The sequence below is a fragment of the Orcinus orca genome, chromosome 13, assembly GCF_937001465.1.
Source record: "Orcinus orca chromosome 13, mOrcOrc1.1, whole genome shotgun sequence".
In the NCBI taxonomy this organism is placed as follows: Eukaryota; Metazoa; Chordata; class Mammalia; order Artiodactyla; family Delphinidae; genus Orcinus; species Orcinus orca.
The window spans coordinates 68043146-69196578 of NC_064571.1; the positions used below are offsets into that span (position 1 = coordinate 68043146).

The 1153433-nt window shown below is 43.0% G+C and overlaps 6 protein-coding genes, 3 non-coding genes and 1 pseudogene across 13 annotated transcripts; 3 read left to right on the forward strand and 7 right to left on the reverse strand.

Annotated features, from left to right (window-relative positions):
* Positions 1-101592: 101592 nt before the first annotated feature.
* On the reverse strand, positions 101593-102449 carry LOC101282387 (40S ribosomal protein S3a-like; annotated as a pseudogene).
* An 18042-nt stretch (positions 102450-120491) lies between these two features.
* Positions 120492-810877, forward strand: LOC117200783 (ALK tyrosine kinase receptor-like). Its single transcript, XM_033425214.2, has 9 exons — positions 120492-120607; positions 172626-172757; positions 416580-416705; positions 437072-437236; positions 601824-602025; positions 742029-742156; positions 799706-799837; positions 807565-807696; positions 809862-810877. The coding sequence occupies exons 3-9, from the start codon at positions 416663-416665 to the stop codon at positions 810023-810025; spliced, it is 966 nt and encodes a 321-aa protein (XP_033281105.1). The 5' UTR covers positions 120492-120607; positions 172626-172757; positions 416580-416662; the 3' UTR covers positions 810026-810877.
* Positions 810878-828855: 17978 nt separating this feature from the next.
* Positions 828856-934930, forward strand: LOC101281727 (ALK receptor tyrosine kinase). The gene is made up of 20 exons (XM_033425216.2): positions 828856-829009; positions 848764-848858; positions 849029-849157; positions 869203-869365; positions 879569-879719; positions 885151-885282; positions 886046-886190; positions 890174-890284; positions 890766-890918; positions 891917-892021; positions 894010-894196; positions 894888-894978; positions 895108-895172; positions 896578-896707; positions 902821-902918; positions 914595-914687; positions 916953-917054; positions 924264-924398; positions 925083-925173; positions 927060-934930. Exons 1-20 carry the CDS (start codon positions 828930-828932, stop codon positions 927741-927743), a joined length of 2940 nt encoding a protein of 979 aa, XP_033281107.2. The 5' UTR covers positions 828856-828929; the 3' UTR covers positions 927744-934930.
* Positions 934931-936849: 1919 nt separating this feature from the next.
* Positions 936850-1010822, reverse strand: CLIP4 (CAP-Gly domain containing linker protein family member 4). 5 transcript variants are annotated; one of them, XM_049696322.1, is made up of 16 exons: positions 1010594-1010822; positions 994132-994279; positions 986137-986276; positions 985278-985371; positions 984036-984197; positions 982193-982311; positions 978962-979198; positions 976418-976553; positions 970437-970577; positions 964959-965048; positions 963998-964141; positions 960317-960451; positions 957107-957230; positions 952466-952530; positions 944717-944789; positions 936850-939104 (listed from the first exon to the last, which is right to left on the reverse strand). In XM_049696322.1, the coding sequence occupies exons 2-16, from the start codon at positions 994262-994264 to the stop codon at positions 938783-938785; spliced, it is 2115 nt and encodes a 704-aa protein (XP_049552279.1). In that variant the 5' UTR covers positions 994265-994279; positions 1010594-1010822; the 3' UTR covers positions 936850-938782. The 5 variants fall into 5 exon arrangements, with proteins under 5 accessions (XP_049552279.1, XP_033281102.1, XP_004268224.1 ...); XM_033425211.2 differs by lacking the exon at positions 1010594-1010822 and adding an exon at positions 1000368-1000522; XM_004268176.3 differs by lacking the exon at positions 1010594-1010822 and adding an exon at positions 998836-999329.
* Positions 1010823-1022785: 11963 nt separating this feature from the next.
* PCARE (photoreceptor cilium actin regulator) lies at positions 1022786-1035470 on the forward strand. Its single transcript, XM_004268174.3, has 2 exons — positions 1022786-1026875; positions 1031562-1035470. The coding sequence occupies exons 1-2, from the start codon at positions 1023130-1023132 to the stop codon at positions 1031734-1031736; spliced, it is 3921 nt and encodes a 1306-aa protein (XP_004268222.1). The 5' UTR covers positions 1022786-1023129; the 3' UTR covers positions 1031737-1035470.
* Positions 1035471-1044042: 8572 nt separating this feature from the next.
* On the reverse strand, positions 1044043-1085538 carry TOGARAM2 (TOG array regulator of axonemal microtubules 2). The gene is given in 24 exon segments (XM_033425209.2): positions 1044043-1044349; positions 1044351-1044634; positions 1049957-1050043; positions 1057404-1057620; positions 1058688-1058880; positions 1060780-1060816; positions 1060819-1060873; positions 1061270-1061387; positions 1065972-1066130; positions 1068096-1068331; positions 1069116-1069221; positions 1069888-1070041; positions 1070808-1070847; positions 1072236-1072360; positions 1072587-1072764; positions 1075191-1075357; positions 1078336-1078382; positions 1081880-1082070; positions 1082781-1082992; positions 1083858-1083950; positions 1083953-1084018; positions 1084021-1084137; positions 1084567-1084614; positions 1084617-1085538. Coding segments are annotated over 24 exon segments (3063 nt in total). The 5' UTR covers positions 1084690-1085538; the 3' UTR covers positions 1044043-1044289.
* Positions 1085539-1097942: 12404 nt separating this feature from the next.
* Positions 1097943-1145222, reverse strand: WDR43 (WD repeat domain 43). The gene is made up of 18 exons (XM_004268173.4): positions 1144960-1145222; positions 1138049-1138186; positions 1133957-1134078; positions 1124767-1124887; positions 1123860-1123999; positions 1119573-1119675; positions 1118992-1119056; positions 1116909-1117080; positions 1115314-1115400; positions 1113965-1114096; positions 1112522-1112653; positions 1106247-1106333; positions 1105618-1105649; positions 1104564-1104627; positions 1102415-1102528; positions 1101838-1101907; positions 1099645-1099694; positions 1097943-1099543 (listed from the first exon to the last, which is right to left on the reverse strand). Exons 1-18 carry the CDS (start codon positions 1145182-1145184, stop codon positions 1099361-1099363), a joined length of 2037 nt encoding a protein of 678 aa, XP_004268221.1. The 5' UTR covers positions 1145185-1145222; the 3' UTR covers positions 1097943-1099360.
* LOC117200797 (small nucleolar RNA SNORD53/SNORD92) lies at positions 1113693-1113768 on the reverse strand. The gene has a single exon (XR_004482490.1). It is a non-coding gene; the product is annotated as a small nucleolar RNA SNORD53/SNORD92 (small nucleolar RNA).
* Positions 1114724-1114801, reverse strand: LOC117200796 (small nucleolar RNA SNORD53/SNORD92). The gene has a single exon (XR_004482489.1). It is a non-coding gene; the product is annotated as a small nucleolar RNA SNORD53/SNORD92 (small nucleolar RNA).
* On the reverse strand, positions 1124286-1124370 carry LOC117200798 (small nucleolar RNA SNORD53/SNORD92). Its single transcript, XR_004482491.1, has one exon. It is a non-coding gene; the product is annotated as a small nucleolar RNA SNORD53/SNORD92 (small nucleolar RNA).
* Positions 1145223-1153433: the final 8211 nt, after the last annotated feature.

Consider the following 1153433-nt stretch of genomic DNA (forward strand, 5'->3'; position numbering starts at 1 on the left):
AGTTGAAAAGGGTGACAACTTTAATAACGAGTGAGAAAGCTCAGGTAAGGGGAAGGAGACGGTAAGAGAGATTTTTATAATTTATGAAGATGTGAGGACATTTTTCTAAACCAAAAGAAGTATCAGGAAGTATTTAGTTAGCTCTGTTCTTCATGAAGTAATACTTTATATGGTCCCAAATAAGTCACAGTAATAATAACAATGATAGTATATTTAAATAGTTTTTACTATGTGCTACTCAGTATTCTAAATATTTTACCCATATTTTAATTTATCTAATACAATAACTCTATGGGATGGCTAATACTGTATCCACATCTTATAAAAATATGACAATACTGAGGCATAGAAAGGTTAACCTATCTGCCCAAGGCATATTGTAAACAGTGGGGCTTCCATGAGCACTCAGGCAGGAGGGCTCCAGAGCCCATGCTCTTAACTGCTATGCCACACAACCTGATTAATAATTTTTCCATTTGTACACAACTTTGTATTCTAGAAGATACTTATACACTCATTATCTCTTATGTATAAACCCTGAATGCCACAGAATGCTAAGCACATGGCAAAGCCTGGATTCAAATACAGACCTTGTGAAATGAAGTCCACACTCATTCTCCCAACCCACAGTTCTCTCTTTAAAGTCAGGAAAGACTCTAAACCAACAATTCCACTTTTGGAACTTAGTCTGTGAAAACACTTATCCAAGGGTGCAAGAATATATGTAAAAGAGAGTTCTTTCAAGCACTATTTGTAATATCAAAAAAAGGAGAAAAAAAAAACACCCTGGAAATGATATAAATGTCTATCAGTAGGGAAATGGTTCAATAAATTATGGTATAAACATGGTATGCTATCTTGTGTTAGGATGTGGGTTTATATGCACTGGCATAGAATGGTGTTTGTGTGATATTTTTTAAGTGAAAAGAACAACATGAAAAGAGTAAATATAGCATAAAACCATTATTTTAAAAAATTCTGGACACATATGTATGTTTTCATTCCTTCATTCAATAAATATTTACTGAGCACTTACTGTGTACCAAGCACTGCTTTATTTATTTACTTTTTAGTATTTTTTTATTTTAAAAAAATTTTTGGCCACACTGTGCAGCATGTGGGATCTTAGTTCCCCAACTAGGAATGAAACCTGTGGCCCCTGCATTGGAAGCGCAGAGTCTTAACCACTGGACCACCAGGGAAGTCCTTAGCAAGCACTGCTTTAGAAACTGGAGATGCAGTGCTGACTACAATCGAGTCTGTGCCCCTCATGGGTGATGGACTCTAGTGAGAGGGAAACTAAACAAGTAAGTGATTAAATACTTGCAGGTTATCTTATCTTGAAGAGAACTCAGCAGTGTGTAGGGTTAAGTGTGGGACAGCTATTTGAGGTCCTGTAGGAAGAGATATTTGAGAAGGAGCATCAAGTGAAGATGCCAGAGGAGAGTGTCCCAGACAGAAGGGACAGAAAATTGAAGGTCCCTGCATGGAAGGTGCTGCACGTAGCCTAGAAAGGCTAGTGAGCCTGGGGCATAGGGGCTTAAAAGTGGGGAAGATCACATAGAGCCAAATGGGTAGGATTTTATTCCAAGTGTAATGGAAAGTCATTGCAGTCATTTAAACTTCACTTTCATTTTGCATTTTAAAACAATTCCTCTGATTGCTCTTGGAAGCATGGAGATCAGTCAAAAATCGAATGCTATAATCTAGGTGAGAGTAGACAATGGCTTACAACAGGGCCGTGATAATAGACACTGTGAGAAATGGCAAAATTTAGGATATTTTGAAAACAGAGTCAACAGGACTTATTTTAACATCTTTATTGGAGTATAATTGCTTTACAATGGTGTGTTAGTTTCTGCTGTATAACAAAGTGAATCAACTATACATATACAAATATCCCCATATCCCCTCCCTCTTGCGGCTCCCTCCCACCCTCCCTATCCTACCCCTCCAGGTGGACACAAAACACCGAGCTGATCTCCCTGTGCTATGTGGCTGCTTCCCACTAGCTATCTATTTTACGTGGTAGTGTATACATGTCCATGCCACTCTCTCACTTCGTCCCAGCTTACGCTTCCCTCTCCCCGTGTCCTCAAGTCCATTCTCTACGTCTGCGTCTTTATTCCTGTCCTGCCCCTAGGTTCTTCAGAATCTTTTTTTTTCTTAAGATTCCATACATATGTGTTAGCGTATGGTATTTTTTTTCTGTTTCTGACTTACTTCACTCTGTATGACAGTCTCTAGGTACATCCGCCTCACTGAAAAACTCAGTTTCGTTTCTTTTTATGGCTGCGTAATATTCCACTGTATATATGTGCCACATCTTCTTTATCCATTCATCTCAGTGGGACTTATTGATGCAGTAGATGTGGGGTGTGAGGGAAAGAGAGGAACCAAGACTGACTCCCAGATTTTAGCCTGAGCAACGAGATAAATGTTGGGATCCTTTAGTGATGGGGAAACACTGGGGCCTCAAAGAATGGATTTGGGGCGTGGAGTGGGACAAGAATCATTTAAGCCCATTTTGGACTTAAATTTGAGCTGCTTATTTGGAATGCAAGTAGAGATATCAATTCAGTGACTGTATATTCCTATGTGTGTTACTTCCTGGGAGTTGACTGGAATTAGACAGAGATGAGTCAGGACTTATACTTTTTCTTCATAAGCTTCCGGGTCTTCTAAAAAAACCTTTTTTCTTTTCTTTTTTTGTTCTATTTTGTTTTGTTTACAGTAAGCTTCTGTTTCTCTGATAGTCTTTAAAATTCAAAAGAGAAGATGTGTATAAGTGGAAATTTATGAGTTTGTGCAAAAGAGAGAAAGACCTGGAAAGAGAAACATCAAACTGTGAACAATGATAACCCTTAAGCAGTTTAGCTTTTACACTATATATTGATCTTTTTTTTTTTAAACTAAATAAAGAGGCTGTAAAACCTTTGTAGTTTCAAAAAAGAAGTCAATGCAAGTAAGGGCAGGTTATGGTCTCTGTACCACCTCTGCTTCTGGCAGGAGCCCAAGTGCACCCCAAGGTCTCAGTGTCCCCTCTTCCCTATCCATTTTGTTCCTGCTCTCCTCTGCCTGGGATTAACTGCGCTGTTCACAAGAAAAACTCATGCCTCTGTTTAACTCTATTGGTTAATAAAGAAAAGTCATCTTTCTCTTTGATAGTAAAGACCACATTCACAAATTTGAAATCTTAACAAACTCAGTTTATGGAACTGTAGAGCTGAAGGAGCCTGGAGATTATGTCGCCTAACTCTCTCATCTTACAGATGAGGAAATCAAGGTTCTGCGGGACAGTGATTTTGTTGCAATCACTGGTGGGTTATTAGGGTGGTAGCACAGTCTAATGCAGCACACTGCCACTTTGTAATCAGTCAGATCCCCACAGTCTTCTCATCACCAAGGTATCACGGTAGCTGAATTCCTCACCAGAACATAATAGCAACAACAGGGGCCTGGTGTGGGGGATGTCTTATCTAAGCTCTGCTGGGGAAGCATTGAATCTCCCCAGCCCACAGCAGAGGGCATGGGTCTAGTAATCACACGTGCTGAGCCCCAGTCAGCTTTTCTCTCTGTCACATAGTCACAGATTCTCTCTGTGGGTCAGTTCAGGTCCTCCAAGAGGCAGATGCCAAGATCAAATCAGAGAATTAATGTGCAAGATGGGCAACGGAGGAAACAGCTGAAGAGGTGAGGCTAAAGCAAGTGAGAGCATCAGACTGTGAAAGGAAAGAGGAAAGGGAGATTGCAGAGCAAGAGCTTAGGGCCATCTCCAAAAAAAGAGAGCCTGTTAGAGGAATTCTGCATCAGGCAGAAATGGCCCAGCTGCAGTAGCCCCTGTGGGCTCAGGCTGGGAGAGGCCAGGCAAGTGCAGCTGAGGCATGCTCTTTGGTGGATCCAAAGTTGTGGCCACTGGAAGCTGCGCTCCCTGCAGTAGTTTATTTTTGGTGGGAGGTCCAAGCGGCACATGTCTATGACCACCATACTCTTTCTGTTTCTTGTACCCATCATCTTCCTGCAGCTCCTTCCACTGTAGACACTTTCCCCACCATCTCCTTCTCCTACTGGTACCTGATGATCTGGCCACATTACACTCCCTAGAGCTCCCAGACACTTTGTGAATTGTACCCACTCTTTGCATGTCATAGAAAACCTCTGCAAAGCCTTCAGGACTTTTGATCTTGATGTAATTTGTCAAATTAAAAATTTCACATAGTTGTGTTAAGCATATAGTTAGGTGATAACGTTTCAATCCCTCTGTCAATCTCCATTTTTTAGTGTATCTAGATCATTTGCATTTAGTGTAATTATTGGTATGTTAGGACTTCAGTTGTGTCTTATCTTTTGTTCTCTCTATATTTGTTTTCTGTGTTTTTCATTTCTTAGTTTTCTTTTTCCCTCATTCCTTTGGATTGCTTGAACTTTTCTTTTAGAACACCTTTTCCTCTATAGTGCTTTTTGAGTATATGTCCTTGTTATCTTTTTAAGTGGTTTCTCTAGGTAGTACATTATATATACCTAACTTATTACTGTCTATTGTTGTCAACACTTTACCAGTTCAAATGAAATATAGAAACTTAAATCCCTTGCCCTCCCCACCTATAATATAAATGTCTTAAATATTTCCTCTACATGGAGAACCACATCAGACGGAATTATAATTTTTGCTTTAACAATAAAACTTAATTTTGAAAACTCAAGAGGAGAAGGAAAGACTATTGTATTTATCCATATTTTTGCTTGTGTGTGCTTTCTTCCTTCCTAATGTTCCAAGATTCCTTTAAAAGCATTTTCTTACTGTTTAGATAATTTTCTTAGCCACTCTTTTAGTGTAGTTCTGTCTGCGAGCAAAAAATTCTCTTAGTTTTCTTTCATCTGAGAATATCTTGATTTATCCTTCATTCCTGAAGGATATTTTCTCTGGACAGAAAATTCTGGGTTGACAAGTCTTTTCTTTCAGCACTTGAAAAATGTTGTTCTACTTTCCTTTTGGATTCCATGTCTTATTTTGTGAAATTTGCTGTCTTTCAAATTGTTTTCCCCTATAAGGGGATGTTGTTTCTTATTAGGATGTTTTCTTTGTCTTTAGTTTTCAGAAGTTTGACCATGGTAGGCCTTAGTGTGAATTTCTTTGGGTTTAACTGTTTAGGGTTTGCTCAGCTTTCTGAATCTGTAGGATTATGTCTTTTGATAACTTGGAGAAGTTTTCAGTCATTATATATTAAGGGACTTTTCCAGCCCAGCCCTCTTTCTCCAGGACACTAATGTTAGATATTTTGTTTTAGTCCCATAGATCCCTAAGGCTCAGTTCATTTTTATTTTTCAATTTATTATGTCTCTGTTGTTCAGATTGAGTAATTTCTATTGTCCTATCTTCAGGCTCCCTGATTTTTTATTGTCTCTTATATTCTGCTGTAAGTCCACCAATTGGGTTTATTTTATTTCAGTTACTGTGATTTTCAGTTCTAAAATTTCCATTGTTCCCTCTTTCTTTGCTTTTTTAAAAAAAATCTTTTTATTTGTTTCAAATGTGCTTATAATTGCTCACTGAAGCATTTTTATTGTGGCTGCTTTAAAATCTTTTCCAGAAAATTCTAATATCTTTGTCTTCCTGGTATTGGCATCTATTGATTGCTTTTTTCATTTAGTTTGAGGTCTTCCTGGTTCTTGCTGTGATGAATAATTTTCTATTGAAAGTCGTTTATTTTGGGCTTTTATATTGTGAGACTCTGAATCTTGTTTAAACTTTCCATTTTAGCTGGCTTCTGCTAACACCACTCCGGCAGGTGTCAGATAAAATCTAGTGTGAGCCCAGCGGATGAAGGGGGAGCTGCTGCCTCATTTTCCCAGGGGTGGGGTTAGAAGCCCAGATTTTCCATTCAGCCAACCTCCGTTGACACCTGAGGGGGAGGATTCCTCAGTACTGCTGGGTAGAGGTGGATATTCTTTTTTAATTAATTAATTAATTAATTTATGGCTGCGTTGGGTCTTTGTTGCCGCGGGCAGACTTTCTCCAATTGCGTTAAGCTGGGGCTACTCTTCGCTGCAGTGCGCAGGCTTCTTACTGCAGTGACTTCTCTTGTTGCAGAGTATGGGCTCTAGGTGTGCGGGCTTCAGTAATTGTGGCACGCAGGCTCAGTAGTTGTAGTTTGCTGGCTCTAGAGCACAGGCTCAGTAGTTGTGGTGCATGGACTTAGTTGCTCCACGGCATGTGGGATCTTCCTGGACCATGGCTCAAACCCGTGTTCCCTGCATTGGCGAATTCTTAACCATTGCGCCCCCAGGGAAGTCCCTGGAGGTGGGTATTCTTGATCCCCTATTGGCCTATACTACACACCCTGCAGGGAGGGATAGGAGTGTTTCTGCTCCCCATGTGGCTTCTACTGTACCACAGGAGGAGGTGGCTTCCTTATTACTGGGCAGTGGTGAAAGTCCTGACTCTCCACTAGGCCTCCCCTGAGCCTCTGACACCAGTCTAGTGAGGAGAGGTAGGGATGCCTCATTACTGCAGGATGGGGGTGGAAGTCCAGGCTCCCCATGTGGCCTCCAATGACACCACATGTCTAGATGGTTATGGGGGAAGGGGAGAAGGAAAGTTTTAGCTCCCACTTGGTCTTCTCTGACAACACCCTGCCAGGGGGCTTGGGAACCCTATTACAGTCTGATGAGGATAGAGGTCTAGGCTCCTTTTGCTGGTGAGGGTGGGGATGGGACCATAGTTTTTTTTTTTTCTGTGGCATTTGACTGGAGTTTAGTAGTTATTGTATAAAAGTTTCTCTTCTGCTAGACTATATTTTTCTTGGTTCTTTGGCTGGAGAAAGCAAGCTTTATGAGTGCCTGTTTCTATTTCTGAGTTGCTGGCTTCTTCAGCTCCAGGTCTGGGGTATATGAGGCAAAAAGGAAACTCAAGACACTAATCACAGTGTCATTCTTTGAGTCCCAAGGTCCTTAGCTTGTCTTCCTTCTCTCCACCTTCAGAGTCTTCTTTTGTTTGTACTATATTGAATGTCCAGGGTTTTTGGTTATATTTAGCAGGACAAATAGGGAAAAGTATGCTTGCTCCATCCTTCTGGAAGCAGAAGCCCTCATGTAACATTTTTAAAAAGGTAAAGTGTAAGAATGAAATCTAGTGTCAGCCTAGTCTTTTGGCTGTCCCTGGGCAGCAGGGACTGCCCAGGAGGAAGTGAGGAGGGGGAGTGGGTGAGGCTCCTGTCACAGGTTAACTCCTCCTGGAAGCAGACTCTGACATGGAGCTAGCATGTAGGAAGCTCAGTAGGGGGCGTTTTGGGGATCAGCACCCACGGAAGAGAAGGGAAGCGAACAGAGCAAGGTTGCGTAGACGGAGATGTCAAGTCCTCATGGGAACCTCAGCAGACCCTACAGAGCATCCTGAAGATGGGATGGGCTTTCAGAGCTGTCCCGAGTTGGGAAAAGAGGTGCAGGCCTTTATACCCCTACATCATCAGTCACAGGATGGGACTCATCCCAAAAAGATATGTGACAGGGCAAGGCAGTTTTCTTCATTGAGGTCACCCCTGGAGAGGGCTAACAGTTGAGGGTGGTCTGCCAACAGCGCTCCAGCAGCTGGGGAACCAGTCCTTCATCCAGAAGGAAGGACACTCTGGATGACACACCACAGTTTTTGCCACATGTACTTCTCGGCATTGGGTCAGTGACAGAGAGCTCTGATTACTGTCCTTAAGTTGTGGCCAGATCTGGGTTTTGTTGGATCCCATTGATTTTCTAGTTTTGATCAGTGTTTTCAAGGGTAAGCCTCAGACGGGAGGTTTTCTCTGGACACACAAGACTACATTCCAGCAAGAAGCGCAGAGTTCTCACCCTGTCCTAACCCACTGTGTCTGGCTCCAGCCAATTTTGCTTCAATTTAAACTCCTTGCATTAAGACTGAGCTGCCACCTTTAAAGACATTCTGGCTAACAGTACTGATAATATGACTATCATTTATCGAGCAACACTACTTTTCTGTCGATTTACATATTTTATTTTATTGAGCACTCACAACCACTCAATGTGGTAGGAATTATTATTTTGCTAAATAACTTGCACCAAATCTACAAGCTACCAAGAAGCAGAGTCAGAATCAAACTCTTGCGCTTTTTCTACCATTCTGTGCCATCTGCCTCCCATTCACTAGGGTCTCAGGCGGCTCAACAGAGCCATTTTTATGTAGCACATTCACTCTAAGCTCTGTACAAAATGAGACTGTCACATGCAATTTCAATTTTAGAAAAGAATTTGGAAGAAAATATTTCAAAATATGTACTTTGGTTATCTCCAGAATGTTAGGGCTACAGGTGATTTTGTTTTCTTCTATACTTAACAGTATTTTCTAAAAATTTTGCAAGAACATATATTATAGGTATAAAAGGAGAAAGCCTTTTAAAAAAGAAAATAAACAATCAGACAAAAGAGATTGTTTAAAAGTGAAGCCAGGGGCGGAGTCAAGATGGCCGTGTGGGAAGATGCGGAGTTAGCTTCTCCCCACATCTAGGGCGCCTGCCGGCCGCTGGTGGGGGACTCTGACACCCAAGGAGATGGGAGGAACACCAAAATGGACCAGTAGGATGTAGGGGGACTGAGAGGGGAGGAGAAATGGAGGCCAGACAGGATCTGCGACCCTGAGGCCAGGGAGATCAGGAGAGGCAGGTGGGAGGAACTCTCTGGGAAGAGTGGGAGAGGAGAGGAGGGTATTTACCCACCTACTCGAGACCAGGAAGCCTGCTGGGATCCCAGGTAAGGTCCCCTGCCCTCTGAGACCAGGGTTGGGGGGCATGCCTGGGCCCCTTCTGTCCCTTGAGCCTAAGCCCCACCCCCCACAGCTCCCAAGGCCTTTTCCAGCCTTGTGGGTCCTGAGCATTGGCCCCGCCCACTGCCCAAACCTTGCCCTTGCTTAGGCCCCACCCTTCACAGCCAAGGCCTTTTCCCCACTTTTTCTTTTTTCTTTTCCCTCCTCCTCTTTTTTACTATCGTGGTACTGAGGTAACTTCCAGTTGTTGATTCATCTATATTTTTATTTTTATATTCTTTCTAACATATCTGTTAGTTTCCTAGTCTAATTTTATTTTTTACTTCGTTATTGTTCTCTCTCTTTTTTTTTTGCCGCCCCACACAGCTTGCAGGATCTTGGTTCATGAGCCCGGGGTCGGGCCGAGACTCCTACAGTGGGAGCTCCGAGTCCCAACCACTGGACTAACAGAGAACTTAGACCCCAGGGAATATTCATCAGAGTGAGGTCTCATGGAGTTCCTCATCTCAGCATCAAGACCCACCTTTACCAATATCCTACAAACTCCGTGTTGGAAGCCTCAGGCCAAACAACCAGTAAGACAGGAACACAATCCCACTCATAAAAAAAAAAAGAGAGCGAGAGATGGCAAAAAAATATGTCACAGATGAAGGATCAAGGTAAAACCCTACAAGACCAAATAAACGAAGAGGAAACAGGCAGTCTACCTGAAAAAGAATTCAGAGTAATGATAGTAAATATGATCCAGAATCTCAGAAATAGAATGGAGGCATGGATTGAGAAAATACAAGAAATGTTTAACAAACATCAGGAAGAACAAACAAACAGAGATGAACAGCACAATAACTGAAATGAAAAATACACTAGAAGGAATCAATAACAGAATAACGGAGGCAGAAGAACGAACAAATGATCTGGAAGACAAAATGGTAGAAATAACTGCTGAGGAGCAGAATAAAGAAAAAAGAATGAAAAGAATTGAAGACAGTCTCAGAGACCTCTGGGAAAACAATAAATGCACCAACATTCAAAGTATAGGGGTCCCAGAAGAAGAAGAGAAAAAGAAAGGGTCTGAGAAAATATCTGAAGAGATTATAGTTGAAAACTTCCCTAACATGGGAAAGGAAATAGTCACCTGAGTCCAGGAAACACAGAGAATCCCATAAAGGAGAACCCTAGGAAAAACATACCAGAACACAAATGAATCAAACTAACAAAAACTAAATTCAAAATATTAAAAGCAGCAAGGGAAAAATAAAAAATAACATACAAAGGACTCCCCATATGGTTAACAGCTGATTTTTCAGTGGAAACTCTGCAGGCCAGAAGGGAGTGGCAGGATATACCTAAAGTGATGAAAGAGAAAAACCTACAACCAAGATTACTCTACCCAGCAAGGATCTCATTCAGATTCGATGGAGAAGTCAAAAGCTTTTCAGACAAGCAAAAGCTAAGAGAATTCAGCACCACCAAACCAGCTTTACGACAAATGCTAAAGAAACTTCTCAAGGCGGGACACACAAGAGAAGAAAAAGACCCACAAAAACAAATCCAAAACAATTAAGAAAATGGTAATAGGAACATACATATCGATAATAACCTTGCATATAAATGGATTAAATGCCCCAACCAAAAGACACAGACTGGCTGAATGGATACAAAAACAAGACCCATATATATGCTGTCTACAAGAGACCCACTTCAGACTGAGGGACGCACACAGACTGAAAGTGAAGGGATGGAAAAAGATATTCCATGCAAGTGGAAATCAAAAGAAAGCTGGAGTAGCAATACTCGTATCAGATAAAATAGACTTTAAAATAAAGACTGTTACAAGAGATAAGGAGGGACACTACATAATGATCAAAGGATCAATCCAAGAAGAAGATATAACAGTTACAAATGTTTATGCACCCAACATAGGAGCACCTCAATACATAAGGCAAATGCTAACAACCATGAAAGGAGAAATCGACAGTAACACAATAATAGTAGGGGACATTAACATCTCACTTACATCAATGGACAGATCATCCAAACAGAAGATAAATAAGGAAACACAAGCTTTAAATGACACAATACACCAGATAGATTTAACTGATATTTATAGGGCATTCCACCCAAAAGTGGCAGAATACACTTTCTTATCAAGTGCTCATGGAACATTCTCCAGGATAGATCACATCTTGAGTCACAAATCAAGCCTTGGAAAATTGAAGAAACTGAAATCTTATCAAGCATCTTTTCTGACCACAGCACTATGAGATTGGAAATCAATTACAGGAAAAAAACTGTAAGAAACACAAATACATGGAGGCCAAACAGTGCACTAGTAAATAACCAAGAGATCACTGAAGAAATCAAAGTACATAGAAACAAATGACAATGAAAACATGACGACCCAAAACCTATGGGACACAGCAAAAGCAGTTCTAAGAGGAAAGTTTATAGCAATTCAATCTCACCTCAAGAAACAAGAAAAATCTCAAATAAACAATCTAACCCTACACTTAAAACAACTAGAGAAAGAAGAACAAAGAAAACCCAAAAGTCAGTAGAAGGAAAGAAATTGTAAATATCAGAGCAGAAATAAATGAATATAAACAAAGAAAACAATAGCAAAGATCAATAAAACTAAATGCTGGTTCTTTGAGAAGATAAACAAAATTGATAAACCTTTAGCCACACGCATCAAGAAAAAAAGGCAGAGGACACAAATCAATAAAATTAGAACTGAAAAAGGAGAAATCACAACTGACACTGCAGAAATACAAAGGGTTGTAAGAGACTACTACAAAAAACTATATGCCAATCAAATGGACAACCACGAAGAAATGGACATTTCTTGGAAAGCTACAATTTGCCAAGACTGAACCATGAAGAATTGGAAAATATAAACAGACCTATCACAAGTAATGAAATTGAAACCATAATTAAAAATCTTCCAGCAAACAAAAGTCCAGGACCAGATGGCTTCACAGGCAAATTCCATCAAACATTTATAGAGGAGCTAACACTGATCCTTCTCAAACTCTTCCAAAAAATTGCAGAGGAAGAAACACTCCCAAATTCATTCTACAAAGCCACCATCACCCTGATACTAAAACCAGAAAAATATATCACAAAAAAAGAAAAGTATAGACCAATATCACTGATGCACATAGATGCAAAAATACTAGCAAACAGAATCCAACAGCACATTAAAAGGATCATACCCCATGATCAAGTGGGATTTATCCCAGGGAGGCAAGGATTCTTCAATATATGTAAATCAATCAATGTGATACAACACATTAACAAATTAAGGAATAAAAACCATATGATCATTTCAATAAATGCAGAAAAAGCTTTTGACAAAATTCAACACCCATTTATGATAAGAACTCTCCAGAAAATGGGCATAGAGGGAACCTCCCTCAACATAATAAAGGCCACATATGACAAATCCACAGCAAGCATCATAGTCAAAGGTAAAAAACTGAAAGCATTTCCACTAAGATCAGGAAGAAGACAAGTATGTCCACACTCGCCACTCTTATTCAACATAGTTTCGGAAGTCCTAGACATAGCAATCAGAGAAGAAAAAGAAATAAAAGGAATACAAATTGGAAAAGAAGAAGTAAAACTGTCACTCTTTGCCAATGACATGATACTATACATAGAAAATCCTAAAGATGCCACCAGAAAACTACTAGAACTAATCAATGAATTTGGTAAGGTTGCAGGATACAAAATTAATGCACAGAAATCTCTGGCATTCCTATATACCAACAACAAAAAATTAGAAAGAGAAATGAAGGAAACACTCTCATTTACCACTGCAACAAAAAGAATAAAATACCTAGGAATAAACCTGCCTAAGGAGATGAAAGACTTGTACTCAGAAAACTATGAAGCACTGATGAAAGAAATCAAAGATGACATAAACAGATGGAGAAATATACCATGTTCTTGGATTGGAAGAATCTATATTGTGAAAATGACTATACTACCCAAAGCAATCTACAGATTCAATGCAATCCCTATCAAACTACCAATAGCATTCTACACAGAATCAGAACAAACAATCTTACAATTCCTATGGAAACACAAAAGACCCCAAATAGCCAAATCAATCTTGAGAAAGAAAAATGGAGTTGGAGGAATCAGGCTCCCCGACTTCAAACTATACCATAAAGCTACAGTAATCAAGACAGTATGGCACTGGCACAAAAAGAGAAATATAGATCAATGGTACAGGATAGAATGCCCAGAGATAAACCCACACACATATGGGCACCTAATTTACAACAAAGGAGTTAAGAACATACAATGGAGAAAAGACAGTCTCTTTAATAAGTGGTGCTGGAAAAACTGGACAGCTACATGTAAAAGAATGAAATTAGAACACTACCTAACACTATACACAAAAATAGACTCCAAATGGTTTAAAGACTTAAATGTAAGACCAGACACTATAAAATTCTTAGAGGAAAACATAGGAAGAACACTCTTTGACATAAATCACAGCAAGATCTTTTTTGATCCATCTCCTAGAGTAATGGAAATAAAAACAAAAATAAACAAATGGGACCTAATGAAACTTCAAAGTTGGCTGATGGGAAGCAGCAGCATAGCACAGGGAGATCGGCTCAGTGCTTTGCGATGACCTAGTAGAGGGGTGGGATAGGGAGGATGGGAGGGAGGCTAAAGAGGAAGGGGATATGGGGACATGTGTATCCATATGGCTGATTTGCTTTGTTGTGCAACAGAAACTAAAACAATATTGTTAAACAATTATACTCCAATAAAGATCTATTAAAAAAAAAGTGAAGCCAGCTGTCAGTGGGCAAAGTGTGAAAAAAACCCAACATGGTCCATGAATAGACACAATTTATATACTCTGTCCTCATTTGTAGAAATGATTCCTGCTATGTACTAGATGAGTTTCTGAAATGTTGATTCTAGATCAGTGTTTTTTAAGTTGGAGCTTATTTTTAGGATAGGGAAAGTACTTAGATAATACTGTAGTAATTTCCTTTGTAAAGTGTGGATGAAAAATGTTGCCTGCCATATCAGTAAACAGAGGATGTTGTGGCCATCAAGCCATCAGCCATTGCAGCAGTGCGCCTCCCCCGAACCCACACCCCATGGGCACCCTGAGGGGACTCAGGATGGAGAAAAGCAGGATACTGGCCCTAGATAGTTAAGGTGCATATCAAAGGAATGATTTCAATGAGCCTAGACTATTGCATCTTCCCATACATAGAAAAGCACTAAATTCATTAACGTGAGATGTCTGGTTTTTCTTTAATTAACAGTAACCTTTTGATGTTCCAACTATTGGGGTTTTTTTGCAAAAACTCCTATATATCCCGGCTCCTACCTTTCCGGTTCCACACCTTCCCTCAGAGCTATCTGAGAGGGTGTCTCCTGGTCTTAACTCCTTAGTACATCCACCGAATAAAATATTATTCTCAAATTTTAGGTTGTACATTTTTTTCAGTTGATAAAAGTTATGATAATATATTTATTCACACTTTATAGTTGACAAAGCATTTTAATATAAACTTCTAGCTCGACCCTTCCAGCACTGATGTGTGAGGCATTGTCTTCTTTCTTTAACGGGCAACAAACCAGCCTGAGATTCAAAATTTTCAGTGTGTTGACCCATACGGCTAGAAAAAAAATCCACCTAGGACTAAAATTCATGTCTTATGACTGCTCAACCTAGTCTTCTTTCCACTATACCAGCCTTGAATTTAGTTACTTGCAAATAATAATTTCCATGTCTACTTGACATGAATTTGTTTTAAAAGCATTTCTTTCATTAATTCATTCTAAAGCTTTTGAGTGCCTGCTATGTGCTAGGCCTCTTCCCTTGACTGAGGACACAGCAGGGCATGAAACAGACAAGATGCCAGTCTCTTGGAATTTAGAGTCTGTGGGCCAGGGCTTGGGGCATGGGAGAGAAAATTAACGAAAGAGCATTGTCAGATGGTGGCTCAGTATGATGACGATGGCAAGCCCGATGCTAGGGCAGAGAGAGACTCATTGGGGTGTGGGTGTGGGGTCGCTTCAGGAAGGGTTTTCTGGGGGTTCTTTCAGAGGAGGTGGTATTTGTGCTATACCTGCAAGATGAAGCCAGTAATGATTGGGAGGTTAGAGCGCTCCAGTAAGAGGAAACCATAAGAGCAAACTCTCCGAGGTGGTGGGTATGAACTTGGTTTGTTTGGAACCAAGGGAAGGTCTGTATGACTGGACTGGGGGCTCTTGCAGCACCAGTGGACTATGGCTAAGAATCTGGCCCATGGCTTACTTTCAGCCTTCCACTGAGCAGGGAACGGGGCCAGCTCTTCCCTGAGGCTTTTGTGTAAGTGATAGCCAGCAAGGTCTGGTGGGTTCCAGGCCTGGCCCTGGCACTCACTCCACCCTATTCTTAGGCACATGGCTCCCTGCATTCCCAGCCTCAGTTTCCCCACCCATGAAGTGAGAGGTTATTGAAACCACCGAAATGTGTCTGGGGGGAGGTGCTCTGAGAAGCTCCGGTTCTTTATGTCTCAGCGCAGAAAAAATTCAGCGAGAGGCAAAGTGATAGATAAGAAGTGATTTATTAGAATAGGACACTTGTGAGGTTTACAAGCAGGTGGGCAGGAAAGAGGGTGCCAACCAGAGAACTTAGTGGGCTATACTTATAATCAAAGGAAGAGTGGGGAGGGGCAGAAGACCACCTTCTTCCTCCTTGAGATGTCAAGCTTCCATCATCAGTTCCTCCTCCACGTCGGGAGGGGGAGTTTTCTTGTATCACTAACTACATGGTCAAGCCAGGACTGTCATGGTGCAATGGAAGTGAGTAAAAAGGCAGTAACATATACTAAAATATGTTAAATCATCTCAGGTTTCAGTATAATGTCACCTTTTCCTTATATTTTTGTTTTTAGTGTGCACAGAATAGCATGTCCTAGGAATCATTTACTTAGTGACCCCACTGGGGAGGATGTGGGTCTCATTCCACAATTGTTTTATTGTTTGGGGGCATGTCTCATGCTTCTGTTGTATGGTTTTGTTGCTAAGCAAGCCTGCTTGGTTTTGTGGTTAAGCAAACCTGCTTTCTTGCGTGATCAGTTGTCTCCCATACCTTTTTCTTTCTTATGATCCCTTAGTGGGATTAACTATTTAATCACCTACTTTGTCCCTTTACTCTGTCCCTATCATTATCACTGTCCTCTCCTACTGAATTCATCCCCCCCACACCCAAGACCATAAATTCTGTGAAGACTGAAACAAGGTCTCTTTTTTATATACAACTTCTCTACACCGCCAACCCATCCATCCACCCACATTCAAAAGCAGGGCCATTTTTGTTAAATCATGACAGATCAACTGATATAGAAGGTGGGGTTTAAGAAATACATAGGGGTTAGAATAAGCTGGATTTGTTGACTAATTGTAAAAACTCGCAGTAATATTGGCTATAAAAAGAAAAAGGAGGCATATGTAGGCCCTGCAGCTGGCTCACTGCTAGCTCCCAACCAGCCCTCACCATCTGGGCTTGGGTGCAGAGCCCTAATCCAGTCCCTCACTCGGGTGAGTTGCCGGGAAGAAATGTGCTACCTTGCCTAACAGGCTCTTTAAAAGTCTGGCTTCCTAGTCTGGAAGTCTTCTGGAATGAGATTTACTTGTCTGAACAGCCTGTACTCAGACTGGTGGCCCCATCCTAACTATACCTTCTCTGAAAAATTTAGTGAAAAGAAGGGGTAGATGATGTTTGCTCAGCTTTATCCTTAGGAATAAAAGAGCAAGTTTTCCGAATTCAGAACTGATCACTTACTCCCAGCTCTCCTGGGGCTCCCCATCACCCTCAGAAGGAAGTCCAATGTCCTTACGGAGAATTTTAAGGTCCTGTGTGTTCTTGCTCCTACCTCTCCCCACTGCCAGTGTTACCCCACACCATTCTATTCTGTCTTTCCTCCTTCTCTGAGTCCTGGTATCGGCCATCCTGACCTCTCTCCCAAGGCTGGGAATTCTCTTCACCTTTCCCACTAACCCTTTCTTTGGCCTGAACTCATTCTTATCCTCATCCCTCATGTGTCAGTTTGAGTATGACTGCCCTGGGAGATCCTGCCTGGGACACAGGTTCTTCTGTTCCAAGTGCCTACAGCCCTCAAAGTAACCCCCTCTCTCATATCTCATTGTAATTTGCCTTTAATGCCCAGCCTCTCTGAGGACAGGGACCGTCTGACCTGTTCACATGGCAGTCTTCCTGTCTCACCAAGTGTCTGGCACAGAGGACAAAAATCTTTGCTGAATGGATGAGCAAGTTAACCAGGAAGGCCTTTGAAGCCTTTTAGCATGGCTTAGATTTTAGGGTGAAATTTAGGGAATCTCTTGAACTTTTTTTCCTCAATTTCTGGCAGTTGTTGGAATGAACAGGGCCTGTGGCTAGGAAGAGGAAGGCGAGATAACAGTAACAATGGGAGGAGTATTGTTACGCTCTTAACCTCAGGCTCTGCTCTATGCTCTTTACATGAATTATCTCATTTCATCCCCACAATTGCTATTGTTATCTCCACTCTGCAGCCAGTATGGGTGGTGGGGGAGAAGGGTGATGAATATTAGGTGGGAAGAAAATCAAGATGTAAAGAAGGTACTGGAAACTTCAAATAGAAAGAAAAGCAGGTTCAATCTGGGCTCTGCTGGAAGAAAGGAAAGGGGCTCCAGTCTCTGGCTTCAGGGCTGGTAAGTGACTCTGGGTTGCCTGGTCGACAATAGACAGGGTTTACCCAGGGCTGGCCAAATGTTAGGCACTGGGCTAAAGTGCTTTACGTGCATGCTTCATCCAATTTGCAAAACAGCCCATTGAGGAAAAGGAGCTTCAGAACAGTTACATCACCTGTGCAATGTCATACAGCTGGTTAGTGGCAGAGCTGTTACTTGAGCCCAGATTGACTTTTGTCTTAGCTCTGGCTGGTATAACAAAATACCATAGGTTGGGTGGCTTAAACAACAGACGTTTATTTCTCACAGTTCTGGCAGCTGGAAAGTTTGAGATCAGGATGCCAGAATGGTCAAGTTTTGGTGATAGCCCTTTTTCCTGGCTTGCAGACAAATGCCTTCTTGCTGTGTCCTCACATGGCCTGGGGGGTTAGGGTGGATAGAGCGAGGTTGCATTGGTCTCTTCCTTTTCTGTAAGGACACTAATCCCATCAAGGCGACTCTACTCTCATGATCTCATCAAAACATATTCACCTCCTCAAGGCCTCACCTCTGAATACTATCCCACTGAGAATGATTAGGCTTCCACATATGAATCTTGGGGGGACACAAACATTTGTGCTGTGACAACCCTGAAGTCAACATGCTCACTGGGGGATTCCCAAATGGTCAATGAAGCACCAAGTTCTGGTTCACTTCTTAAATTAGCTGAATGCATTTACTTGAAGCATTGAGGCTGTGTTAGAGGTTTATACAAACAATATACTGCCCAGATCAGCAAGTCCAAGTGTATAAGGGCAGGTATAGGACCCACCTTTGTCCAGGTAGGAGACAGATGATTTTAACTGAGATCCCTCAGTCTGGAGACCCCCAGAGAATCCGCTGAGCTCAGCCCAGTCTCTTGATTCCAGATATTTTTGGCTAGTGCTTCAAGTAATTTCTCTGCTCCCTGGTTAAACCTCTTCCCTATGACATCCATAAAGCACAGTCTCTCCTATAAAAGCAAAAATTCTCCTTCTCAAGCTGAGTCTTATGTCCCAGTCAGATGCCCGAGGTCTCTTCTTTCTTACAGTTTCTGCTTCCAGAGCCATTTCATCTCTCCAGATAGGGTGACCAACTCGTCCCTGTTTGCCCAGGACTTTCCTGGTTTTAGCACTGAAAGTCCTCTTTCCTAGGTCTCTGAGTAAATTGGGATGTTTGATAATTCTGTACCAGGAATGGGCAATGTTTGTTTTCTCACACACACCATTTCTTTAGCTCTCAATGTATACCAGCTGCCTGATTGTGTGAGACAAACTTTCAGCTTTGTTCCCAGAAATTGGCAGGTTAAGAGCAAAGTATTTGGGCTTCCCTGGTGGCGCAGTGGTTAAGAATCCGCCTATCAATGCAGAGGACATGAGTTCGAGCCCTTGTCCGGGAAGAGCCCACATGCCGTGGAGCAACTAAGCCCGCGAGCCACAACTACTGAGGCTGCGCTCTAGAGCTTGCGAGCCACAACTACTGAAGCCCGCGCGCCTAGAGCCCATGCCCTGCAACAAGAGAAGCCACCGCAATGAGAAGCCTGTGCACCACAATGAATAGCTTTCGCTCGCCGCACCTAGAGAAAGCCCGCACGCAGCAACAAAGACCCAACACAGCTAAAAATAAATAAAATAAATTAAAAAAAAAAAAAGGGATGTACTTTTGCAGACATGGTTGGCTGACTTCTTTCATGTCCGCATATCCCCTTTTGGACACTAGGTGGCAGCCTTTCCCCCTTTTCTAAAGAAAGACTGTGTCTATCACTTAACAGGCCTTTGGGAAGTCCTAGCCTTGCAGGAAAACCATGGGCCAGAGAGAGAGAGAGAGAGAGAGAGAGAGAGAAGTGAAACATATTTATGTTTATGGGACAGACTGGAATAAGCAGATTAGTGTAAAATGGCAAGTGGTAAAAAGCAAAAATAATCAGATTCAGCTCAAAATCCTTCAAGCATTTAGAATTTAGGGTGGGAAGAAAGGCATGCTGGGGGCGGTGGTAGTGGGATGAATTGGGAGATTGGGATTGACATATATACACTAATATGTATAAAACAGATAACTAATAAGGACCTGCTGTATAAATAATAAGACTTAAAAAAAGGTAACTATTAAGAAAATTAGAGAGGCAAGCCACAGCCTATGAGAAAATAGTTGCAATGAACGTATCAGATAAAGGCCTTGTATTCAGAAGATTGAAAGAGTTCTTACAAAACAACAACAAAAGACAAACTATTAATAAAGTAAGGAAAATATCTGAACAGACACTTCACAAATAAAGAAATGCAAATAGCCAATAAGCACAAGAAAATATGCCTAACAGTATTAGTCTTCAGGGAAATGCAAATTAAAACTACAGTGAGATACCACTCCAGGACCACTAGAATCACTAAAATTAAAAATTAAAACAAAACAAAACACTGACCTTACGAAGTGCTATGAGAATATGAATATACTGGAATACTCATGTCACACTGGTGGAAATATAAAATATAAAATGATGTAACCCCTCTGGAAAATAATTTGACAGTTTCCTAAAAATTTAAACATACACCTACCATATAAGCCAATATTTAACTTCTGCTTATTTATCGAAGAGAAATCAAAAGTTTATGTCCACACAAAGACCTGTAGACAAATGTATGTAGCAGTTTTATTTGTAACAGCTGAATAATGGAAACAACAAAAATGTCCATCAAGTGAATGGATAAAAAAATTGTGGCATATCTACACAATGGAATATTACTCAGCAACTCATGCAACATGAATGAATCTCAAAATAATTATGTGAGTGAAAAAGCAGGTAAAAATGCATATTGTATGATCACATATATATATAAATTTTAGAAAATGAAAATTAACATGTAGTGACTGAATGAAATTAGTGGTTGTATGGGGATAGTGGTGGAGAGAGAATTTTGGGGGTAATGGAAAAGTTTGTTCATGGTAGTGGTTTCATAGATGTATATATGTAAAAAAAAAAAAGAAAAAACTGAAAGGTGTGCTGTTTTACCGCAGAGTGGGCCTACTTTGACCATCTGATCCGAATAATATGCCCATTGTGAATAAATTGTATAAAGGAGGAAAAAAGCTAACTGGAGTTAGAGAAGCCAAATGCAGGGAACAGAACATCTTCTGGGTTGATTTAATTACAGTTTTGGTTCTCTGGGTGAGTGAGCAACACGATACAGGAGACATCCCCTCAGGTGTGTGTAAGCAGGCCCCAGTGAGTAGCTGAAGACAGGCTGGCAAGCTGGGGGAGAGGCCCCTCTGGAGGCTGGATGACTCATTCCACCTGCAGAGAGCACACTGGCCATGAGCCTTGCTCATCCTTCTCGAAGCTAAATTTATACACTGAGGAAAGAACACAGTGGTGCTGAAGCTGGCAGGAGGGAGCAGAGGAGGAGATGGCAAGGGAGAGTGGCATCATCTTGGGGTGGGTCACAATTGATTTTAAGTGGATTCACAACATAAGGGTTTTGTGAGTGAGCCCAAGGAATTTTCTTTATGGAGAAAGTAGTATATGAACAACGCTGGTTTTTTCTTTAAGCATCTGTCCCCTACCCTTAAATCTCAGTAAATACTAACACTGAATGTGTGAGGCCCACAAATTATGCTACTGACACCACCTCCCCTTTCAAAACCTTGTTTGAGTTAAGGATTAACACACTGCTCTTCACAAGCCATACTGGTTAACCCAGAGGACGTGCTGGGTGAAGCTGGACAGGCCCTCAGTGGCCCAGTGGTCCAGGGGCTTTTCAAATTGTTGGAGAGTCCTAGCTCTCCAGAGTTTCCCTAAAAGTGTTATATTTGATTCTGCACATGGAATAATTTTAAAATGTCTAAAGAAACTGTTACCACTTTTATCTCTTTTATTATGGGCTCTGGAAAAATTTGGTTTGAAAAAAAATTCCTTATTAAAGGTAAAAGTTTGAACACCACAGATCAATTTTTCAGACCCAGAGTGGTAAAGTCAAACAGCAGCCTTTCCCTAGAGCTGATCATGCAGGGGGATTAAACCCCAGTGGACAGGGTTGCTGCTGGGAGAGCCCAATCAGCAGACACTCTTTTCCTGTATTGGCTCCCAAGTTCTTTGAACTCAGAGGAGCAAGTCAGAAGAGGTCTCCGAAGTGTGAGCCTGGAGTGGAGTCAGCAGTGCTGGAGATGAGGAGGTTGTGAGGAGAAAGCTCTGGGGAGGCATCACCTTAAGGTGCTTCAGCTCAGATGCTGGAGTTGCTCTCTGCCTCTCAGAGATTGGGAATTTGATGCCTCAAGAAGTTGTATCTGCTTTTTCTTAGACTCTTTGTAGCTGGAGGAAGGTCTTCACTCTTGTCCCTGGAAGTGGGAGTCTGGTAGGGCACAAATTGAGAAGAGTCCAGAACTGCAGGGCTGGTGGGAATGTTCCAGACTGGACAGAAATGTGACATAAGTGGTGGGAGCAGCAGAGTGGAAAGAGCGATCGATGCAAGGAGGAAAAGAGACCTGGGCCCTTTACACCCCTGAGCCTCAGTTTCTTCACCTGTAACATTAAGGAAAATAATAGGGGTTCTACATACCCCAAGCGTTGTTTTGAGAAACAAATCAAATGATATATATGACCAGGTGTTTTAAACCATAATGTTGAATACTGAAAGTAGCTGACAGTTTTAGAGCACTTACTGTATTAAACACTTGACACAGCCAGTGCTCACAGAAGGGCTTGTAAGAAGCAGTGACACCTTAACGTAATGAATGTGGGCATCCTACATTATACTTGCTGAGAGCAGGGATTGTGGCATCACACAGGCCTGGGTTTGTTTCTGCCTCTAACACTACCCACCTATATGTGAGGCTGGTTTCAGTTTCCTCAAGGTGACACCCAGCTTACAGGATTGTACTTGTATGGGTCAAATGAGATGATGCATATAAAACATTTAGCAAAATGCTCATCAAGTGCCTAAAATATTGGCTCAAAGATGATCCTTTTATGTGAGCTTCTGCTGAGCTTCTCTCCTAGTCACTAGGGTATGTTAACATTAATAGGGCATTGTGCCTGCATCTGCCTTGAAGTGTTTACAGCCTAACTGGGAAGTAAGACATAAGCATGGGCAGATCACAAACATATAAGGCAATTGTAAAATATAACAAACAAGGGGTCCAAACTTTATATATTTTAAGGAATATAGAGTAAGGAGAGCAGTAAGTTCAAGGAGTCAGGGCAGGAAAACTTTTCGTAAAGCCATTAGAGGTCCATACATTTGATTTCTTGTCACCCTCAAGGCAACATATAAAGTAAATCATAGGTAATCCAAACATCTTGTCCTTGTTTAATCATGTTTCCTGAAGGTCTATCATGTTCTGGATACAGTTTATATGGGTGGATCCAGGCTATTTGTAGTAAACAGTGGGTATAAAATGGAGTAGAGCAGAGCTGCTTGGACTTGAGTGTGCTCAAGATCAGCTGGCAGGTTGTTAAAAAGTCTATAGACCACACTCCAAGAGGTTCTGATTCAGTATGTCTGGGTTGTGGCCCATGGGTTTGCATGTGGGTCTGCAGACTGCACACTGTGAGCAGGGCTGGAATGGGAGCCGTCAAGGGCTGCCCTAGGACCAGAGCACACACCTGGGCCTCTTGCTTACTGGTGTGAATTCCATTTGCTCCTATAACTTTGACTTGTCCCTGTTCAAACAACCTTACTGCTTACCTCTTGGATGACCTGGGGAGAACTTCTCAATTTCTCAGAACATCCATTTCCTCATTTGAAAATGGAAATGATATCTATATCACGGGGTTGTTGTGAGAATTAATGATAATATAAGCAGAAGTATGCTGTGCTGTGCCCACTTGCCATGGAGCCTCCCTTTCCCCACCATAGAACTTACCAACCTCCCCTTCCTGGCTTCTCTGGACTCTGCATCTTGCCTGCCGTCCCTAAGTGTGTGTCTGCCCTGTCCATCTTGGTTGACTCTTCCTGGTCCTGTAGCCTCTTCCAGGACTTGGCCTGACTCACCCGACTTACAGGACTGCCAGAACTCTTCTCACTGACCCAACACCTAGTCATAGTTCCTCCTTCATTGGTTTTTCTTGTTGCAATTATCTTAGTCAGTTCAGGCTGCTATAACAAAGTACCATAGGCTGGGTGGTCTACAAACAACAAATGTTTATCTCTCACAGTCCTGGAGGCTGGAAGTCTGAGATCAGGGTCTAGTTCTGGTGAGAGCCCTCCTCTGGGTTGCAGCCTGCCAACTTCTCATTGTATCCTTGCATGATGGAAAGAGAGAGAGCTAGCTCTCTGGTCTCTTCTTACATGGGCCAAATCCCATTCATGAGGGCTCCACCCTCATGACCTAATTACTTTCCAAAGGCCTCACCTCTAATACCATCACACTGGGGATTAGATTTCAACATATGACTTTGGGAGTGGGGACACATTCAGTCCATAGCACCTATACATTTCTGAGAACAATCTCCTCCAGATGTTTTCACATATAGATATCTGAACTCTGTGAACACTTCTTGATTATTATAGCTAAGACTCTTGTGTCCAGAACGACCAAAACCTGGGAAGTTCTATTTTATAGTGAACATACATCTTTTGGCTATTTTCCCTAACCAGGCACAGAACGGGCATTGAGCAGGCTAGGCTCTTCATTGTACACAATAATTGGTTAATGGAATGAGCATTGAACAGGGCCAGGTCAGTCAAATTTCTCCCCTGGGATTTTTCATACAGTAATTGAGAAAGTCCGATATCTCAGGTTATGAAATGTGGTAGACTGTATTTTTCAAAGATGCTCACAACAATGTCTCCCAGACTTCAGCTCTTTTTACAATGTGACTTTTTCACTCCTCCTGTCGAGAAATGGGGTTTACGTTCCCTCTCCTTGAATCTGGGTAAGTTTGGGACTGTGGTGGAAAAAATGTTGTTTGGTAGCTGAGGCTATATAATAAAAGATAAGTGTTTTCCATCTGATTCTTTTGGTACGCTCACTCTTGGAACCCAACCACCATGCTATGAGGATGCCTAAGCAGCCACATGGAGAGGTCATGAACAGGTGTTCTGGCTGATGGCCTCACTGAGGTCTCATCAACAGCTAACATCAATCACCAGACAAGTAGGTGAGGGATCCCTCAGATGGTTCTAGATCCCAGCTGTCAAGTCACCCTAGACTTTGAACCCCAGCTGACACCACAAAGACTAAATAAAGATGAGAGCCCTGCCCAAATCATAGGTAACAGTAATAATTATTATAGATTCATGAGCAAAATAAATTATTGTTGCTGTATTAAACCACCAAGCTTGGGGTGGCTTGTAATACAGAAATAAATAACTGAAATATGGAACTTGATAAGAATTTGGAATTTCCAGTGGCCATGTCCACTATATGAAGATAATTAACTGGTAGTAGGAGAGAACAATGCCAAACAGATTAAAGTGAAAAAAAAATAATAAAAGAGACTGAGTTCCAATGATGATCGAGTCCTCAGATCCAGTCCCTGAGGTCCTCAGATTTTCACCCACTTCTGCAGTTTTTCCGCTCACACTGTGAGCTACCCATTCCAGTTTCCTTTCAACAAATCTGTTTTCTTACTTAAGATAGCTTGATTTGGATTTCTACCACCACTTTCACGAAGAGGTCTTAGTGACACTTGTTTCCTTCAGCACGCATGCTACATCATTTCTGCTCAAGGTGTGGTGCAAAGATCAGCAGCATCCGCCTCGACCGAGAAATGCAGATTCCCAGGCACCATCCCAAACCTACTGAACCTGTGGGGATGGGGTCCGGGAATCAGATTTTAACAAGCTCTTCAGCGGATTCTTACACATATTAAAGTTTCAGAAACTCACTCTACATTTTAGCAGTGCCTTATTTTATTATTATTACTTCTTACCTTCCCTAAAGTATTGGTTATAGGATGAGGCAAACAACATAGGGTTTTAAAGGTCAGTTCCTCACCCTACCTCTCCACTGTATCACTCATATGAGCTGTATCCCAGGTTTGAGGTGCTGTTCACAGAAGAATGGAAAAGGAAGTGTGAATGATAGTGATACTATATGGGAATAATTTTCCCACAGAGATTATGGACTTGAAATTATTTATTCATAACCATTTTTTTGCTCTATAGCCCTGCCTAGGTGTTGAGAGTATATCTGGATATTGACACAGTTCCTCTTCCCAAGTTAACTGAAGCTTAGTTTTGGAAAAACAATATGAAGAAAAGAATTTAATAATGCACTGTATGTAACTCATGCCAAAAGCCAAAGGACAGATACGGCCATGCATTCTGGATGCCCTATACAATCACCACTTCAAATATTTTGTTCCCTGGCCCCATACACTATAAAAACGTCCTCCAGAGTCCAATTTTTGAGCATTCAAGCAACATTTCCCAGACTGTCTTTCACATCTGTCAACAGTACAAAATTCTATATCCACGTGTCCCAATTTTGGGTTCAGAAATATAGTCTCTATAGATAGGTTTTTAATGAAAGGAAAGATAAATTATCATCTAGTGGTGGAGCCAAGAATGGATTTTCAGAGGATGTGAAATTAAGTTGGGTCTAAAAGGATGGGCAGCTTGCATTCTAGGGGAAAAGGGGGAAGGGCAGCCTTGGGGTGGAAAGGAACCATATAACTTGGGGATTGCTGAGGAAGTGCCGGGGAGAGCCATGGGCCTGTTAGACTGGACTGTAAAGGAGAAAAGCTGGAGAAAGGAAAGATGGGTATTGTACTTGTCCACATAAATCATGCGGGACCACGGGAAATGGGAGAGCAAGAGCTCACCATGAAAATGATCTTTGAGAAAAATGACTCTGACAGAAGCATGTAGGATGGGTCAGGAGAGACTGTGAAAGGACTCCTCTTAAGGATTTGCCATGTCCCATGTCATTTCTGTCCCATTCGTGGGGAGACGGCACTTTGCTTTTTAGGCCTTTAATCCCATATAAAAATAGTTCCAGGTTTATTTTAACTGCAGTCCTCATCAGTCATTTTCCCAGGAGATTCATTCCTGTTGCTACATCCTTCAAAATGCTGACTATCTCTTTCTAACCTGTGCACATTTTATCCTGCATCTAATCTCCCACCACACCCTCCCCTCCCACTCCTGCCCCATGTGTGGCATTCTCTACCTTGATCAGTGTTTGGCAAACTGTGGCAATGATTTGAGAGTGTTAAAAAAAAACCACAACACCTTTATTAAAGTATAACTGATATACAATAGACTGTGCCTATTTAAAGTGTATAATTTGATGTTTTGACATATATATATATATAGAACCATCACCACAATCAAGATAATGAACATATACCTGATTCCTGGAAGTTTCCTCATGCCAATTAGGGGGCATTTTTAGCTGCATTTTGCAGGAAGAGTATCTTCCTGCTGGGGGAGTGGTGATCAGAATAGAAAATGGATCCCCTTTGGGCATAAACGTGGACTCCACGCCATTTCATGGGCAATTCCATTCACCGCTGTCCCCCTTATGCCCCACAGCCCCTGCAGATTTTAGGGAATGGTTCTGAATAACCATTTCATTGCAATATTAGGTTGGCAGCAGTGAAAATCATATGTTGATACAAAATGCACAATGCCTCACCTGACTTTTATTACTCCTTATTCTTCTTCCTCTCTAAAAATAAAAAAAGCCATAAGTTTTGATTGCCTACCAAGTATGAGGTACTGGGGTAAAGGCTCACATACCATTTTCCACTCAATTCACTTTTCTGAGGTGGATATTTTTTCTTAATATATTCTTTCCAAGGTAGGTAAGTTAGTGACTTGCCTAGGGCTCTGCAGTAGGTAAGTAGAGGCACTGGCATTTGAACTTTGCTTTGGTGACTACAAACAGGGCCTCTGTGTGCAGCAGCACAGGTTGGGCACTGCACAACTCCAGGGGATCTCATTCACATGGACTGCAAGGGCCTGCTCCAAAGCCCGTTCGCTTTGTTGTTGCCTCCTTTTAAATGAGCTAGGCAAGATAGAAGCTGATGGTGCAGAGGAATATTTCCTGGGAGAGGCTGGCTGACCATTAGGAAACCTCATGCAGTTATACGTATTGTAATGAATTCACCAAGGTCTGGAATCTGGTTCTCAGCTTTGTAGGTCCAAAGCTGAGCCAGAATTTTCCAGTCTCAAGCTTTCTGACCCACACTGATGATGCCATAGTGCTTAATGTGCACCAAGTATACTAAGCTTTTGTGCTGGGCAAACCAGTGCCTTCTTTCCTTAAAGACCATTGGAAGCAAGATTACTAGAAGGTGGCCTGGAGAGCATGGACTCCAGACACAGAGAAATAGTTGTCTCATTTGAATATTTAATGATATTAGGCTGAGATAACCCAACCCACCTATTCCTCCACTGCTAGGAGCTGAATTGTGCCCCCCAACCATTCATGTGTTGAAGCCTTAATCCCTAATGTGACTATACCTGGAGACAGAGTCTTTAGGAAGCAATTAAGGTTAACCAAGGTCATAAGGGTGGGCACTAATCCAATAGGACTGTGGCCTTATAAAAAGAGGAAGATCTCTTTCTCTCTCTGCCATGTGAGGACACAGCAAGAAAGTGGCCATCTGCAGGCCAAGAAGAGAGTTCTCACCAGAACCAGACCACGCTGGCACCCTGATCTTGGACTTCCAGCCTTCAGAACTGTGAGAAATAAATGTCTGTTGTTTAAGTCACCTTCATTATGGTGCCCTAAGACAACCACAGTTGCAATAACAGCAAACTGGATTTTGTTTCTACCTAAATTAGGCACTTTCTCACCTGGGCAGTGTTTTTTTGTTTTTGTTTTTTTACTTTTATTTCTATTTTTTTGGCTGTGCTGTGTGGCATGCAGGATCTTAGTGCCCCGACCAGGGACTGAACCTGTCCCCTGCAGTGGAAGTGCAGAGCCTTAACCACTGGACCACCAGGGAAGTCCTGGGCAGTGTTTAAATGGGCCCAGACCCCTCTCTCGAGCTCTGGACCCATAGAAACACTTGGATATCTTGATAGAACTTCCACCTAAAATAGAATGCATTGTCTATACCTCCAACCTCCTCCTCCTTCTGGGTTCCCCAACTCAGCAACCGGCAATACTATCTACCTGGGAATCATGCTTAGGTCTTCCTTCTTCCTTACCCATATAGCTAATCAGTCACCTGATCAAGTCCTGCCACCTCCACTGCCTATTTAACACTTCTTTCCATCCAGCTGTTACTATCCAAGATCAGGCCACCATCATCTCACTCCTAATTGGCCTCTATGTCTCCTACCCAGTCATTCTAGTCATTTCTCCTCCCAGCAGTCAGAGTAACTGTTTTAAAAAGCAAATCTGACTGTATTATTCCAATGTCCAAACTTCTTACCTGGCTTTCCAAGGTGCATGAGATCTGGACCTTTCTTGGATCTCCAGCTTTTCTCTCACCACTCTCCCCTCACAGCATAGGTGGTGGTCAGGCTGAATTCCCTTCTGGCCATTTTGGGACCTGTTGTGTTTAGTTTCTGAAAGTTCACACAAACTGGTATCCCTGTTCAGGTCACTGTTCCTTTTTATATATACATTTCTACTTTTTTTTTTTTTAATTTCATTGTGATAAAACCACTTAATGTGAGATCTACTCTTTTTTAAAAAATTTATTTTATTGAAGTACGGTGAATTTACAATGTTGTGTTAATTTCTGCTGCACAGCAAAGTGATTCAGTTATACATATATATATATATATATATATATATATACACATTCTTTTCATATTCTTTTCCATTATGGTTTATCACAGGATATTGAGAGAGCTACTCTTTAAACTGATTTTTAAGTGTATAATACAGCATCGTTAACTATAGTTACAATGCTGTACAGCAGATCTCCAGAACTTATTCATCTTTCATAACTGAAACTTCATACCTCGCCCCCTGAGCCCATCCCACCCCTCCTGTTTAACTCCTACTCCTTTCTAGAAGATTGGGATGATTGAAATTTAGAAGCTAAAGGAAGGGGCACTGCTCAACTGGTGCTGGAGTCTCTGAGCTTGGAGGAGGGTTCCAGTGGATCTGGGACTCACACCTCTAATGGGGGAGAGCCACTGGCTGGTACTGGACTGGTGCTGGTGTCTCTGAGGCAGCATGATAGGACTGGTTTTCCAAGTGCTAGAAGAACTGCAAGCTGGATTTAGCTGCTGCTGCTGCCAGGGTGAAGTAGTGCAGCTGGGCAATACTCACAGAAACAGGAAGCAGCCAGGAAGGAGCAGTCCTCTTTTCCTCTGCCAGCCTGCAGATTCCTTCTAGAGTCCCTGACTGCCAGAGCCTAATGGCAAAGTAGGGTTGCAGTGCTAGCATCACAAAGCAGGGAAGAAAGATGAGTTTAAAGCCAAGAGAAAACAGCTTACTGACTGCCACACTTTCTCTGATAGACTTTCTTCAAGAAGGAAGATTTATTCAATAAAATTTGAAGCAGCAAATACTTAATATTAGTTAATTCTTCCTTTGTGGAATGAGAGGAGCATAAATAAGGAAATGAAATAAAGTTAACATAGCATTCTGTTAACCTTGCACTTCATGCACATCATTCCTTTGAAACAAAAACCTTTTGAGAAAAGTAGAGAATAATTCTTTTCTCCATGTTATAGATGGGGAGACAGAAACACAGAAGAGATTTCCTCAGGGGTCAACCTGATTGGAAATGGGAATTGGTAAATCAGAGTCTTCCAATTTATAATATAATTTTATGCTTTCATGTTCCTTAAAATGTCATAATTTTAATTGTGTTAGATAAAAATCAGGCAATTATTGTGTTTTGAAAAATGTATGTACCTGCATTTTTAATTGTCTTAAGCTACAAATATATATCTAAAGGAAGCAAAACTGCATTAAAGCAAGTATTAAAATTTGGTCTTTTGGATACTGTTTTACTCTGAGGGAAAGGGACTATTCTTCAGGCAGTGAAGCAGATTAAAGAAAGTTACTATTCTGGGCTTCCCTGGTGGCGCAGTGGTTAAGAATCTGCTTGCCAATGCAGGAAACATGGGTTCGATCCCTGGTCCGGGAAGATCCCACATGCCGCGGAGCAACTAAGCCTGTGTGCCACAACTACTGAGCCTGTGCCCTAGAGCCTTCGAACCACAGCTACTGAAGCCTGTGTGCCTAGAGCCCGTGCTCCGCAACAACAGAAGCCACTGCAATGAGAACCCGCGCACAGCAACGAAGACCCAACGCAGCCATAAATAAATAAATTAAAAAAAAAAAGAAAGTTACTATTTTAATCATAGCTGTTTCACAAGCTAATGATTCAGGAGAAAGTTTAGATTGAATTAGGCCAAAGATACTTTATATTTTTTTCCAGAAGGGAAACATTTCTATGAAATTTTCCTATTTTATTTTTTAACTCCAAGTCAACGCCTTTGATTAAGGCAGTTTATTGTTCTGGGTGCCAGTTTAGCCTGCATGGATATTTGTAAAATTAGCTTGTGGACAAAAATCTCTACTTCCTTCTCAACCTCCCTCTATTATCATAAAACAAAATAAAGGATTAGAGCCATAGCCTTTTGGTAAGTCAGCTCTTTCCCCAGTGTGAAAGCTCTTCCTTGGTTTTGATTCCCTATTCAGGCAAAGGCAGCAGAGGTAGATTCTAATTCAGCTCCAATACTATCTGGGTTTTTATCATAGCTGCTTTAAAATCCATGCTAGACATCTGTGTCATCTTGGTGTTGGTTGATTACCTTTTTTCAATCAAGTGGAGATCTTCCTGGTTCTTGATATAAATTTTTTATTGAAACTAGGATATTTTGAGTATTATGTTATGAGATTCTGGATCTTATTTAAATCTTGTGTTTTAGCAGGTCTTCTCTGACACAGCTTTGGTAAAGGAAAGGGGGACATATATTACTCTGTCATTGTTAGGTGGGGATGGAAGTTCAGGTTCTCCTCCTGGCCTCAGCGCATACCTCTGGGGGAGAAAGACTTCTTGTTACTACTAGACAGTGACAGTAGTTGAGGTTCCCTACGTGTCCTCTGCTGACACCACGGGGAAGTGGGGATGGAGGAGCTAGCCTCATTATCACTGTGTGGTGGTGTAATCCCAACTCTCCACTAGGTCTCCTCTGATCCCCTAACACCACCCCAGCAGGGAAAGGAAGGGAGGGGTGCCACTAGAAATCCAGGATCCCCACATAGTCTGCACTGACCACTCCACTCTATGTGGTCGGGGATGGCTGTTTCTGCTCTGCAAGAATAAAACCCCAGCTTCCCACTTGGCCTTCTCTGACTACACACCAGTTGCAGATAGGGTGCTGGAAGGGGGTTGGGGATGCCTTTTTACAGCCTGACAAAAGTGGAAATCTAGGCTCTCCATCTGGCCTTTACTGGTGAGGATGGAGGCTGGGGTGGCCACAACTTTTCTGTGGTCTTGGCTGGAGTTGAGTGGAGTTGGAGTTGGAGTTTGTCTAAAAGTTTTCTGTCTTGCTAGATTGCTCCTTTCCTAGTCCTTTGGCAAGAGAGAACAGACTTTGCTTGGAGCTTTTTTTTTTTGGCACTTATTGGCATTTCCAAGTTGCCAACTTCTCTAGTATCCAATCTTGAGGTAAAAAAGAAAACTTAGAGAACTCACCATTGCATAGTTTCTTGTTCCCTGAGGTCACTAGTCTGCCTGTCTTCTCCTAACTTTTTGAGTCTTCTTATGTTTATTTTAATGTCTAGGGTGTTTATTTGTACTTAGCAGAAAAAAATAGGGAAAAATATGTCTACTCTATCTTTCTGGAAGGAGTAGCCCTAGGTCAGTTTTAACTCTAGCAATCTATGGGTCTTTGATCCTGGAGCCCTATAGAGTTAGTCTGGACTCAGCACCCCAGTGGTGCCTAGTGGCTGAACGTTAGTCCAGCACAAATGGTGATTCTGCCCTGACTGCTGTGTGACTCTGCCCAAGTGACTGTCTCTCTCTGATTTCCTACATGTCCTGACCCGGGTTCCTGGAAATGTAAGGACCTCACTTTCAGAACATTCTTTTCTCTTTCCTTCTTGCTTTCCTTGACCATTAACCCTGGCCCTGTTCCTTTATTGCCAGTCTTTTGTCTTTATTTCCCTTCTCTCATTTTCTTCTTATCCCATTTCCTTCCTTCCTTCCTTCCTTTTTTTCTTGTTTTTCTGACTTGACTTGTAGGAACAAAGTAGCAGGCCAGCCCCTGAGAGTACACTTTTTTGTCTTCATGGGGGTAGGGGAGTTGAAGGACACTCTTCTGTTGTGATATTCATGTTTGTTCTCCCTAGCGTATTTCAGGGTACTTATCAGTGAGGGTCTTTACTTGCAAGGGCTTAATAAGGTTGAAGGGTTGATACCCTCAGGGATCCCTGCTAAATATGTTGCTTTACACCTAACTTTGTTGAATATTGCCCCTTTGTGGAGTGAGTGGGAAATTCAGACTAGAGGAGACTCAAGGACAGCCGGATATTTGAAAATATGATAAAGATGTCCCCTGAGTAAACTGCCCTTCCTGGATGATGTTTCTTTTCTTGATGTTGTATAACTATTTAAACCAGTTTGTGATTCTGATTCATATGCATCCTTTTGAAGGGAAGTGCTGTGGGAAGCATAAAAGTAGATGCTGGATTTCCTGAGAACTAGGGTTGAATCTCAGCTAAGCCTTGTGGGAACTGTGACCTTGAGAAAGGCCCCTGACATTTCTGAGCCTCTGTGAAAGAGGAAGTGATCTCAGGGTGATTCTGAGAAGGGCAAGGTAAGGGGAGAGTGCAGGGCAATGTTAATTTCCTTCTTGCAGTGATGAAGGAAGGAGGGTCCACAAGTAAAGCGTTAAGGGAAAGGCTTCCATCTGGGTCTGGGTTGTGGCTGCAAGTGGATGCCTTGAGTCAGAGGAGGAGGGGAACTGACATTGACTGAGGTATAAAGTGCCAGGTAATGTGCTAGGTACTTAAATGATTTCTGTTATCCATCCAACAATCCTGTGCAAAAGGTACTATAATCTCTACTTTTTAGGTGGTAAACAGAAGCTTGGAGACATTAAGCAACATACCACATGCCTAATAAGTGGACACTGTAAGTGGTGGCGTCAGCTTTTGAACCTATCTGCCTGTTTTTTGGTTTTTTTTCCTTTGTTACCTTGACCTGATGAGTGTTGGCAAGGATAGCTTTCTGTTGAATTTGTCCTGGTTTACTCTTAGGTTACCTGTGACATCACTTTTAGAGTTGCTAAGAGGTAAAGGTGAAGGGGCTAATAATTTGGCTGCTGCTACCAGGTTCCACTTCTTCCTCCACCATCTGCCAGGAGGGCGAAGTAGGGGTTCTCTAAACAGATTTGAGTCCTGGGCTGAAGTGGGAACAAAAGGGGGCTGAGGAGCTGGGCTGAGCTGCAGAAGCTGAGATCCTGAGTGAGACTTGTCTGACTGGGGAGGGCTTTTGGGGGATCAGGCCTATTTGATATCCCTGGAGGTCTGCAGAGGGGAGGCTTCTGTGTGAGGGGTGGTCCTGGAAGACTGTATGTATATTCAAGATGTTGGGAGTACTGTGACTTAGGTGGCCTAGGAGATCTCAGCTGTGCTGGGGCATGTTGTCCTTGTCCACTGTTGTCCTTGACTATGGGATGGTTGACTGGATATTTGGGGATATCACATGGCCAGGGAGGGCTGGGGAAAACTTTTAGGTTGAAGGGTGGACCTAAAAGGTTGTAAACTTTTAGGTTACAGGGGGATTGCTGGAACAATACCAGTGTGGGGAAAGGAGAGTGCATGAGTCAGAAAAGGAATGCAGTTCTTTAACATTTGTGTCATACTTACTAGCTGAAACATGTTCTTTCATGTCCATCATTTGATCTATTATTTAACCATCAATGTTGGTTGAGTTTACTATGAGCCCAGCACTGTGCAAGATACAAGGGTTCGAATAACAGATAGACAGTACTCTCTGCTCTCCCAGAGCAAAGGGTCATCCCCTTTGCTCTGCGAATAATAACTCTGTGAAGTTGGCAGATTAAGAATGATCCCATTTCCCAGATGGGGAAACAACGGCTCAGCAAGGTTAGGAGACTGGCCTGTTAGGGCATGGTACACTGGGACCTGAGCCTAGGTTTACTTGTTCAGCGGACCAGTGTTCTTTCTAGTATTCTATGCAGACTCTATCTGCATTTGTGTATGTTGTGACTTTTTATTGTGGAAATATACTTCGTTCAGACCACTACAAAGTGGTTCAGACCACTACAGACCACCTGCAGTGTGTATCAACACACAAATCCATCCTCTTACAGCTTGGGGATGAGCCGTGGAGAATGGCAGAGAAAAAGGTGGATATGGGTGAGTCCATCCTATTTATTTGCTGAATTCCCTTCAACTATGTTTGAATAGCCTTTCTGGAATGCCCCAGAGTCCTACAAATAAACCACCCATTCTCTCTTTTTCATTTATCTTATTATGAGCTGAGAGCTTCTTAAGCTGGCAGTTTTAAAAAGGATTGAAACCATAATTCATCAACTATATTTACTGAGATTATAAAATTACCCACCTGTTTATATATACACTCAAACACAAACACAATCATGTCCTTCTGCAAACTTGATGGCCAACCAGCATCCCTCCTCTCTTGGATGCACTCTCAAATATCTTGCTTCTCTCTTGCTTTGTAGCATTCTTAGCGCAAAACTCTAACCTTGGTTAAATGTAATTCTCTGTCTTCTCTATGCCTATACTCATGCAGCTGAAGATGGCTGGAAAAATATACAAAACCATGCTGATTGGTCTTACTCTAAATTCATACTACAAACTTCAGTGGAGCCTTTGCACCTGCTCAGCAGTCCTATCGTATTCTCATAGTCCATTTGCTGTCTCCTACTTTCATAGGTGATATTTTGCTCATATTTTCTATTATAATTATTAAACAATATTCACAGCAGCTTTATTTGTAAGAGCCAAAAAATGGAAACAACCAAAACAGCCATCAATAAGTAAAAAGATAAACGGTGGTGCATCCAGGTGAGAATACTACTGACCAATATAAGGAATGAACTGCTGATACATGCAAGGACATGAATATGCAGAATGGCAGAAGCTAGACAATAAAGAGTAAATACTACATGATTCTATTTATAGAAAATTCTAGAAAATACAAACTAATCTGTAGTGTCAGAAAGTAAATCATGGTCACCTGAGCAGTAAGGGGAAGCCAAAAAGGGCAGAATGGGGGTGTTACAAAGGGGCACAAGGAAACTTTTCGAAGCGCTGGGTAAGTTCACTATCTCGATTGTAGGAATGGTTTCACGGGTGTACATATATCTTAAAACTTATAAAATTGTACACTTTAAATATGTGCAGTTGATTATGTATCAATTATACCTCAACTAAACTCTTAAATTAAAAAAAATATAAATCAAATTAAAAAATCTATCTAACCAATGTAAAGCCTGCTTCATGTTGACTCAGTATTTTCCTTTTGCATCTGGATAAGGAGCTACAAAATTTGACCTACTGTTTAAGAGTATCAAAACACACTTAAGGGCTTCCCTGGTGGCGCAGTGGTTAAGAATCGCCTGCCAATGCAGGGGACACGGGTTCGAGCCCTGGTCCAGGAAGATCCCACATGCCGCAGAGCAACTAAGCCCGTGCACCACAACTACTGAACCTGCACTTTAGAGTCCGTGAGCCACAACTACTGAGCCCGTGCACCACAACTCCTGAAGCCCGCGCCCAGAGCTCGTGCTCCGCAACAAGAGAAGCCACCGCTATCAGAAGCCCACGCACCACAACCAAGAGTAGCCCCTGCTCTCTGCAACTAGAGAGAGCCTGCGTGCAGCAACGAAGACCCAATGCAGCCAAAAATAAAATAAATAAATTTATTTAAAAAACCCACTTAAGTCTTAGATCTCTGATCCTTTGGATTTTTCTGCAATTTAAACTGGGTGCACTGGAAAGAAAACTTCACATGATTTTGATAAACTGTTTCTAAAGGAAACGATGTAAGGAGGACATTATGAAAAATCACGGTATCTCGGGGCCTGCACATCAAAAACCATAGCTGCTGATGTACCAATTTCGCTACTGAGGATGGAGAGTGCATGGGGGCTGCTGCGTCGGGTGGGGCTGGGGAGGGGTCGGGTGCGGGTGTACTCACACTAAGACCCAGCTCTACTGAGTCCACATAAAGAAACTTCCCACGGCTTCTCATTTTCTGCTAGCCTGTAAATCCAAAGTCCTTGTGCATCCTAGTTAAATTTGGAGGTTTCCTCCCCCCTCCTCTAGTCGGTCCCCATCTGACCAATTCCACAGCTATTTCTGATTATTTCTCCACACGAGGCTTCGTGTAATAACGTCCACTGCCCACCCTGCCCTCGCTTGTACGCACCGAAGGGTTACGGTGATGCCTGGCTCAGGTTTGCTGAAGCGCGGACACTGGAGCGAGGTTCATTGCCTAAGGGAGGACCTGTTCCTGTTTCCACAGGAGACAGAAATGTACTTACCACCCGCGGTTTTCAGGATGTTCCCATGTCCCCAGGACAGCCCTTCAGGAAACCTTGCTCAGGCCTAGGTGACACCCAGGGTGGGAGGGAGGGGCGGGTACAGGTCCCAGCGGGCACGGGTCTCGCGGGTCTTGCGGGTCTCGCGGGTCTTGCGGCGCGGCGGGTGCGCGTCTGCTTCCGGGTCACCTGAGGGCCGGACGCCTGGGAGGAGGTGCAGCAACCGTGAGTGAGGCCGAGCGCCGACGACGCTGGAACAGGCCTGGGGCTGAGTGGAGGTGAGTCGCCCTGCTCTCCTCAGAGAGAGCCCTCATCTTCTGAGGCCGACGACGTGTCTGTGGCTTGCAGGTTGCCCGAGAGCAACGTTCTAGAACACACGGTCGTTGTGAGGGCCCGGTATCTTCCTCTCTGTGTTTGGCCAGAGCTGCTTGCATGGTTCAGCAGCCACGTCTGAGGGGGGGTGGTCGGCGGGGCAGGTCGGCCTCTGCAGTTTGGGGGCGGCCGTGGTTTGCGAGGGCTCTGGAATTCTCACCTCTGCGTGTAGGGACGGGTCTGCACCTGGGGTAAATGGTATCAGCTGTGCAAGCAGCTTCCCAGAGCTCCAGCTCACGCTCCACAGGGCCCGGGAGGTGGCTGGAGCAGGGGCTGCATGGCTCTCCGTTATAACCCGTGACAGTTGAGGTCTTACGTCCTATTTCTGTGAGACAGCGGAAGCCACCAGAAGAGAACCTGCACCGCCACCCATCCGTACCTCCACCCTCCCGCTCTGTCTCTCCCCTTCTGCTCCTTCCTCCTTCCTCTTATTCTCAGTTTAATCCTCACGCTCCTAAATTTGTCCACCTTTGGCATTCTATCCTACCTCCTCGCGTCTACTCAGGGGCACTGCTTCTGCAGCCACCTTCATTTCCATTCAAGTTCTTCCATCATCATTTTCCTCTTCACTGGATCATTTTTTTTGAAATTTTATTTTTTTATACAGCAGGTTCTGATTAGTCATCCATTTTATACATATTAGTGTATATATGTCAATCCCAATCTCCCACTTCATCACACCACCACCCCCACTTTCCCCCCTTGGTGTCCATACGTTTGTTCTCTACATCTGTGTCTCAATTTCTGCCCTGCAAACCGGTTCATCTGTACCATTTTTCTAGGTTCCACATATATTCCATATATAGGCGTTAATATACAATATTTGTTTTTCTCTTTCTGACTGACTTCACTCTGTATGACAGTCTCTAGATCCATCCACATCTCTACAAATGACCCAATTTCATTCCTTTTTATGGCTGAGTAATATTCCACTGTATATATGTACCATATCTTCTTTATCCATTTGTCTGTCGATGGGCATTTAGGTTGCCTCCATGACCTGGCTATTGTAAATAGTGCTGCAATGAACATTGGCGTGCATGTGTCTTTTTGAATTATGGTTTTCTCTGGGTATATGTCCAGTAGTGGGATTGCTGGGTCATATGGTAATTCTATTTTTATTTTTTTTAAGGCACCTCCATACTGTTCTCCATAGTGGCTGTATCAGTTTCCATTCCCACCAACAGTGCAAGAGGGTTCCCTTTTCTCCACACCCTCTCCAGTGTTCGTTGTTTGTAGACTTTCTGATGATGCCCATTCTAACTGGTGTGAGGTGATACCTCATTGTAGTTTTGATTTACATTTCTCTAATAATTAGTGATGTTGAGCAGCTTTTCATGTGCTTCTTGGCCATCTGTTTGTCTTCTTTGGAGAAACGTCTATTTAGGTTTTCTGCCCATTTTTGGATTGGGTTGTTTGTTTTTTAATACTGAGCTGCACGAGATGTTTATTTTGGAGATTAATCCTTTGTCCGTTGCTTCATTTGCAAATATTTTCTCCCATTCTGAGGGTTGTCTTTTCGTCTTGTTTATGGTTTCCTTTGTTGTGCAAAAGCTTTTAAGTTTTATTAGGTCCCATTTATTTATTTTTCTTTTTATTTCCGTTTCTCAAGGAATTGGGTCAAAAAGGATCTTGCTGTGATTTATGTCATAGACTGTTCTGCCTATGTTCTCGTCTAGGAGTTTGATGGTGTCTGTCCTTACTTTTAGGTGTTTTATCCATTTTGAGTTTATTTTTTTGTATGGTGTTAGGGAGTTTTCTAATTTCATTCTTTTACATGTAGCTGTCCAGTTTTCCCAGCACCAGTTATTGAAGAGGCTGTCTTTTCTCCACTGTATATTCTTGCCTCATTTATCAAAGGTAAGGTGACCATATGTGCATGGGTTTATCTCTGGGTTTTCTATTCTGTTCCATTGATCTATATTTCTGTGTTTGTGCCAGTACCATACTGTCTTGATTATGGTGCCAGTACCATACTGTAGCTGTGTAGTAGAGTCTGAAGTCAGGGAGCCTGATTTCCTCCAGCTCTGTTTTTCTTTCTCAAGATTGCTTTGGCTATTCAGGGTTTTCTGTGTTTCTATACAAATTGTGAAATTTTTTGTTCTAGTTCTGTGAAAAATGCCAATGGTAGTTTGATACAGATTGCATTGACTCTGTAGATTGCTTTGTGTGGTAGAGTCATTTTCTCAATGTTGAGTCTTCCAATCCAAGGACATGGTATATCTCTCCATCTATTTGTATCATCTTTAATTTCTTTCATCAGTGTCTTATAATTTTCTGCATACAGGTCTTTTTTCTCCTTAGGTGGGTTTATTCCTAGATATTTTATTCTTTTTGTTGCAATGATAAATGGGAGTGTGTTCTTAATTTCACTTTCAGATTTTTCATCATTAGTGTATAGGAATGCCAGAGATTTCTGTGCATTAATTTTGTATCCTGCTACTTTACAAATTCATTGATTAGCTCTAGTAGTTTTCTGGTAGCATCTTTAAGATTCTCTATGTATAGTATCATGTCATCTGCAAACAGTGATAGCTTTACTTCTTTTCAGATTTGGATTCCTTTTATTTCCTTTTCTTCTCTGATTGCTGTGGCTAAAACTGCCAAAACTATGTTGAATAATAGTGGTGAGTGTGCGCAACCTTGTCTTATTCCTGATCGTAGTGGAAATGATTTCAGTTTTTCACCATTGGCTGTGGGTTTGTCATATATGGTCTTTATTATGTTGAGGAAAGTTCCCTCTATGCCTACTTTCTGGAGGGTTTTTATCATAAATGGGTGTTGAATTTTGTCGAAAGCTTTCTCTGCATCTATTGAGATTTTCTTCAAAGCTTTTGCAGAGCAAAGGAAATGATAAACAAGACGAAAGGATAACCCTCAGAATGGGACAAAATATTTGCAAATGAAGCAAGTGACAAAGGATTAACCTCCAACATTTACAAGCAGCTCATGCAGCTCAATATTAAAACAACAGACAACCCAATCCAAAAATGGGCAGAAGACCTAAATAGACATTCCTCCAAAGAAGATATACAGATTGCCAAAAAACACATGAAAGAATGCTCAATATCATTAATCATTAGAGAAATGAAAATCAGAACTACAATGAGATATCATCTCACACCAGTCAGAATGGCCACCATCCAAAAAATCTAAAAACAATAAATGCTGGAGAGGGTGTGGAGAAAAGGGAACCCTCTTGCTGCACTGTTGGTGGGAATGTAAATTGATACAGTGACTATGGAGAACAGTATGGGGAGGTTCCTTAAAAAACTAAAAATAGAACTATCATACGACCCAGCAATACCACTACTGGCCAATCACCCTGAGAAAAGCATAATTCAAAAAGAGTCATGTACCACAGTGTTCATTGCAGCTCTGTTTACAATAGCCAGAACATGGAAGCAACCTAGGTGTCCATCGACAAATGAATGGTTAAAGAAGCTGTGGCACAGTTATATTGATTGATTTATTTTTGGGTGCATTGGGTCTTAGTTGTGGTGCGAGGGTCTTAGTTGCCCCACAGCATGTGGGATCTTAGTTCCCCCACCAGGGATTGAACTCTCATCCCCTGAATTGGAAGGTGGATTCTTTACCACTGGACCATCAGGGAAGTCCCTGTGGCACAGTTATAGAATGGAATATTACTCAGCCATAAAAAGAAACGAAATTGAGTTATTTGTAGTGAGGTGGATGGACCTACAGTCTGTCATACAGAGTGAAGTAAGTCAGAAAGAGAAAAGCAAATACGATATGCTAACACATATATGGAATCTAAAAAACAAAACAAAAGAATGGTCATGAAGAACCTAGGGACAAGATGGGAATAAGATGCAGACCTACTAGAGAATGGACTTGAGGATATGGGGAGGGGGAAGGGTAAGCTGAGACAAAGTGAGAGAGTGGCATGGACATATATACACTACCAAATGTAAAATAGATAGCTAGTGGGAAGCAGCTGCATAGCACAGGGAGATCAGCTTGGTGCTTGGTGACCACCTAGAGGGGTGGGATAGGGAGGGTGGGAGGGAGGGAGACGGAAGGGGGAAGAGATATGGGGATATATGTATATGTATAACTGATTCACTTTGTGATAAAGCAGAAGCTAACACACTATTGTAAAGCAGTTCTACTCCCATAATGATGTTAAAAAATAAACAAACAAAAAACCTCTGCAAAACAAAAACACACAAAGAAAAAAAAAGTGGAAAACAAAACCATAAAAGTGTTTGAAAAAAATAGTGACTTTTCCTTTAAAAAAGAAAAAAAAAACAAAATTGGTGAGTTTTTGTGTTGCCATTTTAATATCGAAGATGGAAGAAAAAAGCAGCATTTTTGGCATATTATGCTTCATTATTTTAAGAAAGGTAAAAACAGTAGTGAAATGCACAAAAGGTTTTGTGCGGTGTATGGAGAAGGTGCTGTGACTGATTGAACATGTCAAAAATGGTTTGCGAAGTTTCATGCTGGGGATTTGAAGTTTCTTGTGCGAGATTTCTCGCTGGACGATGGTCCAGCGGTCGGGTAGACCAGGTGAAGTTGATAGCAATCAAATCGAAACAATAATTGAGAACAATCAACTTTATACCATGTGGGAGATAGCCGACATACTCAAAATATCCAAATCAAGCGTTGCATATGATTTGCACCAGCTTGGTTATGTTCATTGCTTTGATGTTTGGGTTCCACATAGGTTAAGTGAAAAAAACCTTCTTGAGCGTATTTCCACATGCAGGTGTCTACTGAAACGTAATGGAAATGTTCCGTTTTTAAAACAACTTGTGTTGGGCGATGAAAAGTGGATACTGTACAACAACGTGGAATGGAAGAGATTGTGGGGCAAGCGAAATGAACCATCACCAACCACACCAAAGGCCAGTCTTCTTCTGAAGAAGGTGATGTTGTGTATATGGTGGGATTGGAAGGCAGTCCTCTGTTATGAGCTCCTTCCGGAAGACCAAATGATTAATTCCAACAAGTACTGCTCCCAGTTGGACCAACTGAAAGTGGCATTTGACAAAAAGCGTCCAGAATCAGTCAACAGAAAATGCATAATCTTCCATCAGGATAATGCAAGACTACATGTTTCTTTGATGACCAGGCAAAAACTGTTGCAGCTTGTCTGGGAAGTTCTGATTCATCCACCATATTCACCAGACATTGCACCTTCAGATTTCCATTTATTTCGATCTTTACAAAATTCTCTTAATGGAAAAATTTCAATTCCCTGAAAGACTGTAAAAGGCATCTGGAACAGCTCTTTGCTCAAAAAGATAAAAAGTTTTAGGAAGATGGGATTATGAAGTTGCCTGAAAAATGGCAGAAGGTAGTGGTAGTTGTTCAATAAAGTTCTTGGTGAAAATGAAAAATGTGTCTTTTATTTTTACTTAAAAAACCGAAGGCACTTTTTGGCCCACCCAATACTTTTGCTTCAGTCAGGCGATTGTGCTAGGTGAAGATCTAATTCATTTTGAAATTCACCTGGTATTGGTCTTTGTGAGGGCTATCAGTCTTACTCCGAGGGTGTACCTCTTCCAGGCGCCCACCTGAAATCCTGGGGATACTTTACAGAGTCCTGGACTCCACTGTTGATTTCGCTAGCCCTTGAGACTACCAGAAGCTTTGCTTAGTTTCTCAACTTCTTTGTTGTCACTTTCAGCAAATATTGTGAGAGGAAAAAGTGTAGCTGTGTTTCTGACTCCCATCTCTATGCTTCTCTTCTCTCTGAGGTCTAGGTTCAAGTTCTCACTGTTTCGGTAAGTCTCTGATGTTTGGAAACATCTTTTAAATAACAGATGTCTTCTGGTTTTTAAATATTCCTGATAGAAGACTTGGTCTGATACAAGCCATAGCTTTAAGCACAATCTATTCAGGTTTTGAGTTCAGTGATTATATTTTTATTTCTAATTTGTTTCTGGATCTTTTACAAATATTCTAGATCATTTTTTATAGGCTGGAACATGATTTCCATTCCCCTTTTCATTAAATGTACATGTATATTTTATCACAATATAATTAATATACGATAAAATGTACAAATCTTAGTTTAGTGAGTTTTTTTTTTTTAGTTAGTTTTAACAACTGTATATCCTAACCTCTCTCCTACTTTGTCCTAATCAACATATAGGATATTGTCAACATATAGAATATTGCCATAATTCCAGAAAGTTCCTTTGTGTATCTTTACAGTTTATTTTCCTCTTCTTTGCCAGATCTTCTGACTTTTATCACCCATAGATTAGTGTTGCCTGTTATTGAACTTTATATAAATAGAATCATACAGTGTCTATGTGTGGCTGCTTTTTTATTTTTAATTAATTAAATTTATTTTATTTTTGGTTGTTTTGGGTCTTTGTTTCTGTGCGTGGGCTTTCTCTAGTTGTGGAGAGCAGGGGCTACTCTTCCTTGAGGTGCATGGGCTTCTCATTGAGGTAGCTTCTCCTGTTGCGGAGCACGGGCTCTACGCGGGTGGGCTTCAGTAGTTGTGGCACACGGGCTCAGTAGTTGTGGCACGCGGGCTCAGTAGTTGTGGCTCATGGGCTCTAGAGCACAGGCTCAGTAGTTGTGGCACGTGGGTTTAGTTGCTCCGCGGCACGTGGGATCTTCCTGGACCAGGGCTCAAACCCATGTCCCCTGCCTTGGCAGGCTGATTCTCAACCACTGTGCCACCAGGGAAGCCCTATGTGTGGCTTTTGTATTTGTCTTCTTTTTCTCAGCATAATTTTTTGAGATTTATCCATGTTGTAGTTAATTTCTTTAATTCATTTCCTTGTTATTGTTGAGTAGTACTTCACTGGATGAGTATCCCACAATTTGTTTATCTATTCTCCTATGGATGAACATTTGGGTTGTTTCCAGGTTTGTCCATTATGAATAAAGCTGCCATGAACATCACTGGACAAGTGTTCTTGTTGACATATGTCCTCTGCTGCTTTCACTTATTTTATATTTTCTATCTGATAATTTTGTCATCTGAGTCATTTGGGATCTAAATCTTTGCTTTTTTTGTTCACCCTTTCCTGGTGGTTTGTTTTTGTGTTTTTGGTTATTTTTGGTTTGATCATATTTTGCTGACTGTGGGAATCCTGAGGGGTTTGAGCAATTTTGTATTTGCATCTGCCAGGGACCCAGAGTGATTTTTACCAAGAAGCACTTGAAATTAATTTTCCCTTTGGGGTTCTCTGCATATAGATAGTATATTTTCAAATCCCTCCTGTGGGAGGGAAGGCTTGTGCTAATAAATGCCTAGGGAGCCTTTTTTCCCAACTCTGTGTTGTGGCCTGAGACAGCTCCTACATTAACATTTTCCCCCAGCTCACCCCTCTGCAAGGGTGTGCTCTTCAGAGACCCTGTATGCATACAGAAATCTCACTTCCAGCTTCCACCTTGGGTCTCTCAGCGCCTGATCTTGGATCTTCCATGGGACTGTTAAAACAGGGCTTCTGGGTTCTGTGCAGAGAAGCCAGGGCAGCCTAGGTTTCTCTCATCAATCTCCTTTCAGTTAGACTTCTATTTTTAGACCTTGTGACTTTCCCTTACTTTACTATGAGCTTAGCTATGCATTCAAAAGATGTTTGATGGGTTCCCTGGTGGCACAATGGTTGGGGGTCCGTCTGCTGATGCGGGGGGCGCGGGTTCGTGCCGCGGAGCGGCTGGGTCCTTGAGCCATGGTCGCTGAGCCTGCGCGTCCGGAGACTGTGCTCCGCGGCGGGGGAGGCCGCAGCAGTGAGAGGCCCGCGTACCACAAAAAAAAAAAAAAAAAAAGATGTTTGTTATACCTATCCCATACTTTTAGATATTTATAGCAGGAGCTCCTCTCCCCTATTGCCTGTTCCCTGCCCCAGAGTGTTATCTCTGCTTCATGTTTTCCATTTCCAGTTTTTAGCATGAGCAGCAAGCCTGCTTACTCATCATAAAATCCTGCATTGTCACAGGATTTTTTGGATAGCATTTTAGCACTTATTTCTTTTCAGCTGTCTTCAATCAGAAGTAGCAGAGCTGTTTGCTACCTGGCCACAAGAGGGATAGTTTTTGTAAAGATTTTGAATTCGGCCAGTTTCCTGCTTCCCCTTTCCCTTGGTGGTGCTGAGCAGAGTTCTGAGATGCCCCTCCTTCTTTACTCAAGTTAACCGTTGCTGGTTTGGCCTTTTGTGGTGTCTGCAGACTTCACCAGAACTGTGCACCGCCCAAGGCCATTCTCTGCTGCCTCCCTTGACTTGGCACAAATGGCAGTTACTCTCCATCCCCTGGGCTTTGGGGTTTTGGCTGTTTCCTAGTTTTGCTGAAGGTGAATTATCTTCTCTATTTTCCATCCTTTTTGGAAAGAGGTGGTTTGATACACTGGAGAGAGCATTTGTTGAGCTGCTGGTGGCTGAGGCCTCATGCGTCTGTGGAACAGATGTTCCCGCTTCTGGTCCTTAGTCCTCCTCAGGAAAGCTGTGCTCCTGCTGCACTCTGAACCTACGTGTCACAGCCCCATCCCATTTCATCCCATCCCATTGTGCTTGCCTGCTTTTTTGGCTAGATTAAAAATATCTTCAGGACAGGATTGTCTTTTGTTCTTGTACATATAGTGCCTGGCACATAGTGTGCGCACCAGAAGTATTTGTTTACTAAATGACTTTGGGTTCACTCAGAGGCTGTGTCTTAGCCCTTGGGGTGCCAGATGTGGGACTGTAGATACCCACCCCCACATCTAAGGCATCTCCCCGGCTAAGTCCTGATGATGTGATGTTAAGGAATGACCACTTGCCTTAGGACCAGGAGACCTGGGTTTGTAGATAAATAAGTTAACTTCTCTGTGGTTTAATCTTTCCTTAAAATGGGGCTGTGACAGCTTGCTCTGCCTGCCTTGTTGAGGTTGTAGTGAGGATCAAATGAGGCCATAAATGTTAAAGTACTTTAGAGGCTGTGAAGCTCTCTTTTCAGCTCTCATCAGGGAAAAGGATCTGTGTGTTTCACCGAGTTTAGCTCATTTACCCACTGTCACCTAATTCTCACCACCCCTCAGCCTGACATGCCTGGGAAGCTGGAGGGCAGCCCTGGCTGGGTGATGTCTGGGAGTAGGCCTGTCTCTTGTGCCCTGAACAAAAAGGGAAGTGTTGAGAGCCTGGAGTAATTGCCATGACCACTGGGTGTCACTCTTGGCCTTAAAATAATGTATTATCCCCCACCCTGTAAATTTTCCTTTTCTGTCAGCCTTGGTTCAGGGCATTAAGTATGGTAGGTCTTATATATCCTGTATATTTCCAGTATGTGTTCTTATAGTTTTTAAATTCCTGGCAGCAACACTTGCAGCCATCACCCAGCACCCATTTAGGCCTTTGCTTTCAGGTAGAGGGTACTTGTGCAATTCTATTGTAATTGATTTTAATTTTCACTTAACCAATGCATGACCAGAATGGTATACCTGTGGCCAAAATGTTCATAAACTGGATTTCAGAGCCAAAAGTGAGTAAAGTTTTGGAAGTCATTACATTTGGGATTGGTCATGGCAAGTTCTCTACCACCTTCCTTCTCAAGATTTTTGTTGTTAAATATGTTTTTCAAACCACTGCCTCAGGCTACCTTGTGTTTGTATTGAGAATAGCAGGACAAGGAAGGGAAATCTCTGACCTTACCTCCACCAAAGTCTTCTAGATGGACGAAACCAGTGATACTCCAATTTAGTTTTTATCTTCCTTGAGCTGTCTGGGGGCATTTACTCTGTTGATTACTCACCCCTTTTAAAAAATTTTTATTTTTATATTTTTGAAAAAATTTTATTGGAGTATAGTTGATTTACAATGTTGTGTTAGTTTCAGGTGTACAGCAAAGTGAATCAGTTATACATACACATATATCCACTCTTTTTTAGATTCTTTTCCCATATAGGTCATTACAGAGTACTGAGTAGAGTTCCCTGTGCTATACAGTAGGTCCTTATTAGTTTACTCACCCATTTTAAAAACACTCCCTCAACTTCAGTTCAACTTTCTCCTGGTGTACTTTCTAGTTCTCTAGTTGTTTCTTCTTAGCTGGCATCTTGGGCTCCTCTGCACCCATGGTCTCTCCCTGTTTCCTAGGGGTGCTGTCCTTGGCCTCCGTTCTACTCTATACAATCTCCTCTCCAAATCTGTATTTTATATCCAGAGCTCTGCCTATTTCCGTCTCTGCCTGGGTGTCCTGAAGGACATTGCTTTAAAAAGTAGTTTTATTGAGGTTCATTCATTTTAGGTGTATAGTTTTATGAATGTAGGTAACTACCACCTCAGTGAAAATATAGGCTTTAGAAAAATGTACTGTCTCTCACTCTGTAAGTTTTTTTTCACATCTTAGCCTTGGTTCTCAGTATTCCCTCACCCTAAAAAGTTTCTTTGTCGTCCTTTGCAGTTGGTCCCCTGCCTGACCCTTAGCCCCTGGTAACCGCTGATCTGCTTTCTGTCACTATGTTGTTTTACCTTCTCTAGAAGTTAATGAAAATAGAGTCAAATGGTACATAGGCTTTTTTTTTTTTTTACAGCTTTTAAAAAAGAAAAATTTATTTCTTTACAGTTAAAAAAATGCAGTATTTGGACATATACAAAGCCAGAAATTTTCTTCAAATACTAAAATTCAAATGTAACATACTACCCAGAGACTACACATTTAGCTAAAACAGGATATAGCTGTTCACAAGAACTAATTTCAAAATATACATATGTGAATTTACACAACTGATATTTAGAAGTTCTTCAAAATCTATATGTAAGCTAGAAAGTTAAGCAAAGTTGTCTTTGTCTCTGTAGCTTACAGCTGCAGACTGGCTGTTTGTCACGGTACGCAGCCCTTTCTTGCTCCTCTCCCACTCCAGCTGCAGTGTGGACCTGGGGAAGAGAAGCTGCTGTCTGGGTTCCTTTCCTTTTGGCTGCTTATGGCAGAGGTACATTATGCTTGGTCTCAGCCAGGAAAGAACATAAGGTACATAGGCTTTTGTGTTTGATGTCTTTCACTTAACCTAATCATCACTTTTGAAATGTGTGAGAAACAAGCTTATCTCTTATGCGAAGCTTCTTTTGGGATGGTGCCTCTGTTCACCCTGATATTGAAGTCAGAAACCTGGGTGTCATTCTACCAAGGCCCCTTCCTCTCATTCACTGTGCCCAACACCCTGCCATGTCCAGTTAGTCAGGAAGTCCTAGAGCTTCTTTCTCCTCTTTATCTCTGAGTCTACCCTTCTCTTCATTCCCAAGGTCACTGACTTAATTGAATTTCTGTTTACTTCTTACCTCTCCTGATTGGTCTTCATGCCTCCATCTAGGACCTCTTCAATCTGCCCTTTCTCAGAACCACCAGCGTGTAGTTCTAAAACACAAATCTTATTCTACCATCTCCCTCTTCAGCGGCTCCCCATGGCTTCTTTTTTTTTTTTAATTAATAATTTGTTTGTTTTTATGTTTGGCTGCGTTGGGTCTTCGTTGCTGTGTGTGGGCTTTCTCTAGTTCAGGCGAGCAGGGGCTACTCTTCCTTGTGGTGCGCGGCTTCTCATTGTTGTGGCTTCTCTTGTTGCAGAGCACGAGCTCTAGGTGCTCCGGCTCAGTAGTTGTGGCACGCAGGCTTAGCTGCTCCGCGGCACGTGGGATCTTCCCGGGCCATGGATCAAACCTGTGTCCCCTGCATTGGCAGGCGGATTCTCAACCACTGTGCCACCAGGGAAGCCCTCCCCATGGCTTCTTCGCTTAGCAAATGCCACCCTCCACCATGATTTGGTTTCTTTCTGCCTAAATCTCAGTATCTTATTTTTCAGAGCTTCCTCAAGTACAGCCAGTGCTCAGCCATTTCTTGTGATTTTCTTGCAAAGTCTGCGCTCACTCATGCCTTTGCACATGCTGTTCCCTTGACGTGGGATGCCCTTTTCCTTCTCCTTCATCTAGCCGTCTCCAATTCATTCTTTAAGAGCCAACTTATATAATTTCTCCTCTGCAATGCCTTCTCTAGCCACAGCCCCATACTGGGTTAGGTGTTTCTCCATCATCGCATTTATCATTAGTCATATCAGATTATATCAGTCTATTTGTTGGGTTAGTTATCTGTGTCTCCCACTAGGCTCTAACTTCCTTGAGGAGTTTGTGTTCTGTTTGACTTTGTATCCTCTGTTTTTAGCATAGGGCCAGGCACAATAGGTGGCTCCAGTGGATGTCTTCTGAGTAATTAAGGTAGAATGGAGGGAGAGATCTGGAACACAATGAAGAGGCAAGGGGGAGAAGAGGCAAAGGGGAGTGTCAGGAAGACCTGACGTGGAAAACAAATTCTCATTTTAACTGGCCTTGATCATAGGTAAGTTTACCTGTTGTGAAAGGAGAAGAGTAAGGGTGGGAATCATTGGGGAGAATCCACAAAGAGGAATGAAGTATGGGAAGGCATGTTCAAATGTCTGGTCTCTCATTCTAGCAGTGAAAGTGTGTGAAGGAAGAAAGGGAATAGCTTCATTGCGTTTTAGCAAAAAGTTAAAAAAGATTTTAAGTGAGGGAAAGTCAAGAGGGAAAGAGAGAGCCTAAACTATGACAAAAGCAATAAAAATGAGGGAAATATACATTCTTAGATTTCTGGGTGAGAAAGCAAGGCTACTAAGTCCCAGACAGTGCTTTTTTGACAACATCATTCAACTGGATGGGTCACAGATGTCATTCTTATTGTGAACAGTGTCCTGCAGTTTCACAGTACTCTTGTAAGCATTGTCTCATCGTATCTGCACACCAACCCCGGGAAGTAGGTAGAGTTGATATGATGAATCCCATTGACTAATGCAGAATGGGAGGCTTAGAGAGTCTCGGTGACTTACTCATGCCACAGGACTGGCTGGAACTCTTTCTTTCTTTTTTTAATTCTTCTTATTATTTTTTAAAATTTATTAAATTTATTTATTTTTGGCTGTTTTGGGTCTTCATTGCTGCACGCGGGCTTTCTCTAGTTGCGGTGAGCAGGGGCTGCTCTTCATTGTGGTGCGCGGGCTCCTCTTGTTGCAGAGCGTGGGCTCTAGGCCCTTAGGCTTCAGTAGTTGTGGAGCACAGGCTCTACAGCACAGGCTCAGTAACTGTGGTACACTACTTACTTAGTGTGATGCACCATCACTACTATGGTGCAGCCCTTAGTGAGGGCTTAGTTGCTCTGCAGCATGTGGGATCTTCCTGAACCAGGGGTCGAACCCGTGTCCCCTGCATTGGCAGACGGATTCTTAACCACTGTGCCACCAGGGAAGTCCCTGAAGTACAACATTTGATAAAGCTCAATACCCATTCATGATAAAAAACCTCCAAAACTCTTAGCTAACTAGGAGTAAAAGGAAGCTTCCTTATTAAGATAAGAATTTGCCAAAAAATAATAAAAATCTACAGTAAGCATAATTAATGGTGAAATTTTAAAAGTTTTCCTGAAACATCAGGAAGGAGACAATGATGCCCCCAATACCACTTCTCTCCTACATTGTACTGAAAGTCCTAGCCAGGGAAATAAGAAAAAAAAAAAAGGCAAAATGAATAGGAAGGAAAGAAATAAAACTCTCATTATTTGCAGATGACATGATTGTGTACACAAAATTCAGAAGATTCCACAGATGTGGGATTTGAATTATTAGGTGAAATTGGTAAGGTCACTGGATACAAGGTCAGTGGTCAATAGCAGCAAACAATTAGAAAATGGAAACAAAAAGTATACTGTTTTCAAAAATGTCAAAAGCATCATGTATTAGGAATAAGTTTAAAGAAAGATATGCAGAACTTCTATGTTGGGTCTCCTTCAATATATAGAATCTCACTTAATTCTACTGTTTTCACTGAGGTACCTGATCCTTATTTTCTGATAAATCTGATGTGCTCAAGAGAGAGCCTTTTTTTTTTTTAAACATCTTTATTGGAGTATAATTGCTTTACAATGGTGTGTTAGTTTCTGCTTTATCACAAAGTGAATCACTTACACATATACATATATCCCCATATCTCTTCCCTCTTGCATCTCCCTCCTGCCACCCTCCCTATCCCACCCCTGTAGGTGTTCACAAAGCACCGAGCTCATCTCCCTGTGCTGTGCAGCTGCTTCCCACTAGCTATCTACTTTACATTTGGCAGTGTATATATGTCCATGCCACCCTCTCACTTTGTTCCAGCTTGCCCTTTCCCCTCCCCGTGTCCTCAAGTCCATTCTCTAGTAGGTCTGCGTCTTTATTCTCGTCCTGCCCCTAGGTTCTTCATGACCTTTTTTTCTTTTTAGATTCCACATATATGTGTTAGCATATGGTATTTGTTTTTCTCTTTCTGACTTACTTCATTCTGTATGACAGACTCTAGGTCCATCCACCTCACTGAAAATAACTCAATTTCATTTCTTTTTATGGCAGAGTAATATTCCGTTGTATACATGTGTCACATCTTCTCTATCCATTCATCTGTTGATGGACACTTAGGTTGCTTCCATGTCCTGGCTATTGTAAATAGAGCTGCAGTGAACATTGTGGTACATGACTCTTTTTGAATTTTGGTTTTCTCAGGGTATATGCCCAGTAGTGGGATTGCTGAGTCGTATGGTAGTTCTATTTTTAGTTTTTTAAGGAACCTCCATTCTATTCTCCATAGTGGCTGTATCAACTTACATTCCCACCAACAGTGCAAGGGGGTTCCCTTTTCTCCACAGCCTCTCCAGCATTTATTGTTTGTAGATTTTTTGATGATGGCCATTCTGACTGGTGTGAGACGATATCTCATTATAGTTTTGATTTGCATTTGAGAGAGCCTTTTTAGTTCTGTTAAACTAATGGCGAAACCTCTAGTCTTCTACCAAAATAGAGAGATGTAGTCACTTGGGTACTTGAGAGTGGGCCTCTTCACTGCTTTTAATCTTCTTGTTTTCAGCCCCATCCCTTGCCTCAGCCATTTGAGTTTTCTGGTTCCTGAAAATTCAGAGGTTTTTTATGGTTCTGGTGTACAAATTCGTTTGCTTCTTGATGACTTCTTTCTCTTCATGCTTAGTTTTCGGCTTTGCTTCATTTCAGCTTTCTCTGTATTATATAGTTGGCTATCACTTCCATTTTACAAAGCCTTGTTGATATCTTTTGTCTGCTGTTGTCTTCTTTTTCCTCTTTGTCCTTACAGATTCACACTTAAAAAAAATTCTTTTATTGTCATTTTACTAGGATTGGAGGAAGAAGCAGAGATAAATGCATGGGTTCAATCTGCCATGCTTAACCAGAAGTTCCGAATGAAGTTATAAAAAGCAAAGTCACTTTGCGTGTTTTTCAACATTCACTTTATTAGTATTTTTTAATTTATTTATTTTTTATTTTTGGCTGTGTTGGGTCTTCATTGCTGCACACGGGCTCTTCTCTGGTTGTGGTGAGCGAGGGCTATTCTTTGTTGCGGTGCGCAGCCTTCTCACTGCGGTGGCTTCTCTTGTTGCGGAGCACAGGCTCTAGGTGCTCGGGCTTCAGTAGTTGTGGCACATGGGCTTAGTTGCTCTGCAGCATGTGGGAACTTCCTGGACCAGGGTTCGAACCCGTGTCCCCTGCATTGGCAGGCGTATTCTTAACCACTGTACCACCAGGGAAGCCCACTTTGCGTGTCTGTTGTACTTGATTCCTGTACAAGCCATCTCACACCTGCTGTACCATACCCCGCCTGCTTCCACAGTTCTCTTAGTTGCTTTCCCTCACAGGCCTTTGAGTCTGTTGTTGCTTTACCAGTTGATATTTGGGGGTCCAGTTCAGCCTTTAAAGCATGTCTTCACATTGCATCCCAGCTGTGTTTCACACCATGAGGATCTGGTGTTGACTGACAGGAAGGAGACCACAGTCCTGGAGTCCTCAGTCCCCCTGTTCATGAGGTTGTCTTTTGGGGCTTGAAAGAACAGAGACCAGCTTGAACAGTGTCATTAATTAAAGCATATTCGAACTGATTGGATAATCCCAAGGTAGCTTAAGTTTAAGGAAGTGAAGGGGTAAAGGAAATAGGAATAGATGCAGAAATTTAGAGAGAAAATTCTCTTTCTTTTTCTCTCAGGCTTGTCCCAACTCCCAGTACCTGATAAAAAAAGGTCTTCTTATCCTGTTACTTGCTGAGCAAATGGCTGTCCTTCCTACCCCCTCCTTGCCTTTCCTCTACCCTCAAATATCTACAGTGTTTCCTAACTGTGAGGCTGGGGAGTACAGTGATCAGGTGTGGGAATGCCAGCAATTCTAATTATGCTTCCACCCCTTACCAGCTCTGTGACTTTGGGCAAGTCACTTTACCTCCTTGTGCCTGTTTCTTCATCTTCAAACTGGATCAGTAATAATGCCCACCTCATATCATTTTTGTGAGAATTAAATACATCAGTATGTAAAAGTACTTAGAACTGTGCTAGCCACATATTTAGCACTCAGTGCACAGCTGTTATTATTATGTGCTTTTCTCTGCAAATGAATTTGAAAGATGTAATCATCATACTCAGGAGCTCACCATTTGCATGAATAGGCAAGACAGACTAGTATTTGAGTGCAGAGGATGCTATGAGGGCCAAGAGGGACAGTCAGAACTCAGTGGGGATTGGTGACTGGTGGTTGTTAGTGTGTAGAGGACATTTAGGAAATTATCCTGGAGCAGGTAGTGATCCTTGAGTTGAGCCACAGTGGGGAGAGTATGAGTTAGCCATCATCAGAATGTAAGCATCGTGAGGGCAGGAACTTATCTTTGGTACCTAGAACGGTACCTGTCCCATAGTAGTGCTCAATAAATATTTGTTGAATGAATGGATGAGTGATAAGCTGGAAGAGTGGGCCAGGGAGCAAAGAATTCCAGATAGAAGAAGCAGTTTATAGGAAAGCACTGGGTTCAGAGAACGCATGACACACAATTGGGGGAGTGTAAGGGCATAGTAGGGCATGAGCTCAAGGTCTGTGTCAGAGAGAGGAAGCCAGAGAGGAGGCAGGCCTGGGACTAGTGAGAATGTGGAAGATGTGCTTCACGGGACACAAAACTGACGAACTCATTTTAGTGGCACGTGGGCCCCAGACCCTCATTTTCTTAGCCACAGTGTCTCAGTTGCAATAGCAATTCCAAATAATATCAACCAAGTTTACATTTTTATAATGCTTTCCATTCTACAAAGCAACAAAGCATTTTCACATGTATTATTTCATTTAAGAATCACTGTACCTTGTGAGGTTGGTAATATCCACATTTTACATATAAGAAAACTGAGGCTTAGAGGGGTTATGGGGTTTACGAAGGTTACTCAACTTGCAAACCTGAGATTCAAACTAGGACTTTGGACTTTAGGCCCAGTACTCTATCTCTCGCGTAACAGTGGTCACACTGATTTGCATTTCTCTGGAGAGCATAGTGCTTCAGTGTTGTTGCAGAAACATAAATTCATAGTATACTGAATAGTTTTAAAATAAAACGCCCATGTAACTGTCACCTAGCAATAGAAACATTACCAGCCATCCCAGAAGGTCTTTATGTCCTCCACTCTGGTCTCAACCCCCTTCTCCCTCCAGAGGTAATCACTTTCCTGATTGGTACAGTACTAACTTCATTGCTTTTCTTTCTAGTTATAGCATCTATGAATGCAGACTTGTTTTTTTATCAATCAAATAATCATTTATAATCTGAGCATTTTTCATTAGCCTATAATTGAGAGACCACTTCTCTGGCTTAATGCATAATTATTCTTTTGTTAAATGTTTCGTGAGTATCTCCTAAGAGCCCAGCAGCTGGTTTCTGAGGAGCTAGAAATAAAAATATGCCCTGTCTTCAGGCTGGAACAACTTTACTGTCCTTGCTTTAATAATTGGTATATTAAAGATTTTTAATTAGAAACAACAACAGTAACAACAGCAACAGTGACCCACAACAGCTCTGGGATGTGAACACTTGATGTCATTTGACTTTTCACAGGTATGCCTCTACCCTCCTGGCTAGGTTGTCCTCTGTTCTATGATGGGTGGCAGGGCAATCAGAATACCAGCTCCTCATTTTGACCACTTGCTATCATGTTGGCAACTGGAATTTGTGGTATTGTTCACCTTCAGAAATAAATTTATTGTCCAGTGTTTCTCAAATTTGAAAATTCATAGCCTCCTGAGGATACATGTACATATCTCCAGCTTGAGAGATCCTTCACTAAAAGTTAAGCGCTTGTAGTTCTGGGTAATCACTTGGTGTCAGTATGTCAACACCCAGTTATAACACTAACATTGAAATCTCATGACAGTATTCAGTTATCAGTGACCATCCATGAGGTACAGAATAAACTTAGATTAATTTGTAAAGGTTATCATAAAAAACGGAAATAGAAAACAATTTTTACAGAGAGCTTTGAATTCCTGAGGCTATCTCTACAGCCCCCAGTTTGAGAAACACTGATATACTTTGTCAAAGGAAACGCATGAACTTCCATGTTGATTGGAATTATAGATAAACCCATGACCAGTCTGCTTTTGTATGCATCTTGATATCTTCAAAGTAGATCTACTTTCTAGGTATGTTTAGGTTCCATTCTAATAACCTGTGTTTGTTTTTTTTAAAAATTTTATTGGAGTATAGTTGATTTACAATGTTGTGTTAGTTTCAGGTGTACAGCAAAGTGATTCAGTTATACATATACTCGTTCTTTTTCATATTCGTTACCCATGTAGGTTATTACAGAATATTGAGTAGAGTTCCCTTTGCTATGCAGTAACACTTGTTCACTCCAGGGGAAACTGTTGACTGCAGAGGGTGGATGACTGAGTTGCAAATTATTCCTGGATAATCTATGAGAAATCAATAGCAAACTAGGTCAAGAGACCTGTCATTGGATCCCCAGAAGCTTTTATTTTAAATTCCCATTGAAGAACTGGGAGATGATCTGTTTTCCCAGTCTGGTTACTTGTTAAATCAGATGCTTCGGCTTTTGCTCTGTTTGTTCTTTCTCTGACCACCAGACCCAATGGATTAAACAACTCATTGTGCCAGTTTGACCTATGTTTGTTCTAACATATGGAACAGAGTTAATGAGTTCGTTATGAGTACAGCAGGATCCTACTCAGAGAGTCATGGAATTTCTGAACAGAACAGAAAAGAACCAACATTGAGTAATTGGATTGTCGCAGCAGCCTCCTAACTTGTTCCTCTGTCATCAGTCTTCATTTGCTGCAGTCCATTTTCCACACAGATCATAGTTGCCTTGTGTCAGGTTCCCTAGAAACAAAGCCTGAGGTGGGGTTTGGGGATGCTAGTGTAAGAGCTTTATTGAGAGTGCTCTCTTGAGAAGGAGAATGAGGGAAGCAGGACATAGAAGGAGGAAAAAAATGAAAGGATGTGCTCCCAGCTAGAGCTCAGCTTCAGCCTGATCCCATGGAATGCTCTGGAGTAGAAATGGCACCACACAAGTGGCCCCACCTTGAGGCAAAGGGGCCAACCCTTTGTAACCCATGTTAACCACTCTTTGGCTAGTGGAGAGTGGGCCAAGGGCAGTTCTTCAAAGAAGAGTGGCAGCTGTGAGCATTGGCAGCCAATACTCACAACAGTGGGGGGATGGGTGCTGTCCTGGAAAAGGTGATCTGGGCTGGGCGGCAGCTGTACACATGACACTAGGTAAACTAAAAATGCAAATTTGATGCTGACAGCTGGTAAATTGACTTGTCTAGGAGCACACATCTAGTGCTTTGCAGATACAGCCTGCATCCCTTAAAGTTTAGCCTAGCTTATATGCTATTTGGTGATTTTTCCCAAGACCATGTAGCTATAGTTAAAATGCTTCATTTGAGATTAAGTTTCTTGGGGTGGAGCAACAACAACAAAAACCCCTAAACATTTCTGATAATTCAGGCAGGCTTGGTGGTGAGGCACGCTGGGACTGGTCTGGCCCTACTGGAACTGACTAGTTACAGCACAGTCTAGTGAGGAGGGTAGTCTGTAATATTCAAAAGACTCTAATCCAGTGAGTTAGACACAACATTGGGGTCTCTATAAAATGGCATTCTTACAGTCAGGTGGGTAACAGAGTAATTCTGGAATAGGACACAAAGGGCCCAAGCATCCCCCCAAGCTTGTCTCAATGTAACTTATCTAGATCCTATCCACTGAGGGTGATGGGACTTCTGATATACCCTTGTTTTAGTCAAGGTTGGCTTGGGGACTGTGTGGGGCTTGTCCTCAAAGACTTTGTTGAACAGGGCTGGGTAAGGCCAGGGCTAACAGGAATTATACTTTGATTCAAATCTTTAGTAAAATAAAATATTTCCAATTTAAGAAGCTGAAATGAGGAGCTGGATCCCAAGGGGAACTGTACTATTTTGTTACAAACTAGTTGTTGCTTCATTTTGGTGAGAAGTAAGCTTTTCCCTGAAGTCACTGGATGGTTTGATGATCTTCATAGCAATTATAGATGCAGTCTGGAAGCTGGTGCCAGATGAAAGGAGCTGTCCCTGCGGTCTTTATCCCTGTGTGCTTTATTGACTGGCAAATATGACACAGAGAATTTCAAGCATAATGATTGCTCATCCAAATAGATCAAATCATATTTCTAAAAGCTGTCTTTTTTTTCAAAGCTAATACGTTTGTTCCTGACTCACTCTGGGGCATCGAGTTGTAAGGAACAGATTGGAAATTATTTTATTGATTTTTTTTCTTTTTTATTTACCAAAAGTGAGAGTGATTTCTTTTCCCTGAGTGTTGCTCAGCTGTGAGTATAGCGAAGGACATTAGGAGGTTTGGGTAGAGTTGTATTGGAACAGTTACAGCCTGACTTTGCTGCCCTGGCACATAAACACTCAGGAAAGTGCGTTGTGGAGTGAAAGAGCAACTTCACTCTACAGTCTAAAGGGCAAAGTCAACTTTTCTTTATGGCCCTGGCTTAAGTGGCCATTGGAAGAGCTCAGTGGCCTGTGTAAGCAGTGCTCAGCAGACTCAGAGCCTCACCAAGCCCTCGAGATCATAGCATGGGACAGCAAAGGCCATTCTCTTGGCTGAGATTCTTTGGGAATTGTCTGATTCAGAATCTTCCTTTTCTCCTTGGCCTCCAGTCTTTTATCAGGAGGGAGAATGAGAAGAGTTTATCTCTGTTGAATCCAGGAGAAGGAGCTTTTCTTGCTAGTTACAAGAAGGAGGTGTTGGGTGAGGAACAGGAAAACATTTTTTTCTCTCAATTTTTTCTTTCTCAAGGACTCTCCCCGTTTCCACTTCCAAATTGTTTAAACAATTAACAGTGAAATATCATGTTTAGGATGTCTTCACATGGCCCTGTCTGTTTTTTGTTCCCCTAACTGATTTCGAAAGTTATGCAAAGTGGAAATTTTTATGTGCACTATTAGCAGACAGTAATGACTTACTTACATGACACTGTGCTAAGTAGCTTTACATGCATTACTTTATTTAATCCTCTAAGGAACTCTATGAATTAGGTTATTATATCTGCCTCCAATTTACATAGCCAGAAAGTGTTGAAGCTGGAATTCAAACAGAGGCGTATCACCTGAAACTTCAGGGCCTATGCACTTCACCATAAAGCAGCACCACTTCCCAGCTCACTGAGAGTGAAGACATACCTAATCAGGGAGCTTGCTCTGAGGGCCTGGCTTCAAGGTATAGTGGCACCTCCTCATCCTAGCCAAGGTCTTATTGTGGGGCTACCACAGTGATCAGAGCCAGGCAACCCCATAGAGGTGCAGCAAGTTCATTTCTGACTATTTATACTACCCCGTATGACATGCCCCATTCACTGACAACAGGTGGTAGAAGACAATTCTTAAATGTAAGAGAAAGATGCGCATTGGCCTGCAAGCAGCACTTCATCATCATGACAGAAGGAAGACAGTTCACTACCTTATTGAACTTGTGTGTTACCTATTGCTTCATGTTGACCCAAACTGTGTGAATAGATTTTTAATTATAGCTGCTTAGACCTCAGAGTTCTGGAGGTCTCTGAAGAGACCCTGGAACTAGTGTTAAAAGATGGACCCTGGCATCTCCTGGATGCTCAGACTATGAGCACCATGAGAGGAATTCTTCAATGCTATAAACGTTAAGATGTTGCAGATGTACTCCATTAAAATGAATCAGTATCCTATTAACTTGTATGTGTTTGATGTGACCTGTTAAATTGATAAGCGCCACCCATGTCTCTCACATAGAGACATAAAGGTAATAAAGCAGTAGTTTTCAATCCTGGATGCACATTAGAGTCACTTATAAAGCCTAGCAATACCTGGGCCCTACCTGAGACCAATTAAAGCAGCCTCTCTGGGTGTGAGGTCCAAGCATCAGTATGTTGTCAAAGCTCTCCAGGTGATTCTAATGTATGTGGGGCTGAGCACCACTGGAGGAAAGCTAAGTCAGCTGTAAAACTGTGTTAATAAACCGTGTCCTAAGTAAACTATGATACAGATGGGAATTTGAGCATTAGTGTGCAGTCAGTTGACTAGCCCGGAAGAGGTCTCGGTGGTGGTAGTGGAGTTGCCCACAGTGATAGCTTTGTGGAAGCTAGGTAGGGGAATGGTAGAGAGTGAGGGATAAGCTGATTGTCTGGCAGACATTGCTACAGCAGCTTTGAACTCTGGTGGAATAACTGGCTACGACTATGCAGGACATGGGGTCAGCTGGCTATAGTTCCAGCCAGGTGGTGGCATTGGTGTATTGTTGTGTGAAGGTTTGGGGTGTAGGGGTGCAGGTACATAAGGGTGTAAAAGCTGTTGGAATTATGGCAGCCTTATTGAGCAAGATTATAGGCCTTGGAGACATATAGGGCAATGGCAGCAGCCCCAGGCCAAAAACAGTGGACACGGAGCTAGGAGGGATCAGGAAGTCCAGGCCTCACAGGTTTCCAGGCCAGTCAGACAGCTGTAAAGATTTCTGTCCTACCAGAATCCCTGTTGGATGCTTCCTTTTTGAAGTTTGTGACATGACCTACCTTAGAAAAGCATCTCTTAGGAACATTTAGAACTGTGCATCTGCAAGTTTATATAGTGATAGTGAAGTGAGGACATTGTAGAGGATGTTATATTCAAAGTGTTTGTTTGCATGGTCTTCATAATTAATTTATGTGCAACTCCCTGTCTGACCCTCTCACCCCATCCCCCACCCCCAGCAAGAATAACAATGCATTGTAACTAGTCCAGAATTTACGCCTACAAGAAGGCAAAAGTTTGGAGACTCCTAGAGGGAAAACAGGAGGGAAAAAAGCCTCCATCTCTGAACCTAGACCTGTGTCTTAATGGAATCCTGCTTATTCAAGTAGTTGCAAAGGAGCTGGAACGGAATGCAGAGATGTGGCTCAGTCCATTCTGCGTTCTGCATATGAATGAAGACTGGTCATTCAGTCACTTGCTGGGCTTGGAAACTTCCAGATCTGGGGCCCAAAGAGGCTAAGGCAGGGCCCATTGTCATTTCATGATGTGGTCCTATCTCCCATCACCGTATCACCATAGCTCAATGGATGTCCCTTAATGGACTCCAGTCCCTCCCTTCAAGGAGCCCACAATCAGGTAAAGTGGACAGATAACGCACACAACCATCTCTAGGAGAGTGCAGGTTTAAACAGTGGTGTAATACTTCCACCTGCATCCTCACTGTGTTATGAGAATCAGTTAGCTAATATAAGTATAACGTGCAATAGCAGTTAAGGTATTAGTGTTATCAAAATTCAGGATCTTAAGCTATATTTCAGCTGTATTGCCATATTTTTCATGTCAGAACCTGATGTTTAGTGCAAAATCACCTACACTTTAGAAATGAGGTGAAGCCTGCAGGAACAGGAAGTTCTTAAGCATTATGTCAAGAGGATGCCATTACAATATTTATACATGCTCTGGTTTAAAGTAGCTCCTTAACTATAGTCTTCTTCCCTGCCTCCTTCTTCCAAGCAAAATGATGAGACCAACTTTGACATATGGAAGAATTTCTGCAGTGCAAATTATTCTGGAGGAGAAAAACAAAACATGGTTTGCAAATGCTGTCAAGGAAATGTTTCTTTCCAAAGGCTGTAAGCAGAACAGAGCATGTATTAGTGGGTGTGTCTTGTGGCTCTGCATGGCTGTGAATGAGAGGACCATGGGGATGTGTATGCCAGGAACTTCACCCGTGTTCTCCACCCAGATGTTTTACTACAGTGCTTTTATGATCCCGGCATTTTCACCTTGAAATCTTCAAGACATTAAATATTCCAGGCAGCGAAATTCTTACACCTCTGTCTGTCATTATTGTAGACAGGATGACACCTGTATATTAGTGAATACCTTGGCCGTGCTCTTCCAAGAGTTCTGTATTCTTGGATGCCACCCTGAATAGCCTTAAAAGCATCCTTAGAGGGAATGTTTAAATTATGAAGACCATCTCATTTTTCCTGCAGGCTCTTTTTGAGTGAATCTCTTCATAGTCTTACTGAGTGGGAAATGGCGTTGGAGCAAAGGAGAAGCAATGATGCTTTTATCTTACAGCACTTACACACATAGGTGGACAGTATGTGGGGAAAGGAATCATTGCTTTGGTAACGACACCTCATCCAGTGTTGTGCAGCAGCAGTGAAACAGGAACCAGATACACAGCAGAACTATTTTGCTATGAAACACAAAAGAAGCAGAATAGTGTAGTGGATAGCAGCATAAATTTTGAAGTCTGACAAAACTGGCTCTGTCATTTACTAGTTGGATGATTTTGGATGCCGTATTTAACCTTTCAAGGCCTGAGTTTCCTTAGCTTTAAAATGGAGGATAACTGCACTTACCTCATAGAATTGTTGTAATAACGCATAGAAAGGGCTTTAGCTCAGGACGTGGTGCATTGTAAACACTTAAACACAGGTCCTACTGAAGATATGAAGATAGCCTAGAGCATTTGCTTTACTGACCGATAAAATAAGTACTATTACGTCTGTAGCTGGATGGGAGGTTATAATAGATAAATATTCATGTGTGACTGCAACAGGATATTCATCTCCTGATTTAAATATGTTTCTTTATGACATCATGAAGTTGGGAACTCTCCAAGTGATGCATAGGTGCACAAAGAATGTTACAAACATGTAAAACTACACTTGAAGCTGTCTTCCTAAAGTAAGAGCAAAAACACTGGGTGAAATAGAAATTAAAAGTTCTGTTAAACAAAAAAATAACTTAGTGGCTTCTTAGAAACATAATTTTAATTTTTGTCAAATTAATACATATGTATAATTAAAACAATCAACTAATACTACAAAGTTTATGTTAAAAAACTGTAGGTCCCTGTTTACCCCATTCACCTTAGAGTTCCACTCACCATTGGTAAAGACTTCCAACTCTTTAATTTGGTTGTTTTCTATTTATCTCCTGTTTCTATTAACATACAATTTATGTCTCATAGTGAGTTTTCAATTCTATATATTATCTGTTGACTTCCATTTCCTCAAATGACTGGTGATTTTTGGACAATCATTTATATTGAATGAGGTCCTAGAAAGTAGATTGGATTTACCTCCCAAGCAGGGAAAGTAGACAAATCTGAAACCCAGGTTGGGATTGTAAGACACTTGTTGACTTGCTTTTCATCTTCAAAGAACTTTGTTGATACTGTTTTCTTTGTCTTTTTGGGCCACTGTCCTATTTATTCCTTTACTGTCATTTTAGTGAGGTTTGAGATGGAACCAGAAATAAATGCTAGGAGTCCATCTATGTGGAAAAATCACATCTATAACTTGTCAATAGCCTTTGAGAGGCTACTAAATAACAATTTATTTTTATTTTTTTTTTTTTGCGGTACGCGGGCCTCTCACTGTTGTGGCCTCTCCCGTTGCGGAGCACAGGCTCCGGACGCGCAGGCTCAGCGGCCATGGCTCACGGGCCCAGCCGCTCCGCTGCATGTGGGATCTTCCCGGACCGGGGCACGAACACGTGTCCCCTGCATCGGCAGGCGGACTCTCAACCACTGCGCCACCAGGGAAGCCCTAAATAACAATTTTTAAACATTACCAGTTACAATCAAATTTTAATCAGTCATTTCCTGTGGGAAATGACAATTCATGTAGAGGGGAAAGAGAGGATTTTACTTCTTATGGCACACACTTTAAAATATATACATAATATACATACACACACATATATATGTACATATATATTTTTTTAAAAATTAAACTACTCATGATTAATACAAGGACACTTCAGACAAGTTAGTCATCTGCAGTCGTTGTTGTTCAAAAATTACACTATACCAGGGGATGAGATTGTGGTTAGGATTGAAGTTTCCATTCTTTCATTCCCATTTTGAATTGCTCAAAGTTCTGAGGAAAAAGTCTTTTAGGTTATTTTATGCCAGCCTAAAATGGCTTTGGGAATGTTAAAAAAGATTTTTACTCACTTTGAACAAAAATTGATAAGGCCTTGCAATGAAAAACAGTATTTTCTATGATGATGTCTGTTGGACTCTAACCATGTACTAACTACAGAATGACTGAATAGGTATTCCAAAATTACTAAACAGAGTAAAGTTAAAGGTTTCAGTAAGGCGTGAAAAGTAGTTTGCCTTTATCTGCTGCAGTTGTCTTGAGTCCAAGAGTGAAAGGCCTAAAGGCAGTAATAGCAGCTGTAGTAACACACCAAAAAACTCAGAGTAGAGGAGAGTCAAGGCCAGAATTTGGACCTCTGTAGTTCCATCTTGGTTTCAGCCATCATGCTAAACACAGGAACCAAGTGCTTTTAAACAAAACTGAGAGGTCAGAGGGTGGCATTCTGCCTGGGATGTTTGGAAAAAGCTTTATCAAGAAAAGGACGTCTAAGGTGGATAATATGTCACTGCTCACATGGGCAGTGTCTACTCTCAAGCCTCTGTGAGTTTTAGAAGGAATATATGATTGTAGGAGGTAAAGGACTTGCTGGTACTCTTCATGTTCCTCATTTTACATAAAGATATTCTTGATTTCCATGTAAGGAATGACTCTCTACTTGGAAACTTAGACTCACTGGATTGTAAAGCTACAAAGATCAAGTCAGTACGGTATTGGAATTAAGATAGACTTGTCAATCATTGGCATAGAATTGACAGTCCTGGAACAGATCATCCTTATATGGTCAATTGATTTTCAGTAAAGGTGTCAAGGTAATTCAGTGTGAAAGGAGAGCCTTTTCAATCTGTGGTGTGGGAACAATTGGTTATTCTTGCTGGCACTCTTCCTTTTTCTCATTGCATATGATAAAGCTATTCTTGATTTCCATAAGAGAAGTGACTCTCTACTTAGAAACTTAAAATTACTGGACCACAATGGAATTAAATTAGAAATCAACACCTAGGATATTTGAAAAACTCCCAAATATATGGACATTTAAACAATATACTTCTAAATAATATGTGGATCAAAAAGAAATTACATGGAAATTAGGGAGTATTATGAACTAAATGAAAAATGAAAATACAATGCATAAAAATTTGCAGAATGCATCTAAAGAAATGATTAGAGGAAAATTGATAGCTTTAAATGCTTACATTAGAGAAGCAGAAAATATTAAAATCAATTATCTAATCTTCTACATTAACAAATAAAGGGCAAATTAAACCCAAAGGAAATAGAAGGAAGAAAAGAATAAAGATCAGAGAAGGAATCAATGAAATTTTAACAGGCAAATATTAGTGAAAATCAATGAAATCAGAAGCTCATCTGTGAGAAGATCAGTAAAGTTGATAAAAATTTTGTTAGACTGATAGCAGAGAGAGAGAGAGGGAGAGGGAGAGAGAGATTGAAAGATTGAAAGAGAGAGAACAAGAGAGTCAAATTCTTAGTCTCAGAAATGAAACAGGGACATCACAGTAGATTTTACAAACATTGAAGGGTAATGAAATGAAAAATTTTATGCTAATGAACTTGACAACTTAGATAAAATGGATAAATTTCTTGGCAGACATAAATTACCAAAGCTCACTCATAAAGAAATAAATTGAATTGTAGCAAATCTATTGAATACATTGAATTCTTAATTAAAAAACACAAACCTTCCAAGCCCAGATAGCTTTATTAGAGAATTTCATCAAGCATTTAATGAGTAAATAATAGCAGTCCTATGCAAACTCTTGCAGAAAATTGAGGAGGAAGGACCACTACACAATTCATTTTATGAGGCCACTATTACCAAACCCAGATGAGATATCACAAGAATAGAAGACCACAGACTAATATCCATCATGGACACAGATTTAAAAATCTTCGCAAAGTTTAAACAAACTGAATCCAGGAATATGTAAAAATGGCAGTATACCATGACCAAGTGGAGTTTATCCTAGTGTTTAAGGTTGGTTTAACTTTATCAAATCAATCAATGTATACACCATGTTAATAAGATAAAAGGTAAAAATTAGTCATTTAATCATCTAAATAAATGCAGAAAATGCCTTTGAGAAAATTCAACAAAATAAAAACTCTCAGCAAACTAGGGCTAGAAGGGAACATCCTTAATTTGAGAAAGGGCATCTATGAAAAACCTACAGCTAACCTCACACTTAATGGTGAATGTGTTCCATCAAAGGTCAGGAATAAAGGAAGAATCTGCTCTCGTCACTTCTATTCAACATTGTAATGGAGGTCTTAGCCAGTGCAATAAGGCAAGAAAAAGAAACAAAAGACATAGAGATTTGAAAAGAAGAAATAAAACTTTATTTGAAAATAATGTTAGCATGTACGTAGAATGTTCTAAGGAATTTCCAAGAAAAAAGGAACTAGAACTAAGTGAATTTAGTAAGATTGCATGATACAAGATCAGAAAACCAAAATTAGCTGTATTTCTGTATACTAGCAAATAACAAGCCAGAAATAAAATTTTAGAAATTTCGTACACAATAGCACAAAATACTCAAATAAATTTAACAAAAGCTTTGTAAGACTTCTACACAGAAAAATATACAACATTGTTGAGAGAAGTTAGAGAATACCTAAATAAGTAGAGAGCTATGCCAGGTTCATTAATTGGAATACCCAATATTGTAAAGATGACTACTCTCCCAAAATAGATCTATAATTTCAATGTATTCTAAGTTAATATTCCAGTCAGCTTTTTTTTTTAAGAAATGAAATTGACAAGCTGATTCTAAAATTTATGTGGAAATACAGAGGACCCAGAAAAATCAAAACAGTTAAAAATAAGTTGAAGGGGTTACATTTCTGATTACAGAGAATACTCTAGTTATAGTGATCAAGCCAATATGGTATTGGCATAAGGATAGACTTGTAGATCATTGGCACAGGATTGAGAGTCCTGGAGCAGATCACTCTTATGTGGTCAATGATATTCAGTAAAGGTGTCAAGATAATTCAGTGGTGAAAGAATAATTTTTTCAGTGGGTGGTGCTGGAACAAATGGTTGTTTATATGGAAAAATGGACTTTGGCCCTTAATTCATTGCCATACACGAAATTAATTAAAACTGAATTAAAAAGTGTTAAAATCATAACAAATTTGTAAGCAAACATAAAAGAATCTTTTAAGCAACATGCATCCAACTAGAGATTATCATACTAAGTGAAGTAAGGCAGAAAGACAAAGACGAATACCATATGATGTCACTTACATGTGGAATCTAAAAGTCAGAAAGAGAAAAACAAATACCACCTATAAAAGCTAACACCTATATATATGGAATCTAAAAAAAAAAAAGGTTATGAAGAACCTAGGGGCAGGATGGGAATAAAGATGCAGACCTACTAGAGAATGGACTTGAGGACACGGGGAGGGGGAAGGGTAAGCTGGGACAAAGTGAGAGAGTGGCATGGACATATATACACTATCAAATGTAAAATAGATAGCTAGTGGGAAGCAGCCGCATAGCACAGGGAGATCAGCTCGGTGCTTTGTGACCACCTAGAGGGGTCCTTATCCCTCCTTATCCCTAGAGGGATAAGTGGGGTGGGAGGGAGGGACACACAAGAGGGAGGAGATACGGGGATATATGTATATGTATAGCAAGTTCATTTTGTTATAAAGCAGAAACTAACACACCATTGTAAAGCAATTATACTCCAATAAAAATGTTAAAAATAAAAAACAAACGACACAAATGAAACTTTCTGTGAAACAGAAACAAAATCAGGGACATAGAGAATAGCCTGGTGGTTGCCAAGGGGGAGGGAGGTGGGAGAGGGTAGGAGTGGGAGTTTGGGATTAGCAGATGCAAACTGGTATATATAGAATGGATAAATAACAAGGTCCTGCTGTGTAGCACAGGGAATTATATTCAGTATCCTGTGATAAACCATAATGGAAAAGAATTTGAAAAAGAATGTATATATGTGTAACTGAGTCCCTTTGCTGTACAGCAGTAATTAACACAACCTTGTAATTCAACTATACTTCAATAAAGATAAACTTAAAAAAAACAAACAAAAAGATCTTTTAAAACTTGGGTTAGGCAAAGATTTCTTTGATAGGACAAAAAAGCTTAAACCATAAAAGAAAGAAATTATAAATTGGATTTCATCAAAATGAAAAACTTCTGCTCATATAAAAACGTTTAAGAAAAGGAATGAAAAGCCATGAATAGGGAAAATTATTTGCAAAATATATATCTGATAAAGTACATACAAAAGTGCAAGGAACTTTTCTACAACTCAGTAGTAACATAAAACAAATAATTTAAATAATGGGTAAAAGATTCAAACGGACATTTTACAAAAGAAAATATCGAAATGCCCAGCAAGCACATGAAAAGATGCTCAACATTATTAGTTATTAGGGAAATGCAAATAAAACCTCTGTGAGCTATTGTTCATATTCCCAAGAGTGGCTAAAGAGATTGACAGTAGTAAAGTGTTGAAAATAACATGGAACAGCTGAAATTCTCGTATTGCTAGAGGAAGTGAAAAATAATACAGCCTTCTTAAAAACAAGTTTGGCAGGTTTTTTTTTTTTTTAAATAAAGCTAAACATACACATGCCATATGACCCAGCAATTCTGCTTGCTATCTATACAAGAAAAAAACACACATGATCACATATGGAGACATTATTCATAGTAGTCTCAAGTTAGAAACAACCCAATATCAACCAACTGGTGAATGGGTAAATAAAATATGGAATATCCAAACAATGGAATATCACTCAGCAGTAAAAAGGAAAGAACTACTGATAATCACAACATGGATGAATCTTAAAACCATCATGGTAAATTGAAGATGTCAGACACAAAAGACTCCATACCACATATTGAATAATTCTGTTTAGATGGGATTCTGGAAAAGGCAAAACTATCGTTGTAGAAAGTAGATAAGTGGTTGCCTACTACCCCAATGTCAGGGATTGGCTGCAAATAGGTATAAAGGAACCTTTATATCTATGGATGAATTGGATGAACTAAATGGATGAATTACAAGTAATTTATACTTTAATAAAAAATATAAAAATACTGCAGAAAGCCATTTACACAAGTAGCTGACTTTTTTTCTAGGACTCTTAAAAAAATGTTTTAGCTCTAATTGTTTTCCTTCCTTCATGGTGGCAGTATGTGGTGGCATGAATTTTGGACTTTCAGTAGTTCTGCATGTGAACTCTTAGATGTAGTTGAGCAAACCTTTCCTGGAAGTATTGGGGTAAAGTGGGGGTAAAAACCTAAATCCAGATCACATTTGATTATTTTGAGAAATATTTAAAAAATAGTTTAGACCACAAAAAAATGACCTGAAATTTTTGGCTAGAATTCTTTCCATCAAAAATTTGCATGCTTGTTTATTTGCATTTTTTAAGATTCTGTAGTGCCCTCTTCCTCCTGTCCCCTTGTTTAATGTGTTGGTGAAGAGAATGATTTCTCCATCTGTTTCCACAAGTGGCAACATCTTATGCTTCTGGAGAATAAATGATGAGAACGTAAATGTTCCTTATTGAATGACCATATTTTGCCTACTCTGTGGTTGACGATTATTTTTAGAGAATCTTCTAGAGGTCTAGGTCTCAACAATGAGAAGAAATAGTAAGCTTTTTGTATCCTGAGCAAAGAAAAGTTGGAACAAAATAGGAGTTGGATTAATGCTTATGAGAAATAATACATTTTTGTCTTGGTTTCTTTGTCTTTCTCCTTTTCTTTCTCTCACTATCTTACTTTCTAGCTTTTATACACACACACACACACACACACACACACACATACACGCGCACACACCCTTTCATAACAATTGTGACATTTGGAGCTAGAAATGAAGAAGGTAAAATAGAAGTCAAAAAATTCAAAGGCATAACTTTAAACGAACCATTTCCATTTCCATGATTTTATCCTAAGGAAAAATTAAGTACATGAACAAAGTTTAAGTTATAAGGTTTTCATCTCATTTTTGTGAATAGTAAAACATTTTTTGTAGTAGTGAAAAACCAATCTAATGTTAACCAACCTAATGTCATATAGGGATTTTATTAAATAAACTACTGTAATTTTATACGGTGGAATAGCATGCAGCCATTAAAAAACCATGTTATAGAATATTTATTCTACTACATGGGTAAATGTTATTTTGCTAAGCACAAGGTCAGGTTTGCTTCCATGACTGGTGGGTCCTGGTCAGGTCTACTGTGGGACCAATAACTCTTTAAGAAACAGTAGACGAAATATACCACTGTGGTGCTGCAAGAATTTCCTTACATAGTTTTAGAATGGACCCGTGAATGCTGGCAACCCCCAATGTCAGGGATCCTTTACCACTTGCTTCTCAAAGTGCAATCCATGGACTAACATCATCCTTGCACCTGAGACTTGTTCGGCATGCAGAATCTCAGTCCCCACCCCAGACCTAATGAATCAGAATCTGCATTTTAACAAAAGTCCCACGTGGTTCCTATGCACATTAAAGTTTGAGAAGCCTTGCATTAGCCTGACTCTGTGAGGGCTGCACAGGCCATCAAACTTTGGGTGCCCTTGGAGAGCTGCACTAACTTATTTGTGCCCTTGGTCTTGTAAATAACTTTGCACTGCATGATTTGCTGGTTTGGAAGTCAGTCTCAGTGAAAACAACATCAATGGAGTTCAAGCCACTATTCTCTCCCATCTTTGAACCAGATCAGCCTTTGTCATCTGGACTAGCTCGTATATATGATTCTAGATTCTAAAATGATTCTAGTTCCTAAAATGTGTTCACTGGGACACTGGTTCATTCATTTTCTGAATATTACCACTTATTAAACCCAGCTCTGTTATAGGCACTGGGGTTACAGCAGGGAACCAAACAAAATCTGTGCTCTCATGGGGCTTATGTTATATTTGGAATTGGTATGAACAGATTAAAAAAATAAGAGCTACGTGGGATTTGTGGCCATATATATTTATTAACTGAAGTTTCTCACATGCTTTAATATATTATTGTGCATTTATAAGTTACTATGGGGTAGAGAGGGTAAGGTGGGCAGAGGTTGAGGATATTCTGTGCAGCATTTGAAAAACTGATTTGACTGGAGCCTCTTTATTAAGGGGATCCTGGAAAGATTCATGTTTTGCAGAAAACACTTTGACAAATGTAATTCCAAAATCTTAAGAGTGAGAGGATTTCTTACTGTTGTTATTGTTATTCAGCTCAGTAGGGTAGGAATCTATTTTTCACAAAATTCAGAGATGTTTATTTCTTCTCTCCTTCACCTTCAAGTAATGATACTTTATACTTATTTAACAACTAACTCCATTGATGCTTAAAACACGCTGACATTACTCCATAATGATGTTAAGGGCAAATGAAGTGAGAGGCTGGTATCCTCACCCACATTTAATAGATGAGAAATTGTGAAAGGAGAAAAAAGTATTGGAATAATAATAACTATAATAGAGTGTGACAGCCAGAATTCTAAGATGGTCCCCATAACCTTCACCCATCATGTTACTCCTGTGATGATATATCTTACATGGTAAAAGGGATATTGCATATGTAATTAACAAAATTAGTCAGTTTACCTTAAGATAAAGAGATTATCTGGTGGGCCTCACCTAATCACATGAACCCTTTTAAAAGGAGAGTTTTCTCTGGCTGATGCGTTGATTTCAGCCTATGATACTCGGAGCAGAGAACCCAGTCATGCTGGCCTGGACTTTTGACCTTCAGAACTGTGGGTCTTGTTTTAAGCTGTTAAGTTTGTGGCAATCTGTTTCATGTCAGTAGAAAAGCAAAACACAGACCTAGAGAGTGATTGTGCCTCTTATTTAACAAATGAAGAAACTGAAGCCTATGGAAATGAAATGGTTTGCCTGATAGGAGTGTCTTAGAGGGTCTTTGAGGTCGCTTCCGGAGGTCACTTGCATCTTTAAAATGCAATAGTTTTGTTTTTAATTTATTTTATTGAAGTATAGTTGATTTACAATGTTGTGTTAATTTCGGTTGTATAGCAAAGTGGTTCAGTTATATATATACATTCTTTTTCATACTCTTTTAAAAAATTTATTATTTATTTATTTATTTTTAAAACATCTTTATTGGAGTATAATTGCTTTACAATGGTGTGTTAGTTTCTGCTTTGTAACAAAGCGAATCAGCTATACATATACATATATACCCGTATCTCTTCCCTCTTGCGTCTCCCTCCCTCCCACCTTCCCTATCCCACCCCTCTAGGTGGTCACAAAGCACCGAGCTGATCTCCCTGTGGTTTATCACAGGATATTGAGTATAGTTCCCTGTGCTATACAGTAGGACTTCGTAGTTTATCCATGCTACAATATTATAATAGCTTGCATCTGCTAATCCCAAACTCCCAATCTATCCCTCTCCCACTCACCCTCCCCCTTGGAAACTACAAGTCTGTTCCTTATGTGAGTCTGTCTCTGTTTCATAGAAGTTTGTGTCATATTTTAGATTCCACATATAAGTGATATATGGTATTTGTCTTTCTCTTTTTGAGTTACTTCACTTAGTATGATAATCTATAGTTCCATCTATGTTGCTGCAAATGGCATTATTTCATTCTTTTTATGGCTGAGTAGTATTCCATTTATAAATGTGCCACATCTTTTTTTTTTTTTAATTTAAAATGGAATTTTATTTTCCTTCTATACATCATGACTGGGGGGGGGTCATCATTTTATTTATTTATTTATGGCTGTGTTGGGTCTTCAATGCTGCAAGCAGGCTTTCTTTAGTTGCGGCGAGTGGGGGCCACTCTTCGTTGCAGTGCACGGTTGTCTCATTATGGTGGCATCTCTTGTTGCAGACCGCGGGCTCTAGGTATGTGGGCTTCAGTAGTTGTGGCACTCGGGCTCAGTAGTTGTGGCTCGTGGGCTCTAGAACACAGGCTCAGTAGTTGTGGCGCATGGGCTTAGTTGCTCTACAGCATGTGGGATCTTCCCGGACCAGGGCTCAAACCCCGTGTCCCCTGCATTTGCAGGTGGACTCTTAACCACTGCGCCACCAGGGAAGCCCCATTCTGATTACCACCTCTTCTTTATCCATTTATCTGTTGATGGACATTTAGCTTGTCTCCATGTCTTGGCTATTGTGAACAGTGCTGCTATGAACATAGGGGTGCATGTATCTTTTCGAATTATAGTTTTGTCCAGATATATGCCCAGAAGTGGGACTGCCAGGTCATATGGTAACTCTATTTTTAGTTTTTTGAGGAGCTTCCATACTGTTTTCCATAGTGGTTGCACCAACTTACATTCCCACCAACAGTGTAGGAGGGTTCCCTTTTCTTCACACCCTCTCCAGCATTTGTTATTTGTATACTTTTTTTTTTTTTTTCTTGCGGTACGTGGGCCTCTCACTGCTGTGGCCTCTCCCGTTGCGGAGCACAGGCTCCGGACGCGCAGGCTCAGCGGCCATGGCTCACGGGCCCAGCCGCTCCGTGGCATGTGGGATCTTCCCAGACCAGGGCACGAACCCGTGTCCCCTGCATTGGCAGGCGGACTCTCAACCACTGCGCCACCAGGGAAGCCCATGTAGACTTTTTGATGATGGCCATTCTGACCAGTGTGAGGTGGAACCTCATTTAGTTTCGATTTGCATTTCTCTAATAATTAATGGTGTTGAGCATCTTTTCATGTGCCTGTTGGCCATCTGTATGTCTTCTTTGGAGAAATGTCTATTTACTTCTTCCACCCATTTTTTGATAGGGTTGTTTGTTTTTTTGTTGTTGAGTTGCATGCCTATGATCCATTTTTAATAAACTAATGTGTAAGGTGTAAAGTCAGTGTCTACATTCAGTTTTTTTTATGTGAATGTTTAGTTGTTCCAGCACCATTTGTTGAAAAGACTATTCCTTCTCCATTGAATTGCCTTTGCTCATTTGTCAAAGATCAATTAACTGTACTTTTGTGGGTCTGTATCTGGGCTCTATTTTTTCGATTGAGCTCTTTGTCTATTTTTTCATGAATACCACCCTGTCTTGATTAGTAACAGCTAAAGTTGTAGATCCAGTTCTCCGACTTTGTTCTCCTTCAGTATTGTGTTGTCTCTTCTGAGTCTTTTGCCTTTCCATATAAACTTGAGAATCAGTTTGTCAATATCCATAAAATAACTTGTTGGGATTTTGATTGGGATTGCATTGAATCTACAGGTCAAGTTGGGAGAATTGCTGTCTTAACAATATTGAGTCATTTTTGGAAAATATGATTTGCCACACTTGATGAGGGCAGGAACATTTTTGCCTCTTTTGCACAGTTATAGCCCCCAAATCTAGATGAGCATTTAACAGGAAATAGATGCTCAATAAATATTTTTATTATATGAATAAGTAAGTCTTTCCAATAGAATGTCCAGCCATGCATTCTACATCTTTTAAATCATCACCCTGTCCCAAGCTCTGTGCCAAACCTGGGTGGTGGTGGTCCCATACTCATTTGGACTTCTCTGGACTCAGCTGATGGAACTTGGAGCCTGAGGCTATAACCTCTTCCATTAAAGAGCACAGCATGGGGTAGCTGTCACATGCATACTCAGCCCACCTCTTTTTTTTTTTTTTTTAACATCTTTATTGGAGTATAATTGTTTTACAATGGTGTGTTAGTTTCTGCTTTATAACAAAGTGAATCAGTTATACATATACATATGTTCCCATATCTCTTCCCTCTCGCATCTCCCTCCCTCCCACCCTTCCTATCCCACCCCTCTAGGTGGTCACAAAGTACTGAGCTGATCTCCCTGTGCTACGCGGCTGCTTCCCACTAGCTATCGATTTTACATTTGGTAGTGTATATATGTCCATGCCACTCTCTCACTTTGTCACAGCTTACCCTTCCCCCTCCCCATATCCTCAAGTCCACTCTATAGTAGGTCTGTGTCTTTATTCCCATGTTGCCTCTAGGTTCTTCATGACCTTTTTTTTTTTTCTTACCTTCCATATATATGGGTTAGCATACAGTATTTCTTTTTCTCATTCTGACTTACTTCACTCTGTATGACAGACTCTAGGTCCATCCACCTCACTACAAATAACTCAATTTTGTTTCTTTTCATGGCTGAGTAATATTCCATTGTATATATGTGCCACATCTTCTTTATCCATTCATCTGTTTATGGACACATAGGTTGCTTCCATGTCCTGGCTACTGTAAATAGATCTGCAATGAACATTTTGATACATGACTCTTTTAAATTCTGGTTTTCTATCGGTATATGCCCAGTAGTGGAATGGCTGGGTCCTATGGTAGTTCTATTTTTAGTTTTCGAAGGAACCTCCTTACTTTTCACCATAGTGGCTGTATCAGTTTACATTCCCACCAACAGTGCAAGAGGGATCGCTTTTCTCCACACCCACTCCAGCATTTATTGTTTCTAGATTTGATGGCCATTCTGACCGGTGTGAGATGATATCTCATTGTAGTTTGGATTTGCATTTCTCTAATGATTAATGATGTTGAGCATTCTTTCATGTGTTTGTTGGCAATCTGTATATCTTCTTTGGAGAAATGTCTATTTAGGTCTTCTGCCCATTTTTGGATTGGGTTGTTTGTTTTTTTGTTATTGAGCTACATGAGCTGCTTGTAAATTTTGGAGATTAATCCTTTGTCAGTTGCTTCATTTGCAAATATTTTCTCCCATTCTGAGGGTTGTCTTTTGGTCTTGTTTATGGTTTCCTTTGCTGTGCAAAAGCTTTGAAGTTTCATTAGGTCCCATTTGTTTATTTTTGTTTTTATTTCCATTTCTCTAGGAGGTGGGTCAAAAAGGATCTTGCTGTGATTTATGTTATGGAGTGTTCTGCCTATGTTTTCCTCTAAGAGTTTGATAGTATCTGGCCTTACATTTAGGTCTTTAATCCATTTTGAGTTTATTTTTGTGTATGGTGTTGAGTGTTCTAATTTCATACTTTTACATGTAGCTGTCCAGTTTTCCCAGCACCACGTATTGAAGAGGCTGTCTTTTCTCCACTGTATATTCTTGCCTCCTTTATCAAACATAAGGTGACCATATGTGCGTGGGTTTATCTCTGGGCTTTCCATCCTGTTCCATTGATCTATATTTCTGTTTTTGTGCCAGTACTGTACTGTCTTGATTACTGTAGTTTTGTAGTATAGTCTGAAGTCAGGGAGCCTGATTCTTCCAGCTCCATTTTTCATTCTCAAGATTGCTTTGGCTATTTGGGGTCTTTTGCGTTTCCATACAAATTGTGAAATATTCTGTTCTAGTTCTGTGAAAAATGCCAGTGGTAGATTGATAGGGATTGCATTGAATCTGTAGATTGCTTTGGGTAGTAGAGTCATTTTCACAATGTTGATTCTTCCAATCCAAGAACATGGTATATCTCTCCATCTATTTGTATCATCTTTAATTTCTTTCATCAGTGTCTTATAATTTTCTGCATACAGGTCTTTTGTCGTCTTAGGTAGGTTTATTCCTAGATATTTTATTCTTTTTGTTGCAATGGTAAATGGGAGTGTGTTCTTAATTTCACTTTCAGATTTTTCATCATTAGTGTATAGGAATGCCAGAGATTTCTGTGCATTAATTTTGTATCCTGCTAGTTTATCAAATTCATTGATTAGCTCTAGTAGTTTTCTGGTAGCATCTTTAGGATTCTCTATGTATAGTATCATGTCATCTGCAAACAGTGACACCTTACTTCTTCTTTTCCAATTTGGATTCCTTTTATTTCCTTTTCTTCTCTGATTACTGTGGCTAAAACTTCCAAAACTATGTTGAATAAGAGTGGTGAGAGTGGGCAACCTTGTCTTGTTCCTGATCTTAGTGGAAATGCTTTCAGTTTTTCACCTTTGAGGACGATGTTGCCTGTGGGTTTGTCATATATGGCCTTTATTATGTTGAGGAAAGTTCCCTCTATGCCTACTTTCTGGAGGGTTTTTATCATAAATGGGTGTTGAATTTTGTTGAAAGCTTTCTCTGCATCGATTGAGATGATCATATGTTTTTTCTCCTTCAATTTGTTAATATGGTGTATCACATTGATTTGTGTATATTGAAGAATCCTTGCATTCCTGGAATAAACCCCACATGATCATGGTTTATGATCCTTTTAATGTGCTGTTGGATTCTGTTTGCTAGTATTTTGTTGAGGATTTTTGCATCTATGTTCATCAGTGATATTGGCCTGTTGTTTTCTTTCTCTGTGACATCTTTGTCTGGTTTTGGTATCAGGGTGATGGTGGCCTCGTAGGATGAGTTTGGGAGTGTTCCTCCCTCTGCTATAGTTTGGAAGAGTTTGAGAAGGATAGGTGTTAGCTCTTCTCTAAATGTTTGATAGAATTTGCCTGTGAATCCATCTGGTCCTGGGGTTTTGTTTGTTGGAAGATTTTTAATCACAGTTTCAATTTCAGTGCTTGTGATTGGTCTGTTCATATTTTCTACTTCTTCCTGGTTCAGTCTCAGAACGTTGTGCTTTTCTAAGAATTTGTCCATTTCTTCCGGGTTGTCCATTTTATTGGCATAGAGTTGCTTGTTGTAATCTCTCATGATCTTTTGTATTTCTGCAGTGTCAGTTGTTATTTCTCCTTTATCATTTCTAATTCTATTGATTTGGGTCTTCTCCCTTTTTTTCTTGATGAGTCTGGCTAATGGTTTATCAATTTTGTTTATCTTCGCAAAGAACCAGCTTTTAGTTTTATTGATCTTTGCTATTGTTTCCTTCATTTCTTTTTCATTTATTTCTGATCTGATCTTTATGATTTCTTTCCTTCAGCTAACTTTGGGGTTTTTTTGGTTCTGTCTCTAATTGCTTTAGGTGCAAGGTTAGGTTGTTTATTTGAGATGTTTCCTGTTTCTTAAGTTAGGATTGTATTGCTATAAACTTCCCCCTTAGAACTGCTTTTGCTGCATCCCGTAGGTTTTGAGTTGTCGTGTCTGCATTGTCATTTGTTTCTAGGTATTTTTTGTTTTCTTCAGTGATCACTTGGTTTTTAAGTAGTGTATTGTTTAGCCTCCATGTGTTTGTGTTTTTTACCAGTTTCTTCATATAATTGATATCTAGTCTAATGGTGTTGTGGTCGGAAAAGATACTTGATACGATTACAACTTTCATAAATTTACCAAGGCTTGATTTGTGACCCAAGCTATGATCTATCCTGGAGAATGTTCCATGAGCACTTGAGAAGAAAGTGTATTCTGGTGTTTTTTGATGGAATGGCATATAAATATCAAGTCCATCTTGTTTAACGTAGCATTTAAAGCTTGTGTTTCCTTATTTATTTTCATTTTGGATGATCTGTCCATTGGTGAAAGTGGGGTGTTAAAGTTCCCTACTATGACTGTGCTACTGTCGATTTCCCCTTTTATGGCTGTTAGCATTTGCCTTGTGTACTGAGGTGCCCCTATGTTGGGTGCATAAATATTTACAATTGTTATATCTTCTTCTTGGATTGATCCCTTGATTGGATTGATCCTTGTCTCTTGTGATAGTCTTTATTTTAAAGTCTATTTTGTCTGATATGAGAATTGCTACTCCAGCTTTCTTCTGATTTCCATTTGCATGGCATATCTTTTTCCATCCCCTAACTTTTGGTCTGTAAGTGTCCCTAAGTCTGTAGTGGGTGTCTTTTAGACAGCATATATACAGGTCTTGTTTTTGTATCCATTCAGCGAGTCTGTGTCTTTTGGTGGTAGCATTTATTCCATTTACATTTAAGGTAATTATTGATATGTATGTTCCTATTCCCATTTCTTAATTGTTTTGGGTTTGTTATTGTAGGTCTTTTCCTTCTCTTGTGTTTCCTGCCTAGAGAAGTTCCTTTAGCCTTTGTTGTAAAGCGGTTTGGTGGTGCTGAACTACCTCAGCTTTTGCTTGTCTGTAAAGGTTTTAATTTCTCCATCAAATCTGAATGAGATCCTTGCTGGGTAGAGTAATCTTGGTTGTAGGTCTTTCTCCTTTATCACTTTAAGTATGTCCTGCCAGTCCCTTCTGGCTTGCAGAGTTTCTGCTGAAAGATCAGCTGTTAACCTTATGGGGATTCCCTTGTGTGTTATTTGTTGTTTTTCCTTTGCTGCTTTTAATATGTTTTCTTTGTATTTAATTTTTGATAGTTTGATTAATATGTGTCTTGGGCGTGTTTCTCCTTGGATTTATCCTGTATGGGACTCTCTGTGCTTCCTGGACTTGATTAACTATCTCCTTTCCCATATTAGGGAAGTTCTCAACTATAATCTCTTCAAATATTTTCTCATTTCCTTTCTTTTTCTCTTCTTCTTCTGGGACCCCTGTAATTCGAATGTTGGTGTGTTTAATGTTGTCCCAGAGGTCTCTGAGACTGTCCTCAGTTCTTTTCATTCCTTTTTCTTTATTCTGCTCTGCAGTAGTTATTCCCACTATTTTATCTTCCAGGTCACTTATCCGTTCTTCTGACTCAGTTATTCTGCTATTGATCCCTTCTAGAGAATTTTAAATTTCATTTATTGTGTTGCTCATCATTATTTGTTTGCTCTTTAGTTCTTCTAGGTCCTTGTTAAACGTTTCTTGTATTTTCTCTATTCTATTTCCAAGATTTTGGATCATCTTTACTATCATTATTCTGAATTCTTGTTCGGGTAGACTGCCTATTTCCTCTTCATTTATTAGGTCTGGTGGGTTTTTACCTTGCTCTTTCATCTGCTGTGTGTTTTTCTGTCTCTCATTTTGCTTAACTTACTGTGTTTGTGGTCTCCTCTTTGCAGGCTGCAGGTTCATAGTTCCTGTTGTTTTTGGTGTCTGTCCCCAGTGGCTAAGGTTGGTTCAGTGGGTTGTTAGGCTTCCTGGTGGAGGTGACTAGTGCCTGTGTTCTGATGGATGAGGGTGGATCTTGTCTTTCTGGTGGGCAGGTCCACGTCTGGTGGTGTGTTTTGGGGTGTCTGTGGCCTTATTATGATCTTAGGCAGCCTCTCTGCTCATGGATGGGGCTGTGTTCCTGTCTTGCTAGTTGTTTGGCATAGGTTGTCCAGCACTGTAGCTTGCTGGTCGTTGAGTGGAGCTGGGTCTTGGCGTTGAGATGGAGATCTCTGGGAGATTTTCGTCGTTTGATATTACGTGAAGCTGGGAGGTCTCTTGTGGAACAGTGTCCTGAAGTTGGCTCTCCCGCACTGACTCCTGGCTGGAGCACCAAGAGCCTTTCATCCACATGGTTCAGAATAAAAGAGAGAAAAAATAGAAAGAAAGAGGATAAAATAACATAAAATAAAGTAGTGTACAATAAAATAATTAAAGTTATTAAGAACAAAATTTTAATAAGTAGAAAAAAAAATAAAGCAAAAAAACGGATGGACAGACCCCTAGGACAAATGGTGAAAGCAAAGCTATACAGATAAAATCACACACAGAAGCATACACATACACACTCAGAAAAAGAGAAAAAGTGGAAAAAATAATATATCTTTGCTCCCAAAGTCCACCTCCTCAATTTGGGATGATTCGTTGTCTATTCATGTATTCCACAGATGCAGCGTACATCAAGTTGGCTGTGGAGCTTTAATCCGCTGCTCCTGAGGCTTTGGGAGAGATTTCCCTTTCTCTTCTTTGTTCTCGCAGCTCCCGGGGTTCAGCTTTGGATTTGGACCTGCCTCTGCGTGTAGGTCGCCTGAGGGCGTCTGCTCTTCGCTCAGACAGGACGGGGTTAAAGGAGCCGCTGATTCAGGGGCTCTGGCTCCCTCAGGCTGGGGGGAGGGAGGGGTACGGATGCGGGGTGAGCCTGCGGTGGCAGAGGCCGGCATGACGTTGCACCAGCCTGATGCGTGCCGTGCATTCTCCCGGGGAAGTTGTCCCTGGACCATGGGACCCTGGCAGTGGCGGGCTGCACAGGTTCCCGGGAGGGGAGGTGGGGATAGTGACCTGTGCTCGCACAGAGGCTTCTTGTTGGCGGCAGCAGCAGCCTTAGCGTCTCAAGCCCGTCTCTGGGGTCCGCGCTGATAGCCGTGGCTCGCGCCCATCTCTGGAGCTCCTTTAAGCAGCGCTCTTAATCCCCTCTCCTTGCGTACCAGGAAACAAAGAGGGAAGAAAATGTCTCTTGCCTCTTCGGCAGGTCCAGACTTTTTCCCGGACTCCCTCCCGGCTAGCCGTGGTGCATTAACCCCCTGCAGGCTGTGTTCACGCCGCCAGTCCTCTCCCTGCGATCCAACCGAAGCCCGAGCCTCAGCTCCCAGCCCCTGCCCATCCCGGCGGGTGAGCAGACAAGCCTCTCGGGCTGGTGAGTACTGGTCGGCACCGATCCTCTGTGCGGGAACCTCTCCGCTTTGCCCTCCGCACCCCTGTTGCTGTGCTCTCCTCCGTGGCTCCGAAGCTTCCCCCCTCCGCCACCCGCAGTCTCCGCCCACGAAGGGGCTTCTAGTGTGTGGAAACCTTTCCTCCTTCACAGCTCCCTCCCACTGGTGCAGGTCCCATCCCTATTCTTTTGTCTCTGTTTATTCTTTTTTCTTTTGCCCTACCCAGGTACGTGGGGAGTTTCTTGCCTTTTGGGAGGTCCGCGATCTTCTGCCAGCATTCAGTAGGTGTTCTGTAGGAGCTGTTCCACCTGTAGATGTATTTCTGACGTATCTGTGGGGAGGAAGGTGATCTCTGTGTTTTACTCTTCTGCCATCTAGAAGCTCCTCAGCCCACCTCTTGTTAGCAGCCTCATCAAATAAAGTGCAGGCCTCTTCCTCTCTCTGGCAGTCTGCCTTCTGTTTTAAGACCCCAGGAGCCCCGGCTGGAAAGACTGCCAGTAAAGTCATCCCTGGACATCTGTTCTCTACGGGGCAGGTAACTTGTATGACCAGGCAAGCACTGATTGGTTGGCTAGGCCTACCTTTTCTCGGAGAACCAAGCATAGAAACTTGGTTAAGTTTTGGTTTGCTGACTTGGGTTTAGCATGAGGGACTTCATCTTGGGCCGAGTCTGGCTACTATAACAGGACAAAACCCTTTTGTCTAGAATTGTTCCATTTCATAGAAGAGAAACTGATTAAACAAACTAAAGTGGTAGGGGAGCTCCTGATTTTAAAACTTGGCTTCTCTGTAGAGTCAGAGGAACCTAATGTTGTCAGCCTACTCTGTTCTCTGCCCCCAAGGCTGCATGGGCTGATTTCTCTGCCCTTCTGAACATTTATTTCTACCTCTGTTTGCCCAGAGCCCATCCTGGCCTCTACCTGGTAGAGCCTCTGAACCTAAATACCTCCTAGCTTGACTCCTCATGGTTGATTGACTCAGTCTCTGATTGTCCTTATTTGATATTGTTGGCCTTCGGTGGGGGGTGGAATTGAGGCATTTGGGATCAGGTGTCCACTCTCGCCCTGTGGATGGGGCAGTCTTTAAGAAGTCCATTATGGAGACTGCTATTACAAGTGCCAAGCAAGGGTGGCTGTCACCTGGTTTTGTGCAGCTCTTTTAAGAAACTGCTTCTGCCCTGGCAAGACACACCATATTATAAAGATCCCATTCTCTTCCCTCCTATTCTCTATGAACCCTGTTATCCAGAGATCTTTTATGTCATTTCCTTTGTCACTTAATCTTTAATTCAGCTCTTTCACCCTTCAGCTTTTTCTCATTGATGCTTTTGTCTCTTCTTGGATTAGACTATCTGGAGGGCCTTTAGGGACATACATTTTATGACTCCACATGGTCCTTGGAACCTTCCCTTTCCCTATTTGTTCTAAGAGCAACCCCAACCTCAGTGTGTCCTGGCTTTGAGGGCAAGGACCAAACAGCCATGGCTGGAATGATGGTGACCAGATGGGATAATGCTGATGATATTTGTTTCAGAGGCCCAGCTGCTTGGCTGATGTAAATGCCAGGTGATGTCCATGAACATGACAACTGTGTGGGCTCCAGGGCCACATTCAGCCCTCTAACTCTTCCTGTGAGTCACCCTCACTGGGGGTTGTTGAATCACTACAATCAGGAAAAGGTACTAATACTTGGCACTGAAATTTAGTAGCTCTACTAGCCTAGGGACTTCATTGACTGGAGGGAGAATCAATGACAGGCTCTTTATGACCCAGGGCTTCTACTTAGCACTCCCTAGGCCATCCCATCCAAGAACAGGAACTGTGTTATCTTTGAATGGACATTTGAGAGAGAAAAATTTCTTTTTGTTGTTTTATATCCCAGATATTTATTCCTCTTCTCTACAACTCAGACCTACATCCTATATATCAAGGTGATTGTAATCTGGCCTTTGGAAGATGGGGAAACAATTGATTAGAGATGTTTGGGAATGTCTGACCTTGGCAAGCTAGTAGCTATGATGTTATTAGACTCATCACTCTGTCTTTGGGGAAGTATGTGTTTAGTAGCATTGTTATTCTATGTTTGCTTGCTTAATTGCATCTCTATGCAACCCAGTTTATGGTGTCAAAAGTGCTTTTTTGCTTTCTTTGAGTCTGTTCCAGATTCGTTTTTAACTTTTCTCAATTCTGATCAACTCCTCGAAACATTTTCTGCTAAGAATTCTGTTGGATTACTGTAGATTAAATGTCTGAGTTTGGCTTCAGAAGATAAGGATTCCAAGCCTTGCTTGGTTGGTAACTCAGAGTGAGCTTGGACAAGTCACCCTGAGGAGGATGAAGATAAATAGTCCTGGCTCTGTTAGCATCAAAAGAGAAAACTTATTGGAAGTCATTTTACTTTTCTGAGCCAGTGCTCTCATTTTGAGGAGTTGTTATACAAATGAGCTTTGGAGCAGCCAGATGTGGGTTCAAATCCCAATAGAAGCATTGATTAGCCATGTGGTCTTGGATCAGTTTCTAAGTCTCATTTTCCTTTTCATCTGAGAAGTGGGGAAAGAGTATCTCATTACATTATGTTGGAGTTCAGTGAAGTGATTTAGATAAAGCGTGATATGCATTATATTGCAGCCTCTCCCCAACTCCCCAGCACATCCTGTCCCCGTATTCACCTCTATTTTTTTCATAGCATTCATCAATTTTTAGATTCTATATCATTTACTTATTTTGTTTCGTATCTGTCTCCTCCCACTAGCTCCACAGGGATAGAATTTTTTTGTTTGTTCTGCTCACCTGCTGTATCCCCAATGCCCAAAACATAAGCATTCCATAAATACTTGTAGAACGAATGTTAAATGAATGTGATTCTTGTAGAAAAGAAAAAGAAAATTTATCAGGCTTTTTCTGCAAAGGGCCAGATAGTAAATATATTAAGCTTTGCAGGCAGTTCAGTCTCTCTCCTAAAGAGTCAACTTGGTGTATAGCCTGAAAGCAGCCCCATAGACAGTACATAAACAAATAAGTGTGGCTGTGTTCCTATAAAATTTCATTTGCAAAAAAACAGGACTTGAGCTGGATTTGGTCTGTAGGCTATAGTTTGCCTGTCCCAGCTATAGACACATTGGGTGGTTCTGAATTCTGATGTCATTCTATTTATTTATTTATTTGCATTGGGTCTTAGTTGCGGCAGGCGGGCTCCTTAGTTGTGGCATGCGAACTCTTAGTTGTGGCATGCATGTGGCATCTAGTTCCCTGATCGGGCGCCCTGCATTGGGAGCGTGGAGTCTTAACCACTGCACCACCAGGGAAGTCGCCTTACGTCATTCCTGTAAATCATTAATTTAGAAGCAGCCCCATTTGGCTTCCTTTGGTAGGAAAGAGGGAAAGCCCATCTTTGATATTTTCTCTTTGCCCTCCAGATGTACTCTCCTTGCTTCTCCCTGCTGCCTCTGTCCTAGGGGGCTGACCCTACATGGCTTTATCCTTTGCCCTCTTGCTTCTGGTTGATTTCAGTGCCTTAGAGGCACTGGCAGGTATTCAGAGCGTGGGAGGGGAGGGGGATTGGGGTGCTTATTCTTCAGCTTCCTCCCTGCTGCAGTGGAATGGGGAGACTGAGTTCCTTTCCTATAGCCCCAGCTCTTTGCAGCTTCCAATTCTACTGTTTCTTGATCCAGGACTTAGTCATTTTTTTTTTTTGGTGCGTTCTCTTAGCTCTTTTCACACCTTTGTAAACAGTGCCTTCACTAAACTTGCTTTTCTTACCAGCTTTAGAGGGGCCGTCTGTTTTCTGCCAGGTCCCTGACTCATGTACTGTCCAAAGGAAGAAACACGTAGTGGGAGCCAACTACAGCCTCCCTCATTCCTCATCCTTAACTGCAGGTGCTCCCAGCTCTCCTGTAGCAGTTTCAGAGCTTTTGTTTTTTGTAAGACTTTGTGTTTTCTCTTCTTTTTCTGCCAACAAGGGCAGATAAAAGAGAAAATGACTTGCCTGAGGTGGTAGGTTGACAAAGAAATGAGAGATTCTACTTATTTCTCAAATTCATCAAAAACTAGAACAGAGTGTCTGAATTTTTCAGTTCTAGACCCAGACTTTTCACTCAGTAGCCCTGTCTCTTTAGACAAGTTATGTAACTTCTTTGAGCCTCAGACTGGTTATCCTTAAAATGGGCATAATAATCCCTGCTATGCAAATTTGTATATTTAGTATGATTACAACTTAATGAAAAGGAAAAACTCAACAAAATGAATTCTTAGAATGTGATATACTATTGAAAAAATGTTAAGCATGAAAATCTACAGGTAGTTTTTTCCCTACCTGTATTTTCCAAATTTCATAAGTGTTTACTGTTTTTGTTTAGAAAGAAAGAAAAAAGCATAGTCTCTGTCAACTCTACAAAGTGGCTCAGTAAATGAAACGAAATGTTGTATATGTTGTATTCAAATGCACTTTGAAAACTGTAAAGTGCCATGAGAATTAGAATTACCATGATTAATTTACCCTGTGGGTTTGAAACACTGTGATTCAGTAGGTGACCCTTTGCTTGTCTAGAGGGGACTCCTTTTGCCAGGCCCTTTACTCTTGGGTCCTCAAAGCTCAAGGAGATATTACAGGCATACCTCGGAGATATTGTGGGTTTGGTTTCAGATCACTGTAATAAAGTGAATATTGCAATAAAGCGAATATTGCCGTAAAGCAAGTCACATGAAGTTTTCGGATTCTCAGCATGTATAAAAGTTATGTTTACACTGTACTGTAGTCTGTTAAGTGTGAAGTAGCATTATGTCTAAAAAACCATAGCTTAATTAAAAAGTACTTTATTGCTAAAAAATACTAACCATCATCTGAGACGTCTTTTTTTGCTGTGGAGGGTCTTGCCTGGATGTTGATGGCTGGCTGACTGATCAGGGTGGTGGTTGTTGAAGGTTGGTGTGGCTTATTTCTCAAAATAAGACAATAATAAAGTTTGCCACATCAAATAGACTCTTTCACAAATGATTTTTCTGTAACATGCAATGCCGTTTGATAGCATTTTATTCAAGAACTTCTTTCAAAATTGGAGTCAATCCTCTCAAATCCTGCCCTGCTTTTTCAACTAAGTTTATGTACTATCCTAAATCCTTTGTTGACATTTCCACAGTCTTCACAACTTATTCACCAGGAGTAGATTCCATCTCAAGAAACCACTTTCTTTGTTCATCCATAATAAGCAGCTCCTCATCTGTGAAAGTTTTGTCATGACATTGCAGCACTTCAGTCATATCTTCAGGCTCCACTTCCAATTATAGTTCTTTTGCTGTTTTCTGCCACATTTGCAGGTACTTCCTCCACTGAAGTCTTGAACCCTTCAAAGTCATCCATGAGGATTAGAGTCAACTTCTTCCAAACTTCCATTAAATGTTGGTATTTTGACCTCTTCCCTTGAATCACAAATGTTCTTAATGGCATCTAGAATGGTAAATACATTCTAGAAGGTTTAAAGTTGACTTTGACCAGATCCATCAGAGGAATCACTATGTATGGCATCTATAGCTTTACAAAATATATTTCTTACATAATAAGACCTGTAAGTCAAAATTACTCCTTGATCCATGGGCTGCAGGATGGATGTTGTGTTAGCAGGCATGAAAACAACATTAATCTTATTGTGTATCTCCATCAGAGCTCTTGGGTGACCAGGTGCATTGTCAATAGCAGTAATATTTTGAAAAGAATCTTTTTTTCTGAGCAGTAGGTCTCAACAGTGGGCTTAAAATATTTGGTAAACCGTATTGTCAACAGATGTGCTGCCATCCGGTCTTTGTTGTGCCATTTATAGAGCACAGGTAAAGTAGATTTAGCATAATTCTTAAGGGCCCTAGGATTTTCAGAATGGTAAATGAGTATTGGCTTCAACTTAATGTCACCAGCTGCATTAGCCACTAACAGGAAAATCAGCCTCTCCTTTGAAGGCTGGCATTGACTTCTCTCTTGCTATGAAAGTCCTAGATGACAACTTCTACAATATAAGACTGTTTCATCTACACTGAAAATCTGTTGTTTAGTGTAGCCACCTTCATTAATGACCTCAGCTAGATCTTCTGGATAACTTGCTGCAGCTTCTACATCAGCACTTGCTGCTTTACCTTGTACATTTATGTTATGGAAATGGCTTCTTAAACTTCATGAACCAACCTCTGCTAGCTTCAGACTTTTCTCCTGCAGCTTGCTTACCTCTCTCAGCCTTCATATAATTGGAGAGTTAGGGCCTTGCTCGGGATTAGGGAATGTTATGGCTGGTTTGATCTATTCAGACCCCTAAAACTTTCTCCATATCAGCAATAAAGCTGTTTCTTATCATTTGTGTGTTCACTGGAGTAGCACTTTTAATTTCCTTCAAGAACTTTTCCTTTGCATTCACAACATGGCTAACTGTTTGGTGTAAGAGGCCTAGCTTTTTGCCTAGTTTTTGACCTATCTCAGCTTTTGATGTGCCTTCCTCACTAAACTTAACCATTTCTAACTTTTGATTTAAAGTGAGAGACATGTGACTCTTCCTTTCACTTGAACACTTAGAGGCCATTGTAGGGGGTATTGACTGGCTTAATTTCATGCTGTTGTGTCTCAGGGAATAGAGAGGCCTGAAGAGGGGAGTGAGCAGCCAGTCAGTGGAGCAGTCAGAACACACACAACATTTATACATTTACTGATTAAGTTCGTCACCTTATATGGGCGTGGTTTGTGGTACCCCAAAACAGTTATTATAGTAACATCAAAGATCGCCTATCACAGATCACCATAACAAATACAATAATAATGAAAAAGTTTGAAATGTGAGAATTACCAAAATGTCACACAGAGACACAAAGTGAGCAAATGCTGTTGGAAATAGAGCATTGATAGACTTGCTTGACGCAGGGTTGCCACAAACCTTCAATTTGGCAAGAGTTTCTTTTCTCTTTTTTTCTTTTTATGGCTGCACCATGTGGCATATGGGATCTTAGTTCCCTGACCAGGGATTGAACCCACACCCCCTGCCTTGGAAGCGTGGAGTCTTAACCATTGGACCGCCAGGAAGGTCCCACCACAAACCTTCAATTTGTAAAAACTACAGTATTTTTATAGTGCAAAAAAAAGCAAAGCGCAATAAAATGAGGTATGCCTATACTGGAGGTTGGCAGAGACCCTGATGTTCTGTTTCACTTCTCCTGTGGTACAACCTACCCCTCAGGTTGCCCTTTCCCTTGGGCTGTCCTGATTTCAGCATCAGTTATTGCACCAGTGTCCTAAGGGATTTCCAGAAGCACCTTGCACAGCTCTAGGCCCCAAGGTCTTTTTGCCTGCTACATGAGCTCAGACCCTGCTAGATAGGGGCAGCAGGCACCAGTCCCTCCTCTTCATCACATTCCTGTGCCTGAGCTCATCCTCTGCATGTGCCCTGGCCCTCGGGATTGAGGGAGGATTACAGAATGGGGCATCACGGGCGTTTTTTATTGACCCTCTTTTCTTGTATGTTTTTAGGATGAATCCTTTCCTTTGTGCCTATACGGCATGATGTTTAGTGTTTGCCTTCACTTCCCCTCCCAAAGAAATGACTTTCCTAAAGTGGCCCTTTTTTTGTTATACACACACATGTACAGATAAAGCTGAAGTTCCATTTTCCTCCCTTCTTAAAGTCAACCACTGTCATGAAAGGAATTTGGGTTTATATTTTATATTAATGTTTTCTGATTTAGAAGTGATGGATCATATTTATGTTCTTTTAATTGTTGCCTTTACAATTTTTGAATAAAAGTTTTTATTGAAATGTAGCATACATTCAGAAGTTGAACAAATTCTAAGTGTACAGCTTGATCAGTAGTAGTAAGGAGGGGTGGTGGGAGCAGTTCATTGCAGCTTTAGGCAATGAACTGCAGCTTTAGGCAATGAACTGTGGCGGGGAGGGGGGGCGTTCACTGCAGAGAGTTTAAAAGCAAGAGAAAAGCAACCAGGCTGCTTTTTAGTATCATTGTACATTGGCCATTGCTGTGGTAGACCACTCTCATGGTCCCCCTACCTTGGAACACCTCTTCAGGTTGATAAATATCATAGGGTGAACACATCCATGAACTACTACCCACATCTAGTAATGGAATCTGCCAGCACCCTGGAAGACTCACCTATACTATCACAGATTTGTTTTGCCTATATTTTAATCTTATATAAATGGAATAATACAGTATCTACTCTTTCAAGTTTGGCTTCTTTTGCCCAGTATCATGTTTGTGAGATTCACGCATATTGTGTGTTCCAGTAGTTTATTCATTTCTGTTGTTGTGTAATATTTGATTGTATGAGTATACCAAAATGTATTTATCCATTCTTCAGTTGATTAACATTTGGGTTGATTCTGTTTTTGAGCTATTCTGGATGCTGCTGCTCTGAATGTTATTGTGTGGGTTTTTTTGGTTTTTTTTTTTAGTTTATTTTATTTTTGGCTGCGTTGGGTCTTTGTTGCTGCGTGAGGTCTTTCTCTAGTTGAGGTGAGTAGGGACTACTCTTTGTTGCGGTGCATGGGCTTCTCATTGCGGTGGCTTCTTTTGTTGCAGAGCACGGGCTCTAGGTGCACAGGTTTCAGTAGTTGTGGCATGCGGGCTCAATAGTTGTGGCACACAGGCTCTAGAGCACAGGCTCAGTAGTTGTGGTGCACGGGCTTAGTTGCTCTGTGGCATGTGGGATCTTCCTGGCCCAGGGCTCGAACCCATGTCCCCTGCATTGGCAGGTGGATTCTTAACCACTGCGCCACCAGGGAAGCCCTGTGTGTGTCTTTTGATGCACATATGTAGGCATTTCTATTGGGCATATACTGAGAAATGGAATTGCTTAGTTACAGAGTGTACAGTTGTTCAACTTTAGTAGATATTATCACTTTTTTAAAATGGTTATGCTTATTTATACCCCCGCCAGCAATGCATAAGAGGTTCAGGTGTTCCGCATGCTCACCAACACTTTGTGTAGTCAACTCCCCAAATTTTAACCATTCTGGAAGAAGTGTAGTGATATTGTATGTGGTCTTAATGTGCACTTCTTTGATCTCTAATGAGTTTAAGAAACTTATGTTTATTGGCCATTTGGATACTTCCTTTGTGAACTGCCTGTTCAAGTCTTTTGCTCCAGTTCTGATTGAATTGTCTGTATAGTTGATATGCAAAAGTTATTTATATAGCCTGGATAAGCTCGTTTTTTCAGTTATATATAATGTCTTTTCCTCTATCAATGTTGTGTTTTGAAGCACAGTAGTTTTTAATTTTAATATATCAGTAGATCAGTTTATCAATTTTTAAATTATGGTTAGTGCTATTGTATCTTGTTTAAGAAATCTTTACCTGCTACTAAGGTTAATTCTCTTATGTTACTGTCTAGAAGCTTTATTGTTTTGCATTTTATATTTAGATCTGTAATCCACCTGGAATTGATTTTTATGTATAGTGTGAGAGAGGGGTCAGTTTTTTTCCTATGTGAATATCCAATTTACTCAGTAATTGTAAAGTGATGAAAGTAATCATCATGGTTTTGCTCCCAGTCTCAGAGGAAAAGCATTCAGTGATTCAGTGAAACGCAGTGTTTGCTGTAGGATTTTTGGTAGCCATCGTTTGTTGGATGAAGAAAGTTCCCTTCTACTCCGTGTTGGCTAAGTTAGTTTTTTCTTTCCAATCATGTGTTGATTTTCATCAGATGATTTTCCCTTATTTATTAAACTAATTTTTAAAAATTATTTTTCAATTAAATTAGAAAATTACATTGATAGATTTTTAAAATGTTAAATCAGTTTTACTTTTTGGAATAAAACTGCCTTGGTCTTGATGCCTTATATTCTTCTTGTATATTGTATTTTAGTTGTTGCATAAATGTGGGTCTTGCCCCCCATTGCTTTGAGAAAGGGGTTTGCCTTGTACAGATTTGATAGCCCTCCCCCAATAGTGCTGAGCCCTTAGGAGATGCCCAGTGAGTTCTTGTGGCAGTAAAGAGCCATTAATCCAAGTAGAGTCAGTCATTTTTCCTTCCTGCAGTCTGGTGAGTTTGACAGTTTGGATGGTGTGATTCTCACAGTGGCTAAGGAGCAGCTCAGGAATGCTAATGAAGGGCTTCCTTTGGTAGTCTCCTGTGAGTCAGCAAATGAGCTCTGTAACTTGGAGAGCCAGAAGTTAATTAGCGCCCCAGTATAGACAGACCCTGATGGAAATAAGGGAATTTTGGTCTGTCAGAGCAGACCACTAAGCAGTTTTAAAGATGAGGCCAGGACTGGGGACGTGAGGCAAAAGGTGAACAGAAGCCAGAGCTAGGGTTTATGAATAAATGTCAGTAAGGAACCAGGAGAGGCCAGAACACGTGGCCTACACAGGATGAGGAGCGGGCCCCAAATCTGGGTATCGCTGTCATCAAGAGTTGCTGTTGATTCACATCTCTCCCTGGTAGCAGAATAGAAGAGAGAAATGCAGGAGTTGTGTGCAGCATGAAGAGCTGAAGCAGATCACCTGCCAATGGGCGACGATGGATGAGGGATTGTAGGTGTCCTACATTGCGTGTTCATTTTTCTTTGAGACAGGATGGAAAATCTAAAACCCCACCTGCTTACAAGTTTACTACAATAACCCAAAGGATAAATAATTTGCCAGGCAATATACCATGGATAATGTTCTTCAAATGAAGTCAACTAGACTATAGACATCAGGCAATGATCAAATATTGGGGCCTTCCTTGCCCCAAGCTGCATAAGTGATGTCCACTGTAAGTGTTGGACTTGGATGTGCTGGGCGTGCTGGGAAGAACTTCAGCCAGAAAAAGTGTCACTCCCTTGGCTTAGGCAGACACTTAATTAGGTTAGGAGAAATGCCAAAAAGCAACCTGTTGAAAGCTAAACTATTGGAAGGCACCGTGGATAAAATATGGAAAATCCCATGGAGGCAAAAGTAAAGAGGCGTGTAAAACCTCCTGAAATGGGTTTAATCTTTTTTTTCTCCTACTGTGGAAGCTCTGTCCTCTTTATCATTTAAGACCCAATAACAGATACTCCTCATACACTCCCCACCTGAATTTTAATTTATTTAGTTTTAAATAAATTTATTATTTATTTATTTTTATTTTTGTCTGCGTTGGGTCTTCGTTGCGGTGCGTGGGCTTCTCATTGCAGTGGCTTCTCTTGTTGCAGAGCATGGGCTCTAGGCGCACGGGCTTCAGTAGTTGTGGCTCGTGGGCTCTAGAGCACAGGCTCAGTAGTTGTGGTGCATGGGCTTAGTTGCCTCCGTGGCATGTGGGATCTTCCTGGACAAGGGCTTGAACCCGTGTCCCCTGCATTGGCAGTTGGATTCTTAACCACTGCACCACCAGGGAAGCCCCCCGAATTTTAATAGTAGGTTGAAGATGGAAAGGAGGCTCCTGATTCTTTCATGTCTGATTCAGGTGTCCCAGCCATTCTGTGTTCCCTAGGAAATGTGCAGAATGGAATGGCGATGATCAAAATTCTGCCTGGTTTAAGCCCGTTCTTCAGAAGTTTAACTGTTTGAATGAAATGTTGCTGATGTGCCATACCCATTTCTTACTGCAACAACAATAATACAATAGTGATGTCGCCTGGGGCCTTCATAGCCAGAGAAAGGCCTAAGCCGGTCCTCACGGTTTATGCAGATTCATGGTCCTAAGTTGCACTGGACTGGCCAGATGTAAAATTCAGCCTCATCACACACTCACCGCCCCCCCCCCCCCCCCGCGCACTTCTACCAAGGTTTTTTATTAGTTAGTAATTTTGCTACAGATTTGAGGCATGGTGGGGTGGGGTGGGAAGAGGGTGCAGGAGGTTATATTCTGCCTGTCAAAGCCACTAGCTATCTCCCTAGCTTTCCCCTTGCTACTCCCTCATGTTTTTCTCTGCCTTTTCTTTTAGAAATCCTTTTTCTTGTCACATGCAGAGAAGTTTCGCTACCTTCTCTGAGCTCTTGGTACCAGTGATATCCATGCTTTACAGGTTGTATATATCTTGGGTGAGCTTCTCAGGGAAGTTTTCCTACAAAGGAGTCTCTTCCTAAGAGATTTGGTACCAGCCCCTTTTAAACACTTTGAAGTGGGCATCATTATCCTCTTTTTACAGTTGAGGAGACTGAGGCCTGGAATGAGTTCGTGAATTGCTTAAGTTAACACAACAGGGCCAGTATCCTAAATGAGGTTGCTTGACCCCAAATCCTATGCTGTTTCCACTACTCCATGCTGCTTTTAAGGGCTCCTTATAAGCATTGCAAAGCCTTTTACCTACATGACCTCTCCTGTGGTCAGGTAGGAAGTGGGTGCACTTTGTCAGCCTTCATACCATATTGTTGCACAGTGCTTTCACTCACTTTATTTTATGAAAGCCTGCGAGTAACCCCTGTGAGTAACCCCTCACGTGTAAGTAAGCCCTTTTTAAAGAAGAGGAAGCTGAAGTTGGGGAGGGAAGTGACTTGGCTAAAGTCCCACCACTGGTGAAGAGCATACCCGAGTCTAAAACCCAGGCCTCTCCCTTCGAGTCCATTGCTTCTTATACTGTCACTTGACACAAACTCGAAAGGTCAGAAGTTTGTAGAATCCTACTGATTTCCACTTGGTTTTTCAAGATAATGTTTAGCCTAGAACAGAAAGAATAATTGGCTCAGCCACACATGTGGGTTTATCCTACACCTGTCCCCAGGGCTCAGCTCGTGTCTGAAGCTGTGTCATCTCCAGGAGTAGCTGGTGGGTATTAAACCCTGGGAAGGCCAGAAGAGACCTGAAATGGCTGGGCCTTCACATTTATTTTCTTCCCTTCCCTTGGCTTTTTGTGGAGCTGAGCCTGTGATTAATCAGGCTGTGAAGCAAAGGAAATAAAAAAAAACTGCCATGGAAAGAACTCTTACTTATTTAAAATTGAAAAAAAAAAACCCAACTCAGAAAAGACTGAAACATGTTTCCAATATACAGATTTGATTATCTGGCTGTGAACAAGGGGACCTAGTCATTTAAAACTAAAGATTAGATATTTGGCGAGTTTGTTTGATGAATCATTTGTTCTAGGAGGAGCCCCAGGATGGTCAGGCTTCTTTCATCTTCTCTCTGTACATTCTGAGGTGCTAAAATTGCTCTAATTGTTTGATGTCACTTTTTCTCAAGGGCCAGTGTAGGGATGGAGTCAGAGAGGCCCAACATGTCTAACCTATAGGTTTGAACAAGGCTTGTCATCTGAGCAAGGGAGCCCTAGGTGTCTGTCACCAGGAATGACCATTAGACCACCTTCCATGTAGCACACAAATGCGCCAGCACATTTGCTTTTGACTTTGATGGTGAGTATCCATCAGAAACACAGCCCTTATTCAGCTGGGAGCAAAGATGAATGCTTCGTTGAGACAGCAGAACAGAATGGAGGCCATAGGAAGCTGTGGATATTATTATTGTTCTCTAGGGCAGCTCATAGACGAGAAAACCTGGCAGTGAGCGCACAGGAAGCAGTAACTGGCGGATATAATTCCGGCAGTATGAACACTGGGACATATTGTTCAGCGCTTGTAGTTGAATTGCAAAATAAAATCCCGGTGGACAGAAGACCCCTCTTCCCATGAACTCATGCCCTCTCCTCCCTCAAGCTGCTGTGTTCACAACAGGTTTCTCTATTACTCCGCTACTGATTAATTTTCTTCAGGTGCAGTTCTGATCATGTCCCTCTCTTGTTTAAGAACCTGAAGAGGCTCCCTCTTGTCTACAGAATAAAGTGAATTTGGCACTCAAGTTTGCTTTACCATGCTCTCCTTGATTTGTCTGCTCCCACCTTTTCCACATGTCATCCACGCTTCCCTTTTTTCACTCTGCGTTTCAGCCACTGTGTTCCCCATACTTGCTTTCCCTTCTTTTTCAGTTCATGCCTTTCCTTTCTTTTCTTTCCCAAATGCCCTAAAGCTCATCTTTGCATGCAGCCATTTTCCCCATGATTTTAGAGCACTGGTGAAATGATACTTCCTTCTTTAATTCTTCTCCTCCAACTAGACACGCCTTCTTCCTCCTCTGGGCTCCCACAGTACTGTGTCTTTCTTACCATAGTACCCATCACCTTCCACTTTGTATAATAGTTGCTTGGTAGGGTTTCTTTCTTGCATGTCTTTACCTCATATGTTCTTTGAAGGCAGATTCCTTATTGTGTCTATCTATTCTGGGGTCAGGCAGGATGTCTTGGGCAGAGTGGGCATCCTGAAATGTTTGATGAACGACTGAATGAATGAATGAGAGGTTTACTGAGGCAAAGGTTAGCAGTCTTTGACCCAGGTTGACACCCAATGCTTGCTTCTGTCCATCCTTTCCTTCCTTCTCTGTTTTCCTCTTTTACTTTTCCCTCTTCTCTCTTTACCTTCTCTTTTTCTTCTTCTTCTTCTTCTTTTTTTTTTGTTTCACCTGCCCCCAAGCCTTGGTCTCTGAATAGCTCTGCTGGGCATACCTGATCTCTCCAAGTGCTGATTCCTGTGATACAGGGAGTTTTCCATAGTCCCAACAATTTATTTTTGGATTTTTAAAAATTGAAGTATAATTGACCTAAAACACTGTGTTAGTTCCTGGGGCATAACATAGTGATTCAGTATTTCTCTACATTACAAAATGATCACCATCATAGTTTCCATCTGCCACCATACAAAGTTATTAAAATATTATTGGATATATTCCCCACGTACATTTCATCCCTGTGACATTTATTTTGTACCTGGAAGTTTGTACCTCTTAATCTCCCTCACTTATTTTACTCATTTCCCCCACCATCCTCCCCTCTGGCAGCCACTTGTTTTTTCCCTGTATTTGTGAGTCTGTTTCTGTTTCTGTGTGTTCATTTGTCTTGTTTTTTAGATTCCTCATGTAAGTGAAATCATATGGTATTTGTCTTTCTCCTTCTGACTTGTTTCACTTAGCTTAGTACCCCCTAGGTCCATTTATGTTGTCACGAATGGCAAGATTTCATTCTTTTTTATGACTTAGTAATACTCCATTATATATATATAAATATGTATATATATGTATGTATATACACATTTTCTTTATCCATTCATCTATTGTTGAACACTTAGGTTGCTTCCATATCTTGGCTATTGTACATAATGTTGCAGTGAACATAGGAGTGCATATATCTCAGAATTAGTGTTTTTATTTTTTCAGAAAAATGCCCACAAGTGGAGTTGCTGGATTATATGGTAGTTCTATCTTTAATTTTTTGAGGAACCTCCATACTGTTTTACCTAGTGGGTGTACCAACTTACATTCCCACCAACAATGCACAAGTGTTTCCTTTTCTTCAAATCCTCGCCAACACGTATTATTTGTGGTCCTTTTTTTAATGGAATCAAAATATTTATTGCTTTTGGCCCAAGGGCCTTTTAAGGTTTATAGAACAAAGATGAGAAACAATGGTGTTTTTTTTTTTATATGGTAAGGATTGAAACAAAACTAAGGATGAGTTTTTGAGCATGAGACAAGGTTATATTTTAGAAATTCATCTCATAAAAGAAAACATCAGAGCAGTATTTTCTCACACAATTTTAATTGTTGCTTTGATTAAAACATGAAATTGTCAGGTCAGATAAAACCTTTAGTAACTCCACTTTGAATTTACATTAAGCCTAAGCCATCTGTTTGGCTAACTATCGATGTTAACAGTTGTGTTGATACGTCATACTACCTCATCAGATTGGTAGTATTAAATGAATTAATATACTTGAAACATTTAGAATAGGACTTATCATATAGTTAGGGCTCCATACATTTATTTAGTCATCATTTTTATTACTAAACTTCACCACTTTAAAGCATACTTTTTTTTCCTTTGCATTTGTTGCAGCATCTCTGAAGTTGGGATAGTGTTCCATAAACTGATTAGTAGCATTTTTTTCGTTCTTAGTGGTACATAAAATGAGTGTTTCTCTACAATGAGGTACCACCTCACACCAGTCTGAATGGCCGTCATCAAAAAGTCTATAAATAACAAATGCTGGAGAGGGTGTGGAGAAAGGGAACCCTCCTACACTGTTAGTGGGATTGTAAGTTGGTGCAGCCACTGTGCAGAACAGTATGGAGGTTCCTCAGAAAACTAAAAATGGATTTACTATATGATCCAGCAATCCCACTCCTGCGCATATATCCAGATAAAACTATAATTCAGAAAGGTAGATGCACACCTATGTCCATAGCAGCACTATTCACAATAGCCAAGACATGGAAACAACCTAAATGTCCATCAACAGATGAATGATAAAGATGTGGTACATATATACAATGGAATACTACTCAGCCATAAAAAGAATGAAATAATGCCATTTGTAGCAACATGGATGGAACTATAGATTATCATACTAAGTGAAGTAAGTCAGAAGGAAAAAGACAAATACCATATTATATCACTTATATGTGGAATCTAAAATATGACACAAACGAACTTTTATGAAACAGAGACAGACTCACAGACATAAAGAACAGACTTGTGGTTGCCAAGGGGGAGGAAGAGGTGGAGGACAGATAGACTGTGAGTTTGGGGTTAGTATATGCAAACTATTACATATAAAATGGATAAACAACAAGGTCCAACTGTATAGCACAAGAAACTGTATTCAGTATCCTGAGATAAACCATAATGGAAAAGAATATAAAAAACAATGTGTGTGTATATATATGTATCTCAATTACTTTGCTGTACAACAGAAATTAACACAACACTGTAAATCAACTATACTCCAATAAAAAAATAAGAGTTTCTGACAACTGGTAGTGTGTTTAATTCAATAAAATATATTATTTATTTATTTATTTTTGCGGTACGCGGACCTCTCACTGTTGTGGCCTTTCCCGTTGCGGAGCACAGGCTCCGGACGCGCAGGCTCAGCGGCCATGGCTCACGGGCCCAGCCACTCCGCGGCATGTGGGATCTTCCCGGACCAGGGCACGAATCCGTGTCCCCTGCATTGGCAGGCGGACTCTCAACCACTGTGCCACCAGGGAAGCCCTATATTATTTATTATTACTTGTTTGCTATTCTCATTATTATTTTTGGATGTTTTACTATATTTTTCTATTCCACAAGTGATTACCTCTCTTTACACAGGGATAATCAAATACATAACTCGTATGTGCTCTTTTCAATAACAGCCATTCTGACAGATGTGAGGTGATATTGTGGTTTTGAGTTGCATTTCCTGGACGATTAATGATATTGAGCATCTTTTTATGCTTCTGTTGTCTATCTGTATGTCTTCTTTGGAAAAATGCCTATTGAGGTTCTTGCCCATTTTTTTTTTTTTTTTACAACTGGCCTCCTGTTTATATTTCTTTTTTTTTTAACATCTTTATTGGAGTATAATTGCTTTACAATGGTGTGTTAGTTTCTGCTTTATAACAAAGTGAATCAGCTATACATATACATATATCCCCGTATCTCCTCCCTCTTGTGTCTCCCTCCCACCCTCCCTATCCCACCCCTCTAGGTGGTCACAAAGCACCGAGCTGATCTCCTTGTTCTTGCCCATTTTTTAATCATGTTGTTTGTGTTTTTTTTTTTTTGATGTTGAGTTGTATGTGTTCTCTGTATATCATTATCAGATATATCATTTGCAAATATCTTCTCCCATTCTGTAGGATGCCATTTTGTTTTATTGACAGTATCCTTTGCTGTGCAGAAGCTTTTTAGTTTAATGTCCTCTCATTTGTTTTTGTTTTTATTTCCCTTGACTGAGGAGATAGAGCCAAAAGAATATTGCCAAGACTGATGTCAAAGAGCATACTGCCGGGCTTCCCTGGTGGCGCAGTGGTTGAGAGTCCGCCTGCCAATGCAGGGGACACAGGTTCGTGCCCTGGTCTGGGAAGACCCCACATGCCACAGAGCAGCTGGGCCCATGAGCCATGGCCCCTGAGCCTGCGTGTACCGCAAAAAAAAAAAAACAAAAAAAAACCCCCAGCATACTGCCTATATTTTCTTCTACAATTTTTATAGTTTCAGGTCTTACATTTAAGTCTTTAATTCATTTTGAGTTTATTTGTGTATATGGCGTGAGAAAGTAGTTCAGTATGATTCTTTTGCATGTAGCTGTCCAGTTTTCCCAACCCCATTTATTGGAGAGGCTGTCTTTTCCCCATTTTATAGTCTTGTCTCCTTTGTCATAGGTTGATTGACCACATAAGTGTAGGTTTATTTCTGGCCTATTTGATTCTGTTAATCTATGTGTCTGTTTTTGTGCCAGTACCATACTGTTTTGATTATTGTAGCTTTGCAGTGTAGTTTGAAATCAGGGAGCATGATATCTCCAGGTTTGTTCTTTCTCAAGGTTATTTTGGTTCTTATGTGTTTCCATACAAATTTTAGAATTATTTGTTCTAGTTCTGTGAAAAACGCCGTGGTGTTTTGATAGGGATTGCATTGAATCTATAGATTGCCTTGAGTAGTATGGTCATTTTAACAATGTTTATTCTTTCAATCCATGAGCACAGTATATATTTCCATCTTTTTGTGTCATCTTCAATTTCTTTCATCAGTGTCTTACAGTTTTCTGAGTACAAATCTTTTGCATCCTCATGTAGATTTATTCCTAGGTATTTTTTTGATGAAATTGTTAATAGGAGTGTTTCCTTAATTTCTCTTTCTGATAGTTCATTGTAGTGTAGAAATTCATCAGATTTCTATATATTAATTTTGTATCTTGCAACTTTACAGAATTCATTGATGAGTTCTAGTAGTTTTTGGTGGTGTTCTTAGGATTTTCTATGTATAGTATCATGTCATCTGCAAACAGTGGCAGTTTTATTTCTTCCTTTCCAATTTGGATTCCTTTTATTTCTTTTTCTTGTCTGATTGCTGTGTCTAGGACTTCAATACTATGTTAAATAAAAGTGGTGAGGGTGGGCATCCTTGTATGATGTTGACTGCAGGTTTATCATATATGTCCTTTATTATGTTGAGGTATGTTCCTTTTATACCCACTTTGTGGAGAGCTTTTAGCATAAATGGATGTTGAATTTTGTCAGAAGCTTTTTCTACATCTATTGAGACGATCATGTGATTTTTATTTTTCAATTTGTTAACGTGGTGTATCATATTGATCAATTTGTGGATCTTGAACTATTCTTGCATCACTGGGATAAGTCCTACTTGATCATGGTGTATGATCCTTTTAATGAGTTGTTAAACTCAGTTTGCTAATATTTTTTTTTAATTAAATTTATTTATTTTTTGGCTGCGTTGGGTATTTGTTGCTGTGCACAGGCTTTCTCTAGTTGCGGCAAGTGGGGGCTACTCTTCGTTGCGGTGCGCGGGCTTCTCATTGTGGTGGCTTCTCTTGTTGCAGAGCATGGGCTCTAGAGCGCAGGCTCAGTAGTTGTGGTGCACGGGATTAGTTGCTCTGCGGCATGTGGGATCTTCCCAGGCCAGGGCTCGAACCTGTGTCCCCTGCATTGGCAGGCGGATTCTTAACCACTGCACCACCAGGGAAGTTCAATTTGCTACTATTTTTTGAGAAGTTTTGCATCTGTGTTCATAAGTGATACTGGCGTGTAATTTTCTTTTTTTGTGGTGTCTTTGTCTGGTTTTGGTATCAGGGTGATGCTGGCCTCATAGAATGAGTTCAGAAGCATTTTTTTCCTCTGAAAGTTTTTGGCATAGTTTGAGAAGGATAGGTGTTAACTCTTCTTTAGATGTTTGTGGAATTCACCTGTGAAGCTATCATCTGGTTCTGGACTTTGGTTTGATGGGAGGATTTTTTTTTCTTTTTTTTATGGATTCAATTTTGTTACTGGTAGTCTGTTCATATTTTCTTTTTTTTTTCTTCCTGATTCAGTCTTGGGAGATTGTATGTTTCTAGGAATTTATCTGTTTCCTCTTGGTTGTCTATTCTATTGGCATATAGTTTTTTTGTAGTAATCTCTTTAATGCTTTGCAGTTCTGTGTCAGTTGTAATTTCTCCTCTTTCATTTCTGATTTTATTTGGTCCCTGTCTTTCCTTTTAAATTTTTCTGGCCACATTTTTATCAATTTTGTTTATCTTTTCAAAGAACCAGCTCTTAATTTCATTCACCTTTCTATTTTTTCAGAGTCTTTATTTCTGCTCTGATCTTTATATTTCTTTCCTTTTAGTAACTTTTGGTTTTGTTTGTTCTTTTTCTAGTTTCTTTAGGTGTAAGATTAGATGGTTTATTTAAGATTTTTCTTGTTTCTTGAGGTAGGCTTATATTGCTATAAACTTCCATTTTAGCACTGCTTTTCCTGTGTTACAGATTTTTGGATTGTTGTTTCCATTTTCATTTGTCTCTAGGTTTTAAAAAATTTCATCTGATTTTTTTCAGTGACCCATTGGTTTTTGTAGTAACATATTTTTTAGTCTCCATGTGTTTGTGTTTTTACAATTTTTTTCTTTTAGTTGATTTCTAGTCTCATTCTGTCGTGGTCAGAAAGGATGCTTGATACGATATGATATGCTTGATACGATATGATATGCTTGATATGATTTCAGTCTTCTTAAATTTATGGAGACTTGTTTTGTGACCTAGCATGTGATCTATCCTGGAGACTGTTCCATGTGCACTTGAAAAGAATGTGTATTCTGCTGCTTTTGAATGGAATGTTCTATCTAGCTAGCTAGCTAAACTCCATCTAGTCCAATGTGTGTTTTTTTTTTTTTAAGGAAGTGTTTCCTTTTATTCACCATCTCTAACACGTCCAAACCATTCCAGTTGAAAACAGATCACTACCCTTTCTCAGCTACTTAGTAACTAAGAGCAGTGAATAAAATCCACACAAAAGGTCAGAAAAATTCACCACATTACTATCAAATCAGAACACCTGACTATTGTCAGATTATTTAAAAAGAGTGATCAGAAATTAAGTATCACAAATGAGGTCTTTTATTTGTCACCATTAAAAGTCTGATTTTTAAACAGATTCCTGGACTGGTGGCTCATATCCATCAGCTCGTTCAACTTTAGCACCTGTCTCATCCCCAGTAGCTTTTCCAGAACTACTACCTTCACCATGTAGCTCCATGAGTTTTCCCAATTCAAACTTGGGTTTCTTCAGCATTTTTACTTTTCTAACAAAGACATCATGGAGTGGATAAATAGGTTGGCAGCCCTTTTCTATGTCTTTTCCAATGCTGTCTGGAATCAATTTATTGACCACCTCTTTCAAGTCATTTGTCTGCACCTCTCGGGTCATGATTTCCATCATCTTCTTGCGGATCTGGTGGACCTGCTGGTGCTGGGCATAAGAGGTCTTCCGAATCTGATTGTTGCGTTTTTTAGTAAAACCCACACAGAAGAGATGAAGCAAATAACCATCGGTAGTCTTGACATCAACGTGAGCTTCAATCATGGTCTGCCATTTTTTGACCATGGAGCACATTTTGTCACGGGTAAGATCCATGCCATGGAAATTAGTCAGGCAGTTTTTGCCCTGAACATCCTCAGTAATAAGCTTGAATTTTCTAAATGCAACTTCATCATTCTGCAGATCAGCAAGGCTAACTTCAAACACACGACCCTTGAGGCCATCAGACGCGATTTTGGTTCCTTGAGTTCTCGTGACTAGTGTTTTCCCAATATTTCTTATATTGAACATAGCTGGTGCTTTCACATCATACCAATCTTTCTTAGAAAATGGGTCAACCACTTTCTTCTTGGCTCCCTTTTTTACCGCCTTTCGTAAGGCGCTTGTTCTTTCCGACCGCCATGGTGCTGCTCCGAGAGCCAAAAGGCCAATGTGTTTTTTTTTTAAAGGCCATGTTTCCTTATTGATATGTGTGGATGATCTGTCCATTGATGTAAAGGGGTGTTAAAGTCCCTTCCTGTTATTGTGATATGTACGTTTCTCCCTTTATGTTTGTTAGTGTTTGCTTTATGTATTTAGGTACTCCTTTGTTGAATGTGCATATATATTTACTATTGTTATATCTTCTTGTTGGATTGACCCACGTATCATTATGTAATGTACTCTTTGTCTCTTGTTATAGTCTTCATTGTAAAGTCTATTTTGTCTGTCTGTATGATTATTTTTTATTTATTTATTTTTTTGCGGTATGCGGGCCTCTCACTGCTGTGGCCTCTCCCGTTGCGGAGCACAGGCTCCGGATGCATAGGCTCAGCGACCATGGCTCACGGGCCCAGCCGCTCCGTGGCATGTGGGATCTTCCCGGACCAGGGCACGAACCCGTGTCCCCTGCATCGGCAGGCGGACGCTCAACCACTGCGCCACCAGGGAAGCCCCTGTATGATTATTTTAAGTTGATGATCTCTTAAGTACGAACACATTCTAACAACTGCATTTTTACTCCCCCTCAAGTGATGTTTAATATTTTTGACATCATATTTTACATCTTTTTGTTTTGTGTATCCCTTAACTACTTATTATGGATATAGATGATTTTACTACTTTTGTCTTTTAACCTCTCTACTGGCTTTATAAGTGGTTGATCTGCCACCTTTACTGTATGTTTGCATTAACCAATGAGATTTTGCCCTTCATAATTTTTATATTTGTAGTTTTGGTCTTTTCTTTTCCATACAGAGAAATCCCTTTAATGTTTCTTTTAAAGACAGTTTAGTGCTACTGAACTCTTTTAGCTTTTGCTTGTCTTAAAACTCTTTATCTCTCCTTCAAATCTGAGTGACAGTCTTGTTCAACAGAGTATTCTTGGTTATAGTTATTTTCCTTTCATCCCTTTAAATATATTGTGCCACTCCCTTCTGGCCTTCAAAGTTTCTGCTAAAATGTGAGCTGATGGTCTTATGAGAGTTGCCTTGTACATAACTAATTGCTTTTGCTTTGCTGCTTTTAAGAGTTTCTCTCTATCTTTAATTTTTGCCATCATAATTGCAGTGTTTCTTTGCGTGGATTTCTTTTGGTTCATCTTGTTTGGGACTCTCTGTGCTTCCTGGATCTGGAAGTTTGTTTCCTTTACCAGTTTAGGGAAGTTTTCATCTATTATTTCTTCAAATAAGTTCTCTGCCCCTTTCTCTTTCTCTTCTCTTTCTGGAACCCCTATAGTGTGAATGTTAGTATGCTTGATATCGTCCCAGGTCTCTTAAACTCTCCTCATTTAAAAAGATTCCTTTTTCTTTTTCTGTTCAGCTTGGGTGATTTTCACTACTCTTTCTTCCAGTTGGCTGATCCATTCCTCTGTATCCTCAAATCTACTCTTGATTCCTTCAAGTGTATTTATTTATTTCAGTTATTGTATTCTTCAGCTTCATGTGGTTCTTTTTTTATATTTTTTAACTCTTTGTTAAAGTTCTTACTGTGTTCATCTATTCTTTTCCTGAGTTTGTTGAGCATCTTTATGATCATCACCTAGAACTCTTTATTGGGTAGGTTGCTTATCTCCACTTAATTCTTCTGGGGTTTTGACTTGTTCCTTTGTTTGAAATATGTTCCCCTGTTGCCTCATTTTGCCTAATTTGCTGTTTTTATTTCTATGTACTAGGTAGATCAGTTATGTTTCCCCATCTTGGAGAAATGGCCTTATGTAGCAGATGTCCTTTGGGGCCCAGCAGTATACTCGCCTCTGGTCACCAGACCTATATGCTCTAGGGGTGCCCTGTATGTAGGCTGCATGGGCCCTTTTGTTGTGGCAGGGACTATTGTGGGTGCATGACAGGTGGGGCTGGCCCCTGGCCCAGTTGGCTGCCAGGCCTTGCCTCATGTGGATGTTGCTGGGCCACTGATGGGCAGGGCAGGTTCTTGTATGGCTGGATATGGAGATTAGGGGGGCCTGGGGCTGGTGAAGGCCCATTGGTGGGCAGATCAGGTCCTGGGCATGCTGGTGGGTGAGGCCCTGTTCTGGGTTAGCTGGCTACAGGACACTTTATGGGGCCCTGGGGCTGGTGCAGCCCTGCCGGTAGGTGGGGTTGGGTCTCCAATTGGCTGGCTAATCAGCCTGGTGCATCTTGGGACTGTTGCTTACTGGCAGGTAGGCAGGTAAGCCCTTGGTGCTAATAGGCTACAGGTAGGACTCCAAAATGATGCTTGTGAGCATCAGTTTCCTTGTGTTAGAATGGTGTCCTCCAAGTGGCTGGCACCTGATTTATGTCTCCTGGGGGAGTCCCAGTTGCTTTCTGCCTCTCTGGGAGGCTCTTCAAGATCAGCAAGTGGGTTTTATCTAGGCTTCTTTCAAATCACTGCTTCTGTGCTGGGTCTTGGAGTATGTGAGATTTTGTGTGCACCCTTTAAGGGTGGAGTCTCTGTTTCCTACAGCCCTCTGGCTCTCCTGTATTCAAGCCCTGCTGGCCTTCAGAGCCACATGTTCTGGGGAGTTGTCTTCCCAGTGCAGGACCCCAGACTAGGGAGAACCTCTGCAATTGTGATTCTTTTCCTGTTTGTGGGTTGCTTACCTGGGAGTGTGGGTCTTGACTATACCATGTCTCTGCCCCTCCTACCCATCTCATTGTGGTTCCTTCTTTATATCTTTAGTTGTGGAAATCTTTTCTACTAGTCTCTAGGTCCATTCTCATTAATAGTTGTTCTGTAAATAGTTGTAATTTTGGTGTGCCCATGGGAGGAGGTGAGCTCAGGGTCTTCCTACTCTGCCATCTTGTCCACACTTGAAACAAATTTTAAAGAAGAAGAACAACAACAAAGAAACTATAAAGTCAGAATGGTCTGGTATGAGGAAGATAGGGACCTTTCTCTATATGATGCTTGTTTGCTTTGGAGAGTACATTTGAAAATATGCATTTGTGGAGCATTCTCTTCTGTCCTCTGGAAAACAACAAGTACTCTTTCCTGGCCAGTGTCTCTGCTTACCTCCAGTAGAGGGTTAAGCATGGAGGAGGCAGATGGGTACAGCACTGAATGGCGGCCAAGCCGCTTTTCTTACCAAGATCATTCTACAAACCCCACCTCCCTCTGCAGTCAAGGTTACTGGATATAGTGGTTTGGCTTAAAGAAGCAGGAAACCAGCAAGGTGCTAGGGAAACACCAGGTTGGACTTGAGTCTGGCTTTGCCACACACTGGGGTGTAGGGGGGAACCTGCCAACGTCTAAGGGGCTCAGTTTCCTCTTCTGTACAGTGAGAGAAGGGATTGGATCATCTCTGTGGTCTTTTCTAGATCAGACTCTTCAGAATTTGTGATTTGAGATTCCAGATCCAAGAAAAGACTGCCATGGCTCAGCCTGAGCCAGGGCCAGGAGGTGGCAGCACCTGCCCCGTTCAGAGCCCATAGCCTCAGCTGCAGCCGCAGGTTCTGGGCCGTCACTGCTGTAGAGCTGAGGTGGACATCATGCTGCACCCGTGGTTGGACTCTTCAGTTATGTCCCACTGCAGGTTGTTTGTAGTGTCCTGGGTCATGACTGCCAAGCCCTGAGTACAGGAAACACTGATTGCTCCCTCTTTGCCTGCGTCTGACTTCACCTGGCATGACACACACAGACCAGGGCACACTCATCCCCAATGAGGCCCTCGTGACTGGCTCATATCCGGGCAGCTCTCTGGAGCTCCTTGACGCAGACTTGGGTCTCCCCCAGGGCAGGTGAGAGACGCATCCATGACTAAGTGCCTGTGTTCGCCCACTCTGAATGTGCACTCCTGTCTCCCAGGGACCCCTGTGCTGTTTTTAACAGATGCTTTTGCTCACGGCAAAAATGGAAATGCGTGATGCGTGGCATGACTGATTGAAGTACAGAGAAAGTGACTTGGGGGCTGTCCCTCAACTTGTGCGGAGCTTTTACTAATACATGGGGATGGATATAGACACTGAAAATGCAATGGGATGTTTGAATTGCAAGGAACCTGCGAGATTATCTAGTTCAGCGGTTCTTAGTCTCTGCAGGGCATCACCCAGGAAGCTTTTTAGATAGCCAGCTCCAGCCCCACTGAATAAGAATCTCTGGTGCTGGAACCATGGAATCTGTATTTTTAACAAGCTCCTCAGGTATGTCTAATGTGGTTGGTCTGTAGAAAGGCATTTAAGAGCCACCATACCATCTAGTCTGTAACAGTGCATTCAGGGAGCTTATTAGAAACAAATCGAAGTGTGAAGCCCAGCACTATTTTAACAAGCTCTCCAGGTATAGGGGTGACCAACTCATCCTGGCTTGCCTAGGACTTTCCTGGTTTTAGCACTAGAACTCCAATGTCTCAGGGCCTCCCTCAGTCATGGGAACACAGGGATGGTTGGTTCCTTTATGAGGTGACTTTTGTGCATGGTAAAGTTTGAGTGGCACTGGAAACAATCTGTTTCCCAGTTGAGGCGATGGGGGCCAGAATGGAAGCAGTTTGCTCATGGACATGCAGTGAGTTAGTGGAAGAGATAGGACAAGGCCTCCACGCCAGCATCCTGGCCCTTCTTGGAAACACTTTGCTGTAAGTTGCTGCCTCACTCTTTCCTACTTTCTGTTAGGAGCTAACCCTGGAGGAGCTCATTACACAGTGGCCATATTCGGGGTGAATTATCTGTATTATTATCTGTATTCTATGGCCTAACCTGAGTGAGGTGTGCAACAATGACAGGTACAGGTGCCATCAGACTTTAATGAATTCTTCCAGGTCTTCTCTTGGCACAGGTGGGTAAGGTGATTTACAATTTAATGCATTTCCATTTGACCGTAATCCCTGGGATAGCAGCATTACTGAGATGGAGAATCCTTGAGAAGGGATTCATACCCAGGGGTATGATCCAGTTGAGTCAGGGTCCTTGGCTGCTCTGCTGCCTCCAGGGTCCCGCCAGAGGACCTGGGATAAATCCTAGCATTGCTCCCTTTGTTCTCTCACCATTGGCTGACAAGACTTGCTAGGCTGTGCCTGATGATCAACAACAGTTTTGATTTATTTATTCCAGAGTGCCCACTGCATTACCAATTAGGTAGGAATGGAGTAACAGGCCAGAAGACTCTTGTGATACGGTGGTTTTCAGACTGGAACATGTGGCAGACTCACCTGGAGGGCTTGTTAAAGCGCAGATGCCTGTGCGACTGGTGATTGGTACATTATTAGCGTCTGAGTGACTTTATCATGTGATACTCATTATTGATGTCACCAGGTTGGCCTAAATGTATAAGGCAGGGCACTAGATGATTTCTAAGGAGTCTCCCAGCAACAGAAATTTTTACTTATAAATAAAGAATATGTGTCTTTACGTGTGATGTACTTTCATTATCAGTGTTCCCGCTTTCCCTAAGCATCCCTGTGTATAGGCTTATATTTAAAATCTCACAAATAGAGAACAATTCTTTTGATGTAAAGGTTTAGCATAGAAATATCATTAACATATAAATATCTAAGACTAGGGGAAGAAAGAATACTAACATTTATTCAGAGCCTTTTGTTTCAGCTGTCACAAGAACAGAAATATTAAGCCTTATCAGTCATTTGTACTTAAAACCTCTTAATCTTGGTGTCTGTGGTGCAAGAGTCTCCTGATTTCCTTCCTTTTACCTCCCTGGCCGTCCTTCTCAACCCCCTTCACTAGCTCCTCCTCTTCCTGACTTCTTAATATTGGTGTGCTCAAGGCTTGGTCCTAGGCTCTCTCTCCCTGGGGAATATCATCTGTCCCCTCAGCTTAAAACCCCATCAATATGCTCGTGACTCCAAATTGTACCTTCAACGTGGACCTCTCTTCTAAGCTCCAGCTGTCTACCTGACAACTTTACTTGGATATCTTTAGACACCACATATGAAACTTGTCTAAAGCCATATTATATATAAAATCTATTTCTCTATCTCCATAGCCCCTTCTCTAATCTAGGCTACTACCATCATCTGTCTTCTGAGAAATACAATGGTCTCCTTCTGCTTTATTCCACAGCAACCAGATGATGCTCTTAAAATGGAAAGCAGGCAATCTTTCCCATACTGAAAACCTTTTAGAGACTCCCCATCCACATTCCTCACCATGGCCCACAAGGGCCTGTAGGAGCTGGCTGTGCCACCCCTCTAAGCCTCATTTCATACCATGTTTCTCTGCAGCCCACATGCTCCAGCTATATGCTTTCTTTTGGTTTCTGGAGCACAACAAACTTTGTCACACCTTTGTATGTGTTGTTCTCTGTACTTGAATGTATGTTCTTTCACTGTATTGGTGTGGCTGGCTCCTCATCCTGCAGGTTTCAGCTTAAACATCTTGATCTTCCAACATCCTTCTCTGACCATCCCATCGTAAGCAGGTGCTCCATGACTTGTCATTTTCTGTTTCAGCCTCTTGTTTACATCTGTCTTTGACCTTACAATCTGTACCTATTTTATGCTTCTAGTCTGATTCCTTGTGTCTTGTCTTGCTCCCCCATTGGGCTGTGGGCTCTATAAGGGCAGGGAGTTGATGGTGGGAAAGAAGCTGACTTCACTGCCTAGTGCACAGAGCAGGCCCTTAAGACAGTGAGTGAATGTATCAGATTCCATCTGGAGCATATAACCCTGTTCAGGGGTACCAACCATGGGAAAGAAGGAAAGAAGAACGGAGGAAGAGATAGAAGGTTCAGACACGAGGAGCCATGAGCATTGCCAACAAATAACGTGGCCTCCGAATTTTGCTTTAGACTGGCCTGACTGCAGGTTTCCCAACTTGCCTGGAGTACAAGTCATGAGCCTGTTTCACAGACCTTCTTCCTGTGGGTCTTATTCTTCTCCCCTGAGCATCTCAGTAGCCTCTCTTGGGGCATGAGGGTGGCAGTATTTTAGTGCATCCTCAGATCTGTGCCTTTTGGAATGAGTTTGAGGGAAGGAAGACCTTGCTTGTGGTGGAGAAGTACTTATGCAGAGTAGGGCAGCCATCGAGAAGTTCCCATCTCTCCTCCCTCTCTCTTATGCTTGGAATACTCAGCCAAGAAAAAGCCCCGTACCTCAACAGCCAGAGAGGGCAAGAGATATGGAAGGTAGTATTGTGTATTTGAGGACGAATAGGAAGCAGTAGGTTCTGAGTGTGAGCGAGTAAGAGAAGGTAGAGGATACAGAGTTCTGCTCTGAAAATGACTTGTCAGTCTCTTAGCTAGGCTTGGTCCTGGGTATGAGCACCACAAGGTGGTCTTGGTGTCTGCTTATCATTTATTCATTCCTATATTCATTCATTCATTCAGCAAACATTTATTGAACACTTGTGATTGGTGCTTTTCTAGGCACTATGGAGATAAAGATGAATGGAATACAATCCCTGCTCTTAAAAGTCACAAAGTTCATTACAGTCATTATGATAAGAACAAACATAGCTCTATGCATAAGTCCCTATGGGAGCACAGAAGAGGAGTCCTAACTCAGCCTGTATAGTCAGAGGAAGCTTCTGGAAGGAATTAACACCTAAACTGAAACTGAAACTTTGAACAGAAGTTAGCTAAATAGAGGATAGGGGAAGGAGGTGCAGAAATTTATTTATTCACTCTGTAATTGTTGATTGAACCCTACTCTGTACCAGGCACTGTGATAGTTATTTATCTTCTTTTGGAGGCTACCCAGGAAACAATTGCGTGAGGTACTAAGCTTGGTGGGGAGCAGGGAGCTATGGGAGAAGCATAGTATATTGATTTAAAGCATGGATTCTGATCAGACAGAACTGGAATTCGTTTTAAATGTAGGCTTTCACCACTAACTATGTGACATGAGCAAGTTGCCTAAAGTCCCTTCACCTCGGGTTTCTCATCTGTACAGTGGGGGCAGTGACAAACATCTACTGTTGTTGTGAGGCTACAATGAAAAATTTATATTAATACATTTAACATGAAGCCAACACATAGTAAACACCCAATAAATGATAAATCTTATAACTATCATCATTATCATTGCAGTAAATTATATAATTAACTTCAATATTTTTTCCTCCCTTATCAGTAAGAGGATTCAACATCCTTTCCCTTTTCCATGTGACTTACAGTGTCTCCCTGTGGGAGGAGTATACGCCTCAGTCCAATGATGGTGAACTTGGCCATGTGACATACTTTGGTCAACAGATGTAAGGATGTCATGTGTACCATGCCTGAGGAGAAGTGTTTAGAGGCGTCCCATGTTTCCAAAAGAATGTCATGTTATAGATTGGGACTGCTCCATCAGCCTGAGCCCTAAAATGAGAAGACGCAGGGAAGAGAGCTGACGTGAAGCCACTGTCATGTAACATGGGAAGAAAGTTAAGAGCTAGTTGTAAGCCACTGAGATTTTGCAGTTGTTATTGCAGCAAAGATAACTAATAATATTATCATCTTCTCATAGGAGAGGAGAATTAAGGAAGATTCTTTGGAGAAAAGTATTTCTAGGTTGAGCCCTGAAGATGTTCTAAATACTATTTTGACATAGTGGATGTGGTGGGGAGTATTCCAGGTGAAGGGGAAAAATCCTATAAAGATTCCTGAATTCAGAAGAAAGTGTTGCTCATTAGAGGAATGAAAAAAAGTTGAGAATGGCTGAATAATGAGAAAGGGAGAATGGAAATAAGTGCAGCTGGAGAGAGAGTTGGGGCCACATCATGAAGGGTTTTGTAAGCCATGATAAGAAATTAACACTTTCTTGTAAAGATAATGGAAGACCATTTCATGATCTGCTTTTACATTTTAGAAAATCATTGCAAACACTAGGTTAGAGGTGCAAGGAGACATAGAGAAGTCTGGTAGAATTCCAGGAAAAGGATGATGGGCCTGAGAGAACAGAGGGAAGTGGATAAGTGTGAAGTATGTTTAGAAAGTAATGGCAACTTCTTATGTGAAATTTGAGGAGAAGGAGTCAATGATGAGGCCCAGAGTTAGGGATTAGGTGGGTGATGTTGATGGAGAGCATAGGAGAGGAGCGTTTTAAGGGAGGCAAATGAGGAGTATTTTTTGGCCATTTTGGGTTACAGGTGCATGAGAAACACTGACATTCCTCCTAACAACAGCAGTATACCCAGCTAAAAACTACATTGTCCAGCTTCCCTTGCAGTAAGGAAAGGGGAAGAGTCAAGAGGAAGTAATGGTGCCAATGATATGATAATGCAAACTTTTCCTGAATTCTCCAGCAGACTTCAGCTTGTCACTCACTGGCTAGAACAGTACTGTTTATCATTTTAGGTTTGGTTTGTATTCTCCACAAACATTTTCCTTGTATGCATATTTTATGATATATAATTTTTGTTATTCTGTAACTTGCTGTTTTTTAACTCAACAATATATCTTAGAATCTATTCAAGTTGTCACATACAGACCTACATCATTCCTTTTAACTGGTGCATAGTATTCCAATATGAATGAATGTATTACCGGTTATCTGATCACTCTGCCATTGATAGATGCATATATGGTTACATTTGTTTGTTTCCAGGTTTTGCTTATACAACCATGCCATGAGGGGTATCTTTGTACTTGCTTCTTTTTTTGTAAGAGTTCTGTAAATGTTTCTTACAAAAACAAATCTAACAAATAATGTCTGGGACAAATAATGGAATAAAGAAGGGTCAGCAGGTAGGCATGTTTTCAGTTTTAACAGATACTGTCAATTGACCTTCAGTGTGGTTGTATTGATTTTTACTCCTACTGGTGATGCAAGAGAATAGCTGTTTTCCCATATTCTTCTCCCACATGGTATTATACTACTTAACATTTGGATCATCTGATGAGTGAAAAATAGTATTTAAGTTGATATTTTCATGTCTATTAGAAAGATTGTACATTTGTTTATTTATTTCTCAGTTGTAAATCTTCTATGAACTGTTTGTTCATATCCCCAGATGATATTTTTTAACTAGGCTGTCCTTTTCTTGTTGATTCCTCAGAGTCTTTGAATATTCTGGATACTTGTCCTTTCTTTATATTTACAAATATTTTAACTTAGTTTTTTAATAATTATTTAATGCTGTATTTTAATATATAGCATTAGGAAAAGTCAGATTTATTTATCTCTGTGATTTTTACTTTTGGCATCTTTATATCCAAGGACACCAAAATATTATTTTATATTTTCTTCTATTTCTTTTATAGCTTTCTATTTTACATTTAGGTATTTATTTCATCACCTAACTGTTCTCCCTCTTCAAAGAGACAGCCTCCTGCTCTAATATCAGTTTTTGAGTAATCTATCTTTCCTCGTCTTATTAGAAATGCTCTATCACTTATCAAATTCCCATATATACAAAGGTCTGTTTCTGATTCTCTGTGTATTCCATTGATCTATTCCTTACAATGACAGATGGGCTGTATTTACTTCTCCAGATCCATTCTCTATCCTTTTTTACCATGCCCGCTGCCCTGGGAGGCTGTATGGAATATAGAGACTACATCAAGAGACACTCCTACACTTGGGCTTCCAGGTGGGTTTGACTAATGGGGGATCTCCAGTAACGGAGGGAGTGACCAGGATGGGGTTGGGGTATTTATTCTCCTGGCTCTCTTCCTGCAGGGTTGCTTTGGGCCGGCTGTGTCCTGCTATGGAAGGTCACATATCTTCTCAACTCCTTCCTTCTAGATTTTGGATTCCAGATTATCTTCCTGTGGGGTAACAGCCCCATTTTGCATATTCTGGGGTAGGGATGGCACTCTTCCTTCTGATTTCCCTAGACCCTAGATCTATATCGTGTAAATAGCAGGTGTGTAAATAGCCCCTTTATCAAAACTCCCTGGAATCATCCTAATCTGAGTGTGCTCTTAGTCTCTTGCTGGGACCCTGAATGATGCAGTCACATTGAGATTCTGACTGGGATTGAATTTACTATATAGATTGTTTTGGGGAGAGATGAAATACAGTATTAAATCTCTATATCCATAAACATAATTGATCTCTATTCATGCCTTTAAAAACCTTCAGTAAGGTTTTATGTTTTTTTAAATAAAAAACGCTTTGCATATATATATATATTTTTTTGCGGTACGTGGGCCTCTCACTGCCGTGGCCTCTCCCGTTGCAGAGCACAGGCTCCGGACACGCAGGCTCAGCGGCCATGGCTCACGGGCCCAGCGCTTCGTGGCATGTGGGATCTTCCCGGACCGGGGCACGAACCCGTGTCCCCTGCATTGGCAGGCGAACTCTCAACTACTGCGCCACCAGGGAAGCCCCCGCTTTGCATATTTTTACTAGATTTATTTTTAGGTAGCTTTTGTTTCTGTCATGAATATGATCTCTTTTCGAAAATATTTTAAATTGATAAATCATAGTTTATTAAAAAGTCACTGATTTTTGTGTAGTGATCTGGATACTTTGCTAAACTCTCTGATGAATTCCAATTATTTTTCAGCTTATTTTCTTCAACTTTCTAGGTATATAATCTCATCTGTGGGTAATAAAAGTTTTATTTTCTTCCCAATTTTTAAATAACTTTAATTTCTTTCTCTTGCAGTTTTTCTTTTTTTGGCACTATGTTGAATAATATCAATGATAATAAACATTCTTTTCTTGCATGATATTGATAGGTGTCTTCACCTAATTAAGCATCTGTTTCTCATTTGCTACAAGTTTTCAGAATAATCAACAGCTGTTGACTTGTATTAACTGCTGTTTTTTAAATCAGTGTGCTTTTTATTAGTCTGCAAATGTACTTTATATACTTTTGAAAAATATTAGTACATAAATGTAGAAGACATGTTCTATTTAAAGACAGTATTTGAAATGGATTTTCAGAAAATTAGCTCACAGGTTAGGAAATGTGGGAAATGGATGTAGGAAATGTTCTCAAATGTGACTTCCAAAAATAACCAAAATAGCAACAATCATACAGTGAGTGCTTATTCTGTATTAGGCACTGTTTCAAGTGATTTTTTAAAAAACTTTTAATTTTGATATAATTTTGGATGTATAGAAAAGTTGCAAAAAATGGTACATAGAATATTAATATACTCTTCATCCAGCTTTCTGTAAATGTTAACATCTTAACCATAACCATAGTACAATTCTCAAAAGCAGGAAATTGACACTGATGCAAGACTATTAACTAATCTACAGACCTTATTTGAATTTCATCAGTTTTCCCACTAATGTCCTCTTTCTGGTCCAGGATCTAATCCAGGATTTCACATTGAATTGGCACATCTCCCTGATTCCTTTAGTCTGACAGTTCCTTGGATTTTCTTTGCCTTTCATGAACTTGGCACTTTTGAAACATCCATGTCAATTATTCTGTAAAGTGTTTCTCAGTTTAGGCTTGTCTGATGTTTTCTCTTGAGTAGATTGAAGCTAAGCATCTTTGTCAAGAATACCACAGAGGTGATGTGCCCTTCTTAGTGCATATCATATCTGGGGGACATAGTGTTGATTTGTCCTGTTACTGGTCATGTTAACTTCACCCACATGATTAGGATGCTGCCTGTCAGGTTTATCCAACATAAAAGTCACTCTTTTCTCCTCATAATTAATAAGAATTAACTTATTTAATTTGTAATTAATAACAATCTTGTGGGGAGATACTGTCCTGTTTCTCATACTTTTTCGTCTACCATACTCTTATATTTTCTTCTCTTTATCTGTTTTGAATTATGGATAAATTATTACAGATTTATCTTCCAGTTCTCTAATTTTCTCTTCAGTTATATCTACTTTACTACTAAACATTTATTGTATTTTTAATTTCAAAATCTCTAATTGGTTCTTTGAAGGAATTACCTATTTGAAAACCTCTTATTCCTATTTTATTGATAAAATGTGTAATTAATTTTTAGGAGGATTTTAACTGCATCTTTGAAAAGCCCTTTAAATTTTTTTCTATTACTAGTTCCCCACATGGAACTTCTTTACATTGTTGGAGAGTTACCTCTTATGTTCACCTTCATCTGATACTTAATAATTCTTGGTTCTACATTCATTTTTAGTGACAGCCTTCTCCCCTGTGACCCTGGGACATGCTGGTTTCTTTCCAGTTAGCTAGATGCCCTCTCAGCTGGTGTCATCAGGTGTTTCTTGGCATGGCAGGTGAGACAGCCTCCTGTGCTTCCGGTCATGGTGACTGATCAGTTTCCCATGTAAGTCTTGCATTGTCTTCTCAGGGAGTGTCAGGAATACCCTGTGGAATCTTAGCTTATAACATGCCTTCCTATCTACTTTTTTCCCCCAGTATGCTGCTCAACTTCAGATATACCAAATTTTCTCTACTTACATGTATTTATTAAAATTTTAGGGGTTTTGGGTACATGACACTTAATGTATGCTATGCACTGTTCTAAGTGCTTAACATATGTTAACTTATTTATTCCTGGCAACATTTCTGTGAAGTGGGTATTTTTTATCTACATTTTATAGATCAGGAGAATGAGGCACAGAGATATTAAGTGGCTTCTCCAAGATCACAGAACCAGAGTATTGCCAAACTCAGGTCTTTTAAATCAGATACAAATCTTCCTCTTGCACTTCTCTCCTTATCAGCCAGTGGGCCCAGCAGCTTCTGTAGCCGGGATGCCCCAAGGTAACATCCTACCACTCACGTAAACCCTGTAACCACAGAGGCTGGAATTGCTCGAGCAGCAATTAGTTCTGCTGATGTAACCCACAGGACCCTGAGGGCACAATGACAGGTTGGATTTTGGACCTTGTTCTTCCCTGCTCTGCCTCTGCTTCAAACACTGTTCTAGGATTATGTTGTCGAAATAAGGTTATTGTAGGCGTCAATTCCCGGTGAGACCTTAGAAAAGTAATTTTTCTTCCTTTGAGCCTGTTTTTTCCAACTGTAAACAAGTAGAAGATTGAGAGTGAAATGGAAGAGGGAATTTTTAGATTTTTTTTCTTCTCTAGTTCTAAGGATTCTTTGAATCTATAATTCATACATACTCATTTTTTAATCATTTCATTGTGTTTTGACATGTTTTAATCCCCCTTTATTTTTTGTATGAATCAGTCTAAAAATTAAATTAATACATTAAATTTTTGAATAATATACAAGTGCTTAAAATGAGAAAAACAGTGTCTGGCTTTCCACCTCTTCTCCTCCCAAATATTACTCCCTGAAGATAACCACACATGACTGTCTCTGGTTTTAGTTCTCCTGGAGGTTATTTCCATACCTCTTAATAATGTGTGTTTCACCATTACTTGATTTATGAGCTCCAGAAATAATCTATTGGGCCCTGCTTTGAAAGATAGGGATGTACCTCCCCTGTTATGGCCTAGGGGTGAGAACCTTTGCCCCAGCTCTATGATCTCAGCTAAATCCCGGGGGTGGTACCTCTGCAAGATGGGAAATTCCCCAAGTTTGGCTGCTTAGGCAATGTGGAGGCCTTATTCAGGTTTGTGAAGCTGAAAATGTTACCACAGGGAGGCACTGGAGACAGCTTATGACTGTACTCTGAGGAGGGGCTTCCTACTCTGGGGAATAGTGGCTTAGTTTTTAAAGAGGTTAATTAAGAGGGAGTACAGTGATTGTCTCAGATCAGCACACAGTTTTTTGCTCCCAAGAGGGCCTTGTGGCATTGGGGAGCCAAGGAACAGGGGCTACTTTACTATAATTCATGTTTGTTGTTGTTCCAAGCAGTGGGAAATAGCAAGGTCACCTGAAATAGGAATAGCTGAGTGCCCAGAAGTTCTCTGGCCATGCCCAGTGACTGGTATGGGAAAATTTGGAAGTGACCTACGTTATCAAGTTTCTTCCTTCCTGCTGGGGACCAGGAGAGCATCCTTTGGAACCTTTGGGCGTAGGGACTGTGGATAGGTGCTGGGAGCAGGTGGCTGCTCTCTGACAATTAGATTGTACCACAGGAGGCCTGGGGAAGAGTAGGAGCCACAGAGAGGACAATCTTGCAATGCTGATCATCTTTCTTACCAGCGTGGTCTTAGTAGTTCAGAGACCATTGTCACATGTCTGTCACCTGTCAGGCTCTACCCATTCAAGAGTCATAGCCGCTACTAAAGTGCACATTGGCATCCACTTCTCTGTGATACAAGTGCCTTCATGCCTCAGAGCTCCATCAGGAGTCCTCCTCACCTCACTGCTGTTACCACCTGGAACGCAGGGACTGCCAGCCCACACAGAGTGATGATGGGACAGCCCTGTGGACCTCAGCAGAGGGGAGACTTGGGGAAGGCCACACATCTCTACACTGCCCTGCATCTTCCATCCTCCATCTCACCTCCATACAGAGCTGAATGGCTGGTGGCGATAAATTAAGGTAATTACAGTATTAGAGGAAAAAAGGTGATGAACCAATGCTTGCTTTGACTTTTTCCATAGTCCAATGGGAAAAAAACCTAACCAAATAATTAAACTCTTCACTGGGACCCCCCCCCCCCCCCCCCGCCTCGGGTACACCCTGATACCTAGTCTCGCCTCCTGTGCTTGAGGTTTCTTTTTCACTCCATTTGTGAGAGACTTTTTCCGTTATCCAACATATAAAACCTCCACCTTTTGAAAACTTAAAACTCATAACCTGTATCACAGAGGTTGATCTCATCCCAGAATCTACTCTTTTCACTATACCTCAAACCAGGGACTTGATCTGTAACAGCATAAATGGGATGGGGAGGAGATACTTGGATGGGGTAGGCCAGGGTTGGCTTTGGCACTCCAAGGTCTGATGCCCACTGGAAATCCCTCCATCACTGTGATGGTAGGCCCCTTCTTTATTCCTTGTCTTCAAACCTGTACGCGTGCATGCACACACACAGACATCTCACAAAGACACACAGTATTTCTCTGAGACAGTGGTATAAAGGAAAAAGAAACATCATCATTTCTGCAATATCATCTGCATAGATTGTGCTGCCAGGAACAGAGAGAGTGCTTCATCAGTTGTTCTTTATTCATCCTCCCGTATGTCCCAGGCCCATTGCTCTAAAGAGAAAGATGGTCAAAGACCCTGGACATTTTCTTTTTTTAATAATAATAATATTAAATTATAATATTAATAATTTAATAATGATGTAATAATCATTTAAAATAATCATTTGGCCTGAACAAATTCTTAGATATGGTGTCTTTCTCCCTCAGTCTGTAGCACTCATCCGGAAGTGGTGGCGGGCACCACCACTCCCATGATGACTGGTGTATTACCCTGTTTTATATATCAGAAGGAGGAGACTCATAGAGGCTTTCTGGTACCTCCAAGGTCAGATGTGGTGGAACCAGGACTAGAACCCAGATCTGGTGAGTCCAGACCTAGAGCTCTTTCTACCACATTAAAATGGAAGAGAACATTGCTGAGTATATATCTTGTTAAAACAGATTACGATGCCAGTAAAGAAGAAATTAGTGTGAGGATGTACAAGACAGGGGGATCTAGAGTTCAGAATAGATCAAGATATCACTATATTTTCCAAGAAAACCTAAGGAAGAAGGATCCTGTCTGTTAGCTTGGTATAGGAGGATTTGTTCTTACTCTTCAGCCAAATTTTATATTGGCTACTTCAAGGATCTTAGTTTATTCATCTAAAGACAGGAAAGTTTGGATTATGATTGTGCCTTTCCAACCCCAGCATTCTGTGATATAAAAAGCTAACATAACACATGATATGAAGTATGGAGAATGACTTCCTTGTCACATGTTGACTCAGGAATGGTAAAGCCATGTAGCAACAAGGCTAATCTTATAGCTGTAGTGTATGTAAGGTCATCGAGTTAGCCTGGCCCTGCAGCCACAGGGAAAAGAAGTGCTTCATTTCATGATTGTGGAAGATGATTGGCCATTATTACGAGCAAAGAACTCATGTCGAATTCTCTGTGAGGTTAAACAAATCTTCAGATAAGACACTTGACATGTAAAAGGAAGCTTAAGTGGGTCAAGAAAAAGAGCTGTTGGCTGACACTGAAGGATTCAGGAAGGTCAGATACACGTGTGAAATGGGGGCCCATCATCTGCAAGACTGATGAAAATTTTAAAAGGACAGAAATTTGGTTTGTACAAATAGACAATTATCTGTAAGAATGATGGTTGAGGACTTAAACTGAGAAGAAAGAACAGATTCATTTTGAGAGAATGCTGAAGGAGGAAGGTTTCTGTAATGATCATGCTGTGCATTTGATTAATGATCAGAAATAGTCAGGACTTGTCATTCGTCTGGATCTCTCAAGGGAAGCTGGACACAGTAAAGGATTTTTGAGGAAAACAGTATCTGGTCAAGTAGTTCCTTCTATCTCTGACTCACCTCTCTAGTCTACTTATAGTCACAATTCTTGATCTGGAAGCCCTTATCAAAAAATATGGATAATATTCATCTCACAGATTGTTGTAAAAATGTGTATGAAATATGTATGTGTATGAAAGGGCATGGCTACTTGAAAAATCCTCAACTAACATTATTGCTATGCTTTACAGGGACAGCAATAAAGGGGGTGAGAAGGCAGTGTGGTATTTTGGTGAGAGCTATGGCTTTGATATCAGGCAGCGAGGATTCTAATCCCTGACCTGTCACTTATAGATAAATCGCTTAACACCTGGAGTCTCATATTCCCCATCTGTAAAATGGGGATAACAGATCTCACTTGCACAGGTGTGTGACTTAAAGCCAAAATGAATAACATATGGGAAGACTTTGCAACTGCTAAAGCACTGTATAAGTGTGAGGAATTATAAATATTATTATCACTTGGATCCCCAGTTTATGGGATTGAAAGTCAGCTACTCCAATGACAGATGAGTGGGAATACATGAATGATTACCCTCAAAGTATACTTTTTCTCTTTGCCATCTATCACCAATAAATACTTGATTTACATTTGAAATTTGGCAACCCGGAAAGCCATTAATCCAAATAAACGCTCAGCGCTCTGCAAAGCAAAATGTTTCCCAGCCAGAGCCTCCGCCTGCTCTGTGACGCTTGCCTTGCACATGTGCAGACAGACTCATTTGCTGCTGGTGCTGTCTATACTGACTCACCCCTCAGTCAGTCAGCAGCCTGGCATAGGTTGCCACTGTGCATGCAGCAGCTTGCAGGATCTGCAGGCAACTACAGAGGAAGGACCAACATTGTCCTTACGAGCTGACAAGCTAAGAGCTCCTGTCATGAATGACTACTGTTTCTGACTGTCCAGCCTTCATTTACCCTCTTCTGGTAAGAAAACATCAATTTTCCTTTTGTTAACCATCCTTCCCCCACTCTTGCTAGTGTTATTTTTGGGAGAGACTGACCTTAACCCCCTGCTCTAGAAGTGGGGATACAACCCAGGCCTTCTAAACAGAGAGAGCCTTGATGATTGGTTCTGGGAAGGGCAAGTCAGTTTGACCCATTAAATGTCAGGTCCAGAGGTCTTGCTCAAATATTGAGAAAAAAGGTCTTTCTGAGCCTCAAGAGTACTATAGACAGCTTCCTCGTATTATTTCTGAGCACCTGGATCTAGCTGGACCTGAAGCTTACATTGGACTTTGAAGCTTACATTGGACTTTGAAGCTTATTACCCCAACCAATGAATTCCTTTTGCTTGCTTGTTCATTTGTTTGGTCTAGTCAAAGCTGTGCATAGCTTTGTGCATAGTTATAGCAGTGTTCGTTCCTTCAGTCTACACACTACTTATTGGGTGCTTCCTTGTGTCAGGCCCTGTGCAGGGAATTTTGATGACAAAGACGTGGGCTCTCCCTTCATGGAGTTTGCAAACTAGTAGGAGAGACACAGAATATTAAAATAGAATATAGTAATTATAATGAGTGATATATGTATGAGGCATTAAAGAGCATAAAGTGGAAGTCCTTAACTCATCTAAGAGTATGTCAGGTGTGGAGGATCTGGAAGGGTCTTCTACCTTGAGGAAATAAACCCTGAGAGGGTACTTACTGGATGAGTAGGAATTATCCAGGAAGTGATGGGGAGGAAAGGAAATACATGCTTGTTTTACCTCTGAGATATAGAGAATGGTGTGTGTGTGTGTGTGTGTGTGTGTGTGTGTGTGTGTGTGTGTGTGTGTGAGTGTGTGTAGGTATGTATGTGTGTGTGTGTGTTTGTTGAGGGTTGGGGACTAGAGATGAATTACAAGCAGGTTCAGGATTCTAGAATGAAAATGAAAAATCTCATTGGAAAGTGATAGGATACTGGAAGGAATCTGGATGATGGGAGGAGTCCTTTTAGCTATGGACTTCTCTTGGGTTTTTGACTTCATCCTGTAGGTCATCCATGAAATGTATAAAGCAGGAGAATGTTTTGAAAGATATACGAGCAGCTATATAGAGAATGGGTTTGAGAAAGACACACTTGGAGGGAAGGAAACCAGTTAAGAGGCTCTTGATGAGAAGCCTAAGTTTGAAGAGACAAATATAGATTAGAGAAATATTTTGCAGGTAAAATTTGTAGTGTTAGTGCCTGGTTGTGGGGGAAAAAGATAATAGAGTCTAAATTTTTTTGGCTTGTGTGACTAGTGAAGGTAGATGACCAACTAAAATGATGAGGTTTTTTTGGGCATGGTGAATTTAAAGTACATGAGGGATGACTGGAAAGATAGACCCATCCATCAGGCAGTTGGATATATAAATTTGTGGCTTGATAGAGAGGTCTGGGTTGGAGAGAGACATTTAGCTGTCATCAACATGTAGTTAAAATGATATTATCTAAGGAGAAAAGTGGGGTATAAAGAGTAGAGCATTTGGGAAGAACCCTGAGTACACCAATACTGAAGCATTGCGCTGGAGTAAAAAGAGCCCTGAAAGGAGGCCCTGAAAGAATCGTTAGAAAGATAGGAGAAGAACCAGGTGTGTGTGGTCTCCTAGAAATCAAGGAATAGAGCTTCATGATGGAGAGCGTAATAATCTGTACCACATGCAGTAGAGTATAGGGAAAAAAAGGTTATTCCAAACTACCTATGGTATTTGAGTCAGGAAGTCATCTAGTGATTATAGAGTTGGTTCAGTAGAGGAAGGATGGGAGTGGGAACCAGAGTGGAGTAAGTTGAAGGTGACAATAACTATGACCACTCTTTGAGAAGTTTACCTAAAAAGAGAGGGAAAAGATGGTATAGTAAATGGAAATGGACCCAGTATCAGGGAAGGTTTCCTCTTAAGGACTGGAGCAATATGAGCATATTTCCAGGATAACAGGAAAGAGAGAGATACCAGAAAGGGGGAAGTGGACATATAAAATGAGAAGGTTTGGGGATATAGCAAGACTTTAGAGCCGGGAGTGGGTGTGGTCAAGGGCACCGTGGATAGTTTGGCCTTGGAAAGGAGGACATGTTATGATAATGGGAGGAAATTTTTTAGGATGGGTATGGGTTTTAATAATTGGATTGGGGAAATCTTTGGGAAGAATACACGTTATGGCTCAGTTTCATAGAAGTAGGAAATGGCGGGGGGAAGGTTGGAAAGTTGAGGACATAATACCAGATACCTGTTTTTTCTCATGTGGCCAGTTGTTTCTAGTTGGCCAGGAATAGACCATGACAAAAAAGATAAGTAGCTGAATGGCACATGGCCCAAAGGCCTTGTCTTTTTCTTTTCTTAAGATATAATTTACTTGCCATAAAATGTACCTTTTAAAAGTGGTTTTTAGTATCAGTACATTCACAGTTGTACACCTATCACCACTGTCTAATTCCAGAACACTTTAATGACCCCCAAAATAAACCCAGCTAGAAGTCACTACCTATTCCCCCCATCCCCCAATCTCTGGGCAACTGTTAATGTATTCTCTGTTTCTATAGATTTGCCTGTTGTGGATTCCATATAAATGGAATCATACAATATGTGGTCCTCTTTGTTACCGACTTCTTTCACTTAGCATAATGTATTCAAGTCTCATCCATGTTGTAGCATGCATCAGTACTTTATTCCTTTTTATTGCTGAATAATCATCCATTGACAGATACTCCACATTTTGTTTATCCATTCATCAGTGATGAATATCTGATTTGTTTCATTTTGGGGGTATTATGAATAATACTCTTAGGAATATTCCTATACAAGTTTTTGTGTGGACATGTATCTAGGAATGGAATTGCTTCGTCACCTGATGTTTATGTTTAACTTTTTGAGGAAATGTCAAACTGTTTTCCAAAGTAGCCGTACCATTTTATTTTCCTACCAGCAGTATAGAGTTCCAATTTTTCCATATCTTCACCAACACTTGCTATTATTACTTTTTCAAATAATTATCTTAGTGGATGTGAAGTGGTATCTCATGGTTTTTATTTGAATTTCCCTGATGGCTAATGATGTTGAGCATCTTTTCATGTGCTTATTGGCATTTATACATCTTCTTTGTAGAAATATCTACGCAAATTCTTTTCACCTTTTAAAATTAGGTAATTTGTCTTTATACTGTTGAACTGTAAAAGTTCTTTATGTATTCTGAATACTAGATCTTTAGTAGATACGATTTGTAAATATTTTCTACAATTCTGTGGATTGTTGTCTTTTCACTTTATTGATAGTAGAGTATCATTAGAAGCACAGATGTTTTAAACTTTGATGTAGTCCAATTTCTCTATTTTTTATTTGATTGCTTGTGCTTTTGGTGTCATATCTAAGAAACTACTGCCTAATCCAAGGTCATGAAGATTTACACATATGTTTTCTTCTAAGAGCTTTATAATTTTGACTATTACATTTAGATTTTTAATTCATCTTAAGTTAATTTTTGTATATGGTATGGGATAGAGGTGCAAATTCATTTGTTTGCATGTTGATATCTAATTGTCCCAGCACATCTGTTGAAAAAGACTATTCTTTCCCCCTTTTAAATTGTCTTGGCCCCCTTGTCAAAAATGAATTAACCATAAATGGTTTATTTCTGGATTCTCAAGTCTATTCCATTAATCTATATTATCTGTTTCTGTTCTTCTGACAGTACTACAGTATATTTTTTTTAAATTAATTTATTTATTTTTGGCTGCGTTGGGTCTTCGTTGCTGTGCATGGGCTTTCTCTAGTTGCGGCGAGTTGGGGCTACTATTCGTGTGGTGCGCGTGCTTCTCATTGCAGTGGCTTTCTCTTGTTGTGGAGCACAGGCTCTAGGCGCGCGGGCTTCAGTAGTTGTGGCATGCGGGCTCAGTAGTTGTGGCTCGCGGGCTATAGAGCGCAGGCTCAGTAGTTGTGGCGCATGGGCTTAGTTGCTCCGTGGCATGTGGGATCTTCCCGGACCAGGGATTGAACCTGTGTCCCACTGCATTGGTAGGTGGATTCTTAACCACTGCACCACCAAGGGAGTCCCCAGTACTACAATATCTTGATTGCTGTAGCTTTGTATTAAGTTTTGAAATTGAGAAGTGAGTCACTATTTTTATCAAGATTTTTTTGGGTTATTTTGGGTTCCCTACATATCTATATTAATTTTAGGATGAGATTTTCAGTTTCTGCAAAAAGGCCAGTTAGGATTTTGATAGGGATTGTGTTAAATTTGTAGATCAATTTGGGAAGTACTGCCATCTTAATAGTAGTCTTCCAATCCATGAACGCAGGTGGAAATTAGGTTACTGACTTGAGATTCTTTCTTTTTTAATAAAGATTTTAAAGCTATAAATTTTATATTTGAAGTTTTGGTCTAATAAGCACAATATCTGGGTTTTTCAAGAAACTGGGAAACTGAGCTTAGAAAGTCTTTATTTGCTCAAGGTCACATAGCTAATAAACAATATAGCAAGGTTGTAATTTGGAGACTGAATGACTCAAAGTTTATTTGTTCTCTATTGCTTTTTTTTTTTTTTTTTTACGCTTCTTCAAAGAGTGACTTTATGTCAGGTGCCAGGGATGTAAAGGATGCTAAGATAAATAAGCCCTGGACTTTGGTCTCAAGGAGCTAACACATTAGTTGAGGGAAAGAAATATGCAAATAAATGAGATAGAGTAGTACAGGTGCAGATCTAGATGCCTCTACTGGGATAGTTGTGGTGCAGAGGTGAGGGTGAGGGGTGCTGCCTATGAAACGGGAAAACTTACTCTATTTTAAGTGCTATCAATAGGATCTGAGTTTTACCAGGTAAATAGGATGGCAGAGGGGCCGAGTGACCATTGTGTCTGTGTGTTTTTGATGTAAATACTCCCTTCTCCTGTCTGTGAGGGTCATAGCTTCTTCCTTCATTTTGGTTTGGGAAGAGGGAAGAGCATCTTGGGCTCAATTTCCTGTCTGTTTCAGGGGCTTGACACAGCACCACGGAGTTTCATTGCTGGAAGGAAGGCCTGGTGCATTTAGACAAAAAAAAGAAAGACTTTCAGAAATATGAAGGGACTAAGGTGGCAAAAGGACCTGTTGGATTTGTCTTCTGTGTGGTATTTTGGGCAGGTCACAATGAAAAAGGTCACAATGAAAAAGGCAGGCAAGATTCAGAAAGCATGTGGGCCATTTGGTCAATCTTGGTTTTCCCACTTTGGGCAAGAGATACTTTACTCTCTTCTTTATAAATAAATAAGAGAGGAATTGCAATGATAAATAGCAATTGACTTCTGGCTGTTGTATAGGAAAGACAATAGGTTGAGGTGGAGTCTGTGGTGATGGGAGAGCAGGCGACCCAACTGAAGTCAGCAGGAGTATTGGCTCAGGCAGTGTGTTGACATGTGGAAATGTGGGCCTAGTTTTCCCAGGTCTACTGATTTTTCAAGAGAATTTGGAAAGTTAGATTTTTAATAAAATCACTCAATTTTTAAGTGTAGGCAATTTTTTTAAAGACTAGGTGGGCTATTAATCTTCAGGCCAAACATGATACATCTGCAAGCCACTAGTTTACAGCCTTCACCAAATCAGTTTGCAGCCAGGACCCAGCATTTTTGGCTTTGGGGACCAGCTTTTAAAGCATATAGGAACCTGGGATAACTTTATCCCTTGGGGAGCATAATAGCACCTGTGCTGGAGTGGGAATCATTCCTCCTATCTGGGGTCAGACTGACATGTCCTTACTTGCTGTTCCTGGCTCCTTTGGTGAGCCATGCTTCGTGCTTCTGGTTTCCCCAGAGGTCCTTCCTTACTTGCTCAGACACCTGAAGCAGTTATCTCTAGAATGATTGGGGAACACCAAAGAATGCAACTTTCTGGGAATCCCACCAGGACTATGCTGTTCAATATGGTAGCCACTACATAGGTGTATGTGACTGTTCAGCAATTGAAATGTGGCTAGTCCAAATTGAAAGGTGCTGTAATACATGTAAGATTTCAAAGCCCTTGCTGTGAAAAATAGTGTTAAATATCTCAATTTTTATATTGCTTACATGTTGAAATGATATTTTGGATATATTGGCTTAAATAAGATGTATTATTAAAATAATTTACCTGTTTTTACATTTTAAAAGTGTAGCTACTAGAAAATTTAAAATTGCATATTTAGGTGACATATTTCTACTGAACAGCACTGCACTGGGTCCCTCCCATTCCCAGGGTAAATTGGGAAAAGATGATTGCTCATTCTATTCTCATTATCATGGGGACATCTACTCTGAAGCGCATGGGAGATGATGGGACTGTTGTGGGGGAAATAGCCCGGACTAGAAATGTCACATCACTTCTGACAGTTATGCCTTTAAGACAGGCAAATATATGCCTGTAGAGTGGCCACTGAACCATGAAAGGAAATGCAGTCTCAGGGGATGCCTGCAGGCTGACTGCCTCTCACAGATCCATTGTTACTTCCTTTTATTTTGACCTCTGACCCTGGGTTCTACTTCTCATTACTCTCTCAGGATCTGGCACATATTTGGACTTGAGGGAGTTGCCTGGGCCATTTTGAATAATAGCCTTTTTTCCTGCAATCAGCATAGAACTGAGCCAAACACTGAGTGTGGATGAGTAGGTTCAGGGATGAGAGGGTCCTTCTATCACCTCATAGCCAGAGTACCGCCACTGGAGTCCCTTTTCCTGGCTGGTGTTGGAGGCTGGATAGTGGCCCCCAAGCACTCTGACTCTGGATGAGAGATTTATTCCCTTAGACCCCTGACAGAAGTTAGGAGTCTGTGTGGTAGACTCCACCCTGCTCCGTACCCCATGGGCCAAGGGGTATTGGGAGGATACCAAGAGAGGCAAGGAAAACCTAGAGCTGAAGTGTGTTCTGTCATCTGGGAGTGCGTGCTCTACAGGAGTGCTGAACGCTGAGTGTGCCAGCAGGAATTTTAACCAGCAGAAGAATCAAAGCAGTAGGGATGAGGGTGCAAGTGTTGGATTAAAAGCATTAGAAATCACTTTCAAAAACACTGTGCTGCATACTACCACCAGCATTATCATAGAAAGGTCCTTTTCTCCTTCCTTCTTTTTGCTCTCTTCCTCCTTTCCCTCCTGTTTCCTTCCCTCCCTCCCTTCCTCTCTTTTCCTCTTTTTGTGCAGGGGCATGAACCTGCCAACATATCTTTGCAATCTATCAGAGCCCTGATTTATACCACTCAGAAGTTTGCATGGCTGTCACCTCATTAAGGTGTTTGTGTCCTGGCAGAGCCTGAACTTGAATCTACCTTGAAGGTGTAATTGTGTGTTGCTAATGTAATGGCTGAAGTTGCCCATGCAAAGAGCAACATGGAAAAGGTCACAGGAGGAATGCAAGGTCACAGAGCCACCTGAAGCGTGCTCAGGATTGTTTTGCTCATTTACTCCAATTCCAGAGAGAAGTCTCATAACAGCAGGTAGGACTTGCAGGGGGGAAGGATTGCAGCATGGGCTTGTGCAGATGGGAATGGAGAGGAGTTTATTGTGCTTTCCAACTGCTGAAAGCCTCACTGAGAATCTGAGCACACATAGAGCAATAGCCCCAACCCAGATGCCTGTAAATATGGATGAATCGATGGGAGAGATGGTCGCCTCTCCCCTAAAGATGGCTTGCTATTTCCTCAGCATTAGCAGATTTATCTGCAAAACAATATAGGAAGTTTTTTTTTTTTCCTTCAGAATAGATACAAAATCCAGGCTTGCTCTCCAGTATTTGATCTACTTCCCAGATTCCTTGGGGAGGTGGTGTGGCATGAGAGATGTGGCTAGATCCACCACTGTGATGCTTTTCTTCTCCTCTCACCCAGGGGAGAGTGGCTGACTATACCACAGGGGCCCTCTGCTCCCTTAGATTATATCACATTTATGACTTCAGTGAATATTTATTAAGCACCTGAAATGAGGTGTACCAGGTGCTGGAGGTACTGCAGGGAACAAGGTAAGCATGAAGCCTGCCCTGGTGCTCAACCACTAGCTGAGGATGCAAGCAGTTGCAGTTTGGTAAGTGCTATCATGAGGGACAGAACAGGGTGCCAGGCCTGCACAGAGAAGAGACATCACACCCAGAACATGTAGCACAGGGAAACCTTCCCAGAGGCAGAAGACCCTGTGAATCCTATATTCATGGATTCATGAAAGGGACTTCAGAATTCATCTTGTCCAATTCTTGCAACAGTGAAGAAATTGAGTACCTCCCCACCCAGAGAAGTAAAGTAAAACCCCAAGTTTACAAGAGCTGGTAAGTGGAAGACCAACTGAACTCAGGCCTCTTTTCTTCACTCTATTATTCTGTTCCATTAAAGTCATTCTTTTTCTATAATGTTGGGTGTTAAACCAACTGAATTTTAAGACATCAGATGAAAGAATTGATAGGGACCACAGTATTGCTATTAATCACATAACCGATATTAGAGAATATGACTGTCCTTAGGTGGAGGTTGAACTCCAGGACTAGGCTGAGCTGTGCACCCTGTCCTAGAGGTACTGGAGCTGAGACAATGCATGCACCTGTGGATGGCTTACTTTGAAGAGAAAGAGGAGATCTCGAAAAGGGCTAGGCTACCTTCCCCAGATTGTCTTCCAAATGCAGCATTTGGATGGGCCACTCAGTACCTCCCAGGGCACAGTGAGTGACAGGACAGGAGGAACCAGGAGTGCTATGTTAAGGGAAGAAGGAGGAAACACCAGAAGAAGGAAATAAATACTCCCCCAAAACTCACGTTCCATACTCATTCATTTGTCTGTCAAACTATTTTTGAGCACCTTCTCTTTCTCTGTGCTAGGTGGCAAGGATTTAATGATGTTATCTTGGCTACTAGAGAAGTCATTATTTAGTAATAAATAGTATTTTCCTTGAAGTTTAACATTAGGAGAGGAGGGGTTATTAAACATAAATTCCAAGCAACTCAATCAGTAGTTCACACAGTGCCTTTTTTCCATCCTTTGAGTTTCGTGAAGAAATCCACATGGGGCACCACTTGCTATTATAAGGCCCTTATCTCAGCTTTGCACAATCCAAGTCACTGTGAGGTGGGAACTGAGTTCTGTCCTTCTGTGCTAAGTATGGAACAATTGTTTCCCTCTTCCCTGTGGCTGCCAGCTGGTCCCATTATGCTGTCACGCCATCACTCCCTCTGTTCCTTCCCGCTACCCCTCCCCTTCCAGTATAAAGCATCTCTTTTCCTTCTCCCCCACCCCGCACCCCGTAAAGAAGGACCACCAGCCTTTGACTCACCTCTCTTCCAAAATTTTAGTGACTTGTCTCTTTCTCGGACTATGTTTAACTGATGTCACAGACCCCTCATTTTGGAGGGGTCTCAGTATAAGTGGGCGTTGACCTTAATATAAGTGAGTTTTCTGTGGTCTTACTTTTGGCTCCCCCAAAAAGGAAACCCTGAGAGAAAAATATGGATTCAAGTTATTTATTTGGAGGGGCAGCATCAGGAAGTACCAGTAAGGGAGTGAGAAAGCAGTAGAGAGAAGGGAACCAAGTCAACCAAGTGTGGGGTAATGAGTAAGTCACTGCTGTGGAACCTGGGGTTCTGTTCCCAGGCCCTGTGTGCAGCGTGCCTCAGAGTTGTTCCTGAAGGCTGAGGAAGTCAGCATATTTATCCACCAGCTCTCAGGCCTCTCTAGGTAAAGGTTGCTCCTGTGGCACCAACTTCCAGAGCAGCCTGGAGGCCAGACAATGCTTTGAGGCAGAGAGACAATGCAGAAAGCCATCCACGTGGAAAAAACTGTGTGGTGACCTCTGGGGTAAGCTGGGGGTGTGGGCAAGGCACTGACCACCTAAGCCATTCTTTGCTAATCTCTCTCTCTCTCTTTTAAAAATAGATCTTTATTGGAGTATAATTGCTTCACAATACTTTGTTAGTTTCTGTTGCGCAACAAAGCGAATCAGCCATATGCATACACATGTCCCCATGTCCCCTGTCTTTGCTAATCTGTTAATCCACTGTTTCTTTCATTTAAAAATATTTACTATACTTGTCGCACTTTTCAATTTTATATTAATTTGTAAGTTCATACGTCTAATATCTGTCTTATTTGCTACCGTATACCCAGTACTTAGTTCAGTGCCTGGAACCTGGGAGATCCTCAATAGTTATGTGTTAATTGAATAATTAAATGAATGAATGACTCCATGCCTTTGCATCAGCTTTCTGTTCTTGAGGCGTGTCTGGGACTACCTCTAGGGCTTTAGTTACAAGGGGTAAGGGAGGAGGGAGGTTGGAAGCTATACCTGAATATAGGTAGTTTTCTTCCTGAGAACTTCTATAGGAGTGGGGCATGGCTCTCATTAAAAAGTGTGCACTCCTGACTCTCGTAGCTTAAATCTGTAGGGAAACTCTAAGATCCCTTCAATAGCTTACTCATTTGACAAATATCAAGCACCCACTGTGGGTAATACACTGTTTAGAGGTATAAGATATACAAGCAAGGTACAAGATACAAGTCTTGTTCTCACAAACCTTACAGTCGAGTTAGGGGTAATAACATAACCCATGTAAATTACAAAACACCTTACAACCAAGAGTTGGATTGCACATCTCAGACTAAGTATTAAGTATTTGTAGGGTTCAGAATCATCAGGGGGATTCAGTATAGCAAAGGGGAATGGAGCAAGCTCTGGACTTGTGAAGAGACTTCGGTTTGGGTTCCTTCTCTATCACTAGACTCTAAGACTTTTTTGTTTTTGAGGTACGCAGGCCTCTCACTGTTGTGGCCTCTCCCATTGCGAAGCACAGGCTCCGGACGCGCAGGCTCAGCGACCATGGCTCACGGGCCCAGCCGCTCTGCGGGCATGTGGGATCTTCCCAGACCAGGGCACGAACCCGTGTCCCCTGCATCGGCAGGCGGACTCTCAACCACTGCGCCACCAGGGAAGCCCCTTTTTTTTTTTTTTTTGAGCTCTAAGACGTTTGAGGGCACAGACTAGAGTTGATCCTGAGAGAAGAACTACTCACAATATTTAGAGCCAACAGGAGCTACCTCATTCTTTGCCCCAAGGCTGAGCAGTATGGATTACATTAACGGTGCTGATGCCCTCTGGTTTCTGGTTGGTTTTGACCAATGGAGAACCCAGTTGGTGTGAGGAGAGTGAGGCCAGGATATTGGCATTCCATGGCTCCCTCCCTGTGGTCACCTTGGCCCAGCTACTGACTCTTTCCTATTCTTTCCTTCAGGGGTCCATTTACCTGAGCCTCTCTCATTCCCTTGGGTTTCTGCTAGCTCTGGATTCCCACACTAACCTTTAGGTTCCCTGTGTCTTTCCTACATCTTGGTAAATAAACCCTCTTTGAATTATCCAATTTCAACATGCCATCTCTTTTCTACTGGAACCTGTTACAAAAACTCAGACCCTGCCCATAAGAAACTAACAGTCCAGTAGGAGAGAGAGTTCCAGACAAGACCATTCTTTTTTGTTGTCGTTGTTATTTATTTATTTTAAAATTTATTTATTTATTTTTGGCTATGTTGGGTCTTCGTTGCTGTGTGCAGGCTTTCTCTAGTTGTGGCGAGCAGGGGCTACTCTTCATTGCGGTGCACAGGCTTCTCATTGTGGTGGCTTCTCTTGTTGAGGAGAACAGGCTCTAGGCACGCGGGCTTCAGTAGTTGCAGCATGCGTGCAAAGTACTTGTGGCTTGCGCGCTCTAGGGCACAGGCTCAGAAGTTGTGGCACATGGGCTTAGTTGCTTTGTGGTATGTGGGATCTTCCTAGACCAGGGTTCGGACCCGTGTCGCCTGCATTGGCAGGAGGATTCTTAATCACTGCACCACCAGGGAAGTCCAAGACCATTCTTAATCAAAGAAAAACTGAAGACAGCATGCTGATGAGCTGACAAAGGTGTGTTGATTCAGATTATAGGTAGCTAGAGGGCCTTTTCAAACTTACTTTGGAATATACAGGTGATAAAAACTGTTACAGAAGAGATTATTAACTATAATTACACTAATTTAATTGTGGCAGCATGATTTACTGAAATAGTAATTGGGGCTTTGTTTTTGTTGTTGTTTTTAACATCATTATTAGAGTATAATTACTTTATAATGGTGTGTTAGTTTCTGCTTTATAACAAAGTGAATTAGACATACATATACATACATCCCCATATCTCCTCCCTCTTGCGTCTCCCTCCCACCCTCCCTATCCCACCCCTCTAGCTGGTCACAAAGCACCAAGCTGATCTCCCTGTGCTATGCGGCTGCTTCCCACTAGCTATCTCTTTTACATTTGGGAGTGTATATATGTCCATGCCACTCTCTCACTTCATCCCAGCTTGCCCTTCCCCATCCCTGTGTCCTCAAGTCCATTCTCTATGTCTGCGTCTTTATTCCTATCCTGCCCCTAGGTTCGTCAGAACCATTTTCTTTTCTTTAGATTCCATATATATGTGTTAGCATACAGTATTTGTTTTTCTTTTTCTGACTTACTTCACTCTGACAAACTCTAGGTCCATCCACCTATGAATAACTCAATTTCGTTTCTTTTTATGGCTAATATTCCATTGTATACATGTGCCACATCTTCTTCACCATTCATCTGTTGATGGACACTTAGGTTTCTTCCATGCCCTGGCTACTATAAATAGAGCTGCAATGAATATTGTGGTACATGGCTCTCTTCGAATTATGGTTTTCTCAGTGTATATGCCCAGTAGTGGGATTGCTGGGTTGTATGGTAGTTCTATTTTTAGTTTTTTAAGGAACCTCCATACTGTTCTCCATAGTGGCTGTATCAATTTACTTTCCCACCACCAGTGCAAGAGGGTTCCCTTTTCCCCACACCCTCTCCAGCATTTATTGTTTGTAGATTTTTTGATGATGGCCATTCTGACTGGTGTGAGGTGATACCTCATTGTAGTTTGATTTGCATTTCTCTAATGATTAGTGATGCTGAGCATCCTTTCATGTGTTTGTTGGAAATCTGTATATTTTCTTTGGAGAAATGTCTGTTTAGGTCTTTTGCCCATTTTTGGATTGGGTTGTTTGTTTGTTTAATATTGGGCTGCATGAGCTGCTTGTAAATTTTGGAGATTAATCCTTTGTCAGTTGTTTCATTTGCTAATATTTTCTCCCATTCTGGTTGTCTTTTCGTGTTGTTTATGGTTTCCTTTGCTGTGTAAAAGGTTTTAAGTTTCATTGGGTCCCATTTATTTATTTTTGTTTATATTTCCATTTCTATAGGAGGTGGGTCAAAAAGGATCTTGCTGTAATTTATGTCATAGAGTGTTCTTCCTATGTTTTCCTCTAAGAGTTTTATAGTTTCTGGCCTTATATTTAGGTGTTTAATCCATTTTGAGTTTATTTTTGTGTATGGTGTTAGGGAGTATTCTACTTTCATTATTTTACATGTAGCTGTCCAGTTTTCCCAGCACCACTTATTGAAGAGGCTATCTTTTCTCCATTGTATGTTCTTGTCTCCTTTATCAAAGATACGGTGACCAAATTTGCATGGGTTTATCTCTGGGCTTTCTATCCTGTTCCATTGATCTATATTTCTGTTTTTGTGCCAGTGCCATACTGTCTTGATTACTGTAGCTTTGTAGTGTAGTGTGAAGTCAGGGAGCCTGATTCCTCCAGCTCCATTTTTCTTTCTCAAGATTGCTTTGGCTATTCGGAGTCTTTTGTGTTTCTATACAAATTTTGAAATTTTTTGTTCTAGATCTGTGAAAAATGCCAGTGGTAGTTTGATAGGGATTGCATTGAATCTGTTGATTGCATTGGGTAGTAGAGTCATTTTCACAATGTTGATTCTTCCAATCCAAGTACATGGTATATCTCTCCATCTATTTGTATCATGTTTAATTTCTTTCATCAGTGTCTTACAATTTTCTGCATACAGGTCTTTTATGTCCTTAGGTATCTTTATACCTAGATATTTTATTCTTTTTGTTGCAGTGGTAAATGGGAGTGTTTTCTTAACTTCACTTTCAGATTTAACATCATTAGTGTATAGGAATGCCAGAGATTTCTGTGCATTAATTTTGTATCCTGCTACTTTACCAAATTCATTGATTAGCTCTAGTAGTTTTCTGGTAGCATCTTTAGGATTCTCTATGTATAGTATCATGTCATCTGCAAACAGTGACAGCTTTACTTCTTTTCCAATTTGGATTCCTTTTATTTCTTTTTCTTCTCTGATTGCTGTTGCTAAAACTTCCAAAACTATGTTGAATAATGGTGGCGAGAGTGGACATCCTTGTCTTGTTCCTGATCTTAGAGAAAATGGTTTCTGTTTTTCACTATTGAGAATGATGTTGGCTGGGATTTTGTCATATATGGCGTTTATTATGTTGAGGTAATTTCCCTCTATGCCTACTTTCTGGAGGGTTTTTATCATAAATGGGTGTTGAATTTTGTCAAAAGCTTTTTCTGCATCTATTGAAATGATCAAACGGTTTTTATTCTTCAATTTGTTAATATGGTGTATCACATTGATTGATCTCTGTATATTGAAGAATCCTTGCATTCCTGGGATAAACCCCACTTGATCATGGTGTATGATCCTTTTAATGTGCTGTTGGATTCTGTTTGCTAGTAGTTTGTTGGGGAGTTTTGCCTCTATGTTCATCAGTGATATTGGCCTGTAGTTTTCTTTCTCTGTGATATCTTTGTCTGGTTTTGGTATCAGGGTGATGGTGGCCTCGTAGAATGAGCTTTGGAGTGTTCCTCCCTCTGCTATATTTTGGAAGAGTTTGAGAAGCATAGGTGTTAACTCTTCTCTAAATGTTTGATAGAATTCTCTTGTGAAGCCATCTGGTCCGGGGCCTTTGTTTGTTCAAAGAATTTGAATCACAGTTAGTTTCAATTTCAGTGCTTGTGATTGGTCTGTTCATATTTTCTATTTCTTCCTGGTTCAGTCTCGGAATGTTGTGCTTTTCTAAGAATTTTTCCATTTCTTCCAGGTTGTCCATTTTATTGGCATATAGTTGCTTGTAGTAACCTCTCATGATCCTTTATATTTCTTCAGTGTCAGTTGTTACTTCTCCTTTTTCATTTCTAATTATATTGATTTGAGTCTTCTACCTTTTTTTTCTTGATGAGTCTGGCTAATGGTTTATCAATTTTGTTTATCTTCTCAAAGAACCAGCTTTTAGTTTTATTGATCTTTGCTATTGTTTCCTTCATTTCTTTTTCATTTATTTCTCATCTGATCTTTATGATTTCTTTCCTTCTGCTAACTTTGGGGTTTCTTTGTTCTTTCTCTGACTGCTTTAGGTTAAGGTTAGGTTGTTTATTTGAGATGTTTCTTGTTTCTTGAGGTAGGATTGTGTTTCTATAAACTTCCCCCTTAGAACTGCTTTTGCTGCATCCCATAGGGTTTGGGTCATCATGTTTTCATTGTCATATGTTTCTAGGTATTTTTTGATTTCTTCTTTGAATTCTTCAGTGATCTCTTGGTTAATTAGTAGTGTATTGTTTAGCCTCCATGTGTTTGTATTTTTTACAGATTTTTTTCCTCTAATTCATATCTAGTCTCATAGCACTGTGGTCGGAAAAGATACTTGATAAGATTTCAATTTTCATAAATTTATCAAGGCTTGATTTGTGACCCAATATATGATCTATCATGGAGAATGTTCCATGAGCACTTGAATTAAGGTATCCTGGTGTTTTTGAATGGAATGTCTTATAAATATCAATTAAGTTCATCTTGTTTAATGTATCATTTGAAGTTGTGTTTCCTTATTTATTTTCATTTTGGATGATCTCTCCATTGATGAAAGTGGGGTGTTAAAATCCCCTACTATGATTGTGTTACTGTCAATTTCCCCTTTTATGGCTGTTAGCATTTGCCTTATGTATTGAGGTGCTCCTATGTTGGGTGCATAATATTTACAATTGTTTTGTCTTCTTGGATTGATTCCTTGATCATTATGTAGCGTCCTCTTTGTCTCTTATAATAGTCTTTATTTTAAGGTCTATTTTGTCTGATATGAGAATTGCTACTCCAGCTTTCTTTTGATTTCCATTTGCATGGAATATCTTTTTCCATCCCCTCACTTTCAGTCTTTATGTGTCCCTAGGTCTGAAGTGGGTCTCTTGTAGACAGCATATATATGCGTCCTGTTTTTGTATCCATTCAGCCAGTCTATGTCTTTTGGTTGGAGCATTTAATCCATTTACATTTAAGGTAGTTATCGATATGTAAGATCCTATTACCATTTTCTTAATCTTTTGGGTTTGTTATTGTAGGTGTTTTCCTTCTTTTGTGTTTCCTGCCTAGAGAAGTTCTTTACCATTTGTTGTAAAGCTGGTTTGGTGGTGCTGAATTCTCTTAGCTTTTGCTTGTTTGTAAAGGTTCTAATTTCTCCATCAGGTCTGAATGAGATCCTTGCTGGGTAGAGTAATCTTGGTTTTAGGTTTTTCCCTTTCATCACTTTAAATATATTGTGCCACTCCCTTCTGGCTTGCAGAGTTTCTGGTGAAAGATCAGCTGTTAACTTTATGGGGATTCCCTGGGATGTTTTCTGTTTTTTTTTCCTTGTGGCTTTTAATATTTTTTCTTTATATTTAATATTTGATAGTTTAATTAATATGTGTCTTGGCGTGTTTCTCCTTGGATTTATCCTGTATGGGGTTCTCTGTGCTTTCTGGACTTTATTGACTGTTTCCTTTCCCATATTAGGGAAGTTTTCAACTATAATGGCTTCAAATATTTTCTCAGTCCCTTTCTTTTTCTCTTCTTCTACTGGTTTCCCTATAATTCGAATATTGGTGTGATTAATGTTGTCCCATAGGTCTCTGAGACTGTCCTCAATTCTTCATTCTTTTTTCTTTATTCTGCTCTGCAGTAGTTATTTCCACTATTTTATCTTCCAGGTCACTTATTCATTTGTCTCCCTCAGTTATTCTACTATTGATTCCTTGTAGAGAATTTGTAATTTCATTTATTGTGTTTTTCATCATTATTTGTTTGCTCTTTAGTTCTTCTAGGTCCTTGTTAAAAGTTTCTTGTATTTTCTCCATTCTATTGCCAAGATTTTGGATCATCTTTACTATCATTACTCTGAATTCTTTTTTCAGGTAGACTGCCTATTTCCTCTGCATTTGTTTGGGCTGGTGGGTTTTTATCTCGCTGCTTCTTCTGCTGTGTGTTGCTCTGTCTTCTCATTTTGCTTAACTTACTGTGTTTGGGGTCTCCTTTTTGAAGGCTGCAGGTTCGTAGTTCCCGTTGTTTTTGGTGTCTTCCCCTAGTGGCTAAGGTTGGTTCAGTGGGTTGTGTAGGCTTCCTGGTGGAGGGGACTGGTGCCTGTGTTCTGGTGGATGATACTGGATCTTGTCTTTTTGTTGGGCAGGACTGCATCTGGTGGTGTGTTTTGGGTTGTCTGTGACTTTATTATGATTTTAGGCAGCCTCTCTGCTAATGGGTGGTATTTTGTTCTTGTCTTGCTAGTTGTTTGGCATAGGGTGTCCAGCACTGTAGCTTCCTGGTCCTTGAGTGGAGCTGGGTCTTAGCGTTGAGATGGAGATCTCTGGGAGAGCTTTCGCCTTTTTGAAATTACTTGTAGTCAGGAGGTCTCTGGTGGGCCAAAGTCCTGAATTTGGTTCTCCCTCCTCAGATGCACAGGCCTGACACCCGGCTGGAGCATGAAGACCCTGTTAGCCACACAGCTCAGAAGAAAGGTAAGAAAAAAAGAAAGAAAGAAAAATAAAATAAAATAAAGTTATTAAGATAAAAAATTATTAAAAATAAAAAATTAGAAAAGAAAAAAAAGAAAGAACAGAGCAACCAAACCAAAATACAAATCCACGAATTATAAGAAGTGCTGAAAACTATACTAAATAAAACAAAGCAAAACAAAACAAAAAACCCATAAAAACAGACAGAAAGAACCCTAGGACAAATGGTAAAAGCAAAGCTATACAGACAGACTCACACAAAGAAGCATATACATACCCACTCACAAAAAGAGAAAAAGGAAAAAAATAATTTATGTAGATATAAAAATATAAAAAGGAAGATAGCAACCAAATCAATAAACAAATATACCAATGATAGTAAACTCTAAATAGTGAACTAAGATAAATGTAAAACCAGAAACAAGTTGGGTGTAGAAAGGAAACCCGAAGCCTACAGTTGCAACCAAAGTCCACTGCCTCAATTTTGGGATGTTTCATTGTCTATTCAGGTATTCCATAGATGCAGGGTACATCAAGTTGATTGTGGAGATTTAATCCGCTGTTCCTGAGGCTGCTGGGAGAGATTTCCCGTTCTCTTCTTTGTTCACACAACTCCTGGTGTTCAGCTTTGGATTTGGCCCTGCCTCTGTGTGTAGGTTGCCTGAGGGCATCTGTTCTTTGTGCAGACAGGATGGGGTTAAAGGAGCAACTGATTAAGGGGCTCTGGCTCACTCAGGCCGGAGGGATGGAGGAGTACGGAATGCAGGGCAAGCTTGTGGTGGCAGAGGACGGTGTGACTTTCCAACAGCTTGAGGTGTGACATGTGTTCTCCTGGTGAAGGTGTCCCTGGATCATGGGTCCCTGGCAGTGGCGTGCTGCACAGGCTCCTGGGAGGGGAAGTGTGGATAGTGACCTGTGCTTGCACACAGGCTTCTTGGTGGCTGCAGCAGCAGCCTTAGCTTTTCATGCCTGTCTCTGGTGTCTGCGGTGATAGTCAAGGCTCACGCCCATCTCTGAAGCTCGTTAGGTGGTGCTCTGAATCTCTTCTCCTCGCGCACCCCGAAAAAATGGTCTCTTCCCTCTTAGGCAGTTCCAGACTTTTTCCTGGCTAGCTGTGGTGCACTAGCCGCCTTCAGGCTGTGTTCACGCAGCCAACCCCAGTCCTCTCCCTGGGATCTGACCTCTGAAGCTCGAGCCTCAGCTCCCAGCCCCCGCCCACCCCGGTGGATGAGCACACAAACCTTTCAGGCTGGTTAGTGCTGGTCGGCACCGATCCTCTGTGCGGGAGTCTCTCCACTTTGCCCTCTGCACCCCTGTTGCTGCGCTCTCCTCTGTGGCTCTGAAGCTTCCCCCCTCACCGCCCACTCCCCCGTCTCCACCAGTGAAGGGGCTTCCTAGTGTGTGGAAATTTTTCCTCCTTCACAGCTCCCTCTCAGAGGTGCAGGTCCCATCCCTATTGTTTTGTCTGTGTTTTTTCTTTTTTCTTTTGCCATACCGAGGTACATGGGGAGTTTCTTGCCTTTTGGGAAGTCTGAGGTCTTCTGCCAGTAGGTGTTCTTCAGGAGTTTGTCCACATATAGATGTATTTCTGATGTATTTGTGGGAGGAAGGTAATCTCCATGTCTTACTCCTCCCCCATCTTGAAGCAAGGCTGGGGCTTTGTTTTTAAAGCTATACAGTGTGCATTTTCTGTACCCCACCGAGGCCTCCCTCATCCCAGGAGCTTCCTCCTCCCCCCAGGAGACAGTGATTCTCCTGGCTTTTGTTTTGCCAAAGTCTGTGCTTCAGAAGGGAATGTGCTGAGCTTCAAGAGAAGGGAAGAAGGTGGAGGCAAGTGCGTGGCATCCAAGAGCCTCAAGATTTTGAAACTGTCAGAGGAGAAAGAGGATTTTAGAACATCCCTGAAGACCAGGAGAGAAAGAAAAGTTCTTAGGTTCATGGTAGTAGGCACCGGTGTGTGGCCCTGGAAGGTACTGCAGGGAGGAGGGAGGACCTCAGAAGAATGGCTCCTTGGGGCACCAAAATAGGCTGGACCCTGGTACTCTGGACACTCAGCCTTGGCCATGAGCCCAGGAAAGAGGAGATGCTCACCTTTGTGAGATTTCATGGGCTTGGACAATGATCATATTAGCGATAGGCCATGGACCATAGAGCCATTCCTGAATGATGCACACACACTAGGCCAGGTCCCTGGGAACTTTGCCAACTCTGGGTGAGGAAACTATGCCACAATAGTGACTATAGTTGAATTTCCTACCAACCCAATGAGATGGGGTCTCAGAAAAGAGTCAATTTTATTTCAGGAGATAAAAGTAATGTAAAATTTCTTATGTTCCATTTTATGGAATAAATTCATACCTGCTACACATGGGTACCTCATCTAGGACTACTGAGAATGCCAGTATAGCACATATCTGTACCACAGATGGACTGATGACTGCCATAGCACTGGGACTGATGAGTTTTGAGGAAGTGGCTGTTTCTCTATTGGAAAAGTGGTGGGCAGAGATGAGTGTGAACTCTTAGAAGTCACTGCTGATTTGGAGAACACCATGCACTAGTGATGAAACTGAGTTTGAAAGAGTACTATAGAATGCTTTAAACTTTGGGTTGATACCCGGTAGCTTATACAATGTTTGGAAGGAAGATAATACAAGTGTAGCTTTGTTAGGTTACACTGACAGTGTTAATTTCTCTGAAATTCCCCAGAGGATACAGAGACATTTGAGACTCACAGAGGAGAAATTTAAGGCCCTATCTCTGCTTTTATTTTTTAAAAACAAACAAAATTTAATCTCTTTCTAGGATAGAAAGGCATCAGAGACTGATATCACCAGAGTCCCCAGTAAAAAAACTATTTCCCAAGGATTATGACGGGTAGAGAACAGATGTCCAGGGATGATTTTACTGGCAGTCTTTCCAGCCAGGGCACTTGTGGTCTTAGAAGAGAGACTGCCAGAGAGAGGAAGAGGTCTGCACCTTATTTGATGAGGCCGCTAACAAGAGGTGGGCTGAGTATGCATATGACAGCTACCCCATGCTATGCTCTTTAATGGAAGAGGTTATAACCTCAGGCTCCAAGTTCCATCATCTGGGTCCAGAGAAGTCCAAATGAGTATGGGATCACCACCCCCAGGTTTGGCCCAGAGCCTAGGACAGGGTGATGATTTAAAAGATGTAGAATGTATGGTTGGACATTCTATTGGAAAGACTTACTTATTCATGTAATAAAAATATTTATTGGGCACCTATATCCTGTTAAATGCTCATCTAGATTTGGGGGCTATAACAGTGCAAAAGAGGCAAAAATGTTCCTGTCCTCATGAAGTGTAGCAAATCGTATTTTCCAAAAATGACTCAATATTGTCAAGATAGCAGTTCTCCCCAACTTGATCTGTAGATTCAATGCAATCCCATTGAATTCAGTGCAATCAAAATCTCAACAAGTTATTTTATCGATATTGACAAACTGATTCTCAAGTTTATATGGAAAGGCAGAAGACTCAGAATAGACAACACAATACTGAAGAAGAAGAAGAACAAAGTCGGAGAACTGGTTCTACGACTTTAGCTGTTAGTAATCAAGACAGCGTGGTATTCATGAAAAAATAGACAAAGAGCTCAATTGAAAAAATCGAGAGCCCAGATGTAGACCCACAAAAGTACAGTTAACTGATCTTTGACAAAAGAGCAAAGGCAATTCAATGGAGAAAGAGTTGTCTTTTCAACAAATGGTGCTGGAACAACTAAACATTCACATACAAAAAATTGAATGTAGACACTGACCTTATACCTTACACATAAGTTTATTAGAAATGGATCATAGACATGCAACTCAACAACAACAAAACAAACAACATAATCAAAAAATGGACAGAATAATTAAATAGACATTTCTCCAAAGAAGACATACAGATGGCCAACAGGCACATGAAAAGATGCTCAACATCATTAATTATTAGAGAGATGCAAATCAAAACCAAATGAGGTACCACCTCACACTGGTCAGAATGGCCATCATCAAAAAGTCTACAAATAACAAATGCTGGAGAGGGTGTGAAGAAAAGGGAACCCTCCTACACTGTTGGTGGGAATGTAAGTTGGTGCAACCACTATGGAAAACAGTATGGAAGTTCCTCAAAAAACTAAAAATAGAGTTACCATATGATCTAGCAATCCCACTCCTGGGCATATATCTGGACAAAACTATAATTCGAAAAGATACATGCACCCCTATGTTCATAGCAGCACTGTTCACAACAACCAAGACATGGAAATAACCTAAATGTCCATTGACAGATGAATGGATAAATAAGATGTGGTACATACATACAATGGAATACTACTCAGCTATAAAAACAAAATAATGCCATTTGCAGCAACATAGAAGGAACTAGAGATTATCATACTAAATGAAGTAAGTCAGAAAGAGAAAGACAAATATCATATGATATCACTTATATGTGGAATCTAAAATATGACACAAATGAACTTTATGAAACAGAAACAGACTCACAGACATAGAGAACAGACTTGTGGAAGGGGGAGAGGGGTTGGGAAAGGGATGGACTGGGAGTCCATAGAATGGATAAACAACAAGGTCCTACTGTGTAGCACAGGGGACTATATTCAATATCCTGAGATAACCCATAATGGAAAAGAATATAATAATTAAAAAAGAATGTATATGTATTTATAACTGAGTCACTTTGCTGTATACCAGAAATTAACACAACATTGTAAATCAACTATATTTCAATAAAAATTTTTTTTAATTGATCATAGGCCTAAATATAAAATGCAAAAACATAAAACTTCTAGAAGATAACATAGGACACATCTAGGTGGCCTTGGGTTTGGTGATAAGTTTTTAATACAATACCAAAAGTATAATCCATGAAATAAAAAATTGCTAAACTGAAGTTTACTAAAATTTAAAACTCCTTCTCTGTGGAAGACACTGTTAGCAGAATAAAAAGTAAATTAAAGATTGAAAAAATATCTGCACACATTTCTAATAGCACACATATCTAATAGCAACTTGAATGCAAAGTAAACAAAGAAGTCTTTAAACTCAACAGTAAGAAAACAGATAACTGGGTAAAAGGTCTGAACAGACACCTCACTAAAGAAGATATACATATGGCAAATATGTGAAAAGATGCTCAATGTCAGATATCATCAGGGAATTAAAAATTAAAACAATAATGTGGTATCACTACACACCTGTTAGAATGGATGAAATCCAAAAAACTGACAGCACTGAATGCTAATGAGGATGTGGAACAGTAGGAACTCTCATTTATTGCTGATGAAAAGATAAAATGGTACAGCCACTTTGGAAGACAGTTTGGCAGTTTCTTACAAAGCTAAACATAGTCTTACCGTGTGGTTCAGCAATTGCACTCCTAGATATTGACCCAAATGAGTTGAAATCTTATGTTCACATGAAAACCTACAAGTGAATATTTATAGCAGCTTTATCCATAATTACTCCAAACTGGAAGCAACCAAGATGTCCTTCAAAAGGTGAATGGATAAGCAAATTGTACATTCGTACAACAAAATATTATTTGGTGATAAAAAGAAATGAGCTATCAGGCAGACCACGAAAAGACATGGAGGAAACTTAAATGTATTTTGCTTAGTGACGGAATCAATACGCATGAAATAGCTACATGCTGTATGATTCCTACAATATGACATTCTGGAAAAGTCACCACGTTGTAAGGCAGTCCCAGCTACATGGAGACGTTATATGATGGTGTTCCAGACAGTACTCCCAGCTAATGTCCCAGATGACAGCATCAACTACTAGACATATGAGTAATTCTTAAGGTAATTTTAACCCCCTGATGTCAAGGTACCCTCAGCCTTCTAATCTTATAGCTGAGGACGCAGATATGAGCAGAGGCAAACCATCCCCACATTCATTGCCTTTGTCTGAAATCCTGACACACAGAATCCATGAGCATAATAAATGCCTGTTTTGTGCCACTAAATGGTGGGATAATCTGTAATGAATGACTGGAACATTATATCTCATATTCTGGCTACCATTTCAATGGTAGAAAATTAATTCTTACATGGTGCTTGTCAAGGAAGACTCAGAAATAAAAATATTTAGAATAGAGGTTTACCTGCAAAGAAGTTCAAGATAGTGAGGACTGTCTCTCCAAATTATAAAAAAAACTAACAAACTGAATTTCTGTGTTAGTTTCCTAAATTATCAGAAACTTAGTGGCTTAAAACAATGTCAATTTATTATCTTGAGTTCTGGGGTCAGAAGTCCAAAATGGGTCTCAGTAGGCTAACATCAAAGTCTCAGCAAGTCTACATTCCTTCTGAAGGCTCTAGAGGAGAAACTATTTTATTGTTTTTTTCTAGCTTCCCAAGGCAGCCCACATTCCTTGGCATGGATGCATTCTTCCTTCTTCATTGGGCCAAGTCCTCATGCTGCTGTCTCTGAGTCTCCCTTTTATACTTCCCTCTTCCAGTTATAAGGGCTCTTGTGATTTAATTGGAACCAACCACAAAATCCAGGATAATCTTCCCATTTCAAGGTCAGCTAATTAGCAAACTTAATTCCATCTGCAAACTTAATTCTCCTTTGCTCTATGCCTTCACGTATCACAGATTCTGGGGATTAAGACATAGATATCTTTGGGGACCAATTCTGCCTACCAAAGTTTCAAACTAGCTTTACAATCAGTGGATGGGTAGGTATTGATTCTCTATTTAAATGTAACAAAAACATTCAATTTTTAAAACAAATTGTGATGGGCGATGAAAAGTGGATACCGTACAATAATGTGGAACAGAAGAGTTTGTGAGGTACCACCACCAACCACACCAAAGGCTGGTGTTCATGTTGTGTATATGGTGGGATTGGAAGGGACTCCTCTATTATGAGCTCCTTACAGAAAACCAAACGATTAATTGCAACAAGTACTGCTCCCAATTAGACCAACTGAAAGCAGCACTCGATGAAAAGCGTCCAGAATTAGTCAACAGAAAATGCATAATCTTCCATCAGGATAATGCAAGACCGCATGTTTCTTTGATGACCAGGCAAAAACTGTTACAGCTTGGCTGGGAAGTTCTGATTCATCTGCTGTATTCGCCAGACATTTACCTTCGGATTTCTGTTTATTTTGGTTTTTACAAAATTCTCTTAAAGGAAAAAATTTCTGTTCCCTGGAAGACTGTAAAAGTCACCTGGAACAGTTCTTTGCTCAAAAAGGTAAAAAGTTTTGGGAAGATGGAATTATGAAGTTGCCTGAAAAATGGCAGAAGGTAATGGAATAAACGGGTGAATATGTTGTTCAATAAAGTTCTTGGTGAAAGTGAAAATTATGCCTTTTATTTTTACTTAAAAACCAAAGGAAGTTTTCTGCCAACCCAATATTTCCATTCCTTAAGGTGGTTGAGAGTATGTTTTCACACACTTTTTTATCCATCTACAAACTTTGCATGTGGTAGGTTCTCAATAAATGTTGATTGATTGACCCCCCTCCCCGCCCCCAAACAGTACAAGTAGGGAAAGTAAGCATATTCACATACAAATTATATTGTTCTGTGGAAAAAGAATAATTAAAATGACATGCAGAGCAATCTGAAACCCATATGGGATGCTGAAACCTGCCCTTCTTGTTCTTGTTTATCTCAGTGAACTCTTAGAGTAACTTTGTGAAGTAGGTGGGATGGATCTGTTATCCATATTTTACAGATGGGAAAGGAAGTTGCAGGGAAGGTGCATGACCTCTCTACAGTCACCCAGGGATCACTATAGAGCCATCCTTGAACTCTGTCTCATGTTTCCAAATCTAATGCTTTTCTCTTTTACACTCTGATGCCCAAGAATCCCCTTGGTCTCTTCCTGTAAAGGTGGATTTCCTGCACGTGTGAAAATCTTACATTTGCTTTTGTTTTCCCCTTTTCATCCTTTCCTGGCCTAAGGGATTTCTATTTTCCCTACTCTGTTCTATGATTTCATTTCCAGCCTGTTCTTCATATGGAACTTGATATTTTGGGGCATTGTCAGGGACCAGCCAAGAAAAGCCAGCACAGAGCAGCTGTGTGAGCGTTTTATCTTTCTCTCCTCTATTACTTGTGGACGCTCTAAATTTTATGCTTTTATACCATTGTGTTTGGACTGGCAACAGCTGATGAAGTCTGAACTTATTCTTAAGTGATGATCAAACTTCCAAGTGTCTTTTAGGATTGTCAAGGGGCAGAGAGAGCCAAAGTCACCAACAGCCCCCTCCTTTGAGCATTCACTAACATAACCATCCATCTAGCTATTTTTTTTTTTTTTTTTTTTTTTGCGGTACGTGGGCCTCTCACTCTTGTGGCCTCTCCTGCTGCGGAGCACAGGCTCCGGACACGCAGGCTCAGCGGCCTTGGCTCACGGGCCCAGCCGCTCCACGGCATGTGGGATCTTCCCAGACCGGGGCACGAACCCGTGTCCCCTGCATCGGTAGGCGGACTCTCAACCACTGCGCCGCCAGGGAAGCCCATCTAGCTATTTAAAAATATTTATTGGACATATTTGGAGAAGTTGAATTGTTCAAGATTACCCAGCCAGTTAGCAGCAGAGGTGGAATTAGGAGAAAAAAGAAAGAGATGGAATTAGAACGCAGTCAGCTTCCCCAGCTACACTCATCACCATCACCAAACCATTAATAGAATGTCATGGCAAGATGGTGTGGTCAGGTTGTGAGGACTGCTCATCTCTGTCAGTCCTAAACATTTTCAAATTCAGGGATTTGTTGACGTTGGGAGATAGCAATGTACAGAGCAAAAGACAAAGCTTGGGGTAAGATTGGGGTTTGAATCCCAGCTCTACCAGATATTAGTTGTGTGCAAGTAAGTTAAATAATTCTGAATATTACTCTCTTCTTTGTCTAATGAGAATAAGATAACTATCTTTCTAAGACATTTGTGAGGAATAAATGATATGGTTCACATGAAAACCTATGAAAGTATGTGACACATAGCAAGTGCTCAGTAAATACCTGCTTCCTCCCTCCTAACTGTCTGCAGTGCATTCATCTACTCCTCAGCTCTGTCCCTGAGGAAGGAGACACTGAGGGTAGGTCAGGCATACCTGGTAACTGAAATTGTAGTCTTGGTTCTGCTGTTGCCCTGGATTAAGATGCAGCCTAATACTGTACATTTTTAACATCCATAAAAATGTGGGTAGTCAAGCCTACTCCTCCTAATTACCTCATGAGGTTTGGTAAATGTGCTGAGCTCCTAGGCCTGAAAAATCTGTAGAATGATTTAAAAAAAAAAAAGGAGGCTCGGCTTCTAATATCACTATGCCAGTGTGTAGAAAATAAGCAACCAGAGCAACTTGCCAGTGATTGAGAACTGTAAATATTTCGGTCCAAAACAAATTTATAATTGGTCAGAAAGCATTTGATTAATAGCCCCAGGGATTGAAATCCTTTATCAATGTAGTTACTATTGTTAATAGACATGTATTAAAAAGCAACTATGCTCTAGGCAGGCTACAAATGAGAATATTTAAACACAGCCCAGATCTATAATGAAAGGATATCGAAAAACAAGCCAAGCATGCATAAATGAGAAATGTACTAAGGGGAGAGGGGGTGTGGGATTAGACTAGGGTGAATCAGGATACCCCCTGAGCACTGCATATGCCATGGAACTCAAAGTCTGAGAAAAAAGATGGGGGAACTGGTCCAAAAGCAAACAGTGAAAATGATAAAACAAGCTTTGAAGGATGATTAAATGCTTTGGGTTGATTCCCCTACAGAAGAAAAGTTTCAGGTTTATAAGACTCCAGCTATCCATTGTACACATGCACATCCCTCCAACTCTCAAATGATTTCCCTCTCTTCCCCTCTGCCCTTGTTGTGATCAGTTTCCAGTTTTACCACACTGCAAGTCCTCTGAGGACAAGAATCATGTTCGTCTTTGAATGTCAATCCACTAGTGCTTGTACAGAGTAAGGTGCCTACCTCATATTTATTGGACTATTGAGTTATTAGAAGGGAGGATGGATGTAGAGTGGTGAGGCCACAGCTTGCTCAGAGGAATGAGAAAGAACGTTTTTTTGTCACTACTCAAAAAAGTGTCCTGACACATTAGTGGTAAGGGTATTTGTTTAAATGCTGCAGTGAACATCTGTTAGTTGCTTTCCTAGCATGTGCTGCTGCCTCCCCCATCTTTCTAATAGCACAGAGTTTCCTTCTGTGCTGAGGTGGGGATTACCTCACCTTCAGCCAATTAGTGTAATCTCATCTTCCTTGATTGGGTGTTGTTCTAAGGCCAGATGATAACCCAGGCCTAAGCTAATACTCGGTGCATGGGCATACCTTGGCCACTCTGATTCTTTCAGGTTGGTCCAAATCAAAGTGAAGATTGTTAGTCTGCTGCAAGTTTTGGAGAAGAGAAGTTTCATGTCTCTCTCTTCCCTCTGGATGATGTAGAACATGAATATTGTGTTGGAAGAACTATAATCACTTTGCTTCAGTCAGAGATGAAGCAAGTACATGAATAAGGGTGAAACCTGAGAAATGGAACACAATTCTGAATCAAATGGCCCTGAAGACAGCTCTACATTGTGGTTCTCTGTATGAATCAATACATTTCCTTCATGTTTAAGTCAATTTGACTTGGATTTTTAGTAATATTCATAACATAATGCATACTAGGTGATGCACCTGTAATTCTTCCATCAAAGTTGGAATCTGAGAGGCAGTGGCATGGTGGTTAGGAATTCAAGTCTGGCTCCACCACTCCATCACCACCTCTGACACTGGACATGTTATTTGCACTTTCTGAGACTCAGTATTTCTCATATGTAGAATAGAGTAAGGATAATAGGCTTGTGAGGATTAAATGAGGTAACGCATATACACTGGTAAGCATATGAGACTTCAGAGGAAAGTAGCACAACAGTACTGACATAAACTACACAACTTTGGACAGTCCTACCTGGGATTTTGAGTATAAAAAGACATGTCCTGAGTTATAATTGAACTTCCTTGTCACATTTCTCTTACTTAAGCTCACACACCTAAAGTTCTTTGTGTCTACTTCCTAGAAGGTCAAGTCAACTCAAATGGTTAATTATTAATAACACTGTCCATTTTATTGTGCTTTATTTATTGTATTTTAGTTAGGGTTCTCCAGAGAAACAGAACTAGTGAATGGGATGAGAGATGGAGTTATACAGATCTCTCTCTCTCTCTCGCTCGGTGTTGCTCTATTTATTTATCTATCTGTCTATTTATTTATTTATTTATCTATTATAAGGAATTGAATAACACAATTATGGAGGCTGAAAAGCCCCAAGATCTGTAGTCAGCAAGCTGGAGTCCCAGGAAAGCTGGTGGTGTAAGTTCCAGTCCAGGTCGAAGGCCAGAGAACCTGGATTGCTGATGGTATATGTTCCAGTCCAAGGGCGGGAGAAAGCTGATGTCCAACTCAAGCCAGCAGGAGGCTGAGGTTCCCTCTTACTCAGCCTCTTCTATTCAGACCTTCAGCTGACTGGATGAGGTCCACCCACATTAGGGAGGGCAACCTGTTTTACTCAGCATATTATTTCAAATATTAGTCTCATCCAGAAACTCCATCACAGACACACCCAGAATAGTGTATGACCAAATATGTGGGTACCTTGTGGTACAGTCAAGTTATACATAAAACTAACCATGATAGTCAGTAATCCAAAAATGTTTATTGAATACCTCCTGTATGCTAGGTGGTGTTCTAGGCACTGGGGATATGGGAGTATAAGGGTGAGAAAGAAAGAGAGAGAGGGAGGGAGGGAGAGAGGAAAGAAGGAAGGAAGGAAGGAAGGGAGGGAGGAAGGGAAGAAGGAGAGAGAAGAGAAGCGAAGAGAAGAGAGAAAGGAGGGAAGGAAGGAAGGAGAGAAGGGAGGGAGAAAAGAAGAAATGGAGAAAGGAAGGAAATCCCTATTCTCATGAAGGTGTTTTTTCTGAAAGTTTCTTCATACGTTAGTAAGTTCTTTCTCTTTATTGTCTCATTTAATCCTCATAATAAACCTGTGAGGTGGTTTTGACAAGTATTGTATCTTCACTGTACAAAGGAGGAGATAGAGACACAGAGAGATTATTTTGTTGACTTGGCCAAGGTCACAGAGCTCCTAAGCAGTAGAAACAAGACTAGAATTGAAATCTCCTGAAACCAATGTAATGCTATTTTCACTATGCTGGATTTTTATATACTTGTTTACCCACAGAGAGCTGCGAAGTTGAGAAGAGTCCATTTACAGAATTAGCTATCTCTATTCTACAGTCTGTTTAGGGACAGACAGTGCTGTCTGAAGTGTCAAATCTTGTGTAATTACTATTATTATTACTCTTTTGCCGACACACCCTAGCAGCCTTTCTTGCCTTTGTCCAGTGGACAGATGCATTTGAGAAACACACTTGGGTTGGCATCAGTTGACCACTTAATTCTCAACTGAAGATGAGCTCTTGCTTCGTTTAATGGCTCTTAAAATGTTGACATACATGGGGGCACAAAACAGCACTCTTTCTTGTTTTTCCCTCCTAAAACCACAATAAATAATTTAAGGAAGTTTTAATGAAATGCATCTGTCACTTATTAAGATGGATGGCTGGAAGGCAGCTTTCCATTACTGGAAATGGCAGAATCAAATTAGGAAATAACAGTCCTCAGCATCTTCTCCAACTGGCGTTAGCATAATGTGTTGGGGAAAATGCCACCTCAGCAGAAAACTGCTATTGTGTGGGCCAAGGTTCTTTCCCCCAAAGGGTTGTGTTTACCAGTGGGGTTCCTCTTCCCCTTGGTAACTGAAATGGCTAAGCTTGAGAGGGAAGCTTCCTTGCCTAGGACAACTTGCCTTGGCATTTGGAGGTTGGGGCCTCTATTTCACAGCACCCATTCAACAAATACTGGATATCTACTATGTGACCAGCACTCTTTTGACCTTGGGGGTTCCCAGTGAGAGCAAAACTATGTTCCTGTTTCACCTTGCTACTATGCATGATGGGGACACAGTAAATAAAGTTCAGAAAGTGTTTCATGCTATCAAGGTAATAAAGCCAAGCCACAAAGTAAAGAGTAGGTGGAGGAGGGGTTTATTAGAGAGAATAAGATCTCTTTCACAAGTCATGAAACCAAGGCCCTTATTTCAGGATAACCACTGTATTTTTTCTCCAGAGGGAAACTGTGCAGTTAGCATTTTGTTATTATTGTTGATGTTGTTAAAAAGGATTTTTGAGATCGTTTAATTCATCTTCCGTCTAAATAAAGGAGTCCCTTTTTCAACAACCTAATAAATGATAGTGGACTAGTCACCTTTTCCTAAATATATCTAGACTCAACTCGTATTTTCACAGGAAGAAAAATCAACTGAAAATATTTGTTAATCCATATAGTCTTTCAGCCGACAGTTATAGAGCCTCTGTTACGCACTAGGCACTAAGGAGGAAGCAGTGAACAAGGAGCAGGACATCAGCACACCATTCGTTTTCATACCACTTTATCCTTATGAAGAACTGTCATGCATGATTTTAACCTCTCAACCATCCTGCAAAGTAGGCAGAACAAGTATAATCAAGATATGGAAATTTATGATTGTCCTCAGTGCTATTCTCTAAATATTTCTGGCTTTCTGTTTTCTGAGCACAACCCTTTTAAGTAGTTGTGTCGGTGTGACATGCTCTGGCCAGTGAAATATGAGGATATCATGTCACCAATGGACAGAGGTTCTTAGGGGACCTTTCCCTTCCCACTTTTGTGGTGATCAGGATGCTTGTGTGCCCAACACTGGGAAACCATAGTGAACAAAGATCCCTCCTGCCCCACACTGGATCTGTAGTGTGAGCAAGAAATTAAACTTTTGTCATATTAAGCTGCTGAATTTTGTGGTGTTATAACTGCCCCCTGACCTGGCCACAACTAATAAAAGGTTTCATCTGATCACCTTTCCTCACTGGGAGCTTACTCTCTTGTGGAGCAACTTAGCATCTCAGAGAGAGTCCATTCCACTGCTAGAAGTTCTAGGTGTTGGGAAGTTCTTCCATCAAAATTGAAATGAAATCTGCTTTCCCATCATCCCCCCTGGCTCCTCACTCTTCCCTCTGGAATATCAGTGGAGAAACCTACACCTCCTTCTACATGGCTGCTCTTCATATAGTATGACAGGTGTCATGGCTTCCCTCAGAGCTTTATTCTCCAGGAGAAATGTGACTGATACCCTCAAACTGGTTCTTCAATGACGTGGTTCCCAGATGCCTCATTATTCTTGTTTCCAGTCTCTAGATACACTGTAACTTACCATTGTAGCTTTTAAATGGGGAGATCATACTTTCAGGTGTTTTATGATCACATCTACTACAATGAAACCTATTTTTTATGCTCAGGTACTGAAGCTAAAAAAATTATTAAAATATTTAGTAATCTTTTTTTTTTTGTGGTACGTGGGCCTCTCACTGTTGTGGCCTCTCCCATTGCGGAGCACAGGCTCTGGGCATGCAGGCTCGGCGGCCATGGCTCACAGGCCCAGCCGCTCCGCGGCATGTGGGATCTTCCCGGACCAGGGCACGAACCCGTGTCCCTTGCATCGGCAGGCGGACTCTCAACCACTGCCCCATCTGGGAAGCCCAAGATTTAGTAATCTTTAAGGCAAAATCAATCATGTACTTTCTGCTTAAAACCCTTCAAAGGCCAGCATTGTGTTTAGGGTAAAGCACTTGCAAGACTGTAGGTGATCTGACCTCAGCCTCCTTTTTCAGTTTTACCTTCACTGTGTTGGTCTTTTGCCTGTTTGCCCTCAGATCTGTTCCTTTTCCTCCTCTACATTACAATGGGGCTGAAAGAATGCATTCCAGGGCTCTCATTTCGGCTGGATTCCACCTAGGTTTGGCCTACCAGAGGCATTGGTGGGGGATGAGGGTGGGGAGGGTATTTCTACTCCCCAACCGCTGTTCCAGGTCGGGTGGTGTCTCCAGAAATGGCTGCATTTTCTCTTTCTCCTTCTGGCTCCAGTTCCCACCAGGCTGTTGTGACCTCTGTAGCCCTACTCCTGACAGGCAGTCATCATTGTTCTGTGGCCTCTGCCAGCTAGCTCCAGCTCTGGGCTCTGGTAACCCTCCTCTGGCTTCCTGTTGTCACTGATCACTGAGCTGCTTCCTCATCCTCTCTTTATCTTCTCAACTCTTCTATCACAGTTGTAAAAAAAAATCCCTCTATTAAATTTACTGTATTTGAAATACCTAGAGAGGTTTCTGTTTTCCAGCATTCTGCTCTCAGCCACAGTGAATATTTTTCAGTTCTTGGGATAAGCCATGTTCTTTCTTGCATGTCTGAAACAGTCTTCTCTTTTCCCTCCCAAACATGACTAACTTCTATTTATTTTTCAGTTCTCAGTATAGGTACCTCCCCAGAGGTTCCCTTAGCACTGTATGCTCACTTTTATCAGTGTGTTCATTTACTGTTGAACTGACCATTACCCTTTGGAATTATGAGCTCATGGCAGGCAAAAGCCATGCCTACCTTATTTATTGTATTCCCAGAACCTAGTGTCTGGCTCCTAGAAGGTGTTCAGTGAATAACGGAAGAATAAATGAATTAGTAATATATGTAAAACATCGTTTTAAACTCAGCATTGTGTATTTTGAAAAGTGAAGTGAGTGCCTTGGTAGCTATCAATGATGTCTGGAACTTTGAAGGTGATGAGGAGTGTTTTGGTGAGGCCTTGTATTGTGGCTTTACTTTGTACAGAGACATGTATGACATTGATTTATATTTTGGATGTCTGTGAGGCATGAAATTTCTTGAGTTTTTTACTGCAAAGGAGATGACCTTGGATGAGGAATTGTTGCCAGATGTTGTACCAGATGATCATGCCATTGGCATTGGCCCAAGATGCTGTAAAATGTGCAGAGGGCACAGATTGTTGGCCAGGGCATCCTCTAGTGCTAAGGTGACCACATGAGGTTTGGCCAGTGGTGCTGACCTTGGGTCCTACCCTTGACTAGGGATGTACTGGTTAGGGGTACAGCAGTTCTCCAGTGGGCTTTATCATGTATGATGCTGCCACTACCACCCATAAGTATATAGACTTCCCTTTCTGGTCACTCAGTTGGTTCCGAGGGGCTCTCCAGGTAGCCAGCGAGCGGGTCTGGGAGAGGGATGATCACCTCTGGTGCCATTGCATCTAGCTAGGTATTGAGGACAGGGGAAGCTATCTCCTCTTGTAGGTCCAGGTATTCCAGTGGGCCCAGATTTGGCCCTAACCTGTCAGTACTATTTCCATTTCAATAAGGAGGCCTCTGTGACCATGCTGAGCCTGTAGGATGCTCCTTTTGTGACCCAAGACATAATGGGCAGCTGGGTAAAGATTGGTCTCGTAAAGCTGAGTAAAGTCTGGGCTCAGGGTCTGTGAGAGCTTCTACGCATCTCTAGAGGAACCCAATATGTGGCCAGCAGTTGCTGCTTTAATATTGTATAGTATGAAGCTGAAGAGTTTATTGCACTGAAAGTTCATGAGCAATTTATGGCCATCATGGGTGGTCCAGAAACTTCAGGAGGGGGTTGCTAATGCCTGTACAGTGAAGGAGTCTTCAGAGGGCACTAATGGGATTGCCTGTTGCATTGCAATTTGGACAGATTTTAGAGACTTTTGTTGTAGGGAGCCCCATTCAAAGTGGGCTGATTTGTGAGTAACAACATAAATGGGATTTAGTAAAATTTGTAAGTGAGGAATATATTGCCTCTAAATTTGAACAGATCCAGCAAGTGTTGGGCCTGCCTTAAATCAGTGGGTGCAAATAAGGTGAGGAGTTGATTCCTTTACCAAGTAATGCTCAGAAATGTTATTGAAATTGTAGAGCCTTGAATCTTATGGGGAACAATGACTCAGCCCTAACTGAAAAAGTCTATGACAAATGTTTGTATCTCCTGTGTGAATGTATCCTTTGAATCTCCTCAAAGGAGGATGTAGTCAGTGTGATGTCATACTTGTGTTCCTGGAGAAAATGCAATGCAGTTAAGATCTTGCCTGCGAAGAATGAGTGTGATGGCAGGGCTGTTGAAACACCCCATGGGGAGGCAAGTGAAAGTATATTGTGTTCCTTCAAAGGGGAAGGCATATTTCAGTTGAAAGGCTGTCAAAATGAGCAGTGAAGAGAACATGTTAGCCAAGTCTATAACAGCATAATGCTTTGCAGTTGCTGATTGAGTGGAGTCAGTAATATCAATGATATTAGATATGGGAACCTTAATTGAGGGAATTATGGTATTAAGGTTAGGGTAAACCACTGTTAGGTATCATTTATTTCCATCAAGTTTGGGCACTGGACAAATTGGGTTATTAAAGAGGGAGACAGTAGAAACAATGACCCCTTCCTTCAGTAAGTCTTACATAATGGCTTTTAATTCCTGTGGGTCGTGTTTTAAAATATATTGAGCTATATTAACTGCTTTAACCAGGTTAAAGGAAGGTGTGGAGAAGGCCTATGGGATCCCATTTTGTGAAACCAGCTATAAGTGCCAAAGACGTTGTTTAATTCAAACTTATTGCTTATTGAGTCGGGGTATCCATGCCCACTATGGGATATTTTAGGGAAATTAGTGCTATGACCTTGGGGAATTCAGGTAAGACAAATAATGCTAATGGTTAAGATGAGGCATTGCTGTTTGCCCTATATTTTAATGTCCCATAACTCCCCTAAGAACATAGGTAGGACGTTGTTTAAATTTTGTGGGACCCCAGGTATAATTGTAACTTGACCCCAGTATTGACTAAGGCCATGAAGATTTGCCAGTTGTGGGGAGGCCAATGAACCACTAGAGAGATATAAGGGAAAATTGTCCCTGGGTGGTGGCTTGTACCTCTGGGAGATGCTGAGTACCTAGTAGCAGGTTTGTGGCAGTTGCCACTGCCTAAAATCAGGATATTGGGTTGTGGGCCCTTGGGGTGTCCGGGGCATGAGAGTCATGAAGGTCTGGAGGCAACTTGCTATATATCTGGTGTGGCCTGGCATTGGGTGCCTTGTAGCTTCTGCATAGTTTGCTGTAATAAAGCTTGTAACTCTTCAGGGGTTGTGCCCAAGATTAAATGATTGGGAGACCCAGATTTCAGAGTCTCCAATATTAGGCCTTTTGATGAGGTTGTTGGTTTTGGGGAGGCTGATTGCCTGGAGGTCCTTGGTGAGGCAACAAATAACCCTACGCCATCTAATGCTTTCTTAATGAGGCAGCCTGGCTAAAAGGCGGAAGCAAGTCTTTTCGATTCTTTGGGGATGACCTTCTTTAAAAAAAATTGTCTGGTACAGCATCAAAAGGCCCTGTTCTGGGGTAGTAAACACTTCTGATTGATTGGGATGTTTCTCAAAATAATAATAAATACATTGCATCATGCCAGTTTTCCCCAATAACTATTATTCTTCCTTCAAGTTTTTCCAACTATTGAAGGCATGAACATTTACAGTGGTGGCAGTGGGATGGGTTCATTTCCATGTTGTGAGCACCCAGTAGATGAGAGGAAAGACAGGGAGATGAGCTCTAGAATGCTGTGGGACAGTGCATATTATGGTCCCATTTCAATAGATCAAATGGGTTGCTCAATAAATTATTAATTTTGGGATCATGAGGTATGCCTGCCAACTAACAAATCTCAACAAGTGTTAACATTAATTCTGAACTGTGTTATAGAGGTGCAATAGCCAACTGGTTCCCTTTTCATCTTCCCATTGAATAAATTCTTATAGTCAGTTTTGAATTTCCAGTAGGGCAAATCACAGACCTCTGTTATAGTTTCTTTTTCCTCCACCCGAATAAAAGAGTTTTGAGTAGTTATAAGGAACACTTCGGGGGAGGTCTTGCCCTGTCCTACCTTTAAGTTTCTCCATTTGGGGAATTCCAGTCAGCGTTATAAGGGTCAGGAATTTCACGCCCCACATAACCTCACCCACAAATACCATCTGTTTTGTTGACTGTGGCGCCTGTGCTCCACGGTGGAGTTGGAATGGCCGCTGAGCATGCTGATAGGTGGTGGCACACAGAGTCTTCGGTGTTCACTTTTTCAATTTTCCAGTAAATTTATAGTTTCCTCTGGCCCCTTTGGGGAATTGGGATGACACATACTGGTACATTTTCATTAGTATCTGTGCCTCACAGATTTCCCCTCTCCAGTGCTGAGGAGCACGATCTTTTTTGTGACAGAAGCAAAGCAGCAACAGCAGAGAAGCAGTTTCAGCTGCACAGAGACCCGGTGAGCCGAGTGCCCTGTGGAGCTTGTACCTTAGCATGCCACATACTTAGTTGTTCTTTCTCGTCTGAGCAACCACCAATGGCACAGTTGTATGTTTGTCCCTGAGTGTTCTCTAGAGAGTCATTCTCTGAGCCTGGAGTTGGTCAGGCTCAGCTTATGGTAAAATCAAGACACATGGTTCACTCTGAGACACAAAGATAGATCTGGGCCATGACACACCACCCAGGGTGACTTTAAGGAAGGCACCAATCCCATTTAGGGACTCCTGTACCTAACTGCCAATTATCAAAGTTTTTGATTTAGGTCAGTTAGATCTATAACAGAGTCTCAGTCGGACTCAGCCCGTGCAGCACAAACTAGCTCAGCTCAGAGTGTAAGCTCGTCAGCAGGCCGCAGCACAGCTCAAAGGGCATACGGGCCAGCAGGCAGCAGCTCCAAATGCATACTTCCTAACAGGCAGCAGAGCTGGTTAGCAATCCAAAAATAAGAGCACAAACACCCCTAGGTGGTCGTGGTCATTGCCTAGACCATCATGCTTACGATGCCTATTGTCTTGTGGTTGCCTTGGAGGTTGGGATCAGTCCCTCACCCCAAATTTGCTTGGATGTCGAGACTGATGATGGCACACATGCACCAAGAAAGCATGAAAAAAAGTTCATTTCTCATATATTGGGGCTTTCTGGAGAGAGCAGTTCATGCATCCAAGCCATTTTGAAATGACTTGAGTGAAACAAGGGGATAGCGGCTTTGGTTTTTACTGTGGTTAGGAGGGCAGGGGCAGAGTGAGTATTCCCATGCATATCCAGGGTTTGTGTGGTTTGGAGTTCTCTGCTGATGCCCAAGGAGAGAGCACCAGGGCTTTCTTACCAGCTTGTCAAATGTGGGGCAAGAGGGAAAGAGATGGGGTGGAGCCTGTCAAATATAAAAAATGGAATCAGACTCTTTAATACACTGATACAAAATGTTTTACAAAATTCTGATTTTGGCTTAAAAACTCAAATTGTATCATTAACAACAAGTTTTGTCAGGTGTTTTCTAAGAGTGACAGTCTCACTTTGCTTTTGACAAAGTATCTGCTAAATACACAAGTCTGAATTATCATAGTTTGTTAGTCATTCTTTCAAGTAAAAGTGTTCCATGGAAAGAGTAGTTAATGCAGCCTGCAACTCAATCGCACAAGGGCTTTTACTCAGAACAGCCACAGAACTTGGGTATACAACAGAAGTGCTTTATGTTTACTTCCCATTTTCTTACACAGACTATTAAGAGACATTTACTTAGGTATCAAGATTTAATGAAATTAAGCCTGTTTACTGCTTCATTAAGGAAATTGGTAGAGAAAGTGCAATTTTCTCTTGACATGAGTGCATGGCTGTGAAGAGCATCATGTCATGACTACTGGTACAGTTGGTGGTGTGGCCTTGGTTCATGCTAAGATGCCAGCAGTCTTACCTAATGTTGCCTCTGTACCATCAGTGAAAATGTCAACTCAGTGAAAAGAGCAAGTAATGTCTTAGTATTATTATGGAAGTAGTTTTGAACTCATAGCTCCCCAAAGTATCCCAGGTACCACCCTGCCCCCTTACAGATGTTTGCATCTCACAGCTTGAAAACTGCTGGACAAGATCAAAATCAAGTGGCAAGGAAGTATACTTTTCCCTCCCTGAGGTCATAGTACGAGGTTGCTACTACAAGGGGGCTGAAGAATGGGACCAATAATTCAACGTACCAGGATGGGTGTCTTATCAATCTCAGCTTGTGTTTAACTGAACTCACTCTCTTAATTTGCATTTTGTTCCAGGCTCTGTTTAGAGGAATCAATAATAAACAATGAATAAGATGTTCGCAGATGAGTAGAGGTTGGACACACTGCAATAAATGATCATAAAGCACTTATAAATAGGTCCTTTGATAGAAGTACATACTTTGTGATAAGGTAGCACAGTAACTAAATCTTCACATTGGTTTCAGAAAAGATTTAACTAAGGATGTGATGTTTAGGCCAAGTCTTAAAGGATAGTAGAAGTAGTTCAGGTAGGGAAAGAAGGATAGGAGCTTTCGACTGAGGAAATGACATGTGTAATGACAAGAAGGTGACAAAGAGTGAAATCTGCTGACATTTCTTCAAAACCAGCTCCAACTCTGGGCTTCTATGACTGTCCCAGCGACCCCTTTATTAATCACCGCAGATTACAACTTGAGGCTTATTCTCATCTCTGCCTTCTCCTCTTTATCTGTTCGTTCATTGGTTCATTCATTCATTTGTTCATTTACTCATTCATCAAAAGCATATAAGCACCTGTTAGATATTTTTACAGAGTTGCATCTTATCCAGGTTGGAGCTCAAAAGTCTGAAGTGGAGAAAGTAGGAAATTACTTGGAGTCCATAGTTAACTTCTGAAAATTCCTTAGATCACCCATCAAGAACAATATATATAATTTTATGAAGACACCAAGAGGGGGTTCATGTAAAAAAGGACCTTTACATATTAGACTTACAGAGCCCTTCTGTGAGATGCTTACACTATGAGAGGCACATGGTAGCTGAGTCCTAGTGAAGGAATCAGATTCATAGATTCTGGTTCATGCTCATTCCCTGAAACATGACCACTGAGAGGAGTAGCAGGCAGATGAACATGACGTTTTTCATTGTTCCTCCCTCTTTCTCATGCATGCACATACACACTCCCATAGTTGAATTTATATAGATAAATGCATGTACAATGAGACTGCTTTCTATTTTGTCTCTGGTTATGTTGGCACTTACCATTTCTTTTCTGCCACCTCTGTCACCACTCTGCTCAGAGCTGCTGGTTTGCTGTTATGGTCCTGGATAGCTGGCCTCCTGCGTGCTTCCATCCATTCTCTGCATTAGAGTCAAAGCCTATATGATACCCTATTGCCAGCTGAACACTCTGCACAGACAAGTTTGTACCATGTAATTTTTAATCTCTCTGACTTCTTTTTTCTTTCTTTTTTTTTTTTTTGCGGTACGCGGGCCTCTCACTGTTGTGGCCTCTCCCGTTGCGGAGCACAGGCTCTGGACGCGCAGGCCCAGCGGCCATGGCTCACGGGCCCAGCCGCTCCGCGGCATGTGGGATCTTCCCGGACTGGGGCACGAACCTGTGTCCCCTGCATCGGCAGGCAGACTCTCAACCACTGCGCCACCAGGGAAGCCCTATCTGACTTCTTTATTCATTGAGAATGTGAGGTCTTTGAGGGTAAAGATCATCTCTTTTACTCTCTGTATCCTCAGACTCTCTACTTAGTGGGACCTTCATGAATTCTGGTCCTTTTTGATGATGGTAAAGGTTACATTGAAGTATACATTGTGCCCATTGCATGCAAGTTGATGCCACTTGGGGTTTTTTTCCTCCTATATCCACTCAGCTCCTCCCGCCCTCTGCCTTAAGGTAATCAATGAGCTGACAATGTTTACTCATTTGTGAGCTCTGCTTCTAGGAGACCTAAAGCTGTCAATCACTTATCTTTTGCAGGTCTGTTTTTCAAACCTGATTCTCTTAAAGTCCCTAAAGCAAATACAACCAGTTCTTAAGCATTTACAAGGTTGTTCTGCATAAGAGCAATCACCCTGCTGAGTGAGTTCTTCCTTTTGCCTGGAGGGGCTGTGTGTCTAGTGGAGCACCACATACAACAGGGGGGCTCTTCCATGTGCCTCGTCCAGGTGTGTGAAAGAGCAGGGGACCCCCATCCATGCAACACTGCATAGAGTGGAAGTTTAATAAATGTTCCTTATTATTTGTGCCCAACTTCTTTCTAAGAAGAATTCAAGGTAGATTACAAAGAAAAATAAGTTAATCATAATAAATAAAAGAGGCAAAGAAAAAAATGTAAGCTGAAAAAATGTTAGTGCAGAAATGTACACTGTGATTCTATACACTTGTAAGGGCGTGTCATTTATTTGCGCCTTGCTTTCTTGCAAGACCCTACAGTTGGAACTATCATAGGGTCACAGTGTCCTGAGGTTAAAACAATACAGTCAATTGAGAAGCACAATTGCTATTATTGAATCCAGAGAGAAACATCTCTCAAGGATTTCCATGAAGAGAATCCCTATAGTAAACAATGTCCTTGACAAAGTTCTTAAAATAGATGCAGTAGTGGGTTTCTTAGGGCTATTTCTTATAATGTCCCCAAACATAGCCTTAGAAAGGGAGTAGGATATCTTGGAGAAAAGAGGCTTCCTTTGAGTCTGGGAGGGGAGAGGATAGTCCTGAACTAGACCAAGGCAGGGCTGGGCAGGGCTAGGCCGGGCTAGGCCAAGCAGGGCTCGCTGGGCAGGATTGAGCAGAACATGAACTTGTTTGAGCAGGGCTTAGCTGGGCAAGGCAGATTGGGCAGAACCACACAGTACTGAGCAGAGCGAAGCGTGGCTGTGCTGTGCTGAACAGGTGCGGGCAAGGACACGCAGGCTGGGCAGAAGTCAGGAGGACTGGGCAGAACTGGGTAGGACTTCTAGGGCTGAGTGGACCAGGGCAGAGTAAGGCAAGGCTGGGCAGGACTGGACGAGACTGAGCAGGTCTGGGCAGAAGACAAAATATAGGAGGGCAGGATCTCAGACTCTGGGAGGAGTTGCTGAAAGAAGGAAAATGTCCTCTGTTCCCAGTAGTCCCTAGAAACTGCAACTGCAGAACTCATCCTCCCTGCAGCAGGGAGGCTGCTTGCCCTGTTTACACTATGGCTTGTGAACCCTGAGGTCTCCCCTGAGGATACTGCCTGGATTATCATGCTCTGAATGAATAGTATCATCATGGTTGGTGAAGACCATTTGGATCTAATATGTCCTCTTCCTGGAAGGCCCTTCTTCCCTGGAAAGCTCCTTGTCCTTCAAGACCCAATACAAATGGCACTTTGTCTGTGCCACATTCCTGATGCCTCAGCTCTATATTGCTGACCCTTACCTGCATCAACCTTGAAGCACCAATAATTTGTATCTGTGTCATTCTAGCGCTGGTTGAAATTCATCCTTTCCTTCCTGCTTGTTCATCATCATGAGTGAAAGTGATGTTACGTGAATGATCTCTAATTTGGCACACCTAATATTAGTAACAAATGATTTGTAGTATGCTTCACAATTAATATGTCGGGACATCTCTATTTCGGGAAAGAAAGTGGGGCACGAGAGGATGGTCATGTCTCAGGTCTCAGGCAAGTCCCTGGGACAGCCACCAAGTGTGGGTTCTTGGCTTCATGCAGGAAGGAATTCAAGAGTGAGCCATAGTAAAGTGAAAGGTTTATTCAGGGAGATACGCACTCTGTAGACAGAGTGTGGGCCATCTCAGAAGGCAAGAGGTCCCAGCGGACCAGGTTGTCAGTTTTTATAGGGGTGGTTAATTTCATAGGCTAATGAGTGGGAGGATTATTCCAGCTATTTGGGGGAAGGGGCAGGGATTTCCAGGAATTGGGCCACCACCCACTTTTTGGCCTTTTATGATTGGCCTTGGAACTGTCATGGCGCCTGTGGGTGTGTCATTTAGCTTGCTGATGTATTACATGAGCTGTACTGAGGCTCAAGATCTAGCAGAAATTGACTCATCTGCCATCTTGGACCTAGTTGGTTCTAACCAGTTTATGTCATGTCCTTAATGGCTATGTCATTCTTTTATTTATTTATTTATTTTTAAATGTTTATTTATCTATTTGGCTGCGTTGGGTCTTAGTTACAGCATGTGGGATCTTTTTGTTGGGTGAGTGGGCTTCTCTAGTTGCAGCGCATGGGCTTCTCTCTAGTTGTGGCATGTGGGCTCTAGAGTGTGGGGGCTCAGTAGTTGCGACATGCGGGCTTAGCTGTCCCATGGCATGTGAGGTCTTAGTTCCCCGACTAGGGATTGAAGCTGTGTTCCCTGCATTGGAAGGCAGATTCTTAACCACTGGACCACCTGGGAAGTCCCCATTCTTTTAAAGGTTGTGCCCTGCCTCCCTCCTGTCTCATCTTTACTGGGAACCACTTTCATGGGCTAAGATAGATTTTACTGCAGGATGAGGAACTAGAGTTGGAAGGTCATTAGGAGGTCTTATTAGGAAACAGGCCCAGGGAAGATAATTGACTTACTGGAAGTCCCTCGGAGAATTCAGGGGAGAACCTGAGCAAACTTCTTTTGACTCTTGGTCTGATGTTTTCCCCTTCAAGACTTTACAAAAACATGTGACTTTATATCTCAGGGAGCTCTGGGTTAATGGCTCTGAAACCAAAATGTGGTTCTCAAAATGTGGATCAGTAACTCTCAGGATTTGGGGATTTGTAGAAACCTTTCTGGAATGATACTTCCCACCCTGAACTTATGATCCCTTTCCCCCATAATCCTATAGCTTCTCCAGGGGCTTATTCTCTTTTTAATGAGGAGCCCCTGAAGTTGAGTGAGAATCACAAATAAACACATCCAGATCAGCCTGGTGGAAAGAGGATGGACCCTAGAGTCAGACAGACCTGGGTTTGGATCCCAGGTTCATAACTTGAGTGAATCACTTACCATCCCTGAGTCTCAGTTTTCTAATCTGTAAACTGGAGAGAAGAGTATCTCATAGGATTGTCATGAGGAATACGAGGTAATAAATGTGAAATGCTTAGCACAAAGTAGGTGCTCAATAGACATATTTTTGGCATTCTCCTTAAAAGAGTCCTCAGATGTAATTTAATAGAGTCTGTTCATGTCTGGGAGTCAGTTCAAAACAGCAGGCTGTTTAGGAGTACAGGCTCTGAAGTCAGACTCCATCCCTAGTTCAGAGCTTTGTGTCACGTAATTACAGGCTATGCCAAGTTGCATAGGTGAGCCTCAGTTTTCTCGTTGCCCCTGCTTTATAGAATCATTTTGAAGATTAAATGAAATACTGCATGCACATGGTTTAGCTGTGCAATGCTTAGTATCCATCAATGCCAGCCATTACCGGCAGTATTATTACCTTATTAAAACACTTTAGACAGATGACAATGAAAATCTTCCAAAGGCTGGGGCTCCCTGCAGCAGACAGCAACTCCTCCAGCTCTACCAACAGGCCTGCTGAACCCTGCAGACACCTCCTGTCTCTGGGCTTGATCCTCTAGCCATTATGAAAATGCAGGGGGCCTCGTGGCAGGTGCCTCTCCCTCCCTATACGTGGTGAGCCTCACTGTGTAAAGCCTTAGAAGCACATCTGAAAACTATGTACCAAGTGCAGGGGCCCTCTCCTGCCCCTCTCTCCCAACTCAGGGCTTCCCTGATCCCCAGCCTCCTCTACTCTCCCAGGGCTGCTCTTGTAGCTCTGGATCCAGGACTTCTTCTTCATCCACTGCCCCTCTCCCCACTGCTTGGCTGTCCCTCATTAGCAGTGCAGATTTTCCCAGCCAGGACCTGCCTAATCCAGGGTTTGAAGCTTTACCCAGGTAAACGTGTAATGAGCGCAGAACACAGTGGACTCCATCCTGAGGAGGTCAGGAGGATGGGGAAGCAGACCCCTGGGGCCAGGAACAGGAGCTGGAGGAACAGCTGCTGCTTGCATCTGCACTTGCTGCGCCCTACCTCCCCTCCTCTCAGTCTTAGCTGCCCCGGCAGGCTCCGTGGGGGCGTGCACTGGGCTGGCTTCCAGCACCTCAGAGCCCTGGCTCTCATCAGATCAGGTCATGTAACTCCGCCCCCCCACCCATGGCTGAGGCAGGGACACTCGGGGAGACCAGATCCATGATGTAACTGGGCAGCCACTGGCAAGCTGGACTGACAGGGCAGGAAGGGCCCCTCCAGGAGCAGCCTCCTTAGTCATCCCTGGGGGAGGGTCAGGGCAACAACAATGCACTTTCTCTCCCCTCAAGGTCCTGTGCCTGGCTGGACCCCTGGGGACTTGCACTGACTCCGAAGGATGATGAGGTCCCAAGACATAGACCTTGAAAGAGGGCGTCTCCAGGGGTCTATGAGACACAGTGAAATGAAACCACTGCTTTGGAAACTGTTTTCATATATGTTATATATATATCATGTCGAGTTCCATAGTTTGCCTGTGAGGTGGTCAGGGCACATTTATATCCCCAGTTTATAGATGGGGGAACTGAGGCCTAGACAAGATGAGTAAAGGGCCTGATGTTGCTAAGTGAATCAGGCAGGGCCAAGACTAGAATCAGAATTTAGGTCTTCTGACTGTAGTCCATACTCTTCCTAAGGGAGTCAGCTGCTCCAGGCAACTTCACCAGAGGCCTCATCTGCTCCTAGGGAAGGTACCCAGAGAGACCCTAAAAGGTGGCTAGGCCAGCATGTCAGCGCCTGATATATAATATGAGTGCTGGGAAGGCTAGTAGGGGAGCGAAAAGAGCTCTGATCCCCACTCAGCCAGGCAGCTTGGGTAATCAGTTACTCCACAGAGCCTGTTTCATCTTCTGAAGAATTGGTACAAAAAGAACTGTTTTCCAGATATCCTGGGAGTCTTGTGAGACTAAAATTAAACGAGATGAATGTGAAAGTGTTTTGTAAATTGTAAACAGTCATAAAAATGTATATCATAGTTAATGCAGAGTCAAGGAACCAGGTTGGCAGAACTTACAGAGGAAAAACAAGGTAAGAAGAAAGGAGAATGTTAAAATAGGGCTGGTTTTCTTTTCTTAGCTCCTTCCATCTTCTACCTTTAGGCTGTCTACTCTTTAAGGGAGGTACTGACATATTTTATTTGATACAGAAATTCCAAGACTAGCTTTAAGATGAAAATGACTTTATGAGATAAAACGCCAACATATATTCATAACTGTCCTTGAATTTCAGATTTTAAGCATGTTATTATATTGATAATTTTAATACCACTCTCTCGACTCCCAAGAATACAAATTACGTATTTATCTGTTTGACACTATGCATTAAAATAAAAACAATTCAATGTGGAAGTGCTAATATAATTTGCACACAGATACCACTTAAAAATGATGTCTTAAAAATGTCACACTTACCTTGAACAAGTTTTAGTGGGGATACATTACAAAGCAGAGGGAATAATGCATCATATCAAAAATTGTAAAATATAGAATCCTTAATCAACTGCAAGTGCAAGTTTAGACTCCAATAAAGGAAAGTAATTATGTGGGTGAATACTTATTTTATTTTATTTTTTGACATCTTTCTTGGAGTATAATTGCTTTACAATGGTGTGTTAGTTTCTGCTGTATCACAAAGTGAATCAGCTATACATATACAAATATCCCCATATCCCCTCCCTCTTGTGTCTCCCTCCCACTCTCCCTATCCTACCACTCTAGGTGGTCACAAAGCACCGAGCTGATCTCCCTGTGCTATGTAGCTGCTTGCCACTAGCTATCTATTTTACGTTTGGCAGTGTATATTTGTCAGTGCTACTCTCTCACTTCATCCCAGTTTACCCTCCCCGCCCGCCATGTCCTAAAGCCCATTCTCTACGTCTGCGTCTTTATGCCTGTCCTGCCCCTAGGTTCTTCAGAACCTTTCTTTTTTTGTTTTTAGATTCCATACATATGTGTTAGCATATGGTATTTGTTTTTCTCTTTCTGACTTACTTCACTCTGTATGACAGACTCTAGGTCCATCCACCTCACTACAAATAGTTCAATTTTGTTTCTTTTTATGGCCGAGTAGTATTCCATTGTATATATGTGCCACATCTTCTTTATCCATTCATCTGTCAGTGGGCACTTAGGTTGCTTCCGTGTCCTGGCTATTGTAAATAGTGCTGCAATGAACATTGTGGTACGTGACTCTTTTTGAATTATGGTTTTCTTAGGGTATATGACCAGTAGTGGGATTGCTGGGTCCTAGGGTAGTTCTATTTTTAGTTTTGTAAGGAACCTCCATGCTGTTCTCCATAGTGGCTGCATCAATTTACGTTCCCACCAACAGTGCAAGAGGGTTCCCTTTTCTCCACACCCTCTCCAGCATTTATTGTTTGTAGACTTTCTGATGATGCCCATTCTGACTGGTGTCAGGTGATACCTCATTGTAGTTTTGATTTGCACTTCTCTAACGATTAGTGATGTTGAGCATCCTTTCAGGTCTTTGTTGGCAATCTGTGTGTCTTCTTTGGAGAAATGTGTTTAGGTCTTCTGCCCATTGTTGAATTGGGTTGTTTGTTTTTTTAATTTTGAACTGCATGAGCTGCTTGTATATTTTGGAGATTAATCCTTTGTCAGTTGCTTCGTTGGCAAATATTTTCTTCCATTCTGAGATTGGCTTTTTATCTTGTTTATGGTTTCCTTTGCTGTGCAAAAGCTTGTAAGTTTAATTAGGTCCCATTTGTTTATTTTTGTTTTTATTTCCCTTCCTCTAGGAGGTGTGTCAAAAAGGATCTTGCTGTGATTTATGTCATAGAGTGTTCTGCCTATGTTTTCCTCTAAGAGTTTTAGTTTGGCCTTACATTTAGGTCTTTAATCCATTTTGAGTTTATTTTTGTGTATGGTGTTAAGGAGTGTTCTAATTTCATTGTTTTACACGTAGCTGTCCAGTTTTCCCAGCACCACTTATTGAAGAGGCTGTCTTCTCTCCATTGTATATTCTTGCCTCCTTTAATAAAGATAAGGTGATCATAGGTGCGTGGGTTTATCTCTGGGCTTCTATCCTGTTCCATTGATCTATATTTCTGTGTTTGTGCCAGTACCATACTGTCTTGATTACTGTAGTTTTGTAGTATAGTCTGAAGTCAGGGAACCTGATTCCTCTAGATCCATTTTTCTTCACAAGATTGCTTTGGTTATTCGGGGTCTTTTGTGTTTCCATATAAATTGTGCAATTTTTTGTTCTAGTTCTGTGAAAAATGCAATTGGTAGTTTGACAGGGATTTCATTGAATCTGTAGATGGCTTTGGGTAGTATAGTCATTTTCGCAATGTTGATTCTTCCAATCCAAGAACATGGTATATCTCTCCATCTGTTTGTATCATCTTTAATTTCTTTCATCAGTGTCTTATACTTTTCTGCATACAGGTCTTTTGTCTCCTTAGGTAGGTTTATTCCTAGGCATTTTATTCTTTTTGTGGCAGTGGTAAATGGGAGTGTTTCCTTAATTTCTCTTTCAGATTTTTCATCATTAGTGTGTAGGAATGCAAGAGATTTCTGTGCATTAATTTTGTATCTTGCTACTTTACCAAATTCATTGATTAGCACTAGTAGTTTTCTGGTAGCATCTTTAGGATTCTCTATGTATAGTATCATGTCATCTGCAAACAGTGACAGTTTTACTTCTTTTCCAATTTGGATACCTTTTTTTTTTTTCTCTGATTACTGTGGCTAAAACTTCCAAAACTATGCTGAATAATAGTGGTGATGGTGGGCAATCTTGTCTTGTTTCTGATCTTAGTGGAAATGATTTCAGTTTTTCACCATTGAGAATGATGTTGGCTGTGGGTTTGTCATATATGGCCTTTATTATGTTGAGATAAGTTCCCTCTATGCCTACTTTCTGTAGGGTTTTTATGATAAATGGGTGTTGAATTTTGTCGAAAGCTTTTTCTGCATCTATTAAGATGATCATATGGTTTTTCTCCTTCAGTTTGTTAATATGGTGTATCACATTGACTGATCTGCGTATATTGAAGAATCCTTGCATTCCTGGGATAAACCCCACTTGATCATGGTGTATGATCCTTTTAATGTGCTCTTGGATTCTGTTTGCTAGTATTTTGTTGAAGACTTTTGCATTTATATTCATCAGTGATACTGGCTTGTAGTTTTCTTCCTTTGTGACATCTTTGTCTGGGTTTGGTATCAGGGTGATGGTGGCCTGGTAGAATGAGTTTGGGAGTGTTCTTCCTTCTGCTATATTTGGAAGAGTTTGAGAAGGATTGGTGTTAGCTGTTCTTTAAATGTTTGATAGAATTTGCCTGTGAAGCCATCTGGTCCTTGGCTTTTGTTTGTTGGAAGATTTTTTTTTTTTCGGTACACGGGCCTCTCACTGTTGTGGCCTCTCCCATTGCGGAGCACAGCTTCCAGACGCACAGGGTCAGTGGCCATGGCTCACGGGCCCAGTGGCTTCATGGCATGTGGGATCCTCCTGGACCGGAGCACGAACCCGTATCCCCTGCATCGGCAGGCGGACTCTCAACCACTGCGCCACCAGGGAAGCCCCTGTTGGAAGATTTTTAATCACAGTCGCAACTTCGGTGCTTCTGATTGGTCTGTTTATGTTTTCTATTTCTTCCTGGTTCAGTCTCAGAACGTTGTGCTTTTCTAAGAATTTCTCCATTTCTTCCAGGTTGTCCATTTTATTGGCATATAGTTGCTTGTAGTAATCTCTCATGATCCTTTGTATTTCTGCAGTGTCAGTTGTTACTTCCCCTTTACATTTCTAATTCTATTGATTTGAGTCTTTTCCCTTTTTTCTTGATGATTCTGGCTAATGCTTTGTCAGTTTGTTTATCTTCTCACAGAACCAGCTTTTAGTTTTATTGATCTTTGCTATCGTTTCCTTCATTTCTTTTTCATTTATTTCTGATCTGATCTTTATGATTTCTTTCCTCTGCCAACTTTGGGGTTTTTTTGTTCTTCTTTCTCTAATTGCTTTAGGTGTAAGGTTAGTTTCTTTATTTGAGAGTTTTCTTGTTTCTTGAGGTAGCATTGTATTGCTATAAACTTCCCTCAAAGAACTGCTTCTGCTGCATCCCATAGCTTTTGGTTCATTGTGTTTTCATTGTCGTTTGTTTCTAGTTATTTTTTGATTTCCCCTTTGATTTCTTCAGTGATCTCTTGGTTATTTAGTAGTGTATTGTTTAGCCTCCATGTGTTTGTATTTTTTACAGTTTTTTCCCTGTAATTGATTTCTACTCTTATAGCGTTGTGGTCGGAAAAGATACTTGATATGATTTCAATTTTCTTAAATCTACCAGGGCTTGGGCTTCCCTGGTGGCGCAGTGCTTGGGAGTCTGCCTGCCGATGCAGGGGACACCAGTTCTTGCCCCGGTCCGGGAAGATCCCACATCCCGCGGAGCGGCTGGGCCTGTGATCGATGGCCGCTGAGCCTGCACGTCCGGAGCCTGTGCTCCGCAACGGGAGAGGCCACAACAGTGAGAGGCCTGCGTACTGCAAAAACAAAAAAACAAACAAAAAAAAGATTTTTTAAAAGACAAACCTTTAGCCATACTGACATAGAAAAAGAGAGAAAACACAAATTGCCCAATATTAGGAATGAAAAAGGGACATCGCTAGATGTAATGAATGTAATTATAAGAGAATATTATAAATCACTTTATGCTAACAAATTCAGTAATTTCTATAAAATGAGCAAATTCCTAGACAGACACAAAAATATCAAAACTGACTCAAGAATAAATAGAAAATTTGAATAGGCATACAATGAGTAAAAAATTCTGATTAGTATCATCCCACAAAGAAAAGCCCAGGCCTAGTTGAATGAATTCACATATATGAATCAAATATATGCCAATCTTACACAAACATTTTCAGAAAATAGACAAAAGAGCTCTTCTCAGCTCATTCTTTGGGACCAGTATTATCTTGACACAAAGCCAGACAATGATGTCACAAGGAAAGAAAACTACAGAGCATTAGTCTTCATGAAAATAAATGCAAAAATTCTTAAACTAAATCCAGCAACATAGAAAGGATTATGCTCAGTGACCACATGGGATTTATTTCAGGATTCCAAATGGATCAGAGACTTGAATATGAAAAACAAAACCACACAAGTGCTAGAATAAAACATGGGCAAAATCTGCTATGACTTGTGTATATTCTTATTAATTCTGCTTTGAACTTTGACTGTAAAATCCAGATTTAATAACAGAAAAGATAAATTTGACTACATCGAAATTAGAAGAAACTTTTCAATGATAAAAAAATTCATGCAACTTGACTCATAATAAGAGAAATTAAAATTAAGATTATACTGAGATACCATTTTTTATCCTTTGGAATTAGGGCTGGAAAACAGGAACTCTCATTCATTGCTGGTAGGAATGTGAAATGGTACAACTCCTATAGAGGGAATTTGGTAATATCTAACAAAATTACATATATATTTACCTTTGATCCAGATATCCCTTGAAATATACCTCTGAAAATAAAGAATACATATCTTCTGGGGTATTCATTACGCCTCCCTTTACTTCCTGTTCCTTCACCTCTCAATTTCTGTGAGCTGAATCATACATTGCTAAAGTTGAGAGTATCTACATGATGTTTTGGAATTATAATTAAGTTTTCTTTGCCTTAACTCTAAGTTGATTCCAAAAGTGGAAGCCAACACAAAGCTTTGAGGTTATTTATGAGGAGGTGCTGACTGTTCATTGCAGAGCCAAGTACAATACTGTGCTCCAGTTACCAATCTTTCTCTGTAGTTGCAATATCTTTCCTCTTGTACATCTTAAGGGGAAAATCCTCAAATGGATTTCTTTATTACATTCCACCACTTGCTCCAAATCATGTCGTATTTAAGCTGATTTCATATTTGGATTTTGCCTTTCTTGTGCTTGCCCCTCCTCAACCCCTATCCTAAAGTTATGAATTGTACATTTTTCTTGTTAAGAGAAGACTTTTCTCCCTCTTCCTTTTACCACTAAGTCTGTCTGTTGTTCAAAATCCAGTTCACTTCTTCTTTAAGTACAGTGATCTCCTATTCTTTGTCAAGCCAGCTGCTTCATATTTGGACCATAATTTTCCTGAGAGCTTTTCATTTTTCTTGGAGTATCTTTTTTATCTTTCTTTGTATATCTAACACTTAATACACAGCAAATGTGCCCCCCTCAAATGTTTGTTAAATGGATTCATGCATCCATGTGCTGAGGGGAATACATAGTAGCTAGAAGGAAATTCCCATATATATTTATTAAAATCTTTCTTTCCACTGCTCTCTCCTTTTCTTGTCCTTCCATCTTTTCATTCACTGATTCAGCAAACATTTGGTGAATAACTCTTCTTAAGGGGTTCTAAATCAAATAGGAAAAGGGAGTTATAAAGTAATAATTACAATACAATAAATGTTGTGTTCTGATAGTTTTCTGAATGTAAAACTGACATATAAACAAGTAAGTCTTCACCAAAGGGGATTAAGCTCCTACTACATGTCTGCCCTCTGCATAGATTAACTCAGTTGATGCTCACAGTAGGGTTTTCATGTCTTTGTAATACATCTTTTGTTCATCTTATAGGTGAGAAACAGGCTCAGGGAGATTTGGGCTGTGCCTGGGTTCCACAACCAGCAAGTGACTGAGACATTGCTTCATCCAGTTCTTCTGACTTTAAACGCTTCTGCTCTCTCAAGTGTCGGGTGCCGGCCACAGGTAACTGTCTCCCAGAACTTAACCCTGCTCAGACATAAGACTGGCTGGCAGAAAACACAGAGTTGGATTTAAGAAGATTGTTCTGACTATAACTAATACCCTGGGGGCCTTTAGGGGAAAACAAGCCCAGTGTTTATTGGCCTCGCACAACTCTTTTAGTCTTAGCACCTAGCTTCTGTTCTAAGGAGTCCTGGTTTCCCCATCTTGCAGCTGGTCCTCAAACGCACATGGCCAGGCTCCAGCTGCTGGGCCCAAAGGGAGGTGCAAACACAAGCTCCAACCTGCAGCTTCCCTCACTGCTCTGGACATGGGCTTTGCATCAGCTCTGCCTGCAGGGCTTTGTTTAATTATTGTAAACCTGCTGACTTTGTGTTTTGCGGGGTTTTTGTTTGTTTGTTTTTTAAGTACTGGATACTTAAGTTTAGTAAGTATCCTTACTAAAGGATAGTAAGGGATCTGGAGGAAGGAGAACAGCATTTATCCATCATTGGCCATGTCATTACCAAAAGCAGTTGGTAATTTCCAGGCCAAGATTGTGCTGGAGCCAGCAGTCAGGAGCTCAGCTTGGAGTCCAGGGGTGCTGGGAGCCCTGAGGGATTGCAGAGCCACCTGTTGTACATCGGCAAGCATCCAGACATCCAGGCATAAGGCAGGGGCCTAGTAATGGTGGGGAGGGAGACACAGGCCCCAAGAGCCAGTCTAAGGGGCCCTGCAGAAATGCCAGCTTTGGAAAGTGTGGCAGAGGGAGAGGACACAAACACGGTACATTGCCCTTGAACACCATGTGCTTTTCTTGCTGTGCCATCGAGCACCTCTCGAGGGGAGATGCCGCTGGGAGGGCACAACTGCCCATGCTCTTCCTGACAATTTGCCCTCAGGGTTCATGTAACCCTTTTGAGCATATTCAACCCCCAACTTCACCTCTTATAAAAGCTCCCAGTGAATAATGGGTCAGTATATCTCAGGTTGGAAAAGAGAAGCTCACACTGCTCCAGGGAGGGCAGAAATTTTTGTAGAGGTAAGGAGCATGGACTTGAAAATCAGAATAAACACTTTTCCAGTTTCACCTGAGTCACTTCTTATCTTCCTAAACTGGGCAAGGAACTTAGTTTCTCTAAGCCCATAAGATCTATACAGTGGGGCAAATGCTACCTACCCAGTAGTTCGGTGTAAAGAATTAATGAGATAACATTTAAAAGGCATAAGATACAGTGCAAACGCTTGCTGAGTCATGGCTGTTATATGAGTAAAGGACTCTTAGTCTTACCCCGTGAATAGGCTCAAGGGATTCCTCCATGTTCAGTGGACCCTAGACTGAGGATCCATGCATGTTAGATCCTCTACATGAACCCACACCTTCTTTCTCTTTCTGGGTTTGGCTGATCCTAAAGTACTCAGATTAAGTGTTTTTCTTTGCCTGGAAGTTTCCCTGACCCCCACCAGGCAGTAAACTCCAGGAAGGCAGGGAGTGTATTTTCTTTTTATATTCCAGCATCACTTATAGTGTGTGGTGTAGAAAGATCCAATATGAGCAGAACTGAATTCAGGGTCCAAGTTTGTCAGGCCAGAGTCAGGTGCCTGCTGTGGAGGAGGTAGGGTCAATAGCGTGGACTGTGCCTTTAACAGAACAGGATCCAAAGCAGAGCAAACTCTTATTCCTGCATGCCTTGTCTGAGCTGGGAATACCTGTGGGCACTTTAGGCAGATGTAAGCCATTAAAGGGAGAAGAAAAAAATGAAAGGAGAGAAAAATAAGAGGAGAAACAGGAAAAGGAAATATAGACTTGTAATGGGTCCATTATAGATCTTTTCTGATTGCACAAAAAAATCATTGCTTGATTGCACATGAAAATGGAAGAAGAGAAAGAGATGAAGAGTATTAGGGAAAGGACAACCAAACAATGCCTCTGTGAAAAGACTTGGCTCTGTGTCATGCAGTAAATAAGCTCCAGTGAGATTTCAACAACAGGAGGAGGAGAGTATGGGGGCCACAGGGCTCCAGCTCTGGAGTCAGATTGTCTGGTTGTGGGATCCCAGTTCCACCAAATAGCCACTCAGCTAGCTCTTTTAAAACCTGGTTTTCTGAGTCATACAATGTGGATAATAATAATACCTTCTTCTTGTTGTAAGGATTAAATGAGATGATCAGTGTAAAGGCAGTTGTCAGACTGCTTGGTACATAGTAAGTGCTCAGTAAATTATATAAATGTTGATGATTTTTTCTGACTGTCGCAGGCCTGACTCCAAAGCCTCAGAGAGTTGGGGGAAAGTGGGATGAAGAGGAATCTTTGTATATAGGGTAATATGGCCTAGAACAGATCTTCTCTTATCCCAGTTATGTTCATTGAGATGCCCAAAACATTTGTTGCTATGGCTCTAACGGAATTAGTCATATGGAGAGATGAAAATAAAAACAACAGTGGAAAGAATGATCCTGGAGTCAGAACACCTGAGTTCTGGTCTAAATCTCACCACTGCTCAGTTTCGTGACCTTGGGCAAGTTCTATAAGCTCTCTGGGTCTCTGCTCACTCCTCTGCAAATAAAAGAATTGGTCTATAAGGTCTTTTTTTTTTTTTCTCTACAGCAATCATTGATTCTAATATCCAGCCAAATGGAATTCAAACATTTTTTCCTTCTTGTCTACATTTGCTTGTTACCCTACCCATTTGGCTAGGGGCTGCAAATTGATTAATAGGCAAAGCAAATCTCACCAGACAGGCTCTTTGTAAAGGGAATTGATGCTAAATAAGTACAAGTTATATCTAGCACTATATGTTTAAGTACTTAAGTTTAAGAACCCAAAGATTTCTGGGGCAGAGGGGAGGGGAGGGAGTGGGCATGAGAAATACAGAGCTTCCTTAGAATGCAGAGCATGATCAGGCATGGGTGTGCATTGGTCCCCTTCTAAAATACAAGCAGTGAGTGAATATGACAGGGGTTTCCATCTCAGGGAAGAGAGAACCAAGAGCAAACCACAGTGATTGATTATACATAACCAAAGGGTTGTCTGATGGTGAACGGGGTGAGCTGTCTGATGGAAGAGGACATAGCCTCCCATGGCACTCCAGGGGAGAATGATGGCCAACAGGGCAGATTGCAGATTTCAGTGTAATGTAAGAAGACCCTTCCATTTCATTTAAAGCAGGATCTGGAAAACTTTTTCACTAAAGGGACAGATAGAAGATATTCTAGACTTTATAGGCCATACAGTCTTTGTCATATTTACTCAACTCTGCCACTGTAGTATGAAAGTAGCCATAGGCAATACATAATAAGCATGGCTGTGTGACAATAAAATACTATTTACAAAAGCAGGTGGCTGGCCAGATTTGGCCTGTGGGCCGTAGTTTGCTGACCTTGTCATTAGAGGAACCCTCTCCCACAACTTCACAGGGTGGACAGTGTTCCAGTGGAGGTTGAAAGACCCTCTTAATAGTGCCAAAGTGTATATCCCTGCCTTGGGTACGTGTTCTGATTAGCTGGCCTGCAGGGTGCCTTTAAACAATAAATCCCATGCTTCTTAGAGGGTGGACATAGGGTGAGACCATGGGGTCCTGAGCGTCTGAGAGGGGGCAGAAAATCTTGGAAGGAGAAGCTGGGGCTGATATGACAAACTCCATGATTAACCTGGAGCTGCTGCTGTCTAGTTTGACGCTTTTAAATTTTGATTTTTTTCTCTTTGAAGGAACAAATTTGGGCAGATTTGAAGGGGATCTTGTAGAGATGGTCAATTACTAATATAGCAGATGGGAAATTTTTTCTTTTTTTTTTCTTCTGATATTTTGGTTCCCTTCACCCCATTTGCCCAACATACACACACACACACACGCACACACACATGCACGCGCGCACACACACACACACACACACACGCTTCACCACTCACGAGTTGTGTTTACATTTTCATGCAGACCAGCTGGATATAGAACAGGCATCTAAGAACCCCAAAGGAGCACAGCCTGAGCAGAAAGCTGTCGTTCTGCTTCACCCCATGGCCTCCTTTTCTTACTTTGCTCCCTCACAATACCATGCCCTTCATTGATTTCCTTCATAATCTGTTCAGTCTTCCTTAAAAATATATCAGGACTTGGAAGCAGAAGGAGGGCTTTGGAGTTGCCGGAGGGATCATTAAGTGTACATACACCAGGCTGCTATTATCTGACTCCAGGCCACCAGGCTCTGCTGCATATGGAATGTTAAGACACTGGGCTCCTCCAGGGACTGCCAACTGTGGATCCTGTAACAAGCCACTGATAAGTTTAATCTTTGTAAAGCCCAGCTCAGGTGGAGCCACACAGGATTCTAGTGCTTTACCTGGCCATTCCCTTCAACCAGGAGGGGCTAGGCATCCTTACAGACTTGCAGTGAATTATCTTTCAGTTTTGTGGTGTAGCTGACTGCAGATTTCTAAGACCTGGCCTACTGGACACTGGCATTTCTGTTATTTTAGCATCTTCAGTGTTTCAGAGTAGAAATATGATGGGAGTTGGGGGTCACACCATTTGGGTTCAAGTTCTGGCTCCATCTTTTAGTAGATATGGGGCCTTGGGCAAGTCTCAGCCTTGTGAGATTTAGGTTCACCATTTTTGAAATGGAAATTTAAAAGTAAAATAAAACAAAGCTGTGCTAAGTCCAGTGGATTCTCTTTATTCGTGGTAGTTATGTTCTGTAAAGGCGATGAGAACTCTGAATTAGTGAATACTGAATCAGTGCTCCTAGGGGGAAATGCAGAGTTAGGTTTCTGTGAGCCTCTGTCGCAAAAGTTTAATTAATCTATCAATACATAACGCTGTTTTCTTTGTGTTTCTATTTAAAAACATTTAATATCTATCACTGATTCATTAACATTAAACGCACGGCCAACAGCACTGTGACTCACGTCGGAGTGCAGCCTGTCTAACACACGCATTTTCTTCGCCTTCTTGCTGTGCAGCACTCCAGCAGCACAGTTGGGGACTACCATAAACAGTGGAATCACTAATACACAGCACAAAATGTGAAAAACGTGGCACTAAATAGACAGCAGAAAGGGCCCTGGTTTATAGTATGAAAACTGAGACCAAAAGAATACCACCTTGTTTCACCTCATTGGGAACGTGTACAAAAATGTTTGCTGCTCTGCACATGTCTGTGAGTGACAGAGAAAGCACTGCAGGTATTGATTTGGGTGTTACAAATAAGTTTTAGTGAGTAGGAGAATTTGCAGATATCAAATGTATGAATAATGATGACCGACTGTGCTTGAGACTCATCATGAGGATCTATTGTGATAAAGTCCAAAGGACCCCATCTAGTATGCAAAGCCCTCCAAGTTCTAACTTCTGCCTGCTTTTCCAACCCTTTCTGTGGTTGCTGTCTGACACACACCCCATTCTCCAGTCATCCTTGTTGTTCTTTGGTCAAGGAGTGCTGTTTCTTACTTCTGTGCCATTGTACACACTATTTTCTGCCTCAAGTGCCCTCTTTATCTCCACAAAGCTATTATTCTACTCAGGGAATGCTAATAGGTAGAAAATGTGGTCTTTCACACATTCTATATAGTTGCCTCAGAATAAAAGGATTTGATTTTTAAGATTTATTTTTTAAGTCACATGTAAGTCATGGGACAAACGTGAAAATTTCCTTTCATTAAGGACCAGTTTCTTCTGATTCTCCTAATCGTCAGCTCTTGCAGAAACTCAGTCCTGGTGAATGCTCTCAGTATCCAGGGTTGGGAGGAAATTCCTGCTTCATTTTTCCAGGCTTTTGTACTCAAGATCTGTGAAACTCTTACTGTTAGCCTGTGGTTTCCACCCTTGACCTAAGCTTTCATTACATGAGACCCTTTGGAATGGTAAGGTTGGAACACTCATAATCAAAATAACATCAGAAACCAAAGTCAACCCTTTATATCTCAGAATAATAGTCCATCCCTCAGCCCTGGTCACTCCAGGTCAGAGCTGGACTTCCTAGAGATGTGGAACCAGTAACACAGCGAGTCCCATGAGTCTGGATCCCAGGTAATTGTCTCTGACAGCTTGGCTAGGTGTCCCTGCCAACTGGGTTTGGGCTCCCATCTGTTCTTCCTACCCTTTGGACGGGTCTGCTCCATTCTTGCCTTGTTTCACGCCTGCCTCTATCTGTTCATGGGGCTTGTTTCCATGTATGTTTCATCTTCACTGCAGCCAGCTAATTTCCAGCTGCTCCTGGCTTCTCCCACCTGCATGAGCTGCCTTCCTGCCACCCTTCCTGCCAAGGCTCTGACTGTGCCACCTGACTGCAAGAAGAGGTGGCACCAGGTAGTGAAAGAACACTGGGTTGAGAGTTAAGTAGACGTGGGTTCTGGCTCTGGTCCTACCTCTCGTTATCTGGGTATTGTTCAAGTCCTTTATTTTTCTTTATCCCAGTTGCCCCATCTATAAAATGAAAGGATTGACTAGATTGCTGAGGGCTTTTCCAGCATTCACATTGTGTGATGCTATGAGTTTTTGGAAGGGTGATGGATGGGATGGACCTGAGTTGTCCACAGGTGGCTAAACTACCTTTGACTAGCTCCAGGGCTAATGAAAAATGTGCTCCATGACTGTTTGGTTGAAAAGGTCCAGCCTCCTTTTCTGCATTTCCCAGGCTTGATGGTGACAACACCTGTGTGAGTGCTGTTGACAAAAATAAAAACTGGGCAAAAGTAATAACAATATGGAGGGTACATTATTTGGTTTTCAAAGTAACCTCACATTCATTCATTACTTATCTTCTGGAAGAGAAAAACCCCTCAGGGTATCAGTAAAAGTCATCTTTCTCACTTTTCTGATGCTGTTTGGTGGCTTAGAGATTGGCTCAAAAAGGAAACACAAGCGGCAAATGCTCATGAATCAAAGCAAGAGAATGTTCACTAATTGGGGGCATTTATAATTTAAAATAAATGCGACATGTTGATGATGGTGAGGGTGGTGCTGTTGTTGTTGTTGGTGGTGATGATGATGATGATAATGATAACAATAGCCAGCACATACAGAGCATATAATGTGCGAGGGCCTGTGCTAGGTCTGAATACATACTATCTCATTTAATCCTCAGAGTCACATTGTATTATTGTATTATCCAAGGTCACACTAATATTGTATAAACAGCAAACACAGATCTGCTTAGGGGACAGCCGTAATGTTAGTAATAATAGTCTTTTACATGTACTCTCAGTTTATAAGCCATTTCTCGTAGATGATACATTTTCCGTTTTGACTTTGACAACAACTCTAAGACATGGAAAAGATGGATGTATCTCATGTTATGGATAAGCTTGTAAGCTGAGATTCGCAAAGGTCTTAACTCCTAAGAGACCAGGCCAACAAACTCCTAAGAAAGAAGTGATGAAGATCACTTCGGGGCCTGCATTGCTGATTCAAGAAGGACAGTTCCATCGTTGTGATTTATACAACAACAAAGAAAGTAAAGCGTTTACTCTCATGTAGCAAAAGCATTTGCTTAATTGCATGCCCTTTGGCTGTGTTGAAACCTGATTTGGAAATATCTGAGACCATGAAAAGTTCTTACAATTCTTTAAAAAGACAGCGGTTCCCCTTCTCCTCCGTGAGCTTGGGCTTATTGCTTTTTCTTTGTTTTTGTTTTTATTATTGATTTTTGTCCTGGTGGCACTCTGGCCCTGCCTGCCCAAAGCTCATTCCTTAGGTCAGTGGAGGGGGGTGATACAGTATCATTGCAGCTACTGCTGCTCTCTGCCCCTCAGTGATGGCTGCTTTTTCTGCTGAGTTTTTCTTTGAAATCATTGAACTTTGAATTTTTATGCCTGCTTAATTTCCAGTCTGTGTTGCCTTGGCTGTGACCAACCCTTAACCCAGGTGCTGTGCAGAGAGTGGGGTGATGGGCAGTGGAGTGGAGTTGAGGCTAGGGCCCTTCTCCTTCCCACGCTGCTTTCATTCTCCTCAAGGTCAGCCAGAGGGCTCAGACAAGAATAAAAGACGATCTCAGTGTCCTCACTTCTGGTTTCTACATTCAAGAACTTTATGAACTCGTTCTTTTCATCTTTCTTCACATTTCTGCCTTGTCTCAGCTTGCTGCCATGTGCTTTTCTGAGTAACTTTCTTCTTATTTCATCTTCTGAGTCATTCATAAGGATGCTAATCATTTAGAAGGATGGGAGCTTTCCCTACCTGGAGAATGCTTTTTCCTGAACTCATGGAAAGTCTCTTTGATTTGCCCAAGAAGCAAGAAAATGAAATCTAGACTAAGTGGGAAAATATTCTGTGTGAGTAACATATTTATAAGCTCTGGGTGTTATATCAAATCCCCACATTGTGGAGAAGCTTGCTGCCTGCTCCCATTGGCAGAGTATGTAGTTGCCTATATAGTGTGTTTTAAAGTTTGCTAGAAAAGGCTTCCTGCCTCTAAATATGTTGCCTTGCATTCTGCCATTACAGATATATAACTTAGTGTTAAATAATTTTGCCTTCTATGTTCTTGTGATAGGGGTGAGAACTTCTTTCAAAATCAGAATACTCCTAAGGTGATTTTCAGCTAGAATTGTGTTTGACTCGGTAACAGAGTCTGGATTGAGTTTTACCAGGTGCAGCAGATGCCTGTCTATATGCTTCTCACTGCTACTGAAAATATCCTCAATCTTGGTCTGAGGGTTTTTTCAGGCTGTGGAAGTATGTCTGGCCTGTGTGTACAGCAAGCCAGTGTGCTGGAGATTTAATGCCCTGCAAAAGCAGCCCTCCCCCAAGGATGGATGGGATTTCATGGGTGCATGCTCCAACCCCCTCTCCCCTTGGTGGGATAATTCTGGTATGTGTGCTACATGGTCTCTTGGACTTCACCAGTGGGACTAAGCTCCAGTTTCCCACTTTGGTAACTGAATAGATGACACACCATTTTTGGCTTCCTTCCCTTCCCTGTGTCACCATCTCCTGGGATTACTTCCCAAATGAACAACAGTTGAATTCCTATCTGAGGGCTGCTTCTGTGGAAACCCAAACCTAGACACCAAAAAACAGTAGGAAGGTAGAGTCCACAAAGCATGAAGGATCCAGGCTGCTTCTTCCAGCTCTACCACCTTGAGTCTGTGGTTTTCAATGTCATGATGGCAAGAGAGCTGCTGCCTCTCTAGGCATTAGGTCCATATTTCAGTCAGGAAAAAGGAGAAGACACCGAAAGCCGAGACAGAGACCAAGACTTTCCCCGTCAGAGGTTTTGCCATTTTAAACAGGAAAGGTTACCTTCTCCAGAAAGTTCTGCCTGCACCTTTTTTGTCTGAATTGTGTCACCCCCACTCCCACTGTTAAGGGAAACACTGACTGAAACCTCCAGCCCTGGCCAGGCAAGATAGTAGCCACTTGCATGAGTTATCTTAGAATAGGAGGTCCTGGTAAGGAATGCGGAACTAACAAGCTACCACCAACTGGAACAACTCGGGAAAGGTCAAAAGGAGAGAGGAGATGCCAGTCCATATGTCCTACCAACCTCCCAGAATCCTTCTTGCTGGAATCCATCTTGGCTGAGTGATGCGAGTGCCACCAGGAAAGACCCTGAGTCAGAATGATTGGCCAGAGACAACCCAGGAACTAATTCCATTACCATAAACCTAAGACCGCAAGCCACGTGGCAGAGCAGTTCTCCTGGGTTCCCTTACCCTGCTGTTCTCCCCCTTCCCAATATAGTCTCTTGTTTTGTCAGCACGTGTGTCTCCTTAGACAATTCATTTCTAAGTGTTAGACAAGAGCTCCACTCTTGGCCCTTGGAAGGAGTAACCCCCTTCCTGCAACACCACTGTAGTGGATACTGGGGAAACAAACAGTTTTAGCTGAGCATATTACCCTGACGAACAAAACTGGGACTCTCATTGTAAAATAAAAAGAGAATGGATGTTGGGCAGGCAAGTAGCAGTATTTGTCACAGAAGTTAATGCCTTATGACGTATTACTAACATCTGACTGTGGCATGGTTTTTTAGACCCCGCTGCTTGAAGTATCTGACTAGCAGCATTGGAGTCACATGGGAGATTGTTAGAAATGCAGGATATCAGGCCAACCTTTCACCTGCTGAATCAGGGTCTTCTTCCCCCCACCCCCCGCCCCCCTCTGTGTCATGCGACGCGGCATGCAGGATCTTAGTTCTCTGACCAGGGATGGAACTCATGCCCCCTGCAGTGGCAGCCTGGAGTCTTAACCACTGGACTGCCAGGGAATTCCCCAGAATCTGCTTTTTACCAAGACTCTCCCACCAACCAGGTAATTTGTATGCACAATCAAGTTTGAGAAACCTTGTCTTAAATCACTTTCCTTGGTTTTGAGATGAACAAGGGCATCCCTGGCTCTCCGTATCCTTTCTTTGGCCTTGCGAAGTGTCTTCTCAGTGGTAAATTTCTGTGGAATGACTAAGTCATGCCAACCCAGGGTTGGAGGAGAAGCTTCCTCCCTCATCCCTCACAATTAAAGTGATCCCCTCTCCTTTAGACTGCTCCCCTCCCCCGTGCCCTTTGCATCTCTCTTTTCTGTATCATAGTCAGTTTTGAACTTCTCTCATTGTTCTCTTGGACCAAAAAATCTAGGATCTTTTTCTCATTCATCTTAGCATCATTCCCACCCCATTCTCTCTCAACACCCAGCTGAGTGCTTTGCTAGGTTAAATTGAGCTGAATGAAACCTTCTTCTATACCTAGTCCCACCTTTTTTTTTCATTGCTTTGACTATTCATTTCCGTGTTCCTTTTCTTAAAATACAGCAACTCCCACAACTAACAAGGTAGTGTTTTCTTTCTGGATTTTTCTAGCATTGTTTTAAATGACTATGGTATTGCATAAATAGAAAAATGGAGTGCAGAGATTTCAAACAGTTTTTGGCAGCAGGATTCTTTCTGCAAACATAGAAACTTAGTGTATGCTCAGATTTGAGGCAAGCTGCTGTGCTTTAGTGAAGTGGTGGAGGCCAGGACCCCCAGCCCTGGGCCTCCCCTGCAGTTCCTCTTTGAACCCCCATCGTCCTTAAGTGTTTTTGACCAGAGTACAGTTGGGTGAGACAAAAGACTCCATGGCCCACCCATCCCCTCTTTTGGTGATGGATAGGAATTGGAGAGGATAAAAAAGAATTGGAGAAAAACAAATCATGATAAATTTGTTGCTAGTGAGAAATATTGGTTGGCCAAAAAGTTCCTTCAGTTTTCAAGTAAAAATAAGAGACTCATTTTCACCAAGAACTTTATTGAACAACATATTCACCCTTTTGTGTGTTCCACTACTTTCTGCCATTTTTCAGACAACTTATAACTCCATCTTCCCAAAACTTTTTATCTTTTTGAGCAAAGAACTGTTCCAGGTGCCTTTTACAGTCTTCCAGGGACTGGAAATGTTTTCCTTTAAGAGAATTTTGTAAAGACTGAAATAAATGGAAATCCGAAGGTGCAGTGTCTGGTGAATACAGTGGATGAATCAGAACTTTCCAGCCAAGCTGTAACAGTTTTTGCCTGGTCAGCAAAGAACATGCGGTCTTGCCTTATCCTGATGGAAGATTATAAGTTTTCTGTTGACTAATTCTGGACGCTTTTCGTCGAGTACTGCTTTCAGTTGGTCTAATTGGGGCAATACTTGTTGCAATTAATCGTTTGGTTTTCCGGAAGGAGCTCATAGTAGAGGACTCCCTTCCAATCCCACCATGTACACAACATCACCTTCTCTGGATGAAGACCAGCCTTTGGTGTGGTTGGTGGTGGTTCATTTCGCTTGCCCCAGAATCTCTTCCGTTCCACATTATTGTACAGTATCCACTTTTCATCGCCTGTCACAATTTGTTTTAAAAATTGAACGTTTTCTTTACGTTTACATAGAGAATTGCATGTGGAAATACGGTCAAGAACGTTTTTTTCACTTAACTTACGTGGAATCCAAACATCAAAGCGATTAACATAACCAAGTTTGTGAATTTTCAGTGCTTGATTTGGATATTTTGAGTATGTTGGCTATCTCCTGTGTGGCATAATGTTGATTGTTCTCAATTAATATCTGGATTTGATCGCTATCAACTTCAACTGGTCTACCCGACCGCTGGACCAATTTTGATAAGTTTTTTTTTTTAGATGCACACTGATATGACAACTGTCACAATACAATCTAACAAAACTGTTCTGAATGAAATTAACGACAACTAAGTGCTGCCAGAGCCATCTTATGGAAAAAGTCGAATGAACTTTTTGGCCAGCCCAATACATATTGCATAATATTCACATTATAAAAGAAGAAAGTGAGCATATACAAGTCTATATATGCTTAAAAGTGCCTTGTGATTTTAAAACAACTCAGTGATTTTATCACACTTTCTTTGACAGAGGTTCAAGTTATTCCAATGGCACAAATTCACAGGCAGCACATAACACATTAAGTGTCCTTATAAAAGCAAATTAGCATATAGATGACTAATATTAAACTTTAATAATTGGAAAAATTGTAGGCCCAAAGTACTGTTAATGCAGCCATATATCACTACACACCATAGAGTTAAACAAATAACTGATAATACTCTAAATTAATATTAATGAAGCAAAATGAACAGCAGTTTATATTTTGAAAAATTAAAAGTAGCAGCTCTTGAAAACGTCACCAGCTCACAATAGTGTGGTAATCTTGTTGGTAGTAGAATCACTTGGAGTATTATTTGCATTGAGTGCAACTCACAATGGCACTGAATACCTGGTGATAAGAAAGCCGACTTCCTGGAGATTGTTGGTGTACAACTACCTCTAAGGCATTGCACTCACAGTTAGCAGGAGCTAGGAAAGGCGGCCAGGCTTTTCAAGGTGTCCTCACTTTTTAGTGGGTACTGAATTAAACTCCTCTGCAAACTCAAATAGTGAGTACATTTTTAGTTTATGAACGCCAACATTTAATAACCTTGATAACTCAATTTAAGTCGTTACTAAGTAGCGCATAATTCCATGTCATGATGAAAGTCTACAGAACACTCATCATTCCCTGAAGGAAGGGAGACCTCTTGTATTCACCAGACTTTGAAAATCACTGCTGTAAAGAAGTGGAGAGAGAGGTTGGAAAAATGCTTTGCTTCCCTCGTAGGGGCTTCCTTCATTATGTCATGCTGCTGGAGATAGAAGCTAAACTCACCAGATGGGCTCCCTCAGTAGGCCAGGCATGCATTCATATCCCTGCAAACTCGCCTTGATGTGGTGTGACTTGCAGGGAAGCAACTGGAAGTTCATTAGCGGAGTCCCCGAAGGCCCTAGGAGGCATGTCAGTGGGGCAGCTTCTGAGTGAGGGTTCCTTAATGGGCTGAGCTAACTTTACTCTGTTGCCTAAAGACCAATTTAAAAGCAGTTCAGTAGTTCTGCCACTTCTCACCACATTTGACTCCAACCACAGGAGCTGCCTGTGGGACTCCTCAGTGTTCAAAGGCCATTTTTCAAAGTGAGTGTAGACAGTTTGTAGATATGGCTGTTCATCTGAAGGGCTTGTTGTCCTTACCTGTGACCATAAACTTGGGCAGGCTGCAGATGAGACCTGCTCAGCTTCAGTAGGCTTTGGGGGAAAAGAGGAAGCAGAAAGGGGGCAGAGGTGGTTACAGGGCAACCAATTCTCTCCTACAAAAATGGGAGCCAGCAGATAAGTGATGGGGCAACAAGGGGATGCAGCAGATGCCATTTTGCTCCTGTTAGCCTTAATATCTGAGGCAGTTCAAGAGCAGGCCTGGGTTCTGAGACACTGCAGAGTTAGAGGCAAGCTTGCTTCATAAATATGGCATACAGAGCTTTGGGTACATGCCCTTTATGGCTGGAAAGATCTCATTGTCATGGTTTCTCATGGCCATCACAGCAAAGGCTGACTTCTCTAAAGAAGGTTCCAAGTTACCTCATCTAGTCCCAGGTTTAATGGACATGTCTTACCCACTTCCTTCAGAATGTCCATTAGAATCTACCCAGGAGTGATTTGCATGTCTCCATCTTCCAATAAATGCATGGGAACCCTTGGAGACTCTGGGTCAAGATAGTTTAGAAATAATGTTTGTTTCCCCTAGGGTGGCCAGAGCAAACAGAGAGAATTCTAAGAATTAACTTGGACCTGGAAGAGTTGAGGAAGAAGGGCTGGACTTCCTAGGCCCTGGAGGGAATTTCATTAGCTCTTGTAACAGTGATGGAACTGTAAGGCAGTGCTTCTCTTCAAATGTTGGTGTGCATAAGAATCAGCAGGTCTTGAGTGGAGCCCAAGATTCTGAAGTTTTAAGCAGGCATCCCAGGCTATTCTTATGTTCTTCAGGAATTACTGCTTTTAGGTTTGGTTTTACAGCCTGCACAGGGATGACAATTAGTTGGTTTGGGGTCAGGATAAAAAAGTGTGTCTGAAATGACTCGGAGGCTAGGGCTGAAATATGCTTTGTGAGTCAGAGACAGACAAGGACTTAGGGGGTTCAGGAAAGAGATCAGTGGTATATGAATAGGTTTGGTTTCAAAGATTTTGTAGGCATGATCTCCTTTTCTTAAATATTCCTTGAACATTAGTTAGGCCTCAATATTAACTTCTCACTCAGCACCCTAAGCTGAAACTTGTGTATTACCTCCTTTATGGTAATCCCCTTCAGAGGAGAATGTTTAAAAATATCTTATTCTGGTCCTCAGGTCAAGGTTTACCACCTGATTCTGGACAGCAAACTCATTCCTCCAGTTTGAGATGCACACACACATTATCTGGCAGATGCAGGATGGGGGCCACAATGATTAATTGGGGGGATCTGAAATTTTGATGGGAGCATGGAGTTTGGAAATGTAAGAGTTGTAATTCAATAAAAAAGTTGTATTTCTCAAGGCACATCCCAGATGAGGCTTAATGGTGAGATATTAGAATCATTCTCATAAAGTTAGGAGCAATGCAAAGCTGTACACTACTGTCATTATGATTTAATTTATTTTTGGAGGAGATAGCCAATAAAACTTGGTAAGAGAAGGAAAGATGGTATAAAAATCAGAAAGAAGCAAAATTATCATTGTTGGCAGGTGATATAGTGTGTACTTGGAAAGTCCAAGAGGATCAACTGAAAAACCATTACAAGCAACAAGTGTATTTGGTAAGAAAGTTAGATATACAAAATGAGTATAGAAAAATCAGTAGCATCCCAATATATAATACCAATAACCAGTTAGAAACTATATCTGAAAGAAAAAAAAATCTGTTTACAATAGCAAAAGAAACAGTAGGAATGAACATTACAAGGAATATGCAAAAACTATATGAAGAGATTGTTAAATGTTACTAAGAACCTGTTTTTTTTTTTAAAAAAAAGACCTCCTGTTTTCTTGATAGAAAGACTCAACATTATGAGGATGCAGATCTCCCTATGTTAACCTGTAAATTTTAAGTCATCTCAGTAGATAAAATAACAGGGTTTTTAAAAAACTAGTTGAGTTCTACAATTCATATGGCAAAATAAAGGAGCAAGGATAGGTAAATTCTGTAAAGGAAGAATAATTGGGAGGAGGGGACAGCTTTCTACCTATTATATTCCTGGAGAGGGGTAGACAGACGGATCCATGAACAGAATGGGGGAACCAGGAGGAGATCCAAATGTAGGCAAAAAATTATTTTATAATAAAGTGGCATTTCTTATCAGTGGGGAAAAGGTTTTTTATGAAATAAATACTGAGTTAATTCAGTGAGTCCCATGTAGGAATCAAATTAAAAAATAAAGTTTGACTCTAATTCTTTACCAAAAAAGTCCAAATGGATTAAAAAATTGAAGCATAAAAAACAATCCCATTTAAAATCGTGTCAAAAAAAATACAAACGAATCAACTTAACCAAGGCGTTGAAAGATCTACACACTGAAAACTGTAAAACATTGATAAAGGAAGTTGAAGATGATTCAAAGAAATGGAAAGATATTCCATGCTCTTGGATTGGAAGAATTAGTATTGTTAAAATGGCCATACTGTCCAAAGCAGTCTACAGATTTAATGTGACCCCCTATCAAAATACCCATGATAGGGCTTCCTTGGTGGCACAGTGGTTGAGAGTCCGCCTGCCAATGAAGGGGACACGGGTTTGTGCCCCAGTCTGGGAAGATCCCACATGCTGCGGAGCGGCTGGGCCCGTGAGCCATGGCTGCTGAGCCTGTGCGTCTGGAGCCTGTGCTCTGCAACGGGAGAGGCCACAACAGTGAGAAGCCCGAGTACTGCAAAAAAAAAAAAAAAAAAAAAAAAAAATACCCATGATATTTTTCACAGAACTAGAACAAATAGCCCTAAAATTTATATGGAACTACAAATACCCCGAATTGCCAAAGCAATCCTGAGGAAAAAGAACAAAGCTGCAGACATAACCCTTCCAGACTTCAGACAATACTACAAAGCTACAGTAATCAAACAGCATGGTATTGGCACAAAAACAGACATACAGATTAATGGAGCAGAATAGAGAGCCCAGAAATAACCCCACACACCTATGGTCAACTAATCTATAACAAAGGAAGCAAGAATATGCAATGGAGAAAAGACAGGCTCTTCAACAAGTAGTGTTGGGAAAGCTAGACAGCTACATGTAAATCAGTGAAATTAAAACACTCCCTCACACCATATACAAAAATAAATTCAAAATGGTTTAAGGCCTAAATATAAGACATGACACCATAAAACTCCTAGATGAGAACATAAGTAAAACATTGTTGGACATAAATCGTAGCAACATTTTCTTAAATCAGTCTCCTAAGGCAAAAGAAATAAAAGCAAAAATAAATGGGACCTAATCAAACTTAAAAGCTTTTGCACAGCAAAGGAAACCATCAACAAAATGGAAAGACAGCCTGCAGAATGGGAGAAAATACTTGCAAATGATGTGACTGATAAGGAGTTAATATCCAAAATCAATAAACAGCTCATATAACTCAATATCAAAAAAACAAATCACCCAATCAAAAAATGGGCGGAAGACCTAAATAGACTTTTCTCCAAAGAAGACATATAGATGGCCAACAGCCCATTAGAAGATGCTCAACATCGCTAATTATTAGAAAAATGCAAATCAAAACCACAATGAGGCATCACGTTACACCATTCAGAATGACAATCACCAAAAAGTTTTCAAGGAATAAATGCTAGAGAGGGTGTGGAGAAAAGGGAACCCTCCTGCACTGTTGGTGGGAATGTAAATTGGTGCAGCCACTATGGAAAACAGTGTGGAGGTTCCTTTAAAAACTGAAAATAGAGCTACTATATGATCCGGCAATCCCACTCCTGGGCCTCTCTCTGGAAAAGATGAAAACTATAATTCAAAAAGATACATGCACCCCAATGTTCATAGCATCACTGTTTATAATAGCCAAGACATGGAAACAACCCAAGTCCCCATCAACAGACAATTGGTTTAAAAAGATGTGATATATATACACACACACACGCACTCACGCACACATATGAATATTACTCAGCCATAAAAAAGTGAAATATTGCCATTTGCAACAATATGGATGAATCTAAAGTATATCATACTAAGTCAGAGAAAGACAAATATTATATGATATCACTTATATGTGGAATCTAAAAAATAATACAAACGAATCTATATACAAAATAGAAACAGACTTACAGACATAGAAAACTTATGGTTATTAAAATGGAAAGAGAGGGAGGAAGGATAAATTAGGAGTATGGGATTGATAGATACAAACTACTATACATAAAATAGATGAGCAACAGGGATTTACTGTATATCATAGGGAACTATATTCAATATCTTGTAATAATCTATAATGGGAAATAATCTGAAAAAAATATGTATGACTGAATCACTTTGCTGTACACCTGAAACTAACGCATTTTAAATCAACTGTACTTCAATACAAAATTAAAACGTTAAAAACTCATAAAAATACTAGAAGAAAATATAGTGTAAACTTTAAAATATCATATGTGTGTTGGGTCGGGGGGGGCTTGTAATCCAGAAGCCATAAAAGAGATTATTAATTTGATAGTTGCAAAATTTGTTTTGTGTGGTAAGATAAAACAATCAAAAGGCAAAAGACAAGAGATGTGTTAGTTTCCTTAATACTTAAAGAAACCCTGTTAATCAATAAGAAGGAATCAACAAATCAAAAGACAAATGGGCAAAGTATATAAGGAGGGACTTTACAAACAAGAGGATACAAAAGACTTTTCAAAAAGAAAAATATACTTTGATCTACTCGTAATAGAAGAAATGGAATTTAAAAGTACACTGGGATACCATGTTTTTAACCATCAGATTTTAATGATGAAAAGTTTGATAGCAGTGTGATGATGAAGCTGCGAGGAAACAATCACTCTCAACTATTTTGGGTATAAAAAGTGATATATTCTCTGTGGAAGACAAATTGGCAGTACTTATTTTAAATGTGCATACCCTTTGAGCTATTTTACCCCTATGAATTTATTATAGAGATATACTTGCATTTGTAGAAAATGAAGAGCATACAAAGTTATTCTGTGCGATATGTATTGTTATATAATAGTAATAATGGAAGCAAAGATTTAAAATAAACTAAATTCCATCAGTAGGAGCTGGTTGAATACATGTGGAACAACCATAAAATAGAAGGAAATATAGCCACTCAAAAACACCAAGGCTGTTTTATAGGTGCTGTGATGAAATAATCCCAAATACATATTTTCATAATAAGAAAAGAGCTACGGAGTATATGTATAGCATGCTACCAATTTGTATGTGTGTGCGTGTGCGCGCGCGCGTGTGTGTGTGTGTGTGTGTCTGTGTCTGTGTTAGGATCTATATCAACAGATCTCAAACATTTTGGTCTCCAGAGGCCTTTACAATCTTAAAAATTATTGAGGACCCCACTCAAGGGTCCTCAGTTGTCTTAGAAAATTCTAGAAAACCCAAGAATACACAAGCACACACTCCATTAGCTGCCAAAGTGATGACATGATCACATATCATGAAGCTTCTGGAAAACTCCACTGTACACTTGTGAGAAAATAAAAGTGAAGCAATTGAGTTTCTGTTTTGTAGATAAGTTCATTTGTGTCATATTTTAGATCCCACATTTAAGTGGTATTATGTGCTGTTTATCTTTTTCTTTCTGACTGACTTCACTTAGTATGATAATCTCTAGGTCCATCCATGTTGCTGCAAATGGCATTACTGCATGCTTTTTTATGGCTAACTTGTATGCCATTGTGTATATATACATCTTCTTTATTTAAAAAAATTTTATTGTAGTATAGTTGATTTACAATGTTGTGTTAGTTTCAGGTGTACAGCAAAGTGAATCAGTTACATATACATGTACATATATCCACTCCTTTTTAGATTCTTTTACCATATAGGCCATTACAGAGTATTGAGTAGAGTTCCCTGTGCTATACAGTAGGTCCTTGTTAGTTATCTATTTTACATATAGTAGTGTCTATATGTCAATTCCAGTCTCCCAATTTATCCCGCTTACCCCCTGGTAACCATAAGTTTGTTTTCTACATCTGCAGACTTGTGGTTGCCGAGGGGGAGGCTGGGTGGGGGAGGAATTACTTGGGAGTTTAGGATTAGCAGATGCAAACTATTATATACAGAATGGATAAACAACAAGGTCTTACTGTATAGCCCAGGGAACTATATTCAATATCCTGTGATAAACCATAATGGAAAAGAATATGAAAAAGAATGTACATGTGTATAACCAAATCACTTGGCTGTACAATAGAAATTAATACAACATTGTAAATCAGCTATACTTCAATAAAATAAATTTTAAAAAAAGTGAAGCAGGTAAATAATGCCTTGGAATTATGAGAATACCTTTGACCTTATGGACTCCCTGAAAGTGTCTTGAACCCCAGGGTGTTGGACCACACTTTGAGAACCACTGATCTACACATATGTGATTGTATATGCACAGAGGAGTTCTGCATGAATACCCCAGAAAAGGTAAAATTGTTCCTCTGGAAAAGGACACTGGGAAGACCAGGGAACCCTGGTGGGAGAAAGATGTACTTTCACTGCATAACTTTTCAATTCTATGCATGTGTTAGTGGTTACATTTTTTAGAAAGAAACTTAAGGATCTAAAGAAATGAACTGAAATGAAAACAGAGATTTATGAACTATAGAATTAATCAGAGTCATGGACTAAGATCGATGTACAGGAATATTTGTCACAGGATTATTTATAGCACCATGTCCAAAAATAAAGACTGGTTAAACAAATTATGGTACATCTATACATTGTAATTCTCTGCAGTCACTAAAAATCATAAATCCCTGGAATGTTCTGTGATGTGGGAAAATGCTCACAATATAATGTTAAGTTAAAAAAACTGTGTAGGATATGACTTTGCATGAACCAAATTGTAGTAATTTAAAATAATACTGGAAGGAAATATAACAAATTTTGAGTCATTATTTTTGGGTGGTGAGACTATGGGTTATTTAAACTTCCTTTTAATATATTTTTGAATTTTTCAAATTTCCTATAATTAATATGTATCACTTTTATAATCAGAAATAAAATGCTATAAGAGAAAGGGAAAAAATGGAAAGTATTAATTCCCAGGGCTCTGAGGGGATGTGTAGCTTCTGTTATAGGTGCTGATGGAGCAGTGAAGTGTTTTTGAGGGGTATCCTGCCTCTGGTTGCTAGACGAGCCTTACCTTGGTTGATGATCCATCTTGGTGGATGTTTGGGGACAGGCAGCACCAGCTGTGATGGATTGGTCAGCAATGGCGTGGCTTGGCTGGGGAAGCAGGTAGAAGGGGGGAGAGAGGAACCTAGTGAAATGGAAGGAGTGGTATACTTGTTATACATTACTTCATAACAAATTAATCCAACCTAAAATAAGAGTAAACATTATCAACTCACAGGTTATGTGAGTCAAGAATTTGACCTAAATAAGTCCTCTGGCTCAAGGTCTCTTATGAGGTTACAGTCAAGATGTCAGCTGAGGCTGTAGGCATCTGAAGGCTTGACCCAGGCTGGAAGATCTGCTTCTAAGGCAACTTATTCACATGTCTGGCAAATTAGGGTTGACTATTGGCAGGATCCCTTTGTTCCTTGCCACACAGACCTCTCCATAGGGCTTCTTGAGTATCCATATGACATAGCAGCTGGCTTCCCCTGGAGCAAGTGGTCCAAGAAAGCCACAGTGTCTTTTATGGCCAGACCCAGAAGTTGCACACTATCATTTCCACATATTCTGTTGGTGACACTGGTGAGCCCTATTCAGTGTCTGAGGGCAATGCACAAGGGTGCAAACATAAGGAGATGGGGCCATCTTTGAGGCTGGTTACCACTAGTGGACACCTGCTGTTCAAAGTAATAGGCAAGGCTTCAGAGCTTGGCTAGCTTGGCTAGCGTGGCTAGTGTTCCATGGCCAAGCATCCTAGACTGGTGGGAAGTTTGAGGGTTGTTACTGCAGAGTGGGGACTGACTAGCATGGCCATACTGAGGCTGCTAAGCCACCAGGAACCATCTGGCAGAATTTAGAACTTGGAAAGGGGAAGGAAGTATGAAGGAGGCCCTTTCCTCCTGAAACTAGATAGCTCTCCCTGTTTACAGGACTGCTGTCATGTGCTCGGGGCCCAAGTATTAGTCACTGGTATTACAGCCTTGCATCCTGGATACTTTGGATCAGCATGATGTAACTTTATTTTATATAAATCCTTGAAATACCTGCTACGTGTGAAAAATGCAGCATCCAAATTGCCTCAAATGTGGAAAACCTGCTATACACAGAGGTCGCATCAGACCACATGTCCAGATTTGTGGATTTGAAAATATGGTCTCTTTGCATCTAGGTTTCCCAGTACTGGCCGAATCCACCTGGGTACTCAGTTCACAGCAAAGAAGAGAAATCAGAGGACTTTGGGGCTCAGTCTTAATGGGATAACCCAGGTCAGTTCTGGATAGCAGGGTGAGTAGTGTTGGGGTCAGATACCCCTATGCTTGGAGAGCAGTGTCTAGGTAGGATCTTTGTAAGGAGTTAGTGCCAGGAAGGACTAGTGAGAGGGAAAGGGCAAGTGTCCCACCTTGTCTTAGTTTGATTTGCCAGGAGCAAAGTCCATCCCAAATTTTCTCAAAAAGTGAGGTGTTTAGGGCTTCCCTGGTGGCGCAGTGGTTGAGAGTCCGCCTGCCGATGCAGGGGACACGGCTTCGTGCCCCGGTCTGGGAAGATCCTGCATGCCGCAGAGCGGCTAGGCCCGTGAGCCATGGCCGCTGAGCCTGTGTGTCCGGAGCCTGTGCTCCGCGACGGGGGCATTATGGTGCCCCACTATTCATGACTCACATGTCATTCCACACAGTCTCTGCTTCCTAGTTGGAGAGGGAAGCTGATTGGCTCAACCTAGCCTGGGGATGGGCCTCTCTAGAGTCAGGTGTTCACTTCTGGTCTAATCAACCATGGCCATGGCCTGTGTCCCATGATAATAAGCAATGCTTACTCTTGGTTGTGGGCCCAATCAGAAGAAGGGGGAAGGGGGGGAAGATGGGCATCCATGGGAGAGAAGACTGGGAACTAGTATGCATACACCTGGGCCAACAAGAGATTGGCTCATAGAAACCAGTCAGTGGAGAGCAGATTTCAGAGGAAGGGTATTGACTAGGGGGAGGGCCCTGAAAGAACAAGGCTAAGCTCAGCCCATTAAGAAATTAGGGAGGGCTTCCCTGGTGGCGCAGTGGTTGGGAGCCCGCCTGCTGATGCAGGGGATGCGGGTTCGTTGCCCCGGTCTGGGAAGATCCCACATGCCGCGGAGCGGCTGGGTCCGTGAGCCATGGCCACTGAGCCTGCACGTCCGGAGCCTGTGCTCTGCAATGGGAGAGGCCACACCAGTGAGAGGCCCGTGTACTGCAAAAAAAAAAATAAATAAAATAAAGAAAAAAAGAAATTAGGGATACGGTGTGGCTTGATCACAGGAACAAGACAAAAATAGCAGTTATTAGAAATAGGATTCAGTGATTAGCTTGAAAGGCAATTGATGCTAAGCCATCTGATCTTAATTCCTCCTAAGTAGAACCGAGATTCGTCTCTGCATCTGGGTAGGGCTCAGTCAAAGGGGTTCAGTCACCCCTGGGTCTGAATAAGAAAGAAAGTCCGGGACAGAAGACCAGGCAGGACAATGCAGATGTAAAATGATGGATCAGATAGGACTGGCCAGTGGGAATTGCCTGTTATTTTGATCATTAGGACAACTGGAGCAGGTAAACTAGATGTAATCTATTGCTCAGAGATTGACCTGTCTACGATGTATCTGATCTATCACACAGACATGATTAGGCTCTAAGATACCAAAGCCTTCTCCTTGATGCCACTAAAAGTCACAGGCCAGGGCACTAACCTGTGTTGGCTGAAAGTCAGAAAGAACTAAATGGAATGGATACTGTGTTGGTTTGGAGCCCTTAAAAGATTTTTCAAAAGGACTACATTGATAATCAAATTACCCAAAAAGTTTTACTTTTATCTTCCCTGACCAAAAAGGATATTTAAAAAGACAAGAAAATATTAGGATAGCAGCAGGTGATAAAACCGACACGTGCTAGTTGTAGTAATAGCTCATGGCCTTCTTCCCTAATGTACTGTGCTTCAGCAAACATGGGGATTGCTGTGAAGTACATAGTGGTGAACTGTTTGCTTTGCTTTCTCTTGTTGTTTCTTCTCTCTTCAGTAAATGTGAGATTTTTTATAGTTTCCGGGAGAAAGCTGTCACTCTTTGGTGTTTGAGAAGGGTTTTTTCTGTGTCTCTGCGGCCTCTTATATCATGCCTTGTGAGGGATGAGAGCAGACCAAGCTTTTCTGTTTTTCCACGATGACATATGCAAACACTGAGAGGCTGTGCTCTCTGATGGCTGGGCTCTCCTGTTGGCTGTGGATCCCAGGAGAGTTAAGATCGTTTTTTCTCTGGGTAACACCAGTCTTCTAGATCCTGCCTGGTCTAAGTCATCTAAGTCAACACTTCCAGGTTTTCCTTTTCCTTGGGAATCAATGGGTCTGTTTGTTGGATATTTCTCCACCTTGTTGGCTCTCTCATAATAGGATAGGTCATCATATGGATATTTCCGGCCAGAGTTATGAGTAAGGAAGGATGGGTCATTTCCAGGTTGGAACTTTTAGTTTTTTGGTGCAAGACCCTCTAAGTTCACAGTAGAGGTTAGCTGCTCCATAGCCTGGATCCCTAAATGATTATGATGATCAGAGCTCTCTGCTGACCTGAAATGAATATGGGTTATGAGAATATATTTCATCGTTAACGAGATTTGTATTTTTGTTGTTATTACAGCATAACCTAGCTATCCTGACTGATATACTTTCTTCATGGAAATCAAATTCTATTATTATTTATTATACAAAACTATTAAAAGTTATTTGTAAAAGGAAAAAAAAATCACCCATAATTTGCCACCCCCAATAAGCCTATTTATCAGTGTTTTCCTCCAGTTTTTTGTTTTTGTATTTGTAATTTTTGCTTAGTTATAGCATAGACATGAATTCAATTTTGTATTCCGGATTTTCTCATTTAATTTTATCAAGACCTCATGCTAGTAGGAACCTTGTCTGTTTTCAGATTCATCACAGTATCTCTCCTTGGCACCTCATGTAAAGCCAAGCAAATAGTAGGTGCTTAATAAATAATGGTTGAATTAACAACTCTAGCTACTTTCCTCTTAGCATGATGATTATTAGAAGGTATCTTATGTATGACTGGCCAGCAATTGCAGGCTATAGATTCAGAGCTCAAGTCTGTCTACTAGTACAGACACATTTTTAAAAAGAAATCTTTATTTTTCCTGTTTTTAGCATTAGGTTCAAACTCTTTTTCTGGTTCCCTTGGAAGTTCATAGTCTCCTTCTAGTACCTGTCAGCTGTGGTCCTTTGTCTTGAATAAGACCTTTTGGCCACTTGTAGAATCTCACACAGAATTCAGTGTGGACAGTGTCTTAAAACTATACCTGGTTCTTCTTCTAATTTGATGTATGAGCCAAGAGAAATCAAGGATTTTCCCAAGATCCATAGAGCCTCTGAGAAGGAAGGTTGTGATTAAAATCTTGTTTCCTGAACACAAATCCACAGTTCATTTGAATGTTTCTTCTAGGTCACATTTCCTGCTCTTGTTCCAGGGTAAGCTACTCTGATTGTGAGTTTCCAAATGTCTTAGCAGTAAGTATCTTCTAATGTCTAGCTTCAGCTCATCTTATTGATTTTTCTCCTACCTTCTTTTCCTTCTCTTGCTTCTCCTCCTCTTTTCCTCTCTCTCCCTTTCTCCTTTGTCCTCCTCCTCCTTCTTTTTGACCAACTGAATGCCTGACTTAACCCTGTAGGTCTCAGTCAGATTTTACAGTTCTGATGTGTGTTTTGCCTTAAATCACACTGCCTGGATTTGAAATGCTGTTTTTATTACTGCTCTTCTTATAGAGAATTCAAACACCTCCTTATCTGAGTTGTCCACTTGACTATTACCAGAAACTGGGAATTTCCTGAGGAGGGTCTTGGTGCTTTCAGTGTCCTTCTTGGCCCTTTCCTTTCCCAAGTTATCAACAAGGTGACCCAGAGCAGCCCACCTCATTAACTGTGTCTTCATGGCTTCCAGTATCTCCTGTCTGCTCTCCCTGCTACTCCCACTCCCTATATCTCTCTTTTTTGAGGTGGGTTTTCAGTTTCTTCCTTGTTCACCTCTACCCATTTCAGTCTGTTCTCCCACACTCCACTTTCTGTCTTGTGAGGTCACCAGGATTTGAGAACATGGACTTCTTAGTCAGGTATCCAGGTTCCAATTCTGTAATAAATCCTGTTACCTGTGTAGTCTGTTGTTGGGAAGTTACCCTCTCTGAGCTTCCATTTGTGATCTGTAAAATAGAGATACTGTTACTTCCCCTCACAGTGTTAGTGTGACTCTTAAATCAGATAATACATGAAAATTATTTTGAAATATGCTGGTCCATAATATGTGCACAAGACATGTTAGTTATCACTTCTGCTCACACTTTTAATCTTTCTGTCTCTATCTTCTCCATTTGCTCTTACCTGCTCTTTTCCATCTCCCATGCTTAGATAGCAATGATATAGGATAGAAGTGTCAAAATTATAGCTGTAGGCATGAGGAAGAGGCCAAATTTGTCTCAGTGAGATGTGGAAATTTTGGAGGAAAAGAATCACTGGTTTGAATTCCAGCTCTTATTTACTTGCTGTTTGACCTTGGGCAAATTATTTTGCGTCTCTGAGCCTTAGGTGTTTTGTATCTATAATGGAAACAGTAATATATATCTTTCCCCAAAAGGCCACTATGTGATGTGATACACACACACACACACACACACACACACACACACACACACACACACACTCTCTTACAGATGCATATGTATAGTAACCAGTAGCCTCTAGCAATATTCATTTCTTACTTTTTCTAAATTATCTAACAAAAAGAGAACATTTTTGAGATTCAGTGTGATTTAATCTATATAGAGAGGCACTTCTCTCTATAGGGAAATTTGAGAAAATTTATAAAAGCATGAGAATTGAGACCCTTGTGTTCACTAGGTGCGAAGGCAGTGGTCCTGGTGATTATCTGGGAAAATGTTAAACCCTGGCGGGTGTCTTAAGTTGAAAGTCTCTGCAGCCCCCTACTGGCCATTGATTGTAGCTGATTCATAGTTAGTGACAAATTTCTGGAGTCAGTTGGACAAGAATTATAGAGAAAAAAGGACTGGAGTGGGGAGTGAAAGGACCTGCGTTTTAGTCTTTTTAATATTTCAAATAGAAAATTATTCTTTCACTAGTGTGCATGCCAGTGAAATATGATGAAAATCCAAACATATTTGCTCACATACTAGGAAATTATTAACCTCCATACCTTTTCCTTCCTCTTTCTTTTTCTCCCTCCTTCCCTTCTGCCACCAAGGTAGGAGCATCATTTCTTCTCTGGATCAGGTCTTGCTTTGTTGCTCAGTGAGGGAGATTCAACTCCACTCTGTGCACCAAGGATTGTAGTTTTGTCTACGATTCTAGTGAACCACTTGTTATAAACACAGCCATTATCCAGGTTCTGTGATAGAAGCTCAGGAGAGATGAAGGGAGAGACTGGAGATAGAGCCCTGACTTCACAGGTGAATAAAAATGGCCTGCAGTTCTGAACTCTCACTCCCAAAGCTGTGAACAGGAATGCCAGATCATTATTCCTTCTAGCTAAGTCATTCCTAGATGTTCTTAGCCTGTTACCCATGGAAGGGTATGGGAGAGCAGTGGTTAAGAGCACCTGAGTAAGAGCTTGGGAGGCAAGTAGGACTATGTGACCCTAGGAAAGTCAGTTAAGATCTCTGCGACTCAGTTTCCTTACCTCTAAAACTAGAGTTTAAAATATTTACCTTGCATAGAGTAAAGGAGGTGACACATATTTAAGCACCATTCTGAGAAAACGCGGGGTGACTGAGATCTGAAATATTTGTTGTAGCTGAATCGCAACTCTGTGAGATTGCCAGCCGCTTCCCACCCTCCCCCCAGTACCTCCCCTCCCCCCCCGCCATTGTTTCCTGTGTGGATGGTGGGATCGTTAGGTTCCCAGGAATGCGTTCAAATAATGGAAGGGTCAGAGAAGATTATGTCTCAGGGCTCTAATCCAAGCTCCGAGTTGGCAGTGTCGCGCTGCCCCTCCCCCCTCCCTTCCCCTGGCCTCCAGTTTTATTCCAGAACTGCTTTTCCGAAGTCGGACCCGTTTACTCTCTTAAATGCAAAATTAGAGAGAATGCTTGATTACAAAGGCCTCTTCCAGTCCTACCATTCATCCAAAACACGCCTCTGTTCACACAGCAGCGAAATAGGGCAGGGAATCTGGAGGAGGGGAAGGAGGGAGAGAGGGAGGAGGGATGGATGGAGGGCGGGGCGGGCTCTGTGCTTTTCTCAATGAAAGCCGAGGCCTCTGCAGATTTGCATAGGAAGCCGACCTCGCCGCGCCATTGGCTGGCGGGTGCGAGCGGGGCGGGGCGGGGCTGAGTGGGCCCAGCTGCGGAGAGGAGTTGGCATTCGAGCCCCGCCCCCGCCTCGGCCCGGCCAGCTCCGGGCTCGCGCTCTCTGCTCCTCCAGCTGTAAGTGGCGGACGCCCAGGCAGCTGCGATAGAGCGGCTCCGGGGGTGGCAGCGGTGGTAGCAGCTGGCACCCCCGCTGCAGCGGTCCGGAGGGTTCGCGGAGCATAGAGGCGACTTCCGGCCGCGCTCTGGCCAGCCACAAAAGACGCGGGAGCTGCTGATGAGTGAGGAGGGGGCAGCAAGATTTCGGGCTCTCGGGCCCTGAATGCTTTCACTCCGCCGCTGCCGCCAGGGCCGCTCTGGTGCCTGGGAACTCTTGAGACGCCGGAGGAGAGCAAGGACGCTGAAAACTTGAGCGGCGGGGGCTCGATTCAGGTCCAGAAGTTCAGCGAGAAGTGCAGTCCGAAGACCTCCCGCTGCGGAGGGTCGAAGGAGGGTGCGAGAGAAGGAAGCCGGTGCCCTCGGTCACCCCCCTATCCCCCCCCCAGACGAGGAAAAGGAGCTCAGAGGAGCCGAAAGCAGCTCAGGAGGCGGCCAGGACAGCAGACAACAGCTCTAAGCCACCGTTCCCAGCAGGAAAGTTGCAGAGGATTGGAGGCCGCTCGAGAGCGGACACACCACAGCTCAGGCCGCGGGGGGCAGGAGAGGACGGTACCCAATTGCCATCTCCCTTCAACCATAGTAGTCTCTCTCGTTCCAGAGCGCGGGGAGCTACGGACGGGGGCGCGGCATTCCGCGCGGCGCGCGAGAGGCACAGGATCCCAGCTGCCGAAACCTTCGCGCTTCAGGGTCTCTTGACACGCCCCTGAGCCTCCAGCAGCGTTTTGTTGAGATTCCTGCTCGCCTCCTTGCAGTTGGAGGAAAGGGAATCGAGTGCACGCACAGTCCCCCTGAGATCAGGTGGAAGGAGCCCTTCAGGACCAACGACTGTTCGGAGCCCTTTCCCATTTGGGGGGGTGGGGGGAGGGGAGGGCGAGGCTGGATCCCGGAGACTCGGGAGACTAGTATAAACAACCCCCCTTTGGCGGGATGGGAGCCATAGGGCTTCTGTGGCTGCTGCTGCTGCTTTCACCGGCAGCCTCAGGCTCCGGGACCGGGACCGAGACCGGCCAGCGCGTGGGCTCACCAGCCATGGGGTCGGCGCTGCAGCGCCGGGAGCCGCTCAGCTACTCGCGCCTGCAGAGGAAGAGCCTGGCGGTGGACTTTGTGGTACCCTCTCTCTTTCGCGTCTATGCTCGGGACCTGCTGCTGCCGCCGCCGTCCCCTTCGGAGCCGAGGGCCGGCCGGCTGGAGGCGCGCGGCTCGCTGGCTCTTGACTGCGCCCCACTGCTTAGGCTGGTGGGGCCACCACCCGGCGCCAGTTCTCCCGCCCCGGCCCGGGCATGGACGCTGTCCAGGGTGCTGAAGGGAGGCTCGGTTCGCAAGCTCCGGCGCGCCAAGCAGCTGGTGCTGGAGCTGGGAGAGGAGGCGATCCTTGAGGGCTGTGTAGGGCCCCCAGGGGAGGCGACTGCGGGGCTGCTCCAGTTCAACCTCACTGAGCTGTTCAGCTGGTGGATTCGCCACGGCGAAGGACGGCTGAGGATCCGCCTGATGCCTGAGAAGAAGGCGTCGGAAGTGGGCAGAGAGGGAAGGCTGTCCGCTGCGATCCGCGCCTCCCAGCCCCGCCTTCTCTTCCAGATCTTCGCGACCGGGACCGGTGAGCAGCTCCCGCCCGAGCGTTTCGGGATTTGGTTTCTTACAGGCATCAATTTGCAACCACTATCAACTAACCCTCGTTTCCAAAACCTCAGCCTGCGGTTCTTAGCTTTCTTTCCTCCTTCCACAAACAACCTTCCCCAGTTAGACTGTATTTTCTTATTTTCTCCCTGAACGCAGTCACTCCCCAAGGGGACTCTCCTTTCCTCCCCAGCAACCAAGTTGGGAAAAAAGTTTCCTGTTCTTGGAAGAATAACTCTTTCTACTGACTTTACACAGGGTCTCAGCCAAGATTGGATGCCCTTCTTCTGGGGCTCCTGGGACAGTTGAAATCCCTCTAGTCTGTGTTCTGAGAGCTTGGTTCTAGATCTCAGAACTGTTGCCCTTCTTCTTTTCGCTTTGTTCCTCTTCCTGGCCTCCACAGATTTTGGAAATGTGATACACTTTCTCATGGAATATAGAACTCCTTTTCATATTACTGAATCCCACCCAGCTATCCCATCCAAATGTTGGCTTACCTAGAAATTGCCTCTTCTTCATTAATTCATTCTGCTCTCCACCTAACCCCAGGCTGCTAGCCACTCATAGACTCTTGTTCTTCCTCTCAGATGTGTTGGGAGAGCCCTAGAGGAACTAAGGGACAGGGGACAGGACGGAGCTGTGGAGAGAGGGAGCAAAGTTGCCAAGATTGTTTCCTTTGGGGAGTCACTCTGAAGCCAGGAAGAGACAATAGTTGATTTCCCTTTCTTTCCCTGTCCCCAGTTCCTTCTCTCCAATTCTTAGCTTGAATATCTGCAGCAACAGATCTGGATGACAGTCTCTGGCAGGCCTGTTTCACTGCAGATCTCTCTGCTGGAGACTCCTGAAATGGGGTTTCTGTTTCATTTACTCTGATTTTCTTCCCATATTCACTGAGTTGGGGGTGTTTATTCAGACACTTACTTCTAACTCTTCCCATAATATCCATTGACTGGGAAAACCAGGTGGCTTTGAATGGATGTTTCTCTTGTAAAACCATTGGGGAAAGGCTTGTCAATAAAATACACAATGTAAGTGAATGAGAAAGCACAGAAAAGAAAGCATGACTTTTAAAAGCCTACACTAATTTCATTGGGCAAAACCCAGCATCTTTTCTGTCATTCTTGTTGTCAGAAATAAATGAAATTCTTATGCTCCACTGGTTACTAATGTCTTGTATTCATTGGATGGAAAGCATTGAAAAAAAGCCCATTGTAGAGCTACAAGTATCTCCCATGCTTGTCCCAACACACACACATGCTCCCACATATACCCAATAGTCTAATGCAGCAGGGATATTCAGAAGCTGAGGTTTCTCAGTCATTGCAGAGAAGGCATACTGGTATGTGGTCCGCATGGAAAACAGAGTCTGGATGCATATTTCAGCATTAGCATTAGTGGCATTGGCACCTAAAATGACCCCTTTGTGTTCAGTTTTGGAATTTACACTAGCTCATGGTAAGATACAGGGTCTGATGAATTTGACAGTGCTTTCTGTGAACTGAGATAGGAGGCCAATACTGTTGTCTCACTACAGATACTTTTATTTTTTTGGAACTAATTTATTTATGTATTTTTGAAGATCTTTATTGGAGTATAACTGCTTTACAATGGTGTGTTAGTTTCTGCTTTATAACAAAGTGAATCAGCTATACATATACATATATCCCCATATCTCCTCCCTGTTGTGTCTCCCACCCACTCTCCCTGTCTCACCCCTCTAGGTGTTCACAAAGCACCGAGCTGATCTCCCTGTGCTATGCAGCTGCTTCCCACCAGCTATCTATTTTACATGTGGTAGTGTATATATGTCCATGCCACACTCTCACTTCGTCCCAGCTTACCCTTCCCCCTCCCCATGTCCTCAAGTCCATTCTCTACATCTGCATCTTTATTCCTGTCCTGCTCCTAGGTTCTTCAGAACCATATATATATGTGTGTTAGCATACGATATTTTTCTCTTTTTGACTTACTACACTCTGTATGACAGTCTCTAGGTCCATCCACCTCACTACAAGTAACTCAATTTCATTTCTTTTTATGGCTGAGTAATATTCCATTGTATATATGTGTCATATCTTCTTTACCATTCATCTGTCAGTGGACACTAAGGTTGTTTACATGTCCTGGCTACTGTAAATAGTGCTGCAATGAACATTGCGGTACATGACTCTTCTTGAATTGTGGTTTTCTCAGAGTATATGCCCAGTAGTGGGATTGCTGGGTCATATGGTAGTTCTATTTTTAGTTTTTTAAGGAACCTCCATACACTACAGATACTTTTGTAAAGAACAGCTGTGCTTTAATGTTGTCTTGGCTTCTGTGGTTTATACATGCTACGTTCTCTTTTAGTGCTTAATGTTTTTGTAATGGATATAAAAATTATTTCTCTGGGAATGCAGATTTTCTTCCACTTTCATGTCTCTGAGCATCTCTGGAACCTTCCCATCATTTCTTGTTAAATGACCGTAGGCTCTAGCAGTGTAGATGTTGATGATAGGCAAAAAGGGCCCTTTCTACAGCCCTGAACTTACCTACTATAAACAGGCAGGTTGCTTGAAGTTATCAGTGTTGCCTGTGAAGAGTCACACGCTTAATGCTTTTGAAGAATATACTCCAGTCAAGCGTTAGATAGGGAGTTGAAGCTGCCGAGTGAGGGAGTTTCATGTAGAGATTAGTGTGCTCCAGGAGCTGCTCTGCTACTGGCAGTAGGGAAGCACAATGAGCATCCCAAGTCCTCCATCAGCAACACAGTCCGTTTGGCAGCTGGACCAAGCCCTTATGCATCATTCGATACATCTAGCAATGGTGGTTTTAGAAAGAGCCAGGATTCTGCTATTAAAAGGCTAGAAATTTTGGCCAAGCATTTTTCAGCAGGATTGGGATCAAATGTTTATTGATGGGATCAAATAAGACACTAAGTGTAACTGGATGAGGTCCCGATGACCTCCAGAGAGACAGCTTAACTGAAAAGCACTTCAGGCCTTGTGGTGACCACACTTGGAACAGGCTGGACTCTCCTGCTCTGAGACATATGCTGTCTGCAGTTAGGCAGCCGGCCATGCAGGACTAGAGGCCTAGCTTCTCGCTTTACCACTGCCTCCCCAACCTCATTTAGATACAGTCTCCACTTAAGATTCCCTATGGAGGGAGTGGACACACCCTTCCATATCATGTTTCATGTTTGGGGCAGCATATACTATTGTGGTTTCATTCATTTTCTTGTATGAAAATTGAAGCTTAGGTTCTCACACTTGGATTGATTTTACTGTTTATCATGTTTGAGGAAATGGGTTTCTTCTTTTTATATAGGCTCTGATTTGTAGAAAAGGCATTTACCTGTTCTGTGACATAGGATCTTCAGTTAAGCAAAGGAAAATAGGCACAACTAAGTAAATTTCTCCCTGCTTCTGCCCAAGTAACTAGTGGTCTGGTCTAGAGGGGCGTCATCTTGCTGATGGGACTATCTGTGGGGAGGGAAGCAGAGAGGATGGGTCTTCTTCCACCCCTTGTGTTGAGGGGCCTGGGGCAGTCCATTTATCTCAGACTAAAGACAGGGTACCAAACCAGAGCAGGACCATGGCTAGGAATGTGGTAAAAAATGGAAGGCACCTAGTCAGGACAAAGCAATACCTTCATATCATTTGCAGTTTGGGCTATCTGACAGAACAAAAGAATGTCTAAAGAGGTCTTATAATGCATGACATACTAATGTCTTTTCTTTGTGGGTTGTTTTGAATTTATAAATGGAATCGACGTTTCGAAGTCTGAAGTAGTTCCCCAGAGCACCCATTCATGGAAAAGAGAGAGACAGCTTCTGGGACTGTACAAATGATGTGCACTATCTTGGGACAGCCCAAACCACAAAAAAGTTGTCTGCCTGGAGGCTACCACATTGCCCATAGCTCTACTTTGTAACCTGTTTTGTAGATGTTTTGACATCTTGCTTCTGCCATCCTCCATGCAGAGGCCTAGAGGATAATGACCTGTGGGGTAAGAGGGCCTGTTTCCCTGTTAATACCCTCCTTCCCACTCCAAGAAAGGGGATATATGATTTGGGACTTTATATGTACCACGGAGAGGCCTAAGCGATTTAGAGTAGGTGTATGCAATGCAACACCCCTTGACCCTTGACCTCACATAACTGTCAGTCCCTTCCCGTGTCATTTCTGGAAAGGGCAAAGAGAGAGAAGGAAGATAAAGAGGAGAAACTGGAGCTCCCAGAAGGGATATCAGTTATTGGAGGTGAATTGGGAGGGTTGGAACTAGTCCAGAGAAGAGCAGAGAGCTGATTTAAGAGTGGAAGGGACTGATTTATGATGAAAGATGAAAAGAATTAAATATATATGGCTGGGCTAAGTGGTGATGAAGGGAAAGCCATGGTAACAATCTACAAATCTCTGAGGAGGGAAAGTGGCAGTGAAGAAGAAGAGTTATTTAGTGTGGCCCACAGAAGTAATAGGATGAGACTTTCAGAAGGAAACTTCAGGTTGGATATCAGGGAAACCTTATTTTCTGAAATTGATATTCCTCTGGCTATGGAATGGAATTCCAAGGGAGCAAAAGTGTAAGGTGAGATGTGGGTCAGACAAGCCACAGCATTCATAATTAATCAGTTCTGTATTTTCAAATGTTGAGAAACTGCAACAGGCAGGAGAGCCAGGATGGGGACCAGCGGCAGGAATCAGGATATTTTGGGTTACAACTCTTGAGATTCTCTAGATATTGATGTTTCCAAGAGGAAAAGAAAATAACTGCATATGTAACTCTGAAGTTTGTGAGAAGTGCTTACAAGAAGATTGTTAGTATCTTGGAAAAAATATTTTGAAATTACTGAGTTTATTCTTCTCTGTCCCCAGATTAAACAGAGTGTTTCTCTGGGGTTTTGGTATATTCAGTAGGCGGAGGCACACTCACCTAGGACTATGCATCTAAGATGCATTTATAGGTGTGTGTGGCATCAAGTCCTTGGGCAAGACAAAAGGTACCCGGGTCTTGAGAAGATGAGATCAGTTCTAGGTTTGGTGAACTCCTACTGGTACTGAAAACCCTTTGAAATGCTGAGAATATATACAGCTGTTTGAAAGATGGGATTCTTCTAAATCCAGTTGACCCTTTCACAAATTTACAAAAGAGAAATAAGATTCATAAGGGGTTTGTGTGTGAGATGTTGGAGGAGAGTGTTATCGTTAATATAAATGAGTGCTTTTATAAGGCAGTTTGTCTGCTGAAAGTGAAGAGGGATGCGCCTGCGGGTAGGAGAAGAGGAGAGTTGTGTGAGCAAAAGCTGCAGCCTACTGCTACTCTTAACATTACTGCCTGACAACTTCACTTCATAGAAATTTGCCCAGCCTGATTTATAAAAGACATTTTGCTTTTTTAAATAGCCATTCTTGATGTCCTGTTACAGTTGTATGGAACTTTATAATTTATAAATCACTTTAATATTTATTATTGTTACCAATCCTACAGTAGGAAGAGCAAGTATTTGCTTTATTTTATAAATGGAGTAACTGGAATCCAGAAGTTTGATAACACTTTTTCAAGGACATTCAGATAGAAAGTTTTAGAACTGGAAACTTTCATTTATGTGTTGAGAGGTTATGAGTTGCTAGAGGATGTGGTAGGTACTGACTAGGACCACAGATCCTGCCTTCAAATCAGAGCTCTTTCCACTACAGGAATCATCTCAAGGTTCATGTTATAAACAACCAAGACATATAAATAGAGGAAAAGCTTTACATTACCTTTGTCAGAAGGCCATACAATAAATATTTGTTGGGCAATAGCCATGACTTGGAAATTTTTTTTAAAATCTTTTTTTTTTGAAAGTTGTTTTGTTTATTTTTTAATTGAGGAGGTGAATTTTTAAAAATATTTATTTATTTGGCTGTGCCGGGTCTTCACTGTGGCACACGGGATCTAGTTCCCTGACCAGGGATCAAACCTGGGCCCCCTGCATTGGGAATGCAGAATCTTAACCACTGGACCACCAGGAAAGTACCACATTTCTTAAAATCTTTAAGGCCCAGTTTCATCTTTTGAAAAATGGGTATAGTAATAGTTCCTATCTCAAGATGTTGTCATGAATATTAAATTAGATGATGCATGTAAATCCTTAACCCAATGCCTGACACATCATAAACTGCTCCATCAATATGAACAATTATAATTTTTCCTAGAAGCAGCAACACCCCAGCATCTGGTTGTGTAGGTTGTGCACTCTACAATTCCAAGGGTTCTATATACATTTTAGCCTATTTGAATGGTGCCATCTGGAGTTGTGCAGTCCTCATGTGTGGCAGTACGTGGCAACCCTGGCAGAAATTGTGGTAGTGTGCGTTCCCCATGCAACTAACTTCTAATTCCTAAGAGATAAGAGGTGAGATCCAGTGGAAGTAGGGAGTGGCCAGGGTGGTAGTTTCTATTGTCCAATCATGGAAGGCCTGGTTTTCCCAGAAATATAGATGAGAAGGGGCGTTGAGGTGTGGTATTTACTTTATTCCTATCAACTATTATCCTCTTATAGGTCTTTTGACCTTGGATTCAGTCCAGAGATTCAAGTAGCATATTTACAATCCAATTCTTTGTTCTTCTGTAGAAATAAACCAAGCCTTAACTTTGTGAAAGTATGAAAACTAATGCCAAGGAAGAAAAAGATAGAGGCATTACAGAACAGTGGTTTTTAGATGGTGGATCTTCCCTGAGAGTGATCTGTGCAGTCCAGGTCCCACCATGTCCACAGACATGCTGGACCACTGGCCTCTGATAACTCCTTTATTGTAATTAGCTGGAGCTGTGCCCTTCCTGTACACTTCTAGCCTCACTCTTCATTGTCAAATGGAGAGATGGAAAGTCCTAAATGGTAATGGACATGAGCCCATGAAAAGCAATTAAATCTTTGAAATTCCATGGAGACACATAGCCCATGGACTTGAATGGGAGGCTGACTTAGGAAAATACCTCAACCTAAAATAAGCTGTTAAGCATCTACACTGGATTTTATAGGTGGTGGGTTTTTTTGTGAGCCAGAGATGAGCCATTGCCTCCAAAAGATGCACATGGACATCATCTGTGCTTGGGAGTAGAAGAAGATGGGTGTTGGTGAGGATGGTTATAGGTCCAGGGGTCATGTGGGGAGAGCTGCAAATAGAACTAGCAAGGAGCCCTGTGGATGCCTTCTTCCTTAGAACCATTGCCTTGTCCTCCGATCTAGGTTGTGGCCAGTGTTTCTTAACCTAGTGATGACCTGGGCTCTTTCACACAGTAAAGGTGTGAGATAGGAGCAGTTAAAAGTGAGCGTTGGCCTGGTGGTGAGGTAGTGGAAGGGGGGAGGTACCCCAGTGCCTTTTTGGGTGAGCCACATTTCTCAGAACAACTTTTATTTTCTTCAGTAAATCTTGTGATGAAATTTCCAGCTGGACTGTTCTGAGCTTGGGTCCTTTCCCAGGGAAATTCTGTCAGATTCATTTGGTGATGTAACCTAGGCATTCCAGAAAGTGGGAGGCCCCAGAACAGGGCAGGAGGAGAGCTCCCTTGGGGCAGATTCACCTAACCAAATGGTTAATTAAGAGTCTTTTTTCCTTGAATCCTCCCTTTCTGGCTAAGTAACAACAGGTGCATGAAGAGGTAGGCAGCCAGAATTCCCTGGAGTAAGGAAAATGCTAAAGGGTAGGTATGAAAAAAAAGTATGAAATTAAAAATAGAAATCTAAGCATGCTTAAAGGAAATCAGGCAACTAGCCAAAAGAAATCAGAAGGAAAATCTAAACCATTGTCTATATTTTTCTTTTTCTCTTATTTATGTTTTATTCAGTTTTCACTGGAATATAGGTTCATGAGGGTGGGCATGGGCAGAACTCCTCTATAGATCCTTTTTACATTCTCAGCCCACATAATTAAAATAAATATTCTTCGGTGAACTGAACACTAGATTAGGAGCTAGGAGGCCTAGATTCTTTTATGATATTTTCCTTTATTGGATTTGAAATAGTGTGCAACTCCTTGAGCCTCTGGGTGTTTGTTCCTAAAGGAGATAATACAGATCTTGTCTTGACTACCTCATGGATTCGCTACGAGCATTGTATGAGATAACCTATGTGGAAGGCTTCAGTCTGGATTATTCAGAAATAAATATATAGGGCAGTAGAAAAAATGAATATACAAGATCATGAAAGGTACTGAGTTTCTGCTTTATCCATCCATGGTTTCAGCCAGCCCTTGGCGTTAGGAGCAGCTGTACAAGGTCCCAGACTTTGAGGCAGGCCTTAAGTTTCAGTTAACAGCTCAGAAGAACTGAGAAGGGGTTGTGTAGCCCTTCCCCAAGGTTCCTAAAGTGAGATTCTTTCATTGAAATCAGTTTGCTCAATTCCAGAATTCTCTGGAAATGGATCTCTGGTAGTGGGACATAGGAACCTGTATTTTAGCGTCAGAAAATGATTTGTTTTTAAATTAAGGGACAATAAATACAATAAAGTGGATTGAGTGCATTGATCTTGTGTACAGCTTGATGATAATTCACATATACAACACCCATATAATCACCGTCCAGATGAAGATGCAGAACATTTCTAGCATCCCCAGAAAGCTTGCTCCTGTCCTTTTGCAGTCTGTATCCACCCCGTAACTAAGGTAACCATCCTTATCATCCATTAGTTTTGTCTATTTTTGAATTTCATGTAGATGGAATCATATCACATGTACTATTTTGTGTCTGGCTTTTTTTACTCAACATGATTTCTGTGGGTTTCATCAATGTCATTGTGTGTACCAGCATTCTTTCTTTCTTTTTCTTAAATTGCTGCGTTGTATTCCTTTATATGAATATAACACCATTTATTTATACATTTTCCTATCAAGGAACTGGACTTGTGCAAAATCAAAAGTAAAAGGTCCTATTCTAAATAATGGGTAAAATAATAAGTCAAAGATTTGGGGTTGAAGCCCAAGGCTACTTATTTTCTTCTTTGAACTTCAGTTTTTCTTATTTGTAAAGTGAGAAAAATAATACCCACCTCCCAGGATTACTGTGATAATTAAATAGGATAAGGCATGTAGTAAGCCCTGACACACAGTTGGTATTCAACAAGTGTTAGTTTTTTCCCCAGTTCTTGATTATATTTCTTCCATTGGTGGCCAGAATGGATTCTTCAAAAGCTTCCTAAAGCAGGGAAGGGGGGGCCTTGTTACAAATGAGGTCATTAACTCACAGAGGGAAAAGTAACAACCAAGGACCATGTAAGTTACATGTAATAACTCTTAATTTTATTTTAAATAAGTAAAATACTTTAAATAAAACAAACATTTCTTGCACTCAGTCAAAATTAACAAATAAAATATTCAATAAATAAATCAAAAATTTCAAAACTCTTTGGTCTTATATTCAGGTCAAAGAAGAGAAAAAAATGTAGAGCGGACAGAAAAAGGTGGGCAGAAACACAACAATATTTATATATATATAGAGAGAGAAATGAGAATGACAGAGATATAAGTGGAGAAACTGAGAGAGGAATGTATAAGAAGAGGTAACCCAGGAAAATAGAGGGCAGGAATTATCTTCTGGACACTGAGATGCATAGATACAGAAAACGAGACCAAAAGAGTGACAGAAAGAGAAGGGAGAGGGGGAGGGAAGGAGGAAGGGAGGAACACTTGATTATTTTTGGTCTGGAAGGATTATTTTTGCCCTGGTGTCTGAACTTATAACCAACATTATATAATGGTTATTTTCAATTTTATTGAAGTATACTTCACATATAATAAAATGCACCTGTTTGATTTGTTTGATAAATGTATACATCTGTGTAACCACGTCTTAATTATTACAGTATATAGAACATTTCTGTCAACCCCTAAAAGGTTCACCTTTTGCAGTGAACCCCCTGTACGTCCCGCCCTAGGCAATGTCTGATTTTATTTCTGTCACAGTAGATTAGTTTTGTCTGTTCTGGAGGTTCATATAAATGGAGTCATACAGTATATTCTCTTTTGTGTCTGGCTTCTTTCGCTTAGAATTCCAATGCTTTTAAGATTTTGTTGTGTAGTTGTGTATATTAGTAGTTTGTTTCTTTTTATTGCTCAATAGTATCTCATTGTATGAACATACAAGTTGATCCTTGAACAACACGGGTTTGAAGTGCGAGGGTCCACTTATATGTGGATTTTTTTCAACAGTAAATACTACACAGTCCGCAGTGGTTTGAATCCACTGATGTGGAATGACAGATATGGAGGAACTGAACCCTGTATTGGGAGGGCCAAATATAAATTATATGCAGATTTTCAACTGTAAGGAGGGTAGGTGCCCCTAATTTCTGCATTGTTTAAGGGTCAACTGTATTACAATTTATTTATCCATTCATCTGTTGATGGACCATTAAATTGTATCAAGTTTGGGGCTCTCATGACTAAAGCTGTTATGAACACTTTGTGTATAATTCATTTTGTGGACATATGTTGTCACTTCTCTTAAATCAATTATGGAATTGTTGGATTGTATGGTAAATGCATGTTTAACATTATTAGAAATTGAAAAACTATTTTTCCAAGGTAGCTGTACCATATTATACTCTCATCAGTGATGTATGAGAGTTCTACTTGCTCCATCCACATCCTTGAAAATACTTGGCATTGTCAATGTGTGGTGGCATTTCATTGTGGTTTTAATTTGTATTTCTATGTATTGGTTAGCCAACATTGCATAGGAAATCACCCCCAAAGTTAGTGGCTCAAAATAATAGTAAATAATTTATTATCTTTTATAGTTCCTGTGAGTTAAGAATTTGGGAAAAGCCTGACTTGGCGCTTTTTGCGTGGAGTCTCTCATTGTGGGCAGATATCAGCCAAAACTGCAGTCATCTTAAAGCTTGACTGTGGCTGCAGGATTTACTTACAAGGTGCTTTGCTCACATGGCTGGCCATCTGATGCTGGCTACTGATGAGGTCTCAGTTCTTCACCAGGTGGTCCTCTCCACAGGACTGTTGGAACATCCTTGTGACCTGGTGTCTGGCTTCCCTCAGACTGAACTTCTATTGAGGTGATCATATGGTTTTTCTACTTCTACTTTATTTTTTTGATAAATATGATGAACTGTAGTATTTAATGTTCAAATATTAAATTAGCTTTAAATTCCCTGGATAAACCCCACATGGGCATGACTTATTCTCCTTTTTTTTTTTTTTTTTTTTTGCTGTACTCGGGCCTCTCACTGTTGTGGCCTCTCCTGTTGCAGAGCACAGGCTCCGGACGCAGGCTCAGCGGCCATGGCTTGGGCCCAGCCACTCTGCAGCATGTGGGATCTTCCCAAACCGGGGCACGAACCCGTGTCCCCTGCATCAGCAGGCGGACTCTCAACCACTGTGCCACCAGAGAAGCCCCTTATTCTCCTTTTTACATATTGTTGGATCAGCTCACTAATACCTTGTTGAGGATTTCTGCATGTTCATGAAGATTACTGGTCTATAGATTTCTTTTCATGTCTTTGACAAGTTTTAGGGTCTAGGTAATGCTGGGATCATAAAATGAGTTGGGAAGTGCTCCCTCTTCTTTTTCCTGGAAGAGAATTGTAGTTTTTTCTTTCTTCAATTATTTTTAGTAGAATTTGTTACTGAAGCCATCTTGGCTTGGTGTAGACTTTGCTGGAGTGTTTTTTTGTTTGTTTGTTTTGCGGTACGTGGGCCTCTCACTGTTGTGGCCTCTCCCATTGCGAAGCACAGGCTCCGGACACGCAGGCTCAGAGGCCATGGCTCACAGGCCCAGCCACTCCGCAGCATTGGGATCTTCCCAGACTGGGGCACAAACCCGTGTCCCCTGCATTGGCAGGCGGACTCTCAACCACTGCGCCACCAGGGAAGCCCCAGCTGGAGTGTTTTTAATTACTAAGTAGATTTATTTAATAATTATAGGATTATTCAGATTATCTGTTTATTTTTGAGTGAATTTTAGTAGTTTGTTTGTATCCTTAAAGAAATTGGTTCATTTCATCTTATTTGTTGAATTAATGCAAGTTAGGTTGTTCATAATATTCCCTTATTTTTTTATGTCTGTAGGGTCAATAGTGATGTCCCTTCTTTTACTCTTGATGCTGGTAATTTGCAACATCTCCCTCTTTTCTTTGTCATCATTCTGGCTAGAGAATGACCAATTTACCAATTTTATTGAATTAAAAAAAAAACTTTTGTGATATTGATTTCTTCTATATTATTTTTCTTATTCAAATTTCATTGATTTCTGCTCTGGTTTTATTATCTTTCCTTCATTTTGTTTGCCTTGGGTTTAATTTGCTCTAATTGTTTCTAGTTTCTTAAGATCATTGATGTGAGATTTTTTCCCTCTATTTCAAATATAATCATGTAACGCTAAAATTTCTCCCTAATAACTGCTTTAGCTGCATCGTACAACTTTCATTATGTTGTACTGAAATTTCATTTACATTCAATTAAAGTATTTTCTAATTTTCCATTTGGCTTTCTCTTTGACCCATGGTTATGTATAAGTATGTTTTATTTCTTAATATTTGGAGGATTTTCCAGATATCTTTCTTTCACTGATTGCTAGTTCAGTTCTGATATGGTCTGAGAATATATTTGGTTTGCTTTCAATAATTTAAAATTTGTTAAGGTTTATTTTATGGCCCTTATCTTGCTGAATTTCCATGTATACTTGAAAACAACATGTTTTCTGTTATTGTTGGGTGGAATGTTCAATCAATGTTAGTTAGGTCAATTTGGTTAATAGTGTTGTTCAGGTCTTTTATATCCTTGGTTTTTCTGTCTGTTTGTTATATGTGTCACCAATAGAGGAGTGCTAAAGTCTCTAGGTTTTTGTTTGCCTCTTTCTCCTTTCAATTCTATCATGTTTTGCTTCTCTATTTTGAAGCTCTGTTATTTTGAAGCTCTGTTATTATGTGCCTACACATTTAGGATTGGTATGTATTCTTCATAATTTGCCTCTTTGATTTTATGCAATATCTCTTTTTATCTCTAATGATATTCATATTTTGAAGTTTCTTTGATATTAATATAGCCATTCAGCTTTCTTTTGATTAGTGCTAACATGGTATATCTGTTCTATCCTTTTACTTTTAATCTATATATTTATTTAAAGTATATTTCTTATTGAAAACATATGGTTGGATTTTATGTGTTTTTTTAAAATTCAGTCTCACAATGTCTATCTTTTACTTGGTGTGTTAGACCACTTGTATTTAATGTTATATTTGATATGGTTGGATTTAGATCTACAATTTTTATTATTATCTGTCTCTGGTTTTTGTTTTTCTCTTGTCTCTTTCCTGGCACCTTTAGAGTTAGTTGAATATTTTTCAGTTTTAATTTATCTGTTTTTTTGCTACATCTCTTTGTATTGTTATTTTAGTATTTGCTCTTGGGATTTTATATATGTATAGACTTTCACAGTTTATTTTGAGTTGACAGTTTACTACTTCAAGTAAAATATGGAAGGCCTACAACTATATATGTCCCTTTACCCACCCCCTTAATATTATAGTTGTCATATGTGTTATATCTACATAACTTAAAATCCTGCTAGACAGTATTTACAATTTTTTCTTTCAGCAGTTATTCGTATTTTAAATAACTTAAGAGGAGAAAACTTGTCCTTTATATTTACTCAGATACATACCATTTCTTTTGTTTTTCCTTCTTTCTTAAAGCTCCAAATTTCCCTATTTTATCATTTTCCATCAATCTAAAGAATTCCCTTTTGAATTTATTTTAGAACAGGCCTTCTGGTAACAAATTCTCTTAGGTTTTCCCTTATCTGAATGTCCTTATTCCCCCTTCATTTATGAAGAATATTTTTACTGGGCACAGAGTTCTGGGTGGACAGTTCTTTTCTTTTTGCTCTTTAAGAATGTTGTTCCTCTCTTTCATAGTTTCTGGTGAGCATTCTGTCATTAAATTGTTCTTCCCTATATGTAGCTATTTTCAAGATTTTTCCTTTGTCATTGGTTTTCAGAAGTTTTACTATGATGGATCTGTGCATGAAATTTTATTTGATTCTCTCCTCTTTGCAATTTGTTGAGATTCTTGATCTGTAAATTTAGGTCTTCCATGATATTTGGGGAGTTTTTCAGCCATTATTTCCTTTTTTTTGCCCCTGCACCAATATCTTTCTACTCCCCTATGGTACTCTAATTGCACAACTATTAGACCTTTTGATATTGTCTCACATGCTCTTGAGGCTCTGCTAATTTATTTTTTCAAATTTTTTTTCTTTTAGTTCTGCAGATTGGACAGTTTCTATGATTTGTCTTCAAGTTTACTGAATCTTTACTCTGTCATCTCCATTTTGTGATAATTTTTTATTTTAGATATATTTTTCAGTTTAAATTTTCCGTTAAAAAATTTCTATTTACCTACTGAGAACCACCTTTCTATCTCTTTTCCAGAATGTTTATGTTTACCTCATGGAACATAGTTATAACAGCTTCATTAAAGTCTTTGATAATTTCAGCAACTGATCATCTTGTTTTTGGCATCTGTTGATTATCTTTCTCCTTAAGAATTGGTCACTTTTTTTGTTCTTCTTTACATATTGTGTAGTTTTAGGTTGCATCCTGGAAAATTTGAACATTATGTTGTTTGGTCTGACACTTGAGTGTGGTTTAAACCTTAGTTTTGTTCTTAAAGCCTTTGTTTTGTTGCTTTGAGTCTGTCCACCCAAGTGCTGCTCACAGGTGAGCTGGAACCTTGGGTCATTTTCTTTACAGAATTAACATATTTCCTTCTCCATCTCTCTCCTCTTCTAGATTTTCCTTAAATTCACAGTTTTACCCACTTGTACTACTGTGGCACAACTCCTGCAACTAGGGTTGCCTTCAGGCAAAACAGAGAGATAAAGAGAAACAAAACAGGGATTCTCTCCATACTCTTTGGCCTGAAGGGGTTCCTTTTACCCAGTCTTCTGGCCTGAAAGATGTGTTTTTTACAGTGTTTCTATTAGAATTTTGGCTACTGACACCACCAGCTAAGCTAGCTCTCTTGAGGGCTTATCGTGAAATGAGAAAAAAGATAAGAACAAGCAAAGAAGTGGAGATCTCCCTCCATACTCTCTGGATCACAGGGCCCTTTTCCTGGCCTTTTGGCCAGAAAGAAAGGATTTCTCCAGGTATCCTTATGAGTTGCTTTTCCAAGTTTTGACTTTCTTCCTCAATATTCCTGGTTTTGTTTACTTTTCAGAGTCCCTTGATAGTTGTTTTTGTATTTTGTCCAGAGTGTTTGGTTGTCAGCTGCAGGATAATAGGATTTAGTGGGCTTACTCCATCTTGGCTGTAGTAGAAGTTCCTTGTTCCTTTTTGAATCACTTTCAATCTACAATATTTTTCTTTCATCCATTAATATTTAGTGTTGTACCATTCTTCTGTATTTAAATTTGCTCAGATTCTGTTTGCTAAAAGTGTCTTTATTTTGCTTTTATTTCTGAAGATTTTCACTGGATATACTTTTAGGTTGATAGCACTTTAGTGTTGTCCTGTTGTTACATGGTTTGCATTGTTTCTGATCAGAAATCAGAGAAATTTTTATCTGTATTTCCCCTTCTGTTTCCCTCCCTACCATCCCATGGTTGCTTTAGGATTTTGTGTTTATCATGGGATTTCAGCAATTTGATTATTATGTGTATTGTGGTTTTCTTTATGTTTTTCTTGCTTGGGATTTGCTGAGCAACTCTTGGTTCTGTAGGTTTATATTTTTCATCATATTTGGAAATTTTTCAAACATTTTTTCTGCTCCCTATTCCTAAGAATCTAATTACAATTATGTTATACAATTAATGTATTCCCACATTTCATTAAAGGTCTATTAATTTTTTTTCAGCCCTCTTTCTCTCTCCACTTTTGTCTGGATAGATTTTTTTTGCTTGTTTTAAAGTTCATTCCCTTTTTTTAAAAAATAAATTTATTTAGTTACTTATTTGTTTATTTTTGCTGCATTGGGTCTTCATTGCTGCGCACAGGCTTTCTCTAGTTGCAGCGAGTGGACGCTACTCTTCAATGTAGTGCGAGGACTTCTCATTGCGGTGGCTTCTCTTGTTGCGGAGCACAGGCTCTAGGCACACGGGCTTCAGTAGTTGTGGCACGTGGGCTCAGTAGCTGTGGCTCACGGGCTCCAGAACACAGGCTCAGTAGTTGTGGTGCACGGGCTTAATTGCTCCATGGCATATGGGATATTCCCAGACCAGGGCTCAAACCTGTGTCCCCTGCATTGGCAGGAGGATTCTTAACCACTGCACTACCAGGGAAGCCCAAAGTTCATTCCCTTTTCTTCTACAGCGTCTAATCTGCTGATAAACCAGCCCATCTAATATATTTTCAGTTTTGATATTATATATTTTTTTAGCTCTAAAATATCTACTTCCATTTATGTTTCTCTCCTCATTATGTTTATGTTTTTTTAAAAGTCCTGAACATATTTATAATAGCTGCTTTAAAGTTCTTTCTGAGGTAGTCTGGTACCATGGGAAAGAGCATAGCCATTAGAATCAGACTTCCTGGGTTCAGATCTTAGCCTTAATGCCTACAAGCTGGGCTGATCATACTTATTAACCTTTCTGGGCTTCAGTTTCCTCAAAATGGTACAAAGAGACTATCTCTCTTGGAGGGCTATTGTGAGAATAAATGAGATAATACCTAAAGCTCTTAAAACAATAGTGCCTTGCACATAATAACCACTCAATAAACATTGTTATAATTTTTTAAGTTCCTTTCTGCTAATTAAATTATTTCTGTCATTTCTGTGTCTGTTTCTATTGACCAGTTTTTCTCTTGGTTAAATGTCACATTTTCCTGCTTCTTTGTATACCTAGTAATTTTTTATTGGATGTTGCATATTACAAATATTACATTGTTGAGTATGTGGATTTTGTTGTCTTCATTTAAAGACTGTTAACTTTTGTTTGCCAGGCAGTTAATTTACTTGCCCATCAATTTGATACTTTTGAGGATTATTGTCAAGTTTTACTAAAGGAGTTTAGAGGAGCCTTTATTCTATGGTTAATTTAGGTTTTGTCTTAAGATTTGGCCTTTCTACGGTCTGCACTGAAAGCCTTAAGTGTTCAATGAGGTTTTCTACTCTGGTTATTAAGCACTTAAACATTTCCCAGTTTTGTGTGACCTGCAGAAGTTTTTCAGCTTGCACTTCCCTCAGAGATGTTCTTTTCCTGATAACTATTTTTTACCCAGCCTTGTGTAATCTCATCCTATGAATGCAACTTAATACTCAGCCAAAGACTCAAGGGGACCCCTGTGCAGTTTTATGGAGTGTTTTATCTCTCTCCATCTAGATGTTCCTTCTCTGGTTTGCTCCTTGATAATTCAAGCTGCATCAGCCTTCCCAAACTCTGCTGTCTATTACCTCAGGCCTGTGAGACCACCTTGCTCTATTTGGATCTCTCCTTCCTGTATCAGGGTGTGGTAAATGCCTCCAGGCAGAAAATCAGGGCAGTGCTAAGGCCTACCACATTTTATTTTCCCTCTCTCAAGGATTATAATCGTGTGCTACTGATTATCCAATAAAAACAGTTTTTTCATATATTTTGTCAGCTTTTTATAATTTCACAGCTTTTTATGACAGAAGGGCTAATCCAGTGCTTGTTGAGTACTCCATCATGGCTGGGCATCTGTATGATGAATTTGGAGATCAGAGTCATATTGGTTTGTTGCCAGAGAAACAAACCCCATGTAAAAAGATGTGAAAAAAGAGGGAAGAAAAGAGAAGGGAAAGAATACAGAAGACCTAGTTTCTATGTTGTTGATTCCCAACAGTAGATCCACAGAGAATCTCTCTCCCACATCTTCCCCTGGCTCCAGGCACACCCAGGGTTGTCCATCTCCTGCCGCCACCAGTAGCAGAACCGGTCCATTTTACTCAGTGAGCCCATTTTGATTCCTTCTTCCAGGATTTAGGTTTAAAAGCACAGGGAAAGACCACATTTCTAACCAAAGATGGAAGAGAAAAGGGTTTCTTTGAAACTGATCAAATGCAATTAAGGCAGAATATACAATGCACATACCTTTGATTAACCTTTACCTAGAGAGAAATGATTGGTGATTAAGAATTAGATGAGGTGAATAATTATATCAGGAATCTGCCTTCGAAGAAATCTCTTTCAGCACTAGAGAAAATGTTGATAAAAAACATATAGATATAGATGAGAGGGCTCACCAAAGAGAAATCAGACAAAGGAATTCTTTTTATGGATACCTATAAGTTTGGACTTTTGCCTGAGGAAATGCTATTTATTGGTTTGTTTTTTTACTGAGCACTTACCAATTTGAATGAAATACAATCTCTTTCTCCCAGGAGGAGTTCACAACTAGCTGGGGAGAAAAGGCAGACAAGCCATGCTAATAAATAACTCCAGGGAAAGGTATCACTTGAATGGTGGACAAATGATACAAGTGGTTATAGTGGTTCAGTGGAGGCTTGGAGAGGTCAGTTCCTGCTGGGGTGATTAGGGACAGGTTCAATCTGTACCTCCAGATCCCAAAACCATTCCTTTACAGTCTGATGAGCTTCACTTGTTCAGTGCATGATAGGAGAGGTGAAGTTCCTCTGAGACAGGAAATTATACCTCTGAAATTTTAGAAAGAATAAACTTATTACCTTTTGGCAGGGAGTCAAGTCAAAGGATATCTACTGAGAATGATGGTTTTCTTTTGGGATTACAATAGAAGTGAGTTAGAAAAAACATCCAGAAGGAGGTGATTTGAGAGGTCTTGGAGTGAGTACATAATTTGACTTGAAAAAGAGAAGGGCAAAGGACCTTTCAACTTGGGGCAATAACAGAAAATAATGCCCAGAGGAAGAACAACTGGTTAGAGAGAGAAAGAGAGAGAGACAGACTGACTCTGTGGTATCTGTGTGTGTGTGTGTGTGTGTAAGAAAGTAGAACTAGCCAGAACAGAAAGGTCTAAGGAGTATTGGGGGTTGAGGGGATGGGTACTGAGTCAGATACTTTGAATTAGATGTGGGACTGACTTATTGAGTCAAGAATTTACATTTGATGCTGAAGAAGTCAGAAAGTGTTTAGTTCTTGAGAAGGGGTGATGCATGTTGATTGCACATTGACTGAAGATTCTTTAGGAAATGTAGTTTAGTCATGGGTTTCAGGCCTGGACCACAGGGAGGGCTGGTAGTTGGATCTGAGCCCTGAGAGGCTGTCCCACTGGCTCAGGAATGAGGGACTCAGAGACACCGAGATGTGAGGGAAACAAAAATGAAGAAGTCAAAGGTCTAAGGTTTTGGGCCGAGGACGCTGTAGACTGGTAGTGTTACTGATAAAGCAGACAGTTAGAATGAGGATCTGGTCTGGGGGAGAGTGGCTAGCATGGTAACAGTTGTAGTGGGCATCCATCTGAGGATCAGGTTATCTGGTATGCACATGGAGATGTGGAGTGGAAACAGGAAAAAGTGAGAGGTCCAGACAGAAGACATGGATGTGGGAGCTATTTACATGGAAGGAAGGTCACACCTAAGATTTAAGAAGGCTCAGAATTAGGCAGTGGAATGGAGTCAATGATGTTATCAGAAAGAACTTTGTTACAAGAAGGAAGAGAGGCCGCTGGATTGTGTGGTGTCATGGAAACTGAGGGAGACAGATGTTCCATAGATGAGTAGAAAGGTCATTGTGTTTGACCAAGAGCCTTCTGGAGAGCAGTTATAGGCACAAGGAAGTTTAGAGGCAGTGCTGAGAAATTGGAGCAAAATGTGCTTACGTAGTAGTTCAGGGAGTCTATCTGTGAAAGGAAGAAGAGAAGAGAAAGAGACTGAGATGTCAGTGATGTTAGAGGGTTCAGCAGAATGAAGAAAGGGTGTGTTAAGGATAGATAAACTTCTTAATGTTGAAAATCAGAAGGGGAAAAGCTAAAGAGAAAGGAAGCTTCAGGTACCAGAAAGAAAGGGGATAATTGTGTAGCAAGACCACTCAATCTAGGCATTGCAGACTCTTATACAGGCCTCAGATGCCATTCCATCCAGGCTCTGTCTGCTTCTGCAGTCTCTTCTTTACTAGTGTTACTGCCATTTCATCTTTTAAAATATGTCTGGGGGATGGAGAATCACTATTTTATGAGGCTGCCCTGTGCTTGCTGGACAGATCTGTTGGAAAAATATTTAATACTGGCTGAATTCTACTCCTCCGTAACTTAATACTAATGGTAACAGCTACAATTGAATAGTTTTACAGATTACTGTATTTAGTCCTCACTGTAACACAGTAAGGTTGATTTTATTATTATTCCCATTTTATTAGATATTCCCAGATAACTAAGTCTCAGAGAGGTTAAGTCACTGGCCAAGGTCACATAGCTAAGGAGAGAAGGACCTGGTATTTGAATCCCAACCAGTTTAACTCTACCCCTATAATCGCTATGTCTTATTGCTCCTATTTGTGACTGTTATTCGTTCCCCAAGTAGTGTCCTTTCTCCAATATGAGGGCCCTTTAAATGTTTAAAGTCAGTTATCCTACATATGCTGGATAATTTCCTTTGTCTCCTCCTTCTTTTCTTTCTCTTCCTTTTTCTCACCTTTTTCTTTTTTTTTTTAAATTGTTAAGTCAACAAATAATTATTGAGCAGCTTCAGAATATCAGACACTGTGGTAGGTGATGCACAGATAGCAATGAATAAAACAGACCAAGGCTTTGCCCTCATGGGGTTTATAGACTGTGGAGGGAAGCATATTGAGTGTGCAAATTAACAAATACATATATAATAAGAGAAGATGATGAATGCTGTGAAGAAAACAGACATTCTAGCCTCCCTTGTCAGTTTTCCTCATAAACTCTGGGTTTCAGAGTGCTCACTATGCTTCTTCCCTCCTGACGCCTTCTCCTCTTAAGGGGTGTCCTTCAGATGAGGACAGTTTCTGCTGCTGTGATCTGATCATTGTGGAGCACGTTGAGACTCTTAACTGGGAATCCTTGTGATACTGCAGCTTAGAGGTAGGAATGGGCAGAACCACAGGCAGGGGTGACTGGAGAGAGGACAGATGTGCAGAGGGCCATGCAGAGATGAAGGATGGAGAGCCCAGGAGTGGGGACAGATGGTTTCAATCCATTCCGTGAAGTATGAGCAAAGGTCATGCTAAATAGATCACGAAGCCATGCATCCCCTTCCATTCCACAGATCCTGCCTTTCCCTTCATGCTCCAGCCCCTCTGAACCCACACATCTGCTTTACAAATGCAGCTGAGGAGGAAAGCACTGAATACGCATGTGTCACAATGGGCAGCTAAGGTCAGAAATGTGCTACAGAGAAAGGTTTCTCCCCTTTCTCCCTTCCCTCTTTCCTTCCTTCCCTTCTAGTCACCTCCCCTCAACACTCCCCTCCCTCTCTCCCTCCCTCCCTTGCTTCCTTCCTTCCTTCTTCTTTCCTTCCTTCCTTCCTACCCTCCTTCCTTCCTTTCATAGTATTAGTCTTAATACCATAGTTTGGAAGACTCTGGTTGGAGAAAAATGTCAAGAAGTACAAATGCAGATTTGATACATCTGACCTTTCTTCTCTTCAGAACAATAAATGTCAAATAGCTTAAAATGACAGCCAGGATGGCTAGAGATTATTTATGTCCTTAAATATTTAGAAACATAGTTTAGACTTAAGTCTAATTTACATGAAGATTCTGACCAATGAGAATCATAAACACTTTTAAGGGGCCAGCATAAGCAGTGATGTTTACATTTAAGAAAACAGAAAATGTTTTGAAAAAGCATTCTGAAAAATCAGAATAGAATGAAGTGGTAAGTGATTCCTGATAAGTAATGAGAACACTTGATAATATCAAGAAAGTATTTTGTGACACAAAATTGTGTTTGGGTTTTTTATATCTGCGTGGTGTGGTTTGGTAGCATTCCAGAGAAAGACCTACAATCCACATGTCCTGTCCTTTGATTAAATACAAAATATTATATATATGCATTTTTACTTGAATCACTTATCCCCATTTTACTAAAGATGTTTTGCTGTTAAAACAGAAGGAGGGAGAATTATCTTGCTCCAGCTGTGTAAATCCTGATAGAAGTATATAATCCTTCAGCCTGTGGAGGGTGTCATTCTTTACTCTACCTCATACTCAATTATCATCAGGAGCAGCAGCGTCCCTTTTAGAGTAGAGGCTCTGAAAGGTGTTTTTTGTTTTTGTTTTAAATAACAGCCACATGGCACAGGGATATCGGCTCGGTGCTTTGTGACCGCCTGGAGGGGTGGGATAGGGAGGGTGGGAGGGAGGGAGACGCAAGAGGGAAGAGATATGGGAACATATGTATATGTATAACTGATTCACTTTGTTATAAAGCAGAAACTAACACACCATTGTAAAGCAATTATACCCCAATAAAGATGTTAAAAAAAATAACTATGAACATTAGTTAACCCGTTTACTTCTGAAATGACACATCATTGCATTGTGTTAAGAAAATAGAATCTGAAGTTAGTTCTGGTTCTGGTACTCAACTCCAGAACTTAGAAGTTCATAAAGTAGTGAGACAATAACATTTTTCTGCTCCTGGAAGTCTCATCTGTAAAATAGAGGTTATGTAATAATAGAGATCATTATAGCATTTGCTTTATAGGGTCCTTATGAGGAGTAAATGAGATAATTAAAAGAAGAGTTTAGTACAGCACCTGCCACATGGTTAAAGGACTGGAAATATTATTTATTATCTTCTATTTTAGTATTATTGTTGTTTTATTAATAAAACAATATTGTTTTATTAATAAAAAACTATTTTTTGTTCCTTTTTTATATCATCTTTGCTGAAATTTAGCTGTATTCAAAATTAGAGTTTATCCTTTATAAAATACAATTAAGCAAAGAACCCAAAAGAAAGCTTTAAATGTTGTAGACTAAAGCAGCCTATTTACTCAAAGAGCTAAAGTCATCAGAAAATCAGTGCCATCCCATTGTGCATTTCCTAAGAGTTCCATATGGATCCAGCAAATCTTTTCTTTGTTTCTTTTTTAATGTCAAATAATTTTAATTAATTCATGAAGATTATTTCTAAACTCTTAAGATATTCACTCTAAGATCTTTTACTTTCATAGCAGAAAAAGTCCTTATTTCTATAATTAACTATGAAGTTTGAAAACCTATGTAAGTTGAGGCAGTGGAAGGAGGCAAGAGAGTTTTGGACCAGGAGTCATGGGATTAGGTTTTCATTTTAGGATATGCTGACTTGTCCTATTTGAACCTAGGCAAATCACCTAAACGTTCTCAGTTGTAGTTTCTGTCATGTGAAATAAGTGAGTTCTAATCACTACTATCCCTTTCCTATTAAAATTCTGTGATTCAAACCTATTTCCAGGGCTGGTTTTTTGAAGCATTACTGGGAAGATCCTATTTCTATAAACAGTTGCAGGGTTAATTAGAATTTCACAGAGCAGTGATAGGAAATGATAACCTTCTCTGATTCTTATATGTTGGTAACTAGCAGATTTTGATAAGAATTGTTTACCTCTAACTAATATACCTTTTCTCCACATCTACACCAGCATTTGTTATTTTTGGTCTTTTTCATGATAGCCATTCTGACATGTGTGAAGTGATACCTCATTGTGGTTTTGATTTGCATTTCCCTGATGACTAGCGATGTTGAGCATCTTTTCATGTCCCTGTTGGCCATCTGTATGTCTTCTTTGGAAAAATGTCTGTTCAGGTCTTCTGCCCATTTATTAATTGACTCATTTGTTTTTTTGATATTGAGTTGTATGAGCTGCTTATACATTTTGGGTATTAACCCCTTATTAGTCATATCATTTGCAAATATTTTCTCCCATTCAGTCGGTTGTCTTTTCATTTTGTCAGTGGTCTCCTTTGCTATACAAAAGCTTTTGAGTTTAATTAGCTCTATTTGTTTATTTTTGCTTTTGTTTTCTTTGCCTTACGAGACAGGTCCAAACAATATTGCTATGATTTATGTCAGCGTGTTCTGCCTATGTTTTTTTCTAGGAACTTTGTGGTTTCTGGTTTAATTTAGGTCTTTAATTCATTTTGAGTTTATTTTTGTATATGGTGTGAGAAAATGTTCTAATCTCATTGTTTTACATGTGGGTATCCAGTTTTCACAGCTCTACTCATTAAAGAGACTGTCTTTTCTTTATTGTATATTTTTGCCTCCTTTGTCATAGATTAGTTGACCGTAAGTGCATGGGTTTATTTCTGGGCTCTCTATTCTGTTCTGTTGATCTATGTGTCTGTTTTTGTGTCAGTACCATAGTGTTTTGATTACTGTAGCTTTGTAGCATAATCTGAAGTCAGAGAGCATGATGCCTACAGCTCTGATCTTTCTCAAGATCATTTTGGTGATTGGAGTTCTTTTGTGTTTCCATACATATTTTAAAATTATTTGTTCTAGTTCTGTGAAAAATGCCTTTGGTATTTTGATAAGGATTTCCTTGAATCTATATTTTGCCTTGGGTAGCATGGTCATTTTATCAATATTAATTCTTCCAATGCATGAAGAATATATGCATATATACTTTTTTTGCGGTATGCGGGCCTCTCACTGTTGTGGCCTCTCCCATTGCGGAGCACAGGCCCCGGACGCGCAGGCTTAGCAGCCATGGCTCACGGGCCCAGCCGCTCTGTGGCATGTGGGATCTTCCCAGACCGGGGCATGAACCCGTGTCCCCTGCATCAGCAGGCGGACTCTCAACCACTGCACCACCAGGGAAGCCTATACTTCTTAATAACTTATTGGCTATTTCTTTAACATTGTTCTCCATTTAGCAGATAATCATAGAGACCTCTTGTGTGTTTAGAACTTTGTAAAGTCCTATAGGGTAAAAGACAATAATCGTAAAATGTGGTCCATGACTTTAAAGAACTTATAGTTCAATAAAGAAGACCAAAAATATGGGATTTGGAGTCAAAAGTTGGAGATTCAAGACTTGACACCAGCATCGATTAGCTTCATGATCTTCATTTAAGCTCTTTTGAGTCCTAGTGAAGTGCAGGGGATGATTCCAATCTCACAGGGTTGTTGACAGGCTCAAATAAGATTATATATGTAGAATAGTGTTCTGTAAAATTGAAAGCCCTATTAAGCATTACACCAACTATTAGAAATGATACAAGAGGGTGTAGATGTAAAGGCTAAATGTCTTAGAGCAAAGAACAGTGAGTAGGGGGTTAGTGAGTAGAGACTTCCTGATGGAGCTGAGGCTTGATGGGTCCTGGAGATGAGTAGGGTTTGGATAGTCAGGATGAAAGAAGGAGACCACTCCAAGTGGGGAGCATGGAACATGGAGCATGGACTGAAGGTTGCTCAATTCAGTTTGATTAACTCAACCAGTCCTCCTGGATTACCTAATATGAACCTCATGCTCTACTGGGACTTCTCTGTTTGGAGAAGAAATGTTGTGTTGGAAAGTACAGTTGGATGGACAAGATGGGATCAGGACATGACAGGAGGGCCTTGGAGAGCAAGTAAGAATGTTTAACCTCCTCATGGCAAGAAATAGGCAGCCATCAATAGGTCTGATGTGAATAGCATTTTACGAAAATGAAATTGGTAATGGTGTGCAGTCTGGATTAGTATGTAGAGACTGGAGTCTGTAATCTGGGGTGGAGGGTGGGGGAAGATTTGGAAAGTGGGATGGTGGAGAAAAGGATGACTCCAGAAAAACTTAACAGACTTTGGTGTCAGAGGCAAAAGAGGGAGGAATCCAAGTTTTTCTAGAACTTTTTACCAGTAAGATTAGAATAACAATGGTTCATTTGATAGGAAAGAAGAATTGGGGGAGAAAAGAAATTTGGGAGGAAGAGTTGAGTTCCGTTGGCGCATGGGGAGTTGAGATGGTAACCAATTCCAGGCAGCAACATTCTGTAGGCAATTGGAAATGCGGGACTAGAACTCATATAAGAAGTCAGGGTTAGGCATGGGGATTTGGGAATCATCAGCACAGAGACTCATAAATTATGCACTTTGGTTAGGCTTAATTTCATGTTTTTTAGAAGATAAGAGAAATGAAAAGCTTGCTGAATTATGGATTATGCAACTGTATTAAAAGTAATTCTCCCTTTCCCTCTCCCTTCTGTCTCCCTGATGATTTTTGTGTTCTGTTCTTCTCTCTGATCCACTTACCCTTCCCCTAATACTTTATAAACTGAGGGACACAATAACCTCTATTTCTGTCAGATCAGAAGATTGTCAGTGAAGTGATTAAGGTGATCGGGAATGTTTACCAGAAAATATGACGATCCTCTTGGCACCTTCTCCAATCCTTCAGAGATCAGAGGGATACAAACTTTCTGTAGAGGAAAACGACCATTTATATTTATGGGAGGAAATATTAAAGAGCTAAATTCTCAGTTCCCTGGACAGCCCCACTGTTTGTTTTGCAGCTTTTATTAAGTAAAGCAGTGATTCTCAGCAAGAGACAGAGCTGCTTGGCAAATAATGTAATCAGATGAAGTAGGGTTTTCAGACCTGGTGGGTGGACTTGAAGTTGGGACTCCTCTCCTGGCACTCAGTTTTCATTTGTGGTTTGAACTGAGTTTGCACAAACAGCAGATACAGCACTCAAAGTTGAATTTTCTTTAGTTTATCTTCTTCTTCCTCCCCTTCAAAGAGAAAAATTTCCCAGCAATTTGCTTAGATGTTCTCAAGCATTACCTGGTACAGAGAGTATCTACTTGACTTTACATAAGGTAATAATGAGGAGGAGGAAGTTGGAGAAATAAGACACATGGTGCTAACATTTATTGAACATCTATTGTATGCCAGGCACTTTATAGTCATTCTCTCATTTAATCTTCACAGCTGCAAAAGATGGATATTTTAATCTCTGTTTCACAAATGAGGCTCTGAGGGGTTATGTAACTTGCCCAGATCATGCAATTAGTAAGTGACTGAACTGGGATTGGGATCCCCTAACTGGGGTTAGTTTTCTAAGCCTGAATGTTTCTTTTTTGTTTCAAACTTGTGCTTCCTTTCCATCCCTATTATAAGCAAAAATTATTTTTTAAAAAAGACACTTGATTGTAATTTGACAGAGGCCTGTGGGGTAGGATGAGAATCCAGTAGTTCTCAGATCCATCCATTCCTCAGCTAGGTCACTCATTTCCCATCCCTCTCTCCTTCCTGCTTTCTCTTTTGTTTTTCCTTTACCTATCATAGTGGGATGCTCTCTTCTCTCCTTACAATTCTCTCTCGAGGTGGACAGGTTGAAGGATGAGGCAGAGTGGTAAGGAAATACAGCACCAGGTCCTTCATTTTTCAGGGCATCCTGTGTATACTTTTCGTTGACCTTCTGTGGAGCCTGGTCAAGGGCATGTGGATACTACAGTTTGGCTGCATTACAGCTTCCGATTTTCATGTTGACTGTGGACAGACACTGATAGAAGTACCAACTACATACAATGTACCATAGTGGGTGCTAGAAAATTACTTTGAAATAAATAAATTGAAATTTCCTTAAAATTAAAAAAAATGTGTTTAAATATTGGATATTTAAGAACTATGGGTCAAGGATAAAGGAGTGTGGAAGAAAGAGGAGCAGGCCGCAGTCCTTAGAAACTAACAAGTTCCTGGGGATAAAAGGCAAGGACGGCTTGATGTGTGGCCCTGGCCACCTGCCCTGGTCCACTACACAGTCACTCTTTGGTCCACAGCCATCAGCTGCCCAGGGCTCTCTATTAGGCAGCCCATTTTCAGTGACATCCCTTGGGTGGCACTCCATGCAGATGCTCTCCTCCCCTTACCTTTTTCTCCTCCTCTGAAATCTAATACATGAATGAATGGATGAGTTGGCCTACCCTTAGGGTAGATGTATCTGGGAAAGACCCATTATCTGGGCAAGACAGGGAAATTGGAGTGGGCCAGGCCCCTCAAAGCACTCCCAGGTCAGTCAGTGCACGTTGACTACAGCCTTCCAGCAAAGTGTTGCTAATAGTGAGGATTTTAGGTCAATGAGGAGGCAAGGCCAGCTGTGAAGATGAACTGAGATGCTGCACGTGAGGCAGTCACCACAGCACTTGGCACGTGGTAAGTGCATCTCTAGATGTTATTTGTACCATGATTATGCTTATTCTCATTGAAATCAGTTAAAATGCTTTTGTCTGCAAGTAACAAGGACCCAACTAAAAGTAGCTGAACGATCTTGTATAATGAGAAGTCAAGAGTTGGTGTGTCTCTAGGGTTGGTTAATTCAGGAGCACATGGAAAGGCAGGAGCACAGGAGCACCCAGGTCCTTTCTGTCTTTCCACTCTGCCTTCCTTAGGGTGGGTGGCTGCAGAAGCTCCAGGCACCTTCACATGAAGCTGAAAAAGGGCAGAGTTTGTCCTTTGTTCCTTCATAAGAGAATGGAAAACTTTTACAAAGGCTGCTAGTCGTTTTCCCCTTGTGTCCCATTTGTTAGGGCTACCTCACATGACTATGCCTAAATCAAGAGGAAATAACACAATTCACATAGTCTCAAACTTGACCTTGCATCAGAATCATTGGGAGGGCTTGTTAAAACAGACATTGCTGGGCTGCATCCCCAGAGATTCTGAGTCAGTAGGTCTAGGGTAGGGCCTGAGAATTTGCATTACTAACAAGTACTCTGTTAGTATAGGGGCCACACTTTAATAACCATTGGCTTAAACTGTTCAGTAGTCATCTCCCAGGTCTAGAGCAGTGCTCTTGAAGTACATAGATATCCCAAACCTGATCAGAGTTGAGGCTCTGTTAGCAAGAAGGAAGGGGGAAAATGCCTGCTGGTTAGTCACATCATCATTTTTAATTTTTGGAGTTATAGAAAGGGCAGAAGGTTTCATATTAGGCTCTTGATTCCCTCTGGGTCATATCTTGTAGGGGTGCTTTCCTTTCACTTAGGACAATCCAGAGAACGTCTGGATTACCAATTCAACTCAGCTGAAGACAGGAGAAATTTCACTGTCATGCTATTACATGGGCTCTTGGACATCAAATATTAAGTTTAGTAGACCACTGGAGATGGCAGTGGCTGCTCCTTCCCCCCCTCTCTTCTTCCTCATCTTCCTCTTCTTCCTTCTTTTTTTGTCCCTACAAACTTCAGCATCATATGAAACTTTCATATTTCAGAGAACCAAATTCTCCCTTGTCCTGCAATGTGTCCACTCCAAGCTTCCCACTTTGGGGCTGTGCATCTCCTTTGGTAGCAAAGGCTGAGGGCCTTATAGCTGGAATCTGAGCAGTCACAGGCTCAGTCATCAGGAAGCTTGATGCTGTGGTTACTTCTAAATGAACAGTTATTATGGATGCTAATTGAACTTGAAGTTAATGAAAAAGGGTTATTTTACAGGGCTTAAGTCGAGGCCAAAATTCTTATTACAAGTTAATTATTCTCCTTAAAAGGCACTATTACAGCCATGATTGTTTTTTATCAACTTTTTCTCTAGTGCTGAAAGAGATTTCTTCGAAGGCAGATTCCTGATATAATTATTCACCTCATCTAATTCTTAATCACCAATCATTTCTCTCTAGGTAAAGGTTAATCAAAGGTATGTGCATTGTATATTCTGCCTTAATTGCATTTGATCAGTTTCAAAGAAACCCTTTTCTCTTCCATCTTTGGTTAGAAATGTGGTCTTTCTCTGTACTTTTAAACCTAAAACCTGGAAGAAGGAATCAAAATGGGCTCACTGAGTAAAATGGACCGGTTCTGCTACTGGTGGCGGCAGGAGATGGACAACTCTGGGTGTGCCTGGAGCCAGGGGAAGGTGTGGGAGAGAGATTCTCTGTGGATCTACTGTTGGGAATCAACAACATAGAAACTAGGTCTTCTGTATTCTTTCCCTTCTCTTTTCTTCCCTCTTTTTTCACATCTTTTTACATGGGGTTTAAGCATTCAACATAAGAGTTTGGGGGCAACACATTTCGATTCATGTTGACACCCAATTCACCATCACAGCTCTGTGCTTTTGTCAAGCTATTTCTTCTTTTGGGTGCCCTTTCCATTCCTCTCCAACTGTGGCAATGCTCTTCATATCTCAAGTCTCTGCTTAAATGTCAACTCTTTCAAGACACATAGCCCCCACCCTGCCTCCTTCAAGAGGGATTTACTACCTCAGAGCTGTGACTGCATGCCTTGCCTGGCTGTTTCTATGGCAGTGTCTTCTTGCATCCCCTCTGCCACTCCCATAATACCACTGCAGGGAACAGTTTGTGGACCCCCATGGGACATTTAGTTTATGCCCCTTACAATGGAGAGACATATGCCAGAATCTTCTGGCACCAAACACAATGCCTGTGAAATGCATAGAAGGCCAGGGAAAGCCATAGACCCATAACCTGTAGCCAGCCCCTGCTTTTCACTCCTGCCATTGGCAATACTGGAAAGCCACTGGCTCACTCCTGTGGTCCTCCTTTCAAATGCCCATTGGCCATAAGGAAACTCCTAGAAGAGCCAATAACCAATAACCTGCTGATAAACCAGTAATTAATCGGATTGAGGCTCACAATTAACATGGTGAGGGACCTCCTGAATTAAGCCTCTGGAAGTACTATTAAAATGCAAATATTATCCAGAAGGAGTAAAATAAGAAACCATGACCAATCATGCAATACTCATTTACAAAGGCCATGATTTCTTTTCCACATTATTTAACCAGTCACCCAGTAGGTTTCTGAAGGAATGGTACAGGAGCTGGACCACGGTTTAGCCAGGCTGACAGCCACAGCATAGGGATTCTTGGAGCTGCACCTTCCATTCTCAGTTTTTGTCTCTCTGCCAAGACTTCTAGTCATATAACTTTCAACTCACAGCCCATTCTCTTTTAGAGCAAAGCTTTGTCTTTTAACCCTTGTTCACATTGTGTCTTTCAAAATGAAAAAAAGATCTCCTAATGGAACCCCGATTCACTCCAGTGTTGTCTGCCTTCCTAGGTTGTCACTCATTCACAGTGCAAAATGGCGAGGAGGAGGCTATCCTGAATAATAAATTTCAGGGCTAATTAAGGTTTTAAATCATCTTAGAGAATTAGGCTCAACCAGCAGTCCTTGTGTGTGCCACTGTAACTTGCCAACCCCAAATCCTGCCTTATCTCCAGGCATAAAAGCCACATTAAGTTTTAAGACCTGACTCAATAATGTATTATGGATAATGATGACACCTTGATATTAAGTCTTCAGAAAGGAACCTGGGCATATGACTTGACATATTGAGGTTTTACCACTGATAGAAATGTTAGAGTTTTATGGCTTCCACTGATTGTTAAGCAAATACTATATCTTTCTATGGAAAATGCTAACCCAAAAAGTGCATTTTAAGAGGAGTATGTGTAAGCAGAGTGTGTGTTTGTGTGTATGTGTGTGTGTTTAACACATTGCCATACTTAGATAGTTCCCTGTCTTTCTCTAAATGGAAAAGCAAAATACTTGAGAATTTAAAGGGAGTTGAAAGTCAAAGAATATCCTGCATTAAAAAAAGTGGTTAGTAGGGCTTCCCTGGTGGCGCAGTGGTTGAGAGTCCGCCTGCCGATGCAGGGGACACGGGTTTGTGCCCCGGTCCGGGAAGATCCCACGTGCCGTGGAGCGGCTGGGCCCATGAGCCATGGCCGCTGAGCCTGTGCGTCCGGGGCCTGTGCTCCGCAATGGGAGAGGCCACAACAGTGAGAGGCCTGCGTATGGCAAAACAAACAAAAAAAAGTGCTTAGTGCAGTCCGGCTGCGCCACAGCTGCCAGGCCCTCGGCCGACGCAGGGAGCCCCGCAGCGATGTGGACTAGGCCGTGTGGATGACAGACTCTTGGTGCTCCAGCCAGGCGTCAGGGCTGTACCTCTTAGGTGGGAGAGCCAAGTTCAGGACAATTGGTCCACCAGAGACCTCCCAGTTCCATGTAATATCAAACGGCGAAAACTCCCAGAGATCTCCATCTCAACGCCAAGACCCAGCTCCACTCAACGACCAGCAAGCTACAGTGCTGGACACCCTATGCCAAACAACTAGCAAGACAGGAACACAACCGCACCCATTAGCAGAGAGGCTGCCTAAAATCATAATAAGGCCACAGACACCCCAAAACACACCAATAGATGTGGACCTGCCCACCAGAAAGACAAGATCCATCCCCATCTACCAGAACACAGGCATTAGTCCCCTCCACCAGGAAGCCTACACAACCGAGTGAACCAACCTTAGTCACTGGGGACAGACACCAAAAACAACAGGAACTATGACCCTGCAGCCTGTGGAAAGGAGACCCCAAACACAGTAAGTTAAGCAAAATGACAAGACAAACACACAGCAGATGAAGGACCAAGGTAAAAACCACCAGACCTAACAAATGAAGAGGAAATAGGCAGTCTACCTGAAAAAGAATTCAGAATAATGATAGTAAAGATGATCCAAAATCTTGGAAACAGAATAGAGAAAATACAAGAAATGTTTAACAAGGACCTAGAAGAACTAAAGATCAAACAATTATGAACAATACAATAAATGAAATTACAAATTCTCCTCAAGGAATCAATAGCAGAATAAATGAGGCAGAAGAATGGATAAATGACCTGGAAGATAAAATAGTGGAAATAACTACTGCAGAGCAGAATAAAGAAAAAAGAATGAAAAGAATTGAGGACAGTCTAAGAGACCGCTGGGACAATATTAAATGCACCAACAATCGAATTATAGGGGTCCCAGAAGAAGAAGAGAAAAAAAAAGGGACTGAGAAAATATTTGAAGAGATCATAGTTGAAAACTTCCCTAATATGTGTAAGGAAATAGTTGGTCAAGTCCAGGAAGCCCAGAGAGTCCCATACAGGATAAATCCAAGGAGAAACACCCCAAGACACATATTAATCAAACTATCAAAAATTAATTGCAAAGAAAATATATTAAAAGCAGCAAGGGAAAAACAACAAGTTAACACATAAGGGAATCCCAATGAGGTTAACAGCTGATTTCTCAGCAGAAACTCTGTAAGCCAGAAGGGAGTGGCAGGACATATTTAAAGTGATGAAAGGGAAAAACCTACAACCAAAATTATCCAGCAAGGATCTCATTCAGATTTGACAGAGAAATTAAAAGCTTTACAGACAAGCAAAAGCTAAGAGAATTCAGCACCCCCAAACCAGCTTTACAACAAATGCTAAAGGAACTTCTCTAGGCAGGAAACACAAGACAAGGAAAAGACCTACAATAACAAACCCAAAACAATTAAGAAAATGGTAATAGGAACATACATATCAATAATTCCTTTAAATGTAAATGGATTAAATGCTCCAACCAAAAGACATACCCTGGCTGAATAGATACAAAAACAAGACCCATATATATGCTGTCTACAAGAGACCCACTTCAGACCTAGGGACACATACAGACTGAAAGTGAGGGGTTGGAAAAAGATATTCCTTGCAAATGGAAATCAAAAGAAAGCTGGAGTAGCAATTCTCATATCACACAAAATATAATTTAAAACAAAGGCTATTATAAGAGACAAAGAAGGACACTACATAATGATCAAGGGATCAATCCAAGAGGAAGATATAACAATTGTAAATATTTATGCACCGAATGTAGGAGCACCTCAGTACATAAGGCAAATGCTAACAGCCATAAAAGGGGAAATCGACAGTAACACAGTCATACTAGGGGACTTTAACACCCCACTTTTACCAATGGACAGATCATCCAAAATGAAAATAAATAAGGAAACACAAGTTTAAATGATACATTAAACAAGATGGACTTAATTGATATTTGTAGGACATTCCATCCCAAAACAACAGAATACACTTTCTTCTCAAGTGCTGATGGAACATTCTCCAGGATAGATCATATCTTGGGTCACAAATCAAGCCGTGGTAAATTTAAGAAAATTGATATAGTATCAAGTATCTTTTTTGGCCACAACGCTATGAGACTAGATATCAATTACAGGAAAAAATTTGTAAGCAATACAAACACATGGAGGCTAAACAACACACTACTTAATAACCAAGAGATCAGTGAAGGAATCAAAAAATACATAGAAACAAATGAAAATGAAAACATGACGACCCAACACCTATGGTATGCAGCAAGAGCAGTTCTAAGAGGGACGTTTATAGCAACACAATCCTACCTTAAGAAACAAGAAACATCTCAAATAAACCACCTAACGTTACACCTAAAGCAATTTGAGAAAGAAGAACAAAAAAACCCCAAAGTTAGCAGAAGGAAGGAAGTCATGAAGATCAGATCAGAAATAAATGAAAAAGAAATGAAGGAAACGATAGCAAAGATCAGTAAAACTAAGAGCAGGATCTTTGAGAAGATCAACAAAATTGATAAGCCATTAGCCACACTCATCAAGAAAAAAAGGGAGAAGACTAAAATCAATAGAATTAGAAATGAAAAAGGGGAAGTAACACCTGACATTGCAGAAATACAAAGGATCATGAGAGATTGCTACAGGCAACTATATGCCAATAAAATGGACAACCTGGAAGAAATGGACAAATTCTTAGGAACGCACAACCTTCTGAGACTGAACCAGGAAGAAATATAAAATATGAACAGACCAATCACAAGCACTGAAATTGAAACTGTGATTAAAAATCTTCCAACAAACAAAAGCCCAGGACCAGATAGCTTCACAGGCGAATTCTATCTAACATTTAGAGAGGAGCTATCACCTATCCTTCTCAAACTCTTCTAAACTATAGCAGAGGGAGGAACTCTCCCAAACTCATTTTACAAGGCCACCATCACCCTGATACCAAAACAAGACAAATATGTGACTAAAAAAGAAAACTACAGGCTAATATCACTGATGAACATAGATGCAAAAATCCTCAACAAAATACTAGCAAACAGAATCCAACAGCACATTAAAAGGATCATACATTGTGATCAAGTGCGGTTTATCCGAGGGATGCAACGATTCTCCAATATACGCAAATCAATCGTGATACACCATATTAACAAATTGAAGGAGAAAAAGCATATGATCATCTCAATAGATGCAGAGAAAGCTTTCGACAAAATTCAACACGCATTTATGATGAAAACCCTCCAGAAAATAGGCATAGAGGGAACTTACTTCAACATAATAAAGACCATATATTGCAAACCCACAGCCAACATTGTCCTCAATGATGAAAAACTGAAAACATTTCCACTAAGATCAGGAACAATACAAGGTTGTGCACTCTCACCACTGTTATTCAACATAGTTTTGGAAGTTTTAGCCATAGCAATCAGAGAAGAAAAATAAATAAAGGAATCCAAATCAAAAAAGCAGAAGTAAAGCTGTTACTGTTTGCAGATGACATGATACTATACATAGGAATCCTAAAGATGCTACTATAAAACTTAGAGCTAATCAATGAATTTGGTAAAGTAGGAGGATACAAAATTAATGCACAGAAATCTCTTGCATTCCTATACACTAATGATGAAAAATCTGAAAGAGAAATTAAGGAAACACTCCCATTTACCACTGCAACAAAAAGAATAAAATACCTAGGAATAAACCTATTTAAGGAGACAAAAGACCTGTATACAGAAAACTATAAGACACTGATGAAATAAATTACAGATGATACAAACAGATGGAGAGATATACCATGTTCTTGGACTGGAAGAATCAACATTGTGAAAATGACTATACTACCCAAAGCAATCAACAGATTCAATGCAATCCCTATCAAACTACCACTGGCATTTTTCACAGAACTAGAACAGAATATTTCACCATTTGTATGGAAACACAAAAGACCCCGAATCGCCAAAGCAATCTTGAGAAAGAAAAACTGAGTGGAAGGAATCAGGCTCCCTGACTTCAGACTATACTACAAAGCTACAGTAATCAAGACAGTATGGTACTGGCACAAAAACAGAAATATAGATCAATGGAACAGGATAAAAAGCCCAGAGATAAACCCACGCCCATATGGTCACCTTATCTTTGATAAAGGAGGCAAGAATATACACTGGAGAAAAGACAGCCTCTTCAGTATGTGGTGCTGGGAAAACTGGACAGCTACATAAAAAAGAATGAAATTAGAACACTCCCTAACACCATACACAAAAATAAGCTCAAAATGGATTAAAGACCTAAATGTAAGGCCAGACACTATCAAACTCTTAGAGGAAAACATAGGCAGAACACTCTATGACATAAATCACAAGATCCTTTTTGACTCACTTCCTAGTGAAATGGAAATAACAACAGAAATAAACAAATGGGACCTAATGAAACTTAAAATCTTTTGCACAGCAAAGGAAACCATAAACAAGATGAAAAGACAACCCTCAGAATGGGAGAAAATATTTGCAAATGAAGCAACTGACAAAGGATTAATCTCCAAAATTTATAAGCAGCTCATGCAGCTCAATATCAAGAAAACAAACAACCCAATCCAAAAATGGGCAGAAGACCTAAATAGACATTTCTCCATAGAAGATATACAGATTGCCAACAAACACATGAAAGAATGCTCAACATCATTAATCATTAGAGAAATGCAAATCAAAACTACAATGAGATATCATCTCACACTGGTCAGAATGGCCATTATCAAAAAATCTAGAAACAATAAATGCTGGAGAGGGTGTGGAGAAAAGGGAACCCTCCTACACTGTTGGTGGGAATGTAAATTGATACAGCCACTATGAAGAACAGTATGGAGGGTCCTTAAAAAACTAAAAATAGAACTACCATACAACCCAGCAATCCCACTAGTGGGCATATACCCTGAGAAAACCATAATTGAAAAAGAGTCATGTACCACAGTGTTCATTGCAACTCTATTTACAATAGCCTGGACATGAAAGCAAGCTAAGTGTCCATCGACAGATGAATGGATAAAGAAGATGTGGCACATATATACAATGGAATATTACTCAGCCATAAAAAGGAACGAAATTGAGTTATTTGTCGTGAGGTGGATGGACCTAGAGTCTGTCATACAGAGTGAAGTAAGTCAGAAAGAGAAAAACAAATACCATATGCTAACTCATATATATGGAATCTAAAAAAAAAAAGTTATGAAGAACCTAGGAGCAAATCAAGAATAAAGACAGACGTACTAGAAAATGGACTTGAGGTCACTGGGAGGGGCAACGGTAAGCTGGGACAAAGTGAGAGAGTGGTAGTGTATATATGGACGTATGTACACTACCAAATGTAAAATAGATAGCTAGTGGGAAGCAGTTGCATAGCACAGGGAGATCAGCTCCGTGCTTTGTGGCCATCTAGAAGGGTGGGATAGGGACGGTGGGAGGGAGGATGATGCAAGAGGGAACAGATATTTGGATATATGTATAACTGATTCACTTTGTTATAAAGCAGAAAGTAACACACCATTGTAAAGCAATATGACTCCAATAAAAACGTTAAGAAAAAAGTGCTTAGGAATAAGAATGAAGCATTAGATAACATTAGAGCACCCTGATTTTTTTAATTTTAGAAGAAAATATCCTGGCTACAAGGCATGCTACTTGGGTTCTCAAGTCTCTTACTAATTAACCAGATGATCTTAGATAAGTTATTGAGAGTTTAAGACCTAACGCTTTCTTGGTTATTTTTTTGTTGTGTTGTGTTTTGTTTTGTTTTGAGTTAGTTTTTGCCTCCATTTCTCATATAACCCTCCTAAGCAGCCCTATGAGGGAAGTACGTACACTTTTCCCACTTCACAGAGTCTTAGAGAGGTTAAGTCACTTACCCAAGCGGTAGGGCAGGGCTCTTGCCCAGGGCTCTTGGACCCCAACACCCACCGTCAACCACCATGCTGTGCCGCTGTCTTGAGTCCAACAACACCTTCCACAATGCAAATACTCAGTGAGCGCCTGCTGTGAGCCAGGCACGGGGAAGGGGACAGAGACAGAAGTGGCCCCTGTTCTCAGAGCTTGCAGATCAGGACAACTAAATTCTCTCTGGGCTCCTTGATCTTCTACTATAAGAAAAGAGTTCAGGTCATTGATATCCCTTCCAGCCTGAAAGCTTATGAGCATTTAAACAATGACTTCTACTCTTCCATCTCTTTATTAATATTATTAGTCACATGCTTTTATTGGATGGCTGTCATGTGCCAGGTGCTCCACTAAGGGTTTTTATAGGATTTTTGAATTTAGTCCTCATACCAGTCTAGGGAAAGATTGCAGATGAGGAAATGGAAGCTCAGAGAAGTTACCTTGGCCAAGGTCATTTCGTTTATAAATGGCAGAGCAGAATTTGAACCCAGCTCTTTTAGATCCATGATCTCCCCCATGTAAACAACTTCTTGAGCTACTGCTCTTGAAATTTAATAAGCTCCATTCATTTAAATGAGCTAATTCCTATTACTACAGATATCATGAAAACAGAATTCTAGGTAACTGAGCAAGCTTGAAGCCTGGGCAGCAGCCTGCTTATTATAGGCAACATTGTACACCAGAGAATTCAGACCTGGACAGCCTCAAACCTGGTGTTTTGTTTGTTTGAAGCTGAGAATGAATCTGGAAACCTTCACAGCAGTGAGAGTTAACATTTCACCACAGTGAATTGAACTTGGGAAGTTGTTAGTTATAAAAACAACAACAACAATAGCAAAGGACTAATAGTTATACACCCCTTTATAAGTTCCCAGGCCTTTCTGCATCCATTATCTCATTTGATAGAGGAAAAGAATAATGGAATGAGTTGGAAGCCTGCAAATATATAAAATGATATTATTGAGTCTGTCAAAGAGAAACTCAGAGCAATGAGAAAAAGGAGCGGGGTCACTCGTCAGAAGCAGACAGGCTTATCTTTAAATACCTGATCAGGATGGTGGCTGAGCAGTAAATAAATGTAAAAGAACCATGAAGCTGTGAATAAATGGAGCAAGCTTTTTCTGAATGGAAAATAGCTGAAATTCCAGAGCCAGGGAAGGGGAGGGGTGGAAATATTCAGAAATTATGGCCTGAGAAGAATCTCTAAAGCTGTCAGGCAGCAGGGGATGAGAACAGCCCATCAGGAGTGGCCCAGAATAGATGGGGCTGTAAATCAAGGGGGGGAGCATTATGGCCATCACAAGGCACCGCTGTGCCTTACTGGGGAATGGACTGGAAGACTTCATGAGAGCTGGGTCTACCTGGCCCTGGGCATGATGGAGTTGACCATGTCAACCTTGGGAAGGCTCAAAATTCAACTTGCTTTTAAAAATGGCCCTGAGGGCTTACTTAGATTATCTTGAAGATCTGCAAGTCATTTTTTCTCTCTCTCAAGAGTGTATTTAAAATAAAAAAAGATTATATTCTGTTGGGAAATAATGTGTGCGTGGGAGGAGGGGAGAGGTTCTGGATATATAGGCTTCTATGTGTTTGAATTCCATCAGTGCCCATAGAAGCAGTCTGGAGTGTTGGTGGTGGAAGGGGTGGTATTGGTTCCAAGTCCCAGACAGGCCACTTACCTATCAGTTATGTGAGCAATCCCTTCAGCTCTCAGCCCTCAGGTTTTCTCAGCCTCAAATTATCATCTATAGAATGGGGACAATATCCCAATTATAGATCATTGTGAGGATCAAATGAACTAATGATTGTAAAGCACTTGACAGGGTCTAGTGCAGAGTACGTTATCAGAAGCTATTATTGGAGAGGGAAATAGGCATATCTCTTCATTCAGGAATCACAATCAGCAAATGAAGAGTGTAGTAGAAATCTTTCTCTGAGTTATGCTGCATAAATAACCTCAAACTCTTGTTGCTTTACAACATTTATGTATTTCTCATTCATGCTGCCTTTTGGTTCCATGGATGGCTGGTACTCTCAGTTCCAGGCTGTCAGTAGGTTCAGATCTGCACCACGCATCTTCTCATTCTGGGATGCAGGATGAAGGGACACCTCTCATCTGAGCCTCCATATTCTCATGGCAGAGGAAACAAGTGCAAAAGAGCTCTGAGAGCCTCTGCTTGGAGCTGGCACCTTGCCACTTCTACATCCATTCCAGTTGCCAAAGGAAATACTAAGCTTGGCCAACATCAGTGGGGCAGGGAAGTATATTCTCCCATGGTAGGTGGAGAGGGGAGACTAAATATTTGCAGGACAATAATAGAGTCCATCTCAGGGGGTATGCTTGGGATCATGGCTGTGTGTGCACAGTCATCTGACTGGGTCAGGAGGAGATTGACTGAACTCAGTCGAGCCGCTGTTAGGTAAACAGTGGACATGAGGTTGGAGAATGGGCTTTTGTCGAATCTTGCTCTTGGCTCTGGCATTGTGTGGAGAAAGGCTGGATGTCAGGAGGGCAGTGGCTAGGTTCTCCCCACCACTGTTGCCTCAGGTCTTGCTGCATCTGTGGCTCCGCCTGTGACATGGCAATGACTTCCCTAACCAACCCCTTCAGCTCTCAGCTTTCGGGTGGCAGTTCCAGGTCTGTGTGAGCTGATGGTGAGTCAGTGTCTCCCTAAGCAGTTGGATGTCAGTGTTAACACTTGTTCCCAGACAGCATCAGAATTCAGTGGTTTCTTACAGTTCTCCCCAGAATCATAAAGTGTCCTTCTTTATGGGCCTCAGACTTGTCATTTTTAGATGAGATGTGGTGGAGTGATCTCTAAGGCCATTTCCGGTTTCTATGGCCTTTGACCATGATGATTTGACAAGCGTTTAGGAGGCATGTATGAAATACTTGATATGAAACTTCCTAATGTAGATGTGTTAATGGCAACATTATGCTCATTAAAGCTGCATTGCATTACCCACATTACTATAAAAGGGTAATTGTCACGCGGCATCCTCTCCAGGTCTCCTGTTACCCTGGGGTGCTTGTTTCTCCTACATCCTCTTTAAAAAAATCTGCTTAAAGGCTGAAGGGTGTCACTAAGGTGTGTATGACTGATCATTATTTCCATTTTTGGAGGAGATGAGTCTTTACCTCCAAAGGAATGACTTTCAAATACCATGATGTGGCAAGTGTGAAGAGGATGACACTTTGGGCAGGAAGGCCCCTCTTCTTCCTTTTTCCCAATTTGATAAATATTTATAGAGAACCAATCCCCATGCTTTCATTTATATTGACTTACTTAATCCTCACAAAACCCCCCTGAAGGAAGTCAATATCCCCAACTTACAGATGAGAAAACCTAGTTCCAAAGAAATGAACTTACCTACAGTCATACAGCCAGGAAGGGCAGATCTAGGCTACAAACTTAGGTCTATTTGCCTGCAGTTCCCCTTTTATTACATTTTGATGAGATGTGCGCTGAGCTAAGAGTTGGGGGCCTCTGTCCAAGACTTGAGCCTGCTTCTGGCCTGAGTGGCCTGAGGCAAGGCTCTGACAATGTGGAATTGAGGCAAGGGAACATTTAGCTACTAGGAGACCTTTGTTTTCAAATCCAGTTCACAGTTTATTAATTCTATGACTTTAGATTAGTTACATTTATATGACAGAACTTATGATACCAGCCCTGCCCACCCCACTGAGATTCTGGGGCAGTCTGAGGACATAATAAATGTGAAAATACTTTGTAAACTGTTTAATATTATTCAAATATAGACACTGGTGGTGGTTCTCCTTAGAAGGAAATGGGAACAAAGCTGGCTGCCACTTCCCTTCTTAAAGAGAGGTTCTGCCTGGAAAGGAAATCCTACCCCACAAAATGTTTGTTTTGAGGGTTCCAGGATGCAAGAGAAGGAGTATCAAGTCTGTAGCTACTTTGTAGCTACAGAGAGAACAAAAGACAGAATTTCAAACTCACTTGTAGAAAACCCAGTACACAGAAATCCAGATTTCTACCAAAGGCATTCGGGGATTCAGGCTCAGGCTTGTTTGACTTGGAAACTCCCACTTTTTCATCCTAAAACACTAATTAGGCTAGGAACTAACAGAGGTTACCAAAAATGACATGGTCCCTTCACTCTAGTGACGTACAGTCTGACTGGAGCAGGGAAAAGGCACACTTTCACAGAACAGCTAAATCACAGTGCAGTGTGGTATGGGGTATTGGGTCTATCACCAAGGTGAATATCTGGTTAAGACAGAGGGTGAAGCTTGCTTCTCTCCTACTGTAGGCAGGAGAGAAGGCCCTGTGTTCCACCTAAAAGTGTAATGGCCTAGAAATACTTGTTTAGAGGACTGAAAACCTCAGGATGTATATGTTTTTGGAAACAGTGCTCTATAGTATGTTTGTAAAGCACCCTGTTGTTCTCTTAAGACTTCACTTGACAAAATGTGTATCAACAAACAGCATGCAAATCCCTTTTTTATACCAACAGTGAGTTTCCCACGAGTCAGTAGGAAATGCTAGGATAGGATGTTAGGGTAAAATTTTTCTAATGGTAATGAAACCATCTTAGAAATTGACATGTAACTTGGTATTTTTTCCAAGTGGTTTTCAAATGAAAGTATAAAAGATGCAAAGATTGTGGGTATAGTAAGAAGAAATCCTTTTTGGAAAATTAATAGGAAGTCACTGTACATGTCTTGAACTTGACTTCTGTGAAATTAAAGTGCTCCAGAGCTACTACAACATACTGAAAGAAGCATACATGATTTCTTTTGGGTAAATCACAGCGTGTTTCAAGACCACCGGTGCCCATGTGCCTCTGAGTTCTGAACTAGGTTCAGTGACTGGAGCAGCACAACCCCTGAAAGTTCTACGTGTGTTAAAACCTGTGCTTATTTTTATTTATTTATTTATTTTTTGCAGTACGTGGGCCTCTAACTGTTGTGGCCTCTCCCGTTGCGGAGCACAGGCTCCGGACGTGCATGCTCAGCGGCCATGGCTCACGGGCCCAGCCGTTCCACGGCATGTGGGATCTTCCCAGACCGGGGCACGAACCCGTGTCCCCTGCATTGGCAGGTGGACTCCCAACCACTGCGCCACCAGGGAAGCCCAAACCTGTGCTTATTTTGATTGAACAAACGGCAAAATCCATTAAAAAATAGGTGCTACAGAGATGGTAATTTGTAACAGTTGAGAATTAGCCCAGAAGTTGCCATATTGTATCTAGAGGTTTATATTTCTTTGAATCCTGCTTTGAATTGTATCATTTCTTAAATAAGAAAATGTAAGTTAATATAGTTGTGTTAACATTGGTCATTAGCTAATACATAAGTTCCTTTTTTATAGAAAAAAAATTGATTGAACTGTGTGCTCAATGCCTCCAGGCCCAAGGCTCCATACCCAGGAATAGCCATGATAATTGGGACATTGATGTGTATGACCAGAACCCTAGGCATCAACGTTTATCGGTCAGCAGCTAGCTGAGTCACAGATATTGTCTGAATCTCCAAGAGGTGATAAACCACCAGTGAGTCCTCTTCTCACAGTCATCTTTATGGATGTGTCTCTATTCAAATGGATGGTGGAGAAAAAGGTACCCAGAAGGCTTTATGACTACCTGACCTGACATCCTCATGTGCCAGAGGTTTTCCCTTTAGCCATTTTAAGCTCCCTGTGAAATCTAAACATAAGGATATTTCTTTCTTTTGAAATAAAGGTCTTTGAACATAGCAGCTCTTCCAGTAAGCCTGAGAAGAGATTAGCTGGCTGAGTTCTAAATTAAATGAAGCTACCAGAGAATGAGACAACAGACAGTAACAAACAGGAAGGATTTGGGTGCAGTGGAAGATGCAACATAACGGGTTGTCAAAACCTTTTCTTTTTCTTTTTTTTTTAACATCTTTATTGGAGTATAATTGCTTTACAATGGTGTGTTAGTTTCTGCTTTATAACAAAGTGAATCAGCTATACATATACATATATCCCCATATCTCCTCCCTCTTGCGTCTCCCTCCCACCCTCCCTATCCCATCACTCTAGGTGATCACAAAGCACCGAGCTGATATCCCTGTGCTTTACGGCTGCTTCCCACTAGCTATCGTTTTTACATTTGGTAGTATGTATAAGTCCATGCCACTCTTTCATTTCATCACAGCTTACACTTCCCCCTCCCCGTGTCCTCAAGTCCGTTCTCTACGTCTGCGTCTTTACTCCTGTCCTGCTCCTAGGCTCTTCAGAACCTTTTTTTTTTTAAGGTTCCATATATATGTGTTAGCATATGGTATTTGTTTTTCTCTTTCTGACTTACTTCACTCTGTATGACAGACTCTAGGTCCAGCCACCTCACGACAAATAACTCAATTTCGTTTCCTTTTATGGCTGAGTAATATTCCATTGTATATATGTGCCACATCTTCTTTATCCATTCATCTGTCGATGACACGTAGGTTGCTTCCATTCCCTGGCTATTGTAAATAGAGCTGCAATGAACATTGTGGTATGTGACTCTTATAGAATTATGGTTTTCTCAGGGTATATGCCCAGTAGTTGGATTGCTGGGTCATATGGTAGTTCTCTTTGTAGTTTTTAAATGAGCCTCCATACTGTTCTCCATAGTGGCTGTATCAATTGACATTCCCACCACCAGTGCAAGAGGGTTCCCTTTTCTCCACACCCTCTCCAGCATTTATTGTTTCTAGATTTTTTGATGATGGCCATTCTGACTGGTGTGAGATGATATCTCATTGTAGTTTTGATTTGCATTTCTCTAATGATTAATGATGTTGAGCATTCCTTCATGTGTTTGTTGGCAATCTGTATATCTTCTTTGGAGGAATGTCTACTTAGGTCTTCTGCCCATTTTTGGATTGGGTTGTTTGTTTTTTTGATATTGACCTGCATGAGTTGCTTGTATGTTTTAGAGATTAATCCTTTGCCAGTTGCTTCATTTGCAAAAATTTTCTCCCATTCTGAGGGTTGTCTTTTGGTCTTGTTTATGGTTTCCTTTGCTGTACAAAAGCTTTGAAGTTTCATTAGGTCCCATTTGTTTATTTTTGTTGTTATTTCCATTTCTCTAGGAGGTGAGTCAATAAGGATCTTGCTGTGATTTATGTCATAGAGTGTTCTGCCTATGTTTTCCTCTAAGAGTTTGATAGTGTGTGGCCTTATATTTAGGTCTTTAATCCATTTTGAGTTTATTTTTGTGTATGGTGTTAGGGAGTGTTCTAATTTCATTCTTTGACAAGTAGCTGTCCAGTTTGCCCAGCACCACTAATTGAAGAGGATGTCTTCTCTCCACTGTGTATTCTTTCCTCCTTTATCAAAGATAACGTGACCATATGTGGGTGGGTTTATCTCTGGGCTTTCTATCCTGTTCCATTGATCTATATTTCTGTGTTTGTGCCAGTACCATACTGTCTTGATTACTGTAGCTTTGTCGTATACTCTGAAGTCAGGGAGCCTGATTCCTCTGGCTCCATTTTTCTTTCTCAAGATTACTTTGGCTGTTTGGGGTCTTTTGTGTTTCCTTACAAATTGTGAAATATTTTGTTCTAGTTCTGTGAAAAATGCCAGTGGTAGTTTGATAGGGATTGCATTGAATCTGTTGATTGCTTTGGGTAGTAGAGTCATTTTCACAATGTTGATTCTTCCAATCCAAGAACATGGTATATCTCTCCATCTATTTGTGTCATCTCTAATTTCTGTCATCAGTGCCTTACAATTTTCTGCATACAGGTCTTTTGTCTCTGTAGGTAGGTTTATTCCTAGATATTTTATTCTTTTTGTTGCAATGGTAAAGGGGAGTGTTTTCTTAATTTCAATTTCAGACTTTTCATCATTAGTGTATAGGAATGCCAGAGATTTCTGTGCATTAATCTTGTATCCTGCTACTTAACCAAATTCATTGATTAGCTCTAGTAGTTTTCTGGTAGCATCTTTAGGATCCTCTATGTATAGTATCATGTCATCTGCAAACACTGACAGCTTTACTTCTTCTTTTCCAATTTGGATTCCTTTTATTTCTTTTTCTTCTCTGATTGATGTGGCTAAAGCTTCCACAACTATGTTGAATAGTAGTGATGAGAGTGGACAACCTTGTCTTGTTCCTGATCTTAGTGGAAATTGTTTCAGTTTTTCACCATTGAGGATGATGTTGGCTGTGGGTTTGTCATATATAGCCTTTATTATGTTGAGGAAAGTTCCCTCTGTGCCTACTTTCTGGAGGGTTTTTTATCATAAATGGGTGTTGAATTTTGTCGAAAGCTTTCTCTGCATCTATTGAGATGATCATATGCTTTCTCTCCTTCAATTTGTTAATATGGTGTATCACGATTGATTTGCGTATATTGGAGAATCGTTGCATTCCTCGGATAAACCGCACTTGATCACAATGTATGATCCTTTTAATGTGCTGTTGGATTCTGTTTGCTAGTATTTTGTTGAGGATTTTTGCATCTATGTTCATCAGTGATATTGGCCTGTAGTTTTCTTTCTTTGTGACATCTTTGTCTGGTTTTGGTATCAGAGTGATGGTGGCTTCGTAGAATGAGTTTGGGAGAGTTCCTCCCCCTGGTATAGTTTGGAAGAGTTTGAGAAGGACAGGTGTTAGCTCTTCTCTAAATGTTTGATAGAATTGACCTGTGAAGCTATCTGGTCCTGGGCTTTTGTTTGTTGGAAGATTTTTAATCACAGTTTCAATTTCAGTGCTTGTGACTGGTCTTTTCATATTTTCTATTTCCTCCTGGTTCAGTCTCAGAAGGTTGTGCATTTCTAAGAATTTGTCCATTTCTTCCAGGTTGTCCATTTTATTGGCATAGAGTTGCTTGTAGTAATCTCTCATGATCCTTTGTATTTCTGCAATGTCAGGTGTTACTTCCCCTTTTTCATTTCTAATTCTATTGATTTTAGTCTTCTCCCTTTTTTTCTTGATGAGTCTGGCTAAAGGTTTATCAATTTTGTTTATTTTCTCAAAGAACCAGCTTTTGTTTTATTGATCTTTGCTATTGTTTCCTTCATTTCTTTTTCATTTATTTCTGATCTGATCTTTATGATTTCTTTCCTTCTGCTAACTTTGGGGTTTTTTTGTTCTTCTTTCTCTAATTGCTTTAGGTGTAAGGTTAGGTTATTTGAGATGTTTCTTGTTTCTTAAGGTAGGCTTGTATAGCTATAAACTTCCCTTTTAGAACTGCTTTTGCTGCATCCCATAGGTGTTGGGTCGTCGTGTCTCCATTGTCATTTGTTTCTAGGGTTTTGTTTCGTTTTGTTTTTTGTGGTATGCAGGCCTCTCACTGTTGTGGCCTCTTCCGTTGCAGAGCACAGGCTCCAGACACGCAGGCTCAGTGGCCATGGCTCACGGGCCCAGCTGCTCCGAGGCGTGTGGGATCTTCCCAGACCGGGGCATGAACCCATGTCCCCTGCATGGTGGACTCTCAACCACTGTGCCACCAGGGAAGCCCTGTTTCTAGGTATTTTTTGATTTCCTCTTTGTTTTCTTCAGTGATCTCTTGGTTATTAAGTAGTGTGTTTTTTAGCCTCCATGTGTTTGTATTTCTTACAGATATTTTCCTGTAATTGATATCTAGTCTCATAGCATTGTGGTTGGAAAAGATACTTGATCTGATTTCAATTTTCTTAATTTTACCAAGGCTTGATTGGTGACTCAAGATATGATCTATCCTGGCGAATGTTCCATGAGCACTTGAGAAGAATGTGTATTCTGTTGTTTTTGGATGGAATGTCCTATAAATATCAAGTAAATCCATCTTGTTTAATGTATCATTTAAAGCTGTGTTTTCCTATTTATTTTCATTTTGGATGATCTGTCCAATGGTGAAAGTGGGGGGTTAAAGTCCCCTACTATGAATGTGTTACTGTTGATTTCCTCTTTTATGCCTGTTAGTATTTGCCTTATGTATTGAGGTGTTCCTATGTTGGGTGCATAATATTTACAATTGTTATATCTTCTTCTTGGATTGATCCCTTGATCATTATGTAGTGTCCTTCTTTGTCTCTTGTAATAGTCTTTGTTTTAAAGTCTATTTTGTCTGATATGAGTATTGCTACTCCAGCTTTCTTTTGATTTCCATTTGCATGGAATATCTTTTTCCATCCCCTCACTTTCAGTCTGTATGTGTCCCTAGGTTTGAAGTGGGTCTCTTGTAGACAGCATATATATGGGTCTTGTTTTTGTATCCATTTAGCGAGCCTGTGTCTTTTGGTTGGAGCATTTAATCCGTTCACATTTAAGGGAATTATCGATATGCATGTTCCTATTACCATTTTTTTAATTGTTTGGGGTTTGTTTTTGTAGGTCCTTTTTTTCTCTTGTGTTTCCCACTTAGAGAAGTTCCTTTAGCATTTCTCATAGAGCTGGTTTGGTGGTGCTGAATTCTCTTAGCTTTTGCTTGTCTATAAAGCTTTTGACTTCTCTGTCAAATCTGAATGATTTCCTTGCTGGGTAGAGTAATCTTGGGTGTAGGTTTTTCTCTTTCATCACTTTAAATATATCCAGCCACTCCCTTCTGGTTTGCAGAGTTTCTGCTGAGAAATCAGCTGTTAACCTCATTGGGATTCCCTTATGTGTTAACTTGTTGTTTTTCCCTTGCTGCTTTTAATATTTATTCTTTGTATTTAATTTTTGATAGTTTGATTAATATGTGTCTTGGGGTGTTTCTTCTTGGATTTATCCTGTATGGGACTCTGTGCTTCCTGGACTTGACCAACTATTTCCTTTCCCATATTAGGGAAGTTTTGAACTATAATCTCTTCAAATATTTTCTCAGTGCCTTTCTTTTTCTCTTCTTCTTCTGGGACCCCTATAATTTGAATGTTGGTGCGTTTAATGTTGTCCCAGAGGTCTCTGAGACTGTCTTCTATTCTTTTCATTCTTTTTTCTTCATTCTGCTCTGCAGTAGTTATTTCCACTATTTTATCTTCCAGGTCACTTATGCATTCTTCTGCCTCAGGTATTCTGCTATTGATCCCTTCTAGAGAATTTTTAATTTCATTTATTGTGTTGTTTATCTCTGTTTATTTGCTCTTTAGTTCTTCTAGGTCCCTGTTAAACATTTCTTGTATTTTCTCTATTCTGTTTCCAAGATTTTGGATCATCTTTACTATCATTATTCTGAATTCTTTTTCAGGTAGACTGCCTATTTCCTCTTCATTTGTTAGGTCTGGTGGGTTTTGTCCTTGCTCCTTCATCTGCTGTGTGTTTCTCTGTCTTCTTATTTTGCTTAACTGACGTGTTTGGGGTCTCCTCCTCACAGGCTGCAGGTTCGTAGTTTCCTTTGTTTTTGGTGTCTGTCCCCAGTGGCTAAGGTTGGCTCAGTGGGTTGTGTAGGCTTCCTGGTGGAGGGGACTATTGCCTGTGTTCTGGTAGATGAGGCTGGATCTTGTCTTTCTGGTGGACAGGTCCATGTCTGGTGGTGTGTTTTGGGGTGTCTGTGGCCTTATTATGATTTTAGACAGCCTCTCTGCTAATGGGTGGGGTTGTGTTCCTGTCTTGCTAGTTGTTTGGCATAGGGTGTCCAGCACTGTAGCTTGCTGATCGTTGAGTGGAGCTGGGTCTTGGCGATGAGATGGAGATCTCTGGGAGATTTTCACTGTTTGATATTATGTTGGGCTGGGAGGTCTCTTGTGGACCTGTGTCCTGAACTTGGCTCTCCCACCTCAGTGGCACAGCCCTGACTGTGGCTGGAGCACCAAGGGCCTGTCCTCCACACGGCTCAGAATAAAAGGGAGAAAAGAAAGAGGAAGATAAAATAAAATAAAGTTATTAAAAGAAAAAATAGAAAATAATTATTAAGAAAAATACTTTTCTTAAGTAATAAAGAAAAAAAAAAACGCACAGATGGAACCCTAGGACAAATGGTAAAAGCAAAGGTATACAGACAAATTCACACACAGAAGCATACACATACACACTCACAAAAAGAAAAAGGGAAAAAAATATATATATATCGTTGCTCCCAAAGTCCACCTCCTCAATTTGGGATGACTCGTTGTCTATTCAGGTATTGCACAGATGCAGGGTACATCAAGTTGATTGTGGAGATTTAATCCACTGCTCCTGAGGCTGCTGGGAGAGATTTCCCTTCTCTTCTTTGTTCGCACGGCTCCTGGGGTTTAAGCTCTGGATTTGGACCTGCCTGTGTGTGTAGGTCGCCTGAGGGCGTCTGTTCTTCGTTCAGACAGGACGGGGTTAAAGGAGCCGCTAATTCAGAGGCTCTGGCTCACTCAGGCTGGGGGGAGGGAGGGGTACGGATGTGGAACGAGCCTGCGGCGGCAGAGGCCGGCGGGACGTTGCACCAGCCTGAGGTGCGCCGTGTGTTCTCCCTGGGAAGTTGTCCCTGGATCCTGGGACCCTGGCAGTGGCGGGCTGCACAGGCTCCCGGGAGGGGAGGTGTGGAGAGTGACCTGTGCTCGCACACAGGCTTCTTGGTGGCTGCAGCAGCAGCCTTAGCGTCTCATGTCCGTCTCTGGGGTCCGTGCTGATAGCCGTGGCTCGCATCGGTCTCTGGAGCTCCTTTAAGCAGCGCTCTTAATCCCCTCTCCTCGCGCACCAGGAAACAAAGAGGGAAGAAAAAGTCTCTTGCCTCTTCGGCAGCTCCAGACCTTTTCCCGGACTCCCTCCCGGCTAGCCGTGGCGCACTAACCCCCTGCAGGCTGTGTTCACGCCGCCAACCCCAGTCCTCTCCCTGTGATCCGACCAAAGCCCGAGCCTCAGCTCGCAGCCCCGCCCGCCCAGGCGGGTGAGCAGACAAGCCTCTCGGGCTGGTGAGTGCCAGTCGGCACCGATCCTCTGTGCGGGAATCTCTCCGCTTTGCCCACCGCACCCCTGTTGCTGCGCTCTCCTCCGTGGCTCCGAAGCTTCCCCCCTCCGCCACCTGCAGTCTCCGCCCACGAAGGGGCTTCCTAGTGTGTGGAAACCTTTCCTCCTTCACAGCTCCCTCCCACTGGTGCAGGGTCCGTCCCTATTCTTAGTCTCTGTTTATTCTTTTTTCTTTTGCCCTTCCCAGGTACGTGGGGGAGTTTCTTCCCTTTTGGGAGGTCTGAGGTCTTCTGCCAGCATTCAGTAGGTGTTCTGTAGGAGTTGTTCCACATGTAGATGTATCTCTGATGTATTTGTGAGGGGGGAGGTGATCTCCACCTCTTACTCTTCTGCCATCTTGAAGCTCCTCTCTTCTGCCCATATTTGGATTGGGTTGTTTGTTTTTTTGATATTGACCTGCATGAGCTGCTTGTATATTTTGGAGATTAATCCTTTGTCAGTTGCTTCATTTGCAATAATTTCTCCCATTCTGAGGGTTGTCTTTTTGTCTTGTTTATGGTTTCCTTTGCTGTGCAAAAGCTTTTAAGTTTCATTAGGTCCCATTTGTTTATTTTGTTTTTATTTCCATTTCTCTAGGAGGTGGGTCAAAAAGGATCTTGCTGTGACTTATGTCATAGAGTGTTATGCCTATGTTTTCCTCTAAGAGTTTGATAGTGTCTGGCCTTACATTTAGGTCTTTAATCCATTTTGAGTTTATTTTTGTGTATAGTGTTATATGAAAGGGTAGTATCTGCATAACTTGGAAATTTGTTAAAAATGCAGAATCCTAGGCCCAACCCCACCCCTGCTGAACCAGAATCTGTATTTTTATAAGATTTCTAGGGTGGCAGTTTAAAAAGTGGGCCCCAAATCTTTGATACTTTCATTGACAGGTGGGGAGTCTATGTTTCCTGTCCTTGAATCTGGGCAGGCTTGTGACTGTTTTCACCAATAGTTAGTTATTGCAGAAGTGACCCTGTATGACCTTCGGAGAATAGGTCAGAAATGGCCCTGTAGTTTTCTCCTGAGATGCTCACTGTGGGAGAAACTAGCTGTCATGTAAGAAATCTGAGCGCCCTCAGATTGTCATGAAAGCATGTTGCTAATCTGTCTCCCCTAAGCCTAGTCTTCCAGCCACCCTTGCCAAAATGCTGGACATATGAGTGAGGCCACCGTGGAACTGCAGACCAGCCCATCCACCGCTGAATACCACCAAGTGACTCTAGGTGGTGCCATAGGGAGTGGAAGAGTCAGCTAAACCAAGCCCTGCCTGAATTTCTGAACCACAGAATTCATGAGATATAATAAAATAGTTGTTGTTTTAAGCCACTACATTTTTGTGGTCATTTGTTACCTAAAATGTATCAGTACCAGATGAACTGTACGCCCAATAAAAATTTGAGAAGCACTAGACAAAATGACAACAATAACTCACTCAGGGAGGCATTGAGAGAAATGTCAAATGCTAGGGTGGTTTAAGATGTTCCTGATTTCAAGTGGGAATGCTGTTCTTTCAGCCTTTCTCTTCTTGTCTTTACTGTGTAAACCACAGCAAGTCTTAAAATAAGACTGAAAACTGACATCTATTAAGTGTCTACACTGCCAAGCATTGAGCTAAGTAAGTGCTTTACTGTGTTATATCAGCTACTCTTCATGTGACCCTATGAGTGACGTCTAATTATTCCTATGTTATCAATGATGGAACTGAAGCAAAAGAGGTTATATAACTTGCTCAAGGTAAACCACCAGGAAGTTAAATGTAGGTCTCTATGATTTGAATTTCCCTTGACTGCACTCGGTTTTCTGTTCATGGCACATGGTTGAGGTGCATTTGCCCTCAGGCCAGACAAAGTACTGTCAGTTAAGAGCACTCTTACTTCCTTCTCTTTCCTCCTGGGAGGAAATGAACATGGCTGGTACCATAACCTGAGTTTTGAGTTTCATCTTTTTTTATATCCAGTCTCTGATGGAAGGGCTTACAAAGACCAAGATGCAGGTAACTAGAGAGATACAGGACCGGGGTGCTGCACATATGTGTTGAATTGTTCTTAGGCAACAGGTTCAAATGTAATTAACTGGCCTAACAGAAAATCCTGTCTCAATCTTCAATGAGTAAGTAGATCAGAGCCTAGTTTTTAACCCCATTGAGTTGGAGCTTCTCTGTATATATCTTTTGGGAGAGAAATGTATTTCAATTCAGCATCTTCTACTGAGTGCCACTGTGTGCTTGGTGCAATGCTGGCACTGTTGGGGTGCCATTACAGTGGTGAAAGAGACTCAGCACCTCCATCAGGACTTCCTCATCATGTACTAATGAGTATCACTGGGCAGAGGCCAGAGGATAGTTGGCCCAAGATAGGCCTGTGCAGATTTACCAGAGAGAGATGGGGTTAAGAGCATCCAAGGAGGGGCATACTTAGAGCAAAGGCCTCAAATAAGGAAAAGGCCAGAGGGATTGGGGAATGGCAAAGAGACCTCAGTGGCTAGAGTTAGTTTCAGGCTTTGCATTGTGTGTGTGGATGGGGGGGGGGCTAGGATGGGGAACCCCCATCTTGTTGACCTTCCTAACAGGAAAATAAGGGATTCTTAGTTTTTGGTAAAATTCCCTGTCAGTATCAACAGTAAGTTTACTTGTTTTTCTGTTTATTACCAAGGAAAAATGTTTGGATATTAGCTGGAACTGCCAGATTCAGCAAATAAAAACATAGGATGCCCAGTTACATTTGAATTTCGGATAAACATGTTCCATACAATATTTGGGATACACATGTGCTAAAAATTTATCTGAAATGCAAATGTAACTGAGTATCCCGTATGAGGCAACTTTAGTATTAGGAAAACATAAACAGCCCCTTGGACGTCTCATGTCTATTCCACAGATGAAGTGAAACCTACTTGGTATTGTCTAATTTTTATAAATAAATGAAGTTTCTAAACCCAGTGGTAATAGTTTATGTGTTTATAGTTTATCGTGTTTTGTTTATACATTATTTTTTGTTTCTTTTTTTAAAATGACCTGTTTGCAGTCTGTCACTGGTTTCTTCCTGTCTGCCTTTATTCTCTTGATTTTAACACTTCCAAATCTGACAGCCAGTTCTGGAAGGTGTTCTGCCTCAAGCTAAGGTTTGCTATGAGGTGACACCGAGGCTCTCATATTGATAATCCTTCATTACCTTTTGCGTTTCGCAGCAAACTTGGAAATGTTTGTGTATTTAGACAGCCTCAAGAAGGTGTCCCTGCTTGCAGATGGACAAATTGGGTGGAGGCTGTGGTGTGGTTGGGGGGTCTTCACCAGGCTCAGGATCAGGAAACACAAAAGGACATGCCCCACCCCTGGGACTCACTGGACTGAGGAGCCTCTAGTTTCTTCCTCCAATTTGATGGCAGTAGAAATTATAGAGAATTTGAGTTCTGAGACTAGGGAAGGGGGAGGAGGACATGCAATGAAAATAATGATGAGAGTGATTCATTTTGACCTAGAGTAGTTGAAGAGGAAGTGGGAAGGTGAGGAATTAGGAAAAGTTTCATGGAGGAGGTGGCATTTCAGCTGAGAATTAAAAAGTCAGGCAGAATTTTTAGCCCATTCTTGCCTGTGGAATCTCATCCACTCTCCCAGTCCCATTACGTTACTTTGTAAAGACTACAGTGGCCCACCTTGTAACAGCAGGCGGAGGAGTCAGGGAGACAGCCAGCAGCCTGCTGTGTCTGGATGTGCTGGCTGGGGAGCCCGGCCCATGGGCACGAAAGTTTGCTGTGCCCAACAATGCCACCATGTCCTTTGCTCCAGAGTCAGAACAGTTCAGCCCCATGTATCTCCCTTGCTTCCTGTAACATACAGAAATGCCGCTCTTTGAAACTTGGTAAAGGCACCAACCTTTCAATCAGAAGAGGGAGGATCATAATTAATGATAATAGCCCTGTTTTAATTACAGCTATTTAGCAAGTTAGCAGAACAATAACAGTAACACAGCTCGACCCTGAATGGGACGGGAGCAGCCTGCTCTTTCTCTCAGCATTCACATGGTGCCCCTGGAACTTTGCAAGGCTCAGCTCCCTGTAACTGGAGGAATTGCAAGTGAGGACTAAGCAGTCTGCAGCTCCCTTTAACCCAGAGAAATCTTTCTTCCTTGCTGTCTTCCAGACAATTTGCATCTCATGCCAGGTGCATCTAGCTTGAGTCGGTGGCCTCTGGGGCTGCAAGATTGAAGACAGACCCACATTCTGTTGGGGTAGAGGCAAGAGCTGTGTGTGCAGACCCTAGTGAGCCCCCTTTTGAACCATCCATTCTTGGCTCAGTTCTCTGTCCTGGCCAGACAGCTAATCCTAGAAAGGTAGCCCTGGAAGGGACCTTAGAGAACCTCTAATCCAGAGACTTTCAAACTTCTTAAGGCCAGAAGAGCTGCTCTACTTGAAGGAGAGGGGTGAGAATGCCACAAAACCCTGCTCACCCCGCCTCTATCTTGCCTCTTGTTATAGCTGCCTGGTTGCTCCATGGAACCCTTAAGACTCCTTGAAGAAGTTGTTCATCACCCTCATTTTTAAAATTGGGGGACTAGAGGAAATACAGCTTTCTTACATCTAAGCAATTAGATACGGGAAGAATTAAAACCTGGATCTCCTCTCTCTCAGGCATGTGCCCTTATAATAAACCCACCTAAGCTACTCTTTCAGTGCTGAAAACCGAAGTCCATGTATCCATAGATCCCCAAGGACCTATAATAGAGGAAAGGAGGAGCCTCGGTAGGTCTTGAGGTGTAGAGAGCCCCTAAGTCAGTGGCTTTTAAGCTGTGTGCCACAAGTGGATTGGAGAATTCTTTTGTGTGTTTGTGTGCGACACTTATGAGCACCCTTTTTTCTTTGTAGAGAAGAGGGTCTATAGTTTTCATTAGATTTCAGCGAGATTCATGATCCCAAATATTTAAGAACAAAACCCAAGCTGCTGCTTCCTTTCCAGATCATATCAGCACACCCTCCTGCCCTGGGGCACATCAGCCTTCCCAGCTGGTTCTTTCTACTTCACAACTAATTCCAAGTGACCACAACCTAATGGAGATAGAACCTGACAGGCAGCAAAGGCGTGGAGCAGAATGGAGAGGAGCAGGTTCTTCCCCAAGGCAGCCAGGGGGAGATTGGCTCTGAGAGATGACAAAGTGGCCTTGTCATTAATGAGGGAGATATCTCTCCAAGGATTGGTCTGCAGAAGAGACAGCACTTCCTCAATGCAATCTCTTCTGACAAGACGTAGACTTTAACAGATGCAGAAGAAATCTGTAGGATGGGGTTTCTTGGATCTGCTTTAAATCTGCCACAGCACATTGGCAGTCAGAGGAAATTATCACAGATGATAAAAGAGTTGGATTAGTATCAGATGACTATGAAGTAATAATTTGTCCTTTTGAAATAATTCAGGTGGCCTTTCTTCTCTGAGAAATTCAACCCATGAAGTTTTGGCCTTGTTAGTTACCAGATTTACAGGAAACTTACTGGCTGCTTCTTACTGAAGGAAAGAGAAATTTCTCCCTAAAAGACTTGTTGTGGCAATCTTCCTTCCTCTTCTGATTCATAAGTGGGCATGTGTTTGTTTCCAAGGAACAATAACTCTGTTGCTTTTGAGAGCAAAAGGACAGAATAAGCTGGTGTATTACAGCCACCCCATCTTTTGAGTCAAGATGAATAGACGTCCTCGACACCCCAACTTTCTATGTCAGTCTCCTGGGACATGGTTTGGGAGGGGAAGGCATTAGACCAAGGAGCTGGAGCAGAAGAGTTTAAAACAGGCTGTCTGGTCACACACCATTACCAGTCATGACTGGATCAAGGATCCAGTGTAAGGATCTTGCACCAGAGTGTAAATCATTTTCATCACTGAGTTTGCAGGTTAGTTCAGCCGACATTTTTTTCATTGCAAGACCTTCTTGCAGGAGGATGCAGTGTGTTGCTGCTTGCTTGGTGTACACTCCTTATTTCATCATGGCCTGGGACTTTGAGAAGCACTGGTTGAAAATGAAAGTATTTCCTCAAACAGCTTTGTGTAAAGCTTGGAAGTTTTCCAGGCCAGATGCTCTCAGAATCCAGGAGAATTGATTGGAGGAGAGCTTCTTGTCAACTGGGTCAGGTCTGTGTGTCCTGGTGCTGCCATGCAGGCCTGGGCTACCTGTGAATAGTAGCCCCTCAGGACCATACTGGAAAGCTGAGTGCCCTAGTCATTGAGTGCAAAGTCATGGTCCTAGAGTCATTGTTGGCAAAGGGTGCTGAGTAGAATTACCTCCCCTGGGGGCACTGGGGCCCACCAGGGTGGCACTACCTAGCATCAGTCCTGTTTCTTGCCTGTTCTCTGCTTAGCGCCTCTGCCTAGACTCTGCCTAGCCAGCCTGCTGTGTTCTCGTGCAGCTCCTTGTCCTGGCCTCTCTTCTAGCTCCATCTACTCGCCTTGCCTTTTTGACTCTGGATTCCTGGCCGATGTAGTCTCCTGATGCCACTTTCCTCATAGACCCAGTGACCCTGTACCCCACACACTTGCCGACTGTAATCCTTCCCAGTCCCTCAGCCCAGCTGTCTGCTGGGCTTGGTACCCTATGCTGGCCTAGCTCCCCTCCTTTGAAATTCTCTTTGCTCCCAAATCTTATGGCAAGGGAGTTCCTTCATCATGGTTATTAGAAACTGCTTCATTCTCCAGAGTAGTGGAAATTCCAAGATCCCAGTAGTGACCTGGGCCTGCTGGTAACATCCAGACCTGAGCTGGTAAAGTTGTGTTAGAAAATGCCCCAGCAGGACAGTGCAGCATATTTGTCAGAGAACAAAACTGAGGCTTGGTATTAAATCTGAGGTTGATGGTTTACCAGCTTTTGGAGCTCAGGCAAGTCACGTGACTACCAAACCTCAGTTTCTCAGTCTGTAAACTATGGACAATCAAAGGGATGTGTGAGGACAGTAGATGCAGTGGACACACACTTAACACAAGGCTTGACTTATGACAGTTTCCAGTACTATCACTTAACCACCCGGAGACCTAATTTCCCTAAAGACCCATGACTTTCTTCTCTGTTTTTTTCTCTCGAGTTTCTACTTCTTGGTGGGTAGAATACTGCAGCGCCACACTAATATTTCTCAGAGGCAATCAAGTCCTTTTGCAAATGGTAAACAGGTGGTTTCTTGGTAAACAAAAAGCTGTGTACTTGATTTACCCTGCAATCCAACAAAATGAAGGAGACAGCCTTTTATTCTGTACAGTAACAGAAAAGCCATTCTTACCAAACAATACTCTCTTCAATTTGTCTCCCAAGTTGGGGTGGATGGAATAATCACCCCTACAGACTGCAGTAAGCAGGTGCCCCCCAACCCCTGCCCTCTGATCTGGTGGACATGTCTCTCCTCTGGGCCTTGGAAGGAGTCCAGTGTCCTGGTGCTGGGTAGAGGGAAGAGGGGCTTCCTTGCCTCTGCTTCACTGGGAGCCTCGTGGCAGCTGGTCATGCCTGGGGGAATGGCAGCCTCCTGGGCAGTCTGCTGCATCCTCCTACCACTGAGCCAGGGACAGCCACGAGGAGCAGCCCCTGAAGCCCACCTGCCCTGAAGGTCTGGGCAGAGCCTCTGTGTGGAAGGACTGGTGAAGTGGGGGTCTTGCCCATAATTTGCCTCTGCATTCTGTGAAATTCTGAGCCAATTAAATTGATGGTGGACTAGGGCCTCCGGAAACAACTAACTTACTCACTAAATGAATGAATGAACAAATGAACAAATGAGCTATTATTTATTTAAAATCTCCTGTGTGTGAGACACCATTCTAGGCACTAGGAATACAGTAGTAAACAAAATGGGAAAAAGTTCTTGCTCTCATGGTGTTTATATTCTGGAGGGGAGAGCAGGCAATAAACCAAGAAATACATAGCATATCAAGGGGCGATAAAGGTTAGGGAGAAAGTGAAGCCTGCTAAGGGCGTGGACAGTGATGGTGATGCTTTTTTACAGAGGACGGGCAGGGCAGGCTCTGTGCCAAGTGATGTTAGAGTAGGAGTGGTAATGATGTGAGAGACGGAGCCATGAGCATGCCTGGAGGAAAGATCTCCAGGCAGAGGAAAGAGCAAGCGGAGCTCTGAGGTGGATGTCTGTTTTGGTCCACAACAGCCTCCAACTTTAGCTTAAAAACAAGGGGAGAAAAAGTTACATATTTATTTCTAATATCTAAGTATGACCCCATGGGGGTCAAAGGAGACACTGATCTTTGAGCAAATTACTCATTGGACCTCAGTTTACTCACTTATGATGTAAATGTGCTGGATTAGGTTTGCTCTCAGCTCCCTTCTGTAAGATAGGGTTTGGAGACTGATTTTTGTTATGGGTACTGGGAGGCTATGAAAGCAGAGACAATCCAGGATCAAGGCATTATACATAGGTGTGGTATCCGTGTTTGCTTCAACCCTTTAACGTTCATATGTGGTAAAGGGACACTCAATAAATATTTGCTGAATGAATGACCTAGAAGTCAGGCAGACAGATGAGGGCCAGGAGAAGCTATTCAGAAATGCAGCAGACACTTGGGAATGAAGGGGCTGGGTGGTTAGATTTGATGACCTTTCAGGTCACTTTCAGTCCTGAGAATCTAGTTAAACTCCAGGGTTTGTTTGAATACAGGTTTTTTTTGTTTGTTTTTTTTTTTTTTGAATACAGGTTTTGCTACATATCAAATTATCTCAACATTTAGTAGCAGCTTAAAACGGCAAACATGTATTATCTCACAGAGTTTCTAAGGGTCAGGAATTCAGGAATGACTTAGCTGGGGCTCAGATTCTCTCCTGAGGTTGCAGTCAACTGCTGGTCAGGGCTGAAGTCACCTCATACTTGGAGCAGGGCTGGAAGACCTGCTTCCCAGACAGATCACTCATGGGGCTATTGGTGGAGGCTTCAGCTGCTCATCCTGAGGGTCCTCCACACCAGGACCAGAACCCCTGCACAGAGCTACTGGAGTGTCCTCACCCACACCAGGACCAGAACCAGGACCAGGGACTAGGGTGAGGCAAGTTCTGGCTCTGCGCTTCATAATGGCAGCTAGCTTCCCCCACTGTGAGTGACTCAAGAGGGAGGGAGCAAGCCGGAAGCAGCAGGATTTTATTCTGTTAGTTGGAGGCCGGTATGTAGGTCCAGCTCATACTCTAAGGAAGGAGTATGTAAGAATTTGTGGACTTGCAAAAATCACTACATTCACTTTTTAGCCATGGGAGCCTCATCAATTACTTTCCATCCTCAGGTGCTCATTTCTAGCTCTTAGCATAGTGCTTAAATTATGCAAGGCATTCGATTAATGTTCATTTGTTTGTCTAGGGGAAAAGGCAAGAATGGGTGGACAAAGGGCTGAGTGGGTGGTCAGATATTTAAAAACACATGGGCCACACCCAAGAGATTATAATTCAATTGGTTTTAGGTGAGATTTGAGGACAGATACGACTTTTTAAAAATAAATTTATTTATTTTGGCTGCGTCGGGTCTTTGTTGCTGTGCGTGGGCTTTCTCTAGTTGCAGCGAGCAGGGGCTACTCTTCATTGCGTTGCGCGGGCTTCTCATTGCGGTGGCTTCTCTTGTTGCGGAGCACGGACTCGAGGCGCATGGGCTTCAGTAGTTGTGGCTCACGGGCTCTAGAGCACAGGCTCAGTAGTTGTGGCATATGGCCTTAGTTGCTCCATGACATGTGGGATCTTCCCGGACCAGGGCTTGAACCCGTGTCCCCTGCATTGGCAGGAGGATTCTTAACCACTGTGCCACTGGGGAAGTCCCAGACACGATTTTTTAAAAAATGTTTTGTGCTTATTAAACTTTTTATGTATTTATTTCTTATTGTGGTAAATTATACATAACATAAAATTTAACCAGTTTTAAGTGTACATTGACATTAAATGTATTTACAGTGTTGTGTAACCAACACCAGTGTCCATTTCTAGAACTTGTTCATTACCCCAAACAGAAACTCTGTACCCATTTAACAATAACTCCTCATTTTTCCCTGCCTTCAGCCCCGGTAACATCTAGTCTACTTTATTTCTCTATGAATTCACTTTACCTGGGTGCTTCATATCAGTGGAATCATGTAATAATTGTCATTTTGTGTCTAGCTTATTTCACTTAGCAAATGTTTTCAGAGTTCATTATAGCATGTGTTAGAATTTCAGTCGTTTTAAGGCTGAATAATATTACATCGTATGTATGTACCACATTTTATTTATCCATTAATCTGTTGATAGACATTTGGCTTGTTTCCACCTTTTAGCCATTGTGAATAATGCTGCTATGCACATTGGTGTGCAAGTATCTTTTTGAGCCCCTGCTTTCAATTTTTTTGGGATATAAACCCAGAAGTGGAATTGCTGGATCATATAATTCCATGTTTAACTTTCTGAGAAACGGCTATATGTTTATAAAAGCTCCTCAGGAAATTCTGATGTGCAGCCAGAGTGATAAAGACTGATAATAGGTGAGGACTTCTAAGGAGGTTCATCTGATGGGAGGGGAAGGACAGAACTAGGAGTCAAGGCAGATCTTGGTAGTTAAGTCCACGCTGTTTGTTTCTGTGTAAACTCACCTCCAATATCATTCATGAAGTCCCCTCTGATATGAGAATAACTGTATGCAAGTCCAGAATCCACTCTTGACCTCCCCCAATGGCTTCCTGTAAGACTTTCAGAAATGATTTCCCCACATGTATCTCAGTTTCCCCATGTGAAAACCCATATCATGCCTGCTTTCCTTCTCTATTCCTGGCATGTTGAGAAATGACATTGGTAATGTGGAGATAAAATCTCTGAAGCGTGCTTGAGCAGTGTAAACAGTGCTTTCTCTGGATGCGTGTGGGCCGAGAGGTCCTGTCCATGATATGGTAACTGCTTTAGGTAAGGGCTCCAGCAGTGTCCCTTACTGTGCACGTCTTAATTTTCTCATCAATTTTTGAGTTCCTTTCAAGAGGGAGGGAAATGTCTGTAATGATGTATCTGATACAGCTTGTCATTGCCAAGGTTTCTTTCAAGTATGCCAGCCTTTGTCACACCAACAGAGCACTATTTTTTGTACTGGGCTTCAGTTGACAGATGTCGAGTGTTGCTTGGTTCTGGGTGGTAGGGATGGGGCCCAGTGAAGGAAGCCATAGATGAGGAAATAATCTTGCAATTTTTTAAAGCCACGAAAGCAATCACACCAAGTATTTTGGGATGCACAAATCCTGGGGCAGTGGGACAGGAGGATTTGTACATCCATTTCTTTGCATCAGTAGATTTGGTTAGTAGTTAGTTCATGCTTTGAGAGCAGAGCAATTTCTGTTTGCACTTCGTGAGGTCATTGTAAGAATGGCCCTTTTTGGAACCTGTATTTCTCTACTGCTAAATTTGGGCCATGCAGAAAAAAAGAGCTTCCAGACCAAACCAAGTTCCCATGACACATGAGGAAATAGCTACTTTATTGACGGCATTAAAAGGGTCAGGTTTTTGAGGCCCAGTGCAGAGTGGAAGCGCTTCTCATGCAACTCTGATCTGGGTGGCGAGGAAACGGTGGGGCTTCTGATTGTTCTGGTGGTGGTTCCATATCACAGGCACCCGAGAAGGGTGACTCCAGCTCAGTTGGCTACTGCTCTGCTCAAGATACAGCCACTGGGAGGCATCTGCTTCTTCCTGTCTGGCTTCCATTGAGATGCAGCTTTGACTTCAAATGCTGAATTCTCTTCCTAGAGTTTGGCTCTAGGCATCTTCTGGATTCTGTCTCTGGGCAGATTTCTAGCATCTTGGTTTGTTCCACTGATTTTAGTTGCCCCTCTACCTCTCTGTCTGAGCTGAAACCAACACTTGAGCGCAGTTGTTATTACTGTCTCCCCATCATCACCACTAGGGTTCCCTTTCTGAGGGCCTGTATGTCTCAAATGCCAGAGTTCTGGTCGCACCTCAGCTTTTGTTGCTCCCTTGGCGTATGCTGGCCTGTTACTTTGATAAAACATCAGAGTCAGTGGCAAGAGCTGCAACCTGGAGTGGACACCAGCAGTGCCCCAGATTCCTGAAGGGAGTGTGGATGCGGACAGAGCAAGCTGAGGAACCCACCCAGTCTAAGTCACTTCCAAAGTAGACTTTGGGAATCCCCTGGGGCTCTTCCAAGGAGAGATGTTATACATCTTTTTTTTTTTTTTTGCGGTACGCGGGCCTCTCACTGTTGTGGGCTCTCCCGTTGTGGAGCACAGGCTCCAGACGTGCAGGCTCAGCGGCCATGGCTCACGGACCCAGCCGCTCCGCGGCATGTGGGATCTTCCTGGACCGGGGCACGAACCTGCGTCCCCTGCATCGGCAGGCGGACTCTCAACCACTGCGCCACCAGGGAAGCCCTATACATCTTTTAAACTGCTTACTTTTTGATTGGTAAATGCCCTAGCCAACTTGAAAGTGGGGAGGAGTGCTGGTTTTGAACAAGTCTATAGCAGAGATGAGGAAGAAGAAATTTAAAGAAATATATAGTTATGAGAGGCCTTAATGATTATCTACCACATATTTTATTGTTTTGTCCACCTGTTTTGTCTCCTGACCAGATGAGAAAACTGAGGCCTAGAAGATCATAGGATGTCCTTAATGTCAGACAGCTTTTCACCAGTCAGCTGTATCCCCTGACTAGCTCTTTTCTTAAATTTTTTAGATTTATAAGTCCCTCAGTTCTTCTGCATTAAGAATGTTCTGGAGACCAGTTCAGTCAACCTCCTATCATTATTTAAATATTCCAGGGTCTCTTCTATGAAAGTATCTAGAACTTTATAAAAAAGTGATGTAGGTGGAGAGTGTGAGGTTTCCTGAAGCTTGGGTCTAAGGGTCAGTGTGTCCAACAGGCCCATGAGATTATCAGCCCTGTATGTAATGATACACAATCTGTGGCTTGGAGGGCAACAGGTTGCATTGTTTCTTTGGCAAGGAGGGGGTGTCACAGGCAGGCCTCTCTACCAGATATGCGTGTTTTTTCTCCATTCCGATGAGGCAGGTACTGTCGTTGTTCTCAAATTGTGATTGCTTCTTTAAAACTAATGCCAAGCTTCTGTCAGAGATGGTCTGCCATATGCTGTGAACCAGCTGTGTGGCCTTGGACAAGTCACTTTCCCTCTTTAGGCTTCAGTTTTTCTCCTCTGTAAAAAAAGGGGAATTGCTAATACCTGATTTTTAGGGGTCCATGATTCCATGACCCATGTGCTATCAACAGCATTTACTATAGAGTGATCCCAAGCCTCTTTTTAAGCACATCTTCAGTTTCTACATTTCTCACAGGCTTTTTATGGTCAGGAATATAATTGGGACCATTGGTTGAGAGTTGATTCCAGAATCAAAGGTTTTGTTGCTGTTAGATGCTGGGCCTACTCTGATTTGATTTTTCCCTTTTCTTGTTGCTTGTGTCTAATGGGCCTAAGCTTCTCACTGCCGTGTGGTTAGACAAAAACCAGCCTTGGGCTTCTATCTATGGAGCACTAGCTGGGTGGGGGTGGGAGGACCCCCATGAGGGAATGTAGTGGCTGATCCCATGAATCCTGTCCAGGACATTCCATCCAGGAGGATTTAAGGGGTCAGTGCAGGAGAGTTGTGTGGATATATTATGGCCTTCATTCTAATTGGAGATAACCCTAGGGGAGCCTGGATTAGTCTAGATACAAACTTCTGCTAGGCCAGAGGAGGCCTGCAGTGGCGGTTGGCCATGGGCTTGGTTTCGCTGGGATCTCTCTTCTGCAGTCAGGCATCCCCCTCCTCAACTCTGGGCTTCTACCAACTTTCCTGAAGCCAGTGAGGTCTACGCCAAGGTTCATGTGTGTTGAACAGCTGTACCTCTGTGTTCCCACAATGGACTGGAAAAGGAACATGAAACATACCTATCCACAAACTGAAGGCTGAGGTGCAAGACAGTCCTGGAGTCATTACATTTGGCCCCCTTTCCTCCAACAGTGGTTATATGAACTGCCCTGTGATATGGCATGGCCTTGTGGTTCTTGTGGGCAATGAGGATTGCTCTTCATCACAGACCTATAGCACTTAATTTCTCTTACAGGGGAATTGGGAAACAAATCTTAATCAGTCTTGCCCTGATTTTATTTCCCTAAAAAAGGTCTACCAAAAAAAAAATTTATAAAGTAAATAAGGAAATTCACTAGTATCTCTAGACATAACCAGCACTATTAGTTTGAGGCACATCTTAGAATTTTTTCTTTGAGGAAAAATACATATAGTTGCATATTTTTAATTTTATTTAAAATTTGATTACATTTTCCACATCTTTTTTATTTATATATTTTTTAACATCTTTATTGGGGTATAATTGTTTTACAATGGTGTGTTAGTTTCTGCTTTATAACAAAGTGAATCAGTTATACATATGTTCCCATATCTCTCCCCTCTTGTGTCTCCCTCCCTCCCACCCTCCTATCCCACGCCACTCGGTGGTCACAGACCACCTAGCTGATCTCCCTGTGCTATGCGGCTGCTTCCCACTAGCTATCTATTTTACGTTTGGTAGTATATATATGTCCATGCCACTCTCTCACTTTGTCACAGCTTACCCTTCCCCCTCCCCATATCCTCAAGTCCATGCTCTAGTAGGTCTGTGTCTTTTATTCCCATCTTACCCTTGGTACTTCATGACCTTTTTTTTTTTTTTTTTTGTCTTTTTTGCTGTACGCGGGCCGCTCACTGCTGTGGCCTCTCCCGTTGCGGAGCACAGGCTCCGGACGCGCAGGCTCAGCAGCCATGGCTCACGGGCCCAGCCGCTCCGCGGCATGTGGGATCCTCCCGGACCGGGGCATGAACCCGCATCCCCTGCATCGGCAGGCGGACTCTCAACCACTGCACCACCAGGGAAGCCCTATGACCTTTCTTTTGTCTTAGATTCCATATATATGTGTTAGCATACGGTATTTGATTTTCTCTTTCTGACTTACTTCACTGTGTATGACAGACTCTAGGTCCGTCCACCTCACTACAAATAACTCAATTTCATTTCTTTTTATGGCTGAGTAATATTCCATTGTATATATGTGCCACATCTTCTTTATCCATTCATCTGTCGATGGACACTCAGGTTGCTTCCATGTCCTGGCTATTGTAAATAGAGCTGCAATGAACATTGTGGTACATGACTCTTTTTGAATTATGGTTTTCTCAGGGTATATGCCCACTAGTGGGATTGCTGGGTCATATGGTAGTTCTCTTTGTAGTTTTTAAAGGAACCTCCATGCTGTTCTCCATAGTGGCTGTATCAATTTACATTCCCACCACCAGTGCAAGAGGGTTCCCTTTTCTCCACACCCTCTCCAGCATTTATTGTTTCTAGATTTTTTGATGATGGCCATTCTGACTGGTGTGAGATGATATCTCATTGTAGTTTTGATTTGCATTTCTCTAATGATTAATGATGTTGAGCATTCTTTCATGTTTTTGTTGGCAATCTATATATCTTCTTTGGGGAAATGTCTATGTAGGTCTTCTGCCCATTTTTGGATTGGGTTGTTTGTTTTTTTGTTATTGAGCTTCATGAGCTTCTTGTAAATTTTAGAGATTAATCCTTTGCCAGTTGCTTCATTTGCAAATATTTTCTCCCATTCTGAGGGTTGTCTTTTGGTCTTGTTTATGGTTTACTTTGCTGTGCAGAAGCTTTGAAGTTTCATTAGGTTCCATTTGTTTATTTTTGTTTATATTTCCATTTCTCTAGGAGGTGGATCAATAAGTATCTTGCTGTGATTTATGTCATAGAGTGTTCTGCCTATGTTTTCCTCTAAGAGTTTGATAGTGTCTGCCCTTACATTTAGGTCTTTAATCCACTTTGAGTTTATTTTTGTGTATGGTGTTAGGGAGTGTTCTAATTTCATTCTTTTACATGTAGCTGTCCAGTTTTCCCAGAACCACTTATTGAAGAGGCTGTCTTTTCTCCATTGTATATTCTTGCCTCCTTTATCAAAGGTAAGGTGACCATGTGTGCGTGGGTTTATCTCTGGGCTTTCTGTCCTGTTCCATTTATCTATATGTCTGTTTTTGTGCCAGTACCATACTGTCTTGATTACTGTAGCTTTGTAGTAAAGTTTGAAGTCAGGGAGCCTGATTCCTCCACCTCCATTTTTTGTTCTCAAGATTGCTTTGGCTATTCGGGGCCTTTTGTGTTTCCATAAAAATTGTGAAACTTTTTGTTCTAGTTCTGTGGAAAATGCCAGTGGTAGTTTGCTAGGGATTGCAATGAATCTGTAGATTGCTTTGGGTAGTGTAGTCATTTTCACTATGTTGATTCTTCCAATCCAAGAACATGGTATATCTATCCATCTATTTGTATCATCTTTAATTTCTTTCATCACTGTCTTATAATTTTCTGCAGGTCTTTTGTCTCCTTAGGTAGGTTTATGCCTAGATATTTTATTGTTTTAGTTGCAGTGGTAAATGGGGTGTTTTCTTAACTTCACTTTCAGATTTTTCATCATTAGTGTATAAGAATGCCAAAGATTTCTATGCATTAATTTCTGTGCATTAATTCTACAGGTCTTTTGTCTCCTTCGGTAGGTTTATTCCTAGATATTTTATTGTTTTTGTTGCAGTGGTAAATGGGAGTGTTTTCTTAATTTCACTTTCAGATTTTTCATCATTAGTGTATAAGAATACCAGAGATTTCTGTGCATTAATTTTGTATCCTGATACCTTACCAAATTCATTGATTAGCTCTAGTAGATTTCTGGTAGCATCTTTAGGATTCTCTATGTATAGTATCATGTCATCTGCAAACAGCGACAGCTTTACTTCTTCTTTTCCGATTTGGATTCCTTTTATTTCTTTTTCTTCTCTGACTGCTATGGCTAAAACTTCCAAAACTATGTTGAGTAAGAGTGGTGAGAGTGGGCAACCTTGTCTTGTTCCTGATCTTAGTGGAAATGGTTTCAGTTTGGTGAAATGGTTTCAGATCTTTGCTATTGTTTCCTTCATTTCATTTTCATTTATTTCTGATCTGATCTTTATGATTTCTTTGCTTCTGCTAACTTTTGGGGTCTTTTTGTTCTTCTTTCTCTAATTGCTCTAGGTGCAAGTTTACGTTGTTTATTTGAGATGTTTCCTGTTTCTTAAGGTAGGATTGTATTGCTATACACTTCCCTCTTGGAACTGCTTTTGCTGCATCCCACAGGTTTTGGGTCGTCGTGTATCCATTGTCATTTGTTTCTAGGTATTTTTTGATTTCCTCTTTGATTTCTTCAGTGACCACTTGGTTATGAAATACTGTATAGTTTAGCCTCCAAGTGTTTGCATTCTTTTTTTTTTTTTTGTAGTATGCGGGCCTCTCACTGTTGTGGCCTCTCCCATTGTGGAGCACAGGCTCCGGACACGCAGGGACAGTGGCCATGCCTCACGGGCCCAGCCACTCAGCGGCATGTGGGGTCTTCCCTGACTGGGGCACAAACCCATGTCCCCTGCATCGGCAGGCGACTCTCAACCACTGCACCACCAGGGAAGCCCCACGTGTTTGTATTTTTTACAGATCTTTTCCTGTAATTGATACCTAGTCTCGTAGCGTTGTCGTCGTAAAAGATACGTGATATGATTTCAATTTTCTTAAATTTACCAAAGCTTGATTTGTGACCCAAGATATGATCTATCCTGGAAAATGTTCCATGAGCACTTGAGAAAAATGTTGTTTGGATGGAATGTTGTTTTTGGATGGAATGTCCTATAAATATCAATTAAGTCCATCTTGTTTAATGTATCATTTAAAGCTTGTGTTTCCTTATTTATTTTCATTTTGGTTAAAGTCCCCTGCTATGATTGTGTTGCTGTTGATTTCCCCTTTTATGGCTGTTAGTATTTGCCTTATGTATTCGGGTGCTCCTATGTTGGGTGCATAAATATTACAATTGTTATATCTTCTTCATGGATCGATCCCTTGATCATTATGTAGTGTCCTTCTTTGTGTCTTGTAATAGTCTTTATTTTAAAGTCTATTTTCTCTGATATGAGAATTGCTACTCCAGATTTCTTTTGATTTCCATTTGCATGGCATATCTTTTTCCATCCCCTGACTTTCAGTCTGTAAGTGTCCCTAGGTCTGAAGTGGGTCTCTTGTAGACAGCATATATACGGGTCTTGTTTTTGTATCTATTCATCCAGTGTATGTTTCTTGGTTGGAGCATTTAATCCATTTACATTTAAAGTAATTATCGATATGTATGTTCCTATTACCATTTTCTTAATTGTTTTGGGTTTGTTTTTGTAGGTCTTTTCCTTGTCTTGTGTTTCCTGCCTAGAGAAGTTCCTTTAGCATTTGTTGTAAAGCTGGTTTGGTGGTGCTGAATTCTCTTAGCTTTTGCTTGTCTGTAAAGCTTTTAATTTCTCTGTCAAATCTGAATGAGATCCTTGCTGGGTAGAGTAATCTTGGGTGTAGGTTTTTCTCTTTCATCACTTTAAATATATCCTGCCACTTCCTTCTGGCTTGCAGAGTTTCTGCTGAGAAATCAGCTGTTAACCTTATGGGGATTCCCTTATGTGTTACTTGTTGTTTTTCCCTTGCTGCTTTTAATATTTATTCTTTGTATTTAATTTTTGATAGTTTGATTAATATGTGTCTTGGGGTGTTTCTTCTTGGATTTATCCTGTATGGGACTCTCTGTGCTTCCTGGAGTTCACCAACTATTTCCTTTCCCATATTAGGGAAGTTTTCAACTATAGTCTCTTCCAATATTTTCTCAGTGCCTTTATTTTTCTCTTCTTCTTCTGGGACCCCTATAATTCGAATGTTGATGTGTTTAATGTTGTCCCAGAGGTCTCTGAGACTGTCCCCTATTCTTTTCATTCTTTTTTCTTCATTCTGCTCTGCAGTAGTTATTTCCACTTTTTTTATCTTCCAGGTCACTTATCCGTTCTTCTGCCTCAGTTATTCTGCTATTGATCCCTTTTGAGAATTTTTAATTTCATTTATTGTGTTGTTTATCTCTGTTGTGTTGCTCTTTAGTTCTTCTAGGTCCTTGTTAAACGTTTCTTGTATTTTCTCCATTCTATTTCCAAGATTTTGGATCATCTTTACTATCATTATTCTGAATTCTTTTTCAGGTAGACTGCCTGTTTCCTCTTCATTTTTTAGGTCTGGTGGGTTTTTTCCTTGTTCCTTCATCTGCTGTGTGTTTCTCTGTCTTCTCATTTTGCTTAACTTACTGTTTTGGGGTCTCCTCTTCACAGGCTGTTGGTTCGTAGCTTCCGTTGTTTTTGGTTTCTGTCCGCAGTGGCTAAGGTTGGCTCAGTGGGTTGTGAAGGCTTCCTGGTGGAGGGGACTGGTGCCTGTGTTCTGGTGGATGAGGCTGGATCTCGTCTTTCTGGTGGGCATGTCCACCTCTGGTGGTGTGTTTTGGGGTGTCTGTGGCCTTATTATTATTTTACGTGGCCTCTGTGCTAGTGGATGGGGTTGTATTTCTGTCTTGCTAGTTGTTAGGCATAGGGTGTCCAGCACTGTAGCTTGCTGATTTAAAATATCTTTGTAAACATGATTTTAATTACTGCATACTATTTTCTTTAATAGATATATCATAATTTGATTAACTCTTTCTCTAATGGTGGAAATTTACCCTAACTTGTTTTCAAGTACTTTTTTCTTTTGATTTGCTATTATGCATTTTGCCAACTTACTTCACCAAAGATTATTTAAATGTATACTTCCACCAGTAATGTATGAGAATACTCAGCTCACAATACAGCATTATTATCATTTTGCTATTATTATAGATGAAGATCATTATTACCTCATTATTATTTTAATTCAAAATTCTTTGATAACCCATCAGGTTGAGTACGTACCATTTGGATTTTCCCACTTCGAATTTTTCTGTTTGCATTCTTTGCCCATTAATCAATTGGGATCTTAGTGTTTTTGTTTCATTTGTTTGCTTTTTGGTATTTGCTCATTTGCTTATAATCTTTGTTGCAGATATTATTCCTTAGTCATTGTCTTTTAAAATTGCTTATAATTTTTTGGCATGCAGCTCAGTCTGACAGTATTTTCCTTTGTAATTCTTTGCTTTTAAATTTAGAAAGTCTTTCCCCACAAGAAATAAAGTATTCGTTTATCCATATTTTCTTCTGTTTTATTATTTGATTGTTTATATTACGCTCTTTGATCATACTGAATTTATTTAAGTGTAGGATCTAAATTGATTTTCTACTGAGTAGTTAACCAGTTCTTCCAGTATCAATTTTTAAATAATCTTCTCTTCTTTACTGATTTGTGATACTTCTTTTAACTTTTTAATAAGGTTTGTTTATGGCCTATTTGTTCCTTTTTGTTGATCTCTGTTAGGGGTAATGTTGGGAATATTAGGCAGTTCCTAGTTCAAGGGACAAAGAAACACATTAATCTTACCTTAGCCAAACCACTTTCCTCCCTGAGAGGTACCTAAGGAAGGTATAGGCACAAAGGACAAGCAAATTAATATTTTATTTTTAGCTGGCGTAGGCTCTACACTCTAATATGTATGCTCCAGTTTTCTCTCGCTGCATAACAAACCACTCAAACTTAGAGGTATAAAACAGCTACTTTATTATGCCCATGGATTATATGAGTCAGGAATTGGAAAGAGCATCACAAGGACGTCTTGCTTCTGCTCCACGATATCTGAGGCTTCAGCTCAGAAGACTCAAAGTCTGGAAGAGACTGATGGCTAGGGGCTGGAATCATCTGAAGATTTGTTCAGTCATCTGCCTACTGATTGAGGGTGGCTTTCAGCTGATATCTCAGATGAGACTGCCAGCCAGAATACCTACTTGTCACCCCAGGTGGCTATATGGGATTCCTCACTGTGTGGTGGCTGGGTTCCAAGAGTGAGTGTCCCAACAGAACCAGACACAAGCTTTACTACCTTTTATGGCTCAGAAGTTACGTAGGATCATTTTTCTGCCAGTCTCAAGACTTAAGGTGATAGAAGGAGTGTTAAAGTCACATTATAAGGACAGCCTGTGGGAGACAGCTTCTCATGATGGCAGAGTAGAAGGATGTGTCCTCACTCCCTCTTGCTAGAGCACTAGAATCACAACTAACTGCTGAACAATCATTGACAGGAAGACATAGAACTCACCAAAAAAGATACCCCACATCCAAAGACAAAGGAGAAGCCACACTGAGATGGTAGGTGGGGTGCAATCACAACAAAATCAAATCCCATAACTGCTGGGTGGGTGACTCACAAACTGGAGAACAATTATACCACAGAAGTCCACCCACTGGAGTAAAGGTTGTGAGCCTGACGTCAGGCTTCCTATCCTGGGGGTCCAGCAACGGGAGGAGGAATTCCAGAGAATCAGACTTTGAAGTCTAGCATGATTTGATTGCAGGACTTCGACAGGACTGGGGGAAACAGAGACTCCATTCTTGGAGGGCACACACAAAGTAGTGTGTGCATCGGGACCCAGGGAAAGGAGCAGTGGCCCCATAGGAGACTGAACCAGACCTACCTGCTAGTGTTGGAGTGTCTCCTGCAGAGGCAGGGGTCGGCTGTGGCTCACCACAGGGACAAGGACATAGTCCGAAGAAGTTCTGGGAAATACTCCTTGGCATGAGCCCTCCTGGAGTCTGCCATTAGCCTCAGCAAAGAGCCCACAGGCTCCAGTGCAGGGTCACCTCAGGCAAAACAACCAACAGGGAGGGAACTCAGCCCCACCCATCAGCAGACAAGCAGATTAAAGTTTAACTGAGCTCTGCCCACCAGAGCAACACCCGGCTCTACCCACCACCATTCTCTCCCATCAGAAGCTTGCACAAGCCTCTTAGAGAGCCTCATCCACCAGAGGGCGGACAGCAGAAGCAAGAAGAACTACAATCCTGCAGCCTGTGGAACAAAAACCACATTCACAGAAAGGTAGACAAAATGAAAAGGCAGAGGACTATATACCAGATGTAGGAACAAGATACAAGCCCAGAAAAACAACTAAATAAAGTGGAGATAGGCAACCTTTCAGAAAAAGAATTCAGAGTAATGATATTGAAGATGATCCAGGACCTCAGAAAAAGAATGGAGGCAAAGATCGAGAAGATGCAAGAAATTTTTAACAAAGACCTAGAAGAATTAAAGAACAAACACCTAGAAGAATTAAAGAACAAACAAACAGAGATGAACAATACAATAACTGAAATGAAAAATACACTAGAAGGAATCAATAGCAGAATAACTGAGGCAGAAAAACAGATAAGTGACCTGGAACATGGAATGGTGGAATTCACTGCCATGGAACTGCATAAAGAAAAAAAGAGTGAAAAGAAATGACGACAGCCTAAGAGCCCTCTGGGAAAACATTAAACGCACCAACATTTGCATTATAGGGGTCCCAGAAGGAGAAGAGAGAAAGAAAGGACCCGAGAAAATATTTGAAGAGATTATAGTCAAAAACTTCCCCAACATGGGAAAGGAAGTTCAGAGAGTCCAGGCTGGATAAACCCAAGGAGAAACATGCTGAGACACAGAGTAATCAAATTGACCAAAAAAAAAAAAAAAAAAAAAAAGGCAAAGAAAACTAATTGAAAGCAGCAAGGGAAAAACAACAAATAGCATACAAGGGAACACCTGTAAGGTTAACAGCTGATTTCTCAGCAGAAACTCTACAAGCCAGAAGGGAGTGGCATGACATATTTAAAGTGATGAAAGGGAAGAAACTACAACCAAGATTACTCAGATTAGATTACTCTAATCTGAACAGCAAGGATCTCATTCAGATTTGATGGAGAAATCAAAAGCTTTACAGACAAGCAAAAGCTAAGAGAATTCTGCACCACCAAACCAGCTCTATGACAAATGCTAAAGGAACTTCTCTAAGTGGGAAACCCAAGAAAATAAAAGGACCTACAAAAACAAACCCCAACAATGAAAAAAATGGTACTAGGAACATACATATCGATAATTACCTTAAATGTGAACGGATTAAATGCTCCAACCAAAAGACACAGGCTCCCTGAATGGATACAAAAACAAGACCTGTATATATGCTGTCTACAAGGGACCCACTTCAGACCTAGCGACACATACAGACTGAAAGTGAGGGGACAGAATAAGATATTCCATGCAAAGGGAAATCAAAAGAAAGCTGGAGTAGCAATACTCATATCAGAAAAAATAGACCTTAAAATAAAGAATGTTACAAGAGACAAGAAAGGACACTACATGATGATCAAGGGATCAATCCAAGAAAAAGATATAACAATTATAAATATATATGCATCTGACAGAGGAACACCTCAATACATAAGGCAACTGCTAACAGCTATGAAAGAGGAAATCGACAGTAACAGAATAATAGTGGGGGACTTTAACATGTCACTTACACCAATGGACAGATCATCCAGACAGAAAATTAATAAGGAAACACAAGCTTTAAATGACACAGTAAACCAGATAGATTTAATTAATATTTATAGGGCATTCCACCCAAAAGTTGCAGAATACACTTTCTTCTCAAGTGCACATGGACCATTCTCCAGGATAGATCACATATTGGGTCACAAATCAAGCCTCGGTAAATTTAAGAAATATGAAATCATATCAAGCATCTTTTCTGACCACAAGCTATGAGATTAGAAATCAATTACAGGGAAAACAATGTAAAAAACACAAACACATGGAGGGTAAACAATATGTTACTAAATAAGAGATTACTGAAGGAATCAAAGAGGAAATCAAAAAATACCTAGGGACAAATGGCAATGACAACACGATGATCCAAAACCTATGGGATGCAGCAAAAGCAGTTCTAAGAGGGACGTTTATAGCAACACAATCCTCCCTCAAGAAACAAGAAAAATCTCAATTAAACAATCTAACCTTACACCTAAAAGAACTAGAGAAAAGAGAACAAACAAAACCCAAAGTTAGTAGAAAGAAAGAAATCATAAAGATCAGAGCAGAAATAAATGAAATAGAAACAAAGAAAACAGTACCAAAGATCAATAAAACTAAAAGCTGGTTCTTTGAGAAGATAAACAAAATTGATAAACCATTAGCCAGACTCATCAAGAAAAAAAGGGAGAAGACTCAAATCAATAGAATTGGAAATGAAAAAGGAGAAGTAACAACTGACACTACAGAAATACAAAGCATCCTAAGAGACTACTATAAGCAACTCTGTGCCAATAAAATGGACAACCTGGAAGAAATGGACAAATTCTTAGAAAGTTATAACCTTCCAAGACTGAACCAGGAAGAAATAGAAAATATGAACAGACCAGTCACAAGTGATGAAATTGAAACTGTGATTAAAAATCTTCCAACAAACAAAAGCCCAGGAACAGATGGATTCACAGGTGAAATCTATCAAACATTTAGAGAAGAGCTAACACCCATCCTTTTCAAACTCTTCCAAAAAATTGCTGAGGAAGGAACATTCCCAAACTCATTCTACAAGGCCACCATTACCCTGATACCAAAACCAGACAAAGATACTGCAAAAAAAGAAATTTACGGACCAATATCACTGATGAATATAGATGTAAAAATCCTCAAGAAAATACTAACAAACAGAATCCAACAACACATTAAAAGGATCATACACCATGATCAAGTGGGATTTATCCCAGGGATGCAAGGATTATTCAATATATGCATATCAATCAGTTTGATACACCATATTAACAAATTGAAGAATGAAAACCATATGATCATCTCAATAGATGCAGAAAAAGCTTTTGACAAAATTCAACACCCATTTATGATAAAAACTCTTCAGAAAGTGGGCATAGAGGGAACCTACCTCAACATAATAAAGGCCATATATGACAAACACACAGCAAACATCATTCTCAATGGTGAAAAACTGAAAGCATTTCCTCTAAGATCAGGAACAAGACAAGGATGTCCACTCTCACCAATATTACTCAACATAGTTTTGGAAGTTCTAGCCACAGCAATCAGAGAAGAAAAAGAAATAAAATGAATCCAAATTGGAAAAGAAGAAGTAAAACTGTCACTGTTTGCAGATGACATGATTCTCTACATAGATAATCCTTAAGATGCCACCAGAAAACTACTAGAGCTCATCAATGAATTTGGTAAAGTTTCAGGATGCAAAATCAATGCACAGAAATCTCCTGCATTCCTATACACTAACAGCAAAATATCAAAAAGGGAAACAAGGAAACAATCCCATTCACCACTACAACAAAAAGAATAAAATACCTAGGAATAAACCTACCTAAGGAGGTAAAAGACCTGTATTCAGATAACTATAAGACACTGAGGAAAGAAATCAAAGATAACACAAACAGATGGTGAGATATACCATGTTCTTGGATTAGAAAAATCAACATTGTGAAAATGACTGTACTACCGAAAGCCATCTACAGATTCAATGCAATCCCTATCAAATTACCAATGGCATTTTTTACAGAACTAGAACAAAAAAATCTTAAAATTTGTATGGAGACACAAAAGACCCCAAATAGCCAAAGCAACCTTGAGAGAAAAAAACAGAGCTGGAGGAATCAGACTCCCTGACTTCAGTCTATACTACAAAACTACAGTACTCAAGACCATATGGTACTGGCGCAAAAACAGAAATATAGATCAATGGAACAGGATGGAAAGCCCAGAGATAAACCCACGCACCTCTGGTCAACTAATCTATGACAAAGGAGGCAAGCATATACAATAGAGAAAAGACAGTCTCTTCAATAAGGGGTGCTGGGAAAACTGTACAGCTACATGTAAAAGAATGAAGTGAGAACACTCCCTAACACCATATACAAAAATAAACTCAAAATGGATTAAAGACCTAAATGTAAGACCGGACACTATAAATCTCTTAGAGGAAAACATAGGAAGAACACTCTGACATAAATCACAGCAAGATTTTTTTGACCCACCTCCTAGAGTAATGAAAATAAAAAACAAATGGGACCTAATGAAATTTAAAATCTTTTGCACAGCAAATGAAACTGTAAATAAGACGAAAAGGCAGCCCTCAGAATGGGAGAAAATATTTGCAAGCGAATCAACAGACAAAGGATTAATGTCCAAAATATATAAACAGCTCATGGAGCTCAATATTAGAAAAACAAACAACCCAATCAAAAAATGGGCAGAAGACCCAAATAGACGTTTCTTCAAAGAAGACATACAGATGGCCAAGAGGTACATGAAAAGCTGCTCAACATCACTAATTATTAGAGAAATGCAAATCAAAACTGCAATGAGGTATCACCTCACACCGGTTAGAATGGGCATCCCTCAGAAAATCTACCAACAACAAATGCTGGAGAGGGTGTGGCGAAAAGGGAACCCCCTTGCACTGTTGGTGGGAATGTAAATTGATACAGCCACTATGGAGAACAGTATGGAGGTTCCTTAAAAAACTAAAAATAGAATTAACATATGACCCAGCAATCCCACTACTGGGCATACATCCAGAGATAACCATAATTCAAAAAGGCACATGAACCCCAGTGTTCATTGCAGCACTGTTTACAATAACCAGGTCATGGAAGCAACCTAAATGCCCATCATCAGACGAATGGATAAAGAAGATGTGGTACATATATACAATGGAATATCAGCCATTAAAAGGAATGCAGTTGGGTCATTTGTAGAGATGTGGATGGACCCAGAGACTGTCATACAGAGCGAAGTTAAGTCAGAAGGAGAAAAACAAATATTGTGTATTAACGCTTTTATGTGGAATCTAGAAAAATGGTACAGATGAACCGGTTTGCAGGGCAGAAATAGAGAGAAAAATGTAGAGGACAAACGTATGGACACCAAGGGGGGAAAGTGGGGAGTGGTGGTGGTGTGATGAATTGGGAGATTGGGATTGACGTGTATACCCTAATATGTATAAAATAGATAACTAATAAGAACCTGCTGTATAAAAAAAGAAATAAATGTCATACAACAGTGCCTCCCAGGACAAACACTGTGAGTTTTGTTATTTGTTTATACCACAAATCCATTGAGCTGGGAACAGGGAGTTGGGTTAGAAAGCAAGTTTCAAGGCATGAGGGGGCATGTGTAAAAGTAACTAATAAATATTTGTTGAATGTAAAAATAAAAAAAAGTTGAGCATGTGGGATGCAAGATATTGTTGTTGCCATCTTTTGATGAGGTACATTATCAGGGCAGGAAGCTTTGACAAGCTGGCCTAGAACATGAGGCTTAGAATATTTCTCCTGCTTGATGTTCTCTTCCCCCAGATACACACATGGTTCGCTGCCTCAATAACTTCATATATTTGCTCAAAGTCACCTTCTTAGTGAAGTCTCTCCTTACCACCCTATTTAAATGTGACTTCAGGGCTTCCCTGGTGGCGCAGTGGTTGAGAATCCGCCTGCCGATGCAGGGGACGCAGGTTCGTGCCCCGGTCCGGGAAGATCCCACGTGCCGCGGGGCAGGTGGGCCCGTGAGCCATGGCCGCTGAGCCTGCGCGTCCGGAGCCTGTGCTCCGCAACGGGAGAGGCCACAACAGTGAGAGGCCCGCGTACTGCAAAAAAAAACCAAAAAAAAACCAAAAATAAATGTGACTTCACCCACACCCTGGAACTCTCTATTACCCTTCCTTGCTTTATTTTTTCTTCAATAACACATCATTTAACATGCAATCTAGTTAATTTTATCTTATTATTTATTGTTTATTTCTCCTCTGTAGAATATAAACTTTACAAAGGCAGAATCTTTGTCTATTGACGTTCATGGATGTCTTATAAGTGCCCAGAACAGTGACTGGTACGTAGTAGGTGCTCAAAATTATTGAATGAGTAAATAGATGAATCAAGGGCAGGGGCCCCTCATCCCTTTCTTTCTCCTGGCCACCTTCCTTCTTGGGGCTTCTTTTAAAGCCAGATGAGACAATCAGCCCATCTGTTTTCCTTCTTTTTCCTTTTCTTGGCTTCTGGAATACATACTCCCACCTTCCTGCTTTAACTCTATAGCCTGTCTACTCACCACTCCCTCCTTAATGGGTAGTCCTCAGTCTGTTTCAGCTGAAGCATTAGGAGTACTCTCCAGGCTCTGGGCCTCCCAGGTCCATCCTACCTGCTCCTGCCACCCTTGCTGTCCACCTGCTTCTGCAGGGCCCGTGTCTTCTCTGTTGTCACCCACCATGGGAACTGATGACACTGCTCCCTGGGCAGCTGCCCATTCCTCCATCCTCACCAACTGTGGCTGTGTCATCTCCTTCCACCACACTCCTCACTCAAGCAGTGCAAGGACACTTTGTCCTTAGGACAACTCTGGGAGGCAGGAAGGCCAAATATGGAGGAAATGAGGAAATTGAAGAGCCAGTGTAGTAAAAGAGTTTGCCGAGGTTACAAAGAACAATAGCTCAAGCTAAGATGCCATGACTTGGAGTCCTTGCATCTCCACTTACAGGCCTCAATTTCCTTTTGATGTGGTGACAGTCTTATTTTGTGACTCTGGGCCGCTTCTCAGTCTCTTTGTGTTTCAGTTTTCCCGAAAGGGGATTACAAAACATCCTAAGTCATAAGGCAATTGTAAGCCCTCAAGTTGTCAGGGACAAAACAGCAATTCATGAATCAGTTGAGTAGCATGAGCAGAGCAACAGAATGGTTGAATATCTCTTTAGGACAAGTGAACCTTGTAATTAGATCAAATTACCTTCCAGAAATACCATTTTGACTGTTCTTAATACAGAAGTTACATACTGAGCAAATGACGGTTTTGGTTTATGGTACTTCTACTCCAGGTGCCTTCACTCTGGAGGACATTATGACAATCTCCTGATTTTTTTTAAGGACCAGACTTCTTTGAAGGGACGTAAGGACACAAGAAAATAACTTTATTTTGCCTTCTTTGACATGCTCATTTGAGTTCTGGGCCTCGATAAAATGAAGACTATTTTCTAGAAGTTTCCCCTTCAACCTATCATTCTGCTGTTGTTCAGTGAAGTATCTATCCTGTGGAATGTGGAGTGGGCTGCAGGCTTTCTTTATGTAAATATATTAATCCTTCTGTCACCCTGGAAACTGTCATCCAGTGCCAGCCAGATAATGAATTTCACCCTTCAGATATTGAGCCAGTGTATATATTTTTGCCAAAAGGTAGAAACTGACTTGTTCGCAAGTGGCAAAAATGCCTAGGAATGCACAGTTGTGACAGGCACCCTGGGTTTCCGTTGCTCACTGCCGCCTATGAACCACAGATCAGAGAGAGCAGGAACAGAGAGCCCCCAGGAGCCTCACCGGGATGCGTGATGCGCTTGTCTTGCCCACACGACTGTTGCAAGAGTTTTGGATTTTCACACAGGTGACTTGTTCTCCATGTGGCACATTTTCAATAGGTCTTTAAGGACTTTTTTCCTTCAGTCCCTTCTCTGTTTCAGTTTCTCTCGACGCCTTTAATCATGGAGTTCTTTTCATCTGCAAACTCTAATTCCTCCTCATGTAGGTTCTCTTTAGTCCTCGCTAGTCCCTGCCAAATCTGCATATCATAGTGATCAGCCTTCAGCGTAGGGATGTAGCTCATAAGTTTAACCTGTAAATAGAACTGCAGTTTAAGCTCCTTATTACCATAGAAATTAAAAATTCTTCCACTCCCATGTAGGTTTGGTCCTTAGACAAGGTCCGCTAAACCCGCCAACCCCTAGTGGGCTGTGAAAGCCTTGAGCATGCCGCACACTGAGCTGGCACCTCTCCTGAAAGGCAGCGGACGCTGCCAGCTCCCCCTGCTCGAGGCCCCCAGTGTATTGCTCATCATGCTGTCAACTGCGGCTCTGTAGACATGAAGGGGTTTCATTGCCCTTCTTTTCACTCCAGTTAACCAGAGAGTCAGGCGGAGTGAGTTCAGTTCCTGGAACTGAGCTGGAGATAGGAAATGATGTGGAGGAGATGATCTCCTGAGGATCGAGGTGGACTCATTCTACTTCCTGAGGAGTGGGAGGGGACCCTTCTGCAGCCTCTAGGCTGGTCAGGGTCAGCCTACATTTTCCCCATAACCTTGTTTTTCTCTGCCCTGAGAAAGACATTGATGTTGCTGTGGCTTTAGAAACAGTGTAAACAACTGTTTATTTTTCAAAACGTAAAGAACTAATTTCCTGCCAAGCACTGGGCTAGATGCCAAGGATATGATGCTGAATAGATTGGTCCCTGCCCCCAGAGAACTTTGGGCCCTGGGGAGAGAGACCTTTGGCATCCAGAGACCTGGTTTCAAGTTCTGAGTCCTCTCTTACTGGTAATATGACTTTGGGCAATAATAACAATATCAATAACAATAATAAGTTCTATTTTGGAACGCTAACTATGTGCCAGACAGAATGTTAGGTGATTTCACACACATTATCTATTTAAATAAATTTGCCTTTTCAACTTTCAGTTTCTTTGTACCAGACAGACTTTTTGCCAGCTAGGTTTTCCTTCACCACAGTCCCTACCCTCATGCCCCCATGACCACAGTCATGTGATCTAGGGATGGATATCTGAGCAAAGATGGGCCAACAGTTTCTTAGCCTGGAATTTGGGGATAGGAGTGAGCTGTGTCAGGAGAGAGAGTAGAATGTGAATCTATGAGTGTCTGGGTATGTGGATTGTTATACATCAAACTGAGGAGCAGAGGAAGTCAATTCACACATGAAAAACAAATAAAGCAAATTGGCAGAAAGGTGGAGACAAAAGAAGCTTAGAGGGGTCGTGGGAGTTTCCCAGGCCCAGGTACCAGTGTGCTCTGGACGCCCAACTATTTGCTTGTTCTTGGGTTCTCTGAGACAGCCTGAGTCCTAGCAAAATCTTCCCTTGTTGGCTGGAGCTAGTATGAATTGTCTCTCTAGCCACTGTAACAAAAGGTCCTAAATAATGCATTTCTTTTATGCAAGGAGAATTGTTGTCAAAATTAAATGAGATCATGTGTCTGAAGATACTTTATAATCTGTAAGGGTATATTTAAAATACATGGGATTATTGGATGATGAGGATGACCGTGATGATGACAAGATGAGGGTGATGATGATTAGCATCAAACAATGATAGACAAGCTAAGTTCTCTATAACATGGAAGATGAGGAGAATTTTCCAAGAGAGATCAAATGATGATGATATAACTAGATGTTGGGTGGAATAGACCAGGATTTGGTGCTGAACCCAGTGGCTTCCAGGATGATTTAGGAGGTGATCTAGAAGTTTGAGTTCAGTGAGGATGAAGCTTGCATCAGGGGAGCAGCTGCAGTCCCTCTTGAAAGAGTCTCAGGAAGTATTGTCCTAGATTTGCCAGAAAGGGTCTCCCCCTCACCCAAGAAAGGGAGGGCTTGTTTCCTCCTTCTGCTCCTGGAAATCCTAACTCTAATCCCACTATTTTGAAATAGTTCTGGCCAGCTTCTCAGTAAAAGTGGGGGCTAAGTAGCAGTCCCACTGAGTGAACGTGCCCTGTGAAGTCATTTTAGGGTGGCAGAGAGGTCATGGCCATGTTGGGAAGATGTCACTGAGTCAGCCACCAGCTCTGCTAATTTAATTGCCTGCAGGTAAGTTCTGCCCTGGATTGACAGGGGCAAACCCATTCAACTTAGTAGCATCAGGCCAGAGTGTGGCTGAGAGAACCTGGCTGACATCTCTGACACCTTTGATGGATATCAGCCCTGCTTGATTCCCGTGTCCTTCAGGGTTGAGGATGGTAGGTGTTTGTCATCACAGTGTGACTCACATGAACTGCTGGCTCTATACACATCTCTTCTAGGCAAAAGACTGTCCTTTCTCCCAAGATGGATGTGTCCTCTCAAGCTGCAGACTCTTCCATCGTTAGAGACACCCTGGCACCTGACACTGTTACAGAGATGTGGCATGATCTTTTTCTCTCATCCAATGGATTTAACCTCTTTTCTTTGTGTTCTCTTCCCCTGCTCATTAAATGAGAGAATATATATGGGAAAGTGCCATGCAAATACATTCATTTATTCAGCACATATGTATGTATTGATTGACTATGTGCCAAGCACTATAGTAGGATTTATCAATGCACTGGAAAGAGAAAGACATGATATCTTGGGACTTGAATTCTAGGGGCAGAAACAGAGAAAAACACTATGCAGTAAAGCAGTGGAAATAATCTTATATTGAAGTGAATGTTGTAGAGGAAATAAACCAGGGGCAGAGGTAGAGAAAGACAGAAAGGATCCACTTAGTTTGGGAAGCCAGGTAGTACTCCTTTGCCAAGACCCAAAAGAGGAGAAGGAACCTGCCCTTCCAGAGAAGAGCATTTCAAATAGAAGAAACAATGTGGGTCAAGGCCCAAGGCAGAAGAACCAGTTGTGTTCAAGACACGGAATACGGCCAGTATAACTGCAGTGTGGCAGATGAAGGGAGGACTGGCATGTGTGGGTAGCTAGGGGGAAGAACACAGACTCTGGAGTCAGACACACATGGGTTTGGATCTCAGCTCTGCCCATTAACTAGCTGAATGATCTTGGGCAAGCACTTAACTGCTCTGTGTCTCAGTTTTCTTATCTGGAAAATGGGGACAATAGTATTTATATCTTGGGTTATCATAATTATGAAATGGCATAAAGCATTGTTTCTGTCCAAGGCTTCTGAGAACCAGATGCCAAGACAAGATTAGGTGTGCAGCAGATTTATTGGGAGAAATACCTTGAAAGAAAAAGTTAAGGAAGCCAGAAAAGGTGGTGGGTCTTCAGATGTTGATGCAGGTCTGACACCTTCAAAGGAGAGGGGAAGGAAAGCATTCCGAGAAAGATTTGACCAGGCCAGAGGGGAGCCCTTGAGCCAAAGCTGCTTGTTGGCAGAATCTGATAGTGGTATCACTGCTTTGCTCAGTCATTGTCTGGGAACTGCCAAGGCAGAAGCGTGGCCTTGCTGTGGACTCTCGGAGTCAGAGGGGTGGCTGCCAAGGCTGCTGGTCAACCGCGTTCCTGTAGCAGGACATCTGAGCCGTGCATTTTCATGGCTGCCGACCGTATACGCCTTAGCAGACTCTTCTGGTACATAAGAGGTGTTCAATTTAAGTGTAGCTTTTGTTAATAAATTATTATTTCCAAGAAATCTTAATAATCACTGTTGTTATCTTACCCTTGTTTTCTTGATTCTTTTTCTCTTTTTCTCCTCTGCCTTGGCTGTCCCCTAGCCGGCTGGTAGAACCTCCGGACATTACCCATCCTCATGGTTGAGCAAGGGAGTTCCTAACAAGAGTGAGCAAGCAGTTGCCATATGCTGGGATTTGAGAGATAACAATAAAATTACCTTTTCTTAAAAAAAAAAAAAAACAAAAAACCTGTCACATTACCAGAAGTTCCATCATTAAGAATTTCCTCCTTTGGATAAGCCTCAGACCACAGCTCCCAAGGGCAAGATTTCAAAGTCTCTGTCCTTCCTGCCGTGGCCTCCTCCCCTGTCTTTTTGCTGCCTGCCCCTGATTCCTCCATTTATTTGGAACCATCTGTTGATAATTTAATACATATGGGTGAAGTCAGTGGTTTTAAAGTTCTTGAAAATGGCTTGTTTTCAACAACTTAAGCTGCTTGCCGCCTTCTTTACACATGTCACTAATGCATAGTCTCTTGGGAGAGCAGAGGCCAACTTCATCTACAGGGTCTTTTTGGCCCAGCCTGGCTGCTATCCCAGAACTGACCACTTGCTGAGCAACCGCTGTCCACATTGGACCCTCCAGACCCTGCATCTTCTTGTCACTCCTCTTATCATCTTTGGAGGGTCCTGTCCCAGTGCATGGCCCCTCTAGTGGGACATGGCCCCTCTGTATTCTGCCCCATCCACTCAAGTTGTTAAATAAAACAAAGTGGCTATCTCCTGTGAACGTCAGAAAGTTCAACTCCGTAAGACGCATCGTCTGTGTAGCCCACTGTTAGCGCATAAGAGATACTTTGTGAAAGGGGTAGTTCAACTTTGGGTATGAATTATTACCTCAAGGGATGTTCCTCATCCTTAATTATATGCTGTTATCCATAAAATGTTAGAGCTCCTATGATTCCACGTATGTAACATTATTGAAATGACAAAATTACAGAGCTGGAGAACAAATTAGTGGTAACTGGGTGTTGAGGATGGGGGCGAAAGAGAGGTGGGTGTGGTTATAAAAGGGCAACACGAGAGATCCTTGTGGTGATGGAAATGTTCTGTACCTTGACTGGTGGTGGTGGATCCAAGACCTAACACATGTGATAAAATTGCACAGAACTAAACACACACTCAGACATACACACACACACACACACACACACACACACACACACACACACACGAGTACAATTAAAACTGGGGAAATCTGACTAAGACTGCTGGATTATATCATTGTCAGTATCCTGGTTGTGCTACTGTTATGCAGGATATTACCTTGAGGGAAACAGGGTAAAAGGTACACAGCAGAATCTTTCCTTATTATTTCTTACAACTACATGTGAGTCTACATTTACCTCAAGATAAAAAGTTTAATTAAAAAAAATGTTAGCACTCCTAGTTCTAATCCTCAGTGGTATTTGTTGAACTGAACCATTTATTCTTTGTCAGTTCTGCCTCTTGGGAGCAATAGATTTCATGGGGCTTTCCTTCACTTAATTAGAGAATGTTTCTACTTCCTTTCCAAAATGTACCTCTGGCTTCAGCTTCTCCAGTGTTCTTATTCTTATAATTCATGATTTTGAAGACATCACTCATACCTCCCTTGGTGCTCTTGCATATGGACTGAAGAATCCCAAAAATTTTAGAGTAACCTCAGTGTTCCTTTGATAGTTGAAACTGCTCTTCTCTGGTTCCCCACCTGTGAATTTTTGTTTTCTAAAGCAACAGGGATCAGACCACACTCAGCTACAGTCCAATGGTGGCTGCACCATGATTCAGTATAGTCAGAATGGGATCTTCTGTTTGGTTTTTATTTTTCCTCTTCCTTTCTTTTTCTTTCCTATGTTTTTGGCTATAGAAACACATTAAATAGACCTTTGGGGTCCAATCGTGGAGATACTCCCAGGTGAATTCCCTAGGTCTTAACTGGGAACTGAGAACTCTGAATTCTTTAAGTTGGAGAAAACTCCCCTGCTGCCTTTCCCCACCTAATCACATAATCTCAGAGGATCTTGTGGCTTCTTCAAATCACTTTGCCGATTTAATACCCCCCAAAAACTTACTGTCATCTGCAAATTCTGAAAGTGCATTGCACATCCATACTCTGGGTAATTTATAAATAAGGTAAATAATTTTGAGTCCAGTTCTAAATTCCACAGAGATACACATTCACCCCTTCTAGATGTTTCCTACCTCTAGGTCAGGGTCCTGTATTTGCCAGATCCCATCCCCACAGTTCTCTGCCCAGCACATGCAGTTACACAAGGACAGCTAAGATGACCTAGCTAAAAAGTAAAACTAAGAACCATGGTCTAACTTACTACAGAATCCTAGAGGCAGAAAAGACTGGGAGGTCACCTTATTTCTAATTCAGCCCTCCTCCTAACTCAAGAACTTCACTTGTTAGACATTCTTTCTTATGTTGAGTTCTCAGCTATGTGCCCTCAGGAGAGACACAGGTCCCTCCACGTACGATGCTTCTCCACAAATTGAACCCCCTGTCCCCTCCGTGTAACACCCGCACACACCTTCAGCCTTTTGTGCACATCAAAGATAGACAGACGACACGACCAGTCCTCCTTTACCCACTTAGATGGGAGGTGTGATTTGGTGAGAGCAGCCTGATGGTGGATTTACAACCATCTGGTTTCAGATATCTTTTCCTGTACCTACTAACTGGTGACCTTGAGCGAATTACTAACTCATCCTCAGACTGCTTCTTCACATGTAAAACCTATCTCAAGAGGTGAGGGGAGAAGTAAGTGAAGTCCCGTATGTAAAATGCCAGGCACATAGTAGGTGCTTTCACCATGACAACGTACGTTACTAGTAGTAGCTGTAGTAATTTACTAAACACTTACTATGAGCTAGATACTGTATGTACCAAGCACTCCACATGCAACATTTATTTTATTCCTCATAACAGCCCTATGATAATGACATTATTAATACTGATATTTCCTGCTTTACAGATGAGAGAGCTGGGGCTGGGTTAAGTCACTTGTCCAAGGGCACATAGCTGGAAGATGGTGGAAACAAAATTCAACCTCAGGTTTTCCTGACACCAGAGGAAAGACTCCTAACCTACAGCTCCATGTCATCTGTTTTTCCTCTTCCTCCATCAGAGAAGCTCAATATATTAATCAGGCAGTCTCGTCACATCTTTTCTTGGGACGAGACGGCGAATCAGTAAAGAGCATATGCATATTTTAACTGGAAGAAGCCACAGTACCTCTCACTCGATGTTAATGTAATTATCATGAATTTCAAATTAATGTCATCTGAATTAATGGGGTCACACATTAAGGAACAAAACATGATCTTTAGGGTACTTTTTGGTGTTAAAATGTGATGATTCTATACACATAGAAAATTACAGGGAAGTAAACAATGAAATAGTTGAAGAGTTGGGAAGACTAAACAGAGGCTAGTTTTCATCAGGATTGGCCTAGGAGCTGTAAAGCCATGGATGTGCAAAATTGGCAGGGCCTCTGTCTCTCCAATCTTCTCTGACCTGGTGGCTCTAAAGTGAGAACCAGGACTTGTAAATTCCTGTGACCACTTATTTAAGGGGAGCAGGGAGACTTCTGTCAGTGTGTTGATTCCTACTAATTAATTCTTAGGAGCTGTTCTTTTAATTTTTCCTAAAGTTCAAGGATGTAATCCTTAAATATTGACCAACTAATTAAAGGTTATATATGAGCCTATTAATCAAGATGCTTATCTTTACATTTCCATTTTCCCAGCTGTATGAGGCAGCAATCTCTTGATAGCAGGAGGAAAGGAGTAGCTCTTCCAGTGTCGTTCTCAAGAAATGAGGATGGCACTGCATAAAGAGATGGGTCACTTGGCCATTTAGGCTCAGCACCGTGCAGCGTGAGCTCAAGACTCAGACTGATTCAGGTGTAGGTGTAAGTCTCTTAACCTGTGAGCCTTGGTATGTTCAAGTGTAGAAAGGAAATAATGATAACCTTACTACAGGGTGACTGTGAAGATTAAGTGGCATAATGTATGTTAAAGGTTTCCAATACACTGGAAACCATGGTGCCTCCTCCTTCATTGGTTCATTTAATAAATATTTATTGAGTCCCCCTGTGTGCCAGGCCCATGCCGTGCACCAGGATTACAGTGGATTACATTGTTTACAGTGGAAAATAAGGTAGGTTGTTCCTGTCCTCAAAGACCTCAGAGTCCAATCAAGAAGACAGACCAGGACTTCCCTAGTGGCACGGTGGTTAAGAATCTGCCTGCCAATGCAGGGGACATGGGTTCGAGCCCTGGTCCGGGAAGATTCCACATGCCATGGAGCAACTTAGCCCATGCGCCACAACTACTGAGCCTGTGCTCTAGAGCCCGTGAGCCACAACTACTGAGCCCGCGTGCCACAGCTAGTGAAGCCTGCGCACCTAGAGCCCATGCTCTGCAACAGGAGAAGCCCCCGCAATGAGAAGCCTGTGCACCGCAACAAAGAGTAGCCTCCGCTTGCCGCAACTAGAGGAAGCCTGCGTGCAGCAACGAAAACCCAATGCAGCCAAAAATAAATAAATAAATTTATTTAAAAAAAGACAGACCAAAAAAAAAAGTCACAGATAAAATATGTAATTATAAAATATGATAAAGGACATGGGAAAGAAACAGGGCTATAAAAGAGAATATGCCAAGGGCTGGGGGGAAAAGGAAATGGGAAATTGCTGTTTAATGGGTATAAATTTTTCAATAATGCAAGATAAATAAGTCCTAGAGGTCTGCTGGATGACAGTGTGACTGTAGCTAGCAATCCTGTATTGTGCACTTAAATTTTTGTTAAGAGAGTAGAGCTCATGTTAAGTGTTCTTAGCACCATAAAATAAAAATATATACAAATAAAATGAGTGTATTTAACGATAAAAAAGTGTGCACACACATCAAGGCACTCATATTAGTAAAACATTTAGGATATTGCCTGGTACAGAGGATGTGGTATATCAGTGTGTGTTGAATAAAATAAATACGTACAGATATTAGGGCTTTATTCTAAGAAAATAATCATGGGACGTGCAGAGATTTAATTGCAAGGATGTTTAACCCAGGGTTGTTAATCTAAAGTTGGAAACAACCTAAATGTCAAACAATGGATGACTGACTAAGTAAATCATATTAATCCATAAAAATTAAAGAGAACCCAGAGAGTGTTAATATAGATCGCGCAGATAGTGAAGGGTCTGAGGATGTGAAAACTGGTATGTGAAGGATGAGAAAGTCCCATCCTGTTCAGGGTGGGTGGAGGGTGGGGGTAAGAGGAGAACATTCCTGGTGGAGGGAACAGTAAATAGAAAGGCTGGGAGGTGGGGAGAAGCCTGGCAAGTCTGAAAGATGAGCCCCAAACAAGGAGAAAACGGAAGGAAGAAGGAGAATCCGAGAGGCTGGGGAGCCAGGCAGGGTCTGATCCTGCCTGATCTCCAGGCTGTAGGAATGAGTTTAATACTCATTTTATTCATTTATTTATTTATAGTTTAATACTCATATTATTATTTATATTTATTCCAATAAAATGAGTTTAATACTCATTTTATTCCAAGTACAATGGATGGGAAGCCTTTGAAAAGCTTTAAAGTGGGAGGATGGCACAATCTGATTGACATGTTAAGAAGACTGCTCAGATGGCTGCATGGAGGATGGATGGGGAGAAGGACAGAGGTGGAAGCTGGGAAGCCGGTCGAGAAGCTGCTGGACCAGACTAGGTAAGAGTTGATGGCAGCTGGCCTGGCATGGTCCAAGTGGGGAGAGCAAGATGGCTCTGAGATACTGTTGGGAGTCAGACAAGTAGGACCTGTGACAGACTGGGCACCCAGTGAGATAAGGTAAAGAATTAAGGATGAAGCCTGGGTTTTTGGTTTAAATAACAGGAAGATAAAGCTATCACTTACTAAGATGGGGAAGACTGGTTTGTGAGGAGAAACAACAAGTTCAGCTCTGAACATGCTGGATTTGAGATGTGTGTGGAATATGCAAGTGGGGAGGTCAGACAGGCTGTGGAGGAGTTAGGATTGGAGGTATAAGTTTTGAAGTCCTCAACCACACTGGTGGTTTTGAAAGCCTACATCAGTAAAGGTGGTTTTATATTCCCATTTAATAATAGCAACCACTAGTTTATGAGTTTTCTCTATGTTGTTCTCAGTTTAGCTGTCAAACACACCCATTAGGTTGTGTACCATCAGGAGTTGTAACTGAGCGACTTAGGACAGGGGGAGTATTTGTGGAGGAAGATTCCAGAACTGTTGGAAATCTCTGCTGGGAAATCCGCTTCTCCAGTTCTGACTCCTACAGCTAGGACTTGAGAGATCTGTCCCATGGTGTGAGAGACCTTCTCCAGAATGCATCAACAGCCACTGTCATACTCCTTGGACCACCTGGGGTGGCCCGTCTTGGTGAGCCTGGGTGATGGTGGGTGAGGCTGCCAACCTGATTTTTGAGTCTGGAGAGGTTAGGGAGCCACACAGATTTCACTGCAGAAGAGCCACGTAGACTTCACTGCAGCCACAAAGATTTCACTGCACAGCCTTGGCACTGACACACCCCATCTGCCTGTCTTATTGTCACCTGGGTGGAAGGCTGTGATGCCCATAGAAAGGTAAGAAGGTGTATGAATTATTAATGCATTGCTACTTTAGCCTCCTTAGCATATGCTCCTCCAAGGAATCAAACTTTGTGCCACAAGTCATGGGATAAACACTACATAATGGGCTGGAGTTCTTATACCTGTAGAAGCACCTAGGGGAACAGAAGAGAAAAATCAGTAACAATTTTTGCTCTGTTCTCTATCTTCCCCCACAGGCAGATATGGCCAGAACAGAGTAATAAAATGAAAAAGTTCTCTTGGGCTGAAACGTAAGACAATGCTGGTTTTAGCCCTTATTCTCCTGCTTACTGCCTCTCTGCCCTTTTCCTGCATGTCCCCTGAGCACCCCAAATCTCAGCCAGTCTATCTGAGGAACAGGAGCAATCTCTACCTGCTCTGCCCTTCTCCCAGAACCATCTTAAAGATCAAACAGGGCAATAGGTGGCGGTGCTTTGGTGACATTAAGGTGCCATAGAAATATGAGATTTCTGTTTTCATTTATTCAGGCACTGCCCTGCCCTCGTGGAAGTTACAGTTGGTGAGGAGGCTAAACACTGAACAGACAATGGCAAGCACGGACGTAAAGGGGACAAGAAGAGGTGTCCTTGGAGACTGTAACAAGGGGGGTGGGGCACTTGGTCTTGACCAGTGGTTCTCAAAGTGTGGTCCCCGGACCAGAATCACCTGGGAACTGGTTAAAAATGCAAATTTCTAGGTCCCACCCCAAACCCAAGGAATCAGAAAGACTAAGGGCTTGTGTTTTATCAAGCCCCCCAGGAGTTTCTGACCCCTGCCCAAGATTGAGAACCACTGGTCTAGGCATTCAGGGAAGGCCTTCCTGAGGAAATGAGCTCAGTGAAACCTGAGAAAGAATTAGAATTTGGTCAAGACAAAGGGGAGGGAAGTGTGGGGTTAAGAACACTGTTCCAGAGGAAGGTCCTGGCACAAGAGAGAACTTGGTCCTTTTGAAAAACAGAAGTCAGTCCAGTGTGGTAGAAGCGAAGGAAGAGCAAGTGGAGAAGGGTGTGAACGGAGCAGCCAGTGGAAGGGGCCTTGTAAACCTTGGGAAAGATTTTTGCAGTTCGTGCTCAGGTCCGTGGGGAGCCATTAAAGGGTTTTGAGCAGGGAAGGGCTTTTTCTGGTCGATAACGTGCTATTGTACTTTTAGAACATTTCCTTACAATCCAATAAGGCAGTTAATTGTCTTAATTAGAACTTCCACTAATTCAGGAAAAGACAATATAACTATTGGACCAACCCATGGAAATATATTTGCCTCTAATTGCGTTTGGCACTGTGCTAGGCATGATAAAAAGGATGCAGAAAAAGATGTCTCCTTTCAAAGGATTGAGAACCTGGGTGAGAAGACAGATGAAAGTACACACACAGCTCCCAGTGAAGCATCCCAGACATCTTCACGTTAAATCTCTAATGGCCTGGGTTGGCCGTGGTAGGATTCCAGAGACTAAGTAGTGAATGAAGGGTGGGGGCAGTAAGACAAGGCTTCCTGGAGGAGGTGGGCACAAGCCTGGCATGGCAGAGAAGGAGGGCCTGAGAGAAGGTGTAGGGACAGGATTAGCTAGGACTCTTCCTGTATCCTGAGGGAGCAGCCTTGACAGGATTTTACAGTTCACATTGGGAAGTACTGGAAAATATGCTGGGAGGGGCAGGCTGAGACCAGATTGTGCTACCAGGCCCAGGGAGGGGAAGCCCCTGGACTGTCCTGACCCCAGATGAAGCCATCCTTGGGGTTGTGGGCAAGGGCACTGCTGGGAGGCCTCAAGCAGGGAATTTTCTGCAGTCACCGCTGGGAATATTTTTTCTGTCTCTTTCCCAGGCTCTTGGGCATCCCTGATAGTTGACTGCTTCACACTTGTTTTTAAATCCTTTTATTGAACTATATTAATTATAGGAAAAAGTCACAGATCTTAAACTAACAGTATAAAGAATCTTACCAAATGAACACACCTTTGTTACCCTCACCATGATCAAGAAGCAGGACATGGCAGCACCCTGAAATTCCCTGTCCCCGCCGTTCCCCTTCCAGCTGCGTCCCTCCGCTAGAGAATCACTGTCCTTTTTTTGTACCCTATGTGCTCTTTGTTTCTGGCTTCCCAACGTTACACGTGTGAGGTCCATCCATATCATTGCCTGTAGTCATAGATTATTCCTTTTCATTGTTGTATGCTAATCTGTCGTGTAAATGCATGGCCATTTATTCATTCATTCTACTGTTGATGGGCGTGTAAGTAGTTTCCAGTGTGAGGTTAAAATGCAACAAAATAATACCTCACACCAGAGGTATCAACAATACTTCAATTTAGAAAAAACGGAAAACATCTGTCGAGCACTTCGTCTTGTGCCACGCACCTACTAGGTGTTTTATATCCCTTGCCTCCTGTAATTCTTACACAGCCCTGTGGGGTAGTTTCTGTTCTTTCCCCCATGTGTGGATGGGAAGCTGAGGCGTGCCTGGCCCAAGTCACATGCCAGGCCCATACTCACGAGTATGTCATGGGTAACGTTGAAAGCCAGGAGGTCGGGCTCTAATCTGTGCTCTTCACTGCCACACGGCTGGTGTCAAATGAGGGCAGCCAGCAGGAAGGGCCACGGGAGGAAGGGCAGACAGGGCACCACGCCCAGACAGGGCCGTGGGAGCCCCCGCTTCTCAGGGGAGGTGGAGTTTGGGTGGGACCTCAAAGAAGGGGTGATACTTATGCAGGCGGAAAAGAACAGGCAGGTCCTGGGAGATGGGGGACCAATCTGAGCACACTCCTAGGGTGGGCAAGGGGAATGCTGGGGGCCCAGGGAGGCTGCCAGAGGAGGTGAGACCATGGGGAGAGTTGGCATATCCTGGTTGTACTTAGAGTACAAACTCTAGGAGGATATTGTGGCAGGTCCATCCACCAAGTGCTGCCTGAGTTGATATTGCCCACTCCAGGGTCTCTACCACTTGGCCACTGCTTGGCTCTCTGGCGGTCGAATCTCTGTGGCCCTTACTTCTGCACTTCCTGTGAGCTCAGCTTCCCTTCCTGAGTCAGCTGCTGCCCACCGCCCCCAGGACCGGCCTCCCTTTGGAAAGGCTCCCCCATCTTGTCCTCCTGCACCTGTTGTGGGATCACAGCTACAGGGAGTTCAGAGCCCAGACCTGCCTGAACCTTTCCCTCCCCTCCCCCAGAGCTGAGAGCTTAACCTTCACTCCCCATCCCAGGGAACCCTCTGGACAACAGACAAATCCATTAACACTTATTAAGGTTTTAAAGGCTGGGTATTAAAACACTATGCAGAAAGCCCTGCAGGCTAGCAGAGACAGTTTAGAATTCTCTACTCGTCCCCCTTTCACTACTAGCAATTTGATAATTATCTTGAAGACCATATGGTTTGAAAGCCCATCATCTGCATAGAGATGTTCCTTTCCTTCCTCCCTGTAAGTCTAGCTCAGTGGTTTTTAAACCAGCTTGTGAAAAAGCCTTTCTGAACCAGGTGGTAAACATGAAGCAGAGCACATATGCTGCACTTTATAGCCAATTTAAGGGATTTTCAAGTATAGTTTTGACTCTATGCAATTTTCACCTTTTGCGCTGACTTTGGAATTGAAGTCCCACTGTATTGCTGAGCTGGCTGGGAAGAAACTCTTCCTCCTGCCCCATCCCTGGGGGACTAAGGCACACTCACACCCTCTGCCTCTGAGCCCCCAGGGGCCCTGGCAGCTGCATACCCAGTCTTGCCAGCAGCCAAGAGGACACTTCTTGGAGACTTGGAAATCTCTGCCACCTTATGGAGGAATTTAAATCCATTTGGCTCCTAAGCTGAACCTATAGTGTTGGAGGCAGGAGCCTGTCTCCCCCACTAGACAATGAGCTCATCTAAAGGCAAGACTGTTTCTTCTTTTCCGCTCCTTTTCTCCCTCCCCCGCTTCCTCTTCTTTCTTTCTTCCTCCTAGCCCCTCCTCCTGTCTTGCTCTCTTCCCTCTTCTTCGTCCCTCCTTTTCTCCTCCTCATCCCCCCTTTCTCCCCCCTACCCCCCAATCCATATTTCCACCGTTGAACACAGTGCCTGGCACAAAACAGCTCTTCTGTAAAGTGTGATGGATGAATGAATGTCATTATTTGGCTTCAGAGGAAAATTCACTCTTTTTATTTTTCAGTCTGGGATGCTTGGAACTGGATTGTCATTCACCTTTCTGTCTTTTTCATTATTCCCTGAAAGCACAAACGCAATTTAGGCTATAGTGAAAAATGAAGAGCATTAGACCAACCTTTTAAAGTTGCTTGGTCAGTACTTCCTGCTTGCTTGTACTTCATGGTGCTGTCATCACCGGGTAATTATAACATTGAGTATGTACCTGATTAGCAAGTTGCTTTCAATTAAAATTCCCTGTTGGTTTCCTAGCACCTCAGGGCTCCTGGAGCATTCATTCAGCTCCTTGGGCTGCTGGCAAAGTTTCAGCTCCAGGGGGGATAGGAGCAGACTTCCAGAGGTCCTGGTCAACATCCTCCCCAACTTTCCCAGTACTATTTTGCCAGCTGTGTGGTAAGCAGCTCCAGAAGGGGGATAACTATTCATAAGGGAGTGCTGAGGCCCTGCAGAGAGGGACGGGAACCCCTGCAACCAGAGCTTCTTTTGGAGATTCGTAAGCCACATTCAACCTGAGATTCTTCCCTGTGCCTTAGCTGGTGGGCCCACCTGGCTTCTCTTCCCATGTTTCCATGCAGAGGAGATGGCAAGGGAGTCAGATCTGTTTCTACTCCTATTCCCTTCACGTGTATTTACAAATTCTATAGCTCAGCAAGAGTCTGGTTCTAGAGGCAGGGTGACCTGCTTATAAATCCTGGAGCAAATGATTTTTTTCTGAACTTCATTTCCTCATCTGTAAAATGGGCATAATAATAGAACCTATCTCTTGGAATTCTTGTGATGATTAAATGATATATATAAAGAGCTTCACATAGTTGCTGGCATGTAATATACTCTCAGTAGGTGGTGTCTACGACTATCATGATAATGACTACTACTACCACCACCACCACCAGTAGAAGTAGTACTTCTACCCAGTGAGGAGGTTGCCCAATTTTTGGCAGTCTCCAGAGGAACATGGCATCCCTTTATTGCAATGTTGAATGTCCTTTAAGCCAGGGAGAGGAGGTGGGCATTGGACCACTCAGAAGACTATGGGTGGAGAAAGGAAGCCATTCACAGGATAGACTGAATAGGCTGTGGAGACTGAGAAAGTCTAAATGTGGAGCAACATCAGTATTGGGACCTCAACATATGTGCCAGTAAAATTCACTAATACTTAAAGTAAATGCCTATTTCTTTTACAAAGGATTATATCCCCCTTACCATATAAACAAAAAAAAAGTATTACTATTTTATTTCAAAAAGTATTTATTGGGCACTCACTGCATGTCTAGTAGACGTGATAAATATTTATTCAATCACTCAGTGACCTTTTGTATGCTTACTCTGAGTTGGGTGTAGGTGTACAATGGTGTACTATGGGAGTTGCTGTACAGAAGGAGGAACTGAGGCACAGAGAAGTCAGGAGCCTTCCCTAAGGGGACACAGTGGCAGGCTTCCTCTCACTTATCTTGGATCCCTTTCTACTGTAGTGCACTGACATATAGTCTCTGCTTTCAAGCAGATTGCAGTACTTCTTATGGAACAAAAGTTATAAGCAACAGATCATTGAGAGCAATCATTCATTCAACAAATATTTATATCCCTACTGTGTGCCAGGTTCTAGGTGATGGATGACTACAAGAGACAAGTTCTTGTTTTCATGGAGCTTATATTCTAGAGGGGAAGACAGACAATAAATAAGCATATATATATATATATATATATATATAAACAAGGCAATTTTACATAATGATAAATATTGTGGAGAAAATAAAACATGAGACCAGCAGGGCCAGACTGTGGAATATAAGACATCACATTCCCAAGTCCTAAATTAAATTTCTTACAATCATGGCCTCAAAATGTATGACCCAGTATGCAAGCACTAAATATAGACGAGACCATTGGCAAAGTCTTCCTTCATGAGGTAGGATTTAATATGAGCCTTGAATGGGAAATGGGGGCTATACATTGTGTTAAAGAGAACCCTGTCATGAACCAGGACACAAGGCCTTTTAAGAGAATTTGGAGAGCCGGATTTCCCCAAATCTGCCTTGGAGCACAGATGTTGTGAGACGCTCCTCAACCAAAGTCTTCTGGGAAAGTCTTTTAACAGTTTTGGGAAATTATAAACTAGATTTCCTTCTCTAGGGTTGAAAAGAAGCTATAAGGGATTGGGGACCTTGGATTATAAAAGATGCAAGGACACCTCTTGCATCTTTTATAATCCAAAGTATCCCAAATTTACTTGACCATAGAATTTTATTTATTTTCAGAACTCTTATTAACATCCCCTAGAATTAAGGTATAAAAGAGCACCCTTTGGGAATCACTGCTGAAATAGAAACTGGGGTTTACATGGGCCTGAGGGATCAGTAGCCTCAGCCCTTGGATCCCAGGGTGGATGATTCACCACTTGTGCCCACGATTGCTCACGCTGGTGATCCTCTCCGGTGACTCAAATCATTGAGTTTCAACTGTGCCTTTGTTCGCTATGATCCACTTGCCATATTTTCACTTTGCTAGCAGAACAAGGGAGGCCCTGGAGAGAGGAAGTGAGTAGACATGTATTCGTAATCCCCCCTCCCCCCCAGCCTAGCTGTGACTGAGCTGGTTATGTAAATGCTCTTGGGCCTTAGACGACAGCCGTGGGAACCTCCAGTGTCAATGTTCTGAAGGGGTCGATATCCACAGGCTATGAGGGGCCTTTCCTTGGGATGGGCAGCGTGTGTGTGTGTGTGTGTGTGTGTGTGTGTGTGTGTGTGTGAGAGAGAGAGAGAGAGAGAGACAGACAGAGAGAGACAGAGACAGAGAGAGACACAGACATGGAGGCAGGAATCGGGGTGAAGATGAGTGTATTCTTTGCTATACACTGATGCTAGTGACAACAAAACCATATTTTCTAACTTCAAGCTCTAATTTCTCTGCTGGTGACAGTGAACCTTAGTTAGTCAATCTCTTAGATGACTCAGGGTTGGTTTTATGCTCATGAATCTTAGAGACGTAAGGGACCCTAGTAAGAAATCATCCAGTACACTCTCCCAGTAAGAACCAGGACAATGGTTCTAACCTTTGGAGGGTTGTGGACCCCTTTGGGAATCTAATGACAACTATGGACCTTAATCCTGGAGAAAAAGCACAGGGATGCATTCAAATAACATTTCACCTACAACATCAGAGGTTTACAAGCATTTTTACATTGCTTATCTATAATATATTCAATAACCTTTTCTTGAGTACCCATTTAAATATCCATAATTGAGTCCCTTTGCTCTTGGGATAAAGTGAAAACATTTTTTCAAATGGCACACATGGCCCTGCATGATCTGTCCCTGCTCCCCACTGCCCTCATCTGGCACTACTCGTTCTCTGTGCTTCCGTTTGCTACCCATCTAGCCATACTGTTGCCCTACTGAGGGTTCTTGTGCTCACCTTGCTTCTCCTTTCCACAGGGCCTTTGCATATGCTGTTTCCACTACCTAACATGTTCTTTCTTCCCTTGTTGCTCAGATTAATCCTTCTTATCCTTCAGATAGCAGTTCAGGGGTTACTTCCTCAAGAAGGTTTCCTTGACCTTTACCAGGTCCTATATATCAGATTATCCATTCTATGTTCTCATTAACACTTGTGGATGTTTCTTTCAAAAGTACCTGTCATAGCTGAGTTTTACCTCTCTTTGTGAGATTAACTGGTTGATGTCTGGCTGCCCACTAGACAGTAAGCTTCATGAGGGCAGGGACTGGGTCTTTGGTGCCTAATGATGTGCTTGACACACAGTAGGTGCTTGGTGGTAACGGTGTGTGGGATGAGAGGATGCTCTTTGGTCACCAGTGTGCACTATATCTCAAGGCAACACATTCCATGGTCCCAGGGCTTCTGTTGGCTTCTGGTTTTGATAAGTAACTATTTATTGCATGTCCATTATACTGACAAATTGTGAGAAGTTTTGTCCTTCTCTAAGTAAATCAGTGAACACTTTAGTCTTTACAAAGCTGTTGGCCAGGTCTCTACAATGTAAATTTCCCTCAATGATTAAATCTACACCTAGAACTTGGACTTCACTCTGCCCATCCTTACGCTGTAGGAGTGTATGATAACCATATCCATCAGTAGCCATCCACACAATCACATTTGCAGTTTGTTCCTTCCTTCCTTTTTTCTTTCCTTCTTTCTTTTCTATCTCCTTCTCTCCTTTCTTCTAGCACTTGCATAGCCACCTTCAGGAGTTAAGAAGTTGTCTACACACCCACACAACTCTTGGAGGAAATTGTATGTGTAGGCGTGTACCTGTTGAGTGGGAGTGGGTGCAAGGTATGGCACAATTTCACTACCAGTAATTCCATTTCATAGTTGAAACTAACTCTGTGTGGTCGTGGGGCACTAAGATCCCTTCTAGTGGACAAGGCCCTGGCCTTCCACCCTCAGTCCCATTCCCCTTCTCTCTACCAACAGGACCTCATAATATCAGTATTACTCAAGTCTCACCCGATCATCCTTACCTGTTCACCCTTCCCTGGACATTTGGTCAAGCCATGTCCTGGGGACTTCTCACAGTGGGGAGGAGAGATTGTGAACCTAGCCTCACAAGAGGTGAGAAGCCAGAGAACTTCCCCTTTATCATTTCCTCTGCCCTTTATGCAGAACATTTGCTAAAAATTTCCCTTCCCCTCAGCATCCTATCACCAAAGTCCAGATATCTATGAACTTTGAGCCCATAGTTCCCCAGATACAACTTACTTCCCCACTTGTAAGAGAGGAGTTTGGATGGAACTAGGTGTGGAAAGGGATGTTTCCACAGCCCCAGGTGCTCAGGGCACACTGCTCTTGTTGTTGAGACTACACAGACAAATATAGCACTTGGCAAAGCTGCTGTCATGGAAATGAGCCCTGCCTGCTCAATACCGCCTCACCTTCTCTCCCCAGTGCTTGATCCATGCTGTGGAGGCCTGGAGGATGGTGGTAATCAGCTCCTGCCCTATTGCCATTGGAAATGTCCAGAGCCCTTACTGCCCCTTAACTACAGCTGCCCCTAACCCAGAAGCGTGATTGTTCATCCTTGGAGAGTTGAGTGGTGACTGTGTAGTGGGTGAGAAAGTCCATTGTTAAGTGAGAAAAAAACCAAAAAACAAAAACTGACACATAGGATGTAGCTGTGCACCCCAGTGGAGCACTAGAGTGATGATCAGTGAGCTCCTAAAACACCCCCCAACCAGTTCAGGTTCACCCTCCAGTTTCTGCTTTTTCTGAGATGTGATGGCAGGGCTCTTTTTGAGTTCCCATGATCAGGTATACTTCCAATAAATTCTTTGTTACTTGAGGTAACTCGTTGCAACCACAAGAGTCTGCCTAGATAGAACCTCTCCTAGGGTTCTTCATGTATTTTTAAAGTTGTCATAAATATACCTGTCACATTTTCCCTTTCAAATTGTAGATACCTTGAGGCAGGTTTCAATTCATAGTCATCTTTCTAGCTTCTGATACAAATTTGTTAGAATAAAGAGAGAAAGGGATGGAGGGAAGAAGGGAAGGAGAGGAGGCAGGGAGGGAAAAAAGGAAGAAGGAAGGAAGAAGAGTAAGAAGAAAGGAGGAAAAAAGAGAAGGATGGAGGGAGGAGGGGCAGGGAAAGTAATTTTAGGAGGTATGTGACCTGTACAACCTGCATGTCATCATACTGTACATGGCTGGGTAGGAGTGGGGAGGAGGTGGGATGAGGGTGAATGAACGTTAGTGGTAGAAAAAAGGCCAGACAAGCCCCTGATTCAGAGCAGAGTTTAGTTTTTGGAGAAATTAGTTTTGATGGATATTTTTGGAAGTTGAGAAAATGAAAGTCTGTTTCACTGCCAAATCTGCCTGTTTCAATTTGGCAAACACAGATTTCTTCACCCTGTTTTGTGTTTCAGATGGCGCTGAAATGAGCAGTGCTGGCTAGGCTGTACTGACTGGGCTGGTTGTTCACTAAAGCTCCCTGAGACTCACTGATCACTGAGCACAGCCAACAGAGGCTGCCTGCTATTCCCCAGAAGACCAATAGAGGGCTCTCAAGAATACTGAGCAAAATTGGGTGGAAGTCACCACCCAGAGAGGTTCAACTCTTAATGGCAGTGATTATTATGCTTACCTAACACACAAATGGATAGAACTGGATTCAGATGGTAAAGGTACAAGTGAAGGGGTACCTGCCATGAATGCAGTAGAATAAGTTGCTACATAGGAGGGAGCTCAGATTAGGTTAGCTTTTATACAGTATGTATATAGTATGCTGGATATATTAAGACTTGATTCTGTGAACTGTTGTCTTGGAAAAAAAAATCACTTAATTTCTCTAGACCTCAGTTTGCCTACTTAAAGAAAATAATGGGGTGATACTGAGATAGTCTGTATTTATGAGACTTTTTAAGACATAACCTTATATTACTATAACTTAAAACTACATTGAGGACCAATCCGACAAAACATGGCTTACTCAAAAGGAAGAGGGTTAATTCTGTCCCCCAACACAGGCCTAACAAAATGGTCCTATTATCCACGTGGAGTAATAGTTTGAATAGGGATGCTGTCTTTGATGATTAATGAGCTAGACACAGTGTGGTGAGAGTGAAAGATAACATTAACTATAGCCAAAAGACTTAGATTGAGATCTTGACTTTATTTACTAGCTAATCACTTTACCTCTCTGAGTCTCAGTTCCTTCATCTGTAAAGTTGGGGTAATACAAATTTCCTTGCCTACTCCAAAGTGTGAAGGTCAGATAAGATAGTGTAACAGAAGTACTTTGCCTATTGCAGTGTGTCACAGAAATGTTCATCTATTAATAGATGCACTAACTTACATGGTCCTAATTTACTGATATGGTATGTGTGAATGCCTTGAGTCCTTTCGTTCCTGAACTTAAGATCTCATGCAAACAACATGATAGCCATAGTTTTTCATTGTAATCTTCTTTCAACAGAAAATAAATTAGAAAAGTAATATTTCTGAAATGCAGAGGAACAGGAGCTAGATTTGCAGATCTTAAAACTGGAAGAGAATTCAAGAGACTAAGCAAAAATGAAGCAACTGACAAAGGATTAATCTCCAAAATTTACAAGCAGCTCATGCAGCTCAATATCAAAAAAACAAACAACCCAATCCAAAAATGGGCAGAAGACCTAAATAGACATTTCTCCAAAGAAGATATACAGATTGCCAACAAACACATGACAGGATGCTCAACATCACTAATCATTAGAGAAATGCAAATCAAAACTACAATGAGGTATCACCTAACACCAGTCAGAATGGCCAGCATCAAAAAATCTAGAAACAATAAATGCTGGAGAAGGTGTGGAGAAAAGGGAACCCTCCTGCACTGTTGGTGGGAATCTAAATTGATACAGTCACTATGGAGAACAGTATGGAGGTTCCTTAAAAAAGTAAAAATAAAACTACCATATGACCCAGCAATCCCACTAGTGGGCATATACCCTGAGAAAACCATAATTCAAAAAGAGACATATACCACAATGTTCACTGCAGCTCTATTTACAATAGCCAGGACATGGAAGCAACCTAAGTGTCCATCAGCAGATGAATGGATAAAGAAGATGTGGCACATATGTACAATGGAATATTACTCAGCCATAAAAAGAAACGAAATTGAGTTATTTGTAGTGAGGTGGATGGACCTAGAGACTGTCATACAGAGTGAAGTAAGTCAGAAAGAGAAAAACAAATACCATATGCTAACACATATGTATGGAATCTAAAAAAAAACAACCCAAAATGGTTCTGAAGAACCTAGGGGCAGGACAGGAATAAAGATGCAGACACAGAGAATGGACTTGTGGACTCGGGGAGGGGGAAGGTTAAGCTGGGACGAAGTGAGAGAGTGGCATGGACTTATATATACTACCGAATGTAAAATAGATAGCTAGTGGGAAGTAGCCGCATAGCACAGGGAGGTCAGCTGGGTGCTTTGTGACCACCTAGAGGGGTGGGATAGGGAGGGTGGGAGGGAGACGCAAGAGGAAGGAGATATGGGGATATATGTATATCTGATTCACTTTGTTATAAAGCAGAAACTAACACACCATTGTAAAGCAATTATATTCCAATAAAGATGTTTAAAAAAATGACTAAGCAAAACCACATGATTTATACCCAATACTGAGACTATATTTGAAGTAGGAACTAAGATTCTTTTGTTTCCATTTATTTATTCATTTAATCATTCATTTCAGTTGCTTGATGCTCTAAGAATACAATTTTTGGAATTAGGGTAAGAACTAGAGTCTTGCAACGGGCTTGTCTACCTATCCATCCCTTCAAGCATATGTTGGGATGTACCTATTTGCCAGACACCATGTTAGATGCAGGAAGCAATACAAAGATGTGCAAACCTTGATTCCTCCTTTCAAGGAAAGTGTAGCACTCTGCCTGTCATTTGTAAGTGATATAGAAATAGAGATAAATTTTGTTTTTGTTGTTTTAGGATAAATGAGACATGGATGTCAAGGAGGTAGTATAGTGTTTAGGAACAAAAGCTATGGAGTCAGACAGCCCTGGTTCTAATCCTAGATCTGCTAAGTAGACCACCTTTGTCCTTGAGCAAGTTATTTGGCTTTTCTAAGCCTTGGTTTCCTCTGTGTAAATCAGGTTAATGTTATCTACCTTGAAGAGTGGCTGAAGGAATTACATGACCTGATTATTAATTAGTATGCTACTATTTTAGTAGCATATAGTAAACCCACAATACATGGTAGTTATTATTGGAATCATTATTGTTGTAGAGAGCCACAATACCAAGCTATGCTAGATTTCATAAGACAGACGCTGGGAGCCATGCAAGTCCAGAGAAGGGAGCACTCAGCGAAGGCCCTTTGGGGACACTTAAAGGATAAGAGGATTTTCCATTGGCAGATATAAAGAAAAAGTCATTCCAGAGGAGTGAAAGGCCCATCCCTCTGGGAGGGATATGGGCAAAGCAGGGAAGCAGGAGAGAATGTGAGGAGTGCTGGGAATGGCGAGACATTCATTTTGCCATGAACAAAAAGCTCATGTTGTGATCTACTTTTAACATATTCATTCTGAGTTTGAAATTTCCTTAAAGATATCTTGTCATGTCTCTCTGTGTAGGAAATTGCCTCGATTATCCTAATGTTTTGCTGGTCTGAATTAGAAGGCAGTTACTTGAAATCTTGAAGATGATGAAATTTGTCTTCTGGAATTCTGAGCTACTTTTTCCTCTGCCAGTTTTCCATCTTGCTGGGGCCACCCACCCTGCCCAGTCAACCAGGATCTTCATTTACTTAAAAAAACTTTATTCATTTTTCTTAATACATATGTAATATATGTTTATTGAGGGGAAATTAGAACACATAAGAAAAACTATCTCTTGTGACCCCCGTGGTATTTGACTCAGCCATCCCCACAAAACACATTCTTTTTTTTTTTGCTGTACGCGGGCCTCTCCCTGTTGTGACCTCTCCCATTGCGGAGCACAGGCTCCGGACGCGCAGGCTCAGCAGCCATGGTTCACGGGCCCAGCCACTCTGTGGCATGTGGGATCCTCCTGGACCGGGGCACGAACCTGTGTCCCCTGCATCGGCAGGCGGACTCTCAACCACTGCGCCACCAGGGAAGCCCAAAACACATTCTTCGAAAAGCTGAGAAACTAATATATAATAAGGTGCGAATGGTTTTCAGTGTGGCCCTATTTAAAGGCCATTTGATTTTTGAAGAGGCATAGAGCTTCAAGGTAAATTACTTGGAATTTCAGGCATCCATAGGCACATATGGACGTCATTTTGGGTGGTAAAATGATACCAGTAAAATGATATTTTTGAAGTATTTTGTACTTTAAAAATAAAAGTACATTACTGACCACTTATATACAGATGTTGATTTTATTTTTACTTCTTAAATTATTTTATTGAAAAATAATATATATTCCAAGAAATGCACATTTCTTTAGTGTACAGATTAGTTTTTTTTTGTGTGTGTGTGGTACACGGGCCTCTCACTGCTGTGGCCTCTCCTGCTGTGGAGCACAGGCTCTGGACTTGCAGGCTCAGTGGCCATGGCTCACGGGCCCAGCCACTCCGCGGCATGTGGGATCTTCCCGGACCGGGGCACGAACCCACGTCCCATGCATTGGCAGGCGGACTCTCAACCACTGCGCCACCAGGGAAGCCCTACAGATTAGTTTTGACAGTTGCATGTACCTGTATAACCCTTATCCTTATCAAGATGTACATTACCATCACCACAGAAAGACCCCTCATTCCTCTTACCTGTAACCCCTCCTACATAGGCAACCAGTCATATTTCTTTCACATAGATTATTTTTGCCTGTTCCAGAACTTCATATAAATGGAATGATACAATATGTGTTCTTTTGTGTCTGGCTTCTTTCATTTAGCATAATATCTGTGAAATCCATAAATGTTGTGTGTATCAGTTTATTCCTTTTTATTGATTAATAGTATTCCATTGTATAATTATATTAAAAACTCTTTATACATTCTCCTGTTGACGGACATTTGGGTTATTTACAGTTTGGAGCTATTATAGATAAAGTTCCTGTGCACACCTGTATGCAAATCTTTTATCTATCATTAATTTTTAGCAATTTGATGATGATGTACCCTGGTGTAGCTTTCTTTGTATTTATCTTGCTTAGAATTCATTGAACTTCTTAGATCTATAAGTTTGTATTTTCCATCAAACTTGGAAAATTTTTTGTTTTTGCAAAAAATTTTATTTCTTCTTTATTATTATTTCTTTATAATATTGAAGAAATATTATTTCTTCAAACATTTTTTTCTGATCCAGGCTTTCTTTCTGTTAGGCCTATTACCTGTATGTTACACTGCTTAATATTTTCCCAGAGATCACTGAGACTATATTCATTTTGTTCTTGTCATCCTTTTTTCTCTATTTCTCTCTACTTTTAGTTTGGATAGTTCCTATTGCCTGGTTTCGAATTCACTGATATTTTCTTTTGCAGTGTTATCTGTTGTTAAGCCCATCCAGTGAAATTTTCATTTTGGACATTGTATTTTTCTCTTCTAGAATTGCCATTTGGTTTTTTTTTCATTTACCATTTCTCTATTATTTCTTCTTTGTTTTCTCATTAAATTTATATTTTCCTTTTAATCTTTGAACAAATTTAAAATACCTATTTTAAAGTCATTGACTGCTAATTTATTCTTCTCTATCATTTCCAATGTGTTTCTACTAGACTTTTCTCCTGGTGATAGATCACATTTTCTTGCTTTTTTTTTTTTGCCCATCTGCTAATTCTTTTATTGTATGCTGGACATTATTGATGCTACATCATTGACTGCCTGGATTTTGTTGTCTTCCTTGATAGATAGTTTAATTTTGTTCTGGTAGGCAATCAATTTACTTTTGAATCAGTTCAATCCTTTCGAGGCTTGTTTTTAAATTTTCCTAGGTAAGACATTGAACCTAAGGCTAGCTTAGGCCCACCATTAAGGACTGGACTTTCTGAGGTCTATACTGAATTAATTGAGGATATTCCACTGTGTTGGTGAGGACTCTCATGTCTCCCAGTCCTGTGCAATTTTCATTAGATTGAAATACAATTTCTAGGATGCAAGGGAAGAGTTATCCTCTGGTAATTTTTGTTTCTTTGGTAGATGTTATTTTCCTGGCCCTGTGAAGTCTGCCCTGCATATGTGCAGTGTAGTGTTCAGCCAAAGACTAAAGGAGACTTCTCTGCAGGTTTGTGGATCACCTTCTTTGTATAGCTCCCTTGTTTCTGGTACCATATCACATAATTTCCAACCACCTCAGTACCCCTGAAACTCAATGCCTGTCTCCTGGGCTAGATCATGTTTGGGCGCCCCGTGTTGTACCACAGTACAACAAGTGCCTCCAGATAGAAAACTGAGTCAGTTACGTGGCTTATCTCATCTGCTGCCCTTTTCTCAGAGGTCACAGTCTTCTGCTGCTTGCTATCCAATTTCTGAAATAGTAATTTCATATGTTTTCATTAGGCCATATATATCCTGACCAAGTAAAAGACCACACAAAGTAATTCTTGTTTGTTCATTTTGAATATGGAGAAACTAATGCACTCACCATGGATTGTCTAATATTACTAATTACCAACCCATGGGAAAGCTGGAATAGTAGCAATATTTTTCAGCTCTTGGTTTCTCTAAACCCACCACAGAGTCTTTTGGAGAAAGTATCTGTAAGCAGATTATGGGGATAAATTGCTACATGGAAAGCAAACCATATTTCATAGAGGGGCAACAGATATCAGGGTTCTAAGCTCTGATTTACTATAGAAGTCATTAGTAAAGTTCACCCCTGGATGCTTTTGCTCGGGTGGGGCCATGGAACTAGTTCTGGACAATGAGTTGTTAGCAGCAGTGATGTGCGTTAATTCTGAGGGAACACATATTGCTGGCTGAGTCTTTCAGTTTCTCTTTTCATTATGTCATGGTAACTGGCAATGTTCAAGATGATGGCTCTGTAAACCTGTGTCTTTGAGTGATTAAGTTGAGCAGAGACAGCTTCTTAACTCTCAATGGACAGGTAGCATGGACAAGAAGTAATCCTTGTTTTAAGCTACTGAAATTTGGGGTGTTACATGTTTTCATGGTATAACTTAGCCTATCCTGAATGTCAGAGAGAACTTTGATAAAACTTGATTGTCTTGGGTTGGTTCTCCAGAAACAGAACCTGAGATAAAAATTAGCATGCAAGTGACTTACTAAAGAAGTGCTCCCAGGGGAGAATACTAAGGGAGTGGGGGAAGCACGATAGGGAAGGGAAGAAACTAAGTTAAGGTGTGATCTCAGGCAAAATTCCCTCAGCTAGTGTGCTGCAACCTGATTTTACAGGGGAATTCTGCAGCTTAAATTATGCCTTGGTGTTTTCCCAACTCAAAGCAAAGGAGTTAGGCTTTCTTATGCCTACACATAGCCAGGGTTGGGGAGGGGAGGTTGGTCCATGCAGAGTCAGTAGAAGGCTGTACAAGGGGATCTGGGTGAAGCACTGGTGTGGTCCACTAGTGTGATCACAAGGGAGGAAGAAAAGGTTCAGTACCTTCATTTTCAGTTATATATAACAAGAAGACTCATAAATTTATTTTTTATGAAAATGGCGTGGAATAAATGCACTGTAATATTATTTGAGGATAGAAATGCTAGTGGTTGCTGAAGTCTCAGATGGAAAGGCCATTTCTTCCTTATGTCAGTATGTTTTGACTGTTGATATATACTCCATAGTAGAGCCACTGAATATGCCTCCCAAATATTTCTAATTTCTCCTACTTTCTCAGCTTCTGAATCAACTTAGAGCAAAATAGAGCTTCAAGATTTGCCTTCAGCTCATGTTGTTATTTATTATTTGCTGGCTACCATGCTATACAAAAAGACATGGTCACACTTGCTTGTTTCCTTGTCACCACTTGATTTACCCCCTCACTACCCAGCCTGAGTGATGGCTGCCTCTTTATTTGGCTTAGATCACAAGGTTTGGGGGAGCTTGTCTTAAGGGGAAATTTTTCTTAACTAAGAGAGCTGAATAAGTTGCATTGTCTTTCTGCTCTTTTGAAAGGTAAAGCAAATGGAATTTTGCCTGCCATGATTTGAAGTGAAGGTGTGTGCTTTTCTTGCTGTAGTTGATGGTATAGTTAGTGCTGAAGGTGGATCGGGGAACTCTGGTCTTTGTGGCTTTGGTATGAGTGATGTGGAAAGACTTCTAAATTTGGTGCAATAAAGTGGTTTGGGACCAATTGCCAATTCGGGAGTATAGAATCATACCCCTCTTTTTCTTTCCCTCCTTTTTTTGTGATCTCCCCTTCCCACACTCACACACCTTGTATTTGTTGACATTTCTGGACAGAGTATTTCCTGTTGCAATCTCAGTTCTTCATCTTGATTTCCATTATATTGGCATTATAGCTGATGTGTAAACCAACTTCACTATTAACTTTGGCAAATCTTTACCGTCGCCTCCCACTCTATCTAGTTTCTGTATATTAGCTTTGCCCTAATTGTTTAGAGTTGATCCTTCCCCTAGAATTTTCCGCCTCCAGCTCTGTCAACCCATTTCCCAAGATAACCTGTCAAATCAGTTGAGAGAATTGATGAGACTGGCTATTTGGCATTGTGTCAAGCCCACAAAACCTGGCTAACTCAGCTGAATTTTTCACTTTTTATTACTAACTGGGTGGGTACCATGTAGACAGTAGACATACCATATAATTAGAACTCTCAGTCAGTAAGAAGCATTCTTCTCACCTTGTCCCCAGACAGCATTAGCTGAGAAGTCAGTGGTTTTGACCTTACCAGATCTGTGACCTTACTGGACACATTATCTAATTTCACTAGCATTTTGGAGTTTCACATTTCTGATGTGTATCTTAGGACAATTTTAATAATATATTAAACATTTGCATGGCCCTTTGCAGTTTACAAAGTCCTTTTAATTGGGCTAGGGCATTTGTGTGGGCCCTGTGTGCACATGCCTCTCTCTCATGTTCATTCTATATATTCCACCCCTCCATAGGCAACCAATTTTGGGTTTCTTGGTTGTTGCTCTGTTGTTTTCCCCCTTGAGAGATCCACCCCTTTCTCTTCACCTCAGTTTCCTGATTCTGACACATTGAGCTCTGTCTCTGCTTCTTGGACATACTCCTGCTGTGAGACCCCCTGCCAGAAACTGACGTGATGGGACTCTCCACACTTAGCTTTCTGAAATTACCGCCTGCCTGTCCCATAATCTTGCTTTACCTCTTCCAGTCGTGTCATTTGTCCAGAGTCCTGTGGAATTAACTTCTGAGAATCCAAAATTCCAATCCAGTCTTTTCATGATGTTGAGTGAGACGTCTCACATTACAGTCCCTTGCTTGTCCGTCTCCATAGAGGTGACAAAGCAGGCAGGGGACCTCACCTCCCAGTATAATAGTGAAAATTCACCCTTAACTCAAGATTCCTTTCCTGTTGCTAGAGTTACTCCAAATAGCCTGTTAAGTACACTGAGATATTTGTATGATAAGACCTTACCCAGCTGAAGAGCACTGTGAAACTGCCACTTTGCTAGCAGTCTCAGAATTAAGCATGCAATGAAAATGGTTAGCCAGTTCAGGAGATAGCAGCCATTAACTTAGACAGATAATACCTTGCACTTGCTGTATAATAATGAGTGCTATTAAATATGAATGGCCTCATTTGTCCTCCTGGCATGTGTGTCCCATAGAGAGTGACACATATGTATGTGGCCATTTAGCATCTTGGGAAATGTAGCCTAGACAAGTTAAGTGATTTTTATCCATAACCAAGGCTAACTATTAGGTGTTGAACCTTGGGAAGGCATTGCATTTGGTAGACTCGTGCCATAAAAGCTGTAAATTAGAACGAGGGTGGGATGAGAAGCCAAAAATATAAACTGACTTGGGTCAACAGTGTTGGGACGGGTCAGCATGGGTCAAAGTGCAAACAGTAAAAACAGAAGAGGAGCTGATTAGGAACTAGGAGTTCGGCCTATAGTGGAGTTGTCATACCTAAGGGCACAGGGGAAAGAAGATCTAAACTGTGCTTCTCAAAGCTTAATATACATACCAGTCTCCTGAGGATCTTGTTAAAATGCAGATTCTGATTCAGGAAGTTAGTGGTGAGTCCTGGGACTTTGCATTTATAACAAGCTCCCAGGTGATATTGATGCTGTCTGTTACTGGATCACCTTGAATAGCCAGGTCTCAGGAGTCCTGGGCTGGGGACTGGAGAAGACCTTGCACCAGTAGGACTTCTCTTAGCTGAAGTATCTTTTGAAAGCCCCAGATCTGTTTCTAGGATTGGGGAGGTAATGATTGTCAATGGGTCATATTGGGTTATGCCCATATCCTGGAAATCGACCAGTGATTTTTCTTAGACTGCATTAGGAGCAACCCTACTCTTTGAAGGTTGGGGATTTTTCCCCCTGCATGATTAATTCAGTTGAAAGGAGAGAGAAGTCTTTGCTGTCAGTGTCTTTGTGAAGGACAAAGTATGTATTTGTTCAGAGTTAAAAGAAATGACTGAAAAACATTTTCCTGAAGGTATTTACAGCCAAGAGCCTCACTAAAACATCCACTACACATTGAATAGAGGGGGTGATAGGCTACACAAACACTCTGTCTCAGCAAATCCAAGCCAAGTCAGTGTTAAACGTCTCAGCAGCCAGTGGCTCCGTGCCACTTCAGTTTGCCAAGGGAGTGATGAAGGATGCCCAGATTGGAAAGCAAAACCTTGGGAGAGACAGCACATTATGGCATCAACTTAATGGAAATATCAAATCTTCACCCAGAGGCTGACAGCTCCTGTGCTTCTATCAGCCCAGAGTATTTGCTGAGACTTGTAGCTACTGGAAGAGAGATCAAAGTCCAGGAGGGGGAAAGAGCCTCACAGACCAGGGCCATACCAGGCTGAGGAATAGGTATATACGCTTATAGCTTGCAGCAACAGGCTTCAGAGAATCTGGGTCAGCTTTGCACTGGTACCCTGGGATTTTTCTAACATGAGAACTCAGTAGTGTTAGGATGGGTTCACAATTCACTGAGAATTAATCTAATGAATAATGTATTTCCTTCTGTAAATGGAAATTATCTTAGTAGTGGACCCACCTCCTTCATGTAAATGCAGACCTATAATCTGACTCTAAATAAACTAGTCAGAACAGCTGTGAAGAGCCTAAAGCACGTACAGCCTTGCTTGGTAATGATCTTAGGCTCCATGCAGTAGGACTGCAGGTAAGGGATGTTCTTGCTCCCTGATCTTACAAACGGACATTTGGACTGCTTCTCACCCAGCTCTCTGGTCTTGGGAGGGACACCAGAATTTACAAGCTCAACTCCAGTAGGCCCTAAGGGTAGAGCTGGGTTAGTTTAGCCCCATCCACCCTTCATCCCAGGGCCCTTTGCAAAGCCAGTGGTGGGAGCTTTCTCAGGCTGTGGAACCAGCTTCTCAGAAGGGACATGAATCACCTCAGATGGAGTTTGAGACTGCCGATTAAGTCCCTGACCCTGCCCTCAGCCAAGAGAGCTCACTAAACAAATTGGACTGGAAATAATAACCAGAAATCATCTTTAATAGGTAAACTCTGCAAAGCACTCATTACTTGATAGCAATTCATAAGCAGAGAAGACCTGTACATTAGAGAACATCACATCATTACAGCGAACTACATGGAGCAAGTGTGTTTCCTGTTGGAAATGTCTGGCTTGCCCCTTCTTAGGTGGTCAGTGGGGTTTTGCATTAGACAGTGAACCACAAATTAGGGATTTTGAACACATTCCTTAGCCTCTCTGACCTTGACTCCTTCCATATAAAATCATCTTAGAGGCCTACCCTTTCAGCTCTGATATTTTAATTTTTCTGTGCTGGACAAAAGCTATACAACGACAGATGCTTCTGAACTGTGTGCTGTTCTGAGACCATTACTTGATATCTCTAAGCCTCTCTTTTCCTTCTAGCAATATTTGCTCCATCACAAATCTCATGATCATGCTTGAAAGATACTGGATTAAGACCAGTTTCTCTGTTAATGTCTAACACTTGAATTTGAGTTCATATATTTGGAAATCAATCTCCTGTAGGAGTACAGCAGCTGAAGGCAAACCTTTCTGAAATGTCACACCATTAACATGCCCCCTTAAATGCTATAAAGTTTGACCCCGGACTGATATCAGCATAGCATGTGCCTGTAGACTTGCAGCCATGAGCTTAGCTAAAAGCATTCTGAGTGTCAGTCCAGTTCTCTGTTCCTAACGGCAAAGAAACCAGGAGATGCCCTCTCCTCTGTGCTCAGTCAGTGCTTGGGGTCCCAAAGACGTGGCAGGTAGCCAGGGAGAACGAGATCTGTTTTATTGTGCCGATTAATCATGAAGGGCAAGACAGGCATTGGTCTGGTGTTGGGTTTTTCTCCTGAGAGTGTGAGAACATTATTCTCCTCATTCCTTGCACACCAGGAACATTTGCTGCTGCTTCAAGCACAGAAAGGGTTGTATAAACATTTTAATATTGCATGAGGCTTGTATAAGATCGACTGCGTTTGTGAATGCTAAACCCTGACACATAAAGAGACAGAGAGAGTAGAAAAAAAAGAGAGAGATTTTTTATCAACTGGGGAGACTGTCTGTAGTAATTCAGAATGTTTTGATGATTCTCATTGTAGAATTTTGTTATGGTGATATATCGAAGCCGATGATAAATTAAGCCCCAAATGCCACAAACTACAGGGATATTTTCTGTTTTTGCTTGATTTTTCACACACAAAAAAGTCTTATTAAATCACAGCCATTCTTTCTTCCTTTCCCCCCAAGAGTTTGGGTTTTGCACTTGGATTTCTACTATCCCAGATGGAGAGGCAGGGTTCATATAGATTGTAAAACTATTGTGATTTTCTCCTTCCTACAAAACAGACAACCATGACAGAGCTTCTGAGGAGGGCGTGGTAGGGCAGCACAGGGCAGGCCAGTCCCAGGTGGGTATCTGTCACCTGAAAGGGCCTGAGGAAGGGCAGCTGTGTAAAGAAAACTTATTTTGTTTGGTTTAACATCCGTTGAGTCAGAAGAGCAAGCCGTGGATCACCAGGCATCCTTAGTAATGGTTCCCCAGCCTCCTGAACGTCTTTCTTGTAATCCCTCTCCTTCAAGCTCCACCACCTCCACATCTAACTGCCTTATTTTGTTGTTTTGGTTTCTAGCTTGTAACTATCCTTAGATGCTTCCATGTTTCTTCATCTCCTTCCTAGTCCAAGTTCAAATCATCTCCTGTCTGAATCACTGCACTGGCATCCTAGATAGATTCCTTTATTTTCATCTAGTCAATCCCTGGTACACAATAGTGATTTTTAAAAAATAAAACATAAAATAAGCTTTTCAAGATAAAAACCTATTTCCATTACAGCCATGCTTAAAATCACTCAGTGATCTCTTCTAGAATGCCTTTAGATAGAAATGATCTTTAAGCTGGAGTATCTGGTCCTTTAGATCTGCCTCCTGCCTACTCTCCAGCTTCAACTGCCACCATTCCCTGCCTTGCACCTCATTGTTCAATCCTGTTGCTTTACATTCCTTGAAGTACCAAGTTCCCTTGTTCCTCTGGCTTTTCACACACACTTTGTGATATTTATTTAGTTCTCTCCTTCTCCCCCCTTGACTGTAATTAGGACATGGACTGAACCATGCTCATCTTTCTCATTGTTGTGCCCCAGTGACTAACAGAGAACCTGGCCTTGTGATAGGCATTCAGTACATATGTGCTGAATGAATGGATGGAAAGATGAAGAGATGAAGCAAAGAAGAGTCAATGTCTGGAACAGACTTTTTGTACTATAGCTCCTTCCACATATTGTACAATCATTGAATTTAGAGATAGAGGCCAAACAGGGAGGGGCCTTAGGGAGAATATGACCAGCCACCTCATTTGATAGGTGAGGAAACCAAGTCAAGTGATTCACTCAACATCATACAGCTGCTAGTGGGCCAAGACTAGAATCAAGGTCTTCTACTGCCTATTCTATTAATCCTATATCCCTTGCCATACCTCTCAAGATTTCATATTTGTCAGCTCTTAGAACTTTAGAGCTGGGAGGAATTTCTTTGTCATTTTATGAGTGAGGAACATTGCTGAGGGTCAGAGAGGTAGAGGGACTTCCTCCAGGGCAGTTTTTGCAAATTGACCAAGTCCTAGAGAACAGGATGGGCACCAGCCATTCAGTTGGAGCCACTACCAAGCTGAAGTGAGGCAACTCTTGAGCCAATAGCACATGACTTTTGACTATGCATGAGGCCAGGATGGTGCCCCTAGCAAATGGTCAGAATTCAGATTCAGCTATGCCAGTTTCACATTTCCTCTGCCTTTGCCCAGCTAATAGCTGGTTCTGCCTTTGTCTTAGTGCTCTGGCACTTTAGAACCCTAGGCAGGTCCTGTAAACTGCCAACAGATTCTAGACCAGCCAGGTGGAGTTCCAGATCTACCCCTTGGGCAGTGGGGAGCCATGGAACCACTCACCTTTCTGTGCTTTGGTTCCTCTCTTGGCTGAATCAGGAGGCATCCAGGGCCTGGGAGATGACTTTACTGTATTACCGTGAAAATGTACATAAAATCCTTTGGGCTCCTTAGGGAAAAGGACAGTGTAAATTCCAGACATCTTTGTTATTTCTTTCTGTAGAAAAAGACCTGATTTGAGGCTTAGAAGCTAAGCAAATAGGGACTGAGAAGCTTTGTGAGATCATTTTGCTTACTAACAGGCCATGAGGAATGTCAGGAGAACATGGAGGATAGTCACCTTGGAGAGGCCCATCAGCCCTCAAATCCCCTGTTCTGGGGTAATCTTTAGGAGGGTGACTGTGGGGAGGAGTGGTTTAGACAAGATTGATTTTCCTTTGCTAAAACTTAATCCTGACCGGCAGCAGGAGATTGAGTTTCTCTCTATTCCCCGAGGTCTGAGGAATGGGTACAACAGAGAGAGGTCAGGACAATTCAGTTTGTGAAATGCATTCCAGAGGTCTTCCCATTAGTGCCGGGAAGATGTCGGGACCTGAGTGGTCTGGAGTAACTGAGCTCCCCAGGACCACTCCAGATGTACTTTATCATGGGTGGGTGGCCAAGGCTGTGGGTGGTGATGGCTTCCTTTTCATTCTCATTTGTGGGGGCTGGTCTTGGTCCTTTCAGGGAAGGAGGATTGAGGAAATTCAGGGATCAGAATTTCTTACTGAGAAGGCCCCAGGGTCTTGAAGTTCAGGGCTTCTTCACTTTCATCTCCTATGCAAGATAAATTTACCCAGATTCCTGCAAGTCCTCCCGCAGTCTTCCCAAGAGGTAGATTCTTGGGGACAGGGTGCAATAACAGAGAAAATGAAAACCAAGCAGGGTGGGAGGTGGCAGAAGGTGGGGCTAGGGAGAGCTCTCTCCATGACTCGCACAACCTTCCTCTTCTTGATCGGGCACCAGTGGGTGGAAGAGCACAAGGTGGGTTCTACTTGGTGCCACAAATTTTATTGTATCTCACAGTTTTGGTGGGTCAGGTGTCCAGACATGGCTTAGCTGTATGGTTTAGGCTCAGGGTCTCTCCTCAGGTTGCAGTCAAGTTGTTGGTCAAGGCTGCAGTCATCTGAAAGCTTGACTGGGGCTGGAGGATCTGCTTCTGTGATGGCTCATTCTTGGCCTCAGTCACTCACTATGTGTATCTCTCTGTAGGGCTACTTGACTGAGCTCATGACATGGTAGCTGCCTTCCCCAGAGGAATTGATCTGTAACCTAAATTTGTGAGTTATGTGCTATCACTTCCACCACATTCTATTTATTACAAGTGATTTGCTAAAGAAAAAAAAAAAAAAAGAAGAAGGAGTATTAGAGAGCTTGTGGACAGCCTGTTACCCAAGGCATCCCAATCTTAGGGACATATGTTTTCCATCTTCATATCAAGTGAATGTGGGCACTGGAATTTTCCATTCCTCGCCTGCAGTGGGACCCAACCCCAAGAAAGACACATTGCATTCTGGCCCACTGAGGTAGCATCATGCATCAGGGAGTGTGGATGGCGTAAGCAAGCAGTCACTTCTGGTAACATCTTTCAGTGCCCTGCTGACTGTGGGGAGGCTAGTTCTCCAAATGAAGTCCTTTTAGCAAAAGAGAACAAAGGTGTACAACATCTTTGTAAATCGACTGTACTTTAATAAAAAATGATAAAAATGATTTAAAAAAGAGAGAACAAAGGTACATACATCCTCATGCTGCATGTATTTGTTTTAACCCTTACCTAATGCCCTGACATAAGTGCTACCATACAATTGGTAACATCAGTTTGGTATGGCAGTGAATTTTTCTGTACACAATAGGGAGATGTGAAAACATCAGGGTGGGTGGGAGTCTAGGGCTTCACCCAGTTATCCCTCCCATGGTAATAATTGATAACACTCAGAGAACACTTAAAAGGATCCAATCACTGTTTTAAGCAGTGTTAACTAATTTTCTTCACTCAACAATTCTGTGAAATAAATGCTGTAATTCATTTACAGATAAGAAAACTGAAACACAAAGAGGGTATATAACATATCCAAAGTCAAATAAGCAGCAGAATGTTTTTGAGCCCAGCAGCGTCTGGCTGCTGAATCTGGGCTCTTAGACGTAAGTCCTGGTGGCTTTACACATAGCCTTGAATGAAAAACAAACACACAAACAAAAAAACTCCCCCCAAAACAGGGGATAAGGCAATGTTTCTCGATTTGTAATGTGAGTATACATCTCCCAGAGTCCAGGGAAATCTCTTAAGATGCAGGTTCTGATTCAGTAGGTCAGTTGGGGGCTGAGTCTACATTTTTAACTCATTTAACTCATTTAACTCATTTTAAGTCTACATTTTTAATTCTTTTGGGAAAAAGGTTCTCCGCCCAGTCTGGACTTGAGAATCACGGGGGTAGAGTGGAGGAGGGAGATGTTAAAGAAAACAAAAATGAGAACAACCCTTCTGCCCAAGTTCCACCCTGAAAAGTTCTGATTCACTTGGTCTGGGGTGTCTTCCTGGGGAAGCAGTATTTTTAGAAGCACTCCAGGTGATTCTCATGTGCAGCTAGGGTGTAGAACCAATACCCTAGGGATAAATCTGCAGTCCAGGACCAGACTAGTCTTATTTCTTTTGGCAGAAGCTGTGGCACAGGGTCCCCAAGGTGAGGGCCACCCCATGCTGGGCCAGGCATTATCAAACTCTTTATCCGCTATGGAGCTGCTGAAGGGATTGGGGACAGAGCAGCTCAGAGCTACGTTACTTATGCAACAGAATATTCTCGGAGCAGAGCGCTAATGGGCTGCCTTGCTTTGGGGGAGAACAGCAGGTCCCAGGCTGGAAAGCCTGCTTGCTGTTCCGGCCAGCGTGTGCTGGGGATGCAGTACACGCGCCTGGCTGGGCTTCCTCTGGCATCGCATTTTGCATGACACTTTTTGTTTTCATTATGCCTAAATTTGGCCTGCCCAGAGAGCGTGATTAAAATGAAAACCTTATTCTAACCGGGCTCAGAAAATGGGGGAAGGAATCTAAAAATAGGCCACGGAAAAGGGAAGAACTCAAATGGTATAATGACCAAGTTGGTTCAAACACACACACTTGCAGTAATTTCTCTTGGAGAGAGAAGACAGCAGTGACATCCACACAGGTGTTTGTATAATCCAGGTCACATCAAACTCCTCTCTGCTTTACAAATTCAAAGCCCTGGAAAAATGGAAGCAGACAGTAATAGGAGATAATAAGAGGAATAACAAGTCTCACTCCCTGCTTCTCGCACAGTGGTGCTTGGTGTGCCAAGAGGGTGTCTGTAATGCACTTTTGTTCTCTGCAGAGAAATACTGGATGGTGGGAAGAAACATGTCCTTAACTTTCTAACACAAAGCCTGAGGAGGACTGGCTATGGACACTTGGTTTCTAGTTTCATTCCTTGCTTTCTCTGTAATTAGATAACCCACCCTTAAGAGCTCAGCTTAAATTTAACTCCCTGTAGAAGGCGCCCTCTAGTCCCCTGGCCTAAGTTAAGTTCTCCAGTTCCCAACACCACCTCCGTTTCCCCATTAGGGGACTTGCTTCTCTTTATTTTGTTTGATCTGTGTTTAGCTCAGCCGTACACCTCCATGGTCTTTTACAATACAAGACACTTATTAGATGCTTAGTATGAATGAATGAATGAATGAATGTATGAAGTCTTGGGAAAGACATTTAAGTTCCCTGGGCCTCCTTGTTCAAGTCAGTAAAATATTGATAGAGAGGAGTTTGGGCAGGTGACCTCAAAACTCCCTTTCTCTTCTGAGTCTCCATTAAGAAGGCTTTACTTTTTGTGGCCTAGCAGTCCACTCTTGAGGGACAGAGTGGTTGGCTGGGCACACCAGTGGCAGAATGCATGGCCCCAGCCTTGTTGCTAAGACTTAGGAGCAGAAAAGATCACTAGAAGAGATACCATCTTGCAGTCACATTGTGTATTCATCTCACACCTCATCCCCTCAACACATTCGTGCTGTGTGACCTATAATTTATTCTAGTGGTTTGGTGTTGTGTGTGTAGGCTCTGGGGTCTTACCCTGGCTCAAATCCCAGGCTTTACTAAGCTGTGTGACCTAGAGCAAATTACTACTTTCCCTCCCAGTGCCTCCATCTTGCCCCTTGTAAAACAGGAAGGATAATTTTTCTACTTTTTAAGGTTGTTATGAGGATTTAATGAGTTAATACACATAAAGCACTTAAAGCAGGGCCCAAAGTAGGCACTCAATAAACGTCAAGTTTTTTTTTTTTTTTTTTTTGGTAGGAGTTTATTAATTAATTAATTTATTTATTTTTGGATGTGTTGGGTCTTCGTTTCTGTGTGAGGGCTTTCTCTAGTTGTGGCAAGCAGGGGCCACTCTTCATCGCGGTGCGCGGGCCTCTCATGGTGCGTGGGCCTCTCTTGTTGCGGAGCACAAGCTCCAGATGCGCAGGCTCAGTAGTTGTGGCTCATAGGCCTAGTTGCTCCGCGGCATGTGGGATCCTCCCAGACCAGGGCTCGAACCCGTGTCCCCTGCATTAGCAGGCAGATTCTCAACCACTGTGCCACCAGGGAAGCCCGTGTTTTTTTTATTATTCCCATTCTCTTGTATATTCCTGTCTCTGCCCCTTTGTCTTTATTCATGAGCTCCCACTCCTCTACTGAAATCTGATTCAGCTTTCAAGGCCCAGCCCCTCATAGACCATAGATCACAGCCTGTCAAGCTGGGAGGAGCCGTGCAGATAATTAAATCCAAATAACCTCATTTTACAGATGAGAAGTCGGAGGCACAGGGAGTCTCAGCCAATTGCTCAGGGTAGCAGAGTCAGCTGGTGTAGCACTAGCCCCAAACCTGGGGGACGGACCCTACAGCTAGGGTTTTCCTTCTGACACTGGGTAGCCTCCCTCTTTGGAGCTCAGAGCTCTTCTTGTTGGCGTCTTTCCTTCTGGTGCTTGCTCTCTTATGAAGTCTTTTCAGTAGGATGTGGTTAGTAAACACTTTTAGAATAGACTTTCTTGATTAATCTTACATCCCCATTTGTTAAGCAGGTTGTTTTTGTCCATAGTAGGTATTCACCTCTAATAATAATGAGCTATATTGGATTAGGACATCATTATTTACAAAGTACTTTCTGATATGTTGCTATCTCATTGATACAAAAATGCCAAGAGGCAGGGATTATTTTTATCTTCTCTAGAGAAGAGGAAACAGGGTTAGAGAAAGGAAGAGAATTGCTCAGAGCCACCCAGCCAACACAGAGGGGAACTTGTCTGTCTGCAAATGGCCCTGCTCTTCCTTGCTTGCCCGAATGAATGAATCTATTACTTAACGTTTCATGTGGATTTGTCTTGTTTCCTTCACTAGAAGGCCTGGGCCGTGTGTTAAGAATTATTTATATTCTCAAAGGGTCTACAGCAATCACAGCAGTCTCACAATATGTATTTGTTGAAGAAATAAGTAACAGTTTTCACTGCTGCCTTCAACCTTAAAGAGGTAGGGTCTGTCCAGATACACACATATCGTTGGCTGTGTGGCCTTAATCCACTTACTTCCCAGTCTGTGTTTCTCTTTTCTGTACAATGTGGTTAAAGCTATTTGCCTCCTTTCAAATTGTTGATGATGCTTTGAGAGCAGGCTGGCAACTAAACTTTTGTGGTCTCCTCAAGCTGTTAGAGCATAACCCCGGGAGAAAGAGTGGGTATGGGAGCTTTAGAGGCTCAGTCTTGGGGCAGAGTCTTTCAGGATTGTATCAGGAAGCAAAAGTTGGTGGGGGGGGGGGGCATGTTCAGGAGGTGGGAGGGAGGCACATGACTAACCCACTCCCACACCCTGTTCCCTCAATCTTTAATTTCATCCTTATTTCATGAATTAATGATGACACCGCTGCCTTAATATTATTCATTAAAGCAGTTGATTCCATGCACCTCTGCATGGCCTCCTCTCTGAATCCCACAGAGAGACCTCTCCACAATCTAACAGCAGAGGCTTCCAAGAGCAAACCTCCTCTCTCAGAGAGGGACCAGCACAAGAAGGGGGCTTGTGCAGTATCCAGGTGCCTCCCTTGCCTTCTAGGTCCCACCAAAGAAATCTGTTTAAACAGATGATGGACCAGGAATACTGGAGTCACTCAAAGACTTGAATGAACAGTCCCTACCCCCTCCGTTTTATTTTTAAATAAATTAGGAAAAGCCGTAGAAACATAGAAAATTTAAATTGAACCCAGAGGGGTTACAAATTTAAATGCCTATAGGTGTAGGCAATTTATGTAATGAAATGAAAGAATGAAAAAAGCCCAGTCTGATAAAATGGTACAAGCTGGCTTCAATGAAAGAGGTCAGGCTTAAGTGGACTCTTGCCTTATGGGAATGTGGGACCATAAATGAAGGCTTGCTGTTTTTAAGTGTTGGCAACTGATTTAAATAAAAACAAATTAAAATGACACACACAAAAACTGTGGGATAAACAAGACTGTAGAGCAGGATGCAACCTTGGATACCAATTTGAGATATGGGATGGGTGACATGTAGCTGACACCAAAGGCCCTAGCCTTGGGTGGGAGAGAAGCTTTTTTTTTTTTTTTTTTGCGGTATGCAGGCCTCTCACTGTTGTGGCCTCTCCTGTTGCGGAGCACAGGCTCCGGACGCGCAGGCTCAGCGGCCATGGCTCACAGGCCCAGCCGCTCCTCAGAGTGTGGGATCTTCCTGGACCGGGGCACGAACCCGTGTCCCCTGCATCGGCAGGCAGACTCTCAACCACTGCGCCGCCAGGGAAGCCCGGAGAGAAGCTTTTGAACACGTTCTGGAGGTCAGAAAGTTTTTGCTACACACTTCCTTTTTTAAAGTGTGCCCCTAAGCGGTGTTTAGTGGTGATTCTATAAAGAAATGCAGGTACTGTGTTAAATACTGTACACACTTTGACTCATCCTCACAGCTTTGCAGTTTGGCTATTATCATCCCCATTTGGCAGAGAAGAAAACAAAGGCTAAGGAAGCCTAAGTAACTTACCCAAAGTCACACAGTTGTGAAGTGACAGAAGTAGGGTTTAACCCTAATTTGGACTGCTGTGCTAGGAATATCTGAGATTCCAGACACAGTCACAAAGCACTCTAGATTTTTATGGTTCTCTGCTTGTAGCCGGCAACATACCAGAAAGCATATAACACTAACGCTGGATCTGCTCATGTATTATCCTTTTATTCATTCCAGATTGGATTAGAGGGTCTCTAAGACTTGACATTCTGTGGTTCTGGGACACAAACACAACTACTACTGCTACTAACATTTCCCTGTGTCGACAGCTTACTAGTTGCCAAGCTCATTTAACTGCATGTAATTCTCACACCAACCCTATGACATAGGTATTAGTCCTATTTCACAGAGGAGGAAACTGAGGCTCAGAGAAGTTAAATAACTTGCTCAAGCATGCAGTTAATAAGGCAGTCCCAGGATTGGGGCTCAGGTACGTCTGACTCTTAACCCCTGAGCAAAGGTGAGGTGCAGGTTTGGAAAACAGGCGTGGTCTGTCTTCCCAAGGGCCCTGGAAGAGCACTACTGAATCACAGCTCCACCACGTACATTAAGTACAGTGTGACACGAGCAAATCACTTAGCCTCACTAGTGCCTCTTCTGTAAAATGAGGTAATAGTAGCACACCTCCCTCCTGGGGTTGTTGTTGAGTTCACCTGTGTAGAGTGCGTGGAGCCATGCCTGACACATACTGAAGTGTTCCATGTTGTTTCACTTTCTTTTTCCATTGCCCAGAACCTGTGCTCTCACTCCCTAGGAGGTCAGCTGCACATCTGTTCCTTCCTTGAACCACTGTGGGGGAGATTTGGCCCAGACTTCTGGAGAGAAGCTTAAAAGATGTTACGGAAACATTAACTTATCCTTTGTTCCTCTCCTTAAGTGTCTTTCAGCCATGACAGCCACGGACTTAATAGAATTCAGTTCACTAAAGTTCTATTAGTTCTGGATATGAGTTATAGAAGGAGGTTTCCCAGGCAGCTGCTTATGGGACTGGCAGTATAATAGCTATTTGCCACATAATTATGGATTAAAGGATTCCACAAAGAGAACACACTTAGATAGTTTAGATGAGGGACTCAGGGCAGGCAGGGCAGGTGTGGATGCTGCAAGGGTGTGTTGTAGAGTTCAGCATTGGTCCAGGGAACAAGTTGTCAAACTACAATGGAGCATTATTTGTGCAGGGGGAGGGGGCCTTCTGTTTTTTGAGGAAACATGCAACCAAGTTCTAGGAGGTTGATGTTTATGCTTCTGTTTTCATCTAAGTAATGAATTCAATAGACTGTCTTGAGGGAGACATTGCCCCCCTGTTTGTGATGTAACAAGAATGTGTATTCAGCCTTGCAGCCCTCGATAGGTTTATTTCCTTAGCCTGCTTCCCTCCTCCCCAATCCGCTCTCTAATTCTTACACCTCCGTCCTTAGCGCCAGAGATTCTAGCTTGTGACACCTCTGCTGTGCCCTTCTTTGAAGCTTGCTGGCCAGACTGAAAGGGATGATTGGCACCTTCACCTAAATACAAGAAAGAGAATGCTGACCAGAGGGAGGGGAACCCCAGAAAAGACATCTTCGTGTCTCCTTTGACATCTGGCACAGTGTGAAAACTTAGTAGGTGCTCAGCAAATGCTGGCTGGAGGAAGGCATGAACATGCTGTGCTCATAATCAGCCAGATTTATGGGGATGCTTCTCAGTCCTCCATCACATCCTCTATGAAGTCTTTCCTGGTTGCATCTTCATCCAGAAATAATGTCTTCCAATCTAAAATCCCATGAAGTTTATTACCTTTTAAGAGAGTACCACACTTCACTTCTGTCGTATGTAAGTCTTGGTTCCCTGGCAGGACTGCACACATCTTCAAGTCAGGACCAGTTTGACCCCATCTTTATTATCTGTATGGTACTAGCATGAGCCCATTATTGAGAAGTGTGCGCATGTGTATATGTATGTGTGAACTTGAACAGCACTTTTTCTGTGAGGGTAGTCCACACTGCAACTCCTAAGTCTGTCTCTCCCACCAAATTGTGAGCTTCTCCAGGCCAGAGGTTGTGTCCTACACATCTTTGCCTCACTAGCGCATGGCAGAACCTCATGCTCCTCACACAGCCATGTGTATATTCCCCTACGTGACTGTGCTTGCCATCTCTTTGCCAGGGATGCACATTTCTACTTTCTTTCAAGACCCTGCTCAATTACTTCACGCCCACCAGAAGAAGATGCACTGAGAAGAGATGATTTCTCCTTTATCTGTGCCATCACTATACCTAATAGAGAGCCTGGCTTATAGTAGCTGGGCAAAGAGATTGTTGAATAAATAACATACAATTAATACTTTATACTTTCTGAATAGAAGATGGACTCTGGGAAAGGAGACCAGACTCCACTGTGCACCTATTTCTTTTTTTTAAAATTTAATTTAATTAATTAATTTATATATTTATTTATTTTGATATGTATGTCTTTTTTCTTTTTTAAAAATTTAATTTAATTTTTTATACAGCAGGTTCTTATTAGTTATTCATTTTATACATATTAGTGTATATATGTCAATCCCAATCTCCCAATTCATCCCACCACCACCACCCCCGCCACCACTTTCCCCCCTTGGTGTCCATACGTTTGTCCTCTACATCTGTGTCTCTATTTCTGCCTTGCAAACTGGTTCATCTGTACCATTTTTCTAGGTTCCACATATATGCGTTAATATACAATATTTGTTTTTCTCTTTCTGACTTACTTCACTCTCTATGACAGTCTCTACGTCCATCCACGTCTCTACAAATTTCGTTCCTTTTTATGGCTAATATTCCATTGTATATATGTGACACATCTTCTTTATCCATTCATTTGTCGATGGGCATTTAGGTTGATTCCATGACCTGGCTATTGTAAATAGTGCTGCCGTGAACATTGGGGTGCATGTGTCTTTCTGAATATGGTTTTCTCTGGGTATATGCCCACTAGTGGGATTGCTGGGTCATATGCTAATTCTATTTTAGTTTCTTAAGGAACCTCCATCCTGTTCTCCATAGTGGCTGTATCAATTTACATTCCCACCAACAGTGCGAGAGGGTTCCCTTTTCTTCACACCCTCTCCAGCATTTGTTGATTGTAGATTTTCTGAGGGATGCTTATTCTAACCGGTGTGTGATGATACCTCATTGTAGTTTTGATTTGCATTTCTTTAATAATTAGTGATGTTGAGCAGCTTTTCAGGTGCCTCTTGGCCATCTGTATGTCTTCTTTGAAGAAATGTCTATTTAGGTCTTCTGCCTATTTTTGGATTGACTTGTTTGTTTTATTAGTATTGAGCTGCATAAGCAGTTTATATATTTTGGAGATTACTCCTTTGTCCGTTGATTCGTTTGCAGATATTTTCTCCCATTCTGAGGGTTGTTTTTTGTCTTGTTTATAGTTTCCTTTGCTGTGCAAAAGCTTTTTTTTTTTTTTTTTTTTTTGGCTGCATTGAGTCTTCATTGCTGCACTCAGGCTTTCTCTAGTTGCCTTGAGCAGGGGCTACTCTTCATTGTGGTGCGTGGGCTTCTCATTGCAGTGGCTTCTCTTGTTGCAGAGCGCGGGCTCTAGGCACATGGGCTCCAGTAGTTGTGGCACAAGGGCTCAGTAGTTGTGGCTCACAGGCTGTAGAGCACAGGCTCAGTAATTGTGGCACACAGGCTTAGTTGCTCCGTGGCATGTGGGATGTTCCCAGACCAGGGCTCGAACCCGTGTCCCCTGCATTGGCAGGCAGATTCTTAACCACAGTGCCACCAGGGAAGTCCCTGTGCAAAAGCTTTTAAGTTTCATTAGGTCCTATTTGTTTATTTTTATTTCCTTTACTCTAGGAGGTGGGTCAAAGAAGATCTTGCTGTGATTTATGTCAAAGAGTGTTCTTCCTATGTTTTCCTCTAAGAGTTTGATAGTGTCCCGTCTTACATTTAGGTGTTTAATACATTTTGAGTTTATTTTTGTGTATGGTGTTAGGGAGTGTTCTAATTTCATTCTTTTACATGTAACTCTCCAGTTTTCCCAGCACCACTTATTGAAGAGACTGTCTTTTCTCCATTGTATATCCTTGCCTCCTTTGTCAGAGATTGGTTGACCATAGGTACATGGGTTTATCTCTGGGCTTTCTATCCTGTTCCATTGATCTATATTTATGTTTTTGTGCCAGTACCACATTGTCTTGATTACTGTAGCTTTGTAGTATAGTCTGACGTGAGGGAGTCTGATTTCTCCAGCTCTGTTTTCTTCCCTCAAGATTGCTTTGGCTATTCGGGGTCTTCTGTGTCTCCATAGAAATTTTAAGATTTTTTGCTCTAGTTCTGTAAAAAATGCCATTGGTAATTTGATAGGCATTGCATTGAATCTGTAGACTGCTTTGGGTAGTGTAGTCATTTTCACAATATTGTTTCTTCCGAACCAAGAACATGGTATATCTCTCCATGTGTTGGTATCATCTTTGATTTCTTTCCTCAGTGTCTTATAGTTTTCTGGGCACAGGTATTTTACCTCCTTAGGTAGGTTTATTCCTAGGTATTTTATTCTTTTTGTTGCAGTGGTGAATGGGATTGTTTCCTTAATTTGTCTTTCTGATCTTTTGTTGTTAGTGTATAGGAATCCGGGAGATTTCTGTGCATTGATTTTGCATCCTGCAATTTACCAAATTCATTGATGAGCTCTAGTAGTTTTCTGGTGGCATCTTTAGGATTATCTATGTAGAGTATCATGTCATCTGCAAACAGTGACGGTTTTAATTCTTCTTTTCCAATTTGGATTCCTTTTATTTCTTTTTCTTCTCTGACTGCTGTGGCTAGAACTTCCAAAACTATGTTGAATAATAGTGGCAAGAGTGGACATCCTTGTCTTGTTCCTGATGTTAGAGGAAATGCTTTCATTTTTTCACCATTCAGAATGATTTTTGCTGTGGGTTTGTTGTCTATGGCCTTTATTATGTTGAGGTAGTTGTCCCCTATGCCCACTTTCTGGAGAGTTTTTAACATAAATGGGTGTTGAATTTTGTCAAAAGCTTTTTCTGCATCTATTGAGATGATCATATGGTTTTTATTCTTCAATTTGTTAATATGGTGTATCACATTGACTGAATTCCATATATTGAAGAATCCTTGCATCCCTGGGATAAATCCCACTTGATCATGGTGTATGATCCTTTTAATGTGTTGTTGGATTCTGTTTGCTAGTATTTTGTTGAGGATTTTTACATCTATATTCATCAGTGATATTGGTCTGTAAATTTGTTTTTCTGTAGTATCTTTGTCTGGTTTTGGTATCAGGGTGATGGTGGCCTCATAGAATGAGTTCCTCTGCAATTTTTTGGAAGAGTTTGAGGAGGATGGGTGTTAGCTCTTCTCTAAACATTTGATTGTTTCACCTGTGAAACCATCTGGTCCTGGACTTCTGTTTGTTGGAAGATTTTTAATCACAGTTTCAATTTCATTACTTGTGATTGGTGTGTTCATATTTTCTGTTTCTTCCTGGTTCAGTCTTGGAAGGTTATACCTTTCTAAGAATTTGTCCATTTCTTCCAGGTTGTCCATTTTATTGACATAGATAGTCTCTTATGATGCTTTGTATTTCTGTGGTATCCATTGTAACTTCTCCTTTTTCATTTCTAATTGTATTGATTTGAGTCCTCTCCCTCTTTTTCTTGATGAGCCTGGCTAAACATTTATCAATTTTGTTTATCTTCTCAAAGAACCAGGTTTTAGTTTTATTGATCTTTGGTATTGTTTTCTTTGTTTCTATTTCATTTATTTCTGTTCTGGTCTTTATGATTTCTTTCCTTCTACTAACTTTGGGTTTTGTTCATTCTTCTTGCTATAGTTCCTTTAGGTATAAGGTTTGATTGTTTATTTGAGATGTTTTTTGTTTCTTGAGGTAAGATTGTATAGCTATAAACTTCCCTCTTAGAACTGCTTTTGCTGCATCCCATAGGTTTTGGATTGTTTTTGTTGCCCTTTGTCTCTAGGTATTTTTGATTTCCTCTTTGATTCATCAGTGATCTCTTGGTTTTTTAGTAACGTATTTTTTAGCCTCCATATGTTTGTGTTTTTTACATTGTTTTCCCTGTAATTGATTTCTAATCTCATAGTGTTGTGGTCAGAAAAGATGCATGATATGAGTTCAGTTTTCTTAAATTTACTGAGGCTTGATTTGTGACCCAGGATGTGATCTCTCCTGGAGAATGGTCCGTGTGCACTTGAGAAGAAAGTGTAATATGCTGTTTTTGGATGGAATGCCATATAAATATGAATTAAATCTATCAGGTCTATTTTGTCATTTAAAGCTTGTGTTTCCTTATTAATTTTCTGTCTGGATGATCTGCCCATTAGTGTAAGTGAGGTGTTAACTTCCCCTGCTATTATTGTGTTACTGTCGATTTCCTCTTTCATAGCTGTTAGCATTTTCCTTATGTATTGCGGTGCTCCTCTGTTGGGTGCATATATATTTATAATTGTTATACCTTTTTCTTGGATTGATCCCTTGATCATCATGTAGTGTCCTTCCTTGTCTCTTGTAACATTCTTTATTTTAAAGTCTATTTTGTGTGATATGAGAATTGCTACTCCAGCTTTCTTTTGATTTCCATTTGCATGGAATATCTTTTTCCATCCCCTCACTTTCAGTCTGTATGTGTCCCTAGGTCTGAAGTGGGTCTCTTGTAGACAGCATAAATATGGGTCTTGTTTTTGTATCCATTCAGGGAGCCTGTGTCTTTCGGTTGGAGCATTTAATCCATTCACATTTAGGGTAATTATTGATATGTATGTTCCTATTACCATTTTCTTAATTGTTTTGGGTTTTTTTTGCAGGTCCTTTCCTTCTCTTGTGTTTCCCACTTAGAGAAGTTCCTTTAGCATTTGTTGTAGAGCTGGTTTGGTGGTGCTGAATTCTCTTAGCTTTTGCCTGTCTGTAAAGCTTTTGATTTCTCTGTTGAATCTGAATATGATCCTTTCCAGGTAGAGTAATCTTGGTTGTAGGTTCTTCCCTTTCATCACTGTAAATATATCATGCCACTCCCTTCTGGCTTGTAGAGTTTCTGCTGAGAAATCAGCTGTTAACCTTATGGGAGTTCCCTTGTATGTTATTTGTCATTTTTCCCTTGTTGCTTTCAATAATTTTTCTTTGTCTTTTATTTTTGTCAATTTGATTAATATGTGTCTCGGCATGTTTCTCCTTGGATTCATCCTGCCTGGGACTCTCTGTGCTTCCTGGACTTGGGTGGCTGTTTCCTTTCCCATGTTGGGGAAGTTTTTGACTATAATCTCTTCAAATATTTTCTCGGGTCCTGTCTTTTTCCCTTCTCCTTTTGGGACCCCTATAATGTGAGTGTTGGTGCATTTAAAGTTGTCCCAGAGGTCTCTTAGGCTGTCATCATTTCTTTTCATTCTTTTTTCTTTATTCTGTCCATGGCAGTGAATTCCACCATTCTGTCATCCAGGTCACTTATCCATTTTTCTGCCTCAGTTATTCTTCTATGGATTCCTTCTAGTTTATTTTTCATTTCAGTTATTGTATTGTTCATCTCTGTTTGTTCTTTAAGTCTTCTAGGTCTTTGTTAAAAATTTCTTTCTTCTTCTTGATCTTTGCCTCCATTCTTTTTCTGAGGTCCTGGATCATCTTCACTATCATTATTCTGAATTCTTTTTCTGGAAGGTTGCCTATCTCCACTTCATTTAGTTGTTTTTCTGGGCTTTTATCTTGTTCCTTCATCCACTACATAGTCCTCTGCCTTTTCATTTTGTCTCTCTTTCTGTGAATGTGGGTTTTCTTCCATAGGCTGCAGGATTGTAGTTCTTCTTGCTTCTGCTATCTGCGCTCTGGTGGATGAGGCTATCGAAGAGGCTTGTGCAAGTTTCCTGATGGGAGGGACTGGTGGTTGGTAGAGCTGTGTGTTGCTCTGGTGAGGAGAGCTCAGTTAAACTTTAATCGCTTGTCTGCTGATGGGTGGGGATGAGTTCTCTCCCTGTTTGTTGTTTTGCCTGAGGTGACCCAACACTGGAGCCTGTGGGCTCTTTGGTGGGGCTAATGGTGGACTTCTGGAGGGCTCACACCAAGGAGTACTTCCCAGAACTTCTGCTGTCAGTGTCCTTTTCCCTGTGGTGAGCCACAGCCGCCCACGCCTCTGCAGGAGACCCTCCAACACTAGCAGGTAGGTCTGGTTCAGTCTCCTATGGGGCCACTGCTTCTTCCCCCTGGGTCCTGATGCACACACTACTTTGTGTTTGCCCTTCAAGAGTGGAGTCTCTGTTTCCCCCAGTCCTGTCAAAGTCCTGCAGTCAAATCCACTAGCCTTCGAAGTCTGATTATCTGGAGTTCCTCCCGTTGCTGTACCCCCAGGTTGGGAAGCCTGATGTGGGGCTCAGAACCTTTACTCCAGTGGGTGAACTTCTGTTGTATAATTGTTCTCCAGTTTGTGAGTCACCTATCCAGCAGTTATGGGATTTCATTTTATTGTGATTGCACCCCTCCTACCATCTCATTGCAGCTTCTCCTTTGTCTTTGGATTTGGGGTATCTTTTTTGGTGAATTCCAGTGTCCCCCTGTTGATGATTGCTCAGTAGTTAGTTGTGCTTCCAGTGCTCTTGCAAGAGGGAGTGAGAGCACGTTCTTCTACTCCGCCATCTTGAACCAATCTCCTGCACTTATTTCATTGTCATATTTTATGTCTGTCTCCTCTCCTAGACTGTGTATGTGTGTGTGAGCACGTGCATGTATGTGTGTGTGTGTGTGTGTGTGTGTGTGCGCATGTGTATGTGTAGCCCGAGTTCCCAGCTCAGTGCCTGATACATAATAAGTGACCCATAAATATGTGCTGAATGCCAGAAACCCAGGTGAGAGATGTTATGGGAGGAAAAACAGCCAGGAATGATTGGAGCATGGTGGACTCTGTGAAGGACCTTGGGGGTTGAGGTCTCCCTATAGATATGGCATCTGTAGTGATGGTTGAGATCTCCCCTCCCCTTCATGTGGCATCAGCCTAAATCAGCTGAGCCAAATCAGTGGTTCTTTGTACTTCATTGGGCTTCTGGTTCCTAGAGCCAGGCTCCATTTTGGTGACACCAGTATTGTTACAATTCCTCAATAGAAGGCAAATGGAATTTAATCTGAAACCCCATGAAATAGGAATGGGATATATATGGAATAATAATGTAAAGTTCTTGGGGGGCAGTGCTGCAAAAAGATACTCAGTGGTTGGTATTAGCCCTGTGTTTTCCTCCCCTCAGGGGTGTGTTGGAGTTCAGCTCACACAGGCCCCTGACAGCCAATTATGTGCGTTTCTTCCAAATCCTGTTCAGCAGCTTTTTGTTGATAGCCAGAAATTGACAATTGTGGGAGTATTTACACCACAGAAATCGGCAAATGCTACAAATCAGAGCTTATCTCCTCTCTTATCCCCAAAGTTGGCTGTTAAACATTTATCAGTGTACCCATGACACCCCCCTTCCCTCTCCTCCAGGTTTTGCTTGTGCATACTTGATTTTTTGTTGCGTGTAGCTTCAGTGGGTCCAAGCATAGTGAGATATGTGAAGGAGAATTGGGTGAAGGTGGACTGTGCTGTAACCTGGGTCTCATATCTTCTTCTTTCTTCAGGCACCTGCATCCCCCCGGCTAACACTTGGTAGGCACAAAGAGGCATGGAGGACCTAATTACTGTCATTTAAAAATAGGGATTTACCTTGTCCTCTTTCATATTTGTCTGTGTCCCACCCCCCACCCCCCTTTAGTTTCTTTCCCCTTGCATCCTCTACTTAATTTTTTTCAAGACTTTACTCTATTTGTGCCATCACTTTGCCACATTAGCATCACAGAATCTGGGAACATTTGAAAAGGAAAGGACTTAGACATCATCTGTTACCTAAGAAGGTATAACATAAATATATGTTATTTCTTGTACCAGATTGAATCCACTGATTGAGGCGGCCCTGTATTCTGAGTCTGTATGTGAGCTCAGTGGGAATGAGAGCCAGAATTGATTATTTATGTCTGTTAAGGGTGTGGGATGTGGGAAGCAGGTCTGGCCTTGTGCATGTCATGTAGTTGAAGATCCTAAGTTCAATCCGTCTCATGAAATAGATAAGAAAACTGAGGATCAGAAGATTAAATGGGTTGCCAGGGTCACACAGCTTGTAAGTGGGTAACCTGGGATTCAAACCCAATTTCTTTTTCAATGCCTCACCTTGGATTTCATTTCTGCAATGAGATATTCAGCCTTGATGGAGGAGAAGAAAATCATCAATAACATGAATTTTAAATCCAGATCAGAACTAGGAATGGAGAGGCAGAGAGATTACAAATCTTACAACACAATCTACCATCCTCTCCTTGGTTTTGTTGCTTTTGTGCTTCAGAGTTACCTCCTTGTGTGAAATTAGCTTGTGTTAAGTGAAGAACAGGATATTTCTTGTTTGAGGCAAACAATTAGTCCCATCTCACCCCCTGTCAGTGAGTTATATGCTTGATAATTTGAAAGCTCTGCCTATGCATAGCCTTTGGAACCAGAGAACATCCAGTTTGGAGGGACTATTAAATTTGGTCTAATCCTCTTCTCTTAAGAAATGGTTTGACCTCATGATGATGCAGTGTAACTACTACTATTTTTTAGTATCTCATGGGTTGGCAATCTCCACATCTCTTTTAGGTACTTATGGGAAAGATTTTGACCCCATCCTACCAAACCTCTCTCCATTGTGCTACCTCCTCAAGCTCCTCCCCTGTATCATGCTCTTAAATTCCAAAGGAGGAGTTAAGATGTGCCCTTTCTACCTTTTCACCTTTCCCTTTCTTCCTCACAGCCTGGCATTAGACTATGTGAATTCTCCTCATTTTTGTGTCATTTTACAACTCTTTTAAGACTTCATCTCTTTGGACCCTGTATGAGTCTGTTCAGCTGCTGTAACAAATATCACAGACTGGGTGATTTAAACAATAGGAGTGTATTTTCTCACAGTTCTGGAAATTGGAAGTCCAAAATCAATCAAGGTGCCTTCAGGATTGGTTTCTGGTAAGGCTTCTCTTTCTGGCTTATGGATGACCACCTTCTCACGGTGTCCTCACATGGCCTTTCCTCTGTGGGTGTGTGGAGAAAGCTATCTCTGGTGTCTCTTCATTTTCTTATAAGGAAACCCATCCTACCAAAGTAAGGCCCCTCATTTAACCTGATTACCTCCCTAAAGGCCCTATCTCCATTATCTCCTCTTAGGGCTTCAACCTATACATTCTGGGGGAACACAATTCAGTCCATAACAGACCCTTAATATAAAGCCCAGGAGATAGTAGGACAGGTGTTGTGATTGCCTTTTTATCAGCCTAGGGTCTGAGGCTCAGAAAGCTGACAGTGTTGCCAAGTGACTTGCATAGTTTGCCAGGCTGGTCAGTGTTGAAACTGAGGAGAGAACCTGTTTTCTGACTCTGCTCCTGACCTCTTCCCATTGTTCTCTGAGGTCCCTCAACACAAGTCACCCCCAACTACAAAATACAACAGTTTTTTTCTCAGTCTTCATCTTCTTGACATTTAACAATATGACTACATACCCATTATTTTTTTTTAATGATGACATCTTAATTAATTTAAATCGTAAAGGAGAAACTGTACCCAGAACACCACCATCTTGACACCATAGCTCTTCTCTTTTGTCTGTGTTACATTTCAAGTTTTGTCCATTTGTATTCATTAGACTCAGATGTAATGAGTAAATTGGAGCAGGAAATCCATGGGCTTGTCAAGCTTTTCCAGTCAATGACTTGGGAGGATTCTAAAGCTATGGGCAGATACAAGCCCAAGCAGTACGAACTGGTTGCAGATAGACTGGTCCTTTTCCATGAGGCTGGACTATCCAGCAGTTACTTTGTTGCTGTCTTCATAAACCAACTGGCCAATACTAGTTGCTCTCAGGAATTTTCTGGCTTTATGTATATCTCTGGGAAGTAATCATTTGAATTCAGGACAGGGCAGCAGAAGATACATCAAGAGCCCCATGAGGCCTATGCTTTGACTGTATCTCAACATGGTAAGTGGGTGTCATTGGGATTTCATATACTATTCCGAATGTCCTGCATACCCACCCCTACCATCAGGATAAAGGCCTTGAGGAAGCAAGGTGCTAGGCATATATATCAAGAAGCAGCCCTCTCCTGCCCTTAAACCAAGCTTCCTTAATGACAGGGAAGTAGTGAAGGCTAGTAGAATGAATATTGATGGAATCAGACCAAGTATAGTTCACATTCCAACTCTGCCATGCAGCCGTTCATTCTTTAATATCCTCCCTTGTTCCAGCAAAATTTTAAAAAGCCCTGCTGCCTTGTTACTTGCCATTGGGGTGACATTTGTAAGATACTTAACTGATTTCTGACTTTCGGTATAATGGAGATTCTAAGAGCCACTTTGCAAGGCTATTTGGAGAATGGAACAAAATAACGTGTGAAAGTTCCAAGTGTAACACGTGGCACATAGTAGGTGCCCAGAAAACAGTATCTGTTATTTAAAAAATGGATGTGTGTGCTTGTGTTTGCAAAGCCTTGTATAAGAAAATGTCCCTCATCCATATTCTTCTTTAAAACTCATATGCTAGTGGATGCAGTTTAGCTTCTGCATAAAGTTTATGCTGCCCTGGCATCATCAGTAAGGGGCTCAGTGGTCTGATGAAGCAACCCCTGGAAAGGCTTTAGGATTTGAGAACAGCAGGTGATTATGGGTGGGGCTAAATTATTTACTTCATCAACGTGTCTCTGGGCTTTATCATGCAGACCTGTCATAGGAAGCTGTACATAAATATGAATAATGGATCCTTTAACTCAGGGATCTGAAAGGTCACTGGGGCCGTGACAGTCATATAAAGTTGTGTCTTCTGCATCCATCAAGATGCAGTTGTGTATGGATGTGATGCATGGCAGGCAGCATGAGGCTGGATTTTGCTTTCCACTTAGTATTCTGGCCACACTGGGCTGCCATGTGGAAAGGCGATGATTAGCCCTCTGGAGGCCCAGAATACTGTACTTAACACCATTCTTTGCAGCCACTACCTCCTGTGGTGGTGCATTCAGGCCAACAGAGGTGTTGGAGAATGGACCAGGGAGTGTAGGATAAGGGCGTGTCTGTTTTTCCATCTGAGAGGCATCCTGGCTTGAGCTCACTTGTTATCTCCAGGGACCTAGGAAATTGATGGAAAAGGAAAAGAAAATGAGGCAAAGAGACTAATTCTGTCACCACCATGTAATGTACCCAGTGGGGGTCAATTGACTGTTCTTTGTACGTTTCTTGGCCTGATAAGGAGGGACTGACTCCTGCCGAGGCTCCTGGGTCCCAGAGTTTTAGAGAAGTCATGTGGCTTCTCTGAGCTCCACATGCTTTTTGGACAAGGCTGACTTTCACCTTCTCTCCTCCTTCATAGGGGCCCAGCAACAGGAGTGGAAGACACCAACCAAATGTGCCACTTTGGGCAAGCCATTTCCTGCTCTGGGCCCTTGTTCTCTGAGCTCCAGTCACATTAGTGCCGCATCATCCATGTCCTATTTGTGTAACATGTACTTAATATTTTTTTAAATGGACTAATTTTTTACTTCAGTAAATTTATGTTTAAAGAAGAAACCTCATGTCATTATAGCAAATGGATATGGAAAATACTTGAAAGAATATTTAAAATGAATACCGAGCAATGAGATTAAATTCTTGCTAGATGCTTTGGCTAAATCAAAGGTTCTACACCTGAAGCTTGCTCTCTCTCTGTTAAAAAGGGAGCTTGACAAGTGTTAGAGAAGTGTTAAAGACATAGTAGCATCCAATTGAGACTTTGTTTTTGAGGTACTCAGAAGGGATAAAAGAGAACTGAAACAGGAGTAACTTTCTCACGATGTAATTTAATGACATTTAATATCTTGTCCTTGTGTCACCTGCAGCGTTCCCTGGCCCATCTAAAATCCTAACATACTAACAGTGGTATGAATCCTATACTTTGGGGGAAACTGTACTAGGAAGCTTTAGTTCCCTTTCAACTCCAGATTTTTATTACTTCCATCTATTATCCCTAATGATCCCGTAATTAACTGTTTCTATTTCCACTTTCACTTCTACTTGCTTACTGGCTGTATTAAGCTGATATTTGCTTGAACCACCCACCCAGCACTTTGCACCTTCAAAAAGCTCCCACATGCTAATTAAAAACTACTGACACTTAAATAGCAAATTACTGGAACCTGGAAGCAGACCAAGGAAGGAGCCCCTGAGAATCCCTCTTCCCATGGCTCCTGCCCCTGGCATGCCTTGGGCCCTTGAGTGCAGAGCCCTCCCTAAAGGCTGCTGCCATTCCGGTGAGTAATGCTTTGAGACAGATGCAAAATCGATAGCACTAGACTCACACTGCTCCAGTTATCTTACATTCTTTTTCGTTCACCCTCCCTTGGCTTCCCCTAGGTGAGAGTATGGGGAGAGATTCATCTCCTCCCTTGTTTCTTATTGTATTACTGTTATAGCCACAGGGATGAGAGTGACAGATATTTCTAGGTTGTCAAGGGAGAGATGAGAAAGATGAGCTCTTTGTAGCACCTGACAACTCACCATAAAGACCCAAAGTGCTATTTGTGTTTTTTTTTTTAAATAATGTTTTAATTTTCATCTTCGGTCTGCACAGATTGTAATCCTTGCTGAGGATCACTCCCAAGTGAAAGTGCTTTAGGTGGTTGAATTGTCTGAGATCTCTTTAATGAAGAGGTATGTCTGTGTGTGTGTGTGTTTGTACGTCTATGTTTTCCCTGACAATTGTCTAACATAGACCTAAGATCTTTTCCTTCAAGACCCCTGCTTGTCCTTTTTACCACCATCTAAGTTGAGACCTTCCTCTGCGGCTCCCTCTTTTTGCTTCCTTTCTCTTAGACATCCAGAAATAGCTCGCTACCCAGGCCTGGATGTTCCTTGTGTGGCAGGAAAGTTGTCATGAATCAGTCATTTTGTCCCTATTCTTGCGTCATTTTATAGGTGATGGATCTCAGGAACAGAGAGGGTAGGCATATTCTGAAAGGTCAGAAGTAGGACTAATGGGCGGCACCCTCACATCTGGTGAGCACCCTAAACCAAATGCTGGCCTTCCTCCAGCAAATGGAAAGCACCAGAGGTATGGTGGGAGCCATGGGCCCTACCTCCAGGCAAGGAAGTTTTTATTAGCTTGAGAACCTCTCTGACCTTCTGTTGCCTTATCTGACAAATATGGACAGTCCTCCAGGCTTTACTTACCTCACCTCATGGTCATGGTCATGGTCACAAGCTGCATGTGAGGTGGTGGTATGAAAGTCCTTTGTGACCTAAAGAATGCTGAGCCAAATATAAGGCTTCAGGGACCAATTCATACCCTACAGCCAGCCCCTCTTCAGTTCCAGGTGGAATGACATGGCATCAAGGGGGGCAGAGCACTGGCTGCTTGTGAGCCCCGCTCACCTGTCTGCGGGGCCAGAGGCAGCAGGCAGGCACCCTTAATGTGCACTTAGAAATTCATCTGTAAATACAGTGGTTAGCTTTTGGAGGATGAGATAATTGTTCTGAAAATATTGTAACTGCTGGCTTTACAGATAGGCAGTCTTTTACATCTGCAATACAGTAATGAGAAAAAGAAAAGGAGATTTCGTTTTCCTGGTTTGCCTCTGAGTATTGTCTAATTGTCTTCAAAAACAATTGACTTGGTGTTTCTTACCCAGCTTCTAATACTCAGCATACATATATTATGTCTCCCAGCTTACTTATCTATTTACCATTGTTGCTTGGGGAAGGTTAATTTCCTCAGTCTAAGTTGTTTGTTCCCTGAAAATGCTGCCTTTAAGGGACACTGAGGCCGATCCCATGGAGATGAGCAGGGAAATGGAGAGCGATGTGGTTTACTGAGACACAGATCCGCAGAATGGTTTGGGTCCCCTCCCCCAGCCCTCCACCTCCAAGCTTGGGATCCCGTTATCTAGCTGCATAACTGTCTTTAATCTACATTTCACTGTAGACAACCCGAAACAATGTTTATTCTACATGAATGAATCAACCCTGGTGCAGCCAATTTATTTCTCGTAGTAGGATAAAAAGACAATTTCCACATGATGGATCTGAACAAACATACAGCAACCTGAATTAATGGTTAAGAAGGTGAAGACCAGCACCCTGACAGCCCAATGTTATTTTTATCTCTAAACAGAGCCAGAGACCATTGAAACTCTCTATTCAATTTTCCACACCTTGACTATGATGAATACCCCAAACATGATAGTGGGATGGCAGACTCGTGCAAACGACCAATTACTATTTTAAGAAGTTAATGACAAGTTGCTGGTCATTTAATTATGATTAAACAACCAGTTGGGCTTCCCTGGTGGCGCAGTGGTTGGGAGTCCGCCTGCCGATGCAGGGGACATGGGTTAGTGCCCCGGTCCAGGAAGATCTCACATGCTGCAGAGCGGCTGGGCCCGTGAGCCATGGCCATTGAGCCTGCGCGTCTGGAGCCTGTGCTTCAACAACCAGTTGAAGTCAACAGACAAGGGTTTGCTTGTCCATATTCAGCTTTTCAATACTAGCTTGCGGGAGCTGGATCTCTTCTGGCCCACTCCCTGCCCAAGTCTGCTGCCTGATGAGCTAAGTTGTTCAGAACCTCACATTAATGGAGTTGTGGCAATGGTCTGAATTTGGTCTGAATTACATGGACAATTGCCCAAATTGCCACTTTGTTTTGCTCGCAACGACACAGCTTGTTGAGAACGAGTATCTCCCTGAGGTTGCTTTAAAAAAAAAAAGACTTGGCATTTAATAAAAGCAATTCCTTACTTGCATTATAGTTCAAGCCATTTAGATAATTAAAGAATTCCTTTGAATACATCTTAACTATTTTTAAAAGTTCTCTTATTTTTTAAAAACCCCATTTAGGTTATTTGCACATTCAAAAGGAAACAGAGAAACTGGACTAAACCAGAATGCATGGTTTGGGGTTTGGTATAGAGAGGATGGCTATAATTGTCTAAAATATGTCTTGGACTTTCTTTTTGATTTTCAACCTCCTCCTCTTTTGTCATTGTTGTTATAAACCCAACTGATAACCAGATTAGTTTCAGGGTTTTGTTTCTTTTCCCCTTTCCAGTGTAGGTACAAGGGAAGAGAACAGTGGTTTAAAACTCATGCTGGCAGAGGGAGATGGGAAATCTGCCAGCTTAATAATGAGCCCCTGAATATAGAATTGGCTATGAGAGGTCCTCCCCATTTCCCTTTAGTGACAGGCAAGACCATGGGCCCAGCCGCTCTGCGGCATGTGGGATCTTCCCAGACCGGGGCACGAACTCGTGTCCCCTGCATCGGCAGGCGGACTCTCAACCACTGCGCCACCAGGGAAACCCCACTCTCCATACTTTGACTGAGCTTAAGTGCGTGACTATTTTGGGAGGCATGAATGGGTTTCTTATGTGACTGAGCAAAACATATTTGTACTTAATTTGGTCTGGGAGATTTTATTTTGTTTTGTTTTGATGTTTAAACCAAATCAACATTTGAAACAGAACTATTTTCTTTGATAGTACAGTTTACCTTATAGAACTAGAGGTAGGTTTTGATTTGGAATATATTATTATTGTCATCATTATTATTTATGCCCTTCTAGACCCAGGGGTTAAGAAGTTGTTAATTCTGTGACGTCCCGAACAGTTTTACCCTGAGACTGCATTGCAGTGCAGTGGTAGAAAGAATCCTAACATAGGAGTTAAGTGACCTGGGATCCTAGAGCTGACTCTTCAGTCAACAACTGTGACTTCAGGCTATGATTTCTCAGCCTCAGTTTCCTCAATATGAAATGATGGGTTCCTGGAAGATTTCTAGAGCCTCTTTTAACTTTAATGGTCTGTGTTCTCCTGGCAAATAGAGAGGTACATTTCTTTTCTCCTGGAAAAAGAGAGAAGTCAGACAGGGATTCAGCAGAAAGAAAGAAAGCAAAAATGAAAACGTTAAAGGAAGAAAATGAAGCAAAAACAAGGAATAGAGACCAGTTTCTATTGAAGTGGCTGTGTTGCCTTCTGATCCTTGAAGGAGGCTGAAGGTAGCACAGCAACAGCATACACAATGCACAATACAGGCGAAACCTATATGCCTTGGTGCTGAATTCACAATCATTAAAAACATGAGAAAACTGAAGCTTTGCTCAGTACACGTGGCAACTAGAATGCTCTCACTCTCTTTTTTTTAACAAAACAGTCTCTGGGATGGAGCGATAGATGACTGGTCATTGAGCTTAAACAATTCTATGAATTTTTCAAATTAGGTGCAATGAAGGGGAACTGCAAATTGGGAAAGCAAATGGGTTATTGTTTCCTATGTTTCTTGTTTTCTTCTCTTACTCTTGGTAGCAGACATTTCTCACACCACCCACTGGTTATTACATATAGTTTTTCTTTTCCTCCGTTAAGTAGTTGGGAGAGAGGTCAAGTAGTTGGGAGAGAGGTCTCCTGCTCCGTGATCTTTTCTGGGTTAAAGGATGTACCTATCTTTCTATCTGTGGATTCCTGGGAGCCTGGGGTGGCTGCTTCAACACCTGTCCCTCCCTGGGGAAGGAGAAGGCTGTGCATGCCCTTAGGGTTGTTCTGCTCTGTGAGTAGGACCCATCTGAATCTAGATGAGAGAGAGAGAGACAGAGACAGAGAGAGGGAGAGTGAGCCTATGGGAACTAACAGCATGCCTACTCTCAGCTGCAAGGCTCTGTTCTGTTACCATGTATCAGAGTTGTAAAATGACTAAGCTGTGAGTTAGCTCCCCAAATTGTCTTGCTCAGGACCTGGAGGCCCCAAGCCTTGGGGAAGCTGTAGTTCTTCCCTTCTGCCTGCATTCCTTGGTGGTCGGTGTGGATGGGATAGATTTGAGCCAAAGGACTCTTCTTGGATCTCAAAGAGAAAAATTGGCTATTAAGTCCAATGTGGGGGAAATCTGAATGCCTCAGGGCCCTGGCCCCTCTGAAAGCTCTCCAGTTGTCAGCTGGAAGCTCCGGGGCCCTTAACCCCAATGTTGTTTTTTTTTGGGGGGGGGGTTGTTATAAGGGGCTGTGAGCAGTCTGTCCCTAGTGAACAGCTGCTTCTAACAGGGATCCTGTTCCACAGCAACTTATTCTCTGTGTAGACCTAAACTCCTCCTTCCAACTCGCTTTTATATAACCATCTTAAGATTACTTTTAAAACAAGACAGGGTATAAATAACAAATAAATTAAATGAATGAATGGTTCAGGGATTGCTGGATTGCTGAAGATACATGCAAGGATTTATTGGTCTGCCCAGAGGAATGTTAAGGGCTGACTCAACCTGAAGCGTTTCCTTTGGCCAGCATGGTGGTGGCTGGACCTACCTCAGGTCTTTATTCTCTGAGAGACTGATCCTGCTGTCTCTTGGCCATGAACTCCCTGCCCTAGCTTTCACCCTTTTTAGCCTCAGTCAGGGCATCACCTCCTCTGAGGGATTTCCTCCCTCTCCCATGTTCCTCCCCATCACTCACTTCTAAGCAGTGTGGGTGTCCCTCTTCTGGGCCACCATCACTCTTAGAGGATTGAATGTACCACAGTGAACTACAGTTGTTACTTTGCATATTTGCCTCTCCTATTTGGAGGTAGGGCCTTTGCCCTCTTCTGCACCCAAAGGCTACACAGTGCCTGGCACAGAGAAAATTCTGAATGCAGGTACACTGAGTGAATAAATGAATAGATGAATATATGACCACTGGCATCATGCCTTTTGGGAATCCACTTTTGCACTCCTTGTTCAGTCAAATGCGATTTGTTAATGATAGTACAGTAGTATGTCTCTCATTTTGAGATCTTTTTTTATCATGATTTTTTATCCATTTTTCTTTTTGGCCAACTATTCTCTAACTTTTAAAAAACCCTGAAATTCTAAGGTTCTTAAAGTGATGTTTGGTCATTCTTTCCAACCCATTTCTTCCCTATAGCCCTTTTCAGAACCACTTCAGCATCCTCTTTGCTGCCCTGGCTGGATCTCAGTGGATCACTCAGGAGGTTTTTTTGTTTGTTTGTTTTTAAAATTGGAAGTTTCTGAAAATGTTTCTTCTTTAGTCCAAAGAGAAATGAAGTGAAAAAAACATGGAATGAAGATCTCTGGAAACTTTATTGGTTCTGTTGTAATCTTTCTGGTGAGAAATGCCACACCAAAAAAAGCTAGCTGGTGCAGCTAGCTAGGTTTAGATTTCAGATATTTTTATATCCCCACATCTCACTGATTCCTTACCATAGCTCTGTGACAGAGGAGAGCAAATATTGATATTCCCATTTTCAAGGTGGCAAAACAGAAACTCAGAAATGCTTAATGTCTTACTCAAGTTCTCACAGATAATAAGCTCAGAGGCAGGACTAGAGTCAGGGCCCCTGATGGAACACAGTGTTCCAGCCACTACGCTCACCATGCTCTCATTCTTTCTCTTTTGTTTTTCAGGAAAATTCTGCAGAAAAGTCAGAATCCCTCCCCCTCTAGGAATAAGCTTTCTGTGCATATTGCCCTTAGGGGCTGGATAAAAGCTTCTCTACCTAAATGGCATTTGAAGGATGAGTGGAGTTGTTTGGGTTACCATCATCCTACCTTTGGATGTCTGTGGAGACACGGCAGGTTCTAGATGTGGGGGCAATTTACAGAACATGGTCAAGGATCATCCCCTACTTCTCGAGAGCTTCGCCATTCCCTAAATGCACATGAAAGTACCTTTGCTAGAAAGACCTGGACACTAGGAGCAGGGAATTTGTAGTTTGTGATGGGAAAACCAAATTCTACATATTTTCTATCCCACACAAAGTCTATGTTATGGATTATTTCTAATTTCCAACCAATGATTCTCATTCCAGAAATATTTGAAATCATAATTTTCCAGCGGCAATAAAAAATAATTCTTAATTTCTTAGATTTTCTTTCAATGGGATGCATGTGGATAATTTGCACCTGTGAATGAACCTATGGCTGAGAGTACTTGGCTATTTCAAAATGGAGGGTAGCTGGTGAAGGTACTGATTTCGTAATAAAGCACTCAAAATACTTTTATACATGCACACAGAAAAAGAGGATTTGGCTGTGTTAAAGTTACCAAAACGATGGCAGTTATTCCCCTTTTGAATTTAGATTTCTGAGCTTGTTTCCTGATTATCTAATGTAGTAAATGATACTGGCAGGTGTGCTCACCCTCTCCTTCCTGAATCAGTGCTTGATGACAGTTCCAGTGCAGTGCTCTCCTTGGTCTTTAACCCTCAGGCAGTCCTCCCTACCCCAGCTGTAAGACTTGCTTACTGACCAGGGAGATCCAAAGCTCACCACCCACTCTCTTCTGCACATGGTCCCACCCACTCATTTATGCCTTCCCCTTGTGCCCCTTGGATGGCCAGGGCTAAAGCCTTACTTGACTCAAGCTCTTGGGTCAATGACTACATGAATATACAAGTCTAGTCCTTTGGTAAAAGTGAAAAACTCCTCACATTTCCCTCTCTTTTAAAATCTTCAACAAGTATTTATTGAACACCTACCTTGTGTATAGTTATGGACATGAGTAAGAAAGAGTCCCTGATCTTAAGGAGATTTAAAATATAAGAGTGGACAAATAACAAACCAGTGCATAAGTAGTTCATTCATTCAACAAATATTTGGTGAGTATTTATATGCCAGGCATTTGAGATATATTGATGGATGAGACAGACAAGGTCCCTGCATTCAGGGAGCCTATAATCCAGAAAGGGAGAGAGAGAATTAAACAAACAGTGACAGTAAGGAGTAATAAGTGATTTGATGGGAGTAGGGAGGATGGGGTGCTCTGGGACCTCCAAGCCAAGGAGGCTACTTTAATCAACTGGGTCTTAAGTGAGATTCAAAGGAAAGAAACCAGATATGATTGGGGATGAAGGGGCAGAGATCAGAGGATGCTTCAAGGAGTATTTGAAAAAAAACCTATGAAAGATTGATGAATCATAGCAGGAGGAGAGCATTTTTGGTGGAGGGGATAGCATGAGCAACACATGGAGGTGGGAAAGCAGAGAATGTGTTCAACAAATACAGAGTTATCTGGACTGGCTAGAATACAGTGCGTTCATGCAGTTGTGGAGCCAACACTGTTAACAGAGTTACAGAACAAATCATTTTTAAATTTATGTCAAAAATCTTTAAAAATGAGTCAAATCTAAAGAAAGGTGGCTAGAATACTATTATAAATCTCCATATACACTTCTGTTAGATTTTCCAATTCTCAATATTTTGCTATATTCTCTCTCTCTTTTTGTGTATACACACATACATGTATGTATATGCTTACATATTTGTAAAGGAAAAGCTCAGCTCTTTCCCTTTCTATGTAAGGAAAAACACAGTTCTTATCTACTGTGTCTTTCTTTGTCCTGTGTGTCTCTTTTACCTTCACAGAGAACACTTCACTTCTCACCAAATATGTGGAGGATTTCCCTCATACCAAGCAATTCTCTGCAACATAATTTAACTCGATTCTGATACCATCTACCCGAAGACAGCGTCAGATCCCACAGATTAAGGGCTCAGTCCCACAGACTGAGTCCCCTTAGCCCCCACACACACTTGAGACACCAGTTGCAGGCCCGGGTTATCACCTGAGCTTCTGATCCACCGGTGTAGATCAGAGGTTCCAGTGACCCCTTCCTTGGGTTCAATTAATTTGCTAGAGCGACTCACAGAACTCAGGGAAACACTTGCTTACATTTGCCAGTTTATTATAAAAGGATATGGTAAAGGATATAGATGAACATCCACATGGAAGAGATGCATAGGGCGAGGTATGTATGAAGGGACGTGGAGCTTCCACACTCTCTCTGAGTGTGCTGCTCTCCTAGCACCTCCATGTGTTCACCAACCCACAGGTTCTCCAAACCCACTACCATTAGAATTTTGTAGAGGCTTCCTCACATAGGCACAATCAATTGTTAACTCTCATCTCCAGCCCCTCTCTTCTCTCTGGAGGTTGGCAGGGGCGTGGGGTGAAGCTGTAAATTCCAAACTTCTAATTATGGCTTGGTCTTTCTGTTGACCAGCCCCCATCCAGGAGCCCAGCCAGGGTCACCTCCTTCAAACAAAAGATCCTCCTAGTGTTCTTATCATTTAGGAAATTACAAGGGTTTTAGGAGCTCTGTGCCAGGAACTGGGGGCAGAGACCAATACATATTTATGTACATCTATATATAATTTTTTGTTATTGTTGTTGTCACTGAACCATTTGACAGTAAGTTGTAGATACCATGACCCTGTGTCTATCTCCTAAAACCAAACAAATGGGATTTTATTTGTACTTACTCTTTTACATTAACAAAAACAACTTATTAAAAGGTAGCTCAACTGCCCCCTACCGCATGACATTCATCATGCACATTTTCACACCCCACTCCCTCCAGCCTCAAGTTTCCTTTAAGGTAGTTTCATCTCCACCTGCATCTTTCTGAGCCTTGAAATGAACAGCTGCCAAGTAGCCAGGTTGCTTGGAGAAAAGGAACAAATTTAAACAACTCCAAAGTCGTTTGCAGTCTCTGCTGGCTTGGAGGAGACAGGGCCATCTGTGCTTCCTGCTCATATCTCAGGACCCGAAAGAAAGTATTCTGAGGCTTAGGAGAAAATGACATAAAATTAATCCATTCCACTCTCAGAGATCATAATGAAACTGAAGAAGAGGTACAAAATCAATGCATTCTTATTATAATTTCCAGATTGCCATCTTACCGTTTGTTCAGATGTGAGTCTGATGGCTCAAATTGGTCTTTGGAATATTTAAGGAGCTTTTTTGGTCCCTTAATATTGGCTTATCAGTCCCAGTAATTTTACCTCCCAGAATGAAATTGGCTGCTAACACTTGGAGGAAATCCGTGCTGTATTTTTTGGTAAGTTTTGCTGATCGTCACCCACCAGGCTACAGTAAATGTGCTTCTGGTTTATTAGGAAGACAGCTGTGGAGACTGGATGCTTTATCACAAAACTTCTGGTCATCCCAGGAGCTCTTCCCCAGCAGAGAGAGCCTTTGTCAAGCATTTATCGATTTTTCTTCCTGTACAATGCCTTAGATCTCCTGTTTAGAGGCAGTCTTCCCATTTGACTTCTGGGATAAGAGAGAAAAATCAGGCCTGCAATAAGCGATCCTTTTATTCCTCCTTCAAGGCCATGTGTGTGGGTTTCATAGAGATTAAGAAGCAAGAGAATGGTAGAAAGAAAAAGTGACTGAGTTTGAAGACCAAATCCCATTTTTCAAGTGTTGCAAAGTAATAATTGGAATATGCATCTATATTCTGTTTATAAAACTTTATTGTAAAATAATATACATTATTTTTTAAATGATGGAAAATACAGAATAAAATAATAGTCCATAATTCTACCAACTAAAAATTATTATTTTTTTAACATCTTTATTGGAGTATAATTGCTTTACAATGGTGTGTTAGTTTCTGCTTTATAACAAAGTGAATCAGTTATACATATAGATATGTTCCCATATCTCTTCCCTCTTGCATCTTCCTCCCTCCCACCCTCCCTATCCCACCCCTCTAGGTGGTCACAAACCACCACCGAGCTGATCTCCCTGTGCTATGCGGCTGCTTCCCACTCGCTATCTATTTTATGTTTGGTAGTGTATATATGTCCATGCCACTCTCTCACTTTGTCACAGCTTACCCTTCCCCCTCCCCATATCCTACTAGAGAATATCCATTCTCTAGTAGGTCTGTGTCTTTATTCCCGTCTTACCCCTAGGTTCTTCAGGACCTTTTTTTTTTTTTCTTAGATTCCATATATATATATGTGTTAGCATATGGTATTTGTTTTTCTCTTTCTGAAAAATAATTATTTTTAACAACTTAAATATTTCCTGTCAGTCTCTACTTTGTGAATTTTAAACGTAGAAGTGAAAATATATTACAAGAACATTTTTAAGATCATATTTTCACTTAACATTACATAAACTCTTAATAAACATCTTTTTTAGAGGTTACAAAATATCTTGTGGATGTCTGTAATTTACTTTGTCATTTCTTATTTCAGGCAGCTAGTTTGCTTCCTCATTGTTCTGGTTTGTTTTGTGTTTCCTATAAAGATTGCAGCAATGAGTATTCTTATGCAAAAAGCTTTTATCAGATCATTTTCTTGGGATGGATTTCAATAAGTTAAATTACTGGGTCAAAAGGTAGGAACATTGTAAAGGCTATCTATGTTTGCCTTCAGAGAGTTTTAAGAAATGCTCTACCAGAACAGTTTATACTCCCACTAGCAGTATATAAGAATGCTTATCTCACTGAACACTTGCCAGAACTGAATATTACTTTAAAAATACTTTTAAATTTAATAGGTAAAGAAAAAATGCAGTCTTATTTTAAATTGCAATTCTTTGCTTACTAGTGAGTTTGAACAATTTTCCATGTTTGTTAACAATTTGTGTGTGTGTGTGTATTTTTTTTAACATCTTTATTGGAGTATAATTGCTTTAAAATGGTGTGTTGGTTTCTACTGTATCACAATCAGCTATACGTATACATATATCCCCATATCCCCTCCTTCTTGCCTCTCCCTCCCACCCTCCCTATCCCACCCCTCTAGGTGGACACAAAGCACCGAGCTGATGTCCCTGTGCTATGTGGCTGCTTCCCACTAGCTATCTATTTTACATTTGGTAGTGTATGTATATCAATGCTACTCTCTCACTTTGTCCCAGCTTACCCTTCCCCCTCCCCATGTCCTCAAGTCCATTCTCCACGTCTGCGTCTTTATTCCTGTCCTGCCCCTAGGTTTGTGTGTATTTTTTGTTAATGTCCACAGACTTTTAACCTACTAGTCTCAGTGTTTTTCTAAATTATTTGGATGATATCAGGAGTAACCACAGTTTGTTGTAAATTTTCCCAGTTCGAAAGCCTTTTACATAATTTTTATGCAGTTTAAAAATTTCATGTTGTCAAATTTTCTTCCTTTTTCTTTTAATTTTTAAATTGCTTTTAATCTTAGAAAGTCCTTTCTTTTCTAGAGATGCATGAGATACTACTTTGTATTTCCACTGAGTTTTGTTATGGATTTTTTTAAACATATTTCATTCTATCTACCTTTTTATGTGGTGAACGATTTGGATTGAGATGCCAAATGAACTTTTTCCCACATAGTTAACCAATGGCTCCAGCAATATTTATTGACAAATCCTGCCCTCCCAACTAAACTGAGATACTGTTTTTATCATGTATTAAATTCTTACATAGACCTGGGTCTGTTCCTGAGTCTCCGTTCAGTTCCGCTGGTCTCTTTTTGTTGTCAGCATCACACTTTTTAATTTTCTTTTTCAAAAAAGCTGAAAACCTTTTTAAACTATTTGTTGTAACAGAGGAATTTTAGAATAATTTTTTCGAGTTCCAAAGAAAACCTATTGGTGTTTTTGTTGAAATGGTTAAACCTATACACGAATCCAGCCTTCTTCAAGATTCCAAGTTTTTATTTCATCAGTTCATGTTATGATCAGAACTACTGATTCATAAATTAGACAGTAATACAAATTTTCAGACCACTTGGTGCATCCGAGTTGTTTGGAAAGAACTCTAAAATGGAGTGTTTCAAGTTCCCTAGAATTTCAGTTGTTAATTGATCATTAATGACAAAGTCTGTCTCTGGGTCTATATTAGACAAAATGTAGAAACTGGTTGAAGTAAGTCAATGGATGAATGAATGAGATTGCAGATGGGCCATGAAAATCAAAAGATCTGGCTTACCAGAGGCCTTCAGTGCCATTTGGGCCAAGTGACTGTTACTTGGAAATCCCTGATTTCAAGTCTGATAGTATCTACCAGTGGTTCCCCATGTATGATACAGAGATCAGAAACTCAATATTTATTGAACTATACTAGGCATTTTGCTAGGTGCTTTTCATGTGTTATCTAACAGAAGAAAAAAAGGTAGAAGAAAGTGAGAGACTTGCCAGAAGTCATGGAGCTTGTAAGAGGTAGAGCCAGACACAAATTCACATTTCTTGGTCTATAGAGTCTTCACAGTCTGTTTCTGTTCCTATAGCCTATGCATGGGCAGGTCAAATGAATCAGTTCATAAAGAAGGTTATTTCATCTCTTCTAATTTTAATGTGTCAAAAACAGCAAAGGAAGTAACATCTTAGAAATAGAGTCCCAGTAATGATTATTTATTCTTGGAAAAGACCCAAAGATTAATCTTTTGTCCCTATTACATGGAAGTAGATCCACAAAGACGTGGGTCACAAATCTACCAGGGGTGCGCTTGGGGATCAGAGGACTTTGCATAGATTAAAGTCCAGTCCACATCAATTGTGATTGCATAGACATGAAGGCTTGACCTGGTGACTAGTCTTAACAAGAGCAGACCTTCTCTTATCTGCTTTCCACTCTGCTGCTCTCCATCCAGGCAAGATAGTCTAATTATGGCATATGCAGGATTATGAACTGTGGTTTACTCTTCCTAAAAAAAAAATGACATTAATGTTGCTGTAATCATTCCTTAGCTGCATGTATTAGAGATTCCTTCCCCAGAGCCCCAAACACTTTGCAAATACGATCTCATTAACCTACATGCCAGCCCCCTGTGGTAGGTCAACCGTCTTGGCGGCATTCGGGAATTGAATTATGCAAAGAGAAAGTGGTCTTTTCAGAGCTGCCTGTCAGCTGAGGATGGGATCAAAATTAACAAGGAATCTTAGAATGTACAGAGCCCTAGATATCACCTGGTCCAAAATTCTTGTTAAATAAACAGGAAACTGAGGCCCAGAGGGACCATATCACTAAAATCCAGGATTCTCAATCATGGCTATTTGTTATCATCACCTGGGAAGCTTTAAAAATATGTACCCTTGTCCAGGTTCCCGTCCAGACCAGTTTAATCAGTGTCTTTGGGACCTCCCTTCATGAATGGGTTTAAAAGCTTTGTAGATGATTCTAATGAGTAGCCAGAGTTGAGAGTTAGGTGGACAAAAGCAAACCCAGGGACAAAAAAAAAGCAAAACCAAAACCAAAAAAAAGCAAAACCAGGGACAAAAGCAAACCCAGTTAGGGATCTGTCCATGGCATCCCTTTTTCATTCTACATCATACAGTTTGGCTTATGGCAAAAGTTCTTGAGGTTTTAACAATCCAGGCTGGCATCTTTGAAACAGGAAATATCTATAATAATTTCATCGCTTTTCACTTCATTTCATCAGCAGAGACACTTTGCAAAGCTGTGGCAACATGATGCTGAAGTAACTGTGGTATTCCACCAAGCCAGTCAATCAATCAGTCAGTTCACTGGACAAAATCAGTCAGATCAGCTGGTTGGCTGACTCAACCATTTCAGGTAGAAGGGTCCGGCTAGTTGTCTAAGTGTAGACATTACTTTTCTAGGCCTTGCCTTTTACAGGAAGGTGTGTTGATATTATATTCATGTGTTATATTATTTTCTGTTGTAAGCTCTGTTCTGGGGAGCACTGGAGAGGCTCAGCATTAGCCTTGTAAAGGAATAAATGAAATCCTGTCCTCTGGCATTATAGGGATTAGAGATTCAAGAGTTCCTCACTGTGCCCATAGTGAGTGCTCGATAAATGGTAGCAATTTTTATGCTCACATTGCCCTGGGATATTGTAGCGACCTAGACCCAGTTCTAGACAGGCACATGTGCATGTGAGCGTCGCACGCATGTGCGCGTGCGCGCGCACACACACACACACACACACACACACAGTATACCAGTATGGAGCATGTTTTTAGATTTAGCTCTTTGCACACTTGGTTAAAGGTGAAGGTGGGAGGAAGAAACAACAATCTGTTCATACTTTCACCTCCAGGAAAAAAGCAGCTCTACAGAAAGTGGCACTGATGGGGGAACTGGAAACACAAATAACATAAAGCTGTGTCTGAATCATACAGTGCAGTTCCTCTTACTTTTTAGCCTTCTGTGAGGTACAGCTCTTGTGGGTCCCTTGGCTCCAGCTCCTTAGTCCGCTGGCTCCTGAAGCCAAAGCCCCTTGACCCTGGAACCTGGGATCACTGTTGTCCATCAGCTCTGTAGTTCTGCATGTCCTTTTCAGTTTTATTATTTCTGACAATAAGCCAGTCTGATTGAAGTCCTGTCCAGTCCTGCCTGTGAACTGAGTCTCACTCAGTCTCACCTGAATCCCCAAGTCGCTGTACAACCTCGGTTCTCCCCAGCCACTGCATCACACAAGCAACAAAAATGCTCCCAGTTTCCAAGGCAGGCTGCTGGGGATCTGTCTAGACCTCTGGTTTCAGCAGCTAGATCTCTTCCTTCCTTCCCTGATGAAGTCTGTTACATTCACTCGTCCACAGGAACATCCCCTCACTGCCTGCCTCTCACACACTCTAGCCCTCCTTGTCTCGAAACCCGTCATGACAGGTGCTGCGGCACGTGGCCAGGTCGTGAGCCATGTACCTGAGGCACTTGGCAAGTTATCACTAGGCGCCTTAATCTAAACAGCTGTTTCACCGTCAGATGGTTGGGTGAACTGAGACAACTGAATTTGCGGTCCTTAAAGACAGGTCACAGCCTAAAGACCAGGCAGAGGCTCTGGAGCACGTCTCTTATTGACTGTAATCACTGCTTGCTTTCAAGAAACTCTCTTACCTTCATAGAACTCCTTAATATCTGCAGCAAATGATGATGTGTTTCCATTTCTACAAACTATGCTTACATGCCATGCCTAACCAATATTTTCATATACCAACACTTTCAATAAAGACATGGACTTTAGGCTCACTTTGGTGAGATTAATGTTTACAGAAGAGTGCCAAAGAGGATCCTTGGTGACTTTGGTCCCATTCTTTGGTGTAGGGCAGAGTTGGTTATGTAGTCCCAGACACCTTTTCAGCATATGGTAAAAAAGAAATCTATCAACTCTAAAATGTTCCCTGGGTGGATGAAATTCCTCTGAACTTTTCCTGTGCATCCTAATATCAAGGGAATGGAAGATAAGGAGTAGTCAGAACCCATAGGGACGTGGTGATGGGGAGACCAGAGTAGGGGCCAGTGGTGGTTCATGGCTGCCATTCATACTAAATTCCTTTTTCTGCTGCAGGATTCATTTTTAGTCTCATCTGCTTTCTCTCTGGGTCTTAGCCTCGTGGCCTGCACAAATTCGTTTGCCTTGCTTCTTCTTTTACACGTTTTCCCGTATCACATGGGCTCATACCCGTGTAACTCTTCTTTGTTAATGCAAGGCTGTGTGAAAGGTTGTGGAGAAATGAAACTTTTGTAAATCTAATCATCTTTCAAATGTACTCAGGAGCTTTCTATTTAATAGGAGTCAGGCTTGAGTCTTGCACAAAATGAAAAAGACTTTAGCAATCTCACTCACCAGTTTGTCTTCACTGAAAGGTGGTTTTTTTTTTTAAATCATGAATTTTCTTAAAGCTCTGCCTGACTTTCCTGAAGCTATGAACAGGTGTCTGCAGTTTGTAGGACCTTGGTATACTCTGCTGAAAGAGCTCTGATCTCCCCACTCCCCTCACTTACTACCCTTGCTTGTATCCAACACTTTTTACCTAACAGCACATGTGCACCCAGGTATTCTGCAGTTCTTGGAGGGAGGTAGGGCAGGTCGGGCTCATGCACAGCCATTCAAGAAATTTGTGGCAAGAATCTAGACCCTGTTTTCCTGATTTATAAGCAAGTGCTTGTCCCTCACTTTGCTACACTGTCTCCCTATAGTAGGATTCACCCTACAATGTGATACTTCTTGTCGATGATTTAGAGCATGTTCACCTTGATCCCTCCTTTCTCCATCAGAGGCACATTCAAAACTGCTGTTGGTTGAAGATGCTGCCTTCTTGGATTCTTCACAGATCCTCTACTTGAACTACACTTTATAAACTAAAGCAGAAGGGAGCACTGGATCTCTTGCTAAACAATTGGGAGAATGGTTTAGGAGGCAGTATAACATAGTGGGATGGCTGGCTTGGGTTTTTGGGTTCAATCATGGTCTAATTAATTATTATCAGTGTGAACTTAGACCAGTTTCTAAACCTCTCTGAACCTCAGTTTCCTCATCTATAAGATGGATATATTAATTCAACCTCAGAAAGTTGTGAATATTAGAGAAAATGTGTATACAGCATGGTAGGTGCTGAATAAATAGAAATCATCATTATCCTTAGTGTTTACTAGAACTAAAGTTGTTTTGACCTCATCTTTGTTTTGTCCTTACCTCCCCACTTTGTCTACCCTTCTGTTTTGTGTTACACTGCTCTTCTGGTTTTCTGTTTTCTGTCTCCTCACTCCCTAATTTCTTCTTCTCTCTCTTGCTCCCTCTCACATCTAACGTTATGGTATTCCCATTCTCTTCCATCAAAGGGTCATAAAATTTCAAATCTAAAACAGCTCTTGGATATTCTTGGATCCAGCTCCTGTGTGTCAGATGAGACAACTGAAGCCCAAGGAAATTGACATTTATACAAGGTCACCGGGTAGTGGAACCCTGGAGAACTCAGGTGGATGCTCAGCCTACCTGCTCCTTTATGACTGTGTCTCTGGGGGTGAACACGTGAGGGATGACTCTCCCCAAGGAGCCTAGTGGGGAGAGGGATGTTACGGTGCTTAGTCTCCCTAAAGGACAGTGTTTTTCTTCTTTCCTTTCTAACCTCTCAGGAGCATTTTATATTTCAAAGTTCTTTGATAAAACAGCTATAAACTAGCTCATCTCCTGGGGCAGCAAAACTCAGATGAGATTTCTCCTGAAACTTTCTTGTTGTTGAACTGGGGGTATTTAAAAAATTTTTTAGTCATTAAAAAAATCTACAGTTGCTCAGCAGGGATAGTACATCATGAATGAAAAGTAGTGGGCCATTGATCTAATTTTGTGTGTGTCTGCTTTCTCAATTATAAATGGGCTTTTGTTATGAGACAAGTTGACACTTACTGAGTTTGCTTTTCATTGGTCTGTGGTGAGTTGGGAGCAGCTGAGGCTGTGTTCTCTTTTCTTAGTCCTATAGCAAGACTGTGACTTGACACCTAATTGGACATTGTTGCTTAGGCCCTTTCAATATTCCAGGCATTGAAGAGAGAGAAAATTGTGTTCCATCCAGGAGAATAACATCAAAACTAAATGTCAGGTGACAGTTTAGCATAGTGGTGCCTGATATGAACTATTGATTATGATGCTAAAAAGAGAAAAGCACATCCCCGAGAAAAAAGCAGGAAAAAATGGGGAGCCTAGAATGCAGCAGCTATCTGTAAGTCAGTGCCCTTGAGTAATGACAGATGTCTTGCGTGGGCTCAGATTTCTTTGAATCAGCCTGGAAATGGAGCCCAACGCCTCTACCATCAAAGGCAGCAGGAGTGTTGATGTTAAAGCTCTTTTGAGTACTGTTAATGTTGAGGAGGATGGCTTACACAGGACATCCATCCAGAATGTGGTTGGAGGGCACTCTGCACAAGGGTCTGTGAGTAAGGACTGGGGGATCAGAACTGGCATAAACACGTCAAGAAGGCTCATTTGTCTGTGTTCTCAAACAGGCGAGGTGAGAGGCACAGGCACGTGGAAGGCTACTCTGGGGAGTGATAATTGTGTTTGGAGCCTTTCACTCTGGTGCAGGTCACCGGTTCAGTTCAAACCCAAACTGCTGGAATTGTTATGACTTGATGGATGATGGGAAATCAGGTCGTGGCTCTCATTCGGCTTCCTAAAAGTAGTCCCTGTAATTGGTCTCCTTTCCTAGAAGACTGCCGAAGGCTGGGAAGGGTGACAGGCACAGAACTGTTCTGAGGCCAGGAGGGGGTTCTGCTGGGATGGGGAGGGGAAAACATGCTGGCGGGCAAAGAGAGGAAAGGCGGAGCAGTGGAGGGAGGAAAATGCTTTACTCCTCTGGTCCCTGAAAATGCAGGCGTTGCTGGGATCCTGAGTCCAGGCTGTAGGCAGACCAGCTTGGGGACACTGGACAGAGAGTTGGACTGAGTCCCATGAAGAAACTCATGTCTGACCCACAAGCCTCTTTTCTCTCTCTAGTTCACCTGTAGCACAATTCCAGAGAGTCCTAATCTAATTTCAGGACACGAGAGTGTAACTTGTGAGCTAGCTTCCGGATCCCTTGTTTAAACCTCCAACCTTTCAGATATTAGGCTATTGTAGAGCCTAGGCTCTTGCAAAGCAAAAGTTTTGGCCCTTAGATTTCAACTGCTTTTCTTGGTTTTTCTACTACTGTCACCCCTTTCCTGATGCAGTGAATGGGGAAAGGCGGGTGTCAACGGGTAAGAGGAAATATATGGAATAAAAAGCCCATCAGTTATTATCTCGAGCGGTCATCCTGCTCCACTTCATTACATGTGTTTCTTTCAAGAATAACCCTATTCCTGAGCTCTGGAAGCCTGCACCCAGGCCAATCGGTGGACCCGCCTGTGGGTCCATCGGCTTCTTGTCAAGGAGAAATTCTCCCTGTGGGCAATTCACAAATCCAAAAAGCCCTGCAAAGGTCTATTTTGTAGAGTGAAATAGGGGACAGAGGAAAGAGCCCATGAGAAACCTGGCTGGGTCTAATATTCTATGGCTTACAACCTTTTGGTCACAGGATAGGAGATGAGGGAAAAAACTCAATACAGCTCATCACCCATCGTAATAAGTAGGCAGTGTCACTTTTGTATAGATGAGAAAGTTTATTTGTTTGCTTTGCACTTTGCAGATGATCTGTTTCTAAAAAGTGTGCCTAGCGTGTCAACTACGTGATCTTGGGCACCCTGGAGGTGGGAGCCCGGTTTCTGACCTGGAAGGCCCATGGGAGAGTGGGGAGGCTGGTGTGCTACAGCTATTGGTAAGCTTGGAAGAAGCCTAGAGAGTGGTTTCCACCTGTCTCTGGAGCACAGGATTTGTGCAAAAGCTTACATGATGGGGTATATTTCTTTGAGGGACTGGCCCTGCCAAGGCAGAAGGTGGGACGGAAAACAAGGGTAGTGTTCTGCAGAACAAAGTGCTACATTTGTGCTCAGTCCCAGAAGGAGGTGGATGTGTTTTAAGTATTTGTATGTATGTTTGTCCTTCATTACACGTTGAACTCCCTGAGGGTAGTATCAGAATCATCTCTGTTTCCTCCATCCCTAGTGGCTGCCAGACACATAGTAGATACATAGAAATTACTTCTGTTAAGAGTGAGTAAAGGGGGAGAACAGAGCGTGGGGTAGTTCTATCTTTTCTGAAGATGATGCTTGGCTGCCTTGGCATATTTTTAGTCAGTTCCTACCTGGCCTGCTCTTTGAACTACACTTAAGCATCTAGAAAGTCATCAAAAAACATTTTGCTGAGTACGCAAGAAACAGATCTTAAAAATTAGAACTTAGGTTTCCATGTGATGATAAGGTTAACGCTTGGTCAATGGAAAGGATGTTGGATGTATTTGAAGAATCTCTCGCCATCCTCACCTTCCTCAAGCAACGTGGGCTCTTCCTTGTGGCATCTGTTCCTGCTACAGTCCTCCAGTTGTGCTAACGTGAACCATTCACTTCAGCCGAGGTTGGTGCTCAGATCTTCCCTGGGTGTCCAAGGATTAGCTTTCCACACCTGGCTCCCTCCTGCATGCTCCTGACCCCATATGAACCTGTCATGTTGCAGTTAGTCCCAACCAATAGTCCTTTAAAATGAGCTTTGCCCTTTGAAAACCAGCCCTAAGCACTTTGCATTCCTTTCCTGTTTGAAAAGTTCATTTCTGTTCTATGCTTAGTTCTAAAAATACCCAAGTGAGTGGGAGGCCCAAGCCATGCAGCTCAAAGCTGTTCCAGTAGGTGAGGGTCACAAGGGCTTCACAGTGAACTCACTGAGGTGGATCCATCACCTTCACAGCTTCAGGAAATGAGCTTTGTGAAAGACAAAGTAAGAAGGTGAGCATCCCATCACCTGGCATTCTCAACTCAGTGGAAGACAGGAGGGCACAGAACAAGATCCTGAAAGTTGTTGAAATGCCTGAGTCGAAAAGGGCTGTGACATGTCTTGAATTTTCTTTTCCAAGATAGATGCAGTGTTTAGACAGTATTGACTGCAAGTCAACTGATAGTCTTCAGTCTGTGTTTTTGAGTGTGCATGTGGAAATCACGAGTCGATACCCATTGTCTTCAGGGCTGGGATTCTTGATCCACAATTGATGCTGGGTATTTACTTCTCAGCATTCCCAAGATCAAGGAGTCTTATCCAAAAGCCCCATAAATGAAAGACTGTTTCTGGGTGTGAGTGAAGTGATATACTTGTCCCCTTTACTTATAGTTGTGTCAAAGTGGGTAGCAGAGGCCTGATCTCTGTTTTGACTCCACGCCCTTGGAGAATAAAGGCACGGTGAGATACATGCTGTTCAAACACTAAGCTTTTTACACTCTGTTTATCTGATTCTTCTGTCTAATTAAAGTTACCTTCTACACTTGATTGGTTTTTAAAGCCCAATATTTAGCAATTAAACCTTCTTTATTCTAACAACTGGGTGGCACTTTTCTGAGTGATTTAGCACATGATGTATTATCTGCTAAACCAAGAACTGGCTTCCTTGGAGAGCTTCTCTTCCAGAATTTAATGCTTGGGTGACCACTAGGAACACCCACTGAGGAATCTGTAGACAGAATTGTGTGGATTCAGCTCAGGAGTCCATGGAGCAGGTGTGGGGAGATCCTTGACTTGAATTAGAATGGGGAGACCTGATTTAATCCCCAATGAGGCCACTTTTCTAGAGCTCCCTCAAGGTCTTCGAAGGTGTGCTTTATCCATGTCTATGAGTCATAGCCAGAGAAGCAGGGCGGGTGTTGGTAGGGAAGCTGGCCTGACCCCAGCATCATAGAGGGAGCTTAGCCCTGCCAGCCCGGCCCTGAGCTAAGCCTCCTTGGTGTGCAGAGTGCTTGATGGGAGGATGCTGGCAGATCATCTCCACTTGGTCCTACCTGAGAGCCCAGTCAGACCACCACAAGGCTTTCCTTTATTCCAAGTCCTCTCAGACAGGAAGACCTGTGATAGGACATGCAGGGAGTAGAGGGGTGCCAATGTCATAATCAAAACCCGTCCCCTCACCTCACAAGAGTAGACTCTGTTTCCTAGTCATATTTGTTAGGTTTTTGAAGGACAGAGTTTTAGTGTCATCTTTTCCAGGGAAACAGAGAGGAGGCTGTTAAGGAGATGGTAGCCGTTTTATAGAGAAAGGATCAGTACATTTACCTCTTCTTCCCGGCCTTGCTCCTGCTGCCCTCCCAACAGACACACACACACACACACACACACACACACACACACACACACACACACGTGTGCTCATACCCCAGTGGAAACACCTGCACACACATACATGCAGGCACACATGCACATACATACAACCTTGCGTGTTCAAAGCCAGTGAATCTGAGCTGTCCGGAAATTCACACGTGCTCTCATTCTGGCCTGTTCTCACTCTGGTGGGAGGACGTCTTCTCCAAGTCTAGCATCTGTGCCGAAGTTTATTCAGTGACAGTGGCCCTTCCTGGGAAGCCCGTCCAGCCACAAAAGGCGTTCTTTATTTGTTTGAGAGTGTTTTCAGTCTTTTATCCTCACATGTGAGTCCACAGTGATGCTTAAGGGAGGCTAAATTACTGCCACCAAGCTGATCTGATTCACCATGAGGTGATTAGCTCTGCCACCTGACACCAAGGACTGTGGGGCACATCTTAATATATTTGTATTCCCTGTACTGTGAATGCAAATGATTTAAGGTTTTTTTAGACTTTTTATCCTTTGCTGAGGACTCCCCTGGGGAGGATAACTGGAACTATTGAAGACCCAGTGTAGTCATTCTGGCACGTTTGTAAGCTTCCTCTGTGACACCTCTGTGCCTGGAGTTGAGGTGTCCTCCTGCTACTGGAGCCCTTCTGCATCTGAGTTCACTGTTTTCACAAGGTGGAAGACTGGGCTATTGTGCAGGGATGGCACGGAAAGCAAGGGGCCTGTAGGAATGTTCTGGGAACTTCTGTCTGAGATGGTTCTGGGTGAGCTCATAAGCTTAGTGCAGTCAGAGCTGGAAAGGTCTCTAGTCCCTCCCTACTCAAAGTGTGGCCTGAGGACCAGAGAAATGAACATCATCCAGGAGCTCGGTAGCTTGCAGTATCGCAGCCCCCAGCTTAGGCGTGCCGAAGCAGAATCTGCATTTTCACAAGAGCCCCCAGTGATCTGCAGGCATGTAAAAGAGAACGGCCAGTCAGCTCCCTCATCTTATGGGCTATTCTAATAACTGTCCCTCTGAGATATATTGAACTGAGAAAATGTCTACATTGGGGAATGGAAAGGAAGCAATACAGCAGAAATTGGCAGTGTGGAACTCTGACTCTGGGGTCTCTGGGTGGCAGAAGGACCAAGGAACCCAAAGATAGGCAAAGAGATAGACAGTGGCATGAGAGGGCGCAGAGGGAAGGTCTGAGTGGACACAGACTTCCTTGACATCCCTTTCTCCTCTTCTCCTTCTCCATAAAGCCGCTGCCACTAACCTTGTGGGTGCCCACTTCTAGGCTGGGTGATTATTTTAAGAGACCTTGGTCTGTAAGAGTTTTATGGTGTGCTCATTTGTCCAGTCCTGCCAGAGAACTAAAGGTAAAATAACAGTAAGCTGTAAAACAGGTATGAACAGTCTCATGCAATTCTGGTTCTCCCATCAATGAATACTTTAATCTTTGCTTTAAAATAGCAAATGCGAGTTTCACGTGTGAGCCCCAGCTTTGCTGGTACCCTGGGCACATCACTGGGGAGTCAGACCCTGCCCAATGCACCCTCGTCCTGCCCTTGCGGTGGTTTGAGGAGACTCATTCCTGAGACTAGATTAGGAGACTGAGGTCCCAGCTCTGTGTCTCCCTCCCAGTGACAGAGCCACTTACCAGTAGATTGGGGACCAGAACCTGGTTTCTGGGTTCCACTTGTTGAGGCATTTCTACTCAGGTCACCAGTAATCCTAGGTCCACCTTGGCACAGCTGGTGCCCTGAAGGAATCATGAAAATAATTTTGGCTTCCAGGGCTTGACACAAACTAGGACCTGGGACCTGTTTTGAGTTTATCCACATCTTGGTGTCTGGGAGTTCTCTAGTCTTTGAAAATCATGTGACTTTTTCAAAATGATGAAGAATTTTTGAAACACCCTATGAGGCCAACACTTTTCTTGTCGTAACCTTTATGGTTCTCCTTCAAGGCAACACTTTCGCACTAAAACTTTGAATTACAGCAATTGCTCATTCTCATATTCATTGGATTGTTACTATATTCTAGCCAGGAGGCTAAGCAGCTCTACTTAATTAATTTAATCCTACAATAGCCTATGGGTCAGTACTATTATTATCCCCATTTTACAGATTAAGTAACTGTCTCAAGGTCACTCAGTTAGTAAGTTGGGAAGCAACGATTTGAACACAAAGAAATCTATCCAGATGAGCCTAAGCTATTAACCACTGTGTTATCGTCCATTAAAGGTATATGGAGCCCTTCTCTCTCTCTCTCTCTCTCTCTCTCTCTCTCTCTCTCTCTCTCTCTCTTCATCTCTGCTTTGGCTTTTTTGCAGGGGAGGGAGACTACTCATATCCTGCATGGTGGAACTGGTTTCCAACTATGAGTAAGAGGTTTGGGATATAACATCTCAGTCCTCCACCTCATTCTTCCATGTGGTGTTCAGCTACTTGGGAGAGGTTTCCTTCTCTCCTAGTGGCATGACTATCTCCAGTTTCTTTGGTTAGCAAAATAACAAGACTATGTCACTTTGCTTTAGGTCAAGTGTTTTGGTAACAGAAATAGTCAGCTTCAGTGAAACATTACCCTGACTTCCAAGTTAGAGAATGGTTTTGCTCACAGATTTCAGCAAGACCTGAGGGTAAGAAAGGATTTTAAAAGCCCATTTGTCCAAATTCCTATCTAATTTATGACTCCCCTTTATAACTTTCCGCCAAGCATCATGTTGTATTTTGGTTTGTCTTTTAATCAGTCAAAGGTGGCCATGTGCTTATTGACACTTTCAATGATTAAAATAAAAGATCTTTTCCCTTGCCTGTTCAGATCTTCAATCTGGCTTTCTTTTCTTGTCTCCATCTTTTCTCTTCTTAGAACCTAGTTGTCTGCTTGACATGAACATCCAAGTTAATTACATCCAGAAATAAATCCCTTCTTTCAGTTATAGAATGATTAACTGTGTAAATTTAAATTAACCCAGCACCAAGTCAGCATTTTGAAATCATCTTTTTGGCAACTCTTTGGTGAAGCTTGTTTCATCTACTGATTTTTCTTGGGAGTACAATTAATACTGTCCATTTTCAAAGAGGGTCCATATATACACAACCGAAGTCATTTAATTGTTGTCTCCAGTTTTTCTATTTCTGTTTTGGCCTGAAGAGCTGTACCTTTTGTATTTTATTGGAAGAAATTTATCAGACACGTGGCATTCTATTTTTATCTCTTAGGCTCACCTCAGAGTCCAAATGTCAGCATTTTTGGAAGAAGCACTGGGCTAGAAGCCAAAACAACCGAGTGAATCCTAGGTTGGATTCTGCCCTGGGACCTTGGTCAAGGCATTAACCTTTGGGAATCCTGGTTTCATCCTCAGGAAAATGGGCATTCTGCCAGCTCTGCCCTTGTCATAGGATTGATGAGAGGCTTGAAATAGGGAATGTATATAAGAGCACTCAGTAAACCGTAATACAGGATGGAAGATATAAGGCCGAAGCCCTGGGTTCACAGAATGGTTACGAAGTGGATAAATATGGAGATGGGGAGCCAGAGAGCATGAGAACCCCAAACTCTCAACTTGACAGTTGATTCTTATCTATCTGGAGCATGTGTGTCTGCAGATGTCAGGGAGGGGTTGAGATTAAGTTGCCTCAGAGTTGAGCTTTCCTTTCAGTGAGAAATGTGTCCGTCAGGGCATTTCAGAGCAGCACAGAGAGAATGAGTTCACAGTCACTTGTACCAATGTAATGAACACTAATTAAGTATCCTGTTTGTAAATAGCACTGAAGATAGTATAACATAAACCTTACCTGGCCATTTCAGGAGGTGGCATTAACCAGAGGTGTGTTGTTCCGGCCACCACTGTGCATTGCTTTCAATTGCTCTGAGCATTGTCAGGCACCTGATTTATATTTTTCTGACATTTTCATCAACAGGGTTAGCTCTCAGTTGGATATTATCCTACCAAATTGTATTTTTCCCAAGATTTTTATAACTCCAGTGCCATCCTAGTTCTAAGACCTTCTCTTTAAAGAAGTCTTCACATAAAAGAGGTCTTCACAGATCCTCTTCCTTCTCCTGTTCCTTTCGAGATTCTAAATTAATTTCTTTCTTCTTTAAATTCTTATTTTTTATGATGCTTTCTGAAAATAATATAATTTTATGAGGAAATCCATGAAACAAAATTCAGCCCAAAACACACATAGTGCTTAATGCAATAAATAGTTCAGCTGTCATTTCCATCATCCATCCCAATGGATAAATGTGTTACTTGTATTTCTTTGAAAAATAATGAGTCTTTCAGTTATCAATAATTCTTAATTTTATACCAAAGAAACCCATCTTTACCCATCCTTATGTAGTGAGTTTTGCCCTCTATGGGCATCAATGACAATGCATTTTGGGGAAATCTACCAAGGTACTAACCAATGAAGTCAGAGCTAAACCCTCCCAAAGGGCAGAGGCTTCCTCTCCAAAGTCATAAAGAACAGAGGGGAGGGTAGAAGTCACTCTAAGAATGCAGGCTCCTGAGGGATCATTTTGGCTAAATTTCTCTAGTCAGACTTCCTTATTCCTTACTCATTCCTGAGCAATAGCTGTAGGTCCAGTGGTGTGCCTATAAGTGTTTAACCGTTGGTACTCTGAAAAGAAAAATGTGTGTGTGTATAGACACACACACATAGATACACACACACATTTAATGTATATTTTACTGATATAAAAGATATGTACTGCACAATTTACAGATAATAATAAATAGTTTTTCTTTGTAAATTTAACTTGATTCTCACAGGATGCTTCTGTTGATTTTTGCCAATTTAAAAAAATTTGTAGGCAACATATGGTTGTAATTAACAAAGGAGTAGAGTTCCAACATCAATGGTGGTTGATATTTTTATTTATGTTACCAGGTAAGACAAACATGAAACAACAAAGATATAGGTTGAAACTCCAGCACACTGTTACGTGAGTCCCATTTTCCTGGAGCTCTGAAGAGAAAGAAGTTTTTCCTCCATGTCTAACGCAAATCCCTTATGTTGCATGTTAAGCCAGTCCTCTGCTTTGAACACAAAAACAGATAGGAAAACACTATTATGATCTGGGAGAAGAAAGGGCACTCGAAGAAATGAGATTCACTCCTTTTTTACATTCTATTGTTTTATCAAAATTTGTGCCTACCTGTAGTTTAAAAAGGCAAATGGTGAACAAGTCTTGTCAATGAACACAGCAGTCCTCTGCTCCTGATCGTTTGTTTACTAGACATGCCAAACCATGCCTTTCTTTTCCCTCCACTCTCCCTATAGTGTTACCTTTTAATTTTGTTCAAGTCAATATTCAGTGTTTATACTCTATGGCAATGCAAATTAGATTCATGGCTAAGCCTTTACTTTTCCTTTCATGCACAATCTTTTATTTTCCCTAGGGGTTTTGTTTTATTTTTGTTTTGTTTTACATTTACATTTAGATTACATTATATCCTTTTATATTTGCTTAGTTTCCTCTGAATTTATCACTGTTTCAACCCCAAACTCTCTGCCAGTTTTCTAAATGTCTTCTCTACATATCACATGTGTTCATTCACCTGCCAATCTCATCTTCTTTAAGAAATCTCTCCTGGAACCCTCTGCCCTGCTCTGAACTGGATGGGTTACACCCTGGCATCTGGGGCCCTCCCTTCTGCCTCATCCTAAGAACTTCCTTTGCCTGTCCTGTGTTAAACCCCTCTCTGCCAGTGTCCTGCTGATTCAGGTGTAACATATCCCCATGTAGTGTCCTGAGAAAGAATACAGGGCGGTAAAATATTTGAGACCTTGTATATTTGACAAAGCCATTAACTTACCTTCATATTTGATTGGTAGTTTCTCTTAGTATAGAATTCTAGGTTGAAAGTCATTTATCTTCAGATTTTTGAAGGCATCACTCCATTGTTTTCTAGCTTCCGGTATTGTTTTCTAGCTTTGCACTATCAAGAAGTTCAAAGCCTTTCAAATTCACAATCTTTGGAATGGGATCTGTTTTGCTTTTCTCTTTCTGGAAGTTTATTTGATTATATCTTTGCCCTTTGTGTTTTAAAATTTCATGACACTGTGCCTTCTGAGTTTATTTTTATATTGCTGTATGAACCCCCTTTAATCTGGAAATTCGAGTCTTTCAGTTGAGACACATTTCCTTGACTTGAGTTATTTTGTGGTTAATTTCTTTCCCTTGCGTGTGTGTGTGTGTGTGTGTGTGTGTGTCTGTGTGTCTGTGTGTGTCTGTGTGTCTGTGTCTCTGTGTGTGTTGTACTCTCTTTCTGGAACTCTTATCATTTGCATGTTGGGCACCCTGGACTTGTCATTTACTTTTCTCCTCTTTTCTGTCCTATTTTCTATCTCCTTATCTTATAACCCTCTGTTGACCTTTCCATTTTTACCATAATATTATAAATTTCATCAGTCCCTTTTTTTATTCTCTTAGTGTTCTTTTTCTATATTATCCAGTCCTTGTTTGCATAAATGCAGTATATCTTGTTTTGTATCTTCAGGTTATTAAATATATTTTGAATATAAAATGTTTTGTTTGAATGATTCCTGTTAGGTTGCTTTTGTCCTGTGTGATTTGATTTCCATATTTCACATTAGAGACTTTTCTCATGTGTCTGTGAACTCTAGTTTCTGCTCTTATTAAGAACAGAGCACTCAATGCTGTCTGGAAGCTCTGAGCTTGCCATTGAGGCTTGTTACCTGTGGGCTTCACTGTATGCTGTGGCTGGACTATTTTGCTGGAGAACTTTGATATCAGTGTCTTTAGGTCTTTCTGCTTACCATGTTCATATCCCCCTAGGAAAGCCCTCTCAGTCTCCTGCTTACAGGTACAGGTCTGGTGGCTATATTTGTGGAAACCCAGTGGGGAAGAAGGTTGGAGGTCTCGGTATTTAAGATGTAAATGCCCACTCTTTCCCCTGTGTCCAGTACTCTTCCCTCTTCCTCTAGTTGTGCCTGGTGTCCCCTGGACCAGTGGGTCTCCATCTCTCCCAGTCCAGATAGCAAATGCACATTTCATTCCTGCTGTGGATTCCACTGCTTCTCAAGTGGAATTTGATCAAGCTTCTTTACTTAGCTCCCCTCCTGTCCCACATTTGCAGAGGTGGTAGAGTCAATTCCTCCTCCTTTTGAGGGGTTCTGCTGGGAAAATGGGGCAAGCTCTGCTGGGAAAATGGGGCTGCTTCTAGGCCTCCACAGTGTCAGCTGAGGATACAGCTTTCTCAGATCTGTTAAATCAATTGAATATTAGTCTACTCATCCATTTGCTGTCCAGTTTCCAAACTGTTGCTGCTCTTGTCTGCTTTCTCATCCTCTTTGTCCTTGCGAGTTTACACTCCCCTCTCCTCCCACAGCATTTCAGCGCACATTTGTTTCATGGTACCTCTTTTTGTGTGTTATAGTTCACTGTAAACCTGTCTAATGTCTCCTCTGAAGAGGGAGCTCCTCTGAAGGAAGAGATGCATCCCACATATTCAATAGCCCTTGGTACTTAGCAGTGAGAGACAGCGTGTGCTGAAATGCACCTACACTGAGGTCAGTTCAGTGGCCTGGCTGGCACAGGGCTAGGTGCTGAGGCCCAGAGACTGGGGGCCCAGTCTCTGCCCTCAAGGAGCTTATGGTTGGGTGCTGTTTTCCTCCTTCCAACCATAGGGGGTCTGGTTCTGACTATTGGCTTTTCAGTGGCTAAAGAAAGAAGTGATGGTTCTAATCACAAACTTTCCTTGTTCTCTCTTTATCAGAAAAGAGACATGGAGGGAGGTGAAGACAGCCTAGAAACAAAGAGATACAATGTCTGTAGATGGTAAAGTAAAGGAAGGGCTGGGGTGAGGATGAAAGTGAAGAGGCCCAAGCCCCTTTCCATACTCTTCTTTGCCTTCTTTTATATGAAAGATTGTTTTCTGATTATGCAGTAATGCAAGGTCATTCTGTATTTGAAAACTAGAGAGAAGTTAAATAAAAAACTTGAAGTTGCTGATAATCCCACCACCTTAACATATTCTGTTGTGTGTATATATACAAATACACACACAAACATAATTTAGAATCATACTGAATACAATTTATATATATACTGTCTTTATGCTCAATGTTACATTGTGAGCTTTTCTTACACCACTAAATTTCCTTTGAAAGCATGATTCTTAATAATTGTAAAATTCTACTGTGTAGATGTATTTTGTATTTTAAACTATTTAGACTCTTAAAAAATTTTTCATTATAAATAATGCTTAATTAATAATCTACAATATCATTTTAACCCATTTCTAATTATTTCTTTAGAATTTATGCAAATGGTTTACTGGGTTATGGAAAAAGGACTTTTTAAAAGATCATAATGCCTATTATCAAGCTGCTGAACACAAAAGTTGCACTCATACTTAGTACCACCAGCTGATGATAAAGGACTATTTCTCTAGTCCCTTGCACTCTTGTGTGTGTGTGTGTGTGTGTGCATGTGTTTGTGTGCATTTCACAAGCAAATTTCATTAAGTTTCCATCTCCATATTTGATTAAACTATCTCCTTATTATTTTTTTTAGCTATTGGGTAGCTACTTTTAAAATCACTGTCTTGTTCAGTTTTGCCCATTTTAATATTCTCAGGTTTATAATTTTTAATTGATTATCAAGAACGTTATATATCAATGTAATCAAACTTTTGTTGTGTCTTTTCCTTTGGTTTCTTCTTTCTTTTTTTACTTTTGACATCTTCTGACATACAAATTAGTAGATTTTTATGTTATCAAAGCTGTTTTTCTCTCTATGCAGTTTCTTCTTGCTTTATACCAGGAAAGTATACTGAGTAGATGTCCTAACAAGGACATGAAGAAGTTTATTTCTCAAAAAGCCATCAGACTTTCCCGGAGTGGCTCAATTACCATTTATTAGGCCCACATTTACTCAGAATCTGAAGGCTGGCTCAGATACTGGATGTGAAGATTAGGCTCTTTAGAGCTCTGGCTCCCTTTGCTAAATGTGTCCATTGTCCCCTCTGCCACTTACACAGAGAGGATGTGCTGGCTGCTGGCAGAACCACAGACATTGCCACAGCTGTCATCAGGTCTCTAAATCATGAAAATTCCCTGGTATCCCCTTGAGATACTCCAGTCTATAACCCACCTTAATTTGAAAGTCCTAGGACCCTCTCCAGAAGACTTGCTTAAACAAGAATTAGCAAAGGCTGCTTCAGGCACCAACTGACAGCCGGATGGTAACAAGTCATTTTTCTCTTCTTGTAGCTACCTAATGAGTAATCGTCAGAACTTCCCCCAGACTGGGGCTAGAAGATGAGCAGTGTTTCTTGGAGTTATGTCCTTTCATCTTGCCTGCTTGACATCCCTGTTGACAGGACACGAGATTCTGGGCCAGATGGTGCTAGGAACGTTATACAGATGAGTGGCAGGAGTCCAGGTGTGCTGAGCAGGGGAAGGAGGCAGGGGAGAGACTGGGTATTTCATCACTGGAGTGTACTAGAAAGAACAGTTCCAGCTGGGGTCTGTCTCTTCTTGAGAGCCCAAGTGATTGATGTTATAAACAGATTCTGAAATGCCTGTTTCACTAAGCGCCCAGGAAAAATGAATACGTGCATCGTAATGACTTCATCTTCCATTATGAAGAGAGAAAGTATAGTTTGTGATAGAAAGAGTGCTGTGCCAGGAGTCAGAGGTCCTGGGTTCTACTTCCTCATAGGGGGACAAACCGTGCTGGTTTGCCTGGGACTGATGGTTTGCCCAGGACATAGGATGCTTCATTTTAAAACTGCAATAGTCCTGAGCAAACTGGAATGTTTGGTCTCCTAATCTAGCTATGTGGCCTTGACCGTGTTGTTTACCCTGCTGAGCGACTGTCTCCTGACATCTATCCCTGCTCTGCCTTTAAAAAGTTGAAGTAAGAATCACCAAGGTATTGGGAAGCAGAGCAATTTATAACTTGGGTGACCTTAATCAGGTTACTTAAAATGTTTAAACTAGATCTTACTTCATTGTCTCTACAATGAGGGTAATACTAGTGAATACCTCATCAGATTACTGTGAGAATCAAAGGAAAAATGAAAATTATATGAAAATTCCTGATCACAGTCCCTGGCACATAGTAGACCCTATTATATGTTAGCCATGGTTCTCATTATTAATGTATGTAGACCACTGTCAAAAGTAAACTATACTGATGTCATTATTACTGGAAGAACCCTTGAATTTAGGGAGGTCACCTCTGCCCTCTTTGGGTTGGATTGCCCTCATCCAAGAGCCAGGAGTCTCAGAAGTCCAGGGTGTACAGTGGCTTCCAGAAGAGCCTTTTGGAGGCTGGGCTCTGGGCTAGTTAGGAACCACACCCAGAACCTGGCAGTAAAGATCTCTTCCTCTTTCCCTGGACATGTATTCCAATTCTGTCAAGGACAGTCATATGCTTCTTATTCAAAAGTAAGGTTGAGGTGGGGTGTTGCAGGTGAGTTATATAAAGGATTTTATTTAACAATCGTTTATTAAGCTCCAGCTCTGCTCTAAGCCTGATGCTTGTTGTTCTGCATATAAATATGAGGAAGACTCAGTTCCAATCAGATCCTCAAGCGCTCACAGTCCTGTTTTGGAGACAGATATATGTAAGTTTAGATCATAGACATTTGTTTAGGTGCCATAACAGAGATGTGTGTGCAGTGCTGGGAAGCCCAGGGAAAGCACCGACTTCCTGGGATATGTCTTGAAGAATGAGCAGAGGATGAGAAGAAAGTTTCAGAAAGTGGAGAGACTATGCACAACTATACAGGCACAGCCTGCATGGAGTATATGGAGTGATTCTTGGTGGCTGAGGAAGAGAATGGAACCTACACTGTGTAAATTTAAATGCCCAGCTTGCAGGTCTGAGAGGTCCAGAGCAGCCTGAAGGGCACTGAACACACTATGAAGGAGATGGGCTTTGTGGGAGATCCAAGGGGGTCCATCCTAGGTGTTTAACGAAGAGATAGAGAAGGTCAGATTTCTGGATTTGAGCTTGCTTTGTCTACACAGATTTATCCTCGGTTCTGTTCCCCATAGCACTGTTTATAGTAGGAAACGTTAGAGTTGTTATGGATTCCACTGAGTCAGTTATGCATTGATACAATAGAATATCATATGGCTATTTAAAATTATATTGGTGGGGACTTCGGTTAAGACTCCACGCTCCCAATGTGGGGGGTGTGGGTTCGATCCCTGGTCAGGGAACTAGAGCCCACGTGCCGCAACTAAGAGCCCTCATGCCGCAACTAAGAGCCCGCATGCCACAACTAAGAGCCCATGTACCACAACTAAGAGCCCGCGTGCTGCAACTAAGAGCCCGCGTGCCGCAACTAAGAGCCCGCGTGCTGCAACTAAGACCTGGCACAGCCAAATAAATAAATAAATATTAAAAAATTATAACGGTGATGTATATTCACTGGCATGGAGAAGTCAAGGGATTAACCTCGAATAGGGAATCGATTGGACACATTGGATTAGGGTTGAGGGAAAGCTGTGTTCTATTCATGATTGACCACACAGAGGTTACAGGATGTCTCGGGTCCCTGTCCTCTCACTTGTCCCTTAGAGATTAATGATCTCCATCTCCCAGAGTGGCTGTGAGGCCAAAATAAATAAGTTGGTACTGGAGGGAGTTCTAAGGATTCTTGTAAGTGGTCTTCCCTTTCTTTCTTTTTCGCCCATTTACAGCTCCCACCCCTCCTCCCCTCTGGCCCCAGCCCAGAAAATTGGCCCTGGCCCTATTACATGGGAATAGGAGCCAAGACTCCCTTTTGGTGTCCTGGGGCTAGGGGACGTGGGTTAAGATTTCAGGGGTCTCAGAGGACTGAGACAAATCATCAATAACTATGGAGTGCAGCCTTCAAAATTATACGAAGGGACAACAGGACAGCACCCTCCACCCTTCTGCTACCCCCTGTGACCTGTCAGGCAGGGCCAACTGGTTTCCTGCAGCAGAGGTGCTATGAGCTCCTCCAGAGGCAGCTGGGTCTCCAATATCCGATAAACATGGGGGCTGAGCTTGGTCTGATGGGGAAACACTTAATTTCCTGGTTTATGAAGCGCTCATTTTTATTAACTGTCCTATTTTATTAGACCTCATTCATGGCCTGGAAAAATACCTATCCTTGAAGGTCCCAATGCCAAGATCTCCATCCAAGCAGAGGGAAGCTCAAGGATCACATCTCTGGGGGAAAAGCTGACTCTCAAAGTGCCTAGAAAGAGATAATGTTATTTATATCATTGTAATAATACTAGTTGGGCCTACTATGCGTCTGATCCGAGACTGGTGCCTTATATGTCATCTAATCCTCAATGCACCCCTATATAGTGGATATCATTACCCCCATTATACAGATGAAGAAATCGAGGTTTAGCAAAAGTATACAACTTGCTCAATGTCATACAGCCAGATAGTGGTGGTACATGACCTATACCTAGGTTACCTGACTCCAGAACCATTGTTGAGGCACTACCATAGATTTCTGGATCTAGGAAGGGCCTTAGAGCTCCCCCCACCCCAGGCTCCTTGTGTGGCTGGGTGCCTCCTGCTAGTTGCTTAAGCCTCCCTGTATTCCCATTTCCTCTTCTGCTTCACAGTTCAGAGACACAGTGGGGTGCATCTCCAAAAACTGCTTATATTTTAAGCACTGACATCATCTCAGTCACAATGGAGTCCTAACTAATCCTTTACTCTCTCTCTCTCCTGCAACATGGATTTGGCATGATGCTTTCTCTTGTCAGGTAGATCGAGGTCTATAAGTTGCTCCACAATATATACTCATGGGGCAACTGCAAAATGCAACCCTCCACTCAGCTATTAAAATAACCTTCCCTCTGTAATGGATTAGTTACTTCAGCAATGAGGCCCATTTGAAGGGAAATCATGAGATAATTGACTGTCGAGCAGTTGAGCAATGTTAAGGTCAATTGTAGTAGAGGTCAATTCATTTGAACAATGGGCTTGCTTCTGTCGGGCCTCATAATGTTGATAATAATAACTTTGGTTTAATGGAAGTGTTCACTGATGTTAGAGAAGAATGAACTATTAGACATTCAGATTAAGTATTGTCTAAACTCAGAAGGTTTTGGAGCTGGTTTGGTCATAGCAAATGTAAAATCCTCGGCTAGGGAAAAACGACTTTTAAGAACAGATGGATTTAATGTCAAAGGCAAATGATTTTCTTTCCCCCTACACCGATTGACTTGAATTTACACTGTGTAGACCGTGATTATTCCCTGACTCTATATTTACAGCTTCTCATTGGTATTTTCCAGAATAATTAAGAATTTAACCTAGAACAGGCCATTTTTAAGTAGAGGTGAATGCTTTTTGATTTTTAAGTGAACTGTCTAAATTAGGTACTAAATATGCATTGTATTCTCCTTACCTCCTGTTTAAAGGCCTTCTAAACTTCTGGACTCATTACTGGAACCCAAGGGAAGAGACTGCTCACCCCATCCAGAAGTCTGTTTTTGTCTGGGGGGGGGTTCCTCTCATCCACAGAGGGCGAGCTGTTTCACAAATGTGCCACTCTCCCTGGGGTTGTGTGGAACCTGAGGACAAGCCCAGCGGTCTCTTTAATGGGGGCACCAAGGGACTCCCCAGTGAGTCCCCAGCAGACAGCTGCAGGGGAAGGCAGCTCTGTAGTTTTTGCTTCAATTCCACTGGAAATCATTTCCAATCTATTTCTGTTTTGCTTGACAGTGCTGGCTCTTCCTTGTTCCTTTAAAGGATTTACTTCTCCAGGAAGAGTGTAACTCTGCATTCCCCCGAGTAAGGCTGCCCTCCAGGTTCAGCTGAGAAGGAGGGAGATACTCCTCAGGAGTGCCTGCTTTTCCGGTGGAGAGTCTTCATCCTTATTATTGCCACCATTTGGCACAGGAAGGCTGACGTGGCCGGGAAAACTAGGAGCTCTACTCTCATCTGTCTGCCTTAAATGTCTGCCTACTCTTCCTCTCTGCCAAGCTACCTCCCACATTTATAAATGGGGCCTGTTCTCTTAGTTCTCCAGCAATGAAGCCCTGTGTCTGTCCCCTAAGCTCATGCTTTTTTAGTGGGAAGGGGCCCCTAAGGCCCAGTCACCCTGCAGCTGCTGGATTCTACAATGTAACAACAGTTCCTAAGAGAGGGGATGTATTCTTTCTGGGAAGGTGGGCCCTGTGTCCCTGGAAGGCAGATTAGAGCTGCAGAGATAATTCACCAGAAATTTCTGGGAAACCTGCAGCCACAAGCAGTTGTTTCTTTCCTTAGAGCAGAAGGGAAGGCGGGGGCACTGTGAGGCTTTGGAGGGGTGTAGGCATGAAAACAGTCAGAGGTGCGTTCAGAGTTCCAGGATGGAGACGAAGGCATGATGAGGCATGTTGAAGACAGCTCACCTGATCTTACTAAAGGTTAGTGAGTTGTCTGCATTCCAGGGTACCAAGCACTCCTTCTACCTTAAACAAAACTGAGCAGGGATCCCAGCATTTGTGTGTATAATGCCTGTTGCAGGAGAGAGAAATGCCAGTCAAACAGGGCAACTCATGAATCCATGGCACTCACCTGGACCAGGTCAGAGGTCAGACTAGTTAGCAAAGATCACGGAGGAGGGCTTTATGGAATCTGATGGGTCCATTTAGCTTTTGAAGTCTAGTGTTTGGGACATCTCCAGGAAGGGTGGGCCTCAGTGCATTCTGCACTGGGGTAGCTTGGCCAACAATAATAATACTTGCTGACATTTAGTAAGCCCTTACTATGTGCCAGGTGTGGCAGCCAAGAGAATGACATGCATTTTCTCACTTCATCCTTACCCAGTAAGGATGCAAATATTATTATTACCGCCCCCCCCCCATAGTCAAATGAAGAAACTGAGACTTAGAGGGGGAAATAGCGTGCCTGAGGTCACTCAGATAATAAGTACGGGAACCAAGAGTCTCACACAAGTTACTTAGACTGCTGAGACAGGCTGAACATATATGTGTGTGTGTGTGTGTGTGTGTGTGTGTGTGTGCAGGACGGGTGGGGGGGCAGTGATTAACTGGGGGGGGGAAGATTTTGCGTACTTCACATTTGTCTTGAATTGTGCTGGCTCCCTTGTGAATATATGGAAAATACCAAATACATACATATATATATATATATATATATATATATATACACACTACAGAAATTCACAAAATGAACTACATTTACCGTCACTTTCTCCCCCACAGTTAGGGCTATCAGACAAGATTCTCAGTATAAATGGTGATCAGCCATTGCTATATGGACTTCTATTTATCTGGAAGGCCGGTATAAAATTCACAGCCAGAGTAAAGCAATTATCAAAGCTAGTTCTCTAATATTAACAAGAAAAAAACATAAAATTGATACATAACCAATGAATAGTCCTGTCCTGAAGATCTTCTAAGTAACTCTCTTTTAGAATTCATCTTCCTACTTTCAGGCTAGACAGAATGAGGCCAAACATCTTGCCTGGTCTGAAAGCAGGAGTAGAATGGTGGCTGAGTAAAATACTTCCAGCTTAGTCACACTTCCTCTGACTTTACCTCCATGAGAATGATAGGCAGAGGTTTTAAAAAATCCTGTAGTACTGCCTTTGTTGTGATTTCAAACATGCTGTTGATAACAGCTGTTACTAGTGTACAGTGTGTTTATTGTTGAGTAATTATGTCTTACATTCATATTGGCAAAGCTCTTATTTGCACTCTTAGGAGCAGTGGACATCTTGTGTGCACAAATGAATTAATGTGACAATGGCTTTTGACTTTGGAAGCAGTGACTTATTAATACTTTCATCCACACTGTTGTTAAATAAATATTCAGATCTCTCAACATGGTACCTATCACTAATGAGTTTCTCCAGCTACAAATTCCACAGGCTCATGTAACCCAGAGGACCAAATTATAGAAAAGAGAGATAGAAACTAGGGACATCTTTCTTATTATGATTTTAAAATCCTGTCCAAAAGCCATAGAGTGTTTCTGATTTAAAACAGTCAGATTTGTCATAGCCAGACATTGGAAACTCCCCAGAGAGGATATCAAGAGGAAGACCTCCTGTGCTATATCCTGTCCCTAGAAGACTAAATCAAAATGACATACCTCTCCTTCCACCCCACACACGTGCATGCACACACATGCATATCCATGGATCTTTTATTTCTCTAGAACTTCCTAAGTCCCTGGTGGAGGGCTCAGTCAATAGTATTGCTTGGTTGTTTTATTATTACTTACTATTTATTATATACCAGCTAGATCAGCCACTAAATTGGAAAAATGGAAAGGCCGACAGAAAACCTAAGTTAGGTGAAGGATGATGAATGTTTTCAAGGAACAGGAAGGTACAATAATGAAGAAAAAGGTCTTGTGTGAGGATCCTGCAGACTTGCATTTAAATTGGTTAACTTCAGAAAAGAGATGAGGCTGGCAAGCAGTGAGGAGACAGCTTGGAAGCACAGAGAAAGGGGATGGGACATGAAAGAACTGCACTTGGAAAATAATCTAGTGCCTTCATTATGTGCAAAGTGAAGTGTGGATTGCAGAGAGAGAGAGAGAGAGAGAGAGAGAGAGAGAGAGAGACAGAGACGGCTTTTAATTCTCAGAGAAGTTAAATTCTACGACAGTGTACACCAAGCATATAAAGAGGAAGTGATCTCCACGCATACAAAGGGACTTGGTAAGACATGGTGAGGACAAAAGGAAAACAAGACGTTACCTTTGAGACTTTTCCAGGCAAATCTGAAATGTCCAGGAAATGGGAGACTTGAAGGTCTGATGGAGTAGGAAATGTATTTTGACTGAAACCTTTTTAATTGGGAGGAGGAGAAAGAAAGAAGCAATAGAGGTCTGGAGGGGGTCACCCATGGGGACAGGTGATGAATAAGGCAGGAGCAAAGCCTGGGGAGAGAAGAAGAAGCTGAGGAGAGCGCAGGGTTCCACATGCACACACACAGGGTTGGAGAGCAGAAAGGAGCCCGAGGAGGCTTGGTCCACAAGGTGCAGCTCTCGCTCATCTCTGAAACATCCCATGGGCAGGGAAGCCCTGTGGTCAAATCACCATCCCAGACACAACTAGGACAAACCTGATCCTCAGAAAAGGCTTGTCCAGTGCTTCGTTAGTCAGGAACCATGACTGCACGGTATGCCAAAGTGAGTGCCAACCCTGAGTCCAGCAGGCAACCATTCCTCCAGCCAATGTTGAACCAAAAATCAGCCAACCCTTTCATGCTCCCCAAATAAGAGTACTGTGGGTAAGGTGTGAACACTGTCTCTTAGGACTCTGCGAGAGTTTTCTCGAGTGCAAAGAACCAAGACCTAAGTAAGACCATGTCTGTCTGGTACTCAGAACCTTCTAGATCAAGGATCAGAAACTGCAGATGGCATGCCCTGTGTGCTAAGAATGGTTTTCAAAGCATTGCTAAAAACAAACAACAGCAAACAAAAAGAAAAAAAAAAAAAAACTAGTGAAAAATGTGACAGAGGCTGTATGTGGCTTTCAAAGCCCAAAATATTTATTAAATGATCCTTTGTAGAAAAAATTTGCTGACCTCTGCTCTAAAGGATTTCAGGACGTTTAGGAAGAAATCCAGGTGATGTTGACAGACCTGACCAAAAAAATAAAAAAAACAATGGCAACAGCAACAAACACAGGATGCCAACACAATATTTGAGATACTCTTAAACTAAAAAATTACTTGTTGTTTATCTGAAATTCAGATGTAACTAGGCATCCTTATTTCCTTATTTTATCTCGCAACCTGTGTACAGGGCATAAAGGGGTGGTATAACAAGACCCTGGCTTCTGGAATCAGACCACGTGGGTTCAAATCCCAACTCTCCCACTTATATCACTGGGCAGGCAGTTGGCCTTTCTATGCCTCTGCCTTGTCATCTGTAAAATGGGGATGATGGGCTCTCCTAGGGCACCTGAAACAGTGCCTGGCATCAGCCACTGTTACTATATCATCGTGCTCCAGGCCACCCCTCTGACTTCACCTCCTGCTTCTCTCCCCTCCCAGTCTTCACTCCAGCCACAGTGGCCTCCTGGCCCTTTCTGGACCCTGCCACACAGACTCCTGCCTTAAAGTCTTTGCACCCATACTATCCTCGACCCAGAACTCTCCTCTTTCTTTCAGTGTCACCTGCTGTTCTTGACCTCCATGCATACAGGATTCTGATCAGCTGCCATCTTCTTAGGGGCCTTCCCTGACCATTCTGACACTCTCTAGCCCCCTATTCTGCTTTACTTTGTCATCATAGCTTTTACCTCTCCCTGACGTTATATATCTGTCCTACTTGTTCCTGGTCTGCTCTCCCACTTAGAATGTCAGTTTCCTGGGGGGCAGGGTCTTGCTCTTCTTTTCTTTAATTTTTGAATTTTATTTAATTTATTTTTTTATACAGCAGGTTCTTATTAGTCATCAATTTTATACCCATCAGTGTATACATGTCAATCCCAATCTCCCAATTCATCCCACCACCAACCCCCTCGCGGCTTTCCCCCCTTGGTGTCCGTACGTTTGTTCTCTACATCTGTGTCTCTATTTCTGCCCTGCACACCGGTTCATCTTGCTGTTCTTATTCACTGTTATCCCAGTTCGGTATCTGGCTCTTATTTGAAGAATAAATGAATGAATGAATAAATGATGGACTGTACTTCCATACAGGGCTTAGTTCTGTTCTCTTAAAGTCCCAAGGCAGTTCTAAAGCAGTCAACATATATTTACAAGGGTCTGCTATGTGGTGGGGAAGAAACAGATGGGTCCTGGCTCCCTTTTGAGTTCACAGCCTGGCTGGGAAGGCAGATACTGCACAAGCACTTAGGAATGATGAAGTAGAAAATCTGAAAAGGGCTGTCAAGGAAAAGTCTTGGGGCCCTTGAGAGCATTTGGGAGGTCAGGGAAGGCCTCTTCCAGGAGGGGGCCTCTGAGCTGAGTCCTGAAGCGAGACCAGCAGGTAGCCAAGTAAAGAGGGGGAAGAGCACTGGAGGCTGAAGATGTGGGCCAGGTGTCTCAGATTCCGCAGCCTATCTGTCCTGTGTGTGTCATTTAGGTTTTGTCATTAGCATTCTGGCTCCATGCTATGTCAGTACTACTGAGATGGATCTGGGCTAACAGCAGCCTCCTTGCAGGTACTTTTCAAAATGTATAGATATTATTCTTTTTGAGTTATTTTAGCACTGGTGGAAAGGGAGGAACTGGCAGGTCCGAAGAGTAATCCATAGGTCGACGATATGTCATAGATACCATGAGGGTCCCAAACCTTCTTCATTGCCATTTTCTTCTCTGTGGGGACATCCATTAGGAAGAGCACAGGCTTCCAGCCATGCCTCAGTGTTCTTCTGCTGACCAGCTGCGACCTTGTGCAAGTTAGCTACCCTTTCAAAGCCTCAATTTCCCCCTGTACAAAATGGGGAGGTGGGTATTAGTATGTGCCTCACAAAGTTAGTAAGAGAATTACATGAGAAGGAATGTCATGTGCTCAGTTTGTTGCCCGGCAGAGTCAAGGCACCCAGGAATGGACAGCTCCTGTCTCCCACTTCCCCCTTCTGAAACCCAGCCGTCTTCTATAGGCAGGATCCAGTCTGAGGAGAAGGAAGATGTCAGGTTAGCATTTTCCACCATGTGCCCTTTGAATCTCGGTCCCCTGAGATAGTCTGCGACAGGTGTCGTGGTAAAATAGGTCCCTGGAGAACACCTCCCCCAGACCTCAGTGTTCTTCCTCAAAGCACCAACCAATGGCTTTGTCTCAGAACAGAGCCGAGGATGTTTGGGTGTTTGAGACATTGGGGCTTCCTGGCCAAAGCGTTTTGCGATGCAGCCTGGACCCTCATATAGTGCCTCTCCCCTGTGGAAAGTCAGGGCCCCTGAGTGCGGGGTTGAGGTTGAAGCAGGCTGGTCCCTTGAGGGGAGCTGGAGCTAAGAAGCCAACAGCCCACAGACAGTGATGTTGGCTGCCAGTTTCAGAATGAAATCACTTCATTGTGGGAAACTGCTAGAGGGTCCCTCACTGCCACTCCCCACCGATCCCCTCACCTCCGCCTCCCAAAGTTAGTGCTGTTAGAGAAGCTACTGGAGGAGAAACTTCATAAACATTCCTTCGTAGGCAGCCAAGCTCAAAGTCACCCACTCATACATGCTTCATACCAGCTCTGGGGCTGGGTCTGATAGAACAGCCCATCTCATATCCATACTGGCTCCCAGCAGCTCCTTAGACTGAGGAGCTATTTTCTCCTGCACATTCTATACTACTTTTCTTCAAATGAATTTAGAAGCTGTTGTGCTTAGAAAAATATAAACTCACTCAGAATCATTTTTCTTGTTGATTAATAACAATATCAGTGGCTACTCAGGTACAGCTAACAACATGCATAGGTTGGCAAAAATGTTTAGCCTGAAAATAGATCTTCGTTGCCATATAGTTTTGGAACACTGCTTTAGAATATGTGGTATTCCCTCATCAGAGATGAAGAAACTGAGTCAGGGAGCGGCTGGTATCCTGCCTACAGTCAGTAAGGGTGGGCAGGGGAGGGGTGTGTATGTGTGTATGTGTGTGTGTATGTGTGTGTGTGTGTGTGTGTGTATGTGTGTGTGTGATGGGTCACCCTTCAAACTGCCCTGTCCTGCTCCAGATATCCTTCTGCAGAGAGATGCATCTGGGGGAGAAAGAATGCTGTATCCTTCCTTCTGCCATGCTTGTTCATGATTACCCTAGATGGCCTGGCTGATCTGATAAGCCCACTCCCATGCTTGGGCTGGCAGCGTCCTGCAAAGGCGTATACAGAGTAGAAAGAGAACTGCATTAGAAGTCAGAAAACCTGGATTCTAATCCAGCTTAACCATTTATTATCCTTGTGGTTTGCGGTCAGTCAGTTCATCCTTTTTTTTTTTCTTTTTGGTTTCAACACTCACATCTGTATAAGGGGGGACAAATCTCCTTTGCCTTCCTTACAAAGATGCTACAAAGTAACAAGATTTAAAACATTTTGAAAACATTTAAAGGAATTTAGCCAGATTCAGGCTGCTGATTGTGTTTAGATGTTAGTGCCAAAAGTGAATGTTTTCTTTTGGCATGTTTAGCATCAAATTCATGGCCTGGAATTATCAAAAACTGACCAGAAAAAGTTTCTTAGAGTCTTTCAAGGGCACCCTGTTATAGTGCAGTCGAGTTTAAACCTTGGGAAGTTGCAGGCTGAAACTGGAAATCGCCCTGGGTAATGGAGAGCCAAACTGGGCCTTACAGCAGAGAGCAGGGTGACTTATTTTTAATGTTTCCAACATGAAAGAATACAATTGATTTTTTTCCTCCTTAATCTCTCCAACTCCCTAGCTTTTATTGTTTCTAAAATAAGATAAACCAAGCAGGTGTTATTTCAGCTCCGTAAACAAACTTTATTTTTCTGGCCGATAGGAATAGAAATTGAGATGGAGACCAGGATTGCAAGAGGAGGAAGCAAGGTAATCAAGGAAATCATTGATCTTAACTTAGTCAACTACTACCACTTCTGCAAATGCTCACAGTGGCTGCGCCGCCCCCCCCCCATAACTCACCCTCCAGTCTTTGTCCATACCTCATGAACGTGCGGAGCCTCCAGCAGCAAAATCTTCAAGTGCTCTGGTTCCTTGCTCAGATCAAATCACACTCATTTTTTTTAAGATTAGTGGCTGCTCCAAAAATGACTTCACTTTCTTGATCCAGGCAAATAATTGTCAAATGATTTTGTTTTAATGCCTCAGTGCTGGGAACATTAGAAGGGTTTCCATTTTATTTTACATTCTGAAGTTCTCAACCTGTTTCTCTACCTTTGTGTGTTTCTGCACCTTTGTGTGTTTCTGCCATGGGCAGAGCCATGTTAGCTTCAAAGACCTTTTCTGAGTTGGAAGACTGTTGGCAGGATGTTGACAAAAGTAGAAATGAGACTGATGGGCCTAGCAGAGGAGACGGGCACTTATCCTGGGCTTGGTATGAGCACAAGGGCTGGAACGCACACAGCCCCACTAGCCTCAACAGCTGGTGGCAGCTGGACATGGGCAATGCACAGGACATCTACTGTGGCTTCACTTGCAGACCGTGGCAGACACCCAGCTAGCTGCTGCTTGGGGTGGGCATCCAGCCAGCCGAGCGCCAGTCCCTGCTCCAGCTCCGAATCCTCTCGCTCACTCTTGGGTGTGTCCTTCGAATTCTTGGGGAGCAAGGTTTTTTCTTCTTCCTACCTTTAAGGGCCATTCTACAGTGTTGGTATAGTTTTGTTTGTTTTTGTTTATGAAATGTGTTTATTAACTGCATGTAATTGGGTTTTCTTGAGAAACACAGTAACCTCAATTTAGGAACTCTGTGCCCATATATGTAATCTGTGATATGAATTATGATAAACAGAAACTCTGCATTGTCCATGGACAAAGATTTGAACCATTTCCCCACCTTTGAAAATAAAATAAACCCCCCTTCCTTAAGTGTAGACATTTGTAGGGTACAGATGCCTTTATACATTCCATTGTGTGTAATCCTCAGCATGGTCCCCACAAGAGAAATTAAATAACCTGGGGCTCCAGGTCAGGCTAAATGACTATTTGAGGTCACTCTGATGATCAGATGACAAGACTATTTTTCCTTCTTCCTACCTTCCAGGGCCATTCTGCCAAGTTGGTGTCCTTTGTGAGGGGAGAAGCAGCAGGGTATGGAGGACAGGGAAGGTCTTTGGTGACAGACAGACCCGGGTTAGACAGTGGTAGCTTTGTGTAATTACCTTAGCTTTTTGAGTCTCTGTTTCCTTATCTCTAAAATGGGACCGACATTACCTATACCATGAGACTCAAAAATGTTAATTAAAATTACCATCATTGTTCTTTTGAGGTTATTATTAATAGTGTTTCTAGGGTTTATATATATTTTCATCACCAAAGATTGGGGCTTGTGGTCAAACAAGACAGAATATCTGAACTGGAAAGTGTCCCCAAATCCAGAGCATGAGAACACGATCAGCACGCCCTCTGCCGCTACCTCACCCAGCTACATGTCACCCCACGGAAGGCAGCTTCTGCCTCAGAATTGTCCCTAAGCTTTGGCAGGTTGGAGCTTTACACAGGTAGGGTTCTGACCATTGGGATCCTGTGCTGCCTTGGAAACCAGCTGTCTGGTGTCATTCATTAACTCAGAGTGGCAGAAGGCAAGAGGAGCAGAAGATGCAGTCGTTGCCTAGGAAGAGAAAAAGAAACTGACATGCTCATACCCAAGAAGCATGCGACCCAATGCCTTCACCAGCACCGAGACCACAGGACAGGCCAAACCCAATAACACTACTTCTCCGGTCCCAGCTCCAAGCACTCACATGCGCAGCTGAGGTGCTGTCTGTCTGGGATGACTTCTTTGGCTGCTGCCTCTTCCCTGAGATACTTCTCAAGGCTGCCCCTGAGATGTTGACATGAACCTGATTTCAAGGGTCTGGGGCTGTTTGAGGGAAGGGGCCATACCTCTAATTATCACAGGTCCCAGGGAGAAGGTGTTACCATTCTGTGAAATGAGAACTCATTTCTCCTCTCCCTGTCTTGTGGGAATCTGGGGAAGAACTCGATGAACTAGAAAGTGTCACCCTACTTTCCATATAGGCAAGCTGTTTGACTAAAGCAAAGCTACCCTCATGTGGGCCAATAAATGATTGAGCTCATCTGGTTGAAGGTGTCTGAGTTGGAGGAAGTTATGACCTCTTTTTCTTTGGGGACTGAGAGGGAGAATGGGGTCCCACCACCCTGTGTAGGAGCTCCCCTCCTCCTCAGCAAGGATTAGGTCTTTCCTTGGGCTTGGTCCTAAAGACTTCCTTTGGGGATAGAAGGCGCAGCACATCTGGGACCCCTGCCCCCAGTCAGCAAGAAGTCCCACAGGTCCTTCTGGTGCCCTGAGGACATTTATTTAATTCTGTTGTCTATTCAGGATTAGTGTGCTTAGAACTTGAGGAGCTGTTTAAAAAGACATACCACCAGCCCCACACCCCCAAAGAATGTCATAATGAGGGTGGGTAGGTAGGGGTGAGTTGAAAAGCTGCTCTGGTGATTTTAATAAGACTACCTTTCACCTAGACCCCTGGTTTCCAAAATGTGGTAGCCAGAGCAGCAAGGTCAGCATCATTTGGAAACTTGTTAGCAATGCAAATTCTCCGACGCCACACCAGACCTACTTAAATCAGAAACTCTGGCCGTGGGCTGAGAAATCCATGCTTTAACAAGTCCTCCAGGTGGTTTTGATGCATCCTAAAGTTTGAGAGCCACTGTCCTAAGTGGTCAGGAGGACTGGATGCAGGTGAGTTATTTCTGCTCGGTACAGGCCAGGGGACATGCCTTCCATAAAATCTTCTGTTAGTAGCGTTTAAAGTTCTGTCCACTAACTGCCTTCTATGAATCACTCAGGGTTCCTGGGCCCCACTTCAGATTTGCTGAATCAAAATCTTTGCATTTGGGGATCTAGGGAGAGTGCTTGCTTAACATGTCCCCAAGAAGCTTCTTAAGCCTAGTTACTTTTAGTAATTACGCATTGTACAGACCATCATTACTCAAAGTATAGTCTATGAACCAGCAGCATGGACATCACCTGGGAGCTTGTTAGAAATTCAGAATCTCAGGTCAAACCAGAACTATAGAGTCAAGACCTGAATTTCTAACATGATCCCCAGGTAATTCATATACATGCTAACATTTGAGAAGCATCGCCTTAGACCGTTTGCTTGGACCACCTGCTACATGTGGACAGCTGCTTCTTAAAGCCGTGAGTGGGAAGTGCCATTCCAGAGTAGACCAAGGACTCTCACACAGTACCAGTGTCCCGTGGGTCCTGCCTCAGACATCCTGGAGCATGTCCTGACGTGTAATTAATGGGGTAATAGATGCCCTTGCAAACCACTGGAGAGCTGGTCAACACCTAAGGAGTGTAGGGTTGTGGGTCTTGCATCTTTTAAGAACAGAAGTTCACTCAAACATCTTTCCAAACTACCTTTTGTTCTTTCCAGAGGAGAGAGGAAAACCCAGTTCACTCATCACCACCTAGCCCAGAGAGGCAAGGTTTAGGACTCACTGGACTCATTCTTTTGTTTGTAGTTGGTTTCATGTAGCTTTCCGGAAAATACTTGCCAGTAGTTCTTTACACCTTAGTGTGAGTTGAGGTTAATTCATCTTTTCTTTGGATCTTGACACTTTTGAAGGGAAGGCTTGACAATATGTGCTGGAACAGGCTCTACTCTTCCATTCAAGGAACTTTAGGCATCAATAGCAGATGAAAAGGTGTTTGGGGGAGGGGACATTCAAATAATGAGCCTTCCAAGAACTCCTCAGTCATGTCTAGTACCTGGACCTAACCTCTGAGTATTGCTGGTTTGTTTCTCTTTTATATTTCTGGGAGGAAAATGGTTGGGCTGAATGGTCTCTGGGACTCTTTCCTTTTTTGGAAATTCTTTGGAGTATTTGTTGAACGTTCATTCTGTGCTAAGTCCTTTGCTGGATATTGAGGGTATGGGAAATTTAAGGTGATGCTTCTTCTGGTCTCCTGGGCTGGAGACCAGAGGAGGACAGAGTTATTCTCTTCCTCTCACTTCAAAATGGATGTACTTGGGTGGTGACCCAGGAGTATCTATAAAGAATATAATGGAAACCTCTACTTTTATTGATGTGAAGAAACTAGTTCATCCATTCATTTATTCATTTGTTCAACAGTTTTTTTTAATGTCTACTACTTGTAGATAGTTCTTCATGAGATTTATTTGATTATGGAAGAAATCTTTCTTGAAAGCACCTGCTTCCAAAGATAAGTTTTTAAAATTTCAGACTAGTTGGAACATATAATGAATAGAGCACTGATTAGAAGAAAAGAACTATTTTCCCACCAGTTTCCCAAAGGGCATTTTGAGGGAAGTCAAGTTGAAATTGTAAATAAGGAGGACCTTTCCATCAGTCAGTACTGGCCACCCATGGATTAGAGTGACCCATCCCCCTCAGAAATACAAACACACACACACACACATACACACATGGAACTGGTGGAGGAGAGGCAGAAGGGTCAGCTGTCATTGCCAAGGGCTTTGAGATGAGACATGCACTTGGTGGCCTCCTGAAGTATCTTTCAGCCCTGAGATTTTGTGAGAAATACAGAATTGCATGAGATTCATCTGAAGAATTGTAGTTCTTTTAGCATAACAATATCTACATGGCGTATTCCATTATGTTTCTGCAGGATGAATAGAAGGGCTGGCAAATGCAAGCTAGATTTTATTTTTCTGTCCCAAGTGAGAAGACACTGGGAATATGGTTCAGATATAATGGACTGAGTAGAAAACATCAAAGGCTTAGAATTAAAAGGGCAATAGACATCGTAAGGCTAGTAACTGAGAAAAATTATAGGAACTTTTTCCTCCTAAATTGTTCTAGAATTGTGGAGGAGCCCAGAAGATATCAAGCTTCATTCACTAACGGGTCTCCAAGTTAGTGTCACAAGGCCCAACTAGGGGAGGTACTGGAGGTGGCATGGGAGCTGATTTCTGCATAAAATTCTATCACTAGGTAGAAAACTGAGAGTTTAGATTAAGTCATCCTCCTATTTAAAGGGTTCAAACAAAGCCAGATCTTGTCATATTTGTCTCTATTTGTCTTCTAAAGATCCAGGCTTGAAGAGGGTCAGAAACAGTTCTCCTATAATTTGGGTACCTGTCACCAGCATGCACAGACCCAGTCCAAATATTAGCTTTATGCCAGGAATGCGTTTCCAGAGATTTTTGTATGCAATTCTTATTTTTCACAAAAATTAATTGTTCAAAATTGATTTCCAGCTGCTTTTTCTTATCAGATCTTTACACACACCCATACTTAGCAATATAGCCCAGTAGCTAAGAGATCAGGTATGGAGTCAAACAGACCTCAGTGGGAATCTTAGCTTTGATTCTTTTTAGCAGTGTTAAATGAGGGCAAGTTATATATCTTCTCTGGACCTCAGTTTCATCAGCTAGAAAATGGGACTATTTCTAATATCTATCCCAGAGGGTTGTTGTAGGACTAAATGAGAAAATATTCATAAAGTGCTGGCAGAGTATCTGACTCATAGAAAGTACTTCATTAAGATCACTTTTATTATACCCGATTTTTTCATAGTGGGGCTTGAGGATGTGGACCAATATTCTAGCATCCTAGAGGTCAGTAATTGATCTCAAGATTTTAACAGTCTAGGATTCCTTCCTTCTTTCATTTCTAACAAATATTTATTTAGTACCTACTCTCTGCTAGGCAGTATTTTAGCACTTGGTATAGATGCATACGATAGAGATTATCGCTGCCCTCATGGGGTTTGCACTCTAGGAGGGGAGCCAGACAGTGAGCAAGTGGCTAAACAGAGATGTGGTTACAGATTGGGATGAGCAACGTGAAGAAAGCAAATGATGGGTAGTAATGGATCATACCAGCATATGGGAACCTCCTCTAATAGGGTGATCAGGGAAGGACTGTTTAAGGAGGTGACATCTAAGCTGGGCCTGAAGAATGAAAAAGATCCAGCCAGGCAAAGAACCACTGACCCCTCCATTAGTACACGAGGTAGACAGAGTTTCACCAGGAGTACTCCATGCAAGTTGATAGCCCCAGCTTTCTTCCCATCTGTACAGGAAAAAGACTTTGCCAGCAAGTGGGAAAGAGAGTTTTCCTAATTTTATTGCATATGATGGAAGGTCCAATCATATCACAGTTCTCTAGGGCTCAGCATATTTTAGGATATTGCACCATGTATAAACGTTCTCCAGAGAAACAGAACCAAAATGAGATAGAATATAGGTGTATGTTTATACATATAAAATGAGATTTATGATAAGGAATTGGGTCATGAGAATATGGAGGCTGAGAAGTCCCATGGTCTGCCGTCCATAAGCTGGAGACCCAGGAAAGGTCGTGGTGTAAATTCTAGTCTAAGTCTGAAGGCCTGAGAACCAGGAGTGATGCTGATGGTGTAAGTTCCAGTCCAAGGTCAAGAGAAGACTGATTTTCAGCTTAAACAGTCAGGCAAAGAGGGAAAATTCAACTTTCTCTGCCTTTTTGTTCCATTCAAGCCCTCAGTGGATTGGATGGTGCCCACCCTCATTGGGGAGGGCCATCTGATTTACTCAGCCCACCAATTCAAATGCTAATCTCTTCTAGAAACACCTTTACAGACTACCCAGAAATAATGTATAACCAGATATCTGGGCATCCCTTGGCCCAGTTAAGTTGACATGTAAAATTAACCATAACACATCACCAATATACAGTTTCTGTCTATTGCTGAAGAAGTGTAACTTGTGAAAAGAGATTTAGAACCAGAATACAACATTTCTCTGCCACTTCCTAGTTGAGTGAGCTTCAGCAAATTAATCTCTGAGTCTTAGTTTTCTCATCGGTAAAATGTGAGTGTAGCTTCTATTGTTCTTAGAATTGACATTGAAATGAGATAATGCATATAAAGTGTTCAAGGACTTCCCTGGTGACACAGTGGTTAAGAATCCGCCTGCCAATGCAGGGGACACGTGTTTGAGCCCTGGTCCGGGAAGATCCCACATGCCGGGGAGCAAATAATCCCGTGCGCCACAACTACTGAGCCTGCGCTCTAGAGCCCACGAGCCACTGAGCCTGCGCTCTAGAGCTCGCGTGTCACAACTACTGAAGCCCGCGTGCCTAGAGCCCGTGCTCCGCAACAAGAGAAGCCACTGCGATGAGAAGCCTGTGCACCGCAACGAAGAGTAGCCCCTGCTTGCTGCAACTAGAGAAAGCCCACACACAGCAACGAAGACCCAACATAGCCAAAAATAAATAAATAAATAAATAAATAAATAAATAAATGAAGTGTTCAGTATAGTGCCTTATATATAGTATTCACAGAGTAAAACAAGTTTTCCTGTGGGATTGTTTAAAATAGTGTAAACCACCCCTATTTTCTACCCCATGTGGTTAAAAAAAGTCTTTGGCATATGTGATGGCTTTGAAACATGTCTGCCAACTCATTGACACTCCTTCTGTCAAGAGGTGGGGTGTAATTCCCTTCTTAAAAGTGGACTTTCCTAGTGACTCATACCTAACTGAGAGTAGCAGAAGGGACACTGAGTGACTTCTGAGGCTACATTGGAAAAGGTAACAGCTTCCATCTTGCTCTCTCCCTCTTGGGGTGTTCCCCCACCACCACCCTTGGCGCTCAGCCACCAGACTGTGATGAAGATAGGCAGCCACATGGAAAGGCCACTCATAGATATTCCAGCCACTGCCCTGGGTGAGGTCCCCGCCAAGAGCCAGCATCAACCCCCAGACATGTGAGTGAGCAAGCCTTTGGATAATTCCAGCCCCCAGGCTTCAGATACCCCTGCTGACCCTCAGTGGAGCAGGGATGAGCTGCACCTGCCAAGCCCTTCTCAAACTGCATATTTGTGAGCAAAATAAATGTTGTCATTGTTTTAAGCCCTAAGTATTGGAGTGGTTTGATACACAGCAATAGGTAACTGGAATAGCACCCTTCCCTGCCTTGGTCCATTCCACCCCCTACCATAGTGTCTTTTCTTCCATCCACTCTGGGTCCAGAGTAGCAGAGATATTAGGAAGGACATTGTATTGTAGTGAGATCTTGTTTCTTCCAACACCCTGCAAAGTTTTGGGCAAGTAGCTTCTTCTCTGTGGGCTTTAATTTCCTCCTCTGTGTGCTGGCTTTGGACTAGATACTCTCTCATGCATTTGCTAGTCCCAAGGTCATGTAGGAAACCAATATGGAAACAGGAAAAGTTGCGAGCTTTAGGCATTTTGGATTGTATGTCTAAGTTTTGCATGCTGTAGTATAGAAATCCAATGTTCTCTGAGAGCCTTCGTTGTGAATTTTCAATTAAAGAAAACATAGCCTAAGCACTTTTGATTTGAGAGGGAGATTTTACGTCTCAAGACCTCCAGGTGAACTTCGAATGGGCTTCGTTGGAGCCTCGCAGGCCCGTCTTGATCCAATTTTCTAGTAATTCTCATAGAGTCCTCACTAGAACCTGTGCCCTGAAGAGACCTACAATTCCTGGGGGCCCATTTAACACCTGTAAATTCTCTTTTTTTTTTTACATCTTTATTGGAGTATAATTGCTTTACAATGGTGTGTTAGTTTCTGCTTTATAACAAAGTGAATCAGTTATACATATACATAGGTTCCCATATCTCTTCCCTCTTGTGTCTCCCTCCCTCCCACTCTCCCTATCCCACCCCTCTAGGCGGTCACAGACACCGAGCTGATCTCCCTGTGCTATGCGGCTGCTTCCCACTAGCTATCTATTTTACGTTTGGTAGTGTATATATGTCCATGCCACTCTCTCACTTTGTCACAGCTTACCCTACCCCCTCCTCATATCCTCAAGTCCATTCTCTAGTAGGTCTGTGTCTTTATTCCTGTCTTACCCCTAGGTTCTTCATGACATTTTTTTTTCTTAAATTCCATATATATGTGTTAGCATACGGTATTTGTCTTTCTCTTTCTGACTTCACTCTGTATGACAGACTCTAGGTCTATCCACCTCATTACAAATAGCTCAATTTCATTTCTTTTTATGGCTGAGTAATATTTCATTGTATGTATGTGCCACATCTTCTTTATCCATTTATCTGTCGATGGACATTTAGGTTGGTTCCATGTCCTGACTATTGTAAATAGTGCTGCAGTGAACATTGTGGTGTATGTCTCTTTTTGAATTACGGTTTTCTCAGGGTATATGCCCAGTAGTGGGATTGCTGGGTCATATGGTAGTTCTATTTGTAGTTTTTTAAGGAACCCCCATACTGTTCTCCATAGTGGCTGTATCAATTTACATTCCCACCAGCAGTGCAAGAGTGTTCCCTTTTCTCCACACCCTCTCCAGCATTTATTGTTTGTAGATTTTTTGACGATGGCCATTCTGACTGGTGTAAGATGATATCTCATTGTAGTTTTGATTTGCATTTCTCTAATGATTAATGATGTTGAGCATTCTTTCATGTGTTTGTTGGCAGTCTGTATATCTTCTTTGGAGAAATGTCTATTTAGGTCTTCTGCCCAATTTTGGATTGGGTTGTTTGTTTTTTTGTTATTGAGCTGCATGAGCTGCTTGTAAATTTTGGAGATTAATCCTTTGTCAGTTGCTTCATTTGCAAATATTTTCTCCCATTCTGAGGGTTGTCTTTTGGTCTTGTTTATGGTTTCCTTTGCTGTGCAAAAGCTTTGAAGTTTCATTAGGTCCCATTTGTTTATTTTTGTTTTTATTTCCACTTCTCTAGGAGGTGGGTCAAAAAGGATCTTGCTATGATTTATGTCATAGAGTGTTCTGCCTACGTTTTCCTCTAAGAGTTTGATAGTTTCTGGCCTTACATTTAGGTCTTTAATCCATTTTGAGCTTATTTTTGTGTATGGTGTTAGGGAGTGATCTAATCTCATACTTTTACATGTAGCTGTCCAGTTATCCCAGCACCACGTATTGAAGAGGCTGTCCTTTCTCCACTGTACATTCCTGCCTCCTTTATCAAAGATAAGGTGACCATATGTGCATGGGTTTATCTCTGGGCTTTCTATCCTGTTCCATTGATCTATCTTTCTGTTTTTGTGCCAGTACCATACTGTCTTGATTACTGTAGCTTTGTAGTATAGTCTGAAGTCAGGGAGCCTGATTCCTCCAGCTCCGTTTTTCGTTCTCAAGATTGCTTTGGCTATTCGGGGTCTTTTGTGTTTCCATACAAATTGTGAAATTTTTTGTTCTAGTTCTGTGAAAAATGCCTGTGGTAGTTTGATAGGGATTGCATTGAATCTGTAGATTGCTTTGAGCAGTAGAGTCATTTTCACAATGTTGATTCTACCAATCCAAGAACATGGTATATCTCTCCATCTGTTTGTATCATCTTTAATTTATTTCATCAGTGTCTTATAATTTTCTGCATACAGGTCTTTTGTCTCCTTAGGTAGGTTTATTCCTAGATATTTTATTCTTTTTGTTGCAATGGTAAATGGGAGTGTTTTCTTGATTTCACTTTCAAATTTTTCATCATTAGTGTATAGGAATGCCAGAGATTTCTGTGCATTAATTTTGTATCCTGCTACTTTACCAAATTCATTGATTAGCTCTAATAGTTTTCTGGTAGCATCTTTAGGATTCTCTGTGTATAGTATTATGCCCCCATCTGTTGAGTGATTTCTGGCAGATGGTCTCTAAAGGGTGCTGTTTGTTTTATCATTTCAGTTTCTTCTGAAGAAGGATTTGAAATCAATTTAGGGATCATGTTTGGGGACTTTGTCAAAACTACAGGCTCCAGCTCAAACAGAAATCGGTCCTCAGGGGCTCTCTGATGACAAAGTGAAAGTGATCTGGGCTGTTCCCTGTATCCTTGTTCTCATCCCCTTCCTGTGCCAAGTGGTTGACTTTTCTTTCCAAGTCTATTGCCTCCTTCAATTATTCTTTTATTTCATACGACTGAGGTGAGTCCTGCTCTGTCTTGTGTACAAAACTGTCATGGGCTAGGCTTTTCTGTTGGACAAAAGCTAGCCTGCCTGAAAGGGTCGCTTTGAAAGCCAGGTCTCCAAATCAAACGTCATACCTCTAATAGAAACAGGAGAAACTCTTCTAATTAAATAGTACTTCTGGGCAAGCTTTGGAGAAAAAAAAAAAAAAAAAGATTGTAGAGGCTTTAGAGATCTCAGCTAGCTTATAGAATATCAATGTGGAAAAATGGATTTGTTTGTTTATCTACCCCCTCACCTCCAACCATGGACAGGCAGATCACGAAACTCAATGTCAGAAAACATTAGTCCTGAGAGCCCAGCCGGAACACAACTTGTTTTTCTTAGTCTGTTTAAGGCTGCTGAGATTGGATTATATCCCTGGGATATTGCGTTTTCTATCCTTCTACTGCCTAGAGCTTGGCCATTATTGTGATATTGGCAGAGATGTTGCCAAAGTACAAAAGGTGCTTGGTGTTATGAGTCCTTAACTGAAGGATGGCTGGCACATGAAGGACCCTGTTCCTCAGCTGGGCTTTGCAGCTGTTGTCCTGACTGCAGCTGTGTGTAAGGTTGGCTCTCGCTGTGGGATGCTCTGTCAGTCTTAGAGCAAAGGAAAAGGTGGGAATAAGAGGTTTGGTATTGGAACCTCAATTGAAATTGCAACCCAAGGCATCTTTGATCACCTAGCTAGAATGGGAGAGTAGGTCAGGTTTGACATGCCAGTGGTCTCCTGCCTGAGATTCTCTGTCCCTGAGCTGTGGTCGTTGGCTTCAGTTGGTTAGAGCACTAAACTAAGGGGTGGACATCCAGTGTTGGATCCCCAGCTTGGTGGAGGATCTAAGATGTGGATATAAAGGCTGTAGGTAAAACGAGAGCCACAGCCAGGGAGTAATTTGCTCACAACCTGCAACAGAGGCAGGGCGGCCCATCTCTTCTCTCAGCTCCAGCCCAGGTCTCTGTCCAAGTCCGGCAGCCTGTAAATGGAGGCCGTTGATCACAAGGGCAACTGGAGAAGGGTGTTAGCACTAGTAGCCCATGCCTACTATGGGAAAAGCAATTTTGAGTGCTTGCCCTACAGGTATTGGTCAGCAGTGCCACCTTAGGGTTAAAGATGGTACCTTACGTAATGAACCTGGCCTTGCAGTCTCCTCTAGTAATAGGGCCCTGGGCAAAATAACCTCCCTCCCCAGTTCATCCATAGTCATACAGGCCCTGCCTGAGGTGAGGCTGAATGGAAACTCAGGCCTTGTCAAGTGATAGAGATTGTCTCCAAGTCCCAGGGGAGCCCTGTGGCTGTGAAGTTGTTGGCATGCAGGAGGCCAGTGTTCTCACTGATAGGGGAAGCAGATTTCAGGTTTTACTGCAAAAATATTTAGCTTGTTTTTCATGAGTGACTAAACCTTGAGTCCCAGCACTTTGGCTGAGTGATTCTCCTCCCCACCTCAGCTCCTCCTCCAAATCCCCTTTGGACCTCAGTCATGTAACTGCCAGGCCTTACCAACTAGGGTCCCTCATAGCTATGTAGGAGCTATGCAGCTTAAGTCCCATTCAGTCTATATATATGGCGCCTTCAGCTTGCCCTGGGAACTTTATAAGCGGATGAGGGCCAAAGAGACTTTTGTTTTGGAAGAATCATCAGGACGACTCTAATTTTAAGAAAGGGGTAGAGCTTGGTCCCTGTGGGCTTCCCAATGACTAGACGAATGTCACTAGGGGAAACGTGGGCTGGCTAGATTTATTAACCAAGTAGCTCAACCGAAAAGTTCAGAATGAATCTGACCTCTTTTTCAGATTGTTTTTTGAAATTGATTGGCTTCAGTAGGCAGATTATAGGAATTTTAACAAATCAAGTATTCTTATGTTAGTGTGATTTGTCTGTTTTATTTGACACTTAATATTGACACTCTTCATTACCATTTAGAACCTAATGCTTTCATTTTTAAAATGTTTGTTTCAGTAGCCCATGAAATAGGTAAGAACTGTCATGGTCAAAAGATAAGAGAACAAGAGGATAAGTAAGAGTCTATCAGTCTGTTGATTATCCCTCTGTGTGTCTAACCACCTATCCCTCTGTCTGTCTGACTGTCCTTTGTACTTCTGACTGCCATCTGTCTATCTATCTGTGTGTGACTGACTAGGGGTGCCTCTCCTTCCCTCTTTCAGAATGTCTTCCCTTCTTCCATCCTTTCCTTTCTTTCTTCCCTTTTTTATTGAATAATTGTTTGATTTCCTACTATGTGGGAAGCATTATTTTTTGTTAATTCATGAAGCTGATAGAACTCCTTAGTACCAGAGTGAAGCTTAAAGGTCAAGTATATTGACCCTGCAGAGTTGGGGCCAGAAAACTTCTCAGTGTCAGAATGAGAGATGTGAAACACCAGTCTCTCATCTCACAGAGAAATGCAATAGCTCTTTGAAGTTCCACTAAACTAGAGAATGAATATGGATGGTGTAGGCATTCAATAAATGTTTGCTGAATTGAATGCAATAAAAATGATAAAAGAGACATTATAAATGCATTTTTTAAAACTTCATTACATGCACTGAAAGATGTTTTTGACATTTTATCTACATTCCTAGTTACATCCCGAATGCCTGGCACGTATGATGATAGAGTTCCTTGCAGTGCCATGTTGTGAATCAGTGGCTGCAGCGTCAAAACCCATGCTGGCCTCCAACAATTTAATTCTAATGTGGGGCGGGGAGGAGACTCACATTAAAGCAGTCATTGATATATGCTTGGTATTCACAATACACATCTCATGAAATCTTTTAGTAATTACATAAAGTGGAATTTATATCCCCATTCCATTTTTTAACAGATGACAAAACTGAGACTCAAATACATTCATTAATCTGCCTCTGTCACATACCTAATAAGTGGTAGGATGGAAATGTAAATCCAGGTTTATCAAACTTTGCAAAATATTTAACCATGTTTTTTGTACCCTTTTCTATGCACCCTTCAAATCACATGTCACAGAAATTATTTTTTGCTATTTTGAGATTTGTTATCAATAACAACTATTCTTCCATGTTCTAACTTACAAACATTTCGAGTCTCATGAAACTTTAAGCATAAAGCTTCAAAATGTCAGATAGGGCCAATTATGTACTTAAGTTCAGGCCAGTCTTTAATGAATTCAGTTCCAATAGGGAATAAATGAGTCTGTCTCCAACAGTCCTTGTATGATCATTTCAATTTTTCATTTGACACCCTTTCCCCATGTTGAAAGTCCTAAGATATATATACCTAAAACATGCCTCAAAATTTTCCTGGTCTTAAAAACCTGGGCAACCTCCTCTAAATATGAGCAGGGACTTCTTCATGAGCTGCGTTATCACCACCCTGTAAATCTGGGGTGACAACAAAGTAGTAGATGGCTGTGCAAGTTAAAGAATTTGTCCAGTGGGCTCCTATGCTAAATTATGCTGTCAGGACATAAACATGGAAGCCTATTTTCTGATAAAAAGTAATGATACGTAGAATTTGAGCATGATTCTTCTGCAAAAAGAACATGTAAATTTGTAATGTGTTATTTACTTTTCAACAAAGTCCATTTGGTTGTTCTTTTTCTATTGACACAGGCTCTAAACTCCATGAGGGCCAGGGCCACTTGGGTATGAAACTCAGTTTTATGTCTACAGCACCCAAGTCCTCAGGTAGTATTTGGTAAATAAATGAATGAGTGTAATATAGCATAAGCTCCTCCCAGATCTGAGACTGCCCAAGCTGTCTTTCTGTCTTGCTGTTGCTGGTGATCTCTCTGCTTCTCAACTCCTCCCACGCCAGGCTTTGGGTTTCTAGGCTCTCATTAGGCCCACCAGCCTTTCAGTTTTGCTCATCCCCTCTTGTGCCTGTCTTTCTCCTTCTCAGCTTAGCTCAGATACTCTCAACAGGATCATTGTGTTCCTCCTGGCTCTAAAGTGCAGGGTCTGAAGTTCAACTCCAGCCATTTCCCATCCTCTGTGCAGACAAATGTACTGTGTTATTCTGGGGAACCAGCCCAGGATGTTTCCTAGTGGTAGAAACAGGGAGGATTATGTAAAATACAGCGGATACCAAGCTGGGAAGGATGGTAGAGGTAATACCTCTCAGTAGACTCTTCTTTCCTGGGCAAACCTTGCTCATAGCAGATGTCCCTGCTACCTGCTTGTTTTACTCTGGACTCCCAGGTTTGTTGGTTCTTTTCCTAAAACAACATAAGAACTGAATGCAGTTATTATCAATGTTCTTTGCCCACTGCAGAGCCCAGGGGAGTCAATGCTGCCTATAGTTTGGAGGTTTTGCTGCTAGTGGTGTCACTTAAGATTGGAATTAACGTCTTTTTAGCTGCCATGCTGCATTGCTAGCTATATAAGAGCTTAGGGCAATCATACATCCAGACTTTTTTTTTACATGAAATATTGTAAAATCAGCACCAACTACAACACCCTAAAACACATTCTATAGTTGTATAGAGGATATTTTTACATTTTTAAAAAAGTAATTCACATTCAACAGGGTATAATGAAAAAAATACAAATATACAAAACTACCCATAATTATACCATTCAACAATATCTTCTGCTAACATTTTAATGTCTAGCCTTCCAATGTGTATTCCATGCATTTATCTGTAGCTATCTATCACATATGTATTTTAACTAAACTAGGATCACACTGTTTGTATTGTTTTATAACTTGCCTTTTTTACTTAACATATTATAATATTTCTAAATCAATAAATAAATTTCTACAATATCCTTTTACTGAGTAATGTTGTATTTTAAGGATACCCATAGTATATGTAACCTGTCATCATTGTTATATATCTACCTGTTTCTAATCTTTAAGTGTTACCAAGTATTACAGGGGATATCATTCAGGCTAAGTCTTTGTGCATATTCTTCATTATTTCCTTGGGATGTTTCTAGAATTAGAAGCAAAGCAATGGATAAATCATTTTGAGGCTTTTGATATGTAAATAATTGATACTTTGAAAACTTCAATGAGTATTATATTTCATCCTGTATTTGGCTTAGATAATTTCAAATCTTGAGTCTGTTTTCTGTTGTATCAGTTGTCACTACAAATTCCATAAACATCTCTTCGATGCCTTGTCACTGATTTTTAAAAAAATATTAAACAAGACAAGATCACTCGTTCGGCAGATATTTGCCAAAAGTTAACACTGCATAAGGCACTCTGTTAGATACTGTGGTAAAGGGAGTAGAAATTCAAGAGTAAATAAGCCTTAATCTTGATCCTCTTTAATTTACATAATACAGGAAGCATTGTTCCATTAATAAATAATTCAAGATATTTTCTGTTAAATTTGTTCCCTTTCTTTTTTTTAAAGTTATTTATTTATTTTTGCTGTGTTGGGTCTTCGTTTCTGTGCGAGGGCTTTCTCTAGTTGCGGCGAGCAGGGGCCACTCTTCATCGCGGTGCACGGGCCTCTCACTGTCGCGGCCTCTCTTGTTGCGGAGCACAGGCTCCAGACGTGCAGGCTCAGTAGTTGTGGCTCATGGGCCTAGTTGCTCCACGGCATGTGGGATCTTCCCAGACCAGGGGTCGAACCCGTGTCCCCTTCATTAGCAGGCAGATTCTCAACCACTGTGCCACCAGGGATGCCCCCCCTTTCTTAATGCACTAAATATGTTACTTTGTCAAATTTTATTTTATTTTATTTATTTATTTTATTAATTAATTGATTTATTTTTGGCTTCATTTGTTCTTCGTTGCTGCCAGCAGGTTTTTCTCTAGTTGTGGCGAGTAGTGGCTACTCTTCGTTGCGGTGCGGGCTTCTCATTGTGGTGGCTTCTCTTTGTTGCGGAGCACGGGCTCTAGGCCCACGGGCTTCAGTAGTTGTGGCACATGGGCTTAGTTGCTCCGCGGCATGTGGGATCTTCCTGGACCAGGACTCGAACCCATGTCCCCTTCATTGGCAGGCCGATTCTTAACCACTGCGCCACAAGGGAAGTCCCTCAAATTTTAAAATACATTGTCGAAATGGAAATAAGGGTAATTTGGCATGAGGATGACTTCCTTGTTTTTCACCCTGGATTTAAAAATAATTAAAAATATAAAGAGCACATGCTTACTTTAGTAAATTAGAAAAATTCAGAAAAATATAAAGAAGAAAATAAATGACTCATAACCAAACCATTCAAAGACAATTACTGTTAATTGGTGTATTTCCTTCCAGGCATTTTCTTTGTATATTTTTTACATAGTTGAGATCATACTATATAGGCAATTTTTCAAGAGTATAATATAAATATTTCCTCTTGTTATGAAAAACTCTCTGAAAACGTTATCTCTAATGGCTTCATAATATTTCATCATGGAAATAAATATATAGAATTTGACGGTTAACAGTAAAAATGCTAGAGTAAAATTGCATGGGTTCTAGTCCTGATGCTGCCATGGTTATCTTCTGATCTTGAGAAGTTACTTTTCTGCGGCTCAGTTTCCTTATATCCAAAATAGGGATAATTATAACCTCTATCTTTTAAAGTTTCTGTAAGGAATACATAAGACAATTCAAATAAAGCTTATACTGGTACCTGGCACATAATGAGCATACAATAAAAGTTATTATTATTTTTCCTATTACTACTTAATCATTCTACCTATTGCTAGATATTTAAGTTATCTCAATGTTACTGAGATAACATTTACCATTATAAAATTACTGTAGAGTATAATTCTTCACAAACATTTTTATAACCTTAGAATGTTTTTCATAAGATAGAATCAAATTCAGTGATATGAATACTGTTAAGATTCTAAATATTGCCAAAATTGCTTATGTACAGTATAATACAGTATTGTTATTCTCATCAGAGAGATATTGATAGTTATGTCCAAATCGGGATCACCTGTGGGACTTTTTTTTTTTTTTAAAGAAGATGTTGGGGGTAGGAGTTTAGTAATTTATTTATTTATTTTTGCTGTGTTGGGTCTTTGTTTCTGTGCGAGGGCTTTCTCTAGTTGTGGCAAGCGGGGACCACTCTTCATCGCTGTACGCGGGCCTCTGACTATCGCGGCCTCTCTTGTTGTGGAGCACAGGCTCCAGACGCGCAGGCTCAGTAGTTGTGGCTCACAGGCCTAGTTGCTCCGCGGTATATGGGATTCTCCCAGACCAGGGCTCGAACCCGTGTCCCCTGCATTAGCAGGCAGATTCTCAACCACTGCGCCACCAGGGAAGCCCACCTGTGGGACTTTTTAATCCTCTCCTCTCATCCTCTCCCCACTCACCCTCATCCTCCCTCTCCCAGATGACATGTGATAATCAGAATCTCTGGGGCATTTGGACACTCTTATCCTTTTAATTTCTTCAGATGCAAAATGAGGATATCCGATATCTATTTCATAGGGTTATTGTAATAAATAAATAAAATGATGCATGTGTATAGGGCTTTATACATAGTAAGCACTCAGTGTTAGCCATCATTACTTTATTATTACAAATGACATTAAATTTATAATTTATACTCCTACCAGGGAAGTATAAAATTGTCTGTCTCATTGCCCCTCATCAGTGTTCAGCATAATTATTTTAAAATTTATTTTAAATTTAGTTTAAATTAATTCAAGCTATTTAAAGTATTAATTATTTTAAAATATTTTCTGATTCAGTAAGTAAAAGGTAGCATTTCAGTGTTTTAATTTGCTTTCCTTTCATTACTGTTGGAGTGGAACTTTTGTCAAATATTTATTAGCCATTTGTATTACTGTATATGAGTGTAGGAAGGGGAGGGAGGGAGAGAGAGATAGACGGACAGACACAGGGAGGGAGTAAGGGAGGAAAGGAGATCAGGATCTATTTATTTTATAGGGGTCTTGATTTTGTACTTTTTCTTTTTGCGGGGAGGAGATCTGTTGCTCTTTGGTTAGTAAGAATGTTATCCTTAATCTGACCATGTTTTATTCCTACTGAACTCGTTTTGTTTCCCTATGATCAGTATATGTTTCTAAAGTTTTCCAAGCCCTCTGGTTAATTATCCATTTTAGAATTTTGCCAGAGAGCATTGTTAAGCTTTTAAGTCTATGGTCTCTTAACTCCATTCTTTTTTCTCATTAAAAAAAAAAAAAATCTGAAAACATTAGCCAGTCTCCTATTCTCTGGCACAACTTGAAATCTCCATGATTGCTCAGAGCTTCCAGACGGTGATGGAGATCGTCTGCAGCAGCACTGTATGTCTGGGCTTGAATGTGGGTGAGGGGAATGAATATAAAGAGCACAGATGACTCGGTTGCAGTCAACGAATCCAGGAAACAGGGTCAGAAAGAGGCTGACACCTGAGTCGAGTGTTGGTTCTATGCCCTGTCCCTCTGCTTGTTCTCCAAGTCTCCCTCCTAATTGGGTACCTAATTTGTTTTTCCATGCCTGAGTTCTCACCTTGGTAACCTCTCAGACTGACAATGTATCTGGCCCTCTCAACCCTTTGTAAGCATCAGAACTCTACAGGCCATCGACTATTGGCCTCTCTGACACAGGCCAATAGTCTGCCAGGATCTGCAGGTCCAAGCTCTCATTGCCACCTTTTCTGGAGACCGTCCCTTCAACCCCCGCTGTCACTGTCTACACAGCTCTGAAAACCTGCCCCGTCTATGTGGCTGTGTATGGATTTCAGGTCTTTGCCTGCTGCCCACAAAACTCATGTTCTCCCTCTTAGGCACCATGTGGACTCTCTGAAATTTTAGAACTCAGACTTCTTAATGGATGTGCTCAAATTTTGTCCAGCATTTCCTTTATTTACTGTAATAATAATACATTATTGTTTATGGTGATATAAAGAGCATTTACTGCATGCTTACTCTACGTAAGGCATTGTGCTAAGTGGTTCCTAGGCACTTTCTCATGGAGTCTTCAAGGCAAGTATATAAGGTTGAGCCTATTATTGTTCCCACATCACAGATGAGGAAAGTGAAGCTTAGGGAAGTTGAATAGCTTGCCTGAGGTCACCCTGGCGGTAGTAAGTGTTGGAGCTGTGAGTTGATTTCAGGTCAGTCTCATGAGTTTAGCCCATGATCTAAACTCCAAGATGATATTATACCATCTGGGACTCCCCATCTGGCATCCTCTTCCTAATCTAGTTTACGGCTCCTTTTATAAACCTACACGTCCTATCACATATCTCTATAAAAAATGACAATTCAAAACTGGAAGGGGCCCTGGCTGCCATTTTATTCTGCTGGGGTGACATCAGGTTTTGTCCTCCCTGACCATGCTTGTTAATTTCTACATGACTTCTGGGGAGCCCGGCTGGGTTACTCTTCTTCAGTTCCCCCTTGCACTAGCAGGGTGAGGGCCCCACTAGCCACCTGTATGTCTCTCTCTTTGCTGTCATGCTCTCCTATTGGCTCTGTGAGTGGATTTTCATCTACTCACTTCCTAGCTTTTTTCTTGCTCTCACCAGCAGGCTGCTTCTCATTCTGGAGCTTCTCTCTGTTGGTCTAACATCCGTACCACTTATATCCACTCTGGAAGGTCAGGAGCCCAATGTCTTTACTTTTGGGGTCTCCCTAACAATTAGCAACCCACAAACATGTCTCCCTTCAGTTTTTTCACCTCATGGGTGAGTTAACCCTATTGTGGATATAATTGCTACTTATCTTGGACAAGAAAACTGCACAGATCTACAAATCTGGAGAGTGAGGAAGCCACAGATAGAACTTCTAGGGTGTGTGCTAACAATTCTTGCCTCCCCTCTGCTTGTTTCAAAGTCTGGAACCCCAGCATACCCCCAGTGAACCCCAGTGTACCTGGAAAAGTAGCTTTGGGATCTGGCTTTATCCCCGTAACTTTCACATTCTGACTACAGCAACTTCTTAGTAGTGGCAGATTTAACAGTCATAGTTTCTACTATTTGCAAGTGTCTCCAAATGTAACAAATCTTCATTTTGTTTAGGTAAGAATTTGAAAGCCTCATACCCTTAGGCTGGGTGTGGTCACAAGTCGCTTAGTGGGTAATTTGGTTTTTCTATCTATTGTGGCAATGCATTTTATGGAGGAAATGATATGCTACTTATTCACCTGTGTCGGGATTCCAGAAGTCTCTGGATGTGTCCCCGTGCAAAAAAAACCTAGAGTTTATTTACCCTGTGTGAAAGGTTCAGGGCAAAGTGATGCCTCCCCTCCCACTGCTAATCTGTTGCTGAGTGTGAACAATTAGTAGGGAATTGACTTCACCTTCCTACAATGCCTTTCCAGGTCATGGACAGAACCTCCCTAGAGGTCAGGTGCCTTCTTATATACAATTATAAGTAATATAAGTAGTAGTATCCAATTAGCTTGTGTTTCATTCATCTCCTCCAAATATTTTTAATTCTCAATCCTGGCTGCTTCTCTTGGGCTGGATCAATACAGGGCACGCTATCCTGATGAGAATGGAAACCTTTGGTTTGCATTTGGAGATAGGGAACTGAGGAAATATTTTCATTTCCCATCCAGAAGTTTAATGTTGTGTAGATGCTGCTTGAGTGTAAACTACTCGTATTGAATATAACGTTTTATTCAGCAGGGTTTTATTCAGAGGGTTTAGATTCTTATACACACGTGCTGGTAGCCATCATGTCCCAGTGCTGCCCAGAATCTCCAATGACAGCAAAACCTAGGAAGTCTTGGGGAGAAAGTGTCCATTATCTTGGAAGCTACTCCTGGAATCATTGCCAAAGGCAATTCCTCAGAGTTTATGCTCAGACCTTAGAAGGCTCCTCCCGCCACTATGATTGAAGGGGCAAGGGAGGGAGCCAAGCCGGCTTGGTCAGCAGATGTCATCAGTCACGATGAGTCACTAATTCTGATGAGACTTCCGATAAGACTCCGGTATGATGACAGATGAGGCCACTATAGCAGTTAACTCAGTCATTTGTAATCATTACTTTTGGACCATTCAATAACCATCCTGTGAAATTATTTTCTGAATTTCCCAGAGTAGAGAAAGGAGCTGAGTTTCAACCCTTTTCTTGGTGAAGCATCTCAGCAGTTATAAACGCTTGCAGGGAACTTTCTAAGGCATTATCAGATCCAACTTTAAGACCCTTATTTACCAAAATCACCTGCTTTGTGTGGGTGATGACACAGTGTTGGACACACCTGCTCTTTTCCTGACTCTGCCCATGGAGTAAGTCCTGGATTCCTCTGTGGCTAACATCTCTGTTTTTGTTTCAAAGTGTCCCCAGGGCAAGATGCAAGGGCGCTCTCTGTCACTTCTCATAATTGTGACTGTGGCCATACCTCTTGGCCCAGAGCTTTCTTCCCCAACAGTGTGCCGTGTCATGGGTGTGTTGTAGATGGCCAGCTGGCAGGCAGCGATACCAAACTGTTGAGGCCCTCAGCAACTCTGGGAGGCTGAGGTGGACCAGGTGTGGCTAAAGTCCCACCCTCACCCGAAGCCAGTTGCCTTCTGTTTACCCCAGTGGGCCATACAAATATTATCATTTTCTCTGTGTGTCATGATATAGAAAAAGGTTAGGAAGCACTGACTTAACCTCTTTGATTTTCATTTTCTTCCTCTCTAAGTTGGGATTTTTAAAAATATCTTACACAGTCATTGTAAGAATCAAAGGCTTGAATGCATATGAAGGGGCTTTAAGAGCTGTCATGCATTTGTTGGGTATATCATTGGCCACAGAGAGATAGAACTCTGTCTTTAGTTTACCCTCCTTGACTGTCCCTTTGAGAATAAGATGGGATTTCTCTTTTTAAAACAATCTTTCCTAAGTTATGAAATCAGAGTACTGCATCTATCCTTGAGATTCAAGCACTGAAATACATTTCCTACAATCTTGTGACTTCTTTAAGGCATCTACTGGAGCAGAAGTTCTTTGCCCCTCTGCCCAGTGAAGTGCAGTGATGCTGAGGGTACACAGCATCCCCTGACTTATCTGTATTCACATCCCAGCTGCTCTCAACTCTACCCAGTCCAGGGTCCCGCCTTCCCACTAAAGACTGTCCTGTGTTGCCTTTGACTGCAGGCCCATGCTGTGGGCGGAGAGCGTGTCAGGTTTCCATGGTTTTAGCATCTGTGCCCCAAGGTGTGAGCTGGCTGGTGCTGGCCCACAGGTCTTCTGGAGATGACGTCTCTCAGTCCTGCAGACACAGATCTCACGGGTGGAGAGTAACTCCATCTCCTCAACAGACCTTAAGCCAAATGCTATCTTGATAAGCTAGTGAAAACCAAGTCACAAAACAATATACTATAAAAGGGTAACACTGGCTTTCTGGATGTGGAGGTATGGGTCATATTTATTTTCTTCTCTAGACCTTCCTGATTTTTTTTCGGATTTTCTGTAGTGAAACTGAAAGAGTATTTGAAATTATCTTTCTAAAAGATGCACTCAAGATGTGCTGCATGAAGGCAAATAACAGCTCCGACATTCCTTCACACTTGCTGTCTCCAAACTACTGCCTCTGCTTTCAGGGTCAGGCGATTTGGAGGCGGTGCAAGCCAGGAGGCAGCAATGTGGGCCATTGAATTTTCTCTTTTCAGACATTGCTCTGGCAGCTAATTCCAGGGTGCTCATCTGTATGGTGGCAGCATGACTTTCATGTTTTCCCCAAGGTGTTTTATGGCGCTTTTACAGAGGTACTTTGAACAACTTCCAAAGTCTGCCACCTAGTTGTGGCACGTGGGCTCAGTAGTTGTGGCTTGTGAGCTCTAGAGCGCAGGCTCAGTAGTTGTGGCACACGGGCTTAGTTGCTCCGCGGCATGTGGGGTCTTCTTGGACCACGGCTTGAACCTGTGTCCCCTGCATTGGCAGGCGGATTCTTAACCACTGCACCACCAGGGAAGCCCCATCTATCTCTCCTTTATAACGTGCACCGACCCTGAGATGTTGCAAGGATTTGTGAAGTTGTTGGACTGCTGTCTGTTGCTGCCCCACCACACTCTAAGCTCCTCAGCCTGTAAGCTTTAAGAGAGATGTTTAATTCTATTTACTAATACATCCTAACTGTCAAGGGCAGAGCTTGGCACATAGGAGATGCTCAATAAATACTCATCAAATGAATTAATCTTAGCTCCTTCCTTTTTGGCTCCAGGGCCTTGGGCAAGTTACTTAATCTCTCTGAGCCTTAGGTCTCATTAGAAATGGGGATAATAATCCCCCTTTGAGAAAATTGTGAGATTGACATGGGACAATGGTTATAAAATACCCAATATGGGGCCTGTATGCAGAATTGGCACACATGAAGTATTGGCTTTTCCCTTACTTTCTTTTTCATCCCAGAGTATTGCACAGAGCAGTAGTTTAAAGGTTTAAGGAACAAAATATATGTCACTCTATTTCTTTCCCCTCCTTCTTTCTTTATTACCTTCTTCCATGGTTAGGCGAGACACAGAATGAAGGGTCAGAAGATCAGTTTCTCGAGTTTTCACTAATGAGATGACTTTGGGTAAAGCACTGGTCCTTCCTGTGTTTCAGCTTCCTCGTATATATGATGGGAAGACATACATAAACAGTATTTACAATCCTTCCCAACTCTCTCACCCTGGGTCTCCGCATAGGAGTCAAGGGTAACATTGACCACTGCTGTTCACAGTGCAAGATGAATGGAAGCAAGAGGGAAATGCAGCACCAGAACAGGGAGAAGCAAATTAGGTTATTGGCTTATCTGTTTTAATTTAAGCTGAGTTTATTTTAGTAATACAGGTGAAGAATGTTTTAAAATGTATCATCATGACAATGCCCTTTGGTAACAGCACAAGGATTTCTGATGTATCTTTCTTCAAAAGAGCCTGAGGGCTTTGTATATACTGTCTCATTAATTCTCAGAGCATCCCTAAAGTTGGATGGGAAAGCACGATGAGTTCAGTTTTAAAGGTAGAGAAACAACGCTTCAGAAATGTTAAGTAGCTAACCCAAGGTCTCACGGTAATATCACTGTTCCCAGGAACCCAGGTCTCTATCTAACACAGCAGCCTGTAGACAATTTTGCTTCTGGTTTCTAGAAATGTGTCCAGCCATGGGTGAAAGGTCTTTGTTCTGAGCAAAGTAGTATTTAAAGTGTGGTTTCCTGGAGGATAGACTCTTTTTTTTCTGGAATGAGAGGAGTGACAAGTAGGTAAAGAAGGATTGAAAGGGCTGGAAGTTACTAGAAATTATTCTGCCCCTCTCCATCTCCCCATCCCAAATGTCATTTCCCTGGACCAGCCAAGGCCCCATTTCAAGGCCAAGCATCAGACCTGGTGGTTGTCATGGAAACAGTGCTGGCTGAGCTTGAGGCCCTGGAGAGCCAGCTGCCCTGACTGAAGGTGTGTGTTTCTAGGTCACCTTCTTGGTTGACCTGAAGGGATTCTGTAGTCCTCAGTTAGGAGAATGCTTCAGGCACCTGCAATCTGATCGGTGTTTCTTCTGTATTTCACACACTGTCACTGTTCTCCAGGGCAATCAACATCATCTTCAAGAGGTCTGTGTTGAAGAGTGGCATTTCTGGTTGGTCCATATATCAGGGTCTTCAGTCCAATGTCCTATCATGATTCTCACTATGTGACCTTGGGTAGGGCACTTGTGTTTTCTGAGTTTCAGTCTTCTCATCTGTAAAAGGGGTTAACTAATCAGACTATTGTAAGGATTATGAGAGTGAAAGGCCCTGAAAGGCATCAGTAAGTCATAAACCACAGTGATCGTGTAAGTAGTTAGGATCCACTCCTCTACGCTGGAGGTCACGTCTTCTAGTGTAAATGGGCCATGCCCTCCCCAGGGCTCACCCTTGTAACTGTCGCTTCCTAACTAGAAATATCAGGTCAAGAGAAGACTAGTTGTTTATGGATAGTTTGTAGCTTCTTGTCCAACTCAGCCAGAGACTACTGGGCCTGCTGGTGGCAGTTGTCCCCACAGTCACTCCCTCACCTGCAAAGAGAAGGGTCCTTCATTGAGGGACTAGTTCCCTAGGCTGCCTGGGCTTTATGTCGCTTGTTGTACATTAGTTATTTAGTGCCTGGTAAAGCTCTCTGAGATCACAAAATGAAAGGCCTGGTGGCAGTTCAAAGTCTTCCTTTTGATTATTATTCTAGTCAGTGTATTTTGGGGGGAGAAGATAGGTTCGAGATCACAGTGGAGGAAATTTCATAAAGAGAGTATGAACAAGCCACAGAAACGGACCCAGAACACAGGGTCACATTGCCCTGCTAATGGAAGCACTCCGGCCTGGGAGGAGTGCTTGTGTGTGTGTGTGTGTGTGTGTGTGTGTGTGTGTGAAGCATCAGGCTATCTGGAGAGTGATACCTTCTTTGTTGTGTTCTTGGCTTAGTACAAATGCCAATTATTCTTCCTCTACTACCAAAAGCCAGTGAGTCTACCTGGCCTAGGTAGGTAGGACCAGGGACCAAGCACACCTGGAGCAGGGATTCCACGGCAAGAGGAGACATTGCAGGCTCACAGGCCAGTCAGGAGCTCTTTCTTGGGACACTGAGGTCATCTCTAGATAGATCACAATGTAGTGACTTGGGACACAAACTCTAAAGGGGCAACATTGAATGTCATATTACCTTCATTGTCTGGCTTTGACCATGAATTATGAGTCACTAATGGCCTACACAGACATGGTATCAGGGCTTACCTGGGGTCTATGCCCCTGATCTGGCCCTGACCTTGACCTTGGGAAGCATATACTACATGAGACAGAACAACAGCCTCCATGAAAAGTTTTTGCTAATTTCTTCTAAATCTATGAGCTTGAGACTTGTGAACGAAATTAATAAAGTATTATACTTCATTGTCATGAACAACCAAGGTAGTTTGAACGGCCTGTTTGATAAGTGGTCTAATGGCACCTTCCTAGGTGGCAATAAGCTGTAGTGGTTAAGGAGGAGGAAGGCCCAGTCAAGTTTTCTCTGGGCCACTCCAGATCCCAGCTCAACTGCTTTGATGGGGCTCCAGCTCAGGAAAGATGGGCAACCTTGGAGAAGGAGGGATTCGGTTTTGGCCTGTAAGAAAGGGTAGAATTTAGGAAAGCAGCAGGTCAAGAAGGACGTTCTAGGCAGAGATCAGCTTGGGCAAAAGATTGGAGACTTATGTGTAACGGAGACCATAGAATGTGAAAGGATTCTGAGTGGGAAATAAGGACGAAAAAGCAAGTAGTGGCCAAAGTGTGATGGCTTCAAATTTACACATTTTAGCCATTTCTGCAGCAGCCTCTTTGTGATTCCCTTTCTCATTTGGGTCTAATATACCCTGCAGGTAACCAATCCCCAAGAGCTAGAACCATGCGGACAATTTCCTTTGTGTTGCATCAATATTCCTTAATGCCATGCCTTGGGAAGGAATGCCTGCTTTTATTGACTGACATATGGGGTTCACCGCTGAATGAACTCAGTAGTTATACACAGGTCCTTTTGGGATCGGGTAGAGGCAAGGAACATGTGTTGAAACTATGCCTTTCAATGGTACAAGAGAACATTATGAGAAATAATAATTTTTGCTTCAGGACTTGAGCTACCAAGAAAGAGCACAAACCTTCCTGTCAGGGGGGAGTGGGGTTTAGTGAAAGGTGAGGTGAAGTGGGGGCCTTTTAGTTCCCATTCAAATTCCGCCCTGACACTAATAGCTCCTCTCTGAATGAGCCAGCTGGAAGGAAATGTGAAAGCAAACTCCTCGAGAATTGACTATGTGAACTGGAGAAGAGCTTAGTGAACCTCCAGTTCAGCCCCCTCAATTTCCAGGCCTGGAGAAGGTGTGGAGAGGTCTTTGTGTTTAGGACAAAGGACACATCTGCTAATTCTCCCTCTTCTCTCTGAAAATCACATCTCAGTTTTTCAGACTAAATGAACTGCCTGTCACAACTCCAACATCACCGCTGACTCTAGTAGTCTTGTAAATTCACTGAGAAGGTTTCTTTGGCTGCACAGGTGTGGGATCCGCCCCATGAATACTGAAACTGTTTCCCTGGGCTGCCAGTCCCAGGCAGGAGGCCTCTCCTGTGCACCGGGCCTTGCTGTGCCCGCTTACTGCTGTTTGACATCTGGACAGCTATTTATTTGGTCACATTAAGCTTTGCTTCGTGTGACACAAAATCATTGTAAAAGAATGCATTATTAAGTGTGTTTTCAAATAAGGGGAGAAACTAGCAGGCTGTCACTGATTGTTTTATTGTTGAGAGGAAAATAAATAAGTAAAATGTGTATAAGGCAAGGCAGGAGCAGTTCCAAGGAGCGTTTAGAAGAGAAGCATTTTTACATTTTATTGATGGAGGTTTGTAAAACATGCTTGCTAGTGAACCCATGTAAAGTATGTGATTAGCCTGAGTTAAACAGCTAATAAGTACCAGAGCTAATAATTTTCTCAAAGGCTCTGGTTTCATTATTTGACAAATATTTATTGAGTGCCTACTATGTGCCAGGCATGGGGACATAGCAGTGACTAAGGAGAGACACAATAAACAGATGAATATAAATATAAGCAATAATAAATGCAGGTCAAGGTGATAGAGAGTGGTTAATGGGGTGTGCTATTTTCCTATAGGATGATCGGGAAACTCTCTCTGAGGAGGTGACATTTGGGCAGAGACCTGGATGGAGAGAGGAAATGACCTTGTGACTCTAGGGGAGAGGAGCTTTTTAGGCTGAGAGACCCACCAGTGCAAAGGCCATGAGATGGAAGTGTGTTTGGCGAGTTTAGGAATAGAAAGGAGGCCTGTGGGGCTGGAGCTCCATGATCAAGGGAAATATGTTTGGAAATGAAGTCAGAGAGAGAACCGGGGCCAGATCATGTGGGGCCTTAAAGGGCTAGGCTATGGCAAGAAACGTGAATGCTATTTCAGGGCTGGAGTGTCAATCTGACTGCTGTGTGGAGAGCTCACTGAAGGTGAGCAATAGTAGAAGCAGGGAACCAGCTGGGAGCTTATAGCAGTTGTCAGGGTAAGAGGTGATGTGGGGAGAGAAGAGAGGGACAAAATGCAGGTAGAGTCATCAAAATTGTTTGATAAACTGATGTGGGGTGTGGGAAAAAGAAGTTAAGGATTCCTCCTTGGTTTTGACCCAAGTAACCAGGAGAGTTTTGTCATCGCTATCTGAAATAGGGAACACCTTGGGTTTCGGTGGAGGGACATCAAGTTTTTATTTTTGCATGTGTTAAGTTTGTGATACTTACCCAGGAATAAAATGGAGATTTCAAACTGGCAGTTGGACATACATTCTGCTGTTCAGGGGAGAGGTTGGGCCTGGAGATATAAATTTAGTAGTATTAATATATAGATGGTATTTAAAGCTTTGAAATTGGATGAGATCATTTTTGGGAGTGAGTTTAGATGGAGAAGAGAAATGTCCCAAGTTACCCAACTTTTAACAACTATCAAATAATAAAACAGAGATTCCCTCCCCCATCACATTTTTTAAAAAGAAAAAAAAAAAGCTGAGCTTATTTACATGTCAGGCAAGAAATTCACTGAGTAGTTCTCTAAGGAATAAAAGTCAGAGTTTTTTTTTTTCTGTTTTTGGTACGCGGGCCTCTCACTGTCTTGGCCTCTCCCGTTGCGGAGCACAGGCTCCGGACGCACAGGCTCAGCGGCCATGGCTCACGGGCCCAGCCGCTCCGCGGCATGTGGGATCTTCCCGGACTGGGGCATGAACCCGCATCCCCTGCATCGGCAGGCGGACTCCCAACCACTGTGCCACCAGGGAAGCCCAAGTCAGAGTTTTTAAAGCCTTAGGAAGAAGGTTACATGGTGGTCATACTAATTCAGAATTGAAAATCAGCACTTTGCATAGGAGAGAATGAATTCGTAAGTCTGAACATGCTTGGTTAAAACAAGTCCCTTGTTCATTGGTTAAGAGACTTTAGTGAAGTTCAGGAAGGGTCTGGTGTCCTGGGGTCACTTGAAATTCATGGTCATTGATCATTGTCAGCTGGTTAAAACCACTGTGATGAAATACAGTATTCAGCCATGAAATCTCCTGGGAAGTTACTGCTGGCAAGTGGAGAATGTTCCTTTTGTACAGCCCGGAAAATGAGGAGGATCTGGCAAAGAAGAGTAGAGAGGACCTTCCACCGAACTAGGAGGCAAGAACTATGGCAACCAAGGACCATGTGGTCACTGAGATGTTAAGAATCCAAGAAGCAGGGAGGATCGGCGAGGTCCAGTGCTGCTGAGAGGTCTGGTAAGAGAAGGACCAAGACTCGTTCATTGTGTATGCAACTTGGGGTCTTTGGTGACCTTGACCTGGAGTAGTGGAGACAATCCTGATTTAACTGAGTTTAAAAGAAAATGAGAGGGGATGGGCTTCCCTGGTGGCACAGTGGATAAGAATCTGCCTGCCAATGCTGGGGACACAGGTTCGATCCCTGGTCTGGGAAGATCCCACATGCCGCGGAGCAAATAATCCCGTGTGCCACAACTACTGAGCCCGTGCTCTAGAGCCTGTGAGCCACAACTACTGAGCCTGCGTGCCACACTACTGAAGCCCACACGACTAGAGCCCGTGGTCTGCAACAAGAGGAGCCACCGCAATGAGAAGCACGCGCACCGCAACGAAGAGTAGTCCCCGCTCACTGCAACTAGAAAAAGCCTGCGCGCAGCAACGAAGACCCAATGCAGCCAAAAATAAAAATAAAAAAGACATTAAAAGAAAAGAGAAAATGAGAGGAGAAAACTAGAGACAGAAGCATAGGCAAATCTTTTTAAGGTATTTAGCTGTGAAGGAGAGCAAGTAATTGGATGATGGCTGAAGAAGAGTGTGAAGGTCAAGGAAGTTTTTTCTTTTCTTTTTTTAAGACGGTGTATGTTTGCTGCAGATGAGATTGACTTGGAAGGGGGGGAAATTGTTGATGCAGGAGAAAGGGCAGACTATTGCAACAGCTGATTTCTTGGGAAGTGATGAGATTAGCACCAAAGTGGAGAGGCTGCCACTGCTTAGGAATGTAGACAGCATATCTGTTACAACAGGACAGAAGGTAGCATATATAGGTACTGATACCTGTAAGCTGGTAGATTTGTTTCTCTTTTTTCAATGAAACAAGTTCACTAGCTGAGAAAGTAGAGGAGTCGGGGTGGAGGATTGGAAGCTTGAAGGTAAGAGAAACTTGGAAGGAGTGGGTCTAGAGAGAGGGAGGGTGAATTGAGCCATTAGCAAATTCAGAAGGATTCCTGGGCAGTCCTGCTGAGGGTCCTCTTGAGGTTTGTTGTCATGATTTTAAAGTGAGACTTGTCAGCATCTGGTGTACTCCCCCTCCCCTTTTGCTCCCCTCCTCTCCTACCACCACATTCAGCTGCTCAGGACAATTGTGAAGGACAGAAGAAGGAAGTGAGTTGCAGTTGTTTGCAAGGGAATTATTACAGTGGAATTATGATAGTGTTGAACACTGGAATCTAAGCTGAGGATGCAAGGGGGGTGGTGCACAGTGGAAAAAGCTGCGTCAAGAGGTTGGGGGTTTCATTCTGCCTAGACACCCTGTGGTGCCTGGAAAAGGGCTCAGGATATCATCTCCATCTCCCCCACCCCAAAGGAAAAACATAAAACTATCTTATCTGTAACCAATCGGTAATGCCCTCAGTCCAGAATATATTTCCTTACTTTTCTCCTCAGGGGGTCTTGGCCATCACTTGGGCACCTGGAAGCTCTTGCTCCTACTTTCCCCTCTCCTTTCCTTTCTGCCTCTCTCCCCCGGATTCCAAGGTACACTCTACTTGAGCCAGCGGGTCTTAATTCACACCGTCACCCCATAAGTCTGTGCTGGTGAGACCCATTTTACTCTGATCCTCACGTTCTCAGAGGGAAGCACCAAAGAGCCAAGTTTTTTTTGTTTTTTTGGTTTTTTTTTTTTGCGGTACATGGGCCTCTCACTGTTGTGGCCTCTCTCGTTGCGGAGCACAGCCTCCAGACGCGCAGGCCCAGCAGCCATGGCTCACGGGCCCAGCCACTCCGCGGCATGTGGGATCTTCCCAGACCGGGGCCCGAACCCGTGTCCCCTGCATCGGCAGGCAGACTTTCAACTACTGCGCCACCAGAAAAGCCCTTTTTTTAAAAAATTTTGTTTTAATATTTATTTTATTTTATTTGGCTGCATCGGGTCTTAGTTGCAGCACACGGGATCTTTCCTTGTGGTGAGTGGGCTCTTCATTGCAGTGCATGGGCTTCTCTCTACTTATGGCACACAAGCGCAGTAGTTGCGGCACGCAGACTTAGTTGCCCTGCGGCATGTGGGATCTTAGTTCCCTCACCAGGGATCGAACCAGCATCCCCTGCATTGCAAGACAGATTCTTAACCACTGGACCACCAGGGGAGTCCCTAAGAGCCAAGATTTTTTCTTGCTTAAATGGATTGCTTCTTATGGCATAGCTTTCCTCTATGCCGGAAACCCCCATTCCCACCAGGGCTGAGGATGGGGGGTAGGTGGTGGAGATGGAGTGTGAAGGGAGCAGAGAGCCTCTTCCCTGCACTTCAATGCAGTACTTTCTTTTTTCTCTTCTAAATGTATGCATATTCTATTAACTTTAATTAGAGCACATTTCTGTGTCAGTGCTTCTGATTTGGGCAAACAACCTCATTCATGTAGACTGCGTCTTTCTCGGTCCTCACCTTCTCAGGTGAGGAGGCTCATCCTCTTGGTTGACGCCTCCATTAGCTCGCCCAGCCTGATCCGGCAAATCACTATCCACTTCCCTCTGAGGACCGTGTGAACCCAACCTACTAGCAGAAATTCTGGGAGTTCCCATAGGGGCGGGATGAAAATGCTTGCTTTCTCTTCAGTATTTAACTTTGAAGGTGCCCAGGTATTTATTGGCATTTTTGGATATAAAATGGTTTAAGCTTATGTCTTTAGGAATGACTCACAGTGATGCCCATGGCTCCTTGCTGGGCCATGACTCAGCCCTCAGAGCCCTTCCTTTTGAATGATTTCAGATATTTTTTTTCCCTGAATATATAACCTGGCCCTTATCCATATTAAAAGTCATCTGCCACTCTATGCAAACCCACAGATTCATAAGTGCTTCCTGAAGTCTAGCCCCATCCACTTGGTGCTTCACATCCAGGAAGAAGTTAATACCATTCCCAAACTGTATGGCTAAGAAAAAATGACATCATTGTGAAACAGGGAAATGTTGCCTAGACTTGGTCTTCCTGTTGCTTCAGAATTGCTTAAAATTTGAACTATGCTGAAGACACAGACATAGAGATGCAGATTTTTAATCACATGGGGGTTATTGCAAGGAGTTGGTTGTCAGAGCCTTCTCACATCCCTCGCACTGTTGCCCCATTCTGGAGCATACTCTCATCTCTGACCTTAGCCATTGACTCGTGGGGATGCTGGAGGGCCCTGTACAGAACTGAGAAGCACCATGCAGTAGTTTGTGGGGGTCCATGAAGGGTGGTGGAAGGAGCATGGGCAATAGCATCAGGCCAATCTGGTCTGTTGCCTCTGGTCTCCTGCCTGGCCATGTGGCCACAGTTAGGGCATCCAAGCTCTCTCAGCCTCAGTTTCCCTGGGTTCAAAATAAGGCCCAATAATAGTATTGATACTTATTCACGAGGTTGTTTTAAGAAGTGAATGTAATCACACACTTAAAGCACTTAGCACAATGCCTGGTCCATGTGCGCTCAATTAATATTATTAATTCTTTAAAAGTCTAATAAACTCAAGCCTGCTCCTAAGTAGACGTGTGTGGTCTTGGACCTCACTTCTCTCAGCCCCATTGCCCATCTATAAAACAGAGTTGATGTGAGGATGAAATGAGATGGCTGCTCTCTGAAACTTACTAACATAATTTCTGACCCCTTTCAGTGCATTCCTCTAAGCCATTTTGGAGAAATGCTGCAAAAGATGTATCTGGGTACTAACCAATTCAATTCTTATTTCTTTAGATCAGATGTGGGAGAAAAGTCAAAAACTCTTTTCTACGTACTCAGAAGCCAGCACTGCCAGGTCAAATCTTTGGAAGGCAGAAAGAAGAGTGTTTCTTTTAGGAAGGAGAACGTAGAATGCCCATTCTGTTCTAGTGGCAGGAACAAGTGGGCTTCACCCAAAGGCAGCACCTGTAGATAAAACAGTAGAGCGATCTGGAAACAAAAGTCTGCTGTGGCCACTCAGGGCAGTTACTTCCTTAAAGTGTGTGAAGAAGGATTGATACTAAAAGAGGGTTGAAGGAGGGTCGCGTGTTGGAGGTGATGTGGAAGAATCTACAAAGCAAATAGGCTAAAAAAATGCTTCTGCTACTGTTGCTTCCTTTTATTCTTTCTCTTCTTCCTCTTTGTGAAATCAGTCCAGGTGGTTTAACAATTACTGTCTGAGTAGCAAACCAGCCCACCCATGGTATAGCATGGCCTCCTGAGGCCAGGCAAAACTGGCTTCAGTTTCAGATTCCATCATTTGCCCCTCTGAGCCTCAGTTGTTGCATATGTGAAACAGGGATGGTAATGTTTATCTCAGAGAGTCACTGGGAAATTATGTGGGTTAAGAGCCCAGCATGGTGCCTCGCCCTTGGAAGCTGCAGAAGAAATTCGCTTCCTTGCCTTCTCCCCACACTCAGTCTTGCTACGTGTCTATCTCCTAAACAGAACTGATTCTCAAACTGATTCTATTTTTTTAACAGAAAAAGCTTTGCCTGCCTTAAAACGTTAGCAAATAGTGATTGAGTTGGGGATTTCTGGGAAGAGCTGCATAAGAGCATGCAGCCTGTGTTCATTTGATTTGTAGATATATTATAATTACTTTTCATCCCACAAAACCCACTTGAGGTACTGTTAAGCAAAGGAATAATGCTGCTTTTGCTCCTTTTCTCTCAACCCTTCTTTCTCTCATGCAAATCAGAAACATTAATCCTTTGTGGCTCCCTGGACTCTTAGTTATGGGAAAACTCATCACCTAGCTTTTTTTTTTTTCCTGAAAATAACACAATTGTCAAAACTCATAACTTCTGAGTGCAGTTTCAACACTCTCATTGATAAGGCAATAACCCAAGCAAACAACGTTAGATGAAATTACAAGTCGGAACATAAAGTAGAGTGGAGGCATTGTTTAAATGAGATGAGTTAAAGTTCTCTGTAAAGTTGCACAAATTCTGATAAGCAGAATAGACTTTGGATAGAGCTATTAGGCCAAGCCATTAAGTAGCCTGGCTTCTAGTTCATCTCCCAGAGATCTTTGGCATGGCCTAGGTCACAAGATTCGGACTTCTTCGATCTGGCTGCCCTTGGTAGAAAATGTGCAGTGAGGTCCTGAGGTCAATTCAACCTACTCGTGACTCAGTCTTTTTTCCCCTCATTTTCCAACTGATGTCATGAAAGCCTTTTATGAACTTTCTTTTATAAGCAATATGAGTGACAGCTAAAAGACACATCCCAAGGGCAAAGATCAGTGTTCTCTTTGTCTTTTCAGGTTCCCGTCAGAGCTCCTTGGAGTCACCAGCAAACCTGCCTTCTCTTCCTCCTGATTCTCTTGCCTGGAATCTGACCTGGATAATGAAAGATTCCTTCCCTTTCCTGTCTCATCGCAGCCGATATGGTAAGTATATGTTGATAGTTATTTGTGATGTACAGTCACCATCTCATAATTAAAGAAGTTGTGAGTTTCAGCTTGTGATGTATGGCTTGTCGGGGAAGAAGTCTTTCTGTACCCTTAGTCTCCATTGACACCCAATTTAAGACCGTTTCCCCCAGGACTGGCTTCTCCAGACTGACAGCTGCCTTATGTATCCTGGAGGAAGCCAAGGGCTTTGTTGCTGCCATATCTCATCCCCCCAGCCTTTATATGTGTGGTATTCCTGACATCCCCTTACCAGTCATTAGATGTAATGCTTATTTGCATTTTGACTGTAGCTTTCTAGATACAGGGTTCTAACCCATGAGTGTTTCTAATAGTGATCTCTTGAAGAGAGGATTGTTATTATGAGGGTCTTCTGGGGCCCCTCAAGTGATTTCCTTATGTTTAGGTACCTCCTTAAAAGTACCCAGACGTGTTCCTAGGTATTATTTTCAGTTCATTTGATTCTGCAATAACCTCAGAGGTAAGGAGGCCAAGTCCCATTCCATTTTTAAAGATGCAGAAATTGAGCATAATAAGATCATACAAAGTGGATTTTCTAACTACAAAAGCAGAATTCTTCCCTTCACTTTTTCTCCTAGGGAGCTACCTACGCAGACTGCTAGGGTGAGGCCATATTTACATGGTGTAGCATTCCTCATCTTCCGTGTTCATCCTAATAGCTCACAGGAGCTGGCCTCTGCAGAGGAAAGGGGTAGGTTTGGAGGAGAGCTGATGTATTTCAACTTGGACATTTTTTTCTTCTCTTGAACTCCTTTAGGGTGAACCCCATGAGGGCAGGCACAAATCTGTTTGCTCCCCACTTTATCCCATCACATAGAAGAAACTCAGAGGCTTGTGCATGATAAATGAATGCAGAGGTCTTCAGGGATGGAACTCACTCATCAGGCCTGATTCAACTAAGTATTTATGAACCTGGTATACACTGAGCTCTAGATTCCCTTCTGGGAATATTTACCTATTCCCGCCACTCAGTCTCTGCCCCTGGGCCTGAGCTTTTTAAAGTGCACCTAACAGACCTTCCACCTGCTAGTGTCCCTCTTTCGTAGAGCAGTGAGTCTTGGTTCATATTAATTGTACCTTCATTTCAAACTTAAAAAAATAAATGCATGAAAAACCCTAGGGCAGTTTAGAATTGTACTCTGCTGGGATGTTTCCTGCTATACTGCTAAGCCTCCCCGGTTGCAGGGAAAGATCAGTAGTTGTCAGGAGATTCCAGATAAGAATTACTTCTTGATTTTATTTAAGCCAGACACTGAGTATCATCTTAGGATAAGGGCAGGTGTTTATAAATAATTGAAATATTGTCCTTTATAGTGTTATTGCTTTGTAAAACCAGATTTGTGATAGAACCAGTCTTTGGATAACGTTTTTTGAATTTGCTCTCAAAGTCATTCAGTATCTACACAACTTCTATAAAATGTAGAATGTCCAAAACAGGCCGGTCTGCCTCCTGCATGACACAGAGTACATTGCATTTGTTCTCTCTGAAGCATCGAGAAAGAGATTTCAGGTTGGAAGGAGAAAACCACCAGAGCTTATTTAAACTGCTACATGCCCACTGCTTGGCTCTGATGCACCTGTTTCCTCTCCCTGGGCCGCACCTATCTCATGTATAAAGTGAGGGTGGGGTGGCATGCTCCTTGGGCAAAGGAATAGATATGCAAGACTCCTAGGATTCCTTTCAAATGCTCCTTTTAGCCTAGAAGCCTCATGATTTCCCTTCTTGGCAGAGGAGGGAACCCAAACCATTGGTCAGGCCTTGCTGAAATGCTCAGTGAGGGTGCCACAGTCAGCACCATCATTGCTACCGAGTCACAGGGTGAGAATAGATGATTCTTGGTTGGTGGCTCCTTGACTGAGTGCGGTGGTAATCTCAGAGCCTTTTCATCTCTTCCTATATTTAATTCAGCTGAGACTCATAAGGACCCACCTGTCCCCACCACCACCGGTGTGTGCCTGGTTCAGTGCCAAATGTTAGAGGTGATACAGAAACAAACATAAGTGAGACTTGCTCCTGCTCTCTCAGAGCTTATTGTCCAGAGAAACAATCCTGTAGGGAGCTCAGCCCGTTGCCACAAAGAGCACCTCTGGGGCACTGAGGTTGAAGACTAGTCCTGAGACACACAGCAGAGCAAACTGAGACTCCTGTTCTCTTAAAGATGTTTGCGGGGCTCAGCCCATATCTCTCTATGAACCAAAGAGGCCAGCAGGCTCACTGGTGGTAAATCCACACCTTTCAACTGCCGCAAAAGACATTTTAAGAAATGTTAACAACTTCATTAATTTTAAGACCTCAAACTTGGGCAGAGAAATTTGACTGGAAAATTGCCGCCTGAAGGGATAGTTCTTCAGACAGTGAGAAGTAACCAAGACTCAGCAAGTCGATGCGGGCCCTGAGTGTTGGAGCTTGGTGCCTGGCTGGCTGTCTTCACCTGCGTTCTGGGGTGGAGGTGGGCGGGGACGTCTGGAGGGGGAGGTAGGAGAGGGCGGCAAAGGTAGGCATCAACAACCCGACCACAGGCATCACGATAGACAGTGGCGGGCCATCCCTCTCAGGCAAGCTTGTCCAGTCCTGAATTGAGTATGGCTTTCTTTGCATGGGTGTTTTATGAGAAGAGATGAGGTGGAGAGAGACTAATAAGATTTACTCAACCCAGTCTGTAATTATCTGCTTGAGGAAAAAGTTTGACCTACCTTTTTGAAGTCTCCCCATATTTCTTCTAATTTACGTTGGGGCCTTTTATGTTGTGTAAAATATATTTTCTTCAATGGCATTTGGTATCAGATTCCAGCTCTTTCTTGTCTCTTGTCTTGAATGATGGGAGCCTGCTAATTTCATCATCAACAAGCAGAGCTGCACATTCTTCCCCCAAGGCTTTGAAGAAGCTGGGGGCGGGGGGGGGGGGGGGGGGAACATCTAAAGAAAGAATTTGTTTCCTTTTATCATGTAGCTCTGATGCCTTAAGACTTATTTACAGGCTTGCCTAAAGGATTGGACTCCAACTCCCTACCCAGATAAAAACCTGTTTTATTTGGTAACTGCAGGTAGCTAAGAGATTGAGGCCACTGGGGGTTTTAATCACTTTGAGTTCTAGAGCCACAGAAGCAGATGATATCCTGCCCACCTTTAATTCATGTTTGCCTATTCTGGGTGTATGAAGAATCAGATCACCTTTTAAAGTAGAATAACCAAAGTTTCTACCCAGATGAGGCAGAGAAAGAGGATTTTCATTTATTGGAAAAAGAAAAGTTTGATACTTTGCAAAACTCTTCCATGCCCCCCTTTCTCACTTAAGCTTGTCATAAAATTGTGGTGAGTGAAAATTATTTTATATCCCACTTTTATAGAAATGTAAATTGAGAGCTGAAGACATTTATTAACCGTGCTCCCAAGTTATAGAGGTGGTGAGCATTAGAGAAGACTGAACCCAGATTTTCTGACTTCAAGTCTAGTGCTCTTTCTACCACATCAAAAAGTTAATTCAAAGATGAAGTCCCCACTCTATGGAGAGGGCACTCATTCCCTGGACAACCTGGTGTTTGGACTGAATGACCAATCTGATATCCAAGATGTGGGCAGCTGTAGGACCAAGGCTTGATGTCCCCAGATTGAGACTATCCCAGGTAGGCCAGGTAATTCACCTCTTCCTAGACATGGATGTAGGCCCCCCCAGGCACTATGGGCAGTCTTGCCTTCCCTACCATAGACTCTGGTCCCTGCTATGGGTTCAATATACCCCTAGTGTCCATGAATGTGGCCTTATTTTAAAATAGGGTCTTTGTAGATGCAATTAAGTTGAGTCCATACTGGATTAGAGTAGGCCCTAATCCAATATAACTGATGTCCTTATAAGAAGAGAAAACAGAGATACAGACATGACACATAGGATGAACACCATGTAAAAATGGAGGCAGAGATTAGAATGATGCATCTTCAAGCCAAGGAATGCCAAGGATTGCCAGCAACTACCAAAAGCTAGGGAAAGGCCTGGGACAGATCCTCCTAGAGCCATCAGAGCATGGTCCTGTTAACGTCTTGATCTCAGACTTCTGGCCTCCAAAGCTGTGAGAGAATAAATTCCTGCTATTTGAAGCCATCCATTTTGTAGTGTTTTGTTATGACAGCCCTAGTAAACTAATGTAATCCTTCATCCCTCCAGTCCTCCAGTGTCCAGAGCACTGAATCCTGGAAAAGAAAGATTCCTCCTAAAATCTCAGCATCAGGGCACAACAAAGCCATTGTTGGACTTTAAATAAAAGTTCTATTAAACTTTGTCTGCTTTCAAGCCCATTGGGACCCATCCAATTTAGGGACTGGTGCTTTTGGAAACAAAGAAAGATTAGACTTTTTAATTACTTCCCCTGCTGCTGCTACCACCAACACCAGTCTTGTTAATGTATCAATTTCTCTGATTGAAAAGACTGGGTAAATTAAATCTCTCTCTCTCAAAAAAAAAAAAAAAAATCAACCTACCACAGAACCAAAAATGGAAAACAAATAAGTCCTCCAGCCCCCCGTGGGATTTGCTTCATAGCTCTGGCAGGAAGTCAGTTTGATCACATTTCTGAAATTACATATTTAATGTGGCTGGCCGTGATCTGCCATTCTGCCCTCAGAAGCCTGGTGTCAGTGAAAAGCAGCTCCACAAGGGAGCATCCCTTGTGGACCATTGTCAGGGCTGAAAGCTTTCTTACCAATTCCTCTGCCCTGATAGGCCAGGCCTTTTTGTGTTCTCTTCCCAGCCCTGCTCCACTGAGCTGGGAAGTCAAGTTCATTCCTAGCCCTTGCCTCTGTATTTTTATCTACAACATGGTAAGCACAAGGCTCTGCACGTATTCACCAAAAAGGCTGAGTCCCAAAGGGGACAGCAGTGCCAGCAGTCATACAAGACCGAGGGCAGGGAACATCTGTTACCCTGAGGACCAGTGACCTGCTGGGAACCAATGAACTCAGTCTGTGGAAATCAAGTGAAAAGCAGTTGGCTCAGGTGTTTCAAGGAGATACTTGTTTAAAATGCTCCACTGGATCACATTCCTTGCCTTTAAAATAAAGACATATAGACCCACTTAATAAATAACAATTTATCTCTATGTTACTGGCAGACTGAGTGAGGAGAAACGGAAAGGAAACAAGTCAGATTAAAAGATAATAAAAGAATGATTAACTAACTAACACAAAAGGAAGAAAAACAAGTCAAAAGAGATCCATTTAAAATGACTGTCACAGACAGGGAAAGGAATTGACAAAAGGGAAAGAGAGAGATGAATGGGGGAACAGAGACAGAGACAGCCCAACAGATAGACAACGTGGAAAGGATCACTCAGGGTTGTGTGGTCTCCTGGCCTTGTATTCTTTCTCCTATTAACATGGTCTCAGCTCTCACACCTGGGCAGGTGGCTCCCTAAAGCTTGCTCCAATCTTGAGCAACCTCCTCCTGAGGGTTGTTTCTGCATCCCTACCTATCTGCCTGCATCATTTCCCCCTTAGTGTCCCAGAGAATGGGATAATGTATATAAACATTCTATGAGCACCAACTGTATGCCTGTCTCTGCTCTAGACATGGCCATGATAAATACAAATAGTACAAGGAGCTCTTGAGGAAGAGGCAGACATGCCTGCTGTATGACAGGTGCAGTAACAGAGGCGTGGCCAAAGCTCCCTGAAACACAAGGAGGGAAAGACAGTTCTGCGGAGGACTTAGGAAGGCAGATGTTCTGGAGACAGAGACTGCTGAGCTGGGCCTTGGACCCCAGGCACCACTGAGATCAGTGAGAAGGACTTTCCAGGCAGAGGGAATGCATGTGCAAAAGGGTGTCCAGGAACAGGTCAAGCCCAGTGACACAGGGTAAAGATGGTCTGGGAGAGATAAGCCTGGAGAAACAGTTAATTCTGGGTGTACTAAGGGTTTAGATATGATCTTACATGTGAAGCATAGGTTGGAAAAGGAAGGGCAGGAGGGGAACCTGGGAGAGATTCTGGCTATAAGGTGAGAATGACTTGGTTGCCCACGTGGGAGAGTCCAGCTTGAGTAATTGAATAGATGGAGATCCCATTATCAGAGTAGGGAGGAGGAGAAACATTTGGCAAGGAGAGATGGTGACCGCGAAGTCTAGAAGGAGAGGAGAATATGGTGAGATCTTTGTTGAACAAGTTACATTTGAAGTGCGTTCAGGACATGCAAGTGAAGAAGGCCAGTAGAGAGTTGTAAATCCATGCCTTGGCTTTGAGGAGAGGGGTGTGATAGAGAATTATTAGCATAGGCTATGGTTGAGGCTGTGATTGGAGGTTGAAGACCCAGAAGGGATACAGAAAGTTGCATTTAAGAAGTAAACAGAAGAGGAGCATGACAAACAGAGATGAAGAAATAGGAAAGATAGGAGGAGAACCAGAAGGTGGAATAGCCACAGAAACCAAATGGGTAAAGAATTTTACATGTGGGAGTAACCAACAGTGTCGAAGCCACCCAATGAACAAGGACTGTGAGAAGGCCTTTCCTCACTCTGGTAAATACCCTTTCTGTTTTACATACCTCCTCCTTCCCCCATGTTTCCTTCTTTCTCATTCCATTTTGTCCACAGTTAATTTGTTTTTCCTTCCCTTGAACCTGTCTCCCTAGATTCTACCTGCTCTAGCTTGCAAGGCCCAGCTCAGTCCCTGCTTCTATCTCAGAGCTTTTCCTGAGTACCCAGGCTGCCCTGAGTCTCTTTCGCCTTAGAATTTTTCTTATGGAAAAAGTTGATGGAATTTTTTGTAACACTAGGGTGGTATCATCCCCCTCTTGAAATCTGAGAACATTCTGACTGTTTCCCGAACATCCCGAATTCTCCAAGAATCCCACTGTGTGACACCAACTCCACAAAACCCTGGACTCCCCAGATGTTTCTTATGACTCAAGTTACTTTCCTAGTTTGTATTTCATCCTTTTTATGGCCCAAGTGTAAACTAGGTCATATAATAAAGCAATCATGGATGAGTCTAATTTATCCAACCCAAGGTAGAGAAGATGATAAATGTCACTTTTATCTATCTATCTATCTATCTATCCATCTAATCTACCATCTATCTATCATATATCCACTCATCCAATGGGTGTCTACAGTTTGCCAAGCTCTTTGCTCCTGCCCCTCATAGAGATTCTAGCCTAGTTCACTTTTATCATAGGCCTAAGATGGTCCTAAATGTCCATCTGAATGGTGCTGCTTAAATACTTGTATGATTGTTTTGTATATATGTGCAATACCCCTGGGTCTGATGGACCATCAAACCTAATAGGAAGGTTTACTTGGGAAATAAGGCTTTTAAGCCTGTGGCATTTGTCAGGGCTTCTAGAAATGTATGCCCGAATGAGGACATTTTACCATATGTAAATTTCAAAATAAATAATCAAACATTAAAAAAAAAATAAAAAAATCCTTATTCATTCTTTAAAAAAAAGAGATAGTCTGCCTGTTATATTTAGTAGAGCTTCTTTTTGGAAACCATATAGTGAGCATTCACACCCCACAGCTGGTGACCAAATCAACCCCAAATTAGAACAACCTGCAAGGTTGTAGACCTCGCTGTTCCCATTTTTCTCACTAAGGAAGGTTATATAATGTCTTTCCACAGCACTTTGCATGTCTGATGTCACACTTTTCTTCATATCTTAGTTATGTGTGGCCCTGAATCATCATGATTCCTAGACCGTAAGCTCTTAGAGGTCAAGTAATCTGCATCTTGTTTCCTTTGCATCCCCAGTACTTATGCCAGTATTTTGTACTTGGTTGGGTTCTTAGTAAACATACACTAGATGAAATTGCAACATTTGCTGAACAATCCAGGGGCAAACTAGGAGTATACTCGAGTCTCTCAATTCCCAATCTGGAGCTTTTCTGCCCCTGAGGATCTCTATTTTAGTAAAAGGTATGGATGTTCCCATAAACGCTCTTATTCCTAAAGTCATATTAATTGGTTTCAGAAAAGACGTGTGTAAGGGGAGAACAGTTCCTGGCCTGGGCATATTTTCATTTAGAAGTCAAAGCTGTGTCTTTAACTACTTTGGGCAGGTTGTTTTTGTTTGTTTGTTTGTTTGTTTTCCCCTCAATCTAAAAAAGCATATTTAGCAGATGTGAGTGAGCTGGGAAATTTTTGTTTTGACAGCTTTGGGACATCTGAGATATTGTATACAGAGCATTTCTAACCAGTCTAGAAAGACATGTGTCCAAAACATATGTGGGAAAATGACTGATCAAGAGTGAGAAAAATGAGAGAAAATCCTCTTAAAATGAAATGTTTTGTCAAGAACAATCTCAGGTGCAAAACTTCATGTCAGAAGAACCCTCAGATTAACAAGACTTTAACCCACCCATTTGAGTAGATGCCTAGAATAATTTGGTCTGTGAGAAATTCGTGGAGATTGTGAGCTGTCAGGGCCCATAGCAGTCTGGTCAAACAGCCTCATCTTACAGCTGAGGAAACTAGGCGCAGAGAGGTCAGTGATCTGCCCAGGGCTAGTGGCAGAGCTGAGATTCACACTCAGGCTGCCTGCTTGGCAGAGCCCCATCTAACCCTCCACAGCAGACACGTGGGTGATGGCTCATATTTCCTCAGTACTTGGGCTGCAGAGAATTTCCTCACATGTTACTTCTGAGCATTGCTTTACTCATATCATCACTTTAATTCCTTCGATCTCTGTCAGCTCAGCGGGTTCATGCTGCCCTAAGGGTTGCATCAGTGTAGAGTCCATACCATCCCGGTGCGGGTAAAGTCACATCCAGACTCAGTCTACTTGCCTCACCATCACCTGGAGAGCTTCTTAAAAACAAGATTCTGGGGCCTGGGGACTGTAGGATTAGGTTTGGGAACCACAGGTCTTTCATTCACCTCCTAGTTGCCTATTTGAATCTCCTCTGTGACATCCAAGCAAGACGTATCCCAGCCTCTGTTTGAACAGTGGGGAAGAAACTCAAGTTGGGATTGAGTTGTGGAATTCATTGCCAGCTCTGGTTCTTATGAGTGTTATTACCTTCAGTGACTCAAGCCACTCTCTTTGATTCTGTTTGTCATCTGAAAAATGGGAATGGTCATGATTCCTAATTGATGGCATTACTGTCAGGACTGACTATAAGGACAGAGTTCCATGTGCTGGAGCACAGGTGCCTCACTAATGCTCTCTGAAGAGGAATCAGACCACTCCAGTGAGAAGCCAATAGCCTGCATTTTGGTGGCATGGCTCTATTTGCTAGAAAATATTTCCTTAACTTTCTTTAAGTCCCTAACTTTGTCCTCTGGGACCTGAAAGCACTTTACCTTTAACCATGATACTATCTGAGCTGGAATTTAATGCTATGCAGTCCAGCTTCAAAATTCATACAACTACATAAAAATAAGCAATACTAGTTACCCACCTCCCTGGAATAACCTCATTCCTTCCTCTATTCTTAACAAACTTCCTAGCTAAACCTCTATCATCTGTCAATATCCTTCCATCCTTCAAGATGCAGCCCAAAAGTTGCCTCCTCCCTGAGCCTGTGATCCTTCAGGCAGAAGGTCTCTCTTGTTCTGTGTCCTCCTGGCTTCACCAGGTCTGCTTACCGTGAGAGCCAGGCGTGAGTAAGTCCATCTCTCCCACTAGATTGGGAGTTTCTGAAGGTCACAGGGTTTGTGCTAGGGAAGGCTGTGTTTTGAGATTGGCATCAGGGAGGAACCTCATGTTCACCTCCAACACTCAGGAGATCCTCACCAGAAGAGACAGAAGAGTAAGTGGGGAGGACCATCTTGCATGTTCTGAGGTCAAGGCTTCCCAAGACCTTTTCTGGTTATTGGGGCTACCACACTACTCAGAGCTCTCCTCCAACCATCTGGTTTCAGGAATGATCTCATCTGGGTGGATGTCATGCTGAGCAGTGTACAAATTACCAGGGTTTTCACCATGCTCTCTGGAGCTGGCCTCGTTCTCTTAGAGGTACCATGTTCTGCATAAATTGTAGGCAGAAAACTGGACTGGAAGTCCAATCTGGATTTTGGTCTTAGCTTTCTGCTTCTCCAGGCCCTAGGCCATTCCACTTTGGCCAAGTCACTTCACCTTCTTGAGCCTCAGTTTTCCCATCTATAAAATGAGGAGGCTGTTAACTTCAGAAGTCTAATTATTTTCAATTTTCTGTTCTGGGATGAAGAGCCAAGTCCTGTTTCTTCAATCTGTAATATTGTTATGTCCACAGATAAGAGAAATGAGAATTGAGCTTTCTGTGCCAATCTCCCACCATTGTGAACATGCATGCACACACATCCTCTTCTGAGATTGTCTTCCGAGGCTGCATTTATATAATTAATTGATTGAAGGAGACTTGGCCCTTCTTTGCTGCAGCTTGATTATAAGTGAGCTAAACAGATGTCTTGAATTGGGCAATTGGTTCCCAGATGCATTGTAGGGGGCAAGCGGTGGGAAAGAATTGAATGATTTCAGTTCTGGGACACCACGACAAATGAACAGTGGTTGGTGGGAGGGGGGCAGACGGGGGGCAGGTCTTATAAAGTGTGTGACAAGATGTTGATGGCAGCTGGTGGATTAACATCAAAGGTGACTGGTGGGCTAAGTGCTCCTTTAGGAGATAACCCAGAAAGGGGGAGTGGAAGTCTCTAATCATCTGAGCCTGAGCTGGAAGTCAGGAATCTTGGGATTCTGCTGACCAGCTGGCTAGAACCAAGTTAGAGCGCTTGCTTCAGCCATCTGTCCAAAGGGAAAATGGATCTTAGAATGGTGGAGATGGATGAGACTCATTTCATTCCACTACTTTATTTTTCAGATGAGGAAACTGAGGCCTAGAGAGCTTAAGGGACTAGCTTGAAGTAACACCTCAGAGCCAGGGCTAGAACCTAGATCTTCTTACTCAAGGTCTAGCATGACTTCACTTCCAAAGGGAAGCTTGATCAGCACATCAAAAAACAAAGATTGAGTGAGGAGCTTCAACAAAGTTTGACATAGGCAAAGTTCTGCCTGCCGTGCTGGACATGCCTTTTATCTCCCCTCTGTCGTGGCTGAGCCTGGAGCCACCTGGAGAGCAAGAGCAATGACTGCCATCACTTAGTAATAATCAAACGATGTGCAAGTCCCCACGCCAGGTGCTTGATGTGTGTATTGCATTTAATCCTCCTCACGGTTTCCTGAGGTGGCCCCTGTTTTAATCCCTATTTTAAAGTGAAAAAATTGAGCCACAGGGAGATTAAATAATTTGCCCTGGGATAACACAGCTAGTAAGTGACAGAGCCAAGCTTTCACCTTGAGCAGCCAGACCGCACGCAGGATCTATGCTTCTGTTTATCCCCCAGACATCCTGGTGCCCCTCTGAGGTTTTGATACAAGACAGGGAAGGGAGGAGGGTATCTGTTCTGGATAGCATCTCCCTGAGTCCTCCAAGGTCAAGTCAGTTCAGCTCATCTCCAGGTTCCTGGTGGTAAACCTGAGGCACAGGGAGATCAAGTGATGTTGATGTGTTCTGCAGCACAGGCCCTAGGTGGTAAGAATATCCACATACAGTATCTCATTGGTAAGAGAGCACTTCCACATTCGTTACCTTATTTGATTGTCACAGCAGATAATATTATTTTTATGATTTTTATCAGCATCATTACTGTGATAATTCTCTCTGGTTTATCCATGAGGAAATCCAGACTCAAGTGGTTAAATAAATTGCCCAAAAGCACAAGGCTGATTGGCCCAGAGCCGGAAGAGTTTCCAAGAATACTCTAGTGATCTTCCCCTTTCGCTCCTAGGCCACCCTTTTTCCTCCCTTTGTTCTCACCGTAGCTTCTGGCCTGTGCACAGACTTGCTCTCCAGCAGGAGATTCCAGCAACCATCAAAAAGCAGCTTGTTGGCAGAAGAGGACATTTAGGATGAAAGAAGCCAGAAAGCCTTATTGGAGATTATCTGAGCCATCAAATCATTGGGAAATGGTTGAAACCTAGCCATGTATGTTTTTGCCAGCTTATTCCAGAAAAACACAGTATAGATTTTTTCGAATTTTAAGAATTATTTAAGGTATTGTTTTGTTTGTTTTTTACCCACAGCTTTGAATGAAAATAGTAAAAATTGCAAGGTCAGGAACTGGATTTTAGTATGAATCCTGCAACTCACCCACCATGCATCCTTTGGCAAGCCCCATCATGTCTCTGGGCCTCAGTTTCTTCCTCTAAGATGGTCCTCAAGGTCCTTCATGACCTTGAGGGCAACAATTGGAAAGTTCTGGGGAATCCCTTGAGAAAAGGAGACCCCATTTTGTGCCTCAGGATTGGTGGCAGCCGAGGGAGTTCCCTTGAGCTGGATACAATTCTTAAGGACTGACAGTATTTCGAGAATGCTGGTTCCTGGAGCTTTATGTAGTGAACTGTAGTTTCAAATATAAAGCTCTATTTTATGACGTCTAAAGGCCACCTATAAGAAAATTGCCACATGTGTATGAAGCTTCACATGGTTCTTTACTGAATATACAAATCAGGTTTGTCAGGAATACATTGGCATTTGTATATGCCACCCATGAATCAGTCCAGCCTCGGCTTAAACGTGCCAATAAGCCAAGCCTGAGGAGGGGAGAGCTGGTGATTCAGTAACTCTGATTTTCAGTCCGGCCCAGGCCTGGTGCCTACTGGAGAGGATGGCATTCGGAAAGGCCTCCACAGCCAGGAGAAATGCCCTCCGAACTGTGTGTGAAGGACTTCCTGACCAGCCACATGACCCTGGATAAGTCTTTTCCGTTGCCTGGGTCTTGGTGTTTTCACCTGTCCAATGGAAGAAACAACCTCAAATGTCACTTCAAGTTCTAACAGCTGACTCTGCGAATATCACCTTCAGGCCGAACTACCGACTTTCCCACGGTACAGCAGAATACTAAGGAAATGGCCATGTGCCATCAGTTGACTGCCCCACATAAATACCGTTTCTCCTGGTAAACAGAAAGCTGTGTTCAAAAGGGCATGGCTATGTAAATTCTGAATCAGCTAATGTGCACTGGAAATTCTCCATTCCAAGCACATGGATCATCTCACTGAGTCCTCCTAGCAGTTCTGGGAAGTTAGTCTTATCACTAAGATGACTGAGACTCAGAGAGAGGGAGAGAGTGCCCTGCACTGCACAGCTGACAAGTGGCAGGATTGGAGTCAGATCTCAGGTCTTGTGCCCTATCCCTGAGAAACAACCATGATGGTGTTAAGGTTGCTTAATGAATAAGACATATGGGCAGAGATAGGAAAAGACTGCAGAGCTGGGTAGGACCAGAGAGACCACCATTCAGCAAGTGAGGGCCATCAGGCCCCGTGTCAGGCTATCAGCATCCCAGTATTTAAACACTGGGTCAAGATAACTAGAGACAGAAAAGTAACCCCAAGACAAAATCACAGTCATGTTGCCATATTTAAACTAGTAGCAAACCTGATAATTCTCTGTTTTCAGATGCAGATCCCAGGGCCGAGTATACAGTTGAATAAACTCTCTTGTGGGCCCCTGATGGCCAAAGAAAACTTGCCCATCCCACTGTCAGTTCCCTTACCTGTAACCCTCATCCCTACCCAGGAAACACAAAGGATATCCCAGAAGATGTCAGGAAACATAGACACGAACATTGAGCCCCAGACTTTAATGCACCTGTAGGCTTGGCTTCCTGAGTCATGCCTACGGGGATTAAGACTTGGATCTTACGGATGTATACACTGACTCAGTCCTCACCTAGGGTATCCCAACTCCACCTTTGTGAAGGTGGGATCAGGGCCTTTAAGGACAGCTCAGATGCTTCGGCTTCTGTCCTGCCTCCAGCGTGGCCCTGCCTGTCCCTGCATGGGCCCAGTTCCTGTCCTCCCTCACTGCAGGTCTGACTCCTGCTGGTGTCTGTGGCTCTAAATGAGGGGAGGTCTTTCTGCTACCTTTTCAGTTCATAATTCCGTTTGTGAGATACTGACATCAAGGCCTTGTGGTCCCATGGAGGAAGCAGGTCAATGGAAGCCCAAACAGTCACTTCCTGTCTGAGTAACTTCAGGTGTGACTTCATTTCTCTAAGCCCCAGTGTCATCCTCTGTCAAATGGGGATAAGAGTCCTGCCTACTTCATAGGGATTCAATAAGATAATGATGTAGGGTGCCTGGCATACTGTCTGACCATGGTAAGCCCTCAGTAAATGTTATCAATTAAGAAAGTACTTCCCACAGGCCTTCATGGAGTTCCCCCTGTCTGGGCTCCTCTGTAAACATATACCCCGTGCTACCAGAGTCGAGAGCATAAGTCCAACCCCAAGCTTGACTTCTGGAACACGTGTAATAAGAGACAAAATGAAGGGTGAAGTATCATGGGATTGATAAACATGGCATTCTTCTCCTTTTTTATGACTCTGCTTTTCACTCTGTGTTATTTGCTTCCAGTCCTCGAGCTGGGCTGAGGCTGGGCGACATCAACCAGTGGGCTCCTATGGACCTGCCCAGGCTGGCATCTGCCACCTGTGGTCATCTGGAAACCAGCCAGCCTTGGGAGGCATGTCTTAAAATCTAAAGGAGGCCCCTAATTTGAATTAGGAAACTACAGGGTTAGGATGAAGGAGGTACAAAGGACCTTGATCTAAGGGATTTTTTGGGAGCCTGAGGTCAATCTGGATATATAGGAGGGCTGCTGGATTTTCTAAGTCCACCCAAGGGAAGACCCAAGGGTCCAAAGTACACCACGTCTCCCTGTTACCCTTCTGTCGTGTTATGGACGGTGCCTGAAACTTCCATGCAATCTCCTTCTTGTAGCGCAGGCTGGGAAGATCCCCATCTCTGCCCAAGTGGCCAAGGCTCGCTTCCTAGGCACAGGTGTTGGGCATGATTGATTTGGTAGTTTCACACATTCCCAGAGGCTAGATTTCCACCTTCAGATTCAGTGTCAAAGTGCTTGGTCACTGCCAACTCACTACAGCCAAGGGAACTGCATCACTCCGGGCAGGGCCACCACAGGGTTCTTCTGATGGGTTACTGTGCCATTCTTCTGAATGGCTGTGTTTTATACTAGAACAATTCCTTGAAGCTGTTAATTCAGTTTTTGAAATATGATTCATATCCTGGAAGATTTCAGAATATGGGTACAGACTGATAAAAATGCATGAATACACACACACACACACACACACACACACACACACACACATTCACCCTCGCACAGTCATCTGTAAAACTTGCCTGAACCTTCCTTCTTAATTCTTTGACAATCTTGAGGCAAACTGAGACCCCATGGAGTGTGATGCACATTCCACCTCCTTCCCTGGGGAACCTGCTTTAGGGATGACAGCAGGCCCTCATTTAGAGGCAGGCAGGGTGAGGGGACCAACAGTCTGTAGGTTTGGTTGTGTTGGCCAAAGATGAGCTCTATAGAATCACTGACCTTCAGAGATGGAGGGCACTGTAGAGGGGGTATGCTTCATCTCTTTCATTTTCAAATGCAGAAAGCCAGACACAGAAATAGGAATGGACGTGCTGAGGCCCCTCAGCTGCTGTGTGCAGGACTGAGCCTGGAACTATCCTCACTGCTCTACCAAGACCTTTCCCTTCACAGCACTTGACACTCCTCTCAGCAGGCCAACTATTTCCAGAAGATTCCATTACTTTATCTTTCTTCCATGATGGAAGTGACTAGAAAGTGGGGAGCAGTGATTTCAACAATGTGTTAGGAGGTTCTGGAAAGTTAGATTCTCCTGGTTCCAAACAGGTATGTAAAAAGGAAGGTCGAAATCTCTGGATTCTTCTGAAGGTCAGTCACTTTGTAAAATGGACCTGACACAGAGGAAATACAGATCTGTCTCCTTAGGGTAGTACAGAAGCCTTTACAGGTATGAAAAGGTTGCAGACTTAGTATCTAATAATAACCGAAATATAGCACTTCATAGGTTTCTCATATATAATTTAATCTGTTGGCCCTGGATTAAAATTCTGAAGCTGTGGAGGTGTGATGAATAACATCTAGATCTTCAGCATTAACCAGCCCTGGGTCACATTCTGGCTCTGCCGTAGGGTAGTCCTTTGGTCTTTGTACAAGTAGAGTAAACTTCCTGAGCCTCAGTTTCCTCAGCTTTAAAGAGAAGACACAATTCCCTTCTCAGTTTTGTTCAGTAGATTAAATACAGTGATATAAGAAACTCCTTAGCACAGTCCCTGGCAGACAGCCGGGGTCAGTGAATGTGATTTCCCGCCCCTCTCCTTGGGCATGGACCTGTTCAACCATTGGGTTGCTTAAGGCTGAACACCTCACGGAAACCCTTAGCCCCTCTGAGTCCTGCCTGTAGGAGAGACTCTACAGCATCCACCACAAAGGGGCGGAGTCAGAGGAGGGCTAAAGAGAGAGATCCAAGAAGCACCCTAGGTCTAGAAACTCAGAAAAGGCCTAAGGAAAATGAGGCTTAACCTGGTGTTTTTAGAGAAGGCAAATCCCAGGTATTATTGCACGAAAGGCACAGAGGCTAGCAAAGGAGAGAGAAACCTGTGTAGAAATTTTATAAGAAATTAAATCAGAATATAGAAAAGCCCAATCTGATTTCACCCAAAATGAGCAATAACGTTAACTCCATTCCTATTTAAAGCCAAAGAGTACATCTTTGACAGCTAAAGAGAAGCTGCCTCAGGGTAAGAATTTCAAAATGAACCCATTTGATAACAGGAGTATCTGCCTAGCTTGTTTTACTAGGCAGGGTCTGACCCAAACACAGCTGATTATCACACTCTCCAGAGTTCAAAGATCCAAGGACTGATGGCACTTGAGACTGGGGTTGTATATTCTGTTGTCTGTTTGTCTAATATGCACACAGCGCATTTGCCAGGCAGTGTCTGAGCTGGCATGCCACACTTCTGTCCCAAATAGAAATAGGATGACTTTAATTGGAGAAGAAAAGTCAAGATGGAGGATGGGCCTCAGAAGTTGACGCTTTGGGAAAGGAACCAGTAATTGTTGATGTGGGATGGAGGTGGCCAGTAGCTTTCTCTCCCACCTTCTGACTTGATCATTCACTAATGTGGATGGGTCTTGTTAATCATCCCCAGAGGAGCCAGGTTTAATGGCTACACCTTTCGTTATAAGAATAATTTTTGTGCTACAAAGTACAAAATGTTGGATCGGTTTTCTTCTCCTTGCATTCTGCTCTCAAACCAGCTTCCTGGCAAGCAAGTCTTGAAGATTAAGACAGCCTACAATTCATGGACACCAACTCATAGCAGCAGCTCAGCCCCCAGAGGCAGGTAGAAATTCTTCAAGGCTGATAAAATATGTAGGCAGCAAGTGGCCTGTCAACTCAAACAAGGCTAGCTCTGCCTGTTTCAGCTTGACATTATAAAGGTGAATTGTCTGAATCGTGAAAGGGCGAGTGGTATTAACCTTAGGACCAGAAGGATGGCAGCTCCTGGAGAGCAGCTGGTACATAAATCTCGGCTGGTTGAGAAGTAGAAAGATACTTTAATAGAAGGGTAATTGAAGGATTTTTTTCTTCCCCCCCTAAACTTAGATCGTTTGGCCAATGTCAGTGGGCATTATTTTGCTCCTACTCCAGGGCAGGGCCATCTTCTATGGTGTAACTAAAGGACATTCCAGTGACTGGCTACCTGCACTAGTCTTGGCCCTACTTCTCCTCTGCCTCCTGAAATTCCCAACAGGAGACTCATCTTGGAGATCAAGGTAGCAGTAGCTCCAGAAGCAGCTGTTAAAATGCACAATGATAATTGGGAGTTAGTAGTCATTAGCACCACTGCACAGATTGATTTATCAAATTAGTTATAACCCTTCTGAGAGCAAGGACTTTGGAATCTTAAAAAAGTCAAATCAGCAGGAATAAAGACGCAGAGGTAGGGAATGGACTTGAGGACACGGGGAAGGGGAAGGGTAAACTGGGATGAAGTGAGAGAGTAGCATTGACATATATACACTACCAAATGTAAAATAGATAGCTAGTGGGAAGCAGCCGCATAGCACAGGGAGATCAGCTCGGTGCTTTGTGACCACCTAGAGGGGTGGGATAGGGAGGGGATATGGGGATATACGTATCGCTGATTCACTTTGTTATACAGCAGAAACTAACACAACATTTTAAAGTAATTATACTCCAATAAAGATGTTAAAAAAAAAAAGTCGAATCAGGAAGGAGCTTTAGAAGACATCTAGTGTGGGTCTCATTCTGTATTTGATGAATTTAAGGCCCAGAGAGGTTAAGTGGCTTATTCAAGGTAACCAGCAAATCAATGGCAGAGTTGGAGCTGGAACCCAGGTTTCACTGGGTACTTGTTTCTAGAATCATCAAGTCTAAACCTCTTATTTACAGATGAGGGCACCAAGTTCCATATGTGAGAAGAGACTGGCCAAGCCTGGATACCAATCAAATTCCCCATATTCCCATCCAATGGTCTTTATATCAAATTTTCCCTTTCTTCACATCCCCAGGGCTAAAGGGAGATGATGAAGTAAAGGGTGGATGACTAATTTGGTTTTGGGCACATATTCTATTGATCCTTCAGTGAGCATTGAGGCCTTCTAGGTACAAAGTACTTCAGCCACTTTGGGTAATAAACAACAAGCAAGGCAAGGGAAAGAGAAGGTAAGTGTATCCTAAAAGTAGGGCAGACGTGGAATGATTGGACACAAGGATGATTCATGCATGTTGAGAATGCTCAACACCATTAATCATTAGAGAAATGCAAATCAAAACTACAATGAGATATCATCTCACACCAGTCAGAATGGCCATCATCAAAAAATCTAGAAACAATAAATGCTGGAGAGGGTGTGGAGAAAAGGGAACCCTCTTACACTGTTGGTGGGAATGTAAATTGATACAGCCACTGTGGAGAACAGTATGGAGGTTCCTTAAAAAGCTACAAATAGAACTACCATATGACCCAGCAATCCCACTACTGGGCATATACCCTGAGAAAACCATAATTCAAAAAGAGTCATGTACCAAAATGTTCATTGCAGCTCTATTTACAATAGCCCAGAGATGGAAACAACCTAAGTGTCCATCATCGGATGAATGGATAAAGAAGATGTGGCACATATATACAATGGAATATTACTCAGCCATAAAAAGAGACGAAATTGAGCTATTTGTAATGAGGTGGATAGACCTAGAGTCTGTCATACAGAGTGAAGTAAGTCAGAAAGAGAGAGACAAATACCGTATGCTAACACATATATATGGAATTTAAGAAAAAAAAAATGTCATGAAAAACCTAGGGGTGAAACAGGAATAAAGACACAGACTTACTAGAGAATGGACTTGAGGATATGGGGAGGGGGAAGGGTAAACGGTGACAAAGCAATAAAGAGGCATGGACATATATACACTACCAAACATAAGGTAGATAGCTAGTGGGAAGCAGCCGCATAGCACAGGGAGATCAGCTCGGTGCTTTGTGACCGCCTGGAGGGGTGGGATAGGGAGGGTGGGAGGGAGGGAGACGCAAGCGGGAAGAGATATGGGAACATATGTGTATATATAACTGATTCATTTTGTTGTGAAGCTGAAACTAACATACCATTGTAAAGCAATTATACTCCAATAAAGATGTTTAAAAAAAAAAAAAAAAAGCCCAGAAAGCGATCACACAGAGTCCCAGGACACAGCCTCTTTCTGCCTCTTCTCTCTCTCCTTACCCAGTGACCTTCCCCATTCCCTCCCCAAGAGAGAATAAACTCATTAGCTATCACAGCCTTGGCTCTCCTCTCTGGAGGGTGATTGAATAGATGATAGGGCTGTCAAACAGGGTTGTGAGTAGCTTAAGTTCCCTTTGGCCTTCTCTTCTCAGTTAGGATCCTGATGAGGATTTTTCCTGAGCATCAACTGTGGACCAGACTCATGTGTACAGATAATGAATTATACTACTAGTTCTTACAGCAATCTCCAGAGGTAGAAATTATCATCCCCAATGTACAAGTGAGGAAATTTCAGGCCAGAGAGGTTAATTTTCTTGCCTGACTTAGATTCAGACCCATCTGGTTGCAAAGCCAGGCTCTGCCCACTTGACCTCAGGCCCTCTCCATGTCACCAGGTAACCTTACAAGATGCAAAACTTTTCATGGTCCGACTTGTTTAGCTCTTTTTTTACCTGCCTTCTGTGAAGATACCTCCCATAATCTGAGTTATATAAAGAACACTTTTTTTCTCGTAGTCTGCTTTTCTCTTGTAGTCTCCTTTTCATGGAGCTCAGCCACCTGTGGAATTGACAGCCTGCCATACCTCGTTAGGGTGAAGGTTGTGGGTGAGATGGAGGCCAACTTCCTGGAGTGGAGGAGTGGGGCTGGAAGGTCACATTTGGGAGACAGTTTGCTCCACTGACCATTGGCTGTCCTTGCAGGTCTGGAGTGCAGCTTTGACTTCCCCTGTGAGCTGGAGTATTCCCCTCCACTGCACAACCTTGGGAACCAGAGCTGGTCCTGGCGCCGTGTCCCTGCCGAGGAGGCTTCCCAGATGGACCTGTTGGATGGGCCCGAAGAGGAGCATGCCAAGGAGATGCCCAGAGGTAAGGGTAGAGGCCACTGCAAAGCGTCCCAGATGGGCCAGGATGGGGCTGGGATGTCTATTTCTGTTTGAAATTTTGAGGCTTCTCTACCCCTGTTCCATCCTGTTTCCTTTGAAACCTGTAATATCTGTGCCTCTTCATGTCTTCTTGGGCTATACAAGGAAGAGGAGGTTGCAAGTCCAATTTCAGGATCAATCCAACCCTTTACGCTCTTATTAATGAAAGAAAATAGGATTTCATAGCTCTCTTTCATGCAGATTTCCCAATGTAAATATAGAAGAAAATGTTAATCTGTTTGTTCATTTGGAATGGGGTTGCCAGTTAAAACACAGGACATCCAGTTAACTTTGGGCTTCCAGTGAATAACAAATGATTTTTTAGTATAAGTATGTCTCATGCAATAGTTGGGACATACTTATACTTAAAAATTATTCAAATTATACTAAAAAATTCAAATGTAATTGAGTGTTGTACATTTTTATTTGCTAAATCTGGCAATCCTAATTTGGAAGGTGTTGTATAACTGAGTTAAATGTTAGTTTCAAAGCCATTAATGAATATTTAGACTGCATATTAGTTCTGCAAGGTGCTTCCAGTAGTTCTTTGCTGTTTATGAACATCCTCTTCTAAATTATCAGGACTGGAAAAGGTAGGCTGAGGGTAAGTAGTGGGTGCTTGTTAAATATTTGCTGAGTTTTTAGAGAGAGATGTGGAGGCACTAAGCCCTAGCACTGCCTCAGGTCTCTTTAAGGCAAATCTTAGAGCTCCCAATTCCTTGGACTCAGAAAACTTTACTGACCCAGAATAGACCACCTATATTTCTAACTTTCAGGAAGAAATGATAACTGACATAGTACTGGACTTACTGGACATTCAGAGTAGTATTTTCAGTTTGCAAAGCCCTTCCAACTGCACTGTCTCATTGGATTCCAATTTTGTGAGGGAGTCAGGACAGATGGGAAAGCTAGGGCTCAGAGAGGGGAAGCAACTTGCTAAAGATCAGCTTATACATGTGGGTCCAGGTCTAGATGTCTGCCGTGATGAGTCATAGACCAGAATACTTTTCACCATATCATGTTTCTGTCTTTGTAGCGAAAGCTGTGGTGACAGCCTGCTGTGGGCCCAGTTCTTAGGGGTGATTATCTCAGACAGATGCTCTTGGGAAACTAACAGGGACAGGGCTCAAGTACGCTCATGGGAGACTAATAACTAGTAACTAATGCTCCCAGGCTTCTACATCAGCCTTGAGCCCTGAACTATGAGGCACCTTTCTTTTCTACACACTCTCCCAGGCTGACCTTTTCTATTTTTATGACTCTCTTGAAATTTCTTGACTTTGATACATATTTTAAGCTGCTTTCATCTGGATACTGTTGTGTAACGTAGGGTGTGTATGTGTGTAGGTGTGTGCTCTTAACCCAATAATGCCTCCGAATATTCTGGAGAACTTATAAAAAAATACTTCCTAAGTGCTATAGCCTAATTCTGATTCAGTAGATCTGAGATAGAGCCTAGAAATCTGTAGATTTTAAAATTTTACTATGAAAGCTAGCATGTGCAAAAAAGTAGATATAACATATATGCAAGGATTAAAGATTACAGTAAAATCAGTACTTGTATTCTCATCACCAAGTGTAAGAATTTGAATGTTGTCGGTCCCTTTACAATCTCTTCTGTCCCCCACCCAGATCAAAAATCTCTCCCTTTCCCCAGAGGTAAATATTATCCTGCACTTTGTGTTAATCATTCATTTGCTTTCTTTGTGGCCTTACCACTTATGTATATAGCCTCAAACAACATATAGATTAGATTTGCAACCTGTTATATAAATGGAATAATGTTTTTGTTCTGTGATTTGCTCATTTTGACGCATGTAGCTGTGGTTCATTTGGTTTTGAATCCATTGCAGAAAAATACCACAATTTCTCTCTTCCACTGTCATTAGATACTTGGGTTGTTTCCAGGCTTTTGCTATTACCAACAACACTACTGTCAGCATTTTTGTGCATGCCTCTTGGTGCGTATGCACGTCCAAGAGTTTCTCTAGAGCGTAGAACTTGGAGTGGAATTTCTGGGTCACAAGGTACAGCTGCCATTTCAATAGATAATCCAGTGTATTTTCCAAAGTGGTGGCACCAAGTTATACTCCCTCTAGTGATGTATTAGTACATCCGGGATCCTACATCCTCACCAGTACCCGGTATTGCCAGACTTTGTCATTTTTGTTCATCTGGTGGATGGAATACAGTATGTCATTGCAGCTTTGATTTCTATGGGACTCTGTTTTATTTTATGGTTGTGTAAGTTTCTCAGGTGATTCTGAGGTTTACTGTACTATTGGTGTGGACCCTTTTTCAGGCGTACTCCCATTCAGCCACCCTTAGGGATGTCTCTGGATCCCAATTCCTAACCTCTAGAAACAGTCCTGGCAGTACATGCATTTTTGGTCATTGTACGTTTTTTTTATCTGATAACTATTGAATTGTGATTGCAGTTCAGTGAGATCAGGAGAGAGGGACAAGTGGCAACTGTCCACAGATGTTGTGGTGTCAGACTTTATAACTTTGAAGATCAGTGCTTTTTAAATTTTTAAACAAGTTTTAAAGCAGTGCCAATAGATTATGTATTGCCACTCTCTGACCGGTTTCTCCTCCTCCATCCTCGATCTTATGATCTTTAGCATCTGCCCGTTACTCCCTGTACTGTGAGAAAAAAAAAGGAAGGAGAGGAGGGAAGAAAGAAATACTCACTTCTCGGTGGTCCTGACTGTGGAAACATATTGAGGGCTTTATGTTTCTATAAAGCTGAGTCCCAAGGGCCAGAGCATGCATTGAATGTGAACCATTTCCCATTAGATGAATCAGCCAGGATTCGAATCTCCACTTTTTAGTAAGCATTGCCAACTTCCATCTCTCTGAAAAATCACCGCTCTTCCTAGTGTGGTAGAATCTCACATCACTGAAGATGATGATGGGAACAACCATGACAAAGCCGCTGTGGATATACCAGTTCATTTTATCAAGTTCTTTAGTGAACAAACATATCCAAACATAACTTGGGGGAATCTCACCATTATCAGATACTTGTGTTTATTTTTATTGGGGTCTAATGGAGGGATCTATATTCCACAGCCTTGGTCAGTCTTAGAAACAAGAGACTATCCTCCCAGCTTTTGTAGCGATGCTTCTGGAAGGTCACTGAGAGGTGTTCAGAATTTCCAGTAATGGACCACTCATTGATTTTTGAGTCAACTGATTACATCGCTATCTGTTTGTTCCCTGAAGTAGGGTTGCTCCTCATGAAGCAGGCTGATGTATTGTAATGTCCCTTGGCCTTCAGGGAAAGAGGTGAAGGTGAGGGGAGAGGAAATGACATGCCCAATCCAGACTGCGGCAAAGCAAGGACCTAACTCTCAACTCTTTAGAATCTCACTTTCTCTGTCATTTCGGCAGAAATAATACCATTGGTGGAGATAAAAAGGAGTGATGGAGTGCCCTTTAGGGCGCTGTAGTCAATAGATTTTTTTTTCTTGTTTGTTTTTTAAACTCAACATTTATTGGTTGGATGGTATTTAGACTCTATTACAATATTTCTTGTCAGGGGTTATAGAAGAGCCAGAGAAAGGCAGCGAGATAATACCAATCACATATAATGAACTGTAGGAGTATAAATTCTGAATGAATTTAATTTATGGCCCCTGTAGCTGAGAATAATAAGGGAGAAACAATTCAGAGCAGCAAGATAATAAAAAGTGATGATCTTGATAGAACACAATATTATAGATTAATAAAATCTTGAGGAATCATCAGGTGGAGGCATTCTGTGACTTTTTAAGAAGTGTCAGGGGCATGTTTAATGTCTACTACTTCTGGAATTAGCGAGATAAGATTTTGATCTCTAGCTAAGCTCTAGCTTTTTTTTTTTAACATCTTTATTGCAGTATAATTGCTTTATAATGGTGTGTTAGTTTCTGCTTTATAACAGAGTGAATCAGCTATATATATACATATATCCCCATATCTCTACCTTCTTGCGTCTTCCTCCCACCCTCCCTGCCACCCCTCTAGATGTTCACAAAGCACGGAGCTGATATCCCTGAGCTATGCGGCTGCTTCCCACTAACTATCTATTTTACATTTGGTAGTATATATAACTCCATGGCACGCTCTCACTTAATCACAGCTTACCCTTCCCCCACCCCATGACCTCAAGTCCATTCTCTACGTCTGTGTCATTATTCCTGTCCTGCCCCTAGGTTTTTCAGAACCATTTTTTTAAAAATTCCATATATATGTGTTAGCATACGGTATTTGTTTTTCTCTTTCTGAATTACTTCACTCTGTATGACAGACCCTAGGTCCATCCACCTCACGCCAAATAACTCAATTTCATTTCTTTTTATGGCTGAGTAATATTCCATTGTATATATGTGCCACATCATCTTTATCCATTCATCTGTTGATGGACACTTAGGTTGCTTCCATGTCCTGCTATTGTAAATAGAGCTGCAGTGGACATTGTGGTACATGATTCTTTTTGAATTCTGGTTTTCTCAGGGTATATGCCCAGTAGTGAGATTGCTGGGTCGTATGGTAGTTCTAGTTTTAGTTCTTTAAGGAACCTCCATACTGTTCTCCATAGTGGCTGTATCAATTTACATTCCCACCAACAGAGCAAGAGGGTTCCCTTTTCTCCACACCCTCTCCAGCATTTATTGTTTGTAGATTTTTTGATGATGGCCATTCTTACCTGTGTTAGGTGATACCTCATTGTACTTTTGATTTTCATTTCTCTAATGATTAGTGATGTTGAGCATCCTTTCATGTGTTTGTTCGCAGTCTGTATATCTTCTTTGGAGAAATGTCTATTTAGGTCTTCTGCCCATTTTTGGATCGGGTTGTTTGTTTTTTTGATATTGAGCTGCATGAGCTGCTTGTAAATTTTGGAGATTAATGCTTTGTCAGTTGCTTCATTTGCAAATATTTTCTCCCATTCTAAGTGTTGTATTTTTGTCTTATTTATGGTTTCCCTTGCTGTGAAAAGCTTTTAAGTTTCATTTGTTGCCATTTGATTATTTTTGTTTTTATTTTCATTTATCTAGGACGTGGGTCAGAAAGGGTCTTGCTGTGACTTAGGTCATAGAGTGTTCTGCCTATGTTTTCCTCTAAGAGTTTTATAGTGTCTGGCCTTACATTTAGGTCTTTAATCCATTTTGAGTTTATTTTTGTGTATGGTGTTAGGGAGTATTCTACTTTCATTATTTTACATGTAGCTGTCCAGTTTCCCTAGCACCACTTATTGAAGAGGCTGTCTTTTATCTATTGTATATTCTTGCCTCGTTTATCAAAGATAAGGTGACCATATGTGCTTGGTTTATCTCTGGGCTTTCTATCCTGTTCCATTGATCTATATTTCTGTTTTTGTGCCAGTACCATACTGTCTTGATTACTGCAGCTTTTTAGTATAGTCTGAAGTCAGGGAGCCTGATTCCTCCAGCTCCATTTTTCTTTCTCAAGGTTGCTTTGGCTTTTCGGGGTCTTTTGTCTTTCTGTACAAATTGTGAATTTTTTTGTTCTAGTTCTGTGAAAAATGCCAGTGGTAATTTGATAGGGATTGCATTGAATCTGTATATTGCTTTGGGTAGTAGAGTCATTTTCACAATGTTGATTCTTCCAATCCAACAACATGGTGTATCTCTCCATCTGCTTGTATCATCTTTAATTTCTTTCATCAGTGTCTTATAGTTTTCTGCCTACAGGTCTTTTGTCTCCTTAGGTAGGTTTATTCCTAAGTATTTTTATTCTTTTTGCTGCAATGGTAATTGGGAGTGTTTCCTTAATTTCTCTTTCAGATTTTTCATCATTAGTGTATAGGAATGCAAGGGATTTCTGTGCATTAATTTTGTATCCTGCTACTTTACCAGATTCATTGATTAGCTCTAGTAGTTTTCTGGTAGCATCTTTAGGATTCTCTATATATAGTATCATGTCATCTGCAAATAGTGACAGCTTGACTTCTTCTTTTCCGATTTGGATTCCTTTTATTTCTTTTTCTTCTCTGATTGCTGTGGCTGAAACTTCCAAAACTACATTGAATAATAGTGGTGAGAGTGCGCAACCTTGTCTTATTCCTGATCTTAGTGGAAATGTTTTCAGTTTTTCACCATTGAGAATGATGTTGGCTGTGGATTTGTCATATATGGCCTTGTCATGTATGGCCTTTTTTATGTTGAGGAACATTCCCTCTATGCCTACTTTATCAAGGGTTTTTATCATACATGGGTGTTAAATTTTGTCAAAAGCTTTTTCTGCATTTATTGCGATGATCATATGGTTTTTATTCTTCAGTTTGTTAATATGGTGTATCACATTGATTGATTTGCACCTATTGAAGAATCCTTGCATTCCTGGGATAAACCTCACTTGCTCATGGTGTATGATCCTTTTAATGTGCTGTTGGATTCTGTTTGCTAGTATTTTGTTCAGGATGTTTGCATCTATGTTCATCAGTGGTATTGGCCTGTAGTTTTCTTTCTTTGTGACATCTTTGTCTGGTTTTGGTATCAGGGTGATGATGGCCTCGTAGAATGAGTTTGGGAGTGTTCCTCCCTCTGCTATATTTTGGAAGAGTTTGAGAAGGGTAGGTGTTAGTTAGCTCTTCTCTAAATGTTTGATAGAATTGGCCTATGAAGCTGTCTGTTCCTGGGCTTTTGTTTGTTGGAAGATTTTTAATCACAGTCTCAATTTCAGTGCTTGTGATTGGTCTGTTTATATTTTCTATTTCTTCCTGGTTCAGTCTCAGAAGGTTGTGCTTTTCTAAGAATGTGCATTTCTTCCAGGTTGTCCATTTTATTGGCATATAGTTGCTTGTAGTAATCTCTCATGATCCTTTGTATTTCTGCAGTGTCAGTTGTTACGTCTCCTTTTTCATTTCTAATTCTACTGATTTGAATCTTCTCTCTTTTTTTCTTGATGAGTCTGGCTAATGGTTTATCAATTTTGTTTATCTTCTGAAAGAACCAGCTTTTAGTTTTATTGATCTTTGCTATTCTTTCCTTCATTTCTTTTTCATTTATTTCTGATCTGATCTTTATGATTTCTTTCCTTCTGCTAACTTTGGGGTTTTTTTTGTTCTTCTTTCTCTAATTGCTTTAGTTGTAAGGTTAGGTTGTTTATTTGAGATGTTTCTTGTTTCTTGAGGTAGGATTGTATTGCTATAAACTTCCCTCTTAGAACTGCTTTTGCTGCATCCCCTTGCTTTTGGGTCGTTGTGTTTTCATTGTCATTTGTTTCTAGGTATTTTTTTTTGGTTTGTTTGTTTCTAGATATTTTTTGATTTCCTCTTTGATTTCTTCAGTGATCTCTTGGTTATTTAGCAGTGTACTGTGTAGCCTCCATGTTTTTGTATTTTTTACCAATCTTTTTCCTGTAATTGATATCTAGTCTCATAGCGTTGTGGTCGGAAAAGATACTTGATATGATTTCAATTTTCTTAAATTTACCAAGGGTTGATTTGTGACCCAAGATATGCTCTATCCTGGAGAATGTTCCATGAGCACTTGAGAAGAAAGTGTATTCTGTTGTTTTTGGATGGAATGTCCTATAAATATCAATTAAGTCCATCTTGTTTAATGTATCACTTAAAGCTGTGTTTCCTTATTTATTTTCATTTTGGATGATCTGTCCATTGGTGAAAGTGGGGTGGTAAAGTCCCCTACTATGATTGTGTTACTGTTGATTTTGTCTTTTATGTCTGTTAGCATTTGCCTTATGTATTGAGATGCTCCTATGTTGGGTGCATAAATATTTACAATTGTTATATCTTCTTCTTGGATTGATCCTTTGATCATTATGTAGTGTCCCTCCTTATCTCTTGTAACGGTCTTTATTTTAAAGTCTCTAAGACTGTCCTCAATTCTTTTCATTTCTTTTTCTTTATTCTGCTCTGCAGTAGTTATTTCCACTATTTATGATCTTCCAGGTCATTTTGCTTAACTTACTGTGTTTGGTGTCTCCTTTTCACAGGCTGCAGGTTCATAGTTCCTTTGTTTTCGGTGTCTGCCCCCAGTGGCTAAGGTTGGTTCAGTGGGTTGTGCAGGCTTCCTGGTGGAGGGGACTGTGTTCTGGTAGATGAGGCTGGATGTTGTCTTTCTAGTGGGCAGGACCTCATCCAGTGGTGTGTTTTGGGGTGTCTGTGACCTCATTATGATTTTAGGCAGCCAGTCTTAAGCTCTAGCTTTAAAATGGACAACAGATTAGCAGTTCCTCCCCAAAACTCCTCCCCGACCCCTCGCTCATATGCATACACAGGAAGAATGGGAGTAGACTCAGCTGGGAGTCTACAGTCTTCCTGTATCAACTCAATTCTCTTCCTGGGCAGTGATTCTCAAGTTTCTAGTTTCTTTTGTTTTGTTTTTGGTGGAGGGCCTGGATGGAACTCTGCTACTGAGATTTACCTGTTTATCTAAGTAGCTTAGTTTTCAAAATGTTGAGAAATACTGTTCTGGAGCTCTGAAATGACTAGCGAAGCTGCCACAGATGACGAGGTACTGCAGTGCCAGAATGGGGTCATTTAGCCTTTTGGTCCACTCCTGTTGTACCCTTCTGTGTTAGATTCTAGTAGTTGCTGCAACAAATGAACACAAACTGGGTGGCTTAAAACAACAGAAATTGTGCTTCCCTGATGGCACGGTGGTTAAGAATCCATCTGCCAATGCAGGGGACACGGGTTTGATACCTGGTCCAGGAAGATCCCACATGCCGCGGAGCAACTAAGTCCGTGCACCACAACTACTGAGCCTGCACTCTAGAGCCCGTGAGGCACAACTACTGAGCCTGTGTGCCACAACTACTGAAGCCCACATGCCAGAGCCCATACTCCACAACAAGATAAACCACAGCAATGAGTAGCCTGCACACCACAGCGAAGAGTAGCCCCCACTTGCCACAACAAGAGAAAAGCCCATGTGCAGCAACAAAGACCCAACACAGCCAAAAATAAAATAAATAAAATAAAATAAATAAATTTATTTAAAAAAAACTACAGAAATTAATGTTTTCCAGTTCTGGAAGCCAGCAGTCTGAAATCAAAATGTTGGTATGTTTGGTACCTTCTGGAGGTCCTGCAGGAGGATCCATTCCATACCTCTTCCCTAGCTTCTGGTGGTCAATAATTGCTCCCCTCACTTTGTCTGTATAATCAGTCTTTAGCAAAGACCTCTGGTTTAGAAGGATGTTGAAGCTGGGAGAGCAGTCAGGAGAGATAGGCAAACTGGAATAGAAGAAACATGTAATTGGAAATACAGACACACACACACACACACACACACACACACACACACACACACACACACACACACACACACACACACACACACACACACACACACACACACACACACGCTCCAGGACAGTACAATGTTCCTTTCTTTTCACTTACATCAAATGGGGTGATACAAACTGGGACTGTCTATCTATGTCGAGTGTTCCCCTGAAGCTCCCTTCCTATTCTGCTCACCCTGTCTACTATGAAGTTTCTGGTTTAAGGCAGTGGTCTCTAAACTTTATTTTATTGTATGCCCCATTAGTAAAATATTTCTGAGCACCCCTGCTATGTATGTATTCATCAATTATATGCATATATTTGTTTCTATTGTATAATACTATTGGTAAAGCTTATTTTGTTTCTTCTTTAAATTAAAATAAAAATAATCATGCACACACTTTGGAGACCACCTCAGGACATCTGTCCTCTATAAATGGGATTGGGTTTGCTAAGGCACGTCACCCAGCCCCAGAGTCATTGATATCTCTGTACCTTTCCAGTCCTTTAAGAAGCCTTCTGGGCAGACTTCCCCCTGTCTATTCATCTATCATGTCCTGAGCTGCGCTGGCTGGGCACTCTCCATCAAGAAGGCCTTGCAGACAGGTTTAGCTCTTGTGGTCTCTCTGAGTTTCAAAGACCATTTAGTCTCTTTTTTCAGAATCTATATGGTTTGAAAAGGAAAGGAATCACTTCTTGTCTAAGTGCTATTAATGTACTAACTCACCATCAAGAATCAAAAGATATTTTTCTCTATAGACTACCTGACAGGCCTGAGGAACAGGGTTGCAACCAAATATTTTCTATTGGCTTATCTAAAAACGTATCTTGGGGGTGTTGTTTATCATGGTGAAAAACTAGAAATCATTTAAATGCTCAAACAATAAGGATTTAGTTAAATAAGATATAGTATACCTAAATATTATGCAGCCATTATATTTATGCTATATAAAAATATTTAGTAATATGGGAAAGTATTCAAGGCCTATTATTAGATTTTTTTAAAAAAGGTTAAACAATGTGTGTTATATAACTTGTTTCGTAAAACAGAAAACTATATATATATAAGAAAAAAAGTCTTATAAGGAAATATACTAACATAGTAGCAGAAGTTATTTCTAGATGACTCAATTATCAGTGATTTTTATTCTCTCCTATGTGCTCTTGGTATTTTCCAAATTTGAGTCCATAAGCATGTACTACTTTTATAATAAGATAAAACATCATTATTTTTTTAATATAAGGAGATAAAAAATTCTCATTTGAGGGTATGTATTATTGAATTATTTTAGACTTCTTTGGGGAAAAAAAAGTGTTAAAACATGTTAACTATTTTCTGCCACAACAACGACCAAAGAATCCACCTGTACTGGCTTGGGTGAGATAGACAAGCAGATGGACAAGCAGGTTGCGTTCCTGCCTGCCTGAGTAGGTTACAGGGCACCAGCAGTTCACATCTTCTCACAAATCCACAGTACCCCCACCCCACCCTCTTTCTGCTCCGCTTATCCTTGAAGGGTTACAAAGGGTGACCACTTGTGCATAAGGCTCAGGAATGGACCCAGGGGCCAAGTGCAGCATGTAAGCAGGAGTGACATCAGCGTGACCTATTTCTATTCAATCTTTGCCCCTTCAGATGTATCAGAAGGGTTCTGGGTAGTCATGCATTTCATATGAACAGAACTTCTCATCATACTAAGGTCACTGGGGCTATTTGTAGCCTCTTATCCCTGCCCCTCTTCTGGAACTCACCATGAGAGGCCGTATTAGTTCCCTGGTTCTGCTTACAGAAATGTGTCTGTCATCTCCTGAGCAATCAGGTCACTGGGACTTAGATCTTGACCCCTCAACAAGCTGTGACTTGTGATTCTTTCATACTAATGAGATTCTGGTGCCAACCTGGCAGCTGGACCTTGAGCTCCAGAGAGGGATTTGCCTTAATGAGTTGGCATGTTTTCAGGGTGTCTGGTGAAGTATTTCTTGCCTCCCCATCAGAATGGGCCTCTTCCAGGGTGTTGCCTTTGCCTTCTACAGGAAGCCTTCAGTGGGAAGGGATGGATTATGGTTGTCTGGTGAAGATTGTGCCCTTCCTTAGCTGAATCTAACAACCCTGCCCACAAGGCATGTGGAGTAAGAGAGGAATTGGAGGGAAAAGGGACCTGGACTCTTGTCCCAACTTTGCCATAAGGGATGTCACTTTACCTCTCTGGGCTGTAGGTTCCTCATCTGTAAGGTAAAAGTCTTAGACTAGATTGTCACTAAGGCTACTTCCTGCTCTGATATAAGACTGGGTGCAGGCATATCCAATACAAAGGATAGCCATATACCTGGCACAAAATTTGTGAGCCACAGAAATCCCCACCAGCCTCAAGAGATACACCCATTCCCAAAGATTTAGCCATGGGTTCTGGAAGCTGGACACCCTCATGGCTCAAGTCACTCTTCAGGCCACAGCATCAAGATGGGGCATTGCCTCTGGAAACCTATATGGCACTCTTGAGGGGAGGAAGAGGAGCTCCTTGAGAGGCTAGCAAGCCTGAGGAGTGTTCACAGCATAGTGCCGTGAGCTGGTGTGGCAGATAAAATTAGGGCCACCCAAAGAAGCCCTAATCCCTAGAACCTATGAATATGTTGCCTTACATGGCACAAGGGACTTTGCAGGTGAGATTATCCTGGATTTTCCAGATGAGCCCAATGGAATCACAAGTGTCCTGATAAGTGAAAGAGGGAGGCAGGAGAGCCAGAGTCAGAGAAGATGTGATGATGGAATCAGAGGTCAGAGAGAGACAGAGATTTGAAATCATTTAATTATGAGCTATTTGTATCAATTTTTAAATTCCATTTATTCTTTGAATCGTGTATTTCTTCCCTAAATCAACAATTGGTAATCCCCTACTGAATGCAGGGCACTGTAAATTAAAATCTAAGTCAAGGGACACCTAAAATCAAGGGGGGGAAACAGTTCCACGTAAAGTGGCAGCACAGCAGCTGCTGGTGTTGAAGATGGAGGAAGAGGCCATGAGAGAAGGAATGCAGGCAACTTCTAGAAGCCAGAAAAAGTCAGGGAATAGATTTGCCCTTGAATCTCATCCAGAAGGAACATAGCCCACCCACTCATTTTAGACTTCTGACCTCCTGAACTGTAAGATAATAAATTTGTATTTTTTTAAGCCACTAAGTTTCTGATAATTCGTAATAGCAGTCATAGGAAACTAATACTGCTGGTCTTGAGGAACTTTGGAGGAAAAATCATATGCTTTTGAGGCACCATTCTGGAAAGAGCAGGGCTCAGAGGACTGACTGGGCCTTAGAGACACATTTCCTTGTAGTTACTGTAGAAGATGTCCTTTGAGTTATTGCTGGGAAGGCAGTCTGTAGACTTCCCCCTGTACAGGGAACAGGGCAGACATCTCTGTGGACCAGAAATGGAACAGAAAGAGCAGCAGCAGGAGCTGAGGCTAGAAGTATGCAGCTGCATCTGGGAGTCTGGCTTCTGTGGGTAAGAAGGACTGAAGACACCCCAGGCTAGTACCTGGAGAGGCTCACTGCTCAAAATGGAGGAGCTGGGGTGAGGCTACCTCACCTGTGGAAGGAAGCTGTGATGCTGCCCAGGACAGTTGCTATGAAGCTCCAGTGAGAGGTAGGTGGAAGATGCAGTGAAAGTACACATGCAGGGCCAGTGGTGAGTGGCTGCCAGTCAGGCCCTGGGCTCTGTCTCAAGAGAAACGGGAAAGAGCTATAGTCTGCAAAGTGATTTTCCATCCATGATTACCTTTGATTCTCATAAAACAACGAGACAGGTAGTGTTAGTGTCCCTAATGTATAGGTTGGTAAACTAAGGCTAAATAGTAGGCTTCAAAGAGAGGAAACTCGGTCTTTTTCATTCATTATGATGTCCCACGTTTACTCAGAAGAAACTGGGTCTTTCTTATTCATTGTGATGTCCCAGGAGCCTGGCCCAGTGCCCAGAATAAAATAGACATTCACTAAATATTTCTTTCTTTTTAAAATTTATTTTTATTTTATTTATTTTTGGCTGTGTTTGGTCTTTGTTGCTGCATGCAGGCTTTCTCTAGTTGCAGCGAGCAGGGACTACTCTTCGTTGCAGTGTGAGGGCTTCTCATTGTGGTGGCTTCTCTTGTTGCGGAGCATGGGCTCTAGGTGCATGGGCTTCGGTAGTTGCAGCACGTGAGCTCAGTAGTTGTGGTTCATGGGCTCTAGAGTGCAGGCTCAGTACTTGTGGCGCACAGGCTTAGTTGCTCCGCAGCATGTGGGATCTTCCTGGACCAGAGCTCAAACCTGTGTCCTCTGCATTGGCAGGCAGATTAATCACTGCGTATTTCTTGACCCACAGATGGAAGCTTAGAGAGATGAAGTAAGTTGCTCATCTACAAAGTCTACAGAGCTGGAATGTGGCAGAGCCAGGTCTTGAATTCCAGTTTTTGAATACTGAATTTCATATTTTTTCCATTATATCAAACTCTTCATAAAACACCGTGCTTCCCAGGCTACTCCTATATAAGACTTACTCTCATTAGATGTCTAACAGTATTCAGAAGTTCAGGGCATCGTGCACACACCAGTGATGCTTGGGAGACTCCCTCTGTTCCATGACACAGCCTATCCACTGTGGTATCTGGTAAAGGCAGTGTCTTCAGAAGGATCTGGGGAAGGCTACTCTCACCCATGTCTTCTCTGCAGATGGCCAGGGCAAGGAGTGCTGCCTCAGGCAGCCACAGCATGAAGCTTGCCATCTGGACTACATAGCGATTCAATCAGTATGAGAAGATGGAATCCGGTTACTGCAACCAGAACTGCCCTTTCAGAAACGTAGGGAGCATTGTGCTGAGAGTTGGGAGTGGTGGGCTGCCCTCGGTTAACATGCGAACTCAGGCCTCAGTTTTTCAGTTGGTAAATTGAGTGTGTAGGCTCTTAGATAGGCTCTAAGAGCATGTGGAGTTGTCTTTCTGATTTTCTACTTCCTCTTATTAAGGTTTTTTATTAGTGTTATCTGGATTTTTAGCCTCACTGATTTCTATATATCAAATGGTTCAGATAAGACGCATCTTAAAGAAATATGGGCTCTGTTTTAGAAAAGCTATGAACCGCTTGGAATTTGTGCTTGAAGAGAATTGAGGGAAAGCCAAGACCTAGCAAACAGGAATAAAATAAAATTCTCTTGAATGGGGATAACTACAGTGTAATTCTACTTAGAGTGGAAAGATAATCTTTACTCATTCAAGATGGAGAAAGACTGGTCTAATGTAAGTTGAAGAGAGACCTGGGGGTCATTTTCTCTCTGTCGCTCTCTTTCCTGACTTGTTATAAAAATGAATGGAGATGATGCACAAGAGACCACTCTGTAAACAGGAAAATGGCATAGCAGAGTAACACATAGCCCAGCCCAATAACAGTCATCCCAGCCACAGCAGTCTGAAGCAAGGGGTACTGCTCTGTCTTGATTTAAGAATCTTGACCCTAAAAGCCTTATTTCACCCAGGTGTCCATGTATAACATATTTAAGACTTTTTTGACGTGACAAAAGAATTTGCTGAGAAGGACTGTGCACAGTTTCAAATCTAGTGTCCAGTTTTCCCACTGAAGGATTGGTAAGGACCTTTTACCTGGTTGCTATTGTAAGAGTCTAGGTTTTTCTTATCTAAAGCATTATGATTTATCTTGATTCTCTCCACTTCTTGCTTTAGAATTTTTAGTACTAATTGCTAGTCATACTTAATCGAAACATATTTATTTGGTATCAGTTCTTTCTTAGCTAATTTTTGTGGAAGCTGTTATTATTTGAAAGTATGCTGGATTTACTAGACTTACTTATTAATGAAACTGGCTGCATGCATGGTGTGGCAGCTCCCTGTGTCTCTGTTGTGGAGTACCCCGACCTGCACTTGTTTTCTCTTTGGCACCTGTCTTCTGTCTGATGTGATTGGCATTCTCTGCACTGGGAAGCAATGGAAGAGGTATTTCAAGTATTATGCTGGCAATAAAGAATTAGTTACTCCTTGTAAATAAAATTAGAATGGTCTAAAATGCGAATGCTTCAAATGAGAATGGTCTTCTCATTCTGAAGTAGAATTAAATTCACTTCTGCAGCAAAGGTATAAGATGCTCCTGTTCAATACCTTCCCCTCAAATATTGCTTGCACTAACACAAGTACAAAATATTATTCGGGTATCATTCCTGAGACTATATACTCTGCCTCTCCTAAGAATTATTTTTCTTCATTTATTAAGAGACTGCATTTATACCCCAAAGGTATCCATTCCAACAGTGGTATGTACTCAGGGAGCTGCCAAGTGTGGGGGGAATCAGTGCATTGCTGCTATCCCTCCCATGTCCAAGCTCTTAACACAGATTCTTCCCTATTTAGTCTTTAATATAAATTACATCAAAAACATTGAGCATATTAAAATATAGAGCAATCAAAATAATCAGTGTTTCAAAATGAAGAATTTGGAGAAGTTAATAGTCTCAATTCTTTGGGCTTGGCAACCCTCCAGAGATCAATGGCAATTGTCTAGCCTTCACATGAGTGCTTCATTCCTTTCTCTTATTTTTTCTGTCTTTCCTTTTCCGTCTGTCTTCTATCCTTGTGTCCTGTGGCCCTCTTCCCTCCTCAACTTCTATTTCTCCTCAAAAGCGAATGCATCCTTCACATAAACAACTCTGGAGGCAGAATAGGCAGGATCAGCAGGATTAGCTGACACACAGACTGGAAGTAGGCTTCTCCTACCGATAAAGACAAATTCAGACCTGTTGCCTTTTGTGTGATACTTGTACAAGGATAAATTTGAGAAATATTGCTTGCTAGAGAAACAAGAAAGTTGGGCAAATTCTGGAAGTCTTGTGTTTCAAGAGGAAATACTTAAAATTAAAACCTCATGTAAGAGAAAAATAAGCTGAGTCAATGGGCTTCTTTGTCCCTGAGGTCACAGTCAAGATGGAGAGTCAGTGTTCTTCAGAAGGGAACCAGGTGCTAGGACGGTGTGGAAGAAGGATCCCTAGTGAGTCATATCTTTCAGAGGGATTTATATACTGAGCTTCTGCAGGAAATGTAATTAGCCATACTTTTCCCAACACCTCTATCAGCGGCAGTGGCAGCCCACAACTTTTTAAAAACCCATGTTTTCACAAATGCATGAATAGAGTCATTGAGTCCATTTACCCTGGAAAAGGAAAAGAAAAAATAAAGTGAAAATAGAGGAGAAACAACCAAAAGGCATGATATTGATAAGGAGCTTTCCTGTAAACATGTTGGACCAGATCAAGAAAAAGGATTTAGCCTGCTCAAGAAGGGCTAAGGTCAAGGGGAGGTAAGGCAGCCCTGGGACAAGCTAGGCTATATGGCACCTCTGTGTGAATTTGAAGAAGTTGCCTCCACTGGGTGAAGGAATTAGGAGAAAATGCCTCTTCTGGTTGTGTGCAGCCAGTGCTAAAACTCATAACTTGACAAGCAGAACATGAGCTGAATCTCAGCCCCACTTGCCCCCTCACTTAACACATTTGTGCAGGGCACAATCCACCCAACTGTATACAATGACCCTGTCAATGATTACCAAGGGCTTACTTTACGCCAAGTACTTATCATACTATGCCTTATATGATTCTCTCAATAAGCCCATAAAATAGTTTCAGAAAAATGAATATCCATGTTTCAGACTAATAAAATAAGGTTCAGAGAAGTAAGGTGAGGCAGGATTTCCAGCTATGGCCAAGTGAAGGGACTGGCAAATTATCTCCCTGAAAAGAAACTCCAAAGCTGGACTAAATTGACAAAAACAACCATATGAGTGCTCTGAATATTGGCCAAATGAATCTAACAATCTGAGAAGCATTTGTGCTTTAGAAACTGTTGAACTTCTATCTTTCCTTCAGTGTGTGGTTGCAGATAAGACCCAGGTAAGAACCGTGGGAGTCGGTGGCATTCTGACCTGGTGCTTCTCCTGTCTACCTAACTTAGTCTACACAGAGGTCCTGCCAAAGTAGGGTACACCGTGAAGACCAACAGCTTCTGTGCCACACTTGAAGGGGGCTCACTTGATTTGGAGGAGGAGGTAAAGTACTTGCCTGGCAGTGTTGTAGGTGAAAGTGAAAACCTATGACTCAACTGGCCTGCGACTCTGTCATGGTTGGGTCAGGCACATTCATGATTGAGACTATGTATATTTCCAGTGGAGATGGGAAAGGGTCCAAGCCAGCCACAACTTTCTAGTCAACCCTAAGACTGGGAATATATGCAGAGGAGACATGAAAGAGATGAGCAGCCCAAGCACTGAATGCACTTTTTTACCCACAAACAGACCTACTGGCAAAAGACAGAAGTTTTACTGGTTCAAGGTGTTTGAGCATATCCTCTGCCCAAAAATCTGCAGACCACTAAGCTACACACAAATGACCCATAGGAATTCAGGATAAAAAGTAAAATGAAAACATTAAAAAAAAGAAAAACTGAACAGAGACATCAGCAGCCACACATTATAGGGAAGATGGATTTCACAGATGTAGCTCAGCCAAGTGATTAAACAAAGAAACTAACTTAAGAAAGAAAACAAAACAAAACAGCAACAACAAAAGGACCATCGACAATCTTCAGGGAAGAAAATTAGAATACACAGTTGTTAGCAGACCTGCCTTACAATAAATATCAAAGTAAGACCTTCAGAGTGAGATGAAATTATAGTAGGAGATAACTTGTATCCATGGGAAGAAATGAAGAACACCAGAAATAGTAAATATGTGAGTTAATATAAAAGACTCAATAAATATTTTTTTCTTATTTTTTCTTAACATTTTTGAAAGATATAAGATTATATAAATGCACAATTACAAAGCTTTATTGTTGACTTTACACATATATAGATATAGTATATAAGACAATAATAGAACAAAGGGTAGGAAATGGAAAGGAGCTATATTTGAACAAAGTTTCTGTATTTTACTGGAATTAGGTTAGTATTAATCTGAAGTAGACTGTGATAAGTTCAGATGCATAACGTCGAGCAACCACTAAGAAAATAGCTCCAAAAACATTTTTAAAAATTCAACAGAAGTTTTTAAATGGTACATTGCAAAATACTTGGCAGTCAAGAAGGAACAAAAGAACTAAAAAGACAGGAAACGTGTAAAAAACAAATAGCAAAAAGACAAGTGTAAATACAACCAAATCACTAGTTATATTAAATGTAAATAGCCCAAACATTGAATCGAAAGACAGAGATTGACAGACTAGATAAAAAAGCAAGATCCAACTATGTGCTTTCTACAAGAGGTACATCATAGATTCAAAGACAAAAATAGGTTGAAAGTAAAAGGGTAGAAAAATAAATATTTGCAAACAGTAGCCATAAGAGAACTGAAGTAGCTATATTCATATCAGAAAAATTTAAGATTTTAAGACAAGAAACATTACTAAGGAAAAGATGGAAATTTTACAATGATAAAAGAGTCAATTTACCAGGAATATATAACAATTATAAATGTATATGCATCTAACAGCAGAACTCAAAATACATGAAACAAAACTCTCACAATTGAGAGGAGAAACAGATAATTTAACAATTCTAGTTGGAGAGCTCAATAACCCCCTCCCAATAATGAATAGAACAATAAACAGAAAAGGATATAGAGGACTTTAACAATACTAACAACCAGCTCAACCTAACTGACAAATATAGAACACTCTACTCGAGAACTATAGAATGCACATTCCTTTCAAGTGCACAGAAAACTTTCTCCAGGAGAGACCATGTGTGAGGCCATAAAACAGTCTCAGTAATGGAATCCATACAAAGTATATACTCCAACCACAATGGAATGAATTAGAAGTTGACAACAGAAATAAATCTGGGAAATCCACAAGTATTAGGAAATTAAACACATAATTCATGCATAAAATAAGAAATAACAAGGGAAATTAGAAAAGTTTAACTAAATGGAAATTAAAATAAAACATAAAAATTAGGGGATAAAACTAAAAAAAAATGCTTAGAGAAAAGTGAATAGATTTACATGCCTATGTTAGAAAAGAAGAAAAGTCTCAAAAAGAAAGGAAAGTAAACCCAGGCATGCAGAAGAAAAGAAATATAGATTAGAACAGAAATTAATAAAATAGAAAACAGAAAACAGTAGTGAGAATCAATGAAACCAAAAGTTGGTTCTTGGAATGAGCAATAAAATTTAACTGGATTAACCATGGGGAAAAAGAGAAGATAAAGCAAATTACCAAAATCAGCAAAGCAAAAGCGAACATCACTACAGACCCTAAAGAAATTAAATGAATATAAGGACATGGTAAATATTGTTTACAATATTACAATAAGTTGTAAATAAATTAAACAACTTGTATGAAATGGACAAATTCCTAGAAGGGCACAAATTATCAGAACTAATTCAAGAAAAAAATAGAAAAATTTGAAGAGATCTATAACAGGTAAATAACCTGAATTAGTAATTAAAAACCTTCCCACAGAGAAAAGCCCAAACCTAGATGTCTTCACTGATGAATTCTAGCAAATATTTAAAGAACAAATATTGGTAACTTTTCATATACTCTTTCAGAAAATAGAGGAATGAACACCCCAACTCACAGTATAAGACCACTCACTTTTCCCAGATACTAAAGGTAGAAAAAGACATCACAAGGAAAAAAACCACCAATATCCGTCTTGAACATAGATACAAAAAGCCTTATGAAAATAAGCAAATAAAATTTAGCAACATATGAAAAGAATGATACTGTGATCAACTGGAAATTATCCAAGAATACAAGATTGGTTTAACATTCTCAAAAAAATTAATGTAATACACTATATTAATAGGATGAAGGACATAAACAATATGACCATCTCAATAGAAACAGAAAAGGCATTTGAGAAAATCCAACATCCATTTATGATAAAATCTCTCTACAGACTGGTAATAGAAGGGAATTTCCTAAACCTGATGAACAGTATCTATGAAAAACCCATACCTAACAACATACTTGATGAAAGACTGAAAGCTTTCTCCCAAGATTGTGGACAAGGCTTTCATCACTTCTGTTCAACATTGAAACTTACCAGTGCAATAAGGACAGGAAAGAAAGAAAGATGAGAGAAGGAGGGAAGGAAGGATGGGAGGGAGGGAAGAAGGGAGAAATTAAAGGTAAACAGATTGAAAAGGGAAAAAGAAAATTTTCTGTATTACCAGGTAACATGATCCTTTATTTAGAAAATCCAAAAGAATTTACATAAGAAAGCAAAAACTAATAGAACAAAAAAATGAATTTAGGAACATCACAAGATACAAATTGATATACAAAAATTAATTATATTTCTATGTTCTAACAACAGACAATTCCCAAAGGGAATTAAGAAATCAATTCAAATGATAAAAGCATCAAAAAGAACAAAATACTTAGGAATAGATTTAACAAAAGTGTAAGCCTTGCACACTGAAAATTACAGAGCATTGCTGAGAGAAATTAAGGGATAATATAAATAAAAGGAGAGCCATTATATTTTCATTGATTGGAAAACTCAATAGTGTAAGATGGCATTACTCACCAAATTGGTCTGTAAATTCAATGCAATCCCTACCAAGATCCCAGCAGGTTTTTTTTTTTTCTCCTCCCCTCTCCCCTCCTCTCCCCTCCCCTCCCCTTCCCTCCCCTCTACTTCCTTCCTTTACCCTAAAATCTGTATGAAGATGCAAAGGACCTAGAATATATAAGACATTTTTTTGGTGTAAATTTATTTATTTATTTATTTTTGGCTGCATTGGGTTTTTGTTGCTGCACGTGGGCTTTCTCTCACTGTGGCGAGCAGGGGCTGCTCTTCATTGCAGCGCCCGGGCCTCATTGCTGTGGCTTCTCTTATTGTGGAGCATGGGCTCTAGGTGTGTGGGCTTCAGTAATTGCGGCACATAGGCTCAGTAGTTGTGGTGCACGGGCTTAGTTGCTCTGCGGCATGTGGGAATCTTCCCGGACCAGGGCTCGAACCCATGTCCCCTGCATTGGCAGGCGGATTCTTAACCACTGTGCCACCAGAGAAGTCCTATAAGACCCTTTTTTAAAAGAAGAAGAAAAATTTGGAAGATTTACATTATCTTCTTTCAAAACTTACTATAAAGCCAAAGAAGTAAAGACAGTGTGATATTGGGGCAAGGAGAGGCATATATATCAATGGGACAGATTTGAGAGTGCAGAAATAAATCCTAACATTTATGATCAATTGATTTTTGACAAAGGTGCCTAGGCAATTCAATGTGGGAAAGGTAGTCTTTTCAACAAACAGTGTTGGGATAATTGGATATCCATATACAAAAAACCAAATTTAGACCCCTATTTCACACCATATACAAAAATTAACTCAAAACGAATGTAGACCTAAATGTGAGAGCTGAAACTGTACAGTTTCTAGGAAAAACAAAAAAAGGATAAAATCTTTTACCTGGAGTTGGGAAAATAGTTCTTCAATATGACACTACAATCACAATCAATAAAAGGAAAATTAATAAATTGTACCTCATCAAAATTTAAAACTTTTGTACTTAAAAGACACCATAAGAAAATGAAATAAGCCACAGCCTGGTGGAAAATATTTAGAAATTATATATTATGTAAACGATGTGTATAACTCTTGCAATTCACTAATAAGCCTAAAAATCCAATTAAAAATGAGAGTTATCCACTTCAAAGGGATTTAGTGAAAATTAAACAAGATAATACACTAAAGCTCTCCTTTGGCAGTATTTGGCATATGGTAAATAATAAATGGCAGTGAGAGTTATGATCAGAAAAGTTATCACTATTTTATAAATAAACAATTTGAGCTCCAGAAAAGGTAAAGAACTTGCCCTAGGACACTCAGGGTATAAGCAGCAGCATGAACCAGACTCCAGCTTGCAGTGCCCAAGGAGGATTTAGAAAATTTCACAGTGAACTTCAGATTGGGTGAGTGAAAGGTGCTCCTTTGTGCCATCCCATCATTCAAGGTGACCAAGGATGGGGCCACCTCCAGTATCCCTGTCCCATCAAGTTCTGCTATTAGGGGAGGTTGTGGGGAGAGGGAGAGGAAGGAGCAGCCTGCCTTTAGTGGGCAACTCTCACGGTCTCACAGCTCTCACTCTTTCCCTCACTTGATTTTCATTAATTGTTTAAACATTATTACAGTTCATTGTCATTAGTATTTGCAATAGAGAAAACTTGGAAGCTACTTTAGATGTCTGTTAATAAGAACTGGCCAAATTAACTAGGATTTAATAACAAGTCTAATTACAAAATTTAATTTAATTACATAATTTATTACAAAATTATTACATACTTATTGTGAAAAAAATTTGGATAGGTATATGTACTGACATGGAAATGTATTGATACATAGTTAAATGAAAAACGTAGGTTGTAAAGTACTGTGAGTATTATGACCTCATTTTGGCTTATATGTGTTTATTTATGTATAGAAAATATCCAGGAAGCATTTATATCAAATCGTTATCACCAGTTACTTTTGGAGGGTAGGATCTTGGTTGGAGAGCCAAGGGGATAATACACTTTTGTGTCGTTAGAATTTTTCATATATTTCTTTTGTAATTAAAAATGAAAGAAGTATAACATTTTAAAATGTTTTTATTTAAAAATTCTTATTTTTGTCTCATTAAAAAAAGAAATAAAGTTACTTAAAGTCACACAGCTAGTAAATGGTACACTCAGGATTTGAACTCGGGATCAGATATATGCCTTCTTCAGCATACCATCCTCCTTTAGAAGGAACCTGGATGAGAAATTAGGAAGTGCTTCCTAAGCATAGGTTGTGAATCACTGATTCAATTATCAAAAGAGGTCTCAGATTCTCCTGTTTGGGAAATCCTGAAAAATGGATAGTGGTCTAGAATGGTTCAGGAAGGTGATGAGAGTCTTGTGAAGAAACAAGGGCATTGACCAAGTGACTCCTAGAAGCGCCTTTCTTATTCTTTTGTGATGCAACAGAATAAGGAAATACCATTATGTTGATAGTATCAAATTAGGTAGCAAACTTTCAAAGCAGCAAGGGAAAAAGGGATCCTAGAAACTACCATCTAGTAATTCAATCCCTGTTAAAACAGTGGAACAAATATTAAGAGGAAAAAAATACTATCTAAGATAATGGAATTATGAGCAATAAGCATTATGGGTTTTAAAAGAACAAATCATGCCAGACAAAGTTGATTGCTTTTTTGATTAGTAGACTAAGGGGATAGAGTAGTCGTAATATATCTTGATTTTAGCAAAAGATTTGATAGTGTCTCGTGAAATTTTACTCAGGAAATTAATTGAAAATGGCCTAGAGATGAGCACTGTTGTGTGAACTTCAGTGTGGTGGCAGGACAGCAGAAGGGAATGAGAAACAGCAATGTATCATAGTGGGGAGATGTGGGGTGGGAAGGTTCAGGTTAGGGGTCAGTTCTATTTAATTATTTCACTACTTCTCAGGAAGAAGAGGAGGCAGCTCTTACGTGAGTGAAATATATATTATATCTTCTTATCTGTGTGCTTTAATGAAAAAAATCCTTTAAAAGCTAGCAAGTCTACCTGGTTTCCAGTCCCAGTTGTAGCCTTGGTCTGGGTCCCAGAAGGAGCCGTATGGATTCAAACAATATCATGTGATCCTATAATGAACTTCAGCTCTAATTCTGAATGATGAGTTAAATATAATGGCCTTAGCCAAGAGCCCTACCTATCCTTGTCACCATGCCCTTATCCTGCCTAGGCTCCCTCTCAACCCCTAATACCTGGGAGCTCTCCAACATCTCGGAGCCCAGCACTCAACCCTAAAATCAACTCTTATTACCTACTATGTGCCAGGCCCATGGTGGACATAAAGGATGAAGAATGTCATAAATGCCTAAGACATGAAGGATAGTTAAGTGACAGACACATTAAACTGATAGTGATCACTGCTGTAATCAAGTTTAAGGAACATTCTATGGAAAAGTAGAGGAGGCTGAGAGTAACAGTAGAGGGGAGAGAAGGGGAATTTGGGAGAGCCAAAGGTTGCTGAGGCCAGCTTCAAAGAGGAGGTGCTATTTGACCAGGGGCTTAAAAAAATACTACGTAAGATGGGCAAGGAAAGGGCAATTCACCCAGGGGTTGGAGACAAGTTACTCAGCCTCTGTAATTGATCTGTAAAATTCTAACAGTAATCATATCAGCTGTGAGTATTGTTGGGGGGATAAAGTGAAGTGTTATCTGTATAGAACAAAGCACTGTGCAGAGCACAGAGAGAGGTTCAACAGTTGGAAGCCATTATGCTGCTGCTGATGGTTGGGGCAAGGGGCAACGTGGGATAGGGTTCTGGTGGGACACAAGGATGGAAAGACATGTTTAGAACCAACTTGTAAAGAAGGACCTTAAAAGTCCCATTAAGGAATCCAGACTTTATAAGGCAGACAATAGGAGGATGTTAATGGGCTTATAAACAGAGGAGGTAACTTGGCCAGATCTTGTTTTACCAAGATCAGTCTGATAGTGATGGAGGAAGAATATAAAGAAAGAGTCAGGTAAGAGGCTACTCAAGTACAAATGAAGACCCAAACTGGGACAGTCCCACTGGGGGTAGGAAAAAGGCTGTGAATCTGTGGTCTGTCTTGATAACTGAGGGAAAGAGAATCAATATTAACTTGATTGCATGGTTTCAGCAACTAGATATTTTGTAATGCCATTATCTGAAAAATGGAGCTCAGAAACAGAAAGAGCAGATCACGAGTTTGATTTTCTATCATTCCATGGGAAGTTTCTATGGACTTATGCAAATCGTGGCTCTGAATTGTGGTGAGAATGCCCTTCCATCATTACTACCTTTGCTTGTAGAAGTGAGATTTTAATAGGCTGACACTGAGCTGTCTCTCTCAGCTCTCAGAGACATTGACAATAGGAGCAGTGTTGTAGGAGAATCATCTCTGGACGTTTTACCTGGGGAATAATTGGAAAAATTATACTAATCAGGAGGAAGTAAATGAGGAACCAAGAAAACAAGGGAGTTCCCAGAGATATTACACTTCTCTATTTTTTCCCTCTTATTTTTTTGTTCCAGCAAACAAAGAAACATTCAAAAGTCCCTCTCAGGGTGTTTTCAGTACAGAGCCAAACATTTCATTATTTCTCTATTTGACACATAGGCAAGCACAAGAGAGAAGTATTATAAATATCCCGACCTGAAACATATCAGGTTATAGACTAGACCTATTTGTTGTGATTTCCCTGCATTGCTACATGTGGAACCAAGTCTAAACTCTCTCAACCCCCGATGTCCAATGTTAGATTTTGTCCTATGCTTTCCTTTAAACATTAAACAAAAGAGAATGAAAAATAGCTGAAGAGATTGCCTGACTCATTGAACCCTGTTGTGAGAACATATTCAGTATGTCTTATATACACGACACATCTGTGAGTCATCCAAAATACAATCCAGTCCTCTTGAAATGGTCCTCGTGAGGTTAAACTCAATAGAGGGAAATTGCTCCAGCACAGCTGTCATCACTGCCTGTGGTTCTTCTTGGGTAAAAGTTGCTGAGAGAATGGGGAAGGGAGTGAAGGAGGATGATGGGAAGGAAACAGAGAGGGAAAGCAGTCATTTTTGGACCAAGAATTTTCTTTCAATTTCTTCTCTTAAAGTTTGATTGATTATGTTTACTTTGACTCACCTGAAGTGATTAATAAGAGCATGGCTTTGTGAAAGAATTTTGTGTCAGTGCAATCAAGACAGTTTTACTTAAACTTATTTCAGTTTCCCCAAGACATAATCACTAGGTCATTTTGGAATCATGTTTTATGGTTGGTTGGAAAGATGAATATTATGAGTTTCAGTGGGGGGAAATTAGGCCCACAGTTTAGTCTGCTCTGATTTATGAATTGCCCTTTAAGGAAATATAGTGGTAGTCGAACATGGAGTTATGGAAAGTCAGTGTTGTTCAGAGAATGTGTACAGTGAAGGGAGTATTAGTCCAACAGCCAAACTTTCTATGAGTTGACGTAGGAATATGCAGATCTCTGGTTTCTTGTCAATTTTCTAACAGCTCTTAAGCACTTAGTATCTACTAGACACTTTTCTAGGCCTAATGGGAAATACATAGCAGTGTAAAGATATGTTACTTTTTCCAAGGAGCTTATACTTTCATGAAAGTGATGTCACAAGCTTGTGGCAAGGGTTTAACTGTATTGTAAAAGTTGGCACACAGGGCTTCCCTGGTGGCGCAGTGGTTGAGAGTCCGCCTGCCGATGCAGGGGACACAGATTCGTGCCCTGGTCTGGGAGGATCCCACATGCCGCGGAGCGGCTGGGCCCATGAGCCATGGCCGCTGAGCCTGCGTGTCCGGAGCCTGCGCATCCGGAGCCTGTGTTCCGCAATGGGAGAGGCCACAACAGTGAGAGGCCCGCGTACTGCCAAAAAAAAAAGTTGGCACACAGTTTCCTCTGGGGGAGAAACTGTCTTTTATTTGGAAAAATATATTCATACAAATTGCTTGAGGGTTAGATAGCAGATCTGTAGTCATGAATGTACACGTATTGTGGTGAAAATAATGAGAGGACATTTCCTGAAAGAAGAGAAATGGGAGAGAGGACCGGTGAAGCCATTGTTGATAGTTTCCTACTGGAGGAGTTGTTGAAGGACTGTAGGAGCTGGCATGACTAATGTTCATTTTGAGGTCATTTGAATTCCTCTGATGTAAATTCCTTCTCTGAATTTATTGTTGTGCCTGACTACAAAACTATTGTTTTCTAGTAACACACAAATTGCCTTGTATAAGTGGCCTTTTTGATGGAACTCAGGGAAAGGGTCAAGTTTCACCTTGGGGCCAACTTGTTATAAGACAAACATGACATTGGCACAAATGAGACAATTTACAAGTTTGAAGCCAGAAATGGCCATGAGCACCTGGGAATTTTGGAAATCTTAATTTGAATTTGAAAATTTTAAACTTCCACAAAGTATGGAATTAGAGGTTTAAGCTCATCTTCTCTAAACCTCAGAGGGCAGGGAAGCAGGCCCTAGTTGACTTCTAGACAGCATATGCATTGAAAAGACAGCTATAAAAGACATAGTATGAAACCTGCTACATAAGTGAGACTTTAGCAGATAAGAGCTTTTCTTACATTGGCCTCTGTTAGACCGAAGTTTCCTGCTATGCAGATTCTAAATGATGTAGAACAGCCATTTCAGTAAGTGTGTAAGTAGAGTATAGAGTGGTTACAAGGACCATGGAGTCAAACTGCTTGAGTTCATGTCTTGGCTCCATATTTATTAGCTGTATGACCTTGGGAAAGTTACTTTATTTCTCATATGCACAATCCAAATAAAGGATCCTACCTTGCAGGGGTATAGTGAGGATTAAATGATTAGTACGTGGCAAGACCTTAAAACACCACCTATAAGTCCTAAACAATCATTGTTCTTTCTGTTGTTAGGGTTCAAAGGAATTTCACATTCATGTGTCCTCACAACATTGCCATGAAATATTCTTATCTCAGTCATAGAAATGGAAACATTTGTTTATTCATTAAATGAAACTATAATGAGCCAGACAGTGTGGTCGGTCTTAGGGATACATCCCAAATCACAGAAGCAGTGCAAAATTAATTTATCATCTGTAAAATAGGACTAATAATAATACCTACTTGTAGGACTATGATGAGATTTCTATGAGGCAACATATATAAAATCCCTAGACCAGTGATTAATACTCAATAAATATTGATATCTTCCCTTTCTTTCCATAACTATGTTACCAGGAGCTAGAGATGAACAGAGGGGCAGTGAGTGCTTTTGACCACATAGGAGGAGGCCCACCATGAGGGCTTCATGGGAGAAGTCAACCAAGTGAGAAGTAGGGCGAGCACCACGGTTTCAGTCAGGGCAACCTAATTCTTCTATGCCATTACGGCCAAAGCAGTGCTTCCAGGTGGGGGTGGGGGAGGGCTGTGTAATCACATTTAGGAGACAAGAAATACAGAAAATAGTGGAAATGAAGAAGATCCCAAAGAGAAGATCAGTGCACTTGGTGCAGCTGTGCACACTTTTGACTAGAAGGAAAGTTCCAGCCTTACTGGCTTCCTGCCTGATGCCTCTATCCACGCTTTTTCCCACCTCTCTTTGCCCTCCTTCTCCCCTCTCCCTTGGCCGTACCTCTATTTCTCCTCTTTTTCTTCTTCCCAGTTTTCACCTGATTTTCTTTATCCCCCTTTTGCCCTTACTTCCTCCTATATATCTTTCCTTCCTCATCACACCCCATCTATTGGAAAGAAAGAGGGGACAGAATTAAGCATTGGTCTGAGGATTGACAGAGCTGGCATCTGGAGAGTGGCCCCAGCCCCACAGGTGACCTCTGGATGAGAATGGCCTTCAGGAGAGCAGCTGAGACCTGCCACTCTTCTGTTCCTTGCTCCTCTGAACAAATTGGACGCAGATGACTCAGGCTTTAAAGTGTTCTTCCGTCTGTGTTCACAGTTAGTCCACGTGCTTTCCTTTTTCAGCTGGTACAGCATCTCCTGGACCAGAGTTTAATCATACAACCAGTCAGCCAGCGTGTCTGGGAGTCTGTGAGTGCAGAGCCCTGGTTGGGCCTGGGCCCCAGAGAGACCCATCTCACCTCCATTTTCCACTTTACATCAGGGACTTGCTAAGGTCAAGGCTTCCTTCCAAAATTGTACATATTAAACAGCTCTTTATTTTATGATGTCTTGGGATAGGAGTGTTGATCTTTTCAAAAGATATTCCAGCTAATAATACAGAAAATAAGGATATGTAAGAAAGGGCCATATTAGGGCAAAGAAAAGGGAAGAAGAAGTGAGGAGAGATGAGACAAAGTGAGAAGATGGAAGAGTATATAAAGAGTGCAGATAGGAAGAGAATAGAAGGAGAAAGCGTATCTCTAAGAGACTGGTTAAACTGCTTATATTAAACTTTTTATGAAGATCAAGACCTGAAAATAAAAATAGATACACACACATACATACATAATACATAAATTAAATTAAAAAAACTAACATCCATACTCACTTTCCAAGTGAATACTGAGTTAGAGTGAATTGTCAGAAATGCCTGGTCCCTGATGACATATATTATAAGTGTGAAAATGAGTTGACTTTTATTTTGGGGTCTGTTTACCTGATAGATTGGTGCAGTTTGTTTGCTTGCTCTTTTAATATATGAGGTCTAGTCTCGGCCCTGAGAGACTACGTAATTTGCTTCATTTCCCTGAACTTCCAGTCTCCCGACGTAGAACACAGCAATTTGAATGTCTCACTTTCCTGCTCATTTAAAGTGCCTGGCAAACTTTTGTGAGCAGTCCAGGTCCTACGCAGTGCTGAGTCACAGTAGACGACAGCGGCAACCCATAGTGGAGACTCCATCCCATCTCCTCAGCTCACTTTCCCAAGGCAGAGGAGCCCACTCCTAACTGCAGTGACGTTAATCATACACACTTGCCTACCTGAGACCCTCACCAACTGATTTGCCGCGGGACATGAACTGCTGTCAGTGAATGCAATGCTTATTTCATTAAGTAGCATTGTTCCTGGTAAGACTGCAAACCTCCCTATCAGACACTAATTGTTTTGTTTGAATGGGTTTAGAGGATCCCGATCATTTCTGTTAACTACCTGCAGTGGGCTGACAGTGAATGTGCATGCTAGGAGGTGGCAGGAGAGGGACCACAGTTCTTGAGCACCTGGATAGACATTAAAACTTGGGCTTTGGGCTTCCCTGGTGACGCAGTGGTTGAGAGTCTGCCTGCCGATGCAGGGCACACGGGTTTGTGCCCCAGTCCGGGAAGACCCCACATGCCGCGGAGCAGCTGGGCCCATGAGCCATGGCCGCTGAGCCTGCGCATCCGGAGCCTGTGCTCCGCAACGGGAGAGGCCACAACAGTGAGAGGCCCGCGTACCACAAAAACAAAAAACAAAAAAACTTGGGCTTTAACTTCACAGTCTTTTATTCAAAAGGAGGTGGAGGGAAGGCTACTGTGAAAGCCTGGTAAGATGTATGTGGTGACTTGTGATAATGAGCCCCTCCCCAGCTGATTTTTTCTTTTTGCTGAAAACTTTATAATCTTAAATAAAATATAAGAGATTTAAAACCCACAGCAGCTGAACAGTAGCTTAAACTGGCTCAAAGAGGGGACTAAACTTATGGTCCCTGCTTCAGTGTAGTTTATAAGTCTCTTTATCTTGGTCTATTCTAGGGGTGAGTATGTAATAAATATTATATATGTATATTATATATTATGCAAAACATATAATTAAGAAAATTTGTATCACTTAATCCACCCTAGAAAGTAAATATACTAGCACTAATATGCATGCTCAACAAAATGGCATTCAATGTCCTTGCGTATTACATGTCTAAAGAAAAATTGCTAGTATTTTTTGAGGCCAGGTCAACCTCTGTACAAAATACGTGGGTGTTTTGATCAAGCACTTTCTTAGCCCTGGCTCTCCCATCTCCGAAGAGGGGCTCTACCGGACCAGTGACGTCCTTCTGAAAGGATACTCAGTAGTATCTGCCAAATGCTTGACATTTCTTTGAGAAAGGATGTATTTATTAACTCACATTTCCTGATGCTAGACGAGATGCCAAATGCACATCTTTCCATGGAGGTGGGCAGTTCAGGTGAGCTAAGGGAAGCCTGGAGAAGTTAAGCAACCTTATCATGGCTCTAAAGCTCTTCAGTGGGAGAGGTGGGCCTATAGTCCGCTCTATAGTGGACTTCTAACTGATGTATAGAGGCAGGAATAACCTCATTCTAAGTAGTTTTATGATGTATAGAGGCAGGAATAACCTCATTCTAAGTAAATGAGGTTATTTAAATGATGTATAGAGGCAGGAATAACCTTATTCTAAGTATTTTTGTTTCCTTTGTATCTCGTGGAATTACTACAGTCTTTCGACTCGCCTTGAGTGGATCATGGAACAGTGGGTGGGGGTTGGGGGGAACAGAAAGAACCCCAGAAGCTCCTGTTTTTGTCAGCCTTGTGGTTGGCCACACCTCCTACTCCCAGAACCGGGGACAAATGCATGTCCTGGAGACACTCCTGCCATCCCTCCAGCTGTTCAGATGAGTGAGACAGATGCTTTGGCCGGCAAGTGACCTGAAGTGACTGGCAAAAATTAATTAACTTGCTGTGGAACTAATAATAAGCTGCTGGTTTGTTTTCTCTTTCCCTAACACCAGTCACCAAAGAGTTTTTCATTAGGGGCTGAATGCTTCCTTTGTAACCAGAATAACCTCATTAGTTACAGTTCCATCGTGGCTGGAGAGTTAGACAACAAATCACTGTCTCCTCCTCAGCCACCGTGACCTAACTTGTCATCTTTTATAGTCTTGCTGTGAGGAGTGTCTCTCCACCCCCAACATCCTCCATCCTTTCTTCAAGGTCTCCTTCCAAAGTGACTTTCAAATATACCTACTTACAGTTAGTTTTTTTTGTTGTTGTTGTTTTTTCTTGACAGCAGAGCTATTTTGTGTTTGTTGACTCAGGCATTTGTTGGAAAGACTGGGATTCTGGTTGATCTATGTTCATACTCCCAACTCCCCTGGCCCCTTTGTCTAGCCACCTTGGGTTGGTACTCTTCCATTTTCATTCAGATTTGCTGTGTGCTTTACAAGGTGCACATCAGTTTCAAAGACATCTTTCGTCTTCACAGCAACCCTGTGTGCTATCCCCATTTTATGGATGAGGTCATTGAGGTTCACAGAGGTAAAATATCCAGAATTATGCTTCTACTGAAAGATGCAACTGGTACAGAGACCAAGACTTTTGACCCCAAGTTAAGTGTTCTTTCTAACATCAAAGCTGTCTCTTGGCTCCCTGTTTTTCCATGTTATCTTTGCAGTCCAGATTTTGCATTCCCCCCCAGCGCACACTGTCTTTCACCTTAGCCCTGTTGCTCCTTTCTTTAAGACTCTTGCGCCCAACTAATTGTCTTAAAACCACCATAAGTAGGTAGCAGGGCAGGGGCACTGGATTGCAAAAGATCGCCCCGTGTGGCTCATCCTCCTTGTAACTTCAGAAATCTTGCTTCTAGCTGGCAGCTTACCCAAACCAATGCCCTAGTGCTTGATGGATACTTTGAGTGAGTGCTTAGTGAGAAGGAGAAAATGAGAAGGCAGACCAGGGAGACACTGTGCTCCTTAACTAAATAGGAAGAAGTTTCTAAGATTTCTTCCTTGACCAATTTTATTCCATGCAAAGAGCAATGGAGAATGAGGAGCTAGGACAATGAAGTCTGTAAAACTCCAGATCAGGCTCCAAAACTCCAGATCTATCTTGGCACAGGGTATAGTTGTTTTCCTCCTCCCTCATTGGATACTGAGTCTCCCCACAGAGACTCCAGTCTCAGGGTCAGACTGCCCGGCTTAAATCCTGGCTTTACTACTGACTTGCTGTTTGACTTTGAATAGGTCACTTAACCTCTCTGTGTTTCAGATTCCCCACGTGTAAGGCTGAGACAGTAATAATCTCAACTTCATAGTGCTGTTGTATTAAATAAATTAATATGTCCATGTCACATAGAAATGCTTGACACACAGTTAATATTTAATAAATATTAGGGGGCTTCCCTCGTGGTGCAGTGGTTGAGAATCCGCCTGCCGATGCAGGGGACATGGGTTCGTGCCCCGGTCCGGGAAGATCCCACATGCCGCAGAGCGGCTAGGCCCGTGAGCCATGGCCGCTGAGCCTGCGCGTCCGGAGCCTGTGCTCCGCAACGGGAGAGGCCACAACAGTGAGAGGCCCGCGTACCGCCAAAAAAAAAAAAGAAAGAAAAGAAAGATATATTAGGTAGTACTATTACATTAGCTAAGAATTAAAATTTAACATTTTTTTCTTTCAATATGTTCCTCTGGATATGGAAAGAAATGTGTGTATATATGTTAGCCAGGTTTCAAAACATGCTTATGGTCATTAGTTCTCCTATAAGTGTTCTGCAGGATAGAAATTTCAAGTGTTTGATTTGGGGTGGTTTAAATATATTCATATAATACTTGAGTTGGAAGGGACATTTGTAAAATTTACCCTTTGTAGCATACAGTCCCATGAGTTTTGAAAAAAACATACACAGCTGTGAAACCACTACCACAATCAAGAAAAAAAATTCTATCACCTCAAAAATTTCTGTCATGTCTCCTCTGTGCATTTGAATTTGTATGTACACGTAAGCTTTTGACCCTCAGACAGAATTATATATTCTTAGAGGAAGAAGTCTATGGATGTAGAGATAGAGATAGAGATATAGGCATTTAGCAGAATGGAGACTCAACTCCCTTGACCCAGTCTTCGGCTATTGTATGATCACATGTCAATCAATAGAGAAACGCAAGAAGTATTGAGAAACTTGAGATTTAATCCAGCATTTTCCCAAGCTGTTTAAATTCAGTCACTCAGAAAAGAGAAATGCATCTCAATTTTTTCAGTTTTTTTCTACAAAGAGTGTCTAGATTAGTTTATAATTTTTCAAAGCAATTATATGATACATGTTTGTGAGTTTGTTTTAAGAAACTTGATCTCTGAATGGAACTAATTGAGACTTTACAAACAAGCTGAGGATGAGAGTCCAGAGATCATGAGCCTAGAAACTAAGGGACTATCTTCTTGCCCAATGTGGTCATTACTGAGATGTTCTAGGCCCCACGGGACATAGCTCAGAATAATCAAAGGGAGAACTTGATGAGTTCCTCACGGAATCTGTTGTTAGTAAGATTTCAATGTTATTGTACATCTCCTAAGATACTGTTTTCAGTGTCTTTCCAAGCAACCAGAAGACTGGCTTAGAGAAACACCATAGGGAACTGGTATATTATAATTTACTATTCCATTGGACATCTTGATATCTTTCCAAAATCATGAACCTCAAACCATTTAATTATGTCCACAAAATGTTACAGTTCCCAGTTTCTCCAAATCTCTAGTTTATTAGTCCTATTATATTCGGTACCTACCAACATTTCTACAATATTCCGAAGTTGCCATTTTTCCACCTACAGGAGCATCTCAAGATCACTTTTCTCTAATCCAGACACACAGAACCTTCTTAGACTTTGAGAGTTAATAAATCAGAGATAAATGTGACTTGTCCTCTTTGGTTTTTGCATATTCCTAATAGTTTTTTTTTTTTTTTTTTTTTTTTTTTCTGTGTTGCGTCTTCGTTTCTGTGCAAGGGCTTTCTCTAGTTGTGGCAAGCGGGGGCCACTCTTCATCATGGTGTGCAGGCCTCTCACTATCGTGGCCTCTCTTATTGTGGAGCACAGGCTCCAGATGCGCAGGCTCAGTAGTTGTGGCTCATGGGCCTAGTTGCTCCGCAGCATGTGGGATCCTCCCAGACAAGGGCTCGAACCCGTGTCCCCTGCATTAGCAAGCAGATTCTCAACCACTGCACCACCAGGGAAGCCTCTAATAGTATTTTTTAACGTTTTTCTGAATTCTGTTTCTGGGAAACAATATCTGGTCTTCAGCCGTTCTGATCCATTAAGCTTCTTGATGATGTCTCTAGTTGGTAGAACAAAAGAACTTGTTTTATTGGCCTACAGTAAGCTACCAATGACAGAAGCAGCCAGTTTATCATCTTTTCTTTATTAACGGACATCAGAGTAATTGATGAGGACTTTTTTTTCAACCTCTGGTGTATTTTTTAAATGGATTGATTCTGGGGCATTTCAGTTCATTTACTGACAACGTCTTAAGGAGTAGAATGTGACTGTAATCAATTTTCATTATCATTGTGTGGCTAATAGGGCTAAAAATAAGAACTCTTAATTTGCTGTGGCATGATTGATTATCCAAGAAGGATATGGAAATAACATCTTTTAATATGCCTGGAGAGCTACATTAGACCTTTAAATTTTTCTTCCTCAAAACATATCACTTCCTGTAGTTTTCTATCCACTAATAAAACAACTCAGGACTTATAACATCACTTTTCTCCAGACCTTAATTTCAAGTGATCTCCAGTTGCAATTTTCATATTCAGTGTTCCCTTGCATACGAGCTCATGGCCAAAGCTTTCTTTTTAATAGATTCTCTCCGTCCTGTGTCTCTTGAAATAATTCTTTGAAGCTGTGCTAGATTTGAAAGACCCAAAGCAGCTTCCTAGAGTCCTGACTCTGCTTGTATGTCTTCTCTCTAGACCAAAAGTTGGCCATCTGGAGTATGGGATTCATCACGGAGTCTCCAAGGTGGTATGGTAAAGACAGAAATTTGGAGACCATAAGGCCTCATGAGCAAAGTACTAGGCTGGGAATAAGGAGACATTGGGTCTAGTTCCAACTCTGTTCCATCATCTTAGCCAGCTCTTACTCTTTGGGGCTTCAGCTTCCTCCTCTGTAAAATGAATTTAATGCCTGTCCTGTCGCACAGCGTTGTTGGGATATGCCAGTGATACAACGTGTATAAATTTTTGCTTTGTAACTATAAAATTCTGTATATTATTTTTATTACTTCTCTTATTCTTTCCCTCTCTATTTTTCATCTTCTGTTTCTATGCCTTACAACTTTCCCATTGCCTTTACTTTCCAGTAACTTTGGTTACCCTTTGCTCCTGCCTAATAGTTATTGAGCATCTACACATTTCTGGTCCTTTGGGATACGTTGAAGCATCTAATACTCACATTACCTCTGTGGAATACTTATTGCCATGATCTTTTACAGACAAGAGACTGATGTTCAGCTTAAGTTAACTTAGGTAAACAAGTGGTAGAGTCGTGATTTGAACTGAAGACTATCTGATTCTAGGGAACTGTTCCTCAATAGAGTGTTTCTCAGATCTGAAGAGGTTGCTATTTCCTGGCCTGACCTAATTAAAAGATGTGTTGTACTCAAAGGCACAGCCAAAAGAACAGGAATTGGAGAAAGTCCCAAGTGGATAAATTGATGACTTTCTTCCTCTTTAGAAATCGATATTGCTTGTGGCCTTCAATCTGTTCAGGAAACTTTCATTATGGGAAAGAGTAGCTCTCAGTAGAATACCTTCGTCAATCTCCTCATGATTTCAAATCACTGTTGTACAAGAGAATTTCTTACCACTTCATTAACCAGCCTCATTCATTTTTTATTCTACTATGGGCAGGAAACTCTAAGCCAGGGAAGGAGGTCCCAACGTGAGGACTCTTATGCCTGGGGATCTATGATAAGGAATCCCAAAATCTGTTCATAGATGAAAAGGTAAAATGCTATCTAGATGCTATTTTTCAATGCTCAACATCACTAATCATTGGAGAGATGCAGATCAAAGCTGCAATGAGGTATCACCTAACACCAGTCAGAATAGCCATCATCAAAAAATCTACAAACAGTAAATGCTGGAGAGGGTGTGGAGAAGGGGGGACCCTTTTGCACTGTTAGTGGGAATGTGAATTGATACAGCCACTGTGGAGAACAGTGTGGAGATTCCTTAAAAAACTAAAAATGGAACTACCATACGACCCAGCAGTCCCACTACTGGGCATATACCCTGAGAAAACCATAATTCAAAAAGAGTCATGTACCACAATGTTCATTGCAGCTCTATTTACAATAGCCAGGACATGGAAGCAACCTAAGTGTCCATCAACGGATGAATGGATGAGGAAGATGGGGCACATATATACAATGGAATATTACTCAGCCATAAAAAGAAACGAAATTGGATTATTTGTAGTGAGGTGGATGGACCTAGAGTCTGTCATACAGAGTGAAGTAAGTCAGAATGAGAAAAACAAATACCGTATGCTAACACATATATATGGAATCAAAAAAAAAAAAAAGGTTCTGAATAACCTAGGGGCAGGACAGGAATAAAGACGCAGACGTAGAGAATGGACTTGAGGACATGGGGTGGGGGAAGGGTCAGCTGGGACGAAGTGAGAGAGTGGCATGGACTTATATATACACTACCAAATGTAAAATAGATAGCTAGTGGGAAGCAGCCACATAGCACAGGGAGATCAGCTTAGTGCTTTGTGACCACCTAGAGGGGAGGGATAGGGAGGGTGGGAGGGAGACGCAAGAGGGAGAAGATATGGGGATATATGTATATGTATATCTGATTCACTTTGTTATAAAGCAGAAACTAAGACACCATTGTAAAGCAATTATACCCCAATAAAGATGTTAAAAAAAAAACATATAGAAGCAATAGTGAAGAACAAAATACAAATTCATTTAAGAGCATCACTAAATTCACAGGACAGTAGAAGCTGTCTTCATTAACCTCCACTTTTACCAACCCACTGTATTAACTGCTCCCTCTGTAAAGCATCGTGATTGATGCTAACAACAGCCTGAACACTCGAGGTCAACAGGCTATTCTCTAGCATACCTGCACCCTTCTGCTGCCATCAGTTAAGATGTTAGCTTCCCAAGAGTCCCTTGTTTTATTTGTTCACAAAGATATTTATGGTAATTACAAAATTCAATTACAATGCAAGAACAGAGCCATTGTTTTTATGAAAATTCAGTTGAATGCTTTGGAAAGATTCAATAAAGGCAAGCCACTAAAAAAAGAAGTTGCTGCTGAATGATGCAGGGCCACTGAGAAAGGCTCTGCCGGTTGTCACAGAACAGTTCTGAGGAACACTCTGGATGACACCCCCTCGAATTGTATAGGGCACAACTGCAAGGCAGTGCACAGAGCATTTGCGTTGGGAGTAAGATGACCATAAAAGTTTGGAAAGAAAAGCATGAATATCTTTAAGAAGTCTATTCAAAATTCTCTGCAAATCCTTTTAGGTTCCTGTTCTTCTTTATATAAACCCACATGGGAAATTATAGGCAATGTGTTATGGATATGGGGACTGTAAGAAAGATGACTCACAGAGGACCCAAGACCTTGGCCTTGGCCCTACATCAAGATGGGTATGTGAATATATGTACCTGTCTTCTAGTTTATTTCTATTTTGAATGTTTAAGTGTCCTATTTTATAATTCTCTGTCTTAACTGGCTTTTTGGATTAATACATGAACTGCTAGTCCTGGGAGCTCTAACCTTTATTTGTTTACGTGTTTTCAACCAGCAGATACTCAAAGTATAGCCATGATCATGTCATGAAGGGTGGTCTGTGAAAAGTTTTGAAGTTAAAAAGATTTGTTTTGGTGGCACTCAGCTAGCTGTTAACAGCACAGGGCTAGGTAATGCTGTCATTGTCAGAGAGGGGACCTAGATTCCTACAAACACCCATATCAGTTTCTGTGCAGGCCACATGCTCTCTGAATAGCCCACACCACTGTTGTTCCAAGAGCTTGAAGTCACTAGCAGACTCTGCATTCTCCATAATTACACCCAATTTTCCAATTGAATTATCGCATGATTTAATTCATTGGCTGCATCTGGAGAGCATCAGCCTTGTGCAGCTGTTGCAGCTTCAAGAGCTAATTGTTGCTAAGCACATTAAAAGTAGCCCTATTGCAGTGCACTGCAGTCAGAAAGGGAGGGGTGCAAACTTTCATTTCCCATTTTCTCTTTGGTTGAATCATCACCCAAAGAGCCTAAGGGGTAGAAAACATTTAAGCCCTGTTAACATGGAGACCTCATCGGGTATGGTTACTGTCACTGGATGAAAGCGCTTAAGTGAGTCAGACATATCCAGATACCAAAATGCATAGAGACCTGAAAGCTTTATTTGGCATGTCTCACAGAATCATGACAAATAAGATTAGGTTAGAAATTAAAGGCTCTGTTAAAGGGGAGGCAGTGCATCATCAAAAAAGGAAGCCAATTGTTGATGAGGCACCGAGACATCTGAAGACCCCCAAATCTTAGTTCCAGTAAGAAGTTACCATATATCTGCCACACTACCCTTATGTTAAATTCACACCTTAATATGTTTCCATAGAGCATCAGCTATGTGCATAGTCATTTGAAGGCTTGCTTCAGTCTAAATATTTCCTGATATTCATCTTCAATCTCTTGTTATTTGGTATCTTAAAGTCAGGGATCTGAAACTCTGAAAAGCATGAATTGGGTATTTCCCTTTCCTCCTTCCCTTCCCTGTGGTTCCAAGTACTTAGAGTTTGACTTCCAAAGAATCTTCATCCTCTGCCTAGATTTAGGGCTCTACTCATAGGTTCTATTTTTACTTGAAAGGTAACATTTATGGGCTCATTAAAAGATATCAGGGATGTTCTGTCTGAACTGAAGGCTGGCACGGGAGGAAAGCAGGCCTTGGGGGAGCCATATGTAAAGGCTGAAGGTGGAAATGTGTCAACTGGGGGGAAGAATAGACGGATCCAAAATGGAATCTGAGGAGAGTCCAGGAGACAGGCAGAAGTGAGGTCATGGGTTTACACCACACTAACTACTAGGGGATTAAGGGAGAGTCTGTATCCTAAATGGTGAGATTCCCAGGCCTATTCCTCCCCAACCAAAGACTTCAGGAGAGTGGCAGTCAGGCATATGCCTACCTATCCAGGCAGGAAAGCAGAAGGAGCCTCCATTAAGAGATTGACAAGCCCAAGAGAAAAATCTATTCATATTGACAGGGAGGGGGGACCCTTTACACAATGGTTAAGTCCTGGCCCAATCATCCTCCTGTGAACTTTACAAAGCAGTTGACCCCATCCATGCACACAGAGATTCCAACTGGCTTTTTTTTTTCTTAACAACTTTATTGGAGTATAATTGCTTTACAATGATGTGTTAGTTTCTGCTTTATAACAAAGTGAATCAGCTATACAAATACATATATCCGCATATCCCCTCTCACTCGTGTCTCCCTGCCACCCTCCCTATCCCACCCCTCTATGTGGTCGCAAAGCACCGAGCTGATCTCCTTGTCCTATGTGGCTGCTTCCCATTAGCTATTTTACATTTCGTAGTGTATGTATGTCCATGCTACTTTCTCACTTCATCCCAACTTACCCTTCCCCCTCCGCGTGTCCTCAAGTCCATTCTCTACATCTGCGTCTTTATTCACGTCCTGCCCCTAGGTTCTTCAGAACCATTTTTTTGTTTGTTTGTTTCCGTATATATGTGTTAGCATACGGTATTTGTTTTTCTCTTTCTGACTTACTTCACTCTGTATGAAAGACTCTAGGTCCATCCACCTCACTACAAATAACAAAATTTCATTTCTTTTTATGGCTCAGTAATATTCCATTGTATATATGTGCCACATCTTCTCTATCCATTCGTCTGTCAGTGGACACTTAGGTTGCTTCCATGTCCTGGCTATTGTAAATAGAGCTGCAATGAACATTGTGGTACGTGACTCTTTTTGAATTATGGTTTTCTCACGGTATATACCCCGTAGTGGGATTGCTGGGTCGTATGGTAGTTCTACTTTTAGTTTTTAAAGGAACCTCCATGCTGTTCTCCATAGTGGCTGTATCAATTTACATTCCCACCACCAGTGCAAGAGGGTTCCCTTTTCTCCATACCCTCTCCAGCATTTATTATTTGTAGATTTTTTGATGATGGCCATTCTGACTGGTGTGAGGTGATACCTCATTGTAGTTTTCACTTTCATTTCTCTAATGATTAGTGATGTTGAGCATCCTTTCATGTGTTTGTTGGCAATCTGTAAATCTTCTTTGGAGAAATGTCTGTTTAGGTCTTCTGCCCATTTTTGGTTTGGGTTGTTTGTTTTTTTGATATTGAGCTGCATGAGCTGCTTGTAAATTTTGGAGATTAATGCTTTGTCAGTTGCTTCATTAGCACATATTTTCTCCCATTCTGAGGGTTGTCTTTTCATCTTGTTTATGTTGTCCTTTGCTGTGCAAAAGCTTTTAAGTTTCATTAGCTCCCATTTGTTTATTTTTGTGTTTATTTCCATTTCTCTAGGAGGTGGGTCAAAAAGGACCTTGCTGTGATTTATGTCATAGAGTGTTCTGCCTATGTTTTCCACTAAGAGTTTGATAGTGTCTGGCCTTACTCTTAGGTCTTTAATCCAGTTTGAGATTACTTTTGTGTATGGTGTTAGGGAGTGTTCTAATTTCATTCTTTTACATGTAGCTGTCCAGTTTTCCCAACCACTTATTGAAGAGGCTGTCTTTTCTCCATTGTATACTCTTGCCTCCTTGATCAAAGATAAGGTGACCATAGGTGTGTGGGTTTATCTCTGGGCTTTCTATCCTATTCCAATGATCTATATTTCTGTTTTTGTGCCAGTACCGTACTGTCTTGATTACTGTAGCTTTGCGTTATAGTCTGAAGTCCAGGAGCCTGATTCCTCCAATTCTGTTTTTCTGTCTCAAGATTGCTTTGGCTATTCGGGGTCTTTTGTATTTCCATACAAATTGTGCAATTTTTTGTTCTAGTTTGGTGAAAAATGCTGTTGGTAGTTTGATAGGGGTTGCATTGAATCTGTATATTGCTTTGGGTAGTATAGTGATTTTCACAATGTTGATTCTTCCAGTCCAAGGACATGGTATATCTCTCCATCTGTTTGTATTATCTTTAATTTCTTTCATCAGTGTCTTACAGTTTTCTGCATACAGGTCTTTTGTCTCCTTAGGTATGGTTATTCTTAGGTATTTTATTCTTTTTGTTGCAATAGTAAATGAGAGTGTTTCCTTAATTTCTCTTTCAGATATTTCATCATTAGTATATAGGAATGCAAGAGATTTCTGTGCATTAATTTTATATCCTGCTACTTTACCAAATTCATTGATTAGCTCTAGTAGTTTTCTGGTAGCCTCTTTAGGAGTTTCTATGTATAGTGTCATGTCATATGCAAATGGTGACAGCTTAACTTCTTCTTTTCTGATTTGGATTCCTTTTATTTCTTTTTCTCCTCTGTTGTGGCTAAAACTTCCAAAACTATGTTGAATAATAGTGGTGAAAGTGGGCATCCTTGTCTTGTTCCTGATCCTCGAGGAAATGGTTTCAGTTTTTCACCATTGAGAATGATGTTGGCTGTGGGTTTGTCATATATGGCCTTTATTATGTTGATGAAAGTTCCCTCTATGCCTACTTTCTGGAGGGTTTTTATCATAAATGGATGTTGAATTTTGTCAAAAGCTTTTTTCTGCATCTATTGAGAAGATCATATGGTTTTTATCCTTCAGTTTGTTAATATGGTGTATCACATTGATTGATTTGTATATATTGAAGAATCCTTGCATTCCTGGGATAAACCCCACTTGATCATGGTGTATCATCCTTTTAATCTGCTGTTGGATTCTGTTTGCTAGTATTTTGTTGAGGATTCTTGCATCTATGTTCATCAGTGGTATTGGCCTGTAGTTTTCTTTCTTTGTAACATCTTTGTCTTGTTGTGGTTTCAGGGTGTCAGTGGCCTCATAGAATGAGTTTGGGAGTGTTCCTCCCTCTGCTATATTTTGGAAGAGTTTGAGAATGATAGGTGTTAATGCTTCTCTAAATGTTTGGTAGAATTCACCTGTGAAGCCATCTAGGCCTGGGCTTTTGTTTCTTGGAAGATTTTTAATCACAGTCTCAATTTCAGTGCTTGTGATTGGTCTGTTTATATTTTCTATTTCTTCCTGGTTAAGTCTCAGAAGGTTGTACTTTTCTAAGAATGTGTCCACATCTTCCAGGTTGTCCATTTTATTGGCATATAGTTGCTTGTAGTAATCTCTCATGATCCTTTGTATTTCTGCAGTGTCAGTTTTTACCTCTCCTTTTTCATTTCTAATTCTACTGATTTGAATCATCTCCCTTTTTTTCTTCATGAGTCTGGCTAATGGTTTATCAGTTTTGTTTATCTTCTCAAAGGAGCAGCTTTCACTTGTATTAATCTTTGCTATTCTTTTCTTCATTCCTTTTTCATTTATTTCTGATCTGATCTTTATGATTTCTTTCTTTCCACTAACTTTGGGGTTTTTTGTTCTCCTTTCTCTGATTGCTTTAGGTGTAAGTTTAGATTGTTTATTTGAGATGTTTCTTGTTTCTTGAGGTAGGATTGCATTGCTATAAACTTGCCTCTTAGAACTGCTTTTGCTGCATCCCATAGGTTTGGGGTCATCGTGTTTTCATTGTCATTTGTTTGTAGGAATATTTTGATTTCCTCTTTGATTTCTTCAGTGATCTCTTGGTTATCTAGTAGTGTATTGTTTATCCTCCATGTGTTTGTATTTTTTACAGATTTTTTCCTTTAATTGATATCTAGTCTTATAGCGTTGTCGTCAGAAAAGATACTTGACATGATTTCAATTTTCTGAAATTTACCAAGGCTTGATTTGTGTCCCAAGAAATGCTCTATCTTCGAGAATGTTCCATGAGTACTTGAGAAGAAAGTGTATTCTATTGTTTTTGGTAGGAATGTCCTATAAATATCAATTAAATCCATCTTGTTTAAGGTATCATTTAAGGTTTGTGTTTCCTTATTAATTTTCATTTTGAATGATCTGTCCATTAGTGAAAGTGAGGTGTTCAAGTCCCCTACTATGATTGTGTTATTGTCGATTTTCCCTTTTATGTCTGTTAGCATTTGCTTTAAGTATTGAGGTGTTCCTGTGTTGGGTGCCTAAATATTTACAATTGTTATATCTTCTTCTTGCATTGATTCCTTGATCATTATGTAGTGTCCTTCTTTGTCTTTGTAACAGTCTTTATTTTAGAGTGTATTTTTTCTGATATGAGTATTGCTACTCCAGCTTTCTTTTGATTTCCTTTTGCATGGAATATCTTTTTCCATCCCCTCACTTTCAGTCTCTGTGTCCCTAGGTCTGAAGTGGGTGTCTTGTAGATAGCATATTTATGGGTCTTCTTTCTGTATCCATTCAGCCAGTCTGTGTCTTTTGGTTGGAGCATTTAATCCATTTACATTTAAGATGCTTACCGATATGTATTTCCTTATTACCATTTTCTTAATTGTTTGGGGTTTGTTATTGTACATCTTTTCTTTCTCTTGTGTTTCCTGCCTAGAGAAGTTCCTTTAGCATTTGTTCTAAAGCTGGTTTGGTGGTGCTGAATTCTCTTAGCCTTTGCTTTTCTATAAAGGTTTTAATTTCTCTGTTGAATCTGAATGAGGTCCTTGCTGGGTAGAGTAATCTTGGTTGTAAGGTTTTCCTGTTCATCACTTTAAATATGTCCTGCCACTCCCTTCTGGCTTGCAGAGTTTCTGCAGAAAGATCATCTGTTAACCTTATGGGGATTCCCTTGTATGTTATTTGTTGTTTTTCCCTTGCGGTTTTAACGTTTTTTCTTTGTATTTAATTTTTGATAGTTTGATTAGTATGTGTCTTGGCGTGTTTCTCCTTGGATTTATCCTGCATGGGACTCTCTGCAATTCCTGGACTTGATTGACTATTTCCTTTCCCATATTAGGGAAGTTTTCCACTATAATCTCTTCAAATATTTTCTCAGTGCCTTTCTTTTTCTCTTCTTCTTCTGGGACCCCTATAATTCGAATGTTGGTGTGCTTAATGTTGTCCCCGAGGTCTCTAAGACTGTCCTCAATTCTTTTCATTCTTTTTTCTTTATTCTGCTCTGGGGTAGTTATTTCCACTATTTTATCTTCCAAGTCACTTATCTGTTCTTCTGCCTCAGTTATTCTGCTATTGATTCCTTCTAGAGAATTTTAAATTTCATTTATTGTGTTGTTCATCATTGTTTGTTTGCTCTTTAGCTCTTGTAGGTCCTTGTTAAAGTTTCTTGTATTTTCTCCATTCTATTTGCAAGATTTTGGGTCATCTTTACTATTATTACTCTGAATTCTTTTTCAGGTAGACTGCTTATTTCCTCTTCATTTGTTTGGTCTGGTGGGTTTTCGCCTTGCTCCTTCATCTGCTGTGTGTTTCTCTGTCTTTTCATTTTGCTTGACTTACTGTGTTTGGGGTCTTATTTTTGCAGGCTGCAGGTTCATAGTTCCTGTTGTTTTTGGTGTCTGCCCCCAGTGGCTAAGGTTGGTTCAGTGGGTTGTGTAGGCTTCCTGGTAGAGGGGCCTGGTGCCTGTTTTCTGGTGCATGAGAATGGATCTTGTCTTTCTGGTGGGCAGGAGTGCATCCGGTGGTGTGTTTTGGGGAGTCTGTGACCTTATTATGATTTTAGGCAGCCTCTCTGCTAATGCGTGGGGTTGTGTTCCTGTCCTGCTAGTTGTTTGGCATAGGGTGTCCAGCACTGTAGCTTACTGGTCGTTTAGTGGAGCTGGGTCTTAGCATTGAGATGGAGATCTCTGGGAGAGTTTTCGCCGTTTTATATTATGTGGGGTTGGGAGGTCTCTGGTGGACCAATGTCTGAACTTGGCTCTCCCACCTCTGAGGCACAGACCTGACACCTGGTTGGAGCACCAAGATCCTGTCAACCACACGGCTCAGAAGAAAAAGGAGAAAAAAAGAAAGAAAGAAAAAATAAAATAAAATAAAGTTATTAAAATAAAAAAATTAAAAATTATTAAAAATTGAAAAGTAATTAAAAAAAGAAAGAAAGAAGAGAGCACCCAAACCAAAAAACAAAGCCACCAATGACAGCAAGCACTAAAAACTATACTAAAAAAGAAAAAAAGCCAAAAAACAGACAGAGAGGACCCTAGGACAAATGGTAAAAGCAATGCTATATAGACAAAATCACCCAAAGAAGCATACACATCCACACTCACAAAAAGTGACAAAGATATGACAAAAAAATAAAATTACAGACCAATATCACTGATGAATATAGATGTAAAAATCATCAACGAAATACTAGCAAACAGAGTCCAACAACATATTAAAAGGATCATACACCATGATCAAGTGGGATTTATCCCAGAGATGCAAGAATTTTTCAATATATGCAAATCAGTCAATGTAATACACCATATTAACGAATTGAAGGAGAAAAACCATATGATCACCTCAATAGATGCAGAAAAACCTTTTGACAAAATTCAGCACACATGTATGATAAAAACTCTCCGGAAAGTGGGCATAGAGGGAACCTACTTCAAAATAATAAAGGCCATATACGACAAACCCACAGCAAACATCATTCTGAATGGTGAAAAACTGAAAGCATTTCCTCCAAGATCAGAAACAAGACAAGGATGCCCACTCTCACCACTATTATTCAGCATAGTTTTGGAAGTCCTAGCCACGGCAATCAGAGAAGAAAAAGAAATAAAATGAATCCAAATTGGAAAAGAAGAAGTAAAACTGTCACTCTTTGCAGATGACATGATAATATACATAGAGAATCCTAAAGGTGCCACCAGGAAACTATTAGAGCTAATCAATGAATTTGGTAAAGTTGCAGGATACAAAATTAATACACAGAAACCCCTTGCATTCCTATACACTAATGATGAAAAATCTGAAAGAGAAATTAAGGAAACACTCCCATTTACCATTGCAACAAAAAGAATAAAATACCTAGGAATATACCTACCTAGGGAGAGAAAAGACTTGTATGCAGAAAACTGCAAGACACTGATGAAAGAAATTAAAGATGATACCAACAGATGGAGAGATATACCATGTTCTTGGATTGGAAGTATCAACATTGTGAAAATGACTGTACTACCCAAAGCAATCTACAGATTCAGTGCAATCCCTATCAAATTACCAACGGCATTTTTTACAGAACTAGAACAAAAAAATCTTAAAATTTGTATGGAGACACAAAAGACCCCGAATAGCCAAAGCAGTCTTGAGGGGAAAAAACAGAGCTGGAGCAATCAGACTCCCTGACTTCAGACTATACTACAAAGCTAAAGTAATCAAGACAATATGGTACTGGCACAAAAACAGAAACATAGATCAATAGAACAAGATAGAAAGCCCAGAGATAAACCCATGCACCTATGGTCAACTAAACTATGACAAAGGAGGCAAAGATATACAGTGGAGAAAAGATAGCCTTTTCAGTAAGTGGTGCTGGGAAAACTGTACAGCTACATGTAAAAGAATGAATTTAGAACACTTCTTAACACCATACAGAAAAATAAACTCAAAATGGATTAGAGCCCTAAATGTAAGTTTGGACACTCTAAAACTCTTAGAGGAAAACATAAGAAGAACACTCTTTGACATAAATCATAGCAAGATCTTTTTTGATCCACCTCCTAGAGTAATGGAAATAAAAACAAAAATAAACAAATGGGAACTAATGAAACTTAAAAGCTTTTGCACAGCAAAGGAAACCTTAAACAAGACGAAAACACAACCCTCAGAATGGGAGAAAATATTTGCAAACGAATCATCAGACAAAGGATTAATCTCCATAATATATAAACAGCTCATGCAGCTCAATATTAAAAAAACAAACAACCCAATCCAAAAATCGGCAGAAGACCTAAATAGACATTCTCTAAAGAAAACATACAGATGGCCAAGAAGCAAATGAAAAGCTGCTCAACATCACTAATTATTAGAGAAATGCAAATCAAAACTCCAATGAGGTATCACCTCACACCAGTTTGAATGGGCATCATCAGAAAATCTACAAACAACAAATGCTGGAGAGGGTGTGGAGAAAAGGGGACCATCTTGCACTGTTGGTGGGAATGTAAAATGATACAGCCACTATGGAGAACAGTATGGAGGTTCCTTAAAAAACTAAAAATAGAATTACCATATGACCCAGCAATCCCACTACTGGGCATATACCCAGAGAAAACCATAATTGAAAAAGACACATGCACCCCAATATTCATTGCAGCACTATTCACAATAGACAGGTCATTGAAGCAACCTAAATGCCCATCGACAGATGAATGCATAAAGAAGACATGGTTCATATATACATTGGAATATACTCAGCCATAAAAAGGGGCAAAATTTGGTCTTTTGTAGAGACGTGGATGCATCTGGAGACTGTCTTACAGAGTGAAGTACGTCAGAAAGAGAAAAAGAAATATATATTAACGCATATATGTGGAACCTATAAAATGGTACAGATGAACCAGTTTGCAGGGCAGAAGTTGAGACACAGATGTAGAGAACAAACGTATGAACACCAAGGGGGGAAAGCCGCGGGGGGTGGGGTGTGTGTGTGATGAGTTGGGAGATTGGGATTGACATGTATACACTGATGTGGATAAAATGTATGACTAATAAGAACCTGCTGTATTAAGAAAAAGAAAGAAAGAAAAGAAAAATAAAAACAGAGATCAAAACCAAAACCAAGAAGCAAAATAAAGAAAGGGATGGAATTCTCAGAGTCAGTGTTGGGAGCAGGAATAAAACTTAAACACACACACACACACACACACTAATGATAACCACAGAAAGTGCTCAGCACAATTAGCTCCAAAATATAAAAGGTATACATGATAGCACATAATTGTGAAATTTTTAAAAAATAGAGAATGAGGAAAGATCATACATCTTTCAGAAGAAAAAATATAGATCACATACAAATAATAAGGAATCAGAGTAATACCTGCCTTAACATCAGCAACTTGGGGATCTAGAAGTCAATTGATAAATGTAATCAAAATCCCAAAGGTAAATAATTTCCAAGCCAAATTTTCATATCCAGTCATACTTCCATTAAACATGAAGTTAAGGGCTTCCCTGGTGGCGCAGTGGTTGGGAGTCCGCCTGCCGATGCAGGGGGCGCAGGTTCGTGCCCCGGTCTGGGAGGATCCCACGTGCCACAAAGCCGCTGAGCCTGCGTGTCCAGAGCCTGTGCTCCGCAGCAGGAGAGGCCACAGCGGTGAGAGGCCCGCGTACCACAAAAAAAAAAAAAAAAATTAAGTTAAAATAAAGATACTTTCATAAATTTAAGGTCTAAAAAATTTACCTTTTATGCACCCTTTCTTAAAAAGATACGGGAGGATGTGCCACATGGAAATAAGAGAATAAAACATGGAATAGGAAAACATGGGAACCATGAAACTGAAACAAAAGATCCATCCCAGAAGAGAAACAAAGAGAATTCCGAATATAATGGCGAAAGGAATTCCTGAAGTGAATTAAAACTGTTGCATGCTACACCATGAATGAACCTCGAAATCATTATGCTAAGTGAAATAACCTAGTCACAAAAAGACAAATACTGTATGATTGCACTCATATGAGGTACCTAGATTAGTCAAATTCATAGAGACAGAAAGTAGAGTGGCACCCTCCAGGAGCTAGGAGGATGGGAAATGAGGAATTATTGTTTAGTGGGTATGGAGTTCCAGTTTGTAAAGAAGAAAACAGTTCAGGAGATGGACAGTAGTGATGATTGCACAACAATGTGCCACTGAACTCTACACTTAAAAGTGGTTAAAGTGGTAAATTTTATGTTGTGTGTATTTTACCACAATTAAAAAAAATAATCTAAAGTGTTTGTTCTGGAGAGTGGGAATTAGGGAGAAGGGAAAACTGCTTTCTGTTATAAGCCTAGAGTACTAGTTGACTTCTTAAATTATGTATGTGTAATACTTTAATAAAAATATTTTTTTCAACTAAAACTAAATGTTAATGTGATAGGCATTCTAGGCAAAAGGAACAACTGCATGAACAAACTCAGGAAGGCATGAAACAGCATGAGGAGAACCATAGGAAAGTCCACACTCCTGGAGGGTGTTGAACAGGCCATGGGAAGGAGCTGGGGCTTTACTCTATAGGCCAGTGTTTCCCACAGTGTGGTGTGCACTTACAGATGTACCTGATGATCTTTGTCATTTGAATAGTTATATATTTAATTTTAAAGTACCTTCTATTCATAACAAATGACACTGATTTTTAGTTTATGGTGGTGATACAAATTCCTTAAACTAAGTTTATAAATGTGAGTTGGTTTTAAGAAAAACATTAAGTTGATAATAATACGAGATGCACACAACTGTGGCAAAAAATCATGAAGGTGGTGCATGGATGATTAAGGTAGAGGAAACACTCTTCTAGGTGATAGGGAGCGCTTGCTGGTTTACATGAGGCAGAGTGTCCAGGCCGAGTTTGAGTCCCATATCAATCCAGGGAATATGAACTGCCTTCTACAACTCTGAGACCTGGAGGCATCTTCAGAGGCAGTCTTGAGGTGGGGCTAGAGCTTCAAATAGCGACTCTCTGTTCTGTAAGTCTGCCTACAAGTAAAAAGAAGTGGCCATTAAAAAATAAAGATTGAAGACCACAAAAATAGATCATTCTGGTTGTAGGGGACAGGGTGGAGAATTAAGGGAGAAAGGCTGAGGAACAGAAAGACCAACAGAGCAGCTTCTGCAAGTGACCTAGGAGGAGACTATGGCCTGGCCTGGGACAGTATGTAGGAAGAGGGGGAGATAGATTAGAGAAGTAGAGCTCCTGACTGCAGGCATAGTGTTCTACCTGGTGGCAGCCCATCTGAACTGCAAGTATACGCTTATAAAGAAATACACAGCTCTTAGAGAACAAGCCTTATCTGCCCAAATAAAGAAGTGATGGCAGAAGTTTATTGCCATATCGAATTTTCCAACATTAGTTACACTATTAGGAGCAGTTGTATTAGAAACTGATTTTTCTAAGCCCAGAAAAGTATGAAAGTAACAGAGGAACCATATGTTATAGTAGGAGACTGGACTTGGAGCCATCATTCATTCCCTCCTTCACTCATTCGTTCACTCTATCCATCGATTCATACAACAACTATTTATTCAACACATATGTGTAAGGAACTGTTCTATGTACTGGAGACCCATCAGTGAACAGAATTGACATCAATTCCTGCTTTCCTGATGCTTATATTCTTGTAGAAAAAAACAAAAAAATAAGTTAGTAAAATATACAGTGTGTTAGAAGAGAATAAATTCTATAAAGAATAATAAAGCCGGGAAGGTCAGAATGACAGGGCAAAATTTTTTAAAGGGTGGTCAGTTAAAGCCTTGTGTGAGGGTTGACATTTGAGCAAAGACTTGAAGGAGGTAAGATAATGAGCCATGCAGACATCTTGGGGAAGATCATTCAGGATGAGGGAGTAGCAAGCACAAAGGCTCTGAGGCAGGAGAACGACTAGAAGGTTCAGGAATAGCCAGGAGGCCAAGGTGACTGGAGCAGAGTAAGTCAGGGGATGAGTAGCAGGAGATGAGGTCAGGGAGGTTTGAGGGAGTTGGGGGGCAAGATGTATGGTCTTGTAGACCATTGTAAGGACTTTGGCTTTTACTCTTTGAGAAAAGGAAGGCCTTTGGAAGGTTTGGAGGCAAGGGGTGACATGCTCTACCTTAAGTTTTAAAAGGATCACTTTAGCTGGTATGTTGAGACTAGACTACAAGAGCTGAGGCAGGTAGATATGTAGAAGGCATTTGCAAGAATCTAGGCAAGAAAAAAAGGTAACTTGAACCAGATGCTAGCAGGACAAGTAGTAAGGAGTGGTCAGATTTGAGGTGTATTTTGGAGGTATTGCCTACCGATGATTTGGAAAGTTTGGGCCTGGAAGGATGGAGTCACAAAAACTGGGGTTAGGAATGACCTTGGATAGATCAAGTTTGTATGGGTCGATCATGAATTCAGTTTTGACATGAAAAATTTGAAACATCTATTAGATGTCCAAGTGGAGATCTTAAGAAAGCAGAGAGGTAAATGGGCCTGGAAGTCAGGGAAATGGTTTGGGCTGAATATACAACTCAGGGTCTTTACTAAGGAGATGAGGTTAGCCAAGGAATGAGTGTAGCTAGAGAAGAGCAGAGGTCCAAAGGCTGAGCCCTGGCGACCTCCAACAAGTTGGGGAGATGAGGAGGAACCAGCAAAAGGGATGGAAGAGAGGACGGTGAGGTAGGAGGAAACCCAAGAAGATCCTGTGTCCTGGAAGTCATGTGAAGACACTATGGGAGTGGGAGTGATCAGTTATGGATAAATGCTGCTGATGGTCCAGGAAGAACACCTGAGGCTGAGGATTGACCACTGGATTTAATAACATGGAGGTGACTGGTGACCTTGGCAGGAGCATCTTGGTGGAAGATGGGACAAAAGCCTGATTGGAATCATAGTTGCTGGGCTCTGGTCCACACCACTAACATGCTGGGTGACTTTGAATAAATCATGCAACTTCTCTGGGGTCCGTGTCCTCATTTGTCAAATGGCGGGGTTCGAAGTAGAAGATCTTTAAAGCCCCTTCTAGCGCTAAAATTAAAAGATTTTGTGATGATTCTAATAAAGCGGGTTTTTCTTTTCATGAAACTGATACCCCAAAAGTATTTGGAATCTGAAACTTGCATGTGGGGCTTCTCTTTTCTCAGAGTGAAGAAAATGTGGGTGGAAATGCAAGACATTCAGCAAACTGACCACTGGGTCTAATGTGAAAGAAGCCAAGTTAGTTCATAGTTTGTTTCAAGATAATGGAACAGACATGCACAGACACATTTTCTGACTTTTCCCACAACGAAAGACACCTCATTTACATTTGTATTTTTGTTTTTATTCTGCGTGTAATATTGATCCCATTTAATTAAGATTTCCAGTCTCTCATTAAACAGAGTTTGTTTTGGTAATTTCCTGAAAGTGAGCCTATACACTTTGATAGCTCCACCTTTGCCATGGAAGCACCTACCTACTACCACCTGGTGGAAGCAAAAATATTACAAAATAGAGGAAAAGAGAAAAGCAAAGACACTTTCTTAGTTCACTGCTCCCAAGGATTGGCCCTAGGTCTTTCCAGGTAATACTGACTTTGTGATGCCTCCAAGGCCTTGGAGGCTGTGGGAATCTGCATGACCCCATGGAGATCTGACACCTGGGGCTTGGCATGGCTTCCTTACACTCAAAGCCAATGAAATCCAGACATGCAAAATATTCACTGAGTATTCCTGGGGGAATGAACTAAGTAAGTGAGGGTCATTAAAATTAATCCTGGTTTTCTGAAACCACTTTAACTCTCTACTTAAGAAATTACCTATGCAAGCATTGTTTTAAAAATTACCTTTTTGAAGAAGTATTCTTAGAAAACTGTTTTTAGTAGAGGTTGAGTTTTGTATTTTTAAGGTCTTCCATTCATGTCATAGACAAACTGTGAGCGTACCTGGTTGCTAAGGGTTATAAACTTCTTTAAATTATCAGCAAACACGATAGCTAACAACTGGATTCCTACATGAATGGAGAAGATTCTCTATCTCTGGAGAGTAAAAAACAAAGCAAAACAAAGAAAAACCCTTTAATTTGAAAAAAAATAGTCACTGGCATTTAATATGCTAATGCAAAGACACACCAACATGACTATAATCTCTGTGTTTATGAAACTTCAGGGAAAGCTGGAAGCAACTCTAAGCAAGGAATAATAAAAGATGACAGGAAACTGCTAGATTTCTATCACTATAGAACCCCATTCCCTCTCCTCCCCTGATTTTTCTGAGCCAGCTCAGAGAAGAGGGTCTGAGTTACAAGACAGAGCGAGCCAGATTTGTGACACTGAGGAGAAGGGAGATTTTCCCCAAAGAAGTCTATACTGTTCCCGAACAACCGTAGGATTCAACACCATATTGAATGAGTGAGATAAAAATATTGGAGTTTCTCTTAATAAAGGAAGCGATTAAATATCACATGAATTTAAGATCACTTTAAAGGATAACTTGACCTGGGTGTTTATTTAGTGAAATAGTTCTGCATAAATGTATAACATTTTAAAATTGTACTACTTGATATTGAGTGGCAGTTTTGCCAATCATGGCAGAAAATAAGGGGAAACAGGGAGGACCCAACTAATGATAGAGACCTACTACATACTATGATCCAAATTTTTAATTTGATATAGGAAGAAATAAGAAGTCATTGAAAGCCTGAAATGATCTTAGTTGGAGCAGCAGGCAGGCCAAGTAAATTTAGTAGTAGAAGTGTCAAATGATCAGTGAGTTGGCATTGGAAAGGAGAAAATGTGGCATATTTGAGTGATGTCCTAGAGAGTGAAACGGCTGGTCTTCATAAGCTCCTTCCTGTCACGGTGGAAAGACTCAGAGAGTTAGACTGTGGATCTTCTGGTCTACTCCTCTACACTTTAGATGCAAACTCAAGGCCAGAGAATTAGGATTACCTACCCAAGTATCAAGGGAATTAGTGCAGAATCAAGACTAGAATCTGTGTTTCCCAGGCTAGTGCTTTCCCAATGCTTCAACGACATCTTTAAGTCCTCTGTGAAGCTTAAACCTTAAGGGACATGTCTAAATGAGGAACTTTGGTGGAGATGGGCAGGGAAAGCTGCTGTGAAGGACAGATGGGTCGGGGGTGGGGTAGGTAGATAAGAAGGGATCTCTAGCTCTGCTATTATATTGATTTTAGAACATCCAACTAAACACCCTCAGTGCCTTCCTCTTCTTCCTCTTTCTCCTGTCTCATTCAATCCCATGGCCTCAACTCTCATCTCTAAGGTAAATGATCCCCAAATCACTTCCTTCAATCTCTTCCAGTCTCCAGTTCTATATTTCCAATTGCCTGCTAGACATTTCCTCCTGGATTCCCACTGGAGTCTTAGGCTGAAGATGCCCAATCGGAATTTATTGCTTTTCCTTCAAAATAACTGTCTTAGTTCCCTGATTAGTACCATCATCCTCCCAGACATCCAGATCCAAGCTTTTAGCATTATTTTTACTTCTTTCTCTTCCTTGCAAATCCCTGATGAATTGCAATCTAGTTAGATGCCATCATCACTGCATCTCTTGTCCCTGCCCCCTCTTCTCTGCCTGCTCTTAACTCATGCCTTCATTGCCCTGTACGAAGCCTTTTATGATACCTTCCTTTGGGCTTTCAATGTCCAATACTCTCTTATCAGGATTTTTCTCCAAAATCTCAGACTTGGCTGTGTCACTCCTCTATTGAGAAAGCCTTCAGTGTCTTCTATTGCTAATATAATTAAGTTCAAATTTCTTAGCCTAAAATTTAAAACCTCCGTAATTGTTGCAACATATTTTTCCATTACTTTACCTTCATACAGGGGCCACTGAAGTCAACTTTGCTAGATTCAGCTGTTTACTAACCCTATATATGTGGTAAGCACCAGGCCTTTGCCATATGCTGTTCTCTTTGCTGGTGATGTCTTTCTTTCCATTGCCAGCCCTGGAAGATTAAACATCTACCCATATTATTATTATTATTTTCACTCTCTGATGCATGTTTCAAACCCACTGTAACCCTTAAAAAGCTTTTATTATTCTTCCCCAGACAAAAGGATTCTCTCCTTTAACTTTCTCCCAAACCGTTTCTCTTTAGAAATCTTCACTTTTCACTTTCTGTTAGGTATTATTATTTCTGAAGTTTAAATCCGCAATAAATTATGAGCCCCCAGAGGGTAGAGATGGGTTTGATTTAATCCCACCTAGTATGATACTTGGGTATCATGCTAAGTAGGTGTTCAATAAATGTTAATTAAGTGAATGACTGAGTGAATGTTAATGAATACATTTCTGAAGACAGTAGGCAAGTTGGTTTTGAATGAAGTAGAGAGGTAAGAATGGAAAGAGATTGGAATTTATTCATATTCTACTGATGGTGGAAATTACACAGGTTTTTATGGTTGTTGCTTTTTTTTTTTTTTTTAAGATGAGGTGAAAAGGCGAGATCCAGGTCTGAGTCAGGGAAACTGCAGAACATAACCCAGGATGAGAAGGGCCCAGTGAAAAAGGAAGCTGAAAGGGAAAAGGATATACAATACCCCTGAAAAGAAATTTATACAGACCCAGATTTGAAGCCAACCTCTGATTATCTACTATTTATTTATTTTAAAGAAATATGCACCAGATTTTAGTGCTTCCTTTTTTGTTTGTCTCCCAATATATGCATGTGCCAGAACAATCCAGGACTTGATTTACCTTTGCTGATCCGGCTTCTTTTCTCTGAGCTTATTTATGGCCGTGAGAGAGGCATCATGTCCTTGCTGATAAAGGACAACTGAACTGTATTCTAGGCTCAGTCGCCGAGTTGCTGTACGACTCCTAGAAAGTTGCTTTCTTACCCAGCTGCCAAGTTTTCCTGAACTATAGGAAATGAGGACCACGTGTGAAAGGTAGAGTCCTAGACTAGAGCATCTCAAAATTTAAAGTGCATTCAGTCTCCTGGGACACTTGTTAAAAAAAGTTGATTATGGGGCTTCCCTGGTGGCGCGGTGGGTAAGAATCCGCCTGCCAAGGCAGGGGATACGGGTTTGAGCCCTGGTCCGGGAAGATCCCACATGCCACGGAGCAACTAAGCCCATGTGCCACAACTACTGAGCCTGTGCTCTAGAGCCCGTGAGCCACAACTACTGAACCCGTGTGCCATAACTACAGAAGCCCTTGCACCTAGAGCCAGTGCTCTGCAACAAGAGAAGCCACCATGATGAGAAGCCGCGCACCCCAATGAAGAGTAGTCCCCACTCGCTGTACCTAGAGAAAGCCCACATGCAGCAACGAAGACCCAACGCAGCCAAAAATAAATAAGTAAATAAATAAAAATTTTTAAAAAAAGTTGATTATGTTTCAGTAAGTCTAGGCTGGAGCCTGAGATTTGGCACGTCTAACAAACTCCCAGCTGGACCCACATTGAATAACAGGGTCCTTTTGAATACAGGAGGAACCTTAGAGATCAGCCAAGCCAGTGGTTCACAGCCCCAACTAATCCTTAGGGTCAACTGGGGAGCATCTAAGAATACAGATACCCAGGCTTCACACCCAGAGGCTTGGATGGGGCCCAGACAAATGAGGTTTTAATAAGCTCCCCAGCTCATTCTGATGTATGGCCAGGTTTGAGAACCACAGATATTGTCTGGCCGCCACCCCCAACTAGGGATGGCAAAACCGAGGCCCAGAGACTACCAGAATTCCACGAAGAAAGATTTTGTTCATTTGAAAGGGGTTTTCCTGAAAAAATTACCCCTATGCATTTCGTTACTGTAAGTGAAAGTTCCCCTTTAAAGCCACAGAAATAACTGGGTCCTGTATAAAATTTATTTCTTAAAAGCTACTAACAGAGAAAACCAATGTTTTCAGTCTCTTTTAGAGTGATAAATTCTCTAGGTTACTTTAGTTTCATCCTAATGTAGGGGGTGGTGGTAGGTGGTGGTAGGTGGTGGTAAGTGGTGGTAAGGAATGGCTATTAAGCAATTATGTTATTCAAACACATCATTATTATTATTACCGTGATGAGTGGACTCATTATAATCAAACAATAAAAGTGTGAATGACTTTGCATTGTTGTTAGTGTCTGTCTCAGTGCCCCTGCCTTTCCCAGGGGCTACTGCGTTCAGCAGAGATGATTCACCATGTACCGTACTTGTAGTGCTCAACTTGTAAGCTGTTGGATTAGTTTTCAGAATCCAATGTGGTCATCTTTTCTTTGCTGGTGCTGACCTATTGTTCATTTAAGATTCTTGCTTCCCCCTCGCCCAAATAACCTAGTCTTAGGAAGTCTGTGGTCTCCCTGTATCCACCCTTGTTGTTTTCCCATCCTTTCTTTCACACAGCAACTAGTGATCATCAGAATTATGAACCGACATTATAATCCCCCTACTTAAAACTTGCCAGTCGCTGCCTGTTTCTTTTAGGATAAAATAAAAATCCTTAGCAAGTCTTCCCAGACCCTTAATAAACTGTTCCACTTCCTTTCAGCAGCCTCATTACCAGACATTCTTCCTTTCCCTCTTGCCATACTGTTTTGGGCTTCTGGGATATTCTAACATCTCCAGTTTCTGGAATGTTTTAACATCTCTCACCTAGGGACTTTATATATGCTCTTCTCTCCATTTATAAGATTTTACCCAGCTACATCATCCTCAACCTTCAGCTCTTAGCTTAAATTTCTGTTGCTCAGGGAGCCTTCCCTGACCACCAGGCTAAATTAACACCCCCAGTCAATCTCTTCCGTAAGATCTGGTGCTTCTCCATTGGTAACAGTGACTACACCAGTAATTACTTGCTCAATATCTTTCTTCCTTCACTCATGATGAGCCTCAAATGGACACAGCTGTCCTTTCAAAGCTAATTTCTCATTGTCCAACACATACCTGGCTTAATAGTTGTTGGAGGAATGAGTGTAAGAATCACCAGGCACTTGAACTGACCATACAGAATCCCAGAGATCTAAGGGGAAACAAAGACACTGAGCCTCCTCCTGTCTAATTCTCTGAGTTAAGGGCTTCCCTCCTTTTCCCAGTATCCACATCTCCCCCCAGATACATTTTTAAAAACTCTAAGTGATTAAAATATTTCACCCCTAAACTGAACATCTAGTCCCAGCATCTTAGATCTACGTTTCCTAGAACTGCTGTTGCAGTGTTACTCTTGGAGGATACATGGGTGAAGCTACACAGAGCCCAGAACTATACTTTTGTGGAGATACTGTTGTGGATGCCATTTGCTACAGCACTCCATGTCCCCTATGGAAAAGCCCACCCAAGAAATGGCTCTTTTAGATTTAATGTCAGGAAGAGCTTTGCTTCCTTGGGGAACTGGTGAGTGCTTTCCTTATGCCTTCTGAGTTTCTGTACCACATTATTCTCTCTTAGCTTTTGTTGCCAGGAAGCTCAAAGCCATATTCTCAGCTCAACTTTTGTAACTGTGGAAGCCTATGGCTTGTGTACTTGCAATATAAATTTGCCCTGGTCTTGATTTTCTATTCTAAATGTACTTTCTCTGCTCTTGATTTATTAAATTATTTATAGCTTTCTATTTTAGAGTACGAAGTCTTATAAGCTTCCTCAAATCCTTAGTGGCATGAGGCAGGGAGATATACGAAAAAAAGAAATTCATGAGGCTCTGAGATACATTCCCTTTAAAGTCCAGAGGGTTCCTTTCGCAGGTGGTACTGGCAGGAGCCATGAATAGAGGGAGTCCGGCTGGCAAGGGTGTTCCTTGCCATGCAGAGACATGGCAGAGCTTCTGGGAGAGGGAACCCTTTTGGAACAGCTTATTGAGGTGATTTTGTTTCTGATTCTTGCCAAAGCTATCCTCAGGTGACCCAGAAGTGTTAGTGTCTCTGTCCTCCCCTTGAATTGTTTTCTGGGGAGTGGCTAAATAGAGTAAGCTTTGTAATCTGTCCTGGAATTCCATGTGAAAGCTACATTTCCATTGGCATAAATCTTCTATTATAAGGTCAGAATTAGAGTGCTTTTGTAGGCAAGAGTGTAATTTTACTTACTTTCCAATTCTACTTAAGTGTCCAACATTGCAGTGGAAACCCTATTTACTTTAAGAATTCATTTCTGTCTCTAAAGGAAACAAGAATGAGCATATGTTCCACATGTACTGTATGCTGGATACTATGTATGTACCTCAGAGCTGATTTAACTCCTGTATCCACCCTGTGCACCAGGCTCATTATCTGCATTTTATACATGGATAAAACAAGGCTCAGAGAGAGACTTGCCCAACATCACCTGGATAATGGGAGGTGGTGCCAGGATTATATCAGACCTTCTGAGCCCAACAAGGCTGATCTTCTACAGTCTACTGGGAAGATCACGTGAAAGCAGGATAAGCTTAGGGCAAAAACCAGGCTGCTCAATGGGTAAGATAAAGAGCAGTCACACGTGGAGCTGGGAAAGGACTCAGAGGCAGGCAGAAGAGAAAAGAAGAGACCTCACTGAGTCCCTGGCCTCATGAAGATGCTCCAGCCCACTTCCATCTCCTTCCTCCATCCTGTCATCTTTGGTATACTACTGTTGCCACAAACAATTTTCCTGACACTCTAGGCTATCCTGGCTGTCAGCATCCTTGCCACTTGGAAATTAGATGCAGATAGATATAGATATAGCTATAAATATAGACACAGACATAGACATAGATATATCCACAGCATTTTTCTGGGTCGGAGATGCTTCTTGAAGGTGAATACTAATCACTGACTATTGATATTGGCAGAAGTTGCTATATATTGAGGTATTGTCATGTTCTGGATCCTTTAGAGGTCTTATCTCATTTAAGCTTCACAAAAGCCTAACATGGTAGACATTATTATCTCTGCATTGCAAGTGAGAAAGCTGAGGATTGCAGAGGTTGTCCATGGTCATGCTGTAAGCAAGTACTGATGCCCCAGTTTCCTGCCTCCATTTTCTATCATTGCTGAGATGCTAGCCATGGTCAGGAGAATTCTCTAAGTATTAAGTTTGAGGTGCCACCTTAGGGAGAATGGAGTCAATAAAGAGGAATGAATTTCACAGACATTCATAAAGCTCTGATTTGAACATTAGATCCCTCCACTCACTTCATTGACATGCATATTGAGTTTTAATAGCAACTATATATTTTAATTAAATTTTTAATTTTGAGGTAATTATAGGTTCACATGCAATTGTAAGAAATAATGTAGACGATTCCATTTGCTCTTTACCCAGTTTCTACCAATGGTAATATCTTGTAAAACTGAAGTGTAATATCACAGCCAGGATGTTGAGATTGATAGAGTTAAGATACAGAATAGTTTCAACACCACAAGGATGCCTCATATTGCCCTTTATAGCCACAGCACTTCCCTTCCATCCCCATCTCTTCCTTTACCCTGGCACCCACTGTTCTGTTCTCTATTTCTATAATTTTATAATTTCAAGAATACTGGATAAATGGAACCATACAGTACGTAACCTTTTGGGATTGGCTTTTTTCACTCACGATGAATTCTTTGGAGACTCACCCAAATTGTTGCATACATCAGTAGTTCATTCCTTTTTCTTGCTTAGTAGTATTCCATAGTATACAAGTACCATAATTTGTTTAACCAGTTACCGACTGAACAGCATTGGGGTTTCTAGTTTGGGGCTAGAAATAAATCTGCTCTAAACAAGTACAGGTTTTTGTGTGAAAATGTCTTCATTTCTCTGGGATAAATTCCTAGGAGTTCAGTTGCTAGGTGCTATGATAATCACATGTTTAGTTTCATATGAGATTGCCAAATTGTCTTCCAGAGTGGCTGGACCATTTTATATTCCCACCAGCAAGGTGGGAGTGCTGTAGTTTCTCTGCATCCTTTCTAGTATTTAGTATTGTCACTTTTTAAGATTTTAGCCATTCTGATAGGCATGTAATATATTATTGTAGTTTTTTTTTTTTTACATCTTTATTGGAGTATAATTGCTCCACAATGGTGTGTTAGTTTCTGCTTTATAACAAAGTGAATCAGCCATACATATACATATATCCCCATATCCCCTCCCTCTTGCGTCTCCCCATTCCACCCCCGCAGGTGGTCACAAAGCACCAAGCCAAACTCCCTGTGCTATGCGGCTGCTTCCCACTAGCTATCTATTATTGTAGTTTTAATTTGCATTTCCCTAATAGTGATGTTTAACCTCTTTCCTGTGCTTATTTGCTATCTATATATCATCTTTGGTGAAATGTCTGTTCATGTCTTCTGCCTATTTTCTAATTGGACTGTTTGTTTGTTACTATTGAGTTTTGAGTTTCTTTATATACTCTAGTTAGCAGTCTTTTCTCAGGTACGTGGTCTGCAAATATTTTCTCCCCATCTATAGCTTGTCTTTTCATCTTCTTTTTTTTTAATTAATTAATTTATGGCTGCGTTAGGTCTTTGTTGCTGTGCGCGGGCTTTCTCTAGTTGCGGCGAGCGGTGGCTACTCTTTGTTGTGGTGTGCGGGCTTTTCGTTGCAGTGGCTTCTCTTATTGTGGATCACAGGCACTAGGCGCACGGGCTTCAGTAGCTGTGGCTCAAAGGCTCTAGAGCGCAGGCTCAGTAGTTGTGGCGCACAGGCTTAGTTGCTCCGCTGCATGTGGGATCTTCCCGGACCAGGGCTCGAACCTGTGTTCTCTGCATTGGCAGGCAGATTCTTAACCACTGCACCACCAGGGAAGCCCTGTCCTTCCATCTTCTTAACAGGGTCTTTTGCAGAGCAAAAGTTTTTAAATTTGATGAAATCCAAATTATCATTTTTTCCTTTAACGGATAGTGTTTTTGACGTCAGGTCTAAGGTTCTTTGCCTTGCCCTATATATCCAAAATTTTCTCCTATATTTTTTCTCAAAGTGTTATGTTATTTCATCTTCCATAAGTCCATGATCCATTTGTAGTTAATGTACAATTGCTCCAAGACCATTTGCAAAGCCTATCCTTCTTCCATTGAATTGCTTTAGCACCTTTGTCAAGAATATGGGCATGCTTTGTGTTGAGTCTATTTCTGTGTTCTCACTCTATTCCATGGATCGATGTGTCTGTCCCTCCACCAACAGCACACAGTCTTGATTACTATAGCTATATAGTATCTTGGAATCAATAGAGTGATTCTTCCCACTTCATTCTTATTTTTCAGAAGTGTTTTAGCTATTCTAGATCCCTTTTCTTTCTATATAAATTTAAGAATAATCTTGTCTATGTCTACCAAAATCTTCCTGGGATTTTTTATAGGAATTGTATTAGACCTTATTATTAGTTTCCTGTGGCTGCTATAACAAATTACCGCAAACTTGGTGGCTTAAAATGACAGAAATATGTTCTCTCAGAGTTCTAGAGCCAAAAATCTACAACTGAGCTGTCAGTAGGGCCAGTCTCCCCCAGGAGGCTCTAAGAGGGGAATCCTTTTCTTGCCTCCAGCTCTGGTGATTTCCAGAATTCCTTGGCCACATCACTCTGTTCTCTGCCTCTGTCATTACACCACCTTCTCCTGTGTTTGTATAATTGCCCTCTACCATAAGGACACTTCTGATTGGTTTTATCCAACACTTGGATAATCCATAATGATCTCCCCATGCCAAGATCCTTAACTTAATCACATCTGCAAAGACCCTTTTTCCTTATAAGGTAATAGTTAATTTACAGATTCCAAGGATTAGGACCTGGTATCTTTGTGTCCTACTGTAAACCTATATACATGTCAATTGGGGAAAATTGAGATCTTTACTATGTTGAGTCTTCTAATCCATGAATTTGGTATGTGTCTCCATTCATTTGGACCTTTTTTCATTTCTTTCATCAGCTTTTTGTAGTTTTCAGCACACAAGTTATATACAGGTTTTGTTAGATTTATATATAAGTATTCAATTTTTTGAGCAATTGTAAATGATATCGCATTTAAAATTTTGATTCCCATATGTCCATTGCAGATAAACAGAAATACAATTGATTTTTGTATGTTGATCTTGTATCCTGCAACCTTGCTAAATTCACTTATTAGTTATGTGATTTTTTAAATTGATTCCTTGGGATTTTCTATGTAGACACTCATGTCATCTAAAAATCAGGGCAAATTCAGCAACCATTCATAATAAAAACTATCATCAAAATAGGTACAGAAAGAACATAGCTCAACATAATAAAGGCCATTTATGACAAACCCACAGCCAGCATCATACTCAATGGTGAAAAGCTGAAAGCCTTACCACTAAATTCAGGAACAAGACAAGGATGCCCCACTTGTATTTAACATAGTATTAGAAGTCCTAGCCACAGCAATCAAGCAAGGAAAAAAAAATAAAAGGTTTTCAAATTGGAAGGGAAGAGGTAAAACTGTCACTATTTGCAGATGACATGATACTTTATATAGAAAACCCTAAAGTCTTCACCACAAACCTATCAGAACTAATAAATGAATTCTGCAGAGTTACAGGATACAAGATTAGTATACAGAAATTTGTTGCTATACAGTAATAATAATGAAATATCAGAAAGAGAAAGTAAAAAAATGTCATTTAAAATTGCAACAGATTTAAAATCACATCAAAAAGAATAAAATACCTACGAATAAACTTAACGGAGGTGAAAGACCTATATTCTGAAAACTATAAAACATTGATGAAGGAAGTTAAAGATGATACAAAGAAATGGAAAGATATCCCATGCTCTTGGATTAGAAGAACTAATATTGTTTAAAAGGCCATACTACTCAAAGCAATTTACAGAATTAATGCAACCCCTATCAAAATACCCATGACATTTTTCACAGAACTAGAACAAATAATCCTAAAATTCATGTGGAACCACAAAAGACCCTGAATTGCCAAAGCATCTTGAGGAAAAAGAACAAACCTGGAAATATAACCCTCTCAGACTTCAGGCTATACTACAAAACTACAGTAATCGAAGTGTGGTACTGGCATAAAAACAGACACACAGATCAATGGAACAGAATAGAGAGGCCAGAAATAAACCCACACACCTATGGTCAAATAATCTATGACAAAGGAGATGATTATACAATAAAGAAAAGACAGTCTCTTCTTCCCATCCAAATGGTGATGGGACAACTGGACAGCTACATGTAAAACAATGAGATTAGAACATTCCTTCACACCATTTACAAAAATAAACTCAAAATGGTTTAAAGACCCAAACCATAAAACTCCTAGAAGAGAACCTAGGCAGAATACTCTTTGACATGAATTGTAGCAATATTTTTTTGAATCATTCTCCTAACGCAAAAGAAATAAAAGCAAAAATAAACAAATAGAACTTACCTAAACTTAAAAGCTTTTACACAGCAAAGGAAATCATTGACAAAATGAAAAGACAACTTACTGAATGGGAGAAAATATTTGCAAATGATGTGACCAACAAGGGGTTAATATCCAAAATATATAAACAGCTCGTACAACTCAAGATAAAAAAAAAAAAAAAAAACAACCCAATCAAAAAATGGGTAGAAGACTTGAATAGACATTTCTCCAAAGAAGACATACCAATGGCTAATAGGAACATGAAAAGATGCTCAACATCACTAATTATTAGAGAGATGCAAATCAAAACCACAATGAGATATCACCTCACACCTGTCAGAATGGCTGTCATCAAAAAGTCTACAAATAACAAATGACAAAAGTATGTGGAGAAAAGGGAACTGTCCTACACTGTTGGTGGGAATGTCAATTGGTATAGCCAGTTTGGAAAATAGTATGGGATTTTCTGTGTAGACACTCATATCATCTAAAAATCAGGACTTTGTTCAGGCTTTGTTTTTTTTCCTCAAGATTGCTTTGGCAATTCAGGGTCTTTTGTGGTTCCTCAAAAAAACTAAAAATAGAACTACCATATGATCCAGCAATTCCACTCCTGGGTATATAGCTGGAAAAAATGAAAACATTAATTCAAAAAGATATATGCACCCCAATGTTCATAGCAGCACTATTTACAATAGCCAAGACATGGAAGCAACTCAAGTGCCTATCAACAGGCAATTGGATTAAGAAGATATGTTTTATATATATATAATGGAATATTACTCAGCCATAAAAAATAATGAAATTCCGCCATTTGCAGCAATGTGGATGGACCTAGAGAATATTATACTCAGTGAAATAATTCAGACAGAGAAAGATAAATACTGCATGATATCACTTATATGTGGAATCTAAAAAAGTAATACAAGTGAATGTATATGCAAAATAGCAACAGACTCACAGGTACAGAAAACAAACTAGTGGCTACCAAAGGGGAGAGGTAAGGGGAGAGGGAGAAATTAGGGGTATGGGATTAACAGTTACAGACTACTATGTATAAAATAGATAAGCAACAAGGATATGCTGCATAGCATAGGGAATTAAAGTCATTATCTTGTAATAACTTAAAATGAAGTATAATCTGCAAAAATACTGAATCACTATGATATATACCCAAAACTAATATAATATTGTAATTCAACTATACTTCAATAAAAAATTCCATTTTCATAAAAAATAAAAATAAGGACTATTTTATTTCTTCCTTTTTGATACATATGCCTCTTATTCAACCCCCCCCCTTTGTTTTTGCCTTATTGTCCTTGCTATAGCTTTCAGTACTATATTGGATAGCAGTCGTTAGAGTGGACATCTTGTCTGTTCTCAACTTGTAAAGCATTCTGTCTTTTACCATTAAGTATGATGTTAACTATAGGTTTTTTGTAGACTTCTTTTTATCAAGTTAAAAAGTACCCCCCTCTGTTCTTAGTTTCTTTAGAGTTTTTATCATGAATGGATGTTGAATTAGTCTATTGCTTTTTCTACATCAATTGATATGATTATGTGATTTTTCTTCTTTAGCTTGCCAATATGGTGGGTTATACTGATTGATTTTTGAGTGTGGAATCAGCTTTGCATCCCTAGAATAATTCCCACTTGGTCATGGTGCGTAGTTATTTTTATATATTGCTGATTTTTTTGTCAACATTTTGTTAAGGATTTTTGCATATATATGCAGAGAGGATATTGGACCATAGTTTCTTTTTTTGTACTCTGTCTAGTTTTGGTATCAGGGTAGTTTCGGCTTTATAAGATGAATTGGGAAGTGTACCTCTTCTATTTTCTGGAAGAGATTATGTAGAATTGGTGTTAACTCTTCTTTAAATGTTTGGTGGGATTCTCCAATGAAACCATCTGGGCCTGGAGATTTCTTTGGGGGGAGTTTTTAAATGATGAATTCAATTTCCTTAATAGTTGTAGGGCTGTTCAAATTAATTATCTATTTCATATTTTAAAAATTGTGATAGTTTGTGGTTTTGAGTATCGGTCTATTTTATCTACACTGTTAAACTGATATATGTGGAATTGTTTATAATATAATCATATTATACTTTTGATGTCTGTGGGATCTATAGGATCCCTTGATTTGGTCTTCATATTGATAATTTGCTTCTTGCCTTTTTTTTACCTTTGTTATTCTTGCTGGAAGTCTGTCAATTTTATTGATCTTTTCAAAGAACCAGCTCTTTGCATTATTGATTTTTCTATTGTTTATTCTGTTTCCAGTTTTATTGATTTCTGCTCTTAGATTTATTATGCCCTTCCTTCTGCTTGTTTTGGGTTCATTTGGGGGTTTTTTCTTCTTTTTCTGGTTTCTTGAGTTGAGAGTATATGTTATTGATTTGAGAATTTTATTCTTTTCTAATGTAAGCATTTGGCGATATATAATTCCCTTTCAGGGATATTGGCTTTATCTGTGTCCCACAAATTTTGATATGTTGTTTTTCATTTTCATCCAGTTCAATGTATTTTAAGATTTTCTTTGAGAATACCTTTTTGACCCACAGGTAGTTTTTAACATGATAAAGCTATCCCACACCTGAGCACATACCCAAAGTGGAGCCTCTTCATGTTCTAAAGAAAATTTTTGACAAGATCATTGTTATGACTATGATGAAACAGTTTCTACCAGAGAAAGAAGTGAGAAATGAAGCCCATTAAACTCATGAAGTAGGTCATCATGGACTCAGTTCACCCCCAACCCAAGGTGCAGTATGTACCCCTGCTGTCTAGTCTGCTGGGGATGTCATAACAAAATACCATAGATTGGGGGGCCTGAACAGTGGAAATTCATTTTCCCATAGTTCTTCAGGCTAGAAGTACAAGATCAGAGTGCCAGCATGGTTGGTTTCTGGTGAGAGCCTTCTTCCAGGTTTGCCAATGGTCACCTTTTCACTGTGTCCTCACGTATATGAGAGTGAGAGAGATCTCTTCCTCTTAAAAAGGCCACCAATCCTATTGGATTAGGGCTCTACCCTTCATTTTAAACCTTATTTATTTAAACTTTAAACCTTATTTATTTAAACTGTATTTAACTTTATCTTAACCCTGTTCAACCTTAATTGAACCTTAATTATTTAACATTAATTACCTCCTCAATCATGTAAATTTAACCTTAATCGCTTTCTAAATTTAACCTTATTTACCTCCTAAATTACCTAAATTTAACCTTAATTACCTCCTTAAAGCTGTATCTCTAAATACAGTCACCATGGGGGCTAGGACTTCAACATATGAATTTGTGGGGGAGTGACACAATTCAGTCCATAGCAGCTACATTCCCACCAGCCCCACACCCTGAGGGTAGAACCTGGCTCTCTCGGCTCTCATGGGCTCAGTTCAGCATCACTCACTTTTATTGACTTCGTACTTCATGCAAAGTTATGCACCAGACAGCATGGAAGTGGAGAGGGAGAAGTCTCAGCCTTTAGGAGTTTACCACCTACTCTAGGTAGAGACTTGCAGAAACTCTCTGCAGGAGGCAGCTCTAAGAGACAGATCTGGACTCACCTCATGACTCCACCACTTACTAGTCATGTGAGACCTGTGCAGTTCACTTATTTTCACCCTTATATGCTAATTAGAGACAATCCCTATTCTGTCTGCCTCAAAGGGTTAGGATGATCAAACGAGGTATGCACGGGAAACACAATGAAGTGCTTTGCAAAGTTGCCACATGGGAGAAAATGGGGATTTGATTCACGTTGTGGGAGCAGAGGATACATAGATCAATGGAGAGGAAACTGAAGCAGGGTACATGGGATGGGAGAAGAGGGTGTAGAGCAGCGGTCCCCAACATTTTTGGCACCAGGGACTGGTTTCGTGGAAGACAATTTTTCCACGGATGGTGGGTCGGGGGGAATGGTTCAGGCAGTGATGTGAGCGATGGGAGAGATGGGGAGTGGCAGATGAAGCTTTTCTCGCTTGCCCACTGTTCACCTCCTGCTGTGCGGCCTGGTTCCTAACAGGCCACGGACCAGTACCGGTCCAAGCCGGGGGCGGGTTGGGGACCCCTGGTGTAGAGCATGGAAGGCTGTGTTGCAAGCTCTAAATTTCATTCTTAAGCAGGTTAACTGTGGAGTTCAATGCTTATTTTTCAGCTTTCAGAAGACCTTGACATCCATTTTCATTTGATGAACAAATAGTGCTTTGAATTGCTCAGGACAGATATTACTTTCTCAGTTTTAGCCATTAAAAAAAAAAGAAGAAACTCAGAAAGGTTAACTAATTTGCCAAGGTCACAGAGCTAATAACTGGTAGAGCTGGAATTTCTAACTCCTAATCTAGTCCTTTGTCTACTGTCCCGCCAGCTGCTGTAGAAAGGCACAACCAATCCCTCGATGGGATCTAGAATTAAAGCACATTTTCATTCTCACAGATTCACACATATTAGCAGAGCCAGAAGTAGAGGCTCATCCATGTTACCAAGATTTCCCTGACTGATCTCAATTCTCTTGAATTTATGAACAGCTTAGACTCCTACCTGGAATGATTATAAAGGCTAGGTTTCCTTTGATTTGTTTTTGAGTTAGTTTTAGACGTAGTCTTCATCATCCTCATCATGAGATATGCCCCAGGGGCCAAAAGCATCACTTATTCAATGATATCTATTAATGAAAAATTTTCTTAAATGAATCTTAATGAACAACTTGTATGATATAGAGAATGCATCAATGCTTTATAAATCTTAAAGCTCTCTATATAACTGTAAGAGCTTGATATTCACTTATTTTTATGTAGTTTGTATATATTTAGTACAGTTTTACTTTGGTCATTTTATCTATAGACCCAGTGAATTGACTTTCTTATTTGAATATCTTGAAAATGTACATTTTTATATCCTGAACTTTCACAAAGAACCTAAAGTACCATGTACTACACAAATCACACCTAAATACATCTGTCTAAAGAGGGATTAGTAATAATGGATCCTTGGCCAATGTGATGCTGGGGCTTGAAAAGTTAGCCCACAAGAAAAAGTAGACATCAGTAGGTAACTAGGCTATGAGTCATGCAGGGTGAATACCAAAGTTTCTCAAAGACATAGATAACCAAATTTCAAAAGATCACCTATGATGACTGTAGTATATATTTCCTCCTATATGTGTTTACTAAGTTAGCAAAGCATTAATCTAGGAGGATTGCTATAACATTTATTGTGATACCCTTAAGAATAACATTTTAAAAATTGTAAGTGCCTAGTACACTCAGGTACTCAATGATTGCCAATCTTGATTCCATCTCTTTTTTTCTTCTCTGCTTTCAATAAAAACATTTTCTTCTCATTTATGGTAGTTTGAGTGTCAAAGTCCCTGAGCTACCATATAACTCCCCAGTGCTTGGAATTAGAGACCCTGTACTTAGGCTTAATATCACTTTCAAAAAAGTGAAATAAAATTCCTTATCTCTGATGGCTCCATTAATTCCAGAAAGTCCCTAAGGTTGCCTTTTAGCTACTGTTTTACTTTCCTCCTTCTTTGCAAGGAGAGACTTTTACTTTCTCCCCACTGGCTTTGGAAAAAGCCAGAAGAGAAGGAATATCTGCAGTCCACTTAGGGTACCTTCCTGTGCATCCACAGCTACTGTACTCCTACCAAGTGCCTTCCACCTCACCCTCTTTCATGCCATTGCCAGCACTTTAAGGTACATGTGGCTATTAACGCTTAGTCAGCTTTCTGTCTAGACTCTGAATTGTAGCTGTGGTGCCTCAGGAAGACAACTGACATAAACTACCTAAAAAATAATGTTTTACTATTTATTATTAAAGAACTTTTATAGGCAATGATGGAACATAGAATGGGAGCTGCATTTATTGGGTACACTACTGCCTCTAGGGTATGCCCATCATTTTATAGGTCTAGAAATGTGAGGCAACCTCTCAGCGTCAGCTTGTTTTCAGTTAGCTTAATGGTTAAGACTCTGGGTGTGGAGTCAGGCTGACCTGCATTCAGTTCCTGTCCCTTACCTGCTGCAGTGTGACTTACTGCTCTAAGACTCCATCTATAAAATGGGAATAATAACAGTACTCACCTCAGAGTGTTGCTATCAGGATTAACGGAGATCATGTATGTAAAGGACTGCACAGAGCCTGGCAACTCAATAATATTGAATGTTGTTGTTGAAAGATAGATAGTGATTACTAAGTGGACAGCAATGCCTTGGATTGTGGTTTTTTGGAATCTGTGCTTGATGTAACAGAAATAACTACAAGAACAATTTAAGATTATTCAATTTAAGATTCTCCTATATACCTTAGCTTTAAAAATCCTAAAAGAAGGGCTTCCCTGGTGGCGCAGTGGTTGAGAGTCCGCCTGCCGGTGCAGGGGACACGGGTTCGTGCCCCAGTCCGGGAAGATCCCACGTGCCGCGGAGTGGCTGGGCGCGTGAGCCATGGCCACTGAGCCTGCGCATCCGGAGCCTGTGCTCCGCAACGGAAGAGGCCACAACAGTGAGAGGCCTGCGTACCGAAAAAAAAAAAAAAATTCCTAAAAGAAGAGTCTGACTACTATGTGGGGGAATTCAATATTCCATTTCAAGAAAGGTTCAAACAAACTCCTGTTGTAGGCCATTATGAACCTGTTCACTACCATAGATGTCTGCTGGATAAAACACCTGTGCTTAGAAAGCAATTTTCCACTTGCTCCATTCCTTCCTTAGAATCTCGAACTTTCTAGCACTTGTATATAGTTACTTTGTTAAATATAATTAGGTTTAAAATATTTGATATGAAAAATTATTTTAACCATAGTTAATAGGCAGTAGTCCTGTGGATTGACTTTGAGTGTGGGGCTTCTTAAGCACCCAGAAACATGTGTGAGGGGGAAATTCTCCCAGGGTGCCCAGGTCTAGATCTGACTTCATTGCTATAGCACACATATAACTAGACAGCGCTCTGTGTGCCTTCTTTAAATAACAACTTGCAGCTTATCATAGAAAGCATGTAATTTTGCCTTCTAAACCCTCTCATAGCAGGCTTAGGCTCCATTTTAATTTTAGTTCCTTGCATCTTCTCTACAAAAGAAAGAATGACAGCCCTGTGTATGTTTGGCGGTGTGCTGCAGCTTCTGTGGAGAGACAAATCACAGAGTTTTGAACATACTTAATTTGTATTATGTAGCTCTTTTATTATGGTCTTTTAAAATTTTTTTTACAGACTTTTTGGTATTTAGATAGCTTCTCCTTTAAAGCTTCATTAATTTAAAAGTTATTTGCATTGAATTGCTTGGGATTACATAGGAACTATTTTAGCAAACAGGTTCTGCAGTCTGGTTTCTGCCAAGGATATGGTTTTAGTTATTAAGGTAGCTAGACATATTTTTCTGACTCAAGCATTTTAAGCAGAATTCTACTAAGTTTTAAAACAGAACTGCACACGATCCTCTTTGTAACAACGTAGTAAGTTTACTATGCAATAACAAATGAATACAGTATAATAGTTGTGAAGTGGTAAAACTGAATTCTGTCCAAGAAAATTCTGCCATATGGTTCCTGCTGCTCATAAGTTTGGCTGAAATCCTGAAGCATTCTCCTGGTAACTATGGCTGCTTATACATTTAAGTCCCATGGAGTCACGAAAAATTGCAGTAAAGTGAAAATTTGCTATATAACATGTTTTAGTGGAGAATACATGTGATTCATCCTGAATGTGCCAAGATTATACAGAAAAGCATAAATTTTTCTTATGGTTTTGTGGGACGATTTAATGCTCATAGATTTCATGTTGACAAAGGTAGAATGCTTTCAGTGAATCATAAGAGGACTAAATGGTGCTTTTATTATATTTGTGGGTCTCAAGGAAACATATATCTGAAATCATAACGGAAGTCAAAGGGAAAAGAATATAGCTTAATACTTACTTTTTAACTTTACACATAGCTGTTTGGGGACTGCCTGAGATGCATAAAGTAAGATGAAGCTTCACTGAATTTACTAATTCTTCATCTGAAGAATTCTTCAACTAAGCCCTGTTGATTTCTCCACTGAATTCTGAAAGAGAATTAATGATATTTCCCAAACCAAATCAAGGTTTGATGCTCTAAAGATTACTTCGCTCCTTTTCCCTTTTTCAGCAGTTTCTTTCAACTTGGGCCCTTTGCAGTGCCATCAAAAATGGAACACGCTAAACTTTTCTGTCTTTAAACACACTGTCTTCTTGCTTAAATGGTAATGAATAAATTACTTTCTGCCACCTGACAGAAAGATGAATTGTTTAGCACTTATTATGCAGCCATCTACTTTAAGCCCTGATTACAGTTCAATTCATATTTGATTCATAGAACTTGAAGTATTCATCATTCCACCCTCTTTCCCGCTTTGAAAAGTCCTGGGACATCTTCATGTTGTAACAAACAAGACGTGACTCATGCCTTCTCATTCCTGTCTCCTGCTGGGGTCTTAGCAGTAAACCAGCCAGAGACGCGTTTGCAAGAAACAAGATTTAAGTTGGATGGATCAAGTGCTTCACAATTCCCTGGCCCACTGCAGTTCACACAATGTAAATATAATACTCATCTTCATTTGCTAAATTAGGGAACAGAGATGGACTACCAGCCATCTGATGCAGAAATTTGCAGCATCAACAGTGAGCGGTGTTTTGGGAGAGAGGGAGTGGAGAGCAGGCAAGTGTTCTTCCTTGCAAACAGCCCTGCTTTAGAATGCATGAAAAAATGTTATCCTCTCTTGGTTCTGTGTAGAGGGTGGCTGGGGCCAGAGAACAGAGGAGAATTTTCTCTTATAATTGGGCTAGAGAGAAATCTTTCATGAAACAGAGCCATGGTGGTCTGGAAAAGGCTGCTGTTTGCCTTCTGGAGTGTGTCTTGCCCAGCCAAGCCTCTTTGCGTCAGCCAGGCCTCAGAGCCACTGCGGTGCCTGGCATTAAGCATCATTAGGGAATGACGAGCATGATTACCTGACACTGGTATCTTTCTCTTTTGGAAACTGCACCCAGACTCCTAGAAGCAGGTCTAATAACTGCAGTGGGTAGATTGCAGATGGTTTTGGAGGAGCCCCTGGGTGCAGTGATGTTTGACAGCTGGGGAAGGAGTAAGAGGAACATTCTTTTCACTGCAAGTCTCTCCTACTCCTTGAACCTCCACCATCATCTCTGCAGAGATGGAGACCTGTCTTGCTAGAAGGCAATCATGTTCGAAGCAGAAAAGTAGAGTGAAAAAATCACACTGTCATGGTCTTCTCGGGCTGCTATAACAAAATACCACGGACAGGGTGGCTAAACAACAGAAATTTATTTCTCACAGTTTTGGAGCCTGGGAAGTTCATGATCAGGGTGCCAGCATGGTCAGGTTTTTGGTGAGGACTGTCTTCCTGGCTTACAGATGGTTTCCTTCTTGCTGTGTCTTCACATGGTGGAAAGAGAGCTCCCATTTCTTGTAAGGACACTAATCTCGTCATGACCTCATCTAAACCTAATTCCACCACCCTCATGACCTCATCTAAACCTAATTCCCTCCTAAAGGCCTCACTTCCTAATACCATCACACTGGGGGTTAGGGCTTCAACATATGAATTGAGGGGACACAAACACTCAGTCTCTTATACATATCGTGAACAGTTTTCCAGAGCCCTGTGCTTCTTCTCACTTCTTTGCATTTTTACAGGTTGTTTCCTCTGATGGGAATACCTTCGTCTATCTTGCCTCTCTTGGCAAACCCATGTTTAAGATGCAGATTGTATCTTAAGTGTAAGAGGGTTCTCTTTTCTCCACACCCTCTCCAGTAGTTGTTATTTGTAGACTTTTAAATTTTTTTCATTTTTATTTATTTTTATCTTTTTAACATCTTTATTGGAGTATAATTGCTTTACAATGGTGTGTTAGTTTCTGCTTTATAACAAAGTGAATCAGCTATACATATACATATATCCCTATATCTCCTCCCTCTTGTGTCTCCCTCCTACCCTCCCTATCCCACCCCTCTAGGTGGACACAAGGCACTGAGCTGATCTCTCTGTGCTATGCAGCTGCTTCCCACTAGCTATCTGTTTTACATTTGGTAGTGTATATATATCCATGCCACTCTCTCACTTTGTCCCAGCTTACCCTTCCCCCTCCCCAAGTCCTCAAGTCCATTCTCTATGTCTGTGTCTTTATTCCTGTCCTGCCCCTAGGTTCTTCAGAACCTTTTTTTTGTTTTGTTTTCTTAGATTCCTTATATATGTGTTAGCATATGGTATTTGTTTTTCTCTTTCTGACTTACTTCACTCTGTATGACAGACTGTAAGTCCATCCACCTCACTACAAATACCTCAATTTCGTTTCTTTTCATGGCTGAGTAATATTCCATTGTGTATATGTGCCACATCTTCTTTATCCATTCATCTGTCAATGGACACTTAGGTTGCTTCCATGTCCTGGCTATTGTAAATAGAGCTGCAGTGAACATTGTGGTACATGACTCTTTTTGAATTACGGTTTTCTCAGGGTATATGCCCAGTAGTGGGATTGCTGGGTCGTATGGTAGTTCTAGCTTTAGTTTTTTAAGGAACCTCCGTACTGTTCTCCATAGTGGCTGTATCAATTTACATTCCCACCACCAGTGCAGGAGGGTTCCCTTTTCTCCACACCCTCTCCAGCATTTATTGTTTGTAGATTTTTTAGACTTTTTAATGATGACCATTCTGACCAGTGTAGGTGTTACCTTATTGTAGTTTTGATTTTCATTTCTCTAATAATTAGTGATGTTGAGCATCTTTTCATTTGCCTGTTGGCCATCTCTATGTCTTCTTGGAGAAATGTCTGTTTAGGTCTTCTGCCCATTTTTTGTTTGGGTCATAACCATGATTTTTAATGGTCATGAAACATTGCATTGGATTGCAATTTAACTACTCCTCTGTTATTGGACATTTAAGTTCATTCCAGGTATTTTCTATTTTAAGTAATGCTGCCCTGAATATCATCATGGTGATCACTTTGTCACAGCTTATATTATTTTCTGAAGAGAGATTCTCAGGAGTGTCAAGGTCAAAGGCTATGATGTTACTATTGTGTGTGATGTGTCTTGCCAAATGGCTTTCCAAGGGCCTTGAGACAATTTATATTTCCACCACAAAGTAGGAGTTGAGTGCTTCAATGCACCCTCAGCAGAGTCGAGTTCTGTCTTTTTTTAAATCAGCAAATTTAACAGGTAAGATAATGGCTCATTCACAAAAAATATTTTTCAGCATTTCCTAGGTGCTGGGAACTGGGTCTCACACTGGGGATGCTGAGATGGAGACCACTGGTTCTGCCTATGCTCTAGAGGAAGAAACTGGAAACTAAACTAACAATTATGACCAGAGTCGCAGTTGCTGCCAGATGCAGGGGAGGGACCCACACCTGGCCTAGGAAGTTGGGGAAGGCTTTCTGGAAGGTGTGGGCTTGAGTTTAGTCTTGAATGAAGAATAGTGGTTAGCCAGGTGGAAGGGGCCATGAAGGGCATTCCATACCAAGGGAACAGCATGTACAGAGGAGGTGTGAGGGAGCTGGCTTATTTGAGGAGCTATAAGAGATTGGATATAGGTATGTTGAGATGTGAGGCTGGGTCTAGGTCATGCAGAGAAGCTGGATTCTTTTACAGTCTTTAAAGGTTGTTGTTCTTTGGTTTTGATAATAAAAACAATCTCAGTAGGACCCTGCAATGGAGTTTCTGACTGCATAAGATTAGATTTGCCAGTTGGGTCACAGTATTAAATGTTACAGTAGTTTAGCTGTATTGATGCTTCACTAAGTAAAGTTAACATGTAAACTACTAGTATTGCTGCTTCACTAAAATGAGGTTAACCTGTACTGTAGCCCATCTGACAGAGTAATGAAACAGGCAGAAATGATCTTCAGAGTCGTCCAGCCACCCCTATGACACCTGTTTTTTGTTCCTCTCCTCCTTCCTAGTTCCCACCACAGGCTTCGGAACCTACCATAGCCAGTTCCTATCTAAGTAATCTCTCAACACCACAGCGTAGGATTGTTAGGACAAACTTTTACACTAAGATGCTGGTGATTAGTTAAGAGGTGTAGCCCCTCACACGTCTAGAAGAATTTGGATTTTAAAGGGAGTCACTTGGAGATAAAAATTCTTGCAGCCCCCAAAAAATATCCAATGTTGGAATTTCAGGCCAGAAGCCTGGCCAGTGAAGGAACTATTTAAGCTTGGGCTGATCAAGCAGTGTCTTCCTGGCCTCTCCATCATCCAGCATAGCAGAGGGCCTTTGTGCAAGTCCAAACCTGGATGTAACCTTTTGTCCCGTGCCCAGGGGTCGGCTTCCTTCACTCAATTGCCCACTTCATCTTCTAGATGGAATGTGGGATCAGTGTCCTGGGATAGAGTGTGTGGTCAGCTATCTCTGAGAGCTGGTCAGAATCAGGATGATGGCCAGTGGCTGGGAAGGGGAGGGCTTTTGTGAAATGGCCACATCTCCATAATCTCAACCTCACCTACCTTTTTAGCCCTGGTATTAAAAAAAAAGAAAAGAAAAGAAAAGAAAAAGAAAATCATCTAGGGCAGTGTTTTTCTTCACTCTTCAGGAAAACATTGTAATTCCCTCCCAGAAGATTTCCTAGATCTTAAATATCAGCTCAAATATTTATGCATGAAAAATTAGAGGCCATGAATGATGCATGTGTTCTAGAAACTCTGCTCGTAAATCTCCCCTCCCTCCTTTGGAAAGTCCCCCAGGATGGCAGCCAAGACCTCATTTCCAACCCCTATTTGGAAGCCACCTGAGATGAAATTTCCTATTTGTTTCCGACTTGCATGGCCTTTGAATATTAAGCCCTCCCTGTGGCAGATTAGTCTGCTGTCATCTTGTCTGAGATACTGTTCTTTTACTTGACCAGATTATAGCACAGTTGTCAGTTTGCTCTTTAAAAATACTACTTCACAGAGGATTTGTGAGGATTAATGAAATGATATTTGAAAACCACTTTGAATTTGTATGCATTTTTTCTATGGAGGCTCGGGGGTTATTATTTCTTAGTGTTTATACTGTATCTTCCATGTAAGAAGTTTTAAATGCTTTGTTAATATTTGGATGTGTTTCAGTTAGATGATGAAGCTATTGGCTGTTAGAGCTAGAGGGGCTTTTGAGATGGTCTAGTCTTAAATCTTCAGACTGAGGGGCCCAGGAAAAGCCTGAGGCCTAGAGAACCTACTCAGTGTACTCTGTACCACACAGCTGCTTAGAGTAGAGTTGGTTCTAGAATCCAGCTGTCCTGGCTCCTTGTTCGGTTCTTCATGTCTGCTGTGGAATGAATTGTGCCCCTCCAAAAATTCATATATTGAAGCCCTCACTCCCCAGTACCTCAGAATATGATTTGATTTAGAAGTAAGGTTGTTGCAGTTGTTATCAGTTAAGATGAGGTCACTCTGGAGGAGGGTGGGCCCCTAATCCAATTGACTGATGTCCTTATAAAAGGGAGAAATTTGGACACAAGCCACATAGAGGGAGAACACCATGTGAGTGTGAAGACAGCCATGTCTAAACCAAGGAGAGAGGCCTGGAAGGGATCCTTTACCTCACAGCCTTCAGAAGAAAGTAACCTTGTCAACACCTTGATTTTGGACTTCTGGCCTCCAGAATTGTGAGATGATACTTTTCTGTTGTGGTACTTCTTTACAGCAGTGCTAGCAAACTAACACCAAGTCTTTCCTGTTCTGAATATTAATTATTGCCATTTAGCACATTAAGAGATTAAGACAGGAAGAAAGGGAATCATTTGGCCCTGTTGAACCCAGAAGCCCAGCTGCTTGTCCTCATTCACCCCAGGCTTCTCCTGGGGCTGCAGTGGGCGGCTGCCCTTGCTTGATGTCCCTTGGAAGCCCTCACCGTGGGTGTAGGCACCTGATTCAGCCCATAATACTAAGCCAGTGCCCCAGGAACTGCTTCCTGGCATTCCTCCAACATCCTTCACATCATCAGAAGGCAGCAGCAGGGCAAGTGAGGGCAGCAGCCCAGGGACCCTCGCTGCATGTTGTTCGACAATCCAGGAGGGGTCTTCAACTATAAATGAATGGAGATAGGTTCTAAAAGTCTTCTTGTGAATGAGATGCTGGCAGCTCAGAATCCATTCTCCTAGGATAGAGCACACTGTGCATCAGGGTGGGTTCCTAGGCCTGTCCACAAAGCCCATTTAAGTTGTATTATTCCAGAAGCTGCATACTAGCAGCTGTTTGTGAAGTCACAGTAACATTGAAGGGCTCTTTCAGAGGAGCCATCAGGCTTGCAGGCAGATTGTGGGGCTTTTAAGAGAGGGAAGGGATTAAGAATGCAACACCTCAGAATTCACACAGTAAAAAGGGATGGAGAGAACCCAGAGAGCTAAAACTTGAGGGTTCAGCACACCCAAGGAATACTTTGGAGAGGTTGTTTTTAAACACACTGGGAAAAGCTGAGTGAATTTGAAAATCAGGAAAAGAGCCAGCCCCATGAAATCACAAACAATCCCAGTGGAGGCCTAGAGAGGTTAAGGCATGTGTTTGAGGCCACATGGAGAGTGAGTGGCAGAGCAGGGACTCCTGGCTGCCAGCCCAGGGCTCTCTACTGTGCAGACCATCCAAACTTCAGTCCATTGTTTCCAAAGCCACATATCCCTCCTGCTGTCATTTACTTGGTGTTATTATAAGTCAGTTAGCTTTTTAAAAAACTTAAATATATTTAACTTCACCTAAAGCAGTAATATCTGCAAAATTATGGGTTTGATGTTCTAGTTATATAATTTGTTTCTTAATACATATTCAAATTAAATGCATAACTATTTTAAAGTGTTTTATTTTTAATCATCTTGCACATCACCAGTAGTAACCACCTGTTCCAGAGTTTGGGCAACTCTGCACCAGGTGGTAGCAGGTGATGGAGAGAGGAGAACTGGGGGCGGGATCCATGTCTTCAATTCCTTGAGGGAGAGAGAGTGGACAGGTCGGTAGCACAGAGGGAGGGTTTATCTCTGGAGAGGAGGGAACTTCTTTTCCCAAAATGAGGGCAAGTGGATTCAGGGGCAGAGCATCATTGAAATGGAGGTGAAACAAAATGACAGAGCTCATGCCCACTGACCTTGTTTTTTTTTTCAACAAAGCAGTATGGCAAACTGATGACAACTTGAAAGGAGCATGGAGCTTTAGATTTTAAATTAGAATTGTATTATAGTCCCCTGAGACTCAACCTTGTTTGTCAACGGGCAGAGGCAACTTGTTTCAGGGAAAAAAAAAAAAAAAAAAGTTGAACTCTGACCCTCAACTGTGGTTCTTAAAACACTGCTGTAATTGCTTCTGGATTGGATTTTGAAGTTGACCTTTGATCAGAGACATTGGTTTCCTAAGATGAGGCCTTTCCCTGAAAAAAGGCTGGTTTGACTGCTATGAACTAGGCTGAATGTGGGTCAAAGACTAGGAGCATTTCTAAAGAACTGGCCCATCCCCTCCCCGGCAGTAATGTAATCCCATTTGTCTGTGTTTGCTTTTGTTTCCTGTGATTTTGGTGTCACATCCAAAAGATTATTGCCAAGACCAATATGAGCCAACAATCCCACTTCTGGGTATATATCCAAAAGAGCTGAAATCAGGATCATGAAGACATATTTGCACTCCCAGTTTCATTGCAGCATTATTTACAGTAGCCAAGATATGAAAACAACCTAAATATACTTTGGCAGATGAATTGATAAAGAAAATGTGATACAGAAATAGAGACAAAATGTATATATACACACACACATACATACACACACAGTGGAATATTTTCAACTTTAAAAAAGAAGGAAACCCTGCCATTTGCAGCAACATGGATGGAACTGGGAGACATTATGCTGAGTGAAATAAGCCAGACACAGAAAGACAAATACTGCATCATCTCACTTATAAGTGGAATCTAAAGCAGTCAAACTCATAGAAACAGAGAGTAGAGTGGTGGTTGCCAGGGCTAGGAGGAGAGGGAAATGGCCAAAGGATATTTCAGTTACGTAAGATGACTAAGTTCTAGAGATCTAACGTACAGTGTGGTGATAAGAGTTAACAATACTGTATTGTATAATTGAGATTTGTGAAGAGGATAACTCTTAAACTCCTCACCACACACTCACACACACACACACACACACACACACACACACACACACACACACAATGGTAATTTTGTATAGGTGATAGGTATGTTAATTAGCTTGATTGTGGTGATCTTTTCACAATGTGTACATATATCAAAACATCAAGTTATACACCTTAAATATATATAGATTTTGTATACTGAAGATATCTCAACGAAGCTATTGAAAAATGTAGAAGTAAACTGCCAGAGAGTTCATATGTGGGACCCATCAACACCTGCCATGAATTCTTTATCAGACCAGTTGTTATCAGCACAGGGGCTGAGTGCGTACGGTGGGCCATGGTGACGTGAAGCTGGAGGGAAAATGCAAAGATGAGTGAGACCCACTCCTGCTGTGGAGGAGCTTCCTGGTCTAGGATTGGGGGTGGGGACAGGGCAGATATTATTAATAACAAAGATAATTATAAAATGTGAGAAGAGATAACAGCAATGGTACTGAGCACTGTGAGCCAGACACTATATCCAAGCACTCAATAGAATTCATGCAACAACAGTCCAGTGGGGGGGGTAGAATTATTCTCCTCATTTATTGATGAGGGAACGGAGGTACAGACAGGTTAAATAACTTTCCCAAGGTCAAAAGTTAAAGAAAAGTGGAATTGGGGTTTGACTCCAGGCTGTCTGGTGCCGAGTCCTGTACTAGACAGGCCTTGGAAGTGGCGGTGAGGGTTGCCCGTGAAAATTGTGCAAAGGAATTGACATTATAGAAGTGAATATCATTTAACCAAGTTGGAAAGACGAGAACAGGGAACAGAAATTTCAGAAAGTCACAAGCAAGAGCACAGATGCTTGAGGTCTTGTTAAAGAAAAAAATTATTCGTGACACTTGTTAAAGAATGGTAGTGCAGACTTTATTCAAGACTATTGCAATAGAGACTTTATAGTTTGGGAGACAGATTGAGCTCAGCCCCGAATACAACGAAAAGTGGGAATTTATAGCCAAGGATTGAACGGGTGAGGGCATAAAATTAGAAAGAGGAAATATCAGGAATAATGGGGAATTCTGGATAAATGGGCATAACAAGAACTAGGCCTGAAAGCAGGCCAGGGTGATCAGATACTGAGGATGAAAGATTCTGGCTAAACCATCTTGACAGGATTCTTGCTAAGTTGGGCTCTTGGAGGATGGGGCCTCATTGGGCTCAGCGAGCCTGACTAACATTTGGTCAAGGAGAGAATACGTGTCAATCTCTGAATCATTTGGAGGGGATGGAATGTGCTATCAGTCTAGAGGGGAGAACCTTGAAGAAAAGAGACAAGCTAGGTGAGTCTGCAGTGGGGGGCGAGGGCTGGAGGATAGAGAGGGAAGGGAACTAACCATAACTGAGCCTTTACTGGTACCCCAACATCATGCCAGTCACTTGAAATAGGTTAAAATTAAAAATATATATATTTTCCAGCTTTATTGAGATATAATTGACACATAATATTGTATAAGTTTAAGGTGTACAACAGTGGTGATTTGATACACTTATATACTGCGGAATGATTACCACTATAGCATTAGCTACAACCTCCATCCTGTCACAGAGTTACCATTCCTTTTTTGTGGTGAAAACATTTGAGATCTACTCTCTTAGATCTACACTCAAGTATATAATACAGTATATAATACAGTATTATTAGCTAAAATCAATCACCATTGTACATTAGATTCCCAAATTTCTTAATCTAGTAAGCGGAAGTTTGTACCCTTTGAGCAACATCTCCCCATTTCCCCCACCCCCTAACCTCTGGCAACCACCAGTCTACTCCCTGTTTGTCTGAGTTTGCCTATTTTAAGATTCCACATATAAGTGTTATCATACAGGTCTTTCTCAGATGGATTTATTTCACTTAGCGTAAGGCCCTCAAGCCCCATCCATATTGTCACAAAATGGCAGGACTTCCTTCTTTCTCATGGCTGAATAATATTCCATTGTATGTATGTATGTATGTACGTATGTACATACATGCATACATACATACCACGTCTTCTTTATCCATTTATCCATTGACAAACACTTGAGTTTCCACATCTTGGCTATTGTGAATAATGCTGCAACAAACATGGGAGTGCAGATATCTTTTTTTTTTTGATATTCTGTTTTCATTTTAAAATACGTTAAAATTTAATCATGAGGTGGGGATTATTCTTCCTGTTGAGCAAATAGAATTTCCAAGAAGTCAGGTGATACAGAGCTACAAGTGGCAGAGCTGGGGTAACTAACCAGGTCCTACTGGTGCCAGAGCCCCCTGGAACCTGCTGCAGGGGTTGCTGTCAAGGGAGGGGGTGAAGAGGCAGGGGGTGCTGGTCAGCGGGTGTCCAAGGACCCAGGGGTCCAAGAAAAGCAGGGCACTGGTTTAGGGAAGGAATTACAGGAAGAGTGGAGTGAAAGTAACCCTGCCTCTGGCTCCTCCTCACTTTTTCGGATCCTTGACATCCCTGTTGAGTCTCCTACAGCCTGAGCTCCCTGGGCCAGATCAACACTGGTTGGAAGCAAGATGATGGAGCTAGGCAGCAAACCATGGCTCTGCTTTATTGTCCATTACTCCCTGTGCTGTGGAGCTCACCTTTTCCCTGACTCGCTAGAAGTGGCCCTGTCTCTGCTTAGCCAGAGGAAAAGCAAGTCCAGCTGAATTTGCACAAAGCTAAGTAGCCAGGCTACCGCAGGGCAGGAGTAAATCAGTCTTGATAATCGCATTTGGCAGTATTCGAAGCCATTTTGCTTGGACAGTGCAAATTCACTTAATGGTACAAAATGCTGTTTATTTGTTATGGAAAAACACTGAAGTCAGGCCCACTACCTGGTGTTCAGAATCTCTGTTCCATAGAGAAGAGGGCTTTATTTCCTTGGTGTAGGAGACATAGATGTGTAAGGTGCTTGTGTACCTAAGTGTTACATGCCCAGCTGTGGACCAAATGTCTGCTGTCGTCCACAACAAGGAAGAGCAGTGTGCGAGCCAGTGGATTGTGTTTCCATTTACACTTGTGTTTCCAAAGCTGATTTTTTTACAGTAAGGGCTTATTCCTGAAAGGAATGTCAACATCTGAAAATATTAGCTAATTTGACTTCCTGAGTAGAAATGCAAAAAGGATTGAGATGATTTATTATGTTAAATCTCAAATAAACCTTGACAATTAAAAATGGAAAGGGAACCAAAAGGAGAGGAGAATGAGAAATGCCAGGCATCTGGGATAAATTTATGATTGCAGTTGAGCACTAAAGTTAGCTCCAGGCTTCCTTTTGGTATAAGCATTCAAAAAATAATTTGGGTTAATAAAGTTTTTTAGGTTCATTGACAGAAAGCTACTGATATGACCACAATTGTGGCAGAACACTTATGACTAAACAATTAATTTGGGGATTGAAATGTTAACAGGACTAGAATTCATGAACTTGCTCTCCGTTCATGTTTGCTGTTGTACTTGAACATGTATGCTTACTCCAACCCCCCCTTGTGTGAGCACATCCAGAGTGAGAGGAGGTCACGCTCCCTAAGTTTTATATTTGCTTTGATTCCTTTCTTCCCAAACTGGTCTGGCGTTGTTCTTTGATTGTTGACACGTCAAAGAGAACCAGAGCTGGACAGTGGTTACAGCAGTAAAAACAGATTTGACTCGGGAAGAATTGCAGTAGGAGAAAAGAGACCCCAGTACAGAACAGGGATCAATTCTGAATACAACAAGGAAAAGTGGGCATTTATAGCCAAAGAGCAGTTGGTGATGGAAAACCGCTCAAAAGTATGTTAATTCTTGTTACGCTGACCTAACAGGATTCTTGCTGAAGGCAGGCCTGGGTGATCAGACATCACCTGCGGGGGAGGGGGGGGCGGTGCTGCATGAGTAATTTGGTCAGATATCGGGGGTGGGGATCTGGATAAACTGACTTGACAGGATTCGTACTACATTTGGGCTATACAGGCCGGACAAGGAGGGACACTGAAGGTCAAGGTGCAGAGGGCTTTGAGGAGCCTGGTGAGAGTTAGGTCAAGGAGAGAGACTTTGTCCAAAGACAGGAGGGGAGACAGCAAAACTTCCTGTTCCCAGATTCCCCTCCTCCTCAACGTTAACAGCCCAAGCCCTCAGTAAGCACTGTGTAGCCCTCCCACTCCCACCCCCATCCACTTTGTGAGCTGAAGTATCTGGAGAAGTTGCCACTGTGGATTCCTCCACAGCAGGCCAGGCTTCAGGGCTTGAGGCCAAGGGAAAAGAAGGAAGAGGTCAGAAGAGCAGTGGCTGGAAAGAGAATGACCACAAGAGAGAACTCTCCTCTGGACAAGGGTGATTCCTCCTCAGCTGGCTCAGCACTTGTTGATCTCATGATAACTTTGGGAACAGAAGAGAAGTTATCCATGTTGGAAGTAGAATTCCTACATTTGTCTTCAGCTTGAAACCCTGACATGTGGACATGACTGCCAGGAATGAGTGAGACCAAGAAAGCAGAGTGAAATGAAACTTATCAGGGACTTTAATGATCACCCGGATAAAAATTAAAAAAGCAAACTTGAGGGAGGTCCCTGGTGGCTTAGTGGTTAGGATTCCGGGCTTTCACTGCCATAGCCGGGGTTCAGTCCCTGGTCAGGGAACTGAGATACCACGAGCTTCGTGGCACAGCCAAAACAAAAAACAAAAAACCCCAGCAAACTTGAAGCTAAAAGTGAAGGGAACAGATGCAAGTTATATTAGAAAAGGCTTATTTTTTAAATTTCTTCACATTTAAAATCAGAGATACTGCTAGAACACTACCGAGATGGGATGACAAAGATATCTCCTGAGTACAAATGCATTAAACAGACCATTAACATGGCAGGCAGTGGGGTGGGGCTTGGGGAGGAGGAAACATGGGTTCTGGTGCCCACCCTGGCATCAAATCTCAGTTCAGCCACTTTCGGGCCATGTGATCTTGGGCAAGTCATCCTGCCTGGATCTGCTGTGGTAAAGAGGTAGTGGCATTAATATTGGAGAGGAAGAACTTATGTGTCTGTCTGCTGTTTGTTCATTTATTTATCCAGTCTCCCAGTAAGGTTTAAGATGGTTGACATAACCATTTAATCAAACTGCTAACAGCACACAAGCAAGCAAAAAATCCCCCAAACCCACATTACAACTCCACCTAATTCACAGGGTTATAATGAGGTTTAAATGAAGTACTATTTATGAGAATGTTTACTTTTTTGATGGGCACATAGTAGATACTTAGTAAATGTTTGTTGAATCTGAAAATATGCTTCCATAGCCCAAGGAGGCAAAGCATTATGGGTTTTGCCCACAAAGCACCAAGGAGAGCTAGAGAAAATATCCTCTGCAGCCTCCTTTCCCTATACAACGTCTCACATCTTCCATCCCCTCAAGGCCTATACTTTTTTTTTAAACATCTTTGTTGGAGTATAATTGCTTTACAATGGTGTGTTAGTTTTTGCTTTATAACAAAGTGAATCAGCTATACATATACATATATCCCCGTATCTCCTCCCTCTTGCATCTCCCTCCCACCCTCCCGATCCCACCCCTCTAGGTGGTCACAGAGCACCGAGCTGATCTCCCTGTGCTATGCAGCTGCTTCCCACTAGCTATCTATTTTACATTTGGTAGTGTACATATGTCCATAAGGCCTATACTTTTGATGGTGCTCTTGCTGCCATTCTCCTGCAGCCCACCATCCCTGGAGTCTATCAGATAAATCGCATTTGGTCTGATGGGTAACATTTCCCCGACTGCCCCCTCCCATACCCTGCCTTTATTAGTGACCCAGGTCATGTGAAGGAAACATCTGTTCTTCCTTAGGAGCTGAAGCCTGAGAAATGGGCTACAACAGGAATCCGGGAGAATCAATTAATGGTCCCAGATACCTTCAATACATTTTGCAGTGGGGTCCTGAGGAAAGTACAGCGTCAGCAACGCCAGACTGATTTCGGTATAAGTGAAATGTATTCAAGTAACAAAATTCACAAGCAGACATAGAGCATGATTTTATTGAGTCATTTTTTTAATTACTGCTGAGAGGCAGGATCTAGTTACAGAGAAATGATTTGATGCTGATGCCCAGACTCTAGCTGAAAAATGAGATACAGGGTAACATTTGCCCAATGACCTTTTCCTTCCTCAGGACAATTAATAGATCTTATTTTTGTAGAGCTATGATCTTGTCAGTTTAAATCCGGCTTGCTGACCAAACTGGAGAGAAACCATTGTCTCCAGAAGACCAAATGCCCCTGTCTGCTGCTGCCTGGAGTCTAGTTTGCTGGATGGTGTGAGTGGAATTTTAGCTTTATCAGGCCAGGAGTGGAGTGGAAATAATAAACATGGAATTCGAATGAAGGGAAAGCAGAAAGTAGAACTCATCTAAGAAGAATGAAACCCTTTAAATGAAACTGCATCTTTCTCAATAATAGCAATTCTAATGTTCTTAGAGTCGTTATTATAATAGCTTTCTCTGGAGTATGTACTACATTAGGGAATCCAAGTCAGAGCAAAGGACAAGTAGTCCCGAATCTTTTGTCCACTGTGCCAACAGTGAGTCATCTGCCATCCATATGCCTTGGTTTCTCCATCCACACCATGGTAATGGCAGTACTTTTAACTCCATTGCTGCCTGGGGGTAAATAGAAAGATTTATTAGCCAATATTCATTTTAATAGCCAAAAGAGTTATATTGGTATCTAGGTCCAGCACGAATGGATCTAGTGCTTTTTTGTATGCTCACAGGACTATTTGAAGACCTGGCGATAAAGTGAAAGGTGAGATTTACATGAGACTAGGTCTCAAGAACAAAACCAAGACCAATGGGCAGAGGCTTTAGGTGAGGCTGTTTTTGACTCAACCTAAGGAAAGTTACATGAGAGTAAAAATATTTTGTTGATAAAGAGGCTCAAGTGGAGGTGACCCTCATGTCACAGATGTTTCAGGGGTCACTGGACTGATGCAAAATAGTGGGACAATGTGACATTGGTGATTCCATCCAAATCTAAGATTCTGGGTTCTAAGATGTTATTCACTTTGAATGGAGAGATGAGTGAGGGAAGACCTCTGTAACAATGGTTCTTAACATTTTTCTTACGTGGGCCACCAGGACGGGCTAAAGATCTCACAGAACCCCTGGCACTCCCCACTGGCCACTGTATAGCAGAATCTTCTCAAAATGAAAGGGCAGACTCAGTGCTTTGGACTAGACTCTGGTGAGGGTAACAAAATTAAAACCATTCACCTTGCTAAGGTATGGGCATTAAAAACTAGAAGTGCAAATATGGGAGACCAACCAGGAGATACAGGGACACGTGACAAACCACACAAGATACTCACTACTTAATAATAGTCATAGTTTAGAAAGCTGAAAAGGTTAGCTTAAATGTGAGGTAAAAATTCATTTCATGCTCCAGAATCCTCTAAGATTTATGCCGCAAGGAGTAATGGCTGCTTAAGGACAAAAACCTTGGTCTCAAAGGGTCATTTTGGTGGTAACAAGGACCCTCGGGAAGAACCTGGCCTAGAGGTCAAGGGTTAAGTTGCCATTATCTGTTCAAAGTCGGCCTTCACCGAAAAACTACATGAGAGGGCTTCCCTGGTGGCGCAGTGGTTGAGAGTCCGCCTGCCGATGCAGGAGACACGGGTTCGTGCCTCCGTCAGGGAAGATCCCACATGCCGCGGAGCAGCTGAGCCTGTGAGCCATGGCCGCTGAGCCTGCGCGTCCGGAGCCTGTGCTCCGCAGCGGGAGAGGCCACAACAGTGAGAGGCTCGCGTACCGCAAAAAAAAAAAAGCTACATGAGAGCAGAAATGGAACCTGTGTCCACACCCCCCCCCATCAATCACATGACCAGGATTCATATATCAGTTTTGCCACTTACAAGCCATGTGATTTGAGGCAAAAAGACCTAAACTTAGCTTCCTCAGCTATGAAATCATGTTGACTCCTAGAATCCCAAGGCAGGCAACTCACACCTTTATTCACCCACCCTGAACCATTTACTGAGGGCCTACTATGCGTCTTCCAGGGTTTTAGGCCCTTGGATTGTATCAGAGAACAAAAAAGTACCTGCATTCATAAAGCTTATGTTCTAATGAGGGAAAACAACCGAGAAATAACTAAATATATTTAGAGAGGATTTCAGATGGTAATAAGTGCTAAGAAGAAAAAAAAAAAAGCATGCTAAGGGAGCACTGGTAGGCAGGAGTGAGGGGTGAGGGTGATGTTTATACATATATTTACAGAGGGTGATCAGGGAGGACCTTACTGATAATGTGGTATTTTAGCAAAAACATGGAAAGAAGTGAGCCAAGCAAATTTCTGGGGAAAGAACATTCCAGACTGAGGATAGAGATAGAAATGTGGGAGTCACTGGCATTTAAAGCCATGAGACAGGATGAGATCACCTAGAGAACATGTAGGTAGAGAGAGGCATTCTAGTGAGGTGCCTTAGGGAATTCCAGCATTTGGAGGTCAGGGGGATTATGGTGACCCATGGAATACTAAGAAGGAGGGGCTGGTGAGGTAGGAGGAGAGCCAAAGGAGAGTAGGATCCCAGAAGCCAAGAGAGGGAAGTGTTTGGGGAGAAGGCTTATTATCTGTAGAATACTGTAGATATTCTGAGTACAATGACTGAAACTTGACCTTGGGTTTAGCCACACGGAGGTTGTGGTGACCTTGACAAGAGCCATTTCAGGGGAGTGGTAGGGGAAAAAGCCTCAGTAGAGTGGGTTCGAGAGAGAGTAGGAAGAGGGAATTGGGGGAGATGAGTATAGACAATGTTTTAGGGAAGGTCTGTTATAAATGTCAGCAGAGGAATGGGGATGGGGTTCAAGAGAGTGTTGGTTTGCTTTTTGAGATGAAAGGTATGTTCTTTGCTCAGGAATAATCCAATAAAGAGGGAAAATATGATGATATTGGAGAGGGAATCCTCCGGCCCACTGAGGGTTCTTCCCAATTTCTAATGCTGCCACCTCCTCGAGGAGAGAGGCACTGCTCCCTGTACCACTCTGGCCTAAGGGGGAATACCACAGCCCTTATTGTAAGGATATAATACCAGAAATGGTGAACTAGGTTGGGGGTGGCAGACTTTTTCTGTAAAGGGCTAGTAAATGTTTTAGGCCTACTGAGGCTCAGTCTCTGTCACAAACTACTCAACTCTGCTATTATAGCACAAAGGCAACCATAGTTAATAGGTAAATCGTAGGTGTGTTTCAGTTTTGATAAAACTTTATTTACAAAAACAGGCAACAAGCTAGATTTGGCCAACCATTGAACCAGATAATCTGCATCAAGAGGTGAACTCATTCTTCTTCAGTGCAACTGCCCACAGGGGTGCCCAGGTTCTAGCTACTTCTATGTGGCAGGGGCTGTTGTTTCTTTCCCTTACACTTAGGAGAACTCTCAAATACACTTAAATTCTTTGAGGTTCAACACAGAGGCCCAAGACCTGTAATGGCCCATTTAGATTCCCATTTCCTTCCTGGGGTCCTGCCCCTTTTCTCTGTGATTGATACCAGGAATATCTACTCTTTATGCCATTTTCACAAGACACCTGTTTGGGTCCAAACTGAAAGCAACTCTTAACGATCCACATTGGGGCTTATCCAGTAAGGCTTTCACTTACTTGCAACTCATTTCCTCATTCCTAGGAGGGAGTCAGGGATGGGAAATGAAGTGAACATCTAACACATTGGCTGCTTATTTTCTCTATTGAAAACTTTATTGGAAATATGAGACTTGGAAGCATATCGTATAAAGAATGGTTAGGAAATGTTAGCTTGCTGGGCCTAGAAAAAGATGGCTGGTAAGGTTATGGGGGTGTGGCAACGGGGTTGAGAGGTGGGGACACATGGCATAGTCATGGGCCTCTTTCATGGAAGGGAAATGGAATCCAAAGGATGGAACCAAGAATATGAGGTCAGACTTATAGGGAACAAATTTCCATTGATGATCATTAGTCATTTTGATTCTGTTAGAGGGGTGGGGAGGCGGCATCACATAAGAATTCAAGCAGAAACTATGGAGAGGACACTCGAAATTCAGGTGTGTGGATGGGCTGGCTTTTTAGTCACCTTGGGTTCCTATAACAAAATATCGAGCCTGGGAGGCTTTAACAGTAAATATTTATTTCTCTCAGTCTGGAGGCTGAGAAGTCCAAGATCAAGGTCCTGGCAGATTCAGCTCCAGGTGAGAGCTCTCCTTCTGACCTGCAGATGCCTAATCCTGCATAGCTGCTGTCTAGCTATGTCATCACATGTTGGAGAGAGAGAGCACTCTGGTCTCTATTCCTCTTCTTATAAGGACACTAATCCCATCATGGGGGTCCCACCCTCACGACCTCATCTAAACCTAATTACATCCCAAAGGCCCCACCTTTATCATCACATTGGGGTTTAGGGCTGCAACACATGAATTTTAGGGGGATATATTCAGTCCTTAACAGCTAGATGACCTTTTAAGACCTCTTCCAATCCTGAGAGTTTATGAGATCGAAGCTATCAACTCAAACATGGTTTCCTCTGAGCTTTAGATTATTGCCTTCCCCATAGCTTCCTCCAGCAGCTACCCTAGCCCCCAGTGTCATTAAACATCACCTATTTTTATTAGTTGAAATATGCTTGAATATTCCAATGGCAATGATTGAAGGAAGGATTCACTGACTTTTCGAGAGACTTGAATTAACACCAGTATTGCCACCTTAATACAGCTGGTTTGAGCAGAGCACTCTAATGCAGGGACATTTGTTTGCACAGGCCTGTGTCTTTGTTCCCATGTCAGAAATGTGAGCAGGAACAAAAGCAAGATAAAGCAGAGCGATGTGGCTGGTGTCAGAACATGAAACTCCTGCGGTTGTTGCGTATTGTAGTAGAATGGAAAGAAACCTCAACTTCAGCACAAACAGAACACATCAGGCCCCTTTTCACCAGAAATGCTTTATCCCTGTAAGTGTCTTTTCTCAGGGAGGTGTTCAAAGTGGCTTTTAACAAAGCACCTTTTATCCCAGGTCCTTGGGGATATTTACCTGTCACGGATATCTAGAAAACCGGCTGTGAGGGCCAGGTTAGATTCTGGGCCGTGGTTTTTGCAGTCCTTGTTGTCAGTTTGGAGAAATTCAATAAGTGGAAACGCTGCAGGAGTTTGAAAGGTCTGAGTTTAATCCCCGACACATGTCTGAACTTCAGCATGGCCCTTCTCTGCTTTTCTTCTCTGTTGTAACTACTCAGCTCTGCCATTGTAATACAAAAGCAGCCAGAGTCGATATATAAATGAAGGAGCATGGCTGTGTTCCAATAAAACTTTATTTATGAACATTGAAATTTGAATCTCAAATAATTTTCACATGTCACAGAATATTATACTTTTGATTTTTCCCCAGCAATTTAAAAGTGGAAAAATTATTCTCAGTTCTTGGTTCATACAAAAGCAGGCAGCAGGCCAGATTTGGCCCACAAGCAGTAGTTTGCCAACCTCTGTGTTTGACCTTGGGTATACAATGACAGATGCGATCCTAGCCTCGTGGTGCTTATTGTTGATGGGAGAGATGGATATTGAACAAATAATTTGAATCGTTTTTATGTAATTACTAATGTCATAGGAAGGAAAATAAAGAGTTAATTAGGAATTATAACACTGAAATACCATTTAAATTGGGGAATCAGAAAATGAAATGAGAACAGAGACCTAAAGATGAGTGATGTCTAGCCAGGAAAGAGTGGCTAAAAAAGGAAGTCTTGGGCTTCCCTGGTGGCGCAGTGGTTGAGAGTCCGCCTGCCGATGCAGGGGACACGGGTTCGTGCCCCGGTCCAGGAAGATCCCACATGCCGCGGAGTGGCTGGGCCTGTGAGCCATGGCCGCTGAGCCTGCGCGTCTGGAGCCTGTGCTCTGTTGCAGTGGGAGGCCCGCGTACCACAAAAAAAAAAAAAAAAAAGGAAGTCTTCTAGGCAGAGAGGAATTATAAGGTCAAACTGATAAACTGACTGGTGAGTTTTAATCCTTCACAGTCTTATCAGGTAAGTAAATGCTCCAGGAAGTTTTCAGAGAGAATGTGGTAGCCCAGTGTGCTGGGGGCAGTGTGAGGGAATGACCTTGTCTCCAAATGTGACACAGGAGAGGGAGTTCCCTGTGCCTTCCTTACTGTCTTCCTATATTTTCCCAGAGGTTCTGGCCTCTTCATCCTGCTCTTTTTTCCTCGCCTGGGAGGCAGGTGAGAGGTAGTGACATTGTGAAGCAGAACAGGAACTCTGCAACTGAGAGTCAGGTGTGCTGCGTTCTGGATTCAGTACTGCCATCCCTTGTCATGTGGTCCTGGGCACATTGCTTACCCTTCCCTAAACTGAAAAATGAAGGACTTTTATACATCAAGAGTCTCCAGGCAGGTGACCTAAGAATGACCGAGTGGAGGGACTCCAGGGCCCTTCAGAGCAGGAGTTCATTCAAAAATAGAGTTCCATGAAAGGCCATTGGACTTGGTGACCGCTGGGTCCTCCCCAGGCCTGGCTCTCTGTGATTCTGTGAAAAGAGTCTTTTCTACAAGCCTGTCCATGTTGGATCCCGAGCTAGGAGGGAACCCAGGCCTGGCTACGCCCTGGGTCAGTGGAATGTGGTAGTACCTGTCCAAGCCCTGTGCAACAAGAATCAGGGAAAAATCAAGCCACTTCCTTCAGGAAAATGATAACTTCTATCCTGTTGGCAAACTATGAGGAAAAACAAAAATACAGGATTCATATCAAGGTTGTTCAGATTTCTATTACTTCAGTGGCAGCACAGGTAATTCGTGACATAAACTAGGTGGCAGGCATTTAACTTCCCAGTAAATCAGCATCCTACCATAAGAGGCTCACACCCCAGAGAATTCTGAGCCAGGCCAAGTTCCTGTCCCCTCACACCTTGAGGTGTCGTAGGAGGCAGCCTCAGGGCTTCTGGCCAGCTCTGTCTAGCTTCCTTCTGTGCCACCGTGAAGCTGTTTGCCTCAGAGCTTCTATCTCCCCCTCCGGTCTGATGATCCAGTAAGCTTTGCGTCTGAGTCTGCTAAGGGGCATCCAGACCACACATGGCATGACAAGGTTCTGGACCCGTTTTATTGAAATCTGCCCAAACTGTGTTCCGAGTCACCTGAACCCAGCACTGCTCCCCTGGACGTGTTCTTCAGGCCTATTTGTACGAGGTTCCTGCCTGCCTTTTTTTTTTTTCTCTTCTGGGAATGTCTTCCCACGGCTCTCTTGACTCTACAGAACCCTCAGAGAAGCTGAGTGAGCACCATAATTCTGTCCTGTTCTCTTTGTGCAGTCATCACACAAACCCACAGGTACTCTTGACACTCCCACTGGGAAGAACGGAGTCTTTAGAATCCAGGCCTTGGGTTGTACCTACTTCCCCTGGGAATATCCCCCTAAGTCACTACCCTGATTTCACATCGCAGTTAATAAAGTCTTTTCATTCATATCCTTGCAATGGACACTCCAGATATCCTCACAGGAAGGTGGAGGAGTTATGATTATCCACTGGGACACATGGGGAAGCTGAGGCCCCAGGATCAAGTCATTAAATCAGGATGGAGCTATAACTGGTACCCAAGATCTTGATTAAGTATGAAATTAATATTTGTAAAGTACTCAGAACCAGTCTGCAGGGCTTGTTTCAACACCAAGCTCCCACTCCCTGGTCCCCTCTGATATTTCTGTACTGTTCACAGAGACCACTTGCCAAGCTCTGAATTGGCTAGTTTGAAACTACTTTTAGAAGGGGCATCAGACAGAAGAAATTTCTCTGCATATAGGCAGAGCTGTGTGCAAATGCCATTTTGGTTATTTTTAACTATTTCACAGTGAATTTGAGCTCCAGAACTGAGTGATTTCTGAGGAGTTGTAAATAGGTTACAAACCCTATTCTGAAACCATTAACCAAGTATAGTCGATGACCCAAACAGCCCTCTCCGTTTCCACGTAGATGGATATCCCCTGGGCTTGCCTGTTAAGGAATTTGCCATTAAGCTTCAGTAGAGACACTTAGCCCTCTCTTAATTCTCCAAGCTAAGCTGCCTATTTCCAAATATATGACCTGAGTTCCTTCCTAACCCCCCACCAACCCACCACCATGCCTCTGTGCTCTAATTTCTATTTTATAGCTTATTCACTAGCCCAGCTGTTGAAGTGCCCAGCCCCTCCCTTTGAGTCATCTCATCCTACCATCTAGCTCCCAAAAAGTTCAGCCCTACCTGAATCCTCTGAGCTCCCAGGCCCACCACACTGTGCGACCAACATGGCGCACAAGCAGTGCCTTGCACCCAGGCAGCAACATGGTCTCGGTGGGACATCTCGCCTTGTCTCCCAGCACCGTTCAGAGTCTGCTTCCCTCATCCCTGTCTTCTGGTTTGCTTCTCCTCTGATGCCAGGAGCTATGTCTTCAGCCTCAACATTTCGTTTTCCACATAAACAATGATTTAATTTCTTCTTTTACAGCCTTCATTTCCAAAATTTCTATGGATTTTCTTTCTTGGAACCCCCTCTTGTTATTCCATATCTTATATTCTTTTCCATGAATGCTATTGCCTCCTTTATCTCTTTGAGTTTCTTAAAGATACTCACTCAGAAGCTCACTTCTAGGTTATTCTAGTATCTTTATTCACCTCAGGTAAGTTCTTCTGTTTGTCATCTGCCTTTCAAGGTGTTATTCTCCCACACAGGCTGGAGGATTTCTGGTTTGTGAGCTCATCTTCTACTAGAGGTTTTACCTCTGAATATTCTAGGTGCTACCCCAGAGAAACCATCTTGCAGGGCCTCAGCTCCAGGCTTGAAGGGAAGTGGCTGCTGATCAGGCCTGTGCTGGTCACTGGTTTGACCCCTTCCTGGATGGGTGGTGTGGTTCCCAGCCCATCCTCACTGGTGCAAGGCAGCTCTGGGTCCTGGTCTCATATGACTGGAGCTTTCCTAACCTAGACACAGGTGAGCAGCTCAACACTGCCTGCACCCCAACCTTGGTATGATGGCAGGAGTGGAAGATGACATAGCTTAGTTCTGCAACACCAATGAGCATCATGACCCAGCTCCCACCCTCCTAAGGATGGTCTTGGCTTCACTGTAGGCAAAAAGCATTGGCCCTGTTGCCCATTAAAGGTTCCCTTTTTTCTTTCTCTCTTTTGAGGTTTAAAGAATCACTATTTGTCTAGTGAGAAGTCTCTTTCTTGCTTTTCAGTATGAGATATATATTAGTTAACTCTTATTATTCAAATATTGTTCTATCCTTTCCTGTGTTTGGTGTGCAAAAGTGAGGTATAGCTTATGCTCATTCTCCCATCTTGAACAGAAAGTACAAGTTCAGATACTACCCTTCTGATCCAGGCAGATCCCTGAGAGCCTGCATTTTCTTGCAGGCCCTGCCAACAAAGCCCTGGTCACATTCTTATACCCCAAGAGCAGGCTGATTCAACAGCTTAACCTAAAAGCCCCCTTGGTACCTCATGATTCGAGCCCCCAGCTTTCTTAATGGCAACTTGTCATCCCCTGCTAAGGGATTTTTCAGCTTAAAAACGTGTTATCAAGTAAAAAAGCCACCATCCTATTCCTGGCGGTCAGTCCCTCGTTGACTTTCAAACATTAAAAAGTACTTAAGAGCTCACACTTGTATTTTATCACATTTGGGATTCTCCCTTATTCTAAGGATGTTCTTGTTACACCATAGGCTTTTCAATTACATAGCACTCCTCTAGGACAGAGTCTAATATTTTTTTGCAGAGTCAGATATTTAAGTGAATTTTATTGTCAGATTTTCTTTGTAGTCATTTTAAAACCAGACACTGTTTCTTAAGTTACCTTTGCGGGTAACTTATCTGCTGATGACACAGCTATATCTTTTTACAGTGTTCCACACCATACAGCTTAAGTGCCTGGACATTGTTATTTTAAAGTAGAGATTTATTTTTCTTTTTTTTGGTTTGTGGTTTTCTATGTGTCCTTTTACTTGTAGTTTTAGCTGTTCATATATTTTATAATAAGGAACAGAAGTATGGTTTAAGGTGTCTTATAATTTAAAACATAATACTTATTTGAATAATATGAATGATATGTTTATAAGTTTTTCTATTATAAAAGCAATTCATGCCCATTGTAGAATATTCATTAAGTATACAAATGTATAAAATAAGAAAATAAAAATTATTCATACTCCTATCAACCAGAGCCTTTTAATCACTATTAATATTTGGGAGCATTTCCTTCCAGTCTTTTTTCAATGTATGTGAGTGTACATATATATTATATATTCCATAATTGGAATCAGTACATGTATATATATATATATATATATATATATATACTATGCATATATATATATAATTTTTATAGTCCACTATTTTCACTTAGTATCATGTAATTTTAAATCGAGAGCCAACTGCCCTTTGCTTTCTATATCTGTTGCAGCTCCCTTCCTTCTTTATAAAGTTATGAAGCCATGCACTTTCACGGTGTCCCTAATAAAAGGTATTAGGATGAGAGCAGTTTGCTTTAGGGTCATGCACTGCCTTAGTGTCACCCCTATTTTTCTATACTGAGTCCTATTACACTAGTCCATGTGCAAAGAAAACAAAAAAACACAGTGCGTGTTTTTTAAAAGTACTCTCTGGTCCTCAGTTTTTTCCTCCCTTAAAGTGAGGAGATAGAGTAGGTGGTCAAATTTTGGCCCAGCGTCCTTTGGCGGAAACTGGCATTGGCATCAGCACAATCCTCGTGTGAGCAGTGCTTAGCCCCTCTCCTCTCAATCCTCCTCGGCCCTGCATCCCCTACCTGCCCTGCTGTCCTCTTCCTACGCCAGAGGCATTCTGCATCTCCTCATCTGGTGAAAAGAAAAGAGAGCTCTCTAGGAGCTTTCAAGGTTTTAATTAAACATGACATCAGCTGAGTAGCAGTACGTATTAAAACTTTTATTAAAAACACTGCTAAGGTTCCACGTTAATCAGGAAGCCACATCTTCCCTTAATGGACAGAATTACTGATTAGATCATTAGAACCAGTGAGACCTCTCAGCTGTCAGACTTGTTTTCCCTAATGCAAAAATCTGTATGAGTCACTCTCATGTTAGGTATTAATAAATTTATTATTTGATTGGTTATGTAATTTTAAGAAAAGGGCATCTGGCTTTGTTGAGGAATTTCTGACGACTCCATGGCAAATGGAAGGACTCAGCACCAAATTAGCAGCATCAATTCATATTCCTATATGATTTATCATCTTTCACATGCTCTGAAGCACAACAGATATGATGGCTCTGGGAATGAGCACTAAATCTCCTCTCCCTCAACACCGTGTTGACAGTAGCTACTTAAGTAGAGTCTGATTTGTGAGGCTGGCCAGGCTCACTGTCCACTACCTCTGTCACCGCCAGTCAGGGGGTTGGATTTCCAAAAGACGGTCTCTTTTCTTCCAAGTTCCTTCAGCTAACTTTTATTAATAGTCTCATATTTCCCAGGTACTTTTCTGTGACCTTAAAGAATTTCATTGATTTTATCTCACTCCCAATGTTGGAGTGAGTGGTATCTTCATGTCCATTTTGAAGTCTGGAGGTGCTAAGAGATACAGGTACTGACTGGCCCATAGTTACACAAACTAAAAACCCAATGGCCCAGACTGGAATGCTCCCTCTGGGGAGGAATTCAGTACCAGAAAGTCCCCTTTGACCCTCACCACAAAGAGTAATGATGAAAGACCTCATGGACCACTTGATGAGGTCTGACCTCATTCAAGGTGTAGAAGTCAGTATGCACTCTAGAAATACTCCTGGGAAACTCCACACCTGCTCTCAATGCTCCTTATTAGGAGTCAGACCTGCCCCAGTATGCCCGGGAAATTCTCAGGTGGCTGGAGTCCTTGCCACCACGTCAACACTCTTCTGGAGTCTATTTTCTCAAGGACTGTTTTGTCTACAGCCAGCCCCTTACTGTTAGAGCTCCCCACTGGGTTTCATGAGCAACTCATAAATCCTTAACATGGCTCAAGGCTCTCAAAATCTGGCCCTGATCACCCCTCCAGGCTCTGCTTTCCCCTCCCCATCTCCCAGTCATCCTGAATTTCTGTCATTTCTTTAGGGGTCCATACTCTTCTCTTGACTTTTTCTCCCTTTGCCTAGAACACTTTCAGGTAGGGGAAGATGGCTTGGGAAAGAGAAGATGAGTTGTTTAGGACATGTCGAGTGAAGCTGACAGCAAAATATTCTGAATACCTATAGGCTACTAAAAATATAGGACATGGAGAATGCAAGAGACTGAGACTCAAGCCATAGATCTAAGAGTCATTTTCAGAGAGAGGGTGATTCCCATCAGTGGGAATAAAAGGAGAAGTGAGAAGTGCATAGGTCCCAGAACAGAGCTTCTAGTGGGGTTTGGGGAAAGAAAAATCTAGCAAAAGGGTGAGGTAGAAACAGGTTCAACTGGGGAGATCAGAGATAAGAAGAAAATAATAGTGTGTCTTTGGAAGTAAGAGAGGAGAGCTAACACTTGTTGAGTGTCTAGTCAGTGCCAACTCCGTATTGGGTAATTTATACACATGTAGCTGAAACTCAAACCTAAAGTTTAGGTTCACCCCAAAGATGATTCCAGTGACAAGTATTACAGAGATCAGTAGGATGAAGGTTGAGAACAATCATTAAATCAAGCTTAAGGAAATCATTGATAATTAACAACAGATGAGACACTGTTGAAATGAGGTGTAGTTTTTATTAGTATTTATCATCTTTGGGGTATAATAAAAGAAGCACTGGACTAGAAATGCAGAGGATCTATTCTTAACTCTTCAATTAACTAAGTCACCAATGCATTTGACTTTGTTTTTCCACAACTGTGAAATGGGATATATTACTAAAGGATTTGGTCCTCCAACTCTTTCTGGAATCCATAATCCTAACCAAGTGAATTTTTCAGGAAATGTACATATCTGACGTACTGCTATGTGAGGCAGAAACATTGCCTACTTTTTTCACTATTGTGTCCACAGAACCTAAAACAGTACCTGGAACATAATAGACAGTAAATATTTCTCAGTTACATATATCTTTTATTAATCTAAAGAAAAAAATAGGCATTATCACATGCAGAACTTGGATAGTTAGGACAGTATATTAAAATTCAAACTTCAAGAATAACAGGTAAAAATTATCGTTCTGAAATAAAGTGAATATTCACATATATTTTCTTTCTAGTTAGAAAATATTGGGAATTAGAGTTGAAATTGAGAGATGGGCCAAGAAGTTTGAGAATCACTGGTCTAAATTGCTCTGCCTTTGAGCTATTAAAATCAGAAAGATGTAAGTCAATCCAAGTCTTTACTATATAGCCGAAATATCATTATTCAGACGGTGTTCATGAAATTGCGGAAAACAAACCCAAACTGCAACAAGGACAATTCAGTGCTGCATTTTGGGCTGACCATGTGGATTATACTATAACCTGGGAAGACACGGACCTTTCAAATATACTTACTGCGTTCATCTTCTCTTTTGAGAACCAACTTTTTTTTTTTTTTTCTGGTTATAAATTAGCCCCTGTTTATGACAGAACATTTTGGAAATGCAGAACTGTAGAAAGAAGAAAATAGAAACGACCGATAACCCTAGCTAGTAGTGATGCCCTGTTTTATATTTGGAATGTTCCCTCCTGTCTTTTTTCTAGGATACTAATTTTTCATGTAGCCCCTCAAGCTGAGGTTAACTTCGCCATTGGTAGACGGACATTTGGAGGCCCAGCAGTTAACTTATGCGCTCTCCACGCCCACCTCCACCTTCTGGAGAGCGAGGACGGGGCTCAGTTGTCTGGGTTCCCAGGGTCTGAGTGGACACTGTCCTTTACCCACAACTCCTCAAACACAGTCCTAGCCCCGTTTCCTCATTGTCCAGCCAGCTCGCATCTCCTGAAGCGCAAGATGCCTCGTCTCCGGCCACAGTTCATTCCTGTCATTGTCCGGGGCTCTCCTGTGCTCTCCCTTCAGTTCAGAATTCTCTCAGCTTCAGAGAACCTCTCCCTTGGGCTTCGCTCTCAAAGCCACCACTTTATCTCATCAGACTTCTTTCATTCGCGTACTTGGTTCTAAAACTCATAAAATTTTCCTTTACTTGAAAATGTTCTGTTTTTTCTCTTTGTTTTCCTCTCGCCACCCCCCACCACATTTTCTTATTGAGGGAGGCTGTTTTAAATCCATTATCACACAGAGTAATCTCAGTTATACACACAGCAAGTAGGCAAATCCGGGCTAGGCAGCCACTGTCTAGTGCCCACCCTGGTTTCCAATGTGGATCATTCTGAAACCAAGTTCTACTTTAGCAAAATTGAAATTGCTTTCACATATCTGAACAGCAAGAAAAAAGTGGAAAAGCATCTTAATATTTCCTAATATTGAGATATTACCCTTCATGTAATCTAAATGTTTGAGTATTCATCTACTTGGCATCACTCAGACATCTGAGTGAAAGATTGATTGTTCAGTTTTCATCCAGATGTTTTAATAGTGTAAAAAGATAGATTTGGATGCATGACTTCCTTTCCATTTAGAATTATTTCTTGTAAACACCCAATTTTTCCATTTCTTCCTTTTGCATTTTTATATGGGACTTTATTTCTCCAACTTCCTTTGTCCCCCCTCCCAGTTTTTGTTTAGAAAAAATGGAGATCTCCATTTCACTGTGTTCTTCTGAGAGAAGTAAAAAATGAAAGAGAAAATCCCACTGCCCTTCAGATACCCTACACCTATGTGTACCTGAAGTGGTGTGCTATTGAATATTTAACAATTAGATCTCCAAAAAAGAGGGGAGACCTTATATGTAGGGTTTGCCTATTTCCATGGTGTAAATCTGCCCATCATGGCTAGTTTGAAGTTACTGACATGATTTTACTGAATGTGGTGTTGGGAAGAGATGTACAGGTCACACCATTATATAGTATTTCCACCATGCAGATACAATATGTGCAGAAATGTATAACCTCAAAAACATAGACGCTAGTAAATAATTAGGAAGTGATGAATTTGATGTATTGATTGCCTTTGTTTTTAATTTAATTTTTGTAATTCAGGATTTCTCACCCTTGGTACTGTTGACATTTGGGGCTGGGTAATTTTTTGTTAGGGGTCTGGCCTGTGATTATAGGATGTTCAGCAGCATCCCTTAGCCTCCACCCACAAGAGACCAGTAGCACTCCTAAGTGTGACAACCAAAAACCTCTCCAGACATTGCCAGTGTCTCCTGGGGTGCAAAATCACCCCCTGGTGACAAGCACTGATTTTTTTTTTGCGGTACGCGGGCCTCTCACTGTTGTGGCCTCTCCCGTTGCGGAGCACAGGCTCCGGACGCACAGGCTCAGCAGCCATGGCTCACGGGCCCAGCCGCTCCGCGGCACGTGGGATCTTCCCGGACCGGGGCACAAACCCATGTCCCCTGCATCAGCAGGCGGACTCTCAACCACTGCGCCACCAGGGAAGTCCCAAGCACTGATTTTAATTGTAAGTTTGTATACTTTAATTTTAATAATAGCTGTACTTAACAACCTTCTCTCAAAATTCCTGAAAATTTAACAATCAGCTCTTGCTCGCTCACCACTGTATCTCCCATAGAGAAGCTTGTCCAGAGAATATACTGCTTTGCCATGGTCACATAGTGTATCAGAGAAAATAAAAAGAGGAGCATACACCTTCTGACCTTTTTGGTTTCTGCAGTTAACCACTGGGTTTGTCCCCTCCCAATAAGCATTGCAACATCTTTCTTTCATTTCTATGAATTAAAGAGTGTCTTGGCCGACTGCCTAACTTTCTTCCAAAGTGGACTTTACTTTGTGCAAAGCCCTAGAGTTCCTTCTAAGTGAATGTGATTTTCTGCTCAGCCAGACTTAAGAATCTCTCCCAGATCCTTATGTGCTTTACAAGGAAGCCAGCTTTGGAGTGGGAGGTGAGAAGCAGGCAGAGAATGAAGGGAGAAGGGGCTGCTAAGTCAGTGATAGGCAGTGATCTAGGTGAAGAAGGGCCAACTATCCCAGTCTTGGGAGAGACTATGTCCTGGAATAAGAAATTCTAGTCTGTCCCCATCTCTCCACTCCAGGGGAAGGGGAGCTGGAATGTGAAAATGTGAACTGAGAGTTCTGCCAAGCCATGGGGTTGGGGGGCCCTACCTGTCTCATCCATAGGCAATAAGGTTAGTCTTTGTAGCTATTTGAGGTCATTTCCAACCATCTCCCTTTCTGGGCCTTTCCAACCTGATGCCCTCACCTTTTGCTCTAACCAAATGCCCAATGGCCCTTCACAGACCAAAGTTACCTTTGGCTTCACGCAAAGCTTCTACTGCACATGCCAACCAGGCACAGGGGGAGCATAACCTGTGGGTTAATTTGTCCCAACTTGTGAGAACCAAATTTTAACGCACTGTCCTTTCTGTGTCAAAGAAATGTTCCAATATTGGTAGAGTTTGCTTAGCGGGATATATTAGTTTCCAAGGGCTGCCGCAGCAAATTACCACACACCAGGTGGCTTAAGACAACAGGAATTTATTCTCTTATAAGTCTGTTGGTTTTAAAGTCTGAAGTCAAGGTGTCGATAGGGCCAAGTTCCTTCCGAAGTCTCTAGGGGAGGATCCTTCCTTGTCTTTTCCCGGCTTCTGGCGGCTCCTGGTATTCCTTGGCCTACGTTAGTACTCTAATCTCTGCCTCCGTCTTCACACGTCTTTCTTCCCTGTGCCTCTGTGTCTCAAATTTCCCTCTCCTGTCTCTTATAAAGATGCCAGACATTGGATTCAGGCTCCTTCTGAACTAAAATCATCTGCAAAGACCCTCTTTCCAAATAAGGTCACCTTCACAGGTGCTGGACTCGAGGACTAGGACCCATCTGTTTGAGGGACACTATTCAACCCACTGCAGGGGAACTGGGAATGAGGGTCATTTCTTCTGCTTCACTGAACACTGAACCTAGCCAGGAAGTGAGGAGAAGGAAGTCGCCAGCGCCGGCGATCCCTCTCTCCAGGTGTCGGAAAGATGAAACACTGGCAAAAAGAGATCTTAAGCCAGAAAGGCTAAAGATGGACCCGTGAGAAAGGCAGCAGAAACACTAAAACCCAGAAAGAATTCAGGCCCTGAAAATGCTAGTGACGGCCCCAAAGGTTTGTTTTAGCTCTATTAACAGTGATAAAGAGAGGGCACAGGCCCACAGCTGGGGGAAGACAAAGTAATATACGTAACTAAGGTTCTGGGCATTGATTAGTTTTGAAAAAAGCCTTCTTTTTTTCTCCCTTCTCCTACCAGCCCCCCTGCTTCCTCTCCTCCCATTTCTCTCTCTGTCTTTGCTGCTTTCCTTCCTTGCCTCCCTTTTCTATCTGACCTTCGGTAAGGAAAATCCAAAGCACAGTCTCCAAGGGGTTGCTTTAGCGCTCTGCGTTTATTTCTGTCTCTTTAAATTCTGGCGGAGTCTAGCCTCTGCCTGTGCTCCTCCAGTGTTTTATACTCTCCTGTCTTTCTAGCCATCAACATTAATGTTTCAGGGCTTTGTGGTGTAATGAAAGAGGCAGCCATTCCCACTCACCTGAGTCCAGCCCTCCTGTGTGCTTCTCTGTCTTGTTTTCTATGCTTCCCTTTGTTTACTGTCCTAGCTGTGGCTGGCTGGATGCTTTGGTAGGCCTGATATTGCTGGAGGTCCCAAATTTAAGAGGAGCTTTAACTCTTTGAACTTCTTTCTAGTGACTAAAAGGAATGAGAGGAGCATTTCGTGTCAGAATGAGGCACTCCAAAGGACCTGAGAAGTGAAACTGGTTTAGGTGGCATCATGAGTGTTTTGTTTTAATATGGGGGCTACTGAACATGAACATGAGTTTGGATGTAAAACATTCAACCTTTAGGGGCTTCCCTGGTGGCGCAGTGGTTGAGAGTCCGCCTGCCGATGCAGGGGACACGGGTTCATGCCCCGGTCCGGGAAGATCCCACATGCCGCGGAGTGGCTGGGCCCGTGAGCCATGGCCGCTGAGCCTGCGCGTCCAGAGCCTGTGCTCCGCAACGGGAGAGGCCACAACAGTGAGAGGCCCGCGTACCGCAAAAAAAAAAAAAAAAAAAAAAAATCAACCTTTAAAAGTAACCAACTGAAAACAAACTCTGGAACCATGCATGCACATGATTTGGGTATTTCACTGTAGACTGATTAATGCAATACAAATTAGTGACCAGTTTTCAAGGAATTAAAACATAATAAAATTACCAATAGCATTATGTTTAGAAGAATTAAATTGTTTCATGGTTGAGGATGCATGTGTCCTTAGCGTGCCCCTAGTCATAGTTATGCACACGGTCATCACTGCCCTGTAGACCTGGGCACAGGTTGGCTAACAAGAAGTCCTTCTGATGACAAGCCAGACAAGCCAGCTTTGGCTGGATGGCATTTGGGGGAGACTCTTCCCCAATGTGCTCAACAACGTCCTATTCCCGGGCACGTAGAGAATTTGACTTGATGACCCCAAAGTCCTTCCACACTGGCAATTAGACAAGCCTGCTACAGGGTACTTCACTGTTTACTTTCCATTCTGCCAAAGAGCTTCCACCTCATACAGAGATAACCACTCTTTGGTCACCGATTCTGTCTTTATAGAAGCACTTTATGCCAGTTCTGTGAATATTGATTGGATCCTCTAGGTCATTAGCTGAATGTTTACTCATCCATAAAATGGGGATAGTGCAACTTCCCATGCTAGCACCATGGATGAGAAGGCCCCGACTGTACAATAATGGCGGAGTGACCCAATGCTTTAGGTTATTTCATAGTCATGGCCTGAAAACAGCAGACTGAGTTTTTGAGGTTTCTCTGGCCCTTATGATACTGAACGCTGTGTGGTATAACAAAGCCCACAAAGTTCAGGACCCTAGAGACCTGTATTAGAGCTCCAACTCTACTGCTTATAAGCTGTGTGACCTTGAGCACGTTGCTTGGTCTCTGCCCCTCAGTTTGCGCTGTGTGCAGACATGGGCCCACCACATTTTTCCTGGGCCCTTCCTTATGCAGGGCTGTTATGAAGACCTTTACCCATCTGAAAAAGAATGAGCTTGGACCAGGTCAGAGCTTCTCCACCTTCACCTGTCACACAGCTCTGGGGCATCCCTGACAGTTGGTCTTGCCTGTGAACTTCACCTGTCATTCATGTCTTGGGAGACCCCCTCTTACTACCCTAAGAGAGCAGATCAGAATGAAGTGAGAGAGAATAGCACTCTTATAATGAAAATGTCAAATCTGCTCTAATTTTTGAATAGGCATTAATCCCTCGCAAGCTTTGGTAGTTTATTATTGGTAGCAAATTATTTATGATACATCTCACCTGTCACCGCTCCATGGTTGAAAACTGCAGAGATAATAAGATTTCTTCCACCTCTCGAAATCTCAAACCTCAGCCATGTGTTCAGGCTGTATAAATATAATTGTTGACTACGATGATACCAAATGTATACAGAGAACAGAACCAACAGAGCACCTCCCAGAAGAGAACAAGGGGCTCGTCCACAAGTACCCAAGTGTGTTCACATAGGTGAGAGAATAGCATGGGGGTCAGCTATGACCTGCAGGCCAAATCTGGCCCTTGAGTTAAGAATGGCTTTTACATTTCAAATGGTTAAAAAATATATCAAAAGAAGAAAACTATTCTGTAACACATGAAAATTATGTGAAATTAAAATCTCTGTGTCCATAAATAAAGTTTTTTGGAACAAAACCAAGCACATTTGTTTACATATTATCTATTACCACTTTCTCTGCACCAGCCAAGTTGAGTTAGTTGTAATAGAAACTGCCTGGCCCACAAGGCCAAAAATATTTACTATCTGATCCTTTACAGAAAATGTTCGCCAACTCCTGGAATAGCGTGTGACTCATCTTACCTCAATCCCCAAATCTAGAGAGAAAATGAGAGTTTAATTTCTACTTCATCTCTTTCTCTACAAATAATTAGGGTAACTGTATAATTTATCATCCAAACTGAGACCTTTGTGAGAGTGCCTTAGTCTATTCAGGCTGCTGTAACAAAATACCACAGACTGGGTAGCTTATAAACAACAGAAATTTATTTCTCACAGTTCTAGAGGCTGGAAGTCTGAGATCAGGATACCAGTATGGTCAAGTGAGGGCTCCACCCTCATGATTTAAGCACCTCCCAAAGGGCCACCTCCTAATACCATTACAAGGGGGATTAGAATTTCAACACACATTCAGACCACAGCAGAGAGTGAAAGGGACAATGGTGTAAACTGAGACAGAACTGGGAAAGCTGGGACACATGGTCACCCTACTTAAAATCCTTGGTGTGAACAAACTAGAGTAAGTTTGTCCTGGTGGGGGTGTGGGGTGGAGAGGTAGGGGGACAGAAGGCCTTGTTGACCCAAACTCTAAGGGGTTCGTTCTCTGGCTTCTTGAACTAGAAGCAGCATCTCTGCACAAGATTAGAGAGGAGGACTGGATCTGGGAGGGTTGACCTCCCCTCACTCTGCCCGCCCACTTCTTTCCTGTCCCACACCCTCATTGTTTAGGTAATATTTCAATATTCCTGTACATTCTTGCTTTTGGAGGGATAAGCTACTTAAATTTATTTTTTAGTACATAAGAGAATATTGAACACAACATAAACACAGTCTCTCACCTTTATTCGTTTTTTTTTTTTTTGAAATTTACTAAAAGATGTCACCCAACCTCTAGTTATTTGTTTGGGAGATCTGGAATGAAAGAAGCTAAAGAAGGAAATGTGAAGCTGCTGACAGGCATTTTCAGGAAAACCAAAAGCAAAATGCTAAGTATTTGCCCCAGGCCAGAGAACTGACAGTAGCATGTGGTTGAACTGAAAAGGGAAGTGGTTTTCAGGTGCTGAGACCTTTGGTTCCTCCAACTAGTTCATCTCAGGGAAAAAAAGAAACCTGACTGACTCTGATAGAGGCAGAAGGAGAAGTGATCTCTCAAAAAAGTCAGGGCCATATCACCTTGGGCTTTATATTTCATCGTGAAATCGATGCTTTGAGTTGTGCTTAAAAATAAGCTCACAGCCTAAGCCAGTTATGAAAGACAGATATAACACATCAAGTAACAGCCAGGGATCATGTGTCTGCTGTACAGGAGACCAGGGACTTTGTGTCTGTGCCTGGGTCTGAAACTTGGGAATATACTGTCCCTCTTCCACATGCAGGGGAATTAGATTACTCTCCCTCCAATTGCCCTGGGGTGTCTCCTAACTCATCAGTGGAGAAAGGCCCACTGTGGGAGCGGAGCTAACTCTCAGGCTAAGGGGAGGGGGGAGCAGGAGGATGCAGGTGCAAAGCTGTGCTTTAGGCCCCGCCCTCACAGGCAGGTAAGGCCATGCCCACCTCAGCCTTATGGATCCCCCATCCCAATGTTCCTTCATCCTGGGTTTTGTCCTGTTGAATCTGGGACTCTTAGCTAAAAAGTCCTGGAAAATAATCACCCCTAACTCTGGGATCCATCTCAAGGATTTTACTTCCCTGGCTTGGGTTTTTGTTTGTTTGTTGTAACCTAGTAGAAAGAAAAGGAATATGTGTATAATGGAAAATTTGGGGTCTTGCCCCTGGATGCTAAATGTACTATATATTTTTTGGTATGTGGCAGTGGGTTGGGGTGGGGGAATCCTGATTCACTTCTAATCACAGTGCATAAGTTGTTACCTGTGTTACTTTCTTCAAAGAGGCCAGGTTAAATGAACACTAAAAGTGTTCCTATGTCCCAGTTAGATAGCAAAACCACTAGCTAAAAGGATCTTAGCGATGACTGATGCATTGCCACGGGCTCAGGGCTTGAGTCTTCAACAGAAGCCCAAAATATACCAAAATAAATTCTGGATTTCAGCTAAATTTAGTTAAATTTAAAAGAGCAAAGCATTTTTTGAAACTTAAAAGAAAAGATGTGTGGACAGTTACTTTGTCCTCAAATGTAGATAAGAATTAAAATAAATTGAACAAATATGTTGAGATAATTATATAAGAAATACAAAACAGCAATCAAAAAAATTATAAACAGGGCTTCCCTGGTGGCACAGTGGTTAAGAATCCACCTCCCAATGCTGGGGACATGGGTTCGAGCCCTGGTCCGGGAAGATCCCACATGCCGCAGAGCAACTAAGCCTGTGTGCCACAACTACCGAGCCTGTGCTCTAGAGCCTGTGAGCCACAAATACTGAGCCCACGAGCCACAACTACTGAAGCCTGCGCGCCTAGAGCCCATACTCCGCAACAAGAGAAGCCACCGCGATGAGAAGCCTGCATATGCAACAGAGTAGCCCCCGCTTGCCACAACTGGAAAAAGCCTGCGCACAGCAACGAAGACCCAACGCAGCCAAAAATAAATAAATAAAATTAATTAATTAAAAAAAATTATAAACAAAATGGAAACACAAACTTATTTTTCAAAAATACATAGGAAGGGGCTTCCCTGGTGGCGCAGTGGTTGAGAGTCCGCCTGCCAATGGCAGGGGACATGGGTTTGTGCCCCGGTCCTGGAGGATCCCACGTACCGCAGAGCGGCTGGGCCCATGAGCCATGGCCGCTGAGCCTGTGCGTCCGGAGCCTGTGCTCCGCAACAGGAGAGGCCGTGGCAGTGAGAGGCCCGCGTACCGCAAAAAAAAAAAAAAAAACATAGGAAGATAGTGGATGTATTAAATATGTGTAAAAAGCCTCATATAAGTAAAAATGAAAAGCATTAATACCCTAAAAAGAAACATGGGCAACATATGAAGCAACAATTCAAAGAAAAATATGTGGAAAAGATTAATAAAGAGATGAAAAATGATTGAGATTCTAGTAATCAAAAATGCAACTTAAATTTTGTAACAATGTATGATGATGGATGTTAAACAATGAAAAAATATAAATTAAAAAATAAATTGTTTTCAACTACAAAATTAGCAACTTTTTTAAATGATAAAAACATAATACTGCCAGTGAAGTCAGTATGAAATAGGCATGCTTCCTATGCTGCTAGCAGGAATGTAGACTGATGCAATATTTTTGGAAAGTAGTTGTACAATATTTACCAAAAACATTAAAAATGTTTATATCCTTATAGAGGACAAACTAGTGGTTACCAGCTGGGAGAGGGAAGTGGGGAAGGGGCAAGATACAGGCAGGAGATTAAGCGACTCAAACCACTACGTATAAAATAAATAAGCTACAAGGATTTATTGTACAGCACAGGGAATATAGCCAATATTTTATAATAACTTTAAATGGAGTATAATCTATAAAAATTTTGAATCACTATGTTGTACACCTCAAACTAACATAATAGTATAAAGCAACTTTACATCAATATAAAAAGTTTGTATTTTTTAAACTCCTAATTCTCTTAGGAATTTATCCTAAAATAATAATTTAAAACTTGAACAAAAATATATTCTAGGAAGATCTTTACACAGTTATACTTATAACATCAGAAAACAAAATAAAACCCTGAAAACATGCTAAATGCCCACAAATAGGAAAGCATTAAATACATAGAGAATATTTAAAGTAACAGAGGGCTTCCCTGGTGGCACAGTGGTTAAAAATCTGCCTGCCAATGCAGGGGACACGGGTTTGAGCCCTGGTTCCAGAAGATCCCACATGCCATGGAGCAACTAAGCCCATGCACCACAACTACTGAGCCTGTGCTATACAATATATCTTTGTAGCTTATTTATTTTATACATAGTAGTTTGTACCTCTTAATCTCTTACCCCTATCTTACCCCTTGCCCACTCCCTACCCCCACTGGTATCTACTAGTTTGTTCTCTATACCTGTGAATGTTTCTTTTTTGTCATATTCACTAGTTTGTTTTATGTTTTAGATTCCACATATAAGTGATAACATACAGTATTTGTCTTTCTCTGCCTGACTTATTTCACTAAGCATAATATCCTCCAGGTCCATCCATGTTGTTGCAAATGGCAAAATTTCATTCTTTTTTATGGCTGAGTAGTATTCCACTATCTATCTAGCTCTCTCTCTATCTATCTGTCTACTTACCTACCTACCTATATCTACCACATCTTCTTTATCCATTCATCTATTTATGGACACTTAGGTTGCTTTCATATCTCAGGTATTATAAATAATGGTACTATGAACATGTGGGTGCATGTATCTTTTCAAATTGGTGTTTTTATTTTCTTCAGATTATACTCAGGAGTGGAATTGCTGGATGGATCATATGGTAGTTCTATTTTTAGTTTTATGAGGAGCTTCCATAATGTACCCACAGTGACTGCACAAATTTACATTCCCACCAACAGTGTACAATGGTTCCCTTTTTTCCACGTCCTTTCCAACATTTGTTATTTGTCATCTTTTTGATGATAGCCATTATGATAGGTGTGAGGTGATATCTCACTGTGGTTGTGATTTGCATTTCTCTGATGATTAGCAATGTTGAGTATATTTTCATATGCCTATTGGCCATCTGTATGTCTTTGGGAAAGTGTCTATTCAGGTTTTCTGCCCATTTTTTAATTGGGTTGTTTGGTTTCTTTTGATATTGAGTTGTATGACCTGTTTTGACATTGAGTTGATGAGCTATGTTTTGGCTATTAACTCCTTATCATTCATATTATTTGTAAATATTTTCTCCCACTCAGTAGGTTGTCTTTTTGTTTTGTTGATGGTTTCCTTTGCTAAACAAAAGTGTTTGTATAATTAGGTCCCATTTGTTTATTTTTGCTTTTGTTTCCTTTGCCTTAGAAGACAGATCCAAAAATAAAATATTGTTACAATTTATGTCAAAGAGTGTCTGCCTATGTTCTCTTCTGAGAGTTTTATGGTTTCCAGTTTTACATTTAGGTCTTTAATCCATTTTGAGCTTATTTTTGTATATGGTATGAGAAAATGTTGTAATTTCATTCTTTTACACGTAGCTGTCCAACTTTCCCAGCACCACTTATTGAAGAGACTGTCTTTCTCCATTGTATATTCTTGCCTCCTTTGTTGTAGATTAATTGCCCATTAAGTGTGGGTTTGATTCTGGGCTCTCTATTCTGTTCCATTGATCTGTGTGTCGGTTTTTGTGCCAGTACCATACTGTTTTGATGACTGTAGCTTTGTAGTACAGTCTGAAGTCAGGGAGCATGATACCTCCAGCTCTGTTCTTCTTTCTCAAGGTTGTTTTGGGTATTTGGGGTCTTTAGTGTTTCCATACAAATTTTGAAATTATTTGTTCTAGTTCTGTGAAAAATGCCATTGGTATTTTGATAGGGATTGCATTGAATCTGTATATTGCTTTGGGTAGTAAGGTCGTTTTAACAATATTAATTCTTCCTAACCTTATACCTAAAGGAACTAGAAAAATAAGAACAAACAAAACCCACAGTTAGTAAAAGGAAAGAAATCACAAAGATCAGAGCAGATATAAGTGAAATAGGGACTCAAAAAAAAAATTGAAAAGATCAATGAAACTGAAAGCTGCTTCTTTAAAAAGCTAAACAGAATTGATAAACCTTTAGCCAGACTCATCAAGAAAAAAAGAGAGAGGGCCCAAATTAATAAAATCAGAAATGAAAATGAAGAAGTTAAAACCAACACCACAGAAATCCAAAGGATCATAAGAGATTACTAAGAACAACTATATGCCAATATAATGGAAAATCTAGAAGAAATGGATAAATTCATGGAAATGTTCAATCTTCCAAGACTAAACCAGGAAGAAATAGAAAATGTGAACAGACCAATTACCAGTAATGAAATTGAATCAGTAATTTAAAAAAAACTCCCAACAAACAAAAATCCAGGACCAGATAGTTTCACAGGTGAATTCTTCCAAACACTTAGAGAAGACTTAACACCTATCTTTCTCAAACTATTCCAAAAAATTACAGAGGAAGGAACTCTTCCAAACTCATTCTCTGTGACCAGAATCACCTTGATACCAAAACCAGACAAAGATATCCAAGAAAAGAAAATTACAGGCCAATATCACTGATGAACATAGTTGCAAAAATCCTCAACAAAATAGCAAACCGAATCCAGCAATACATTAAGATGATCATATGGCATGATCAAATGGGATTTACCCTAGGGATGTGAGGATGGTTCAAAATCCACAAATCTATCAATGTGATACACCACAGTAACAAATTGAAGAATAAAAACTGTATGGTGTTTATGATCATCTCAATAGTTGCAGAAAAACCTTTTGACAAAATTCAACATCCATATATGATAAAAACTCTCAACAAAGTGCCCTTGGAGGGAACATACCTCAACATAATGAAGACCATATATGATAAGTCCACAGCTAACATACTCAATGGTGAAAAGCTGAAAACATTTCCTCTGAGATCAGGAATAAGACAAGGATGCCTACTCCCACCACTTCTATTCAACATAGTATTGGAAGTCTTAGACATAGCAATTGGACAAGAAAAAGAAATAAGAGGAATCTGATTTGGGAGGGAAGAAGTAAAATTATCACTGTTTGCAGATAACATGATACTAAACATAGAAAATCCTATAGATGTCACCAAAAAACCACTAAAGGTCATCAATGAATTCGATAAAGTTGCAGGATACAAAATTAATGTATAGAAATCTGTTACATTTCTATACACTAACTGCAAACTTTCAGAAAGAGAAATTAAGGAAACAACCCCATTTATAAACACATCAAAATGAATAAAATACCTAGGAATAAACCTACCTAAGGAGGTAAAAGATTTGTACTTAGAAAAGGATAAGACACTATGAAAGAAACTGAAGAAGACACAAACAGATGAAAAGATATACTGTGTTTATGGATTTCTGCAGATCCTTAATTACCAAGTTTCTCTGTGAGAAAAGGAATCATTTCCACGATCACAGGAGTATAAAGTCACATGTGTACTCTGTGTGCCTTTCCGAGAGTCCCAATGCATGATTACTATATCAAACTTTGTTAAATTCAGGTTTGCCCAAATTTATTTGACTAATATCTTTGCAAAATTCCTGTTGAGATCCTGATGAACCAGCCATTAGTCCTCAGATTTTGCTTTGGAAAAATTCCCAAGGAACATTTATTGCTTTTAAAAGTAGAGGAACAACATTTAACAAATAATAAAAGCGGAAGCTCCCTGTATGATGGAGTGACTGTAAGTGTGGTATTTTATGGATTTACTACCTCTTTGACCTTACATTAAATCCTACCAGATTTGACTCCAGGATGCTTCCTAGGGACTCATTCTCACAGAAACCTCATTCAGATTTGGTGACTTTGGAGGTTTTGGGGGGAGTGGGCTCTGTCTTTTGAGTTTCCACCCCCCCCTCACCACATCTCAGCCTTGCCTTTAGCACTCTGCTTCCTGCTGCTCCAGAGCCAAGATCCAGGAAAGACAGAGCTCATTTTCCTTGTTACGTGCCGTGGCTAGAGTGGCCAGAATACAGAGCTGGAGAAGGTGGTGAGACCTTGATAGACACAGAGTAAATAAATCAGGCCTCTAATTAAATTTACATGATAAATAAATAGGTTGTCTCATTTATTTGGTAAACAAATTTAGGCAGATAATGAGATTTCTACTAGAGGCCAGTACAATGCCCCAGAGGCATATGCCAGCTATCACCCTGTTAACATTCCACGTTTTCTGTAAAGGGCTTATCTGGCTCATCAAGTGGTTGTGTCTGTAGGAGAAGGGACACGTGACAGCAAGCAAGATACATGCTGGTACATACAGGAGTCTGTCCTTCCATTTATGGCCACAGAAGAAATCAGAGAATAGCACCCAAGAAAGGGTTTTCTTTTTAGGGAAGAAATAAGCAGGTTTGTCATGGTCAAGGAACAGAACAAATGGAGCATTTATATCTCAGTGTTAAAAATCAGGAAACTGAGGTCAAGAGAATTAGAATCAAGACATGTTCTCTGCTCAGGGCTCTGCTGTGACTAGAGGTCTAGCAGAGAGCCAGGACGTTTGGTTGCATGGAAGAAGCTTCCTTGAATTAGAGAGGCAGGCTGTGGGATTTCCTCCTGGCCAGTGAGGTGGCCTTAAGCAGATCACTCCATGTCTGTGTGACTTAATTTCTTCATCTCTAAATAGAGACTAATAATGGTGGAAGGATCAACAAATGTTTGTGAGATTTGGAACTCTTTACAAATTGTAAGGCATGATGCAAATGTTTTGTTTTATTGTAACATTATGTAAATAACAGTAGGAAGCAAAGTGTAGTAGAAAAAAACAGTTTCTCTGGATTAAGAAGAGTGCTGGCCTTGAATTCTGACTTTTCATTCTTTTCCCTGCGTGAAGATGACACTGGAAAAAAATTCTGCCTGTCTCTGATTCAGCCTGTTTATCTTTCTGTGTATCCATTCTTGTACTCTTTATTTCTCTAGTTCTGTCTATGAAACAAACATGATCACTTCTTGGAAGGGAATCTTGATGCCAGACTTCGGAGAATCCTGTTCCCTAGAATTACTGTGCAGGTGAACGTTCTTTCGAGCATCGACATAGGAACTAACAAAATGAGTGTCCCTTTAATTCATGAGCCTCTCTAGCCCTGGAAAAGCTGGCAGTTACAGGACAGGTGAGAATGTCTAGGATGGGGTTTCTGAACAATCTGACATGTTCATGGTTCCTCCCCAAACCCAAGGCCTCAATTTTAGGTCCTAATTATCAGACTGGTCCTATGAGCTCCTGCCTCAAATTCCCTCTCTGGGCCTTATTGCTAGAATACAGGAAAAAGTCCATTCTGCATTTAGAAAAAAACAAAATAAAAACACATAGAAGGAAAGTGAGTGAGATTCCCATTCTTCCAGGATTTGGGATGGAGTTTATAAGCTCCACTCAAATCTCCCTCCTCCTTGAGCCCTTCAGGATTGCCTCAGCTAGAAGGCCATTCCCCTCTGCTGCACCTGCATGGTGTTTTGTTTCTAACACTTTTAGGCTCTAGTCTCGTTCTCTTCTCCAGATACATTTTTGTCCATGCAGATCTTCTCCTATATAAACAGTGCAAACAACATGAGGTCAGGCCTTTCAAACAGACAGGGCCTAATAAATGCTTGTTGAGTCAATGTTCGGCTTGAGTCTACACTCAAGGACAGGGGAGAGAGAATTGCACCATGACCATCACCTTGCAGCCCACTCTGCAGAGGTGCCACATATTCACCCAGGCCCACGCTACCCTTATCCTGGCTTTTCTCACGTTTCTCTCTGCTTAAGAGATGAGGAAATGAGGCAGGATGAGCATATAAGCGCTCACTGGGCAAAAACTTAGAGCCAGATGCCAATCTTCTCAAAAATTATTCTCACTTGAAAAGAAGTAGGAAGAGAGAATAAAGAGACTCCTTCCTGATTTGTGAGTCCAGGAGCTGGGGTCCCTGCTTTACCTGCACTTCCCTGGTCATCTCTGATGGTCAGCATTTCCTGCAGCTCTGGCTATTGGTCCAAGTGCCTCCCACCTCTAGCCTTGACCTGCAATCTCTAGCCCTCAAGATGCCCCACCTTCCCAGCGTCTCCTCCTCTAGTGCTCTGACTGCAGGGAGTGGTGAGCAGAGCCTGGTGGGAAGTGGGCACAGCAGAGTGGTCCTTGTGTGTGTTCCCTGGGCTCTGGGGCTCTGGGTGAATTCCACCAGGGAAGGCCCTTCTTCTGAGCTGTTGCTGCACACAGGCTCTATCCCAAGCAGTTCTTGGTAAGGACTTAGAGCTGCGTAGAAAACCTCAACCTTGGGAAAAGAGGCACCATATATTCACCATTACTAATTCACCCCTGAGTCCTGGCCTTTTCTTTCTCTCTGCCTGAGACATGAGGAAACTAAGATAGAAAAGGCCTTTAAGCTATCACTCAGCGGAACCCGACAGGGCTGACCACTGTGGAAACCCGTGGGCGAGCTGCCGTTCAGCCTCTTTGAATTGCCGCCTCTGGGCAGCAGGATGGCATAAATAGCCCCAAACCACGTCAGGGCCTGTCTCTGTTCAAGCTGAATTAAACTGTCATATGGATGGCAACTTTCCCCTCCACATCTGTTTAGCATAATTTAAAAATCGCAGCCCTTGCACCTACACTATCAGCACCACATGTGGTTCATCTTCCTTATTATCCTAAATTAAAGCGCTGCCTGGTGTCTGGATTTTCTGCATTGACCGTAATAATGGAGCTCTAATCTGACTCCCAATCAAACTTTGGGAGACGGCACGTTGAAGCGGAGGGGAGTTATGTAAACCTGATTTCCGAGGGCCACAGCAAAGGAGACCTCCACTGTGGCTGGGCCTGAAATCCCAGGCTTAGGTTATAATGACATTCAGATGCCAGCGCTGGCCTTGCGGTTGGCTCCTGTGCGTGACAGAGAGAGGGAGAGCGAGAGAGTACACGGAAGCAAGTGCATCTGGGCTTCGTTAGTTGGAATGTAATTTACGAAAGGCAGCTTTTCAGATGTTGGGATAATCATCAGGCTGTTATCGAGGTAGCGCATGGTAATCATGGGTTGACATGAGCAATCCATGCTCAATGAAATAAATGGGTTTGACTGGCAGGGCAGCGGTTGGACTTTAATAAAAAACAAATTGAATTTTTTTTCCTGCAACTTAATGTAAGAATCATCTGGACATATGCATAAAACCCACACAGTAGCAAAAACTCCTCACAGAAAGAAAAATGCCACAGCGCCGGGTCTCAGAGCCAATTTCAGTGTTATAAATTCTGTGCATGTTTGGGCAGTGGTTGAGACGGGGGTGGGTGAGGTGATGAGGGGAAAGCAATGCAGGGACCTCTCAGCATAAATCACATAATAATGGAAAAGTAATTTAATAGCATCCTGAAGCCTCGGAGTGAATCAGTGCTTTTCCTACGATGAGGCTGGGCTCTGGTGGGTGAAGAAATTGAGGCTGTTGACTCCTAGAATTATGCCCTCTTTGGGGGCCGTATACCCACGTACCTTGCTCGGTCAAGACTGGAGTCTTCGCTAAGGGGTCTGTTCACCTTTCCTCTATATGTCCAGTGTCCAGAGCCACGTGCTGTGGCTACTCACCCAGAGCCTTCAGTCTGCCACGCGCACCATCTCTGCTGTCCTAAGAGCTCCACAGGGCACCCCCCTCCATGCCTCGGAGCAGCTGTTTCATAGTCCAACTAGTTGGCTGTATGCACAGTTTTTCAAGTCTGGCACGTAGCAGGTGCTCTTGGACAAGCCTTGGGATGGCTTATGTATGCTGAGTCAGTTTGCAGGGCATAGAGGAAAAGGGCAAAATTTCAGCAAAGAGCACTGAGGACATCGATGAGGGTGTGCAGGAGGCCACTGGAGTTTCTTTGCATATAACAATACAGGTTATCATCAAAGCTGGGCTGAACATTTTCTGTCATGTCACCCCACCAAGTGGACCAGAATGTCATCTTTTTGAAGGTCAGATTAAATAAGCCATGGGCATCTTTAAGGCACCTGAAGCTTGTAAGGATACACAGGGGGAGCAGAGACTTATTTTTCATGGCAAGTTGATTTTAAATATAGACATTTGTACGAGGATGACGTCATCATTAAAGATCAGAGAAAGCCTAGAATTCTAAAGCTAGAATGATCTTAGAAATAATCCATCTGTAGATGAGGAGGCTTAAAGACATAATTACTTGCCCAAGGTCACACAACAAATTGGCTGCAGAGGCAGGGCTAGAACCCCAGGCTCTGGGGTCTTTGGTGCCGCTCCATGTCCTATGGAGTCCCAGACCCATTCAGCAGAGCTACCTACAGATGCTGTAGAAAGGGCCTGGCAAACCAGGAACTCCTTGAAATATCTCACAGCAGATAGCTGCTGCTTCTTCCAGACTGTGCACTCCCCTGTCGACGTTGCTTAGACCCCCTTCCACTTCCCACATTCCACTGCCCGTGACTACAGCTCCTGGCATCACCAGCTGGGACAGCATGGAGATAGCAATCAGATTGCTTGAAGGGCAGGCTGTGGGGGAAGAGCTTGACTAACCAGCCGGGATTTGGACTAACCAGCTGGGAGACCTTGGAGAAGTCAGGCTCCTTTGACTCTCAAATGTGGACATGGGATAAATAACTCTGGGGCTTTTGTGGCAGTTTTTGTTTTGCTGCAGTGGAACCCTTTTATACCAGGTGAACCCTTCATTGGCCACACCCTCCAGCATTGAGAAAGAAATGGAGTGGAGTGGTTCTGGTCGAAGGTGGAGAGGAACATGTGCCTTCTTTCTCTCTGCTGCACACTCCTAGCAGACCCTGAGATCGCCTCTCAAGCTCAGGACTTTGCAGAGCATGGTTAGAAAAGCACTGGAATAAGCTGTCTCAAAGGCCCTTTCAGCTTCAGCATTTTATGATTCTGTTAATAGCCCGGACTCAGGTGTCTGAACAGAGACCATATTAATTCAGGGCGCTGTACCCTGTGACCCCTCCCGAAGCTATTGCAGATCAAGATCCTCTCCTGCTCTTCTTTGACCAGGGGAGAGAGCCCAGTGCAGCCAGGGGGTGCTGCCCTGGGCCTGCCCACCTCCCTGGTACCCAGTGCCTCTCTCTGCTTTCCCCTGATCTAGGAAGCAGCATAGCTTCAAGGATTGAATACCCTATCCTGCAAGAAGAAAGACCTTAGGTGTCTTGAGAATTGGATTAGGCTGTCCGTTTAGGTTGCTGGAAAAGACTCATCACCTGCCAACTCACATGAGAACTGGGGCAGAGATTCACCAAGCACATGCATTGCTCTCAGATCAGTGGGGTTTTTTGTTGTTGTTGTTGTTGATTTATTTATTTATTTGGCTGTGCCCAGTCTTAGTTGTGACACATGGGATCTTTGTGGCAGCACATGGGATCCTTAGTTGTGGCATGAGGGATGTTTAGTTGCGGCATGTGAACTCTTAGTTGAGGTATGTGGGATCTAGTTCCCTGACCAGGGATGGAACCTGAGTCCGCTGTCCTGGGAGTGTGGAGTCTAGCTACTGGACCACCAGGGAAGTCCTGGGTCAGTGTTTTAAGCCATCTGGGAAACAAGGAAGTTGTGAGACATGTTCCTGTATTTTGCAAAGCTGGGGGTGGATTACACGTGCTAAAATGATGGTCCCGTGATGGGCAGTGATGCACAGAGCTGCAGCATCCCCTCAGATAGGACCCTCATCTCCTCTCTCTGCCTTTACTAATCCTTCACTGTCTCAGCCCCAAATCCCCTCCATGTGGACTTAACCAGCCCACCCCCTGCACCCATATATTATTATCTGTGTTATATAAGGCAATTAGACGCACGGTGAGGACTGGACTGCTCACCAAATCCCTTCTTGCATTTTTCGCACCTCAGGCAAGGAAGTGCGATTTATTCAGTGACTGCTGGATGCCAGCACAGGTCGTATGCAGACTGTTACAAAAAGTTATCTGTTTTAAGCTCATCTGAAGTGTATATCTTTATTTTCAAGTGAGGAAACTGAGGCTCAGAGGGATAAAATGACTCAAAAAGAGTAAAGAGCAGGCCCAATATTTGAACCCAGTCACACCAGAGGGTATTTTATGAACTCCAGTGCCACTTCACGCAAGGGCATGAAGTCTTGGGCTCCCGAGGAGCATGAGGGGGCTGACAGGTAGCTAGGAAATTCTGCTAAGGACCCGAGAAGGGACTGCCAGGGGCATCTGCAATCAGCAGGTAGATTTCCTGAGGGTACTGGGTGGACAGAAAAGAGATCGAACCAGGAGGGATCAAGGGCTGCGCCCATTTCCTGAGCAAACCTGACAGAGCACCCGCTGAGGATGCGAGCCGCTCCCTCACCACGTTGGCAGTGGCCGTTGAGGGCGGGGGGCTGCCAAGCTAGCCTGCGGTCCCAGGGGAGCATGCAGGGTGCTAAGAAGGAAACCGATGCAGGAAAATGAAGAGCACCACCCAGGCTGGGACCTGCAGCCATGGCCCTAGACAGGCAGGAAAGGGGGACTCGGAGTTTTGCTCCTGGTCTCTGAGAGCTTAAAGATCAGGTGAGTTTGGGGCAAAGCACACTTGTAAACTGGGCCATTTGGAATATATAGGCAACCCCTGCTTTTTATCAATACAACATATTTCTCTGTTTCATTCATTTCAAATGAAATGAAATTCATTAATTTCTCCAAAATGTACTTTGGCGAATCAGTCAGCCACACCCCTGCGCTTCTGCCATTTCACAGAAAAGGGGTCACCGCAGGCTCTTCCCTGGACCGCCTCCTCGTTGTTTCTTCAGCAGTGAGACCAGCAGGAACCTGCAGGCAGTCTTGAGTGGGGAGGTTGATAAGGGAACAGTGTGTTCTCAAATAAAAACGTTTCCCCTGCGACACTCTATACCTCTCAGGATATGCCTTTCAGGAGCATATCAACGTGTCCCTGACGTGAAGCCCCCCTGCACTCCATTCTGGCCGTGTGCTTGGTGAGCCTGGCGCTAGGCAGACTTGGCCGACAGAAACACCGCTCCAGGGCCACAGCACTGCAGAAGAGCAATCTTCTGCCCAGAAACTTTCCAGAAGGCTGGGAACTCGCTTATCTGCTGGCAAAATTGCCAACTGGGGGATTCAGCGCTGCTTCTCTGCAAAACAGGCGCTGAATTACCCCACACTTAACAAATGGTTGCCCTGCTCTCCTAAGCTTCCAACACAAATTGAATTGTATTTTTTCATTCGTGTATACAGTGGGTGTGCTCTAGCGCCAGCACTAATTTCCCCCAAGCAAGATAAATGCACAGACCTGAGCCTTCCTGCTTATATTATGTCTCATTCCAGCAAATTAAAATGTCACAAAGTTCCAGGATTATTTAGGAGACCCGGTCAGATGGGAGTGGTGCAGTGGAGGCGGGAGACTATCATCTGCTTTCACACCTCAGCCATCACTTAGATAACGAAGAATGAACACTGATCAAAACCTGGTTAACACTCACCACTTGCCATAAGATGAGAGTCTGTAGAAGGCAGTGTCGATGGAACCTTGCGAGAAGCAAGAATCTCTTGTTTTGGCAGTTTTCTTAAGTTATTTTTACGTTACTGGTATCCTGTTGTGGATCCCCCCCCCCCCCGCATTCACTCTTATAACCAACCACAATCAATTTGGCTTAATTCAGTGCTATAAAAATGTTCACCTAGAGTGGCCACTTGGTGAATCAAAGTTCATGAGTAAACAAAGTTCACACGATGAGAATTAGAGTTTGATTTCAAGAGGCTCTGAGAGGAGAATAGCAGTAGGAAATGGAATTGAGTTTGCAGCTGGAATGCCACTGGTTGTGCCCGCCTGAATTCTCTGAAGTTGCCAAAGAACAGGTATTAATAATTTAATACATTGCTTACGCATGACCCTTTTCTCACTGCTATCTCCCAGGCATCAAAGGGCACTGCAGCAGCTCACTTTTGTCCCTAAGGCATCCTTTTAGGAAAGGGGGTGTGAGTCATCCCATTTTCCAGAGCAGAAAACACAGGCCCCCAAAATCCTCCTGAGTACCTGAGCAGTACCCGAGAGAGGAATGCAGTGCCGCCCCACTCCTCGCCTGCAAAATGGTGGAAGCACTGACCTCAAAGCAATTCTAGGGAACTTTTCCCTGTTCCCGCCCAGAGGTCAGGCTTTTCGCACCAAATCTTCATGAACGAGGGTCTGCAAAGGGGCAGGCACTTCATGTGAGAAGTAGTCAGGAGAGGTAGTTCGGAGGCTAAAATATGTGACTTTCTGGGACATTTCAATGGTTTATAGAGCCAGTGGGACCAAACACATGAAGTCAAAGCTGTCCCAGAAAATTCAAGATAAATGGTAGCCAACCGATGGGGGCTGACAGTCAAAAGCAGGGGCCACCAAAAAGGCAGGCAGGTAGAAGCCCATTGTAATGACACTTAACCCCCTCATGTGTGTTTCAGTTTAGAAAGAGCCTTCAAATTCATCTTATTCAACATCCTGGGGTCAGAGGTGTCATGGCCCTGCTTTACAGGTAAGGAGGCAGGGCGAGGCTCAGGGAGACGGAACGTCAAGAACAAATCTCTGAGCACAGCTGGGATCCAGACACAGCTCTCCCGATGTGCAGCCACATTCTGACCACTGCACCACACTCCCTCCCCACACAGGGTTAGAAACAGAGGAGCTTGCTGTCTCTGCTCCAGTATCAATGATGACTGCAAGGGAAGTTTTCAGATGGAAGGTTCTGGCCAAGGACTCTCCTCACTTGAAGCCTTAATACCTGGGGTTCTCACTGCCTGAAATCCTCTCCCCGTCTCATCCAGGTCCCCTCCTGTACGTCCCTCAGGTCTCTGCTCAAATGCCAGCTCGCCAGGGGGGTCTCTTCTTGCTACCTACCCATGCCCATCAAAGTTATCCTCCATACCTTCTTAAAGTTTTCTCCATAGCATTCTCACTTTTTATTTGTCAGTGACCTGTCTCCTTCCTCTGAGTCCAGCCGTGAGAGCTGAGACTTTGTCATCCTTGTTGCTCTATCCCTGTGTCTAGATTAGGAGTTGGCTGTTTCTGTAAAGGGTCACATAGTAAATAGTTTAGGCTTTGGGAGCTGTACATTCTCTGTTGCCACCGTTCAGCTCTGTCACTGTAGCGTGAAAGCAGCCATAGACAATGCGTATATCAATGGGCATGACTGTGTCCCAGTAAAACTTTATGGACACTGAAATTTGAATTTTATATAATTTTTATATGTCATAAAATATTCTCCCCACCCCCCCCACCCAGCCATTTCAAAAGATAAAAAACATTCTTACCTTTTGTATGGGCCGTACAAGACATGTTGGGCTCAATTTGCCTTCAGGCCATAGATTGCTGACCTCCTCGTCTAGCTCAGTGGCTGGCACAGAATAGGCACACTGTAAATAATTGTTGAACGAGTGACTGAACAAATACTTGCCTTAACCATATCATGCAGTTTTGTCAGGCAACAGGTAATCAGCCATCCGGTGTTGTTTAAGAGGCAGGTGCCATGAAGGGGGCTCTGGAAGTCAGACTTGGCCCTGTGCGCAGGGAGCCCTCAGTCTTGTTGTGCATGTAAGGGGAGGGAGGGCAAGGAGGGGAGGAAGGCAAGGCAGGAGCTGTAGAAGCTTTTCATCAAAACAAGGGGAAGCCAGGGAATTATCCCATCTTCCCTGAAGCTTACCCAGAGACTGGTCCCCTTAATAAAAACCTCTTTGGACCTACGGATGGACAGGATGATGGAACAGACCCACAGATATAGAGATCAAACTAGTGGTTACCAAAGGGGAGAGGGAAGGGGGAGAGGCAAATTAGGGGTATGAGATCAAGAGGTACAAACTACTGTGTATAAAATAGATACGCAACAAAGATATATTGTATAGCATAGGGAATTACAGCCATTATCTTACAATAACTTTTAGTGGAATATAATCTGTAAAAATACTAAATCACTATGCTGTACACCTGAAACTAACGTAATATTGTAAATCAACTATACTTCAATAAATAATAAAATACTTAAAAAAAAAAAAAAGAGCTCAGTAGCCACAGCCTGAGGGGGGCAGTGTTGTCTTGGAGGCCTGATTCTCTAAAGAAACACTGCAGAACGCTTGTCCCTTAGAGACACACAGACAACTACAGTGCTGTGCGTCTGGGACTGGGGAAGGAATGCACTGGACACTGTGGGACGGCAGGGGAAGAGGCCCCTCCCACAGGCTGGAGAAGTAAGGTGGATCAGAGGCATTTCTCAGAGGAAATAGCTGAGAGAAACCTTCATTCATACATTCAACTACCAAGTGTTGAGAGGCACTGGGGTAGGAGCTGAAGATAAAGACAGGCGTGGGCTTTACTTTGAAGAACTCAACAATTGCTAGAGGTTCATAGTTAACTATTATTTCATTAAATTGGTGGTCGGTGCTATGGAGAAGAAATAGAAGGTGTCATGAGAATACAATAGGCACCCAGGCTAGGTGCCAAGGAGGGTATGGGTTTGTCTGGCAGACAAGTGGGAAGGGGCGTGCCAGGCCTGTGCAAAGGCTCAGTGGCATGAAGGAGCCATCAGTATGGCCACAGTGTGAGGTGTGTGCTGGGGAGAGGGGGTAAGGACTCCCCCTGAGGGGGTGCCCAGCTACCCCAGGGTCTTGTGTGTGGTGCTGAGGAGTTTGGGTTCAATCGTAAAGTCTGAAATTTTTCATTTGAATGGTGGCCAACCATGTCTCTGGATGGTCTAAAATCTTGAGTTTTCCATCAAGGGCTTAAGACCTGTCATCGAATCTGCCTCACAGGAGAATTTGCAAGAAAAGAACTTGCCACCTATACTTAGGGTTGAGCAAACCCCAGACAGCTCGTGATGTCAGCCGAGATATTCTAAACAAAGCATCACAATCGGGAAATGACACTCTGAACACAGACCTGTTTTTCTTTAAAATGGGACATGATTCTACCCATTTTGCAGGATGAAAAGTTCAGAGTTGTCTCCAGTGAAAGTGAGGGTAAGATGATTTCCCTCACATCAGTTCTTAACCTTTTGTCACTCATTCTGACACATTCTTCAGCTGGGTTTTCTTTGTGTTTGCAGGTGTTCTTGTTTGTAAACCACCCCTTTGCATGGCTGAGCTCCTGTGGGTCTCTGGATGCCTCTGAGTATGTGGCTCTGTGTGGCTCAGCGTAGATCTCCTTGGTCCCTCTGCAGACTATTCGTTTTCATCTTTCACCCTGATGGGGGGAAGGAAACCTGTGATGCCATGCCTCCCCCACTCCCTCTGGGCCTGTAGGCTCCTTCTATGGTCCTCTGTTTCCATTTTTCTCTCCTCCAACTTTCTCTTTCCCCTCTTTTGTCCCCCTTCCCCTCTCCCTGCCTCTCTGCTCCATAATTGTCCGTAATATAGACAGAAAATTGTATTATTTTGTTATAATTATTTGAAAAGATTTTATGTTTCCTGCTTTTCATTTAAAAGGCTGATGAGAGAACAGTATTATATTCCTCTCTCAGAAACCGGTAAATAAAAGGTTTTCTTTGTGGATGAGCCCTCCCTGGCTACAGCGTTCTCCATCTGCTTTCTACACAAGGGTGCCCTACGCCGGGGAACTCCGTTCTCATCAAAATCACTCTTGCTAGAGCAGCCAGCTTTACTGTGGGGAGAGTGAAAACTCTAAGAGAGATAAGCTCCAGGGAGCCCTCCTCTGGAGCTGAAGTCACCCAAGTTCTGAGGAAGAACTTTCTCCACGGGCTCAGCCTTAGATCCCGCTTGCCCTGAGACTGTTTGCATCTCTGTATGAGACCCTGTGGTTTGGACTGGAAGAGGTCCTGAAAATAAGCCAGTTTCACATACTGAGACAACTACATATGCATATAGCAACTCTTTTCCTTAAATCATCTTCCAGGTCTAGTGTCCCTGTAATATCTTGAGAATCGATCTTAGTTGTGTTTATCTTCTCTTTCTTTTTAGAAATTCATTAGAATCCTAGGTTTTAATAGTTGCATCCTTGATATAAGGAGTTTAATTGTGCAGCTCTTAGCATGCCCTAGAGAGTCTAATGAGGAATAAATAATCCTAAGCAGCCTCCCTTAGGGATGAGGAATATACTCTTTACCCAGAGGCTCTTGTTAAGGAGATTTGCTAATTGTTTCTACAGTGATAGGCTACTCCCCAATTAGGTAGGAGATTCCCTCAGGGCTGGAATCATTTCTTATCCTCTGAGGGTGTTCCCTTAAGTCCTTAACACAGGGCCCAGGCAGAGGAAGGATTCCAGACTGTCCCCAGGAGTGCTTCTGTGCCCTCGGATTGTTTAAGCAATGGTTAAGGAACTCCATCAGTTTTCTTCTTGCCTTCATGTCCTCATCTGTAGAAGGAGACACTCTCTCTGGACCTCATTTAGGGGAAGAAAAGGGAAAGAAAGTCCTATTTATTGAGCATGAGTGACATCCTGTGCTTTCCCATCTGCTCTTACCCCTGACTTCTATGAGGCACATTTTAGTAGGAACTCAGGCTCAGTAAGGCTAAGTGATTTACCGAGTAATGCAGTTAAGTGTTAGAAATGGGACTAAGTGACTTCTGGGTAAGGACCTAGAATAGCGGTGGTAAGGGGTCAGTAGGTGTTGATCACTGTTTCTATCACTGCCGTAGTCACAAAACCAAGCTATTGGATTTCCAAGCCCATGCTGTAAGGGTGAATGAGAGGAAACATGCAGAATTCACTGAGGTAGGATGAAGAGCCTTGTACATTGGGTGAAATTCAAGTAGTTTCCATCACATGTAAACTACAAGTTAACAGCCAATGTGGAAAGGGTTTGCCAGTGGGGCTGTACAGGTGGAAGCCTCCCTCCTTGGGTCTCTGGCCTCCTTCTTCCAGCCCAGCCTCCTTCCTTGGGTGGAAAGAAGGCTACTACAGAGGGCCCAGGCTACAGTCTTAAAAAAAAAGACTAATTTTTCCCAGGGCAAGAAGTGGAGAGACCCAGCATAATTTTGGAGCGTGTTCTGTCAGTCCCTCGTGCAGACTGCACCCAGGAGTCAGGCTGATGAAATGGCACCGCCCATGACCACTCCAGTGCCAAGCAACTGCTTTTCCCACCGAGCCCTGCTGAGAATGCACTGGCAACACACACCAATTTTACAAACAAGAAAGCAGGATCCAGAGGAAAGAAGCGTTTTCTCCCCAATTGAAGTTCGTTCTTTCCCCTGTTTTTACCATCTCCGCCGACCAGGGGCCCAGCTCGCATTTCCTCTTTCTTCACTTCAGAGGCTGTGGGATCAGTGTGCAGGTGGAGCTGGGGAGGGAAGGGGGACCCCTTGACGCCCAGGTTCCCGAGGCTTTGCTGCGTCCAGAGACCACTAGGAACCTGGACTTGAAGGGTTTGAGTCACCCGCCTGGAAAGCACACACTCATTCAGAGTTACTGACTGAAACTGGTTCCCAACTCGATTTTCTCTGCCCCTTCTCATTTTCCTGCCTAAACTTAAGCATTGACACTTGTCGCTGCTATAAAATGTAGCCGTGGGGGGAAAAAAATGTCTCTGTGCGGTTGACAAAAGAGAAAAGGCACTCTGTTCAATCAACTGTGGGAGAGACAGAATTATTTATGCTGCCTTTATCAGTCACTGGAAAAGGTAATTTCATTGCTGAATTTCAAGTTTTTCATTAATTAACCACTTTTTCAGTTCAGTGCTCCGCAGCTAGGCAAAAACCCATGGCAGAGCCGTTTTGGAAGGGGGCTGGGGGGAACTTGGCTTTGGCCCTAATGCTCCCAGTGACATATGGATGTTTTCATGTTTTTGTTTTCTGCAGTTTCTTTGGCTGTGTGCTGGTGCAGATATTGGTTGTTTCATTTAAGACTCAGAGTCTCACCCAAACTGTCTGCAATTTAGTATGTCATAATATATATGTGGGTAAATCATCTCTGTGTCATCTTTCTCAACGTTCCGTTATTAAAGCCCATTTATCACGGTAGAATGTCCCTCCAAGAGATGACACAAGGTGCACACGTCCCCGAGTCTGGTATTTAACACTAATAGGCTGAGCTTTCTCTCTGAAGCTAAACTAGGAATTGAGAAAATGCAGCGGAATGAATCAGGAAAATGCTTTCTTGGAGATGGAATGAGATTGAGACTAGAAAGGGGATTCGGAAGAAACCTGAACTCTCCAGATAATTGCTTCCTCTTTTCCACTTCGCTCAGAAAGTGGAAACCTGGCGAGACTTGCCTAGGGAACAGCGAGTGACTTGTTTCAGGGAGTCCGTGCGGCGGCTCTCCATGAGATAGAGGCGTGCAAAGTTTTCAGAACGTTTTCAAGCGTAGCAATGAATGGATGATATTGTGTGATTGTGACATTTCTGTCTGAAGACATCTTTTGGGATCAGAGTCTTTGAAATGTCATTCTGCCAAAACAGAGAGCAGATAAAAGCTTTGTCAATTCCGAGACACCTGAGTGGCTACTATGTACCAGGCTCAGGACAGGTTCTAGGCGTGTGGAGAAGAATGTGCTCTTGGTCCCCATGAGCTTATGAGTGAATGAACAGTGAAAAATGGCAGCAGGGCCTGCCTGTTGGCTCTTAGCAAGGCCAGTATTTCTGGGCCCTGGTCACATGATCCCACAGTATCTGTAGGGAATCAATTACCTAAGCCATAGGTAATCAGTTTGTCAGCTGGGATGCCTTGAGTATGTAGTGAGTTTTTAATGTCTGAGAATACCGAAGGCAGTGAGACAACCAAATAGTGTGATCTAGCTTCTGTAGCCTTTGGTCACAGAGCAGCTGGCTTTCCTTAAAGGCCCCTCCTCACTAGGATTTCTTCATTTACAGAAATCACCACCCAGAGTTCCTTACATCTTAAAAAAAAAAAAAAAAACTTTTATAATTTATTTTTATTAAAATAACATATTCATTGTGAAAATTTGAGAAACCAAAGCCAAAAAGGCAGAAAAAGTACTCATAGCTGTATGACTTCAAGATAACCACATTTAACATTTTGGTGCATATCCCCCCAGTTTCTTTCTATGCATATATTTATGTTACATAGTTCATAGATCATACTACAGTTCTGTTTTGTGACTTTTTTATTACATAGAAATATATCATAATCATCTTCCAGGTCGGTTGTTCTCCTCCAGCTTTATCTCCTCTTCACATTGTATGCATGAATTACTTCACTTAACCATTCTCCTTTTTAGGCTGTTTCTTTCTTTTCTTACTATTATCAATATGTCATAATGTTCTGGAAACTAAATTTTACTCACCTCCATATCATTTCTATTAAACAAATTTTCAGTTTTGAATTGCCGAGGCTTAGGTTTTTGCCACATTTCAAGGTTATTGTCAAATTTTCCACAGAAATCTTCAACCAATTTACGTTCCTGCCAGCAACATGTGTGGCAAGTTGTTTCTCAGCATTCTTGCCTTGGTTTCTTACAAGGGTTAACTTCTTAACAACACATGAGTGCTTTGGGGATACACCCAGAACATCTTATTTCTTGTATTGGGAGACAGCAAGTCAATTCTGCTGCTGTTACTGGTTTCTTAAATATAATGAGACAAGCTAGTGGTGCTTCCTTGATGGTCTAGTGAGTTCTGTGTAAACCCAAGATGTCCCGACCAAGCATGATGTGGCCACTTGAATCCCCGGGAGCCTAATAACTGGTTAAGGTTCAGCCGTGGTGAGTGCCATCATGAATAGGCCAGGATAAACTGAACAGCTCATAAAGTGATCCAGGCAGGGTGGCTCTGGCTGGGCCTTAGCCTGTTTTCCTGACCTGGCTTTCCTCCCCGCAAGCTTGTAGCTCAAGCATGGGACACTAGGTTCAACTTGCCATAAAGGGCAGCTCCAGTAGACCCTGTATAACTAGCCACACTGGAAAAGTCTCTCAAGGCAGTAAAAGCTAATTCGGTGCTGATACACAAAATTCTGAGTGTTAGTAGTGGTTCCCACACATGCCCATAGATTTTTCTCTTTCTTTTCTCTTCTCTTTCCTTCCTTTTTTCTTCTTCCTTTCCTCTTCTCTTTCCCTTTCTGCTCCTTCCTCTTCCTGTTCCTCCTCTTCTTCTTTTTCTCTTTTAACTGCTCTAATTTAATCCCACCAAGTATTGAACTCATATGCAAAAGGTAATAAAATCCTTCTATGAGAAAAACAGAGTTTATGTTCAGAATAACAACCTCTGTATTTTGCAAGATTCTGTGAAGTTGCTGCTGTGCGACAGGGACTGGGTGAGGGGAGGCTGGCTGCTTTTGTCTTGCCGCTCTGCTTTGCCATGTGATAAACCGATCCCGGGGAGAGGTGGCTGCTGGCAATTAAGAGAGCTGGGCCACTGCCTTGGGGATTCTCCACTGAATAATCTGACTGAGAAGGAGATCCCTAGGGTTCCTCTCATTTGTTTGGGCTCTGTTGTTGTTTATTCAGGAGCTAACAAATATTATTTTTCCATAATCCACTTGCTTGATGCCTGGTTTCTAACACTTGATTGGTTTTCTCCTCCCTTTGCTCTTGCTACCCTTCCCTCACTAATTGTAAGCTTCTCTTAGGCTTGCCAAACAGGGTCCTGGGATATCTATCTATATCCATCTATCTATCTATCTATCTATCTTCCTGCACTTCAGTGCCCTTCATGCTCACCATTAGGAAGCTACATGCTAGCAAAACCTAAGTTTAAATCTCCATTTCACTGTTTGGGGTCTTTTTTATTCTTAGATTTGAATCTTCTTTGCCTCAGTTTTGTCATCTGCAAAAATAGGTATACTAATCCTCTCTCCCAGGGATTTATGTAAGAATGGAATGAGACTACATTAAATCATCCTGCCATGCAGAGCCACAACAGCCCCACAGTTCACATTGTCAGCTGGAGTTGTGCTGTGCAGTCATTTTCCCCGGTGCCATGCCTGGCACAGCGAGGTGATCGGTAAATGGAAGCAGCTGCTGCTGCCTTTCTACTTCTGAAAACAGCCTCAGGTCAGTAGGCTGTACTGTTATCCCCAGTTGTACATGGGCTGCAAGTCTGGGGTCCCAGTGAGAGGTCAGCTATCCTGACTCTCTGGAAAGGTGTATGAATGGTGGATCTGAAAGCAGACAAAGTCTTCTCCTTCCCAAGGAAGGAAGCAGAGTGCCTAGGAGGGCACATCACATATCCATTGTCTAGGCAGAGCCTAGTCTCTAGAAATGTCATTCTAGTCTCATAGAAATGTCATCCATACCTATGAGAATGAAACTGGTTGCCTTACCTGAGCTGCCCTAAAATCCCCAGCAGACTGCTGACATTCACCTGGTGAGAGTTTGGAACTGATCTAACTAACAAACTATGCAATTCCTGGATCTCTTCTAGAAACAATGCTTTCCATCAGTTCATCCTGGTGGTTCTCAAATTTATCTGCACATTAGAATTTCCTGGAAATTTTAAAAAATTGTCAAAGCCCAGGTCCCACTCAGACCAGTTAGTCACAATCTTGGGGGTGAGACACAGATACCAGTGTTTTTTTCAAGGCACCAGGTGATTCCCATGGCAGACCAGTTTGAGAAGCACTTGATTTAGCCTAAGGTGGAAAGAAGGTGAAGACGGTGCAGTGACTCAGAGCCCAGCATGGTCCGTGCCTGCCATTATCTGGTCCACCATAGCGCTGCCTGCCCCCAGGAAGGTTGCTGGGAAATTTGCTATGGGCCGTGTTCTGTTCCATTGATTGTGGTGCTGTTATGTCTCTTTCTAAGGCCTCCTTGCCACATGCGTCCGAGGCATAGCATCTAATCTCTATTTTCCTTGGAAGAACTCAGAGGAGGCTTTGCAAATACCATAGTGAGAGCCTTAAGGGAAAGTAAACCAGAGTAGAAGTTTTCAATCACTTTGCCCTCAGCAGGCAGGACCCCATTCCCTAGTCTCTCTGTAATAAAGCAAGAGGCCCAGGGGTCCTCTCAGATCAAACCCTGGAAGAACCATAGAAAAACCAAGTTGTTGCAGCACAAACACACCAAAACGTAAAGCAACAACCCAAAGATAACAACTTGTCTCTGACTCAGAGCAGAGCTTTAGATGTCACCACCCTTCTTAAGGCCTCTGATTCCTCACTCATGATGATCTCAGTGGATAAACTGAGCTCTTCCATTCCAGGACTCTGTAAATATGAGTGCTTTTTATTATTATCATTTATTTCTTAGGAGGGAAATGGAGGAAAAAAAAGAAAAAAATGGGAGGATAGACTGAGCAACCCAGGGTGAGGCATCCCTACAGATGACCTTGGTAGTGACAAGAAATCTTGGAGGAGATGGGCATTTTGCCACATGGTCTCAATAGAGGTAGGAAACAGTGGTCTTTCCTTCTATAAGGATGGGAAGTGGTAGAGGAGATCCTCCATGCCAGGCACAGGACTAGGTGTTCTGTGAACACCCATTTGACAGTGTCTACTCCTCTGTTGATTTGATTTTGTTTCAATTTTGATAGTTAAAAAGATAATACAGGTAAGAGAAAATGTCTGTCACCCACTTGAGACTGGCCTTTGAGAGTCCAAGTTAGAATGGTCTGTTCCCAAGGTTCAGAAGGATTATCCCCTGAGAGGAGGGTATATTATCCCCAGGGATGGGGGAGGCAACTCCCCACATCAGAAATAGACTATGGGTTTGTATGTTACAAAATCATCAATTGCCCTACCTCCCCCTGGTGTGTCATTCAGCCTCTGCCATGTCTGTCTGTAGAGTTTTGCTAATTTCAGGGGGGAAGGATCCATGATCCACGTGAGCAGCATCACTGTGGATGAGGATGTGTTAGGCTTTGAAAATCATCCTAGTCTACAGATGGTCTCAAGATCAGGCAGGAAGACTAGATATTCCTGAGTTTTTCTGTTGCTTCCCTGGATCTTCTCCCAACTCTAACATCAACCCTTCCTCCCCCTGGAGTTGAGTGATCTTTTCTGAATGGTAATCAGTGTCTCCCTTTCATTCTTTAATCCAAGTTACCCCCTTGCAAAAATTGAAAATATTTATATCATAAAAATATGTAAAAGCCTCCTACCAGGGTATCTAGCACAGAGTGAGTGTTCCATGTAAGTAAACTGAATTTGAAATGAATTGTCTTTGGAGAGAGATATGGGTAATTAATTGTTAAACAGCTAATACTTTCTACCATGTTCTAGGCCCTATGCCAGCACAGAGGAGTCAAACTGACCACTGCTTTGGGAGGCCATGTTTTTGTGAGCAAAGCAATATAAAGACCAGCTTCAATTCACAGCAGTTTAAATGGCCTGTCTAGGCAGGGGATGTAATGGCCTGTCTAGGCAGGGGATGTAATCTTCATTTGATCTTACCCTTGGGAACCAAGTCACGTCTCCAAATAGAAGGTACCCTACCCAGGATGGACTAGCCCTTTCAGATCTGCTAAGCCCTTTGCTGAGTAATGTCATTTTGCCAAGGATCCCAACCTCTGGTCACTGGAGCACTTGATAGAAGGCTAACAGTTAAGAAATGTTAGAACAAAGAGATCTTTTCTCTGCCCCCAAGCCCTCCATTCTTGTAAATTGGGTCCACGTTCACTCCAGTGAGTATGTTGTGAAGTGCCATAGGCAAATGTTAAAATTTTGCAGATGGAAAATGTCGGGAATCTAGCTTCCCCTTTACTTTCTTCTTCCCTCTCCCCTTCCCGGTTGTTCTGCTGTTGAGCCAATTACGAGGAGTGTAATGGCCTGATCAAGGAAAGAAATTGTCCTGCTGTACTTGGCCCTGAGCAGACACCATCAGGAGAATGAACATTTGGAGTCTCCACATTTTAAAGAGGAAATTGACAAATACATGCTGAGAAGGTTATAGGCCTAGAGAGGGGGCACGCCTGATCAAAGAACTGGGGGTATACAGCATAGAAAAGAGAGAACCTAGAGGTTCTGATAACTGTTTTCAAATAGTGGAAAGAACATTGTGTGGGGAGAGGATAGACTTCCTCAGTTCTGTCCAGATGGCAGGATAGGACCCGTGAATGGACATTAGAGAGCAGCAGGTTTGAGCTTGGACTAGGTCAGACACAGCTCACAATGAAAGCTCATCCGATACAGAAGGCGCTGTCCCATAAGCTGCAGGCAGCACCCTCCTCAAGGTGCTCCAGCAGAAGTTGGATGGCTGCCAGGGAGAGCAGAGGGGGATTCCTGCCCTGGCTGGTCAGAGGATTGCAAGGTTTGTGTGGCCGGTGGGAGTCTGTGCTTCCTCCTTGTCCATTTCTTCCTCTTCCTCTTTCTCTTAATCCTAAATCCATTATTATGTCCTTGCTGAGCAAGGCCGGGGATCGGTGATGCTCATGCTGGCCTACACCAGAGTCCCTTTGCAAACCTTTCAAATAGCATCACCAAGACTCCGCCCCAGACTAGTTAAATAAAAATATCTGGGGATGAAACCCAGGCATCCACATATGTTTATAGTCCCGCAGGTAATTTTAATGGGAAGCCTGAGCTGGGAACCACTGGCCCAGACAAGGAGAGAATGTGATAATAACCCTGCTCCACCCCCTGCCTACCCCAGGCCACTGACATTTACCCGTTTAACATGCTGTATGATATTATTTTTTTTAAATAAAGTTTAGTTTTGTCTCAATATATTAGTAGCATTTAAGTTTAGATCCTCGTAAGTGGTTTTAGTAGCTTATATTCTTATATTACTTTAGCAGGTAACACTGGCATTGAGAGAGATAAAGGGTGTGTGGACATGTGGATATAAATGAACATGATCCGTTTTCAGACACGGTGGATGCTCTACTGACGCTGAACTTTGTTTCCTCTTAAGCTTCTGTGCCTCACCCAGCAAAGGGCCATACCTTCCTCCATGCCCAGCCCAACACTCCTCTTCCAGTCACCAGGCTGCTGTTGTATAGTCAGTCACCTAATAACTGTAATCCGGGCCGTGCCGCCTTATTTTAAAGTCTTTTGAAGGGTGCAAGCATTCTTTTCTCTTATGGCGCTTGTTGTGAACCAGAAAGAAGGGAAGCCATTCTCTGAAATTGTAAGGAGCTGTGGAGCTATACTTAGCTGGTATCATGGGACCTTCTAAAGTTGTGCTGTCCAATAGAAATGTAATACAAGCAACATAGGCAACTTGAAATTTTCTAGTAGCCACATTAAAAAAGTAAAAATAAACAGGTGAAACTAATCTGAATACATTTTATTTAACCCAGTATAGCCAAATCATTATAATTTCAATATGTAAATGATATAAAAATTATTACATTAAAAATCACATTTGAAGTTATTATATATTAATAAGATATTGAGTATAATTTACATAGTACAAAATTTTCTCATTTTAGGTATAAGAGTCAATGATTTTTAGTAATTTTATAGAGTTAGACTGTGGTGTGCAGCTACCACTACAATCTAATTTTAAAACAGGTCCATCATGCCCCAGAAAGCATTCAGCCTATTTGTAACCATTCTCAGTTCCCAGCCCCAGCCCCAGGCAACCACTAATCTAGTTCCTGTCTCTATAGCTTTAAAGGTAATTGTAAAATATGTGTCTTCTGTGTTTAGCTTCTTTCATTTAACATAATGTTTTTGACATCCATTCGTGGTGTAGCGTGTATCAGTACTTTGTTCCTTTTTATTGCTGAATAATATTCCATTTTAAGGATATGCCACAATTTGTTTATCCACTCACCAGTTAATGGACACTTGAGTTGTTTCAAGTCTTTGGCTATTACATATGAATAAAATGCTGTGAACATTCACATACAAATTTTGTGTAGACAAATACAGGAAATGTTTTCATTTCTCTCGGGTAGGTACCTAAGAACGGAATTGCTAGGTATACGTTAACTTTATGTTTAACATTTTAAGAATCTTCAAAACTGCTTTCCAAATAATGAGATATTTTACATTTTTAAAAATGTATTCAAAATCTGCTGTGTGTTTTATACTTTATAACACATTCAGTTTGGACTAGACACATTTCAAAAGCTCAATAGCCACATGGGGCTTGGGGCTACTGTATTGGACAGTACAGATCAAAAGTGTCTGCCCAGACAGACATCCTATTCGAATCCCAAGCCAGGTCAGAAGAACACACACAAAAACACACACACGTCCATGCATCTCTAAACACACACATATATGCTCACCATAAACTCATGCACAGCAGTTCCACTCTTATTACTCTTCTTCTATGACTTATTCGTTTGCCTTTACTGAATGTTGCAATAATTAGATTGTACTAAATAAATATGCTTTACAATAATTTATCCGTGGCTTGCTGAAATACATTTCTCACGGAACCAAAGGTGATAAATTAACAGAAGTATATCCCCCTAAATGAAGATATAGAACCTCATGAAGGGTTGATGGCAAATATTCAGAGTATGGCCAGGCAACGAAGATTAGAAAGCTGAACATGTTAAAAATTATGTCATAGTTCTGGAAATCTCTATTTCTTGTCAGTGGCGACGAGTGATTAGCCAGTGCTTCTTCTGGCAGGAGTCTGGGGCTACACCTCTTACTCCATCACTCTGACCCAGTTATCAAAGATCTCGAGATGTTTGGTCTCTTGGCTCTCTGGATCCCTACCAAATAGCCTCGGATGTAATTCTGAGTCTTCAAAACCACCTACAGAGTAAGGGTCTCCAGACCATCAGATGGGTCCCCCTTCAATACACAAATTCCTGGAAAGGCTGTTGAAGTTCCATTTAGGGTTATCTATACCACTTAAGGCAGCTAAGCTAACATCCGTCCAACTTTTCAGGAACTCTCTTTGCTTTCAGATCTGGGTAGACCTGTCAGAATCTTTCAGAGTGTATCAGATACTGGATGTATATTGACTAGAAAGGTAGCTTTCCCACCTGTGCATGTTTATGGTAGTGTTTATGAACAGAAAATTGTAGGCTACCCTCTTAAACTTTTCAGGTTTGATCTGTTATAGCAATTAATGGATTATTTCACATTTCTAAACCTAAAATCCCTGTCAGTTTAATTCAGGAGTCACTTATGGGTATCTCCTATCTGCAGGGACTGGGAGAAATGCTGGGGAGAATGAATAAATAAATGAATGGATGAATTCTGAATGAATGAATCACGATGTGCACCCTTGGGGAGAACATAGACTAGCTGGAAACATGGGCACAAGTCATAATAAGGCACTAAGTTTTGGAAAATGTTATACACAATGTTATGGATGTAGGAAAGGAAAATAAGACTAACTTTGCTTGAGGAAGTTGGAAAAGGCATATCAGAAGGGCAACCTTTGACTATGCCTTAAAGGGTGAGTAGGAGATTTCTAGGTGGAGAAGGGGAGGAAGGGCAGAGGGGATGGTCTGTGCAAAGGCTTGGTGGCATGGAAGAGAACAGCCCAGGATAGCAGTGACCAGCTCTGTGGAGTGGGAGCTGGGTCACAGAGTGAACGGAAGGACCTGGGGGCAGGGAGATGTAAAGGTGATGCTGAGTCAGGCTAAGGAGTTTGGGCTTCATTCTATAGGCAAAACTAACAGTAAAAAGGACTCCTGGGAGAGGCAGAATCCATTTAGCCAAGGATTAACTCTGAGATGAGCAAAAGCGTGTCAGTGTGGAATCAAAAATTTTCAAATCTAGGAGTCCTTCCAAGTCTAGAGTTCTATGATTCTGTGAATGACCTAAAGCATTATAACACATGCCGTAAACAGATAAACATGGTTGAAAATGAAGAAGAGATAGGCCTTTGATTAAGAATGATCATATAGTATTTATAGAAGCCAGAAAGAAGGAAGAACTTTTCAGATCGGATTTTGTTGGCATCAGTGTTTTCCACCAACCAGAGAATTTTTGAAACACAAGGACTCAAATGAGGAATGCAGTGCAGACATCATTAGCCAGACATGGGAGGAGGAAAGAGACAGCCTTTCATGTCTTTAAAGGCACTATGGACTCTTAGCCCAGAGGACCCCTTTGCCAGGGCTTCAGAAGAGCACATGCATGCAAGCCCAGACTCCCTGAGTCAGCTTGGAGGAGAAGGCACAGGAGACGGCACATATGCAAATGTCCATCTTAACTCACAACCTAAAATCCCAGCATCCATTATTTTACAGCTCTTTGGCACCCATGGCCTACCTGTGCCTTTTGTTTTGCTCTTACTTCTCTTTCCATTATATGTTCCTTGAGGACAAGGAGGGTACATATACCCCTTTAGAGTCTTCCCCCACCCCATTCAATATAATGCTCTATGTAGTAGATCTAAAATCTGTTTTGTAACCTATCAGTGGGTGTTTCAGATGAAGGAGAATGCTTTCATTTGGGGGCCCTTGGTCAGTTTTGTCTAGTACCCATCTGTTAGTTAAAGGGTTAAAGTAAAGGATGCTGACCTGTCTCTACTACCTGTTCCCAGTCTGCCAACCTGCTGAAACATCCCTCTTGCCAAATGCCCCAGGTTCTGAGACCAGGGAGCTCTGAGGCCTGAGCCCTGAGGGTCTGATTGGAATTATTTCAAAAGTAGTTCCCTAAGAGAGTGTCAGCATCCTTGGCTGGATTGGAAATACCTACACTTCTCAAGACCATTTGGTTCCTGAAAACCAAGCACTTTCAATATGTCTTAGTGTTTCCAAATAGGCTATTTGATGACCTGCTCTAGGCTACTTATAAGCAGAATTTAGAGGATATGTCTCAATTACAAGGTTATGCTTAGTGCCCTTATTCTTTTCTTTTTTTCCATTAAAAAAGGTTGTGTTTGCTTTTTTTCAGTCATCAATCAGTCATTGAATATCTAGCTGTCTAAAACTTGCACAGTACTTAGAGAACAAAGTATATGTGATTTTTTTTATACCTTTGTAGGATAAATGTTCTAATCCATGGAATAGACCACATGCTGTATGAAATATTGTAGACTGGAGTCAGATAATAAAACTGAAACATTTGTAAAGATATTTCTGATTTAACCAGATAGTATTAAAAGAAGGAAGAAATCAAAATATAGAAACGTAATTTAATACAAGTTCGCTGGAAGAGAGATATTTATAATGTGTAACAGGCTAAACCTTGTAAGTATATACACTACGAATGCAGGCTAGCTTTGGTCCGTTGAGGCCTAGTAACAAACTTCCAGAAACCTAGGAAATATCATGAGTATAAACCTGTGCAGGTAGAATATTGATCAGAAAACCCTAAGCTGGATGTCACTTCCAGGTTTAAATGAAACCTGGATAGTTCTCATAGGCCCCACTAAAATTACTAGGAAAACCTAAGATGTCTTGATAATAACTTTTATTTAAAGGAGAGTGAACCCATGAAATCACAGTGGCTGCCTTTCTTATGTCCCTCCCTGGCCCACTGCCATTCAGGTCACTATACAGTGACTGTGACCCTGAGAATGTGTCCCTGCTTCATTTCTTGTATCCTTCATCACTGAAAGTTGTCAACAACAACTTAAGTGCTCAGGACAGTCTTATTTATGATAGTAATGATTGTGATGACAGTAATAATGAGAATGAATAGTTACTGGGCCTTTGATGAACACCAGAGAGGATACTAAGTGCTTTTACATGGTTTCCCTCGATGAATCCCCACCACAACACTATAAGAGGGTCCTATCACTGTCCCTATCTTACAAATGCCTTAGAGAGGCTATTTACCTCATTGTACAGTAAGATCACACCTCATATAATAGAGCCAGGATTTGGCCCAGGTGGTCAAAGCCTCAAGTGCTGGGACCAAAGCTCCAAGTGCTGGGGCCATGACCACTCCAGGCTGCAGCATCTCTCAGGTAGGCTCCCAGATACCAGTTGGGCCGTTACAGGTACAGAGCTCTGATGCCAAGTTCCCCTTGGGGCCAATTTTGCCCATCTCCTCACTCGGTAGGGTTGCAGCTGCTCAGGATTTCAATCCTTTTCTCCTACGTTATGATCCTTTAGCTTGGCTCTTAAGGCAGTTTCCTTCTGCACAAACTTACACCTAAAATAGCCTGAAAAGCTATTATTTCTTCCATAACCAAGTGTTTTTTCTAAACTGTTTTTGTAAATATTTGACAATTATCCTTTTCTTTTTATTTAGTCCTAAACAACTGACTGATCTTTTTTTTTCTGATTTTTGAAACTCCAAGCATTCTTATTTTCCAAAGAAATTGAGAGTCTGCCCTTATTTATTTACCATGATTACCTGTATTAGGATGTAAGATACAAGATACCAACTGCATCTTCAGACTCTCACAATGAGTGTCATTTAACCATCTGCTTCTTTAGCTGGGCTTTAGTTACAGAATTTCTGAATTGAAGGCAACATAAATTATATTCATTAGGTCCAAACCAAGGGAACAAAGAGGAGAGCGAAGTGTTGGGTAGGGGTAAGAAGTAGGCAGCAAATTCCACTTACAGAAATGGGCAGATCAAATACTCAGACTGACTCTTCCCAGTTCAGAAGCACTGGATTTAAAATAAATCCTTGTAGCTCCATGGTTGAGATTACCACACAGATTCCAAGAGTCTGATTTGATGTCATAAACTAAAACTCAAATGCCTGCAGCAGCCTGTCAGACCAAGTAATTAATGAAGTGGGCAAAGAGTATGATGATAAATGGCCACTGACCCTCATCCTCAGTGATGGGATACTAGGGAGTGGTGGGGACTATGGAGAAGTAAGAGCACATTGAGACCACTGAGTGAGTAGCAGATATTCAACTCTGGCCAATTACTGCCACCAAAAAACCAGGCCCATTCTTGCCAGACCTTCTTTTTTTCCCCCCAGAGCAGCTGGATATGCAGATATTAATGTGATTGATGTTTCCTGACTTTTAAACATTGACTACCAATCCAAATTTAAAAGCCAGTGCTGACCAAGACTTGGGCCAAAGGAAAGCCCACCCATGGACAATGGCTTCTGAGGACTGATGATTTGCCAACTCTTTCCTAAACCTTCTTCTCCAGGCCTGACTATTGTTTCACAATTTAGATGTCACTTGAAATTTAGGGCTTTTCTCTCTCCCTAGCTGTAATAGCTAAGGAAGTCCTAAAGAAAGCTTAGTTTACAATATAAATTCAGTGACTTCACTTAGATTTTCTTTTTTTTTTTCACTTACTGATTTCTATGAATATAATTACGCTTAGAAGTTTCATCCAATACTCATAAAGCAATTGGTGTACCTTTAAATATAGTAATTATTCTTATCAAATATTATTGAAGTTAATACTAAGGAAAGCCATTATAGAACACTCAAGTTCATCAATATAAAATGGCAAATTGGTAAACTTTATATGTAAGATTTGATAGCGTAAAATTGTTCACATTGTTTACATTAAAAAAAAAATTAAATGACAAAGAACAAATGGGAATGATTTCTTTTAGCAAATATAATAGACAAAGGGTTAATAGCCTTGCTTTAAAGAATTCTTACAAAATCAATGAGGAAAACACTAAATTTCCTATAGATAACTGAACAAAAGAAATGAACAGACAATTCACAAAAGAGGAGAAATAACTAATTAAAGAACATATGGGGAAATGATTCAACCTTACTAGTAATTAAAAAAATGCAAATTGAAACAACAAACATCATAATTGCAGGCAAGAGTGCAATGAAACAGGTACCTGTATGCATTGCTGATGGACAAAATAGAAAGCCTTGTCGACAAGCAATTAGTTACTATAAACCAAGAGTTCAGTTCTGTTAAGTAAGTATTGAGCTCCTTCTGTGTGCTAGGCATTGGTGAATGCAGATGACAAAGGCCTACCCTTATTCTCAATGAGTGAGTGTGTTCTGTAATGAGAGAAAGACACAGGTAACTCCATCATTAAGAGGTAAATGGCAGAGGCATCCACAGCATGTGAGAAATGCAGGAGTAAGACCATCACTCAACCTGGAGAGTTCAGAAGGATTATTTGAAGAAATGACCCTGAGCTGACTCTTAAAGGGTGATTAGAATGTAGCTGGATGAAGAAGGGCAATGAGAAGGAAAAAAAAAGAATAGGAGGTGACCTCTGCAAAAGGTAGAGCATGGGCAAAGAGACCTGGTGTCTGCAGGAAGTTTGGAACTGCTGCAGCATCCAGTGTGAAGCAGGAGGCTGCAGAGGGAGCCCAGGTGGCCCATGCTTTGGTAGCATGAACTTCAAACCAAAGGCAGCGCAAGCAGGGAAAGGACACAATTAGATATGCATTTTTACAGTCCCTCATAAAAGTGACTGTGGTTTACTTTTCTAATTAAAAAAGTAACAGATGAAAACAAACAACCCGATTAGACATTGGGCAAAAGACTTAAATAGACATTTCTCCAAAGAAGATATACAAATGACTAATAAGCACGTGAAAAGATGTTCAGCATCCCTAGCCGTTAAGGAAATGCAAATCAAAACCACAGTGGATACCATTTCATACCCATTAGGATGGCTATTATTGTTTTTAAGTAAAAAAAAAAATGGTGAGAATGTAGAGAAATTGAAATTGTTGCACGATGCTGATGGGCATATAAGCAGTTCAGCAGTTCCTCAAAAAGTGGTATTTCTTAAACATAGAATTACCATATGACCCAGCAATTCCATTCCTAGGTATATACCCAAAAGAATTGAAAGCAGGGACTCAGAAAGATACTTGTACACCAATGTTTATAGCAACATTATTTACAATAGGCAACATTATTTACAGCAACCCAAATGTCCAGCAACAGAAGCATAGATAAACAAAATGGAGTATATATACACTATGTATATTGTTTAGCTGTAAAAAGAAATGAAATTCTGACAAATGGTACAACGTGGATAAACCTTGAAGAAATTATGCTAAATTAAAAAGGGCATTCATAAAAAAGGCAGATACTGTATGATTGCACTTATATGAGGTACCCAGAGTAGTCAAGTTCACAGAGACAGAAAGTAGAATAGAGGCTACCAGGGGCTGCAGGAAGTGGGTAACTGGGAGCTTCTGTTTGGGATGATAAAAGAGTTCTGGAATTGGGTAGTTGTGATAATTGAACAGCATGTGAGTGTACTTAATGCCACTGATTTGTACACTTAAAATGGTTAAAATGGTAAATTTCATGTTGTGTACATTTTACTATAATAAAAAATACTGGAGAAGTAACAGGTGTTTTGGAAAATTCAAAAAAGTATAAAGAAAAATATTCTACCATCCAGAGTTACCCATTTAACTTTTTGGTGAATAATCTCAGGTGTTTTCTTTTTCCATATATATATTCATGTATTTATTATAAGTATTTTACCATATCATTGCTATCCATGCTATTTTGTAACTGCCTTTTCCATCTAATGATCAAGGGTGAACATCCTAGGTGTTTATACAGCGTGGCGGTTAAGGGAGTAGTAAGCCCTGGAGACAGACCAATAGTTCTGTGTCTTGATTCTGTTGGTTACTTGGCTACCAGCTGTGTGGCTCTGAGAGGTCACCAAACCCTCTAAGCTTGTTTCTGCATCTTTACAAAGAAGATGATAATAATAGTACCAAACACATGGTTGTTGAGATTAAATTAGATCCTAAATATGTATAAGCACAGTGCTTGGTAGTCAATAAAGGAAAGCTATTAGTAGTAGTAGTAGCAGTATTTAATAATCCTCACTTATTTTTTTTTTAATTATTTATTTATTTATGGCTGTGTTGGGTCTTCGTTTCTGTGCGAGGGCTTTCTCCAGTTGTGGCAAGCGGGGGCCACTCTTCATCATGGTGCGCGGGCCTCTCACTATCGCGGCCTCTCTTGTTGCGGAGCACAGGCTCCAGACGTGCAGGCTCAGTAGTTGTGGCTCATGGGCCTAGTTGCTCCGCAGCATGTGGGATCTTCCCAGACCAGGGCTCGAACCTGTGTCCCCTGCATTGGCAGGCAGATTCCCAACCACTGCGCCACCAGGGAAGCCCCTCACTTATTTTTAAGATGGTATTTTTAGTGGCTTCATGAAGCACTTCATCACATGGATACACCATACATTACTTAACTAATCTCCTATGTCCAACATTGACCGTTTCTAAATATTTTGCTCACATAAATAGTGCAGAGCAACTTTCCAAAAAAGTATTTTTGGATAACTCTATTTTTTTTTCAAAGCAACTTCCTAGAAAGGAAAATGTTGGGTCAAAGAATGTGCACAGTTTAAGGTTTTTGATACATGTTGGTGGACTACCCCTCCAGAAAGACTGTACTATTCCGGGGAGCAAGAGAACAACTTTTTCTATAATCGCAAAAAATTGGAAACAACCTAATTGTCTAAACTAAGGAAATAGCTTGAATGTTATGTCCACTTACTTGGAATATTATACAAGTATTTATAAATATGTTTGTAAAGCCTACATAAGAGCATAGAAAATGCTTATGACATAATGTTAAGTGAAAGAACAAGGGAAAAAGTATACTTAGTGAGATTATAAATTTTAAAAATTCTATGCATATGGAGGAACAAAAAAACAAAATAGAAATTTCGAGTAGTAGAACTAGAGATAAATTTTTTCTCTTCCTTTTTTTTTTTTCCTAAATTGTTTTTAATGAGCATACAGAAAAGAAAAATAATTTCACTGGGAAAGTATGATTTGTCCCTATATTTGAAGGCTGTTATTATATTTAGTTTCAAATTGCAAGTAGATCTTTAAATAAGCACCCATGGTAATGAAGCCCATATTTCAATTTTCTGGTTGAAAATATTTCAGATACAAAGTCACCTTCTTGAGCCTTATCTATATTTTCAAAGACTGTGGCTCTTGGAGATTTCTACTGTATGGTATTGGAATCAGCAGCAAGATCAGCAGACATCATTCCCAAAGGAAATTAAGCTAACAGGATTCTGGGAGATACAGCTACATTATCCAGACACAGCCCAGCTGCTTTTGCAAGGGCCATCATCCAGGGAAAGGCTGTAAGTGTTCAGTCATTTGTATGGACCTCCTAGGCTCTGGGCCCCTCCATCTGCACCACCTTGAGCTGATAGGCAGGTTAACTGATATCTCTGAACCTTAGTTACCTCATCTAAAAAGTGGGTATAATAATCACATACCTACCTTACTAAGTTGTTTAAAATCAAATGCAGTAAACCTTGTAAAATGTTCACCTAGTGCCCAGGACATGTTAGGCACTCATTAAATGTTAGCCATCATTATCATTATATTATTATCATCCTATAGTTCACTTGCTGTTTTTACAGATAACAGTGAGGCCTAGGGAGATGTGACTTGTAGTTTAGCAGAAAGAGCCATGAATTTGGAGTCACATGATCTGGACTGTAACAGTGCTTGAAGCACGTACTCATCCAGTGGCCTAGGGCAAGACACTTGATCCTCAGAGCAAGGCTGCCCAATAGAAATATAATATGAGCCAAAAATGTAATTTTAGATTTTCTAGAAACCACATTACAAAAAGTAAAAAGAAACAGGTGAACTTAATTTTAATAATATATTTAACTCAATATATCCAATATTATCATTTCAACATGTTATCAATATAAAAATTATTCATGAAATATTGTATATTCTTTTTTCTGTACTAAATCTTTGAAATCCATTATACCTTTTATACCTACAGTACATGTCAATTTGAGGCTAAATTTTCATCTGAAATAGTTGATCTGTATTTCATAAAATTTATGGTTGAAAAATTAGATTTGCATACCCAAGTTGTTCCAAACATATTTTTCTATTAACTAAATCAAGTATCACTTTTTAAATTAAATTTTTAAATTAAATTTAAAATTTTTTAAATTAAATAAATTGAAGAATTGAGTTTCTTAGTTTCATCAGCTTCATTTCAAGTACTCAGTATCCACGTGTGGCTAGTGGCTGCCGTGGTAGACACAGGTACAACTGGGGAAAGCATCTATTTCACTGAGTTGTTATAGGATTGTTTGTATGGGAGAGTTTTATAAATCATAAAATTCTGTCCAAATAGATTTCTTCTTCTCCCCAAATCACCCACCTAATGAGAGGTGGCCCAGGGAACAGAGCCCAGCCAGTATAATTTCCATGTATGAACATTTGAAATGTGAACAATACTCACCTTGAGCTTTTCAATTTTTTTTAACCATGACCCACAGTAAGAAATATATTTTACATAACAACATGGTACACAGAAACGTGTGAGTGTGTGTGTGTGTGTGTGTATACATATAGATCAGCAGCCATTATTTCCCAAGGGAAAATTGCAATATGGATATTTTTAAATTTCATTTTTTTCCTCTTCCTGATCTCCTTCTCTTTTTCCTTCTCATCCTTTTTATTTAATGCTGGTCATGACCCACTGAGTTGATTTCATGGCCCACTAATGGGTTACAAACGACTATTTGAAAAACACTGATCTTAAAGAGTCCAAACTTCCAGGCATTTAAAAAATTATTTGTTTTGTGTTGCAAATAATACTCCTTCTATAGCCACTAGGCAGTTGAAAAGAGAAAAATGTTCTCCCCAATATAGACAAGAAGAATGACACTATTTTAGATAAGATACGAGAAAATAAGTGAATTACCCGCTTTTGTGTTAAGTGTAATGTCTTCATCCATTTAGAAAATGTTTGTTGAGGGAGCACTGTCCCTGTCATTGTGTTAGGCACTAGACAGCTGGCCCAAGACAGGCAAGATCCCTGATCACAGAGCATCAGCTATAAACAACAGAAGCCCTCACCACAGTGGCTTAGCCAAATAAGGATCTTGGACAGGCAATGGTGCAGATGTCCAAAAACACCATTAGTGACAACCCTTATTACCTTTCCATTCTGTGTGCTCATGATTGTCACTTCATGGTTGCAAGACAGCTACCACACCTCCAGACATTATGTCCATGTTCCAAGCAAGAAGAAAAAGAAAGAAGCAGAGAGGGGTTCCCAAAATTCTCCAGAACGTGGGCTTGCCAGATAAAACATAGGCTGTCCAGTTAATTGTGATTTTCAGATAAACAATAAATAATGTTTTTAATATAAGTATGCCCCATGCAATATTTGGGACATATTTACCCTGAAATAATTATTCATTATTTATCTGAAATTCACATTTAACTGAGTGTCCTGTGTTTATATTTGCTAACTCTGGGCACTCTATGAACACAATTCTGCTTACATTTCGTTGGCCAGAACCGTGTCACTATCTGTGAGGAAGGCCTGTTAAATCAAGTCATTTTGAAACTTCCAGTCTCAATAAAAGAGAAAGGCAAGAGAGAAGGAAGTTGGTCTGGGTGTTGAGTGAGCCAACCTAAGGTATCTGCTACCAGTCTGTTCCCCTCTGGCCTTCCTTGTAGATCATAGTAAGGAATTTGGATTTTAATCTATTGTTAGTAGGAAACTGTTGAAGACTTTAAAACAAGGGAGTGTGACTGACTAAATTATATTTAAGAAGATGACTATGGCTGCTGTCTGCAGAATGTATGAGGGGAGGGTGAGTGGGACGTGGGAAGACCAGTTAGAAGAAGCTGGATCATTCTAGAACATTTGAGAGCTCAGCCTAGACCTTTTTCTCTGCCCAACCCTCCTCAGGCAGGTCCATTATCTTCCTGCACATGAGTTTCCTCTTCTGAAGAACAAAGAGTTGGGGGGGAAGGTCTCTTGGTGCTCCATGGATCATTTCCATAGTAGCATGTGGTGACGTGGTAGCCTTCCCCTGCTTTGTGGCTTTGTGGTATGGTTGTCAATGTTTGTCCAGGCTTCGTGCTCCTTCTTCAACAGTGGGGTGACTGAAAGCCACAGCACATGGAATGTCAGAGCTTATTACTATGAGGCTGAGATCCTGTGAGACTTCCACAAGGATATGGGTCAAAAATTGCTTTTTCAAATTTTTAATTTAAAAAAATGCGAAGAACAGCACAAATAAAGTAATACAATCTGCTACCTCTTAGCACAATTTCAAAAGTAAAATGGAAGATTCTTATACCCTGACATCTGGGACTTAAAGCAAAAATTGAACAATTTAGGCTTCCCTGGTAGCGCAGTGATTGAGAGTCCACCTCCTGATGCAGGGGACATGGGTTCATGCCCCGGTCCGGGAAGATCCCACATGCCACGGAGAGGCTAGGCCCGTGAGCCATGGCCACTGAGCCTGCGTGTCCAGAGCCTGTGCTCTGCAACGGGAAAGGCCACAACAGTGAGAGGCCTGCGTACCGCAAAAAAAAAAAAAAAAATTGAACAATATGATTCCAGAGTTAAGAACCTACATAGAAAAGGGAAAACTTGAGGGAGATCTTCAAGATGCTGGAGGAGTAAGACGTAGAAATCACCTTTCTCCCCAAAAATACATCAGAAATACACTACATGTGGAGCAACTCCTACAGAACACCTACTGAATGCTGACAGAAGACCTCAGACTTCCCAAAAGATATATATATTTTTTTTTTCCTTTTTTTCTGAGTGTGTATGTGTATGCTTCCTTGTGTAATTTTGTCTCTATAGCTTTGCTTTTACCATTTGTCCTAGGGTTCTGTCTGTCCTTTTTTTTCTTTTTTTTTTAAGTATAGATTTTAGTGCTTGTTATCATTGGTGGATTTGTTTTTTGGTTAGGTTGCACTCTTCTTTCTTTCTTTCTTTCTTTTTATTACTATAATTTTTTTTTTAATTTTTGATAAATTAAAATTTTTTTTATTTTAATCACTTTCTTTTCTTTTCTTTTCCTTTTTTCTTTATTTCTTTATTTTTTTCTCCCTTTTCTTCTGAGCCATGTGGCTGCCAGGGTCTTGGTGCTCCAGATGAGTGTCAGGCCTGTGCCTCTGAGGTGGCAGAGCCGACTTCAGGACATTCGTCCACCAGAGACCTCCCGGCTCCATGTAATATCAAACAGCGAAAGCTCTCCCACAGATCACCATTTCAACGCTAAGACCCAGCTCCACTCAACGACCAGCAAGCTACAGTGCAGGACACCCTATGTGGGAAGACAGGAACACAACCCCACCCATTAGCAGAGAGACTGCCTAAAATCATAAAAAGGTCACAGACACCCCAAAGCACACCACAGGACACGGTCCTGCCCACCAGAAAGACAAGATCCAGCCTCATCCACCAGAATACAGGCACTACTCCCAACCACCAGGAAGCCTACACAACACACTGAACAAACCTTAGCCACTGTGGGCAGCCACCAAAAAAACAGGAACTACGAACTTGCAGCCTGTGAAAAGGAGACCCCAAACAGAGTAAGTTAAGCAAAATGAGAAGACAGAGAAACACACAACAGATGAAGGAATAAGGTAAAAACCCACCAGACCAAACAAATGAAGAGGAAATAGGCAGTCTACCTGAAAAATAATTCAGAGTAATGATATTAAAGATGATCCAAAATCTTGGAAATAGAATGGAGAAAATACAAGAAATGTTCAACAAGGACCTAGAAGAACTAAAGAGCAAACAAACAGTGATGAACAACACAATAACTGAAATTAAAAATTCTCTAGAAGGAAACAATAGCAGAATAACTGAGGCAAAAGAACGGATAAGTGACCTGGAAGATAAAATAGCAGAAATAACTACCACAGAGAAGAATAAAGAAAAAAGGATGAAAAGAATTGAGGACAGTTTCAGAGACCTCTGGGACAATCTTAAACACACCAATATTCAAATTATAGGGGTCCCAGAAGAAGAAGAGAAAAAGAAACGGACTGAGAAAATATTTGAAGAGATTATAGTGGAAAACTTCCCTAATATGGGAAATAGTCAATGAAGTGCAGGAAGCACAGAGAGTCCCATACAGGATAAATCCAAGGAGAAACACCCCAAAACACATATTAATCAAACTATCAAAAATTAAATACAAAGAAAAAATATTAAAAGCAGCAAGGGAAAAACAACAAATAACGTACAAGGGAATCCCCATAAGGTTAATCGCTGATCTTTCAGCAGAAACTCTGCAAGCCAAAAGTGAGTGTCAGGACATACTTAAAGTGGTGAAAGGGAAAAACCTACAACCAAGATTATGCTACCCAGCAAGGATGTCATTCAGATTCGATGGAGCAATTAATCTAAATTTGACAGACAAGCAAAAGCTAAGAGAATTCAGCACCACCAAAGCAGCTTTAGAACAAATGCTAAAGGAACTTCTCTAGGCAGGAAACACAAGAGAAGGAAAAGACCTACAAAAACAAACCCCAAACAATTAAGAAAATGGTAATAGGAACATACATATAAATAATTACCTTAAATGTAAATGGATGAAATGGCTGAATGGATACAAAAACAAGACCCATATATATGCTGTCTCCAAGAGACCCACTTCAGACCTAGGGACACATACAGACTGAAAGTGAGGGAATGGAAAAAGATATTCCATGCAAATGGAAATCAAAAGAAAGCTGGAGTAGCAATTCTCATATCAGACAAAATTGACTTTAAGATAAACACTATTACAAGAGACAAAGAAGGACACTACATAATGATCAAGGGATCAATCTAAGAAGACGATATAACAATTGTAAATATTTATGCACCCAACATAGTTACACCTCAGTACATAAGGCAAATGCTAACAGCCATAAAAGGGGAAATCGACAGTAACAAAATCATAGTAGGGGACTTTAACACCCCACTTTCACCAATGGACACATCATCCAAAATGAAAATAAATAAGGAAACACAAGCCTTAAATGATACATTAAACAAGATGTGCTTGTTGTTTTTAGGACATTCCATCCAAAAACAATAGAACACACTTTCTTCTCAAGTGCTCATGGAACATTCTCTAGGATAGATCATATCTTGGGTCACCAATCAAGCCTTGGTAAATTTCAGAAAATTGAAATCATGTCAAGTATATTTTCTGACCACAAGGCTATGAGACTAGGTATCAATTACAGGAAAAAAAATGTAAAAAATACAAACACATGCAGACTAAACAATACGCTACTAAATAACCAGGAGATCATTGAAGAAATCAAAAAAGAAATCAGAAAAATACCTAGAAACAAATGACCATGAAAACACGACGACCCAAAACCTATGGGATGCAGCAAAAGCAGTTCTAAGAGGGAAATTTACAGCAATAGAATCCTACCTCCATAAATAAGAAACATCTCCAATAAACAACCTAACCTTACACCTAAAACAATTAGGCAAAGAAGGACAAAAATACACCAAAGTTAGCAGAAGGAAAGAAATCATAAAGATCACATCATAAATACATGAAAAAGAAATAAAGGAAACAACAGCAAAGATCAATAAAACCAAAAGCTGGTTATTTCAGAAGATAAACAAAATTGATAAACCATTAGCCAGACTCATCAAGAAAAAAAGGGAGAAGATTCAAATCAGTAGAATTAGAAATGAAAAAGGAGAAGTAACAACTGACACTGCAGAAATACAAAGGATCATGAGAGATTACTACAAGCAACTATATGCCAATAAAATGGACAACCTGGAAGAAATGGACACATTCTTAGAAAAGTACAACCTTCCAAGACTGAACCAGGAAGAAATAGAAAATATAAACAGACCTATCACAAGCACTGAAATTGAGACTCTGATTAAAAATCTTCCAACAAACAAAAGCCCAGGACCAGATGTCTTCACAGGCGAATTCTATCAAACATTTAGAGAAGAGCTAACACCTATCCTTCTAAAACTCTTCCAAAATATAGCAGAGGGAGGAACACTCCCAAACTCATTCTATGAGGCCACCATCACACTGATACCAAAACCAGACAAATACGTCACACGGAAAGAAAACTACAGGCCAATATCACTGATGAACATAGATGCAAACATCCTGAACAAAATACTAGCAAACAGAATCCAACAGCACATTAAAAGGATGATACACCATGATCAAGTGGGGTTTATCCCAGGAATGCAAGGATTCTTCAATATACGCATATCAATCAATGTGATACACCATATTAAAAAATTGAAAGTTAAAAACCATATGACCGTCTCAATAGATGAAGAAAAAGCTTTTGACAAAATTCAGCACCAATTTATGAGAAAAACCCTCCAGAAAGTAGGCATAGAGGGAACTTACCTCAACATAATAAAGGCCATATATGACAAACCCACAGCCAACATCATCCTCAATGGTGAAAAACTGAAACCATTTCCTCTAGGATCAGGAAAAAGACAAGGATACCCACTCTCACCACTATTATTCAACATATTTTTGGAAGTTTCAGCCACAGCAATCAGAGAAGAAAAAGAAATAAAAGGAATTCAAATCAGAAAAGAAGAAGTAAAGTAGTCACTGTTTGCAGATGACATGATACTATACATAGAGAATCCCAAAGATGCTACCAGAAAACTACTAGAGCTAATCAATGAATTTGGTAAAGTAGCAGTGTACAAAATTAATGCACAGAAATCTCTTGCATTCTTCTACACTACTGATAAAAAATCTGAAAGAGAAATTAAGGAAACACTCCCACTTACCATTGCAACAAAAAGAATAAAATACATAAGAATAAACTTACCTAAGGAGACAAAAGACCTGTATGCAGAAAACTATGACACTGATGAAAGAAATTAAAGATGATACAAACAGATGGAGAGACATAGCATGTTCTTGGATTGGAAGAATTAACATTGTGAAAATGACTCTACTACCCAAAGCAATCTACAAATTCAGTGCAATCACTATCAAACTACCAATGGCATTTTTCACGGACCTAGAAAAAAAAATTCACAATTTGTATGGAAACACAAAAGACACCAAATAGCCAAAGCAATCTTGAGAAAGAAAAACGGAGCTGGAGGAATCAGGCTCCCAGACTTCAGACTATACTACAAAGTTACAGTAATCAAGACAGTATGGTACTAGCACAGAAACAGAAATATAGATCAATGGAACAGGATAGAAAGTCCAGAGATAAACCCACGGACATATGTTCACCTTATTTTTGATAAAGGAGGCAAGAATATACAATGGAGAAAGGACAGTCTGTTTAATAAGTGGTGCTGGGAAAACTGGACAGCTACATGTAAAAGAATGAAATTAGAACACTCTCTAACACCATACAAAAAAAATAAACTGAAAATGGATTAAAGACCTAAATATGGGCTTCCCTGGTGGCGCAGTGGTTGAGAGTCCACCTGCCGATGGAGGGGACACGGGTTTGTGCCCCGGTCCAGGAAGATCCCACATGCCGCGGAGCGGCTAGGCCCGTGAACCATGGCCGCTGAGCCTGTGCGTCCGGAGCCTGTGCTCCGCAACGGGAGAGGCCACAACAGTGAGGCGCCCGCATACCACAAAAAAAAAAGACCTAAATGTAAGGCCAACTCTTAGAAGAAAACAGAGGCAGAACTCTCTTTGACACAGATCACAGCAAGATCTTTTTTGATCCACCTCCTAGAGGAATGGAAATAAAAACAAAAGTAAACAAATGGGACCTAATGTAACTTAAAAGCTTTTGCACAGCAAAGGAAACCATAAACAAGTTGAAAAGACAACCCTCAGAATGGGAGAAAATATTTGCAAACGAAGCAACTGACAAAGGATTAATCTCCAAAATTTACAAGCAGCTCATGCAGCTCAATATCAAAATAACAAACAACCCAATCCAAATACGGGCAGAAGACCTAAATAGATATTTCTCCAAAGGAGATATACAGATTGCCAACAAACACATGAAAGAATGCTCAACATCATTAATCATTAGAGAAATGCAAATCAAAACTACAATGAAGTATCACCTCACACCAGTCAGAATGGCCATCATCACAAAATCTACAAACAATCAATGCTGGAGAGGGTGTGGAGAAAAGGGAACCCTCTTGCACTGTTGGTGGGAATGTAAATTGACACAGCCACTATGGAGAACAATATGGAGGTTCCTTAAAAAACTAAAAATAGAACTAGCATACGACCCAGCAATCCCACTACTGGGCATATACCCTGAGAAAACCATAATTCAAAAGGAGTCATGTACCACAATGTTCATTGCAACTCCCTTTACAATAGCCAGGACATGGAAGCAACCTAAGTGTCCATCGACAGATGAATGGATGAGGAAGATGTGGCACATATATACAATGGAATATTACTAGGCCATAAAAAGAAACGAAATTGAGTTATTTGTAGTGAGGTGGATGGACCTAGAGTCTGTCATACAGAATGAAGTAAGTCATAAAGAGAAAAACAAATACCGTATGGTAACACATATATATGGAATCTAAAAAAACCCAAAAAAAATGGTTCTGAAGAACCTAGGGGCAGGACAGGAATAAAGATGCAGATGTAGAAAATGGACTTGAGGACACGGGGAGGGGGTAGGGTAAGCTGGGACGATGTGAGAGAGTGGCATGGACATATATACACTACCAAATGTAAAATAGATAGCTAGTGGGAAGCAGCCCCATAGCACAGGGAGATCAGCTCGGTGCTTTGTGACCACCTAGAGGGGTGGGATAGGGAAGGTGGGAGGGAGATGCAAGAGGGAGGAGATGTGGGGATATATGTATACATATAGCTGATTCACTTTGTTATACAGCAGAAACTAACACAACATTGTAAAGCAATTATACTCCAATAAAGATGTTAAAAAAAAAAATAAGGAAAACTTCATTTCATGCTTCTCTCCTTCCAAAGTGGATTTTGTTACACCAAAGGCACTTTAGTCCCCTAACTCCTCCCTTCCCTACCCCGCCTACAGCAAATACTTTTATCTCTCCTTCTTCCTTCTCTTTGAATTAAATCAAATGTTTAGTTTTCCTTTGGCTTCTGCTCTCTCTGTCTCATCAAATCAAGTGCTGCTCCATTTTGCTTGAGGATTATCGCAATAAGCTCTTAGGGAAAAGAGGTTTCTCAGCACTTCAGCTTGTTTCCTTCTAGTTATTTGCTTTGCCTTTTATTATCTTTTTGTTGCTGAGCCCCCAGGACACAGAGACACACAGAGTATGTAGAGATCTTTGGCCTTTTCCTTTTTTCCTAAATGAAACCTGTTGGTTAAAAAAAACATAAACAAAAAAAATATGTCTCCCCCAAAAAGGTTTGTCCTTTTTAACAGGGTCAGAGATCTAAAATGAGATCTACATAAACATACACACATACACACGGATATATACATGTAAATATATGTATGTATGTATCTATCTATATATATATACACACACATATACAGTATGTCTACACATGCACACACACAAATATACATGTATTCACTGTATACACACACAAGCATAAATATATGTTACCATTTCTAGGGAACTTTTTGCCTCAGTTAACTTGGACCTGAGAGATAGTTTACAGAAATCCACCAAATAGGCAAATGTACTACCACTTTACGCTACAACTGAGCTCATAGTGTTAAGATTAATAATACTGTTAATAAAAATCAACTCCTTCTACCTCCCTTTCCTCCCTTAATGAACACACTTGGTTTTTCTAATCATTAGATCTCAAAAACCAATACCATTTCTCTTCAAAGTACTTCATGATGAAGGTGCAGTAAAGCAATACATTTAAGTTCTGGTGGTGGAGGGTAGCAGAGCTAATTCCAAGTATGTGACATCATAGCAGAGTGAGACAGTAAAAGTGCCCAGGGCTGGGACTGGAGGAGCTGGGTCCTAACACAGCTCAGCTGACTGCTGTGGAACCCAGGCATATCCCTTCAACCCCCTGGACTGAACGTCTCACCTGCCAGGTGAAAAGGTTGGACTAAATAACTCCCAGGGGCTCTAAGTCTGGATTCCTAAGTTATCCCACTTTTAGGCAAGGCATGGCAATGAGGACAATCCCACCTATTCCTTCCTGTAAATTTCAAAACTTTGAACTAAAACCTAAAACCTGAGTTGAGATTACATGGGGTAGCAGAATTCGAATTTGGAAAATAAACAATAAAGGAGCTCTCTCAGTGCCCCCAATTTGGCTTGGCACTTCATAAGACCACGTGAACAGAGGAGACCCTCAAATACTTCCCAGACTGGGGGGACTACCCTAAGCCCCTATGAGTGATTTCCAGAGGATAACTCATCCATCTGGTTCCCACCTGCTCAGGCTTTAGTCTGTGACTTTAGATTTGGGGCAGTCAGATACATGGGCTTGATGCAATCTACTGGAGCCCGATCCTTAGAGCTGTGAAAGTGCAAAGAAAGAAGGTGATGTCTGGGGCAACTGGAGACCAAGCCATAGAACATTTGACCAAAAATATCATCATAAAACTCTATTATGGGCAGGCAGATACTGGGTGTTCCACTGGACAGGGTGTCTGAAAACCTTGCTCCTGGTTCCAGATCTACCACTGATCTGCAGCGTGACCTTGGGCAAGTGTTTAACTTATTTGCTTCTTGGTTTTCTCCCCAGTACAGCAAGGGATTAAGCTATGTGACCACCATGTTTGTTTCTAGCTCTGACATTCTGAAAGTCAGATGTGGAATGTAGCATCTTTAAATATCCTCAGGTAGAGAGACAGACGTAGTAACCCAGAGGAGGCTTTCCAAAAGCATGATTCTGCTATAAGAATCTTAGTTTTTGATGAGAGGACAGTTTGAAAGTCATACAAAGAGAGAAGATTTAAGAGATGACATAGATGTAGATATAGATATATTATTCACTTCTACACTACCTTCATTCTTATCATGATGGTTTTTTCCTTTCTCACTTTCTGCAGATGGTCTCTAGAGCAGAAATAGAATAGAGTTTTCAAAGCATATTCCATGGTACATGATACGCAATAGCAAAAGAGTTCTGTGCCCAAAGGAGTTTGGGAAATTTCATTTTATGTTTTACTCTTGAAGAGTCACAAATCTTAATGGCATATTAAGGTTCTAAGACGTCCTGCAAGGAAAGAACCTGTTTGCTTTTGTTTAACTCTGTAATCCTCAAACTTACTTGATCCCAGAGCTTTCTCATACTACCTATTAACACCTTGTGGGGCTGGTGTTCTGTGGAACATACTCTGGGGGATGGCATTATTCCCTGACGCTGCACCTAGTGGCATGTGTCTGCACATTGCACTTCTTCTGTCCATATTCCAGCCCAATAAACCTCTGTTGTTCTTTAAGCCCCCCATGATATGAATGGCATCATTATCAATCAATAGCTTGTAATAATGATTTAATAGTTTAATTGCAATATAGACAATTAGCCAGAGGTGCCAGAACTGTGTGTGATTTATTGAGATGGAAATTTGTCCATTCATGCATTTGTTTATTTGTGTTCTCATGCAAAGAATATGATTAAGAGCCTTATGGTTCAGGGTGGTGGACTGAGCACACATTTGTCTTCTCTCCTGCAGTCCCACTAAAGCAATAATAAGGGATTCAACAGAGGAATAAATCCTGAATAGCAAACAGAGCAGGAAGGGAACCATGAGTGAATTCTAGAGCACAAAGAGGAGATGGAAGCTGTTGATGGAGGAAATAAAGTGACCAAAGCTGAGAAAATGCTCCCTTTAGAGCAGAGGAGGGAGCCCATCTGCTGGGAGGCACCATGAGTACTGATAAGGGATCCTCTGAAGTAAAGATGAGAGTCAGGAGGAAGAATGAGATTCCTCTGTGGTGTGGTTAACCCATATTGTCTCTGCCGCCTTTTAACCCCATTTTCCCAGATGAAAACATAGCAGGGTGCTTAACCATGAGGGAGAGAAACAGGGGGCTCTTCTCTAAACATTCAAGTGGACTTGGGAGAACTAGGGCTGCTAGTGGGTGTGTTCATGGTTCATGCAGAGCGTGACTAGTCCATGATGCTGGAGTTGGGGACCGGGCACTGCAGGATGGCCGGCTCCCCACCAGCCATCAGGCCAATTCTGACATGGAGAGCAAGCACTGACTGTGTGCAGAGAAGTTTCTATCTGTGCTCCTCGTTTCTCCTGTTTCTATATGAGGGGCTGATCCAGGACCACCCTACATATGATAGCCCAGAAACATGAAAAAGAAATAGCAACAAAAAAAATTGACTCCAGAGGAAACAAAGATAAATTAGGTAATAGAAGTTAACTTGAGAGATAAATCTCTTCAGAAAGATTTAAGACTGAGAAGAGGGAAATGAAAATATCAGAGAAATAATAAAACAAATTTATCAGAGATGAAAGAAATGTGTTTTCTGATTGAAAGAGCCCACCAAATGCTACCGCAGAATTTTTACAGAGATCCATTCCTAGATCCATTGTATTGAAATTTCAGCACCTCCTAAAGAAAGATCCTGAAGGCTTCCAAAGGGGGCGGGGGGAAAGCAGGCTGACTACAAAGAAATTAACAGTAAAACCAGCCTCAGACTTCACCTCAGTCACACAGATGCTAGACAGCACTAAAGCTAGGCCTTCAAATTTCTGAAGCAAAATTTCTGATCTATAAACTATAGCCAGAAAATCTATTAACCAAGCATGAAAACAAAATAAAAATATTGCAGATATTCAAAGATTCGCCAAGAAGCTTTCCCCTGAGGAAATTTCCTGAGGATGGTGGGACTAATGGAAGAGCTCTAGTGAAAATGAATTCCAGAATAATAGCTGTACTGGAGGCCCAGAAAGCAACTGGTACAAATTAAAAACAGGGTGTCAACGTCTTCAAGAAGGGAGAGATTTTTCAAGGAATGTGTAGAAGTGCTAGAGATATGGTGCAAAAGGCAAATAGAAAATAAATAAAAGAGAAAAACAATTAGAAATTTCTGAAAAAACAAAGTGCACAAGAGACTCCTGATTCAAATAAATATAAGGCAAATTATAACGTGCCACAATTTTGACAAGTGACAATGTAAGACAGAGGAGAGAGAATGAATATTCATTTACTCTTGATGTTAGAAACATTCTCTGTGGAGTGGGATGCATTACTGGACCTATAAAGACGTTTATAAGTATAACCATTGGTCACTGTAGTGAAAATATATATATATAGTTTTCAGTATAAAAGCTCTGTTTATTGATTTTCAACATTTAGCATCAACCTATAAACAAAACACAAGAATTAATCATTCTTACACAACCTTGACAATATAGAGGAAAACATAGCTGCCTTGGGAGGTGGACGTGGGAAAATGCAGAAGAGCAGGAAGACTAATAGCATCATCTTCCAGGGAGGAGAGTCAGGTGATGCTGTCTAAAGCTGATGGAACAAGTGATACATTTGCCATGAAGAGTTAAAAAGGAAAGTAATAAAAAAAGTAAAAGGGGATTAAAAAAATAAAGAATTCGAAGGGGGATAGTATCATTTTTTTTTACTGTACCATCAGTGTTAAGGAGCCAAAATTGTTGCACCAACAAATAACTCTGTGATCATAATATCTAGAATCATGAAGGCAGCTGCCAAAAGAAATTAGAAATCCTTAAAAATATTTTTGGGACTTGGTGAGAGGAGCAGGATTTGGGGATAGTTTTTTTTTTTTTTAATTATTATTGTGAGCTACTCTGAACTATTTAACTCCTCACCATATGTATAAATTACTTTCATTTTTAAAGTCATTGAGTGCCTGCCATATGGCAAGCATTGTGTTAAATACGAGACATTTAGAGGTGGTACCAGCCTTATAGCATCAGCATCTACAGAAACAAATGATGCTAGGACAGGAGCCCTTCCCAGGGATGCATTCATGTGAATTGGAAGAGAGGAGTCAGGGCAGGGAATCACAGTTTACAGAATATTTGGCCAACTGATTGAAACTGTTGGCATAGAAGCCTCAGAGAGGTGAATTAGGAGAAGTCTTTAGGACTTGGGAGCTTGGAGATTTGACATGTTTACTTTAGATTAATAATATTCTAGGCAGGCAGAGAGAGTTACTGACAGTTTGGAGCTCTAAGTGTCCTTAGAGAGACTCTATCCAACCTTTTCATTTTACAGACAAAGGAACCTTGGTAGTGGCAGAGCTAGGGCTCATATTCAGTCCTTCTGATTCCAAGTTTAGTGATAGATAAAAGGAGCTCCAGACTGAGACACCCCTCAAAGCTGGAAATCAACATTCCTCACATACCTACTAAGGGCCAGGCACTGAACTGGCCACTCCATGCATGTAGTTTAATTTAATCGCCACAACAGCCATATGAGGGAGGCACTACCCATATTAAATCTGAGCAAACTAAGGCTTAAAGAGTTTAAATGATTCGTCTGAAGCCTAGAACTGGATAGAGATAGAGCCTGAATATGAAAGAGTCTGTCTGACCTCAATATTCATGCCCCTTGGTTTCTGGCTCATAATTTGAGCCCTGCTGGCTGGGATAAGAGCAACACATCCCTATGCCGGTGACCAGAGATAAAAATAATAACCACTTCATATTTAATCATTGAACACATCAACACAATCCAATAATAAGGAAACCATGATCGTGGCACCGTGTAAGCAGGGCTCTTTGATCTGCCTCTCCACCCCTCCACAGCCCACACTGGGGGAAGATCTGTGAGATGCCAGGCCATCCTTCTTAGTTAGAAGGGACCCCAGGAGCCTTCCCATAGCCCCAAGCTATTCTGAGCAAACTAAACAGGAAACAGGGAAAGAGGAGAGAGAAATTCTCACTGACTTTAAAAGATTTATACTGACAATATCCCAAGGAGCTTACGAAATGTATTTTTTCCTTTTGTTTTATTTTTTGGAGGTAGAGGAAAGCTGCTGATGAAGAGAGAGCTCTCAACTATGGAGTTTCATTGAGAGTGAAAATATTTTAAGCTCAGTCCCTTGTTGATAGTCCAGTTGCACAAAATAAAATTCATATAAACATTATCTCACATATTAGAACTGGAAAAGTAATCCATCTTCCAGTCAACTTTGAAAGAGTCTCATTATTGAGGTACTGAATCACAGGAAAGAATTTAAATGTGTTTCCACACCCAGGAGGGAGGAACGGTGGTACAGGATAAGCCCCAAAGCCCCAGCAACTTCAGCTTGATTTGCTCCTGCTGGGAACTTGAGTTTCGCAGGGGTGCGTGTGTGTGTGCGCGTTCGTGCACACACGCACACACAAGCACACTTGCGTGTTATCTTTCTGAGAAAAAGGGAAGCACCTCCTTTATTTTGCCCACACTCTTAGTAGCTCAGAAAACTGGTTTCAATCCAACTTTCCACCAACTAAAAATACCAGAGTAGGGTCTCAGACCAAGACACAATTGTTGCTCCCTAATATGTGGCATGTGTGGCTTCATCCTAACCCCAGAATGCACCCCCAATGTGTCTGCAGCAAGACTGTGCCCCCAGAGATGCTTCCAGGGCTCTCACTTGCTCTGAAAAGATATACGCTAGCCTAGTGTTAGAAGCCCCGGTAGAGTCCCAAAGTCTGTCCCTAACATAGCACCTTTGCTTACAAAGGTAACATACTAAACACATCACATTTGCATTTAGTCTCGTCCTTGCCTAGTGTGAACTGGTGGTAGAGGATGAGGTTGGGTCAGTTTTGATCCCTCCTGCCCCCCACCATACCAAATTAATCTTCCTGAAGCACCACCCTGATGATGTCCCCGTCCTGCTCAAAAACCGCTTCTGGCTCCCTGTTATCCACAAAGTAAAGTTGGACATCTTTAGCTGGGAATGAAATGTTCTCTGTGGTCTGGTCCACACTCACTGCCCTTCCTTATTTCTCAGCCTTCTCGTCACGTGTGCCACTCTGCAGCCAAACGCCACTACACATTTTCTACATTTCTGCCTTCACTCCTCTTCCTCTCAACTCTTGCACAGCTGTTTCTGCCAATATCCTTGTTTTTCTCTCCCTTTAAGACCTAGGTCAAAGGTCATCTTCTTTATGAGTCTTCCCAGCTGAACCTAATGTCTCTTTCATGGAGCCTCCCAAAGTGCTTTATGTCTTATGTGTCTTATGACTCTATAACCTCTACTTTTGATTAAAATTAGTGCAGACATGTCATCACCCCTATGGGACCTCGAGTTCCTTGAAAGCCAGAACTGTCTGGCTCATGTCTGTGTTCCCAGGGCAGAGCCAGTGGTTGGATGTTTGCTCAAAGCAGGCATCCAATAAATGAAATTTGAGGGCAGAAAGGAGTAAGGAAGCCAGTGAACAAATGGATTTAGTCCAGTACCCATCTGCCCGCCTTTCTCCCTTCCCATCCGTCTGGGCTCCTGAGATATACAACTTGCCCGCAAGGCACCCTGGTCATATTTTAGGATAAAGAATACAGTGGGACAATGAGAAAGATACAAGGGAAAGAACACTGGTTAGGAGTCCAGAGACCTGGAGTCTGGTCGGTCTCTGGACTTTCAAATTAAGACCGGGCAAGTCATTTCCTCATTCTGATCTCCAGTCTGCTTCTCTAGAAAAGAGAAGACATTATATTAGATAATCTTAAAGTCCTTTTTTTTTTTTTCAAAATTATAACTTTAATATCCACAAATGAGAACTTTATATAAACTCATATAAAGTAGTTAGAATTGGCTGATAGCAACAAGACTTGACGTGATAGTTGAAACAAGTAGAAAGTTGCTATTTTAGTTTGTAATAAATCATAGAAAAAGACAGTTTCTAGCCCGGGCTCAGCAGTTGTACATTGTCAGGGTTTGTAAATGTATTAACTTTTTCCATATAGTCACAAGGTGGTTGCTACATATTAGCTGTCACAACCTCATTCAAGGCAGCAAGAAGGAAATAGTGGTGGGAGTGACACCATCCCTTCTTAAAGAAAGGAAACTCTTCCCAAGACACGGCCAGTGGATCTCTGCTTACAGAACTCCTTGTTCAAAGCCAAGTTCACTCCTAACTGAAATGAAGGCTTGAGACATGAACATTTAATCAGACTTACAGTACCCCACTTGGCAAGAAAGAATAGTGAATTGGATGAGGAGTAGATAACCAAGAACTTCAACATCATTGGTGTAGCCTCTTATTATTTATAAAAACAGTTTCATATCAAAGGATGATCCCTGTGAGGATAGAATTATTTAGGAGCACTTTTTTAAAAGGAACTAAAGGCAACCCCAATCTAAACAGTATCAGAAGCAATAGTTTACCTTATTAGAAACAAATTTTGGAAAGGCCCATAAGTTTAAATGAGTCATATTCCTACCTAAAACACTGAATTTGTTAATATGCATTTGTTTAATTTACTTTGTTTGAATATGTTTATATAACTTCTATGTTTTCAAGGCAGAACTGGGATAGAGGAGGAGGAAAACATTTAAAAGTACCTCCAATTCCTTCTGGTCCCATTTCCTATTTTCATCTATTAATAATCCCACATAGCTTTCACTATTTAAAGTCCTTTCTAATTCTGAGTCTTTAATTCTAATTCCTTTCTTTTACCTCTGTGCCTGTGATAAGAATGTCTCCCCCATGGTAAAACAGGATAATAATATAGATTATTTACTGAGGGTTGTAGAGCACTTTTCAAAGGCCCATAGGCCATGCTGAAACTTCCCAGTAATTACAGAGGGTTCAGTTTCCAGTACTGACCCAAGTCCCTGATTCAACTCAGAAACAGTCTTGTGCTGACCTCATCCTGATTGTAATTAGAAGTCACATTTATTTACTTCTAGAACATTGCACCTCTCCAAATTCCTGACACAATATGTGTGCTTAGAAATGCTTTGCTTCTGGTAAGAATCCCCTTCCTTCATCTGCATCATTCTTTATTGTAGGCTGCTAGTTCCCTTTGCCTACTCGGTAAATTGGGTTATCTGCAGAAGGAGACTAATTCAAAGCACTGGGGGGTGATTAAAGAAGGCTGAGCACTTGTTAGCTGGTTTCTACAGGAGTTGGGGATCTTGTGGGACTAGGCTTTCACTGCAAAAGGAGCAGCATCTAAAGGTCCAAAACTTCAGTGCAGAGTGTAGCGAGTAAAATTAATGCACCAGAAGGAATACCGGGAACGTAAAATGGTGCCGTGCTTTTATGCCGACAGTAATCCCCATGAATACAAGGTGCTTTTAGGTCTCTTGGACTGTGCTACTGGAGTTAGGGTTGACTTGCCCCAGAGGGAAACTCTACAGGCATGGCACCAGGAGGGATTTGTAGAGCTCTCTTTGTGGAGACCAGTTGCAAATGCATATGATTCATAAACTCAGGAGCTGAAATGAATCTTAAGAGATGACTGACTTCAGCCAACCCTTCCCGCCCCATTTTATAAATGAGGAAACCGAGAAAGTTAATGCTTTGCCCAAGATCACTTAGCTAGAAAGCAAAGGAGTGGGAGCCATGATCTTAGCTACATAATAAGTGACCCAAATAAGCCACCCACCTGTCAGAGAAAACCTTGAACTGGTCATAACTATTTGGGAAGCCTAGAGCCAACCCATACATTCCTGGGAAACTCTGAATTGTCCAGCAGATGTCAGTTGAGTCCGAAGTTGGCTTGAGTGTGATATGGAGAACTCAGGTCAGCTCTGATTTAAACTGTGACCCATAGTGTGGCCTGAGATACCCCAGAGTGTCCTGGTTCGTGAGGTGTGGAGATACGCTACGTGGTTGTTTATAAGATGGAACTGATGTCCTGCCTCCACTCTGGGAACGTGTACGGAGGGAGGGACTCTCTTTAGGCTGCCCTCCTCCACCAAGAACATCTTAGCACTGGGTTGAGTTTCTGACTCTCATCACTCTTTGGGGATTAAATAATCTGTCCTAGTCTTCTGCTTCTTATGGGACTTTGTTAATTGTGCCTACTGGCTGGGAAAGAATCTGTGAGTGTCATCTCTAACTTAGAAGACAGTCAAAATCAAATAATTGATTATTTTATAAGGGTGCTTCCTCTCTACCTAAAACTGTGTAACGTGCTCTCCATGCTTACCTCACATAATCCTCACAACCACTGAAGTAGATGTTTTCATTCCCATTTTACACATGAGGGACCTGAGTCTCAAGAACATAGAGCTAGTAAGTAGGGGAGCTGAGGTGAGAACCTTGATCTGCCTGATGATAAAGCCCGAGTCCCAGGTCACCATCCTCTTGCCTCAGGCTTTGCTTTTTACAGAGACGACCTAAGAGAGGGGGAAGAGGGCCAGGTGTGTGTAAGGAAGGCGAGAAAGGCCTCTAGCATCGCTGACTCTGACGCCGTTGGTCTCTAAATCCCGCCACAGAGCTTATGCTGGTCCTCCCTTCTGGACACGCTGCAGAGTCACCTTCCCTGTCTCTTGGCAGGCGCCTTCCTCCTCCTCAACACCTCGATGAACTCCAGGCACAGCATCTTGAGTCCATGGGTGAGAAGCAGCAGCGAGCACTGCAGGCTGGCCGTCTCGGTGCACAGGCACCTGCAGCCCTCCGGGAGGTACGTCGCCCGGCTGCTGCCCCACAGTGAGGCTGGAAGAGAGATCCCCCTGGTACCCACTCCAGGAAAGCATGGGTAAGTCCTTCCCCGTGTCCAAAACCCATTATGTAAACGGAGATTTGGCTTTGGGCTACAAATTTCCAGAACACCCTGGAAATTTGACATCTACTTAATTGACATCTATTTAAAACTCACAATCGTCCTTTAACGGGTAGTAGGGTCCAGATGGAGCCATTACAGCTAATATTCCCTGCATGGTGTCTTGGGCACTGATCTGTGGGGTCCTCTGGCTGCCCAGGCTGACGGTCCTTCCAGAGGCCAGAGGACCAGCTGGCAGAGTGGACATTTAATGAGTGGGTATTAAAGATATTCGTTTCCCGAAGTCCAGATGGGGCCAAGAAGAAAACAGCCAAGGGGAGTGTTAAAAGGCCAATATGAAAGTAATTGCATATGCTGGAAACTGGGTTTTACCAGAAGAAATCTGGCGGGAAGGGAAAGAGCAAACTATTGTGGCTGCCCAAGCAGGTCCTACAGCAGTGTGGGACACCACAGCAGAATAGGTCAGGGATGCCGCACGGTATCAGTTCAGGAGACGAACATGATCTGTTCTAGAACCTCTAAGGCTTGCACAACATTGAAGTCATACCCAATACCCGTGTCAGTGAACTTAAGCCTCCTGGACACACTCACGTGCTTCCTCAGTGACCCATCAGGCCTCTAGAAGTAGTGACGCTGGAAAGCAAACCTGAACAAGGGAACCTCTGTGCCTGCCTTTTTTCTCATTCCATAAGACTTCAGTTTTGAGGGGTCCCTGCTCCGATAATCAACAAGAGTGCGAGATCCTTCTTTGTGGCGCGTTTGCTAGAGAAAGACCTCAAATTTTTCCTTCTAAGAAAATACGTTTCAGAAAGGCTCCATCTGAGCAATGATGTTCCCCATCTCCATGGTGTGCTGGGTCAGTGGGGAGATCCTGCCTACTGCAATTCCCATGAAGCTATATGGCCTCCTTGCTCATTTCTTGAAAGTCTCCACCCCACTCCCCTGCTACTGGCCCATCTGTATTTATTTGTGTTTCAAAGAACTACAAGCTGCTACAATCCCAGCAGGAATGAAATCTTGGCTTCAGAAAAGGTGTTCTCCTCATACCTAAACTCATATCTATCTTCTTGCCTCTGAAATGTCTCGTTGGACTGGCTGGGAGGGACCCAGCCACCAATTGTGTCTGTTCACCAGAAATCAGGAATGTCAGGTGTGTGAGCTGCCCACTATTAGGGATGAGCCGTCTTCTGATGGCCAAGGCTTCCTCCAGCATAGCCTCCTTTTCTTGTGAGAAGCCCCAGATGGCAAGGTCTCCCATCCATGGGTGGGGATGGCGGTGGCCTCGGCTGCAGTGCCATCCTGTATGTGTTTGCCCAGCCCCATGAGCTGTTTGTTTTGACTTCTGCTCAACATTCCTGCCCCACCAAGCCTGGCAGAGACCAGAGAATTCTTCCTGGGGCTGCTGGGACTTCAAGCAATCAATCTGTTGAGGTGCTAGGTAGAGGGTAGGGAGACATTGATGTTGCAGGTGGACATGGAGTTTGGGGTCTCCCTGAAATGCAGGCTGAGAATGAGCATGTGTGTGAGAGGACAAGTGCTGCAGGATTTCAGCACTTCCTAAGTAGCAGGGCCTGGTCCCTGTCTAGCATCCTCAGGAAAACGATAGCGCCTCGGTGTGACGGGCCACGGGGGCTTGCTAAGAGCTTTCCCCTCTTTATCTTCCTGTGCTCATAACTACCAGCTGAGTTCCCATTAACAAACAGGAAAACTGAGGCAGAGAGCAGAGGTAGGCAGCCTATTTATAGTTGCCTTAACTGGACCCCAGGTCTCCCCTTTCCTCATTCGGGCTGTTTTTCAGGGGGTAAAGGATGGGGTTGGGAAAGAGGAAATGGAAGATGAAGGAACCTTGCAAAAAGAGCTGATCTAGATTCTTTGAAGAGCCAGGGAGCATGTGATGGCAGCCTTTCCTCCTCATGTGTTGAGAACAAGGAGACCAAGACTGCGCGGTACAGGAGGCTGTAAGCGTCCCCTGAGGCTGCCCTGGCCGCCAGTCTCCGTGTCCACCCTGCTGGCCAATGCATTTTCTTCCCAACCTGACTCTTCCGTCACCAGGATTGGTCTGCACCCTGGAGGGTGGGAGCTGAACCAGGAGAAAGGGAGCAGGGGTGCTGGGCAAGCCCATTGACCTGATGGCTTTGCTAGGGCTGTCCCTACATCTTCAGGGGCTTTGCCTCAGGCCAGGCTCCGTGTGTCTTGTGCCGAGATGTTCTCCCCTCTCCCTGGCAGGGCCATCGTGGAGTTTGGTGATGAGCAAGAGTGATTCCAGTTTAAGTTAAAGATGCCTGAGCTATAGCCTCCCCACTAACAAGATCAGCGTGCTGAGGGCGCAAGGGCGCAGCTGAAGGGGCGACCCGTAGACTGCTTTGCTGCGTGGAGGAGCTCTGCTGCTGGGCCTGGCAAGCTGCAGGTCACAGGCACTTGTCCAGCAACTCAGAGAGCTCTGGCTATTCACGTCGGCCTGGATCCGAGTTGCTCAGCCTCGGTACTATTGACGTCTAGGGCCGGACAATTCTTTTTGTGGGCACTGCACTGAGCATGGTCCTCGGCTTCCCAGGCCTCTACCCACTAGATGCCAGTAGCACCTCCCCTGGTTGTGACAACAGAAATGTTTCCAGACATTGCCAGATGTTTCCTGGGGAGCAGAATTGCCCCACTGAGACCACTGAAATAAATAGAGCATTTTAGAGCGGGGAGGAGCCCTGGGATTTACCCGCTTCAACCGTGTCAGTTCACAGGTGTGGGAACTAAGGCCAGGAGAGGTAAGGGACTTGCTCCCTGTCACGTGATGAGTGTCAGTGTTGGGAGGCAAGTGTCTTGAGCCCTACACTCATGTGTATGTGCCAGCCACTGTACCAGGTACCGGGTTTCACAGACACATAAGGCCCATCCCTACCCTATAACAATAGTAATTGTTATTACTCTTACAATAGTAGTAACTATTGTTAACACTAATTACACACTTCCTAGATGTGCTAGCCAATCACTGCTGTGCACTTTACATGCCTTTTCTTATTTAATACTCAGCAACACAATGAAGCAGGTACTGTTATTATCTTCCATTTCACAGATGAAGAAATTCAGTGAAGCCAAATAACTTGCCCAAGGTCACTGGCTAGACAGGGAGGAGGGGGTCTGAACCTAACCAGCCTGACTTCAGACTGTTTTTACCCATTGCTGGAAGAGCTCAATTGGACCACAGTAGTGCAGCAGAAAAATTATTATGCCCTTGAATCAAAGCCCTAAATTTAAGTCCTATTTCACTATTCAATCGTCAGTTCAATGAACAATCATTTATTGGGTATTTTGTATTTGTTAGGACCATAGAGGTGATAGGGATACAGAAGGCCAGCCTTTGATGGTTCATGAAAGGATATTCCATGAATGAGCTCTATGACCTGAGGCAAATTCCATCCCCACCTAAGCCTTGGTTTCCCCATCTGTAAAGTGGGGATGATGATGCTGGCCCAGCTCACATGGTCACGTGGGGTCATGTGGGGTCATGTGGGGTCAGTGCAATTAAGGATGTGAAGGGCTTTGCACACTCTGAGCAGGATACAAATGTAAGAGGCCATTACTTAATACCCTCATCTGCTCTGTTCTGCTCTGCTCTGCTTACAATTGGGGATCACAAAGGATTGAGACTCGTCTGCTCTCTGATTATGGAGTCAGTGTCAGACTCAAGAATCTGTTGGTTTTGAGGTCCTTGGCAGTTTGCCCTGCTGGAAGCTCATTCCCTTTAATATCAGAGATGACCCCAGCAGCCCGTCATTGTGGTCAGGGGGACATGGTGAAATCTTGGCGGTGAGTGATGACTACAGATGGCTTCCTCTCAGAGCAGAACATGGTGGTTCAGGGACCGCTACTGGGAGAACAACATTCGGCATTTGTAGTGGCGAGGAAGGAAGTTGTCACAGCAAAGTCGGCTGGGGTGAGTCTGACTCAGAGGAAAGACAAGTCAGAGGCCACCAAGTCCCCAGGAAACCACTAAGTCGTGAGCACTCGGTGCAGCAGCCTGCGTGGAGGCACGGGAGGCTGGGGGAGGCTGCTGGGGAAGCCCCTCCTCATTGCCTGGAAGGCCGCAGCAGCGTGCGTGACATCTCAGTGATTCAGAGCGCGAGCACCTGAGTCTGCCAAGGCAGCCTGGCTCGGCCCGGGGCCTCCCAGGGGACAGCCGACGACACGTGCCTGGCCTGCTCATCCACCCGGCCAGAGCGGCCACAGAAGCAAGGAAGCAGAGAAATGGGCTGTCAGACAGCCAGCCCCGCTGGCCACAGAATCCAGCAGGCAGAGGACATCTTAACTCTGAATTAGAGACCACGAAGTTCCATGAATTGAATGAATATAATAATACCTATTTAATATGATGAGTCGTGAAACGGCATGAGGAAGATGGCTCACATTGTACCCAACTGTAGTAGATACTTAATACATGCTAGATCCTTCTCACTCATAATTCATTTAACTCCCATGGATGGAGCGCCACTGTGTCATAGGTGCTAGGAATACATAGCCGGAGATGACACAGGCACGGCCTTCAAGGAGCATCCAGTCCAGTAAGGGAGAAACAAGTAAAAACATCTGCTTATGCAGATGTTTTAAAATTAGGGCCCAGAAATTTTAAGAGGCTGAGCTAAGATCACTGGCCAGCAAAGCCAGCACAGGCAGCCCAGCTGCTGCTTCTGCCTCCAGCGCGTCCCTGCCTTTCAGCTGAAAGAGCAGTCAGCAGCAGTTGGCAGTGTGAAACCGGTGCCTTCCTGGACCCAAGAACACAAGCACAAGGGCTGGCGGTGTCTCAGGCTGTAAGAGCGACTCTCCAGGCCTCCTTCCAGGACATCGTCCCGAGTCTTCCTTCCTCTTCACGCACACAGTTTCTCCTGCAGCCTCGGGTGTCTGGGGACTTTATTATGTGTGACCAGAACTACACAGTGTGTAGTGGGAAGAATTGGACACTGAGGGGATAGAAGTTGCCAATCTTTTGAATTACTAATTCTTTTTTTTTTTTTTTTTTGTGGTACGCGGGCCTCTCAGTGTTGTGGCCTCTCTCGTTGTGGAGCACAGGCTCCGGACGCGCAGGCTCAGCGGCCATGGCTCACGGGCCCAGCTGCTCCGCGGCATGTGGGATCTTCCTAGACCGGGGCACAAACCTGTGTCCCCTGCATCGGCAGGCGGACTCTCAACCACTGCGCCACCAGGGAAGCCCTGAATTACTAATTCTTGAAAAGATGTTTTAAACCTAAAGGATTTGGTGATACCCGGGCTTGAGCCAAGATAAGTGGTCCAGGCCTTTTCACAGCACAAACAAGGCTCATTCCAGTGGGTAGCAGAGAAACAAGATTCTTCATGGCATGAAGCTTCACCTTTCTGTGGGAGCTTAACCCCTACACTCAAAGGAGACTTGAGTTCCATCTGTCCCGTTGATTTCCTGATGTGGGAAGCCAGGCCTAGAGGCCTGATGAGGTATGATGAAGGTCAAAGTGCAGGCTCCTGACAAAGCCAGGACTCACGCCCATGTTGGACCCCAGAGCCGAGTTCTCCTGTGCTCTCTTTTGTCTGTCTCCCAGCTGAATAGTTGCATTAAGAAATTCTCAAATTCATTGCCCTTGGACTAAAAACTGCAGCCCCCTGCCCAGGTGAAGAAAAACCCATGTCCGTGCTGTGTACCCACACAGCTGCCATGTTTATTTAAACCAGTCAGTTCTGACCAAAGAGTCCAGCTTTAAAACCAGGAACAATCCTAATGGGAGACCTGCCGAAGGAATTTAACCCAAAGCGATATTGATTCGTGGGCGTCAGGAAGTGTGCTGTCAGTCGGGGCTCCACCGCTAATTTGCAGTGTGGTAGTAGAACAACCACAGCTCTTTCCCACCTCAGCTTCTTACCTCCTGAAGTGGAGATTCCAGTGCCCCCGCCCCTTCCTCCATCCTGCAACGCCAACACGCCACCTCAGGTTGCCACTCAGGATGCAAGAGCAGGAAATGCTAGACTCTGCTCTATGTATGGGCCCCCCAGTCTGGCACACAGGACAGTTACCCACTACTGACCCACAGAGACCTTCCACCGCTAATGTACAGAACCCTGGATTTTCCTATAAACAGACCGGTTGGTCTCAGCAGGCTGAGTGAGGGACAGGCTCAGGGTAGGGTAACGTGGAAAGATGACGCAGGGCATTTGATCATTTATTGGAATTGATGACGCAGGGCAGGTGATCATTTATGGAAATTGATGCCCTTGAGTGGCAGTGTCACAATGCTTTAATTTCAGGCCCAGCTTCTTCTCACTTTCAAAGTCATTCGTAGTGTCAGCTTTTCCCTTTTCCCCTTGGTCTGAATAACACACTAATAAATGTACAATAAGAGCTTTAATGTCCGGGTGATTTACACTAAAAAGAGAGAGCCATTCAAAGGCTTTAAAGATGATTTTTAAAAGCCTTAAAACTCACACCTAGGCTTGTCAGGGACATATTTCCCGGACACCCCGTCACGGGAACAGTCGTGCAGCCGGGAGCTCTCTGAGCAGAGGCGGTCGTGAGATTCCAGTCCTAAGTGTGCGGAGAGGTAGGCCCCACACACAGTGTGGGCTTGGGCAAGTCTCTGAGTCTCTGGGAGCCTCAGCTTTCCTATCTGTATAATGGTAATAACCGAACCACCTCATAGGGCGGTTGTGAAGTTAAATTAGATAATGCAGGGTGGGTGTTCCCCTCACCCCTCCCAGCTGCCCCTCTCAGGGCTCCTGGGCCAGTCTTCCTCCAGGCTGCTCAGGGTTGTAGGGGAGTGGGTGTAAGAAGGGCCAAGGTTAGCAATTTCATGCCCCTCGGAAAAATCTAGGTTGCACTCCAAAGTACCAGTCCCACTGACTGTGCCTGGATGTATCCTATTTCTCACCCCTTTAAGTAGTAATATTGAAACAGTGATTAAATGCTAGTCTTCTCTAGCACATGGACTTTAAGCCATCGAAATGGTAGGTCTCAAGATTTGGGGGTACAAATAAGAACCACACAGTTTACAAAATCCATACAGCTGAATTCCCCCCCAGTTGATTCTGATTTTATTAGTCTTGGGAAGGGGCATGAGCATAAGAATTTTTAGAAGTGCCACCAGGATTCCGATGTGCATCAAAAATTAAGAATGACAGCTAATATCTCAGTTTGACTTGCTTGATCACATAAGCGGGTAGCTTTCTATAACTATTTACTAAACACGAAAGAGAAAAGTTAAAAAGAAAGCTTGGAGAGGAGAGATGGACTTGTGTGCAGGGTGGAGAGTCATTTCTCTCTCCCTTATGGGTAGACATCCTAGTGACAAGGCTATCCAAGCCTGGCCTGATCCTGCCTGCTGTGCAGCTCCCAAGCTGGGGTAGCTGGGTGTATCCCAGGTCATGGATGGGACTGGTCTCCACTGGTTGGTCTTCTCAGAACACATCTGTTATTCTTTCTTCAAAAGGACTGTGGCTTTCAAGGCCATGGAGACTGAGAAGAATACATAGTGGACTAGAGGGAGCCTGACCTTTTAGAGTCAGAGGGAGTCTCCATCCCATCTATCCATCCATCTATCCATCCATCCATCCACTATTCACCCACCATCTACCATGCATCTTGTTCTTCAGAATGCCGTATATTGTCTCTCATCTAGTTCCCAGGTTAACAGCAGGGCCATGGCACTCTTTTTTGTTCTTAGGAGGTAGACACTATGTTGTCAATATTCATGGTAAATATCTGCACAGTGCTTGTTCAGGGTACCAGATACATCAACATCCATCGACTCATTTCATCTTCACTGCAATCTGTGTCGTATATATTATTATCCTCACTTTACAGATGGGTAAACTGAATCTGAGTGATGAGTAAACTGAATCACTGAAAAGAGGTTCAGTGATTTGTCGATAGTCATGGGTAACACGCAGGGGAACACAGACCTTCTGTGTCTTTTTAAAATCTCATGTTATTTCCCCGAGGAAGCCTTGTAGTTGAACCCTTGTAGCACACCTGGCTCTGAGGAAATTAAGACCTGTTCTCAACCAGTCAGGAAAAGCTCATCTGATATTTGGTCATCTAGTTCTGGGCCACGCGCCTTGAAGCTAGAGTCCTTGAAGCTAGAGTCCTTGGTTTGTACATCTTCTCATTCTTCACAGTGCCTGGCATGGCATCTAGCACATAGAAGGTGTTCTGTGTTAGGTGAACGGACACCAGATCAGTTTACAATAGTTCTGTGATGCAAGTCTTCTTAAACCTAAGCTCTGAAAATTAAAAGTTCAGCCTGAGATCAGAGAAGAGTCTCCAATCAGTCAAAAGATAAAAAGTACTTCTCCCCACCCTCTGCCCACGCCCAGGGATAGATGTGTGATTCTCCCTGGGGCTCAGGAAGCAGCTGTCAGAGTATACCTCAACTGTGAAGGTTGCCACTAAGTACAAAGGACAATTCCTTTCCTGGCAGGTACAACTTTTACTCACGATTGCTTTCATTGATGGGCGTCAAGAAAAATAAATGAAAAGACCATCAGCTTCTGCCAGTTTTGACCTTCGAGATTTGACAGCCCAAGGCTTGTAGTGGGGCTCTTTTGAGCTGATTGCTTTCATTTTCCCACTGTGCCCTGGGTATTTGATGGATTGAACACTAGGAAGATTAGAGAACTGTGAATACCTGTAAACCCCTCTGGCAAATCCCATAATGATAAATATATGTTATATGCAAAGAGAAGTCAAAATGCATAAAAGCAATCACTTCTCATCTCAGGAGTGCTTACTGAGCTTCACCGTTTCCCAGTGGGGAGGGAGATATTAAGAACAGGTGGAGGAATTAGGCGATACACCACTGGTGTCAAGGAATTCACCCATTCATTCTATCATGCGTTCTGTCAACAAACGTTTATGAGTCTTACTCTGTCCCAGGCAGTGGTTGGACTCTGATGGTTCATCCTGCCTTCAAGGGGCTCAGAATGAGGTTTGGTGTTGGACGACATCAGGGACAGTTGCAGTGCTGTGATGGGTGTGTGTGCAGGTGCCGCGGAGGTGCTGGTGACAAGCTGGCACAGAGAAGACAACTGAGCTGGCTCTGATGGGAGAAGGGGAGTGGTCAGGCGGACAGTGAGAGGAAGGCACCCCGTACAAAGGGGGCACATATGCCAAGGCCTGGCAGCCCGAGAAAGGAGGTGGTGTGCTGGGGCCACGTGATCGCTCCGCCACCCTGCCCCATCCAGTCTCTCAGCGAGCCCAGACTCTCAGGTGTATGTCCCACTGGCTTGTGTGGCAACAGAACCCATCCACTTCCCACCGAGGCAGTCTCCAGACAAACGTCTCTAGACCCCCACCCCTAGCCCACCTCTTCTTGTAGCAAACATCCTGCTACCAGTGCTCAAAAGATTTCACCCTGGGTCCAGGCACTTTTCATACTTTCTCTTTCCCTCTGGTAGGATCTACCTCCCTGGAGACAGTCCATGTATGCAACTGTTTTCTGCTCCAGCACAAGTGGATTTCAGAGTACAAGCTCTTTATGCTTTTTGGCTACTGTTGGCTCAGACCCCAGGACTCTCCTGTCATCTTTCCTTCCTCCCCTCCTTCTCCTTTGCAGGAAGAGTAGCTAAGGCACGTTATTCCTCATGGATTGCCCTCCACCTCATTCTCTGCCAGAGATCCTTATTCATTCTTCAGCCCCCAGTTCAATATCTCCTCCTCTGAGAAGCTCCTTTAGGGTTTCTGGAATGGCATTGGCCCTGCGGCCTGTGATGATGCAGCTGCAGTCCTGGCTCTCCCACTAGTCGACAGGGATCCAGTGCTCTCTCACGGCTGACTTCTTCCTAAGTGCCAACACATAGAGAACAGAGAAGGAGTGAGGCTGCTGGCAGGGGATGAGCCGGCACCCTGGCAGCCTGAGTAGGGGCTTGCCTCCCTTCCTTCATTCCTCTTAATTTGTATAATAATAATAATAATAATAAGGATGAGACGGAAAATTTAAGTCCTTGTTTGGGCTGCTATAGCAAAATGCCACTGATTGGGTGGCTTATAAACAACAGAAGTTTATTTCTTACAGTTCTGGGGTCTGGAGGTCCAAGATCAGGGTGCCAGCAGGAAGAGGGCCCTCCTCCTGGTTCATAGTTAGTGCCATCTCTCTGTGTCCTCACATGGTGGAAGGGGCAAGGGAGCTCTCTGGAGCCTCTTTTATAAGAGCACTAATCCCATTCATGAGGGCTTCACCCTCATGACCTAATCACACCCCAGAGGCCCCACCTCCTAATGCTACCACATTGGGGCTTAGATTTCTACACGTGAATGTGGGGCTCAGACCACAGCCAGGAGATAACTGGTGCTTCCTGTGTGGTGCTGGGCATTGGTCTAAGTGTCTTCCATGTGTCATGTCACTTAACATTATGCTTACCACCACTCAACCAGGGAGGCACTTTTATTACCTGCATCTTATAGTGGGGAGGAAGCTGAAGCTCAGTGTGGTTAAGTAACTCCCCCAGAGTCACACAGCTAGTACAGCAGACCGGATTTGAACCCAAGTAGTCCAGCTCCAGAGTCCATGCTCTCAATCACTATGCTACGGGCTTCCCTATCACCAATAATTAGGAATACATTATCATTTATGTGTGATGATTAACCTTTGATTATTCTTAATAAATGCCCAGCTGCATATTTTCTATGGTATATATATATATAATCCTTCCCATCCAAAATTAAGGGCAAAATTCCAAGGCCTCAGCCCACAGAAGAAACACATTTTGGAGAGCAGGCAGCCCTGAGAACAGGAACTAGAAAGCATTATGCCTGGCCCTGCAGAAGGTCATAGAAAGTCCAACCAGGGAATGTGGCCTCGGATTCCTATTTCCTGAAGCTCTGTTCCAATCCTGCCCCCTGCCTGCAGGTATCAGGTCTCTGTCTGTGGTAAGGAGGCAAAAACAGGTGATGGAATCATCAGCTCTTTTAGCTGTAGTGGAGAAAGGTTAGGTAACCGGTGCTGACAGCACAGGAGTAAAGAAACACCACAACCTGCATAATCACCCAGGTCAGCCTTGTACTCACTCTAGGCCTCAAAGTCAAGCTCCCTGTTTTTCATTACCCGGCCTGCTTCTAAGTTTTCTTTTTTCCTTTTCGTTTTGTTTGTAGTGCCACACTCACATGTCTAGCTAAACCCCTTGCTGTTAGAAGAGAGATGCATTCTTTTATGGTTCAAAGCCTATGTTAAGAGCTGATCAACCAAGGGATTTCACATTTAAAGGCTTTACAAAAATCTACACACGGATTTGGTGCAATGTCTCTTCCTGAGAGAATCTTACATCACTAAACTCCAAGAGGAGAGTTCCCACTGCTTTCAGATTACTGATAGCTTTCCCTCTGCCAGTGGGTAAGTCTTGTGGTGGCAAGAAAGGGGAGGGCTTGAAAGGAAGGCCACAGCTTTCGAATAGAGCAGGCTGAGCCCAGGCGTGCGAACTACCATTGCCAGTGGCTTGGATATTTCGTGAGGCCATTCACCCGAAGGCACCAGGTTACCTGAGTGTCTGGGGCCTTCCTCCACCCGCGGGGTAACTTTGCTGAAATGACTGGTGAGCAATGGGCCTCTGAGGAGAGAGTCTGTTTCCTCCGTGGCCCTGCTGCTTGACTCAGATTTTCAGTCCATTTGAAGGAGTGTGAGGGAGAAGCCAAAGCCGAATTGTTATTCTGTGTTGTACTGTTAATTCTGTGGAACGTTCCTTGAAGCCTTCGGGGATGATAACCTCAGTGACTCTTCCTGGGTATTAGGAAGTCCCAAAATGGAGCAAATCAAGACCTTAAGGAGAGAACTGGCAGGTGAATATTGCAGGCTGTTGTTAATCCTTTGCTTCAAACCCTTCAGTAAAACCCTGTCCAACCCAGGCTCAAGTCTGAGGCCATTGGCATGGCACCAACCCTGACCTGGCCCTGCCTCTCTTGAGCCTGCCTCACCCCATTCCCTTAGACCCGTACTTCATTTACATCAACTACTTACAGTTGCCCCCAAGTAAAGCAAGTTGTTTCAAGCCCTCTTGTCCCCCTCCACACACACACACACACACACACACACACACACACCTCCCTGACCACCACATACAGTCTTTCTCCTCTTTCAAGAATGAATCTCTTAGTTCCTCTTCCATCAAGCCTTTCCTGAGACTCTACACCCACCCCAAGCCGTGTTAATTACACTGTCCTTTGCACCAGCTTTTGTTGCCTGTTCCACATCTCTATTAGGGCTCTCAGCACGGTACCACATCTGTTTCTTTACATGTCTTTCTCACCAAGTAGGCTCCCTAAGAATAGGGATGGGCATTATTTATCATTTTATCTCCAGTGCTTAGCACAGTGCCTGACTCACAGTGTATGTTCAAGAAATGCTATCTAGGGACTTCCCTGGCAGTCCAGGGGTGAATACTCCACGCTTCCACTGCAGGGGGACACAGGTTCGATCCCTGGTTGGGGAACTGAGATGCCGCATGGCCCAGAAAAAAAGAAGAAAAGAAAGGGGCCAAGAACTCTTCAAGAACTTAAGATATAGTTTTAAGGGGAAAAAAAATGCACCTAGAAAGCTCTTGACCAAAATTTTACCTCTATCTTCCACAACGACTTGCTTCCTTCTACCCAACCCCAAATATATGGACTGTCCTCAGCCCGTGTCATCATTTGTAGCCTAACCATCCCACACTGCTAAGCAAATGCCGGCATACATTAGCCTCAGAAATAAGTGGTTCCAATGTTTTCTGATTACCCCACTGTGATCCTTTTATCCCTTCCAATTTTCTAAGTAATTTCCTATATATTTTTTCTATGTTTCCTAATCTTCTACTTGGTACTTTTCCCCCAGTTTCTCCCCCTCCTTAGTTTACTGAAGTCTTTACATCCCCACTTTAAGCACACTGGCTCCTATTGAGTTTTTTATCGTTTCACACAAGCTAGGATGAATTCCAGTTGCATTCTCTCCACTGTTCCTTGAATATCCCCTCCATTATCTTGTTTTTCTCTCCCAGGACTACCATTCCTCCCTGACTGCATGGAATTTTATTCATTATTCTATCTCTATCGGATGTTTACCTGCAGGCCTGAGAGAGACTCCTCTGTCTGGAGTTTTGCAGCCTGGTCACTCCCCATAGGGAGCCTCTTGGTGCCCATTGGGTCATCCTCTCAATAGACCTAGATGATTTCCATTTCTAAAAATCCCCATTTGTCTGTCATCTTTCTTGATTAACCTTCTGTCACCTTGTCTAAGTTGTCTAACTGGCCTCTGGGGTGTGGGGAGCCAGCGACAGCAGATCCATTGTGTACGGAATGTGAGCCAGATGAATTTGGTGGTTGACAAAGCCAGAATTCAGATAAAAATAAAAACTCCTGCATTTCACTGTATGTCCATGGTCCTTGGGTCCTTGGCCTTCTTCTGTGTCTCCAAGTTCACATTCCCACTTAACCATTTATGCTAAGATGGGTTAAAGGCATAGTCTAGCTAGCAGAACTTGGAAAATATTTCAGTCATAGAATTATCAAGCATTAAAGAAGCTTAAAAGTTATTGCATTCATGATACAGCCAGTATGGAGAACAATGGAGGTTCCTTAAATAACTAAAAGTAGAACTACCATACGACTCAGCAGTCCCACTACTGGGCATATACCCTGAGAAAACCATAATTCAAAAAGAGTCATGTACTACAATGTTCATTGCAGCTCTATTTACAATAGCTAGGACATGGAAGCAACCTAAGTGTCCATCAACAGATGAATGGATTAAGAAGATGTGGCACATATATACAATGCAATATTACTCAGCCATAAAAAGAAACGAAATTGAGTTATTTGTAGTGAGGTGGATGGACCTAGAGACTGTCATACAGAGTGAAGTAAGTCAGAAAGAGAAAAACAAATACCATATGCTAACACATATACATGGAATCTAAAAAAAAAAAAAGATGGTTCTGAAGAACCTAGGGGCAGGACAGGAATAAAGACTCAGATGTAGAGAATGGACTTGAGGACACGGGGATGGGGAAGGGTAAGCTGGGACGAAGTGAGAGAGTGGCATGGACTTACATACACTACCAAATGTAAAATAGCTAGTGGGAAGCAGCCGCATAGCACAGGGAGATCAGCTCGGTGCTTTGTGATCACCTAGAGTGATGGGATAGGGAAGGTGGGAGGGAGATGCAAGAGGGAGGAGATATGGGGATATATGTATATGTATAGCTGATTCACTTTGTTATACAGCAGAAACTAACACACCATCATAAAGCAATTATACTCCAACAAAGATGTTAAAAAAAAGTTATTGAATTCAACCCCTAACCAATGCAAGACCCTCTTCCTAAGCTCCTCTGACTTTAGTTCACCTGGCTCCAACCAGTAGCACACTCACCATCTTGCACAGCAGACCACCCCATCACGGGGCAGCTAGAGCTGCTAGGAAAAACTTGCTAATGGCCCCCTCATTGGCTTTGTTCCCTTGGAAAGTTATTGAATGTCTCTAAAAAGTTATTTAATTTCCTCAAGCCTCTGGTGTCTCATCCATAAAATGGGAACAGTAATACCTACCTTGTAGGATCTTTGTGAGGATTATTGCTTTGAACAATGATAGCTAATATATATTGAGTTCTTACCATGGTCATAGCACCAAAGCATATGATGGCATTTAATACCGCCATTTCCCTATGAAGCAGTACTATGATAATGTATACAAGGCACCTAGGATCATTGGAGTAGACAATATATGTTAGTCCCGTTCCCATTTCACCATTATCTTGATCCTCTATTTCTCCTCTGAAATCACATAGAACAAGCCTACTTTCTCCTAACAAAGCAGTTTTTCATTTGAGGATAGTTTTCATGTCTCTTCTTAGCTTTCTTCCCCAGGCTAAACAATTTTATTTCTTCTCTAGCATATTTTCCAGAGCCACATTCTTCCAATGTGATCTTACTAGTGAATGGGTAAAGGACTTATTCTTCAGTGATCTGGAAAACCCCACCCACCAATGTAGGGTAAACTTGACTCTTTCTTCCACTAGCTGTATCTACTGTTTGAAACCCAGACACCCGCAAGTTGACACCATTAGGAACCAGGGAGGCTGCCAGAGCATTCCATCAAAGTCACGTCTCAGACTGTTCCCATCGGTTTTTGCCGATGGAGAATCCTCACGTTTCTCTTGTGAAGAATGCTTTTGTTTACTACTGACATTCCCCAAAATGTCTGACTCAAAAAGAAAATTAATTCTGGCCCCAGCTTTCACGTCATCTTCTTTGTCTGTCATCCTTGTGGTCTGCCAGTTTTGCCCCTTTGTTCCCCTAATTGCCGGAGACATTTTTATACTGAGTAAATTGCATCAGGCTCACTGCAAAATGAATCAATTTGGAAAGAGTATGAGCTGCACTGTTGTCTTAAGTGTGCATTAACATTTAGATGTGTTATTTAAAACAGGTCTGGGGTTAGTGCCAGGGAGACAGCCTCATGACTATTCTGACTCACTCTCTGTGGCTGAACTTCACAGAAGGGAACTGGGGAACCCTGTAACCCATCACCAGCCCTGTTTAATTCTCCATCCCTCTAGGGAACACTGAACTAGGTGAGATCTTTTAAGAGCTCAGATTTGGGAACTTGATTGACAAACTGAGCTTGACTTGGTGATCTCTGAGTGAAACACAGCTGGGAGTAGGAGCCGACGGGGTGGGAGTGGGGGGGAGCATCTCTTCCTCTTCCACCATCCATCAGACACACACATGACATCTAGGTTTAAGCGCAAACCAGACAGCCAGAGTCCTTGGCAGTAAAACATAGCACACACAAAGAAACAAAACACGCCAGCCACCCTCTCTAGTGTAAAAATTAAACAATGCTCTGGAAACCAGTGAAAAAGAAAAGCTGCCATCCGGATGATCAGGTGGTGATTCAATGAGCTAATTCTTTTACCATCAGGAAAGTCGGGTAATATCTCCATTAGTAGCAGAAGGTTTAAAAATTGGAGAGAGTGGCAACACCAGGACAATTGTCTGATTTATGCTTTCTCAATCACCTGAGCTCATGGCCTAAACTGGTAATGGACTCCATCCATCAAAAAATTATCCCATCTGGCATCCTGGTTTCTGAAGAAATCTGGACGTCCTCGTAGAGAACTGGCTAAATGATATAATGTGTGTGAAAGCCCTTAGCGCAGTTCCTCAGTAAAAGGGGGTTGAATCCATTCAGTCTATTTTAATTTTATGTTCAGAGATATGATGGTGCATTAGATTACACAAGAGAAATAAAACATCAGTTGTATAATGCCATAATTAAGATCTCAAAGCCTGAGATGTATAACCATGAGGATTGTAAGAATGGCACCTTCTCAGGGAGATCTGCTGGACATCTCCGTCCCTGTGTGTCCCTTCTCTCTTAGCCCCTAAGGCTCTTTGTGAGTAATGGCGCCAATCTCATGGAAGGTCACCAACTGTGCATATCTGCCCATTTCTCTCAGTGGAGCCCCAGCTTCATGCAGGCTTTCATTTTGGTGTCTACAGAGTCCAAAACAGTGCCTGGCACACAATACATATTCAATAAATATTTGTTGACTGAGAAATATTTCCAAATAGAACTCAAAAATATTGTCATGCTAATTTCTGAGTTGAAGTAGATGATAGGTAAGGGTATCTGCCTCTGTGCTAGGCAGGCAGAAAGTTGTAGAATCTCTGACCAGAGATAGAACACAATGCATAAAGACCACTGCTGCCACTTGCGTAGCACTTACTATATGGTGGGCATTGTTCTAAGAGCCTTTACCTATATTCACCTATTTAATCTTCACCATAGTTCTGTGAGGTATCACTGTTATTATCCCCATTTTATGGATGAAGTCACTGAGCTTGCCCACAGTCCCACTAGTACTGATCAGAGCTGGGATTTGAACCCACAGGGTCTCACTCCAGAGCCCAGGGAAGGGGAGGCAGGGGGAGGATCAGATCTGTGCTCCAACCAAGTCCCCAGTAGTGCACTTATTTCCTTTTATTTATAGGCAAAATTGAAAAACCACTAAGGGGAGGGACACAAACATAACATTTTGCTGGATAAACTGAGGCAGGATGGAGGTAAGGAAGTCTGCATGCATTCTGCTGCTGTGTGGGAACCCCCGCTGAGCTGGGACCCAGACTCCTGCTCTCCCACTGCCCGAGCCCCCCCTCAAATCGCTGGACCCTGCCCTCCTCAGCCCTGCTCAGTCAGGCTTGAACTGACCGTTCATATCTGTGTGAATAGGATTTCCAAAAGCTCTAGAGGAAAAGTGCAAAAAATCTGTCTCTTTTCCAATTGGCTCTGAAAATATCTTCCTCTACTTGAACCTTCCCCTCTTGCTAATGCCTTTTGATGCCTGCACTTAATTGCTTTTAAACAGGAAGCTGCTGTGATCAGAGAATTCAGAGTTACATCTGCATCTTTTGTGCTGAAACTATTTTACCATACGCTTTTAAAGCTGGTTACAGGTTGACTTTGATGAGAGCAATGTAGGTCTCACCGGTCTTGCTATAATTTGACTGGGGAGAGAAAATTATTTATTGATTCTCACTTCAAAAAGAAAATCCACAAGCGTGTTTCCCACAACCACGTAATTACATTCTGACCCCCATCTTGGTGAGATCTTGCACCGTGGCCCACCTCCCTCTCTCTTTCTGTCCAGGGTTGCCTTTCTCTTTGCTTCATTCATTCACTCGTTCATTCATTCATTCACTAAATACTTAATGAGTATTCCTCTACTACATGCAGGGAAATATACGGGATGGTGGGGAAAAAGCTGAGAACAAGCAGAAAAAATTGCTGTCCTCAGGAAGCTTGCATTCTAGAGGATGAAATGAATATTACGTTACTAATTACATGTATAATCATGCAGTTGCCATAATGATACATGACGAAGGAGTATAGGCTTCTATGAGCTCTTAAAAGAGGGAACCTGACCCCGGCCAGGGGATCAGATGAGCCTTCGAGAGGAAGTGGCCTTTGAACTGAAGTCTGAAGAAAGAGTAGTATTATGACTAGTGGGAAGATTCTTTCTGGGAGTAGAACAGCATATGAAGGCCCTGAAGGTGAGATATTTTTGAGGAAATAAAGGAAAACTGATGCATCTGGGTCTGAAAGTAAAGAGAGGGCTTACTGGGGAAAAGGGGAGAAAGGCAGAGGAGGGATCAGACACATTTAGGACCACAACCTTTATCTTAAGAGCCAAGGAAAGCTGATGTAGAGTTTTAAGGATAGAACCGTGAGTGAATTGGAGGTAGAGTAAAAGTGGCTGGAGACTCCAGACCTTTTCAGTGGTCCAGAGGACGGGGAGGGTAGTCCTGTAGTCAGAAAGTGAGGTATAGAGAGACGTGAACAGGCTTGTACATATCTATGTACAAGGTACAATGGACAAGATTAGTGCTGGATTGGATACAGGTGAGAGAGAAAGGAAGGTATTTTTGCCTTGACCAATTGGGTAGATGGAGCGATTCATTAAAACAGGCAAAAGTGAAGGAGGCACACGTGTGGAGAGGAAAGTAGAAATTTTAGTTTGGAGATGGAGTTTTTAGAATCTTATAAACATCCAAGTGGATATGCAGGTGGACATGGGGCTCTGGAGCTCAGAGAAAAGATCTGGGCTGAATAAAAATAGATTTGGGAGTTGTTAGCATGTTGGCGTGACTTTGAAGCCAATGGGAACGTATTAAAATGCTTAGGAAATTAACTGGTAATAGATCATCGACCTAAATGTAAAATCTAAAACTATGAAATTTCTGGAAGAAAAGATAGAGAAAATTGCAGCAAAGTTGTGTAAGCAAAGGTTTCTTAGCACACGAAATGTATAAACTATACAACAAAATATTGATCAATTGGAATTTATCAAAATTAAATACTTTTGCTCTTCAAAGGATTCCATTTAAAAAAAGAAACAACAGAATAGGAGAAAATATTTGAGATTTTATCTATGCCTATATCTATACCTATATATCTGACAAACGGCTTGCACCCACCCAATTAAGAAATGGTCAAAAGACTTTAATGGACACTACACAAAAGAAGATATAGAAATGCCATTAGTAGGTGTGGAAGTGGGTGTGCAGGTGGTTAGCTTGGAACTGGTGAGAGATGGCAGCTGGAGGGGCAGAGGAATCAAGGTCACTTATTTGTGCCCCACTTGTCCCTTGGTCTGACCTACATGGCTAGAATACAGCTAGTCAGAATGGAGCCCCTGATTCATGAATCACCTCCCTCACGAAGGCTTCCTGGGAGACTTCAGCCCACTCTGTTCTCTTTATTTCTCAATTCCATATAACGGTCTAAACTAAATGACACTCCGGTGTCCCATCCCATCAGAGAATGCCTGTAGGCTGCTATACTAAATTCTTTGTTTACTTAGTCTATCAACGTCCAGTGCTCTCTTTGTTCACAGATTGTTTTGTATAGATGTTTCTGGTTTCCCCAACGGGACTGTTCTTACTGTTCTTTTGCTATTAGTTATTGAATTTTTTTGTATAAGTTAGGCACTTTACAAATATTGTAGGTATTGAATACTTGTAAAAGCCTATGAAGTAAATGTTACTAACTTCAGTTTACAGGGAAGACACTAAGGCTAAGGGAAATCAAATAACTTCCCAAAGCATTAGAACAGGATTTGAACTTCGGTTTTTCTGGGTTCTGAGTTCTCAGTTCTTTCTGAGTTCTAAAGCCTGCTCGTAAGCACTGGAGACATGGTCTCCTTCCAGTTGGGGCCATGTTTTATACTTATTTTGCACACCTTTGTGATTGGCATGGTGCTAAGCACATGGCACACGCTAAACAAATATTGATTTGTTCACTGATTCCCTCAACTAATACTTTTATGCTTTGAAATAGCAACCACCTGCCATGAGGGACTCTTAAGGGGCTTTAAGAATGTCAATTATTGGGCACACGTTATCCTTGCCAGAGCAGATGAAGAAATTAACTAAAGGAGCTCCCGACATTTTGTCACCGCCTTGGTTTGAGAAGAGGAAGGCAGAGCAGCTTCCTACTCTCTGCTCATCCCAGCTGCCTTTCCACCTCTTCTGAGACTTCTCTTTCCTTCTTCCAGAAAAGCCACAGGAATGTCAGGAGATTGACTGGTCACCTTGACCCAGATCCAATGTAGTAAATTGTGTTACACCCATGATCCCCATAAGGAATTCTAGAGCAGGGAGTGGTGACTAAAGCCACTGCTTGGTCTTTCTTCTTCTGATTGCAAAGTGACAAATCCCAAATGTGAACACAAACAGATAACAAGTATCTTGCAAATAAACCTCCCTCACACGTAATCACCTAATCTCTCTCTCTCCCTCCCTCTTTCTCTGTCTCTCTCTGTCTCTGTCTCTCTCTCTCTCGCTCTCTCTCTCTCTCTCTCTAATGCTACCTTCTTTCTTTCTTCCTGGCACTCTAAAGGCCAAACAAGTCTCCATTACAATTGCTTACCTAAAAGGTTTTCTTGGTTGTAAGAGGCATTCTATGGAAATCGACTGGAATAGATCCAGTTATGTAGCCTTGATTTTTGCCTACTTTAGGGGGAGTCACTGTTCTTTGAGGAGTCAGTTCAGGGATAAGAATTCATTCATGAATTAAGGTTTCCAAGGATTCATGAGGACCCAGACTGAGATACTTGCCTAGAAGGTAGAAAGGCTCTTTTCTTCCATATTTCAGACTTTATATTCAGCGAAAAGCTCAAGAGTAGGCGGGACCAAAGGGATTGTACAAGTAAGTACAGAAAGCTTTTGCTGATCTAATTTACTCTTTTGTGTGTGTGTGCGTGTGAAAACATTTTATGTATTAGATACAAATAGTGTATTTATGAATATATTTAAGATATTGTAAAATTCAGACACTTGGGGCATTTAAGTTTCAGAGCCACTGAATGTTTCCTGTTCCTTAACTTCTGTTTTTATATTTTATTTTATTTATTGTTTTTAATAGATCTTTATTGGAGTATAATTGCGTCACAATACTGTGTTAGTTTCTGTTGTACAGCAAAGTGAATCAGCCATATGCATACATATGTCCCCATATCCCCTGTCTCTTGAGCCTCCCTCCCATGCTCCCTATCCCACCCCTCTAGGCCATTGCAGAGCAGCTAGGCAACCTCCCTGTGCTATGAGGCTGCTTTGCACCAGCCAACTATTTTATATTTCGTAGTGTATGTACGTCGATGCTACTCTCACGTCACCCCAGCTTCACCCTCCCACCCCATGTCATCAAGTCCATTCTCTATGTCTACCTCTTTACTCCTGCCCTGCAACTAGGTTCATCAGTACCACTTTTTCTTTTTCTTTTTTTTAGATTCCATATATATGCGTTAGCATACGGTATTTGTTTTTCTCTTTCTGACTTACTTCACTCTATATGACAGACTCTAGGTCTGTCCACCTCACTACAAATAACTCAATTTCATTTCTTTTTATGGCTGAGTAATATTCCATTGTATCTATGTGCCACATCTTCTTTATCCATTCATCTGTTGATGATGCACATTTAGGTTGGTTCCATGTCCTGGCTATTGTAAATAGTGCTGCGGGGAACACTCTGGTGCATATCTCTTGTTGAACTATGGTTTTCTCAGGGTATATGTCCAGTAGTGGGATTGCTGGGTCATATGGTAGTTCTATTTTTAGTTTTTTAAGGAACCTCCATACTGTTTTCCATAGTGGTTGTATCAATTTACATTCCCACCAACAGTGTAGGAGGGTTCCCTTTTCACCACACCCTTTCCAGCATTAATTGCTTCTAGCTTTTTTGATAATGGCCATTCTGACCGGTGTGAGGTGATACCTCACTGTAGTTTTGATTTGAATTTCTCTAATAATTAGTGATGTTGAGCATCTTTTTATGTGCCACTTGGCCATCTGTATGTCTTCCTTGGTGAAATGTCTATTTAGCTCTTCCGCCCATTTTTTTAACTGGATTGTTTGTTTTTTTGATATTGAGCTCCATGAGCTGTTTGTATATTTTGGAGATTAATCCTTTGTCTGTTGTTTCATTTGTAAGTATATTCTCCCATTCTGAGGGTTGTCTTCTTGTCTTCTTTATGGTTTCCTTTTCTGTGCAAAGGCTTTTAACCTTAATTAAGTCCCATTTGTTTATTTTTGTTTTTATTTCCCTTATTCTAGGAGGTGGGTCAAAAAAGATCTTGCTGTGGTTTATGTCAAAGAGTGTTTTTCCTATATTTTACCCTAAAAGTTTTATAGTGTCCGGTCTTACATTTAATATTTAATCAATTTGGAGTTTATTTTTGTATATGGTGTTAGGTAGTGTTCTAATTTCATTCTTTTACATGTAGCAGTCCAGTTTTCCCCGCACCACTTATTGAAGAGGCTGTCTTTCCTCCATTGTATGTTCTTGCCTCCTTTGTCGTAAATTAGGTCCCCATATGTGCGTGGGTTTATCTCTAGGTATTGTATCCTGTACCATTGATCTATATTTCTGTTTTTGTGCCAGTACCATACTGTCTTCATTACTGTAGCTTTATGGTATAGTTTGAAGTCAGGGAGCCTGATTCCTCCAACTCCATTTTTCTTTCTCAAGATTGCTTTGGGGGCTTCCCTGGTGGCGCAGTGGTTGAGAGTCCGCCTGCCGATGCAGGGGACACGGGTTCGTGCCCCGGTCCGGGAAGATCCCACATGCCGCGGAGCGGCTGGGCCCGTGATCCGTGGCCGCTGAGCCTGCGCGTCTGGAGCCTGTGCTCCGCGACGGGAGAGGCCACAACAGTGAGAGGCCCGTGAACCAAAAAAAAAAAAAAAAAAAGATTGCTTTGGCTATTCAGGGTCTTTTGTGTTTCCATACAAATTGTAAGATTTTGTGTTCTAATTCTCTGAAGAATGCCATTGGTAGTTTGATAGGGATTGCACTGAATCTGTAGATTGCTTTGGGTAGTATAGTCATTTTCACAATTTTGATTCTTCCAATCCATGGACATGGTATATTTCTCCATCTGTTTATGTCATCTTTGATTTCTTTCATCAGTGTTTTATAGTTTTCTGAGTACAAGTCTTTCTCCTCCTTAGGCAGGTTTATTCCTAGGTATTTTATTCTTTTTGTTACAGTGGTAAATGGGAGTGTTTCCTTAATTTCTCTTTCTGATCTTTTGTTGTTAGTGTATAGGAATGCAAAAGATTTCTGTGTATTAATTTTGTACCCTGCAACTTTACCAAATTCATTGTTGAGCTCTAGTTTTCTGGTGGCATCTTTAGGATTCTCTATGTATAGTATCATGTCATCTGCAAACAGTGACAGTTTTACTTCTTCTTTACCAATTAGGATTCCTTTTATTTCTTTTTCTTCTCTAATTGCTGTAGCTAGGACCTCCAAAACTATGATGAATAATAGTGGTGAGAGTGGACATCCTTGTCTTGTTCCTGATCTTAGAGGAAATGCTTTCAGTTTTTCACCATTGAGAATGATGCTTGCTGTGGGTCTGTCATATATGGCCTTTATTGTGTTGAGGTAGGTTCCCTCTATGCCCACTTTCTGGAGAGTTTTTATCATAAATAGGTGTTGAATTTTGTCAAAAGCATTTTCTGCATCTATTGAGATGACCATATGATTTTTATTCCTTAATTTGTTAATGTGGTGTATCACATTGATTGACTTGCATATATTGAAGAATCCTTGCATCCCTGGGATAAATCCCACTTGATCATGGTATACGATCCTTTTAATGTGCTGTTGGATTCTGTTTGCTAGTATTTTGTTCAGGATTCTTGTATCTATGTTCATCAGTGATATTGGTCTATAATTTTCTTTTTTTATGATATCTTTTTCAGTTTTGGTATCAGGGTGATGGTGGCTTTGTACAATGAATTTGGGAGTGTTTCTCCCGCTGCAATTTTTTGGATGCATTTGAGAAGGATCGGTGTTAGCTCTTCTCTAAATTCATAGAATTCACCATCTGGTCCTGGACTTTTGTTTATTGGAAAAATTTTAATTACAGTTTCAATTTCATACTTGTGATAGGTCTGTTTATATTTTCTAATTCTTCCTGTTTCTGTCTTGGAAAATTGTACCTTTCCAAGAATTTGTCCATTTCTTCATGGTTGTCCATTTTACTGGCATACAGTTGTTTGTAGTTGTCTCTTACAATCCTTTGTATTTCTGCAGTGTCAGTTGTGAGTTCTCCTTTTTCATTTCTAATTTTATTGATTTGTGTCCTCTCCCTTTTTTTCTTGATGAGTCTGGCTAATGGTTTATCAATTTTGTTTATCTTCTCAAAGAACCAGCTTTTAGTTTTATTGACTTTTGCTATTTTTTTCTTCATTTCTGTTTATTTCTGCTCTGATCTTTATGATTTCTTTCCTTCTACTGACTTTGGGTTTTCTTTGTTCTTCTTTCTCTAGTTGTTTTAGGTGTAGGGTTAGATTGTTTATTTGAGATTTTTCTTCTTTCTTGAGGTGAGACTGAATTGCTATAAACTTCCCTCTTAGAACTGCTTTTGCTGAGTCCCATAGGTTTAGGGTCATCGTGTTTTCATTGTCATTTGTTTCTATGTATTATTTTATTTCTTCTTTGATTTCTTGGTTATTTAGTAGCGCACTGTTTAGCCTCCATGTATTTGCGTTTTTTACAGTTTTTTTCCTGTAATTGATTTCCAATCTCATAGTGCTGTGGTTAGAAAAGATACTTGATATGATTTCAATTTTCTTCAATTTTCCGAGGCTCAATTTGTGACCCAAGATGTGATCTATCCTGGAGAATGTTCCACGTGCACTTGAGAAGAAAGTGTATTCTGCCACTTTTGGGTGGAATGTTCTATAAATATCAATTAAATCTATCTGGTCTATTGTGTCATTTAAAGCTTGTGTTTCCTTATTCATTTTCTGTTTGGATTATCTGTCCATTGGTGTAGGTGGGGTGTTAAAGTCCCCTACTATTATTGTGTTACTGTTGATTTCTCCTTTCATGGTTGTTAGCATTTGCCTTATGTGTTGAGGTGCTTCTATGTTGGGTGCATAAACATTTATAATTGTTACATATTCTTCTTGGATTGATCCTTTGATCATTATGTAGTGTCCCTCCTTATCTCTTGTAACAGTCTTTATTTTAAAGTCTTTTTTATCTGATATAAGTATTGCTGCTCCAGCTTTTTTTTTGATTTCCATTTGCATGGAATATCTCTCTCCATCCCTTCACTTTCAGTCTGTATGTGTCCCTAGGTCTGAAGTGGGTCTCTTGTAGACAGCATATATATGGGTCTTGTTTTTGTATCCATTCAGCTAGTCTCTCTTTTGGTTGTGGCATTTAATCCATTTACATTCAAGGTTGTTATCGATATGTATGTTCCTATTACCATTTTCTTAATTGTTTTGGGTTTGTTTTTATGAGTCTTTTTCTTCTCTTGTGTTTCCCGCCTAGAGAAGTTTCTTTAGCATTTGTTGTAAAGCTGATTTGGTGGTGCTGAATTCTCTTAGCTTTTGCTTGTCTGAAAAGCTTTTGATTTCTATGTTGAATCTCAATGAGATCCTTGCTGGGTAGAGTAATCTTCATTGTAGGTTTTTCTCTTTCATCACTTTAAGTATGTCCTGACACTCCCTTTTGGCTTGCAGAGTTTCTGCTGAAATATCAGCTGATAACCTTATGGGGATTCCTTTGTATGTTATTTTTTGTATTTCCCTCACAGCTTTTAATATTTTTTCTTTGAATTTAATTTTTGTTAGTTTGATTAATATGTGCCTTGGTGTGTTTTTCCCAGGGTTGATCCTGTATGGGACTCTCTGTTCTTCCTGGACTTGGGTGACTATTTCCTTTCCCATGTTAGGGAAGTTTTCCACTACAATCTCTTCAAATAATTTCTCAGACCCTTTCTTTTTCTCTTCTTCTTCTGGGATCCCTATAATTCGAATGTTGGTGCGTTTATTGTTGTCCCAGAGGTCTCTGAGATTGTCTTCAATTCTTTTCATTCTTTTTTCTTTATTCTGCTCCTCGGCAGTTATTTCCACCATTTTGTCTTCCAGCTCACTTATCCATTCTTCTGCCTCCGTTATTCTGTTATTGATCCCTTCTAGTGTATTTTTCATTTCAGTTATTGTGTTGTTCATCTCTGTTTGTTTGTTCTTTAGTTCTTCCAGATGTTTGTTAAACATTTCTTGTATTTTCTCAATCCATACCTCCATTCTATTTCCGAGATTCTGGATCATCTTTACTATCATTACTCTGAATTCTTTTTCAGGTAGACTGCCTATTTCCTCTTCATTTATTTGGTCTTGTAGGTTTTTACCTTGCTCCGTCATCTGTGATATATTTTTTTGCTGTCTCTTTTTTTTTTTTTTTTTTATGAGTGGGATTGTGTTCCTATCTTACTGGTTGTTTGGCCTGAGGCTTCCAACACTGGAGTTTGTAGGCCATTGGGTAGAGCTGGGTCTTGGTGCTGAGATGAGGAGCTCTGTGAGAGCTCACTCCGATGAATATTCCCTGGGGTCTGAGGTTCTCTGTTAGTCCAATGGTTCAGACTCGGAGCTCCCACCACAGGAGCTTTGGCTCCACTTCCGGCTTGTGAACCAAGATCCTGCGATATGGGGTGGCAAAAAAAAAAAAAAAAAACGAATAATAACAAAGTAAAAAATAAAATTTAGACTAGGAAACTAACAAATATGTTAGAAAGAATATAAAGATAAATATATAGATGAATCAACAATTGGAAGGTACATCAGTACAACAATAGTTAAAAAGAGGAGGAGGGAAAAGGAAAAAAAAAAAAGAAAGGAAAAAAAACGGGGGGAGGCCTTAGCTGTGGAGGGTGGGGCCTAAGCAAGGGGGAGGTTTGGGCAGTGGGCGGGGCCAATGCTCAGGACACACAGGGCTGGAAAAGGCCCTGGGAGCTGTGGGGGGTGGGACTTAGGCTCAAGGAACAGAAGGGGCCCAGGCGTGCCCCCCACCCCTGGTCTCAGCGGGCAGGGGACCTCACCTGGGAGCTCAGCAGGCTTCCTGGGCTCGAGTGGGCGGGACAAACGCCCTCCTCTCCTCTCCTGCTCCTCCAGGACCGGAGAGCCAATCCCAGCTGCCACTCCTCATCTCCCCGGCCTCCCTCCTATGCCCTCAGGACCAATGTGGCTGGGGGTTGGGGCACCCTGGGAGGGCAGGGGACAGGCCTGGGAGCTCAGCAGGCTCCCTGGGCCTGAGTGGGTGGGGTAATCGCCCTCCGCTCCTCTCCCGCTTCTCCCGGAGGGCCCCTCCCACCTGCCTTTCCGATCTCCCCGGCCTCAGGGGCGAGGATCCTGTCTGGCCTCCACTTCCCCTCCCGCCTCAGTACCCCCACATCGTACCGGTTCACTTGGGGGTTCCTCCCGTCCCCTTGGGTGGCAGGGTCCCCCACGAGCAGTGGTCAGGCACCCTAGTTGTGGGGAGACGGTAACTCGGAGTCTTACCACACCGCCATCTTGACTCTGCCCCCTAATTTACTCTTAGAACAGCCTTCTCCATGGTTGAAGGATTCCCTGTTCTCTTTAAAGCCTTTGTATCTTGGCTACATTTAAAAAAAAAAAAAAAAGCTTCTTTTAATGTATCGGGGGAAACCAGGGATGTGATGGAGGTGCTTCAGTGAGAGAGGAGGCTGAAATCAGTAATGCTGGAAAAGGTCAGAGCCAGAATTGTTATTTAAATACTGAATACCCCAAATTTGCTACAAGTTGCTTATGAACATTCACAGAAGTCAGTGTCCATTTCCTCTAGAAGCTTTCATTATAAGGAAGCCTCCTGCACATGCCATTAGCACCTTAGGCTCTGTGTGTGTGTGTGTGTGTGTCCCAGAAACAAGCATCTTTTTATAGCATGCCTTAAATATCCCTCTTTCCTGACTCTTCGCACATTGTGGTACCTGCGCACACTACTCACATGCCATTTCCACTACTGAATCAGAATCTCCGGGAGGAGGAGCCTGGGACTCTCTTTAATAATGCATGCCAGATGACTCCCAGGAGTGGGCGAGCATGGGGAACAGGAATGAGATGGTTTATTGTGCTTATGAACCACCCAGAGATCTAGTTAAATCCAGATTCCGTTTAAGTGGGTCCGGGATGGAGCTGAAATCTGCATTTGTAACAAGCTCCCCAGGTGATGCTGATGCTACTCCAACCACTTTGCTTAGCAAGGGTCTAAAGGAAAGGCAGTGAATGTCCACAAGCAGGTGTTGATTGGGGCTAGAGGCGAGAATAATTAGAGAAGGACCGAGCAGACTTTCTGCTCTCCTTGCTCATCTGATGAGTGATGGTAGAAACGATTCTGGATTCTTGAGAAAGCCAGCAAGGCCCTCCAGGGTGGTAATTCCTCAGTAGACTCACCGAGTTCTAGACCAGACCTTCAGTTTTGCAGGACCAGTCATACTCAAGACTCAGGCAAACCACACTCCCGAAGAACATATGTAAGTCATATATGCTAATTTTTAAATGCCCGATAAAACATATAATGATTGGTTAGAATCCTCTCTTTGGCCAACATATGTGTTCTCTGCCTACAAGCAGATCCACATGGGCAGCTAAAACTCAGATCACAGTCAGCAGGTGGCTCGGTGAGCAGACCTTCAGAAGCGTCAGCTGAGTGATTTCAGTGCCCCCCCCCCCACGCTGCCGTGGGGACACACCTTAAGTCATGTCTCAGTCAGCCTGGCCTGCCTTTCCTGCTCCTATTCTTGCTTCTCCTGAAGCGTTTAAGTTCCACTCATTCCTTTTGTCGCTCAAACACGAAACACTTCTAAGCCCCAGGCACTGGGCTGGGCACTGGGTCACAGAAATGTTAGTGAAAATTGAGCCCTACTCTTCCTGATTTGCATCTGGAAGCTACTCTATCTCTTACTTGTTAAAAAATAATTTTTAATTTAAAATTTTAATAATGGTAAAATACACATAAAATTTACCATCTTAAGCATTTTTTAAAATATTTATTTATTTAATTATTTGGCTGTGCCGAGTCTTAGTTGTTGCATGCAGATCTTCTAGTTGCAGCATGCAGACTCTTAGTTGAGGCATGCATGTGGGACCTAGTTCCCCAACCAGGGATTGAACCTGGGCCCCCTGCATTGGGAGCACGGAGTCTTACCCACTGGATGACCAAGGAAGTACCTACCATCTTAAGCATTTTTAAGTGTACAGTTCAATTGTGTTAAGTACATTTAAGGTGTTGTACAACCATTACTAACTATGCATTTCCAGAATTTTTCATCCCCAAACTGAAACTCTGTATCCATTTAACAACAACTCCCTATTCCCCTTACCCCCAGCCCCTGGCAACCACTATTCTACTTTCTGTCTCTATAAATTTTACTACCCTAGTACTCCTATATAAGTGGAATCATACAGTATTTGTACTTTGGTGACTGACTTATTTCCCTTAGCGTAATGTCCTTGAGATTCATCCATGATGTAGTATGCTTCAGAATTTCCTTCATTTTAAAGGCTGAATAATATTCCATTCCATCTTTATACCACATTTTATTAATCCATTCAACTGTCAATGGACATTTAAGTTGCTTCTACATTTTGGCTTGTGAATAATGCTGCTATGAACACGTATGTACATATATCTTTGAGGCCTGCTTTCAATTCTTTTAGATATATACCCAGAAGTGGAATTGTTGGATCATGTGGTAATTCTATTTTTAATTTTTTGAGGAACCACCATTCTATTGCCATGGTGGTCGCATCATTTTACATTCCCATCAACAGTGCACAAGGATTCCAATATCCTTGCCAATACTTCTGCCTTTTACTTCAAGCAACTTCCTTAGTTATAATCTGGGCCGTTGCCCCAGTGTCCCACCCAAAATATGCTCTCTCAGTCTTCCCTGCCCCCTCCAAATTCTGCTCAATCTCTAAAGCTAAGTCCCATGTTTTCTAAAAGTCCAAGGTCATTAGCCAATGATGAACTCACCTCATCTTTATCTGAGACCACTCCTGTTTTCCCTTGATGATGAGTATCTCATTCTCTAATCACCTCCTGTTACTCCAAGTCATGTTCTATGCTCATTGGTTTTTACCCAGCAATGAAAGCAATTGGTATTTATTGTAACATGCTTGATGGAATAAGAAAAGCAAGAAGTGTGCAGACAAAAAGGGATCAAATGCCCAAAGCTTGATTCCTGATATAAGAACTCTGTACATGGAGAAAAGAGACCGAGTCCTATTGCCCCAGAACACTGTCTCTGGTGGAGGCTTACTAAGAGCCTCTGCACCGTCTAGTCGGACGTCCTTCCCCCAGCCACAGTCACCCTGGAGAGCACTGACCGTAAACATCATCAGTTGAGGAGAGATGCTTCTCAGAGGAGAACTGGCTCTGGGAGTGCTAACCACAAATTGTAGCAAACCAGAATTCATTAGTTCAGGGGACTGCTGCAGAAGTCTGTGTGAGTTTTATTACAACGTCTGCAGCCATTTACATTACACAAGGGCCAGGTTTTCTTCCATATCCATTCACCCCATGGTGGATGCCAGCAAATAATCCCAGTGGGGCTGCTGCTGGCTACCAAACCAAACAAACGTGATTTTTTTCCCAATTAATCTGTCCCCTTTTGAGTTTGAACTCTTCCCGACCCTTCATTGTGTTCTCTTTAGGGATGCTATAGAAACCCTTGGCTGTCTTATGTTATAGAAAGAGCCTATCAGTGCTGGCGTTGGCCTCTTGGAATGATGATTTCTCTGCCATCACATGAATGCTCTGATGTGTGACATGGCCTCTGCTCTCCATGGCTTGCCCTGCACCCATTTATCAGCATGAAGCAACTCCCTGAAGCCCCAGCCACCACTAATGGCATAGGCAGCAGAGGGCTCAGTTCCAATGTCCCTTCAAGCTCTTCCACCCAGAACGGAATTTCAATCATGTCAGGAGTGTCTGACCCAACACAGATCTCCCAAGCTCATCAGAACCCAAGGGGAACTAGAAGCTCTGGCAGGAAGGAGACTTTTAGGATATTTAAAACAACTTGCAGCTGGTATTTGAAGGCCTGCCAAGTGGTTGTCGGCCTATTTGAACTTCTGTGACAGGGAACTCGCTGCCCTCAAGGCACTTCAGTCATCTCTAGACAGTACTTTTGTTCTGGAGCTGTTGATGCCCCAGTCTACTGAGAAGCAGCTGGCATATACGTAGGGAGAAGCCCCCTCCCTGGCTCTGGGGTAAGAATTCGCCTTCCTGCCCTGAGAACAGAGCATCCCATCTGTTCCCAAGTTATGCCTCATCAAGAGGCCCCAAAGGTTTTGGAGTTACTCTGTACCCAGCTGGCTACCCTTACCGTGGTCCAATTACTACCCACTCCCCTCCCCAGTGGGAACCACGTTTCCCTCATAATCCTAACAGCTGGACACCCGGAGTGTCAGCAGACCATAAGCAGCCCAGGGTCTCTGCCCTACTTCAAGCCCTCATCACCTCTTGTCTTGACCATTACAGTCACCCTGGACTCACCTCTCTGTCTCTAGGCTCCTTGCCTCCTCTCTCCATGCAGCTGTCAAAACAACCTTCTAAAATGCCAATCTGACAATGGTATCATGCTCAGCATCAGGGCATCCATCTTCTGTGAAATCAAGCCCAGTCTTACTGCCGAGCCTCGGGGTCTCTCTGGTTCTCCAGGTTAGTCCACCCCTGGCTGCTTCCCCGACTCCATCTCAGGAAGAACCCCACCGTCCCAGCATTACCCAAGGCTGGGATTCTTCCTCATCTCCTCCTTCACCCCTCACCCATATCCACTCTGAGAGCAAGTCCCACCCATTCTACCTACAAAATATATATTTAGCCACTTACCCCCACTCTCCCACCTCCCTGGTCCAAGCCACCATCATCTCTCACCTGGGTGACAACAGTAGTCTCCTAACTGGCCTTCCTACTTCCACTTTTGCTCCCTTCTAATTCATTCTCTACATAGCAGTGAAAATAAACTTTAAAAGTATAATTCAAATTATGTCATTTCACTGTAAACGTTTGAATGGCTTCTTATTGGTCTTAGAATAAAATCTGGACCAAAGCCCTGTATGACCTTGCTTTGCCCACATATCTGACCACCTCTCATACTATTCTCTACAGTCATTGTGCATCTGTCTCTACCAACCACAGGCCCTTTGCACTTCCTGCTCCCCCAGCGTGGAACACCCTTTCCGTGGCTCTATAATCTGCTGCTCATCCTTTAGGTCTCAGCTGAAACGTCACCACCTGTGGAATGCTTGCTGTGACCTGTTTTTCTCTATTACACCACCTTGTTTAGTTCATTTTAGCACTACTCACAATCTGTAACTAATTAGTGTACTTGACTCCTTGTTTATTGTCTAACTCGCTCAATAGAAAGAAAGGTCCATGGAGGCAAGGACCTCTCTCTTTCATTATATCCACTGGATTAACCACATTGAACACAGTTCATACCATGTGGTAGGTCCTCTACAAATTTTGTCCACTGGATGCTAAATGAATCCAGCCCCTGCTGCTTCTTCAATCTTTCTCCTCTGCCACTCCTCACCATGACACCCACATTCCAGCCATGCTGATTGGAATTCCCTGAAGATGCACACTGTTTTCCACCTCTGTGCCTTTGCACATGCCCCTGGGCTGGGATTCTTGATCTACTATGTCTAACTAGAAAAATCCTCTGATTGAAATATCATCTCTTCTCCACAGCCTTTCCAGCCTCACAAAGCAAAGTTAGTCCCCCAGACCTCCATGGCCACAGTATGGTGCCCATGGCTCTATTCTTGCTCTTGGAAACTTGGTTATAATGATTCGTTTTCCTATCTCTGTCCTCTGTAAACTGATATCCCTGAGGAAATAGAGCATGTCTCTATCTCCCCAACCTTCATGCACAATCAAGTCTAGAACCTGGAATATATTAGTTGCTCAACAAACATTTGTTGAAAAGATGACTGAATGAAGTGGAAGAGCAGTCCCTGCATGTAAATTCAACAGGCCAGGTTACTAATCTCAGCCCCCTGGTAATTGGGTAACTCATAATGCCACTTTGTGTCTCAGTTTCTTCACCTGTAAATTGGGAATAATAAATCATTACCTATCTAAGGTTAGTTTAAGAATAAAATAAAATAGTAAATACAAAAACCGTTTGAAAAATATAAACTCATTCATTTCAAAAATACTTGAGTCCTTCCTTAGTGCTAAGGCACTCAAGTTACAAATATGGAGACATGATCTTTTAAAGGGTTTTACTTCTTCAAGATGGCATTAGCCACCCACCATTAAGACACGTCTACCTCCTACTGACTTGGTTCTTGGTCTGCTGCATCTTTGCATCTTTGCGTGAACCTTTGGTTCTGGATTCACTACATACCTGTATAGTCTCGTTTTACTGAAGGTCTCTGCATGCTTTTCAGCTCTAATCATGGCTGAAAAATTCCCTTACCAATCCTGGTTCCACTTCAGGAAAACTGTCAGCAGTACACACAGCACCAGGCCCATCCATCTGTGTAAGAGATAATGCAATTCTAAGACAATATTTAACATTGTGAGATGAGGCATAAACTCAATACGTTTGCAGGCAGAATAGAAAAAAATATGTGCCTCATCTCATTAATCACAATAAGAATGAGGGATGGGGCAGGTACCCAGGCTGGTGCTCTTCCCTTCAAGTTAATCTGTCTTGATACTAGGCCCTTGATAAAAAGAATGCCCATGCCGTTGTTCTGCTTGCTCAATGGCAATTTACAATGGTGGAGCACAAGATTTATGGAGTAACAAGAACCTCTCAGTGATAAAAACTTGAGTGATCCGTGCTGTGTTTGGAGGTAACCTACTGCAAACACTCTCTGGGGTGAAACTTCAAGAGAAGGATTTCAAGGTAGGTATTTATAAAACTGATCTATTCACAAGTGCCTATTGGGTTCATTCATTCACTCAATGAACAAATTTCTACTGGGCACTGACTCTTGCAAGAGGCTCTGTTAGGGGTTTGAAGCTGCCAAAGAAACCAGATATGCTCTGTACCCTGGAGGGACCCGCATTTGGGGATATGCAACTCATACACAATAATGAGGGCGCCACAGGGACTGCAAGCTCTGCTGTACACCAGTGCCTGTCACGGAGCCTGGCATGGAAGAGCTCATTAAAAATCTGTTAATGACAAGTGCCCATCAACAGATGAATGGATAAAATGTGGTACATACGTGCAACGGAATATTATTCAGCCTTAAAAAGGAAGGAAATTCTGACACATGCTACAACCTAGACAAACCTTGAGGACATTATGCTCAGTGAAATAAGCCAGTCACAAAAGCACAAATACTATATGAGTCCACTTACATGAGAACCCTAGGGAGGTAAGGTTCATGGAGCGAGAAAGCAGAATGATGGTTGTCAGAGGCTGGAGGTAGGAGGGAATGGCGAGTTATTGTTTAACGGGTGCAGAGTTTTGGTTTTGCAAGATGAAAAATGTTCTGGAGACAGATGGTGGTGATGGTTGTAGACCAGAGTGAATGTTCTTAATGGCAGTGAACTGTACACTAAGAAATGGTTAAGATGCTAAATTTTATGTTGTGTATAGTTTAACCACCACAACAACAAATTTTAAAGGTCTATCGGGATGTCTAGAGAGAGCTTGAGGCCAGAGATGCAATGGAGTGTTCCACAGAGAAGGGATCACTGGGAGGATATGGGCTTTCCCAGGGAGGTAGGAAGAAGAGGGCGTAGAATTGTGCCAAGGCCACACTCCAGCGGGTCAAGGAAGGGAAGTGTGGTCAGAACTTGCAGGAGCAGTGGGCCAGTTAGGGACATGGAAATGAAGGATCAGAGAGTTCCAAGGAGATCGTTTTAGAGCATGACAGACGTTGACCAAAGCCTTTGCATTTGACAAGTAAGAGGTAACAGGCAACCCCTAGGAGAGCTTCTTCAGAGAATTGTGTTGGCAGTCAGGCTGCAAAAGGTTAAATACCAAGCGAATGGAGAATAAGACATTGAAGTTTGATAGTAAAGGAAGGAGAATGATGGCAGAAACTTGAAGGAATCAGTGGACAGGGGAGAAGAAAGATTTAGCAAGGGACACAGGGATTGAAAGAAAAGGAGAGATGTTCTAGAAGGATCTGGAATGGTTGGGAAGGATGCTTTGGGGGATTCCTTCTCCCTTTGAAACAAGAAGGCAGGATAAGGAGATGGAGCAGGTGTCAGGAAGAAATAAGGCGGAGAACAGGGAGCTGAAGGGCTCCTGTCTCCTCAGGGAAGTGGGAAGCAAGACCGAGTGCTGACAGTGAGAAGACGCGAATGTGCCAGAGAAGAGTTGAGAGTTTGGAGACAGTGTTGTAGGGAATGTGGACCGGCATGGATTCAGCTGAGATCAGAGCCCCTGTGCGTGTGGGAAGCCCAACAATGCTCAGCTGCTGGTGGCCTGAAGGAAGAGAGCACATGGAACATTTCCCAGAGAGACAGGCTTCCCAGGATGGGCAAGGGCATGGGTAAATCCCACCTCCACGAGGCCTGGGCTGGATGGCAAGGAAATCAGGATCCAAAGGAGCTAGGAAGGTGTGAAGTCAGGGACTAGGGTTCATGATGACGGTGAGGAGATGGTTCCGGAAGAAAGAGAAGGAACTTTGGAGCCTGAAGTCCTGGTCGAGCAGCTGTGTGGGATGGCAGCGTCCAGGTGAGTGGTGCTGACAGGGAGTGGACACCATCCAGGTACAGGAACTGTGAGGTCCACATATTTGTGGGATGTTGAAATGTCCCCAGAGATGGTGACAGGGTGATGAGGTGGGAACAAATGTTAGATGAATGAGAAAACCAACCACCAGGGAGGGAAGATGGTGTGAAGAAGAAAGTTTACTTGGCTGGCTAGGACAGGAAGGGGAAGAGCTTGTTGAAAGACAGAGGCGCCACTGTGGGGGGATGGGAGCTGAGGGTACCACAAGACCCAGTCAGTCAGGAAGAAACGGGCTGGGGGCAGGAATCAACTTCCACTGAGGAAGGTTCACTGTGGGAGAAGCGGAGGCCACCCATGAAGAAAGGAGGGCTGGAAGGAGAAGGTGCTGGAGTTTGGAATTTATAGCTTGAGCAATAATTGTGAACAAGCTGGATGAGGAGTCAGGCTAGAGGGACTAGAGGGACGGGAGGGGGTTCCAGACGGAGGCCTCAGGGAGATGTGGTGAGAAAGCGTTCACACTCCAAGCGTCCGTGAAACTAGTGAGCCCTCAGCCTGATGGAGAGGACCCCTGGGAAGGGCCCTCAGTGGGTGGATTCTCAAGTGCAGCAAAGCTGGGCTGGCAAGCATGTGTCTTGGGACTGGAGGACTCCTATGTGCAAGCATGCCAGCCAGGACACCAGGGTTCTCATTCCAGCTGCCACCAGCCAGCTTTATGAACCTAAGTAATAAGCCTTTTCTTTTTCTTTTTTTTTTTTTTTTTTTTTTATTTTGAGGGTTAGGGGAGCTACTCTGAGTCTTGGACTCCTTTTCTGAAAAATGGGAGTGTTTAGAATAGGTGATCTTTCAGCTTCAAGATGCTGTGATGCTGTGAATCTGTTCCTTGGTGTCTTCATGCCACCACTTCTGCCCGTGTTCCATTATGATGATCCAAGTCCGCCCTGTCTCCATTGGTGGGAAGGATAGACGCTCATTAGAAAAAAGTAGAAGCCCTTGGCTGAGGAAGAATGTCATTACATACTTAATCCGGGCAGCTGCGAGCAGAAACGTCTCCTTCTTCCAAATCAGATACAGCCCTCCGGCTCTCGGGAGACAAATGAGCAAAAGGCTGAGGCTCGGCACGTGGAGCCGGGCTGGATCGGGGACCCCTCCTCCCCTCAGCAGGATGCTTCAGCACAGGCCCCAGGCTGCACAGCTCCGACTGATTTTGATTCTTGTGACAACAGAAGTGTCATTGAGGGCACGTGAGCACTCCCATTTTACAGACGAGGAAACCAGAAACCAGAAAGCTGCGGTAACTTCCCCCGCATCTTGTACGCCCTCCACACACACACTCCAATTCTTTGGATCCTGCTTTGGATTCCTGAAAAGTGTCACATTTCAAAGCTCCTCTGTATTTTTGCATATTTTATATCAATGAGTATTTCCTTGCCTAAATAGCTTAACACTTCATGGATACCTCCTCCTCCACAACCCCCTCAACCCAGTCATCATGCCTCCCATTCCACTTTCCAAACCATATTTGGACATTAATCCCATCACCCACAGTCAAAATGCCATCTAATCTGGAAGGAATACAGTTGCAATATTAGGAGAGCAGAGAATAAATACTGAAACCCATAACACTTTGTCATCCTCTTAGCTCCTGTATGCACTTACTGAAATGCATTTGGCCAAATGAGAAGGGGGGGAAAGAGAAATGAATGCTAACGAAATTAATAGCAATGGCATAAAGAAATTGTATTTTGACTTATACTATTATTACTTATTATAAGTGATACTATTATAAAGAGCTCAGGCGCTTTCAGTTAGTTCTGTGTTTCTTGGACTTAAGAAGAGAGAAAAAATTTAAACTTACTTTCTGGACCAGGAGAGTAATAATCATTTTATGACTATGTATATTCATTTTCTTAGCCTCAGATGAAAAAGGTGACCAGGGACTAGTTATAACAAATGTTCATGCTTTATTTGTCAGGGCACCCTACATGACCAAAACAATATGGTTTATGGAGTTCCCATGGGAGCAGAGTATTGAACCTAAATGGAAGAAAAAGATTCTGTCTTCAAGGGATTTGCCTTCTCGGTGGGAATATAGGGCCTAGCCACATAAAAGAGTTATAATCAGTTTTACAAAGACTTGCAAGTCACCGCCAAGTGCTGATTGGTAGTGAGCAACAGAGCGTGGGTCTGTGTGGAGCTGACAGAGGAGAAGAGGGCCCTGAATGATCTGAGGTTGGTGAGGACATGCATAGAGCTGGGAGACCAGGTCACTCTGGGTTACAAGCACAGTGTTTGACATAGACCAAGGCTTTGTTCATATTCAGTCAATATTTGAGGCAGAGCATATGTTGGTGGAGAGGTGGGCACCAGTTATTGCCAATAGAGGGAATGGTATGCCAAGCTGTAGACAACATCCCCAGAGCTCTGGTAGAAGTTTTGTGTTCTCCTCTAACAACAGTCATCATCATATTCCAGGCCCTGTAGGTTCATCATCCTGAGATCCTTACAACTACCCTCTCACGCAGTGATGGCAAATGGGCGTCAGCCAACCCCAATTGGCTGTTAGTAGTTGCTTGGGGCATCATGTGGGTGGCATCCAGGCTTGGTGAGAAAGGGAGTCCTGATGGGCTGTGGGATCTGCCATGGGCAGAGAGTGATGTGGTACCCACAAATGTATTTGCCATCTCTATTCTAAGAGATGCCCACTGATTAGATTAGGAAACCAGGGTTAAGTTAAAGAACGTTCATAAACTCATATAGTTGCTTTTTGTGAAGCTAGGGAAGGGTAATATTAGGAAAATGAATCCCTTTTTCAAGACATTTTCCTTTCATCTGTTGTAAAATTGTCATAATGTAACAACTTTAACAGAGCAAGCCATCTACTACCACCTCCTGGAAAGTTGTCCTTAAAAAGAAATAAAGATCTATAATATCTGTGATGTGAATGCCTTAGGTGTGGCATCCTTGTGCAGGACACAGCCTGCACAGCTATACATTGATGACCCTGAACCAGGATTTGAAATGAGATGATCTATAGTGGTTCCACTACCCCACACTGCCTTAAGGAAAAAGTGAGGCAGTTGTAGAGGAAAGGCAGTAAGGTTTTAGAGGGCCTTAACATTTTGCCTAAAGAGCTTGGATCTGATGTAATAGGTAAGGTGAAAAGGGCTGTTCTTATGCATATGCTCTCCTTAAATCAGATGTTTATAGGTTGAGTACCTATAAAGTTTCACATTTTGCGAAGCATGTTACTTTTTTTGTTTTGTTTTGTTTGTTTTCTGCGGTACGCGGGCCTCTCACTGTTGTGGCCTCTCCCGTTGCGGAGCACAGGCTCTGGACGTGCAGGCTCAGTGGCCATGGCTCATGGGCACAGCCGCTCCATGGCATGTGGGATCTTCCCGGACCAGGGCACGAACCCGTGTCCCCTGCATCGGCAGGTGGACTCTCAACCACTGCGCCATCAGGGAAGCCCATTACACTTTTTAAAATACTTCAGATAGGTTATTTCGTTTGATCCCTACATGTGAAACTACAGTAGATTCCTGAACAAGGAATCATCATCAGTTGTGGGGGAACTGGGGCATGAATCTCAGAGCAGAAGTTATATAAAGCTTCCCTCTTTTAAAAAAGGCATGCGAGGTTGTACTCCTTTCCTCAACTAGGTTTGAATTCTCTTAACTGAAACTGAAATGTGCGTTTCATTATTTGATTCATCAGCATCTCGAGTAGACTTGCTAAATCATAGCTCCAGTCACGGGATGTGCCAGAATAATTAATTACGCTGTGAATCCTCCTGACAGCATTTTCCAGGGACTGAGGGGGGGGAAAAAAAAAGACCAAACATAAGAAAACAGGAAAATCTGGGTCAACTTTCTATATATTCATCCTGGGCTTCTTCCATTTGAGTCCTGGCTTTCTGTAATTGAGTGACCTTGAGCAAGTCACCTCCTGAGTTTCCTCCCCTAATAAAAATGAGAAGGTGGGAATAGATTATCATTCAAGGTGGCAGAAGGGAAAGAGATGATATATTCAATTAGATAATTTGAGGTGCATTTAAGAGAGAAGATTCTTTATAAAAGTGTGGGCAGGGTAAGGGAACCACCAGGGATAGAGCAGTAGCCCAGGGCCAGTAACCATAGGCCGTTACTGCCCCAGTCCTGAAGGGAAAGTGGAGCGCAATTACCAGAATCCAGAGGGAGAGAGCTGTGGAGAGAAGGCTGCCTTGAGAAGGGCAGTGACCTTTACTGAGGCACAGACTGGCATGCCGCAGCAAAGGAAGTAGAGAAGTAGATTCCCCAATGCTACTCTCCTTCCTCCCTCTAATCTACAGTGATGCTCCCCATTGGCCAAACCCAACTAGAAGACAGAAAGCAAAGGAGCTGGGGATGTACTCCATGCAGCTCAGCCTCCTGCAGCAGAAAACAGGGAGAAGGGCAGAGAGGGAATCAGGGGTTGGGCAGGAGATGCCCAGCACACTCCCTGAGTTCATCCAATATGAACATACTCAGTGTACATCAAACACCCTATCCTCTTAAAGCATGCCAAATGGAAACATGTTAGAATTTTTTTTTTTTTTGAGTAGAGAATGTGCTGGCAGCTTAGGGGAACATGGCATAAAGCATGGAGTCTGCCATGGTAGGTGAGCAGAATACATTTACAGAATGAACAAATACATGAAAGAAAGGAAATAGCCCCAACTGAGGTCTAACAGCAAAGAACTATGACTCGCTACACATACACACACACATGCACACGCACAGACCGTCTCTAAAGTAAACTTTAAGCTTCTCACAGTGACATGGAATTTACTAGGCAGTGAGTCAATTCTGAGATTCCAACCTTGAGGCAGAATCACTGAGGCACCCAAAAGGTCCATTGTTATGCTGTGTCACAAGCCTGGGCAGACCTGGAATCCCATGATTTTAAGTCTGGGAAGGACTTGAGGAAGCAGCTAGTTCAACCTGCCCCTTTCTATTGCAGGGTGGGTTCCATGAGCTGCAGAAGGGCCTGTCAGATACCCACCTGGACGGGGCAGAACCTGTGTGGGAGCCATACCCAACCCCTGCTTCCCCACCCGCCCCCTTTAGGACTCAATGCCTCACTCCAGTGTGGCAGTTCTCGTGAGTGTGGGAAAGCTTGCTGGTTTAAAAACTTTCAGATCTTAAAAGATCTCAGAGCCCCAAACTTCGTGGGCCTTCTAAATATCCTTTGTTTCACCAAGCTTTCTGCAATCTTAGCATTCACCTCTCATCACGATTTTCCCACAGCTTCTGCCCAAATTGTCTTAACTGCACTCTCCTTCGCCATTAACAGAGCCCCTGAAGTGGACTAATACCAGGTCTGAAGACCTAAAGGCTTGGGCTGTTCTTGATACTAATACTACAGATAATTATAAAACCTGCCATTTATTCATCACTTTCTGGATGTAAGGCTCTGATCCAGACAATCTCACATTCCTTATCTCAACTAACCCTCCCCAGACCCATCGAGTTGGGGATTCTGCTTCTTGTTGCTCATTTGGGGGCTCTGGGGTAATTGCCCCAGACACTGAGCAGCCTGCGTGCCTGCCAAGTTAGTGGGAGACTCAACGTATTTCTCTGCACTCACCCCGATGTCTCCCCTGTGCTCTGCAAAGACCTTCAAGGGTAGGAAGAACCTGCTACTTCACGTGTTTGGGGACCTGTTATCCTGGTAGTGATGGCCTTGCAAAGAGGGATTCTGTGGACTGCATCACTAACCAAGCCCCAAGGGCTCTGCAGGGCACTTCTCAGGGAGCTTGTTCAGCCTCTTCACCGCATGCACGTCCTAGACCTGGGTGCTGGAAGACAGGGGGTAGCTAACATTATTGAGGGCCTACTCTGTGCTTTGTGCTTCAGAGAGTCCATGTGACTTAATCCTCCCACAACCTTGTAAAGTCCGAATTATAATTCCCGTTGTACAGATAAGGAAACTGAGATTTGCCAAAAGAGTAAAAAGTGAAGTCAGTTCTGTTTTGAAAGCAAATATTCTTTTCCCTACACACTGCTCCCTCAGATAATGAAAGAAAAAAGGGAAGACAGGAAAGCTTCAGAGATCATCTTGGTCAGCCTGTCACTGATGCAGGGACCTCCTAGAAGGACAGCTCATTCTGTTACGGGACGACTGGAGAAAACATTCTCTGATATAATATGACTTTGGCCTTGGCTGGGTTGGGGGACAGAATTTAAGAATGAGGGGAGACCAGGGCCTGGACCAGAGGACTCCCTGAGGCAACTGGAAATGCCAGAATCACGGGAGTGAGCTACCCAGGTGGAACCATATGAAAATATGATCAGCCAGCCTTCCAGTCTTCATCCCAGTGTTGGATAAAAACCTCTAATAGGACAGGGCAGAGGGCAGAGAGACATTAATCCACACTCCTTTGCTGTTGAAGCTCAAGTAACTGTAAATCCACTTAATACTGTTATCAACTAATCCACATCTATCTTATTACTTGAAAGGATAGCAGGAGAGATTTCATCGAAAGCTGAAATGAGATGCATGTTCTCTGCTGCATTACTCCCCGACCTGTGCCAGGCCTAACAGAGAGAAAACGACATTGGTTTGCATGCCTGATTCTGAATTTACCCGTAGTAGCTTTTCAGTGATCCCTGCATTCTTTTCTAAATGCTCCCAAACCATCTGGTTAGATTAAAATTGAGCCAAGGATCTATGCCAGTATCCCCACTATGAAATTGATTTTTTAAATTCAGAACACTTACCTACATCTAAGCTGCAACAGGCATCTGTGTAATCAAGACAGCCTTGAGTTACCTGCATGACTTAGACAACCACACCCTTGATATCACATCCAGCCTCAGAACTCACCTTTAAGAACCTTTATGAACACAAGACATTTCTCTCAGTTTCATTCTTGTTAGCAGAACCGCTGGACCAAAATGAAGTCAACAAGTTTTTGCTAAGCCCCACTTTGTGCCAGACACTGAGCCAGGCCCTGGAGAAGCCAGAACTGAATAGGGCCCAGTCCAGGCCAATTCAGAGTCTCACCCTAAGGTCCTGATTCTTTCTTCCCGTCCCTAATGCCTTCTCCCACTCTTTTTAAGCCACTCTGACCTGAACCACCAAGGACTCACACCGTTGTCTCTTCTCTCCTCAAGGGCAGGGACTGTTTTATTTCTCCATGCCTGCCCAGTAGAGAGCCCCATGTCTTCCATGGAAAAAACACTCAATACACACATGTAGCAAGGGTAACAGTGTTGCTGATGGGTTGGGGAAAGAAGACACAGCCTAAAGATAAATTAGTTTCTGATTTAGAAGGAAGGGATTACAAAACACATTAACTGTAGTGTTGCCGATTAATATGATTGAGTATTAAAACAGATCCTGCAATACTGTAATTTGGAATGGAAACCATGACATATGCTTCCAGTCAAGCCAAGGGTGGTATTTTTCATTATTAGCTTTTGATTAATCCTGCTAGATTAATCCTACAGCCTATACATTTGTTCTTAAGGGTTTAGTTGCTGTTATGTAAATGAATTTTCAGCATCCAGTTCACCTTTAAGGTAATTAAATTAAGTGTGGTTAGTTAAGGACATTAGGCATCTATGAAAAGTGCCTGAGAAAAATTTCGTTTGCTCAGATGAGAAGGTGGCCTTCTCTGCTTCTTTTCCTTCGTTCCTGTTTCTCCCAGGTCCTGGGTCCTCCACATCCTCTCCCAGCCTCCTCTCCTGCTGGCTCCAACTAATTTGTCAGTTAAAAAAGGACACATGGGGCTTCCCTGGTGGCGCAGTGGTTGAGAGTCCGCCTGCCGATGCAGGGGACATGGGTTCGTGCCCCGGTCCGGGAAGATCCCACATGCCGCAGAGCGGCTGGGCCCGGGAGCCATGGCCGCTGAGCCTGCGCGTCCGGAGCCTGTGCTCCGCAACAGTGAGAGGCCCACGTACCGCAAAAAAAAAAAAAGGACACGTGTTGAGTAAAAGTAACAACCTGTTTCATAAACAAGCTCAGCTGCTTCTGACTCAATTCGTTGAATTGTATTCCAGTTTTGATGGTGTAATGTTGCTCACACACGTACTGTGTATTTAACATGAATTTTAGAATCAAAACTCAGCTGTTGGGTCTAGCAGATTAGAGAATTGAACTTACCTTTTCCTGCCTCCTGGGTAAATATGAAGAAATGTCCCCTTTTAATAGTGGATGCATAGCATAGGGTGGATGGGGAGTAGAAAGAGCATGGACTTTTGAGGTAGGCAGGCTTGGCTTTCAGCCAGTCCAATTCAGTTCATTCGTTCATTCATTCATTCATTCGGTGAATACTTATTGAGCACATACTGTGGACCCACCCCATTCTGGGCATAGGGGAGAAGCAAAGAAAACCGCATTTTATGAGCATTGCCTGCTATTCGTCTTGTTTTTAACATGTTTCTCCCTTCTATGGGGCCACGTCCTCTTCAGAACACCTGCGTAACCGGCAATACCTATTGCCATGTCCTTCAGATTCCAGATCCTGGGCCTTTGCCAGGCTCAGCACCTGAGACAACTCCTCATTTTGGAATAAGCTTCTAGGGCCCAGGTTCTGCCTGCTTCCGTTAACCCATCCTTCTGGAGTTCACACACCCTATTATGCCCCAGATAACATGTTTGTCATGCTTTGTGATTTGGGGCAGGATCAAGCCCCAAAGATTAATATAACATCTTTGGAAGTACTTGTGCTTGTGGAATATTTAGCTCAATTAATCATTTATTGAGCATCTATTCAGTGCTATGTATTATGCCAAGCCTCAGGGATATAAAAGGGAAAAAACTAAGATTCAGACCTTGTTTTGAGAAATGTACAGACTAATATGAGATGTAAACATATAAATAAATAATTGTGGTCTCTTTTCCTCTCCTTTGCATAATGCATATTCATTTGCATAGTTCTGCTCTAGTTCATAGTTCATCTCTAATTCTTCTTTAAGTGGAGTTTTTGTTTTTCTTTTTATCCTGAAGATGACTGGTTGTGAATTCTCCTTTAGCAAGCTTTTAGTCCTTTGCTTTCTTCTCAGAGCTTGTAGCCCCACTCACTACTCCAGTGATCCCCGTGATCATGGGTGTTGAGCTGGTGCTAATAAAGTGATATCCCTCTCCTTTGCTCCATGAAACCAAAGTCATGGGCTTGGACAAAGACCACAGCTTTCCCAGGTGGAGGAGGACCAGGCTTGATCACAAGTGCTCAACTAACTTCACTTTCCTGCTAAGTCTACCTGATATTCACACCTCTAATGCTCTCATCTCCCTTTAAAGATACACCATGGTTCTGGGGCTCCACTGGATCTGATGTTCTCCCCATAGACTGGATCTGATGTTCTCCCCATAGACCGGATCTGGTGTTCTCCCCATAGACCGGATCTGGTGTTCTCCCCATAGACCGGATCTGATGTTCTCCCCATAGACTGGATCTGGTGTTCTCCCCATAGACCGTCATTACTAAGTGAGAGGTAGAGATCATGAGTAAATTATAAGGAAAAGAATGTTAGATGCCACTTTTTTTTCCATTCTTTGCTTTTTCAACCAACCTCAGTGTAATTTATGAAACATGACCATGAAGGCTATCTCGATTCTTAGCAATGTTATCCAACCTAAACCAACCCTACAGCTCCAATGCGATCAGTCATGCTGGGGGAGCTGCTTGACATCCGCTGAACTAGTGCTGCTCTGCTCCAGAGCTGCTGATATTAATTAGATGTTTAGGAGAGATTGGGAGTCACCAGTGTTTGAGCATCAGTTTAGGAAGTGACCCCAGCATTCTGCTGAATATAACAGCGCAATGAAACACAACTTATATAATAGCAAGTAGGCACCTGGTAGAGCATGGTGACAAATTATCAAGGAGTAAGTAATAGGAACTTGTCAGTTGCCCAAAAAGCAGCCTACAAAACTAAAAGAATGCAAAAAGTTTAATCATTTACATAGGCGTATATTAATAGCACCTGTTTTGTGCAGAGAACGGTCCTAGGATTACCTAGACCTGCATATGAGTTAATCCCTGCTGCTATGAAGCCAGGGTCTAAGTAGGGCAGGCAGAATGTCAAAGGCTGTTGGTGTGTCTATGAATGCACGCATGTGTGCATAACTATTATGGAAGGGTCCAACAGAAACAAAAAAACAATCTAAGAAAAGATGCTGAGCAGAGAAGACCAAAATAACTCCAGCCACACTGGGTCCCTCTTGCCTTTGAATGTGGACTGAGATCCAGGAATAAGCACAGGATAACATGAGGCCTGCGGGGAGGGGGTCAGACACACAAGCTGTCAGTGCTGGGTCTGGCCCTGTCTATGACTCTGATTCTGTCTCATAAAATGACAGATCAGTAAATGAGCAGGAAATTCAATGAAGTAATGTTTAATACCTAGTAAGGTGACTGGTACATAGTTTGCATGGAGTAAATGTCTCCCCATCTCCTGAATCATCTACCATTAACCCCATTTTACAGATTAGGAAACAGCTTCAGAGAGGTTAAGTGAGCTGCCCAAGGTCACAGGACTGTTAACTACGGAGACAGGACTTCCAACCTTGCATCTGGTGCTCTGAACAATGTACCATGTTGCCTCCCATTTCACATTTTCATGGATTAACCATCTCAAGTAGAGTCCTTTCTTCAGCTGATGTTGGAGTTCATAAGTAGCACAATTCTAATCAGATGCAACCACCTTTCCTCAAAATCCACGCTGGGACTTGGAAGAACAGTACCACCTTATCATCTAACCTGAATCCTATTCCCTCAGCTTCAGATTCAGTCAGAGCCACAGACAACTGTCTGGGCGCTCAGCAGTTCCCTCCCACACAGCTCTCCCACCTCATGCCCGGCTGCTGTTCCAAATGCAGCAGAGAGCCGATGGGAAACCCCCATTCAAGCTCCCCCACATGCTACTCTGTTTATTTCAGTCCCTTTTGGGCCATGATCCCAAACTGGCAATCCTTAGAAATCCAATTTTTGTCTACTTTTTTGATGAGTCCAGAGTTCAGAAAGTTAGAGTTGCTTTTTAATTAATTCTACCTTCCAGAAGCTGGAAATGCGTAGTCCTGCTAACAGTGGTCCCCTCTAACTCTTCTGGAAAATGTGTATGGACCTGTTAGTTGGCATTGTTTTGGGTCATTATTTTTCTCTTAAGACTCTACTTTAGAAAAACTTGCATTTTTGAAATTGCTGTCCTTTAATTCCATAGGCAGTTGATTCAAGCTTCATTTTTTTCCATTAAATGAAAATTAAATTAAGCTCATTATTGTATTCAGCAGGCATTGATTGTACTCACTTTGTTTTTAATTAAATGCTACTATTCATTATTTCCTCCCGTGTAGTACTTTTAATTTTGTTTGGTATATAATTTGGGGTAACAACAATATCAGTAAATTATCTCACATAAATAATATTCAAAGAGAAAAACATACAGAAGACACTGTGAAAGCAATTTGAAGGTATTTGCTTATTGTTTTTAATTTACTGGTAGAATATTTATCAGGGAATGTTTTTCCATGTTGTTCCTTTGTGATAAAACAGGGCATGCTCATATCTCTCTTAAGCAGCTCTGACTTTTGTAGTTAATGGATGACTTCAAGATGTCATTGATCTTAAAATGTGCTGACTTTATGTGCAACACTGAAGGTATGGTCCAGGGGGTAGATGCTTGAATTTAAGTCTAACAACATTATCAGAAAGCTTCAGAAAAACATCCAGAGAAGCTTATTTAGTTTTTTCCTATAGCATTTGTGAAGCACTCATTTCATGCCAGTCTCCTGGGTTCTGGAAATGCATGGAATGATAGAGGACCACGGACCTTGTCCTTCTGGTACTTGTATTCTAAAAGCTAGGAGATAACCTAATATATACTGACTCCAACCTCCAAGAAAACAAGACTCCCATTAACCTGCTGGCAATGCCTGGGCCTTCCTCTACAAGTCTAGACTTTGAAGAAGATCATGTATTTTGCACTCCCTTCCTCTAAATATATCAGAATCATAGGTATGGAATAACATAACTGAGCTCAAAAGTACAGACACCATCTCTCAAATCCAGAACAGAAGTGGAAAATAGTGAGTAGATCAAGCTGCAGGCCTCCAGGGCTCTGGGTAGAGAAGCAGTCCATTCAGCTAGGAATTTGGCCCCTACTTGTAAGTAGTTCTAAGGGTGACCACCAAGATGAGAGCTCAGTGGTCAGTGCTTTAACCAGGGTTGACAATGGGATAAGCTCCCCCAGTCATACAGGGAGCCTAGGCCACTGTTTTTAGCAAGCTGTAGTCCTATGGGGAATGTCGTGTGACCTGGAACTGAAGCAAATTGCCAGTGATTGGATCTGATTTTGGCCTTGAGAGAGTTGCAAGTGCCACGCAGACAAGTACACAAGGAGGGGTAAGCCTGGCTGGGAAGAGGAGGACATGTAAACAAACAAATCACTCAAAATGAGCCTAGCCTTCAAGTACAAAATCCGAAAATGTAAAAACATGTCAAGAAGAAAGGCTAAAATCAATGATCAGGATATGAATGCTCTTCAGATTAAAAGAAACTTATGTACCAGTCTGAATTGGTTTTAAAACAAGTACATTTAGTATATACTCAAATAGATACATAAAGGAAACTTCTGTTTAAGAAGTTAGGAAACAAAAGTTATGAAACAAAAGCAGGCTGACATGAAATCAGAACAGGGAGATATGAAAAGGAACCAATTATAAATATTAGAAATAAAAAGTCATTAAAAATAAAATTTTAAGTAAAATTTAGCAGCTTACTAGATGAGATGAACTCTGGAATGGTCTTGTTCAAATGGAAAATTAGTGGAGTTTATGATTATACTCAAGGATTCACCCAGAATGCAGCAGAGAGAGACAAAGAGACTTTCTCAGTTTTTAAAAAAGCCGTTGAAGACGTGGAAGATAGAGAGGGTCTTACATAGTCAGGTGTCAGGAGAGAGTAGAAGGGATAGAGGAGAATCAATACTTGGGGAAATAATGTGAGAATTTTCCAGATGTGAAGAAAGGCAGAATTATTTAGATAAAAAGTTCACTCCAAGTATGCAGCAGAATTAAGGAATATATATATACATATATTCCTTAATTAGACGTATATATCAAGGATAATAAAGAGAAAATCCTTAAAAAACTAGTAGAATATTTTTATTTGAGGTATAATTGATATATTAGTTTTGGGTATATAACATAATGATTTGGTATTTGTATACATTGCCCAAGTAGAATATTTTTTAAAGGGATTAGCTATAATCAGAATGTCAAACTTCTCATTAGCAACAAGATACCAGAAAACAGTAGTCTGATAATATCTTCAAATTGCTGAAGGAAAGCTGTCAACCTAGAATTTTTTTTTTCTTTAAAACATTTTTTAAAATTTTTTATACAAGTTTAAAAGGTTACTTTCCATTTACAGTTATTACAAAATGTTGGCTATATTCCCTGTGTTGTACAATACATCCTTGAGCCTATCTTATACCCAATAGGTTGTGCCTTCTACTTCCCCACCCCGATATTGCCCCTCCGCCCCCAACTGGTAACCACTAGTTTGTTCTCTCTATCTGTGAATATGCTTCTTTTTTGTTATATTCGCTAGTTTGTTGTATTTTTTAGATTCTACGTATAAGTGAGATCACACAGCATTTGTCTTTGTCTGTCTGACTTATTTCACTTAGCATAATGCCCTCCAGGTCCATCCACATTGCTGCAAATGGCAACATTTTGTTCTTTTTTATGGCTGAGTAGTATTCCATTGTGTGTACATACTACATCTTCTTTATCCATTCATCTGTTGATGGACACTTAGGTTGCTTCTGTATATTGGCAATTGTAAATAATGCTGCTAGGAACATTGGGGTGCATGTATCTTTTTGAAATAGCGTTTTTGTTTTCTTCAGATCTATGCCTGGGAGTGGAATTGCTGGATCATATGGTAGTTCTATTGTTTTTTTTTTCTTTTTTGAGAAACCTCCATACTATTTTCTGTAGTGGCTGCACCAACTTACATTCATACCAGTGGTGTATGAGGGTTTCCTTTTCTCCACATCCTCTCTAACATTTGTTATTTGTGTTTTTTGATGATAACCATTTTGACAGGTGTGAGGTGATATCTCACTGTGGTTGTGAATTGAATTTCCCTGATGAATAGCAATGTCGAGCATCTTTTCATGTGCCTGTTGGCCATGTGCATTTCCTCTTTTGAAAAATGTCTATTTAGTTCTTCTGTCCATTTTTTTAATTGGGCTGTTTGTTTCTTTGATGTTGAGTTGTATAAGATGTTTAGATATGTTGGATATTAATCTCTTATCAGTCATATCATTTCTTTTTTTTTAACAAATTGCAATAAGCTTGAAAGCAATTGTTGTTTCTACTTATATCATTTCTAAATATTTTCTCCCATTGAGTAGGTTGTCTTTTTGTTTTGTTGATGGTTTCCTTTGCTGTACAAAAGCTTTTAAGTTTAATTAGGTTCCATTTGTTTATATTTGCTTTTGTTTCTTTTACTTTAGGAGATGGATCCAAAAAAATATTCCTGCGATTTATGTCAAAGAGTGTTCTGCCTACGTTTTCCTCTAGGAGTTTTATAGTATCTGGTCTTACATTTAGGTCTTGAATCCAATTTGGGTTTTTTTTTTTTAACATCTTTATTGGAGTATAATTGCTTTACAATGGTGTGTTAGTTTCTGCTTTATAACAAAGTGAATCAGATATACATATACATATATCCCCATATCTCCTCCCCCTTGCGTCTCCCTCCCACCCTCCCTATCCCACCCCTCTAGGTGGTCACAAAGCACCAAGCTGATCTCCCTGTGCTATGTGGCTGCTTCCCACTAGCTATTTTACATTTGGTAGTGTATGTGAGTCCATGCCACTCTCTCACTTCGTCCCAGCTCACCCTTCCCCCTCCCCATGTCCTCAAGTCCATTCTCTACATCTGAGTCTTTATTCCTGTCCTGCCCCTAGGTTCTTCAGAAACATTTTGGGTTTTTTTTAGATTCCATACATATGTGTTAGCATATGGTATTTGTTTTTCTCTTTCTGACTTACTTCACTGTGTATGACAGACTCTAGGTCCATCCACCTCACTACAAATAACTCAATTTTGTTTCTTTTTATGGCTGAGCAATATTCCATTGTATGTATGTGCCACACCTTCTTTATCCATTCATCTGTTGATGGACACTTAGGTTGCTTCCATGTCCTGGCTATTGTAAATAGAGCTGCAATGAACATTGTTGTACATGACTTTTTTGAATTATGGTTTTCTCAGGGTATATGCCCAGTAGTGGGATTGCGGGGTCATATGGTAGTTCTATTTTTAGTTTTTTAAGGAACCTCCATACTGTTCTCCATAGTGGCTGTATCAATTTACATTTGCACCAACAGTGCAAGAGGGTTCCCTTTTCTCCACACCCTCTCCAACATTTATTGTTTGTAGATTTTTTGATAATGGCCATTCTGACCAGTGTGAGGTGATACCTCACTGTAGTTTTGATTTGCATTTCTCTCATGATTAATGATGTTGAGCATCCTTTCATGTGTTTGTTGGCAGTCTGTAAATCTTCTTTGGGGAAATGTCTATTTAGGTCTTCTGCCCATTTTTGGATTGGGTTGTTTGGTTTTTTGATATTGAGATGCATGAGCTGCTTGTAAATTTTAGAGATTAATCCTTTGTCAGTTGCTTCATTTGCAAATATTTTCTCCCACTCTGAGGGTTGTCTTTTCGTATTGTTTATGGTTTCCCTTGCTGTGCAAAAGCTTTTAAGTTTCATTAGGTCCCATTTATTTATTTTTGTTTTTATTTCCATTTCCCTAGCAGGTGGGTCAAAAAGGATCTTGCTGTGATTTATGTCATAGAGTGTTCTGCCTCTGTTTTCCTCTAAGAGTTTTATAGTGTCTGGCCTTACATTTAGGTCTAATTCATTTTTGTATATGGGTTTAGAAGAATGTTCAAATTTCTTTCTTTTACATGCAACTGTCCAGTTTTCCCAGCACCAATCGTTTCTCCATTGTATATTCTTGCCTTCTTTGTCATAGATTAATTGATCATAAGTGCATGGGTTTATTTCTGGGCTCTCTATCCTGTTCCATTGATCTATGTGTCTGTTTTTGTGGCAGTACCGTACTGTTTTGATGACTTTAGCTTTGTAGTCTGAAATCAGGGAGAGTGATTCCTCCAACTCTGTTCTTCTTTCTCAGGATTGTGTTGGATATTCAGTCAACCTAGAACTTTAAAGTCATATAAAGTATCATTAAGGAATAGGGTCAAAACTAAGACATTTTCAGAATTATTAGGACTAAGAGACTTTACAATCCATAAAATCTCATGAAAAGAATATTCAAGAATGTATTTCATCAAAAAGGAAAATAAATCTGGAGGCAAGGTATGGGTTAGAAGAAAGAGTAGCTCAGAAATGATTAAAATATGTTGGTAAATTTTAAGATATTATAACTAATCATTGATAATAAGAAATAATTTAGGATATTTTAAAAGGTAAAACTAAAACTCTAAAAAAAGTAAAACAAGATTGGAAGTGGTGTTCAATATGTACTTTAAGGATTATAAGTTCCATGTTGTTTTGGGGAGAAGGATAGAAACACAGAAAAAAATTCAATTTAGTTTTTCTTAAAAATAAATTATAGTTAAGTATGTATGTAAAATGTTAAGACTGTTTCAAAGAATAGAAAGATAATCTATAGCTTCTAATTGAGGTGAGGATAAAGTTAATATAATATGCATAGCATATACTATATATGCTATAGTATATATGGTATCTATACTATATATGATATAGTATAGTATCTATCTAATAGAAGGTAAGGGGAAAAATAAAAGCAAGAAAATTGTAAAATATCAAAGAGATAATGATGGTTGTTGGTTGAAATAGGTTAAATATATCAGTAATCACACAAAAAGGTAAATTAACTAAAGTCACCTATTTAGAAGACAGATTTTCACAATGAATTTAAAAAGATAAACATAATCTAGCTACCTACTCCTTACAAGAAGCACACCTAAACAAAACCACACAGAAAGATCGAAAATAAGGATATGAAAAAAGACATACCATGTGACCAGAAGAAATGATTAATATCAGACAAAATGGAACTCTGAGCAAAAGCTTGTAATATGGATAAGGGACACAACAAAAATAATAAAAGAAGACTCTAGCAAGAAGACATAGCAGCAGTAAATGTTCATGTACTTAATGATGTGGCCTAGTTATATGTAAAGTAAAAGAAAACTGAGCAAAAACAAAGAGGAACTGAAAAAGCCACTCTATCAGAAATTTGAAAAACAGAAAAATAATTAGTAAGGATACAGAAAATTTTAAAGAAATTAACATGTAGCATCTTATTATGAACCCAATAAGTATAGAGTTGGCATTCTTTCCACAGACACGTAAAACAGTTATAAAAATGTACCACATTCTATATTCAGAAGTCTTACATTTCCCAGGACTGATGCCATAGAAATCATATTCTCTGATCACAGAACAATTAAATTTAGAATAAAAATAATACCAACATATGTTTGAAAACATAAAAATGACTCATGTATTAAAAGACAACCACAGTGGAAATTACTAAGTATTTAGAACTGATATACAATAAAAGTGCTAATAAAAATTTGTGAAATGCAGCTACAGTGAATTTTGAGATCAAATTTATAGCCTTATATACAGTTTCCAAAAAAATTTATGATTTAGGGGCTTCCCTGGTGGCACAGTGGTTGAGAGTCTGCCTGCCGATGCAGGGGACACGGGTTCGTGCCCCGGTCCGGGAAGATCCCACATGCCGCGGAGCGGCTGGGTCCGTGAGCCATGGCCGCTGAGCCTGCACGTCCAGAACCTGTGCTCCTCAACGGGAGAGGCCACAGCAGTGAGAGGCCCGCATACTGCCAAAAAAAAAAAAAAAAAAATTATGATTTAACTCAACAAGTTACAAATTTAAAACCTAATAAAACTTAAATTAAAAAAGAAATTTTAAGTTTTTTTTCTTTTTTTAAAAAAATTTAATTTATTTTTGCTGTGTTGGGTCTTCGTTTCTGTGCGAGGGCTTTCTCTAGTTGTGGCAAGTGGGGGCCACTCTTCATCGCGGTGCGCGGGCCTCTCTTGTTACGGAGCACAGGCTCCAGACGCGCAGGCTCTGTAGTTGTGGCTCATGGGCCTAGTTGCTCCGCGGCATGTGGGATCCTCCCAGAACAGGGCTCGAACCCGTGTCCCCTGCATTAGCAGGCAGATTCTCAACCACTGCGCCACCAGGGAAGCCCAGAAAATATTTTTTTTAAAAGGGTAATAAAGAGTGGTTAGCAAAGCTGGTTCTTTGGAAAAAACTAATAAGTCGAACAAAAGAGAAAAAGGAAAATCAGGCAATAACTACAGCTACAGTAGAACTTTTTAAAAATAAATTCAGTGTCAATAAATTTGAAAACTTAGATGAAACACAATTTTCTGGAAACAGATAAATTGCAAACATTGACTCAAAAGGAAACAGAAACGCCAAGTAAACTGATAATGATTAATGAAAGTGAATCAATGAAACTTAGATGAAACACAATTTTCTGGAAACAGATAAATTGCAAACATTGACTCAAAAAGAAACAGAAATGCCAAATAAACTGATAATGATTAATGAAAGTGAATCTTCAACACCCCGTAAAAGATGCAAGATCCTTTCTAACCCCCCAGAAACAGATAAATAAACCTTATCTTTTACAAACTATTTCAAAGAATAGAAAAAAAGGTAAAGCTACCTAACTCATTTAATATGGCCAGCATACTCTTGATAACAAAACTGACAATAAAGTAACACTTTAGATCAATCTCATTTAATACCATAAGTCCTAAATAAAATACAAGCAACCAAATACATCAGTGTATTTTAAAAGTATATATAGCTTAACCCATTATGATTTGTCCCAGGAATGCAGGGATGGATCAGTAACGGAAAACCTATTAAATAGACAAAGCCATTTTATCTATCTATCTAACTATCTATCTATCTATCTATCTAATTACCTACCTGTATAATAATAATATAAAAACATTCATGAAATAGAAAAAGACTGAAGTCACGATAGTGACTACATCTATGAAGAGATGGAAAAAAATAGGATTCAGGAGGATAGATAGAGTGGCTTCAACTTAAAATATATATTATTACATTAAACAAAACCTAAATCAAAATGGTAAAAAAATAATGATTTGATAAAGCTGGGTTGGGCACACAGGTGTTATTTAAATTATTCTCTAAGGGTTTCTACGTGTTAAAAGTATTTCACAATTTAAAGTAAAATGTTACTTAGGGATCATCTGTCTTGGGACTTCTCATCCTTGGATGTACATGTAAATCATATGAGAATCTTACTAAAATGCAGATGCCCGTTGGGTAGGTCTCTGGGCTGGGGCCTGAGATTCTGTACTTCTGAAAAGTTCCCAGGTGATACTGATGCTACTGGTGCATGGACCACCACGCAAGAGTAGTTCTCAAACCTGGACATACATTAGAGTTGGTTGGGGAGCTTTAAAGAGAACCTGATGCCTGTGCCCCTGCCCCAGAGATTCTGATTCAGTTGGTCTGGGGTGGTGCCTACACACCGGTCCTTTTGGAAAGCTCCTCAAGTGATGCTAGCATACAGATGTGATTTAAAACCATTGAGTGCAACTCATTTTATAGCTAAGGAAACTAAGGCTCAGGAGAGGCAGATCCGTGTTCGGGTTGTGCAGCTTGCTGGTCACTGGAACCTACTCTTGCAATTCCTTTTCCAGGTGTCTTTCTAGGCACAATATTTTTACTTCAATCCCTTCCAAGTTCCTGTCCTTCAGGTTTCCAGTTTTAGGGTGTCTGTTGCTCATTCACTCTTAGCCCAATAACTGTGTAGTCATAGCCGAGTGAAATAGGATTGGGCAGATCCAAAGCATGATTGTAAATCGAGTCAGGCTGCCACTGGCACTCTTCAGCCACCTCCCTTCCCATCCATTGCCCCTCCAGGCACAAACGGAAACCCTCTTGTGGAAGTTCTTGCCATGGATTTGAATAAATGACATCACGGAGGAATAAAGAACTTTCTTCTCCAAAGTTCTTCAGGTTTTTGTTTTGTTTTGTTTTGCTTTGTTTTCTCTTGCACAGCACTCTCCTGCTCTCTCATCAGCTGAAATATACAACACTGCAGTCATTCCATTGCACTAACAACACTCATTTATGTGCAAAGAACCACACATGTATCTCATGCCGAAGAAAGCCTTAGTACGTGACCTCTTGTCACGCTATTAACTTGACACAGGTTTAAAACATTAGGTAAACTTTTCCCAGGTGTTCCCAGCTTTCATTCTTCTAGCCTTGATCTCTGTTTTTCCTTACTAATCCACACTGATTTGATAATCCTCCCTCAGATGTAGGCATAGACATCTTTCACCCTTAGTTCTCCTTGACCTTGAACAAGTAGGATTTATGCCTGAACTTCAAGTCCACCTTCAGATACAGAATTCTGGAACTACAGACTTTAAGAGTTTAGAGACTAGAAAATCTCGCAAATCAACCTTCCCTTTTGTAAAACCACAGTGGTGGCATAACTTACTTCTACTCATGGCATGTTTTCCAGTGATATATCTCATACTGACCAGCTGAATCCTACCGCTAGCAATACCTTTCCAAGCCCAGAGAGAGTCTTTATGGTTCAAACACTAGTGGGGTTTTCATTTCTAATACTGGTCTCATACCAGGACTGTCTCAGGGGAAATAGGCAATGACTGGTTAGGATTCACCCAGGGGTTACACTAAAGGTTTATACTTTGTCCATCTGGGATCTGTGGTCACAGGCAAAAAGGGAAAGGCACAATTGGCTTAATTAGGATTTCTAACAAGCCCACTGAACGGGCCGTATTCTTCGGGCCGTATTCTTTCTTCTAAGGCAGGTAGGATGTGGGGCAATTAATTACTTTCCTTTTTTTGTAAGAAGAACAGAGGTTTAAGAAAATCAATCCACAAGTCATTCTGTTGCTGGGTTTTAAATAGTACCTTGACCCTCTTTCCTGAATACAAAGTAACTACTGTATCAATCGTCCTTCCTTTTTACTTATCATTTTTCACAGCAGGAAAGCTGTGAACCATGTAAAGAGAAAAATGACAGCTGCAGAGGAGTCCCAGAAAATCGTATTTAAGGTATACAAAGAAGAAAACTTAAGACTCAAAAATCATCAGAAATGAAAAGAACTTAGAGACAATGAGTCCAACACCATTGAAGAAATTGAAGCCTAAAGAAGTAGCTTTGCCAAAGTCAGAGACTCTAGAAAGCTAAAGAAAGACAGGGACCTAGGGTCTGGCAGGCACAGAATAATCAGTTAAGGTGGGCCTTTATTTATGCAATGTGTGCTGATAAAATAGTACACATAAATTGATTTTTGGTAAAATCAAATCATAAGTGAAGTCTATTATAGGAGCTTGCAGTTTACAGGAATCCTGTGATAAAGACTGAAAAACAAGTTTCCCTTCCCCATTGCTTAATCTGGGTTTGTCCACGGGGAGTTGCTTGGAGCCAAATATGTTGGCAAGTTAATGAGTTCTTTCTTACTGCTGAGTCTGTTTTCTTACTAAGATGAAAATCATGAAATGGTAAATAGTTAAAGCAATAAACTACAGGTCAGGAATCCAAGTTCTAGTTCAGATCTGCAATGCCACTAATCAGTGACGTGGGCTTGGGTGAGTCACTGAACCTCCATAGGCAGCTAATTCCTCACCAGCTGTTTTAGAATAATCTCTAAGGCCTCCCCTTCCCTAAATCTGTTACTGATCCTCAGACACAGGAACGTAGGCCCCCAGTAGAGGAATACACTCAGGTGCTATATGCAGTGACTCAGAGGACCGCACGCAATCTCTTTTCCTTGTTTAGGACCTCGCTCAGAGTGATCCTTGCTCATCAGCAGCATTACCACCTGCGAGCTCATTAGAAGCGGAATCTCAGGCCTCACCCAGGCCTCCAAATTGCCAAATCTGCCTTTTTAGCAAGGTCTCTCGGGGATTCATATGCGCATTGAGAAGCATTGGCTCAGGACACCTCGTCCAGCTTCCCAGATGATAGATAGTTTTTCTTGGAGCTTCCTCGCTGCCCGTTTTCGCATCCACCTGTGTGTTGATAGTGCCTGTCAGGCTCTAGCTGACCCAGCCAGCCCCAGTTCTGCTTTCCTTCCTGTGTCTGACTGACCTCTCCTCTCGGCTGGTGTGTAAAGTAATTGCGTAGGTTGACAGACAAGATCAAGAAAGGTAAACATGTCCCTGGGGCAGGGGGACAACAAAAAAGCAGAGACAAGACATATAAACAGACAACCTGGGATCAGTTCAGAGATAAAGTCCCATACAACTCAATCAGCTCTGAAAATACTTACAATATGTTATGTCTATTTAAGGAGTCATTAGACAAGTTTTTCTAGGTCGAGAATAAAAAACAAAAAGACAAATAAATAAAAGAAAACTAAGAATATAAACAGGCAGTTCACAAAAGAGAAGTAGAATGGTCAATAAATCCATGAAAAGATGTTCAACCTCAGGGAATTAAAATTAAAGCAACGAGATAACCATTTCAACATCTCTCCAAATGGCAAAAAATGTATCTTTTATTCTTTTTTAAAATAATATTTTACTTTTAATTGTGAAATATTGCAGACATACAGAAAATAATATAACAAACACCCATGTACCCACTGCTTAGAATAGATATTAACATTTTGCCCTATTTGCTTTTTTTCTTTTACCCCTTTTTCAGTTGATAAGACTAAGGCTTGGCTCCATTCCCCCTTCATCTCCCCCATCACTCTCCTGAAGTTGCTGGGTGTTATTCCATGTGAGACTTGGTACTTTTCCTACATATGAATGTGTCCACAGTCAATGCATATTCTTGTTTTGATCATACTATATATGTCTTTTAGAACTTGTATTTCTTCACTCCACATTGGGGGATTTTTCTGTGTTGATATATAGTTTATCCATTCTTTTTAAATGGCTTTTTATCATTTAACTGAATGAATACAACAGTGAGTCACAGGTTGAAGGGAATGAAAAAAAGACTAACAAATTTTAGTTCTTTGTCTAGTATATTTTAGCTCAAAGATTTCTGTACCAGATTCCAAGAATCCCATGCCCCTTTTCCTGGTCTAAATCTGTGGCTTCCACCCCTGAGATGAATGCTCTCCTCCACATTTTACTAACTTCTCCCAAGGTCACTGCCAGAATGGAAGCACTCATGTCTCTCGGTGGTGGCAGAAAGGCAGAGGACCAGCAACCCTTAGGGCTTACAGTAAAGCTGCCTCATGGTCCCCTGTCTTACCCCATAGTCTGCAATCAAAGTGTCCATGATTGGAAAAGGCTCAACTCCCTGCATCCAACAGTACAGGGGGAAAATGCAAATACTTTAACGCTGCAATTTATCCTAAAGGAGATTTGCAAAGCCGCATGCCTGAGATTTATGGTGTGACATCCAGAGATTTCATGCACTGTATTTCTCATTTATGGGCCTCAGTTTAGTTAAGAGAAAAGAAGCTATCTAGAGCAAAAACACCCTAAAGCTTTGGTAAAATGGGATATTGAATTAATTCCAAAATCACCATGTGGATAAAAAGTGAGTTTCAGACCCATGTGTTCAAGCATCCCCTGGCCTGCTTATTAGCTCCCTCCTAGGTCTTGTTGACAGAGCTGTGCTCTGAGAAACCTGTGCTTAAGAGCGCAAATCCTACAGCTCTCTCATGCAGGCCTGGAGCCTAGAAAGCTCAGGGTGGAACCTTTCCCCTAAGTAACCTGGTGATGTGACTTGATTTGCATATGCAAATGACTCATTCCTAGTTGGTCTGCAGGAGCCTGGAGAGCACAAAATAAGTCCTCTACTTCAAAGCTCTCCTGAAAAAGCACAGGGTAAGGGAGTAGTGAAGAGAAAGCAGTGGCCACCAGGGAGACAAGTCCTCCACCTGCCCATGGCTGTTTCCACATGCACACACGGATGACAGCACCTGTCCTACCTTTCTTGGAAGGAGCTTGAGTGACTTATGGCAGACAATGGATGTGAGGTCTGTCTTGAGGCTGCAATGCACTTTATACAAAATAAGGATCATTATAGTCACGTGCACAGTACAAGATGGTTTGTTGATTGACTCTAAAAAGAGATTACAGGAGGGAGACGTATACCACATTCATTTATAGGTTTATGTTTTATATGTATGAACATGTTTATGTTCACCTGTGTGTTTGTATTCATATTTGTGATTATATTGATATTCATATTTCTATCTACTCGGTCTGGAGCCAAAAGCAGAACCTAGAGAGCTCTGAGAAGCTGAAAGTGAGGCAGTCTCTTCAATTCTTATGGATGGAGAAGCATACACCAAGTGGGGCAGTGCTTTGTACAGCTTATCAATATTGAACTCAGACTTGGGAAAATAGTCTTTTTTCTTTGTTGTTTAAAATCAATGTGTTATCTGCTGGCAGAAGATCTTGACTTGCCTTGCCTATATGCTCCTGCGCAGCACCTCCATGTAGAACCTGAGCTGTCTTGATTCTAAATCACATTCAGCTGCAGCTCACATTTCCTGACTGCCGGCCTCATGCTGGCCGGGTAAGTAATTTGCCCTAAGCCATCCAGGCCCGTCTGAAGTCCCCACCTTTCTCATTGCCCCTTACCACACTGAGACGCCACTTTCCTTTGCATCTTTCCACATGCCCGATGCTTGCCATCCCTGCACCTCTAAAACTGGCAGCTGGTTAGGATCTATCACCCTCAGAACTGCTGTCTCCCAGAGCAGAAGAGCTGGAAATTTCGAAATGTTACCCCTTTAGTCTATGACCTTCAAAATCTGGGAACCACTCCAGGTTGTTAAGAACCACTCCAGGTTGTTAAGAACCACGTAATGTCTCTGATGAAGCAGCCTGAACCTGAGGGTGGGGACTTAACTGACTTGCTTAGCTGGGAAGGAAAGAAAATCAAACATCAATTGAACACACGTTGTGCGCCAGGCACTCTCCTAGGCAATTTCATAGTTTCCATCTTCCTAAATCCTCACCACAACTAGAGAGACAAGTGTTGTAGTTTATTTTATGATATGGAATCTCAGAAAGGTAAGCATTGTATCTCAGACCACACAGCTGGTAAGTGATAGAGCAACTTTCTGTGTTGCGTGCTGCGCCTCTGGCCTGTAGGATAAGGTGGTACTAAGCATGTTGATATGGGTTTATAATCTGCAGGTCCCTGGCTCATTCCAGTCTCTATGACCCACTCAAACCCTCTGTGCCAGGCATCATCTCCCTGTTCCTCTTCACTTACCCAAACCTAACCCAACCTGCTCTGCTCAGCTCAGCTCTCTGATGGATCACCTCTTCCTGTAGATCCACAGCCTTTCTAGTCTGGCGTCCCCACTCTACTGATCCTCCGCCCACCAAGTGGTAAATGGGAATCCCGCCTCCGCATCACCCAGTCACGTCCCTGAAGGCATAGTGCAGGGCCCAGGACAGCCATCTGTGGCCCTCCATGTGGCTGGAATGCCATTGTTAGCATTCCATTATTTGGTTCAAGAATTTGTCTTTGCTAACAGGGAAGGTAATAATGCACTAAGCCTTACTGGGCATTTACATCATTCTTTGACTTCACTTTATGAAAGCAGTTTTGATAAGAACAAGACTAGTAGGAAGTCTATTGGAGTTGCTCAAGGACAATTAAAAGAAGAATAGCAGTTGAGAAGAAGATTGAGTGGGAGAGGGGTGACAGAGGACAAGGTTGACCTCACCTGAATGCTGACTTGGCCTAAGGGCCAGATAGGTGTTGACTGATTGGTCAAGGATTCTGGAAGGGAGAAGTAGAAGAATTCTTAGGGATCATCTAGGCCTGTTCGCAGAAATTACAAAAAAAGAAGCTAAGGTTCAACAGAGGTAGCCGTCAATCTTTTTTAAAACACACATCTGACTGTGCCAATCCCACACTACAAGCTATTCAGCTGTTGGCCACAGCAGCCAGGCTTAGATGGAGACAAACCTCACGCAGGACACACACCCATTAGCATATGTGGATTCTGACTTTCCTTCCATTCAGTACATAATTATTTAGTGCCTGATATGTTTCAGCCCCTTTAGGAACCAAGTGAAATGTAATTTCCTCAGTGATTTCTTCATTGCTCCCAGTCTGATTAGTCCTCCCATGCAGAACCCCTGTGCTATTCTTCCATAGTATTTGTCACCCTTTGTAATGAAACATTTATTGGTGTCTTTATTTGCTTAAAGTCTGCCCCTCACACCCGAACTAAGCTGTAAACTCCACGAGGCTGGGAGGTTTGTTCGACATAGTGAAGTGAGTTGGTTGTCCAACGCATAGTAGATATTCAATAAATACTTCTTAAATGAATAAATGAATGAATAAAATGTGCTAGGGACTGGAGATATAGCTAACAATAAGACGATATGGAGTCCACCCTCACAGAACTTAATCAGGACAGAAAGGGGAGGCAAAGCAGACAGTTATCAATGGGGCAGGAGTAATGATGCTGATGCAGATTTCCAGGGGAATGGGGTGGGGGGCACCATCCTTGCTCTACTCTGCCCCTTTCCCATCCACTCTTGAAACTGACTAGAAGGCAAGTGAGTGAGAGTGAGGTGCACAGTGACTGCTCTAAAGAAAAACAACTATAAAAAGGCAAGTCAATCAGTACCTGAAGAATCATTGTTAACAAATTACTAGCAATGCGTCTCACAACAAATTTCTGCATGTGACATTACAGCGAGAGAGGCTACAGGATGGAATCCTAGTTCCTTCTGCCCGTGGGGTTGCTTTGCAACCTGCCTGACCTGTCTTTTCCCTCCTCTCATCTCTTTTCCCTGGGTGCCCTCACATACCCTGAGTCCCAGCCCACATGCCATGCTTTCCTGCCCTTTCCTGTGCTCCCTCCCACCTGGAAGCACCGCCCTCCTCCACCTGGAAAGCCCTCCTGACTGCCTGGGCTGCCAACTCCCTCTCTCTTCTGTGCTCCTGCCCACTCTCTGCCTCTTCCACCATGGCCCTGGTCATGAGCTACATCCATATCCCTAAATACATACAGTAGTTGTTTCTGTATAGTGGGATTATGTGTGGTTTTTATTTCCTTCTGGATACTTTCAGAAATTTTCCTTTTTTTTCTACAATGTATCTTTCCTACAATTATCTTTATAAATGGAGGGAAAAACTGCTGGTGTTTAAAAAAGATTGTGGGTATTGTATGTCTGTCACTTCCGCAGTACTCTGGGAACATCAAGGCCAGAAACACGGTCTTTTTTGTTTCATCTTCAAACTTAGAACCTATTGTGTGCTCATTGTATGTCAGATGGACGGATGGATGGATGGATGGACGAATGGGGAGAAGAGGGCAGCAATTGAGTTGACAACTAAAGACATGAACCTGAGCCTCAGTTTATCATCAGGAAAGTGAATAACAAATCCTATTGGTCTCAGCATCACAAGTTAATAGATCATTCCCAGGGAGTCTCGTGGCCATTCCCTCCCATAGCAAGTGCTGGTGGGGCTTGCAGCTCCCTGGGATCTCTGGCCCACTGTCCCCACGCTGTCTGTCTGAAGTTAGCCCTACATGGCACACCTGAGACTCTCCTTTCATTGCGGTTGTGGAACTCGATGTCACCAGTCGCATTGCTGCCTGTCTGGGATTTTACAGACATGCTTTCTCTGTTTATGGTGATGTCAGTTTGCACAGTTTCTCTTCAGGAGCTCAGAGCCTTTCAAGCATGAGGCTCCTGGAGATGCATGAGCCTTTATCGGGACCTCAGCGCTCTTTACTCAGTGGGAGCCGGCTGTGCTCTCAGCTGTCTTAACTTTTCAGCCGGAATTTTCAAACCTTTGACTGAGAGGCCAGGGCCAAATGGAGACTGGCCCCAGGGGTTGCCGATATCTCCACGGAGGAGCAGGGATCCGGCCACACACTAAAGGGGAGGGAGTGAGGACGGTGACACGTGCCTCCCTCTGGTGCCCTCTGGAAAGGCCTGGAGATGTCATCTCCTGCAGCTAACCCAAGTGGCCCAGAGTGTTCACCCGTGTGAGGGCTTGGAGAAGGGAGGAAGCCCCGCAGGGTAGGGAGGGCCTAGGGGATAAGACGTAAGGAGATTCTGCCACCTGCAAAGTATGCGGCCTTGGGCAGGGCATTTCCCCTCCCTGAGCCTATTTCCTCTTTAACCAAATGGCAATGGCGTGAGCTGAGATAATGTGGAACACTAATAAGAGACAGGAAAAAATAAGGAAAAAAATAAGGAAAGCCCTCCTGTTTGAATGTTGCCTTTGGGCTCCCTGCGCCCCGTGGCACTGAGATGTGCCTCTGGTTCAGCGGCGGGCCGGGCTCTGGGGGGCGGTTCTCCAGGGCTGCCTGCTGACCTGCCTGCTGCCTTACTCACTGTCTCCTCTCCACTCCCCTCCCTCACTGCCGCTCCAGGAGGTGAGCTGCAGAATCAGAGGCAGAGTTGATGCTGAGTGGGGGAGATAGGAAAGGACCTCAGATTAGACAGAGGAGCCCCGAACCAGCTTCTTCTGCAGAAACTTCGAGGGTCCTCTAAGGCCTCCCTTCAAAGTGACGCCAAAGCCTGGGCCTTGACAAGTGGCAGGAGTGGCAGACAGGCCCGACAGGCAAAGCACTTTGAGTAGTTAGTTAGTTCAGGTTTTTGTGCTCCTCTGTCTTTGCCTTTCAACTTGATCTGATGAATCAACCTTCCCCACAACCGTCTTTTCTCTTCTGGTCCCGACTGACTTTTATTCCTCTAGAAGACCAATCTGAACTAAACTTCCCCCAGTGCAACAGAATAAGAAATGAATTCAGGAGTAAGTTTCTATACTGCAATGCCATCTTGTGAAAGAGGGCTAATTCCTGAATTCAAAATTTTTTCCCAGAGGCAAAATAGGTAGTATTGCTCCAGAGTTAGTTACACAGTGGTAACTGGAACGCTGTTCGTGACAGTTACGCGGAGCCCACTCCTTGGGCGTTTGGGAAAAGAAACACAGTTCTGCTGAGGAACAGAAAATCATCACTGCTGCCGTCAGCATCCCCAGCCACCACTCATGTCTTTTCTTCTTTGAATATTTTAAATGAAATATAATACATACGCTAAAAACCACACATCAGTGCATAAATTCTTACAAAATGAAATTATTCATAAAACTACCGCACAGACCGAGACATGAAACATTTCCCAGCGCGCGAGAAGCCTCCCTATGCCCCTTCCGGTCATTACAGATTCCTTAAAAATATTCATTATTTGGACTTCTTTCCCTATAGACTAGGCTTTCCTGCTTTTAAAATGTATATAATTTTATATGAATGAGCATATGAATAATATTAACTGTTTTTTGTCTGTGAGCTATTTCCATTTAGTTGTATGTACTGGCAATTCCATTTTCATTGTGTAATATTCCATTTTATAGATGTACCCCAGTTTATCCAGTGAATTAGGTTGTTCATGTACATGTCTTTCAGTGCACATATGTATGCATTTCTTTCAGATATTTACTTAGGAGGGTCAAAAGTGTGTGTTGGGCTTCCCTGGTGGTGCAGTGGTTGAGAGTCCACTTGCCGATGCAGGGGACGTGGGTTCGGGCCCCGGTCTGGGAGGATCCCACATGCCGCGGAGCGGCTGGGCCCATGAGCCATGGCCGCTGCACCTGCACGTCCGGAGCCTGTGCTCCCCAACGGGAGAGGCCACAATAGTGAGAGGCCCGCGTATCGGGAAAAAAAAAAAAAGTGTGTGTTTGTTCAGCCTTAGAAGATATTGCTAAGCATTTTGCCAAAGTGGTTGTACCAATTTACACTCCCTCCAGCAATATATGAGACTTCTAGCTGCTCCATATTCTCAACTTGGTAGGGTCCGGTTTTTGTTTATTTTGTTCTGTTATGTTTGTGTTTAGCCATTCTACAGGGTGTGAAGTGGTATTTCATTGTTGTTTAACTTTTTATTTCTTTGATGAATAATGATGTTGAACATCTTTTCATATGCTTATTGGACCTGTGCAAATCTTTTGCTCTTTTTTGATGTTATTGTACTGTATTTTTTTTACTATTTATTTTAGGAGTCCCTTATGTATTTTGAACAAAAGTCCTTTATCAGATATATGCATTATGAATATTGCACATCTTTTTCGCCAGTTCGTGGTCTGCCTTTCCAATTACTTAACAGTATCTTCTAATGAGAAGAACTTTTAAATTTTTATGAACTTCTATTTACTAATTTGGGGTTATGGTTAGTCCTATTTATGTCCTGTTTAGGAAATATTTACCTACACCAATGTCATAAATATATGCTCCTATGCTATCTTCTAGAAGCTGTATTATTTTGCCTTTCATATTTAGGATTATAATTTATTTAATGTGGATTTTTATATATGGCATGAAGTGGAGATGCAGACTCACGTTTTCAAATAGGTAGCCCATTAATCCAGCACTATTTGTTGAGAAGATTATCTTTTTCCCATTGCATTTCAATGGCATCTTTGTTATAAATCAGGTGATTATAAGTTTGTTTCTGAACTCTATTCTATTCAGTTGGTCTCTATGTGTCTGTCTTTGTGTCAGTACCACTCTGTTTTCATTAATGTAGCTTTATGATTTATCTTGATATCTGGTACTCTAAATGCTCCAACTTTGTTCTTCTTCAAGATTGTCTTTGCCATGCTTAGCCCTTTACATTTCCATATACATTTTAGAATCACCACACACACACACACACACACAAATCTGATTGGGATTGCATTGAATCTCTAGACTAACTTGAGGAGAGTTGATATTCTCACAGTACTGAGTCTTCCAATCCATTAGCGTAATAGAGCCTTCCATTTACTTAGGTCTTCCTTAATTTCTCTCAGTAATATTTTGTAGGTTTCCTTGTGTTCTTGCCAGTATTTCTTTAGATTCATTCCTTTGTGATCTTTAAGTGCTTTTGTAAAAGTTGTTTTAAAAATTTTATTTTTCTTTTATGACTAGGTTTTTTTAAATATAATTTTTGTTGTATATTGATGCTGTATCCAAAGACTATGCTAAATTTACATATTGATTCTAAAAGTTTATAGATTATTTTGGATTTTCTATCCTGTTATCTGCCAAAGTTGACAGTTTTATTTTTTCCTAAATATTATTCCTTTTATTTCTTTTCCTTGCCTTGTTGTATTGGCTAAGAGAGCCAGTAAAATGTATATTAGAAGTGGTGGTAATGGATATCATTGTTTCATTCCTTAACTCAGAGGAAAGCTTTCAGTATCTCATCATTATATATGATGTTAGCTGTAGGGTTTTCAAAGATGTCTTTATCAGGTTGAGGAAGTTTCCTTCTGTTCCAGTTCCTATGGTTGCATCACAAAACTTAGCGGCAAAAAATGTCCATTTATTATGCTTGAAGATTCTGAGAGTCAAGAATTTATACAGAGGCTAGTAAGGAAGGCTTATCTCTGCCTCACAATATCTGGGGCCTCAGTTGGAAGACTTGAAGTTGAGGGGATGGAATCATTTGAAAGCTTGTTCATTCACATCTGGTGGTTGATGCTGGCTGTTGGCTGGGGGCCTCTCTACTTGGGCTTCTACATACAGTCTCGCCATACAGGCTAATTTGAGCTTTCTCATAGCATGGGGAATAGGTTCCAATAGCAAGTATCCTGCAAGAGGTCAGGGTGGAAGCTGCATTCCCTTTTATGGTCTAGCCTCAAAAGTCACACGGCCACACTTATTGTACTCTATTCAGCAAGCTGCTCACAGAGTCCTGCAAGCTCTGGCAGAGCGTGGGGGGGCAGCATATTGCTGTGGCCATGTTTGGAAAGTATAGTCTGCCACAACTTCTATAGCTAATGGGCTGACGGTTTTAATCATTAATGGGTGATGAATTGTGTCCAATTCTTTCTCCATATCTATCAAGTCATTTATATAATATTTATTCTTTTTTCTGTTAAAGCAGTGAATTACACTGACTGAATCTTGAGAATGAAACCAACCTTATATCTCAGAGTTAAGCCCAACTTGTGGTGATGGATTACCTACTTTACATGTAACTCATGTTGATTTGCTCATATTTTGTTTAGAACTTTTGCATCTGCGTTCATGAGAGAGATTGGCCTGTAATTTTTCCTCCTAGTAAGTCTTCTTGGCTTTTGTTATCAAAGGTATGGTAACCTTGTGAAACAAAATGGGAAGTCTCCCTTATTTTTTTTATTTGCTGTTGAGTTTGTATGAAATTGGTTGTACTGCATCTTTAAATATTTGGAAGAATTCACTGGTAAAGCCTAGAATAACCTTTATGGAAAAGTACTTGATTATGTACCATATTACTATGCCGTTAATTGTTACCTAGAGATCACTAAAGTATATATTAAATTAGTATGCTTACCATTCCTGCACAAGGCAAGAACCTTAGATTACTTAAATTCCATTTACTCCCACCCTATCTTTTGTCCTTTTGTTGTTATATATTTTATTGATACACATATTTTAAACCTCTCAAGGCAGTATTACTGTGTCAAAATAAATAGTCAAAATTTATTTAAATATTCTTGCATATTTTTCCTTCCCAGTGCCCTTGAATTCCTTACATTACTGTGCTTCTACCTGGAACCATTTTCCTATCGCCTCAAGAACTCTTCTTAATATTCCTTTTAATGAAGGTCTGCTGGGGAAAAACTGCTCAGCTATTTTGACTGAAAATGTCTTTATTTTACCTTCATCTTTGACGACAATTTTCACTGGGTAAATAATTCTTGCCTGACGGTCATTTTCTTTCTGTGCTTTACGTATATCACTGTTCTCTTCTGGCCTTCATTGCTTCTGTTGAAAAGTCAGTGTTCAGGTTTATTGATGCTTCCTTAGAGGTAATATGTTTTTCCCCTCTAGCTATTTTAAAGATTCTCTTTTTGTCTTTGATTTTAAGCAGCTTTGTTATGATATGACTATTTATGTTTATTCTGTTTGGGGCTTATAAAGAAACAATGTTTTAATTTCAAAAAAAAATTTTTTTTTCTTCAGATACTGCCTCTGTCCTTTTCTCTTTCTCCTCTCTTTCTAGGACTTCAGATTACATCTATTTTACACCTTTTCATTGTGTCTCATATGTCTCTCTGACTCTTTTCTGTGTTTTCCATTCTCTTTTTTTTTTCTCCCTGTGATTCAATCTGGCTATTTTCTACTGGCCTCTCTTTTAGTTTACTAATTCTCTCTTCTGCTGTGTCCAATCTGCTATTAAGCCCATCTATTGAATTACTGATTTCAGTTATTGTATTTTTCACTTCTAGAATTTCCAGTTGATCCTTATTTCATAGATTCATGTTCTCTGATGAAATTCTTTATATTTCACTGATTTTCTTGAACATATTTTTCAGATAATTATTTTAAAGTATGTATCTGATAACTCCAGTACCAGACTTCAAGGTCTGTTTTTCTCTTTGTTTTTTATCTTGGCTTTGGGTCATTTGGCTCTGTTTCCTGTCATTCCTGGTAATATTTTATTGAATCCCAGAAGCTTTAGATGATGTTGTTCTTCTTCAGAAAAGTTTCATTTTCTTTGGCAGGCAGGTCACGTTGATTCAATCAAGGAGTAGATGATTCAGGGCTGTGGAGTCTCAGTGAAAGCCTGGGTAGAATTGGCAGAAATCAGCAACTTACTGAAAGACAGTGAAGGGGCTGGCCTGAGGAAAGGAGGTAGATTAGTATTGGCAAGAGAGAAAGAGAAGTCAAACACTCTAAGCTGAGAACCTCAGTGACAAGGAGAACGATGCCATTAGGAGAGCTGCAAGGAGGATCCGAATTGGGAAAGAATAGGGAGGGATTTGATTGCCATGGAGCTGGAGCATGCCTGTGAAAGGATGTTGGGGCTGAATAGACACAGTGATTTCAGCTTTTTGGAGAGAAGCCCTTGAAATACAAGTTAAAACTTAGAGTCAGAGGGACCTTATCAAAATACTTAGGCTAATAAAAGCTGCAATATCCAAAGACCACCTGCTGCTTTCTTATTTGATATTCTTGTTGACATCACTGGCTCTTCCCAGGCCCTGTCAAATCAAAGGTTCTGGTATGGAGAAGTCAGTTTGCCACAAGATAATGGCTAATGTTCACTGATTTGGGTAATTCCTTATGTTGGTCCAACATATCCACAGATGTGAATAGATTGAACATTTATCTTTTCATTATCTTGTTGACAGGATGCCTGCTCCCTCATTCAGATTGGCGGTGAGAATTGCTTCCTTAGGAAAGCTTCTTAGCACCATCTTTACCTTCTCAGGCCTCACTAGGGCTGGCTACTTCCAAGACACACCAGTCTGTACCATTAATGGTGAGGCAGTTACTGCAGTTTGTTTTGTGCCAATTCAGTTTGAACCTGACCTTTTCATCTATGAGGATAGAAGGGAGAAATGTACGCTCGTGAACTTATATTGCACCCACACCTCCAGTAAGCTGACATTCTTCTAGTCTGTTATGTCCATGGCTCCTCAGTTTCACCACAAAATATATCTATTGGCTCACCGACTGTTCAGCACTGGTCTAGATTAGCAGGACTCAAACTTTTTTGTCCCAGAATCACTTGACAGTCTTACAGATTATTGAGGGCCCCCCCCAATTTTTGTTTGTGTGGGTTAAATATATTGATTTTATATTATTATTAACCTCAGAAATTTAAAAAATATTTATCTATTAATACATTTGCAAATAATAGTAAATCCATTACACAGAAACATAACATATTTTAAGAAAAATAAAACATTTTTACCAAAACTAAAACAAATTTAGTGAGAAGAGTGGCATTGTTACACATTTTTTTGCAGATCTCTTTAATGTCTGCCTTAGTAGAAATCATGTAGTTTCTGGAAAACTCTACCATATTCTCATGAGAGAATGAGAGCAGAAAAGGCAAAGAACATCTAAATATGATTATGAAAATAGTTTTGCCCTTATGGATCCCCTGAAAAACACTCAGGAACCCCCAGGGATCTCTGAGGCACACTTGGAGAAGCACGGGTCTAGCTGATTAGCTTTTATACTAGAAAGAGTGAGAGGATTCCAAGTTCTGGTCTTCAGTCAAGCTCTTCTTTTTAAATGATCCTCTCAGCTTTTAAAATCAGATTTAAGAGTGTGTTTGAATTCTTTCAAGTGACAGAGAAAGGTAAACTAAGTGAAAAAGCAAGATTAACTGGCTCACGTAACTGGGAAGAGTCTAAAATTCTAGGGTTGGGCTTCAGATTCCGCCCTGTCAAGGGGCTCAAGAATTCCCTAGAATGTAAGCATTTAGAGGACTTGTTCACTGCCACACCCTCAAGGCCAAGAACAGTGCTAAACACATAATAAGTACTCTATATAGGCTTGCTAATTAATTAAACAATAGATTAAGTACTGTTAGCAGGACTCTGTTTCCATTCCTCAACTCTGCTTGCCTCTTATTTCTATTATCGTTTCCCTAGAAGCTCTAGTCAAACTTGGTTCTCAGTGCTCAGAATCCTAGAGAAGACATCATTGTTTCCTTCACACAGCATCTATATAATTCCCAAGAAAGGAAAATCATTGCCCTTTCTTGGGCCATGTGCCCAAGCTGGATCAATTATTGTATGTGAGGGGAATGGGTATCCCCAGCTTAGAAGGAGAAGGGGAGGGGATTATTAACAACCCCACCAGAATCAAATCAAGTGAAAATGTGGCAGTTCCCCAGATGAAGGAACTAAGCATACATCACACAAAATTACGGATGTCCACTAAAGATATCATAGATAATAACCTATCAACAAATATCTAATCACATAACTCAAATTATCAGATGTATAATATGTGGTCTGGTCACTCAGTGATCCAGAAAACTGGATGCCACCCAAGTTAACAACTGGGTGATTGATTTGTGATTATTCAAGTTAGTTTTAGTCACTGAGCTTTAGGACAAACTATTTGACTTTTCTCTACGTCACTTCATCAAATCTAAAATATGTGAGGGCATTGCTGTCCTGTGTCACACCATTTAGAAACCATCAGTGATTGCTTGTTACGTATAAGAAAGAATCTCAAGGCCAAGTCCTTTCATCCAACACAGTGGTTCCATGGTTCCTGGCCTTTTCAAAATTGAGGAGCCCTTTTTTTTTTTTTAATTTTAATTTTTTTTTTTTGCGGTACATGGGCGTCTCACTGTTGTGGCCTCTCCCGTTGCGGAGCACAGGCTCCGGACGCGCAGGCTCAGCGGCCATGGCTCACGGGCCCAGCCGCTCCGCGGCATGTGGGATCCTCCCGGACCAGGGCACGAACCCGCGGCCCCTGCATCGGCAGGCGGACTCTCAACCACTGCGCCACCAGGGAAACCCGAGGAGCCCTTTTAATGACTCCCATGTAGTAGAAGTTGTTTAGTCATAAACATTAATTGATTAAAAAAATGATAGTCTTATCAATTTAATAACGCTTTAAAATTTGCACCATTAGAGCATCAACATGTATTTGAATATTGTTATGCATATTTTGTGTGGCATATTTGACAGTCTCCAAATAAAGTTTGATGTGTGTGTGCGTGTGTGCGCGTGCGCGTGTGTGTGTGTGTGTGTGTGTGTGTGTGTGTGGTTTCCATGACTCTCTGGACATAGAATGACAACAGATACTGAGAACTAAGATATCAACACATTAGAGAGGTTTGGAAATTCTTTTCTAAGGTCTTTACTAATATTTTCATGGAAGAAACAACCCATGTGGTACCCTGGGACCATGAAAAGTTGAATAATTAGTTGAATTTTTAAAATTCAATTTTAGCTCCATTTATTAGCTGTATTTCTTTGTTTTTATATCTTAGTGGGTTTTTTAGAGTTTTTAGTATTCATCTTAAAGTTATCAAAACCTACCTTTAAATAATATTACTTCATGTGTGGTATAAGGTATATTGGTGTATGTCCAGTCCCCACCCCCCAGCCTTTGTACTGTGGTTGTTATATACTTTAATTCTACATGTTATAAATCCCACAATACCTTATTATTTTTGCTTTATGCTGTCAAGTCCTTTAAAGGAATTGAAAAATGAGACCAAGTGTCTCTTATGTTTACCTACATATTTACTCTTTCTGGCATTCTTCATTCCACCATCTGGTATTTTCCTTCTGCCTGAAGAGCTTCCTTTAACATGTCTTACAGTGAAAGTTTCTATCAGCTTTTTGTTGCAAAACTTTTACTTTGCTTTCATTTTTTAAAAATGTTTTTGCTTAAAAAAATGTCAAAGTTGACAGTTTTTTCTTTCAGCACTTTAAAGATGTTGCTCTGTTGTCTTCTGGCATGACTTCTAACAATGAGTTGGCTGCCATTCTTATGTTTGCTCCCCTGTACATAATGTATGCTTCTTCTCTGGATGCTTTAAACATTTTTTTAATCATTGTTTTTAAGCAATTTGATTATGATAGGTCTTGATATGACTTTTTGTTTTTTTCAGGTTGGGGTTCATTGAACATTGAACATAACTTAACCCTATTACTACTAAAGTGTGATTCTTCTGAGTACTTCACTGAATGGTATTACTAGATCTGTCCACTCTGGCTGGTGGCTCCAGGAATTGTAGCCTATTGCTTTCTGGTGCTTCTTTCTTGTCCTGTGGTGGTTTTCTCACATACATCCATGAATTCATACTCAACCAAAGGGGATTCCTCTGCAGATTTCCAGGGTGTTCATGTTCTCTCTCTCTCTCTCTCTCTCTCTCTCTCTTTCTCTCTCTCCATCTTCCTCTCTGGTATCTTGCCTGGAAACCATAGATAGCTACTTTGGTTTTCTTTCTGAACTTCCATCTTGGCCTCAACCCAGCAAAGTCAACACGCTCTGTTTGGGTTTGCTTGCCCTTAATTGCAACCTGGAAGCTTCTTCCAGGCAATAACCTGGGGAAATTGTAAGGCTCATCTCATTTCTTTCCCTTCTGTCATGTACCACAGTCTTGTGCTGCCTGTTGTTCAATACCTGAAACCCACCACTTTATATGGATTTCTGATTGTTTATGACAGGAGACCAATCCCTATAGCAGTTAATGTACATGGGCAGAAGCAGAAGTCCCGTAAGGAGCTTTGAATAAACCAAAGCAACAGCAGCCTTTTACATTTAGGACATTTTTTCAGTATTTAACCTGCCACTGTGGATCTCGGAACAACAGTCATCATTTTCCGTGGTATTTCAAATGAATATTTGGAATATATCTGCTTGCTGCAGGAGTCAGTCCAAAACAAGGGCGTGCATGAGTACTAATTTCCCTGGATATTTCCCATTTATAAGAGAAGTGAGCATCTACATTGTCCTGTAGAATTCCAGCTGAAGTCTCAAAGAAGCAAATAAAATTATCACTCACATGTTTTTGGTTTATTATTGATAGCATGTTAGTTTTAGGTCAGATTTATGGTATAGATTTTTATGTTTATATTATATGACTACTTTGATTATACAATAATCCCAAATGTGCTATAATATGTTCAATATATTCATTCCCGTTTTATAGGAGTTGGAACATAATTTTATTATTTCAAATGATGTTACATTTTGCTCTTGAGCCTTGTTATTGGCTATATTTATAATTAATTGGATCCTACATCTTTGGTTAGGAGCACAACCCTTTTTATGGCATAATTCCTATGGGGGAAATAAGAATCATTTTATAATTATTTGCTTTATAACACTGTTTTCAGGGACATATTGTGGCAAAAGTAGCCTTTGCTTTAAACAGCTTTAGTTTAACTCCTGCATTGCTCCTCAACACAGTATGTGTATATGTCTTATCTCCTGAACTAGGTAACAATGTGCTAAAAACAAAGATCAAGTATTGTAGTCTTTTGTATCTACAATTCCTTACATATAAGGGGAAAACAGCAAGGCATAATGCTACTTTATTTTAAACTATATTTTAAATCAGCAGAACCCTTTCTTCAAATTATGTTTTATATTTGACAGTCCAATTTATAAAATAGATTAATAAGAATTATTCTAGTTGAAGTGGGATAAGGAGCCCAGACCCCCACTCACTTCTATTGCAAGGTAGTCACTGGAACACCTTTATTGTACAGTGAGGCTCCAGGGTAGGTGGTTCAGGATTTAGAGTCAGTCCATCTGAGTTCAAGTCCAGGACCCACTATTTACTTGCTAAGAGATTTTAAGCAAGTAACTTAACCTTCTCTGTGGCTGTTTTCTATAAAAGAAGGATTTTAATAATTATAACACTTCTGGATCAGTTAGGGATGCTTTTAGCTAAAGGTGACAGAGAAAATCTAATTTAGAGTGTACCCTCAAAAAAACCCCAAAAAACCCAGAGGTTCCTTTTTTGTAATTAAGAACAAGTTCAGATGTATTCAGTTGCTGAGGGTTTTTTTTTTCACAATTTAAGTGGTATTGTTGAAGACCCCCAGATCATTTTATCTTTCTGCTCCACCATATTTAGCATCTGGGCTTTCATCCTTACGCTTGTTGCTTTACAGTCACGAGATGACTATTCATTTATGAGTTTCTGAAAGAAAGAAGGGGCAGGCATTCACCGCAGGAAGTCGTTTTTTAGTTCAGGAAGGGGAATTCTCCCCAGTATACTTCTTTTTATATCTCATTAGCTAGAACATGCCCATTTTTTGCCAATCAGTTGCCTAAAGTAGTTTGTTTGGACGTCAAAAAAATTTCCCTGGATAGGATACGGGACCCATGTTTCCAGGTTTCATGGGATCTCCAGCCCAAGAGATAAATGCATCAGGATGCTGCTGGCAGAGAAGAAGAGAGCTCTCTGGTGTCTGCCGTGTCTGCCCCCACACCTACCTGATGGAGTTTAGATGGCTGCTGTGAGCTTCAAATGAGGGCGTACATGAAAGTGATTTTCAAACTGTAAAAGCACCATCCACATGGGATTCTTTATTATATTAACTTCTTGGTGAATGTTTGAGAAGTGAATGGAGGTGAAAATTTCAGTAGAGAGTAAGAATGACATTGCAAGTCCTGAATCAGTGATTATCAAAGTATACCCCCCGATGCCTATATTAGAAGGCATCAGAAAGATTGATAATTAAAAATATAAGTTCAGACCTACTAAAATGTTAGGTGAGTCCCAGAAACCTATATTTTAATACATTTCCCAAGTAATCCTTATGCCCCTTAAAATGGAGAACCACGGCCCTGCATGACTGGAGACAACCCAGTGAGGTAGAGCCAGGTGTTCTTGCGTAGATGTGCACATGCAGTGGGTTTTTTGAGGAACGAGGGAGGGGAACACCAAACAAAGGAGCAGACTGCTGAATAGCAACCATACCTTCTCTTAAACCTGAAACACACTGTAAGCACTCAATAATGTTGGCAACGTTTATTATTATTGACAATTTTCTCCAGCACCAGGAGACCTAGATCTTAATGGAAACTTCAGCTATGGTTCAGTTGTTCAGTCACCGTCTGTGAAATGAACTCACTATCGCCCAAGCTTGCTAGCAGTAGACACCATGGAAGTCTCCTAATTCAATCCACAGGGAACAATAGGAAGTTTTCCAATGCATTCCATAGGTCAATCAGAAATCTCAAGACTCAAGACTGTTTCCAAGTTATTTGCAAGACTTATGTAGTATCTTTAAAGGGTATAGACTCCCTCAAAAGAAAGAGAGTGTAAAACAAATTCAAGCTGTAATGATTAGTGGCATCTCCTTAGCCCAGGGTGTTGGGAAGGGCAGATGATGAATTACTACAAAATCCTTGACAGAAATACTGAAAAGGTCTACATAATACAACGACATAGCATGTCTGAAGCTAAGTGTCTGGGTATGATTAAGCAGATCCTTTCCTGGTTGATTTTGAAACAAATTAATCAAGTTATAGGTGATCATTCTAGGCTGTGTGTCCCAAGTTGTATAACTGGAGCTGAAAAATATTTGTGTATATATATAGAGAGAGATATAGATATAGATATAGATAGATGTGTGTGTGTGTGCGTGTGTGTGTGTGGAGGCACATATACACATATATACATATATGTTTACATTTATATAGATATACATATATACACACGTTGTAAAAATACTGTGAGAGTCGCATGGTCAATATGGTTATTGGTTTAAAAAAGCAGATTGCAAGTGTTCATTTGTCATTCTTTGAGCCTTTTTCCTACAAGCCAAGCACACCTCTAGAGCTTGCACAAAGGCTATTTGTAAGCACAGCACCTGAGACCTTCCTAAACTTTCTAACATGTCAACGGTACCTTCAAGGTGCTGAAAAGTTAGGAAGAGCAGGGGGAGAAGTATATGGAAATAAGGAGGATTTTTTTTTTTACCTTGGACAAGACACCTAGGCTCTCTCAACTTCCATTTTTGCACTCATGAGATGGGAATAATAATACTGACAACACAGCTGTTCTAGGGATCAAATGGAATAATGTGTAAAGCACCTAGTACAGTCGCCAGTACGTAGTAAGCCCTTGATAAACCACTGTTATTTTTACTTTTATACCCTCTATACTTAGATGTGATAGGTTTGAAGAAGTGATTTGAGCCTAAGCTCCCTGATTCATAGTGTTCAAAGGTACCACCTGAGAAAAAGAGGGACAGTCCCGGCCTGACCTGGCCAGGTATGCTGGGGGCTCAGGGCCTGGCCTGGGCTCCTGTTGGAAGAGTTCTCCCTGAAACCTGCAGGCTGCAACCTGCTCTCCAACAGGGAGCCACAGATGTACCAAAAGTTGGATTTGGAAGAAGGCTTAGAGAAACACTCTTTGGCATCATCCTTTAGAAGTCCAGGTCCAGCCAGCTGCGGAACCCCTCCCCACTCCTGCCTCAAGCAGGGACTGCCCTCCAGTTTACCTCCTCATCCTGTTTCTGAAGGTCACCTGAGCATAGGTGGGCAGGTGTGGTGATCCCCACCCAGAAACACCATTCAGCAAGGTGGATGAGGTTCTGGTTCCCACGCATGAATTAAGCTGGTGCTAAAATGTTTGTCGGCCCAATGAACTAGGTAGGTTAGGATGCTTTCCTTCACTTTTGAGACCTAGAAAGGTATTTCTCTCTTCTTGTTTTAAACTCAAGAGAGATTTGCAATGGTTCCTCAGGTGCACCTTTCTGCCTTCACTTTGCTTTAAGGAATAAATTATTCTTAAGGCATAAAATAGAAGGAAGCAAGTTCTCCAGACTCACTTATAATTGTGTTCCTTCTTTGAGTATGATCATCTTTGTGCAGAAATGTTATTCTGTGCCGTCTCCATCTGTGTGGCCACTTTTCAGTTATAATCTTGTAAGGCAAGGAGAGGCTTCGTGAAAATTAGGTATGCTCTGTGGGGAAGGAAACCAGTATGTGTTGAACAACTACAGTGTGACAGGCATCATTCTAGATGTTTCACGTATGATATCTACTTTAATCTTTAAAATAACCCAGTAAGTTAGATGGTAATATTCCCATTTTTTTACTATGGTAAAATATACATAAAATGAAATTGACCATTTTAAATGTAAAGTTCAGATGGCACTCACATTTTTCTGCAACTATCACCACCATTCATCTCCAGAACCTTTTGCATCTTCGCAAATTGAAATTCTGTACCCATTAAACACAAACTCCCCATTTCCCTCTCCTCCCAGCCCCTGGCAACCACATTCTATTTTCTGTCTCTATGAATTTGACTACTCTAGGTACCTCATGTAAATGCAATCATACAGCATTTGTTCTCTTGTGTCTGGCTCATTTCACTTAGTATAATGTCTTCAGTGTTCATCTATGTTGTAGTGTATGTCAGAATTTCCTTCCTTTTTAAGGTTAAAAATATTCCACTATATGTACATACCATATTTTGTTTATCCATTCACCTGTCAAAGGGCACTTGGGTTGTTTCCACTTTTGGATTATTGTGAAAATGTTGCTATGAACATTGGTGTACAAGTATCTGAGTCCCTGCTTTCAGTTTTCTTGGGTATATACCTAGGAGTGGAATTGCTGGATCATGTGGTAATTCCATGATTAACTTTTTGGGGGAACTGCTAAAATGTTTCCACAGTGTCTACATCATTTTCTATTCCTACCAACGATGCAAGAGGGTTCCAATTTCTCTATATCCTCACCAACACTTGTTATTTTCTGGTTGTTCTTGTTGTTTGATTATAGCCATCCTAATGGATGTGAAGTGGCATTCCCATATTATAGGTGAGGAAGCTGAGGGTCAAAAATCTAGGGTAACTTATTCAACAGCAGGCTATTAGTAAGCAAAAGAGGCTCAGTTCTAATCTAGAGCCCCTAGGCCTCAAACTTTTTGCTGTATTCCTTGCACCAGCACAATGCTCAGAACTCAGGGCCCTTGGGAAAACCATAGGGGAGAGAGTCTGTTTAAGAGAAGAGCTCCATTGAGTCTGTTTTTATCTTGAAAAGCCACCCAAGGATGGACAGACTGTTTCCATGACGTAATTACCTGGTCAAGAGCACAGCTCAAAATTTCAGTTTCCACAGTTATAAATAGAGGCTTTTGAATTCCCGTTTCTCTCACTTCTCTTGGGCAGTCAAGTGGTTTTTGACCTTGTTCCAACTAAGGTTCCCGCTGAGGATATCATGCATGTTCCTTTCTGCAGCCAATTAGATTGTTCTGATTGTGGAGCTAACAAACAGTTCTTGTTTGAAAACTCAGAGTGAGAGAGAGAGAGACAGAAAGACAATGAAATAGAAGCATGAGGGAGAGAAAAAGATAGTAGATTCTGAGGTTGGTGTAATCAGCATGGTGTAAACAGCATTTCAGCAAGTTAAACCACTTCCGTGTCTGTCGCTGGCATATTGGACGACAGGAGTCTCCAACTGGAGACCAGACATAAGGCCCCACCTTGCAGCTTTCCTGGGATAGGAGAGGCTTCCATATCTTTGTCATCTGACAGATGACACCAGCCAGCGCTTGGACAGGGCAAATGCCTTGACTGAGATCACACAGCTAATAATATGAGAGGCAAGAAAGGCCCCCAGTCTGCTGACAGTTCCCCTGGGCTTCTGCACTGTTCCACTGGCCTCCTGCTTCAACACTTTGTGAAAGAGAGTGACCAAGGGCCCCTTTCTATTAAAGTCTAGTCTATCCCACCTGCTAATGCCTACTATTAGCAGCGTGAAAGATGGGGCAGAGCAGTGTGGAGTCAGAACAGATGATGTCTAAGACCCTTTCAAGAGCTTTGGATGAGCGGGAGCTGGGCTTGAGTTCTGGCTTCGTGACTTCAGTGCTGTGTAAATTAGGATCAGTCATCTCACTCTCTGAGCTTTATTTTCCTCATCTGTGAAGCAGAAATATTAACATAATTTCAAAGGGTTTTTACTGTGAACAGCTAAGGAAGTATATAACTAGATGCTAGGCACACAATTAGTCATTTATAGATAGAATTGAAATAATGTTCATCAGTGAAATTTCATTCCTTGTACTGGAAAGACATCTCAAATTTTGAGCCCTTCTTATGTCCTTAAATTTGGAGGACAGCGCAGCACATGAGTTTTTACATCCTGCACTTGAAAATAAATTCAGTTCTGTAGGCCATCCCAGGATGGGCTGTTTCACTGAATTAATTTTGCTCCAATGTCCAACAGTCTATAGAGACTCACTTACTCAAGCCCTCAGGACCCAGGCCTTAGACTGTGCCAGTTCAGTTCAGCAGCCAAAGTTATTAACCTGCCCACCGAAAGCTGGAGAATTCTCTTAGGAAGGCATTGCATGTGTTAATCCAACCACTGCATTTAAGCCAAGTCATTAACTACTTTAAATCGAATTCAATAAATGTGTATCGAACACCTAGAATGTGGCATGGGCGCTGGGTTCCGGGAACACAAAGGTAAATAGCCATAGCCCCTGCTTGGGGCATATCCCCGAGCCCTTGTGTATCTAGGCCATGTGACAGATGCTGTGGGTGAGTCTTTTCCTTGAGGACCTTAACAGGGCTGTTATGTTTCACATCTTCTTCTGAGTCTTCCCAAAGGCGTGCACCCCCTTCTTCCCACACTTCCTCCAATTCTTCTTCCTCCCTTCCCTCCCTCTTTCCCTCAACCATTTTCTCCCTTACTCTATTCCATCCTTCTTTCTTCCTTCTCACCTTCCTCCCATTCACAAATAATTAGCTAATTCTTACTATGTAAAAGGTACTGTTCTAGAACAAGACAGATAAGCCCTTGCTCTCAAAAGCTTATATTTTTTTAGAAAAATCTTTTATTTTAAGATAATTTTAGACTTACGTAAAAGTTATAAAAATAGTACAGAGTTCCTATATACCCTTCACCTAACTTCCCCTTCCACCGACATCTTATATAACCATAGTATAAATACTGAAACCAGGAAATTAACAGTCCTACAGATATTATCAGGATTTTTTTTCCAGTTTTCCTACTCCTTTTTCTGGTTCAGGAACCAATATATGTTCCTGTATCATGTTTAGTCATCACGTCTCCTTATTTTTCTCCAGTCTGACAATCCTTCAGTCATGACCTTGACACTTTTGGTCAGATATTCTGTGGAATGTCACTCAATTTGAGATTGTCTAATGTCTCATGCTTAGATTGTGGTTCTGCATTATTGGGAGGATACCACAGAAGTGATGTACTTGATGTCAAAATGTTTTGTCACTGGTGCTGTTAACCCTGGGTTACATTTGGAAAGTTAACACTTGGTAAGGGTGGTTTCTGATAGTTTTCTCCTCTGTAATAAAGTTACCCTTTTCTCCTTTATAATTAATTAGTATCTTGGGAGATAGTTTGAAACTATGCAAATATCTTCTTTCTCATCATGCTTTCACCCATGGATTTTATTACACATTGGTATTTGAGTGCTTCCTTAAGAAGCCCATCTTTTATTAGGAAGAGTTAGACAATAAAGAAGAAGCGAACTAAATTAGATGATTTTAGACAGTGAAAGGGTTGTAAAGAAAATATGAGAAGGTGGGGTGACAGAAAGAGAGGGCTATTTTAGACAGCACATCAGGGACATCCTCTCTATGTAGGTGACATTTGAGCTGAGATCTGAGTAACAAAATCCCAGCTTAATGAGATCTGAGAGAAAAGCACTTGAGGCAAAGCACAGGGCAAGAGCAAGAGCCTGGAGACCAGCATGAGCAAGGCCTGCTTAAGAAAAGGAAACAAGCCAGGCCTGGCTGGCGTGGGGGTGAGTAAGGGGTAAAGTGGTGGGAGCTAAGGATGCAGAAATAGGGAGAACCAGATCAGGTGAACCTTGAAGGTAGGGCAGCAAGCTTAAAAGTTTTCTAAGTGCAGTGCATCTTCCTCCATTAAATATGTTCTCTCTGTGCTGCCCCATAGTATATTCGTTAGCCACATCCGCAACTTAAATTTACATTTCGATTTGCTAAAATAAAATAAAATTGAAAATTTACTTCCTCAGTCACACTAGCCACATTTTAAGTGCTCAAGAGTTCCACTGTGGCTAATGACTACCCCATTGGATGATGCAGATATGTAAATTTCCATCATGGCAGAAAGCTCTATTGGATAGCCCACTTACATATGCCTTCTGGAGGTCATTTATTAGGTGTGTTTCTATGGGTGATACAGAGTTGAGTGAGTTACGGGCCCGGCTCTCCAGTAACTTTAAGGCTAGTAGACAAATATGAAAATAAGCACAATACTAGGTAGCATGTATTAAGACCATGGCATAGCACAGAAAAAAATACTGTAGGGTTTGGACGAAGCACTTGTAACTGGTTGGCCAGAAGAGGCTTCTGAAGAAGCAGTGCTTAGATGTCTGGAAAGATCTAGAAGGATGGTAAGATTCTGATGGGTTGAGATGAAGAAGTTTGGTGTGAGCCGAAGTTCTGGAGATGTAAAGTTCCAGATGAGGATGACGAGTAGTCTAGATTGGCTGGCGTTTGGGGGTGTGTGTAGGAGAATGTAAGGGGAAGATTAGCTGGCAGGTGAGCCATATCGTGTGAAAGGCCTGGAAGCCAGGCCAAGGAGTTTTATCTTTATCCCATAGGCAGTGGGGAGCCACTGGTGGGTTTTTTGGCGAAAGGAGTAACCTTACAGAACCATGGTATATGAGGTGGACTATGGTTGGGGAGAGAGACAGACTGCAGGGAGAAGGTTGGAAATCCATGTGCAGTAGAGCAAGCGTGAGGTCATTCCTATTCCACCATATATTTTTCTAAAACTTAAAAGCATTCTCAAGCACATAAAGTTAGGCTGCTTGAAATGTAACATTTTGAAGATAAATGTAACATTTTGAAATAAACTTTGAGACTTGAAAATATACTATTTACTCCGTATAACAAACAGATATGTTACATAACTATAGTATAAATACTGAAACCATGAAGTTGATATTAACATATAAAGCCCACAGGATCTGATTTGGGTATAAACAGGTGTTCTTTGTGAATGTTTATTCACCAAAATCAGGGTTTTTTAGACATTAGGCTTCATAAAAATGACCCGGGCAACATGCAGCAGCGCAGAGTGCTGGGTCCCACCCCAGGCGTTCTGATTTTTTAGGTATGGGATGGGGCCTGGTGACATGGATTTTAACAAAAGAAGCAGTAATCTGAGGAAAGTCACCCAAGAAACACTGCCCAGTCCTAGTTCCTTATGAGCTCTCTGTCTTCAAGTTAACAGATTCCCCTCTTCATTAGTTATAGGCTATAGCCCTGCAGATATAAAAAAAGAAATGTTCCCCTTTCATTATGCCTTTTTCTCCCACCTCCATGAAGTAGTAGACTTAAGAGGACTGTAACATATTCTTCCACTTACAATTTCTTTTATCCAGTTTAAATAGGCTTAAAGAAGTATCCCCTCATTTTCCTCTTTTTCTCCCAAGTGCTGATTTCCAGAGCTTGATCTGTCCACCTTTCTCCCATGCTTCCCTTATAGAGACATTAGTTTTGCATTGCCCCGTCCACCCTGCACAGCTAAAGCTCCTGCGAGCACAACGACCTTGTTGAAGTCACTTCCACGGACCTTTCAGGGCTCTGCCAGTGCCCTGGGATTACCACATCTAGCACTTGTAGGACCCTCAGAGCTCTGGTCCAACTGGTACCATGAGTGTTCTAATAATCCTGCAGAGCTAGAGTTGCTACCAAAGCCATTTCACAGATGAGATTACCCAATCTCAGCAGGCTTAACTGGCATCCTTAGGGGCACACAGTAATTATCTGAGTGATTTTGAACATAGGTCTCTGAACCCAGCGTCCCATATAGGTTTTTGGTTTTTTTGTTTGTTTGTTTTGTTTTTTGCGGTACGCAGGCCTCTTACTGTTGTGGCCTCTCCCGTTGCAGAGCACAGGCTCCGGACGCACAAGCCCAGCAGCCATGGCTCATGGGCCCAGCCGCTCCGCGGCATGTGGGATTCTCCCGGACCGGGGCACAAACCCATGTCCCCTGCATCGGCAGGCAGACTCCCAACCACTGCGCCGCCAGGGAAGCCCCAGGAGCTTTCATATTTAACATGGCCCCTTTCTTCCAAATACGTCACATTGCAGACAAACTGCTTGCGAAAGGAGCTTCAAGATTTCCCTTGGCAATCCATGCCTCTGTGAAACAAATGGGGGTTTTGACACAAGAGCCTCATATGCACAGACAGTTCCTGTAGGGAAGTGACTGGGGAGGGAACTAGCATCCAGGAGCCCTCGGGTTCTTCAGCCAGATTCTCAGGGCCATTGTCCCCTCGGAGGGCTTCCCTGCTCCAGATGCTGTGCCTCCAGGTACAAACACAGGTGAAGCAAGCTGGGTCTGGACTGTGAGCAGAAACATACCTAAGAGTCCAGACTGTCAGAACCTGCGTTAACGGAGACCCCAACACAGGGACTGGCCAGACCCCGATGTGCAAATATCCTCTTGAGACATTTGCCCGGCAGCTTGAAGAGAAGGTAGGAAACATGTAGCCCTCAGAGTGCAAGACCACAGCCACCGCCTTGGGAGGCCTTCTCTGCTTCCACTCACCTCCCTCCCACCAGGCAAATAAATATGCTTTCCTGTAGGCCCCCGTGGACATTGTTTAGACCTTCACTTACCACAAAAAATTCAACTTAGTTGATAAGGTATATAGTTCCCTACAGTACTGTGAGCAGGTTCCGTGTTCTCCAAATCCTAGCCCTGGACCCTGCTTTCTGGCATGTAGTAGATGCTCAATACAGGTTCAGCTAATGAATGAACAAATAAATAAATTACAGGGCGTGACAGCTGTCTGCCACTCTTGGAAGACTGTCATGCCAAGAGGGATTATTTCTGCCCTTTGTGCACTAGTGGATAGAACTAGGATCAAGCAGTAGACGCGATGATTTTAACAACATAAAGTAGAGGGGTTTGTTTCATTTTGCTTTCTAACCGCCTGGACAATGGGAAGTTGAGATGGGTTAACTGCTGTGGAGCAGGCAGTGAGAGCCCCATCACAGGGGTTCAAACCAGTAAGTGGAGGAGGATACGCAAAGATGTTAAGGGGACACAAGCATGGGTGTCTGGATGGGCGGCTGGTCTAGTCATCTTTAAAGTGTCTTCCAACCTTGAGACTCTGATTTCAGGATTTGTTTTTATTTACCTGCATGCCTACTTTATTGGCCTGAATATATATGGGGATATTTTTCATCTTCCAGAGTAATCCGAAGCAGCCTCTCCACTTACCTAAGAAGCTTTTGGTGGGCAGCATGGATTGACTTATAGTGGGGCTGACTTGCATGTTGCATGATTCACTGTGCTCTATAGATGCCCCCAAACACGTATATCATTGTGTCTGCTGTTCCAAGATGACACTGTTATTTCCCACCTGTGCAAATACAGCTGTAAAAAAATGATGCATGGCCAGCCATCCCTTCCCTAGAGTGTAGACAGAGAGCACACACCCTCGGGCCTAACACGCCCAAGAGGCACACACACCCTCTTCTGAATTTCAGTACTCATTTTCAAGCCGGTTGAGAAGGGAAGAGAATTGCAAATGAACTCACATTACCAGCAAAACCAAGCCAGCCTCTCCCCTAAATTACTTTGTATATTAAGTCTGTGGACTGCAGAAACCCCTGCGTCCTCTGTGGCTTCTTGGAAAATCAAAAAGGTTTCCAGCAGTTTCAGCAAACAAGCAGACTCTGAGCCTTCTCTCTTTGTTAGAGATTTGATTCAAACTGTGTCTGCTAGCAGTGAAATACAAAGCGAAAGAAAGTCAGTATGGTATAACTTTGAAATTTTTAGCAAGCGCCACGGGAAAGAATAATAAACTATAAATTGCTGCATCTGGCCCTAAATTTACAAAGAAAACAATAATACCGGAAACTAAAAATGTTCCTCTCCTTTGTCATTTAAAAAAAATAGTTTCAGACTCTTCATCACTTTTTGTTCACCCTTTTCCTTCACCAATTGTTGAACTGCATCAAAAGCAACATCGCTTTCTCCCCACCCCTCCCTTAGACAATACACTTGTGAGGAAAACTCCACACTAATTCACGCAGCAGAGAGATGGGGAAAAGTTGAGAGTGGTAAGGCCCTGCGCCCCAAAGACGAGAGGTGTGGGTGCGTTTTTGATTAGGAAGCAAAGGCAGGAACTTACCCGGAAGACCAGTGCCATTGACCCTGAGATGTAAAGTGACATCTGTGTTCAAGGTGAAATCCCTGCATTTCTCCCCCAGCCACCCTCTTTTCTTACCAAAGTTGCCATTGAATCGTGTCATCTCCTAACAGAAACAGACTGAAGAGAAGGACGGGGCCTGACTCCATTTTCCCTTCTTTTATGTGTGCTCAGCAAACCAAGACCAATTCTATTCTATTTCATTCATTCAGGGCAATCATCTTGGACTGCATTATGATGAACACATAGGATTTTTCCCCCTCCTGAAACCACTGCTTGCTGTGCTGCTCAAAATAATTTCCCAATCTGACGAAAGCACCGCATGTCAGCAGACCTGTTCCGTGTGTACTCTCGGTCCCTATGCTACCCAGATGTTGTGGTGGCTTAATCTGAATGCCTCCAGCCCAGAGGCGAGTGTACCTACTAGAGTGGTTTCTGCAAGAAATCATAGCGGGCTGCTCTTAAAAAAACAACAGAAAATGACCTCTGGACAAGTAATAGGGCTTGGCCCCTAGAGGGTCAGGGTTAAGGGAGGTCTGTTCCCTGCTTCCTCCGTCATCTCAGGATGGATGGAAGCAGGAGGAGGCCGGATGACATATCAGGGTTAGTGCAGCTGTACCATCGCCGTGGGTAATGAACCAAGTGGGTGACAGAATCAGAGGACATAGAGAGGGTCTCTAGGCACAGGGAGGGAGCCGCATCATTTCCTCTCTCTGCAGCCTGGCTCCTCTAGGTATATTAAAGGTATTGACACCTGGGCCTCACTGCTGAGATTCCGTTTAATTGTTCAGGAAGGAGGCTGAGCACTGATAGGTTTCAGATCTCCCCAGGTGATGTTAGTGTGCAGCCAGGGTTGAAAACCTCTTGTCCAGACTTCGGAGGAGCAGAAGGAGGTTGCAGAGCGCCCGACGCAGGGTTAATGGACAGTACATGTGAGCTATTCTCATGAACGTTATTATCGTTAAGCCAAAGTCTGGTTGCACGTCCTAGAAGCATCTGGATTGCAATCCCCTGGAGGGGCCGGCCTTGTCCCAGAATTCGTGTCTGCTCACGAGTTTCCACCCGGGAAGATATTCAGTAAACATAGCCTGATTTGTTAAGGTGACCCCTAGGAAGCAGTTCAACTTGATTTTTTTGTGCTTATAGCTGTGAGCTATGACCATGATGCAATTGTTTTGAAGCATCCTGGAGTTGGGTCAGGACACATGGGTTCTTGTTCAAGCTCTACCACCTTGATCAAGTCCCTTCCCTTCTCTTAGCCTCAATTTACCCATTTGTAGAACAAGGGTGTTGGATTATTTGATCACTAAAGACTCACCTGCTCTGTCTTTGGCTTTAGAAGCAGAAGTTAGCAAAGCACTCCTGTTTGTCTACTAACAGGAGACTCAGGCTAGGAGCAGTGATTTAATAATGCTCTTTGGTATCTGGAAAATAAGCAATATCAGAGGCACAGATCCAGGGAGGGGTAAACATGTTTGGAAGAATACTTAATATTACATACTAAACACATGGGGAAAGCAGAGGGGTAGGGGGAGAGATTCTGGTGGAAAGGTCAGTTGGGTCTAGGTTGTGAACAGTCTTGAGTGCCTTGATCAAGTATTTGGACTTTATTCAGAACAGAATCGGGCACCAACCATGAATGTATGTCAGGAAACTGATGCCCAGCTGTGTTGTAACAGCCAACTCTGGCATCCACATTGCCAGGGAGTCCTTAAGGGAGGACTCGGACCTTACTCTTCTTCCATCACTAAGTGCCTGGCACCATCATTGTTCAATGACTGCTTAACTGATGTCCGATATCCTGATGAGTACTGAAAAGGGATCATGACCAGCTGGTAAGCCACACAGTAAACTCTAGTTTCCCTAACATCCATATTTTCTTAAACACCTGGAAGGGTGACTGACGTTTAAAATATTCTTCCTGATTCTTCCGAGGATATAAACAGCCTTTGGCCACCAGATCTTTCTAAGCCATCACAGGGACACTATTTGCACATAATTTTGCATGAAATGTAGTCATTTACATATATTTGCATAGTGCTTTCAAAAAGTCTTAATTCCAAGTATGTCAAATAAAATAAAACAAATTAGTGTAATCTACTGCCATTGTATGTCGGCCCAGCTTGGGGATCCTGGTGGTGATGGGGCCAGATTTTAGAAAGCTGTGACCACCCCTGGCTCAGTGTATCCTGGGGAAACAGACACGGTGAAGTCTGAGAACAGGGCACTCTCGGGCAGGGTTAAGTTTCAAGCATCTGGACAGCGCTCTGTAGTTCACATACCCAATGTACATCCCTTATTTCATTTAAGCCTCACCAAAACCTGTGTGCTTGGTAAGGCTGGGGTTGCTATAAACTTTTCGTTAGCAAGGAGGTTACAGAGGTGAAGTGACTTGCTCGTGTCACGGTAGTAAATGGTCATGCCTAGACTTTATTCCAAATCTAGGCCTCTTGGGCCTTGGAGACTTTATGCTCTGAGAATTGATCCAGAGTTCCGTTGAGAAGAGGCAGAATGTCCCCATTTACTGCTAATCCAGTGTCTCCTCTTCAGCCTCCACACTGCCATTGGGAAACTGTACAAGGGAACCCCTGATGGCTCAAAGACAGTGTCGCCTAGCCTGTGATGCATCTGGCCCTAAGTAATTGCCTTTTTATTGTTTGAGACAGTTATCTGAAAGTTATGGTAATGGGGTGAAACTATAAGCAGCTTACAGGTTACCAGAACATTAATCCTTTCTTTTTTTCCCTCTGATTTCTTCTTCCCTCTGAGCATCTCTGTGGGACCTTTTCCACTGCATTAGGTAGAATTTATTTTTAGACTTTTCTTCTTATGACATATTATCACCTATCCACCCTTGCTTAATTACTCATTTCCATATTTGCTAAGATATAGTTATATAGAAACATCTATCAGATAGATAGATAGATAGATAGGTAGATAGATGTTTCTGATGTAGGTCCCAGACAGGAAGACCTCTGGTCTAGGGAGTAGTGTTCAGGAGCACCAGATACACACAGATACACACAATGGGAAGTGGGAGTCAAATCACGGGCTTTGGGGCCAGACGGAACAAAGTTCAAAACCTGGCCCCTCCATCTTGGATAACTTGACCTTGGCCTCTTTGAGCTTCAGTATCTTCATCTGCAAAGGCAATGGGGCATCTGCACCTCCTAGAAGCTCAGACTGATGCTTTGAGGCTGCTCCTATGCATTTGGGTGAGCCTGGACTGGACGGGCTTGAGCAGACCTGAAGGGCCATCCTAGGAGGCAAGGAATGTTCCCACGCTGCTGACTAATCCCTGAGGCACAGCCCACACAGTGCCTATGGCTCTCAAATACTTTTAAGGCCCCATGAAAACATTTTAATTTCTTTGAAAATCATAGGGAGGAAAATGAGCTTTTAGGTGGAATAAAATGTTTTAACATGTAATATTAATATATTGGTTTGGCCGAAAAGTTCGTTCAGGTTTTGCCGTAGCATGAAAAACCCGAACGAACTTTTTGGCCAAGCCAATATTTGTACACCAACGCAATTGTAAAATCGAATTTTTAATGTGTTTTGTGGAGGAAGGGTCCCATGATGGCAAAAGTGCCCAGGCCCTTGGAAGTCATAATGCAGCCCTGGATGCTACAGCCTGGCCCTCTGTTGTCCCCTGGGCACCCAGTCTTCATCTATTCAATCTCCACCTTTTCATTTACAAAAGAGCATCCAAACTGTGGGCCTTTGGTCACCTAGCCCCCAACATTTCAAGATGCCCAGTGAGAACTGACTTTTCTGAGAAGGTCATTTATATCAAAATCACTGTTGGTTTGTCCAGACTTGGCTACTTGCTTGCCCTGTGGCTTGCATCAGCCAGTGTTTTTTTGCGGTACGCGGGCCTCTCACTGTTGTGGCCTCTCCCGTTGCGGAGCACAGGCTCCGGACGCACAGGCTCAGCGGCCATGGCCCACGGGCCCAGCCGCTCCGCCGCATGTGGGATCTTCCCAGACCAGGGCACGAACCCGTGTCCCCTGCATCGGCAGGCAGACTCTCAACCACTGCACCACCAGGGAAGCCCCAGCCAGTGTTTTTCCACACTCCTCAGTTTTCCTCATGTTCCTGCCCACAGCCCTCCAGCTGCCTCAAGCCAAGCAAGAGAAGGGACAGAGGACAGAGGAAGGAGAGAGTGCAGAACTGGCAGCTCTTGGCCCCCTGTCCCATGGCACACCTTCTGACCTCTGTCCTCTTCATTCAGGGATTGCTCAAACAGGATAAATAAATAGTCCATTAGCAATTACATTGTTCTTTATTGTAGTTTGATATAAACTTCTGTGAACATAGGAGAACCAATGCCAATCATGATGTGACTTTCTCCTTTCTGTGCCTCAGTTTCTCCATATGCAATTTGGGGATAATAAGAGCAGCTTTGTAGGAGCACTGGAAAAGGGAAGGAAATTATAGCTAGAAAGGTGCAGAACCTTCAGGAGAAACATTCTGCCTGAACTAGGAGTTAATTATTAGCCTGATTATCAGTGAGCTCAAGCCTCTCGGAGTTGCCCGGGCATAAGGACTTACTGTGTTTATAGGACTAAACAGTCTCCTCCACTTCTTTCCTGAATGGCCATCCATTAATTTCATCACTAGTGAAAGGGCCCTGATTCTTTTATTACTTTCAGTCCACCCCCATGACCTGTGAAAGGGGCTGAGTGAACCAGCAGTTTGTTCAGCTTAGAGACTTAGCAGTGCCCCTTCCCAACCACTTCTGAAATGCTTGGACCATGTCCTGGCAGAGCTGAGGTCGAACTGTGAGGAAACAACAGCAAGAGGGGAGAGCGAGAAGAGAAAAGGAAGAAGGGCAGGTCATAGGGAAGGGAAAGGCCACCCTCAGCTGCCAGCATGTCACTCCAGGCCTGGGCCCTCGTTCTCCATCCCACGGTCATCCTTTGAGCAGAACACTCAGGAAGTGCTCCCTGACCCCTGCATCCTTGTCGAGTTGTGACTTTGCCCTGTCAAATTCTGAGTTAGGATCAGAGGCCTTTGACCTGGGAAGGACACTGGGAATCATTTGTCCAAAATTGTCCTTTTACAGATGAGGAAATTGAAGCCCAGAAGCCTAAGGTACTTGTCCAAGTTCACATAGCGAAGAAGCCAGGACTAAAACCCAGTGTTCTGATGTCCAGCCCAGTGTCCATTTCACTGTAGTGCATAGGGTTTTTAGGTATGTGGGTGTATGTGTGTGGATACACACATACACACACATACATACACCCACACACACATTTCCACATGCTTGGGAGTCTAGGTGTGCTTTCATTATTTTATTCATAATTACAGCAACCAGGCCTGGAAAATAAGTAATATAGCCCCATTTTTACCAGTGAAGAATCTGAATCTCAAACAGGCTAAAGGAGAGTATTCAAGATCACCCAGGTTGTAGAAAAGCTGGTATAAAACCCAGTCTCCTGACCCCAAGATAGCACACTTCCCACCGCCCCACACTGCCTCCGAGCCAACTGTCCAGAGCTCTTGGCTAGGGCTGTTATGAAGGAGCCAGGATTCCCACCCATATTTATAGGAAAACTTTTGGCTCAACTGCATTCATGCTTAGAAGTCTCAACATTTTTTTTAATTTATCAGAGGAAAGAGAGTAACATTGGAGTTGATGGGTAATTTGTGTAATTAATGCCCCAAAGCTCCCTGTACTATAAGGTTTTTTGATTCATTGCATTTTCTCCACAGATGCTCTTTTTACTGGTCAAGTGGCATTATCATGAGGATTATAAAGGAGGGGAAAGATGCCTGCCAGAGGAGGGTGGAGGGTAGGCATGATTTGGGTTTGTCATTAGTGATCTTAGGTATACTTTGGTGTACCTATGAGCCTGCTTCCTGCAAAGATTTGAATGATGAAACTAGCAAGACCAGAGAAGGAGTTGGACATCTGCTTCTAAATTAGTGCTAATTTAGCTTGTCTAGAAATGATTTGTGCCTCTACAAGACAGCATAACCTAAAGTTGTTTTCTTTCCTATGACCATAATTTTTACTTTTCTCACAATGGGCCAGATGGACGCAGCCGAGGGGACTTGCTGGGCTTCAGAGGAACGATGTATATTTCCTGTTCCTGCCAATGTTTGAAAAGACATTGTTACACCTTAATCTCAGTATAATCATAATACCCAAATCAAGGTCTTGAGAGAACATCCAGCCCCTTCCAAAGCACTTCATGGAAGCATGTAGTTGGCTCTTCTGTGGTTCTTAAGCCAGTACTGATGTTCAGGTGGTACACACCAATATGATTACGCTGGTTATAAAAACATTGACATATTTCCAGATCAGCTGGAAAATAGCCAGTTCTCTGAGCCCTACAAGTTTCCCATCACTTCTCCAGCTGCTCCAGAGTCAGGAGCCCAGGTGAGCACCAATAAGGAGCTGCCCTGGCACCTACTAATCTTGTGTTTCAATCACTTTGGTACCAAAGAGTGATGATTTCATTGTCATGACACATGAAAAAAGAAGTGAGGCAAACATGGTGTGGGTTCAGGTCCCTGATGGCCGAAAGACCACAGAGGACCCAGATAAAAGAAGGGTTTGCAGCAGCTGGCACAGCAAAACCCTTGGTAGAATTGATTCATCACACAACTCACACAGAGTTGGGAGTAAAGGCATGTCAACCTGAAAAGACCTGGATTAGTTTTCTGGGGCTGCTGTAACGAAGGACTACAGACTGGATGGCTTATTCTCTCACCATCTTGATGGCCAGAAGCCTGCGATCAAGGTGTCAGCTGGACTTTGCTCCCTCTGAGAGTCTGAGTAGAATCCTTCTTTGCCTCTTCCTAGCCAATGGTGGTGGCCATTGATGCTTGGCATTCCTTGGCTTGCAGCGACATCACTCCAATCTCTGCCTCTATCATCACAGGCCCTTCCCTCTGTGTGGCTTTCCTTTTTCTCCTTGTTAGAACATCAGTCATATTGGATTAGGACTCACCCTAATGACCTCATCTTAACTTGATTACATCTACAGAGACTTCATATAAGGTCACATTCACAGCTACCCAGGGCTAGGACTTCAGCGTATCTTTTTGGAGGGTACAATTCAACCCAAAATAGAACCTGAGTAGAAGCAGTCTGATGCCCTATGTGTCCTGTGAGCAGGAACGTGTTTCAGTCAACAGCACCTGCATCACACTGAATTGTCTGTTAATTTGAATTCCATGGTTTTGTACATTTGTTTGTATTTACTTCGCAAATAATTATTGAATTATTTTGTTTGGTTTCAATAGTCATGCAAAGGTTATAAGCATAAGGAGTTTATACCCACTTCTACGTTATATATTTTAAAATAACATTACAATACGAACAGTTTGTCAGTTCAGGTAGTCCTTGACAATATTCATTTGTTCTATTTAAAGTACCTGCACGTTGTTTCAGTACTGTAGCCCCTGGGGTCTAGATGAATGCCAGATGTGAGAGGAGATGGTGGCTTTCTAAACCTTGTATGTGTGAGTAAATCTGTTAAAAGCAGCTTGCCTGGGCACGTGGTCAGATTTCAAACTCCCTGCAGGCTTGTGTACCTCTTAGGACCAGCGTATGCCCTAGGGTAAATGTTGGGCCTTGACATGGCCTGGAGCCAAGGCCAGTTCCCTTAGGATCCTCTCCCACCGCACCCATGCTTCTCAGCAGTACTCTCTGGTCCAAAGAGGGGCCAGATTCTGCCTTGAGTCCCACAGGGAGGTCTGGCCTCGAGATTGCCAAGCTCCAGAATTCTAAAGAAGAACTGGCGTCCAGGACAAGTCCACAGCTCCCCTCCCCCAGAATCAATAGGAGCCCCAGGGTACACGAAACCCTACTGCATTGACCCTAATGGCCCCGAGGACAAATTTGCCCTCAGCAGTGAAACGAGAGCCAGTCCAAGGTGTTTGCTTCACGCTTTTTGACCCAGAGATGGATTGATGGACATTCGATGGAATTCTCAGCTCCACTTAAATATCCCTAAATGCAGACCCCTGGAGGGTGGGGACGATATCTGGGAGAGTAGCCTTAAGTCACTTGCAGCAAATAACAAATATCTTTGTTCTCTTTTTATCTTTAACTTTTTCTTGAGTTTTCCAAAACGTTTAAACCTCATTCTTTTAAAAAATATTAAACTAACTTATTTCCTCAAAAATCTTATATTAAAATCAATGCTTCTAAAAGATATTTCAGATTTATTCCATAACATTGTGCCTACCACCAACCTCATTCCCTTCTCACCTGCAATCTCCAGTTGGTGAAGCATTAACAAATAGTTGAGGGACTTCTTTCTTCTAGGACCAGCCAAGGGGAGAAAACACTGAGTATGGAACAAGCAGACTTGGCTTAATCGCTGATTCCAATACTTAATAGATATTTGAATTTACACAACCCATTTAACTACATTGGGCCTCAATTCCCTAATCTGGAAAATGGGTACAATAATACCTCTCATCTTCCTCATAGTCATGAAGATTGAATAAAATAATGCTTGTGAAAGTTTTTTAAAAGGTAAATTTCTATTTAAATGTGAGCTATTTTTATCACTTGTCAATGTCCTTCAGGCAAAGGCCACCAGTAACACACCTGTAGCTACACAAGCTGGGTTTATTACTAGTTGCAGTACAGAAAAGACACCATGGGAAACATGGGGTGTTTCAGTAAGAGGGTGTTAGAAGGAACCTACCATAGGATTTGGGCTTTGGTTGGATGATTTGAGGGAGGTTTAGGGAAGAAGGGGGTTGCTCTAAATTGGATTCTGTACAAAAGTAGGGACAATTCTATGATTGGGTATCTCGATAAATCTTCTCAGAGAGGAAAGACTAGAATGAGGATCATGCTGCAATTGTAATTGGTAAAGAAGAAGTAGTAACTCATCTTTGTTGCAAGAGGGAGGTGTCTGGTATTTTGTATGCAGCACAGTGATCTTATTTCCATCAGTGCTTAGAAGGGCCCATGCTTTGTCTCATTTTATCATGATCTCAGAGTAACCCTGTCCGAGCTTAGTATTCTGTGTTCGTTTCTGATAGGAGAATAACGTGGCCGAGCTGTGAGAGCCAGGCCGGCTTCTGCATGTCAGGGGCCGCTCTTCTTTCTCACATCACACGTATTCAAACCAACAGTTTCCCTGTAGAACCATGGGCCTAAATGTAGTTTCAAAAATAGATGCACCTAGAGTAGGTAAGAGAGAGAAGGAAGAAAGGAGGGAAAAGAATAAGGAGGAGGGAATGAGACACTTAGAGGGAAAAGAAGTTACGAGGCTGTCGTGTGTCTGCATATCCACCCCAAGAGGCCCTAGGAAGAGAGGAAAAGCTCAAATAAATTGAGTTGATTCCACTTCATAATTGGTCACCATTGGAGGCAGCATCAAAAGGTCAGCCTAGAAAACACCAATGCTATTCAATTCCCTTAAGTGGCTCCAGTTTAACCAAATCCTGTGGATTTGGCCCTAACTGTTACCTCTCCCACTCCCCCTGAATTCTATGTCACATAGCCCTTGGGGTCTGTGCTTGCTAATGGTTTGAGGAGAATTTCAGAGCCATTTTCTCCTCTGGTCTATGATCAAATTGCACAGATGTTTCATAAAACTTAAAATGACTAAGCCATTTACCTCAGGTGGCTGATCAAGCAGGTTTAAAGAATGTCAAGGTATCAAGGAACCACAAGTGCTGAGTGGAAATTGAATTGCCGTCACAGATACAGTTTGTCCATTAAAAGCTCAACTTGATGGGCTAATAGAGAGTTATCAGCTGATGAGCAAACATCAGTATGATAGCAACAAAACTGGCCTCTGTTGAAAGGGGCTCTTCTCAAAGACCTCATGATACCCAGTAGAAGATGAACTCTTGATACCTGCTATGTCTCAGTTAATAGCATCAGTTGAATCAGATTAATTTAAAGGGACTAATGAAAATGATGTAAGAGAAGAGTTTGGAGGTTATAATTTGATGTGGCAATATCAGCTGAAAGATTATGAAACCAGTCCCCTTGGGAATAGGTACAAGTGATAGAAGTTAGAAGGGAGCAAAGGGTCCTGGCCTCATTTCTGTCAGTTCACCATGTCTTCTCAGGAAGATGTGGCAAAATTGGTTGACATCTATCGGTAAATTTTTTAAATGACTATCAGATTTCTAAGGAGTTCAAGTCTTACTGATGGTTTTGTAATAAATGGATCTTACACTTTTCTTGCATTACTAAAAATGTTCTCTGGCTGTACCTGCTATGCCTCTTGGCCTCTAGCTATCTCTTTTTTTTTTTTTTTTTTTTTGTGGACCAAAGTTATACTCAAAGTCAAATCTTAGCATTATTGAGTCCATGTCTTATACAGAAAAATAAAAATACCAAAGGCAAAGGTGGAAAATTAAATGGTCAACAAGTGGGAGGAAAGAATCTTAATGACCAAATGGATCCTACCTTTGTTACTTGTGGTAGTATGCTCAGGCTGCTATAATAAGAATACTACAGACTAGGTAGCCTAAATAACAAACGTTTTCTCAAAGTTCTGGAGATTGGGAAGGCCAAGATCAAGACACCAGGTGATTCGGCATCTAGAGAGAACCCACTTCCTGGTTTGCAGACAGCCACTTTCTTGCTATATCTTGACGCGGTGAAGAGAGGAAGCTCTGGTCTCTTCATCCCCTTATAAGACCACTAATTCCATCACGACAGCTCCACTCTTATGGCCTAATCGCCTCCCAAAGACCCTGCCTCCCATCACATTGGGGATTTAGTCTCCAAAATATTAATTTGGGGGGAAGAGTGGACACAAACAGTCTATAGCACTATAAGGGTTAAAGTTGCCAAAATCTGTCTAGCTGACTGCTCTTGACACAGTTCCTCAATAAAATTGGCAAAAGGGTGAAGCTTGTATTGCCTTTTGGAGTCAACTTTACCTGTATTCAAATCAGCTTCAGATTTTATTACCTCTGTGACCTTGGATAGACTTCATAAAACTTGTACAAACTTCGCTATTCTTATGTTTATATATATATATGTGGGGGAGAGGGCAATACTTCACTGTGTAATTGCCAGAACCAGGTGAGATCATGGATATAAAAGCACCTAGCATTGCACTTGGAGGTTCAAAAACTTTGAGATGTTATGTTGTTCTCAGTTATCTTCTTGTTTACAGCACCCGGCAGGGCCACCTCTGACAGACGTATAAAGGGATTACTCTTGAAGTAGATCCAGCAGAGTGGTTCTGGTGGGCTGAACACTGCTATGAGTCTTCACGTTGAGAAATGAGCTTTGACATTCCAGGTGAAAGAGTTTGATGACTATTTGGCATTTAATCATTTGAGTGCCAGGCATATAGTAGGCTCAATATATATTGTGTGTAATGAATGAATGTCAAGTGGTAGAAACTCTGTTTCCTTTAATTGATTAGTTCATTTCCCCTGTGTTTTGGGTCAAAGCCACAAAAATCTGTTGGTAGAAATGGTAATAGCCCACTAAATTGGGAGCTTCCAAGGACACTGCTTAATACAAAGCAAGTACTTTCTTGAACTGTACTGGGTTCTTTAAATAGTTGTACGACCTTGGGCAAATCAGTTCAGTTCTGTAGTCTTAGTTTCCTTATCTACTAAATGACAGCTTCGGGCTGGAAGATTTCCACCATTCCTTCCAGTTCTAATGATCTGTGATCCGAAATTGTTTCACTGCAAATGGATTTCCTACTGACCTAATGGGAAACATATGATTGCCTTATCTCCCAACCGTGAGCCCAGCAATGTCCATTAGAATTAGAAGGCGACTCTCCGTTGTAAGTGGATGTTATATGTGTTGGGGAGTGATCAATGCCTTTCCTTTGTGAGCGAGGTGTGATTTTGATAAACGCCTATCTTATGAATTTTAATCATGTGGCTTGTCAGCGCTCCTCAAACTCTAAATACCAAACTATTGTTATTACTCATGGACTGATTTAGAACCAGGTCAGAAAAACAAGTTCCAAACATTAACAACTGAAATATTTATGATGCAACTAGCGTTGCTTCCAAGTAATGCACACCATATTCAGGAAAAAACACATTATGGCAATCCAGGCCTTAAATTGATGAACATGTTTCCATTTTAGCCTGCAAATTGTTCATCAGAGAGCAATCCATGTGAATTTGATATTCCTAGGAGGCAAAGCCCGGGTGAGAGTGAGCCTTGGGACTGATTCTGCTTGTCACCTTTCAGAAAAGGAATAAGCTATCCCCAATATCCCATTGTAGCCCCAACCCTATTTTCATTAGTCCATTATGCCCCTCCATCCTCTTTTTTAAAGGACAATGTGCCTACTTAGAGTGTATCATATAGATAGCTATATAAGATTGATACAGGAGTTTTTGAAAATATTCAGTTAAAAACTGCATGCATTCCCTTTGGAAATGTAACCAAGGATGATACATTAGGGATTCTTGTACAGGTGCAAGTGGTGACGTGATATGGAAAACATCCTTTATAAAACTGCAGGCAAAAGTATGCACCCCTATGCCCACTACTTCTTCACACTTTCCTTTACTTTACAAACACCCAGTGACTGATCCAGATATTGGGAGTTTGGGGTCAAAGAAGCTCTGAGTTTTGAAACATCTTGTAGATATTCCATTAAATTTGGCCCAAGAGATCCAGAAAGCCTTAATAGGAATTACCAGCAGGACAGGGTGTGTACACCAGGTAGGAGAAGCCATTTAGGCTAAATTGGCCAAGGTAGTGAAGAAGGAAAGAGATACATTTTCTTGTAACTTTTAACAAAAGAGTAAAATCCATCAATCAGTGAACAAGCACTTACTAGGCACCTGCTCTGAGCAAGGCCTTGGGGTAAGCACTTGGGGAGAGTACAAGTTAGCAGAAATTTGGTATTCTTTCAGATATAGTATCAGGCCTCCTAATACTGGTCTCTTGTCCTCTCATCAAAACCCTCCAGAACCTTGCTACTCAAAGTGTAGTGCACATCAGCATTACCTGGGAGCTTGTTACAAATACAGAATCTTTAGCCCCACTCTAGACCTACTGAATCAGAATCTACATTTTAACAAAATCCTCCTGTGACTTACGTGCATGTTAAAGTTTAAGAAGCACTGCGGAGACCAGAGGAGTCTGAGAAACTGTCACTTAGCTAAGCAAAGGGTACTTACAGGGGGCATCCTGAAGTCCCTACCATGCATCCAGTATTGTCATAACAGACTTTTATATCAGTAGTTGTTAAACATTGCCTGGTCACTTGGGAGACAGAGATTTTCTCTACAAGTCTGATAAAGAGGACATTTTTGTTGATTATGTGAAATCATAGATGGTCCAGCTGGGTAGGATCTTACTGACTACAGATTCCCTCCTGGTAGAGATAAGGAAGCCCAGAGCAGGGAAACGATCAATGGCCCATGACTCGTAAGTGGGAGAGCTGGGGCTAGAACTGAGGTTTCTGAACTCACTGCTTATTCACCTCCACTTCACTGAGAAATGAGGACAGAGGCCCAAGGGCATGTCTGGATGAATCACTTACAAATCAATTGCTGGTCGATGGATCAGATCGGCAAAAAATGACATCTAATTTACCATTAGGTAATCCACTGCTTAGAGTCGAATTCTCAAGGGGAAAAAATGGAATCATAATAACACAGTCATTTGTACTGTAATCAATGCCATGGCATGAGTAAGGACAAAATTGATATTGACCAAGTTTCATCAAATAAATGACCTAGTTATCATAAAATCTAAAGTTATTTGTCCCAGTACAAACCCAGGAAATAACTGTGTCAGAGAGAGGCCTACGTACCTGTAACCTAGGCTTCAGGGATTGAGGGGGTCTCCCCAAAGTTCCTTTTATGCTAAATGTCCGCCCTCAAGTTCCATCCTTCAAGAGCCCGTAAAATGCTGCCTCTGCACTCAGCAAGTGGGAATGAGAATGGAATGAGATGAAATGGTGCAGAACACTTGCTCCTATACTGACCTGGGAGCTCCTAAAGACAGAATGCACATCTGATTCATATCTGCTTCCCAAAACATCTAGTACTTAGTAGGCTCTCAATCCCTATTTGGTTGGTGGAACTTTTAGGGGGGTGCTCTTTTGTAAATCACAGGTCGATTCAGCTTCTATAGCAGGAATCACTGCAGCAACTTCGGGGAGCCTCAAATCTGCTGGCAGCCATCACCAGAGGCACAGACCTACCTGAACAACCCCAAAGTCCCTGTTGCTGTTCTTGCTTGCAGTTGGTGCAGTACACATACCTGTCAGTCAGCTGAGTCAAGGGGCAAGTAGACAATTTGCACGTAATCCTGAGCAAGAAGAAAGGTTTAACCAGATTCATTAGTCAGTCCTCATGTGCCTAGAATAGACCATTATGAATGGAGAAGACAAATCACTTCAGTGGTTTTGATTTGTGATTTAGTTTTGGCTAAAATTCAGAGTTAGTTGCTTACAGGAGTCAAGAGGATTGACTCTCACCTCCTAGTTAATCCATTAGCCTGAATGTTCCGCTCTTCACCCTGTTGTTTTCTGTCTTGTAGACATAGCCTTGAATACAAAGTAATGACTCTTGGGGGACACAACCTGAGAGCATGTTATCTTCTCATATTTCTCATTTGGTTTGATTTTCCAAACTCCTAGGTCCCTCTGTGTCTTCAGCTATTTTAGTGTTGTCCTTTCTGGTTTGTTCCTTATAATAGTTCTCTTGTCTCTGGCATCTCCAAATTTATTTTTTGTGGAAGTGATTATGTTTCCAAGAACTCTTACTTTTACCCCCTAGTTATAGAAAAAAGCCATCCCTTTGCAACGTAGCTCCTTGACCTCACCTTGCATTGCAGCCCAGCTGCACTTCATCTGGAATGCTGACAGAGTGTACCAGCACTGCCCTGACTGGGCTCTCAATCAAGATGCCCCCAAACATAGGAGATTTGTGTGGAATCTAGCATCAGAAAACATGGGAGACCATATACAATATGTGGCCTATGCCTTGCACATTCATTTCTTTGTTCATTCATTAAACACTATTCATTAGTTGTTCTCTTTACATCAGGCAATGAGCACCTGTCACAGTCTGGGTATGCCCATAGGGTCCATTGTATCTCCACAGTTGACTTATTAGCTTTACCTCTTTGCTTTTTTTATTTTTTAGGAGTTGCTGTTGTGCAGGGATTGGCAAACTATGACCCTCAGGGCAGCTACCTGTTTTTATAAATAAAACTTTATTAGAATACAGCCATGTTTATCTGTTATACATGTTCTGTTGCTGCTTTTGTGCTACAATAGCAAAGTTGAGTAGTTGTAATAAAGACTGTGTGACCCTCAAACCTAATATATTTACCATATGGCCTTTTACAGAAAAAGTTCCCCTACAGTTGGTTTACAGCATACTTTGCACATTTTAAAATTGGCTTATATGGTTTTTTGTTAATGAGTTCTAAGAGTTTTTTGTATATTCTGGATAACACGCCCCTTATCAGTTATATAATTTGCAAATATCTTCTCTCATTCTGTGAGTTATCTTCACACTTTCCTGATGATACCCTTTAAAATGCAAAAGTTTTTAATTCGGGTGAATTCCAATTTCTCCATTTTTTTCTTTTGTTGCTTATATTTTTTGTGTTATATCTAAGATTCCATTGCCAAATATAAGGTCATGAAGATTTACTCCTATGTTTCCTTCTAAGAATTTTATAGTTTTAGCACTTAATTTAAGCTTTTGACTCTCTTGAGTTAACTTTTCTATGGTATGAGGTAGGGCTCTAACTTTATTCTTTTGCATTCAATATCCAGTTGTCTCAGCAACATTTTTTGAAAAGACTATTTTTCCCCCATTAAATTGTCTGGGTATCCTCTCAAAAATCAATTAGCCATAAATGTGAGAGTTTATTTCAATTCTATTCCATTGATCTATGTATTTATAGTTATGCCAGTATCACATTGTCTTGAATACTGTCACATTATAGTAAGTTTGAAATCAGGAAGTATAAATCATCCTATTTTGTTCTTATTAAAATCTGGGTCACTTAAACTTTTATATGAATTTCAGGATCAGCTTCTCAATTTCTACCAAAAAGTCACCTGAGATTCTGATAGAATTACACTTAATCTGTAGATCAATTTGGAGACTATTGGCATCATATCAACAGTGATGATGAACATGGATTTTTTAAATTTATTTAGATATTTTTTATTTCTTTCAACAATATTTTGTAGTTTTTAAGAGTATAAGTATTGTACTTCTTTTATTAAATTTATTTCTAAATATATTTTTGATACTATTTTGATACTATTATAATGGGATTGTTTTCTAATTTCCTTTTTTGGATGGTACATTGCAAGTGTATTGAAATACAATTGATTTTTGTATCCTGCAAACTTGCTGAACTTGTTTACTTGTTTACTAATTCTAATATTTGTTAGTGAATTCCTTAGGATTTTCTGTATATAAGATCATGTCATTTGCAAATAGAGATAGTTTTACTTCTTCCTTTCCAATCCTTCCTTTCCTTATTTTTCATGCCTAATGCCTTGGCTAGTACCCCCAGTGTTGAATGGAAGTGGCATGACCTGATATCTTTCTCTTCTTCCTGATCTTAGAGGAAACCATTCAGTCTTCTGTAATTAAGTATGATGTTAGCTGTGGATTTTTTGATAGATGCTCTTTATTAGTTGTCTTATATTCCTAGTTGTTGATTATTTTATCATGAAAGGGTGTTGGATTTTGTCAAATGTTTTTTCTGTATCTATTGAGATGATCCTGTGGTTTTGTTTTGTATTCTACTGATATGGTATATGACATTAATTGATTTTGAAATATTAAACCAATCTTACATACATCCCACTTTGTCATGGTGTAAAACCCCTTTCATATGTTGCTGGATTCACTTTGCTAGTATTTTGTTGAGGATATTTGTCTATATCCATGAGAGATACTGCTCTGTAGTTTTCTTTTCTCATCACGTCCTTGTTTTTGGTATCAAGGTAATACTGGCCTCATAGAATAAATTGAGGGGTTCCCTCCTCTTCTATTTTTTGGAAGAGTTTGTGAAGAATTTGTATTATTTCTTTAAATGTTTGGTAGAATTAAGCAGTGAAGTCATCTGGACCTGAGATTTTCTTTGTGGACAGGTTTTTTTCTTTATTGCTAATTTAATAAACTCTCACATATAACCTAGTTGGTGTCTACCTAGGACTTTGTCTACTTCATCTAAGTCATCTAATTTACTGGCACATTTAAAAAATAGTATTCCATTACAATCCTTTTTATTTTGTAAGGTTGGTATTATAGTAATGTGCCTTCTTTCATTCCTGATTTTGGTGATTTTCGTCTTCTCTATTTTATTCTTGGTCAACCTAGCTAAAATTTACCAATTTTAGTGATGTTTGCAAACAACCAACTTTGATTTTCCCTATTTTTTCCTGTTCTCTATTTCATTAATTTCTGCTCTAATCTTTATTATTTCCTTCCTCTGATTGATTTAGGCTTAGTCTGCCCTTCTTTTCTAGGGTCTTAAGGTGGGTGGTTAGGTTATAGATTTGAGACCTTTCTTCTTTTTTAATGCAGGCATTTACAGCTATAAATTTCCATCTAAGCACTGCATTAGCTGCATCCCACAAGTTTTGGCACATTATTTCTTCATTTTAATTCACCTAATTCTTCTTTGACCCTGCTATTTAGAAGTGTGTTGTTTAATTTCCATGAATTTACCAAATATGTTTCTGCTGTTGTTTTCTAATTTTATTCTGTCATGTTCAGAGAAAATAATTTGTGTGATTTCGATCCTTTTAAATTTAATGAGGCTTGTTTTATGGCCTAGTATGTGGTCTATCCCAGAGAATGTTCCATGTACACTTGAGAAGCATTTATATTATGCTATTGTTGGATTAGATGTTCTATATCCTTCTATTAGGTCTAGCTGATTTATAATGCTGTTCTATTCTTCTATTTCCTTGTTGATCTTCTGCCTAATTTCTATCCATTGTTGAAAGAGGATACTGAAGTTTGTATTATTGTGAATTGTCTATTTCTCCCTCCAATTCTATCAGTTTTTGTTTCATGTATTTTAGGACTCTATTGTTACATATGTTTATGTTTATAATTTTTATATCTTCCTAATATATTGATCCTCATAATTATGAAATATCCTTTCTATATATAATAACATTTTTTGTTTTAATATCACTTTTGTCTGATATTAGCATACCCACTCCAGCTTTCTTATGGTTCCTGTTTACATGACATATATTTTTCCAGCTTTTCACTTTCAGCCTGTTTGTGTTTTTAAAATAACATGTATCTCCTAAAGACAGCACGTAGATGGATTTAGGTTACCCGCTAACCTTTCAGTATTTTGTATATATCATCCCACTGTCTTCTGGCCTCTATTGTTTCTGATGAGAAGACAGCTGTTGATCTTATTGGGGTTCCTTTGTAAGTAACAAGTCACTTTTCTCTTGCTGCTTTAAAATTTTTCTCTTTGTCTTTGACATTGAGCATTTTTACTGCAATAAGTCTGTGTGTGGATATTATGTGTTGAATTGTGTCCCCAAAAGAGATATGTTGAAGCCCTAACCCCCAGTGCCCATGATGTAACTTTATTTGGCTTCAGTGAGGTCTATTTCCCTTGCAGGGTGAAGCATCTGAAGTCACTCTTCAGTCTTGGTTATGCTAGGATGACATCCTGCAACGTCAGTGGTATTAACAGGGCTCTCTTGAACTGTCTCTTTCCCTGACTCTGTTAAATTGTCTGCTTCTAGCATCACATCCAGCTGTTGGCTGCCACAAATTATTATCTGATAGCCCTATTGTTTTTGGCAAAGTTCTGGGGACATATATTCCTCCAGTCTGATCCAATTAAATGTGGGTCCCTTTGCATTCTTTGAAGTTTCTTTTGAACTCAGCTGGGCTCTTCCTAGCTGTCTCTTTCCCTGGTTCTCTCTGGTAAAATAGCTGTCCTACTGTTTACCTTCTGCTCTCATGAACCTACCAGTCTCTCAATTATTTACCACCAAAATCACCATTGTTTTCAAGAGCATCTTTAGGCCTGAACTCTTCCACACTGTTTCAAATAAAGTCAGTTCCTTTCAAGAGAACTTTGGAGATATCTGTTCTTATAGCCTGCCTCTCCCTGGGGCTGGGGACTGTTTCTCTTGGAGTGACACCCTACTTTATGGGCAGGGTGCTGGGCAGGGTTAGTAGCTTCTCTTCTTCTCAACTTGCCTATTCCAGCTTGGCACCTCCATCCTACACATGAACTGTGGTCAGGGTAATCAAGACCCCAACATTCTCAGTGTCCCATGTTTCAAGTAGAGCCTCTACTCTATGAGTGGGGTTGGGTGTGGTAAGAGAGCCTTGACCTCTTGACCACACTTGCCTGGAGTTTAGCCTCTACTACACATGGCTGGGGAAGATGAAAACTGTTATTGGCCTGCCCCTCCTGGAGAGGCTCCAGAACCCTGGATCAGGAGCTGGGGATAGAGGGAGCCCTGTGTTCTTCGCTGAAACTGCCTGGAGTGGAGTTTCCATCATGTTGAGCAGGGAGAGGGAAGGAGGGTTCAAATGTCACAGATGCTCACTGTTCTTACCGAGTTTTAGTAGGTTTTCTTGAATAAATGTTTTTTCATTTGCTGTATGTCCTCAGACAATTTCCAGAGGCATTAAATGATTAGGTTTTTTAAAACAATTTTCACCAGTTATGCGTCTTTCACTGGGGAACAGGTCTTCAGAGCTCCTCATGTCACCATTCCAAAAGTGGAGCCCCTCTGCAATTCTTTATCTTTCTGTCTCTCTCAGACCAGATGGGGAGCTCCTTTGGAATAGGGGCTGTATCCAAATAATAATTGCTGCCTACATTTACTCTGAACTATGCTTGGTGCTCTGTGAATATTATTTCTAATCCCCTCAATAGCAAGTTGGTTATTATCATCCCTCCATAGGTGAGGAAATTGAAGCTAAAGACAGCAAGTGACTTGCCTGAAATCTCGCTGTTAGTAAGTATTGGAGCCAAGAGCCCAAACCAAGTCACTCTCTCTAACGTCTGTGGTCTTCCCACTTCACCATACTGCCATTGTGCTCTAGTGTCTGGCATAGTGCTTGGAATACAGGTACTGGCTGAATGAATGAAAAAAAATTACAAATGAATGGATAAATAATTGAACTCTCAGGCATAACAAGCCCAAGAACATCTATCAGCACACAGCTCTTCTCTCTCCTTTCACGTTTTGCTTTCAGGCTGATTAGTGCATCTTCACAGCAACTTCTCTGACTTTGCTAATTAGTTCCTTTGCCTTAATGGCAATCATAATATGTAAGAACAACTTTAATCCTAAATTTGTTAAATTAAATCAATGGGTACTATATAGTCACAATGTTCAGGAAGTATAGTACTAAGCTCTCTGGAATTTGCAAAAGGTCTTCCTTTGAGTTTATTTCAGCAACAGATCATAGTAGTATTATTTTGTGCTATCTGATTTTTGCATAATTCGTCAGTTTGGCACCTTTTAGGTTAGTGATCTTTAATGCTGTATTGTTCAGAAACTCAGATCAGGTATGTCATTAGCAGTATGACTGTACCTGAGTCTATTTCTGACAAATACAATGATCTGTTGGACACCCTAAAAGTTGAATCAGTAGCTTCATTCCTAAAGTGAGCTTTATTTTTTTAAGTTTCACTTTTTCTTTCTCTTCTCTTTTCTTTTTTTGAATTAAATTTTCATTACCCAAGTAACACATGAATTTATTCTTCTTGTGGAAATTTCTATGGATACATATTTGTGTGTGCATTTGTAAGACACAAGAAGATACATACCCAAACTTAATATAGTGATTACCTCTAGGGAAGGGAGTGGGAAGGGGAAGAAGGGAGCCTGCTGGTGAAAGAGGACACTAGGCTGATCTGTAATGTTTTAATATTTTACAAGGAGAATGTTTCCTCTTCCTCTTTGTTCCCTTTGTTCTCTGTCATTCTTAGTGCAAACATGTGAGAATGTGTAAATCCCTACCTGTACACGAGGTAAGTTCAGCCAGAACCGCCGAGTGAGCCTCCCCAGTGGCCAGAGGAATCATTCACCCCCTCTTAATTGTTCTTATTGAGTCGGAGAATGGGGGTGTCATTATTCTCGCCTGTGCCTTTTTCATCTACAATGTACATTTTCTGTTAGCTTGTCCTGCTGCAGTTGATGGCGGTTTTATTGATTAGATCATTTGCCTGTAAACACCAGCTTGATCACGAAGAAGCAGGGAGAATTGAAGACGTACTTCTAAAGGCATATTCTGTTACCAGTAGCAAGCCGCTGACTTACTTGCATCTTCAAGCTGAGGCAGCCTGGAGAAGACAGATTGAGATGTAGCATAACCTAGGCATTGACTCTGACCATCTTCGCAATTGATGCTAATTGATCCCATGTAGTTAGTCACAAAAGGATGCAGATTGTTGGTTAGGTCGATGCAACGTGGTGGGGGAGCCAGGACTTTAGGGTTTTGATCCTGATACAAATCCTAGTTTCACCACTAGCTGAAGGGATCATAGGCAAGTAACAGTCGTTTTTAAGTCAGTTTTAGTATCTTTCCTCCCCTTCCTCCTCTTCATTCTCCTCCTTTTAGATTTAGAATTAAGTGAAATTACATGCGAAAGAATGTAGTTTCATGAACGCTGGGGCACATAGAGATAGTCTGTGATCGACTGCCAGATTTGTTTCCCTGGGCTAAGACAAAAAAACAAACAAACAAAGAAACCTCTTCTCTTTCTCCTTCTCACACTAATGTGCCCTCCATTTCTCCTCCTAAAAATATAAGGAGTAGTCCTCACGCATGCCCATCTCCCCTGGCATTGTTGGTGACATACTTACAGGTAAGATCCCTTAGACTAAACAGAGATTTGATGCAGAAAAAAAATAAAGTACCAAATGCTGTTCTGATTGAGGTTTGGGGTTGTCATAGACCCAGGCACCACTTCCGAAGCAGTTCCTGAAACAAATTTTAAGATGAAAGACTTCCAATATCTATAGAAAGAGTAAGACTTGGGATCCTTGAGGAACAATAACCCCAGGCCATGCTGAGTGCTTCCATCCTTTATATGGGGACTCTCATGAAGAAACAGCAGCTGGCAGGAGATGTCACTGGCATTTCTTATTTCCATTTGATAAGCTTGGTGTAAAGGATATCCAACAAGTCTCAAAAAGAAAACAAACTAAATAAAAGCTTCTTGAGCAGCATGTTGCTTTCATCAAACATTTCCTCAGAAAGTAAGTGTCAGGGCAGCTGGAAGAGAGAAAGGTGAGTGTCGCATTCGACTGGCACCTCAGGAAACACTCAGACCTACTAAGGCCGAGGTGCTGCTCTAGGTGGTAAGAAGCCTGGGACCAGAGAGGCCTCCCATAGGAGCAGGGATGAGGTTTTTCTGAGTGAGTAGATCCCACCAATGTGCGGCCTGCAGTTAGTCATTCCTAAGGCTGTCCCTGTGCAGAGGGGGACTGTGTTTTCTGTTAGTGAGAAAGTAACCCTCCTGGATCTCACCCGATTTTGCTGGGTACCTTTAGGTTCTTCTGAAAGGACTGGACTATCATTAAAGTCAGCCCTTTACTTCTGTGATCCTGGCCTAGAGGGACTGAGCCACACCTACCTTACCTCCAGGCTCTTAAGAGACCACCTGGTTTCAGTCTCAGACTCACAGCCCTTGGCCTCTCCTCATAGACAAAGCCCAAGGAGCCTCAGTGTGGAATGAAGTTGTCCAGGAAAATTCCAGAATGGGGTTCCTCTAACAGCTGATCCTAATCATTCTTAGAAGTTAAGAAAAAAAGAAGTTGACTATAAAATGAGTTGCTTTTCTAGGATTTCTAGCAAACAAAGGCTCTTCTTGACAGTGAGGTGTCCCATAGAGTTTACGATTTGCAGAATGGGGCTTTGCAGGGAAGTTCAAAGGTAAGGGCTCTTCTTTACCCCCACTGTGGCTGTGATCTGGGCAGAGGTGGCTCAAGATGCCTGACCAAAGCCTGGCACTTAGGGTTCTCCTGCCTGACTCAGATGCTCTGGCTTTCTGAGACACACGCGGCAGCCAAGCTGAGCGTGAAACAGTGAACTCGGAGTCAGGAACCACATCTGTAACCCATTGCTCATCCCTGGTGGGGTCAGAGAGCCCAGTCTCCCACTCACATACTGTTGGAGTAGGAAGAGGCCTTAGAAATAATGTCCAACACCTTTGCGTTTAAAGGAAACAGGCCCGGAGACATCAAATAGCCTTCCAAATGCCTCCTCTCCCAGAATACCCCTCAAAAATCTCATTTATCTTAATATTCTCAGCCGCCTGCAGACATATGACATCCGCTCAACGAATGTTGAATGAACGAATGTACATTGTGGTGGTGACTCAGTGGCAGAGCTGATATTAGCACACAAAACTCTCTTTCCTACCCCATCACTCATTAAGTCAACACTTAACACGACTTAATCAGCACGTTCAAGCACAGTCATTTGGAGCCAAAGGCAGACTCACAGAAGGTGGCCTCCTGCTTGCACTCAATCTGGACAGCTTTTCCTCTCATTGCTCAGTTGACTTCTGGATTGAGGGGCTGCAGCTTGCAGTACCAGCAGAGGATATTCATTGACTCAGGGAATGGATTGGAGCCAGTTTCCCCTTTGGATACCAGGCGCCACCAGGGAAGACCGATCACTCATTCATTTTATATTCATTCATCATTTAAAAAATTATTTATTAAGAGTATGCATCATGGGGCTTCCCAGGTGGCGCAGTGATTGAGAGTCTGCCTGCCGATGCAGGGGACACGGGTTCGTGCCCCGGTCCGGGAAGATCCCACATGCCGCGGAGCGGCTGGGCCCGTGAGCCATGGCCGCTGAGCCTGTGCGTCCGGAGCCTGTGCTCTGCAACGGGAGAGGCCACAGCAATGAGAGGCCCGCGTACCGCAAAAAAGCAAACAAAAAAAAAAATGAATGAGTGATCAACAAATTAGTTAATACTAGACAAACTTCCCCTTAACCTCTAATCTCTATTTTCCTATGCCACCCAAAGCAAAGAAACTCACTTCTTAGTAATATGATTTGAAAAGCAAGGTAATAAAATATCTGTTAGTAATTATGCTTTTTTTTTTTTTCTCTGAACTCCTTGTTTGAAAAAATACTATAAGGGAGTAGAGTATAAAAGCTTGGAACTAAAGGCTGGGTTTTCTGGTCCCAGGAATCCCCAAGGAGCACTGAGGTGTAGAGGTTGGAAAACATAAGGAATTAGACCAACCAGAGCACATAGAGGCTGACTGCTTTCTGGTCTAGGTGAATATTTTTTAATTGCAGAGTTGATTCAGGCCTCAAAGGTCATGAACTGGGAAATCTAGCTCTCTGTGGTTTTACTCAAATTAAGGACTAATCGAATCCAGCCAGTAAAAGCAAACCACTTCTTGTGGGTTGTGAGTATAGGGTAAGAGAAGAAAACCAGCAAGCAAGAACTTATAGGGGTTCTGTGCCCCAGGATTGTGAAGCTTACAGGTCTCTTCTGTAGATTTTCGCAAATAGAATTACAACTGAACTTGTGGCAAATAAATACATAAAATAAACATGTCCTGAAGCATACTAATTAAAAGCCCAGCCACTAGGGTTAGTGAACTCTCAATGTTAAGCATGGTATTCGGCTGAATTCCAGTACATGGGACCATGATTCTTAGCAGCTGCAAGGCTAGAACACAGCAGTTCCATTCATTATGCATGTAAAGCACATGGGATGGGACAGCATTGGGGAAGAGTCTCTTCCTGGTGTCATATCTGGGCTTTTTATCTGGCTTGGAAATTGTCTAGTTGGTGATCACAGGATGTAGGCTAGAGGCTGCTTAATCAGAAGAAAGAGCCTTGCCTTGGAATTAATATACTCTGTCACTAGCTGTGTGGTCTTGGGCAAATCAGGTCCTTCGCCATCAGTCTCTTCATCTGGTGAACTAAGGGATTAGAACAGAGGGTCTCTCCTTTCAACCCTAGGGCTCTCTTTTGTGGATGAAATTCTATGTGTCTGTGAATATTTGTTCTTTGTAGCATCTATAGGACTATCACTTTGAAGTATAAGTTTGCCTCTTGAACAGATTCAGGAATTTTGAGGAAAGGAAGGAGAATGGGTTTCAGAGGTTGATTCACAAAGCAAAGGAAGGATGCTAACATTGCTTGACCTGAGAGAATCTCTAACAGGAGTAATTCTTGTCTTACGAACAAATATTTATTGACTGCATACTACAAGGCAGGTGTTGAGTCAGGTATTGGAGGTGCAACGTGGAGCTTATAGTCTAATGCCATTTTACGCGTGGAAAAGCTGACTTTTAGAGGGGTTAAGTAATTGGCACAGGGTCAGGTAGCTATTGGTGGATGAAATCTGAATTTGAACCCTCATCCCTCTGACTGCTGTAGTATATCACATTGCATCCTGGGAATCGAGACAAAAGGACCAAAAGGAGCCTGAGACTGGATCTGAAGTCTTGATATTCTTCCTCGTGGCTCCACGAAAGTGAGTTATTCATGCTTCCTGACACTATCCCCAAAGTCTGATAGCCTCTGAAAATCCCTTGTCTCCCGTAATGATTATTGTTGAACCATCTTCTGTTAACTCATGCTAATCCCTTGGAAAACTGCTTCTGGAAAACTCAAAACTAAACTTCTGAAGCCTGGCCCTTGGGTGCCATATTTGATATTTCTAGAAGCTAAAAGGGGACTTAGTCCTATTTCACATCACAAATCAGGTACAGGAAGAAATAGCTAAAAAGATGGCTCTCCTGCAAATTGGAGTTCCATTCCCTAATCCCATTCCCCAAAGCCCCTGGCTTCTTGTTGGATTGGCATATAGGCATTCAGGCACCTGGCAGAGATTGTGAAGAGCGGGTTCTGTACCCATCCCACCCTCCCACTTCTGACCTGCAGCCTTCGGGTCTCAAAACAGTGAATCTGACTGGGGAGCCTGCTCATTACAAACCAATGGATTGAAGAAGTAATTCACCACCCTAAGGTCACTCCTTGCTCACAGTCTCTTGTAGAGATGCAGGGTAGATAGAGATCTGAAGGATCTAAGGGATCAGGATGGGGCTGGGGAAAGGGTAATGACCTGAGTTTAGACTCCATCTTATGCTAAAAGGATAAAAAGAGTTTTTGAGAAAAGCATGCCAGGTTAGGTGACCAAAAAGAGCTTTAGCAGAAGGAACTAGACTAGGGATAAAGGATGTGCTTTGGGAGCAGAGTGGAAAGATTATGGGTTTGAATGCCAGCTCAGCGTACTAACCATGCACTTTGGGTTACTAGGCATCAGTGTCTGTGCCAGTTGAATGGAGATAACACATCCTGTGGAAGGTTGTGAAGATAGTTGCTAACAAAAGTCGAGTTTGCAGTAAAAGTTTCCTGCTATTATTTTGCTGTATTTGTATTGTATTATCCTTCATGAATCAGGCAGGATTTCAGACCCAGCATGTCAGCACCATAGCATTCTGGATAGTCACTTGTTAGTGAGGGAAGGGGAAGCTTAACTGTGAACAGAAACATGTGATTTTGTTGTACAAGTATGTATATATGTGTGAGGTGCATATATGTGCACGTGTGAGTGTGCCCATATCCTGTGCAGACATGCAGGTGTATGCGTGTCCCTGGGCCTGGAGCCACACTTCCAAGTGGCATTCTTTGAAGTGACTGGGGGTTTTGATAACCTCCCTTTTCATGCAGCCTGCCTTGAATGTGGCAGTTTGAGAATCCCAATTATAGACTCTGGTCTCAAAACAGCCTAGAAAAAATCAAGACAAGCCTCACAAACATTGTCTCATTAGTTCAGTGAAACCTTACTAATTTACCCTAATTGTGGGGAAGGATTGTTTTCATGCGGGAAATGTCTGAAAGGGGCTTGCTTTAATAAATAGACAGGACTTGTTTGTAATTAGTGGTGCCACTCACACACAAACAATCAATGTGCTTAGTCCTTAAAAACGCTTTGTTCTCGTAAGCGGGTTGCACATTCCCACTGCCATCTTGAAGCTGCTAGTGTAAGGGGTGACCTGGGAGCAAGGGTCTTTTATTTTCCTTCTTATTTCCAAGTAAACAACAACCTAACAGACGGCCAAGGGGATTGAACTAGGGCTATTTACAGGGAGAGAGGGAGACAACAACAGCAAAGCTGGAGAGTTTTGGCAAGAGTTAAGACTCAAAAATCCTAAATGCTAATTCCAGCTCAGTCCCCAAGCGGTCAAGTTACTTTATCTCTCTGGGTCTCAGTTTCTTATCTCTCAAGTGAATGAGTTTACCACAATGGTTTCTCATTGCTGTTAAATCATAGCATTTCAGGGCTGGAAGAGGTCCTAGAGGTCATCTGATTCAACCCCTTGATTTCCTTGTGTTCTTCTCATACTCTGAAGCTTCCTGAGCTGCAAATTATGAAGGTTGAATATATGTTTAATGATACATGTGACTGAGATAAAGGCTCAGGCAAGAGGGTGGGACTCGAAGAACTTGACTTGAATCAAGTTCCAAGCAGAGAACAGATGAGCAGCCAACAGGGCACCTGGAGAATGGGCAGCCAGAGAAGCCAGAAAGGGGCAATGGGGTAGAGAAGTGGGCAGGAGGACCTAGGGTTCAACAAGCAAAATAGGTCACCAACAGAGCAGGCAGCAGGCAGGTGGGAAGCCCCTTAGGAATCAAGAACCCAGAGAAGAAGAGCCTTAGCAATGAAAGGCAAAAGTCAGCAAAAATATAAGGCCACAGCCCCAAAGTCCCAAAGAAGAGGATGAGGCCTGATGGAGAGCCATTGGCCCTGCCAATCATGGTAATTACAAGGCTGGAGGTCCAAAGGTCTCTTCTCTGATTAAAGCAATTCAAGGAAGCCCTGGGCTTGTGAATTGTTTCCTACCCTCTGGAGACGTGTAGAATAATGGATGGGAGGACTGGCTGATTGAAGGGAGCACCATGTGGTGGGGGACAGCCGGGAAGAAATGGTTCAAAGCAGCAGGAAGTGCAGCACTGGTGGCCCAGGTGACCCATCGGATCAGAGCTGGAGCTGAAGATCTGAAAGTCATCTGCACAGAAAGCAGCACTGAACCTGTGAGAATGGGCAAGCTCTCTGCAGAGAGAGAAAGAAAAAGGTCACAGACGACCTCAGAGAACACTTTATTCTGGCTGGATAAACAAATTGAAAGGTGACCTATCCTCTTACCTCACTTGAAGCTAATAGTGAAGTATGTATTGAGGACAAGTGGAGAAAAGACAAGTGACATTTTAGAGGACACAAGAGTAAATATGGGCTTTCTTCCTTGAGCTGCATGTTGCCAGGCCCACCTGTCTGTGCCTCCCCTCCACTTGCATTGCTGTCCACCGATGAGATGGCATCTCCATTGTCTCCAGAATGCAAACAACAGCTAAATGAGTCCCTGGTTTTCTTTTCCTTTAGAGAATATGGGTTGAGATGTGGAAGACACAGAAATGAATCAGCCTCTCCATGTGGTTGTTTGTGTGTTTCCTTCTCCCTGGGCAATTCTATTCCAGGGAAAATATCAGTTTTCTAACTGAGCATCTTCATGCTCAAAACTGGTGACCTTGAGGCAGTTGTCTGGGGCAGCAATCTCAGAAAGGTCTGCCTGCCTCCTAAATGCTCGTCTTCTCAGCCTGAAATTCCTAGAACTAAAAATTATCTCATCCACTCATCCTCCTTTTTTTTTTTAACATGAAGAACCAGTCCAGGAGAGATGAAATGGCTCACTCAAGGTCATTAGTACATATAATGGTTAGATAATATTTCTCAAATCAGAGTATTGTATGAGCCCTTTTTAAAGTAAAAAAAAGGATACTTTATGGGTCCCTGTAACACATGCTTATTCCTCCAGGGAACCCCAGACTCCAGGTTAAGAGTGCAGAGATTAGTTCAAGGTGACTGGTGGTAGGGACTTGTGTCCCAAAGGGCCAGGCTAAGACATTTTGTGTGCTCCTCTCTCAGCGGCATCCTGAGCTCCAGTTGGCTCTTTGCCCTGTATGGCCCACGCCCATCCGGAGCTCCTGGCACGTTCTATAAACAAGGTCTTTTCCTGAATACTTTGGCCTCTAGGAGTCTTCCCAGACCCCACCCCGGAGCCTGCTCACTCTTCCTCCTTTGACTATGGTGATACATGTTTCTGTGCCTCCGGTCCTAAGGGTGTCTGTCACTGTTTGGTTTCCAAGGCACACCATGAGGTATTGGCCTTTGTTTGGCTCACCTGCTCTCTAAAATCTACACTCATCCAAGGTGAGGCAGAGGAGGATGGAGGAGACGCCAGGCGATGTGATGGCTGGGCCGCCATGACATGGCACGTGGGGGAGAGAAAAGTCAGAGGCCCCATAGGAAGAGGGCACAAGCCCAGGAAGCTCTGAATGGAATGTGGGTAGAAAAGGCTGCTGGTCAAAGAGGGTGTTGTGAGGACTTGATCTATAGCATGTGGGAACTGGAGGTCCCACGGGAAGGCCTAGACCTACGCCCCTATTTTGCAAATAAAGAAGAAACCAAGTCCCAGAGACCCAAAGGAGCTTGCCTGGTCCCACATGGATCAGGAGGCAGTACAGGTAGTGGTTAAGAGCAGTAGTTTTGAAGTTGAGCAGACCTGAGTCCTCGGTTCACACTCTACATCTGTTACTAGCTGGGTGACCTTGAGCAAATCACCTAACTTTCTTCAGTTTCTGTTTCCTCATCATGATAGACCTACCTCATATGGTGAAGGTTGAATGAAAAAAATGGATAGAAGTGCTTAACGCAACATCCATTAGAACAATTAGAAGTAAGTAAACGTTGACTATGAACAGCAGCAGAGGTGGAATTAGAAGCCAGGTTTCCCGAAGCCCTTATCCGGGATGTCGCACATCTCACCCATAGGGGATAAATTCGTAGGTTTGCTTATGGTTGAGCCTGGGTGGAAAATATGGTCTGCTAAGAAGATAAAGAACTGCCTCAGATCAGAAAGTCAGGAATTCTAGGCAGCTGGAAGTGTTGCCTAGAGAGCTGAGGGACGGTTCTGCCTGCCCAGGCTTGAGCAAGGAGCACAGGTGATGCCTGTGGACTCCAGGCACAGAATCAGATGTGCTGCTAATTGGGACGGCTGACACACGGACAAGATCAGAGTCTGCCACGGATGGGGGATCAGGAAGTTCTGCCTCCCCATCAATATTCATGCCTGTTCTTTCCTGAAAATTCTGTTTTAATTTCATAATACAGAAGGTCCATGAATTGGGCAGCCATCTCAGCTCTACGCAGACTCTGCAGATGAGTAGAGAAACCATCAGTGATGGTTGGACCTGACTTCAGAAGTGTTAGTCATCGGTCAGACTGAGGCCCCTGAGCCTAAGAGGGACCTCATATTTACTGAAGGCAATCTTGAGAATGGGCTGGGAACAGTTCAGCTCATAGCCTCACAGATTTTCATTCCACCTCAAATTCTAAGGAGTCTCAGTACAAAGGGGTTCTGGGCAGAAGGAATGGAGAGTGAAGAGGTGTGGGAGAGGGGCTTCAGGAGGTCAGAGTCCCAGAGAAGCCTAGGGAAGACACAGGCATATCTGGTGGAATGATGTGTTCGTTCCTTTGACCTTTTCTATAGAAGGTGCCATGGCCTTCCCTGAATTGCATCCCCAGGGAACAGTAGAGGGTGACTTGTCCCAAGGTCATGCTCATCAGTGATAGGGATGGAGAAATGTCACTCTGGGCCTTGCTGGCTCTGCAATTAGTCAAATGCTTTGCTTATAATACAATCACAGCTCTCAGCTCTGATTATTGGCATCATCAACATCATCTATTAATGGATTTTGAGCTGCTCTGGGTACAGGGCATTGTACAAGATGCTAAACAGTGCCAGATTCAGAAAGTGAAAGACAGAAAAGAGCAGAAAGTGGACCAAATCAGGCATCATTCTGTGTAGCAAGATTTAAATCAGCCTGAATCCATTCGTGTGTGCTAATCTTAAAGGGCCAGGGCCTTCTAAATTTCAGAAAGGCATTAATTATTCCAGAGTCTTCTGTATCATTCCTCTCTCCATTATTTTCAACTGCTTACTTTTAACTAGAAGTATTTAAACTTCTATTAGTTTTCTTTTATCCCTTTTGTTAAATAAACTTTCCTTTATCACCTCACAGTCCTGGTGAGGCTGTCTGCAGGAGGAGAACTAAGCAGAAATCCAACAGTTAGAACAAAATAAATAGGTAAAGGAGGACTTGCCTCCAAATGACCAGAGCGCGCTGTGTTTGCACAGTGGTGCCTTGCTACCTGGCATTTCTACCTGAGGTTTCTTTAGTAGCTTAGCACAGTGAGGAGACACACTTTGCTGAAAATGCCCATCACCCTGGCATGAAATGTGCTCAACCAGCTACAGAGCTCCAAACATCTGTTCTGCCTCCTTTCATGCATGTGCTTTTAAGCTGATGGTGGGAGACAACCTGCCAGAAATGTCTGAGTTTCCACCAAAGACCTATTATAGGTTAGAAGGCAGACGGCATTGTTGTACTGAAAACCTGTTCATCAGAATTTCCAAAAGGAACAGATTTGAAAGGTTCCAATGAACTCTTCAGGGTTTCTCCATCTAACCAGGCCTGAAGCTCTGCCCCTCATTAATCTTTAATGAACAACAAAGAAAAATGTGTCGCTGGCCAATTATCATGTAGGGTGGCAGATGCTGAGAGAGGAAGAGTCCCCAGAGTCACATCATTTAAAGGGACACTGTCAAAAAGAAAGTCTTATTTTGAAACGGATTCCCTGACCTGTAACATTATCTATTTCTTGTTAAACTTGAATTGTGCTTCTCTCTCGACACTTCTACCATTGTCTCTGTCTTGGGGATTTGAACTTTAAAACTCTGGAGCAATCAGGTGACAGAAACTGAAGGACTGACGTGCTTTTCCTTGTGTCATGATGCCTACTTGGACTGTCTTTTCCCTGCCTCTATTTCCTTCAGATTTCCTCCTAATTAATCTTGTCCCATGCTGAGCTAGGCTCTCCCTGACTTTGAGTTTTCTTAAGCAGTCTCAACATGTGAATATAAGTCCCTTTAGGGCAGGATCTATGTCTCATCTACATCCAGGACCTACCACGTGCCTGGTACACAATATGCTCAGTAAGTGTTTATTGAATTCAGTGAAATTGCTTGTATGCACCTTGGGCTTATCTACTTCTTATTCCATGCTACCTCTTTAGCCTTCGCAATTAAAACATTCCTTGAGGGTAGGATTCCTGTGTTATTCTCCCTTTGCCCTACCGCTAAAACACTTGCTACAGATTAATGTAACAGGACCTCCACATGTTGTGTGGCCACATTAATTGTTGTTCAAAGTCAGATTTTTATACCAACCCAGCGTGAACTATGAAGTGTCCTGTTGGAGTTATGTGCTCTCTATAGAAGATGAAACTAGGCTAATCTGACTAGATTTCCTTTTATAGACAATTTTATTTTTAGGTTTAAATGCAAGGATCTCAATGCTATATTTTTAGGATTCTATTTACATCAGGAGTCAATCAGAAAATGTTTTGAATTTAAAAATATTAACCCCAGTTAAATTCTAAACAAGTTGCTGAAGAAGTAGTTTTGGAACTTTTAGAAAAGCATGCGGCGATTCCAAGAGTCAACACAGGCTCACCTAAAGCCAGTCCTGGAAAACCCTTTCTTCAGAAGGGGTGTGAGATTAGGAGGATAAGGGAAAGTGACAGACAGAGCATCTTGGTTTAAGCACCCATCTGACAGTGTTTCCCTTAATATTCTGGTAGATGAGTCTGCAGCAAACTGAACGCTTGTATCCGAAGAGGCATAGTGAGTGAGCTCTGTCCATCTGAAAGGTGTCTCTAAGAGAAATGAGAAAGGGCTTTGCCTTGACCTTTGATGGCTCTTCCATGTTTTTAATGCATGACCGAAATGGTGGCAGAGAGGGGGTCAACATTTGTTCAGACCTATGACATTCTAGAAGCCACATGTTCATCATCTCATTTCATAGGGGGGCTGATCTACTGATGACACCAAGCTTGGTAGGAAGGCTAATACTACAGATTCTAAATTCTGGAAACCAAACCAGTTAAAATTTGCTGCAGGAAATGTGATGTTCCTGCACTCAGGTTCTAAACAATCTGCTGCTTTGAGCCACAACCTATAAGATCTGGCTTGGAAACAGTTTGTGGGAAGAGGATCAGAGAGGGGTGGGAAGGTGGAGAGATTCCGATTGATTACAAGTTAACATAAAGCCCTGGTGTCCTGCAGCTGCTTGAGAAGACAACGCCCTAAGGGGCAGCAGGTGCAGAACCAAATCCTAGGGAGGGTTGACCAGTATTCCCTGCATCAGCCAATCCAGTGCAGGGCACTGCCAGCGCCCTAGTATCCAGGAGCTGAAATCAGCTTCAGGAGTCATCTAGCTGTATTTTTGTCGACGAATTGTAAAGGAACAAACTTAAAAGACGTCCAGAGGAGAATGACCACATCAAGGCAGGTACCAGATATCAAAACAATAGAAATCTATTATAACATATATTTTCAAAGCACTCTCCTATTCATTCTACCATGTACTCCTTCCAACAGTCCTGTGAGGAAGTCAGTGAAATAGAGGAGCCGTGAACAGAGAGGTGAGGTGACTTGGCCAAACCACCAGCCAGTGAAAAAGCCAGATCTCAAGCCAGGATCTCTGGACTCTCAGCCCAGCGCTCTTCCTAGGGGCCATGCTGCCTGTCCAAGTCAGCTCCCGGGCCAGCCCTCACCCAGCAGCTGCTCCCTGCTGGGCCTGGCGCAGAGCAGCTGCATAACAGACAACTGCACCCGTGGGTTTCAGCAGAGCTGGAGCTGGAGTGCCCTGGGGAATGGCTCTGCCAGGTTTTCACTCAACACCCTTCTGCCAAGCCCACCCTCCCTGCCTGCACTGCTCTTTTGTGAAGTGAGGGATGTAAAACACAACCAAATGCAAACCTGTGGTTCCCTGCCAGCCTGGCCCTCAGAGCTGCCCCTACTCCTAGAAACAGCACCCTGATTATCATTCATTATTTCTACTTCTTAGTATTAAAGCTCTTTTAATATGGCATTGGAGACCCCTGGGGAGTTTTAAATTTCATGTCAAATCAGAATTTATGGGCCAGTTCTGAAATGTTACCTCTGGGCTCAATAATTGCAATTCCCTTTTAATCGCTCTCTTAGACACCTCTGTTAAAAGACTTCAGTTATTTGCACACAGTGGCCCCCAGGATTGGGCCAATCTGAATACTCAATTTGTGTCACCCTCTTTTGGAATCTTGCATATGAGGCTTTAGCCATGGGCCCAGTTTGAGGATACCAGGTCTAACAAACAGTCCCACCAAGGAACCTGGGAGGGTTCTTAGGAATCTCCCCTCACAGAGAGTTGGAAGTTCAGGGATCGTACCTCCATCTACCCCTCCCCCTCCACTCCCCAATAGGAAGCAAGAAATGAATGCGTTAGGAGGTGCATGTTCCACCATGCTTGTTGTGAAAGCTGTACAATTCTGGAAACACGCAAATGATGTTGGGAATTTTTCCATGGGAAATAGCTTAAAGGAATATGATTTGAGGATTCAGGTGGCAGGGTCAGGGAGGGGAGAGATCCTTCAACTGAGCCCTAGGGAGCCCTGTGATGTTTGGGGGAAAGTGAAAGCAGGTATTATCTGAGGGGTTGTACAGTATTGGAAAGGGACCCCCATCACCAAGGACAGAAAGAGGATACAGGAGCAGCAACAGCCTGTGAAGGGCAGCCATGTCACAGAGAAGAGAGAAGAGCTGGAGTGACAGCAAGCTCTTACCCTCTTCCCAAACATCCAGCTGGACCAGGGTGTAGTGAAGGGGCTAAGACAGAATGCTGGGGGCAGGAGTAGCTAAAGGAGCTACCTCTGAGGTGTCACTAGTGCTTTATATCTGGTGACAGCAATTTGTATGGGAGAAATGCACCGCTCTGTATCCAGAGTCACCAGTTGCTGAAAGAAGGTTTAATTGTGGGGCCAAAAACATTTGCTTCTGTTTGACAGTGGGCTGGGTGGGGGACAGAGCTCAGACTGGGAAAAGGGGAATTCACCAAAGAGGCTTGGGAGGAAAAGAGAAAACCCAGGACTCAGGGCCTCATACACCGATGCTCCAAGTCCTGACCTTGAGTGAAGGCAGCCAGGAGGGAATGAGACTCCTCGACCTTGGTGAGGAGGTACCCCAGGCCCTCTGTCATCAGCCCTTTACAGGCTACAGAGGGACTTTCTGCACTGGCTGGCGCAACCTGTGAGAAGGCAATTAGTGGCCTGGTCCAAAGCACGAAGAGCCTTCATCACTCAAGAGTATTGATCTAACAAGGCAATGGACTAAGGGGCATCTCCAAACAGAGTGTAGTCACCCCATGGGCAAAATGATTCATTAGGGGTACTATTAACATAGCAACTTATATGTATTACTCATCTAAAAATAAGATATTAAATTCTAATATTTGATATCAGATTGACAGGAGTATGTGTGCATGCTCTAAAGACTTTTATAATAATGGAAAATAAGTAATAAGATCTTTTAAATTAGATGATGTACTTGATACTAAAGGATACAGTGACATATAATTTAATTCAATACGGGACTTTAGCCCCTGGTCCACCCAAGGCACCTGCCCACAAAACACAAACAGAGCCAAGTCATAGATGAGGACTAAAGGGCCCCAGTTACCTTTACTCAGTTCAGTAAGAGGCAACGAGGATTAGGTGTCAGATACTGGCCCTAAGTTTCTAGCGTCTGTGATCTTTTTCTATTTAAAAAACTGAGTTCCATTTCCTTCTGCTTTTCATGCCTCAATTTTCTCATCTGTAAAATGGGAAGAGTTATATATTATCCCTGTCCCATAAGAACTGATATTTATTTTCATCCATGTAAAAATGCCAGGGAAAGAGGAGGCTCCCAACTCAGATTTTTCCCAGGCCCCTCCCTACACACATGTTTTTCATGCCCCCCGCCAAGGGATGGCTCTAGAAACAGAACATCATTAGCGAGGCTCCACATGTACCAATGTCAGGCAGACGTCATGGCAGCCAATCCCCACACGCCGAGGCCCTTCCTGTTTCTGGAGTCTTCAGGGGATGGAGAAGAGAGCACCAGCCTGGGAATCACGAGACCAAGCCCTGGCACTTCCTATCTAGTTCTCTGAGGAAGCCCTGTAACACTTTATTCCACTCTACCTGGCTGTGGGACAGAGGATAAGAGCACCTGTGTTCTTGTCCCCCAGGGGGGCTGTAAGAATCAGGTGAGAGGGTGTGTGTGGAAACATGGAGCCACTCAGATGGGAGCCAGTGTGCTGAGGCAGTGGTCCCATGGCTGTCCCAAGAAGCACTCACCCTGTGAACCTGAGGATTCTGGCCTGGGGGTCCATCTTCACCCTGAGCCCATCTCTGGTCTAGATCTCCTGATACATGCAGTAAGTTCTGTGCTCTGCACGCAGTGGGCCCTCAAGAAACTATCTCAGCCGTCTCTGGGATACCTCTCAGCTCTGAAGATGTGGGATCTCTGAGTGTCTGAGGCCAGCCTCCCCATCTCCTACAGCAGCCCAGGCTACATCCTGTTTCTGTGGGAAGCCAAGGCCTAGAGAGACATCCACGGACTTCAAGTTTGACAGGCCAGAGTTTGAATCTCAGCTTATGAAATGTTGCTTACTAAATTGAGAGCAAGATAATTCGCCCGCTGGAATCTCAGTTTCCTCATCTGTACAATGGGGCACCAAATCCTACCTCTCACAGCCCCTAAGAGGATTAAATGAGATGGCTGTGTAGAGTTCCTTTTTATCCAAGAGTGGTCAGTATTATAACAGTTATAATAATCTAATAACAATATAGCAAGTATTACCATCATTGCTGGATGTCACCACTGGCGGGTTTCCAAAGGCAGAGATGCTAGCAGAACACAGATTCCCTTCCACATCCTTCAGGGTCCACCGACAGCAGCGCCTGCTACCCAGCCCCTGCTCTGTGAGCATGAAGAGCCAGAGATGAGTGTCTGCCACCTGCTCGGTGCAGAGGCAACCAGCCCCTAGAATCAAAAGCTCAGGGCTGTTGTGAATGATGTCTCTGAACCTGCTGCAAGCTGTCAGCAGAGCTTTGGAAACACCCACAGTGCTCACACTCGCCAGGAGCTCCTTTGCTGGACTCTGCCCAGCCTTTGTCACCGTCTGCTCCTGCAGTCCTCTGTCCTTTGAGGATGCCTTAGACTGAGGAGGGGAAGAGGACTCTGCTTGCCCTCTGGGCTCCACGAGAAACATGCCAACCATTGGATAGGCTCCAGCTTCCATGGTCTGTCAGTACAAGGCCTGAGCAAAAGGGTGGGTCTTACAACCTCATCCCCAGGAGTCAGTTGTTTTGACTCTTTGGAGGTCTCTGCTTGCCTTGGTTTTAACAAAACTGCATTTCAGCCTCACCGGTGGCTATGGTGACCTTTGTAATACAGTAGGCACTCAGGCAGCCCTTTCTAAGGCACTCTGAGAGGCATACATCCCTTGGGAGGCAGGTAAAGGAAGATGGGCTATTCCTGTCTTATAGGTGAGTGTTCCCCAAGCCCTTGTTGATTAAATAGACCCCTGAAGGGGGAACAGGGAGCCTGCCCTTTCCAGAAAATTGCAGTTTCCAGTATATAGGGCCAGGGCCAATGTCAAAAGATTCTGAGTGTCCAAGGCTTTCTTATTATAAATATTCACAGTCCAAGATGAATTGAGAGGGGGAGGAAAGCTTAACCCACGCCTAGGGATTCCTGCCCACCCCTGACCCCAGCCCACATCTTTCTGGCTCTGCTTCACAAGTGCTCTGCTTCTAGCGCATCCTTGCAAAGCTCCAGGTCACTCTTTTGAGCTGACCCTTTCCTGTCGTGTGAGAACTGGTGGTGGAAATTTCAGCCCAGAAATTGGCTCCCGGCTAAACATACCATGGGCACAATCTCAGGGCCCCTCAAGTGGTTCCATCTGCTACGTTCTAGAGAGCTCCCACATGGCTGACACAGTAGAATCCTGAAGTTCAAATTCCATTAGTTTCTTCAAGCATGGCTTAAAGGTATGAGCATCACCCAGGCAAATCTAATGGGCCCGTGGCTCCTGGGTTAGTAGCCAGCACTTTCTAGTATCATTCTAAAGTGGGGCCTCCCCGAGGCGAAGGTGATATTGCTCATCTGGGAGCCTGAGGTAAATGTGTAGGAAAGTGCCCAGCGCTCTTTCTGGCCCCAAGGAAAATGGGGCTCCTCTGCGAGAAATGAACTCTTTTCCCAGCAGCCTGTGGGCTGCCTGTCCGTGGCGGGGGTCGTCACATAGAGGGGTGATGCCACGTGTCATCCACCGTCAGTAAAAATACTGTAAAGTTTGTTTCTCCACTTGCGGGGGGGATATTTTTTCTTTTCCGTTATCGTTTATCATAAAATACTGAGTATAGTTCCCTGGGCTATACAGTAGGTCCTTGTTGTTTATCCATTCTGTATATAAAAGCTTACATCCGCTAACCCCAGCCTCCCAGTCCATCCCTCCCCCAACCCCCTCCCCCTTGGCAACCACAAGTCTGTCTTCTATGTCCCTGAGTCTGTTTCTGTTTCGTAGATAGGTTCATTTGTGTCATGCTCTAGATTCCACATATAAGTGATACCATATGGTATTTGTCTTTCTCTTTCTGACTTACTTCACTTAGTAGGATAATCTCTAGGTCCATCTGTATTGCTGCAAATGGCATTATTTCTTTTTTATGGCTGAGTAATATTCCATTGTATATACGTACCACATCTTCTTTATCCATTCATCTGTTGATGGACATTTAAGTTGCTTCCATGTCTTGACTATTGTCAGTAGTGCTGCTACGAACACAGGGTTGCATATATCATTTTGGATTAGAATTTTGTCTGGGTATATGCCCAGGAGTGGGATTGCTGGATCATATGATAATTCTATTCTTAGTTTTTTGGGTTTTTTTTTTTTGCGGTATGCCGGCCTCTCACTGTTGTGACCTCTCCCGTTGCGGAGCACAGGCTCCGGACGTGCAGGCGCAGTGGCAGTGGCTCACCGGCCTAGCCGCTCCGCGGCATGTGGGATCTTCCCGGACTGGGGCACGAACCCATGCCCCCTGCATCGGCAGGCGGACTCTCAACCACTGCGCCACCAGGGAAACCCCTATTCTTAGTTTTTTGAGGAACCTCCATACCGTTTTCCATAGTGGCTGTATCAACTTACATTCTGGTGGGGATGATTTTGAACTGCCCACTTACACTGGTTTGCTAGGGCTACCATAAGAAAGAACAAACTATAACAAACTGGATGTCTTAAACAACAAACCTTAATTGTCTCACAGTTCCGGAAGTCCAAGCTCAGGGTGGCACCAGGGTTGCTTCCTTCTGAGGGCTGTAGGGAGAATCTGCTCCACGCCTCTCTCCTAGTTTCTGGTGGTTTGTTGGCAATCTTTGGAATTCCTTGACTCGTAGATGCATCACCCCAAACCTCTGCCTTCACCTTCATGTGGCAGTCTCTGTGTGTGTGTGCCTGTCTCTGTGTCCAGATTTCACCTTATTATAATCCCCTTATTATAAGAACATGGTCATATTGGATTAGGGCCCACCCTGATGACCTCATTTGAAATTGATTACCTTTCTAAAGACTCTATTTCCAAATAAGGTCACATTGGGAGGCACTGGGAGTTAGGACTTCAACATAGCTTTTTAGAGCGACACAATTCAACACAAAACACCACCATTTCTAAACATCCCTTCTAGGACCAGAGTAGACCAGCCAAAAATAACAAATGTCACTTCCTTCAAGAAGCTTTTCTACAAATGTCTCAGGGAGAGTCAGGCACGTCTTGCCCTTGCTCCCCTGTACCAGTCATTCGGTCCAACCTGGAAGATGAATTCCCTAATCAATGAAGAACAGCCCAGTAGAGAAAACATGGAAAAGGGATGCTGGGTACAGGGAACCCCCTGAGCACATGCACAGGGGCAGGAAAGAGCCCTGCCATATACGGGGAACCAGAGGTGGGTCTTGAGGGCAATGGAGAGCATGGTCATGCTTGAGTTTTAAAGAAATTATGCCAGACACAATGTATAGAATAGAACCCTTCTGTGTCTACAGAGTAGAGGAGAATAGTTCAGGCCTCAGTCCTTCTCTGCCACGTGACAGGATTGAACATGGTGATTTCCAAGGTTTCCAAGATTCATGCCAGATTTACATCTTTCAACCCCACAATAACGTCATCTACTATACCTGCCACAGTACAGTTTAGGCTCTAGCAGGGCCACTGAGCCTCTCTGTGCCAGGGGGCTCGGGATATGGTCCATCAATGCCTCTGGCAGTTGCCTCCATGCCCCTGGATGGCCACCCAGCAAAGGGGCAATACAGGAGCAGTGTGTGAAATGGGGGATCATCTTTAGTGGGGACAAACCTGTGGGCTGTCCCGACCCCACCTGGCCAGGACCCTCCATCCTTTTCCAGCTGACCACTATCCCAGCCCCAGAATTTGCTTACAGCGCCACAGTTTATGGCCAGGTCTACCCTACCGTATATGGTTTCAGCACAGTGGCCTGACTTGGCCAGAGATTTATGACTGAAACGGAGCCTCCTCTGGGCTTGGGCATCAGCATTTTGCTTGGCACAGAGGCTTGAGTTCACACTGAATGAATCAATACATTAACGCATTAAATGGCATTTAGGCTGGTTCTCTAGGGAGCGAGATGGGAGACTGGCTCTCATTTGAGCACAGCTTGCCTGGGCTCAATTCCTGGGCCTTGAGGCGGGGACACAGGTTTAAAGCTCCAACCCCTGCCCCACTCAGGACTCAGGGCTCAAGCTGGAGGCAGACTGGGCCAAGGAGGGATCCTCCAGAAAATGGCCACATTGCAGGTTTCAGTGTTTTATCTTCTTTATCTGGCTCTGCGGAGGATGTATTTTAAAAAAACAAAAACAAAAGAACTAACTGCATCGAGTTGGCTTGAAAAAAAATGATTGTATTTGAAAAGAACAGGTGGTGCTAAAATTTTATTGGAAGGAAGAGAAAGTTAGGAAAACAGATTCCAGACTCCCCCTGGCTGCTGGTGGGTGATGTGCCCAAATCCCCATACAGAAAAAGTTCCATGGGCGAAATGATCACCTGAGCCTCTACTCAGAGAAAACCCACCACCCACCCTGCCAGAGAGACTGCCTGAAAAGTCTGTGGAATGGGGAACCCCTCTGGGATCCCCTCCTGTGCTCTCTTCTGTAATTTTAAATGATTCCTGGAATGCTGGTACCAACCAAACTCTCTCCCATCTCACTTCCCCGGCCCAGAATCCCGCTGGTCCCTCCACACAGCCCCCGATGGGGGAGGCTCATGGGATGCTGGAGGAGATAGTGACTGGCATGGGACCTAATCCAAAATTCAGAGAAATCAAAGGGGGCCTCAGGGCTCTCAGGCTCACTACTTCTGACTCGAAGAAGTTTTCTCTCACTTGATTTTTTGCCTAAGTAATCAGTGTTCCCTCCTTTAAAAAAAAGAAAACCGCCAGTGAATCCTCTGTGTATTTTTTTTTAATCTTATGTATTTATTTATTTTAGCTGCATTGGGTCTTTTTTGCTGCACGTGGGTTTTCTCTAGTTGCGGTGAGCGGGGGCTACTCCTCGTTGCAGTGTGCGGGCTTCTCACTGTGGTGGCTTCTCTTATTGGAGTGCACAGACTCTAGGCACTCAGGCTTCAGTAGTTGTGGCACTCGGGCTCAGTAGTTGTGGCTTGCAGGCTCTAGAGCGCAGGTTCAGTAGTTGTGGCGCACGGGCTTAGTTGCTCCGCGGCATGTGGGATCTTTCCAGACCAGGGCTCGAACCCGTGTCTCCTGCATTGGCAGGCGGATTGTTAACCACTGAGCCACCAGGGAAGCCCTCTAGGTATTTTTAAATACAAACTAGAGCAAAGAAATGTTCTTGGACAATAAGCTTAAAACCAATAGTTGCTTGAGAATCAACTTACACCCTTAAACATTTTATTTTAATTTGCAATTTCTAAGCATATGCTAATTCACCAGTCTCTTGCTGTAGGGCCAAGGCCTTTGCTTCCAGTGTGGCCCTGTTGATTGAGAGTTTTGCATTGTCTTTCCATGTAAGTCACATTCATGACACCATGACACCACAGCCACGATTTTCAGTTTCAATTTCTCTAAGATGGAAATAATTTTAGAACACTCGTGAACCAATCTGAAGGTTTTGGGATTTTTAAGGTTTTTTTCCCTTGATCTCTTCTGTTGCCCCATTCACATCTAGTTAAACAGCAATTATTTTTAGTGACTTACTTCTACTAGTCTTCACAAAGTAATTCCAATTTTTCTTGCTCACATTGTATCAACTTAATGAGTACAATTGGCATAAACAGAATTGGGAATAGCTAAATTAGCTCAGGTGATAGGGGTGGAAAGTATAGGAGCACTAGAGAGTAACCTTGAACATTCAGTAACCTTAAACATTCAGAGCAAGTGTGTTCCACTGAAAATAGAATGTAGAGATTATGCTAATCCAGGAAGCAAATTGGTCACCAGGAGGTCATTTAAGAACATTTCTTCTACTAACATTTTTTCTTATAACTGTGGCTATAATCAGTCTACTCCCCTCCACCCCACCCCCAGTGGTTTAGGGGTGAGGTCTGCAGAGGTCGACTCTCAGTCTCCTCTTCGTGGCCTGGTATATAGAATGTAGGAAAAAACTCTCAGCCAGGGACCGGGGTGGATATCTGCCTCCCTCCCACAAACCCATGTATTCCAACCTGGTTATGATGATGTGGAACTAGAGGAGAGAAGGAATAAGACAGCCTGGGGCCTCACTGGGAGAAGCCAAAATATTTCTTGGAGAAGGCCTTTTCTGAGCACTGCTACTCTTCAAATACTAGCCACCCCCAACCCACTAGAAAGCTCTTCTATAAAACTAGCTATTTACATTTAACATAAATTTACACCCATGTGCAATATAGTAGAAAGTGCAACAGTTTTGAAGATAAATCGTCTTTGGTTCATATTGCCTCTTACCATTTACTACATGGGCAAGGTTATAAGTTCTCTGAGCCTCAATTTTCTCTCTTATAAAATAAGGATGACAATATCTGTTTCATGCATTTATTGTGAAAATTAAATGAGATAAAGTAAGATAGCTGCCTTAAATCCTTTCTGGAATGAATAAACACACACACACAAATAAATGAAATGTATATCGAGTGCCGGGCACAATGTTCCCTGGGGTATCTGCATTTGTGCATTTGTCTCTTCAGCTCCCCATGGGAGACTGGAAGGAATCCCAAAAGTTTTGGTGTTCTGGGGTGGGAGGCTCTCCCCAAATCCCTGAAATCCTGTCACACATGGTCAGTCTCCTGTTTCACCTACTTGTAAAGTCATTCCTTGTAAGGTCATCTGCCGTAGTGGGTGTAGGAGAGAAAAGAAACACTAGCATAATAATAACAGTATTAGCTAATGCATATTAATAACAGTATTAGCTAGTGCTTACTGAGTGTCAGCTAAGTACTGTACATGTCTTAACCCACATGGTCTTCACCACACCCCTATAAGGCTCTATTATTATCCCCACTTCTTAATGATGGAACTGGGCACAGAGAGGTTAGGTAGGTAGCTGGCCAGAGGTCACAGCCAGTAAGAGGCAGAATTTAGATTATAAAACTGGAAGTCTGCCTCCAAAGTTTCCACTCTTAATTAATATATTTCTCCTGAAGGAAGGAAAGAAAAAGGGAAGGGAGGGAGTGAAGGAGGAAGGGAGGAAGGAAGGAAGGAAGGAAGGAAGGAAGGAAGGAGGGAGGGAAGGAGGGAAGGAAAGAAGGAGGGAAAGAAGGAAGGGAGGATGGAGGGAAGGAGGGAGGGAGGGAGGAGGTAAAATTAGAAGCAGCTAAAGAGAGGCCAGGAAAAAGAGCCCAAACCATTCAATTTTGTTCTTTGCTCAAAAGCATGGCAGAAGAATTAGGGGAAGCGCAGTCTGGGAACAGTGTCTTGGCCCCCGCCTCAGGAAGGCTGGGCCACCTTCTGGATGCCTGTCACCCATACGGTATCTCTGATAGAAATCAAAACTGCTTTCCAGCCGCCAGTGCTAAGGTCGCAGTAGAGTCCACTGTGGCCCCAGGGAGCCCAACCCTGTCTCAGCACCCCTCTGCTCCCACAGCTCCCCTCCAGCAGAGCCAGAGGCCACCCTCAGCCTCAGGGCAGCTCTTTTCCACCACAGGCTCGTGGGAACCACCTCCTGAATCAACCTGAAACCTAGCTTCCATCCAGATGCAATCCTCTCCAGGACACATGCATCTAACTTCTGGGAAATTTTGAAGGACAAGGAATAACAAAGCCAGGGCTACTTGGGTAAAAGACCCCACACCACATGCCAAGTGTTATTATTATTACAGAAACTTCGCTAGACAAAGGACTCTCCAGTAAAATTTACATTGATCTGGCATTTTTCACTCCTGCTCTCTCCCATAAAAATGCTTTCAAAGCAGGCTGGTTTAATGGAAACAATAAAAAGTAGTGCTGAAAGGTTTATATGTGCTGCAGAACTACTACAAGGTCTATTTTTAAAAAACCTTGAAAGTTATGTGTGTTTTTTTCCTTTAGGATGAGATTAGGGAGAGAAGTGCAATTGAGTTTTTTTTTTTTTAATTGATCTAGACAAGCTCCCACAGGCCCAATTCCTTATTTCTAATGAATCTTCACACGGACGTCCGGCCACTTGTCAAGAGAGAGTCTTAGCAAAGGGACATGTGGAGTAATGTCAGCTGTGAGGCCTGAGTCTTGACAGTGTTATGCTCGGTAGTAATAATAATCATATGACTGAGCTCCGTGTGAAAAAGACGTTGCTGGCTGTCTAATTGTGTGGTTTCCATCATCCTCAACTTAACCCATGAGCTTGGCTATCCCAGCATGGGGTTAGTCGCCACCTGAATGACTTGGCTGTTGTAGCCACTACAGAACGTGAGAGTGACCACATCTTTTAGCTTCAGATCCCCAACCGTGTTCAGCAGGGCCAGAAGTTGAAACAAAGGCTCAGGAGGACATGGTTTCTAACCTTAAGAAGCTTAAAAGAGACAGTTTAAGGGGGTGTTCATAGGGACTATGGAGTCACATGACGCTGGGTTTAAAATTCAGCAAGAAGAGCAGAGCATACAGTAGGCCGTCAATGTTAACTGTTGCTGTTGATCACATTATTAGTGCTGTTATTATTATCACTGGAATTGCTGCTCTTGTTAATATTCATATTGCTAAAGATGGCAGTGTGGGAATATGTGGAGTTAGCGTCTCCCCACAACTAGGGTGCCTGCGGCTGCTGGTCAGGAACCCTGACACCCAAGGAGATGGGAGGAACCCCAGAGTGAACCAGTAGGATGTAGGGGGACTGAGGCGGGTGGAGAAGTGGAGGCCAGACAGGATCAGCGCCCCTGAGGCCGGAGAGATCAGGAGAGGCAGGCGGGAGGGACTCTCCAGGAAGAGCGAGAGAGGAGCGGAGGGCGATCGCCTGGCCCGCTGGGGCCCTGGGAGCCTGCTGAGCTCCCAGGCCAGTACCCTGCCCTACAAACCCCCTCCAGGCCACGTGGGTCTTTGCGGGCATAGGAAGGAGGCTGAGGGGAGAACAGGAGAGGCAGGCAGGAGGGGACCGTCAGAGACCTTTCTCTGATGGAGTCTCTTACTGCTTCGCAGCTGAGCTGTGGTTTGTCACGTCTCACTGTCTTTTGTGTACATGGTTCTCACTCTTCCCGTCATACTTTCCCTATCTCTCTGGGCAGTATTTGACTTCTGCCTGAGGTTTGAGTCATTCTTTACCTCCTTACTCACATCCTGTTTCTCCATGAAAACCTCCGTGGTGACCCCGCTCACTTCGATCTCCTCATTCTCTAATTTCATATCCACTCTAATCCGTACCAGCCTGTTGCTATTTGTTATCTTGGGTTTTGTCCTCTGATTGCTTTATTTGGGCAGATCTTTTATTCTGTTAGAAAAATCTTCAACTTTAAATGGACTGTGAGAGCATTTTGTACTTTCGTATTCACTGTAGCACATAGCACAGAATAGGTGCTTAATAAATACTTGCTAGCTCATCAATGACTGAAGCAGAAAGGCACTCTACCACGACTAAAGGATTTTGTCTACAAATTTGGTTGGCCTTTCTGCTCTGTTCCACTGGCCTATTTGAATATCCCTGTGTTAGTACTGAACTTCAGAATTACTATAGTTTTTTAATTTATTTTTTTCTTTTCTTTTTTTTTTTTTTTGCGGTACATGGGCCTCTCACTGTTGTGGCCTCTCCCATTGCGGAGCACAGACTCTGGACACGCAGGCTCAACAGCCATGGCTCACAGGCCCAGCCGCTCCGCGGCATGTGGGATCTTCCCAGACTGGGGACGAACCTGTGTCCCCAGCATCGGCAGGCGGACTCTCAACCACTGCGCCACCAGGGAAGCCATATAGTTTTTTTAAAAAATAAATCTTTATATCTAGAGGAAAGCCTCCTATCTTTTTCTTGAACAGTGTCCTGCCTGTTTGGCCCTTATACATTCAAACTTCCTTATAAATTTTAGAATAAGTTGTTAAGTTTCTTTAAAAAAAATCTGTTGCAAGAGGGATGGGGGGCTGGGCGTAGTAGGTGAAGGGGATTAAGAGGCACAAACTTGTAGTTAAGAAATAAGTCACAGGGATGGAACCTACAGCATAGGGAACATGGCCGGTAATGTTGTAATAACTTTGTAGTGACAGAGGTAACTAGACTTACTGTGGTGATCAATTCATAATGTATATAAATGTCGAATCACTATGTTGTACACCTGAAGCTAATATAATATTTATGTCAACTACACTTCAGTTAGAAAATAAAAAGGAAAAATAAATAAATAAGGTGATAAATATATCTCCAGGGCAAGAAAATATTATTTTGCAAGTACAAACTGGAATTATATCTCAAAAGAAGTGCTTGTCACAAAATTAAAGTTTTTTTTGCGCCTTAATAGAAAGTTAACTTTTAGACAGATAAATTAACAAATTATGTTAATTTTATTTTTAGTGTCAAAAAATAAAAAATATCCGTTGAAGTTTTAGTTGGTGTTACATATAAACCTTAAATCAGTTTGAGAACTGACATCTTTACAATGTTCAGTCTTTTAATCGTAAGCTTGGGATATTGCTTTATTTAATTGGGTCCTTTAAAAATATCTCAATAAAAGTTTATGATTTTCTCTACAGATATTTTGTACTTGTTTTGTTAGGTCTATTCCTAGGTACTTTAGACTTTTTGATGCTCTTGTAAGTGGTATCCTTTTAACTTGAAACCCAGAAGTACACAGCAGAGATGGCAAGAAAGCTCAAAGAGAAGCCCTCTGTTTGTGGTCTGAGGAGCAGGAAAGGGGTCTCCTGCTACACAGAAAGTGGAGGAAGTCCCTGTTTTCTTTTGTGATTGCTCTTTTTTACGTCTTTGGGTCTTTCCCACCGCAGTCCCTAGGCAGTCCTGCATGTTGTAATAGCAGCAAGGGATGGCCACGCACCTAAAACCCCGAGGGAGGGGAACCCTTGTTTCTGGCCAGAGAAACTGTGGTCCCAAGAACAGGGATGGAATCCCCATTAGTTTTTCTTCTTTTTTCTTACTGCTTGGCCCCATAGGCAGAGTCAATCTCAAAAGGTTATATGACAGGGGCTCCCCTGGTGGTGCAGTGGTTAAGAATCCGCCTGCCAATGCAGGAGACACGGGTTTGAGCCCTGGTTGGGGAAGATCCCACATGCCACGGAGCAACTAAGCAACTAAGCCACAGCTACTGAGCCCGCATGCCACAACTACTGAAGCCCGTGTGCCTAGAGCCCGTGCTCCACAACAAGAGAAGCCACCACAGTGAGAAGCCTGCACACTGCAACCAAGAGTAGCCCCCGCTCGCCGCAACTAGAGGAAGCCCACGTGCACCAACAAAGACCCAACGCAGCCAAAAATAAAAATAAATAAAACAAACAAACAAGAAGGGTATATGACAGAGCAGGGAAATTAAAGCCTAGGCATTCTACCCAGAGTATCAGGAAGGGGTGCCTCTGGGAGCAGGAAAGTGTCAAGGAGACCGTGGTGAGGAAGGAGCTCAAGAAAGTGATCTCAGAATGGTGGGCTTACTGCCAGGTTGTGTGTGCATGCGTCTGACCACGGGCTTCGGTCTCCTGCACAGACCACTGCCCAGGTCTCAGACTGACTACTGGGTGGCTCAGCACACGAGACAGATCCCAAATAGGCTTTGGCAACTGAACTGACATTGGAGCCACAGTCACAGAAGATGTGTAGGAACTGCCAGCCTGAAACTAACCGCCTGCTAACTGTCGAATGCCTGCTAAAACAGAACAGAGCAAAACAGTCAGCACTCTCCATGGAATTTAAGCAAGACCCAAAGTCCTGTAAAATAATGTTCATACTGTACAGGATACAGTCCAAGATTGCTCCAGATATGAAAACCCAGGAAAATCTCACCAACTCTCAAGGAAAAAGACGATCAAAAGATGCCAACCCTGAGATTATACAGACGTTTATCAGATAAAGATTTTAAAGAATATATTATAACCCTCTAAGAATTAAGGGTGAACCCTCTTGAGACAAATGGAAAATTTCAGCAGAGACATGAAGGTATAAAAAAAGAACCAATAATTCATATACACACGCACACACACACGAGTACAAGTAAAACTGAGGTAATCTAAGATTGGTGGATTGTAGCAATGTCGGTATCCTGGTTGTGCTTTTATGCTATAGTTTTGTAAAATGTCACCTTTGGGGAAAACTGGGTAAAGTGTACATGAGATCTCCCAATACTGTTTTTTACAACTGCATATGAATTCCCAGTTATCTCAAAATTTTCAAATAAAAGGAAAGACTCAAACGGATACTTTAGGACTCAAAAATATAACTGAAAATAAGAAATTACTCTGTGGGTTGACTTCACAGAGTCTCTCTCCCCCACCCCCAACCCAGTTTCTGCTGTTGTGGTTCTGGCCCTCACTGCTGGCCTCTGCTTCCAGTCTCTCCTCCTCTGGTTCCTTCTAAACTTTGCTGTCGCGGTAATGTTATTCACCTGTGACTGTTCATGCCATTCCTCCTTTCCAAAGCCCATCAGAGGCTCATTCCTTACTGAAGAGCTCCAGTTCCTTTGCCAGCACCGTTACCCTCTAAGATTTTATTGTGGCCCATCTATCCAGGTTACTTCTCCTGTGTTCCCCGAAAATCCATTTTATTCCAGCCAAGCTACTCATCCTTCTCTGACCCTGTCATTCTTTAAGTTTTTTTTTTCTTTTTATCCATCCGTAATGGCAACCTTCAGTTCTTTCTGATCATACCTCCAGTATTCACTGGAAGAAATCTGACGTATCTCTCAAGACCCATATTGGAATGTGATCTTCTTTTATTTTTTTTTTATTTGAGTATAATTGCTTTACAATGGTGTGTTAGTTTCTGCTTTACAACAAAATGAATCAGTTATACATATACATATGTTCCCATATCTCTTCCTGCTTGCGTCTCCCTCCCTCCCACCCTCCCTATCCCACCACTCCAGGCGGTCACAAAGCACTGAGCTGATCTCTCTGTGCTATGCGGCTGCTTCCCACTAGCTATCTACCTTACGTTTGGTAGTGTATATATGTCCATGCCTCTCTCTCGCTTTGTCACAGCTCACCCTTCCCCGTCCCCATATCCTCAAGTCAATTCTCTGGTAAGTCTGTGTCTTTATTCCTGTTTTACCCCTAGGTTCTTCATGACATTTTTTTTTCTTAAATTCCATATATATGTGTTAGCATACGGTATTTGTCTCTCTGTTTCTGACTTACTTCACTCTGTATGACAGACTCTAGGTCTATCCACCTCATTACAAATAGCTCAATTTCGTTTCTTTTTATGGCTGAGTAATATTCCATTGTATATATGTGCCACATCTTCTTTATCCATTCATCCGATGATGGGCACTTAGGTTGTTTCCATCTCCGGGCTATTGTAAATAGAGCTGCAATGAACATTTTGGTACATGACTCTTTTTGAATTATGGTTTTCTCAGAGTATATGCCCAGTAGTGGGATTGCTGGGTCATATGGTAGTTCTATTTGTAGTTTTTTAAGGAACCTCCATACTGTTCTCCACAGTGGCTGTACCAATTCACATTCCCACCAACAGTGCAAGAGGGTCCCCTTTTCTCCACACCCTCTCCAGCATTTGGAATGTGATCTTCTTGATGAGGCATTAATTTATCTTTATAACCATGATTATTGTCTCCTCCTTCTATGCTAGGGCTTATATCAAACATGTCCTCATATTATGGTTATTCATGTCTTTCTGCCACACCAAATTGAAAAGGTCTTCCTTTAGGGCTGGGACCATGGCTTGTTTTGTTTGCGACGCTCAGAGTGCCAAGCTCATTTCTTCACCCAGAACGCTTTGTAAGTGAGTAGAATTGGAATGGATGCTTGATGGAATTCGAAACTGGGTGGAGTCCATTAGGTTTCTTATTTAAATAGTTTGGTTCTGTAGAATTGAAACAGAAGTCTTAATATTAAGTAGAGTATTATTCATGAGCTCTCTTTTAAAATCAGTGTTTTGGGGGAGTTGGGTGTAGTGAGAGTCGGGTAGTCATTCAGAGAGTACAGGGTTTCTTACTATCTGACTCTGACTTAAATGAATAATTGCTATAATGATTTGCAGAAATTTTTACTGCAAATTTACTATCTAAATAGACAGTCTGCTACAATGAATTTGCCTGCACACAGCACTGAAATCATGAGTTGTTTGCAGGTCTTAGTAAGTGTGCAGCCGTCATAGCTGTATCAGGTTTGCTTTACACGCTAGCACTGTGCAGACACACTAAGGAGTGCATTAAGTATCAGACACTTAGATAGCTGTGTTTTAAATGCTCTATATTACTTAGAATTCCTTAGTGGATTTTTAAATAGGTGGAAAAGATACTTTAGTGATATTTGGGGAAAGTGATTGGGGTTTTCAGATGGGCTTAGGAATACATTCTTTTCTTTCCCCTTTAAATAATGAAACATTGGGGAAACACTTTCTCTGGTTGAGAAGACAATTTGATCAGAAAACATCCCAAATTTCAGGCATTCAGAGTAAACTACCTTGTTCAAAGTCATCAGGGAAATGGTGAGCAGAGCCAGAACTGGAAATGGACAGCTCCAGAGAGACAACTGGAAGATAATGGATGGTGACAGGCCATCCACACTGTGCCTTTGGCTTTCCAAAGTCCAGATGGCCTCCCCTCACTGTCATATTGATTGACTAAAGCGCCAATGCTGAGATGGCCACAAATCCCCAGCACATGGGTACAGCTGCACTTGTGTCTCTAGGAGGCCCTAGGTTAGAACATAACCTTCCCCTTTGCAAGCAGAAGTAGAGTTGCCACCAGCCAAAGAGGAAAACAGGACCCTAATGAGCAAGTTTCATGACCACTGCGATGTCAACAAAGAAAATGGAGGCAGAGAGAAAAGAGAGCTTGAGTTTTTTTTCATAGGGTTTTTGCTGTCTCTTACACAAATCTGAGCCTAGGTCTAAGCTTGTTCGGCAACTACTCTGAAAGTTATTAAAGTTGCAGCAGGAAACTATGGGAGGCCAGAGAATTTCAGACAAAAGTTATTGCATCAGTAACTCAGAAACTAATCCCTAAAACAATTGACACATTTTTCCAGAGGGCTAGTGCCAATACAGAAATGGAAATCATTGTCAAGGGCCACTGTGTACCTGGAATTAAAATCCATCATTCCTCAGAGCAGAGAGCTATGATTTTGGAAGAATATGAATAGTCATGCCTTTTATCACCATATTTCCTCGAAAATAAGAGTCCTTTATTTTTCAAAAGAACAAGAAAAATTCTGCTCTCTTTGTGTTTTTCCTTAAGGACCCCTCATTTACATTTTCTTTTCAAATTTTTTTTCTTTGACAGTCACACATTTAAACAGAAGGCCTCCTTTTCCTTATTCAATTGTACTGGTTTTATTTTGGATAGAAATCCTGTTGGGTACAGTAACAGAGAACAAACTACAACAGCAATAATCCCTTCTACAGCATCTATTGTTGGGAAACTTAATACACTTTTTTTTTTAACATCTTTATTGGAGTATAATTGCTTTACAATGGCATGTTAGTTTCTGCTGTATAACAAAGTGAATCAGCTATACATTTAATACACTTTTATTAAATGGCTGAGGCACTGGCTCCAGTGATCTGAATTAACTACAGAAGAGCACAGAAAGGGAACAGAAATGCCTTCTGCCTTCAGCAGAGTGCACTGCATGCCCAACAACATGGCAGGGACCGGAGACAAAAACTCCCATCCAGGAACACCCACCTGAAAGACCATAGATTGCCTTAGGCGGCGCCTTCATTACCAAAAGTTAACAGATGGAAAAGATTTAATGGGATCTTTGGAATTCCCTTGCTGTCCAGTGGCTAGGACTCTGCGCTTTCACTGCCGAGGGCCCAGTTCAATCCCTGGTGGGGGAACTAAGATCCCGCAAGCTGTGCAGTGCGACCAAAAAAAAAAAACGATTTGATGGGATCCAGTGTTAACAAGCAAATAAGCAAATGGAGAAATGGGCCTTCTGATTCACTGTTGGAGGACTGACAAAATCCTCAGAGTTTTAAATGTATGTACACTTTGACCCAGGTTCTAAGAATTTGTTCTAAGTTAGTATTTACATAAGCACACAGGGTTAGCCTCAGCATGAGAGGAAAAATCAGGAACAATGCACAAATCATTAAAAATGCAATCATTGAACTGATCATGTAATTTATATTTATTGTCTTGTGACATACTGTTGAGTGGCAAAGTGCAGTCACAGCAAGCTTATGTGTGTATGACCTTATCTGTGTAAAACTGTAGCTAAAAGGCTGTTCACAGAGGAGTTCACCATGGTAGTCTCTGGATGACCTTCTGGGTGACTTTTACTTTCCTTGACCAACTTTTCTGGATTTTTAATATTTTTTATACTTGGGGTTTGGGAGGGTGCTTTAAATTTTTTTCAAACAGAAAGCTAGTCTTTCCCTAAGTTCCTTCGTACTTGTACTGCCATACCTAAGCCCAACCTAGTGGCAAAACACTATGAAACATTGTGATGAGTTCATGGGTGTATCCAAATGTGAAAATTCATCGAATTGTACACTTTTGTACGTGTGATTTATTTATTGTACATCAATTACACCTCAATAAAATTGTTTCTCTTTAAAAGGAAAGAAAATACAAAATAGTCCAGGTAATTTCCATTCTCCACACAAAATTGTCAAAATAACTATATACATAAAAAACACTGAATCAATTTTGGAAAGTAAATTTGATGTTCCAATCAGTGACAGGAGGCTACTCCAAGAGGTTAATAGCCTGAGTGAGGTGTAAAAATGTTCATTTAGCTTATTCTCCGTTATCCAGCGGTGTCAGTGTCCTTGATTATAGATAGATGCAGTGCTCAGTGTTTGACCAGCTTCTGTCTTCTTCTGTTTGAACCTTTTTGCAGAGTCCATGTCAATCTTAGGTAACTTTTACCCCAAAGCATATGCTTCAGTGCACTTTAATTTTCCTTCAGTAAATAAATAGCACTTGCTAGCTTCCCTTAAGTAGCTATATAGCAAACCTGAGGGTTCTGAGACTTTGGGATCTGATAAAATTACAAAAACCAAGCATTCTTTCCAGAGATAATAATGAATACACTGATAAATGCTTTGAAGACAATTCCTTCACTCTGCGGGCAGATTTTCTCAGACATGTATATTCTTTTCCTGTAAGACTAGCTACTGAAGTAGTCCAAAGGTCTGCAGTTGCCTAAAAAGTATGACAAAAGGAACACCAATGGCTACAGTGGGTTTAAGAATTGGGTCTCTGAGTTAGCTGGACAAGAAAGAAACAAATGTGTGTGTGTTGCCGTCAGAGTCACCATCCTCAGAGTTTTAAATGTACATACGCTTTGACCCAGGTTCTAAGCATTTGTCCTAAGGCAGTATTTACATAAGCACACAGGGTTAGCCTCAGCACAGTCAGAAAGAGGAAAAAGGGTTCCACCTGTTGGTGCGGCACGAAGAATGTGGGCCAGTGCAGGGGTAGGACCTCTCTGCGGGTTAGGTCTGCTTCTCATCACCGTTTTTCTATGCTTTTCCCCTCTGCTTTCCAATGCAACCAGTTGGACTGTGCTGCAGGGAAGAATTGGGCGCCCAGAGAACCCGTTCCGAGTGGCCCTGGAGTACATCTCGAGTGGAAACCGAAGCTTGTCTGCAGTGGACTTCTTTGCCCTGAAAAACTGCAGCGAAGGTATCTGAATCTGGCTTTCCCCTCCACTCCTTGGTAGCTTGTTGTCTTAAGTGGGTCAATTACCTGCCGCCATGATTAGCTGGGAATGTGCACACTTACATAGAAATGTCTACAGTGCTTTGGGTCTGATTGTGAGTATTGTCAAGTGCTCCATAGCTCAGCTGATCAATTTTCAAAGATCGAGTATAGTATTATATCTGCTTAACTTAAAACTTTATCAAATAGAATATAGTCTTTGTTAGATAACACATTAGCTTAACTCCCCTGGCTGTCAAATACTTTCAGCTGTGGTTTTGTTTTGTTTCGTGGAAATTTTCAAATGTTCACAATTGAATAGAATAGTGCAGTGAACCGCCATGTACCCTCAACCCAGTTTCAACAGTTATCAACATTCTGCCATTTTTGTTTCACCTATATCTCCACTCTGCTAACTTGATAATGATTAGTATTTTACTTTTCTTCCTGAGGTAAAATCTACAACTATGTATTTTTAATGATTTGATTTAAGCTGTCATTAAGGGACAATGTGGGAAATGGTTATATGTGAATTTTTTGCTTATTTTGTAAAAATCATTAGGGCATGGTCCACTGTGTCATTGAATTTCTTTTGCATAAGCCCTATATTGTGAATTTATTTCAAGATTTATTACCAAGAGAGGACATCTCTCTCCTGAAGAATAATTTGTTGATTTTTTTTCTTTTTGCCTTTGTTGCCAGGCAACTCTGAACTAAATGCAGTACTTAATCACAATAATTATATCTGTGTAGTTTTTTGTTGAGCTTATTTCCCCCTCCCTCTACAGAGTTTTTGATCTTCTATTCTTATTTTCAAGATCATGTTTTATATGTACCTTTCATTAGACGTTGCCTCAAGTCTGACTGGTATGCAGGATAAGGTTGACCATCAATACATATATGAGGTCGATCTTTCCTTGGTTCTTCAGAAGACCTAGGGTCATAATTATAAACATCCTTTATTATTTCCCACATGTAGAGGGTATACAAGATGGGCTTGAATTATACAAATCTTCAGGGAAAGAGTTGCTTTCATTGCCACTGTTCTGCTGTGCCTGTCTCTTCCCAGTGGCTCACTGGGAAGGGAGCTCTCACCTGTGCCATGGAACCTGTGGTCTGGCGGCCCAAGAATGAAGTGTTGACAGGAAGGAAGCCTGTGGCACTCCCAGACCTAACCTCTCCATTTAGACTGTCCATGAACAACCATGAAGGCCCATAACACACAGCCATCTGTTGCAGGTAGAGGCCCCGTTTTGAATCTGGAGCTGGTATACGAAGCGGACTCCCTTTGGTAGGGAGCCCACTGACCACCCAGTTCCTTACGTTGCTGTAGCTCTTCATTCATTGCTGGCCTTGCAAGAACTTTGAAAAAGCATATTTGTTTCTTTTTTTTCTTTAATCAAAACTGATTTATGTGTGGGAAAAAGAGAAGTCACCATAACATGATAGATTGAACTTCAGTTCAAGTTGAAAAGTTGCTTAGCCTGTGATGTGAGGCACTGTACAAGAAACATGTGGTTTGGGAGAAAGCCAGGAGCTTGTACAAACGTTTCCACACTCACGAGCTTAGGGATTTGTGAACCTCTCTGTGTTCACAAATGTCAAGGGTCTACCTATGTACTGTCCAAAAGAGGCCATGTGTTGAAATGGAGCCGGTGAACAAGAATGTGTCAAGGAGAAGGCATTAGTTCTCAGAACTGGCCTAATTGCATTTGAACAACATCAGGAGAAGGGAATAAATGACTACAAAACTCCAGGTATCAGGCCCAGCACAAATAGTCCTGCAAAAATTCTTTCTACCTTTGAAGGATATCAGCCAGTTGTGCACAATTTTCGTCCTTTAGAACTTCCTTTCAGCTACAAAAGTTTTCCTCTGTAGCTTATGTTGCATTTGCAGTGACCTGTTGCACAGTTTAAAAGACATGTTTCTTTTCTGCTTCTCTACCTTTATGAAGCCAAGAGAGATGACCTCTCTAACTTTCTCTAATGATCCAGAAAGTGTTTCTTCTGGCAGGACACTCTCTTAAGGAGGGAGAAAAGAAGTCTTCATCTGATTCTCTAGGGGAAGTAGACTGGCCAGGAAACCCAGGGAGGTTCTCATGGCCCAGCTACCTTCCTTCAGAGGCTCCAAGTCCAAGAACAGATGGCTTCCATAGGGAACAGGTGTCCTTTACGCTCCTTCTCAGGCTTAGAATCCTGTGACCACCAAGGGGTGTGAAGGGATCACTGTGGATCTGTGTAAGGCAGAGAAGAACAAAGTGATCCCAGTGTGTCCTGAGAACTTCTAACTCTCCCTCCTGTTACAGAACAAATTGAGGTGCATATCCGTTGGTGTGGACAAGTTGCAAACATAAGAAGCACCCTAAAGCTACCCTCATATATTTAAAGGGAAAGAGTTGTTTTGGAGACATACTCAAGGCCTGTTTGATATAGACAAATGTCTGCGTTTTCTGAGGTCATTGCTTTAGTTAGGTCATGAAGAGGAGGAGCTAAGAGGAGAGAAGTAATATCTTTGAGGGGGTGATGCTGATGACATGCTAGCCAGGTTGTTAATAGGTTTGCAGGTTGTCTGGTCTACTTTCTATAGAACTCTACAACCCTTCCTTGTCCCACGTGAAAAGAGGTGCCTTTTTTTTTAAGAAGATGTTGGGGTAGGAGTTTATTAACTACTTAATTTATTTTGGCTGTGTTCGGTCTTCGTTTCTGTGCGAGGGCTTTCTCTAGTTGCGGCGAGTGGGGGCCACTCTTCATCGCGGTGCGCGGGCCTCTCACTATCGCGGCCTCTCGTTGCAGAGCACAGGCTCCAGACGCGCAGGCTCAGTAGTTGTGGCTCACGGGCCCAGTTGCTCCGTGGCATGTGGGATCCTCCCAGACCAGGGCTCGAACCCGTGTCCCCTGCATTAGCAGGCAGATTCTCAACCACTGTGCCACCAGGGAAGCCCCCAAGAGGTGCCATTTTAATTAAACTGGAGAAAGGGGAAGTTGGACAATTTTCCTCACATAGGAGATGATATCTATCTGTGGGTGTCATCAGGGCAGAGGTCGTGCCCCTTTCCTCTCTGAATCCTGACACCTATCACAGTATGTAACAGTTAATAGCCGCTCAGTTAATAAGCAATAAAAGCTCACATCTGTGGAGCACTTACCATGTGCACAGGCAAAGTGCTGATCCCTTTAGGTGTGTTAGTTATCTCCTGCGAGCTTTACAGTAATACTAAAACATAGGTACTAGTATCCTCATTTTACGTGTGGGGAAACTGAAGTTCACAGAAGTTTCTAAAGTTGCCATAGTCATTCAGTTAGGGAAAAGTAGAGCCAAACTCAATCCCAAGTCAACTGGATCACCAAGCCAGTATTTCTGTCCATGACATTCTGCTGCCTTAATGGAATGTGTAAAGGCTGGAGTTTTATAGATTACTGGAAACCTTAAAATTATCCTTGACTCTTCCTCTTATCCCTACATCCAGATGGTCAAGTCTTGAGCTCTAGGCTTGTGGCTGCCTCACATTCTGTCTGTTGCTATCTAGATGCTACTGTTACTGCTTCTCAAGTTTATCCTTCTGACTTCATTTCCTCAGCCATGTGCCTTATCCAGGCCTTCACATATGCATACTGGGACTTTGGCAAGAGCCAGCTGGTCTCCCTGATATCATTATCCATCCTTCGCACATTACCAGGAAAATCTCCCCCAAATTCCTTTTCTTGTGGCACTTTCATGAGGATTTCAGTAACTTCTTATTGTCTACCACGTCAGAAATATGAGGGCTAGCAGGGACCACCTCACTCATTTCCTGGGGCCAGGAAAATGATGGGCTGGGGGTCACCCAGCCAGTTGATGGTAGAGCTGGACCATCTTGACTCTGACCTTGGTATTTTCACCACTGCTCAGTCTTGCCTGGAAAGCCCCAGTGTCTCTGCCTGATTTCCAAGGTTCTTACAATCTGGCCCCCCTGTATCTGTTCAACATTATGCCCTCTGTTCTCTACACTTTCTGTCCTCTAGTCAGACTGGTGTTCTGTACACTATGCCAGGAGTGCCCTACTTGGTCTCAGGCCTTTCATTTTGAACACTGATTGATCATTTATGATCTAGCTTGGAGCCCAAACCCTCCAGAACATCATTCTCAGCTAAAGAAATTCTTCTCGGAAGACTTTGCTCTCTGCATCTAAATTTAGTAGCTGTTTTATAATTATTTCTCAACTAGTCATTTTAGGACCCTAACTTGAGGTTCAGAACCTTGTCTTCTATTTCTTTTATTTCTCCAGGGGGCAGTTAACACCATGCTAAATATATAAGAAACACAATGTAAATATTTGTTGACTGATTGGCTAATCAATCAATTGATAAATGCTACTCCTGCTTTTATAGCTTTGGGCTACTACTCCCAAAAGAAAGTAGCAGTGAGTGGAAATTACTTGGAAGAGGTTTTCCCCTCATCTTGAAAGAGCAGTGTGTATATTCAGCACTGAGGGGAGGGATGTCAGCTCCTAGAGACACCCATGCCCTGGCTCCCAGGGAACCCTTAACCCTTTCAAAATGACCTTTCTTCAGCAGACAACCCAGAGCAATAGGATTGTGAAGGACACTCATGGGGACCCCTCATGTTCAGAGAAAGCTACAGAAAGACATATTTCAGAATGGCAGGATTAGCATACTGAAAAGAATTTGAAAACTATCAGTGTGCCTCTGACCAGCTCATAAAAATACATATTGCAAACACCTATCTAGCACCTTCTATGTGCCAGGTCCTGTTCTAAGCACATTGCTTATATTAACTCATTAAGTCCTTATTGCTGTGAGGTATACATTATTATTATCATCACTCCCATTATATGGATGGGGAGATCGAGGCACAGAGACCTAAGTAATTTACCCAAAGTCTCACAGCTTTGGCTCCAACTGGCTCCAGCATCCATACTCTTATCTACCACACATTGCTGCTACCTGTAGAAGGTCCATGCTGGACAGGACCTCAGAAAGCATCTAATCTGCCTCCCTCCACCATGTGGAAATTGAATGCACAAACACCTAAAGATTTACCTTGAACTTTGACACACTAAATTACTGATTAGCCCAATGTGCTTTCTACTTCCATCTCATGGTTGTCAAGTTCTCACTTTTTCTAAGAAACTAATTTAGAATTTACCTTTCCCTGCCCAGATGGGTCAAAGGCAGTTTAGGAGGACCACCACCCCCTGATCAACAGTGGGCAAATCAAGGAACTAAAAATGGCTCCAGTGTAAGCTTAAGCATATTTTACTGCAGGTCACCATAGTTCCACTTCTCTCTAATGAACCTGCAAGAATCTCACAGCTGAGGTCTCCCAGGTCAGCGCCACATTCAGCTCACTCACAGATTTCTCAACAAGAAGTGCTCTTGACCCCTTACCCTATCAAGACATCTCCCTACACATTACCTCTTCTGATCCATTCAGAGAGGGTGTCAGAATCTTCACATTACCCATGGTGGGGGGCAGGCTGGATATTTCGCTAACTTCTGTAGTTCAGGAAAGGGAAGAAATCCAAGGTGTCAAATGCAGTCCAACCACCGTGGATACCTTAAAACATGTGTCCCAGAAGAGTTGGAGATGCACAGATATCTTAACCTCTCTGGGCCTAAAATGAGTGCATTTGAACTAGATCCACAGTCCTTAAACATTTTTTAGAGGCTGAACTCTTAATTCAAATAAAATCTTATATAGAAGTCCAGTATATAAAATTACACAAGCAGAGCTGCCCTTGAGGAAGTGAGGGTGGGAAACCCACCCGTTCCACAGCCCTTGACACACCCTCCAAATGGGTTTTCATGAAGTACAGTTTGAGAACCCCTGGACAGTCTGATTTTCAACTCTCGTATTAACTCCAGCTTTTTGATCCTATCATATTGTACTTATTTAAAATGTGATAGACAAAAGTAGTTACATTAACCATACCTTCTTTAAATGATTAAGACTAAGCCCAAGGCTATTGTACTTTGAATATGGGCCATTTCCACAAGACAAATTTTTGTCACTGTGGGTCCTGGCTTTGAGATGCTAGGTATGGAGCTGGTATGAATGTTTCCAGTAAAACATGCGTGGCATCTCCTGGCCTTGTCTCCTCTCTCTTCTGACTTCACCAAAGACAGTGATGGGCAGTGGAGGATGTCCTCCTTAGACCAAGAGTTGACAAGAGGAAATGAGAGAAGCTAAACAAACAGATTCTAATCTTTGGCCAGCCATGTGGAACCAATTAGCCTCTAGAGTAAGCTCCAAAATCCAGCTGGGTAAAATGAAGGAATACCTCATGGGCTCCTGGCAGCTTGGCCCAAACTGGGCATTTTCTGTTCCAAAAGCAAGCAATGCCCTGCAGGATCGTCAGTCTGTGCTTGTAAAATGAAGATTACTATGACACACTGTCTTGGGGCTGCTAGCAGAAAACTCTCTATGTAACAGACTCATTTATCCCTCTATCCATCCATGCATTCACTCACTCATTCGACAGATAATTTACTGAGCAGTACTAAACTAAACACAATATGTATATAGTGACACTGATATAAACTTGTTTCTGTCTTAGGACTTAGTTTTGGTGTGGTGGCTTTAAGATCTCCATTCTACTCGGCACAAACACTGCTTTCCAAAAGACCTCCCTGGCTTACATTTAGTGTGCACCAGAGGTATTGAATATGTGCTCCATTTGTAGAGATGTCTTCCTCCAAACTAGTTGCAATGCGCCTTTCTCAGACCACAGAACGTGCGCTGAATCAGCAATCAGGGGATTTAAGTCCCCTTTCCACCTCTTATTTGCCATAGACTAGCCAACTCTGTGGATCAGAAGGGACATTAAAGGTGTCCCCCAGAATTGGCACACTGATCGTTTTTTAGTTTAAAATAAGAATAACAATATGTCAATGGCTGTCCTGAAATTGACCTTAATCATGAGGGTCAAAAGAGAAGATGGCTGTGGAGGTGTGTTTGTAGGTATTGCCCTGAGCTACCTGACTTCTCTGCCCTCACCTGGCCTGAGGCCTTTAAAAATGAAGCTGCTCCCTTTCTGCTGCTCGGTTTCTCATGGAGAAACTACTATTCACAGAAATAAACTGGCTCTTCTGACGCCTCCTGCAAACGTTTCATGTTAATGATAACCAAATGCCAAGTGGGCAGTGGGAGCTGCACCATTGCCAACCTGACGCTGGCACCCAGGTGGACACCACCTGGGTTGGTCTCTTTAAGGGACTGAATCAACTGTGCGGTGGTGGGAGCTATTGCTTGGAAGTGAAAGCCAAGGAGAAATGGGAGCCACAGCCTGGTGTCCTCACTTAGTTCTCACTGTGTCTTCCAGGTGGAGGGTGAGCCCCGTTTACCAAACACTCCCCTTCTTAATTCCCAATTTCTAAAGCTTCTTGCCCATAATTTATCTGTGGACTATACTGTTTAAAATGATGATTTCATCTTGCCACTGAGATCTACTCACATTTCCCCAAATGCCTCCCCACCTCAAGCTTTCGCTCCAGCTCTGCCCCCCTACCCCATTCCCAATATCTGCCTGTCCCAGTCCTACATGTCTTTTAAAATCTCAGCTCAAATGCTGTCTTCTCCAAGAAGTCTCAGCCCAGAATTGTGTTTCCATATATTTCTGTTTTAGAACAGTCTACTTCCTTCCAGAGTTATTTATGTCTTGCTCAATAGATGGATGCTAGGTTCTAGTTTTAAAAAGACCGTGTCTTTTTTTTTTAATCTCCTATATCCCAGTTAGCAACTAACAGTGTTTTTCCCATGGTAAGCAGTGAATAAAGGTTTTGCTGTTACAATGTAGGAGACAGATTACAGGCTTTGGAATCAGACAGAATGAGTGTAGAATTCCAGCTCCATGACTTACCACCCTTTTGAGCTCAGAAGAGGTTTTTTGTTTGTTTGTTAGTTTGTTTTTATTTATGAGTTTGGGTTTTCTCATAAGTAAATGGAACTAATAATATATAATTATGGGTTTGCTGGGAAATTAAAACTGATATTGTGTGAAGAGCCCCTAGGACAGTGCTTGGCACAGTAAATACCATCTTCCTCTCTCTCCCATGTCCCCTGACTGAGCTAAACGTCCTCATTCTGGAACCAGGGCTGAATAATTCTGCACGACTAGCCCAGGGTATATATATATTTGCAGGGTCACACCCACCTTTCACTTTAATTTTTATTGTTTTTTCTTTAATATATTACCTTTTTAATAATATATTTTATTTAATTGTTAGTTTATAGAATTTAATTTTCAATAGTAATTGTTTATCAGCTAGCTCACAAAATTTCTGAAAATTTAATAATCAGCTCTTGCCAATGAGTATGAGCTGGCTGTAACCCACCACTGCACTCTTTCCTTCCCAGACTGCTTTTTCTAAACCCCAGACATTATATCATCTTATTCATAAACATTTCAGCATACACCTCTAAAAGATAAAGACTCTTTAAGAAAAAAAAGAAAGAACCGTAATATCATTATCACACATAACAATTTTAATAATAATTCCTTAATATTCCCTAATAGTTCTCTAATCGGCATGTAAATTGAATCTACCTTTCACTCTCACTCTGGGCATTGTCTGAACCATTGGGCCGAGGGAGAGGTTATCCCATGTCCAACAAAGACCCTGACAGCCCAGATCTACATTCTGATTTTGAAGGAAGCTGCTTCTGTATGCTTTTATCTCTAATACAGTCATTTTTTCCTTTGTGACTCAGTGCACAGAATCCACTGTGTCCCCAAAGGAGAAAGACCGTTTAATCCTGTGGAGATGATTGGAGACAAAGGAAGAGCCTAAAAGTCCTTTGACCTGCTTATCACACTGTCTCCTCAAGCAGACTAAACATGGGGTCTAAAACAACCAGGCCCCCAGCTTGTGGAACCAGAAAAGAACTTTGTCCGCCCCTCCTTTCCCTACTGATGCATAGCTGCTGTTGGCTTATGAATGGCTTATTCATAATCACTAATAAAGCCAATGAGAAATGCCCCACGAAGTGCTTGGGAACAATAATGACTGCTTGGGTGACTATTTTAAATATTCGACCATTGAAAACCACCTGGAAATGGGGGCAGACACAAAAGGTCTTAAAATATAAATAGATAAGGAACCAGTGTGCTGAGGTCATTGTACTCCCAAAAGAAAATTACTTCCAAATTACAACTACATAAAAGAAATAATTGAAAAGATTAATCACACTAAAATAATTGGTCTATCTGACAAGTAATTTGGAGCAATATTCAGTCATTGACATCAATGTCTAGTAGTAAAATAGTAATGAATTTCATTCTCTGACTAATGTATTTATTTTATTAATGGTACTAAATGGTGTTGTTACTGCTTATAAATATTTCATAACTTTTAATTCATTAAAATGTTCAAGAAATTTCCAAAAGTATTTATTAGCTTTAAATCATTCTTAGTGTTCAATATGCGATTACCACTCTGCCTGGGTAATTAAAAAAATTATTATTTTGGGTAATGGGAGCCTCTTTGAATGCGGAGGATTAAGCCCTGGTTATTAATGGGACTATCGCTCCAGCTGGTGAGGAATGAGGGGCTTGGTGAAGCTGTGTTCTCTCTTCAGGTCTCTAAGGCCCTTCTGTAGCCATTCCTTAACACCTAGGGCTGTGAGGCAAACAGGGCGGACCCAGATAATTTAATTCTGGAGATGATAACCCATGTCTAAACTGACACTTCTCTTTCAATCCACCACCTCTCCCAGCCCCGTTTCATCTTCCTGGAACAGCTGAGAAAAAAATTCGTATATTCCAACCTCGCCCCTTCTGTTTCTTTCATTCTTTGATAGAGGCCATAACAGGTGAAACGGGCAAAAAGATGCAACAGAAAGAACAACAAGGGACACCACATAATGAATAGTGGAAGGAGGATAGGATTTGGATGAGGAAAACATGGATTTGGGTCCTGAGTTGTTTGGGTGCTGCGATCCATTACATCCTGCGGTACTGGATAATTCATGTGTGAAATGAAGACAGTTGTACTGCCCCAGGGTCCGTGTGGGGATTAAATATGTTAGTCTGGGTGCCCACATGCCTGGAACCTAGTGGGAAATCAAACAGGGTTAGTTCTACTCTTCTCTAAGTCCAAAGAGTGTGTCATGGCGGTATTGATCCAGTGGCCTTGGCACCTCTTAATTTAAACCTAGTACAAACAGTTGGTATGAGTCATCAAGGAAAATCAGGCCAACAGTGAGTTGTACAGCTCAGGGACTTGGTGAAGTCTAAGGACAGGACGCCCCCTGGAGGAGGGGTGGGATAACTCCGCTCTCAGTGCTCTGCCCCATAGGTCTGAGATCAGGCTCACTGCACTGCCTCCACAGGCTCATCCGCACAGGGGATGGCTGAAGGCATTTGGTTGTGGGCAAATGGGGAGGGGGCAGGATCCACCAAGTGGCTTGAGGTGAAGTGTGGCCAGCGCTTCTCACGCTGGGATGCGTGTGCCTCAAGAATATATAGTGATGTTCTGGGAGTTTCCAAACGCACAGAATCAACATGGTACATCTTTCCAGACTGGAGTGGAAGGACATTTTCTATTAAAATTTTCAGGGCTATATATTGGGCTCCAATGAAAACTGTGCACAAATTTAAGATAAAAGACCTTTTCTGCTCGTAGTGATTCCCCAGATTCCGGGAGGTGACTTCACCCTTCTCTGCCATTGGGGGAACATCAGAGGGTATGTTGGTGAAGCACCATTCCAGGGGGACAGAGGGACATGGGTAAGAGGAGGTACAGCCAGGCCTGGGGTCACCCACTGGAAAGCTGGTGCCAAAGGGAAGGTATCCTCTCAATGCAAGCCATGGATGGGCAGAATGGCAGGCAGAACCCAGGTGACACCAGAAATCAGCAGTGGGGCCCTCATCTACCAAATGAAGCAGAGAAGGGCTCAGTTCCTAAAATTTAGGTACCAGATCAGGGACGGACTAACAACTATGAGATTGCAAAGTCCCCTGTGCATTGGCCTGAAGCTTCTTAAATTTCCCCAGGGACAGAATTGATCTCAGAGTTGGTTTGGTTTGCTTTTTGTTTGAAGGGGGACACAGGGAGGGGTACCAAACCTTTGAAGATCTAGGAGACATTTTACTTCCTCTCTTCCTGGATCCCTGGACAGAGCGCCTCACATCAGGGGTCTGGGAACGTCCGGAGTGGAGGACAGCGAGGGTGGGCTGAGGGAGCCGCCTGCTCTGCTCGCTGATGGGCGTAGACTTGGGAGCTCAGGAGCCTGCACTGCTGCTCTCTTCACTCATGGTTATGTTGCCATTTGGGGCCCTCTCTGTCTTCAAGTTATGCTGTGAGCATAGCTTTTGTGGAACTTTAGTTTGCCTTTCTTGTTGTGATTTGCTTGGGGAAGAAACACTGGGAATTGCTCCGCAGCTGCCTGGAAAGCCCCACAATGCACAGCTTGCAAACCGCAGGGCAAATGGTCTCTGGGATCCCTGCTTCCCTCAGCTCCGACATTCTGGGATTCTCTGAGAAGCTTATGGGTGGTTGTAAAGTCTTTCGGCTTTGGCCGCTTTTGCTTCTTCATTTAGCTCTTAGCCAGCATTTTGTGTCTGTAAAACACTTAACAAATATTGACTAATTACTCCTCATTAATCATTCATGCAACTGGTAGACCAGGGTCTTATCATTTCCTTCAAGAACACGGGTGTAATATCCTGTCTGGATCCCAGGTCACACTCAGGGGGGCGATGGGGTCATCATGGCAGCACTGGGATTCTCCAGAGCTCGGTGGGGGAGTGGGCCGGAAGGTGGGCACAGGCTCTGTGAGGCTACAGCCACACTAGGATGCCCTTCCGCTCTAATGAACAGGAAGGACAAGCGGCAGCGCCAGCCAGTGGCAGCTGAGAGGCAAAGCTTTAATCAGAGGCTTCTTCCTGGAAATTCACATGAACATGATAAGTCTGTTGTCTTAAAAGGCCCAAGGAGATTAAATGCCTCAACTTTCTTTTGCTTTTATAAGCTGATCCTTTCACTCATTTGTGAAATGTAAATATAATGAAAACATTGGCTCTGATGAGCTCCCCAGTGCTACGGGGACAAGCAGCCCAAGTCTAGGGTCAGGAGGCAGCCTATCTGTAGGTTGATGGCTCAGGAACACAGAGCAGTGCAGGTGAACAGGCTGTCACAGCTGGGAACAGCAGCAGAAGGGACCCTGGAGAAGGGCACTTGGGTCTCTAGGAGGGTCAGGAATGGAGCAAGCTCCCTGCACCCCAGTCCCCAGAGGCTGAGGAGAGCCTGTGAGTAGCCCAAAGCCTCTGTCCTATGGACTTGGGCCCATGAGTGTATATAGCTGGAGTGAGAAATGCCCAGAATTACATTATGTGGGTTAGAACAGAAAGCAGAAAATTAGAAGGAAAGATGGTGTCTGTTTTCCTTCCTATCTTACCATCTCAGGAATGATATCTTTCTTTCTTGTTAGTGCACAGACACAGACGCTTGCTCACTGGCTATCACGTGCTCTCTCTCTCTCTCTCTCTCTCTCTTATTTTACCTACAGAGCATGTGTGTACACTAATGTTACAGGCCTGTCATCTCGGCCATTCTCTGCCATTCTTCCCCTGGTGTGGCCCTTTTCCCCATTCCTTTCTCTCGTCTCTTACCTGTGGCTGTGTGTAATGCCAAAGCTTCTCCTCCTTTCAGAGTCCTGTCATGTGTTTACTCTGTGATAATAAAGTAAAGGCAGACAGATCATTTTCCTTCTCAGCTGTTTCTTTGGGCATCCCATCGACAGCCTCTCGCTACATCTCCCTGCCCTCAGCCTCTCTTCCCTCTATCTCTCCCAGACTCTGGATATCTTTGTCTTTTTGTCTGTTAACTCATTCTCTTCTCATCTTTCTTCCTCTCCTTGTGAGGAAAAGAAAAGTGGGCTGTGGAATAGCCTTGGGCTGGCTGTGGCCGCCTCCATTGTCAGTGAGCCCTGCTCTGCTTTCACTCCAGGCAGAGGCCTGAGGCTCTGCACCCACAGACAACAGCTGAGACAGGCAGGTTGGCTACACCGGGGTGGGTCTGGGGTGTGTGCACATGGAGTCTTCCTCTTTTCTTCCTGATTCTAAGCAGAGATTTTCTCCTCTCCTCCTTTTGCCCTTCCCCCATGTTTCCTCCTTTCCCTTCATGTAGCTGTCACTCTCTCATTCAGCAACCTCACCACTGCCCCAAAACACACACGCTCCCTCTGTCTCTCTCTCTCTCTCTCTCTCTCTCTCTCTCTCTCTCTCTCTCTCTCTCACACACACACACACACAGAGAGAGAGAGAGAGAGAGAGAGGCACGTACATACTCATGAGCAGTGAGGAATTTTGAGGGACATTTGGATACGGTGACCCTGAGGAGGGCCTTAGGGGCAAGACCACCGTCTTTAGTTGAGAGTGAGGTCTCACCTAAGATGGAAGTCTTTCCTGGTGTTAATCACATGGCAAAGGCAAGGATCTGGGTAGATAAGAGGGTCTGGTGTTTTCCTCTTGGGGGTCAAGAAATGGAATTGGAGTGAGCTCTTGGGTACTGGAGCTGAGGTTGCGCTCACTGCATGGGAAGACACTAGAAGCTAGATAGGAAAACTAGCTGGGCTTGGGAAAACTTTCTTCTCTTCTGGGGTCAGCAAAGCACAGAGTCTAAGCTCATGGTGCACACCTGAAGTTTTCTCCCTTGTCTTTCCCAGTCTTTAGTAGAGTCGTGTTGAACGTTCCAGCTTACCTTGCTTGTACTCCAAGAGTTTTGTCTGGATACTGTCCAGGGTCTTAAAGGATTTAAATGTCACTCCTGAGAGCAGATTGAAGATGGCAGTAGTGATCCACAGGATTCTCCAAGGAAATGACAAACCTTAGAAGAAGAAGGAGGAAGGGAGGGAAGAAACGCAGAAGAGAGGGAGCAAAAGCTTGAAGTCTAGCCCCTCCCCCCCAACCAGGAAGTTCTCCTTCTGGGCCAAACTTGGAGGTTCTGATCTTGCATTGATTAAGGAAGGTGGAATCTCCCTACCTGGTATATGTCCAGATGTATAAATTGGGCTTCCCATTTTCCCACCATCTACTAACTGGACTCCACAACAGAAATCTAGGCTCCCAGAACCAAGGCTGGAGACCTTACTAAAGAATCCAATCTCTTGAGACTTTTCTAGATTTAAAAATCTTTATTTTCACTTCCATGTTATTATATAATCTGGTGCAACTTCATCAGAGGCCCCACTGACAATGAGGTTCCCCCGTCTCTAATTGTTGGTTGTTGCTTTTCAGAGACAAAAACTAGAAAAGGAGTCACACAGTCACTACGAATGGGCTCTTTTGTCAGGTGCAGAACTCCTCAACTGCACCTCCACCCCAGCCCTTGGTTCCCACGCAGACAACTCCAGTAAGTGTGGTAGGAGAGGTGGCCCAGGGCTCTGTGTGCAGAGCTCCAGCAAGGCTTTACAGGACTCGGGTGGGTCATCCAAGTACCAAAGCCTGCTTGACTTCTGCTTCTGTTATTTCCCCCTCCTGCTAAGTTGCAAGCCTTCCACCTTATCTCTGTATCCCTAGCTCTTGGCTCAAAGCCTGGCACATGATAGGGGCTCTATGAGTTTTTATAGAGTGTTGAATGAGTGACCGAAAAAATGAGTTAAGAGGGAACAGTGTGGAAAGTGTCTGTGAAGGCCAAGCAGAGTGGAAAATTGAGATCAGCAACTGGAAATTGTAAACAAGGCAAATGTATCAATGTTTCAGATGATTTCAGATATTCGCTTAATCATTTAGGTGGACATTCTCCTTTGTAAGTATAGGCAAAGACAAACGCACTCTATAGCATAAGCTTAAATTCCAGATTCTCCCCTGCCAAAATAATAATAATTATTATTATTATTAGGACTTCCCTCGTGGCACAGTGGTTAAGAATCCGCCTGCCAATGCAGGGGACACGGGTTTGAGCCCTGGTTCGGGAAGATCCCACATGCCGCAGAGCAAGTAAGCCTGTGTGCCACAACTACTAAGCCTGCGCTCTAGAGCCCGTGAGCCACAACTACTGAGCCCGCGTGCCACAGCTACTGAAGCCCGCGCGCCTAGAGCCCGTGCTCTGCAACAAGAGAAGCCACCGCAATGAGAAGCCCACGCACTGCAGCGAAGAGTAGCCCCCGCTCGCAGCAACTAGAGAAAGCCCGCGTGCAGCAACAGACCCAACGCAGCCAAAAATACAATAAATTTATTTTTAAAAGAAATTAAACTTAAGTTGGCTCTTTGGAGAACCCCCCATTTCCATGGATGGCAAACAGTTAATCCAAAGTCAACTCTGAATGGGAATGTTCTTTGTCCCTTTTGAGTAGTTCAGAATTCTCCCCTTTGCCCTTCCCATTCCTCTGGGGAGCAAGTAAAAATGGGAAGGTTTCTGTGCCACGTGGTAATGAAAGAGCCATCCACTCTGGGCTCCCTTAAGACATTCATTCAATCTCTGTTGGTCTTTGGTCATCGGACCAGGCCCGTGAGAGTGACTGAAGGAGGGAGTCTTGCTTGCAGGTCCACGTGGATCACCCCAGCTCCGTCCACAAGCCTCTACAGCTCTGCCCACACCCACTCAGCCACCTCTGGGCTCCTCTCGGGGAGACTCTGAGGCCCTTGACACCCTCCCATGCTGCTCTGGGTTCAGGGGCACTTTCTACCCTCAGCCTCCCAGCCGCCCCATTCCACTCTCCTGACCCTACTGAAACAGGCCCAGTGCTAACCCAGGGCACACAGGTCTTCTTACTTGCAACTACCCTCAACCTCTGGTCTTTGTCTCTTTCCCACACCCTCGCCAGGCCATGTTCCAGGTAGGAAATGCACAGACCTCGTTGCCCTAGCAGGGCCACTCCTTTGCTCCCCTTTTCTAATTGTCTGTGGGGTCTATCCCACACCATTGTGCGTTCTGCCCCACTCTATGTTTTTATCTAGGCAGTTTCAGGCCTGTGTTTGGGGCCTTATCAATTCTTGGTGCCAGATACAACAGACTCAATTTTTTTAAGTCCAAGATCTGGTTCACTCTCCAGAAGTCCAGATCTTACCATTGAACATCTGTTTTTCCAGTGTATCTGCCCTCCCCCATCCAAGGCAGTGTCTGGAGAAAGCAACAGCAACTCTCTAAATGGAGGCGAATGAGGAAGTGGGTCTGCAAAGCTTAGGAAAAAGAAACCTCAGATGATGTTCCAAAATATTATCATATTTTGAATCATAATTATCATAAATGTCATATTATCACACCCCCTGACTCCAGTTGTCAGCTGTGCCTCCAGCTAAACAATCCCCAGAGGGGGTTTCCAGTGCCCCTTTCTAATGACCTTCATGGAAAGCATCCCCACGACAATTTTGATGGGAGACAAAGGACTCTAAATACTTTAAAATTCTAAGATGTTCCAGCCAACACCCGCTCCTTCTGGGTGCGGATTGTCATCCTGAGTCGAGCTCAGAGCCCCACAGATCTGCATGTGCATCTCTGTGGTTCACCCCATGGTCTTCCCTGGCAAAAGATCATGACCTAAGGCAAACCCAGCCTGGGTTGTGTGATGGCCAGATTCATTTTTTGAAAGCACCTCTTCATCTGTTTCCTCCTCAAGATCCCTATAACCTGTGGAGTCAAGGTCAAATACCTTGAATCCTCACTTCTCTGCCCCAACCTGCCAGCCCAGACTTCTCCATCTTGGCCTCTGACTAAATCCCACACTCCAACCCACCACATCAACAACCTGTCCTCTGAACAGGCCAGAGATGGCCATTCCACTGGTCCCAAACCCCTCTGTTCATCAGGGACCATCACAACTCTCAACTCATCCCCCAGTGACATCCGTGAGCACTTCCCACAGTATTGTCGTTTAAACCACGCATCTGGCACTAACTAGCCTTAAGGCATCCACTGTTCATGGCTTCTCATAGAAAGTGATTTCACTTTTAGTACTAGTCTATGTGTTATGCAGAGTCTACCAACTCTTGATTCCTCCAGCACCCATGAGAAGGTGTCCCTGCCCGTCTAGATGGTACACTCTCTGAGGACCATGCTCCACAGTGAAACGGATTTTGGAGGCACACCCCAAAATCACCTAACTCAGCCTCTCTAAGCATTGGCTATTTCTCATTGTAAAATGAGAGTCATTATAATGCCAACTTTGGAGCAATGGGCTTAGACTCAGTGAGACAACCTGTGTAACAAATGGGCACAGGAAATTTTCAAAACCTTCTCTTCCTTCTTTCTCTTTAGAGTTCTATATTTCTTCCTCCTTCCTGCCCCCACTCACCAAAATGGGTCCTACCAGTTCACACAATGGCCCAATGCCTGAAACATAATAAGTCCTCAATAAAGATGTGCTTGATGGATGAAAGACAAATAGATGAATGAATTAATGAGAACAAGCAGCATGTTAGGATCATTCCATTCCCACACTTGCTCTCTATTCCACATTCAGTCTCCACCAGGACGGCTTCACCCAGCCTCTGGGAGGCCTCGCGACCACTGCCCTGAGCTCCAGCTCTCCTTCATTCGTTTTGCTAAGGAAGAGCTTGACAAGGATCCCTGAGCAGGCTTCGGTTTCCTGGACAGTGAAAACCAGGGTGCTTGCAAAGAACGATAGTTGGCGCTTTCCTCAAGGACAATGTGTCCTTCAGAAACAACTGGCAGGATTTCTATCAGAACTGATTCCGTCTTAGCACAAGTGTACTAGGGGCTTCCAGCTTTCCTAAGCAGTAGTAGCATGAGGCCCACAGCAAGCCAACCTCATTAGCTGGAACCTTCCCCAGGTTAACACCTGCCCTGTGTTTCAGAGAAATCGCCACATCTCCTCACGCTGTTCTGTTCCCCTTTCCAGGAGCCATGAGGCAATGTGATCATTACCTAAGCTGGGCACTTCTGTTCCAGGTCTGAGAACACCAGATGTCTTGCCGTGGAGGTGGGGTAGCTGTCTTAGACATAGGAATCTGGATGAAAAGCCTCCTTCTAATTAATCTCTCATCATGAAAGACTGCAATTCAACGTAGAACATTAACTCAGTCATATTTAGTTGTTTCCCATTTTGAATATGTGTTTATGGCCCATAATAATGAGGGACTGTGAGGTTGGGTGACATTTTTAAGGGCTTAGATGTATTTCAGAGAGACCATTAGAGTTTCTTAATCTCAGTCCCAGGATGGGAGGAAGAAGGAAGTCTCATAGGGAAAGCTGTGTCAGTCCGCAGCAGTGGTACCCCAGTTTCCAGCTACGGTATTATATTCTCCCAATGCTTTTCACAAACAGATTGCAATCTGGTTTCTTCTATACACTTCTTAATAACTTTTCTGAAGAGATGACTGAGTCTGAATTGTTGACAAATTCTACAGCTTTCCAAGTATCCTGCTTTCACAGTGGGAATGATGAATTGAAGAGTTATTTCTGTTTTTAAAATGTGTCCATCACTGAGGTCCCTGGGCTTGTGTACAAAGATTAAAAGACACAATTCCCTCAGAAAAATATACTGAGTAACGTATATGTAGGCCAAGCCAACTACAGTCTAGACAATCCTCAAACCTACCCCTTAGATCCAGAGGTGACAGTGGTCCAGGGAGCTCCTAGACCTAGTGGACATGTCCCAGTAGAAGTGAAGGTTTCATGAGGGTATGAGGGAGGAGGACAGCTGACTTCCACCTACACTTGACTTCCCAGTCAAGAGACCAACCTCTTTGGGGCTGAGTGCTGTGAGCTCAGAGAGGCACCACTCCATGGAAAAGGCCCTGCCTCCAATTCCCTGGATATGCTGTTTTCCAGAAAATAGCCCAACAGCAATGGATGAAGGCCCCAGGAATAAGGAAGCCAAAGTGGGGTCTGTGCTCCCAGGAAACAGACATTCCCAAAGCCATTGATTCATTATGTTAGTCCACACCCCAGGCTGTGCCTGAGAAGAGATCCCTGAAACCCCACACTTGTAGGAAAAGGCTCTAGACATCCAGGATGAAAGGGAAACTGGGGCTCACCCCCTTTCACTCAGGATCCCTGGAGAGGGGAAGAGGCAGGTGCAAAAGAAAGGGAAGGGAAGGGAGAGGCGGGGAAAAGAGGGAAGGCAAGGCATGGATGTTGATAAAAGCATTCAGAGGAACATCTTTCCCTTTTCCACCCAAAATATCAGCAATGTGGTGGAAATGCTGGCTAGAAAGTTAGTTGTGGTGGTAGCCCATGTAGATGGGAACCAGTAGAAGGGAAATTACATATGCCTAACACTTTCATTCAAGGCGGTTTTGTTATTGTTCTGGGGGGGGGGGGGCTGGAGTTTGGGGGGTTGTGGTTTCTTTCAGCATCTGCTCTTTGCTGGCTCCGAGTTAGATCCTGGGCAATATAAATATAAAAGCAATTAAACCAAGTTTCCTGGCCTTAAAGAGCTCAGCCTAGTGAGTAAGGCAGGCCCTGAAGGAAGTGATTACCATACGGTGAGGTGAATGCAGATAAAATGGTTTCACAGCGCTGTGGAAATAGGGAGAATGCAGTGACTAACTCGGGGCTTGCGTGAAGATAATTCAACAAAGCTTTAGAGGGGAAGCTGCGTATAGAAAAGCACAGAGATTCTTCTCTTCCTCTAGAGAGATCCATCCAGCTCCATGAAGGCTCCCTGACCCCCCTTCCCTCCCCCGTCCCGTACGATTGATCCACTCCCCTCGCTGCATACACACCTCTCCTGTGAGAGGCTTTCCACACCTTGTCACACAGTAAACACTCTGCCTCCTCCTAATATACTGTGAGCTCCTTTGCCTGCAAGGACCATGTTGTGCTCACGTTTGCACCTTTAGCACCTAGGCCATTGATGTAGAATGTTGTGTGTCAGGTCGTGGGTTGCTAATAAGTGTTTGTTGGAAGGAAAGAAGGAAGGAAGGAGGGAGGGAGGGAAAGAGGAACTGAACTTCTTAAACTTCCAGCACTTACCTCCAGAACCTCTGCCATCTCCTGTATTTGGTCTCCTTCCAGTACCACCTTCTCCATGATTGTCTCCACGATTGTCCCTCTTTCCCACACACACTGCTAATTCTCGCCCCCCATCCATGCCTGCACTCCCCGCATCCATCCACACTCTCCCTTTCTCTGTTTCTCCTCCTTTTCCAGCCCCTTCCCACTTCCCGTCTTACCCCCCAAGCCTTTGTGTCCTTTCCCCATCCTTCTCTCCCTAATTTCCCATTACTTTAATGGGGTCAGAGGTCTGATACGGATCATGAAAAGCAATGAAGTGAGGGAAAGGATGAGCCCAGTGTAATTTGTTTCCAGTCTTCTTACGCCTTAGGTCAGTGAGGAGCAAAGAAGAACCCTGGCCCAGTGCCTCCACAGCCTTCACTCTCTGGGTTGCTGGCAGTGGGTAGACCACAGTATCCAAGGATCACATGGCCAATCCATTTTGAAAGTTTCCAGCCCAAAGCAAGAGTCATGCAGAGCCCCTGCTCTGCTGAAAAAGAGCCCACCCAGTGAGCCCAAACTGTAGATCTTACGGGAATCACCCATCCCAGCCTACTCACTTCACAGCTTAGGAAACCCAGGCACCAGAGAAATCAAGTGACTGACTCAAGGTCTCACAGCAAGTCACGACTGAGCCAAAACCAGAATCTGGTCTCCAGACAACTAGTGCAGTGTTTTTCCCACTACAGTGCATTGCCTCTGCCTGTGGCATACATTTCCTGCATGCCAGGATTGATGCAGCACACACACACACACACACACACACACACACACACACACACTCACACACACTCACACACACAGACACACACACACACACACACACACACACACAAGGGGTCATTCTTCCTGCAGAGAAATGCATCCAGTTATGGGGAGGAAAGTGACAGCTGCTTAATAGCAGCTCTGTGGGATGGTTCTGGCCTTAGAATGTGGAATATTATCTCCCATTAATAAGTTAGAGGAGGCTCGGGGAAACAGAATGTAATTACCCAAACGGCTCTTTTTCCCAGATACCAAAACCAATTCTCCTGCCCTGGTGAATAATGCTGACGGGTCTTTTTTTTTTTTTAACATCTTTATTGGGGTATAATTGCTTTACAATGGTGTGTTAGTTTCTGCTTTATAACAAAGTGAATCAGTTATACATATACATATGTTCCCATATCTCTTCTCTCTTGCATCTCCCTCCCTCCCACCCTCCCTATCCCACCCCTCCAGGCGGTCACAAAGCACCGAGCTGATCTCCCTGTGCTATGCGGCTGCTTCCCACTAGCTATCTACCTTACGTTTGATAGTGTATATATGTCCATGCCTCTCTCTCGCTTTGTCACAGCTCACCCTTCCCCCTCCCCATATCCTCAAGTCCATTCTCTAGTAGATCTGTGTCTTTATTCCCGTCTTACCCCTAGGTTCTTCATGACATTTTTTTTTCTTAAATTCCATATATATGTGTTAGCATACGGTATTTGTCTTTTTCTTTCTGACTTACTTCACTCTGTATGACAGACTCTAGGTCTATCCACCTCATTACAAATAGCTCAATTTTGTTTCTTTTCATGGCTGAGTAATATTCCATTGTATATATGTGCCACATCTTTATCCATTCATCCGATGATGGGCACTTAGGTTGTTTCCATCTCCGGGCTATTGTAAATAGAGCTGCAATGAACATTTTGGTACATGACTCTTTTTGAATTATGGTTTTCTCAGGGTATGCCCCGTCTGAAAGCTGTCACCACTGCTAACAGCACGGGGACCTGTTTTGTCAATCCGGGGTGTGGATTTGAGGTGCATCAGTTTCCTGAGGGCTCCTGAGAGAATCTTTCCAACAAGGAGGATCTGGGCAACTTTGCTGCTCAGCTTCTTACGGTGCAGCCTCCGGGAACCTCCCTCAGATGTGGCTGTTCTTCTCCACTTCTCCTGGCCTCTCACTGAGCCCCTGGCAGCCTCTTTGGTTCCAGGCCCCAGTGACAGGATGAGTAGAGAGCGGGGATTCAGAGAAACACTATCCTTGGAAGAACCAAGAACAAGTGGGCTTCCTACCACCCCTCTTTCAACAAACCTCATACACAAGCATCTCAATGATAAAGCACAAAATTTAAGCATAACTAATTCATCTCGTCAACCTAGAAATAACTTCTCCTCCTCTAAATGTCTGCAGGCTTTTATTTTTACCACCATTATGGTACTTATGTTTTACCACAATTCCTTGTTATTTGTGCTCCTGTCATATCTGCCCTAACACTGCTACTCTTAGAGGATAAGAGTCCATGAATCATCTCTGTATTTCCGCAGCACCAGACGCCTACCACAGAGCCGTACACATGGAAGATGCCCAATGAGTAAAACCTTAACATGAAGTCACTAACAAAAACAGGTGCAATACATGGCTTTAGAGCAAAGAACCCAGTGTGTGCAGGGGTGAGCCTTGTGTAGGAAGCTCTGGGTAATGTGTGTCCTTTGTACTTCCTACTCTGCAGAGGCCAGTAGGCCTCCCAGAGGCTAGACCTGAGATGGGGGAGGGTTGTGTGGCCAGCGCAGGACAGCGTACAGACTCTGCAGCAGCTCACTATGCAGAAAGAAAGGAAACGGAACCCGCTCAGGCTCAAATGGAGACTGAAACTCAGAAGGCTCCCTCATGGCTGTGTGCCTCTGCCTTCCCGAGCAGAGTCAGTGGACGGCAGAAGGCCAGGGACACTTGAGAGAAGGTGGAAAAGCCACAACTCACGGCTTGTAAATCTGATCAGGCTTTCGGACTGTGGACACCCGCTGCCCTGGACATGAGAAGGGAATTGAAACGCACATCTTCTTCCCCACAGCAATGTGGAAACATTTGGACAAAGTCTGCAAAGACGTAGGCACCACCAGAGGGCCGAGCTGCCTCAACTCTGTGTCAGGTAGAATACGAGATGGAGAGAGGAGGGGAGATGGTGGTGAGACCACCCAACCAGGCCGCCTGCTCGGGAGATGTGCGGTCTGGGGATGAGCTGGGTGGCGCTGGCCCCCTTCTGGGAGGTGAGCTGGCCAGTGCAGCCCACTAATGATACCGAGAGCCTGTATCAACTGAGTCTCTGGAAGTCCAACCAGAGAGTGTATTGATCCCAAAGTCACCCTCAGGTGGAACAGCCATAAATTACCCGTCAGCTTTTATTATGTGAGAGACTTTCACATCCTGAGAGTTTGCCTTTCTCCCTTTGATTATCCTAATGAAATACCATGACTTGGCCCAACCCCAAGAAAACACCCAAAGAAGAGGGAACAGGATTTCTAGGCTAATTGACTAAGCTCCCCGCTGAGAAAGCTGGGATACCAGCCCTGACAGGAACTCTGCTGCGGGGGGGGGGGGGGGGGGGGGGGGACAGTCTGAAAGCCGTATAGCACAGCTTCAGTGGAGCTTGAAGGGAATGGAGGTTAGGATCTCGGTGCAGAGGAGCAATGGGTCAGCCTAAATAACCCCTCTGTCAAGGCATGGGGGACTGTCTGCAGTGCAAACCCTGATTTGATGATCCAGGGAAGACACCAGTCCCAGTTTGCATGACTGCCGATACTACAGTGCAAGTTGAAAGGCTCCTTTTAAATTCTGCTTTGGGCCATCCTTCTAGATATACTTAGAATATTTCTAATTGTTCATCCCTTAGTTGAAAAAGTCCTCTGCTGGAACCATTTGTTTATTAATTCCCCAAATACATATTAATCACCTAGGAATGTGCATAGTAGGGAATCTCTGATCCTCACAGAGCTTGTGCCGTCGTCAAGAAGAAGGATATATGACAACCAGTTATAACAGAATGAAATGCCACCGTGGGGGAAGCTGTGGAAACAGAGAAGAGCAGGTGACTCCAAACGGGAGAGGTGGCATCAGTGCCTGCGTCTCTCTGAGACCACACACCATTGATTTTATGGAGATACAGATGAGAAGCTGTGCAGAGAGGTGGGCACCCACGAGTAGAGTAAATCCGCATTCAGGTAGAACAGGTGAACAATCGACTTTCCCGATGCTTGAGCAAAATTAAGATCGAAATGGTTCCTCCGGAGCCCTTAGAAGAATTTGCTTTCAGCCGGACTGCTTCCTGGGGGCCAAATGCCGGGAGACTTTTGTTCTTATCTGGAGACAAACAAGATGGAGAGCCCTACACGGTAGGCTGATTCCCTAACGTTCCTCCTGAGGCTCAAATATTTATCTGAGTAAGGGATCTTCATCTTTACTTTTCACCTTAGACTAAAACATTTATTAAAAATTATAGAGTTTGGTTAGTCTTATCAGTCATCATTCAGAGAATTAAAGTTCCAAATAAATAAGATAAAATATCTTCTGAATACGTTGCTTAATTCAAAGAACAAAGCCTATCGTTGGATTTTTTCCTACATTTCTGTAAGTTGTTCATCACACACACACACACACACACACACACACACACACACGCACACAACTTCAGAGATACCTTGACAAACTCGGTATCGTATCGGTTAAGAACTCTGGCTCTGCAGTCTGACATTCTGGGCTCAAGTCTCCATCCTGCTATTTACTGGCAGTGTGAACTTGGTCAGTTCCTTTTCTTCTCTTAGTCTCAACTTATCCATCTGTAAAATATTGATAATAATAGTACTTATCTCATAGAGATGCTGAGTGGAGTAAATAAAGAATTGTATATTCTGGCTTTAGCACAGTGATTAGTACATCAGGAGGTTCAATAACTAGTAATTATTGGATTATAAAGACCCGGGAAATGACCAAGCCAATGAGATATCATTAAGCATCTCAGAAATCAAGGGGATAGTTCCTGAGATACACCGTCGACCACCACATGTAAGAAGAGCACTCTTTCTGCCCACCCTTCCAGGAGACCCTGCTAAGTCAGCCTGCAGATTCTGCAAAGGGGAATTGTTAACAGAAAAGAACATGCCAGGTAGAGTCCCAGCCAGAGCTTGGCACTTCACACGGGGTACTTTTAAATTTTTTTAAATTTTATTTTATTTATTTATTTTTTATACAGCAGGTTCTTATGAGTTATCCATTTCATACATATTGGTGTACATGTCAGTCCCAATCTCTCCATTCATTCCACCACCACCACCCACTTTCCCCCCTTGGTGTCCATACGTTTGTTCTCTACATCTGTGTCTCTATTTCTACCTTGCAAACCGGTTCATCTGTACCATTTTTCTAGATTCCACATATATGTATTAATATACGATACTTGTTTTTCTCCTTCTGACTTACTTCACTCTGTATGACAGTCTCTAGGTCCATCCACATCAATGCTCCATTTCTCAAGCATCAGGAAATTCGACTGTTCACCGGTTCTACTTGAATGCGGATTTACACTACTCGTGGTGCCCAATTTCATTCCTTTCTATGGCTGAGTAATATTCCACTGTATACACATACCACATCTTCTTTATCCATTCATCTGTCAATGGGCATTTAGGTTGCTTCCATGTCCTGGCTATTGTAAATAGTGCTGCAATGAACATTGGGGTGCATGTGTCTTTTTGAACTGTGGTTTTCTCTGGGTATATGCCCAGTAGTGGGACTGCTGGGTCATATGGTAATTCTATTTTTAGTTTCTTAAGGAAACTCCATACTATTCTCCATAATGGCTGTATCAATTTACATTCCCACCAACAGTGCAAGAAGGTTCCCTTTTCTCCACACCCTCTCCAGCATTTGTTGTTTGTGGATCTTCTGAGGGATGCCCATTCTAACTGGCATGAGGTGATACCTCATTGTAGTTTTGATTTGCATTTCTCTAATAATTAGTGATGTTGAGCAGCTTTTCATGTGCCTCTTGGCCATCTGTATGTCTTCTCTGGAGATATGTCTATTTAGGTCTTCTGCCCATTTTTGGATTGGGTTTTTTGTTTTTTTAATATTGAGCTGCATGAGCTGTTTATATATTTTAGAGATTAAGCTTTTGTCCATTGATTCATTTGCAAATATTTTCTCCTGTTCTGAGGGTTGTCTTTTCATCTTGTTTATAGTTTCCTTTGCTGTGCAAAAGCTTTTAAGTTTCATTAGGTCCCATTTGTTTATTTTTATTTTCATTACTCTAGGAGGTGGGTCAAAAAAGATCTTGCTGTGATTTATGTCAGAGAGTTCTTCCTATGTTTTCCTCTAAGAGTTTTATAGTATCTGGTCTTACATTTGGGTCTTTAAACCATTTTGAGTTTATTTCTGTGTATGGTGTTAGGGAGTGTTCTAATTTCATTGTTTTACATGTAGCTGTCCAATTTTCCCAGCACCACTTATTGAAGAGATTACCTTTTCTCCATTGTATATCCTTGCCTCCTTTATCATAGATTAGTTGACCATGGGTGCATGGGTTTATCTCTGGACTTTCTATCCTGTTCCATTGATCTATATTTCTGTTTTTGTGCCAGTACCATATTTTCTTGATTACTGTAGCTTTGTAATATAGTCTGAAGTCAGGGACTCTGATTCCTCCAGCTCCATTTGTTCCCTCAGGATTGCTTTGGCTATTCGGGGTCTTTTGTGTCTCCATACAAATTTTAAGATCTTTTGTTCTAGTTCTGTAAAAAATGCCATTGGTAATTTGATAAGGATTGCATTGAATCTATAGATTGCTTTGGGTAGCATAGTCATTTTCACAATATTGATTCTTCCAATCCAAGAACATGGTATATCTCTCCATCTGTTTGTTTCATCTTTGATTTCTTTCATCAGGGTCTTATAGTTTTCTGAGTACAGGTCTTTTATCTCCTTAGGCAGGTTTATTCCTAGGTATTTTATTCTTTTTGTTGCAATGGTGAATGGGAGTGTTTCCTTAATTTCTCTTTCTGATCTTTTGTTGTTAGTGTATAGGAATGCAGGAGATTTCTGTGCCTTGATTTTGTATCCTGCAACTTTACCAGATTCACTGATTAGCTCTAGTAGTTTTCTGGTAGCACCTTTAGGATTCTCCATGTAGATTATCATGTCATCTGCAAACAGTGACAGTTTTACTTCTTCTTTTCCAATTTGGATTCCTTTTATTTCTTTTTCTTCTGTGATTGCTGTGGCTAGGAGTTCCAAAACTATGTTGAATAATAGTGGCGAGAGTGGACATCTTTGTCTTGTTCCTGATCTTAGAAGAAATGGTTTCAGTTTTTCACCATTGAGAATGATGTTTGCTGTGGGTTTGTTGTATATGGCCTTTATTACGTTGAGGTAGGTTCCCTCTATGCCCACTTTCTGGAGAGTTTTTATCATAAATGGGTGTTGAATTTTGTCAAAAGCTTTTTCTGCATGTATTGAGATGATCATATGGGGTTTTTTTGTTTGTTTTTTTTTCTTTGCATTATGTGGGCCTCTCACCGTTGTGGCCTCTCCCGTTGTGGAGCACAGGCTCCAGACACGCAGGCTCAGCGGCCATGGCTCACGGGCCCAGCCGCTCCGCGGCACGTGGGATCTTCCCGGACCGGAGCATGAACCCGTGTCCCCTGCATCGGTAAGCAGACTCTCAACCACTGCACCACCAGGGAAGCCCGATCATATGGTTTTTATTCTTCAATTTGTTATTATGGTGTGTCACATTGATTGATTTGCATATATTGAAAAATCCGTGAATGCCTGCAATAAATCCCACCTGATCATGGTGTATGATCCTTTTAATGTGCTGTTGGATTCGGTTTGCTAGTATTTTGTTGATGATTTTTGCATCTATATTCATCAGTGATATTGGTCTGTAATTTTCTTTTTTTGTAGTATCTTTGTCTGGTTTTGGTATCAGGGTGATGGTGGCCTTGTAGAATGCGTTTGGGCGTGTTCCTTCCTCTGCAATTTTTTGGGAAGAGTTTGAGAAGGATGGATGTTAGCTCTTCTCTAAATGTTTGCTAGAACACATGGGGTACCTTGAACATTCCAGAGGACAGGGAGAACTGGGGGGTTGGCACAGCACTCACCTATGACCAGGAGGACAGGATGAGTTTTGAATCTGGCCATGGTATGACCCTAAATAGCAAAGGCACCTGCCGTGAAAGTTTGCCAAGATTGCTGAGACTTCAGAAATAATATAACTGATCTTTCTAGAAGCTAAAATCAGTGACCTCTTCTCCCTGGAAGAGCCACCCAAGTCTTCAAAGAAGAACCATCTGAGCTGGGCCTTGCCAGGGGGTAGAACTTGGACAGAGAGATGTGGAGGGTGATCCAGGTGAGGGGACAGTGAGAACTGTGTTGAGGAGGGAATGAGGGCAAAGCACTATCATCCACCTCGTCACCATTAATCAGAGCCGACCCATATTTAGTCCTGGCCAGGTACCAAACCTTGTGCTAGGCCTTTAGGTGGGTTATCTTATTATCCTCACCCTAACCCACATGGTAGCTCATTATCCCAATATATATATTTTTAATTTATTTATTTTTATTTTTGACTGCCTTAGGTCTTTGTTGCTGCGCACGGGCTTTCTCTAGTTGTGGCGAGCGGGGGCTACTCTTCGTTGCGGTTTGCAGGCTTCTCATTGGGTGGCTTCTCGTTGCAGAGCACAGGCTTTAAGCTCATGGGCTTCAGTAGTTGTGGCACGCAGGCTCAGTAGTTGTGGCTCGCGGGCTCTAGAGCGCAGGCTCCATAGTTGTGGCGCACGGGCTTAGTTACTCCGCGACATGTGGGATCTTCCCAGACCAGGGCACGAACCTGTGTCCCCTGCACTGGCAGGTGGATTCTTAACCACTGCACCACCAGGGAAGTCCTATCCCAATTTTAATACAGAGAATTGGAGATGCTGAGGCTTTCATTAGAGCTAATATATAAGAACAAAGTGACAACCACGGTCCTGACTAAACCTTTTCATTCAATTCGATGGGGAAAAGGCCTGGGGCTTGCTTAGGAAACTGTGACTAGTGGAGGTGGCTGAAGGTCCTGAGGGTGAGGTTGGGAGTTTTTGAGGAAAGTTAGACTTGGGGCAGTCCAGGGAGTGTTACAAATGGTGGGGAAGGCTTCAGGCACTAATAGGTTTCAGTTCGTATCCAGGAACCTGGAAGAGTCTTTACCCTCAGCTGCACTCAGGTCTCTCCTTCCCTGTCCAAGGCAGCCCAGAATAAACAGCACCCAGCAGCTGCACAGGAGCCCATGCTGTGTGCAGAGCCCAGATGGTGTGCTTGATTTTCTTTATTTATTTAGGTGTCATTTTCAGCATGATTGAGTGATTCCACCACCCCAGTGGGTCTGCTCGGTCTCCTGTCCCAAAATCAGACAGGAGGAGTGGAGCAAGCTTGGGGTTTCTGAAGTATACTTATCACTCATTGATTGAGCCAACTCTGAGCAAGCAGTTTCTACTAAATTGAGAACCAGGGGTAGCAAAATGCAGGAGGGTAGAAGGGAATACTCAGGTCCCTCGATTAATACTTTAGTGAAAATGTTAATTTTCTAATATTTTTTTACCTGGGAGTTTTTTCCCCCAAGTTAAATCTAATGTAAAGAAGCAAAAGAGTGAGAGTTAAAGATGAATGGATAAAGAAGATGTGGCACATAGGTACAATGGACTATTACTCAGCCATTGAAAGAAACAAAACTGAGTTATTTGTAGTGAGGTGGATGGACCTAGAGTCTGTCATACAGAGTGAAGTAAGTCAGAAAGAGAAAAACAAATACCGTATGCTAACACATATATATGGAATCTAAGGAAAAAAATGGTTCTGAAGAACCTAGGAGCAGGACAGAATAAAAACACAGACGTAGATAATGGACTTGAGGACATGGGGAGGGAGAAGGGTAAGCTGGGATGAAGTGAGGGAGTAGCAATGACATATGCACACTACCAAATGTAAAATAGATAGCCAGTGGGAAGCAACCGCACAGCACAGGGAGATCAGCTTGGTGCTTTGTGACCACCTAGAGGGGTGGGATAGGGAGGAGATATGGGGATATATGTATACGTATAGCTAATTCACTTTGTTATACAGCAGGATCAAACACAACAATGTAAAGCAATTATACTCCAATAAAGATGTTAAAAAAATAAAAAATAAATTAAGAAAAAAAAGATTGAGAGTTAAAAGTCAGACTGCCTGAATTCAAATCCTGGTTCCATCTTTACTAGCTGTGTGATCTGCAGTGAGTTACTTGACCTCTCTGAGCCTCATTTTTTCATCTGCAAAAAGGCAGTTACTAATACTACCTACTGTTAGGGTCATAAGGAGATAAAGTGGGTCAATACTTGTAAAACCTCAGCACAGAAGCTGGCACATGTTTAGTGCTCAGTAAAGGTCAGCTGCTATTAGTCTGTGGAACGAACAAAAGCAGGGCTGCCGGGGTTGCATGGGGACTGAGGGGCCTGCAGTTCTGCCCCTTCAGCCTCCACCCACACTCTCCATGCAGGCTCTCGTGGTCCCTCTGGGGGCCCTGGGCAGTGGTGAGCCAGCACATGTTTAACAACTGCCTCTCCAGAGGGGTAGGAGAGAGGGGGCCCTGATTTTATCATTTGTCAGTTTCTGTAGTGCAGACATTCTCATGGCCAATTTTAAAATACCACCCTGAGGTGACTGAACATGGACTTGGGAAGAGATGCAGGCACACGATTGGCTCCGGCACACCACTGGACCTAGGGCTCTGAGGAGCCTGGTGCAGAGCCCAGGGAGTCTTACTCCCTCCTGGCTCTGGCTTTGTATATCCCACCTCAGGGTAACCCAAACTTTGGAGCTAAGCTTCCCCTAATGTTGGGCAAACATCAGGAATGGGCAGAGTATGGAGCAAGAAGAAAAAGGCTTGGAGAGTTCAGGGTCTTAGTTTTATGCCTAATCCAAAAGGCAATGTGTCTGACAGTTCAGTGATTCTTAATTAGATGAGATTGAATCAGCAGAACTGCTTCTGTGGCTTAAAGGATTTCCCTTCGAGTGCAGCCATTCAATTACTGCCAGGGCCCATTGGGCAGCAAGCCTCAGCTGAGGGATGAGAGCACGGCATAATGGTGTGCATTGCAGAGACCTGGAAGGGTGGTGTGTGTGTGTGTGTGTGTGCGCGATGTGAGAGCACCTCACCTCTGCCCCTATAAGGCAGGGATAATTAAAGCCTCTGAGTTTCAGTTCTTCTATGTCTAAAATTGCGATAAGGAGGAGAAAGGATAAAGAGGAAGATAAAGAGTTGGCCCGGTGTCCCGTGCACCCCTGATAGGATGCTGCTGTCGCCTTGCTCTGCTAAAGAGCTGCTGCTTAACCTCAGCTGGAACGTGGCCCAGAATGGCTGCCTCGGCCCCAAATCCACCCCAGGACCCTTCAGCTGAGCCCTCACAGGCAACCAGCACTGCCTCAGTCTCAAATTCTGAAGAAAGGCATCTGACTGGTCCAGATAGGCCTTTCAAGCAAGGGCAACTAAACAACGGGTGCTCAGCTAGCCTGTGGTGGGGCTGCCCTTCAGTTTTGGCCAGGAAGGGGTCATACAGCATGGAGAGAACGCAGCCACTTAAGGCACGACAGACTCCTTTAGAGCCAGTGCCGGTAGCAGCCTCTCTGCAACCTCCTGCCTTCCTTGGACACGTTTCCAGTCTTTTGTGGCCCCTACATACTCAGATAAAATTCTGAAAGACCTTGTGGCTGGCACATGAGACCACCGGCAGGTCACACAAAAGGTGCAGGTGTTAGTGGGAGGATAATGTGGGACGTTTGAGCTGCAAGTGAAGGAAGTGCCTCTGTCTCAGAGTTGAGGCTCTCCTGCAAATAGGGACCAAATGGTTGTCCTTTGTTCAAAGTTTCAGCATTTGTCCATTTCTCTCCCTCGCTTTGAGTCTCACTATCCTAATCAGGGAAAAAGCAGTGAAGATGTTTTCCTTGTGGAGTGTTTATGAAGAATTCCGCAGCGTCTGTATGCATTAGGTTGAATCATATGAAATTGTGGTGTTCGTGGGTCCAAAATGGTCCATTGTAGGCAATTTCAACCTAATAGGAAGCTTTCAATAAATATTTTCCCTTGAGCCCCTCACTTCACCATGACCTCCTCCACCCGAAAATACGGAAACCTCAGCACTCTGCCCTCGGGTCCCTTACAGCTCAACACAAGTGTGAGCACAGCACCTCTCCCTGGTGTGCAGACGGGTGGCTTCAGCTCAGACAGCGTCTTGTACATCCCCTGCGCTCTGCCCTCTAGAGATGGGGCCTGGCTGTGCGTGGTGCCAGACCCAGACTCGGCAGCACAACAAGAGCTCTGTGCTCTCAGGCTGGAAAGTTCCAGAGATGAGTCTTCAATCAGGTTTTGTTTTGTTTCTCCTCTCTTTCCTGGAATTTGGAGTAATTGCAAATGTAAATACAGAAAAAGGTGAAAAATTGACGGTTGATTGATAGGGAAGAACAATGCCCCCAACTCGTTACCCTCCCTTGGAGCAGCCCTCTGCCAGCCCAGTAGCTCTTCTCAGCCCCTGTGGCCCAGCCGGGCCTGGTGAAGGAGGTGGGCCATGGAGGAAAGGGAGGTCGCTGAGGCAGAACCCGGAAGATGCCGGCCTGGGGGCCAAGTCAACCCCTAACGTCAGGGGACTCAGGACTAGCCCCTCCCCTCAGATTCCTCATCTGCAAGATGATCAATCAGTCAGGTGTGCTCTCACTCTAGTTCAGCATCAGTGATGTCTGAGACAGGGGTGCCTATGGTCAGATACCCTGGAATGAGAGGGGCAGCCAGGTGAGCCCTGTGCCAACTGTGATGCTGAATGAGTGGTCCCTGCCCATTCACTCCCACTCCCTTGACCCTTCTCACCTTTCTCCCTTCCCAGAGACCCCCTCCCTCAGGCACCGTTGAGCTCTGCCCCCTCCCCACAGCCCCTATTCCTCACTGTCCCCCAGACAACACCTTCTGACCTCTCCTCTCCCTCCTCTTACCCATCACCGTCCCGGTGCCTTGGGGTCACTGCTCTACAGATGGATCTGAGGTGCCCGACTTGCTCATCGCTGATTAATTCGTCAGCATCGCGATCTCACATAACCCTTCTGGGCCTCAGTTTCCCCAGTTGACCTGCTGTTTCCTGTGCCTTCGCTTGAGCACGTTCACGATCGCCACCGGGCACACACGTGACTTTGGGGGCGATATGGGAGAGCAGGGCTGGGGCGCGGCCCTCACGCTGTACCCGCCTCGGGACCTCGTGGTCCACTACAGCTGGAGACTTGTTCGCGGCGTTCCTGCAGGCATCGCCGGCCACCCCGTGGCTTTTAAAGCATCTCCGCCTTTCCTCCTTACCTACGTTCCACAACTGATAACAGTAATAAACCTGTACCCCTCGTGAGGCTGACCAAGGGCTTTCACACATGGCACTGCCTTTGCTCTTCCCCACACTCCTTATTGTGTCCGGGTTACCAGTGGAGGAGGTGAGGGCGCAGATAGACGTGAAGTGGAATGGCTACCGGTCGGCACACTGGAACACAGACGGCTGACTTCTAGCCCCCTGCCCTCTCCATAATACTGCACCACCTTGCTCTTCCACCTGTAGAGGCTAGAAGAAGAGATGGTGGCCGCAAACGTTGGGGCGATGACAGGGCTGGCTTCGCTGGGGCCAGGCCTCAGGAGGTTCTGAATTCCCAGGGCTACGCGGTCCCCAGCAGGAGAGTTCTTGGCTTTTACAGCCAACATCTGCTCTTCACGTGGATCAGCCCCAACCGAGTGTCGGTTCCTCTCATCTTCTTCCAGCCAGAGCCCTCTGCTTAAGGAATAAGCACGCGCCTTCCCCACGGCCCCCCGCGGCCCCCCCCCGGCCCCCCGCTGAGGTAACTGAACAGCACCTGGCCCATCCGGTTCTCTCCAGCCCATCCGGTTCTCTCCAGCCTGACTCCACCTCAAGAATTTTCAGCGGCAGTTGTTGCCACAAATCACTGAGTCTTTCCATGTATTTGCCCAGATTTCCCAAGTTGAGAATCTGATTGCTCTAGCTTACTTCTTTGAGCTGGACCACATACGTTCACATACGTCCAGGTTATGGCCAGCCTAGGGATTGGTTGTCCCTGGCTCAGTCAGATGAGGTGGAGATGAGGATACAGGAACTCGGGGCAGTGCAGTGACACATCCCGTGTGGGCATGTTATTTGTGCGCTGGCCTTTGCCTGGGACACCCTCCCGTCCGTCCTTGTCAGGTGGTCCCTACTGATCTGCCATGGCCCAACCCAAGTGTTGTCTCCTTTGAGAAGCCTTCAGTGAGTGTGAGTCAGTCCTACCTCTAAACTCTAATACATGTCTCCTCTGTTTTCCCATATGTCTTAACCCCCACAAGAATATAAGGTCCCAAAAGAATAAAAGTATGTTTCATCTATCTTTAATAATTCTATATATTAATTCCAAAAAAAAGCCATGATATAACACAGTATCTCCTACCACTGTTGGGGTGAAAAAGTGCCCCCTGTTCAAATACATGTAATGAATGTTGAGTTTTAAAATGTTGCCCAAATTTCTCTAGTATTGGGCTTCTCAGAGCCTTTAATTTGCTAGCTAATGTGCAATGTTAGACAAGAGTCAAACTCAGCAGCCCGAATTCAGAGCCCAGTTCAGGACCCATTCTGCCTCATTCCTTCCATGTGGTCTGGACAAGAACCAAACCTCTTAGTGGCTTTATAGCGACTTCATAGAATTATAACAAAGATGAAATCGCATAATATGTGTCAAAGTGCTTCAGAAACCATGACGTTGACCATATGAGTGATTTACACTTGCTGTTGTATGAAGAACCAATGTGTGAAGAACTCTGGTCCTGTTACTAGCTGGCTTTGTGAATTGGGGCCTCTGAACTTCAGCTTTTCAACCATAGAATGATACTATTGATACATGGCCACCTTCTCACCTTGCTTCCTACCAACCTGATTGTCCAAGCTGTTGTAAAGCCCCAGCGAACTGAGGCCCATGGGTGCCCTGAGGACCTACAGTGCACCCTATGAATGAAAAGCATTTATTATGATGATGATTGGGCTGAGGTGCCCTCTCCAGAGAGCTGCCAGCTCTTTACAGACACAGTTCATTCATTCTCCTAAGCAGACCCATATGGACCATCCTGGGGGACCATCTGGCTGGGTAGATATGCCAAGTCAGCCTGGGAGAGATGAGGAGACTGCCTCACTGGGGTGGGGGCAGAATCCCATAACTCATGCTGTCAACCCACGGCCAACCTGGCACAGACTGTGTTGTCTCTGAGAGGAGGGAGTAGACTCCCTCGCTCCCAAATTTCCCCAGTCTTCAGGGACCAGTTTGTCATGTTAATAGGCAGGCCATCAAGGTGACGCAGCAAAGCCCCATAGCTGTTCCTTATAGCCAAACCCTTACAACAGAGGTTCTCAAGATGTGTTAAAGGACCACAGCACTGTCATAATTAGAAATGCAAATTATCAGGCTCTATCCTAGACCTGTTGAATGAAAGATTCTGGGGGTTTTAAGAAAACAGATTGTGATGCGTGCCAAAGTTTGAGAACCACTTTCTTGGAGTAATTCGCAGTTTCAGGTGCAGAGCTCCTCTGTGACTCATGGGAGGCGTTACGCGGACGTGGAGGGTTAGCTTGAAGGCAGCCCAGTTCCTGAGCAGTCATTATTCTAAGGGCTGGAGCCGGAGAGGCGATGGAAGTTAAAGTCTCCCCCTCACAACCCCGTTACTGCCCCTTCCTTCCCCCTTGTTGCCCAAGTAGCCCCTGCATCTTAGGAGTGGATGGGACAGTAATCCAGTTCTTTTATAATTAATTCTTTTATAATCTTATTAGATGTAAGAGGAGACAGGCTTCCCAAATTCTTTTGCTTAGGAGCCCAGAATGTGGACCTAAATCTCCTCTCTGCCTTCTAAGAAAGGCGCCAAGGTCTTAGCTGCAGGCAGACCCCAGCAGCTCAGAGCATCGGCCGTGTCACTCCTTCCCCACCCACCCCACCCCAACCAAACCAAATGATTAGCTTTAGTGGTCTTGTTTGGTATTTCTTCCAAGTGTTAATGGAACTGCTCCCACCTCTCATTGCTAAGCAGGGACATCTGCTCTGACAGGTAGCCCCAGGTTAATTAATAACCAGGATGTGATCAGAAGCAAGTAGGCACACTCTCTGTTTAGCCTGGCATCCCCCAGCAACATTGTCTTATCTGACTTGGGAACCTCAGGGCCAAAGGCCATGCTGTGTCATTTATCTCTGCAGTCCCACATGGCATGTAGAGGCTGCTCTGCAGCTGTTTTGATTGGGGAGAATCTGCCCTGGGTTCACCAGAGTGTTATCAGCAGAGCCTGGATTGAAGTTCAGCGCCAAGCTGCAGCCCTGTAGCTGGCAGGCAGCAGTCCCGGGAGGCTTGGGGTTTGCCGAGGTCAGTGCCTGCAAGGATGTGGATCTGACTCACGATGCAGGTCAGGGGAAGCTTGAGACTGGCCTGAGGCAAGCAGGAATTGCTACCAAAGATGTTGGCACTGACTGTGTCAGAGAACCCATTGCCATCCCCTGTCTGCATCATCAGGGACCTCTCCACCCATGAAGAGGCAGGGGGCAAGGGGAGGGGCTTAGGTTTCGGAGCCTGAAAAATGACTCGAAAACTAAACAATTGAATGGTCTTTGGCAAGTTACTAGACCCCTGAAAATTCTTTACCGTCTGGATTAGGGAGAGAGCAAAACATATGTTGCAGGGTTGCTGTGAGAATCAAGTGAGCTATCATATACAAAGCACCTTATCACATAGGGTCACTTTCTCTTCTCCCCAGCCCCTCTGGGAACTCAATACTTTGAGGTAAGGATATAGGATTTTACTCAAATTTCCTAAAATTTGAGTATAACAGATTCCAAATTAGTTGCATAATGGCTTGCAAAGTAAAATAATGGAATGGTCTGGCCACACCAATACTTGGAGTTGGTGTTGGCCACTGGCTGATTGGAGTAGCTTCTCAGAAGCTTGTCATGTGTCCCTCCACGTGTAGACACTAACCCCAAACAGAAGCCTCCCCATTGCAGTGCCCCCCCACCACCCTCCAGGGTCTAGGCTCTGAGCTCAGTGGGTGGCATTATCAAGAATGGAGAAGGAGAAAGACTCCGTACCACATGATTCCATTGATCTAAAATGCAACCGAATCTAGAGTGACGAAATGCAGACCAGTACCAGGACCCAGGGCTAGAGGGAAAGGATGGACTGAAAAGGAGCATGAGGAATTTCTTGGGGGGTGATGGAGAGATACTCTATTTTAATTATGGTAATGGTGTCACGGGTGTATATCACTGTCATACTTCATCAATTTGTACACTTCAAATGAATGTGGCTTACTATACATAAAATATTCGTCAGTAAAGTTGACAGAAAAAAAGAAGGGAAGATGTCTCAGCTCCTGAAAATTATTGTGAGGATGATTCAGCAAATGTAGGCTACATGCTTATTCTGCCTTTGTATAAAAGAACAGTCAGGACTTGAACAGGTATTCATACACCAGTGTTCATAGCAGCATTATTCATAACAGCCGAAAATGTAGAAACAATCTGTGTCCATCAGTAGATAAACAAATTGTATATGCATACAAGGAATTATTTGAATAATGAGGCTGAATACCTTAAAAAGGAATGAAATTCTGACACAGGCTACAACATGGATGAACCCTGACGACATTATGCTATGTGAAGTAAGTCAGTCACAAAAGGACAATTGTGATTCCACTTATATGGAGTCCACAGAGTAGTCAAATTCGTCAAGACAGAAAGTAGAAGAGCAGTTTCCAGAGGCTTAGGGAGGGGGCAATGGGGAGTCAGTGTTTAATGGATACAGAATTTCAGTTGCAAGACAAAAAGAGTTCTGGAGGCGGGTGGTGGCGATGGTGACACAGCAGTGTGAATGCACATAATGCCACCGAAATGTACACTTAAAAATGGTTAAGATGGTACATTTTATGTGTATTTTACCACTATTTTTTAAAATTTTAAATATGAAAAAGGGAGGGGACACCAGCTGGCTGGCTAGTAGTCATGCTGCCTGGTCAGTGTGCCCTCTACCAGCGCAGCAGCCCACCTGGAAAATCAGATTCCAGCAGAGGCAGAGTACCAGAGCTTCAGAGGAATGGTCAGGGCCCTTTTGTTCAGGCAGGGTAAGAGATCTCACTCTTAGAAGGCTCTAGGATGTTCGAGAAGGTGTATTGGACTGGCAACCAGGAGATCATGACTCTAGTCTTGCTCTACCCCTTACAACCCATCTGACCTTGAACCAGCTTTCTTATCTGTAAAACGGAGGTGGACAATAATATGTCGTAGAATTATAGTCAAGATCAAATGAAATAATTTATGTTATTGAGCTTCAAAAAATGAAGAGTGCTGTGCAAATGAAGGCCTTTATTATTCTGAGTCACTGCTCTACAAGAGAGACAAGTGAGGTCAGTGGAGCAGGCGTAGACCAAGTCTGACCATCAGGGCAGAAATTAGGAGTGGAATTATCCCACTGATTGTAATGGAAGCGTGTTGCAGAGTGAATGACCAGCTCTTAGGGACTGCCTGGCCAGGTCAGCTGCCTCCGATTCATTCATCTCCTCCCAGCTGAGAGACTGACAGATGGACGCAGGAATTGCTTCCTAGTTCAGTGAGTGAAATGGATGCAGTGAATAGTTGACAGTTTACCCCTGAGCCAGTAAGTCCAAACTCCTCTGCACTGTGTTGGGCCTGGAACACATTCAATCTGACATAAGACAGAACAGAAAATGTATCAGAGTTTAGTTGATTTGTTTACTTAGCTGTCAAAGGAAATCAGATGTCGAGATCAGCAGTGCAAAGTAGCAATTTGTGCCTCTGTCAGAAGTGTGGGTCTAAATCTTGACTTAGAAGCCTTGCCAGAGCACTATGGACATCTCGGGGATGCAGTAGCCCTGAGAAGTGCCAGCAGCTTGGTGGTCCAGCGTGGGTAAGGTCCGTCTCCCCATCCCTACCTACCACAGGGCTCGCTGTACCAGCAGGAGGTTCTCGGGTGTGGGTCAGGGGTGTGGTTGAGATATGGATTCCTGAAAATAAAGCAGAGACTCCATTCAGATGGTACCTTGCTAAGCATGATGTTTTCCTCTCTAAAAATGTATGGAATCCCTGCTCTGCCTGCCTCCTGGAGTGACTGTGAAAAACTAATGAGATAATGGAAGTGAAAGTGTTCGAAGGGTTTCACGAATAGAAACGCAGGACGAATTGGTCTCCTTAGAATGTAAGCCTTGGTCTAGGAAGAGGGGGAGGATTGACTCTCTCGTGCTTCTTTTAGGGTAACTTTACTTCCTTTTTTCTGATTATAAAAGTTATATATGCCCATTATAGATCACATAAATTCAGAAAAGGTAGAATAAAGAAAACTCAAAGCATTCAAAATCCTCCAGCTCAGAGGTAACTTTGGCTGACAATTTGATATATTCCTTCTAGTTTTTCTCTGTTTTTTTCTCATGGGTTTTGCCATGCTGTCTCAGCATTCTTAGAAACAGGAGGGTTTGTCTTTTTTTTTTTTTTTTTAAGTTAATTTACCATGAAAATGTTCTCATGTTAGTAAAAGTGTTTAGAAACATCTCTTTGTGTGACACAGCTGTGCCAACTGTAATTACCATTCCCCTGTCATTGGATTTCTTCCTTCTTTGTTTTTACTTTTATGTTATTATAATCTGCTATGAATGTCTTTGGGTCTAAATTATCTGTATAACTCTCTATTTCCTCAAGGATGTTTCCTAGAAGGGGAACTTTGGGGTTTTAGAGTCTGAGCAAAATTGTAAAGCTTCTTGTAACCAATTTCCAAACATTTCTAGAAAAGTTCTATCAGTTCATATTCTCACCAGCAGTATGTAGAAGTCCCTAACCCACTACATCCTTGCTAGTAATGAATATTATTTAAAAATCTTTGCTAATTTAATGCAGCCCAACTTTCTAAGATCTAACCCTCAGTTGACTTATGTGCTTCAGAGATAGCACTATAAAAAATGGCTAAATGAACTTGCTGTTGTATTGGCTTTACAGATGCAGGTGAAGGTGTTAACTGTAACACTGATGAGGACCTGGGAAACCGTTTCTCTTAGAGCTCAATGTCAGAAAAAGCATTCTCCTAAGAACACTTTGAACCTTATAATGGATCCTGTTTCCTTTTTTGCTTTGGCTACTAGGAAGCACAGAAATGTACTTTAGCCAAATTTTAGTTATCATGTAGAAATTCTATGGCACATTTGTACTAAAATATTACCCTTAGATCACCCTGATTTATTTATTTATATCTCTTATTACATGTAATTGCAGGTAACCTCAAATCCTTTTCCGAACAACCTAGAAACAGTTGAGTTTTTCATCTGTTATCTTCAAGGACTTGAGCTTGTTTATTCCCCCTGAAGAGAGTAACTTTGCTTTCAGTAGAGTGTACTTTATAAGATGTTCTGACTTGTGGTCCTCACCTTCATTTCCTTTCTGAAACTTAAACTCAGAGTTATGCACACAGAGGTCTCCAGCACCAGAGTCTTGGTACAATTTAAATGTGCTGCAAGTTCCACCCCACCACACCTACCCCTTCCCATCCCCTCCCCCACTTCTACCTTCTATTGGCGGGAGGCCTCCGAAGTTTGCCATGACCGTTGCAGGAAGTGGGCTGCTTAGCTCAAAGATGTCTGTGCTCAAGCATCTTCCTGAGAGTCTTTTCTTTGCTGGAGCCTACTTTAGACATAAGACATCCCAAACCAGCAGATCTGGCCCCGTCGATAACTTGGATGAGTCCCAGTCGTCAGCACTGCTGGTGCTGGTCCTTGGCCCGGGGTCTGCAATAGGCAAAGAGGCTGCCCTGCCAGCACGCTGGCGATGCTGCAAGGAGGTCCGGAAGTGGCTCTGCTGCTGCTCCGAATGCCAGGATCAGACTGCAGAGCTGCCCAAACCTGGGATCTGAGCCAGCATCCTCCTCCCACCTGGCGCCTGCCCTCTCCCCTCGGCGGTGCTGAGCACTTCCACCAAGAGCTGCGAGGGGAATGCAGCACAGAACAGCCCCCTCTGAAGCCAGGGCCTGCCATCGTCCACCAAGAGGCAGGTGTGTGCCAAGCAGCAAGGGGGGCCTCGTCCACCCAGAACTGCTCAGCTGACAAGGCGGGCCAGTGACTGCCAGTCCAAGCTCAGAGCAGAGCTGCCTGTCCATTCTCCTCATCGGTAAGGTGGAATCCCAGGTGTGAAGACTGGAGAGGGAAGTGTTATGGGCCAGCCTGTCTCTGACTGCTCTCCTAAATGCTGCTTAACCCTTACAATTACCTTGCAAAAGAAAAAGACATTTTTCTCATTTTCAAGAAGAGGAAGCTGAGGCTCAGAGAGGTTGGACACATCCAGGGTCCCACAAATATTAAGCGGCTGAGCTGGGCTTGAATGTGGTCTGCTACTTGCAGAGCCTTCAGTCCCTCCACTCACTGTGCTCAGAGGCAGGCGGCGGGGGCTGTGGCTGGGAAGGCTGGGACCCATGGGGAGAAGCCCTGTGCGATCTCCATCACAGGGAGCAAGGCCAAAGCCGTGACGCATCTGCCCGCCCCTCCCCAGACACCATGACACGGCCATGCCAGGGCCGGGCTCCACACGCTGCTGGCACGCAGTACGGGTGGTGAGGAGGAAGAAATAGACCCCTGGAGCAGAGGAGGAGAGGGGAGAAGGCACCCCTACATCTTCAGGCCAGTCTTGGCTTCACTAAGAGTCCATGACCCGTAAACCATTGCAGTGACTACAGGGTAGGGAGGGGCTGTGGAGCCCTCCGCTCTCGGAGCTTCAAGGACCACCCCTCGTGACAAGCTGGGGGAGGGCAGCAGACAGGAGCTTGTGATGGGGAAGCCAAGTTAACAGGGACCGACCGGGACCAGCTGGATCCCAAGGCTCTCTGCCCACACCTCACCCTTCTGCAGCCTGTGGGTGTGTCCACACACAAGACCCCTGTGCCAGCTCCTTCTAGAGCCGTGCCTTCCCAGAATGCTCCCTCACCTCCAGACCATCCTGCACGTGCTACCCTGAGCCACAGTCGGAGTCCTCCTGGCACTCCCCGAGCTCCCTGATGTAACCCTGTCCCTGGGCCCTAACACCACGGCAGCCGCCCTGGGAGGCCCCGCAAGAAGAAGGGGTGTGGGTGGTCCAGCTCACTGCCCCTCGGCACCATCCCAGCCAGCAGTAGCCTACTTCTCTCATCTGCCTTTGCAGATAAAGGTCCACGAGTGCCCGAGGCTTAAGCCTCAGTGCCGTCTTGTACGTCTTCCTCCATCATGCCATAGTCCTATCCTGACGACTCTATTTTTGAAAGAGTTCTCACCAGCCCCCTTCTCTCCACCCCACAGTCCTATCCTGGCCTAGATCTGCCTAGATTCCTGCGATGGCCCTCTGGCCACCAGCATCTCTGTCCCCCAGCTCCACCCTACCCCACACCTTTCTCCTAGTCCTAGTCATGTGTCCTGCTCTGGTCCTGTCCCTTCTGAAAGTATTTTAGATATTCTTTGTCATCTGTGGGCTTGCATTCCCTCTTGTCTATTCCTGAGATTCTAAAATGGCCTTTTCCACCCTGGTGGGTCTACCACATTGGTTAAGAGCATAGACTTCAGAGTCAGGTGGGCCTGTTAGAATTCTGGCTCTGCCAATCCTCTGTGACCTTGCAAAGGACTCTGCAAATCATTGGATCCCAGTTTCCTTCTCAGTAAAATGTAGACAATGACAACAACTTCGTGTAGATGCTATGTGGTCTGAATAAGATAACGCATGTTGGCTTTTCACGAATTGCTTCCAGCTTCTTTTTCCAGCTTGCCCCAACCCCCCAGCTCATACTTGGAGTCACCCAGACAACCTGCTGTTCCCTGAGCATGCTGTCCTCTTCCTGGGGCTCCCTTGTCCTTTCTCCTTATTTGGTGAACTCCTGCCCATTCTCTGAGCACAACTCAAGTGTTGCCTCTTTTCTAGAGTCTTCCTTTACCCCATAATCAGACACCTCTCCTCTGTGTGCCTGTCATTCATACGTTCCAGTTTCTTATTTCTGAGTAGCAAATATTCCAGAGTGCAGCTGCTTAAAACAACTATTCTGTCTCACAGTTTTGTGGGACAAGAATTCAGGCAGGCCTCAGCTAGGTAATTATTTTGGTACCACGTGGCACTGATAGAGGTCACACAGTGGTGTTCAGCTGGCAGACCGACTGATGGGCAGGGTCCAGGATGGCTTTTCTGCATGTCTGCTGCATTGGCAAAGATGGCAGGGAGGCTGGGCTCAGCTGGGACTGTCCCCTGGGTGCCTACACATGACCTCTCCAGCATGGTAGCCTTGGAGGAGTCAGTCTTCTTACATAGAAGCTCCAGGCTCCAGGGCCAAATATATCCATGAACAAGTGCTCTAGTCTCAAAAGCCACATGGTGGCTTCTACCATATGCAGTTAGTCCAAGCAGTCCTGGATTCAAGAGAAGGAGGCAGAGATCTCCACCTCCCAATAACCCTTTCGAGAGGATTATTAATGAATGTATAGATCAGTTTTAAAACTGTCACAGTACACCTCTGTTACCTATTTTAACACTTATCAGATGATGATTACCATGATGAAAACTATTTGTCCACATATTTGCCCCAACATACAGGATGGCCTCAAGAGGGTAGACTATGTCTTCTTCATCATCTACCATTTATTGAACACCTATTATGTACCGGGCACTGAGGTTCATCTGTAATATATCTAAACCTTAAAACAACCCTGCAAGATGGATGTTGAAGCTCAAGGCAATTGAGTACTTTGTACAAGACCAAGTGGTGAAGTCAGAATTCAGATTTGGTCCATCTGCCTCCAAAACCAATCCTCTTTGCTTAGCCTCTGCACAGTTTGGCAGATTACAAAGACCAGTGGAGATTTGGGACAGCAACACAATTAAAAAACTTTCCATCAGGTCCATCTAAAATGGGTCGTCCTCATACTCCCAGAAGTTCCCTAGCAGAACCGCTCTCCTCTCTGGACCCTCCCTGAACTGAGAGAGGACACGTGTCTGTGCCCCTGAGACTTTGTAGGTCTGCCTAAGACCTGTGGGCATGAACAGTCCTGTAGGTGTCCTCAAATATCTGTTCCATCAAATCTTACCTCTTTTCTCACCTATTTTCTCTAAAAGAAATTGTAAACTCTGTTCAGTAGCACTTTACTCTCAAGCATAGAGTACCAGGCAGGAAACCCCCTGGGTGTTCAGGAAATACTAATAGAAGTGGAAATGGAGTCCTGTGTGCCTGGGGATCTGCTGGGCCTGAAGCAGCCCTCAGCGTGATGTGCCCTACATTTATTTAATAGCAAGAGTAGAGGCTGAGAGGACTCTAGCTGAGCTGGGAGCCTCCCCATAGGCTTTCCAAATTGTCTTTCACATTTATCACCATTACTCCCCCCAGCCCACCTGGCACCCTCCTCCTACAAATGGAACTCTTCTCCACTATTCCCTGTGGTTGGCTGAGTCTTTGACCCACGGCAGTGGGGAGGGAGCCCCTTACAGCTCATCTGGTCCAACCCCATCACTTCACAGATAAGCAGACAGAGGCCAAGAGGGCGCAGGCCTGGTCCAACATCACTCGGCTGGTGCGTGGCAGTGTCAGGGCAGATCTGAGGCCTCCTCACCGCCAGGCCAGTGTGTTCTTGCTGCATCCAGTGCCTCACACATCAGCATATTCCACTGGAAGCCAAACAGAAGGGGGATTTAAAAGAAGAGGAAAGAAGAAGAAGAACCTGAACTTCTCGGAGAGCCACCGCAACGGGCTTTTCTCATTAGGCCATATTGATGTCTTCTTGCCCTGCCATCTTAATTAGGGCTTATTTTCAAGGCCAGCATAAATCAATAGGCTGATAATCATACTTAAGAAAGCCAGCATAATCATCTTCTTGGGTTTTTATAAATTGTGGTAAAATACATATAACATGAAACCCTTTTTAAGTGTACAGTTCAGTAGTGTTAAAAATATTCATGTTATGCAACCAATTACCAGAACTTTTTCATCTTGCAAAACTGAAACTCTGTACCCATGAAACAACAATTCCCCATTCTCCCCTCTCCCCATTCCCTGGAAACCAGCACTCCACTATTTGTGGAAGTTGAATTTCTATGAATTTGGCTACTCTAGGTACCTCGTGTAAGTGGCACCACACAGTATTTATCTTTTTGTGCCTGGCTTGGGTAACTGAGCATAATGTCCTTAGGGTTCATCCGTGTTGAAGCATGTGTCAGAATTGCCTTCCTTTTTCAGGTTGAATAATATTCTATTGCATGTATATACCACATTTTATTTATCCATTCATCTGTTGATGGACATTTGGGTTGCTTTCATCTTTTGGCTATTGTGAATAATGCTGCTATGAACATGAATATACAAATATCTCTTCTAAACCTTGCTTTCAGTTATTTTGGATATATACCCAGAAGTGAATACCTGAATCACATGGTAATTATATGTTTAACTTTTTGAGGAACCACCATACGGTTTTTCACATTGGCTGCACATTTTACATTCCTACTAACAGTGTACAGGGCTCCAATTTCTTCTCCACATCCTGCCAACACTTGCTATTTTCCACATTTTTATGGTAACCATTCTAAATCACGCATCTTCTTATGTATTTCAGTTATGTCCATTCAAAGAATCAAGTGAAAGATAATACACACAAAAAATGGCTGGTACATAGTAGGTACCCATTGAATATTATTTCTTCTTATTATTATTATTTTAACCTTCTTCCCTGCCTGTCATCCAGCTTTCCTTCTTCATTAGATTTCTCCCAATTTTGTGGTTCTGAGAAGGTCAGACCCCAACATGAGAGTCTTAGAAGAGAACTAAAAACCAAAAAGTGTAGAGAGATTCTTGACTTCTAGACAAAGCAAGTGACCTTGATCATTTCATAGGAGACTCTACCCCCTTTCCAGATTTCTTTGCCTATCTAAATGAATAACACAGAAGCTCTTCACATTTCCTCCAAGGAAAACTTTGCTTCATCTTGATTCTGACTGGAACACTGAACATTCATAGCTTGGGGCCTGGTCCCAGCCTCCCTCTTAGTTTTGAGCCTGGAATGGAAAGTACTTTCTGACAGTGTCTCAGCCTCTCGCTACCTACTGTGAACCGGCCATCACATCTTTCCTCCCACCCCGTGTGGCAAGGTCCCAGCAGCCCATGCCTGCTGCAGCTTCCTCAACAGCCCACCTTCCCCAGTTAGTGCTTCACTGTACGTGTGAGTGTGCAGCCATCGTCCTGAACTGGGTTGGCAGCACTGAGTGAGGTCTTTAGACAGAGCAGGCCACAATCACTGCAGTGAGCCTCTTACATGATTGGTTTTTATATAGAGGAATCCCAGCTATGTACACATGGAGCCATGGGGGTTGGGACTACATGAAGTCCTCCTCAGTGAAATGCCTTTTCTCAAAAACACAAGTTCTAAATTGTGAGTAAAACATAAGTCCTGCTTCTGAAACCACTGCCCAAAGTTATTTACTGAAGAGTGTATATAACCTATTCTTTTTTTTTTTTTTTTTTTTGCGGTATGCAGGCCTCTCACTGTTGTGGCCTCTCCCGTTGCGGAGCACAGGCTCCGGACGCGCAGGCTCAGTGGCCATGGCTCACGGGCCCAGCCGCTCCGCGGCATGTGGGATCTTCCCGGACCGGGGCACGAACCCGTGTCCCCTGCATCAGCAGGCAGACTCTCAACCACTGCGCCACCAGGGAAGCCCTATAACCTATTCTTTTAACAAACTTTTATTGAGAGCCCACTATATGCCAGGCACTGTTCTAGGAACTGGGAATTCAGCAGTGAAAACACGGACTAAGCTCTCCATCCATCCTCTTAATGCTAGTGGAGGAGAAAGACTACCAACAAAACGAATAAGGACATTGTATATTTGCCCAACTGTAAGTAGCAAGGAGAAATAATACAGCAGGGAAGGGAGACAGGAAATGTCTAGGGTGGAGTCAGGGGAGAGACTTTAGATCAGGTCACCAGGGAAAGCCTCACTGAGAAGGTAACATTTCAGTAAAGACAAAGGAGGTGAGGAGTGAGCCTGTTGTGGCTTCGGTGAGATCCTATGGGAATGTCAGGTGGTTAATAATAAAAATAAAATCTTAATCATTTGCTACACTCACTGGTTTACAGAGTACTTTTCCATAGCTATCTCCTTTGACCCCAAAAGCCTCTGATAAAGATGAGATTTTTGTCCAGTCCAGGGGATAAACTATGAATTCTGATATTCAAGTCCTATCTTATTCCCCTATGCCTGGACCGTGTCTTAGCACCTACCTGGTACATCACTCCCCTAAAAACATTTGACCAGCACTTGAGGGGCCAGAAGCCAGTCCAGAACCTGAGCCAGCCTCACCCTCCACCCCTCCACATTCCCAAGACTATGGGGCCTCTGTCTCCAGCTCATCTTCTCTCTGTCACTCCACTTGCTTGCAGTCCGCCAGCCTCCCTCTCGTTTATTTCTGGGGCTACTAACATGGCCTTTTCCACCTGGTAGGTCTAGCATATTGATTAAGATCATGGGCTTCAGAGTCAGGTAGACATAAAATCTGTCTCTATGACCTTGGGTCCCAGTTTCCTTCTCAGTAAATTGGAGATAATAACTACTTCATAGAGTTGCTGTAGGTCTAAATAAAATAATGCATAGAAAGCCTTTAACACAGTCCCTAGAAGATGATAAGCACTCCGCGAATGGTGAGGGTGGTAGTTATTCTCATCGTGACTGATATCTGTATCAGCACCCAATGGCTATCTTGTCTCTTCATCAAGCAGCCGTTCCTTCCACCATGGCTTCCATGGATGGAATGGAGGCAAGATGACCTCCCATCTGTCTTCAAGAAGTCGAATCTCCCCGACTCCCTTCTGTGGAGGTGCCTCATGGGACCACTTCCCCTAATCAGCGTTCCTGTCTCTACTCCTCCAGTCTGAATGATCTCTACTCCCCCTCGCTCTCCATCCCAAGCAGCCTTCTCCACTGTGTAATCTGCATAGTCCCTCCAGTGGTCTCAGTTGTAGATGTAATTTGTTTGTGATTAGTATTAATTCTCCAAGGTGCAACTGGAATTGTTCATTGTTTACTGAACAAACAAGAGGAGAAAATGGCATAGTGTATGGGGAGCTGTGGTGCAGAATGGTTAAATGTCATCGCTTTTTAGGGAGATTAATGGTAAATGTGCACTGAGGTCATTTATAACATTAAAAATAAAATTATTGCTTTGTCTTTTCAGCAAAGCAATGAAGATGAATGTCACTTAGAGAAACCTTGGGAAAAGGACCATGCAACAAAATCAAGGGGTGTTGAGGCTACAGAGAGAAAATTTTTAATTTTTTAGGAGAGCTCAACCGCAGAAATGAAACACATACTGCTTTCCTACTGATGGCCTGCAGGAATCCTTGTGGTTCTTCATAAGTTTATATGAAGACCAACCCTGAGGATCTGGGATTTTGAAACCAGCTCTGTCATGTCAGCTGGCAACCATGCTTTCACCCTAGCACCATCCTTGATGTCCCCTCTCCCTCAGCCTCACCTCCAGGCCATCAGCCTGTCCTGTCAGGGTCACCTCCAACACGAAGCTCACATCACTCACTTCTTACCAGCTCCACCACCAGCAGGCTCAGGCAGGTTGCCTCCATCACCTGCTTGGTCACTTACAATGGTCTATGAGCTTGTTTTCCCACTTCTATTGCCCTCTCTAATCCATTCTCCCTAAATCGCTCAGAATGACCTCTTTAAAAATCAGTGACAGGGCTTCCCTGGTGGCGCAGTGGTTGAGAGTCCGCCTGCCGATGCAGGGGACACGGGTTCGTGCCCCGGTCAGCGAAGATCCCACATGCCACGGAGCGGCTGGGCCCGTGAGCCATGGCCGCTGAGCCTGTGCGTCCAGAGCCTGTGCTCTGCAACGGGAGAGGCCACAACAGTGAGAGGCTTGCGTACCGCAAAAAAAGAAAAAAATCAATGACATTGTTTTCAGTCTCTTGCCTAAACCCCTTAAGCAAAATTCACACCCCTCCTCACAGCCTGCAAGATCCTGCCCAGCTAGGCCTCGGCCTTCCTCCCCAGTGACCCTTCATGACCCAACCCTTTATGACTTTTTGAGCCACACTGGCCTTTGCTCTGTTCCTAGATCATTAGCGTCATTTCCCACCGCCAGCAATGCACTCCCTACTCCTCCACAGCCTTTTCACACGGCTGACTTCTCTTATTTTTCAGTATCAGCTCAAATATCTCCTCCCCAGAGAGGGCTCCCATGGCCCACCTATCAAACTAGGTCACCCATGTCACCCTCTGTTCACTATTCTAACCCCAGGCTCTTAGTAGAAGCTCTGAACATAGTCATTCAATAATTGTAAGCTTGAATGGGATTTGGCTGCGGGGGGATGTGTGTGTGGAATTGCTACAGTATAACCTAAAGGAATTCGCAGTTTCCAGAATGCAAGGAAATCCTACCTCACTCTGTTCTTCTGCTTAAACCTGGTGATCTATCTTGTACTTCAACATATATTCATTAGCGCTTGCCATGTGCCGGGCACTCTCCAGGAGATAAAATAAGTACGACAGACCCCCTGCCTCAAAGAATTTAGAATTTAGTGGGAGAAGCTAACAATGCGGACATAATTGCCCAATGCGAGAGACGAGTTCACAGTTACAGGTGTATAGCGATTGCCAGAGCGCCCCAGAGGGAGGCACATGTCTTCCTTCAAGAGAGAAGAACAAGCAGCTGGGGAAGGTTACACCTGAGTTAGGAGGAGTTGCTCAGATGGAGAAGATGATTCTAGCCCACCCAATCGGCTTACACAAAGGCTGAAGCCGTGGCTGCATGTTCAAAACACCGCAAGTCATGGTCTTGAGCTGGAGATGCAAAGGAACACAGTGATCTGGGGAAGTGGGCTGTTCCGGGTATGCTAAGCCTCAATTTGGACTGAATCCCGTGGAAACCAGCAAAGGTTTGGATTCGGACCCGAAAGGAGCTGGGCTCAGAAAGCTAACTGGTGGTAGGGGTGACTCCAGAGACAAATAATCTTGAAAATTCATCATTGCAATTACTCTTCATAGCTATTATTTATGTTGCAAATTACCACTGCGTTTGTTTCTGCCACTGCTTTGCTGAAAAGGTCTGGCCCTGTAGATCGTCACCTCTACTGTGTGATGTGAGGGATCCCCAAAGGTGCTCTCTGTCCCCCAAATTTGGCCTGTCCAACCCCTCCATTGACCACTTCCCACCCAACTTCCATGGCCAATTCTCCCAAACTCCTTGGGACATTCTCTAAAATTAGCTCATAAGAACCCCACATACTGTTTTATGTACCCAATGTCATTTGATCCTCACAGAAATCCTGTAAATTAGATAGCTTCTCCAACTTGCAGAAGAGAGAAGCCTGTGAGCTGTGTCAGGGTTCACACCACTAGCTAGCAGAAGAGAAGACTGGAAGCTAGTGTTAGTTTCTCTGTACCTTAGGGGTCTCTTCAACACAAACTAACGAAGTGGTGCCTTGGGCCTGCTGGAGTCATAACAGAAATGGAATCTAGGCATGAAAGGAGCTCTGACAACTCTGGACCAAGGAAGGAATTGTCACGGTGAGAGAGAGGGTGGTGCTGGAAGGCTTGGGATTCTTCCAAGGGGAGAAGGAACTGAAGATCCATTCATTTCCCTAACACTAGAGGTCCTCAGGTTGTGGTGCACCCAGTTTTCACCCAGGGAGCTTGTGGAACATGCTGGATCCAGAGTCCCCCCGAGATGTTCTGACCCTGTAGGTCTGCAGTGGGGCCCCGGAAGCAGCCTGATCTCCAAGCTCCGTGTGACGGATGCAGAGGGTCTACAGACGCACCATCAAGGCAGTAGCCTAAGCCCGTGGTCCACGTGAGTGGCTGGCTGCGGAGAGTCTACAAACAAGGCAACTGAGGCCCAGAGGAGTGACCTGCTCACGGCCCCAGAGGCCTCGTGGCAAAAGGCGAGGCCTCGAACCAGCTCTCCAGACTTCCAGCACAGCACTTCCTCACCCAGCCCGCTGGGCCCTCTGTAGCCGGGCCCTCTCCTCACCGATTTATATTTTGAGTAGGAACCCAAGATGCCAGTTCTTTAATGAGGTTGTCCACACTACAATTTATGAGGCCAAAGCCCTCGGCAGGACTGGTCTCTGCCAGGCTTAATTTACACAGTTCTCAGACCTTCCAACATCCCCATTAACGTCAGCGCAGAGGCGGCGGCTGTTAGTCTGCGAGCACTGTGGCTACGTCCTCATCATGTCACCATCCATTTTCATGTCTCTGGGCTTCTTTACCCTTGAGCACCTGATTCTCCTCGTCCCGCGAAGCAGTAAGTTTCCACTGGGAGCCTGGCCCAGCCTCTGGGTTCCAGCCAGCCCCACTCCTGACCTCCCCATGCTGTGGAAGTCAGCCTCCTCCCACACGTCATCTCTCCTTCTCTTTAATTAAGAGCAAGACCCCCTTCTCACTGATGCAGCACTCAATTTTTCCCCCTTTAATGAGTGTCATTAGTTAGGCAAGAGCAAGCAGGTGGGAGATGGCCTGAAAGCTGATACAAATGTGCCTTTTTTAATGCTACATAAATCACCATAATTAAAAATTAATTAAGTGCCCTAAAACTTGACATTTGTTTAAAAAAAAATTGAGTTAAGAGAGTTGTGTAGATTTTGTAGCATCAAATCTCCAAGACATGATTGAAGGAGGGGAGTATGTGTGGGTTTCTGTTTTGAATGCGCAATTAGGGAGAAGGAATCACTCCCAGCGAGTGAACCCAATGAGTCACCCATGGTGTCAAATAGAGGTTCATGTAACCTCACCCAGGCCACACGTGTCTCAGGTGCAAATCTGAACTGATTTCTACTGCACCCAGAGGAGAGAAATGGGCAAGCAAGTGTCATGCTGTTTCAGGAGAGATGTTCCAGGATGCAAATGACAGATGACTGAGACAGGAAAAGCCAACATGAGGAAACCAGGGGAAGCTTGGTGGGTGAGTGACTTGGCAGCAGGCTCTAAGGAAGTCATTAAATGGTCAGCATTAATAAAGACGACACACACTGTATCAGGTCAACCCTGTAAACAGAGAGCCACCAACAACCATTGCTCAGAACTGCAGAATCAGGATGTCGAAGATGGAAGGGGTCTTGGAGGTCGGGTTTGAGGCCACCCCCCCTCATTGTACCAGGGGGCAGTGGAGAACCCAAGGGGTAAAAGACCCATCTAAGACACATAGGTGCTCAGGGGCAAATCCGCCAGCCCTCCAAGGAAGTGGTTCTCAACCTGTGCTCATGAAAATCATGCCCAGAGCTTTTAAAACCACCAGTGCCAAGGGCCCGTCCTCCAAAGATACTGGTTTCATTGGTCCAGGTGGGCCCTGAGCATCAACAGTATTTCCGACTTCCCAAGTGACTCGCTGGGCCGTCAGGGTGCTGCTCCAGAAGGCGATCTAATCCAAGTGATGGGAGAAGAACCCCACCCGGGATCATCTGACCAGGTTCTGGGCCTTCCCTGTGGTTTACTAGCTGTGAGACCTCAGGCAAAGCACCTAGCAAGCAATTGGTTGCATTTTGTAGCGCCTTACTGCTTAGAAAGCATTTCTCTATCCGTTATTTAATCTCTTGAGTCCTCAGTCTTCTGATTAATCAAATGGGAATAATAATAACTATTCTACCAGTTTTTTATGAGGTTCAAAGAGAGAAGGATTAGGAAAGCACATTGTAAGCTCTTACAATGCTATACAAAGGTAAGGAATGGTGACAGTTTACTACCCCCAGAGACTTATATTGTTATTCTGGGAAGAACTACCTTTTCAAAGGTAATAAATAAATTTCCATACAGAAGACCCTTGCTAACAAAAGGTCCCCAGGCAAGCGTTCTCCCCAGAGTGGCTTGATCTTAGCTCTCCCTAATCTTGCAGTGATTAGGGCATTTGGTGTTTCAGTGGTTTCCAGGAATCACAGGCACTCGTGGCTGGAAGGCATCAGGATGTGCCAGAAGAAAGTGGGTGCTGGATCTTCTTGTCTAAGCTCCGCCCCTTCCTTGCTGCATTGGAGCCGGTTGTGACCATCCAGGGCCTCAGGTTACCCTATTCCACAAGCCAGAACAATCATTTCACAACCACAGAAAGGATGCTGTTTCAGAAACTCAGGCCCTTGATTAAAACCATTCACCAAGGGTACTTTCCTCCTTGGAATTTATGGGGCCCATAAAAAAAAGAACTGGAGAAGACAGAGCAGTTGTTTTTTTGTTGTGCTTCATTAGTTTTGAGTTTGGGCTGCTAGAAGAGATCAGAGTACTAGGCATCCATCTAATTGAATCTCTCACAAGCATAAAGTTCCCCGTGGTATGGAGGAGGCTGTACGTCTCCAGCCGGGGAGAGGAGGTAGGGAGGGGCAGGTAGAAGCAGGGCCTAAGGGGCTGGCTTCTCTGGGCTGTGGCTGTGCAACAGAGAGGTCCTGGGGATAAACACTGGGGCATCCAGAGAGTGGAAGCGGCACACCCCTCCCACGACTGGACCCCTTCTTTGTCCAGGTTTGGGAGTAAAGGGCAGGGATACTGACTCCCTGCCCTTTCATACCCATTATCACCACTCCTGAGGACACTCATCACCTGGGGAGGGGGGACCCCATAGACAGACACGGTACAAAGGATAGAGAACACGATGTGAAAATGTGGGTTTCCACCAATCTCTCCAGCAGTCCATGTAACCACTCAGAGCCTTTGTATTCTCAACTATAAAATGGGCATGATGATAGCTTCAGTGGATAAGTTCAAGTCCCAAATACTGGGGTGGGGAGACCTCGATACAAGGTACTGTTATAGATTCATGGAGATAAGACTTGATCCCTTCTTTCAAGTCACTTAGAGTTTGGTGAGGAAGACAGGCATGCAAACGGCTGGTTATAATGTATCAGCAGAACGTCTACCAAGTTAAATGCAAGAAGAAGTAATGTGCTATGGTATCCCAGGGGAAAGGACAGTCCATGGATGGGGAGAGAATGGGAGAATCCATGAAAATGTCACAGATGAGGGGCTGAGATCTGTATCCCCTTTGCTGAAAGAGGAGGAGTTGGTGGAAGACGTTCCCTGATGAGAGGGCAACCTTAGCAATGAGAGAGCAAACCAAGGCCTACGAAAGGCGACCCACACGTTACCTACCAACCCCACATGGAACAAATTCTCTAAGGTGCAAAAGAAGAAGAAGAAATCACCAAGGAAAATATGGATAGGTTTAGATTACATACAAATTTTAAACTCCTAGATACCATTATAAACAGAATGAAAATACACGTAAAATACTGGGGGAAAATGTGAAGCATGTAATAAATAGTTTCACATCCTTATTAATAATGTCGTACAATTCAATAGGAAAACGTGAATACCCTAACAGATAAACTGGCAAAAGGAAGTGGGCAATTCCCTAAAAATCAGAGTAAAATAAAGCTAATAACACATGCAAAAAAATATTCACCCTCGCAATCACAGAAATACAAATAAAACAGCAGGGGGATACTTTTAGTTAAAAATAGTGATAATATTCAGGGTTGGCCAGGATGTAGTAACAGGAACATGCATGTATGAACACAGCTGGTGATAGTGTAAATTGGATTAATTTCTAGAAAGCAATTTGGCAATATGTGTCAAGGGCCTTTAAAATGTTTATACCCTTTGATTCAGTAATTCCACTTCTGGGAATCTATCCTATGAAAATAATCTGAAAAGCGGGTGAAAGTTTATGCTCAAAGATACTCTTCAAAGTGTTATTATAAACAATCTAACAATCCAGTCATTGACTGATGTTGAAATAAATTATGGTACATATCACGTAGTATTATAGCCATTAAAAAGTATTCTTATGAGGACTTTTTAAGCCCTTGGAAAAGCTTGTGATATAATTTTAATTAATTTAAGCAACATACATATATGACACAACTATACACACCTTTAAAGCACAGGCCAAAAAAAACGAAAGAGAAATCTACCGAGATGTAAAACATGACGGCTTCTGGATAGTGGGATTCTGGGCATTGTTCTGTTGATTTTTACCCTGGTTTTGAACTTTAGACAATAGGCATATATTTTTCAAGTGAAGGAAAGTAAAAGAAACTGTAAAAGTAAAAGCTCTTTGGGGAACGACAAGTAATTGGTATATGAAACGTGCACGTGTTCGTGAAAACACACGATGAGAAACAAGGCCTAATCATAAGGTGTGAAGAAAACAGGACACAGCTTACATTTGTTTCCAAGTTGAGGAAGGCTTGACAGGCGTTTTATGTGGCTCATGTTTTCTTCGGTCGGGCTGGGAATGAGGGCCATAAGGTCCTAACTGTATTTCGTGATCATGTACAAGGCATAGGAAAAAATACTTTGGAAACTAGAAATCACCAAGCAAAAGTGAAGGAGAATTTTTCTTATTATCCTAAATACGTTGACGTCTTCCTCACATTACTCCAAACTCTTGCTGCTATCACCAGGTCTACTTCGTACTTTGACCTTCTTGTCACCCTCCTATCAGAACCCTGTGATTATATTGGGCCCGCCTGGATAAGCAGGATAATCTCCCACCTCATGATCCTTGTCTTGATCTCACCAGTAGTCTCTTTCACCACATAAAGTAACATATTCACAGGTTTGGGGGATTAGGATATGGGTATTGGGGCAGGGTGGGGGGACACAGCATTATTCAGCCAGCCACAGAAGCATAACCTAATGTGAAGGGTTTTTGTGAACCCTCCCAGGGGCCAGGCACTGGCTAGGGCTGGGAACACACAGAGACTCAAGCAGCTTAGCGGAGAAGATGGGAGCATACACGTGTGTTCTAGTGCCAGGTTGCAACGAACCAATGCCAGATGCATCTAGAGCACAGCGTTCATGGGGAGAGACAGAGAGAGGTGAGACGGGAAGGGAAATTTGGGCCCACATCACAAAGGACCTTTAAGAACAGGTTAAAGGGTTTGGATGTGATTCCCTGAAAGAAGAAGGGCCTGTGTTTCCCATGCCCAGGAACTACTGAGAACGCCCAGCCAGGCTGGAGGCTGGTCTGACAATGCCAGGTAGCCATCCGCCATCAGCTGACACATTGAGCCTTATATGGACTAGCCTGTGAAAGAGGGCCCAGGGCCACCTCCAACACCCCCTTCCATGAGATGGAGAGGCCAGCTTTGCAGTCTGACAAGTTGGGTCTAAATCCCACTTATCAGCTGTGTGACCTTAGGCAAGTCACTTAACCACTCTGACTCCATTTCCCCACTTAGGAAATGGACACTATTAAGACTTGCCTGGCTTCTTTACAGAACCAGATGGGCTGAGGTGTACAGAGAGATTCTAGAAGTAAAGAGGCTGGACTTGATGTTAGTTTCAGTGCTGTTGGGAACCAGAAAATCATGGAATTTTAAAGACCATCTAACCTGGAGAGTCCCACATCACAATCAGCTGTAAGGTTTTATTAAAATAAAATTTAGTAAAGAAGAGTCTAATTTCACAGCCAGGGTTAAAGAAGCCCGCCCCTCATGTGAGGCCCAGAGAAGCTGTGGGGCTTGGCCAGGTGAGGGTCCTGGTTCATCCTCTCCACCACTCAGCTGAGCATTGAGGTAGGTAGTATGGGGGTGGGAGGACTGTTGAGGCACTAGCTACCATCGGGATAGAGCTAGGAAATAGGACAGAGAGCAAGGCAGCCAGACCTGGGGGGTGGGGATAGGAGGTCAACTCAGGTGGGCCGGACTGGGGCGTGAACCCGCGTCTTCCCGGACTGGGGCGTGAACCCGCGTCCCCTGCATCAGCAAGCGGACTCCCAACCACTGCGCCACCAGGGAAGCCCTATGTGCCATTTTATGTTAGCTATCCTAGTGGGTGTGCATCCGTCACATTTCATGGAGGTGGCTTCCATGTCTCTCTCCCTCACTGTGGACAGAGTGGGTCTGGTACTCTTCCCCATACCAAGATCCCATACCAACTGAGGCTGGGTATCAGGAGGCACAGTCAGAAATACCAGCCAGGCCCTTGCTAGGCGGTCCCCAGGCAAGGGACCCATTCAGTAGGCAGGCTGGGCCAGGCCAGCTGAAGCTTGGCTCTCTGAGATCACAGGTTAATAAATTATCATAACTCATCATTCTTGATACAAAAGCGTATATCTGCTAATATGTTTGCTATAAACTGCCCCCTCTCCCTTCCTCCACTGGATAATATGACTTATCTAAGAATTTCAGAGTTGGACAAGACCTTGGAAATACCATCAAAACCCCTCCTTTTGTAGATGGGGAGACAGGGGGCCAGAAAGAGAAGGAACAGGGTCAGCATCACACAGCCATTCATGGAGGAGCCGATCCAGGGCCCAGAGCCCTGCTCTTACGACGGCGTTCTTTTCATTTCAAAACAGGAAGTGCTGTGTGTTTTAGTCACTCCAGTGGTGGAATCTGGGGTCAAGAGCATGGGGACGATATACTGGACCAGATATGCCTGTTGGTACCCCAAATTTGACCTTGAGGGGAAAGCTGTCTGTGTGCAGATGAGACTCCACCTGTAGCTGTCCACCTGGCGCACTAAAGCCGTGGGTTGGAGGACCCCAAAGTGTTGGGGAACATGGCTCAAACCTCGGCCCACTCTACTACTCACATCACAGCCAGGGGGCCGGGGGGTTAGGGCTTTGACTTCCTCTTAGCCTCCTGGTGTTGACCCTGGTTTCAGCCAGATGAAAATGGGGTAGTCTCAGACCTTGAGATGTGAACGGCGTGGGAGGGATGCTCTCCCCGCAGCCTTCCCACGGGGCCACCCAAGCTGACCAGTGTCATGTGTCTCTGTGTGCTCTCCAGGAACATCCCCGGGCTCCAAGATGGCCTTGCAGAGTTCCTTCACTTGCTGGAACGGAACAGTCCTCCAGCTCGGGCAGGCCTGCGACTTCCACCGGGACTGTGCCCAGGGAGAAGATGAGGGCCAGCTGTGCAGTGAGTAGATGGGGCTGCTTCGCCCGCCCTGCCCCACCCATGCCCACATGCCCTCCTTCCCCCACCATCAGAGGCTTGAATGACCTCCCTTATGACCAGGGCCACTTGTGTCCTTCTGGTGGCAACTTTCAAAAGCTACACAGTCTTCAAAAGACAGGGCTAGGACCCATGGTCTAGAAACCGCATATAATTAAGAACCAAGCAAGATCTTATAAGTTTTGCTCTCAACAGCCTCATGTATAGAGAAAAAGTGCAGACTAAAGCCCAACTCTAACGTGACATGAGAAGCCCTCTACGCCAGGACCTCCGTCACATTTTAAGCCTTTCTTTCATCACCCACCTGCCTCCCTCCTCCCCGCAACCTTCCATGTACCCCAGCTCCAGCCATATCAAACCACCTCTCAGCTCCCTCACACCTCCCTGGCTTTGTTTGTGTCCTGTCCCTTCCCCAGAATGCCCTTTCCCATCTTAAGTCATATCTGCTCCTTCAAGACTCACCTCAAGAGTCAATCCTTCTGGGAAGCCTCTTCTGACCATTTCCCACAAGTATAGTTGGTTCTTCTCCCTCTGGAACCCGCCCCCTGGAATCCATGCACTGTAACATTCATTACTTTTTAACAGCTTTTTAAAGATATAATTTACATACCATACAATTCACTCGTTTAAAGTGTACGATTTAGTGTAGTCACAACTGAGCAACCATCACCACAATCTAATTTTCGAACATTTTTATCACTCCAAAAAGAAACCCCTCGCAATCTCTCCTCATGTACCTCCAATCCCTCCCCCCCACCGACCCCCTCACCCACTGCCTAGCCCTAAGTAACCACTAATCTACTTACTGTTTCTACAGATGGGCATTTCATATAAATGGAATCATATAATATGCGGTCTTTTATGATTAATTCTTTCACTTAGCGCAATGTTTTTGAGGCCCATCCATGCTGTAGAATATATCAGTACTTCATTCCTTTTTATCGCCAAAAAATATTTCATTGTATGGCTGTACCACATTTCGTTTATCCATTCATCAACAGATGGGCATTTGGGTTGTTTCCACTTTTTGGCTATTATGAAAAATGCTGCTGTGAACATTCATGTATGAGTTTTTGTGTAGAGAGATGTTTTCATTTCTCTTGGAAATGAAATTTCCTACCTAGGAGTAGAATTGCTGGGTCGGATGGTGACTCTATATTTAACATTTGGAGGAACTTCCAAGCTGCTTTCCAGAATGGCTATACCATCTGACGGTCCCACCAGTATTGTGTAAGGATTCCCATTTCTCCATATCCTCAGCAAAACTTACTCTTTTCTGCCTTTTTTTTTTTTTTTTTTTTTGCGGTACGCGGGCCTCTCACTGCTGTTGCCTCTCCCGTTGTGGAGCACAGGCTCCGGACGTGCAGGCTCAGCGGCCATGGCTCACGGGCCCAGCCGTGAGAGAGCTTTTCCCGGGGATCTTGTGGGATCTTGTGGGATCTTGTGGGATCATGTGGGATCTTCCCGGACTGGGGCGTGAACCCGCGTCCCCTGCATCAGCAAGCGGACTCCCAACCACTGCGCCACCAGGGAAGCCCTATGTGCCATTTTATGTTAGCTATCCTAGTGGGTGTGCATCCGTCACATTTCATGGAGGTGGCTTCCATGTCTCTCTCCCTCACTGTGGACAGAGTGGGCCTGGTACTCTTCCCCATACCAAGATCTCAAACGATTTCTGGCACAGCATAGGTGCTCATTGACTCTTTGTTGATCAAAATGAATAAATGGGTTGGGAAACCTGGGTTCCCTAGAGGAAGCCGGTTGCTGAGGTCGCACTGGTAGTTAGGGGCAGAGTTAGACTCCCAGCACAGTGCTCCCTCCACTTGAAGACAGTGTTCTCGGCTGCTCCCTGGCAAGTAGTAAACACTCTAGAAGTTTTTTCCAGGGAAACCACGGACACTTCTAGCACACATATATAATGAGCTAAAAAGTAAACTGGAGCAGGGACAAGTAACACGGCATCTGTCCTTGTAGTGCTGTAAATCCAACACAGGGGCAGGGAGTGAAACAAAGATGTTGTGGTTGGGAAAGGATGCAGCAGCCTGGGGTGCTGTGGAGCTCGGACACCCAACAAATGCCCCTCCCCTCAGATACACCGGCCCCAAGATGCTGTGACCTGCCAAATAGCTTTTAAGAAGGTAACAGTGTCCCCCAGGTCATTTGGAGGACAGATCTTCCCTTAGGGAAAGAAAGGTTTTATTTATTCCCTTTTAAATGAAACTATAAAGAAATCCATTTTTCAATTTGAAAATCGTCCTTTTTATACAAAACTATCCAATGAAGTTTTCCAATAATCATGGAATAGTGGTTGTTCAGATAAAGCTCAGGAAAGAGTTGCAGGTAAAGCCCTTTGCTTGTTCCGCACTGTTCTGCTCCTGGCTTCCTCTCGGAGCTCTCACTACACACATGGACCAAGAGGAAGCTAGGCCTGCCCATGTTGCCCTGGACAGGGACCTGTCTGTGTGTCTCTCTAGTTATTTGTCTCTGTATTATTTCCAGCAGTGCCTCTGAGCTGTGTGACTTTGCTTTGGCCTTTTTAAAGTTTTTGATACCCACTTCCCAGCTGAGACACAGGTCAGGGAGTCCATGTCCTGATTTACAACTGGGGAAATGAAAGCACAGAGAAGGTAATTGATTTGTTCAGGGTCACACAGCATGTCAGGAACAGAGCCATGATTAGAGCTTGGAGCCTGCAGGATCCAGCCCATTATTGTGGACTTAGGGCACTTTCCCACCATTTCGGGGCTTGCCATTAATGTGTTTTCAGAGCCAACTCCAAGCTTGAGGGCAGCCTGGTCCCAGTAAGGAAGGCAGGCGCCTGGAGCCCAGAAGGCTTTTCAGCCACACTTGAAAAGCCATTCTGACCAGCTGTCAGAATGACCACTCCGCCCTGAAGAACACCCCCATGGAGCTCTTTGCTACAGAAGTCGGTTGCTAGAAGGGAAGGGGAGTTCAGTTAGAAGGAGGATTCTTCCAGTCTTTTGGCCACTCTGATCTTGGCAGTACTCAGTAAGTATCCGTTTCCTTTTTGGGCACCCCACTCTCTCTGGCATTTTTGCTGTTTTCCCTACCACACTGGCTGATGTTGATTCTGGAAACCATCCCCATGAAAATAACAACAACGATAATAATAGTGGCAGCTAACATTATTGAGTATTTTCTATATGCCAGGAGCTGCTCCAAACACTCTGCATGCGCTAACATGCAATCCTATGTGATGCTGTTATGCCCATCTTACAGATGAGGAACCAGATTAGTCCATGATCAGACTGTTAGCCAGTGGCTGAGCAGTGATTCAGACCCAGTCTGATTCCAAAGCCCGTGCTCTTAATCACTGCAAGCCAGTTTCACTTGTTTCGTGAGTTTCCAGCAGTTTCTAGCACAGCCTTCACTGCATATCTACCCAGGATGAAGGGACGAGGAAAAGGCAGGGAAGGTCCAGGGCTCTTCTGGCGGATACTCAGATCATTCGTCTCCACCCTCTAGGCCTCACTTTCCTCGCTTCTAATATGAATTGGAACATGATGCCCGCTGACGTGCTGACGCCCGTGATGCATTAAGGGCAGTGCTCTTGACCTCACTTGGTCCTTCCCAGGTGGTCTGGAACCTGTTAGAACATTTTCTCTGAGCAGTGGTCACTTTAAGCCTGTTGGGGATGTCCAGGTCTTCTAAGGAACCCCCATGAGGGTCAGTAATCTTGAGCGAGAGTTTTCAACCAAAAACTGCCATGGCTAGAATTTGGAGGGGAAACGTAGTTGTATCCTGTCAACTCCCAGCCTCAGCTCCGCACATTTTCTCTAGAAGGAATTACACGCACACACTAGAGCTCATTCAGCTTACCAGACGCAACCTTGTGGGACATTTCTGGCTGGGATAAGTAGGGGACCTGAAATGGAGGTGGTACCGCCCTTGCCCTTCTCCATCCGATCCGTTCACACCCCGTCCTCCAAGCCCACACGCCATACACCGCACACCTTCTCTTTCTAATTAAACATTGCCGATCCATGTTTACATTCCAGGATGCTGTAACCTACTGAAGGGTGTCTTCAAGGTTCCCTGTGTGTCCTGAGCAATGGCCTCGACGGCATGCAGTGCCCCAGAAAAGGGTCAGGTGGCCCCGCTTCATCCCTTGGTTGGGTCATTGACTCTCTCAGTATTGCAGGCAGCTCAGTCCCCCTCCACGTACTCAATAATCTCATCGGTTTGGTGGGCATATGCTTCCTATCAGGCAAAAACAGGTTTTTTTTTTAAGTTTATTTCTTTATTGTAAAGTAAAACATGTTGGTTGTAAAACATTTGGAAAATCAAAAAAGTACACAGGAGAAAATAATTATTGCCCATAAGCCTCCCTCTCAGACATTCAGAGATAACCATAATATTTTGATGTATTTCTTCTAGCACTTTTCCCATGACTCTATATTTTCAAGGAAATGTATAACACATATTTATCAAAAATGTTAACAGCGGGGCTTCCCTGGTGGCGCAGTGGTTGAGAGTCCACCTGCCAATGCAGGAGACACGGGTTCGTGACCCGGTCCGGGAAGATTCCACATGCCGCGGAGCGGCTGGGCCTGTGAGCCATGCCCGCTGAGCCTGCGCGTCCGGAACCTGTGCTCCGCAACAGGAGAGGCAACAGCACTGAGAGGCCCGCATACCGCAAAAAAAAAAAAAAAAAAATTGTTAACAACGTTGTCACACAGGAAGGAAAAGAAGTAGTGTCATCTGGCCTGGAGTTTATAGCTGGCAGCTCCTGGCAGCTGGTGCTAAGGTCACATCTCTATGACTCTATCAATTTGTGTCTCTTAGAGTGGAATCAGGTGTCATAAGTGCCAAATGTTCTGGGATTGATTGACCCACACACAGCCGATTTGGCCATCCAGCCAACAAAATAACTGGCTGCAGCCCAAGAAGGGGGTGGGTTAGAGCAGCGCTTCTCAGACATTAAGGTGCAAAGGAGTCACCTGGAGAGCATTAAAAATGCAGATTCTGATTCACTAGGTCGGGAAGTAGGAAGGAGAGACCTGAGATTCTGCACGTCTAACAGTCTCACAGGTGATGCAAATGTGACTGGTCCCTGGACCACATTTTGAGTGGCAAAGGGTTAGGAGACTGAACCCACTCCCATGTCATTCAGCAAATAAGTATTTAGGTCCTACAATGTGCCAAGCACTGAGCAGGCGATCAAAGGGGGTGACACCTTAGACGCGACACTGGGCGCCAACACTGCTCAGCAGTGGACTTCCCAGCAATTTCCCCAACCCGGCCTGATCTGCCAAGGGCTCGGTGCTGGTACCCACCCCACCATCGTCCTCAGGACTGGTCTTGCTGAGCACATGCCCTGATGTGCTTACAGTGTTGGAAATCCTCTCGGCACTCCTGCCCACCCTTCAAAGTTTTAATTGGCACGTAAATTGCCCGTTGACCTAACTATTTTTGCCTACCTCGTCTCTTTTTATTCAGTCAGCCAAAAAGAAAGGGGCTTCCACTCCCAGCTCACCCTGGACCCTCTGTCAAGCTGGGACAAGGACGGGCCTCCAGAAGGTGGAGAGTGCCAGTGACTTTCCTCATTCCTGTCCCAGCGGGAGGCATAGGCATTTCCAGAGAGGCAGCTGAGGGACCTGGCTCTGCCGCTAGGGCAGTGTTGGCAGTTTCAGCCTCTCCCCTGCTGCTAAGTTTCCCTGTCCCGGGTATGAGTGATCATTAATAATGCCACTGCCACTCTATGTTTGCTCAACTCTGTTTGCAGAATGTTTCCACACTCTCTCCCTTACTTTGTCCTCAAAACAGCCCTTCAAAATATACAGTAATCTTACCCCACTGTATAGATGAGGGAGCTGAGGCTCTGAGGAAGGAAGTGACTTACCTGAGGTCACAGAGCGGAAAGCAGTGAGGCCAGAACCAGAGCCCAGGTGTCTGGTTCTGATGAGGTACCAACACCCATAAGTCAGCCTAAGTTCTCTGCCTCTACCTCCTAAAAGGGTAAGGAGGGAATGATAACACTGTGCAGGACCCAGCTCAGCCCTGCCTCTTCCTTCTACCAGGGGCCCATTGCCTGCTAGAATCTTCCATCACGGTGTTCAGTTTAAAGCATATGTGTGAAGGACGCTTTGTGGAAGGTCACTTCCAGCTACCAGTTAGTTTTTGCTAAAGAAGTGAATGTGAGATCCCTTGAGGGGGGCATGAAAAATAAAATAGAAAGATCTCCTTAGTTTTTGGATTTTTAATCAGGGGAACATGCGGCGCTTGCGGGGGGGATGATTTCTTCAGGGGGGTATAAATGGGAAGAGATGCTCAAAGTCAGTGACAGCCTGTTTTAATTTATAATTCTGCCTCTGTGTGAAATGCACAGAGAATCAGGGAGAAATGAGTAATAATTCACTAAGGTGCTGTCACAGTCAGGAAGCGGTAGGGCCGTCTTTGTCAGCCTGCTGTTGCCAAGAAGGCTGAGACAGAGGAAGGACACTGAGAGCAGTGGGTCCGGCTCGAGAGCTGCTGTGTGGAGACAGGCCTGGCCAGGGCTGTTGGGTACTATCAGGGTAGCCGCCTGGAATGGCCCACTAGCTCCTCGGGGCTGAGAGCCTTCCCTGCAGCCATTCTCCAAGTAAACTGGAGCAAGGGAGCTCTCTCTACCCCTCTCCTCCTGTCCTCCTCCTTCTGTGGGCAGTGGGGAAATATATGGTGTATAGAACTGACTGTGACCTCTTTAATGGGACCCGAGGTCGGGCTGATGTAGAGAAAAGCGTTAACAGGGCCCTTGATGCTGAGCCAACAGATGATATAAAGAGGCTCCAGGGACTGGGATTGCTTAGTCAGGATAGGCTAGGTTATGCGGCAGTAATAAACCATCCCCAGATTTCCGTGGCTTAACATAACATTTACGGCACCTGTCCACTAAGCGTTGGGGTGGGAGGGGCCTCTACTCCTTGGGGTCTCTCCTGCTGGCAGAAATGCCACCATCATGCAGCAGCACTCCCAGGAACGAGAACTCTCCTTGGCTGCTTTAGCAGAAGAGAGAGTCTGAAAATGACACCAGGGCTTTTCACAGCCTCAATCCACAGGAGATGCACAACACTTCCACTCACGTGTCATTGGCCAGAACTAGCCATGTGGCTTCACTTAACTGCAAGGGGGTTGGGAAATAAAGGGGAGCAAATAGATAGTTTTGAGCAATATGTGTCTCTGCACGCAGGGGTGATTTGAGGGACCCAAACCAACCAACCCCCAGGCAACACTACCACGGCCACCACCACACTCTTATCATTGTGCCATTAGAAATGCCTTTCAGTGAGTTATACACTGGCTTTTCTAGGATCATGTTCATGGTGGATCTGTATAAAGAGCACAGAATTTAAAAGCAGAAGAGCTGGGTTCAAATCCCAGCTGGGTTACCTGTCGGCTGTGTGACCTTGGTCAGGTTGCTTAACATCTCTGGGCCTCTGCTTTTTCATATATAAAACTGGGTTAGCAATACCCCATATTATTATTTTCTGAAGATCAGAAAAGTATAAACCAGCACACGTACAAGTTAGGGATTGGGCTTCTCTTCACTGTGAGCATGATTAGACATTGAGGGTCTGGCTGGGGAGCTGTCATTAACGAGGATGGTCATGCCTGGCTAACTTTACTTGCTGTTGGCATATTTTGCCTTTAGCAGTCCTGGAAATGACTGTACCCCTGTGCTCTCCCTGAAGGTAAACTCCCTGCTGGTTTTTACTGCAACTTCGAGGATGGATTCTGTGGCTGGACCCAAAGCTCACTGTCACCCCACACGCCCCAGTGGCAAGTCAGGACCTTAAAGGATGCCCGGTTCCAGGACCACCAAGGTACCACCCTCTCTTCCCTTCCCCTGGTGCCCACCTGGCCAGACAACAAGACTTGGGGCACCACCCCAGAGGCACTGGACCTCCCCCAAGGACCTGCCCTAGGGTACACCTACACAATTCCCTCTTCACACTCTCTTGAGCATTAGAATGATTGAATCAAGCCAAGGCTAGTGTCACCTTTTGATCCTTAAAATGAGAACTTTGATCAAGGATTAGCTGAAAGATAAGAATAAAAGCAACAATAATAATAATCCATTCGTTTAACAAGTGTTTGTTGAAACCTATTACGCATCAAGAACAGAAATCCTTGAGAGATAAGGAAAACTGTAGCCCTCTTTATGACTGGGGAGGCTAAGGCTCAGGTAGGCTGTTGCGTCATTTGCCCCAGAACTGTGCCCTGGGAACCTTGCCCCATATCTAGACCATTGCCTGCGGCCCGCCTTCCTCAGTCATACCCCCCAACCCCGCATCCAGCTGCAGCTGGCAACTCCCACCCTCCCCTCATTAGAGTCCCTGCTTGACTGCCAGAGGGGCAGAGGGCCTCCACACACCCAAGAGATGCCACCCATGCTGGGCTGGGCTGACTCCACGCCCGGAGGAACTGGCCTCGGGATCAGAGGAGGTCTGTGAGGCCAGCATATCTCCAAGAGCTGGGCTACTGGAGAGGCCAGACCACCCAGCCATGGGCCTATCCTAGGTCTGTACACAACTGCTAGGACTGAGCAGGCCCTGGGGCCCACTTCTCTGCAGGATGGCGGGCAGGGGCGTCTCTCTCCCTTCCCCTCCCCTGTATCTACCTGCTCTTTGTGGAGCTAGAGTCCCTTGTACCAAAATTTCTCTCTTTCCAAGCAACGATCATACATTCTACAGATTCCTTTAAAGATTCATAATAATGATAAATGTGAGAGAAGACAATGTCCAGATCAACCACTGAGGATCTCAGAGCCCGTGCAGTCCTGTCCTCAGTCCCCAGAGCTGGCTGCCTCTAGTGAGTTGGCTTTGGGCCCCGTTAAAACGGAGGCTGAGTCATGGCACCACGGGGGAGCGCTGCAGGGCCCTCCCCAGACGTGGAGGCCAAGAGCACCTGCTTCTCCTCCCGGCCTCCTCACCGCTCTGTTGAATACCTCTAGTGACAGGGCTCTCATTGCCTCCAAAAGTAGCCCTTTCCATTGTTTAACAGGTCAGAATCAAACACCGCTTTTCTTCGTCGAGCCCCACCCCTCTGTAAATTCTACTCATTGGCCCTGATTTCTGTCTCCTGGAACCCCACAGAACTGGACTATGCCCTCTCCCACAGAGGCAGCCCTTCAGATATTTGAAGACAACCATCATGACCTACCGACCACGAAAGGCCTTTTCTCTCCAGGGTCACATAACCCCAGCCACTTGATGTCTCCTCAAGGATGGGCAGGGTGCTTTCTAAGATTTCTGGCCTGGCCTAGTTACTCAGCTCTGGACCCACCTGAATTTGTTACTTGGTAGTAACTCTATAAAGACTTTGCTAAGAGAGAAAAATAGAAATGAAGGACTGAATTCCTACTTGGGGTTCTCTGAGGCCCCTAAAAAGTCGTGAGCTCACTCTGGCCCCATCTCCATAGCACCTACCAGCTACAAAATACTCCTGGAGGTTTGCAGATGCTTCTTCCCACCACCACGTGGGGCTGGGGCTCATGTTCTGCCAGGTTTTCAGGCAGGTCAGTGCTTAGAAAACAATAAATGAGTCTTCCTGGTCAGGGCATGGGGCACAGGATGACCTGGGCTCCGGAGAGGGGAGAAGACAGTGAAGGTTTAGAGACCATTGGAGGGCAAAGCGCTGGCATGACTGGATACGGGGGGCAGGGGTGGGCCTGGGGGAGTCCAGCATACTTCAGGCAGCTCCCGGGCTAGGGGCTAAAGCTGGTGACCTTGGGAGATCAAGGATGCAGTAACCCAGATGTATGGTGCTGGGACATTGCAGGCCATTTGGAATGAAGACCTTTGCATGAGCCAAGTTTTGTAGACAGTGGTCAGCAGGCTGTCTTCTCCATTAGAGGCCGCAGAAAACCTGTATCCTTAGAGATGTCCTGAGGCTAGAGAAGCATGGTGCAGGGCCCATTAACCCTGCACCCCGAGGCCCTTCAGTGTGCGAGGTTGGTGCGTCTTTGACTCTTTTCCTCTCTGTCCAGGCCACGCCCTGTTGCTCAGCACCACCGATGCCCCCACCTCTGAAAGTGCTACGGTGACCAGCGCTACGTTTCCTGCACCGATGAAGAACTCTCCATGCGAGGCAAGTCTCACTGTTCCTCTAGTTCTCTGCCTTCTCCTCCCACCTCTGGGCACTTCCAGATGAACCCACACAGATGAGCAAAGTAGCCTGACGGTCGGGCTGCTTGTTCTCTTGCAGGAGGACAAGAGGGCCATTTGAGCCAACTTCTAGGCAGACAGTACCCACCAACGTGGTAAAGTCCCATCTGCAGAGAATCTTACCTTAAACACCATACTCAGCTTCACTGAACTATTTGCAATAGGACCTCGATTTAAACAAAACCAAAAAGTATTTCCAAGGCACAGCAGGGGAGGGTAACAGCGACTTACTACAGAATCCTTTTTAAAAATGTCAATCTCTTATAATACATTTTAAATATTATAGAACATCAAAACTTTGACTTACATAAATTTCTCTAAGGCATCAATGGCATTCAGTGAGGTACCTCCAGAGCCACTTAACCAAATGGTTCGTGTAGCTGTTACCTCTTTAATGTGAAGACTGCAGGTGCCATGATTCTTAACACAAGGTCACATTCTCTAGGGACCAGGAGATGTGCTAGACCCCAGCAGGGCCCAGTGATTAAGCTCGTGGACTCTGGAATCAACTACCTAAGTCCAAGTCAGGTTCCATCACTGACTGGCTGTACAATTTGTTTGATCAGCTAATAACCTCTCAGGACCACAGTTTCCCCACCTGGAAAGTATACAATAAGAGTGCCTACCCCAAGGAGGGGAGGCTTAAATGGGTTAATACGTAAAGGGCTTATCACAAGGTCTGGCACAACGTAGGTACTACAATAGTTAACCAACAGTCTCTGGTACCCTGTATAATTACGCAAAGGAGAAAGGGGGAGAGGAAGAGGACTTAGCCAAAAACCTGCCTCCATGCTCTTGGAGAGCCGTGCCGTGCCTGTGCTTCTTTGCACTCTCACCAAGCACTGCGTCAACACCTTGCACACAGTAGAAAGCCAGCACAGAGTTTAGATTCGTCTGTCCTCTCTTTCTGGAAACTCATAGGTGAAACACCTTTCTGGCTTCATTTCAGGAAAAGCTCTGTGCCCTTGGAGCAATTTGTTCCCTTTGAAATAGTGGGCATTGTGAAAACGACTAGATTCGCTTCCCCTCCGAGGGGCTGCCAGCAATCCCAGGCAGGTGGGGCTTTGACCAGCAGAGATGCAGGAAAGAGCCTCCCCCTGCTTAGGGGTACAGGCAAATTCAAGCCCTCCAGGCTTTTTGTGAAATAAAAACCCACAAACATAAAAAAAAAGAATGGAAGAGATGTATCAATGATTTTTTTTTTTAATCAGAAGAATGGTCAGATTAAATCTGATGCTTTACCCAGTAGGCAAATAGGGGTTCATGATGTGTAGTTTGTAGCAGCCTTACTCCTGGTTCAATTTTATAACTCTACGTTTGCCCCATCTTCCTTACCCTCTCCTAGTTTATGTTATCTGACTAGGTTTTGTGTATCTCTGTGAGCCACCTTAAATCCTTTCTTGAAGAAGTCAGGGCACAAATAAATAGAGTCATTATGTTAAATTGTGTTTGAGAAACCACGCTTTCCGGTGCAGATGATGGAATTACTCAGTCATCATTGATATCTCTCGGGTGCCACAGAGCAGCACCTAGAAAGGGAGCTTCTTAAGAAGAAATCTAAATGAGGAGAGTTGGTTGGCCCATCTGAGAGGTGAGGGGGATCCTTAAAAGCATTTCATCTTTAAATTTATTCTTCACTGGATTTAATATGAGGCTGATTTCAGAAAAAGAAATGTCAAGGTAAAACTGGTATTTTTCTAATACTTCATCATTTCTCTAATAACCTTTGGGTTGATCAATAGCTTAAACAGGTGTTTTGTTTTACTGGCCTGTTCTGTTATTCCTCCAGTCACATTTGCTCTGGGCGGTTTCGCTATTTCCTGCCCTTTTCCAGAACTTGGCTCAGCACAAGGAGTGAAGGGAAAGCAATGAGTCCAGTCCGCGATCAGCTCAGTTATTTCGCATTCGGGTTTCAGACTATTCATCTCAGGCTGATGGGTCTTTGAATTCCCAACGTTGGGGGAAATGTTTTCATCAGAAAAATAAATGACCAAGATAGAAATATGCATTTCCAGGTTCGTAAGCCCTGCCATCTATTTCACTCGAATCCTAAATGCCGAAGGCAGGAAGTTGATTTCCACCTCTCCGGCTGGCTGAATGTCAGCGACGGGGAAACGGATGTGCATTGCTGTGTGAGACTGTGTGAGGTTAACCCCCCAGCCCTAAAGAGGCCTCCGATGGCTGTGGGGCCCTAGTGCAGGAAGGCGGACACCGGATAGAGCCAGCGGTGAAGGTCTCTGATGAGGGGCGGGCCCACGGGAGCAGGCGGCTGGCTGAGCTGAGCTCCAGGCTGACACCCACCACTGAGCATCTTCTCTAAACCCTAACAGTCCTGGTCCATGGCCTCCAGGGAGCTGAAGTAATTGCAGAATAGCTCAAAATACCCCAAGAAATCCCACAGTCGTCAGTGGGTTCCATAGGGGAATTGGTGTCTCCTTCGATGCCTTTCCTTGAAAATCTAGCTGTAAGCGAACTAGTAGGCCTAGGATTCTCCAGCTGCGGTCACTTGGAAAACATGACAAATGCAGATTCTTGGGACCCACCCCAGACTTCCTGCATGACGTAACTGACAGGGGCCCGGGGATCTGCATTTTCAAACCCCACACTTGGTGATTTGGGTGCACACTGAGACTTAAGAGTGATTGGCCATAGGCGTCCTGCCAGTCGTGACCGAAATTCGTTCTGAGCCCATGCTGAGAGTTGTCCTCCATTACCTGGGACTCCAAACAATGTGCTGTGATTTGCCTTTTAGAAAGATGAGTCACAGAAGGGGGCAGAAATGACAGGGCGGGGGACAGACGTGGTGGAGACAGAAGGGGCTGGGAGAGCACCTCTGAGAGCCCGCGTGGAGCCGGGTCAGGTGCCCACCGACGACGGAGACAGAGCCAGGGTGTGTCTTTGTGCCAACCAGCTTGCAGAGCACTCAGAAGCCTTCCAGCTCCGGCCTCCTCCCTCCAGACCCCTGCAGCACCGCAGCCAGCCGCCCCTCTCCACCGTCTGCTCTCGGGTGCACACGCTGCATCCACCCCGGCCTGCAGGCTTGCACGAGGGGCTTGAATATTTAAAGATTTCCGCCCAGCCCTGCCCCGCCAGCTATTCCCTGCGGGAAAGTGAGGCACCACTTATGATATATTCCGATTTTATTTTATTTTTATTTTGCTGAGCTCCAGTTCAAATAATTAAAGTTGCCTCTGGGGAGGGGAGCCTCACGGTGGCTTTCCTGCGCTCGCTTGCTGTCAGAACTGCTGGCCTCCGCTGTGGCTGGGAGACACACTGGGATGTGTTTAGCATTGCAGCTGCTGGTAATAAGAAGGACGGGAGAGTGGCAGGGGCCGTCTCCACCCCTCCCCTGCCTTTCACACATCCTAGAAGCCTGAATGTCTCAACAAGCCCAGTGTGGCTTGAAGTTCTATTTTATTTGAATAGCCTGCCTGTGACTAGAATAGTTTATGCCATGTTCTCAGGACAGAACAAGGCTGGGGGGGCGGGCGGGGAAATGGGCTTCCCTCAATCTCCTCCCCCCTCCAAAACATGGAAGTAGTTTTTCATCTATGAGCTGCAGGAATGAAAGGGACACAGGAAGCGGCACGGGAGCCACTTAATTTGTGGTGACAGCCTAGGGCAGGCCAATTCCTGGCTACTGGTCTTCTGATCTTGCCAAAGCTGCAGCCGCCTCTGAGCTCTCCCTGCACACGCGTGCGAACACGCAGGCACACACACGCTAGGGCTGGCGCACAGCCGGTCCTTTCTACTCCTGGCATCAGCCCTGTGGTGATAAAAGCTTTCATTAGTGGCTAGGAGCTGCTGAGATGGGAGCAGAAGGCGACCAGAGGGCCTCCTCCATGTCGGCATAAGCTATCTGGCCTGCAGGGAAGGAGACCTCAGCTCCGTGTTATTAAAACCGGCAAATGTGGCCAGAGGAACGTGGGAGAGGAGGCTGGCATCTGGAATTGCCTTCTGCCACCTGTTAAGTTCTGCTCAAAGGCCCGCTGAGGAGGAGCCCGCTATGCAGGCAGGGCCCCCAAGGCTGGAGGCGAGGGAGTTGTTCAGCGAATTGCACTCTGGTTGATTTTGTAAGGCTTTCCAGGCTGCTGGTGACCATTCCTGGACACAGGGCCCATCCTTTCCCAGGGATTTGGCTGGTGGGGCATTCTCCAGCATCTCGGTGTAACCCACAGTGAGTGTCATGGCTGTGCTGATGGGGCCTGGTCAAGCTGGCCTCACCCCCTCCCCATGGGCAGACAAACAGGACTTCCAGATAGGAAGAAGACAGGAACTTCGTGACTCCTGTGTTTTAACAGTTTATTAAATTCAATAGCAAAATCCCCCTTGGAAAGGCAAAAAAAGGAGAATAAGAGTAACAATAATTCCTCTAGGATGGCTTGAGGTAGAAAAAAATGCAAAACCTGAATGGCTCTTCCTTTGTCAGCCCCACCAAACCCTCGACAAGCAGGAGCTAAAGACGCTAAGAATATTCTATGCAGCTCACTTTCTGGAGTAGATCCTAGGTGTCAGGGGCTGCCCCGCCCGTGATCTGGGTCAGGGTTCATGCAGGGCTGCCCAGGGGATGGAGCATTCCATCTGTTCAGGACAGGAAAGAAATGTACCCAGAGCTGCACAGCCAGTACATACAAAATCAGGATCAAACTCAGGCCTTATGACTTCAAGCCTCGTGCTCTTTCTGTCACATTGCCCTGTCCCCGGCAATGGTGGTACCTTCTCAGTTTCTGGGGAGTTGATGTGGGCCTCAGAAGCATCCCTGAGGACTGGCATGGCTCTCACCTAACCCAGAGCCCTCACCCTACCTCACCATAGATTCCTCATCTCCAGAGGCAGGAAGGGAATTCATACCATTTTGTAGCAGACTAGTTACACACTTTGCCTCTCCTCAAGCTGGGACTAGTTGCTGGGTCTAATTCCTGAGCAACCGAGGCGACACTGCCACTCCCCTTGTATGTGCCTTGTTCTCAGCCCCACGTGCTCTCACTTATTTTAGCGAATCAGGAAGGAGAAGCTACCCCAAGGGGCTCCACGAGCTTGATCCTGAGTAAGGCTGTCATTTCCTGGATTCACTCAACATTCTGCCTAGAACATGGGCCCACCTGGGGAGAAGCAAACTTCAGCCTTCCCTTCTCCCTACTTACCGTCCTCCCCTGTGTCTCAGCTGAGTGCTGACTGGGGGAAGAGCAAGCAGTTTCTTCCAGAGTCCACCTAGGACAGCCTCTGCCTTGTGTGGCCAAGCAGTGCTGCACAAACACTTTGTGGTGGCTGCAGAAACCCTCTTTGTAAACAGTTAGGGCTCAATGCCAAGCTAGGGGGGATTCTGGGGCAACACCATGCCTAGCTCCCCTCCCACGAGCCTGAGCACCTTTGCACGGTGTTTGAGGTCTGGATATCCAACTCCCATCTCATCTAATGCTGTGACATCCACTGCAGTGACAGAACGCTCACCGACTCACAGGCAAGTCCCGCTCGTCTTCGGACAGCTCCAGGCTTCAGTGTTTGCTTAAATCAAGAGCGAATCCAGCTAGACTTGCCAGGGCTTGCTTTTGCACCCTCTACTCTCTGCACCCCTCCTCTTCGGCTTCGAGGAGCCTTGAAGAAGCAGGGATAGAACTCCATGCTTCTTGTGCGACATCCAGCTGGGCTGTCCATCTCTGTCCAGGACGTCATGGTGGGCCCAGCAGGAAGCACAGGGCCCCTCTGGCTCCCGTGTGGTGATGCTGACATCTCAAGCAAGTCAGAGCAGCGCGGTGGCCCCAGGCAGCTGCCTCCCCCCCTGCCCCATGGCCCGAGAGTTGTGACATCTCCCATGTCCAGAGGAACCCAGCTGGTCATTCGGGGTCAGGACAAAAGGAGCATCACCAAGGCAGTGTGACGTGATAGGAGAAGCAGCACCTGGAGGTCATTCAGACCTTGGTGGAATCCTGCCACTTTCTAGCAGGGTGACCTTGTGCAAATACCTCACTCTTCTCAGCTTCAGTATCCTCTGCAGGGCTGTTGGGAGAAACAAGTAGCCAAGATAGAAGAGTGCCCGGCCCGGATCTGGACACATGGTAGATGCTTAATAAGTGTGGTTTCTGCTCCTCCACTGCTGCTATTACTATTATTACCTTTTTTTTTTTTTTTTTTTTTTGCGGTACGCGGGCCTCTCACTTTTGTGGCCTCTCCCGTTGCGGAGCACAGGCTCCGGACGCGCAGGCCCAGCGGCCATGGCTCACGGGCCCAGCCGCTCCGCGGCATGTGGGATCCTCCCGGACCGGGGCACGAACCCGTGTCCCCTGCATCGGCAGGCGGACTCTCAACCACTGCGCCACCAGGGAAGCCCTACTACTATTACTTCTGTGATGAGTCCAAGGTCAAAGGCCAGAGCCTGCCCTATCCTGAATCTGGAGAACTTGGTCAGGGGTGGCACCCTCAGGACGAGATACATGGCAGCTGCCAGGATGGGACCAGAAAGGCAGCGTGGAACTTGGCTGGGTTGGCTGGGCGCACAGATGCCTGGTGAGAGGACTGAGGAAGGGAGGGGCACAGAGGGTCCTCACTCAGGCGGGGAGCCAGCGAGTATTCATTTCAAACACACCATGTGACCAGCCGTGCAGGAGACAGACCGCAGGAATCTGGGAACTTTTTAGTGTTTATTCAGCAGAAAAGTTAAGAACACTTACTTTCAGTATGACAGGTCCTGGTCTCCAAGTTACTTATGAACCACGTGGCTATGTTACATTAAAAAGCAAGCCAAAATTCTTAACTAGAGCCCTCAAACACCCTAAATCTTTGTACTCCTAGGAGAAAGAAACCTTCCCTTAGTCTGGGGCTAAGGGGGGGACCCTTAATAACTGTAGAGTAACTAAAGGAGTACGGTAGCCCCCCCTTATCAATGGAGGATACGTTCCAAGACCCCCAGTGGATGCCTGAAACCACAGATAGTACCAAACCCCATATATACTATGTTTTATCCTATACTGACACGTGGGTAGTGTATACAGCATGGATACACTGGCCAAAAGGATGATTCATGTCCCAGGCGCGACAGAGCGGGTCAGCAGGAGATTTCATCATTTTGTTCTGCTACTCAGAACGGTGCAGAATTTAAAACTTATGAATTGTTTATTTCTGGAATTTTCCATTTCATATTTTTGGACTGCAGTTGACCTTAGGTAACTGAAACTACAGAAAGGGAAACCGCTGATTAAGGGGACTACTATATTTTTTAAATAGTGATCCCCTCCTGTGTGTCTGGCACTGTGCTAAGCATCTCACTTGCATTATCTTATTAACAAAACAGACTTGTGAGGAATTGTTACCCCCATTTACTGATGCAGAATCTGGGGCTTCAAAAGCTTAAGTAACTTACTAGTCACCCTTGCTAGTGAAAGGCAGAGCCAGGATTCAAAACAGGTCTGTCCAACTCCAAAGCCAATCCTGCAAACACCCTAAGGTCACTGGACTAGACTTAGGTCACTCAAGTCAGTCAGTCTCCCTAATTGGGAATAAAACTGCCTGTGTTACTTGCTCGAGGATCAGATGAAAATAGGAAAGCTCTTTGCAATCTCTACAATATTTTATGAATGGCAGAAATTATTATTATCCCTCTTCTTACTCTGCATAGGCGTGAAGAAGCCACTGCTGACATAAATTCAGACGTTCTTATTTCTCCTCTGGGTCAATTAGCAACATGCAGACAGCTTGGGAGCATTATTTTGCACAGTTCCTAGTATTAGCACCGGGGGGGATGTGCCCAATGAACCTGCTTCATCATAATTAATTAATTAATTGTGCAGCTTCTCAATCGTGAGTATAACCTTGATCCAGGATAAGCGCAAACAAGGAGACTCCTCATCGATTCTCAAGGGTCCAACAAATATAGCCCTACTGAGATTTGGAGTCCAAATAATTCTTACCTCAGTACCTAGAGCTGGGAAGCCACTGGAACCTAGCATTCTGTCACCACTTACTGTAATGTGGTTGATGCTGCCAGAACACGTGCTAATGGGCTAAAGTAATCAACAGCCATTGTAATTACAGTCAGACATAATTAATTTAATACCTTTGAGTCATTCAAACTTAATACCTCAGCCATTACATGATGAAACTGAGGCATAGAAGAATTACTGTCAAGGCTCGTGGGTGTGAATAAAGTCCTCCTGGGCACTTGGCAGAGATTTGGGTCCGATTCCAAGTCCACCTGTTCATCATACGCCCCCTTGTGGCTCCCACTAGTGGTGATCATTATAACACGTTCGTGTGGTCCACATGCACGGGCCAACCTGTTGAAAGCACACTCTCCCCAGCTGTCAGGGCATAAACACTCCCCAGGCGGCTTTGCGACTTGCAGATACTCTCGTGCCTGGAGTCCATTCTCTTTCTGATGGCTGTTCATGAAGGTTGTAGGAATTTCATTTCACAGAGTCAATCCTGTTCCCCAGCTAAAGGATTTCAAAGCTGTTTCTCAGCATCATCTCTATCACCTACAGAGAAACTGAGGCACAGAGGAGGTTGTTTGCCCAAGATCACCTCATTACAATGTAACTCAAAAGAAAATATTGTTTCCTTCCCACAAGACTGGAAAGATAATTCTATAGGGAACCTGGAATATAAAACACTGGGCTGAAATTTTTAATACAGCATCCTTCATCCTGTCCTATTCTGCTTTTTGTGAGCTGTTTATCTCTGTCGTTGTTCCCTACCTGCTTTTTCCAATACAGGAAGAGGAACTAACATTGATAAATGTATCTGGTAAACTGGGCACTGGGCTCACATAATCCTATTAAAGTCTCCTAGTGACTCTATAAGGAGAGTACGGTTGGCCCCATTTCACAAATGAAGACTGAGGCCCTGAGATATTATGTCATAAATAAAGACAGAAATGTTCTTTCTGATTCCAGAGCCACAGCATGACCCCACTTCATTCCCCCAGAAGCTCCCACCTTCCCTTGGTCTTCCTTGCAAAACCCACAGTTCAGGCCAGAGAACCTGATCCTCCCCAAAGCAGTGAAAAGACAGCATTCTCTTCTCCCACTTTCCAATGATATCGGAATCCTCCCTTGATGCCTTTTTTAATGCAGTGTTTATTGTTTTTTCTGATTACAGAAACGCTCTGCATTCATTGTAGAACATTAGGAAAAACTAAAGAAGAAAATTGAAATTGCCCAGTTTTACCCTCCAAAGATAACCCCTGTTACCATGTTTGTAAATTTCTTTCCAGGCAGATAAATGTAGATTTGAGCAGAGGGATAGATAGATAAAGGGTTTATTCAAATTTGGTATCATACCGTATAAGCATTTTGTGTCTTCTTCATTACTTAATATTGTATTTTCCTAGATCAATATCATTCTTCATAAATATGATTTTACCCTAAATTTATTCATTTTGTTCTAGTTATCAAAAGTAATGGATGTTCATTGTAAAAAATTTAGAAAAGAAAGAAAATACCAAAGAAGGAAAAAAATACCCGTAACTTCGTAACTTCACCAGCCAGGGTCCAACAAATATATAATCTTTATTGCTTTTCTTGCTGTGTTTTTGCAAAGGGGACATGTGGATGTCCCTGGCTGGGTGTTCTATGGCTTCAGTGTGATGCCTGAGAAAGAAGGAAAGACATGGGGTGCTGTCTTCAGAAAGGATCTCAATGTTTTAAGTCTCTTACATGGCCAGGAATCCTTATGCCTCCGTAACTGCAAGTATTTCCCAGCATATTTTATTTGCTTGTTATCAGAAATCTGCATCTGGCCTGCTTCTTGCTGAGTTGGGTTGATTTTTCATTAGGCTATTTATAGCTAGAGAGTTGGTGTTTATTTTTTCTGGGTGAATTAGAAGATGGTGTACAAAACACTGGGTTTTGCAGTGAATCAGTACTCTCAGTTAAAATTAATAAGACCATATTGAAACCAAGGACCTCTTAAAATTACAAATTCAACCAAGGGAGAAAGGGGGGTGGTGGGAGGAATTGGGAGATTGGGATTGACATATGCACACTATTGATACATGTATAAAATAGATAACTAATGAGAACATACTGTATAGCACAGGGAGCTCTACTTAATACACTGTGGTGACCTAAATGGGAAGGAAAAAGAGGGAAAATACATATATGCATAGCTGATTCATTTTGCTGTGCAGTAGAAACTAACACAACATTGTAAAGCAGCTATACTCCGATAAAAATTAATTTAAAAAAATAAAATTACAAGTTCACACCCAGAATTAACAGCCCTGTTGCATCTTAGATTGGGAAGAAGCTTTAGCCTCCATTCAAAGCTTGGATGTCCTTGACGACATCCCTAATCCTGGCCATCCAGTGAGTGCTGGGTGACCCATAGTGTGGGGAATATCGAAGGAGTACCCACCCCACCGCCACAAACAAGCTCATTTCTGAGCATCTCAGTCTGTTAAAATGTGTTTTCTTCTGTTTAAGTGAAATACGCACTAGAACATCCATTCTTGGTTTTGTCTCTACTGCTAGAATACATGCAGCCCTTCAGAAATTCAAAGAAACGTAGCACCTCCCCTTCATAGCATTTCCTATATTTGGGGGTGCTGCCTGCTAGTGGACATTATTTGATACCATTGAGTCTCTTTTGTCCAACTTCAGCCTAAATTCCATACTGATTTTTTTTTAATTGGTTCAAGAGAAACTTGTGAAGTTGCCACAAGATATGCATAGCAAACAGGGGGCATATTCTAGACATAAAATTGCAGTCATTACCTCTGGAGGAGGAAAGGGCCGTGAGAGAAATAATAGCATTAGGCCTGGCCACGAGGCTGCTCCTGCTTTGCATACAGAACTTTAATTAATAAAATGACAAACACTGGTAGCACATAATTGGAAAGTCTATTGGGCCCCACCAAGAGGGAGGGAAAAATGGCCCAGAAAGGGCAGGCTGGGGGCCAGAAAATACAATTGCTGGTGGCGTGCTCCTGGCGTTGTCTCTTTTCACTTGTCTCATTTGTTGTCTGCATGTAAAAGGGTTTATTAGTCAAAAGCTGTCACTTATGATCTGTATCTATTAGAATGGGTCTAGAAAGGATCAAAAATTTTATTGTTACAGGCTCCGACAAGTGTTACTTCCCACAGATATTATGTAGGATTTGTATAAGATTTCCCATATTTGTGTGAATACATTTGAGGTACACCACACACACACACACACACACACACACACACACACACACACATACACACACACACATTTGTGACTATTAATTGTCTGGCAGAGGCAGAAACAAAGGTTGTAAATGGTTTAAAATGCACTATATCGGTAATTCCCCCAATATGAAGATGCTTCTATGATAAGATCTTATTAAAATATAAATTCTGATTCAGCAGGTCAAGGGTAAGGCCTGAGACCCTACATTTCTAACAAACTCCCAGTCATGCCAACACTGCTGGTCCACAGACCACACTTTGAGCAACGAGTATCTAGAAAACCTTCACAAGACACACCCAAAAGATTTATGTATTACTGTAATATGTTACATGTGTATAGCTCTATAGATAAGGTAGAAGGAACATAGAACCTAGTGTGGAATCCAGGTCTGCAGCATATGGGCTTAGTGACCATGCATGACATACTTAACCTCTCTAAGCCTTAGATTCCACATCCGAAAAATGGGTATGATAATATGGACAGGAAGGGATGTTGTGAGTGTAAAATGAGACAGCATGTACGAGTGCCTAGTATAGCTCTCTAATATTCAATAAAAAGTCAGTTAATGCAGGAATAAATTGCAGACATAGAGAATGGATTTGAGGACACGGGGAGGGGAAGGGTAAGCTGGGACGAAGTGAGAAAGTGGCATGGACATATATACACTACCAAATGTAAACTAGATAGCTAGTGGGAAGCAGCTGTATCACACGGGGAGATCAGCTCGGTGCTTTGTGACCACCTGGAGGAGTGGGATAGGGAGGGTGGGAGGGAGACACAAGAGGGAGTGGATATGGGGATATATGTATACATATAGCTGATTGACTTTGTTATACAACAGAAACTAACACACCATTGTAAAGCAATTATACTCCAATAAAGATGTTAAAAAAAAGAAAGTCAATTAATGAAGTGCTTTATCCTGTAGGCCACCCAGATAGAAATTGGTCTCATTAAGATCAAATTCCAAGAGAGTTTTTTGCCTACTCTGGGTACCTGAACTTGACTGTCAAGATCAAACCAGGCCTACCTGATTTGAGTATCCACATATAATGACATCAAAAGGGTTATTTAACCTAGGGCTATATAAAGAAAATGGAAGACTTCAAAAAGGACTTCAGCCTTCAATCTGTTCTGGGAATCACATATAGTTGCTCTATACACTTAGATACAAGTAATTAATAAGGGATATTCTGTAAGAATTGATATCCGTTCTCCAGTTCTTCTATTGAAGAAATTGTTGAGGACCTTATCCTGTAGGTCCAAGATGATAGTTCTGGTCCTGTTTGCATCCTCAGATCATCCCTGCTCACCCTCAGCCCACGGATCTCTCACTCTCAAGGTCATTCTCAGGCTTTGCCCAAGGATTGTGTGGCAGCCACATGAAGACCCTCTGCTGAGGACTGTGTCCTCCCCCACTGCAGGAAAAACACTCCTCTATACCTTGGTGGTGGTGAGCACAGCATAAGCCATTTTTTAGCTATTTAATGATTGCCTTTTACTCAAAGTCCAAGGTGAAAATGGACCCCTCATGGAGAAGGCCAGGCTGCTTCCTGCACTAAGTAGCCCCATCTTCCCAGTGGTCTCAGCCTGGCTGCACTTTAGAATCACCTGGAGAGATTTGAAAAACTGTCAGTGCCCAGGACCTACCCAAGGCCAATTAAATCAGAATCTCTGGGGTTGAAGCCCAGATGTGGGTAGTCCTGAAAGCTCCCCAGGTGATCCTAATCTGCAAAGCATGTTGAAAACCACAGGTTTAACCATTTCATTCACTATATGTGAGCTCTACTTTCACATTCTTTAGTTCACTCAATCTTTTTTTCTTTTTTTTTTTTTGCGGTACGCGGGCATCTCACTGTTGTGGCCTCTCCCGTTGCGGAGCACAGGCTCCGTATGCACAGGCTCAGCGGCCATGGCTCACGGGCCCAGCCGCTCCGCAGCATGTGGGACCTTCCCGGACCGGGCCCGAACCCGTGTCCCCCGCATCGGCAGGCGGACTCTCAACCACTGCGCCACCAGGGAAGCCCCACTCAATCTTTATAAGCACTTGTAAGGCCAGCAGAGATGGTATGGTTATTATCACAAGTTTGTCTATAAGAAAATAGAGGTTCAGAAGGGGTAAGTGGTTGGCTTAAACTCATACAGTTAATTCTTTCTGGCCTTGGAGAACAAACTCCAAGTTATCCCATTGTCAACAGGCAAGGAAACAAGGAGAGTCTGACAAGCCACCTGAGAATGAATGTTGATACAAAGAGCAGTTGCTTCTGGCATGTTCTGGAAAGGCAGTGGGACAAGTGATAGAAGCAGAGGGGCAAGGCCCTAGAGGCTGCTCTCTAGTTCCATGCTTCTCTGCAGATTTTGATGCAGTAGGTCTGGGGTCGGGCCAGAGATTCTGAATCTCTAACGAGTTCCCAGGCAACATGGATGACACCAGCCTGAAGAGCCCTCCTTGAGTAGCAAAGCACTGACTGACTCTTAGAGGCAGAATCTGGAATCACTGGGTTTAAGTACAGGTGAGAAATGGTTAAGTGAAAGGCTTTAGGTTCTGCACTGCCTGTATCTTGAGAAAGAACAGCATCTGCCTGGCTACCTCACATCTTACCAAACACTCAGTGGATGAAAAACATAAATGGCCAAAAAGCATGCTTTGCTAGCTGCTCACGGCCTGCCAGCAGGCAATCTTATTCCAAACCTTTTGCATCCGTTTCCAGAACGAGACTTTGCTGAAACTCAGACAGTGCACACCTTGGCTTGAGCTTGGCTATAGATACATGTTTCCTAAATAGGTGGTAATATTGTAAGATAAAAGTTAATTTTTAATTCTTCCATTTATTCATAGCACTAAACTGGATTAAGCGGCCATCTTGACCCAAATCCTGACTATCTTATGTCAAGTGTCTTGACTTGACTGTCTTATGTCTTCACTGTCAAGTGGCTCTGATTACTTTCGCTTTTGCTGTACTCAGCACAATTGCAGTTACTCATTTAAATTCAGACTTCCTGACTAGACGATAAGCTCCTTGAGGGCAGGGAAGATACGCATAATGTACAGCACAGAGTAGGTATGCAATAAGTATTTGTTGAATGAATGGACGGTCATCTCTCTCAAGGACTGATACCCAGAGGGAGCCCGGTAGACCTCTTAAGGAGCTAAGGATGCCATCCTAGGCACCATCCCTTGGCAGCCAGCCCAGCTCTCTCTTGCCCAGGCTTATTGTCATAAAATACAGTGCAGGAAGATGGAGAAGCTCAGCAGTCACTGGTCTATGGCCCCATGTCTATTGTATAAGACAGGACTATATCTCACCGACATGCTCATGCCACTAGCAGAATCTACTTCAAATGTAGTTTCCTAAGAGCAACTGAGAACTATACCGTTTGCCTACAGCCAGTTGGCTGCGAAGTGGGTAGACCCTCCCCCCTTTCCGGGAACCTGACCCCTGGAATGCAGGCAAATGCTAAGGAGCTTCACAGGATGCAGAGCTGGTTTCTGTCCCTGAGAGGGGGAACCTGGTAAAGAGGAGGGTCTTCTTGTGTATGTATACATTTTTATTCCTTCTTACATTGATCGGCTCCTACCATGTGCCTACACTTGACAACTACTGTGAATTCAAGATGAATAAGACAGTCTCTGCCTTGAAGCAACTTGTGGCCCAAGGGGGATGAGGGTAGGAGGGAAGACAAGGCAGCAGAGCTACACCCCGTGACGGTCCCACCAGCCTCCGTTATAAGAGTTCAGACAAGGGGGATGTCATTTCTAAGACAGATTAGAAGAAATGGCTCCATGAACAACAAAAAAAAAAGATTTATTTTTTAAGTGGCAAGAAGGAAAGAGGAGGTAGAAGAAATGGAAGGATCAAAAGCACAGAAGCAGAAAAACGCACGGCAGGTGCAAATCTGGCATGTAGACCTGTGGGGGGAATCTAGGAACCCACACTCCTTTAGCCTCAACCTGTGGACTCCTGGGTGAAAACTCTGGCAGTTCCCACGACTTATCTGGTCACTCTAAGGTAATACACACCTAAAGTCTCTTCAAAACCCAAAACACAGGCGTATTGAGAAATCAAAATTCCCATCCCGTCAAAACTTCTGTCTTGCTTAAAGTCAGGGCTTCTTCCTTTCCCCTCCGCCTACCACTCTCGACCCTGTTGCAGATTAAAAGCCTGGAATCTGGGAGACGGTGATCATTGGCCTCTTTCTTCTTCATCCAACTCTCCTCCTCTTCTTGCTAACTTCTGACCCTTCAAGATCTTAAGTGCAGGGAAAGAGAAGAGGTAAGGAGAATAGGGAAGCTCTTACTTGGCCCAGACTGTTATAGTGACCTGCGTTGGTATTCTCCAGATGTGACAGGTATTTAAGGCTTACTATTTCTCACAGGGGGCACTTTTGCGGTTTGTTTGGAGGTCTACCTTTCTCCCCAGTCCCTCCACTATGGCTGGGAATCTTTTGCCTTGACTAGGGCATATGTGTCTCCCATCCAGTTGGTCACTTACTGCTTACTCTGCCTTTGGGCATCTCAGGATACCTGCAGCTTCCTTCTGCTGAGTTCTATTTACCCCTCCAAGCAGCCCTTGCAGGCAAGATCTAAAACGACTGACATGGGCTCCTTTGTACACGGCCCCCTCTAGTGTAGTTTATGTGCAGCCCTCATGCATTTTTTTTGCCCCAGCAAACTCTGGGAGCGCAGGCCACCCAAAATTGTCACTTCTCCCTTGTTCTGCCATCAAAGCAGCTAACCACCCTCTTGTTCATACTTTAGATTTTCCAGGTGAGAGATTGACACTAATCCACTGTGCTCCCAAATTGCAGGGGGTAAATATTGAGTACTTGTTATGGTAGCACTAAAACCACTCTCTCCTGAGTTGGGATGAAAAGGGAGCCTTCTTCACAGGAAGGTGAAGTGAGGTGAAACTCATGATACACCAGAAGCACCTAAGACTCTCTCTTTTTTATATCCAAAGTCTGGTTGAGGGATTAAGAAACCACCAACTTTTTTATATCCAAAGTCTGGTTGAGGGATTAAGAAATGTGTACCCTATTTTCATCCACGTCTCTTGAAAGCCCTGTATCTCGCTATGCTGTCAGACTTCCCATTGAAATGTAATATCTATTGCCTCAGGGCTTGAGCCAAAATTCCTTTTTAATATTTTGTTGCACTATGTATTATCTCATCTAATTGGCCCTATAACCTTGTAAGGTAGATAAAACAATTCCCTTCTTAGAGAATAGAGAACTGAGCTTCAAACTGACCAGAGTGGCAAGAACAAGTTTTGAATCCAGATCTCTCAGACTCTAGAGCTCTTAGACCATCCTAGGAGGATACATGTGGCTCAGCAAAAGTACTTGATAAATATCCATTGAATGATTAGAAAGTTGATTTGTCTAGATTATAGAGGAATGTGAATGGCTTGATATTAGTTGATAGGGAGTGAGAAACCATTGGAGAGTCACAGATGGCAGTGATAAACAGGAAAATGTGACAGAGATATACCGAAGAATTTAGAAGGGAGAAAGAATGGATAGGGAGAGGCACTTTTGGAGGCTATGGAAAGAGTACAAAGAGAAAGTTATAGAGGACGTGGTGAATGTTACTTTAGAGTCATGAGGATAGAAGCCAGATTGAAGGAATTTAAAGAGAGAATGGGCAACAAGGAATTAGAAGCAGTGGTTACGTACCAGTTATCCAAAATGTTAACATCTGAATGGAGGTACAGAAATAGGTTGCAAGCCACAGGAGCTAGCAGGATCAAATAAAAAATATTTTTCCAGGATACGTGAAACCTGATCTTGTTTGTAAATAGAGGAGCCAGAAAGTAGAGAGACTCTGAAGGTGCTGAAGAAAGGAAGAGCTGTTATTGAGAGCAAGGACGAGGGTAGCAGGGTGGAAAGAGAAGGGGTTAGAAGAAAGTGAAGGACACATCTTCCTATAAGACAGGGAAGGAAGAGAGAAGGTAGATAAATAGATAATTATGCTGTGGGAAAAAAAAGAGGTTGAAGGAGATTGCACCTGGTACAGTAAATCTTTATCAGTAAAGTAGGAATCAAAATAATGGATCGGGGATTGGGGACCAAGAGGTGACAGCATCAGTGATTGAGGAAGAGTTTGAAACACCCACTGTGCTATGTGTGTTAAGAAATCAACTGTGGAAATCACCAGTGGATGAATAAGTACCATGAACATGAACCATCCAGGACATTAAGGTTCAACAGTCCAAATCAGCAATATTCTGTGGCCAGGGAGCAAAAGGAGAAAAAGCATGTAGCAAGCATTGCCCCAAGCTGGTCGCTGCAGGATAATGAGCTGAGGGCTGAGACGGTTTAGTTAGCAAGAGTAGGATTAAAATTTCCAGTCATGGCATCCAGACTGCTCAAGAAAGCCAAGTGGGACCAGTGAAAAAATTTAACAGATTTGTGAGATTATCCTGGGACATGCAGTGGAGACAAGTATTTGCTACACTGGATTTGGGAAAATGGGAAAGGTATAAGCGAAGAGGTTATATGGTTATATAGACCAGGCTTACCAGGCTCAGGGGTGGCCTTCTTAGTGAAGGGTTGATATGCAACAGAGCCGGGAGTCTTCTGCTTCAGTGCCTCATGGTACGTAACCTCTTCGATCAAATTGTGAGTCAACCATGAGTTTAGAGTCTAGGAGAAAAGCAGTAGTGGTTTACAGAGAAGCATGTCTTCAAACAATGAGAATCAGAGAAAAGGAGGGATCATAGCTGATGAAAACTCCAGGTTGCCATAGGACATAATTTATCTTCCTTTCTATAATAGCCATTTTTATTACAGGATCTGAACAGGAATATTTAGGACAATGATATGCTGTAGTTGTCCTAAGTTTTAAATGTTGTTTATAGATTGTCTATCAAACATACAACCTCTATTATTTTAAACCTCTATTATCTTAAAAACAAGAGACCTTGTTTATAGTATATACTGCCTCTGGGCATGACTGTACTTAAACTTTCTGAGATAGATTAGTTACAGTTCCCTTTCACATGTCTTAGGGTACAATGCCATAGAAACCTATAATAAAGACACAGTGAAAACATATAATTATATCTTGCTTTAGGCAAAGTGTGCACCCTCATTCTGAAAGATACCACAGTAAAAGATCTTTATAGGTAGATTCTTATCTCACTTTTGCCCACCAGTGACCACAGGTATCAAGTCATAGGGTCTCCAGTTAGCTAAGACATGACATGGTACCATTCAAATAAGATTATTACACTCTTTGGGGAAGGAATAAAAATCAATGATACCTAAATCGCTAAAAGAAATTGAATCACAAAATCACTTGCCCAAGGTCACAAAGTGAATTGGGGCCACAGACAATAATCTTTGGGTCCTGTTTAGGAAGTTCATTTAATACCCTATTGATCTTGATATACCCTTAGAGGCAGAATCTTGTGAAGTTTAAGATGATGACATCAACCTGAACAAAGTTCCAAAATTGCCCATCAGTTTCCCCCTCTCACCTCCTTGAACCTTGGTGAAAGCCACTTTGGGAGACAGCGAGTGAGATCAGGCTGTGGGTGACCAGCTCTCCTCACGGGGAAGACCCTGGCTGAGTCTCCAGCCAAATCCTTGAGAATTCCAGGAAGGTAAGTAACACCTAGTCCTTCTGGCTCTTCTCTCCCTTGCAGCTCCGAATGTCCTGGCTCATCCGTGGAGTGTTGCAGGGAAATGTCTCCTTGGTGCTGGTGGAGAACAAAACCGGGAAGGAACAAAGCAGAATGATCTGGCATGTTGCCCCCACGGAAGGCTTGAGCCTGTGGCAGTGGACGGCGCTGCCTCTCCTTGATGTGGCCGACAGGTGGGCCTTTACCCAGCCCCATCAATCCCTTTTCCTGTAGCAGCCAAAATGCAGAGGGGCCCTTGTCTTCCCTCCCCCTATTCCTTCTACCCAAGACACACATCCAGATATGCACAGACACGTGCACACACAAATGTGCACACACATCCTTCCTGCAGACTTACAGGAAGCACTGAGTTTCTCTGAGGGGTTTCCATGCTAATGAGATGAGTATCTCTCACACCTCTGGCCTGGCCTGATTGGCTGCCTCCAGTATCTGTAGGAAAAAGTAGAACCGAACAACTCATATGACCCCCAAAGAATAATCAGGCTTTATGTGTATATGGCATTTGCTCTTAATTAATGGATTTTGCCTTACTTTTCCATCAGACGTTCTATTTATTCCTTATTAACAATAAGAAAACCTGTGACATAGGTAGGACAGACCTTATGGAGCCTCATTCCTGCCCTTTTACAGGGTTCTCCTTCACTGAGAACCAAAGAGGTGAAGCAACAGCAAGTCGGCATTGGAGTGAGGACTGGTGCTCTGGCCAATCCCAGTCCGTGCTCTGTGGAGCCTGGTCCCCAAAGCAGGTGGATGAGAAATTCTTCAGTAAACAGGGGAGTGCTTCTACCAAAGGCCCCGATTCCTAGTTAGATTCTAGGACTAATGCCCTTTGTAACCTTGAACTTCTCTGGACCTCAGTTTCCTCATCTTTAAACTGAGAGGGTTGGACTAGAGGATCATTAACTCCGCGTGGCTCAGAAATGGAGCAGTAACTTCTCTGCTCAACTGCCACTTGTCTCCCCAGGATGGCACCAGTCTGCCACCTGCAGTCGGCCTGGAGCCAGCAGTGCCTGACCAGCACAGTTGCTAATGTGATGCTCCGCTGTGTCACACTGAACTCTCGACAGTTGGTGCTGGTCTGTTCCGGACCAAAAAGTGACGGGGAGGGAGGGACTCATTTATATAAATGGGACAGAAAACTGGATCTGGAAGGGATCTCTAAGCCATCTTTAATAGGCTAAATGTCAAACCCTGCGATCCAGGGCAGCCTCTGCTTTTGACTCCCCAATACATTCAAATTGCTGTTCTAGTGGATCCTTCAAAAAATGAGGGCAAAGAGCTTAAGACAAAGTGGAGGGTGATGCCCGTTGACACACAGCTTTGTAAATATATAGCTGGGTCTCAAACTCCTCACCCAGATTTCAGAGTCTGCTATTTCCAAGAGCTCATAACTCAAGCTGTGCTGTCATACGAAGCTGCCATCAACCTCTGAGCAGCAGCTTCCCGCTCCTTCAGACGTGTGTGGGTTAAAGATCAAAGCACTTGGACATCCCAGGGCTCAGTGCTGCCCCCAGGACAAATGGATTTAATTAAAATGGAGGAAGGGGCAGTGTGGGCGCCCTCACCATAGACTAGTCTTTTGTCCTTCGGGATTGCAGGGGCTCGTGTGCAGGGCATGGGGAACAGGTGGGTAATGCCAGAGTCCTCCCTCCTGGGAAATGCTAAATTAATTCAGATGAATCAAAAGGTTTTTTTCTCCTCGATCCAGCAAGTCCTCTCTCTTTCATAGCCACTCCAGGGGATTTAAGGCAAGTAAGATGTTGACTCTGTTCACTCCCGTCGGCTAGAGTTTTGTTTGAAGGAGACTTTGTTCTTAGCCTCCCTCCTTCCTGTTAAAGGCTGTTTACCAGACTGACATTTCCAATACTGATATTGAGACCAAACCGTCCTGTGGGGATTCAGACAAAGGCCAGCTTGGTTGAATGATGCCTCGTGACCTAATAAATGTGCAATTACACAAGTGGCCCCATTCACCGGGCGCCTGCCCACCACTGACACGCTCTGATGTGGGATGCTGCCCTCCCCACTCCCTGGAACTAGAGATGATATAGGAGGCATCAAGACCCAGAGGCAAATGGAACTGGAAGAGAATGAGGCAGAGCAGCTTTCACTCGCTGAAATCCAGCTAGGCTGTAGATGTGACTGCCCCATAAAACCAAAGCAGACCTGTGGATGACAGAGCACAGGCTTTAGAGTCAGAGAGTCCCAAGTTTAAACACTGGCTCAGCCACTAACTAGTGTGACCTCGGCCAATTACTGAACCTCTCTGGGCCTTGGCACCTACATCTGCAAAATGAGTATAACATCAGTACAATTTTACAGGATTATTACAAAACTAACTAAAGTAACTGTCAAAAGCATCTATGTGTAGTACATGTCAGTGAAGTTTATTTCCCACACCCTGCATCATCATCATCCCTTAGTTTTGTGGCCTCAGATAATTTATTGAATACGTGGTACAAATCACAACCGCTGATCTTCCAAGTCAAGTCATATGCTATTATTTTTTAAATGTATTTATTTTATTTATTTATTTTTGGCTGCATTGGGTCTTCTTTGCGGTGCAGGGGCTTATTGCAGTGGCTTCTGTTGTTGCGGAGCACAGGCTCTAGATGTGCGGGCTTCAGTAGTTGTGGCATGCAGGCTCAGTAGTTGTGGCTCACGGGCTTAGTTGCTCCGTGGCTTGTGGGATCTTCCAGGACCAGGGATTGAACCCATGTCCCCTGCATCAGCAGGCAGATTCTTAACCACTGCACCACCAGGGAAGTCCCAAGCCATATTCTATTAAACAAAGATAATAAAGTCTATCTCTTAGGCTTGGAGAAGTAAAGTGCTTGGTGAACTGCCTGGCTCACAGTAAATGCTTAGTCAGTAGTAACTACTAACAATAACTATGATATAATAATAATAATAATAATAATAATATCTCCCCATCTAATGCCTCAGAAAAGGCTAAGATGGACAGTTTAGCAATAATAACCAGTCATGCAACCCTAAGATGGGGGTACGTGTTCATGTGAATTTGTGGTCGTCAGTGCTCTGTAGACTTCTTATAAAGGGGAAGCACATACTCCCTCTTACTTTCAGGGAGAGTAAGCTATAGCTGCCCAGATTGCCAGAAAATGAAAATGGGAGGATGGAGAAGGTAGAGGAAGAAAATAAATAAGGGAAAGAGACAAAGAAAATGGATAAAAGGCAAAGACCAACTCCCTTCCTCCCGACCCTGAGATAGACATTGGCACCTTACCATCTGCCCACATGCCATGAAGTGTCATTAGGCAGGTCCTGGCTTCAGCTATTCAGCACCTGCCTCTTGGACAGCTCTCCAGCCATGGACCTTGAGAGGGCAAGGACTTCATTCCCTATGTTGTCCCAAATCACCTCTGCTCCCAGGTTCCCCAACCTCCAGACATTACAAAGTTTTAAAAGCAACTTTATTAGGGCTTATGGATTAGCCCTAAAGAGCTCCCAGGCTCTAGAAACTCGTCATAGCCCCCAGACATTACATGAAACTAGCCTCCACCTAGATATGGCAGTGACCTCCTGTCTTGTCTCCTTGCCTCCATTTTTTATCCCCACCCAATCCAGTCTACACAAGGAAGCTGGAATAAACTTTCTGAAATGTAAATCTAATTATTTCTCATTTTTTACATCCTTCCATGGCTTCTGTGGTTTTTAGAGTGCCTTTCAATTTCCTTTAAAGAGACCTTCATTTAGGCCCACATGTGCTCTATCCAACCATAACCTCACCAGCCCCTTTTTATACACTCTTCTATTACTCTACCTGGTAACCTCACTAAACTTCTTTCAACTCAGTTGCATCATGATAAGTTCTTACTTCCAGGCTTTTGCACCTGCCATTCTCTCCACACGCAATGTTATTCTACCTTCCATCTCCCTGATTACTACCCTTCCTTAACTTTTTAAAGAAGCGTCCCCAGACCCCTAGACTGTATAGTATACATACAATACAGTCTCATGACCCTTGAAACACCCTTATAATGACTTATCACTCTTTGCTGTCTGTTTTTTATTATCTAAATATACACGCCAACAAGGCAGGAATCAGGCCTCTCTTATATTGCGGTTTCCTGATTGTGTAGTACCATACCTAACACATATGCCCAATAAATGCATGTTGACACAATAAAGTATTGAGGGAAATTGCATGTATTTTCAAATTCCAGCTGAATTAACTGAGAATTTCACTTACTGGAATCCATCTAATATTCTTCCTCTCTTCAAACTACGTCTAACAAAACAGATAGAATCACATTTTAAGAAATACTACTATACAGTGTTCTGTATATCAGAACAATACCTGTGTCCCATCAGATGAACCCAAACAGCATTTGTTACTCTTGTGACAGGGAGTTCTCTTTAGAGACTTGCCTGGTACCTGCACTCTCTTTGTCTCTGGGCACTGTCCTGCCACAATCACTTTGTAAGAAAGACTTTGATCTTAATTGTGTGCCCTGGTCCTTGTGAGTAGGGAGACCCAGAACTGGGCACTTGAGAGTAAAGAGCTGTATTCAGATTGCTCCCACCTCACAGTAGTCCTTCTGTCAAGACTCAGAGAATGTGCCATAGGTGTATACGGGCCGCTGACAGGGAGGCATTGATCCATGGAAGGATATTTCTTCTGTCCACTTACAAACCGGCAAAGTGATAGAAACAATGCCATAGTCTGTCTTCATCATGAAGTGATAGGAACTTTACAACCTACTATAAATAGTAGCAAGAAAAAGCTCCAAAAGCCGTGCCCAAGATGCTTTGAGCAGTGGCAATGTCCCTGGAGTAGAGACATGTGCTCTCAAGGTAATTTTTTTTCTATTTTTTTAACCTTTCTTTTTTTTTAAATTTAATTGTATTTACTTTTTTATACAGCAGATTCTTATTACTCATCCATTTTATACACATCAGTGTATACATGTCAATCCCAATCTCCCAATTCATCATCCCACCACCCCCACACCCTGCTGCTTTCCGCCCTTGGTGTCCATATGTTTGTTCTCTACATCTGTGTCTCTATTTCTGCCCTGGAAACCGGTTCATCTGTACCATTTTTCTAGGTTCCACATATATGTGTTAATATACGATATTTGTTTTTCTCTTTCTGACTTACTTCACTCTGTATGACAGTCTCTAGATCCATCCACGTCTCTACAAATGACCCAATTTCGTTCCTTGTATGGCTGAGTAATATTCCATTGTATGTATGTACCACATCTTCTTTATCCAGGCGTCTGTCAATGGGCATTTAGGTTGCTTCCATGACTTGGCTATCGTAAATAGTGCTGCAATGAACATTGGGGTGCATGTGTCTTTTTTTTTTTTTTTTTTTTGTGGTACGCGGGCCTCTCACTGTTGTGGCCTCTCCCATTGCCGAGCACAGGCTCCGGACGCACAGGCTCAGCGGCCATGGCTCATGGGCCCAGGCGCTCCGCGGCATGTGGGATCTTCCCGGACCGGGGCACAAACCCGTGTTCCCTGCATCGGCAGGCGGACTCTCAACCACTGCGCCACCAGGGAAGCCCTGCATGTGTCTTTCTGAATTATGGTTCTCTCTTGGTATATGCCCACTAGTGGGATTGCTGGGCTGTATGGTAGTTCTATTTTTAGTTTTTTAAGGAACCTCCATACTGTTCTCCATAGTAGCTCTATCAATTTACATTCCCACCAACAGTGCAAGAGGGTTCCCTTTTCTCCACACCCTCTCCAGCATTTGTTGTTTGTAGATTTTCTGATGATGCCCATTCTAACTGGTGTGAGGTGATACCTCACTGTAGTTTTGATTTACATTTCCCTAATAATTAGTGATGGTGAGAGGCTTTTCATGTGCTTCTTGGCCATCTGTATGTCTTCTTTGGAGAAATGTCTATTTAGGTCTTCTGCTCATTTTTGGATTGGGTTTTTTGTTTTTTTAATATTGAGCTGCATGAGCTGTTTATATATTTTGGAGATTAAGCCTTTGTCCGTTGATTCGTTTGCAAATATTTTCTCCCATTCTGAGGGTTGTCTTTTCATCTTGTTTATGGTTTCCTTTGCTGTGCAACATTAGGTCCCATTTGTTTATTTTTGTTTTTATTTCCATTACTCTAGGAGGTGGATCAAAAAAGATCTTGCTGTGATTTATGTCAAAGAGTTTTCTTCCTATGTTTTCCTCTAAGAGTTTTATAGTGTCCCATCTTACATTTAGGTCTCTAATCCATTTCGAGTTTATTTTTGTGTTTGGTGTTAGGGAGTGTTCTAATTTCATTCTTTTACATGTAGCTGTCCAGCACGACTTATTGAAGAGGCTGTCTTTTCTCCATTGTATATCCTTGCCTCCTTTGCCATAGCCTAGTTGACCATAGGTGCATGGGTTTATCCCTGGACTTTCTATCTTGTTCCATTGATCTATATTTCTGTTTTTGTGCCAGTATCGTGTTGTCTCGATGACTGTAGCTTTGTAGTATAGTCTGAAGTCAGGGAGTCTGATTCCTCCAGCTCTGTTTTTTTCCCTCAAGACTGCTTTGGCTATTCGGGGTCTTTTGTGTCTCCATACAAATTTTAAGATTTTTTGTTCTAGTTCTGTAAAAAATGCCATTGGTAATTTGATAGGGATTGCACTGAATCTGTAGATTGCTTTGGGTAGTATAGTCATTTTCACAATATTGATTCTTCCAATCCAAGAACATGGTATATCTCTCCATCCGTTGGTATCATCTTTAATTTCTTTCATCAGTGTCCTATAGTTTTCTGCATACAGGTCTTTTGTCTCCCTAGGTAGGTTTATTCCTAGGTATTTTATTCTTTTTGTTGCAACGATAAATGGGAGTGTTTCCTTAATTTCTCTTTCAGATTTTTCATCATTAGTATATAGGCATGCAAGAGATTTCTGTGCATTAATTTTGTATCCTGCAACTTTGCCAAATTCAGTGATTAGCTCTAGTAGTTTTCTGGGGGCATCTTTAGGATTCTCTATGTATAATATCATGTCATCTGCAAACAGTGACAGTTTTACTTCTTCTTTTCCAAATTGTATTCCTTTTATGTCTTTTTCTTCTCTGATTGCTGTGGCTAGGACTTCCAAAACTATGTTGAATAAAAGTGGTAAGAGTGGACATCCTTGTCTTCTTCCTGATCTTGGTGGAAATGGTTTCAGTTTTTCACCATTGAGAATGATGTTTGCTGTGGGTTTGTCATATATGGCCTTTATTATGTTGAGGTAGATTCCCTCTATGCCCACTTTCTGGAAAGTTTTTTATCATAAATGGATGTTGGATTTTGTCAAAAGCTTTTTCTGCATCTATTGAGATGATCATATGGTTTTTATTCATTGATTTGTTAATATGGTGTATCACATTGATTGATTTGCATACATTGAAGAATCCTTGCATCCCTGGGATAAATCCCACTTGATCATGGTGTATGATCCTTTTAATATGTTGTTGGATTCTGTTTGCTAGTATTTTGTTGAGGATTCTTGCATCTATATTCATTAGTGATATTGGTCCATAATTTTCTTTTTTTGTAGTATCTTTGTCTGGCTTTGGTATCAGGGTGACGGTGGCCTCATAAAATGAGTTTGGGAGTGTTCCTTCCTCTGAAATTTTTTGGAAGCTTTTCAGAAGGATGGGTGTTAGCTCTTCTCTAAACGTTTGATAGAATTCACCTGTGAAGTCATCTGGTCCTGGACTTTTGTTTGTTGGAAGATTTTTAATCACAGTTTCAATTTCATTCCTTGTGATTGGTCTGTTCATATTTTCTATTTCTTCCTGGTTCAGTCTTGGAAGGTTATACCTTTCTAAGAATTTGCCCATTTCTTCCAGGTTGTCCATTTTATTGGCATAGAGTTGCTTGTAGTAGTCTCTTAGGATGCTTTGTATTTCTGTTGGTGTCTGTTGTAACTTCGTTTTCATTTCTAATTTTATTGACTTGAGTCCTCTCTCTTTTTTTGATGAGTCTGACTAATGGTTTATCAATTTTGTTTATCTTCTCAAAGAACCAGCTTTAGTTTTATTGATCTTTGCTATAGTTTTCTTTGTTTCTATTTCATTTATTTCTGCTCTGATCTTTATGATTTCTTTCCTTCTGCTAGCTTTGGGTTTTCTTTGTTCTTTTTTCTCTAGTTCCTTTAGGTGTAAGGTTAGATTCTTTATTTGAGATTTTTCTTGTTTCTTAAGGTAGGCTTGTATAGCTATAAACTTCCTTCTTAGAACTGCTTTTCCTGCATCCCATAGATTTTGCATTGTCATGTTTTCATTGTCATTTGTCTCTAGGTATTTTTTGATTTCCTCTTTGATTTCTTCAGTGATCTCTTGGTTATTTAGTAACATATTGTTTAGCCTCCATGTGTTTGTGTTTTTTACATTTTTTTCCCTGTAATTGATTTCTAATCTTATAGCATTGTGGTCAGAAAAGATGCTTGATATGATTTCAGTTTTCTTAAATTTACTGAGGCTTGTTTTGTGACCCAAGATGGGATCTATCCTGGAGAATGTTCCGTGCGCACTTGAGAAGAAAGTGTAATCTGCTGTTATTGGATGGAATGTTCTATAAATATCAATTAAATCTATCTGGTCTATTGTGTCATTTAAAGCTTGTGTTTCCTTATTAATTTTCTGTTTGGATGATCTGTCCATTGGTGTTAAGTGAGGTGTTAAAGTCCCCCACTATTATTGTGTTACTGTCAATTTCCTCTTTTATAGCTGTTAGCAGTTGCCTTATGTATTGGGGTGCTCCTATGTTGGGTGCATATGTATTTATATTTGTTATATCTTCTTCTTGGATTGATCCCTTGATCATTATGTAGTGTCCTTCCTTATTTCTCGTAATATTCTTTATTTTAAAGTCTATTTTATCTGCTATGAGTATTGCTACTCCAGCTTTCTTTTGATTTCCACTTGCATGGAATATCTTTTTCCATCCCCTCACTTTCAGTCTGTATGTGTCCCTAGGTCTGAAGTGGGTCTCTTGTAGACAGCATATATATGGGTCTTGTTTTTGTATCCATTCAGTGAGCCTGTGTCTTTTGGTTGGAGCATTTAATCCATTCACGTTTTAGGTAATTATCGATATGTATGTTCCTATTACCATTTTCTTAATTGTTTTGGGATTTTGTTTTGTTTTGTTTTGTTTTTGCGGTATGCAGGCCTCTCACTGTCGCGGCCTCTTCCGTTGCGGAGCACAGGCTCCGGATGCGCAGGCTCAGTGGCCATGGCTCATGGGCCCAGCCACTCCACGGCATGTGGGATCTTCCCGGACCGGGGTACGAACCTGTGTCCCCTGCATCAGCAGGCGGACTCTCAACCACTGCACCACCAGGGAAGCCCTGGGTTTGTTTTTGTAGGTCTTTTTCTTCTCTTGTGTTTCCCACTTTGAAAAGTTCTTTTAGCATTTGTTGTAGCTGGTTTTGTGGTGCTGAATTCTCTTGGCTTTTGCTTGTCTGTAAAGCATTTGATTTCTCCATCGAATGTGAATGAGATCCTTGCTGGGTAGAGTAATCTTGGTTATAGGTTCTTCCCTTTCATCACTTTAAGTGTATCATGCCACTCCCTTCTGGCTTGTAGAGTTTCTGCTGAGAAATCAGCTCTGTTAACCTTTTGGGAGTTCCCTTGTATGTTATTTGTCATTTTTCCCTTGCTGCTTTCAATAATTTTTCTTTGTCTTTAATTTTTGCCAATTTGATTACTATGTGTCTCTGTGTTTTTCTCCTTGGATTTATCCTGTATGGGACTCTCTGTGCTTCCTGGACTTGGGTGACTATTTCCTATCCCATGTTAGGGAAGTTTTCGACTATAATCTCTTCAAATATTTTCTCAGGTCCTTTCTCTCTCTTCTCCTTTTGGGACCCCTACAATACGAATGTTGTTGCGTTTAATGTTGTCCCAGAGGTCTCTTAGGCTGTCTTCATTTCTTTTCACTCTTTTTTCTTTATTCTGTTCTGCAGCAGTGAATTCCACCACTCTGTCTTCCAGGTCACTTATCCGTTCTTCTGCCTCAGTTATTCTGCTACTGATTCCTTCTAGTGTAGTTTTCATTTCAGTTATTGTATTGTTCATCTCTGTTTGTTTGTTCTTTAATTCTTCTAGGTCTGTGTTAAACATTTCTTGCATCTTCTCAATCTTTGACTCCATTCTTTTTCTGAGGTCCTGGATCATCTTCACTATCATTCTGAATTCTTTTTCTGGAAGGTTGCCTATCTCCACTTCAGTTAGTTGTTTTTCTGGGGTTTTATCTTGTTCCTTCATCTCGTACATAGCCCACTGCCTTTTCATGTTGTCTACCTTTCTGTGAATGTGGTTTTTGTTCCACAGGCTGCAGGATTGTGGTCTCTCAAGGTAATTTTGAAGGACAGCACCAATTCAAATACTGGCTTGATGTGTACTTAAAAGTTATCTCATTACTTTATATCTCCCTCGTATAACTGGTTTTCTCCATTCTCTCCCCACTTCATCAGCTTCCCCCCTCCCCCCGCCATTCAACTGCCACTCCTTCTGTTGGAATTAATTCTACCTTTTCTCAAAATGGAAGAAACGCAAGTTCTCTCCCTTTATTCTAATTGTCAGTCTCTTGCAGGGACATACCCTAGTTTTCCTCTTTATAATTATATATCCTAATAAATTAAGCACAATCCTCCCACACCATCCTAAGCTTTGACATGCTTACAGTGCAGAAGCAGATGCTAAGTTCAACTCATTACGAGATGGATTTGGAAACACCGTGAATCAAGCCATGCCCTACAAATCACTGCAATCGTACCGCCAAATAGAACGTACATAACTTATCACACGTATGTAGGCTCTATTCCCCAGGACTATCACTGTAGAGGCTTTTAGCCACACAGTTTAACAAGAAGAAAATGTTCCCTCTGGAGACATTTAGATTTCTGTTCCCTTTGCATCCTTGGTCCTAATGACAAGTGGTGTGTTTCACAAAGGCATCTTTCAAATGGGATTAATTAGACTGAGAGTTATGGCTTCATGTACTTAGACCAAAAACTCCTCAGAGTCAAGATTTTTCTCCTAGTCCATTCTTGTTTCTCATTCACAGAATCCCTGTTTTATATACACAATACTTTCTCTTTGTGTAGCATCTTCTGTGTTGAGAAGGGCATCAGAGGGACATTTTCATTACTTATTCTTACCTGAGTAGAGAAGTACTCTACTCAGTGAGTGAAAATCCAAAGTGGAGATCCAGAGATTTCTAATGAACGTTAGTTTGCAGGTCTAGTTACGCCCCTGAAAGAGTTGTGTTTGATTCCTATTTTTGTAAGTTGAATCACAGCTTCCTCATAGAGCCATGGAAGTTATAAATGATGATGATTAGAGCTAGCATTTGTTGAGTCCTCACTGCATGGCAGTCACTATAACAAGTACTTAAAATACATTATCTCATTTCATCCTTAAAACAGTCCCTTGGGGGTAGATACTATAATTAATCCCTTTTGTATAAGAGGAAACTGAGGTCTAAAGAGGTGAAATAATTTTCTCTTGATCCTGAGGCTAGTCCGCTTCCTATGTACATGTGTGAAGAAATGAAAGCACAGTGCTTGGCATATAGTTGAAAACTTGGTATATAGTAGCCATTACAATTAACAAAATATTTTGGTTTGGGGATTTTTTTAGGCCACACCTCTTACTCATTTTGAGTTAGTTTCCTTTGCTTCATCCACCCCCTGAGATCCATTGTCTTAATTCCCCACCACCAGCTCCTGCTAGAGACCTCCCCCGACCCAGCCCCACCCTGCCTGCCTTCCTTCTCTCACACCTCCAGCGGGGCAGCATCACAAGCCCAGGGAGATTCTCCACTCTTCCTTCCAGAGAACACCATCAGGATAAGCAGAGGCTTCGAGACAGGAATGGGGTTTTTTTGTTTTGTTTTGTTTGTTTGTTTTTTGCGGTACACGGGCCTCTCACTGCTGTGGCCTCTCCCGTCGCGGAGCACAGGCTCCGGATGCGCAGGCTCAGCGGCCATGGCTCACGGGCCCAGCCGCTCCGCGGCATGTGGGATCTTCCCGGACCGGGGCACGAACCCGCGTCCCCTGTATCGGCAGGCGGACTCTCAACCACTGCGCCACCAGGGAAGCCCCGAGACAGGGATGTTTTATGTGCGTTCAAGAATAGCCAAGTAGGCTGTGTCAGAGAATCCTGAGCCGTCTCCTTGGAGAGGGTGGCTGTGGATATTAGGTCAAGTATCTTGGACTCTGGGCTGTGGGGAATAGAGAGCCATGAGCAAAGCGATGCGATGGAGGATGGGAAACTGAGATTAAAGACTGTTGGAGGCTCTTGTGAGGGACCAAACATTATCTGAGCCTCAGAGTGGAGCTCAGAAAGGGAGAAGAGGAGCTGCAGGAGGCGCTGCCTACCAAATGGCACCATCAGCCTGGGACAGGCTTGGGTCAGGCCTCCGAGAAGAGGGAGAGAGTGGCTGGGGTCTTAGCAATGCAGTGTGCAACCAGGCATTGACATATACAAATCAAACATTCATAACTCTGGAAGGATCTGGCCTTGTTTCTTTCTCAGAAAACATCCCAGATCATTGGAGCAAGGAGTAGATTAGCAGCTCTGAGCTTTAAATCCTATTTCTAACACTGATTTACTGTGATGTTTGGAACAAGTTGTTGCTTTTGATTGCTACATTTCCACAATCAAGAGTGCAAAACAGTGAGACAGATCCGGCCTGTGAGGCTGGTTTAAGAAGTAGTTGCTCAAAACAGCAATAAGTGGAGCCCTTTAGAATAACAGGATGTTCAGATCTGCTCGAGATTTTATTGGTCATATCCACAGCTCAGTTTACAAGAAAAAGGCATACATTTTTCTTAACTCTTAGTGCCTCTGAAAATGTAGCCCTGTGTTCTCAGCCCCTTCTCTTCCCAGGCACAAGGTCTGGAATTGAGGAGATACCAGGGCTGTTGCTATTTGAAGCAAAGCAGCTGGATTTCCAGCCGCCTGATTGACTTCCCACCCACACCTTCAACCTGGCTCCCAACCCCACACCTCACTCCTGAGTGAGTCTCCTGTCCACAGCACTACCATTCTTTTCTAGGCATTCAGTTCTTCAAAGTCTTCCTTGACTTCTCTCACTGCCCAGATTCAATGTTTTCTCAAGTTGTGTAGACTCTAGCTCTATGGGGGCAGAACCAATCGGGACTTTACAAATCTCATGGTCAGAGAATAATATGAATTACAAGTCTGTCTGTATTCCTCAAGGTCAAGTTCCATGTCTTATACATCTCTATACTCCCAGCTACAGACACAGTGCCTGACTCATAGAAGGTGCTCAAATAATCTTTGCTTGAAGGCAGAGGAGGAGATATGTAACTTATAATACTGCCCGAGGAAGTACAGATTTCTAATAAAAAATAATATAAAACAGGAACAACAAACTAGAATCTCCCATACTGAAGAAGGGCTTCCAATATGAAAATACTCATATTACATAGATTTTAAAAAACCATAGGTGCACCTGACAAGTTTCAGTGACTTGCCCAGGGTCCCACCAAGTATACAGCCCATTCTTCACCTCACTTTACCTTTTGAGACTCTGCTTCCACCACGCAGAGAAGGCTGCTACTTCACCCTCATAAAGATATTTGTGTCAGGGAGAAGGGAACCAGCAACCACCCTTTCCCTGGATCTCCTCTCCATGGGGAGGGCCGCCATCTCTGGCACCATCTGAGCCCTCCAAGCCACAGGCTAGCACAGCAGCAGTGGGTAGAGGATGAGGCTAGTGTTGGAAATGTCTGTGTGTCCTGAGAAAGGTGGAGCAGGTGTCCCAGTCTTTCTGAGATGAGTGGGTATAGGCGCTTTCTGGCTCTGAGGGGCTGATTGTACTTCACCAGTAGTATGGAGAACATAAGAGGCTAAGCGAGATTAAAAGAGTTTGGATGGTTCTGCAAGGGATGGCAAAAAAAAGTGGCTGGGAAAGCAAGAGGCCCGGGTTCCCATCTTCCCTCTGCTACTGTCTCCCTGTGTGACCTGGCAAGTCAGATGATGCTCCCAGGAGGTCCCTGCCCTTCCTTCTTCAGCTCTCTTCTTATGCTGGTGCCCCCAGAGATAATCTAGCCTCAGTAACTCAGAAGGGGACATCAAGCCCGAGAAGCTCGCTCTCTCCCTCTCTCTCCCTCTCTCTCTCCCTCTCCACCTCTCCCCGGGGAAAGTACATTAATTCTCCTCCCTTGGGGCACTTGACACACTCGAGCCTGTGGGGCAGGTTTTTTTGTGCACAGATACCTCCCGATGGGCCAGGGCTCCAGGAAGCAAGATTTCCCTTTCACCTTTCCCCTGAAAGCCTGGGGCCCGGGGATAGCTCAATATATGGGACACAGAAGGAGAGAATGAAAGAGCAAACTGGGAACTTGCTGGAGAAGGGCTTCTCCCCGCTCGGCAGTCTGGCAGAACATCCTCGTGGTGGGCCTTTCCGGTAGGAGGCAAGCCAGAGCACATGTGGGCACCAGATCCTTAAGAGTCAGCCTCCAAAATGAGCAGAGACAGCCAGTGCCTGGAAGGCTGGGACTGGGAAGGTTGGAGCATTCTCCATGCTTGCTCAGCCGGACGGAAGATCCATTTTCTCCCCTATTTCACCCCAAAGCGCTCCCTCACAGAAGCCAGATTCACTGTGAAAGATCTGTGTGGCCCTTGGCAGCCCTGGAATCGCTCTGTAATGACTTTTCCCCTCTCTGTTCTTGATGTCATTATGCCCAGAGGGGAGACCATGTCAGGAGATGGTAAATTACTCTGCGAGTGGGACTGCCGGGGAAGCAGGGGGCTCCCAACTGCTGAGTGTGGCCTAGAATGTCCAGCCCACCGCTACTCTACCGTGCCGGAGCCAAAGACTCCTAGCCTCAGGGCACACGTGCCTGGCCCTGGCCGCGTTGATCCTAGCCAAGGCTGGTCCAGGCACCCAAGGCTGGCCATCAGCCCTTCTTCTTCCACTGGTAACTGAAGCCAATTACGCAGATAATAGGATGGACGCAGCAGGGCTTTGTCATCACATACATCGTTCTAATAGAAATGCATACAGCGACCCGAGCTTTGCGACAGTCATTTTAGAAGCCTTTTGCGGAGCAACTGCACGGTGAGAACTGGAAGAAAGCGTGTCTCCTCAGCATATCTGCCAGCCCCATCCTAAGCAGCCTGAGCCCGGAGAGCCCCAGCCGCAGAGAGGGATGCGGGACGCTCCCACCTCCCAAGCCCGCTGAATGGCCCACAGAGAAATCCAAGACGTGGTGCCTAGCCATCAAATGCCTGTTACCCAGCCCGCCCATTCTTTCTTCTCTCTCTCCAAAGCCTTCCTATTCCCTCAGTCCACATTCAGACGCACACCTTTTTGTCAGCTATTTAAAATCAGTAAGTGAACTTAATTAGGTTTGTCAATCCCTAAGGCTGGCAAGGTGGCAAGTAAGGCATTATATCCACCGTCCATTAACAATCTGTGGCCTGAACGAGGTTGTGCGTTTCTGAGCTCTGCGTGAGCTGCCTCCGCACCTCCCATGCAGACATCTGCCCCGTGGGTCTGGGCGGCACCTGATGCCAAGGCCGCCCCTCTACCCTGGCCCTCTGCCCCAACGGCCAGCTCACAGAAGCCCCCTGGGTCAGCTGTCAACAGGCCTCTCTGTAAAGCTAAACGAGACACAGTCGGGGGGCTGTTCTTCATGCAAAGCCAGGCTCCAGCCAAGATCTCTAGCCAAGTCTGTGTTAGCAACAAGCTCCAAACCCCACTGGCTGGAAAAGAGGGGAAAAGCAACGACCACCCAGGCAATCAAAAGCGTCTTCTTTAGAGAAAGAGAAAGCCCTGAGGAGGCGTGAACTGTGGAGGGGCAGGGAGTGAAATCCCCACGGCTGAGGGCCAGACGGAGGGATCTCAGCTGCCACGCTCTGAAGTGACACAGCTCAGTAAGGGAGCTGGACAAGCCCCAGAGAGCTGGCTTTTCCTTGTCCCTGACCAGGCTGCCCACAGGGAGGGAGAGGGAGGCTGTGCCGGCCCTGAGGCTCTGCTTCCTTTCCCCACACAGAGCTGAGGCTTTGGGGCAGCAGAGTAACCCGTGCACTTGTCAGAACCACCTGGCCCCTGCCATCCTGGCAGTAATGTGGCATGGACCTTGTTTTCTCTCAGACCCAGAGCAGTCCTCCTGGTATGTGCTAAGACCCAAGACCTGAAGCCACGGCTGACTCTGGAGCGTGACTTGGTGTCTGCATTTAGATCGGAAAGACTCTGAGAGCCTTGAGGGAGTCTCACCCATCCCCAGCTAGGAGAGGGCAAGCAGAGCCAGGAACAAACTCTCCTTCACCTGAGGTTCAGGCAAAGATGCTCTGCGAGGTACCATCCAAAGTAGAGAAGGCTGGGTCTGGGGGGCCCTGATCGCCACCTGGTCTCCTGGCTAGTGGTCCCACAGAAAAGAAGCTCCTAGGTTGGGTCTTCTGTGCCCTCCCTGCCCCACCATCCCCAGACCCCACTCCCCAACTGCCTCTGCTTCACCCCTGCCCCCCCCCCCCCACTTCCCAGCCTGACCCACCTGTCCCTTCCCTGCATCCTCCAGAGTCTGGAGCATTTGGGGGAGGGTTGGCAGCATGGCCTCCTGGGTGGACAGAGGCAGCATCACATGTTTACATCTGATTCGGCATCTGACTGAGCCTTCCCTGATTGTTATGAGTGTTCCTGACTCAAAATATGTGCAATTCCCAGTGTCAGTCAATCTCTTTGAGACAGGAGCTGCCACTGCCGTTGCCTTGCAGAGCGCTTTAGAAACTCTTCTATTTAGAAACCATTCCAGCACCAGCTCGCATCGTGCCATCCATGCTAAGAGGCCCAGTGGCTGGTTGAGAACTTTGCAGCTCTAATCTCTCAGTAATAAGAAGGAAGGCAAGAGAGGGACAGGGAGAGCAGAGAGGGAAGGGGAGACATGCATTTAGGGGAAGAGATCAGTTAGGGGGAAACAGGGGTTTCAGCCCTCTCCCCCATGCTCAATAGGCACACAGGTGTAACTTACTTTCTCATGTTCCCCAGGCCCTCCTGGAAAGTACTCCCATGATGCACCTCAGCACTGAAATCGGTGCCTGGCCTGGCCCCTTGGCCTATGGAGGACAGTCTAGGAGATGATGAGCCTGAGTGGAGAATTGGAAAGGTGGACGGAGGGCCCCTTCCCCGCTGCTGTGCAGGAGCGTCGGGCAGATTTGCCTCCCTGATGTTCCACCAGGGAACGTGGTTCTTTCTAGTCACCCTCTCCAAGTAGCTCTAAGTACCTGTTTTCTTGCTGCCTGGGAGCAGTCTCTCCCTAACCCTGGCAACTGCTGTAAAGAGAACGAGACAGCAATATTAGGGCGCTTGTTTGCCCCTTGAGAATCCCAGGTCTGGCTGTGCCTGGGGGTTACACAGGCTCCAGCTAGGAGTTCATCTGTAGACCATGTCCCCTGTGGAGATCCAGGAAAACCACACCTCTGACTTCGCCAAGACTCGTGGATGAACCCAGTGCAGGTGTACTCCCCACCTCCGCGGCCTGGTGGAATTCTCCCTTCCTCTGAGTTCTCAGAGCATCTTACCGCCACCTCTCGCGTGGTATCCACCTCCTTCTAACTGATTCTGCACCGACAGAGACACCCTTTGTCTCTCCACTGGTCAGCAAGCAACTTGAATGCAGCATCTTGTCTGATTTCTTTTAGAATCCCTTGTAGGTCTGAAGTAGGACCCAATACACATACATGAGAGGTGTACGTGAAACGGGTGCTTATCGAGGTCATCACGAAAGACGCCTCTCAGAGGCCTGTGCCAACAGCTGGCTGGACAGGTTGGGTGGGTTCGACCCCTCCTGCACAGTCATCCACCCAGAGCAGGATTTGGGGGTTCTCCACGGGGCACTCTTCTTTCCAAGCCCAGCCAACCGCCAGCCCTCTGTACCGGTCTATCCTAATGGAGGCACGTGGGCCCCATCATGGGGAATACGTCCTGAAGGCGCCAGTGCGGTTGGCGTGAGTACAGCAGGTTCAGGCATTTCCTCTTGAGAATCAAACCAGGTTTGGGCCCCTAATCGTGACTTTCAAATAAGAAGGATTATTTGTGATCGACCAGATTGCATAAGACAGGTAGAGGCATAGACGGATGTACGGAGTAGCTTGGTTAAGAATAATTGATCACAAAAACACTATTTAGATAAAAGTTTGATTTTGTTTTCAAGTCTTTCCCCCACAAGAGGCAGTAATTCTTCGCTGGTCCCAGCATTGAGCCCTTCTACGTGTGGATCAGAGGCCATCCGCTCACGGGCACGATGGGGGCTTCCGGCCTCTGTGGCAGTTCACGCATTGACTGTAAAGCTTTGCTGCCCTCACTGCAAATCATAAGCAGACATTCTTTCTCCTCAGGTTTCTTTCCTTTGTGCCTCTCCTCCCTCTGCTAAGGCTGTTTCCTGTGTTTGCTCTGCTCTCTTTGCCCCGCCTTCTGCATGCTGTCAATCTCCCACTCCTGCCAGCGCTTCTGTGTTCTGCTCTTGCCACCCCACACTGCCAGCTCCACTGTCTGAGTTCCCTCTCCCCTTTTGTTTTAGCAGCATTTTTGAACTATAATTTACATACCATCAATTCACCTGTTTTAAGTGTGCACATCAATGACTTTTAGCAAATGTACAGAGTTGTGCAAAGAACACCACAATCCAGTTGCAGAATGTTTTCGTCCCCCCAAAAAGAACTCTTGTGTTGGTTTACAGTCAATACTGTTCTCCTTCCCAGGAAACCGCTAATCTGCTTTCAATCTCTATAGATTTGCCTCTTCTATACGTTTCACATAAGTGGGAAAATGTAGATGAATAGTGTCGTGAGGCCTTTAATTACCATCTGGCTTCTTTAACTTAGCGTAATGTTTTTGAGGTCTATCCATTTTATAGCCTATAACCATGCCCGTTCTTTTATGTTGGGGAGTAGCATTCCATTGTATGGCCACCGCATGCGTGGTTTATCCAGTCACCCATTGGTGGGCATGGGTTGTCTCTCTTGATATTTTAACATCCACACCAGAGACTGCATGCTTCTGTGCAATCCAAGGTCATGCTGGATTGACTTTCTGAAAGGTGGGAGAGGGTTTTTAAGTTCTCAGGAAACTCACTTTACAGCAGGACAGGGCTGGCTATCTGAAGTCTTCCAGGAGGATGACTTCCCAGGAAACAGATGAACCGAAGGTATTTTCTATTTATCCCACTCTAAAGCCTTCCCTGGCCACAGTCCCAGGACCTGATCCTCCAAGGCTGTGAAAGAGATAGAAGGAAACAGTACGTCATGGGTTTACTGTTAACATTTATGGCCCCCTCTGTGTTGCTTACAAACACTCCCAGGGATCACACTCAAATCATTTAATATTTAACAATCAGTCGGGCACTGCAGAGACCAACCCCAGTCAGAACTGATACTGAGCAAGACATGGGTTCCTCGAGATCCCTCTCTGTGTGAGGAGTTAACCTTTCAGTTGCTGGATAATGAGGAATCCAGGGGGCTCCCGGGACAGAGCCGTGCTGCCTGAGGCAATCAACAAGCAGAGGACACATGGGGGACAGAGGCGCTTTATCAGTTGGCACAGGAGCATCTCAATAGTTTAATAATGTCTTCAGCCCCACCCGTGAGCACCAGCTGATACGAAGCCTAGCCCTTCTGCCCACCCTGCACACCCAGAACGCACAAGAGGTCTCCTCAGAGTATCCGGGAGTCCTGATCTCAGGCCCCACGCTCCAAATTCCATTAACCTACAGAGCAGTCCCACAGAAAGGGAAGTGCCCTGTGCTGGAGAAGCAGGGAGATGTTGACGGCTCCCCGCTCGCCGCCTCCCTGAGATTAGATGAGGCTGATAACAGCTAGTTGCGAGCCGGGTCATCAGTGCACATTGGGATCGTGCTGGACGTTGAATCCAGGACATGACCCACCCGCGTAGTTTCTCACACCCGCTCCTCTTCACACGCCTACAGGTTCTGGTTGCAGATCGTTGCCTGGTGGGAACAAGGATCCAGAGCCACCGTGGCTTTCAACAATATCTCCATCAGCCTGGACTGCTACCTCACCAGTGAGTGCACCCTGTCCCCAGCACTTGCCCCCAGCCCAGGCTATCCTGGGCCTCACAATCCCTCTTAGACCCAAGCCCGTGGTCTCTGCCACCTTCCCCAGGGCGCGCTCATCTCTCTCCCTTAAACCGAACCTCACTTAACTCAGCCCGTGGGGTCTTCTCTTTTCTAGTTGGTGGGGAGGACAAGATGCTGCAGAATACGGCACCCAAGTCAAGAAATCTGTTTGAGGGAAACCCAAACAAGGAGACAAAACCCTGGGAAAGCACACCAAAAGAGAACCCCATCTTTGACCCTACAGGTAAGGGTTCAACTTACATATCTGAGCAAAGTGATCTTATGTCGCAAAAGGTAGAAGAAAGATATGTGCTGTGATTGGGGTGGGGAGAGGTATTCATAGAATGAAATAGTCGACCTTTAGAAAGAACATCACCTACACCCTGGCTAATGGGCTCCAAGAGGAAGCTGTTTCGTTGTCCTATTCCCTGGGGAAACGGAGCTTCTGAAAGTTGTGCAAAGGAGCAACTGTCCTCCATGGCTGGGAAGTACCCAGGCCCCGGCACAAACAGGGGAACCAAGCTGGTACCCTTCTCTCAACTCAGTCCTTCGAAACCACTCCCCATTTACTGAACAAAGCAAACCTTCCATCGATTTCTTCTCCTCATAAAGAGGGCTGGGCCCAAGGCCAAGGTTATCCGTTGCTCAAAGGCAGACTAGCTCATCAGCGGTAAAACCCCCAAAGCTTCAGGTTCACCGCATTTCCGCAAAGCTTGGCTCCCTTCTGAAGCTGTTTAGTTCAGCATCCCCTGCGCTGAAGGGCTTCTCGTGGGGCCCTTGCTGCTTCACACATAGGCCTCTTCAGCCTCTGGCCCTAAACTGCAGGTGTGACTTCTCATTAAGTTTTATTTGGGGCAATATGAGGACGATAGCCCAGGAGACGGCATTTCACGTAGCTCTGAGAGACTGCTCTGAAGAGGCAGGGGGGACAGTCAGTGTATATGTGGTTTTGGTGAAGGGGGAGCACGTGCAGTGCAGCACACAGGACAGAAGGTTGCTGCTAGTCTCATGAAGGTTACAGCTCGCCACAAGGAGCAGACATCACCACGAAAGATTTTAGTGCTTTCTCTAGATATAAGGAGATGCAAGGATTGGGCTCATAAAATATTCTCCTGTGGCTCCCCTGGTGGCGCAGTGGTTGAGAGTCCGCCTGCCGATGCAGGGGACACGGGTTCGTGCCCCGGTCCGGGAAGATCCCACATACCGCGGAGCGGCTGGACCCATGAGCCATGGCCGCTGAGCCTGCGCGTACGGAACCTGTGCTCCGCAACGGGAGAGGCCACAACAGTGAGAGGCTCGCGTATCGCAAAAAAAAAAAAAAAAAAAAATTCTCCTGAAAGTATCTAACTATTTGAAGGCCTGTTCTGCCAGTTTTTTTAGAGCACAGAGTGTCTCATTCCTGATCTACCCCCTGAACTCCTTTCAGGGTGACTGTTGAAGGTCAGCGGTCACAGCAGCTTATGATTTGATCCTTGTAGAGGTAGATGCCAAGTGCCAATTTGTAGTTGACAAGCTTAACCTAACTCAGAGCTTCTACCTGGGAGAGGCCCCTGGAGAGGAAGCGAGGGCTGGGGGCAGAGGGAAGGAGAGGGAAAGAACAGTCAGTGAGCACACCTGACCCTGGGCTGGGGCGTCTCACACATCTACTCCTCTAGTCCTCACTCTGGCCCAGGGCCCGCTGCTGTTATTAGAACTGCAGGGAGGAGAGCGATGATGGGGAAGAATGTAAACATCCCGCAGCTGGTAGGAAACGGGGCCCGGACGTAGCCCTGAAGTCTGCACTCTTCAGCCAACTGAGCTACTGCGAGTATCTAATTCTCCTTTCAGAGATCAGCGCTGTAGGTGGAAAAGAGCTGGGAGAGTGGCCCAGACGAGAGCCCCTGCATGATCAGTAAACAGATCTGCTCCCAGCCATCCCGACAAAGGACAGAGGAGGCTGGATAATAAGATTTTCTCCCCAAAGTTCAGCACTGTCAGTTTCTGCTGGGCTTGGAACAAGGGTGGCTGGTGGCATTTCCACTCTCCTCCCGGCAGGCTTTCGAGCAACTCCTAGAAATGCAAACGCCAGTTGGGTCTTCTGAAAACCTTCGCTCACAAAGCTTCCAAATTTCTAAACGCTCCTCACGTCCCCCAAGCCAGCCCTTCCCTCTGATGAGGGCCTGACCCTCTGGGTCTGGGGATTTCCTTGCGCCCAGCCCACGGGGCAGAGCTGAGCCGCTGTAGCATCCAGGCAGGGAATAGCCTGTCCAGGTGCTTCACGGAACATTCTCGGAAGCCTCTGAGTCACTTCACCTAATCAGATGAAGAAACTGAGAGAGAAATGGGGCAAGTATTAAGGCTGAGAAATTACGTTTGTCCGCTTTGCACATATAGTGACACTAACCATATGGTTGGGATGATGCAATCACAGGCTGCAGAGCTCGTGCGCTCTCTCTCTCTCTCTCTCTCTCCCCCCCCCCGGCCCCCAGCAGTAATGACCACTGGGGTGAGGAGGTGAATGCAGGCTCTGTCACCTTCTCTCTCTCTAAAAGCCCAGGTAAGGACAGGCAGGACCCTCCCCCGACCCCGGGCCAGACGGCTCTGCCTCGGCTTCCTAACCCATCTCTCCTCTTTCGAGCTTACATATTGTGTAGGAGGGCAGGATGGAATCAGCTCAGTTTACATGCAAACAAGCCCAACCCACAGGTATCCATAACTTGCAGAACCCTGGCATCAAGCCACAGTCTTGCCTTTGAGTTGGTTGGTGACAGTTGGTTTACTGTATTCTGAATACACGTCTTTGCCAAAGGTTGGTGGGGAGACAATTAAAAATGTGTGGAAAAGAGCACTGGACCAGGAGTCAGAACTCCCGGCTGGCCTACAATAGCAAGCTGTGGTCCTAAGACAGGTCTCACCTCTGTCCGGCCTTCCATCCCCTCATCTGATGGCTGGGGCACGTCAGCAAACCCTCAGGTAACAGTTCATGTTTGAGGGAATAACGCAAACACAGACAAAGGAGAGAAAACTGCTACTTTTGAAAATCAAGGTTGAAGTAGACAGTCTCCAGGTCCCTCGCCGTCCCCAGCTCCATGGTTCTACGAGCTGAGGGGATATGGCATAAGGGAGCCAGAGCTGTCCTTGGCCCACTGCTAATGTGCCCAGAAGTGAGGGTGACGCACTGTCCATTTCCACACACACTCCTATGATTCAAGAACAGATGCCAATTCCAATGAGAAAGTTTTATGTGTTTCACATAAATTGATTGGGTCTATTTCTGCTAAATGCATTATCCGTTCACCACAGAACAACTATTAGAGTTAATAGAATTTGTAGCTAGAGCCATTATGCTCCAAGCACACCCTTCTGGGGATGACAGCATTATTGGAAGGCAGGCTTCACGGGGCCTGGCCTCGCTCACTCAGAACTGTCTTCTCACTCACTGGGGGTCTTTGTTTCCATCAGAGCCTTTTGCACCTGCAGGCCCAGCCAGGCTCATTTCAGCGGCATACCCCTTAGTGAAGATGTACCCAGTTCCTAAAGAAATGCATGTATCTCATCCAGTTCCAGAAAATCCTATCGTCTTATCAGCTGTTGGCATTGCAGACAAGCTCATGCCAGGTTGGAGGTACAGAGGCGGCTGGCATCCCTGCTTTAGCCGGGGCTCTTTACTGTGTGCCAGTTTTGAAGGCAGGAGGCCCCCAAAGCATTGGGAGGACAGGCAACAAGTAAAGGTAGACGCCCCACTCACTCCAGGGGGACCTCAGAATAGACTCCTTAACAGCTTCTTCCAGAAATAACCAGTGACGAACTGGGACTGCATGAATGCAGCAGCGAGCAGGTCGGCTGTTGGGGACCTAGATCTGGCCCAGGGTTTCTCTGTGTCATCACGTCATCTGCTTCTGGTTACCTGGCTGGGGGAGGGAGGACCCACAAGCGCTCCTGGTTAAAATGCTGATTCCTGGGCCCCGCGGACCTGTGTAATCTTAATGTCTGAGAATGAGAGGTCAAGCTCTGCCTTTTTAACAAACTCACAAGGAAAACCTGGTTTGAAACAGAGTTTAGGAACCCCAGGCTGCAGCCCGACCTCCTCGATGCAGACGGCCGTGGACCTTGGGTTGGAGAGGAGGCGGGCTCGAGGCCACACAGCATCCTCCGAGGGTTCAGCTCTCAGACAGTAAAGGCCTCGCCTCATGCGTCTCCTCGTTACACAACAATAATAACCACTATCACTGAGCACCGCCATGTGCTGGGCTCTTTCACGTGCATTATCTCATTTGCTCGTACTATAACATTACCCCCCATTTACAGATGAGGAACTTGAGGCCCACAGAGAGGAAGTAACTTGCTCTAAGTTATACAAGTTGTGTAAAAGGTTAAAATCACATGCAAAGTAAAGTTTTCTAAGTCAAATAGCATTTGGAAGGGCAACGTTTCCTTCAAGAAACCTTAAAGGAATCCCACTGTTGAATGGGTCTTCTAGAGGAATCTCTCTTTGAAAAACCCTGAACTGAAAATGTCAGTTTTTGCTTAAACAGAGCACATAGGCATCTTCACTAATATTCAAAACAGCACACCAGGCATACAATGCACCTCCGCACATGTAAGAAAGCTGATCATTGCAGCTAATTTGCGTCTCTCCGTGCACCCCAGCCTTCGTGGGTGCACATGAAAGGCACTTCTGTCGGCACCCGTTCAACTGCGGGGAGCCCCTCTTTGAGAGCTGGGCCGGCACGGGGCTGTAGATATAATCCTCGGAACCCGTTCGGGCACTGGCCGTTTCCCTGCTCAGCTGGCCTGCTGTTTAACCATGTGCTGCGCGTTCTCTCTTATCCACTGATTTTAGATTATCACCTATTTATAGCCAGAGTACTAGTGATAACGCGTGAAGCACCAGCTCTAACAAGGCTCGTGGGCCCCCAGTCACTGCGGCAGGCTCGGCGCCCTCCAATTAGGATGTCACTCTTCGTTTGGGTGCAGCTCCCTTCCCCAGGAGCTAGCGCGGCTGTGCTCCAGGGAGAGAGGTAGCTTGGAACTAATTCGTGACTCACAATCCCCATTACTCATGTTAACAAGTCCCTCCCAGAGCAAGAGGCTTTCAAGCTGGGGAGCCAGTCAGCATCCCCAGGAGCTGGCCGACACCAAGACCCAGGGGCAGCTTGGCGGCCGAGGGAGAGACAGCACTTCTGCAGGGACCCAGTGATGGTGGCAGGGAGGAACTGAAGGCTGGCTAAGAAGCCATGCTCCCTGAGCCCAGCACCCACTGGCAGCAGAGCTTCATGGGTTTGCAGACGGCCCCCTTCCCTCTGCACGCCCGTCTCCAGCTATTAAGCACACTACGTGTCTCTCATGTGATCCTTACAGACTCTCCCCACCAGTCCCCCAGGAGAGACATCACGGTCCATCTCCCAGCCCTGCCACCTACTTAAAGCCACTCACTTCTCCTTTCTATGCCTTTGTTTCCTCACATCCAGAAAAATGGCGCTTATATTGTTAGGGCTTCCATCTCATAGGTTTGAGGAAAGGATCACATACGTGAATTGGTGTCAAGGGCTTAGAGAGGTGCTTGACCCAAAGTGAGCTACATGAGCTGTCATTATTTTCCCTATTTTAGAATTGGGAAGACAGAATCAGAAAGGTTATGCGGCTTACCTCACCAATCAGCTGCAGGCCCAGGGTTCCCACTCAAGCCGGCTCACCCCAAAGTCTTCCCGCTCTAGCCCCATGCCCACTAGGAACAATCCCAGATACCACCCAGCTGCTGACTGCGGTTAGGGAGAAGCTCTTGCTACATCCAGACTGGGTACATCCATCTTCTCTTTCCACGAGGAGATTCAGCTCAGCGTTCAACACAGAAAACCTTTCTAGTTAATGTGTTCACAATTCCCTGAATCTCTCTCCTAGAAAAAAAAATCACATCGAGCCAAGTTTAATTTAACAGGCCTGTGCTGGTGCCTGCTCCGTGCCCTGTCCCATGCTGGGTGCCTTGTGGCCCGCAGCTGCGAACAAGCCAAAGCGCCCCTCATGGAAAATGTACCAGCCAGAGCGGGGCCCACATAAGCCTGACATGAAGCCACTGTTACCCCAGCACAAGGGAGTCTCTGCATACCTTTTCAGGTGTCCAGTTCTGATCACAGCTGGAATTAGGACAGGTGCCCCCACTCCCCGGCTCTGCCTTTATCCTGCCCTGGATGGTGAAAGGGTCTCCATCCAAGACTGGTGCATTGCAAATTATGCTGAACTGATCATCATTTTTGAAAAGAAATCCAGTGTCCTTTGAGAAAGCAAGGAATCAACAGTGTACTTCATAACTGCCCGACCCTGGGCCCCACTGGAAAAATAGTGCAGCAGCATCCAGCTCTGGCAGACTCAAAAACGCTTCACGAACCTCCAGCCTAATACGACGTGCTGGTTGGCATTATGGCGAAGCTGCCGACAAAATGCCTTCACACCATGCCGTGGTTCCTCTCAGTAGCAGAGAGGACCCATTGCCTTTCTCTCTCCTGGCTGACCTGAGAAAACATGTTGTTTTTCCCATTTGTTTTAGTGAAAGATTACATAAGTGAGAGACAGTAAATGACCTGGGAACTCTGAGCTCAGCACGCCTTGATTAAGATCGTTCAGCTCCAAGACTAACAGGACGCAAAGGCTCCTCCGTCAGTGCAGGTGCGTTAAGCACTTGTTATTTGGGAAGTCCACTTTTAATTATTGTCCTTCTCTCAGACCTGCTTGTTCTGCCTGCAAAATAACCCTGCATCCCCTCAGAGCCTATTCAGCTCTTTGCTTGTTAGAGCAAAGCTTCAGCGATCCTGGACAGAGAGGTTTTTTAAAATTTATCTGGACCCAGAGCTGGACAGTGGAACTAGGGGGAGAAAGGCTGAAATGCTAACTCTAGATCCCAAAAGGCTGTTCCTCCCTGCTTGCCCCTACATTGCCAAAAGGAAAAGGAACAAGAGGTGGAATCACCTTAGCCATCACTGAGTCAGGGAGAAGAGAGAGGGCACAGGGAATAAATGGGCCCACCAGCGCCCTCCACACTGGGTGCTTACCAAGAAGATGAGGCCAAAGAAAGCATTGGTTTCTGGGGAGGGCTTTGGGGTATACAGATGGGTATCTATTGCTTTGTAATGAACTACCATAAAAATATAGTGGCTTAAAACAACACACATTTGTTATATCAGTTTCTGTGGGTCAAGAAACCAGGCACAGCTTAGCTGGGTCCTCTGCTTCATAGTTTCTCATAAGCTTGCATAAGATGTTAGCCAGGGCTGGGTCTCATCTGAAAGCTCAATTGGGGAACGAATTACTCCCAAGCTCACATGGTTGTTGGCAATTCCTGGAGAAGCTGATGATGAGAAAGAAAGAGAGACAGAGACAGAGAAATAGGGAGTCTACTAGCAAGATGGAAGTTACAATCTTATGTAACATAGTCATGAATATAACATCCTGTCACCTTTGTCATAGTCTGTTGGTTAGAAGCAACTCACAGGTCTCGCCCACACTCAAAGGGAAGGGATTATGCAAGCGTGTGGCTACCAGGAGGTAGAGATCACGGGGGCCACCTGACAGCCTACCTGCAGTGGCTTTTGTGTGTCAAACAATCACCAGGAAACTTTGAGAGCTCATTGTGGATTCTGATGGGCAGAATTCCTGGCAGCAATCTCAAGCCTCTCTGTTCAACATTCCACAGACACTTAAATATTCACTAAGTACCTACTGAGTGCCAGTCCATAGCAGAATGGAAAATGGATCAACAAAGAATTCTAGAGACTGTGGTTCCAGCTGTGGGACTTCAGGAGGGTCAAACCTTCTGAGCCCCAGTTTTTTCTTTATTCATAAAGTAGTGATAATAATTACCTGCCACAGTTCTTTTTCAGAGCTGGCTATTGTAGTGAGCAAATGAGATCATTTGCTTTGAAAGGTACAAAAGAATATGCTAATATAAAATGTGTGATATTATTATTAACATTATTAAACTACATAACAGAAAAGACTAAGCCAGTTCACTTGTCCCTCATATGTTGCCTTCTATACATCTTCAGTGTATTTATAATCCTCCTCCTCCACCTATGAGCTGTGCACTCTTTTATTTGTATGTAAGTGTGTGTTCTGGGCATATTTTTCCTTAATTTTTTTAATTTAATTTTATTTTTTTTGCGGTACACGGGCCTCTCACTGCTGTGGCCTCTCCTGTTGCGGAGCACAGGCTCCGGACATGCAGGCTCAGCGGCCATGGCTCACGGGCCCAGCCGCTCTGCGGCATGTGGGATCTTCCCAGACCGGGGCACGAACCCATGTCCCCTGCATCGGCAGGTGGATCCCCAACCACTGCGCTGAACCAAAGAGCTGAATAAAAAATTAAGCCCTCCTTAATTTTTTTGCGAAAGTTTCAAGCACATTCTAGTTTTTGCCCTCTTAAAGCTAACCATCTTAAGAAAAAAGGGGGCAGTATTTTGCATGTTGGGTCCTTTTGTTCAATCAATTCCCCCAACCCAGCTGATCATCAATTTGTAGGTGAAACCCTCAAACTCCACTTGGGGGAAATATGTGACTTGAGTAAGGACACAGAAGATTGCCCCCCAAAAGGCCCACTCATCAGTATAAATTGAAAGAGGGTTTCTAGTCTTTCAAAGCTTGCCAAGATCTCAGAAATAATGGGGACGTCAGGACTTTCTCCAGGGACAGCTTTTCAAACAAGTCCCAGGTGGTTGGATCTGAGGGGCCTGATTTGGTTTTTATAGTGAGTATTGACAGTGACTGCATAATAATGTGAGAGTATATTTTATTCTTTTCATTGTTATTTTTTATTGAGTGACTGACAGACTCAATGACCCAGTTCTGGGATTAATGTTCACAAGTAAGGAAAATAAGGTACAGCTTGGGCTCCTTCAGCAACCCAGCTGAAAGTCAGAAAAACTCCTGGGCCTCAGAAGAGCTCCCTGAAAAAGAGGAGTATTTCTTTTCCTTCACCCAGATTTATGACTTGGGGCCTACTAACTGGTCCATTCAGTCTAACAGCTGATCGGCTCCCTCAACCATGGGGCCGGTGGCGTGTCCACACTGCTAAGGAGCACGACTCGACTGTTTTCTTAGAGACACTGCAGGGCTCCCTGCCTCTCAGTTATGTGGGTGTGGGTGTGCGAGCGTGAGTGTGTGCTGGTGTGTGTGCGAGTGTGTGAAGGTGTGTGCCGGCTCCTTGGGAGCCTACCCCCTCTCTGCTGTGCAGTCATGAGTAAGACAAAATTTGCCTTTCGACACATCCATTTGTACCACCAGAACGCCTCTGGTCCGCTCCATCCTATGATGTTCTAACCCTAATACAAGAACTCCAAAGGGTCAAAGATGCTTCCTTTGAAGCATGCACAGTACCCGCAGCATGTGTGAGCTCCCCCTTCTAACCCCTCAGGTGGGTTTGGCGGCTGGCGTTTGGCCTACTCTCTTTTTTCTATTTTTTTTTCTTGGTTTTGTTTTTGTTTTTCATTTAACAAAGGTTTATTAACTATCTTCTGTGTGACTGGCACTGTTTTACGTCCTGGAGACAAACAGTGAACAAAATCGGCTAAGCTTCACTCTTGTAAAGTTTGCACACTAGAGGGAAAAACAGGAAACAAAACAAGTATACAGATGATATAGTTTCAGATAGTGATGTGTTATGAAGAAAATAAAGCAAGTTAAGGGGACGGAGATGACAGTGGCAGAGCATGTGTGCTATAACGATGGGTGTTAAGGGAGAGAACTCAAGGTTTCGTCAGGTGTGCCTCAGAGCAGAACCGGGATAATACTATTTGTTACTATCGTCAAGACCCCACTTTTTACTCCTGGGCTGGCGTGGCCTGGGGAACCTCTGAGGCCCCTCTACAACGTAACTACTGCTCTCATAACTCTAGAGGCCTTGACCATGAAGTGTGCAGACACAGAGCAGAGTGTGGTAGAGAAGGGGGAGCACCCCTGGGCTGAGCAGGCTGGGCCGGGGGAGTGACCCAGACACCTGCTCTCCTCCAAGGAAGGCAGGCTGAAGGCCACACACAGTTTCTAAAGAAGCATTGGGAACCCGGTCCCAATCCGGCCTGGCATTGCTGTTGGAGTGAGAGCAGCAGGACTCTCTGGTCAGTGGTGTTTTCTTTGCCAGTTGGGAGGAGATCTGTATTCTAGGAAGGCTCCATCCACATTACGTCTGATCCAGCCAATGTCCAGCAGCCCAAGGAAGTGTCCAGTCCAATAACAAAAATTACTGTTTAGATGACTGCTGATGTGGGTTCGGGGGCCCTATACATGACTAGTCTCATTAGTTCAATGCCTGATGGTGTCAAGACTCACATCTCTGTGATCTTTTTTTTTTTTTTTTGCGGTACGCGGGCCTCTCACTGTTGTGGCCTCTCCCGTTGCGGAGCACAGGCTCCGGACGCACAGGCTCAGCGGCCATGGCTCACGGGCCTAGCCGCTCCGCAGCATGTGGGATCTTCCCGGACCGGGGCACGAACCCGTGTCCCCTGCATCAACAGGCGGACTCTCAACCACTGCGCCACCAGGGAAGCCCCTCTCTGTGATCTTTTTGGCCTTTTCCTCATGCTTGTTGCCTCATGGCCACTGCATCTCCAGGTACCATGACTGCCCTCAAGTGGGAATAAGAGAGACTTGCCTCTTCCCTTCTCTTCTCTAGTATAACATAGTTTGTCTTCTGTCTTTGGTCCACCATTTGGTCCTACTTGCTCCCCCACTACTTCCCTTTCTGCCCTGGACATTTGGATTCCCCCCTTTTCACGTGTCCCTGTTCTCCAATTCATCTTAGAAGGTCCGGGACCCTGACCCAGGAGTCAGGACATTTGTTCTTCTAGCTCCTAAGCACTTGGCCACTTGGGCTGCCTGCACCTCCATCTGCCCATCTGTCAGAGGTGTTACAGTCCCAAGGCCTTGTAAGGATTTCACCCTTCATGATTTAGAACCAAACAATAAGCAAGAACTAGTAACAATAAAGCAGTGAGGGGTGCTGGCCTCCCACACTGTTGCCTCTCTCCCAGGAGCCAGTGGACCTTACAACAGGAGGTACCAGACCAGGGTTTTCTCTCCCAGGTCTGTGGACAAGAGCAGATGAGGGCAGAAATCAATGACCCTTCAGGCCTGAGTGTGGCAAGGCTGGTATTTGAACCACTGCTACTTCCCACTTAAGCCTCAGAACCAAATCCATTACGTGTGACCCCCAGCTGGGTGAGTCTGCAGCACCCGTCTCGATGTCAAATACTTTATTAACACAACTCTGGCCTGAAGCCAACTTGGGAATAACCAAATTAGCCCTGAGGCCTCCCTTAACTTAATTTTTACAGCTCTGCTTTCAGGATAGTGTCTTTCCTGTGACCTTTCCGCTCTCACGTGTTACTCACTTTCCCTCAGGGAGAAGGGGGTGGCTGAGAACACAACACAGACGCCATCACAGGAGCCATTAAAAACTGCCTCAGATTGCCAGGCGTCAGAGCTGTTTAGGGTAATTCAGTCCTGAAAGCAGCTTTTATCTCAACAGCCCAGATTTGCTGCCCTATTGATGGGGGGCCGGCTTGTTCAGAGGTTCCTCTTCGCGAAGGGATGTCTGCCTCCCAGCAGAGAGGGATGTGGGCCTCTGGTCTTTGTTCCCCAGGAGACCTCAGCTTTTACAGGCATCCTGCCCATCTAGAGGAACTGCGTGAGGGTCTAGGGAGACAAAGATGTAAAAGTGAAGAAGAGATTATGTGTGTGAGCACGTCTAGTACAAAAGACAGAGCTGGTATTACAATTACTGTTGTTACCCCCTCCTAACTTCTCATCATCAAAATAGAACAAGAGAGAAATGACCAGAAAGCTACGCATGAGCAAACGAGGTGTGTGTGTGTGTGTGTGTGTGTGTGTGTGTGTGTGTGTGGATGCAAACAAATTCAGTCTGAGAAACAAAGTAGAACAACAGGGAAAATTCATCAACTGAAAACTGTTGTAGGAAGAGTAAATGTGATGTTCCCCTTCTCACTTAGTCTCTGTAACCACAGGCCATTTCTTTAACTTTTCTACATGGTTGCCTATCTTATGAGATAAACGTAACCGTTCTTCCCCCTTCCCTATCTACTGACCTAACATGGTTTTAAGAAACTAAACTGACTGGAGGATGGAGGTGCACCATCCGTGTACTGTAATTAAGTACATTGAAACTGAGGGACTAAAGATTCCCAGTCTTGTTGGTTCAGAATCACAGCAGCATCCTTTTATCTGAGGATAGAAGATACTTCTAGTACCTTCCACCATCCACCAAATATAAGTACCAAAATATAAATACATTCCAAAACTCTGAAATAAAGGTTTTTTGTAGCTAGCTCCCCCTCAGTCTGATGCAGAGAGAGGTATAGGGCCCTTCTCATGCCCTCACCCAACATTAGGTACCAAATAAGGTTAATCAGAGAACATCCTGAACCACTGAGAAAGCATACCCGACAGTAGAGAGAGAGGACAGTGAGTTAATATAAAATATTTATATCTGCAGCCATTTAGTAAAGGGTAAAATAGCCCTAAACAACTTAAGTCCAAGTGGCACTATCAAGAGGAAGTTAAATTATACTTAGTGGGCTGTATCCAAAAAAAGGGCAGAATATGATGTAACAGCAAGTTCTAGGCCATGGTCAGTGGGGATGTCCCTGAGGTGAAGTCTGAAAAACCCTGCAGTCTCAGGCGTAGAAATACAGGTGAGGAGCCTGACCAGAGAGATGGTATAAAGGAGCTAATCATAGCAGATGATGTCAAGTGATTCCTAAATTTTAAAAAATGTTAAGGATTCTGGAAAGACGGCAGTGATGCCAGTAACAGCATAGTTTTTTTGTTTTTGTTTTTTATCTCTCTGAATCCCTATGCAAAATTCAAGGAAACGTGTATCAAAACTGAAGACCCACGTATATTACAAAAAAGATTGCAAATATATTCCCCTCCAACCCCAAAATACAAGTGAGTGAAGACAGCACCAACAACCATAAGACCTGCATAGTATCAGCATCTGAACAAGGGGAAGAGAAGAAAGGCTATCTTACAAACCTGAGAACAGGAGAACCCCCAAATAGCTGACCGGTATTTGCTAGAAATGACAGACAATCTGAAAATAGCTACTGAAACTAGGAGAGTTCTTCCCCAACCCAGTGGTGTGTGAGAGCAAGGGGCCTTTGGTAAGATCTGAAGGAGCTAGAAGAGTCTGGCCACTGAGCATCCTTTCCGGGAAACGACCCACACTGAGAAGAACTTTCTAGGACTGGAATCAATATTGACTAGGATAGGGATAATAGGGACCACAAAAAGAGACGATATCCAGATTCAAGTGGGGGAAAGAAATAGAGCCAGAAACGTCGGAAAGCAAACTGCCATAGTTTTTAACACTATGTGAAAATTAAAAAAGAGTAAAGGGAGCTGTGTAAAGTTAGAAAAGCTCCTGGATCCTAAAAGTTCTAGCAAATTAATTTTATGTTAGAATGCATAAGTATCAAGATCGAACCCCATCCAAATTACAATAAGAATTTTAAAAGAGCAGAGAGGACAGAATAACATCCCTACAGAAAAATGAAAGCATACCAGAAAGACAGGCCCACAGAGGAGATGACAATTGTAAGCTATTTCAAAATGAGTTAACAGACAAGAAAACAATGAAAATAACATAAATCATTATTATAAAAATCAGAAACTAGATGGTAGAACTCTCTAAAGAATTTGAAATAAAAGGAAAAAATAATTTCAGAAATGAAGACTAAATTAGAAGGTGTGCAAAAGCAAATAAACATAACAGTTAATGCCTTATGAGAAATAGAAGGTGAAAAGAGAAACTTTTTTAAAATCAAAAAGATGATACACATCAAAGAGAGGCAAAGAAGATCGAACACACAGATAACAAGAGTTCCTGAATAAAGAAAACCAAAGAAGGGAGACAAAACAAATGTTTAAAGCTATAATTCAAGAAAACTGTTCTTATTGAAACTATTTATTAAAAGAGCATATCTGTATATCTGAGAATACTGACTCATATTGAACAATACCAAAGTATCAGTATATTATAGTAGAATTGCTGTACCTTAAGGAAAAACAAAATACTGTGGGCATCTAAGCAAAAACAGCTAATGATTTATTAGAGAATGAAATTTGGGTTATCATCAGAGTGTTTGACAGCAATACTTTATACCAGAAGAAAATGGAGTAGTATATTTAATATACTCAAAAGGAAAAAATATTATCAACATTCAAGAACTCAAGGAATATTGCTCCTATGAGCCCCTCCTAAGGAATCTACTTGAAAACAAACTTCAAACAACCAAAGTGACTAGAGATATATCAACGTGATTGATATGGGCATTAAGTATACACTAGTTACAGACTAACTAAAGGTTAAAGAGGAAAGAGTAGTATATGTAATGGCAATGCGCCCAAACAATGTAGATAATGTTCAACTTGAAGAAATTTTAAGAGAATAGAGAGCACATATACCAAAAAAAATGTTTTTACAGATCTCAGTTTTTCTATTGATTATGGTATAGTAGTAGTATTGTTACTCTGATACTATTGTGTGTATAATGGAGGATAAAGTGAATGAGTAATTATAGAATATTCTAATTCCATTATCACCTTTGTTCTTGAAAACCAAGACTCTCAGTGTGGAAAAAGAAATACAGATGTAATATAGAAGAGGATAAATTAAAAACCCTGTAGTCCTGAATTTGATTTGGAACTGTCAGTGTGAACTCATGGGTGTTTTGTCATATAAATGTGTGTGTGTGTGTGTGTGTGTGTGTGTGTGTGCGCGCGCGTATTTATACTGATATACATATGTATACAACATGTATATTTCCTAGCTCTGTCCACTAAAGAAGCCTAGAAACAATCACCAACCCGGTAGCAATAAGTGTCTATAGCACCCAGATTTTATACTTAAAAAACCTTTTTTCACTAAAAGAAACCAAAGCTTTTGAAAAAATGGCTGAGCCCAGGTCGGGGGAAGGAACATTTCATCATACCAGATAGCAAGGAAGTAAAAGAACTCAGGAAGCTACCACTGACCAAAAATGTGACAATTTGAGCTTCTAAGGAATAATAATTATGATTAATTAAAACTCAAAATATGTTTAAATTCATGTATTCATAATGATATGCAAACAACTAATTAGTCAACTTCAGAGGATGATAGAGTACCAATTCATTACCTTGAACACTGCAAATAAGGAGAAAGAATTGAGCATTTATCCTGCCTTTCCTATATGAACTATACCACTGGGTAACAACATGGTAGGTGAGAGGAAGCATCTCTTTATAAATATATTTCAACTAATAAATAAGGAAAAAAGTATATAATTTGAATATCATTATTTTGCAACTCCCAATAAATAAACGAACCTAGGCATTAAGCTTCAACAACTGTTAACATCAAAAAAAGACAGCGATAATCAGACATTGATCTTGTATCTAGAAGGGGATGCTACTCCATTGTTTAAAGAGTTGAAATGTTTTAACCTCACAATGGCAACGATATGTATATTGCTTTCATTTTGCCCTAATAAGGAGAACAACTTATTAATTTTCACCATGTACTCACAAGAAGGGCTACTTTCTCCAATTTATAATAAAGAATAGTGTCATATACATTTATGGATGGTGAATGATTATATTTACTTGGATTTTTGGTCATTATTTTGCTTAACAAGATCTACAGTGGCCATCAAAATGGTTCAATACGCCACAGCTCCCATGAAGTTCAGCTCAGTCAACAGATATGGATAAAATTGAGCTCCGTGGATCAGAATAAAAATGGTATATAAGATCCACAAGAGCCATTGAGCACTCTTCTGTGGCACAACCATGTAGGCCTTTGATGTGAGGCAGATCCTTATTATTGTGATTAGTAATGATAGTTGAGAACTTATTTTCCTTTGTATCACGTTTTATTTCTTTGCATTCAATTGAGCAGATGAGATGGCTTAGCAACAGTAATAAAACCAGCACGATCACTACCTAGCCTATTTTTTTAACATTGTGCTGTGTAGTACTAATTGATTTGTTTCTTCTTGGAGGGGGCTGCAATATACTTAAAATGAAACCCAGTGCTTAATGGATTTTTCTTTCCTCAGCTGTCTATAACCAATCAGTATTTTGATGTTTGTGGGTTCTTTATACAATATAGCTGTGAGTATTAAACTAGGTTTCCAGTGGGTGGTATAATTAAGAACAAGATAAAGCAGTTCTTGTCTTTTCTCTCTCATAAATGAGTTTTAATACAATGGTTGTTTTTTTGTTTGTTTTTTAAGTAAGAGAAGAGGAAAGAGCCGGGTTTCCTCCCTCGCCTGCTCCCAATCCAGGCTCCTCCTTGGGGGCCATTTAATCCTCCTACAGCTCCACAGAGCCTCAGGGATCAGTGTAGACTCTCAGCTGGGGAAATGTGAGGACCCTTGAACTCTCAGATTGGCAACTTGGCATCAAGCTCACCTCACTGCTGGTCTCACTGTGACCTTGATCTTCTCTTTAAAAACCAAGATTTTCCCTTGTTGCTTATTACCCAGTCCCTCTCATATGTCTGCTTGCTGATCTTGTAAACATTCCAGTTACCAGATTCCCTTTTGACACCCCCTGGCTCCCCATGGCCTCTCGGGGGGCCAGAGTCCTGACACTGGGCACCTGTTTTCCCTGGTTTGCGCCCATGACCCCCTAAAGTGCACCCTCTGCTAGGCTAAGCTACTGTGGGACTTTCTGAGGCTGAGGGTCTACCTACCACATACCCTGACCAGACTCCTCTCCCCTCATGGTGGCCTGCCTACTCTCTGGTCCTGAGCAAACTTGGTCAGGTTTAACTGAGCTCTGGGCTCATAGATTTAAAAAGGGGGAAAAAAAAAAAACAGACTTGCAGAAAGGTTCTATGAGGATTTCATGGTGACTGTAGCACCTTTTCAAGTCTTGAACTTAAACTCAGAAGATCTATGTTTAACTCCTAGCTTGACTGATTATCCACTCTGTTTACAGCAGGCTGGCTCTCCTGGAAAAGTTGTCATATAATGCAAATATTGTCCTCCCTCCACCATGGCCCCAACCTAGTATCTACTAATCTGAATCTTCAGGGCCCTGGAATCTGTATTTTTAAAGGTCCTTAGGTGGTTTGGGAACCACTGAATTCAGATATCTCCAAGGCCCCATCTTGCCGTGGCATTCTGTGATGTCTGTGAGATTCCAAACAGAATGAGCAAAGAGAACCGACAGGATGAAGCTTTAGTAAGACAAGCCCACACACATCAGAAGCAGGACAGCCCTTCACAATGGGCAGTAAACTCAGAGAATCCATACCCCCAAGAAGTGCTGCTGGTGGGACACAGAAATTAATTCCAAACAACTTTGGGCAGATTTACGAGAGTCAGAGCCATCCAAGGGAGCAGGGAGGACCACCATGCCTCGAAGGCTGTGGGAGCAACAGAATTCCAGCTGGGTGAATCATGGGTTTGACCTGGGATGGCAAATCCTCTATTCCCATGGAATCTACTTTAGAAAGAATTCCTGCTCTGGACCTCTCCATCAGCAGTTGCTGAAAATGAAAACAGAATTTTGTGCATAGAAACCACCTGAGACTAATATATGTCCACTGAGTTGGGAAAATATTGGTCCCTTTATTGAGAAACAGCCCTTAGAGTCCCTTCTTTATGGACTGGGGAACATAAATCTTGAGATTGGGTGTCTCTGCTTCCTTACAGTCAAAAACTGAGCAGGAAGTTACACACTTTTTAAACTATATTCACTATGCGTCTCTAATGCATAATGTTGTTCTAAGCACTTTGCTTAGGTCATCATTTAGTACTCCACAGCATGTCTAAGTACTAGGTGTTATTACCTCCACTTGTTCAGATTAAGAAATTGGGGCTCAGAGAGGATGTAGAGTTTGCCCCAGTTCTCATACCTCATCAGAGGTAAAATCCAATGAGAAAATTCGGCCCATCTGGATCCAAAGCCCATTCCCCTCTTCCTACCCCGTCAGATGCCCAACTTGGCCAAGAAGTAGAAGCCCACCCTCTCTGGGAACATCTCAGAACCTTCAGAGCAATGTTAAGCGAGGCTGACGTTAGAAGAGGGTCCTGCTGAAGGACATGCTCCAGTAGGGTGCCGAGCCCACGCCTTCCTTGAACTGTCTTCCTCAGCACACTCTTCAGGGGAAAAAAAATACATATTTATATTTACGTCTAAATTCTTTAATTTCCAGGACTGAACTAACTAAGTGAACCATCATGCTTCTGCCCCCGATTGATAAGGCTGCCCCCAAACCCAGGCTGCTCGCTATAGGCACAGACTGAACCTGCAGAATAGGCTTCAGGGAGCTAGAGACCACGGGGAGGAGCGTACTTTTTAACTTCTTTTCTGAGCTGTTCTTTTTTCCCTGCTCCTATCGTCATCCCCAACTCACCGAGTTTAAGTTCCTAGGTGCTGTTGGCGGAGGGATCCCTTTACACAGAAATCCCGTCCGCATTTCCCATTGTCAGGAAGAGCACCGGCCTTGGGTGCAGGCAGGTGTCAGCGACACAGCTCACATTTTTAGAGTTTTGGACTTTACAGTGACCTTTCATACCCCTCGCTTTCTTTAATCCTCATGGCAACCCAGCCCCTTTCACAGACAATGGAACATGATCAAGGTCCCATAATCAACAGTGATGAGGCTGCTCCCAAACTCGGATGTTCGTGCTGATTTCAAAGCCTGAATCCTTTCCGCTTCTCCCCTCTGGCGCAGCCCACACATGTGATTTGAACACTGGAGAGGGTGAAAGGACATCTGGCCAAGACAGCTCTGCTGAAATGCCTCCAGTAAAGAGTTAGTCCTTTGAATGAACAGGTTACCCCTTATAATACAAATAGATGAGAAAATTAACAATCAGCCATTCACACCAAAGATGAATGGATTCGTCACCTTCTTGCCCTTGAAACAACCTTCAGAAACCAAATAGAAACCAACATCTTCATTCGAAAAAATGAAGCCAAGAAAGGTATTGAGTGCTCAGTATTGAGTAGCTGTATGCATGAGAACCCCAACTAGAGCTGAGGTCTCCCGACCTCAGCTCTGGGGCAGTGTCACAAAAGCCCACCACAGCCAGCCCGGTTTTCAGATTATCAAGACTGCCCAGTGAAATCTCAATCTGATTGCTAATAATTAGCAACCCAAATTAACCTTTCATTTTTGCATCAAGTTAGCTGAAAGTCATCAAAAGAATTTTATGCTTCAGCAAACAAAACTATATACACCCAAATTAATTTTTTCATAATTTTCTGTAGGTAGAGTTCGACTTAATCACTTTAAAGGGAAATAATTTCTTCAACCTTATAATGAGATTTTTGTATTTTAAGTAAAAGTGATTTATCAAGAGCACATTTTTTTGGAAGTTTTTATAGGTTGTAAACATGTTAAAATTCCTGCCAGGATGAAATCTGACAATTCCCCAAGGTCCAGCCAGGCTCAAAGATAGAAAGTTTGGAAGGAATGGCCCAGTGGCAGTGGAGGGGTGGGGATGTGCTAGGTGTTCCTGAGGCACCCCCAGAAGGCCACCTAAGAGCATTGGGTGCTCCGGGGGAGGACAGAGCACCAGGAAGCGGTGAGGGGCTTGGAAAAGAACGTGCACCAAAGGCAGATGTGACCTGTTTCCCATTTTTTACACTGTGTTACATAGAGAGCCTGACAGCTGCTTCTAATGCATTTCCAAACCCAACCAATGTGGGGGAGGAGGGCATGGAGCTGACTCTGTGTCCACTTTACTCTTCTGATCTTCTCCAAGCTAAGAAGATCCTATATGCAGATATCAAACTTTCGGAAGCGGGTTAGATCCAGTCACAATAGCACAGATTGAGCACCTGTTCTTTGCCCAGCACTGTGCTGGACTCATTGAGAAACCAGGAGAGGACCTGGCCACCGCCCGCCTGTCTCACCTGAGAGGGGTCTTCTCTCCCTCCTCAGAACCTTCACAGTGCAATGTTAGCCAGACCCTCTTGAGGCTCTTTTTCTGTTACTGTCCTGTCTTGTTGCATCCCTTTGGGTCTCCCTTTAGTAGGCTGTAAGCTTCTTTAGGCCAGGCTCCAAGTCTGCTCCATTTGTGTCTCTCCCTTAGTATCTATCTGGTCCAGGGCCTGGCACACAGTAGATCTTCAACAGAAGTTTCCAGTTCAAATGACTGATTAGTGTTCCTTGCCCCGACATGGGTACCATCTTGGAACGTGGGTTTGGCCTCATGGAGCGGACAGCTCAGAGGCAGCAGAGGGAGGCCCACGGAGGAGGGAGGGCCAGGCCAAGTGAGTGATCGCCTTTCCTCTTGTGTGCAGTTCACTGGCTGTTCACCACATGCGGGGCCAGTGGGCCCCACGGCCCGACGCAGGCCCAGTGCAACAATGCCTACCGGAACTCCAACCTGAGCGTGGTGGTGGGGAGCGAGGGCCCCCTGAAGGGCATCCAGACCTGGAAGGTGCCAGCCACCGACACCTACAGGTGGGTATGGGGGAGGGGGAGGGCAAGGGGCAGATCCGCCCTCCCGAAGAGGACTGGGGTCCTGCCGTTGGGTGCATGCCTGCTGTCCTGGGGTGCCCGGGCAGGCCAAGGCTCCGAGGCCACAGACTCTGGCCCACATTGGAGTGTAAGGGCTGGAGATGAGGAGATTTGGGATAATGGAGTATGGCAAGAAAGGAAGCTGCGTCCTCTGTCCTCAAGGAGCCCAGACTCATTTGTGGAGATGATATGCATGCGCGCACCAGCTTCAGAACATTCTCTAGCTTTATTAATAACTGTAATTGTAGTGAGCTGTTCTTTGAACTTCATGCTGTTCAGATAAGGCAATGAATGTCAGAATGTTTGGGAGACGAAAGTATGATACACGTGCAAGATGATTTCTTATGCTTGAGCCTCCTTTCCTGGGCCTTCATTGTTTTCAAGTGAAGCAACTATTCTGGAACTCCTATCCCAGGCCCAACCCCACAGTGTTCCACCAGAGCCAGGCCAGGCTGGAGGGAGGCCCGACTCCAACGGGCACTCAGCTAAGCGAAGCTAATGGCAAGGCCTAGACCAGTGGCTCCTAACCTTGAGCGGGCATCGGAATGACAGGAAGGCCAGTTAAAACAGAGATTGCTGGTTCCACTCGCGGAATGTATGATTTTATAGGTCTGGACTGGGGTCCAAGAATATGAATTTCTTTTTTTCATGCTAAACATTTTTACATTAATGAAGCAAATATGACAAAACACTGACATTTATTGGATGCAGGTTGAGGAGGGAGACACCAGTGGTACTCACTGTACTCATGGTATCCATCCATATTCATTCATTCACCGAGAATCTGAATTTCTAGCAAGTTCCCAGATGACGCCAATGCAGCCGCTGGGTTAACCACAGCACATGCTGTCATCCTCGCTCAGCTTGATGCCGTGGGCAAGGCCAGTGCCGCAGTCCTCATTTTACAGTTGAGAAAACGGAGGCTCAGAGCGTCAGGAGCTTCCCACGGCCACGTGGTCAAGAAATGGCCTCCAAGCCCAGACTTCGGAGGCGCAGCTCTGCAGAGGTTCCTCCCACCGCACACGGCTGGGCTGTGTAAACAGGAAGCATCGTAATTTTGCTGTCATTTGTACAGATGCCCCCTAGAGGCTGAACACAGTGGGAAGTGAGCTGCTTCCCCTCCCGCGGCCCCCAACCCCCGGCACAACCTCAGCCCCCTGGGAAGGAAAGGGGCTTCTCAGGTTGCCCTGTTTTCCGCACATTCCCACCCCTGGGACTTCAGTGTAAATGCGTTCCGGGGAAAGCCCTGAGTGCTTTTTAAATGACATTCTGGGCAGGAATGCAATAACAAGGCTTGACTGCAATCAGATTAGCTGCTCCAGGTCCCACACATCCCTGGTAAATGGCCAAAGACCTCCGGCTACCCTTGGCCACGCCATACTGAGCAGGCCGGGCCTCCCCTTCCGACCTGGCTGAATTTCCAGGGGTCATCCACTGTCCTAGAGAGAAGGGGATGCATATCTGTTGAGGACCCACTAGGTATTCCTCCTCCTTTTCACAATGAGGTAGATGTTATTACTATTGTTTTTATTCATATTCCCTTGATTCCGTATGAAGAAACGTGTCAGGAAGCTTAGCAATAGATCTAAGGCCACTCAGTCAGTGACAAAGCTGGAATTTGAACCCAGGACCCTCAGTCTCAAAGTCTGTTGGTTCTTTCCATTAAAACTCCCACTCAGGAAACAGGAAATGGAAGGGGGCATAGGAATCATGCAGCACCCACCTCCAGGAAGCCTCCAGAAGTGAGAGCCTGGGAGGGGAGGCCCCACCGCCTGAAGGGATAGTGGCCAGCCCAGCCCTTGGTGCAGATCCCCACATACAAAAAGCAATGTGAAGAAGAAAGCAGAGGAGCTGTAAGGCAGACAGAGACCTCAACACTTACCCCCAGCAAAACCCATTGTCCCATCCCTGCCCAGGGCAACTCCCAGGCTAGACTGGCTCGAAGTCCTCTGCGACTTATGGAGGTCCCCTTGAGCTGCGTTCCTCCTGAGATAGTGTGAATCAGACCCACTTCCAAACTCGGGCGGGTTATTTAATCTCTTGAGACTCTGTTTCCCCACCTGTAAAAGGCGAAGGTTGGGGGTTGCTAACACCTGCCCAGTTGGTTGCAAAGATCACGTACAAGTGCCTCGCACATGCCCTGCATGTGGCAGGTGCTCCCCAGCCCAGGTGACGGCAGCGAAATCCCCTGGAGTGGTGTCAGGCAGTGGCCAGACAGCATTTCCAGGAACAGCTATAGTTCCTGACTTCTCTGCTTCCAAGGACTTTTTTCTGACTTCTTCAGCTAGGCCCTGCCTTTTGAAAGGTTTTGCCTGCCAAACTACACTTATTAAGTAATAATTCATTTTCCTATTTTTTATTAATCACAGCCACATCTAAGTCTAGCCAGGTTTCTGATCTGTGTAAATTGCCACGGTATAACCACCCATGTTGCTACAAGCCCAGCCCAAATCAGAGAATGGTTTCCGTTTCTCTCTTTGGAATATTGAGACTAGCTCCCAGCCCCCAGCACTGCCCGCTGAACACTCCGAAACACGCGCAGGAGCCGTTTCTCTGTTGAAGCAGGACACTTCGAAGTGCCCACATTTGTAAAGGGGACTCTTCTGAACTGGCCTGAGAAGCACCATATCAAAATGGAAGAATCACAGCCAAACAATGTTGCCTTTGGGTTTTTGTTGTTGCTGTTGACTCCTTGTTTTTTAACCCAACAAAGACTTACAGATATTCCTGACCCTCACCTCATCCTTGACCCTGGATGAGGCTTGAGACTTGGACAATAATGTCTGCTGGTCACATAACATCGCATCAAAGAAGCAGACCATTTAATGATTTGCTATACAGACCACATCGAAATGTCCCCAAGTCAGAATATCCAGGTTGAGAAGTCAGGTGCCCTTTTTCTGGAAGATATTTTCTCCATATTAACTAATTCTTATTTAGTAAGTGCAGTTCGTCTAGTGAGACAAACGTAGGACACACAGGAGGATGGATGTAAGAGGTTCTTGAGAACAGAAAGGTTGGAATCATTCCTTAGGGAGTCCATCTATTCCTGGAAGAGTGTGGTGCTCAGCTAGTTCTGCCTGGCTGCAGCTTGAGGCCTGGCATGATTATTGCTACAGTCAAGGTCTCTACCTACTGATCAGAGAGGTGAGGGAAAGCGAGCTATACTTATCAAGCACCCACTGTGTGCCACAGTGAGACGTCATTGCCTGGGGCTTGCTCAGGGATGCATACAGGTAAAAAAGAAAGAAAAAAAGAAAAAAAATCTTTTTTTAAATTAATTTTTATTGGAGTATAGTTGATTTACAATGTTGTGTTAGTTTCTGCTGTACAGCAAAGTGAATCCGTTATACGTATACATATATCCGCTCTTTGTTAGATTCTTTTTCCATATAGGTCATTACGGACTACTGAGTAGAGTTCCCTGTGCTATACAGTGAGTTCTTATTAGTTATCTATTTTATATATAGTAATGAAAACACCTCCACTCTTAATTAACCGGTCATTTACCCGGTGTTCCTCTCCCATCTTCTACACCTTTGTCTACTACCACGAAGAGGGAGAGGAAGGACAGGCCAGGAAGGAGACAGGTGGGACGTGCCAGGCTAAGGTGGGGCTTTTGGGGCAAAACCTAAATCCCCATCTCCTCCCCACACACGCCCACACTGCTTTCCTGCCCTGGGCTTCCCCTTCCCCTTCCCCTGGATTTGCCACTTCCTCTGTCAGAACAGGACAGGTGTCCATACCTGCTCCCCTCCTGCTTTGCACGTCTCAGCAGACCATATTAGCACCTGTTAGGACACTATGCCTATATAAAGAGGTGCAAGACCCAGTTTCTGCCCAAGAGGAGCCCCAGTCAGCGGTAGATGTAGGAACAAAGCATTTCAGTGTGATGTTGAAAGTACTGCAATGGAGGCTTACACACAGCCCTGTGTCAGAGGCCAGGGGAAGGGCCTGAGTTCATGGATGGCTTCCACAGGGAGACAGAAGCCTGAGTTAAGTCTTGAAGGTGACAGAGTTGTCTACGAAGACGAGGGGAGGGCCTTCCTGGTGGAAGGAGCCCCTGGGGCCAGCCAGGGCCTGCAGGAGCTGAAGCAGGACCTGGCCCTGAGGCTGGAGCCTCACCTCCCGAACACGTTCAGCTCCTCTGGTGCCAGCGTGATGGTGGTGGTGAGAGAAGCAAGTGGGGAGGCAGGGAAAACAGAGGGAAGGCTGGTGAGGTCATGGAGGCAAGAGTCACATGGGGCTAAACCAGGGCAGGGGAAACATGGCGGGAGAGGCCGAAATGTTTGGGAGGTAGAATCGGCATGACTGGAGGACTGAGTGGGTGGGATGGGAGTGGGAGGGACGCCTGATCTGGGAGATTTCCAAGTCTTGGTTCCGAGCGCCCATGGAGGAGGGCAGCTAAGGGGGATCAGAGCAGGAGCGTGGATTGTGGGGTGTGTGCTGGGGCAGGAGCCTCAGCCTCCGCCTAAAATGGAGACACACACTGACTGAGTCCGGCTCCAGGGCCCGGGGGCATTTAGTGCCATTCGGTGTGTGACACCCCACGCAGGGCCAGTCGCATGCAGATGTCAGCCAGCCAGCCTCTCGCTGTCCTGACTTCTTCCCCTCTTCATCCTTCCCTCCCTCCGCCCAGCCCACAGCCTGTTCTCCTGCCTCTCCAGGGTTCCAAATCCTTCCCTGTCCCCCTCCTCCCCCAGCTTCCCACGTACACACACAAATACACACATGCACACGCATGCGCACGTGCCCACGTGCACACAGATCGTCTATAAAAACTTTGATCAAGCACAGCCCACAGCTCCTGATGACAGTTCTCACATGGTTCACTTGTTCCTCGGACATCACGTACAAGAGGTCTCAGATCCCAGCTGGAGCCAGCGAAGCCCCCCAGCCAACCTGGGCCACAGCTGCTCCTGACGGCCTCCATCACTGACACTGGTTTCCTCACCTGGCTCCACAGCCCAGCACGTACAGCTGGATGACACCATCGTTCAAATCCACAGGCATCCCATGGAGCGCCTACTGCCTGCCCGGCTCTGAGCCGGGGTGGTGTGGGGCGAGGGGCCTCCGGTTGTCTGCCAGGCACTGAATAGATGCTGCAGACCTTGTAGGGAGGACTGAGCCTCTGGGGCCTTGCAGTCTTTGCAAAGGCCACAGGGCAGAAAAGTTCACTAACAGTCCACAATGCCAATCAAGTTCTAAACAATTGTAGAAGAGAGTCACAAGTCATGATTCATTGCCAGAGTAATTGTGCAGATAGCCACAGCCATGAAGAGCACAGAGCAGGGAAAGTGGAGGGAGGGGGGCAGCACTGAGCAAAGATCCATGAGCCGCAGGCAGAATGAAGTTTGGATTCAACTTCTGACACACTGTATGACCTTGAAAGTGTGCTGCCCCTGCTCTCATCTGTTGAAGGAGGGGTTGGAGAGAGAGGTCACTGACACCTCTTCCAGCTCTGATATTCCTGGGTCAGGAAGGTGGTAGGGAATGAGTGGACGATGAGTCTTACACATTGGTGCAAAACTGGAATGGAACTGGGGCATCAAGGAGCACACGCCTCCACCGCTGACCCCCGGGGGTGTCATCTGATGGCTCGCTTGACCCATCTGGATCATACGACTCTGTACCTGCACAGAGCTCTCGCCCTGACCAAGCCCTGCACATACCCAATGTCTCCTGTGCTCGCACAGCAGACCTGGAGGCAGGATGGATACACAGGGCGGACCTAACTCTTCTGATTTCACAGAGGAGGAAACCGAGACACAGAGGATGGAAGGGACTCACTCAAGGTCCCACTGGGTGTTAGAGGCAGAGCCCAGAGCAGGTGTGGAAGAGAAATGAGGTGCTTCCTGCTTCCCCTGGTGGGGTCCTCTCACTCCTTCCCCCCCTCCACCGCCCCCGGCAGCCCCACCAAGTGTGCCGCTGACACCGCCATCATGCTGCACACCAGCTGTGCTCTCCTTTCAGGTTCCAGCAGGCAGCCACTTTGATTTGCAGCTAATTCTTTATTTTAAGAAGATTCACAACTCAATTACATCAGGTAACAATAGCTCACAGTCAATAATACAAAACGCAAACCCAATAAACATCCATGCTGACTAGGGGACGTGGGTTTAGATGAAGACAAACAAAAAAATTACAGCATCAGCTCGTTGAGAACAGTATCCTGTAACTTCCAGTAAATTGGAATCACTGCGAGGCATTTTCCCCACTCGAGTGGCAAGTATTTTAATTTGTTGTCATTTGTCAACCATCCAAATAAGTTGTTTACAAGGGATGGGAAAAGGCTTCGAAGATTCAGGCTGAGGTCATTACTCTGGCACAAGTCTGTGTAACATGATTCGTACAGTTCGGGGGTCCTCAGAGCACCAGGGCTGGCTTTATGCTCCCACTGCCTCCCTGTGGAAATAGGTCCTGGGTGAAACTGAACACCCTTGACCCTGGCTCCTCGGCCACACCCTGCTCCACCTATTGCCCTGCTCTCTAGAATCCGGGGCCTTATTCACTTACCCCCTTCTGCTTCTCAGAAGTCACCCCAGGAGAGGAGTGGACAGGCTCCCCCAGGTGTACATTAGCACAGCAGTTACTATTTGTTACTCACTAGCTACCCTCCAGGGGCTGAACTAGGCCCCTTATAAGGGGCATTATCTCATATAACTCTCACAACAACCTTTTAAGGTAAATATTCTTATCCCCCTTTTATAGATGAGGAAACTGGAGCTCAGAGAGGGTACATAAACTACCCAAGGTCACACAGCTGGCGAGTAACAGGGCCAGAACCAGGAGAGGTAAGCAAGGTGCCTTGGACACAAAAGTTCAGGAGGCTCTGGCTGTCAAGGTTGACCAAGTGCAAGGCCAACACCCGGGCAGGAGATGTCTAACCCAGTTCCTGGCCCTGAGTGACGGAGTTGGATTTGGATCCAGGTCTGTCTGCATCCAGCCTGTGCTCTTTTCACTGTGGCACAGCCCACCCAGGAGGAGATGGGCCTTCTAGTAGCAGCTAGAAGTTTCCAAAGGAGTGAAGCTCTGTGGTGGGATTTCAGGCCTCACAGGGCTGATGAGGGAGGCACTACCCCCTACCAGTAGCCCAGGTGGGCAGCCGCCAGTCCCGTGTCTTTAAGCCAGTAATAGTCCAGGTGGAAACGTGGGGCTGAGGCCATCACGCAGGAAAGCAAACTCCAGCTGCTGACACCTGGGTGCCCATCTCTACTGTCTCCTTTGGGGTCTGTAGAGCTGACCCCAGCCCAGAGTCCCCCTTGCACTTGGGAGCAGTTTGTAATCTTTTCAAACCCACTACTTACCCTCATGAGGGCAGGGATCCTCATTTTTTTCCTTGGTAGGGGAAGCTGAGGCTCTGAGAGGTTAAGCAAGTTGCCCCAAGTCACACAGCCAGCAGAGCGCCCAGGGTATGACTCAGAACTCAGGGCTCTTTCCATCCACTTCACTGCCAAGAGCCAGGTCAAGACCCAAATGGGGCTGGAGTTCAGACTCGGTTGGGGGGCAAGAGAAATAGGAAAGAAGGCTTAGAGAGGGGAAAACATGTCAGGAACAAGCAACTTCTAAAATATAATGCTTTGGCTAAATTTAAACATGTGAAAGAGTTCAGAACGATTCATAATGCATGCGAATATGCAGAAAGGATGAGCCGGGTACAGCTTTCCTCTCAGACACAGCAGGAGTGGGCAGGGTGAGGACTCCCTCTTGGGCCGCAGTTTTCCAAGCCCACAACACCTTCAGATGGAAACGACTTTCCTAGGTAACCTGCCAAAGCCCCGGAACCTTGGAGGGGCCAGCAGGACAGATGTGGCCCGTCTACGCCCACGTTGCTGTCTCTACACTCTACAGAGTCTCTGGAATGCCCAGCACCACCCCGGCCCCAGGCTTGCCTTCTCTGAGCTAAATAATTCTGCTGCTTTCCTTTCACCAATGAGCCTTCCTTCTTCCTCAGCCTTTTAATTGTCCTTATCACCTCTCCTTTTCCAGTGGGTCAGGAGCGAGGGTGTGGCTGAGGGTCTGAGTGAATTAGGATGGGCCAGTAGCTTCTCAGACCACTCTCGTGCATCATATAACCTCGCAGCAGCATGTCGGAGAGGAAATGGGCTCCATGAGGGGAAATGTCGAGCTCTGGACCAGGGTTTGCCCGGTCCAAACGAACCCCTCTGGGCCTCGGTTTCCTCAACTGCCAAGTGAGATCGCTAACAGCTACTGTCTACGGCTGCTGGGGGGACGCCATAGGCACTCACGCCTGGCACATTGTAGGACGCTCAGGAATCGGCCCTACTTCCCTCTGCAGAGCTACGACGCCCCACTCCCCCACCCCAGCGCCTAGGTTTCCTGCCTCTTCATTCACGTTCACACAAGTCTGACTCGTACCCTCCACCTCTTTCTGCTTGTCTGGGTCCTACCCAACCACCATCTCCACCATGAAGCCGACTTCAGACCCACACCCCACACGCCCCAAACCAGCCAAGGCCTCCAGCTCCGCTGCCTCAATGTCGGTCGCAGTCCTCCGCCTCTTTCCCGGGGCCCCGAGCACCTGATGGCCCTGATTTGTGCCGAGACCTGCCACTTTCTCGGGGCTTTCACCCATTATCTCCTTCAGATGTTGAACCTTCCCATGCCCCTGTGAGTTCGGAAAGGAAAGAATGGTCCCTCTTTGACGAGGGAAGGATCTGGGACTCTGAGAGGTCCACTCCTCACATGGAACCCCAGAGCCCTTTGGTGCCTCCGCTTTGCCTCCCTGATATAACCACCCCCACAGGGAGATGTCATAACTCTGTCTCCCCAATTTCTTTGGAAGCCCCCCGAGGGCCTGGAGCCCATCTCCCGCCTCGTCTTAGGCACGTGGCCTTACACCAGTTTGCAATGATCTCCCATCGGTGCCGGGCCCCGGAGACAGGACAGTGGGCTCAATTCTCCTTCGCTCTCTACAGAGACCTCAGGTCCTCACCTGCCACGTTAGCCATCAGCTGGCCCTCCAGGCTTGTCTCTGCAGAACAGGCCCAGGCTCTGCCTTAGGAAGGCCTCCAAGAGGCCCCTCCCATGCTTGGAACACAGGACATTTCCTAGAAGTATAGGTGGAGAAGCCACCGTGTGCGCACATGTGCAAAACCATCTTGCAGCTCTCCCCGGAAGCTTTTCTTCAAGGACCTTGGATCTGAATATGCAGGGACTTGAAAGCCCCCCAAGTCCCTCTCCCTGGCAGCCGGTCTCTGGGGAGGCGTGTATATCGGGCTCGCGAGCTGTCTTCAGGGCACACCGCTGTTCTGATACGGTTCATCAGTTGGGTCCTTTCTCCCCCATCCCTGCTTGACTTCAACTCAACAACCTAAGAGGCAGCAGAAATACTCCCGCATCCCCACTTGCTGGTTTTATTTTCATCATGATTGGTTGTTTGTTGTCCACACACACATTGCTCCAGAAGGAGTTGCTGGCGGGATGCGAATAAACAGTCTGTGCTCGTAAACACCGCTCTCCTCAATCATTCCATGTGGGACTCCTTGTGTCTGGACCCCGTGGGGAGACTTTAAAACATTGTACCAACTCAATTACTGCTCCTTCAACCAGTAAGAATAATAATAAATACTTAGTGGGTGCTTCTTACTTGCCAGCCACAATTCTGAGACTTGCGACACTTCATTTCTTCAATCTTCACCACACACCTGGGCTAGAAGGTAGGTTTTTCTTATCCCCATTTTACAGATGAGGAACTGGAAAGTTCAATTACTTGTCTAAGGTTGACCACATGAGTTCTTTGCTCTTGGACAGGGAGAGAAGTCCATAACAGGAAACCCCAGGTATTCAGGACACCATCACCCCAACAGCCTACATTAATACAGACTCCCCCTGTCTTCATCTCTTCTCTCTCTCCCTGCCCCCCTTCTCCCTCTCTTCTACCCCTTACTAGTTCTTTACCTTCCTAGCTCTGTGAATGAGGCATCTCCCTGCCCCTCTCTGAACTTGACCTCCCTCTCCTGACAGTGGAGAGAGGACCCTCCTTGCTGACCTCATGGGCTGATGCAGGGGAGAGACCTCCAGCACGAGGGTGGTGCGCTCAGCCTGTTAGGAGCCGCTGGGTTGGCAGAAGGGGAGTCAGTCTTCATACCATGGCAGGAACCCATGCGCTCTGTCCTGTTGCAGCATATCAGGCTACGGAGCCGCTGGCGGGAAAGGCGGGAAGAACACGATGATGCGATCCCACGGCGTGTCTGTGCTGGGCATCTTCAACCTGGAGAAGGACGACGTGCTGTACATCCTGGTCGGGCAGCAGGGGGAAGATGCCTGCCCCAGTGTAAGTGCCCAGAGCGGGGGTTTCTCCTCCACACTCAGCAGGACCCAGGCAGGTCCCTCAGAGGACACAACACTGCACACACGCCTTCGGAGACCTCACGTTCAAAGATGGCGGGACTCACCCTTTGTTCTGCCTGCAAACGCTCCTCCCTTTCCAGGGCCATTTGGGTGCATGAGAAGGTGGGTGGTGTGGCTTTGGGGGTCGCACATCCCTACAGGCACCGAGGCTGAGGCATGGATTTTATGAGCAATCTTTAAAACTGAAGAGCTGAATTCTGCTAAAATGGGCAAATGGTGGTTCCTCTTAGCACAAGTGCGAGTTAAAGCCCACTGCCTAAGCTTTCTTGCAAGGGCACCATTGTCTTTAGCCATATTATCATAAACAGGAAAATACCAGACTAAACATGTCTTGTTCAGCTCAAAATCACAGACTCATAGCCACATATATGCATATAAAACCATAGAAAAAGTTCTGAAATATACAGATAACAGTGGTTGATTCTGGAGAGGGGACTGGAGTTGAGGGTGCTTTGTCAGTAATGTCTGATATTGTTACAAAAATAATGCATTCACATATTATTTATTATTTGTGTGATTAAATTTTTTAAAGTATATTAAGCACAGACTCAGAGCTGAAAGACCATGTAATCCACTACCCCCATTTCACAGATGAGAACATGGAGACCACAGAAGTGAAGGGACTTGTCCAGAGTCACTCATAATGCAGCACAGAGACTCTGGCTCCTATTTTTGCTGCCCCAAACTTGCTTGGGGCTCAGTTTCTACAGCCTTTTTCCCTTTTCCACTTATAACACATCACTTGACAAGCCAGACTGTCATCCTCTGCAGCCCCAGAGACAACCCTTCATTCTGGTTCCTGACCCCACTGGGTGTGTCCAGCTGTCAAACAGGGAGAGCTCCAACAGCAGTACTTAAGAAAGCCAGTAGTGGTCTAAAATGACCAGGAAGGGGAGACAGTGGAGACTGATAAAGCAGCAGCCATGCCTCTTGCCTGTGCTGGGGGACGCAGGACCCTGGTGGTGCTGGCTGTCTTGATGGGAACTCAGCACTCTGCAGGGGGTTCTCGGCATTGGGCCAGGCCACGCCCTCACCTGAGGGTGAGCTTCTGCACTGGGTGGGACCGGGGCAGGGATCTGGGTTCTAGGTCTCAGGACCCAGGGCTCCTTCCCCAGAAACTTATTCAAGAGCAGAGTTGGAAGACAGATGTGGGAACAAGAGCTATGAGAAAGCAGTTCAATTCCACTGAATAACCTCAAGGCTCCTAAGAGCCAGGCCCCAGGCTGGGAGCCAGGAGTAAAGTATGTGCCCTACCCCCAACCCCACCTTAGAGGCTGAAAACCAAGCAACAGGAGTAAGCTGCGCAGGCGCAAGCTTGTGCGTGAGAAATGTCTGGACTCTTTTATTTAGCAACTATAATCAGGACTTTCCAACCTGATTGTTAAGTGTTAAGCCATTACATTACAAGCCGCTGTAATTTTCACAGGAATTTATTGAGTGCTAATGTAATTCTTCCATCTAAGCAGAAAGATTGCATTGACTTCCGCAAGGAACTTTTACTTGATTGGATTGTCATCAATTACGTCTTTTCACAGGACTGAGTCCTTCTTTTTTAATTCAATTGTAATCTACTTGTTCCTCTGGACTGCTGCATTTTATCATTTTATTAATCAACCTACTTGCTCTCAAACCTTGGATGTGCCAGGGAAGTTCCAAAGAAGCCAGGGACGGAGAGCAGCCCCCTCTGCTGGTCGGGTCGGGCATAGCATGGGCGTGGGGAAAAGAATTGCTCTTCCCAGTTGCTCCACACCTCCGCCCCTCAGGAGTCATTTGAGAAAGGGAGAAAGACCTTTTACAGGCACTACCTCAATCTCCAGTCCTCCCTAGGCCGAGAAATGGACTTCACTAGAGAACGAAGTGGACCCCAAGAATTAAACTTGCAGGCTTTGGCAGCTCTGCTGGTTCTACTGCATTTCTGCGTGGAGTGGCTCTTCCCGTGTGCCACACACACACACACACACACACACACACACACACACACACACACCCCTCAGCCCCCGTCCTGTACACTGTAGGCTGTTTAGCAGCATCCCTGGCCTCTACCCACCAGATGCCAGTAGCATCCCTCAGAAATGACCATCGAAAATGCCTCCAGACATTTCCAAACATCCCCAGGGGAGCAAAACCATAGGTCTAAATGTTAGCTTCCACCACTACCATCACTCACAAGGCAAGTATTGTGAAGGGCCAGCCCACACCCACCCAGTTCCCAAGTCTTTCAAATGTATTCAGCAAATATGTATTGAGTACCTACTACACGCCAGTCACAGTTCTAGGAACTGGGGAGATATTCATGAACAAAAGGAAGATCCTTTGCTCTCATGGAGCTTACATTGACTCCAGGGGAAGAGGGACAAACAGACAATAACCAGTAAACGTAAGTTCCTCAGGACACCCAAAAGAGACAGGGTTAAGGTGCATAGAATTAGGGTGAAGGGGAGTCAGGTGTGCTGGAGTTCAGAGGCAGGTTGCAATCGTAAATAGAGTGGTGAAAGGAAGCCTACCGAGAAAAAGACAGCTGAGCAGAGCCCTGAAAGAGCTGAGGGACTGAACCAGGAAAATAAGTGGGGACTCCGGCAGAGCAGAGGCCGAGTCCCCAGGCGGGAGCGTGCCTGGTGTGCTCAAGGAGCAGCCAGGATGAGTGGGTAGAACAGGAGGGAGAGTAGGTGAGAGACGAGGGAGGGGTGATGGGGACCAGGTCAGGCCATCAGAAGAACATACTGAAGCCATAGGACGGTTTTGAGCAGAATAGTGACCTGAAGCGATTTGCATATTAGCTCCTCTGGCTACGATGTGGAGAACAGACCACTTGGGCCCAAGGGAGGAGTCGGGGGCAATGAATCTAATGGCTATTGCATTAATCCAGGCAAGATGATGGTGGCTTGGATAAAGACAGTAACAGTGAAGGTGGTGAAAAGCGGCTGAATTCTGGGTGTATTTAGAATATAAAATCCAAGAACTATGCCCGAGCCACTGGAAGGAGGGAGCTGCCTTCACGAGAGCTGGGGCCCGCTGCGGAAGGAGCAGGTTCACTGAGCTCAGCTGATCTGGTAGACGGCCAAGGGGAGGCTGCTTGTGGACAAGGAAGACAGGCCACTGGCGTTCAGGAGAGAGGTCTGGAAAGGAGATGCAAATCCAGGAGAGGTCAGCATAAACTGAGACAGGTTGAGATTGTCTAGGGAGTGGTGTAGATGGAGAGGACCACGGGCTGAACCCTGCAGACCCCCAACATTTAGAAATGGAGAAAAGAGGAACCAACAAAAGAGGCGGGGAGGGGGGAGCCAGGGATGTAGAGGAGACTCCAGAAGTCAGGTCAAGAAAGCGAATCATGGAAAAGTGATCAGCTCCTCCAAATGCAGCTGTGGACCCAGCAAGATGCAGACTGAGAAGCGAATCAACTGTTCCCTCCCCCCACCCCATTCAAAGGAGACACCTGAGCCGCCGGGGCAGCGGGGAATGCGCTGACGCTGGGCTCTAGTTAGACAAAGGCCATCCTGCAGCCCAACTGCTCCCTCCAGCAATCTCCAGCCATCGGCAAGTTCCGTTCAAGGGAAGAGGGCATCCCCAAGGGGTGGGGGCCCCACTGCTGCCAGGCAGAGGAGAGGAGGAAAGGGAACATGGTCGGAGGGGATGGACCTTCTTAGCACCACTGGTTCGCACTGGGCAGCTCCCCAATTTCTTTTAGTTATTTATTTAGACTTTTTGGCTGCATCGGGTCTTAGTTGCATCACGTGGGATCTTTCGTGGCGACGCGTGGGCTTCTCTCTAGTTGTGGCGCGCGGGCTTAGTTGCCCTGTGCCATGTGGGATCTTAGTTCCCCGACCAGGGCTCGAACCCGCGTCCCCTGCATTGGAAGGCCGATTCTTAACCACTGGACCACCGGGGCAGTCCCGCAGCTCTCCAGTTAATAGAGGAGGACAGATCCAGACAGATGGCCCAGCAAAGCTCCAGTCAGGAAGTGAGACTGGACACTGTCTTCTGTGCTCTGCTCTGCCTAGCTGGCAGCACACACTTCCATGCCCTGTCCCTGGCTCTGCCCTCAGAGCATGCCCCTTGCATCTCAGGCCCTCCCCAGGCAGCGGTTGGCAGGGTTTCCTTCCAGCAGACTCCATGCCACTCGGCCCCCGCCCCAGCCCTGGATGGCATTGCACATACACAGGAGAAATGTCAGCTGTCCACAGTAGCAATTCAGACCCTTCCACCCACACTAAATCCACTCTAAAACATATCAAATTATTTCCATCATTAAATCCAAAATGCCATAAAACAAATTGCATCTCAGCTATTTATCTGGAAATTTCTCTAGTACTCATTCCCGGCACCCCTGAGTGCTTTAGCATAAGGAGTCACTCAAGATGAATTGCCACGTCCACTGGCTGGTTACACAGCAACATTCGATGAAAATTTGATGTTTTGTTGGCCTTTTTTCTATTAAGCGAAAGCAGTCATTTTCCTCCAAGGTCAGGCCAATGCGTGGAGAGTTCGTCTCAGCTGCTGTGACTGACAAGCAGGGTGGCTGTTCTTGAAACGCTGCCCTCTTTATTCAGGGATTCCAGGCTTCTGGGTCACAGGAATTTCCAGCATGTCCCCAGAGACTCCCAGGTGCCTGGGCCCACACCAGGTGGAATAAAATCTGAGTTTGGCCTCCCACTGTTTTCTTCTCTTTACAAGATACTTCAAACTGCAACTTCTCAAAAAACCTCAGTGGCTCCTCGCTGCTTAGAGAATGAAGTCCAGCTCCTTCTCTGTTTGTATTCAAGGCCTCTGTCCAGGATCTGACTGTCCAGTTAGGTTCCCTCTACCCACTCCCATTTACACTCCCGCCAGCACTGTCTTACCGCATGGGGCCTTTATCACCCCCTCTTCAGAATCCAAAGGATCCAGCAGGTCCTCCTGGACCACCTCTCTGTCCTCAGATGGACTTTTCTGAGCCAGAGAGACTCCTTATACTTTTCCCCCCAAATACCACGCTCACCTCCTTCCCTCTGGACTCATGCTGATCTCCTCCCCTGTAATGTCCTAATTTTCTCCCATTCTCAGTGTTTAAACATCTCCCCATCCTTCAAGGCCCAAGTGAATGCCACCTCCCCCAGGCAGTCCTCCCTGCTCACCAGTCCAGCAACAAAGCCTCACTCTCCCTCCTCAACTTCCCATGCATTTTCTTCTAAGCTGTCCCTGTGGTCCTTCTCCAGGACTGCCCAGAGTGGAAGTTATCTGTGTGTAGTTTTTGTCTCCTCAATTCAACGGCAAGCTATTTGAGAGATCGTCAGACCCTATCTTTAAACATAGGAGGTCTGTGTGCTGGGAGGTAGAGAACCCTGGGCACAAACCTGAGGTGCTTTTTGTTTCTCCAGACAAACCAACTAATCCAGAAAGTCTGCATTGGAGAGAACAACGTGATAGAAGAAGAAATCCGCGTGAACAAAAGTGTGCACGAGTGGGCAGGAGGGGGCGGCGGAGGGGGCGGAGCCACCTACGTATTTAAGGTGAGGTCTGGGTGCCAGCTTCCCCAGGGCAGCGCCTTCTCTGTGTCCTGGTGTTGGATGCTCAGGACAGACCTGGGAATGAAGCACCTCGGGTGCTCTTAGCCCCATTTAAAGTTGAGGAAACCAAGGCCCAGAGGGAATATAAGGTTCCCTGTCCGTCCAGGAAAGGACAGGCCCTTCTCATGTTGATATGCCAGCTGGATTTCACCACGCACACCTTTGCCATCCTGCTTCAGAGTCCCAGAGGGTCCCACTGTGCCCTCCTCTGTCCTAAGGTGGACTTTTCTTATGTCATCGAAAATAGGCAAAGGTTTCCTGCTGGGTCTTCCTGCAGGGACGGTGATGCTGAGGGCTTAATCTTGAAGTTGTGGGGATCAGAGCAGAGACCCCTGAGTGTGCAGAGGAAGGAGAGAGGAAGGAGAGGAGAGAGACCTGCTTCTGCAACCAGCTGCCAGACCCCTGAGGCTAGAGAGGAACTTCAGGAAAGGGGCTGTAGAAACAGCCTCCTCGTATTCAGAAACATTTCTATCTCCTAGTGCTTTTGCTTCACGTACTGAACCTGGACTAATACACGAGCCCGGGGCTGGAGGGGATGGAAGAGCTGATGGGTTGTTGTAACATGAGATCAGGGCCCTCAGACCACTGAGATGTCACCCACTGCCCAGCAAACACTCGGCCACATTTAAACATTTAAATTGCTCAGGGGTCTCCAGAGTGGGAGCCCCACTCGGTTTCTCAACCTCTGAATGTCTCCCCTGGGCAGATGAAGGATGGAGTGCCAGTGCCCCTGATCATTGCGGCCGGCGGTGGCGGCAGGGCCTACGGAGCCAAGACAGACACGTTCCACCCAGAGAGACTGGAGAATAACTCCTCAGTTCTAGGGCTGAATGGCAATTCCGGAGCCGCAGGTAAACCACTGCAAGCCCACCCTCTCCCAGAACATTCTCCCCGGACTGTGTGAGCGTCAGCTCGGCGGGGCGCCGTCACACGCCTGTGGGCATCTTAGTCGCTGGCCCTTGAGATGCTGGGAGCTCTGGATACTGGTACCGGGATCAAGAGAGGAAGGGCAGGCCATACGCTGGGGACCCAGAGGCCGCCTTGCCAGCACGGGGTTTGGACTTGCAGAAGGTCACTGAGAAAATGAGGCAGGCGGCAGCAGTCTGACCGCCAACCCAACCGTCCCCGGGTTTTACCAAATGCAACTGGATGTGAGCAGGTGGAAGGAATCTGGGCAGAGTCAGGCCCCCGGGCCCCTGTGGCTTGTTCGTACTTCTGGGCCCCGGGCTGCCAGGGCACACATCTCCTTGCTGGAAAATCTCTTTCTGGAATCTCCATGGTTGGGCTCTCTGTCTCCTTAATGAGAGCCAGCAACGCAGAAATAGGGGGCAGACACCAAAGGGGATGTGAATTCTCTGATTCCTCCCAAGTCAGCCATTCCTTTTTGTATTTTCTTTTTTCCACAATCAGATCGAGGGAGGATTTTTGAAGGTGTTTAAGATTTGAGATTAATTAAAATAAACACTCAGACTTTCTCTTCAATTGAGAGAGAGATAGAAGAAAGAGGAGAAGCGGTCACAGCGAGGAATTACCGCAGTGATACAGTGCCCCTTACATCCGTCCAGCATGTAATAAATTACAAAGCACTTCCACATCTATTATACATGTGCTTTTCAAAACAGTCCTGTAGGGTTTTCCAAACATATCATTTCATTTTACAGAAGAGTCAACAAGCTCATGGAAAGTTGGTGGATTTTTTTCCTCAAGATGGCCAAACTGTTTCGTACTTAGTCCGTTTTTTAAAACACTGTTGTTGCTGTTTTTATTTTTACGTCCATCGTTTTCTTTTCCACACGTTTGCTTGAAGGCTGCGAGATAGAGTGGGGGTCGGAAACCAACTTAGCTGGGGACTGTGCAGGACGCAAGGGTAGGGTGCTCCGGGCGGGAGGGCAGACCTGGTATCAGGCCCATCTCGTCCTAACTTGTTCACTAAGCTCACGGCCCCGAATAGCCAGCAGAGCCCACTTCCGGCTAACGGCACTGAGGGGCCTTCCCTCCACCACATGACATCAACCACCTTGACTGGCCCCATACCCACCCTCTGGCTGGCAAAGGGAGGCCAAACACTTGGAGTCCTGTAGCTTCCGAAGCTGACAGAAGGTCCTCACGACTTGTCCAGGACCTCATTTCAGCTCTGCTTGTCTCTGTTCCAGACCCAAGCTCATTTCCTGAAACCTGTCTCCCTCTTTCTAGCACCATAGTCATCCCTGTCTGCAGCTTTCCCCACCTAGACGTCCCTCTGCTGCCCCCTCTGGGTCCAGAAGAACCTTGGCCACAAGTTCTCCCAGAGGACCCTTCCGGGCAGGTTAACCCTTACGGTTCCAGCAGACACACGCACAGCTGTTTCTCCTGGTTCCCATCTACCAGCATCTGCTGGGGCAGAAAGGGCTTTGGGGTCTTCTGGAGTAAACTGCCTCTTGAAATGTCACACAAAACGATATGGGGAGACAAGGTGGGCGTCCTGGAATTTCCAGGGCCTCGGGAGAGATGTACTGTGGTCTGCCTGTGGCCTTAAGATACAGTTACGTTCAACCTAGCTCTGTAAAGAACATTTCGTTTGCAAGAGCTCAGAGCAGGCCCAGGCGTTGGGAAGCACAGCTCCAGCTGCTGCCACTGTAGCCAGAGCATCACCACCTCCACCCACAGCTCTCTTTGCTCTTGACCTCGGAGCAGCTCCTTAGAAGCAGGCAGGCAAGACACTGCCTGAGCGTCAGAGTGTGAGGCCTTCTGCCTGTGTGTGTCCTGCCTCACAAACGCCCAGCGAGCCCTCCACTTGGCGGTTTGTAAAATATTTCATACGCTCCCTGTCTTCTTTGATCCTAACATCCACCCCATGAGGTGTCTCATTATCTCCAAGTGACAGGTGAGGAAACCAAGTCTCAGGCCGGGGAAGTTCTTGCCTAGCAGATAATTAAAGCACTTTGGGTTATCTGGTGCCTTAATCCAGGGCTCCTGCTAGGAATTTCACTGCCGTGACCTCGGCAGGGTTTTGACAGCTGGTCCCGGTTCTTTGAGATGGGAAGCAGTTAATGAAACGCAGGCCGGGCGCTTCAGGAGTTGGCAGGCACAGAGGGAAGGCAGAGGCAGAGTTTAGTAGTCGTGCAGCCTGTCCCCTCCACCTCCCCCGTCCCTCACCGAGCACACTGCCGGGCTCTTGAGCCAGAGGCCTGACAAGAAGCTGGGGCGCGAGGGGCTCCCATCGGGACATGCACGACTGTGGCCAGAGCAGCTCTCCCTCGGGCAAAGGGCACGCTCGGCCGTGGACTCTGAAGGCCCCAGGCCCCACTGAGGACAGGGCCCCTGGGCACTGGACAGGGGCAAGCACCCCTCGAAGACACCGAGCCCCGCTTCCTTCGCCAGGCCCAGCTGCTGCCCAAGCCCAGCCAGCACCCTCACCTCGGCGTTTCTCCGTCTCTTCCCACAGGTGGCGGAGGTGGCTGGAATGATAACACTTCCTTGCTCTGGTCTGGAAAGTCTTTGCTGGAAGGTGCCACCGGAGGACATTCCTGCCCCCAGGCCGTGAAGAAGTGGGGGTGGGAGACCAGAGGGGGTTTCGGAGGGGGTGGAGGGGGGTGCTCCTCAGGTGGAGGAGGCGGAGGATATATAGGTAAAGATGATTCGCGTTCAAGGTGTCACTGCCCTCCCCACTTAGTCCTAGGCACCTCACCTCCCTGTCCGCCCCCCGGCCCCTGCCTGCACGCCCCTGGCCCAGCCCCAGTGTGGACTGTAATGTGACCTTGCACGCCTTCCTCCCAGCCCCACCACACGAGCCAGAGGCAGGGTGTTGGCTTTCGAGCCAGCATCCTGCCTCGAGGTTTCGATAGGACAGCATCAAGATCCCATATGATTCTTGATCTCCCCCAAAGCCAATGATAAAGGGGCTTTGGCTTCCCAGCCTCTCCTCTGGGCCTCCCCCAAGGACGCACTGGCCTGAGAGCCTTGGAGGCCAGACTCCTCTACCCTGTGCCTCCCTTCGGATGGCCTGGCCCGAGTCCTTAACGAGCCTGCTCCCTGAGGGCCTGGTGTGCAGCTTCTGGCCTCGTGGACTCCCCACACTCCCTTTCCTGCCCCAGCCCGCCAGCTTCCAGAAGGGCGCCGTTCCCCCTGCTGATGGGTGCTTGCCCTGAGGGCAGCTGCGGGCAGTCCAGCCCAGCCCTTCAGCAAGCAGCTGGCCCCTGGCCCCAGCTCTCCTCTGGGCTTCAGAGCAGAGCAGAAGAGCCTTCTGAAGCTGAGAAGCATCCCCACAGACTAGGACACAATGCATGCACGCGCTGTGATGTGCTGTCCGTGTTTTGCTTTACGCTGTGTGTGAGATGCTCGTGTTGACCAGATGCTCTTCTTTTCCAAGCCTAGGGTGGGTGGGCAGAGCCCAAGGGGAGGAGCCCAAAGATAATCCAACCCCCACTGAAAGGAGGGACAGGAGCCTAGAGGCACAGGGGCCCATCCCCCCTGCCCCAACCCTGACCAGATGGGACAGGACAGCCACTCCTCGGTGCTACTGCCCGGCCAGTCCTGGAAGAGGGGCCAAGGGGCCAACCCAGCCCGGGGAGACTAGAACTCTTCTGACTCTTGCTAACATGGACTGCTTCCTGGGGGCGCCCAGCAGAGTGGTGGAGACCCCCCAGCGGGAGCTGGCCCGGACCTGGAGGAGAAAGTGGCCCACATACCAGGCTTCTACTGAGCCGAGCCCCAAGTGCAGCCCCTGTGCCCTGAGCCTCCCTTCCCTCCCCACCGCCCCGCCCTCGAGGCCCCTCCCTGACCCCGCTGCTCGCCCTGCTGATGCGCACATGTGTCCAGACTTGGGCACCCACCTCTCTGCGTTAAACTCTCCTCTGGTTTGCCACAGGTGGCAATGCTGCCTCAAACAATGACCCCGAGATGGACGGAGAGGATGGGGTTTCCTTCATCAATCCACTGGGCATCCTGTACACCCCGGCTTTAAAAGGTACCCCCTCTGCCAGGTGGCAGAACCAGCTTCCTTAAGCCAGTTCTCCCTCCCAGCTAAAACTCCAGGGCTACTGATGTAAGTCCAGGACACAAAGGTGTGATCGTGGGTCCCTTGCAGGCAAGTCTACTTAGTGGTCATCTCACCAAGTTTCCTGGAAATCAGGATGCGTGATCTGATTTGGACACAGAAGGAGAAGACTGGCCAGCCCTAGAAAGTGCAACAGTAATAGGCCCGGTACCTGTACCAACCTAAGTGACCCTCGTGTGGACCCTCCCACTTGCCTGCCTGTCCTCTGTCTGAGTTCCCCTCACCAGATGCGCTGTGGACTTTCCTGCACAGGCAGCGCTCCCAGCGGCAATGGGACGTAGGAGCAGGGACCAGAGAACCCGCCCTGACCAGCTGGAGACAGAGTGCAGAGCCTGGGGGTGGGGTGCAGGGCGGCCTCCGCCCGAGGCTGACCCTCCCTCCTTCTCACCAGTGATGGAGGGCCACGGGGAAGTGAATATTAAGCATTACCTGAACTGCAGCCACTGTGAGGTAGATGAGTGCCACATGGACCCTGAGAGCCACAGGGTCATCTGCTTCTGTGACCACGGGACAGTGCTGGCCGAGGACGGCGTCTCCTGCATAGGTAAGGGGGTGGGGGAGGGAGCCCAGAGCTTGAGCCACAGCTGGTTTCTTTGGTTCTGGGACACCTCAGATGCAGTTTTGTAAACTTCCTGACACCCCTGTCTGCCCCCAGCACCAGTGCTCTGCTGATGGGTAGAGGGACCTGTGTGTGAAAGGTGGGTCACGGCCCAAGAAGGAGTTGCAAGTCACCTAGTCCCACCCCTAATCCCAGATGCGACCCCCACATCCCCACCAGGGGACCGGCCCATCTCCACTGGACCCCCCAGCGCCAGGGACCTCAGTACTCCTAAGGCACAGCGTCCCATCGGGGAGTCACAGCGCCAGACCCGTTCCTTCCAGCTTCCACTCCTGGGCTCCCTGCTCACAGGGGCCCTTCAGGCGCGGCGTCTGAACACAGCGCTGCCGTCCTCCTCCTCAAGTCTTCTCCACATTAAATAACCCGTTTATTTCCATCCATTCATGTGGGACACAGGTTTATGCCTCCTTCTCATCCTGGTGTTCCAGTTGTCAACGTCCCTTTTGAAATGCAGTGTCCGGGCCCAGGCACGGTGCCTCGCTGTGTCCGATGCCAGTGTGCACCCGGGCCCGCCCTCCCATGCGCTGGGCCCGGTGCGCTCGCGGACAGAGAATCAATTCAGCCTCTAGAGTCTAACTGACCGGGACACTCTGTCGCTGGGTCGTACTGAGTTTGTAGTCATCTCAGGTGCCTGAATCTCTTCTGCAGCCGCTGCTGGCTCACCTTTCATCTTCATCCTGTCATGCACATTTGATGTTTTGGATCAATGTCCAGATTTTGATATTTATCCCTTTTACGTATTCCCTCCCCACGAAAGCTACAGTTGAAAGTTGTAAAACCAGGACAAACCTGCTTCATGCCCTGGTCCTCTGAAAAGGATGGTGGTCCAGGCGTCCAAGGCCGGGGAGGGTCTTTCTGACTTGGGGCCAGCTCAGAGGAGAATCCGTGTGGTCATTGGTGCCCCGTGGGGACCTGTCTTCCAGTGTCGCCCACCCCGGAGCCCCACCTGCCACTCTCGCTGATCCTCTCCGTCGTGACCTCTGCCCTCGTGGCCGCCCTCGTCCTGGCTTTCTCTGGCATCATGATCGGTGAGTGTCCCAGAGCCCCAGCACTTCCAAAGCTGGGCAGGGAAGGCAGACCTGGCGGAACAGAACAGCATCTCAGGCTGTGCCGTGGATGCCGAGGTTTCACTCCGGGTGGGTAGTGATGAGGGCAGCCCACGCCAAGCCAAAACAGAAGGCCCCCTCACTCCACCCCCTGCACATCCCTGGTTCTAGGAGCCATGATTCTGAACCTCAGCCCTGTGCATAGCCTCCTGGTTGCTCAAGGAGGGGGCACTCTTCAGAGTGCTAAAGGTCAGCCCCACCCCAGGCCTCCCTTTCAGCTCTCATCAGACCTGGGCTTCTTCTAGTCTGGCTCGCTTCCTGTGTCACGCCTCCAGCCCGCCCTTCCCCACTCCATGCAGAGAATGCAGAGCTGGTTTCTGACTGTTTCCAATTAGGCCAGTGAGCCAGGGGGTGCTGACCTGCAGGTCGCAGAGGGCCCTGCATGGTCCAGCCAGGCTCTTCCTGCTGGAAATGCCCGGGACAGGTGGGCAGGGACCTGAGGGGAAGCAGAAGGAAAGGCTCAGCTCCGGACAGCACTTTCAGGCCAGCCGCTCGAGGGCAGGGAATCTGGGGGGAGACAGGGAGGTGGCAGCTAATGTGATCCCCGTGATGCCATCCTGCAAAGGGCAGGATGACGAGAGCTACCTGGCTGCACGCTTACCACGCGATGGGTGACTGACACACTTTAGTTCACCAGACCCTCAAAGAACCTATGATCACGGTTGGCATATTTCACAGAGGAGGAACTGAGCGCACAGGAGTTGACTCACTTGCCCCGGCCCCGCTCTGTGAATCACCCCCGTGGAGTCTGCCTTATATATAGAATGTTCTCACACATAGTAGTAACAGTGATAGTGGTCACTTGTACTGGGAAAGCTGTTTAGAACTTTCCAAAACCACTTCTTTCCTTTCTTTCCTCCTTTCTTTCTTTCCTCCTTCCTTCCTTCCTTCCTGCCTTTATTTATTTATTTTCATGGCACTGCACAGCTTGTGGGATCTTAGTTCCCTGACCAGGGATTGAACCCACACCCCGGCAGTGAGAGCATCATGTCCTAAACACTGGACCGCCAGGGAATTCCCTCCAAAACCATTTTATGTTGGTGAATTCATTTCATTATCACAAACCTAGGGGACGGGGAGTGGCGCTTTAGGAGACAGGGCAGGAGTTATTGTCCCTGCTTACAGAGAAGGAGACTGAGATCCAAAGAGGTCACGTGTCGCTTGTCAGTGTCACAGCTTGTAAGTAACAAAGGCAGAATTAGAACTCAGGCACCAGCTTAGACCCAGTTTAGAGACCTTTCACTCTGTGACGGTCTCCAGCTATGTGGCTTGGCGGTTCTTCAACTGTAGGAAACACAGGTGACCAAGAACCCCAGCTGTACTCTCAAATCCATTGCCATGCTTGCCTCACCCAGCGCCTGGGCAGAGCAGAGCTGCGAAGGCAGGCCCCCTCCTGGAGATATGGGACTTCTCTGACGGCCGACTTCGGATCCAGAACCTAGCAAGAGCCTTGCTGGGACTTCTTTAGACTGAATGGCCGTCTAGGGTCTTTGCTCAACCTTCCCTCACCCTGTCCTTCACATGGGGTCAGACTTTCAACACAGTATGGTGGCTTCCCAGCCTTGCTGGGTTCCCTCCCAATTATCTCTCACAGGCATTTCCCCTAGTAAAATCCTTGCCTGTTTAATCCTGTCTTGGGTCTGCTTCTCAGAGGACCCAAACTAATGTGCCTCTGCCCCTGCATGATACAGTAAATGTTTTCCATTCATATGATCTTAAGCTTTACATTTACTTTCATCTTTCAATTAAAGGTACGCTTTCACATCTGTAATCATTTTGTTCGTATGACTAAGTGTGATGGAAAGATTTAGATCCCTGTGGAGGAGCTGGAGATCCAGGAAGGCTTCCTGGAGGAGGTGGCCTGGCTGCCTGGCCCGGGCCACCTTGCGCTGACCTCCATGTGTCTGCAGTGTACCGCCGGAAGCACCAGGAGCTGCAAGCCATGCAGATGGAGCTGCAGAGCCCCGAGTACAAGCTGAGCAAGCTCCGCACCTCCACCATCATGACCGACTACAACCCCAACTACTGTTTTGCCGGCAAAACCTCCTCCATCAGTGACCTGAAGGAGGTGCCCAGGAAAAACATCACCCTCATCCGGTGAGTGCCCATCCCTGTCCTGGGGGGCAGCGGGGGGTGTGGGGGAGGCAGGGAAGGGAGAGCTCCAGGGGGCCGGATGTCATCCCTGCACCACGAATTCCCCCGGCAGCAAGAAGCCAGTAGAGCCACCCCTCGGGGCCCCCCAAGCCCCCCCAGGGAGAGAAGGTTCAGTGTTCAGGGCCATTGGGGGGGGTGTTTGCTTGTTCAACACCCCATATACACATGGGGTTGGTACAATGAGAGGAGGATTAGATGGGAGGAATGGGGCTCTCCTCAAAATCCGCCCAAGTGCCCCTCCCCAGGCCTTGCTCCCCTCCCCACTCCCAGCTCCCAGAGCACCCTGTGCACATGTCTGTCACTCCCCAAGCACACTCCAGGGGGTGTCCACCAGCTGTCTGTGCCCCTCACCCCCGGCCCCAGGGAGCACAAGCCTCCCTGGCAGGCTTAGCCTTTGTCCCCTCTAGGTCCCTGGCAAATATTAGAGGCTCAGTAAATGTTCACAGAAGGAATGTCCAGCCAGTGTCCTGAATCCTGGCTTGGAAACTTTCTTGCCGGGTAAAGCAGTGGAGGCCCAGGACCGACGAGCAAAGCCAGACTGAGGGCATTACCCTTGAGGGTGTGCGTGACCCCCTGGCTCCCGTGTGCGTCCACTAAATGTGCCCCTGTCTCATCTCGCCTTCTCTTTGAACAGGGGTCTGGGCCACGGCGCGTTTGGGGAGGTGTATGAAGGTCAGGTGTCTGGAATGCCCAACGACCCGAGCCCCCTGCAGGTGGCTGTAAAGGTAAGAGGCGGCTCCCTTGTGGGCCTGACCTTGGCCAGGGGTCTCTGTAAGTGTGGCTCTCTGCTGAAAGCCTCTGACCTCTGCGGCTCACAGCCTCCTTCTCCTTCCCACCCTCCCTTCTGTGCCCAGACGCTGCCTGAGGTGTGTTCCGAACAGGACGAACTGGATTTCCTCATGGAAGCCCTGATCATCAGGTAACGATACAGGGAGACACCCCACACCACTGCCCCAAGCCTGTAAGGGACACGAGATGTTTCTAACAGGCACATCTCCGAGGGAAACAGGATTGTCCTGCAGCATAGCCCTCCCTCTCCAACAGGAGACTCTAAATTCTTAGCACGTCTTACCAGAGTGGAACCAGCCCCCAGATGGCTGTCTTAGAAAAAGAATCCAATCGATAGCGCTCCACCTTCAATCCGCATCCCTGTGTCACCAGCTGGTTCTTTTCCCCCTTTTCTTAAGAAACAGAGCATGCTGGTTGTTGACAATAGAAGATACAATCCTCCTCCAGGTATCTCTTCCACCAGGTGCTTCGCCAACCCCAGCTCTCAGCTCTCATGTAAAGGAAATGGGCCCCCAAGTGATGGAAGGCGCCCACCCTGGTCCACCCAGCTGGCCTGACCCTTCAATTGGTGGATCTGGGGCCCCCCACTGGGAGTCTCAGTGGCCGGGGCTCTGACAGCAGATGTTGGACCTTGAGATCTGGCCAGGCTCATGGCCTCCTGGTGCACTGGGGAACCTCAAACATCCTGAAGGCTGGGGCAGCCCGAGGTCTCCCCTTGACAGAAGTGGAACGAGTCCAGAGCAGCATGTGTGGTGCGCTGGGTCCATAGGAGGATAGCAGCAGGCTCAGCCCCTGCTTTAAAAATGACGTATTTTCTGACTGAGCATGTAGTATGTGATTATTGAATAAAACCTGGAAAGTAGGAGAGTAGATGGAAGGAGACCCGAATCACTCCATCTCCGTACTTGGCAGTAACTAAGCAGCATTATATTTGGGTGTACAGTCACCCGGTGTGTCACCTCTGCATGCGTGCGCCCACGTGGAGTTCCCTGGCCCCGCTGCCTCACGTGTCCCGATAGGATCACGTTAACAGGAAAACCCGAATCTCAGAGCCCCCATGAGGAGTCCACAGTGGGATCCGTGGCCCACTTCCTTGTTCTCTTCCACACACGGTCACCTGGCAGGTTCCACGCAGTCCCTCGGGAAAGCAGTTCCTCTTCCGCCTGAGGCCTTCCTCTGAAAACCCAAACCCCAAACGTGAATCCTGGCCAGCAGTCCGCGCCCCAGCCTCAAAGCCCTCCTCTCCCCACCCCCGCCCCACCTGCTCACCCAAGTTCCTCCTCACCCCCTCGCCCCCGAGCAAGTTCTTTCAAGCAGACTGAGCTCCCGCCAGACCTGCCCTCTGGTTCTCCCAGCTGCTCAGCTGCCGGATTATCCTCTGCTTAGGCCCAGCCTGGGAGCCCTGCTTCCCACATTTACAGAAAGCATTTACAAAATGTGGCTTCTGAAAGCATAAATCTGTACCCGGCTTTGCCCACTTAAGGTTTTCCCAGACTCAGCTCAGTTAAATTCGGTTACTCCCCTCTGCTCTGCAGCAAGTTCAACCACCAGAACATCGTGCGCTGTATCGGGGTGAGTCTGCAAGCCCTGCCCCGATTTATCCTGCTGGAGCTCATGGCGGGAGGAGACCTCAAGTCCTTCCTCCGAGAGACGCGCCCTCGCCCGGTGAGTGAGAACCAGCCTTTCCCAGTAGCTGTGCCGGGGGACGGAGCAGGGGGAGGAAGGAGCCAGGGTGGGCAGCCTGGAAGCAACATACTCAGTGGGACCGAGGGAGTCGGCCCATGGGCTCGGATCTGGGGGAAAGGCGGGAGAGAGGGGACAGAAGGTGGCCAATGGCTGAGCCCAGCCCCAGGGAGCTTGTGCAAGCCTTGTGCAACAGCTTCTCCAGGCTGTATCTATTTTTATGGCCTGCTGATTGTGGAAAACCAAAACTAGGGACAAGCACAGTGGGGGGACTTTCATGCCGGCTGTGTCACTCACTCAACCAGCTGACTTGGGGCAGGTCACTCTGCATCCACCCATTCTGAACCCCACTGTCCTCATCTCTCAAATGTGGACATCCTGACCTTGTAGTTTTACTATCAAAGTAGAGTGCTGGGGTATTTAGGAAGGTGCTGCATACATGTTACGGTTAAAGGGCTAGAGCTTGGGGGAGTGAAGAAACCTAAGTGACCCACCCACGCCCAGCCCTGCTTGGCCATTAGACAACCTGCTTAGGGCAGCCAACCCCCTCTAACCTCAGCATCTGCAACGTGAACTCCTCGGGCTAGGCTAGAACATCTCGGACAGAGATCATTTATAAAATACAGCACACTGGGTGAGCCCAGAGTCCAGCTGTCCACTCCTGTCACTGCTGGGGTCTTCAAGAGGCCTGGACCCTGGAAACTGGAGCAGAGCAGACCCCTGAGTTAGGACCTGACTTCCTCTCGTTGCCACTGGACTATGAGAACCACGGGGAAGACTTGTACCCTCCCCACCCCCAGGACAGCAGAGAAAGACCGACAACCGCTCTGCCACAGCAAGACCAGAACGGAACGCTCTCCTCACAAGGACCCCAGGTGGTTGCGGAAACCTCGGAAGGTCACGCCTACTCCAGTCCACGCCTTCACTCAGGCTCAGTTTAGAAACCGCGTCCTTAGGAGCCTCCACACCGTTCCCGCAAGCCTCTGGGACCTCTCTCGGCATCTAAGAGGAATCCGCTCTAACGCCTTGAGAAGATGAGAGTGTATGCACCTGAGCACACCTGGCAGGAGGAAGGGGCTGGGGGAGGGGCAGAGAGGACTAAGCCCACCTCACGGTAATCCTCATCTGCATAATCACCCTCCTCCCCGGAGTTTTCACGTTTCTCACAACCACCCCGTGAAGGAGATGGTACAGATCTCACCCCATTCTGGAGACGGGAAAACAGTGGCTCAGGGCAGTCATGTGACTTGCCGAGGTGCACAGGAAGTGAAAGAGCTGGAGCTAGAGCTCAGGTCTGGTGGATCCTAATTCCATGCTCTCTCCAGCCTGCTGTGCTGTTTATCCAGATGGTCCCCTTCGAGAAGCCCTGAGTGCCAAGGTGAGGGTGGGTTGTTCAGAGCAAATGCCGCCAGCTATGCCGGCATCTCTGCCAGGTCTGGGCACCAGCCTTGGCTTTCCCACCAGCACCCAGCAAGGCCGAGCGGTGCTGGGAAGCAGTGCCTCTGGCAGACGTCAAACGGAACACTTGGTATCACACTTCGGGCAGAGGCACAGCTCTGGCTTTCCCACTGGAGATTCCTGGGGCTTGAGGACAAGAAAGTATTGTGACCTCCTTGTAAAGGGAATCTGGGAACCCTTCACTTGGCAAGTCCGAGGACTTGCAGGCAAAGGTATCTCTCTCCCTTGATGATGAAAGAGGATTTGGATGTTGTCTCAAAGAACGAAGCACCAGCAAGGAAAAGCAGGTCACGGATCTCTCCCACCACCTCCAGCCCCAGAGCCGCCCCCAGGAGGCTCAGAGCAGGGGCCTGCTGCCGAGTACCGACCTCTAGCTGCAGCTACCGCCCGAGGGATGCCCACAGCCAGCAGAAGGTCGACTCCGCTTGGGAGAGCCGCTTCTAAGGGTCGGGATCCCCCCCACCATATCTGCCCGTTAACCCTTGACCCTGCTCTTCTGTGTGGCTCTCCCTGCCAGCCGTGCCCCCAGGTCTTGGTAGCACCCCAGTCCTCCTCCTTACCCCTTTACACACCCACTCGTCTCAGGTGAGCTGGTCGTTCCTGAGGTACTGCCCACGACGGGTGATTTAAAACGTCGGATCACAGCCTCCAGAGTGACCCCGTGCAAATGTGTTTGTAGCAGCAACTTCCAGCTGTGGGTGGAAGGGGTGGGGAGGTGGGGAGGAGGTTGCTAGGTGTCCTGCATGATTCTCAGAACCACAAAATCCAGCTTAGTGGAGTGGGGGTCAGGTTGACTGTGAGAAAGGAGCGCGATTTAGAAGTGGACCGAGGGGGCTAATATCAGCAAATCCTACACATGATGAAGAAGGGAGGGGCTGGCTGATGGACATCAGGGCCGGAGAGATACACGCCCTGAGGAGAGGGTGGGCAGAGTCGTGCCTCCAGCCTGTGGAGCTCACTGGATTCAAAGGCCTGAAGTCCACCTGATTCATTTGTTTGAAGTCCTTGAGTCTCCGGGCTTACCTGATGATGACCTGATGTGTGCAGGCACCCGGCTGGGCACTCAGAGTCACACGAGCACTCTGTACTCACTTCCTGCCATCCCCGGGGCTCAGTGGCTCCATGGACCATCAGCATAGGAGGACATGAAGTAATGATGGATATACAGACTCAGAAGACAGAATGGGTACCTGGGCCAACCATGTCTGTCATGGAAATGAAATTCATGGGTACAGAGGAAAACATCGTTTGGTCCCAGGACCCCACCTCCTCAAGAAGGAAGGACCCTTTTAATGTCAAAACAACTTTGCAGATGCTCTCTTTATTGAACAGATTTTTATTGGGGGTTTAATATATGCCAGATGTAGGCTAGTAGCTGTCTTTTAATATCAGTTGATTCAATCAATAATGACAAAGACCATTAAGGAGTCAGTAATCTCTTTATTCAAGGTGGCGGTCATTGACTGCTATAGTGTCTATAGCTGTTTGGAACATGGTAATCCTGTAGGTAATGGCTCTAGAGAAGAGGCTCAGTACAAGACGGCTTCTTGGATGTCAGAGGTGAACAGCACAGAGGTGAGAACCTCTGGTTGCAACTAATGCTTAGGTTTTCATCTTTGGCTTCAACTTTGCCAAATACCAATGCTGCCTCCAAAACGCGTGGAGGGGTATTTTCTCGGCCATGTCAGGAGCCAGGAATATGAGGGCCCAGCACCATTTGCATCTCATCACTTTTCAAAATGGATTTTTGCCACGTTTAGTATTTTGTGTCCCCTGTCTGCATTCTTTGCTTCTTCCTTTCATCTTTCCCTCTTACCCTCATATGTGTCAATTTTAAAATATACCCCTAGTCTGTTTTTCACTTGGTGAAACAGTTCCTCCCCCATGTCCTGTGACCCTTCATCTCTAAATGCAGAAGCTACTTAAGGAATGAACAGGTATCAATATTATTCTGTCTTTTATTAGTATATACATTATCCTTTGGAAATAGCCCCTCAGAAACTGCGAGCAAAGAAATTATTCCACTTCAGTGGGCCTCTTTTCTCCCGTGTAAAAGTAGGATATTGGTCAAAACAGTGTCCCTGAAGGGAACTCCGGTACCCTGAGGTGCTACACACTCACACACATGCTCAGAAGAATTCCTTGGTCAAGCAAATCTCAGAGCCACGCAGTCTCCTCTCTTACCGATTCTCAACATACGTTAGCGTATAGCAAAGACTCTGATAATTTCTGTGATAAAGAAGCCTATTTAACCCAGGAATTCCCATGCCTGTTTGATTGAATTCCATCCCACAGCCTGCTTTGGGAAATACTGCACAAATCCTCTCTGAGTACTGGGCAGGCTACACCCATAACCATGACTGCCCGAGTTGCCAAAGGAAGTGCCGCATTCAGTGGCAAATAGGAGGCAGAAACCCTGGTTCCAAGGCCTTCTTTGCCCAGGATGGATAGAAATGACACTGAGCACACTGGCTACACTCTGCACTGCTAGTTTTAAGTATCGGTTTTGCCACAGCATCCACACCTCCGCCACCGCGCGCGCGCACACACACACACACACACACACACACACACACACACCCATGGGTTACCGTCTGTCTGCTCTGTTCAGACTGATTAGCGGCGCAGTTAATTTGCTCTGAGCAGCCAAAGACAGGGAGCCCAGATAATCCCGGCCCGTGGGTTAATGCATGGGAAGATTTAGTCCCTGCAGCACACCAGACTCATGGAGCATTTGAGACGTCAGTGGTCCTTGCATCCTGAGTGATGGGGGCTAAGACACAAAGAGACCCGGGGGGAGCTAGGACTGGGTCCTCTTTGGCAGGAACAGAAAGCAATTTGAAAGAGAGAGAGAGAAAAGATTGTTCTAATACTATAGCAAGATGGATGCATATTCCCCTTGGAAATATATTACTTTCCTTTTCCCCAGGAAAAGGGGACCGTCTCTCACAGTGCCCAGTACTTCTCAGCCTGACAAGGTCCCGGGAGAAGCCCAACACAAGAGCCATTTCCCAAGACCCCACAGCGCCCCCCAGGAGCAGCCCCCTGCATAACTGCAGAGCCCTCTATGAAGCGCTCACTCTGTGCCGCTGACTGTAGGTGCTCTTAACCATCCAGTGAGGCCAAGAGTGTCATGCTGATTTCACAGACCAGGACACGGTGGCTTGGACAGAGGCAAAGCGGTCAGCCCCAGCTCACACAGCCAATAGGGGACGAGCAGGATGAAGCCCAGCTCAGCTCAACCGAGCACCAAAATGTGCCCTCACGGCATCTGTGTGCTGCATCCGTATTCACTTGGGTACCATGCACTGCGCCCATGGCTACTCCGGCCCTTCTCAGACACGCTCTCCTGAGAAACTCCGTTTTAACTCCTAGAATCCTACTTCCCCCAACCCAGATCCTTAAAGCCCAGTTCAGGGCAGTTTCGGCTCCACCCTGTTGACTGTGTGACCTAAGCCTCTCTGAGCCCTCAGCCCTCTCATCTTTAATACAGAGGTAACCTCTCTTCCCTACCGACCACACGGGATGTCGCATCAAAGGAGATCATGTCCTGGGACTTGCTCTGTTGCATGTAAGGCACTGCCCAGTGGTCCATGGGCAGAGACTATGCCCCTCCCTGAGTCTTCCCCCCCCAGAACTGAAGCATATGCCCTAGACAAACGCCTCTCTGCCTCCTTCAGTCCCGTGCTGTCTCTCCAAGGAGTCCCGGGGAGGCCCTGGTCTGTGGCCGACATCTGGGTAAACCCTAGTTCCGCTGTAATCAACCAACGAACCCCCTTGTTCACTGAACCACGACAGCGAGCTAAGGGTCATGTTGGAGACCACGGAAGTGGACGCTGAAGGCCCTGCCTCGGGTGCCTCGAAGTTTCCTTGGGGACATGGTAAGATAGGCACAGAAGAGCGCAGTGAATGTGACACTGCATGACAACGTGTTGCTGCAGACTTGGGGGTTTAGGAATTTAAAAGACACCAAGGAGGGCATAGCCCTCAGAAAAGACTTCCCGGGGCTCCACCAGGCTGCGGGGAGGCAACGGCGGGGTGCATCTCGGGGGCAGCGGGGGTGAGGGGGCGGCAGCAGTTTTTGCACAAAAGAGAATCATGCAGAAAGGCCGGAGATGGCTCTTCAGCTGCCCATCATTTTCTGGAAGCTTTCCTTTTTCAATCCACTTCAGGTCTAGGTCTTCAGGAAGAAAATTAATTTTTTAAAAAATATTTTTAAGCATTTAACTAGAGCATTTGTAAAACAATATTAGCCCCCTTTATTTCCCCACAGGCCTGTTTGTACGTTTGGGGGATCCAAATGTTTATGAAGATTGAGGTGGAAGAATGGGCAGAAAAAGTGCAAAGGGGCAGGACGTCTGCCAGTCCCGGTTCCTGTGGTTTAGGGCTCCAGCCCCACTCATCTGGGAGCTGCGACCCTGTAAATGTTGCGCCCACCTGCAGAGATGGAGTCTTTGGTCTGGGCTGAGGCCCAGGCCTCTGCATTTTTTAAGCCGCCAGGTGATTTCGAATGTGCAGCCAGGGCTGAGACCCTGGGGGTGGTGCACCTGTGTGGCCTCCTAGCAAGCATGGGAAGTGTTTCAGATCTTCTCTCCCCCAAGAACTTCTCATCAGCTGGTCACTTCTGTCTGCCACAGAATCAGCCCTCCTCCCTGGCCATGCTGGACCTCCTGCACGTGGCTCGGGACATCGCCTGTGGCTGCCAGTATCTAGAGGAAAATCACTTCATCCACCGGTGAGTCTAAGTGGCCTTGCTCTACCCCCACCTTCTGTATGCTTCCCTACATGTCTCAGGGGCCCAGATCGTGCCTTCAGAGCAGAACAATAGGTCTCTCTCCAAAGCTGTCTGGATGGCTCAGCTTTGTCTTTAAGATGGTTACCACTCTACCAGGGCTTCATCTGGCCCATATGTAAAGTGGGATCATAAGACATCCATACCAGCACTGGAGACCCAGATGAGCTATACCTGACCCCCTGCAGGGACTCCTGCCTGTGTCAAGTCCTAGATCATGTGAACGTTTCCATATCTAGAAAACTGGGCTCCTTAAGGGACGTTTAAGGAGTTTATATTTTCACATATCTGACTATGAGTAACTCGAAGGCAAGGACCCTGTTTTATTCATCTTCATATCACTGGCACATGGTGGGGCACAATAAATGTTTATTGGATAAATTATTTTTTTCTAAAATACTCTGAAATGAAAAATAACGATTATTTTCTCCACCTCTGTACTTCATTTCTTCTACTCTACTCCTTGTGTTTAAATGGTGTTTTCATTGGTACATCAAGTCCATGTGTAATGCTATAGACATGAGAGATGACACGTATTTCTTTCCATGTGGCCATTCATGGCTTTCTCAGCAGACAGCTTGATTCTGAAACCTGAAAAGTCAAATAGATTGTTAGGCTCTTTGCAAAGCTCTTCCTAACCATTTGCTTCTAATTTAGTAAATAACAACCTGGTGAACTAATAAACGTTCATTAACCCATCCAAGAGTATAAGACATGTTCCTAATAATTAGAATATGTAATACAACGTAGAAAAGGAGAGAATATGTATGAGTTTAGAAATAGAAAAGCGTGTAGGTAGATAACAAGCTATGCTTCCTTCCCTAATAAAAATGGGGAAGTTGAAGGTCAAGAAATACACTGGCCTAGCTTCCCAGAACCATTCCTGAAACAAGGCGAGACGCTCACATCAGCTCATCCTTTGACTGTCACTTCATCACTTTGATCTTCAGATCTTCCTGTTGATTTTCAACCTTTCCAACTTGCAGATCATTGTGCTTGATAGAAATAACAGAAGTAAAAGAGAAGCCAGGCTCCATTCTTTCTGTTCTCCTCCAACCCTGCCATTGTTATTCTTGCCCTTTTTAATGTGTACACAGCTTTCCATAAATCTCAGCTCTGGGCTTTATTGTTGTTCAGACATGACAAGGTTGTACTCTTTTTGGAATTAGTCCTTGGCTAGAGCCATCTTGCCATCTTTTGTCCACGTCCTCTAAATCTGGGCTCATCCGAGAGCAACATGTGCTGTCCCCTTGGTGACTTCAGATCTCTCCCTTCGCTTCTCCCTGAGGTCGTTTCTGCCTTTAAAAAAAAAAAAAAAAAAAAAGATTTATTTATTATTTTATTTATTTTTGGCTGCTTCGGGTCTTAGTTGCGGCACGTGGGATCCTCGTTGAGGCATGCGGGCTCTTCGTTGCTGCGCACGGACTTCTCTCTAGTTGTGGCGTGCAGGTTTTTTCTCTCTCTAGTTGTGTCGCACAGGTTCCAGAGCACGTGGGCTCTGTAGTTTGTGGCATGCAGGTTCTCTAGTTGAGGCATGCGAGCTCAGTAGTTGTGGTGCACAGGTTCAGTTGCCCCGCGGCATGTGGGATCTTAGTTCCCTGACCAGGGATCAAACCTGCATCCCCTGCATTGGAAGGTGGATTCTTTACCACTGGACCACCAGGGAAGTCCCCATTTCTGCCTTTTTATCTCCACTCCCACATTAGTCACCAAGCATCCAGATTCTCTGACTGAGGGATCATATCCATCTTTCCTCTGACGTTTAGAAATCTGCTTTCCTAGAGGCATGATAACATGTTGACTATATCCAGTGCTGTTATTACAGATAATAAGATAACAGGATCATATTCTCTTAAGATTCTTATGGCTTTCATATCTGTAAATAGTTACTGAAGGTCAGAATTAGATCCCAGAGTAAGAGTTTGTTGCTCCTTTTATCTTTTTTGAGAAATGAAATTGTCAGAGATTGAATCAATAATGTATCAGATCAGATGATCGCTTTATAAGCAAAGGGTGACTACTAGCAGAAATTGTCCATCTCGATCAAAGCTGTCTTCTGAGGTAATTGGTTTGAAGAAAGCATCTTTTACATCTTCTAACTGGCTTGAGGTCTGTGACACACTCCCCCAATAGGTTTACCTTAATTCTCTTTCCTCCACCCAGTGTCTGCCTTAAAATTCGCAGACTCCCATGCAACCACACCTGCTGAATTCAGAGTGGAGCTCCCTCACCAGATCCACATGCTTCCATTTTTCTATTAGATCTCTTTCCTTTGGACATGCTTTATTGCCATTTCAATAAATATGTGTCATTCTACCAATTCTTGGTGTGTTCTATGATGTTACCTTTACTTTCCTGCCATTAGATTCAAGATCAATTTTTTAAGCAACCATTCCCTGCACATCAATGGAAAGACCTTTCTGGATCCATAAATATTGTTCCTGGTCTATTTCACTATATTTCTCTTGAGAAGCAGTGGCTATATCTCTTACTATTTTTTTCTTCTTTTTGATGTCATATATGTTATGCTTTTATGGTTGCCTTAGGGCATTTTATGAACCATTGCTCCTCGAAATTCAACTTAAACCTTCTGGATCAGGGCAGTGGCATTAATGACATCCATCTCCCACCCTGACCCATTGTTCTGATCTCCTAAGCCATGAGGCCCTATCCAGACCCTATTTTTAATACTATCCAGTTGTTTATTCTCCATGTCCTTCTTTCTCAGCCAAAGGTCAGAACCTTCATGAAACCAACTGAAAATGTGAAAACACCACCTGTTCCCCCCAAGGAGTACTTTTTTTTTTTTTCCCCGTCCAGGACTTTAATGTTATTAGAAACCCATTCCAGACTTCTTCTGGCTGCATCCTTAATCCCCACATGCATGTCAAGAATGGGTTAGCGGGGCTTCCCTGGTGGTGCAGTGGTTGAGAGTCCGCCTGCCGATGCAGGGGACACGGGTTCGTGCCCCGGTCCGGGAAAATCCCACATGCCACGGAGCGGCTGGGCCCGTGAGTCATGGCCACTGAGCCTGCACGTCCGGAGCCTGTTCTCTGCAACGGGAGAGGCCACAACAGTGAGAGGCCCACGTACCGTTAAAAAAAAAAAAAAAAAAAGAATGGGTTAGCAGTCAGTGAGTAGAAGTTGATGAATCTTGGAAAGCTTCTGATCAAGGCTTACAGGTGTGCTATGGGAGGATAGGCCATCTGGAGAATAACAACTAAGAAGACAAGGTAACTTTCTAACTCGAAAGAAGCGATTCTTTGGCCACATAGCTATGATGCATACAGCTTAGCAAAGGCTTTAGATAAAATCACAGATGTAAAAACCATAATGGCTTATTAAAAAATAAAACTAGAAGTATTTGGGAATACTTTGACCTACTTGAATCTGGTCATGGAAATTATGCTGTTCCAGAATACTCCTTCATCCAACTGGCAAAAACCAACCAGCAATCTGTACAGAATATTAGCCTACAGCCAAACGCATTTCTTACGTCCCTCTGTTATCTTCTCTCAGCTTAAGTGTTTTTGATAAAATAAGGATAATGATAGCACCTTGTGTCTTACAGAGTTGTGAGAATTAGATATGAAGCACATAGAACAATGCTTAAGTACACAGTAAAAGGCCAATCACTTTTCTAGTTCCTATTATAGTTATTTTCATTATTATTATCCCATTAAACATTTCAATCATCTCCCCAAATCCTTTTCCATTTCCCTCTTAGTTCTTTTTTTTTTTTTTTAACATCTTTATTGGGGTATAATTGCTTTACAATGGTGTGTTAGTTTCTGCTTTATAACAAAGTGAATCGGTCGTACATAAACATATGTTCCCATATGTCTTCCCTCTTGCGTCTCCCTCCCTCCCACCCTCCCTATCCCACCCCTTCAGGCTGTCACAAAGCACCGAGCCAATATCCCTGTGCCATGCGGCTGCTTCCCACTAGCTATCTACCTTACTACGTTTGTTAGTGTGTATATGTCCATGACTCTCTCTCGCCCTGTCACAGCTCACCCTTCCCCCTCCCCATAACCTCAAGTCCGTTCTCTAGGAGGTCTGCGTCTTTATTCCTGCTTTACCCCTAGGTCTTCATGACATTTTTTTTCTTAAATTCCATATATATGTGTTAGCATACGGTATTTGTCTTTTTCTTTCTGACTTACTTCACTCTGTATGACAGACTCTAGGTCTATCCACCTCATTACAAATAGCTCAATTTCGTTTCTTTTTATGGCTGAGTAATATTCCATTGTATATATGTGCCACATCTTCTTTATCCATTCATCCGATGATGGGCACTTAGGTTGTTTCCATCTCCGGGCTATTGTAAATAGAGCTGCAATGAACATTTTGGTACATGACTCTTTTTGAATTTTGGTTTTCTCAGGGTATATGCCCAGTAGTGGGATTGCTGGGTCATATGGTAGTTCTATTTGTAGTTTTTTAAGGAACCTCCATACTGTTCTCCATAGTGGCTGTACCAATTCACATTCCCACCAGCAGTACAAGAGTGTTCCCTTTTCTCCACACCCTCTCCAGCATTTATTGTTTCTAGATATTTTGATGATGGCCATTCTGACTGGTGTGAGATGATATCTCATTGTAGTTTTGATTTGCATTTCTCTAATGATTAATGATGTTGAGCATTCTTTCATGTGTTTGTTGGCAGTCTGTATATCTTCTTTGGAGAAATGTCTATTTAGGTCTTCTGCCCATTTTTGGATTGGGTTGTTTGTTTTCTTGTTATTGAGCTGCATGAGCTGCTTGTAAATTTTGGAGATTAATCCTTTGTCAGTTGCTTCATTTGCAAATATTTTCTCCCATTCTGAGGGTTGTCTTTTGGTCTTGTTTATGGTTTCCTTTGCTGTGCAAAAGCTTTGAAGTTTCATTAGGTCCCATTTGTTTATTTTTGTTTTTATTTCCATTACTCTAGGAGGTGGGTCAGAAAGGATCTTGCTGTGATTTATGTCATAGAGTGTTCTGCCTATGTTTTCCTCTAAGAGTTTGATAGTTTCTGGCCTTACATTTAGGTCTTTAATCCATTTTGAGCTTATTTTTGTGTATGGTGTTAGTGAGTGATCTAATCTCATACTTTTACATGTACCTGTCCATTTTACCCAGCACCACTTATTGAAGAGGCTGTCCTTTCTCCACTGTACATTACTGCCACCTTTATCAAAGATAAGGTGTCCATATGTACATGGGTTTATCTCTGGGCTTTCTATCCTGTTCCATTGATCTATCTTTCTGTTTTTGTGCCAGTACCATACCGTCTTGATAACTGTAGCTTTGTAATATAGTCTGAAGTCAGGGAACCTGATTCCTCCAGTTCCTTCTTTCGTTCTCAAGATTGCTTTGGCTATTCGGGGTCTTTTGTGTTTCCATACAAATTGCAAAATTTTTTGTTCTAGTTCTGTGAAAAATGCCAGTGGTAGTTTGATAGGGATTGCATTGAATCTATAGATTGCTTTGGGTAGTAGAGTCATTTTCACAATGTTGATTCTTCCTATCCAAGAACATGGTATATCTCTCCATCTATTTGTATCATCTTTAATTTCTTTCATCAGTGTCTTATAATTTTCTGCATACAGGTCTTTTGTCTCCTTAGGTAGGTTTATTCCTAGATATTTTATTCTTTTTGTTGCAATGGTAAATGGGAGTGTTTTCTTGATTTCACTTTCAGATTTTTCATCATTAGTATATAGGAATGCCAGAGATTTCTGTGCATTAATTTTGTATCCTGCCACTTTACCAAATTCATTGATTAGCTCTAGTAGTTTTCTGGTAGCATCTTTAGGGTTCTCTATGTATAGGATCATGTCATCTGCAAACAGTGACAGCTTTACTTCTTCTTTTCCGATTTGGATTCCTTTTATTTCCTTTTCTTCTCTGATTGCTGTGGCTAAAACTTCCAAAACTATGTTGAATAAGAGTGGTGAGAGTGGGCAACCATGTCTTGTTCCTGATCTTAGTGGAAATGCTTTCAGTTTTTCACCATTGAGGATGATGTTTGCTGTGGGCTTGTCATATATGGCCTTTATTATGTTGAGGAAAGTTCCCTCTATGCCTACTTTCTGCAGGGTTTTTATCATAAATGGGTGTTGAATTTTGTCAAAAGCTTTCTCTGCATCTATTGAGATGATCATATGGTTTTTCTCCTTCAATTTGTTAATATGGTTTATCACATTGATAGATTTGCATATATTGAAGAATCCTTGCATTCCTGGAATAAACTCCACTTGATCATGGTGTATGATCCTTTTAATGTGCTGTTGGATTCTGTTTGCTAGTGTTTTGTTGAGGATTTTTGCATCTATGTTCATCAGTGATATTGGCCTGTAGTTTTCTTTCTTTGTGACATCCTTGTCTGGTTTTGGTATCAAGGTGATGGTGGCCTCGTAGAAGGAGTTTGGGAGTGTTCCTCCCTCTGCTATATTTTGGAAGAGTTTGAGAAGGATAGGTGTTAGCTCTTCTCTAAATATTTGATAGAATTCGCCTGTGAAGCCATCTGGTCCTGGGCTTTTCTTTGTTGGAAGATTTTTAATCACAGTTTCAATTTCAGTGCTTGTGATTGGTCTGTTCATATTTTCTATTTCTTCCTGATTCAGTCTTGGCAGGTTGTGCATTCTAAGAATTTGTCCATTTCTTCCAGATTGTCCATTTTATTGGCATAGAGTTGCTTGTAGTAATCTCTCATGATCTCTTTTATTTCTGCAGTGTCAGTTGTTACCTCTCCTTTTTCATTTCTAATTCTATTGATTTGAGTCTTCTCCCTTTTTTTCTTGATGAGTCTGGCTAGTGGTTTATCTATTTTGTTTATCTTCTCAAAGAACCAGCTTTTAGTTTTATTGATCTTTGCTATTGTTTCCTTCATTTCTTTTTCATTTATTTCTGATCTGATTTTTATGATTTCTTTCCTTCTGCTAGCTTTGGGGTTTTTTTGTTCTTCTTTCTCTAATTGCTTGAGGTGCAAGGTTAGGTTGTTTATTCGAGATGTTTCCTGCTTCTTAAGGTGGGCTTGTATTGCTATAAACTTCCCCCTTAGAACTGCTTTTGCTGCATCCCACAGGTTTTGGGTCGTTGTGTCTCCATTGTCATTTGTTTCTAGGTATTTTTTGATTTCCTCTTTGATTTCTTCAGTGATCACTTCATTATTAAGTAGTGTATTGTTTAGCCTCCATGTGTTTGTATTTTTTACAGATCTTTTCCTGTAATTGATATCTAGTCTCATGGCGTTGTGGTCAGAAAAGATACTTGATACAATTTCAATTTTCTTAAATTTACCAAGGCTTGATTTGTGACCTAAGATATGATCTATCCTGGAGAATGTTCCATGAGCACTTGAGAAAAATGTGTATTCTGTTGTTTTTGGATGGAGTGTCCTATAAATATCAATTAAGTCCATCTTGTTTAATGTATCATTTAAAGCTTGTGTTTCCTTATTTATTTTCATTTTGGATGATCTGTCCATGGGTGAAAGTGGGGTATTTAAGTCCCCTACTATGAATGTGTTACTGTCGATTTCCCCTTTTATGGCTGTTAGTATTTGCCTTATGTATTGAGGTGCTCCTATGTTGGGTGCATAAATATTTACAATTGTTATATCTTCTTCTTGGATCGATCCCTTGATCATTATGTAGTGTCCTTCTTTGTCTCTTTTAATAGTCCTTATTTTAAAGTCTATTTTGTCTGATATGAGAATTGCTACTCCAGCTTTCTTTTGGTTTCCATTTGCATGGAATATCTTTTTCCATCCCCTTACTTTCAGTCTGTATGTGTCTCTAGGTCTGAGGTGGGTCTCTTGTAGACAGCATATATAAGGGTCTTGTTTTTGTATCCATTCAGCTAATCTGTGTCTTTTGGTGGGAGCATTTAGTCCATTTACATTTAAGGTAATTATCGATATGTATGTTCCTATTCCCATTTTCTAAATTGTTTTGGGTTTGTTATTATAGGTCTTTTCCTTCTCTTGTGTTTCTTGCCTAGAGAAGATCCTTTAGCATTTGTTGTAAAGCTGGTTTGGTGGTGCTGAACTCTCTCAGCTTTTGCTTGTCTGTAAAGGTTTTAATTTCTCCATCAAATCTGAATGAGATCCTTGCTGGGTAGAGTAGTCTTGGCTGCAGGTTTTTCTCCTTCATCACTTTCAGTATGTCCTGCCACTCCCTTCTGGCTTGTAGGGTTTCTGCTGAGAGATCAGCTGTTAACCTTATGGGGATTCCCTTATGTGTTATTTGTTGTTTTTCCCTTGCTGCTTTTAATATGCTTTCTTTGTATTTAATTTTTGACAGTTTGATTAATATGTGTCTTGGCATATTTCTCCTTGTATTTATCCTGTATGGGACTCTCTGTGCTTCCTGGACTTGATTAACTATTTCCTTTCCCATATTAGGGAAGTTTTCAACTATAATCTCTTCAAATATTTTCTCAGTCCCTTTCTTTTTCTCTTCTTCTTCTGGAACCCCTATAATTCGAATGTTGGTGCGTTTAATGTTGTCCCAGAGGTCTCTGAGACTGTCCTCAGTTCTTTTCATTCTTTTTTCTTTATTCTGCTCTGCAGTAGTTATTTCCACTATTTTATCTTCCAGGTCACTTATCCTTTCTTCTGCCTCAGTTATTCTGCTATTGATCCCATCTAGAGTACTTTTAATTTCATTTATTGTGTTGTTCATCGTTGCTTGTTTCATCTTTAGTTCTTCTAGGTCCTTGTTAGCTGATTCTTGCATTTTGTCCATTCTATTGTCCATTCTATCTCCAAGATTTCGGATCAACCTTACTATCATTATTCTGAATTCTTTTTCAGGTAGACTGCCTATTTCCTCTTCATTTGTTAGGTCTGGTGCATTTTTATCTTGCTCCTTTATCTGCTGTGTGTTTTTCTGTCTTCTCATTTTGCTTATCTTACTGTGTTTGGGGTCTCCTTTTTGCAGGCTGCAGGTTCGTAGTTCCTCCTGTTGCTTATCTTACTGTGTTTGGGGTCTCCTTTTTGCAGGCTGCAGGTTCGTAGTTCCTCCTGTTTTTGATGTCTGTCTCCAGTGGCTAAGGTTGGTTCAGTGGGTTGTGTAGGCTTCCTGGTGGAGGGGACTAGTGCCTGTGTTGTGGTGGATGAGGCTGGATCTTGTCTCTCTAGTGGGCAGGTTCACGTCTGGTGGTGTGTTTTGGGGTGTCTGTGGCCTTATTATGATTTTAGGCAGCCTCTCTGCTAATGGGTGGGGCTGTGTTCCTGTTTTGCTAGTTGTTTGGCATAGGTTTTCCAGCACTGTGGCTTGCTGGTCATTGAGGGAAGCTGGGTGCTGGTGTTAAGATGGAGATCTCTGGGAGATTTTCGCCGTTTGATATTATGTGGAGCTGGGAGGTCTCTTGTTGACCAGTGTCCTGAAGTTGGCTCTCCTACCTCAGAGGCAGAGCCCTGCCTCCTGGCTGGAGCACCAAGAGCTTTTCATCCACACGGCTCAGGATAAAAGGGAGAAAAAGTAGAGGGAATTAGTAGAAGTATGAGGAAAGAAAGAAGGAAAGGAGGGTAGGAAGGAAGGAAGAAAGAAAGAAAGAAGCAAAGAAGGAAAGAAGGCAAGAAGGAAAGAAAGGAGGGAGGGAGGGAGGGAGGAAGGAAGGAGGGAAAGAAGGAAAAAAGACAGAAAGAAAGAAGATACAGTAAAAATAAAATAAAGTATAATAAAGTTATTGAATTAAAAAATTCTTATTTAGAAAAAAAAAAAAGGGACGGATAGAACCTTAGGACAAATGTTGTAAGCAAAGCTATACAGACAAAATCTTACACAGAAGCATACACATACACCCTCACTAAAAGAGGTAAATGGGGAAAAATCATAAATCTTGCTGTCAGAGACCACCTCCTCAATTTGGGATGATTCGTTGTCTAAAGGAGGGAAGGAAGGAAGGAAAGAAAGAAAGAACGAAAGAAAGAACGAAGGTAAAGTATAATAACGTTATTAAAATTAATTATTAAGAAAAAAAATTTTTTTAAAAAAACATGGACGGATAGAACCCTAGGACAAATGGTGGAAGCAAGACTATACAGACAAGATCTCACACAGAAGCATACACATACACATTCACAAAAAGAGGAAAGGGGAAAAAATCATAGATCTTGCTCCTAAAGTCCACTTCCTTAATTTGGGATGATTGGTTGTCTATTCAGGTATTCCACAGATGCAGGGTATATCAAGTTGATTGTGGAGCTTTAATCCGCTGCTTCTGAGGCTGCTGGGAGAGATTTCCTTTTCTCGTCTTTGTTCTCACAGCTCCCAGGGCTCAGCTTTGGATTTGGCCCTGCCACTGCGTGTAGGTCGCTGGAGGGCGTCTGTTTTTGCTCAGACAGGATGGGGTTAAAAGAGCCGCTGATTCGGGGGCTCTGGCGCACTCAGGCCGGCGGGGAGGGAGGGGCATGGAGTGCGGGGCCGGCCTGCGGTGGCAAAGGCCTGCGTGACTTTGCACCAGCCTGAGGCGCGTTGTGCGTTCTCCCGGGGAAGTTGTCCCTGGATCCCGGGGACCTGGCAGTGGCGGGCTGCACAGGCTCCGCGGAAGAGGGGTGTGGAGAGTGACCTGTGCTCGCACACAGGCCCCTTGGTGGCGGCAGCAGCAGCCTTAACGTCTCCCGCCCGCCTCTGGATTCCGCGCTTTCAGCCGCGGCTCGCGCCCGTCTCTGGATTCCGCGCTTTCCGCCGCGGCTCGCGCCTGTCTCTGGGGTTCGCGCTTTCAGCCGCGGCTCGCGCCCGCCTCTGGGGTTCGCGCTTTTAGCTGCGGCTCGCTCCCGTCTCTGGAGTTCCTTTAAGCAGCGTTCTTAAACCCCTCTCCTCACGCCCCAGGAAACAAAGAGGGAAGGAAAAGTCTCCTGCCTCTTCAGCAGGTGCAGACTTTTCCCCGGACTCCCTCCCGGCTAGCCGTGGTGCACTAACCCCTTCAGGCTATGTTCAAGCCGCCAACCCCAGTCCTCTCCCTGCGCTCCGGCCTCAGCTCGCAGCCCCGCCCGCCCCGGCGGGTGAGCAGACAAGCCTCTCAGGCTGGTGAGTGCCGGTCGGCACCGATCCTCTGTGCGGGAATCTCCCCGCTTTGCCCTCCGCACCCGTTGCTGTGCTCTCCTCCGCGGCTTCGAAGCTCCCCCCTCCGCCTCCCGCAGTCTCTGCCCGCGAAGGGGCTTCCTAGTGTGTGGAAACTTTTCCTCCTTCACAGCTCCCTCCCACTGGTGCAGGTGCCGTCCCTATTCTTTTGTCTCTGTTTTTTCTTTTTTTCGTTTGCCCTACCCAGGTACGTGGGGAGTTTCTTGCCTTTTGGGAGGTCTGAGGTCTTCTGCCAGCCTTCAGTAGGTGTTCTGTAGGAGTTGTTCTACGTGTAGATGTATTTCTGGTGTATCTGTGGGGAGGAAGGTGATCTCCGCATCTTACTCTTCCGCCATCTTCCGCCTTCCCCCCTCCCTCTTAGTTCTGAGACCTAGAATTGCTTAGCTATTTTTTTCATACTGAAGTATAATGTAGAAAGGAACTATAGGGAAGAAAAGAGAACCTTCAGATTGGAGGTGAAAATCCTTGTGCTGAGTATTATACATTTATCTTTTCAAGAATAAAATTAGGAAATGCATTTTCTCATTTTTTTTCTTCCCAGGGACATTGCTGCCAGGAACTGCCTCTTGACCTGTCCAGGCCCTGGAAGGGTGGCCAAGATTGGAGACTTCGGAATGGCTCGAGACATCTACCGGTGAGTACAGCCTGCCATCACCCATCAGAGCTCACCTCCTCAGCTTAACCCCCTCAAGAGAGTGTGACAAGGCTGCTTGTGCCCTAAAGCATCTCTGCTGCCTTGTCAACCTGCCACCTAAAATGTCATTAAGTTCCTTTTCAGGACATGGAAAGCCTTAATCATTGCTCATGCCTGAAGGGCTAATTCAAGGATCACACTGCCTGCGATAATTGACACTAAGCTGTTAATTAGATTGTCTTTCTCGTTCCAACTCTATAGTCCTAACATGTTCTGAGACACAGAATAACCTGGATACTCGATATGGAAAACGTTTCTAAGTAAACTTTAAGTTGCTTAACCCCTTTCCTCAATACTCAGGAATTCTAAACAGGCTTAGCTTCCATCACCCCAGGCAAGAGCACCTTAGAACTGACAGGAAACTGGGCCCAGCTCATCGGCTCTTCTTTTCTCACACCAGGAGACACAGGAGTGTAGTTCAAAGCCCATAGGTACTTAGCTCAGCTTCATTTCTTTTCCCCTGTAATATTCTTAAGGCTACATTAAAAAACAAAGTAAATTTTAATTAAAAAAATACTCTATTATACTTTATCCCACTCTTCTCTTCCCAACCCCTAGTTTCTTCTTTTTTTTTTTTTTTGGTCCGTGCCGCACTGCATGGGGGATCTTAGTTCCCCAGCCAGGGATTGAACCCGTGCCCCCTGCCCTGCAGTGGAAGCGCAGAGTCCTAACCACTGAACGGCCAGGGAATTCCCGTTTCTTCTTTGTCTAATTATTTACAACAGTGACTCACTCCATTAGCTGAGCAAGGGACTCCCTTGCATGGTCACTAATTACACCTTCCCTAATCCAGAGGTAGAGTGAGGAGGGATGGTCATGTAGACCTTTCAGTCTTTGGAGAATAAGGGAGACCTTGAAGGCCTCCCACGGAACTGGTAAACAATCTCCGTGGGGTAAGAATGCCGATGGCATCCTGTTACCACAGGACAGCAGTACCTAGGAAATTAGGAGTTAGCAATGTTTTCAGCTACGGTCTTCTACCACTGGTATCCACCATATACCCTGCTAATGCTCCACGTCACCCTCTTCTATCACCCAGAGTCTCAGCGTTCCTTACCCTCCTGTCTCAGAGCACCCCGGGAGAGCCTGTGCTCTAAGACACAAATGTTGCAGTGAGACTTAGTGAGTCACATGATCTGGCCCTTCCTCTCCATCCTCAGCACCGACAGTTCCCCAGCTCTAGGCTTCACCGCCCAACTTCCCTACAGCTCCGGCTTCCCACAGGCACCGCACGACGCCACATGTCAGGAATGGTCTTCCTCGAGAGCTGCTTTGCCGTTCCAGCTCCAACAGCGCCCCCAAAAAACTTCTCCTATACTCTACCCCCCCTTTGGGTAGAACAAATGCATTCTTCATTGGTCACCGAGCTTCGTACATACCTACATCATCACGTGTTGTTCTTACTGCAGTTGATTTTGTCTGTTTCTTCCACTAAACCATACCTTGGAAGAGAGAGTCTGACTTATTTGTGTCCTCAGCATGTGGCAGAACACCTGACACATACTAAGTACTCAGTTCATGTTTATTGGAGTAATTAATCTAGGCAGCTGGTGGGGAGCCGCCTCCCATAACACACCAGGCATGGGAGCACAGTGGTATGAACTCAGTTATTAGTTTTTATCAGTCAGTTGCATTAATGACATCAGTGACAAAAACTAGTGAGTCACCTCGTGCCATGGAAGGCAGGTGCTCTCCTGGGGGCTCTGCTATGGCATGCAGCTTCCCGCCCGCTGCCTAGAGGGTTCCATGTCGAGCACCTGTATTGAATTAGATGCTGTGTGAGTGCCGAGGAGGATCCAGAGTAGGACACCAGCCCTGCCCTCAATTCTCCCATTTGGGATCTCGCGTTACCGTGGATCATCGAGAACAGTACTTATAAGGTTGGAGTAATGTTATGCCTTGTGAGCTGTAATAAGCAAAACCCATCAGGGAACTCTAACTACCTGCCAGTGGGTATTTTTAGTCACTGCGTAGCTCTTTCCTTTCACACCTGCAGTGGGCTGTTCTGTCTCCTGTGAGGTGACACTAAGGTTGTTAACTAGGTGATCTGTGTCCCCTGTTCCCCTCCTGAACCACAAGCGGTTAATTTCAGTTAATTTTAGTTAATTTCAGTCCATCAACCGGTAGATGTTGTTGCCACTCTCTCAAGGTACCTGGCTCAGAGCCATTTCCAGAACCCAGTCCGCTTTTCTCTCCTCCCTGCAGAGCGAGCTACTACCGAAAGGGAGGCTGTGCGATGCTGCCGGTCAAATGGATGCCCCCGGAGGCCTTCATGGAAGGAATATTTACTTCTAAAACAGATACGTGGTGAGTCTTTCTGCCGCCCTCCTCCAGGTCCCACCGTGGGCCTTAAGGTAGAGCTCGAGAGCCAAATGATCCCACACTCTCGTGGGGAAGGGTAAGAAGAATCAACACACCTCTCCTACGGGAGCTCTCAGAGGTTGGCGTACATCGGAACCACCGGAAAGGCTTTGGTAAAACACAGGTAAACACTGGACCCCCACCCTGAGAGCTTAGGATTCAGAAGGCCTGAGGTGGCTGAGAAGTCGCATTTCTAACAAGTTCCCAGGCAATGCTGATGCTGCAGCTGGGGGACCACACACTGAGAGCCACACATAATAGCGAAGTTAGATTTATTCCAGGAATGCAACATTGAGTTAAGACTAGAAAAATTGATCAATGAAATTCTCCCCATTGACAGAATCATGGAGAAAAGGAAATAATTATCAGCACAAAAGTGCTGCAGGTGATGGTGGTGGTGAGACCCCTTCTATAGCTAAAAATCAGTTTGGAAAACACTGTCTGCACATTAGATGTCCAGAACTTATTCATCCCGCATAACTGAGACCTTGTGCCCCTTGACCAACATCTTCCCCTTCCCCTCCCCTCAGCCCCTGGCAATCACCATTCTACTCTCCGCGTCCATGGTCCCGCTTCTGAGTGTTTGTCTTTCTGTGTCTGACTTATTTCACTTAGCATACTGTCCTCCAGGCTCATCCATGTTGTTGCAAATGGCAAACTTCCTTCTTGTTCATGGCTGAGTAATATTCTGTGGTTTATATACATGCCACATTTTCTTTATCCATTTATCCATCCGTCAATATTTAGGTTGTTTCCATATCTTGGCTATTGTGAATAATGCTTCAGCGAACGTGGGAGTGCAGATACCTCTTCAAGATACTGATTTTCTTTTGGATGTATACCCAGAAGTGGGATTTCTAGATCTTTAGTTCTATTTTTAATTTCTTGAGGAATCTCCATACTGTTTTACATAATTCCTGTAAGAGCAACACATAATTTTTTAAATGGCAAATTGAACCTGTGCTCCTTCCCAAAATACACACACACACACACACACACACACACACACACACACACACACCACACACACACACACACACACACACACACACATATACAAGGGAGTCTTTTTAGTTGCATAAAAATCCACAAGGTCAAAGACAACAACGACAAAATTTGGGAAACTGGAGAGTTTACAGACAAGTGGTCTCTTACTTAGAAAATTAGAAAGTTGATATCTAGGGCCATCCAGAAGCAGCCTTGTTCACTCTGCCTGATCAGGAGCCCCAGAAAGGCCCAGGAATGGAAGGTGCCGGCACCTCTGAAAGTAGAGGTGCAGCAGAGAGGAAAATGAGTTACAGATCTGTTTAAAAAGTAACTAGATCATTCCCTTACCCCATCCCTCCTCTACCATCACACAGGGCTGGGGTTCCTTCTCTGAAGAGGTTGAACTAAAGTCTTTCCGGCCTTAGGGACATCAGACATCAGCAATTCTCTACTATAAGCATGCATATATATATATTTTTTTAAGTCTACCTACTTAAAGGTATAATGCCCCCTCCATCCCCTCGGTGCCAAGAACACGGCAGCTAGGCAGAAGGAGATGAGGAGATTCTTGAAGGAGGGACTGACCAATGAAGTGAAAAACTTCAGACACCACAAGTGCTAGTGGGCTGAATAATGGCCATCCAGAGGTATCAGGTCCTCATCCCAGAAACCTGCTGTTGTTCCCTTATAAGAAAAAAGGAGTCTGCAGATGTGATTAAGTTGAGGATCTTGAAGTGAGACAGTTATCCTGGATTATCCAGTGGGCCCTAAATGCCATCACAAGTGGCATGAGAGGCAGAGGGAAGTATCATACACACACAGAGGACAGAGGCAGAGGCTGAAGAGATGTGGCCACAAGCCAAGGAATTCCAGCATCCACCAGAAGCCGGAAGAGGCAAGGAACAGTTCTCCCCTAGAGCCTCTGGAGGGAGCGTGGCCCCGCGGTCACCTTGCTTTCAGCCCACGCGACTGGTTTCAGACATCCACCCTTTGGAACTGTGAGAGCATAAACTTGTGTTGCTTTAAGCCACCAAGTCTGCGGTACTTTGTTACAGCAGCCAGGAGACTAACGCGCCTCGTGAAACAAGCGGGCCAGTTTGCCCGCCACTTGACAGGCTCATCTACATAGAGCTTCCCCTCAGCTTTGTTGTGTCCCAGCCCTAATACATGAACAGACAGCCAAGAATCAACAAGCGCTTGAGAAAAGATTCTGATCTGAAGGAAGCAAACGTATAAAAAGGAACTTGGAGGAAGAAGAATGCAGAAAGCTTAGGAAAACGTTTAAAAACAATATCCTCGAAAGTTATATTATTGCAACCATAATCTAAAGACAAAAGATTATTTAAAACAATGTTTCTAGGGAAAAAAATTTCCTGGATATAAAAATATGATGAGAGAGCCCTCCAACGAGATGGAGCATTAGTTCCCCGGAGCCCATGTGGGCAGCACATGGCAGCATCCTTTCAAAGAGCACAGGGAGCGAAAAGCAGGGAGAAGAAAGAAACTTGGCAAACACTACCTCAGCCAGGCGATCAAGGTCAACGTGAACAGTGACAGATCATGTTGATAGCAAGTACCTTCACCTGATATGATGAAATGGCAATTAACCTCTGTGGTCTTTCTCCCCAAACCCAATAACTCCAGTCTAATCCTAAGAAAAACAGACAAATCCTAATTTGACATTCTAGAAAATTCCTGACTTGTACTCCTCGAAACTGTCAAGGTCATCAAAAACGAGGAAAATCTGAGACGTTGCCAAAGTCAAGAGTAGCCTAAGGAAACATGACAACTAAATATAACGTGATGTTCTAATGGGGTCCTGGAACAGAAAAAGGAAATTCAGCAAAAATTAAGGAAATCTCAATAAACTATGGGCTTTAGTTAATAATAATGCCTTAATATTGGCTCGTTAATTGTAAGGAATGTATCACATTAATGTAAGATGCTAAAAATAGAGGGAACTGAGTGTGAGGCATGTGGGAACTTTCTGTATTATCTTCATAATTTCTTTACAATCTAAAACTGTTCTTAAGAAAATAAAGGTTTTGTTTTTAAAAAGATGATGATAGATGTGTGAAAGTAATGGAAAGATTGGAAGACAGAGTCGAATAAATCTTCTAGAAAATAAAACAACTATAAATAGATGGAATAGATAGGAAAGAAAAGAAAATTAAAGGGATTAGACCATTAGACCCAGTTAGCTGAGAACTAGGAGTCCCAGAAAGAATGAATAGAGGAAATGAAAGGAATAAAAATATCAAAGAAATAATCCAAGAAGATTTCCCAGAAGGACATATGTTTCCAGAGTGAAAGCATCTAGCAAGTGCCAAGCACTGTGAATAAAGAGAGTAACACAAGAGCACATCATCATGAAATTTCAGACCAGTGGCGATCAAGATGCTGCAAGCTTCCAAGGAGACAAATAAAATCATCGTAAAAAATGATCAGAAGGGACTTCCCTGGTGGTCCAGTGGGTAAGACTCCATGCTCCCAATGCAGGGGGCCCGGGTTTGATCCCTGGTCAGGGAACTAGATTCCACAGGCATGCCGCAACTAAGAAGCCCCTATGCCGCAACTAAAAAGATCCCACATACAGCAACGGAGTCCATGTGCCACAACTGAGACCCGGCACAGCAAAAAAAAAAAAAAAAAAAAAAAACATCAGAGATGAAAGATAGGGAATCCAGGGCTTCCCTGGTGGCGCGCAGTGGTTGAGAGTCCCCCTGCTGATGCAGAGGACGCGGGTTCGTGTCCCGGTCCGGGAGGATCCCACATGCCGCGGAGCAGCTGGGCCTGTGAGCCATGGCCACTGAGCCTGCGCGTCCGGAGCCTGTGCTCCGCAACAGGAGAGGCCGCAACAGTGAGAGGCCCACGTAACACACACACACACACACACACACACACACACACAAAAATCACTCTGGCTTCCATTGAAAATAGACTGGAGTGGGGCAGGTGAAGATGAGAAGCCAGTTAGGAGAACACTGCTCATTTCTAGATAAGAGATGAGAGGGGCTAGACCTAGTGGCAGCAGTGGAAGCCATTGGCCGTGGTCAGTTTCAAGCTCTGTCTTGAGAGTAGGCAACAAGACTGCGCTAAGTTGGATGTGGAGTGGGAGGTGTGGGGAAGAGTGAGATCAAGGACGATTCCTAGGTTTGCTGCTTGAGCAGACAGCTGGACAGTGGTACTGCTGAGCTGGAAAGACTGGAGGAGGAGATGGTTTGGGTGCAGAAAGAGCTCATTGGAACATGTCAAGTCTGAGTTGTCTATTAAAATAGGCCGGTGGAGATGGCAGTACATGAATTTGAAGCTCAGAGAACTGCAGCGAACTGTGGATGGAATCAGCTGGAGATTTAAATACGATACAGTAACTTTGGGGTTTCCATTTTTCCTAAAAGTGCGCACCACCCTCTACCATAATTGGGGCCAGTGGTGGTTCAGATGGAAGGGGCAGGCAAAGTGTGAACACAGAGACATAATTGGAGACAATCTTCCAACTTCAAGTTATGAATAAAGGAAAATAAAGTTTAGCTTTAAAAGGTGATAAACACAGCACAGTTGTGACTTTAAATTTTTCATCAGATTATATTCACTGATTCAAATTTTTAAAATAATTTCATCAGCAGTCACTTAAGCTATTTCTATAATTTCAGGCAGAGCAAGTTCAATACCAGGAGAAACAGAGTGGGATTTTTTTCTTATATTTGTTTCTGTTTGATTTTGAATGCTTTGGTGCAAAGCTTTGGACCTTGTAGTTCCTATTTAGGACAGGTTCAGCTTATAGGTGATTAAAGAACCATTTGGCATACAAAATATAGATTTACCTTATCTGTAGGATTGCTAGATAAAATACAAAATGGCCAGTTAAAATGGAATTTCAGATGAACAGTGAATAATGTTTTGGTATAAGTATGTCCCATGCAGTGTTTGGGATACACTAATACTATAAAGTATTTCTTGTTTAACTGGAATTCAGATGTTACTGAGTGTCCTGTCTGGTTATCTGCTAAATCTGACAACACTACTTACCTGAAATTATCCACGTTCTATAATCAGCATGACTTCTTGCTCCCTTGAACTCTAAAGTAAGAAAATAAACACCTATTTTCAGTCTATATAGTGGTTCTCTCAAAGGATACTGCAATCTATCTCCCTAGCTGTCTATCTAGACAAGCAGAAAACATATCGCTGGAATTCTTTAAGCCCTGCTGCCAGTTTCATCCATGATTTCGCTTATTTTGTTTTGCCTTGGGGGCAGACCACCAAACAGAGAGGAATAATATATGCACCAGGCAATCTGTAGGTAGTAGAATTAAGAGATCTAATAATGTATTCCAGTCTGTCTTGAATTAGCTGTATAATAACCTCTGCTTCAGCCTTCTCACCTAAAATATATGGAAAATATCTTTGCCCAATTCTCCTCATAAGAACCTTTGAAATTTCACCTGAATTATGTCAATAAAAAATACTTTGTGTTCCTTAGGAGATGGAGGAACTATAGTTCTTTACAATTTTTGAGGTAATATTTATTAACATCAGAAAACTACAACCAGACACAAAAAATTAAAATAGGCTCTTTTTTTGGTCAAAAAGCTAATTATGAAATTAAAGTTTTAAAATAAACGTTTTAGTCAAAATATCAAAGCAGATGATTTTGGAACATGATAAAAATCATTATAAAGTTCACTTAAAGCAAATAAATGAGAAATCAAATACATTTCTTTAAAAAGAGAGAAATAAGGGGAAAATGCCCTACCAGATATTAAAACATAAATACACAAAAAGTAAAAGAGAGTAGTATCAGTGCAAGAAGGAGGCAAATCGATGAAGTGAATAGATAGCCTGGAACAGACCTGTTTTACTCACCAGTCAATAGTTGAAGAGAAAATTATTTTAGGAATATGTATTGTTCAAAAAGTGGTTTTAGAAGAGCTAATAAAGTGACATCCTTACCTCACACTATACACCAAACTCAATTCCGACTGGATTTGGGAAGAGAGAAAAAAACAAATACAACTGGAAGAAAATAGCAAATATTCATCTAATTGCTGGTAAAGAGAGGACTTATAGAATCTATAAAACAGATGGAGGAAATCACAAAAAAAATTTTAAATAGATTTGACTACCTAAAAATAAAAATCTTTGGCATGCTAAAAAGGAGAATTAGAAAGCAACTAATAGAAGTTATTTGAATTGTGGATAAAAGGTTAACATCTTTGATATATCAAGTTTGTCTATAAATCAAAAAACTGATCGATACCAAAACAATATGTGGTTTAAAATGGACAACATGTGGTTAAATATGAACCATTCATAGGAGAAAAAAATGAATTAACACACACACTCAACCGTGTTAATTATCAAGTCAATGAACATAATTTAAAATATTCTACCATTTTTTACCTTAAAAATCAGCAGAAGTTCTCAGTGTTGGTGGGAGTGCCTGATGCACAATGCTGGCTGATGATCAGAGTGACCCTTGGGAAGTCAAATGGACAATATGGGTAACGAAGGTTTCAGTGTTCATATTATTTTGACCTAGTAATTCCTTTAAAATTATCCTAGCTTTTACTAGATTATCCTAATTCTAAATTCAGGAAATTATCCTAAGGAAATTGTCCTTTTAAAAATGTATAAAGATGTTCAGCACAGTATTTTTAAATATTTTAAAAATGTAAAACAGTATGGAAATGATACAGCAAATTGTGGCACAGCTACTCAGTGGAACACTCTACAGCCATGTCAAAGTCTATTTATAAAAATGTTGGTATTAGCATGCAGAATGTTTATGCTATAATGGAATTTGCAAAAAAAAATCACAGCAATTATATAAAAAAAAATCTAAGCACAGAAACGTGAACAAAAAAAAATAACATGCTGGTTATGTTTTTATGGAGCTTCACATGTGACTACTTTCTCATTCTTTTCTTTTTCTCCATATGAAGAGTTCTTTATTGTGGAAAAAATGTGAAATTTAAAAAATTAAAATTTTACATTGTGTACGTCTGTGTGTGTCTATGTATGTGTGTCTGTGTTTATGACCCTGTGTATATGATATGTATGTGCGTCTGTGTATTTATGTGTGTGTCCGTGTATGTGTACACGTGTGTGTGTCAGTGCCTGTGTCTGTGTGTGTACCCGTATCCACATCTCCCGTCCTGTGCGCAGGTCCTTCGGAGTGCTTCTGTGGGAAATCTTCTCTCTTGGATACATGCCGTACCCTAGCAAAAGCAACCAGGAGGTTCTGGAGTTTGTCACCAGTGGAGGACGGATGGACCCACCTAAGAACTGCCCCGGGCCTGTGTACGACTCTTTTAGGAATTTCTACAAGTTACTAAGCACAGTTTTCCTTTTCAAAGAATACCTGCAGCCACATATGCTTTTTTGTTTTAAAATGAAGGAACCAGATGGCTGACCTCATTTAATATGCCCCAAGAGAGGACTATGTCTGTGGCTTCAACGGGTTAGTCTTCCAGCCCCTTGAAAGCAATAATGTCACACCTGAAAAGGTATCCGTCGTCTGGATGGAGGCTGTGGACTCACCAGGCTCACACGCCTCAAGCACCTCCTAGGAATCTGTGTCCCAGACTCCGCCCCTGCCGCCCTGCACCATGGGTCTTGAGTCTCCTTTAAGTGTTTCTATTCCCTGCGTTTTCTGCTGTCCTGTCTGGCATCCCTCGTTCCCACAAACAAGGCAGATGGGAAATAGAATATTCTGTCCCAGAGCTGACTTTAATTCAGGAATGGAACGAGAGGAGACATATGTAACGTAAACACCAGGATGTCCATGTTCACGAGCCCTATGTTATATACACCTTCACACTCTGCCCATCAGCAGAGGGCAACATGTGCCAACACGGGACAAGATGAGTCCCCACCCTCGAAGACAGTACCATTCCAGTCCCATTTAGAAAAGTGCTGGGGGAAAAAACGTATTTTTCATCCTGTTTCTCTTGATTTTAATTAATGTGCTTGTTCTTATTTTAGATACCGGATAATGACCCAGTGCTGGCAACATCAGCCTGAAGACAGGCCCAACTTTGCCATAATCTTGGAGAGGATTGAATACTGCACCCAGGTATAAACATTTCCGCCCCCCTTGGCCAGCGTTTATATGGAAAAGTCTTGCAGATGGCAAATACCAAAATGGGAAATAACAGTTACACCAGCCAGGAAACATGAGTTATGATCATGAGGACGAGTGTTAATTATCTATAAAGTAAAATGAGTAGTAGCTCAGTTTGCCTGTTTTGTAGACAAATACTAGTCGCTGCCACTTAAGAGGAGCTGAGGCTTGGAGAGGTTTTGTCCAAGCCACACAGCTTCCCCGCCATCCCGCTGGTCCCTACGCACATCCCGCTCCCATTTCCGTCAGTAAGGACTAAGTTTTTCCTCTTTTGATAGAAATGGGATACCATTTCTGCAGACGACTGTGCCTCCTACCTCCTCAAGAGAGGAGGCCATCAAGTGAGAACCCCCGCCCCCTCCGTTTCCCTCGTCTCTGCACCTGCGCCCTCCTCAGTGGAGCCGTGTCCTCCTCTCCTTCAGGGCGGCCCCTCCTTCTGCACCGCTCGCACCACTTTCAGGCCAACACTTACCTCCTCTCCGCTGTATGTGCTTTCTTTCCCTCTCTTGCCTCTCATTCCGTCAGGATATCTAGTTCTGGAGAACATTTTAGAAGTCAGACAATAAGCCACTACCTCTCTAAACTCCCTCTCATCTTAGTTGTGACAATAGACAAACCCATTTTCACACTGTAGTCATTTCCTGTCCTCATGATTCCATCTTTTCGGGTCCTTTGGGCTCGGAAGGCATTTATCTACACAGACTTCAAGTTATTCGGGGTTCTTTCAGAGAACTTTACGTTCAGTGGCTTTTAGGTTATTATGTTGTAATATTAATGGAATACATCCACTTAAGTATATATACTTTGGAGTAATTTTCTTCTCCAAAGTACATAAGATCCCTCTTAAAAGCAAGGAACTCTGTACAAGCATATTTTGAATGACTCACTATAGAGATTAATGATTAATAGGGAAGGAATTAAGACTAAAGCAGAGAGAATTAGAAGGTAGTTGTTTTTTACTCGTAAACTCTTTACTGATGAATACTGGACCTATATGTTTTTCTGTTAAACCGAAGTAATGGTTTTTCCAATTTGCATAAAATATTACAGAATCAAGTTTCTGCAACTTTAAGCTTTCTACCACAGATTTTCCTCAAATCTCTGGCAACTGCCTTCTGCTTTTCTGTATTAGTCTGTTGCTGTAAAAATGATCTAGCACAGAGCTGATTTTGTAAACGGTTTTCCTCGTAGCACTTCAGTATTTCCTGGGTTTCATCAGATACAAACTAGTTAAAGAACCACTGCATTGTGATATTGGCACGTGTAATGATACGATGACTACACCCAGAAATGTTATAATCAAGTGTAGCCCATCCAAACATGATGGAAATGGAAAGACGAGAACTAGAGGTTAACCTGTTAAGCCCACATAGTGTGTCTCTCCTCTCCTACCCTCCCCTTGCCCCCAACACACACACAAACACACACACACTTGAAGTCAAACACATAGACTTTTTAGTTGAAAGGAATCATTTTTAAAAGTAATTTACAATCTTTTAAATCCATTAATCTGTAAGATTTGCCCAAAGGTGGTCTCTGCGAAGTCTTTCCTGACCCCTCTCCCCTGCCCTGGCAGTGGGCCACTTCCCGGCACCCTCTCCCAGCACCCTGCAGGCACTTCCGTAATGGTACTTATCCACCAAGCTCTCCAAAGATGAGGATGAGTTCCCGTTTCTTATTCCCCCGTGCTTATAAATTAGCAGATTCCCAATGAACACTGAATAGTCTCTTCATCTGTAAAATAAGTTCGGATGACATCCGCGCTAAGGGAGATTCCAGATCCAACATGTTTGGCCTGTGGTTCAAAGTTTCCGTCCGTCCATTTCTCCCACCTGTAGGACCCAGATGTGATCAACACTGCTTTGCCCATAGAATACGGGCCCCTCGTGGAAGAGGAAGAGAAGGTGCCCATGAGGCCCAAGGACCCTGAGGGAATCCCTCCTCTGCTGGTCTCCGCTCCCCAGGCCAAGCGGGAGGAGGGCCGCGAGCCAGCCGCCCGCACGGCTCTGCCTTCCACCTCCTCGGGCAAAGCCGGCAAGAAGCCCGTGGCCGCAGAGGCCTCTGCCCCAGGCGCCAGGGCGCTGGCCGTGAAGGGGGGACACGTTAACATGGCATTCTCTCAGTCCAACCCGCCCTCGGAGCTGCACCAAGTCCAGGGGTCCAGAAACAAGCCCACCAGCCTATGGAACCCAACTTACGGCTCCTGGTTTACAGAGAAACCCACCAAAAAGAGCAATCCTCCGGCGAAGAAGGAGCAGCGCGAGAGGGGGAACCCGGGCGGCGAGGGCGGCCGTGCCATCCCGCCTCCCGCGGCCGCCGGCCACCGTCCAGGCACCTCTCTGCTCCTCGAGCCGTCCTCGCTGACCACCAGCCTGAGGGACGTGCCCCTGTTCAGGCTGCGCCACTTCCCGTGCGGCACCGTCCACTACGGCTACCAGCAGCAGGGCTTCCCCCCGGAGGCCGCCGCCCCGGGCCCGGGCCGCTACGAGGACCCCGCGGCCAAGAGCCAGCCTGCGCCCTGAGCCCGAGCCGCAGCCCGAGGGCGGCGTGCGCCAGGTAACGGGCCCTCCGCAAGCCCCAGAGCAAACGTCACTTTTCATTCTGTGCCAACTTGTTTTGAAGTGGCACATCACAAGCTGTATTTTCAAACTGCTTCACGAGGTTTTGAGCACGGGTTCATCCTGTTCTTTCAAGAGGAGAAAAATCTCATAAAGACGAATGATAATCACGAGGCCCGAACGGGGCTGCGCAGGGTTTTGACGCACGGCTGGTGTCCACCTCTCCCTGTTTCTTTCCAATCCTGTGCGCTCCGCCTCCACGCACGCAGAACTAGCGCTCATGTGTTTCCTAGTTGGAGTCATAGATGTTCCCTTACCTTGTTGATGTGGGCATGGACCACTTGAGGACAGAGGGAACAGAAGTAAGGGAGTTCTCTGCAGTGAGTCAGCGCGGGGTAAGACATTCTTTACTTGGAAAAGAAAAATCATAGACAACTCGCTGAAACGTCACTGTGGATGACGTTTGGATGTTTTCAGTTGTGGTGATTCATCGACGATCGTAAAAATGTGGTAAATAGTTATGGTAGTAGAGAGAAAATGTGTATACACTCATCTAAATGAAATGCAAATACTCAAAGTGCTTTGAGATGACAAAACACGGGTACAGATCGAGAGATTCCAACATCCAATTAATATACCTCATGCCTTAAGAGAACCCTCCTACTAAAAGTGAACAACTGAGTGTGAGGTTTCCTACTGGGTTGAAAACTCAAGATTTAAATTATTAATTACTTATTTTAAGACTTTCCACTAAAATAAACTCCGATGATTTAAAAAGAAAAAATTTAAGCAGCAGTGATACATGGAAGCAGAGAAACATATCCACTCATGGGCATTAGTGTCAAACCTTCCAACAGTTTCAATCATGAAGCTTCCCAAGTTGAAGTTTCTACTACTAGTGGTGGATCATTGGAGTAGCAGGCCCTCCGACGGTCCTAAGAAGAGGTACGAATGCAGTATCTATCCTTCCTTCTCGGGCTTCACCCGAGTTTTCGCTCCCTTAATCATGTGATCCTAGCATACACGGAAACACAAATTTGCTGAAATACACAGAGCATAATCTGTATACCTGTCAACTACAGGGTAAAAGAGAATTTTTTCTCTGGGTGGCAATGAGTAAAGGAACTAAGGAACACTTGGAGTGCTGAGGTTGGCAGTGACATTAGGATGGGAGTTCTGAACTTGGTTTTCGCGGATGAAATTTATCTCCATGCAAAGGAGTTGGGAATCTGTTAAACCTTACACATGTACATATGCAGTGATGCTTTATCTCATTCTTTCTTTCTGCTCCCCTTCGTTCTCCTGCCCAGTTTCTTTTCTGGTGGTAGCTGTGCCAAAACATCACTTTGGGAGGAAAGCATCTTTTATCGCTTGTTAGGCACTAAGCATTCCCAAGCGAAAGGACAGTGTTTATCTACCGTTTCTCCTACCTTCTTAATTTCACCTACATCAAAAGTCTCACTCTGGGGCTTCCCTGGTGGCGCAGTGGTTGAGAGTCCGCCTGCCGATGCAGGGGACGTGGGTTTGTGCCCCGGTCTGGGAGGATCCCGCGTGCCATGGAGCGGCTGGGCCCATGGGCCGTGGCCGCTGAGCCTGCGCGTCCGGAGCCTGTGCTCCACGGCTGGAGAGGCCACAACAGTGAGAGGCCCACGTACTGCAAAAAAAAAAAGAAAACAAAAAGTCTCACTCTGGTTGTGGGAAAGCCATTCTGTTCTAAGCCAACACTAGACCAGTGAGTGTTGATTCCTCCCATGGCAGAGCCTTGCCCTAGTCAGTAGTTCTGCACATCTCTAGAAGCACTGACACCCTGGACACCACTTTTCCTTTAACTGCCAAAAATATTTTCATCAGACACACATGAAGATGAACCATCCATGAACTCATCTCTAAATACCTGTTATCAATAAAGTTTTAGCTCATGCCTGGTGCGAAGTCAAGTCTAATTATATAAACATTAGTCTAATTTGTAAACCACCTGAAGGGGTGCAAGAATCACACTTTGAAAAACACTCTCCTCAAAGGATGACAGAGAGCTGTCAAAACTGAGAAGAACAATTTCATTTTATATTTGTAACACCAGTAGCCAGTGAAACAGGGAGCATGTTACGTGGTTAAATAGCCAACTCTTTCATTAACAAGGAAAAAAATCTTAGCCCTTTCTCTTCTTAAAAACTACAGATCCATTACATTTTCAGGTTGTGCCTTACTACCACTGAGATTGATTTGTTGATTCTCTCTAATCATCTTTATTGGTATCAATTTTCGTGTAAATGAGAGTCCAATCTTAAAAGCTTGTATACGTGGAAAATAAACAACTCCACACTGAGATATAACGTCCTCAAGATGTTTTATTTAACTCGCTGTAAGCCCAGGTATTGGCACGGTATTAATCTGGACTGTTGTACACTCAATATTGCTCCAGCCATATGGCTCCAGCAATTTGTACAGATGCTGTGGACTCACATATTTATTAGTTATGATGCAAAGTCCCACCCAGAACATGAACAGGCACAATTAAAAGTCTGTAGATGTTATGGGAATTAAACCATAAGCTAGTATAATTATTCTTATTCCATGTCTAGAAAGAAGCTCATCAGAGTTCACAATCGTTCCATTGGGAAATCAGCAATCTGTGAGGAATGACCAGTTTATCCATACGTGGCACCTCAAAATGACAGCCAATCAACACAGCAGGAATGAACTTCATGTTTTAGAAAGAGTAAGGTATACTTAGTAGTTGAAAGACCAGATTCTCTAGCCCATTAGGATGTGAATCCTGGCTCTCCATGGCTTATCAGACCTGTCAATACCTCAACGTCTCCATATATTGTACAAACTAAGGATAATAACTTCCCTTTCTCACTGCCCCTCAGGAAGATTATAAATTGTGTGAAAGCACAAGCACTCCCTCTCATGCCTCTTGAATTCCCAAGTGATTTGGGTTGGGTGTGGGGAGAATTTCAACAGTCAGCGTGTGTCTCTACACACCTGCCCTCCCCACCACCCCCGTCTGGCCCTCCCGGCTCCCCTTCTGTGCCATGTTGGCTTTGCCTGTCACTTATTTAATGACGGTAGCAAGAACCCTACCAGAACCAAGGGCTTTCAGGGCAAAAGAAGAATGTGAAGACTCTCTACCACACTTAGTGTTAAAAAATAAGCATCAAAGGAAGATATTTAACCCATTGGATGAATTCTTTTTAAAAATTTTCTGGCCTCTCCATGCAGTGCTTGGTAAGCGCTACAGCTGTAAGATATTATGTAACCACAGATTAACTTCAGCCCATAAAATGTGAGGCTTTTGCATCCAAATCCACACGGCACAGCACTAAGAAATTCTAAGGGATCAGGCTATTTTGCTAGATTTTTCTCCAGTAATAGTAGGATTAAAATTCACATGAGCTTTGTAGACCTAAAACATGACGCTTATGAATTTAGACTACTCTGAATAACAGACTTCCTATGACAAGATTCATAAAATGTATGAAGTGTGTTGTCAATCTGTCTTTAGCTAATGACTTTTTAAATGGGTCCCCCAAGAACATACAACTTGACTTTGCTAATTTCATTGCAGCAGATGGTTCCCTATGCTGTTGTGTGAACATACAAAACGAAAACCAGCATTCCCATAATCCTCCACAAGATGCCCTAAAATAAAAGATAATTATCAACAACAACTGGTAAGGCTTCTATTCAGATTCTGTTTTGATTTGGTATCCTCAGTAGGTGTGTTTAAGTTCTAATGCACCACTCAAGTACAAAGCTATTTTTAGCCCTAGCTTAACAGCTTTAAAACATTTGAAAAGCTCAGTGCAACAAAAGAATATGGCATGGAGTTGGGGGGCAGGGAGGAACACGGACACTAACCACAGCATCAGAGCGACGTTTCTCCCCTCTTCGGCTGTTCAGTAAATGTAAACACGCGTGTAACCCTTCCACGTAAAGACGGCACCACCAGGGTAGGAGAACCGCAGGTCCCGGGTCTGCCTGCAGCGCCGTCCGCTGTCCATTCCTCAGATCCTTCTGCTTGACACGTGCTCCAGCAGTTGCCCCACTCCGTTCATCTGCTATGGCCTACTGCCTCCTTGAAAGCAATTGCTCACAATTAGTTATCCCGCCATCACTAAAAGGCTCGTTGGGTAGGTGCTTTTCAGCCGATGTTAGCTGAAAGGCAGTCTTACTAAATGAACTCACTAAGCCTTAGCAACCAGTAGATTAACGCTCCCTAGAGCGTTTACATCTTGAGAGGTTATTTGCCAGTAGAGATGACTATCAGACTGTTAAAACCTCAGATGGTTATGATATGTTGCATGGTTTAGCGCTCATCAATTATTTGAGAAACAGTAGGCAGACCGAGCAGGAGTTAAGGGCGTAGGAGTTAGACAGCAATTACCTACCTACATGACCCGAGCAAGTTGAACTCTCACTTTCTCATTTAAAAACATGAGCAGTTTGGTCTCAGAGGCCCCCTTCCTTTGATTCTGAAGTCTATGATTCTGTAAGACTTCACCTCTGTGTAAGGTAAATCCCAACACCTGGCCCACAGTTGGTAGGACATGACCGGTGTGTGCGTGCGCACGTGCGTGTGTGTGTGTGTGTGTGTGTGAGACCCTTAATCCATTCCGAGGCAAAGCCAATTAGTTCAGTGCACAATCCCAGTGAGCCTATATTTAACCTTTATACAAAAGCAGACCAGAAAGAAGTTTAGCATCAGTTCTCTGTTTATTGTTCTATTCAAAGATCTCTGTAACAAATCACAAAATCATTAACATGGCAAAATGAAGTTGCTGTCTGGGGTGGTTTCCTGAAAGAAGCAAAGCTGACGCAGGACTGTGAGAATCACGTCTGTTTAGCGCCCTTCACGCTCACCACGGCACCACTTACTCTATTACATTTGCCACAGTGGCAACCTTATTAGCAAAGTAAAATCATGCAACTTATCACCTGAAGCGTTATCTTTTACCACACCTAATACTCGATGACAGATCTGACGCACTTGCTGTCAGTGCTCATTCCCAGAGTAACAAGCCCAGGACAGGCCACACGTTCGCGACCAGGCAGTGTCTGTGGAGTCAGGCATCTCTGAACAAGCATCATGGAACCATGATGATAAGGAATCCACTAATGACAGGAGTCTTCTCTCCCAGTCACCGTTGGATTGGAGAGAATCCCTCTTTTCGGGTTTGTGGAGACACCCACTGCCACTGGAGGGCAATTTTTGGAAACCTGTTCCGAATTATATAGCGTTGTAGCGGATCTAGTAGTAGGGGATCCCCAAAAGATAGCCAACTCAAATGCCTCAGCAAAAGACCAAGAGAAGATTGTGACAACTGCAGGCAACTGTCTACATTTTAGCGCATCCAACGGTTGAGGGGAGAAAAACAAGTTTAAATATTTTTGCATTATTTCAAAATTATATTTATGTGGTAGTTCACAGTTCTCAGTAAGAAGTAAAGTAAGATTAAAGACAAATTCTTTTTCCTCATGTATGTACCAGTTAGCAGCCGGTGATGTTTTATAAAAGAAACTAAAGCAGAACATGACACTGAATTTTCCTCTGTCACACCCCAAGGAGTGTGAAGTGAGACCTCAAGAAATCTCATGCTATTTCTTACTTCCCTAAGCCCTAGTCCCTTCAAGAAAGAGAAAAGATCGCTTGAGAAAAATCACAACATTTTAAACATACATATAATCTACTGGAATTCTTATTAGAAATCCATTTTTACTGGCAGGTTCAATAAAGGAGACTGAAAACTTTCACTTTAATCCTCTTCTCTATTGTGTATAATACAAAATCTACTTTCCCCTGTCACCAATTGGGACTTTTATGACTATTAAAATTCATTTTAAAATCCATTTTAGGATTTTTCCCAAAGATATTGTGTAGTAACACCTATCCTTCATAACAAGAACTGTCAGGGACAGCCAGTGTCATCAACAACACTGCTGACTGAGATGTAAGCTGAATCTCGGAAGTCGTATTAGAGAAAGAGTAAAAAGAACGGCTTGAAGCTGTGCATGTAATTTTAACATGATTCATTTCCATGTCAGTCTGATTTGATTTGTTATGTGAAAAATAGTTAGTCCAGTCTTCAAGAAGGTAAGGGTACTTTGAGTAACACCTCTATCAGGCTGGAGGTGAAAGAACTTAACCTCTGAGATCAACACGGGGCAAGGAGAACACAGCATCTGGATATTTAAACTTCCTAAACTTTAGGAATGCTTCAAATTCAAATTCAGTTCAGCGCAAGTAGCTTCCTGATACTCCCTATTTAATTTCATCTATCCAATTCAAACAACTCCGACTAAACATCCAATCCTAAGACCAGTTCCTCCGAGGACAGAAGCATACAAGGTGTGCCTGAGTGTAAGGACCTGCGTATCTACAGGAGCAACAAACTTGACATCTGGGTTCATTTAGGGTTTTAGAGCTGAAATTAAAACCATATTTATGATCATTTGTCAAATGACGGCAGTGATCACTAGGGACAGGTTATGTTTTAAGCTAATAGGCTCAATTTAAACACCTAGAGTATCTTTACTAACATAACTCAGAACTTACTGCCCTGCTGCAGCACCACGACCACACTTCCCTATTTGAACTGAAAAATAATGAGACCTGCTGCTGCTTTATCGTGAAAATTCTATTCGTTATAAGATATTCTAAAGGGACGAGAGGAAAAAGGTTCCCACACCGCTTGGTGCCTTTCTCGTCAAGGGAAAAGGCTACAAGCAGAAAAGAAATTTCATTTCTACCACGCATAATGAAAATATATTGTTGTCAGTAACATGTGCCCATCTACTCTAATTCCTCCCCATAAACTCCTTTTTCCCTTCTGTAAAAAGGAGCACTGGCAAAAATTTTGCTAGAAAAAATTCTTTTTGCCTACGCAAAGGCATCATATTCTGCTGGTAAGAAAATCTTAACATGATCTACTTAACTTGTTCAGCCCACACACAAGCTCCACTAAGAATGTCTGTTGTATATTCAAGCAGCTTATGTGACATTGTTTGTAAATAAGAGCCTATGTACCAAGGGATATTACTAAACAATTACTAAAAATATATGTGATGTGAGTTTTGTATTACCTACTGTGTTTGTATTACAAATAAGTGTAGTGAAGCAAAGGGCATGAAGAAAAATAAAAAATAAATTCTCCTACTTGCTTGCCATGTGGTGATACATATTATATGTCTCTGAGTCAATCATTTAGATAACAAATATCCAGTGAACGGTTAAAATTACTAGATCTATTTCTTAACTAAGCATGATCCCTAACACATTAGGTCTCTAGCCTCAGTCAACGTGGCTTAAATAATATTATCACATAGCCTAAATAGGCAGGTCCAAAATAAAACTCTGAAACAAAAATGCTTGGCACCGGAAACCAATGCTGTGCACACCTGGGTGAGATCCAGTTCATCCTTTCTGTGTTAGACCACACATGTTACTGTGTTCCCTAAATTACCATCATATCACAACAGAAATTCAAAACCAGCCCCAGGGACAATAGATAGGCAGTTAGGTGACCCCACTGTGTCTTTCCTGCCCCCTTTTCTACCCCTGACACCCAACATCCTTCTATCTCCTTCATGTCACTATTTTGGGGTAAAGTTGGGCTACCATGACTCAAACCTTTCTTGTCCTTTGTCCTCCCCTACCCAGCAAAATTTACCCGTCCCACGGCCTGGTCTCTCAAGCCCACCCGGCTGAAGCTGGCGAGACAACACCTCTACTTTAAACCATCGACAGCCTCCACTGCCTCTGTTCATTTAACAAATGCTTCCCGAGCCTGCAGTAGGTGCCAAGTGTTATTCCAGGTGTTAGGGAGGAAATGATGAACAAAACAGTCAAAACCCATCCCTCAATCCAGTGAGGGACAGGACAAGTAATGAGCAAAAAGTTGTAGCATGACCAAGGGTGGTAAATGCTAAGGAGAAAAATAACACACGAGAGGGGATAAGGAGTTCGGGAGAAGACAGTGCAACGGTCTCACCAAGATTTCAATGCCTCAGCTCAGATTCCACAAATGTCTGTATCTCAACACTTTTCAGCACTTAAAAAATACTCCCATCAAATTACCTGGAAATGTAGAAACAAAGCCTTTTAGTAGAATGTAGATACTTATTTATATATATTTTGAAATCTATAAACGCAAGGTTTTCTATCCAACCCTAAATAAACAAATGAAATCCCACTGATATAAAAGATAATTAAGCAATTTTAGAAAACCAAAGAAATACATTCTTTTCTTAAATGGCTCTCTGTCCATCAAAACAATATAATCGGAGAGTAGCTAAAAACATAACTTCATTTGCTGAGTAGAAGCATGGTACTTTTTAAGACTCTCTATAGGACAAGGGTCCCCAACCCCTGGGCCGCACAGCAGGAGGTGAGCGGCGGGCCAGCGAGCAAAGCTTCATCTGTATTTACAGCCGCTCCCCATCGCTCACATTACTGCCTGAGCTCAGCCTCCTGTCAGATCAGCGGTGGCATTAGAGTCTCATAGGAGCGCGAACCCTACTGTGAACAGCACATGCGAGGGATCTAGGTTGCGTGCTCCTTATGCGAACCTAACGCCTGATGATCTGAGGTGGAGCTGAGGCTGTGATGCTAGCGCTGAGCAGCGGCTGCAAATACAGATTATCATTAGCAGAGAGGTTTGACTGCACAGAGACCGTAATAAATCAATTGCTTGCAGACTCATATCAAAGCCCTATCAGTGAGTGGCAAGTGAAAACAAGCTCAGGGCTCCCACTGATTTTACATTACAGTGAGTTGTATAATTATTTCATTATATATTACAATGTAATAATAATAGAAATAAAGTGCACGATAAATGTAATGTGCTTGAATCATCCCGAAACCATCCCCCCACGCCGGTCCATGGAAGAATTGTCTTCCACGAAACCGGTCCCTGGTGCCAAAATGGTTGGAGACCACTGCTATAGGGTAAGGATGGGACAAATCCAAGTCATTACTGTAAGAAGAAAAAAGTGAACTACAAAGCATATATACTCTGAGTACCTGAGAAGAGGAGAGTTGCAGGCAGGGTCAGTGACAACATGCCACTCCAAACCAAAACAGCTTCCCTTTTTATTAATGCTCAAGACATGAACTTTGAATGACATAAGCAAAACACCAATGAAAACACCTAATTTTTATGTATAGTATACGTAAACATACACATTACATGGATTTAATAATCCTAATCTAAATATGAGAACAATTGGTTCTCTGACCTCAAAATAAATTCAGTGTTGGCATTACTGTTACTAACTTACAGGGTTTTATATTTAACAGGAAGAATTATGGACAACCAAGTTCAGTGTAGTCATGGACTTCACGGTAAGGTATAAATAGAGTTTTTAAGAAATAAACTATATAATAAAATAAGTTTACTTTTGACACAGTACAGTCACTTTCTTCAATCAAAAATATTCCTTGATTACAAAGCAGCCTTATTTTGCAAATGTATTTCAGGAAAATAGCTCTAGCAATATTTGAAATTTCACACCTTTTTAAAAAGGCAGCAAAGCAAGAGAATTTAGATTTTAAATAGTATATTGCAAAATAGTTCAATGTATTATTTCTAAAGCACAAAGCAAGCTCCGTTTTGAAGGATGCTTTTTATCTTATAAAGCAAACTATTCCACTATTTCCGTGGTAGTTTAGAGTCTAAATATCTACAATAAAAGATATATCTTTATACATACAGGACAAACTTCAATACATACCCACAACACAAATGTTCTGCATTATTACATCACTCTATTACGAAGCTTAGTTTGTTAACATGTGCTCAAAAGGAAAATAAAAACATGATACAGTTCTGCAGCTTTATAACAGGCTGAATTCTGCAACAACTGAAAATATAAAAAGAGCAACAACAGCAAACGCAACACCGGTTTTATGAATAATAACACAAAACATCAAGAAACCATAAACATTTAAATGAATAGCTACTACATTCTTCTTAACACATCTTAATTTGCTCTCTTGTCATAAATATAATTTTTTTAATGTTTTTCATATCCCTGGAGGAAATGATGGCCAATCCTCCACAAAGAGGAAAGTGCATCATGCTTTATTTTAAAAGTGCTTCATATATGTATGTTTTATAGATATGTCCCATAAGGAAGTTAATTAAGCACGTGCAAAAAATTCTAATTGTGACTTGAATTTATAAACCTAATCATGGGTTTTTGTGGTTCCTCCAGATGAGGCAGTCAGTCACTAACACAGAAGAAAGATCTGAGATGACACGCTTTGTACAGCGGAAAGAGCCCGAGCCACAGGTCAGGAGACCCACGTTCTAGTTGTAGCTCTGGTAACCAGCTAGCCTGTGACCCCGCGTGAGGAAGAGCGGCTTTAGAACCTGGCAGCGGGCAAGAGGCTGAGCTCCAGAGTCCCTTCCAGGAATGCCTTACCTACAGTCCTAAGGTACCTGTAGGTGAGGCATTCCTGGAAGGGCAAATAACTTGACCCAAAGACATGAAAAATACCTAGTCACACAGCTATTATTCTCTTACTGTCCTTATTAGTACAGAAAGAAATAAAAACTCTGAAAATACTTGACAGAAAAAGGTCATGTGAAGGTCTTACGTTAACCAAAGCTAGTGAAAACCTTCACAGTTATGGCATATGGAAAATCCACTATTCTGTGCAAAAATGAGACAGAGTAAGCAACATCAGTCAGTCACTTAATGGCACATTTTTTCCCAAGTCTCAGAATTCTCTTGGGTCTAAAGCTTTAAATCTTAAAAAAAAAAAAAAAGGCTGATTTTGAGATTGTTTTAAGAGAACCATGATTCCCACAGTTCATATTTCTAGCTTTTTAAAGGAGTCTCTCTGAATTGTTATAATGCTTTTCATGAAGATAGCTCTGTTTTCAAATTTTAAATAATGGCTAAAAGCTAAATAAAGTAAACCATTTGCCATGGACTCTTTATTTTACGTTGTGTGTGTGTGTGTATGAGCTCATTTAATACTGTAGAAGTTTAACTCAACAATTCTCATCCACAAGCTTTGACCCATTTATTCCCCGGTAGGTCACTCTGCTGGGCCTCACTAGGACCCCGTGGTTTGGCCTGCAGGTGAAGTAGCGTTTGTCCCCCACTGCCCCATCATTCTTTCCCTTGGCGCTTCGAAGCTCCAGTCCAAGCCAGATCCCTGAGGCAAAGTCAGTGGGGCCCAGGTACCTAACGGTGCCCATCTCGTTGGAGCTGGTGAGGAGGACCTGGGAGCCCTCATGCAGCCTCACGCGCCCCTCCAGGCCGCCGGCCGTGGTGCTGCTGCTCCAGCTGCGGCGCAGAGCGGGCTTCGACCTGTGCAGAGGGAACGCGAGAGAAACTCTGAAGCATGAAAGCCACGTGATGCAATTCACCGTATTCATTTCCACAGCCAGGTTCACAAGTCATTCACAAAAGGGCATACTTTATGTTCACAACTTGATCTTTTTTATTCTAAATAGCAATATTAGGATATACTTTTCTTTAACATTAAAACGTTTTTCTCTTCTGGCTATTTTAATACTACCCTAATCTGGATTTAAGATGTCACTAGCAATTTATATATGCGCATGCCCTCGGTGAAATAGCAATTAGAAAAAAGACACCTATACCTGCTGAACAAAGCAAAAGGAAAAGAGCCTAGTGGTTTGGCCGTGTTAAATAAAATGACATTTTGCTCACCTTTCAAATATTCCTTTACATGAAAACCATTTTTAAAAACTGTTAATCCACAACTTTAGAAACTACACACACACGCACACATGCGCACACACACACACACACCTTCTACGAATGAACTCCAGTTACATTTAAGGGTTTGCCACTCTCCCTGTCACTAACATTAGGAAGGACCTTAGTCGTCTGGATCAGGATCCCTCCTCTTTTCTCTACAACAAAACATTACTTACAAGGCACTGCCTCCTAGCACCCGCCACCAGCCTGACCTGATGACACAACTACTGGGCACCCACACGTGGAACCCGTCCAAGGCCTCATGCCAATACTGCCCAGGGCTTCCTCCACTGTCCCTGGGAAGTAGCCAACTCTGCCCAAAACAGAAACATGCCCAGGAGCTTGTCCTATGACCTGAGACCTCCCAAAACAGTCATCCAGAAACCACCACCAGTGGAGCCTTCAACCCGCCGTCCACGCCACCTCTCCTCCAGGAGAAACCCTTCTCCCAGCCCCACAGTAGAGACAACTCGGAACCTGTTACCAAAACTGCACGGAGCCTGACTGCGAGCAGAGTCTGGGTCCTGCTTGGTTTCTATTTTATTCCACTCTCCGTATTTTTAAATACACTCTCACACACCATATCTCATTTCTTCCTATTAACGACCCCGAGAAGGGAAGAGCACTCTAATTTTATGGGTAGGAAAACTGAGGCCAAAGCCTGTCCTATGCCACATCTGATAAATCCTAGTTATAAAATGTAATGAAAAAAATATTATTTACCACGTCAAATGCACGAATACAAAGTTAACAAAGAAATACCTAAGAGCTGTAAGAAAAGTATAAATCTTTACCGAAGAATATACAAAAGAAAAATGAAAAAGCTTTGTTCCTGGATAGAAACATATATATATATAAATGAATCCTCCCCAAAATGATATTTTCTTTTGCAACCTGATGAAATTACTCGAATTTCACATAATGACAGTATCTATCATTTCCTGAGCACTTACTATGTGCCAAACACTTCACATACATTATCTCGTCCAACCTCGCCCAAACCAGGGAGGAATCTGAGGCTAAGAAAAATCAAGCTATTTGCCTAAGGTCAGAGAGATGGTAAAGAGGGGGCCTGGGGCTCAGATCCAAGGTCGCCAAGCACAAAGGCCAGGCTCTTGCCCACAACCACAATGGGTATTAATAATTAAGAAAAGGTTGAAAAATAATAATATGGCAAAATTTACATTGCCATTATGTTAAATTATAAAATTACAAAAATTAAAACAATGTGGGGACGTCCCTGGTGGCACAGTGGTTAACAATCTGCCTGTCAATGCAGGGGACACGGGTTTGACCCCTGGTCCAGGAAGATCCCACATGCCACGGAGCAACTAAGCCCGTGAGCCACAACTACTGAGCCCACAAGCCACAACTACTGAAGCCCGCGTGCCTAGAGCCCATGCTCCTCAACAAGAGAAGCCACCGCAAAGAGAAGCCCGTGCACCGCCAACGAAGAGTAGCCCCCGCTCGCCACAACTAGAGAAAGCCTGCATGCAGCAGCAAAGACCCAATGCAGCCAAGAAATAAATTAAAAAAAAAAAAAACAATGTGGCCCTGGCATAAGAATGTACTTTTAAATGACACAGAGAAGATGTTTTAGAAAAATACGTGCAATTATTTCATATGTGATAAGAAGTAAAGCTTCAAATCAGTGGGAAAGGAGTGAACATTCTAATTAGGAATGCTGTAAAACCTGGTCATTTATTTGGAAAAGAATATGATTCTTACCACACACTACATATTTTAAAAATCCCCAAGAGATTAAAGAGTTAAATGCATAAATTAAAAAAAAAAGAAAGAACTAGGAAAAAATAAAGCTATTCATCTGAACACACACAGACACACATACGTGGGTGGGGAGGAGGAGGCGGACATGCGTTTAAAGAGTATGCCACCTACCATTAGTTCATGTTTTTCATGTATTATCAAATGCCACAAAAATGTTTCATATCACAGCACAGCACAGTCTTTAAACACACTGCAAAAGTCACACTGAGTAAAATTATTAAAGAAGAAGAATAAAATTATTATTATTATGGGATATGTTAAGGGGAAAATCTTTCAAAGAGTATATAGAGTATGATTTGTCCAACTTTGCTTAAAAATTCAGATACATGCATTAGAAAAAAGCTGGAGAAGTATATGAGAAAATGCTAACAGTGATAATCTCATCTAGGTGATAAAATTACAGACGATCTTGATCTGCATTTAATTTACTGTAATTTTTTCAAATTTTGTCCAATCTACTTTCATAATCAGAAAAATTTTAAAGAAAGAAATAAGTAATAAATGAACTCGATATCCAAGCCAAAACTTAATAGTTTGGGTAAAGATTTAACATTCCAATAAGAATGATTTGATTCACGTTACGTCAAAGCTCTAAAAGCCCAGGGAAGTGAGAAATTTATAAATTACGCTACACTTGAGAGCGTTGCTTACTCCTTCAAAAACATTAACGGATCACCTATGAAATGGCAGGTCCAGAGCTAGGCTCCAGGAACTTGTGCATAGTAATCTGTAAAACGTTACAGATCCTGCAATAAAGACGGGTACAAAGCAGAAGGCGCACGAAAGAGGGAGAAATCCATCCTCACTCAAGGTCCCAGGGAAGACACTTCAGCGAGGAAGTGACACTTGAACAAATCTGACAGATGAGCAGACAGAGAAGGGAAGCAGACATAGTCATGGGAGCAAAATATATTACGTGTAACTTAAAAAAATTTTTTTTGAACAGCACAGAGAGTTTAGCAAATTGTCACTTGTGAGGATTTTACCACGAGAGCTAAGTCCAGAGAAACAGGCAGGCCTGTACACGCTATGCCAATGAATCTGGACTTCATTCCGCATCTGAGAATTCAAAAGCTGTACGGGACAGGCAGAAAATGAGAACATGTGACGTGAAATGATGGAACCTGCAGCCAACTGGGTTATATGAGTTCTACCCAAAGACATTCAAATTTGAGCTGGCCAAATACATCATGTGGACAGGCTGGGTTCCACAGAGAGGACCCAATGGAGACTCTCAGGAGATGCACTCTGAAAACACGGGGAGAAGCTAAGTTGGTAATGATGGAGATGAGATGTAGCGACAAGTGAGCTACAGATCCCAGGCTGGATGCAGACGGTGGGAGAGAGGATGCCTGTGCCTACCAGGTGGCAGTGACACCTATGCTAACATCTCAAGCTCCCTGTGTTTATTACCCCCATGCTTGGTATTAGATATACTAAGAATTCTGAAGACAGAAGAATTGCTTCCAACACCCCCTCCATCATTTTTTCCTCTGAATGAAGGTGTTCATCCCCACCACCTCAATAAGCCAACTGGAGAAGCACATCTGCTCTTTCTCAAAAACGGCGCAGCCGGCTGCTGCTTCCCTTTCCTCAGCCCTCTTTTGCAAACATGCCCTTTGCCCCAATTCCTTCCAGTTTCTTACGCAGGGATTTTCATTATCTCTGACTATATTTTCCATGTTTCTTCTGGAAGTATCTTTTATTTCCATATGAATAGACAAGAAAATGGCACAGGGTTTGATAAATGTCAATAAACTCATTTCTTCAACCCACATTCTTCAGAATACATCATGCTTCCAGATTAAAAACAGCACAATATACAATCAACTCTGTCACTTCAGCAGAAGGTCATCCAATCACTACAATGTTTCCTACCCCTGAGATCAGGGACAGGTTTCCTAGGACCTAAAGTCTAAACACCTAATGTCTTTCTTTTGTTTCGTATAACACTGATCACCAAACATCTGGTCACATATTGTTTAAGTAAAAACTAAATAAGTTTTAAATTGATTATATATCCTCAATAAGAATATGTTTATTTTTTTAAAACAGGTACTAGAGTCAATCTGTAGAAGTATCACTAAAGCTTCATTTATTTTTATTTTCAAAGAAAACCAACAGAAGTACTGATATTTTCTTCTCATGTCAACAGATCATCTTGTACATATCCACACCTGCTGTATAATTCCCACGGTTCAGATTTCTCTCTCCTTCCTTTGCTTCTCTGTATCATGTTCTTCCCCTCACCAACATCTTGACACTGATTTTGACACCTTTCCCCCTTCAAAATCCTTTATATCCTGCTTGCCTCTTCTTAGTAATTTCTTCCATTCTGCCTAAGAACTCTTGAATATCTTCAATAAACTGGAGCATAAAGTTATTGCCCTTAAACTCTTTCAGTTACTCAAGTGAGGAGACCAATTTTAAAATCTCAGAATTGGTAGAGGTTTTGAGGAAGGGAAAAAAACAAAACAAAGCCCACCCAACTCTGCTAAACAGTACCTAACGGTGCCTCAGGACCCGTCAGGGTTCTCAAGTGAAACCTCAGATCTTTGCGAGGCCTTCCAGTAACTTCATGCCAGATTATTATATAAACTACCTGCCTGTTGCTCCTGTGATCGTCAAGTCCTCTTGTGTGGGCTATGATTCCTAGTGGCTTCTAGGGCCCCACAACTAGTGCACTTACCTACTGAGCTAGACGTTTTTCCCCCAGGGCATTGTTCATAGATTAACTGGAAGGATTTAAAATTAAAAAACAAAAACAAACAAACAAAAAACACCTCCTTAACCTAATCAGCCTAGAAGAGCCTCATATTCCTCAAAAGGTTAAGAAGTTCCTAAACGTCTCAGAAAACTACTCGGGGGAGTAAACTGGGTCTGAGGTCTATAAATAGCAATATAAATGAAAAAGAGAAAAGGAGATTCTCTCTACAAAGAAACAACAACAACGAAAAGGGGAGCAGTATATTCTACAAGAGGAAGTAGGAGTATTTTTTAAAATAATAATAAGATGACCTGATGCAAATAGGCCTGACATTCCTTTTATGGACTTCCCAAAATATTAAATCAATTCTCTGACTAATCAAGTAAACAGAGTTTAAAATCAGTCCACCCTATTCAATGATAACACAGAATGTAAATTCCTCCAACTTTTATTAACAGTACTAAACCTCTTTGAAAATATATTCCGTATACTACTTTTAGTCACTGGTGACATTTTTAATTGAGCTTGCAAAGGAGGGAGGAAGAACTCTTCTCACTGACACACTCATCACACCTTTCCTCCTAAGTGTTAAAATTCTACCACGCAATGTAAAAGATACAAAATCCCACTTTTATTTCTTCACAGAATCCTGTCATGTTCATCCTGAAAGGCGTTTTTTCTAAATCTTCTTAATACTCACTTGGCAAAAGCATTTCTTCTGTTAATCTCTTTCTGGGAAGAAGCAGAAGTTGTACTGAAACTTCTCCTAAAACCTAAATATGAAAGTTAAGGTCAGATGAGGAAAACTAAATCACAAATTCACAGTCCTTGTTAAAAGTTATCTTTTATCATTTCTTCTACAGACGTTCTATTCTACCAAGTGTTTCTTTGGAAACAGAAAGCAAAGAAAATAAGTGCATGTAGATTGTAACAGTTTAGACTTCTTGACGATTGTTACCTCACCTTTCTCATCAAACTATGCACTACATGAATAAGTTAAGATCATGACATTACTTTTGGAGGTTTTTATTATAAACTTTCCTGAAAACCAAATGAAATCGAATTATACATTGATAAAGCTTAATCTTTTTACTCTCCAATATTATAATCTGATAAATCGTATTAAAAAATAAAAGGATAAAAATGGTTTAAAAAAACACTATCACTAAATATACCCCATTTATAAAATTCTGAACAATGAATTTCAGAGCTTATGATTGTTGGCATCCCCAAATGACAGAGTTATTAAAAAAAAAAAAAAAGAAAAAGACTTCACAAAAGGTAAAGTTTTTAAAAGATGCTTTTAAAAAAGAATGGGATTTCCAGTTCTGGCAGTTACGGCACACCAGATGTGCTGCGTGAATCTCCTGAATGAAGCAAGTATAATTTAAAACAACTATAATTTTTAAAAAAAAAAAAAATACTGTTGACCTCATACAAGTGGCACAATTCCAAAGAGGCCAAAAACCAAAAAGAGAAACCATGGAAGGTTTCCCCCAAAGCAACCTAACCACCTTGTACCCCAGGACTACACTGCCCTCCAGAGAAGCTGGGGCCTGCCAAGATGGGGTCCTAACAAAAGTGAGGGTCCCGAGCAGCTCATCCTCAGTGTCAAGTCAAATGAGAAACAAAATGAAGCACCACTCAGAGGAACACAAAGGAAAGCAGCTTGTGTCAACCCCACTGTGCAGAAAGCAAAATGTTCTCCCCTCCAGATCTGTGATCGTTAGCCAAATTCATTTTATCTGTGTAATATAAAGACGACGACAACAACATTGCAGAGAACAGTAAACTAAAGTTGGCAGTGCCTCTAGGCAACTGGCAGAAGTAAACACAGGCATACCTCAGAGAGATTGCAGGGTCGGTTCCAGACCACAATAATGAAGCAAATATCTCAACAAAACGAGTCACAAATTTTTTGGTTTCCCAGGGCATCTAGAAGTTGTTTACACTATACTGTAGTCCATTAAGTGTGCGGTAGCATTATGTACAAAAGAAAAAAAATACACATACCTTAATTTAAAAATACCTTATTGCTAAAAACTGCTATCCATCATCTGAGCTTTCGGTGTCACAATCTTTTTGCTGGTGGAGGGTCCTGACTGATCAGGGTGGTGCTTGCTAAAAACTGGGGTGTCTATGGCAACTTCTTAAAACATGACAGCAGTGAAGTGTGCCACATCGACTGACTCTTTCTTTCACAAATGATTTCTCGATGTAGCACGCGATGCTGTTTGACAGCATTTTACCCACGGTAGAACTTCTTTCAAAATTGGAGTCAATCCTCTCAAAGCACGCTGCTGCTGTATCAACCAAGTTTATGTAATGCTCTAAATCCTTTATTGTCATTTCAACAATCACAGCATCTTCACCAGGAGTAGATTTCATCTCAAGAAACCACTTTCCTCGTTCATCCATGAGAAGCAATACCTCATCTGTTCAAGTTTTACGATGAGATTGCAGCAATTCAGTCACACCTTCAGGCTCCATTTCTAATTCTAGCTCTCTTGCTATTTCTACCACATCTGCAGGTACTTCCTCCACCGAAGTTGTGAACCCCTCAGAGTCGTCCATGAGGGTTGGAATCAACGTCTTCCAAACTCCCATTAACGTTGATATTTTGACCTCTTCCCATGAATCACGAATATTCTTAATGGCACCTAGAATGGTGAATCCTTTTCAGGTTTTCAATGAACTGTGCCCAGATCCATCAGAAGAATCACTGTCTATAGCAGCCATAGCCTTACGAAATGTATTTCTTAAATACTAAGAGTTGGAAGTCTCAGAATTACTCCTTGACCCACACGCTGCAGAATGGATGTTGTGTTAGCAGGCACGTAAACAACATTAATCTCATTGTACATCTCCATCAGAGATCTTGGGTGACCAGGTGCATTGTCAATGGTAATATTTGGAAAGGAATCTTTTTTTTTTCCCTGAGCAGCAGGTCTCAACGGTGAGCTTAAAATATTCGGTCAGCCATGTTGTAAATATATGTGCTGTCCTCTAGGCTTTATTGTTCCATTTACAGAGCACTGGCAGAGTAGATATAACATAATTCTTTTTTATTAATAAATTTATTTAGTATTTTTTAAATTTACTTTTGGCTGTGTTGGGTCTTTGTTGCTGCATGCGGTTTTTCTCTAGTTGCGGCGTGCGAGCTTCTCGTTGCGGTGGCTTCTCTTTTTGCGCGGCACGGGCTCTAGGCACACGGGCTTCAGTAGTTGTGGCACATGGACTCAGTACTTGTGGCCTCCCGGGCTCTAGAGCGCAGGCTCAGTAGTTGTGGCCCATGGGTTTAGTAGCTCTGCGGCATGTGGGATCTTCCCGGACCAGGGCTAGAACCCATGTCCCCTGCATTGGCAGGCGGATTCTCAACCACGGCGCCACCAGAGAAGTCCCAATGTAACATAATTCTTAAGGGCCCTAGGATTTTCAGAATGGTAAATGAGCACTGGCTTCAACTTAAAGTTACCAGCTGCATTAGCCACTAACAAGAAAGTCAGCCTCTCCTTTGAAGCCTCACACTGACTTCCCTTCTCTAGCGATGAGAGTCCTAGAAGGCATCTTCTTCTAGTGGAAGGCTGTATCATCTACACTGAAAACCCATTGTGTAGTGGTGCCACCTTCATTAACGACCTCAGCTAGATCTTCTGGATAACTTGCTGCAGCTTCTACACCAGCACCTGCTGCTTCACCCTGCACTCTGAGGTTATGGAGACGGCTTCTTTCCTTATATATCATGAACAAACCTCTGCTGGCTTCAAACCTTTTCTTCTGCAGCTTCCTCACCTCTCTCAGCCTTCATAGCACTGAAGAAAGTTAGGGCCTTGCTCTGGATTAGGCTTTGGCTTCAGGGAATTCTGTGGCTGGTTTGATCTTCTGTCCAGACCATTAAAACTCTCTCTGGATCAGCAATAAGGCTGTTTCTTACCATTTGTGCATTCGCCAGAGTGGCACTTTTGATTTCCTTCAAGAACTTTTCCTTTGCAGTCACACATGGCTAACTGTTTGGTACAAGAGGCCTAGCTTTTGACCTGTCTCTGCTTTTGACACGCCTTCCTCACTAAGCGTAATCATTTCTAGCTTTTGATTTAAAGTGAGAGACATGCAACTTTTCCTTTCACCCAGAGGCCATTGTAGGGTTATTAATTGGCCTACTTTCAAGATTTTTGAGTTTCAGGGAATAGGGAGGCCCGAGGAGAGGGAAAGAGATGGGGTAATAGCCAGTTGGTGGAGCAGTAAGAACATACACATTTATCGATTAAGTCTGTCATTTTACATGGATGCAGTTCATAGCGCCCCAAAACAATTACAATACTACCATCAAAGACTACTGACCACAGATACACCATAACAAATATAATAATAACGGAAAAGTTTGAAGTATTGTGAGAATTACCGAAATGTGACCCAGAGACATAAAGTGAGCAAATGCTGTTGGAAAAATGGCACCAACAGACTTGCTCAATGAAGGGTTGCCACAAACCTTCAATTTGTAAAAAATGTAGTATCTGAGAAGCAGAAAAAAGCAAAGCACAATGAAACAAGATATGCCTGTATAATCTTCTCAAGAGGCATCAACCCAGGCTTAAAAGAATTCCCATACGTTAAATTCTAAGTAAAATAAGCATTTCACAACAATAAATAACAAAATTCACAAGGAAAGAAGGTGCCACAAGTTAGGCTCAACAGAAACAGACGGCAGAATCAGACTCACAAAGACTTCAGATACTGAATTATTAATCATAAAAAGTAACAATATTTAAAATGTTTAATCGCATAAAAGAAAAACTTGAAAATGTGGGGAAAGAATAAGTGACAATAAGTAACAACCAAACAGACTTGCAAAAAGAAAAAAAATGAAAAATTTGTAATTAAAAAACTTCGCGGCTGAATTAGGCAGTAGAATAAACATAGCAGAAGAAAGAATCAAGAAACAGAAAGAGAACTCTGAAGATATCCAGGATGCAGTCCAGAGAGACAAAGTTGTGAAAAATGTGAACGAGGCATGGGAAGGTGAAAATGCGGACTATACTACTCGTCGGAATTTTGGAAGGAGACAATAAAGAGCATGAAGGAAGAAATGTTTTCAGTATATGGGCAAGAATTTTACAGAATTAATCAAAGATACTAATTCCGAGGTCCAGGAAGACCCAAGATGCCAAACAGAATAAACAAAGGGAAATCTCCACCTAGACATAATCATAGCAAAACTGTACAACACAAAGGAAATAGAGAAGATCTTTAAAAGCAGTCAAAAGGCAAAGATAAACCACCTACAATGGTATGGATTAAGGAGACTGATAGGTGATTTCTCAAAAATTTGCCAGAAGACAGAAAGCAGAAGAATTATATTGTCAATGTGCAGGGAGAAAACAGCTTTCAAACTATAATAAAAATTGCACCAATTTTTACTTTTACTCAGTAAAACTATCATTAGAAAAGACAGACAAAAACTAAGTTTCCTACCAATAGACCCTTTCTAAAAAAAAAATTTAAGAATATAGATGAGGTAGAAACAAAATGATTTCAAGTGTAAGTTCTAAGGATTAATGACTAAAGATATCGGTAAATATTGACATGCATGAGCAAATTAAATAAATATCCATTATATAAAAACTATTATAATAATGTGAAATTTGTGAGGGAAACAAAATAGAAACTCAGTTTCTAAGGACTTCCTATTATTTGAGAAAGAGTAAACATAATGATTAACTTTAGATTTTGCTAAGTATGTATGTCAAAGTACCTAATTACTAGGAAGCATATTCATAGAATGTAATTTTTATACAAGTAAAAAATTAAATGGAAAAAAGAGGGGGTAGCAATATAACCAGAATGAAGTCAAGAAAGAAAAACATTTAAGTACAAAAAAGCTGAAAAATTAGAAAACAAATAAATAACAAATAAATCCAAATATATTACTAACTACAATGAATGCAAATAGGTGAAACTCAGATTAAAAAACAAAGGTTGTCTTTTTCTAAAAAAAGTAAAATCCGGTTATATTCTATTTACAAGATATTCCAGGGGCTTCCCTGGTGGCGCAGTGGTTGAGAGTCCTCCTGCCGATGCAGGGGACACAGGTTTGTGCCCTGGTCCGGGAAGACCCCACATGCCGCGGAGTGGCTAGGCCCGTGAGCCATGGCTGCTGAGCCTCCGCGTCCGGAGCCTGTGCTCCGCAACGGGAGAGGCCACAACAGTGAGAGGCCCACGTACCGCAAAAAAAAAAAAAATAATGATAATAGAAGATATTCCAAAGACATGAGAACATGGAAAGATTAAGGCAATGGCTAGAAAAAGATTTTTTAGGCAAGTACTTAACCACAAGAAGGCTGATACAAGGTAAAAAGAATTACTATAAAGCAATACCACTTACAATAACACCAAAAAAAAAAAAACAGGTAGGTATAAATCTAATAAAACATGTATAGAATCTATATTAGGAAAATTATAAAACTCTGATGAAAGAAATCAAAGATCTAAATAAATGGACAAGCACTCCATGTTCATGGATAGGAAAATTCAATACTGTTAAGACATCAGTTCTTCCCAATTTCATCTATACATTCAATGTAATCCCAATCAAAATACAGCAAATTATTTTGCAGACATCAATAAACACATTGTAAAGTTTATATAGAAAGGCAAAAAGCCCAGATAAACCAGTACTACATTGAGGGAGAAGATCAAAGTCCACTACTAAACTTGAAGAATTTCTATACGGCTGCAGTAATCAATACAGTTTGGTATCAGCAAAAGAAAAAGACAAATAGATCAACAGAACAGAATAGAGAGCCCAGAGATAGATCCACACTAACACAGTCAACTGATCTTTGACAAAAGAGCAAAGGCAATTCAATGGAGAAAGGATAGCCTTTTCAACAAATATGGTGGAACAACTAAACATTCACAGGCAAAATAATGAATCTAGACATCGACTTACACCCTTCACAAGAAATAACTCAATGAATCATAGATATAAATGTAAAACACAAAACTACAGAACTTCTAGGAAATAACATAGGAGAAAATCACAGTACCCTTGGGTTTGGTGGTGACATTTTTGATACAACACCAAAAGCACAAGTCATGAAAGAAAAAATTGATAACTTGGACTTCATTAAAATTAAAAACTTCCACTCTGTGATAGACACTGTTAAGACAATGAAAAGACAAGTCACAAAACATGCAAAAGCATAATGGTTTGCTATTTTGACAACTTAAAAATTAAAAACTCCTGCTCATCAAAAGATGCCAAAAAAGGAAGGGGAGGGGGTGGCAAAAGACAAGTCAAAAACTGGGAAAGATATTTGCAACAAACAAAACTGACAAAATATTAGTGTCCAAAATATATAAAGAAACCTACAAATTAATAAGAAAAAAACAAACCAACCAAAAGAAAAATGGGCAGTAGACGTGAATAGGAACATTGTAGAAGAGGAAATGTATGTGGTCCATAAACATGGCAACAGGCCCAACCTCATCTGTAATCTGAAAAATGCAAATTAAAACCACAAGGAGATACCATTTACACCCATCAGATGGGCAAACAAGACTACTGTTGGTGAGGTGAGGAGTGACAGAGACTCTCATCCACTGCCCACGTGAACAGTTTGGCACACCCAGGAAGACTGAAGATATGGGTATCCCATGCCTGGCAATCCTGGAGACACTTCTGCAAATGTGCACAACGGCACAGTTTCTAATAGTTAAAAACAGGATATAACCCAAGTATCCATCAAATATAAAATGAATAATGTATTTTAATGGAACACTAACTAACATAGCAAACAACAATCAAAACTAAACTTGAGGACACGGGGAGGGGGAAGAGTAAGCTAGGACGAAGTGAGAGAGTGGCATGGACATATATACACTACCAAATGTAAAATAGATAGCTAGTGGGAAGCAGCCACATAGCACAGAGAGATCAGCTCGGTGCTTTGTGACCATCTGGAGGGGTGGGATAGGGAGGGTGGGAGGGAGACGCAAGAGGGAAGAGATATGGGGATATATGTATATATATAGCTGATTCACTTTGTTATACAGCAGCAACTATCACAACAATGTAAAGCAATTATACTCCAATAAAGATGTTAAAAAAAACTAAACATATATTATTTATTGACATATCTATGGGGGATAGACATAAAGAAAATCAAGGGAATAATTAACATAAAATTCAAGATGCACAACCTGAAGACAGAGTATACGAAAAGGGAGGCAGATGAGACTCAGGGGATACTCAGGGGTTTCTATAGGACATACAGGTAATCATCATCTTTGGCTATGGGGTGGGTAACAGATGTTGTTTATGATTACATAAACTATACAAATATATTTCATATACTCTTTTGTATACATATATACTTTACAATAAAAGTTTTTCATTGAATAAAAGCAAAGAAATAATTATTAGGAACATAAAACTGTGTAATCTTACCAGGATACGAATGATTCTGTTTATTTGAAGAAATTTCTGAAAGAGTATCCAGGGAATCTGTTACTCTGTGAATAAAACAAGTAATGCAAACCTCATTAGAAGTAGCTGGTCTTCAGATTTAAGACTGGTGCTTAACTGAGGATTTCACACCAATGGTTCTTTCCTATTTCACTCGTTCGACAAGCATTTACTAAGCATCTATCATGAGCCAGGGATGAACTTCAATCTAGCACCACAGACAGGCAATATGAGCATAGTAAGTACAGAGAAAGTCAACTTCAGGTGACTTCATTTCAAATAGGGGCCTGACTTTGCTTCTTTGGAGCTTTATTTTCAAAGATGAAACTAAAAAATGTGAAAATTTTATTTTATGTGAAATTTAACAAATGTTAGGTTATAACTGTAAAAACACCACATTTTTACATTGAAAAAACATCAGCTGAGTTTGTGTATATATGTGATTTTTCTGATAAAACTGGCTAATACGATTCAACATGTTTTATTTTGTACTTGACTCTAAGCACAATCATAAAGGTCACGTTCACTATAGGTCTATTTCTTTGATACTCAAATCATTCTTTATTTTTAAAAAACCAATCCTATAACAGTCTCATTTTCTTCCAGTTGTTTACTGACCTAAATCTGCAGTCTTTATTCTATCAATCACTTGCATCAGCACACTTTGTTACCATAAAGAAATCCTGCAACTCTTACAATATTTGCAATTTCATCTTGCAATTCACATGCATCATTTTCACAAGATACATAACATACAGCAATCAATGAGAGACTAATGAATGCAAAGAATATGACTTGATGAAGAGGACAGATACTTGAATTAAGCTGTGATGGAGAGTTGAGAACTTAATTCTAAAAGTGATCAGTTCATTAGTAATAAGTATGTAATGGTATGAACTGAGAATAAGAAAATTAATGCTATGCTGATAAAAACCACTTGAGTAAAAAATAGACAGAGAGAGAGAGAGAGAAAGATTAGATCCAGTCAGTGTCTTAGAATTTCTCTAAAGTAATATTGGTTGATATATAAGTTAATAGAAGAAAAAGCATTAACTAGATGATACTTGGGTGACAGTAGAAAACCATTCAAGCAGAGGAAAGTACCATGTGCATTCTGGGACAGGAGGCACATTTTTTAATGGAACTATTAAAATAAAAAAATTGTAAAAGGCCAGCTACAATCTGGGGAGGAGCGCAATGCAAGGTGAGGTTGTGATTGGTCACTATGTGATTGACTGTTCTCTCAGGAGTCCCCAGTTTAAAATTCTTCCTTCTTGAAGATCAGCGTTATCTTTAAAGAGCTCCAAAGCTGGTTTAAATTAGAAACTCCTCAAAATCAGGCACCATGTCTGTTTTATTTACTTATAGAACGCCTAGCACAGCACAAAGTGCTAAAAGACACTTAATAGTATTTGATGATGATGAATGAGACAATCAGATGATAGGAAGACAGCTGGATAGAGAGAGCAGTTCATTTAGAGAGAGAGCCCTGCTTCTTCTAAGATGAGGGGGCTGCTTTTAAATGAATCACCTTAAAGAAGACCAAATAGATGGCAAAAAAAAAAGTAAAAAATGTGTGTTCCATAAACAAAGCAAGAAAAAGAAGGGAGAGAGAAAGAGGCTTCACAATATAGCAGAGAAGAAAGCCGTTACAGCATAAGAAACACTGAACAAAATTTGATCAATATTTACTGTGCACACAACATGCCAGAATGTGTTCCTCGGGTAATCAAACATGAGACGGAGAACCCCAGTCCTCATGACTAGGAGACAAATAAAACTTAGGAGAGACTGTAGCAATGATCAAAATTCAAAATGTGAAATACAGTTTCTACTGAACTCTTATCACTTTTGCACCACCATAAAGTCAAAAAATGGGTTAATGAAGCAATGTGTTAATGGAGATTTGTTCAAAGTAATATGAGAACCCAGAAGACGGACGGGTGACTCAGTATGGATTTTATTCCCAAATCAATCATTTATAAGGTATAGGTCCTAAAGAAAGTCACTGGGCCTCTTTTAACCATTACAGGGTAATGGTTAAGAGTACACATTCTGATACTACACTACCTGAGCTCAAATCTCCACTTGGGAGCTGTGTACAACTGCACAACTCACTTAACCTCTCTGTGCCTTACTTTCCCCACCTGTGAAATAGGGATAACTGCAGTACCCAACACACAGGGTTGCTGCAGAGCAGTAAACAATACATACAGAGTACTTAAAACAGTGCCAGCACGTGTAAGTGCCACTAGCTACTACCTCTTTTTCTTCATTATAAAATGACTACCAAGAAAAACCCCAGCAAACTGCCTAAAAGCAAGGGCTTAGGAAAAAAACAACAGCAAAATAACAAACCTGGGCTGAGTCCAGCTCCACCATTAACTACTGTGCGAGATCAAAATATCCCACCCAAAACATGCCACTCTGGTGCAAAGATTATTTTGAGCTGAAGACATGTGAGAATCAACAAATGCAGGAAGAGGCTTTCTCTGAACTCCCCTTATCTGCCTAAAACAGATCTTCCCAAAAAAAGAACTGAATTGTCATAAATCCCCTTCCCGGGAGTTTCATCAAGCAGAGAAGACTGCCTCTCATCACAGGAGAGAACATGAGGAGTTAACACCACACCCCAGACAGACACTGTCACAGACTATCGTGTCCCCATCCATTTTCCTAAGGGCCCACTAATCTTTCCTAACATCATCTGCTCCCCCACAAGTGGCCGTTCTCCCCCTCCCTTTCCCCTATTGAGATGGTCTATAAACTGTTCACTCTCACCACTACTTTGGGCATTCACTGCTTTCTGTGATGCCCCCATGCATGTAAAATTAACATTTAATAAGTGTGCATGATTTTTCTCCTGTTCATCTATCTGTTGTCAGTTTAATTCATAGACAGGACAAGTTTTTCGTCCCCTACAGTAGCTATAGGACTTTAGCAAAGCTACTGTATCTCTTGTAACTTTTCTTCACCTGCAAAAATAGGAATAATCATATGACCTTATACCTCACTGGGCCTGGGGGAGATTTATGAAGTAACATGGTACAGAGCCCACCACTTACTAAATGCTCAATAACTATTTGTACAGATCCTCCTCAACTTACAATGGGGCTACGTCCCGATAAACCCATCTTAAGTTGAAAATGCATTTAATACACCTAATCTACTGAACATCATCACTTAGCCTCGCCTACCTTAAATGTGCTCAGAACACTTTCATGCGTCTACAGTTGGGCAAAGTCATCTAACACAAAGCCTATTTTACAATAAAGTGTTGAATGTCTCATATAATTTATTGAATGCTGTACTTCAAGTGAAAAACAGAATGCTTGTATTGGTACAGAAGGGTCGTAAATGTATTGGTTGTTCACCTTGCGACCACGTGGCTGACTGGGAGCTGCTGCTGCCCTGCGCAGCCATCTCGAGGGAATATTGTACTGCACATCGCTAGCTCAGGGAATGATCAAAATTCAAAATGTGAAATACAGTTTCTACTGAATTCTTATCACTTTTGCCCCACCATAAAGTCAAAAAATCGTAAGCTGAACCATTGTAAGTCAGGGACCAACTGTAGTTATTCTTTTCCAGCTCACCTGACCAAATACTTATTAGGATCAAATGAAACAACATTTAATTGAAGGTACTTTGTAAACTGAAAAGCATTATACGTTAAATGTTATAAAATCATAAATAATAAGAAAAGAATTATACTAAGTACATCATAGAAGAAGGAAAAGAATACAAAAATTACATGTAATTATTCAATAAGAAAAACAAAGTGAGAAAGAAAATGGATATAAAACCTGTTAAATCTGCCAGGAGGCAGTCACACAGTCTAGCTGGAAGGGAACAAGATGGGACTCCGAGGTTGAGATCATAGATCTATTCTCATGAATGTGACTATACCACACATGTTATTTCCTATTTAAAGATGAGTATCCCATTTCCCATCCACTGAAAAGCATACCCAGCCAACTTCTTTCAGCACATTAAGTCATTTCACACAATAGTACCTGGAATTTCATGAGGACTCACTTCTGCTCAACTTTTTTTTAAAAACACAGAGTGAGCTGGTACAAAAGCGTACTATCTTAAGAAGAAACACCGGGGAGGTATATTATATATAAATCCCTGAAGCTTCACTTCCCCCAAAGATCTACTGCTTATCTATTTTTGAAAACTAAGGAAATCAGAGGAAAAAGCCATTTTGGTTCCATTAGGTTTGTAGGAGAATGAATGGGGTGCCTGCTGGCAGGAAATTTAATGTAGTTAGGATGTGACTGAGGCAATCAGAGAGCATTTTTACTTTTGTTTGCATGACAGATTAAGCTTGCTGCTCTCACTGTTCAGAGCGGCAAACACCACTCCTACTAGCCTACACATACTCACAGGGTTTGCAAATGAGGAATAAAGGAGGTTTTTAAAACTGCAAATCCTCAGCAAAGCAAATTTAGCTTTCCATGAGCCTTCCCTCTGAAGAAGGTGGTTGGTTAACCCCTTGAAAGAAGACATGGGCTACAGTCAGGGCATGTCTTTAATATAAAATTAGGGACTCTAACTATAACCCACTGCACATTACAAAAAGTTCTTGTGAATAGTGTAAATTTCATTGTTTCTCACCTTTGTACCCTGGATGGGGGAGCAAATATTCCATATCTTGGGGAACAACTAAAATACTGCACACCTCCAACTGAACCATCATTCTTGCCATGGGGTTTATCAAGCTCTATCCCGTACCAATATCCTAGAACAAGAACATGGGATTTTAAAAGCATCTGCACTTTATCCAAAATTGTTATGCTATTATACAAACCCGAAGTCTAGATGGTTTAACATTTTCACAAATGACCAAAATCCTCATGACCATTAAGCTTTCACATGATAAAATTATAAAACAAAATTTGAAAAATTTTCAACTAGAAAAACATTTTACAAGCATAATTGCAGAGTTGTACATTAGGGGAGAAAGATAAAATGTACACACACAAATTTGGCAAGGATTAGCTATTATACCAGTAGTGTATGACCAAAATATATCTAAAAGCTACAATAAGAAACTGTCCTTAACTCGGTAGCATGGTCTGTTTAACTTGAGAGCAGTGTAGCATGATACCGAGATGTATAAATCATAAAATGAATATGCAATCTTTTCATTTTACTCTTCCAGTATTAGAATACCACAAACAGTTCTGAAATAATTAAAGGGGGACAAAAATAATATGGAAAATATGACTAGACTTCATGGTGACTCTTCTTTTTCTTTCACTTTTTCCCTACCCAGGAAGGAAAAAAATATCATTTTTAACCTAAATGAAAAGATTTAGGTTGAGTTAATAGGAATAATTTTCTAAAAGGCTTTTAAGTATTTAAAAGGGCCCACTCTGAGGAGAGTAATAGGATTTCCTTTTCTAGAGAGCATAAAATTAAAATAGTGAGGTTGCTTTTAGTGTGGCAAATATTAGATAAATGGACATATACTCCTAGAGTAATGGCTCTGGATGAGGGTACCTCCAGTTCAGTTAAAAGTACCTGACAGTCCACTCATTTTTGTATTTAAAAGTAGAATACAATAGTAATTGTATGTGGTCTCTTAGAATCAGTAACAAATAAAAAAATAAGGATACAGATATTGAGAAACTTATGACAAATGACAAAATACAAAAATATTGTTCCCTTCAGATTAATAGTTCAAAGAGTCAATTGTATAACCTCTAAAATGACAATCTAGAAGTTCTTAATTTTTTTCCTCTTACGTTCAAAAAGATGATACCTGAGTCCATTCCCGATATTGGAGTTTGAGTTGAAAAGACTAACGTAATGCGTGTAATTGTCTTTTATACCTAAACAGTCCTACCCTGCCCAGGTACAGAGTAAGGTATACAAACCCACTGCTCAGCCATACTAATGCTCAGTCATCGCATTTCTGAATGCCGCTAACCGGGTTACTCTGGTTGCCATCGTTATTTCTGAGTGCCACGGTTATAATTTTCCAAGTTTTACTTCCTTCTGCCTTTGATGCTTTCCTATATAATTTTTGCATTTTCCCATTTTAATACACCATATCACTGCTACATGTTTACCATGTAACTCCTGAAAGTGTGTAGCACACAGCAGGAAGGCATTATGGCAAGTGTTAACAATAGTGACTGCCTACTGTCTGGATACTTTCTTTCCGAGGTGGCACTGCTAAACATGCTGAAGGGGCTAAACATGCCCTCTGTCAGGTCTAGATCTTATCATCTATAAAAAGCCTAGATATTACCACTGTCCTATAGAACTGACTGATCTAAATTTTGATGCCACAAGGAATACACGCTACTTCTTTCTGAAAGAGCAGAAGGACCTTAATGAAAAATTTCAAACTTTTATATTTGCTTATTACTTCTCAAATTTCTAAATGCTCTACACTAGGAGTTTAAAAATTAAAATTCAACCTACAACAACTGCTTCCAAACAAAACAAACCGTTCGAGCCTTGTTTAATAAAACCAGAGAAAGGAAGCTCAGAAGACATAGTGATTGTGGAAAAATAACCTACCTTTGGGATTCCTAGGTTTTTATTTGAGAACCATATTAAGAACATTCTAACTAATCTCAATTACTAGCTGGTGCCCTAAGAGAGACATGAATTATAAAACATATAGCCCATCTCCAATCCATTAGTAGTTGGACTGCAATTAAAAATGGTACTAATGAAACAAGAATGTGTTGGGAGACAATTCTCCATGTTTCTACAGGCCTTATGGACAGAGGCACTGACCGTCTTTTCATGGATGTTTGTAGAGAAGATGGCCTTGGGGGATGGAGACAGAGTCTCCCCCGGCACAAAAGACAGGAATGCTTATCATCTAGTACAAAGGTTCAGATTCCTTAAGCTCGGGGCTCCTCTCCTATAGCATAAACCACTGGGTGTACAGGTGTCACCTGGCCCTCCCTATCTCACCCCCTGGGAACTGGGGCTCAGGAAACAGAAGAGAATGCTGCCACTTTGGCTACCACTATTGCAGAGAGCACTGAGGTCCTCTATCGCTGACCCAGCAGCCTACCATCTTCTGCCAGCATCTATGAAACCATGGCAATCCAACTTGTTAACTTGCAAACAGGGTAAAATCTCAGATCCTTCAGAGTTCTTGACAGAAGGCTACAAACTTTTTTTAAAACATCAGTGTTCTAGGTAACCATTTCCTAAAATGCTGCAATGCCACCATGTGTCAAAACAGCATATTGCTATTTAAAAATACAAATATGGTTTTATTCAACCGGCTTCTGTTTGAAATTACAATCAGAAATTACTGAAAATATAAAAGAAAGATAATCTTTACTTTTGGAAACACAATGTTAAGTCTAGACTGGAGTGAGTATATAAATACACAAACATGCATTTTTAAGATCCCACAGTGCGCAAACGTTTTTCATTTGCCTTTGAACGGCTTTGTTTGCTTTTCTCTCCAAGCCACTCTGTTAAAAGCTGTATCAGTAAACGCACTATCCACTCATTTTCAAGATTATGCTTAGCACAAATCTAATCCGAAAATGTTTTCTCTGTTATTTAGCACACTTGGCAATCAGTGAGAGTAAAACTGGAGAGTAACAACTAACTTTAACTGTAGACAATTTAAAACACAAATGGCAAGAAAAATTCATTAGTAACAATCAACCTGAGTAAAAACAGTCTGCATCTGAATCAATGTTTTCCATTTTCTGTGCCACAGCCACCACCCACAAGAACTATGAATCAAGAATTCTCTATAAGTTTTATTTACATGTAAAATTTTGAATCTTTTGTTATCTAAAGAATTCCAGTTGAGCAAAGACTATACAGATGAGTTACCTGGAGCGAAGTTTGTTGTCCCAAAGAACTTAACGGTACCAATTCTCTGGCCTACCACCAACACCCTGTCTCCAAGGCAGAGTTCTCCTTCGCAGCGTGCATTACTTGCTACAGATGTTGCTGAGGAATTCAAACCTGTTTTGGGGTTGGTTGGGGAAGGGGATGGGGCAGGAAAAGAGAAAAAACAAAGGGAAACTCAAAAAGCACATAAGCCAAAAAACTACTATTTATTCTAACCAGTCTAGTTAGTTGGAGATGTCAACATATGCTGCCTTTCCTTATACACAGCATCTAAGCTGTGTTTCTCACATGTGAAGTGACGCTACTCAAAAGAAATTTGAAGGGTTTCCTGAGACAATCATTGCCACAGGAGCTTACACTTGACTCCTGGTGAAGTACCAGCTTTATCTGACTTCCTGGTGGCACGCTCTACTAGAACAGAGGTCAGCACACCTGTTCTGACTAAAGGGCTTCATAGTAAATATTTTAGGCTTTACAAGCCATACTACTCTGCACAACTACTCAACTCTGCGGTCATAGCACAAAAGCAGACAGACAAAGTGGGCACAACATGTTCCAATACAACTTTATTTACAAAAATAGGTGGTAGGCGGGATTTGCCCCATGGGCTATAGTCCACCCATCCCTATTCTAGTAAAATGCTAGAATCAGAGTAGTTCAGTGGGACTCAGTGTAAATGATACATACATAAATGTAATTTAAAAGTGAAATTGCTGTAAGATTCCAATAACCCCAAATTGATTTCCTTATTAGAAACAAAAGCACTCCCTGCCCAGACCTCGATTCAAACCTAAAGCCTGCAACTCCCGCTACTGAGCATCAGAAGTCCTGGAGAAACACTGTCTTGAAAGCTGTTCAATTGTAACAGAGAAGAGGTGGGCCCCTGAGGCTTCTCCCATCAGTCCATGAACAGATTTGAGTGGCTGTCATCTGAGAAGGCCTAGGGAACCCTGCATGAGGGTGCGGGATAGAGGGTAAGTCAGACTGTTAACAGGGAGAAACTAAACACATGGTAACAAATGAGGAACACAAACTCAGGGAGAAGGAAGGTCTGGATCAAGTGTACATTAAAAAGTCCTTGGCCCTCAAAATAACTAACATTTCCCAAGCACTTCATGGTTTACAAAGCGCTTTTCATGAGAATTATAATCATAGGTAAGAAACAAACTCAGGAATTAATGAAGACATGGTGTTCATAGGAGTCAGTGGCACACCTGACTTAAAACCCTGACCCTGTGACCAGAAACTCTCACGTCTGTCCCCACGCTGCCTGCAGACAAGGGACCAAGGACAGAGTTCAACGTGGACTACAGTGGGGCTGAGCTCACAGACGTCCTCCCCAACCTCTCCCATCCCCCAATCTCTTCTCTCTGCTCCTCTTTCTCCTTAATCCTCTGTCCTTAGCTTCCCCTAAATGTCCACCCTCTGCGGTCCACATCTACCCCAAATGCAAACGGACAGAGAAAGCGGAATATCCGCTCACTCTAGCAATACTTTCTTAAGAAAACATCTCTGGGGTTCGGAACTTTCTCTCACACACCTCCCTCCCCTTTTAAAAGGACCTCCTTCTCACTCTAATTGATAACTCTCTTCATCTCTACTATTATTTAGGTCCACAAACCCCTCAAATTTATAAAAAGAAAAAAAGGTTAAGTATGTAGGCACACTAGAACTATACCCTTATATAAAGGGTAAAAAAGATAATTCCATACCCACACATAAATTTTAAAATCAAGTCAATGTCAAAAGCCCAAATTCCAAATGAAGAGGGCCTTAAAATGTAAATAAAATGAGGACAAACGGGATCGCTACATCACTGCATCTTTTCACCTCTGTTCCTCACAGCATTAAAGAGAAACTGGTTTCAAGGGAAGAGGAACCTATTCAGAAAATAAATATTCAAGCAAAGTTTCCAGGTTCTCCACTTTTAGGGCCTCAACTTTTAACTTTATTACATCAGTGTTACTACTGAGTGTTTGGGGTTTTTTCCCCCATATAATAAAGTATCTTAAAGAGAAAAAGAAATCCTGTCATGAACATTTTCTACAATAAAATATTGGTTCAAGTATTAAAAGTATTAGAAAAAGAATCTAGTAATTACTATGAGGCTCATTAAAAATAAGTTATGGGCTTCCCTGGTGGCGCAGTGGTTAAGAGTCCGTCTGCCAATGCAGGGGACACGGGTTCGAGCCCCGGTCGGGGAGGATCCCACAAGTCGCAGAGCAGCTAAGCCCGTGTGCCACAGCTACTAAGCCTGTGAGCCACAACTACTGAGCCCGTGCACCACAACTACTGAAGTCCCCGCGCCTAGAGCCCATGCTCTGCAACAAGAAGCCACCGCAATGAGAAGCCCGCACACCACAATGAAGAGCAGCCCCCGCTCGCCCCAACTAGAGAAAGCCCGTGCGCAGCAACGAAGACGCAACACAGCCAAAAATAAATAAATAAAACAATTTTTAAAAAATAAATAAATAAATAAAAAATAAGTTTTGCCAAAGTGGCTTCATTTTCTTTCTATGCAGGTAAATAACTGAACTGCAGTAAATTCAATATATATGTTGATTTCAACAAGAAAACGTGTTTTATATATCCTTACACATAACTGAAGAAATGTGGACTGAATGGGATCATGCAGGCTTCACAGCAAGTTAAAAAGGTAATCACTGTCAACCTCTCCTACACAGTTTTAAACAATGACTTGGCTAAAAATAGAGAAAGCATGCTTTTTAAATAAGAAGATAACACAAAAGTGTGTGAAAAAGCTATACACAAGATGTAAAAAACAAAATTCAGAGGGATAAAAATTCAAACATTAAATTAAATGAAAATAAATGTAAAGTCCTATGTCAAGCCACAAAACGAAGAGACTTGGCATAAGGCTCTGTTTGAGCCAATGACATAGTGTGGTCACCAAAACTGCGTGAGTAGCCTCAGACTGGACTTGTACCGAGAGGCAGTGGTTCAGCTCTCTACCAGCAGGCTGGGAAGGGTCTGGGGACCCTACAGCATGAAGAAGAGCTGAAGGTACTTGAGACAGAGGCGGACTCTGGTAGCAGCGAAGCATCAGATAGACCTGCGGGTGAAGCCCAGGTGTGCACTTAGAAACTGCCACTGTGCACCGATGCCTAACCTCCCTAAGCCTCGGTTTCCTCATTCATAAATTGAAGATGATCATAATAGTACCTACTCCATAGGTTTATTTTGAGAATTAAATGAAATAAGGTATGTAAAATTCCTTTAATAGTACCTGAAATAGTAAATAACATGTATTGACATGTTAGTTATTATTATTAGGTTTAGATTAGAAAAGAGATAAGTAAAGAAAGAGAACAGACCGTATAGTTTCCAAGTATCTGAAGATCTATCATAAAGTTCTAATACGAACCTTACAGGGGCTAGAGTCCATAGATACATGAGGAAGAGAAGAAGTCAATCCAGACAAGGAAAAATGGTAGGAGCATGAGGGAAAGGCACAGAGATCCAGAGTGTGCTGACGAAGGGGAGGGAGGTGGGGGGCTGGGGGGAGACAGGGAAGGAACAAGTAGTTCAACCTGACTGAAGTCAAGGGTTCCTTCTACACATTTAAAAAGAGCAAATCTACTTACAAACAAACCAAGATAAAAAACACCAAGAAAGCCTGGTTGAAAAAGCCATAGATACCGGCACTGGCTCTAGATGAGACAGAAGGGCTTTTGCTCATTGTCTTCTTGTTATTGCCACTTGCATTCAGTGTCTTGGAGTGACTCTGCTTGTGCTCCAAAGAAGATGTAGAGGAGGAGCTGCTGACGGATGCAAGCAGGGTAACTAAAACGGTACAGGAAAAGAACACATCAGAGGGTGGGAAATAAGAAGTCAACCAATGAGATGCTTTTCCAGGTAAATCCTTCTGAAACTCTCCACTTAGCTTCCTCAGTTGTGGATTAACTAATGTTGAATTAAACGCCTGATTTCATCAAAATAGACTGTAGTTCATACATACAAGATTTTACAGCCCAAGCAGTTTTAAGGATGCAAAGGACCCACACTATATGACGGCAATCTCATACAGGGGAGCGCTGTCACGTCACTAATTAGACCAACTACCTATCCTAACCACCACTGTCTCTCACTTCTCACTTAAGATGAGTTAGTAGAATCACATCTTATTTATATAAAAAACACACTACTGTGTTTTTAAGGTAACAAAAGCTTAATATTAAAATGTTCTGAGTTAACCTGAAGGCAAGCAGGAATACTTTTGAATTTTCTATTTGTGCTCTATTCACCCAATGATTTGACAGCTAAAGGCAACTTTAAATGCTGTTATCAAGACATCTACACTATGGAATTTCCTTTTATTCTCTTAATCTAGTCCAGTAATTCTCTAATTTAAGTGTACATAAGAATCACAATACAGGATTTTATACAAAAAAAATATGTGTGTGTGTGTATATACATATACATATATATACATACACTTTATTATCAGCTGCTTAGGGGATTTTTAAGGATAAATTTTTACTGTAATGATTCTTCCCTTACAAACTTTAAACTTTAGCCTCATATAAGCTACATCACTATATTATTTTAAAGTTCAATCAGTAAATTAAATTTTGAAAATAGAAGTTATAAATTATATTACCATCTTTCTCTGGTCCAGTTTTCAATTCTTCACCAGGAGGCAATGAAAGTGTTGATTCTGAAGCACTATCTTTTTTTGATGTCATTAATCCTAGAACACAAACAAAACACTTTCAGCAAGAACGAATTTTGTTTAACATTAAACAAAAATACGTATTTGCCTTTTTTAAAAATTTTTATTTATTTATTTACTTGGGGCTGCACTGGGTCTTTGTTGCTGCGCGCAGGCTTTCTCTAGTTGTGGCGAGCGGGGGCTACCCTTCTATGCAGCGCGCGGGCTTCTCACGTTGCGGAGCATGGGTTCTAGGCGCACCGGTTTCAGTAGTTGTGGTTTACATGAGCTCAGTAGTTGTGGTGCACGGTCTTATTTGCTCCGCGGCATGTGGGATCTTCCTGGACCAGGGCTCGAACCCGTGTCCCCTGCATTGGCAGGTGGATTCTTAACCACTGCGCCACCACGGAAGCCCTGTATTTGCTTTTTAAAGTACAGACCTCCGTCATTATCTAAATCTTATCCTCTTCTGAGAACACGCTGGATGATAAATTCACAGACGGCAGGGGCCAATGTTTCATTATTTAAAGGGGAAAGAAAAGAATGTATTCCTAACCCCATCTGAAAACCCCAATCAATTTCCCCAAATATCACTAAAGTATCTTTTCCACCTAATTAAAAATCCACTAAGGAATTCTAAATAATATAGAGCATTTAAAACACAGCTATCTAAGTGTCTGATACTTAAGGCACTCCTTAGTGTGTCTGCACAGTGCTAGCATGTAAAGCAAACCTGATACAGCTATGATGGCTGCACACTTACTAAGACCTGCAAACAACTCATGATTTCACTGGTGTGTGCAGGCAAATTCATTGTAGCAGACTGTCTATTTAGATAGTAAATTTGCGGTAAAAATTTCTGCAAATCATTATAGCAATTATTCATTTAAGTCAGAGTCAGATAGTAAGAAACCCTGTACTCTCTGAATGACTACCCGACTCTCACTACACCCAACTCCCCCAAAACACTGATTTTAAAAGAGAGCTCATGAATAATACTCTACTTAATATTAAGACTTCTGTTTCAATTCTACAGAACCAAACTATGTAAATAAGAAACCTAATGGACTCCACCCAGTTTCGAATTCCATCAAGCATCCATTCCAATTCTACTCACTTACAAAGCGTTCTGGGTGAAGAAATGAGCTTGGCACTCTGAGCGTCGCAAACAAAACAAGCCATGGTCCCAGCCCTAAAGGAAGACCTTTTCAATTTGGTGTGGCAGAAAGACATGAATAACCATAATATGAGGACATGTTTGATATAAGCCCTAGCATAGAAGGAAGAGACAATAATCATGGTTATAAAGATAAATTAATGCCTCATCAAGAAGATCACATTCCAATATGGGTCTTGAGAGATACGGCAGATTTCTTCCAGTGAATACTGGAGGTATGATCAGAAAGAACTGAAGGTTGCCATTATGGATGGACAAAAAGAAAAAAAAAAACTTAAAAGAAAGACAGGATCAGAGAAGGATGAGTAGCTTGGCTGGAATAAAATGGATTTTCAGGGGACACAGGAGAAGTAACCTGGATAGATGGGCCACAATAAAATCTTAGAGAGTAACGGTGCTGGCAAAGGAACTGGAGCTCTTCAGTAGGGAATGAGCCTCTGATGGGCTTTGGAAAGGAGGACTGGCATGAACAGTCACAGGTGAATAACATTACCCCGACACCAAAGTTTAGAAGGAACCAGAGGAGGAGAGACTGGAAGCAGAGGCCAGCAGTGAGGGCCAGAACCACAACAGCAGAAACTGGGTTGGGGGTGGGGGAGAGAGACTCTGCGAAGTCAACTCACAGAGTAATTTCTTATTTTCAGTTATATTTTTCAGTCCTAAAGTATCCGTTTGAGTCTTTCCTTTTATTTGAAAATTTTGAGATAACTGGAAATTCATAGGCAGTTGTAAAAAACAGTATCGGGAGATCTCATGTACACTTTACCGTTTTCCCCAAAGGTGACATTTTACAAAACTATAGCATAAAAGCACAACCAGGATACCGACATTGCTACAATCCACCAATCTTCGATTACCTCAGTTTTACTTGTACTCGTGTGTGTGTGTGCGTGTGTATATGAATTATTGGTTCTTTTTTTATACCTTCATGTCTCTGCTGAAATTTTCCATTTGTCTCAAGAGGGTTCACCCTTAATTCTTAGAGGCTTATAATATATTCTTTAAAATCTTTATCTGATAAATGTCTGTATAATCTCAGGGTTGGCATCTTTTGATCGTCCTTTTCCTTGAGAGTTGGTGAGATTTTCCTGGCTTTTCATATCTGGAGCAATCTTGCACTGTATCCTGTACAGTATGAACATTATTTTACAGGACTTTGGGTCTTGCTTAAATTCGATGGAGAGTGCTGACTGTTTTGCTCTGTTCTGTTTTAGCAGGCATTCGACAGTTAGCAGACGGTTAGTTTCAGGCTGGCAGTTCCTACCCATCTTCTGTGACTGTGGATCCAATGTCAGTTCAGTTGCCAAAGCCTATTTGGGATCTGTCTCGTGTGCTGAGCCACCCAGTAGTCAGTCTGAGACCTGGGCAGTGGTCTGTGCAGGAGACCGAAGCCCGTGGTCAGACGCATGCACACACAACCTGGCAGTAAGCCCACCATTCTGAGATCACTTTCTTGAGCTCCTTCCTCACCACGGTCTCCTTGACACTTTCCTGCTCCCAGAGGCACCCCTTCCTGATACTCTGGGTAGAATGCCTAGGCTTTAATTTCCCTGCTCTGTCATATAACCTTCTTGTTTGTTTGTTTTATTTATTTTTATTTTTGGCTGCGTTGGGTCTTTGTTGGTGCATGTGGGCTTTCTCTAGTTGTGGCGAGCAGGGGCTACTCTTCGTTGCAGTGTGCAGGCTTCTCACTGTGGTGGCTTCTCTTGTTGTGGAGCACGGGCTCTAGGCACACGGGCTTCAGTAGTTGTGGCATGCGGGCTCAGCAGTTGTGGCTTAGTTGCTCTGTGGCATGTGGGATCTTCCCCGACCAGGGCTCAAACCCGTGTCTCCTGCATCGACAGGTGGATTCTTAACCACTGCGCCACCAGGGAAGCCCCTGTCATATAACCTTTTGAGATTGACTCTGCCTATGGGGCCAAGCAGTAAGAAAAAAGAAGAAAAACTAATGGGGATTCCATTCCTGTTCTTGGGACCACAGTTTCTCTGGCCAGAAACAAGGGTTCCCCTCCCTCGGGGTTTTAGGTGCGTGGCCATCCCTTGCTGCTATTACAACATGCAGGACTGCCTAGGGACTGCGGTGGGAAAGAACCAAAGACGTAAAAAAGAGCAATCACAAAAGAAAACAGGGACTTCCTCCACTTTCTGTGTAGCAGGAGACCCCTTTCCTGCTCCTCAGACCACAAACAGAGGGCTTCTCTTTGAGCTTTCTTGCCATCTCTGCTGTGTACTTCTGGGTTTCAAGTTAAAAGGATACCACTTACAAGAGCATCAAAAAGTCTAAAGTACCTAGGAATAAACCTAACAAAACAAGTATGAAATATCTGTAGAGAAAATCATAAAATTTTATTGAGATATTTTTAAAGGACCCAATTAAATAAAGCAATATCCCAAGCTTACGATTAAAAGACTGAATATTGTAAAGATGTCAGTTCTCAAACTGATTTAAGGTTTAAATGTAACACCAACTAAAACTTCAACGGATATTTTTATTTTTTGACACTAAAAATAACATTAACATAATTTGTTAATTTATCTGTCTAAAAGTTAACTTTCTCTTAAGGAGCAAAAAAAACTTTAATTTTGTGACAAGTACTTTTTTGAGATATAATTCCAGTTTGTACTTGCAAAATAATATTTTCTTGCCCTAGAGATATATTTATCACCTTATTTATTTATTTTTCCTTTTTATTTTTCTAATTGAAGTGTAGTTGACATAAATATTATATTAGCTTCAGGTGTACAACATAGTGATTCGACATTTATATACATTATGAATTGATCACCACAATAAGTCTAGTTACCTCTGTCACTACAAAGTTATTACAACATTACTGACCATGTTCCCTATGCTGTAGGTTCCATCCCCGTGACTTATTTCTTAACTACAAGTTTCTGCCTCTTAATTCCCTTCACCTATTTCACCCAGCCCCCCATCCCTCTCTCAACACATTTTTTTGAAAGAAACTTAACAACTTATTCTAAAATTTATAAGGAAGTTTGATGTATAAGGGCCAAACAGGACACTGTGCAAGAAAAAGATAGGAGGCTTTCCTCTACTAGATATCAAGATTTATTTTTTAAAAAAACTATAGGGCTTCCCTGGTGGCGCAGTCATTGAGAGTCCACCTGCCGATGCGGGGGACACAGGTTCGTGCCCCGGTCCGGGAAGATCCCACATGCCATGGAGCGGCTGGGCCCGTGAGCCATGGCCGCTAAGCCTGTGTGTCCGGAGCCTGTGCTCCGCAATGGGAGAGGCCACAACAGTGAGAGGCCCGCATACCGCAAAAAAAATAAAAAGAAAAGAAAAGAAAAAAAAACTATAGTAATTATGAAGTGCAGTACTAACACAGGGATATTCAAATAGGCCAGTGGAACAGAGCAGAAAGGCCAACCAAATTTGTAGACAAAATCCTTTAGTCGTGGTAGAGTGCCTTTCTGCTTCAGTCATTGATGAGTTAGCAAGTATTTATTAAGCACCTATTCTGTGCCATGTGCTACAGTGAATACGGAAGTACAAAATGCTCTCACAGTCCATTTAAAGTTGAAGATTTTTCTAACAGAATAGAAGATCTGCCCAAATAAAGCAATCAGAGGACAAAACCCAAGATAACAAATAGCAACAGGCTGGTACGGATTAGAGTGTATACGAAATTAGAGAACGAGGAGATCGAAGTGAGCAGGGTCATCACGGAGGTTTTCATGGAGAAACAGGATGTGAGTAAGGAGGTAAAGAATGACTCAAACCTCAGGCAGAAGTCAAATACTGCCCAGAGAGATAGGGAAAGTATGACGGGAAGAGTGAGAACCATGTACACAAAAGACAGTGAGACGTGACAAACCACAGCTCAGCTGCGAAGCAGTAAGAGACTCCATCAGAGAAAGGTCTCTGACAGCCAGTTTCAAAAGTTGAGACTTTTTCTGATTAAAAAAGTCACTAAAATTCTTGAATAGGTGAGAAACATAAAACTAGTTGTGTTGCATAAATACTTATCAGAGGTATAGAAGTCTAGCTTTGAGGTTAGATTAGGGGTGATAAAAGTATGGAAATAGAAGGGGAAAAAAAGGAAGGAACAAATCTGAAAAACGCTTGTCAGGGATTAAAATCATAAACCAAGAACTTTGCAGGTTTTATTAAATGCAGGTTTCACAGGCAGCTAACCAAAAAGTGTGAAGCAATTTAAATATAAGGCATTCCACAGATAAAAGTAAAACACGAACAAGATATCAAACTTTCTGGTTTGACCTACCAGTATGTACTTTTGACGTTACATGCGCTACATCAATTTTCTGGGACCTGACGAGAGGTACAGCTTTTGTAGGAGGAGTGTGTGCTGTATTCTTCCTTCGATCTTTTGCTTTACTTATCTTTGAAAGGGGTGCAAAAATACCTAAGAGAGAATGCAGAATTTTAGTGTTAAGCAATTAAAAGCACTTCAAATAAAAGGACAAGTACAGCCATTCAGTAATATAAATCTTTAAGTTCTTTTTTAGTGTCCACTAGGTGCCCTGTAGTGAGAGACAGAGAAAAAGTACGTCTCACTCAGTACTTGCCCTCAGAGAGTTTACAATCTAGTTGTCAAGACTAACAACATACACAATAATTCAAGAAGCACATAACGTAACAAGGCACTAAGTGAAACTCAGGGAAAAGAGAATTATAATTATTTCTAAGTACTGGCAAATAACAGTGCACTATATAGGACAAAAACTATTCCTCATGTCCCTTTATCTATAGCTCCTTAGAACATATTTTTTCCCATATTATAGCTTTTTATGTTCATGTTTTATCTATCTTCCAGACTTTAGAAGACAAAATCCAATACTCATCTCTGCATTCCCCCAATGTACCTAACTATAGTGCCTTACACATAGTAGGGATATAAAAAATCTTTTTGAGTATAAAACATAATTTCCCAAGAGGCTTAGCCCTCAGCTTCTGACAACTGACAACAGAAACAATACAGTGTGTGTTGTGTGGGAAGGTATGTGGGGACAGGGGGAGGGGGCTGCCTGTTTGCTGCAGCTAGGAGTATAAAATTCCATTAAAAAAGAAATTTATCCAGGCATAAAAGTACAGTATATATAAATATGCACAGACATTAGAAATAGTGAATATGGACTATAAATACCAAGATTATTTGGCTAAGAAATTTAAGAAGAAAAAATAAAGACATAATATGTACATTATACACTACCATTCAGTGTTTACGCCTAATCTAACAAAGACACATTATGACTAAAATGTAATACATTAAAACAACTTGTTTTAAAATAGGTTTGATGAAATGCTCAAGATTACAAAAAGTGAGTTCTTTGTTTATAGCTAACAAGTGCAAACTATACTACTTTTCTGCTAATCTCAAAATTCTTTCCTCCATCAGATTCTACAATCCTTCCTCCTGATTTTCCTAGCTCTTTTGACTTCTCCACAATGTTTTCTCTCTTCTGTCTCCCGCCTATCAGATTCGCTTTCTATTTTTTTCTCTAAATTATTTTCCTTGCCAAATACACACACATGCACACACATACACGCACTCAAGCTTGATGATGATTACATCCAGTGTTGCCAAGGGTTTGAAGAAATAAATTATTTTATACTGTGGGATGTAAATTTGTAAAATCTTACTTGAAGACAAAAATTCTGACCTAATTTACTTTATGGCATTAATTATAAGGAAATACTTATACTTAAGAAGTGTGAACAAGGTTACAAACTTACGTTTGCATATTATAAGGAGAAGATAGACTTCAAGAGCCAAAGCAATTTCTAGTTTACTATTAAAACCCAATCATACTTTTGGAAATTAATTTACGAGAAAATAATCCAAATAGGAGGAAAAGACTGCATACCTGAGTATATCATCACTGCAATACTATATGTAGGAGAAAACAATTACTTGGCAATAGAATAAATGAATCCACTATGTTTATGAACTATGACATCACTGTTAATAAGTAAAACAATAAAGATTATGTAGAAATATAGAAATATATGAAAAGTAAATCAAGAGAACAAAAATTGAGTTGTATGTTTGATTACATTATGATTATATCTGTGAAAAGTTGTATGTGTGGATATAGGAAGGACTGTAAAAAATAGAAAACCAAAACATATTTGAGCGCAGACCATAAATTATTTTTCAAACCTGTGTCATTAATGTCACAATAATATCGTTCAATGAATGAACTACATAGCTCTTTCTCCTTGTTTTTTTTTTTTTAAATTAACTAAATCATTTGGGAAAACCAAAACTAAATTTAAAGCAATGACAGACTGGATATAATCAAAGCCCAAAGTGTGCACTGTGTATGGGTTAACCTTCCTGTTCAGAATCTCATGCTACCCAAAGTACTGATGGGACTCTCCTCAGATCTTGACATACAATGATAAGGCTTAACTAAAAATAAACACATAAGGAAGAATTATTTTTAAACAGAAGAGTAATGAATTTCTGGATAAACATGATCCATTTTGTTTAACCACAATTCCTCCCAAAACTCCACTAAAATTTTATAAGAAATAAAAATGGTATAAACTCTAAAGAGGAAAGAAAATGATAAAAAAAAAAAGAGAAAAAAAGCTAAAGCTTCCAAAGAAGCTTCCAAAAGCAGGGAAAAGGACAAAAACAGAAGAAAGGATGACTCTGAAACTTCTAAACAGCAGCAGTGGAAGCTCAGGATGATAGCTGGCAAACTATGGCCTGAGAGCCACATCCTCCCACCGCCTATTTTTGTACCATTCTGTTGGAACGCAGCCACACCCATTTGTTTACATATTGTCTACGACTGCTTATTCACTACAACAGGAGAGCTGAATAGTTTTGCAACAAGGGACTGTATGACCCATAAAACCAAAATATTTACTACCTGGCCCTTTACAAAAAAAGTTTGCCAAATTGCATTAGACAACAGAGTATCACCTTCAAAATACTGAAAAAATGTGAATTTCAACCTAACACTCCTTATCCCACTAAACTATCATATGAGTGTAAGGGTAGAAATAAACATATTTCTGGAATGTAAAGTCTCAAAAAATTCACTCCCCATGAGTCCTCTGTCAAAAAGCTACTGAAGGATGTGCTCCACCAAAACAAATAAATAAACCAAGAAAAAAAAATGACTTAGTACGAACACCAAATCTTTCTCTTCATAGTATGAAGTCAATAGATGTCTAAAATTGGAAAGATTCATATATTATTTAAAATATGAATATGAACATCAGAAGATACATCTAAAGAAGTCAAAAAAGTTCTTGCCTCTAAAGAACAGGTCTCAGAGTAAGGAAGGGCAAGCCAGGAGAGGGTTTAGCTGTTGTTTTAATAAACCTTATAATACAACTTGACTTACTAAACTAGGTATATGTGTTCACTTTGGTGATTATTAAAAGACATAAAAATAGTATTACCAAATATTAAAAATTATAAAAAAAATTTCATAACTGCCAAAACTTAGAAGCAACCAAGATATCCTTTAGTAGGTGAATGGAGAAATAATGGAGGACTGTGATACCTCCAGACAATGGAGTATTATTCAGTGCTAAAAAGACATGAGCTATCAAGCCATGAAAAGACATGGAAGAAACTTAAATGCAAATTACTAAGTGAAAGAAGGCATTATTAAAAGGCTATATACTCTATGATTCCAGCTATCTGACATTCTGGAAAAGGCAAAACTATGGAGACAGTAAAATGGTCAATGGTTGCCAGGGGCTAAGGTGGGAAGGGATGAACAGGTGGAGCACAGAGGAGTTTCAGGGCAGTGAAAACACTCTATAATATGGCAATGATGGATACATGCCCTTATACACTTGTCCAAACCCACAGATTATACAACACAAGGAGTGACCCCTAAGGCAAACTATGGACTCTGAGTGATTATGATGTGTCCATGCAGGTGCATCCACTGTAAGAAATGTACACTCTGGTGAAGGGATGTTGATAAAAGGGGAAACTGTGCATGTGTGGGCAGGAGGTATACAGGAAATCTCTGTACCTTCCTCTCAATTTTGCTATGAACCAAAAGCTGCTTTTAAAAAGATCTTTTAAAAATTATTATAAAATTTTTACAATCAAAACAATCTAATATGTGCTAGAATTAATAGATCAATGGGACAAAACAATCCCAAAACAGACTATAGCATTTATAAGAACTTAATTTATATTAAAGGAAGTACAACAAGCCAAAGGGAAAATGACAGATTTAGAGAGAGGAAAAAAACCCAAAAAACTGTTGCTGAAAAGAGACAAATGCTTTGGCTTCTGCTTAGTCAGGGGGTTCTCTGCCTCTCCTGCTCCCCACACCTCAAGTACTGACAGTTTAGCAAAGATCTGGCTCAGACTACTGAGCTGGCTCAGCAGGAAGGGCTATTCCCATTTTTATATAATCCAACACATGACCCTTGCCCCCCAACTTGCCGTAAAGTATGTAAAAGCGGATGGAGACAGGGTCCTTGCGTATCCATCTTTGTCCTAATCAAGCATGCCTCTCCTTGGAATGATGGGATTTGGGAGGCCACATGCATTCTGTTACAATCTAAGCATTTCTCATGGCTCTGATTTACATCTGCTCTCTGTGTTGCTAATGGTCTTGATCTTGCCCTTAGTCTGCTCGACAGTTGCCAAAATTAGCTAATAGAGTAAAACTAAACTTAAATTCTTATCCTTATACAACTAACCAAATAAACTCCAAATTAAGTAATGTGGTATTTAAAAATTAAAACATTCAAAAGAATAAAATATATAACCTATAATGAATTCTGGATTAGGAAGAACTATCTACCTTAGCATAAAAGCAGTTATAAGAAATTGTAAAGGAAAAGTCTTTTAACTGCATAAAACTACGTGTCCAAAAACACTGCAAATGAAGTTCAAAGGCAAATGACAAACTGGGCGAAATATCTGTAATAAATATAAAGGCTTAATATCCTAAAGATGCATTTATTTTTTAAAAACTCATCCGTTTTTTAAAAAGCTAACATCCCAATTTTTAATTGGCAAATAATATGAATAATTATTTCTTGGCAATTGCCAAGATAACACAAAAAATACATGTGCTACAATAGAACATTTTAGGTATCTTATTTCACCAGTCAGAATAACATGAATTTAAACAGAAATTTTCACCCATCAAATTGGAAAAATTAAAGGAAATTGAGCCATAAAAAATCACATTTTCAAACAATATTTAAAGATTTGAGGAAATTATAATAGGATGTCAGATAAAAATGCAGAATATTTAACTATATATAATCCACAGTTTGTGGAAAAAATAAACAGAAAATATATACAGGTGGTTTTATTTTTTTCTTTTTTATGTTTTTTAAATCTAACGTAATGGGCATTTTTTATAAACAAAAATTTTAATAATATACCCCAAAAGGAGGCTCCATCTTAAGTGTATGACAAAAGGAAACTGGTGATTTTGATAAATTCATAACAGCTAGCAAATAGTTAACATTTTGGGGGTGCTTACTGGGAACCACGCACTATTCTAGGTGCTTTATATATTTATCAACACATTTAATTCCCACCTGAACTCTTGCGGTATTGCTATCCTCATTTTACAGAAGAAAACTGAGGCACAAGAAGAGAACGAAGGCCCCACAGCTGGTAGGTAGAGCAGCTGATTCACACCCAAGCAGTCGGGCTCCAAAGCCCATACTCTTCAACACTGTACCATATACTGCCTTCCCTGTCGAGCTATAAGATGAAATACTGCGCAACCAGGGAAATTAATGTTCTGGGAAAGTACTTCACAACAAGGAAAAATATTCACAACATAGTAAGTGACAAAAGCAAACTGAAATCATGTGTCAAGGTGTGTGTGTGTGTATATATGAGAGAAACAGAGAATATAAAATAAAGCAAACATTTGTCTGAAAAAGAATCATCCCAGCTCAGGAGCACAGTAATAAAGTTGGCCTCACTTGCTTTTCAATTTTTCAAGTTTTTCAACCTCTAGAGCTCTGTATTTCCTTGGTAATAAAGAATAAAATCCCTCCTTCATTCATGATACCACCATGAGCAGGATTCAGGAAGGTCTCCAGAGCTAGGTGCCCTCCTAGTAAGACACCCTCTCCCAAGCACAATATTGCTCACAGTAAGAAAAGGGCAGTCGCTTCATTTATTACATAAGTAACCAGGGAGAAAGTTTTATTTAAAAATAATAAAAGAGTAAAATTTTATTATTTTAAATTAATTCTCATTAAATTAGATAGTATCTAACTTACCATATTTGGGGGCACATTTAAAGTACTGGACTTTCCCAACACTTCCATTGTTTTTTCCTTCTGGTTCATCCAACTCAATGCCAGCCCACTGCCCACTTGCAAATTCAGTTGTTCCACAAAATCTTAATGTTCCAACCTAAAGAAAATATAAATCAGAGTAACTTTTGAGTACTACCAGTAATTCTAAGTTTCCCACTCTTGCAACTTTATCATGGAAGTCTTTCAAAAACATTCTCTCAGGGCTTCCCTGGTGGTGCAGTGGTTGAGAGTCCGCCTGCCAGTGCAGGGGACACAGGTTCATGCCCCGGTCCAGGAAGATCCCACATGTCGTGGAGCGGCTGGGCCCGTGAGCCATGGCCGCTGAGCCTGCGCGTCTGGAGCCTGTGCTCCGCAACAGGAAAGGCCACAACAGTGAGAGGCCCGCGTACCGCAAAAAAAAAAAAAAAACCATTCTCTCAAAGTAGACTTCAGAAGAAGGAAAATATTACCAGGGATAAAAAGAGACATTAAATAATGATAAAAGAGTCAATGGACCAAGAAGGCATAAGAATCCTAAATCTATATGTACCTAACAACTGAGCTCCAAGACATATGAAGTGGAAACTGATAGAACTAAAAAGAGAAATAGACAAATCTACAATCACAGTGAGACTTCAACACACCTCTCTCCATAATCAACAGGCCAAGAAGGCAGAAAACCAGTAAGGATACAGAAAAACTGAAACCTGAAACCAGCTATAAGCCAGTTTGACCTGACATTTATAAAATATTCCATTCAAAACAGCAATACAAGACTTCCCTGGTGGCGCAGTGGTTGAGAATCCGCCTGCCAATGCAGGGGACATGGGTTCAAGCCCTGGTCCGGGAAGATCCCACATGCTGCAGAGCAACTAAGCCCGTGCACCACAACTACTGAGCCTGCGCTCTAGAGCCCACGAACCACAACTACTGAGCCCGTGTGCTACAACTACTGAAGCCCACGCGCCCAGAGCCCATGCTCCGCAACAAGAGAAGCCACTGCAATGAGAAGGCCGCGCACCGCAACGGCCTTCCGCTCGCTCCGCAACCGTCCCCCGCTCGCCGCAATTAGAGAAAGCCCATGCACAGCAACGAAGATCCAATGCAGCCAAAAATAAATAAATAAAATAAATTTATTTTTTTAAAAAAGAGAAACACAGAGAACTAAACACATAAACTCTATCTATACCTAGCACTCTATCCAAAAATTAACTCAGAATTAAATGTAAAACTAAATATAAAACCTAAAACTGTAAACATCCAGAAGAAAACACAGTAGAAAATTTCTCAGATATTCTAAACACACAATCCATAAAATAAAATTTTGATAAAATAAACTTCATGAGAATTTAAAACGCCTGCTCTTTGCAAGACAGTCCTAAGAGAATGAAAAGACAAGCAATAGACTGAGGGTAAATATAAATGAAACAAGACTGGCTCTGAGGTGACAAAGGTAAACGCTGCCGACTGATATACGCATGTTCGTTATATGTTTCTACTTTTGTATAGCTTTAAATTACTCAAAATAAAAAGTAGTAAAATAAAACAGAATAACTCTTCTAAAAGTCCATTCTCAGACGCAGGACAGGAATACTAAAGAAGCTGAATATTAATCCAAAGGGGAGAAAATGCTATGCGTTCATAATTTCTTGGTATTTTAGCTCCACAAATAGGACAATGGAAAACTAACAAATGTCCATGAATGTATTCTTGTGGAAGTTGGTAAATGTCATTCTCAGTGTAATAGTTTGTAGCTTACCTTCCTTTTTGAAGCAACTTTCTTAGTAACTCAAATTTCAGTGTTTTCTGAGAAAAGTGCATAACACCCCCCACAAAGCCACCCAGATGTTTAGCCGTAGCTATTTTAGAAATTCCACATGCAAGCGCAAATTCCCTGTCCCATTCTCCATACCAAGCTCCCAATTGGCCCCCAAAAAGAGAAAAACAGCTCTCCCATATGAGGTTTTTAAAAAGAGAGAAGGGCAACAAGTGAAAGCCACCTGGAAACTGAGGCTCTGGAGAAAGAGGTATCCAGAGAATCTTCAGTCGGGTGGAGTTGGGAGTCCTCTTTCCCACATACATTTTCATTACCAGGTTGAAATCATATCTAAGATTTCCCTGTTTGTGGGATCAAGAAGCCAAACACCCAGGAACAGTGAGGGTCACCTTTGCTCCGTTTCTGTGCAGTAGTAGCTGTGGGAGAATCACTACTGAGGAGGGGTGCGAGCGGGAAGCTGCAAGGGAAAACCTGCAGGCTGGACGCCTCTAAATTCACTCGGCAGCTCCACTATGCTCCACTTTTCTCCCATTCAAATAAAGATGTCTTCGTTATTCAGTTTGAATAGTTTATATTCTTAAATTATGCTTTATAGTAACCGTGCATCTAAGTTTCAAGTTTTCCATTAAGTATCCTTCTACCTACATATGGAACTTAAAAAAACAACTCAAAACCACACTGCACCCTTGGCACACAGGCCACATAATGACCTTGGACATCGCTTTAGAGACTGCAGCTACTGACTATACCTTCTGTCTTGCAATAACGACACGATCCCCCAGCTTCAGGCCAAGTGACGTCAGCATCACCTTGCTAGTAACACGGTCGTAACTTGGAAGCAAGGGCTTTGAGAGATCACACGACAGAGGCACCGCATCGAGCAGCATCTGCTTGATTTCTTTAGCAGTTGCCGCAGCATCGGCCATTTCTAAGGGCATTTCGACCGGGTCTGGGACAACGTCAGCGGGGATCTGTCCTTTGTCATTCTACAAATAAAGAGAAGAGAAATTTTTCAGTTCATATCTGCTCAGAGCTCTACACGGTCATATAAAAGTATTTTTGGAAAAAGTAAGTTAAATTCATCTATCATTTATTTATTCAAAAATATTTACTAAACTTCTACCACCTGCCAGACACCATTCTAAGTGCTAAAGGCACACAGTGAAGACAACAAAAGCCCCGCCCTCAAAAAGCACACAGCCTGGTGAGAGGCAGAACATAATCACACACATAAAACGTATGGTGTATCGAAGGGTAAAAAGTGGCAGAGAGAACAAAGCAGGTTAAGGGGGACAGGGAACACGGGCACAGAGATGGCGATTCACACACAGGGGTCAGGGAGGGCCTCGCTGCTGAGAGGCACTGGCGCAGAGGTCCAGGGAGGTGAGGGAACACAGGGCAGCTCAGCTGGTGGGGACCGAGGTCCAGGCTCAGGGAAGAGCAGGAAGGCAGTCAGTGGGAAGCGAGCCTGGCTGCACAGGCGGGAGACAGAAGCCACAGGACTGCCTGGCTTCCCAACCCCAGACCCGAGACTCCCTCCCCTCCCCCAGAGCTGCCACCTTGGCTCTGTGACCTCGATCCATCCTGCCCACTCATGGAGTGACTCAGATTTTAAGAACAGAATCTATAGGTTTAATACTTCTAAAATCTGGGCTGGGATTTATCCTGCAGCAAGCAAAAATGGGTAGTCACAGGCCCACTAACATTTGCACGGTGTTTATATAAGCAAAATCCTATCATATAAATTATCTCATTTGGTTATCACAGCAAGAAAAAGCTTGTGAATAAAACAGATAAAAATTTTTACCTGTTAAGAGTCTGGACTGTAGCAGAAGACACCAACTAAACAAGTAAGATATCACTACCATTTCCAGTTTGCCAATTAGGAAAATTAGGCAAGGAGAGATGAATGACTCGCTCAGCATCATCTCCATAATTACTGCAGGGATGACACTGCAGTCCATGTCCAGCACCCACTGGACTCTCAGCCCTTCTGCTGCTCTGTGCTGTCCTACCCTCAAACAAGTTCTCTTTCTTCTACGTTCCCTAACCAAAAACTCAGGCTTCATCAGAAAGATTCCAGACTGTAATCTTTTCTTAATAAGATGAACCAAGATTCTTTTGCTCAGAAAACTTTTTCCCTTTCCTTCTCCTCTAATAATTATCTTCAAATGATCCATATGGATAAAAGTATGAGGCTTTTAGAACACATTTAGTTTGCAAGTGCCTCACATTTTTTATTTTAAAATTCAAGTCAGTTTCGTCCTAAGTAAAAACATGGTAGGAAGACATATTATCAAATTTCTGGGACAGTGATGAACTATTTTGATCCCCGATTTTTTTTTTCAAAGAAAAAGTACAAAATGTAATGAAAATACCTATAGCGCTAATCGTACTCTTGAGAAAAAGACAGAGGGAAAAAACTTTTTTTAATCAACAAACCTGTCATGATAAGTTGTAAATAAGCTATATTTACAATGAATATTTACTTCAGATTTTTAAGTCCTCACCTTTCTAGAGTAAGTCACACAGTTCCATCAATTCCTATATAAAATAAAACTTCTGTTTAAAAAATACTAAATAATAATAAAGTAACAATGATATCATGTTAACATAAGGTGGCTTGTTCATGATTAGCTATAGAATTCCATTTTCTTCTAAAGTAGTGGCTGTCAGGGTCTGATCCAAGGGCTACTGCTGACCCACATATTGACTGCTTTTTTTTTTAAGTATTAACCTCCAAAATTCGGTAATCTATTAATTCTTTGGGGCCTGAATTGGTAATTTACCTCAATGACACACTTCACTGCATCTTACTGGGTTCAAAATATTCTCTCCACTAATAGGGTCTTGTCAACAGTTGTACTAGCAAAAGCAAACACGTATCACCTTCACACTCCAGCCAAACTGAATTACCATCTCCTAGCCTTTGTGCACGCTACTCTCTCTGCCTAACATGCCTTTCTCAGCTTCCTCCTGTACCTGGTTAATTCTTAACTATGTTTAAGCACTCAACATCACTTTTGCCAGGACACACTACAGTAAAACTGACTGCTCTCTTGTCTGTCCTCCCCTCTAGACAATATTCTCTTTGAGGACAGAGACGTATTTGTTGTTGTATTCTCCCAGTGCCCAATAAACAAGAGGACCTGAAGGAAGGAGGGAGGGAAGGAGGAAGAAAGGGGTTGATTAAATAATTAACGGGGTTAAACAGAAAGAAAAGGGGCAAAGAAGTAGGGAGGGAAGGGATAACAGGAAAGCAGAGAGGGAGCGAGGAAAAGAGGAAGGGAAGAGGCTTTTTCTAACATTGCCCACCCCTGCCCCTTCAAGAGAAGGCACAGACCCAATCAAGAATCGCTGCCAGAGCAAGTCACTGCTATCAATATAACAGAAAAGAACACTGAGAGCCACTTTTGGGAAGACAAAAAATACCAAATGATTTGAAGATTATGAAATTCAATCCTGTGTGTTAACTTTGTAAATGTAGAACATTACCCTGAAAAAATAAATGTTTCCTTTAAGTCGATTTTAAAGGTTTACTGCACTGTTAAATATGCATTTTTTAAATTGTCTGAAATAAAACTTCTTTCCAAAAGAATTTAAAATATGATTTAATACAGAAATATAACTTTAATATATGCGCTTTTATTTAACAGCTAAGGTTTTATAAATATACCAAAAGCTTAAATGAAAGATACTTTTAACATCAAAGATGATACTTTAAAGAGTATTTTACTTATCTGAATGCAAGTAAGGTTTATAGAGCTTATCAATATAAAAGGACTGAAATTCACTGCTATGCCTTAAATTTATTTGAGATAAAAGTTTATCACCATTACTCTTTACATGCAGCACAAAAATATAAATTATTTACCTATATAAGAGCTCTACAACAACATCCAGATTCAACTCTTTCCTGGGAGATAATGTTAGATGTTTTTATTCTTTTAATATTTTTCACTTTTAATTTAACCTCTTACCCTAAATGCAGGGTTTGCTCCATGCTCCAATAAGCATTTCACAGTACCTGCACACAGGTTATATGCAGCAATATGCAGAGCTGTTCCAAAATTAAAGTCACTGCAAGTGGCATCCACATCTGCAATTAGACATCGCAAGCGTATTAACAAAATTTTCAAATTAAGCTAGTATAATGTAAAAGGAGACAGGCTGGGTTTATTCGGGGGAGGAGGGATATTAGCTATTTATGAGACTTAAACCAACCCACTAAAAGGACGATTCTCACAATGGAACAAACTCTTCATATTACAACCTACTTAACTAATTCTTTTCTTAGTACAATAAAATTTCACTATCAAATGGACTGATATTAGCATGGGTTTTCCAACCATCACAAACTAAACTATATTTTAAAGCAATTAATGGCAATAATTCATATTTGTAAAAGTAACTATCTTAACACACTCTCTCATTAAACCTCTTGCATATTTGCCATGACAACTATAATGTAGTAGGGTTTAGGTCAGGGACTAGCAAACTATGGCCATGGCCAAAATCAACTTACCATCTGTTTTTGTAAATAAAGTTTTATTAGAACACAGCCACATAGTCTCTGTGGCTACTTTCACACCACAACTGCAGGATCAAGTAGTTGCAACAGAGACCATGTGGTCCACAAAACCTAAAATATTTACTATCTGCCTCTTCACGGAAAAAAATAGTAGGTAAAACAATGGAGAATTCTCAAGACAGGAATAAATTAAAGAGTAATTAAACATATGCATCATGCTTACATACTGTATTCATTCACAATACTTTATTCAACAAATGAATTTGGACTTCACAATAAGAATGGGAATCTTGCAATTCTAAAAACATTTTAATAACTTTCAACAAATCATCACGATGCTATACAGCAAATACTCCAGGTTTGGGGATCCCATTTTGACTGATTTTAGAATATGGGTTTAATATACCTCTGGTTCTGCCAATCCTACCTTAATCTAACTACAGCTCCACCATCCCACACCCTACCTACTATGGTAAACAAACTAAGACATGCTCAGGACACTCTCCTGAGCTATTAAAGACACTGTACTATCAAGAGAGGCTTTCTTCCTAACATCATTCAAAAAGTGAAAAAGTAAAAAGGTAAAGAGGAGATGGACAATTATACAAAGCAGAGGTTAGAAACAGACATTCTGGGAAATTTATCTATGCCATCTCTAAAACAAGTCTTCTACAAATGGAGAAAACACTGCATACAACTTTTAACTTAAAGTAATACTACTGCACTTGCCCTCATTTTTTTCTCAAAAGAAAACTGACCCCCTGAGAGGACCCAGAGAGAATGTCTAAATACAGGACTGTGATTTAGATATTATGATGTTCAATTTTAGGATAGCATCATTAAGACAGGAAGAAAAAAAAAATGAAAATCTATCCCTTAATGGAATCACAGAATTTCAGAACTGAATGCCACCTAAAATAAATATTCTTCATGATTTCAATGTTTAGCTCTGAAGGTTTTATTGCTCTATTTCTGGCTACACAAGTAAGACAAAAGAAGTATACATAGATTCAATTACACTTTATAAAATCCATGTTATACTGGGGGACTTGAAGAGATATAAAAGGCCAGAGAACACTTTATTTTGTTTCTCTTTGTACTAAGTCTTCTGTGAAAGGATAGTAACTAATCTTCAATAAAGAAAAGTTAAACTGTTTCTGAAAAATAAAATGGGATTGGAGGTCACATGGAACAAGATGGATTAGAAGTAAAAGTATCTTGGAATTATAATTCTTATGCCACTAATAAAGTATTCAATTAATAACATCTAATGGTGATCTTACAGTACTTGCCTTTTGGTTTAGATGTCTTCAAAATCACTCTTATAAGTTCAGGGACATCAAAATAAGCAGCATAATGCAAAGCATTCATATTTGTCCAGCGACTCCGCAAACTAACATCTGCTCCCAGATCAATAAGTTGAGTTGCAAACTTTACAGCTGTATCAACATCACCTAGAGAAGGTTTTCTAAATTATTTTTCTTCAGTACAAATTCCAGTGGATGGCCATCTACTACCTCATCTAAAAAGCCAATGCGAACAGCGTACTGAATATACACTTACAACTCAAAAAATATAACAAGGAATTTATTCCAGGAAAATAATCAAACCCAAGGGTAGATAAACACTTGTCTGTAAAGATGTTCATCACAGCACTTTTTATTATGAATAAAATTTTGAAACAACCTAAAAGTACAATAATAAGACACTGGTTAAATAAATTATGAGACATCCATATAATGCAATACTACAGAGCCATTAAAACCAGGGCTACACAGAGTGCACTCTGTGGACCACTGACGGTCCCAAACTGTAATTCATAATTTTTATAACTCTTTTCTTTTTCCCTATGTAATCATTTCTTCTGAATAAATTAAATGAAATATAATTTTATGCTTTTGAAAAATACTTGGGCTTGTATTTTGTCTTTATCTTATTTTTCTATTACAAACTCATTTTTATTTTATTTTACAAAAGTATCACTCCATGATGGATTAGAGAAAGAAAAAAAAAACTCCTTCACTATCAAGTTTAAGAAGCACTGTATCAGACTATTGAAACAGGGAGAGATGTTCACAGTATATAATTAAGTAAGAGGCAGGTGTAAAAAATAGTAAACAACAGGCGAATATCAATTTTGGAAACTATGCACATATGTTATGTATGTAGGAACAGACCTTAGACAGACCTAAAGACCAGGTCTGTAGGATTGGGACTGCCTGGAAAACAGAGCATGGATTGTCAAACCTTGCCATAAACTCCAGGTGTTACCAGTTACTCTCACCTAGCAAACAGGCTGGTATGAAGCCTGTTCCAGAAAAGTTGGGAGGTACCAGGAGATTATAAAGACTCCCTTGAGAAAAGGGAGGAAAGGCAACAAGGTGTGTGGAAGACCTAACTGAATCCTCGCCTATTCAGGGAATATTATTATCACCAGCCAGGTGCCCTCCCAGGGACTCTGGTTGGCATAAACACAGTTATACAAGTACAAATACAGATGTCTTAAGCCATTAACAGATTCACCACACACTTACCAATACCATGAGCTCCAGATTTGCAAGTATAATGTAAAAGAGTCATATCTGTCAATCCATCTCTGTCATTCACGTTGCAACCTCTCTTAAGAATCTGAGGAAACCAAGGAAGATATTATTACAACATAAAGTCTACTGATTTCAAACCAATGCTGGGAAACCAAGTTAGTCTATCTTATTAAATTAGTTCTCAGTAAAATGAGTAGACAGAACTGGCTTCTCTTAAGGATAAATTTTAAGTCTGTACCCTACAACAAAAATGAAAACTGAACTTGTCACCAGATGGAAGGAAATTCTTAAAGAGTATTCCCAAGTAATTTGGCACCCCAATATGTTCCTTAACTTCTCAAAGGACAAGCAAATTTCCTTTCTAATGGGAGTAATGGTATTTTAAAAAGTATAAGCTCCCTCTTCTTACAACGAGACAGTATGCTGGTCAAGGAACCCAGCACTATTCTTTTATCCCTCTTTCAAAAAATCAAATATTTTTTAAAATTATATTTAAGCCTAGATCTTTACCAAGCCACCCCAAAGTATAGATAAATGTGACAGTAATCAAATCACCTCATGAAAGTATATTTTTAAATTTACAAAATCAACTTGTACAAAGTAAGAAGGCTCCCTCTGCTCCCACCAAGAGTCAGATGTCAGAACTCCAGATGCAAGGGAGTGAGGAGCATGAGGGAATAATGGAAAGAACGTACTAACTCACTGCTCCATGAAAACCTATGAAGAACAAGCATCAGCATCTTTAAAAGGTTTCCCCTTTATCACCACCTTTCCATTCAGATGGGGAAAAAAAATCTATACAATTAACAATCCTAACAATACAAGACTTAACAACGTTAGAATTCCTTACCTCATTTCCAATAACGTCAATATTTTGCTGGACCTGAGGAACCCACTGTCTTAAAATGGCAAATAATTCTGATACAGAAGTTTTGGGATCGAAGAGAATTTCCTGGCATGATGTATCATTAGGATCAAAGAAAGAAAACTCTGTTTGAAATTTAAAAGGTGTAAGTTAAATTTGTTAAAATCTCAAAATAAATACATTGAAAATAATAAACAAGACCAGGACTCAAATGACACAAAATATTTTTAGGTGCAGAAAAAGTAGATTTACCTTAAGCAATTCTCAAAACCAAAGTCAGGACCACCAAAAATTATGAGGCATTTCTGAACTGCTACGAGAATGAGATTTCCATGCATCACACACTACATCTTATCACAAATGAAACAAAAATCTGAGCGTACTGATCTTAAACGCTGAAGTTTCCAAGAACTTCTTCTAAAGCACAGAAAATCTGTCAAATTTTATAGGTATTTTCACCTCTCAAAACATAAACATGTCATGAACAGTAAATCCATATCCATGATTAAAACATACATAATAGAAAGAAATACGCCAAAATCTCAACAGTGTACTAGAACAATGTGTAATTTTAAGTATTCTTTTTACTTCTCTGTTTTCCTTATTTTCTATAATAAACAGGCATTGCTTTGAAGCCTTGGGACAGAGTGATTGGGTTATTTTGGAGTATGTATCAGTAAAGACATGGAATACTAGACACAATTGAACATGATTTTTAAATCTTTTAAAACTTCCTTAAGATTCAGAGAGAACAGATCATCCTATGGCTAGAGAATAAAAGAGAATAGAAGAAAATCAGATTCTACTATCTTGAACAATCTATAAGAAGGTAGGGAATCTAAAAAACCAGAAGCATCTAAAGAAGAGAAGCATTAGAGAAGCAGTATTTGCTGAGTGCTTACAATTTACCAAACACCTTACAAATCTTCCCAGACACCTTACCTGACAGGTATTATTATTCTCATTTTGCAGATAAGGAAACCAAAGCTCAGACTAAATAACACTTGCTCAAACTCACACAGCTAGTAAGTGGCAGATTTGGGGTAGAAAATCAGGTCTGCCTCCAAAGTCTATCTTCTTTCCTCTATTATGCTGTCTCCCCAAGAGAATTCACTATTGAGCTCAGATTTTAACAGCATATGTGAGTAGCAGGATTTGTGTGGCTTTTTTATTTTCTTCTTTGTGTCTTTATTGATTTTCCAAAATTATACTATGTACACACAGCTCTTACTTTTAGAATCAGGGTAACTGAATGATGAAAGGAGAAGCACAAAACCAAGGACGTGTATAAAAGTAGAGCAGTCCGGGCTTCCCTGGTGGCGCAGTGGTTGAGAGTCCGCCTGCCAATGCAGGGGACGTGGGTTCGTGCCCCAGTCCGGGAAGATCCCACATGCCGCGGAGCGGCTAGGCCCGTGAGCCATGGCCGCTGAGCCTGCACGTCCGGAGCCTGTGCTGCGCAACGGGAGAGGCCACAAAAGTGAGAGGCCCGTGTACCGCAAAAAAAAAAAAAAAAAAAGTAGAGCAGTCCATCAGAAGAGAATCAGAAAGACTAAAACTAAGAGCATGTACTATTCAAAATCTCAGAGAACAAAATGGTCCTCTACAAACAGAAGAGTCAAAAGAGAATCAGTATGCAACACAGATACCAATTTCTCAAAGATTTGCGTGTGTTTCCTATAAATAGCACTTCACTGGAATTTTTTTTTTTGGTCTAATTGATTCAGCCATTCAATAAATATTTATGGATCAGTGACTTTTCTAGGCATTGGGCATTTCTAGTAGAGAAATTCCTAAATATATACCTAAACAGACTCTTCTGTATGTGTCTACAGGAGACATGTACAGGAATGCTTATTCTAGCATTGGTTATAATAGCAAAATAACTGGGAAACTGAAACATCTCTCCATAGAGGATGTATAGAAAGTGGTATATCCATAGGATGGATTCGATGCTTTCTTACAACGAAATAAATGAATTCGATATCTACATTATGAATTGATAAGGATAGGTCTCAAAAAAACATACTGACCAATAAAATAAGTTGAAGAATAATATACAACATCTATCATTTCCATAAAATTACAAATACACAAAGCAATCCTATATACTGTTTATGGATGCTCATATATGTAGTAAATGTATAATTAAATGGTCTGCAATCTTCACACTAAATATAAGATGGTGGTTGCCTCTGGGGAGCAAGGAAAATGGAACCAGAAAGGAAAATGGAGGGAATTTCAACTTTAAGGTTTTAATTCTTATAATTGAGAAACAGGAGCTAAAGGAAATAAGATACTATGCTAATAATTATTCTTTCTGATGGTGGATACGTGTGACACATGTTTGCTATCACTATATTTTCTGCATTTTTAAATGACTTCCCATTTTTAAAAAATGAAACACAATGGAAAAAGAACATAATAAAAGTGCCAATAAATGTGTAAGGCTTATTTAAAGAAAACTGAAGTGGTGGGTGACTTAAATGGAGAGACACATCATGTTCCTGGACTGGAAGATAAAATATTTAAGGCTGTCAATTTTCCCAACAACAATTATTTTAAATAATTTCAATTTTAATCAATCAAAATTTCACCAAGATTTATGTGGGAGGAGACAGACAAAATTATTCTACTGCTCATCTGTGCCAGAGCTTCTCAAACATTAACGTAGATAGGAATCACCTAGGGATCTTGTTACAATGTAGATTCCAATCCAGTAAGTCTCAGGTGGGGGCAGGGACTGCATTCTAACAAGCTCCCAGTGATGCCAATGCCACTAGACTAAGTACTACGTGATGAGAAGCAAATATCTAGACAGTAAATGTAAGAGAAATGAGCAAGAACATTTTAACTAAGAAGAATAATGATCAGAGTAGGGGGTAGGGGACACTAGCCTAATAAATACTAAAGCATATAATAATGCTTCTGTAATTATATACTGAGATAATGACAAACAGCAGACAGCTCATTTAAATACTAATGATAATATGTTATAAAGTGTCTAATAGGTGCCAGGAACTGTTCTATGCACTTTACATATATTACCTAATTTAATCTTCATGACAGCCATATGAGGTAGGTATTTTTTTTGATGTAGGTACTATTATTGTTCTCATTTTATCAAAGAAAAAACAAAGGAATAGAGAAAGTAAGCCATTTGCCCAAGATCACACAACTGTGAAGTGTGTGATCCTGTTGAGTCAGGATCCTCAATCCTGTTGAGTCAGGATTGACCTATAATCCAAACTCACCTATAATCTTAAACTCTATGCTATACTACATATTAACGAATCTAACTACACCCAAATTTTAAGCTTCCACACAGGAAAAAAAAAAAGTTTTAATCAAAAGAAAGGAGGTGAAGGGTAGATGGGAAGGATACCCCACAAAGTCAAGATGGAATAACAGGGACCATATGTGTTCTTATTTCTGAAACAACCAAAAAACAACAACAACAAAGGAAAGAGATGAAATGAGGTTTCCAAGACACTGGACATCAGTCAATGAAAGACACAATCCCTAAGAGACAGGATACAAACAAGTGAGTCTCACAACTGCCCCCATGTCTCTGCCCTGAGACTTTCCAGATTTCAGCAGAGAGAGAGGGAAACCAAGAAAAAGCCCAGCAGACTCCTTGAGTTGCGGAGACAAAGCTGAGAGCTCAAGGAAATAAGGCAGCTAGAGTTCACAGGGCAGTGTATCAGACAGGAGAGAGATGCAAAGCAAGAGAACCCCAAAGATCTGAAGAGAGTCCCCCTTGAGGATTTAATATATGCTTGTGAGGAAAAACCTGAGGTAAGGGAAAGAACCATCCAAAAGAATTAGAGGGATTAGTGCCCAGTGATCATACGGAGCCTAGAACTGTGCTTATTCCCGCTAAAAAGAGTGAGAAAAAAATTCATCAGGCTTTGGGTAGAGTACTCAGTAGTGAGGAGTAATTAGCCCCAGATTAGCACTGCTCCAGAACCACCTAACAAATCATAAAGGCAAGATCTGAAAAGGTCAAACACTTTCCAAGTAATTTAACTGCATCCCAGAACAAAGCTCAGGAATATTTACAGAAACAGAAAAATATCCAGCACCCAACAGGTAAAATTCACAGTGTCTGGCATCCAATCAAAGACTACCAGGCCTGCAAAGGGAAAAACGTGACCCATAATCAGGGGAATAGTCGATCAAAACAGATCTAGAGTTGACACAAATATTATAATTAACAGAAAAGGACATTAAAACAGCCATTATAACTGTATTCCAAATGTTCAAAAGGTTAAACAGACCCAAATCAAACTTTAGTGATGAAAACTACATCTGAGATGAAAACTACACTGGATGAGATCATCAGCTGATCAGACACTGCAGAAGAAATGATTAATGAACCTGAAGACAGAGCAATAGAAACTACCCAAAATGAAATACAAAGAGAAAAAGAGTTCTTGAAATATAAAAAAAGGCATCAGTGAGCTGTGGGAAAACTTCAAGTGGTCTAATATTTGTGTAACTGGAGTGTCTGAAAAGGAGGAGGGGCAGAAAAAGTATTTGAAGAAATAACGATTATGCAAACTTGATGAAAATTGAAACCTACAGACCCAAGAAGCTTAACAGTCCCCAAGCATAAGAACATAAAGAAAATTACACCAGGGCACATCACAGTAAAATTACTCAAAACCTATGATAAACAGAAAATCTTAAAAGCAGTCAGGAAAAAAAGATCATTACATACAGAGAAACAAAAATGACAGCAGATTTCCCATCAAGACAAGTGGGAACACAGTGAAGCAACATCTTTAAGCACTGAAAGAAAAAACTATCAACCTAGAATTCTATACCTAACAAATATATTTTTCAAAAGAGACGATGACATAAAGATGTTTTCAGACATAAAAGCTGAAAGGATTCCTCACCAGCAGATATGCACTGCAAGAAACGTTAAAGGAAGCCCTTCAGGCAGAAGGAATGTGGTATCAGATGAAAATCTGGTCTGCACAAAGGAATGAATAACACTAGAAATGGTAACTATGTGGGTAAATAAGATTTTTTTGTTATTATTATTGCTTAAATCTCTTTAAGAGATAACTTCACTGTTTATGTAAAAATAATAACAATACACTTGGGGACTTTTAATACATGTAAACTGACTCTGAAGGCATTCAAAGCAAAAAAGTCCAAAAATCTTTGTAGTCTTGCAGGGTAACCACCTTGAGGGTCAACACTGAGCTGAATGTCTAAGCTCTGGTTTGTGTGGGTTGGTTTCTTTTTCTTTGTTTCTTGATTTTAATCTCAGTCTCAGTCTCACATTCAATGGTTCCCATTACATTTAGGATAAAATACAAATTCCCTACCAAGACCTAAATGATCCTGCCTGGTCTGGCCCCTGCCTTTTCCTCTCCAACTTCATCTCCTGCCATTCTGCCCTTCAACCACTTTGCTTCTCAGCCTCAAAGGCCTTCCACTATTTCTTAGGACACACCAAAGTTTTTTCCCCAACTCCGTGCCTTTGATTTCCTATCCTTCTGCCTGGAACACTTCTCTCCAGGCTCTTCTCTCAACCAGCTGCTTCTGATTCTCCAGATGACCAGCCCATCTAAAACAGCCTCTCTGCTCCATTATCCTCTGCCACAGCACCCTGCTGCTTTTCTCCACAGAATTCATTATAATCTATAATATTTATGATTGGTTTCTTCATTTGTTTATTGTCTGTTTTCCCTCCTAGAATGTCGGTCTTGGTCACCGTGCTATCCCCAGCATCTAGGACAGTACCTAGCATATAACAGGCATCTAGGACAGTACCTAGCATGTAACAGGCCCTCAACAAATACTTACTCAATAAGCATCTAGGACAGCATCTAGGACAGTACCTAGCATGTAACAGGCCCTCAACAAATACTTACTCAATAAATACAACCCTGGATGCCACATTTTAAGGAGACACTGACTGACTACAGCATACTAAGAACAACTAGAGTGAAAAAGGTCTAGAAATCCTGACAATGAGAGACTGGTGAAGGAACCAGAAATGTGTAGTCTAAAGAAGTACAGACTTAATTTAAAATGTCCAAATTATCTTCAAATATTTGAAGGTCATCATATAAAGAAGTGTTTGTTCTACTTATCAAACCAGTTAGCCAAAGTTTCAAGGAGACATACTTTGAGTCCATATACAAAAACAATTTTATCACAACTAAAACTTTAACAATGAAATTGACTATTTCATTAGTTTCCCACTATTGACAATATCCAAGCAGCTGATTGGTTATCTATCAGAGAACCTGAAAACATAATTTCTATACTGGGAAATGAGTAGGGAAAGCTGAACTATAGGTCCATTCAGATTCTAAGAATCTATCGTTCTAAGAATACAGGCAATTTTTAATTTCACTTATACAAAGGGAATAATATCCATTATCACCTTTCATCCAATGTATTTATTCAACAAACACTGAACAACTAACATCAACAAATGACTACATTAGCCCAATGAGATAAACAAAAACAAAACATGATTCTACTCCATCCAAAGAGCTATAGTCTGGGAAAGGAAATAAGACAGTTATGACTCAAGACAGAATGAGGGAAGTGCCATTAGCAAGGTACAAAGTGCTTTTCAAGGTTTTTCTCGCATAACTGATTTTGTTGTATCTGAAAATCAATATCCAGTCAATTTTTGTAAACACCGCAAATAACTCCCAAGATCTAGTAGGCACAGGTTTTATGTAACACCTTTGATGACTGCAAGGCAAGCTGCTATAGAATCTGAACACATAAAATAGCATACCTGGAGATGAGTAGTTATTAGAATGGATATGACTAAAAAGACAAATTCACAATCCAATCATTTTATATTCACTAATATTTAAAAATTGCATTATCTCTACCTCCAAAGACAATTTGAAATGGTGGCCCAATATTTTACTTGAAAAACTCTAACTAAATTAGAAATGTAACACATCCATCAAGCTTACCTCCTGGTTTTCTTTTATTCCTTTATCAACTACCTGATAAAATAGGGTCCTGGGGAAATAAGTCTAAATAGATAAAAAACTAGAATACTCCTAAATTTACATTTTACAAAGAACATTTAAATGAACCAATTTAAATATGAATCAATCTCACGCCATGTTCCAGGGAAAGGTCTCACCCTCTCTAAGTACAGGGCTTTTATTGTTTTGTTTTACTATACTTTGTGTATACACTGATAATTACAATGGGAGACAACTGAAACAGGATCCAAATTAGGCTTGCTTGTGTATTAAAACACATCACTTGTTGTTACATTGTCATCCAAGTTTGGATCATTTCAGCAGTGATTATTTGGTTTGTTAATTGGAATCCCAGTATTGCAGAGACAACAGGGCCCTTAAAGATGGCTAGTGCACTGTGCTTTTATGTCTTTTTTTTCTTTTTCAGTACATGGCTTTTTAAGCAAGTCAATATATTTAACCAAAATAAATACATCAATAGCAGAAGAATACTAGATGTCTAAGCACCACTGTATTCTAAAAATAAAATCCTCTGAATCCACCATGGTGCTTAAAATGAACGTTTTTACATAATAAAAATGATGACAGCAGAAATAAAGCGTTTAGCTTAAGAGGCAGAAAAAGCAATAAGCAATTGTTATTTTTGAAAAAGGAAAATTTAGCAATTTTATGAAAACCACAACAAATGGTTTCAGGAAAAATTAGGAGTACAATAAGGGTGTAAGACAGGGCTTCCCTGGTGGCGCAGTGGTTGAGAGTCCGCCTGCCGATGCAGGGGACACGGGTTCATGCCCCGGTCTGGGAAGATCCCACATGCCACGGAGCGGCTGGGCCCGTGAGCCATGGCCGCTGAGCCTGTGCGTCCGGAGCCTGTGCTCCGCAACGGGAGAGGCCACAACAGTGAGAGGCCCGCGTACCACAAAATAAAATAAAATAATAAAAGGGTGTAAGACAGAAGTCAAGTCACCAGTTCACAGAAAATAAACACAGCAACTTAACGTACCACAGTCTGAAGGCATTGGTGCTGCAGAAATGGAAAAGATAACTGGTGTATCAGAACCTTGAAATAAAAATGGGTATCTTCCAATCAACGAACTTCCTTCTAATGGAAAATCCGGAAGGTCCTCTATGGTCATCTTCTAGAAAGCCACCTTTAATGAAAGGGGGGGGGAAAGCATATCTATTATATTTGTATGCAACTTAGAATAACTGCCTTCAGTCACAAAAAGCCTATTTTTTTAAAATATCTAATCTATTGACATTTTTAACTTCAACCTTCAAAAATCTATTTTAGAGAGAAAGGGAAAAATATTTCCTTTTAGCGAACTGTTGTTAAAGAATATACATTGCTTAACACTGTCTCTCAGGCATATGTAATCTTTTTAGGCAAAGCTCGGGAGTAATAAAAAACTACTACTATATATTTCCTAATAATAGGTGAAAACATTTTTTAAACACTGAGCTACCCTAAATGGGTGATGTTCTCTTTACTCGCAGTAACAAACGAGATGTTATCCCTTGTAGGTGCATCTCTAACTTCTCACAGGATCTGACACAGGTTCTATCATCTGTCATCCAGTAGCTCATGCCACGTGCTCATCACATGAAAAAAATCTAGTTTAAAATGTGCTCATTATTTTCCAACATCCCAGAAACCTTTACTGAAAATTGACCATATCACTTGTACAAATCTAAATCTAGGAGCTTACCGACATGGTTTCACTTAACAATGCAGAGGATCTGTTTAGTTCGTCCCAGCAGAAGATGGAAGGCCATGTCTTTTAAACCACATCACTTATACTACCTCACTTTTCCAGGAAACATGAGCACTCAGAATAAATATGTCTAAATTAGACAGCTGCTGCACCCCAGCACACATATCAGAGATGACACAGAATGCAGAGAAAATGTTAGTAAAACTGAACTCTGAAGCTTAAAAACCTTCCAGTTTCTTTTGCACCAAATCTTTGCAGTCTGAAATATTACGAATCTCTATATCTGTTCAAAATATAAGCAGAAAACTATATTACAAAACTAAATAAAGGTGATTTTAGATTATTTCAGTAGAAAGAATAGAATAAGTAAAGATGGTTAACAGATAGCTTACTCTAGCAGATAATGCCATGCTAGATATTATTCAATGTGTGCTCTATTATACTTGGTAAACCAACTCTATGTCTATCACCTTTACCTATCATGCTTACCTACCATCACCACCCTGCTCCAAAGAAACAGTCACCTTTCTGAGCTAAGAGGTTTGTTTCCAATTAGATTCATATGTTTTCGGAATACCAGCAGAAACTGGTAAAGAGTAAGGCAATTTCTTTTTTCTCATAAGGTACATGTTTACATGGACATGGATATTATATATCAAATAACTTAATACAGTGTTACTATGTTAAAGGTATTCAAGGTTTCTTGGATGCTAAAATTACTCGCCACCCAATACTTTGAATCATTTTGACATTACCCTGGCCACATAAATAGGAAAAGTTGTTGCCATACAGCATGGTGAACTTCCTCAAATACTAACAATTTCAAAAAGTAGCGCCTACCACAAAGACAGCCCTCCTTCAATACTATAGCTTCTCAGTATTCAAAGTCAGTCAGGATTTCTACTTGTTGGCTTCTACAAATTACCTACCTGGCAGTAAATTTGAGCAAAATAGTCTATGCCGGGTATGAAGCATCCTTTAAAGTCAAGGACCAGAAATAAAATTTAATAAATATTAATATGTACAAGGCACTACACTATTCTAGATGTTTCAGAGAATACAAAAATGAGTAACAGATGGTCCATGCTTGTTAGGTAGCTTACAATCTACTAGGGTGAATAAAATAGTGCTAATAACTATAGACGATAAAACTGAGTGAAATATGTTCCATAACCTAAGTACAAGGAACATTTGTTATGGGAGTTCCTGAGAATCAGAAATGGTGCAGTGAAAAAAGCATCACTGAGATGAGTCTTGAAAGATGAGTAGGCAGAAATAGGGGCATAAATTTAAAAGGGGAGCCCATTAAAGGAATAGCAGGCTGGAACTTAGGCACATCTAGTAAGAGGTAAGGCTGTTGTGGTTTTTTAGGACTCTCCTCAGTAGTGCTTTATATACCTGATCAAACACCAAACCACTTAATTCCATGAGCACTGGAAACGGCTGATTTTTTAAAAGGAGACTGTCCTGATTCAAGCTGTCTTAGGAACGTTAATCTGACTACAATCACACTTTGGGACTCAGCCATGTTTTTAATGCTCCAGCAAAATGACTAAGTGGTTTTCGTTCTGAGCTGGTTAAGAGGAAGCCACCTTTCAAAACCTCCCTTTCAAAGAGTGGGGTTTCCCATTCAAAACTATTTTTTAAAGTGATCTTCAGAGTGTACCTTTCATTTTTTGTAGACTTGAGATCCTTAAAGACAGGAACTGTATCTTACACGACTATCACTTGCCCCAGGAGCTAGATTAGTGTTTTATACACATGTAATAAATATTCAAATCCTAGATTTGACGTGGAAAGATGATTCATTCAACAAGATGTAATCAACTTCACTTTACATATTAGATATTTCAAACCCATATAAGCTACTATATTACCTGAACAATGCAGTGAATATTCTTCATATTTTGTGTCTGCATTGCATTTCCCCTGGTCCCATTCCCTTTCTTTCACACGAAAAGCCCAACATTCTACCTTTTGTCCCACTTAAGAAAGCTATACACCTCCACAAACTTCTGTAGAGTTTTAGTTTAGAATCCTTTCCTAAAAGCGATTTCTGGATCTAAGGATCTGGGAATCTTGGTTAAACCTAGAGATGTGCTTAGCTGGATTGAGTATATACTTTCATTTCAAATCCTACTATGGTTACTTGGTGAGAATGGATTATGTAAAGATATCCAAGATTAAAAGTTGGCCCCAATTAACTGTGTACATAACAGATGCAATAACAAGAATCAACTTCCCCAAAGTTTGATTTACATATGAATCTCATCACCCCGAATCAGCTCTGAGTAAATGCAACTTGTAACATGGCTCTAATATTCTGTATTTTTTTTCAGAGATACCTGGTCAATGCTCTAACATTAACATAAGTGCTAAAAACATAAGTGCTCAAAAGCCACATGTGTCTAGTGGCTACCATACTGAACACTGAAGAAAGAACACTCCCCTCATCTCAGGAAGTTCTACTGAATCAAACTCTAGACAAGAAAACAATATACAAATGCCTGAAACAACAAGGAACAAAGGCTAACAACCTAAGCAAGCCCATGGTGGCATACTTAATTATACATAATTAAAAAGAGAACAGTAAGCCTAAAAGTAACCAGATGTTCGCAGATTTACACTGGGATAAAGTGTTAAGTTGATTCTGTAACATGAAGATCACTAGTATGTTTCAAAATTGGAGTTGTTATAAGCCATAAAAGACATCATAAATATTTTTCTAAAAGCCTTGCTGATAGGGGCTGTTTCTGGTAAATCTGAAACGTCCGAAATAAATCCTGCAAAATACTATACCATGTGCCAAATCTTCTATAAAACAAATAAACATATTCATTCTATTTCAAGATTCAATCTTACAGCCCAGGTAGTCCATATCAAACGAGAGTATTTCAAAATGCATATTTAAATTAGCAAAATAGGATGGAAACCAGGATGGCTTTGCCTCATAAAAATGCAGAAAGCTAGACTTTGCCAATTTCAATTATCTGCTTTCTCTGCACAGTTGCTACATGTCCCGCACCACGTGATCTTCTGCCATTTAGATGACTTTAATTCGTGCAGAAGATAACATAAATGACAAATGTCAATGTGAAAGTGAAGTACAATTAAAGTATTTGGCGGATGTTTCAAAGGAGGGTGTTTCTTCATCGAAATATTTAAAGGGCACCAATTTATACTATGACGTTGCTACAATGTGAAGCACAGTCTAGCTGGGAACATACAGCAAGTTATCATCCCATGAGAATATCCTCCTCTGATACATATCAAAACATTGCCTCAGAGTTTAAATCCAAATTGCCTACATAGTCTCTAGATTAATGAACAACCTGACATCTAATTCAAAAGAAAGCTGACATTATAAACCCACCAATTTAACCCACAAGGATGAGGCGTCTCTGTTTAGCAGTCTCTGCGCAAGTGTTTTTCCTAACTTCCCTTCCCATGATTTAGAATTAAGGAATCTCGGGGTAGCAAACGACTGGAAGCAGAGTCATTTGTCTTAGCTTTGAATTCTCACCGGCAAAAGGTTTCTCAAACAGCTTAATAAGCAAGGGGAGTAATGAGAGATGTGAAGAGGCCCCTTTCAGGAAAACCACGAAGGGCTGGGTACAGCACGCTGCCCATCGCTGCGCGCGAGACGCTCTCCCAAGGGCGTCGGGGCGGTCAAAGCTGGAGCTGCGGAGCGGGGGCCGGAACTCAGTTCCGCCGTGGGGTCCAGCCCGTCCCACACACCTGGCAGCATCTCATCCTGAAGTTAAACCGGCGGTGAGGAACAGAAACCAGAAACCCGGCTCCCCGCCTGTGGGCCGTTCCAACCCCGCCCTCGCCCCAGGGAGGCCTCCAGAAGCCGGCGACTCCGGCGCCCACTGCGGGCGACCGCGGGGCTCCCTACGCCTCCGCGCTGCCCTCCCCGAACCGTCAACCGGCCCTCGAGCACCCGCACCCCCGCCCGCCCGGCACGGAGCCCCCGCGCCCTCCCGCCCCACCTGCCTCCTCCGGTCCTCTCCTGGCGGCCGACGGGGAACGCAGGGGCGCGGAGAGAAGGCTAAGAGGCGCGCTTCTCCTCCCCGCACCGCTCTCCGGTAGCCGGCCGCGAGGCCTCCCGCCGCGCCACGCTGCGCAGCGCAGCTCCGCGACCTCGTCCGGCCCCTCCCGCCTGCCGCCTCCGCGCCGCGCGCGCCGAAGCCTGGCCCCACGCGGGGTCGGCGCGCGCGCGCGCAGTGCAGGCGTCCCGGCGGCGCGCAGGCTTCGGCCCAGGCCCGCGCACGCGCCGAGGAGGGGAGACAGGCGGGCAGCGCGCGCCTGAGCTCGCCGTCTCCTGCCTTCGACCCCGGAGCCCCTCCGCAGAGCGACGGTTGAGGCTCGAGGTTAGAAAGGTCTGGTGGGCTTCGGGCGTCAACCCTGCGAGGATGGGGCGCCACTGTGGTATTTCCACCGCAGCCGAGGCAGGCTCTCGGCGGAATCCCGCCTGGCCTTAGGCCATGCTTGGGGAAACAGCCCATGGCACGCTGAACAGACGCTCCTCCGTCAAAGCCCTTAGCTAGACCAGTCTGACTGGCCTCCCAGTCTCACATCCCTGGGCTGGAAGCACTCCAACACCTTCTTAGGGGCAGGCACCACGTCTTACCCTTTTTAGGCTCCCCAGTATCTAGCCCCGTGCATGGCCCAGAATAGGGCCATCAGTCAATTACCTGTTTGCAGGTCTTGCTGTAAAAAGCCTAGTCAAGGTTATAGCCCAGTTGAATGATTACATCCAAGGGTGTCAGTGTGGAGGCAGAAGAGGATGCATGAGTAGTCGTCCCAGAAGTTTATTTCCCCTGATGCTTTGCTCCCTTCTCACCCCCTTCTCTCCTGGTCCCCTTCTCCATCCCCCAAGAATCAGAAAGTGGTGATGAATGCTGGCATCCTGGTCTGTGGAAGGAAAGGTGTTACTTGACACTTAATGAAGGGACTTAATGAGTCCATTGTTTCCCCATGACTGAAGTTTGTAAAACGGAGCCAGTAGTGTTCCCCTGTAACAACTTTCTCTGAGGCCCTTTTGTTCTGGCTCTGATATACCAACTACTACACTGTACTTCCATGCTCACCAAATGCAGTGCCTGGCAAGAGCAAATGTTGGACAAATTAATGTCTACCACGACTCTTCAAGCGCAGAGGTAAGTGCTCGGGCACTCAAGAGCATCTTTTCCTGTTAGAATAATTGATTCCAGACCCTAGAAAAGACCCCCCTCCATTTGCTTGAGTCCTTACAATATCCTCCCACCAAGTTGCCATAGTTGAGCACCTCCAGTAACCAGGAATTCACTTCCTTTGAAAGCAGCCATTTTATCTTTGACCAGCCTTGTTGAAAAGTTCTTCCTACCTTGGAAGCTAAAATACAGTTCCCTGCATCTCTTCCTTATTGGGTCTTATTTCTACCCTGAAGACTCCAGATCATGTCCAACTCCAAGGAATCCAGGGAAAGCATTCTCAGTCCTTTAGGCTGCTCCTTATAAGACATGCTTAAGATTCCACTCACCAGCATTTTAAGGGTCTCTTTATGGTGCATCCCAGCTTGTCTAGAGCTCTCTTAAATGTGACGCTCAGGAACGAATGGGGTGTCCTGTTGAGTGCAGAGAGGAGAGAGACTGCCACCTGTTTCTTGGCCCTATGCTTCTATTAGCATAGCTCACAGTATCGAAATACTCATTTGCGACAGTCACATCCCATTGTGGAATCGGGTGGAACATACTGTCAACTAAAATTCATAGCGCTTATGCAACGTTTAAACACCATGACCATCCCACAGTCCCTGGTCAGCTGCCAGTTTCTCTGTCCCTGCAGGTTCAGCACCTTATGCACTCTCAGGGATGATGATGTGACACAGATGCTTCCTCCTCCCTTCGGGGGGTTCCGCCTCCCTCTCTCTGCTCTCATCACACCCAGTTCTCGTCTGACCCCACCCACCTCTTTGACTGGTTAAAAGAAGGAAAACAATCTGCCCTTGGTTGGCTTGAAGCAACTGTAAATAAGCCCTATTGTCAGTAAGCCACAGAAATTCATAAAGGTCTACGTGTAACAGAGTTTGCTGTTGGCAAACTTTCCACATATACAGTTCACTTTATTGCTGATTTAAATTATCCCTCTGAGAAACCACTGTTAGTGGTTGACAGGCTGTGGCTGGCTGAGTTGCTTTTCACTATAATGAAAGTCTCTGTGAGAACCAGCCAGGCCACTAGCTTTTTCTGCTACACCCAAACACTATACAGTGCCTTGGCAAATTCCCAGGATACCAAGCCATTAGAGAGAGAATCTCCCACTCACTTGCTTACATTTACTGAAAAAACTGAAGTTACTCCCTAGACCATCATCAAGAATGCAAGCACTGATTGGAGTCATGCTTCTTGGAACACCCCATGGGTTATACAATCCTCAGACCAGGAGTTGGACTGGGTAATGATATGGGGCCAGAACTGGGAACATGAAACGTCCACTGGGATGGGAAGGCACATGGGGAAATGGTCCAGCTGCAGCTGCTGAGATTCAGTTATATCTGAAGGCACAACAAGGTTCCTGGACAATGTAGCAATAAACCACAGTCCCAGGAGGTGACCAGCCTCAGTGGTCAGCACCCATGTGGAGAAGGGGACATTACTGACTGACCACAGTTTGATTCCTACCTATGGGATCTTACTTGCCTTCACTTTACCAATGAAGAATCAGACTCCAGGAGGCTGTGGAACTGGCTCACTGTACCCTGGGACAGAAATAGGATTCAAACCCTAGTCTGTCTATCATGAAGGCCTGTGTTTATCCACAATTTTGTATTATCTGCACAGGGTGTACTTTGGGGCATTCAGGACACAGAAATGCTGCGTTGAGCAGCAGGGATCATTGAGAAATTCAGATAGCCAATCAGAATGTCAGCATCAGGAAGGTCTGTCAGGGGCTAACAGGACCACAGTCCATGAGAAAATGGTTGGGGAAGAAAATCAAAAGAAGACAGTGTCACTGCTGGTACATGGACTGAGGTATTGGGCAGGATATGATTCACGGGGGAGGAAGACAAGGGCTTGTTTCCAGAATGTGAGTGTACAGGAGACATCCAGCTGTTAGAATTGGGGTGCCAGATTGGAGACCAACTAGCAGAGGTAGTTAAATATAGACTATCAGAGCCCTGGGTAGAACCCCTAAAATCTTCCTGTCATGTTTGCAGATGATAAAATCATCACCATAAAAAACCCAACAGAATCAACTATTAGACATTATACGTGAGTACAACAAGGTTGCCAAATACAAGATCAATTTCTAAAAATCAGTCGTTTCCTCTACTTCATCAGTAAGCACCCAGGAAATATAATAGATTGTAAGAGACCATTCACAATATCAATAAAACTCTAAAGCACAATATTCAAGAATTAACCTAGCAACTTGCAAGAACTTTATGGAGAAAATTAAAGTTCTATTTAAGGACATAAAAGAAGATTAAAAAAAAGAAGATATACTATGGATAGGATGACTTTACAGTGTAAAAATATCCATTTAATCTCTAAATTCAACGTTATACCAACCAAAATTCCATCAGGAACTCAAATTTTAAGGAACTTCCATAAAGTTACAAAATAGATAAGGAAAAATAAAATTTTAAATAGTTAAATCAATTTTGAAAAACAAGAACAGAGAGAGGAAACCTACCCTGCCAGATATTACGTCATTACTACATAGTGATAAAAATAGTATGCTACTAGTACAGAAACAAATGGAACAGCCACACAGAATAGAACCCTCAGAAGCAGACCCCTGGGACCTCAATATATGTAAATGTGGGGCTGCAAATCAGTGAGAAAAATATAAATTATTTAGAAGATGGTTTGGGGGAAACTAGATTAGTTTAAGAAGAAAAAATAGAGTTGGATGCCCCATGTCTACCATATTCAAAGTGAACTCCAGATTGATTAAAGATCTACATTTGAAAAGTAGGTACAATGTAGGAGAAAATCTGTATGAATCAGGGGTAGGGATTTACTTCATAAAACAAGACGGCAAAAGTGCAAACCTTAAAACAAAAGACTAGGTGATTTGACTATATCACAGTGAAGGTTTCTCTTCAATGAAAAATACCATGGAAAAAATTAACAGGCAGCTGACAAATTGGGAGAAGATAGATATTCAAAAGCAGCTAGGGATTCATATCTAAAATATGTAAGTAACTTTTGCATATCAACAAAAAGAAGTCAGAGAATCCAATATAAAAGTGAGAAAAGGATAGGAATAGGTGATTCACAGAAGGGAAAGCCAGGATAGCAAGCACACAGAAGAGATGCTCAAACTCACTAGTAATGAGAGAAAGGAAAGACAGACAGTGTGATACTGCTGATAGCCACTGGTTTGCTGGTATATATCTTAAAAACAGCTGGGAGTTGAGGGAGAGTCCTAATTTGTAGTGTTTGTCAGTTTCCATGGTACAGATACTCTCACCCCTGCTGATTTCAAGCTACCAGTGTGAAGTCACTGAACAAGAAATTGGGAAGAAATGTGCTCAGTCAGCTCTCATGAGTCAACTCCAACGCACCACTATTTACCCATCAACCTGGCAAAAGTCAGAAAGATAATCCCCAGTACTGGCAAAGATTTGGGGAAATGGGAATCCTCATGCACTGCTGATGAGAATTTAAACTGCTAAATACATTCTGTAGAGCAATTTGGTAACATTTAGTAAAACAAACAAAAAATTATCAGCATTTTTTATAACTCAGCAATCGCCTTCATAGATATGCCTCAAAGGAACCATTACAAGCGTCCTATAGGAGCTTCCAGGAAGCCAGTTTCTCATTTACTAGGTGATCTCTTCCAGTCCCTGGCTTTAAATACCATCTCTATTTTCATGATTCCAAAATGTCTGTCTCCAGCCCTGAACTTCAGACATATATTCATTTGTCTACTCAACATCTAATCTAGAGTATGCTCTAGATTAATAGACATCTGTTAATAGGCATCTCAAATATAACATGTTCAAAATAGAACCCTTACCCATAACCTTTTAAAAGAAGAAGCTCCAGGAGGACACAAGTTTTCGTCTATTTCTGTCACTGCTATATCCTCAGTAACTAGAACATATCTAGTATCGGGCCCATAGTAAAAATTTAATAAATATTTGTTGATTGAATGGGCCTGGTCCTTTAAGATTTCAGTCTCAGTAAAGGTAGATTATTATGTCCAAAGAATTTAGAAATCACAGAAGTTGTCTTTGTATCACATGCATGCACACACTCTAAAGTGGGAGGCATTCATACATCACTAAAGCTACATCAAGTTGTCTTTCCAGCAGCTGTTTACAAAACCAATACAACTTCATCTCTGTTCACTGGAAATCATCAGCTGCTATAATAACATCTTGATTAGGGGTTGAGAGAATGTCAGACCCACTGGAACTTCCTGAGAGTGGGTAGAGAGCAGCTTGCACCTTGTCAACAATGGATCAAATGACTCACCTAACAAAGAAAGCCATTGACAGACCAATTAGCTGGTACTGAGTCATGAGAAAGTCTCCTTTGTGACAGAAACAGCATTGATAATAAGATCGGTTCTGACATTCCATACCTAACCATATTTGCAACAGCAGGGAACAGTTAAAGTAAAAATAAATGTGAATTGCTTTCTTAGATTCACACGGGGTTCAACCCAAGAAGAAGTTATAGTCTATCTTTTCAAGGCCCATCAAAATATATCAGGCAATATCTTTACCATCATCAAGGTAATCACAACCCTAATGCACTACTGAGGAAAAGCCACCTGAGTTTCTAACGAGGGAAAAACGAAGGAATCTGTCAGCACTCTGCAAAACGGAAACCCCGCCTAACCTTTATGTCCCATATCTGATATACTCTCTTAAGGAAAGCCTGAAACAAAAGCATATTTTAAAATTCGAGCATTTTAAAGTGAAATTAAGCACCTAAAATAGTTACCTTGAGTCTTAGCCTTTATCAATTCAATTTCTGTAGATTTTTTTAAAATAGCAAATGATTTTTATAAATGATTTCTCCACAGACAGCTTAGGTTTTATATTTAATATGTGCTCAATAATGACCTGCATTCAGAATGGAGCTGAGGCAAGTTTTACAGATGCCCTTAGGGGTTGGAAACCTACTCTTTCTGCGTTTCACATCACACTTCATCAACCACTTTGCCGCATAACAGTAACGCGGCAACCACTTGGCTATTACGTAGTAATGTAAGAATATATTAATTTTTTGGATATGTGCCCATTGCACAAAAGCACAGTGCCAGCAAAAAAAAAAACCCAGCCACTCAGCTTTCTTGGGTGCTGTCCATCCAACAAGGTGCTGATGTTTCTCCAGCTTCACCCATGCCCTAACTCAGAATTCAAAGCAGGGAGTCTCTCAAGGTTCAGCTTATCAAGTGAGGCAGCACACACCTGCTAAGGAGCTGCATTTCACCAATTTAGAGGAATCGTTGCGAGTAACAATAGCCTAGCATCTTTGCAAGCAATGGCCAGAGACATCATGGACACTGTGTGTCTCTGTTGCAAAGACTACTGGCCACGCTCAGATCTCTGATGCATCTGAGATCGGGCACCTCCTAGCACACTGGTCCACACGGTCCTCAGCTCCTGCCATCCAAAGAGGCCCAAGAAAAGAGGTGCGACCTGTGAGGGGAGCTCCTGGTCCTCCTTTGTCAAGCATGTACTAAATAATTCTAAGTATCATAAATGCCATTAGATACTGCCCTGTCCTCAGGGAGCTTATAGCCTAACCGAGAGGAAAAAAATTAAAATTCTCCAAAAAATGGGAAGCAGGATAGAATCCCGGGCTTTGAAGTCAGACATATAGGGTTTGCCTGGAACCGAGAGTGTTCCCGGGTTACGGCACTTTCAGTTTTAAAACAAAAACAGTGCCAGGGTTACCGGAATAAGTTGGTCACCCTACAGACAGATGAAAGTTCAAGTTTAATTACCTTTGGGACCTTAACAAATAAAATAACTTCTCAAAGACTCGGATTCCTCATTTATAAAATGGGTATCAGCGTAGTACTACCGTACCACATATTTCTTCTAAGAATTCAATAAGCTATTGTATAAAGAGAACTAAGCACAGTGCCTACTATTGAATAGTTGATCAATAAGTGTTAATTCTGTATATACGATCAATAATACAAGATAGCATATAATGAAAGACTGAATTAGATGTTTGTGGAACTAAAAACAATGGGATAAGAGATAATTGGATCATTAAGAAAAAGTTCCATAGTGATAGAATCAACAGAAAAAATATAGATTGCCCAATTCAGTTTGAATGTCAGATAAACAACAAGTAATTTTTTTAAGTATAAGTATGTACTTTACTTTTAAAAGTTATTTGTTATTTATCTGAAATTCAAATTTAACTGTCTATCTAGGTATTTTATTTGCTTAAAATGGCAACCCTACATAGAGGAGGTAGAACTCAGTTCGTCCTTTAGAGGAAGAGGGAAGAAAGAAATGCCAGGCAGAGGGATACCCATGAGCTGCAGCAGACCAAAGACAGGAGCAATGCATGGGATGCCTTGTAAGTTTTTAGAGCAAACACTTTGAGATCCAGGCTTAAGAGCCTAGATTTAATGCAGAATATATGGGAGAGTTAGAGGTAAGGTGCAGGGTCCTGGGATAAGGTGAGAATCCAAAGGAAGAGATGCTTCACAGAAAGAATGAATGAGACATTATGAAGGAAAAGAGTGGATTCCATATTTTGAAACCAAGCCACTCTGAGAGGGACTTTGTAGCCAAGGAGATCAAGTATGTGGCTATCATTATAGTTAGGTAAGTGGCCTGAATTCAGCCACGTCACTCCTGGTGGCAGCAGGAATGGGGGGGAAAAAGGGGTTGGATGCAGAGAGATATTATGAAGGAAGGCTATATGGAGAAGGCAGTAATTAAAATTCTAATGTGAATGTGTACTTTCGCTATAAAAACTTTTTTGAATCCCTACAGGATCATTATTGGTGACCTAAATAAACAATTATGTATAACTCTAGAGAGGCATCTTGAGATAAGTTAATTCAGACCAAGAAAAAAAAAAAATAGGGCATTTAATGCCCTCTTTGCTCTTCCCTTAGTAGTAAGAGGAGATTAAAGCTATGGGATTCATACATTTCCCTCCTCGCTTTCCCCCCTCCTCGGAGACTCCACAGGGTTCTCCTGCCCGCCAAAAATGACAGAGCCCTTCAAAGAGAGTGAGTTCAATGCAGCCAGGCAGTGAGGGGACTGGGAAACTCAGGGCAACTTCCCTTGGGGTCTGTGTTACTATTTTGGACCTCCCAAGCAAGTTACTTTTTCCTGATATGTGTACATGAAATTCTACTCTTGTAGCAAATGAAAAAGGTACAGACCCATTTGGTAGCTTTTCCCCAGAAGGGCAGTGCTTCTCCTTAGAAACACTCCCTGGCATGAGCCTGTAACTCTGATTCAAAGAAGCAAAGGGTTCAGAATATCTGCCTTGAGGTATATGTGAAACCAAAACCCAATGATCCTAAAAGAACCAGACCCCAAAGATCTGCTTAGAAACTCAGCTCTAAGCATTTTATCAGCTTCTGATTGCTCACACTGACATTCTTTTTATTTTTTGAATTTTTGAATTTTATTTTATTTATTTTTTATACAGCAGGTTCTTATTAGTTATCTATTTTATACATATTAGTGTATATATGTCAATCCCAATCTCCCAGTTCATCCCACCACCACCACCACCACCACCACCACTTTCCCCCCTTGGTGTCCATACACACTGACATTCTTCAAGGTCATTTCCCACCTCTGCCAAGCGTGATAAAGCCCACCCCTTCCAGACTGCCCTCTGCATCCTTGTGCATGACATTTCTTATGCTTACACTTTGCATCCAGTCAATCTCTATCTTTCCAAATCCTGCTACTCTTCCAGAGCCTTCCTACATCTCACCTCTTCCGTGGAGAGCTGGCTCCCTATCTACTCCAAACTACTACTCCTAATTTCTCCCTTTCACTTAAGGAAGGACACATATTAAAACCCAACTGTGGGCTTCCCTGGTGGTGCAGTGGTTGAGAGTCCGCCTGCTGATGCAGGGGACATGGGTTCGTGCCCCGGTCTGGGAAGATCCCACGTGCCGCGGAGCAGCTGGGCCCGTGAGCCATGGCCGCTGAGCCTGCGCGTCCGGAGCCTGTGCTCCGCAACGGGAGAGGCCACAACAGTGGGAGGCCCGCGTACCGCAAAAAAAAAAGAAAAAAAAACTGTAAACTATTTTGTATTAGTTGCTTATATGGAGGCATTTTGTTCAGCCTTCCCAGTGAGGTCTGTAGATTCCATGAGGGCAGGAATTATTTCTTTTTGCCTAAAAGCACAAATACCTACTTTCTGTATTAAATTTTAAAAATTAAAGTCATAACAAATGTATCACACTAATGCAAGATGTGAGCAGAAACTGTGAGGGGCTTGAGAGGCTTATAGGAATTCTCTATACTGTATGCTCAATTTTCTATGAACTTAAAACTGCTCTTCAAAATTGAAGTCTACTAATTAAGAAATGTTTAATTTAATATCTTTTCCCAAATCCTGAGTTCCATTCTCTCTTTCAAGAAACAGAAAGAAGCAAAGAGAGACAGGGGCAAAGAAGACATTTAAAAGATAGACCTACATATAAAAGTCAATTGCTTTCCTATATATTAACAATGAACAAATGGATTCAACATTAGAAACACAACACCATAAACACTAGCACAAAAAAAAAAATCTATATGAGGAAAACTAGAAAATTCTGATAAAAGAAAGAAGATCTAAATAAATATAGAGGTATTCCATGTTCATGGATAGGAAGACTCAATATTATTAAGATGTCAGTTCTTCCCAACTTGATCTATACATTCAATGCATTTCCAATCAAAATCCCAGTAAATTATCTTGTGGATAAGAACAAACTGATTCTAAAGCTTGTATCGAAAGGCAAAAGGCCCAGAATAATCAACCCAATATTGAAGAAGAACAAAGTCACAGGACTGACAAGACTCAATGTAAAGATTTAACCATAACACTATAGTAATCAAGACAATGTGGTATTGGCAAAAGAAAAGACAAATAGATAAATGAAACAGAATAGAAAGCCCAAAAATATACCCACACAAATAGAGTCAACCAATCATTGAAAAAGGAACAAAGGCAATTCAATGTAAAAAGGATAGTGTTTTCAACAAATTGTGCTGGAACAACTGGACATCCACATGCAAAAAAATTAATCTAGACACAAATCTTACACCTTAAACAAAAATTAACTCCATATAGATCATAGACATAAATGTAAAATGCAAAACTGTAAAACTTCTAGAAGATAATAATAGGAGAAAATCTAGGTGACCTTGCATTTGGTCATAACTTTTTACATACAACATCAAATACACAATTCATGGAAGAAAAAATTAACAAATTGGACCTTATTAGAATTAAAACCTTCTGCTATGCAAAAGATCCTGTTAAGAGAATGAAAAGGCATCCATAGACAGGGAGAAAATTTTTGCAAAACACATATCTGATGAAGGACTTGTACCCAAAATATACAAGAACTCCTAAAACACACCAATAAGAAATCAACCCAACTAGAAAAATGGGCAAAATATCTGAATAGCCTTGACCACAGAAAATACACATACAGATGGCAAGCAAGCACATGAAAAGATGCCCAACATTGTAAGCTATTAGGGAAGTGTAAATTAAAATGAGATATCACTACAAACCCATTAGAATGCTAAAACCCTACACAATGACAGTACCAAATTCTGGCAAGAATTTGGAACAACCAGAACTCTCATTCATTCATTGTCGATAGGATTGAAAAATGGTACAGCCACTTTAAAACACAGTTTAACAGTTTCTTACAAAGCTGAGTATAGTCTTACCACATGATCCAGCGATCTCATTCCTAGGTGATTTGAAAACATTATGTCCATACAACACATGCACATAAATGTGTATAGCAGCTTTATTCATAATTACAAAAAGATTGGACACAACTAAGACATCCTTCAATAAGCGAATGGATAAACAGATTGTGGTACATCTATACAATGGAATATTATTCAGCAATAAAATGTAATGAGCTATCAAGCCATGAAAAGACTTGGGGGGAATCTTAAATATATATTGTTAAGTGAAAGAAGCCAGTCTGAAAAATCTACAATACTGTATGATTCCAACCATAGGACATTCTGGAAGAGGCAAAACTGGAGACAGTAAAAAGATCATTGGTTGCCAGGGGCTGGGGAGGGAGGGAGGAAAGGACAAATATATGCAGCATGGGGATTTTTAAGGGCAGTGGAATTATTTTTTATGATATTATAATGATGAATACACAACATTATGCGCTTGTCAAAACTCATAGTCTGTACAACACAAAGAATGAACTCTAATGTAAACTATGGACTTTAGTTAAAAATAGTGTATCAATACTGGCTTATCAATTGTAAAAAGGAAAAAACTAAAAGGTGGATTGTGAAGCATTTTTAATTTATTCAGGTTTTTAAGCACTGAACTGACTTTCTGACTTTTTGATGCTATTGGGTAGGAAAGGATGCATTTATGTAAAACATACATAAATTGCCTCACAGTCTATGTCCAGTTACTGAAACCCGTGTTAATTTGTCCAAAATAATAGTATGGTTTGTCCAGCATGCTCACCTGTGCCTTAGCAGAAATGAGACTTCACCAGAGGCCTAGGCGGGCACAAGATTCATTTTATGATGAAACTTACCCAAGTCATGTCACGGTCTTCTTAATGTCATCCAGAAAAATTTTTTTTCAATTTCTCATGGGTCTTCCTCAGCAAGAGCACAAATTGTTTAGAGTGTTGGCTGGGAGTGTATGGAAACAGGTGTATTCATAATGGGCTCCCTTGGGCCCATATGCAGATTCCAGCTAGAGAAATCCTGGGTGGTGGTGGCAGGCTTTGACTTGCCTCCCTGGGGTGGAGCCCTCCTTTAAGTGTACTAGCCTGCTTCTCTACAGGCAGCAAATACACAATAATGACATTGCCTGTGGTGCTATGGTTACCAGATTTAAAGGGCCAGAGGCCATTAGCTATGACCCTTAACCTACCTCTTACGCTCCGGCAGCAATGGCAGAGGAGGAGGAATCGTTAATGGGGCCTGGCCCTTCACTTCATGGCAAGGAAGAAGCCTGGGAAGCTGAAGATACTCTCCCAAAGAGAGATGGGGGAACCAATACCCCGACTCATTCTTCTCCCTCCCTCCAAGTTCCTGCCAATGCCTCTCAAAGGTGGGAGCCCTAGGGCCCTGCCCACCCCCCAGGGTGCCGAGGCTTGGCAGTGGGCCTAGAAGGAGCAAACAGAAGATATTCAGAAGAACCTGCAATTTCATACTTCCCCCTTTTAGAATCATAGGCTTATCATCTGGACTGAACCGCCTCAGAACTTCAACACATGTTCTTGTTCCACCAACAAGCATTAGCTCTGCTTTCTAATATAAAGAGAACATTTTGAACAGAAATTTGAATATATTTTGTCATGATTTCTGATGATAAGACATTGTGTTGACTTTTTACACTGCAGCCCCAGATAAGCAATAATGTGGAAGAGCATCCCATAATGATCCCATGGTCTGTTCTTGAGAATTTACTGATACCTGGCTGCCTGTAAGTATTGGAGCCAGTACAGATTTCACAGTTACTGACTCATGTGTGCAAAAACGTAATTTTCTCTATTCTCCTATAATTGAGTGTAATTTCAATTTATAATTGAGAAAATTTAGTCACTCTCAGAGAAATTCATTTGAATTCAGTCATTTCTTAGTCAATTCAAGTTTATAATTCAGTCACAATTAGGTTGAAAACGTCCTCTCTTTTATCCTCCCTGCCCTCTCCTCTTCCCTGGAACTGAGCTCAGCTCTCAAGGGCTTATCCTAGGAGCCCACTTCTTGGTCTTAATCTGTGCTGTCTGGTTCTGGGTGTAGCAGATGACACATGCTCCCTTGGGGGGTCTGCAGGACACAAGGGGGTTCCCATTAATTCTCTCCATTAAGAGGGCAGCTCTGTCCTCACCTGGTTTTCATACTTCATCCTGGGCCAACCCCCTGGTTCTCTCTCTTTCTCAGCTAAATTTTCTCTACACAGAAACCTTCAGGACATTGTGAGTGTCCTCTTATGCCACTCTGACCTGTGGGACACTGGGTCTGGCCAGTCTTCTATCCTCTTGTACCTAGACATGCCACACCACCATTCCTACTCACCACATCAAGAGGACCTGAGGCACTTCTCCCCGAGGCTTGCTGGCTTGCTCTCTCCCCAGCCTCAGGCTGTGGTCCAGGGAGGGGGCACAAGTACCTCTTCTGTCAGGAGCCTCCAGATAAGGCCTTGAGATGCACTGAAGAAATCTGATGCACATAAGTAAAGAGAAAAGCACATCCATTGACCTGTCACACCCCAGTCTGCCGCAGTATCCTCTGGTTTATTTCCATTTACTATTTTACCTTGTAAGGTAATACTAACGGTCATTAGATTAATTTTATTTCATAACTGAAATTGACCAGAAGAAATTTCTAAACACGATTGTTTCAAAAATATTTTGGGGAAATAGCTACTTGTTAGAATATATGTTTATGGCTACCCCAGCACTCTAGGACCCCAAGTCCCCCATTCCCCCACTTCTGACGACTTACTTAGATATGTAAATTACTGAAGGATGGTGATCAAATTAGTCTCCTTACTCAATAATCACACTTGTTATCCTCATAAACTTCAAAGCTCATCTCTCACTAAGTGCTTACATACACATTTTCAAGTCATCCCACTGGTTTCTCATTTTGTGACCCCAAAGAACTTAGTATAATACGTCAGCCAGTTCACTTCCATTTTGAGAGTTCTTTAAAACATTAAAACCAGTCCCAGAAATCCCTACAAGAGGCTATAAGTTACAGTCATCCATCTTGAAATGTGTCCACTGTTAGCTGTTTCTGAGACAAAGCTCAATCTAGTCAAGCCATGTCCTCCCATTTCACAGGGTCTCAACTTTAAAAATAATAACTTCCTAATAATAATAACAACAATAATAATAATTTCCTGAATATAAATTTGTCCAGGTATTTTACAAAGTATAAATTTAGCATTTCTAAACATGACGACACAGATAGAAATTACAAAGAAAAAGGCTGATAGAGTTGATCACGTAAAATGAAAACTTCTGTACCCCCCAAAATACCATAAACAAAATTAAAAGGCAAAAAGAAAACTTAAAAAAAAACACCAATGGCATTATGACAACTTATAAGACCAGTCAAAATGTTAATATCTTAAAAATTAATAAAACAAAGGTAAACACCTCATTTTTAAAAAATGAACAAAGGATGTACAAGTAATCCCTGAAAGAAAATATACAAATGACCATCAAAGTATATAATTTTTAAAATATACCAACTTTCTAATAAACTCATAAATGCAAATTAAAATGAGATGCCATTTTTCCTCTTTAAGATCAGCAGATTATTTTTTTAAAGGGTAACACCAATGTCGGCAAATTTGCAGTAAAGTAGACACGTATTCACACTGCTGCTGAGAAATGTAAACTCGTAAAATATTTCTGGAGAATAATTTCACAATTTGTACCAAAAGCCTTAACAATATTTATATTCGGGGGAGCATAACTCTCTTCTCCCTGCGTGGCTGCCCAGAGTACTTCCAAAGAGTAGGGAAAGTTGGGGGGAATAACTTTACAGTTGAACAACCTGACACACACTGCGTCAGCCAGGTCAACACCAACATCATAATCATCGACATCAAGGTCTACATCAACAGTCGTAAATCATGCTGACAGTACATATTCTTGATATGATGTAATAAAAATGGCATATTACCTCTGCGATCTTCCTCTCAAAACCCCACAGCCCTGATCTAACCATGAGAAAGACAGTCACTCCCATTCTCCCAACTCCTCAGCCCCTGACAACCATTAATCTGTTTTCTGTTTCTGTGGATCTCCCTACTTTGGATATTTCATATAAATGGAGTCATCTATGACCTTTTGTATCTAGCTTCTTTTACTTAGCATGTTTTTAAGGTTCAACCATGTTATAGCATTATCAATACTTCACTCTTTTTATGGCTAATATTCCACTGTATGGATAGATCACATTTTGTCTATCCCTTCATCAGTTGATGGACATTTGAGTTGTTTCCACCTTTATCTATAGTGATATAGCGCTATAGTGAACAGTGAATAGTGCTGCTATGAACATTCATACACAAGCTTCTGTTTAAACATATTGCTTCTATAATAAATAAAAATATGCCATTCTTAAAAAAATAATATCTCTTTTAGTCTTGTCAGGCTGCCGTAACAATATACCATAGACTTGGGTGGCTTTAACAACAGAAATTTATTTTCTCACGGTTCTGGAGACTAGAAGATCAAAGTCCCAGCTGATTGAGTTCAAGTATTTTAATCATCACCTGCCTTAGTTGTTCTTCAGGGTCAGCCTTGGATAATTAATCTCTCTTAAACATTATTATAAATACTTGGCAGTTTGGGGGAAGGCTATTTTTGTCTTCGTAATCCCAAATTTATACAAGGAATGCATTCAAAAAAGTTGGGAGTGAGCAGGAATGAAATTTCCCAGGTAAGGTTATAAGCGGGGGTTGGTGTTCCATCCCCTAGTCAGCCCAGACAAGCCGTTCTTATGGATGTAAATGTTAACAAAAGAACTGAATCTGCTATCTACTCTTCAATCCAAGGGCAATTTTGCGGAACGCTCAGAAAATGTTATAGTATTTAAATATAAGGAAAAATGCACGGTGTTGGCTATGACGTTACAAAGGCTCTTTAGCTAGTCTCTCTTCTTGCTTTGCAAACCCTGGGAAATCCTGAGGCTCAATTCTCACCCGCTTCCACCATGAATTCACATCATCACCTGGTGTCTTTCCCCAAATGTGACACATACGCAAAACCAAAAATAACAAGAGTCAAGAGTCTATTTTGAGAAGTTCGTACAACTAACAACCAAGATCTTTCCAAAGCCCAGGGTACATCTGTTTAAAGGTAAATATACAGAAGTCAAGAAATTAGATTCTGTTGTTATTTCCCTACTGGGAATTAGCAAGTGGTCCCTCCGTTTATATGGATGTTAAAACAATTTTTCCGTGGGTCTTTCTGATAACATGTGAGCAGTGATCTAACAGCTAGGGAAGAATTCTTGATTAATTCCTCCCCAGTGTGCTGTGTTCTGACTCCAAGGCCAGGAGCCCTTCCCCTGCACCATCTTATCTTCCCCATGTTAAGGGTGCAGAGACTGAGACCTGGAGGTCAACGGCAACGAGCTAAGGATTTTTCTTGGGCTTGGGGAGTGGAAGAAAGGGCAGCAGTGAAGAAAGGAGGGACTCCATTCAGCCAGTGAATCAAGGGCCTTTCAGGGCACAGCCTTCTTTACAAGCACCTCAGTGACAAGCTCCCAGAAAACCTAGGCTTAATTTAATCTTTCCTGTCTTCCTGGTGTGGGGTCTTGTCTAATAATAACATTAAATTCCATTTGTACGTGTTCAGCTTCACAACCTGCTCCTCCGGCGGCATGAGCTGCATGAGGCGTAATTAATGAAGGTATGTTAAGTGTTTGCAACGGAGCCTAGCACCCTCACGATGATAAACATCACCACCACCATCATCGTCACCATCCCTAAGTCAGTAGGATTATTCACATTTCAGTTTAGTTTTATTTATGTGCATGAATTGCCTTCACATTAAGAAGAAACAGTAAAATCTTTTTTTCGGTTTTAAAAATACTATAACTACTGCATTAAGAAAGTTGGAAGGGCATGAAGGTATTGTATAATCTGATTGATGTCTGTACTATTTGAGCTGAAATCAGATCAATATATCTGGACCAGTGGCAGTGGGAGAGTTCCATGGTACAGGGTTTGAGATCTGGGTTCCCCTAATGATCACTCGTAAGGAAGGGATGGCGATCGGACTTCTACATTATTGCTCTGAAGGAAAATACTTTGTTTGCTGTTAAGGCCAGACTCTTGCAGAACCACAATCCTAATGACAAGGGTGTTAGAGTCAGAAGGGACCCTGGAAACCATCTATGATGTGGCACAGGGATTGTGACAGCCCGGAGTTGGGCACTGGCGAAGTCCCAACAGATCTCTACTAAATCCCTTCACAAGGTATTTTACCGGAAAGCCCAGTGTATTAAACAGAGAAAAATGGAAGTGTTCAGTTAAAGCTGAGGTGTCCCTCAGACCCCTCACAGGCTCTTGAGAGCAGAATTTTAAAATTATCAACACACTTCAACCCCTCATTTTGACCCATCACAGCAGACAGCCTGAGACAGTGGAAAGATCAGAGCCTGAGAGTCAACCAGACCTGAGGTTTAAGTCCAGCTCTGCCACTTCATTAAGATGTTTGTCTCTGACACAGACACTGGCTTCTCAAATAAATCCTGTATTTCTCCATCCATCTACACCATGAGGTGGCTGTATGAGGTTATGTCTATATGCATTTCTGTGAAGGACTTTATCCTGAGAAACATCTGTCTCAGGAAAGAAGAGTTAGCAAATTAACGAACTGTGCTTTGCTTTATATGTATAGACTCGTTGCTGTTTATCTTTTTGTTAAAGTAAGAGGTTGTTGCCTCGATTATACACATCACTGTTTTTTCTCCTTAAGTGTGGTGAACGGATTGGGATTGACATACATACACTAATATGTATAAAATGGATAACTAATAAGAACCTGCTATATAAAAAAATAAATAAAATAAAATTCAAAAAAAAAAGTGTGGTGAACGCTGTAACATGGAAAACGTCTCTGATACGTTTAAGTTAATGAGGATAATACAGTGGCAGGATGATTAGCAACTATGCAAAATATATGTACAAATAGAAGAAAAGAGTGGAAAGTAATAATAAAAATTACAATGTATGTAAAATGCAAAGATGTTTATGAAATGCAAACATTTTTGCTGAAATCCACATCTCTTACTTTAAAATATCGCTGGAAATAGAAGTCTGCTTTACCAAGTAGAGACTTGAATTAATTGGTAGTTAACATAAAGCCATTTAACATATTCAGTTCCCTGGTCCCAAGCACCACTCTGGCTGCAAGCCAGCTGAGGGCCAGAGACCCAGGAGTCTGGGCTGAGCGCAGGGGTGTCAGAGTTTGGGACTTCCTGTGGGATCCAGAATTCAGGGCTAAGGGCTGTCTGAAAGTCGCCACCCAGAGACATAATTTAAACCAATGACCATCCGGCCAAGTCATCAATCCAAAGGTCCTTGTCAGAGACAGAGACAGTTTGGAAGGGCAACCTAGAGGACTTCTTTGGGCTGCAGGGCAAATCCAAAGTTGCTTCTCACAGAGCCCTCTCTCTGGTGGGGCTGGATCTGAGCAGGTGACTGAAAAGTCCAACATGTGTTGAACTGCTAACCCAAGAGAAGATTGAAATAACAGCTGTCTTATTCCCCAAAATGTAGTAAGTACGACACAGGCTTTGGAGTCAGAGAGACAAGGGTTCAAATCCCAGATCAGCTACATGCTAGTTATGTGATTTGAGCAAATTATCTAAACTCTTCAGCCTCAGTTTCCTTATCTGGAAACACGGGTGTGGCAGAGGAGACTACCGGGCCTCTAAAATTGGGGCTCCCTTTCATGGTATAGAGATGTTGCTGGAAAGTAGCTATCCTGCCAGGGACTGATTTCATTTCCCAGGACATTTCCATCTAAGTGGGGCTATGTTACAAGGCCTGGACATGAAAATGTGGGCAGAAATTATGGGTGTGTCAAAGAAGCTGAGAATCCAGTATGACTTCCCCATACTCTCTTCCCCTTCTGCCTTGGAAGTCATGTATTAAAGCTGTCAGTGTTTCAAAATGGAAGGGCCTAGATCCTCAAATCACCACTTGGAGGAGAGCTGTTTAAGACAGCAACCCAACTAAGAACTTCTACCTTGGCATTGGGTAAACAATAATAACTCTTCATGTGTTAAGTCACTGAGATTTGGGGGTTGCTTGTTACAGTAGTTAGCATACCCTACGGTAAATATCTAATTTTTAGGGAAGAATTTAATCTATTTCAATAAAACAAGTTACCTTATCATACCAAAAGAAAAAAAACCCCAAAAAACAAAACAAAAACAAACACACACAAAACAAAACTGGATAAATTCTTGCCAAATTTGGAGAGTACATTTAAGGTACTTTGATGCCAAATATAGGCTACATAGTATAGAAGACACTTATTTTGGTGGCTTCTCAGTGGCAACTCAAAGAGTTAAACAGTCAACCCCCAGAAGTACAATGAGAGGCCTGTGTAACTCCTGATTCAGACAATAAGACATACAGAATAAGAACTGGTGAAAAGACACAGGGGTTCCTAATATGATCACCAAATCAGAAGCCACTTAGAGCAGACACCTGAATGTCACGTGCTGATTTCCACAGAATTGCCTATCACGTGAGCAACTCTGGATGGATTACTCTAAGGTGTGTAACAGTAGCCAGATTAATTTTTTAATGATGGTTACTGGTTCTCCTCAGCAAAGCAGGGGAGGCAAGCTAGTGAAATGATATACGTAAAGTGCCTAACACCGTGTCTGCAACCAACCCCTAGCTCCCTTTTCCTGCTAGCTCACCACAGCCGCTGCTTGCTTATTGCCTCATCTCACATCTGGAGCAGGAAATTGTGTTGCAAAGAACATTCCTTCGGATCTGAAGGACAAACTGTGCCCTAGGCTTGGCTAGTGGAAAATTTTTCTTAGTTTTGAAGGCTCAGGAGAGCTCACTGGTGATGCTGACAGAATTTGAGAAATAAGACATTTTTTTAGGTTGCTTAAATGAACTTCAGTGTTGGCTCAGAATCAGTGCCAGATGAGAACCATCTTTTGCTGACCAATTAGTTCAGGGCCACATGAAAAAAAATGGGGTGGAACTTATTTGACATGTTGCAGGGCAATGACGATTCCTTAGTAAACAAAGGTTTACTGTACATAGTTATGTTTTGGATGTCATGGTTTGACCTATAATATGTCCAGATCTTAAAAAAAAATTTAGTGACCTTTTGAATGTGGAGCCTAGTTTTTCCCTCCTTGAGTGTGAACTGTACTTATTGATTGATTTCTTATGTTTTTGGCCGCACCACACGACATGCACGATCTTAGTTCCCCGATCAGGGATTGAACCCGCGCCCCCTGCAGTGGAAACTCGGAGTCTTAACCACTGGACCGCCAGGGAAGTCCCTTGATTGACTTCTAAAGAATAGAATGTGAAGCAAGTAAAGGTGTTTTTGGCTTCTGAAGTTAGGACAGAGTGGCCTCCTCCTTGCTCTCTCTTGGACTTTTCACTCTGGGGGAAGCCAGCTGCCATGTTGTAAGACACTCAAACAGCCCTATGGAGAGGTCCCCATGATGAGGCCCTGAGGCCTCCTGCAAACATCCAGCAAGGAACTGAGACCTTCTGTCAACAGTTATGTGAACAAGCTACCTTGGAAGCAAATCAACCAGTGCCAGTCTCTACCCTTCAAATAACTGCAAACCGGGCTGATGCCTTCACTGCAACCTCATGAGAGACCCTTAGTCAGGACAATCCAGGGAGCTGCTCCCACATTCCTGACCCACAGAAACATAACGTTTCATAATGAGATAATGTTTGCTGTTTTAAGCTGCTAAATTTGGGGGTTATTTGTTATACAACAATAGACAACTAATATAGGGACCCTTTTCCAAGACCAAGAATATTATAGCTGGGACTCTCTTAGGCACAGAGTAAAGTATACAATATTGCATTTTAGTTAGGGGCATGTATGTGTGTGTGTGTGTGTGTGTGTGTGTGTGTTTTAACACACATAAAAGGCAAAACTTAAGTGTACACCCAAGGACTTTTTACCTATGCATATACCCGTGTAACCACTACCCAGGTCAAGAGATAGAACATTTCCATTAGTCTAAGAAATTCCCTCATGCCCATATCCAGTTAATAACTTTTACCAGAGGTAGCCACTTCTCTGAGTTCTGTAACTATAGATTAGTTTTGTATATTCTTGAACTTCCTATAAATGGAATTATTCCATATATACTCTTTTATGTCTGGTTTCTTTCACTCAGTATAATAATTTTTAAGTTTATGTTGTTACGTATTTCAATAGTTTGTTCCTTTTATTGCTAGGAAGTATTCCACTGCCCAATTTATTTATTTCCCTATTGACAAACGTTTGGATTGTTTCCAATTTGAGGCTATTATGAATAAAGCTAGGGCTTCCCTGGTGGCGCAGTGGTTGAGAGTCCGCCTGCCGATGCAGGGGACACAGGTTTGTGCCCCGGTCTGGGAAGATCCCACATGCCGCGGAGCGGCTGGGCCCGTGAGCCATGGCCGGCTGAGCCTGTGCGTCTGGAGCCTGTGCTCTGCAACACGAGAGGCCACAACAGTGAGAGGCCCGCATACAGAAAAAATTAAAAATAAAAAATTTTTTTAAATAAAGCTAATATGAATGTTCTTGTACCAGTCCCTTTTGTGGACCTAGGCATTCAATAGTCTTGGGTAAATCCTTAGGAGTAGAATTGATGGGTCAGAAGGTGGGTGTATGTTTAACTGTTAAACAGTTTTCCAAAGTAGTTGGTCACTTTTACATTCCCACTGAAAGTAATGCTTCTTTTTTTTTAATTTGAAGCCACACCAGTTTGAAAAGAAAGAAAAACAAAAGCGAGTCTTAATGAAAAATGAGAGGCAGTGAATAAAGAGCTTCCTAAATTATTTGGAATAGTCAAGAAAACCAGTCTATAAGGCACAGAGCTATCTGACAGCTGATCCTCCGGGCAAATACTTTTATTTTGATTATTGGTTTGGAAATAATTTTAGTCACTTAGATCAAAAGTTTTCACAAAGATGATTCAAGCAGGGGCCAAAATCCCAAGAGGAGAAGAACTTACATAAAGAACCCTTCAGATGAGCTTTGCACTGTGTTAAATGGAAGAGAGAAGAATCTTCCCACATGGTGTGCTTGTTTACTGGGCCAGCCCAGGCTGTGACAAATGAAACAACTTTTTGATGCCTAACGCAGTTCGCCCTCAGGCACTGAGTCAGCTTTGTGTTTCCCATGAGTCCTGCTTCAAATAAACAGATAGGAGAACTTGATTAATTAAGCACTCTGGGGCACAGGACTGTGATAGGCCCCAGGCTCAGCACACAGGCTGGTAGCCGGTCTGCAGCTTGCTCCCGGCAGAAGAGGGATCCCCAAGTCCTAAAACCCACAGTGTTATTTTCGTTGGTTGTATGGGGCTCAGCGAGAGAAAATGAAAACTGTAAAGCCGGAATATAAGTCCGTTCTCAGCAACTTCAGGAGATGCTCGATGCAATCTTTTTTCTATTAGGAAAATTAAACATTGTCAATGAGCTAAATAACCAAAAATATGAAATGGTTAAATCAAAGCCTCTCTTCCTCCTGCAGTTGGTGGGAATTATTGTGTGTTTAAGAACAGAGAAATGACACGATGAGGCCTTAGAAAAGTCCTGAGGCATCAGTGTGCCGAGCAGAGAGCCATCTGCACAGACGTAGAATGGCAAAAACCCGATCTGGGGCTCTAAGCCATCTGTAGGCAGTTATTCCCAGACAATTCAGGAAACGACTGGGACTTGGTCCTGGACAAACTAATGAATTTTCTCACGACTTTTATTACAAGTGACTTAGATGCCAAGGGGAAAGGAATAAGGAATACCTTTTTTTTTTTCTTGAGTACCTACCTCTTACCAAGCACCACACCAAGCACTTGCCTAGCATTAGCTGACAATTGACTTAATCCCCCCAACAACTCCGCGAAGTAGATATCACTATCCCCATTTCAAAGGTGAGCTCTGCCCCAGGGAAGTTAAATCACTTGTGGAAATTCCCCCAACTAAAAGGAGAAGAGCTCAGTATTTAAACTCAAGTCTTCCAACTTCAAACCCCTGCTCTAGACTTTACTGACAGCAAAGAAAGTTTTAAAGGAGGTTTTCTTGTTTTTTTGGGGTTTTTTTTTGCGGTACGCGGGCCTCTCACTGTTGTGGCCTCTCCCGTTACGGAGCACAGGCTCCGGACGCGAAGGCTCAGCGGCCATGGCTCACGGGCCCAGCCGCTCCGCGGCATGTGGGATCTTCCCAGACCGGGGCACGAACCCGTGTCCCCTGCAACGGCAGGCGGACTCTCAACCACTGTGCCACCAGGGAAGCCCTAAAGGAGGTTTTAAATGGGCAGCTGCGACCTTAGCCATGGGCAAGAGCACCAGGCTCAGACTGAGTATAGAAGCTGGGCTTGAAAAGGAAAACACATTTTTCCCTTAAGTTCTACTCCTAATGGCTCTCCACTGCCCAGGTTTAGCTTATTTTCCTATGAGGAAGGTTTAGTAAAAAGGCTTTTCCTGTGAGAGCATTGTCTCCCCGAGCCCCTATAGTCCACAGGGACCAGCCCTAAGCTTTATATGATGGAGAGTTTTTCCTGCTTTCCCCTCCAAGGCTCCCTGCGATCGACCTCCCTTTTCTAGTGTAGAGGAAAGCCTTCTTTATTCCCTGTCTATTTAGAGATGTCCTCCAGCACTAGAAAGTCGTAGCATTTTTATAAGCCACACAAACCACAATGTATCACCTCAATTCCCAGCTACTGTGCAGTTTTGGGGTCTTCTGGATGGCAGCAGGTTGGAGCACACTCAGCTAGTTTGCCCTTATTAAACTGTGAAGGTCACTTCTCTGCCAGGATTCATAAACGGTGAGCCCTCGCTTCCCCTCCACAAATGTGTCTCTTCCAGAGCCTTCTGCAATTATGGCTCATTTCCCTAGGTTTCATATGGCAGGCATCTGAACAGAATTAAAAGCATACGCACGTGCAAAAATAATCCGCTTCCCAAGATAGTAAATGCTGAGTTCTATATTAGAACACGCTGTGAGCGCTGACTGGCTAGGGCGTGATTAACCTAATAGGCTTAAAGTTCCACTTGCCATGCACATCTGTCAGGACACGAGCAAAATGCAATCCGGTAATCCACGGGACTGAAGTCCTCGAGAACTGCCCTGTGGCTCACCAGCAGCAGAGGGTTCAAAACTTAGAACAACACCAGAACGGCGGCAGCATCACTACCTCTACACGACGGGGCCAAGGAAGTAAAGAAAGCCGGTTCCAAGTTTAGGACATTGCACCTTGGACTTCAAAGGATTCTGGCTTGGAAACTGCCTGGATGGACTAGTAAGACTGCCTTTTGTTCCTGTTTTGAATACAATTCTCTGAAAATTGTGAGGGTTGCAGATGGGAGATGACTACAGGCTGACATCATGGGATGTACACCTTCCCACAGTGATATTGTTAACAGCGTTGCTAAGAGTGGCATCCAGTTTTTTAAAAAGCCCAAAGCAACTCTGCCAGGATGTCAGGGGCCCAGCGAAAGATGCTCCATCCCTTTGCTGGTTCAAAACTCCACCTGCTATGACTCTGGAGGGGGCTCGTCCCAGGGACAGAGGCCAGAAGAGCAGCAAAGTCCCAGGTGGATCCAATCCGTGGCTGAAAGTCTTTGTCAGCTCACCAGAGATCCCACTTCGGGCAAAAGGAAAGATATGGAAGGACTGATCCCAGAAACCAAAACCTCCCCATCCCAGCTGAACAAAGCACAGAGCTACGTGGCTACAGACGTTCCACTCAAGAGACAGAGTTCCCATGGATCACAAGGGGCGGCCTTTTCTGGGGAAGAGAGTGAGGAAAGCAATACCCGGGAGACTTCCAAATGGGGAAAGAGGCCAAAATGTCACAGGTCGAGCAAACAGGGCCATGACTGCCAAACCATCCTTCCTGCCCACGAGTCTGAAGACAAAGTAGACTTCCCTGAGCCCCTGGTGAAGGCCCACCAGCGTGCTTACACCTATCTGCACACCTGCCTCTCCAAATACGAAGCAGTTATGAGCATCACCCATTGCGCCACGCAGACCCAGGAGCTGCTGCAGCCCATGGTCGGCTTCCTGTTGCTGTGTTTTGATGAGGTCAACCAGCTCTTAGGGGAAATCTCCAAGGATGGAGAAGAGCTCCTCCAGGAAGTTAAGGAGGATCTGGCTTGGCCTTTGAAGAAAAGAGAGCCCCAGGAGCAGCCAGATCTCTTGCAGCAGCTTCTGCAGTACACAGTTAGCAAGCTGCAGGCGCTCAGCGGCACAGTGGCCTCGCTCTCTGACAGCCTCCTGGAGGGCTCCGGCCGCTACTTCCACGGCGCCGCGGGCCACCTGGGAAACAAGCTGTGCAAGAAGAAGGGTGCGGATGAGCACCTCCTCAGGGTTCTGGGGCACCTGGAGAGCTTAGCGAGTGGCCACGGTGACCCTGAAGTGCAGGGCCTACCCTTGTGCTCTGAGGACAGTGGCATCGGTGCTGACAATGAGTGTGTGCAGCTGGCAGACAAACTGGGCAAGCGAGCCAGCTGGGACTTCGTGCTGGAGCCTGCAGAGTGGAGGCCAGCGATTCCACCCACAGTGGAGGCCAAGCTGTCCAGACATACCTGGCAGCAAAGCCCATTCTGGATGGGTTCAGCCAGACCCCAGGACTGCCCGCTCTCCAGGCCCCTTACAGCAAAGGTTCAGCCAGCAGTGCAGGGTGGATCGGGGAGCCCCTGGCCCTCCAGCACAGGCCCAGAAAATACTGCCTCCAGGCCTTGGGGGCTGGGCCAAAGCGCTCCGTGTGATTCCCCTGGGATCAGGATCTCCAGGGAAGCACACTTTCCTAAAGGCTCCAGGTTGATGGACACTCCGCCCCTCAGTGAATGTGAGGACAGCAGCCCAGAGGCGGAGGAAGACAAAGAGAGCTGCCTGAGTCCGCGTGCGGGGCAGGGAAGCGCTTCCCATGCAAGGCCTCGGTCTTCACCTGCCGGTGGTGCCGAAAGCCTATTTCAGCCACACCCCCGGAGGCTTAGGAGCCCCCAGGACGAGGAAATGATTCTGAAGATGAAGGAAGCAATCAGTGAAAGGATCAAGTTTGTCCCCCTGCCCTCTGAGCACCAGGAATGGATCGAGGAAGAGGAGAGAACCATGGTGGCCCCAAGACCGAACACGGCCAGTGACAGCAGGAAGGCCCCCTCAAGGCAGAGGAGGTCCCAATCTGAGGGCTGTCTGAAGAGCCACGTGGAGGACCCCACGCTCCAGGAGCTGTGGAGGGTCCAGAGAGACCTCAGCCAGAGGCTGGAGGCGCTTTGCACCCGGGACACCCGACGGCAGGGGCACAGCCAGAAGCAGGTTCTGCAGCCCAGGGCAACAGCGCTGAGGCCTGACCACTACTGCAAGGTCACCCCAAGCAGCACCATCAGCAAGTTGAAGGCGTCCCTCACCAAGAACTTCAGCATTTTGCCAAGTCAGAGCACCTTGCAGAAATGCTGTCCCCACCCTGAGGGAGAACAGCCCTGGCAGGGAAAAGCTGAGGGGCTTCCAAACGTCATGCCATCAGGTGAGAGGGCCAGTGAGGCTCCCAGGGCCCGGGACTGGAACATCAAGAGCTGTCCTACCAGAACATCGGTCAAGAAACTCATTGAAACTTTCAGTCCCACCGAGGGTCTAAGGACACTGGGGGATTCCAAGGACTCTGGGCCGAGCCCCTGCCCCAGGAAGTGGGGGGTCCCCACCATGCCTCCCAGATTCCCCATTTACAGGGGACTTGCCCCTTTGTATCCAAAGCCTCGAATTTCTCCAGCAGCAGGTGGAGAATCTCTCAGGATAGGCCCAGGCTGGAGGCCCTTTGCTCCCACCTTTCCCCCTCTGCTCACAGCAGAAGCGTCCAAGAGTGAGGACCTCAACTGTGAAACAGAGGAGAACCCAGAGCATCTCCCTCCACCGCCTCTGGAAATCCTGATGGACAAATCATTCACTTCCCTGGAGCCCCCAGAAAACAGCGATCTAGCAGAGAGCTCCCTTGAAGGGACCCACGTGCCAGGGCTGGGAGGGGCCGGCCCCGCCCGGAGAACGTGGGCTTCCCCAAAGCTAAGAGCCGCCATGAGCCCCTCTGACCTGCTGCCCAGCAAAAGCACGGCCACCCTCGCCAGGGCCCGCAGCACAGAACCAGGGAGAAGCAAGAGCGGCTGCAATCCCGGAAAGCTCGCCTTGGACCTCAGTCACCCACCAGCAGCCAGCGGGAACCCAGAGGTGCAGGGCAGCAGGGCTCAGAGTCAGGCACGAGCGGACAGGGCCACAGGCCTCTCCAAGCATCCCCGGAAGGTCATCCACTGGCGCCACTCCAGCCACACATCCGGGCAGGACAGGACCTCGGAGCCCAACCTGGCCAGGCCAATGCGAGGGCCACATTCTCCCGAGGCCCCAAGGCAGAACCAAGACAGAAGCCCCGTGCTGGTCAGGAAGGCCTCTCCCACGAGGGCACACTGGACACCCAGAGTGGACAAGAGGCACCCAAGCGTGCCCTCCACTCACAGACCTGCCCAGCCAAGTGTGCCCTGTGTGCACAGGTCCCCCAGCCCACCGCTCAGCCCTCCAGCGAGCCCCAGGATGCTAAGCCCCCCAACAGTGAAGAAACGAGCCTCCCCTCCCCCCCAGCACAAACTGTCCACCCCTCCCTCGGCAAGCCCACCGGCTCGGCACAAGGTCTCCAGCCCCCCTGCCCAGTGCACAGAAGCCAGTTCCCCTGCCTCTGGCCCCTCCCCATCTCCCCCAGCATCTCCCAGTCAGGGGCCCAAGGAAACAAGAGATTCTGAAGACAGTCGGGCAGCCATGGCCAAAGCATCTGGGAACACATGTTCCATCTTCTGTCCAGCCACCTCCTCTCTGTTTGAAGCTAAGTCACCATTCTCAACAGTACCCCAACTCACCCCACCATCGCTGCCACCTGAAGCTGGAGGTCCTTGTGGGACCCCGACAGGATGCTGGAGGAGCAGCTCAGGGCCACGACTGAGGGCGGACTCACAGCGAGGGACAGCCCTGTGTGCCCTCAACCCTCAGCCTTTCATCAGAAGGACAGCTTCTGACTGCCAGCCGGGCATCCGCCTTCACCTGCCTGTCCCGGGCACCACCAGCGACGCTTGTGAATCCCAGCTTGGCCAGAGCAGGTAAGGAGAGTCCTCGGGCCACAGCCCTGCAGTTATTGGGATAGAGCTGATATGCGCTTAGGCTCATCTGGGTCAGTAGTTTTCAAACTGTGCTCCCAGAGAAGAGCAGCTGGGAGAGGGGTCTAGGAATGTCCTATCTCCCAGTCCCCCATGCTTAAGCAACCGTCTTTCATCTGTTACACACTTCAGGTTCCCGAGAAAGATTTAATTGCAAGGGGCTCTGCTGTACTAAAGATAAAGTTTAAAAGAAAAATTAAAAAAAAAAAAGTTTAAAACAATCAGGTTGGTGCAACCACATGTGCCCCTTATTTTACACTTGGGGAAACTGAGGTGAAGTGACTTGACCCCCAAAGTTGAGTCATTGTCACCTGTCTGGAGCCAGCAGCCTGATTTCTGTCTTTCCTGGTTTACGGCAATAGCCCAGTATCTTAGTGGGACGTGCTCAAATTTTTGGTCCCAGGACTTCTTTAAGCTCTTCAAAATCGAGACCCCCAAGGAGCCTTTGCCTATGTGCATTGCATCTATCGCTTTTTACTGCGTTACAAATTAAAATTGAGAGATGTTTAAAATATTTATTAATTGAAAAAACGACCCCATTCTATGTTAACATAAACTATATCCTAATGAAAAGTAACTATATTTTCCACAATAACAAAAAAATTGAGCGAAAGGAGTGGCACTGTCTTATAGTTTTACAAACCTCTTTAGGGTGTGGGCTTCACAGACAGACACTTGGATTCTCAGACCTTTGTCCACAGTCAATCTGTTGTGATATCACACATCATGTAGTCTGGAAAACTCCACTCTACATTCCTGAAAGAATAAGTGAAAAGGGCACATAACATCTTAGTATTATTATGAAAATAGTTTTGACCACGTGGACACAACCCCCCCGCCCCCCGCCCCCGAAAGGATCTGGGAGGCACCCAGGGGACACACCTTAACAAACAGCGGGTCCTGGAGGTATTGAATATAAAAGTCTGGCTTCCCCATACTCCTGAGGACCTGCCCCCACTTCTCCTGCAATTCAGCCTCATCTCCATCTCCCCTTTCAGAGGAGTGTAGAGCAAGAACAAGACTCTCGGGCTTCCCTGGTGGCGCAGTGGTTGAGAGTCCGTCTGCTGATGCAGGGGACGCGGGTTTGTGCCCCGGTCCGGGAAGATCCCACATGCCGCAGAGCGGCTGGGCCCGTGAGCCATGGCCGCTGAGCCTGCGCGTCCGGAGCCTGTGCTCCGCAACGGGAGAGGCCACAACAGTGGGAGGCCCGCGTACCGCAAAAAAAAAAAAAAAAAAAAAAAAGAACAAGACTCTCCATGAGCACTGAGCACCAGAACCCAGGCGGAAGGGCTGCCATGCCTGCCCTGGGCCGGCTGAGGTCTAAGCGTGCCTTTCTCATGAGGGGCAGCTGACTTGCATGTCCTTGGCCCAGCCCCGCAGACAGGTCTGGGCATGCAGCTACAAGGGGGCGTGACTCAAAGTATAGCCATTGCCTGGGAGTTGAAAGGACTTGAATGGTGGTGTGATAATTTTACAGAGTTTATGGGGACACGCATCTTTTCCCAAATTGTAGCACGGGGAGAAAAATGTAAATCTGAGGTCGATTAAAGAGGAACTCTTATCAATGTGTCTTGATATCATATCAGACAAAGCTCAACCCACAGCAGTCCTTGCTATCTTTGCATTGCCCACAGTTGTGTAAATGAGAAGTTAATTTCTGCCAGAGCGATATGTGTTACAGCCTTCACAGTCTGTCCTGGCATAAATGGTAGTTTTTCACAAAGTACTAGGCAGTCAATTTTAAATAAAGATATTATCTCGGGAAAGTTGTGTATGATTATAGTTATAGAAACTTCCCCAGCCCCTTGAAAGAAATGAAATATTGATTATTTTTGCAAGAATCTTAATGTAACGTTGCTCTTTTCTTAAATCTAAAATGAACTTCCTACAGCACAGTGCCTTTCATCTGAGAACCTCTATAAATGTTATTGCATTATTCCTCACACTAGCCAGTTATTCAGTTATTAGATTTCTAAAACTGTGCCCTTCAGGAGAAGAGCTTGAGAGAACAAGGACAGTAAAATGGCAATAATTAAAAACACTAACATTTTAAAACAGCAGGAGCAATAATAAAGCAACATAAAATTGTTCAAGGAGAAAATATTGCCATTCTTTCAGGTTTCTCCTCGGAATAGGGCGGCCTTAAAGGTTGTTTTATGTCCTGAATCTCAATATTCAGAGAGATGAGGCGGGATGGGGAGTAACTATAGCTTTAAAGAGGGAGGAGGATTTATAAAGAGGAGCCTTCCCAAGGTCACGTGGAAGGTCACAGAATGACTCACAGCCATTCCCGTACCTCCTGGTCAGACCACACGTCTAAGCTGCTCCAGACTGTGAAAATGTGAGCACGTGACGAATGTGATAGGAAAATGCCTGTTCCCCAGACACACACCCCACTCCCCACTCAGCCCTGTAAAATTGGCGTCTGGGAGCAGAAGTGCACCAGCTGTAAGAGGAGGGCTTTTGCGGCTCTGGAGATGAGGAGCATTTTTTTCTGCCCTCCTGCGTATGGGAAACAATGCCAGGGAACTGAGCATGATTCCCCCGAGATCATGCAACAAGACAACAAGCCAGAGAGCCAGAAACTCCTACAGGCTGTTTCCCCAAGCAGGGACTTGCAGGGACAGCCCTACCCATTATATCTCGCAGCCGAGGCAGGCTTGCAGGATGCACTGGGCTGTGTCTGGTGTTGACCCCCTGCAGGTCAGCCTGTGCCGCTTTTTTAGAAAAACTGATGGTGTTGATATCTTCCCCATCTTGGGGCCCAGGGATTGGGCACAGTCCTTGGAGGCTTCCCCAGGCAGCTCTGTTACTGAGCTTCAACTGTTATTTACGTGTTGAATGCCCAGGTGAAGGCACCTGTCTCTATCCAGGTCTCAGTGTGCCCAGACTTGCTCCGCTAAATGCGGTGCTTTTAATTTTGCCAGGACTGGACCAGCCAGTCAGGGTCTCTCTGCAGCCCCCTGACCCCGTTTCCTGGAGACCTGGGCTGCCTGGCTCCCCAGCAGGTCTGGGAACAGGTGGAAACACGGCCATATGGCAACCAAAACAGTCGACCTCCTGGCCTGAGCCTCACACATATGTGGGACCTGGTTGGGGGTGGGGAAGACACAGGTCAAGAACCAAATCCTGCGTCACACGTCGGCGTCGGCCTCCACTGACACTGCGTGCCACGGCCTGTCCTCTGCTCCAGTCTGGGAGCAGCAAAGTGTCATGCCCCCACCCCTGCTCAAAAGGGGCACAGGAAGAAGAAAAAATAAGGTGGGAGCTGTGGCCCACAGATCACTGGGTCCTGCAGGGACTTATGATGGGGCCAGAGGCTGACATAGATGAGACTGGCTCTAAGGAACAGGGTGGGTTCCTCACTGCCTGAAAATCACGTATGACGGCCAGTGTCAGTGTCCACCCCACCTCCCCCCACCATTCCTGCCACCCTGATCTTGTTAGGATCCGAACTCAAACTTGTCCTCCACTGGTTGGACGTCCCACGTAAGCGTAACCACGCAGAGCCGAGCACACTCATAATACAGTCAAGAAGGTGCCGTCACGGGCGGAGAGAAGCGCTTCTGGTCTGTGCATGTGCGGAGCTGGGGCCAGTCCTGGTCCTCAGGTGACTGATGGAGAGGCTCCGAGCCTCAGGTGCCCACCTGTCATATGACAGGGTGGTCCCTCAGGTCCCTTGCTGGCGCGACTTCCTAGTCCTACTACAAAACAGCACCAGTGACAGCCGACAATTTAGTGAGCACCTGTCATATGCTGGTTAGTGTGCGGAGAGTTTTCCAGGCATCATCCAATATTGATAACTTTGAGTGTCCTATGAGATGGGTATTATTACTATCTCCCTTTCACAAAGCAGGAAACTTGAGAATCAGAGAGATCAATCAACATGCTATAGGTCACAGAGCTAGTAAGTGGAAGGGCCAGGACTCGAACCCAGACAGCCAACTCCACCCTCCACGTGGTCTTTGTGAGGCTAGCCTGGCTGCCCGTAGCCAGTGTGGCTTTCCGAGCTGGTCCCCCATCTGGCCTAGGCCTGATCTGTGCTTGTGACCACCCTCCACCCTCAGAGCACATTGGGTGTCCCTCTCTGTTCAGAGCCCCTCTCACTGTGGCACTCAGCAGCTGGGAAGCTCTATTCTAGCCAAATGCCAGGTCTGAGCCAAGCAGTTTTCATTTTATTCCATTCAGGAAAAGGGTGGCAGCTGAGCAAAGCAGGGTTTTTTTTGCTGTTATTGTTGGCGTTATTTTTGATTCAACTAGCTAAGCCTAGCTCTTTATTAAATAAGAAGTGCTCTTAAAACAAAAACAAAATAAAGGCCTGGCTCCCGAGTTCCTGAGGGAGACGCTTTGTTCACAGCAGCAGGATCTGGGCATCCCAAGAGAGAACAGGACTCAGCCTGTCCTCTGAAACGCCAGGAGCTTGGCTCTCACGGTGCCCAGCCACAGCAGACACCCACAAGGACAGCACCAGCAGGCAAAGCTGATATGGAAAGGCAGAGGCCTGGCACCAAGAGTCCACCAGGTCTGTGGGTGACACAGACAGGAGGGCTTGAGAGAGACAGAATGGAGATGGGGCGGGGCCAGAGGAACGAGGAGGGTTTGATTGGCACCTGTGCTTTCTCTCTGCAGCAGCGAGGAGAGCCCCAAGGACACAGAGCCATGGAACAGTCCCTGTGCCCCAGAACTGAAGGGCGGCAGCAGGGGTGCACCGCCCCCAGAGCTCTGCGTGCTGGGCCACGGGCTGCAGCGGGAGGCCAGCGCCAGCCATGCCCAGGACAAGCGCCAGCAGAAGGAAGTGGCCTGATGGGCTGGCTGACTGAGTCACACTGATGTCAGTCACCCCAGAAGGCAAGGGTGATAGCCAAGCGTCAGACAACCCCAGAGAGGGTGGGCCAACCAAACTCCTCCTGAGAGGTAGGAAAGGCCTGGAAAGGGCACTGCCCAGAGGCTCTCCTAAATTCTAAACAATCACTGTTTGCAGTCCTAGATCCTGGTTTGCCTTGGGGTTCAACAACTAACTATAACTTTGGACCCCACAACGACATTCTTTAATCCTTCAAGTGCTGGTCTTAATTTAGCAGGAAACGATATTTACCACGTTCTTCATGAGCCAGGTGTCCTACTTGGGTTCGCTCTGTGAAACCATTTAATTCGTTCAACAATGAATGAAGCAGAGAGCATTCTCCTGGTTTTTGCAGATGAGAAAACCAAAGTACCTCTCGTCCATTCACTCCCCCCGCCCCACCCAGTGCCTTGCCTGAGGTTACACAACTAGGAAGAGAACAGAGTAAAACGTGAACAGGTGTGCCTGGCTCTAGAATCTATTGTCTTTCATTCCTTTTTATTTTTTTGAACATTTCATTTCCCTTGACTGTTCCATTTGCAAGCATACGTATGTACTTGTACAGGTGGAAAGCTTCTTCTTTTTTTTTAAGGTTAAATAGTGGCACAGCTTTTATGTGCCCATCATGAGCTCTGTTTAGAAGCTGACTGCTCCAGAGATAAGAAGCCTGAGGTGGCATTAAGACACACAGCTCCACCCACCCTCCTTCCCAAGCTCAGCTCCAAAGCCCTAAAAGCAAAGCTTCCAGCCCAACAGTGCAGCCCTGCTGCCTCTCCAGCTAAGCCTGTCTCAGAGGCGTATCTCAGATGCTCTACCCCATGCACCCACATGCCTCTCAGACTGAGTGGGTGCAACCGACCCTCGCAAACAAAGCAGCCTATTCTCTGAAACCCGTGGGGGCTGAAGCTCAGAAGGACGTGTGGGTAAGGCAGGCGCGCGCGCGCGCACACACACACACACACACACACACACACACACACACCCTGGTCTCCCCCAGGGACTTCTCTGCCAACTTTATTCCCAGGTCATCGGCAGAACTTCTGCTGGAGTTGAAACTGAAGTGAAGAAGCATTGTTCATGCCCAAAACCTGCTTCTACCAATGAGCTAGATATTCGCTGCAGAATTTGGAATTTTTCCACTGGAGGCTGTGGAGTGCTTTCTATTTAGAAAAGAATTTGCAGTAATTGGGTGATTCAATGCCAGCTCAGTGGGTTGTCAAAAGACGAGAATTCTCACCCACAGGGTACAGCTAAGGGCCAATCCTCCACATCTGCTTCAAAGCTGATTTTTTAAGTTTGGAAAAATTATAGACTTCAAGTCCTTTCTTGTTGAAGTAGATCATGACTCAAGAACATGTTAAACTGGGTCCTGAGGACTAAGCCCCCTCCCCCAGGGATAGGCCATGGCTCCAAGTAAGTGATCCCCACCTTGACTTGTCCAGTTATTCAGTCAGGGGTGACAGGGACAATCTCTGCCAAGGCACTCAGGAACAGTTGATTAAACTACCAAGAGGGACCACAACCCACCCCTCTATTGGGAAATGTCTGTACGCCCCCAGTTAGTGTGTACTAATCCTCAGAGCAGAGCTCAGGCCACAGCAGGGCAGAGCCACACCAAGGGGCTGGAGGCTGGGCCCTGGGAACTGCCTGGGCTGCAGGACACAGGAGGAAATTCAGCCACCCAGGCCCAGGTGAGTGAGTGAGAACAGCCAACTTCAGGTAACTAGCTGGACTGTCCCCCGGCATGGTTAGGCCGGCAGCGTGGGTAACGAGGGCTGGGCCCCGTAGGCTGGCTTTCAGGAAGCAAGCAGTGTGGAGCAATACAGCTCAGAGGTAAGAGAATTGGTCAGAAGGGGGACCTGCCCCGTGCTAGGGTTTCGAGGCCGGCTTCCTGGAGAAAGGAAGGTCTGAAGAAACAAAGCAGAACCCCAGCTGCCGGGAGACTGGACAGGGACCCAGGTGATGAACCTGGGATGCAACGTGGGGATGTAACCCCAGGGATGATCAAAAGTCTAAGTGACTGGATAAGAAGTGGGGGCCAGATCCACGAGAACGGCAAGTTCTGGGTCTCCAGCACAGGTCCCCCCCTTACAGGGTCTTAGAGGTTTGGGGCTGGTTTGAGTGTGTGGGTGTGGCTGAGGGTACCCAGCTACAGTGACATGAGGTAGAAGTGGGCAGCTGGGAGCCAGGCAGCATATTACGTCACGGAGGGGGTCGGCATCAGAGCAAATGCCTTGGAAGGGTCTGGAATGAACCACTGCTGCCTTTATGAGGGTGCCTGGCAGGAGGTTCTCTGAGAGGAGAGGCTCCCCCGACCACCAGCCCAAGCTAGGCTGGTAGAGCACCCACCCCTCCTGTCCTGCAGGCAGCCGCGGAGGGATCCAGGGTGCACAGGATTCCTGCCACTGAGCACCTACTCGTGCCAGGACAGGGCCAGGCTGCTGCCATATATCCTCACATGTGATGTAATGAGAGACCCAGAACCTCTAGGCCCAGGCAGCAGGGACGATGAGCTGCTGGAGCAATCGTGATGCCTAAGGACCCAGAGGCTTCAAGAATCCCAAGTCATCTTCCCAGAGGGGAAAGGGGAGGGGTTGCTGAGGCCAAGGGGCTGGAAGGCAGCAAAGGTCTAAGGTGAAGGAGTGCCAAGCTGACCCCGGAACAGATGAGTCAAAGGTATGTTTTTTGGGCTACAATCCCAACTACCACACTCAGCCCATATTACATGTGAATTCGACTTTGTATAAAAGAAATTAAATCCACCCCAACAGACCATTTGTGTGGCATCCACGGTCTCACCCCTCCTGAGATCAGGCCTTTCCTCAAATCTGTGTCTTTGTCTGTGCCTGGGAGAGCACACTCCCAGTGGCCTTGAGGGGCAAGCCCCACTCCACAGCTTCTCAGATGGGTCACTCTTACCCACCCTCCCCCTCCACCCAAGAATCTCGTGCTTGCCGGGCTCAATCCACTTCCGGTGCTCAAGGGAGAAGGGAGAGCAGGGTGTTTTTGTTTTGTTTTGTCTTGTTTAATTAAGCCAATGGCCCCAACCCATTAAAGACTCATGTGTCTGTTCTTTTTCTTCACAGTTAGAAACCAAGAAGGAATGTTGGGTATAAAGACAAAAGGGCGTCCACATAGGAGATTAATTTAAGAAGTGCGTATTATACCCATATTCTTATTGGGGCCGACTCCTTTCTGGGGGTTTACAGCCATCCTCCATGCACACGGGGACCCCAGAGCCGTGGAGAGGGAGGTGTCCAGCCCCCTCTTTATCCAACACATTAGTAACATAGCAAAGAGTGCTGCCCCGGGGGAAAAACACAATTTTCTAGTTCCATCAAAAGGATTCATGGAGTAAAAAAGCAAATATAATATTCTAGTGGAACAGTGATAGCTTTCTGCAAATATAAATACAATCTTCAAGATGAAATATATCTTCCTTCCGCAGCTTGGTTCTGTGCGGTCGTTCACTCTAAGCAGCATCTATTTTCCTTCCTCACGTCATACACCCAGTTCAGAACCTAAAATAATCCACGTTGATAGAAAATGAAGGGCAGACAAACCAGAGAGACTTTTCCTTCATTGTGAAGTGCTTACGTTTGGCAAGACTTGCCTCATAAACCCTGCAACATGAATGAAAGGGATTTTGAGAAATATATTCTATTTTTCTGAAATAAACCAGCGTTTTGCATGTATCAGAGGAGCTGGTGCCATGAATTATTGTGTCAACATGTTTGTCAATTGATCGTCTGGTTGACTGCGTACAGGCTGCCAACACCCACTCTATCTGCCAAAGCAAAGCTTTTCAAAGGTAATATATTTTTAAGTAGCCCCACATCAAAGTCTGTTGAACTGCCATAAAGTAAATGTGTTCTGAGCCTATATTAACAGAGCATGTTATACTGCACTATGGTTTCCGCCCTGTACCTCCCTGAAGTTTAAATCAAGTGCCATCAATCCATCCAGGTGGTTCTATGAGATGTAATTAAAGATGCGTTGCACAAGCAGGGGAGCAAACAGTTAACGCACTCAGGACTCTGATTCAGTTTTACGGAGGACCCTGGACGCTGCTGGCTTGATTACACTCATGGACTTCAGAAAGTAACTTTATGATAGTCTGAAGGCCCTGCATCAGGTGACCATAGAATTCAACCGACCTGGTAGCCTGGGTTCCGAATGCAGTAATTTCAGACACCCTTGAAGTCAAGCACCCAAGGCAACAATCTGGCTGGAATGGTGGCACTGAGGACTGAGCTAACGTCCCTAGACGAACCTGATAGGCCTGAACTGAAGGAAGAACGAAACAGAAGCAGAAGGAGGAAGAAGGAATGGTGTGGTACATGTGATTGTCACCCTGGGAGCCAGACTTTCTCCCACTCCTGATGGCTGGGCCGGAGGCCTGACACTTCCATCAACCCGCCCCGTGACCTGGCTTATATGGGCTCGTTTCTTCATCTACCCGGCAGTGACAGCAATGCCAATCTACTTATCCTACCCTCTGTAAGACGTGAGCAAACCTGCCTTTTCTAAACCATCTTATGGAGCCATTTGGGGGGACTGAATTCATAATCCCTCTGCCATCTTTGCTTTTAATGTTCATCTCTGCCATCTCTGCACGCTAAGTTTCTGATTAAGAAAAGAACTCAGGACCATTTCCCCCTCCTTCTAGATCTGAGCTTTGATCCTTGGAGAAAGTTAAAAACAGCTGTCAAACTCCGCTAGAATTGACTTCCTTCTTTGAAGGATTCCATGTCTTTCAAAGTGAAAAGACTAAAACATTTAGCTGGCAATCACAACTACATATGTCAAACATACCAAACAGGAAAAAAAGCAGATTAAGTTTCTGAATCTCCTAGTTATTCCCACGTTGAGTCGTAAGTGATCTGTCAGTCAGTTGGTAGGAATGACTGGCATGCCTTCAGAATAGCAGGTTTTACTGGGATAAGACTGGAGTTAATCATAATTATATTTTTTCTCTGTGTTTAACACTCTACTTTTTCAAAATAGAATTATCTACATTGTTTCATTAGATCTTTGGGGGAAAAAATCCTAGGAGATGAGCAAAGCAAGTATTTTTTCAGTGCCTTTTACAGATGAAAAAAAAAGGGAGGCTGAGAGATGTCAGATGTTTTCCTCCAAAGACACATTGCCAGCTAGTGGCAGAACAAGTCGCCTAGCCCCTGGCCAGCCTTGGTTCTAACACCTACTGCAACAATATTTAGATTATTCCAGGGGGCAGCCTAGAGAAAGATACAACAAACTTCTCTGGAAGAAATTCTCAGTTTTCTCCAGTTTTTACAAAAAGGAAATTTTTCATATCCGGCCAAAGTCTAGCTATAGTTTTAGCCATTCCTCTTAAACTAGCTTGGATGGAAGCTCAAAATTTCCAAGAGAATTTAAAAAAATAATAATCCCCTCAATGCACCTTAACCACTCCTCATCTACCGCCCCCCCCACACACACACAGATAAAACTGCCCCTGACATTAAGAAAAAGTCTTGTCAGAAAACTATTTGTGCCTCATTGCCATGACCCCCCCGAAGTGGGCTTCCAGGTGAAACCTTCTGGCAGGAGCAGACAAAGCCTCATTCTGGAGACACCTCTGAGGCTTCACTGTCAGTGTCCCAAAGTGGTAAAAACCAGTGGATGAGACAGAAGGGAAATGCAGACCCTGGGAAACAGATTGCCTTCGTGAAAATTACTTATCTAGCTTTTCTTTCTCCTTTGGAAGGGGAAGGATTGGCTGTGTTTACAAAACCTGGTGACATTCTAAAGCTTTTGTTTAGATAACAGCTTCTGACATCAGCCACAGAGGTGCTGGATCACTTTCTGGATGTAAAAATTCTCAAGGAGAACCCAAAGTGATGCTAATTAATGCTAATTAAGTGATGCTAATGTCAACCCACAGAGAGGTAATTACAAAGCTGTGATTAAAACAAAACAAAACCTTCACATGTTAGAGCCTTCTTCACTGAAACACCAGGTAGTAGGATACAGAGATGCCATAATGCCTCCCTGAGTAAGCCCCAGTAACAATACGGACAAAACTGGACCCCCTGAATGGTCCCTGACTCAGAAACGCCCACCTAGTGAGCAACCTGTATGCACAGTGATGCTGCCCTGCCTGCCTGCCCAGGGGACTCCTGAAGCCCAGCTGGGAACAGGCAGTTAGGACACTGCTTCTGCAACCGGCCTGATCTCCAGCAGATCAGATTCCCAGGCCCCAAGGACCCCGTTGCCTGTCTCCCTCCCTCCTCCAGTCTCCATCCCTCCTCCCCAAGCAAACGTTTCCATCAAACACATTTGGGAAATACTGGCTTCGGGACGCTGACTCTCAAGCGTGCGCGAGCCTGGAAACCTAACAGCCACTAAGAGCACTGGGACGATGCCCCAGGCTCTTGACCTTGAGGGTGTATAAGAATGGCTGAGGGTTCTCATTCGGTAGGTCTGGAGTGCGACCTAGGGGTCTGCACTTTAACAAGCAGCACAGGTGCTGCTGTTGCCAGCAGGCCGCAATCCACACTGCGTCTACACCTTTCTCCAGGCCAACAGCTCCACTAATCATGGCATACCTGAAACCTCCCCCTTTTTCTGTTCCTCTACCTGCCCTTGAGTCCCTGCCGGAACACGAGTGACTGTGGCTGACTCCCTGGCTATCGCAAGCTCTATAAAGAATAGAGAGTCTTTGCATTTCTCATTTGGTTGGTCTTCATTTATTTGCACAAATCCTATCCCACCAAAGGCCACGGTTGGATGGCCAGGTGTCTGCAGCAAGCCCTGGTGATAAGAGCAGATGCAGCAGACCCTCTCTGCCCTGAAGGTTTTAGGGCAGAACTCTGGGGCCAGACTAACTCCAAGAGACCATGGGATTTTAACTGGTCTTCTCAAGGGGCTCAGACTGACCCAAGGGGAGGTCAATATCTGGGAGCCATAGAGTACCCTGGAGCATGCCAGGCGCTTTGGACTCAAACAGCCCTGAGTGCAGATCCATGTTCAGCCACTCCTTAGCTGTGTCCCAAGGCCTGGCCCCCAAATTGTGGTCCCTGCCAGACCAGTGGCATGGACATCCGCTGGGGGCTTATTGGAAACAAAGGATCTCGGGCCCCACCCAGACCATCTGAATCAGAGTCTGCACTTGAACAAGAGTCCCAGTGATTCCCACGCGTTGGCTGAGGTAGCTTATTAAGCATCTCTGAGGCTCAGTTTCCTCAGCAGGAAATGGGAGAAATATCTTTCTTACAAGATGTTGAGAAGAATGACGGACCAGGAACACGGCAGACACTCCGCTGAGAGGCTGACCCCTCCTCCGGTCTTCCCTTCTCGGGGCGCCTTTTCCTCCCTCCATTACCAGGAGACGGAAGACGATCCCCCTTTCCATCAGTATTTCTCCTTTCTTTTCCTATTGGCAGGACCAAATTATAATATAAGGAAAATGCTTTCAGCGAGAAAGTGCTCGGAGATCCTCCCAGCCATTCTGCCCCCAGCTGAGAGTCAGAAGAGGCTTGGAGGGGAGGGAACAAGCCTGCAGGGAGAAGAGCTTCCAGATTTCTCCTGGGGTAGGGGGTGGGGATGCTGAGGGTAGCTGTGAGGGACGTGTCAAGTAAGGAGAAGGGGGAAGGCAACTGGAGAGGTGACAGGCTCCAGTGGCAAGAGCAGCCCTAGCTTCCCAGCAGAGAGGGCAGACCATGCTCCGTCCTCTGAAACAAGCCCAGCCAAGTTAACAGTGGGTCTCAGGCTCCGCAGGTTTCCAAGGTAACATCCACTCCTCCAACTCCAAGGGCTGCAGAGCCCGCAAGACCCTGGTCCTAGCTGAGCCTAGACCTGGATCCTAAAGCAATGTCTCCAGAAACATAATGGCCAATATTCGTCAAGCGTTTCCTGTGCTCATGGCCTCGTGTTAAGTATTTATAAGAATTATCTCATTAATCGTCACAACAGCCCAGTTAAGGTGGGCAATATTGTCATCCTCCTCCCACCCACTTACCACATATACAACACACACACACACACCACACACACACACACACACACACTGGATTGATAAGGGAAGATCAGAGAGGTTGACAAGTGTCTCCAAGGCCACACACCAGGAGCAACAGTGCCTGCACTCGAGTCCAGCCTCTCTGACTCCAGTGCCTGGCCTCAGTCAGCCTCTGTCCCCAGCCCAGGACACCCCAGGGCTGCCAGTTGGGAAGAGCTGGCAGGCCAGGCACCCACAGGGCCAAAGCCACTGCCACTTTCTACACCTTTGATTTACTGTGGTTTCAGAATTTGGCCACCCATTAGAATCACTTGTAGAGAAAAGAAAAAGGAGAAGAGAGAAAAGAAATGGATCAAGAAGATGTGAGATACACACACACACACACACACCCCCCAGAATACTATTTAGTCATAAGAAAGAAGGAAACCCTGCCTTTGTAACAACTTGGATGAAACGAGGGCATTGTGCAAAGTGAAATAAGTCAGACAGAGAGAGACACATACTGTGTGATCCCACTTATGCGTGGAATCTAACAAGCGGAATTCGGAGAAACAGACAGTAGAGTGGTGGTTACCAGGGGTTGGGGAGGTGGGGGCCAGGGGTGGGGACTATGGGGGGACATGGATCAAAGTGTACAAACTTCCAGTCAAAAGGCTGATAAATTCTGGGAATCTACTGTACAGCAGGGTGATTATAGCTAACAGTTTTGTATTATACACGTGAATGTGGCCGAGAGAGTAAATCTGAGATATTCTCAACACAGAAAAGAAATCGCAATTGTGTGACCGGATGGCGGCTTGAGCTAAGGCTGTGGCGGCCATCGTTCTGCAATATGTAAGCGTATCAAACAATACATTGTGAAGCCGAGGCTAGTCATCGGTTAGATCCATTAAACTATAACCTGCTTAATAAATAATAACTATAAGCTGCCTACACTGATCAAGCTCGCTTTAATTGTTTTCACAAAAACTTGCACGTCCTCCTAGCATTACATAGCCTAAACAATAACACGTTTGCCCAAGTTGTTTTCCAGGAGCTTGGAGTCAGCTGTTGCCCAGCTCAAGCCAGTTAAGACTGGTTGGGACAACTGACCCTCCAACTGTGCATGCGTTAAGTGTCATGACCTTTTGAAGTCAGAGGGCCAAAAACTTCACCCTCAGAACATGCTAAGGCCACCATTTTCTGAACATGTGTCCCATGAAGAAGCACGTAGCCTAGTTGCACCTGCACAGAACGCAACCTTTTTCTTACCTCACCTTTTTTCTTATCTCCAATCACCTTTCCCCACACTCCCCACGCCTCAGAACCCCCCTGCTTCTTTATCCTACAAATATCCCAGCCCCTCACCTTCTGGGGAAGCAGATCTGAAACGTTCTTCCAGCTCCTCGCTTGGCTGCCTTAGAAACCCTTTCTCTGCTGCAGACCTCAGCATCTCAGCGTTTAGCTTCCGGCACGTCAAGCAAATGAATCTGGTTTGGTAACAACTGCACACCTTAAACTTACACAGAGTTATATGTCAATTATACCTCAATAAAGCCTGAAGGAAACAAAGAAAAGGAAAGGAAAGAAAGAAAAGAAAAGAAAAGAAAGAAAAGAAAAGGAGAAAAGACAGCCGTCTGGGCCCTACCCCATACCCATGGAACAAAAATCCCCGGGGATGGGCCCAGGTGTCAGCATTTTTAAAAATCTCATTGGACGATTCCGAAGTACAATGAGAATGGAGAAACATTTCTCCACTCAGGAGGCAAGAAATGAAGCAGGGAAGAGAGAATAAGATAAGAAGTGGGGCCTGTAAAACAATTTTCCTAAAATCTCAAAAATTCCCAAGCAAGGAATTCCTAAGCAGTTACATGTTCTCAGACAAGACTTTGGTTCTTGATTCTCACAATGGAGAGAGAGAAAGAGAGAGAGAGAGAGAAAAAAGCTCTTCCATAGCTCGATGCTATATTCCCACCCCAAGAGCACCTTGAGTAAGTAGAGCTCCTGGCTACACGCACAGCCAGCCAAGCAAAGAATGAGGTGGGCTCTGCTCAAACCCGCCGTGGCTCTCAGGACAATCTTCATTTCCCATTAGGTCTCAGTCCTGCAGGCACTCCCAACAGGCCCAGGTTACTAATAAGCTGTCTTCCCTTTATTTTAAAAGTAATGATGTGGGAAACTTTTGAGACAAAATTTCCACCCAGCCTCCCCACTGAGATTGTGCCAGGGGTGTCGCCCTCAGAGCCCAGCTGCCCGGAGACTAGATTAAAACCTGAAGTAGTGAAGGGAAAAGAACCATGCAAAGATTTATTCTTTGCTTTTCAGCTGTTTTCAGTTATTTTAAACACCCACCTGTGAGGATGGGTACAGAGCACAGGAGATGGGAAGCTTCCGGTTTGAAGACAGAAGGCAGGACCCGAATGCAGGCAGACAGGGGAACGTCTTTGAGCTTAATTTCTGCCTTCAAAATCCTTGGGCTCCTACACTTCTAAAAAATCCTGAAATATTCTGATAGGCTCTAGGATCTTGACCAGCAGAAAATGTCAGTCTCAAACTGAAGAAGTCTGCTCAGACTCCAAGCAAACTCAATTAATTAAATTGTGTGAAAGTTTAAATTCAGCCTTTTGGGTATCTTTGACGTTTGCCCGGTCAGTCGGAATCAACAAAGGGCATGGTGGTGCCGGGGAAGTCCCTGCTAAGGTCACAAAGAGGTGAGAAGCCGCTAAGGCTGTGGCTGAAATTACCCAGCACACTTAAGCTGCCTATTAAAAGCCCAAGTCCCAGGATGACTGTGCCACGCCCAGGCTCACCCCAGGGCATTCGTGGTAAGGGGGGCGAGAGGGGGCAGCCTAGTTACACCTGGCAACATTGCATGAGCTGATCAGAAGATTCCCAGCCTGCTCTGCCCCACACTCTCAGGAGGGGCTCAGAACAGAGAAGTGGACCGATGTTGTACCTCGGGGTGGGTGACAGTGGAGAGGGGTCCACTGGTGGGCCTGGCAGAAAACTTGCTGGCATGAAGCTGGGCCTCAGGGCCTGGCCATCTGGATCTGCCCCAGACTGCTGCTGTGGGTCTGGCTCCTGGGTTGGGACTGGGATGCTGCCCCTTCAGCCTTCACCTTACCCATGTGTTTGAGGTCACGATCTGAGCTCTAGTTCTTTCTGGTCACACTGTCGTCAGCCGGCCACTGCCCCCAGGCAAGGCAGAGACACTCCTACTGTGTCCAGAGCCCCAGCCCTTGGCATCCATCCCCCTCTCACTGCCAGGACCCCATTTCCCATTCCTCTCGTTGCTCCATCAGTGGCTCCACCTTCTTCGTGTTCTGGTCCAGCCTGCGTCCAACACACCTCTCCAGGTCCACGATCCCATCCGGCCCAGCTGGAGTAACCTGTGTGGTTTCAGAGCTCCCACATGACATCTGCACACCATGGAGCTTTGTGCTTCACCCAGTCCTTTTGTTTACGGTCTTTCAAATGTGAATCATCCTCCAGTCCTCTTCAGAACGAGCCAGGAAGCCACCTTCCAGAGAAGGCTGTCAGTAACGCCAATGTCAAACTCTCCTTGCCTTTAGATCCTGTTAGAATGTTCCCATAGGACATAGGACATAGGATGCTGCACTGAAGATTCTGTAAAACAGAAGCAGGATGTCCCCCAGAGATGCTTATGTTCACCCCAAATCAGGCTTATGACAAATGGGCTGGATTTGAATGGCCAACTCAGGGTCTCTGGGTTCAGGAGGGCTTTTCCAGCTGCGCACAGATAGGAGCTGTGCCCCAAAATGGTCTGCAACATGGGGATCTGTGCTATACTTTTCTCCCTCATTCTTCGTCTCAGTAGCATCAGCAGCTGGTTTTGCTGTTGTCGTGTTTTGTTTTCTTTTTTAATTTTTTTATGTGTACAATATTATATTTTGACTTCTGTATACATTGCAGTGAGCTTACCACCAAAGGTTTAGTTTCTATTCATCACCATACAGTTAATTCCCTTTACTCTATTTGCTCTCCCCCCACCATGCCCCTTCCTCTATGGTAGCTGCTACTCTGTTCTCTGTATTTGTTTGCATCTGTTTGGTTTGTTCTTTTTCTTTGTTTTTTTGCTTTTGTTCTTTTATATTCCACATATGGGTGAAATCTTATGGTATTTGTCTTTCTCCATTTGATTTATTTCACTTAGCATAATACCCTCAAGTTTCATCCATGTTGTCACAAGATTGCATCTTTTTTATGGCTTATAGTATTCCTCTGTGTGTGTGTGTGTGTGTGTGTGCGCGCGCGCGCATGCACTGCATCATCTTTATCCATTCATCCAAAAATGGGCACATAGGTTGTTTCCATATCATGTTTTGTTTTCTTTGTCGTAAACCTAGCTAGAAAATTCTGTGGGGGTAAAAAAGTCCAAGATAATAAAACCTTAGAAAAATAAGTAATTATTTTATTTCTACCTCAAAATACACTATGTACATCTGGAACTCTATGGGAAAGTAGACCAGGAGATTATTCCATCATAAAAATAAAATAAGATAAAAATAACGATTGCTCATTCGAGATCTGTCTTTAATCCAGATGAAAGGGGCGTGAGCTGCCAGTTGTCTTGCTGTCAGGTGCCCTCCCCCCGCGCCCCGTCAGTGACCTTGGGGCTGTCTCACAGGGATTCCGGGTCTAAGAGCTCCTGGAGCGTTTTGAGGACTTGCTTTGGCTGGCTGGCGGCCAAGTCCTGCAGCCGGGAGCCCATCTGCCCCTGGAGGCTCCTGCACAGCCGGCAGACGGCCGTGCAGACGTTCCCGCCGCGCCCGGGCAGGATGCCGTTCCCGATCATGTTATTCAGGAAAAACCAGAGGACCGGAAGTACGTGGCGCTCCACGGCCTGGGGCTTTCGGGGGTAAACTGAGGCCACCAACACTGTCAGGCAGAAAAGAGGGAGAGTTACTTGAGTCAAGCACTCTCTCTCTCTCTCCCGCTGCCTTCTCTGAGGACACCAACTCTGTCCCCCAAAAGGCAGGCAACCCAGCAGGGCCCACTAATCCATTAGACGTACTACCTAGGGCTCATAACACACTTAGGGGCCCATGGAAATGTTTTAAATTCTTTTAAAATCAGAAGAAAAAAGTCTGAAGCTATCCAGCCTGATTTCTATTTGTGTTCCTACCAACCAGTCATAAAGTACACTTTTAAACATTTTTTTTACAGAGGAAGGGGTATGCGAAGGTGAAAGGGCTCAGGGCATATGACAGTATAACTGGTCCCTGAGGCCCAGGGCGAAGGAAAGAGGCAGACACATCTGGATTGCTATCCTGCCTCTGTTATTTACTAGCTGTGTGAGCTTGAGAAAGCCACCCAACCTTTCTGAGCCTGTTGCCTGATCTGTAAAGTAAGGATAATAATTCTGAACCAAACTCTTAAGACTGTTAGAGGTTAGATAATACATGTAGGCGAAGTGTCTATGCAAGTAGGCATGTGACAAAGAGTAACTTGGTCCTAGTAGTGCTTTAATCTGCATTACCACCTAGGAGAGTTCACACAGCGAAAACTTGTACTAGGAAGAAAGGTCGAGACTCTCAAATGAAGCATTCTGGAAGATAGAACAGCCAGTGGGAGATAAAACCAGCACAGCCTCCCCAGTTTCGATGCCGCACCTCACGATAAGCCCAGCAGTGATGCAGGAGGCATGAACATGCTTTGGAAACCATCAGGCTCTGCACAGACCCTTCATTCCAGTGAAGAACGCCCCAAATCTGGTTACCCCAGGCCCCCTGCCTTCTCGAGACCCCAGAAAACCCGGAGACAGGCTAAAACCTGCCAGCAGGCTCTCCGTCACACAGTAATTGCAGGGCTGCCTCCAACGTCAAGGCCTCATCAAGGGGTACCCCAAGCCGCTTCGGAGGGGCTGCTCTGGCCCGCAGCCTTGGCCGCGTCACCCTACGTGCGTTCGTGCAAATACTTGCTTGACAATCAGCACGCTGCCTGTCATCCCGCCAAAGGCTAAGTCCTGGTGAAGGCAAACAACGCTTAGAGAAGCACTTGATTTATTTACGGGACAAAGAAGTTGGAAAGTTCCCTGAGCTGAGACACACCCGGGAAACTAACACTGCCGGAGCCTGAGTCCAGGGCTCAGAGCTATGCATCTGTGACGCCATTTCACTCTCACCCAAGAGGCAGGACACTCGTCTGTTTCACAGCGGAGGAAACCAACACTCAGGGGTCGAGGAGCTGGCCCCAGGTCCCACAGCTAACAAGAGCAGAGGACAGAGGCCAAGCCTTCCTTGACTCTAAAGCCCACGCTCTTCCCACCTCTTGCTGCCCCAAACCTCTTGGAGTTCCACGTTTTAGAGGCTGGTCTGGAGTTTTGTTTTATTTTTAGAGAAACCCCCAATTTGTTCTTCCTTCATCAACTTCATCCAACCCACCAGGATATTTTGCAGCGGGAGCCCTGTAGGGTCCCTCTGATTTCAGACCCAGCCTGGGACAGTGGGGAACCGGAGAGGATGGCCCGGGCCCCCCTCAGCTCAGCCTGACTCTCTCACTGTGCCATCTCCCATGAAATGTGTACCTTGACTCTCTGGCCATACCCTCAAGATTCCTGCACCCCACACTGGGGGCCTCCCCGGGGGCTCCCGGTGACACAGAGCCCTCCAAAGTCAAGGTGGTCCTCATTCCTGGGAAGGCAGGACTGCACCCAGTGAGCCACGCCAGCTGCGCCAACTTCATAAAATGGGGCCAAGAGGTGAGAGTTATGTTACCTGTGCTGGAAAAAGGCTAAGAAGGGAGGGCACAGTTAACCCTAAAGCCACCTGGTCAGCCCCAAGGGTGGTGGGAGGGTGGGAGGGGCAAGGGGAGGTGGAAGGGGGGCAGCCAGAGGGAACAGAAAGAAAACTAATCATCCGATTAACCACCTGTACTGAATAACTCTAACTCAAAGGTTTCCTAAACCTCCACTGAATCTCTGCTGCAACCGGAGGTGAAAACTATCGCAGGAGCCAGGCCCAGGCAGGGCTCCCCTGACCCCACCAAATGGTGAGGGGTTCACCTGCCCCTAACCTGCCACACCTCCCCCACTCCTCCTTCCTGGCGCCTCACCCCTGGACCCTCTCCTCCCGCAGTGAGGCATCCACACCCCGGCCCCAGGAAGCTCACGTCCACCCTTAGACCACATTCACCTGCCTGCGGGGAGCAGGTGGCTCAGGAGCTGGTAGGGGGGCATCACGAGGAAAAACCCATTAAAATCAAGCTTAAAGTATGAGATTAGATCACTCCCTAACACCATACACAAAAATAAGCTCAAAATGGATTAAAGACCTAAATGTAAGGCCAGAAACTATAAAACTCTTAGAGGAAAACATAGGCAGAACACTCTATGACATAAATCAAAGCAAGATCCTTTCTGACCCACCTCCTAGAGTAATGGAAATAAAAACAAAAATAAACAAATGGGACCTAATGAAACTTCAAAGCTTTTGCACAGCAAAGGAAACCATAAACAAGACCAAAAGACAACCCTCAGAATGGGAGAAAATATTTGCAAATGAAGCAGCTGACAAAGGATTAATCTCCAAAATTTACAAGCAGCTCATGCAGCTCAATAACAAGAAAACAAACAACCCAATCCAAAAATGGGCAGAAGACCTAAATAGACATTTCTCCAAAGAAGATATACAGACTGCCAACAAACACATGAAAGAATGCTCAACATCATTAATCATTAGAGAAATGCAAATCAAAACTACAATGAGATATCATCTCACACCAGTCAGAATGGCCATCATCAAAAAATCTAGAAACAATAAATGCTGGAGAGGGTGTGGAGAAAAGGGAACACTCTTGCACTGCTGGTGGGAATGTGAATTGGTTCAGCCACTATGGAGAACAGTATGGAGGTTCCTTAAAAAACTACAAATAGAACTACCATATGACCCAGCAATCCCACTACTGGGCATATACCCTGAGAAAACCAAAATTCAAAAAGAGTCATGTACCAAAATGTTCATTGCAGCTCTATTTACAATAGCCCGGAGATGGAAACAACCTAAGTGCCCGTCATCGGATGAATGGATAAAGAAGATGTGGCACATATATACAATGGAATATTACTCAGCCATAAAAAGAAACGAAATTGAGCTATTTGTAATGAGGTGGATAGACCTAGAGTCTGTCATACAGAGTGAAGTAAGTCAGAAAGAAAAAGACAAATACCGTATGCTAACACATACATATGGAATTTAAGAAAAAAATGTCATGAAGAACCTAGGAGTAAAGCAGGAATAAAGACGCAGACCTCTTAGAGAACGGACTTGAGGTTATGGGGAGGGGGAAGGGTGAGCTGTGACAGGGCGAGAGAGAGTCATGGGCATATACACACTAACAAACGCAGTAAGGTAGATAGCTAGTGGGAAGCAGCCGCATGGCACAGGGATATTGGCTCGGTGCTTTGTGACAGCCTGGAGGGGTGGGATGGGGAGGGTGGGAGGGAGGGAGACGCAACAGGGAAGACATATGGGAACATATGTTTATGTATGACTGATTCACTTTGTTATAAAGCAGAAACTAACACACCATTGTAAAGCAATTATACCCCAATAAAGATGTTAAAAAAAAAAAAATCAAGCTTAAAAGGCAGCTGAAGTAATTAGCAAAAGATTTACTCCTGCATTAAGCTGTGCTATTATGAGTCCACGCCTTGCGTCAATTGAAATTTTCTTCCCTGTTCCTGGCTGACACAGAGTTAATAGAACTATGTAGAAACTCTTGTTTTTGAGGTCTCTTGGAAATAGAAGGGTAATATGTACAGTAAATGGATAACCACTCGCCTCTGGGGCCCATAAATTACCTGTACAAGGACAGGTAATCAGAGAATGCTGATTTTGAGTAACAGAAAAGAGTTCCTTGTCTGATACCCAACATGGTCTCAGTTACGTGACCCCATTCTCACCCCAAGGCACCCACAGCCTGGCACTGCAGCTGCATCGTAGCCCCCATCCTGGCCTCACTCGCGCCATCTGCTTGGAGCAGGTCTGGCACCTGGACCGGAAGTAAGGGGACACTCCAGGGACACGGGGAAGACTGAACCAGGACGCAGAGGCAAGGCCAGGAGCAAGAGATGGGGCGGCGGAGGAGTGGGAATGACGCCCTTGGGCAGGCGACATGCACCGAGTTCACCCCCGGAGAGCTCAATGCTGGGAGGCCCTGACTGGGCCAGCGACTGAGGCTGGCACGCGAAACTCAGGCCGGAGGGCCGGGGAGAAGGGAGACAGAGGAGGCGATGCCAGACCAAGTGGGCACCGCCCCGGTGGAGGAAGGAGAGTGAGAAGGGCTTTGCCCGTGGGCAGGCAACGGGGAGAGGATGGGAAGTCTGCCCCTGCAACGTGCTGGCGCCCAGAGGCCAAGGCAGGGGCCACCCAAGGAACGGCAGCACCATACAGAGGTTGAGGGCTTGGCTCTGCAGCCCAGCTCCCGGAGACAAATCCTGGATTACTAGTCAAGGGACCTTAACCTTCCTTAGCTCCGTGTTTCTTATTTCTACAAAAGGGACAACCATGGAACCCACACCCTCCTTGTGAGGTTGTTATAGGAGTAAATGACCCAGTGCATATCATCGGGGGTGAATTAAAAGGGGCAGAGGCTAGAAGGCCAGACAGTGACCTGTGGGGCACTCCGGGGACCCTGGACACCATCCTGGAGACTGCTTGGGAGCCACGCAAGGATGTAAGCTGGGGGTGGCATGATCCATGTGGATCTCAGGGGGGCCCTTGGGAGTCTAGAGAACAGATTGGGTCCTCCTGCCTCCTTCCTAGATGGGACCCTCCTAGTATGGGGGAGGAGGCTTTTGGCAAGTTCAGTAACCTGTTAAGTAACCTGCCCAAGGTCAGAGCGACAGAGCTGCTGCTGACCCAGTCAGGCACCCATGAGGTGGTGTTGACCCAGAGAGGTGGATTTTTCTGATTCACACAAAGGTACCCTGTGGGGCTAGTGGAAGCCCCATCTGCAAAGAGGAAGAAATGCATAATAGTTTCTTTAAAACTATTTTGGCTATGTACAGACCTGCCTCATTTTGACCCAAAACAAAGATTGTCTCTGGCAATGTGGGAATTATTTTTTAAAGCAGATTATCAACTTTTTTTAAATGGTCTATGGGGATTAGTTGATGATTTTTGGTCTAAGATAAGTAGGTGGTTTCAACTACACGCCAGGAGAGAAGAACAGAGATGGGCTGGGAGGCTGGATGCTCACCGGACAGACATTCTGTGACATCAAGCACTGCGCGGCCACTCAGGAAACGCACCCGCCCAGCAAACGCTCGTAGGAGGCCAAGGGTGTCTGGGAGAGACGGAGAATGTCAGTGGCCATGATGCTGTGGCCCGAGCGAAGGCACCAACTGTTCAGGGCTAGGTACCCACAGCACCTACATAGGGAAGAGCCGCTTTGGGAAGCTGAATTAATTTTTCCAGGTTATAATGGGGCCACTTTAAAAAGTGAATGTACATGGGGTGTTTGGGGAACAGTGATAGTTACACTATCACAGGCCCCATTTACTCCCATAGATCTATAGATATTGTCTGTGCTTCCTCAAAACTGCTGTGAGCTTTGGGGCAAAGGAGGTAGGTAGATTGATAGACCGATCAATACGTAGATATAGATGATTGATGACAGGTGCACAATTGATAGATGAGATAGAAATAGCTAAATAATCGAGAGGTAGGTAGACAGACAAGTAGGTGATAGATATAGATAATAGGTAGATGATAGATGAAGTATTATATACGATAGCTGTAGATGATAGATAACAGATAGGTGAATGATATATAGAGATAGATGGATGAATAGATGTAGATGTGGATATAGAGATACAGTTTTAGGGGAAACTGAGGCACTGAGACACGATTATACCAAAGGTCAGTAAAGGGCTAGGATCGGAGTTCAGAAATCACGGCTCTCCTCAAAGCCCGAACTTGGGCTCTAACCAATAGAATGTACCCACTACCAGATGGTCGGTTATTTCCACGTTGAAAATTTACTGATACCCTCTAAATAATAAGCATGGAGCTGAGAACTAAATAAGACCTGGTCTTTCTGCTCCTCGTCTCCCTCAAGAGACTCCTTGGCGGAGGAGACAGACACTTGAACGTGAACTCTAACGCGGTGGGAGGATCCATGCTCATGTAAGCAAGAGCCTGGGGTTCTGGAGCTAGGGTGACCAACACATCTCAGTCTGCCCAGGACCTTCCCCATTTTAGCACCGAAAGCCCCACATCCCTGGTAAACCCTGATGGCTGGTCACCTTGTCAGGAGCGGAGGCCCCTGGCTGGCTCTGGTAGGGTCAGAGGAGGGAATGTGCAGGTTAGGGGTGGGGGGAGCGCATATGATCTCTCAATCGTTTATTTATAACCTCCCGGCACCCCTACAGCGAGCACTCCAGCCACACTGCCCCAGGAGCCCAGGTCCCCTGCTACCCAGCCACACCCATGGGTGAAGGCTGCAGCCCCGAGCTCTTCTCCACTGGGATCTTAAAGGAGTGTTTATTAGAGATGAACCACTAATGGTGAAACCCCAGCAAATGGGCTGGGGGATGTGTGGGGATAAAGAGGCTCTCTGACGTTCTTTGATTGTTATTTCTAAAGTCAACTCCAGCCGGATCCCACAGCTACCGAGTTTAGAAGCTGCTCCTTCTTCCCCGTTCCAGCTGACGTCTCCTGGTTTCCCAAACTGTTAAGCTTGAAGTCCTGCATCCCTCACAAAAGACGGACGAGCAAGGTGAGGAAAGTGACTCTTCACCTAAGAAAGGGATGCTAACCTAGAAAATCAACAAGGCAGGACCCATCTCCTTTTACCCCTGGATTTCCTCTCCATGACCCCTGGAGGCACCCAGCATCCCCAGCTCCCAACATCTGCAACCACAGCAGGCACAGCAGAATTCCATGGGAGGTGGGCAAACAGCAAAATGCATTCCTCAGGGATGCGGCTGTGGGCCTTCCTGCGCCTGTCTGGGAGGCGAGGTGCGTTACCACAGCAGCCGCAGCAAGTGTGTCCTGGACTTCCAGCCGCTGACCATCTCAAGGCCAGATTTCTCTTTGCAGGGGACAGAGATGAGCAACCTGCCTAAGGATGTCTTTCCAGGCAGGTTCCACCTTCTCTGAGCTCCTTCCATACCTCAGCACAGAGCCCCAGCATCCCCAGAGATGTACAAGCAAAGCTTAGTTTTTCCCATCAGGAAACCATTCTAGTTGAGAGCTAACTCCTACTTCCCTTGCTCTCCTGCTGAGACCCGTCAGAAATATAGAGCAGAAAATGTACACATGCACATCTCTGCAGCTTGCAAAAGCTCCATCCATAAGTCCAGAGTCTTTAAAATAATTTGTTCTGGGAGATAAAAGAGAGGCCAGACTCTAGAGCATTTCAGTTAGCGAGAAGTGGGCTCAGGGTGTCCTGGTAAACCTGTAAATGTGTAAGAAGAGATTTCTATATCAGCATCACCTGCATTATTGTTTCCAGGTGCTTCTGTTTGTCCCACCCCCATCATCAGCCATGAGCTCACCTCTGACAACAAGGCCCTCTGCCTCCTTGCTCTCCCCCATCAACACTCAGTCCAGGACACTCTATGGGTGCCGCTAGACCTCCCCTCTCCTGGCCACTGGCATGGCCTCCTAGAGCCTGAGAGAAGTGAAGAACCTGGGGGTTACTTGAAAATGCACATCCAGCAGACATCTGTGCCAGCCCATGCTCCCAGGCACACAACAGGCGCCCAATAAATGCTTATGGCGAACAAGGCAATGTTGAAGCAGAGACACTAAGTTGGCCCAAACTGGTCTGTAAACCCCAGACACCACCCCGAGGAGCTGCCTCTCTGCCTCTGACTACTTCCATAGTGATGGCTCACCTTTCAGGTCACACCCACGTTTAATGAGACAGCAGCTAAGGGGGTGGACTCTGGGTCCAGATCGCCTGGACCTTCCATGTTTTACTGTGTGACGTTGGACAAGTCACTTACCCTCTCTAAACCACAGTTTACCCGTCTGTAAAACAGGGATAATACTAGTACCTTCCTCATAGAACTGCTTAGGATAGTGCCTTGAGCAGATAATTACTATGCAAGTATCAGTTATTGTGGCTACTATCACTATTATTACCTAAAATACTCTGAAAGCCCAGCAACCTTCATGGTAGGGCGTCCAATTAAGAGGCTGGAATCTAACTTTCAAAAACTTAAAAATCCTGCTCTGTTAGCCTAGCCCAGGGTTTTCATAGGCTTCTCTTGCACACCACAAGGAAGCCACACTGGCTTTGGTGCTGCCCACGCAAAGGGGCAAGCAAAGCCCTTCAATATAGAGAAAATAGCCACGGGCTGGCAAGCCAGACACCTTGGCCTCCCTGGACCTAGCCTCCCCTCCCCACAGTGGGGCTGAGGTCTAGCGGGCCTCTCACCTCTATTCAGCCAAACCCCAAGGTCACTGAGCCACGTCATCCCCAGGCTGCCGGGAAGCCAGAGAAGAGCTTTTAAGAAAACATAAGAAGCATGCTACGTGGACAGTGGCAGCAAAGACACTGCAGTCAAACCGGGCTCTCAACAATAAGCACAAGACTCAGTAAGTTATAATATGTCACACAGCCAAATTCTCCGTGGCCAGGAAAACTAGGTCTGTTCATTGCAGGAAAACTGGGAAAGATCCACTGAAACAGAAAACTACAGGCTATGCCACAGCACGTGACGGAACTGGTAAAAGTGACTCAAGTGTGTCATTATATGTAATGCTCACGCCTGCTTTTTCTAAAGAAGGATGCAAATTTAAATGTGTAATATTATCATGACGCTATACACAAAGATGCACAGAAGAAAATACCTAACATAAAAAATGCTAAATGTTAATAATGGTTTCTTTGAGGAGTTGGGACTGTAAGTTTTTTTCCTTCCGAAGGCTTCATATTTTTCACTTTCTCAATAATTAATAAGTACGACTTTTACAGTGGAGGAAAATAAAGTTTATATAAATATTATTTAAGTTAACTAGAAAGACTACGTAACAGCATGGGAAACTGGGTGGTATTAAATGAAAGGAGCAAAGTCAAAATTGTATTTACAGGGGCTTCCCTGGTGGCGCAGTGGTTAAGAATCCACCTGCCAATGCAGGGGACACGGGTTCGAGCCCTGGTCCAGGAAGATCCCACATGCTGCAGAGCAACTAAGCCCGTGTGCTGCAACTACTGAGCCTGCGCTCTAGAGCCCATGAGCCACAACTACTGAGCCCGCATGCCACAACTACTGAAGCCCACGCACCTAGAGCCCATGCTCCGCAACAAGAGAAGCCACCGCAATGAGAAGCCCGCACACCGCAACGAAGAGTAGCCCCCTCCTCACCACAACTAGAGGAAGCCCACGCGCAGCAATGAAGACCCAATGCAGCCAAAAATAAATAAATAAATAAATTTATTTTTTAACAATAATAATAAAAAACTAAATAAAGTCAGAGCAAAAGAGCAGAAGTATTGTAGATCTGAAGCTGCCCATTTCTGAGTTTATCTGCTCCCTCCAGCACTGGCCAGGGGCTGCACTACATTACGAGAAATTTTTCTGGCGTTCAGTCTAACCAGGAGTGCGGTGAGCTGTCAGCAGCCTGCTGCTTTAATTAGTGAAGTTTCTTCTGTAACTAACCCAGTAACAGAGCCCAAAGACAGAACCAGCCAGTCTGCTGAGGAACTGCCTTATCCCTGGAACAACTCCCCTGAAATCAGAGGGTCTCGGTGAGGAGTAGAAAGGGTGCCACTCCAGGCTCAGCCCCAGAGAGGCCTTAAGGCAGGCAGTGACAGAGGGCAGAGGTCAGGGAACAAGGCTCCCAACGTCTCCTTTTTTACTGTCCCCCAAAAGGGGACATGGGCAGAAATCCCACCTGTTCTGTCAACCAGCACATCACCGCCCCACTCACCCTAGGGAAAAGGAAGGGACTGGGAGAGACGTGGTGGCTGATGCGTGGATTTTGTCACCCAATTCCAGAATCAAGAGGTCACCTAAGAAGACCAACCTCCCAGTTTGGCTGTGCGATCTGGACTTTGTGACAGAAGACGGCCTGCCTCACCTGTGTTCTTGACCTCCTTGGCCCCCGTTGAGCAGGAAACAAACAGTAACATGCTGTGACTTTCCACACATTTATTTCACAGCACTTCACAGCTCCTCTCCAGCCTGGAGCCCAGAATCCCTCCTGGGGCACGAAGAATCCGGCTTGGGAGAAAGCTCCCGCTGCTCGAAGGGCTCCACGCCACTTCCAGGAGGGGCCTCTGGGTGCTAAAGGTCGACTAGAGCTGCCCGGGCTCAGCCTGGGTGATAGGGGAAGGAAGATGTACACCCTTCTCTCCTGTCACACCCGCCCCAGCCTCTGTGTCCACCACCTAGTCCCCTGGGACAGTGGGAAATTTCATTACTTGCATCCGTTTTTCCCTCTGCAGGCCAGGCCTAGACCATTCCAGGCAGAAGAGAACCATTCCCTGGGAGAGCTTGATTCCACCCCTGGTACTCCCTGACAGTGATGAATTCTCATTGGCAACCTAATCCCTCCAGTTCTGACCTTCACGGATTTAGAAGCCGGATCCTTACGTCACAGTTAAGAACACTTCCAAAAGCTACGTTGCTGACTGGGTTGAGAGAGTATGGCTCACAGCAAAGCCCTTGACTACGCCTGCTCAAATGACCTGGAGCCAACACCCTGGACGTGACACTCCGGAGCCTTGTGCCAGGGGGTTAGTGGGCTCCATCCATCCCTTTGACCCCATTCCATTCCAGCCTAGCGCTGACCTAAGGATTAGAGACAAGGGCAGTGCCCCTCTCACTTGCCTCCATTCTCCCGGCACCAAATCCTCCGGCTGATGGGCCAGAAGGAGCATCGTCAGCCATCCCCAAGGAGACCCTGTCCCAGGAGGAAAGAAGTATAGGCATCTTCCTGGTTGCTGCAACCTGCCTCAAGGTGTGGTCAAATCACAGAAGCAGGCCATCCCCAGGTCCCCTTTCCAGGGTGTCCAGCCCAAATGGAAACAGCAGGGCCCCACGTAGAGGGGATCCGAGTCTTGCGACAGTACGAGACACCAGATTCTGCAGCCCAAAGTTCCAAGGCTCCAGCGTGCAAAAGGAGGCTGACTCAAAGGCAAAAAGGGGAAACTAAAACACCTGGAGGGGGAAGCGTTAAAAGCTCCTCTCGCCAGACAAGGGTGCTTAGCCTCTTCAAATAGCTAAAGCCTATTTTGTTTGATGCAGGTTTTCCCAATAAATATAGGGCCCGCGGTGATTTACCAAGAACCTCGGTTGTTGGCAACGGCAATCTCACTTACCCAGAGCAGCGCCGAGAACAAGCCGTAATTTAGAGCTGGATTTATTTTGTTTGTTCTACAGCAACACGCTGAGCAAATCATAAATTCCCTCTGAGATGAAGAGAGGAAATTGACAATATTTATGATCTTGAGAGGCGGAGAAGGGCCTGACCAGACCTTTGATTTGTAACTGAAACGTCTCCTGGAGGCTCCAGCCAAGGACACAGCTGCTGTCCCAGCCCCAGGGAGCTGCACTCAGGCCAGGGTGCAGTATGGGGAGGAGGGGTGGGTGCGCCAGGCAGTGTTTCCAGCCGTACCACGGGGATGCTCGGCACGTCCTAGAGGCAGGACATTGCTCTGTGTTCATCGGGACATACGGCAACAAGCCAACAGCGGTTCTCAGATCATACATTTCCTCCCAGCAAGGCAAGATTAGGTTGTGAAAACTCGTGGTTCTACTGGTCTGGACATACGTCTATCATGTACTACGTTCTCACACACCGGAGGTTTCAAACTTGCACTTCAGTCTGTGTACTAGATACACCAAATATCACCGTCTAATCATCTACGAAAGGATGGATAACAGAAGTATCAGCACCAAGATTTCCACCTAACATTCAAGAACCAAGATGTGCTCCTGCAAAGCACATAAGGAACAGAGGAGCTCCTGCCTTCCCTGACGTCTCTCCCATAGCTCCCGCCTTTTTGTTCGTTTCATTCCTCCCCCAAGCCTCCACTCCACCCTCACTCTCCACCCCTCACCCCAAATCCCTCCCACCCCAAGCCCCGGCCCCAGTCTTCCTAAAAGGCAACCCTCATTCATTCCATGCTCAAAAAGCCAATGGGTCCCAGCTTGACTCCCATGTCAGACAACCAGGGTGGCCACCTTTGTCCTCTCCAACAGGCTTACCCTACTGTCTCACCAGCATCCTGCCTGGTCCCCATACAAGCCACATCCCCTGCTACCATCTCTACAACTGAAAAAATTTGACAACTCCTCCTAGCTCCTTCTTGGCAATCGTGATCTGTTTTCCCATCAGTGCCCTGTTGGCTCACTCACTGTGGTGCTGTGTGACCTGGGGTGAGTCATTTCCATCACCTGTACCACGAGGAGGCAAGACTAGATATTCTCCACATCTCCTCCACTTCTAACGGGTGGATGTCCCATGGAAAAGCCTGCCAACCAAGAACCTGGGAGGCCCTGGGCTGCCCACCCCTGCCCTACACAACCTCTGGGGAAATATTTGGCCTGAGAGCCAATCAATGCCTTTCACTGCTCTGCTGATTCCCAAGCAGGGAAGGTGGGAATGTCCAACCCTAACCCTACGGAGGGACAAGGGAGGGAGCCAGCTGCCTACCAGAGCCAAGCAGGGGCTGTGGGCAGGCTCACCCAGACTCTCAATCACTGCATCCAGCGCCGTCGCCGCAGCAGTGTAAATTCCTGAGTTCTTGGAGTTGAGGTTGTCTGCTACAGCAATGATGATGGAGAGCAGCACGGGCTGTAAGCTCTCTCTCAGGAGGGGCATCATCCTGGAGAGGGACTCCAGCGCCCACTGGTTCACTTTCCTGTTGGAATCCTGAAGCCTTAGGGTGAAAGCATCAAAGACCTGTTGAGGGAACAGAAACCAAGAGCCCATGGGAACCCAGTCTGGGCAGGAGTCCCACAGCCCAACTAACTGCCCTTGGAGGGTACTCCTCCTGCATCCCTGACAGGGGCCATCCAGCCTGTGCCAGAACGTTCCCAGTGACGAAGAAGAGCTCACCTCTCAAAGGGGGGGAGGACAAGAGGGGAAACGACTGTACACTGAGTACTCGATGACTGCAAAGGGTGTAGGGTGTAGAGCATCTTGTTAGGTACTCTGCACTCGCTCATGGAGTGATCTTAACGACCCATGAGGCACGTGTTCTCGTCCTCAGTTTACCATTAAAAAAAAAAAAAAGGGTTTCCCTGGTGGCTCAGTAGTTGGGAGTCCGCCTGCCGATGCAGGGGACACGGGTTCATGCCCTGGTCCGGGAAGATCCCACATGCCACGGAGCAGCTGGGCCCGTGAGCCATGGCCGCTGAGCCTGCGCATCCGGAGCCTGTGCTCCGCAACGGGAGAGGCCACAACAGTGAGAGGCCCGCGTACCGCAAAAAGAAAAAAAAAACCACCAAAACAAAAACTGAGTCTGACAAAGGTTAAATGACTTGCCCAGATCACACAGCTAGTAAGAAACTTGAAGCCTGTGTCTTAACTACTCCTCTATGTAGAGTGTCAGCTGCCTCACTTCCGGAAGTAGCAGGCATCTGCCCTCATTTCCAGCCTGTGGAAGCCTGTGCTTACTCCGAGCCACATGTTCTGCCCCCAAAACCTCATGTGTGTAGCTGGATCAGGAGTCGCCCTTAGCTGCAGCATCCTGCACCTCTGCCCTCCTCCCTGTAAAACTGCTGGGAGGATGAAAGACACCCAGGACATCTCTGAGTGGTCCCAGCGCACCCAGCAGGAGGCGATGCCCTTGCCCAATTGGCCACTTCCAGAGAGTCTTATGGCATTACCGTGGCAATTGGATAGCGAGTGCTTGTCAGACTCCCTTTACCCTGAAACGATGTCTGGCGCAATGTCCAACCCTGTCCCGAGTTTTCCAAAGTTGCACCCACCAGGGAAAGACAGGGCAGAGACGGGGCAGCACTCACCCGGACCAGGTTGGCGGTGATGAGCTCTGGCTTGGCCTTGCAGTGCTCAAGGAGCCGCCCCACGTCTTCCATCCGAGACTGGTACTCCTCGGCCTCCAGCAGCCGTGTCAGCTCCCGCAGCTGCTCCGCCATCTCCAAGGCACCCCGCGTGGAGGAGCGCAGCCCCGCCAGCTGCGGGCCACTGGAGCTGAGCCTACGTGGAAGGAGCGTCTGACCTGGGCAGCCCCAGGGGATGGACACATCTCCTGTCCCATGCACAAGCCCCAAAGACAGGTGGGGCTGAAACAAGAGTTTCACTTGCAACGCAGTCCATCCCAGCTTCCCCTCCACCTGCCGCTTGGGGACACAGGCCTTGGGAACTCTGGAAATGCTTTTTCCTCAGAAGGCAACAGTTTGGTTGCCTAGAGCTCTATCCCCTTATCAGGCAGCAGGGCTCTCTCTTCCTGCCTTTTTTTCCTCTTTTCAGAAGCTACGTTAAGAATGGGGTGAGGGGGACTTCCCTGGTGGCGCAGTGGTTAAGAATCCGCCTGCCAATGCAGGGGACACGGGTTTGAGCCCTGGTCCGGGAAGATCCCACATGCCGTGGAGCAACCAAGCCCGTGCACCACAACTACTGAGCCTGCGCTCTAGAGCCCACGAGCCACAACTACTGAAGCCCGTGCACCTAGAGCCCGTGCTCTGCAACAAGAGGAGCCACCACAATGAGAAGCCTGCGCCCCGCAATGAAGAGTAGCCCCCGCTCACTGCAACTAGAGAAAGCCCGCGTGCAGCAGTGAAGACCCAATGCAGCAAAAATTAAATAAATGAATAAATTAATTAATTTAAAAAAAAGAAAAAAAGAATGGGGTGAGGGAGCTTGGACTGAGGGGGTGGAAATCCATGGAAGGATGACTGGCACAATTTAACCTAAGAGTGGGGGAAGGTCTTACCAGGAGCCTGTATCCTGAGCCCTGGCTGCCTAGGCTCTGCTTACACTCCTCCGGAACTAGGGAAATGTTAAGAAGCTCCGTTGTCTTACATTGGGATCACATGCCCATCATTTCCCCTGGCCTGTTTCAGCCAGCATGGGAGCCTCTTCACACAGAACTCCAACCGCCCACTGCCAACTCAGACCTGGGTCTCTGAGCTCATGCCCTACACCCAGGTCCCACCCAATAGAGCCCCACATCATTCTGACATTCATCCCTACATTCCACACTCTTTGCCTACTGAGTTCCAAGAGAAGTGTCAGACACTGAGAATAATGAGATGAGAGATGTGGACTTTGCCCTCAGGAGCTCACAGACCAATGGGAGACAGAGGACTGAAGGAGGGGGGCAACCGGCCCCACCGGAGGACATGAGGGCAGAGAGTCAGAGAGAGCTTCTGGGAGAAGGTGACAGGTGAGCCACATCTTGTAGGATAAATAGGCACGTTCCGGTACAGATGGCGCAGCACAGGGAAAGGCACAGGAGTGAGAGAGAACGCAGGGAACATGAGCTGAGAGAGCATGCGTGGGAGAGAGAGCAGGGAGCTTCTCTAGAAGAGGTGGGCAGGGGGCTTCCCCGGGGGCCCAGCTTAGGAGTCTACACATGTTCCTCCCGGGACATCGCAGAAGGGTCTTAAGTTTTGGGCACAGGAGTGACTGTCAGGTTCCTGTTGGATTTCTAACCCCTCCTAATGCCCACCCTCTAGCCCCTTGGCCCATTCCTTCTCATCCGCCTTGATTCCACCTCTGCCTCTAAACTAGTCCCAGGCCGGCCACTCTGATGGGGAAAGGCCCTGCTGCTCTAAGTGAATGGAGAAACTGAGCTCACACAAAAAGGCTGACCAACAATGCATCCCACTTAAACTGCACCTCCACGGCCAAGACTGCAGGAGCCCATCTCTACCAGCAGAGGCCCCTGAGCCCAGCATTTGCTCTCCCCAAGATCTGGGTGAGGGAGCCCTTCCCATAAATTTACCCGTGAGTCCTGCTGACCCAACTAGGTCTCAGTCACAGCCCAGATGCACGCCCCTCCCCACAGGGCCACCACGGCGGGCCCGGGCCAAGCAGAACATCTCCATCAGCAGTCTTGGATGGGGAGCCCCAGGGAGACAAGAGCTACTGTACCCATCCTCGCCGGGCAGCCCATTCTCACACGCCACAGACTCCTCGACACCTTGCGGCCTTTGGCAGATGGAAGTTCTTCACCATCTTCTATTCCCTTGAAAAATACACACAGAACATGAACCAAAAGGGGTGGCCCTATGGGGAACGGCCAGACACTCCAGTCTAGACCAAAACAAGAGGAATAATCTGTTCCACCTGGGAGGGCACAGGGGCGTCTTCCAGAGCACTGGTAATCGGGTCACGGATCAAGATCCCCACTTAAAAGATGGAGGCAAAGAGGCCCAGGGAGGCCCAAGAGACACAGGCGGTGAGAGGCAGAAGCAGGTCTGAGCACCAGGAAGGAAATTCCACCCGTCAGGAGTTGTGGCTGAAATCAAAGCCTCTGGAGTGCATGCCCCCCTCCCCTGACCAGCGTGAGGGCTGCGAGCTGCCGGGCTCAGCTCTGATTCCCGCCCCAGACCAGCTCACACCTCGCTGCCTGCTGACTCACCCACTGTTTAATAGCTGTCATGACCTTCTGCAAGTCGTGGGATGGGAGGGACTGCTTCAGAAATGCATCAAACCTTGTGTTTGACATTAAGATATTCACCATCTTCCGGCCATAAAACCTGCCATTGGAGAAAGAGCAGGATGAAAAACAACCACAGAAATGCAATATAAATTTGCTTTACATAATTCTTCTAATTGCAGTAAGAGAATTTTTAATACTTTTTCTCATTATGACAGTAATCCCCACCCAGTTAAGAACTAGATTCATGAAATAAACAACCATAATCTCATTACCAAGAGAAAACCACTTAAATTTGTCCATATTTTCTTGTGGTCTTTTTTCCAAGCATATATCCATTTTCAGTGACATCAGGATATATGCGCAATATTTACCCAGCTTTTTTCACTTTACCACTAATCATCTTCCCACGTCATCCTCTTCAATGGCTAAATAATATTCTGTTATACCAAAGTGTATTAACATTTTTCTAGCATGAGACATTTAGAAGTCTGAGGAAGTGTGCAGTGGGGCAGTATAGGGGGGAGTGGTCAACTCTATCTGATAAACAGTGGTGGGTAAGGGGGGGGCATCAAGGAGGGCTTCACTGAAGAGGTGACCTTGGGTTGGGACTCAAAAGATGAGTAGGAGTTCACAAGTGGGATGGGATTAAGGAGTACGTGGAGGAGGGAGACATCCCAGCATCCATAAGACAGTCTGATGGGTCTACAGGTGTGTGGTTGGAGAATAGTCAGCAGGGACTGGACTCAGAGAGAGAATAGGCTAGAGAAGAAGATAGGACTCAATTTAGGGAGATGTGAAGGAGTTGGGCTTTAGGCTGCAGGCAATGGGAAGCTGAGAAATGATCAGATTTGCACTGAAGTCAAAATGTCTCAGGCAGCACTGTGGAGGATGGACCTTTGGGGACAAGGGTTAGGGCCGGGAGACCTGTTAGGAGGCCATTATAATAGTCCAGGCAAAAGATGATGAAGGCCTGACATAGGCAGGAGGGTGGGGGTAAGTAGGGTCGATCAGATTCAAGAGCTGCTAAAGAAGATGAAATTGCAGGGCTTGGTAGGTGATTGGAGCGGAAGCCCAAAGCATCTAGAATTATCATACTTCACTCGACCTAAAACTCCACTGATCGTAAAATGCACCATTAATTTATTTTCCACTAAGGAAAAACAGAAAAAGAAGACACTGGTGATTTCCACTGCCTCCAATGACACAGCCCCGTGTGCGAAGGCCATCCTTTTACATGCTATCTCAGAAACAGAAGTGACACTTTTGTGGGAAGTGTCCTTCCTTCCTTAGGTTGGATAAAGTACTTGTTGGTTGCTTTGTAAGAAACTGTGGAATTTGGGTCATTCTTTCAGTGATGAATATTTGCGTTAATATCGAATTTATGCCCCATCGCTCTATTTCCATGCCTTTTCTCATATACGATAACGCTTCATTTCAATGCCAAATAATAATGTAATATTTCTAAGACATTTTAAACGCGATTAAACCCAACAATTCTCCACAGTGACTCCTTAAATAAATATAAAAGGCTAAGCAGCAAAGAAAGGCTCATAATGTAGTTCCTACGATGCAAACTGTAATTCAAACATTTATACAATGAGCAACAACGATCAGGTTTGCAACTGTATAGATAGTAAAGCCCAAGTCATAACTGCTGCCTGGCCACCAGCAGCTGTGAGATGCCTAGGATTCTAAGATATTAAAACGTGGAGGGGGAAAATGAAGTATGAAATTCCCCATTCTGCATCTAGATGACTTGGTAAATAATAGTGACTTTAATAAGAGAGGGAGCACAGCCAGAGAAGCAGGCTTCAAGAGAAGGCAATGAGCTCATTTAGGGACAGTTTGCACTGACGATGACAGTGGGACGTCCCGGTGATGGGTCCTGTGGGGGCATCAGAGAGATGGGACAGATGCTCAGAGAAGGGCTGGCCTGCAGGGAGACACGGGGAAGCATCAGAGTTTGCCGTGGCTGGAGCCACAGGAAGTGACGGCACCTCTCAGAGAAGGCTGCAAGAGGGGGACGAGGACGAAGACACTCCTGCAGCCACGGGCATCGGGGTGCGGGCAGGCGGGGGAGAAAGGCACAGAGGAACCAGGAAAACTAGGGAATGTGGTACCATGCAAGCCGGAAGCATAGGGTTCCAAGAAGGAAAATGAAGTGCTGTCAACGCCATCCAGTGTGAGAGAGAGGGTCGGAACGGAGAGGGGTTTAGATCTGGAGAGATGTTGGATCTTAACGCCCATCCCCCCACCAACAATGAAGAACCAGCCAACCAAAACCTTCTACTTCCCTGACAATAGTCTTCCTGCCAGTAAATGGCACTATCATTCACCCAGTTGTTCAGTTTAAAAACCTCAGCATCATCTTTTGATTCCTCTTTGAAATCCTCAGCGCCCAACTGCTCTCAGCTATGCCTTCAAAATATACCCCACTCCACCCCTCCTCCCCCTGCTGCAGCCTCCGGCACCTCTTGCCGGGACTCCGGGGTAACCATCTGCCTGGCATCCCTTCTCCATCCTGGCCCCTCTCCCCCACCATCAATCCTCCAGTAAGTAGTCAGAGATGTTTTTTGTTTGTTGTTTTTTTTATAAATAATTTTTGTTTATGAGGTAACCAAAGGGAATATTTTCTAAAAAATGATAAAGCTGCCAAAATTGTGAATCACTCTTTCCCCAGATCAGATCACCCATCAGCTTGGAAACCAGGAGGAAAGCTTGCGGATCATTAAATCTGGTGCGTAGGGTAATATTTTCATGATTAGTCTCCCCTGAAATGTCCAATTTTTTTTTTTTAACTTTAGTCATCCAGCCCTTTCACTGGTCAGTGAGTCAAGGAAGGGATTTAACAATAGATACTAGGGTTGAGGGGTCGTCTCTTCCTGACCTGGTTTTCAAAAACCTGGATCCTTAATGATATAGGAAGGGTTTGAGGCATATACAAATTATTTTGGAGAATACTGTAGTAAGACCAAAATTGTCTTGCTGCCCCCTCTAAGAAAGAGGACAGATAGAGGATAGTTCAACAGTAGTGGGTCCGATAAAGAGAATCTCTGCTATCTTCATGGGCTGATTCCTGGAGAGGTAGAAAGGAGAGGCAGAAAATCCCCAAACAGGATCCTGCAGAGACAGCAAGTTCCAAGTATAAAAAAGCTCTGTTTTTTCTAGGCCTTCTTCCTCTCCATCGAATTTCCCAAAGCCTAACATTATGTTGTAGGAGGAACAGAATAAAGAGATGTTTTTTGAATCAAAAGGCTAGCAAACCTATAAAGAAGCACTCAAACTTGTTAGTAATCAGGGAGGGGAAAAAAAGTATTCGGAAACAGCCATGAGCTAGAACTTTTCCCCATCAGATGGATAAAAATGTGAAATCCAGAAACTGCAATGTTGTAAGGATGTATTCGCCTCGGCACTCAGGAGGGAGGTGGAGGGGCTCCGCGTGCGTGAGGGCTCCCGGCGATGCCTGGGCGGCCTGAGTGAACACGGCCCTGACCTCACTCGCGCTCCGGGCAAATTCCCAAAGAGATCCTCCTGGGCTCTGTCAGGGGCCACTTACAAGGACTGAGGTACAGCACCGTGGGAGTGCACTGGGCAGGGTGGGAGGCATCCCGTGCATCGCATCCCTCCAGGGCTGCACTGCACGGACACCCCACACGAAGGCACTGCCTCAGACACAACACAGGACGCAGTGTGGACGTGCCCTCTGGAGCTATACCGAGTGTGCTGGGGGCCCTAGACATGGTGATAACACGCCATGAACCGGGGAGTGTGATTAACTGCACCCCAGCACCAGGTTTTAAAGACAGTTAATCAGATCCTATCACTCTCCTGCTTAAAACCATCTAACACTGCCTCACACTCCTACTGAAAACATCCTCCAGTGCTTCCAGTCACACCCAAACGGGAATCTCAGCTCCTGACCAGGGCCTGTGAGGCCCCCACCCCGGGCCTGGCCTTGCCCTCTCCGTCTCATCGCCTGCCACTCCCCTCACTCACGGTGCTCCACAAAGCCTCGCCTTTCTCTTCATTAAACAGCAAGCTTATCCCACCCGGGAGCCTCTGTACTATCTTCCTTTGCTGTGACTCTTGTAGCCCAGACCCTCCAAGAGCTGGGTCCTACTAGCCCATCAGTTCTCCACTCAAACGTCACTCCTTAGAAAGATTTCCCCTGACTCTCAATCTAAAGTAGCCCTGACCCAGTTCTCTGCTACCTCTTGTTTTACCCCTTATCTGTGTCTAAAATTGTCGTAATTATTTACTTGCTTATTACCCAACTAGGAGGTAATCTCCATGACAGCAGGGGCCTAATTTTTCTTATTCACAGTCATATTCATAGTAATGAAAAGAATGCTTATCAAATATCTCTTGAAAAATTGAATGAATGGATGGCCTCATAGAGAATGGAGCTGGGCTGGGACAGGAACTAGAGCAAGATTGCAATGGCTAGAGAGGGAGTGGAAGGTGAGAAAGGGGAGCCAGGGGCAGGGGGTAGTGGCCATTCCTGAGCAGGCCCGGCTGTGGCGGTGTGGAAAGGTGGGACGACAGCTGCAGGGAAAGGACACAGCTTCGTCCACCGGCTGTCCTTCCGAGTGGCCCCGGGGAAGCTGAGCGACTTAGGCCTGGGCCCTCGAGGCTGGCTGGTTGCCTTGTCTGCCCTGGGCTGGCCCTGGCCCCGCATTACCTGGTGTCCTGGTTGGAGTCCTGGGCCAGCCCCACCGGGTTGTGCACCAGCATGTCTGTGCTCTCTCTGGTGCCTGAGAGAAGCCTCTCGGCGCCCATCTGCTCCAGGACGACCGAGAGGTGCTCGGCAGTGCAATTCCAGACTAAGGGGTTTCGGTGGCTGAAAGGAAACACAATCACGGACAAGGGCCCAGCCAAGGAATGCGGTGTGTGTGTCCCCAGCCTGGCACACATGGACCTACAGCTGTGCATCCATGTTTCAGGCCGCAGTGGGCTCCGAATTTGGTCCCGAGCAGACTAAAGGGAATCTTCAAGGAAAGAGCAGACCTTCCTGACACTGGAACTAAGGATGATGACAGGGTGGACTGAGCACGTGAAGGCACGTGATGTCACCAGACGCACTGTGTGCCTGCCATCCCCGTTCCTTCCTGAGCTCCTGTCCTGCCTTTGCCTAAATGATGCACTTCCCCACATTTTCTCCACTTAGAATAACCTACTTCTGCCTTCTGAGGCCTCCAGGCAGAAGTAGTGCTCCCTGGGGGTGGCAGTGTCCTTGTCCCCTGGGAAATTCAGGGGTACCCGCATGGCTTCCTCTCAGTCGGATCCCCCATGCCCCACGGGTGCCAGGCACATGCCGACCCTTCAGCACTTCGTGAGAGCTTCCTGCACATTCACTGAGCTGAATTGAGACGGGGCCGGGGGGGATAGGAGACTGATGGATGATTTCAGGGAGAACCTGAAATCTTACAGGAGGAACCCATCAGGATGTCACCTCTTTATTTCTCACCCCATTCAATGTGGATTCAATGTGCCCACAGTCCATGAGGTGACACTGGCCCTGGGGTCCGTCCCAGTGGAACACAAAGGGAGGCTTCTGGGCTCTCCCTACTCAGTCTGGTCCAGGGACCAGCATCATTAGCACCTGAATCAGAATCAGCATTTTAGCCAGACCCCCGGGAATTCAAATGCACAGCCCTGTACCAGGCTCCCCTGGTTCTTGCGGACCACCGTCAACTGTCTCAGTTTGCTGCGAGCACAGCCTCCCTGCCAGGCACCATACTGAGCACCTTCAAACCAGCGTCACCTCAACTCTGTAAGCTACTCCTGTCATCATCGTGCAGGGCAGGAGGCGGCGGCATGGGGAGGAATCCAGAGATAAGTACAATTCATTTCTCCCGAGTTAACAGTAGCCACGGAGGGCATTCAATAGATGTGAGGTGGAGGCAGCCGCTGCTCTAAGTGCTCTTTCCTGAATCAATTCCTTTACTCCTCACAACAGTATTAGCAGTGGGTTGGCCAAAAAGTTCGTTCGGGTTTCATCCTACGATGTTATGGCAACACCCGAACGAACTTTTTGGCCAACCCAATATTATCCCCCTTTTACAGATGAGGAAACCAAGGCATGGGGAAGTTTAGTAACAATCCAGGATGTGAGCCCAGGCAACATGGCTCGGGGGCCTGTAGGCAAAGGCCTCTTGGCTGCTCCAACACGCCCTGGGCTCTACCCGCTAGGCCACCCTGCGTAAGGGTCGGTGTCGTAACTGGCTTGCTGGGGTTGAGAGCTGTTTCACCCTGTGGGAGAAAGGGCTTGGGAAATGCTTCTGGTTTTGCTGCTGTGTTTGGTTTTTACATGAAGAGAAAGCAGATCTGGCTGCAGAAAGGCTCCAATGGCTGCCAGCCCCCTCCTCCACCCCAGAAGGCCAAGCGGTACCAGCTGGAGGAGGTCTTGTGCCTTGTTCTCCTCGTGGCCCAGATTTCATCAGAAGGAAGCACCCCTCCCCTGAGACAGTGGCAGGGGCTCCTCAGGCACAGGCCAAAGGCTGCCTCTGCCGCCCCGTCTCTGGGGACATTACCACAGCCACTACGGGCTCCCCAGTGTTGAGCAGACAATAGCACCTGTCCCTTCCCAGCTGGGACCCAGGGCTGCACTGAGCTCCCCTCGTTACCCACAGGCTGGTCCAGGAGAGGTGGGAGAGAAGCCCACCAGGGAACAGGGGTCTTCCTCGCCCAGGAAAGTACGTGAGGTGCCTGCCCCATCTCCCTGCTCCTCCCCAACCCCAGCGCCTCTCCCCTTTGTGTCACCTTCCCAGGCCACCGCCCCCCCAGACAACAGGCCCCCGCATACTAGATGCCCGCCGAGGTGAGGGCCACCAGGGAGCGGGTGGGGGTCACGTGCTGCACCACGGCCCCCAGGGACCGGCTGGCCGCCCTCTGGATGAACTTGCTGGTGTTCCCCATCTTCTGGAGCAGGCAGCGGGCGATCTCTTCAGCCTCCTGGTCCATATTCTTCTTCAAGGCCCGGAAGAGTTCTCCCAGGGTGCTGATGGGCAGGCGGGACACCTTGGAGCGGAGGTTGGTGACCTTGGAGAGAGATGGGAGGGGGACCCTGCCAGGCTGCTGGGCCCTGCGAAGGGCTCCAGCACATACGAAGAAGGAACCCTGCACCACCCTCCCGCAGACTTCACCCTCACCCCGGGGCCTAGGCCTCGCCAGGCTAGAAACAGAAACCCTGCAGCTGCTCTGGGCAAAACAGTCTCATTTTAAAGAAACACTGTTACTGTTGCTATCATCATAATTATCAATTCTATTATTATCATTATCATCTGAAATCTGTGCAACACTTAGTCTTGAAAACACAATTATTTAATTGGACCTTCACAGGCCCCCCACTGGAACAGTCTATTCCCAAGGGCATGGGTCATGGCCTCCACTTGTGATAAGATACATTTTACTGCCCCTCTGAGCCCAGCCTAGGCCAAGCTCTAGCCCCATAGGAGAAAGAATTTGGGAAATGTTACAACTGCCCAGAAGTTAGAGATCTGGCCCAGAACACTCCATCCCTCCTGAGGCGTCCTAAGTACAGAGGACAATGCAGGGCTATGACAAATGGGCACATAAAATGCTGATTGTTTCAATACCCAGAGATTAGAAATAAGGGAACCCCAGGCCTCAGCTTTCCAATCTGAGAAATGGGTGGCTAGCTCCTGCTTCAGTGGCTGAGGGCTGAGAAATAGGCAGGGATGCCCATGTTGCAGGGAGCCGTGGGCCCCTCCGTGGCTGCTGTGTGACCCACACTGAGCAACACCACCAGGGAAGGGGGATTGGCTGGGGTCAAGCAGAGTACACAGGACACAGGAGGCCTCACCTCTCCAGTCACGGCCAAGGACACGTCGTGTAGCCTCCCAGCGAGGACCTCCGAGTGACAGGCCGCCAGGCGCTGGATGCTCACCAGGCCCTTCTCCTTCATCTGCCTGAGAAGCAAGTCCAGGCCCTGTCACAGGCAGTGGGCATGGAAGGAGCCCCCTCCCTCTGCAGACCAGGGCATGCCCATCACCACACCTCCACCGCAGTGCGGAGGGATTCAATGGCCTCGGCGGCAGGGTGTCCTGGTGTAACCCCCAGGCTGAAATCCTAACCGTCCCGTGCACGCCATTCTACGGGGCCCGGGGCCCATCCCCACCCAGGATGGAAGCCCACCCCAGAGCCCGGGCCTACGCCAGACACAAAGCCAGCACCTGCAAGAGAAGGCACTGGCACGCGAGGACTGAAGACGAGGAGGCCTTCCTGCAAAGGTTCTGGACCCCAAGTCATCGCTCTGCTCGCAACTAAGACTGTGTGTGGGAGGAACACGGGAGCAGAATGAACTCGACTTAGAAAAATGAAGGGCTGTGACCTTCCTCAGGCCCCCATGACAGCGCCACGGAGTCAGATCGTACTTTCTAGGGCTGGCTCTGGTGCACCACAGAGCAGTGCACGGGGCAGGCGCAGGCGGCCAGACCCACAGGCACTCCCCCTCATGCCTCCTCCTGGGGACAATGCTTCCTTCTGATGAAATCTGGGCCACGAGGAGAGCCACGAGGGCCTGCAGTGGGGGAGGCGGGGGGGCGGCGGCCGGAGCACAGGGAGTGTTTCCTCACCAGTCGCTGCGGTCCAGGCACTGCAGGGCATCCACCAGCCCCAGCTCCGTGTTCAAGAAAGGCCTTAGCTCCTTAAAAGCCCGAAGGTCCGTCTCCTCCTCCTCTTCTTCCCACTCAGGAGACCCCAAAGTAAGCACCGCAGGTAAGGAGTGAGCTGCACTCACAGAGAAGGAAAGGAGCAGGCGGGTGTTACCCAGAGGACCCGCGACCCGCACAGCACCGAGCCCACCTTAGGGGGGCACGCAGGGAGAAGGGAGCCGCGAGGGTGAGAAGCCAGGGCCTGGGCTGCACTCCCTGGGGAGCCACAGAGATCACCGAACTCCTACCCCTGGTTGACAGTTTCTACCCCTACCATCGCCCATCTGATTATTATAAACAAGCTGGCCTGTGATAGGCTCTTGATGTCATGTGACCAAGCCCACCGCGCTGGTGACACACCCAGAATCCCGCCCTGTCTGTGGCTCGAGGTGAGGCCAGCAAGTCTGTCAAGGAATGACTCCCCTGCTCTCACCTCATCCCCACCCAGGAGCCCGTGTTACGGCTTCTCCTCCTCCTTCCCTCCGACTCTCCATCCTTTTGTGAAGCCACCCAAGACAGGGAAGTGGCCCAAAGGCAGCCGGCGGGAGGAAGCAGGAGACAGTGAAGGCGGCACCGACGAGACGATTAGCTGACACTTGAGTGGTCAAGATGTGGCCACACTTGCAGGGACTGACAATAAGCAGGGATGTTGTTTAAAAATCAGATCACGTTTCCTAGGCTCTCCTTCCTTGGGGACAGATGCCAGAATCATAAAATTCTAGAACAGGAAGGACATTTGGAGGTTTCCATCTGGTCCAATGCTCCAATCAGAGAGCTGAGGCACCAGAAGCCCACAGAGGCTGGGGACGCCCACAGTGCCTCAGTTCCTCCATCAACAGAGCCTGAACTGGAATCCAGAGCTCTCACTTCCTGCCTAGTTTTCTTCAGAGGTTCGTCTGTACATGACTTTCACTATGGCCTATCTAGGAGGTCCTGAGTAAATCTGAATCGGGGCAGTCCTTTATTTAAAACCAAGAAAAAAAAGAACTCGTTCCTGGATTCTCCTCTCAGCTTTGCCATTGGATCAAGATTCATTTGCCAAAGATTCATTAGCCATAGTCCCTATGGGCCACCATCACCTTGAGAGACCTTGGGTGACCTTGAGTCTCTGTTGTCTATAAAATGAGTGGCTTAGGTTAGATAGCTCAATATTTCCCAAGTGTCAACCATTCAGTTACCAATTTCATGATTTTTTTGCTATATCTCTAAATTACTTTTACTTTATTTATATGGTACTTTTCTTCAAATCAACCCACTTTTCAAATCCTAAATAAGTTTATTTTAAAGGGAAATTTATGTCACTACCATAATTGGTAAATGATTAGTTGTCATGGTATACGATAAATATGGACAGTAAAAGAACATTATAAACTCAAGCTATAAAAGGACAGTCAGCTTCTGATGTCTCAAGCTGGGAGAAGAATCTCTTTGTTTAAAAAGGAGATTCATAAGTCTTAGAGAGGTGCTAAAAACTAGCACCAGATTAAGACTTTCTACTTGATGGAATCAAAAGGATAGAAAGAGAATAGAAAAGGGAGGTCAGTCAATATTATTTCTAGCACAAAAATGATGCTCTATTCTACCAACAGTGTCCACATTTAAAGAAACTCTGAACCAGGTTGGTTGTTTTCAAATGTTCTTTACTAGCAAAATCTTTTCAAATGAAATCCCGCATGGAGCCCCAGTATTCAAAAAGGGGAGACAAAATAGACCCTCCTCTGGTAGAATGGGGACAGGGCCTCCCCTTGTCCCTTGGTGCCTTCCTGAGGGTCCCCATAGAACCTTCAGCTCCTCAGATCCCAGTCTGTCACCAGCCCTGTCCAGCCCTGACATTTTATGAGGCAACAAGCAAGAACCCAGGGTCTTCCCAGACCCCCTCTTCCTCTTCCTGGTGTTTCCAGCTACTCCCATGGAGGCTGCTTCCAGCATCTGTGGTCCCGGTGCACTGGTGAGTCCTCTAGGACATGTCACGCAGGCTGGGCACACCTGTCCAGCCATCCACAATTCCCGTTACAACGCCCTGGGTCCCCAGCCTGGCCCCCAGATACTTCTGACTTCCAGACACTGTTCCTGTCTCTGGCAAGGTGACCACCCCAGGCTGCCCCCTCCTCCGACATGGGCAACTGGCAGAAGCAGAGCAGCAGAAGTCACCCTTGCCACACCCCAAAGCACCCCAAGACAGTGTAGCGAGGGGGACACGTGCCCCCCCAGCCAGTTGGTCTAGGTCCCGCCTGAAGCACGGCAGGCAAAGCTGAGTTCCTGCTTCTGACAGGGATGCTGGGCAGTGAGGCCCTGTCGGCCCGCTTCCTCAGGATGACGCCAGTGTTGTTTCTGCAGGGGCTGCTCAGCCCAGTGGGCACAGAGAGGGTCCCACTGCCCCGGAGGGTAAGGAGGCCTGTGGAGGCAGAGAAAGTCCGAGGACAGAGCTGGTCCTGCCTGTCCCCCGGCCCCAGAGTCCCCCTTTGGAAATGGGCCCATCAGTGAGCTACAAGACAGCAGACATGGCTCCCTGTCCAGTCTCAGGACGGAGAGGGTGGGAGGCGTGGACAGCCTCTCTTTTGGCCCAGGTGTTGGCCAAGAAGTCTCCCCAGCCTGAGGGGGCCTTCCCAAGCACCCAGCACCTTCCTTCATCAAGGTCCTCCGGGAGCCCAGGCTCTGGGAAGCGAGCTCCCTCCCCCTCTCCCTCTCCGGCTCCTTCACTCTCTGGACCAATTCCATCTCCTTCATCTGCTTCAGCTGCATCTTCTCCTGGGCAGACCTGGCTACGGTGACCTGGATCCAGTACAAGATCAAGGCAAACTCCATCACGCTGGAGACCCAAGTGTGCTTTCTATACCTTCTTCATTCCATCAGCAGGAATGTGAGTGGCTCCTGTGTGCTGATTGCTGCTCCGAGAATGAACAAAAGGTCAAAGGCCTTGCTCCCCATGAGCCACATGGAGTGGGCAGATGACGGCAAACAGACAGCCTCTAGTATCAGGCAACATGCACCGGAAGGCAAGTAAGGGACACAGGGTGACGGGGCTTCTGTTTCGGGTAGGGAGACCCAGAGGGACTCCCAGAGGCGGTGAAATTGAAGCAGAGACATAAATGAAATGAAGCAGGGAGCAGGCCCTGAGGCTGACGTGCGCTGGGCGTGGCTGGGAGTGCTGAGGCAGGAGCACCCTGAGTCAGAGGAGAGGCAGGACACAGGTGGGGCCGGAGGGATGGGGCCGGAGTCACAGCGCACTGGGCCCTGTGGCCCATGGTGGGGGCTTGGGCTTTTCCTCCGGAGGACACAGCAAGCCACTGGAGGTTCTGAGCAGAAGAGTGACATGATCTGATTCTTTTTTTTTCTTTTTCTTTTTATTTGGCTGGATGGGGGGTATTCTCTAAGTGTTGTTTTTAATAACTTTTTATTTTGAAATAATTTAAGACTCACGAGAAGTTGCAAAAATAGAACAAGGGGTTCCCATGAGGTGGGACTTGGACTAGGATAGCAGGAATGAAGACGGTAGAATGGCTAGATTCTGGACATGTTTCAAAAGTAGAGCCCACAGCTTTGGCTGATATATGAGGTGTGGGATGAGAGAGAAAGACAGGAGGCAGGGATGGGCCCAAGATTTGGGGCCGGAGCAGCTGGAAGGCTGGAGTTGCCTTTTACTGCCATTCATGGAGAGGGGACATGGGGAAAAGGAGGTTTTGCGGGGGTAACTGTTCAACAGTTAAGCCTTGGACGAGGTAAGTTTGAGATATAATTAGAGACCTAAATGGAGACGTCGAGTATTAGTTCTATATAAACATAGTCATATAATTTAACAGCTACTGGAGACTGGGGAAAGTCTGGGCTGGAGAGGGAGACTTGGGAGTCCTCAGCATAGAGGTGGTACCTAATGCCATGGGCTGGATCAAACCACAGGGGCCCGTATAAATAGATAAGACGCTAGAGGTCTGAGCCCTGGGGGCTCCAGTACGTAGAGGTCAGGAAGACAAGGAGGCACCAGCAAAGAAGGACCAGGAAGGAGCTAATTTTGATGTAGTCAGACAAGCAAGAAAGAAGCCATCCCTCATCTCCGTCCCTCAGTGGGGAATTCAAGAAGGATGAGCCACAAAAGCTGGCGATGGGTCAAGCTGGAAGAGCACTGAGATGTGTTGCACATGGGAAGGTGGCCTCATTGATGCCTCAATGGGGGCAGTTTCAACGGGGCTGGCGGGGACTAAGCCCCACTGGCCTGCACTCAGGAGAGGACGAGTAGAGACACAAGGCAATATTTTTCTTTGGTTTTAAGAGAGGAGAGAGGAAACAGAGAGCTAGGATGCTGGTGGGAATGATCCCGTTTCAAGGAGAACATTATTGATGCAGGAGAAGGACAAGTGCTGGAGCTGGAATATTGGATGGATTGAGCTAGAACAGTAGGAGAAGGTGGTGAGTGAGTGGGGTGCTTGAGGTGGAGAAGTGACGGTGGTGAAGTTGTTTGCAGTGCCAACGTCTACAGTATGACCATGGGAGTGAGCGGCTAAGGTGGGGTGGAGGATGAGATCATTTCATGGCCCTGAATTGTTCTTCCTTTGTCTCATGGTCCGTCACCCTCGCTGGAGTGGGAGGATGTGGTGCCTGGACCTTACCAGCATCACTGGATCCCATAGTATATGCATACAGCAGGCTTTCAGGATATGTTTATTGCACTCTTATATCTCTGTTTCAAATAATGACCATAACAGTGACTCTCCATGTTTCACTAAATTCATCCAGATGAGAATCTGGATGAATCATCTGGATCAAGGTCACCTTAGAAGTCCAAGGTATTTGTCAGCCTGTCAGGCACAGGCCTTTGGCTGATCTGCCTCTGAGTCAGCTGCCTCTGGGTTGCTATTTTGGGTGTTGGTTCAAATTACTAGGCTTGGTTCACCTAAGCCCCTCTGCACTCTCCCCCACATCCTACTTGCTTCTGAACCATGTGTGACCTCCTTCTGCCCTCCCTTCTTCCCTCATCCCCACCCCTCAGTTTCCCACTGTACTCTTCCCTTCACCTCCATCCTTCTCCTCTCTTCTTTCTCTTCTCTTCTCCAGCCTTCACCCCAAACCCATCTATAGGTTCTGGCCTCAAGTACTAGGGGCAGCTGCCTCGGGGCTCTTCCTTGCCTTCCTCAAGCTGGTCCCACACTTACATATTTCAGAAACATGTGTGTGTTCAGCCAGTGGTCCACTCTGACCCCAGCTTCCTCTTCCCCTCGCTTTCCAGGTACCTTGGTGCCACTCTCCTTCTGGTCCTCTTCTTTTAGCAAGGGCTGGCTTTCTTTGGCGTGGCTGAAGGAGAAGGCTGTCAGAATAGGAGCAGACTGAGAGGAAGGCAGGGCAGGCTTCTCAGGGGCAGCAGACCTGTCTCTGACGGGCAGGACCAAAGGTTTTGGCTCTGAGGAGTAGAGAACAAGAATGGAGCTGAGGACGCCCAGCACCCAGGAGCAGCAGCCATCCCTTTGGGGCTGAGGCTCTATGGCCCTGTGGTTGGTGTGACATTTTCCTGCCTAAGCCCCTCACCCTCGGTTCTTCTGCCCAATGCTTCCTTGCTGGAGAAAGACACAGGTTAAATTTACTCTACAGGGCGGCACTGGCACGTATAGAACAGGCTGCCCAAGGACCAACACCCTCCTCCTTTCATCCCTCTATCCATTCATTCAACTAGTATTGCACACCTTATTCTAAGACTGGGGGTGGGGGGATGCGGGGAGTGAGGAGGGAGGAGGCTGGGCAGGAAATAGGGGCAGATCGGTTATCTAAGAGTTTTAAGATATTTCCTGAGAATGTAAGTCTGTTTTAACTGGGAGGTGTGTACGTCAGAAAAAGGAAAAATAAAATGAGCCCACTGACTGTTATATACCACCATGCTCCTATCTGAGACTATGACATAGCATGAAGGGCCCAGAGAACTAATGCCAGCCCAGGGCTTTCATTTTACAGACAGGAAAGCTGAGACCCAGTGACCTTCAGGTGCTCTTACAATTGATAAAATACAAATTCATTTCCAAAGGACATCAAATCCATAGTATCTCTTTGTCATTCTATATTTTCCCAATTAATGGCTTCAAAGAGCACATTTCTGGTAATAGAGGCAGTGTGTGGGTAGGTTCATTCGTTTTCTCTTTTTTTTTTTTTAAATTTATTTATTTATTTATTTTTGGCTGTGTTGGGTCTTCATTTCTGTGCGAGGGCTTTCTCCAGTTGCGGCGGGCGAGCGGGGGCCACTCTTCATCGTGGTGCGCGGGCCTCTCACTGTCGCGGCCTCTCCCACTGTGGAGCACAGGCTCCAGATGCGCAGGGTCAGTAGTTGTGGCTCATGGGCTCTAGAGTGCAGGCTCAGTAGTCATGGCGCACGGGCTTAGTTGCTCCGTGGCATGTGGTATCTTCCTGGCCCAGGGCTCGAACCCGTGTCCCCTGCGCTGGCAGGTGGACTCTCAACCACTGTGCCACCAGGAAAGACCCCATTCGTTTTCTTTTAATGAAAGAAATGTTAACCAGGTTCTCCTGCTCACAAAGTTTGGAGTTCACTGTCCTTGAGTGAACTTGCAAATCAGGGGTCCTCTGGAATTGGGGTCACCATCTGGGGCTGCCTGAGGCTGAAAAAGGTATGTTTTTTTCTTTTCCTTTCTTTTCTTTTTTTAATATTTATTTATTTATTTGGCCGCATCTGGTCTTAGTTGCAGCACGCGGGATCTTCCTTGTGGCACATGGGCTTCTCTCTAGTTGTGGTGCGCGGGCTCAGTAGTTGCGATGCAAGGTCTCTCTAGTTGTGGCACGTGGGCTCCAGAGCACATGGGCTCAGTAGTTGTGGCACGTGGGCTTAGTTGCCCCGCGACATGTGGGATCTTAGTTCCCTGACCAGGGATCAAGCCCGTGTCCCCTGCATTGGAAGGCGGATTCTTAACCACTGGACCACCAGGGAAGCCCCAGAAAGGGTGTGTTGAGTCTGGGGGTCCGGCAGGGTTCCCGGGTCACCCCAGATCTCTGCCCGGCTCATACCTTCTGCCAAAGATCCCTCCTGGGAGGAGGATCCAGGGCTGAGGGAGAGGAGGGGCGAAGCCTCCATCTGCCCAGAAGTAAGGTAGGACCGAGGGTACAGGTGTCCAGGTGCCAGCTGACCGGGGCAGGGACTGCGGAAAAGCCACAAGACTGGGGGAAGCCCTCAGCTTCAGACAATACCACGTGAGCCCCTACTACGTGCCAGACGTGGTCCCCAAATTGGGCAATGTTATTCCCAGCCGACAGCTGGAGGGTCAGAGAGCCCCTTAAGGACTTTGCCACTTTTTAGCCCCTTCTCACCTATGCCTCCAAGAGGCACCCTAGAAAGCCTTGTCCAAGCAGCCTGGCCCCTGCCCCCTGGGGACCTGGTTCTCAAGCAGCAAGCTGGTGAGGCGGACAAGGGCGTAGCTACAGGCTCGTGTCCCCTGGCCCAAAGCCCCGTTCCAGTGCTCTCAGGGTAGCTCTTAAGGGACACTGGGTGCCGGTGTGCGCCACCAGACTGCCCCAGCTACCCCGCAGCAGCCCAGCCGGGGAGAGGGGGAGGTGCAGTCACCACAGAGGTTTCTGTGCCAGGCCTGCCCCTCGGGCGCAGCTGAACATCTTAACCCTGGGGCGTCTTGGGCAGCAGCCTCCCCCTGGCCAACTGACCCACCTGCTGAGCTGATTACAGAGTAAGCTGCTGGAAAGCTACACAAGAGTCCACTCCCTCCTGCCCGTCAGCACAGCAGCCGCCTCTAGCCCCCCATCGCCTGCGGCCAGGCTCAGGGTGCTCCGCCCAGGTCCCCTCCCCCAACCTTCCATCCTCTCCACAAACTAGGTCATCAGGCTGGAGAGCCTCCCTGGGCCTCGGCCACCTGCCTCACTGCCAGCCCGGGTTCGCTCTATTCCCCTGATGCTGAAACCTTCCGGGATGGGCTGACTAAGGCATTGTGGGATGTGGTTTAATTTCTCACTCTGTCTGGAGAGGAATCCTCTATTCACTTAGAACCGCGCAGGGGCAGCAGACACACGATGGGTCAGAAGCGCCAGCTTTGGAGCCATGAGGACCTGCGTGCAAATGCATCAAGGCTGCTTTCTGTGCCCTGAGGCCAGGGAGAAGGTCCAGCTTCAGTTCAACCCCTTCCTCTGTCAAATGGGGACAGCGCCGTCTCTCTCAGCTGGGTGTTCGTGAAGCGACTTGCGCTGGTGGAGGGCGGCACAGAGCTGGGGCCACCGTCCGTGGCACGAGGGTGCCTTCTGCTTTCCCGTCTGTGAAATGAGGGGCTTGAGTCTGACAGCACCCAGGTCTCCTCTGGCCCTAATTCTGATCCCATGATCCAGCCCAGGAACCAGAGAGTCAAAAAACACATGGGGGTGTGCACGGCGAGTACATACCCAGTGATCTGGGGGTCTTCTCCCAAGGCCCACTCTCCCGAACCAATCTTAAAAGAATGGGGGAGAAAAAAGCACCCATGAGAGATGGCAAGCAAGAGCTCCTGCTGTGAGGAGCCCAGGCTAGCTCCAGGAGGGGGCAAGGGCCGAGGGAGCCATGGGTGGCCCTGTAAGGAGGCTCCTGGCCAGGGCTTCAAAGCCGCAGGAGATGCAGTCCCTTCCGCAAACTTGAGGGCAGGCTGACCGGCAGGCCAGGCCAGGCCAGCCTCAGTGTCCAGACACAGCTCCAAGCCCTATTTTCCAGAGGCACAGCCCATCCATTCCCCGGGAAGCTGCCTCCACATGAAACTGCTCAGTCCAAAAGGGAGCCCTGTGCCCTGCTCTGTCCGCAGGAGAGCGGCTGCCGCAGATGAGGATAAACCTCCTTCCAGCTCAGAGCAGACTGAGTTCAAGTCCTCCGAACAGCCCCCACTCCAGGAGAGCTCGGTGATCCCCCCACCCTTGCCCCTCAGGGTCTAGAGGGACTGACCCCCTTTGCTGCTGATGGGAAATCACCACTGTTTTGTAACAGAGGTTCAATCCCAAACTAAGCACAGGAAAGGAAGATGGGGCATTCCCGGCACTGGTTTTAGCGGGAATACAGCATCACTAAGACAGATGGCAATCCCTGCCTTCACGGGGCTTACATTCCCGTGGAGACCAGCTATACATCCTCCAACATGGATTCTTCTCTTCTCACGGGGAAATGCACAGACAGCAGAACCCCCTGGGGGGCTGACAGGGTCACAAGCCACAACGCAAGGACTGGAACACAACATCCTGTGCTCTGGCCTCAGAGGATTCACTCAGCGGAATGACCCAGGCCGGGGTGGCTAGAAGACAGGCAGCAGGAGAGCCCATTTCAGTGCCTGCCCAGATCCAGGGGCCCCTATCCGAGGGGGTCTGTGGAGGTCAGGGGACCCGAGGTCTACAGGAGGGGCAGAGCTTCAGGGTGGGCCTGGACCAGTCAAGACTCAGAGTTGCTCCCTGGAACTCACACAGCCTCTTGGGTCAGGACCTACATGGAGGGGTTGTGTGTTTTGCAGCCAGTAGGCAAACACCCCAGGGCACCCAGCCTAGGGAGCCCCTCCGCTGTGTCTTCACTGCGGAACCCACCACTGCCCAGGAGCACTAACAGGTTTGGGGGGCAGAGGTGGAGCTGGGCAATCCCTGTGGTTGCCCCTGGCTGTCTTGTTGGGCTTTGCTTTCACCTGGCACGATGCCTGACACAGAGTGGTGCTCCATAGCTTTTAAGTGAGCACACGGATGCATGGCTGGACGGGAGGATGGATGAAATGGAAATGGAGTCTCCCTCCCAGCCATTTGTTAGCCTCACAGAGGCAATGGAGAGAAATCCATGTCACAACCAGACAGCAAATGGGCAGATACTTATTATGTGACTAATCCATGGCCAGGACCAAGCTTGAGACCATGGGAGCCACAGAGATTTCCAGATATGGCCCCTGCCTTGTAGTGCTCCAAGTTAAAGAATAGAAATGAGGTTTAAATAAACGTGGAGCAAATCAGTGGGCGGGAGGTAGTCAGGCAGTGCACAAGCTGGATGCCTGTGGACAGTGCTGAGAAGGCGCTTCCCTTCCCCACTCCCCTGAGGAGGCCAGGGAAGACCTGAGAGCGGGGGCAGATGTGGAGCTGGGGCTTGAAAAACATAGGAACTGATCGGCGGGCCAAGGGGGAAAGGCTCATGTTGGGGCTGCAGAGAGGTGCCGTCCAGGGCTCGGCACAGGCATTGGGAAGGGTGGGTCGGAGCCTGTAGAGCAGCACTGGAGGAAGTGTGGAGTGGTGCGCTGGGACACGCTGAATGTCTGGCCAGGGAGACTCATCTTTACGCTGCTGGCACCAGGAAGTCCATAAATGTGAGATGCATGGAAGAGGTGTATTCAGGGGGTGGATGAAAACACGAGATTAGGATGGAGAGCCCAGGGCTGCAAGGAGACCGGGTGGGAGCTATGGGGGCAGGTCAAAAGGGAGCCAGTAAGTGCAAACTGAGAGGAAAGGCAGGGGCAAGACGGGGATGGTAGCTTTTGTATTTTCTCTTACTGTTCAAGAAAGACCTAATGGGATGCGGCAATCTGCTGGGAACAGGAGGCAATAGGAGCAAAAGTCAAAGATGATGCTGAAATTGGAAGATCAAAGGGAACACCTGCACCTTGTAGGAGGGAGGCAGTTTGGGGAAACATGTGGTGCTCTGTCCGTGATGCCGGGACGGTGGCACATCCTCCCTCGCTGCCTCTGATGCTGGATCTGCATCAGCCATGAGGACCCTGAGGGTGCTCAGCAGGAGGATGGAAGCACAGAACTTGACTCTGGAGAGACCTCAGGGTGAGAGCAGGGGACACGGAAGTCACCCATCCCCCATGATCTTGGAAGCCACTGCACAGATAAGATCCCAGGGGAGAACAAGGAGGTGGGGGGCAAAGGGCTCTGGAACAAACTTAAGTAATGATGAAAGAAGGTGCACAGGAGGCTGCCTGGAAGGTCGAGAAGCAGGTTTAAAGTCAGGAAGGTGAGGAAGAGTCCAAGGGCATCAACAGCTCAGATGGTGCAAAAAAGTCAAGAGCAGTGGGATGGGATGGGAGGGTCACTTATCTGGGGCCAGAGAGTCATGAGAGCCACCAAGAACTCTCAGAGGGGAGGGAGAGGAGGGTGTCTGAGCAGGAAAGGAGGAGGCAGTGCCGATGGGGAGGAGGGAGGTCAACTGCGAAATCAGGCAGAGAACTCAAACCCAGGAGCAGGTCCACAGTGGGTTCCCACACTGCACCAGGGGTGGGAAAGATGTGGACACGCCTACAGTCAGAAGGGAAGACAGCGTGGGAGACAGAGGGAGAGACGAAGCTTGAGAGAAATAGGTACAGCCGACCCCAGATAAAGCGCACGCTCTCGCCCCCTCTCTCTCTCTCACACATACACACACAGTCACTCCAGCAGTCTGGCCTGACCACAGGGATGTCTTTGGCCATGTGGAGAGCACCCTCTGTCCCACTTACCAGCCATAAGTCCAGATTCATTACAACACAGAGATCCTCTACCCACTGATTCCCAGCCTTTTGGGGGTATGAAGACCCCTTTTTAAGTTCAAAAGTTTTGTGGACTCCCCCCCATATACACAGACACGATAATACTTGTATTTTTAGTGTCCATTAATTAAGAAAATATCAATACGTCGTCACAAACAGCTACCATGAATTCAACAGAGCTTTAAAATAATTTGTATTTTATTCATCACTGCAGCCACCACACACATCAGGACACTGGTAGAAGACAGAGGCCGAGACATTGTTAATTAAGCCCATACACCCTCCCGCTGGAGTCAAGGGTGAGAGCTGTGACGACCCCAGGTCTGAGGCTCACAGCGCAGGACCTTGCCCCTCACACGCCCAGCCCCTAGAGTTCTGCCCTGCCGTGGAGGCTTAGCCATAGGGAGCCCAAGAGGATCTTGGGGGATAGAGGAGAGAGGGCTGCAAGGTACTTTTGACTTAGCGCTGCTTACCGTGTGGTGGCAGGCCTCAGGCCCATGAGGATGTCCTGGCCTGGAGGCAAGAGGCTGGGAAGGGAGCCAGGCGTGCAGGAGGAGGTCCCGGCGGGCACCCTGTCCTTTGGGATGGGCGGGATCACAATGCCCGCCAGGGACTTGTGCATCTTCTCGTCACTGCAGTGCAGGTACTGCTGGGACACCTGCGCCTGGGAGCGGAGCTGGAGGAGGGGTCTGGTCCATGAAACATTCCATCTGGATGCTCACCTCGCAGGCAGTCCCTTCTATCAGCACCACCTGGGCAGAAGTGCTGGCAAGTATCCTCTGTTTCTCTTTCCAGCCACACAACCCTGGGACCCCCAGGTTCATTGTTTCCTTACCATTTTAGGCAAGAAGGGAATCCCCTCATTCCTACTCCAACCCCTTTTGTTATTATTATTATTTGTTTTTCTGTTCTCATTTCAGAAAATCCTAGAACATCAGGGCCGCAAGGGATCCTCAAAAACATCTGGTCCAATTCCCTCTTTTTAGTGCAAACTGGGGCCCAGGGAGGGGAGTGACTTGCCCAAGGTCACACAACCAGTGAGAGGCAGAGTGAAAACCAGAACCCAGATCCCCGGAGTCCCAGCCCAGCATTCTTTCCCCTCTGCCACAGTTCCTTACCAAAAATGGGGAGGGCCAGAAGCATGAGGAATTCTGGAACATTTATATCAGAGATGGCTTGGGAACCACCAAGTGTAAGACAGGTGGTCACACAGCCTCTGCTCAGGAGGACTGGGCTCAGTACCTCTGGGGCAACTCCCAAGCCAGAGAAGACACCTTCAGAGAAGCTCAGGGCTTGGGAACAGGGGTTGGTAAAGGATAGAAAGAAAAACAGAAGGGCAGGGAAGCAAGACTCAGAGCAGTCCAACCGCCTTACCTCCTGGGCACCGGGTCTCAGTTCCTGGGGTCCCTGATGGCTCCTGGGTGGGTCCAGGCCTTTGTCCTTGGTTCCGCTGGCCTCCGGGGTGGTGGGGAGGCTCTGGATGGGAGTCATCGGCCTGGGCACCCTCAGCAGCCTCTGAGAGGCAGCCCGGGGAATGGCGGTCCTCAGGGGAACTCCTTTGGGGGCTCCCCCAGGATCCAGAGAGGCTGTAGGGGGTGGGGACGGGGAGTAGGTTAGTCCCAGGAGTGCGGGGAATGGGGTTAATTGAGATGCTGGCAACAGGGCTTTATGTCCTGGGGCAGCTGAGATGGAGAGATGAGGGTGCAGATCCGCCCCCAGCTCCACCCGCACCACTAGACTCTGCTGAGTGTCCTTTCCCACGCCTGTAAAATTTGGTAGAAAGTGTCCATCAAAGTTACCTATTTAAAATTCAGAGGCAGGTTGGGTAGAAAGGGAAACAAAATCAGTACTGAATTAGGAGTGAGGACAACAGGTTCTAGTCCTTGCGGCCATCTGAAAACCACTGGGTGGCGTTAAGCATAGCCCGTGGGGATGGAAAGAAGAATATAGTCAGATTCGTGTTCAGAAAGAATTCCTCTGCAGCGAAGGCTAGAAGACTAGAATTCCTCTGCAGCGAAGGCTAGAAGACTAGAATTCCTCTGCAGCGAAGGCTAGAAGACTAGAATTCCTCTGCAGCGAAGCCTAGAAGACTAGAATTCCTCTGCAGCGAAGGCTAGAAGACTAGAATTCCTCTGCAGCGAAGGCTAGAAGACTAGAATTCCTCTGCAGCGAAGCCTAGAAGACTAGAATTCCTCTGCAGCGAAGGCTAGAAGACTAGAATTCCTTTGCAGCGAAGTCTAGAAGACTAGAATTCCTCTGCAGCGAGGGTGAGAATGGGGAGGCAGGTCGGGAGCTACCGCAGAGGCCCCGGTGGGAGACGGCGTTCCAGGGAGGAGGTGGAGGGTGTAGAGGGAGGGTGCTTGGCGGGTGCCCCCTGACTAGCCCAGCTGGCAGCTGGACACCTGGCGGTCCTCACAGCCCAGGTGGCAGGTGGACAGGCCCAGGGCTCACCTCGGGGAGATGCTGCCAAGCCCTCCAAGAACCTCCTTGTCTTGAGCTTTTCCTTAATCTGAGTGGTGTCCCGGGCCACACGGTTGGCCTCCACTCCAGCGAAGGAAGTGGCACCAGGGGCTGGGGGCCCAGTGACAGGGCCCCGGGCTTCCTGGGATGCCATTCCTGGCCTGCCAGCCCTTCAGGGAAGCACCCAGCTTGAGGCTGCCAGGCTCCCCACATCCACTCAAGAGCTGCGACGGCTTCTCTGGCAGGACGCTCAGCACTGGCCGGAGGGAGGCTGAGGGAAGCAGAGACCAGAGCTGCGGTGCTAGAGGAGCCCAGGTCCTGAAGCCAGGGACCACAGCCCTGCCTTCTCGGGGTTCCTAGAAGAGCCCCACTTCCCTGTTCCTGCGGGTCCCCTCTGTACAACTCCATCCCCTGAGGCACAGGATTGAAAAGACCCACCTAAAACCAAAGGGCATTTTCAGTAGGGACCAAAGTAAAAATAATACCTGCCAGTAGCTTGAGGACACAGCTGGGCATCTAAACACACCCATCTCCTCCCTCCAGGACGAGGCCCAAGCTCTGCTCTGTGGTCACTGGCCCTGACTGGGCAGCTGTCAGGTGGAATCCCCCATCTCTGCCCAAAGGCCCCAGAGAGGCTGCCCTGGGCACTTGAAGGTCATTTGATGTGACCAAGTCACTAGGCCCAGTCCCCCAGTCTCACCTTTTCCAAAAGTCTTTGGGCTGGAGTCACTGCTTCCCCCTGGGAGTGTCCAGCACTGGTCCAAGAGATGCTCCCACAGTACACAGCCAGCGGAGCCAGAACCTTGCCGGGGGACAGAAACATAGGGAGAGCGGCATCTTAGAGTCCACTGAGGCCAGGACTGAGGACAGACTGCCCCGGGCTCTCTGCAGCCTGTCCCCCAAAGCAGAGCCTGGCCCTCAGGTGGGGGCTTGCCATCCCAATTCCAGCCAGCCAGGGCACCATGATCCCCACCAGAGCCCAGTCTTCCCCACCCTCTCGGCCTGACTTCTACCCCCAGCTTGGCTCCAAACCCCTCCCCCAATTACACCTTCTCAGCCTCCTTCACGGGCTCCCCAGGTGCCCTGCCCTGAGCACCGCGGCCTGTTTCCTGAACTGCTCAGGCATTCCCGATTCTCCACACTCCTCCCAAGGGATCTCCAGGCCCCTGCTCCAAGCCCTCCAGGGAGAAGTGGCCCTCCACCTCACAAGCACCCATTCTCTCCAGGGCAGGACCTCTGACCCCTCACTCTGCAGAGGAGACTGAGGCCCACACAGCTGGCTCCCAGTGGCAGCGCCAGGCCTGGGACCCAGTCTCCCGCCACACAGCTGGCCACACTGTTCCCACTCTCCTGCCCTGTCAGCTGAGGAAACGGGGCCAGCCGGTGCTCCTGGAGGCCCCACTCCTGTATCCTCTGCCCATCTCCATCTTCCCACCACAGAAGACCACGCTCAGCCCCTCGGCCAGCCCACCAGCTCGAGAGTGGAGGCAAAGCTCAGGCTGAGGAGGCCATAGTCAGGCCAGGGAGGCCCCTGACGGACGGCTGAGCAGGGAGGGCCCACAGACAGCCTGGCCCGGATGGAAAAGCCCGGCAGCCCAGCTACATCCCCCAGGCGGAGGCCCTGGGAGTACCCGAGGAAGATCCGCACCCCCTCATGACTTCCCTAGGTGCCCCTTACCTGGGGGGACAGCGTCACGGGTGCCCGTGCCCTGGGTGGAGAAGGCACCTGGGAGGTGGTCTGCAGGGAGCAGCTACTTTCTGGGCCGTGAGTACGATCCTCAGGTATCCAGAGGGCCCCAACCTGTAGCATCCAGGGACCTATTATGGGGAGAGGCAGAAAGGAGTCAGTACAAACCACAAACGCTTTTTATACCACTTCGCGGGAAGCCTGCCAGGAGTTAAAGCATTCTTACAGTGAAGAAATCTGCCACTAAACCAAAGGACGCTTCTTTTATAACATTTGGACTCTCTTGGACGCTTCAAAATGACCCAGTCCCCGGGCTGCATGACTGTAGGCCGAGTTCATTGTGAAGAGTGTCCATGAAACCCATGAACCCGCCTTTGCTCTTGGACAACTCAGGGTCTTGGGGAAGGTGGAGTTTATCAAGGGGGAGTCTGACACTTTGCTTCCCCATTAGTTGCTACTTTCCTCGTCACTCTGCCAGCTGCCCTGGAAGCTCACGCTGAGTGTCAAGCTTTGTGACCCCTCTTATCACGCAGGTACGCGGTAGGGCCTCCCCGGAGGCCAGCTCTCCAGTTTTCTCTCAGGCGCACCAGTCTCCATCTGTACCAGGCTCCTGGCCCTTGTTCTCACTTTGCTGACCAAGCCAACCTCAGACCCTCTCAGCCATTTCAGTGTCCTGTGCCGACCGCTTGAGCACGCCAAGCCCTTCCCAGCCTCCCTTAACCCTCTGGGGTCAGTCATCTGCTCCCGCCCTTGATCTGAGTTCATTCTTTTTCCATGTGATAAGGGTCTCCCCGCAGATGCTGTGACTTCACACAATTTTCTAAATTCTCTGCTGAGGTAACAGGCAGGGAGGTGAACAGCCAGAGCTGATCAGTGATAAAATCAAGGGCAAAGGCCACATCTCCCAAATCTCCCAATTTCTACTCGAGAGTAGGTCCCTCGAGATATCATCTGGGGACAGGGCAGGATGTAATGCCAACTTCCTTTTGCTGAGCAACAAATCCCAACTCAGGGACTGAGAAAACCTGCCTTCCGTCTGGAAGCCAGCCCGCCGTGTCCCCACCCAGGCCCCAGAAGGCCGAGCAGCTCCTAGCAACCCTCCTGGCCAAACAGTGGCTCCAGCCCGGCCCAGCCAGCATGGCCCCAGCCCAGCCTTTGCCTGGTCCCGCTGATTACAGCCTCAAGCCACTCGGGTTCTCTGTCTGAGGAGAATTTTCCTCACGATCAGGGGAGAAGGCAACCCCCTGTCTGCTGACAGCTGGGATAGGGCTTTGGTCTCATGGTAGTGACGAGCTGCTGACAGCTGGGATAGGGCTTTGGCCACATGGTAGTGACAAGCTGCCAGGAATAGCCGAGGGACACGGTACTTCTCTCGAGCAACGTGGAGGGAGATTCTGCTCCACGGCTCCCAACACCCCACTCCTCGCCCCACTGAGTGAGAGACTCAAGACACTGGCAAGGTGGCTGCTTTGGGCAAAGCCCAGAAGGAACATTCCTGGGGGGGACAGACCTTCCACGGCTGAATTAAAGCAAGCGAGCTGGAGTCCAGGCTTTGGGGGCAGTGAGGGTTGCAGGCCACACAGACACCTGCTACCCATTCCTAACCAGAGCGCAGACTTTCTGTGCGAATTCCATGTGGAAAAGCGACATTTAGCTACAGCCCTTGTTCTCAACCTCAGCCGCAGATCAGAGTCTCCTGGAACTGATGAAAATGACAGATTCCAAGGCCTCACCCCAGGCCCCAAGTGAGGTAGAGTTTTCTAGGGAGCAGCCACAGGGATCTGTTTGGGGTTTTTTGTTTTGTGTTTTTCTTAACTTCTGAGTGACTCTGATGTTCAAACAGGATTGAGAACCACTGGGCTATAGTTCAGATTCCCTTTATACTAAGAGACCAGCCCTGTTTCTGACCTTAGGCTGCCAAAGTGGATATTGCTACTCAGTCCGCCCAGAGCATCACGTCTAGGAGGCTAAAGAGGAGATCTGGAGCTGCCTCAGAGTACAGATACGTGAGTCCAGCGGCACCTTCTGAGCGAGCCGGCCCTCCACCCGACTCCCCACAAACTCCCTGGCGGACGAAGACGGCCCAGGTTCCCCCGTTCCCTGAGGGACACCTGGGCCCACTCCGTAGCTTGCCCAGGCAACCCAGTCGGCAGAGCCCCTTTTAGGTCTGCCCACCGCTTGCATCCACACCTTTGAGCCCTCGGGCCCGCAGGGTCTACATGCAGGACCTCCTCAGTGCCTGCCCACGGGGAGGTGTCCACAGCTGTGGACGGACAAGCATGTCTTATGTGAGAGCAGTGGGTGCCACCTCCCCAGGACCTGGTGGGAACTTAAAGATCTATGTCCAAACTGTAAAAACCAGGATCAGAAATTCCATTCCAAATGTGGACAAAGCTTTCGGGTTTGGCATGGACAGTACTTAGTGCTGACCCCTGAGGCACAATTCACGGAACCCCCATCTGACCGGGCACTGTCCTGGGCACCAAGGACTGTGTCCCCTGTTGGAAGAGCCAGCCGCTGACCTAAAGGGCTAACAGCCAGGGGGTTCTGGGGACCAGGGTTCCGTCCTCACCCCTGAAGTTCTGGATCGCCCAAGATGGCTGGCTCCTCCACCCTCGGCCTCGGTGTCCGCACTCAGGGAGAGGGGTGGCCCGAGGTAACTGACTGTTGTTTACTCCTTCCACTAAAGCAATGGCTAAAGAGGTTCCATGGTGACCAACACCACAGGAATGAAGAAAGGCGACAGAAGGGACTCAGGTTTCAGGTGGAAAGGAAACAAACATGGAGTCTCCCAGGAAAGAATGTCGGCCCCAAAGACAAAATCCCAACCGCCCTGTGCCTTGCACAGCCCGCAGGGAGCCAGTGCCCCACTCCGGGTCCACCTTGCTCCCAAGGGAGCTGGGCAGAGTCTGGTCCTCACATGAACAGCCCTCGGCAGGAGGGCCAGCATCTGAGTAGGGAGGAGAGACCAGAGCAGGGGGACTGGGGAGGGGGTCGGCTCCCAATCCTGGAATAAGTCAGAGAGCTCATCTGCTCAGATGTGTTTGGTGGGAACAATAGTGCCGTGTCCAGGCGAGGAGAGAGAGAGAGGAAGGCGAAACGGCCGAGTTACCACACTTAGTGTTTGAACCCAAAATATGTGCCCCCCTTAAATACTCTCTGAAGAGGGGCCCCGTGTGTAGGCAGCCCTCCCACCCCACAGCCCTGCCCCAGCCTGCCCCTGAACGCCCACCTCGGGACACCTGGAACTCTGCTTTGAGGTTGACACAGCTAGGTTGGAACCCTGCCCTGCCCCTCTTTTTTTTTTTTTTTTAATATTCATTTATTTATCTGGTGGTACTGGGTCTTAGTTGCGGCAGGCAGGCTCCTTAGTTGTGGCATGTGAACTCTTAGTTGCGGCATGCAGGTGGGATCTAGTTCCCTGCATTGGGAGCATGGAGTCTTAACGACTGCACCACCAGGGAAGTCCCCTGCCCTGCCCCTCTTGAATTAACTTGGGAAGTTTATTCAATTCCTCTGAGCTTTGGTTTCTTAATCTGAAAAAGCGTCCTAACAAAGGGCTTTGTTAGGATTAAATGAAGTCATGTACAAAAATAATTCAGTACCATTGCTGGTAGATAATCAACCACGAATGTCAGGTCTGAGCTCTTCCCCCTCCTCCCCCACCCTACAAGAACACACACGTGCACACATTCACACACATGTACAAACGTGCAAACCCACACTACCTTTAAAGTTACCAGGGGCCAGCCCTCCAGTCCTACAAGACAGACCCAGGTATCTGGAGGTGCCAGCCCACAGCCTAGAGACCCGATCTCCTCTAAACTGGGATTCATTTTCGGTCCCTCCCATGATGCATGTTGCTGGCCTAGAGACATTCAAGGTTCTCTTTTGGGACCTGGTCACCAGAAAAGAAAGAGAGCTGGAAGCATCTCAAGGTTTCTCTGGGCCAAGCCCAGGGGTGGGGTTCAGAAAACAAACTCCCCCACCCATCATGGGAGTTTACACAGGAAGAGGTCACAACTAGCAGCTTTTCCTCAAAATGCCTCCTCTGCGATAAGAAAAAATTTGCACAAAGCAAGGCTGACATCTAATGGTCGTTTTTCACATTGACGTCGTCCTTCTAACCTGAGAAAGTAACCAAGGCAATCTGGTGAGGATAGGAGAAAAGTGTGATGACAGTGACCGGGTGTTAAGTGCACTCGCTAAACTGAGCAAATTCAAGCAAGAACAAGAAGCAACACACATGTGCTCTGAACTCCAGACACAGCATGTCTAGTGAGAGAGAAAGGGCCATCTGGGGACACCTGAGAAAAACTTGCCACTTAACTGAATCAAGGACCTCCCCTGTAAGTGTTTGAGTTACAGGTTTTTAGAACACGCCTGTTAAGCATCTATTTGCCACTCACTGTAATCGTCCTTGCTTCCTAGAAGGCCCTCCCTCAAGGCTTGGGTCACTGTACTCAAGTCCTCAATTCTGATCCCTGGCTAGGAGTAGATCAGTCTCTCCTTTCTCCTGGCTTCCACAGCACTTCACCTGCGAAAGTAAATGACGCTTACTTCATTCTACCTTGTATTCTAATTAGTTGCTTAACTGTATCCTCCTACTCATCCCCATTCCTGCATTATACTTGTCACAGCCCTAATCCCAGGGACATTCCAATGCTGTGTGTCAAATGCAATCAACTGTATGCGGAACACTGAGAATCCAGGTGTGGGAGAAGAGAGGCGAAAAAATTCCTTCCCCATGAAAAGATTCCCACCTATACAGACCCCAGTGCTTCCCCTATCCTGCTGAATTAACACACAAAACCATTCATTCACGAGGTAACAGCCTGGTAAATATGATGTATAAGAATCTTATGTACTTTGCCGAGGCTGGGATGCTCACAGACTCTTAGAGGAGCAACTAGATCATTACTCCCAATGTAATTATCCCAACCTAAGGAGGTCGAAGCAGGAGTCACCATTTCCCAATTCTTAAAAAATAATAATCATATTATATGCCTCTCCAATGAGAAAAGTAAATATTTTACTTTTCAAATGAGAAAAGCAAATTTTAATGTTATGGTACTCCATGATGAAACCAATTCTCTTAATCTGTTGGTTTATCTCAAGCCCAGTCAAAATTCCCATCAGATTTATTTTTAACTTGGGAGAAATTATTTGAAAGTTCATCTGTAACCTACTATAGCCCACTGATAGGCAATTTGACAGTAATTACTAAAATTACAGGTCATACCCTGTGACCTAGAATTCCCCTTCTCGATACCCACCCTAGGAAGATCCCGGTACACGTGCACCAGTACAGACAAGGTCACTGCCACCTTCTTTATTTTTCTGAGAAATTGGAAACAACCTCAGTGTCTATTAGGGGATGGCTCAACAGCCTAAAACCACTGCAGCGGTTCTCAAAAGGGAGTAGGTTCACAGAACAGCAGCATCAATGCCACCTGGGAATTTGTTAGAAATGCACATTCCCTGCCCCTCCCCACCCCACTGACTTAAAAACTACAGGGTGGGACCCAGCAATCTGCTTTCACCAGCCCACCAGCTGATCCTGATGCAGTTTAAAAGAATGAAATAGTTCTATATTACTAACTTGGAAAGCCCTCCAAGATATATTGAGTAATAAAAAGCAAAATTCAAGTTGCAGAATGCTACATACAGTATGATACCATTTATGTGGGAACAAAGAAACTACTTAATTCCTAAGAGCACATCTGTAGGTACGCAAATGCATAGAGAAAGGTTTGGAGAGATCCAGAATCTAAAATAACAGTGGTTACCTCTGCATATAAACCATTGCAAGTGAGGAGAGAAGGGGTTCAGAGGTGGTGGGCAAAGGGCTCACCCAGGGGAATAAATGCTCAGCCCTCCTCTCCTCCCACCCTCCCATCACTTGCCAGTACCACCCACTTGGCTGACCCCCCCTGAAGCCAGGAAAGGGAGCTGGGCTGATGCAGTTTGTAAAACTCAACCACCGAGGGCGAAGAGCAGACGGAGAAAGGTGGAGAGGGGATCTGGAGAGGCAGAGAATATCCAGCTCTCCTGAGAATCAGCAAGTGGCTGGATTATAACATCATAGACTTGGACTGTAAGGCAGCCAGAGAGAACTTTGAGGCAATAGAGGGCAGCAGAGGGCAGCAAATAAGGGACCACCCAAAGGCCCTAGGGTTCTTCCCCAGCTGTTTCCGCTTGTGTACACAGATTCTCTGAAACTGTAATACTACATTTGTTTTGCTTAAGCTGCATCTAGTAAGTTTTTCTTTCTTACAACCAAAGAATCTTTACTATTTTAATAATATGGAAGAATGAAAAGGCAAAAATATTTAGGAAAATATTTCAAAGAAGTATAAAAAGGTACCAACAACAACAAAATGACTTACAAAGCACAAGAAGAGAGATCAATAGAATAGAATGGACAGACTGAAACAGACCTACCATATGGCGAAGAAAGCACAAGCCTATGGGATAGGAAAGCAGGGTCTTAGTCTGTTCAGGCTGCTATAACAAACTACCATGGGCTGGGTGGCTTAGACACAAACGTTCATTTCTCAGTTCTAAAGGCTGAGAAGTCCAAGAACAAGCTGCCGGCAGATCCGGTACCTGGTGAGAACCTGCTTCCTGTTTGCGGATGGCAGTCTTCTCACCATATCCTCATACGGCAGAAAGGAAGCAAGCTCTCTTGTTCCTCTTCTTATGACGGCACCAATCCCATCATGACGGCTCCCCTCTCATGACTTAATTACTTCCCGAAAGCGCCATCTCCAATAACATCACATTGGGGATTAGGGTTTCAACATACGAATTTTAGGGAGACACAAATTCAGTCCACAGTAAACAGTATTCAACAGTGTGGAAAATACTGGTGTGTGCAGGGGAATCCTAGGTTAGAGCCTCATCTCACAGCTATATCAAAAATAATTCCATATGGATGAGAGCAGCAGCTTTCAAACGTCTTACCCACAGAAACACATGCAACCTCTAAAACAGTTACCCTTAACTACATGCAATGCACCAATCTTTTCTATAATTACCTTTTCTACTTTGAAAAATGGTGGTTGCAACATACTTTATTTCATAATGCACTGATACATCACAACCAGTTACTATAGAGGTAAATATTAAAAAAAAAAACAACATAAAACGACTAGAACAAAATATTATACAAGAATTATCTTCCTAGGGGGAAATTTATTAAGCTTAAAAATAAGAAAACTATAAAGGAAAATAGTATGATAAAAGGCAAATTGGGAAAAAATATTTGTGCCATCTGTTTGGCAAGAGGTATCTTTAATATATAAAAAGCCCTTATAGGTAAATAAGACAATCCCTTTAAGCATGGACAAGAACCTGAACCCACAATACTCTTAAGAAATACAAGTGGCAACAGAATTGCAGGTGACCTGAGGTTCATGATGAGGTGGAAACACACTATTTTGTGGGGTTGAAAATCAACACAACCTTTCTGGAAAAGGGTTTTGGCAAATTTCTTTAGTCTGAAGAGAATATTCATGTATTTAATTAAGTAACACTACTCATGGGAATATCTCATAAGGATACATTTAAAGAAAAATACAAAAGGTAAGAACTTCACCGTAGCACTACTTATAACAAATTATAATAGGAGAGTAAGTTCAAGTTTAATAAGGTAGAACCACAAGCATTCTTCTTTCAAGGGATAATTAACAATATTTTATGTGACAGAATAATATTAATATGCGATTCCAATTTCATAAGAAAAATGTGTATGCACTCATGCAAAGAGAAAAATATTAAAAGGAGATACACCATAACGTTACAAATGGTTAACCTCTCTTAACATTTTATTTTCCTTCTTTATGCTTTTTTTTTTTTTTTTTTGCGGTACACGGGCCTCTCACTGTTGTGGCCTCTCCCGTTGCGGAGCACAGGCTCCGGACGCGCAGGCTCAGCGGCCATGGCTCACAGGCCTAGCCGCTCCGCGGCATGTGGGACCTTCCCAGACCGGGGCACAAACCCGTGACCCCTGCATCGGCAGGCGGACTCTCAACCACTGCGCGCCACCAGGGAAGCCCTATGCTTTTGATATGTTCCAAAATATACTCAATGAATGTCATAGCTTGTAAAACAACAGATTTTTAAAATGCGTTACAGAAAAAAGACTTAAGTTCACTTTTTCACCTGTGGAAAAGGAGGACTGTGCTTACGCATAAGGCTCTGTCTGAATTTCTAAAAAATGTCAGAGACAGAAAGGAGTTTCCCTTAAAATTTGCGCCCCTCCCCCTCTCCCATACTGGAAAATGCCTAACACGAACTGAGCTTTCGTGTTGAGTGTCCCACAGACACTGCTCCATTCAGTTCTCATAGCATCCTTGTCACAAACAGCATTGTCGTTACTCTCCTGTCACAGACCGAAAAAAGAAATTAAGCAGATTTATCACTGCCATGTTGTAGTTCGGACCCAGAATTGGAGCTGTCGGCCCTAACTCTGGGGTCTCCACAACAGACTCATTGTATTCATATTCGCTTTCATTTCCTCAACCTGATCCTTCCACCAAAATCACCAATTAAGAGATTTTGCCAGTTGAACCACCATGGAAATGTACTTAATGCCACAGAACTATACACTTAAAAATGGTTAAATTATATGTATATTTTACCATAATAATACAAAAAAATTGGGGGGTGGGGAAGTGCAGACTTTGCCAGGTTGGGGATAATTAATGAAGTCAAAGTTTGGCAGAAAATAGCAAATTTGTTTCTTAGGTGTAACCATATTTGGTGGTACTCATGGTCCCTGAATCATTAGAATGCACCCTAACGGGCAGTCCTAAGTGGGTGCCTGAGGAGACCCAAACACCGACATCCCACCCACAGTAACGGTCCTGTTAAAAGAAGGGTCAGGGGACTTCCTTGGTGGTCCAGTGGGTAAGACTCCACACTCCCAATGCAGGGGGCCCAGGTTCTATCCCTGATCGGGGAACTAGATCCCACATGTGTGCCGCGACTAAAAGATTCCACGTGCAGCAAAAAATGAATATAAATAAATAAAAATAAAAGGAGAAGGGTCAGAGCAACATGCAAGGAAGCCAAGAATTCCAACGCCCTTAGTACCGACTACACGCTGTCCACTAACCATCCAATTCATGTCTCTTCCAATTCCACACTCTGGTGCAAAGATAATCTTCCAGTTATAAAACTGGTTTTTACTGTGTGACCTTCCTGTGCAAAGAGAGACATGTCACCACCCAACATGAACACTGCCCCACTGGAGAGGTGTAGTGCATTTCTATTAATAAATACACCAGTTAAATACCAATTTCTCTTGGAAGCCTGGTTGATGTTCTGACTGTATGAAACTATTGATACATCAAGTCTAGGGACAAGGACAAAATTACGTTTCTGATCCTGTGGAAGTAGTGGCCCAGTTCTGGACCATCATGCCCGCACAGGCTCAGCTGAGGCAGCCAAGTTGTCTGGGACTTCAGCGACTGCGCTGCCAGACAACCACATCCCTTCCCCTCTTTCAAACTAGAACAAAAGAAAGTACAAGGCCAAAGGCAAGGCTGTAACAACATGTTTTCCTACATACTTATTTCCATTAGGAAATCCTTTTTAAACTTTAGCGTCCAAAAAGAATAATATTCCCTTGGCCTTTGAGCCACTATTACCCGGAAAGAATATGCCAGATAGGTAATTTTTTAAGTGGTAACTTTCAACTTTTGGATTTTCCATTTGACATCCGTCACCTGCTAAAGTGCGATTTATAATCACCCTGTTCTCAGAACTATTTTCATATTTTAAAAATTACCCACACATATATGAATATTCATTATAGTGCTGACAAGTACAATTCCATTTTCTCACACCAAGTCAGCCAGCACTGTACAGAAGAGAGAGCGCCACCTACCCTATGCTTTCTTCCTTACTGTGTTCCTGTTCGAATGATGCCTGCTAGTCCATTTACACCGCTGCGGTCTCTCGTTGCGCCGGTTTTGTGATCCAGTGTACAGCTTGGACACGTGACGAGGGACAGTGCCTAGGTGTCACAAAGGCACCACAACACTACTGCATTAAGAGAACAAATGTTATGCCCGAGTAGCCTTCCAAGAAAGGATCAACAAGCAGTCACATGAAGGGCATCACAAAAGCCATTGCGGCCGGGAAGGATCCACCAGTAATATCAATTACAGCTCAAAGAAACTACAGCTGAAGGATGTCGAGAATTAAAAGAAAATGGTAGAGTAAGTAAACCTCAATTTCCCCTACCTCACCTTCCCCCTTTGTGTCCCTTGCGGTTTCTCCTCTCCTCCGACGCTGGGTGCTCTTCCTATGCACATTCACTCCCTGGAGAAGCAAACCCAGTCTTGTGGCTTTACTGACCCTCCATCCAAACTCGCCCCTCAATCAACTGGGTATGGACTTGCATTCCTAACAGATACCTGTAACTTAGTATGTCCGCAATCCAATTCCTGATCTCCCTCCCCTAAGCTGCTCCACCCACAGCTTCATCCTGGTGCTGCAGCAAGTCATACCCGACTCCCCCCCTTTTCCTCACACCTCTCGGAAACCCAGCTTGCTCTAAACTAGAAACAATCCCTGAAACTAACCAACTATCACCAAGCCCATTACTACTACCCTGGCCTAAGTCCCCATCACCTCTCACTCCGTTGCAGTCACACTGGTCTCCTCTCGTGGTTTCAACACATCACACATGTGCTGGCCTCTGCTCATGCCATTTCCTCCACCTAGAACACTCTTCCACAGATACCCACTTAGCTAACTTCCTCACCTCCGCCTAGTCTATGTTCAAATCTCTTGTCAATAAGCCCTACCCTGATCACATATTTAATTCTGCAACTGCACTCCCTAATCCCAACACCCTTACTCTTTTCCCCCCGAAGTCACCATCTTCTAACATACTATATAGAATTCATTTACTCCTATACCTTGTACAGTTAGTTTACTGCATACTTCTGATAGAATGTCAGCTCCTTATTAGTTAGTTATTCACTGTCATTCACTGCTACTCAGTGATGTATATGTACCAAGCAACGGACTAATCTGAGAGTAGACAATCAATAAATATGTTACATGAATGAATGTACATTGTTGAGAATTTACCTCCACAAAAATCTTAACAGCCTTACATATATAGCATCAATGTACCCAAATTATCTCACTACCCAGATCCCTTTTTTTCATTTTTTATTATTTCTTTTTATTTATTTATTTTGGCTGCATGGGGTCTTGGTTGAGGCATGCAGGCTCTTCATTGCTGTGTGCATGTTTTCTTTTCTAGTCGTGGCGCACAGGCTCCAGGGTGCGTGGGCTCTGTAGTTTGCAGCATGCAGCCTCTCTAGTTGAGGCGCACAAGCTCAGTAGTTGTGGCACATGGGCTCAGCGGCCCCACGGCATATGGGAACCTAGTTCCCCGACCAGGGATCAAACTTGCGTCCTCTGCATTGGAAGGTGGATTCTTTACCACTGTACCACCAGGGAAGTCCCTAGATCCCATTTCTGACCCTCAAACATCCCTCTGCACTAAGGCTTCAAAAATCCCAAACCTGAAGCCTCAACATCTACTTACATCAAAACATGCTAATATACTCATCTATGCCCAAAAAGAATTTACTTTTACAAATTAACCTCAAATATCACCACCTATTTAGTATTCTTGCCAAAAAACATTTAAATGAGAATCTAATCATAAGGAAGCAATCCGACAAACCTGGACTGTAGGACATTCTGTAACACAGCTTAATTTATGTGGACTTACTTAAATATCAAAATCATGAAACACACACAAGCGGGAATGGGGAATATTCTGGATTAACAAAGCAATGACAGCCAAATATAATATGTGATCCTTGATTTGATCATGAAGAGACGGTTAATTATTAAAAATAAAAAAGCTAGGAAGAAAAATTAACCTCAAAAAAGACACCACCACATACTCAAAACTTTGTTGTCTGGATTAGGAGTGGAATACCCTGAAACTAGAAAAGTCTTTGCAACAAGTTTGTAATTTAACTCTGGATTTGTCTAAAACAAGAAACAGTAAGCAATTACTACCGTTCTCTAGGTAGAGCCAGGTGCGGGGGAAATCTGACCCAGGCCACAGGACACTGGCCTGAGCCATGGGCACGTGCACCCTTGTGACTGCCACCGCAACCTCGGGTGGTGGGAGCGCGGCCCTGCCAGGCGGGGCAAGAAACAACCACTAGCTCCTAACAAAGTTCTTGGTTCCTTCACTTTGTTACAAATGCTAGATTATCCAAAAAGCCTTGAAAGCATTTATCTATTAATGCTAGTGGAGTAAGATGATTTTTTTAAAACCTTCACACCACAAGCACAAACCTGTGGCTGTGTTCCCCTACATATACCACAAGACAAGCACTGGGTAAAGATGAATATTTATTCACTTTACAAAGAGAATGGTATTAAATTGCCATAAACAGCTCCATTTATAGACAAATATAACTATACATTACACCAGTAGCTGACTCTAACTTTCCCAAGATGCTCTATATGGCTCCAGCTCTATTAGTTGAGCACAGAAATCTGTCTGCCACCGATATCAGAAGTCCCTCAGAGATAATGGTTTTATGTTTTACATATTCACACGTGGGAAAAATAAACCCATCTCCCCAGCCCTTTCTTACAGTTGAGCTTCCATCTGCATGTTCCCTAGAGAGCACTAAGCAAATACTGGCTCATTCTTTTAAAAAAACAAACAAAAAAAAATTACTGATAATTTGAGAAGGCTTTTGTAGCACACCAAAATATTTCTTTATACATACATAAAAAATCTTGAGTCGGATTTATTTTAAGGTAAACATACCCTAACACTGCCAAGAGTGGGTAATGAAAAGGAACACATTAAATTATGGAATTATAAAAATATTTTCTTTGGAAAAAAATTCCAACAAGGTTATCATTAATATCTAAAACCAAAGAGAAAAAATAAACAACTGTTCTTTGACCCATTAGTAATTTAAATAAAAATGAAAACCTCTTCAAAAGCAGCTGTAACTGAATCTTTTAAAAAGTTGCAGGTAACGAGCACTTCTAAATCTATACACTGATGATTCTTTACAGGCAACTTGCAGTCAAGAAAAATCCTCAATATGGCTAATTCTTTAGTTTTTAAATTATCATAATTTTTCTGTGTTTTAAAAAAATACTTCACATGACAGCTTAAAAAATAAGTGGTTGTTTTGGGGAAGCACTCCAAATATTCAATCTGACTCAAATCAGATTACCAGTCAATAGAGAAGCTAGGGATACTGGTGATTTTATTTTTTTTAGTCACAATCATTTTTACTCCAGTCTTTAGTTTATCCCTTCACATTTTATGAAAATGTACCAAATTAAAATTTTTTCACTAGTGCTGCTTCATACCAGGGTGTGATGAAAGATACCAACCTGAGATAAGAGCTGACTCCTTCACAAAAGTCCAGTTCTTGACCCTTACATGGGAAATGTCTTTATCTTCACTTACATCAATTCTTGGCATAACCAATCATACCAGGATATTACATTATAAAAATATACCATATATTGGACACTCATGTCAGTACACTGCAGAAAATGTATCTATTTGCTGTGTAAAGTTTATTAACATTTGAATGAAACTCTTATTTACACAGTTAAGTCTGGGGTGCTCAAGACAGCAAAGTGGCATGGGAGCCACCATTAGGAATTTGGAAATGTGCAGCGGTCCTTGGCATCTGTCACGGAGACAACCCTCCATAGGAGAACTCGGCAGCAGTGGGTAAGGTGAGCCAGTTTCCATAGTTCATTTGACTTGTTCCTCTGTTCATTCTTCTTCACTTTCATTTTCAGGATCTAAATCAGAATCTCCATTTAATTCCTTTTCACTTGCCACGTCTCTGTCCTCACCATTTTCTTCATCTTTTTCTTCAGCATCCTCTTCTTCCTCTTCGTCAACATCCTCATCTTTTTCACCTCCTTTCTCTTCCTCATCTTCATCCCAATTATCCTGGTAGAGATATTAAGCAAGGAAAGCATAATTGAAGGCCTCGTTCTTACAGGGTACAAAGATATGAGGCAGATTCATGTACCAGGAAACAAATTACTCACATCAGAATCCTTATCTGCTATTTCATCATCAGACTCCTCTTCAGAAGATTCTGCAAGAAGGGGGAAACAAGCTTTAACTTTGTGATCAAAGCAGAGGACAGAGCCCAGAAAGCTAAGAAGAATCAGATTCCTGAATTTATTTTTAGAAATATATTCAGCTATCAACCAAGAAGGAACATTGTTTATATTCTTATCTGCATAAAAGTACATGTATTATACTATTCCATCAAGATCTCATTGATCAGGACGAAGTATCAAAACCCTAACAAAATCCCATCTAAAACACTAAGTCGCTGTACATTAACTATACTTCAATTAAAAAAATAATTTAAAAAAAAAAACAAAAAACTAAGCCGAGGATGTGGAGAAAAGGAATCCCTGTGCACTGCTGATGGGAATGTAAACTGGTTCAGCCACCATGGAAAACAGTATGAAGACTCCCCAAGAAATTAAAAATAGAATTACCATATGATCCACCAAGTCCACTTCTAAAAATATACCAAAGGAAACGAAATCAGGATCTCAGATATAACTGCACTCCCATGTTCGCTGCAGCATTATTTACAATAGTCAAGACAGGGAAACAACCCAAATGTCCATTGATGGAAGAATGGATAAAGAAAATGTCACACACACACAAAATAGATTATTATTCAGCCATGCAATAATAGGAACTCCTGCCCTTTGCAACAACATGGATGGACCTTGAGGGCTTTGTGCTAAGTGAAATAAGTCAGATAGAAAAAGGTAAATACTGTGTGATCTCACTCACATATAGAATCTACAAAAACAAGATTCAGTGATACAGGGAAAAGACTGGTGGTTGCCAGAGTTGTCAGATAGGGGTGGAGGAAATGGGTGAAGGTCAAAAGACACAAACTTTCAATTATAAGATAAGTCAGTCCTGGGTAGATAATGTACACCACGGTGACCACAGTTAGCAATACTGTAACGTTTATTTGAGAGCTGCTAAGAGAGTCAACCTTAAAAGCTCTCATCACAGGAACAAAAGATTTATAACTGTGTGGTGATGGATGTTAACTAAACATTGTGATGATCATTTCACAATATATACATATAGGATCATTATGTTGTACCCCCCTAAAACGAGCACAGTGTTATATGTCAATTATATCTCAATAAAACCAGGGGGGGGGAAAATCACAAAAAGTATAATTAATTAATTCAGGTATGCTTTTATGTCCTTCAGTTATATTTTATAGTTTTCTCTATAAAGGTTTTGTTTCATTTTTTAGAGGTATTTCTAGGTACTTCATAGTTTTGGTTGCTGCTGTGAATAAGATCTTTTTTCCTAAGACATTTCTAACCGGGACATTATGGACATACAATACATTATTGAGACATAATAATGCTACTGATTCCTTTTTGCTAGATCTTGGTATCCAGTAAACTTGCTTATCTGAATATTTCAATGGTGTGACTAGATTATCAAATAATGAGATGTACTAAGACAGAATTTCATTGAATTATTTTTCTATATCTATTAAAATAATAGACAGTGCTCATGATAACCTGTTAACATGGTAATAACTACATTAACAGATTTCTTGATGCTAAATCATCTTACAATCTTTAAATAAATTCTACTTGGTAATGACATATTATTTTACTTAAGCACTTCTGTAATCAATCTGCTACTTAGGATATTTGAGGATGGCCTGAGATGTTATTTTCTTGACTATACTTGTCCGATTTTGACTCATAAAATGTCTAAATTGTTTGTACGTGACAAAAATGACTTGTTCCTTAAAGACTGGTAAAAGTCACTTATAAAACCTGTGTCTGGTACCCTACGGGGAAAGGTTTTGACTAAATCAATTTAAAGCTATTAGCTTGTTCTAGGTTTCTATTTCTTTTTATTTTTAAGTCAATTTTGGTCATTAAAGTTTCCCAAGAAATTACCTACACCATCTAGGTTTTTTGTATTGACATAGTTTGTTCATAGTGTTCTTCAAATCTCTTCCATACCTAACGCCCTTTTTTGTTTCTGTATTATATTTGTGCCTTCACTTTTTTTAATTTGATCACATTTTTGCCAGTTTTGCCACAAGCTTGCCCGTTTTATTAGGGAAGGTGTGTGTCAAAGCATGATCTCACACTGATGTTTTTACAAAGTCACAGAACTGAGTCAATGTGAAAAACTAAATGTTCAGCCTATGCCCCAAGCTTTACCTTCTTCATACACCAACTTTGCCTTCTGTGCAGGACAAGTCGGTCCCTTCGTTTTTTCTGATGCTGTAACCTGAAAGATAATCAAGTGCTATTGTGAAGTAGAGTGTAAGTTTATCTCAAGTATCACAACGTTCCCCAACAGTAAACTCATCCGCAACCACTGTAACAGATGACCTTAATACGATGTAGATCAAATACAGGGCAAAAGGCATATTCGTCAAATACAAGAAAGAATTACTCCGTAAAGGCTGAAAATACTTTTAAGGTAATCCAATTTCTTTCTGCGACAAAAAGCTGTAGAAATACCCTGTGACTCGTTGCTCATAGCACCACAACCACTCTAACTGTATTAACAACTGAAATATGACGGTGAGAACCTCCGAGTTAAAGCTGACACAGGTAGAACTAAGTTAACTTACTGTCAAATATATAACATTTCCTAGTCAAAAACTAGGTCCTGATTTACCAATTTTTTGCTGAAACAGGGTGCTTTCAACATTCAGGTAAACAATCCTTATTCCTCTCTCCATTCCCATCACATTCAAAAGTTTAGCACAAAACAATCTGATTTACTCACTTGCGTGATTAGAAGGATGAGCTTTCCGTGAAGGTGGGAGAGTTTCTGAAAAGTTTTTACTCTGCTTTCCATTAACTGGTACAGTGTCCCCAGCTGGGGTACCAGGTCAGGCAACTAAGGAACAACAGCAACAAAAAAATGATACTTTGATACTATTATAATAAAACATGGATAACAAATATATAAATCATGCTCAGATATGCCTGAGTATTCAGCCCCCAGCAAATGCTTGCACTTCCAGTGGCAGTGGCTGCTTGTCACACAGCCTAGCAACGTCTCAAATTTTCAGAGGTCTTTACTGTCCTAACAGCAAAAAAATAATGATGCAAGGTCCGAAGGAGAAACTGCAAGAAGAGACAAACTGCAGGGTGGGACTTCTTTGTGTTGATCTTATTATTTCAGAGAAGATCAATATAAAGGAGACACTAACTAAAGAGTAACCCCAAGCACATACCTCTGGGCTAAAAAGGGCTTCACTCTGAAACTTCCTCTCTGATGATATCACACTACCTCCCTCCATTAGGTCCCAGCAGCTAGAGGAAGCTTTCACAGCTTCCAGAGACCAGCAGGACAAAGTGACAGAATACAAAGCTGACCTTATGGTATTTCAAACATACTTCCTGTTAATTAACCCTCTGAGTTATACTTCAGAAATTAAAGCAGGAAATTTTCTTTGTCCCTCCAGAGCTTCAGAAAAAGGGACCCCACTCTTTGCCCTTTAATTAGCCTTTACTTGCCCTCCTATCTCTGACACGAGAGTAAATAAGAGTGTTTCATTCAAATGTTAAACTTTAAACAGTAAAAATGAGAGTGTCTGTACATTACTAAAGCCCCCATGCCTAGCACAGTCCTTGACTTAGAGAAGGTACTTAAAGATATCTGATAAGGAAGGAAGAAATGAAGGAAAGGTGGGGGAAGAGCACTGTTTTCTGAGGAGAGAAAACTGTTTTGGGCTGGAGTCCACCCTGTACCATACTTCCATGGTCTATTTTGCCCTGACCTAGAATGTTATACGACTACTACTCCAGTAGTTATAACTTAGGGGTTGATTCCAGAAGGGATTTCACTACAAGTCCACCTAGGGCTCTTTTTGCTTCTAAGCAATTCAATGAAGTCACAAAATGAGTGTCGTCCTATGCTTGTGGTAATCTTTCCATGCCCATCACCACGCCACTCAGACACTGCCCCCAATCCAACTCCCAAGATTTCTGTAAGCAGGGAAACCCAATATGCATTCTTACTGTTTCCTATCTCTTCCGCACATTTTAACATCCTGACAGAGATCTCCACAGATATACAAAGAACGAACTGCCGAACTCAAAACAGGTTAACCAATGGTTTTTCCTATCTCAGACTACTGAAGGAAAAGGATCCTGAGACAGAGAACAAGGGACAGTGATCAGGCAAGAATTGGGTGAAACTGTTAAGAAGGGAAGAGCTATAGTTTAAGGAGTAATTAAAAATTTTCAACTATCCACTAAAATCTTTCAAGAAAACCTATTGTAAGGTTCTAGATAACCAAATAAAAGAAGAATGAGTCAACTGCATAATTTTATTTCTAGCTTAAACTATAATTAAATTGATGATGTGGCAATAACCCAGCTCATATTGTGACATATAAAACTGGGGGTTTTTTGGTGTTGCTTTATGATTTTATGCTCCCTCCCTTCCATCTGTATAGGTAATCAAGAGCTGACAGTAGCCCCAGCAAAATGTCAGGTATTAAGATATTTATTTCATTTTTATCACAAGGTAATATAGATATGTTAGCATAGATATAAACTTTAAAAAGCTACTAAGCTTTTAGAAGAGGATGGGAGAGATACATACAATGTAAAGATAATTTTGCTAAACAGGTATGTATATAGAAAAACACCTGAAGACTAGTATGTAACTTTTCTCCTTTCTGTATTTTTCAAGCTTCTCTACAGAATATATATTACTTTTAAAATCTGGGCCAAAAAAGGGCCAGTTTATAAAAGGTAACAATGATGACAACATGACATTGCACCTGGGGAAAAAACAAATTCTTTAAAAGCAGCAGCTGATGGTTAAAGGGTAGATGGAGAGAAAATGGTTTTGTTAAGCCATCAGTTGATAATCCTTATCAAAGCCAAACTGTTCAGCAACTACAGGTGAAAAGACTTACTGTGGATAAGTAGGATGCATGGATCGTTAGCACGCATTTTAGCCACTGAACCATTATAACAGCACTGAAAAAAAAAAGAACAAATCAACTGATATTCACAAATTCAAAATTAAATACAACGGAGTTATAAAGATCTAGAAAATGACTCTAATAAATAAACCACTGTGAATATGACAGTCGTTCATTCTTTCACTGGGTCTATTTGAGGTCTGTGTAATATACTCATCTTTTGAGGAAGGGAGGGGGTAGTAGGATGGACTAGATAACAGGACAAAAATCCCTTCCTCTAAAATAATTCAATTCCAGATATAAAACCTATGCTTTACTTCGTAATTAGCTGATACCAAGGCAGTAAACTGGGCTCAGCTGACTTTGCATTTTATGCTCATATCTGAGCCCATCATCTACTCATCATCAGGTACAAACAGCAAAAGATTTCCACACCAACATTAAAAGACAAATATAGACCAAAAATGTAAGCCGGGCCTAATTAATGAAATCTTTAGATTTCCTCTGTGAGTTCCAAAGGCTAATGGAGCCTATCACGAAAAAAAATTTAGAAAAGAAAAACTATATTATAGACTCTGATAATACTATAGTGCAAGCTGAGATCTTTGAGATATCAACACCTTATATAAATATTTAATCATCAAATTAGCAAAAAAGACCCACAAAATTTAGTTATATAAAATCTTTCCTTGTAGCGTCTTAAGCAACTACCAGAGGCTGAGCAAGTTCTACAGATGTCCGGTTTTACACATCGTGATTAGGCCTGAATTATTAAATCAGACTAACCCATTAAATGACCTGATATATAAAGCTGAAAAACCTCCAATTTTCTGAAGGAAGGAAAAACTATAATACAGTCTGAGAAATAAGAATCATTCAATTTAAAATAAGTGCAGAGAGCAATATCTGACACTTTGAGTTTTATTAGTTAGAATCTGAGGCTACCTACTATGTAATCTCATGCTGCCAGACACTGCTGTTTTTAAACAATCACATTTAAAATATTTATAAAATCAAAGCAATTTAAGTCGCCTAAACATCTTACCTATTAGGATGTCCTTGTAATCTCTTTGTAAGCTGAGGAGGAGAAAAACAGTATTAGCAACAGTACTTCAGAGGCAGCCAATCTCCATGAATTCCCATGATAACACATCCATAAGAACAAGGGAAAGAAAGACTGTATTAGGAAATCATTATTCTTAAATTTCCTAACTCCTAAATGTTCAACCAATTTAACATAATCTAGGAATACATTCCCAAACTAAAAATAATTATCTGATAAAAATCTAGGCTAGGATTTATATGAATGAATGTCCAGAACATACACAAAGACAGAAAATAGATTAGTGGTTGCCAGAAACTGGGGGTAAGGACAAATGGGGAGTGATTAGTGGGTACTGGATTTCTTTTTGATGTGGCAATTGCACAATCTGTAATATATTATAAAACACTGAACTGCACACCTTAAAGGTATGTAAATTATATCTCAATTTTTAAAATACATAGAAAAAAATCTAGATTAGGCAAATTTTGTCTGAGTAGATCTAGTGATCATCTATCATCGACTCTAAATACCCTGCTTGCTTACATACAGCAAATCCATTTCTCTGAATACTGGATTTTGTCTTTGAGTCATAGCATTAGGACCTTAAAATGAGAAGCGTACTCAGTTACCTCTTGCAACAACGGAATGACAGCATGCAGGGGCATCCTTAGTACAGTTCTCTTTATTAGGTTTAAGTTTCTAGTTTGAAGTACTTTCTGTGAGAAAAAAAAAAAAATGTAAATAAGCATACTCAGAAACTAAGGACACTACAGGGAATACTGTCACTAAAAATTATCTTAAAAACCAAGCAATACTCAACTGTAGCAAATAAAGATTAGGAATAAATGGAGAATGTTATATTATGTCTTATGGCTATCAGACAAGTACAGGCTTCAAGTATCAGGACATTTACTCCATTAAACAAGTTTCTGCTCCACAAATTCTAAATTCTTATAAGCTAATTTTTGATATAAAACAGAAAAGAACACCTCTCGACATTTAAATACAGGTATATACACCACTTTAGAGAAGTTCTCAAACCTTTGTTTTATGAAACATATCTTGTCATATCAACACAAGAGTGAGCAAAACACACTAAAATCACATTACAAGGAAACATACCTTTTAAATGTTTTTGATAAAATTTTAAGCCAATCAAAAGATCATATAATGAGTGCTTGAGTCAAAAACTTTAAGGGTGAAACGCAGTCTCCACCCCACGTTGTATGGATAGAAAAGGAGATAGAGCAGATTAGTCCAAATTCTGGCAGGCCTTTCTGTTTCTCCAAACCCCACCCAGATGCTTCATCTATAGGAGAGGGTGGGAAATGAGTCCTTTCAGGTTTCAAAATCCAGATACCACCCCCTTCCTCTTTAATACTTTTAAATATTTATCTTTCAAAAGAGTTTACAACTAGAGGAACTTCCCTAATGGTTGGTGCATGCTATGTTTTGGCTGTTGTTGCTATAAAGATCATGTTCAGGATATGAACAGTAGAGGTATTACAGGGCAAAAACGCGGAAAGTTCATTTTCAACCTACTTTAATGGTCTTAACATACCCTTTCAAAATTCCCTATGGATTTTATTTGCTTGTAAAAATATCTTTATACCAAACCCTTCTTAAATCTATCAAGTACTATTTAAAAACTATCACTGACATAATTACAAAGTTTATTATGCAAAAGAAAGATTATGTATTTTTATACATAATCACTGGGGAACTGACGGATGGACTGTCCTAATATTGTCATTTTCAAATAATCAGAACACAAGGTTCAAAGCAAAGTATGCTGAGAAGTTAAACAATAATTCACAAGGTGTCTGATGATACTAAACATCCCTCAAATCAAGTCTTTGTTATAGATCAGCTATCACAAAGTTCCAATGATGTACAAGTTACAGGGAACATTGTCTGAACTAGTCTACAAATACTTTTTTTTTTAAATGAAGTACAGTTGCTTTACAGTGTTGTGTTAGTTTCTGCTGTACAAGGAAGTGAATCAGCTATATGTATACATATATCCCCTCCGTCTTTGACCTCCCTCCCACCCATCTAGGTCATCACAGAGCACTGAGCTGAGCTCCCTGTGCTATACAGCAGGTTCCCACTATCAATTTTATACATGGTAGTGGGTATATGTCAATCCTAATCTCCCAATTCATCCCACTCCCCCTTCCCCCTGTGCCCACATGTCCGTTTTCTATGTCTGCATCTCTTTTTGTTAAGGTACTCAATTTTCACAGCATGTTCACCAAACTACCAGGCTTCACTGTCTTAAATGGCCAAGTAGAATAGTAGCACTTTAGGTCAAGGAATACAATCTTGAACTTGCTGCTGCACATTATTTATACCAAAAGCTTGGTTAAGAAACATAATGTAGGGCTGAAGGTTTGAAAAATACATGGTTTGTGAAATCCTCTAGTGCTCTAAATGTTAAGTGATCAGATAATTTGTTGTCCAAACTGGGACACTTCTGTGAATGAAAGGAGTCACTATTAGTAATTACACCAAGTTAAGAGGTGTAAACCAAAACTGTCACAGGCAAATAATGGTATGTATGGCCTAGCTATTTAGAAGTTATTCCAAACTGCAGGACAGAAAAATGTAACAAGCTCTCAGATAATCCTTGTGCTCACTAAAGACAGAGGTTCTATGATAACAATTTTCAAATTAAAAATACACAAAAAAAATAAGTTATCCCAAACCAAGCAAAATGATAATGAATAGAGGAGTTAGCATTATTAACTTCTGCCAAGACTATAAACCACAGCTACAAGTAGCAAGAAGATGATACTGAAGATGGGATTTTTTTTTAAACTTTACTGTATTATAACTGAAACATAACAGTGCACAATTTAAAGTGTACTATTTGATCAGTTTGACATACATTTACCCATGAAACAAACACTGTAATAAACATTCTATCACCCTCAAGTCTCCTTGGACCCTTTACATTCTATCCTTCCCTTCCACCCCACCGTCCTCAGGCAACCACTGAACTACATGCTGGTTTGCATTTTCTAGAATTGTTCTATAAATGAAATCAAACTGTATGTACTTTTTTGTCTGGCTTCTTTCTCACAGCCTAAGTTTGAGATTCATTCATGTTGCTGATGAAGCAATATACATTCTTTACATTGTTAGATAACAATTTATCCCTTCATGTGTTCAGGGTTCTTTCCAGTTTGGGGCTATTAAAAATAAGGCTGCCATGACCATTCATGTACAAGTCTTTGTATGAACATTTGTTTTCAATTCTCTTGGTAAACACCTAAGAGTAGAACGGCAGGATCTTATGGTAGATGTGTCCTTCACTTTTAAGAAATGGCCCAACTGTTCTCCAAAGTAGGCGTACCATTTTACATTCCCCCAGCAAGATATGAGAGTTCCAGTTACTCCACATCCTCCCCAGTAGATGGTACTGGTCTTTTAAATTTTAATCAGTCTATAATGGGTATGTAGTGTTATCTCACTGTGGTTTTAATTTGCATTTGTGATGATTAAAGATGTATAATACCTTTACATGCACTCACTGGCCACTGGAATTCTTTTATGAAATATGTGTTCACGCATTTACCAATTGTTTTTTATTTGAGTTGAGTCTCACTACTGAGTTAAGAGTTCTTTATCAATTCTGGATATAAATCCTTTGATGTATAAGTTGGGTTTTTTTCCCCAGGCTGCGGCCTGCCTTTTCATTCTCCTAACAGTGTCATTTCAAGAGAAAAGTTTTTAATTTTTATTAAATCCAAATGACCAATTTTTCCTTAAGTGTTTCATGCTTTTTGTGATGAACCTAAGAAGGCTTTTTCCATGCAAATCTGCATAACATTTTCTCCTATTTTCTTCTAGAAGTTTTGAGGGTTGGTTTATACATTTATGTCTGTGACCTATTTTTGTGTAGACTTTTGTGTAAGATGTGAGGAAAGAGTTGAGATGCATTTTTTTCCATATAGATATTCAATTGATTCAACTGCAACTGTTGAAAAGACTTTGCTTTCCCAATTGACTCAACTTAGAAGCACCTTTACTGAAAACCAATTGCATGTGGTCTATTTCTGGACTATTTTTGTTCCTTAATCTATATTTATGTTTTCACTAATACCAAACTATCTTGATTACTACAGCTTTTTCTTGAAATCAGGTAGGGTAAGCTCCCTAGTTTTGCTCTTCATTTTATAATTACTTTGGTTATTTCATGTCCTTTGAATTTCTAAAAGGTAGCTGTGCTGGAATTTAATTGGGAATGTATTGGATACATAGAATAATTTGGGGGGAATTGCTCATCTTAACAATATTGAATCTTCCAAGCATGAACATAGGCCTTGGTTAATTTCTCCCAATTTTTGTAATTTTCAATGTAGAGGTAGAAACATCTTTTGTAGATTTATCCTAGGCATTTTTTGGTACTACTGTAAATGGGAACTTCTAAGAAATACTTAATTTAAATAAAATTTTTAAAATATTTAAAAATCTATAACTCCTATGGGTGCCATGAATTATATAAATGACTAAGCCTATCTTTTTTGCATAAGCTATAGACTATTTCTTTAGGTCAAATTGCCACTTTCCTAAAAAGCCACAAACTTTAATGTCAAGTGTTCTACAGCAGGGATTTTTAACCACACCTTTGGTCCTATGTTGCATACCTGACACTGCTCACTTTCTTCTTTCTTTCTTTTTTTTTTTAATATTTATTTTGGCTGCACTGGGTCTTAGTTGCGGGATCTTTTAGTTGCGGCATGTGGACTCCTTAGTTGTAGCATGCACGTGGGATCTAGTTGCCTGACCAAGGATCGAATCCAGGTCCCCTGTATTGGGAGTGCGGAGTCTTACCCACTGGACCACCAGGGAAGTCCCCTTTCATTCCTATTTTTAATGACCTCCTATTATATTTCACATATCCTCAGAAGGTTATCTTTGGAAATGAGGAACACACTTTCCAGGGGAAAAAGTATTTGGTTTATTTTTTTACTTGCCTCTTTCTCTTTAGAATGCATGATATCCCAGGTAATACAGTATGGGAATACTCCTATATTCTAGTTTTTCTTTCTTTTTTTTTTTTTTTAAAGGTTATTGACTTCTACTTAAACAATATGACGTATCACCTCAAAATCCTGAATAATGAAAAGACCTTACACGTACAATTCTTTACAATTTAAGAAGTGCTTTCACAAACATCATTTCCTTTACTCTCCCAACAACTCTATGACACCTGACAAAAGTACACACTGTCACATCTGAAGTGCCAGATGATTCTAATCTGAATCTCTTCAAGCTTCTAGATCCAACTACCATTGTACAGGAATATGATGGACAAGAAGTATATTAAATGATACTTGTTGGGTTAAATGACCCAGTAAAATGGATTTGCAGGAGGCAAAATCCAGAATGTGAAATCTCTTTAGAGCAAATAACCTAGCTTCCCCAAATTGCAAAAGACAGAAAAGGCAAATCCACCAAATAGTGTGGACTTCGCTGGGATCCAGTTTTGAAGAAAGCAAAGAAAAAAAAACTTTACAAGACAATCAGCGAAAGATAAATACTAACTGGATATTTGATGATTTTAAGGAATCACTGTTCACCTTTTTAGGTGTGATAATGAATTGTGGTTATGTTTTTTAAAGGAATTTCTATTGTTACAGTTGAACAGGGATATATTTGTGGATGAAATAAATAATAGTTCTGAAATTTGCTTCACTGTAACCTGGGTAGGGGGTGAGCAAACAGATAAAACAATAATAGATAGACTGGCTAGTGCTAATAATTTTTGAAACTGGGTGATGGGTTCATGGTGGCCCACTGTACTGTTAAATGTTTTGAAATGCTTCTTAGAAACAAAACAAAACAATAACTGGTTCACTTGTACTACTGAAGAAGTTTTCAAAGCACAGTTAAGTAAGCAATGATGGCAGATAAGTTATATTTTAAAAACACTGTCAATTGTTTTCTATAGCTTATTTCTCACCAAATCCTCACCTAGGTTTGTATGCCATGTTAAACTAAAATTGACCTCCCAAAATACATACACTCACAAACTATTTTAAAGGTAAGTTCAGGTTTTTAGATATGCCTGGTTTCCCCCCTGCTGTTTTGCAAAATCCCCTTAAACACAAATATAAGATATTCCCATTTAGATCAAAATACAAGTCAGAGAGACCTTATTCATAGGCTGCATATTAAAGTCACATCTACACTAAGTGGCACCATAATATCACTACGAGTCACTAGGAATAAATGCACTTAGCAAATATAAACTGCTTTAATCTGATCACGCAGTGCTTAAGTCCAATTTTTTACACTTAAATTTTCTCTACAGACCACTTTCAAATTCTGGAATTTAAGAGGACTAAATTAAGCAACATCGTACAAGCAGTCACCAACTTACAAACACAGAAATCCTAAGTGCCTCCCTTTTATATACCCCCAACCCTCTTGAATTTTTCCCCCAAACCTCCTATCCATTGCCAAGGTTCCACCTCACCGCCCCCTCTCACGGCCAGGGGGAATTAAGTTTCTGGAATCCAGAGTAAAAACTCAGGAACGCATTTTCCTACAGAAAAAAATATAAATTGTGATCTAGAATGCTGAGTATTATAATTCAGCTACACAATGTTTATAAAGGCTTTTGTGAACTAAAGCCTAAGAGCCTAGTAACAATTCACAACAATATTTCTATGAGAAAATGCATTCCAGGTTCAAAATAATTTAATACAATCCCTTTGTAGGTTGGTGACTGTCTGTATAGTGCCACCAAGTGATATATATTTGACTAAACTCACAAAACATTAAATTCAAGACAGCTACATAACATGACTATTCATTCTGTAAATGTGCTGTCAATCACTTTCTAAGAAAAATTAACCATCTTAATTCATTTAAAAACTGCTATAATACTTACATTTAGCATTTCAAAATCATTACTTTCTAAACCCTGTGTGAGGAGAACTGGAAAACTGTTTGTCTGTGGAAGGGTGTCCTTTTCTTTTTTCGCATCTATATCCAGTGCTCCCAGGCGTTCTTCAATGCTAACCTACAGAACAGAAATGACCAGTTAATGTTATATGAGACAACACCTAAAGCAGTTTGGTCAAATTACTTTGTGCTTATGTCTCAGAAGACAAAAGCCACTGACTGATTCACACCTCAACAGTGAAAAACACAAATACGCTCTTCCTCATTCCAATAGAATCTCATCACCATAAGGCCAATGTCGTAGACAAGTGTAATACCTGCAATCCAAGCTTCCAGACTCCAGTGAAAAAAAATGAAAACCATGATTTGAAAATGTAATTCATAAAATCCCCTCTATATGAAGATTCAAAAAAGACAAGGATCAGGCAACTGATTACTAAAGCACAAGAAAAGACCTATAATCACAAAAGCTTCCCCTTCTGTAATTATCCCTTGCCATCAACCTCGGATCTTTTGCTAACAAATATTATCAAAAGAGCATAAAGACAGTTACGTTCCCCCCAAAATTTATAAGATGTCTTCCTATTTTTCTGTTTGTTTGCTATACAAAAACTCACTTGTACATAACTAATCCCTTATGAAAGCAAATCTAACAACTACGTTCTGCCAGCCCCTTGGAAGCTCAATCAAAATACGAATGTTCTATTACTACCAAAGCAAACAGAGAGGCTTTGGTAAAGCCTCCTGTTTGGGTTATGTTTTATGAAAAACACTAAAAAGGTAGGAAAAAATTAAAGGGTAGGATCTAGGCCAAACTAGAGGAAGTTGACACCTTATTTTTAAATCAGATATCATGTTATTGAGAAACAATTTTTAAGAACAGCAATGTTATTCCCCAACCCCCCACCCCCAATAAAGCAAGACATTTAAAATCAGGTAAAGAAACACTCTTTCTCTAATGATAAAACAGTTAAAATTCTAGATTACTTAGACAAGAGTGACAAGTGAATGGAAGACAAAAAAGAGGATTTTTCACAGACAAGTACAGTAATCACAAGAGGGTTTTAAGAGTTGAGAAAAAATGAAATTTATAAGCACTTTAAGAGGTTATAATGACGATCACTTTTAAAGGCTAACTAGCATTAAACCAGCCAGGAATGCTCAGACAGCCAAGAGACAAGGCATCACTGGAACTCAGCAACATGCGAAACTCAATGAAAATCATCACAGCAAGTCCTGGCTTAATCTACAATTACCTTATCCAGCTAACAATGACCAAATGGCCAGAAGAGCACCCTCTTCAGTTAATAAGAGTTTTGTCCTCTCCATTTTCTGAAGTTTCAGCTTTGGCTCCATCCAATATAATTCTTAGAATCTCCCAAGTAATCTTAAATTTCAAACTCAAAAATGGTCAGAATGAGTGGATTACCTCCTTTTCCCCTAATTTCCTCTTGCTCTCTATTTCCTCAGTCTGTGGAGGAGCAGGCTTGATAGCTGCATGATGACCAGGTATCCCAGGCACCAGAACTTTTGCTTCAGAATTCATCACTGGTGTTCTCACCTGTTAAACAGGAATAGTAGGGGTGTGACAAAGGAAACTGTCTTACTCTTTGCAAGATTTATCCCCAATGAGAAAACTAACAGCTTTTAAAAGGTTTTCCTACTGAAAAACTTAATGTAACTAACTCAATAGGATATGAATTAAAGATATATTTTAATTGAATACTGGCATTTAAGTATAATCTGAACATTCATTGTTTTAAAGCCTGCAACATGTAAGAGTAAGAACCAAGAAAAACAAAATCTACAGATCACGCAATGACACACTGACTTAAAAATTCAGGGGACAGGGGTTCGATCCCTGGTCCGGGAAGATCCCACATGCTGCAGAGAAACTAAGCCCATGTGCCACAACTACTGAGCCTGAGCTCTAGAGCCCACAAGCCACAACTACTGAGCCCACGTGCCACAACTACTGAAGCCCGTGCTCCGCAACAAGGGAAGCCACCACAATGAGAAGCCTGCGCACTGCAACGAAGAGTAGCCCCCGCTCGACGCAACTAGAGAAAGCCCACGCGCAGCAACAAAAACCCAAAGCAACCAAAAATAAATAAATAATTTTAAAAAAAAGTTAAAGAGTGAAGCTGTACATTTTATGACTACCTCCAATAATTGATCTTTGCCAGAAATGCTCAGACAGCCAAGAGAAAGGTGTCATCTCTGAAACTCAGCCAGAAGCGAAACCATTTGAATGTCATCATAGCATGTCTTGGCTTTCCTTTTTTTCATTAGACTGCCAAACACATGATGTCTCCATGTAGATGCCACATTATATTCAAAATAAAGCATGATAATAATGTTCTTATATCTGGTATTTAATTCCAGCCCCATCATGGATTTAGGTTTTATTCCACCCTGAAATACCGCATTCCTCTCAACAAAGTTTTGCCCCTTTAAGTATATAAATTGATGAAATAATTTGATAAATTTGATACTGATATTTACTCAGTGATCCTGCACTGGGGGTGGGGTAGAGGAGGAAGAATTAAATAAATCCAAGGTCTTCAACTTCTAGTCACCTATTCACTCATTCGTTCAACAAATCAAGAGCACAGAAATGAAAAAAGTTTTACAGTCTTAATATCTAAAACCTAATCCCACAAAATTTGTTAAGACAAGATCATAAAGAGGATTTTAAGAGTTTAAACATAGTATTACATAACAATTCAATTCACTCAAATATCTTTTTTCTTAACTTCTAATATGAAATGCACTCACCTTTGTTATAGCTGTTTCTACTTTTGGGGCCCAGCAGATTGAAATATCTCTTACTAAACACATATGAGGTTCTTTGGAATTTAAAGCCTGGGAATAGAATTTTAAAGAGGGAAAGGGGGTGGAAGGTAAAAAAAAAAAGTGTCAAACAAAGTAACTGAGAGTAAGAATAAAGTGAAAAAGAAATGCATTTTTATAAAAATACAAAAAAGTATAGAAGGCTTCCACAGAAAACTCCTGGTCACTCAGACTGATCACCATTCAGATTCATGCCATATGAGGAAAATGGGTAAACTCTGAAGATACCAGGCATAATGTTTACTTTCTTCAGTTATGTACTGCTCAAATCTTTCACATACGCAGTTTTAAAAGACTGACATTTAAAACGTAACAGATTTTAAAGAAAACATTATTAGCTCATCATCTTATAATCTATCCTAAAAAAGACTGATCCTACCCTAAATTTCCTACTGCTATCCTTCCACAAGCTAGTCAAAGACAAGCAATGCTGATTAATAAAATGCTCTAAGGTGAATCTCTATGTCCTGATATGGTATTAAACAGGAGGGGAAGTGAGATGCAGCAAAGTACATATGTACCTACAAGGCTTTAAAGTTATAGGTAATTCTCTATACCCACCTAATCAATATCTGGAAAGACACAAAGCACACAGGAAACAGGCTGCATCTGGAGAGTGAGGTTATGAGATCCACGTATGGCAAGGAGACGTATGTTTACAGTTTAACACTTCTCTCCCTTTTTTGTCACACCATAACCATGTATTACATTTTTTTAAAGTAAGAAGTATTTTTAAATAGACTCAACAAGAGATTGCTTAAGCAAGAGATATTCCTCTCATAGTCTCTCACCTATTGGACATGCTCATAGTAACTCACCAAAAGTCTCCAAAGAAACTTCTGTAATCAAAAAACCTAAACCACTGCCCCACCCATTACATTTCCACTTAGAATACTCAATGCATGCTATTACTACAGGATCTCTTATTAAGATTTACCTGTGGCTACTGAGCACCTGAAATGTGGCTAGTCCAAACTGAGATGGGCTTGTAAGTGAAAAATATACACCAGATTTTAAAGACATAATACCAAATAAAGGAAGAAGGGGGGCAGAATATCTCAAATAACGTTTTATACTAAACATTAAAACGATATTTTGGATATACTGGGTTAAGTAAAATTACATAGTTGACCCTTGAACGATGCAGGGTTTAGGGGCGCCGACCCTCTGTGCAGTCAAAAATCCACTTATAACTTGTTCATAGTTATAACGTATCCATAGTTCCGCATCTGTGGTTTCAACAACCTTGGATGGTGAGGTACTGTAGTATTTACTATTGGAAAAAATCCATGCATAAGTGGACCCACACAGTTCAAAACTGTGTTGTTCAAGGACCAACTATAAACAGAGTTCTCACAAGTTAAAATAAACCATCCACTGAAAAGTCCTTCAGTTAAGTGGAAACATATGACATCTTCTTAAGTATTCCAATAAGCAGACCAATATATCATTTTTAAATCATTCTCTTCCACAGACATGTTGATGTTGCACTGCTTTACTCCAGAGGAGCAGCTACGTACCACTCGCTCAATGGTGGGCTGAAACCAACTGCCATATACAAGCAACAATGACATTTTGTCGGAGCAGAAACCAGCTGCTAGAATAGGGACGGGTTTTGGTGTTGATTTCTTGCCTTTCCCAGGCGTTGCTATCTGAATTGTGCAGTTTGAAGTCAAAGGCTTTTTGCAGTATCTGGGAATGGAAAAAAATGAGATTAGAAAATGTGAAAATAGCATCTCACACTAATTCTTTGAAGTTGGTGTCACGAAATGTGACCCTCCCCCGGCCTCCACATCATCAGGAGTGACCAGTGTCCCAGAGCACTAGTGTTCCTGTCAAGACTTCATCTATCCCCACCCTGCCAACATTCAAGACCTCACCACCAAACCCTGCCTTGAGGCACAGCTGCTCTTCTATCCCACTCTGTCAACCCTTACAAATGGCCCCAAGCTCCCAAGTGCTCTCTCACCACCCTGAGCTTCAGCCCCAAATGGCTCTGTTCTTGCCCTACTCTAATCAGCCCCATCTCTAATTGCTTCCAACCCCTGAATCCTCACCATGACCTCTGCATCAGAGTTCCAGGAGCAAAATGATCAGCAAAATATAAACAAAATTAGATCCTCAACTTCTCTAAGAGCTCTCCTCACCTTGCTTGCCTCGGCAGCCTTCCCCACACCCTTAGTGCCACGACCCTTGGCAATGATTCAAGTACGCTTCTTGTTCTTCACTAACACTTCAAGACAAGTAGTCTCTCCCTCCACCACCTCCAAAACCTTTGAAATTGCCGTCACCAGCTACCAGCTACATTCCCCTCCTGCCGTCATCCAATGGCCTCTGGGTCACTCAGCATCTCTTAAAGATGTGAGTGGCTGTCACTCTGTCCAACAATTCCACTGAGGAATCCCTTTCTTAGTGATTTCCATATACAGCATGCAGTCTGACGATCCTTCTGACACCCTGCCCTCTCAGTTCCTTTAGCCTTCTACCTCTATCAACCTTGTCCTTCCCTGTACCTTAGCCACACGCTCCTCACACCACAGACATCTTATCACCACTAAGTACACACCCTCCATAATCCCAACTGTAAGCACCCCACTATCTTTCCAACTCACTCTTCCTAGTTTCCCAACTCCACATCCATCTCTATCCAGGATTTTTGGCCTCTGCTTTGGGCTTTACCCTTCTGTGGTCTATTCTCTTCACATCAGATAGAACGACTTAAAACTTAATGTCTTAAAACTTAGGTCAAACCTCATCAATCCTCAGTTTAAAATCCTTCAACAGCTTACTACTGCCCAAAGAGAAATGCCCAAGCCCTTACCATGGCCCACCACTTCTGGGCCCTCAACTATACATTCCATGCATACATATGACTATATAAATAAAGGCCTCAAGTGCTACACATCAAAATGTTAAGTTACCTCTAGGGAGTGGAACTCAATGGAGGGAGACTTGAGTTTTATAATCAATTGTCTATGCATCCTGAATGTTTTAAAATAAGTGTATATTACTTTCATAATCCCTATATAGAACTGTAAAAGGAAGAGCACCAACTGACAATAAAAAGTTGAAACCATTTTAAAGTTTAACATAATTCTGCACATGACTGAGTCTCAGACCATGTTTATAGCACATGCAAGAGTTGGCAAACTTTTCTATAAAGGGCCAGATAGTAAATATTTTTGTTTGGGGGGCAGGGTGGGGTACATGTGGTCTTTACTGGATGTGGCCTGCAGGCCATAATTTACTGACCCCTGGTCTATGACTACTACACATCATATCAGCAACTCCCCTCTGTCCAACAAAACACAAGCATTCACTGATACACAAATGTGTGACAAATGTGTGACACTATCAAAGTTAGAAATTAAGGCTTCACCAAAGTTCACAAGCAAAGCTTTCCTACTGAACCAATTTCTTTTAAAATAAAACTTGAGTTCTCACTGGGAATGTATGTAGTCATATGGACAAAGAATTAAGAAGGCTTTCAGAACAATCTAAATGAAAAGTAACATAAAGCAAAGAATATTGAGGTGGGAGTATAAATAAGTAGCAAGTCAGGGAAGGAAAATAAATTTCTGACTTGAGAAACTTCTTACTTACCCATTTAATATGTGTTCAAAAAGATGAACTTGACCATCTCTGCAAACAACAGCTAACTTGACAGGCTAAAAGAAAAATGTAACATTAATAGGTAATATACTTCGGTCTACTCTAATAATTACTTATGAAAATCCAACTACCCTCTCCACCCTTCAAATAACAAGAGATAAATCAAAACAGTAAGGATGTTCAACTCTTGAATTTAAAAATAATCACTGCCACCAAAATAACAATTCAAGTAGTTGTTGTCAAGCCTATAAATAAAAGTTTAGGCTAAGAAGACAGCACAGTCCATGAGAACGCAGCATGGAAGTTAGAGGAGCTAAGTCAACAACCAAGTGCACTGGCTGACAACAGGGAACCAACCGGCAGGCCCACATGTCAGGATTACTGAAAACGCCACTGCGCCCTGTCCTCTCCCCTCATGAGCACTCAATACAGAATCCAATGATTACTTCGAATAGTCTAAGATTTTTATTTTGTTCTCTCTTTCCTGAATCATCGAATCATCAAAACCCTGATTTTAAAAAATAGTATTTGTGAAGTCCAAAAACAAATTCTCTAAGAAACAAGCTATTTACCTCTTCTTTATTTTCTGACAAAGTCAAGTCAATATAGACAGGTTCGTCTGTAACTGTAAAAGACATCACTGCATTCTTCTCTTTGTTTTCTGAACGGACCTGCCTAGATAACAAAACCGATGATTAGATAATGAGACATTTAAAAAAAAAAAAAAAGGCAAACACCTAAAGGGAGTTACAGCAATCAGCTCCCAACAGCATTTTCATCTTTTGAAAGCTAAATAAGGTAATTAAAGATCAAAATAAGGGAAGCATTTGTGTCACTACCATGTGACATGGTTATATGGGAAAAGAGAAAGCACTAATGCATTTGTGGCAGACTTAAACAATGAGCAACGTTCTTTTCCATTAACCTATTTGTCTATCTTGATGGCAATGCCAACTGTCTGGATCACTGCAGCTTTGCAAGTTTTGAAGTGAGTTTTCCAACTTCTTTTTCAAAGTCATTTGGCTATTCTATGTGCTTTGCATTTCCAATTGAATTTTAAAATCAGATTGCTGGGATTTTGACTGGATTCACTTTGAATCTATAGATTAATTTGAGGAGGATTATCACAGCAATACTGAGAAAACAGAGTCCAGAAATAGATAAATAGATAGATAGATAAATGATCCTCACTATTGGCTGATTCTTTGAGAATCTGCCTACTTGCTAAAATTGATTTGTAGACCCCGAAATAACTATTTGTGGTGATTTCATGGTCTTTAACAGGTATACATAGAGCAGTGAGGCATATGAGCAGCCCAATGCTCATGAGGTTTAACAAGGCTATGCTCTGCCTTTTTACTTCAGCTTTCATACTAAGTATTCTTTTTCCAGCCTATTTAGCGCCACACTTTTTGCTTTTATGCTTTTGGTTGGTGATTTCACTATTTAAAATGGCCCCCAAGTATAACGCTGAAGTGCGGTCTAGTGTCCCTAAGAGTAAAAAGGCTGTGATATGCTTATGGAGAAAATGTTTAAGTTCGATAAACTCTGTTCTGACGTAAGTTAATCAGCTATGTGTTTGTGTGTATGTATATAAATAAACTAAGGTATCTTTAAACAGAAATACACATAAAACAAGGTTATGTATTAATTAGATGACAAAAATGTTATAACCAGAGGCTTGCAGAAACCAAACCCTGGTGTTTCCCCAAGGAGTAAGAGTTCAGTATCACTGAATCAGTGCTCCTGAGGACTTCATACAACATAACTACTGCAAATAGCAGGCAATTGACTCAACGTGTATATATGCAGCACCAATTCACTGGAGATAGTACTGGGAGTACTGGGACCACTGGATATCCAAAAAACAAAAACAAACCCATGAACCCCAATCCGTTCCTTGAACCATATACACGAATTAACTCAAAACAGATCACAGAACCAAATAAACACAGGACCTAAAACTAAAAAACTTCCAGGAGAACACTTTTGTGACCTTGGGTTAAACAAAGACTTCAAAACATGATCTGTACTTCATCAAAATTAAAAACTGCTTCGTTTCAAAAAAAAAAAACACAAGCCACAGACTAGGAGAAAATATTTGTAAAGCATATACCTAATAATTTATTTATATTCAGAACATACACAGAACTCTCAAAACTCAGTGAGAATACAAACAACCCAGCAGAAAATAGGCCAAAATATTTGAACACACACTTTGTCAAGGAACATATCCAGATAGCAAATAAGTACTTAAAAGATTCTCAACATCAATAGTAATTAGGAAAATGCAACTTAAAACCGCACTGAGATACCACTACACACTTATCAGAATGGTTGAAATTAAATGACCATATAAAGTGTTGGTGAAGATGTGAAGGAATTAGCACTCTTACGCACAGCTGGTGGGAACGTAAAATGGTACAACCACTCTGGAAAAAATTTGGCAGTTTTTTTTTTTTATTCTTATTTATTTATTTTTGGCTCAGTAGTTGTGGCATGTGGGCTTAGTCGCTCCACAGCATGTGGGATCTTCCTGGACCAGGGTTCAAACCCATGTCCCCTGCGTTGGCAGGCGGAGTCTTAACCACTGCACCATCAGGGAAGCCCCTGGCAGTTTTTTAAAAAGTTAAATATACACCTATCGTAAGATGCAGCCATTATACTCCTAGGTAGTTACCCAAGAAAAATGAATCATATGTCTGTAAAAAGACTTGTACACAAGTGTCCTTAACAACTTTATCTGTAATATGCCAAACATGTCAACAAGCCTGTAGACTGAGGTGGGGAGGGGGATTACAAAGGGATACGAGGAAACTCTTGGGAGCAATGCAGGTGGCCACTGTCTTGATTGTGGTAATAATCTCACATTTGTATACATATGTAAAAACTTAATTATGCTTTTGCTTTAAGTACATATAATTTATTATGTCAATTATACCTCAGTGAAGCTGTTTAAAAAATCTGGGCACAAATTTTTAAAATTAAAATAAAGACTAACAGAGTAACAAGCGTGGCTTACAAACATGATTCAAGATCAGTTTCTTTTTATTAACTACTGAGACTTTATACATTTACCAGTAAACAGTCTTTCAGTATTTTTGTGTCTAGAAGAAAATTAAGAGTTGATTTGATAAATTCTAAATATTTCATGCATAATAACTTCGTAATAAAACAAGATTCATTCTAAAATTAAGTTACTCATACTATATACATGCTCAAAATCACTGCTATCACACGACTATACACAGCAGAAGCTGCTATTTTAGCACATCAACAGGAGACAGTACTTCCTCCTTGCAGTAATATGAAAGGGTTTTTCAGTTGTTTTTTAATTTTAATCTTCAGTGGCAAGAAGCCTTCAAATGTTATTTTCTTTCAGAAATGTGTCTTTCAAAGGTAATTATAAGGGAACCCTCGGCTTGCTCTACCTAATAAAACAAAGTTTTCATGAATGGCCTTTGGGGGCAGCCTTTCAATATGCATTTTAATCTGTTTGTTTTTTATGGTTTACTCCTCTGTTACTAGGAAGCCTCAGGTATACACAAACTATCTTCAGGATCTTAAGACAGCAGAAATCAACTTTTCTGCTATACAAAAAATTTTGGAGCTGGAGACCCCTAGTCTCAGGAGCCAAAGAGGTGAGGCATTAAAGACTGAAGCACCTCAGTAATGTCAGGAGATTGGGGTGGCCGATTTTAACTTTTTTGGCATTACTAATTTCTTATGTTAGGGATAAACCCTCTAGAACCAAAATAAGATATTCCAATAGGCGCTCCTCAAAAATGAAACACAGGACAGAAAACCAACACAATTTGATTATAAGAGGCAAAATTAGTAACTAAGCTGATGGTCTGGAGGTGAACAGAGGTCCACCTCCAGACTGACATGAACCTTTCCCCACACTACTACTTTAAGAAATACATATTTGATGAGTATCATTTCTGAGTATTATTTGGTATAAATTTACAGTAACTTTATACGGTCAAGAGCATGCTCAACTAACTGATCATTAGGATAAGAAACTACTTCTATTTTTAAAATCTCTACGTATTCTGTCCATGAACATCAGGTAAAAGAAAAAAAGTTAATTTCACCATTAGATGATGTTATAAAATCCAAGAAATTTCTTATTATTTCTTAAATTTAAAAACTTTTTGATGGCTCTTCAATACCAAATAGATTTTTACTTTCAAAGTAGCTTCAGGGCTTCCCTGGTGGCGCAGTGGTTGAGAGTCCGCCTGCTGATGCAGGGGACGCAGGTTCGTGCCCCGGTCCGGGAAGATCCCACATGCCGCAGAGCGGCTGGGCCCATGAGCCATGGCCGCTGAGCCTGCGCGTCCGGAGCCTGTGCTCTGTGGCGGGAGAGGTCACAACGGTGAGAGGCCCACGCACCGCAAAAAAAAAAAAAGTAGCTTCAAAGGGAATTAGTGACAGCAACCACTGCAAGGAAAGGCTACTGGGATTCTCAGACACAACCAAGGAATTTAAGGTCCTCAGTAAACCATCAAATAGGCATTACTGCACTAACCCTGACAGTCATCTCTTTCAACAAAATCAGAGATTTTCCTAAAAAAATTTTTTAAAAAGGTTTTTAAATTGCCCAGTCACAAAAATATTCAGCCTACTCTATCTCTAAACAAGCATGGAGGAAGTTCTATTATGTAATGCTCTTAAATTTTTCTCATAAACATCTGAGTTTTAGGCAGGCTCAATTCCTCATTACAAGTCAATATAAAATAAATCTAACATTAAATACAATAAAGCAAATCTCATATTCATCTTTTACATTAACCATATAAGCTATGACCGATTCTTTCAAGGCAATGTTACCTCCCAAAATCCAAAAGACTACATACCAGACATTAAGTAACCGGTCATGTACTGCTCCAGATAAGAAATAAAGACCTGTAATTCCATCAAAGGGTTGGCTCTCATTAGGAGGTCTGATAGTTGTGAACATAAGTGATGAAACCGGCGTTGCATGTCCCGTGAAATGCTAGAGAAAGTTAAATCTCATTTAGGAGAGGGTGTAAAGCAGTAACAAAAATTAAGAGTTCATAGGTATCATAAACAATATACATGATACACATCTGAAATCAGAGCTCCAGACTACTAAGGTTATTTGTGCTATATTCCTCTCACTTTAAAAAACTCCATCCAAAAAAATCTCAACATTAAAGCCGTCCCTTCCAACTCCCGTGAGCCTACCCCACAATCTTTACTTCTTCCATATTTGTGTTAAAGATTCACTTCATTTTATCCATTTTAAAAGGGGTGCCTGGGTGCTCAGACACAGCCAAGGAATTGTAGGTCTTCATGTTACTCTCAGTGAGTTGAAACCACAATTTTGAGGCATCATCACAGCACCAAAAGTTCAGTAACCCCTGAGCACACTCAAAATGTAATTCTAAATCTCCACAGCTAAATACAGTAATATACCAAATGCTGGATGCAAGCTAGAAATAAAAAATTACTATCATTATTATATAATTATATTATTATTGAAGAGAGTAAGATACTTAATTCAAATTCCACTCATTTCATTTTCCATTTACATTCATTCTTCCAATGCATGCAAAAAGGACATGTCTCATCTATTTAACAGATTTGGAGGACTACTTTTGTCTATTAATTGTACTATTTCATATGCTTGAAAATAACACATCTGTATTCTTAAAACAATATTCTTTGGCTCAGACTTCTGCCTTTCTCCATACTTACTCTAGACAACTGTTATGCTTACAACTAATTTGATTCACTCACTCTGTAGACTTCTTTGGTCTCCAAAACCCATAGTTTGATTGTTCGACCAGCTGAAAGCAACATCTTTCCATCTGGGCTGATACACAGGGAACTGACGCTGCTATTATCACCTTTCCATTTGCTGTATTGTGAAGAGAAATAAAAACATCTCAATGAATGGGGAGGAAACTTTACTCAAAGCAAAAAGAAAACAAAAGGCAAACTAGGAATTAAAAATACCACTCAAGGGGCTTCCCTGGTGGCGCAGTGGTTAAGAATCCGCCTGCCAATGCGGGGGACACGGGTTCAAGCCCTGGTCCAGGAAGATCCCACATGCCATGGGGCAACTAAGCCCATGCGCCACAACTACTGAAGCCCGCGCGCCTAGAGCCCATGCTCCGCAACAAGAGAAGCCACCGCAATGAGAAGCCCGTGCACCACAACAAAGAGTAGCCCCAGCTTTCCGCAACTAGAGAGAAAAAAAAAAAATACCACTCAAGGTTCTATGCCAAACTGCATTCCCTAAAATCCTGACTCAGGTAACCAACCTTGGACATATCATCAAGGTAATGCTTCCCCAATAGGACAGAGAATCTTAAGAGGTACCAGGAAATGGGTTAATAAGAGTTATAAGAATGTAAAATGGATAGCTGTGTCTCCTGTGATCCATGGTGATCCTGTTAATGCCCAGGAAACTACCATGCTGGCTGGACCTCTACGTAGAACCCATCCTATCCCCTCCATAGTTTCTGCATTCTCTGGAAGGTTGAGAACTTAATTTACCTAGTAACACAAATGATCTCTCAACCTACAGTACAAAAAGATTATTTCTACCCCAAATCCACAAATATACGCCCCTAGCTGATAAAATAAAATAAATTAGGTAAAATGATTCCTTTCTAATACCACAAATATGATTAACAGCAAGAGTCTTTGTAGGCGGTTGCATACGTTAATGCTATTTATAAGCAACAAGGAGCCTGGCTTGGCTATTCACTTATAAAATCAAGAAGTAACAGTAGCACGGCTTCCCTGGTGGCACAGTGGTTAAGAATCCGCCTACCAATGCAGGGGACACGGGTTCAAGCCCTGGTCCAGGAAGATCCCACATGGCATGGAGCAACTAAGCCTGTGCACCACAACTACTGAGACTGCACTCTAGAGCCTGTGAGCCACAACTACTGAAGCGCATGTGCCTAGAGCCCATGCTACACAACGAGAAGCCACCGCAGTGAGAAGCCACACACCGCAACGAAGACTAGCCCCTGCTCGCTGCAACTAGAGAAAGCCCATGTGCAGCAACAAAGAGCCAGTGCAGCCAAAAATAAATTAATTTAAAAACAAAAAACAGAAGTAACAGGAGCAATCTTCTTACGAAAAAAGGTTAGTTCTAAAGTGGAAGAAAACATATTGCTCTGCCAGTCACACTGGAATATGTCAAATTACTCATTTGGAAAAACAAAATTAGATTCCTGTCTTATATTACATACACACTAAACTTAATAAATTAAACCAAAACTAACTGATTAAAAGTATTAAAAAAATACTGGGGCTTCCCTGGTGGCACAGTGGTTGAGAGCCTGCCTGCCGATGCAGGGGACACGGGTTCGTGCCCCAGTCTGGGACGATCCCACATGCCGCGGAGCGGCTGGGCCAGTGAGCCATGGTCGCTGAGCCTGCACGTCTGGAGCCTGTGCTCCGCAATGGGAGAGGCCACAACAGTGAGAGGCCCGCGTACCGCAAAAAAAAAAAACAAAAAAAAAACCATGGAAACAAATGACAATGAAAACACGATGACCCAAAACCTATGGGGCGCAGCAAAAGCAGTTCTAAGAGGGAAGGTTATAGCAATACAATCTCACCTCAAAAAACAAGAAAAATCTCAAATAAACAATCTAACCCCACACTTAAAACAACTAGAGAAAGAAGAACAAAGAAAACCCAAAGTCAGTAGAAGGAAAGAAATCATAAAGATCGAGCAGATAGAATCAAAGAAAACAATAGCAAAGATCAATAAAACTAAAACCTGGTTCTTTGAGAAGATAAACAAAATTGATAAACCCTTAGCCAGACTCATCAAGAAAAAAAGGGAGAGGACGCAAATCAATAAAATTAGAAATGAAAAAGGAGAAATCACAACTGATACTGCAGAAATACAAAGGATTATAAGAGACTACTACAAACAACTATATGCCAATAAAACGGACAACCACGAAGAAATGGACAAATTCTTGAAGCGTACAATTTTCCAAGACTGAACCAGGAAGAATTAGAAAATCTACACAGACTTATCACAAGTAATGAAATTGAAAGCGTAATTAAAAATCTTCCAACAAACAAAAGTCCAGGACCAGATGGCTTCACAGGTGAATTCTATCAAACATTTACAGAAGAGCTAACACACATCCTTCTCAAACTCTTCCAAAAAATTGCAGAGGAAGGAACACTCCCAAACTCATTCTATGAGGCCACCATCACCCTGATACCAAAACCAGACAAAGATACTACAAAAAAAGAAAACTATAGACCAATATCACTGATGAACATAGATGCAAAAATCCTGAACAAAATACTAGCAAAGAGAATCCAACAGCACATTAAAAAAGGATCATACACCATGATCAAGTGGGATTTATCCCAGGGATGACAGGATTCGTCAATACACGCAAATCAATCAATGTGATACACCACATTAACAAATTGAGGAATAAAAACCATATGATCATCTCAATAGATGCAGAAAAAGCTTTTGACAAAATTCAACACTGATTTATGATAAACTCTCCAGAAAATGGGCATAGAGGAACCTATCTCAATATAATAAAGGCCACATAAGACAAACTCACAGAAAGCATCAGTCAATGGTGAAAAACTGAAAGTGACCACTAAGATCAGGAACAAGACAAGGATGTCCACCCTCACCACTATTATTCAACATAGTTTTGGAAGTCCTAGCCACAGAAATCAGAGAAGAAAAAGAAATAAAAGGAATATAAATTGGACAAGAAGTAAAACTGTCACTGTTTGCCGATGACATGATACTATACATAGAAAATCCTAAAGATGGCACCAGAAAACTACTAGAACTAATCAATGAATTTGGTAAGGTTGCAGGATACAAAATAAATGCAGAAATCTCTTGCATTCCTATAAACCAACAACAAAATAGCAGAAAGAGAAAGTAAGGAAACACTCCCATTTACCACTGCAACGAAAAGAATAAAATACCTAGGAATAAACCTGCCTGAGGAGGCGAAAAACTTGTACTCCGAAAACTATAAAACACTGACGAAAGAAATCAAAGATGACATAAACAGATGGAGAAATATACTGTGTCCTTGGACTGGAAGAATCAATATTGTGAAAATGACTATACTACCCAAAGCAATCTACATATTCAGTGCAATCCCTATCAAACTACCAATGGCATTCTTCACAGAATTAGAACAAAAAATTTTACAATTTGTATGGAAACACAAAAGACCCTGAATAGCCAAAGCAATCTTAAGAAAGAAAAATGGAGTTGGAGGAATGAGCCTCCCCAACTTCAAACTACACCACAAAGCTACAGTAATCAAAACAGTATGGTACTGGCACAAAAACAGAAATATAGATCAATGGTACAAGACAGAATACCTAGAGATAAAACCATGCACATATGGGCACCTAATTTACAACGAAGGAGGTAAGAACACACAATGGAGAAAAGACAGCCTCTTCAATAAGTGGTGCTGGGAAAACTAGACAGCTACATGTAAAAGAATGAAATCAGAACACTACCTAACACAATACACAAAAATAAACTCCAAATGGATTAAAGACTTCAATGTAAGACCAGACACTATAAAATTCTTAGAGGAAAACATAGGAAAAACACTCTGACGTGAACCACAGCAAGTTCCTTTTTGACCAACCTCCTAGAGTAATGGAAATAAAAACAAAAATAAACAAATGGGACTTAATTAAACCTAAAAGCTTTTGCACAGCAACAGAAACCATGAACAAGACAAAAAGACAACCCTCAGAATGGAGAAAATATTTGCAAATGAAACAATGGACAAGGGATTAATATCCAAAATATACAAACAGCTCATGGAGCTCAATATCGAAAACACAAACAATCCAGTTAAAAAATGGGCAGAAGACCTAAATAGACATTTCACCAAGGAAGACATACAGATGACCAAGAGGCACATGAAAAGATTCTCAACATCACTAATTATCAGAGAAATGCAAATCAAAACTACAATGAGGTAACACCTCATGCTGGCCAGAATGGCCATTATCAAAAAATCTAGAAACAATAAATGCTGGAAAGGGTGTGGTGAAAAGGGAACCCTCCTGCACTGTTGGTGGGGATGTAAACTGATACAACCACTATGGAAAACACTATGGAGGTTTCTTAAAAAACTAAAAATAGAACTACCATATGATCCAGCAATCCCACTACTGGGCATATACCCTGAGAAAACCATAATTCAAAAAGAGACATGCACCACAATGTTCACTGCAGCACTATTTACCATAGCTAGGACATAGAACCAACCTAAATGTCCATCGACAGATGAATGGGTAAAGACTCAGCCATAAAAAGAAACGAAATTGAGTTATTTGTAGTGAGGTGGATGGACCTAGAGTCTCTCATACAGAGTGAAGTAAGTCAGAAAGAGAAAAACAAATACCGTATGCTAACACATATATATGGAATCTAAAAAGAAGTTGTACTGATGAACCTAGTTGCAGGGAAGGAATAAAGAGATAAGACATAGAAAATGGACTTCAGGACATGGGGTAGGAGGGTGAAGCTGGGGCGAAGTGAGAGTAGCATCAACATACATACACTACCGAATGTAAAATAGTTGGCTGGTGGGAAGCAGCAGCATAGCACAGGGAGATCGGCTTGGTGCTTTGTGATGACCTAGAGGGGTGGGATAGGGAGGATGGGAGGGAGGCTCAAGAGGGAGGGGATATGGGGACATGTGTATGTATATGGCTGATTCGCTTTGTTGTGCAACAGAAACTAACACAGTATTGTGAAGTAATTATACTCCAATAAAGACCTATTAAAAAAGAGAAAAAAATATATAGGCAAAGAATACTCAGAATACATAAATAGCTCTTTGTATTCAAGAAAGAACTCCTTGAGTTTAAAAAAAAACTCAAAATAAAAATAGACAAAGGATATATAAACAAGCAATTCATAGAAGAAACACAACTGTCAATAAACATGAAAACACCCAACCTCACCAATAATCAAGGAAATGCAACAATAATGTATGAAAACTTTTCCTTTACCCTCATTGGTTCCTAACATTCTTAACAATTTCTCACCAATTCCCAGAGCTTCAACACTCACCTGTATTCCTTATTCAACATCTACTCACTGAATTGACACACTTTAAAAAAAAAGACATGATCACCATCCTGACAAGCTTCCTGAATCTATTTCGCCACTGAGCACTGAAAAGGCCAGCACAGAGCCAACACCACCACACCCCTGCCCCTGTTACTTGTGCAACCCTCCTCCATCAGCAGAAACTGGGAACTTGTTAGAATTCCCAAGTCCCAACCTAGACCTACTAAATCAGATCTGTAAACATACATAACATATGTGCACATTAAAGCTTGAAAAGCACTAGATCAGAAGATTCCTCTCTGGGAAATGCGACAGGTTCCAGAGGAATGACCTACACATCCTGATACTGAAGGCCTCCCAATCACTCTACAAATGAAGCCCAGCAACTGAGCCACACACCCACAATGGCTTTCCAATCAGCTTTTCAATGTTTCATTTTCGAAAACCAACAGGCAGCTGAGGATCTCCAGTCACTTGAAGAATGCCTTTAACATGAAAGAAACCAAAATCAAACAAAAATTAAAACACATTCTCAAGAGGGAGATGACGAAAAGTAAAGTTTAAATCCTATAATATCTTCAGAGAGTTAGAAAATATTATACACATGACAGAAACATGACACAACAAAAAAGAAATACTCAAAGAACGAAAAACAGCTCCCAGAGGTTAAAAATTTAGAGAAACTTAAAATTTCGATACAAGATTTAGAAGGTGAAATTGAAGCAATTTCCCAGGTAACAGAAGAAAAAGACAAAAGAGAAAATGAAAATAAGGTTAAGAGACCAAAAGGATTAGTCCAGGAGATATAACACCTAAATAACAGTATGTAGTGTAAGAGAAAGATCAAAGAAAAGAGAAGGAATGAAATTATCAAATACACAGTATGAGAAGAACGCAGAGCATGAATTCCCAGGCTAAAAGGTCCCTCAAGTGCCAACATAATTCACTGACTGAAGAAAAAAAGCACAGGATATTTTAAAATATAAAAATAATGAACAATGAAAGCCAAAAAACCAACGAACCAATGCTTCAAAATCCTGAGGGGAGGGCTTCCCTGGTGGCGCAGTGGTTAAGAATCCACCTGCCGATGCAGGGGACACGGGTTCAAGCTCTGGTCTGGGAAGATCACACATGCAGAGGACAACTAAGCCCATGCACCACAACTACTGAGCCTGCGCTCTAGAGCCCGCGAGCCACAACTACTGAAGCCCAAGCGCCTAGAGCCCGTGCTCCGCAACAAGAGAAGGCACTGCAATGAGAAGCCTGCGCACCGCAACGAAGAGTAACCACCTGCTCGCCGCCAACGAGAGAAAGCCCGCGCGCAGCAATGAAGACCCAACGCAGCCAAAAATAAATAAATAAATAAATAAATAATTTTTAAAAAAATGCTGAGGGGAATTATTTCCAACCCAAAAGTCTGTATCTTCAAATTATCAATTGAGATTTTGCTTGTCTTCCAGGAAGCTACCAATTTGTGTGTGTCACCAAAAAGAAGGAATAAACCAACAAAGAAAAAAATGAGATCCAGGAAACAGAGGCTCCATCTGGCAAGAGAATTTTCAAGATGATGAAAGGAAATCTCAGGATAATCACTGGAAGAAGGCAGAGAAGTCCGCCAAGAAATAAATGAAACTGGAGGGAAGCCTCCAAAGATTAAATAACTGATTGATTAACTGATGTGTCTGAAAATAAATTGAGATTTACACTATTGCAGGAATGAGACTGAACTAATGACAGGTATATACAAAACTAAGCAAATGAACAATAAAGCAATTATAAACCCCAAGAAAAGCAAAATTCTGTGCCAGAATATAAACAGTACAGTCCAAGTCTCATCTGTAACAATATTTAATTAGGCATAATGTGAACAATGAATACTGCTTAATCAAAGTGTGACATTACAATATCGGGAAAATGGGGACAGAAAAAGGTAGAGGCTAAGAACTAAATCCTCATCCTCTATAGTAGGAAATCAACAGATAATACCTAAAATGGAAAATAAACTCAGTTACCTATAGCATAAGAATGCCAAGAATGAAACTGGAAGCAAAATATTGTATGAGACAGGACAGTTTGGATGAAAGCTCAGGCTGTGATTCAACCTATTTCTTAACTGTAAAACAGGGATGGAGACCACCTCGCAGTGTTACAAATACAATACTGTGTATAATATGTTGAACGGTGCCTTGAACATTATTAGTCCCTATGTGAAGAATGTGACTTGGTGAACTCTCATCCAGACAGCATTTAAAAAGTACAGCTGCGGGCTTCCCTGGTGGCACAGTGGTTGACAGTCCGCCTGCCGATGCAGGGGACAGGGGTTTGTGCCCCAGTCCGGGAGGATCCCACATGCCGCGAAGCGGCTGGGCCCGTGAGCCATGACCGCTGAGCCTGCGCGTCCAGAGCCTGTGCTCCGCAACAGGAGAGGCCACAACAGTGAGAGGCCCGCATACTGCAAAAAAAAAAAAAAAAAAAAAAATACAGCTGCATGGGCCCCACCCCTGACCTAGTGGATGAGAATCTCCACAGGCGTCTCTTTACAACTATGAGTATGGAAACTACCACCGCAGGTAAATGGAATGAACTTACTGAACCTCTAGGCAAATGATTATTCTCTGCCCCTCCAGCCCCAAACCCTCCTTAAAATTCTAAGCCTCTATCACCACCCCTTCTGCTGGGTCTTGCCTTTCATGTGTTACTTCAATTTGCTTAGAAACTCTAAAACCACTTCCCTCTTCTGAGTTTCTATTAACTGCACCACTAGACACCTAGTAAGTTCAGAAAGCTGTAAACTTAGTTACATTTTATTTAACTCCTTTCTTCACTCAATAGCACCCCCTCCCCCAATCCTACCCAAGATTCTTCTTGGTTGGTACCTTTTCCATTCTTTCTTCCCACTCTTACCATCCTACACCCGGACTATTACAACCACCACCCGGGATCTAGCTTCTCTGCCTGTGCACTAGCTCCTTCCCATATATTTTACACAATGCTAGCAAATTTTCTTCCTAGAGCATTATTTTGGTTACTCTGTTCCCAAGACATTGACCTTCAGTGTCTCATGCTTACCAAACAGAATCTAAAACTCCACCAAAGAAGTTTGACTACAGTAGAAAAACACTGTGCCAGAATTCAAGACAGCAAGATTAGAACTCCCCTGCCACTTATTAGCTGTAAGACCATAGGCAACATTATCCTCCTTAGGGTCCTCATCCACATAAGTTCAACCGCATTCAACTGTCTACATTCATTGAGCATCTACTATGCAGTCAATCACAGTATTAGGTGCTTGAACTAGAAGAGCTGTCTGAGATTTTTATCTATGACACTTAAGGCCAGACTCTCTTATAAGCTACTTTGGCTCATATCCTCCACCAACCATTATTCCCTAATATGGGCCTCCTCTAAATACCTCTACTGGGTTCCAAGTAAATCTTTAACTTCCCTTTCGCCTAGCCTTTGTTCCTGCCACATCTCCACCCTCAAAAGGATCCTCCCACCCTCTTCTTTCCAAATCTTACCTCTCCTAGAAGACCCAGTTGAAAACCCTTCTCTTCCACCAGGCCTTCCCAACACTATCCTAATCATTTGACCAGTAATTACTTGCTACCTTATGGCATCTCTTGTGCAGTTATTTTACTCTTGTACCATTATTTAACTTTTCTGTTAAAATCTTCCATGTCCAATTTGATTAAATGTTCCTTGAGAACAGTCTGTAACCTTACTAGTGTCTACATTCCCCACTGTGTCCAATATCAAACTTTACTTACATCAAGAATATAGTCTTGATTCGTCAAACTCTAAAGCATTCCCAAACAGTAACCAAGTTACCCCAGAACCATCAATGTTACTCACCACTTTACTTTGCACGTCTGTGTGTTCCATTCCACAATATGTTTGTCATCTGAACAACTATACAAACAGCCATTGTCTTGATGCCACTGTATGCAATTGACTTTGTTGTCATGTCCACCACTCTGCAGATTTTTTAAAAAATTAAAAGAAAAAAATAAAGCTCATCTGTTATGACAATATGCACCCTAGAATCATTACTAAACATTTAACTAAAATGTTAGGCCTTAACCTAACTAAAAAAGCCTACCCATTAACCTAACTAAAATGCATCTATCCATTTCCAATATCAAAAATGAGATAAATCTTCTATAACTTTATCAAATTTTAACTTTCCCTTCTCCTCTGCTAGAAAAACATACTTCTACATCATAAGTCAAACGACACTAGTCCTAAATGCCACCTGCTTTTGACAGGAATGCCAGCACTAAGCATGATAAAATGTTTCATGTACAGTGGCAAAAAGTTTGGGACACTTGAGTGAACTAATAAAGTCAAATCTTAAAGGGTTTAAAAGCATGTCTAGTTAAAACTATCCTTGAAAATCCCTTTATACCAAAACTATCTCTCAACTTGAAAAATCAATGTTCCTTCAGGGAAACACTAAATGTTTCCTTGTGTTGCAGCTCATACCATATGAAACTTTAAACACACTCAGCACAGCAAGATGCTGGCTCACTCAGAGGCACACAGGAATGGCGAAATCAACTGGGAAAGAGCAAATTCAAGTCTCCTGTCTCACACACATTCCAGGACAAGCTCATTCAGCAGAATTAAGGTGCTAAGTCACCTACGCTGTGAGCAATTATTTTCATTCTTTCCATCTGAATTCACATTAAATATACATACAATGAGTCACCACTGTGTACACATCTAAGCATAAAAGTTAAAACTCAAAATCACTACTTCCATCATACAGATTGCTCCCATCTCAAAAGAAAAATATTTTTCAAAAATATTTATTTTTTGGCTGCGTTGGGTCTTTGTTGCTGTGCGTGGGCTTTCTCTAGTTGTGGTGAGCAGGGTCTACTCTCCGTTGCGGCGCGCGGGCTTCTCATTGCAGCAGCTTCTCTTGTTGCGGAGCATGGGATCTAGGAGCGTAGGCTTTCAGTAGTTGTGGTGCACGGCTCAGTAGTTGTGGCTCGCAGGCTCTAGAACACAGGTTCTGTAGTTGTGGCACACGGGCTTAGCTGCTCCGTGGCATGTGGGATCTTCCCGGACTAGCGCTTGAACCCGTGTCCCCTGCATTGGCAGGCGGATTCTTAACCACTGCGCCACCAGGGAAATCCAAAAGAAAAATATTTTTAAATGCTAAGTTCAGTTACTTCCCTTCCTTCCTACGAGCTATCTACTCAAAGAACTAAGTCCTACATTATAGCCACACACACAAAGAACTGAACAAAGGATATGAACAGATAAATTCCATAGAAAGAATTCAGTAAGAAAATTTTTAATAGTAATTCAAGAGATACAAAGCAAAACAAAGTGACATTTTTAGTCTGTTCATCTACCAATTTGTTTAGCATTATAATATCCACCCTGGTAAGATTACAGGGCACTATCATACGTTGCTAGGGGCTAGCATACCTTTTTGGAAAGCAATCTAGCAAGTGTCCACTCATTCATTAGTTACTCATTCAACAAACATTTACTCAATACCAATTACATGCCAGGCACTACACTAGGCACTTTCAATATATAGTTATGTCTAAATCTCAAAGTCATGCAACGTAGGTTATATAATACTGAAGAGATGAGAAGTTATATTACTTATCCTTGATCATATAACTAGCAGGATTCAACCTCAGGATAGACTAGTTCCAAAGCCTGGGCCCTTTCTACCTCACCACGTCATCCCAACACTCCTTGCCCTGACCCTCTTGGTTCCTTTCTAATAAACTCATTCCCTGCTAAAGATTTATATATAATCCTGGGAGGTATCAAATTGATCTAAAAAGGAGTTCTAGGCTCCATCAGCATCATGTCTGCAGCCACAGTAACTGAGTAAAGCAGCTATCACAGTGCACCAGATACTAGGTACGTACTGACCACAGAAAACTAACCAAATCAAAGGATGGGACCCAAACTATAGTGGGGTAAAAGCCCACGAGGACCACACTCAACTTGGAGGAAGGAGGAACAAAGGGAGATTTCCTTTACATATACCTCTGAATGCTTTAAATTTTTTTCAGTTGTATATTATTTTTATAATCTTTAATATAAAAACAAGTGTTATATTTTTATTTTTTAAATAAATTTATTTATTAATTTTTGGCTGCATTAGGTCTTCATTGCTGCGCGCGGGCTTTCTCTAGTTCTGGCAAGCGGGGGCTACTCTTCGTTGCTGTGTGCGGGCTTCTCATTGCGGTGGCTTCTCTTATTGCAGAGCATGGGCTCTAGGCACGTGGGCTTCAGTAGTTGTGGCATGCGGGCTCAGTAGTTGTGGCTCACGGGCTCCAGAGGGCAGGCTCAGTAGTTGTGGTGCACAGGCTTAGTTGCTCCGCGGCATGTGGGATCTTCCCGGACCAGGGCTCGAAGCCGTGTCCCCTGCATTGGCAGGCGGATTCTTAACCACTGCACCACCAGGTAAGTCCCAACAAGTGATATATTTTTAAATGCAGATATAAAATCAGATAAAAATTTTCACCTATCAAATTAGCTGGGTTTTTTTTGTTAGCCTTACTGCTGCTTTAATGGAATAATCAACGATGGCAAAAACACCACTGAAATACACGTACCGTCCTTCCACTGCTGATACAAGTACAAATTAGAAAAGCTTTCAGAAAATTGTTATACTATGTATAAAAAGGCTTAACACTCACACCTTTGACTCATTAATTACAGGTTAGTAATTCTGGGAACCCGTGTAAGAAGAAAAGAGTTTTATAACAAAAAAATCGGAAACTACCTAAATAGTCAGTAAGAGTTAAACCACCAAGGGACTACCCCATTTACAGGATTTTATGCAGTCACTGAAAACGTTTATAACTAGTTCTCGACAAATATGAAAATTACTCATGTTGTAATTTAAAGGAAAATATCAGAATACAAAATAGACAGAACCCAACTGTATTTTTTAAACATATGCATAAAGCAAAGAAATATGCAATCTATCAAAAGAGGTTCTCTCGGTGATAAACTTAGGTATAATTGTTTTCCCTTTTCAACTTCAGGTAGTTCCAAATTGTCTATGGATAGATGTTACTTAAAAGAGAAAACATTCTTTTATTCATATATACAGAAAGCATTCCTATATACAGACAGGAGTTAAGTGAACACCAAAAACATACTGTAGTAGACACTGTCTGAAATACATTATGCCAGTTAAGTTACTGTCTTGCAGCACCAAGCCCTCACTTCTCTGCTCTGGACGCTGGGGCTGGGACTCTGCAAACCCCATTTCTGCTTTGCCAGCTGGATCGTTAGTAGGCTCCCCCAATAAGGGTGCAGGAGGGAGACAAGGCTGGAGGAGGAACAACGGAGGTGTTCCTTCCTGTCTCCCAGTTTGCATCACCCCAACATTTCTTCACCCCAGCAGGGGCAATCCTTTTGGCAGCACCTGAACCCAATATGCAGTTTTTTCAACACCTGGAGAACCAGAGACACCAGCAGTCAGCTAAAACCCCCTCCTCAGAGGTCTGGACCTTAAGTCTATGGGGCCACTCTCCCTCAAGAGACATCAGCACAGAGAGCAATACCTGCTTCTCAAAGGTCTGAGTTTCAGCAATAATTCCACCACCTCCCTCGTTCCCTAGCCCTGGAGGTGGTGCGCTCCTTCTGCAGCTGCTGTCTGTGATACTCAGAATTCTTTCTACCCTTTCTTATTTTAAGCCTAGTCAATAGTTCTTCACACTCTTCATATCCTGACCTATAATAATGACTAAGTTACCTATCACAGCTTTAACAAATATTACTGTTCAAAATTTTAAATATGGAAAAGGCAGAAAAATGCCCCCATACTGCAGATCCTATAGCATATCCTGAGCTGCTTTGTTTTTAATAAGTCTCTAATAATCAGTTTCCTGTCATCGCTCTTTTATATAATACACACACACACACACACACACACACACACACACACACACATATACTTACTATCAATTTACTGTGTAATTCTCCTTTTACTGTACTGTATAATAAAATACTACCAACTGCTGTACCAAGAGCCAACAAGTCAACCTGGTTACTTGTCCCTATAGCTTCTGATTTCCTTTTTTTCCTCTGTGGACCTTCCTGGAAAAAAAAGAAAAAACAATTTTTTACTTTATTATTTCAAACACTGAAACATCATTAATGCATAAATGCAAATGCCCACTAGCCCACAAATGAATGTGACTGCTTCTAAGAAAATTTTTTTTTTAAAGTGGAGATGTGATTTGCTCTCAGATGATTTCTTTCTCACTACTTAGAAAATAATTACTCCAATGGAAAGAACTCGTAATACTCTGTCCCCATCTCCTACCTCTCTGAAAGGAGTAGTAGTATTCTACTCTTAACAAGTATTCTACTCTTAACAAGTCCGAACAGCCTCAACGCTGCTTCCACTTATCGGAAACCAACCATTCCCAACAGGTCCAAGTGAAGACTCCACTCCGAAGCAAAGAGATTACAGATCCATACACAAGCAGCCAATGCTTTCCCCCTCCCCCCTCCCCCAAAAGCTTTCCTTGCATTCTGGCTTCATTTTCAGGAAAAGGGACTCAAATGTTTTTATATTTATAAACATACAATTACCTCACTTAAGAGTCAAAAAATGGTTGTAACTCGTACAGCAGTGCAAAGCACACACTAAAGAAGTTGTTCCAGTGACTCTTTAAGGGTCAGTATGAAAGTTCCATGTTGTCTTCGTGATTCTAATGACTTAAGAGGCACAAGTTTCAATCTAGTGTCAAACAGCCCAAGACTTCTTTGATTTAATTCAAAAAATGAAGCGAACAGCTCATCTATCCATCAGAAAGACAGCCAATTGGTCACAACTTTAGAGTACTACTTTAGAGTTTATAATGCTGAATAATAATTTATAATTTTGAAACTTTTCTTCCATATGTTTATAATTTTTTAAAATTAAAGCTTGCTAGCCTATGTTTTAGCATAAAGTTCTGAGAAATCCATTCTTTTAGTGTAAAAGAGACCAATATTACAGAAAAGAGAACATTTTCTCCACAGTGGAAAATCTTTGCTCCACAGCACAAAAAAGCGGCCCAGGATACATAAAATCTGCCCAACCCAGAAAACCACCAATGAAAACTACGATGTTACCAGTGCATAAAGAAAATCAAGGAGCAAATTTATAAGGCATTTTCCATTTTTTTTCTCTTAGTTATCCTCTAGAGATGTTACATTTGAAGAATTTGATTCATTGGACGCTCTAAGTCAACAAAAAGTTAAAAGATTTAACAAAAAATAAGATAACTTTAAATACAGAAAAAATAATGAACATTTTGCAAGTCCTAAGAAATGTATCCACATTAATAAACTCAAAAGAGAAGTCACAATTAACAGCCAAAGTATAAAAACGTCTGATGGTCCCGTCCCCTCAGTAACATTCTTAGTCAGGAAATGTCCTAGGCCCCACCTTCAGTTACATGAATTTCTAAAGCCGCCTCTGAATGATTCCAGAGGGCAAATGTGGTTTCTGCATAAGGTTATGGACATAAACACCTATCTCAGGCAAGGACAATAGAGGAAATTATACCAACCTACTACTACCTCATCAGAAAACTCTCCTCTGAAAGATTCTAGAAAGTATTTCTTCTATTCTTGGTTTTCCCCAAATGAAATTAAAATTATCTACAATGAGGTTTCTAACGTATGAAAGATAGGCTGGTCCAAATATGTATATGTTTTTCTGCAGATGTGAATTTGCATTAAAAAGCACAAAGAAATTTTAGAAATTAAACGTTAACATATTCAAAGCCCTGATTTCCCTATCAGCAAAATCTCTATTTTTAGGAGAAGCAAGCAGAGGCTAGTGGTAGGAGTATCACAGAATCTATGCCCAATTTTGAGGATCACTGGTCTAAACCTAAATAATAATCCAATTAATTAACCTCAAAGAACTAATGACTCATGTATGTTTTCTCCGAGTTGGATGATCTTTTTAAAAATAACTTCCCATTCAGCAGGATGTGCATGTCCAAAAAAGTAAGACATCAACCAGATAAGAAGTTTATATAACCAATGTGCATTTTAGTGAAATCTAATATTTTAACTATTACCCCATTACTAAATATTTCTGAAACCAAGAGTTTAGTGGTACTGATGATTATAGATTATGACAGACTTTTGTTGGCATTTTCTATCAGAACCTGTTATTTCTGTGATCAAAAATTTCAATGACTCCCCAGAGAAGAGTAAATCAAAAAAACTGTTTGGTAGGGCTTCCCTGGTAGTGCAGTGGTTGAGAGTCCACCTGCCGATGCAGGGGATGCGGGTTCGTGCCCCGGTCCGGGAGGATCCCACATTCTGCGGAGCGGCTGGGCCCATGAGCCATGGCCACTGAGCCTGCGTGTCTGGAGCCTGTGCTCCACCACGGGAGAGGCCACAGCAGTGGGAGGCCCGCGTACCCCCAAAAAAACAAAAACAAAACTGTTTGGCATTCAAAAGCATCCACAATTTGCCTCCAAACCACCTTTTCCAGTCTTATTTCCAATTCCATCCTTACATTGCACTCCCTAATCACGAATACACTTTCCCATTTGCTTTTTCCTCTTTTGGGAGGGCCTTTTTCTATCCGTCTCAATTATCAATTTGGTTAAAAATCGATCCTTGCTTCAAGGTCCACCTCAAATATGATCTCTCCACAAAAACCTCTTCTTTCAGACACAGTATATCTGAATTGTCTGTATTTCTTCTTTAATGTCTTAGTCATACTGCTTTGTTTCATGTCATGTGCACATTAATTACATGTGTGAATATATAAAGTGAATGGATAGGGTAGGCTAAAAATTTAGTTCATATATCTGTAATCAGAAAATCTGAGTTCCAGGGAACTCCCTGGAGGTGAAGTGGTTAGGACTCTGGCGCTTTCACTGCAGGGGCCCAGGTTCGATCCCTGGTCAGGGAACAAAGACCCCACAAGCCTCGTGGTGTGACCGAAAAAAAGAACAAAAACAAACAAAAAAAGAAAATCTGAGTTCCAGAAAGTACCAGGAACGAAGACCAAAAGGATTTGGTCTATTACTTAGACTAAATAGTCTTTTCCAATGTGAGGGGCTGACCGAGCTAAGCAATAAATGCCAACAGCAGTCTCAAGAAAGCAGTATTTGATCCAGAAGGCAATCAGAAGGCTGAGTGAGTCTAAATGTGCATGATTTATAAACGCAAGGCATAGTACAAATGAAGTGAAGACAGAGGGAAAAAGCACATCCAATTAAGCCCTGACTCTTTAGACTAAGATCCCAGAGTAAGAAAAGAGTTTACATGGAAAACCAATACACACACTCATAAAAATGTGTATATAGCTGAAACAAGTTTCACCAAAAAACTTATCCTTTACCATGCAAAATACATTCTAATATTGTCTACTTCATCATTGTAATGCTGTCACAACCCACCAAATCTATTTCACAATCCACTAATGGTTCAAAACCTATTTGTGAAAAATACTGACCTCTAGTCACTGAAAATTACGGCAAAGTTTCAAGTTTCACTCTGCAATTAGTCTCCTATGCCATTTCTTGGCCTATCTTAACTGTCACTTACTCTGGCAAATGTCTAAGTTTCATAGGTAACAATGAACAAAATGTGTGCATTTTACATGTAATTACCTACAGTATGTACATCAAAAACAAATTCTAATACACAGGAACTTCTATTTCTGCCAATAAGATTTATTAGGCATACCATAGCCTTTTGAAGTTTAAACACTGGAGAGACCGTATGACAGAACATTATACAGGAACACAACTGGACTGTGCTGCGTCCCTAAGGGTTAGGACTGGGGATGCTCAGATTTTTCCTAGAAACATCCTTAATGCTGCTGTGCTTGCCCTGTCCAATGCCTGAAATGCCATGTGCCTCCTTTAATAAGCACTAAGCCATATGCGGTCATTTTAACTACAGTGACAGCAAAGTAACATAAATGCATTTATTGTGGTAGCCAGTCTGTTTCTTCAGGGCTCTACAGCAGTTAGAGAAGGAAAAATTGAAAAGTTTGGAATTAAAGGAGCAATGAAATAGCAGGGTCAGTTCCTGGGTAGCTCAGCCACTTACTGTGTGCCTCTGGCATATCATTTACCATCTCAGCCTCAGTTTACACACATAAACCTGAGGAACTCTAAAAACAGCACCCATGCATAGTCCATCAATCCCTCTCCTTGCACTTTTCTCATCATCATCTGAGGTCCTCTTCCCCCCAGGCTCCATCACCCAAATAAAATGCTCAGCTATATGATATATACAAAAATCTTCTAAAACCTACTGTGACATAAATGCAAAGAATTATAATCATTTTGTGACCAAGAAGCAATCTAATTTTTATAAAAATTTATGAACCACTGCTTTAGCTCCTGTTACCCAAGAAACCCAGCACCAACTCATTTTTCTCCACTGATAAGAGTAATGTCACCAAACTTGGTCCTTGGGTGGCAAACTGCCAGTTACTGAACCAGATGCAGAATACTCCTACAAACTGATTTACATGTAAAATAAGGGCTTAAGAGAGCATCTTAAAACTTAAGTGGCAAGGATCATAACCCAGGGACCTGGGAGCAAAGGCAGAAAATGAAGAGTGATTTGTAGCAACCGCTATCTTTTAAAAATCACATCCTCCCAACTCTCAATTCTGTGACTGAAGATCTAAGGTTACAGTAAGAGCACTGGCCCAGGAGTCAAAGTACTTTGACTCTAGTGGCTACAGCTACTTCATTGGTTAATAAGGCTTTGGAGAAGTCATTTAAACTTAGTTCTGATTCTCAGTTTTTAAAAATGTAACAATTACAGGGCATTTCACAGAGTCAGGTGACTAAAGTGAGAGCATACAAGTAAAAGGACACTGAAACCTGTCAGAACTTTTTTTTAATGTAGTCCAACTCTTTTTCAAGGAGGCCTCCAAAAGTAAAGTGACTTGCTCAAGGTGACAAAACAAGTGTGAGTCCTGGGTACGAAACCAAATCTAGGTATTTTTCTATTGTATCAGACTGCTATAAATAATCCAAAACTGACTTTTAACAGGAAATTTAAGACCAGGCAAAAGTTTTACTCCTGACACATACAATATGATTGTAAGTCAAGAGAATACCAAGTGGGTGACAAATATCTGCCAGCCTAATATGAATGATTTGTTCCAGATAATAGAGTTGGGCTCTAAATACCTGCATTCTAGTCCTGGTTCCATTTTTGGTTTTTCGCAAGTTGCTTAATTTTCCAAAGCCTCAGTTTCTTCTTCACGAACAAAGCAAAAAGTTAGTCTTTATCTACCTTGCAGGACTAACCATGCAAATAAGAGGTAATAACAACAATTAACACTTGCAGCACTTACATACCAAGAACTACTCTAAATGCTTTATGCATCATTAAGTATGTTAACCTTCACAACCACTCTATGAGGTGAGTACTGTTATTCCCATTTAGAGGCACAATTCCTACGATGAAGCCAAGCCTGGGTTCAAAGTGAGGAAGTATAGTTTGGGTTCATGCATCTAACCACTGCTCCACATTTCCTCTCACCATTAGAATTATTAACACTTTACAAGACCGTTAAAATACAAACACAGAAATTTGAAAAGGAGAAATATGCAGAGTGCTGTCACCTTAATGACAACTGATTTTTTTTAAAGTCCTAGTTTTGTGCTTGACTTAAGGGCCCTGATAAGGTCTCTTTAATGATCAACAGGAGTCACTTCATCCAGAAACTTTGAAAATCAAGCTTAAGATCTGAAAAACACCTAAACATACTCATCCAAAGTATAACAAGTTAGATGTATCCCTACTTTCAACCTAAAAAGTTAGTGGAAAGTTTCCTAGGATAGTCAGGTGGAGTTAAGATCTATACTAAACACTTTTTTTCTTTTTTTGTGTGTATGTGTTTAAATACTAACTTTTTAAGGTTTACACACAGTGTCAGCTAAATACCACACAACTCAATACCTGATGCTTCCAAATCACACTGCACTGATTCGGGTTGGCTACCTTATACACGCAGTTCCCACGTGCGTGTGAAATCGTGCTGATGTAGCCAAGTGACTCCACAGTGAATGACATCTTTCATTGACTCCGTAAGAGTGAGCAGCCTTCCCTAACTCAGCAGTGCCCCGTGTAAGAGAAACTCCACCTGGACTCACGTTCGTTAAGTTAAACTACAACCTCACTTTACCTCCATATCCTAATGCAGACTTCAGACTTGGGGAAAAGGGGATGTATAAAGGGGGAGCCGAGCAAATGTTAAAACTTTAAAAGCAAGAAGGTTCAGATGGCTTACAATGGAAACGAGTCTGGGAAAAGTCAACACTTTCAAATAGTCACATCCTGGACGTGGAAGAGAACACGTGGTGAGCCGGACCCCAAGAGTGGGGGTTGGAGGGGGGTGTCCGGAAGCAAGGAAATAGACTTGTTCATTCTAACTGCCCAGCGCAAGGCCGATGAGCTGGGTAGGGGTCGGAGAAGAACAATACAGCCCCAAGGTGGGGCTCTGTCAAAAGCCAGAGCTCTGAAAAGCGCAAGCAGGAGAGCCAGGCCTGGTAGCAGGAAGCCGCTCCTGGGGGACCCGGGGCCTCGGCGAACATGGCGGCCCCCGCGACGGCTGGGCCCAGACCACATGGAGCCCGCCAGGAGGGCTTCGGTCCGCTGCCCGTCGGATCCGGCCGCGCCCTCTCTCGTTGCCCTCAGGACAGGCCACGCACGGGGCTGACGGTGTGGGCCCAGCGCGCGCCTCCACCGCGCTCTGTGCCTCCTCGCCCCGGGCCTCGGAGGGCCACGCGCGATGACGGATCGCGCGCCGCCAGGCCGCGAAACGCTGCGGCTGAGGCTGAGCGGCCACCCGCCCCGCGCCATCCAGCTCGCTTTACCTTGGCCTGCAGCCGCGCTGGCGCCCAGGCCAGGCAGGTGCAGGTACCGCTGAGGTGCGCGGAAGGCACGTACTCCTGGTGCAGCCGGTTGCTGGCTGTCTCCCACACTCTCAGGTGACCGTCTGTAGACGCTAAAGCGAAATAGGCCTGGCTTTGCGGGGAGAAGGCGCAGGGGACGCCCGCGGGGGAGAAGGGGTCCGCAACACCTCCGCCACCCGCCGCCATTGCTGCTCTGGCTCCGCGGCAGCCACGTGTTCGCCCGTGCGCAGGCGCACCGGTACGGGGCGGGGCCTGGAGGGGGAAGTGGGGCGGAGAGAGTGCAAGGAGCAGAGGGAGTGGCTCTTCGCGACGCAAGGGAGCGTTGGACGGCCTACCTGTGGACGGTGGCCCAGTAGGCTCAGTACTAACTTGTTCTGGGGACGTGTGAAGGGGCTTGACAAGACTCCTTCCTTTAAAAAAGAAAGAAAGAAAGAAAAAGTTTTGGGTTTTTTTTTTTATTTAAATAACATGATTGAACGAAATGTTTGAAAGAAATGTTCACTTATAATTCCGTGATTGTGACAACTGTTTCCATTTTTCCTTATCCACTTACGGGCTGTAATCATGTGTTCACATAACAACAATTTATTCAATCATACCAGTGTGAAAGTAACGGTGGGAGAGGCTATTCCCTCTTCTTTCGTCAAGATTTATCCCATGTTACTGCACCAAATAGACAGTTTTTTTAAGGTCTCCGTAACATTTCACCAAATCTATGCATTCTGATTCAAGAAATGGCAGGTACTGTTCAGCCCACACACAGCTTACTGACCAGCAGGAAAGCCATAAAACACTACCCTCAGGGCCATGGGAGACTCTTGAGTCTTTCACAAGTAGGGAAAGCCATGGTAAAATTTGCAGTTTATGTTATTTGGAAAGACATAAACTGATCTACATTTTTTTTTTTTTTTTTTTTTTTGCTGTACGCGGGCCTCTCACTGTTATGGCCTCTCCCATTGCGGAGCACAGGCTCTGGACGCTCAGGCTCAGCGGCCGTGGCTCACGGGCCCAGCTGCTCCGCGGCATATGGGATCTTCCTGGACCGGGGCACGAACCCGTGTCCCCTACATCAGCAGGCGGACTTTTCAACCACTGCGCCACTAGGGAAGCCCTGATCTACATTTTAAAAGGCCTCCTGGATGCTGGATGGAGACTGTAGGGGGGCAAGAATGAAAGCAAAGAGACAAGAGAGAAGGAGGATGGTGGGTTGGACTCGAATGACGTGGCAGAGGTGGTGAGAAGTGGTCCAAATCCAGATTTAATCTGAAGTTGGAGCCAACAGGACTTGCTAAATGGATTGATCGTGAAGGATGAGGAAAAGACATGAGTGAAGGATGACTCTAAGGCCTGAGAGAATAAGTGAATGGTGATACCATTAGCTGAATTGAGGAAACGGGTCTGGGTGGAGTAGAAATCAACTGTTTCTGTTTTGGACAGTTAAGTTTGAGATGTTCAGTAGACATCCAAATAGAGTGGTTCAGTAGGAAGTCAGATATATGAGTAGATCACATTAGCATACAGATGCTATTTGAAACTGTATGGTTAGATCATCTTGGGTGTAAGTATAAATAGAGAAAAAAACTTAGCCCCAAAAATGTGCCAATTTATCAGGAATAGGAAGAGGACCCGGCAAAGGAGATTAAGAAGGGATAACAGTGATGAAAGCCCAGGAGAATGAGATGCCCTGGAAAGCCAAAATTTTTATAAGGATTTCAGAAGCAAGACATAATCAAAGCCATGTCAAATGCTGTAAGATGAAGACAGAATTAATCAGTGAACTTGGCAAGATCAAGACCAGTGGCGACTTTTCAAAAGCATTTTTAGCAGAGAGGTAGGGGGAAAAAACTCATTTTAGAGAGTAGAGGGGGAAATGGGAGGTGAGAAAGGGCAGAAAAGTATAGACAACTATTTCTAGGATTTTTGTTAGAAAAGAACATGCATGAGGGCAAGATCAAGACCATTGGCGACTTTTCAAAAGCATTTTTAGCAGAGAGGTAGGGGGAAAAAACTCATTTTAGAGAGTAGAGGGGGAAATGGGAGGTGAGAAAGGGCAGAAAAGTATAGACAACTATTTCTAGGATTTTTGTTATAAAAGAACATGCATGAGGGACTTCCCTGACGGTCCAGCAGTTAAGAATCCACCTTTCAATGCAGGGGACGTGGGTTCGATCCCTGGTCAGGGAACTAAGACCCAGTGTGCCGCAGGGTAACTAAGCCTGTGTGCCGCAAACACAGAGTCTCAACAAAGATCCAACACAGCCAAAAGTAAATAAACAAATAAATATTTTTTAAAAAACCACGCATGAGTCTGTGTGAAGATAGGTCTGACCTAGAGCTATGCATTTGTTAGTCATAAATATACAAATAAAAATAAAAGCTTATTTTGCACTTACTATATGTCAGGCACTGTTCTAGGTGCTTTATGTGTATTAATTCATTTAGTCCTCACAACAGCCCTAGGATGTAGAAACTATCAACATCTACATCTTTCCGATAAGAAAATTGACATAGAGCCGGGCAATGGAGGAAGAGCTTGATTTCTAACCCAAGTCATCTCTGAGCACGGCAACCTGATCCAATGAGAGTATGTAGTGTTTATATAGATGACCCTCCGATACCCAAGCATATCAATTCCTTGACCTCATCCCTTTCAGTAATCTCTATGCTACACCAGCCACTCACTCCCATGGTCATGTAGCAGACCTTGCCATCCAAGTAACTGCACCTCTTCCATAATCTCAATTTCTACACACTACTCTGTAACCACCAACTCCTATCTTTCCAGCTCACTCCCTCTAGCTCTCAGCATCCAGCCAGTCCTTCTACCCTACCGGACCATCAGTTCATTTGATCCTACAGTCTTTTCACCAGCCCTCATCCCTACTCCCCGATGGCTGCACTTCCCCCTTAATTTATCCTAACCTCTGTCATTACAACCCTCAACTCCCTTGCCTCTTTCCCACAAAATAGTCTTGGTAAAAACCACAAGCTTGGGGAATTCCCTGGTGGTCCAGTGGTTAGGGCTCCGAGCTTCCACTGCTAGGGGCCCAGGTTTGATCCCTGGTCAGGGAACTAAGATCCTGCAAGCCACGCGGCGCTGCCAAAAAAACAAAACACAAGCCTGGTAAAATCTAACTCTCCACCTACAAGCAGCTGAACATGATTAGAGAAAGCCACAGCCACTTTTTTTTTTTTTTTCACAGCCACTTTATTAGGACTCTCATCTACTTCGAATTCGTGATCACAAACTTCACATGGCAAGTCCATGCTAACAGATTATCGAACAGTTGTTCCCTAATCCATTCACTCTTCCACTGTCCTAGACATTAGGACAGCCTGTCCTATTACCGCAAACCTCCTCCTCCTCCATCCTCACTCTCAGTGGATGATTTTGCTTACGATTTCATGAGAAAACAGAAGCAATCACGAGAGCACTTTCACAAGCTCCCAATACCACGGAATCTACCCACTTGTGCTCCATCTCTCCTGGTCCTATGGATGAAATTTCCGTGATCTTAGCAAAGGCCACCCTTTCACATAAGTTCTAGATCCCAGCTTCTCTTGCCTATTCAAGGATATTATTCCAAAAAGTCTTTCCTCTATCAGTGTCAATTTTTACTTCTCAACTTAATCCTTCTCAAGGATATTATTCCAGAAAGTCTGTCAATTTTTACTTCTCAACTTAATCCTTCTCATCAACATATAAACATACTGTATTTTTCTCTTCTTTAAAAACAATTCCCTTGACCCCTCTTCCCCCTCCATTACTGTCCCAATCTTTTCTTTCCTTTAAAACAAAACTAAAAGAAAAAAGAATAGTCTAATTTTCTCAATTTCTCTCCTGCAATGGGACTTTCAGCCCCACCCACCACTACACCAAAACTCTTCTCAAGGCCACCAGCAAGCACCACATTGCTACCATATGTGTCCATTCTAAGTCTACATCTTACTTGACTTGTCATTAGCATGCTTGTCTTCCATGACGTCACACCCTCCTGGCTTTCTCTTACTTCTCTGGCTGCTCTTCTTATTCATTTCTCATGGATCTTCCTCACGTCCCACTCTCTAACATCAGGGTTCCTTACAGCACTACTTCTTTATCTGTGCATATGTCTTTCCAGAATAAAGACTGCATTCTCCAGCCTTCTTTGCAACAATGGTAGGCCATATGACTATGGGCCAGAACAAAATATCCTTAAAGTGAGAGGGTATGCTATTCTCCATGGCTTTTTTCTTCTTAAACCCTGGAACTGAAATGTAATGGCCAAAGCTGAAGCATCCGTGTTGGACTTTGAGGAGAAAATAACATGCTAAGAATGGCAGAGCAGAAAGATAGCAGAACCTAGGGACCCTGAAGCATTATATATGTCCTGGACCAAATCCTCAGGACTTCTTTTATACAACAGAAAACAAACTTCCCTCTTGTTTAAACTACTACATTTTGGGTTATGGCACATGCAGCTGAATCTAATTGTGCTGATTCTTTTCTATCCTTTGCCTCAGTTGGTGATACCACCAGCCACCCAGTTAGCCACTGTAAAAAGCAAGGAATCAACCCTGATTATTACCCAACCCCACATTTTACTTCCACCCAAACCATACCCACATGTGATCAATCAGCAGTCTTTTTTATCTCTGAAGTAATTCCACATTCAATTTCCTCATTTCCATCCAATTCTACCACCTCTGTTCTTGTTTGAGCCTTATATCTCTCACCCAAACTGCCACCACTGCTTTATTTGGACTCCCTTTCTCCAGGCTGCTACATTTTTATGATCTTTGCAAATCATAAATGTGACCATTCTACCTCTCTACTTAAAACCCTTCAGGGACTTCCCTGGTGGCACAGTGGTTAAGACTCCGCCCTCCCACTGCAGGGGGCCCAGGTTCAATCCCTGGTCAGGGAACTAGATCCCACATGCATGCCACAACTAAGGAGCTGGCAAGCTGCAACTAAGGAGCCCGCCTGCCATAACTAAGACCTGGCGCAACCAAATAAATAAAAATAAATATTAAAAAAAACTTGATTACTTTACAAAACAAAAACAAAAATCTTCACAAGCTTGCTGACAATTATGGAAGAAATTCTATGCTGCTCAATATATATGGACTACAGAACAATCTATAACCTGGTCTCTGTCAATCTCCCCAGCATCATCACTCACTCACTGTAGACTGCCTCAAACATCACACCCCAGGCTCTGATCTGATCCTGGTTTCCTGCCCTACCACCTTTGTTCTGGCTTCTGCTCTCTTACTCATGCCCATAATTTACGCTCTTCCAATCCTCTCTCAGGCCCCAATGCCAACCCTTCATCCAACCTACTAACTAACAATTTAACTTAACTAATTCCTATTAGTCCTAAAGATAATAGGAATTATTAAAGATCCTACCTATCCTTAACAAAAGATTAGCAAATCAACTCCAGTAATATATAAAAAAGATTATATACCATGATCACATGGGATTTATCCCAGGAATACTAGGTTTAACATTCAAAAATCTAATATGCCATATTAATAGAATGAAGGATTAAAAACACATGATAATCTCAAAAGATACAGAAAAGAATTTAACAAAATCCAACACCCACTCATGATTTAAAAAAAAAAAATTTAACAAACTAGGCGTAGAAAGGAACATCCTCAACTTCATACAGGAAAACTACAAAAAAAACCCACAACTCACTTCCTACTTAATAATGAAAGACTGAATGCTTCTCTCCTGAGATTGAGAACAAATCAATACTGTCCATTCTCATCAATTCTACTCAATATTTTACTGGAGGTTCTAGCTAGTGCAATAAAGATGTTAATAATAATAATAATAATGGCATGCAAATTGGAAAGGAAGGAGTAAAAGTATTCACAGATGACATAGAGAAAATCTCAAGGGATTCACAAAAAATTCTAAAACCAATAACTGAATGTAGCAAGGTCATAAGATACTAAATCAATATACAAAAAAATCAGTTGTATTTCTACATACTATCAATGGACAATCTGAAAATTAAATTAAGAAAACGATTCCATTTGAAATAGCACCAGAAAGAATAAAATACTTGGGAATAAATTTAGCAAAAGAAGTTCAAGACTGGTACTCTGAAAAGTAAAGACATTGTTGATAGAAATTAAGGGAAACCTAAGTAAATGGAAAGACATTCCATGTTCATGAATTGGTAAACTCAGTATTGTCAAGATGGCAATTCTCTTCAATTCACCCTATACATTCATGCAATCCCTATCAAAATATTATCAGGAGTTTTTTGTAGAAATTGATAAGCTGATCCTAAAATATATGTGGAAATGCAAAGGACCTAAAATAGTGAAAACAATTTTTTAAAAGAAGAACAAAGTGATGCAGCCACAGTACATGATTTCAAAACTAACTATAGTGACAGTAATCAAGACAGAGTGATAACGCAAGTATGGACACATGGAGCAATGGAACAAAATCAAGAGTACAGACATAAATTTTTACTTCTAAAGTCAACTGATATATACAAGGTGCCAAGATATTTAATGAACAAAGAATAGTTTTTTTCATAAATAGTACTGGGCCAATTGGATATCCACATGCAAAAATATACATAAATAAATAAGATGACAAACTACCAATTAAAAAATCTGCAAAAGACTTGAATAGACATTTTCACCAAAGAAGATACATGAATGGCTAAAAAGCACATGAAAAGATGCTCAACATCATTACCTGTTAAGGAAATGCAAATCAAAACAACGAGATACCACTTCATGTCTACTAGGATGGTTATAATAAAAAAGACAGACAATAACAAGTGCTGGTGAGGATGTGGAGAAACCAGATCCCTTATCTATTTCTTGTGAAAGTGTAAAAGGGACAGCTTCTTTGCAAAAGAATTTGGCAGTTTCTTAAAAGAATTAAATATGAACTTCCTTTGCAACCTAGCAATTGCACTCCTAGATACGTACCCATAGAAATGAAAACATATGTCCATGCATACATTTCATAGCAGTATTATTATTCATGTGGCCCCAAACTGTGAACAATCCAAATGTCTATCAAGTAGTGAATGGAGAAACGAAATATGGTATATCCAAACAATGGAGTATTATTTAGCAATACAAATGAAGTACTATTGTTACATGCTACAACGTGGATGAGCCTCAAAAGCATGCTAAGTAATGCTAGTTTTGTTTTCAAGCCTTTAACTTCTGCAGATCTGTCAATAACTTTAGCAAAATTGATCTCTGCATATTTATGTTCAATAGTTAGTGCTGCTAGATTTGTCAATCTATATTTGCTCCCAATTGCTAGACAACATTTTGTAGTAATTTAAATTTTAAACGGTTTATTTTACATGAAACAGCATACACACAAATAGTTAAGAAAAGGCTGAAACGTAAGGTTGAGTTTGACGTAAGGTTGAGTTTTTTCATAAAAATCATGTTTCATAAGGGATTTCAAATATCGTAATACTGTTCATGCCTTTGTTTCTTTGAGTAGCTAAGTAGTTTTCGGATGTCTCTGCAGCTGAAACATTTTAAACACAAACAAAAATTTCAAGTAGTCTTGGAATGACCAATTGAAGTTCTGCTTCTTGAATTTCCAATTGAAGTTCTGCTTCTTCATCTTTATAACTGTTGTGCAGTCATTGTTTATTTTAAATATCCTGTTTTAACACAGGAATATGTGGTACCACAGGGGCTGGAGATGTGAATTATTCTTGAATGATTCTGAAACTTTCGGAACTTAAAAAGAACTCTTATAAGTGAGTCCACATGTGTCAGGGCCAACTATATAATTAGGAGTTCTTGGAATTAACTTTCTTATACACTATAATGTTTATCAGAGCACAAGTAATAAAAATGTGCTAATTTGAAGCATACGTACATACATACATACACACATACATACATATGTAATTAAAACCCTTGTTTAGAACTTGAGACAATCAAATATTTGGGGGGAGAGAAGTATCTTACTCCTGACATTGTTCAGAACAGGTGACACCTGGTGATAAGAGGAAGCCGACTGGCTTTCAGTTGGTTTTGGTATTGTTTTTGAATTCCTCACAGACAGTACACCTCTTTAGTGCCTGGATGCTGGGCAGAGAGCTCCCACCACTCTGACCTTGGAAAGCCACTGTGTTTCCCCTAATGGACTGTGAATTCTCTGAGGGCTAGAACTACTCCCATCCCCCTCTTCAATCTCTGTACCCTCAGCCTAGCACAACGCACAGCACACAGTGGATACCCAACACATGTTTATCGAATAACTGAATGAAACAGTGTAGGATAGGAGTAGGGAGGCTTCAGATGCAGGTAGTCAGATTTGGTGGTGGCTAAAGGAAATGGACAGGAAATCCACGGGACCTGACCACTGATCAGAGGTTGTGAATGTATGTCTGTGAGTGTTGGAAGACAGTGCTGCAGAGAGAAGAATCACAGATGAC

What these genes read in the sequence shown, in the direction of transcription:
- CLIP4 (XM_049696322.1), bottom strand. Translation starts at nt 994,264, where the DNA reads ATGACCATAGAGGACCTTCCGGATTTTCCATTAGAAGGAAGTTCGTTG. An exon ending in TTGACGTTATTGGAAATGAG is followed by an intron (nt 985,372 to 986,136) that starts GTAAGGAATTCT and finishes TGGTTTCCTCAG; the next exon opens with ATTCTTAAGAGAGGTTGCAA. An exon ending in CTCATCTAGAGCCAGTGCCG is followed by an intron (nt 960,452 to 963,997) that starts GTATCTATGGCT and finishes ACCCCAAAACAG; the next exon opens with GTTTGAATTCCTCAGCAACA.
- PCARE (XM_004268174.3), top strand. Translation starts at nt 1,023,130, where the DNA reads ATGGGATGTACACCTTCCCACAGTGATATTGTTAACAGCGTTGCTAAG. An exon ending in TCCCAGCTTGGCCAGAGCAG is followed by an intron (nt 1,026,876 to 1,031,561) that starts GTAAGGAGAGTC and finishes TTCTCTCTGCAG; the next exon opens with CAGCGAGGAGAGCCCCAAGG.
- WDR43 (XM_004268173.4), bottom strand. Translation starts at nt 1,145,184, where the DNA reads ATGGCGGCGGGTGGCGGAGGTGTTGCGGACCCCTTCTCCCCCGCGGGC. An exon ending in CAGACGTGCAAAGTAAAGTG is followed by an intron (nt 1,124,888 to 1,133,956) that starts GTGAGTAACATT and finishes TTCACAATACAG; the next exon opens with CAAATGGAAAGGTGATAATA. An exon ending in AGCCCACCATTGAGCGAGTG is followed by an intron (nt 1,115,401 to 1,116,908) that starts GTACGTAGCTGC and finishes TTCTATTCCCAG; the next exon opens with GCTTTAAATTCCAAAGAACC.
- LOC117200783 (XM_033425214.2), top strand. Translation starts at nt 416,663, where the DNA reads ATGAAAGATTCCTTCCCTTTCCTGTCTCATCGCAGCCGATATG. An exon ending in GTCTCATCGCAGCCGATATG is followed by an intron (nt 416,706 to 437,071) that starts GTAAGTATATGT and finishes CTGTCCTTGCAG; the next exon opens with GTCTGGAGTGCAGCTTTGAC. An exon ending in TGCCAAGGAGATGCCCAGAG is followed by an intron (nt 437,237 to 601,823) that starts GTAAGGGTAGAG and finishes GTCTCTTGGCAG; the next exon opens with GCGCCTTCCTCCTCCTCAAC.
- LOC101281727 (XM_033425216.2), top strand. Translation starts at nt 828,930, where the DNA reads ATGATCTGGCATGTTGCCCCCACGGAAGGCTTGAGCCTGTGGCAGTGG. An exon ending in ATGGCTCGAGACATCTACCG is followed by an intron (nt 914,688 to 916,952) that starts GTGAGTACAGCC and finishes TCCTCCCTGCAG; the next exon opens with AGCGAGCTACTACCGAAAGG. An exon ending in GGATTGAATACTGCACCCAG is followed by an intron (nt 925,174 to 927,059) that starts GTATAAACATTT and finishes TCCCACCTGTAG; the next exon opens with GACCCAGATGTGATCAACAC.